We start from the raw sequence: 1,132,027 nt of genomic DNA, 5'->3' as shown, positions 1-1,132,027 counted from the left end.
GGCCAGTTGAGAAAGTAGGAGGGGACAGCTGACAGGAGTTGAGTGACAGATGAGCAAGCAGCAACAGGCATCCTGTCACTGGAGCAGAGGGAGAAGAGACAAAGTACAGGAGAGACAGTGCAGTAAAGTCAGCAGGCAGACTAAGTTTGTCAGTTATAGTATAGTGATAGTGTATGTGTGTAGGTTAATAAAGATGTATGTATGTGCATTGATTGTAAAGGCAATCTTTATATGCAAGACTTAAAGAACAGTTATCAATTGCAGTCAGCAACCTGCAGCAGACTGGCCATGTGAAGCAGGGTGCATCATTTTAAATTGAAAGGCAATATGGTTTGGGTGCTTTTTAAACTTGTTATAATGGATTTGTGTTTATCAACATCAATATTGATACTGTGTTAGGGATGCCCTGTCTCCTACTTTGAAGGAACGCTCTCTGGCATGTTTATCATACCAGGCTTTTTGCCTTTTTTTTTTTTTTTTTGTGCATCCTGTAGGCCTTCTTTAGCAAGGGATAGAGAGGTTCGGAGGGTGGTTTGTAGGTTGGTTACAAAGTCCAGAATGTTAGCTCCTGGAGAAGGTGTAAATCCTTACCATTGCTGCTTCACCAACTGTAATGGCCCCTTAACCTCACAGCTATATACATTTTTTTCAAATGGTGAAAACCCTAAACTGAGATGTGGTACAGCTCTGTAGGCAAAGAGCAACTGCTGCAACACTAGGTCCCAATCATTGGAGTGCTCATTTACGTATCATGGCCCCCAAAGTCCCATTAAATTTCTCCACCAGGCCATTTGTTTGATGGTAAGGAGTGGCAACCAAGTGATTTACCCCATGAGCTTCCCAAAGGCTTTTCATAGTTCCTGCCAGGAAATTAGTTCCTGCATCTGTGAGGATGTCAGAGGGCCAACCTACCCTGGCAAAAATGTCTGCTAGTGCCTGGCACACACTTTTAGCCCTGGTGTTGCTTAGAGCTACTGCTTCTGGCCATCGGGTGGCAAAATCCATGAAAGTCAGTATGTACTGCTTTTCTCTGGGTGTCTTTTTCAGAAAAGGACCCAGAATATCCACAGCTACTCGCTGAAATGGACCTTCAGTGATGGGGAGTGGCTGGAGAGGGGCTTTGACCTGATCTTGGGGTTTTCCCACTCTTTGGCCTACTTCACAAGACCGGACATAGGTAGAAACATCCTTGCCCATTCCCTCCCAGTGGAATGACCTCCCCAAACGGTCTTTGATCCTGTTCACCCCAGCATGACCAATAGGATGATCATGGGCTAAGCTCAAGAGCTTGGCCCGGTATTTAGTTGGAACTACCAACTGTCTCTGAGGATGCCAGTCTTCCTGCTGTCCACCAGAAAGAGTTTCCTTGTATAAAAGTCCTCTTTCTACAACAAACCTGGATCGATTAGAAGAGCTGAGAGGTGGTGGGTTGCTCCGTGCCACCGCCCAAGCTCTCTGGAGGCTTTCATCTGCTTCCTGTTTGGTCTGGAACTGTTCCCTTGATTCTGGAGACATCAGTTCCTCATTGGATTGTGGACCTGAGCTTGGCCCCTCTGGAAGCCATGCAGGTGATGGGGCTGTTTCCACTGACTGTGAACCACTCTCCGCTGGTGCACTGTGTTGGGGTTCAGGCTCTGGCTAAGCCTCTTGTGCAGGGTTATCAGCTGCTGCCAGTTCCGGTTCTGGGACTGGCTCTATCTGGGTCTCTGGGACTGTATCCACTACTGCTGTTGCAGACATTGGCTTGGGGTCCAGGCCCATCACCTCTGACCAGGTCCTGGTAGAAGTTTCCAGAACAGAGCTAGGCGTGACCGCTTGCTTAGCCTGGCTGCAGTTGACGATTCCCACCCTCTTGGCCCGCTTCACATGACTGGCCAAGTCTTCCCCCAACAGCATGGGGATGGGATAATCATCATAGACTGCAAAAGTCCACGTTCCTGACTAGCCCTGGTACTGGACAGGCAAATTGAAAGAGTTGGACTTGAAGGGTTGAATTGTCACTTGGATCTCTGGGTCAATTAAATTAGGGTCCACTAAGGAAGTATGGCTAGCCAACACTTGTGCTCTGGTGTCCCTCCACATGGTGACCTTCTTCCCACCCACACTCAGTTTCCCTCCGCTCTGAGAATATCTGGGAGGTATCTGGGCCTGAGGACCTCCGGTGTGATTCCAGTGCAACAAACTAATCTGTTGGTTCTTGGGGCAGTTGGCCTTTACATGCCCCAGCTCATTAAATTTAAAACATTGTCCAGATGAAGGGTCACTGGGGCAAGGCAGGTTGCTGGAGAACAGTGTGGCAGGACAATAAGGTGGCTGGAGGGTTCCTTGGGGGGGTAGATGGGGGGCCTTGGGCTGCCCCCGGTAGTAGGTGTGGTCTGAGGTTGTCCCTTCTGGTATCCACTCCAACTGCGACCAGTTGTTTTTTTCTGCCATCTCCACCCATTCGGCTCCAATCTCCCCCGCCTCAATTACAGTTTGGGGCTTCATCTCTAGGATGTATCTTTCTATTTCCTCAGGAACACCCTCTCTAAGAACTGCTCCATTTGCATTAGGAAGGGCAAATCTTCTGGAGATTTAACAGTTGCTCCTGATATCCAGGCATCCCAATGTTTCACAATGTGGTAGGCATGTCGGGTAACTGACACGTCTGGTTTCCCCCTTAGGGCTCTGAACCACCAACAGGAATGCTCAGGTGTTAGCCCCATTCTGACTCTCACCTTGGTTTTAAACAGTTCATACTGGTTCATGTGTTCCTTAGGCATTTCAGCTGCCACCTCAGCTCAGGGTCCACTGAGCTGCGGCCTCAGCTCTACCACATATTGGTCTGTAGAGATGCTGTACCCAAGGCAGGCCCTTTTGAAGTGTTCTAAGAAGGCCTCGGTATCATTGCCTGCCTTGTAGGTGGGGAACTTTCTGGGATGGGAAGTGGTACCTGGAGAAGGATTCCTAGGGTTTGTTGGTATATTCTGCTGAGCCTTTGCCTTCTCCATCTCCAGTGTATGCTTCCTCTCTTTTTCCTTCTCCTCCAGTTCTTTGTCTCTTGCCTCCATAGCTCTCCTGTGAGCAGCTTCTAGGGCTTTTTCTGCCGCTTTCGCTGCCTCCAGTCTGATTAACTACAATTTGTGTTGTGTCTTGGTTTCTGTCATCTTTGCCTCTCTTTTTAACTAACTTTACACCCGAGAGTTAGAAACAAAAACTTTGGCTTGTAAAATTTTGCTGTGCTGTCATATACCTATATTCTCTGATAGTGATTGTCAGCCTACAGAAAAATCCTTTTAAAAAAAAACAACAAAACCTAACATCTTTGTCTCCAGGCAAATAGACAGAAAACCCCTCTAGTTGCTCTTAAGTTTAAAAGAAAAAAACTTCAGGTCTGTGAAGACTTATGAATTTCCCTGCAGGAGGTTAACTACCCTGCCTTTAGGTAGAGAACTCCAGCTCACAAGACAATTCCCTTTTGTCTCTGCTCTGGCCCCCAAGCAGAGACAAAACAATAAACTCTAACTGCTTTCAGCCAAAAACCTGCTTTCCAGCAGCCCAAAGGGCAAAAAAAAAATCCTTTTAAAATCTGTGCTTCTAGTTCAAAAAATCTCAAAATGATTTCAAGTTAATCCCACCATTCTACCATCATGTCAAGGTTCCTTCCCTACTCTGAACTCTAGGGTACAGATGTGAGGACTTGCATGAAAACGCCCTAAGCTTATTTTCTCAGCCATTTAAACAAAACAGAATCTAACACATCTAGCTAGATTACTCACTAAGTTCTAAGACTCTATTCTTGTTCTGTTCCCAGCAAAAGCTCACACAGACAGAGAAAGCCTTTGTTTCTCCCCCCTCCAGCTTTTGAAAGTATCTTTTCTCCTCATTGGTCATTTTGGTCAGGTGCCAGTGAGATTATCGTAGCTTCTTAACCCTTTACAGGTGAAAGGGTTTTTCCTCTGGCCAGGAGGCATTTTGAAGGTGTTTACCCTTCCCTTTATATTTGACAGCCCCAACTTCTAGCCCACAGCCCTCTTATCAGGGCCAACTAGGCCCTGATTGAGCTGGCCACAGCTGGGGCTGCTTCCCCAATCAGGCTAGGCTGGCTGCATTTAACCCCTGCTCTCCAGGAATGGGGCAACTGCCCCACTACAAAGATCTTTATCAGATTGTGACAAAAGCTTGAATCATCCCTCCAATGTAAATTTTGTTTGAGATTTCAATGTTGTATTTTATTTTGCACTGATTAAGTACTAAACTGTTAAATGTAAAATATATTGAGTGGGTTGTCAGATACCTTACCCAGTATTACATACTTGCAGTGTTATTTAATCTGAAGTTGATATGGTTTTAGCTTTCATCTTGCTATTCTATAGAAAAGTGTTTAAGCAATTTAATTATCAGTTTGTTTGAGAGACCTCTATTCGTTTGTGCCTCACAGTGATCAGCTTAGATACACTGACTGCTTTGGCCAGCTACAAATGCTGAAACAGAAAACTAGATTAATCAGCTTTGGTCCAGATATTCAGCTGGTGTGAATCAGCCTAGCTTCATTGACTTCATATTCATCAGAGTTCCAACACAAGGAAGCAAGCATCAGCTGAGATTTTACTGTTGCATTGATCAATAGTTACATTAGTGTCTGTCCCCCACCTCCCCTTTGATAGAGAGAAGCAACTAGGCAACAGCCCCAGGCTCTGTATTGTGGGGAGATAATTTAAGATAAATGTTAATGGAAAATGATGCAAACACTATTACCCAACCAAAATTAAACACACACACAACACAAAAAATGGAACAGTTTAACAACCCAAATCTTTCTGAACTCATTTATTTACAAACTAGACTGCTTCCCTCAGTAACATCCTCATCTCCTTTTCAAGAACTGTATTAGTTAAGATGCTTTAGTCCTTCCTTCTGCCATCCATACCACAGTATTGCCTTCATACTTCTTGAATCTGACTAGAACTCCTTTAGAGCTGAGTGACATTGGCAAAACAAGGCATCAGCTCCACCTTGTGGTGCCTAGCTTATCCAGACATAGTTACTGCTTTCCAAGCAAAAGGTGCTAAATTAGCAGGTATTAAGTAATACCCTGCTAGAAACATTCTTGATTTGTGAGAACAAAAGGCTAAATAGGGAAAGCTGGTCTGGCTTTCAGGTTAACCAATTGGTATCCACCATCCTCAAAGAGGAAAGAGGGAAAACTAAGTACTTGAGATATCTGGGGTTTTGCAAACTGTTCAGCTCTTTCAGACTTCCAGACTCTTATAAAGTAGGAGCTGGAACTATAATCAAGGAGTCAGACAGTGAAGTTCTGCTCATGTAGTGCTTCTCACTAGCAGACCTTTTTCAAATGCAGGGAGACTGGTGTACCCCATTTGTTGCTATCTTTACTTCCTCTCTCCAAAATAGGCAGGTATTGGAGATGTTGGAACATCAGTCTTCTCTCATGTGGCTTCATGATTAAGAAGGTTCATATGCACAGCCTTTCACTTGATTCTTATGGCTTGCAAATTTCACTTACTCTGTTTTGCAGCACTTTCCTCTAAGGGCTTCAGATGAATCAAGTGCTTGGCCTACCTTGGAGCCATGCAGCTTAATCCCATCAGATTTGAATTAAGTCATCCTTTGCTAGCAGTTTTGGGAAGAGTCCTTTATCAGTCAGTTTTTAAAACATGTAGTGTTTTACATACCACAGACACTAATTCTGGGACATCCCTCTCCCCTCCAAAAAGCTACTTATAAACTTAAAATTCTTAAAGGGGTTTCATCTGGTAAGTTTTAATAACATACCCCCACATATGCTATTTATTTCATATGTTTATATCAATTGCAGTTATAACAAAGTTACCATTGGCTTCCAACTAGGCATACTTAAAAGAGTAAGGCTGATATTTGACTGGCATGTTTTGAACAGCATCACCTTGCGGATAGAGGGGAAGCAGTAGATGTGGAATATCTTGACTTCAGTAAAGCTTTTTATACTGTCTCGCATGACCTTCTCATAAACAAACTAGGGAAATCCAGTCTAGATGGAGCTACTATAAGGTGGGTGCAAAACTGGTTCCCAGAGAGTAGTTATCAGTGGTTCATAGTCATGCTGGAAGGGCATAATGAGTGGGGTCCTGCAAGGATCAGTCGTGGATCCAGTTCTGTTCAATATCTTCATCAGTGATTTAGATAATGGCATAATGGAGGGATAGCTCAGTGGTTTGAGCATTCGCCTGCTAAACCCAGGGTTGTGAGTTCAATCCTTGAGGGGGCCATTGAGGGATCTGGGGCAAAAATTAGTGATTGGCCCTGCTTTGAGCAGGGGGTTGGACTAGATGACCTCCTGAGGTCCCTTCCAACCCAGATATTCTATGATATGGAGTACACTTACAAAGATTGTGGACGATACCAAGCTGGGAGGGGTTGCAATGCTTTGGAGGATAGGATTAAAATTCAAAATGATCTGGAGAAATGGTCTGAAATAGGATGGAATTCAATAAGGACAAATGCAAAGTCCTCCATTTAGGAAGGAACAATCAGTTGCACATATACAAAATGACTGCCTAGGAAGGAGTACTGTGGAAAGGGCTCTGGGTATCATAGTGGACCACAAGCTAAATATGAGTCAGTGTAACGTTTTTTTGCAAAAAAACTAACATCCTTCTGGGATGTATTAGCAGGCACATTGTAAGCAAGACACGAGAAGTAATTCTTCTGCTCTACTCAGGCCTCAACTTGAGTATTGTGTCCAGTTCTGGGTGCCACATTTCAGGAAGGATGTGGACAAACTGGAGAAAGTCCAGAGGAGAGCAACACCAATAATAAAAGGTCTAGAAAACATTACCTATGAGGAAAGATGGACAAAACTGGATTTCTTTAGTCTGGAACAGAGAAGACTGAGAGGGGACATGGTAACAGTTTTCAAATATGTAAAAGGTTGTTACAAGGAGGAGGAAGAAAAATTATTTTTCTTAACCTCTGAGGATAAGACAAGAAGCAAGGGGCTTAAATTACAACAAGGGAGGTTTAAGTTGGACACTAGGAAAAAATTCCTAATCGACAGGGTGATTAAGCAACAGAATAAATTGCCTAGGGAGGTGGCCTGGGGAGGTTGTGGAATCTCTATCACTGGAGATTTTTAATAGCAGGTTAGACAAACACCTGTCAGGAAAGTTCTAGGTAATTAGTCCTGTCACAAGTGCAGAGGACAGGACTAGATGACCTCTTGAGGTCCCTTCCAGTTCTATGATTCTATCTCCATTTGTGGTGCTAGGAACATAATAACTAATCCATATTCACTTGTTCCCCATACTTCACACAGTGTGGCCTGGTCTACATACAGATTTTGTACTGGTATAGCTATGTCCATGAGTTTGGTTTTTGTTTTTAAAAGTGACCCAAGACAAAGTTCTATTGGTACAAACCCCTAGTGAGGACATTACATGAATAAGCTCGACTGGTATAAGGACATTTGTTTATAACTGCATGCACACTAGGAGTTCTTCTGCTTTAATTATGCAGGTATATTTTCTGTTGTAGGACCAGATTCAACTACATTGGTATAAACTCTCAGTTTCTCCACTGAAGCAATACCAGTTGTCCTAATGCATCACATCAAACATTAAGCTTCATGCCAGTCATTAAAACTAGCCTAAAATCCTGTATCCATCAGCGGCCAGTATGGCATGCTTCCAAGGAAAACAAACAAATTTACCCATAATGGACAGTTTTACGACAACATGCTGGTGAGGGAAAGCAGGGGCAGACTTTATTCTTGACTTGAGGCACTTAGTAGTTGGCCTGTATTCTGAAGCATGAAGGATATCAATTTGTACCTCTTTATCATATAAAAAGCACACATTCAAATTTTCATAAAGAAGTCTCATCTGTTCTTCAGTCCCAATTGTCCCCCGCCAAACAGGATTGTGGAGTTAATCCATATTTACACTAGCGTAAGTGAGATCAAAGACTAGTCCAGGATCTTCAGAACAATTTCTTATAATCAAAATCAAATGAAATTGTTTTAGTAGTTGAGTGGGATAGGAAAGTCAGTTGAGACATACTCAATTAGGCCTACGCCTAAAACTGAAGCTTTGGACATATATATAATTTTTAAATCACCTTTTCTTCCTGTGTTTTCTAACCAGTGTTCTCATAGCAGAGTTGAAAAACTTGTGAGACAGGGCTACAAACCTCAAGAACAGAACTGCAAAGTATCTGAAATTTAGGATGCTCAGTTCCATCATTCTATTCTGGCACTTTCGGTTTATTCCATGACCATCACCATGGTGATGACCCTTCTCCACCAGCACCAGCAATGATGCTGTGGTTATAAATGGAATGCACAGAACCTTATTTTGAAACATTCTGCAAGAATGCTCTATAATTCTATATTTTGCAATTGGCATATTCTTTGGGATCATTAATAATTTTACTTATTCTGTGGCATATAACATTACAAGTTGAGAGGGAAAAAAACAGTCTACAATAGTTGAACATAAACAGGTGCTGTCATGGTTTTGCCAGCTTCCTCTGGAGCGGATATTTTGATAACTTGTGGAATAAGCATGTTTTACAATATCTTTGACATGCAAACAGGTAATATTTCAAGTCTACTTTTATTTATTTAAATTACTAATGGAAAAGAGTAAAACATATGAAACACATTAGCTTTTTGTCAGGTAAACATGTTTTAGAATGATGTATTAGATGTTAAATTATATTTAAAAGTAACAAAACTAGCAGAAACCAAAGATAATGTATACAAGTATGGGAAAGTAGCCAGAACACAAAGCTTGTGCAGTATAGCCTATCCACTTGGCTTAAAGTCTTATACAAAAGAGAGCAGTGCTTCAACTTCCTACCATTAATGTGGCATGAATTAAAGTAGGATAGCTTCATTGTAAAAGTTACGGGACTTTTCAGTTTTTCCACCACTTAGAGTTAGGATAAACGTGTATAATCCTTTTGTTGCTATAGAGGCCTGCTATACAAAAACAGTGTGAACACTAACCAATCTTGAATCCAGAAAAGTATAACTATACTTCTATTGATTTAGGGGGGAGCTTGAGTTGGCAGCCCTCTAATTATTCTCAGCAGAAAAATAAAGCATTTGAGTGAGGCCTAATCTCCTCATATACAGGGTTCACCCTTTTGAAGATATCCAAATGTATTTCTTCCATCTGACTTAATGTCACAGGGTCACATCTTCAAGTCCTTATTCAGACAAATCCTAAGTGAATGGGAGACTTTATGGACTATGAACTGCAGCGTTTTGTGCATTTGTTTTGTAAAGCTCTAAAGTTGAATTACAAGGAGGTTTATTTTATAAATCTTTTAGAAATCATATTTTTGAATGTGAGTGGTAATGTACATCAGAAACACTGATGTGTAACTCCATTAAACTAAGCCATTTCCAGGCTTGTTCCAACGCCTACCGAAATCAATTGGCATCTTTACATTGATTACAATAGGCTTTGGCGGAGGCCTTCCATAAGTCAAATACAGCATAGGTGCTGGAACTAGGGGTGCTACTGCACCCCCTGTCTTGAAGTAGTAATAACACAAATACATGGTTTCCACCTTCAGCCCCATGTCGTCACCTCCCCCCCCCACCCCCCCACACACACACTCTCTCTCTCACCATAAACATTGTTCCAGCAGCACTGAAATAAGTAGTTCTTCCTAGGGATGAAGAGCCCCATTCAGCAACATGCTGAGCATCCTCAATTCCCTTTGACCTCAAGCCAATGAGAGCTGCCCTACGACTTAAAGAACGTGAGTCTGTCTTCTAATAAAATCCTTCTTCAGTGTTACAATAAGAAAATAGTGTTTTTCTCATAGCTATTTCCTTTTGAATTCTCTGTAGAGCCTCTGTCTGGAAGCTTCCCCAACTCTGTTCTTCCTGGTTTCTTGCTGCAGATTTTAAAGCAATGGTATGTATCTTTTTCAAGAATTTTGTCTTGGCAATCAGTGCCAAATTAAGCGGTGTCCAAAACATGCTAAAAGATCAATTACTGAAATGCACATTAATAATTACTCCAAATGAGCTATATTTCGGCTTGTTTTCAATGCAGTTTTTAAAGTTTTAAACACATTAGGCCATGTAATTGAAAATATGTAATTTATACCTTATTTACTATCTGCAAGTGTTAGTCTACATAGCATAGCAATATTTGCTGTCTTTCTGTAGGGGATACTAAATGGCTCAGGGAATTAGTAATGGGCTACTAAGGCTTTGAACACCATATCATTGGTTCAACTTTTGACATGTCTAACTGATATTCATTACTGTGTCACAGCTGTTTGGTAATTGGTTTGAAATTATGCATGGAGCCTCAGTCCAGCTACCTGAAAATATGTGCATTTCATAAACCTCTTCTTAATTACCATTAATTGGGAGAGGTGTGTTAGCCGATGGCCAAGGATGTTTGGTGAGGTGCCAGCTATGCCCGTTTTATACCATCCGTGACTTTAACTGCTAGGACGCACTGTCCCTTCGCAGCAGGCAGCCCGGGCTAGGCTGATGGATGCCCCAAGGCCCTAAACACCCATGACTTTAACTGCTAGAGCTCAGAGCTCCTTTGCAGTGGGCAGTCAGGATTGACTGACAGGCGCCCCAAGAGTTTGCCCCGTGGAGGCGGCACAACTCAACGCTAGGCTCTTAGTACTCTCACCTAATGGCCAGGCTTTATAGCCAAAATGGCTGAGGTTCTTTAATTGTGTTGGCTGCTTTACAGTAAACCAGAGAAACAAGTCAGGCTTATGCACAAATGGTTACCAAAATTTATTAAACTAGATTCTAATCATGTGGTTACAAAATTGCTAGTGCCTACTTATTTAAATGTAGAGATGTTACACACACACACACAAACAAGTTACAAAACTGAAGCCACAATCCCAAAGAAAGAAAACAAAGTATAGAGCTCTATTTCAAAATATGTGTACACTAAAGATAGGAGATCAGGTGTGGGTGCTTCTTACCCTCCTTGCATTTCTCGATTCCAGCGGCGCCAAGCCAGGATCGGTCACTCAATTCCACGGAAAGACGAATAAGGGACAAGGCTTAGGGACCCTCTTAGCTGCAGAAGCCTTGGGAGGCTGTCACTTATCTGACCAGCAGATAGATAGTGAAAAGCACTCAAAAATCATGGTGCTGTAGGTCCCATACTTATACCTCTGTACTCCTTTATTCTCTTTCTCCTTTCTTATGCCAAATTGGGGCTGGTCTGTGTGGGCAACACCAGCTCTCGCAAGAGTAGTTTACACTTGCCAGGGAGAGAAACAATAAGTTTCGACTACTGGACATTCCTTTTATTAGGGTAAATATTTTCCCACCTAGGATGTTGGGGTGTGTGCATCACACTATTTAGTAGGGGCTAAGAGCCATGTCTGTCACAGCTTCTCTGTCTGCTGTGAGCCTAATCGTTATATATGTTCCCAGAGACACATTGTAGCAGCACACCTGTGCTTCTCACAGCTTCAAAGGCTGTGCTGGAATTGATAAGTTGTTTTGGCTCCCTTGTGTTCCCAGCAATGCTGGTCTGAGGGGGGGGCTGGCTGTCTGGCTACAAGGTGTTACCAGTCTCATCTAAGAGGAGAAAAGACAAATAGGTAAAGAGGTTAACTGACTGTTTGATCCATAGGGGAAGCACATAGGTGGGGCAGAATGGGGAAATCCTGAAATATCGCTACCCCATGTTTTAACTACTATAAACTAGGGAGCTTCATTCGTCATTACTCTAAATATGCTATTTTTCTCTCAAGTACTAAAAAACATATGCAGGAAACAAGAGTTCAGGAAATGTTCACTTTAATAGGGTATTCAGAATAGCAGGAGTCACAGCTAGGATTCCAGTATACTTAGTCATAATGTCAATTTTATAAGCTGTAGTAGTTATCCTGAAAATAAGTGATTTTAAAAATAATGCCCAACTTGCAGGCATTTACCTAAATTACAAGCCATCTCACACCTCATCTGTTTACATAAGATGTAAAAAGATATTTCCTGCTTCTTAAATATATTCACATACCAAGAGGAACTTAGACACTTTCCCATGGTTGCAAGATAGCACTCTGATTGCACGTCATGGCAGTTCAGTCTGTGACTTGTTTTAAATGTGGATACATAAGTAAAACAAAGGTGCTCACTACAGTGCAGACATAGTATTTATTTGCAAAAAGTTACATTTTTTTTCCTAGGTTTAGTTTTCTTTTAATTTCTATTAGTGTCTTTTTTAGTTGTTAAAGTTTCTTCCTATGCTGCAATTCACCCTAACGTTTTGGAATTACACATCCATCAATCTAGCGTGAGCAAGTAGGATACAGATGAGTGCTGCTCAGGTAAAAGGCTGTAAAAATGGACCCAGAAAACGTTCACCCCACTTTGACTTTTTTGTTACGTTCTGTAAATGAAGTATATAGACCAGGTCATGGCCACCCATGGCTGGCCTTATGGGTGGGTGATGTGGGCAACAACCCAAAGCAATGTGGTCAGGGGGCGCCATGGGCAAGAGGCTGCAGAAGGGCCACCTGGGAGGCGATAAACGGGGCTGCAGGGTGGAAGCCAGGCACTCGCGCATGTCCCTTCTCTGCCCTCCCAGCAGCATGACACATGCAGCACCACTACCACTGCTCTGCCTGCTGAGCCGCTACCTGCTGCTCAGAGAGCAGTGCTTAAAGGGTGCCAAAGAAAGTTCGCCCAGGGCGCCATTTTCCCTATGGCAGGTTCTGTACCACTGCAGCTGGGTTAACAAGTTATCTGAGATTTCTCTGTCCAGGAGTCCTTAATTGGCATCAGGCTAGCACAGCAGACTTTACCCACCTTCTCCTGCCCCTCTCCGCAGTATAATTTCAACTTCTGATGCTCCCTTCTTGCCATCATTAGAAAGCTTGCGTGGTTTTTCTACTACAGCAGTTTCTTTCAATATATCTGTAGTGATTTCTCAACCCTTCCCAATTATAAGCATGACCGCTTCAAGCCCTCTATTGGATATTCAATTGTAGTTTAATTGATATTGGTGTTTGTTTAGTGTCCTTTTTCCTACTAGACAAGATTTAGACTCAGATTTTAAGGCCAGAAGGGACCATCGTGATCTAATCTGACCTCCTAAACATCGCAGCCATAGAACCTCACCCACTCACTCCTGTAACAGACCCATAACTCAGGCTGAGTCACTGAAGACCTCAAATCATGATTTAAAGGCTTCAAGTTACAGAGAATCCACCCTTTACACTAGTTTAAACCTGCAAGTGACCCATGCTGCAGAGAAGGCAAAAATCTGTGGCACAGTGATCAAGATATTGTGAAATTTTGAACTTTCAGAAAATTAACACAGTGTCCAAGAGTTATTTCAAGGATGGGGTTGACACTCACCCATCCCATGAGTCACTTTTGAACACTTGTGACATTTTTTCCCCAATTCAAGGGGCTTGAAAATGTAGAGAACCAAACCTGTCTATGTGAAGTTTCTCAAACATAGACACCAATAAGAACACTTTGCCACAAGCCAACACATGCATGGCAGCACTTAAAATAAAGCCATTTATTAATTATTTAAAATTCTGGTTCTTTTGAAGTGCACATGGGAAGAACCTTACTCAAAGACTTTGCTTGCCAGGAAGAATATCGCCTCATTTAACTTGTCCTAGCAGCAACCACCACACTCATGAGCAGTGATTACTCACCGTACTCAGTAGGGTAGGGCAGTTTAATTAGAAGGGCAGTTTAGTTAGACATATAGAGGAGAGGTGCAGTGGTTACTAGTCGTACTCAGTAGTTGTTCCAGAAACTTTACAGGAAGTTTCCATTAAAGGCAAGCAGTCTTTCAGGTTCCACACATGCACTGATAGCTGAATGGCTGAGCAACAAAATGTTGATAAATGCAAAGTAATGCACACTGGAAAACATAAGCCAAACTATACATATAAAATTATGGTGTCTAAGTTAACTGTTAGCACTCAAAGATTTTGGAGTCACTGTGGATGGTTCTCTGAAAACATCCACTCAATGTGCAGTGGCAGTCAAAAAAAAAAAGAGCTAACAATGTTGAGAATCATTTAAAAAGGGATAGATAATAAGACAGGAAATATCATGTTGCTTCTATATAAATCCAGGGTATGCCCACACCTTGAATACTGGGTGCAGATGTGGTCGCCGCATCTCAAAAAAGATCTATTGGAATTGGAAAAAATTCAGATTAGGGGTCTAGAACAGCTTCCATATGAGGAGAGATTAATAAGACTGGGACTTTTCAGCTTGGAAAAGAGACAACTAAGTGGGGATATGATGGAGATCTATAAAATCCTGACCGGTATGGAGAAAGTAAATAAGGAAGTGTTTACTCCTTCTCATAACACAAGAACTAGGGTTCACCAAATGAAATTAATAGGTAGCGGGTTTAAAATGAACAAGAGGAAGTATTTCTTCACACAATTCACAGTCAAACTATGCAACTCTTTGCTAGAGGACATTGTGAAGGTCAAGATTATCTAGTTCTTTCTTGAACCCTGTTATAAGGTCATAGAGGATAGGTCCATCAATGGCTATTAGGTAAGATGGGCAGGGATGCAAAAAATGACATGTCCCTAGCCTTTGTTAGCTGGAAGCTGGGAATAGGTGACCTGGGATGGATCACTTGATACAGGGAGTCCTTGGACTTGCCACACAATTTGTTCCTCAGAATTGTGTTGTAAGTTGAAACATAAGTCAAAACCGCTTTTCCCATGGAATCAATGGTATGAAGGGGGGGATGATCCATTATTTTCACCACAATAACCCAACTTTTGTACTACATGAATTATAGATACATTAGTTATTTACTGAAACCAGGGCCAGGAGCCAATCAAAAACAAGCAACAACCCTACCTGGCAACAAGCTACCCTGATGCCTCAAAGCCAATCAGAAGCAACCCTTTCCAGCTCTATAACAGCCAAACACAACCAGGAAGTGATTTCAAGCAAACTTTACGCAAATTGAGCACTGTAAGGGCAAAACAAGTGTCATGGGGCAAAACAGGCAGTCAACTGAAAAGTCGTAAGTGACGTCCTACGTAAGTTGGGCATCGTAAGTCTGAGGACTCCCTGTAATTACCTGTTCTGTTCATTCCATCTGAAGCACCTGGCATTGGCCACTGTTGGAAGACCAGATACTGGGCTAGATAGACCATTGGTCTGACAGTGTGGCTGTTCTTATGTGTCAGTAAGAGCTCAGAGGGGGGAAAAGTTATAAACATGGGAGCTGGAGAAAGCCCAGTAGAATCAGTATAGACTGCATTCTAATGCCTGTTCCAATAACTATTCCACCTTGGAGAGAGGCTACAGCTTCCCTCTTTTGCTAAAAACTAAAGAGACCAACTGTAAGCTCAGAGACTGGAACTGTATGCTGGCTTTAAGGGTTTTTTGGCCTACTTTTTTACTGAAGAAATTCTGAAGGGTTTGTAAGAAAACAGAGGCTGCCAGTTTTGGACTCTAGAGACTCCACTTGACATACCCATTTTGAGGCTACACTATGGAGACTTAGAAATCACCTTTTAAGAGAAGAGAAGGGAACATAGCATCACAAATATTTGCAACAGCAGTGAATTGGGTAAACCTGTATAAGGCAGTAGATCTACTGATGTTCCTAGTAGTGCAATTTAATGTGTTGTTCAAAACTATTCTTAATACTGATTGCAAACATTTGTTTATGTATTATAGGTGGAGCTGGCAGCACTGCCTATTAAAGTTGTCCAACACATCCTATCATAAAACCCTGTTTTAAGTTACTTATAACTTTGCCAAACTTTAACTGTTCTAAATGAACTTTTCCAGGCTGAGTGTTTGCCTCATGCTCAATGGTTTTGGAAAGTGTAAGCCAGAATGGTTCAGCTTTGTTTCAGAGAGTGAGACTAGTAAAAGTGTTTGACCCATGTGAAAAAATTTACCTTTTCTTTGAAATGCTCTAGCACTATGTACTTTGCAGCAGGGACTTAATAGTTGGTAAGGTTGGCCTTTGTATCAGGGATTTATGTCTTTAGGCTTCCCCATGAAAATATGCCCAAATTATAAATCAAGGAAGCACAAGAGAATAGGAGGAGCCCACACTCTCTGTTAATTCTTGCTAGAATTTAACAGCTTAAATATACCAGAATTCCATCCTCACTGAGCATGCTCAGGCATCTCATAAATTCTCAGGCTGACCAGACTGTGCATACGCCATCCCCATCGAGCAATTGAACATGGTCCATCCATTCACAGCTTCTGTCTGTCATGAATTGCAGATGCACCATCTCCAGAGTCACTGAGCAATCCAAGGTAACAGAGGCAAAGCTGAACGTCCCTGAAGTTGTTGCTTCAGGCTGGGGCCAGGCACTGGAACTGAGAGCAAGGAACCTGTCTTTCTTGTCCACTCGAGCCCCCCGCCCTCTCCCCCAGCTCTGAATCAGTGTGGAGGAGAAAGATATCAGATTTGAACGCAGAGGGGACAAAAGCTGGATGTGTGGAGGAAAAGGAATAGCTTGAGACAAGGAGAGTGAGACTGGGATTGAAAGGAGGAAAGGTTGGACTGGGGAGAGGGAGACCATGAATGGCAATTGGCCAGGCAAACTGGGGTTAAGAGACAGAGTGGATGAGGAGACTGTGGAAGCAAACTGGGCCTGGGAACCATTGTGGGAGAGAATTCAGATGAGAGCGGGCAGCCAGGACTGAGATTAGGAGTAGGTAGGGGGAAGCCAATGAGAGCAAGAGTGGCGATTGGGACTCTCACTTGAGTGAGCCTGGGGGGAGAGTTTAGAACTAGCTGGGCAGGGGGGCAGACTGGAATGATAAGCCTGAAGAGTGGATGCTGCAATTTAGTAGGCAAAAAGAATGGGACAAGGAACTGGGGGCAGGGAAGACACAGGACTGGGACAGTTTGGCAGGGATGAGGCAGAAGTGGTCAAGTTTTGGCAAAAAAACAACAGAAATGTCTCTGCTCACTGGAGCACACTCCCCTACTGAACCTGGACTGGAACCCATGCTCAATTATTCTCACCATTCCTCTGCAGTCAGCCAGTTTCCATGAAACCCACTAGGAATGGGATGCCTTGCCTTCTATTTCTTGTCTATTTATAGGATGACAATTGACTGCTGCCATCAGTTACTTTCTTGCTCAAGTGGCAGAGGTCTAGAGGCAGACCTAAAGGGTCATACCTTTCTGAGAACCCTTGTGGGTGTCGATGCCACAGGATGGAATCTGATTTGAGTTTGCTTTTGTAAAAAGCAAGAAAATTAGCTTTTAGGGTTTTCTGCATGTCTCTATCTTAAAAACATAATTAAGTTAATCACTGGAGAGATAGGGAATGCCAGAATTAAAGTTGCATGTAGAACCTTAATTTGGCCCACTTGTACATATGCATTACAAGTCTTTAATGGCATGATCTGAGATATTCAAAGGCTTATAACTTGGCCAAATTTGGGCACTTTTCACAGGGATGGCAGGAGGAAGCTCCCTGGCTCCATTGCAACACCCCTGTCAAATTTCATGTCTCTGGTCTAAAGCATGGAGACACTAGAGTTTCTCAATGCAATTTTGATATTTTTTTAAAACACAGGGAAAAGTGTATTTTCCCCAACTTTGTCCTCAGAAATGGCTGTATCATTTCATCTGAAAATTTCCAAAAGGAACAGACCTCAGCTTGAGGCAAATGCCTGGCATGGAATAATTCAGCTGCAACGTTTAGTTTGGTGAAGTTGTAAGAATGGGGAAAAGGATCTTGTAATGAGGGATACCAGGCAACTTTTTAACCATAGGTGGCACCCCCAGGTCCATTTACAATTCCATTGAACTTGCTGCAGATTTATAGTGGAGTCACCAGCACACAATGTGGCCCATACTGTATGCTTGCTGTCAAACAATCTGACAAGTGATGGAAAACCAACAGTGTCAGAACTCAGGCTGCCCTTTCTCTTAGTACGTTATAAAAAGCTACAGAAATGGAATGGCTAGTTTCCAAGAATTATACCTAACATCCAAGATCAATAAAAAGAAACATAGAAAAATGACTTTTAAGTGCTAACATTACCACTGACATGACAGTTTAACCTGACTCTGTATCTGGGGGAAAAAAAATCACCCTAAGCCCTGTAACTAATATGGCTTCTACAGTACACTTACTTGAACTTATCCTTAACACATGAGATCGTTTGCAATTTCAGCTGACTCCTGCTCCTTTGGTTTTCTGTGAGCTCTCCATTTACAACATGCTATTTGCAAGAATGTGTTTTCTTTTGCTTCCTCTTTATCTGTTTTAGTACAGGCACCCTTGCATACAGAAACAGAGATGGCGCCTCATTTCATATGGAAAATGAGAAGGTGCCTGATTAAGTCTCTTTGCTATAGTACTGGATAAACACAATTACAGAGATGTCATTCATCACTTACTATAAATATGCATAGAATACTGTGGTGCTGCACTTAATGGTCTGTCATACTTTGCATTAGAAACACTTATTTTCAGGGGGGGATTAATTCACCTATAAAAAGCCTCCAGGCTGAAATCTGCCACACAACATCTCAGCCAAGAAATGTATTTGTTTTAGAAAAGAAAAAAAAAAAAAAACCTGTTTTGCCATTTGAGTTATGAGTGGAGCCCTTTGCCTTCATTGCTTAAATAAAAGTCTGTACATTAAGGGATTTTTAACTCTCAACTCAGCAGTGGGCTCATTGTTTTTGCTGTTTGGAATAAATAATGGAAACAGCTAGAATATTTCCCTACCTGCCACCCACATTATTACTGGATATGAGGCCAGATTCTAGTCAGGTAAATAAATGCCCCCGAACAGGGCATCCATACATGCTGCCCAAGCAGTATTATAACACTCTCCTATTCTGGATAGCAATACTACACATCCTTTACCTCTCGGGTATTCCTCTTTCCTGCCCCCTTCCCTCAGCCTCTCACACTTTCCTCTGTTTACATTCCAAGCCCAGGTTATCTGGACTTTGACTAAGTTCATTGCCAGAGCAGAGGACATCAAATGCTGCCTTCGTATCTGCGGATATTAGGGACTGGGATGTAGCCAGTCAGGTCCAGTAGTCAGAGCAGGGGTCAGACTCAAAGGTCAGAACCCAGGTTACCTGGAGTAAGGCTGGGAACAAGCAAACACAGGAGCTGTCACAACCATGGGTGAATGCTTTGAGTAGCCAGTGCCCTGCTGCTGGTCTTAAGAGCAGGTGTGTTTAGTCCTTTCAGCCAATCAGGCAGCTCACATGGGGCACAGCTCTCCTGGCTACATGCTTGGCATTAAGCTGTTTGCAGTGTAGTTAAGCAAGCTGGCTGTGGGTCCTTACTCCTGACAATGCAACTCCTTACTCCACATGCACATCTAGTGTCCCAGACCTATTCCTTTGTGCACCTGATTGATTAGGGGCAGTTAAGGCCAAGAGCTGGCCCCTCTACCCCAGAGTCCTGGTTGGCTAGAGGACTGCAAGTCCTACTTTTCACTTAGAGGTGCCAGCCTGCCTCCTGTGGGAGGAGAGGAATTCCACTCCTGCGTGGGAGCTCAATCTTGGCCCAAGGGGCAGGGTTTGGTTGAAGGCTACCTGATTGGCACTGGGAGGAAAGCTGAGGGTTTGGGCCGGGAGTACATGTTGATTTGGTGGCTGCTAGAGGTAACAAGGTCTAAATGTAATCTAGACCTAGTGCTAGAGCATCAGCTCAGGGGGAAAGTTGGGCCACAACTGGAGCGAGGATTATACAGTGGCCAGACTCAGTAAAGGACTCTTGACAGTAGACACTGGGATTCACCATTCAGGGCTTACACTGAATCTCGACATCAGCAAGCATTTGAAGTACCAGGTGCTAGTTCTTCAGTCCCCAGGATGGCACAAGTCTAAGGGGCAATTCCAATGATCAGGATGGGCAGCATTGCCGTGTATTTCAGCCTTGGATTCAGTACATTGGACTATTGCTGGGGTGGTACTGAGACTCCCCCAAGGGGCCCCTGAATGGCTCCTTTCACTAACTGCTTTTGCCCCTCTTCAGATTTAAAAAAAAGGGTTGGTGTTATAGCTGAATGCAACATTTATTTCTAGGGTTAATTCTTAACACCAATGTTGTAGACGGGAACAAAGAGGTTTGGGGGCTAGTTGGTGGCAATCAAGTTTCTCCCCTCCACCCCTGCCAGATGGCTTAGAACCTTAGGGTGGGCCCAAAAGTGGCTACATCCACCACATCTAACACTGATTAAGCCTGCTTTCTTGACCTCCCTACTATGGATATTTTTTGTGAGGATCTCAGCTGCATTAGACAGTATAAGGACCCCAATTTAATCATAGTGTCATTAACATCTTTAGTGCAGAGGTTAGCCAACATTGTCCAACTTTAGCATCTGAAAGTCAAGCCATGACATTTTGAAGTGTTAGCCTTATTGCATGTGCACAGCTCCTGCACCAGTTTGATAGTGGTCTAGGATGTTTGTGTTTAATAAGTCATAAAGCAGACTTTGAGAAGCGAGTCACAGTATTACATACATGCTACAACCTTCTTACCCAGATATTGCTTACACCTGTGTTTATTTCTGTTATACTTTCAAGATGTGCCATCATCTCTGCAACTGCAAAGTATCCTCAGAAATAAACTATTATCCTGTTTAGCTTCGGCATTTCAGACAATGGTTCATAATCTGATTAATGGATCAAATCTGGTAGTATTTGAATTACTGTTCACAACACAGGAAATAACTTCTACCTAGCCCAGTGTTTAACAAGTGTTCTTCTGTTGGCTACATAGTAAGATATTCACAACCTTACATTATCTGCTGATGTGTAATTCTTTGAGAAGGTTCTCAGTGTGTCTTGTGGCACTGATACCCTGAGTCAAAGCAATTTTATTTTCTCTAGCATGTAGTAATAGTATTTTGGATTGCAAATAGTGAAGAGATCTTCCCTATGTTCTGTATATGTGTCATTGAGCATCTTTCTGATGGCTCTAAAGAGTTTCTTTAGTATACCTTCTTTGCAAATACATTTGTGTTTCATGTGTTCCTGGTTGGCAGTTGTAACAAGCAAATGTGAAATTTTGACCTATCAAAGTGGAGAATAATTAGACAAATAAAATACATCATAGTGCATTTGTTTCAAAGTCCAGAGAAATTCCACTGCAGTTTCTGAAGTATTTTAAAGTGCTGGGCATTTTTCCCATCTCCTAGTGCTTTCCTGTTTGAGCCACAACTAAAGCAAAAAACAACTCATGATTTTGTTGCTTCCACTTTTTGCTGGCTACTTCAATGGTAGGCATATTTGAGTCATTTCCAAGGTACCTGCCACTTTCTTGCTTCTCCGCTTAGAAGGCCATGCATTGGGTTTACCAGATGGTCAAACATCAGGGTAGATTGATTTAAATCACCAATTTTAATCATGATTTAAGGCAGCAAGCAGGAAACCTTGGTTTAAAGAATAGATTTTAATGATGTTTTGCATTTGTACTCCTATTATTTTACAAAGGAAAGGTTGATAACTATTAAAATGTTGATTTTCAACTGAATATAGCCTTTACATGAAGTTTGCTTCTTTTAATTAACCAGGAGAATAAACTACATTTATAAACATTTGAGTATTACATAGCTTAATTTACATTTATTCACATTCTTAATTTTACATTTATTATTGTGTTAGAAAAGAGTGAATGATGCATGTCTTATTTGCAGGATGATTAATTTTTTTATTTGTGATTTACGTTAAACTCAATGTGGATGGAAATTAAATTAAGATGAACAAAAATAGCATTATTTTATTTTATAAAACTATCTTAGCGTGCTGGATACATAAGAAAAGTCTACCAGAAAATGTATCCAACATGTTTTGCATTAAAAACAGGTTGTTAAAACCAAGAAATATTATCTGTAGTTATTTGAACTGATTTTTCTGGTCATCATGTCCTTCAAGATTTACAACTGGTATATCTCATTCTCTTGCACAACATTTTAATTTATACATTTGATGTGGAAAATAAGCTTTCCTGCTGTTTGCAAATTTCAATGGGTTTCTTAACTTTGAATGTATTAGTCATTGAATTGACCGAGATCAATAAACTGAAGTGAAGAAAACAGTCTCTGCACCAGCTGAAGAGGCTACTGCTGTGAAAAGCTGGTTTAGCACTTTAACCAGCACTGGCTCCATGTGCTTAATCAGTGACTCAAACCACTGAACTGGATCAACTTTCTTTAAAACTCAGCAGCAAACATGTAGTGCTTAATTTTTGTGTCTTTTAATTTAAGTGATTTTAATAGAGTGTACTAGGTTTAGGTCTTAAACCTGTTTGAAACTGACTAGGTTATCTTTTTAAAACAAAACATGTATTTTATTTAAATAAATCCAAATAAAAACAGTTTTATTCTAAAAAGAAATCATTGATTTTTATCCACTCTGTCAAACATGCTCAGTGTTTCATAGGATGATCCTTTCTGAGGTTAATTCACGGGAAAAAGTGCAGGTCACTGGGAGCAGCATTCACACATCACCTAGTTTCTTGTGCTGCTTCTGCTGTCTCACCCATGGGCTTTCTTGGAGCGCTTCCTTCCCTGCTTCCCACCCACCCCTGCAGCTGACTGAAAACTGTGGGGCTCCATTTCACTGTGGGGATCCTGACGTGGAGCCTGAATGTTATTCTATAGCAGAACATGCAAGTCAAAGTGTTGTTTAGTGATAAAGTTTTAATATCAAAAAGTCACCTCAGATAACCAGCCTTGTTATTGATTGTTCACCTAACAGGGACAGCGCGCTTGCTGCTGTATATGACAAAGATGAGGACAAGTCCTTCCATAGCGCCACAGGGAGAAATCCAGAGAAGGGAAGAGATTTTACATACACTGTGATTTTTCTTTGTTATGACCTTGCTAGTTGTGTGTCAAGGGAGGGATTTTCTTGTTATTCACCCCTTCTTGTCTGCTGTTGCAAATAGGCCACTTCCATCTCAGTTGAATTGGCTCGTTAGCACTGACCCCTCACTTGGTAAGGCAACTCCCACTTTTTAATGCGCTGTGTATTTATACCTGCCTATGGTATTTTCCACTCCATGCATCTGATGGAGTGTGTTTTGGCCCACAAAAGCTTATGCCCAAATAAATTTATTAGCCTCTAAGGTGTCATAAGGACTCCTCATTGTTTGTTTTTTTTTATATATTGTCTCAGTTTCCCATTTGCAAACTTACTGGAGACAATGAGCTTCCACAACTGCACTGAAGGCTGAATTGTAGCCGGCCAAACCTTTATTTATTTGTTATGATAGTGAAGCTAATTAGTTCATTTAATCATCCATTTATTATTTTGTTATGGTCAACACATGTGCTATTCCATATATAATTAATATATGCTCAATAAATTTTAAGTTGTAGGATTATTGAAGTATAAGACTGACAAGTGTTTAGAAGTGAAAAGTGTATATTAGATATAGAAGTAATGCATGGCTGTAATGCAAGACCTGAGGCCTGTAAGATTTTAGCTTAGCTGTACTAGGCCATAGGCTTTAGAACAGTTGACGTAAGTGGATGTCCTATGAATAACTCTATGCCACTAAGGTTACAAGAGTAATAGAAAAAGTAGACCAATGGGTGATGTTATGGGAAATAGGTTGTAATGTACCTATCTAGACTAGGGGTTTTCAAACTGCGGAATGTAAGGCACTGGGTCGCGGCAGCTCTGGTCAGCACTGCCAACTGGGCCATTAAATGTCCCATTGGCAGTGCTGCCTGGCTAAGGCAGATTAGTTCCTACCTGTTCTGACACTGTGCTGCTCCTCGGAAGCAGCCAGCAGTAGGTCTGGCTCCTAGGCAGGTAGGGCACGGGGCTCTGTGCACTGCCCCCACCCAAAGCACCAACTCTGCCCTCTCATTGGCTGGGAACCGGCCAATGGGAGTTGGGGGGGCAGTGCCTGCTGGCAAGAGCCACGCAGAGCCACTTGAGCGCCTCCCCCTAGGAGCAGGACCTACTGCTGGCGGCTTCCACTGCACAGTGCAGCCCATGGTGCCAGGACAAGCAGGGAGCCTGCCTTAGCAACCTGCTGCGCTGCTGACCAGGAGCTGCCTGAGGTAAGCCCACACCCCAACCCCGCGCTCCAATCCCCTGCCTCAGCCCTGAGCCCCCCCAAACCCAAAGCCCCTTCCTGCACCCCAGCCCTCTCAGCCCCACCCCAGAACCTGCACCCAGCCCAGAGCCCTGACCCCCTCCTGCACCCCAACCCCCGGCCCCAGCCCAGAGCCCCCTCCCACACCCTGAACCCCTCATTCCCAGCCCCACCCCACAGCCCTCACCCCAACCCTTTTCCCCAGCCCTGAGCTTCTCCCACACCCCAAACTGCTCATCCCCAGCTCCGTTGGGTTGCAGGCATCAACAATTTTCTTCAACTCGGTTGCCAGAAAAAACGTTTCAAAACAACTGGTCTAGACTGCAAGACATCTGATTGTCACATCATGGATGTTGTGCTTTGTCCACAGGTTATCATGGAGGCATGTTGTGCAGAGATGCTAATGAGAATAAGGGAAACTGATAAAACAACCTATGAAAAACAGGGAAATCCCAACATTCATGGGCTATGAATGTACAAATAAGGAAAGTAGGATTGAAATCTGTATACATATGCATAAGGTGTTGGTCATAACAAGATAAAAGAGATTCTTTGGTTAGGCTAAGATGGGAGGAGAGCCACCCCTCTCTCAATGACCACCTGTTGAAAGATCCACCCAACTCTATAAAATCTCTGGGTATGAGAGTTTGGATATGGCATTTCCTAGTGCCTGGACTCTCTTGGGTTGTGTAAATGGATACGTAAGTGTAACTTATAATACAAGCAAGATTTTATACTTGCAACTTTGTTTGTGGTTACTGTTTTCATTCTTAGTCAGTTCCTAGAGCCTCCAAATCTCCACCCTATTTATCTTTAAACTGTAGCAACAGGAGCTGGACTGATAAAGTGTGTGTTTCATCCCATTCTAGTTTTTGGTCCACATAGAAGACTGCAACCTACTACTGCTATCATTTACTGTTTGCTCAAGTAGCGGAGGTCTTAGCAGTGGATCTTAAACATTCCAACCTTGCTGATGAATGCTGTGGGAGTGACTAGTGTTCTACATAATGGAATTTGTTTTTTCCCATTTGCTTTTTAAAAAACCTACAAATAAAATATATATGTTAGAAGTAGGAGTGGTCTAAATCTTAACATAAAAAAATAATTTGAAATTGTGGTTTTTTTACTAAACAATTTTTTTGTGTGTGTGAAAAATGTTTTCTATATAACGTCTTGTGGGGTTTGTTTAATCAAAAAAATTGAAGTCCAAAACCACAAATACTGTCATGGTGCCTCCGAGTAGTTGTAGCTTTTGGTGTCTCATGTTCCCAATCTCCTGTAAGAGCAAGATTCCCCAATGGATTTATTCTCCCATCAGGAACCATAGGCATGCAGCTGCTGTGATGCACCTCCTTCCTTTACAAAGAGTGGAGACTGTGGTGAATCATGAGAGATGTAGTCTGACCAAGGCCCTTGCCCTACAAAGAACAATGAAGCAACCAAACTACAGCTCCCATGAGGTACTACAACCCAGGTATTTAGTGTTCTATGAAATTGTTTTGGGAAATATCAAAATTTTTCCTGGAAAACTGAAATGAATTTTAATTTGTTGAAATTTTTTATTTAAAAAACATTGACTCTAGTTAAAAGATTGCAATCTTGCCAATCTTATGAAAGTCAAACATTCACATTAGAAAATGCCAGTATTTAAGTTTCTCTGTGAAATCTTAATTTGGCCCCGGTGTGATGCATTATAGAATCATAGAACTGGAAGGGACCTCGAGAGGTCATCTAGTCCAGTCCCCTGCACTTGTGGCAGGACTAATTATCTAGACCATTCCTGACAGATGTTTGTCTAACCTGATGTTAAAAAATCTCCAATGATGGATATTCCACAACCTCCCTAGGCTATTTATTCCAGTGCTTAACCACCCTGACAGTTAGGAAGATTTTCCTAATGTCCAACCTAATCCTCCCTTGCTGCAGTTTAAACCCATTGCTTCTTGTCCTATCCTCAGAGGTTAAGAAAAACAATTTTTCTTCCTCCTCCTTGTAACAGCCTTTTACATACTTGAAAACTGTTATCATGTCCCCTCTCAGTCTTCTCTTCTCCAGACTGAGCAAATCCAGTTTTGTCCATCTTTCCTCATAGGTCATGTTTTCTAGACCTTTTATTATTTGTGTTGCTCTCCTCTGGACTTTCTCCAATTTGTCCACATCTTTCCTGAAACGTGGCTCCCAGAACTAGACACAATACTCAAGTTGAGGCCTAATCAGAGTGTGTAGAGCAGAAGAATTACTTCTCGTGTCTTGCTTACAACACTCCTGCTAATACATCCCAGAAGGATGTTTGCTTTTTTTGCAACAGTTTTACACTGTTGACTCATATTTAGCTTATAGTCCACTATGACCCCCAGATCCCTTTCCACAGTACAACTTCCTATTTCCCATTTTGTATGTGTGCAACTGATTGTTCCTGCCTAAATGGAGTACTTTGCATTTGTCCTTATTGAATTTCATCCTATTTATGTCAGACCATTTCTCTAGTTTGTCCAGATCATTCTGAATTTTAATCCTATCCTCCAAAGCACTTGCAACCCCTCCCAGCTTGGTATTGTCTGCAATCTTTAGAAGTGTACTTTGTATGCCATTATCTAAATCATTGATGAAGATATTGAACAGAACCAGACCCAGGACTGATCCTTGCAGGATGCCACTCATTATGCCCTTCCAGCATGACTGTGAACCACTCATAACTACTCTCTGGGAACAGTTTTTCAACCAGTTTCGCACCCACCTTATAGGAGCTCCATCCAGGTTGCATTTCCCTAGTTTCTTTATGAGAAGGTCATGCAAGACAGTATCAAAAGCTTTACTAAAGTCAAGATATACCACGTCTACCACTTCCCCCCCATCCAAAAGACTTGTTACCCTGTCAAAGAAAGCTATCAGGTTGGTTTGACACAATTTGTTTTTGACAAATCCACACTGACTGTTACTTATCGCCTTATTATCTTCTTTCTTATTGTGCTACAGTCTATAATTACATGATTATATTTTGTTTTTCCCACAGGACCCCTGTCTCATCCAGTGCACAGTTTGGACCTGCTTTGTGATGGATCATGTATATAGTTAAGAAGGGTGTCTGCAGGCCCTTTGCCTCATTTGTTGCAGACACTGGAAGCTGAGTAATAAATGAGGCAGGGCTTCGCAGGAATATAAAGGATGATTTCACAGTTAAGGCAGTTGAATGCTGCCCAGAAGAACTAGATTCTATCCATGCCTCTGCCACAGAGTTCCTGTGTGTTACTAGGAAAATATCTTCAATCAAACTTTACACAGGTGATCAAGAGCTGTGTATTCCTCATTTAGTGAGTGCCCGACTGTTCAAAAAATTACAAGTTATTTCAGTCTTCTTGAAGCCTTCTTCACTTTTTCTGTGAAACTAGTGGTTAAATAGTTTCTTGGTTTACAATGCTGTTACTGAAATTCCATGTTACATAACATTGGATGTAACATTGCTGAACTTACCGGTGTTGTACACACTACACTGAACTGCTTAAACTGTGTTAGCTGGCTGTTGTATTGTCAATATTCCTTTGCATGATGCCATCCAGTGGTTATTGATATTACAGCAAAGACTTTTGGAACAATTACGACAGCTGAAAATATGTCAGTTAACCTGTGCAGTGTGCATCCATCGTGCCTTCTACAAATACTGCATGCACACGGCTTGACTATATATTTAAGCCCAAGGAACAGAGAGACCAAGTGTGGAATGAAAAACAGCCCTAATTTAACATAGCTTTAAAATGGAGGTTTAGTCGAGGCTTTAAAACACACTAGGGCCTTTTTCAAACTACTAATTTAGCTTTCAGTCCTGCTCTTGCTTTCATTTCTCATTCCTAGCACTGTCAAAGCAACTGCATACATGAAGTTGAGAAAACAGTTTAATAGTGTTAAGTTTTATGGAACTCGTTGTAATTTTATAGATGTAATTGTTCAGTTCTCTGCAAAACATATTTAGCAGCATGGGAGGCCTTTCAAAGGAATGTGGTATTAAAGAAAGTCTCTGAAACCTTCAGTATGTTGAATGGGATTAACATCTTTAAACAACACTTGTTGGGTCACTCCCTCCAAGCTTTTATGGTTCCTGGCAAGCACTAGAGACCCTCCCATCTTTTTAAAGCAACTCAATGACTGCTCTGTAAGTACTAGATCCTATGCCATTGTGGTTAGTTTCAAAATTCCCACAGACTTTAATATTGCCCAACTGAGACCAAATACTTTTGAAAAGCAGTTTACAAACTTACGACTCTGATCTGTCTTAGCTTGTCTGCCCTTCATTGCTTTAGTTGATCTTCCTGTATTTTCATCCAATCCCCAGTTCTCCAGGGTCAAATCTACACCAATCCCCATTTTTCCAGGGTCAGATCTTAAGTGCCTGAAACAAATATGGTTTTTTTCACATGCAACTGAAGCAGCACTCCCCATTGATTTCTTTGTATTTTTTCTGAAAAACCGATACATATTTTAGTTTGTGTCCTCTGGTATTTTATAGTTTCAGCTATGGGCCAAATCCTGTACCTCTAATAAAGCCTAACTTCCTTTGACGACAGTGAGTAATTTGCATAGGGGTTATAGGGATAGTCCCTATGTAAACAATTCATCTCTTGGTTCTCCATTTCCTAGTTTGGCCTTTTGACCCCAAATGCCTTCTGCAGTTGCCATCGCCTGGTCTGTACACTGAAGTGATCTAAATCCTTTTGTCAGGTTGTTTCATTCCTCATATTGGTTCTATCACCAGTGTTATTTAGCCCTGAAACTTTGACCTCTTGAGCCCAATTCTCCTGTCATTTATACTGGTGTTCCAATGTTGAGTCTAGAGTAACTCAAAGTTAGACAGCTATACCTCCAGTAGAGGATTAGAATTTAATTCTGTTTTCTGGTATCTTCATTCAAATCAATTTTTTTGTATGGTAAATAGAGGTCATGAAACTGCCCCCTAGGTGTCTCACTCATGCTTTCCCATCTGGCTTTCAACTCTTTTGTTTCCTGCTGTGTAGCGGTTTTATCCAGCACCTCATGTTATTTCCTATTCCATGGCTTTTTAGTTTAGCCTTAATCTCTCATGTGAAACCTGACTTTCTGATGCTTAGATTTTCAGAAATACATTGAGTTTTCCTTATCTCTCATTGCAGTGAAGTCTTCAAAGAGCTCCAGCAGATTAGTGAAGCATGACCTTCCATGCCTGAAAACCACAGAAACTATTGCAAGTTGTGAAGGAGAAACAAATTCCCCATGAAGCAGCTTTGTGGAAGATTCCATTTACTATATCAGAGCATGTGGAATTCCATACAAAATAATTTAAATGAGAAGGAGACAGTGGCAGATGAACTTTGCCATCAGCAATAGCTGTATTTTATTAACCCGCTGGAAGTGATTATTTCTTCACATATTTAAAAGCCCCAAACAGGCCTTTTGAAATGGTCCATTTCACCAGATTCAGTCTCTGGGTGATAACTTTGGAGCACTTCCCCGCCTGCCATTCTGTGGTCTGTTTTGCCTTGCAGCCAGGTAGGTGTCCTTCAGCCATCAGTGGCTAAACCCTGTTCTCTATCACCTGTGTTCAAGCTCAGTCTCCATTGTGTAATTGAGGTCTGCCAGGAGAATTTGGCCCAGTGCCTCTGAATACCCACAGGTCTTTAAACAAAAAGGAAGTTGCTGTAAAGCAAGTGAGGGACCAAGCATTTCATGTTTTTTAAAAACTATTTCTTTTCACATGTTATCATCTGGGCAGGGCCTTTCAGAATGTTTGTAATATATAGAGCTCCTACAGAGGTGACTTTATCACTAACGTTGGACTATGTCAGAACAATGCCAAGCAAACGCCCACGAATCAGTCAGCCAAATGCAAATTTTTCATTTTTTGTCAAGTCTGTTGCTAATTTCCCATATTTTTTGCCTGGATGTGAAATTCTTCAGTGTAAAAGGAGCTGAAATGCCACTCTGGCAACAAGTAACTAAGGTGGCATTTCTAAAGCCCAAGTATTTTCTCCAACTAATACTAGTTTCCGTCCTCTTATTTTTCATCATCACAGGTCATATTTAAGTAGCAAATGAACTGGATTAACTATTTGATTCAAAGAATAAATGGTGCTGATGGGGACACCAGCTTCTTTTGTGAGCACTGTCACAGGTGTGTCTGCCCCATCACAGTCCCTTCCTGTCAAACATGGCACTGCAGCTGCTCCCTGCCTCAGTTCACAAGGTGTGGCAGTCTATCTAGTGCAGGGCAGCCTATGCCATAAGGTCATTGTCAGTCTTTAAACAGCCAAACAACAACTAACTCAGAATTTGGCTGTTTGCACTTTTAACCATACAAAAAAGGCAACTGCATGGTCATAGCACTTTAAGACTGAGGCCCTGCCCCTGGAATTCTGGGCCAGGGCTGAGAAGCTCTGCTCTGGTCCTAGCCTCAACTAGCACGCCCCATGAGAGGAAATAGCCAAGCCTTCTTAACAGCCTGCTGGCTCCCAGTTGAACATTGTCTCCTCCTGGCTCTGCTAGGCACCTGGAGGGCCAAGTCTTGTTTGTAATCTGAGTGGATTTCCTTAAGCAGGACTGTGTCAGGGCATCAATGCCTCCAGCAGAAGACAGAGAAGTCCTGATAGGCCCCATCACACAAGCTCATCCAAGTTTCTCAACCTTTAGTCTCTGTTTGCCATGCCACTCCCTTTCTTCATTCAAATGTACCCAGAAATGTCACTAACAAAGCCCTAACCTGGTTCCAGATAGTGAAGTTGTTAGTCATGACCGCACCTGTTGTGCATCCTTAATCCTTTCCAAGCTGGTAGGGCGATGCTCTTACTTTGAAACAGCAGTCTTCTTTTCTTGTGGAGATTTTTAAACCTGAATTTCTTTTGATTTATCAGACAAGCTTTTCAATTCATTCTGGAACCTGTCCCTCAAAGTTACATGAGATTCCCAATACACTTAAAACCGACCGTTCTAATCTTGCTTTGATTGTTGAACTTTTTATTCATCCCAAACTGAGATTCAATCTTGCAGAAGAAAAATATCAGAGCTCACCTTTCACTACATAGTTCAGGGAGTTGAGAAAACATATATTTTTTGTGAAAATCCAGCCTTTCCTCCCTTTCATCTTTTAAAAGATGCCTTCCAACATCCTTTTGCTAGATAGACAATTAATGCAAAGCTTTTATCACCATGTACAATGCAATTCTTGAAAGGTAACTACAGGCTGTTACAGATTCTTATTAATCATATTTTAAGAAAACCCATCAGCATCACAGTGCGACAAGCAGGTCCTATCTGGAGATTTGCATGATTAGGAAAAACAAAACGGTACTTGCATATTTGTGGGGATACAAAACTAGGTAAATTGCTTTAATCAGTGAAGATGGAGTTAATGGAGCTTTTGTTTCACTGAACAGGACTATTTAAATTAGAAGTCACTTGGTCATCACAGACAGCAGACCAGGAAGTTCCAGATTGTTTTCTATTTACTAGTAGTGCCTGAATTATCCTATATTTTTAATTGGTCTGCCATGATTCTGGCAGTCTTCATTACCACATGTACGATTAAATCCCTCTGCTAGGGCTAGAATTAAATATGTCATACTAGTTTATCAGTTGAGAAATATTTTCCTGTAATGACACTACACATTAGTACATATATAAGGGGCAGAGTTAAGGTTGCTTGTATATTAACTCACTCCATGATTCCTGTATTGTCCAAGATACTACAAGAATACTACAAGAAAAAAGAACAAGACACCAGGAACATAGTTTGATTAGGCTGGAACTTTACTAAGTAACATATCAGAAAGTAGCACATGAGAAATGATAGGGCAATAACTCACCCAGTCCAGGTAATCTGTCCATCCTAACACCAGGGGAGAGGACTGCCCTCAGCACCTGTTCCTGTTGCACCTTTAACCTGTCCCACCCTGGTGCCAAGATACCACCACTGTTGGCCTGATACTAGGGTTAGGAAAAAGGGACTGTCTCCTCGTTGTACCAGACATTAGAAGCCCCAGTCCTGTTCCTCACCTTCTTTAGGAAATGCCTTCTCCTAATTTGCTTCCAATTCTGTTTTATCACAGAACGGGACTGTCTATTGAACTATTACCTACAGTAGGCCCCTGCCATCACCAGATGCCAGCAGTTCACTTGACTGCCTCCTGCTCCTGCTGGCCTGTTGGGTTCCCAACACACCCAATAGAGAGATTAGAGTATATGATGTTTTTATCTTTCTGGAACATTGCAGTGTGATGCTAGTTTATTTCTCATCAGCCAGAACCTTAGCACACAACACACAAAAAGAGAGAGAGAGCAGGCAGCTCCCTAAGGCAAAGAGGCACAGCTCAACCCACTTTGCTGTGGCCTGGCTCTCTGCATGCTGACCACTCAGAACGCAGGTCACTCACTTCCCTACAGAGTTCCTACCCTGCAAGCAAGCCCAGGAAACCCCCAGATAAAATTGTAAATTACCAATTTAAACTAACAGTTTTCAGTACATCACAGATTCTCCAATTGTTAAATCCTTACCTAATATCAGACCAAATCCTATCAGATCCTCAGGCAGCGGTGCACCCCATCTTTCCTGATTAACTCAGGTATTGAATATACAATTTCATGGCAGGCAGTTAGCCTTCCTGTTCACCATAGTTATCCACCTCTCCCTTAATGCCCCCCTTCCCCGCACAGTCTTCACTGCAGTCTCTCAGGCCAGATTACACTTAACCCCATGAAGAGGACGTGGATCCACCCTATATCATTCTTTGCCCCAATCCTTAACGCACCCCCCCATGGTTAGACTTTGTCTTTCTAATATCCTGGGACTGACACAGCTACAACACTGCATGCCTTTACTAATACTTTAAGAAAGTGCTTTTTTGTTCAAGAACATTTTTCAGCAGCAATTCTTTTTCTTTATTTCAGCTCATCAGAAATATGGATGTGCAGCTGCTTTGTAGCTAGTATATGCTGGTTTGTTGTTGCGTAATACATAAACACACTAACTACTATGTAATTGTCTCAGAGTGGAAGGATGTTGTACAATTACTTATCTATCATGACAGACGTTAGACAATTATACTCTGTTCTAGTTGCACCATTTCTTTTTCTTGTCATAGTAACCAAAATGGTCTAGGTGCTTTCAAATCTTAGAACAAGACAGTCAGTACCCCCAACTGCTTACAATCTAAAACAGATGAAGGTTAAATGGAGTCCTACAACTCCTTCAAATCTTGTCCCCATCCCATCAGCTTTTGTAATTTAGTTCTCTCTTTTTTCTCCTCCTGCCTCTCTAACTGCTCCTTTGGTGTGTCATTTGATGGCTCATCATCCCCACTCCCACTTTCGGTGGAGGCTTCAAAGGGCTCAGCCCATTGATCACCTAGTCTCCCTCTAGGAAAACTTATTTTCAATAATAATAATAGTAATAATAATTAATAACCAATCAGCCTGGAGGTGATAGTCTACTTAGATCTACCTCTGCACTCCAGACCAGTCTCATGTCCTCACCAAACCTTTAGTCTGTTTTGCTGGCATCTTTTCTTGGATTTCCAAACGTCGGACTAAGTTCACCCTGGTGAAAATAAACCCTTTAATCTCCCCTTCATGCATTCCTTCCTTCCTCCCTCCTGTCATCGTGAATGCCACCTATTCCTCCATTTTATTTCAGCCCATAATCTGGATGTGCTCCTCGACTCCACTCTGTACATCCCCACACCCTGGCAGTGTTTAAATATTGTTGATTCTTCCTGCCTATCATCTAAGATTTGGCCTTTGTCCTCCATCCACACAGCTTCTCATTAAGACCCTCATATTTTCTCAATTACTGCAACATCACCCTGTGAAGGGCAGCACAGAGCAAGTACTCCTGCAATAATAGTGGCTTGGTGAACGAGTTCCTGAAATGCTTTCCATGTGCACGTGATGGCACGGAATGATGTTGGGAGAGTTTTTGTCAATGGAGTTAACTTTGGTTGATGGACAGTATGTCCTGTTGATCATGATAAAAGCCATGTAAAGTAAAGTATTGTACTTTTACTGCCTTAGCAACCTTTTTATGACAACAACAGAGTACAAAGGAACATACTACCATTTTAAGATGTAGGAGAATGATTCACCAGCCAGTAAGGCCCCTCATGGCTAAGCATGTCATTGCAGGATATTCCCCTTGGTTACCTTCTTCTGAAGGCCACTGACATCTTGGGGTTGTCTGGTTCTTCTAGTGACAGTCATATACAGTCTCACCCCTTCTGGGGTAATAAAGTCCCTAAATAAGAAAAAATAGGATTCTTCCAACAAGTCTTTGGCAGGACCCCCATCCTTCGACTCAGGGCCTGTCTTCAAAAACAACCAGTCCTTTGGTTTGTCTCCTAGGACCTGGTCATCCCATGTCACAGACTCCTGGCTGCAATCAGTCTTCTCTTAAAGAGGAAGAAGCAACGCTCTCTCTTCTTCTTCTTAGTCAATCCCCAACTCATCTAGGTCTTCTCCTTTTAACTTCCCTCTCCACACCTGACATCTGTTGCAAATATAGGAGAGTGGGGCAGGGCTAATTGGGTCAGATCCTCAATTAACCCTCTCCTCAACAATATGGGCCTGTATACCCCTTTACATACACCCACATGCCTGACGTGGAGCCCCACGTGTGAAATCCCCACAAAACTGTGGGGATCGGCAGCCCCTCTGTTGGCCCGGGAGAGGGCCTTTCTGAGGCGACACACTGTGTCGCATCGCCAGGAGGGGGGATGGCTGCAGGAGCGGACAGGAGTGGCGAGATCACCAGCCTCGCGAGGGAGGGCCTGTCCGAGGCGACACGCTGTATCACATCGCGGCAGAGGTGCCAGGCATGTAAAGCCTGCACGGGCGCCCGAGGCTCTTTTTGCAATGTCTGGCCCAACCACTCCCAGTCCGCTAGCTTAAGGGTTCCGGCTTCAGGGTACCACAGGCATTGGGCACTCACCTCCTGTAGCAGGAGAGTGAGTTCTCGAGTGGGGCAATCATGCTGAGCCTTACACAGCAAATACTGTAGCTCATTGCGGTGTTGCACTTGCAAAGCAGAGAGGGAGCTTCCCATACTTACCACAATGAAAAATACTCACCGGGATCCGCGAAGCGGATGAGTGACACGTCTGAAACCCTTGCCGGGCGAGGTGAGTGCTGAGGGCCTCACGTTTGGACGCCAGTTGTTGCGGTTCAATGACAAGACAGCACAGAGCTTTAAGCAAACAAACAAGCTGGTCTGCTAACGGGCTTCTGCCTGTCAGCTTTCCACCCTCTCCTTTATTCTTTTCTCTCTCCCCGCACATTACATTCTCCAACAGATAAAAGGAATACGCTGGCTTTGTTTAACATTCTTATTTACCAATTTCTATCTACCGCATTCCTTGCTCTCGGGCCTTGAGCCCAGTCCTGGGAGGCTTCCCACGGTTCATATCATCTGGACGAGATTCCAAGGTTCATGCCCTTGAGAAGAGCTGTGTGTGCACAGCTCCTGCACAACACTCCGGGTGTGCCCTGAATGTTGCCAAGTGCATGAACCTTGTATGAATCCTACACTTTACCTAGAAAATACTGTGAATACTGAGGTTTACATTAGATACTCATGACCACTGGCAATGTAATAGTGGCCCCTGAAAACCTAACTTGATTTTTTTAACAATTATTTTTCTGGGGGTTGATTCTTTATTAATGCTGATCTTATATTTGTTGGTTTAGGTTCAGTTCTGGTATTAATAAGAGGTCAAATAAACAGGTTCAACTGGAATTAATTGAATCAAAGATTAACGCAGCACAAGAGAGAAAGGAAGGTTGTACATACCAGACCTGTCTGGGGAGTAGGTAGCAGCATTAGACAGTTCAAACTAGCTCTCAGAAACTCACACCCTTATATAGCAGAGAGACAAGGTGGGTGAGGTAATATCTTTTAATGGACCAACATCTGTTGGTGAGAGAGAGGAGCTTTTAAGCTACACAGAGCTCTTCCTGAGGTCTGCGAAAGGTACTCACAGCTAAATACAAAGTCAAAGAGATAATTCTGCTAACTACTTATGCTAAACTAACTAAATAGAGCTCTGTGTAGCTCAAAGCTTGTCTCTCTCACCAACAGAAGATAAAAGATATTACCTCATGCACCTAGTCTCTCTAATATCCTGGAGTCAACACAGCTACAACACTACGTACCCTTTTAAACCATACAGAGTCAAAGAAAACAACCTAGTGACCCATGGAGCTCTTTTCATGGTATCTCAATTTACATAATTGATAAGCTAAAGACATCTGTTCAAGCCATTATGGCAGAAACACCTGTAACATCTAATAATTCCCGATAAGCTAAAAGCATCTCTCAATAGGTCATTATTAAGTATCGAAAACATATGCCCCTCATCAACCATAAGTAGTCCCTTTCTGGCCATCTGGACACATATCCTAAGGGTCAATGGGTGAGAGTAAGAGGATGCACAATCCATCATTGATCACACTAGGTTCATCTAAAGTTCAGTTTAAGCATCAAGATTCATGGGAATTTGGTATCACATTGTGGGAAGAAGGGGTATTGAGTTGTGTGGGCTCCCAGGCCTTGAACAGTCCCACAGGCAGGGTTCAGGCCATGACTGCCACCCAGCAGTTCACCTGCATAACCCAAGAAGGGAACTAGTAAAGTGCTAGCTCACAGAGGGCCCTGCTCCCAAAGCTTCTGCGTGGTGGAAACATGTAGCACCTCCCCAATGACTGAGGAGCTCTATGTGAACCAGGAAGTAACACACAGAGCTGTCTGAGCAATCAGTGGAATTATTGGCTGACTGCTACTGTGAACCCTACCTGCTTACCTGTCTGCTGAATCCTGCATTCCTGTCTCCTGCTGGTTCCTGTTATCCTATCCCAGACCCTGGACTACTCCCAGTCCCTGCTCCTACACCTTACCCCTGATGGTGTGTCTGGCTCTGAGACCCCTGGCTTGGAACCTGACTCTGTCTCTGACCTTTGACTTGCTACCTGGTGCTGTCTTTGGTTCTGATCTTTGGCTCTGACCCCTAGACCTGACCATCCAGGCCCCAGTCATTGCAGACATATCCTCTAGTGTATTGTTTCTATGCTGTCCAATATATGCTGGCTAGCATATAAATATATAAGTATGCATTAAGCAGCAATAACATTAAGCACAAATATTGTAACAGTGATGTAGCCTAAACTGGCCTATACCCTAATCCTGTTCGTTTATGCTAAGTATCCCATAACACCTTGTATTCACTGAAGTAAGCATTTGGCATAAGCAGGTAGGAAGCTTGATACATTTATTTTATGTCTTAGTAGAAGCTAGGGACGTACCTTCATGGATCAGTACCTGGAATGCTAGTATCCAAAACAATGATAAGGAAGGAACAGAATGACAAGTTAGAGAACTGGAACAAATTGATGGGTTGGATTTTAGTGACATGTAAAGAAATGTGTAACTTGTAAAATCATGTAAATAGTACCAGCTGAAATGCATAACTTGGGGAGCATGCCTTCTGCTAAGGTGAATGTGACCTCACTCCATGGGATTGCTCTTTGGAGACTGGTATAATTTCCTGTACCATATTAATAAATATGACTGACATTGGTTATATTATCTCTTGAGTATATTTCATAATGAACCAAAGTGTGGTCAAGCAATTGACTATGGAATTTATCAACATTTACATCATTAACAAAGGATAGTATTACTATCATCACAATGAGTCTATGTTTTCTGTGATATGTAGACAGTTTTGCAGTGCACACTAACAGTTCTAGTATCTGTTTTAAATTAGGTGTGCACTGATTTGATTAAGCAGTTGGTATCAGCATGAATTTAAAGTATTACATTTAGATGTGTAATAGGGCTTAAAATATGTATTTTGAAACATATTCTTAGTAAAACATTAGAGTGATTATGTAGTGCACCACTGGAGGTCACTGTCAATCTACAGATGCAAAGCTTAAAGCAAAACTCTTTTGTGCTTTAATAAAGTAAGCATTAAGAAAGGAAATTTTGACTGTGAACTCTTCTGGGTAGACACATCTCTAATGCAAATCAACTGCAAGCAATTGCATTGTAATTAGAGCTGAGTGAATAACTGAATTTTCAGTTTGGCCAGCAAAATGAAAATCAGAACAAATATTCAGTTCTGAAAATATTTGGAATTTTCAGAAAATTCCAGTCAGCTTCAGAGAACCATGAGTGTCTGTCCTTATAACCATTAGCTTAGCAGTAAGGGCACTTGCCTTGGATGTAGGAGTCCTAGGTCTCACTCACTACTGTGAGAACAGGGACTTCAACATACTTCTCCCCTCTGTTTGGTGAGCAGCCTAACCACTAGACTATAGGCTATTCTTGGGTTGGTAGTTCTCACTGTCTCCTGGTGAGGCTGTTCCACTTTGTATAACTACTTAAATATTCCTTGGACCAAAGAGAAAGAAAAAGTGTGAGAATGACTTTATAGCCTGGTAGCTAAGGCACTCAGCTAGGAATTCCTTGTCTGAATCAGGCAAAGAGAAAATCTGAATCCACATCTTCTACCTCCCAGGTATATCATGTGGGGTAATCTAGATCCGCCACATTTTCCTCCTCTCTTCAGTGACTCCTGCAAGTACTTCAACAAAGTGAAGAGCTAGAATGACGTCTATGGCTCACCAACATTGTTCTTTCACTTACCCATGCCAGGTTGCTAGAGAGCACCCCAGAAACCATAGCCACAGGGGCTAAGCATGCAACCTCTGCCATGCTCTGCAGGCACTCATTCCTATGACAGCATGGTGGAAAGAAGAGGTGAGTGGGAGCTGAGGGACCCAAGTCGACCACCGATTCATTATTTGAGCCAGCTGGCAATTCATGACATCAGATTTGTCCAAACACCTCACGCAGTTTGTAGCGTCTGGAAGAAGCTGCCCATTCTTATTTTAATACTTCACAGTTGGCCAGGTGAGGGGGCGATACCTTCCTCTGGAGCATTAGGTATTGGATCCTGCCAGAGGTAAGGTATTTGACTAGATGAACCGTCAAATCGATCTTTAATAGCACTGCCTTCTTCCTGTGGCTGTAAAAGACTTTATGCCAAGTATGTCAGCAGCTTTAACATCTTCATTTGTGAAAATTCATTTGACTTTGCCCTATTTCTTTGACCGTTAAGTCTGATTTTAGCCCCGGATAAGGCACTGGTCTTTTTGACAGATCATTTTGTACTGGCAAGGTACTACGGTCAAGGACCAACTTCAGCTTTAGTTTATGCCATTGCTTGTGGTGGGGCCCAATGTGGTTCCCACTGTTCATAATGTTTCTTGAGGGTGTATTTGCAGCCTTTGATATCATTGACCATAAGATGACATCTGTGGGCCCTTATAGCACTTGGGTAGTTACACTTTTCTCTCTCCAGGAGAGCAGAATTGGGCAATGGTTCAATTATCACAAACTCGTCTTATGTAGACTACTACAGGATCATCACTGGCCCGTGGTAATGCAACACCAACTGAAGAGATGGCATAATCGTTAGTTTCAGGGCCATTGTGTGTTGGTGGTACTCTGCTCTGTCCTTTCAATGTCTTCTGGAAACTGTAGGATGGCTTTCCTAGTGTTTGGCTGAAGCCGGGGCTTTGATGGGAGCTAGTGGCTGAAGATCAGTCCAAGTGAGACAGATAATGCTAGAAGACTGGGGGGACAAAAATAGAGAGGAAATAGCAGGGCTGATTTGGTGAGGTGCTAATCTCATTTTATTTAACTCTTCCAGTGTAGGTGCATATGGAAATCAAGTGAAGATGACAGACTTCTAAGCATTTTGCCAGCATTTACTCTTACTTTCTCTGAAGTCTGGGTTAAGAAGGGATTGCATTGGGAACTAAGGTCTGAAAATTCTTCAAAAATTGACAGTATCATTGATGGGTGCAGCACATTTGGCTATGTACTTTTGTGCAGCAAAGGGGGATTATATACACATATTAGAATTCTGGGCTAGAGAGAGAGCATGAGAAGGACTCTATAGCCGGATGGTTATGGGTCCCATTGAGGAGATGTGGGACACAGGGTCCAGGCCCCCACCCCAGCTCCAAAGACTCTTTATTTATCCAAAGTGCAATAGGATAAAAAGGGAAAATTTAGGGAGCTTCCTATGAGACTATCCGATAACCCAGTAGTTGGAGCACTCCCCTGAGTAGTGTAGGGGACCCCAGTACAAATCTTTACTCACCCTCAGGCAGAGAGGGGATTTGAACCCAGGTCTCCTACGCAGCAGGGGAGTGCTCCAGCTCCTGGGCTAAAAGGTCTAAGCAGGCCACCACCACCTCTTCTGACTGGATTATGTATGGGGTTTGATCAATACGGTCTGCTCAGAGCATGCCTACTGCATCTGGCTGTGCAGGGAAGATAGGCAAGCCTCTGCCTCTATTTCCGCTGTTCATGGATCACAGTGGGGCATAGGTTGGAGATTGGCATCCAGATGCCTAAATTGAGGCAGCAGTGCGCATGCGCACAGGCAGAAACATAGGCACCTAGCGAGCTTTTATCTTGAAAATGTAGGCACTGAGTGAACATTGGTGCTTATACGGTTAGGTAGCAGTGAGTCGGGGGTTTTGTGGATCACAATGGGGCTCAAAACTGTGATTTAGGTGCCTATATCTGTTGCGTAAGTACCTTGATGGATCTGGGCCTAAGAGCTGTACTAGGTGTTACAAACTTGGGTGAGTCCCCCTAGTGGACAGACACCAAAATATGTTTTAATTGGTCCTAACTTTGGATCCCACGTGCCTGCAAGCCAGTTGGGCCGAGGCAGTGTCCAATCATGGTTTCCAACTCTGGGCCTTTGAGGGTACACGTTTGGGGGAAGAGACTGTGTTTGGTTTCTTTCTTGGGATGTGGGACTCCACAATCCAACTACCTTAGGGCCTGAAACCAGTTCCCTGAGCTCCCAAGCCTCCTCAGTCACTTTTACACTCTCCCTCCAGAGCATACCTCTATGGGCGCTCTGGTGTGAGCCACATGGCAGGTAAAGAAAGGAACGTAGACTTTGCTCAGGAATTTCTAAAGCCACAGCAACTTTTAGTCTCAAAGCATGCAAGAGTTACAGATCTTAGCACAATAACAAAAGCCTATCTGCTCTCTCCCCTGAACCTATTCTGACCCCTTCTTATGAGCCCTCAGATCTAGCCCATGTACCACATGGATAGGCCAGTCCTGCAGTCCCTGTCTTGTAGTGTTCAGCCAATAAAAGAGAGCCAAGGGCACTGTGGCTACAGGAGGGTCCTCCAAGCTGCCTAGAATGGCTGTGTGGGATACAGCCAATCAGGGCCTACCAGGTCAGTATAAGAAGAGCGATGGAGCCAGAGTAAGTTCCAGTTCCTTGCTAAAGCTGCAGGAGTGTGAGTGGTGTGTGGCTGGCTGAGGGAGCTGCAGGACCTCAGATGAGGCAGTGTTACCAGAAGCTGCGGAGAGCGAGAAGGAGCCTTAAGCTGGTTACTGGGACTCCATCAGGACAAGACCCTGAGGTAAGGGTGAAGACAGTGTGGGGCCGAGAGGAAGTGGCCCAGGGAATTAGAACAGCAGTGTGACTTAGATAAAGGGACACGGTGGACAGCTGCTATCTACAGCGTCCCTAGGCTATAAGGAAGTGATTAAGACAAATATTGAGGTGGAGAATTTTTTCTTCCAACAAAATCAGTGCTTGTGAAAGGTGCTAGATTGAATGCCTTGGGTAATCAAGAGTTATGAAGATGAGAGGTAACAAGCAAGAGACAATATAACATGCCTTAGTCCTAATCTATAGAGACCATTATAATGACCACTTTACTCTCCATGGCCTTTCATTCCTTGGCCTCTCTGCTGAGGCAGCCAGGTAGGCTGCCTACAAGTGCTTTATGTGATACAGCTTTGTTATCTATAATTAACTTCACTGAGACTTTGAGCTCGTTTCATTTATACCTGATGGCAGTTTGGATTAATGGCTGTCAGTCACTGACTCACTGCCATCCGGGGATGGACTTGAGCCAGCTATTTCATTATCGAAGTCCAAGCTTCTCTTATAACCTAAGTCAACCAGTTCCCCCAAGGAAAGATCTTCTTCCCCAGCCAATGGAAATGTTTAACTTCAAGCTGTCAGCAAAATATAAGGCCCTTATCTTTAAAGGTACTGAATTTCCTCCGCTTTCTGGAGTATTTTGTAGCACTTTAATTGGAAAAACTGTTTTTTCTCCCTTGAGTTTATTTAACATCACCACAGTATTAGGACAATACTATTTTAAGATATGGAACTGTGACTCACTTCAAAGGCAGGATTCTGATATAAAACTATGTTTACTCTACAAGATAAAGTTGGCAAGATGGTCCAGCTCATGTTATTTTTAGGTCTGTCAAGCGACTAAAAAAATTAATCACGATTAATTGCGCAATTAATCGCACTGTTAAACAATAGAATACCATTTATTTAAATATTTTTGGATATTTTCTACATTTTCAAATATATTGATTTCAGTTACAACACAGAATTCCAAGTGCACAGTGCTCACTATATATTTTTATTACAAATATTCACACTGTAAAAAACAAAAGAAATATTATTTTTCAATTCACCTAATACAAGTACTGTAGTGCAATCTCTATCATAAAAGTTGAACTTACAAATGTAGACTTATGTACAAAAAAAACTGCACTCAAATATAAAACAATGTAAAACTTTAGAGGCTACAAGTCCAGTCAGTCCTACTTCTTGTTCAGCCAATCACTCAAACAAGTTTGTTTACATTTACAGGAGATAATGCTGCCTGCTTCTTCTTTACTATGTCAGCTGAAAGTAAGAACAGGCATTCACATGGCACTGTTGTAGCCAGCGTTACAAGATAGTTAGGTGCCAGATGCACAAAAGATTCATATGTCACTTCATGCTTCAATCACCATTCTAGAGGACTTGCGTCCATGCTGCTGACGGGTTCTGCTTGATAACAATCCAAAGCAGTGTGGACCAACGCATGTTCATTATCATCATCTGAGTCAGATGCCACCAGCAGAAGGTTGGTTTTCTTTTTGGGTGATTCGGGTTCTGAAGTTTCTGCCTCAGTGTTGTTCTTTTAACTCTTCTGAAAGCATGTTCCAAATCTCCTCCCTCTCAGATTTTGGAAGGCACTTCAGATTCTTAAACCTTGGGTCAAGTGCTGTAGCTAGCTTTATAAATCTCACATTGGTAACTTCTTTGCATTTTGTCAAATCTGCTATGAAAGTGTTCTTAAAATGAACATGTGCTGGGTCATCATCCAAGACTGCTATAACACGAAATATATGGCAGAATGTGGGTAAAACAGAGCAGGAGCCATGCAATTCTCCCCCAAGGAGTTCAGTCACAAATTTAATGAATGCATTATTTTTTTAACAAGCCTCATCAGATTGGAAGCATGTCCACTGGAATGCTGGCTGAAGCATGAAGAGGCATATGAATCTTTAGCGCATCTGGCACGTAAATATCTTGCAACAGCGGGTACAACAATGCCTTGTGAACGCCTGTTCTCACTTTCAGGTGACATTGTAATTAAGAAGTGGGCAGCATTATCTCCTGTAAATATAAACAAACTTGTTTGTCTTAGCGATTGGCTGAACAAGAAGTAGGATGGAGTGCACTTGTAGGCTTTAAAGTTTTACATTGTTTTGTTTGAGTGCAGTTATGTAACCAAAAAAATCTACATTTGTAAGTTGCACTTTCATGACCAAGATTGCACTACAGTACTTGTGTGAGGTAAATTGAAAAATACCTCTTTTGTTCGTCATTTTTATGGTGCAAATATTTAACTAAAATAATATAAAGTGAGCACTGTAATCTTTATATTCTGTGTTGTAATTGAATCAATATTTGAAAATGTAGAAAAATATTTAATAAAATACCCATTGAAATTGTTTAACAGTGCAATTAATTGTGATAATTTTTTAAATCACCATTAAATTTTTTGAGTTAATCACATGAATTAACTGCGATTAATTGACAGCCCTAGTTATTTTTTTAAAATTTGATCTATCTTTCATTTTTCTTCTATTTTTTCTTGTATTTACCTAGCCGGAAAGCCAGACAACCAATTTTTCGACTGTACAATCTTTCAGCTACTTGGTGAAGTGACATACTTGGAGACTCCTTTGCTAATTTATCTGACTGCACCAACTGTCCCATGTTGAATGGAACTTAATATCTTAAAATGAAAGTTTTTAATTATTGTAAACTCCCATTCAGAGTTGTATGAGTGGCACTGCATTTCACATAGTTAATTCTTCCTGACTAAGCCAGTTAGTTGAGTGAGGGCATCTGCTGAAGTGAAAAACAGCTGAATAGTTGTCAAATAATCTGACAACTGTACATTTATGAACTATGACAAAAAGCCTCAAAAAGGGTCTTACATTTGACTGGGAAAATAATTAAGATTTGTTCAAAAGCTTTTTTGTCTCTAATTTTATCTTTCTGGTGTGATTTGTCCCACAGCATATGAGACACTAATGACTTGGGAAATGGACGTTTTTTATCACTAAACTTTCAATTGACAATTTAGGATAAATTCTGCAGTCATGAGATGACTACCTACACACTCCCACTTCCCTTCTACCTGCACACCCCCACCACCCACTTCGCAGGGGGTTTAGCAATCCAGGACTGGGTTTGACATATGCATAAACCATATTTAGGTTTTAAACCTACTTCAGCACTAGGCATTGATTACTGAAGGACAAAAAGTTACTTTTCATAATGGAATGATAGCACATTGCCTCCATGCTCAGCTCCCTTTGACAGCTGCCAGTCCCCCTGTAATTCCAATTCAAATCCTTGTGCCTGATCTTTAAAGCCACTAAAGACCATGACCCAGCAGCAGACTGCATTTCTGTCCATGACCTACTAAGCTGAGTGAGGTAATATCCCACACGTGACCTGCCAAGACAGCTTCCATCCTTTGGGACAAGTTAGCTCAAAGCTTAGGATGAAGCCCTGCCTTCAATGAAAGGGATTCTTCTGTCAGACAAGTTCCCAGAAACAGTCAAAATAATCCAGTCAGGCTACATTTTGTGCTTGCTGCAGTGCTCGTTGCGCACATGTTCCCACTGTAACGCTGACCCACGTACAGGCGTCTGCAGCAGGGATCAAACATGGGACCTCTGGAGCTAAATGTGTGAGCTTCTACTGCACGCACTAAAAAGACACATGTGTTAGCCAAGGCTATAGCAGGCTCGTCATTCTCTAGGTGGCCTTGACACCTCTTGAGGGGGACAGAGTGGCACTCTGAGAAAGCAGGGGGTTATACCATTATTACTGGAATCTTCATAGAATATGAAAAAATAGTAGAATTTAAATAATGAAAGAGGGAACTCAGTTTCCTACAACCACGGAAGGCAGAAGAGCTACAGTGGATGAAATCCACAAAGGCTGTATTATTTCTCCTCTCATTTACCTGCGAATCACTTTGTTTCCAATAGTACCATATCACTATGCCATTTAAGAAACAGACGATTGTCCATTTTTCACAGTAAACTTTCAAATAGAGAATTTTAGTGTAGTTCTTTGAGAGGGTTGCCATAATTTTGTGGTCCAGTCACAGAGAAGCAGCTATTGAAAGTCATGAATTTTGACTTTCCCTTCAGCCCATATAGTAAGAAGGATCATAAGTGTGCCATGAAATCCTATTTTATATGAAGTCCCATGGATGCCTCCTTCAAGGAGACAAATGATAGGTAGCGTTTTAAAACTTTTCCCCCTCCCAGTAAAGCAGGCTGAGCTGGATTAATACTTAATTCTCATCCAAAATGATAAAGTACGTGGAGTTTTCCAAAATAACTCAGCTTCGAATTAGACCCTGAATTGTTCACTGTTCTGCGTAATATTCTGTATTGCCTCAGGTTTTTGCCCGTCCTTGCTGAAATTTAACAACATTTTTAGAAGTTGAGATTAAACTCTTCAAAGTTCATGGTGAGCTCATCACTTCAGAAACCTGTCACTTCAGTCTAGGCATCAAAACAGAACATTAGAAAACAATCATTTGTAACTTATAAAGCTCCCCTCCTCCTAACTTTCATATACAGCCCTTCCCTATTAGGTTTTAACTTGAGCTGGGACACTGACTTTGCTGTGTGTGATGGTGCATTTGCCACCACACTGGCACAGAAGGGGTAAATATCATCCTAGGGAGGCTGTGCAGGAAGCAGCCAATAGGAGAGGGGCCGTGAGGAACAGCGAATCAGGGCCCAGAAGGCCCATATGAAAAGAGCTGCAGGACAGAGCAGGGTTAATTCCTGTCTGGAGCTCAAGGAGTGAAGATTGTGTAGGAGGCTGAGAGACCTGTGGCATCTTGGACAGAGCAGTTGCTGTCAGGGACTGGGGGAAGCAAGAGGAGCTGCTGAGACTGGGTAACTGCAGGCCCTGAGGAAGGGTGAAGATGGTGCTGGGACCATGGGGAAGTAGCCTAGGAAGACCTATATTCCTCTCACCACTGCTGAGGTGCAACAGGAGGCTGCAATCCACAGGGACCCTGGGCTGGGACCCAAAGTAGTGGGCAGGGCTGAGTCTTCCCTCCACTTGCCACTGGGGAAGTGGTAGGACAATTGACTGGCTCAACCACCTCTGAAAGGGGGGAACATGGACATGACATGACCGGAGGGCTAAACCATGACGATGACGCTGCAGTACTTGGACTGAGGTGGGTCTGTAGATGGTGATGACAGTGGGTGAGGTACCACCAGGAGAGGGTGGACTGGCTGGCAAAGCTAGTCCTCAAGACAGCCAGCAGGAGGTGAGTGAAACCTGTGACACCATGCCATGCTGTTATGTAGTTCATTGCTAAGGTCTATCCCAAAAAAACTACTTGTAAAGTGCCATGGATGTCTCTGGCTACTACTTTCCACAACCAAGATCTTTCTATAGAGTAGACTTTGCCTTCACTCGGACATCCTGACAAGGTCCAGTGTTAGAAGGTTTTGGACAGAGACGGTCAGGCTCTGACATAGCTATTTTTATAGCTCTCCAGGGATCTCTTCCTTCTCATTGCTTACCTTGAAACTCAAGCCTTCCTTCCCTGCATGGGTAATTGGGGGGAGGGTGAAATGATGCAGTACTCTACTCAAGCTCCACCCACAGTCCCAGAATAGTTTGATACTTCTGCTGTAATGACTAGCAGTCAAATAGTATTGACATTGGAATGGTCATTTGGCTTTTGACTAAACACCATACATACCTAGAGGACTGAAGTTCTTATCTATTGTTGCTCTGTCTTCTGCACCGGGACAGCACTACTTGGGTCATAGGAGAGGTGTGTGTCATCAGTAAGCTGCTTTTTAAAAAAAAAACAAAAACACTTTTTCTGTAGAAGCTGAGGGAACCAGTAGGGAAGCTTCAATACAACATGCCATTATGTATCTGCTCAGTACAATCCCTGGTCCTCACTCTGTAATAGTCATTTTTCTTTTTCCCAAGTCTAAGATAGGGTTCAGCTCCTTCTGAGTGTGACCCTTTAATAGAAGCTGCTGTTTGCGTTCTCCCTGACCCCCCGCTATGAAGATGCCAAAGATTGGACCAGGAGCTTTCACACCATCTCTACTTGCAGCTAATTCCTTTTTTGTTAACTTTTCAATGGGTCCTAGCTCCTCCACCAATAAGCCACCTTCCCTTTCTGCAACTCTTTTAAACTTGGGTATGTTGTTGCATGGACCCACAGCTTCATCCGTTCTTCAATTCAAATTATTTTTACTGGACACCTAATGTAGGCTTTTCCATGAATGTTTCAGAAAAGCACTTTTCAGAGCAGTGCAAGGATTCTGGGGTCTATTCCCAGATCTGCAACTGATGTGCAGTGTGGCCAATGCCACATACCTTCAATTCTCTGCCTCAGTTTGTCACTTCTAAAAAGGGTTACTGATGTTTACTCATTTGAGATTTATAGATTCAAATTACTATAAGCTTAGCATTTTAAATAATAAGTCACCTTTGTACCTCCTGTAATACAAAATCTGTATCCAAAAATCACAAAATCTGTATCCAAAAGTCCTGATTCCTGCTGTGAACCTAGTACATCTTCCCTACTATATCCTCTCCACTTTCACAATTAAGTGATTTAAAGAAAAAAGAATACATGACATGTTTAATTGTATTTCACACTTCATATTTTGAATTCTGTATAAACTTACTGGAAAATTTTCCACTAAAGATTGGTATTCTATTCAAGTGTTGAGTAAGTTATTTAAGCCATAACAATATAAGGACAAATATTTTCCATATGGGATCGCTATCGTTTGCCAATCTAAGATTCATGGAAGAATAATTTGCCTGAGCATTATGTTGTGCATTTGTGACTTGAGAGGATATGAAAATATTTCATGTGTTTTGAGTAATGTTTTTATTCAGCTCAGCATAGCAGAACCTCACCGGATGCTGTTGAAGCAGTTTTATATGAAATCCAACTAGATGTTATCAGTCAATGAGAATTATTTACAACCATTTATTTATGCTATTCCCACATACTTGCTCACACACTGGAAAAGCAAATAGATGTGTAAAAGTGTTTTGTGTTCCAGGTAACAATGGACCGTGGTACATTTCATACAGAAGCTTCTCCATAGACGAGGCCCAGTGTGTCTTCAACTTTTAAACAAAAATGAAACTTCAGATTTCACAGGGTTGGAAAGAAGTCCTGCACTTTTATCTGTAAAGAGCAGAGGCCACAAAATTATAGCCAAAGATTGAATTAAAACCTTTTCTTTTGTAGTGGTTTATAAGGTCCACCTTACAATTAATCATCACCAGGCATTTTTCGATGTGAAGTACATGCACACTTGATACTGAAAAGCAAGTTTCATATGCAGGCCTAGGCTGTTTTCTTGCATGGCTGAAGGGACCAAGCACTCAAGTGAGGCAAGGAATTTGAAGTGAGAGAAAAGTGGCTGTGTAGCCTGATTTACTTTACTGTAATTTTAATGGTGCTGTGACAGATGAGACCTTGGAAGTAGAGAAACTTCAAACAACTATTATATTGAAATGTACCTGACACTATGGGCAAAGGGTGTATTCATGAACTTGTGTCTACAAATATTATATGTATCTTTGGGGGCTAGGGAATGTATTTTAGCTTCATGGGGGGAGAGTTACTGAGCTTCTCTCAGGAACAAAATCAATGAGGATGGGTAATGATTGCAGATCCCAGGACAGGTAAAGAACTCCAGAGAAGTACCGCCCCCTGGAAGGAATTGCATATACTAGTTCAGATTAGGTTCAAGACCTTGGTATAAACAGGAGGCTGAACTGTCTGAGCTCCCTCATTTTGATCCAAACCTTACATGAGATTGTACCCAAGAGGGCAAAACTCTGCTGGAAGGGTTTGAAGGACTGGGAGCTGCCAGGTCTCCATGAGGAAGAAGGTGACACCTGGCAAGCTAGTGTGGACATAGACTGTTGATCATTTTATGACTCGTTTTCTCTGTACTGCTTTTTTCCTAAATGTACTGTGCTTTGTGAAAGCTGGCAGCTCACTGGAAATCACTGTCACAGCCTCTAGAGAGAGAAGAAGAGCAGGCATCGGACTAAGGTCAGACCTGCTGGAATAAGCACATGAATTGTAGGGGGACCACAAGCCTAAATTCCCAGTCTGGCAGGAGAGGGACATAGGTCCCCACTCACAGAGGTGACTGCTGGAGACCAGAGACCTCAGAGGGTGCCTTTGAGCAGATACAGAGATGCCATTAACCCCAGAACTGTGACAGATGCTATTTAAAAAGTACACTACAGTTTGGGATGACATACCCCATTTGCCTCTCATTCTAGAAGTAGGGAAATTGCATGATATTAAATAAATATAGGGTGCTTATCAGTGATCAGTGGAGAGCTGGCATTAAGGCTTCTGTATTTAATGGCCAAGGTAATGGATTTTTTTACCTTCAGTCATTTTGGTATGATGTCCATCTGTTTGCATTTGGAAAGGAAGATGATGGATGTCTGTCTGTCTGTATCATGAGTTTTTTCATGAAGTTTATGGATTTCCACTCCATATGGCTAAATTCAGTGCCTTGCATAATGACGGGTTTCAAACATGACAGCTTAACAGAGCCGGAAGAGTACCCAGAAGTCATCTACTACAGGACAGGCCCAACAGAGAAGGTAACAGAACGCCACTAGCCATCACCTTCAGCCCCCAACTAAAATCTCTCCAGCGCATCATCAAGAATCTACAACCTATCCTGAAGGGCGACCCATCATTCTCACAGATCTTGGGAGAAAGGCCAGTCCTTGCTTACAGACAGCCCCCGCAACCTGAAGCAAATACTCACCAGCAACCGCACACCACACAACAAACACTGACCCAGGAACCTATCCTTGCAACAAAGCCCGTTGCCAACTGTGCCTACATATCTATTCAAGGGACACCATCATAGGGCCTAACCACATCAGCCACGCTACCAGAGGCTCGTTCACCTGCACATCTACCAATGTGATATATGCCATCATGTGCCAGCAATGCCCGTCTGCCATGTACATTGGCCAAACCAGACAGTTCCTACGTAAAAGAAAAAATGGAAACAAATCAGATTTCAAGAATTATAACATTCAAAAACTAGTCATAGAACACTTCAATCTCTCTGGTCACTTGATTACAGACCTAAAAGTTGCAATATTACAATAAAAAAAATTCAAAAACAGACTCCAATGAGAGACTGCTGAATTGGAATTAATTTGCAAACTGGACACCATTAAATTAGGCTTGAATAAAGATTGGGAGTGGATGTGTCATTACACAAAGTAAAACTATTTTCCCCATGTTTTTCCCCCCCTTACTGTTCCTCACACGTTCTTGTCAACTGCTGGAAATGGCCCACCTTGATGATAATCACTACAAAAGGTGTGGGTTTTTTTCCCTCTCCTGCTGGTAGTAGCTCACCTTACCTGATCACTCTTGTTACCATACACACTGTAACACCCATTGTTTCATATAAAATCTGTGTATATAAAATCGCCCTACTGTATTTTCCACTACATGCCTCCAATGAAGTGAGCTGTAGCTCGTGAAAGCTTATGCTCAAATACATGTTAGTCTCTAAGGTGCCACAAGTACTCCATTTTAATAGTTGCTTGAGAATGGTTAATTATGTTTTAATTTCCGCTCCTTACGGCAATCTTACTTCACAAACAAATGCATGTTTACAAAAAGATGTCACAAATGTCCAAGATTATCACATTTAATGCATTACCCTCCTGGTAATTCCCCCCCCCCTTTTTTTTTAGTGTCATGCACCAGGAAAAGTTATCACAGAATGTTAAAGCCTAATTTATTATCCCCTTCTTCTCATTATCTTTTCTGTGAGAAAGATTCCTATAAGTAGCACAGAAAATGGCACTAATTTACACCATCCCATTTCAAAGCTCATAGGAGCGGAAAGTGTTACCCATTAACATCGTTCTGCCTTTTCAGTTACACTCAGTCTTATGCTCATATTTCTCTATTTCTTCCTCCTATGTATTACTTCTACTGCATTTGGGTTTTACTCGTGAATTCTATCCCTGCTACTGGTATTATTTTTGAGAGTCTCATAAAAGCTGCCCGAAAGACTCTCTTCTCTTTCCTTGATGCTTGGTTTTATCTTTCTATGTTTAAGCTGAGTTGTCTGCTTTCTTCACTTGTCTAGACAAGGGCCGTTAACAGTATTCTCACCAGTCCCTGAATCTAGAATTTCTACTACAGTGTTAGAAATTGGGTGGCTTGAAGCTCTGTCGCCAACCAGAAAAACCAACCTCAGAGGAGCAGACCTCACTTTCAATCAATCTCTCCTTCATTGCCTTCTATTCAACATGGTTGGGACTTAAAGAAAACCAGGAAGAGTCAGAACCTCAGACAGTGTTTCAGTGGATCTATGCCAGTTTACTCCAGTTGAGGATCTGGCCAAAACTACTTCAACCGTGGATCTTCCTGGATTGCTCCCTCATGGATTCTCAGGTATTAAAACAATGTCAGAGTTTGTGTCCTGTAATGCCATTACAAGAACCCCAAAATGGCCGAATCACTCTATGATCTAGCTGAGTTTTGTTTAATAATGTACAGTAAGTAAGCTTGAAGTCAGATTTTTCACTCTTGATGGGATTTCAGTTTAACATCTTATACAGTACTCAGTCTTGAGTTAGACAAGTGCTTTTCATCCTGAAACTGAACTTGAGGGGTTACTTTATCCTTAATTTTGCTGCTTATAATGGTTTCAAGGTTAGATGCATGGTTGAGCATATACTTCAAGCCAACAATACATAAAGATAAACCTATCAAATCCATCTTTTGTCTCAAAAGTAGAGCTGGTTGGACATTTTCTAACAAAAGTTTTGTAGAAAAATGCTGACTCATATCTGAAACGTTGGGCGGACATCATCTGAATCAGACCCAAACCACCCAAATGCTGCTTTTCACTATTAAATCATACATCAAGAACCTAAAGGTCTTTACCAACATGAACTAAGCTTCAGAACCCTCTTGAGAGGGTACTAATATATCAATTAAACAGATGGGTAAATTATGTCATAGTGGCTAACCCAAAGTCATGAAGGAGATCAGTATCAATGCCAATCTCAAGAAGTTAAGACACAATGCATATGGAGCTTTGCAGATTGGATTCAACATACTGAATGGCACTAGAAGACAAATAGGGAGCAATGTTGTCTATCAACAGGAGTAATAGGCTCCCTTTAGCTAATCTCATGAAGCAAATTTGCAGTTTCAGGTTTTGTGAGTAGTGTCATATGGTAACTGCATTGTGCTCCAAGTCTGGAGGTTAAAGCTAACTACTGAGGCTAAGTCCAGAGAGCAATGATCCCTATTGAGTTGCCAAGCACAGATAAAAATAAAGATGCTTTTGGGAATCAATACCATCTGATCTAGGATAAATTAGTTACCCAAAAGCATACCTGAGCTGCTTGGACAAGGGCACAGTAACCCTATATTTATGGCAGAAAACCATACCCATTGCATTTCTCTGCTTTCCCCAGGCCATCAAGATCAATTTGCTTACATGCTTTGGCCAAAAGTCAACTAGCATTTAACTACCAGTTAGAGCTACGCCTCCTCAAGGTTAACACCCTGCACCACCAGGGTTTGTTGAAACAAGCAGCAATACCAGCCCCAGTCATCTCGCTATATGGCACTAACTATCCATTTAGTCTTTTGATTCATTCTTTCCCACTAGCAGTATCGAACACATAATTGATTCCCCCCCCCACCACCACCAAAGTTGTATGGCTTTGTTTTTCTTATGATTTGTATTATAATGTCTGAAGCCCCAACTGATACATGAACGGTACTCTGAGCAATGGGATCCTAATATGTAAGAGTCTCTGCCCTGAAGGGCTTACAATCTAAATATACAAGGGTGGAGGAAAGACAGGGGCAGAGGTGAATTTACATGTTGAAGGTTACAGTATTTCAGCAGGAAAACTGGGATTACAACCACATTCAAAAGATGCAAGAGATTTCATGGGCTACTAAGAGTAAGAAATTTAGTAGCAAATTCATCCTTAGGGGTATCCCTTTTGACTTCAGTGGCCCTTACTCGTCAGTGAATTGGTACCTTCTTATTTTTCAAAGCTTTGCCATCAGTATTTCCCCTCCCTTTGTGCTCTAGCATAGTTCTGCAAGATGTATCAGTCTTTGAACTTAAATGTAAGTTTAATCATTTCACTTTTTATCGGCTTAAGACTATGCAAGTTTTTGTTGTTGCCTATCCTGTACATATTCCCCTGTTACACAAAACTCTATTAGTGTCACGTGGCATAAGAGTCACCAACAGTATTGATTGGGTGCACAGTTCATAAAAAGTAGCTTAGGCTATTGAATCTTATATTTTACATCTCTCCATGCAAAACATGAATTTTCCAAGCTTTTAAGTACAGTAATGAGAAACAGTTTTGCAGCAAGTCATTGGCATATGGATTATATTATAGTTTCACATAAAATTCAGTAAATTTAACTTAATAGGTTACCTACCAAAACATGCCTAAAATTGTATTCCTGCAATTGCATACTCTTACAATCCCCCTAAAATGATCAGATTCATATGTAGATGTATGCATTCTTTGTGTCCATCAGTGCATTATCTAGTCACCAAGAGGAAATATGGTTCCCACTATGACCCAATGACATGCTCTTCCTCCAAAAAGACTTCTGCACTGTTCATTTCTTTTAGGTATTACTACCTGACAATGCCTCCCACGATGTTACCTCTGTGCAGCAGAAAGTCTACATTAGTGTCCTAAAGATTGTGCTCAGAGGAGACTTCAGTGATCCACAGGCCTTGGAGACTTTGTTTTCACAGGGTGAAATTCACCCTTAGTGAGAGAGTCAGTTTGGTCAGCTATTTTACAGGCTGAAAACACAAGGCCAAATTGAGAGTTCCTATTAGGCAACTTCTAAAAAATGGAAAAATATTCATCGAGTCAATAGTTAATAACAAGTAGTGGTTTATTTGCTTAGGGAGAAGTTTCTTCAAAAATGTGGGCTGGGATTTTCAAATAAAATGGAGTTGGAAAGTTTGGCATTCTGTCCTCTGACAAATGGGATGCCTTCTCTGTAGTGCCCCCTGCTGGCAAGCATGACTCATCTTCAGTTTTCCTCCGCACTGGGTCGCTTAAAAACTCAACACACTTCAAAGGTCAAGTCCATCTGCTAGGGTTCTACTTTAACTCCAAATATCCTTGAAATAGTCTCCTTGGATTCAAGGAATTGCTACCCCTTCTTCTTGGGCCTGTGTTTCTTTAGCTTCAGAGCTTCTCCTCATTGGAGGGGAAACAGGGGAATCCTTCTGGTCCCAGGTCCTTAAAGAAACAGTAGCCGAGGTTTTCCTTAACTATTCCCTTGGGAATATCTTTCTCTCTCCCAACACCTAGCTCTAACTTCCCCAGGTCTTGATCTGCTTTCAGAGTTCAAGAACTTAAAGGGACACATCATGGACAAGGGGATGGTTACCCTGTTACACTCCACTTAGGCTTTTTCGAAAATCCCATACTTAACTAAAACTTCCATAGTGTGGCCATGCCTGTCCTGACGTTCCTTGTCTCTTATGTTTATATTTAACTTTTTGCTTTGAGTAATTTTGGCTTATTTTAGACCTTTTTTTATGTGCAGTTTGCCTTCTAATTGGAACCCAGATTAGAATTTGGGACCTCCTTATTCTTCACCCCATTATCTTTACTTCTGACAGGGCATCTGGAATTAAAAGTGAGTGGAAAGCAAGTTACAACTTTTAAGCCTGAAGGCATTTATTGACATTCATTTGAAGCTGATATAGTTTAGGAGCAAAATTGTATTGTGACCTTTCAAATTTGGGGCTGAGAAATGGGTCATACATGTTTAATATAGTGGGGGGACTTTAGGTTTAAAATGCAATTCCATTGGTTTTAATAATAGTTGAGAATGACTAGGCTTGCAATTTTCTGATTGCTTGTCAAGAGTATTTGCTAGCTCCTGTTGCTTCAAAACAGCGTTTTTACTTCCTTGTGTGAGCTTATGATTCTATAGAACTTACTCTGCTTTATCCTTAACTTCTTTATATGGCTTTCTAGAAAACATTTCAAAACTTTCAAGTGATCACTCGAAATAATGAAGTTGTCTAGGTGTACTTATTTTCTTGGTTTACTTTTCACAAATAATGCTAGTATGGATTAATCAAGGAGCATATTAGTAGCTTCACTGTGTCCTACAACTCAAAATATGAGACTGGAATGTAAGTGCACACAGCCAAAGATAAGTCCTCCAACACTGCCCCTCACATTAATGGACTTAATTATTAGTATTAGTGTTAACTTTGTGATTCTTTGTCTTGTTTTCCCCTCAAATGTCTTGCATTACCAAAACGTTATCAGGTAGCAACAATCATGGAGGTAATTGTATAGTGGCATGAATATTTCAAAGTTTTTAGATTGAGTATTATAAAGGTAAGTATTTGACATTAAATATACATTTTAAAACAGTCTGGTTGTATTTCAGACTAGAAGTTTTAACGGAGCCTCCTATAATGGGAATGTTACATGCAATAAATCTGAAGTCAGACTTCAGAGTCTTCCCTTCTTTGGCCTGGCAGTCCAGGGTCCAGTCCAGATTTCAGGAACACTGTTAGTGGAAGTCCTAAAAGCAGGAAATGTGAGGCTGTTTTAATCCTGAGGTATCACATTGCCAAGGATCTCCACTGGGCAGCCTGGATTCATGTCCCAGTACAACTGATGGATTTAGCTCTTTTTTCAGTGGCAAGTTATGTGTTTCAGTGTGTAACTGTGCTGCCTTTTGTTCCTAAATGGAGAGTGAAACTCCTAAGGTTCCCACTGGATTTTGAAGGGATATAGCATCTGTTTGAATCAACAGCTCAGCTGTGCTCAACAGTCAGTCTGTAACTGATCAACTTTTCTTCCACAAAGTGCTACTGTCACATCTGGAGCTACCATTAAACTAAGACATTCTGGGAATTGGGAGATAGATCAACCCAAAGTTCAGAAATAGCCTTACTTAAAAATGTCTTCCAATGGTGGCCATAGCACTGTCAAGGAATAAACCATTATTATGAAAAGACAAAATATACTATGTAAAGTATCTAGTAGCTTTGAATTACTGGGTTATTTTTGTACAGTAAGTTATGTCCAGCTGAAGCACATCTTTCGTAGTAGCTTGTGTGGTGTGGCTTATAGTACCATTTTATATATATATTTTTGCAGCTACTGGACATAAGTGAGTCAAAGCACAAAAGTCGTGGTTCATCACCTGTTCAAGTAAGACTATTGAATTAGGCTTATTCTGATGTAAACTACTAAGAATCAGACTCCTTTTTCTTTTCTTTTTTTTAAATTTGTTTTGATTTTTGCAGACTGATCTGCAGGAAATGGAGTCCATTACCTATCTGTTGGCCAGCCAGAGCACTATTTTGAAATATAACTTTACTGTTTTAAAAAGCTGAATCCAAAGAAAGACACATGCCTTAAACAGAAAGAGTAAAGCCATCTGTAAAAGCAGAAGCCAAGATCACTTAAAGACAAATTGTGCCATACTTGCCCTGGGTGAAAGATCGTACTGTGAACCCTTCTTCCAGCACTCTCTTAACTTTAATGGTGGTTGCCTGAGCTTTCAGCTTTGGGAAGCCTGCAGTGCTCAGTAGGTCACAAAATATGCAGTTGGGTGAAGTGAAGATCCAGCCGAAACTCAGTTGTGCAGTGGATGGTGCCAGGAAGGTTAATCCAACAAGGCACACTTGGGAGTGTGGCCCTTCAGCTAGCCATAGAGCTGTGCGAATAACAGGTTTTGGGGTTTGCTGGCAATTAAAAAACATTATTTGGGGTCTAACAATGATTTGTGACAATGTTTCACTGCAGTTTCCACCATTTAAAAACATTTTTAAAATCAAATTAAATGGAACTTTGAAACAAATTCACTTTGAACCAAAAAATCAAAATGTTCAGAGTTTTAACTTAAGTTGTGGCTTTTTTGTGTGTGTGTCCAAAACTATTTAGTGAAAATGACACAAGTTTTCTGTGTCACTGAGTCATAGAAAAAGATTTCAGCTGAAAATATCATCCAGCAAGCACAGAGGTACATGGGAAGTTTTAAATTAAGCATTGAACCATTTGTGGCTTTTTCAGTTTTGATGAAGTTTGGTTTGTTTTTGTATCTCAGCTAGTCTACCTAACTCAGATTCTAGTAAGAATCGAAGTATCTGCTTTTATTGTCTGTGACAATTATTTCCATTACTTGGTGGTTTCTGGAGAATTCATCTTTATTTAGTACATTGGTAATGCTCTAAGGTTTATTTATAAGATCAGTTATGGGGTTTTAAGAATATGTAATTATTGACGTGCTCACCTTGAACACAACACTGTGACATTATCAATTAGACTTCAATAAGTTAAACTTTTATGAAATGTCTTAAAACAAGTTAAAGTTTTTATTGAGTTAAATGAAGTATTTAGAAACTGAATTTCAGGTTTTTTCCTGACCAGTTTTTTTATGCAAAGTGATTCTCTCTCTTTTTGTAGATGAATCATGTACTGTAGTTAAAAACTACTAGTAGGAAACAATTCAACTGTTAGGCCAACAAAGGTAGAAGACATTAAGTATCCAGAGACTCAAGGAAAAACTGCCTTTCAGTATGGTATTTCTCTCAGCTGGAATCTGAAATACCATAAGCATCTGCATATGCACACTCCTCAAGTCATGTACCCTTTATCCATTTAGGGGGAAATGTGTGAGTAGGGGGCCTGTGTGTGTTTTGGTTTTGTTTTGTTTTGTTTTTTAAACTTATTTCCTAGAGCACTGTTGGGTCTTAAGGTATGACCTCCTCTCCCACCTCAAAAAAAAAGAGGAGTCCTTGTGGCACGTTAGAGACTAAAATTTATTTGGGCATAGCTTTCGTGGGCTAAAACCCACTTCATCAGATGCATGGAGTGGAACATACAATAGGGAGGTATAAATACACAGCATATGAAAAGATGGGAGTTGCCAAGGGGCAGGAGGTCAGTCTAATGAGCCAATTCAATTAAGGTGGAAGTAGGCTACTCCCAACAGTTGACAAGAAGGGGTGGAAATCACTTTTGTAGTTCTAATGAGGCCATTGTAATCAAGTGGTCCATTTCAAACAGTTGACAAGAATGTATCAGCAGGGGGAAATTTCGTTAAAGAATAAATGGACACAATTCTGACATCAAGAATTATAACATTCAAAAACCAGTAGGAGAACACTTCAATCTCCCTGGACACTCAATAACAGAAGTGTTCTCCTGTTTATCATGAAAGTTGAACTTACAAATGTAGAATTATGCACAAAAAACTGCATTAAACAAAATATAACATTTTAGAGCCTTCAAGTCCACTCAGTCCTACTTCTTGTTCAGCCAATCACTCAGACAAACAAGTTTGTTTACATTTGCAGGAGAGAATGCTGCCTGCTTCTTATTTACAATGTCACCTGAAAGTGAGAACAGGAATTTGCATGGCACTTTTGTAGCCGGCATTGAAAGGTATTTACGTGACATGTTAAACATTCGTATGCCCCTTCATGCTTCAGCCACCATTCCAGAGGACATGCTTCCATGCTGATCACTCTCATTTAAAAAAATGCATTGATTAAATTTGTGACTGAACTCCTTGGGAGAGAATTCTATGTCCCCTGCTCTGTTGAACCTGCATTCTGCCATATATTTCATTTTATAGCAGTCTTGGATGATGACCCAGCACATGGTTTTCATTTTAAAAACCCTTTCACAGCAGATTTAACTAAACACAAAGAAGGTACCAATGTGAGATTTCTAAAGATAGCTACAGTACCAAGGTTTAAGAATCTGAAGTGCATTCCAAAATCTGAGAGGGATGAGGTGTGGAGCATGCTTTCAGAAGTCCTAAAAGAGCAACACTCCAATGCGGAAACTACAGAACCTGAACCACCAAAAAAGAAAATCAACCTTCTGCAGGTGATATCTGACTCAAATAATGAAAACGAACATGCATTGGTCTGTACTGCTTTGGATCCTTATTGAGCAGAACCCATCATCAGCATGGACACGTCCACTGGAAGGGTGGTTGAAGCATGAAGGGACATATGAATATTTAGCACATCTGACACGTAAATATCTTGCAACGCCAGCTACCACAGTGCCATGGAAACACCGGTTCTCACTTTCAGGTGACATTGTAAATAAGAAGCAGGCAGCATTATCTCCTGTAAATGTAAACAAACTTGTTTGTCTGAGTGATTGGCTGAACAAGAAGTAGGACTGAGTGGACTTGAAGGCTCTAAAATGTTTTGTTTTTAATGCAATTTGTACATAATTCTACATTTGTAAGTTCAACTTTCATGATAAAGAGATTGCTACAGTACTTGTATTAGATGAATTAAAATACTGTTTCACAGTACAAATACTCTTGTAATCAAAAATATAAAGTGAGCATGTACACTTTGTATTCTGTGTTGTAATTGAAATCAAAATATTTGAAAATGTAGAAAACGTCAAATTATTTAAATGGTATTTTATTGTTTAACAGTGAGATTAATCATTTATTTTTTTAACTGTGTGATGAATCGCAGTTAATTTTTCAATTGCGATTTTTTTAAAATTGCTTGACAGCCTTTTTCAACATCTATCTTTTGAGTCTCGATGCCAATATTTTGGTATTTTAACTCTTCACTTACCCTCTCACCATGACACTCTTATAGGGTTCAGTATATCTATTGCATGCTTATCTGATGCCTTAGTCAAGGAGCACATCCTCTTAGGTACAACACTTGTTTCTCCATTATGAAGTGTGTGAAATTGAAGGTTTGTTTCTCTCAGCTGCTCCTCTGACTTCTGAGAACTCCCCGTAGGCTTTCCAGATCCTAAAGTTTCCAAAATTCAAATTATTTCCAGCATGCTACCTTTCAAGAGATTTCTTGCAGACTGCAACAGCAATTCCCTACATGAGGGAATGAGCATTTCATTGATCTGAAGCTTACCTTGCACGGACATTCAAGTAGTTACTGCTAAGGTTGTATTCAAAAACTAAGCCCTTAATCTGTGGTAGTTATTTACTGATTTTAAGGGTTTTGTCTGTCCTTTATGCCCTAGAAATTTGCCACCAGCCAGGTTCAAGCTCATTTACCAGGCCGTTTGAAATCCTTTCCTCTCACTTGCAGCTGCTACATCTGCTTCCACCATTTTCCAGATTTTAAAAACATCAGTACATTCAACTAGTTTACAACAGATCCCTCAGGTTTTTGTATATGGAGATTTGACACAACAGAGCTTCAAGTACTTGAGTTCTGATCAATCCATCTTACTGCCCCCCGCTTGGTTTAGTTTTCTCAGGAGTCTGGTTCTCATTTTTGTACCCAGGCTTTTTCACTACCTCATGTTGATCTTGCAGCTTAGGATGACTATTTAAAAATAGTCACATAATTTGGAAGCCACACACCTTGTAATTTATGGGATCCCTGAGCTAGAACACTAATCTAACTCTTTATTGGACCTGAGAACCAACCAAATGAATGAACAGCAGCAAAACAGTACCACTAGCTTCCACAGATGGGTGCTGTTTCAAGTCTTGCTGTTCTTTACAATTTAAAAATGCAAAAAATGACTATCCTTCACTCCCCCTGAACTGATTCTCATTCTCCTACTGATCACTTCTCTCCCTTTGAAAGGCAGCCCCATTCCCTGTACTTCACACAGTTAAAGTTTGTCTGTCTTCTCAAACGTTTTGAGGAAAAGGCATTTGGGTCAACATTGTTAAAGGTATTTAGATGTTGCTGCACTTAGCATTGCAGTGCCTGATTCAGGAGCCTAAGCATTATTTTCAAAACTGATTTAGGCACTTAGGAGCCAATGTTCTGTTGACTGTCAAAAAATTAGATTTAGTCTCCTTAGTCAGTTAGGTGTTGCAACACTGAGATCAGCAATGCCTAAATATCTTTTAAAATCTGGGCCTTACACTCCACTGCACTAAGTAAATGTGTGGAAGTCTGCTGGAGAAGTGCTTTTGACAGATTTTTTTAAATAGCCCCAAAAGACCTGGTTCCATATCAGGATGCTGCCTTAGCCATGAACTAGACTTATGCTCCAGAGTTGGGTATGCAGAACTAGTTCCCATCTAAATAGCTTACTGATGAGCTCTAAGGTGGCAGTGGTGTGGTGTACCTCGGCCCTTTCAGTAGCTGGCCTACAAAGGAAACAAGCTTCTCCAGAGCAAAACAGGCCAGTGCACAAAGGTTTGTCCAAGAGGTGACTATAGCTGCACTGCTTGGTAATAGTGGCCATAATTAAATTTAACATCCCTGTGGCGGAGAAGACACCACAATACTGTGGCCCAATACTGTAGCATTTAATTTCAGAAAGGGGGAGGTTAGTGAAACAGAAATTAAAAGGTACAGCGCCAAAAGTGAAATCCCTGCAAGCGGCATGGAAACTTTTTAAAGACACCATAATAGAGGCTCAGCTTAAATGTATACCCCAAATTAAAAAACATAGTAAGAGAACCAAAAAAGTGCCACCGTGGCTAGCCAACAAAGTAAAAGAAGCAGTGAGAGGCAAAAAAGCATCCTTTAAAAAGTGGAAGTTAAATCCTAATAAGGAAAAGAGAAAGGAGCATAAACTCTGGCAAGTGAAGTATACAAATATAATTAGGAAGGCCAAAAAAGAATCTGAAGAACAGCTAGCCAAAGACTCAAAGTAATAGCAAAAAAAAAATGTAAGTACATCACAAGCAGGAAGCCAGCTAAGCAACCAATGGGACTACTGGACAATTGAGATGGTAAAGGAGCACTCAAGGACGATAAGGCCATTGCAGAGAAACTAAATGAATTCTTTGCATCGGTCTTCACAGCTGAGGATGTGAGGGAGATTCCCAAACCCGAGCCATTCTTTTTAGGTGACAAATCTGAGGAACTGTCCCCAATTGAGGTGTCATTAGAAGAGGTTTTGGAACAAATTGATAAAGTAAACAGTAATAAGTCACCAAGACCAGATGGTATTCACCCAATTGTTCTGAAGGAATGTGAAATAGCAGAACTACTGACTGTGGTTTGTAACCTATCATTTTAAATCAGTTTCTGTACCAAATGACTGGAGGATAGCTAATGTGATGCCAATTTTTAAAAAGGGCTCCAGAGGTGATCCTGGCAATTACAGACCAGTAAGCCTGACTTCAGTACGAGGCAAACTGGATGAAACTATTGTAAAGAAGAGAATTGTCAGACATAAATGAACATAATTTGTTTGGGAAGAGTCAACATGGTTTTAGTAAAGGGAAATCATGCCTCACCAATCTACTAGAATTCTTTGAGTGGGTCAACAAGCATGTTGACAAGGGGGATCCAGTAGGTATAGTGTACTTAGATTTTCAGAAAGCCTTTACCAAGGTCCCCTCCCCAAAGGCTCTTAAGCAAAGTAAGCAGTCATGGCATAAGATGGAAGGTGTCCTCATGGATCGGTAACTGGTTAAAAGATAGGAAACAAAAGCTAGGAATAAATGGTCAGTTTTCAGAATGGAGAGAGGTAAATTGTGGTGTCCCCCATAGATCTGTACTGGGACCAGTACTCTTCAACATATTCATAAATGATCTGGAAAAAGGGGTAAACCGTAAGGTGGCAAATTTTGCAGATGATATAGACTACTCAAGATACTTAAGTCCAAAGCAGACTGTGAAGAGCTACAAAGGGATCTCACAAAATTGGGTGACTGGGCAACAAAATGGCAGATGAAATTCAATGTTGATAAATGCAAAGTATTGCACATTGGAAAACATAATCCCAGCTATACATATAAAATGATAGGGTCTAAATTAGCTGTTACCACTCAAGAAAGATCTTAAAGTCATTGTGGATAGCTCTTTGAAAACATTCACTCAATGTGCAGCAGCAGTCAAAAAAGCAAACAATGCTGGGCATCATTAAGAAAGGGATAGATAATAAGACAGAAAATATCATATTGCCTCTATATAAATCCATGGTATGCCCATATCTTGAATACTGCATGCAAATGTGGTCTCCCCATCTCAAAAAATGTTCAGAAAACGGCAACAAAAATTATTAGGGTATGGAATGGCTGCCATATAAGGAGAGATTAATAAGATTGGCACTTTTCATCTTGGAAAAGGGACAACTAAGGGGACATATGCTAGAGGTCTATGAAATCATGACGGGTGTGGAGAAAGTAAATAAGGAAGTGTTTATTTACTCCTTCTCATATCACAAGAACTAGGGGGCACCAAATGAAATTAATAGGTAACAGGTTTAAAACAAACAAAAGGAAGTATTTCTTCACACAACGCACTGTCAACCTGTGGAACTCTGCCAGAGGATGGTGTGAAGGCCAAGACTATAACAGGGTTCTATAAAGAACTAGGTAAATTCATGGAGGATAGGTCCATCAATGGCTATTAGCTAGGATGGGCAAGAATGGTGTCCCTACCCTCAGTTTGCCAGAAGCTGGGAATGGGCAACAGGGGTTGAATCACTTGATGATTACCTGTTCTGTTCATTCCCTCTGGGTACCTAGCATTGGCTGCTGTTGGAAGACAGGATCCTGGGCTAGATGGACCTTTGGTCTGACCCAGTATGGCCATTCTTATATCAGTCCTTGTCATGTTTAGTGCAAGAGATTTTTTTTAAATGTTCCCATACACACATATGAAGTCCTTCGTGCAAGAGAGAATGCCAACATTTGTAGCAGCAGTTGATATTGGACTATTTTGCTTAGGAGCAAATTCAGACACTGAGTCCTACACATTTCAATAATGAGGGAACTGGCACATTAGTAGTTACTCTAAAAATCTGAGATTAGAAGATTATTTTTCTTACAAGGTCTGAAAGATATGTGACCTGGACAGTTTAAGGTGTTCAAATGACTATATTTAAATGTGTCAGACAGGCATGGCACTGTGGAATAGTAAGTGTTAAGTGGATTTCCTGGAGAATCCCTGGGGATTGGTTAATGTAAATGCTACAACCCTGGTTAAGCAAAAACTCAGCCTTTTCAAACTATACCCTGCGGAGAGGGTCATCAACTGGTGATTAACTGTTCCTAGAGACTGGAGATCGAAGGCCCAAGTGCAAAAAGAAACAGCTGAATTGTTCAGTCCAGTGTCTGGGTCCTGGTCTAAAAATTGACATGAACTTGTTACTAAGTGGGCAAACCCAGTTGTGGGGTTCGAAAGACTGACACCAACCAGAGCCCTATGTTAGAGTGGGGGTGACCTCTGGTAAACTTTTAGCATGCACATGGAATCTTTTATTTTCTCTCTAATGCTTTTGATATTAAGAATAAATGTGCTTGCATGGAAAGAGCTGTGTGGTAACTTGTAACTGCTGTCAATACACTGTTCGTAGCCTGCAGAGGTAGAGCAAAGCACAGGTGCTGGCTCTTCGGCAGACAAGCTGCTGGGGATGTCACAGCGTAAGGCAGGAACCGTGCAGCATTAAAACATTGGTCAGGAGGGAGAAAGAGAGACGTGGGTCTCTGCCCAACGGAGGTGATGGCTGGGACCCAGAAACTTTAAGTGGATGCCCTCAAGGGACCAGGAAGGGGGTATACAGGTGCAGTTACCCTGAAACTGTGACACAGGGTAGGATTTTGAACCATCCTACGGAATTGTTTCAGAGATTTTAGTGCCAGAGTGTAATTCCAACTGTCTGAAGCACTGCTACACTCTTGCTTTTAGGAGGAATATTTCTACTAATGTGTGAGATCATTGGAACCTAAAGTGACATGATCAGCCATTCTGTGACCTGTCACTTGCTGTATGAAACAAGAGTAACTTTTATTGGGGAACAATGGTGACTTACTATATTAAGTATTCTACCTTGTATTGTATAATTATTAATTATCTGAGTATTTGCAGTTATTTTTTGGTATGAACAGCAGAAACACCCTTTGATGGGGGTATACCAACCCTTCACTGCCAGCAAGATTTCACAAACTGCTATGCACCCACTCAGCCCGGCCCTGCTACACCTGCACTTGCTGTCAGATAACGAAGAGGCAGTTAAAAAGGGAAGAGGAGAGCTCAATAACTTGCATCCCAGGGAGGAGAATAGACTTTCTATCCTTTATTCCCTGAGGAAAGTAACAGCCCAGAAACTCCAGAGGTGGCTGAGTGCCAGAGCTCTTTTGAAGGCAGGCAGGCAGGCCGGCCTGGTACAGAACTCAGTCTGTTTTGGGGACAATTTTCCTTTTGTTTATCTACTGAAAGGACAATTGAGCTAAGGGGTCTAACGAGACTGTTGCAGGAAACGCTGCCTATGTTGTGTGTCAGGGAGTATCTCAAATTCTGGACTTTTGCACCCTATTCAAGTCTGCTGTGTGGTCTGTCTTGGAACCTGTAGAGCATGTGTATTTTGAGTAAGAGCAACAGCTACTATGGGGACACTTCGTCAATTTACACCAATCAAGGATCTGGCTCTTAACATCATGACATCCAAAACTGAGGTGTTGGCAACTCAGTGAGGTATGCTCAAATATATTTGTTAGTCTCTAAGGTGCCACAAGTGCTCCTTTTCTTTTTCCCAAGATTTAAGTATCGTGTGAGCAGCAGAACTAAGGAGTTAATACTAAAGCAAGGCCTCAGTCGTCCTTGTGTCTGACCTGCGTGCCACAGTCAAAGACAGAATGAGCTAGGGGAAGTGCAGTAGACTTTACGGACAGTAGCATCATTAGACTGAGCGCAATCCCCAACTGTATTCTGCTGGCACGTTGTAGTAGTAGTGGCAGTTTACTGAATTTATACACTGCAGTCTGACAGGTTAAAGAGGCACTAAACAAAAAGGAACTAAGGAGCAAATTAAAGTGAACACATGGTATTTCCTTTCCCCAACTTTTGCTTTTTAAGTGGCACCGCTTCTATGTAGCCCTACATCCTAATCACCAATGTAAGTAAGACACACTTCCACTGACACTTGAAGTTACTGACATGCTGAAGCAGTTTCTGTGAAGGAAAATACAGAAGCCTCAGAATTTGAAGCTAGTTTGCCAAGCAACAGAGAAAGGAAGAACCAGTGGGTGTAGTCTAGACTTTCAGATATCCTTTGAGGGATTGTCATAAAGGAGGCTATAAAAGCAATGTGTCAGACCAGGTATTTCCATTTACACTCAAAATAGGGAAACATTAAATAAAATCTGAACTCAACTAAAAACAAGTCAGCCTGTAAAACTTAGTATCACAAGCCTAGAGCCATTGAACTTTACAAAATTATTTACATGAGTAAGTTGGTCACCCACAGTTATGTTCAATGAGGTATTGGAAACAATATAAATCTTCAAGCAGTAATGCAGCCTTTGACCGGGGTTAGAAAACTGCCTTTTGTTCTTTGTCCATGGCAAGATTTCTCATCTTTCTGTGAGTAAGCTGTCTGTCCACAGTTAGAGGACTGTATTAGATGGACCACTGATCTGATTCAGTAGGGCAGTGTCAGAAACTGTCACAAGGGTGGTCAGCCCTAATGACTGGAGCAGGAATTCGTAGCCAGGAATAGGAGCCCAGGGTCAGAGGCAAAGCCAGAGCTGGGGTTATTTGGAGTGGGGAAAGGCTGAGAATAAGCAAGAGCTATCACAGCCACTGCCTTCTGCTGGGCTTAGAGCTCTTCTCAGCAATCAGATAGTGTAGCTCATCAGGCTGCCTACTGCAGGCCAGCTGCACCCTTTAGGTTGCCTGGGGACTGGCTCAGCTGCAGGCCCCGATTCCTGACGGGCAGTTCTTATGGTCTTAATCTTTTATGAGCTGACCTAAGCTTCTAGCAATACTCCAATGTACCGTTATATCTGCTGGAATTGTTAATGGGCTGCAGTTTTTTGCCCACTCAGAAGTGAAAGGTTACTTGTCATTCCTAACCTCAGTTGTTGGTGAAGGAGTCATATCTTCCCCTCTTAGTAATCATAGCTCCATAAATCAGGGTTGCCATTTATAACAGCTGAGGTTAGGGGACTTTTTTTCAGGGAGCAGTGGCAGTTAGTTGGGTGGTGCCCAATTCCCACTTGTGCCTTTAAAGCCAATGGGTTAGAGTGATATTTTTGAACACAAGATACCAGCTCTCCCATTTCAATTCAATTCATAGATATTTAGGCCAGAAGGGACCATTATGATCATCTAGTCTGACAAATTACAGTTACAATTACAAAGGTGAAGAAGATTACAGTACTTATGTAGTATTTGGCAACTAGTCAATTTAAGCTGCCGACAGGGATTTTGTGAATTGAAGGCATAGAACTTGTAATTACAGTTGGGAGACAACACTCAAATTTGAGGAACCTGTGCTCTAGGTCATCCATTCCTCATACACAATTTTCCTGTTGACAAGAACTTTTATTTCAGTAGAGGAAAGGTACAGGAATGAGCACAAATGAAACTAGACTATGAACAGAGTAACTGTCAAATGTAAAGACAAGAGACACTGAACTGACATCCATTCATTTAAATGAAACTGGAAAGGCAATTTACTTTTAAAGCTCAAATGTATGCAAAAGGCCACATTAAGGACAAAATGGCATGCTCTAAGGTACACCCCCAAGCAAAGCCTTTGTCACAAAGCACTAGCCCATCTATTGCATGGTTCATCTGTGGCTTATGCTGTTTAAACTGCATTTCCTCCCCTGTTTTTCTTCTCAAGTAGAGTTGGGACAATAACTGATCTTTCTGTTCATTGTAGTTCAAAAAAAGAAGAAAAGCTTCGTTCAGGTTGAACCAAAAATTTTGGAAAAAAATGGGTAAATCAAGAGTCAACAATTGTTATTTCAGGTTACACAAATCATTTCATTGGATCTGAAGTGACATGATTCATGTAAGAGCATTTTTAAATCAATGCAAAGAACATACATAAGAATGGACATACTGGGTCAGACCAACGGTCCATCTAGCCCAGTATCCTGGCTTCTGACTGTGGTCAATGCCAGGTTTCCCAGAGCGAATGAACAGAACAAGTAATCATCAAGTGATCCATCCCCTGTCACTCATTCCCAGCTTCTGGCAAACAGAGGCTAGGGACACCATTCCTGCCAATCCTGGCCAATAGCCATTGATGGACCTATCCTCCATGAACTTATCTAGTTATTTTTTGAACCCTGACATAGTTTTGGCCTTCCCCACCTCTTCTGGCAATGAGTTACACAGGTTGACTGTGCGTTTTGTGAAGAAATACTTCATTTTCTTTGTTTTAAACCTGTTACTTATTAATTTCATTTGGTGACCCCTAAAAAGGAAATGAAGGCTAGGTTTACTATTTAAAATAAGGCTGGCATATTATTCCCTTAAAGGAATAACAGACTGTCAAGGCTGATTTCCCCACTCTGGCACTTTGAGTGCAGAAGGTGGGGGCCCACGAGGATTCTAAAAATTAATAGTGGCCCTCCAGGCTTGTATTAAACTCCCAAGGTTACAGCTTTTCTCTGACCTTGGATGGATAGATGTTGCCACCACCCAAGTGCAAAAACTCAGTTGAGAACCCAGGAAGGCGCACTTGGGAATTCCTTCCTGTGGAGTACCCTGAAGCCCTTTCACACACAGCCCTTTGGGGAAGAGCTAAGAAAGAAAACAAAGGAAACCAGCTGTTGCCAACAGAGAATTAAACAACATGTGCACAAACCTCTTAGGACACAAAATCCAATCCTGTTCTTAAAAAGGTAAATTTTATTAAAAACAAAAAGAAAGAATATGCATTTGAAAACTCAGGCTATTGCTAGATTTAAAAAACCCACTTGCAAAAATTGAGCCTCAAGAATAACCTTCTTGAGGTCCAGTTTAAAGGTTACAAGCAAAATAAAAGCATTTGGGATTAGCACAGAGGAGTTCACAAGCCATAAAAAAATAAACAGAGATAAACCTAATCGCATCCTCCTAGACAGTTCCAGATCTACTTACATATATGTGGTTTTAAATGAGTAGTTTTAGGTATGATTTGATGATTTTTCATACCTGGCCCAAGGTCTTACAGCATAGCTTCTCTGTCCCTTCTCTCCGAGAGAACAATACAGACAGACAAAGGGGAAGTTTTTTTCCCAATTTTAAAAAGTTCTAGCCTTTCCATTGGTTCTTTTGGTCAGGTGCCCACTCCCTCTCTTTTACCTATGCAGGGAGACTTTTTAACCCTTTACAGGTAAAGGAAGTAGAGAACAACTACTAGGAGGAATTTTATAGTTAACTGGCTGGCTGGGCCCATAAAAGGGAGCTACTCTCCCACCCCACCCCCGCCTTCATTTATCACACAGACTTAATATATTTGCATTGTCCAGGAGAGGGCTGGACAGTACAGGACTTATATTTCTGGGGAAGATCTGGGACTGACGCTGTGTTGGGATCACCCTGCAGTATAACCAAGGCTAGTAAGAACCAAGGTCTGGTTGGCTGCAGCACACAGACATAGCTGGGAGTGACTTACTGATTGTGAGCAGTCCAGGTTGGAGGCTACAGCAGAAAGGAATTGTAAAGGGCATTCCAGGTTACAGGGCAGGGGTGACAACTACTCATTGGTCTGAATTGTGCCATAATATGTCACACCCTACTCCAGTGACTATTTATACACAATGTAACAGCTTCAGTGGGAGAGATCTGCCCAGAATACTCCATAGCTCAGTGCTTAGGGTATTCTCTTGCAGTGTGGTAGACCCAAATACAAACCCTTGGTGAACATCAGGCAGAGAAGGGAATTAAAGCAGGGTATCTCACATCCCAGATGTTGGAGACTCCAGGGCATGGCCACTAGTTAAGTCGAGGGGATGGAAGGCCATAAGGGTCGAAGAAGTCTCCCTGCTGAAGGACTAAGGGCTTCTTTTCAACCCCCCTTAATAGAATTCAGGCCTGGCTGGTTTGAGTAAGCGCTTTTGCTCTTAAAACAATGTTGCAGCCGCAGATAATGCCTTATAGTGTAAGGTTTGCTGATGCCAAGTTAAAGATAATAGGAGATAGTTACAAAGCCAGACAGAATGTGCTGGTTGTTTAAGTTGCTAGGAATGCTTGTTAGAGGTTGCAGGAAATAAACATTGTTGTAACCCATATACGGAAGGCAGAGTATTTGTGCAAAGTTTTAATTGGCTGATGTGTAGTGCAGTAGCATTAAGGAATATAAAAGTGTGTGTAATGACCTGCTCTGGTGTGCAGGATTTGAGATTCTATTTTCCCTGTACCTTGTTTGCAGCTGCAAATAAACTTTTCTGCTTCTCCACCCCGTTGTGATTATTGAGTGAAACGCACCGGGTAACGAACCCCTGCTGTTGTTTTGCCTCTCGGCACTGGGTGCCGGCAACAGCTTTTGGCGTCCCAACGTGGGGCAACGAGGCTGCAATTTAGCCTTGCCCCAATCCCTTCCGGAGGTCGAGGATTGCAGCAACAACCGATGCCCAGCGCGCACCGGTGAGTTCATCGGGGGCCTCGGAGGAGATGCAGTTTGATCGACCCCGGAAGGCACAACGGTGCAACGCACTCACATAGTGGAGAAGCAGCTGCGGGCGACGGTGGGGAACCGGTCCCTTGGATAAGGTAGGAACCTTTTGAAATCCGGATTGTATGCTCTGTTGGAACCTGGGGACGCCCAGAGTTACCCTGTAGGTATGGGAGTGGAACAGAGCACGGGAGGTAGGGTACGGTGCATGCCCCTAGAGTGTATTTTAGTAAATTGGAAGGTATTTGGATCAGGTCCAATGACTAAGGGTAAATTGAAGCGATTTTGTATGGTTGACTGGCCTTAGTATCAATTAGAGGACCAGGAACAGTGGCCTCCCGGAGGATCACTAAATCATAATACAATCCTCGAATTACTCCTGTTCTGTCAGCAAACGGGGAAGTGGAATGAGCATTCGTTTGCTTACTTGTTTATGACCTTGTGGTCTTGTACTGACATTTTACAATGCTGTAATTTAACCCCGATTGGCCTGGTAGCAATTAATGTCAATCCCCGGACCCCCACCCCAAATGTAATGGCAGATCCAGTGTCTCCTTCTGCCCCTACACCCACACAGAGTGTGTCCCCTTTGGCCCCTACACCCACACAGAGCGAGGCTCAGAGTAAGATTCCTAGTGAAGCTCATAGTGAGGTTCGAGCTCCATCTACTGGATTATATCCGTTACTTACCGAGAATAAAATTGCTCGGAATGCAGCGGAAGGTAGACCAGCTGTTACCATGCAGGTCTATACTCGTGCACCTTTTAATCCTATGGACCTGGCCGCTTTCAAAGCACAGGCTGGAGAATTTTCTATCAACCCAAGCAAGTTTGTATTGGTTTTTGAGGGATGTCTTAGTAGCTACAAGCCAGACTGGGATGATTGTAATGTCCTTCTGTGAACATTATTGACTGAGGTTGAACGAGAACAGGTCATAGCTAAAGCAAGGGAGGAAGCAAAGAGGCTATATGACCAGGACCGTAACAATATCCCAACCCCAGATGATCAGGTTCCTATAAAGGATCCTAGGTGGGACCCAAATGACAATCAGGCTATGACCCACCTCACCTCCTATAAGAAGCTGCTACTGTATGGATTCCGTCATGCAGCTGTCAGACAGAATAATTGGACTAAACTATATGAGGTAGTGCAGGATCCAAAGGAAAGCCCTGGAGCCTTTTTACAGCGCATTCGCGACACGATCCAACAGTATACCAATGCAGATCCTAATGATCCACAAACTGAGGCAATTATTAAAGGAGTATTTACAAGCATGGCAGTCCCCGACATTAAGAGAAAGCTACAGAAAAAGGAGGATTTGATGGGTATGACCATGGCACAGATTTTAGAAGCAGCAAATCGAGTGTATAGTTTAAGAGAAGTGGAGAAGGAGAAGAAGCAAGTGAGATTGATGGTAGCGGCGGTGCAGGCAGGCACAAAGGGAAGTGAACGAGAAGGAAGGGGCCGTGGACGCGGACGTCCAGGCCTGCGGGAGAGACGACTGGGGCACAATCAGTGTGCCCTGTGTCGGCAAGAGGGACACTGGAAGAATGAGTACCCAAACAAGAAGGAAAGGGGGGATACCTCTATGATGGCGATAGAAGAACAGGAATAGGGGTGTCAGGGGAGACTGATCATCCTACCCCCGGAACCCCGAGTAAAAATGCAGGTGGGAAATGAAGAAATAGATTTTTTAGTGGACTCTGGAGCGGCGCGAACTGCTGTAAATCAACCCCTTCAGTTGCCAGTAGCAGACTCCCTCACTGTGACAGGAGCCACAGGCAAAGATACTAAGTGCCTAGTGTATGCCCCAGCAGAATGTGCTTTGGGAAACAGAACTATATCCCATAAGCTGGTATACCTCCCTGAATGCCCAACACCGTTGCTGGGATGGGACCTGCTGTGTCGCCTAGGTGCCACCCTGCATTTTACTCAAGATGAAATAACCCTTACCTTACCCCCTGAAAATGCATGGATTATGGCCCTTGCAGTTGAACCCTCGGCTATGCAAGCCCCAGAATGGGACCAGTGGGAAGTTCAAGTGTATCCCCTTGTGTGGGCATCAGGGATCCCAGGAAAAGCTACTCACCAAACTCCCATTCATGTCCAGCTCATACCTGGGAAAGGCCCGGTGCAGGTAAAGCAATATCCAATCAAGAAGGAAGCCAGAGAGGGGTTACAGGAAACCATAGATCGATTTCTAACGTACGGTATTCTCCAGGAATGTCAGTCAGCCTGGAACACTCCCATTTTACCTGTACAGAAACCTGATGGCATGTACCGGCTGGTACAAGACCTAAGGGCAGTTAATGAATGGGTTAAGACTCTGCACCCTCTTGTCCCTAACCCGTATACCCTATACGACTTCTATAGGGGGACAGTATACCCATTTTTCAGTTCTTGATTTAAAAGATGCTTTTTTTGCCATCCCAGTTGACACCTCATCACAGGAGATTTTCTTCTTCGAATGGGAGGACCGAAACAGAGTTAAAAAGCAACTTTGCTGGACAGTGTTAGCCCAGGGGTTTAAAAATTCCCCCACCCTCTTTGGCCAGGCTCTGGCCAGGGACCTAGAGGAGTGGGATAATGAGGAAGCCCTCCTTTTGCAATACGTAGATGATCTGTTAATTGCCACTGTGGGCTTAACTCCTTGCCTTAAAGCCACTGTGAGTCTCCTGAATTTTGTGGGACTCCGAGGATATCGGGTAGCACAAAGTAAGGCTCAAATTGCTCTCCCGCAGGTACAGTACCTTGGGTTCTACATATGGCAGGGGGAATGCCAGCTTTCAAATGAGAGGAAGGAAGACATATGCCAAGTTCCTATCCCGAGTAATCGCAAGCGGCTCAGAGCATTTTGGGGATGGCAGGCTTCTGTAGGATATGGATCCCAGAGTTTGGACTATGGGCTAGACCCCTGTATGACTGTGTAGAAGGAGCAGACCATGACCCCTTTCATTGGACCCCAGAGGCTGACAGGGGATTTAAAATCCTAAAAAGAAAGCTGATGGAAGCCCCGGCTCTAGGTCTGCCAGATCTCTCCAAGCCATTTCAGTTGTATGTACATGAACGAAAGGGGGTGGCCCTGGGAGTACTCACACAGCTTCTAGGAGCATGGAAATGTCCGGTGGCATATTTTTCTAAACAACTGGACCAAGTAGCCAAGGGCTGGCCAGCATGCCTGTGGGCAGCGGCAGCCACCTCCCTGACCCTGGCAGAAGCAGAGAAACTGACACTAGGGGGAACAATACAGGTTTTTACACCACACATGGTACGCGCTTTACTGGATGTTAAGGGCGGCCTCTGGCTCACACAAGCGCATATAGCAAGATACCAAGCAAAGCTCTTAGAGAACCCTGAGGTCACGCTGCAGCCTTGTCCATCTCTTAACCCTGCCACCCTCTTACCAGAAACTGAGAAACAGGAACATGACTGTTTGGAGATCATAGATGCCCAATATTCTAGCCGCCCGGACTTGAAGGATGTGCCCCTCCCAAATGCAGATTATGAGTGGTACACTGATGGTAGCAGCATGGTGATAAATGGGCAAAGAAGGGTGGGTTCTGCTATTGTGACCCTCAATGACACCGTGGAAGCTGAAAGTTTGCCCGCTGGGACCTCTGCCTAGTTGGCTGAGAGAGTGGCCCTGACCCATGCACATGAACTGTCCAAAGGAAAACGGGTCAATATTTTCACTGATTCCAAATATGCTTTTGGTGTGCTGCATGCTCATGCTGGCCTGTGGAAGCAAAGGGGAATGCTGACAGCCCAAGGCTCTCCAGTCAAGTACGGGCCCCAAATTCTCCAGCTTCTAGAAGCAGTTCAACTCCCTTTGGAAGTGGCAGTGGTACACTGTAAGGCCCATCAGAGGGAGGATCAAGATGTGACCAGGGGTAATGCCAGGGCAGATAGAGAGGCGAAGCATGCTGCCACCCTGATGTCCCCTCAGACTGAGAACACCTATATGCATGCCCTTATCCCATCAGTGGGGGAGCTCCCGACCCTTCAGTATTCTGGGGAGGAGAAACAGCTAGCTGACAAACTTGGTCTCCAGGAAAAGGAGGGATGGCTTCATTCCCTGGAAGGGAAAGTCCTCTTACCAAAGGGCCTAATTCTGTCAGTATTACAGAAATTACATCAAACCACTCATGCTGGCAGGGAGGCACTTATCCAACTAATGGGAAAGTACTTCATAACCTCCAGACTCCGACCCCTGGCTGCCCAGGTACAAGCGGACTGCTTAGTTTGTCAAAAGAATAACCCCCGACCAGGACACCCAGTACCACCTGGACCCAAGGGTTCAACTATCTCCTTGTCATAGTGGATAGATTCAGCGGATAGCCGGACGCCTTTCCATGTCGCAATTGCACTGCCAGGACAGTGGCTCTCAAGTTTGTTAAGGAGATTATTCCTCGCTTTGGACTTCCCCAGTGGATGGAATCTGACAATGGAACACACTTCACGTCAAAAATCGTCCAAAGCATCTCAGACGCCTTACAGATTCCCTGGAAACTCCATACACCCTGGAGACCGCAAGCCAGTGGGGTAGTGGAGCGGACCAATCAGAGCCTTAAGCGACATCTTTCGAAAGTATGCCAAGAGGCCTCCCTACGATGGCCTGATGCCCTGCCCCGAGTTCTGCTCTGCATCCATGTTCTCCCGAAGGGTAGATTAGGGCTCAGTCCCTTTGAAATTATGTTTGGAAGGGCATGGCCTCTGAATGGTACACCGGTTGTGTCAGGGGAAGAGTGGGAATTGGGGAATGGGTTTTTGTCTCAGTATATGTGTTCCCTGTCTGCTGTTCTTTTGTCTCTTCACAGGTATACTAAGGATTCCCAACCTCTACCCTTGGATTCGCCCATCCACTCCCTGTAGGCTGGTGATTCAGTGCTCATATGTACCTGGAAAGACGAGCCCCTCCAGGAAAAGTTGAAGGGACCCTATACTGTCCTGCTGGTCTCCCACACGGCAGCAAAGATCGAGGGACACAAGAATTGGATTCATTATACCCGGCTGAAAGTGGTGTCAACCCCCCCAGCTGAAAGGTGGACAGTGCATTCAGCTCCCTCCACTGAGCATCTTGGACTAAAATTACTATTTAAACAGCAGCCCGCCGGGAAGGCAGGAAAATAGATGGGAGGGTATATTTTATTCCCCCTCTTGGCCATGTGCCTAACTGGTACTGCTGTTTCACGCATTGTCCCTGTAAATACCTGGCTGGCACTGGCCCAGAGTGCAGTGAACGCAATGTCGTTTTGTTTGCCACATACATTTTCAGTGGGTGCAATCATGGAGACTTGTTTTATTGGTGTATGTGCAGCCCCAACCCCGGTTCAGCATTATTCCCTGTTAAAAACCATAAATAAAACATTTACTTATACTGATTTATATACCCTTGGATCTGCCCAGTATAAGTTAGATGCCTCCATGTTTTCTTATTACCTAGCCAATACAACCCTTGCCCCCTCTTGTATGAGGTTTGTAAATGCTACTCACATTGGGGAAAACCCCACGAATGAAGAACTTAAATGTAATAACAGTGTGGAAATCTCCTTTGCCTATGGGCACATGAAATTGCCAGCAGAGTGGTTCCTTATATGTGGCAGACATGCGTATTCCTATGTCCCGGCCAATAGTTCTGGGGGTCCCTGCTCTCTTGGTCGCATGGCACCATTGATTTTTCCATACCCTCCGCAGTTATCTCCTCGTCATAAAAGGGATGCTATTCCCCTTGATTCCACCTGTAGGTCAGAGGTAACCTTATTCTCAGAGAGTGAGGCAGCAGCTCTGGCCTTTTCCTTAGTTGGTATCCCTGGGCTCGTGGTGCATAATTATCACGCAGTAGAGCACCTTGCCTGTACGGTGGCAAAGGCCATTAATTTAACCTCAACCATCCTGGCCCAACTCTCACATGAGTTAGGAGAAGTATGTCAGGGTATGCTACAGAACAGGCTGGCTGTGGACTATTTGCTTCTACACCATGGTCACCTATGCCAGGAGTTTGCAGGCATGTGTTGCTTTAATATAACAGATGCAGGGCCATCCGTAGAAGCTGATTTACAACGCCTAAAGCAGCTGGTAAAGGGCATTCATTAGCAAACTGGGGAGGATTGGCTAGGCTCTTTATTTTCTGGTTGGGGCCTTTCCCCGTGGCTAAGTGGGTTGTTTAGCCTATTATTTAAGTTTTTTTCCCCTGTATTAATCATGTTATGTTTACTGTGTTGTATGTGGTCCTGTGTAAAAATGCTTATTTTGCATAGTTTTGAAAATTTTAATTTTATGCATAGCCCGCTAGTAAGTAAATAAAGATGAGAAGACTCAAGCAATAGAAATGAGTATTCTCAAAGGAGGGAATTGTTGGAGACCCCAGGGCATGGCCACTAGTTAAGTCGAAGGGATGGAAGGCCATAAGGGTCGAGGAAGTCTCCCTGCTGAAGGACTAAGGGCTTCTTTTCAACCCCCCTTAATAGAATTCAGGCCTGGCTGGTTTGAGTAAGCGCTTTTGCTCTTAAAACAATGTTGCAGCCGCAGATAATGCCTTATAGTGTAAGGTTTGCTGATGCCAAGTTAAAGATAATAGGAGATAGTTTCAAAGCCAGACAGAATGTGCTGGTTGTTTAAGTTGCTAGGAATGCTTGTTAGAGGTTGCAGGAAATAAACATTGTTGTAACCCATATACGGAAGGCAGAGTATTTGTGCAAAGTTTTAATTGGCTGATGTGTAGTGCAGTAGCATTAAGGAATATAAAAGTGTGTGTAATGACCTGCTCTGGTGTGCGGGATTTGAGATTCTATTTTCCCTGTACCTTGTTTGCAGCTGCAAATAAACTTTTCTGCTTCTCCACCCCGTTGTGATTATTGAGTGAAACACACCAGGTAACGAACCCCTGCTGTTGTTTTGCCTCTCAGCACTGGGTGCCGGCAACATAGATGAGTGCTCTAACCCATAGGCTAAGGGTTATAAAGGAGGTGACATCTGCACCTGCCACTGTTTTGTGGCTGGGGCCTAAGTCTGTTTGTGAATCCAACCTCACAAACTCTTTTGGCCAACACTATCTGGTGGATATGTCAAGTTCATGACTTGCTTCAGGTTGACCAAAACAGCATTTTTGTGGTGAATGAACTATCCATCTGAAAAATTTCACCCAGATCTACTCCTGAATATCTATTCCATGGAAGTTCTGACTCTGACCTAATAATTCAAACGTGCTGCCTATGATGGCCAACATGCCATTGAGTTACCTAGGTTTTGATGGTCAAGTTTGGGGTAGGCATGAGGTATATTGTAATGTATTTTCAAGAGGGAAGTGTGCTTTTAAAGTAGCTCCATTCCCTGAGGAAGAAGTAAGCACTGATTTGGAACACTTTGGAGTTTGGAGCTGAGCTGATCCATGTGATTTATTCAGTTATCTATAACAAAGTAGCTCTAAACCTCCAACTATGAGGGAAAGGTGCCTCCCAGAGTTGGGTATTACTCTGAATTCATGCTATCCATGTAAACTGTTTAAGACAACCAGGTCTGGCCCTAGTTGTTTTGATGGGATTTTTGGTGCCCAGGGAGGAGAGTTTTTCAGTGCCCTTCTCTCCCTCCAGTGAAGCAACAAAAAACCCCACACATGGTGGAGTGATGTGGTACCTAGGTACCCGCCCTGTTCACCTGCCCCTATGGTTGCCCCTGATGGCAACTAATAACAGCAATGTAGCGATTTCTTTGAGTAATAATTTGTGTTCACTGATTGGACTTTCACCACGGGCTTGTTGGGCAGAACACTGCTCCTGTATGAGCCCAATGGGCATATGTCAAGGGGGTTAGTCTACACTAGTTTGGATCAAGATAGCTGACAGATCTCTAATGGAATTTAGCTAGGTGAAGCAACACTTTCTTGACCAGCAATATCTATTAGCTGACTCTGAAGTCTGGAGCTTCAGTTGTAATTGACACCACCTGTTCCACACAAGTTATTAGTCATTTAACCATGTGTCAATCTTGCCTCATTCAGCCATCTGTGCTGTCTGCAGGATTCTGAAGCCTGAATGCACACCATGGTGCCAGAACTGTGTTTCACTCTTCATATTGCTATCCCTATATGAGGGTAGCATAAGAATAGCTGTGCAGCTTGTGTATTGTTATCTTAAAGCATATTGCAGACTATTGTGACAAGGATTACTAAAAGGAAATATAAAGCAAATATATGCATTGTTTCACATTTTTCTATTTAATTTTTTTCATTTTTCTAAATTCTCCTTACCCCCAACAAAAATAAAGGAAGAACAAAAAAAGTAAAAAAAAATGGGAAGGAAAGGAATGATGATGATCCATTCAAGAAACAATTGGAAAGGAGTACAGAGGACAGACAAGTCTAGTATTAGAAACAGCTGATGGGTGCTGAAAGTCAGTTAGATGGAGTACCTTACACTTCAATTCTTGCCACTACTGCTGGCTTTTCATGAAGTAATTGTGTAGATACTTTTCTGAGTTCAACGTGTTAGGCCTCTTTCCAAGTTAGTTACTCTTTTGATGCAAGCCAAAAGGCAGAAGAAGCACAATGTTTGATGTTCATCCTGCTCTGTCCTGGTTATTGGACAAGAACTTAAATTGGCAAGCTTAAAAAAAGACATCAAATGGTTATTGACCTCTAATATGGCAAAATCCTTTGTCAAGCAAATAAGAAATGTTTTTAATCTCTACTTGGAAACAGGAATTTCACTAGGAAACTTTTAAGAAATCATTCAGAAGGGCAACTAAATCAGACTTCTACTAACCTGAAGATGGAGTGCTATGTTCTAAAGTCACTCGTAAGTGTTTGCAACTTTGTACAGAAAGCAGTGAAGAAGCTTTTTGTTCACTCCCCCCTAGCAATTTGTCATTTCTTGAAATTATATCACCAATTAACTTAATACTTAACTCTGCTGCCTTTAAATTTGCTCATTCTGTCAAAGAGAATTGCAACAACTGCCTCTTTCTGTATAAAATGCAAACCACTTCCATGCAGTAACTAGTCTGAGGCTCTTTCTATGTTTGTAACTGGGGGTGTGATTCCCAACTCAGGGAGGCCTACTTGAACTAACTCTAACTGAGCTAGCATGCTAAGAATAATAGTGTAGGCAGGGTAGTATGGGCAGCAGCAAATGGTGGGAAAGGCCAGTCACCCTGAGTACAAACTCACTGGACCCTGAGGATATCTAGTCAAGCTGAGTAGTCCATGCTGCCTCTCACAGCTGCTCATGCTACCCTGATTATATTATTATTCTTAGTATATCTGCTTGTGATGGGAACTACACCCCCAGCAGAAGCTTATCACTAAGTGCAAGATGGACTGGTGCATCTATAGTTGTAGCTGGAAGTTAAGACTTACAACACGTACATAGTATTTTACAACTCTAGAATTATCTTTGTCTTAAGGCAAATATGTTGCTCAAACTGATGCATAAGGGCAAAAACCCTAATAATCCTAAATTTGATTCTGGGTCAGCTTGCGTACTCTGGAAAACACCTCATTTGCACAAACTGCTTGTGACAGAAAAAACCCAACTGATATGATGTTGCACATCTTTCTTTCTTTTCTTTTCTACGGATATGCTTAAGATGCTAGAACAACAAAACAGAAAAGAGATTGTTAAATGGCTATGAATTGGCAGGTATTTAAGGCTACAAAGTGGACAGGTTAGATATGGAGCACTTGCCTTGGTAAGTAGGCAGGTTGTCTGATGTCCATGACCCCAACTAGGTGGCCTTTTAGGGGCAATGTAAGATATGGCATATATTTGTGTTGATGTCTTAAGCTCTAATTTTGCACCCTTGTTAGTCCTACTGGCAATGACAAAAGGCAAATACATGTGACAATACTATAATGCTCCTGAGAAACATCCCTTCATTTAGGGCATACCTAATTCAACGTTTGGCACTTTGTCTTTGTTCTTATAGCTTATAGCATGTGCAGTATCATGGGTAAAATATCCCTTCCTCCCTTTTCCCTCATGCCTTGCAAGGTACAAAGGCAGGCAAAGTTGTTGTTTTTTTTATCCCTCGGGCTGCTCTTTACAACATGTTCAGAGAATCAGCAGATGACATGTCAGGGAGGAACCATAGTTTGATGATGACATATGACATGATACTTCTGGGAGAGGCATTGGGCCAGAGGGCTTAGGAGAGGAGCGAAGGGCTATGAGATCCTGGTGTGCTTAGACCATCCTTAGAGATGCATCAAAATCTTTCTGCTGGGTAATCTTAGAGTATCCTGAGGTGGTTCGTTCCAGGGAAGGTAAGTTACTGCCTGGCAAGGAGGAATTGTATTTCAAAGAAGGAAACAGGAGGCTGTAAAGCTCAAACAGTAGTTTGTAACCAGGCATGATGAAGACAACCCTAAGAAAAATGGTTGTGATTTAAATTTCAATAGCCATCTTTTGAATTTCTCAATGTTTTCTAATTGCATCATGATGAAACTCAGGCTGCAGAAGTACTAGGGGCAAGTAGAAGACATAAAAAGTGAGAAACTGTGTGGAAGAGCAACAAAAAGATAGATTTTTTTTTCTGTGTATGGTCTTCTGAGGTACAAGAGCTTCCTCCACAAAACAAGATAAACGTCCCCTTCTTTAGGGTCTAGTGCAGCCCTTGCTGTTATGAATATCCCCATTAACTTCATTGGTACTGTTGATGTGTATGTACCACCGAAAATGTGAGCAACATATAGCCTCTACCTGTGCCTTTTTCCCCAGCCACCACTATATACAATAGGGCATGAGCCCAAGTTGTATGATGTTTCATCTACTCATTGCACTTAACAAATGGTTTGTACCTTAAATATAACACGTTTATAAGTATTGCCATTGCAGGCTTTTCTTTGGCTTGAGATTGCCTTATTTACATTGCAGCCGTTGGCAAAATATATCAAGGGTAACTTGTGCAGCTTTGACAGTGCCAGGCCCAGCAGGTACTTTGAAATGCAGTTGTGCAGGGAAATGCAAGACTTTGGGTTTTTTTGAAACCTCCAACTGTTTTCATTCAGAAGCCCAGGTTCCTAACTATCTGCTTGTGCAATCTAATGCTCATTATGGAGTTTGGCATGTCTAGCTTTTTAAAAAGCTCATAGTGCAATACACTGATCTAGTTTCTAAACATATTGCTTAAATGCAACTGAAGCAGAAAAAGTTAAAGTTTGCTTTTTCCTAGCTAAGACAGTTTGCACCCAAATCACTTTTGTTGTTTTTGTTTCACTCCAGTGTAAGTCAGCACAGTTGTGGATCAGGCCCCTGTAGTGCCCCTTATAGTCAAGTCATTTAGTAGTTCTTATAAATCAGATTGACAGTACTATGTTGTTGTTTTTCGAAACATCTTTTGTATTTGAAATATAGTATTGTATTTTTGTAGGTTGGAAATTCTATTTCTACTTAAGGGATTAATTTCTCTCAGTTCTATAGGAGGATTGAAAGAATCCGTAAAACAGAAATACAAAAATGATACGGTATACAACATTGTCTTGTGTTTTCTAATCACAATAGACCAGTTCATGTTGGGAGTGGCCCCACTGAAGTTAGTGACATTATATCTATAGAAAGAGCATAAATCAGAGGACAATCAAGGCTGTGGACATCCAATGCCACCTAGGAAGTCAGTCTTACTAGCCGTTTGAGGCATCCACGTCCAGTTAGGTGCATAATAGGCACCTACAACTTCTATTAATATTTATTGGTGCTCCGTGCCTTTTGATGTTAGATCATTAATTTGGAAGGACAAACATACTATCTCTGGTAGAGAAAGATTAGGAAACAAAATTACAAAACAGAGTCCTACCCAGTTTATGATGGACATGTGATTTACAGCTTGGCAGCTGTAGGCCACAGGAGACCATGAGGCTATTGAAGTCTTTCCCAGAAGAATATTTTTTTCTTTTAACATGTTTTTCTTTTCTGTAAATCACCTTTGGATCAAAAACCCTACAGCTTGGAAGACATTGTACTTGATTGAAACAAGATGCTACAGCACATTCTATTAGGAGGATTTGCTTCTCTGGAGCCAACGGAACTGAAAGCCAGACCTAATTATTTCACACTTTATGTAACATCATATGAAGTCCTGCCAATATGGCAAGTTCTGTGGGCCAGGATTCCTGAATATCAACATCCACAGTGCGAGCTGACCTGCATATGAGACAAGGTGAGTGAGAAGGCTTCCTGCCCTTTATATCCAGAGCATTTCAGAGTTAGACTATGCACGGTTCTAATTCCCTTTGGCAGCTCTATTTTCTTTCACCTAGTAAACAAGTTTTCTGTCTTTATTCTTTTCTCACTTAACTTGGACACTAAGTGTATAGTTTTTGCAATTCAGTAGCCTTAACCAAAACATCCAAGTTTTCTATAGTCCATTTATTTTACTGTGACCCATGTACATATGTGAAACCTTATCACTATGGAAGTTATTGGGTTTTTTAAAGGATACCAAACTATTCATTTTAATCCTTTGATTTTATTTCTAACTTCACTGTGAAAAATACAAATACAGTAACAGTGTTCTCCTTAAAATCCCCACTTCTGACTGTACTGTAGCTGAGTTCACTAAAATATTCCAAATCATTACCATTCTCAATATAGGTAATCCGAGTAACATTTGCGACAAAGACTAAGTTTTTATATTTAAGGGCAACTGCTGTAATATATATTCTGGGATAAAATTCACTTACATGCAGGGTGCCTGCACTAGGTAGCATATGGAGGGCATGACTGATGTGTTTGTCCCTGCACTTTCTATGCTGCAGGCCTGCCTCACAGCTCATTGATGCATAGGTGCTGGTGCTGGGGGTGCAGCAGCACCCCCTGGCTTGAAGTGGATTCCATTATATACAGGGCTTACAGTTTGGTTCAATCACTCTCAGCTCCTCCACTATAAAAATTGTTCCAGCACCCCTGAATTGATGTTAACAGAAGGACTCAAGTCAATCACTAAGATGACTAGTAGGCTGTTTTCTCCCTTACAGCACTGTGGGTCTGATCATCCACCTATTTGTGTCTGTCAAAAATGACAGTTCAATGGCATCAGGATTTGCCCTGTACAAGTAACCTAAGAGCTTCCATGCTGGGTCAGATCATGGTCCATGTTGGCCAATATTCTGACAGTAGCCAGTCCCAGAGCTTCAGGGAGGATGTACAGAAGTAGGGGTGTATGACTCCAAGATTGCCCATCTTCCAGTTCGGCTTCTGGCAATCATATTTTTAGGGTCGCCCTGAGCGTGGCATTGCACCACTGACCGTCTTGGCTAATAGCCATTAATGGACCTATCCTCCATGAACTTGTCCAGCTCTTTTTTGAATCCATTTATACTTCTGGCCATCACAACTTCCTATGGAATGAGTTCCACGGGTTAATTGTAGGTTGTGCAACAAAGGACATCCTCTTCTTTGTGTCAAACCTGTGGCCTATTAATTTAATTGGAAACTCTGTTTTTTGTAATGTGGGAAAGGGTGACTAATACTTCTCTATTGACTTTTTCTATACCATTCATGATTTTACATATCTCTACTGTATCCCCATTTAGTCATCCCTTTTCTAAGCCATGGGGGCTTCTCTAGACTACAAAGTTAAATCGACATACAGCAACCACTGTAATTAAACCACTGTTGCATGTCCACATTATGCTTCCTGTGTGACCAGAGAGCGTCCACACTAGCAGCTCTTGCATTGACACAGAACTGTGCATCATGAGTAGCTATCCCACTGTGTAACTGGCTGTAGGGTGTTTTGGGAAGGATTTGCAGTGCCTCATGGGGGCTGATTCCGTGTCACATGATGCAGTTTTCTCAATCCCATCATTCCCTTGGCATCCTAATACATTTCACACTGCTTTTCAGCTGCCTGGTAACCTGCACGCCAGCCATTTGTCGAAGCATGGATCCTGCACTGCTTTTCAATATTGTGTATTATGAACACCACGTGCCTGATCCTGCAGTATTTCATGAACTAGCTGGCTGAGGGAGGCCTTGAAGGAGCATTTTAACAATAAGCCACAGTTATGTGTGTTGTAGTGTGCTGAGCCTGGCATTGTTAGTACCATGTTATGAACCTTGTAATGATTGCTGTGTGTGCCCACCTATAACAATGCACATGCACCAATTGTCTATGAATGTTAACAGCAGCCACCATGTGATGGAGAATAATAAAGATAAATTCAGTTTCCATAAGTAGATTTTTATTCTACATCCATGCAAACATACTTATGTTTCCCTATGTATATGCAGTTTACATCTATGTGCTTGCTCCAGTTCCTTGATTTTTACGTGGCACTGCTGTGTGTCCCTATCATAGCCCTTCTCCTCCATGCCCTGAGCCTTCTGGCTTTAGATTTCAAAGTTTGTGCAGCTGGAGCAGAGTTGTGACTGCACAGCCTCCTCTCCCTGCAAACCCAGGGGATCCACCACTTCCCATGTACTCCAGGCAAGAATGCATTTGCTGCGTAGAGACAGCATGCTCAGCTGGGCAATTGCTAGGTGAGCTCGCCACGCAGAGCTAGCAGGAAGAACATGTTCAAAACTTCCTGGGACTTTAAAAGGGGTGGAGCACATACCTGGGTACCTGGCTGCAGGGCAGTGGAGTTCCAGAGTGGTCACGATGAGCATGACACGGCTTGAAGGTCATTTAGGTCAATGTAAGCAATGCAGTGTCTAGGCTGCCACTGCATAGACCTAATTATATCGACTTAAGCGCTATGTCTCTCATGGAGGTGGAATTATTAAATTGACATAGCAGGTGAGTTACATCGGCAGGAAAGACCTGGTAGCATAGATGCAGACATTATTAGGTCAGCATAAACTGTCTTATGTCAACTTAACTCTGTAGTGTAGACCTGGCCTTAATCTTTTTATTCTCTCTTCACACAGAAGCCATTCCATACCCTTGATCGGCACTGTTGCAAATTCTCTGAACTCTTTCCAGTTCCACTATATCCTTTTTGAGATGGGATGACCAGAACTGGACACAGTATTAAAGGTGTGAGTGCACCAGGGAGATATATATAGTGGCATTATGACATTTTCTGAATTATCTATTCCAGTCGTTCTCAAATGTTTTTCTTCACAGACCACTTGAAAATTGCTGAGGGTCTCAGCGGACCACTTAATGATCTTTCCAAATGTTGTTTGTACCATTAGCTAACTGTTGTAAACAGCTTTGGATAAAAGTGCTATATGAAAAAAACGTAAACATTTTTTTGTTCAACAAATAAAAGCACACAACTCATATTTGAATATCAGCAGTCTTAGCTTTCTAATGTGATGGATGTGCCCTCTCTCTCCTGCTGTGGCAGCCCCCAAGCTGCGGTTGGAAAGGAGGGGGACTCTCCCTCTCCCCCCGACCGCAGCAGCCCCCAAGCTGGGGCTGGGAGGGAGGGCTGTCTCTCCCCGGCAGCTGCAGCTCTGGAGCTGGGGAAAGTTGCCTCTTTCTCTGGCTGCTGCAGCCTTGCAAGTCCCAAATTCCACCCACCCCCTCTTTTCACCCCACTACTCCCTCCCACCTAATCCCTATTCCCCCCCAAGGCCACCACCTTACCTTACATGTGTGTCTTCTCCAGGGTCCAGGCACCTAGGTAGTGGAGCCATGCCTGTGCAGCTGCACTAATTAAGTGGGTGGCCCTTCATTCTCTCATGTGAGGCCTCCCAGGCATGCACCTTAGAGAGAACTATCGCAGACGACATGAATTGAGCTTGCGGACCACTGGTGGTCCACGGACCACAGTTTGAGAACCTCTGATCTATTCCTTTCCTAATAGTTCCTAACATACTATTAGCCTTTTTAACTGCTGCTGTGCACTGAATGGAAATTTTCAGAGACCTGTCCACAGTGACTCCAAGAGCTCTTTCTTCGGTGGTAATAGCTAATGTAGGTAGACCATCATTTTGTATGTAAAGTTGGGATTACTAGCTGGCATCACTAGCAGGACACAAGTTACCCAGTAAGACTTTTTACTTGTGGTTGAGTTACTGAAGCACAAGTTACCTTAACTTTTGACAGTTGCTTGTGAAGTTTAGCATGTGCAATTTTCCTGCCTATTGCTTCTTGTTTCCTATCATTTGAAGCAGATAAAATTCAACATTATAAAAACTCAAACCAGCACTAAGGACATGAAGAGGTACATTAATACATAAGCCTGCTATAATGTATCCTGGAAACTGAAATAAAGTACTGAATATGATGTAATGGATAAATACTCTTACAATGGACCTCTGCTAGTCAATACATCCAGTTATCTCTTATATTGTTGGTAATGCATGCCCCCCCAATGGAATAGTGTTGAAATAAAATTATGTCGGTGCAGAATGGGGACAGGTCTATTAGTTTTGGGAAACAGTATTAAATGATGTAGGTTAAATTTACAGTAGTTCTTATCTCCCACCTTCCACTCAGTATTGTTTTCCCTGGTTATGATTTATTGTACTGGACTAAATATGCAAGTGGGTGACACAGGTCCTCTCCAGACTTTTCTGAACCTAGAAAGTTCCTTTCAGTTAACACAATACTGAAGTTAATACTGAAGGCACAAAGATATTGAAGGCAACACAGATACTAAAACAAAACCAGACTCAGTGAAACTCCGCTTACAAGACAGATTTGATCCAGTTCCATTTGAAGAGCTCATGTTTTCATGTTCTGCATCAGAGTCAACTAAACCATACTAACTGACCAAATCTATCTTTATGACATGCTGGCATTTTTTCTGGTGCTCAAGGAAGCATGGTCTAGTGATCTAGTACTAGATTCATAGGCTGGGGGTTTAATCCTGCCTTGGCCAGAAACATGCTGTGACTTTAGTCAAGTCAATTAGTCCCAAATCCTCAAAAGTATTTAGGCCTCTAACTTTCATTGATTTGGAAGTTAGGTGCCTAAATTCCTTTGAGGATCTGGTCCTTAGTCTTTATGCCTCTCCTTCTGTACATACTAAAAGCCTAGAAGGTAAGTGTTTGAAGTGATTTGAGCTCCTCACAGCAATAGTACACACTATTTCTGTGGCTTTTCTCGCACCTTGGAGGGAGGCTGAGAAGCAGAGAGTTGTATGTCATATCAGAGTGCCTGACCCTCCCTTTCCTTTCAGCCACACATCTCTCCCCCTCCTCTGCCACACACATGCGCACACACTCATGTTCTTGTTTAAACTATCTGCCACAATTCTTTTCTAACCCCCTGCATCTCAGAGCAGTTAATCACAGTAGGTAAACTGGCTTAGCATTTGTACATCTGATAACTATTTCAGCCATAAACAAAGTGGAAAGAAGTATTCCAGCTCCTCACTGAGATCACTGCTCAAAGTCATGTACAAAATGTATTTGACTATAACGTACCGTGGGGGAAACTGTCAACACAAGGATAGCTGAGCCAGAGATGTGTTCTGTCACATTTGGAGACGAAAATGTCATTGGGAAAGAACCTAGTTTTCCATTACACCACCCTGAACTTTTTCCTTGATCCCATGAATTGTTATAGTTTCCAAGTAGAATGTAATTAGAAGGAATGTAGACCTCCATGTGTTGTAATTGAAAAATGTTTACAAAAATAAATCACTAACAGTCAGCTTTTTAGATGTTGCTCTGAAATTCTCTAATTGGATTATTAGCAGATGGTGCCATTTCTATTGTCTTGGCTCACAGCAGTCTTTAAAAAAACAAGGGACTCTATTTGGTTAAATTTAGCGGTACTTTATCTGGAAGAAGTTACTTTTACTGATTTGGCTCCTATTTGTTGTGAAATAGTTGTAAATGAGAATCTCAGTGATCCATGCAAGATATCTTTGCTACAGAATATGCATTGTAACATTATGAAGATTACAATAAAAACTGTTACCTTATGACATTCTTTGCACCTCTTCATTCACAAAGCACTGTGCTAGAGATAGAATTGTGCCTTTCTCCCGCCCCAACACATGAGGCCATGTGCTGGAGAACTCATGATTGACTGCTAGGGACTGAAATGCAATATTCACTTTTTTATTTAAGCTTTCAGCAGAAACACATGTCAATAGTGCGTTTTTTATTAAATAGCTTATGTACAGTACTGCTACTCTCTCTACCTGCTCTTCCAGTTAAAGAAATGCAAGCTTGTTATGCACTGAATCGGTTTAGTAAAATCAGATGCAGGCCAAAATCACCAGCTCAGGAACCAAAACCTTAGCTCACTTCTATAAAGGAAAACAATATCTACTTCCCTGGAAACTTCCATTTTTTTCTAACTAAGCCCTTTTTCTGATTCCATTATATGCAAAGGAATTATCCTGAGCTACATCTCTGTAACCTGCTTGTGTGCATAAAATGTTATAAAATCAATACGACAGTGACTGTACTTTTACAATACAGACAGTAGGTCATATCTGCAGTGAGGGCAAAATGATGTAGTTCCACCGACTTCACTGGACCCACCTCATTTTACCCAAGCTGAGACTTAGCCCTAGACTAATTCAATTAGTTTAAGAGGGTGACTAACTGCACTGAATTACCGAGCAATTTGGCAATTTGGGTTGTTTTGTTAAATGAGATTCAGTTCAATGGTATGTTGTGGGCCATGCTTTCTCTGTAGCACACCCTACTGGCCAAGTGTGGCACTACAGACACTGCCTTCCTCAGTTTTCTCTCACCCAGGTTTTGTGTCTCCGAAAGATAACCAAGGTTTAGCCCTCTGGTTGGGTCACTCTGAGTTAAATGCCCTTTCCTTTCAGGCTAACAAGTCCAAACAAAAGTCCCCTACACAAAGTATTTTCTCCCTTCTTGAGCACCTCTTCTGCCCTAGGCTCAGTTCCCAGTCCTTTCGGGGTTTGGGACAGAGCCTAGAGTCATAGAATCATAGAATATCAGGGTTGGAAGGGACCTCAGGAGGTCATCTAGTCCAACCCCCTGCTCAAAGCAGGACCAATCCCCAACTAAATCATCCCAGCCAGGGCTTTGTCAAGCCTGACCTTAAAAACTTCTAAGAAAGGCGATTCCACCACCTCCCTAGGTAACGCATTCCAGTGCTTCACCACCCTCCTAGTGAAAAGGTTTTTCCTAATATCCAACCTAAACCTCCCACACTGCAACTTGAGACCATTACTCCTTGTTCTGTCATCAGCTACCACTGAGAACAATCTAGATCCATCCTCTTTGGAACCACCTTTCAGGTAGTTGAAAGCAGCTATCAAATCCCCCCTCATTCTTCTCTTCCAAAGACTAAACAATCCCAGTTCCCTCAGCCTCTCCTCATAAGTCATGTGTTCCAGTCCCCTAATCATTTTTGTTGCCCACCGCTGGACTCTTTCCAATTTTTCCGCATCCTTCTTGTAGTGTGGGGCCCAAAACTGGACACAGTACTCCAGATGAGGCCTCACCAATGTTGAATAGAGGGGAACAATCACGTCCCTCGATCTGCTGGCAATGCCCCTACATATACATCCCAAAATGCCATTGGCCTTCTTGGCAACAAGGGCACACTGTTGACTCATATCCAGCTTCTCGTCCACTGTCACCCCTAGGTCCTTTTCTGCAGAACTGCTGCCTAGCCATTCGGTCCCTAGTCTGTAGCGGTGCATGGGATTCTTTCGTCCTAAGTGCAGGACTCTGCACTTGTCCTTGTTGAACCTCATCAGATTTCTTTTGCCCCAATCCTCTAATTTGTCTAGGTTCCTCTGTATCCTATCCCTACCCTCCAGTGTATCTACCACTCCTCCCAGTTTCGTGTCATCTGCTGAGGGTGCATTTCACACCATCCTCCAGATCATTAATGAAGATATTGAACAAAACTGGCCCCAGGACTGACCCTTGGGGCACTCCACTTGATACCGGCTGCCAACTAGACATGGAGCCATTGATCACTACCCGTTGAACCTGACAGTCTCCTGCAGATCCTCACTCAGGGCCTTCCACAGAAGCCTGCCTGTTGCTCAGGTGCAGCTATGGAATAGCTAAGCTGGTAGTTGAGTCCACCTACCCTTAAAGGGGCAGCCAACCTGTGACCATGCATGTAAGCCTATTTTTCAATAGATTTTAGGGTCAGATTCTGAGGCTTTTATTCAGGCAAGACTCCCTTTCAAGTCAATGTGAGTCTGAATATAGATTCCAGTGGGAGAATTGCCCTGTCATGGAAAAAACTGGGGAGAAGTAATGCTGGGCAGAAGTTTAAATTCACTAAAATTTCCCCAATCATTCTCACTCCCCCAGGTTTGCCCCTATCTGCCCAGCTTGCAGATCCTGGGACAGTCCTCTGAAGGCTAATCTCACCCCATCTAATCCCTCTTCACCCTTCCAGTATCTTCCCCTCCCTCACCAGGAGGTGACTGTGAGAGAGCCGCCTGCACTTTGTCATAGTATTGGTTTGCTTGCATGGGCCAAACTCTATGTAACTGTTGTACCCACAAGCAATTGAGACAAGGGCATTAAACTGGCTTCAATGGTGACATGCCTAGCTTCTGAATATAGAAAAGGAGGACTTGTGGCACCTTAGAGACTAACCAATTTATTTGAGCATGAGCTTTCGTGAGCTACAGCTCACTTCATCGGATGCATACTGTGGAAACTGCAGTAGACATTATATACACACAGAGACCATGAAACAATACCCCCTCCCACCCCACTGTCCTGCTGGTAATAGCTTATCTAAAGTGATCATCAAGTTGGGCCATTTCCAGCACAAATCCAGGTTCACTTTGGATGGGCTGTTACCAGCAGGAGAGTGAGTTTGTGTGTGTGGGGGGGGGGGGGGGCGGAGGGTGAGAAAACCTGGATTTGTGCTGGAAATGGCCCAACTTGATGATCACTTTAGATAAGCTATTACCAGCAGGACAGTGGGGTGGGAGGGGGTATTGTTTCATGGTCTCTGTGTGTATATAATGTCTACTGCAGTTTCCACGGTATGCATCCGATGAAGTGAGCTGTAGCTCACGAAAGCTCATGCTCAAATAAATTGGTTTGTCTCTAAGGTGCCACAAGTACTCCTTTTCTTTTTGCAAAGACAGACTAACACGGCTGTTCCTCTGAAACCTGTCCTTCTGAATATAAGTGCTCCACAACTTACATTGTATCTTTGGAGAAATGTTTTACTGCCTATATTGTCAGTCAGTTGTCTTTCAAAACTTTGTTATCCATAGTCAATTGTTTTACCAGCCCTGACGTGGAGAATAATTTACTTTACTTACTGTATGTAGCACCTTTCTTTGGAAAATATTCGTCTTTACTAAATGAACACTTGATACTACACTGTGACATCCGTTTGAAATGCTGCTGTTTTGCAGTAGCAACAAGGTAATTTTATAGTTGGGGAAACAAATACCTATCACCTCGTCATACCACCAGGAAGAGACTGAGTTAAGAATCTAGGCTAGGTTGTTTTACTTTTTATTGTTGAGCAGTGTCTTTTATAGACCATCTCAATTAGTGCTTTCCTTACTCTCATCCCATTTTTACTTGCTTGAACCTTTGCTCATTTTTAACCATTTAGGCTGGAATTTTGTGTGCTGGCTCTTTTCTTCAGCCTCTGTTTTCTTGCCAATTGACCCACTCCAGTTTGATTTCTAATAATGTTAAAGCTGCTAAAAAATATTATTCCTATAGCTTATGTGCCTTTTCTGCTGAAAGCTATAGCACCTCCCTGCTTTGGAACAAAGACGTGAAATTTGGCAGGGATGTTACACTGGGAGCAGGGAGGTACCTTATGCTATCCCTGTGGAATTCACCCTGACTTATCCATGCTAGTTGACAGGTATGAAGCAAAGTAATGTGGAGGTAGCTTCAGGGTCTCTGCCTTGTCAGATCACTGGGCTCTTTCACAGTCTACTACTGATTCCCAGTAGCTTCTCTAAACTCCTCAGTCACACCTGGGTCCCACAAACCCTTTATTTGAATATTCATACTTACAGATTCCTTCTTTCTTCACCGTTCCCATTGCTGGGCACCTTGAAGAGGGAAGATTACAATTTCTCACGGGCTGGAAATGACACATGAAAATGCCCAGGATTTAAATACTACGCTCTGACCTAGGGGAAGGTATGCTGGGCTGGGATCCAATAGGACATCTTGATTTCTACTCCCAGCTCTTCTGCTGGGTGTTAGTTTTGTGAGGATCACAGCCATTTAACAACATCTCATACTCCTACCTTAATAGGAAGCAAGTTATCACTTTCCTCACCTTCCAAGTGGGCTAACAAGTCTCAGTGTCACTTTTAGTTGAGCTAGTAATAGAATGTAGATTTCTAAAATGGTAGGCCCAAATCTAGTACATACTTGTGAAATCCACTAGCAAAAAGTTTCTCAACCCCTCCAACGGCTGGGCCACCTAGAGGTTTTTACTACTGCCACCAGTGATACTTAACTCAAGTGCTTGAGGTCATCAGTGGAGATCAAGGTCCAGCCTGTTGATGAACCATATTGACCTGAATATGGATCCATAGGATGCAATTTCTATTTCAGTCTTGTGAAAACCTAGTAAGTTACATACCGATCGAATACATCTGGCGAGATTGAATTAGAAGCTAGCAGATGACAGAATTGAGTTTGGTCACAGAACCTCCATTTGTCTCCCTCTTGTTTCTGCATTTCCTCACACTTAAAAATGCAGATATTTACTTTTGTAAGTCCCACTAGGCACCTAAGTGAATTAGGTGCTGGATTTGAGTCAATAGGAGTTAGGTGCCTCACCTGCTTAGATGCTTTTGTTACTACCACTAGACACATCTCTGCATTTTAGATGCCTACATACCTTTTTAATCAAACCCTTAATCTTTAGTTCCTTGGTCACTTTGCCCATGGAAAAATGTTTCTGCATGAGGAAATTAACCACCAATATTGTTAAAATACAATACGCTTGTTCCACTTTAGTTCTCTTCCAACTTTTGTCAGTTGGGAAAAGGGTGTGTAACTTAAAGTAAGTTTCATGCTTCTCCAAACTTTGGTAACAATTTAAAACACAAGTGTTTCCTCTCACTTGTTTCACCTCCTGCATCCACTTTGGAACAAAGGAGGAGAGTAAAAGTCAAAAAAGCAAATGAAAACCCTTTTAATCAAACAGTTTTCAAAAACGTAAATGAAACGATGTATGATGTAGAAAAACTATTTTTGTTTTGTAGTCCCCCCCACCAAAAAAAATGTTTATTTTGTTTCAAACATACCGATAAGAAATAGTTTTTTTTTAATTTAAAAAATGTATTTCCAAACTATTTTTTTTCTGGTGGGAAAAAATCTGTGGAAAAAATGCAACTGTGCAGTCAGCTTTCCATCAACTGTTTGCGTTGATTCATTATATGAAAACGTGCATGTCACTTAGTGTTTTATCAGCTCCCTGATGGGATAAGACCTCGAGTTTAACAGCCAACGATTGAGTCATAGTAAGTGACTGGTTCGCTGTGTGCACACCAATACTATTGTTTGTATATGAATATAGGTATTTGCATAAGTCATAATTTCCTAAGTCTCAGAGTGAAGGCGATTTGAATCAACAGCAGATGTATTCAGTTGTACTCCCTTAATCAGATTGCACATGCATGTTCATCAAGGCTTATGGCAGTGGCGGAAAACCTGCAGCCCACGGGCTGCATGCAGCCCGTCAGTGCAAGCCACTGATGAGCCGCCAGACTACATTTGTTTACATTTGCATGGCCGCCCACAACTCCCAGTAGCCGGGAACGGCAAACCGCAGCCACTGGGAGCTGCAGGCAGCCATGCAAATGTAAACAAATTGTCTGGTGGCCCACCAGCAGCTTGCCCTGATGGGCCACGTGTGGCCCACGGACTACAGGCTGCCCACCACTGACTTATAGTATTCTCTTGCTACTTTCTACAATTGATCCTAAAAGCATCTTTTAACTCAGCCGTTTTTTTTCATCACTATTTCACAAAGAAGCACTTTGCAATGAGGGCTGCATTTCAAGTCAAACTGTGTACTAGAAGCAATATGTGATGTGAGCTGGAGAAGAATTGGCAGGAGCCAGCCTGTAGCACAGCATTCTCCTGCTCACCTAATGAGCACAGTGGGCCCTCATAGACTGTGTCTGGCTGAGCCACCTGATTGGCTGGAGGAGTTAGCCGACTGATATTTAAGCTCAGTAGCAGCATGAGTCTAGTGGCTGTTCCATGTGCTCTTCAACTGCAGCTGTACTTGGTTCTGTCCCTGCTGGCTCTAGCTCAGCCCCAGTTCTATCCTGGCTTCTGATTCCCAACTCTGACCCTCGCATATGCCTCCTGACTGTGCCCCCAAGTAACCCTTTGGCTTCTGACACTCAACTCTGACCTTTGGCTTTTCTTCTGAACCCTTCCCTGGCTTCAGCTTTCTCTGGTAGGGTGGACCGTTGCTCCAACCATTAGGCCAAACTGCCTGTGAGTTGGTCACTGACAGGAGTGTCCATAATGGCGTTCACTAGGAGAGAGGGCTGGAAGCAGTTTACCAGCTGCTAAAGAAAAGTTAGGATACTTGTTTTGCTGTCCAGAAAACAATGACATTCTATTTATCTACCAGTTATTAACCTCTTGCGCTGCTGAATGTTTCTTGAAGAACACTTAATAATTGCTTTCTCCCTTACACTTACAACTCTTCTGCAAACTGTGAATACTGAAGTTGTGGGACCTGCACCAAGAATATAATCCTTACTTACATTTGTATTCTTTGACTACAGAAGGGTTTTACTAGACCTAGAATGACGTTCATAGCTATATATGCTGCCCAGTGAGTGACATTTGTAAAAAGTAACAGCTTCATATGAAAGGGTTGTTAGCCCAAAACAGATGTAACTATGGCCTGCACAGATCAGAAGATGGGTTATCTGCAGATCCTGTCCCCTCCCGCATCTATCATTTGGTGAGCTAGTAAAACAGAGGTAGAATAAAGTGTAACACACAGAACATTTATTATGCAACTAGTAAACAAGCTAGGCAAAGACCCCTTCAGGTGATAACAAAAGGTATGCAAACACACTTTGTTGTTTACAGATACCAGAGCGTGAAGCTCTGAGCCCTTAAACTATGGGTGTAAAACAGAGGAAAACCACAGTGGTATTACAATACCATATCCGATGACAGGGACACAATGACAAGGACTCAGGATACTGACAGGGACAATGGTAATAATCAGGGGTGCTGGACACTGGACAGAAACTAGGTATTCTTCTCCCTCTGGGCAGGTCATCTGGGCAGGTCTTCTCCCCTTCTGGTGGGTCTTCTGTGCTTTCCTTCACAGTCTCTGCTTGACCTTGTAGTCCAGCGTGTGTATGCGCACAACTAATGAGATGTAGAGGTTGCATGCAAGTGAGTGTTAATTAGACCAAGAGTCCGAAGTCCTATGAGTCCTGATCCCTCTAGGGCTCCCAAGCAACTTGGCTGATCTTGTGGGACACTGGCTGCCACTCAGATGGACAGCCCTGAGTGACGTGTGTGCCTCCCTTAAATAACCAGCGGTTACTAGGCAGATTATGGCTATCACATGACTTAATTGCCCTAGCCTTTCCCTCCTTGATTTGAAAAAGACTGGAAGGGCACCAAATTATCTAAGAAGAAGGATGTCCAAGATGGAGGCTTAGATGGACATTACATAAACACAAGTCAGAAACAGATTTTACCCAACAGGGGAAGAGTGGTCTCATACCCTACCTGTAAAAGTAGAAAACTGGTGAGTCTGATCCTGGACAATGTAGTCACAACCCTGTTCTCTATACATGCAAATACAAAGTTCAAGTCATGAGCAGGACTCAGGGTGATGCTTCTTGAAAGATACAGTTCAGTCAGGCTGTTGGTGAAACTTTTGATTTATGCCAATTGAGTCTCTCTAGTCAGTGCAGAGATCCTCTGTTGGAGCATAATTCTAGTCAAGAAAGAGGAAGGCCTTTCTGGGGCACTGCAGAGGCTGGTAAAAAGAGATGGGACTTCTTGGGTGGTTGCTAGTGGGTCCCAACATTTCTTTATCAGTGTATTCAGCCATTATGCAACAGCTGGAGAGCATTGGGGCTCCTTTGACTTTGGTGGGAACTTTTATGAGTAAGGACAGGTTAACAAATTGTTAAGGATCCAAGGATTTTAACCATGGTTTTTGTGTTAGTTCAAAAGTTGGCTTCTTCCACTTGGTGGTGGTCACCACTTTGGCTGGAATACTATTGTCTTAACCTTTTTTTTTTTTAATTTTTTTTGGAAGGGCAGACTTTTAGCAACAACTCAGTTTTACTGTGTCACAAATTATTTCTTCATTTTTCTGACTGAGTTGTCTGTTCACTACTGTAAGGTTAGGCTTATCTTTCAGTCTTGTACAACTATGTTAGTGACATCATTATTGCAGCATGTATTTACAGAAATTATCAGGCTTGAAGCATGTTAAGGGCTCTCGTCCCTTGGATAACTGGTGTATGGCATTAGTTTTTAAGACATGCGTGGCGATTCCTGGGGGTGATACATCCTGAAACTACAAAAACTTGTGCTATATATACATTGAATCTGTATTTTGAATACCCTGATTATGTCTTATTTCATGTTCCCCGATGTAATGGATTAAGTTCCTGAATTCCTGCATTATACTTCATTGAGTTATTTAACATGTCACTTTGGACCAATGTCATTCAATGCATTTCAGTTTAAAGTATGCAAAGAAAGGTTTGTCTAAACAGGAAAATTAGACTGGCATAAGCTAAGGTGTAAATTTAAATGTATATAGTTATACCAATATAACACCATCTGTAGATACTCTAATTAGGGTATAAGTACCCTTTTTTGGTTTAGCTTGTCTTGGTTATGGTGGGATAAACGAAACTAAAAAAAGACCATTCTTACACTGGAATTAAAGTGTTCACGTGGGCTTGTACCAGTATAAATATCTGTTTAACTATACTGATATACCAGTACAAATGGTAACACTTTCCTGTGTACCCAAGCCCTAAAATAGAGGTAGAAGTGGATTTTTCTGCTTGAGAAGATATTCACTATGAAATCTAGGTAAATCAGTGACCCTAAAAATTTTCAGTTGGACATCAAGCAATACCTGGGGCTACACCTAAAATCTGTAAGAGGAGGCATAAAATTGAATCACTCCAAAAGCAGCACAGGTAAGCAGTTACCCCTCCTGGAGGCACACTGTTTGATTTCTTGCTTCCTTCCAGGGCTAGTGGCACTGGTTGCAACAACTCGTTATCTCTCCTCGCCCTTTCTGGCTCACCTGCCCTGGATGATGCAGGAGGTTGAGCTAAGGCTCTAAGTACTTGTTTGGTCTGGAGGGGAGTGGGGGAAGTGGATGCAGAGGTCTCAGGATACTGCAGGGTTTGAGGGGCTGTCCAGTTTTAATTATGTGCCTGCATGGGATTACAGGCCAGATAAAATCCATCCCTTAATTGACTACACTGGTTCTCTAATCTGACCTAGTTGTATTGTCCAGAGTACCACCTGATGTCTTGCAGTACGTGTTACAACTTGAGATTTAACTTTGTAGCAAAAGTACAGAGTATTATTTTACTTACAAAAAACATGTATGGGTACATACTCAAGTGCAAATGACGCTATTTCTATTTTAATCTGGAGCTCTCTTTAGGAAAAAGACTTGTATTAAAGTATTTCAGTTGTGCCTTTTCTCTTCCAGAGCTTCCCATTGTGGTTTTGAGTGGTGGGGAGAGAGAGTGCTTGGAGGAATTGTTAAAGACTAAGGGTTAGTAGACCTAAAGAAAGTATGGAGCTATGAAAGTAGGAATTCCATACAGTGGGACCTGATTGGTAGGCATTCCTGCTAGATTGCACCCACAAATGCAGTAGAAAAGATGGGGATTGGCACCAATACTCAAGACAATATTTGTATTTAATGACTGCTTCATAGATAATATTGGTCACATTCTACCACCAGGTTAGCCTACCATCAGGCTATTCATAATAAGGTTGGTGCTTATAGAAAGGTACTAGTTTTTTTATTATAGGATGTCTACTGCCAGAGTTGGGTTTTGCTTCTAACCTATCTTGTTCAAATATTTCATGGGACCATGAAAGTTAGAGGTATATTGTCTCCTTACTGGTATAAGATGGTTCTTTATGGTATTTCCTAGTTTCTCTTACTGTCTCATGTGGCTTATATCACTTTCCTTAAATGACTATTCTACACTTTAATAGATCTCACTGACAGGATCATTCTCCTGGTCTTCAGCCTACATTTTCCCTTTTCTATGTTGAAATCAAACCTGTCTAACTTAGTTTCTTCAAAAGTGTTTGTATTTCCAACTACTAATCATTTGCATTCTTGGTGTACAGCTTCACTGGGGCTTATCAATTTAGTTTAATAATGGAAATAACACCTTTTGCCAGTATTAGTTTCTTCAGCATAATAGAACAATATTTCATGACTTTAGGCTTGCATTTGTGGCTTCTGCCTCAGGCTAGCCGATTGCACTGAAAGGCTTAATCTTGCAAGTTGCTGGTATTGCTTCAGTGGTAGATGTGAGTTCTCTCCTTTAAGGATCAGGCTCACACACAAGATACTTCTGAAGGTAAATGCTCGATGAATTGAAGTTGCCAAAGGAGTGTTATGTGTATCCATTAGGGGCCAAACTGACTAATATGCTGGTCAAGATTATCTGTTTTACATTAACAAAGCACATGGATTGCATCACAATGTACAGCTAAAGCTACAGATTTTATTTAGTTGCACTCAAAACCAAACATTAGGTTGATATGAATTGTTGTGTCAATTGATAACAGCAAACAGTGAACCAAGGTAAATTGTTATGTATGGAATGGGAAGGGTCTGGCTATTAAGATATTGCCTATACTGCAGTTTGATGGTGAAACCTCTGTTCCTTAGCTTTAAGTTTGCAGGTGACTGTGAACCAAGAGCAGTTGTTCAGCTAAGATGGAAGAAGGACAGCAGACACTGGATGTGGATTAATTAGGCCACAACTTTATTCCAAAATGTCAGTGTGTACCCAGAAAATAAAAGCATACAGTGTGGGTAATTCCATAACTTATGTATGGGGAGGAGGGGCTACTGTAAGCCCTTCCCCTTTTCCCATCCTGGTCCCCGCCAACCTGTTTCTGGGACCTTGCCACCCCACCTCAAATGAGGATTAAGGGGGCTATAAAAGGAACAGGGGAGGGGGTTGGCCTCCTGCTGTACCAGTCATAGGAGCCCCGAAACCCCATTTCTGCTCCTTTAAAGAATACTTCCTTTAAATCCTTTCCCAATGTATTTTATCTGATTACAGTATCCCTTCCCTATGGAGTACTTGCACTGGACAGCTGTCCCACCTTAGATAATGATTTATGACATCACAGCCTAACCCCTGTTTTACATCTGCCCCGACTAAGTCCCCCGAATCTGCTGTGGGGAAGGCTAAAAATCTCCCACCTCACCTTGTTCAATTTGGCAGGGAGGAAGAAAATTCCTTCCCAGGCTCTAAGAGTGACTAGTATAATGCCTACAGCAGATCATGACAACATCTGGTATCTAGCTACATCCATAGGTGGTACGGTCAGTGCTGCTCAGCCTGGTTCAAGTAAAAGAGGGCTTTTCCTGCATGGGCATGGACCTAAATAGTCCATCCTCTCTTTCAGTCACCGTGTGGTGGGGAGTGGGTCAGCATCCCATCACTCATCTGGTCTGAAGCTGCCACAGCAAGTTGCTCTCTGGCTATCTAGCCCTCCAAGCCAGACAATGACCGACGTTGCTTAATGTTTGGTGAGGTCATAAGTGCAAAGAGGACAGACGTGCTGCCTAGGGATTTAGCAAGATTTTAAGTATGGGCAAAATATATTGCACTGTTGGATGTCACAGCTACCAGTGGATACTGTGTCAGTTCAGGCAACTCCACCTGTATTGCCCATCTATGATCCAACACGGACACAGCTTCTGGGCTCCAGGCTCCTCATCTGTCACCTCTTTTGGGTGGACCCGTTTCTCTTCCTTTTGACTGGCTGAACAATTCCCTCTCTGCACTGTTATTTCCCAAAAGTCAGACTGTCAAAGCAGGCTTGCTTCACTTCTGCCCTCAGATGGTAGACAGTGTAACTGCCAACAGTTATAAGGTACCACACAGTTCTTTCTGAGCAAGTACTTTTTATTCTTGAGGTACAAGCATTATAGAGAAAATGTATTAAGCAATAAAAGAACCTACATCCAAGCTAATAAGCTTTCCAGAGATCACCTCCTCACCCCAACAAGGTCTCTAGTCGGTGATTACTCCTTCAAATCCAGCATGGGTTTTTTCCTGTGGTCACCTGTTCATAACAGCTTTCATTGAGAACTAGCCCCCCTAGTAACTGAGAGTCACTCCTTTGAGTTTGGGTAATCAAAGTGACAGAATAGATAATCACCTGGATAAATGGTCTCCCCCACTTCCTCTCAGGGTGAAGCATCAGGAGCTGAGTTCTTAGGTGGAAGTTTGCAATTCCCTCTTCCCCAGTGTTCCTTGGAATTCCACTTCACATGTGTGGTCCCAAAAGATCATCCTGGTTTGTTACATTGTTTATCATAATCTTTTGGGAAGTAATGTGAGTGTCAGAGATTGCATTAATCCTGTCCTCCTCCTAAAGAAGTTATATACAATTGAACAATAGTACATAAACACTTGCATTTTTAATAAAATGAACTCCTAAAATACTTAATTCAACAAGGTTTGTCACGGTCACAGCAGAAAATTGTCATGACTGTCAGATACACATTAAACTAGTTGCACAGTAAACCAGTTTATGAAGGCTCAAATCAGTCTGTGTGGTATCATCAATTCTTGCACAGGAGCATTTACTGTTTCTTTCCCAGCCTTTTTAAAATTGGTGACTTAAGGGTGGAATTTTTAAAAGCACTCAAGATTTAATGGCTCAGGTTACTTTGGGGGAAAATAAATCAATGGTACTTATGCTCTGTGTTCCCGCTAATTTTTCCCACCCATGTGCGGAATGAATTTTGTAATGTGCACCAATATGGAGGTGATGGGTGACACATCAGCTACACATTGGTACACATAACAAAATTAATGTGGCAGGGGTGGGGACAAGGGGTTCGGAAGCATGGGGAGGGGAGGGCTCTGGCTGGGGGTGTGGGCTCTGGGGTGGGGCCGGGAATGAGGGGCTCAGGACTGGGACAGAGGATTAGGGTGTGGGAGGGTGAGGACTCCGGCTGGGGGTGTGGGCTCTGGTGTGGGGCCAGGGATGAAGGGTCCAGGGTGCAGGAGGGGTCTCAGGGCTGGGGCAGAGGATTGGGGTGGGGGGGTGAGGGCTCCAGCTGGGGCTGCGGGCTTTGGGGTAGGGCCGGGGATGAGGGGTTTGGAGTACAGGCTGCCTAGGGGCTCCGGCAGTGAGAGAGGTCTCCTCCCAGTGCTCTCTCCCCACAGCAGCACCTGGGCTGGGGGGAGGGGGAAGAGGCGCCCCTCCCCGCCACAGCAGCTTTGGGGCTGGAGCCACGGGATAGGTTCCTCTACCCCTGCCATGGCAGGGCCAGGCCGAGGTTGGGCTGTGGCCAAGGGAGGGGCACCTCTCCCCACCACAGCCCTAAGTGCCTGTGGTGTGCTTAATAGTCTGCTGCGCGGCCGTGTGGCTTAGGGGGAACTTAGCTTATACTCTTTAACTCCTGTCATTAGTGTCTTGAAACTCTTGTCCAGTTTCCTCCAGCCCTGTGAGTTGATTTGTCCTCCTATTCTATAGATTTCACTTTATGAAGTTGTAGGCCTTGCTGAAGCTTTAGGCATAATTAAAAGTCTAAATTAAAGTAGGCCTTGGCAAAATAGTATCATACTAGGTGTTAGCTAACCAAATAAGTACATTCTTGACAAGAGAGGATGGTACAAAAATAATTTTATTTTAAGTAACTACAGAAACACATTATTGAGATGGTATAAGAACACACTGAATTTTTGTAAAAATATATAGGTTTTGTTAAAACTAGTAGGTACAAGCTCTAAGGGTGGTAACTTAACATGTGGAGTGTAATATATAACTTGTTTGTATAAAAAGTTTTTAAAAAAGTTATAAAAGGGGCAACTTTGATTTCTCATTCTGGAATGTTAACTAAGCCTTTACCTGTAACCTGCTGGACAGGCTGCTAGTTCTGTTTTATTAACAATAAACCTCACCAAGTGCCTTTGCCACTGAACCAAGCCCGTGGTCTGCCTTTATCAATAACATCGAGGTCTGGTAATCAGCAAGCTATACCCTGCTGGTGCAGAGTGTACACAAGCTCCTGAAGCCAGCAGTAGTAGCCACACTCAGCAGCACTAACAACCCTAGTGACCCAAACCGCTAATTTGGTAAGTGGCAAGCTGCCTGCTCTGAGGGTCACAACCTTAAACGGAAAAAAACTTGAAGCACCTGGCTTCTGCCTCATGTCTAAGTAAAGATTTAGTAGTGCACAGCTGTATATGAGCTTTCTACAATTAATCCCCTGTAGGAGAATGCTTAACTTTTATACTACTGGGCATCCTACTGCTAGACTAGATTAGAGAACGCACATTTAGGTTTAGCAGTTACAAAGCTGTTCTGTGTGTCAGCTTTCAAGCCAGGCTCTGATGAGCCTTTGCCCATACTTAGTATGCTGTGCATACATTTTTCACATTCTAGACTCTTCCTCGGTCTAGTAGACCTAAAGCCATATTACTCCAAATACCTGTGCATTGGGCTTTATCTTTGTGAAGCCTTTATGTGGTCCCCAGGCAATGTTGAAATGCAGTGGATAGAAATCTTCTCTTTTTTGAGACACATTTCAAAACTATTTCCTAGTAACTACTTGTTTGGGGGGCCATCTGCACTAATTTTTCTGTGTATACAGAGAGAATGTGTATTCATCTTGGCATTTGGAAATACACAGGGTGTCTTGACTAATTGCCTGACCCTTTTTGGGCACCAAAAAGCTGAGGAAACAAAGGCAACAGTTCTAGATGTTCAGATATGGTAGTCTCTAAGCATCTATCATGAACAGACTGTCCAGGAAGTTCTCCCACTCTATTTTAAGAAACCCACTTGTATCCTATTGCAGTCTGTTTTTCATTATAGCTGCTTTAATATTGAGGTGGTCTGACTCCAACATCTGATGCATTCAAATTTTACATTTCTGGATCTACACTGAGGGGTTTTCAAGCACTCTCTCAACATATGGCCTTACCCCAGGGCAGCTTCAGTGTCAACAAAAGAGAATGCAAAGGTTGTCCGTCTTGTGTTACCACTGTCCTCTGCTTCTGCTCCACCTAGATGTCCATGGCAGTAATGTTAGGGGTATCACTCCCTCCACTGGTGGAGTGGTACAGTGATAGGCTGAATGGTAGGATGATCCTGTTTCTCACTGTAGAGAAGGCTGGTCTGATTGCATTCAAAAGCAGCAAGCATGTTGCACAGGCATAAAAAGCCTTGAGAACAGTATTCCTTCCACATGAAGTACTACAAGGCTCAGAACTAACAAGACCTGTGGCTGTTAGGTTAATGGAGAAGGCAAAATGCAAAATATAAGTAATCAGTCACTTCGACTGATGGCTCTTTGCATTCTGCTTATTTCAGTTTTCCAGGGTGCAAGCTAAGGGCCAGATTCTAGCTTCACAAGCCATAACTTGATCAGCTATGTGCATAAAAGGGCATTGCATCAGTGCCAATGGCTTGTGACTTGCCTACCTTCAACAGACAGGCCAAATGAAGAGATTCAAAATAATATGAAAGCAACAATTACATCTGTTTGTAACACTGCACTGTGTGGTCCTTGCAGTGGCGGGGTTCCCCTTTTACACAAAGAAATGAAAAATGATGGTCACCTCTCCTGTGGGTTTTGACATGTCTGCTGCCGCCCCACCACAGGGCAGGCAAGCAAGGTAATAGTATGGGGATTGTGGGTATTTGAAAAAGGAAGAATTTGGGGTCCATGTTTAAGTTCAAGCCCTAGCTACACAGATCTCAGTCAGGGGTGTGTATTCTCACCATCTAGCTTTCCATCGTGCCACAGGAACATGGAGGCAGGTATGCTGAGTTACTACCAGACCGTGAACTTTGTGCATTCTCAAAAGGGCATGAAATCATGCAAAGTTTGTTCTCTTCTGAGCATCAAACTTCATACAACTGGTAGCAGTATATATGAAGGTAGAGGAGGAAACGATGCTGACTAAAACTTTCCCCTGATCTACCCTACAACCTTGTCAAGCTCCCCTCCTTTTCTGTCCTGCCCTTTGACTTTTGCAAGTGTGATATTGATAGATATATGAGAGGAAGGTGAGGGTAGTATTTATATAATGACTGTGGCATGTTTTAGGTTAACTTTATAAACCTACAAGTAATGTTTTACAGAGGAAACAGCACTCAAGTTACTGTATTCCAGCCAAGCTGTATTTCTGTCTGGCTGAAACTGGGTCTTGCCTTTCTATGATAGACTCCCTTCAAGGGAAACAGGAAGTTATCACTAGATAATGTCTTTCAGGCTGAGTGGGAACTTTAAACTTCCAGTTGAAACTTAATCTAGTCTAGGAAGGAGGGTAAATTAACCTCACACAGCTGTCTGCTTGTGCTAGTCCTTCCTCCATTGCTGTAAACCCCATATTTTTTCTGGTGTGGACTGGGAAATTTATAGGCTTCTAAACCATTTTAAAATAGGTTTATTGGACTTTAGCTTCCTGTTCTTCCAGAGCAAGAGTTTTATTGTCTTTGGACCCCAATATGATTAGGAGAGGGTGGGGCTTATTTACTCACCTTTTAACTGCAGCATGTTAAAATTTTAACTGTTTAGTAGAGAAACTCCTATTCCTTTCTGCACTGATACACTGCTCCCGATTTCTCTCACCATGGCAGTATTTCTCTTCCTAGGGGGAACCAGAGACTTTTATGGGCTAATACCCAGAGGTTGGTGTTAAGCATGTTTCACATGGCACTAGGTTAAAGGGTTGGAGGCCAGCAATAAGAACTTGGGCAGAGAGGCCTATTATCCACATACCTGCTTGTGCTGATTACTCTTAATGCTTCCACCTGCAGAGTCTAATAGCCATACTCATTAGCCTCAAGAACATGGATCCCAAAGAAGGAATATGCCCCTTGGAATGTAAATGGAAGGACCAAAGGAGAAGTTTAACAAAACTAAAAAATTTGTAAAAAATTAATATACATTAAAGAAAGGTGGAACCATATTTACTACAGGGTTTCCTGTCTTTATCGAGGTGTCTACTTTTTATTGGGAGCTGGGATCCAATGAATCCTTTGCCTGTTCACTCTTTGGTTACCACTACCTCCCTGTTTCACATCTGCTGTTCACATGGACAATGGGTTGAGTTTGCAGACTCCAGAATTGCTTAGACAAATGTATCTTGGCATTTGCTTGCTTCTTCATTCTTCTCTGTAAACATGCGGGCTATTTTTAATGTTTCAGATGATCAACTTTTGTCTCCAATTACAACTTGAGAATAGACTAGTAAAATCTGATATAAGTATAGTGTACTTCACACTTTAAAAAAATCTCCTTGATAATTAAGGACACATGATTGGCTGGTTTTATTCTAGCCATAATCATCGACTTTTTAGTGACAAATACCAGTTTTGATTTTTTTAAATAATTCTCATTAAAATGAAATTGAAGAATCTTTAAAAACATATTCTCATTACTTCAAAGATCTTACCTGCCCCTCTACTACTTGTCTGGTTTGAAGTAAATGATGGTTTGTGAATCACACAATTACTTTGTTTTAGAAATGATCAGTCCAGTTCTAATGCACATAATCAATTCTTGGTGGAAGACCATGCATCTTTAGTGTATATGTACACTCTAGTTCAATTGCTTAAAGTTGACTTTCCTATCTATTAAATTTCATAGATTTGAAGGCCAAAAGAGACTTTTGTGATCATATAATCTGACCTCCTGGATAACATAGGTCATAGAGCTTCCAAAATAATTCCTAGAGCATATCTTTTAGAACAACATCCAATCTTGACTTAAAATTGTCAGTGATGGAGATTCCATCACGACCCTTGGTAAATTGTTCTAATGGCTAATTACTCCCATTGTTAACAATTTGCCTTATTTCCAGTGTGCATTTTTCCAGATTCAACTTCCAGCCATTGGATCATGTTATACCTTTCTCTACTAGACTGAAGAGCATATTAAAAAAATCTGTCCCCAATGTAGGTACTAATAGACTGTAATCAAGTCACCCATTCACCTTCTCTTTGAGCTAAATAGATTGAGCTCCTTGACTCCATCACTATAAGGCAGGTTTTCTAATCCTAGAATCATTATCATGGCTCTTCTCTGAACCCTCTCCAATTTATCAACATCTTTCATGAATTGTGGGCACCAGAACTGGACAAAGTATTTCATCAGCAGTCACACCAGTACCAGATAAAAGGTAAAATATCATCCATGCTCCTAATTCAAGATTCCCCTGTTTAGCCCTTTTGGCCACAGCATCGCACTGGGAGCTTATGTTCAGCTGATTATTCACCATGACCCCTAAATATATTTGAGTCCGTTTCCCAGGAGAGTCCCCCATCCTGTAAGTATGGCCTATATTCCGTGTTCTTGGATGTATACTTTTACATTTAGCCACATTAAAATGCATATTGTTTGCCTGTGCCCAGCTTACTAAGTGACCTTGATCATTCTGTATCCTGTCCTCTTCATTATTTACCACTTCCCTCCTCCCCACAATGTCAGTGTCATTTGCAAATTTTTTGAGGGATGACTTTGTTTCCTTCCAGGTAACTAATAAAAATATTAAATTACATAGGGCAAAGAACTGATCCCTGTGGGATCCCACTAGAAATACACCTCTTTGTTCATTTCCCATTTACAATTACGTTTTGAGACCTATCAGTTAGCCAGTTTTAAATTCATTTAGTGTATGCCATGTTAATTTGAAATCTTCCTAGTTTTTAATCAGTGTTATGTGGTACCAAATCAAATGCCTTACAGAAGTCTGGTATATTGCATCAGCACTATTACCTTTATCAACCAAGCCTCTAACCTCATCAGAAACATTGTTTGTTTGACAAGATCTATTTTCCATTAACCCATGTTGACTGGCATTAATTATATTATCCTCCTTTAATTCTTTATTAATCAAGTTCCAAATCAGCTACTCCATTATCTTGCCCAGGACTGATGTCAGACTGACAAGCCTGTAATTGTCCAGGTCTTCCTGTATACCCTTTTTAAATATCAGCATATTAGCTTTCTTCAAGTCATCTCAAACTGCCCTGGTGTTTCAGACATACTGAAAATTTGCAAGTTTCTCAGCCAGCTCTTTTAAAGCTCTTTAAAAACTTCAGTGTAGAATGCTTAAAAGTTCTGTTAACAATGAGTTCAAATGCCATTGAATCTCAGCATTTATGGACTGGTAAACTCTGCACGCTTCGTCTAAATTGATGATAACATATTTTAATTTACAAGCATTCAGACAGTATAATTTTACAGCTAGTAGCTCAGTTACTATTGTGGTGTTCTGGCTCAGAGGACTTTTTATGAGAAATAGTTTCTCTGCTGTAGGTCTTCACCTCACTGAAAAGGATTTCTTTGACTTTTTTGCAAGTCCCAGGATCTTTAAAATAAAATTTCTTATTAAAACTTGTTAAGTTTACCTTAGTAAGTTATTCATACCCTAAAAAATAGTCTCTGGGGTTAGCAATTCTCCTTTGTTAGCTTGCGTTTTGTTCCTTTTATTACAGTATAGACTCTAAGGTTTTCTCACCTACAGAAATACTATCTTATTTTAGAAGGATAAATGGTACTGTTCAAATAATGGAAATTGTAAAACCAGTAAAAACTCTGGTTCCGGTAGAAAACTCAATATTGATTAAAACTTTTAAGGGGCATCTCCCCGTAAAATATTCATTGACCATGAGCCTCAGTGACAAAGTGGACTTAAAGCAGATATATTTTTACACACACATTCTTCTAGCGTTGTTGTGTGCTATGTTAATTCTCTTGAAAAACCATTGAAAATCTAGACTACACCCTACTATGATGCCATCTCTTTAAGAACTAATAGTTTGGCAAGCTGCACTGGAGAAACTGAAGAATAAACACCAGAGTAGCTTTTTTTATTTGAGGGGCTTGGCTTAGATTTCTGTCAACAGATAAGTTCAACATTGGTGTCATTTTCACAAGTGTAATTACAGGGCTGTGTCATCTGAAGTATAAAACCCTAGCTGCACAGAGATGTTGAGACTCAACCATGCAGATCTACTTACGTTGGCAAAAAAATTTCAACTGGGGGAGATCCAATTTTTTTTTTTTTTGGTAATTGGTGTGTCCATTTTAAATGCAGCTAGATGAAAAAGTATTCTGAATTCTTAACTGTATTTCCAGCACAAGAGATTTCAAATACTTTCTTGTATAGTAGGTACTGTTAGGGGAAACCTATGTGCAGGAACAATATCTTTTGTTTCGTACAGTGCTTTATATATTGTACTGAGCTAGTAACAAATGTTCATGGAATGTCTTTTCAAATGCAACTGCTGAACTTCTAGTTGGAAAATACTTTGTTTCCACCTACAAGTGTAGGTCCTAGTCCTACAGCTCATTTGGGAAATTCTTACTCATGTAATCTATTCTGTTGCATTGTTCATGTTAGTAAAACTTCACTTCATGGGGTCATTTGTTGTATGAAAGCATTTTTTCTTTAAACTAACTTTTTTATAATTCACGTAAAAGGTATGGGTTGTAGGAAGTAGATGGACATACTGTATACTGTGGCCCCTTAAAATCAAGCAGTGTTAAAGCACTTGTGAAATAGTGGTCTTTAAGTAAATTCATTGCACATTCTGTGATAGGGCAAGGAGAGAGACAGACAGACAGACTGACCTACCTTCTGTTTTTCAGGCATCTTAAAGGTCTCTGTCATAAATTCAGGTTTTAATCGTTCAAAACACTCCATAAAATAATCCCCTTCACTTTCTTTAAGTGAACCAGAAATCCAAACTTTACTTGAGGTTACGTATTTGAAGGTTCACTCTAAGTCACCAAAGATCAGTTTATCCGAATATTTGTCTCAATCTCCTTGCCTGAGTAGCAGCTGAAGGCTGCCTCCAAAGGTGATGTCAGTCTGCCTCATGGCCTGGCTGATCATTGTCCACTGGGATTGAAGGCTGGCTTGAAGCGTTTCTGTGAACTCAACCTCACTGATGATGTCTGTGATCCAAATTGATTTTAAATTCCTAAACAATTAATCTGAAGCAGAGTTAAATAGCGGGGTGTTTTTGTTCTGAAGTGGTATGGTACCTCTCATCTGGTGGCAGTTGAGTAACCCCACACAGCCCATGTATTCTTTAAGCCAGATCTACACTAAAAACCCTTGCCAGTATACTAATGTCAGTTAGGCATGCAATTTATTTATTGGGGTTATTTACAACATTTCTATACCAGCAAAAGCACTAGCATATGTACAGTTACACCACTATACAAGTTCTTTTGCCTCTAACTTATTTTGCTTGGAAAACTAGTATGAATTTACCAGAAAATGCAGTTATGCTGGTATAACTGTTCCGACAGTAGAAGGATTTCCTATTCTAGTTGTATTGGCAGACCTTTTCTAGTGAAAATCTGGTGCAAGTCCCACTTGTCATTGGCACTGGGATATTCCCCTAAATGTTAAGTTTGTAAAAATTACAATGGGTAAAAGGAACAGTTAAATGTTGCCTGGAACCAGCAATGCATCCTCTCACGTGGAGGAGCATGCACATATATCTAACATAGTGTTATAGGCATCTTAGGTCTTGCTACTCCTCTGAAGCTCAACCATCAGTAGCAATTTGATCTTCTGGTTTTTCCCAGCCAGAAGAGTCTCACTTTACTATAGGTTTATCTGTGCTGCAGTCATTAACAATGTTTGATCCTGTCAAGATGCATAGTTATCTCTGTCCTTGACTTTTCCTTGCATTGTGTTTCTAATGTGCTCCTGGTGACCTGGAATAGGTATCTTGTGGTGGTGGTGATAGATTGCATATGAGGGACCAGATCCTCAGACATAAAAGTCATGCAATGAGGTGTATTTTTAAGCTATTAAAAATAAGGGAAGTTTAAAGAGCTCATTAATTACATAAACACTACAATTTCTAGGACAAACTCTAAGTCATAGAGCCATCTGGAAGGAGAAGTCCACTGAATGCTTATCAACTTCCTTCAGTTTTCTGAATGTCTGCCAATAATTGAAACACATTAGTCATCTAACTATAAAGTCATAATCTGCCCTTTGACAAACAATGATCTCTACTAGCACTTTATAGCAACTGAAAAAAATAGTCAGTATTGTACAGTTTAGTTGCTGAAGGACTAGAGACATGTAGTTAACCTATATTAACTGGTCAGCTCGTCTGCAATATCCTAAACTCAAAATCAAAATACTTATGTCATCTGGTTTTTGTTACAGTTTGCTCCTTCACACTATGTGCGCTCCTAGACAAGGGAATTAGAGTAGAAAATCATTTCCAGGCAGACAGAAAACAAAAATCCAAGGTTTACCAGCCTCTAACTCATGAGAATTTTTTTATGTTAGCGATAGTGTCCCACAGCAATTCCAGTTGTATTTGAGAAAAGAAAGCTGGCCTTAATTTCAGACTCCACTCGAATTCATTGAGATGTTGCTGTGACAGCGGATAACCCTTACATTGCCCTTTAGCTGGTGCTTTAGCAGACAAAGCTAAACGGTTTTTACTTTCATTTTCATGTCTGATTTCTCTCCTCCCTCCACCCTAATGACTGAGGTAAAGAGAACTTCTGGAAAACTAGAGAGAAAATAGTCCTCCTGGCTGATCAAGGCAGAGCTTACACTCTTAAATGGAACACATTTTTATTTGCCAGCTAACACCAGTCTCTTTGGAAGACCACCCATAGTTGTTGAAAGGAAAAAGTTAACATTTCTGGCACATGTACTTTTTGTTTCCAGAGATTATCCTCTCTTACTGATGTGTTTAATGTGATAAGCTCCCATGTGATTACAAGAACTCTCATATAGTAAGGAAAGGCCAATCTGGAGAGGAGTGTTTTGATAGTTGTATGAACTTTGTTTCAGGGCTCAGACCTGGTAAAAAGCAATATTCTTGCTTCTGTAACTACACTGCTCTCGTTAAAATGTGGACAAGGCAGAAGCTTTTTTTTCTGTCGCTACTCTGGCTTTCACAGAAAAAAAACAAACTGATGGCCAGATGTTTTGACAGTCAAGTGGACCAGTTGTATCTTTTGCCTTTCACTAAAACAGCCTTCTGCAATTAAATTTAAAAGTCTTAATATGATCACTGCCTGCCACCATAGTCCCGTAACGTGTGGACCTCCTGCTTTGCCCTTTTCCTTAGACCCACCCTATGCTTAACTTTTATAGAAGGATTTGAGCTATGCCAAAGACAATTACCAACTACTATGGACCCAGCTTTGAGGCTTTCACAGGCTCCATGTTGAAATTTGGCTTTACCTGAGTGCCAGCTGATGAACTTAATCTAGGAGTCAGACAATCTTGAGAACAGATGAACTTCACAATAGTTTGGACCCTGCAGAAAGGATGACCATCCAGCCCAACCAGCAGAGTTGTTCTCTATACCATGGCACACTAAACACCAAGAGCCAGATCCTCAAAGGTATTTATGTGTCTAACTCCCATTGATTTTTCTTTTTGAGGATATGGGCCCAAGACTGCAATTGTGCCGGTCCCTTATAGAGTCCATGCATGGGGGGGAAGTCTCCTTTGCCATTATCTCCTATTGTGCAAATAAGGGCCATACAGAATTTTGCCCTATGTTTTTATTTTGCCTCTTACTTTAGTATGGCCCATATTTGCACATTATTCCCTTTAACTATCTCAATATTTTCCTGTCCCTTTTAAGGCATTATAGTTTGTGTGACAATCCTGCTGATGTCACTGGGTTACCTGCCAATCCCTTACTCAGTAGGGAAGGTTAAGCCAGCAGGATCTTCTGCCTGGGAACCAATAAGATATCTGAGAGGAAGCAGATGCAAGGACTTAATTAACCAGGTAAATCTGTTTTTTTTTATATTCTTGATCCATTCAGACAAAACCTTGCATCTTCCTTACATGTAGAGTGCCCCTACGAGATCTTTTCCTTAAAAATTCATCTCTTTGGTTCTCATCAGAAAAAGGTTTGTTCCTCGCATTTATACTTCATAATTGCTTTGTTTTTACTTTGACTATTTATCACTAGTTTTCTAAGATAGAACTCAAGCAAGCAGTATAAATATTTTGGTATGTTTCCTCTGATGCCACAGCTTTATCAAGAGCTCTAGGGACAACTTTAAGTCTTAAATGTCTTATTTTGAGCAGGTGGATGTTTTCAGCAACTCAAGACGTGCATTGAATTATTAGTTCATATCATGAAGTGACTTCTTTAATAAGACCTTGCAATTTTAAAACTTTCTGAAAAAACAATCTTTAAGTTAATGGTGAAGCTTATCCTTCCACTGTGAAGGATTCGTCTAAGCATAAGAGGAAATACCCAGGAGGTTATTCTCAGCACCTTCCCTCTACAAATAACTAGTGTTTTTATTGTTCAGCTTTGAAACAAGTACTGCTTGGGGAAAAGTCATAGGGGATAAGAACTTTTGAGTTTGTGGTAGTCAGCTGATTTGAATGGAGGCTAAGAAGCATATTTAGTTAACAGTGATAGATATGAGCTGGGTAGTGTCATTAGAGAAGTTAATCCATGTGGGCCCAGTCATTGCTGACTATAGATTGAAAGAAAGATTAAAGTTCTTATTTCATATGGATCATGCAGAACCAGTACAAGGCTCTTGAACGTAGGACAATAGCTACACTCTATTGTTTCTTGACTTTAATTTGAAAAATATTTACTGCTAGATGAAGAGCCATTAAGAACACTGCTTCTCAGAATGTGACAGTGATTATTCCTGATGTAGTAGCTGCATATATTACATTATTAGGATGTTGCTATCACCAGTTGTCATAAATATAAAGGGAAGGGTAAACACCTTTAAAATCCCTCCTGGCCAGAGGAAAAACCCTTTCACCTGTAAAAGATTAAGAAGCTAGGATAACCTCGCTGGCACCTAACCAAAATGACCAGTGAGGAGACAAGATACTTTCAAAGCTGGAGGAGGGAGAAACAAAGGTTCTCTCTGTCTGTGTGAGGCTTTTGCCAGGAACAGAAAAGGAATGGATCCTTAGAATTTAGCAAGTAATCTAGCTAGATATGCATTAAATTCTGTTTTGTTTAAATGGCTGAGAAAATAATCTGTGCTGAATGGAATGTAGATTCCTGTTTTTGTGTCTTTTTGTAACTTAAGGTTTTGCCTAGAGGGATTCTCTATGTTTTGAATCTGATTACCCTGTAAGGTATTTACCATCCAGATTTTACAGAGGTGATTTTTCTTCAATTAAAATTCTTCTTTTAAGAACCTGATTGCTTTTTCATTGTTCTTAAGATCCAAGGGTTTGGGTCTGTGTTCACCGATGTAAATTGGTAAGGATTTTTATCAAGCCTTCCCCAGGAAAGGGGGTGTAAGGTTTGGGAGGATTTTGGGGGGAAAGACCGCTGTGCGGCGACCCGGACCTTCCATTGTCCTGGATTGTGTGTCCCGGAGGGAGGGACGTGGGTCAAGGGCTGCTCTTGGGTAGCTCAAACTTCAAACAGCAGATGATCAAGTGGGTACATTAGTGATTTCATGGGAGCTGCAACTCCCAGTCATTGAAAACTCAACATGAATTTTAATGCCAGCTTTGCTTCAATATTCATATCCATCTTACTTAGAAGGTATGTAACTAGTCACTCCTCCCATGGGTAAGCCATCATCCCTACTGCCAAGCCTTTGTTAACACCACTCTCATCCTTTTACATAAAATTCAACTTCAGTGCAAGTCAGGAACATAATCATCAGCATTACTAACAGGTCATTGCCTTCCTCTATATTAAAGTTTGGGAGCTTAAGCTTGCCTATATAGTTAAGAGTCATAGATTCCAAGGTCTGAAGGGACCATTTTGACCATCGAGTCTGACCTTCTGTATAATACAGACCATATAACTTCCCCAAAATAATTCCTAGACAATATCCTTTAGAAGAACATCCAATCTTTGATTTAAAAATTGTCTGTAATATTCTAACCAGAGTTATCAGCAAAAGAGAATATTTTATTTAAAAAAATGTGGACCCTGTCTAGTGACACACTTGGATAAAGAATGCTGAGAGAGCCCAATAATGCAAGACTTCATTCTGCTGACCTCTCCTCTTTTCCTCTTCTCTTGCTACCTGTTCCTCTCTTCCCTTGATTGCCTATTTGTGTATGTCTTTACTATTATTGCTACCCTCACCCTAATATGTTATGTTTTGACGATCTTACACAGACATATTTTGTATTGTCTGGTCTTGCAGCTTTGACAAGTTGTAAAGTTGCATAACTGCATAATTTTATTGGCCAGCCTGTTAAATGTGTGATATCTGGTGACACATACAATTTGTAAGTCATTTACCTTTCGGTATTTGTTTCTTTATGAAAATTAATAAAAATATTTTTCACAAAACTTTCGGTAGTGGAGAATCCACCAGAACCGTTGGTAAGCTGTTCCAATGGAAAATTACTTACTTAAAATTTTTGCCTTTATTTCTAGTATGAATGTGATTAGCTTCAGCTTCCAGCAATTGGATCACGCTATACCTTTCTCTGCTTGATTGAAGAGCCCACTTACACACAGTCAACTTGTAACTCATTCCCAGGGGATGTTGTGAACACCAAAACTACAATGGGCTTCAACAAAGAATTAAATAAGTTCATGGAGGATCGGTTCATCCGTGGCTATTGGCCAAGATAATCAGGGTTGCAACACCATGCTATGGCTGCCTCTAAGCCTCTGACTGCCAGATGCTCAGACTGGATGACAGAGGATGACTCATTCAATGATTGCCCTGTTCACTCCTTCAGAAGCATCTGGAATCAGCCACTGTTAACACACACAGGATACTGGCCTAGATGGACCATTGGTCTAACCCAGTAGGCTGCTAAATAATAAATATTTATTCCCCATAAAAGGTAATCTTGTCACCCCCTAACCTTCTTTGTTCAGCTAAATAGATTGAGCTCCTTGAATCTATAACCGTAAGTAAGGCTGTGTGTCTGTCATGGAGGTCACGGAAGTCATGGATCCCATGACTTTCCATGACCTCCGTGACCTGAGCTGGACAGCCCCTGTGGCAGCAGCAGCAGTTTGGGTGTGAGAGGGAGCTCAGGGCTGGGGCATGGGGTAGCACTTACCTGGTGAGGGGAGCTCCCAGGCTCCCACCGGCATGTCCCTGCAGCTCCTAGGTGGAGGGGCCAGGGGGCTCCATGCGCTGCCCTTACCCACAAGCGCCACCCCCGCAGCTCCCATTGGCTGCAGTTCCTGGCTAATGGGAGCTGCAGAAACAGCACTTGTAGCAGGAGTAGCATGCAGTGCCCCCCTGGCCCGCCCCTCCCACTAGGAGTTTCAGGGACATGCCAGTCGGAGCTGGTAGGGAGCCTGCCAGCCCCGCCAACCCCTTCTTCCCCAGCACCAGTGGGGGTCCTGGGCCATATGCCACCGCCCATCCCCCCCCACCAGCGAGGGTCCCCGGCCACCCCCGGCCAGCACCTGCAGGCCCCCTGGCCCAAGTTTTAGGGGTATATAGTAAAAGTCACGGACAGGTCATGGACCATTAATTTTTGTTTACTGCCCATGACCTGTCTGTGACTTTTACTAAAAGTACCTGTGACTAAAACACAGCCTTAACTATAGGGCATGTTTTCTAATCCTTTAATTCTCATGGCTCACTTCTGAAACCTCTCCAGACAACATCCTCCTGTGAATTGTGGACACCAGGACTGGACACAGTATTCCAGCAGCAGTCACACTAGTGTCAAATAGAGGTAACATAAGCTTTCTGTACTACTTGCGATTCCTCTGCTTATTATTCAAAGTTGCATTAGCCCTTTTGGCCACAGTGTTGTCCTGGGAGCTCAAGTTGCTCTGCACACCCTCTTCAAACCAAGTCCCATGTATTAGGATGTTGCTACAGCAGCCCTGGCTCCAGCTGTTCCCCAGCTCTGCTGCAAGTCCAGTAGCAGCCTTGAGCAGCAAGGGGCAAATCAGAACAGTGCTTGAGGCTGCTTTGAATGCTTGTGGACAAATCCAATGAACTGACTTCATAAGGAGGTGACATGGTACTTGTTTATCACATTGGCACCTGAAAAAATATTTCATAACCAAAGAGCATGTGACTTGTCTTTTTCTTTATTTCTCGTGGAAGTTATTTTCCCCTTCCCAATGTTAATACACCAGGTTGGTTGAACAATTACATTCAACTGACATTATTACATTTAAAAACCTTATTATGATGAATGAGATACTATTACTTCTGACAGAGAGCTTAACTCCAAGAGCTATACAAGTCAAGGCAGTGGATTTTATAATGTTGTTTTAAGGGCCAAACTCTGAGATACGTAAGAGGCTGCTTCAAATTCGCCTCCCTTGACTCCAGTGGAACCTTTACTGTTTTACACAAGCTGAAGACTTCCCATTCAAGGGTCTAAAATCATTTTTATGATATATACTGTTAGAAATTTTGTCTTACAATAGCCTCTACTACAGAGGTGGGCAAACTATGGCCCGTGGGACCATCCTGCCCAGCCCTTGAGCTCCTGGCCTGGGAGGCTAGCCCCCAGCCCCTCCCCCGTTGTCCCCCCTCCCCTGCAGCTACGCCGCCGTGCAGGCAGCAGGGCTGCGAGCTCCTGCCGCTCTGAGCAGCATGGTAAGGGGGCGGCAGCAGTGCAAGCGCAGCGGTGGGGGTCCCGGGGGCAGTCAGGGGACAGGAAGCAGCTGGATGGGGCGGATATTCTGGGACTGTCAGGGATCAGGGAACAGGGGGAGGGGGTTGGATAAAGCGTGGGAGTCCCGAGCAGGCCGGGCAGGGGGGGTGGATAGGGGTTGGGGCAGTCAGGGGACAGGGAGCAGGGGAGGTTGGATAGGGGATGGGGTTCTGGGGGAGGGATTTGGGACGGGGGGTCCCAGGAGGGGGCAGTCAGTGGACAAGGAGTAGGGGGTTTTGAGGGGGACACTCAGGGGTGGGAAGTGGGAGGGGGCGGATAGAGGGCAGGGGCCAGGCTGTTTGGGGAGGCACAGCCTTCCCTACCCGGCCCTCCATACAGTTGCACAACCCCAATGTGGCCCTCGGGCCAAAAAGTTTGCCCATCCCTGCTCTACTTCCACAGGACTTCTTGATCCAGAGCTGGTGGATCTTTCTGTAATTAACCAACTATATAAATGTATGACTTAATAAAAGAAGTCTAATGATGTTCTATTAATACCCACACATACATTTCAATAATATTGTAGATTATTTCATTACTTCTGTAACAAAGGGCTTAATAGGACTTGGTGAAGTCCTGGAAACTTAATTTTAAGACTTTTTTTTTTAAGCTTCTTACAACCTAGTGATTTTGGTAATGGAGCCAGTAGTTGGAGCTTCATTGTAACAGAAACAGACAGTTTTCAAACATGAGAAAATGGGAAAGAATATGCTTAAATGGGTGTCACAAATGATCAGTTCAGTCTGAAGTAAAACAGCAGTATGGCTTGACAGGCAATTACTGTTCATAACTTCCATCATTTTAGTTTTGTATGAATACCAACTAACATACAGAGCCCTGATTTTGCACTGATTAGCTTACAAACTGCAATGAATTATTGTTGGCGTGATAATCTCTTCTTGGCCATCATTCACAATTATGACAAACCCTTGCAAAGCCCCTTGCCAATCAGGGGGTGGGGGGGTCCGGGCGGGGGGAAGGGGAGGGAATAATGTTTTGTCCAAACAATAGGGCTAATAGAGAGGCACCAAAGCTTGTGGAAGCTAAGCAAGGAAACTCAAAGGTGCTGCATTCTCCTGCGTGAATCATACTGTTGAGATCTCCCTGCTTCCATCCACCTGGTTTGTAACTGTCATAAATATAAAGGGAAGGGTAAACCCGTTTGAAATCCCTCCTGGCCAGGGGAAAGCTCCTCTCACCTGTAAAGGGTTAAGAAGCTAAAGGTAACCTCGCTGGCACCTGACCAAAATGACCAATGAGGAGACAAGATACTTTCAAAAGCTGGGAGGAGGGAGAGAAACAAAGGGTCTATGTCTGTCTGTATGCTGGTCTTTGCCAGGGACAGAACAGGAATGGAGTCTTAGAACTTTTAGTAAGTAATCTAGCTAGGTATGTGTTAGATTATGATTTCTTTAAATGGCTGAGAAAAGAATTGTGCTGAATAGAATAACTATTTCTGTCTGTGCATCTTTTTTGTAACTTAAGGTTTTGCCTAGAGGGGTTCTCTATGTTTTTGAATCTAATTACCCTGTAAGATATCTACCATCCTGATTTTACAGGGGGGATTTCTTTATTTCTATTTACTTCTATTTTTTATTAAAAGTCTTCTTGTAAAAACTGAATGCTTTTTCATTGTTCTCAGATCCAAGGGTTTGGGTCTGTGGTCACCTATGCAAATTGGTGAGGCTTTTTACCAAACCTTGTCCAGGAAGTGGGGTGCAAGGTTTTGGGAAGTATTTTGGGGGGAAGGACGCGTCCAAACAGCTCTTCCCCAGTAACCAGTATTAGTTTGGTGGTGGTAGCGGCCATTCCAAGGATAACGGGTGTAATATTTTGTACCTTGGGGAAGTTTTGACCTAAGCTGGTAAAGATAAGCTTAGGAGGTTTTTCATGCAGGTCCCCACATCTGTACCCTAGAGTTCAGAGTGGGGGAGGAACCTTGACAGTAACCATTTTCCTTTTTTTCTGTGCAGACTGTCAGCAACATTAAATTGAGTGGGAGTCATTAATTTTAGTAGTTTTGTCTACCCATCCCCTCCTCCACCCCAGGTTTTTAAAAGTAAATTCTTTATAACCTGTTCTTCTTTGCAAAAACTTAATGACCCATCTATTAATTCCTTTCCTCCATTCAATTACTCCCCCATCCCAGTAACCTACATATTGCAAACAGGCCAGGTGACTTTTCATAGCACAAGAATTTCCTTGGTAAAATCACTTCTATAAACAAGAATGCCACCAATGGCATTTAACTTAGTTAAAAACTATATTTCCCATAAGACCTTGAGTTCAGGGCCAAAGATCACATGACCCCCACTAATACTCTGCTAATTGAATCTAAGGGCTATTAACAGGTGTGGTTCACTTGGTGTCAAGTAGAAAGGATGCATAGGCAGAGAAGGGTCTAGTTTTACTCTTACACTGCTTGTCATGAGCAACTCAAGTGAAGTCAGTGGCATTGCACTAGGGTTAAAAAGCTGTGAGATCAGTGTCAAGCTAGAAGGTTACAGATATTCTGGGTTGTATAAACTGAAACTACTTGAGTTACTCAAGATATACAACAGGGTGGGAATAGCATTTGGTCCCTCCCCTATTCTGGGGCATTATCCTTATGTTTGTGATCAGCCAAGTCACTCCAGCAGACAGCACCTACCTTTAAACACCCGAGATGGTTGTTTCATTGAAGGGGTTTTTGGCTGTGGAACTAGCTTGTTAGGCTACTAGAGGGTGAATTCACAACTTCAGAGCTTACTGCAAAGCTTAACTTTTGGTTGCTCCATGCATAGTGTGAATTGCTAAGACTTGTTTTGTGGTTGGTGTGTGTGTATTTTTTTCTTTTAAATCACGTGTGGATAAGTATTTGGCTGGCTGGCTTGTTGTGGTGCTTACTAAGGGCAGCAAAGAGTGAGACACCACTGAGAAGCTACCTGTAACAGAGCCCTACTCCTGAAGTCCCACCATGACCTAGTGCACATGTTAAAAGACTTACCCTAGAAGAGTTTGGTTCAGCCTCACCTGTTCCTGGTTTAGCTAACTATCAGGTGACAAGACTAGCAGTTCAGATGCTAGTGATGGGACCACATTACAAAGTAAGAGTAAGTTAGGCTATTAGGCCCAGATACACAAAGGGCCTAATAGCTGAGCATTATGCAGTGCTGAGCATTATGGCACCTAACTTTAAGGCACCTAAAAATCACAGGAGAACAACACTGCAAGCCACAAATTGAGTTAGGTGTGCAGTGAATGTGGACAGAGGTGTCTTGGAATAGGATCCACAAAAGGCAGCACAGTAGGCAAAGATGAGCCCAAGCTAGCCAATGGAAGATTCTGACAGGAGGGTTGTCTTAAATCCTGTTCCTCTCATGGAGATAGTTGCCTAAGTCCAGGCTGCAGGGAGGTGTGTCTCTGCTAGCAATCCATGAGTGGGAACCCCTCTTCTGGAGTCATCAGCTTTAGGTGCCCAAGGCATTTCTTGCAAGAAATGAGTAAGGCATCTGCCTTGCTCCAAAAAAAATGTTGGTGGTGGGAGGAAGAGTTGGTGCCTACCTCATAGCTTTTATCCCAGTGGCAAGAGCACTTGTTTCCAGTATGGGGGACCCAGGTTCAATTCCCCCCTCTTTTTGATGAAGAGAGGATTTGAACAGGAGTATCCTACCTCTCAGGAGAGTGCTCTAAGTATTGATCTTGGGGATACTCTCTTGTGACAGGTTCAGTCACAGAGACCCCCTTGAGACTGTCACCTGACTTGCTGGAATTACCTCTGAGCCCATTTTCCACTCCCAGCTTGGGACTCCAGAACCCTGCCTTGTTGAGCCAGACATGCTAGTCTGCTACAACACAGACCCAGATCTGGTCCATGCCCCCAAAGCTGTAGACTTTAACCAAAAACTGCTCAGCAAGTCACTGATCTCCAGCACTAAGCCTCCATTCTTCCCAGCCTGATTCACAGGAAGGCTTACAAGTAAACAGAGCCATTTACAACCAGTTGTCCTGGTCAATGGGAGCCATCAAGATTCTAAACCACCATTAATGGCCCCCACTTTGCATAATTACAATAGGACTTCAGAGTAATACTTCATATTTCTAGCTTCAGATACAGGAATGATGCATTCATACAATGGTGATGGTGATGGGGGACTTCAACTACCCAGACATCTGTTAGGAAATACATATTGAATATGTATTCAATAACACAGCAGGGCACAGATTATCCAACAAGTTCTTGGAATGTATTGGAGACAATTTTTTATTTCAGAAGGTGGAGATATCTACTAGCGGGGAGGTTGTTCTAGATTTGATTTTGACAAATAGTGAGGAACGGATTGGGAATTTGAAAGCAGAAGGCAACTTGGTGAAAGTGATCATGAAATGGTAGAGTTCATGATTTTAAGGAATGGTAGGAGGGAGAACAGCACAATAAAGACAATGGCTTTCAAGAAGGCAGACTTTAGCAAACTCAGGAAGCTGGTAGATAAAATCCCATGGGAATCAAGTCTAAGGGGAAAAACCATTGAAGACAATTGGCAGTTTTTCAAAGAGACATTATTAAGGGCACAAGAGCAAACTATCCCACTGCGTAGGAAAGATAGGAAGTATGGCAAGAGACCACCCTGGCTTAACCAGGAGATCTTCAATTATCTAAAACTCAGAAAAGAGTCCTACAAAAAGTGAAGCCTCGGTCAAATTACAAAGGATGAATATAAACAATAACACAAGTATGTAGGGACAAAATTAGAAAAGCCAAGGCACAAAACGAGATCAAACTAGCTAAGGACATAAAAGGAAACAAGAAAACATTCTACAAATACAATAGAAGCAAGAGGAAGACCAAGGACAGAGTAGGCCTATTACTCAATGAGGGGTTGGAGAAGACAATAACAGAAAATGTGGAAATGGCAGAGGTGCTTAATGATTTATTTGTTTCGGTTTTCACCAAGAAGGTTGGTGGCGATTGGACATTCTAACATAGTGAATGCCAGTGAAAATGAGGTAGGATCAGAGTCTAAAATAGGGAAAGGACAAGTCAAAAATTACTTAGACAAGTTAGATGTCTTCAAATCACCAGGGCCTGATGAAATGCATCCTAAAATACTCAAGGATCTGACTGAGGAGATATCTGAGCCATTAGCGATTATCTTTGAAGAGTCATGGAGAACGGGAGACATTCCAGAAGACTGGAAAAGGGCAAATATAGTGCCCATCTATAAAAAAAAAGGGAAATAAGGCCAACCCAGGGAATTAGAGGCCAATCAGCTTAACTTCTGTACCTGGAAAGATGATGGAGCAAATAAGTAATCAATTTGCAAACACCTAGAAGATAATAAGGTGATAAATAACACTCAGCATGGATTTTTCAAGAACAAATTGTGTCAAATCAACCCCAACAACATGTTGACATGGACTAACAAAATCAATTGCCTGTATGCCATGTTAGATTTGTAAATAAATCAATAAATAAGCAAAAACCCATTAAGACATCTGGTCAAGCTGGAGTTTGGTTTATTAATCAGACTAGACATCTGAAATCAAACAGCATAAACAGAAAAGGCTAACCGACCAAATCTGGGGTACTAGGCCGGCATGCCTACAATAGTCTAAGTTACACTACAACTCTAAGGATTTATATAGATGCCTTCCCCCACGTTATCCCATATAAAAATTTTTGCAGTTAGTCCACTCACAATTACATATCTACCTTGCAGCCAGTTGTCTAGACAGTTAGATTTTCATCGTGCCCTCATAGACTCCAAATGTCCAGCACACGAAAGGTCACTACAGCTTTGACCTACTTTAACATGGGTTCAAAACAAGTTTTTAACCAACTAAATGTCATATTCCATTATGTTTGCCTTTTCATGGCTTGTTTTTTCCTTTTTATAATGTTTTTATCCACTTATTCTTTTCTTGTGGTTTCCATTACAACTTTAAGCAGGTTGTAAAGATAGGTCATAAAAAGGTTATGTGATTAAACAAATTTCCACTTAACAGTTCAGCTTTTATTGGCTAATAATTGTATATCATCTTTTAGAATTACTTTTTCCAGAGCTTTATGGGAGTTCTTTAGCATACTCATGATAAATGCTTAGGCTTTAGGCCTTCATTTGCCAACAGATTTCAATCTGGAATGCAGGGAACCATATTTGTGGTATGACAGAAGAGGTAACATAATCTCCTCCAGGATAGTTTAAAGGGGCTTCAACAAATGTTGGATTAAAAGTAGCTCATGTAAACCATCTTTAACTAACTAAGCATTGTGCACAAGGATTTAACTTTGACTAATGTTTATCTTAAACTATAGAAGAAGAGACAGCCATATTTATAACTATGAACATAGGACTTCCTGAATCTCTTTCATGTAACTTCTGAGGTGTATTTGAGTTATTAGAATTTACACTAATGAACAGGTTAGTTTACTCTACAAAAGTCAAACTAATAAATTTGCAGAATTGTTTGGGCGGAAACTTTTCTGAAATAAGTTAGTCTTGCTTTAAGAGCACAGTAAAACCCAATTTTCTTTATTTCATCCATGTCCCTACATCTTGTGATATCCCCTTATTTCAAACTTTGCTAAGAATTAGTTTCTTTAAAGAAAGTGTTTTCCTCCAGTCTCTATCACTTCAACATATGTATTCAATTCCTTTTTCCGCATAAGTTTTTGTAACCCTGATACAGAGTTATACACATTACAGTGAACTGTTAATATGCTGAAGCACTGATGAAAAGAACTTTTACACATAACCATTTGCTTTGGCAAGAATGGAAGCCAAAACTAAGCTCTCCCTTGATGTCTCAAATTAGAGATAAACACAACTTGGAAGAAAAACATTTTGGAAACCAACAGAAAGATGTTGGTAACTGGCAATGTTGTATGTTTTCAACCAAACATTAAGACTGTAAATTTAAACAAACACCAGGCTCCCTGGACACTTGAAAGCACTTCCTAGTAATTTAAGAATGGCTCTCAAGTATAAAGCGGGCCAATAATTAAGCCCTAAACTAAAACAAGATATGAAGCTGGAATAATGAGGTGATTGTTGTACAGCTTTATGCCTTGCACAGTTTGCTTTCCTTGTGCTCCAAAACACTGAATTTGCCCACATTCCCTCTTCCAGCCCCAGGATTGCTGCTTGCTTTTTAGATCCCTTACCCTTGAGGCTTTACTTTACCTCCTGTGAAACTTTGAGGATTGCCCAGGACTCCCATGAAAGCCCATAAGTACTAGACCATCACTGGCTGCAGCGCTGATGGATTGACAAAATAAACCACTTTTCTTTTCCTCCATCCACCCTACAGACTAATAGTACAGCTTCAATTCAGTCTGAGTTTGTGAACTTACAGTAGTAAAAAGGGGCCTGAGGTACACAAGGCAAAACCAGTCTTTATATGTTAAACTCAACTTAATACAGCTAAGCGTCCACTAGGAAACTTGGTTTTGTATGTAAAACCCAGATTTATCAAACTAGGGTTGTTCACATGCATGGCTTTGGTTCAGGCATAACTGTACATATACACGCCTTCATTTTAAAATAATGCCTTACCCGAATCCCTGAATTACTAAGGGAATTTGTTGTGCATAGGCTTGGAAGAATTAGACTTTTTTAATCAGTAAATGTGAGTAAACACTGATTTCTCTATTCGCACACTAACCAAAAATATTTACATCAATAACTAGAACTTACAGATAAGCAAAGAAAGAAAAAGTCAGCTTGGAAAAATCACTAGACTTTGACCTAAGGATATTTACTTTATATATTTTGTTGTGTGATGTTGACAACCTGGGTTTTCACAGTTATAAAGCTTTGTAACTCTTTTTGCGTTTCACAACCTACTGTCATGAAATAATTATTGCCTCATCCCGCCCCACCCCCACCCCCACACACTCTTGTCTGACCCTGCCATAATTTCCTGCAATTGTGAACATTTAAATCAATAAAAATACTTAAACATTGAAATTATCCATTGAAGTTACCAAAAACATTTTTTTTAATTCTGCCAAACCTAGTTATAGAGCATGCTGAACCAAAACTGCATGGAGCAGTGGTAGACACCAGCTTAGGGATTCCTCAGCAGGTGACTTGTTCCCTTTGTACAGCCTGTGTGCAAAAAGAGTACACAGGCAGAGCTTCAAGTCCTCACTGATATCACCTTCATATTTTGAAACAGACTGGCTTTCAGGCTAAAGAGCCTTACAAATAATGCAGACAGACATATTTGCCTTCAGGGACAACAGAGTATATCATTTGCAAAAAAAATATTTAGTGTACTGATGAAGGAGGAAACTCTAACAAGGTCAAATGAACTTTAAATCAATGGTATGTAAACAGCTTTTGCAATGGTGGGACAAGACAAACCCAGACTTTGAATATATTTACTTTCTGGGGAGCTATCTATAAGTATATTTTTCTAAAAAAAAAAAAAACCTGAAAAATCTGGACAGGCTGTGGAATTTCATTTGATGATCAAAGGTCAGATGCAAGTGCATTTAGTTTAATCTTGAATATTACCAGACTTTTCATAAGAGCCATACTAAAGACAAATTTAAAGAAATACTACTTGTGTGCCAGGCCAGATGTTATGTATCGGGGGTAGTCATGTTAGTCTGTATCCACAAAAGCAACAAGGAGTCTGGTGGCACCTTAAAGACTACATAATCACTTTTTAGTGACATTAAAGTTTTCCATAGAGAAAAAGGAAGACATTGAGAAAAATCTACTCTTTCCCCCTTCAGTGTTTAACATTGTTCAACCACTATTCTTTTAACTAAGCCATTAGCAATACTTCTTTAAGAGAGTTGACACTTGTACTGTACTGCCTGAGAGGGGAAGTTCTGTAGAAGAAAAAGCATGGAGCTGCAGTTGCTTAGCACAATCTCAAAGACTGCAGTGCTACACCAGTATCAAATGGAGCTATATATGGTGAGAACGGAGGGGCGGGGTGTGTGTGTGTGTGTGTGAGAGAGAGAGAATGAAGTTAAAAGCAACAACAGCAATGGACTTTTCTCCAACAGATGAATAGGATTGATAGCCTCAGTGTTGTTTATACTAGAAAGGTCTCCACATCATAAAAGCCACTATCACACCAGATAGTAATTGTTACGTACGGTCACACTAGTAATGCAAACCCTAAGCATCCACATATAAGATCAGCTTGAAGATCTTGGGATTTTTAAATAAACTAGGTTCTCCTCACTTGCCTGCTGGCTTCAGTTTTAGGCTGCACTTGTTTCAAATTGTAAAGCTTTTTACCCAAACCACGAAGAGCTGAAAAATGAAATTCTCAGGCAATCTCTTGAATGCAGCAGCTGTTGCTTTAAGAAAGCCACCTAACTCTCACTGCTTCAAGTCATCAGAGTTGATAACAGAACTCCAACCATGCAGAGTGCAGTGTGGTTTCAGGGAACAGTGCATCTTGGGCCTTCGTGCATGCTCACAGCACAGAGGCCAAGTATGTCACAGAACTTTAAGTATCCTTTCAACTGTACTTTCCTTGGGGCAGAGACCTTGCCTCTATGACATGGTGGCAGCACACACTGCAGGGTCATGGTAGGATCAAATTGGCCCTGACAGAGCCTATGCATTACTGATTGTGCGGATTTACATGCAAAGACTTAAGTCACATTTCTCAGCATTAACTAATTGAATCTCAATGTAGTTAAATGCTTAAGAAATGTAAAGCCTGGATTTGATTGCCCTACAATATACAAGTGCAGGGTTCATGTAGTTCAGGATAGAAACAATCCTGTTATAAAAGCAAAGAATTCCTTTAATGGTACGAATGGTAGAATAGGGGAAATTTCATTCCAATCCTCAAGCAGGGGAAATAAAATTATTTATCCTATATACTGTTCACTTTGAATTTGTATGTAATCCATATGAATATACATGCAGCTGCTTTTGCCATTAATTGTAATGTTTTATAGAATCACAGAAGTGTCAGACTGGAAGGGACCTCAATAGGTCATCTAGTCCAGACCCTTGCACTCAAGCAGGACAGCATAACCAGATCATTCTAAGTCAATCAATTGGTGCCTTTGCTTTGGTGTACCCCTAAATTCAGGCAGAGCTTGCGAAGCTCCATTCTTGTTGTTCATGGAGTTTCCACAACCTGGCAGGAAGTAATGGAACTGTTTTCAGTGCCATGACAAGAGTGTTCCTGGCCCAGTTCAAAGACTCAAAACGATGCCCTCCTAGTGAGGGAGGAACACCTGCAATCACCACTAAGTATTTCTTACACAGGGATCTTCCTAACCCTCCCTGAAGCAATCTCCTTACTTAGCTCATCCTAATCTATCTTCCCTGCTTTTGAGTCCTTTATAGAAATTACTGGCAGGTCACTTATCTTTTCCTGTACCATGGACATTCTTAGAGGGGTCTTGATTAATTTTAGTTTTCTGAAACTCCTTTTATTAGCAGCCACAGTTATGGAAAGACAGCAAAAAATAGGCAGTGCTGGTTCTGTGTTAGGGGAACTCGCATCCAACGACCTTTTGTGAATGTAGATAAGGAAATCAATGGGAGCCTTTGTTCACAAGTCATCTTTAAATATTTGCTCACAACACTTGGCAAAAACCCTTGATCTCCTTTTCAAAACTGAGTTTAAATCTTCTGGGTAGCTACTTGCTAAGTTTCACCTGTGCCACCGTAGGTTTTTCTTGCTGAAACTTTTCAGTTTCTTGCCCATGGGAAAAAAAAAAAGCAAACCTTTCTCCAACTCCATCATGCTTATACATCCTATCTGACTGTGTTAATGTGTTTAAGGCAGGATTGGAAACCTCTCATCCAAAAACTTTATTGGGATCTGATAACCTTTTGTCCTTTGAAAGTTTGTCTGGCATTACTTTCATCCTTCAAAATAATTTCTCTTTGAATTGCATGGATATTCCTAAAATTTCACACTGGGAAGCAACAGCTTCCTTACATGGTATGTACCAGAAGACTAATTTGGACAAAGCACCTCCAAAGCCACCAAGTAAACCACAAGTTCTTTGAACCTCAGGATCCAGACTTGGCAATTTTTTTTTTTGCTCACATTAATTTTTGAGACGATGGTATACCGCATCTCAGTCAAGAAAAAGGAACAAAAACGCTGCAATGTTTGTTTGCAAGCTAGGAGTTTCCAACTCAAGTTCTGGATTGTTCAAGATTGTTTGAAGCCTTGATCTCATCTAACATGTCAAGGCACCCTCAGGCTGATTTTCATAGGGGACTGATTTTTCTCTACCCTTGATAAATATGTTGTCATGTTTTAGCATTTTAAGATAATCTAATATGTTTTTTCAAACACATCCCAACAACTTGTAGAAGCAGAAAAGAAGGTATGCTATATTTGAACAACTCCAAAAAATAGAACAACTTGGGGAACAATCATCGCAGCAGCTACTCCGAAAAGATTTGTTGATCAGCAGCACAGAGGATGAAAGACATGTGCTGATTTACCTGCAGAATTCAATTTTGAACATCTTTGTATATTGCAGCCATGTTCTCTCTCATACCTTTGTCTCTGATAATCAGACATATCTAAACTGCCTTCTTTCAGCTTTTATAAATAACCTCTGTCATATCCCCCTGTTTTGGTGCAGCTAGCAGTGAAATCTGCAAAGCTCTCAATAACCTCCACTCTGTCTTTTGAAACCACAACGTACCTTAATACATGAGATGCTTGTTTAAGTTCAGGTGAGGTCTGGAATGCAATCAAATATAACAGAAGTATTTAGCTGTCCTAACCTTGTCCAAAATATTCTGCCGTGCTTGTCTTGCAATCCTACCAATTAAAGTTAATTTTGAATTCTGTTGAAGTACATCACCTTTGTGGTACCTTAATAGTTTCCATGTGATCTTGTAATACACTATCATACCTTGCAAGCAATTCTAGTATATGCAAAAAACTACCATTATGAGAACTAATTTCTCATCTGAATATCTCAAAGCTAAACATCTCTCACCTAAATACCTCAAAATATCCAAGAGGACAACACAGACTATTGTGCCGCATATCCTCCTGCATCAGATAGCAGGTGTGGATGCATACCTCGGTCAGTGGTGACCCCCTTCCAGTTTTCCTGCAAGTTCCATCGAGCAAGTAATTGTCTCCCCACGGTCCTTTGAATGTTTTATGTGGCATGCATACTCTCTAAAGTGGGAAAAACTTGTGAACCCAGTTTAACATCTTGCAAAGGAAGATGAACAATTTGGCTTGAGAAGCAAACAAATGAAACAGAACAAGGAGGCAAGAGTCAAACTGTACATCAGTCAGGATCATTAACTTAACTGCCCAGTATGATTTTTGACCAAGATCCACTATTCTAATCCTTGCCTGCCTCTGTATATTGTCCTCACTTCAATATGGTTGAAATATATTGATCTGTTCAAAATAGAAGATAATGGTATTTCCATAGCTTTTTGTATAGGTTTAATATATTCCTTCAAATCTAGTGTGAGAAAACTAGAGGTATCGTTACTGGTCATTTAAATTTACAGTGAGCTATCAGTCTTCATAATACATGAAGCTTTGATAGGGCTAAAAGATTTTCTCCTCATTGTAGGACTTGTTGCCATACGTTACATTGTTTTGCTATGAAAACTTACTTTGAAAAGTTTGCTTAATGCATGGAACAAAAGAACTTTAATATAGGAAATTACCTCCTCTTGTATGCTATTAAATATGGTCTGGTATGCCACACTCACTTCACTGGAATGAACAGTTGCAAGAGTCCTCAGATGTTGTTGAATTTTTAAGGCTGGCCTTTTATAATGATTGAAAGACTTTCAAACTAATGGGCAGGGAACATTTAGGGGAAAGGGATGACTTACAACAGTAATGGTTAAAAAAATTTCTAATGCATTCCTTCTGTAGTCAGCAGTGGTAATATAGAGAATATTGGCATAAATATGGTACAGAGCCAATCAGTGTTACCTGAGTTATCACCCGAACTACAATAATTACACCTTGATTCTGAAAATCTTTAGTTACTTAACTGGGTGAAATGGGTGAGAAAGCCTTCTGCCTTCACTTAAACATCTTGTGTAGTAACTCTCTAGTACAGGAATGAATAAGTACTAATGGCTGAGCAGGTAGCAGCCATTGTCATTTGTCCTAGAACTGATGTAAAATGTTCAATGCTACCATTGCGTTGCTAACACTTCCTTTCCCTCTGCTTACCTGGAATAATTACAAATACCTACACCCTGTACAACTCTGTACGGTATCAACTCTAATGTATCTCTGTTCAGTTCTCTAGTGACCCAACCTAGGAGTGTGCCCAGTGATGAGCTGCCAAAATCTTAACAACGGGTTTCCTCCTCACCCCACGAGGGGGTCATTGCCCACCCCCACCCCCCCGGGACTCCTGCCCCATCCAAACCCCCACCCCCCCATTCCTTGACACCTCCCCCGCACCCCTGCCCCATCCACCCCCCTCCCCTGTCCCCTGACTGCCCCCAGAACCGGGCAGGAGGGTCTCATGGGCCACCATAGTGGGTGCCCACCCCGCCCCTAAGAGCAAGAGGCACCTGCTGGGGGGCGAGGTGGGGAGTCCCAGAGGTGCTTACCTGGGGCAGCTCCCAGGAAGCATCCGGCAGGTCCCTCTGGCTCCTAGGGACGGGGTAGCATAGCTAAGGGGGGGCCAGGGGGAGCAGCCACTCCTCCCACTGATCACATCAAAAGTGGCACCTTAGGCACCGACTCCCTGGGTGCTTCGGGGCTGGAGCACCCACGGGGAAAATTTGGTGGGTGCAGAGCACTCACTGGCAGCTCCCCGTCCCACACCCGGCCCCAGATCACCTCACTTCCGCTCTGCCTCCTCCGCTGAATGCGCCACCCCGCTCTGCTTCTCTGCCTCCCTCTCCCGGCTTCCCGCGAATCAGCTGTTCGGCAGAAAGCCTGGGAGAGCTGAGAAGCAGGCGGCGGCAGCAGCTTCCCGCTCAGGCCGAGGATGGCGGAGGTGAGCTGGGGCGGGGAGCGGTTCCCCTGCGCCCCCCCGCCCGGGTTACCTGCTGCGGCACGGGCAGCCCTCCTCATGCCCCGCCCCCCGCCCCAGCTCACCTCCGCCTCCCTGGATCTGAGCGGGAAGCCGCTGCCTGCTTCTCAGCCTGCCTGGCTTCCCGCGCGAACAGCTGATTCGCGGGAAGCCTGAGGGGGTGGAGAAGCAGAGCGGGGCAGCGCGTTCAGGGGAGGAGGTGGAGCGGAGGTGAGCTGGGGCGGGGAGTGGGGCGGGGAGATGCCGGTGGGTGCTCTGCAACCACCAAATTTTCTCTGGAGCACCCATGGAGTCAGCACCTAAGGCACCACTTTTGGCCGGCTAAATTTAGAAGCCCTTTTAGAACCGGTTCTCCCTCACGGAACAACCGGTTCTAAAAGGGCTTCTAAATTTAACAACCGGTTCTAGTGAACCAGTGCGAACTGGCTCCAGCTCACCACTGAGTGTGCCTGCAAGACACAAATGGCCTGGTTTAAGCACAACTTCCACCACATAAATTACTCTTCCAAATCAAGCTCATTAAATGAGTTCAAAACACTCTTCTACAACTACCAATGCAAGCTAAATTGCCAAGGTGTAAAGCATTCTTCATGTTTGCAAATTGGTTTATAAACTAAATTGGTTTATAAACACTTTTGAGTTAAATGGATTCAATTTCTTTGTGTAAATGAGTCCTCAGCCTTTACACCATAGGTTACCATTACAAAGCACCAATGGGTGGAGGCAACTCTGTGTTTAATGAAGAGAAAACTAACTATTGCCTTGGTTCAAATACTGACACAAAGTGCAGGCTTGATCTTGACAGTGCTACAGATTAGTTTTTCCTATTAAAAAGTACAAATGTGAGGAGCAGAATGTAGGGTATCCTTCTGCTAATGCCTCATTGCAGAGCCATACAGGCAATTTCTAGAAAATCTCTGATCATTTACTTAAGTGACTTTTGGGTGCATAAGGAATATAGAACTTGCAGGACTAGAATCAGGGAGGTTTTAGGCCAGGGGTGGGCAAAATTTTTGGCCTGAGGGCTACATCTGGTATGAAAATTGTATGGCAGACCATGAATGCTCACAAAATTGGGCGTTGGAGTGTGGGAGGGGGTGAGGGTTCCAGATAGGGGTGCGGACTCTGGAGTAGGGCCAGAAATGAGGAGTTCAGGGTGCAGGAGGGGGCTCCAGGCTAGGGCAGGGACTTGGGGTGCAGGGAGCAGGGTGAGGGCTCTGGGGTGGGGCTGAGGATGAGGGGCTTGGGGTGCAGGAGGATGCTCCAGGCTCAGACCAAGGGGTTCAGAGGGCGGGGGGAGGGGAAAATCAGGGCTGGATCAGGGGTTTGGGGCATGGGAGGAGGTCGGGGTGCAGATTCCAGGTGGCACTTACCTCAAGCAGCTCCTGGAAGCAGCAGCATGTCCCACCTCTGGCTCCTACGTGAAAGCATGGCCAGGCAGCTCTGCGCGCTGCCCCGTTTGCAGGCTCCATCCCTACAGCTCCCATTAGCCTCACTTCCTAGCCAACGGGAGCTGTGGAGGTGGTGCTTGGGGCGGGGCAGGGGGGACATGTCGCTGTTTCCAGGAGCTGAGAGGAGCCACAGCACACGCAGAGCGGGATAAGTCCCCAACCCTGCTCCCTGGCTGGAGCGTCAGAGGAGGGCAAGTCCCAGACCCTGGTAGAAGCTTGAGGCCGGATTAAAAAGTCTGAAGGGCTAGAGGCAGCCCCTGGGCCATCATTTGCCTACCCCTGTTCTAAACCCTGGATGCTTCCACATCACTACTAGAAGCTTAGGCTGGCGTTCTGCTAGAGGACCCTATGAAGCCAGGCTTGGCAGGAAGTACTGCCCACTGACTGGCTGAGGCTAGTATTCAAATCAGGAAGCCATCAAAGGGAGTTATCTGAGCAACAATACAGACTGCCTGTCTCTGTGCTAGACCTGTCTTGCTATACACCCTAGATCTACCTTCTGACCCTGATTTGTCCTTAATTTTGCTATTTGCTTGTTGTCTGTAACTTGACTTCTTGGTATTCTGAGCTAGCCCTACCCTCACCCTGCTCTCTACCTGCAACTTGGTGTCTGACCCTGACTTCCTGGTATTCTCACCTGGCTCACTCCCACCCAGGGGCGGCAGGTTTGTAGAAATTTTGGTGGTGCCCAGAAGGCCTAGAGCTTGCCCCCCCTCAACTCTGCCCTCCACCTGCCTAAGGCTCTGGGAGGGAGTTTGGGTTGGGGGAGGAGGTCTGGGGTGCAGGCCCTGGGCTGGGGCAGGGGTCTGGGGTGCAGGCTCTAGGAGGGAGTTTGGGTGCTGAAGGGGTGAGAGGGTGGGCTCTGGGATGGAGTTTGGGCAAACTTTTTGCCCCGAAGGCCACATCTGGGTATGGAAATTGTATGGTGGGCCATGAATGGTTTGGGCTCTGGGCTGGGGCAAGGGGTAGAAGTGCAGGCTCTGGGAGGGAGTTTGGGGGCAGGAGGAGGTGTGTGGGAAGGGGGTGGGGGTGCAGGCTCTGGCATGGAGTTTGGGTGCTGGGTGCAGGGGTTGGGGGTGCAGGAGAGGGTGAGGGGTGCAGGCTCTGGGGTGGGGTGTAGGCTCTGGGAGGGAGTTCAGGGGCAGGACGGGGGTGTGTGGGAAAGGGGTGGAGGTGCAGGCTCTGTGAGGGGGTGCGGCCCTTATCTGGGGCTCCTAGGCAGGGTGGACCAGGGGGCCTCCATGTGCTGCTACCCCTGCAGCTTCCTATTGGCCGCAGGGGCGCTTGAGGTGGGACACAGACCCACTCTGTCCAGGGGCTGCAGGGAGGGGTCGGCAGCCATGTGGAGTGAGCAGGCAGAAAGCAGCTCAGCTCCGCTGCACTGCCGGTGGTGGGTGGGGGCCCCAGGCATTTTAAATTGCCTGGGGGATGTGTGCGGGGGAGCGCTCAGGGGTAGAAGGTGGGGCCAAGGGAGAGACCCGGCCTCAAACATTGCTAGAGCCGGACCCCAGACCAGGAATATTCCTGGTGCCCAGGCACCATGGGTCCATAGAACTCACCATCCATGCTCCCACCCCCTCTACATCTTTCATGACTGCAAGTTAGCCGCTGACCAGTGCATGCAGGCTGTCCGTGGCCTGGCCCTGACAGAATGGGGGGATGGGACCTTATTGTACAGCCTTAAATAATCACCAGAGTGCCTAGAGCAGATCCTGTGTGATAAGGAGGTTTTTGCTTTACTTTTCTTAATGCTTAGTCTCCTAACCATAGTTGTGCTATTATCTGACAACAAACCAAGCTTTAAATCCTAACATGCTTGAACATATGCTTAGTAAATGCGCTGATGAGAGAAACTAGCTTTTTTCCTCACATACTCGTGCTTCAATATGGAAATGCAAACTGTAGGTAACAATGTAAGCTGCTGTAGTTTTGTTGCTGTTTATTCAATGCAAGGCAGGCCCGAAATGATTCTGATGCATTGCGGCACAATGTGTACAATTATTGTGCAATAACATGTTCTGAAACGCTCAAAGTCGCATTCACATTACCAAACTCATGATTCATAAATAATATAACTTAATAGTAGCAATGCATTTTGCCTTAGCTTTGATATAGCTTGAGAAATTAAACAATTTTCAGAGCAACAGGAACTAGGTGCAGACTTCTGAAATTTTTTTTTGGAGAAACACATATTCACTTTGTTTCAGCCAACAAATCAAAGTCTGAATCTAAGAAATTCCATTTTGAGAATTTGGCACTCTTCTAAGTTCAACTGCTTCTTAAGTACACACAAACATGGATACGCAATCAGGGCAGTCAGTTGAAGTGAGGAGCATATGCTCAGATGAGCTTCCAAAATGAGAGAAGCCAACTGAAGAAACTACCCTCTTCAATAGACAGGAAGGAACTCCTTACAAAAGCTTGTAGGTGTAAGTGGGAATGGGGTGTTGGGCTCTGACCTATTAAAAAGTAAGAACTTTTCAGACAAAAGGAAAAAGACTTGCAGTAATTATGAAAGACTTCTCTTCAAGATACTCCTGCTACTATGATTAAGTTTGTCTTGAGGTTTCTAATAAATTAGGAGAGGAACTTCAGTGAACTCTTCCTGGTATACCCAGTGAGAGTTTGAACTGACCCATAAAGTACATCTTCATTGCACACCACTGGTGGTGGCATGTAGGAAATCTGTATCTACACGCCACAGTGAAAGGCTCTGGTGTACGGGAGGCAACAGGGAAAGGCTCCAACAGCAGGATATTATGTGACTAAGAATAGCAGTGTAGATGGGGAGGCACTGCTTGGTGTGCAGAGAGCTCTGTGGGGTACTTATCCTAGTGGTTCAGGTGTGTCCTTACTAAACTCACCTAAGTACTACCTCACCATCTATCTAATCTAATCTATCTATCTATCTATATATCGATATATGCTGGGGGGCCTGGGGTGTCTACTCTACATGCTGCCATAGGGAGACTGTAGTATAGACATGGCTATAGTTAGCCTAACTCTGGGGTTGCCAGAATAAGAATTGTCTTAATGTTAAAAGCAAAGTTGCTAAGCAGTGAGCAAAGTGGGAAAGAGAACTAACTGATTAAAACTGTTGGAAACAATGAGAAGCCAGACACTGCATCCAGTGTACTACATATCTAAGACTCTAAAGTCTTCAGGAATAGAGATAAGAAGTACTTAATTCTCGTGGCTGTGAAAAACAAAGATTTTAACAAACATTAGCCCAATTTTGCTCCTCTGGAAATCAGCAGCAAATTTAATTGCTTGAAGGAGTTGAAAGGCATTTTATAAGGTGTGAATCTGACATATTGATCATAATTGGAGCCATGTTGGGCTCTAAAGTTCCCCAGAAATTTGGATTTCATGTGTATCATTTATTTAAAACAAATGCTTTCAAGTTGAACGTAAATCCCAGGAAGGAAAACTAAAGTAAAAAAGCTTGAATATGGGTGTGCCTAATCCTGCAGTAACTTAGTCATACTGCTATTCAACTGATCCATATTTTTAAAAATGGAGTTAATACTTATTAATACTGAAATGTAAGTGAAATTAGGTCTGGAATATGCATACCACCTGTGAAGACATATAGTGGACACACTTCCATCTCCCCCAGGGAGAAAGACTATTTCCACAGGTGTTAACTATTCGTAAGCGAAGGGTATCTCTCTCAAAATAACAAATTTTTCAAAACTGAAGTAACTTGCACAAGAGTAACCGCTATACAAATATGCTTTGTTAATTGGTAAAAATTTCAGTTGCCTGTGACTCAAAAGCCTTCATGAACATTATCATGTGTGCTGTGTAGTCATCTGAAAGGGGAAAGCTTTTAAAGCTGTTTTAGTCTATAGGTGCACAATACCTTTTAAAGGTTTGTAGGCTAAGTTCCCTGTAAGCCACGCGGCCAAGTAGCATCCTATTTAGTGCCACACAGGCGCTCGGGGAACCTGCCTGGAGACCTGCTGCAGTCGGGGAGGGACGCCCCTCCCCGAACCCCAAACTCAGCCTGTGGCCTGGACACAGCCCCGGCGGGATCGGGCCCAGGCGTGGCGTGGCCGGGCCAGCCCAGCCCCACCCTGGAGTGGCCCAGACCGGCCACAACCAGGCCCAGCCCCAGGCACGAACGGAGCAGCCCAGCCCGGCCTGGACCCCGGGGCGGCCCAACCCCGGTCTGGACCTGCTGGGACTGGGGGAGGGGCGCCTATCCTGCAGCCACAGCCCCAGAGCTCGGACCCCCAGCTGGAGCCCTCACACCCCTGCACTCAATCCTCTGCCCCAGCCCTGAGCCCCTTCCCACACTCCGAACCCCTCGACCTCCACCACCATATGGAGGTGATGTGTGGCACATCACCTCCGTATTGGTGCACATAACAAAATTAATTCCGCACATGGGTGGGAAAAATTAGAGGGAACACTGTGGGATTTGGGTTTCTTCCCTGAAAACTGGTCAGCTTTGAAAAGAAACTTTGGTTAGCTAGGCTGATGCCCAGTTTTATTAAATGCATGTCAGATTAAAAAAAAAAACAGTCGTAAAACTATTCAGTCACTGGAATAACCAAGGTTAATTGGTATTCACTTGAGAGTTGTAAGAACCAACGCTGAGTTTCAGCAAAACCATATAACAACAAAAAGCTAGCATGCTCGAGGGCAGATGGCCAACTAAGAAGTTAATTCTGAGGGCATGTCTACACTGCAAGTGAAGGTGAGATTGTAACATGGGTAGCCCTATATGGGCTAGCTTTAATCTAGCTAGCATGGGCATGGACTAACAACAAGAGTATGTACCCAGGGCTTATCCTCTGGATGCTAGCCTATATTAAAGCCCACTACTGTTCTTACCCGTGCTAGCTAGATTAAAGTGTATCAGTCACCCATTCACTTGAAGTATAGCCCTTCCCTAAAAAAAAGAACTAAAAGTGATCCTGGCAGCAAACATCTCACTACCATACAAGGAAAGGTGTAAATTGGTAAAGCCAGACCTCTGTTACAGATATCATGGCCACAAATTATAACAGTACTCATCTCATCCAGATGCGTTACCCATTTTAATGGAAGATTTGTCTTAATTCTGTAGACCAGTTTGGAAATATCAACCTTTGATGCAATTAATACAATTTATTTACTCTTTACCCTGAGGATCAGTTGTAGGAACAATCTTCTGCATACCAACGTTTAGTGAGAGAAAGTGACGACAGCACACTAGTTTGGTCAGCCTAGAAAATGGACAATGGTGAACTCCACAAGGACCTAACCAATTAGGACAGTGGCTTATATGGTGACAGATTATGGCAGCAATGATAGTTTCACACAAATACTGTGCACACTGCTGGATTCTACTTTACATCCAATTCCCAAGACTATGCTATTAAAGGCCACTCAGGACAGTCAGTGAAGACTGTTGCATAGTGGTTACTAGTGTAATTTGCAGTGAGCTGCAGAATGTATAGGGTATGGAGCAATACAGCAATTTACTGTGTTTCAAGATGTAGAGTTTGGCAAGCCTGTTACGTCTACTAGAGAGTGTTTTGCAAAAGTTCTTCTTGCTTCTCAGTCAGAATTTGGCAAACTCACTTATTCCTGGCCACTCAAGATACCAAGGCTATGTTATGTATCTGGATCCTTCCACCAAATACTATACCATTTTTAATCCCTATCATAGCTGAGTTAGGTCATGTGCTTGGATTTTCATAATCAGCACCAGTGTTCTGAGAGCACAAATTAAGTCTGTCAAGGGTTCTTTATTGCTGTTTGACTCCACCTATCAAGAGAATTTAAGGCCTTTCAGAGCTGCTAAACTTCATCTTCCTTTTCAGAAAAATCTGTGCTGTTATAAAAGCTATTAAAATTCACAGAAAAACTTTTAAATTATAGCTGATTCTCACTTAAGTTTTGGAGAAGATGAACCACTGCTGTAAGACTGAAGCCAGTTTCTTTTCATGTTTACTGGTTGCTAGTTTTAACAATGCAACACATAGCAACTAATACATAAAAATCTGTGTGCATAACACCATTTGTCTTTGGAACAGATGTAACTGTAGCATGGCCAGAACTAGGTAGAGCTCTCAAAGTCAGTAAATCTTCCGAAGATTTAATAAAGTTCTGGCAAGGGAAATAACATTCGGTTAATGTTAGAAGTCCCATATGTCTAAAAACAGGTGGCATAGAAAAACCTCTTGTTAAAACAGATAACTATGGAGAAAATGGAATTTGAGCAGCAGTATAGAAGGCTCCTATTTTATTTTAATGGCAGTAAGAGTGCACCCTTAGAGCAAGTGGCTCTTAAGCAGCACATTCACTACTGAGTATGTTCTCAAGCTTATGCTTTCTTTTTATCCTGCTTAACCCTCAGTGGGATTCTTGCACATATATTGAATGTTTGTGGCTGGCATTTGAGTCTGGAGTTATTGAAAACTGTTTAGCTGACACCTCAGAATGCTGAAATACTTGGTCTACAGAATAGGTAAAACATGGACCTTGGCGATGCTTATTTAGTTATGTTGTTCCACTAATTTTGGTTAACAAACTCCATTTGGAGGATAACATCTCTGCAAGGACTATAGTTTGAGCATGGAGCCTGAAATATCTTTCTGGCCATCTCAGACAGTGTAAAATATGCCGGTTACCACCAGCTAATTCCTAGAGCAGCAGTTCTCAAACTTTAGCAACCCAAGGCCCCACACTTTGATTTAAACATTTTCAGGGACCCCCAAGTCCCCTCTTCCCATTCAGCCCCAGGGGCCAGAGAGACGTGCCAGCCACTTCCGGGAGGGGCACAGAACCAGGGCAGGTTCTGCTTTAGCCCTGCTGCGCCGCTGGACTTCTAGCACCTAAAATCTCCCGGTTTGGCTTCAGTAAACCTCTGGGAAATGGAGGAGGAGAAGCTGAGGGAGGGAGGGGAAGGAGTTGATCAGCGAGGGCCCCGGACCTCCTGGATTACCCTCAGGGACCCCCAGGGGTCCATGGACCCCAGTTTGAGAAATGCTGTTCTAGAGCTTTGTGGAACACCTCTTCACTAGAAACTAACCCAAGATAAACAACTAAACTTAGAGTGCATGAGCCACTTGCTTCTGATAACTTTCAGTTACTACTGGTCCGCATACAGAAAAGGCTAAAAATGCATGCATGGGGAGTTGCTACTTCTAAGCCACCTACTGGTTGCATCAATTCTTGATATTGCATTATTTTTGGAGATTTTCTCCCATAACAGATTTTGAATGAAAAGTAAATTTTATAAATGCTTTTATGTAGCTGGATTACAGGACATTTGATAGAAGTCCAAGGGAGTGGTCCTACTGCCTAGCAAAGGCTGTTCACAGTTGTGCATGTGACTTCATATTAGAAAAATTAATAAGGGACCAGTTCTGCAGCCCTTAATCATGCAAAGTGTACACTCCTGCATGAAGCCTTGTGTCATAAATATAAAAGGAAGGGTAAATGCTTTGAAAAACCCTTTCACCTAGGATGACCTCACTGGCACCTGACCAAAATGACCAATGAGGAGACAAGATACTTTCAAAAGCTGGAGGGGGGGAGAAACAAAGGCTCTCTCTGACTGTGTGATGCATTTTCTGGGGACAGAACAGGAAACTACATTCCATTCAGCACAGCTTATTTTCTCAGCCATTTAAAGAAATCCAAATCTAACGCATATCTAGCTAGACTTGGCCAATTATGTGAAGCTAGCCAAGAGGGTGGGAATGGTCACCCGCAGCCAGGCTAAATCAGCCGTCATGCCTAGCTCTGTTCCAGAAACTTCTACCAGGACCCGGTGAGAGGTGATGGACCCGGACCCCAGGCCAATGTCTGCAACAGCAGTAGTGGATCCAGTCCCAGAGACCCAGACAGAGCCAGTCCCAGAACCAGAACCGGCAGAACAACTAGCACCAGACCCATTGCCAGCACTGAATCCAGTACTTGCAACCCCAACACCAGAGGGCCACACCGAACCTGAACCGGCAGCAGCCGATAACCCTACACGAGAGGCTCAGCCAGAGCCTGAACCCCAACATAGTGCACCAGTGGAGAGCGGTTCACAGTCAACGAAAACAGCCCCATCACCTAAATGGCTTCCAGAGGTGCCAAGCTCAGGTCCACAATCCAATGAGGAACTGATGTCTCCAGAGTCAAGGGAACAGTTCCAGACTGAACAGGAAGCGGATGAAAGCCTCCAAAGAGCTTGGGCAGTGGTACGGCGCAACCCACCGCCTCTCAGCTCTTCTAATTGCTCCAGGTTTGTTGTAGAAAGAGGACTTTTATACAAGGAAACTCTTTCTGGTGGACAGCAGGAAGACTGGCATCCTCAGAGACAATTCGTAGTTCCAACTAAGTACCGGATCAAGCACTTGAGCTTAGCCCACGATCATCCTAGTGGCCATGCTGGGGTGAACAGGACCAATGACCTGGGGAGGTCATGCTGGGGAGGTCATTCCACTGGGAGGGAATGGGCAAGGATGTTTCTACCTATGTCTGGTCTTGTGAGGTATGCCAAAGAGTGGGAAAACCCCAAGACCAGGTCAAAACCCCTCTCCAGCCACTCTCCATCATTGAAGTTCTATTTCAGCGAGTAGCTGTGGATATTCTGGGTCCTTTTCCGAAAAAGACACCCAGAGGAAAGCAGTACATACTGACTTTCATGGATTTTGCCACCCGATGGCCGGAAGCAGTAGTTCTAAGCAACATCAGGGCTAAAAGTGTGTGCCAGGCACTAGCAGACATTTTTGCCAGGGTAGGTTGGCCCTCCGACATCCTCACAGATGCAGGAACTAATTTCCTGGCAGGAACTATGGAAAGCCTTTGGGAAGCTCATGGGGTAAATCACTTGGTTACCACTCCTTACCATCATCAAACAAATGGCCTGGTGGAGAAATTTAATGGGACTTTGGGGGCCATGATACATAAATTCGTAAATGAGCACTCCAATGATTGGGACCTAGTGTTGCAGCAGTTGCTCTTTGCCTACAGAGCTGTACCACATCCTAGTTTAGGGTTTTCACCATTTGAACTTGTATATGGCTGTGAGGTTAAGGGGCCATTACAATTGGTGAAGCAGCAATGGTAGGGATTTACACCTTCTCCAGGAGCTAACATTCTGGACTTTGTAACCAACCTACAAACCACCCTCCGAACCTCTCTATCCCTTGCTGAAGAAAACCTACAGGATGCTCAAAAACAGCAAAAAGCCTGGTATGATAAACATGCCAGAGAGTGTTCCTTCAAAGTAGGGGATCAGGTCATGGTCTTAAAGGCGCTCCAGGTCCATAAAATGGAAGCGTCGTGGGAAGGGCCATTCACGGTCCAGGAGTGCCTGGGATCTGGTAATTATCTCATAGCATTCCCCACCTCCAACCGAAAGCATAAGGTGTACCATATTAATTCTCTAAAGCCCTTTTATTCCAGAGAATTAAAGGTTTGTCAGTTTACAGCCCAGGGAGGAGATGACGCTGAGTGGCCTGAAGGTGTCTACTATGAAGGGAAAATTGCTGGTGGTGTGGAAGAGGTGAACCTCTCCAAGACCCTTGGGCATATGCAGCGACAGCAGAACTAGGAGCTGTGCGCTAGCTATGCGCTGACATTCTCAGCCACCCCAGGACTGACTGAATGGGCATACCACTCCATTGACACAGGTAATGCTCACTCAATTAAAGTCCAGCCTTACTGGGTGTCTCCTCAAGCTAAAACTTCTATAGAATGGGAGATCCAGAATACGTTACAGATGGGTGTAATCCACCCCTCTGGCAGTGCATGGGCATCTCCACTGGTTCTAGTTCCCAAACCAGATGGGGAGATATGTTTTTGCATGGACTACCGTAAGCTAAATGCTGTAACTCGCCCAGACAACTGCCCAATGCCATGCACAGATGAACTATTAGAGAAACTGGGACAGGCCCAGTTCATCTCTACCTTGGACTTAACCAAGGGGTACTGGCAGGTACCGCTAGATGAATCCGCCAAGGAAAGGTCAGCCTTCACCACCCATGTCGGGCTGTATGAATTTAATGTACTCCCTTTCGGGCTGCAGAATGCACCCGCCACTTTCCAAAGACTTGTAGATGGTCTCCTAGCAGGATGAGGAGAATATGCAGTCGCCTACCTTGACGATGTGGCCATGTTTTCAGATTCCTGGTCAGAACACCTGGAACATCTACAAAAAGTCTTCGAGCGCATAAGGGAGGTAGGACTAACTGTTAAGGCTAAGAAGTGTCAAATAGGCCTAAACAGAGTGACTTACCTTGAACACCAGGTGGGTCAAGGAACTATCAACCCCCTACAGGCCAAAGTGGATGCTATCCAAAAGTGGCCTGTCCCAAAGTCAAAGAAACAGGTTCAATCCTTCTTAGGCCTGGCCGGTTATTACAGGCAATTTGTACTGCAATACAGCGAAATCGCCGCCCCACTGACAGACCTAACCAAAAAGAAACAGCCAAATGCTGTTCAGTGGACCGAAGAGTGTCAGAAGGCCTTTAACCAGTTTAAAGCGACACTCATGTCTGACCCTGTACTAAGGGCCCCAGACTTTGACAAACCGTTCCTAGTAACCACAGATGCGTCTGAGCGTGGTGTGGGAGCAGTTTTAATGCAGGAAGGACCGGATCAAGAATTCCACCCTGTAGTGTTTCTCAGCAAGAAGCTGTCTGAGAGGGAAAGCAACTGTTCAGTCAGTGAAAAAGAATGTTACGCCATTGTCTACGCTCTGGAAAAGCTACGCCCATATGTTTGGGGACAGCGTTTCCACCTGCAAACCAACCATGCTGCGCTACAGTGGTTTCATACCACCATGGGAAATAACAAAAAACTTATTCGGTGGAGTTTAGCTCTCCAAGATTTTGATTTCGACATCCAACACATCTCAGGAGCTTCTAACAAAGTGGCTGATGCACTCTCCCATGAAAGTTTCCCGGAATCAACTGGTTAAAATCGTCCTTGAGATGTGGAAAATATTGTTAGTTTTTATATACTTGGTAGTATATTTAGAGGTGCATGTGTCTTATTAACTCAGTTTTCTCCTGGAGCTCCAGGAAGAAATCACAGCCTGCGTTTCACCCTATATGTGATTTGGGGGGCATGTCATAACTATAAAGGGAAGGGTAAACACCTTTAAAATCCCTCCTGGCCAGAGGAAAAACCCTTTCACCTGTAAAGGGTTAAGAAGCTAGGATAACCTTGCTGGCACCTGACCAAAATGACCAATGAGGAGACAAGATACTTTCAAAAGCTGAAGGGGGGAGAAACAAAGGCTCTCTCTGTCTGTGTGATGCTTTTGCTGGGGACAGAACAGGAATGGAGTCTTAGAACTTAGTAAGTAATCTAGCTAGATATGCGTTAGATTCTGATTTCTTTAAATGGCTAAATGGAATGTAGATTCCTGTTTTTGTGTCTTTTTGTAACTTAAGGTTTTGCCTAGAGGGATTCTCTATGTTTTGAATCTGATTACCCTGCAAGGTATTTACCATCCTGATTTTACAGAGGTGATTCTTTTTTACTTTTTCTTCTATTAAAATTCTTCTTTTAAGAATCTGAATGCTTTTCCATTGTTCTTAAGATCCAAGGGTTTGGGTCTTTGTTCGCAGACTGGTGAGGATTTTTATCAAACCTTCCCCAGGAAAGGGAGTGTAAGGCTTGGGAGGATTTTGGGGGTAAAGACATTTCCAAACGGGTTCTTTCCCAATTATATACCTGTTAAATGTTTGGTGGTGGCAGTGATAAAGTCCAAGGGCAAAAGGTAAAATAGTTTGTACCTTGGGGAAGTTTTAACCTAAGCTGGTAAAAGTAAGCTTCGGAGGTTTTCATGCAGGTCCCCACATCTGTACCCTAGAGTTCAGAGTAGGGAAGGAACCTTGACACCTTGATACAGCTTTGTTAATTCTTGAAACATCCCCTGGGAAGTGAATCAATGCTGCCAAACAGAAAAATTGAGGCACAGGTTAAGGACTTGACTTGTAGAGATTAGATCTTTGAGATCTACTGGTGAAAGATGCTACGTAAGAAGTAGGTAGTAGTAGTATTGACATCAGTGGGAGCAGTGGGTGCTGAGCATTTGGAAATTGCTCTTCAAAGCAGAGCCCTTCAGGGTAGCTGAGTACTGCTAGCTCCCATTGACCCAAATGGGAGTTGACTGCTCAGCACTACAGAAAGTTAAACCCCAGATGTCTCAAGTCAGACCCCCAAACTACCCCATACATTCCCAAAATGTCTTTCCCATGTCAGAAAGCGAGTCAGTAACTGAACTAGAGATCTTCCAGTCTCTTTGAATCTCTGAGCTAGAGATCTTTGTGCTCTAGATATGAAGTATGCTCCTTCTCTGTGCATAGTTCAGAAGCAAACTAACCTAGTGAATTATAATGCAGCCAACTTCTCGTGTTAGCAGCTAATAAAATATATGTCCAATACTCAAATAATTTCATGGTGACCCAAGTGATAACAATTCTATGAAACCCTTTCCTGTTTGTGTGTTCTCCTATAAAATCTGATGCAAACATTGGAGTTTTCTGTTTGTTTATTGAAGTGGATCTTGATCCTTGAACCAAAATAAGTTTATTTCATTTCAAGGAAGATTTTTTTTAAAGTAAAGGCACCTTAAGCATGGAATATCAAACAAATAATATACTGTGATAGCTTGATATTTTGTGCAGGAAGTATTTCAGATCTCTAATGATAAAACTTATGAATGGTTAAGCTGTTGCTTTTCATATTGAGGAATAATGAAACTTTTTTACATCTTTGCAAATGTTTACATTCAAAACAATATGGGGAAGGGGAAGATAATATGAGTGTTTATTTTGATGCCAATACAGTTTCTGCTGTCTGTGCAAAAAACAACAACCCTGAAGCACCGTGTCTGAGGAAACACTCACAAATGCTACAGACAAAACACTTCTCCATCTAAAAATGGGTGTGACTAGTGGTCAGCCCACTCCACCACATGGCATGGCTCTTTAAGGCTTTGAAAGATCCAATATACATTATATATAAAAGGACATAAGGGGGATATGGGCAGAGAGGAACTGGTCCTGGGAATGAAGGGTGTATGGGAGGAAATCCTTTCACTGTATCTTCAAGGTTCTGGGGCCAGGAGCATTGCAGAGAGGGTGGACCAGGTTCCCACAACCAATTGGGAATGAACAGGGAGAAGTGACCAGCATAAAAGCTGTGCTGCTTCCTTCTGAGCAGAGAAAACCCCAGGAGACTTCAGCAAGGAAATGCTGGCCTGCTGTGCACCCTGCAGACTTATTAATGGGAAGGGGCCCACTGAGGGAGAAGATGACAAAGTCCCAAAATTGGCTAACCCAGAACTCTACTCCAGAGAGGAGAGCTGGAGAGACTCCTGTTTAAGGAGAGAGTGAGGGGCTAATTAATATAGCCCAGTTACTAAGAGGAGAGCTGTGGACTCCTTCTTAAGGCAGGACTGAAAAAGGAATAATCCACAGAAGGAACCAGGAAAGGCTCCAGAAACAGACACTTAGCAGGTGCAGAAAAGTAGAATCTCCTGAACGAAGGAGCTGGAGAAGGCTAGTTGGACTGAGTCCTGAGGTGACGTGTCTCCATGTGTATCTGAGTAAGCTCCTCCTTACAGTTATGGCTGTCTTTCATAAATGAGACCTTTGGAAAGGGGGATATTCTTTGATAAAAAGATATGTCTGGACTTGTTTATAACCTGGGTGAAGTGAAGTAACCAGGAAAAGCTCACTTGCAGCATCACACCTGAGGAAAAGGGAGCGCATGGGCATGACCTCTATGCTCTCAAAATGGGCATAACAGATTGTTGCCACAATGACTCAAGGAGAGAGAGACAATCGCAAAATGCTCTTTGGTTAGTAATGCAATACAGCAGTTGGATTAAGCATTCCTCCAACTACTTTGCACTTGCCTCTCGATATCTGTCTGGGTTTCAGTGTAGAGATCTGATTTTGGTTCAGCTTATTGTAGAGTCCATGCACAATACTCTGTATGTACCTTGTCATCCTCAGAGTTAGGTGGTGTTCCAGTATTTTGGCTGTACTTCATTTACTTGTAAAACATCCATCTGATCTATTTCCTCCCACACCTTGAGACACAACAGCACATAAAATAATGAAAACACCAAACAAAGACATCTTACTGAAAAGGGGTAGGTGGTTCCCTAGCCAAAATATTGTACAATGAAGAAAAGTAGGTTCTGAAAAGCAAGCTTAAATTGTCCCTGAAGTGATCAGTCATGCCACAAACAAGTACGGGGCAGCAGGATGTCTTAACAAAAGTTCAGTCATCCACAGACTCTTAAAAAGGTATTGGAGCTCAGAACTGCCAGATCCTGTCTCCAAGTGCCATGTCTTGCCTACTTCAAACACTGGCAAGCAGGGCCAGATTAAGACCTTTAGAGGCCCTGAGCACTGAAAAGATTATGGTGCCCCCCCCATATGTAATTCAAAATAAAAACAATACTATACCGTAAAATAAAATTTTATTTTTTGAAATGACACAAAACTTACATGTATGCTGAAATTAAAATAGCTTCTTTCTAGATTTTCTGATTGCAAAATTCTGGATAAGTTCATCGAAGCTGACTCGACAAAGCATGTCCGCTTCCACACACAATAGGGAAAGTGAATCAAGTCTGTCCTGACACATTGTTGTTCTCTGAGGGTTTTTTATTCTTTTCAGCTGAGAAAAAGAGTGTTCTGCGGAGCAGTTAGTAATCATCAATGTTAGAAAAATACATAGTGCGGTCTCTACATTTGGAAATACAGATTGTATTCCGTCTTTCAGTATTGTGTCATGAAGATCGATGTGGCTGAATTTCATTTTTCCTGTTTCATTAAACTTTGCGCGCATATAACAGTGGAACTGCCGTACTTCTCCACAGAGATTCATGTTCAAGTCAATTTGCTTTTGGGAACCTTGTAATATTGTTCATCAGATAAGTCCATATCTTTTAGAAAAGAAAATCTACTTGATACTTCTTTGTACACTTCACCTCTCCTCTTCATATGAGCTTCAAGTGTATCAATTATAGCGTAGTAAGTAGATACATGAAATTTGTCTCTAGGATTCCATGCTGTTTCTGCTGCACTGCTATCATTTGCTTGTTTTTTTCTGATTCGCTTGCAGGACTGGGCTTCTTTGTAGTTAATATCAGGCAAATATCTTTTGATCTGTCTTCAAATCTTTCAAAATCATTCCTCAAAGTGTGTAAGTGGTCTGCTAATGATTGACAGAGGTCTTCACATGTTTTCAAATCCAATTTTGAATACAAACTCTAGTTCTTGCATCTTGTTTGCAATGTTTTCTGCCTCTTGTATAGTTTCTCCCTTTTGTAATTGGTCTTCAGCTATACTTTCTAATGCATCCACAATCTTTGAGTAGGACTCCAGAATTGCACTTGTTGCCACTGCATGTGCCTCCCAGCGAGTATTAGAAAGCGATTTCAACACATGATCATTGCCCAAATATGTTTTAAGAACTGCCCATTGGTGTGTTGAGGCAGAGAAAAATGGATAAAGTAACTGGACTGTTGCGAAAAAACTTGCTGCCACCGGAGAACAATCAACAGCACTGCAGCCAACAAGATTGAGAGAGTGTACAGCACATGGTATAAATATGGCATATTTGTTCTGTCTGAAAGCTTCTTCTGCATTCCTTGATAACGTCCTGACATGTTGGCAGCGTTGTCGTAGGCTTGACCTCTGCACTTTGAGAAATGTATTTTGCAAACTTGGCACAGATAATGCAGTACTTGATTTGCCATTTGTTCACCAGTGTGGCTTTTCAAATTGAGGAATGTTATAAATTGTTCAACTGGTTTTCCATCTGTGGGAGACACATATTTTAGTACAATACTCAATTGATCAATATGTGAAAGATCAGGTGTAGAGTCGACAGATAAACTGAAGTACCCAGCAGTATTTATTTCATCCACAATAGCTGAACGAACTTTGTCACTCATTAGACCAATGAGTCCATCACATATTGTCTTGGATAAGTATGATAGGTTACCTTTGCCAGCATTCCCATATTTTGAGATATGGCCTGCTAAAAATGGGTCAAACTGAGCCACAAGCTCCAACAATCTCAAGAAATTTCCATTCTGCAATGATCCAAATGTGTCATTTGATACCCAGAAAGGCAGACCACGTTCAGCTAATGTTTGAATAACAGTTATAATACACTGCAAGACATGTTGCCAGTATTCACACTACCCTTTAATATGTTCTTCCAATTTTTGTGTCAATCCAAAGCCTTGTCTTCTATTTAAATATGTCAACATTGAATCTCATGCTATTTTCATGTTGTTCAATTAAAACAGTATTCCGCCAGTCACTAAATCCATCTGCAACAAATCAGGATGTTGAAGGTTTACATGCAAAAAGTTTGCAAACAAAACAGTACACAGACCCTGTTGATGGTGAATACAGTAGCCATTCTCAAGTATATTCCTCACCATTCGCTTTCATGCTGAAAAATATTTTTTTGTGGACAGTATCTTGTTTGTTTGCCATTGGTAAAAGTCCGACGTGATTTCTCAAATCACCCTGTGTGGGGTTGACAGTCATTTGGTCCTCGATCTATCCAGTAAGCTACATCATCAGTATTGAAATCAACCCACATACCAGGATCTTTTCTCTTATTATTTACAGCATGAGCAGGTTCAGTCTCTGACACATCCACACCTAGAACAATGTCTGTTTTACCACCAGGAGTAGGATGATCAGTTACAGTCTCTGACACATCCACATGTTCTGGAATGGTGTTTGTTTCACAAATAGAAGAAGGGTCGGTCTCTGAAACACCTACAAGTTTTGGAACAATGTCTGTGCTACTGAGAGAAGATGTTACTTCTGATGGATTCGCTTTGAAAAATGATGTCCGCTTTGGAAGATTTTAGAAAATTTCACTAGTTTTTTGGTTTTTTTCTTCCGCCAGTTTACGTTTCTGTGCTCCACTCAGTTGGTTACGTTTCATCCTGCCCCTTATCTCAGTTATCTACTCTTAAAAAAAACAAATTACACAATGTACACTATTTTTATGTATATATATAATATATAAGAAAGTAAAAAACGAATCCAGTACGTATAATTCAGAAGAATATATCAATAATAAAACATAAATTTATTGCAATACATGACAGGATCTGATTTCCTCGCATTATTTCGATCTACGTTAGTAGGACACCCCCCTGGTTTAGGTGGGGATAAGTAATAAAAAGAGAACAGAAAAATGGGGAAAGAGTGTGTAGTGGACTGTAAGGAAGTCTAACAAAGTTCTGATTTTTCCCATGATGACTACTTCGATGCTTTTTTTCAAATATCAAATATCAAATTTTTTTTTAAAAAAATCTCTTTTTTGGTGCCCCCTGCTTTGCTGGTGCCCTAAGCACGTGCTTAGTCTGCCTATTGGGTAATCCAGCCCTGCTGGCAAGCATCATGTGTAGTCAATACTGTTAATATTTATGACTAGTCTTGCTACTATTGACAGAAATCTAGTTTTCACTCAAATCACTATCTTCCCCAGATCTCTATAAGAGGTGGAAGAACTCTCTGACTCCAAAAGCTCGCCTGGCTTATGTGGATGCTTTGCACATTAAACATGAATACTTGTATAGAAATTTTCCTTCACACTTCAGCACTCTCTTCCTTTTCTTGTAACTGGTATAACTGGTTTTTACCGGTCTCAGAATCTTAGTGGATTCCAAATTTAGGTTGAAGAGCTTTCTTATATCCCTAAAAAAGAATTCATTCAAATACGCAAACAGTGTTCTATTAGTTTAAGCTGCTTGAAGTAAATCAAAAGGCAAAATAAAACTTCAAGTTTACCCTTAGCTTAACTTTTGTGAATTCATATAAGCAAGGTGTCAGAGTGCCTGTACAATACAGTGCTGTTAAGTAGCGTACTGTATAACTAATTCATTACTATGCGTGAGTAGTTAGACTCCATTGAAGCAAAAAGTTCACTGTTTGGTCTTTCCTTCAGCTTAAAAGGAACAAAGGCTTGTTCTTCAACTAACAAGACTGCTTGGTGAAATGCAGGTATGAGCTGCCCTATCTAGTAGCCTACTGGCCTTTGCTATTGGAGCAAAGATGAGAGCAGACTCATGTCAGACTTCTCTTACTTTATAGGATCAGCAAAGGAGCACCTAAACATGATCAGCAATGGCCTTTTTAATTGCTGTCTCCTCTTCTGAAAGTTACCCTTCTGCAAAGGTTAAGCCAGACTGATAGTCCCCTAAAAGGAGCTGCTCTGTCATCATAACTGAAATTTGTCAAAGAGCTCTATGTAATCCTTATGTATCAATTCTGCTTTTTATATTTTGTAAATATATGAACAGTTCTTCGCTAGAACAAGGAGCAAAGAAAAATGAATTGTCTCAGCCCTTCTATTGTAGAAGAACTTTATTCACTTGAATTCAAGGGTCACAGGATATTTCATGTCTAATTTAAAGGGTGTGAAGGTAAGGCTGTTAGTGCTAGTTAATGAGAATTTTTTTCTATTAAAAACATGTTTCATGGAACTGAAATGCTTAACTGTAACAATTTCCTTAAGGCTAGGACACTCAAACGGTTCTGGGAGGAAATGCAAACTCTGTACCAGCCCAGTTTAAATGGCTTTAATTTGAATCACTGCTGTGAGCAGCCGTATCTGCGGACACTCAGGTAAACAAAGCATTTCGCGGCCCGCCAGGACAAGCCACTAACCAAGTTTGGGAACCCCTGACTTAAGGGAAAAGAGTGAAAACATCCTCAACTCAAACAAATGTCCTATAATAATTATAATGAAACCAGTAGGTTTAGATACAATTTAAACATTCTCCCATGGTTTTTGATTACCTTAGAGAATTCATAGCAGGGATGTTGCTGCTGTTTAATTTTATTAGCTTGTGACACCTAAATTTTATACTCTCTCACATGGTATTTGAATAGATATAAATGTGATGGCTAAATCTTAATCCAAAGGCTCAGTCAATAACAAGCCTATGACATAATTAATATGTTTCCTCCAGTTAGAAAATTGTATCAAGAGCCCTAATTGTGCAAGGTGGTTTTAGCATCTATTTCAGGCCTGTTATGGCTAAGCCAATAAATACTTGAGATGCTAGTGCATGCTGAGGCAATGAGCAGATAATATAGAATACTTTACTTTTATTGTAAGGCTGAAGCAGAGACTCTGTTTTTCTGAAACTCTTGTTAACGCCTCAATTTCTGACTTTAACACTAAAGGTAAGCATAAATAAGATGTTTTTGGGTGTTGATGAGTAAAATTGTTGCCTACTTCCCTCACTCTTCAACATTTAACTGTTAGCATTTGCTTATAAATACCTAATAGGAGAAACACAGCCTGTCCCTTCAGAAGGTCACAGTGTACGATGGGAAGGAAGAGATTCTCTCATGCGAGAGAGAAAGAGCGCAAAAAGCTCACGTAAGGAGGCACCAGAGCTTTCATGAAGGCTTAGTGGTGTGGCAGATCAGTGCATGCTCACCTTTATGTGGAGGACATGAGTTGGACTCTTCATTTAAGTCACAAGTGAAACCAAGATAAATTAGCACATCAAGACGCTATTGAGGTATAGCCCAAATCATGCAGTAGAACAACTGGCAGAATTTATTTAAACTAAGTCCAAGCCTGGAAGGGAATGTCACCATTCAGGTTTAAGGTACTATTAGTATCATTGGGAGGGGAAACTGGGCAGGATATGCTATGAACGATGCCTTGTTAAGGCCAGTGTGATTAGTTCTTAACTTATATTACCACAAAAATCACATTGTTCCTAGCTACCTGACTGGGTGGAATTGGGCAGATGTCAAATTAACCTTATTCAGGGGTGCAGCAAATCTCCAGATTCTTTGTACGTCCCTACTTGTTCCTTCTACCCAGTCATCATAGTAATCACAGAAATGAGATTATACCCGTTCATAGCTATTGCATTACATGCTTTCAGAATGACTGTTTTGTTTATACTTAAACAAGGACATCTAGTGGTGAAATATATGAAGTAACTGATCTGTTCTGCTGCAGTTTATATTTCTGAAATTGACTGTTTAAAACACCTGTGGATATCTTTGTAACGTTTTATTGCTTCCTTTTCCCCCTTCAAACATGTTCTCATTTAACTTTCTTTTCAAATGCTGAATAGGGAGCAGCTCTGCAAACTCTAGCTTGTTCCTCTGCTAATTGGAGCTGGGAAATGGAGTACTCCAGAGGCTGATACAAATAAAACCAAGAGCTCCATATTAAACAAAGGCAGGCTTTAGAATTGAACTAAGGATTGTATTTCTATTGAACCATGTTTAAATTCCCACTCCTTTTCCCTTCATCCCCTGCAGAGAACAAGAATATAAGCAAATATTTTTCAAAACTGGCAACTAAATTTAAAGGTTTCCATTTCTGCACATTCAGCTTGAAGTTGAGACTTGCTGATCCTCGTGTTCAGCTTGAAGTCAGTGAGAGATGCTGGTACTCAGCCTTTCCTGAAACCATCCCAAGATGTCAAGATAAATACCCAGAAATTACGACAACCAAAATTATTTGCCACTTCAGAAAATTTAGACTACAGTAGAAATTTTTTCCATTAACCTGTACAACTAAAGTAAATGAGGCTGCATTTGTCATTACATCTTCATGGAGGTGAACAGATGACGAATAATGGACATTCTTGGTGACTGCTCCAAGGAGACTTCACTCAAGAGAACCCAAATGAGATATAACTGATGATGGGGGTTTGGCGGCAAAAGAAAACTATACCATCATGGATTTATTTTGGGCTGCTGTGAATTTATGGTGGCTTTTAAGAGAATGATGAAGTCTTAAGTTAAATTATTTTCCTTCACACACTGGAACTGAACTCAGTGTTGACACAGAAAATGTGATTAAAAACTGAGTTTCTCTGAAAAACGATTGAGGTATTCACAGACCATAACTCTCTTTACCTGTCACAAGTTTTTTATTGTAAGTCACGTCCAGAGCAATCTACCTATTTATAAAATCTTCGTTTAAAAACACTTCACACAGGATTACTCTTCTCCAGAAGTAAGCCTGATTTAATAAAAGGGTTTTTCGGAAAACTGAAAAGCAAGAATCAAGTTTTCCAAGGAGTTTAGTTATAATTTTGTTTAATAAAACTAAAACTAGCCTTTCCTATTATATTTATGCTGAAATCATTACATATTTTAGATACGCTAAGTCTTAAATGGAGCACAATCCTTATATAAACAAATGTCAACATGTTGCTCTTTCAAATTGCAAAAGACAAAATGATATTGCCTGGTTGAAAGGAAATTACAATTTTGTCTTATAAGAATTTGAAATGTTATCTATATAGCTGCAGTGTATCCTTGGAAAGTGGAGAATACACGAGACGTGACTCTAAAAGTATAAGATGTACAAATTCACTATAGTATATTATCTATCTCAAATATTTTTTCTTGGCTTTCTCAAATAACTTCTGTGTTTCAATATGGCCATGACTGACTGAGCAGATGCAGTGCGGCCTTTCTTACTTACAAGATACGAATGTTGACATTTCCATGAAATGAGGTGCAGGACTTGTGGGTCAGAATAAGATCTTGTCCCTGGTTCAACCATAAATTTCAGTTTTTCACAACTATTTTGTATAAACTTGTCAAAACAAATACAGCCTCACTGAGGCTGGCTTGCATGGGAACAAACCTAAATGGGTCTCACTCACGCTATCTCTGGATTTCCAAATGAGTAATTAAGATGAGTCATGCCTTCATCATAATAAGGCATATGATGATGGTCTCCAGTTTCATGGGTATCCTGTTGTTGAACACTGTCTGTGGGGAAGACAGTCCTCCACATTTAGTCAAGAAGTAAGAGCTTGGTTTAAATGCAGCCCTGGGAGATAGTTTTTGAAAATGCAACCTTCAGACAGTTAGTTAGAATGCAGTGATTGTGAGCTGACCCAGCTGACAAACAAACTGGATAATCCTGATGTGAAGAAATGTAATTGATCCCTTATTTGCAATGCCCAAGAGCAGGACTAGATTAACTCATGATTGGGCCCCTAGGAAAAATACATTTATCGGGCCCTACCTTCTCATGAATAACAACAAACATCCTCACAACACACTTACCGCAGCTGGGCTGGTCATGCTGTGCAGATCAAATTTGAGTGAGCGGCGTTGTGATCCCCATCGTGGTAAGAAGCAGCAGAATCAGCAGCTGGTCCAGGTGGATCCATAGTATAGGCAGCCCGGCTGTGGTGAGTGTGTTGTATGGTTATCTGTTGGGTCCTAGGTGCTCCCCTATCTTGCCTGCACATTAATCCAGCCCAGCCCAATAGTGAGGTTTGGCTTACAGTTAAAAGTTAGGTTGAGAAAGCTATGAAGAAACTACATCCCTAATTGACATAGCTATGCCAACTTAACCCCCAGCACAGATGCAATTATGTCAATTAAAGAGTGCATCTATCAATGTAACTACTGTTCCTGGGGGAGGTGATGATCCTACTCCAGTGGGGGAAAAACCCCTTCTGTCACTGTAGGCTGCATATGCAGGATGGGGTTATGCCGACACAGCTGCAGTGACATAGCTATGCTGGTGTGGTGTCCGTAGTGTAGACATACCCTAAGTGTGTGCCAATCTTTCCCCTAACCTACCTCAAAAGCATAGGGAAGGATTTTTAAATCTGGGGGTGGAGACTAATAAATGAACAAAAGGTTAGGTACTTTCCCAAGAGTCTCAAACTTTCCGTGTAATTTCAGGTGGGGGTAACCTGTACTTTGTTGTAGGTGAAATGTGAGTGGGAAGTTTTTCATGGCCATTATGACCTGACCTGACCTTACTAAGACTCCAATAAACTGCCCTTGGGCAGCTATGTTGAAACATGTTCTTGATGTGAACAGGGGCTGAATACTCAATGAGGACCGTAAGAGCCCCTCAATGCCAACTAGCAGAGGGCCCTATGTCTAACTCCTACCAGGCCTGACACACTCACTATACCTAACACATTGCTATCATGGTATTTATTAAGAAAGAGTGTTGTGTGAAATATCAAATGAAAGCTGATGACACACTGGTCACTAATAACATGGCATGAGATATGTACAGATGGTGTGGAAAGAATTATGTTTGGGTGCTGGAAATAGGTTTGTTTTGGAAGCAGAGTTCCTAAACAAGTAATCTTGATTTACTAGTCTGCCTAAAACCAGAGACCATGAAAGTTATATTTGCATCTGAGTCAACAGGAAAAGCAAACTGAGAGTAGCATGGTCAGTTCACTGGAGCACAAATAGGATACTTCAAAGGTTTACTGGATTATAAAATAAAGGGGGGAAAGCCCCTTTGTTATCCATCACTAAAGGAACAAAGAGGTCAGTGCTCTTTGCATCTATGCTCAACTATGTGGGCTGGTGATAGTCAGAAGTAGCTATAAGTAAAAAAGCAGCTTTAGACAAAGATTGGAGCCCACTAAGGTTACATGTGGTCTCTTAGAAGCGTATTTTACTTTTGTTTTGTTTGTAACCATTTCTGTTTCTATTCTATCTGCTTTGTATCACTTAAATCTCTGTTCTTTATTGATTAAACTTATTCTTGTTTCATTATCAATTCACCTCTGTGCCATTATAGTAAAGTCAGGTGTGCATCCTCAGCTGAGCCACCAGGGTAATATGTGTTCTGTCTCTTCAGAGACATCAGACTTGATATTTCTGTAACTGTCCAGTGGCAGGGACTGGATACTGCAAAGGCTGCTCTTCCATGGCGTTTGGGAACTGGGGGCAGAAAGTGTTACCTTCAAAGCAAGGAAAAGACTAGCAGAGCCATGAGGAATTTGTTGGGATTACTAACAGAGCGGAAAGTCAGAGGTGGCACACAGTTCAGGAGTAGCAAATCTCTTTCTCACTGAGGCAGAGAAATAACAGGGTGACTTACAGCTCTGGAAATTCGCAGAAAGCATCACACCAGTGTACATGTGGATTACCACATCAGATCAGTGTACTTCCTGTACATGACTTTTGAATAGTTCAGAAGACTGAACCTCTTCCAAACATATAGAATTATTATATTATATTATATATAAATTATTAGGGTCCATTCTTTAAATGGCTATTTCCAGATTTTTCAAAAGTAATTTAAATGCAGATAATGAAAAGCTGTTGGGTAACATGCAGCTATTTTTCAACTTGCATCTATAGAATTTGCATAAAAGGTTCTTAACAATCTTTGTGTAGCACTCATCAAAAGATAAAACACTTGTCCTAATGTCCCCATACAAAATGTTGTTTGCTACAAAAATGATTATTTGCAGTACATTCACCTTCCAGATACTTAAGAAATCACTTAGAAGCATTTGTTCTGGTGGTAGCATAATTGCCTATATCTTATTGCAACTTAGACTAAGTTTCTTTTTGGAGCTGTTGGCAGCTGAGCAATAAAGTCAAATTTAGACACAGAATGTTGTCAAACAACCAATAAACCCACTAACCAGGTGTAACAATTTCAGTTTAAGTGGTACTTGTTAAAGATGTCACACTCACTTGACGAGGAGAAAAACTAGAGTTAAACCAAGGGGAGACAAGTATAAAAATTGGCCATGATAATTTCCTACTACGTTAAACTTGTAGCAGCTCTTGCATTGCATAAAGAGATTAAGGTGTATCTCAGGATAGCTAATCCTTTGGAGATAGATAGTCCATTCATTCTGAAATATTTTGCCCTTAAGGCTAAGGCTTTTGGGGTTTAGGAACAGATGCAACCTTGATTTACAAGGCAAACATAGACTAAAATTGGATTCAAGTTTTATTGAGATTCAGAATACATTTTAAAAAACCCTTAATTTCTGCATTTAACCAAGGAACACTGTTCAAATGAAAGTCAGTTCAGGGTTTTGAGAGAGTTCTAATGCATTCCCAACAGAGCAGTGGTTGGGGAATGAAGGAAAAGGATTGAAACAGATAGTTTTTGAAAATTTGGGTTAAAACTGAAGTAACTGATACAAGTACTCCAGAATCATAGAAGATTAGGGTTGGAAGAGACCTCAGGAGGTTTTCTAGTCCAACCCCCTACTCAAAGCAGGACCAACCCCAACTAAAGAAGAACCACCCTATCCATAAAGATGATTTTATGTTAACTTGCAGCTTAGACCTTCAAGGTGGTCTTCCAAATGGGTAGTTCAACTCTTCTTGTTCAATAACAAGAACACAGATGATGAGTGTTAATCTGCCTCCTGAGACTGAGTCACTAGTACAAACTGTGTACAACTTGAATGGAAGTGCTTGCAGTTAAACCTCTTTCTTTTAGGTCTGATTGTGCAAGGTGGCACAGGCCTCTGGCCAAGTGCTTAACACTGTCTGCTCCCATTTAAGTCAATGGAAGCATTTCAATTTAAGAAACTAGGGTCAACATTTAAGTCATTGGTGTGGTGTGCCATTAGTAATGTGGTGGTCAGTTTGGAGCTACCGAACAGAAACAACCAGTTATCTGTTAGCCCTCAAATGTTGCCCCTTTACAAGAGTGTTTCAAAATGGAGTCCCACTAGGTCACTCCAAATTTTTGTGATTAAAGGGGTGTCCAGATACTTGGTATCAAAACACAAATGTAAGGGCATGTGTCAATGCTCCCAGCCCTGCTCGTTCCTTGATTGGGTAAACTTAACTGGCTGCATTTTTCCGGAAAAATGTGTTACCCTAGTTTACAGAAATCTCAGCTCAGTAAAATGTTTTGCACTTTAAATGTGAGTTGCCATGTCTAGCTATACTGTTCTACTTAAGTTTCTATACCACCCTCATCTCTATAGTAGCTGGGCACCTTCCAGCAGTACATTAGTTGACATGACTAACATCTGTGACAAGTAGCTTTCTTCCTTCTTTCTCATTAAGGGGAATTGTGCAAGCTGTGTAGTGTAGTGCTGTGGGGGGTAGACTGCTGTCTGCTGCACAGATTAACTTCACCCTTATGGTAAAAAGTTGCAGTGTTTCTGAGGATCCAAAATGCTGACCAGTCATTATCCCAGGGACTGAGGGGACCTTTGAGATATGCTGGCCCATGCCATTGAGATAAGGATAGACCCTGAACTTAACTCAATCTATGGGAAGCTAGTGTGGAGGGTACGGGAGAGGTTTAACATGCTTGCAATAGACCATGATGCTGAGGAGATGCACTGCAGCCTTCTGTAGTTATTGGACTTCATGCTCACATACACTGCCTTGCTGTAGTCCACACAGGAGGTTATAAAGGCTACATGAGAACTCAGAACAGGTCACCATCTGCTAGGATGGGTTGGAGTCACATAGCCAACTAAAGATAGTTGAAAGCAAGCACTCCTAAACTACAGACCAAATTAATTAATTTTGGGTGTGTCTTTTGAACCCAAGGGTACTGCACTGTGGCTGAAAACTCTCTATAGTATTCTTCTCTGCCCACCAGATTTGTGTCCATCATGCTCAGTTTCAGCTGCAACTAGCTGTTCATCCATCCATGAGCTGAAGTCATGCAAGCCCTAAGCTAACTGGGTAGCAGTGGTATTGTTATATAGTGAAAGATGAGTCGAGTTGTGTGTGAACAGCATATTGCTGGCACTTGAACCTATGTCACCTTCTTGGTTCATCTACTGGCTGTTTAATAGGATCTGACAGAGGACTGACCCTTGTGGGATTCCAGAGGTGAGGGATCTAGCAGTGGAGGTGCAGTTTTTCATCACTTTTCTTTAGGTGTGTCCTTCTTGGAATCACTGTAACCATCCTGATATGTTCCCTTGAACTCCTGCCACCTCTCTCAGGCAGGACAGCAGTATTTCATGATTAGCAGTATTAAATACTGCAGAGAGGTCAAGGAGGATGAGACTAGATGTCTCCCCACCATCCACTGGCAGTAGGAGTTTATCCATCAGTGACACTGAAATGATTTTTCTTTCCCATGTCTTGAATCAAGATAATGGTTGGTCTAGGATAGAACAATAGAAATGTAGGGCTGGAAGAGACCTTAAGAGATCATCTAGTCCATCACCCTGTGCTGAGGCAGGACCAAGTGAACATAGACCATCCCTGATAGGTGTTTATCCAACCTGTTCTTAAGATTGCTAGTGATGGGAGTTTCACAACCTCCCTTGGAAGCCTATTCCAGTATTTAACTATCTTTAGTTTAAAAGTTTTTTTCCCTAAAATCTAACCTAAGTATCCATTGCTGCACATTAAGCCATTACTTCTTGTCCTACCTTCAGTGGATAATTGCTCTCCATCCTCCTTAAACGTATTTGAAGACTGTTAACAAGGCCCCCCTCAATCTTCTTTTCTCAAGACTAAACAAACCCAGTTTTTTCAACCTTTTCTCATAGATCAAGTTTTCTAAGCCTTTTATCATTTTTGTCACTCTCCTCTGGACTCTCTCCAATTTGCCAACGTCTTTAACTGGACACTATTAATATGTTGAACTAGGTGAGCTTATAGTTGGCCTTCTGGCTATCTTTGAGCTTGCTTGGGGAATAGTTGTCTAGAATTGAGGTATTGAAAGTGAGTTTCTTCAGTGTACACAACCTCCTTGTCTGAAGGAGGCAGGCAAAACTTTTCCCACCTATATGGAGTAGTTCTAGAAATCCTATCTAAAGGCAAGCTTAAAATGTTAATAGCACACGTCAGCCCTTTGAAAAGGAAATGTGTATACTTTGAGCAAGGTGGAAAAAGTTGTGTAGGTTGATTTAAACTATCTTGGAAGACAAAATATAAGTTTGGTGAGGTAATATCTTTTATCATCTCATCCACCTGGGATCGACATGGCTACAACAACACTGTATAAGACATAAGGTTGGCTTCCTTCACCTTTAATACTATGTTTAAATGTACCTACCTGTTTCAAATGTTACTTGGTAGCACATCTTCAATACCACCTCAGGTCATCTAGTAAAGTTACATTAATCTTAATGCATGAAACTTGAAGGTTCTTGTCTAAAAATACTCACATTTCAAATAATTCTACAAGGATTTTGACAGTTGTCTTTTAAACCACATGGGACTTTATGTGCCCACTTGTTGGGGTGGTGAGTCAATCTCAAAATAACAGTACCTGATGGTTGTACAAGTTTCTCTAACTTTACCATAAGTGTAGACCACATTGTACTAGACTGCCTTGTGAATCACTTCCCCACTTAATCACAAGCATGAAAACTACTTGGGTCAACTTAAAATATCCACGTGGTAACTACACCAATTGCTTATATGCAGAAGCAGCTGTTGGTACTCTGGCATAGCTCCTGTTCAAAATCAGACTACACTCGTGGAGTTAGCTTAGCTGCCTCCACTTGTGGATCTTCATACTTGAACCCCACTGTCTCTCTCTAGGCATCCAACTTTATTGAGAGTGATGAGCCTGGATGTGTCGAAGCAATGATGTGGAGTCAGCCCTGAACAAATCACCAGTAAGTGCTCACAGACCATAATTCAAATTGACTCAGTAATTAAAGAATGCCATTGCTTCAGGTTAACTATAGTATTATGGACAAAACTCTCAAGTTGCCGCTCAAAGCTTCCATTGATTTAAATAGAAACTTTACCTGGTTAAGAAGTTCTTTGGCCTTAAGCACATAAGACCCCAGGTGTTACTTTGTAAATTACAATACTTACATTATATTTTTAAAGAAATAAATGCCAAAACTTCCACTTAAACTACTACCAGCCAGTGACACACTCATAACAATGGCATGTGGCATTACTAGTATCCTTAAAGGGGAGGAAAGTGGCCATCCTTATACTTGTCAACCAAGCCTCGTGTTTAAATATTGAATATATTCCATAGAAGGGCAATATATTTAAGAGCTGCTTGAAATACTGAATTAACCTTTGTTAGCCAAGGCATTTTGCAACTGTCAGTGTGACTATAGTACATTTACAATGTCAGGAAAGCCAAGGCAACTTAATACAGCGGTTTAAAACAAAAGTCTGGATGAGTGCATATAGATGGTGGCAAACATTTAACATAAAATACAAGATGGCACCCAAAAATTATAGCATATAAGCACAACTGCCTGTTAAACAGAAGGACACACTGTGTTCCAGCTCTAGAAATGCATTTAACTCCAGATTGTTTTCCCTAAGGCAAGTGGGAACTTGGCTCATCCCTAAGAACTACCTTCCACTGAGAAAGCCTGGTCATGGCTAAACTTTGTGTTCATCGTCTTAAACAGGTGGAAGGGGCTTTTCCAACATGCTGTTCTTGTGGCTGGACTTGCAATTTGGGATAGACCAGCTACTCCAGTTGTAAGGTGGCAGTTCTGCATCTGCTGATGTAGGCCCCACCTCTCTCCCCTCCATCTGGGTGCTAAAATGTTTCAATCTGCTACATTTGCCCTTTGCCATCCATGAGGTGGTCAAATCTCCCAAATGGCAAGAGGAATTTAGGTAGCAAATCTGCAGTTCCTCAAATGAGACTTTTTTTTACCAGTAATTGACATTCCAGTCTTCTGTATAAACTTGACTGTATGATTAAAATTAATCATATGCTAAGGATTTTTAAGTTGGTGTTAATCCAGAAGTGACAACTGATTTAAATCATAAATAACTAAACTTTCAACCTTCACTCATTAAATTGGCAGTCAAAATTTGGGCTCAAAATATAACGTTGAAGGTATTTGGGGAGGGAGAGGAAGTGCTTAAAGCAACGTGCTTAACTGCTTTAAAAGGTACTTTTTCCTAAACTGAAATTTATAAACAAACACTAAGTGTCATTACTGTGAACCTTAACTTTGTATTACTGCTCTCTGTGCTAGACAGACTAAAGCACTTAGTATGTAAAAAGTTGGTAGGCATCATTCAAGAAAATTGTAAAGCCAAGTCTGTTATAGCAACATTTTACAGCTGTTGAATATAACAGCACAGATACTGGAAGGCTGTGCAAGAACCATATTGTACATCAATCTAACCAGTAAATTAGCTACATGAATGGCATCCCATTTTCTTCTGTGAATAACTATCCCTCAGAAAACATATTTCAATGACTCTTAACATAGGCAAAATAGCAAATGGGAAATAATGAAAACAAATGAGTCCTTAAACTTCCGGAAAGTATTTGAGTGATGTCCTGGAAAGCACACTTACTGATGCAATGGAACGATTAGGTGTTTATAGGGTGGTGCAATTACATTAGATTATTGGTTTTATTGAAGGAGAAACTGACAAATCACCATCTTTACAAAAAGAAAAGGAGTACTTGTGGCACCTTAGAGGCTAACCAATTTATTTGAGCATAAGCTTTCGTGAGCGACAGCTCACTCCATCGGATGCAGTAGCTCACAAAAGCTTATGCGCAAATAAATTGGTTAGTCTCTAAGGTGCCACAAGTACTCCTTTTCTTTTTGTGAATACAGACTAACACGGCTGTTACTCTGAAACCTGTCATCTTTACGAAAGCTATCCTTTGCCAAAACAGGTCTAACTACACTTCAGACATTTTTTTTTCAATCAATGGTTTTGAAATCAAACTTTTCATTATTTCTAAGTTTAGCTATAGAAGTCTTATGATAGCTGTAATGAAAGGGTTCCTCTCCTTGATTATGTGTATTGAGGCTATTCTTTGATCACAGAAATGAACTTCTTTGTCCGTTCTCATAATTTTATCAAGTATCTGAGGGAAATAATTAGTATTAAAATCTGAGGGCAGATGCTGTCAACTAGAGTGCTCATGGTAAAGATACATTAGTCAGATGTAAGTAAGGTCAGCTCTTTAATTTCTGATCAGTCTGGTTTCATCCCCAGACCCTGTCTTATTGAGCACAAACCATAAGTACACAAAGGGGCAGAATTAAGACTGCAAAGGTATCCATAATTATGGCACTCTTTTTGGATGCTTGATGCTGCAATATAAGTCTTCTCAGCATAGTTGAACATACTGCATCCAAAGATGTACTTTTCATAATCTGCCCTGTGCATCACAGAGCAGATTAATATTTTTACAGGTATACTAAAAATACTACAGGAGCAGTCTAAAATGTACACTCACAGGAGTGTTGTTGCAGTGATTTGGGCCATTATTGAATAGTTTTGCAAGGATTATTGTAGTTTCATAGGGGATTACTTTAGTTCAGCATTGACTTTTTTCTGTGCCTTCTTTCTTTCTTCATGGTAGATTAAAATGCCACAGTCTTTAGTCTTCAAATTTTCAGCCTGTTAGTAGGTTTGAAGTATAAAAGAGATTGTATATATGTTGATCATGTCTAGTTTGCACATGAATCTATCATGCATGCCTCCTAGAAAGTTTCACTTCAAGGATGAATCAAGATAAGCTGTTTTGAAGACAGGAACAAACACCCATGGTTTTGAGATTGCCAAGCCTGGCATTATATTTTAGGGCAGTGTCTTCATCACCTTGTGAGATCATAACGGATGATACTATACAGCACAAACTGAGTGGAATTAATTTTAAATGGATATTTTCCAAGTGCTTTTGGCTATTTGACTTTTCCTGAGTAATTCATGTCTGAAGGGTCAATTTATTAATTCCTCTTGATCCTGCTTGTAGACTTCAACCGTTAATTTTTTTATATTTGGATTAAATTAGTCTCTAAAATATAGTTTTGAACAGCTTTCAATAGCTTCAGATGACATATAGAAAAACCAATTGTGTTTTTTCAAAGTATTTAGAAATGGTAGTAACTTTCCACAACTGTAGTAATTAGTATAGCTAAGATTTAAGATGTTTCAAGATAAAATGTTAGTGGTAGAATGAGTACTTTTAAGAATGGTAGTGATATACCAATGATATTAATTCTTCAGAGGACTGAGTGCAAAGGTAGAAGTTATATTACATACTGTTGTATATACTTTATTCTGTCCAATGTAAATGAAATTGTTGTACAGTATTAGCATTCAGTACATTCATATTTGAAGACGGAATAGCTTAGTTCACTGGGTATAGCATAATGGTCAATACAGTGATTGTACATAGCTATGTAAAGCAGTTCGCAAATGAATTACATCTCATTACTTGTTCCCTAACTATAAGTAACACCACAGGAAACTAACCAAAAATAAGTTCTGATTGTGTGAAGTGCTACCACTGCATCCTGAGTTAATGGAAATCTTTACTATCTAACTATACTTTGTATTAAACATATGAGTAGGTGTGAATGAAGCCAGGGAATTTGTTGGCTGTAGTGCTTCTGTAGGCAAGGCTTAACTCTTACAACCCTTGTAAAAGACTCAGTCATGTAGCTTAATTTATGCCTGAGGTGATAATAGTATGATAGTGTCAAACTGAAAAAGGAGCACTTGAGTTAAATGTAACTTGCTAAGAAAATGATACTGGAGTTGATGAACTCTGTGGAGCCAAAAATGCTGCAGCCAAAAACATCTAATCACCTGGGCAAACTAAATTATGTGGATTGCAAATTAATTTCAAGTTTGAAAAGCTCTAGAATATTTTTAGAGCGCCTTCCAGCCACATGGCTAAGATGAAATACCATGCTGGAAATAGTTTTGTGTCAATTTTTTTAATATTAAAGCCTCACTTTTTCTCTTAAAAGGGGTGTAAGCTGTTTTAAGTGAGAACATTTTAAATCTTTTCACAATCTAGTGCACCTGCAGGAAGATTCAAACTGAGCATTAAGTTGAACTTCCTCTTTTAAGTGGAATATACAGATGGGTGTACTAACATACACTCTGCCTCTACTACACAGGGGGAAATATCCCTATTGCTACATGAGTTATTAACTCACTTGAAGGCAAAGTTTTCCATTATGCTATAGGTTTTTAACATATGGTGGTGAGATCCAATACAATGCCTAGATAATTAGCCCCACTCTTAGTTAGGGCCTTTAGGTTTTAGTATAACATAAATACTGGGTTACATGGAGTATTATAATACAGGAACACAGAATTCTAGGACTGGAAGGGACCTCGAGAGGTCATCTAGTCCAGTCCCCTGCACTCATGGCAGGACTAAATTATCTAGATAATCCCTGACAGGTGTTTGTCTCACCTGCTCTTAAAAATCTCCAATGGTGGAGATTCCACAACCTCCCTAAGCAATTTATTACAGTTCTTAACCACCGTGACTGAAAATTTTTCCTAATGTCCAACCTAAACCTTCATTGCTACAAGTTAAGCCCATTGCTTCTTGTCCTATTCTCAGAGGTTAAGAAGAACAATTTTTCTCCCTCCTGCTTGTAACAACCGTTTATGTACTATAGCCTAATGATAGGAACTAGTCGGAAAATCAAGTTCATTAAAAGTTCCCAAACTTCCTGGAAAGATACTAATGGCATAGATATTAATGAGAATTGATTATGCTAATGGCAGACCACCGATCCCTCATGCTGAACATGAAAGCCCAAAGCCAATTAAGAGATGGACTGACTTTGTGGAAACTGACCCAATTTAGTTAGGCTTCGATAATGTGCACTGCCCTTTATCATTTACATCCTATGATTATGAAGAAATTCTCTGAAACAAAATCATATAATAGAGGCTTTCCTCATCTTGTAATGCTGACTGTTACTCTGTGTCAGAATTGTGTACAAGTAGTCACTAAGAAAGAGCCTCATTCACTTCCAATGGTCAGTTCACAAATCTGTACTTGATGTAGAGTGCAAGCGCGTACATGGAGTATTACACCAAAGATTTGAATATCATAGCTGAGAAATGTAGAAGCTAAAAGCCCCAATTTGATTAATTAAAAACATCTAAAATTGAGCAGTAGCTCTAGTAATGCAGATTACAAAAAATAGTGCAAATGGAATTTTGAGTGAAAACTCAACTTTCTTATTGTTTGTGTCTAAGGGAGGAGGAGCCTGTATAACAAGTTTTGGAGTAGGCATTAGCTCAAGTGTATGCTCACTCTGAATCTGTAAAAGCCTCCCTCATGCCCAATCTGTACGGGTGGGACTTCTTGAGTTGAAGGAGCAAATTTGGGCCAGGGCAGAAGTCACATAGCACACTCTGTTGCCCTTTTTTGAACTTTTCCAGTTCCACTATATCCTTTTTGAGATGGAATGACCAGACCTGGACACAGTCTTCAAGGTGTGGGTGCAGCAGGAATTTATACAGTGGCATTAGATATTTTCTGTCTTTTTTTCTCTCCCTTTTTTAATCGATCCTAACATACTGCCTTTTGACTGCTGCTGTTTTTGGATAACTATCCATGGTGACTCCAAGATCTCATTTGTGCATGGTACTAGCTAAATTAAAACTCATCAGTGTATATATATAGAGCTAGGATTATTTTTTCCAATGTGCATTACTTGGCGTTGATCAGTGTTGAATTTCATTTGCCATTTTGTTGCTCAGTCACTCCGTTTTAAGAGATTTCCCTTGTAACTCTTCACACTCAAGCTATTTTGAGTAATTTAGTGTAACCCCCAAGGAGATTACATAGATTCCTGGGACTCCGTCTGCTGGCAGTTCAGGGAGAGGCATACTGTCCGTGGTAGGTAGGGGGAGCCAAAGCAAACTCAGAGTCTGCCCAGCAACCAATAGGGAGGCCCTTTCAGGGAGAAGCTATTTTGGAGTCAGTCTGGTGCCAGCCAGGAAAAGGGCAGGATTGGCTGTGTGGGGAGCTGGTGAGTCCCAGGCCTGCATGCAGGGTTCCCCCTGAGAACAGGCCTCTAGTGACCTGACAGCAGATCCCTCAGCTGGGTTTTTCCTTCCCCACTGATGATTCCCAATTTGTAGCATTTGCTGGGAAACTTCCCAGCTGAGTTTGCCCTCTAGCTCCCTAGGGGAGACCAGTCACCCCGTGGCCAGCTCTGCTCTGGATGCTATGCCAGGGAAGCTGCCTGCTGAGTGTGTGTCTGGAGGCTGGGCTAGGAGACCACAGTTTGGATGTTAGTGTAGTTGTGTAACCTACACTTTGAGCCCTGCACCCCTTTGTGGTGAGGGTAAGCCTGGGACCGACGCAGCCTGATTCCTGCCTGAGGAGGATCCCTGCCAGTAGAAAGCAGCCTTTCTGTAGTGACGGAGGAGTCCAGGGTCGTCTTCGAACCTGAGGATCATTCATGGAGTTTGTGAGTGCACCATCGTTTAGTTAGTTAGTCAGGGAGTTTGTTTTGGGGACCCCCCTACTCCCTGAACTGTGTCCTCAAGCCAGGGAGTAAGGATTTGAGGATTTTACAACCTGCTGCATATTAAATTTGTGGAGGGATTTACTACCTTCTCCCACTTGTGAGTCCTTTGAGCTGTACTGAACCCAGTCAGCCATGCTGCTAAACCACTGCAGAGAAGAACTTTGTGGTTATAGGTCATCAAGGGCCCCAGCAAAGTACGTGTACAATGGGACACTAATTTTACATTTGGTACATCAAGTCACGGATATTTGCAGTGTGGGCACCGGTGACCCTAAAAATAGTGTTTTACCCTGTTATGTTGTTAGAATTTTCCGTCCAAACTGCCCTGGTGACCCTGCCAGGAAGGAGCAAGGGGGGGTGGAGGCACCACCAAATAATTTCATAGGAAAAAAAGAAAGAAGATACACCCTGCTGAGTGGGTGGCGGGATCCAAAAGAACCCAGACCTGTCCATCAAAACCTGTAAGCGGATTGGCATTAAAGGAGGTAACCAGGTGGAGAGGGGGCGCTACATTAGTATCATCTTCAAATTATTCCACCTCAGTGTTCACTCTCTTTTCCAGATCATTTATAAATAAATTGAACAGCACAGGTCCTAGTACAGATTCTTGGGGGACTCTGCTGTTTACCTCTCTCCATTGTGAAACTGACGATTTATTCCTACCATTTGTTTTCTATCTTTCAACCAGTTACTGATTCATGAGAAGATCTGCCCTGTTATCCCATGACTGCAGGTATATATATATATATATATATATATATATATATATATATATATATATATATATTTGTAAGATGTATGAAAGGTTTCTGTACTGATAGAAAATGTTGCTATATAATAAAATCAGTGACATGGTCCCAGTATCGTTTTATTTTCAGACAGTTGTATGAGAATTGGGTTCGATATTTAAAAGTGCCCCAACATTGCTAGCACTTTAGTAGTACAGCATTAGTTTATTGACAGAAAACAAAATTCCTGTCACCAACTTACATTTCATGAACAGAGGTGTTTCATAATTGATGATTCAAGGCCATTTTCTCTGATAGTTTCCCAGAAGTTAATACACAAGTGAGAACAGGAAGGTGTTCAACCCCTAATCTATCACACTGAGGGTAGTAACTTTGTTTTCCTGCTGTTTTCCCTTGGCTGTTTCTGTGTTTTTGTTCCCATGGCCTTGCAATCCTTGGGGCTTCCTATTTTCAGTTTCTGTGACCCATTCAGCTGTACATTCTTCATGAGGGTAAATAGCATACGGTGTGTTTGCAAATCTAACTGACCATGCCAGATACAGTATTGATAAAACTATTACATATCTATATTCTTATATTACACAGCAATTCCATGACCATCACATCTGCTATGAAAGACTTTTAAGAAGATGTGGTGTCCATCTATCATATACAAATCCAATATGATAGAAGTCTTACTAAATGAATTAACACCTTAAAAATCTCTATTTAAGCCAAACAACTTTGTCTCCTGGGCTGACTTTTCTTAACTGAAGCAGAAGGTAGCATATAAGACTAATTAGTAATAACCAGCACAGTCCTGAGGGCAATTAATGAGGTTTCCACCAAAATGCCTAATGAGCTGATGTTTTCTAGAGAGAGAAAATAAACTGACTGCAGTGTCTCTAAAGGGAGCTCTGTGTGAAGTCAGAAATATAAGCACAATGTCATTTCTTCATTGTGAAAAGTGGTGCATGGCCCTGCCAGAAATTAATTTCACTTCTCTAAACTAGATATATCAATACAATTGGATTTTAATAGCAATATAGCTTTTAAAGAAATGACATTTGAATTCATTAGAACTAATATATTTTAGATAAGTGAATGTATAATATTTACCGTGCAAGTTACTCCATGTTGGGCAAACTCAGGCAAAAGAGGATTTGGAGGATTGGAGCGTACAAGATCTTTATTGGTGCTAACTGACTAAGAGACTCAGGCTTAGATAAAAGCTTCAGGCTCTGCAGAGAAATGGGGTTGCAACCAACATGTGCCTAGGTTGACCATATTTCCCTATGCTGAATACAGGACATCTGGTAAAATAACTTGTATTCAAGTGAGTTCAACGGCAATCAGTCATACAAACATTCAAATTAACATCAAGTTGACTGAGCCCCTGTTAAAAAGAAATACTGTCTGGTTGGATTCTTTTTATTTACCTTCTTATCTTTAAGGCTTTAGGGCTCACTCGGGGAGGGATAACACCCCTCCCACCCACGCACTCCCATTCACCTCTCTCACATGGGATTGGGGGTGACTGACCAACCCAATCCTGCCCAGTGCTATCGTCCCTCCATGCCTGGCTGGGCCCCTGGGATGGACCTGCCTCTACTGATACCTGGCACCGCATCTTCCTTTGGCAACCCGTGGGGAAGGGGTGCACACACGGACACATGCCCCCCATCCCCAGATTTCTGCCACCATGGTGCACATCTGAATGTGACCAGCAGCAGCCTTTCGGCACTGTGCAGGAGGGAAGGGACAGCTGGGGGAGTAGGGGGGAGGATGGTGGGTAGGCATGGGGGGGAAGGATGACCTGGCTTGTGTCTTTGCAGAGCTCATCTCCCCCCCCCACCTCCACCCCACTGCTCTCATGTGGCTGGAAGCAGCTTGTCTCCTTCCTGCCTGAACAGTGTCAAAAGGCTGCTAACACCTCCAGGCTGCTGCTGGGCACCAACATAACCTAGCCACCTCCTGTCCCCAGCTACAGCGTGGACAGGAATGGGTTAAAACCTAAGGACGCATTGTGCACCAGGGCCCAGGGAACCTTACTGCAGGGGCTTCAGTGAACCCAGCTAGAGAGGTGGCTCAGCAGAGGAGGGTGCCTAGGGGACAGAGCAGCCCTGCAGTCCTTGGGGGCAGGACCCAGGGCGGGGGTGGGGTGAAGAGGGTGCTAATCCCCTGCCTGGGGAGCTGCTGTGGAGCCTGCAGGTTGAGGGAGTGAAGAGCCTGGAAATCATTTCTCCCCCACCACTCCAGAGCTTAGCTAAGGGGCAGAGAGGCTTCCCCATGCCAGCGTTGTGTGGTGCTCTGGCACATGCAGGGTTCAGCTCTTCCTGGCTAGCACCCTGGGCCGGAGGGTCTTGGGCTTTCCTAGGGCACCAGCCCAGCCAGAGGCAGAGGGGGAAGGAAGGAGGCTGCTGGCCAGGCTGTTGGTGAGCTCAGTGCTCCAACCAGGGGCTGGTTTTCACACAGTGCTGGGAGCAGGACGTGCCAGACGGGGGCTGGGGGGTATGGAGGAGCAGCGGGGCTGGGGGTGGAAAGGGCAAACCAGGGAGAGGACAGCAAGAGGGGGAGCACCTAAAGGGCCCATGGGTGGGCAGCAGAGGCGACTTGTAACCAGCCACCACAGCTCACAGACAGTGCCAGCTGGAAACGGGACGGGGTCAGGGCCCTGCAGGCCGAGAGCCGGAATGCAGCGGGCGCTGCACTGACAGACCTGCTGGGGTAGTGGCTGGCCCTGCACACTGCATCTTTGCCCTGCCACCAGCCTTGCTCACCCACCCCCATCGTCAGCCACTGGACCCCCACTCACCGCTGGTGGTTGGGCAGTGGCAAGCAGGGATCTGGCCAGCAGCAGGATCTGCCAGTACAGATGGGAGGGAGACAGAAAATATGGGACAATTTGCCCGTTTTTAAGAAAAAGTCAGGACAGCTGCAGGAAGGCTTAAATACGGGACTGTCCCTTTAAAAATGGAACATCTGGTCACCCCACATATGCCCCTCTTCCCTGAGAGCAAGGTTTTTAGAAGCACAGAACCTGGGCAAGGGGTTATAGAAGGTGCTGAGGGGCATTGAATTCCCATTAAAATCCACTGGGCTCAAGGTGTGTCAGGCATGTACATCAGGTGCTCCATGGGTCATGATCCATGGAGCTGTATCTGCATTAAATGCCTATGCAGGCACCCTTGTGGGATCAGAGGAAGCAGAGAGGTAAGGAGTATGCAGCAGAGCAGCTGTTGTTGCATGCCCCATAGACAGCTCAATTGATTCTCAATCCCAGTCACTAGGCACAAGGAAAAGGGAGCAATCTGAATATCTCTAGAGCATATATAGAAAGCAAAGACTCTGCCGTAATGGTCTTGGAGCTAACATTCCCCCATACTGCATGGGACATAACACTAGTAAGGGACAGAGCTCAGTTGCAATCCACAAAAGATGAATAGTCATTACAAAATGCCACAGTACATATACATGGGGATAAAAGCCCTGCAGCATGGTTGTGGCTGACCAGGGTCAGCTGACTCAAGCTTGTGGGGCTTGAGCTGTGGGGCTGAAAATTGCTGTGTAGAAGTTTGGGCTGAAGCCAGAGCTCTGGGATCCTCTAACCTCACAGGGTCCCAGAGCTCAGGCTCCAGCCCAAGGCCAAACATCTACACAGCAATTTTTCAGTCCCTGAGCCTGAGCCCCAGCCCCAAGAGCCCTCGTCAGCTGACCTGGGCTAGCCGTGGATTTTTTATCTCCATGTAGACATACCATCGTGAGGGGCAGACTTATGGTTGAGTTAATTTATAAGCTAAGCTGTTTAGAACTAATGTTAAGACAAAGTAAAATTTGACAAAGTAAATGGGAACTTACAAAGATTTTATCTGTTTGTTCTGTAACTTGACTTCTTTAACAGCCATTTGTGCAACTGGGATACAATTTAGCAATGTAAAATTCATGCTAATTAAACTGAAAACCAATTTTTAACAAATGAATTATTTCTGTTAAGGTGCCTTGAGGCAACTGGCATGGGTTCATAGCAATCAAATTGTTGTTGATTAGTGTATTCTCTTTAGTCAGCATTGGTTGAGCTTCACATATTTAGTCCTTTTAAATCTTTACTCATAATACTATTGTTCTCCTAAATCATATTTGTTGCTATTTTATAATTTCCATCCAACTTGCTAATGTAGTCTTCGTGGTACTGAAGTTCTCAGAACTGAATACAGCTTTCTCATTCGGACTGAGTAGTGAGGGATTGGACCTTCCTGCTGTGCTCCTGATCTGCAGCCCAAAATTGCATTTGTCCATTTGCCACGTTCCACTGAAAGTTGACATCTAAATTATTGTCTGCTCTTTGCCCAGACTTTTAAAATTAATAGATTGAATAGGTGATGACTTTAACAGTTGCTGCATACTACATAGAAGTGGCTGCATTTTTATGGCCAGTGAAGTGATCATTAACATAGTTCACACTTGTGTAAAGCACTTCTGAATAGCCTAAATTGGCTACTGAGTTAATGAAGTCAAAACTGATTTTTTTTTCTGTGTTGGTTACACTTTACAGTGGTAACTATGGCAAAAGGAATTGGCAGAGCTGAATGAAATGTCATAGTGTTTTTAAAAAAACCCAGGTGCAAGTTGAAGTCATAAACCTCCCTGATGGGTCTTTATTTAGTACCTATAATACAAGGCATAAGTAAATGGTCAATATCAGCAAACAAGTTGCCAGAATTCCTGCAATACCTTATGTCCATTTCGGGGGTGGAGATGGTGGAAGAGTTCCTTAAAGCTGCAGTATGGGACAAGGGAATAGCAGCCTGGGCCTCAGAACAATAGAGCAGGGTCATGGAATTGTTTCCTATGTGCCAAACACAAAGGATTCCAGCCTGAGGGCTTGACTACTTCTCAGGGTTCTGTGGACTTAAACATCAGAATTGGCTACACTTGGTCAACATTGCTGTATAGGAGAGAAACTGATTTTTTTTCTCAACCAATTCTATAACTGCTTTTACGGTCCATCCAAAAAGTTCTTAGGCAAATAGATTTCAATGGAGTTAGGTGTGCTATTCCCTAAGAAAAATATTTATACTAAACTTTTCAGAAATGGACAGTTATATACCTGGGGATGCTGCTATTCTTAGTTGCCCACCTTCTTGTCACTTTCTCTTGAGGAAAAGATGTAAAAGGTAATAGGGGAGAGAGAAATATGGTCAGGCAATTCTAGGGTGGTCAGCCTGGGAAAACTCAGTCCTAACTTGAGACAGTTTCTTTCTCATTGTATCTTTATAAATGTGTATCATAACTTTTCCACAGCTTGCAGTGTTATCAAGTTGTGTTATATTCTCACATACTGCAATTTAACTTGACTATAGAGCAGTTGGGAACAGTCAGGATTTGTTAACATCTTGAGTTTTTTTCATTTGTCCAGGAACAGTTACAAGACCAAATTAGAACTGGTTTTGCAGCTCCTTTTGTGAACAATGTGTAAATGCAGCATAAGGCAAACACGATATTTTGAACACCATAAGCGTCAAGCTGCCAAAGAACTTGAACTGAAATGTCTCTATTTCGGTCCCTTTGGAACTCAAATGTATAGCCCTGGTCAATAGCCCTCTTGTTGCCCCTCTTATATCATAGTAGGAAACCACTATTATTGCCTTTGAATGTTGCCCATACCAACAGTAATAGGTTGGGTAAAGTGACTGTTCTTGAAGACTTCTTAAATAGCTACTGTGTTAGCTTGAACCAGTCTGAAACTAGACTGAAAACTAATTCAGGAAACTGTTCATTCCTGGAATATGAAGCTTTAATGAACATTTTCAGTCCTCAAACTACTTAGTCAGTTAGTCCTTCTGGAATACATTGATCAAGTTACTGCCCAGAAAGCCAATTGATTTTAGTTGATTTTACTAGCAGATTAAGATGCTACCCATTATAATGGTGTCATGATCCTGTCTTAAAATTTCTTTAAGACAACATTTTCTTGGGCTGTTAATTAAGAGTCCATTCAGTACAGTAAGGAGTTGAACGACAACAAAAATGATCAGTGTTGTTATTGCTTGTCCCACTCCCCATTGGTATAAGGGGTGGATGGCTGGTTTGGGATACAATCTTACATTTTTAAGAACTGAATAATGAATCCATTAGATATGCTTCCCTTTAAAGGGAGTTTCATATCTTTATGGAAATCCTGTACATTGTTTGAATCTGTCCCTTTGCCTCTTCAAAATATTTCTCTTTCAGTAAATTGATCATACTGCTTTTGGTTAAATGTGGGCTATGTGGCAAAACTCTCTGTATAAAGATGGCAAAACTAAATAGATAGTTTCAGGAAAGTAATTGCTTCTATTTTCCCAGCAGGCGAAAAAAGATTTATACAGGAAACAAGAGACCGTACTTCATTCTAAGGGGTGGGGTTCCAGCAAAGAACTGATTTTCTAGATTAAAGTGGAGATATCAGTAACTTCTTGAGCAGATTATTTCACAGCTATTTGAGAAACACTTGGGAGAGATATTGGATTAAACTACTCCAGTGGAAATTTTCTGATTTAAATATGTTGATTTCTGTTCCTTTGGCCGCACAGCTAACAATTGCCTTTTTTTAAAATAGAATTTATTACAAATATGCGTTCTGGAAAGACAGTGGTAAATATTTCTGTTAAAGATGGAAGCTGCATGGCTAGACTTCATAAACCACAATTGAACTTATACACTGTCACTACATTTAACTGGGTCAGTGGATAAAAACAAATTTAGTTAAGTATATGTTTTCAAAGAGCTCAAGTTTTCCCTGGTGGTAGTAAACCATGCTGGTAGCAAACCATGCTGGTAGTATCAACGCCTGTGTGTTTGCCTCTACAGCAAACAGGGAAAGATTAAGAATGAGCTCTCAAAAATGGATACTCTCATAAAGAACCAACCTTCCACACAAACTTCCTCGTGGCTGGATTTTACTAAAACTAGACAAGCCATTTACAACGCACACTTTGCTTCTCTACAAAAGAAAAAGGACACTAAACTTTCTAAACTACTACATGCTACAAGGGGCCACAGCAATGGTTCCCTCACCCCACCTAGCAATATTGTTAACCTATCCAACTATACTCTCAGCCCAGCAGAAGCAGCTGTTCTATCTCGGGGCCTCTCCTTCTGCCCCTCCACCCCCACGAACATGATACAGTTCTGTGGTGACCTAGAATCCTATTTTCGACGTCTCCGTCTCAAGGAATATTTCCAAAATACCTCTGAACAACATACTAATCCACAGAGGTCTCCCTGCCAACACTACAGAAAGAGGGATTCTAGATGGACTCCTCCTGAAGGTCGAAACAGCAGACTGGACTTCTACATAGAGTGCTTCCGCCGACGTGCACGGGCTGAAATTGTGGAAAAGCAGCATCACTTGCCCCATAACCTCAGCCATGCGGAACGCAATGCCATCCACACCTCAGAAACAACTCTGACATCATAATCAAAAAGGCTGACAAAGGAGGTGCTGTTGTCATCATGAATAGGTCGGAATATGAACAAGAGGCTGCTCGGCAGCTCTCCAACACGAGTTTCTACAAGCCATTACCCTATGATCCCACTGAGAGTTACCAAAAGCAACTACAGCATTTGCTCAAGAAACTTCCTGAAAAAGCACAAGATCAAATCCGCACAGACACACCCCTGGAACCCCGACCTGGGATATTCTATCTACTACCCAAGATCCATAAACCTGGAAATCCTGGGCGCCCCATCATCTCAGGCATTGGCACCCTGACAGCAGGATTGTCTGGCTATGTAGACTCCCTCCTCAGGCCCTACGCTACCAGCACTCCCAGCTACCTTCGAGACACCACTGACTTCCTGAGGAAACTTCAATCCATCGGTGATCTTCCTGATAACACCATCCTGGCTACTATGGATGTAGAAGCCCTCTACACCAACATTCCACACAAAGATGGACTACAAGCCGTCAAGAACACTATCCCCGATAATGTCACGGCTAACCTGGTGGCTGAACTTTGTGACTTTGTCCTTACCCATAACTATTTCACATTTGGGGACAATGTATACCTTCAGATCAGCGGCACTGCTATGGGTACCCGCATGGCCCCACAGTATGCCAACATTTTTATGGCTGATTTAGAACAACGCTTCCTCAGCTCTCGTCCCCTAAAGCCCCTACTCTACTTGCGCTATATTGATGACACCTTCATCATCTGGACCCATGGAAAAGAAGCCCTTGAGGAATTCCACCATGATTTCAACAATTTCCATCCCACCACCAACCTCAGCCTGGTCCAGTCCACACAAGAGATCCACTTCCTGGACACTACAGTGCTAATAAACAATGGCCACATAAACACCACCCTATACCGGAAACCTACTGACCGCTATTCCTACCTGCATGCCTCCAGCTTTCACCCTGACCACACCACACGATCCATCGTCTACAGCCAAGCTCTGCGATACAACCGCATTTGCTCCAACCCCTCAGACAGAGACAAACACCTACAAGATCTCTGTCAAGCTTTCTTACAACTACAATACCCACCTGCAGAAGTAAAGAAACAGATTGATAGAGCCAGAAGAGTTCCCAGAAGTTACCTACTACAGGACAGGCCTAACAAAGAAAATAACAGAACGCCACTAGCGGTCACCTTCAGCCCCCAACTAAAACCCCTCCAACGCATTATTAAGGATCTACAACCTATCCTAAAGGATGACCCAACACTCTCACAAGTCTTGGGAGACAGGCCAGTCCTTGCCTACAGACAGCCCCGCAACCTGAAGCAAATACTCACCAACAACCACATACCACACAACAGAACCACTAACCCAGGAACTTATCCTTGCAACAAAGCCCGTTGCCAATTGTGCCCACATATCTATTCAGGGGACACCATCACAGGGCCTAATAACATCAGCCACACTATCAGAGGCTCGTTCACCTGCACATCCACCAATGTGATATATGCCATCATGTGCCAGCAATGCCCCTCTGCCATGTACATTGGTCAAACTGGACAGTCTCTACGTAAAAGAATAAATGGACACAAATCAGATGTCAAGAATTATAACATTCATAAACCAGTCGGAGAACACTTCAATCTCTCTGGTCACGCAATCACAGACATGAAGGTCGCTATCTTAAAACAAAAAAACTTCAAATCCAGACTCCAGCGAGAAACTGCTGAATTGGAATTCATTTGCAAATTGGATACTATTAATTTAGGCTTAAATAGAGACTGGGAGTGGCTAAGTCATTATGCAAGGTAGCCTGTTTCTTCTTGTTTTTTCCTACCCCCCCCCCAGATGTTCTGGTTTAACTTGGATTTAAACTCGGAGAGTGGTCAGTTTAGATGAGCTATTACCAGCAGGAGAGTGAGTTTGTGTGTGTATGGGGGTGGGGGGGATGTGAGAAAACCTTGATCTATGCAGGAAATAGCCCGACTTGATTATGTAAAGAGTTGTCACTTTGGATGGGCTAGCACCAGCAGGAGAGTGAATTTGTGTGGGGGGTGGAGGGTGAGAAAACCTGGATTTGTGCTGGAAATGGCCCACCTGTTGATCACTTTAGATAAGCTATTACCAGCAGGACAGTGGGGTGGGAGGAGGTATTGTTTCATATTCTCTGTGTGTATATAAAGTCTGCTGCAGTTTCCACGGTATACATCTGATGAAGTGAGCTGTAGCTCACGAAAGCTCATGCTCAAATAAATTGGTTAGTCTCTAAGGTGCCACAAGTACTCCTTTTCTTTTTGTGTACAAAAAGTTACTGGTAGCTAATGTAAATTCTAAAAATAACTAAAACTGAAAGTTTTCACTTTCAACACAAAACAAAATGTGCTTCACAATAATACCTTTACAAAATCCCTGACACAAAGTTCCGAATTATAATGCAAGAGAGAACAGTGTACAGCTTTTTTACTTTTGCAGTCAACAGTTGTACCACGAGACTAACAAGTAACAGTACAACCTAAATTATTGCGATCTGACTATGGATTGAGTTTGGATGTTCACTGTATAGTCATAAAAGGGAAGGCAACCATACTCTTCAAGGAGCCTTGACTAGCTACTATTTTCCTATATTTTTTTCATAAGCAATTCTTCTGGAAGTTTTCAAACAACTGGTCAGTGGGAGCTTTGTCTGTTCCTGTTTAGCTAGTATTTCACAATGCACTGAAATTTAATAAATGGGAAATCAATTTTCTACTTTCGTTTTAGTGAAAAATGAATTGCTAGTGCTGCTAAATTGAGTCTGGATGTTTAAAACAAGATGACTCAGTTCTGTTTTTCATGAAAAATTAGTTTTCATCTTAAATTTAAACTGTCAGTGATGTGGATTAGCTCAACACGCAGTTAAGGAAGTAAATATTGTGGCATATAAAGTAACTAGCAAGTGACTCCAAGTGCCAACTGGCTTTCCCTCCAGTATGGGAATCTGCTTCAGAAAGGGAAAACTATTTGCTTACAACTGTAACTTTTTATACCATTTGAACATTACACATGTCTTGTGTCGTGATGAGTGGCCTCAGATGAGGGAAAAGCTGATGATTTCCCACTAGCTTTATTTCTTACAAATAAACTCTCAACTTATTACATTTCATTTTAATCACTTTTAAGTTCTTAACTAGTTCCACTTCACAGTTTTGTGCCTCCTTTGCTTAAGACAACTAGGTTAATTTTTCAAGAAACTGTGTATATCTTGCAAAAATTAGTAGATTGATAAATTCTGGCATTGACTGGATAGAGCCAGACAGTGAAACACAGAACCTTATTCATGGCAATAGTGCACATTGGTTCTGACTCTGCTCACCAGTACGCCCATTCCTAGTAATGAATAGAAAAAGAATAATACGTTAAAAATAGGTGAAGCATAAAATAGCTCCCTTCAAAATGAAAGGAACACTATGTATACAATTAGTATAACTTCCAAACTGAAATCAGTTGCCTTTTTAGAGTTTCTTGAAGCTGCCACACAATTTGCAGCCTGACACATTGGAGTGCTGCTAAGCTTCTGGCTGACTGAAGAACCTGACCAATACCCTCACTGAATCCATTTATTTTGATAAATGCCTCACTTAACTCTCCAAATGATTGTGGGTTAATGGTAAGGGCCAAATGCTGCTTAGCATAAGCCTTAAAACTCCATTTGGTAGAACTTAGTGCGAAGTGGTTTCTGAAGCCTCAGGAATCAAAGGGTCTCTGTGTGTGTTCTTGGTTTGGTCAAGTAGGCATAAATTCAGGAGCACTGCAAATATATGGAGAAAGAGAAGTTGCAGAAGAACATCAAGAGGTTCCGGGAAAATGCACATGTAGAGTCTCTTCCTGTGTACGTCTGTGTGTGGTTTTTAAGCACATTCCATGCCTTGTGCATTTTAGATAGTCTGCATCCAATTAATAACCTGGACATTCATTCAGTATACCCATTAAACAGATAAAGGGTTAGTAATGGCAGCTCCACATATTTCTTTGTACTTGGTCCTACAAATCAAAGCCAAATTAAATACAGCTGTCCCAGTTGTGTGTCTGTTGCTGAAACTTGCACGTGTTCTTCATCTTTGTGTTCAGTGGCATTGTCTGCAGGACAAGTCAACCTATACAGGTGTATTTGCTGGTTGTATTTGGAATATTGTTCAGCCCAGAGGTAACTCACTAAATCGGTATTCAAGTGCCTGAATACTAGCTATTTTCACTTCACAGTGAAGAACTTTTAAGGGTAATAGAACAAAATACCTCTGTCACTTAGCACGCCAGGCTAAGAACCCCAAGAAAGGGGGTAGAAACAGGAAGTTTCACAGAACTGATTGTTTACTGCTCACTCTTCTGCATATGTGGATCTGTAGTCAGTGAGTATAAGTAAAAATGTATTTAAGCAACTTCCTCGAGGACAACCAATGCTCACTAAGTGATAATTCAGTTCTGCTACCCGTCAGTCTATACAGTGACCATATCTTAATCTGAAATGATTCTGCTGATATTAAGGGGAATTAACCAAGCATCACTACAGGAACACTGTTGATAGTAAAAACAATGAGGATACAGACTAACACGGCTACCACTCTGAAAACCGTTGATAGTGCATCTAAGCACAAGATTGCAGTCCTAGTAGTAAAAGTGATAAAACAGCATTCAAAGAAAAAATTGCCAAATGGGGGTTAAAACTTCTTTGCTTAACTGTGCTATCAAAAATGTATGGGATAAGTGCATAGCTTTGCTAAACTGTAGCTGGCAAGAGCTCCTTCAAGGAAGGTCTACACTGCAATTAAAAACACGCGGCTGGCCTGTGCCAGCTGGCTCGAGCTAAGGGGCTGTTTAATTGCAGTGTAGACATTTGGGCTCAAGAGGAAGGGGTTGGAGTTCAGGCTGAAGTCTGAGCCAGAATGTCTACGCTACAGTTAAGCAGCTCCTTAGCCCAAGCCCCTCTAGCCCAAGTCAGTTGGCATGCGCCAGCCACAGGTTTTTAATTGAAGCTTAGACAATATCCTCAGATATACTCTTGGACATTAATTCTAATCTTCACCGCTAGCCAGTTGAAGCAGATTCCAAATACACTAAGACAAAAAAGCATAGATGCTATGTGCCGATCTTCATGACAAAGTGGCTTGCTGTATGTGGTGTCCTGGAAATTGCGAACACTACAAGCTAGCAGTGTGAGATTATGGTGTAGGGAAGAGGGAGTTAGGTTCATTAAAAACTGAGGAACTTTTTGGGAAAGGAGAAGCCTATGCAGGAAGGATGAACTCCACCTAAACCAAAACAGAACCAGACTGCTGGCGTGTAAACTGAAAAAGCTAGCATCATGGAAACTTGGTGGAATGAATCAATGGGACATAATACCAGGGTACAAAATATAAGAATGAGATTAAGTTGTGCTCATGGGGAGTGGCACTATATGTGCAATACAAAATAGAGTCAAAGTAAAAATCTTAAATGAATCAAACTCTCCCATAGAATCTCTATGGATAGAAATTCCATGCTTGAACATTAAGAGTATAGCGGTAGTAATATACTATTGACTACCTGACCAAGATGGTGATGGTGATTGTGAAATGTTCGGGGAGATTAAAGAGGCTCCAAAGGCAGATAATGCAATAATAATGGGAGATTTCATCTATCCCCATGTTGACATCAATGCAACTTAAAATTGTTGGTCCAGTATTCTCATATTAGGAAACAATTGATATTCTCTTGTGCTCCAGTCCTGCAAAGACTTGCATGTGGGCTTTGAGCAAAGCACATGCACATGCTTTTGCAACATAAAAGTTTTGGTTTATCATATGCAGTTTCAAATAACTATTTTTTATGGTTTTGTTACATAATTCCTATAGTAATATAAATGCTAAACAATTGAAAACCTGCACAGATAAGAGCAGTCTCCCCAAGCCTTAGCTTTTGCTGTTAACACTATGAAAAGAATGAGGATATAAATGTCATACTTAAATCTACTTGTTTGGAGGCTAACTAAAGTTAATTTGAACTTGTTTTCTGTGGGTGAAAGCTTAGAGTTTGGAGACTTAATGCCTGCCTCCACAAAAAGGTCAAAATGGTTCGAGCATGACTGTCCCTCTGTATCAATGAAGGATTTTTGTGGACTGTGTTCTTCCTGTCAATGTATATTTTCTGTCTGCTCTACAGCAATGTTTCTGGAATGCTTCCCACTCTTTTCCCTCTGTTATGTCTCTGTGCTGTCAGTAATAGTTGATTCAGATTTCACATATGTAGTTAAGTAGTCTTAGACAGACAAATGGTGCTTGGATTATGCCCAATGGATTTTAAGGACTATGAGAACCCTTCAGATTTGAAATGGTAGAAAAAAGTGACAAGTCTGGAAGGCTACGGATGGCAGTAATGAGAAGGCTGATTTTGGCAGCCAACTATTGGCCACACCCTGGAATGTAACAGCCAATTAACAGGCCCCATTTCTGATGGCTGGAGTCAATATGCACGGTTCTGCATACAGCTATAGCAGAGATGTGAATTGGGACTCTTAGTCACAGGGAAGTCCAGTGCGTTGGACTAGCAATCAAGACCAGGATTCTATCCCCACATTTCACATTGACTAGCTATTTGGCATCGTCAGCTCTTTCAAAAAGCAGTTTAGGATGGCAGATCAGTATTGTCAAGGGCTTGGAAGTATACAAATGCAAAGTCTCATTTTAAGGGAGGATGCTGAAAGTCAGCCATTCTACTCAAGGAGCCCAAAGGGAGCCTTTGTATTAAGACATGGTAGAAGTTGTGCTAAGCTTGTTGCAGCTGGAAGTCCCTCTCTTTGTCAGGTTGCATAATGTTAGTCATGGTTTTGTGAACCTGTACACATGGGATCTAAGTTGCCAAACTTGAAGTGTTGAAGCAACATAGAGGGAAACTGTGGACTCAAATACAGAATCACTGGAGCTGTGAAATTGCTCCACCTTTCAGATTGACTATATTAAGCAGTGACTCACTATAGATAGAAACAAGCTCTCCCCCCATGGAAAACAAAACATAACTTCTTAGAAGCTTGCAAAATTCCCCAGTGTTAAAGATTGGGAGATGGCAGTTATGCCTATTGGCTGGAGAAGGAGCTGTGAATCTAAGCTGAGGGTCAGAACCACAATCAGAAGTCAGGAATCAGAGCCAGAACTGGGTTACCTGGAGAGGGGCTGAGGCAGGCACAGCTAGAATAAGACAGTAGGAGGATTAGAGCAAGGCTGGGAACAAACAGGTCACAGTGCTACTACAACCATGGGAAAATGCTTTGATCAGGCACCAAACTGCTGCTGCTGGGTTTAAGAGCTGGTCTGCTGACTCTTCCCACCAATCATCTGGTGTAGCCAATCAGGCAGCCTCCTATAGGCCAGCTGAGGTCATTAGGTTGCTCATTAGATTGCAATCTGCTCTGCTGCAGGCCCTGATTCATGACACCAGGGTTTCCCAAAGTTTGTGGCACTTAGTGCAGAGGTTATTCCTAGTCAGGTTGGTGTATATCTTCAGATGGGTAACACCATGTGGTCATTTTCCTTGCACCTGTAACTTGATTAAAATTTAAATTTCCCTTGCTGTAGTGTAGAGAACTATTATTCCTTACACTGAGAGGAAAATGGGATATTCCAACTGCCCCCTCTCTCAACTGCAAGAGTTTGTAATTAATGCCTGTGGACTGCACATAAGACAGGGATGAAGATGTGCCTAGTTTTTATGTATGGCTGTGCCTTAGTGATGAAGCATGTGGCCTTCTCATATCTTTGCTCTGGCACAGTGATGAAACTGAAGGATTAAGTGATGGCTCAACTACGAGCATAATTTAAGTGACCTAATGAATTGCTGCTGTATTTATCAGTGTCCTCCCATGCTAAAGGATCTAGGACAGCGGTATAAGATAGAAAAGGAACTAATCAACATTTATTTTTATTGAGGTGAAGTCTCTATTATTAGATCTCCTTCAGAATTAAGGGGTCACATGTAACTCCAGGGCAAGAGGTAAAGGGAAAGAGAGCGACAACTTGACCAAAGAAAAGAATTGTAACAGAACTGATAACTTTAGAATGCCACTTAAAACTAAACCTAATGCTTTTGTACTGAAATGTTTTTAGATAAACTTTAGTGAACTGGTTTTAATAAGATTGAGGAACACCCATGTTGAAGGTTACAAAACAGGTACCTGGGAGAAGGCATGCTACGTAATTTTATTTAATTAAGAAATTCAGTCCTGCCTCAATCTTATTGTTCTTATACAATGCCAGGTATATAAACCCACACACAATCTATTTTTTTTTAAATTGACCAGAACACAGCTGCAGTTCTGTGTGGTTAGCAAATCCTACAGGTTTTCCTCCTCTGGGGATTGGAGGATAAGCCGATGAGGGCTCTGTGGCACAAGTATTACCTTTCCACCATGGAATCAGAGTCTTAAAGATGTTCTGTGGTACTCCTAGGTCTACAGTATCACTTTACAAGCAAGGGTCTGAAAATATAGTGATACCTGAGTAGCTGTTCTGACACCTCAAAGTGCTGTATTCCTCATTAACAGCACGTTAAGTACTAATGGACGAGTTGCATGGTTGATATCACATGACACTAGCTAACAACCTCAAACTTCCTGTTTCTGTATTGGAACTGAACTTTCAATTAAAGCTACTGATGGCAAGGCAACTGATAAATCAGGGAAGCAGGGGCATAAATACTCCTGTATTTGACTGGGTGAATTTTTTTAAGTCAGGCATGACAAATCTAATCATTAGTGGCTCATAAAAGGAATGTGTTTTAATGTGATAGATGTCTAAATAGCCTATCACACATCCAACAATCACAATATAGTACCTCTGTTGCATTGACTTTTCCATCACATATTCTGCCAAATATAATTTTATAAAATAAAGGGAGACTGAGTTTTGAATTGTTGTGGTTGGTACGTTCTGCCATATAAGGATAAGTTAATAACCCTGAAGACCTGTGTTCAGGGACCTGTGTGTATAATAAATGAGTTGCACATATCTAATCAACTTTATGTTTAGCATTTGGTAAGAAAATACATTGCCATAACTATGTGTTCAAGCGCCTTTACCTCATAGAGATGTTCAGCCAACAAAAACATTATCCTTTAAAATGTCGTCAACATAACTGGAAATGTTTTGGCAGTCATAATTTAAAAAGACAGGGTGTTTCTGCATAAATTTCGTTACGCCGACACTGGCCAGAATTTAAATTTAAACTAAGTCAGTCGTTAAATGGTGCGCTCTTAGGCAATTACTACTCAGGTGGGCCTCCCTGCATGTCTTCACTTGCATGATAATGGTTTAGATAATGTTGGAAGAATAAGATATCTTGTATTTAATTGAGATAAAAATTCACTGTATAGACCATGGACCACTGAGATGCAAACGCTGCCTGCTGCAAACTGTAGGATACCACGTGGTATCTCTCTACAGTAACTCCTCGCTTAAAGTTGTAGTTATGTTCCTGAAAAATGTGACTTTAAGCAAAACGATGTTAAGCGAATCCAAATTTGGATTTGCTTAACATCGTTTCGCTTAAAGTCGCATTATATATATACACAGTATAAGTTTTAAACAAACAATTTAATACTGTACACAGCAATGATGTTTGTGAAGCTTGGTTGAGGTGGTGAAGTTAGAGGGTGGGATATTTCTCAGGGAATGCCTTACTGCTAAATGATGAACTAGCATTTGGCTGAGCCCTCAAGGGTTAACACGTTGTTAATGTAGCCTCACACTCTACAAGGCAGAATGAATGGAGGGAGGGGAGACAGCATGGCAGACAGAGAGCATGGCACCCTGTGTGAGAGAGATGTACATTGCTCCTTTAAATATGCTGACATCACTCTTAAATACATTGCCTTTTTAAGTATATCAGGAAGTTGAGACAGCAGCTGCAGCCAGCAAGCTCTCTCTGTCCTGAGCACTGTCATGTCCCCACCCTGCTCTATATGGAGAAGTGGTAAGTGGGGGACAGGAGCGGGGGGGACGACACCCTGACATTAGCCCCTCTCTTCCTCTCCCCCTTCACAGCAAGCAGGAGGCTCCTGGGAGCAGGTCCAAGGCAGAGGGCAGGAGCAGCACACGGCAGTGCGGGACAGGGACAGCTGAACTGCTGGCAATTGATAGTCTGCTGGGTGGCTGCCGCACAGGGAACTTATGGGAGCAGGTCCACCCTGGTTCCAAGCCCCCCCCAGCTAGCTGCAACGGGCTGCTCTTCCTGCAAGCAGCAGACAAAGCAGGCGGCTGCCAAACCATGTTATAAGAGAGCATTGCGCAACTTTAAACGAACATGTTCCCAAATTGATCAGCAACGAAACAACGTTAACCCGGATGACTTTAAGTGAGGAGTTACTGTACTTTTGCAATTTGAAGCATCAATCAAAAGTTACTGCTGTAAATAGTTAACTTAGGTCTTGTATATACTACAAAGCTTTCTCGGCAAAAGTTATGCCACTTTAATTAAAACCGCTGTTGCATGCCCACATTATGCTCCTTGTGGCAGCAGAGTGCATCCATACTGGCAGCTTTTGCATCGACACAGAGCAGTGCACTGTGGTAGTCATCCCATTGTGCAACTGGCCGCAGGGTACTTTGGGAAGGGTTTGCAATGCCTCATGGGGCAGGTACAGCATGATGCAGGTTTATCAATCCCATCATTCCATGGGTATCTTAGTAGATTGTCAGCGGCTTTTCGACTGAAGTGGGGGAGGAGAGGAGAGTGGGGGGGGTGAGGCAGAGACAGCAGGCTGACCAACCTATCCTGAAACAGGGAGGGGGTACACCCCCCCGGCCCCATCCACCCCTGGCTCTGCTCTGTACAGCAGTCTCCCCACCCCACCCCCAGAAGCAGCCCCATCTGCCTGCGGCTCTGTGATTCCCTCCAAGTTCTCCCACAGCTTCCTCAGCTGCCAGGAGCATCCTGAGCAGATCTTTCCTGCTGAGGAACGTCAAAGCAGCACAGCAGTCCTCCCCACTGCCACTCCCTGCAGCAGCAGCCTGCCTGTCTGCCTGCCTCTGTGTGCCTCGCGCAGGGCAGAACAGAAGCTGTTTGGGCAGGCACAGCTTTTCCCAGCCTATGTGATGCTCTGCCCATGAGAGAAGCAGAGATCGAAACAGTGAGCAGGGCGGTCACGGCAGGCATTGTGGGATACCAGGAGAATCCAGTTATGTCAACATAACAGACAGCAGTGTCTACACTGACACTTTGTCGCTTTAACTTTGCCACAAAAAGCTTTATGCCTCTCGTTGGTGGCTTTATTTTGTCAGCAAAACAGTAGTTTTGCTGCCAAATGTAGCTTTGTAGTGTGTACACCTCCACTGTTTTGTTGGCAAAAGGCAACTTTTGCTGACAAAACTTTGTAGCATAGACAAGGCCTAAGTATGTTTCCACAGTAGCATGCAGATAAATGAAATTGCATTTGTTTTGTATAGGTAGAAACTGCAGAGTCAATCTAGCTGTGGGAGGTGCCTCCCCACCACCCCTCACCCCAAGGCGTGGTCTACACCCACATTTTGTACTAGTATAACTATTTCAGATTGGAATGTGATTATTTTTTTTTAAACAAACCAAAATAATTATACTGCTACAACCCCTCTTGTGTGAACTGTTACACTAGTATACAGGTAACTTACACTTCTGCAGTTTATTCTCTTTCCCAACTAAAAGGGTTGTACCAGTCTAACTATGCCAGAATAATTAAAGTGATAGAACTTCTGTTTGTAGGCAAGGTCTACAAGTTATGTCAGTTCATAAACTCCACCTATTCCCCTTCTCGTTAAGATAGTGATCTAGAAGTTTGCATTAAATATATTGGTAATGTTCAGACAAAATACTAACCTATTTGTACTCTGACAACAGTTCCATGTAATACTTGGTAATGTACTAAGACTTTTAGCCCAATTTTAAAAATTCATCATTCTAAGAATGGGTTGGAGTAGAATATATTTGAATAACTTGATCACTCTTAAACAGCTTTGGTCTAAAATGGGTTAGTGCCGGTGTGGATGCAGTGAGGTCATAAATATAAGTTAGATATGTAAACTTAACAGTGTTATCTGCTTTTCACCACCTATCGGATGGGGTACAAAGATTTGGATGGTTAGTGCCCACTGATATCTAAGACTCAGCTTGTTAATGCTATAGTGATTAGTGGAAATTAACCCACAAGGATTTAAAACATTTTGCTTTGAGGGATGAATATCATTAACTTTTAGAGCTATCTGATTTTTATATGTAGAAAGTGAAGAACTTTTCGCCTAAGCAGTAATTTGGATTGTAAAGAAGATAAAAAACTTCTTATCTGTAGGTCACTGTTCCAAATCTGACTTATGTCAGTATTGACAGAAAGTTTTAATAAGGAGATGGTCTTAAGATGGCTGATTAGTACATCAAATGAACTGACTGTCTCAGTCAATCTTTTCATTAACTTGTCCACCGTTCAATTAGCATCCTTGTAAGCACTAAAAGGGTTTTGGGGGCGGGGGGGGGGGGGAGGCAGAGAAAAAAAAAACAGATAAAATAGGGTAGGGGCTAAGTTGACCATGATTCTACGACGGGGTCCCTGGCGTGCAACCTGGACTGTGGGACCTCTGAGCCCTCTGTCCCACCAACCTGGGGTGTCCCTCTCACACTGTGATGCTGTGTCAAGCCACAAACTTCTGACAGGTACTGCACTTACACAGACATCCGGAGGCAGTGACACACCCAACTGAGTTACATGAATGATCTCCCAGCCACTCATTAACCAGAGCCTTCAGCCATTTTCCCTCAGCTCCCCAGCCTTGCACCCCAGAACTGTACCGTCTTGCACTGGTCAGGAGTCGGACCAGTGTACGTTCATTAAGTTCACCCCTCCCTCAGTGTGGAGGGAACATAAACAAGCCTTTGTAAACTGAGCTGAGATTTCCCAAGCACTTCAACCAGAACACACTGTTTTAAGTAAAAATATAAAACAGATTATGAACTACAGAAAGATAGATTTTAAGTACAAAAGCAACCCATGGCTTTAAAAGTGAAGAGATGTAGAGAAATGGTAACAATGAAACCCTATAAACCCTCTAGAACTTTAAACAATTTTTTTTGGGTAAGATGTGGTCTGTTCGGAACATATGATTATGAGGAATAAAGGTCCTTCTGATTTAGTTACAGTTCCACCCTAGCTTAGTTTGGAGGCTATCCCAAACCCACATAATGTGGTGCTAAAGCATGCATTTTTATGAGGCTACAGAACTATAGAGCCATAATTGATCAGACATGTACACAACATAATTAAACATGCTAATTGTGTTTAATAACTGTCTCATTGTTTGGAAGCAACTCCTTGTATGTGCCTTATAAAAAGCAGAGAGAATACTGCATATACTGAGGTAACATTTATTTAGTTTTTGTAAAGGATGACCATTATGGACTTGCATGAGGTGTAGGAATTAAAAGTGTAAGGACCCTACCCACAATGCTTCCCACAGGCCTGGATGTCTTTCCTAATATCCCTAATTCAGTCCTAGTCCAACCACATACTTATTGCTTCTCCTGGCCCTAATGAAAGCTACACTAAAGTTTCACAGTCCCTTCAAGTCCTTCTCAGGCACTTACCTAGTCTTCTATCCTTACTCTCCAGTGTGATGGGGGTATAAAACCCCACTGGAGGCAATATGATCTTAATTAATTAGTGTGGGTTCAACCAGCTGTGCCCCCTCCCTCACACACACCTGTGAGAGATATCAAACTTGGAGGGAGGAGATTAAAAGGGGGAGAACGCAGATCAGTTGAGGACAGAGCAGAGCAGAGCTTCAGTCTTCAACTTGTAGAAAAGGGCTGGCTCAAGGCAAGAACTTCTCTACCAATGGCTGCTAGACAGCCCCTTTCCCGAGGGCCCAGAACTGAACTACTATTGTGGGACTATAACAGACTGACCTATAAGCCTGATTGGAGCCCCCAGTTTACCCGGAAACAGTCCTTCCAGGACCATGAGAGAGTTAATTTGTCTCTGTTTCCTTTTGTTCATTGATAACTCTGGAAGGGGTGACTAGCTCCCACCCAGCAGGCTGCCTGGACCAGGGCCTGGGTGAGTGTAAAGGCCCTATTTCAACCCTAAGAGATGCTTTAGGAGATTAATACAGTGACCCCAGGTAGGTGTTGGCAAGCTCCAGATTCCCTAGAAGAGTTCATAGTGCTGCTCGCAAGTCCTGCCAGTTCATGCTCTCTCTGCCTGATGTAGTGCCACCACTTTCCCCAGTTCATGTGTTCTTAAGTATGCAAATTATAGAAATACACCCACATACCTTGTGCAATTGAGTGAATGTAATTCCTCAAGAAGGGGGAGGGACTTCAGAGCATTCTCTTGAAACAAGCATAGTACACACACATGCTCCTAACAATATAGTTAACATAGATTGCAACTAAATGTGTAAAAATATACACAGACTTGTTTTGACCCATTCTTGGCATAAGAGACTTCTATTGTCATGGCTCGCTTCCATTGTTTTGCCTTTCTTTGCATGTGAACACAGGTCTCACTAGATTTATGTTGATGTAATTTTGTCTATCTGACACCTGTCATAACATTTTCTGTGGGCTGGCATTGGTATTATTTTGTCATGTTACTATGTGTATGGGAGTAGACAGTTCTGTTATGTCTTGAACTACAGAAATATCACTTGTTCTCAGTGAAATTTTTTTTTCTATCGCTGTGTGCATTCTTGTTACAAAAGTCCTTTCAGTTAAAATATAAGAATGCTTATCTGTTCTAGCCTCAGTAAATAAGACCCAGATCGCTTGGTATCATTTGTTGGGAAATATTGTGGTGGATGCGTGATATGCCTTAACATTTTTGAAATGCAAATAGTTGAGCCTTATTGTGCACTGATACCCAACAGCTTATGTTGTAATGTTAGTAACACCTTTCCTTCATGTACTTTGTTCTACTATAGTATGCCCATTATCATCGTTTCCCACTAATTACTTAGGTCTTAAAGACTCTACAGTGAGCTACAGAGACTTTCCAGTTGAATTCCTCACACGGGCCACCACTTTTGATGCCAAGCACCTCGGGCTTCATTGGTGGGGATGAAACCTGAGACCTCTTGAGCTAAATGCATGATCCTCTACTGCCTGAGCTAAAAGACACTTCTCTCTTAGCCAAGGCAGTATTAGGCTCATCAATCTCTAGGTGGTCTGGCCACCATTAGAGGGGGACAGAGTGCCACTCCAGGCAGGCAGGAGCTACACTTTGGTATCATCCCCTTTCCATAAAGGAAGAAACTAAAATAAATTGGATAAATTGGAGAGAGTCCAGCGAAGGGCAACAAAAATGATTAGGGGTCTGGAACACATGAGTTATGAGGAGAGGCTGAGGGAGCTGGGATTGTTTAGCCTGCAGAAGAGAAGAATGAGGGGGGATTTGATAGCTGCTTTCAACTACCTGAAAGGGGGTTCCAAAGAGGATGGCTCTAGACTGTTCTCAATGGTAGCAGATGACAGAACGAGGAGTAATGGTCTCAAGCTGCAGTGGGGGAGGTTTAGATTGGATATTAGGAAAAACTTTTTCACTAAGAGGGTGGTGAAACACTGGAATGCGTTACCTAGGGAGGTGGTAGAATCTCCTTCCTTAGAGGTTTTTAAGGTCAGGCTTGACAAAGCCCTGGCTGGGATGATTTAACTGGGGATTGGTCCTGCTTCGAGCAGGGGGTTGGACTAGATGACCTTCTGGGGTCCCTTCCAACCCTTATATTCTATGATTCTATGATTCTATGAAACTAAAATATAAAAGTGAAGACCTAAAGGGTTACACAGAGGGGTCCAGAATTAAAACCCAGCCCCTTAAACTAATGACTAACAAATTTCAACTAAAGGCAGGTGTCAATTTCAGGTTAATTGCACCTTGGGCTCCCTCTATGGTATGTTCAAGGAATGGTTCCTTAAATTTCAGGCCTCTTGCCATCAAGTGAGAGTTGACGGCAAGAGGCCGTCTTCTACCACCCTCTCCCGACCAGGGATTTAAATTGCAGCCCCTTGCATTTCACTTTGATTATCCCAGCAGGTATGACCCGGCACTGATTTTAGTTCCTTTAGGGAACTCTAACTGTCGCCAGCCAGCCAGCAACACAATCCCTGGCTCACAGAAATACAGACAATTTATAAAGTTTGGTAAACAGTCTTTAACATATGCCTGTGTTCATCATACCTGTGTCAGTAGGCACTTAAAACCAATGGGCTGAGATTTTCAAAGCTGGCCACAATTTAGTCACACAAGTCCAATTGAAGTTAATATGACTGAGTGGCTAAATCTCTTGGTTACATCAGAAAAAGTCAGCTGATACTCTAATTTCCCCCTCAGTATCCTGAAGTAAGGTGCTCACATGATTGAGGGTGAGGTGGGTTGGCACAAAGACACATTGGCCTAGTCGGAGTGAGCTTACATGGATTTAAAAATCAAATTAGCAGGGGAGAACCACTTGTTTCAATTTTCAGTTAATTTGTTTGAGTTCATGTCCATTACTAAGTTTGATCACTGAAGTTGAGAACCTAGTGAACATTACAAAATTTCTACTACAATAAAGACAAGCAAACAACAAAGAATGAACCGTTCTCTGGAAATGAGACTTGCTTGAGAGATGTGCTTGAGTGCCATGGGTATGCACAGCGTCCATTCCATGTTCCTTACATGGAAATTATGCAAATGCTATTGTGACATGACAAATTGAGCCCACAACAAGATAGTCATGTTAACAACTGGCCTCCAGGGCCTGAGGTATGGGTTGTAATTGCAAAAGGTGACATGTTCTGTCCTGTTACCTAAAGCATGCTTAAGAGAAAAGGCCAATGCCCTAATACCAACCACACTGTCTAGACACCTTAGAGTTTGTGTTTAGCCTAAAGCATCACTTTGAAATTAGTATTTATTTTGGACATCTGTTAGGAGTGACATTATTGGCTGAAAATCAGAAAAATATTCGTGTCTGCCAGGTAAGACAGACTAAGATAATGTTACTTTATGATAGTGGCTAGCAAAGGAGATATGTATAACAGAACATGTAGAACTAGGAGACCTGTTTCTTGGCTGTGATGCTTGACCAAATAACACACTTTTTTAAACAAAGCACCTGAGGCGTATAAATGTCAACTGATGACATTCATAGCTAAGTTTTCTCTAAGATAACGAAACATTAGAAAGGGCTATTTATTAAAAAATTGACCTCTGTTCAATGAGTTAAGCAAAATAAGTATGGCAGGACAAAGCTCAAGTATTATGCATGAAAGTTTCCAATTGAAAAAACTGGGTTAAAAAAAGCAAATGCGGCTTACCAGAAGGGAGCAAGGCAGACATGGTCAAAAATGAAGAACTTGTCATTCTATAAACAGAATACAATTCTTGGCCTACTAACTGGATAAACCTAACACTCAGTTGTGTTGGCCCTTAAAAATGATACCCTTAATTGTCTCCTAAGCACCTAGGCTTTGTCCTGGGCATGCAGGAAGACTGATATGTTGCAACAGAAGTTGTTTAATTAGTTTTAGCTTTATTTAGCTCATGTGGGAAATTTCTGGTAATAACTTGTACAATGCTAGTTATCATTCCTTCCTCACTCATTTCCACCTTCTCATTACCCCGAGTTCTCTACTGGGACCCCGCTGCCCTCTACTTGTACAAGGATTACAGTGCTGTAGAATGGGGCTTGCCTCCTCATTGTAGCAGACATTAAGAGCCCTTTCCCCAGCTTTTTTAGGAGATGCATTCCCCTGAGGCTACCTCCACTTCTGGTTAATCAGTGAACTAGATCCTCTGTGGAATAAGTACCCTCTAAGCTGTGAGAACTTGAACCATACCACCTGACCTATCCAAGCTCTGGGGAAGGCAAAAAACCCAAATGGCAGTGAGGGAAAAATTCTTTCCCAGTTCCTCTCAAAAAAGTGATCAGTGCAATGCCCCCAGCTGACCACAAAAACCTTGGTTCCACTCTCTTCCCATAGATGGGAGTTGATCCAGGCATAAGAGAGGACACCATCCAGCAGGGCAGGGCATATGTATATCCTCCCCTTAGTGCCATGGGGGCAAATGGCTTACCTGAATCCCTCCAGCCAGCCCCTAGCTCAGTCATTTATCCTCTTTCAAACCAAAGGAGAGGGGGGACTCTCTTCCTGCTTGACCAGGCAAAGCCTCTCTCCCTCCACCTATACACCTTTTGAGACTGGAGGGGTCACAACTGGAAAACTTCAGCCAAGCAAGTCCAAATGTGCTAAAATGAGACATGAGAGATGAATAGTTGGCTGGGGAGGTGTGCACTTTTTCAAAAGACAACGTTGAAAATTGACATCCGTGCTTTGACTGAAACCATTTGCCCTCCTTTTGGTACAATGAGCTGTGATAAAACCTTTTAAAGTAATATTGAGTGTGGATGGAAACCTTGCTCACAAATTTGAATTGATGAAGAGCAGTGTAGGTCTGGCTTGACATAAGTAACTTGCCTAATTTCTTAGTGGGCATAATTGGGAAAGTAAATGAAAAGTTAAGTTGTAAAGAGGAGCTTGACAAACAGTTTGCTGGAGTCAGGATGTGTGTGCTAGCTAAGATAAGCAGCAACTTTCGGATGCTAGGGACTATGGACAAGATAAACTTGGAATGTGAACAGCACATGGACAGAGCATTCTGTGCAGGGATTTGATACTGCAAAGTAGCCAATCCAATCCAAAAATGTGTGGTGTAGTGTACAGCAAATGCAATGTAATGTGTATATAAAGGAAGGGTTGTCTGTGTAACTTTGGATGTCTGGTAAGCCCCCTGTGCTTCTGTCTAATCAACTCAGCGTAGTTTTGCTGCATGCCAAATAAGGGAACCTGAGTGACAAAATCCAGAGTCGAACTGAGTGTTTTGGATCCCAGAGAACTGGATCAAGTCTTCTTCGAGACCTGGTCAGGTGTTCTGGATAAGCCGAATAGAAAAGGTCTCAGGGAATCCCAACAAGGAAGGCTTACATGACATCATCCTCTTGTCTTCTTCTGGGTTCAGCCTGTGACCGTTAACCTAGTAATGGAATCACTACTTGTTCTGTCCTTTTTGTTCTACATCTTTGGCTGCAAACATAGAGAAATGGGGCTAGGTGCTGTGGATGGGAAGTGAAAACAAGTCATTTGTGGTGATCTGATGGGGCAGCTGCTTCAACAGTTTTCCTGGTGTTTCTATCGTACAGCATGCACTCATGAGAGATGCTATACTCCAAACTGTAGAACTGTTGTGGTTGAGAATGTGTGGGAATGATGTGTGGCAAGCCCTGTTTTGAGACTCTTGGCATGCACTTGTTAAGAGGTAATTAAGAGCAAAGTCAATGAAAACCAGTCTGAACAAAGAATTGAAGTCAGTCCCCTATCAAGGAAAATAGTGTTTAACTATTGGTTAACAGCTGACAGCATGCAGGGAAGTAGGAAATCTGGCCATTTCCAGATGTTCAGAACCCACAGCCACAGGAGAAATTTAAATGAGATCCACTACTGATCAGCAGTGAGTTCTTGGAGAAGTTTTGGCCTCTCTTTCCTACAAAAAAGTGCTTATTATCCAAATGGTCTCATTGCTAGCATACTGCACCTGTTCTAGGTTCTCCTTGTATTTCCCAGCACTCTAAAAATGTAATGAAGCCAGAAACATAATAGGAAATGCATTTGATGAAGGGGAAGAAATAGAATATAAACTTAATTGCAAATCATGTTGGTCAGGCCATACAACAGCTGTTTGCACTAAAAACAACTTGATATTGATTGTGCATATGTTATGATGAGTACTGTACATGCCATAATATTATGACTTGGCAAAATAGTCTTAATAAAGTTTTCAACAAAGCCTCCCACCAACCTATGCAGAATGATTTTTTTTTTATATTGGTATTAACAGATTTGACAATACATAGCCCAAAGTGCTATCCATCTCCTGGTCTCTGTACTCTTCAGCTGCGCAGAAAAAAGCTGAATTTAAAATACCCAGTGGACAATAAAAAGTCAGAGGTAGTGGACTGCATTTCCCAACCCCATATATCCTTTGCAGTGTTAAAGCCAAAAATCTCAAATTTGGCCTTAAACTTGCACAGAAAATAAAGAATAACCTTTACTAGCATTAGTTCCTGTTTCAGTCTTAATTGTGGGGATGTTATCATGGCAGAAGAGAGATATCATTTTCCACACTCCATCTTGGAAAACTGAATCCATCTGTAGTGCAAGTACTTATAAGGAACAATATCAATCATGGAGAAGTGAAAGAGGCACAAGGTCAGGTAGAGGTCATTGTAAAAGAGAATCTATTTAAATAGAATTTTCCTGCCCAACTGTATCAAAGGGCTATTAGTATCTCACGTACCAAGCTTATCAAAACATAAGATGCCCCTTTAAATGCTGGTGTATAGAAAGTGAAATGTCCATTGAAGTACAACATGCTTTTTTGGACCTAAAAAACCTCACTCAGCTACCCCATTGAATATATAAAGCCTGTCCTTGAAGCCATAGTAAATAAAATTTCTACCCCTACATCATAAAGGGAAGGCAGATGACATCTAGTTAAAGGCAGTGTGCACTTCGGGTATAAAGTGTGTAACTGTTATTCAAGTAACAAAGTTTTATACTGAAACAAGCAGGTAAACATTCAATAGCTTAGGGTCCCTGAGATTAAAAACAAACAAACCCCCACCTGCAGTGAAATGCTAGACTTAGTTGTCATGGTTCCTGATGAGGGTAAGTGAAGGAAGAGCACCACGGTAGAAGCTTGGCAACCTGAACAGGCATTACAAACTGCACTGTGATATATTAGAGAACTAGTGTGCAATTGTGCAGATCCATTTCCAAACTGTGGGTTGGAGAAGACTGTGTGCAAGCCATCCTTAACAGATACATGAAATGTCTCAAAGAATACTGATAGCATAGAAATGTTACATGTTGATGGGACAAGAGCATCAGATGGGTGCTTTTGTCCTCTGCCAAATTTGACTGACTACTTCGCTTATTCCTTCCCTGCTGCCACTTTCTTTGCAAAGCTTCCAGTTGTTCCTGTTACAAGTCTACTTTGACATATGGTATCTATAAAATATTAACTGAATACCTGACCTTTCCCTATGAAAGCTGTTTATATAACAGCCATTGTCTCCAACCATTGATGAATATCTCATTCATTGGCCTTCTATTTCTTGTTTACAGCATAGCTATTGAACACACCATTAAAGATACTCTCCTCTAACTATTCAGCCATTCTATTTTCAGGCAGAATGTGAAGTTTCATGTAAGGAGAAATCCAAAATCTGTTTTCTACAAGGTGTCATGAATTAGCTCTGCAACTGCAGGATGTCATGCCCAGTGACAATAGGCAAAAAGGAAGAAAATACAATGGCTGTAGTGGCGCAATAAAGCACAATCAAATAAGATGATCACACATTTACAAGATGGGGGATTCTATCCTGGGAAGCATTGAAACCGCCCCTCCCCCCTTCCTTTAGAGTCATGAAACATGAATTCCCTGTGTGACTGTGTGGCCAAAAGGGCTAATGTGATCCTTAACTGTATAAACAGGGGAATCTCTAATAGGAGCAAAGAGGTTATTTTACCTATGTACTTGGCACTGGTGCTACCACAGCTGGAATACTGCATCCAGTTCTTGCTTCAACAATTCAAGAAGGATATTGATTAAACTGGAGGGGGTTCAAAGAAGAGCCATGAGAATGATAAAAGGATTAGAAAAGATAGCTTTTTCCACCAGTGTAATGACGGTCCATTGTAAGCACATGTTTATAAGGCTGGATTGTAGCTTCCTGTGCATGGCAGTAAGGCTATGGAAAGGGCACAACAGCCATAATCTTAGTCATCCCAAAAAACTAGGGTTTCCAGTTGAACAAGTGTTAAAAGACACTCTTAAGAGAATGTGACACAGTGAAGCCAAGCCTGTGCCCCTTCCTGAAGAGTCCTTTGGATAACTCTCACTGTAGAAAGCAACACATGCTTCATTTTGAAAGGTGTATCCGTTGCCTGTGCAACAGGTATTGCCAAGAAGGGTTGGTCAGAACCTGGAATTCCCTTCAAAAAGAAGCTTTCTCCATGTCAGAATAAAAACTGACAACTTCAAAATTTCCCTCTGAACAGGTGAGTCCAAAAATTTGGTTTCTAAAATCAAAATGACGTTTCATTATGATCGTTCTAAATGAAATTGTCAAAGGCTGCTCAGAGCTCTGGCTGCCCTCCTGCCGGGTTACTGAGAAGCCTGGGCAGCCCTGGCTTGAACAGGTGCAACTGGGATTTCCAGGGTCCCAGCTCTGTGACAGCCCATGATGGGAGAAGCAGGCAGAAAGATTTGGTGAAAACCACACATTCCTGTGAAAGTTGGCTATCACCATCACTGGCATGTTCTGATACAAAAACTTTCCAGTGGAACATTTCCAACCAACTCTATTCCAGCAGGCGGATTAGTAATGAACTTGTGTTTCTGTCTATGTTGTATGTATCTTTGAGAGTTAGGGATTGTATTCTAGGATGGGGGAGGGTTATCCTCCAGGAACTCCAATCAATGGTGGATAACTACTGCAAATCCTGGGACAGGCAAACAACTGCAGAGAAGTACCACCCCCTTAGGTGAACTGGTTCAGAGTGGGTTCAGGCAACCCAGGGAACAAAGAAAGAGCTTGTGATAAAAGGATCAGCCTGAATTGGTTGAGAGTTCCCTCATTTTGAACCAAACCTGCCATGTGATTGTAACCAAGGGAGCAAAAATCATGCTGGAAAGTCTGAAGGACCTGCTAGGATCTCCATGTGAAAGATGGGTGATAGCTGGTAACCTAGCATGTGTGTAAGCTGCTGATTGCTTTGAAATGTTTTCTCGGTAACGCTCGTTTTAAAATAAACGAACTGTGCTTTGTGAAAGCTGGCTGGTCACTGGTAACCATTGTCATAGCCCCTGGAAGAGAGCAGAGCAGAAGGCACTGGACTAACGTTAGACCTGCTGGGATAAGCACAGTGAATTGCAGGAGAACTGCAACTCTAAATTCCTGGTCTGGAGGGAGAGGGACACAAGTCCCTGCCAATAGAGGGGTGACACCTGAGGCTTAAAGGGGCACCCTGGAGCAGATCATGGAGGAGGTAGAGATGCAGTTAACCCCAGAACTGTGATAGTTCTTATTAGAGGTGGCTGCAATGTTTCAATAAAATAATTTGTGAGAAAATGCCAATTTGTTAAAAATGAAAACATCTGAGGGCATAGATAAGTTTTGATTAATTTCTTGACTCAAATATTTTGGGGAAAAAATTGGGAAATTGTTAAAATATTTCAATTTGACATTCTGTAAATGACAATTGTTTTTCCTATTCAAAATGACTATTTAGAAAATAACCAACACACCAAGCCTTTAAAATAAAAATCAAAGCAAACAGTTTCAATTGACTCAAACCAATTATCTTTTTTTAGATTCTGGGTTCATGAACATTTTCACAACTTTAACTCTTCAGCCTGATTTGGGATGGGGAAACTTTTTCACAATCTCACATTTTCACAGGACAGCTAAATGAACGCCCACAACTGCAACAAAGTTATAACTTCAACAGAATTAGTCCCTCAGAGGGGAAGGGGTACTGTGACGAGGAGCCATTATTAAAATGCTCAAGTATAATGTTAACTTGGGATATTAGTGTTTCAGAAGTACTCTGTCAAACCACCACCAACATGAAAGAAAGTATTCTGTGTCAGGGTAATACATGGCAATTGAGTTAATTTTGTTAAAATTTAATGCTTGGGAAACAGTCCATGACTTCCAATGGAGGAGCTACTATGGTATGTCGTCAGCATAGTGGTTTAAAGAACATAACACAACATGACTTGAATTAGTACTAAGGAGCACAACTTTTCAGTGTCCCATGCTGAATTTGACCACTTAATCTATATCTAAGACTTTATCAACATTACAAAAATTGAAAGAAAAATATAGTTTTAAAAGTCACATTTTCAGCACAACTAAAAACTATTATGGCTATGCTAGTTAATGAAGTGTTAACAAAACACAAGCCTCATAGAGCTTTGTTTTCCACAAGTACTTGAAAACCATTTAGATTTTCCTCGTAGCTCGATCCCTTATCTCCGAAGCCTAGATGCCCTTGCAAACTGACAATGAGACTTATTGAACACCAACCAATACGTGCAAGCCTTTGCATACTGATCACAGGCTTTGTTGGTTTGGGATCAAAATGTCCAGTTACTATGTGTATTTCTTAAGCATTTTTTAAAATAAAAACCAGTACCAAAACCACAGATCTCATTTTGCAGTTTCCCACTTAGATTAATATAATATGAAAATGAAATCAAGTGGCATTACTTAAGACCGAGTGCAATCAAGATGAAAAGCCAAAGAGGACTATTGCTGGATGGGTACTACTCAGGACATGAATAGCTAAATAACTGACAGTATTAACACTCCGTGGTCCGTGGGATATGTTGCATCCTATGTGACTCATACCCATATTGTGGTAAGGAAATGTGAGATGTGGAGTGCTGCCTGGGTGAGGCAGATGTAATACAATAGAACCTAATTGGATTTGCAAAGCTTTTAGGGAAACTACATTTTCTCTGTTTCTTCACAAGCAATAAGTTAAAAACCTTTAACACATGTTTTCAGCTACAGTAAGGGGCATGGTCTTTTGTGGATGTTGGTCTATTAGCTCTCCATTTTGACATGAAACATTTGGATGGGGAAGCGAAAGAGGCAAGAATGAGGATCAGGCTTAGTTGTATGCTCATCCATGATTAGAAATGAGTCAATGGGAATAACTTGATTTCACTTTTCAAGGACAGCTGCAGTTTGTTCCCTGTCTAAACAAATGAGTGAGTAGGTGATGGATATTGTGTATTGGCTCTTAATGTTAAGTTTAAATCATGGGCCTCTATGATTATGTACTTGTTGCTGATGAGAGGCACATGTGGGGTGACTACAGAGAAATCCTGTTCTGAAGTATTCCCTTATTTTATTGCCCATGTGTGTCAAACAGAGCCAGCTTGACTGGGTGGGAAATGAAGCTTGGTATGTATAGGGTAGGGGCACAGCAAGCTTATTCAGAGTGTCCTGCTAGCCCGCCACAATCCTGGCTGAGGCCTTCTAGACTTAACAGGGGAGTTTATTCTTCACCTGCACAGTTCTCAGTGCCTCTTAGCTGGCCAGCTAGTGCTAAGCATGGTGGTGAATTTGTGATGTGGGAGCACAAACTGTATTAAAACCATAATTGTAAAGTCAAACTAGGTCACCTTCATTCTGGCATTTCCTATCTCACTTTATTTTTGCTGTCTCGTGGATATGCCTTATGAAACTCTTTATTCAATCAAATAGCCATTATTTTCCTAACATGGGTTTTCCTTAGGGTTGAATCTGGGACCTACCGATACACAGTGCAGACCTCTGGTATATAACTAAGCTTGGAAGGATTAGGGTTTTGGTAAATGTTGCTTTCACTGTACACACAAGCAAACTGAAACAAAATATTACCATTGATAATAGAAATTTACAGATAAACACAGTGAGAAAAATGCTGCTTGTGAATTTATTAGGGTTTGATTTAAGGATATTTACTTTATATATATTTGTGATGTTCACAGTTTGTATGAATGGTTATAAAGCTTTAACTTTTTGAAACTCAATGTGTACTGTCATTAAACAATTGTCTGACCGCCCCATAATTTCCCAAAACTGAAAATTTAATAGATAAAAATAGAAAAAAAGCATAAGAATAAAGAGACATCAAAATTATGAAAAAATAAAAATTGAATTCTGCCAAGCCTATATATAACCTAAAGGAGTCACTGTTAGCTGAAATATCCTTATTAGTATGTCTACACTATGAAATTAGGTCGATTTTATAGAAGTCAATTTTTCGGAAGCGGTTTTATACAGTCGATTGCGTGCGTCCCCACTAAGTGCATTAAGTCGGCAGAGTGCGTCCACCATACCGTGGCTAGTGTAGACTTTCGGAGCGGTGCACTGTGGGTAGCTATCCTGCAGTCTCCATTGCCCATTGGAATTATGGGTTGAGCTCCCAATACCTGAAGGGGCAAAAACATTGTCGCGGGTGGTTTTGGGTACATGGTTGTCTGTCAGTCACCCCTCCCTCTCTCCCTCCCTCCATGAAAGCAACGGCAGACAGTTGTTTCACGGCTTTTTTCCTGGGTTAACTGCACAGACGCCATAGCACTGCAAGCGGGAGCCCACTCAGCTCACCGTCACCACTGCTGTTGTGGGCAAGTCTACTGTGAGGGCTGCTGTGATCCAAGTAGCCAATGCAATTATTGACATTCTGTTATCAAGGGTAGTGACTCTGGGAAATGTGCAGGCCTTTTTAGATTTTAGGTGCATCATATTCCTGTCCTTTGTCACTGGTGAAGAAGTCTTGCAGGTGCACATTCCACATGAAACAGCTCCAGGGCTCCTGCTCTTTTGCCTTGGCCACACAGCAGCAGCTCCTGGGTGCCTTCGCATCAATGGTGAACGTCTCCGCTGCAACTCTGCAGCAGATGGTGCAGTAGGACTGCTAGCTGTCCTCATCAATGGTGTTTTGCTCGCACCACCGCTTCCGCTGCAACTCTGCTATCCTGATCTTCTGCGAGCTGGAGGCTTCTGCCTCAGGCTGCTCTCCCAGCTGGCAGCACCGTGCAGTTTCACCTACCCCAGCCTACCCCTTGCTCCCATGGCTCATGAAGCCTGGACAGTAGTAAGGAGCAGTTCAACTATAGGCTGAGCAAGTGCAGAATGGTGGTAGAATGTGCCTTTGGACATTTAAAAGTGCGCTGGCATTGTTGGTCAGACCCCAGCGCAACCAACATTCCTGTTGTTATTGCTGCTTGCTGTGTGCTCCATAATATCTGTGAGAGTAAGGGGGGGACGTTTATGGCAGGGTGGGAGGTTGAGGCAAATTGTCTGGAGTCTGATTTTGAGCAGCCAGACACTGATTGAAAGAGCACAGCAAGGCACACTGCGTATCACAAGAGACTTTGAAAACTAGTTTCATGACTGGCCAGGCTACGGTGTGACAGTAGTGCGTGTTTCTTCTTGATGCAAACCCACCCCCTTTGTTGATTTTAATTCCCTATAAACCAACCACCCTCCCCCCTTCAAAATCAAGTAACTATTGTTTTGAAACCATGCATTCTTTATTAATTTAAAAAAATTGAGATAATGGACAAGGAAACAGTCAGTAGTTTTGGGTATGTGTCGTCAGTGACCATTCCCTCGCTCCCTCCCTCCGTGAAAGCAACGGCAGACAATCATTTCTCGCCCTTTTTCCTGGATTGCCCGCGCATATGCCATAGCACTGCAAGCGGGAGCCCGCTCTGCTCACCGCTGCAGTTGTGAACATTGTAAACACCTCACATTTGCCCTTGGAGATTTTGGCATATATATTGGCATTACGTCTTTTGGAATGGAGTTCTGATAGCACAGATTTGTCTCCCCATATAGTGATCAGATCCAGTTCCCCCCACTTTCGGGGGACTGCATGGTCACCTGTGCTGATGAGCTCGCCATGCTGGCCAAACAGGAAATGAAATTCAAAAGCTCCCGGGGCTTTTCCTGTGTACCTGACTAGTGCATCTGAGTTTAAAGTGCTGTCCAGAGTGGTCACAATGGAGCACTCTGGGAAGCTCCTAGAGGCCAATACCGTTGAATTGTGTCCACTACCCCAAATTCGACCCAGTGATGTCGATTTTAGCGCTAATCCCCTTGTTGGGGAGGAGTACCAAAATCGATTTTAAGAGCCCTTTAAGTCAACAAAAATAGCTTCGTCATGTGGATGGGTGCAGGGTTAAATTGACCTAACGCTGCTAAATTCGACCTAAACTTGTAGTGTAGACCAGGGCTTAGGGTTAATCAGTCACCAGACTGCAACGTGGTACAACTTGACAGGAAGTTAAACTACTTGTGATAGCACTAGTATGTTCAAAATCAAAACTCTTATGTGTATTCCTGCTGCTGGAATAGTTGTCTAGTGATTTAAGCAGTGGTTGCAGACAGCATAACTGAGCTTAACGGATTCTGCACACTCAGGCCTTGTCTACACTACCACGTTTCTGCATGGTAAAGCAGCTTTCTGTGGTGTAACTCCTGAGGTGCACACACTGCCAAGCCACTTAGGGCTGGTCTACACTACAGGGTGGGGGATTGATCTAAGTTTCACAACTTCAGCTACGTGAATAACGTAGCTGAAGTCCACATACTTAGATCTACTTACTGCGGTGTCTTCACTGCAGTGCGTCGATGGGAGACGCTCTCCTGTCTATTCCCCTTGTGCTTCTTGTTAAGTCGGCACTAGACCGATCGGTGGTCTCATAGATATTAAGGTCAGAAGGGACCATTATGATCATCCAGTCTGACCTCCTGCACAATGCAGGCCACAGAATCTCACCCACCCACTACTGCAATAAACCTCTCACCTATGTCTGAGCTATTGAAGTCCTCAAATCAGTTTAAAGACTTCAAGGTGCAGAGAATCCTCCAGCAAGTGACCTGTACCCCATGCTACAGAGGATGGCAAAAAAACCCTAGGGCCTCTTCCAATCTGCCCTGGAGGAAAATTCCTTCCCGACCCCAAATATGATGATCAGCTGAACCCTGCGTATGTGGGCAAGATTCACCAGCCAGATACCCAGGAAAGAATTCTATGTAGTAACTCAGATCCCACCCCATCCCAGGCCATTGGGCCTATTTACCATGAATAGTTAAAGATCAATTAATTGCCAAAATCATGTTATCCCATCATACTGTGTCCTCCAGTATATCTTTCTATGTGGTGTCTATACTAAACATGATAAATCAACCCCTGCTGGATCAATCACTGCCTGTCGATCTGGCTGGTACTGTAGACAATCCTTAGTGCACAGAAATTGCGCAGTTGCAGCGCTGTAAAAAAACCCACCCTGACGAGAGCGTACAGCTTTCTGTGCCGGGGCTACAGTGCTGTGGTGCCAGTGTAGTCACCCTGGTCGATTATAGCACTCTGATAGACCTCCGGGAGGTGTCCCACAATGCCTGTTCTTGCCTCTCTGGTCATTGGTTTGAACTCTACTGCCCTGCCTTCGTGGAACCAACCGGGAGCTCAATCCCTTAAATTCCTTGGGAATTTTGAAAGTTCCCTTCCTTTTTGCTCAGTGCCGCATGCATTGGTCTCAATGCATCTTTCCAGGTAACCATGCCTGTTCCATGCACCAGGAGATCCCCCCCACTTGGAGCAATACCGTGTTGATGGACCTCATCAGCATTTGGGGAGAGGAAGCTGTCCAGTGCCAGCTGCGCTCCAGCCGTATGCATTCTGATACCTACAGACAGATTTCATGATGTATGACAGAAAGGGGCAATGAGCGGGACGCACCACAGTGCAGGGTCAAAGTGAAGGAGCTATGGAACACCTACCACAAGGTGTGGGAGAAAAACTGCCACTCCAGTACTGTGCTCACGACCTGCTGGTTCTACAAAGAGCTGGATGCGGTACTCAGTGGTTACCCCACCTCCACTGCAAAGACCACTGTGGCTACTTCGGCGGCTCGTGTGCTAGTTGCAAGTGGACTGAGCCAAGAGGAGGAAATCTTGGACAAGGATGTGGAGGGGGACCCAGAGGCAGAGGACGACTCAGAGGTCAGAGATGTATGCAGCCAGGAGCTCTTCTCTACCCTGGAGGAGGCTAGCCAGTCACAACTGTCAGAGCTTGGCAAAGCGCGAACAGGAGAGGAGCCCCTGGTAAGTGGCTTTGATTTTGGGAATTGTTGAAGCGAGTTGTTGGGGGCAGAAGGGTTGCAGAAAGCAGGCTTGTGTCTATATGATGCGTTTACCACCACATGCCTAGTCTGAGTGGCAGAACAGGGTGTTGATTGACTCATCACTTCACAAGAATCTGCCTCAGAGATCTCCATAAAACTCTCAGATACTGGGCAATCCACAGTCACAGGTTTTTTTGGCAGAGCTGCTTTGTTTCTTGCCCCATTAAGGGTAACTTTCCCGCACCACTCTGCCATCACTGGGGGTGGACCATTGCTGCACTCACGAGCATAGCAGCAAATATTAGTGGTTTTCAGCTTCAAATTGCTACCTCAAGGCATCCCTGATCCTTATGGCCCCATGCTGCGCCCCTCTTATAGCCCTGGTCTCTGGCTGTTCAAATTCAGCCTCCAGGCACTGAGCCTCAGTGGTCCGGCCCTGAGTGAAGCTTTCACCCTTCCTTTCACAAATATTATGGAGTGTACTGCACACAGCTGTAAACATAGGAATATTGTCATCAGCCAGGTCCAGCCTCCCATTTAGGCGGCAGCAGCGGGCCTTTAAACAGCCAGAAGCACACTCAACAGTCATTCTGCACTTGCTCGGCCTGTTGAACCGCTCCTTACTGCTGTCAAGGTTCCCTGTGTATGGCTTCATAAGCTATGGCATGAAGGGGTAGGCAGGGTCTCCCAATATCACAATGGGCATTTCTACTTCCCCTACATGATCTTGGAAGAAAGTCCCTGTTTGCAGCTTCCTGAACAGGCCAGTGTTCTGAAAGATACATGTGTCATGCACCTTTCCAGACCATGCTGCGTTAATGTCCATGAAACACCCACGGTGATCTACAAGAGCCTGGAGAACCATTGAGAAATACCCTTTCCAATTAATGTACTTGGTTGCTGGGTGGTCTGGTGCCAGAATTGGAATATGTGTGCCATCTATCACCCCCCACTGTTAGGGAAGCCCATTTGTGCAAAGCCATCCACAATGTCACATACATTACCCTTTCAGTGCAGGATGAGATTAATGGCCCTGCACACTTCTGTCAACATGCATCCAGCGGTCGACTTTCTCACTCTGAACTGGTTAGCGACTGATTGGTAGTAGTCTGGAGTAGCCACCTTCCACAGTGCAATCACCACACGCTTCTCCAATGAGAGGACAGCTCTCATTCTCGTGTCCTTCTGCTGCAGGGCTGGGGCGAGCTCATCACATTGTCCCATGACTGTGTCTTTCCTCATCCGAAAGTTCTGCAGCCACTGCTCGTCATCCCAGACATGCATCACAATGTGATCCCACCACTCAGTGCTTGTTTCCCCGAGCCCAAAATCGGCATTACATTGTGGTCAGCACCTCCATGAATGCTACAAGTATTCTCGTGTCATAGCTACTTATGCATGGTGAGATCAATGTCAAACTCTTCTTGCCTTTGTAGTTTAAGGAATAACTCCACTACCACTCGAGATGTGTTAGTGAGAACGAGCAGAGTATTGGTCAACAGTGTGGGATCCATTCCTGCAGCCTGAAAGAGGCAGGATGTGCAGTACACAGACCGTTGAAAGATGGTGGTGCCAAATGCGGATGGAAGCACAGGGATCGCTGGGATGTGAAGCAATGCATCACGGGGCATTGGGACAGGATCCAGGATGCCCCATGACCCCCTTCGCCTTCCCACAACTCTTAATGGCAGAAGAGGAAGAGATGCTCTGTGGGATAGCTGCCCAGAGTGCACCACTCTGAATACCGCTGCAAATGCCGCAAGTGTGAACATGGTATTGCGCAGGCAGCTGACCGTGTGAACACACAACAGCTGTTTCCCTTCAGCACTCTCTGAGATTTGCTGTAACTGCCGACGATATAACTCTGCCAGTGTAGACATATCCTCAGAAATGTAGCATCACACAATTGTTGAGAGTTACCATATTAAATCTAAATTAAAGGTTGCCACCTTTCTAATTGCTGGTAACTGGACCCCCTGCTCTGCCTATTTCCCCCAAGGCCCTGACCCTGTTGCTCACTCCTCTCCCCTTCTCCCTCCCCCTCCCCTTGTTGCTCGCAGGATCATCTCAAGGAGCCTGCCTATAGGTAGGAGGCAGCCCTGGCTGAGCAGGAGCTGGTGTAGTTTAATGACCCGGCACCTCTCCCCACCCCATGGTCATAGGACTTTTGGTTCAGGTGCCATTTAGGTTGCCAGGTGCCCAGAAACCTGGCAATCCTAAATGGCACTTGGACACGGAAGCCAAAAACCAGACTGTCCAGGTAAAAACCGGATGGGTGGCAACCCTACATCTAGGTTGTCTTATTCCTCCTGTGAGGAATCACAGGTGTCAAACCTGGGCCCACGGGTCCACAGGCATTGATCAGGCCACAACCGTCACCTAGCAGTTCATCTGACTGACTACAGTAGAGTCGAGTGAAGGGCTAGCTTGCAGAGGACACCGCCCCCAACACTCCCAATGGGTAAACATCCAGCCACACACATTGGCTAAGGAGCATTATATAAACCAGAAATTTGTCCGAGCAACTAGAGAAATCCTTGGCTGGCTGCAACTCCGGACCTCTCCTGCTTACCTCAGCCCAGCATTCCTGCCTGCTCCTGGTTCCTGTCCTCCCATCCCAGACCACCATATACTCCCAGTCCCTGCTGTTTTGCCCTACTCCACACCCCTGCTCCTCTGCCTTACTCTGACGTTGTCTCCAGCTCTGACCCTGGCTTGGCAACTGTCTTTGGTTTTGACCCTCTCCTCTGACCACTAGGCCTGATGACTGCCCATGACCCAGTCACTGCACCTCCCAACATTTTAAGTGTTCTCAGCAAGACACAATAAAAATACAGTAATTATGTTTATGGGAAAGATTTTGATGCTTATATGTTCAAACTATTAAAAAACTAAGCCAAATAAATGTTTCTTCATCTGTCTTCACCCCTGACAATTTGTGAAATGAATGTTAAGTTCCAGATTTTTTTTATTTTACTGCCTGTTTTGCATAGAACAAAGTAAGTATTTGCCTATATAAAAGCTCCTTTTTCTGTTACTTTGCAGTGTGTTCCTTTTGGCTGGACAAACAGGCATATGTGGCAGATTTTGCCTTTAGCAGACTCCAGTTGAAGGCTGCCATTGGCGATGCTTCATGTGGGAAAAGGTATTGACTTTTCTGCCAGCATAGCACATACTTTATTCCTCACCATTGTTGCCTCTTCATACACATGGTATGTTTTTTTTTTTTTTTCCCAATGACCTTCTCGTGTTTATTTTCCATACTGTGCTGAATAGTCTTTAAATGAAGCTATGCTGTGGGGGATTAAACATGAATTTTACAGGTTTTGAAAGCAAAGAGAATCTTGCCTGGCTGTTTACTAGGTCTTTCATTTGAAATTTTATCCCAAAATTCTTCGGTTCTCACAATGCTGTCATATTCAGGAATTGTATAAAAGATTTGATAATCCTTGAATTCAGAAAGCAGATCATGGAAAGGTGCTTACAAACAACTGGTGGGATTACCAAAAGCCAGGCTCTTAAAAACAAAGTCTTCCATAAGCATTGCCTTTTTCATATAATGCAGTGCTTCTACCCCCCAAAAACAAACAAATAAAAAAAATTGCACAGCTTCAACTAAGAATGTTTTATATGGCCTTGTATTGATCATGTAAGTTTTCTTGCATAGTTTCATAGTCTCAAAGCCCACAAACACTTCAGATACTGGTTACTGAACAGAAGAGTTCTTGTAAATTTAGTCCCATAACACTTCACTCACCGTTACCACTGAGGGTTGCACAAATTCCAAAAGAATATTTTACCATAGCATCACCATTGCTGGATGCACAGGTTAATGTCATCGGTGCTTCAGTTGGAGGAGTCAGCTGAACTTTTTAAACGTGAGCAAAACTGCATGCTAAAACAATACACCTTCATCAAAGGATTCTTTAAGTTCGTCAGTATTCTTTGTTCTTCCTCATCAAAGATTCTGACAAACTGGGAATACAGCCCATCCCAAGTAGCCAACATACATTCAATAGATCTCTCCAAAGACAGACAGCACTTTTTAGATGCTTCACAATTTTCTTCACATTGGTACTGCAATGTGCCATATAATCATTTCAATGATGCCACTCTTTTTGACACTTCTCTGAAAGCTGTAGTCAATGATCAAATCCACAACATTCCTCTTCGGTGATTTCAAGCCATGCTCTGCCATTAAGGGAACAAGGTGGCAGGAGCTCCCCGCTGCATACGCTCCTTAGTTAATTTGCTTGGCTTTCGTTTGAGACTGTTGTGCTTGCACAGCATTTTTGCAGCATTGTCTGCTGAATACATAGCATATTCATTCCAGTCGACATGGTGTTTTGATAGCACATTCTGGATTGCATCAAACAATTCCTGAGAGCTATTCAATGTGCAAGAATCCATATCTAAAAACTCAGTAACTGTAAGGCCAGTTGCTGGGTGTTCATATGTAACCAAGATTAGAAAACACAAGCTTATCAGAACTAGTATCCAATGCCAATCCAAAATATCAGTCATGACCTTCAATCACACTTGGTACACTTTCAAATTCTTGAAGTATGATTGCCTTTTGTATAATGTGGGACATTTGTTGTGGAAGCAGATGCATAGCTCTTGGCAATTTTGGAGTCTGGGAACATTTTTTTGAATAAAAGTCTAACATGGTTGCAAGAGGGATGTTATGCTCCAAAAGAAATCCTGTAAATAAAACTTCAGCTGTGGTTATACGATCATTCATTTTTGGCCCAGCAAGTGGGGGGGATTCCGACTGTCACAGCATTGGCATAGGTCACATATTTCTCTACAGTGATATGTCTTGAAATATCCTTGTATTCACAACAACAGAAAAATCAGTTCTGCAATATACCCCAAAAGCCAATGTTAGTCCTTCTCTTGATTTTTGTAGAAAATGGTGCTGTGCCCACCAAGAGTTTTTAAAGACTCTCCATTTTTTGCTTTTGAAGTATTAGTGTCTGTTAGCCACTGCTGCTGTTTGTCATCTTGCAATTTCTGACCTATACTACTCAAGTTTAATTTTTAATTTATTTGTGACTCCACAACCGATAGGGTAGGTCTATCCCTACCGTTACTCATTTCAACACCCTCATGTTGCTGCTGATTATTGCTGCTTTCTCCTCAAATTTCAACTCTTGTGTGACTACTTCTCAACATGATGTTCAAAGTGCATATGTGGTTTTTAATAACACAAGGAATGTGGAAGTTTTTTAAAAAAGAACAATACAGAGTTGTGACTTTACACAACAAATTAAATACAATTTTGTGGCTATACTTACATGTTCAATTTTAATTGTATTTTTGTTCACCCATAGTAATGGGTTCTAATTTAAGGTAGCCAAGTTAATGCAGGAAATGCTCTATTTCAACTGGGATGTGGGAGTGCTGGGGGTCAAAGTGGGACAGTCCTGCAAACCCCAGGAATGTTGGGAGGTATGTTGTATTCCCAACTCTGCAGCTGAAGTGAAGCTTAACATATACCTTCTGTTGACTTGATTCTTAATAGTGGTAGCCTTATTTTCCTTTTTGTTGGCCTAAAATACTGAGATGGTACATAACTTAGTATAGTAAAACACAAGTCATTGCTTCCCAGACTGTCAAAATCAATGACTTCAAAATGAAATGGACTCAAACAGCTGGATTGAGACTTGATGCAGACTTCAAATGCACACATCAGCATGGTGATCAGATGACGGAGCATTTCTGGCTGTGGTGGATATGCTTGTTAGAAGTTCCTCTTACAGGTATTCAGAATGGTTAACTGACTAGGAATTGCATTGACCTAGAACTTAGAGCTTGGATCCTGAAACCTCATCCATGTGAGCCCCACTCTGATCCTTGGGCCTTTGCTCCACCCAGGCCCGTAAGCTGCAGGATGAGGTCCTTAGAAAGGTGGAGTCTCCTGCTGCCCGTAGAGAGTTCTAAGTTTACACAGCACCTAATAATGGGGTGCAAGTGGAGGTATCCCCTTAAGTCTTTTGGCGGTTCTGTTCTCAAGTGGAGTGAGAAATGAATGCTGCTGGTGGTACAATACTGCTGAGAGGCCTCAGCAAAGTTCACTGCCCTATTGTGCAAGATGTAACCAAATACATAAGACAGTTGGTGCTATGAAGAACTTCAACTTCTCATTCCTTCCTGCCATGCCAAGTAACTGTTGCTCATTTAGACCTAAATGTTACTCTGCTCCCTTTACCTTGGCTATGGCTCCAAATTTACTTTTTTCCTTTTAACTAAAAATAAATTAAATTGCACAAACATTTGTGAAAAACAAATAAAGGCTAGAGAGGCATGGGTTCTAATAAGTGCTTGTGGACTCTAACGTTTCCGCTATACATAACACTAACAGCCACTGATGCTGCTTTGCCATAGGTGTAGGCAGGTATATGCCATCTTTGACAAGGCCTACAAATTTTAATTAACTCTGGCAATATTTCTTTTGACACGCTGCCAGTGGTTTCAGCTTAATCAACAAGCTCTTTATTCATTCTGCTAGACTCATACAGTAAATCCACTATACCTGCACCTACTGTTAGTGATCATAATGAGTATAACAGCTCGTCTAACTTTAAAGATGATGGGGGAAGGGGGAAGAAATGTATTGGCCAGCCTGTTAACAAATTCCTAAGTGCTAGCTACATTCCTTCTCTCCAACGAACTCGTACTTTAAACTCCCTTTCCCCCACTGGCCAGAGCCTGATGAATTTTTAATTTCAGATCACAATGCAAAACATGTTGGCTGAGTTGTTAAGATCAGAGTATATTTATAAATGCCCTCTCTAGAACTTAGACCTTTTATACTTTAATACTTTTTTAAAGATAAAGAAAATCCAAAAGTGTCCAGAAAGGGCAGATAAGTCAAAACTGAAGTCAATAAGTAGATAAAATCATGAAGAGAGATGTTTGTTCAGTCCATCCCCATGTTTATGCAAGGGCTGTTCCTAAAGGGGGTAAACTAATTTTTTTCCTGTTGCAGTAGCACCCAGAGTCCCCAGTCAAGGATCATGATTCCATTGTATTAGACACTGCACACTTTTACATTAGACATGTTTTTAGATGAACGCTTTCCAGCCTGCAGGTGTTTCAAAGAATTCACTTAAAATGTATGTCTACTTTTCCTTATTGAAGTGCCAGCTACTGTAGCAAGAAACTTCCCTTCTGGCCATATTATGCCACGAGGGTGTAGTGTCTCACACTTTCTTCTGATGCATGTGATACTGGCCACTGTCACACTGGATACTAAACAAGATGAACCACAAAGAAGGTCTATTCCTTTTTTTCAGTTCCTAGCAATTGCCAATAGTAAAAAGTCCATCTGAGTAAAGTTTTCAGTTCCTCAACACTAGAGTACTAAAATTCTTGAAATTGATACATTTTCCAACCTTATGCAATCTGCTGAAGTGTCTCAAAATTTGAGAAAAGGGAAACAATGACTCCACAAATAGTGGAGTGCAGCAGTGAAGCACTGCTACAGTGCTTAATACTGTCACCCATAGTCCCTGAATACTTCTCAGTTAAAGTAACTGTTCTTGGTGGCCTTGATATAGTTTAACCTATATTGGGCATAGAAACAGTTGTCTTTTGGTTCAGTTGTCTATTGGCCATCTCTTTTGGTTTACTTAGATCTGTTGTGAGTTCTTTTTTATTTTGGTGGTTTGTGGAGTTAGTTTAGTTTGTTTTGGGGGAGAAGGGTGAAGAGTATAGAAGGATGTTAATGTCGTAATTGATATGGTGGAAAGTATTTATTGGAGGAAGCATTTCCTGAAGGTGATCAGCTTCTGAATTCATCTAAAGTCCCCTGACCTAATTTTGGCTTTTTACTGGAGATGGGGCTTGATCCACTAATAGCTTTCAAGATTAGGATCAAAGCCCTTGCACTGCTGTTGGAAGGAGATTGGAGGCCAATAGAAGCAAGTGGTATATGGAGTTATGCTCACAATGGATTAAATCATGAAGATGGAAAGCAGCCACATTGGTATGAGCCTTTGGACTTATATATTCAGTGTCAGATACAGTGAATATAGTAATCCCATCTGGTGGTGATCTGTGAATGCTTCTCTGTGACCAGGTCCTCATCTGGAAAGAATGGACCAAGTTTGCTAGTCAACTAGAGGTGAAAAGGCATTCTGAGATAGTGCAGTCTGACTCATTGCTATGCTTGGATGACCAACCGGGAACCTGAGAATTTACACCACTTGAACAAATGGAGGCTCTATACTCTCCTGGGTGAGGAGGAAACAGCATTTTGGCTGGTTATTCAGAGCACTTTTCCCATTAGTCCTGCCTGGGCTGCATTTGAGCCAGCTGTTGTTCATCAGGGAGCTAATCTCCTGTAGACTGTCACTTTAGCCGTGCTGGGGCTTGCACAGGAGGAGAGCTATGGGAGGAGTGTCACTGACGCAGCTGAGCTTTTGGCGTTGCAAGCAAACATGGAAAAGAGATGGGTAGTCAGGACCCTGCAGGTGACAAATGGCAGTAACTAGTGCTGCTCTAGGTCCTACAGGAGGCTAACAGTGGGAGGAGAGTTGTGTTGCTGCCATCTACTGTTGTTGAACTAGGTTAAAAGTATCTTGTGGTGACCTTGTGAAGAGGGCCAGTTGAGGATCAAGCACAGTACCGTGCGCTCTACTCTGCCCCAACTTGTGTTCCTGTACAGATCTGGGAAGTGGGAGAGCAGTGCTGTCGAGCTGTGTGAACACTTCCTTTCTCAAAGGCAGCTTTCTGTGATCTCTGGCAGGCTGAGGGGGCAAAAGCAGCCAGCTCACATGCTGATGCCTGAGTCCCATACCTGCTTCTAGGCATTTACATAGCTCACGTCCCTCATATGCATGTCCTGAATCCACTTGCCCTTTCTGCAGCTACATAAAGGCCACTCCTTTACACCAGTGTGCACTTACTGCCCACTCATTTCTGGATGTAGTTTTAACTGGTTGAGGCCTAGCTGTCTTAGAGCAGGAGTACTCAACCTCTTTCTTTCTGAGCTCCTGTCTCTCCCCAAAATATGCTATAAAAACTCCATAGCCTGGCTGTACCACGACAACTGTTTTTAATGTATATAAGGGCCCGAGCTACCCTTAAGGGGTAGCAAGCTGGGCAATTGTCTGGGGGCCCCACACCAAAGGGGGCTCCTCAAAGCTAAGTGGCTCAGGCTTTGTCTTCAGCCCCAGGCTGGAGTCCCATGTGGCGGGGCTTTGGCTTTCTGCCCTGGGCTCTAGCAAGTCTAATGCGGGCCATGCTTGGCAGACTCCCTGAAACCTGCTTGCAGCGCCCAGGGCCCTCCAACCATTCCTCCACACCCCCTTGGAAGGCAGGCCCCACAGCAGGAAATCCTCTGCTTTAGTGTGGTTGATTTCCCCTTTTAGAGATGAAATTACTGTAATACTGGCATTATTTATCTACCGTCACTGGGGGATATGATGCAACTTGGGGAGGGGGGAGGAGGAGGGCTGTGGCATGCCGTCCAGGGCAATTGCTCTGCTTTCTACCCCTAAAGTTGGCCCTAAATACCAGGAAATATGGCTTAAGCACCTAGACTAGCTGTTGCAGGGTTAACACGCTGCATTTATGGACTAAACACGAGCTGTGGCACCAAGGAGTGATAAGGGCAGAAAGCAATAGAGGATCACTGTCTCATAGGTCAGACAGGTCAGTCCCATCTCCCTTCCCGGGGGGCTGAATGAACCCCCGGCCTGCTGAATTCGGGCTACTTTGAGCAGACGAGCAAATCCCTTGTCACTGGCAGACGTCCCGCCGAGCAGCGAGAAGGAGCCGTGCGCCTCTCTCACCACCAGAGGGCAGCACGAGAGAGAGAACAAGGCAACAAAAGGAGGCGGCGAGTTGCCCCCGGCGAGGGGGAAAGTTGGGGCCGGCGGGCAGGACGCTGAAGCCTTGGGCGGTTTGGGGGCGCTGCTGCAGCCTGCACGCTCCTGTCTGAAGCCCGGGCCGGGGCCGCTCCCAGCGAGCGGACCCCAAGCCGCAGTGGGGCCGTCGCAGAGCCCGCACCTTTGCCCCCGCGCTCTGCTGCGGACAGCGCCCCCCCCGGGTGCCGCCCGGCAGAGCGCCCGGGACAATGGCCATTGCTCGGGGCCACTCCGCGTCCGAAACTTCCACCCCCTCTCTTCCCCGCAAAGTTCAGAACTTTGCCGACGTCAGGGGCTCAGCAGCCAATGAGCGCTGGCCTGGATATTTTGGGAGGAGAGGGGGGAGGAGTGGCCCCCATGGTTCTGGTGTCTGCCTGGCCGCCTTGCGCGCAGTGAATGGGAAGGCGGCCGCCGCGGGAGCCGCGTCCAGTGCCTGCCGATCCCGGGGCTCTGCACAGCGGCCACCCCCAGCGAGGCTGGCCTGGCATGGGAGCGGCGAAGGTGCAGGAGCCAGGGACTGAGTAGCTGGGCCGCTGGAGCACTCCGAGATCTCCGCCGTCGCCTCCCCGAGCGGTTACCTGCCCTGCCAGGTTGGGCGATGCGGAGTGGGGCGGGCGCTGCTTGCCGAACCCCCTGATGGATGGTTAGCTCTGTTTACCTGAACTCCCTGCTCCTCTTTCATCTGCGGGCTCCTCTGGCTGGAGCGCTGCTAAACCCCTCGCCTGCTGGTGCCGGTCTGATAACGCTGGGAAACCTGAAAGGCTAAAAGGCACCACGGATCATAACCCTCCCCCCAGATCTCCCCGGAAGATTGGCTGGTGCTCCAAGGACTCCAGGGGTGCGAGCGGAGATGCGGGGAGAAGTGGGCTCTCTTGGGCTGTGCTGAGAGCTCCTCGCAGCCCTTTGCCCTCTCTGTCGCTGGGGTTTCCCACCTCTGAGGACCGGCTGCCCCTGCATCCTTTTGCACCCTTTGGGGAAGGGATAAGGAGACCATGTTGCCCGGTGGGAGCCGTGCGTCCCTGTGGCTGGGAGTGATCCTGGGCTTCTGGAGCTCCGGGGCTTGGATGTCTGTTGGAGGGTGCCCCAATAAATGTACCTGCTCTGCCTCCAACGTGGATTGTCATGGGCTGGGACTGAAAACCGTGCCACGGGGCATTCCCAGGAATGCCGAGAGACTGTAAGTAACACACACTTAGGTTTCCAGAGTACTGTAGGCGCGCTCTTGGTGAGATTCCCCACAGCTGCATATCGGTGCAGACTCGGAGCCCGCACAATCCTAACAGCTTGAATAATCAAGCACAGATTCACGTTTGCAGGGGAGAGGGGGAGGAACCTTTCGGAAGTTACAGCCGCTCTGATCCTGCTTCTATGCTAATCAAGCCTTGTGTGTCAGGTTCTTGTTTCTTGCAGTAACTTAAGTTTAAAATCTTACTGTTGTAGGTTTTGCAGTAACTAGTTTGTTAAGGGCTTCAAAAGTCTGGCCTTGGCACAGACCCGGGTTACCACTGGAAACACTTCAGGAGATTTAACATATGATTAAAAATCTGGGTGCTTTCACCTTGAGACTAGTATTGATTCCTTCTTGCTTTGTTTCCCAGCACTGTGACTGCATTCCCATGGAAACATCAGCTGCCGGCAGAAATAAAGTAAAATGGATAATAGATTGTATTAAAACAATCTCTGGTTTCTGTCTTAAACTGACAGAGCAAGGCAATGTTACAGGGTAGCCTGTCACTTAGTCCTTAACTCCCCTTATGGTATATCCTAGATATTGCTGTGTGGTGGGGTATTTCAGACAGCATGAGCTACAATACCTGAGTGCAACAGGAGGAGTTAGGGGCCCTAATGCTTTCTACAGCTTTGTGACCATACACCATAAATGCACGCTTAATCTGCTATCTTGAGGCTAAAGTGTTTTTGTGAATGCCTCAGCTTTCTCAATCTCAAATTAACCCTTACTGGAATGCTGGAGATCCCTTAAAACGAAGTGGAATGTAACTCTGACACTGGTTACTACAGTGCATATGGCATATAGATATTTCACACAATATGTAATGGATATGTGTAGAACTGAACATTTGACAGAACGTCGTTGCAGCTCCATAGTTCGTTGCCAATGATAACCAAACTGAAGTGTAGTTCAGTTTTTTTTAACATTTGAAAAATTAGCTATCCCATACAAAATATACTTCAGTGGTTTGGAACTATTCTACAAACTACACAATTAGTTCAGTGTAGGGACTGACTGCCCACCGTATTTCATTTTGGCTATTCATTTCAGTTTATTTAGTGAAAGCTCAGACCCTCAAAGTGTCCTACCTTTCTGGAACTAAAAAATAAGCAGATGAATTGTGACTAAGCAAAAAGTTCTCATGGGCTCAATTCTCAAAGGCTAAGTTTCAGCAAGGGTGAATTGGTAAGAAGGTCATTAATGCTTCCACAAATACAACTCATAATGGAAATATTAACAAGCCCTTTAATGATAGCTGTTCTGTTATCTTACAAACCACACAACTTCCCATCTTCCATACTTGGCAATCCAGCGATACTTTGCAATTTCACAGACAGACCATTTTAACACCAACTGAGCAAACGAATGTGAGTTTTTTTTTAAAAAAATGATTAACATCTATTGTTGCATAAAACTCTGATCTGGAACTTGAGACACTGTTTAGCAGCAGCCTGGAAATCTAGAGAATAGAGTTCAACCTAGTAGCAGAGTACAGAGTCGACAACAGTAACACTAGGTTCATATATTACCCTAAATTCACATGCCCTGCACAACTCATAAACTTGGTGAGATGTGCATATTCTGTATGCAAGATTCAAGGGCTAGAAGCTGAAGTGAGTTAAATTTGGGCTAGAAATAAGGTGCAAATATTAACAATAAGGTATTTGACCTTTGGAACAACTTACTGGGGGCATGGTGAATTCACTATCACTTAAGACATCCAGTCTTGACTTAGACTTTTCTAAAATATATGTTCTAGCTCAGTCACAAGATGTGGGCTTAATGCAGGTATTACTGGGTGAAATGTAATGGCTTGTGCTATGCCAGAGGTCAGGCTAAATTACAATTGTCCCTTCTGGCCGTAAATTCTATGAATGTATATGCATGTACAAGTGTTTAATGTACACTAAGTGGTTGTAATATCCAGTATAGATTATAAAACACTAAAGTTTTAATCCTTTACCACGAATGTACTCTCTTATAATAGACTCTTCAAGTTTTATCAGCCTAACTTACCTCAGAAATAAAAACTATTGAAGACCATTTTGCGGAAAATTAATCTTATTGGTGTAATACAGTATCTCAGATGATCTTTGTTATAATGTGTAAATGGAGAGCTTCTTAAGTTATTAATGTAGACTCTAAAATAGCAGCCTATTAACTTGCCAGTATTCACTCATGCATAGTATTAACTGATAGCTTGTGAAAGTAACATACAGACTGCAGTGTAATAAGGTTTGAGGACTGTCTAGAAGATGTATATTAGTCTATATTTTTATTACTGCATCCTATCTTCCAGTACCCATTCTTTCGTCAATGTTTTATTCTCCTGATGCTGATAGTATCTTATGAACCATTTGCTGTTTTTGGAGTATCAGCTGAAGTATAACCTTTTCAAAATACTTTGTCTATTTTGAATCCTTATTTAAATTGGTATATTAAACAAACTTTTTTTCTTATGCAAGATTTGGTAATTACGCTAATTTACAAGAACATAAGAATGGCCATAAGCTTTGCATAATGGGTCAGCCCAATGGTCCATCTAGACCGGTATCCAGTCCCTGACCATACCAAGTGACAGATGCTTTAGAGAGAGTGAGCAGAACGGGAGCACTCTATCAAGTGAACTTGAAATTCACAGATGGAAATAAGGCCTTTTTTGGATATCCTCTGATATCCAAATTCATCAGACCAGGAAGTCATTCCAGTGCCTTGTTTTTCCGCCTATTAAATACATGCCTGTTTTCTGTTCACTTAGCCATAAATATTCTATGTATTCAATAATTGCTCAGGGCTTGAAATGTGCTGTTAGAATCTTATCACTATATCTTACAGCCACCTTAGGCAGTTACCCTCAATCTTAACTTTTCCTGTTTAAATTTCAGAGCCTACTAAGGGGTCCAATTGCCTGAAAAATGACAAGTGAAACTTGAATGGAGTGATTATATCACTCAGTTTTGTGTGCTCCATGGCAATCTGCTAATTCTGTGCGTGACGTTAGATTGTCTTGATTCGTAAAAACAATGAGGAGTCTGGTGGCACTTTAAAAACTAACAGATTTATTTGGGCATAAGCTTTGCATCTGAAGAAGTGGGTTTTTTACCCAGGAAAACTTATGCCCAAATAAATCTGTTAGTCTTTAAGGTGCCACCGGACTCCTCATTGTTTTTGTGGATACAGACTAACATGGCTACCCCTCTGATTCTTGATTTGTAGTTTTCTACTCTTTTACTTAATATACTGACTTCTGACTAGTAAAAAAAAAGCTTAAATAGCCGTGAAATAATAGTGCTATCACCCAGGTCAGGAAGCAAATAGCTGTGGTTCGTAAGATACTTTGGCAAATGTTGTACTCGTGAGTTTCTTGACAGCTATTTGTACGCCACTGTACTTTACTCTGTATAAAGGGAAGTTTTCATCCTTTCTGCACCCAGGTAAGATAGGCTGAAAATGCCAGTTGCAGCTTGTTTTTATTTGAAATTTGACAGTAGATCTAACAGCATCACTTAAAATACTTCCACACTTAGCTCTTAAAATTCTGGTTTTGCAAACCTTCCAGAATGTTTGGGCCAGTGCAGCCAGGCTAAATATTATTTTAATTTTGTTTTAAAATGAATCCAAATGAAAAATAAACTAAAAATGTAACATTAAGGAGACCGTGAGAAAAGCATTCCACCAAAGAAATAGATGCTTGTACTTTAAAATTAACTAGCACAAATCTACCTTTATCAAGAGAAATGCAAAGTCATTAGATTTTTTTTTTTAGTATGATAGTCACTACTTTGACAGTTTTTTAATAATGTATGTGAAACTTATGCTTTATTTTTTTAATGTCTGGAAATTGCTTCTCTTGGAAAGAAAATTGGTGGTGGTAACTCTTTCCAAGAGCTGCAATCTGCAGAGCAACCAGTGGTCACCAAGATGATATAATCCTGAGGAAAATTGGACTAAACTTTTTACAATTTAATGTTCCATAGTAAATTGTAAAAAATTGCAGTATCAAATCTAGAGTATAAGCATGGCTGCATTTTACATAATGTCAGCACATTTTATGCTAGTCCCCTTCCCTTAAAGTCTTGTATACATTTAATTTATGCTAGCAGTGTTATATGCAAAGCTAAACAAACACAGCAGAGATTTCAGTGTAATGTATCCATGAAGCAAAGATATGGCTAAATGCAGAGGAAATGAATTGTAGTTGAAATGAAAATATTTGCCGTGAAGCACAGAGTAAACAGATGTTGTGTTTACCTTTTGTACTACGAAAGGAACCTGCAATTGTAATTCTCCTTCTACCCAAAACCTCAGACAAGAACAGGCAACAAAATAAAATGGACTCTAAAATAGATTTTTTATTTTTTTTAAAGCTTTTTAACCGATGGTCCTTAAAGAAATTTTCTACATGAACAAGTATATCAGTAGCATAGGCAAAGCGTGGCTTGACATCTTTGTTTCTTGACTTAAGTACATACTGGTAACTTACATATTTAAACAAACATTTAGTCTTTGCAGACTTGCATAACAAAATCCTGAAAAGTGAATGTAACCACATTACAAGCATCCTAAATAATGGAGAAAATTACTTGTTTAAAAATTTTATCAGCCTTTAGCAACTAGCTAAGCACTTTGATCAACTTCTGTAGAGAAGAGTCACTGTGTACAGAAAACAGTAAGTAGTGATATATGTGGCTCCGATGAAGGATTATTGACCTAAGCAAATATTGGTTATTTAGAAATTACATAGCACGTGTAAGGATGTACTTCACATTCAGCTTTTTGGATGTATCTTACTTTACCTAATATTCTATAGGACTATACTTGGTTAACTAACTGAGCTGGTATGCTGTAATCAGTTTCTGGAAGTGCTGTCATTTCCATGTACAATTTCACATTATATTCTATTTTTTTTCAGTGGAATCTTGACTGGCTGTGCCATGTTATGAAGAGGGAGATATTTCTGTAGTTAAAATCTTTAGTTATACAGATAATCATTCCCAAGGCCGATTCGTTTTGTGGCATGCTAGTATTCGCTTGTGAATATTGCTTTATTGGAAAATGCCTTTAGCTTCTCTGCTTGTTGGTTAAGTTATCTTTTATATAACGTTCATGAAACCATCATATGATGATGATCTGAAAATTTGACTCTTGACATGCATTTGTGTAGGGAACGGACTTATCTTCTAATACTTATTTTTGGAAGTTGTTTGTAATCTAGTTACAGCATAACTTGTGATTTTGTTTGTGTAGTGCGTGTGAAGAGGGACTCCACTGCTATATCACTTTGGGATGCTGTGAGCTATTCAGGACAGACCATGTCAAACAGTTATGGTGTTGAATTTATTAATTTAATTAGAATGGAAACCTAGATCTGTAATGTAGACTTAACTCTTACAGCACTTTAAATCCATGATTTCAAAGCACATAACACTTAGTCAGTCACCCCAGTTTTACAGATCGGGAGGCTGAGGCTAGGGTGACCAGATACAGGTGTGAAAGATCGGGATACTTTTTTGGGGGGTAGTGGGGAAGAGGGATACAGTTGTGTATATAAGACAAAGCCCCTAATATGGGACTGATCCGATTATATCAGGATATCTGGTCACCCTAGCTGAGGCACATGTACATTGACTAGTGCACGGTATCAAAGCCAGTCACTGGTCCCATTGAACCATATAAAACCCTTCTACTCCAAATCTGAGGATGTTTAAGATTGAAAAGCGTAGCCAAAATTTACATAGAGCTCCAGATCTAGCTTCTGTTAGGTATGACGTTTGAGCACATGTGGTTCCTCAACAGTCAGTGTCTCCTCCTCCTCCTCCTGTTAAATAGTAAGTTTTTTGGTGGCATATTACTATTCTGAATTGGTAGAGCAAAGTTTTTGTTTCACTTTCCATAGCAAGGCTAATCACTCTCCTACACTATGCTTGAGTAGCTGATTCAAGTATGTTGATATTTAGGAGCAATTTGGAAGTTTAGTCATCAGCATACTATGGAATTTTTTCATGTGGTCTGTGGTTTCTGTTGTATAAATATATTATTGTGGTGGTCTTGGCCTGAGTGAATGGAACTGCGAGGTTGCACTGGCTTGTAATACTTCTCAGGCTATTCAGCTTTGTTTGTCACATCACTTACTCCAAGCTCCTTTCTTCAATACTTCTGTATTGCTGCAGACCATTTTTTAAAATATATGCAAATATTTAAAATATATTGATTATCAGATTAACATTCTGACTTTCAAGAAGTCTTACCTCTAATGATAATTATTAACTTATGTATATACCAGTAGTGTACAAAAGCCTCAGTCAAGACCCATTGTACTAGGTCATTTGCCAGTAAGGGGAGACAGTTTGTGTTTAGAAGAACCTGCTATTTAAAGTCCTGATCAAAAAACGAACAAACCTTTGCCTAATTTTACTCGCATGTCTTTGCCTTCCTAATTTAATGGAACTGCTCATGTGCATACAGTAAAGCATGTGCATGTTTGCTGGATCATGGTCTCACTATATTGTAGTTGCTTATTGCCTGAACAATGGAAGGGGAAGGATGACGAAGGTAGCAACCACAATATCGGTTATTACGTGGTCTGGAAATGTGCACAACTTTTGCACTCTCTTGTCAGATGCTGAAACTTTAATGGTCTCCTAATGCCAACAGCAGATCAGAGATGGTCTGTCATCTTGGGTATCTCTGTTACAGGAGGATGGGTGAAAAGTTAACTTAGAAACAGTAGATAATAATAAAGTAGGGATGATACTTGTGGGCTTATATTATTTTTATTTCCTTCACCCCATCATGCTTTAAAGCCCCTTTAGTCTTTTAAAGCTAAGCTCATACCAAAGACATTGCTGAAAGAAGTACAGCAAAAAAGGCCAAGAGGCTATCTTTGCAAAAAAAGCTATTCCGTCTTTTTTTTCCTTAGGCATATCCAATAATTTAAACGGTGCGTACGCTGCTTTTTTTAGCACTGGCTTGAGAAAATGAGGCTGAAGCAGAGCAGGCCACTGGTCTTCTCTGATGTGTATGCAAGGCATGCATTGCAAGCTCTAGGATTCAAAAAATGTGATCCAACTGGTGGCCCATGGGCCAGATCCAGCCCTTGGGACAATTCTGTCCGGCCCCTGAATGCGCATTGTAGAGCAAAATGGCATCCTTTGCACAGCATGACCTTGCACGTGCAGTGCATGCAAGGTCATACTGTGCAGAGGATGCCATTTTGGACCACCTAAGTCACGCAAGGGAGAATTGTGTGCTTCACTAAAAATGTCACAGCTCCCAACTGAAGCAGGCTAAAGTTACCTGCTGAAGCCCTTTCAGACTTATTCTGACTGATGGCACTGACAAAAAAAAAAACCAAAAAACTTTTTCCTAATGGCCTGATTTCAAAATGAGTTTTAAAATATCTGCATTATCGCCAGTATCCATATGAAAATACCTACAGTAACTGGACATTGTACAAGGCAGGAAAAACTTGACTAGCATTTAAGTAATGTAAATAAGGATCCAGTCATTATTCAGTAGTTTGGTATTTGCTGTAACAACATTAATCACTATGGATTAATTTGAGCATCATATGGATATAGTCAGTAATTGTACAGGATTACCAGCATAATTTAGCTATTTAATGTACCATAATTTTCAAGCATTGATCATGGTATTGACACTGACATCCAACATTAGTATTTCTTGGATGACCCTTCTGGATGGCTAAAATATTCTGAGTTTGTCTACATGGCCTTGTCATTTGGACTTTCGGGGTATAAATTGCAGCGTGCATTAGCATTCAGTGCTTTAACTCCCCTATGTGGACATTACAGGTGTGAACTAAAAGGTACCTTGTTTATGTTAATGTGGTACTCTTTAACAGGACAGCGTTAATGTGAACTAAGTGCTTTTAGCTGGCACCCCAGCATAGCCATGGGTATCTCAGAGAACTGCATACTAGTGCACGCTGCAGATCACACCTTTCTAATCCAAGCTGTGAAGCTGTGTAGACATAACCTCAGGTTTCCAGATAGTGGCAGGGGAACGGGGACACCATATAAACCATGTAACAAAAGCCAGTAAACAGGAGTTTAACAGCTTAAGTCTTTGTATGGCAAATATCACACACTTTAGCTTATGAGCATGTTCCGGAGACTGAGTCAGGATGTGATGCCTCCTAGGAGCTGCTAGCTCAAGTGACCCAAGGTTTAGTTGTTCCAGGTCCCTTTACGTAGTTCCAGTTACCCAGAGTGCCTCATTTCCTTTGGCTGCCCGCTTTTGCACCTGGTCCTGGAAATGAACGGCAGCTGGGCCTAATGGCAGCCATTTCTCGTGAATAGGATATTTAAGAGGAATCCAGCTTCTCTCATTTCTGCATCAAGATGAGGAGAGGAAGCCACTGCTTAAGATCTTGGCTTTTCCCTGGGCTCACTGGATATACACACAGGCCTATAAAAAGGAAAACAAAATGCTTGTATGCAACTTAAATACATCAGGCTCTCCTTCTGGTCACAGCTGTACTGTTATCCAACTCTTCCCCGCCAATGCTGCTGTAACTTTCTAACAACATTTCTGGAAACCGGGATGTTCCATCCAGCTCTAGTTTTTCAACTTTGGCTGAACACAACACTGAACTTTTATTTAGCATTTAAAGTTCATGTAAATACCTAATTCCTTGTGCTTTGAAAATATTTAATTCTGAACTATTTTGACAAAACTGGAAAACTAACTCCAAGTTCTCAAAGCCCACCTGGAAAAGGGTGATTTTGTTTTTCCTGCCTGACTTCCTCTCTGTAATTCCACACCAACAAATGAGTTGCATAATCTTAAATTGCTATTTTTCAGAGATTTGAGCTGCTTAACTCCAAGTTATGCAACTCTTTGCATCCTCCTCTAACATAATTCCATCCTGCTAACACCTCAGTTTGTAGACCACTTCCCTGCATTTAAAAGGGATGGTTCTAGAATGCTCACCACAGTGCTGAGGTGAATAAGAGGAAAGATTTCTTTTTGCCTAAGCCTTGTTTTGAGGCTACAATCAGTCCCTCCCCACACCAAAACCACTGAAGTATCTAAAAATGTTGTCATATCACCAGACCTATGAAGCATCTGACAAAAGTGCCTCACAAATAGCCTAGCCTAAGTGGAAAAAATAGCCTCAGTTTCTCTTATTTGTTCATGCTCTCCAGTGGGCCTCAATTGGATGAGGTACTTGAGTTTGAGCTCCATCTACAGCTCTCTTTCTCTCTGAGGGGGCTGGAGAGATGTGCTTGTGATAGCCAACACTAATCATTTTAAGCCTCTTATGCTGCTCTTCAGCAATCCCCCCCACTGGCTTTTCTTCTCTATCTGAGACTGTTGAACGTCAGGGAGAGCAGGCAGTCTTATTCACCTCCATCTACAGTGAAAATAGCTTCAGCCCCCAGATCACTGCTACTTGAAGGCAAAAAAGACATTGAAGATGGCACAAGGAATTACTGAGTGTGCGTGGGTGTGAACGGTTGACAGTTCATGAAGATGCTGGCCTGGTGGTAGGATGGCCATGTAAGCCTTCTGAATAGACAGTAGAGGACTGCCCTATTTGCTTCTAATCACACTAGAGAAGATAGTAAGCTTCCCCCTCCTGCTCCCAACATATGAGTCAGCAGGGAGCTGAGGCCTTCATGGGTTGGGCTCAGGAGAGGAAGATAGAATGGGTATGGGGCTTGTTAGGGCCTTCAGAGGCATTATTTTTAGCAAATTTCAGACACTTGTCTTTTAAGTCCAAAAAGTCACAGCATTGCAAACTCTAGCTTTCAATATCTGGTTTAGAACTGTACTCCTGAAGCTGGATGACTTGGAGATTCATTAGTTTACTCTAAGGGAAAAAGATGAGCCAGCTAGTTTTGTGGATGGACATTCATATAAACTTACATCAGACACTGAGCACTTTAACTAGAAAGTAACAAGTAACTAGTTAAAGCATGATGAAAGCAAAGTTATAGCTGAGTACTTGCACATACTGGTAACCACTGAGGGTGGATTGCCTTTTCCTGATCCCAGCCGCCTTCTTCCTGCCTCTTCCTCTCTGTTGCCATGGCTAGTAAGAAATTACTAATAAAACTGATCTTGTTGTGTTATATCACTGTACCTGTATAATCTATTAATATGTTGCCCTGTTAGGGTGACCAGATGTCCTGATTTTATAGGAACAGTCCCAATTTTGGGGGGCTTTGTCTTATATAGGTGCCTATTACCCCCCACCCCCGTCCTGATTTTTCACACTTGCTGACTGGTCACCCTATGCCCTGTACCTTTTCCTTAAGACATGAATGAGTAAAACACTGAGGGCTATAACAAGAATTTTTAATCGCACATTCACTCTTAAAGGCTTTATATGCTTTTAACTGAATGCACACTAATTAGTATGCAAAACCATCAGATTACATTTAAGTAATCTATCATCAATAGATAGCTGCCAACAGAACTGGATTAACATTGGGAAAACCTCTGATTTTTTTGAGCCCTGGTAGTTAATGATGAGCTTGTGGCTTGGCTGTTTTTAATGGCTTTTAGGGCTTACATGGGTATGACTTTCATGTTCCTGGAAAAACTGAGGTTGACATCACAAAATGGCTGCCACTGTTGACTATTTGGTGTGCTTGGTGTTGGTGTGTAGTCTCAAAAGCTAAAGAATAGGTGGGAAATTGTTCAAAAGTTAATTAAATACAGAATTCTCACTAAAAGTCATTAGGACTTGGATGCTTAACTCAAAACTAACTGCCTTGTTGTCTTTGAAAATCTCACCCTGGACTTGCATAGATGATACTACTCTGATCCCCTAGTCATAGTCTCTTTCTAGAACATATGCAGGACAAACTGAAGGAATTTAAATTACTGAGTGTACATATTATGAGTGTACATACTTTCCTAAGTAGAGAGCTTATGGCTTCAGGACTTTAGAACAGGCATGTTTCACCAGCAATAAATGAATAGTGAAAAATACAAAATGCTTTGCTTCCTCCAAAGGGTGAGTGATTCGCTAGGCCCACCGTGCTAGTTTCAGGAAATTCCTATTCTGTGATGACCTTAGAGCAAGGCTGGAATAAAGAAGAGATGTTGTCACAAAGCACCAGGCCTGTAAGAAAAATTGTTGCAAATATATTTTGACTAATCCTTCTTAATGACACAAATATGTGGCAACTTTAGCACATAATCAAATCAGTGCATGTGGGACCTGAAAAACACATGGGACAATATTGATAAGAGAACTTCATTTTGAAGGGAGTTCCTGTGTCTTCATGTGTAGCTGACATGCCTAATGGAAGTTGTGCATTGTATATAATACTTAAATTGCAATATAGCAGTGACCTTGCTTTAGGAACTTTTATTAAATTGTCACTTTATTCATAAAGTTAAATTATTATTATGTGGAAGGAGAGAGGTTTTGCTTTGAATCTTCTTGAAATGTCTGGATGCAATGTCTTTTGAAGTTATTCTCTTTTCTTCTCTTAAAAACTGGCCAGGGTACTCGCTCCATAGTAGTCCCCTGGTTAGTTAGCCATGTAAAATGGGCAGTCTGCTCAAACTGGGTTGGTTAGCTGTACTAAACAATGTTCTAGGTGGTGGAAGGAGATGTGTTCAGATTCCATCTAGTGCTCCTCAAAAGTGGTAGCTGCAGATTCGAGATAGTGGCGTAGTAAGTATTTCAAATGGAAAGACTCTGGAGGACTGAGGGAGTCACATTTACATAAGATAATTGTATGCTGATGAGTGAAGAAACAGTAACAGAGAACACATTTTGTAGGAGATAGCTGTGGTATGTGTAGGGGGGTGGGGGAAAGGAAGAGAGGACAATTCCATAAGGAGGTGAGAAAGCAGGACCAAGTCATGGCAGTGAAGTGAGTCACTTCTTGAAGTGCAGAACGGAAATCAGAGCCTTGTTTTTCTATAAATGGAAATGAGTGTTCAGAGAGGTGAGGTCCAAGAAGCAAAGACCATTGGGGAGGAAAGAGGGAGGGGGGTGGAAGTCCCTTGGATAAGAACACACAAGATTTTAACAGTGAGAAGGCCCCTCATTTTGAGCGGGTTTAAGTACATGGTGTTTTTTAAATTACTTCATGCCACAAGATAGAAAATGCTGTACTATATTTAGATAGTATTTATTCCAATGAGTTTTTGAATAACTGCCCATGTGCATTTATGAATTACTAGAAACCTTGCAAAATGTATGGCTCTTTGGGGTCTCACATTTCATGAAATAATTCCAAATTTTGGTGAGACTGCCATTACTTTTTAAATTAAACAAACAACAAAAAAATATTGCTTTCAATGAAGATTGCCCTGCAGTCCCTAAATGTAGAACAGCAGCTCAATGCAAAACAGTTTCATAAGCAAGAATGGTTACGATAACATGTCATGCCAAATGTGAGTGCAATTTAAGTAGCCTGTGGGAAACCAATCTTGTTTACAATAACTTCTGTTGCATGGTGGAATTTAAAGTTGACTTAATACACACAGAAGTGTGCTGTAAAATAGGTCAGATCAGCATCTTTCCACCAAGCAGCCAAACCAAAAATGGAGGGCAGAGGGAGTTCAAGGGAAGAAGCCACAGGAAAGACTTTAGGATACATGGGGATTTAACATTACTCTATGAATAACTGGCACAGTAGTAGAGAATTTTTCATCATTTCAGTTTACTTATTAAAACTCTTCAGTCATTACTCTGGACAGTTGTTTTCTAGCTGCTTGCTTTCTAGGAGGCATATCTCCATGTACTCCTAGAGATGAATGCAAGCGCTCTATGAAGAGTTCTAAGCCAACATGTGGGTTAAAGTCAGAGAGTGCCAAGGCTCAGCCCTGAAGTTGACAGAAAGCGTCTTCATTTATTGATGATGGTTTCATATTGAAAAATGCAATACTGAACAGGCATTGCAACTACAACTAGTGAAATATTAGTCATCAGTATGAACCTTTTGTGTTAGAGCATAATTCACAAATGGATCCTGATTTCTTCACTGAGTTAAACTTAGGCACCCAATCGTTAATAATTTTGCTATGAAGGTTTAGAGGGAAGGATGAAATGGTGGCCCCATAGAACACAGCAATACATCTTTTGCTAAATTTTAAGGCAGTAGCTAAAGAAATGCTCTTCATAATTATACAATGGTCCAACACATCAAGGAACATAAAATGGCTTTACAGTTCTTCACAGAAAGCCTTTCTCTACCCATCCCATTCAGTCATGAACTTCACAAAAAGCATTGGTGTCTCATTTCCTGATGCATTAATTTCAAAGTTCTCATTCTCAAGGCTGTGCACCACTCCTCCACTGCTTGCGTCTACTCTGCTATTCTACCCTTCTAATCCTTTGAGTTCTGTCCCATCCTTTCTTGCTGGCTCTTCAAGTTGCTGATTCTCCTTTATGTTCCAAGCATCTTTCTGAGGTTCTTCAAGTCCCTGTTTAAATTCTACTGCTTTTGAGAAACCTTCCTATGTTAACCCCATGTTTGATGTCACTAAATTGTTCAACACATTCTATTTAAGCTCTTGGGCACAGAAACCTTGTCCCCATTGTTGTGCTTGCAAACACACTTAACCTCACATCAATGTTTAACATATTCTAAGAAATCCTTGACACGGATTGGGAAGGATAAGCAATTCCTATTCATAATGAGTAGTAATGTAACCTTACCTTTAAATGACATATGCTTTGAGGACTGGGGTGTGGGGTGCAGAGATATTATCTTAGAGAATTGAATCTTGACTTCAACTTACCTTCTTTATTCACTAACAAAGTATCCTTAAATGAAATTAATACAATACATGTGAGTGTATGTGAATTCACTTAGTCACTGGGGAAGTTAACGATGAAGTCTGTAAGTAAAAAGTGAAACAAGCATATAAGTGCATTTCACAGCTTACTAACATAATGCAGCAGATAGCTGGTGGAAGTGTTGTCTGTTTGAGCAAAGGTACTCGGATCTCTCACATTCCTGTCTGTACCATTGTTTGGGCGTCAATCCAGACATGTTGGATTGATGTAGTAACTACCTACATGTCCGTGGAACCAGCTGGTGTATGTTGGATTTGGAAGAGAGGAGGGGGCTACTGTAGCCTACAGGGAGTATGTAATTGCTGTAGGAAATTAAGTAGCAGTGCTTAATTTAAAAAAGTACTCTGACTTCTGGAAAGAAATAGCATGTAGCTCTAAATGAAGCCAAAAAATAAGCTCTTGTAAACACAACTGTAGAGTTCTATATGAGTTCCTCAGAGGAAAGAAAATGGTGCCTGAGCTAAAGTGGCACAGATCATTACAATCTCTTCTTTACTTTAGTTAACTTGTGCATCTGGGATTCTCCATATGAAGCTGTCTGTTTCTGCTATAGCCATAAGGTTTCTGTATGTTCATTGTGCTTTGGTCTTAAATTTGCTGTTAAAGGTTTCTTCCTTTGTACCTAGGAAATAGAATCCTAGAAAAGTGGGACTGAAAAAGACCTCAAAGTCATCAAGTCCAGCCCCTGGTGCTGAGGCAGAATCAAGTAAACCTAGACCATCTCGCACATTTGTCCAACCTATTCTTAAAAACTTCCAGTGATGTGGATTACACAACCTCCCCTGGAAGCCTATTCCAGAGCTTAACTACCCATATAGTTAGACAGTTTTTCCTGATATCTAATCAGAATCTCCCATGCTGCAGATTAAACCCATTACTATTTGTCCTAACTTCAGTGCACATGGAGAACAATTGATAATAGTCCTGTTCAAATATGTTATCAGGTCCCTCTTCAGTCTTCTTTTCTCAAGACTAAACATGCCCAGCTTTTTTAACCTTTCCTCATAGGTCAGGTTTTGTATACCTCTCATAATTTTTGTTGCTCTTCTCTGGACTATTTCCAATTCACATCTTTCCTGAAGCGTGGAGCCCAGAATTGGACACAATACTCCAGTTGAGGCCTCACCAGTGCTGAGTAGAGCTGGACCATTCTCTCCTTGTCTTACATACAACACTCCTGTTAATAGATCCCAGAATGGTATAAGCCTTTTTCACAACTGTATCACATTGTTGATTCATTTAATTTATGAAAAAAGAAAAGGAGTACTTGTGGCACCTTAGAGACTAACCAATTTATTTGAGCATGAGCTTTCGTGAGCTACAGCTCACTTCATCAGATGAAGTGAGCTGTAGCTCACGAAAGCTCATGCTCAAATAAATTGGTTAGTCTCTAAGGTGCCACAAGTACTCCTTTTCTTTTTGCGAATACAGACTAACACGGCTGTTCCTCTGAAACCTGTCATTTAATTTATGATCCACTTTCACTCCCCAGATCCTTTTCAGCAGTAGTAAGCCCTAGACTATTATTCTCCAGTTTGTAGCTGTATGTCTGTTTTTTTCCTTCCTAAGTGAAGTACTCTGCATTTGTCTTTGTTGAATTCAGCTCAATTCTCCAATTAGTCAAGATCGTTTTGAATTCTAACCCTGTCTGATTTTACATTTTGTTACCTAGACATTTTTATTTGGCATACGGCAACACTGAGTTGATTAGATGCAAACTCAGGGGAGTGTGGGTGCAAGGTACATCACAGCTCCAAAGTTTCACATAAATCCTCCTATTATACATATTTATATATTTCATTGCATTTACTATACATTACATTACATACTTGTAATGCTTGGCTTGGCTTGGTTATCTTGTAGGAACCAGTTCTGGTATAGCATGCTCTGTTCACGTTTTATTTATGCTTGACCTACTCTTGATTTTTATATTTTTAATGTATTTGATTTGTTGTTTTGTTTATAGTAAATGGTTTCCTGAGTGTTCTCCGTCTTATCTTAGCTGGCTCAGACATTTTGTCTTTTAGCCTACTGGCCTATTTGCTTATTTTAGTTAGCACAAACATTCTGTTTCCAGCCTGATCGTTCATTTACCTCCGTAATCCTATCTTCCAAAGAATGAGGCCACCTGCCTCCTCCCCTACCCCCCATATTTAATTACTCATATTAGGTCAAGACTACCTACATACCACTGCCTTTGTTTTTCATTTCTGCTGTTAGTTGGGCAATGGACACCAATTGTTCTTTTTTTTTTTTTCTTTGTACAAAATTAGTGGTATGGACAAGGGAGGTGTAGATGCAAACAGAATGGTTACCAATGATTCCCATTTGGGATGTTTGTCACAGCCTCTCTCACAATCTCCTTCATCTACATGCTTGGGCATAGGGCATGGCTCTCAATCTGAGTCAGAGGGGTGAGGTTTAGACAAAATCCATTTAGGCTTTCCTGGCATGGTATTGTCCCCACCAAAAAGTTTGTGGTATATCAGAGCACATACTGTGTTCCTGAGCTGTACCACCTCCTTCACTTCCTTTGTAATGACTAGTTGGGTCCAACCTTCCTTCCTTGTGGTTAGGTTTATTTGTGCTGAGCACTCCTAGAACCATCTGTGCTTCATTCATTTACAGCAGGCTGTTTACTTCATCTTCTCCTTGCGTGGCCATTTTCATACTGGGATAATGCTATTGATAGGTCTTATTTTTTATTGTATTCATATTGTTAACCTACACTATTGTTTTTAGGATTCCCTATCCATCTAGGTATAGCAAATGTAATTGGCATAGTTGAATTATTAATTCATGGGTGCTCAAGGTCCAGGACTTTCTAGTCTTGCAAATTTTTCTTCTTAACATTCTTAATTCTCTTTTCTACTAGTGTAGTCCAGATAAGCGTGCTGTTTAATAATCTTGACCATTTCCCCTGCTCTATTTCTTCTATTTCCTGTATTAGGTGTATAGCAAGTTTGGTAGCATACATACTGCACGAAATTGCCTAAAAACATTATTTAATGAACTAATTACAACATTTACAGATATATTCATTCATTGTAAAGTTTGCTCAATGGAATGCACATTATTAAGGCTGTGTTTTAGTCACGGGTATTTTTAGTAAAAATCAGGGACAGGTCACGGGCAGTAAACAAAAATTCATGGCCCTCGAGCTGTCCATGACTTGTACTATATACCCCTGACTAAATCTTGGGGAGTGGGTAGCCTGGAGGGCACCGCAGGTGCTGGGGGTTGGCCCGCGGGAGTGCTGGGTGTGGGGGCGGTGCCTGGCTCTGCACCTCCCTGGAAGTGGGACATCCCTCAGCTCCTAGGCAAAGGTGTGGCCACGCAGTTCTGCGCACTACCTCCTCCCTGAGCACCGGCTCTGCAGCTCCCATTGGCCTGGAACTGCGGCCAATGGGAGCTGTGGGGGTGGTGCCTGGAGGTGAAGACAGCCCACAGAGCTCCCTAGCCGCACCTCCCCCTAAGAGCCGAGGGATGTCGCCGCTTCCAGGGAGCCCCTCCAAGGTAAGTGCCACCCAGAGCCCTCACCCCTTCCCCAGCCCTGAGCTCCCCATCCAAACTCCTGCTGTTGCTGCTGGGGGGCGAGGGGTGAGTGGGGCAAGACTGCCCCAGCAGTGGCCGGTGTGGCTGGCCCAGGGACCATCTGAGCTGTTCAGGCAGCCCCTGGGCCAGCCACATCAGCTGCTGCAGAAGTCACGGAGGTCACAGAAAGTCACGGAATCCTCCTGTGGCAAACTAACAGCCTTACATATTATTAATAGTTAATACCTTTTGTTGCAAGGTTAAAGTACTAATTTCTCCTTTTTTCAATGGCTTGACCAACTGTATGAGTTAGTGAGTTAATTTTAAGGTTTAATTTTTTAATGTTTGCATTAAAAATGTTTTTTAACCCTTAAAAATATTTGTGGGCCTACTTACAGGTGTCATCCATAAATCTGGTAATAGTACTCTCCACTCCGTTATCCAAGTCATTAAGGAAAATTTTGAATGGTACCAGGCGTGGGACTCCACTAGATATGTGCTCACAGTTTGACAGCAACCATTGATAACTACGCTTTGAGGATGGTTTTACAATCAGATGTACACCCACGTTATAGTAATTTCATTTTGACTGCATTTCCCTAATTTGCTTATGAGAATGTCATGTGGTACTGTGTCAAAAGCCTAACTAAAATTAAGATATGTCATGTCTGCTGTTCCCTCCCACCCCCATCCACTAGGCCAGTAACCCTGTCAAAGAACGAAATTAAGTTAGTCTGTCTGTGCTCTGCCTTATAACCATATTATCCTCTAGATGCTTGCAAATTGTTTGTTTAATAACTTGTTCCAGTATCTGTCCAGGTATTAAAATTAGGCTAACTGACTGACATATAATTCCCCAGATTCTCTTTGTTCCCCTCTTTAAATATATGTACTATGTTTGCCTTTTTACAGTTCTCTGGGACCTCACCAGTCCTCCATGAGTTCTCAAAGATAATAGCTAACGATTCCAAGATTGCTTCAGTTAGTTCCTTAAGTATTCTAGGATGAATTTTTCAGGCCCTACCGACTTGCATCTAATTCAGGGGATCTCAACCTTCATTGCCACTGTGACCCCCTTCTGACAACAAAAAATTACTACACGACCGCAAGAGGGGGGACTGAAGCCTGAACCCCGCTGCCCCGCGTGGGGTGGGGGAACAAAGCTGGAGCTCCACTGCCCTGCGTGGGGGACCAGGGACTTACTCCCTAGAGCAGAGGTTCTCAAACTGTGGGTCAGGACCCCAAAGTGGGTTGTGACCTAATTTTAATGGGGTCGCCAGGGCTGGCTTAGACTTGCTGGGGCCCAGGGCCGAAGCCCGAGCCCAGGCAGCCTGTAATCTGAACCCTGCCACCCACAAGGGATCAACTAATTTTCTTGAATTGAAGCCTTAAATTGTGTGGCAGTATGATGGAGCCACTAGAAAATTGCTGTAAATTATAAACAGAATTGGTGTATTTCACCCCATGTTGCAGTGCAGTGCACGGCTCCTTCATTTGCTCAGACTGTGAGTGAGTCCTTCCAATGCAGTTAATCACCAGATTACATGTAACATGTTAAATGGGGTATATCAGTATAGTTTTATCATTATGTCGTAGAGTTAACTATTACAGATCAGCGATGTCCATTTCTGAAGAAAACTATGTAGTCCTAGTCAAACAGGGGATGGATCACTTGATGATTGCCTGTTCTGTTCATTCTCTCTGAAGCACCTGGCAGTGGCCACTGTCAGAAGACTGGATACTGGGATAGAGGGACCATTGATCTGATGCGATATGGCCATTCTTATGTTCTTATATTATACTTGTTTAAACAAATTGTATCCTTATTTACTCTCGTGAAATACATAGGCAGCTAAAAAAGTGCCTGACAAACTCTTTGTCACGTGAGAGGGGGACAGAGCGTGGGTTTAACAGTTTGTGTGACCCTGGGTGCACAAATTCACTGTTGTGAATGGGTGATGTAAGGCCTTTGCTGATTAATCAGACCCAATATTTTTAGGTTTTTGGACAGAACCATGATTTTGGACTGGAATGCAAGGCACATCTGGTAACTTTCATGAATAGTAAGAGGAATAAATCTGTATTTAACTGCTATTATTAAGCCTTGAATAAAAAGGGCAGCACAGCTCTGCCATATGTTGTCACTTGTGATACAAAAGACCAGTTATGTCAACTAGCTACTGTCAGCAGTGCGTACAGAAAAAAATTATAACCAGGAAATAAAGGGCCGTGATGCAATCCAAAGTTTCAGGTAATAGACTGTTGCCAAACTCAAGTGTTCAAAACACATGAGTAAGGTTCCCATAAGTGAGTCACTTAAATTTTAAGATTTAAAAAAATAACAATTTGGGGTTTATTTACTTTCTGGTTTCTGAGCCTGTAGGATATGCTTTGGTCATATTTTCAAGCTTTTCTACTTCACCATAAAGGGGCTAATACCTTTTTATTTTGAAATGGAAGTTGAGAGTTTCATGAAATAACAATATTTGGGAGATAGGGCTTTGAGAAAAGCACCCGATATCATGAGGCTCAGGATGAAATTACAAGAGTTGGCAACACTTGGTGACAGTAAACTCTAAGTACAGAGTACTTAAATAATGTGGTGAATCCCCTGAGTATGAATCCTTTGCTGCTCCTCTGGCAGCTGATTGGAGGGTAATAAATTAGCTAAAATCAGCAGGTTCTGTGATGCTTGGATTGGGATGGCGGGAGATATGGGATGGGGGAGCTGGAAGGAAGAAGCCTGTTGCTAGCGGTGGGCACTGAGCGAGCTAGACTTCTGGAGCTGCCTTGGTGCATTTGAATCTATCTTGGTTTCAGATCAACAGGCCTCACTTACATAGTGTGAAGTTCTAAAAAGCACACCATTATAGCTGGCTCTGAAATGAAATTCCTCCTATGGAAACTGTCTTGTAAAACCCACATTTTCCTACGGTTTGGGTGAGGGGCAGTAATTTCTTAATAGAAAGCAAAGATTTTTGTATTGCCTATTGGTTGTTTTGTAGAAACCTAAGGTGAGCAATCTGAAATCTGTTGGCTTCATGTTACTCTTTTAGAAGAAGCCAAGCTGATAATGATAGTGTAAAACTGATGATATAACACTCATATAGTCTGAGCAGCTAACGGTAGAGTTTCCAGGACAACTTGTAGAAGGGAGTTTGGAGGCTTTGCTTTTATAGGTGCAATTTCATCTCAGAAACAAAGATGGACAGTCATCAGTTATTGTGATGCACCCAATATGCCATGTTCTCCCTCCTGCCTGAAGAAAGAGGGGGCTTCATTTGCAAGCTGATAGTTCTCATGGAGGAGAAGGTTCATGGTCTTGAGTAACAGCTGGCCCCCTTGTGTAGGATTTCCTGGATACCTAGGTCCGATCAGTACCACAACAGGTGCTGCAGAGGGAGACAATGGAGTTAAGTGACAAGAGGAGACAAAGAAACAAGGAAGACTGGAAATTTGTCACCACCAGAAGTAGGAGAACCGAAAGGGTATCTTCAGGCTGGTAGTGTAGAATTGCTATTAGGTACTGAGTGAGATATTTGAAGATAACAATGTGCAAGAAGAAACCAGAGGAAAGGATTGAAAACTGCAGCTTAGCTCAATTCAGATGGATGTCGGAAGCCCAAGAGAGCATCCACAACTGCCCAAAGGGGAGACAGTCCTCACTGGGGATGCCATGCTAAGAAGAATGGACAGGACATTTTGCAAGGGGCAGAAGGATAGCATGACAGTTTTCTGCCTTCCAGGAGTGAAGACTCAGGATGTCACCGCAAGAATAAACAAGGTTCTGATGTCAGCAGGAGAGGCTTCTTTGGTGGTCTGCATTGGCACCATTGACACTACAGTAGAGATCATTCCACAGAGACTTCAGGGGACTGAGAAAGGAACGGAAGGAGAGGAATATCCTGACAATCTTCTGTCCCTTGCACAAGAGAAGAAAGAAGGCAGAAGTAAGATATTGGAGATGAATGGTTGGTTAAGTAAGTGGTGTAAGGGGGGCAGGTTTTAGTGTTGTGGAACACTGAGACACCTACTGTGCAGAGAGGTTGTTGTATGGTTCCGATTACCTCAATCTCAGTAGTACAGGTACTATTTTCAATGATTGGCTACGGTAGTCAGGAGGGTTGTAAAGTAAACATGAAGGGGGAGGGTGATAACAGGATAATCATGGTACAAACAGACAAATATGTAAACCATCTTCATGGTGTCACACATGACAGATCCAAGGGCTAAGGGACATATAGAACACACATTTAATTGTTGTTTATTCATGCTATGAGCCTAAGTAATAAACAAGAGGATGGTTATGTGTGAAAGAAACATGATATGGTTGGTATTATTAACACTTGGTGGGATGACTCTCTTATGTCTAGAACAATAAAATTGATGGCTTGAAGTTGTTCTGTAAGGATAGAATGGGAAAAGGGGAAAAGCAATGGTCTTCTACAACAAAGACGCACGTTACCTGTTCGTCACAGTTCAGAACTGCAGGACCTTGAATGCTTATGGATTAATATTCTACTGAATAAAGCTAAAGTAGTAGAACTGGGGGCAGCTGTTACAGACCACCTACTCTCACTAGAGAGCAGGATGAACTGCTCCTTAACCATCTGTAAGTATTATGTGGGAAGAAAATATTATTATCATGGGTGACTTGAACCTGGGGGACACTTGCTGGACATTGCATGCAGCCAGTAACAAAACTTCCTTAGAGTTTCTAAAAATAATAGATGATGATTTCTTAATACAAGTCCTGCACTCGGCACAGGATAACTCCATAATGGCCCTCACTCTGATTGACAGAGAAGAGTGAATTGCTGACCTAAACATTATCAGTTGTCTAGATACCAGTGATCATGATCTGGCTACATTTTATTTTGTGCAAATGGAATATGGCACCAGCTAATATGTAAGATGTGTATTTGGAACTTTAAAAGGGCCAATTTTCCAAAGCTTAAAGCAATTGTTGGCATAACTGTCAGGGAACAAAAATTTAAAGTGGGATGTGTTATTGAAGGTCGGTAATTGTTTGAAGGCACTAGAGAAATGCCAAGTGCTTTATGATGATGAAAAATTAAGCCTCGTAACACACCTGCGAAGTAGGGAAAGTAATGAGATTCTCCTGTAACAGACAGGCAAAAAGTCACAAAGTTAAGCCACAGTATCACATGAGCTGTATACCTGTGTGACATTGGAACTGTGGCATATCCAGGAATAGAACCCAGATATTTTGCCTCCCTCCTTCCTCAGCTTCAGAAATGAAACATTGTCCTTCCTGCAAATCGAGCTGATGCCATTAATGGTTCTTTACAATATGGTGTTCAAAAAGCTATTGAACAGAAGAGGAGGGCTTTAAATACCTAGATATAGAGATACAATATAGTTAATTATTTTACTGCAGCTGGATTTTAAAAGGGCCTAAATAATGTGATGAATAACATAGTTTTGCATCTTGAGGTAGAACTACTTGCACCTTTATTTTTTAAGGATCAAGCTCATTGCTACAGGGATCAGGGAAGAAATCCCCTCCAATGTATGGTACAGCACTAAACTGCAGACCAAAATCTTAATTGGGGAAGTAGGATGGGGGTAAGCTGATGAAGCTTCAGGAATCGGACACTGTAGGAGATATGATGCTAGACTTAATGAACCAATGGTCTGATCTGGTGTGTCAATATCAGAGTGAAATAACTTAAATCCAAATATTTGAATGAGTTGCTCGCCTCCTAGGTAACAAACCTTTGTTAGTTCATGCTTGAAAATGTAGTTTGTCATGTAAGACTAGAGGCAGATTGCAGCCTATATCCATTAAAGACAAAGCAGGTCAGCAGCAGAGGCTTCAGGTAACAGGTAAAATAAAATTATGTGGTGCAGTATGAGAATGGTACTATTCTAATCACCAAAACATTCATAGGGAGGGACAGACGGTATTAGAGTTTGAACTGGTTTATTGAAGACTCTCTTGCATCAAACTCCACAAATCGTTCCCATGAAATACAGTGCAGAGATGCTGACCACTTTGTGCTACTAAATATTCTGCTTTCACAGGCAGGTAACTTACTTGTGTGACTTATTCTTCAGCATATTTACCAAATATGTATCAAATTATATAGTTATAGAGTAACTTACAGTTTGTTAGTCTGCCTTCTAAAATCCCACGGATACCACTGTTTAGGTGCTGTATGTTTGAGTTGATGGTTACCTTGTGGAGCAGGTGGAGGAAAGAAGCAAAACAGGAGAAATTTAAAGTGATTATTCAGTTGTCATTCCAGCAGGTGGTTTGAATCAGCAAACTCTGTAGTAATTCACTGATAAACAATACAACCTTTGTTCCCAAGAATGTGAGTTGCTTGAGTTATTTGAGGAAGTAGCCTAATGCACAATACCAGTAACTCTTTGTTAACGAATCAATGTTCAGCTACTTTGGTAAATTCGAGAAGGGCAGTTGTCCAGCTGATGTTGCCTTTCCAATATATACATTCTGCCAATTCTCTAGTGAATGGATTAGAGTGTTGCACTGTGGTGTACATGGATTTCAGCAGTGACTCTCAAACTTGCCTTAGCCTTCCTGTGACTGAACAGGTGTGCCCTGGGTAGGCCTGATTAGGGGGTCAAGAGATCTATAAGGAGACTTAGAATCCAGGAAGTAAGGAAAAGACAAGCCAGAAGCAGGAAGGCCTGGCTGAAGGGATGTTGAGACACTGGAACTAGAGGAAGGCACAGGGAATACCACTGTCCTGTATAAGGGGCAGGAAAGTGGGAGACAGTTGAAGCGGAAGGAAGCCAACAGCCTGCAGAATGGCAGAGGAGTTGCTTCCTGCTAATCTCTGCGTGTTGAGGTGAAGAAAGGTGCAGAAAAGTGTCCTCTCGCCACTGTTCTATTTGTGGCAGGGAGATGGGAAAGAACTCAGATGGGATGTGGTAATGAGCCCAGGGTCGGCAGACATTGCATACATATATAAGAATGGATCGAACCATACTGAATCAGACCATTGGTCCATCTAGCACAGTATCCTGTCTTCCAACAGTGGCCAATGCCAGCAGATCAGGGCAATTATCAAGTGAGCCATCCCCTGTCATGCAATCCCAGTTTATTTCCTTCTTGCTTGAATTAGCTCATTAAACTCATTCTTTGCATTATTGATTCAATGGGTCCTTTGAACAGAGGTAAGCACAGGAGCCCTCCATTTTGAGGAAAGACTGGGGACTGAAGAAGAATCAAGAGTGTTAAAAGGTGTCAGAGCCAGCGGGGTTTTGAGTTCCAATATGTGACTTTAGTTTATGCCTTTGAGACTTGTATAATAATTACCCTGTGACAAGGGAGTTCTAAGCTTCAGTGCTGGAAAAATACCCTTGAGGAGCCTTGAGAAGGAGGAACCGAGGATGGGATGCCTGCGGGGCCACCCCAGGCCAGGAGGCTGTGCTCCAAGATAGTGACCCTCTGACTAAGTTACTGGCACTTAGTTGTTCTCAAACTCTCTGTGTGCTTTCTTTACACCTTTGGTGGAAACCTGACCCTCTTTAAAGTCAATGGCAAAACTGCCATTTGTTTGGGATTTTCACCCTTTGTGTTTTCATGTCCTGAGAGATTAGACTATTTTTGTGTTGTATATTTTAGTTTATTATCACAGCTTCTCAAAGTGTAAAGAAACAGACCAATAAAGAGGTAACTTGCTTCCTTCCAGGAAAAGTTTACTTAAATGGCCATTATAGAACTCAGGGTGCTTAATGCTGAGAGGTACAATCAATCACAAACATGAAGTAACAGGGGCTCAGAAATGGTGTTCATGTTCAGTTTTTTTAAAACAGCAACTGCATTGGCTATGCTGAGTAGTCCAAGGAAGTTTTCCAAAAGGAGGAGTAAAATGTGCTACTAAAGGATGGTATTATAAATGCACTAATTGTAGGGATGGCCTAGCTAGTTAAGGGCTCCTGATATGAATGTAGAGAAGACACAAATCTAATCTCATGGCTACCAGACAATGTCTTAGAAATTTAAATGGCAGTGACAGAATTTAACAGCAGGTTCTGGTTTTCATGGGCAATCCCATTCCAGAGGCAGATGCAAGAGGCTAATCTTTGAGTTTGGCTGGCATTATTGCAGATGTGTCTACATAGCTTGTTTTGTACAAGAGTAAATTTTAAGAGAAACTAACCAGTTATTGCTTTGTGTGGGAGATGAGACAGATTGTGGGGTATGAATTGTGGTTTTGTGAATGCCATGTTGTATTTTAATCTCCATTTTGAATGTAAGCTTCAGTGTGGCTTCGAGAATTGATTTTGTAGCAGGAACTTGACATCCAGTGGAGAGACTAAGTTTGGGAAGCTGAGAGAAAGCAATCAAGGACCATCAACACTGAGTCAGTGGCTCTGTCCTACTAATGGTTTGCTATCCTAGGACTGTAGTCTGCAGAGCTGGGGGCCTACCCAGGGCAAACTCCTGCACACAAGAACACTGTGCCACTTACTCGTGAGCTAGTCTGTCTTGCCAAATTTTGTGAATTGCCTTGTGACCTGACTCAGGGGGTCACAGGACTACTCAGGTTTGTGTCAGGTTGCAATGGTACTCACTTAACTCTGGGCCTGGGGAGTCAGGCTGCTGGGGTGATAGTGGCATTCTACAGCCCTTTATTAGGGCCAGGGACTTTGAACGACTCTGCCTAGAAGCCAGTGGGGAATAGGGAGTGGGGCTGGTATTTGGAAATATCTAAGCAGAAGTGAATGTGCAGAAAAGGTGAAAGAGGCTGTTTTAAAAGAAGAATGTCCTCCAAGCCAGGAGGGCCGTTCCACTGCCAAAAGGAAGTCTGTTAGCCAAGAAGACTGGAAGAGTTGCCTGGCCTATGGATTTGGACCAAACCTAGGACGCTTAGGTGTTGAAGTCAGACTTGAGGGGTTTTGTGTTTCGGAGTTTGTTGTTTTCCATAGATCTATAACTCTTATGCTTTGTAAGAGTGCAAGTTTTCGTGGTTAAATTCCTGGGCAAGTCCATGTGCCTTGTTTTACTGCCACGTTGTCCATGAAGGGTGTAATTAAGAAACCAGACTCCGGGTTGGATATGTTTAAGCAACTGGGGGCTCTGGAGGACTTAGGCACTGATACCAGGGTCTAGGAAAACACACTGCAGGGCCCCACTGCCCCAGAAGGGTGTCCAGACATGGGGTCTGCATCTGGAAATGCACCTGAGATGCTCAGAGCTAGGATCAGTGATCAGTCACTACTCAGATGGAGGATGTTTAGAAGCATATGTGATTCAGTTGTTTCATCCAATCACAACAGACAGGGATCCATCCAGAAAATGGGACTGGGATCAGGTTGTGATAGGAGGCATGTGTGGAAGTATGCTCCTATTGGTCTGCTAACAGCTTGCATGCCTTTTACACCCACCATAAGCGTACTTGCAAAGGGGCGGGAGAATTATCAGATACTCCTTTATATATACATTTCACTCATTCAGGATGGCTTAGTGATCTGAATTCAAGAGTGGGCACTGGTCTACACTACAGAATTAGGTCGATGCAAGGCAGCTCCTGCTTACCTAACTCACCCACGACACCAATTTAGTAATTCCACCTTCACAAGAAGTGTAGAGTCGAAGTTGATGTAGTTAAGTTGACACATTATCAGTGTAGACTTACATCAACTGTTGCAGTCTTTCAGAAGCCTACGATGCCTCACACTGACATTTCAATCAGTACAAATGCTCCTGGTGAGGATGTGCACTGCTGACACAAGGAGCGAAGTGTAGACATGCATGAGCAATGTGATGACTGTGGCAGCTGTATGCCGACATAAGGTAGGTTGACTTAATTTTGTAGTGTAGACACGCTCTCTCATGTACTCCAGCTCTATCCATCTTCTGCTCCTGATTATTGTTTAACATTGCATAATATGAGAAATTGAGGCATTTCATCTGAAATATTTCTTAAACCTCAATTCTAACTCCTCACTCACAAAGTACTGTGACTTTACGGAGGTAAGCAGAGGTTAAATTATTTGCACAAGATCAGCTTTGCAAGGCAGTATTGAAAATAGAAGCTGAAATACTTCAGTCTGCTCCCTCTAATTAATTATGGTGGGGGTGTTTGTGTGTACATGTGTGCACACACACACACACTCTCTCTCTCTCTTTCTCTCTCTCAATACTGTAACAAATGAATCTACTCCCCCCAGTGATGTGCCTGTATAATTCTCATGATGAGGGTAGGATTTTTGGAAGAACAGATTCCCAGCTTGCTTTTTGAAGGGTTTGAGTGGCACAGAAGGATAACCGTAAACTAAAAATTGTTCAAACTGTGCTGGAGGATCGAAAAATACATGTAGCTCTAATTGTATTGGAAGGTGTATTATGGCATGCATCATGGAATCATGGAGGCACTTTAAAATATTATTCACATGTCTGGCTTGAGTCCTCTAAATTCTCTTCAAAGAGGAATGTAGGATTAAGCAACTCTGAAGAATTCTTGCTTTGGAGCAGGGTTTGCTCCAATTGCTTTGTTTTGCTGCTTGCAATAAGTATACACATTGTGTGACTTATTCTTCAGCATATTTACCAAATATGTATCAAATTATATAGTTATTAGAGCATGGGGGGATATGTTTATGGGTAAAACATCCTTTAAAGTGACAGCTCAGTGTGAGCTTACTATATTGGTATTCACGCAAAATATTCATTCCATGCCATTGCAATCCATGACTATGTTCCAGCGGAAATAATTCCATTCCATTGTTTGCTTCTGTTTGCATAAAGCTCCCACAACACCTATATTAAAAGTTTGTTAGTGTTTTTATACTGCCCTGCTTCATATGTTGAATGCCAAAAGAAAAATAAATTAACCCAGAGAGTCATAAGAACCAGCAGTCTTACTAAAATTGGTGTGGGTCACAATCTCAATCTATTCTCCTGTGGCTAAAGGTGAGTAGTGTTAACAGAGCTACTTATGAACCACGAGAGGACAGCTCGGCTCATGACTGCCAGCTTTCCTGTATCATGAGCTATATGGGATAGTGTTCTCTGAACATGTAACTTCACACAATATGAACAGGGCTCTTGTGCATGCAGGGTGAAATTTAACATGTTACAAAAGGGTTGTAGCTGGCCCTGAATGCCAGTCAGATGTAGGACTTCTGCCCCGAGGAGATATTAATCTGTAATGAGCATATATCTTTTTGCATGAATCTGCTTAAAAAAATGGAGAGTTTATAAATTATAAAGTAAAAGACTCTTTAGACTTGCAGTATAATTTTCCAAGCGTTCTTGAATGGCTTGATTTAAAGAATTTTCACTGAAAGGTACTTTGGCATAGCCCCTAAAAGACTGGATCAGTTCTAATGTACATTTCTTTGCCAGTTCAGAAGTATACTGATATATTTGAAAGCCAATGAAAATTAGAGGTTAAGGTTAGGTTTTTGCAGTTGGAACCTGCTAGTGATCCTACAGTCACCTACAAAGCTTTTTATAACCTTATCTTAGATCTTAGTCCATCCCATGCTTTGCTGCACATTGGGCTACCAAATTTGCCACCCTTACCTGTCAACTCTCCTCTCCAAATCTTCCCATTTCATGTTAAGGCGCTTGATGTTGTTCAGAACTGTTCATTTCTGTGTTATTCGTGGTCTTCCTCTCTTTCTTCTTGTGTTTTCTGGCTTCCATTCAAGGGCAGTATTTGGTAAGCGTTCTTTTTCCATTCTCAGCACATGTCCCAACCACTGATGTCTTTTGCAGATTATTTGTGAGAGGGTGCCTTGTCCAGTAATTTTTCTGACTTCTTCATTCATCTTCCTATCACTATATGTTATTCCCAATAGTCTTCTCAGACATTTGTGATGAAATGCATCCAGCTTTTGCATATCTTTCTCGTTAAGTTGCCATGTCTCACTGCTATATGTTGTGATGGCAATAACAATTGCTTTGTATATGTTTGTTTTTGAGTTGCCAGATGTTTCTGAGTCTTCCAAATGCAGCATTTGCTTTCCCAATTCTTCGTATTATTTCCTCTGAGCTAGTACTCTCCTGGCTGGTGGTACTTCTAAGATACATATAATTGTCCACCTTCTCCAGTTTCTCTTCTTATAGTCCCCATTAGCATGACTTTACATTTCTTTGCATTGTATCTCAAACCAATCTTCTCCGTTACTACTTTTACTTGGTTTGTGCATTTTTGTAGTCCATTGGCATCTTCATTGATAAGAGTGATGTCGTCAGCAAAGTATAGATCAAATAGCCTTTAACTGTTCCATTTTAGGCTCTAGTACTACAACATGTGACTGAAGAAACAAAACAAAACTGCAGGAACCTTGACAAATCAGTAAAGAAACAATGCAAAAAGGATAAGTGAAACAGGATAGAAAGTAAGGCTAGTGAAGCTGAAGAAGCAGGGGAAAGAAATGATAAAACAGTCTACTTGATCCTGAAACAGTTAACAGGATATGGATCAAAATTCAGAAGTGTCTCAGTAAAAGGGAAACAAGGAGAAATTGTGGAAACAGAGGGTGAACAAGGAAATAGATGGGTGGAACAATTCAAAGAAGTGCTAAACCAGCCAGAACCAATTACAAGGCTGGAATTTAACAATGATATACCATTAGACCTAGATATAGATGTATCTGAGGTAAAAATTGAAGCAGTAAAAAAAAAAAAAAAAGCATTGCAGAAGCTGAAAAACAAGGCGGCACCTGGTTTGGACAGCATTCATCCTGAGATGCTTAAATATGGAGGCAAAGACGTGGAATCAGTCATTTGTTTGCTGTGCAACGAAATATGGACGGAGGAGAAAGTGCTGGAAGAATGGAACCTCGGTATCCTAATCAAGTTACCAAAGAAAGGTGATCTAAACAGTTATTTAAATTAGAGGGGAGGAACACTATCTGTCACAGGAAAAGTATTAGCAGCAGTCCTCCTGAACAGAATGAAAGGAAAGATGGATACCATCCTGTGTGAACAACAATCTGGATTTAGACAAGGGAGATTGTGCACAGACACTATTTTCGCCTTGTGATGGATTATTGAGAAAACAATTGAATTCCAAAGCAGTCTTGCCATCAATTTTGTAGACTTTCAAAAGGCATTCGATAGTGTAAACAGAGAAACAATGTGGAAAATTGTGAAACAATATGGAATGCCAACAAAATTAATTAACATTGATAAGCAAGCAATAAACAATTGCCATCTGAAATTGTAGGTTGGCCTAAATTAACTGTATGGCTCATGAACCCCTACAATCCTGTTGATGAACCTAATCCAAATTAATAACAAGCTGAAACCAGGAGAGTTTTTTCTCCTGGGCACAGTTGCTTACAAAACACGTGCACATCTTTAATTTTGTCTCTAGTAGACCTGGCTGAACAATGAACAAATTCTTTAAGAAAACAATCATTTTTTCAGTTAAAAGAAAAATAGTGTGACTACTCAATCAGCTCTAATGCCCATGAAAGTCAGTGAATTACAGAGGGGAATTTACCTAACAGGACAAGAATGCACTGTTGCCTGGCAAATGATGAAACTCAAGTTTGTGAACTGATAAATCACCAACAAAAAATAACACAGCTTAAGAATCCCAAAGTTACATTGCATAAAAAGAATTATTGGTTGCAAAGGTCTTCTGCTTTTGCAGCAGAGTGTACAAGCCTGACTCTGGGTCAGGGCACTAAGCACTGAATGGTCCATGTGGGCGGTGGGGTTTCTGACTGTTCCTCCCAGCAAAAAGAGCCAAGCCTGGAGGAAGAGTTCTGCTCCGGCAGCTGATAGGCAGGAAACTGTGCACAAAGAGAGGAGGCAGGGGTCAGATTGTGACGGAGTAAACAGTCACTTGAGAAGAAGGAAGAAAAAATGCCAACCCTTGGAGAAGCTGGAGCGGAAGCAACTGTAGAAAGTTTGGTTGGGATTTGGTTAGGTTTGCCTAACCTCTAGGAGCCTAAACTCCCTAGATGCCTACGTTTGCACTGGAAAAGTCCCCAGGCATATAAATTGCTGTTGGCATGTTGGCTTTGGCCTCAGCACTGACATCACTGAGCAGCTTGATGCCTAATTCATACATAAGCCCCAGTGGGATTCACAACATAGGAATTTCCCTGTGCTTCTCTCCTGCAGGGTCTAATCCAGTAAGCATGCTCACAGGTGGCCGTAGAGCACGTCTGCTGGATCAGGCTCCACACACCACAGCTGGAGGAGGAGGAGGTGATTGCGGTGCCCCCTTTTATACCCAATAGTCCAGTGGTTAGGGCTCTCATCTGGGAGGTCGGAGACCAGAGTTCAATTCCCTGCTTCTCATCACGCAAAAGTGGGATTTGAACCTCTGAGTCTCAAACATCCAGAGCGGGAGCTCTGGCCACTGGGATATTGAGCATAATGTGGAAGGGGCACCACCTCTCCTGCTCCTTTTCATTTTGTCTTGGAAAAAGGGCTGAGCTGACTCAGGTGCCAAACTCCAGGAGAGAGTTCATGGCAGTGAATCCCGACTGAAGGGAGCTGCCTCCCTCTGGTCCAGAGTTTGGGTTCAAATTGCCTTTTGAGGAGAGGGGTTTTTGCCACACCCCTTTCCTCAGCATTTCCTTCTGGCTATTTTAGGCAGCTTCCCACTCAGCTTGAATCCCTTTTTTAGAGTTTCAGAGTAACAGCCGTGTTAGTCTGTATTTGCAAAAAGAAAAGGAGTACTTGTGGCACTTTAGAGACTAACCAATTTATTTGAGCATAAGCTTTCGTGAGCTACAGCTCACTTCATCGGATGCATACTGTGGAAAGTACAGAAGACGTTTTTATACACACAAACCATGAAAAAATGGGTGTTTATCACTACAAAAGGTTTTCTCTCCCCCCACCCCACTCTCCTGCTGGTAATAGCTTATGTAAAGTGATCACTCTCCTTACAATGTGTAAGATAATCAAGGTGGGCCATTTCCAGCACAATCCAGGTTTTCTCCCCCTCCCCCCCAAACAAACACTCTTTACCAATAGGAGAGTGTTGGGGGGAGGGGGGGAGGGGACCTGGATTTGTGCTGGAAATGGCCCACCTTGATTATCATACACATTGTAAGGAGAGTGATCACTTTACATAAGCTATTACCAGCAGAAGAGTGGGGTGGGGGGAGAGAAAACCTTTTGTAGTGATAAACACCCATTTTTTCATGGTTTGTGTGTATAGAAACGTCTTCTGTACTTTCCACAGTATGCATCCGATGAAGTGAGCTGTAGCTCACGAAAGCTTATGCTCAAATAAATTGGTTAGTCTCTAAGGTGCCACAAGTACTCCTTTTCTTTTAAGACATCTCTCTCTCCCCATACACTGTATAGGGAGCCTGGGTGCCTAACTCAGTGCTATGAATTCCACTTGGTGGCAGGCAGCTAAAAGTTAGGCCCTGCATCAGTCAGCCTGGGCCCCCCTTGTGAATCCCACACTTTGTGCCTGTCCTAGGGAAGTGTGGTCCAGCTGTACAGACTCTTCTAACTCTGGGGTGAGGATAAGTGTGCTGTTAAGAGTGCCAGGAAAAATGGCTCCAGAGAAGGGAGTGCTGATGACAGGACCAGGGTTGCCAACTTTCCAGTGGCACAAAACTGAATACCCCTGCCCCGCCCCTGCCTGGTCGCTTCTCTGAGGCCCTGTCTCCCTCTGTCAGTTGCTCTCCCCCACCCTCACTCACTTTTACTGGACTGGGGCAGAGGGTTGGCATGTGGGAGAGGGGTGAAGGCTCTGGCTGGGGGTGCGGGCTCTGAGGTGGGGCTGAGGATCAGGGGTTTGAGGCACAGGAGCAGGCTCTGGGCAGGGGCTTGGGGTGCGGGCTCCGGCTGGTGTGTGGGCTCTGGGGTGGGGTTGGGGATGAGGGGTTTGGGGTACAGGAGGGAGCTTAGGGCTGAGGCAGGGGGTTGGGGTGTGTGTGGGAGGTGTGGGGTGCAGGCTCTGGGAGGGAGTTTGGATGCAGGAGGGGGTGCAGGGTCCCTGCTGCGCTTACCACAGCTCTCAGGAAGCAGGTGCCAGGTCTCTGAGCCCCTAGGTGCATGGACAGCCAGGGAGGCTCCATGCGCTGCCCTCGTGCCCACAGGCACTGTCCCCGCAGCTCCCATTGGCTGTGGTTCTCAGCCAGTGGGAACTGCGGAGTTGGCACTTGGGTGGAGGCAGCGTGCGGAGCCTCCCTGGCCAGCCATGTGCCTAGGGGGCCTGGTGGCCACTTCTGGGAGCCATAGGGAGCCTGTCTTGGCCTCTAGCCCCCACTGCAACCGGACTTTTAGTGGCCTGGTTGGTGGTGCCACCAGGGTCCCTTTTTGACTGGGCGTTCTGGTCAAAAACTCAATGCCTGGGGCCATGTTAGAGACTATTGATAGAAGAAGCAGTACCTGGAAAAGGGTATGAGTTTGGTCATGCAAGCTGGGGTTTGTCTTGTATAGTGACTTTGGGCTTGCCAGAAAAGGAGAAAGACTTGGTGCACACTGACCAAGGAGAAATTTATGAGGTAATAGCAGTGAAGGCAACAAAATATATACAGGTGAAATAAATACTGATGTCTGTTTTCAAAAATGCTGCATCTCTGGCTTAACAATTCCCACCCTTTCTGTCAGGCCCAGGTCATCCTGGCCCACCAGTGAGCCCTTAGTGAGCTGTGTCATGAGGTAGACACAACTGTGTGCTTAAGAGGAAGCTGAGTTTGTTGACTTAGGAATTGCAGCCAGCCAAGGGGCTTTGCTTGGAAAGGAAAGGTTCATTCAACAGACCGACAACTTATGCTTGCATAAGAGAGACAATTAGGACTTATGCTGAGGAAAAGAGGACCAGCAGGTACTTTTTTGTTCTGGAATTGACCTTATCCCATAATTAGTTCAGGCCGCGGTACTCAGTTTGATTTTGCATGAGGTGATCAGAAGAATGCATTTTAAGAGTATAACTACTTAAGACTTTAGGTCAAACAATACCATCTTTCTGTGGACAGATAGCTCTCTGCAGAGTCACTCGAATCCAGTGTCAAGGTTCCTTTCCCACTCTGAACTCTAGGGTACAGATGTGTGGACCTGCATGAAAGACCCCTTAAGCTTATTCTTACCAGCTTAGGTTAAAAACTTCCTCAAGGTACAAACTTTGCCTTGTCCTTGAACCCTATGCTGCCACCACCAAGCGTGTTAAACAAAGAACAGGGAAAGAGCCCACTTGGAGACGTCTTCCCCCCCAGAATATCCCCCCAAGCCCTACATCCCCTTTCCCGGGGAAGGCTTGATAAAAATCCTCACCAATTTGCATAGGTGAACACAGACCCAAACCTTTGGATCTTAACAACAATGAAAAAGCAATCAGGTTCTTAAAAGAAGAATTTTAATTAAAGAAAAAGTAAAAGAATCACCTCTGTAAAATCAGGATGGTAAATACCTTACAGGGTGATCAGATTCAAAACATAGAGAATTCCTCTAGGCAAGTTAACTTAAATTACAAAAAGACACAAAAACAGGAATATACATTCCATTCAGCACAGCTATTTCACCAGCCATTTAAACAAAACAGAAATGTAACGCATATCTGTCTAGATTACTTACTAAGTTCTAGGACTCCCTTCCTTTTCTATTCTCAGCAAAAGCATCACACAGACAGACAGACCCTTTGTTTCCCCCCCCCCCAGCTTTGAAAGTAACTTGTCTCCTCACTGGTCATTTTGATCAGGTGTCAGTGAGGTTATCCTAGTTTCCTAACCCTTTACAGGTGAAAGGGTTTTGCCTCTGGCCAGGAGGGATTTTATAGTTCTGCACACAGAAAGGTGTTTACCCTTCCCCTTATATTTATGACACCAGCACTCATACTGTCAGGCAAGATCATAGGCCAGCCAGGAAGAGGATAAAAAAACCCAGTTATATTGGAAACCAGATGGATTGGTATTTAAAGGAGAGTGGAAGTTTTACAGCTCTGTCACAAGTGGGAAAGATGAAAGCTGGTGGTCAATAACCTCCATATCAGAGACATTGCTTGTTGAGAGAGAAATTTAAGTGCAGAGCTTTCTTTACCCCATTTTTCCTTCTGCAAACAGCTCACCGAGTCATACCCTTTTATTCATCTAGCTGTAGTCATGGAACTGATGAGATGCTGTTACAAGAAGGAAGGAGAAAAATTCTTCTTCTTAACCTCTGAGGACAGGACAAGAAGCAATGGGCTTAAATTGCAGCAAGGGAGGTTTAGGTTTAGATTTAGTTGAGAAAAACTTCCTAACTGTCAGAGTGGTTAAGCACTGGAATAAGTTGCCTAGGGAGGTTGTGGAATCTCCATTATTAGAGATTTTTAAGAGCAGGATAGACAGGGACGGTCTAGACCAGCGGTTCCCAAACTCGTTCCGCCGCTTGCGCAGGGAAAGCCCCTGGCGGGCAGGGCCGGTTTGTTTACCTGCTGTGTCCGCAGGTTTGGCCGATCGCGGCTCCCACTGGCCCCGGTTCGCTGCTCAAGGCCAATGGGAGCTGCGAGAAGCGGCGCGGGATGTACTGGCCACCGCTTCCTGCAGCTCCCATTGGCCTGGAGCAGCGAACAGTGGCCACTGGGAGCCGTGATCGGACGAACCTGCGGACGCGGCAGGTAAACAAACCGGCTCGGCCCGCAAGGGGCTTTCCCTGCACAAGTGGTGGAACAAGTTTGGGAACCGCTGGTCTAGATAGTGCTCATGCCATGAGTGCAGGGGACTGGACTAGATGACCTCTCGTGTCCTTTCCAGTCCTATGATTCTGTGCCTTTACACCACCTAGCTTTGCTGTTAAACTGTAACGGCTTTAGTACAGGAATCTGTTTGGTACAATTCTTCCATTGAAGAGTATTGTGTATGCTTATGGTGCAAAATTCCTACTTAAAAGGTGGGTTATTCCTTTAGTTTGATAGTACACCATTTTGACATTTGATATCGGAGTCGGTATAATTTGGACACTACAAAGTTTCATTACTCAGATTGTCAAGGAATGTGGTTTCATGTTTTGTGTGGGCGGTCTGGTATAATGCTTAAACAATTACAAATCATGCTAAAATATTATTTGCTTTTGTTGACGCGTGGATGGATTAGATTTTTATTGATAAATGTTGGTGAACATTGATTTTTCTATACACACGCAAACCAACAAAAATATGTCCATAGAAATTAATTAACTGAAGTTACAGATCTGCAGAGTAAGAAAAATGCTGCTTGAGAACCAATTAGAGTTTGATTTAAGGATATTTACTTTTAATGTTTTGTCATGTGGTGTGGACAATTTGCGTTAATGGTTATATAGCATCAGTGTCTACTGTCCTAAATAATTGTCTGACATCACCCCACCCCCCAGCCCCGCCCCATTGTCTAATCCCTGCATAATTTTGGACAGCTGTGAACATTTAAATTGATAAAAATTTAAAAAAAAATGCTTAACCCAGAATTTAGCATAACATTTTTCCACTATGAAAGACTTGTTTTTAACCAGGGATTTTGCAAGTGTAGAGGTTTCTCCTTCGTTATCTTTTATGGTTATGATCTCAGTCAATAAATGGCTATATGTTGAGCTCTAACTTAAAATTTAAAGCAGTTTTCAAATAGGATTCCACCTTTTCCACAGAATGCAGTTTTTATTGGGTTGAAATATATGCTTTTAAATGAGTCCTCTTCCTCTCCCACTGAACCTTCTAAAGGATAAATGATGCAAGTGCCCTATTCTCAGTTCAAAATTTCATGGCTTCAAGATTGTCCTCCTGAGGTTTACTTCTTATGTTAGAGTATTCTTGTACTGGAGGGTGGTCCAGTAAAACAGGGGTTCTCAACCTTTTTCTTTCTGAGGCCCTCCAAACATGCTATGAAAAACTCCATGGCCCACCTGTGCCACAATAACTGGTTTTCTGCATATAAAAGCCAGGGCTGGTGTTAAGGGGTAGCAAGCAGGGCAGTTTCTTCGGGCCCCATGCCCCCCCATGAAGCTAAGTAGCTCAGGCTTCTGCTTTAGCTCCAGGTGGCAGGGCTCAGGGACCCAGGCTTCAACCCCACGCAGTGGGACTTAAGCTTTCTGCCCTGGGCCCGAGGAAGTCTAACACTGGTCCTGCTTGGCGGACCCACAGGGTGCCCCGGATTCCTAGTTGAGAACCACTGCAATAACCACCTTGTCTGTTCTCGTATTAATACAGAGAAGAAGATACTTTGACTCCTGAGATGAAAAAATGCAAACATTCTTAGCGGAAACGAGGGATTATTTTGATCCCCGAATCTGGAATTTCTCTGCAACAAGTTGACTGCCATGCAAGGCTCTGGTTCTCCTGTTTTCTTGAGAGCCTGATGTGCTAGGATTGTGGGAAACTTGCACACTGGGCAGGAGTTAAAGAATGACCCTTAACATTTATGTATTTAACCAACCATATCTAGACACTGTCCTCCATCCCTCTCTTAATTTCTCTCATAAAAACTCAACAGCAGTGGAGAATTGTGTACGCTGTTCATGAAGCACATTAAGATATTCTGTATGCTACTGTCTTCTAAATTTTATTTATGTAAAAATAAAAACATAACCCAGTTCTCTCAAGTCAATGATCCATGTCCTGATCTTTCTGGAGGTGCTACGCTACTCCTATATTGGCAGATATGTTCCTGAGAAGTTCGAACTATATAACCTGTTTTGTTAGATCCATATTTTATAGATTCATGCTCAGTAGGTGTCATGTGACAATGATAAAGCATCTAATCTGATTTTATCTGAATCTGAACTGGAAACATGATTATTATGAAATAATGTTAGTGTCTTTCAATTTTCCTAGTGTGAAACTCTTCCTAATTTGGAAAAGCAAAAACCCAACAGTATTGAAATTAACAAATTCTGTCAAGATCTACTGAAATAAATTTGTACAAACAATGGTGATGGAAGATAAACTTGAAAGGAAGACAGACACATACTCTGAAACCTTGACTATTATAGAAATGGTATTGATATGTAATCACTGTTTCTTTGCTTTAATGGATAGTTTTGGTTTAGGACCTTCCCAAGTCCCACTCCTGCCTTTACTGTCCCCTTTATATTTAAGGAAACTCTCAAGAGAAATAGCACACCTTAACAGGACTATCTGCTTTTGGGAAATAATCTCATGTTCAGACTTTTGTACGTTTTTGGCTTTTGCCAAATGCACTTAGAGAAATTAATCACAATCAAACAAGGTTAAGAAATTATGTATTATCATTGGGGAGACAAACCTTGCTATTACAGAAAGAAATGTCTCTCTTAAAACATACATTTGTGTTCATTCTGATATTTGGTGTCTCGCTTGATCCAAGCTATTGGAGTCATGTGAAATTTTTTTTTAAATGACAGACTTCTAGCCCTCACAGTTGCATAGAAAAGGTTGAAAATGTGAGCTTTAAAGGCTCCAACACCAGAAAGCAAATCTAAAAAACCCCAAATCTGTAATTTAGACTCATGATTGTTAAGATGACAACACTGAACTCTTCACCTGGGTAAGAATTTCTATAACAAAGATCCTTAACCATAACCTTCTGTAAGCACAAATTTGAGTCAGGTTTTTATAATATTTTAATTAAGAAGAAGGATCATTTCTAGCTACCTCCCTTATGCCCAGAATGAACTGGAGGGAAAGCAGCTAGCAGACAAGGGCACTGTAACCAAGTTTGTTGTTTAGTCCTGTAGCAGATGGAGCACTCACTGCCACGGCGCCTCCTGCTGGTTGCCTCGGGAATTAGCTCAGTTCTAGCACTCGGAGTGCCTCGTGCTGGCCGGTGTCTCTCCTGCCTCACAGACCCCGGTGTCCTCTCACCCTGGGTTGCTGTCCCATAGCAGTGCCCTCACTCTCTGGGTCTTCCCTCCTGGGGGAACCCCCTCCCCTATGCCCACCTTGCCTCAGTGGCTACTGCCAGTCATCTAGCCCCCTTTCTCTGGGGCAAGTTGCAGTCTGTAATGGCCATTCATCATTGGCCAGGGAGTTGGACCGGCTGCCTCTGCAGCCCCAGTACTTCCTTAGGCCTTGAACAAGGCCTCAGCCTGGGGAGTTGCCAGGCTGGAGCTCCCCAGCTCCTCTTGCCTTTCTCCAGCACTACTCTGCTTCAGGTACCCTGTGCTCCCAAGCACCTCGGCCCTTCCCTCTCCAAGGCTGGAGTGATACTGACCCAGCTCCTCCCTTTGCCTTATATCAGGGCCAGCTATGGCCTGATTGGGTATGGCTACAGCTGTGGCTGCCTCTTCAAGCAGCCTACCTCAGCTACCTTTAACCTTTTCTCCTAGGAGCGGGATAACTGTCCCATGACAAGTCCATTGCGGGATCTGTGATGCTTCTTGACCTGGAAAAGGAAGTGACATGCAGAGGAGAGCAGTCTCTGAGAGGGGAGTAGGAGGCTAGAAGCAATATCTTGGCAGCTCATTGGGGAGGGATACAAGTGAGCAGGCAGTTGAAGAGTTGTGCCTGAAAAATGGGTTGAACAGTGAAGCCGAAGCAGGCTGTGGCTGGCAAAGGGTTTGCAGCAGCGACAGAGTTGTGGAAATAGTTTGCACACAGAGGTGTGAGGCAGCTACCTGTCTGGACGAAAGTACAGGGCAGAAGGGGCCGCAAAGAACACTATATGGGAACTGTAGCTAGTATGATTTCCAAGCCAGTGCTGCTTTTCTCTCGGAGAGAAATGGGTTGGAGAGAACGTTTGAGGAGCCCCAGGGAGCACACTAAGGCTTTTGATTTACAGGACTGCCCATAAGAGCTTTGGGAGAAAGGAGGCTGCAATTAGATGATAGTGATGTAAGCCTTTGTACCTTTCCATTCTGCTAGCCCTATTAAATTCTACTACTTTCAGTACCTGCAAGTGCTGCATGAGACTCTGTCAAAGCTAGAGTCAGATCACTGTTTAGAGTAGCTACAGTGTGGCTTCTTGACTTTGTGGTAGACAGAGCACACTGCCAAGAGTGGCTAGCGCACGCACCCACTGAGTGAATCCCTGCAGTGGAGTCAGTTACAGTGTACTGACTGGTTGTTGTTAAAACTACTCCAGCTGTTTAGAAAATCCCAGTCTGAGGGAGTTAAACACACAGCTCCTACTGAAGTGCAATGTGGCTAAGGTGAATTGAAAATCCCACTCTTCTCCCCCCCCCCATGTCCCCCAAAAACTCAGTTAAAAGTAGCATCACTGTGGGGGGGGGGAGCAAAATTCATCAGTATTAGTAAATCTTTACTCATTTTATATACTCCCTTTTATATATGTACTCATTTTAGATTTTAATAGGAAAACTAGTTAGTACAATTTTGAGTGCTGATAAAACCAGTGGTTCTCAAACTTTTGTACTGGTGATCCCTTTTGCATAGCAAGCCTCTGAGTGCGACCCCCTCCCTATAAATTAAAAACACTTTTAAATATATTTAACGTCATTATAAATGCTGGAGGCAAAGTGGGGTTTAGGGTGGAAGCTGACAGCTTGCAACCCCCCATGTAATAACCTCTCAACCCACTGTGGGGTTCCGACCCCCTGTGAGAACCCGGTGATAAATAAATGCCCAGGTGAACAAGTTGCATTCTCTTCAAACAGAGTTTTGTGAGGCTACTGAAGTGCCTGAACATGAATTTCTGTTTTCTTTTCTTTGCAGGGACTTAGACAGAAATAATATCTCAAGAATCACCAAGATGGACTTTGCTGGGCTGAAGAATCTCCGTGTCTTGTGAGTATAAAACTAGTTTGGCCTTCAAAATGCTGCATTAGACCATTGGCCTCCAAAAATAAGCACCAGGAAAGATGTGTGCTGCTGATGCCTATGTACTGTAGAACTGTTTACATCCTCTAGTTGTGAAATAGCATCCACATCAGACACTCTGTACAGTTTCTATAGCTAAAGCACTGATTATAGTTTTATGCCATGCCTTAGGTCAAGAGATGAGCTCTAAATTTAAAATCAGTTAGTGAAAGTGGTTCAGTGAAGTTTGAAGACAAATTACCACTGATTTTATGCTATGTGTACACTGTTCTTTTGTCATTAAAACTTGTTAGTTGGGGTGTAAAAAAATTACCCTCCTGACCAACAAAAGTTTTAAAGACAAAAAGCGCAGTGTGGACTGCGCTTTGTCAGCAGGAGATGTGGCTACATGGCATACCTTGTAGCGGTATGGCAGTGTAGACATAGCCTTAGTCTTGGCTAAGTTTTAGATTTGGCGCTGTATGAATCACAGATCATAGTGGCACTGTGACACTGCAAAGTTGCAGCTGGAGTTGAGCAATATTAATAACCATACCGGTCTTTTTAGTGAGTTCATATCTGGTTTTCTTTAACTGGCTTGCTGATTTTTTTTTCTTGGAAAATCTGTAATATGACAGAAGTAGCTGTGTAGCATTTACACAGAACGGTAACATTAATGTATTATGTATAGAAAAATTCAGTACCGAGCTCCTGTTGGCTGGGCGTTGTATAATTCCCTGTGTCCCAAATTAACGGGAGAACAGCAATTCAATATTATGTGTCCCATTTAGCTCACTAGAAGCCTATAGCTAGTTTATTGCCCTCAAGCTAAAGCCCTATAAAGTGACCAGTAACAAAAACCACTTGTGCTTAGCATTGCACAAAAGAGGGGCTCAGAGGTGGTTTTTCCTACTCTTTCCCCAAATAAGCACCTGTGAGAAGTGCAGGTACACTATAGGTAAGTTAAAAGCTAAAGTGAGGGAAAATCTTCTATTTCACCCACTTGCCCTCTGTAGCGAACACACTACTTTTACACCACCTTTTGTACAATTATCTCAGTCCTTAAAGTCCTACAAGATGCCTTGGAGATATATAGTGGATGAACTTTCTAACATTGTGAATTAATGGGCAGATGCTTAATATGGTTGTGATGAAAATACAAATATCTTCCACTATTCCTTCAAAACGTATGGCATAAACTCTTATAACTATTCTAATAAATTTGAGATTTTTGTTATTTAGTTTTAGAAGACTGACTTCCCTGCTTTGTTGCCTCCACCTGCAGGATGAGACTACTACAGCAAGAATTTTCTGCTGCTTGGAGCCATATAAAGTTTGTTGGCTTATATCCCAGCTCTCACTGTTTCTGTGGGGGTCCTTATTAAAATAACATTTACTGACATGGTAGTGTGACTGTTGGTAAATGTTTCTTTTACTGACTGCTATGCTTTGTGTACTGTACAAAATATTGGCTAAATTATACCACATGAGTTATTCATGATAAATACAGTGAAAATCTGGCATAATCTATGTTACGTACGTACGTACGTGTGTGTACACATAGTTGGATCCAAACTACTTGGAGTGGAGACTTCCCCCCCCCCCCCCCCCAGTGACATTTTGGAGAGGCAGGAATTCACTCGGCATGCACTTCAACACCTTTCTCAGTGACTATCAATCACACTGATCAGCAAACACAGTCCAAATGCCCCTAGCATCCAGTCCATCAGTCACCGATGAAGGTGCTGCCTTTCCTGTGGGCTCCGGCTGATTATCACATGTGGTGCAAGCTCATAATGACCACAGAGACCAACTGCTCCATGGGCCTGCCCCACAGTCCTGAGCTGAGATTGTTGGCATGCTGTGCCCCTGCAACAGGTGCCTGTCTGCCCACAGAGTCCCTTCTCCAATGGCAATCCCATCTTCCAATTGGGAAGGAGCTGGTGGCAGGCAATGACACTGAAACAATTTTTATAGTGGGGGTCCTGAAAGCCATTGAACCAAACTGTAAACCCTGTATATGAAGAAAACCAGTTCAAGCCACGGGGTGCGGCAGCGCCCCTAGTCCAGCACCCCCGGTGGCAGGAAATATAGGCAGGATTTCCTGCTAGCCCTCTAGCCAGTCAGGGCTCTGTGAGGTGTGGAGAAGCCCTCTTCTCTTGTGTGTCCATCCCCTAGCTAATCAGAGTGCCAGGGCCATGTGTCACAGCACTGCAGCTCATATGTGGAGTGGGGGCTCCACTTACCTGTCAGTGAGCCCCCCTTCAGTACATCACTTCAGTGTTAAATGGTTGGCCTGACAGGATTTCAGTGGGATTCCACGTAATGGTAAATAAAGACAATTCCAGGCATTTCTACTTGCCTCCAATCTCTTCAGCTGATTCATCCCCGCTTATGCCCTGTCTCATGGGAGGAAAGGAGAGACAGGGATGTGAAAAAGGGACAGAGTGCCTGAGCACTTCCCTTGGTAGCTCTTACCATTCCCTATGATGCAGACCCACTGTCTTTAGTGGTCACAAACAGCTGGCACTCCTGCACCCTTGGAGAAGCTTCACTGAATAGGAACTGCTCAGTAACCTCCGGAGGAGTCTGAAATCCCATGCAGATGCTTATGTGCATGCACTTTATCACTTAATGCTTTCTCTGGATTATTTGCCCTGCTTTAATCTTTTGATGTTGACTACGGGCTTCCATCCTTACTTCCACTGAATAAAATTAAAATGATTGGAAGTGCAAAGAGTAAAGTACTAAGGGGGCAGAATCAGGCCTATAATAAACTTATTGCAAGATTTTAATGGGTTTTGGCAATAATAAATAAAAGTCAATAATGTGGTTACTAGCCCTGGTAATCAGGATGCAGTTTACATCCATGCAAAAACTACCAGTGATATGTATTTTGGACTGTAAATTTAATCTTCTGTTGGTGGTAGAAGTGACCATGGAAAAAACACTGCCATTGGTGGCTTTCACCAGTCTATCACTATCACTGTAATTGATGTTGCTGTGAACAGCACTTTAAATCAAGCAATGTGTAGAGAAATGGCAGAATAAAATATTGTCTGTATAAGGCGTTCTATTAAATTATCATTGTCAACTGGTATTTCTTTAATCATAGGCATTTGGAAGAAAATCAAATCAGTATGATAGAGCGTGGAGCATTTCAGGATCTAAAGCAACTTGAACGGCTGTAAGTATGTCTATTGCATACATGTTGACTTAAAGAACTAAAGATTTTCTGCCTTATTTTATGCATCCTTTTTATTGTGTTTATATAGTGACTTAAAGAAATAATATGACTAGAATGAACAAAAAAATTGACATATTAGAGTTAAGAATAGTTTAAAACAGAGCTGAGTTTTTTAGATTAAAACCTTGGTATCCATGATTTATTGTAATTCAAAATAATATTAACAATAATTTATTAAGAAAACTGTAACCACCAATACATATTTTATATTCTAGCTAATCACTGAGGCAAAGTTAGTCAGGTCTAAATTTTATCTCACTTTGTTTTCTGAAGTTCTCAGGATGACTTCTCTAATTAGATGAATGGTGATGGGTTGTTTTAATAGCCAGCACTACTGGGAATTGCCATAGTATAAATGCCCTGCACTTCCATATGAGAGTAGAACTCCTTGTGTCAGATTATCTATACAGCTACATTTGCTTTGTACTCATTCAGTGGCAGTGATATTGGTGGAGTCCCAGAGGTGTAAAATTGGACTTTGAGTAGAAAATAAGGCCCTTGGTTTTCTGCTTTTGTTAGTGATTTAAATAAAATGGATCTAAAAGATTTAGATAATCTTAAATCCATCATTTACAAGGCCACTGGCCATGTATTATGGTATATAACGGGGTCTGTGTAGAATTCTATATATGAAGGTAACCACAGTCTCATTGTTTTGGTTGAGTGGATCTGCTGTGCATAGGGTGGGAGAACACCTCTGTCTAAATCGGCATGGTGAGTAGTTAATTTTGTGTACACACAATAGAACAAAGAAGTCTTCTGTGCTAAAGCAACTGAGGCCTTGCCTTAATTATCGACAAGCGAGTTGCTTTTTTACACATTGACTTATCTTTTGACAACTCAGGATTCACTCTTATACGAGAAATGTATATCTTGTCTAGGGTTACAAAACTGCTTGAAATTGAAATGATGTAGTTAAGATTCACACTGAGATTGTAATCTGCTCCTTAGAAAAATAGATCTTGAAATATAAAACATTGTTAAGGGTACAAGAGTGGTGATTTTGTATGTTGTGTTCAGGGAAACATCTGGGAAGTAACAGAGTAACAAAGTTACTTACAAAATAATAAATGCATAACCTGACACTAAAATTACGATTGTTTTAGCTAAAAATTTGTTCTTCTTTAAAGAAAATGTCAGCACTAAATCATGAAGTTTCACATCCATTATATGTGCTTTAATGGAATAACTTCCTTCTCTCCTCTTCCCCCACTATTTATTTCTTTAAATGATTCCTCATCTACCTAAAAGGAATATTTGGGAAAAATGCTAGGAAGATACCTAAATGGATAACATAACTAGAAAGCAAATCTTTTCTTTATGTTGTATGTTTTCATTTGTGTGAAACCAGAAATAAAAGAATGGGATTCTTCTACTAGTAACTGCTAAAGTATGTGATATCTGAATGCCTCCCTTAAATTTTCTCTCTGTAAACTCTTAAGTTGGCCTGCTACATACTGTATACTCAAAATCAAACATACACTGTATCTCTCCTTGCTTTTAGGATTACCTGTCATTAAAATGTTTCCTAAATGAATATACCTTGAATTTGAGATTGGGAAACTCACAACTTTTCGGTGCTTCACCTCAAGTCATTTTATAGGAGATGACTATAAATCTAATCTTTTGCTATGGATCAGTGTGCTTTGGAGAAGGAATTGTGGAAAGTTTGGCATAACTTTAAGGGCTAAATTGCAATGTTTTAGGCAATATAAAAACTATTTGATTAACTATTGTCAAGCACCACAAAATATTAATGCAGAAAATACGATAGCTGAATTTAAAAAAAAAGAAGCTGGCTTTTTTCCATTTAATTTATTTCAAATAACAAATAAAAATTTCACTTACACTGCTGCAGGCTTTGGAATACAGTTGGCTTTTGATCTCTTAAAGTGGATGCAAAAGTAATCGTTTGCTTTTTTTAACAAAGCAGCTGCAGTGGGTCAGACTTCTAAAAACTTGAGTAATTTTGTTCCTGGCAAAATATTGTACATTACATTTTCTTATTCAAAATAACATTGGAAATATATTGCTTTTTTTTACAGTAGTGATCACTCAAAGGGCATTAACCCTAAATGAATATTATTTTCTCTTAATGTAGTTTAACTTGTCTAGACATCAGAGCAAAACCCTCATTAACTAAAAATATGGACAGAGTTTTCTTTGTGAAATTTATTGCCTGTGATGTCTTTCCCCTCCTTTAAATCAGTCTAAAACTGTAAAACTAAATGTCTATATAGGTTCCAGTTATTGATGTCACAAACATATTTCTTGATAACTTTCCAATTGTTTTACTTTTACCATTTGCATCTCTAAAATCGTATAACTTAGCTTTACTGAGTGAACGGATGTTAGTTCTCACAATACAAGCAGAGCATCCAAAGGGCAAATTTCTGTCAAAAATTGTGGCAGATGAGGAAAGTGTGAGGCAGACTTAAGCATTGAATTCAAGTCACAACATGGGGAGCTGTAGTGCAGACCTGGTAGTTAAAATGATATTGCAGACAGTAACTAGCTATTTCTGATCAAGCCATTTTTTTTCTTCACCTTTCCAAGTAGACTGGGTTTTGATAATATCCATTAGATATGGAAACCCACATACAACAAGGATTCTGCAAGCTGTCTTCTGCACTTCCTACATTCTTTAAGGGCCTTACTTTCTCTATCACTGAGCACCTACAACTCCAATTCAGTTAAGTTAAATGGGAGCTACAGGTCTTCAGCACATCAAAAAAGTAGGGTTTATTTAGTGGTTTTACACCACGGATTAGTTTTTACAACATTGTCACCTTCTATGCCTTTCTAAACCAGAACTAAAAGGGTCAATTTCTGTGGTGGCTAAGCATCAAAAGAAAAAATGGTTTAAACAAAACATATGTAAAACTAATGTGTGCAGGTAGTCTGCCTTACTTAAACGTTTGTTCTTCTGCAGCTGTAGGTCCAATCCTGCAACCTACGCTGCATAGGCCAACTCCACATTTGTGCACTACCCTATGGAAGTTAAGAGTCTTCATGAGTGTTTAAGTGTCCACCTTCATGAAACAGCTTACAGGACTGAGGCCCTGAAACAGCATTAGTATAAGTCTATCAGGTTTGATAGCTACTGCTCTTGCTGTCATAATCTTTGTAGCACAGAGGTACAGTACGATCTTCCAAAATGTGTGATGAACTTATGTCTGCTAAAGGACTTCATGTGTCAGGTCTTGTGAATAGTAGGACTGCTCAGTAGGTATTTAAGTAGTTATGAAAATAGCTGAAAGAATTTGGAGTGCCCTCCAAGAATCTTCTAAATGATACCCCAGGGTTCAACTCACTTGGCTGGTAGCACTATAACCATTTTAGGGTAACTGCTCTACCTTTTGGTATATGGAATATCTCAGAAGACAGCATCACTTGCTTAGTAATTTCCAGCTCCTTCAAATTAGAACCCTATCCCTTAATTCAATTTATGTTTCATTGTATAAAATGAAATTATGTAGTCAACTGTTATTCATGCTTGTTTTATGTAGGGCTAATTATTGGACCGACTGTAAAACATGACTAACATTGCTGATGGAAAGCCTCAAGAAGCAGAGATTTTTGCATGTTGCTAAGGAAAATTAAAAAGACATGTTCTGAGAATTCAAGCATGATCTAAACATATGCCAATGAGCATGGAATTGTTTAAAGAGAGTAATTCACAAGGTAGAATCTTGGGTACAATTTGTAAGATATCGATTTCAATCAAGCCTTTTAAAATTGCCATGGCATGAACTCCAGCCCTTTCTTAATTAAAGAGATATTTGGAGAGTCTGTTGAGCATGTGAAGTGCCATATAAATGCTATGGATGATTCAAGTTTTAGAAAGATGATTCCCATTTTCTAAAATGGAGACTAGGAAACTTCGTGTTCTCCAGAGTGCTCTTTAATTGCCAATACTGGTATCCAATGAGGGGCCAATAAATATTTTTATACCTCTTTAAGCTAATTTGGTGTAGTTAAGAGATCAAAAGTAAAATCCTCCACTGAGGAGTATCCTAAAGATTTGTGATCCTTTCTCAAGGTCAGATTAACAACTTCCTCTTCTCCCATAACCTTATGATTAAACTGGTCCAATCCCTGTAAGTGCGGGATGTAGTACTCAGACAGGATGAATAAGTGTCTAATGTGATGCACTATTTCTGACTTTGCCTTAACTTATCTAGAACACATAACATTGGAATATATCTGAATAAAAATAGAGTTTTACAATATAGCTGGATCTGATTTGTACTGTGAGCTTAATATGTGTAATACTGTGAAATATTGGCACAAAAAAGTTGTAATACAATTAAAAAACAGTATTTTTATTGGCTTGTTTGTTTGGACCCTGACATTTCAGCTACACAATCATACCTTAAATTTATAAGGTAACAAAGCGAGCAGAAAGGTCGTTACACGTTATACAAACAAAATGAGACACATAATCAAGAACGTAGGTGTACTATAGTAAATGGATAAACTCATGATACTGGGCATGATGGGGCCCAAAGTACAGATTGAAATCCCTCCCACAACCAGATGTCATACATCTCTGTAGAATAAAGAGGCAGGATACAAGACATTAAATAGTCTTGACTTTAACACAACCGTCTGCCAAAAATTGTCACACAGCCCTACTGTCTTCAAAAGGGTTGACTTTAGCTCACAGTTTGTTCTTTCTCCTCAGATCAGCTTCTTTAGCTTAGACTAAAGGATTTCAACATCTGAAAACACTAACAATATGTTTCTGTTTCTAAAGGATGGCAAAAACTATAAATATAGTCAAATCTAATCTCTACAATGTTCGGAAAAATAATTAGCTCTCAGACAAAGAACTTGGATGCCAAGTTTTAACTCCAGAACCCTTGTTTTGTGCAGCGATAGAGCTTTAAAATGGAAATTGGGTTTGACCTTTAACTGGAGAGATGCTACTGTGTATGTTTCTATAAACTGAATTTTAAATGTTTGATTATGACATTAAAGTGTGTTGTTTGGGCATAATGTACTGTAAAATCACTATTAGTGACCAAGGATGCCAGTGGAGAAGAATAAATTGTTCTGAGAGATGCTTTGCAATCTAGACCTCATCAATTAGGACTGAACAGGCTTTAAATAAATCATGTAATACAAAAAGCATTTTCCACAATTAACATGCTGAGTGGAAAGATTGCTAAGTGGCTCAGAGTTGTGGGTAAAATAATAAATGTATCAGATAGTTCTTCACTATTGTAAACAAAAGTTTATTGCAGACCTGTGGCATCCTAGATGGATCTATGCTTATGCTGTTTATACAGAGTTTGCAGAGTTCCTTTACATCTGGCAAAAATGATTTTTTTTCCATATTCCTAAAAATCTAAGTTTATGAATCGCCCAATAATAGAGCAGAGTAACAAAGCAGTGGTTTGCATAAGGTTAAGAAACTTCTATTTTCTGTGATAGCTATTCAGGAAAAGTTTTCAAAATGGTCATTTTCTATTAGTGAATTGTGAAGAGTGTATAAACGCCGCACCTGTGATGAAGGGGTTAAAAAGCTGCTATGGGCAAAGCTGGCCATTTCACTCATGTCAAGAGTGGAATAAGGGCTTAGAAAGCAGGAATTTCCCAGCAGCTGCTGGGCAGTTCTGGGACAGAGCAGACAATGGCTCTACAGCTCTGAAAGGAGACTCCTGGAAGCCTTCGGGGTACTGCCCATAGGAATGCCATTTACCAGTCCCCCTCCCCCCTCTCCCCGTGTCTACAAGGAGACAGTGACCCTGGGGCATTGTCTGGGTAAGACAAGTTTGCAAGCCTCATAACACAAGAGCTAGGGGGCACCAAATGTAATAGGTAACAGGTTTAAAACAAAAGGAAGTATTTCTTCGCACAATGCACAGTCAACCTGTGGAACTCTTTGCCAGAGGATGTTGTGAAGGCCAAGACCATAACAGGATTCAAAAAAGAACTAGATAAAATCATGGAGGATAGGTCCATCAATGGCTGTTAGCCAGGATGAGCAGGAATGGTGTCCCCACCCTCCTTTTGCGAGAACCTGGGAGTGAGTGACAGGGGATGGATCACCTGATGATTACCTGTTCTGTTCATTCCCTCTGGGGCACCTGGCACTGGCCACTGTCTGAAGACAGGATACGGGCTAGATGGACCTTTGGTCTGACCCAGTAGGACCATTCTTATGTTCAAGGGGAGTTGATTAGGTGGTTGGTACCACTATGCTCTACCCCTTTTGGGGTTAGGAAATCTTAGAACATACAAAAGGGACTAGGGGAGTGGGAGCGGGAGCCAAGAACCCTACCCCCTTCAACACAAATGGACAGTTTAACTCAATTTGTATCATAGATACCCTTACTTAGGCAGATGGGGGTGTCGTATGGATTTTTCAGTGTTTATACTGTAGGAGGCACCTGTCAACAGCCTGAGAACTGTGACAATGATGACAGTAGGTGACCTGCTCATGTTGGTTGGCTGTGAGTTTTACTATTTTAGTACTCCAAATGAGTGTGAAATTTAGATATTCTGGAACTGCAGACACTACACTTGTTCTTTCATCTCGCTAAGCCATATTAATTTATATGTAACAATCTTCCTGTGTGACCTTTTGGGGAAGAAGCTTAATTGTGCTATGTACCTCAGTTTTCATAGAATCATAGAATCATAGAATATAAGGGTTGGAAGGGACCCCAGAAGGTCATCTAGTCCAATTCCCAGTTAAATCATCCCAGCCAGGGCTTTGTCAAGCCTGACCTTAAAAACCTCCAAGGAAGGAGATTCTACCACCTCCCTAGGTAACGCATTCCAGTGTTTCACCACCCTCATAGTGAAAAAGTTTTTCCTAATATCCAATCTAAACCTCCCCCACTGCAGCTTGAGACCATTACTCCTCGTTCTGTCATCTGATACCATTGAGAACAGTCTAGAGCCATCCTCTTTGGAACCCCCTTTCAGGTAGTTGAAAACAGCTATCAAATCCCCCCTCATTCTTCTCTTCTGCAGGCTAAACAATCCCAGCTCCCTCAGCCTCTCCTCATAACTCATGTGTTCCAGACCCCTAATCATTTTTGTTGCCCTTCGCTGGACTCTCTCCAATTTATCCACATCCTTCTTGAAGTGTGGGGCCCAAAACTGGACACAGTACTCCAGATGAGGCCTCACCAATGTCGAATAGAGGGGAACGATCACGTCCCTCGATCTGCTCGCTATGCCCCTACTTATACATCCCAAAATGACATTGGCCTTCTTGGCAACAAGGGCACACTGCTGACTCATATCCAGCTTCTCGTCCACTGTCACCCCTAGGTCCTTTTCCGCAGAACTGCTGCCTAGCCATTCGGTCCCTAGTCTGTAGCTGTGCATTGGGTTCTTCCGTCCTAAGTGCAGGACCCTGCACTTATCCTTATTGAACCTCATCAGATTTCTTTTGGCCCAATCCTCCAATTTGTCTAGGTCCTTCTGTATCCTATCCCTCCCCTCCAGCGTATCTACCACTCCTCCCAGTTTAGTATCATCCGCAAATTTGCTGAGAGTGCAATCCACACCATCCTCCAGATCATTTATGAAGATATTGAACAAAACCGGCCCCAGGACCGACCCTTGGGGCACTCCACTTGATACCGGCTGCCAACTAGACATGGAGCCATTGATCACTACCCGTTGAGCCCGACAATCTAGCCAGCTTTCTACCCACCTTGTAGTGCATTCATCCAGCCCATACTTCCTTAACTTGCTGACAAGAATACTGTGGGAGACCGTGTCAAAAGCTTTGCTAAAGTCAAGAAACAATACATCCACTGCTTTCCCTTCATCCACAGAACCAGTAATCTCATCATAGAAGGCGATTAGATTAGTCAGCCATGACCTTCCCTTGGTGAATCCATGCTGGCTGTTCCTGATCACTTTCCTCTCATGCAAGTGCTTCAGGATTGATTCTTTGAGGACCTGCTCCATGATTTTTCCAGGGACTGAAGTGAGGCTGACTGGCCTGTAGTTCCCAGGATCCTCCTTCTTCCCTTTTTTAAAGATTGGCACTACATTAGCCTTTTTCCAGTCATCCGGGACTTCCCCGGTTCGCCACGAGTTTTCAAAGATAATGGCCAATGGCTCTGCAATCACAGCCGCCAGTTCCTTCAGCACTCTCGGATGCAACTCGTCCGGCCCCATGGACTTGTGCACGTCCAGCTTTTCTAAAAAGTCCCTAACCACCTCTATCTCCACAGAGGGCTGGCCATCTCTTCCCCATTTTGTGATGCCCAGCGTAGCAGTCTGGGAGCTGACCTTATTAGTGAAGACAGAGGCAAAAAAAGCATTGAGTACATTAGCTTTTTCCACATCCTCTGTCACTAGTTTGCCTCCCTCATTCAGTAAGGGGCCCACACATTCCTTGGCTTTCTTCTTGTTGCCAACATACCTGAAGAAACCCTTCTTGTTACTCTTGACATCTCTGGCTAGCTGCAGCTCCAGGTGCGATTTGGCCCTCCTGATAACATTCCTACATGCCCTAGCAATATTTTTATACTCTTCCCTGGTCATATGTCCAACCTTCCACTTCTTGTAAGTTTCCTATAACACATGACTAACCCTTTTCTAGCTCAGAGTAAATGAGCATAAAATCATTGATTGGGACACACCAGAGACATACATTTGAATGGATTTAAAGCATCAGGCTGTTACATGATTAGGGTGATAGAACCCCTGAGTTAATAATTCTTTGGGCGGTGGGGAGCTCAGAGTAATGTGCTGCTGCCATTGATTGAACTTTATATAATGTTACATTGGCTCAAGCAGCCAAAATAAATGTTCCCAAGCTATACCCTTGGCTGCCAAAATGATGATTAAGATTTCAGATTTGCCTTCTTCAGTTGCATAAGTCAGAACTGTTAAGTGGCCTTTTTAGGACATTTCACTGTAGTTTCGTTTAAGTTCCTGTGATTTAGTGAAGCATTACTCTTTCCTGTAAATTTCATACCAGATCTGGTCAGGGAAGATCAATGTTTCATAGATATCTTTCTCTTATCTTTGCTGTTCCCACAACTCCAGTGTACGCTAGATTTAAAAAAAAATTATGGAAGGGGAAAAAATCTTCTAGTCCAAAAAGTTGTTGTTTGAAAGGAATGTTTTGAAATCTCTTCTACATACTTTTCCATATAGAGTCAAACTACTCTGACCAGTTACTGAACAGAAGAAAATAAACTAAGTTACAAGCTGTGTCATGCAAATATTCAGTTTGTTTTGTGACGAGTTTCACATGTTGGATCCCATCTGCTTGAAAAATGCCAACCATGCAAGGTTTTATTGGAACTGTGGTGAATTGAGCATGGTGCAAAAGAAAGCACATGTGATATAAAGATTTAAAAGATGGCAGCGTACATGTAGAATATGAAATACACTGAAAGCTATTTTTAAATATGCAACTTCAAAAATATTTGTTTCAATGTGACACTGACCTATAATTTGACATTTAGGATAACCCCTACTTCTTATCCCTGATTTAAAGTGAACAACAGATTAACCCTATTGTTATCCCCCATAACTTGGACACCTTTTGCTGTTGTCATTTGACTCCATTGGGTTTCCTGTGGAATTCCATGTAAGTGTAAATAAAGACTATTCCAGGTATCTTAACAAGTGTCTTCATAATTAAATGTAACATCCATATGTTAAAGAATAGCCACACAGCTACATATGAATCTGGCAGGTAGGTAAATAAATTATCCACACAGAGGGCTCAATGCTCCATACAAGAGATGGGCTTTTCAATGTGCCTTGAATGTTAATAGATCCAGGCTATTTTAAAACAGAGAGAGTGAAAACCAAATTGCAGAGTCAAGGGGCCTCATGAGACCCTCCTAGCAACTTTTGTTAGCATCCTAGCCACACACCTGATTTCAGATGGGGAGACAGAGCTGGAATGCCTTTGCTGATCGAAATGTGTGACAGTCTGACACAAGGAGAGATGCTCTCTCTGGAACATTATCAAACTTCCAAGTCAATTAAGGCTCTATAGAGAGAAGATTTCAAACTGTGATGAAAGGTGTGCATCTGATAGGATGAGTGCATGTTATGGAATGCTGGTATAGTATGTGCTGTGGTGAAGCAACACCCAGTAAGCAGGTAGCCGCTTTCTGCACCAACTTTAGCTTCTGAATAATTTTAAAATGTAGTGTTATGAAGAGCATCTTATGCTGTATTTTGGCTATGCATAGTGCTGTTCAGTTTTTTAACATGACTAGTTGTTTCTATTTAAAATTGTCAAATGGCTTAAGTCATCTTGTCATTTAATTGTCAATCTTTTTCTTCTTTTGGAAAGGATTTAATTTGTTGAGGAGCAAGAAAGACTTCAATGTTAAGAAATATTGAATTTATTTTTTACCATTTACTTTAAAAAGTCTCATGTATAGATATTTGCTAGCAGCTTGGCATTGCATACCTACAGTACAACAATATTTATTTCTAGCCACATACTGTACTCCCATTAAACTTGGCATTATTTCAAGGATCAAAGGCAGCATATGGGATGCTGAGCCAATATAGCTTTTATTTAAATACAGATATGTTTTCATCTTGAAGTATATATCATGTATTAACATTCATATGAGTTAGTTAAGTAATGCTTCAGGCATTAAAATGAGGAACCACTGTGTGATACACATACATAGTTTATGCAGATGGAGGATGCTATATTCTTTGGAAACCAACTAAATAAGATAAAGAAGTATTTCATTGCCGGTCAAAAGCAAACCACCACAGTTGGGCAGTCTGCAATATGATTAGTATACAGTATGTGAAGTCCAAGGACTGGAAAAGTAAATGTATTCTAGTTTAGTACAGAAGTGCACTGGCAGAGTAGCTAATTATATTTGGTACTGGTTAGCGTTTGTTCCTTGTAGATTTGAAAAGTTACCTTTCCTCAAGCATCAGCTGACATAAATAGTGCAAACATATTTGAAGAGAGAGAGCTTGGATTTGATTATGTTCTTATTACAAAGGACAACTCCACATAAAAATGGAAACATGGAGGAAAATAATTACATAACTCTCCTCTTCCAGGGATCTCCAAGTGCTTACTTGTCTGATGGGACAACAAAATCATAATTCTAAACTTACTCGTATGCTTCAGAAGAAGCATAAGCCAAAGCATGAAAATAACTGATCTTTCTAAGGTACTCACCATCTACCAAAATTCGCTGCATCAAACTGCCTGGAGTTAAGGATAGTGGTCACTTAGGGGATGTCTACACTATGAAATTAGGTTGATATTATAGAAGTCGATTTTTAGAAATCAATTTTATACAGTCAATTGTGTATGTCCCCACTAAGCGCATTAAGTCGGCAGAATGTGTCCTCAATACTGTGGCTAGCATCAACTTACTGAGCGGTGCACTGTGGGTAGCTATTCCACAGTTCCCGCAATCTCCGCTGCCCATTGGAATTCTGGGTTAAGCTCCCAATGCCTGATGGGGCAAAAACATTGTCGAGGGTGGTTTGGGGTACATATCATCAGTTGCCCCTCCCTCCCTCCATGAAAGCAATGGCAGACAATCCTTTTGTGCCTTTTTTCCTGGGTTACCCGTGCAGACACCATACCATGGCAAGCATGGAGCCTGCTCAGCTCACCGCTGCTGTTGTGAGCATTGTAAACACCTCACGCATTATCCTGGAGTATGTGCAGAACCGGACTAAGAGACGCAAGCACGAGGACGATTGTGATGAGGATATGGACACAGATGTTCCTAAAAGCATGGGCTGTGGCAATTGGGACATCATGGCAGCAGTGGGGCTGGTTGATACAGTGGAATGCCAATTCTGGGCCCAGCAAACAAGCACAGACTGGTGGGACTGCATGGTGTTGTAGGTATGGGATGACTCACAGTGACTGCAAAACTTTCGTATGCATAAGACCACTTTCCTTGAACTTTGTGAGTTGCTTTTCCCTGCCCTGAAGCCAGGAATACCAAGATGAGAGCTCCCCTGACAGTTGAGAAGCAAGTGGCAATAGCCCTGTGGAAGCTTGCAACACCTGACTGCTGTCGGTCAGTTGGGAATCAATTTGGAGTGGGCAAGTCTACTGTGGGGACTGCTGTGATCCAAGTAGCCAATGTAATCACTGACGTTCTGTGATCAAGGGCCTCTGGGAAATGTGCAGGTCATACTGGATGGCTTTGCTGCAATGGGGTTCTCTAACTGTGGAGGGGGAATAGACGGAACACCTATCCCTATCTTGGCACCAGACCACCTTGCCAACCAGTACGTAAACCGCAAGGGGTACTTCTCAATGGTGCTGCAAGCACTGGTGGATCACAAGGGATGTTTCACTGACATCAGTGTGGGAAGGCTGGGAAAGGTGCATGACCCTTGCATCTTTAGGAACTCTGGGCTGGTCGAGCAGTTGCAAGAAGGAACTTACTTCCCAGACCATAAATCTACCGTTGGGGATGTTGAAATGCCAATAATTATCCTTGGGGACCCAGCCTACCTCTTGCTCCCATGGTTCATGAAGCTGTAGACAGGCAGCCTGGACAGTAGTAAGGAGCAGTTCATCTATAGGCTGAGCAAATGCAGAATGGTGGTAGATGTTTGAAAGCTCGCTGGCGCTGTTTGCTGACTAGGTCAGACCTCAGCGCAACCAACATGCCCATTGTTATTGCTTCTTACTGTGTGCTCCATAATATCTGTGAGAGTAAGGGGGAGACATTTTTGGCGGAGTGGGACGTTGAGGCAAATCGCCTGGCGTCCCATCTTGAGCAGCCGGACACCAGGCAATTAGAAGAGCACAGCTAGGCGTGCTGTGCATCAGAGAGACTTTGAAAACTAGTTTCATGAGTGGCCAGGCTACGGTGTGACAGTTGTGTGTTTTTCTTCTTGCTGAAAACCCTCCCCCTTTGTTGATTTTAATTCCCTGTTAGCCAACCACCCTCCCCCCTTCGATCACAGCTGACAAAGGACCTAAAGTAACTATATTGTTTTGAAACCATGCATTCTTTCTTTATTAATTAAAAAAAAAGTGAGATAACTGACAAGGTAGCCTGGGTGGGGTGGAGGAGGAGGGAAGGACAAGGCCACATTGCTTATTGAAGCCACACTACAAATCAAAACTGTTTGAATGACAGCCTTCTGTTGCTTGGGCCATCTTCTGGAGTGGAGTGGCTGGGTGCCTGGAGCTTCCCCCTTGTTCCTGGGCATCTGGGTGAGGAGGATATAGAACTTGGGGAGGAGGGCAGGCGGTTGTACAATGGATGCAGCAGGGGTTTGTGCTCTTGTTGGCTTTTCTGCAGCTCCAATAGATGCTTCATCATGTCCGTTTGCTCCCCCATTAGCCTCAGCATCGCCTCCTGCCTCTGCTCATCACTCACTTAATGCTTTCCTGGCCTCTGCCACTGAATGCCTCCATACATTAAGCTGTGCCCTGTCAGTGCGGCAGGACTGCATGAGCTCGGAAAACGTCATCGCAAGAGCGTGGTTTTTTTTGCCTTCTAATCTGTGATAACCTCAGGGACGGAGATGATAGGGGGAGCATAGAAACATTTGCACCTGGGGGGAGATAAAAAGGGAGAGTAAAATTTAAGATGATACATTTCTGAGAAGAAAAAGGAGACTCATTCACAGTGAATCAAGCAATTCACAGCAGACAGCACATGTGGTTTAGATACAAGGTCGCATTTTGCCTTTTATATTGAGCGCCTGCCAGTATGGTGACACATCAGAAATGGCTGGGCAACAGAATTCGGTTTCCAGGCAGCCATGGTAAGCCTTTTGGTATGAGGGGGTTGGCTTTTTATGCCTTCATAACGTGTGGGAATGGTTTCAAACTGCAGCGTCATCCTTTCCCATAGCAAACAATGCCGGTTGGGCTTCACATTTAAAAGGAGGGGCTGCGGTTTTCGGGTGGATGTGCAGCACACACCTCCCCTCCCCCCGCTGCGTGGCTATTCTCTGGGATGATCCTTTTTAGCCAAGTGCAAACAACCCAGCATGAATGGGGTCCTTTTACTGTTCCCTTACAAAAATTCCCCTATTTCAACCAGGTGACCATGAATATCACTCTCCTGAGGCTAACACAGAAAGATAGAGACTGAATGTTGCTTGAATGTAACCAAAACCCAGGACCATTCGCTGCTATGCTTTGTGCTGCAGTGATTCCGGACTACTTGCTACTGGCTTGGCATGGTAAAGTGTCCTACCATGGAGGACGAAATAAGGCAGCCCTCCTCAGAAACTTTCTGCAAAGGCTTTCAGAGAACCTCCAGGAGAACATTTCCACTCCATCCCCAGACACGTTAACAAACTTTTCCAGTAACTGTACTGGCCGTGAATACATCCCAATTCTTCAGGGCAAATCATACATTAAACACTATTGCTTTTAAACCCTGTACTGTAGTTACAAATGGGCACTCACCAGAGCTGCCTTCTCTGGCTTCAGGGTCAGGGATCCCGCCTTGGGAGAGTATTGGCTCCAGGGTGATGAAAAGGTCCTGGCTGCCGGGGAGAACGGATTCATCGCTTGCCTACTGCGCATTCTCCTCCTCCTACTCTTCCTCATCCACAAAATCCTCCTGCAATGCACGAGACTCCCCCCTTGCAGGCGTCCATGGACAATGGTGGGAGTAGCGGCATGTATGGGGCTCTGACCCGGACCATTTGCCTCCTTTGTCTTTTGGTAAGCTTGCCTGAGCTCCTTAACTTTCACGTGGCACTGCTGTGTGTCCCTGTTGTAGCCTCTCTCCACCATGCCCCGTGCAATTTTGGCATATATATATATTAGCATTTCTTCTTTTTGATCGGAGTTCGGCCTGCACAGATTCTTCTCCCCAGACAGCAATCAGATCCAGTGTCTCTCTTTCGGTCCGTGTTGGAGCTTGTTTGCGATTCTGGGGGGACTGCATGGTCGCCTGTGCTGCTGAGCGCGCCACGCTGACCAAACAGGAAATGAAATTCAAAATTTCCCGGGGCTTTTCCTGTGTACCTGGCTAGTGCATCAGAGTTCAAAACGCTGTCCAGAGCAGTCACATTGGAGCACTCTGGGATAACTCCAGGTGGCCAATACTGTTGAATTGCATCTGCACTACCCCAAATTCGACCCAGCAAGGCCAATTTAGCACTACTCCCCTCACCGGGGAGGAGTACAGAAGTCTATTTTAAGAGCCCTTTAGGTCAATGGAGCGGGGTTGGTTGTGTAGATGCATTCATTTTAAAATCGACCTAACGTGGCTAAATTTGACCTAACCCCATAGTGTAGACCAGGGCTTAGTGTTTAATTTAATAATTCTCATTCAGTCTTTTGACCACAAATGGAAATGTTCATAATTATATTGTTTAACCCAGAATGGCATTGTAAGTTTGCAAACTGCTTGCTATGAAGTCCAAAACCTCCTAAATGTAAAATAGTTCCAGTGCTTCATTGAACTCTGACACTGCTTTATAACATCCCAGAGTGTCAAATGCAGACTTGGGAAGAAATTTGAGTGTAATTTCTAAATTTTGACTCTTTCGCTGTTGATATTGAAAGAATTCTACTTTGAGTCACCTGGCCTTGTACTTGGTCTGTTCTGGGATTTACATAAAAGCATTTCCTGTCGAACTTACTGCAGTGGGGATACGGTCAATGGGAGCCTCTTACTAAAGGGTGAAATTGGAGAATGGCTACTTTCTTTAAAACTTACTTTAGAACTTAGTTTCATTATATAGTAATCAAGAATAAATTGTCACTTGAATCTAAAATATTTCCCATCCAACGTAGTAAATACAGAACAAACATTTAGATTTAAGCACTGTTGGATGACTTTTCAAATGGTTATTGATCAGAGAGGGAACAGGTGGGAATGAGAGGGGGAGAAGAAGAATCTTAACTAGTGAAGAACAATGGACTTTATCTGTGCTTGAGAGAAGCATAGAATCCTACTTTTAGTTTGCAGTACTTGGAAGAAGTGTGTCAATCTTTTGGACCCAGACTGTTGACAGTTGATCAATTAGGCAGTGTAAACCAGTGGCTCTGAACCTTTCTAGGCTATTATACCCCTTTCGAGAGTCTGATTTGTCTTGAGTACTCCCAGATTTCACCTCACTTAAAAACTTACAAAATCAGACATAAAAATGGAACAGTGTCACAGCACACTATTACTGAAAAATTTGCCTACTTTCTCATTTTTACCATATAATTATAGAATAAATCAGTTGGAATATAAACATTTCAGTGTATAGAGCAGTATAAACAAATCATTGTCTATGAAATTTTAGTTTGTAATGACTTTGCTAGTGCGTTTAATGTAGCCTGTTGTAAAACTAGGCAAATATCTAGATAAATAGATGTACCGCCTGGAAGATGTCTGAGTATCCCCAGGAGTACACTACCCCTGGTTGAGAACCACTGGTGTAAACAAATAGAAAATATTGTGCTCCTCTGTGGAATATTGATTCATGGATTTTTAAGGCCAGAAGGAACCATTATGATGATCTTGTCTGATCTCCAGCATAACACAGGCTATAAGACTTCTTGGAATTAATTCCTGTTTCAGGTCCAATAGGTGTTGTTGAACTATAGCATATTTTATTAAAAAAAATCCAATTTTGATATTAAAAGTGCCAGTGATGGAGAATCCACCACAATCCTTGATGAATTGTTCCAATGGCCAGTTACCCTCAAAGTTAAAAATTTGCTCCTTCTTTCTAGTCTGAATTTGTCTAGCTTCAACTTTCAGCCATTGGATGTTGTTATAACTTTGTCTGCTAGATTGAAGAACCCTCTATTAAACTTTTGGTCCCCATGTAGGTACTCTCAGACTGTGATCAAGTCACCGCTTAAGCTTCTCTTCTGTGGGCTAAATGGATGGCATTCCGTGTCTCACTAGCAGGCATGTTTTTAAAAGTCTTCAGTCATTCTGGTGGCTCTTCTCTGAACTGTCTCTAATTTCTCAAAATCCTTGTTCAGCTGTGGACACCAGAATTGAATGCAGCATTCCTGTAGCAGCTGCACCAGTGCCAAATAGAGAGGTGTATATAACTTTCTATTTCTGCTCAAGATTCCCCTGTTTATACATCCAAAGATTGCATTAGCTCTTTTGGCCACACCATGCCTCTGGGAGGGTATGTTCAGCTGATTATCCACCATGACACCCCCACCCCCCAAGTCATTTTAGGGTTGTCCCCCATTTCATGTCTTCAGATGTGCAATACTGTTTTGTAGAGTGAATGTGATTCTCATAGCTTCTTCTTGGCTGCTAATATGTGGATGTTATGACTTTAAGTTCTGAATTAAGTGGCTTTTATATTCCATTTCTGGCTACACTAAATAGTGATACATTCAATCTAGAACTTCGGTGGATTGGAGGTACAGCATAATGATGACCCGTTGAAAGTGAACAAGGATTGTAGAACTGTGTGTGTGTTTATTTGTATGGGAAAATATTTGGACCCAAACTGTGAAATTGTATAGTAGCTTTCCCCTTCTCCTTTTTGGGCTGTACACTGAATAAAGCAGCATGTCTCAAATTAGATAACCACCACTTGTAGTGGCTCATCTGCACTGCTGTATATTCAGAATGACCTTTCTCTTGTTATCTCTTATAGCTGGATAGCGTCTTTATCAAGTGTGGATCATGCACACTAACTGTTTATGTACTATAGGGAACTAATGCCCTACTTAATTTATGATTTAGTATGTCTGTCTACAGTTAGTAATTAAATAGTTACATTACCCTGCTACTATGAACCTTTAATCTTTTCTTTTGCCGTTGCTGATGTGAGAGTGGATGTTTCTCTCCTTTCTAAACATTCAAAAAGTTGGCGCCTCTTCTGGAAAGGAAACCATTAGCTGCTCTGTCAACAAGTCTTCACAGGAGGAATCCGAACGCAGGAAGAGTGGAAGAGAGAGCAGCTCGGAAGAGTGGAGGACACGTGTTTGAGCAAACTAACTTGGTTTGGATTGGTACATCTGTCCAGGCTTGCAAAACAAAGTAGTTTATTTTAATAGTTATCATAATAAACCATCCTGGTTTCATCAAAAACATTTTCATAGCAGGTCACTGACCCGTAAGAACTCAAGGAAAAACAAATTTGGGTCAGGCTTAAATAGACAAGAGGCTTTGTAACCACAGAATTTCTAAGCTTCCAAAAGTGGTGACTGTAAGAGCAAATGAAGTAATGATGTTTCATATACAGCATAGCAATAATTCATATGGAATTTTAGATTAATGTTTATCATTACATTGAAGATGTTAAACATTATTCTTGCTGTGGTTTATTTGTTTGATCTTTGCATTTTTTTGTACTTCAGGGGGATTTACAGAATGCTATGCATAAGCAATATGATTTAATGTTTTGCCATTTGGGTTTTAGCAGTCATTACGGAAAATATTCAAGGGTTTGTCTTAGTAATGGGTAAACTTGCATCCAATCCATGAATATGGTCATCTTCCCAAATGCTTCATTTAGTCTCAGAAACGTGAAAACATCACCAACAGGTATTTTCTCTCTTGGCTTGAGCTTATTGCATCATTTAATTGATCATCATACACTACTTTGATGCCAGTGTAAAATGTCCCTGAATTTGTCTAAATTTAATCCTGACCTTTGTAGTTATTTTCCTTGATCTACTTTAAACAGTTATTCCTGATTATTAAGTGATGAAGTATTCATGATGAAATACAAGTAGTTAATGTGTTGTAATTCTCTGTTCATCAAGCCTTTGATATTTAGTTATCTGAGCCTTTCCATCATAGATCAACTCCTGAGCCTTGAATCCTATTTTTACTCTTTAGTATCTCCAGTTTGTCAATATCTTTGTTGAACTAGAGCAGAAAAAACTGCAGTGTTCCAAAGTATTTCATGACTGGTCTTAGTTTAAAATTCACCTTTAACCTTCTAATATTACTCTCTGGATTCACAAAGTGATACAGTAATTGCTACATCTTTTTTTTTTTACTCATCTCCAAGATGCTTTTAGAGGAGGGAAGGCAATTACAGCTTTGTTAGTGTTCTGGGTGCTAGCTGTATTGTTCTTCTTTTGCATTTGACCTTTTGGCAGTAGTTGGAGAAAGATGGTGGGGGGGGTGTGGGTGTATGTGTGTGTAAATATTCAGATTTTCAGAAGTGCCCAGAACCCACAAATGGGGGCAAAATTTTCAAAAGCTCAGCACATATTTAGTCACCAGAATGAAAGAGCCAGATTTCCTAATATCTGAGAAATATTGAGAAATAGAACCTGAGCACTGAGAAATAGGACCTGCTGAGTGCTGAGCACTTCAGAAAATCCAGGCCAAACTACTGTGGTGTTTTTGCAGGGTCAGAAGAGAGGTGGCTTAAAGTAATTTAGGTTTTGTTCTGTGTTTGTATAGCACCTAGTACAATGGGTCCTGGTCCATGGCTGGGGTTCCTAGGTGCTACAGTAATACAAATTGAAAAGGAGTACTTGTGGCACCTTAGAGACTAACCAATTTATTTGAGCATAAGCTTTTGTGAGCTACAGCTCACTTCATCGGATGCATACTGTGGAAAGTAATACAAATTGTTGTTGTTTATAATGAATAATAATGGGGAAAGGTTAAAGCACTGTGAAATTGAGAGAGAGAGAGACCACGTGTCATTGTGTGTTAAGATAGAGACATCATTCTAATTTATATAATTAATAGTAATGGTTTATCCAGCTTTAGTATTGCTATCAAAATTAACGACTGACTATCCATGATGTCTGGTTCTGAGGGTAGGAATTGCCTCTATTCTGACTAAAGGTGATTTTATTTATCCCTAGTTCTTTCTCTTAGTAGGACACCCTGGTTAACAGTGTGCTGATTTGTGTCAGTAAATAACTTCCTCCCCTTCTCCCTTCAGTTTGGCTCTGGAGAGTGTGACTTTTGTCAAGCATCCAGTTCAATTCAGAGAGGGAGGTGGTTCTCTTTGTCATAATTTCATTGGTGGTGGCTAATGGCATGTAGCCCCAGAGTGGAGGGAACAATTATCACCACTAGAGCATTTTTTATAGTACAGTACAGTGGACAGGCTTGGCAGGTTAGCCTTGGATTTACTAAATAGAACCACTTTACCAGGAAAATACATGGTGTTTGCCTTGGAAAAAAAATAAAGCCACAATATCTCAACTTAAATTTTAATTTTAGCATGAGTGCAGGGCTTCTGGAAAGGGACAATTTGATTATTCCAAACTGAAATCTTTATAAACAGGACAGGTAGAGTTTGGGAAGTGTCAGGATAAGTTTTCCTGTTGGGCTTCTTCATTGTGCCTCAGCCTTGACCTGAAAAGAAAATAATTTGGTGACTATGCCTAGTCTAACCTTGACACCTATGCTGAAATTAAAGAGTTGTCAAATGTCCTTTTTTGGTAATGTTGAAACACATCCATTGGGAACTGGAGTGGAACCAACATGCTAATTTCACATAGGCTTTTGAAGAACCTTCATCGTGGTAACCACAATTGGTTGCTGTCAGCCTGTACTGAATTTTCATCCAGAAACATGGGAAAGCTCCATTTTTTATCAATCTTCTAAGCCACCATTAATCTTTTTTGTAAGAACCTCTGTTTACATCCTATAAAATAAAAGACCCTTGTTCTTAAACTTACTAAAAACATTGTAACTAAAATTCAAGCAGCTTGTGCCAAACATGTGCCTGGATATATGTGAGTGCATTGGTGATCCATCTTGTTTGGACTCTCTTAATGTGTTAGGCATTAGGCAAAGTAGGAGGAAATTAAATCTCTGAGTTTGTAATCTACTGTAGCTCTGTGACCATATGGTACTTTGGGACTTTGGATATTTGAGCAGGTCTGCTGCTGTTCCTGAGTTATTAGTTACCATCCACCTGACATTTTTGTTCTCCATTCCCCTCTTCAGTTTTCACTGTAATCCTCTCTTCCTTTTCATAGGCTATGTCCACACTTGAAGCCTGGTGTGAGTCCCAGCTCGTGCTGACGTACTCGCACTAAAAATACCAGTGTAGCCTTGGTAGCATGGGCAGCAGAGGCATTGATTAGCCGCTCCGAGTACAAACCCACCTGGGCCTTGGGGGTAGGTACTAAAGGCAGCTAGCCTGTGCCACCACAACTTGTGCTACTGCAGTATGCTACTTTTAAGTGCACTAGCTTGAAGAGAGCTAGTGTGAATGTATCTGCACGGGATGAGGCTCACATCCCTCGCTCCAAATGTAGACATAGCCTTAGAGTGAGGTGTGGAACTGTTTTGCGTCTTTCACAATGACTTCAGAGTCCTTAATACTTCAGACATTTATACTATTACAGCATTCTCACTTTGAATTTGTGTGCAGTACCAAATCCAACATCTAGGCTGCTCAAGACAAGCTTATAAATTTTCCATCATAATGTGCCGGTTTGTGGGGGGGGTGTGCAGGAATTTTAAGACTGTTAATTTGAGCTAAAGCCACGAAAAAATATCTACTCCCAGGCAAAGGAAATTTGAGCTTAAACTACAGAGGCCAGCATTGTCCCCATCGCCATAAGATATTATATACATTACGAACAACCAAAAAACCTGAGAAATTCTCGAGTAACTTTGATTGAAAACTGAATATCACATATAATGCTTCCAATGTACATATTATTTCTTTGTAGAGAGGTGGAAGAGATCTGTCTTGCTGGCTGCATGTAAGTGCCTATAAAGGTTCTCCACTGGATGGTGGAAGATCCCGGTTTTCCATCTAATGACGTCCAGCTAACACAGACCATTATCTCTCCCAGTCTTCAATCGGTTATGCAAGACCTTCCCATCTGTTTATCAGTAAAGGATCTCAGTGTTTTAATCAATGTAGGCAGTTTCTTTTTTTATAAGCATAGCTCATTATAGTGAGGTAAAGTCTCACTTCTCACTGTTGTGGGAAAAGCTTCTGTACTAAGACATGAATGTAAGTAGATATGTTTTTATTTATTTCAAACCATAATCCTGGGTTTTGGCCCTAGTGGCCGCCTTCTTGGCAGCCTACTTGAAATTCCAGTCCTCAATCTTTATGTCCAACTGCAGCAATGCAAAGGCGTGCTAACAGAATATAGTAGTCAAAACTGACTGTTTCTCAGAGGGACACTGAATTTCAACCAGTATCCCCTACAAAAAATACATAGTTGTTCTTTATATTCATAACCTTAGTATGCCTATTTATAATCATTGGAATTGTCATGCTCCCATTGCAATTCCATGGACACAAATTATGATTGTGCTTCTAGTTTACTCTTTTAGGTTGAAATACGCACTATTTTAAAAGATAAAATGTGCTAAGTCCTCAGCAGTGCTGGTGCTAGCCCATTGGGGGCTCGAAGCAGTAATATTTTTGCCCTCCCCCAGACACATACTAATAATTAATAGTGGGGCTCCTTGATCTGCTTGGGGCCCTAAGCAGTTGTTTAGTCTGCTTATGCCTAGCGCCAGCTCTGATCCTCTGAGCCTACTGTCTTCTTCTGTCTGTTTTGCTGTAAGGAGCTATTTTATTTTTATGGCTTCTTGGTTATACCCAAGCCTGTCATCTGACTGCTTTGTTCTTAAACCAACTCTTGCAAAGTAGTTTAAACTACATTGCATTCCCTGAGGCTCCTCTCCAAGGGTAGTGTAGTACAGCTCTTAAAAACAAAGAAAAAAAAAAGCAAGGTCTTACAACTAGTGTGTGTATCCCCCCAAAAATGAAACCCAGATGTTTTTAGTGTGAAATAAATAAATGACCAAGCCATGGCTTAAACCCAAGGTCCTGTTGGAAAGCTTCCAGGTGTCATTAGCTGTACTACCAGATAGCCCCTTAAACATTCTTCTTGTGTCTTGAAAGATTCAAAGAAGCACAATAGATTAAATTAATTTGCAATTAAATAAAAGTGTCATGGATTCTGCCATAGGTAGTAATTTAGATACTGATCTCAAACAGTATAAAAACAAGCACAGGTTCTAAAGATGTACTGAATTGACTGGTTACCTGTGTGCTATTTTTACTAAGTCTAGTGTAGTACAAGAAATTCTATTGACAAAGCTCTTGATAAAATGTATTAATATAGGTGTCTCTCTGGAAACACTCTGAATCTCTTTCAAATGCAATTTCTTTCAGACAACCATGAAAGCATTAAAATAGCTATAGTAGTTGATGGGGGGGAAAACTTTATCTTGACAAAATTACAATACTTATATCTAGTTCAGAAGCCACAGATGGTCGGTAGGGAATTCGATGGGTAAATTCCTGAAGCCAATGGGAGACACAATTTTATAATTGAGGGCAGAATTGAGCCCTGGGATATATTTTTGTTTCACCATGATTTTGCATGTAAACTTAATTTTTTAGAAGGGATGTATAATATAAAATCATCCCGTATTATCAAATAATACAACTTGCATGATCATTGAAATGAAAATGAGTAGGTATGTGAATATATATTGTGTTATTTCTTGATTTGTGGTTCTCTTGTTGGTAGTGGCCTGGTCCTTTATTTCTTCCGTAGCACCTTCAGTTTGATGATCACAAAGTTCTTTTAAGATGGAGAATATCTTATTGCCCTTTATATAAATCCATGGTACGCCCATATCTTGAATACATCATACAGATGTGGTCTCCTCATCTCAAAAAAAGATATACTGGCATTAGAAAAGGTTCAGAAAAGGACCACTAAAATGATTAGGGGTTTGGAACGGGTCCCATATGAGGAGAGATTAAAGAGGCTAGGACTTTTCAACTTGGAAAAGAGGAGACTGAGGGGGGATATGATAGAGGTATATAAAATCATGAGTGGGGTGGAGAAAGCCAATAAGGAAAAGTTATTTACTTGTTCCCATAATATAAGAACTAGGGGTCACCAAATGAAATTAATGGGCAGCAGGTTTAAAACAAATAAAAGGAAGTTCTTCACACAGCGCACAGTCAACCTGTGGAACTCCTTGCCTGAGGAAGTTGTGAAGGCTAGGACTATAACAGGATTTAAAAGAACCTCCATTAATTTATCTAGTTCTGAGTCCATTACTGGCTATTATCCAGGATGGGTAAGGAATGGTATCCCTAGCCTCTGTTTGTCAGAGGGTGGAGATGGATGGCAGGAGAGAAATCACTTGATCATTACCTGTTAGGTTCACTCCCTCTGGGGCACCTGGTATTGGCCACTGTCGGTAGGATACTGGGCTGGATGGACCTTTGGTGTGACCCAGTATGACCATTCTTATTTTCTTTAAACACATGTGACTGTAAAAACTTTTGAGGTTAATGTTAAGCTTGTTTTACAGACAGTAAGCGATACTCTAAAGCTTCACAACCAATAAGTCGCAGTAATATAGAATGAACTCCTGACGTTTTTGTGGTCCTATGCTTTTTCAAATGGGCAACTTTTTCTCAAAAACTTAATTTTGAATAATATTTGCCTTGTTCATATGCCTCATGTTTTAAGACTGTAGAAAAGCTGATAGCATTGATTTTCCTTCCTGGCTTAGTTTTGGATCGAAGTAAAACGGTTTTGAAGGTAGAAGAACAAACCATTAAAGTGAAAATTCTGGAGTTTTGCTATCAGATTCTTATTTTGAAATCTTATGCCCCAATACTACCAGAAATGATTTTCTCTCTCTAAAAACTCTTTGACTATTCAACCACACTTCACCCTAAATTATAACAAGCTCCAGTTGTGAAAATATATTTGTACGTCTTATGAATACATGCAAAAAGTAATTTCCCAATAGCCTTTAAATCCAGTCACACTGTCCTGGGGCCAGTATAGAAATGTTAACGTTTTTGGAAAAATAAAAGGTGATGTGTAAACTCTAAAAATTTGAATATTGGACAGCGTCTTCATGGAGCATCTGATCTGAAACACCTTAAATATCTCAATACATTTTCTCTTGTGGCTTAAAATCAACACACATCGCCGAAAAAATAAAGCTCCACAACTGGGATATAAACCTTATACGGGAATGATGTTCTGTCAGTTATAGTACCTGTCAGGGTTCCTTCCCCACTCTGAACTCTAGGGTACAGATGTGGGGACCCGTATGAAAGACCCCCTAAACTTATTCTTACCAGCTTAGGTTAAAAACTTCTCCAAGGTACAAACTTTGCCTTGTCCTTGAACAGTATGCTGCCATCACCAAGTGTTTTAAATAAAGAGTAGGGAAAGAGACCACTTGGAGATGTCTTTCCCCAAAATATCCCCCCAAGCCCTACACCCTCTTTCCTGGGGAAGTCTTGATAATAATCCTCACCAATTTATACAGGTGAACACAGACCCAAACCCTTGGATCTTAAGAACAATGAAAAATCAATCAGGTTCTTAAAAGAAGAATTTTAATTAAAGAAAAGGTAAAAGAATCACCTCTGTAAAATCAGGATGGTAAATACCTTACAGGATATTCAGATTCAAAACATAGAGGATCCCCCTCTGGGCAAAACCTTAAAGTGACAGAAAACAGGAATAAACCTCCCTCTTAACACAGGGAAAATTCACATAAAACAAAAGATAAACTAATCCGCCTTGCCTGGCTTACCTATACTGGTTGCAGTATTGGAGACTTGGATTGGATGGGTTGAAGAAGATGGATTTCTGTCTGGCCTCTCTCAGTCCCAAGAGAGAACAAACATGTAAACAAAGAGCACAAACAAAAGCCTCTTTCCCTCCCCCCCCCCCCCCCAAGATTTGAAAGTATCTTGTTCCCTTATTGGTCCTTTGGGTCAGGTGCCAGCCAGGTTAGCTGAGCTTCTTAACCCTTTACAGGTAACAGGACGTTGGCTCTGGCCCGGAGGGATTTTATAGCATTGTATACAGAAAGGTGGTTACCCTTCCCTTTATATTTAAGACAGTACCTATTATGGAGACTTCAACTGAATCCCTATTTGCCTCAGCACTGAAAGATATTAAACATTTTGAAAGCTGGGTAGTGCTGGTGAACTACACATTTAGGGCCAAACCACTCATCCACAATCACAGACTGTGGGCCCCTTAAGATTTGCTTCTTGAGATGTTAAAACTTAAATGGGTCAGTTCTTCTTTTACTGTTCACTGTCATGTGAAGGAAATGGGAGCAATCTGTTTTCTTTGAGGAGAGAATAAAGCACTAAGAACAGTGGAAAAATAATCTTCTCAATACTTAATACAGAGGAACATCATTCTGTTCCAGTTTTTCATGATCATATGATTTTAATCTTGCTAACTGTGTCCTAAAACTGAATACCATTTGATTATAGGCAATGCAGAGAACAATGACTTAATACGTTGCACATTGGCATCTAACTTAATCCTTGCTTCAATGTGAGTCCTGTTGCAACTAATTTTAAACAATAAACACTGGTTTTCAGGGGTATGAGATGGGAAAGAGAGAGGTTGCTCTATGTTTATATATAGACTAATCAAAAGGGATTGACGTCAATTAAGTTTACTTGTGTATCATGTAGAAATCTCTGATGAGTCTGGAGAGAAGTTTACTGAGAACACAGGGTAACTTTGACAGAACACTGTCTGATAGTAGCACAGCTGCTGAAACACCTGGAAGTTATTCAAGAAGATCATTGGGTTCAATCCACAGGCTGGTCATTTATTTATTTCTCACAAGGACAACATCTGTGCTTTAGCTTGAGATGAAACCAGGTTTGGATATAATCTTGAAAGCTTAGTTCTGTTAGAATCTACTTACCCTGGCCTTATTTCAGATGGAAGGAAGGCGGGTGGATAGAGAAGTGTGTGTGGGGCTGAGGATATAAGCTATTATACAGACTTTGATTCAAATGCGTGTTAAAATCCTACATGTGAGGAAATTGCATTTAAGAAAGGAATTAGCCAAAATGAGAGAGAAACTGATTGTAGCAGTGGCATATCTTTGTAAATTAGCTGCTCAGACCTGGGGTGTTAGTAGCAAAATATGGGTATCTTCATTTCGTAGCATATATTGAAATACTAAAAAAGTTGGTTGGAGCAGAAAAGGCTCTAATTAGTTATTTGTGGGGATTTGTCACCGTTGCAAATCAGGGGATGTGTGGATGTCTGGAAAAGCTTAAAGGATCTTTATATATATGTATGTATACTTATGTGCACATGCAGTCTGATCCATTGGAAAAGAAGAATGTCCTTGAGGTAGGCTGACATTCTCTTTGAACTTGCCAGCAATGAAAGCAGATGCCACTTGGTCCAGGTTCTAATGGCCTATGATCATTTAAAAAATGACCGATAATGATCTATGAAATTACATACAGTCTGTTCCCTTGACAGTGCATGCTTTTCAGGAATTCCTTCTACTCTGTTCACTAGTGTGGCTTACTGACCTGTTTGTTTGAAGCAGGAGTATTGAAAAAAGTATGGTTTCAAGAAAAAAGCTGGTTGATGCTCAGCCCTGCTCTAGGGGTGAACAAATGACAGTAGGATAAAAACTATTTCATATAAAGTACATTAAAATAAAGATATACTTTCCAAATGAAAGCACTTGGTAAGGATATGTCAAAGTTAAATTTACTTTTACCTATATTACTTTGCATCACAGTAGTCTATAATTTATTCCCATACATCCTTGCCTCATTCAGCCTGTATGATGATGGATGTCTAGTGAACAAGGTATCCCTCCAAAGGGATTTATTATCCTTTGTGTCGAATTTGTGGCCCCTTGCCTGAACCTTCACGCCATCCTAATCCTAAACGGAATGATACAAGCGTACATTAGAAAAAATAGTTAGTTCCTGCGTATTGACAGATGGCTAAAAATATTTGTGCATGAGGGGACTGAATTAAGGTTGCATTATGTTCCTTGACTTTTGAGTGCTTGACTTAAAGTAGTGATGTTCATCTAACATGCTTTTGGTATGTAATTACCTAGGTTTAGACCAAGAAGAAAAACCACATCGTATGCTATTAGTTGCTCAATAATAGAATGCTCAGACATTCACCATGTGTGTGTCGAACTAGGCAAGGGCTCTAGTAGAGCTCTTTATGTATTCTGTGTACACTTCTTCCTTATGACACAGGAAGGCTGAGCTCTTTAACAGCCCTCTCTCTTTGCATCCGAGGTCACGTTATGCACACATTACATTAAAACAAAAATCCCCTAAATGTACATTTGCACATGTGTACAGTGCTGATGGAGAAGTGACAAATTTAGTTTGTCACAACACAGAAATTGGAGTGTGTACACAAGGTATCTTTTTAAATGGTTATATTAGGCCATAATGGAAATTATATTTAACAATTCTTAAAATTGAATTCCTTTCTACATTTGGTCGCTGATTTCCAAATCTACTGCACATTACAGAAGATAATGCAACTAGGTACAGTAACTACTTGCTTAATGTTGTAGTTATGTTCCAGAAAAATGCTACTTTAAGCAAATCTAAACTAATCTAATTTCCCCATAAGAATTAATGTAAAGGGTGGGGGTTAGGTGTGACAGGTTGGATTACAGAAACCCCCTTGGGGCTTCCAGTTGATGTACCAAGACTACTTCTGCCCCAGCTTTCCCTGCCCGCTTGGGACTCCAGCACCCTGTCTTGTTGAGCCAGACCCAGCCTCTGAACCACGTGCCCTAAAGCTGCAGACTGAACTGAAAACAGCTTAAGAAGTGTTCCTGTCTCCAACACTGAGCTGCCCAACTCCCAGTGGGGTCCAAACCCCAAATAAATTCATTTTACCCTGTATAAAGCTTATACAGGGTAAACTCATAAATTATTCGCCCTTTATAATACTCATAGGGAGATATGCACAGCTGTTTGCCCCCCCCCAGGTATTAATACATACTCTGGGTTAATTAATAAGTAAAACGTGATTTTATTAAATACAGAAAGTAGGATTTAAGTTGTTCCAAGTAATAGCAGACAGAACAAAGTGAATTACCAAGCAAAATAAAATAGAACATGCAAGTCTATGTCTAAGAAAACTGAATACAGATAAAAACCTCCTTCAGTAAGCTTCCTTTTACAGACTAGTCTCCTTCTTGTCTGGGTCCAGCAATCACTGACACCCCCTGTAGTTACTGTCCTTTGTTCCAGTTTCTTTCAGGTATCCTTGGGGGTGGAGAAGCTATCTCTTGAGCAAGCTGAAGACAAAATGGAGGGGTCTCCCTGGAATTTAAATAGATTTTCTCTTGTGGGTGGATACTGCTCCCTCCCCCTGTGTAGAAGTCCAGCTACAAGATGGAGTTTTGGAGTCACATGGGCAAGTCACATGTCCATGCATGACTCAGAACTTACAGGTAGCAGCCATGGTTCACATGCTTCCTTGAATGTCCTCAAGTAGACTTCTTATGTGGATTGGAGCATTCCATGATCCATTCTTCGTTAAGTGCCTCTTGATTGGGCACTTAATTTGCACATTCCTTTCTCAAGAAGCTGACCAAATGCTTTACAAAGGCTACCTAAAAATCAAGCCAGTACATAGCCAATATTTCTAACTTTGAATACAAAAATGATACATGCATACAAATAGGATTAATAGATTCAGTAGATTATAATCTTTACAGAGATATGTTACATGGCATATGTAGCATAAAACATATTCTAGTTATGTCATATATACATTCACAAGCGTATTTCCATAAAGCCTAATTTCCCCATAAGAATTAATGTAAATGGGCGGGGTGAGATGGGGGCAGGTTAGGTTCCAGGGAATTTTTTTTTGCCAGACAAAAGACTATATTTTATATACATATACACAGTATAAGTTTTAAATAAACAATTTAATACTGTACACAGCAATGATGATTGTGAAGCTTGGTTGAGGTGGTGAAGTCAAAGGGTGGGATATTTCTCAGGGAATGCCTTGCTGCTAAATGATGAACTAGCACTTGGCTGACCCCTCAGGGGTTAACACGTTGTTGTTAATGTAGCCTCACCGTCTACAAGGCAGCACGAATGGACGGAGGGGAGACAGCATAGAACAGAGAGACAGAGACACACCCGTCTGTATGTGAAAGAGAGACCGCATTGCCCCTTCAAGTACACTGACCCCCCTCTAAGTACACTGCCTTTTTAAGTAGATCAGCAAGCTGAGCGCTGTCATGCCCCCTTGCCCTTCTTTGGAGATGGGGGTACAGGGGCAGGAGCGGGAGAAGGGGGACATCCTGACATTAGCACTCCTCTTCACACACCCCCACCACACACAGCAAGCAGGAGGCTCCCAGGCGCAGCTCCAAGGCAGAGGGCAGGAGCAGCACATGGCAGTGGGGGAGGGACAGCTGCACTGCCTGGCAATTGCTAGCCTGCTGGGTTGCTGCTTCACAGGGAACTTAGGGGAGTGGGGAGTTGATGAGGGGCTGACGGTCCACCCTGGTTCCAAGCCCCCACCAGCTCGCTCCAAGGGGATGCTCTTTCTGCAAGCAGTGGACAAATCAGTCGGCTTCCAAACAACGTTATAAGGGAGCATTGTGTCACTTTAAACGAGCATGTTCTCTAATTGATCAGCAATGTAACAAAGTTAAGTGGGATGACTTTAAGTGAGGAGTTACTGTATACCTTGTGTGACCCACTGTGCCTCGGGCATCCCTCACTGGAAACGCCAAGGTCCAGGCAGGCTGCAAAAGGGAGAGCAGATACTACCCAAACTGGTGCTTAACACTCAAGTTACACTCTTCAGTGGTCACAAACTATGCTCCTGATCCCCCATACTGGTTATCAAAAGGCAAAAAAAAAGAAAGAAAGAAATCACTCAGCCCCCTTTATTGCATTCTAGTTCTCTGGCTCCCAATCAGCACCTAAGTGCAGTAAGGTGAGGAGTTATTTAAAAACTCTTCTCCTATACAAAATGTTCTTCTGAACCCCAAAGGGCCAGCCACATTGCCAGGTCAATATTCGGCTGGAGCCTACCCAAAATACCATGCTGCTAGCCAATCCTTTAGTATCTAGAACAAAAGGTTTATTAATAAGAAAAAAGAAAGAACAAGAAAGAGTTGTTAAATGGCAAAGCAGTCCCATACATACAAAGACTTCAAAGCCCATATATCAGGTTTTTAGCAGTATTGGTGAGTTTGCTGGCTTGAAAGTCCCTCTGGAACACATCCACAGCATGGACGAGTCATTCAGTCCTTCATTCGGAGCTTCAGTTTGTAAAAAAGTTATTCCAGGTGTAAGAAGCAGGAATAAAGATAAAATGGAGAAGATGCAACTGCCTTTTATAGCCTTTTGCCATGCGGCTTATATTTTGTAGAATCATAGAACTGGAAGGGACGTCAAGAGGTCATCTAGTCCAGTCCCCTGCACTCAAGGCAGGACTAAGTATTATCAGACCAGGGGTGGGCAAACTATGGCCCGCAGGCTGGATCCAGCCCCTCAGGGCTTTGGAGCCGGCCTGCAGGATTGCCCTGCGTGGTGCTGCAGGTCCCACGCCGCTCTCAGAAGTGGCCAGCACCATGTCCCTGGGGCCTTCTGTCGCACCCTGCACCCCTCCTGGACCCCAACCCCCTGCCCTGAGCTCCTTCCCGCAATCCTCACCCCTCCTGCACCCCAACCTTCTTCCCTGAACCCCCTCATACAGCCCTCCTCTTCCCCAATCTCTTGCCCTGAGCCTGTTCCTGCACACTGCCCCCCCTCCCACACCCTGCACTCCCTCCCACACCCCAAACCCCTGCCCCAGCCCTGTATACAATTTCCCCACCCAGATGTGGCATTCAGCCCAAAAAGTTTGCCCACCCCTGATCTAGACCATCCCTGGCAGGTGTTTGTACAACCTGCTCTTAAAAATCCCCAATGATGGAGATTCCACAACCTCCCTAGGCAATTTATTCCAGTGCTTAACCACTCCGGCAGTTAGGAAGTTTTTCCTAATGTCCAACCTAAACTGCCCTTGCTGCAATTTAAGCCCACTGCTTCTTGTCCTATCCTCAGAGATTCAGAAGAACAATTTTTCTACCTCCGTATAGCAACCTTTTATGTACTGGAAAACTGTTATCATGTCCCCTCTCAGTGTTCTCTTCTTCAGACTAAACAAACCCACTTTTTTCAATCTTTCCTCATAGGTCATGTTTTCTAGACCTTGAATCATTTTTGTTGTTCTTCTCTGGACTTTCTCCAATTTGTCCACATCTTTCCTGAAATGTGGCGGACAGAACTGGACACAATACTTCAATTGAGGCCTAATCAGCACGGAGTGCAGCAGAAGAATTACTTCTAGGGTCGTGGTTATAATACTCCTGCTAATACATCCCAGAATGATATTTGCTCTTTTTGCAACAGTGTTACACTGTTGACTCATATTTAGCTTGTGATTCACTATGACCCCCAGATCCCCTTTTGTATATGTGCAACTGATTTCCTTTGTTCCAAACACAAGCAGCCCAGCACATAGTATGGAATCCTTAGAGTTCTCTGTCCACAGGCGTACTATGTGATTTGATGCTGACTCATAAAGTGTAGTCCTTGACTCCTTTCAATGGGTTCATTGTACAGCCTTGACCCTTGATGGGCCATCAAGTAGGCCTATGCCTACTGATTGCCTGCTGATGCCAGTCTGTCCAGGGGCATCACCCAGAAACACAGCACAAGTTTAGAAATACAGATATACCAAACATATCTATAACTCATCATACAAAGGTGATACAAACATATAAACAAGATTATCATATTTGGAAAATTTATAACTTTTTTGCAGATACCTCACACAGTTTATCTGATCAGATTTCTTTCAATTTTATAATATTGGTATCAATATCATAAAGTGTCCCACATATTCCAAGAGTGTCACACCTTGAAACTTTTGAAATACAAAAAATAACAATAGTTAATGTATCCATGTGAGTAGGAATAGGTTTGCACACTTGAGGCAATAGACTACACTTCTGTGAATTTTGGTCCTTTTCTGTCCTGAGAAATTTAGTTAAATGTCAGCAAAATCCAGCATAAATCATGTATCTGACTTTACAGAGGCTTCATAATTTCAGATGTTGTGATACAAACCTTTTGTTTTCAGTACTTTACAAAAGATTATGTAGATAATCTCTCAGTAGGCCAAGTGGATGCCTACTAACTAATAGTATGCTGGGCCAAAGGTTGATGGACCATTACTTTTTCTCCAGTGTATGATCCAGTTACAAGGGGAAAAAAAAGAAAAGAAGTACTTGGTGTCCAATGACAAAAAGCTTATTAACATTTTTAAAAAATGTGTTAGGGTGAGCAATGCAGAGATATCTGTTAAAAGAATGTTCTCATGCCCATATGGTATAGGGCTTCCATATTTGGTATAGTACTTGGGGAAGGAAGGATATTCAGTTGTGGTATAACTGACCTTTCATGCCATCATAAATTGCATTTTTCCCTTTATATATTGTACAAATAGTTACTGGCTTAGAATCTGACATAAAGAGGGTTGAAAAGCTCGTCAGCTGCCCCTGTTTAGGCTTTTAATGTGTTTTCCTAAAGTAGGGTGACCAGATGAAACGGACAAAATATCGGGACACATGGGGGAAGAAAAAAAAAAAAAAAAAGCGGCCAGAGCCGAGTTGCCAAAGCAAAAAAACCCAAAAACGCTGGAGTGTGCATCGGTCGGGACGCAGGACAAAGAACTAAAAATCGGGACAGTCCCGATTTTATCGGGACATCTGGTCACCCTAGCCTAAAGTGGCAGATGACAAACTAGTTCTACCTTAAGAGAATTGTTTACTGTTAAGGCTCTGCTAACACGAAGCTTAACTCAAATGTCCTAGGAATTGCTTGTCACCGGTCAGGTACATAGTTTGAAGAGGTTACTTTTGTTTCCTGCTTTGTGGCGTAGCTTTTAGATTTAGTGCACAGCAGGAAAACTTGTTACTGAAAACTGTTTTCAACATTGGAATGGGCTGATGAGTCAGGAACTTGCCATCTAGTTTCTTATTTTAGTTGACTAGGTGAGCTGTGTTTTGGTCCTTTTGCTATCATTCTTGAATACACCCTTCAGGTGACAGGCTTGGCTCTCTTCCCGTCTCTCAGTAGTGGAGGACTTTTTGGTCCAACCAGTTTTGGACTGGATGTCTGGGCTGCAGCCTTCCAGTTTCCCAGTTGTGTAAATATGACTGGCCCAAATTTACTTGTCACCTGCAGGAGAACTTGTCTTTGGGAGCAGCTGATTAAAGTGACTCAAAACACAGCTCACATTTAAAGTATTGTTTATTCACCCAAAAGCACATAGCAAGATGGGGAAAAGGATAAAACAATGAAGGGTCTAAATGCTTTGGTCTTCTGTGTGCTTCATTCTTTCCTTGCAAGTGTTGAGTCAGTTCTACTCAGTTCCACTACAAGAAGGATGTGGATAAATTGGAGAGAGTCCAGCGAAGGGCAACAAGAATGATTAGGGGTCTGGAACCCATGACTTATGAGGAGAGGCTGAGGGAACTGGGATTGTTTAGTCTGCGGAAGAGAAGAATGAGGGGGGATTTGATAGCTGCTTTCAATTACCTGAGAGGTGGTTCCAGAGAGGATGGTTCTAGACTATTCTCAGTGGTAGAAGAGGACAGGACAAGGAGTAATGGTCTCAAGTTGCAGTGGGGGAGGTTTAGGTTGGATATTAGGAAAAACTTTTTCACTAGGAGGGTGGTGAAACACTGGAATGCGTTACCTAGGGAGGTGGTAGAATCTCCTTCCTTAGAAGTTTTTAAGGTCAGGCTTGACAAAGCCCTGCCTGGGATGATTTAATTGGGGATTGGTCCTGCTTTGAGCAGGGGGTTGGACTAGATGACCTCCTGAGGTCCCTTCCAACCCTGATATTCTATGATTCTATGATACTCAGACCAGCTATCCCAGCTCCTACAGACCATGCAGCATTCTCTGTCATAGATGCATCTCCAGCTGCTGCTGTTCCCATTCAAACCTCCTTCCTCCCTAAATGAGGGACTTTAATGGTTTAGCATCCCTTTTTAACCCACACAGGAGCCAGATAGGTGGGTATTCCCCAGTTAATCACTTCCCCATTTTTTCTTTAAGGACTTCTGGTATTCTCTCTGATGTTACCTTGTTTTGTTCCTATTCGTTTCCTTCCAAAAGCCTCTTTTGATGTAAGTCCTTGGAGTAAAGCAGGATAATGTCAAGAAGATAAAGTGAGATACGCATGATGTTCATAGAAACAAATAATACAGATAAATACCTAATTCTCCACAGAGCTCTACACTAAACTTGTTTATGAATATGAGTTTCAACATCAAGCTGAAGCTTCTGGATGAGATTGAGCAAAGCGTTTCCCATGTCTCACATACCAAAAGCTATGTGCATGGGGTTGCTATCGAGTAGAGGCCAACCATGAAAAATATTGAAGTGCTTCTGATGTTCCTGCTCTGTAAATCACATGTAAGTGTGTGTTAGTAATGTTTTATTAAAGACGAACTGAATTGTTTAATAGCATGAACTTTTGCAATCATCTTGAACTATGTGGTGCCTGGTCAGTAAGTGCGAAAAGCTTTATTTCCATAACCCAGATCAGTTTTTTTAATTGATGTCCAGGGCTGTGTTAGGCAAATATTGACAAAGAATGGTAGAGATGCTGCACGTGAGCTTTGGACTTGTTCTCATTACTTTGTCTCAAACTTTAACCTTTTTACTAATGTGTTACATGTACAGTACAACCATACTGTGATCTCTTCCCAGTTGTTCCTGGGGGCACTTTCCTAGGGACAGGCATCTATGTGCATTATTGCCCAGCGTGTAACTCTGTGGTTCACCCCACTTTAGACTCGATCACCAGGTTACAACACTCCCTATTCCCACTATTCTGCAATAGTAACACAGCAAGCGGTGCCTTATTCTCATAGGCAGTCACTCATGAATGGACCCCTCAAGTGACAGGTTTCACTACCCTCACCTCTCTCCTGGTAGAACCTCACAGTTCTACCACTCTTAGGGCTTTTCTACGTGGAGACTTAGTGCAGAGCAAGCCGGGGGGTGGATGGGAAGGGGTAGAACTACAGCACTACTAGCCTGCAGTGTCCTAACTAGCTATGTGAACCACTGTTTCTGTGCACTAAAACTTTCACAGTCCACTCTGACCTACTGCTCTTTGAAATGGCCAGTTACTGCACAGCAGCTTAGCTTTCTGTAGATGTACACCCTGGCTTGGTGCTCACTAAATCTCCAGGTAGACAAGCTCTTCAATGGGATCCTGGGATGATAGTCCCCTGGGTTTCAACCATGCTAACAAGAAAGTCCAAGTGGTACCTGCAAATCAGGCCTCTCCAGGAGCCTGTGACTAGCAGCTAATTAAACTGACTGACTCCAAACAGCTCTTCCCACATACACATTTTGTCCATTCACCCAAAGATATACAGCGTGTGGCGGAAAGGGTTAAAATCACCTGAGGTCCACACACCTCGGGATTGCTCAAAACCTTTCAAAGATGAGGTGAGCCCAGCTGCCTCAGATGCATTGCACAGAGCTCCTGCCTTACTTCCACTGCCTTGCTATATGCTCTGCCTGTATCTGGGTAGGGAGAGAGAAGCTCTCCACCTGCAATTTCTATCTCTGTCTCTCTCTCCATGTCTCACCCGTATTGTCTTTCCCCAAGCAGTGCAGATATTTCCCTCATTCTTCACAGCCTTGTGGAAAGGGGACATGCCTTGAATTAAACTAATGTCTAATAATGAAGAATTAATGCTACGAAGCTGGCGTTGAAAACCATTGTGGTCTATGTAGAGGCATGGCAGTGTATTGTGCACGTTCATCTGTAGGTAGATAGTCCTGCAATACTCAAGGACTGTACACATAAACTTGCCAGGTTTAACTTTGTACTATATGGTAATGCTGCAGCAGCAATGGAAGGGTTCTATGTCAGGAAACTTATTAGAGAAGTAGAGACAGACACAAATCAAACTCTTGTATCCAGAAATCACAAAACTTCAGCTAAGCCTATATGCAGACCTGCATTTCACATTTCAAGGCCATCTTAATTACAGAGAGTATGCTGATGGACACCAGTATAGTAATTTAGGAAGAATCAGAGTGTCTGATGCTACCATGCCTTTTCTGTTAATATCCTGAATTGTAAGCATATTGGAGCAAGAAAAATGTCATAACAAAGGCTTGCAAAATAATATGTAAGTTTACAGTACTAGTTGAGTGACTTGTACTAATTTTAGTAATGCCTACTCATTTTCATGGCCATATAACTACTTGTAAGAGCTTGATGTTCATACTAAGCTTCTCTCCACTTTAGTAGGTTCTTGCTCTGAATTGCACTCAGAATTTTAAGAACCTGTTCATGCTCTTCCATGGTATTTCATGAGTTGTAGGTTTAAAACTGTAGCTACAGCTCATTACATAAGTTAAATTGCTCATGCAAAAAACTGAGGCTCATTCCAAGAATTAGGCATATTGTGACTTGCTGTGCAGCAATTAACCATTCTAAAGACATGTGCTTCAACTACCCTGGTGTCAGATTAGTTTTTTTGGCTGAAAATGGAGCATCTAAGACATATTTTACAGAAGATGTTGGTGGCTGTAAATCCTACTCAGTGTCATAGTAAGACTGGAAGCTTGTATTCTCAGTACATCAGAATTGACATGGTACATGTACAGTATAGCCATACTGTGATCTCTCCCCAGTTGTTCCTGGGGACACTTTCCTAGGGACAGGCATCTACATGCATTATTGCCCAGAGTGTAAGTCTGTGGTTCACTCCACTTTAGACTGGATCACCAGGCTACAACATCCCCTATTCCCACTGTTCTGCCATGGTTACACAGCAAGTGGTGCCTTATTCTCTTAGGCAGTCCCTTGCGAATGGACCCCTCAGGTGACAGGTCTCAGTAAATGAGAATTCCAGGGAGGAAACAAATGAAGTTGGTGTAATGATTTTCTATAAAGCCATGCTGGGGCCTCTTCAGTCTTTCACAGGAAATAACTTGGAAGTATGTGCTTTGTAAGAGCAGTTTTTGGTCTCATTTATGATAGCAGCACTCCCCTGTGGCACTGGTTGAACTGATGGACAGATAAATAATTCACTGTGGCTTCTAAATTCAGTACCAGCTTGGACACCATTCTGCAAACATTTTTCTTCTGAAAATATTTAATTTCAGTTTGAACTTTGTAAACCATTTTGTGTGAAATTGTGCTCATGAGAAGATGTAAAGCACTTCTTTATAATTCTAGTGTTTTACTCAAATTAACAAAAAATACATGGGATCCGTAAATGCCAATACATTTGCCATATTTTCTGTGCTTAGTGTGGCTTCTGAAGCAGTCAGATAATTCTGATCTATGTGCCAATGAGTGTTCATGCTGATAAATGTAGATTTCTATTAAATAAGTATTCTGTAATATCTCTGATACACAACTCCTGTAAACTGTTGCCAGTGGTTGGTTCAACACATCACACGTGCCCATTTCTATGGATGACATGCAGTCGTTTAATTGAAGCAGTAGATATCTTTGCTCAGTCTTAATTTTTAGTTTACTGAAGATTTTAATTCTAGTAAAAATGTGCCCAAAAGTGACTTTGTCAGTCCCATTTCATATGTATTGTGCATATTACAGAGTTAATAAGAAATGCTAAACTAGGCTTTAATTCCTAATTCTAGCTGTGAAATCTTCTTGTCATCTTATATATTGAATATCCCACCGCTATAGTTAAAGTCGTGATTTTTCTAAATTACTTTACTTTACACTGTGTAGTCACAAGGAAAATGTCACCATAATTAATAATTTTAAAATCAACATTTGGCTCAGATTATCTCTTTATGATCATGAAACCATGTTGTAGCTGATTTTAATATTGTTCTGTACTTCCATTGTGCGTCCTTTCCGCTATGGTCACAAATGGCTTTGGTTTTTGGCAAGCTGACTGCACTCAGTAGCAGACTTAAAGACTTATTGTAATTAAAGGCATTTTATTCGTAGTAAGACATTTTTTCCTCAGTGACCTTCCATGCTCCTGGAGAGTTTCCTTTAAGGCTGTTTTTTCACTGCTGAGTTTGTCCAGGCTCTTACCTGGCTGTTGTCCATAATTTCCCTCTTTTCCACATAGGGCAACCTCTAACGCAATTTAAGTGGTACTTTCAACCTTGGCTAGCTGGCACAGGAGGGAGGGGTGTGGGTTAAAGCCCAGGTTCCACTCTTCACTCAGACTGGCAACCCTGACCTCTTTACAGCGATCAGAACAAGCGTGACTAGTTAAGCAGTGGTAAGATCATAGAATATCAGGGTTGGAAGGGACCTCAGGAGGTCATTCTAGTCCAAACCCCTGCTCAAAGCAGGACCTATCCCCAATTTTTGGCCCAGATCCCTAAATAGTCCCCTCAAGGATTGAACTCACAACCCTGGGTTTAGCAGGCCAATGCTCAAACCACTGAGCTATCCCTCCCCGATGATGCAGGATACGTCATTTGAGTGCTGATAGTTCTCCGATACCTTCCCACAATTCCCCAGTGCGCACTTGACAGACAAGTTGTCCCACAGTTCACTGGGAAAGAACCATAGAGGATCTCATCTTACTGCAGCACAAAAGAGCTATGGGTTTACCTCCAGAAATCACAGTGACACATAGCCAGTATGGCTGCTCACACCTGGACTCAGTGAACCTGGGTTCTCTGATCCAGGTGCCAATCCTTTGGGCTAACTCTGTAATGAAGACATAGCCTCAATAGCTATCACATTGATTTTGATATTAGTCCTCATTCCATTTCATTTACTTCCCAAAATAAAAAGTACATTTTTTATGCCTAAAGTTTGAAGACAAATCATGACTTTGGAAGTTGAGGGTACACTGTACTCAAGATGAATGAATCACATGGCAGGATCAGGCTCTAGGAAAGAGCAGGGCAATGAAGCATTTAGCATTGTTTGAAATATCAACATAGTACAGCTTTCTGTAAAATAAACTTGACCTTAAATAGGTCATGAGAGAACTGACTTGATTCTTCTGCTGAATAAAAAGAAAAGCAATGTTCAAGCGTTATCAAAGAAACAGTTCTCCTCCTTTTCCAAGCATGAGGGGATGTGTCATTAAAGCTGCTAAACCTCACATTGCCTTATAAAGAGAATTAATTAAGAAGTAGGAAGCAGACTGTATAGTGTGCTTCTCCACTTACATGAAACAAACCTGTGTAAATAGAGGGGAGCTGTCTCCATCAGTGGCACTGTCCTGCCAATGTTTGCATACTGAACTTGTCCATTAACACTGTCTCTTCTGTCACCTAATGGCTGCATGGCAGTAAAGGCTGCAGATGTGACATGCTGTCGCAGATAAAAGGCTCCAGCCAGCTTGTGGAATTTCTAACTCTCCGCCCCTGAGCATTTTAGGTTGGGAAGAGAATGGTGCTGCTGTGCTGTGTTCCCAAAGCATGTGCGGTTCATGCTTTCATGTGCCACTTGTGAAGAGGTGAAGGATAGAATTTGTCAGACCCTGTACTGCCATTTCTAATATTTGCTTCAGTACTTAAGCTGTACTTAAAGCTTATGCTGAGCTTTCTTTATGATTGTCAAAGATTACTGCCATGTGGCAGTGAGGTGGAGTTCTTATGGACACTGTGTTTTGGAAAAAAACATTTACGGTTCACTCAGGTTTGGCAGGCACTTACCTGTCAGCTTGAAGGAAGTAGCACTACTAAATGGCCATTTAAAGCACGTATTCCTCTAAAGCGCAATTCTTCTAAATTTAAAATTTTGAAATTTAAAAGCATGCTCAATTTAATGTTCCAAAATAGGTTAATTTTTAAAAAATCCTATATAAGGAAGTCTCATACTATATGTTGAGAATCTTCGTAATGGCTTTTCTGGCAAGGGCTTTAACGTTTTCTCTCTAGCATAGAAAAAGTGAAATAAAGAAGGATTGAAGTCACATGGGAATTTGTATAGTTCTTTCTGTTCATGTCATTGTGACAATCAGGGCTCAAACACCCTAAGGGCAGAACAGAAGGGTTAAATCCCCAAAATGAGCAACTGATTGCATATTGTATTATTGTATCATAAAAGTATGTCTGGTAAGGTCTTTTGTGAAAGCTTGTAAGTGTTATAAACGTAATAATAATTAGGAGATACGTATTTAGACTATGGTTATGAATTTATGTATTTGTGCATATAGAGAACTGTGCTCATAAACTTTGGCTCCACCTCAAAGCATGGCAGTGAGCGATCAGTCAGGGAGAAGCAGCTCCCGAGCCAGGTGTTTACACAAAACCAGACTCAAGTAACAATCCATTGTGCAACCCAGGAAAAAGCAACAATGGGCCGTTAGAGTTAATGGAGGTACATTGAGACATCCCAGCTCTCAAGTGAAGAGGGAGTCTCCACTATCTGAATAACCATAAGTCACCATTCCAGGACAGACAGGAAGGGGGCAAAAGCCCTTTTAAAAGGAGGCTTGAAACTGAGGGCAGGTTGCTCTAGCAGCGCAACTGCATCGGTGCAGTTGTGTTGCTGTAGTGCTTCAGTGAAGATGCTACTTACTCCGATGGGAGGGCTCCTCCCATCAGAGCAGGTTCTCCACATCCATGAGAGGCGGTAGCTATGTCGACGGCAAAAGCCCTCCTGTGTACAGTGCGGGTTATGTCGGTGTAATTATGTCGCTCAGGGATGTGGATTTTTCACTCCCCTGAGTGACGTAGTTATACTGATGTAAATTTATAGTGTAGACCTGGACTGAGTTTTTCATCCAGAACTTGAGGGACAGTCTAGAAGGTGGGAACTGCCTGTGAACATTGGATACCACCTCTCAGATTAGGGGGTATGCTGGGAAACTGTTTGAAGGCAATAGGTACATTTGTATTAGAAAGAGAAGGGATATTATCTAATATAAAAGTGTAAAGCCTGAAGTTGAATATTAATGTTTATTTACTGTGTAACTAGTATATATGTTTGCTTATAAACTTTATACAAAGATTGAAACAAGTCACTATTGCATCCTTGATTTTCAGACATGTTCAGCTCCTAATAGTTACCAGTTATTCATCCAACTAATTTACTACCCACATGATCTGTAGGCAGACAGAAATTTGCATACCACTAGCACCTCTGAAAGTCGGGCTCTAGGTAACAGTACCATTAAGTAGCTGGGTTTTGTAGACCAGCTTGGCAACCACTTGGGAAAAAAAGAGGAAGATGTTTGAGGGCATCCTAGTTACTAAACACTTGAGTCACAGGAATAGTGGAATCAAATATTTGAATATCTCCCTGTTTTCAGAATCAGTTTTCATTTGAAATGTTTGTTGCCATTACACGCAACAAAACTTAATGTGAACACTCGGAATGTGAAAGTCTGAATGGACTGTTTTTGCATGAACTTGGCTTGCTTTGATTATCAGGGAAGCTAAAGTGTAACAGCGTGAGACAGGGTGAAATACTAAAATGCTGATGGGAGGGTTGTTTAAAAGAGTAACTTAGAATTTGTTTGAATGGAAAATAAGTGATGAATGGACATTGTGTTTTGTAGTTTCAGTGTAGTTTTGATGTAAGCATCTTTTTTCTAGTATGCAAATACATGTTATATAAGACACACATAATTATTTAGTGCTCTGTGCATTCAGATTTCCATGCAAAAGAATTACTTTTCCACAACTGACTGTAAAGCACTTGGATTCCTGGAGGGCATTAGGAGAAAGTTATACAGACCCAGCTCCATCCTCACTGAAATCTATGTAGTACTATTATATAGGTATGAAGAGGACATAATTTCTATTAATCTGCATGCAGACAATGTGTGTGCATAAAAATTTAAGGCCATGTCTATGCTTACAAGCTTAGAATGGCACAGCTGTGCCGCTGTAAGATCACTCCTATAGCCGTGTTATGTCGATAGGAGAGGGCTCTCCTGTTGACTTAATAAAACTAGATCAGTGAGTGGTGGTAGCTATGTCGGTGGGAGAGCATCTACCGCACATGAGTGCTTATGCAGGCAAAACTGAATGTTGCTCTGGGGGTGTTTTTTTCACAACGCTGAGAGACAATATTTTGCTAACATAAGTGCTAGTGTAGACATGGCCCTAGATGAATAACAGTTAACAGATCAAGTATGTAGGGACAAAATTAGAAAGGCCAAGGCACAAAATGAGATTAAATTTGCTAGAGACATAAAGGGTAACAGAAAAAAATATTCTACAATTACATTCAAAGCAAGAGAAAGACCAAGGACAGAGTAGGCCAGTTACTCAATGGAGGGGAGGGGGAAACAATAATAGAAAATGTGGAAATGGCAGAAGTGCTAAATGACCTTTTTGTTTGTTTTCGCTGAAAAGGTTAAAAGCGATTGGTGTCTAACATAGTGAATGTCAGTGAAAATGAGGTAGGATCAGAGGCTAAAATAGGGAAAGAACAAATTAAAAATTACTTAGACAAGTTAGATATCTTCAAGTCACCAGGGCCTGATGAAATACATCCTAGAATACTCAAGGGTGGTTTAGATTGGACATTCCGAAAAACTTTCTAACTGTCTGGGTAATTAAGCACTGGAATAAATTATCTAGGGAGGTTGTGGAATCTCTATCATTGGAGATTTTTAAGAGCAAGTTAGACAAACACCTGTCAGGGATGGTCTAGCTCAGGGGTGGGTAAACTTTTTGGCCCGAGGGCCACATCGGGGTTGCGAAACTTTATGGAGGGCCGGGTAAGGAAGGCTGTGCCTCCCCAAACAGCCTGGACCCGCCCCTTATCCGCCCCCTCCCACTTCCCACACCCTGACTGCCCCTCTCAGAACGCCCAGTCCATCCAACCCACCCCTCTGCTCCTTGTCCCCTTACTGCCCCCTCCTGGACCCCTACCCCTAACCACCCCCGGGACCTCACCCACTATCCAACCCCCCTGCTCCCAGTCCCATGACTGCCCTGACCCCTATCCACACCCCCGCCTCCTGACTGCCTCCTGGGACCCCACCCCCATCTGGACCCCCCCCCCCAACCTCCGCCCCATCCAACCACCCGTGTCCCCGACTATCCCCCGGGACTCCCTGCCCCTTATCCAACCCCTCCCCGCCCCCTTACCATGCCGCACAGAGCGGCAGGAGCTTGCAGCCACGATGACGCCCTGCCCGGCAGGAAAGGTGGGCCAGAGTGCCGGTGACGCAGCAGGCTGAGGCTGTGGGGGAGGAGGGACAGCAGGGGAGGGGCAGGAGCGAGCCTCCCTGGCCGGGAGCTCAGGGGCTGGGCAGGATGGTCCCGCGGGCCGGATATGGCCTATGGGCTGTAGTTTGCCTACCTCTGGTCCCGATAATACTTAATCCTGCCATGAGTGCAGTGGGGTGGACGAGATGACCTCTTTAGGTCCCTTCCAGTCCTATGATTCTATGATTTAATCTATTTTGCCTTTGCATTGAATTGTGTGACAGCAGTTTTCTCAAACGTATTTGTTACCCTGAACAATTCTTGGTGCTAGGTGTTTTGCAAACAGTTGTTTGCATGCAATATCCAAAATTGGAAATTTGATTCAAATGAAGTTTTCAAAGTATTTGACTCTGAAAAGCTGATCTTCTCTCTGGATATGCTTTTTCATGAACATTCAACAATATTAGCCTCAATGCTGTTGTGCTGATGAGTTTTCTGATCTGGAAACTGAGACTTTTATATTTGCAAAAACAGTGGGTATAAACTCAACTAAAGTTAATTCTTTTAGATTGTCTGTGACTACTCACAGCAAAATTTCAATAGCCATTGCCTGGTTCTAGTATACATTATGAAAGCAGTCAGGAGAATGACTAGCTTGGAATTGGCAATGGGATATGGATTCTTGCACCTCAAACACCATCTGGAATCAGATCAGAGGCAGTCATAACCAGTAGATGGTAGTTTGCTGGAATATATAAAATGCATTGACAGTCTCTTCCATTCCTAATAGATAAATGAGTTTAACATAATTGCCATTAATCAAGTACTGTTGGTAGTCTCCGAACAGATGCTGAAAGGAATGGAACTGAAGGATAAATTTCCTCTGATTCCTAGCAGTTGTCACTCAAAATCAGAGGCATGTTGATGGAGCAATTTTGGGAAGGCTGTGCTTCTGTTGCCCATGGTTTGACTGTTCCAGGGATAAACAGTACTCCAGTCTCTGGAGTTGCTAATCTGAAGCTTTTTGCACAAACTACGTCTTTTTAATGTAGTCTTGTACTTCCTTAAAACTCAAGTAAAATCTAGCAACGTTTTAGATAGAAGAAACATTTAAAACAAAACACAATTCATTCACCATTATCAGCAGCAATAATATATTTGAATTCACATAAATATTGACACAGAGTTCATGAACTAACTCAGTACATGGCTCAATCAGTCTCACTGTCATCAGAAGCTTAGTAAACAGACAGATCATACACTGTACCCTATTGAATGAAGTTGAGTGGAGGACCCTCCATTGAAAGCCTTCATGTTATCTCCCAGATATTAACGTCAGAGGAGAGAACACAGTGAGAGAGAGAGAGAGAGATGCAAATTGACTCTGAATTTAAAGATATTAACTTTTTTAATGAAATGAAAGGAAAAATGGCCAGTAAACATTTCAGTCTGAAGGGTTGCTAACAGACTATAGACCACTGAAGTGTGGAAAAGAGCAGAAATTTGTGCAACTGTAGTTGAAATGTCAGAAGACTGAGATTTTCAGTTTGGCTCTGAGATAGCAACAATCTGGATGCATACCTAGACCTAAATATGTTTTGGCTACAGTAAATTTCAGGTAGTTAAAACCCAGAAACAATTATTAAAGAAATCACTAACTCTGTTCAGGAGGGAATAATAGACTACTAAACAGTTTCTGGAAGGCAGGCACCTATTCAGTAGCAAAGTAGCAAGATTCACTGTGGAAAGTTGAGGTTTATGGGTTCTAGTCTTGTTCTTGAATTAGTAGGAGTAAAAACATACTAAATGGATATATATAGGTGGGTAGCCAAGTTACAGCAGTACATTTTGGTGTAACTTTTTGTAAATGACATATGTTCCTTAAACAGTATTGTTTCAAATGCTTGTCAGTGTCAGAAAAGACTTCCCACCATAGTTATTTGTGAGCAATAATGCCCATTGGACCTGTCTGTTTTAACTTTATCAAAGAATCATAGAAGATTAGGGTTGGAAGAGACCTCAGGAGGTCAACTAGTCCAACCCCCTGCTCAAAGCAGGACCAACCCCAACTAAATCATCCCAGCCAGGGCTTTGACAAGCTGGGCCTTAAAAACCTCTAAGGATGGAGATTCCACGACTTCCCTAAGTAACCCATTCCAGTGCTTCACCATTCTCTTAGTGCAATAGTTTTTCCTAATATCAACTTAGACCTCCTCCACTGCAACTTGAGACCATTGCTCCTTGTTCTGTCATCCGCCCCCACTGAGAACAGCCTAGTGCCATTGTCTTTGGAACCCCCCTTCAGGTAGTTGAAGGCTGATATCAAATTCCCCCATAATCATCTGTCACCATGAGCGGAGGCTGACAGAACGGGGCTTTTGCAGCGTAAATAAGCCCAGTTCCCTCAGCCTCTCCTCATAAGTCATGTGCCCCAACCCCCTAATCATTTTTGTTGCCCTCCGCTGGACTCTCCAATTTGTCCGCCTCCTTTCTGTAGTGGGGGGCCCAAAACTGGACACAATACTTCAGGTGTGGCCTCACCAGTGCCTAATAGAGGGGAATATTCACTTCTGTCAATCTGTTGGCAATGCTCCTACTGATGCAGCCCAATATGCCGTTAGCCTTCTTGGCAACAAGGGAACACTGTTGACTCATATCCAGATTCTCATCCACTGTAATCTCCAGGTCCTTTTCTGCAGAACTGCCAGTTAGCCAGTAGGTCCCCAGCCTGTAGCAGTGCATGGGATTCTTCCATCCTAAGTGCAGGACTCTGCACTTGTCCTTGTGGAACCTCATCAGATTTCTTTTGGCACAATCCTCCAATTTGTCTAGGTCACTCTGGACCCTATCCCTACCCTCCAGCATATCTACTTCTCCCAGCAGCTAAGTGTCATCCACGGACTTGCTGGGGGTGCAATCCATCCCATCATCCAGATCATTAAGAAGTTGAACAAAACCGGCTCCAGGACTGACCCTTGGGACAACTCTGCTTGATACTGGCTGCCAACTAGACATCGAGCCGTTGATCACTTCCCTTTGAGACCGACGATCTAGCCAGCTTTCTGTCCACCTTATAGTCCATTCATCCAATCCATACTTTTTTAACTTGCTGGCAAGAATACTGTGGGAGACCATATCAAAACTTTGCTAAAGTCCAGGTATATCATGTCCACCCCTTTCCGCATATCCACAGAGCCAGTTATCTCATCATAGAAGGCAATCAGGTTGGTCAGGCATGACTTGCCCTTGGTGAATCCATGTTGACTGTTCCTGATCACCTTCCTCTCCTCCAAGTGCTTCAAAATGGATTCCTTGAGGAGCTGCTCCATGATTTTTCTGGGGACTGTCTGTAGTTCTCCAAATTCTTCTTCTTCTTTTTTTAAAGATGGGCACTGTATTTGCCTTTTTCCAGTCGTCCAGGACCTCCTCCAATCGCCATGAGTTTTCAAAGATCATGGTCAATGGCTCTGCAATCACATCAGCGAACTCCCTCAGCGCCCTCAGATGCATTGCATCCAGCCCCATGGACCTGTGCGTGTCCACTTTTCTAAATAGTCCTTAACCTGTTCTTTCACCACTGAGGGCTGCTCACCTCCTCCCCATACTGTGCTGCCCAGTGCATCAGTCTGGGAGCTGACCTTGTCTGTGAAGATCGAGGCAAAAAAAGCATTGAGTACTTCAGCTTTTTCCACATCATCTGTCATTAGTTTGCCTCCCCCATTCAGTAAGGATCCCACACTTTCCCTGACCACCTTCTTGTTGCTAGCATACCTGTAGAAACCCTTCATGACCCTTCCTGTCCCTTGCTAGCTGCAACTCCAATTGTGCTTTGGCCTTCCTGATTACACCCCTGCATGCTCAAGCAATATTTTTATACTCCTCCCTAGTCATCTGTCTAAGTTTCCACTTCTTGTAAGCTTCTTTTTTGTGTTTAAGCTCACAGAAGATTTCTCTGTTAAGCCAAGCTGGTCGCCTGCCATATTTGCTATTATTTCTGCACATCGGGATGGTTTGTTCCTGCACCCTCAATAAGGCTTCTTTAAAATACAGCCAGCTCTCCTGGACTCCTTTCCCCCTCATATTAGGCTCCCAGGGGATCCTGCTTTTCTGAAGTCCAGGGTCTGTACTCTGCTGCTCTCCTTTCTTCCTTTTGTCAGAATCCTGAACTCAACCATCTCATGGTCACCACTGTCCAGGTTGCCACCCACTTCTACTTCCCTTACCAATTCTTTTCTGTTTGTGAGCAGCAGGTCAAGAGGAGCGCGGCCCCTAGTTGGTTCCTCCAGCACTTGCACCAGGCAGTTGTCCCCAACACTCTCCAAAAACTTTCTGGAATGTCTGTGCATTGCTGTATTGGTCTCCCAGCAGATGTCAGGGTGATTGAAGTCCCCCATGAGAACCAGGGCCTGTGATCTGGAAACTTTAACTGAATACCTCAGATGTGAATCACTTAGTTATACCCAATATCTGCAGGAGAGGGTCAGTGCTGAACTAGTCTCTGAAGCTGGTGTGTTGTCTTAATGCTGCCTTGGGGTACTGTAGCTGAAGTTGGAGAAAATGAGTTGTGATACAGCCTATACTCTACAGACAGAAAAAGTTAACTGGAACCAGAGAGCAATTAGTGCACCTGGAGGGTGGGCCAGGTCCAATTTAAAATTAGGTCCTGCTGGGAGGAATTGAGTGGCTGAGTTAAGGATGACCTAGCTGCAAGGAGTGGGGTGACTCATAAAGGAAGGACTTCAGGGCAGTAGAAAGGAGGCCAGAGCCCCAGGAGGAGATTAAGCCTTCTGATCTTCTCCTAAGAAAGAAACTTTGGCAAAGGTCCAGGAGGGAGACACTGGGAAGCCAGAGGGACAAAGCTCCTTTGGTGAGCCTGGACAAAAGGATAATAAGACTCAGGTCAGGGAGGCAGCCCAGGGGTTGGTTCTCCAGAGGAAAACACACAGAGACTTTTGGGCGGGGCAGAGAGGAGCCTAGGCCTCCAGGGACGCACCACTTGGTCCAAGAAAGAACTCTGTAGAGCCTGGGAAAGGGCAAAGTGTCTGTGGAGGAACGGACTGGGTAAAAGAGCCTAGAAACAAGCCAGAGGTAGGAAGTAGTGCAGGCAGGCAGCAGTGATCCAAGGGAGCTGACCTTAGTTGTCTGCCGCTGGTCCCTGGATTGGAACCAAGAGTAGATGGAGGGCCTGAGTTTCCCTATTAGCCACTGACAAAGGTGACATGGAAGCCTCCTGAGGTGAGAGGGACCACTGAGCCCAGTCAAGTTAAAAACTGGTTTAAAGGCATTGGACTACTGTGTTCTAGTACTCTTTGTTACCCCAGAAGGGGTGGAGCTGAATGTAACCTGGCCAGAGGGCTGAGTCACAAGGAGAAGCAGACTATTGCAGGCCAAAGCAGCAGTCAGCACGGGGTGCCAGGGAAGGAGGGCGCATTATATGACAGCCAGTGAGTCACTTCTTGACAGAGTCCATTGACAGACCTGGTGCCCCCACTTAATCTCCCCCCCTTAAAAATACAGCTGTTCTTGTTCAGTAGATAAAGGGGGAATGCAGGATTTTTCTGTAGTCCTGGCAGGAGAACTTTGTGCTTGTTGTGTAGTAGCTTCTGGAATTATAAAACAGACTAAATGTATCTTAGTAAATAGCTTCAACTGTTATTCCATAATTGCTCTATTTATGTGACTGTTGCTATCATTAAGGACCCTGAATAAAATCGTACTCAGGCTTATGCGGATTTTACAAGCACAATTTTTTTCTCATATTCAGTAAAAACAGATGGGAGTGAGCCGAAAGTTATCAGAGTTTTGACTACATAAAGTATCATTCAATCAGCATATTCCAAAAAACAACTTCCTTACAGTGATGCTCTTTCCATAGAATTCCCTTTGGTAAATAGTATAATCATTAATAAAGTTAGAATAGTGGTGTTGAAGTGCTGGTCCCGGAAGTAGTACCCACGATGACAAATCTATCTAAAGGAAATTAGAAAGGTATTCAAAATGCCCTCAAAGGTATTAAGATACTTAGGTTTTCTTCTTCAGTTAACTGACAGATGTAATAACTAGCATGGATACATATTTGTGGCATGAAATGTAGCATTGTCGACGCCTTTCCACACAAAGGAACCAAAAGTGAAAATTGCACCATGCAATGATTCCATCTCTGGGGGTGGAAGGTGAGGGTGGTTATTAACCAGTAGGTTTAAAAGGGCAGAAGGATGGGAAGATTGGTCCCAGAACTGGCCAGGAGAAACTACTATTAAGAAAAATGCTATCAGCTCTTGGATAATTGCAGATAACAGCATCTCGGCTTGAAATCTGCGTGAATCTTAATTTACCTTCCAAATCATGTATTTTAGAGTATTTTTTCATTACGTACCTTATATAACTTATTTTAGATATCACATGTTGTCTACACAGATTTCACTGCAACTTCAGCAAACAACAACAACTTGATGGTTAAGTTAGTTAAAGCTGGTTAATGCTAGAAATGACAGAAACTACCTACACCTTGTTTGGCTATGTGCTATCACAAATCATTGATTTCCTTATAGTTCATTCTGCTAGTCATTTTTAGACTTAGACTCCCCCATCTGCTGACTAAACCTGTTCTGTGGCTTTTGATAGTATTTCATTTATTGCTGTGTTTAGTCATTAAATGCACTTGCATAGAAAACTAACTTGGGTGTATGTTACTGAAATGTACTGGGAGGTGAACCTATTGTATAACTTGTTTGTATTAGGTATGTCCTTAATTTTGAGTATGTCCAACTGTAGGCAAATCTTCCAAACCCAACCTTGTCTGTTCTTGATATCAGGAAGAGAAGTACATATATGATTGCCTTTTTCCATTGTTGCTGGATTTATTCATATGGTAGCCATATGAAAACTCCAGCCTTTCAGTCCTAGTGACCTTAGACTGATCCCTAAGGAAGACCTTTCAGGCCAAAATGGTGGAGGCCTGTAAGGTGAATAAATCCAGAAAGGCATGGAAAATGAAATGAAGTACTCAGCATCCAAGAAAATTAGAAACCAGGAATTGGAGGCTAAGCATCAGTATGTCTCTGAAAGAGACCATGTGGCTTTTGGGAGCAGAACCCTAGTAACCCCCATCATATCATGGAATCAGACTCATTACTACCGTTATAAACATTTGGGGCAGATTAGCCAAATGCTGTGTGTTGTTATTTTTCAGCTATAGAGAGACACAAAACAGAACGATTCTGTGGGAGACTGGAGCCAGATACTTAGTTTGAGCTTTGAATGTCTTTTCTGTGAGCTCAGGTCAATTGTTAAATTTAAGTAACATTTACTGAGCTTGTGGATGACCAGATATCTGTTTCTGCTGTACATTGCAGTATTTAACTTGTGTTTCTAAAGTGGGTTGCTTTGTCTACATTAAGCTGATTTCAGTTTTGCATGACTGTTATAAAGATAATTTTTACTTCGGGGTGATAGATACTTTTGTAGTTGATGGAGGGCAGGATGGGCAAATAAACTTTTCCCAGCTGGCATGATGTGTTACTGAGTCAGTGCAAAAGTTGGTCAAATGAATATATTAAAATTAACTAGAAAATAAATATTAAAACAGGTCCCCAAAAAGTTATTTTAGGAGATACTTTCAGTAAACTAGGTTGCATTTCCAATCACAAAAGCCTTTGCAAGGATGCAGTAATCCCATTAAAAGTGTGTTTTCATTCTTTTCACAATAGTGCCCAGATTTCCAGAGTTAATGTTTAATATACAGTTTAAAAAAAATTAACATGACCGTGTACAGTAGACACAATAGGCAGTCTGGAAATAATTCCAGGATGGTTGGGATATTTAACTTGTTTTGGGATATTTAACTTGCCTACATTTTTAGAAAGAAAGATGAAAACCAGATACCTTCTGCAAACCTCTTCAAAACACTGAAAACTCAACGTGGGAGCCATGTGATTTGTATGTTAGTAAACATCCAATACAACTCTAAAATGCAGATACAGTTCTACACACTATAGCATTCTGACTTAATATTTGCTGTCTCTGTCTTATTTTGCAAGGAGCTGGCCAGGTGGTCTACACATGGCATGATGTACTGACCTTGTGTATTAATAATGTACACAAAGGCTTCTACGTTCTGTACTAGCTTAATACCATGGCTTTTCACATCCTTTAATGGGAGTTACATGTGTTGTGGAAGATGGAATAGGCTCCTGAGTATGAAAATTATTCTAATGCCTTTTTTGTGTTAACTGTCTTCTCTTTATTTATTTAGGCGTCTGAACAAGAATAAATTACAGGTTTTACCAGAGCTGCTTTTCCAGAACACGCTGAAGTTAACCAGATTGTAAGTATAGTTTACTTTTATTGTGTATGTGCCTTGATTCATTATGTGGATAGTGCATTTGCTATGATATTTTGGTTAGGTACTTTAGTGACATTTAAGATACATCTAGATTTCCATAGTTTCATGAGGACATTTTACCATTATGTTATGGTATTTATGTACTAGAAAATAAATACATATATGAAGGAAACCACAAACTTTCTTTCCCTGTTTCATAGTTGATGTAGATTCAAAATGATGACTTCAGTCATTATACTTAAAACTCGCTGTGTAGAGTTGCAGGATTAGTGCAGAAGTGGCCACGGTTTGCTTTCAGTGTAGTAAGCTGTCCACAGAGAAATAGACGATTCTTGTGCTATTTAAGATGGGCATGTTGGCATAAAACTGGCTACCGAAATTGTAAAGTTATTACAGGGTGAATGAAAAGTTGCTACATTGATGTGGGGTTGTGATAATTGTGTTTTAATACGTCTTTATGCAATCAAACTATCCACTGAGGCAATCTAATAATTTTTTCTTCCTGTGGAAATGTGAAACACATGGTGATGGTGAAGCAGAATTTGGGAACCAATTCACTATTTTAAAAATAGACTCTTTGTCCAAGTTTTAAAGCAAAAGAATTGTGCAATGTTCAGCCAGGAGCAGTCGTGATACCGTTGTGAGGACCTATTTTCACATATTAAACTCCTTCGTGTTGTCAGAATTTCATTGTGAAGATCTTTGTGTGTAACTCTTGGAGCTTCTGATCAGCAGCACAGTTCTGGAGACAAAATCTCATAAGCCATACTTGTCTTTTACTTTCAAAATCTACCTATAGACTCTCAAGTACCAGTGTGACATACCTGCTCTTGGAATGCTAGCCTTGCTGCAGCTTTTAACGCTCTGGAAATATTCATTGAGTGGACTTTCTAGGACTGAGTGGTATTTGCTTGAGTTTTCTAAGATTCTTCGTGCAAGTGTGTGTAAATTCCACAGGTTGAAACTGCTCTTTAGTCAAAACTACACACTGCTATATACCTTGTTGATAGGGCAGCTGGTCACAACCACACCCCATTTAAACCATTCTCCTAAAGTGTTTGGGTTGTTGTGTTTTATAAGCAAGTGCCAGCACTTGTTAAAGTAAAATTATGCAAAGCTAATTTGTATGTAATAACATAATCTCAGTTATTTAAGAAGCAGAAGGTTTCCTCTTCCATAGGTAGCTATCACACGATCTGTGATTATCATTAGGTTTAAAGCAGCTTCTGCAGTTCAGCATGTTGATACAGTGATCATATCACACTTTGATAACACACAAGACCTCCTTCCCTTATGCATTTAAGATTCCTACAGCAAAACAGTGGTATAGAAAAATAATCTAGTTTAGTATTTCCATAATCTCAGGTATCAGTGAAGCAGTTATCTGCAGCATCTATGAAAAGGCTTTATATATGCCAGTACAAATCTTCATGTATCACTCCTATGAAGATATGCCTTAATATAAGGTGAAGGAACTAATCAAAGTGCAAGTAGTCAGGTATTTTGATATGAAATATATTCAAAAGTACGTTCCTTTGATTATTCAGATAATCAAGCTGTTTATTGTCCTTGAAAACTAGGGTAATAGTTGTGCTTTTATAGAGCTTGTGGGGTAATTATCTGAGAGGTCTAGCTGAGTATGAATTTGGCACTTCTATAGTGATTCCCCTCAGAAGGTTTTAAAAATGTTAGTGAATAAAGAGTCTCATCAGCCCAGTGAGGTATGCAGGTGTGATCCCAGGGTCTCAGTCATTGGTAGTAGTTGGGATCTATCCCCTCATACTGTGCTTAGCCAGAAAGTAGTCTTTTCTCTTAAAGGTACAAGCATTAAATTGAAGTAATGTTTAAAGTGAAACTTGTACCCTAGATACAGTAACAATTTATCATTATTGCTGCTTCCAAAAGTAATAGGCCAGTTTTGCTACACATGTTTCAGTGGTGCAGGAATAACCGGAGCAGCAACCTAACCATTGAGATGCATGTGGATGGAAGGTTTTTTTTCTTTTTTGTTTTACCCCTTTTCTACTTAAGGAAACTGGACAGCTAGCACTGGGATCTGATTTTTGCACAACTGCTCTGAATCTGCCCACAGTAAAATTCAGAGGTGTTTTTTCTCACTTTCCTGCTGTGAGCTAAATTCACTGGAGTCCAGAAAAACTAATCAATTTCACTTGCAATAGGTCTCTGGGTAAAACACTTCAGTGAAGGGGCATGGCTCTGATATTCCTTTTCAGTAGCTGGCATGAACTTACAAGAGAAAAGAGAACAATTAAGACAGCAAGGAAGGGGAATAACAGAAGTGAGGCAAAAATGAAGAGGGAACAGGAGTAAGAGTGACAAGACTTCAATGGAGGTCAGACAAAAAAAGAAGAAAATAAAGGAAGATGGAAGAAAGAGGGAAAGATGATAATACTGGTTCAGTTTTCTATCTAACTTTTTAGTTATGCACAGTACTCAAACATGTATTGTGTGGGCTGCCACAGTTTGACAAAGGTTAGCTCACTGGACTGCCAAATCACTTCACTCATCCTCTTAGTAAAAGTTAGAACATAGACAACCAGCTAGATTTGTGACCAGGTTAGTTACTAATTCTGCTCACCAGAACCAATCCATGCCTGTAACTCTCTTAATTCAGTAGTTGAAGGAAACTAAATTATATAACAGTAGGGCTAAGATGTCTGTAGCATATAAGGTTGCAGAGCTTCTGTTTAAATATACAAACCATACACATTCACAAAAGCCCAGTAATTGTGTATCAGCTGCTTATTTCAAACACCCACAGACACACAGAAGGTTTTTGGACCCTAAGAAAAGGTATGACAAGCCATCCAATTCAACTTTGCTGAAAAAATACAAAAAACCCAGCTGGGTGATAACTCTATGAGAGTTGGCATTTTTATCTTGTTTATTAACACTGGTGTTGGTAGCAACTGCGATCGGTGGCAGGTATCGCAAGATGGTCCGGTCTGGTGAACACCAGGGCAAACTTCCTGTTACCCTGGGTAGTTCGACAGAAGACCTGAAAGTGTTTTCGGAATTGGTCACAAAGGTTGTAAAATAAATTTAAATTACTTTTGTTCCACAGATCATGACTGCCTGGAACTGTTCCTGTCTGAGTTGAAATGTTGCCTGTTAGTTTCCTGTTGGACTAAAGTTGTGTGTGTTTATATTTTTTATTTCAGCAGAACCTCTTAAAGTTTTGTTTGAGCTATGGGAAACTTGGGAGGGCAGAGGGGAGCGAAAATTCTTTCAGGGGTGATAGCATATTAAAGACTGCATATTAAAGCAAACATGTCTGAAGTAGCAGACTTCAGAGCTGGGACAGATGCATTCCTCTTCCATACCCTTTAATTTGCTCGGCTTGGGGGGAGAAAACTGGTGATGATTTTAAAAGTTCATTCACCATGTGTTGGGATGCATATTGGCAATCCAGAACCTGCTTACCTGCAGTAATCAATAACCTCATCCTTCAAAGGAGCTGAGAAATAATTCCGGGTCTTGAGAACTATTACTCCTTCCTTTCTGGCCATTTTTTTCCTATTCACTCATGTATATTTACACAGACGTTACTGGCTATTATGGACTAAATGTAAGGAAAACAGTTAAATTCATCGATGTAACAATTGCAACTGCTTTAAAAAAAAATAGTGCTTCTGCTAAATACTTGGACCCTTACATTTCTTCCCCCGAAACAAAGAAGTGTAGGCTCCTTCTTTTATACAAATGATGACAATAAAGCCTGAGTAAATACCTTGTCTGTGGCCCCTCCTTTACTGCAGATGGCAGATGAAATATCTAATAATCTGGTGCTTTCTTGTAGCTCTACAATTCTCAAATTGGAAAGAAAGCAATTAACACTTATCTCAAACCACATTTCACCCCTAAAAATCAAAGGTCATTAAACTTCAGCTCCAGGGAAATTTCAGGTTACTTTTCAAGCTGAGCTCTGTGCTTCATTACCAATCAGATGCTTGCAACTTTTTTTAAGTTTAATAAGATGTACTATTTTTTAGAGTGAAAGATAGAGTACACAGCTTTCCTGTTAGTCTAAGAGAGGTCTTTCCCAGTCTTTAAAACAGCTTTTGTGCTATGTGAAGACTATTTAAAAATACATAAACCCTTCCCCACTAATTCTATTATGGTGTTATAAAACTTCAGAGGCAAATAACATTGCCCTAAAGACAAGATTCATTTGGGATCCTAAAAATCAGTAAGATATTTTTCGTTTCTGAGAGCTTCTTTTTACTTTTGGCCTTAGCCCTGATGTAATCATGTGCTGACTGAACACTCACAGCTCCCATTGACTTCGGTTGGAGTTTGGGATACTAGTACTTCTGAAAATCAGACCCAACATATGTAGCCCACAAGTAGGCAGTACCTGATGTTGTGTTTGCTGGGCCTCAGTTTCCATGTGATGGTGCTTACTGTCTGTAAGAATATTCATGCACAGTGAAATACGTGTTTCAACAGACATTATACATTTAGTCGTTTTTGATTTGATGAGCAGAAATTTTTGGTCAAGAAGTTATAAAGTTTGATCAGCACGACAGATTTAGCTTTGTTTTGTACACATAGATATTCTGTAATACTTTGTTAATTTCAATTAATATTTAGTTAGCTGTTCTTATTCCTCCTCCAGCTTTACTGGTGAAATATTAATTCTCAATCTAATAGTTGTTTACCATTCTTTCCAGATCCAGCATATTTCTTGGATTAATATTTGTATTCAACAGGAAGAGTTCAAGACTAAAATAACGAAACTTAAATTCAATGAAAAAAGCTATCTCGTGTGTATATAAAATTTCAACGTTGATTTTCAATTACTTATTGTATGGAAGGAAGAGCTTTAGACTCTTCTTATTTAGATGTCTCCTCAAAAGCAAGCACATGTGAGGGGATGAGCATTATTTGATGTGGAAACTTGCTTTGTTTACTTTTTTCCCCCCAAATATTTGTTAATAATAAAAACTTTGCAGACAATTTTTTTCTGCTCTGTGCTAGAAGCTATATCATGAAGTGGTGTCTTCTTCCTCTTCCAGATCATTGTCTCAACGAATCTCACTGTGCAGTTGTCCTTGAGTTGCTTTTGATATATTTTTAGACTGTAAAACCATCAGGTAAAGGAGCTTGGCTTGCTATTTACCTTAAAACACCATGCTCAGCCGTGGCACTAATAAGTAATTAATGTACGATGAAGAACCAGTCATTAACTGATAAGCTTTCTAAATGAGCAGGTAGTCTTAGATGCCGTCTACGAGGTGGGATGGTAGAGAACAAACTATGATTTTACAGTACCTCAGAATTTGAATATGCTTGTAATTTTTATGATTATTCACAGGCTTCTTTGTCACATCTGGTTGACATTACCACAGGAATATATAGAGGAATAAACTTCCAAGTGGAATGTGAAACATCCCACAAAATGAGTTTCTCATAGACTGGTGCATAAAACATATGGACCCTTTTGCTTTGGAAGGTGGGGCTTTGGAGCTCATGGATTTAATATTTGCTTTATCTTAGAAGATAAGAGTTTTAAGGTAATGCTTATGATAAATGGTCCCATGATCAGCTGCACTGGTGTGCATAATTGTCATTCTTCTGTTGTCTTGATTGCCTAGGTCTTAATCTAAACCTTGTCTCCCAACTAATTTCATATTTAACATAAATACCTTTATTGGAATCACTGTTAAAGTTAATGGTCAAATTCTTTGGATCGGTGCATAGGTATGTAGGGGGAGGGTACCTTACTAAATCCAGAAATCAACATAACTGAGGTGACAACCAGACAAATCCAGAGGTTGAGCCTATCAGTAGTTAACAAATGGATAACAAGAATAATGTTAAACTTAAAAATACGTTCTAAGCTGAGATGTGCATACGCAAAAAACAAAACACAAAAGCCTATTTATCAACTGTAAAAACAAGCTGTGATTTGCAATTATATTGAATTTTTTAACATGAGAAGCCAGAACCTAAATTCCATCAATTTTTAAAAAAGCCTTTTTTGTGGGTTGCATGTAAGGGGATAATTCCTACACTCAGTATGCGTAGGTGACTTCTGAAGATGGTCATGGCACTTACATTTTTGTACAAAGAACCCAACATAAACGTATTTGGTTGTGTAGCGTTTTAAATGACCAAGGCCAACCCAAAGCACTTCACTGGAAGTAATATGCCTTCGAAGAAAACTATTTTTAAAAAGCTAACCTGAATGAGATTGAATGATTGGTTAGCCTTCTGAATTCACAATTGATTGTGGTCAGAAGAGTATCTGTTAGGTTTTGTCACCAGTAGTGGCTTGTCAGTTCACAAAGCCAGCGAAGTTCTGAAAAATGGATGGATCAGATTAGATAAGATTGAGAAGGTCTGGAATATATGAAGAAAACAGATTACCGACAGTCTTGGGGCATGTCTACACTACACTCGAACACCTCTGGCTGGCCTGGGTCAGCTGATGGGCTTGCAGGGTTCAGCCTGCAGGGCTAATAAATTGCAATGTAGACATTTGGGCCTGGGCTCTGGGACCCCGTGAAGGGGGAGGGTCCTAAAACTCAGGTTCTAGCCTGAGCCTGAACGTCTACACTGCAACTTTATAGCCCCACAGCCTGAGCCCTGTGAGCCTAAATTAGCTGAGCTGGGCCAGCCATTGGTGTCTTATTACAGTGTAGACATACCCTTAAAATACAGAGATCTTCACATTTTAAAATGCAGCCTGGCAGCAGAGAGATTCTATAATTGTGAACTATGCTGGTCCAGGCAAAACTTATGCCTCACTAAGTACTTATAGCACCTTTTTAAAATCAAAGGGTTGTAAAGCATTGCACGTAATCAAGCACCAACATTTTGTCGTTTCCTCTTGTAAATTGTACTTGTCCAAGAGAAGACATGCAGGTAAACCACATCAGTTGGAAAATTAATACTGTAAATCCAGTTCCTTTGTGTTTGAAAAGAGAGACCAGATCTAATTTTAATCCAGAAAAGTTGTCAGATACTAATGAGTAGAGGTTACTGAATATAACACCATATAGCCTGTAACAGGCTCTAACTATTTGTGGCTAAAGGGAATTTGCCAACGAAGTTGGTCTGTGGGGTGAACGCTTCAATTTCTTAGTAAAATCATTAGACCAGTTTGTAGATAGTTTCACAATAATTGGTGAAATAAAGCAGGTATGAACTTTTTGTTACAGTAATTAATAAACTCATCAGTCTGAGAATACTGTTTTCATATCTATGGTTAATAAGGCCTTAGTTTTTCTGAATGGGAAACCTATTTTGCTGTTGCCCATGAATGTGTGTTTTGAATGTAGTACATCTGATAAATTCAGTTTATTTGCATTGTAGCAGGCTACATTATCCATTTTGGGCTGTGAAAGTCATCTCTCAGTATAAGAAAATAGGTTTTGTTCAGAATATATGTGCTGTTTCCTCTCCTGTTGAATCAAGGCCTTAGAGCTTCAGTCATTAACAACATCATATGTTAGTTACAAGGCATATTGTCCCTTCCCCTCTCCCCCTGCAACAAGCAAGCAGCTCCAACTATAAATCACCCAACTGTAAACTAATGCATTCCATTGAGGTTTCACTGTGGTAGCAATAATAGTTGGTACTTACATTATGCTTTCCATTCAAAGAGCACCATACAAACATTAATTAGCCCCCAAAATAGATGTGAAGGTGGGAGAAGAGCACTATCTCCATTTTTTTTATAGAGGGGGAAGAAAACGGAAGGTGAATATTGGACTAAGACACACAGTTAATTGCAAAAATGAGATTAGAGCCTGTGCTCAGTCCACTAGTCCATGCTGTTCCTCTGTTTTATTGTGTGGTAAGGGTGAGAGAAATTAAACTGGCATCAATCCCACCCATGAAATAATGCTTTTATAACAACTTTACAGCCTTCATTCACTTATACTAATTTATTCCAGCTTTGGTTGTAATTCAGATCTGTGTTAGTATTTATCTTGTTGATATTTATCATTAAAAGTGCTGACAATGCTTAGTAATACAATAATTTTTCTTTCATACAAATTGTAAAATGAGAACTTGCCAAATATATAATAGATTATTCCAGTGTGGGGAAAACAGACTTCACCTTCCAATCAAAATTCCGCAGTGTTCTGAATGCTGTTCAGAATGCCCTTCAACAAATGATGTTGTGGAATCCAGGATGATAGGTGGCTGACTGGGAGCTGTTTGACTATGATGTGTGAATTTAACACCTTTTTAAATCAAAAAATCTTCAGCGCTTTGCAAACATTAAATACCATTTGTAACAGGTCTGTGAAGCTTTTACAAAAGGGAAAGAGACAAAAGTTTAACTATGAAAATTCTCCCATCCAAAATAAATGTCTGCTTCCTTATTATGGGATTGTTTGCTTACTCTGGATAAAGTTATTAGCAAATGGAAACAGTTTCCTCAAAGATTATAAATTGAGTTTGTCCGCTGTATTACAAATCTCCTCTATTAAGTGTCTAGTCTGGGATGAGATAACCAGCACATTAATGCTAGCTAATAGGGCATAATGCATAGCAGGGTATAAAAAGACTTGAACAAGTGAGCATATGTGATTAGACTTTTTAATGTGTCAAGGAAAAACTGAGAAGCTTGGATTTCTTTTTGACCTTCATTAACCTCCATTTTCTCTACTATTCCTTGTCCATACATAAAAATTAGACCTAACTATATACTAAGTATTTTCTGAAGACCTCTCAGAAATACTCTTTTTGGAGTGTTCCTAGTCTTGAGCCTGTAAAAGGTATGCACTGCTGCTTTATAAGCACCCGAAAATAAGAGTTGATAATGGAAATGGTGACAAAGCCTGATGATTGTGATTACAAATGTGTGATCTGTTAGGGGTCCAGAAACTTCAGCAAAATTATGTTGATGAATTTACAAGTAAGTTCAAGCCAACTGTTTAACTGTCATAGTCTGACTTTTTATTTAATGTATACATTTTAATCTTCAGAATTTCTTTTCCTTCTGGTGAACTTCATTGTGTATCTGATGTGAAGATCTAAGTGTGTTATCCATTCACTATTCTTAGATAAGTAATTTCCAACAGCATTAGTTGGATTTACACAGCTGATACGCTGTCCATTCAACAAACAGAGTATCACGCAAAGGTGTGAAAACTGGAGTTAGCTTCCAGATTCAGTGTGCCAAATTCTTCACAGGTGCAACTTAAGGCAGAATTTGGCCGAGTGGGTCAGCTTCTTTTAGTAGGAGTCCACATAAGTGTAATGTGGATTGGATTTTTGCCTATGGCTGATACAGTACCTGATGGGTTAACTATAGCCAGGATACTTCTGAGGACATTTATGGATTACCAAAAACTGACTTTAAAGAAGACAATATCTAGAACTACAGCCCTTAAGTTCCCAATTCCACCTTCATACTTATGAAACTTTAAGAATGAAATCATGACTTTCTGACCTAATCCGGAGGCTTTTAGCTAATGAGCATCAGGAGAAGTTGTGTTCAGAACAAGCAACCAGTTCATAAATTCTCTTGATGTCCTCATTTCTTTCTCACTAGACAGAGGATAGACTTAAAGCTCCAGTATCACTGGAGCCCAGCATTTACAAGTCAGCTGTTCAATAAGCTTGAATTACTGGGCATTACATTGACAAAATAGTATGGGCCATAATGGGGTGTTGCTATGGTATTTTCCAGATCCAATAATTGTAGTTTTAGTGTGTATAGCTCACAGCAGGTCTGTTCAGAAGATAGTAAATAATTACAATAAATGTTTGCTGATGTCTAGGGAGCACTTCTAGTTTGAAAAGACATATGTTATGTCAGAGACACATATTGGAGATTTCTGGGTGACATCTATTCCGTTTATCAAGCTGGAGCCATTTTATTGCTTGCTTTTTTTTTGCTCTAGTGGTAAATAGCATATTTAGCAACATTATGTCTGGAAATGAAGTGGCCTTAACTGCAGAGTCTAATTGTGACTCTCTGTTCACTGCTCTTCCCCAGTGCAGGCAGAGGGCTCGGTTTCTTTTATTTAATTATGAATGATTCATATTTTCTGCACCTGTTAGTAGAAAATGAAAAAAGGCAGTGTCAGAAAATAAGTAATTGATTCTCCATCCGGGATTCTAGTCTCTGACTTGTGTGAAGTTAGTTATTTAAAACTACTTTGTGCAGATGTCTTGGTTTCCTAAACGGTAGCGGTAGAGGGAATCAGGGGAGAGGGTGGTACTTTGAGACCTTGCTTGTGATTTCAGGGCCATGTGTCATGTAAGGGCTGTCTATTGTTAGGTTCTCTACTGATTGGGTCATCCAGTTGTGTAAACACTGACGGCCATTTGTGGCAAAGGACTGTTCATTTCCAAAAGAAATATCCACACCAATAAATGATGCTAGACAGTACTTTGTTGATGGAAGTCAGCAGCATTCTTCCATTACAACTGAAAAACAGGACTTTTTTGTAGGTTTGTTATTTTTGAATACAATAAAATATTCACACTTGTTTTCAGAGAGGCAGCATGTTTTTTGGGTTGGAGTTTGATATTGGGGTCCAAGTATTCCTGATTTGTAATCCTAATTTATCATTAACTCGCTCTGTAGCTTTGGGCATGTTACTCTGTCTCTTGGTTTTCCCATATGTTAAAAAGGATAGTGTAGATATATTCACATTTTCAAAACACTCTAGTATGATAGCATCCAGTACCAGGTCATATCTGTATGTTGTAAGATAAGAGAGGTTGCTTTCTTCTTATCCTCAGTTTAAGCAGAAGTTTCTCAGTTAGGAACATTAGAGCCCCTAACTAGTGTGCTGGACAACTAGCCGTGCTATCGGACTGCAGGCTAAGTAGGCTGACTTAGGGTGTTTTTTGTTTTTGGAGGGTTTTTTTTGCACTTTAGTCTCTCAACATGGGTGGCTCTCCTTCAGTTCCTGTGGTAGAAATGGCCAAATGCCAAAAAACTCAATGCTCAATAACTCTCCTCCCACTTATGCATCAACTCATTCCTGTCCCCGAAACGTAGATACATACAGACTGCTTGGAAAATGCTGTGCCTGGCCTGGATCAACAAATTTAGGCTCTTTGGACCAAGATTGAGGAGTTGTGGATGCTGATTAGAAAATAATCTGGCAGAAGTATTCTGCAGTAAATTTGACTGCATTCTAAATAATGGCATATGAATGTACTTTTGAGGTGATAAAGTATAAAGACAAAATACTATAATGCTGTACACACTCCATCTCTGTTTACAATGTGTACATTCATTCTTGCAGAACAAGCAAAGCATGTAAACCTTTTCTCTTCGGTCTTATATGCAAAGCTGACATTCAGAATCCCTAATTTTCCAAATGTTTTACACAAACTCTAGGAAGGCTTCCAAAATGAAAAATAAAATCATAGAGTTCTATGCAGTGTTCAAACATGAACTAAACTAAAATAATGGACTTGGGACTTCAGTGCAGGTGTATCCATATGGGCACAAGGGTCTGCTCACTCAGAACCCATTGTAGGATTTTGGTCCTCTAACCTCTCATCTGGTAATTTTCAGAAATATATGCATTTAAAATACACTGATACTTAAGAGAGGAAAAAGGGCTATTATTTGATGCGTTACTTGTTATTACATGGTGTTGAAAATAAACACTATGTCCAAATCATCTCAGCTGAGACTGAAGTGGCTAATTTTGCTGAGGTAATATGATGGTTGGGTTCCTAAATCTGTGAAGAATCACTTGCTTAAAATATAGCATCTTTCACATCAGTAAAAAGGGAGAGAAAAGTGGCATCTTTGTAATCAGTTCTAATTAGCTAGACCTAGGATACCAAGATTCCTCTTGACAGTCTTTAAAGAGCAAAAACAGTAGAACTGATGTTGAACAGACATAAGGTGAATGGAAATTAGAGTTATGTAAAATCTGCAAATAAAGTACTTGTGTTGACTGGATGTATCAGTGGAGAACTAACTAGCAGGCTTCATAGAAATGACAGCTACTATCAACACTATAGAGCCAAGTATTAAAAGAGAAACTCTACCAACTGCTAAGAAAGTCAAACAACTGTGCCCCTTAATCAAGTGGTTGTTGATTATGGGCCTTTTGTAGCAGGTCAACTTTCATTGATAGACAGAAATTAATATTATGGAGTGGATTATGGTGTAATTTAGTTTATTTACTCTATTTGCATATTCTTATATACAAGATGTTTAATTTATGCTTAAACCAACCAAGGTAGACCCAACCATACACAGGTCATGTTCAGCAGCCATCAAGAAAAGCTGTTTTCACCACTATTGCTCCATGTCTCATACGATCCTCTCAAATGCCACTAAAGCTTCCTGTCTTGGCTGACCTATCACACTCCAGTCTGGAAACAGAGGAGTAACAGCAGCAGATTTATCACGTTGCTCTCTGCTGACCTATTATTGCTCAGCAGATTCATCATGCTATTTTATCAAACAATAAAGAGGAAAAACTAAGCAGGTCAGCCAGTCATGCCTTGTTTCCAGTTTTGAATTCCTTCTCGCTAGCAGCTTTAGCCTAGGACTAGAGTTTAGTGAGTCAATCAGGCCACTCAATGAAAATGTTAGGCAATGGTTTAGCACCTAAATGGCTAAGGAGTGTGTATTGTGGCCCAGATTACTGTTTAGGATGTTTATATTTAATTTCTTTGCTTTTGAAAACTAATTTTAGCTTTCAGTTACAGAATCTACACCAGTGTTTTCTTAAATTGCCCTTTTGTATCTTATTTTGGCTGCTTTACTTACAAGAAGATTTACATATCTTCATGTCATTTTCCAATGGAAAGACATTGATCTCTCATTTGTAACTCAACAATACCAAACTCATTGGAACAAGTTCTCCAGAGGGGTGGTGTCATTCTGTTTCTCTATTGAACACATTTATTGGCTGGCTACCTAAAACCAATTAGCAAGCCTTCGATTTAGAGTACTAAATTGATATGCTAATTAAGGTAGTTTTCTAACTGTAAGCCATGATTACCTATCTCAACATGGGAAATGTTACTAACAGTGCCTCTTTTTAGATATAATTTGATGACTATTTGTTGGAAAGCACTTCATTAGGCAGTTTTTATATTCAGCTTCATACTAAATAACTGAAAAGATAAAGTAACAAGGTTAACCAAAAAAAAAAAAAAATCTGTGCTGCTTATTTATGGGGGCTTGTTTACTTGCTTTCAGTATAAATTACTTCTGCTAAAAGCTTTCAGGTCACTCCAGTGATACACTAATAGCCTGAAGCATCCCAAATTCTCTGCATGTGATGAGACAACTAATATGCCACAGTTAATACATGACAGAAGCATCTGTCACACTGTCTGGAGTGGCTCATGACTGTGAGTTGCCTACCTCAGGGCAGACTGTCAGAAAACAGGGCAGACACCCCTAACTGGTGGTGTGTTCTATTATTAGATTTCACCAAACGAGTAACAAATGTGAAGTCCTGGATCACTAAACCAGTCTTACCATGGAGTCACAGACAGTCCCCTTATACTCTCCAGTCTATGTTGCCACCTAAACAAACTGGACTTTGTGATAAAATGGTTCCTTACACCAAAAATCACATCACATTTAGGTTGCTTCCAGTCCCAAGAGACCAGTCACTTGCCCCAGAAAATGGGCACCCTAGATCTTACACCCCAGACAACACTGGTAGCCAATTCTGTAGTAAACTAATTAAAGGTTTATTAGCTAAGAAAAGGAAATGAGAGTTATTGAGAGATTAAAGCAGGTAAAATATATGCAAAGGTGAGTCACAGTTTATAATTCCAAATGGTGGCAGTGAAGTAATAAACTGCTAGTTTCCCAAAAATCTTTTCAGGGTACCAAGATTGTTTCTGCAGATCTCTACTTTGCATCTGGTACATTTCCCTGTAAGAGTCCTCACATTGTTCAGAGCCCTTTCCTTGAATCCATATTTATAGCTTCTTCTCACAGAAAACAAGCTGACAGTGTCACTACCCACGTGGGCTCTTCCTTTGATGATGGATAGTGAGGAATGCATTTTGAGTCTTTGACCTGTGATCATCTTGCTTTGAAATTAGCTCTTTTCTGAAATCAACTCTTCTCTGTTAAAGTTCTTCATTTGCATTCCACACAGCTTCTTTCTCATCTGATAGATTATTTAGTTATGTGGTAGAAACAATGTAAATGTTTGCTACTTCATTATAATGGGATACACATGTGGAAATAATTCAAATAACAACCCACTTGTTTTTATGACGTTCAAACACCAAATACACTCATATACATTTAACAGTCACTTTGATCTATACTAATACACAAGCAAATTGGCCTGTGGATTTGGCATGAGCTGGCACCTATTCTGCTAGCATCACAGCATCCTCCATTTATTTTAGCGAAAAACTTCTTGGGAGAAGGGGCAAAGCCATTTTACCTAATAGCTGCCTGTGTGTGGCAGTGTAATTGCTACCACAATTATGTAAAACAAATTGTCACGCACATTAATCCTATGCTTTCCCCCCTAAACATATGCAGACTATGTCACAAACCTCTTTTCTTATGTAAAGACAAAATTTTATTTTTAAAAAATTGTGGAACCTCTGTTGGTTGTGTGGCTAGGGATTTTGCTTGAATTTGATACCAAATCCCATATCTTTTGTTGAGCTGGCAGCAATGGGAGCATAATGCACTCAGCTCCTGGTGACAGCACCATGTGGCAGTGGTTAGCTCCAAAGGGATTATTTCTAGAATTCAGCAGGAAGGTAGGTTGAACTGCCATGATGGGTGGAGGTTGCAGAACTGTGGGTGGAAAAGAGGGACTCCTAGGAAGGACTCTACTATTAAAAATAAGTTTGTTAAAAATGAACATGAACCACAGATAAGACTCCAAGATCTGAGATGCTGCTAGTTCTCCTGTGTGATTCACAGATGTACTGTGGCATGGTTCCATTCCAAGCCATATCAATGTCAGAAAACATAACATGAATATTAACATATGTACCTTTAAAGCAACTCTAGTATCTGAGTAGTTTCATGTGGGATGCGTGACCTTGATGGGAGCATAGTTCTTCACTCAGTCGCTTCATTGTGTCCACCCTCAAGGATCAGTCTCCAAGTAGAACTGTGGAACCTTGGACAGCCATTAGGCAAAGGCCTCCCTGAAGAGGTGAAAGAGTGTTACAAAACCCAAGCTGAGCTTGATCTCTGGAGTAAACGGTACTGCAGCTGCAGGCCTTCAACTGTGCATTGCTTTCTCCTACAAAGTGTGTATCCCTTGTGACAGCTATGGTATCCTTGCTGATTACAGCTGGCATACCAAGTCACAGACAAAAAGGTGACTACTGAAATAGTTAAGTCTCAGTTCCTTGAGGGATTTGTATATGAGGATTTTTGATTTGACTCATATCTGGGCAGATATGTTTTGGATGATTCACATAGAATGATATTTGTTTTGGTGCTGCTTAGCAGTTGGGCTGCTACAATCTGTAACTTCGCGGTTCTTTCAGGTCCAGCACCAAATGCACTGCCCTACAATAATGTCATTTGGAAGTGACAGGTATGCATCATCATGACTGGGTTCTCTATGACAGAAAAGGCTGCAGTCTCTGAGCCAGCTGTTGGTGCATGAGGCTTCTTTGTTCACTGCTTCTATCTGAGAGTGCAGGAGCAAAGAAGACTCCAGCAGGACCATCACCACTCACCAACTAGACAAGTGGACAGATATTTTCAGAGTATGGTCATGCATGCTCACCAGTTCTTAAGTGTGCTCTTTTTACCAGTCGTCATTGCTCGTGTCTTACAGTGCCAAGGAAACCTGGGGGAAAATACTGTGACTCAGCTTCCTGTTATGAAGGAAAAGCTCATATAGCGTTCTTATGACTAAAAGGAGTTATAAATTTTGCCAGTCAATAATTGTGGGTGGGCATATTGGCTCATCATGCTTATACATTTGTCTTAGGATCTTGGATCTTAGCATCTGTTAGCACCAGTTCAAGTTGTAATGTTGCTAGTTAAACCCTCACAGCAGAGTTCTTGGATTTTGACTCTTCTGGCTTCTATTTCTGGGAATCTGAGGTTGGGGAAGCATTGTTTCCATTGGCTTATAAAGAAATCAGCACATCTGTTGAAATCATGAGTGGCTTTTGTTGAACTCTGCAGCACAAAAACTTGTAGCTGACCAGCTGTGCAAATTGCCAGTAGATTTCAGTGCAGTCAGAAAGCATTTGTTTGTTTCTACATGGGTATTACTTAGTTTGCAAAAAAAATCCCAAACTTATAAGCAAAGTTTTAGTGAATTGATATATGTCTGACTTCTCATTTTGAAACTTTCGCATTCGCTAATTTTGATGGCAGATGAAAATCATCTGGGAGAACAGTAAGTTGTGTAATTTGTAAAAATCTAACCAAGATTCATAGAAACAGGGTTAGAATCAGTAGTGAACTCAGTGCCTGTAAAACTTAATCGCGGTCATTAAGGGAAAGAACAGAATAAGTATAACTATCAGTCTCTGTTAATAGATTTTGGCAGAATAGGAACGTGGGAGTTAATTTTATCCTTTGAAATGATTCTTCTGTTAAATCTGCTGCCCTTTGAACTAAAAAAGAGTGAATATTGTGTTTGTGAAAGATGCTGGACTGACAGCTCTGAGACATGGAAGACCAGGTAGTCTTTAAAATGCAGTGGAATGCAAGGATCCCCTCCATAGCTCTCTCTAGTGGTTTAGCGGTGGAGGCTTCTCCCTCTCCAGATCCGTGGGAGGCCACTTCACCTCACTACGTCTCTGTTCGTCACCTACAGTTGGGAAGTAGCAGGGTGACAGTCCACAGCTCAAGTCTCTAGCCCTGTGGTGAGGGCTGAGCAACAAGTACAGTTAGGGTGCCCAGGCCTTTGGTCAGGGTGGGGAAAAAGAGTCTATAACTCTGGCCTGTGTTCAGGGGCTTAGCAACAAACACAGTCAGGGAGAGAGGGGGGGTGGGTGTATGTGGGGTGGATGGAGATGCAGAGGAGGGCAGAAGGCTACAGTGCATGAGGATGTGGGGGCACAGGGTATATAGGGACATAATGGGAGTGCAGCAGTATATGGAGATAAATGGGGTTGCAGGGCTGTGGCAGGTGAGGGACATGGGGTGGCAGCCCTGGGAGGTGGAGAGAATGGGTGGGAGAGCACTGTAAGGAATACAGGGCTGGGATGGGTAGGTGTTGGGGGCAGGACAGGATGGCATGGGGAATGGATGCAGTGAGGGGGATGGGGAAGCAGGGCGGGGTTGGGATGAGGAGGGATGCCATGTCGGGGGATGGGGGTGTGGGGAGGTTGGGACAGGAAGGGATGAAGTGACGGGTGCAGCTCCATTCCCAGCACTCGGAGACAGGGGTACACATACCTCAAACTCCTGGGTGCTGGCGATGGAGTGACAGACGGACGGTGGATCACCGCAGGGCATGCGCCGCAGCTCGAGCCCAGCCGCGTGAGGAGAAGAGGCCAGGCAGCAGCGGGAGAGGCATGTGCCACGTGACCCCTCAACAGCTGCCTACTGAGAGCTCGTGAGTCGTGCTTGCACTTGTTCCTCCCCTGCCCTGACCCAGCCAATAGGAGCTGCACCTGCGGACAGGGGCCGGGGCAGCACATGGACTCTCCTGGGCACCACCTAAGGCTAGGAGCCAGACATGCCGGCTGCTTCCCGGCATGCAGCTAGCAGGGACCTTGCCAGCCCCTCTGCGCCGCATGGCAGTGCCATCAACCAGACAGTCAATGGCCCGGCCAGAGGTGCTGATCTGAGCTCCCAGACCCACTTTCTATACTTCCTGTCCCGGCCACTGACTTCCGGCGGGAGGGATGAGCCTGGCCTGGCTCCGCCCACCAGGGCTCAGTGAGAGGGTCTGTGGGAGGCCACTCCACCTCACTCCACTCTCTAATATGCCCCATCATAATAGTGAGCTAAAAGGCTAGTTTAAGTTACTTGTCAATTCTGTTCCAGTGTGCATTTTTGGAGATATCTGTCCAGGATGCTAATTTGTACCAGTTTTGATATGTGAGTACTTACTTTGAGTAAGTGAATGAGTTCATGAGTTACCAAACAGAGCTAACTTGTGACCACTATAAACCAGGCCTGGGTTTCAAACCATGACCTAGGGATGAAAGGCCATTTCTCATCACTAATCCCATGAGCCAAGTAGATTTCTAACTGCAGTGTTTTAGCAGCAGCCCCTTCTGCAGGGGCAAGTGCAATGATTGTAATTTCTTCAAATAGAAGTTATTTTTGATAAAATGATGTAAAGCCAAGTATTTGCTGGTTGTTATTCTTATTTGTGTTCCTGGAAACTAAAAGATGTACCATACCTGCCTTAGGAAGATGCTAGAAGGCTAGGCTGGACTTTCGAGAGCTTCTTACTATACATGACTGGTATAATTGGACATTCCTGTTAAATGCATTTCAGATATTTAAAGGTTTCTGAAGTAAATGCTGCTACTCCTCCAAAATGTGCTGTACTATCTCATATATTCATAAATTATCAGAATCTCAGTTTCTTGCATATCAGAATAACAGTGGAAGAAGACCCCAGTGTGTCACCACCAATTCCTACAACGCCCTGGGTTTTTGGTTTTTTGCACAGATCTGCCATTCAAATACTCAAAGTCTCACTGTGCATATAGACGTGGTGTTATTCTCGAGCCCTTTCATTCTTTTTCTCTTTTTCTGGATTTTAGAAAATAAATTGTGGCAAATATGCAAACAGTTTGCAGTGACTCACGGAAATTATTTTTGAGCTGACTACCAGCCTGCATCTTTGTTGTGTGGTAATGGTGCTGCAGTACAATAAATTGCCTAAAGGGCTATTTGCTGGAGACAAATGGAAGGACATCCACCCTCAGGAAATAGCTGGTATGGACAGCTTTATTCCTGTGTAATTATGCTCATGGATGTTAATTTTGATGCTTTTTGCATGATTGGTATGCCAGATTTAGACTTTCAAAGTGGTTTGTGAATTGCAAGAAAAATGCAGGAGTGGGTGGGTGAGATTCTCTGGCCTGCGTTGTTCAGGAGGTCAGACTAGATTATCATAATGGTCCCTTCTGACCTTAGTATCTATGAATCTATGTTGAAAAATAAAAAAGTGTAAAATATACGTTTTGGTTATGTGGCTAAACAAATTAGCTTCCATTGTGAGAGAACATTCTTGTGGTATTCTATCAGGAAATCTCATGTAGAGAACCTTTTGTGTGGCATTATGCTGATCATGATGACAGCATCAAGGAGAATCCTGCATCAACTTGTTTCCTGTGTGGTTGGAAAGGAAGGATGGTCACAGGCTGCACTGAGAATTACCATCCTCAAAGCCTGCGAACTGGTTCTGCTGGAACTAATTTGTATGCATGATAAACATATCTTCTCAGATGAACAGGATCTTTGCCTGCCTCTTAACTCAGCTGCTTTGCTTCCCTGGGAGGGGATTTATTTTTGTGGTATTGAAAATCCATTCAAATATTTTCTATAAAATCAAATATGTAATCACTTTGTAGATTGTTCAAACAATGTAAAACAATTAAACAAACATGAAAAGGAGTACTTGTGGCACCTTAGAGACTAACCAATTTATTTGAGCATGAGCTTTCGTGAGCTACAGCTCACTTCAGATGAAGTGAGCTGTAGCTCACGAAAGCTCATGCTCAAATAAATTGGTTAGTCTCTAAGGTGCCACAAGTACTCCTTTTCTTTTTGCGAATACAGACTAACACGGCTGTTCCTCTTAAACAAACATGGTTATTCACCATTCCCTATCCTCCACCCTTCCAAACTAATAATTTGAGCCTTTCTCTTAATAGAATGGCAGCTGTACTGCTCTGCTGGGGCAAAGGAGAGGAATATTTTTGCAGTTTTTTCCCCTTCCACTTTCCACAAAATATTTCTGTTGTGCTATGTGAATTTCCTGCACTGCCGACAAGGGAGTGAACCTTCAAATACCCCTCCCTGGCCCAGGTCTCTTGCAGCATGGGGTAAAATACTGTTAGAGGTCATCTGGGTGGTTTTAAATGTTGTGTTTACAGAAAAGACCTTTTGCATCCAGGGCCAAGCAGTTAATCTAGTAATATTGCCCCAGAAGACAAATTATTCATCTAAATGAATTAGTATTTACTTCAGCTCTGTGGTTCCAAGGTTTAAATTAGATATGTCATTGGGAAGGATGACGCACATGACAGTATGTTTCTGTTTGTACTCAACATCTTAGAATGAGGTCAGTGGTAATCCACCAGAGCAAAATGGGTCTGTTTGGTTTTTATTTTCAAGACGACATCAGCATAGTTCTTTGGGAAAATTCAAGAGAGGTGTTAAAAAGAGAAATTAAAAATACTGAGTGGAAGCAGGGGTAATAGCAATAAAGATATTGCTTGGGGCAAAATAATTCCCCAAGACCATAGTACGTTGCTTGGCACCAAATACAACAATCAATTAAGCTATTTCCTGAGCAGCATTAAATGTTGTTACCTTTTGTTGCCCTTTGGAGTCTGTCAATATTAGTTGAATTAATCTTTAGAATTGATATTTCAAGTGCTATAAGCAAATTCTTCCTTCCACCCTTCTTCCTTCATCCATTGCCAGTCCTAATCCCAAATGACAACACTTTTTTTAGAAATCAGCATCATGTCTGTTGACTCTCCAGTGGAATTTGAAAGTTAGAGATAGCAGGAGATTATATACTATGTTTATAAAGAAAGATTTATCTGTTACAGCTGTATAAAAACTTTGATATCTCTAACCATGAATAGGATTCTCCCTAATAAGTGATAAAAAGAAATGGAGGAACTCTTCTCTCCCCTAAGGCACAGGAATCATTTCAAGGAAGCCTGAATATATTGCATGCCCCCGAAAATGAGAAGTCAGATTTCTGTTTTAGTAGAAATGTGTGTAAGGAAGTTCTTCCTGTATTGACCAATGTTTTGAACAAAATATTGAAAACAACATTGTCAAAACAAACTTTTTCAGGCTTTTTCTACCTTGATAGTCTTCTCTGACCAAGAATGCTCTTGATAGTTAAATCAGTGATTTCAAATCTTGTACAGATACATTCCATTTTGCTATCAAAATATATACTCAGCTTGAAGCTCCGTTCCCACCTTCCCCTCATAATTATTAGTGCTATACACTCAGATACCAGGGGAAAGGATGTGTTAATACCCACCCTTATGGAAAATACCTTCGGAGTTGTGTAGCAAATGACACATAATGTCTGTAGAATTTTTAAACGACAATAATAATAATAATTATTATTATACGACAATAATATCATTTTCTATTGACTTTTAGAGTAATTTACATTGAACACAGCTGACCTTATCCCTGCTGAATTCTATAGGACTTTATCATAAGGGTAGATAAAAAGAAATGACTTAGTTGTCATAGTGACCACCACGTTGGATGGCGGCTGACTTTTCTACTGATGTTCTTGCTTTTTATAATTGGTATTATGAAGGTGCTGATGTCAACACATTTGCCTTTTTTCCTGTGGAGAAAATACACCATTTACTTTTGCTGCTGTGAATTAAAGTAGAAAGTTTAGAGGAATTCTCAAAAGCAGCCTCTGTTACAGTAGTGAAGCTTTTGGATACACCTCTAGGTAAGGTTGTGTATTAAATCTTTCAAATGAGTATGGAATTACAGGTCTGAAAAAAGGGATCAGTACTTGGAAATACATATCAAACTTGATCTTTCAAAACATACTCAATGGGGATTTCTCTCCCTTTCAGCCAACATTCCACATGTGGGAACTCATATTGACCTCAGTGGGGAGGTTCTGCCTGAATATAGAAAGGAAAAAAAGCTCCAAGTGGACTTGAAAAAATGTCACCTACCCAATCCAGTCTTGAGACAGAGCACATGGTAATGATTGATATGAGATACTGAGAGTTTAGTGTCCGTCCTGCTGTTTCTGATGTCATAGCTTTTGATTTTTAGTGTGTGAGACAATCTAGTTTCAGATTGTATTGCAACTAGGGCAGCCCTGAAAGTTGTTCACTCTTCTTATCTGGATGCTACTGACTTGATTCAGCATTATAGTTTATTTGCATGACTTCTAAGGTAATGCTTATCAATGTGTCAGCAAGCTGTCTACATTTTAATAAAGGTCCCGGCTATCATAATCTGGGTAAATGGAGACCTACAGCTCTGAGTTGACTGAGCTGAGCTGTAATTCAGAAATGGTTCGGGCTATTATAACATCAGGTTTGTACTGCAGGTGGTGATTGTGGTAAGTAGAGGAAATGATGAATTCATTGAAATGAACTGAGTGAATGTATGAAATGGTATATGTTGGATGTGGCAGGGCAAGATTACCCATGGGGAGGCGTATACTATAGCGTTACTTAAATTTTTGTGTATATTAAAATGTAAAATGTGTTCTTGCATTGATAGGTATCAACTAAATGTGCAGTGGTTGCAGTGTGCCTACTTTTGAGGCCTGTGGCAAAATTCCAGTTTTGGGAAGTGGTATAACATCCATTGCCTTAATGGGAGCATGAACATAAATCCAACCTAGGTTAAAAGGAAATTGGAACCCTGTTTGTGTCCCTAAAGTGAGTTTCAAACAAGTAATTGAGAGGCAATGTGGTGTTATGGATAGGATAAGGCATTGGACTGGAAGTCAGGAGGCCTAGATTTTATTCCCAGCTCTTCCACTGACTTTGTGTGTAATTTTGACAGGTCACTTCAGTTTCTTGTTCCTTCCAACCTTTTGGTTATATGGCCTATTTAGACAATCAGCTCTTAGGAACATGCATGTGTGTGTTTCACTGTTTATACATAAGATGCTTAGCACAATTGGCTCCTGATCTTTGTTATGGCCTGTAGATGCAAATAATACAAACAATAATTAAGAAGCAATTATCTAAGTTACTTTGTTTATGAACACACGTTCTAGTAAAACAAATCAAGCTTTCTGGTAAAGTGTTGAGAAGTCTAGCTTACTTCTGAAAAAAGTCCCTCACTAGAGTTTACTATCTAAAATTTCAATCTCTATTTTTTATCATGCAAATTTCCCAAGCAATTCACATTATATGTACAAATATCCTATATGGAGTTTTTTTTCAGGCTACAGTGAAAAGTTAGGACTTCAGATTTAGCAACCAGGGGAATTTATGAAAGGTATACAGTTAGCAAAGTATTTCTCCAGTGGCTGTTTCCTGTGGAATGTAAAGTTTTCCCCTATTGTCAATGAATTGTGGATCTTTTATGTTGGATTTAAATGTATATGCCAGAAGAACCTCTGAAATCCTGGTTGTTTTTTTTTTTCTCCAAGAAGGTCCTAGGAATACATCTGGCAATCTTGCATATAGAAAATAAACGAGTATATTACAAAAAAAAATTCTGAAAATTAATAAAAATACTGCAGCTTTTAACCTTGTGAGCCTGCTATAGAAATAAATTAGATTGTTCATATCTTTTTCAAATAAAAATCTTTAGCTAAGTCAACTGGCTACTGTGCACAGATTTAAATATAGAAAATGCAAATGGTAGATAATGAGCAAGTTAATTGTTATTTATGGTGTGACATGAATATGAAAATATTGGGGGGGGGATTTATTTTTGTGGTATTGAAAATCCATTCAATTCAAATATTTTCTATAAAATCAAATATGTAATCACTTTGTAGATTGTTCAAATAATGTAAAACAATGAAACAAACATGGTTATTCAGTCTTCTTTGTCTGCTACAGTTTTGGTGGAAGGTGTTCTTCAGAGCAGTGCATAACCGTGTAATACAGCAATGAGATCCCTCAGAGGAGGCTGATCCTTATGTTTGCTTGATTGTTCATGCCATTCTGAAGCCTCCCTGTATTCTGTATGGTACTCTTAGGAATTTTTCTGCCTTAAACTATTGGTAACAGAGGGTTGTTAAATTGGGCTAGCATTGTTGATGGAATTTTTGCTTCCTTGCGCCTGCTTTCCCCCCCACCCCCTCAAAAAAGAAAAAGAAAATAATTAACTCTATTATAGCAAAGTTGAATGCCTCCTGCTCTTCATGCGTACCATTGTCTGTTGGTCAGAATTACATTTACTGCATCATAATCAACATATTGATGGCTAATTATTTAAAACAGTTAACAAAATTAAAGGCTATTTAAAAAGCAATAGAAATTGGAAAACTGTAATTTATTTCAAGCTTTCAAGGAATACAAATGATCAATTTAAGTACATTCATTTTTTATAAAGTGTCCTGCTAAGAATGTTGAAATCTCAACACAAATAATATCTGAAATGCAACATGCAATACCAAGAGAAGCTTTCCGCCATTATCCCATTTATGCTTAGCATATACATACTGTGCATAATTAAGATATAACATTTACCTGTCTCTTGATATGCCAACATATCATGAGGTAGTTTACAAATTTCACTAGCCAAAAAGGGATCCTGATGTAATGATTTTGTACTGTGACCCTGTGGATCATCATTTAACAGTGGAGTCCACTGTTAAAATGGACTCAATTTTCTTGTCCCTGTTGTATGTATATGAAGAAATGATTGAAAGGTATTGAATAAAATTTGATTTTTCCTTTAAAGGCATGTCGTAAAAACATTAATTTGTTTTCGTAAGTGTAACATGCAAACCTAGAAATGTGCTTATGTTGCCTAATAGGGTAAAAACAAATCCAGGGTATTTATTTAGAGATGAATAATGAATATACTTGAAATTGTAGATGTGTAACACGCTTACTGAATTAAACAATTTCCTGTATGTACACAGGCGGTAGAACACAGAAGGGTACAGTACTCCTGAAAGAGAAGAGTATGATGTGCTTATCCAGTGTACTGAATCTATAATTAAATACATCTAATTATGGACAAATGCTAAAGAGCAATTGTGTCATTAAGCACCTAAAAATGCTTAAAGAACAAAGGTCAGATTAGGAGAGGTGTGTCCACTAGCACAGATGAAATGTTGTCACACCAGGTTTCAGGATAGGTGTCCATGAGGCCCGTGTACTGAAAAGCTCCCCACTTACCTGGCCAACAGTTTGAACCTGTTCGTGTTGTGGTTTGTGAAAAAAAACCTCACACAGAGAATTCACTTGTTGAGAAACTAGCAGTGGTGTTTTTGAGACTGATTTTGTGTGATTATATTTTTAAACAAAGCAGAAAAGATTACAGCACTCAGTACCAGCGTGCTAGTTCTAATTGTTAGACGCAGAGAGAGAGAGAAGAGGCTGTGGGTATAGTGAACAATAGCTTCACTGCCATGGTTGGAGTGATTTAATTGGTGAAATAATTGCCTTATTTGAGCTATTGAGGCAGTGTCCTAAATAATTGGATAAAATAATTTAGATTGCCAAACAGAAGAATGAAAATTGGCCAGCATTCATATAGGACTTTTTTCTAGGCATTTTCTTAGATCACTAAATAGCTTTCCTTGTTTCAGGCCTTTTACTGTGAGCAAGGACACTCTTCTGCTTTTAATAGGCATATGCTTCCTAGAATGAGATGTCAGTGGTAAGCTTTGAAAACATATGGGTAAAATTTTTAAAAAACAAAAACCTGTTTCAAGAAAATTTAATAGCAAATGAATGGAGTATATACCACAACAGTATAAATGTGAAGTTTAAAAGGGTATAGCATATGCTTTAAAATAAAATAGAGTCTATTAAAAGGTAAAATAGAATAGCTAACTTGGTACGTGATTTCCCCCTATTTTATTATAGGTATATTTACCAGTAGTTGGGGTACTTGCTGCGCTAGAAGGAAAATTCCAGGTCAGTAAGGTATTCAGAAAAATGCTTGTATATGCTTGAGATTTCTTTCTTCTGGCTTATAAAGATACAGAATGAAACAAAGCAGGCTGGGCTCAATGACTAAACTCTGATAGCTTTTGTTTCTGCAGGTACAATAGATCAAAATTCATCATGTAAATCCTAATCTTACACAGTGCCAATGCTTAAATACTGTCACACTATGACTTTAAAGCACAGCACAGAAATGTATCTATGCCAGGGCTAGGAAAGTCAGTGAGTTGCGTGGCTAAATACTGTGAACTTAAAACGATAAAGCTTGAAATGCCATTAATTAGGAGATACACAGACTTTGTTTCACAAGGAAAATAAGAGGCTTAACTTAGTGGCATCATTTTCCATTAGTTGTTGATGGGTAACTTTTCTTCTACAAAGTGCTCAGTTGAACGACATAAACCAAATAAGGGTATAATTAAAACCATTATGAAATACACCATAAAGAACCCTCTTAAAATTAGGTAAATGGGAATAAATCAAGGCAATCTAAGTGAGAGAGGGGAAGAAACTAAGAGAATAAGATGCCAACAATGGCCGTATGATGATTAAATAAATATTCTTGATGAGTTCTTAAAAAGTAGAAAACACAGATAAATGGAAAGAAAGTGTAGGTTCTTGATCAAAGGGCCTACAGGGCAGCAAAGGTTCAATTGTCTGCTGATTTGAGGTGTGATGATGGGATCCCTAAAAATGTGGTTAGTGAACAGCAGATACCTGTCAATACTATTACAGCATTTCTCGTCTAAGGATTGTGATCAACGTGGATGGCACATTTCATTATGAGATTTCTCTTCCCTTCTTTAGCAGCCTCTCATGCTACCCTTTTTCCTGATGGGGCACAGAATTATGTGGCTGAACCGTGGGTTCAGTCATCTGTGGTATTTATTTTTGCTATTTTCTTGTGGCACGTCAACTTGTGGCATCTTAATTTCTATCTGCAAAGATAAAATAAATGTACCTCAGTTCTCTCTGTGTGTCTTTAGAGAGAATATCATGGCAGATTGGAGGAACTTTGAATAGCAGATTAAATATTGTAGTAAAATTGGCCCTTTGGATTGTCAATTTGTGACCCAGAAACTTTCACTCTTAAATGTGTTTAAAGAGCACACTTTTAATAGTTTCAATTTAAGAATAAAATGCTCGGTTTCTCTTTTCCTATTGGTGTGCGCAGGCAAGAGTAGCTGCTACTTTTACTATGGTATATCATTGCTTAAAAGGCAGCTCTTTAGGACAAGCGGCTTGGCTGAGGGAGTTTTCACTTCCGGTTGTGGGTCAGTAATAAAAGGATACAAAGGTTTGCAGCCCCCCCATGGCGGAACTTACGAGACTGTGGTGTTGCAGAGAAGTGTCTAGGGGAAAGGTGCTATGATTGACAGCCTGGGGATATAACAAATAGTTTCAGTATGACTTGGTAACTGAAGCCGGGAGGGCAAGCAGTGGGAGAATTCCAGTTATGTCATGGGAAATGGCCATGGCCAGCATTCTGATTAGCAGCAGAGTGCAAATCCTCTGGGTCATTTCCAGGGTTCAGGAGGGCAAAACACTGCTGCGACGTCAAATTGTTGCCATATTTCATTTGTTAAAAAAGAGTGGACTGTTTGATTACTACCTATTGATGTTAGAAATGCCATCGTTACAGTGCTGCTAACATGCACACACCAAAACTTCTGGGAGAAAAAAGAGGGTGGCAGAAGGATTAATTAAGTACATATAGCATCAAGGAAATCCATCAAAAAATTAATTACTAATTGACTTGTCTTTCTTAGGATCTCAGCTTGTCCTTCATGGTTATTGTTGATTTTTTCGCTTAGGAAATCCACATGCTATAGCAGTAATGTTAACTTCTCTGTGAATCCTTCGGTAAAGATTTGACTTAATGTACTCAAAGAATAGGGAGAAGCATTTTGAGAATATTTTCCTATCCATATCACTAGCATAATCTACCAACTAAATTAAAAGTTGCATCCAAACTAAACAGACTATTGTTTTAAGTCACTTTGTATAACCTAATTATGCCAGTGCTCACTTACATAAATGGTACTAGTGTACACACTTGGCTAAATTAGTGAGGGTTCAGATTTAGGAAATTATGATTTATAATTGGATTTGCATACAAACTCCCACAGTCTCTGGTTTATACGCATGTGGAGTTGTTCTGAATAGCTATGTGTGTGGACTTATCCCAGAATAAGAGTGTCTTTTTTTCGGTTTAAGCTAAACAAGAACAGGAACACTTATTCTGCGATAAGTGTCCCCCAAACATGGACAGGTTTCAGAGAAGCAGCCTTTTTAGTCTGTATCCGCAAAAAGAACAGGAGTACTTGTGGCACATTAGAGACTAGCAAATTTATTTGAGCATAAGCTTTCATGAGCTACAGCTCACTTCATCGGATGCATGCAGTGGAAAATACAGTAGGGCGATTTTATATACACAGAGAACATGAAAAAATGGGTGTTACCATACACACTGTAAGGAGAGTGATCAGGTAAGGTGAGCTGTTATCAACAGGAGAGAGAGGGAAAAACCCCCTGAAAAACCTCCCACCTTTTGTAGTGATAATCAAGGTGGGTTATTTCCAGCAGTGTGAGGAACAGTAGTGGGGGGAAATAAACATGGGGAAATAGTTTTACTTTGTGTAATGACACATCCACTCCCAATCTTTATTCAAGCCTAAGTTAATGGTGTCCAGTTTGCAAATTAATTCCAATTCAGCAGTCTCTCATTGGAGTCTGGTTTTTAAGTTTTTTTGTTGAAGAATTGCCACTTTTAGGTCTGTAATCGAGTGACCAGAGAGATTGAAGTGTTCTCCGACTGGTTTTTGAATGTTATAATTCTTGACGTCTGATTTGTGTCCATTTATTCTTTTACGTAGAGACTGTCCAGTTTGGCCAGTGTACATGGCAGAGGGGCATTGCTGGCACATGATGGCATATATCACATTGGTAGATGTGCAGGTGAATGAGCCTCTGAAAGTGTGGCTGATGTGATTAGGCCCTATGATGGTGTCCCCTGAATAGATATGTGGACACAGTTGGCAATGGGCTTTGTTGCAAGGATAGGTTCCTGGGTTAGTGTTTTTGTTGTGTGGTGTGTGGTTGCTGGTGAGTATTTGCTTCAGGTTGGGGGGCTGTCTGTAAGCAAGGACTGACCTGTCTCCCAAGATCTGTGAGAGTGATGGGTTGTCCTTCAGGCCCCAACTAAAACCTCTCTAATGCATCATCAAGGATCTACAACCTATCCTGAAGGACGACCCATCACTCTTGTTAGTCTCTAAGGTGTCACAAGTACTCCTTTTCTTCCCACACATGGAGTTATTTAGTAAGGAATAGTTATTCAAGAATAACTTCTTGTGGAGTCATTTAGGAATAGCTATTGTCCTTTAAATTCAAGCTCTACCTTAATCTGAATTAACTTTCAAGTGTAGACAAGCCCTAGGGCTATTGTTCAGTCACATGTCTACTATAAATAGATAGGTGGTTTTCCCTCCTTCCAATAGTTTTCCAAAACTATTCAAAATAAAAAAGCAGTGAAAGCTTTTCTCCACCCCTTCTTCAACAACAGCACTTAAATTAAAAATGTAATTTCTGTAGAAATGGCAATTTTAGTAGGCAAGTTTTGAATGATTTCCTTTGTTTGGTACTAGAATCCTATTTGGTATGTTACTGGTTTTGTTGAGGTTCAGTGAAAGTGACTCTGACAATATTTTCACTCAGCCATACAAAGCATGTGGAGTTTGTTTTGGTTGTAAAATTAACTGTAAATGCCATGGGTTATAGTCTCTGGGTATCTCGTGAAGAATTTAAGCCTAACTCCTATTGACATAATGGAAATTAACCTGCATGCAGGATGCCTGTCTATGTATAGGGAGTAAATGGGGTAAGTGAATGAAAGGTTTATACAAACTCCTAAAGTGGGTCCAATTTAGGTGAAGAGTAGAGTTTCTTTTTACAAGTTATTTTGGACCTATTAAGATGAGAGGTGGGTTGGCATAATGAAGGATCCCACCACCCTTTCAGGAAACCATAGGGATTGTTTTGTTTGATGTGGAAGTAGAATACAGTTGCCTGATGTGATTTGGTCCATTCGCCTCTTGTGAGCACCCTTGAGCAGGTATGCATGTGCCTGCTCTTCTTTTCTAGGTTTACACTGCTTGGGGTGCCTCCGCCGGCTGCCACCCTCGTCAGGTTGATCTTTGGCGACCCAACCCTCCAGCAGATTCACATGTAGTCCATATGTGAAACAACAACACCCTTTCAGGGTACAAGTCCACCAGGACCTATCACAGTAACTTGGTTGGTCTCTTCCTGCAGCCCTCCCTGGGCTCAATCTCAAACTCCCTTGTCCCTCAGCCTCTTCTGGGCTAGCTCTCAAATGATCTCTGCTGTGGAATGGGGCAGTGCCCCCAGGACTTCCTCCCTGAAGATTCATCACCAGTTTCCCCAGCTGAGTCACTCTTCTAGGCCATCATTCTCTTCCCTGGGCTACTCCCTTGCTCAGGGCTTAAGCCATTTCCTCAGTGGGTGGGGGGGACCTGGGCCCTCCCACCGCTTTGGATTCTGACCCAAAGATCCTACAAAGAGCAGCCACCTGCTATATCCCTTTTTACTCCATTGCTGCTGCTACTGTTCTCTGGGCTACTTCCCTGTGACCCAGTGCTTTCACCTTCACCCTTACCCAGGGCTGTAGTCCTTCTTGAGTCCCTGCAGTCAGCCAGCGACTGACTCTGCTCTGCCCAGCAGCTCCTTTTGTATGAGGCTGCTGGGCTCTGATTGGCTGCTTCCCCGTAGCCACTCTAGGCAGCCTGGAGGACTCACCTTTACAGCTTTTTCCTCAGGCAGGGTGTGGTAGGACCAGGAGGCCTCCATCGGGGGGCCTCTGAGCCTAGTACACCCCAGGACACCCCATTTGTAGCCAGTCATTAGATCTAAGAAGTGAGATGGAAAATAACATTTTTATCTTTTTGCCCTCTTTGGAATATTTATTTGCTCTTCAAACTTGCGATTCTCTTTATATGCACCTGGGCATAATCACTCGAGCCAAAGACCCTGTCAGCAGAGATGAATGGGATCACAGTTAAACTACACATTTAAAAATATCAGGCTTTGTGCTGCCATTGGATGGCTCTTATTTTAGGTTAATCAGCAAATTAGGGGTTTGCAGCGACATAGTAATCCCCTGTCAAGTACAACTGGATAGATATTTTTGCATTCCCACTCTCACTGCTATAGTCACATTTTTGCTGCACTGCCTATGCAGTACAGAAGTTTTGGAAGTTACTGAGACGTGACTATTTCTTCATCTGAGTAACTGTAGACTGCAAAACTGGGTCACAGTGGTTTTACATATGAGGTAAAAAAAAACACATGATATGTTGTGAGGGAATTTTAGGAGTGAAAAGCTAAGGGGGCCCAGTTAGATCTGTTGCCTGCATTGAGTAATTCAGAAGAGACTTTAATGGTAATGCTTCCCTAACTCCTTCTGAAAAAAATTAGGAAAATTCTCTTTATTTATTTAGTTCTTATCAATCACTCTGACTTACTTTCAGCTGGTGGGATTCTTTGTTTCACACTGATGGAACTCTCAACTGATTTTTTTGCTTGTAGGTATGCTTGCACAGTTTTTTAATTGCTCCCTGAGTGAAAATTGATGAGATTGGTAATGTAGAGAATACAATATTTCTGAAGAAGCGAACCTAAATATCACTTCTATTTTTACTTGATGATAAATACAGCTATAGATATTTGTCTTACAGAAAGAGCCCCTAAGAGTTAACTGTCCATACTCGTTTTTAGCTCAGTATTTGTGGAAATAATCTTAGCATATGTAATAGGATCTGTCCTTACTATTCCCTTAACAACTTAATCTTTTTCCCAAATAATATTAGGTTTCTCAAACTTTTATCTAAAAGATCCTCCAAATCCTGTGTATGTCTGTTGTGTTCTTTCCGGTAAGACAACCAGAATTGCTTGTAGTATTTCACATGTGACTCAGCTCATAGCACAATGCTTAGAATAATTTCTTCTGATTTCTGTTTAATGTCTGTTAATGGCCCCCAGAATTTTGTTTGCCAAAGCATTCACTGTAATTCATAGAATTATAGAATCATAGAAGATTAGGGTTGGAGGAGACCTCAGGAGGTCACCTAGTCCAATCCCCTGCTCAAAGCAGGACCAACACCAACTAAATCATCCCAGCCAGGGTTTTGTCAAGCCGGACCTTAGAGGTTTTTAAGGATGGAGGTTCCACCATCTCCCTAGGTAACTTATTCCAGTGCTTTACCACCCTCCTAGTGAAATAGCGTTTCCTAATATCCAACCTAGACCTGCCCCACTGCAGCTTGAGACCATTGCTTCTTGTTCTGTCATCTGCCACCACTGAGAACAGCCTAGCTCCATCCTCTTTGGACCCCCCCTTCAGGTATCATAGAATATCAGGGTTGGAAGGGACCTCAGGAGGTCATCTAGTCCAACCCCCTGCTCAAAGCAGGACCAATCCCCAATTTTTGTCCCAGATTCCTAAATGGCCCCGTCAAGGATTGAACTCACAACCCTGGGTTTAGCAGGCCAATGCTCAAACCACTGAACTATCCCTCCCCCCGAAGTTGAAGGCTGCTATGAAATCCCCCCTCATTCTTCTCTTCTGCAGATTAAATAACCCCAGTTCCCTCAGCCTCTCCTCATAAATCATGTGCCCCAGCCCCCTAATCATTTTCGTTGGTCTCTGCTGGACTCTCTCCAATTTGTCCACATCCCTTCTGTAGTGTGGGGACCAAAACTGGACACAATACTCCAAGTGTGGCCTCACCAGTGCCGAATAGACGGGAATAATCACTTCCCTCGATCTGTTGGCAATGCTCCTACTAATACAGCCCGATATGCTGTTGGCCTTCGTGGCAACAAGGGCACACTGCTGATTCATATCCAGCTTCTCATCCACTGTAATCCCCAGGTCCTTTTCTGCAGGACCTGGGGATTGTCATTATTTGTTTAATTGTTGAACAAATAATTGTCATCATTTTTTTGTTCAACAATTAAAGATTTACATGCAGCAGAAAGTACTGTACTTGAGGAAATGATTTAAATGCTTACACGGTGATGTTACTAATACATTTGTGTTAGTTAAAACACAAACACTAATGTAGCATATAAGAAGTAGTTTGAGAGAGCTTCTATATTGATCTTCATTTGGTATCATTGCATGATCAATGGCTGAAATAACTAGCCCCGTTTAGGCTGAGTAGGAATGGGATGTAGGTTTCATACGCATTGCCCTCATAACACATCCACAGCAAATACATACATTTCCTAAATTAGACCCATTTTATAACTGGGGGAGATTGTGTGTGATAACCCAAGAAACCAAGGTATTGAACAATGCCATGCAATTTGTGTGTTTATGGTGCTGGTGGTGTAGGAAAGGGACAGTAAGTAAACAGAATTATGATTATGAAATGGTCTTGAGACTTTTTGGATCTGAGCAATGCCCCTTGCTGTGGTCTGGTACCTTATGAGATCATAGATATGGAGAAGAATCCTGGAAATCCTGAAGAATGGATGGAGTCTATAGGAGCAAGGTGCCAGTGTGGAAGCAGATGAAGTGCATAGGGCTGGAGTTAAGTGGATAGTTACTAAGGTGCTTGGTTAGTATACTAATGAGCATATCACAAAAACATCAATCAATGGGTAGACAGGAGTTAGAGGGCAGTCTCTGGAGCTGCAGAATAAGTTGAGGGAGGGCCTACTAGTAGGAGCAAGACAAACACTAGGAATGGAGAGGAAACAGGGCCACATAGCAGATATGTTCAAATAGCTCACATCCAACAAATTGTAAGACTTCGATTTGTATGGCTGAACTTCTCTACAAATAGCTTCTTAATTAAGGAATCATCTCATCCCTGTTGTCATCCAAGATAACATTTCCATTATGAAATATGACATACAGTCTATGAAAACGTTTGAAGATAGGTTGCTGTAGTCTTACAAAACAAATCACATGGACCAAAGTCATACATTAACTTGCTAAACAATGTAATGATTTGAATGCAGAATTTCTCTGGAGATGACTTTAATTGTGTAGTTTTTGTGTGATATTGTATGTCAGAAATATTTTGATTTTTAGATTGGAAAAAGGAGAGAATAGACCTGTAATAACTGAGTGAACAGCTCAGTGTGAGATAGCCTTGCAATATCTTTCTGTGCCTGCAAAAATTGGCACTTAGCTTGTCATCAGCTCAGATAATAATTACAGGAAATGTGCAGTGATTTGAAATTGTGCAGAGAATGTGGTGAGAAATCCGGGTCTGGTGAAGATCTTAATATGGGTAAGATATTTTTGTCCCTGTTCTGAACACAATTTGAGTCTTAGCATAGCACTTGAAATTGAGTATGTGGGTAGGGAAGAGGAATAAAAAGTTACGTTATCAAGGAGATTAATGTTAGTGGTGAATGGTCAACTGCTTAGCACAACTCAGCTTGTAAACCACCAAAGATGGAATTCTGTTACCTCTATCAAGTTGTAGCCCTGATTCAGTTTTTCCTTTATTAGTTTCCAGGCTTGAAATAGAGAATCTAATATCCCAATATTTATCAAATGAAGTGTCACAGTAAAAGGAGGAAAACAAGAGTTGGAAAACGATTATAGCAGTCTCTTGTCTAAAACCCTGGCAGGCAAGTCATGTGTTGCAAAAGCTCTGATCATATTTTCATGGCAGCCATACCTGCATACTTTTTGTTATTTGTTAGCTTTTAAAGCGTGTTAGGATTTCAGAACCAGGTGTCTTCGAATGAGGCTAGTAACATTTAATTTCTGGAAATGCTGAGGCCGATGTGTGCTCAAAAGAAATATTAGGAATAAAAACATGAGTCTTTAAACAAATGAAATGGTAATAAAAAAAGAGAAAGAGAGATTGGGGAGGGCAGACTACATTTCACAGAGGAGATTGGCTATAAAGTATACATTTAATGAAACTTCATGCTGGGCTCAGAGATGGATATATTGAAGACAGAAATAGTGTGCCACTTACAAACAAGAAAAATCTGCTTCTGTTTAAATACAAAGCCTTACTTCACTCTAGCTACCTTGCTGTAATTGTGGTTACTCTGTGTCATGCTTCTCAATCTGTCTTCTCAGCAGGAGAGTTCACAATGTCTGTTAGAGACTCTCTATGGAAACCCAGCAGTTTTATGTTATATAAGTATTCATTCCAAATATTCAGAACTTCTCTTCCACATTTCTTGACACATACATGTTGGTGGAAGATCTAATCTCCCTTCACCTTGAACCTGCTAAACACAAAGAATTTACCATCTGTAGCAGTAGCCACAAATAGTTGGAACTGTGATGTTAGTTTCAGGGAGGTACTGTTAGCATACAAACAACATATGATAGTGCAAAAGGCTGTACCCCGTTGAAGTCTCTCAGTCCAGATGGCCAGCATGCTAACAGCTTCCTTCAGCCATGATCCAGACATAAATCATCAAGGGGAATGGATTGCCTTTGGCCCACTGTCCCTAGACAGCAAGCAGGATCACTCATTTGTTCTCTTTCAGATGCCATCTTCATCAGATTCCCACTTGGTTGTGATTTTATGTTCCCTGTTGGAGGATGTGGGAGTTGTTTGCTATTATTGATATATTGCAGATAGCCTGGTGCCTTCATATTGTGGCAGTCCTGTTGTCTTCTGCTAGGGCTTGGTCTGTTGATGTTATTGCAACCGTATGATATGAGAGAGGATTCGGAGCTGCAATACAGATTGTAGTCAGGGCGAAAGGGGGAGCCCAAGTGGCAGAGAACAGCACAGTAGCTTAGGCCCTGGGTGCCACAATATGAATCACTAGCGCTAGCTGTGAGCTTGTCACTTGGAACAAAGCTGTGAGCTTCGTCATGGGAGATAAAACCCTGGGAGTGGAGCCAGGCTTCCCACAGAGCACAGCATAAAAACAATCCTCAAGTACTCAGGAAAACAGACTTAGTCAATGAGTATTTTCAATTGAACCGCAGCCATTTATATTGGCCTGAGAGTGGAAATTAGACATGAAATAGTAATAGACTAAAATGTTGTTACAGAATTTGGTCTTGGGATAGTTTGTATCTCTCTGATGCCCCTTTGGAGGTAAGGCAAGTGCCTCTTGTCTCAGACTTCCTTCTTTGGACGGTGGCCTGGGTTCCAGGGTTTGGGTACAGCCCTCCGGCTGTGCCTATGAGGGAGTCTGTCCCTTTCCGGGGAGGGGAGGTATTAAAATGGTCCAAAAGGAAATGGCAAAATACCTCTTCAGCCTATGAAGAGAGCTGTGTCTCATGCAGGGCAGAGGCCAATAGGCTTTGGGAGGGAGGCCTTGGTTTCTTTTCCCTCATGTGTCCAAACAACCAAGACTGAATCCCAGGACTCCAAAAATGCAAGTAAGGAAAAGTTGGCTCATCTGATTACTCAGAGGGTTCAGGTGGCTGGTGCTCTCAAATAGTTTCCCCAACAGACAGCCTGTGTTTCCTTGGGCCCCATGGAACTCTGTGCAGAAGTTCTGTCTGCTCCTCAATGCTTCCCAGCTTGAGCCAGGGTCCTCTCTTTTAAGGATGTGTCCTTCTCCAGGATTGACTGGCCTTACGGCTGTGATGGGTTGGGGTTGATTGAGCCTTGAGGAGCTCTTTAACTTCTTGACTGGGGCTCAGAACTGCTCTGCTACAGGTCCCATCTAGCAATGAAGCTCTTGGAGGCTTGCTATGTACTTAGCTTGCTGGCACATAAGACCCAGCTGAGAACTGGGGTTCTTAGCAATGCTGCTGAAGTTGAAGGTAGAGTATCTTATAGCTCGTGTGGCTAAAATCCTTCCTCGCCAATTGAAACAAAGTACAAGATTCAGACAGACATGCTATGGGGGGCGGGGAGGAAGACCCTGCTACCTTTATTGTAATAAAATGTAGGCCCAAACTAAAAGCCTGAATCTACATGCCTCTGAAATTTGCCTTTTGGTCCTTTAGTGAATTGAAACCTGCATGTAGGGAAAGGGGCAGATTTTGGAGAAGCTTTCCTCTGGAGTGAAATTTGAGTTTCCCTTTCTCTGCAAAGCCAGTTTCCTATGTCTGTCAGAAGTAGCTTGTGGAATGCATATATTAAAGCATACATAAGTAGTCTCTTGCTGTACCAACCTGAGGATTTGATAAATTGTATTGAAAAGACTGCAAAGAAATGGGCAGAATGGAATTTCTGTTCCATTTCGGAATCCTGATTTTCTTCAGTGGGGAAGATGCATAATAAAACTGGAGTGACAAAAGCAAGTTGAAAGGTGTTTGAAAACAGAGTAGCCTGTCTGCATTGCTGAGCCCTGGTCTACACTACAAAAGTATGTAGTTATAACTACATTGCTCAGAGAAGTGAGCAATCCGCATCCCTGAGTGACATAGTTGTACAGACCTAACCCCTGGTGTAGACATCGCTATGTCAATAGGAGGGCTGCTCTCGTCGACATAACTACTGGCTATTGGGGAGGTGGAGTACCTATGCTGACAGCAGAACCTCTTCTGTTGGCATAGGTAGTGTCTTCACTTAGTGCTACAGCGGCGCAGCTGCACCACTGTAAGTGTAGACCGGGGTGGCCAAACCGCGGATTGTGAGTTAAAGTTAAACTCTTTTACACAACGCTTTTACAGTTAAAGTGCAGCTCTCAGAGCTCCCAACGCCCCTCCCATCCTCTGCCTACGGGACTGTTTGGGGGGAGCTCTGGGCTTCTGCCTTGCGGCGGGGTGGTGGGGCTTGGGGCTTCTGCCCAGCAGGGAGAGGGGGTCTCAGGGATTCAGCCCCGCAGGAGGCTCTGGGTGAGAGTGGGGTTGAAGCCCTGAGCCCCAGCAGACAGGCCCTGTGCGGCTGAAGCCCCAAGACCCCCTAACCCCACCATTCTGCCGCAGGGCAGAAGCCCCAAGTCCTGGCAGATGCACCCCAGCTCTTGAACTTCTGAAGATAGTAGTATATGGCTCAGAGGGTCAGTAAGTTTGGCCACCCCGGGTATAGACAAGCCCTTAGATATTAGATAAAATCAGATCTAAAACTCCAATCATGACTAGCCCTAATTGGTCTGAACTTCTGATGTGCCAATCACATTGGAATCTGGGCAATATTTTTTGCTATGAAATGGCATGTAGCACTGATTAAGCCTAAAGAATATAAATCTAAAGAAGAGGTCTCAGTATGTTTGCTGGGTTTTTCTAACTTAAAAACGTTACCATTATGCAAATATATAGTTGGTTCAAATGTTTGAACTATTAAGGAGATAATTTTATCAAAGCAAATAAACAGGCTTTTTTTATATTGAGACATTAAACTATATTACTTTCAGACGTCTAAATAGTATTATTTTTATTTATTATGTGTTTAATTAAAAAGAATACATAATCACAAGTGTCTAAACTTAATGTATTTTAAATGGTTGTTAATTAAAAATCAATTTAAAGACAATTTTATTTTTGATTAACTGTTGTGTAATTTTTAACTTCCAAATGGCAAGATATTAAAACAGTTGGTACGCAAACTTGGCCAATTCCTCTTCTACCATCATGCCTGTCCTGCAACCTGTTTGCAGGCTAACTCTTGACTCTACATGTAGATCTGGTAAGATTTCCAAGTTAAATGTCAGTCAGACACAGATCAACTTGTTGAATCAAGTGTGCAGGTGTTTTCTACTACTTCCTCCATATGATTTCCCTAGCCTATTAACATTGTCTAACTCAGCCATGATATTTGATTGACCCAGTTTTTAGTCCAGACTGGAACTTAGAGCATTAGCTGTCTGAAGATCAAGCTATGTAAGGAAGAGCTAATACTTATAGGCCTTCAGGCAAAATAAAGAGAACAGTTGTGATAGTATCTCACCATTTGATTGAGAAAATTTGCTCTCTTTAACTGACCCAATGGCAGATAAATTTCCCACCCTTCCTCTACTTAGTGACATGTATAACTCGTATGTTACATTTGTGTTTATATCTATATAAGATACATTTGAAAGCTCCCTCTTTATCCTCTTCCCCAACCATTTGTTAAGGTGGGAGGAAAGAGGTCCATGTGTATCAAGTATCATGCAATATATGATGCTGTGCCATGGTTATAAAGGTTTTAATATCATGCCTGTTTACCAATTTCATCTTATTTGAAATTCAGTATCTTTTGTTAACAAATGAATTCATGAAATAACTTCTGTCCAAGACAATTGAAAAAAGTATATTGATACTAACAAGGTTTTTTTAGACTGAGAAATCTCCTGAAACTTAATATTTGTCAAACTCATTGACAACAAATAGAACCTCAGAGACAACAGTTGATATGTTAATGTTAAGTTAGTGGAAATAAGCAGTTAGAGCACTCTTGATCTCTTTTTATTATACCTCTCAGGGAAGCTGAAAATTTGCTATAAAGATGGAGAGGGGATACCTGCTTTTAAAAGCAAAGAACTGAAAACCAATTAAAATAGTTAAATTGCCTGCCTGAAATTATATTAAAATGTGATGCTAAATTTAATCTGGATCTTTTTGGGGAAAAAATACACCAGTGACTTTTGTGTAGGAAAATGTAAACTGCATCGATGAGATGTCTTTAGCATGCGCTCAGGAATGAGACACTGTACAGCAAGGTCTAGTTAAATGAACCATAAACGTAATAAATCAATAGAAGTAAACAGGTTAAATCACCTTCAGAGCTAGCAATAAGAACTAGTCCAGCGTAGATTCAAATTACTTGACCCTTTCAACGTGCAAAATCTCAATCACAAAGTCGGGGAGGCTGTATAGCCACCCTGCATCATCCTAATAGATAGTAGGCTCTGTAGTCTAATTTCCATTCCCCCTTTTCTTGTAGAAGTGTTAAGGCACAGATGAGGTGGATCTTCTCTCTGTGCCAGTTTTGAGAGACCCACACTTCAACCCTGCATCTCATAGCCCCATCATGCCCCGTTTAATTGTGTGTTATTTTGCAAATTGGACTTGTGCTAGAATTTTCAGGGCAAATGTTGAAACAAAAACATAACACACATAATAACCAGCTCTCCTGGTTGCTGGAAGGAAGTTTAAAAAAACCCAAACCAAACAAACAAAAACAACAACCCACACAGCATACATCACTCTTGCCATGTGGCAAAAATGTTTTCCTCACACCATGAAGTGATTGGCAAAAGCCCACAAATGTGTAGGAAAACCATCAGCACTCACGACCAAGAAGGGTAAATGTGGAGAGGGGTGCCAAATGGCAGTCAGGGTAGAAAAGCAAGGAAATGACAGTCAGTGTGGTGTGAGTGGAGAGAAGCAGCCAATCAGGAGTCCCATGCTGGTTTCCTGACAGTCAGAGGAAGGAAATGTGGGAGTTGCAAGCGGAGTATACCCACGCTTAAAGACTCCATGTGGCCAGAAGCTCCACTCCCTGGAACTGGTCATGCCCAAAGAAAGGGTGGGAAGTGAGGGAGGGATGCAGTCCCATTTCCCTTGGCTAGCTATATTCCCTGCCTGGTAGGGTTATCAGATATTTTAAGAATGTTCTGATAAACCTACAAAAGTGATATGACTTTTCCAACTTCCTAGGATCTTATGTCAGGTGTCATTCATAATAGTTACGAACTTTGGGTTTTTAAGTGACGTTTTAAGCTGCTTGTTCTAGAGAAAGTTGTGCTGTACATTTATATCAGAGGACTATTGTACTTGAGATTACTTTTGAAACAGACTTGGATTTTGTGTGGGTACAGCACATGAGAGGCCTTTTTATATACTTCCCTCACAATGTTCTCAACCATGTCAAAATGTAATATGTGTATTTGGAATAATTGCCATTGAATGTCTATCTTTATTTTCACATGGTGTCTTCTGTGCAGTTAACAAACTAGCCTTCCCTTTTTAGTCAGGAAGCCATTTTTTAGACCCACTGAGTTTTGTTCTAATTTAGAAGAAACAAAAGGTTTCAGAACATTCTCACCGTGTGTTTAGGGAGTGTCATATGTTTATGGTATATTTTTAAAAGAAGAGTAAAAAGTGTTTCACTGTAGAGGCACACCTTTGCAATACTTCTCCCCTTAAATGTTAAATTAGCTTCCCCTTTGTCTGCAAATCCATGGCTCCTAATTGCAAAACAGCTTCATTAAGGGGCAGTTAATTTTGCAGCTTAGAGTGGAATGGTGATAATTATAACCTTAGAACAAAAAGACTTTGATTAAACATAATCATTTGGTGTGTAAAGACTGCACTCCTGTGAATTACAGTGAGCAGAATAGAAAGAACATGGAGTTTTACACAGACTGGTTCTTAGAAGCTACTGGTTTTCTCTTTCCTTCTCTTCTATAAAAGCGGCTGGCTGCCTCTGACACTTTTTGACTTCGTAAATGTCCATTCCTTAATAAAAGGGGGACAGTTATTTATTTGAAAGGTTTATGTGCTGCCAGTGCCCTTTATTTTTGCAAGCCCCAGACCCCGCTGTAGGGCAAGGTTTGTTTGTTCCTTTCCAATGCATCTCGGAAATCTGTGGGCAGTTAGGTTTTATGATGGGGTTGCTGCTTGTTACTCAAAAAGTGAAGTCCTGTTGCATTTTTTTTGACAATTAAAATGTCAAGTGTCATGTTTGTGTTTTTAAAGCCACAAAAGCTGTTAAAAGAGGTGGTAGCTGTGCACATAATTTGAATATATGAATTGATGTAGTTAAGAGAGGTACCTGGAGGAGTTGCTACTTTTGACTCGTCTAACTGCAGGTAATAACTCTAATTATTTGTTTAATCTTATTGTTGGAGATACTGTCTGTTTCACAGGGCATTTGTAATTTAAAAATCTAGTCACTAAAATTCTGCAATTGTATATTTTGCAGAATGCTGCTGTGTTTGTTGGGCTTAGAATATACGATGGTTTTTGTTTGAAAATCAGAAATATCAGTTCTTATATTAAAATTTTGGTCTTGTCAGAATTGTTAGGTGAACAGCACATTATCAAGATCAAATACAGATCGTTGTCAAGGGGAGTTTCTGACATTTTAATGGTCAAAATCCATCATGGACCATTGGAGTGCTTTTATTCTTGCTTCTTGTTACAAAGTTTAATAGTATTTGAAGGTTTTAATATCAAAATAGTGAGGAACTTGCAAGGTTCCTTATGTAATTAGGAGAAATATAGTATGATGCCCTCTAGCTCAATATTCCAAGTTCAAGTAGCTCTGGAGGTCCACATCAATCAGGAGATTTGCTGGAGGTGACTTTGACCCTCAGGCTTTTAAGAGATTGCAGACCCTGAAGAGGTTGAACTTAACACCCCTACATTAAAAGAAAGTGGTAGTGATTTATCTGAACCCAACTTAGTAACATGGGTATAACATTAAACATCAAGTGACCCATGAGATTTCAGTTACTTTAGAAAGTATTTCTCTAATATAGCAAATATATCTATGCAAAGAACTGGTTTATACAGATTCTCAGAATATCATTGGAGGCATGTTAATTATCAATAACAAGAATACATGTGTTGTTATGGCCTGTGACTTTACATGACTGTAAATTGTGGTGTTGTAAGAAGAAGAATGATGGTAATTTAATGTATATTTTGTTTCAGGCCAGAAAATAATAGGTTATATGTGTGTAATTTAAGCAAATATAGTGGTTTATAGATGAGCTCTGCCATATGAAGCTTGATTTTGGCAGATGTTCTCTCCATTGTAAATTGATTTATATAATACTATGTATAATTTGCTGTAATATGCAAGTAAATCCATTTGGCAACCTTTCCCCTTCCCCTCCCCCCAATTCTGCTTCTCTATTCTTGTTTTCTGTAAGTGCAATAGGCTTTTCAGTTTGTTGTCAGGTTACCTTGTGGCCAGAAGTTCAGCAGTTGATATTTTCAGATGTGCACACAACTCCCATTAATAAGATTGGGAGCTCTAAGCAAATTCTCAGAAGAGCTTAAATGAAAACTAGCCACTTCACTTTACTTAATTATATTGAACTTTATGTTGGTTGTCAGCATGTCTGTAACAGGATCTACCTACGGCATTTACCTAAACTTCTTGGCCATTAAGTACATTACCAAGTAAAAGGAATATTTCTGCTAATTAATTAGTTCTGAAAAATTTTGATTCATTTAATATTTTCAGGCAGACGGTGGCTTTCAGGAATTTATTCATTATTTGAAATTTGTTGAATACTTCTGATAAGTGGTGCTTGGCTCCTGGTTTGTGAGAAGAACCTTGCCAGTATTTGCAATACCGAATATGAACAGTGCTGGCTAGTTTGAATTGTAGAATCTGGTTTGTGTTGAGAATTTTTTTCATTGACCAATACACAACTCTTTTTGGAAGAATTCTCCAAAACCAGTGTAGCACTAATTGCTTCCATGAAAATTTCTGTGAGCATCATTGCTAGTGAAAGTTCACAGAAAGCAGTGACACCTAGAGCACTAAGACAGTCAAAGGAAATTCATTTAAGTATTCAAATTGTTTCTAAGGTATCAGTCCAGCTATCACCCTGTCACACATACTCATTATAATGTGAATTTCTACGATCCAAAGGCCATGGAGCACACACTAAGTTTAGTTCAAATCCTAAGGAAAAGTGCTATGTGATTGGGCAATGAAAAATCAGAATCGAAGACCCACCACTAAATGAGAGGCCTGATTGGTGCAGCCAGATAAATGGAGAAGCCAAGTTCTAGCAAGCCGGTATCTGAATTCAACCTGTGCTTGAAACAAATTTAATTATTAGATACAGCTGTTTAATCCTAATGTTGTACGGTTGTCCTTCAGTTACGAACATATTGTAGTGTCTGTCTGTGAAACTGTTCCCATTGTTTTGTTTTGTTATGCTACATTAAAGAAACATTTTTTTTTAAATTTAGGGGCTCATTTGAACTATAAACATATCAAAGGGGTTCGTGCAAATTACTCGTTCTTTGAAAACATACTAAATTTCAGATTCTTCCCAGAATGTCAATTCAGGACTTGTTTTAATAAAATCTTTCCCATCTCTATGTGCTGACTGACCTTTTCCACTAATGAAGCACTGAAATATAGCACTGAATATTGGGCATTTGGATACATAGAGGGACCCTGTCCTATGTCAGTTGGTTGCTAATAACATTTGTCTTTTGTTGAGTGAAAATCCCTGCTATTCATCACACAGGAAAGGGCATTAATTCAAGTAATTTCTGTGTGATAAACTATTGCCTGGCTATTTGCTGAGTTAAGTGACACTATTCTCAATAACTGCCCCCTTTGATCAAAGGGACATGTACGTAATGTTATCAGGTTTGTGTCTTTGTTAAAGAACCACTGAGTAAACTTTAATTAAATGGATAAAATTGTACAAGCAGCCTAGCCCCTTTTCACAGCTGCACCAGAGGTAGTTGCGGGGAGGGCGGAAATGATTAAGGCTTGCTTATGTGTGACTGTTAAATTGTTGGGACCAGTTTCCATCCTGACTCACTAGGGAGCTAATAATGTGTATTTGAAAATGATTATTCTTGAATAATCATTAGTGTTATTGGAATAGGAGCGTAGGAATTGACCTGCTGGAGCAGACCAGCAGTCACTCGCCTTTGGTACTCTGTTTTACAGTAGCCAGTAACAGACACCTGAGGGAAATACGCAGGAAACCACACAGTGGAGAATAACTTGTTCACAGGTCCAACCCTGGACTTGAAACCCAACTATTTAGTATCCCCTATAAGTGTTTGTATTTTATTTAGTGTAACTATGGATGTTATCATTCATAACAATGACAATGGTTAGGCTGCTAGGTGCAGAGACAACAGTGTACCATGTTGAACATATGGCCTCGTTGGTCCCTTGTACTCCCCTATCTCTCTGCATCTTGCACTTAGATTTTAACATATTGGATTGTAAAATACTGTTGTCTCTTGTCTTATACTTAGATTGTAAGCTCTCTGAGGCACGGACTGTCTTTTTTTCCTATATTTGAATAGCACCTAACACAACAGGGTCCTGGTCCTATGGTTTCCCAGGTGCTATGGTAATACAAATATTTAACAATAAATACCTAATAATTTGTTAATCCCAGTAAGTATTAACCTGAATAATATCCAGTGGGAGGTTCTGCAATTTAATTATAAGCTGTATAAAATATATTAAATATATGTCATTCCATGTTTTAAATGAAAGAGTGAGAGTAACAGGGAGCACTCAATGTAGTTGTCCTATACAGACTACCTAGAGAACTTCCTCTAACAGGCCAAAGACCAGTACAAATTCTCCATTATCTCTCTCAAAATTTGCTAAGTTTCTTTACCCAGACTCCTTCTCACTGAACAAATACAGTCTGCAGTGGTGATTCTGTATCCTACTGTGGTTTAAAATACTTAAGCAGAAGAGGGGGAGAACCAGTCCATTATGACATACTGTAATAGGCTTGGAGAGGCGTAGAAGCTAAGCACGTGGTACATGGAGGGTGCTAGTTATTCATACTGAAAAGAACTAAACCCAGGAGTTCAATTTATTTTTTCCCCATGCATGAAAGCTATGCTAAAATGAAGGAAACATTTGCATTTGGTCCTATTAAAGCAGGTAACTTTTGCATAACTGATTTCCTTGTGAACTGGAAGATGGCGTTGGTTTCCCACCAACAGTTTGTGTTGAAACCAAGTTCTGCGTGGTGTCAGTACATGTGCAAAGGCCACAAAGAGCTGTGGTCAGAGGATGAAAATGTTGTGCTCAGATTCAAGATCCCTGAAGCCCTTCAAACCATTTACAATCTCTCCAAGTGTAGCTGCAGAAGAGACAATTCTGGGTGGGGAATAGTGTTCTGGGTAAGTGGCAAATACCAGCATTTCCTGTCATGTGTACTAAAGCATCTGGCAGGGATAGCCATTGTGGAAGGGGCAAGCTGGCACTACATGGGCTACAGCCAACAGGAATATGGGCATACAACTAATGCTACTTTTCTAGTGTAAATGTAAGTTGGGGGTAGGGGAAACCGGGGTGACAAAATATGGCCCTAGAGTAACTGTCTGAGAATGCACTCCCACAAACTAGGTGATACAAGCTTCTCCAGTGTGCTGTATGTTGTATGGTCTCACTTGGTCTTTCCTAGCATTGTTTTTTGGTTCATGTGTTTGTATTGTGATAGCACCTAGAGGCTCAAACAATTGTGGCAGATTCTGTACAAACACATGGGAGGTAAGAGAGTCCCTGTTCCGAACGGCTTAGTCTGTATAGATAAGATGGACTTAGAGTGAGAGCAGAAATGGAGGCAGGGACAGATGAAAAGACTTACCTAAGGTGTGACAGCAGGCCAATGGCAGAGCCAGGAGTAGAAGTTGTCACCTGACTGAAATTCCCATGCTCTATCCATGTTTGTTTCTTAGCAGATACTGTAGGAGTTACTCCATTGACTATCGTCTGCTAAGGTATTGAACTGACACACTAAATCCAGCAAAAATAAAAGGAAAAAAAGAATTTGAGTACCACATTAAAAGTTATGGCTTTAAAATAAATTGATTGTCTTAGGTGTAGAAGGCATTTGATATTATTAAAATGAAAGAACAATCTCACTTGCTGTTCTTTGTTTGTCCAAGATGACAGAATTACAAAAAGGAAAAACAGGTGGTATGCACTTTCTGGCTCTCAAATGCTCACATAAAGCTGCAATCGTCTGATACATGTTTGTGGCAGCAGCATTGCCTGTTGCTACCCCAGTGATGTTTGCATCACACTGAAATGTTGCTGGCATTTCCCCTTCCATTCTCCTTAGCATCTTCACATAGGATCACTAGTGCTCCTCTTGTCTTGAGATGTTTGATATTTTTGTTAAAGCCCGAGCCCTTGGAGCCATGTGGTTACACAAGAATCACAGCTTGCATATAGTCAAGTTACTAGCTCTTATGGTTGTGGAGAATTGCTTAAAAATTATGAGATTAAATATGTATAGTGTGTGTGTGCATGTGTGTGTGTGCTTTTTCATTTACCTTCTAATTTTTGAGCCAACGTCCAGGTTTTTGGGGCTCTGACTCGTGGCTTTTGAATGCCTGAGGTACTTTGGGAGGGGATGCGCATACAAGATTTGCAGAATATCTTAGATGAGGCTTTCCATCATGTAACTGTAGTGCCAGGGGTTAGAGCATTGTTGGAGAGATTGTGCGGTGAGTTTGGGGTTAAATTCCTGTTGAGGCCTGGCTGTATTGTGCAAGATTTTGGCTTTGATGTGTAATTTGGATGTCTGCCCTGTCTTACACCAGGAGACACTTCCAAAGCAAAATGTGCGTCTGTCAGGGAGAGAGCAGAGGCAGGTGTGGAGGGATGGCGGATAAGGGCAGGATGGGAATCCCTAAACATGCCATGCTAAGAGCATCTGAATAAGCATGTGTGGGGACTTAAATGAGAGCAAAAGAAAGCTGCTTCTGCATGATGGTGATGCATGTAGACATGGGCTGTTCAGGGAAAATAATCTTAGATTTTTTTTATGGGCTTGTGCTTTTGTCTGGCAGCGTTGTATATTTATATAACCAAAGCTTGGGGCTAAAGTGAGCTTAGCAATGTTCCTGCATTTTGGTAGTGCGATCACATTAAAAAGAAAATACTACTCTAAACAGAGTTTAAGGACTTACTTTGAAGTAACTGCAGATGAGGTAATGCTAGGAAGATGTCTGAGGTAAATGATACTCCTCACCAAAAGTTACACGATATCACCTACTGGCCATCATGATGGTGCAACCGATAAAAGGCGAGAGTCATCAGACCCAGTGTTAGAACTTCAGCAATTACCACCATGTCGTAGCATTCTACATGGGTTTGTTCTAACACGAGATGAGCTCAGATAACTTAACTCACCATAAGCGGTGCTGTGATAGCTTCTGTAGAAATATAAGGTCTGTAAAAGTGGGTATTTTTAAATGAAATACCAAAAATAGAGAGGTTTCAGAGTAGCAGCCGTGTTCGTCTGTATTCGCAAAAAGAAAAGGAGTACTAGTGGCACCTTAGAGACTAACCAATTTATTTGAGCATAGTTGGTTAGTCTCTAAGGTGCCACTAGTACTCCTTTTCTTTTTGCAAAAATTGAGAAGTCATTAAGTTAACTGAAAGTCCAGATGTTTAGTTTTGTATTGCAAGGTTTTTGCTGTGCACAATTCAGTAAGTTAGTGTAGTTTCTATATTCATGATCAAAAGAATGTCACTGTGTGTGTGCTTAAAGAGTTAAATAGCAACTTGACACTGACCAATCCCATTTCTATCATTAACAAATGATAACGGTTGGAATGGAAAGTGTCCAGGAAAAACAATCTACTATAAAGGCATGTTTATTTCGCTCAGAGAATTTGATCTGTGGTAAGTATACTGATGTTGGCTGTGAAAAGAATCTGGCAGAGAAAGTCTGCAAAACACAAATGGACATCCCCTAATTATCCTTCATGTGGGAACAAATGATACGGCTAGATTCTTGCTGGAAAGTATTAAGGGAGACTATGCTAGGCTGGGGAAGACCCTTAAGGAAATTGAGGCTCAGGTAATCTTTAGTGGGATTCTGCCTGTTCCTAGAGAAGGGGAACAAAGGTGTGACAAGATTATGACGGTCAACAGATGGCTTAGGCAGTGGTGCTATAAGGAGGGCTTTGGGATGTATGGCCACTGGGAGGCATTCATGGACAGAGGACAGTTCTCTCGGGATGGACTTCATCTGAGTAGGGAAGGAAATAGACTTCTAGGATGGAGGCTGGCACAACTGATTAAGAGAGATTTAAACTAGGAATTTGGGGGAATGGTTGGGAGATGTCCAGGTAATCTCCATGCTGGATTTTAGCATTGAGAGGGAAGAAAACAAAGTAAGAAAGGATACAGCCATGGGTAGGAGAATGTATATAAGGAGGAAGGGCAGTGTGCATACCAGTCTAATAGGTTATACTGGCTGTAGAATGACCGTGCCTAATAGGGTACAGAATGTGAGTGAGGCCAAACAGCAAAAATTAAGGTGTTTGTACACCAATGAGAGGAGCCTAGGTAACAAAAGGGAGGAACTAGAGCTACTGGTGCAGGAAGTGAAACCAGATATTATAGGGGTAACAGAAACATGGTTGAATAGTAGTCATGACTGGACTACAGGTATTGAAGGGTATGTGCTGTTTAGGAAAGACAGAAATAAAGGTAAAGGTGGTGGAGTAGCATTGTATATCAATGATGAGGTAGAATGTAAAGAAATAAGAAGCGATGGAATGGATAAGACAGAGTCCGTCTGGGCAAAAATTACATTGGGGAAGAAAACTACTAGAGCCTCCCCTGGGAGAGTGCTTGGGGTGTGCTATAGACCACCGGGATCTAATTTGGATATGGATAGAGCCCTTTTTAATGTTTTTAATGAAGTAAATACTAGTAGAAACTGTGTGATCATGGGAGACTTTAACTTCCCAGATATAGTCTGGAGGACGAGTGCTAGTAATAATAATAGGGCTCAGATTTTCCTAGATGCGATATCTGATGGATTCCTTCATCAAGTAGTTGCTGAACCGACTAGGGGGGATGCCATTTTAGATTTGGTTTTGGTGAGTAGAGTGGACCTCATAGAAGAAATGGTTGTAGGGGATAATCTTGGTTCAAGTGATCATGAGCTAACTCAGTTCAAACTGAACGGAAGGATTAACAAAAATAAATCTGCAACTAGGGTTTTTGATTTCAAAAGGGCTGACTTTCAAAAATTAAGAAAATTAGTTAGGGAAGTGGATTGGACTGAAGAACTAATGGATCTAAAGGTAGAGGAGGCCTGGGATTACTTTAAATCAAAGCTGCAGAAGCTATCGGAAGCCTGCATCCCAAGAAAGGGGAAAAAATTCATAGGCAGGAATTGTAGACCAAGCTGGATGAGCAAGCATCTCAGAGAGGTGATTAAGAAAAAGCAGAAAGCATACAGGGAGTGGAAGATGGGAGGGATCAGCAAGGAAAGCCACCTTATTGAGGTCAGAACATGTAGGGATAAAGTGAGACAGGCTAAAAGTCAAGTAGAGTTGGACCTTGCAAAGGGAATTAAAACCAATAGTAAAAGGTTCTATAGCCATATAAATAAGAAGAAAACAAAGAAAGAAAAGTGGGACCGCTAAACACTGAGGATGGAGTGGAGGTTAAGGATAATCTAGGCATGGCCCAATATCTAAACAAATACTTTGCCTCAGTCTTTAATAAGGCTAAAGAGGATCTTAGGGATAATGGTAGCATGACAAATGGGAATGACAATATGGAGGTAGATATTACCATATCTGAGGTAGAAGCGAAACTCAAACAGCTTAATGGGACTATATCGGGGGGGCCCAGATAATCTTCATCCAAGAATATTAAAGGAATTGGCACCCGAAATTGCAAGCCCATTAGCAAGAATTTTTAATGAATCTGTAAACTCAGGAGTTGTACCGTATGATTGGAGAATTGCTAACATAGTTCCTATTTTTAAGAAAGGGAAAAAAAGTGATCCGGGTAACTACAGGCCTGTTAGTTTGACATCTGTAGTATGCAAGGTCTTGGAAAAAATTTTGAAGGAGAAAGTAGTTAAGGACATTGAAGTCAATGGTAAATGGGACAAAATACAACATGGTTTTACAAAAGGTAGATCGTGCCAAACCAACCTGATCTCCTCCTTTGAGAAAGTAACAGATTTTTTAGACAAAGGAAATGCAGTGGATCTAATTTACCTAAATTTCAGTAAGGCGTTTGATACCATGCCACATGGCGAATTATTAGTTAAATTGGAAAAGATGGGGATCAATATGAACATTGAAAGGTGGATAAGGAATTGGTTAAAGGGGAGACAACAGTGGGTCCTACTGAAAGGTGAACTGTCAGGCTGGAGGGAGGTTACCAGTGGAGTTCCTCAAGGATCAGTTTTGGGACCAATCTTATTTAATCTTTTTATTACTGACTTTGGCACAAAAAGAGGGAGCGTGCTAATAAAGTTTGTGGATGATACAAGTTGGGAGGTATTGCCAATTTAGAGAAGGACCGGGATATCATACAGGAGGATCTGGATGACCTTGTAAACTGGAGTAATAGTAATAGAATGAAATTTAATAGTGAGAAGTGTAAGGTTATGCATTTAGGGATTAATAACAAGAATTTTAGTTATAAGCTGGGGACGCATCAATTAGAAGTAACGGAGGAGGAGAAGGACCTTGGAGTATTGGTTGATCATAGGATGACTATGAGCCGCCAATGTGATATGGCCGTGAAAAAAGCTAATGCGGTCTTGGGATGCATCAGGTGAGGTATTTCCAGTAGAGATAAGGAGGTTTGAGTACCGTTATACAAGGCACTGATGAGACCTCACCTGGAATACTATGTGCAGTTCTGGTCTCCCATGTTTAAGAAGGATGAATTCAAACTGGAACAGGTACAGAGAAGGGCTACTAGGATGATCCGAGGAATGGAAAACTTGTGTTATGAAAGGAGACTCAAGGAGCTTGGCTTGTTTAGCCTAACTAAAAGAAGATTGAGGGGAGATATGATTGCTCTCTGTAAATATATCAGAGGGATAAACACTGGAGAGGGAGAGGAATTATTTAAGCTCAGTACCAATGTGGACACAAGAACAAATGGATATAAACTGGCCACCAGGAAGTTTAGACTAGAAACTAGACGAAGGTTTCTAACCATCAGAGGAGTGAAGTTTTGGAATAGCCTTCCAAGGGAAGCAGTGGGGGCAAAAGATCTGTCTGGCTTTAAGATTAAACTCGATAAGTTTATGGAGGAGATGGTATGATGGATAACATGATTTTGGTAATTAATTAATCTTTAAATATTCATGGTAAATAGGTCTAATGGCTTGTGATGGGATGTTAGATGGTGTGGGATCTGAGTTACCCAGGAAAGGATTTTCTGTAGTATCTGGCTGGTGAATCTTGCCCGTATGCTCAGGGTTTAGCTGATCGCCATATTTGGGGTTGGGAAGGAATTTTCCTCCAGGGCAGATTGGAAGAGGCCCTGGAGGTTTTTCGCCTTCCTCTGTAGCATGGGGCACGGGTCACTTGCTGGAGGATTCTCTCCTTCTTGAAGTCTTTAAACCACGATTTGAGGACTTCAATAGCTCAGACATAGGTGAGGTTTTTCACAGGAGTGGGTGGGTGAGATTCTGTGGCCTGCGTTGTGCAGGAGGTCAGAGTAGACGATCATAATGGTTCCTTCTGACCTTAGTATCTATGAATCTATTAATCTTGTACATATTTATTTAAGCATTTTGCAGAGGTCATTATGAAAAGTTACTTTAAAGGATACATGTTTTAATGTGTTCAGGCTGTAGACATGAGCTCCACCTGCATACAAAACAATTTTGCACATCTGTACAATAATGGGGTAGGTCATGCCTGAGTTCTGTGCAATAGGAAGTTCCCTTCCCAGTAGAAATTTAATTAGTTGATTACAGTTGAGGCCACAGGTGAAGAGACAGCAGCTCAATAGCACTTATTGCCTTGTGTAATAATTGCCGTATGTAATAGAAACGTGTTTATACTTTGGTAGGGTGTTATCAATTATTACATTGGAATTGGTGTGTTGGATTAGACCAGTAGTCCATCTAGTCCAGTACTGCTGTTTGACACTTTACCAGTACCCTTTAAGCTTAAGTGAATGACCTCTGTTCAGAATAGTTTATACGCTGCTGGGGTTCCTGGCCTTTTAATACAGAAATTTATTAGAGTGGAACTCTTTCCTCTCTTGTTGCTCCTCATCTCAATCCTGCTTCCCCCCTCACACACCCCCCCCAAACAAAAGGGTTACAAAATGAAGAGAAGAAAGTCACGGTGCATAACTGTTACTGATGGTTGGGAAACTCAAGCATGTTGGTGGGTTAGTTGAAACAAATGAATCACCAGTCCAGGCTGTAACTGTTTAGCAGGAAGGCAGCCTAATTTCACATGATACCTTCAGAATACCACTCCATTGATAACACTCCTCACAGGGAGCTGGCTAAGAAATCCTGTCCTTTGATGGCACTGTTCAGTTTGTGTGGACAAGTTTTCACTTCACTGGTTGAATGTTTTAGATATTTTCCTTTTTTAGTGTCCTAATTGTGACAGGACTATTTACATATCTCTTCTTAGTGTAAAGTGTTTCAAATATTCCTCTGCTGGACAGCTATGAACTACTTTATGCCCAGTTCTGACAGCTGTTTTGATACTTTTCCATTTACAAGCCAATGGAATACAGAAGCTCTAGGTAGCAGCAATTCTCCCTGGCACTTCCTAAGGCCATGTCTGCACTACCACTTATATTGGCAAGGGGGTGAAAACGCCCCCTCCTCCCCCCCCCCCCCCCCCGAGCGACATCAGTTTCACCGACATAAGCGGTAGCATGCTCTCAGCGTGTGTCGATGGGAGAGCTTCTCCCCCCATCATAGCTATCGCCACTCATTGGGGGTGGTTTAATTATGTCCATGAGAGAGCTCTCTCCTGTCGCCATCGAGCGGCTACACGAGAGATCTTACAGCGGTGACACCGCATCAGTACAGCGGTGCCACTGTAAGGTCTCTAGTGTAGACATAGCCTAAATCTATGCACAGTCTGCTGTAAATGACCTCACTGTGCATTAAGCAGTAGGGGCTGTTGTCTGGCGTGTAGGAAAATGTGTGGCTCCTTTAAGGGCTAGATACCCAGAGTGTGACTTGCTGTGGCAGCTTCAGATCAGGTCAGTGTGGGGATGCTGACCCATCCTCCTCTTCTTCCCCTGCTCCTGGAAGAGGGGTGGGGGACACTCCGCAATGCGGGAAAAGCCCTCTTTTACCTAGAACAGGCAGAGTAGCACCCACCCTCCAACCTATGGACGTAGCTAGATGCCAGGTTTTGTGATGACGTGCTGTGGGCATTGCACTAGTCGCTCCTTTCTTGCAGGGCTGGGAAACAATTTTTTTCCTTCACTGCCAGATTGGCCAAGGTGAGATTGTGGGTTGTTGGTTTCTTTGCCTTCTCCACTGCGGGCTGGGGGCTTACTTGTGGCAGACATGAAATGGAGGTTAGGCTGTGAAATCACAACTCCATATGTAAGTATGGGGTGGATGTCCCCTGCAGGTACTCCATAGGGAAGGGATATGGTAATCAGATAAAATGGACTGGTAAAAGATTTAAGGGAGGTATTCTTTAAAGGAGCGGAAATGGGGCTGAGGGGTTTCAGGGCTCCTATGACTGCTATGGCAGGGAGCCAACCACTGCTCTTCCTTTATAATCCCCCTTAACCCTCATTCAAGGGTGGGAGGAGTCCCAGAAGTGGATTGGCTGGGGACCAAGATGGGTAAAGGGGAGGGCTGACAGCAGCACTCCCCCACACCCTGTATATGTAAACGATTATGGAATTACCTGCATTGTACACTTTTATCTGCCAGGTACTCCGTGACATTTGGGAATAAAATTGCAGCCTAATTAAACCACATCCAGTGTCTTCTGGTTTTTTGGCATAGCCAGACACTGTTCTGTGAGAACATTTGAATTCTAGCTGTATTGGGTTAGGGTGCACAGTGAAGTCACACATGCACAATTTCACATCATAATTCTCAAGAGCTGACTCCATGTGAAAGGTCAAAGGAGGTTAATCTTTCCTTAAATGAGATTAAGACTAAAGCGGCAACATGATTCAAGTTCTGAATATAATCAGAGATAAATATACAGGGCATGGGATTATTTAGTTTGAGCATAATGAAAAGAATAAGGATCAATTAAAAAAAAAAGCAGGAGCAGTAAAAGTGTCAAAAAATTTTCTGGTGGTAGAAATACTTGTAGTGAGGCCAGAACCAAGTCAAACACACTTTGATTAGCTTCTTAAAAATCACATTGCTGCAGTTTGCAGCAATTACCCCAAAAATGACTTCCCATGAGATCTCATGATATTTCCTTTTGTAAGAATGGATCACAAAAGTCCATGTTTTGCATTCCTTACTTGTATAATACCTCCATTGAAGTCCATGGGACATTTTTGCTTGAGTAAGGATTGCAGAATGTAACTTTGTGGTCCATCTCAAGAGAATTTGGGCACCTAGAGCACAGTTACTTACACCAGCTATTTTGCTTTTATGCAGTGTACAGTAAATCTTCACAAGCTGTGACAGTGTGTGAAAAGCTAGGTGGTAAAAACAAAGTTAATTGAAAACAATGGTAATTAGACTGAGATTCACAGAAACACTGGTAAACAACTTGTGACACCAAATAACTCATGTCACCCTGTAGATGAGAAAATATGAAGCTTGGGGTTTCCACTTGGAGATGAAGGATACATAAGTACTACCATGAATGGATTATTTGGACCAGAACTGAGACAAGCAGAATTCCTGTAGTTCTGGATTATATCAGAAGATTTTCCCCAAGCATTTAGCAATGTCTGGAGCTAAGTATCTCTTGAGCAGAGAAGGCTCCCAGAAGCAGCCCACTTGACATTTGTTAATTAATTTCAGTACTTAGATTTTTTTAGTCATATCTTGCAGGTTATCAGATGCTCTTATAGAATGGCAGCTCTTTTTGCTGAAGGCTTCACCCAGCTCCTAGATAAATGGGGTGCATTATGTGTACTATCTTGAGAATCAACTACTGCATGGTAAAGATTGCAACCTCTCATGCATGCCTGTGTTACAAATTGACCTTCCATTAGCTTGTTAGAAGGCATTGTATTAATAATGAAACACTGTATTTTAGGCATTGGTAGAATTGGATTGTTACATGGAGAAATTAAAAAAAAATCAGTTTCTTTGAACAGCTTGTGTTGTGTTGGTACAAATTGTTTGGCGAATATACGGGGCTTCAGCTGCATGGTAATCAGTTATGCTGTACTAATTATTTTCTTGCGTTGTGTACATCTGACATTTAATTACAGGAATAAAACTGTGTGGTGTATTCTCCTTTTTTTCTCTGTTACTGCCTGACAAGGAGCTTTATTTCCCTTAGCCTTTATTCACCTGCATTATCTTTACGCCAACTTGTCATCTGCAATAAAAATGTGTTTCCATGACAGCTTTTCTCTGAGACATTGCCTTCAAGTTGCAGAAAAAAACCAATGTAAACAGTTGACATAGATGACAATTTTTTCAAGGGTTTTTTTTAGTCTTTAAAAGAAAAGTTCCCCTGTCAACCTTGACTGATGTTGGGTTGAATTTTTTTTCCATTAATTATGAATAGACCTTTTTTCTTCTCCATGGAAACAGTCATCTTAGTGACACTGGTGTTTTGGAGTTGCTATTACAGTATATCTGAATCCACATGCAGACAACTAAAATATTGTTATGAATATAACAGTGACAGTACTTCACAGTCCAAAGAAATGTCCACCTTTTTGGAGGCACTAAATTTAATTGTAAGTATAACAGCAATTGAAACCTTTATTACAAAGGATTAGTAAGCGTTAAGTGAGTTAAGAGGTCAACAAGTAAAAGGTTGAAGCTGCTGTGACATGTGCTACCTCTTCATATTTTGTAAAATCAAGTGCATTTGTAGATTTCACAAGGTGCATGGCAATTAGCATGTCTGCAATTAAGAATAATAGACCTCAGGGCATGAGCATTAGCTGACTACAATTTTGCAGCTGCAGAATAGCACCTCAGATCTTGATCGTGCAAATATTCCGTATCTATCTGTAAACTGGTAGATAGTTACATGATTTATTGTGAAAGTCCACAATGAAATTCGAGGCAGAATTCAAGTGCAGTTATATGTAGGTGCAAAACCATTAGAAAACTGTTAAGGAACCTGCTTTTCTGTTTAAGATCATAGAATATCAGGGTTGGAAGGGACCTCAGGAGGTCATCTAGTCCAACCTCCTACTCAAAGCAGGACCAATCCCCAATTTTTGCTCCAGATCCCTAAATGGCCCCCTCAAGGATTGAACTCACAACCCTGGGTTTAGCAGGCCAGTGCTCAAACCACTGAGCTATCCGTCCCCCATAATAAGAGGAAACTTATTTGTTCTGGGAAATTACCTGATTTTCTGAATGGCTGCTGTGTATCAAAGCATCTTTCTGTCTAACAGAATTTGGGTGGCAGGTTTGGGGCACACTTTCAGCATTACCTTTCTGTGCTGTCTAGGAGTGAAACTGCATATTTTAAACATGGTTTAACTGGTGAGGCAAGGGGAGGGATACAGGCCGTGTTGTTTCTTGAAAAGTAAACATGAAATTCTAGAGCAGAGGAGGGATTATTTCTCAGCAGTTTGGGCGGAGACTTCAATTTAAAAAATTAAAGCCAAAAAGGCATATGACCTATGGAGAGTAGTAAATTACCAATCTCTACAAAAAATCTAATGAAATCAACAGAAGACCGAGTTGTATTCAGATCATATTGTGTGCTGAATAAATCCTGTGGGTAGGGTAGTCCCTTGTCTCAAAACCCACACAGTAAATTAAAACCCTAATCCCAGACCATAATGTAACATAGTAATTTTTCTTTTACATACTGCCTTTCATGCGCGAGGTCCCAGAGTGCTTCAGACAGTAATAAACCTTTATACAGTTTACCAATTTTACATGCAGGGGAAATGGAGGCACACTGAAGTGCAATGTCATATGAGAAGTAAGTGGCAGAGAAAGGGAATACAGTCTTGAATCACCGGTCCACTGTGCCTTTTTTGGGAAATTGTGTTCAATAGTGGTTACAGCAGGTCACAGGGGAGTAGGAAATTCTATATTAAGTATGTGCAAGAGACTTGCTCTGCGACCCTGGTAGAAAGTTACCAAACTTTCCGTACCTCAGATCTGTGAAGTATAATACATGGATAGTACCTTGCATGATTGTTGAGAATCTTAATGTTGGTAAGGTGCTATCTAAGTGTAACTTACTATTTGGTATTAGATGACTCTCGAAGGCAAAACCTTGTTGGAAATTACTTTAGATTCTTATTAGCCTGAACTAATTTGCCAACTTAACTCCTGGGTTATGATGGAAGAAACTAGAATGTCCAACAGTAGGAGATGATTAAACTAACTTAAAGTACCACTATGTAATTCAAACATGAATTTCCATATTAATTTCAAAATCTGAATCACTGTTTTACAGTACTGAATAATTTTATTAGCATATTTGACAGTTTGAATTCAGCAAAACTTGTTCAGAAAGAGTCTAAAGGAATTTGAAGGTATCCAGGTGCAGTGCCAAACTCTACTGGTTTCGTATGCATGGTGGCAGACTCCCTCACCAGAACCATTTGGTTTTCAAGTAGAGCATATGTTTAGGTTGCTGTGCCACTTGAGTTTCCACTATTTCCACCTAGAGCCATTTTACTGCAGGAGCATACCCAGTTCAGTGGGCAGCGGTGCCTTATCCTCTAGACTTAATTCTATTGGCAGCCATTCGGTATCCTCTTTTTTTCTAGGCTCCCTGCACACTTACTGGAGCTGTCAGAGGCTCTCTTACAGAAATTCAGCTGCTCCCATGAGCACAGTCATTTGAAAGAGATTATTTGTTGTTGCCCTAACCCATTAGTTACAGCTAGTTAGTAGGAAAATTCTGAGCATTATCTGCCAGCTGTTTCTTGCTGCTTAAAAAGCTACAGAGGTGTTCAGCTTGTATTAGCTAGGTCAATGCAGAAAAGCAAACTGGACTTATGTTCGGTATAAGGAATTGGAGTATATTGATTGATACTTTCACAAGTTTCATATCAGGTTAGCACAGTACACTAATGTTTTCAGTGCAAATTGCCATTGCTGAATTGTCATACATGACCAGCATGAGAACCCTGACCTTCAAGAGCCATGCAGATTGGATGAGTATACATAAGCAAGTACCTGGCTTGAATCTGTTATTTGAATACCGTACTATTCTTCCCTATTGTGACTTCTCTGCATGAGCACTTAAAGGGGTCTTAAACTGACGTTCAGGAGATAGTGGATCTGCTGTAGGATGTTGCTACTACTGTCTCTGAAGCCCCGGGGGAGAAACCGACCTTATTTTGCAGAAGGTGGTGGTTGCTGTGTGAAAAACGCATTAAGAACAGGGATTGTAGGCTGCTGGGTGTGCAGTGTGAGATCATCCATCCTATTAGTTTGTAAATGAAGAAGTAATAAAACTGTCACAGCATCATTAATTTTTTTTTAGTCATGTCAGTCAACCGAAGGATAGATATCAACATATCATTAGAGTTATAAAGATTATGCCTCAAAGCAGAACTCAGTATAGCACTGTAGATGCCACTGTGCGGAACCTAGAGTTACGAGGACAGAAATGAAAACAGTACCTGCCATGTGGGTATATATAATGTTTTAGCTTAGAGAAATGTTTTCATTTTGTTTTTTGTTTTGCTTAGTGGTATACTTTTATTTATTTCAAAGAGGGAAGCCTTTGACAAACAAGCTCTTTCTACCAAAACCATTTAATTATGGTCACACTGAAGCAAAGAAAATATTTTTGAAATGATGTTAGTGAATACACATTTTTTTCATCTAAACATAGACTTTAAAGATAGAAAAACAATACATTAGGTCCTCTACCCCATTCTTCTGCTAGGTCAGAAAAAATTCCTGCATTTGTATTCTTGATTGCTTTGGTCAATGGAGTTTTAAATGAGCTCTCTGTCTGTGTCAGAATATGGCTTTTCAGAGACTATGTTAAGACTGACCATTCTCACCATCTTAATTTTGTGTTGCATGAATATTTATTATCAAATGAACGTCAGCTTAACTAGCATAGCACAAAGTTTTTTACAGCTTCATAACCTAAGATCAAGACAATGGAGCAGGTAACACTGAAAAGATCAACTCAAATGGGAAAAGATTGCAATATATCATGTGAAGATTTTGTACTTCTACAGTACATCAAAGATTGCATTGACATTGCCCACAATTGCACTCGCTTAGTTTTGCTACCATACTGCATTTCAATTCTTGTTTAATTTGTTGTCTGTTATCCTTAAAGCACTTCTAGTATTTATGCTTTCCAGGTTTCTCTCTTGAATCACCATTCCTATTATTTCCCCCAAAAGTGTACTAGCTTCTGATTTTTACAGGCTGGAACACACTTAAATTTCTGCCCAGGTTGTTAACTTATATAGGTTTTTATACATGGTCATTATTGCCGTTAACCATGTAGTATCAACTGTTAATATCACTATGTGCTAGTTCATCCTTGTTCGAAATCACTAATGAAGATATTTGAGATGAAACCTGAAGTCTTCTGTGGTTATGTCACTAGGAACTCCCTAAACCTGAGAGAGTGTATAGTCCATTGCCCTTGGTTTATTGTCATAGAGCCACTTTTCAATCCACCAAACAGTGTGTGTAGCCAAGCAAATGTAAATGAGTTTTGACTGTTTTTACATGTTCTGTTAAAACTTTTCTCTTGCGCTCAAAAGCGTAAGAAAGGGCGAGTAGTTCATAAAAGAATTAGTGACCAGTAGCGAAATGGGAGAAGTGTGTTTTAATAAGCCACCTTTTTGATCCTCCATGAAGAATCATAACTGTCCTTGCATTTAAAAAAAACACTCTGAGGAACCCTAAAGGTCAGTGGTGTACTGTAACTGCCGTGAGGGTTCAGCTTACTTATTGCCCTTTTTCCTTTGAATGCTCTATCTGTCTGAAGAGATAATTTCTGCTTCTTTTGACTCCAGATAGAAGCCTTTCTTTTGTTACAAAAGGATTAGTGTGAGCTTACATGACCAGAGCTCTTTTGATGTTGTCATTTGAGACTGTTTTGTAATTACACTTTCTGGAGCTGCTGTCCACAGTTCCTGTAGCATTGTAGAATGGAGAGAGTTCTTGTAAAACCAATATCCTGACTGAGTAGCGACCCTGCACTTCATGTTCAGAAGGAGTATCAGAGAATTAACTGTTTCTAGCAGCAGGTTATCATACTTTTTTGTCAGGTAATATTTTTTTTAAAATCTTGGTGGCAGGGGGTAGATACTGCATGGCCCTGGCGAGTAATGTGAACCTTTATCTGGAGAGAAGAGCTTCCACTTGCACCTTAGCTAATTTCCCCTATTAGTTATGTTCATTAATGCAAGAAACATCTTGCCCAAGTAACAGCTAAGCAAGAATAACAAAATTAAGAGCGTGTAAAAACTCTTTCTTGCAGAGTTGCTGCAATACACTGAGAGAAGAGATATATCAAAATTATCCCTCACTCAGCAGTTGATTACTGTGTTTACCTGTACAGTGGCCCAAATGGTCTTGGAGGTAACAAAATCAACATTCTGCATGAGTGTGGAAAGAAAACAATATGGAATATTGCTTTTATGAAGTGGGTGTCCCAATTCCAAACATAAAGTAGAAGGTAGCTTCCTGTTATAAGCCAACTTTGTAAAGCTTTTAACTTCTACAACTTTTTGGTATAATGAATTGGAGTATATTTATTGATAATTCCACAACTTTCAGGTCAAGTTAGCATAGTATGTACTGTTCACTTTTCCACTGCAATTGCCATTGTTGGATTGCCATGTGCAACTTAATACAAGATCCCTGGACTTTAATCCCTTCCATGTACTTCCTGGAAAAGAAATGTTGTGTGCTACATCTTTTCTGAGAAGAGTTTTTTCAAGAAATTTGGTAAAATTCATAAAAGTTTAAAAGTTAGTGTTTTGCAAATATATCCGTCCTTAAAAAGATTTAAAAAAACGTCCATTGGGCTTAGCATGTTGGAGAAAGGGGTTGGTTTAGAAATTCCACGTACATTTTATTTTGCTAAAATGATGCCTTTTAGAATCTCAAAGTAATGGAGTAAAGTCCTGGAGGAAGAGTATCCAAGTGGATCTCAATATTGTGAAATTCATAAATATATCCTCATGAGCTACTTAATTCAGTAGGGGGATATGGCCTGGGAACAGGAGTAGAAATAGAAGGAAATTAAGTGGGGCAAGAGTGTAGAAGGGATATGAATATGAAAGAACATGGCTTGCTGGGGGGAGAAGGAGATGCTGTGCAAATAAACAGGTTGCATAGAACTATGCTCTTAGGTTTCACAATAGGAGGTTCACTGCCCAGAGACTTGGGCTGGTAGGGAGAAAGGACCCTGGCATGGCATACTGTGCATGTGTGTGAGTTGGGAGGGAGGGGGGATGTAGAAGATCTTACAGACATGGAAAGGGTGAAGTATACCAAGGCAGATAATAAGGTACATAGGTGAAGTCAAGTAATCAGAGGAAGGAGGGAATGCAGGATCCTGGAATGCATGAAAAAGGGGTGCTGAAAGCTGGAGGGGGCATGGATGGGAGTCTGGAGTAATCTGCAGAAAATGAGTGAGGATTATGGGGAAACCTCCATTAATCTTAAATCCAACTAGCTGTAGCTCCCATAATACCACACACATCTCCTGTAGATGTTACTTCTTAATCACCACCCACAACAGTCATTATCCAGCAACCCAAGCAAATATTTTAAAGGAAAGAACTCCAGAGAAATTCATGAACAAAGTCAAGCTGAAGATGTTTCACAGGAAATGAACTAACAAGCCCTCCTCCACCCACCCAAATATTTCTATTAAGACCTTAGCTTAAAGATTTTAAATGGTTGGATGGTCAGCAATGTACAAAGTAAAAGATCAGTTGACCACCTGTAGTCAGCACACCCCTTCCTGGTAATTAACAGAATAACTCATTTTGAGAGTCAAGGAACGGATTGTTGGGGAGGTGGGTCATGTTGAACGTGTCTCTCAATATGGTCCACAAAATGACGGAGCTGGAGAATTTGACTATGTCCTTCATGCTACGTATCACAGAATTTCTGCTCTCTGTCTATAGCCAATTGAGATGGTAAACTAATTTGCTTTATTTCTCTAGAGTACGCTATTTTCCATCTTTTTTTCCTCTGTTAAATGGAGGGTATTTATATTTTTGTTCTGATATTGCATTTTTATGGCTTCTTCTGTTCCACAAACTTACTAACAGTACAGAATGAGAAAATGTAAGTTTAAGTGATGCTGGGAAAATGTTAGCTATAAAAACAAAAAAATTTTGTGCTAAAGTTGTTTTTACTTGGATGATTGAGATTTAGCTATCTGAAAGTGTCAGTGCTGTGAGCCTATAAATGTTTAAAACCATATGGAGATTTGTGAGTATTGTATCTTCACAGTATGGGTACAGAAGTCAGATTTTGTGGTTATGGTGGGGTCTTCATGAAAGGAGAGCATGGAAAGAGTAGAGTATAACTTTCATGATTACCTCCTAAGACCCTAGAAATGTTAAATCAAATAAGGTTGGGAATTAGGTAAAAATGAGTCTAAACCCCAACCTCCCCCAACAGGAGCATTCTTCAGGAGTTACATCATTGCAGCTTTATAGGTGTGTGAGTAAGGAAAAGACATCCCACCCACTCAGTGGCCTAATGTTGACTGGTTAGTTATATAACACACTTCCCAGTAGAGCTGTTCAGTATTAAACAGTGGTCTCCAGCTCTTGCAAACCAACTTGAGCCATGGTAAACACTGTAGAAAACCTTTTCATATAGTAGGCAACTAGAAACACTACTTAAAAAGAACATAATGTTGCCCCTTTGGTTGACTGGAAAGTCAGAATTCAGGGTCTTGTGGGCTGATTCAGTCGGGATGAGAAATCGGTGAGACGGAGATCACTATCTCAGTGTAGAAACACACTCTTTAGTGGAATGACACACACACACACACAGAGTCCTGTTTCCTGGAAGAGTGTTAGGAATTTACAGCACATAGGCTTCTGCAGAGATTCCAAGACAGATGCTCAAGTCTTGAGCCCAGGGCATGGCTGTTTTTCTGCTTCCTTACAGCATCACATTACAGCACCTTCAGATCATTCCGATTGCAAGGAACCAACACCCCTGTCTTTGGTATCTACCTGAACTAACTCCACACTGCATCTCTCGTGGCATTGCATGGTTTTGCTCCTGGCATTAGCCCCCTCCTTTTTGCCCAGCTGCTTTGTACTGCAAGAGAGTCTCAACTGCTCTTATTACTATTAGCCATAAAGGAAGGTGCTTTAGCACATCTGTTTATTTTAAGGATGCCTGTGAGTGTCTTGCATCCAAGACTCTTGATGGTGGGCATTAGCAACTTTCAGCATAAAAGTAAGAGCGTGTTCTCCTTTGTGCTTGCTCTTCATTCTGGATATATCCTTGAAGTCTGTAAATGAGAGCCAGTCTGAAGGAAACATGAATTCATCAATTTAAGAAGCAGGGAAACAAAGAGTATGCTTTGAAAAATAAAACATTTGATGTGTTATTGGCTTACCATTAGATTTTATTCTGGTTTTACTTTCACTAGGCTGCAACATGATTTCCCCAATTAGTATTTTTTTTGTTTTTAGTATTGTCCCAAATGTACTGTGGAGCTCCCATTTTTGCCCATGCGGAAACTATATTTAAGTGCAAACCTGGACATATTCAGAAAGGGTTGCTGGACTCATTTTTGCCTAGGCTTTCAACTGATTGTAAGATATGAAAGCCTGGGCTCTTAGCCAATTGGCCAGAACTGTATCATCTCTGTATCTTAGCGAAAGCAGATGGTGTTATTGCACCTCACTTTGGAACTGTTAGTGATCTAATTTAAATCATTTAAGGCATTCAGAGATACCATGGTGATGGGTACCTTCACACATGTTCATAATAATTGCTACGAGTGACTGGGTAGTTTGCCTTTTCCAATTATTCTATTGATTTGGATCAGGTAGGGTCAGATAGGGATGAAATCTTTCTGAAAGTCACTCCCTGTTGTCATTGGTTCCTTAGTTCTTTATTTAAGATAAATGGGTCATTAAATTGTAAGGTCGGGGTTGAAAGTTACTTTTTTTTTAATGAACACTTTAATCACATTAAGCAGACAGGGATAGAAATAGTTTGACAAATAGCACAATCACTATTTTCAGTTGGAAGTGTGTGAAGGGAAGGATAGTTTTATAATTAAAATGGGAAGTGGGACTTGATCTATGTTCAATTGCTGATTCCTCCACTGATTTTCTTTTAAAATTTTATGGGCCTACATTTTTTGCCATCTATATTATTGATGAAGAACTCATATTGGGTGTCATTCCCTCTCATTGATGTCTTTATTTGCTCTTCAAACTATGATATTTTGTCTCATTGCCAATTTGTTAATTATCAAAGCATAACTCACAAAAAACATGCTTCCCCGTACCAAGCATCTTGCACATAGTTTATGTAATACAAGTTCCTGTAGGGAGCTTTATATCCTGTGATGGAAAACTATTTTACAAGTATTATGGTAGTGCATTTGTATAAGTCTGTGATATCAGAGACTACTTAGTGCAGATGGAGGTCAGTGGGGTTGTGGTTTGTGCTTGGTGTAGGTGGAATATTTGCAATTATAACAGCAAGATTTTAAAAAGCTGTACTGGGCATATGCAAATAGCAGTTTTCAGAGGTTTATAATTTGAGCAGGTTTCATGGACAGCAAAAAACACTCCTCTGACTTCACCAATTCCCCCTGCCAAATTACTAATCATGATTAGGGCTCTACCAAATTCCTGGCCATGAAAAACGTTTCACTAACTGTAAAATCTGGTCTCCCTCCATGAAATCTGGTCTTTTGTGTGCTTTTACCTTATACTATACCAATTGCATGGGGGAGATTAGAGTTTCTCAAATTTGGGGTCCTGACCCAAAAGGGAGTTGCAGGGGGTCACAAGGTTATTTTGCCACCCTTATTTCTGCGCTGCCTTCAGAGCTGGGCGGCCAGAGTGGGGCAGCTGTTGGCCGGGCACCCAGCTCTGAGGCAGTGCCCTGCCAGCAGCAGTGCAGAAGTAAGAGTGGCAGTGCCATACCATATCACCTTACTTCTGCACTCTCCCTGCAGAGCTGGGCGGCCGGAGAGCGGCGGCTGAGGGCCCCGCTCTGCAGGCAGCAGCGCAGAAGTAAGGGTGGCAATGCCATACTGTGCCATCCTGCCCTCTGCACTGCTGCTGCTGGCGGCGGCACTGCCTTCAGAGCTGGGCTCCTGGCCAGCAGCTGCTGCTCTCTGGACACCCAGTTCTGAAGGCAGCAGCACAGACATAAGGGTATCAATACCACAACCCCGCTTACAATAACCTTGCGACCCCCCCCCCATTCCCCCCCCACAACTCCATTTTGGGTCAGGACCCCTACAACTGCAACACTGTGACATTTCAGATTTAAATAGCTGAAATCATGAAATTTACTATTTTAAAAATACTGTGACCGTGAAATTGGCCAAAATGGACCATGAATTTGGTAGGGCTCTAATCACGATGCCACAAGAGTTCTTCAAATAAATAAATAACAAAATAACATTGACAAAACAATCTATTTTTGCTCTCATTGTTCTAGGAAATGTCTGATCAGTTTTTGCTGACTTTTAAAAAGTAAACTGTGAAGCAGGTACCAAGCCTGGAAAACAGTAGCCCAAATGTTTAAAGTTTGATCAAGTCATAAGCAGTTGGACATGAGGGCTTATAACCAGTCCAGAAACAATATTAGGCACTCGGCCTCTTTTATAAAAAGTTTGGAAATAAGTCATTTCATTAAATCTGATGTTCCTTAACTTCTTTAGTCTTTAGCATATGAGGTATGACAGGCAATAACCTAGAACTGATTAGACATTTCCTATCATTCTCACACTGTTAACCTCTGATAATGGTTGCATTATCAGACTATTTTATTTTCACATTGCCATATGATATGAATTTGGCAAGGAGATATTGACCATATTAAATGCTTACTGTTTGGGAGAGACCCAAAATTTTCAAATGTCTATGTTTTGCTTAGGCCCTCAAAACCCAGAATGAATGCCTGAATGTGTACTTTGTGCATATGCAGCCATGATAGTCCATTGGCAGTTATGGGCATCTTTTAATCAAATGTGAACAAGTGTACTCACTGTCACAGCCACAGACCTCTCTGAAAATTGATACTGTATCACAAGCCCACATTAGTAGTTTGAGTGATTCCCATGTATGACTGTGACTGACTGCTTTTATTTTATTCTGAGTAGAGAATGATGTCTGGACAGTTGTGAGGAGCTTTTAAACTGAAATGTCAGTTACACTTGAAGCAAATTACACACTTTAAACTGTTTTTCTTGCTTTTGGTAGTTTAAATATGGTTAGCCACTATGTCTTTCCTCTGCAGTTGTAAACATGACAGTTGTTGTTGATTTGGGTATTTGACATTAAAGCCCAACTGTTTCAGAACTGAGAGTGCTACTTTACAGGGCTATATTTTATCCCAAAAAACAAATGTGCTTTTCCTTCAGCTGAACTAATTTATAGCAGTTAACAATTAACTACTTCCAAAATGACACTAGTACCTACTTTGAAAATGTATTATACATTTTTTCCTGGAAGTCTATAATTAAAATAGCATTAAGGCAAATAAAGCTAAATAACTGGATGTTAAAATAAAATCATGGTGAAACCAAACATTTCTTAGCAGCAATTAACTAATTAATTAGAAGTAACTGTAGTTCTCTTCCGATGTGCAGATCTCTTAGGATCTTGGTTTATGTTCTGCAGCTAATGGGGAAGTGAGAGGTATGCTCAGTGAATTTCAGAAACTGGGTCCAGGCTTAATTCCTCCAAGTGAGAGATTGGTATGAAAGGAATGCACTTGTCAAGAATTCCTCAGGCTGGAAACATTGCACAAATCACACTGTTGGGTTCTTTTGGAGGGAAGCAAGCAGTGTCATCTTCAACTTTCTGCCAACAGTTGTGAATAGAAGTTCAGGCTACTATGTCTCACAGCGAGCACCACATCAATAAAGCCATTCTTACAATAAAATAGTAAATTTAACAAGAAATCCTGGAAAAATGGGTGAAGACAAGTATGTTCCTATGCTACATAGTAGTTTAAATTTTCTTCTGACACCCAAATTTCATGGCATAGTTTCTTGATTTTTGTGTCGCTCCACTTTATGAATTGGAAGCTTTCCCATGGTTTTAAAATCTCTTATGGTTTCACCTGGATTATAACACTTAGTATTAGAAACCCTGTTCCTATGGTGATTAAGAAAATCTCCCTAAAAAGATGAAAGTCCTGGTAAAGTAGCTCTAAAAAACATTTAAATTCTCAGTGAAGTGAATGCTGTAACTGTTTGTGTATTTAAAAGATGGTGGGAGGAGAGAACATATGGCCCAAGTTGGTGTTTTCTTGTGACTTGTAGGCTTAAAAAGATTACGCATCAGAAGGGGAAACACTGATACAATAGCAACATATGTAAGTGCGTACATGTATGACTTGAGCCTGGAGAATGGAAGCTTCCAAAAATACCACACCAAACCCTTACTGAGGTAGCCTTGTTTTAATTTCAGTGGTTGGAATAATGACAGTTTAAAGAGCAACAAAATAGGCAGTCTGAGTTCAGCATGTAAGATTGTGGTCTTAGACCTCCATTTTTGTAATCACAGCATGCAATAGAACCTGATTGTGTACACAATTATACTTCTGACAACCTCCATTTTACATTCTATTTAAAAGAATCTCTGTATTTGAAAATGAGTAACAGCATAACCCAAAATAAAGAAAACTTCAGATGTAATATTGTTTTGCAGAGTATTATTCCACAACCATTCTAATCAGGAGCTTAAAATCAATAAGAAAATGGAATATGCCACCAATTAGAGGAGGTAGCAAATTCTGCCATTTGGATGTCTGCACAAACAGATGCCTCACTTGCTGAAGCCATATTTTCAATTACACTATTCAGAAAAGCCCCTCTGCTTTTTGCAAAAAGAAAAGGAGTACTTGTGGCACCTTAGAGACTAACCAATTTATTTGAGCATAAGCTTTCGTGAGCTACAGCTCACTTCATCGGATGCTCAAATAAATTGGCTAGTCTCTAAGGTGCCACAAGTACTCCTTTTCTTTTTGCGAATACAGACTAACACGGCTGTTACTCTGAAACCTCTGCTTTTTAAGGACCAAATTTATCAAATGTCTCTTGGATAAATCTGGCCTTATACGGTGTGTGTCAACAAACTATTTCATGGCTTGGTCCAACATCCTTTGAAGTTAATGGTTCAGGCCCTTGAAGAGGAAGCTGGAACGTTACATTTGGCCATCGTTGTTGGTAGCTTTCTAGAGGCAAGGAAGGGTTTTCTGATAAATACAATTTTGCAAAACTTTAAATATTTCTAGTACTGCTTCTTTCTCTCTACTCAGAACCTAATGTGCATTAATTTCAGACATATTTGCCATTTAGCTATATCAAAAGTGTATGCCTTAAGTGGAGCAGTAATATAAATTATCCTTTAGGATGAGCACTTTCTCAAATAAGCAGGAACTCAACTAAATCCAAAATGACCAGATTTAATGAAAATTGAAAATTTAGTAGCTGAACCTGAGCTTGATGATTTACTCAACAGAATCCATATACTTTCCCAGTCTTACTCCTTTAAAAAATCTCTTCTCAGTTTGGAAATGCCTTTTGAATGCCAAATTTAAGCCTAAGCTTTAAGGGGCTACAAAGTAAACCCTCTTTTTATTTCAGGAGTACTATTTAATTTCAGTCCCTGGCACTGTAGGTATTTTAATGTCGATGTGCATCTTAGTGTAGATGTGGACGTTTTTGATAGAGACCCCTGCAGAGCAGATTCTAGAAGGAAATGTTTTAAAGTCCAGTAGTTTCTTTTCTGTTTCTACACTCAGTTTATTTCTTTCCAACATAGATGATGTTTGCTTATAAATTGCAGTTCGGTTGTACTTGTCATTAAGTTCCTTCCTAAGATTTTCATGTTCAATATTATTAACCCAGAATATTACGGCGTGAATGAGAGAGTTCAGCTAATCTAATTACAAAATCAGATAAGCGATCACACTGGAGAGTAGTTACTTGGGAGGAAGCTTAGAAGGTCCTGTGAGGCAGTTTAGGGTAATTAGTTTTACAGAGTCAAGTTTTTCCTTTTTTAAGTTTAGTAAAGAATATGGGAAATACACACTTTCTCATAGTTCTGTGTGTGTCTAAGAAGACTTCTGTGTTTGGGGAGCAGAGATCCCATCATTAATTTCATCATGTTCTTGTGACTGGATCTAGGTTCTGTGTAAATGGTCAAGGTTTAAACATTAAAAGATCAATTGTGTCATTAATGCACAGTCCAGAATAAGGGACCTTGGGGAGTCTGACTGCCCAAGGGATATCCCTGGTGCCCCTCTGCAACTCCAGCTAGTGCAATGGGAGAGTTTAGGATTGTGCGTCATGGTTCAGTTGTAGCAGCTCGTGTAGCTAGCTAGTGTTCTGACCCTCCTATCTCCCTTGGCTTGAGTCCCTCGGGGTTCTAAGAAGAATCAGCTGGTGAACTCCACTAAGTTCAGGAACATTGTGCCTGGTCCTTGTTTTGAAGTTGCCAAGGGCATGACAGGAACTCCATTGCAGCACGCTGCTATGTGCGTGCTGAGGCACAATCTGGCCCACACTGTCTTGCTGCTGTAATGTTTTCATGCTGCATATTGAACCTTATTTCCATCACTTAATGGAATGGCTTCTTTTGAACAGCCTGAAAGGGGGAGGTGATGTGGGAAAATGCTTGGCCTGTACAAAATGGTTCATGGGTTTCACTTGTAGGTGGCAGCCTGAAAACTAGAGATTGACCCAAGATCTTAAATTCGGGTTTGGGTCCTTACTTTAAAGGTCTGCGGTGTCTCCATCTTCAGTTGTTTTATAGGTTCATCTCTGATAAAGTTACTGTTGCTAACTACCACTCTTGTTAGCTAACTCAGCAGAGATCTTGAAAAATGCTTTATTCTCCACATCCTCATCTCAGGTGGTCCTTTCAGAGTAAAGAACATTATTGAGGGTCTGAGTAGGTGCAGGGATGGTGGAAACAAGCATCGGAATCTTGCTGGTTTGTACCCATCATTCAGAAACGTGAAAAATGAAAGTTTCCAGTGATGTCTTTCAGAAATGTTGTCGTTAACTTAAAAAATAGGAGCTAGAAGCTCAGAAAGTGCGAGTGAGCATAGCAATGTGTTGCTCTGGGATCCAGGTTGAGGTGCTGATCATGAGCTGCTCCCCTTGATTTAAGGTGGAGTCATGGCTACTCAGATCTTGTGAAAATTGGGCTCATTCATTAGAAGTGCTGTTGTGTCCTTGCAGTGGAAGCAATCCAAAGACAGTCACGATCTAAGAAACATTAAATCCAGACTAATGAGTGCAAGGAAGTCTTAACCCTGGACATCAGTCAAAAACAATATAGGACTTAAAAGCCTCCTTTTGATGCACTATTAAGTGAGTGGACAGATATTATCTAAAGATTCAAATGGTGCGTGAGGAAAAAGGTTATTCCTCTATCTTCCTTTGTGCGTTTAAGTCTGTGTGTGCATGTGCTTAATACCAACAGCCTGAGTCAACCAGAAACTTACAGTCAGGTGTCTAAGTCTCCTTGGAAAAATGAGTCTCAGTAAATATGATTCCAGCCTTAAGGTTTCAAACAGAGTGTTAGACAGGAAGAAACTTAAAATTGGTGAAAACTAGTTTGAACTGCCTAGTAGTCAGCATGCTAGCAACTCAAGTTGTACATACACTTAAATGCCTCAGGACATTTTGAAACCATGTGTGTGGCTGCCATAATGTGATGTCAATGGCACTTACTTGCCCTATTTGAGTTATTTGGCATTAGTTATGCTCTTCCTGCCAAACTGCTGCTCAGCCTTCGTAAAGCATCCATTTCTGTTTCTGAAGTGCGGGTGTGAAAAATTGTACCTGGTTATTGGCAGGAACAGTTAACTAACGTAGGAAATATTTTAGTTGATTTACATAGCTTTTGGTTGTGTCTTATAAATTACATTTACTAGGAGCCACTTTAAAAAAAAAAAAAAAAAAAACCTAAAGACACAAAACAGAACTAGGAAACTAAAAATGGTGCTCTTCAGTTTTATAAATCTCTTGCAACTCTACAAACATTAAGTTTATCCATTTACTTTCAGTTACAAAGCTCTGTGATGAGGACAGAAGAATTCTCTTAATTGTTAAGTCCCAATAGAACCTGAAACTTGTATGGTCTGATTTATCCAAAGCTGTCATGAATTAGACAGGTCAATCTCACAAGTTAGCAAGCTTATGGAAGCTCCACTTAAAATTTATTGACAGGTTTCAGAGTAACACCGTGTTAGTCTGTATTCGCAAAAAGAAAAGGAGTACTTGTGTCACCTTAGAGACTAACCAATTTATTTGAACATAAGCTTTCATGAGCTACAGCTCACGGAAGCTTATGCTCAAATAAATTGGTTAGTCTCTAAGGTGCCACAAGTACTCCTTTTCTTTTTAAATTTTATTGCATCCCTTTAAGCCTGCAAAATTGGTTAGTAAATCTCATTATGATAGGCTTTCCTGTGGTATTTCCACAACCACATGGCCAAAAATTTAAAGTGAGAAACTTTTTTTTTAAAATCATTTTAGAGAACATTCTGCGTTCATTTCTAGAAATGGGTAAATATTTTGTGCTGGTTCTTTTCAATATTTTGTGCATTTCACTTCTATATATTTGTTTTAAACCTAAATGCCACACAAGGCTTTACAAGTAGAATGGTGTGTAGTTTAAAAAGTAATGTTTTTTTTTTATTTTAAACTATTCAAAAATTATTTCAGTAATGGGCTAGTCTGAGTCCTTGGACTCAAGCCTGTAAGGATAGCAGTAAGCTATGCCGCCCCAGGAAGAATCCTTAGAAGGAACTCTGACTCAACCAGAATTCCTCCTCTATACTCAGGGGGGGGATAACTCATTGCAGCCCTTTACTGACTTGCAGCTAGCTTCCCCTTTTCACATCCATTCAGTTCTGTAGACTGGCACTTAAGGGAGGCGGGGATGACCGCTTCCTTTCCTACTGACTCAAGAGGCTTGTGGGCTGGGCCATGGCACTTTGCTGAATTACTTATATTATTTAACCAGCTCAATTAAAAAGTATTAAAATGCTATAATCAGCTAATTTGGACATACCAGTGAAACAACATCTAATGGGAAACTTACGCTGGCATGTAGTATTTCACATATGCTAATAGGCTTGAAGATGAAGCCAGGCATGTCGTTTAAAATGTGTGCTGTTCACCTATGCTGTTTACTTGCAATACAGAAGACTGGCCATCTCACGAACTTGCTCTTGTTCTCAAATGAAGACTGCAACTATTGCTGTCAGAATTAAAAGTATTTTGCCCATTATAGATAATTCCTTAATATTTCAAATTAAAAAACAAAACAATCCCACAAAACTATCCATCCACTGGTGTAACCATTAAGTAGCACAGGCGCTAAAGAGTGATTTTATTTATTAAAGGGAAGGAGGCAGATGTTTCTTGTAAGAACTTTTGTTTGGTACTGTAATCTGTGAATTGTCTTTCTGCTTATAACGTTATTCACTCTGATTGCTTTGCCAGTTACTTGGACACTTCACTAAGAAAATACAAAATAAATAACACATTTCATGGTGAGTGATGGTGTCCAAAAGTTAACACAGTACACTTATGAACACCTGTGGTGAATCCTGGCAAATCATCTTGAAAGGTTCTGAACCACTATTATGGCTCCGTTGTCAGACACAATTAACTTTTTCATTTTGTCTATACCAGTCTGGAAAATGTAGGAATAGTTGTTTTTCAGATGCTAAAATAAAAATGAGAAATGTTAAATGACTTAAAAAACCCGAAAAACCAAGGGGGGAGGGGCGAACATGACCGTCCTCTGCAGTGTTGATGGATAAAAGCTTTGTAAAATGGCTTTCAAAATATCTGGCACTTACCTTGCTGACCAAGAGAGCCATGAAGCCTTTTGTAATGCAACATGGTGAGGGTCCCATGCTTGATAAAGGGTCCCCTATCACATTTCCATGGCAGAAGCCTTTCTCTACCTTGTGGATAGCACAAAATAACACATGACACAGATACTGAGTTCCTAACAAAATGTGTACCCAATGCCATGAAAGCCAAAATAGACAGCATTAACAACGCTGTTAATCTAGTGAAATATAACCCCTCTACTCCTATCATCAACTCTATCCTAGGGTGGATAATGTTTCACTAACTACCTAATTGGGAGAATTTGGCTGGAAAATTGCCATATTGTTCTCTTTTAAAGAGTGCCAGGAGCAGGGGCTGCCAGTTGTCATGTCAGTGGCTTAATCAGAGTTTTGCCTCTCTGTCTGTACTGCCAGGAGACGTTCATCTGTTTCAGCCTCCTCCCCAGGTGGTTCGGCAAGCAACCAAGCTCCCTTATGATCAGAAACCACACACACAAGAAAGCTGCATATACATTGATTGTTTGTTCGCTTTATTGTTCGGTCACCAAGCTGGGATAGTTAGAGGCAGAAGACTATTTCTGGTATATTGAGGCTATAATTTGGAGGAATAAAGTACTGCTCTCTGTTCTGGCCATCTTTGAAACATAATTTGACATTTCCCTAAAATACAGCATGAGACTTTAGCTCTGGCAGAAAATGAATGCTGTAGTCATGCTTGAACATCAGCTACATATGCATCCCCGGATGTGGTAGTATTTACATTTAATGAAAGAATGACTGTTTCGCAAATGAACATACGGAGTAGAAAGAGAAAGTACCAGACAACGAAAGATGGTCCACTCCTTTCCGGCTATGCATATATTGAAGGAATGCATTTCTGAAATCTGTCAAGTTATCTTTGTTTCATGTAGCCAAGACGTGTCCAAATTAATTCTGAAATGGTGACTCGTTTAGTGCAAAATTAATCAAATGCTCAATTAGGTTCCTTTTTCAATGTGCTGCGGGCAATGTAACATTGCAAAGGTGAGTGTGTGCTTTTGTGAATTCATATGTACATAAAATACAAAATGATTTTCAAATATCTACTAGCAGACATACAGAGTAACAATTTAAGTAGACACTCAGCTGATCAATCACTGTTTTGTTGCTGAGAACTGTGTAGCACATCCCATGTAAGATGACTATAAGAAAAACAAAGGGAGCAACTTCAAATTTCATACTTATTTTAAGGTAACTATTTTCATCTGTAATTTTGTTTTCCTCATAGCATTTATTATAGCTTTTGGGGAAACAACCCATCACCTCCGTGAATAAGTTTCATTTGTACTACACTTTCTAAATTTACCTGTGGGAATTATCTGTGAAACATTTTTGTCCTTTTAGATCAATGTGTTTTCATTTGGCTTAAAAAGAGTGTTTGAAACAGACAGCATTTTTTTTCCTAGTCAGAGTTTGATTATTGTGAAGGAAAAAAGTTGTTTGATTCACATAAAGGAACAAGAACAATTTTTGGACATCCATTTCCTCCTATTTGCGTGTTAATGCCTTAGGAAGACTCTGTGTGGAAGTTTTCAAATTGGATTTAATTCTCCAGATCACAGTTTATTTCCATGTTCCCATTCCTATCCAGATGGAGAGGGAATTCTTTTAAATCCTGGTTTTTAGTGCTCACTAGTACTGTGATGTAATCCATGGCTCCAGAAGCCACATGCGTTATCCCCATTTGTTCTATAGCAAGAGTATGTGAGAACAACTGCTCCAGTCTGCATTAGAAATGTGAATAAGGGCATAAATGTATTGTGGGTTGTTTTTTACATCATTGTTTAACAGCTTTTGAGTTGAGCAGTTGGCGCTGACCTGCTTTAATCTTTAATTTTAGGGTGGCACCCCCAGCAACCACATGGGACTTTTTGGGCGATGTCTGTTATGAGCATGCTCTAAGGTATCTCTTCTTTCCCCATGTCAGAGGAGTGGTCATGGCTCTGCTGTTGTACTCTTCACCTCAGCTTCACCAGGGAGAGTTTCTGTCTTGATTTAGTCTAGGCTTTTAGAAGGTGGTGATGCCAACTCTTGACATTCTGTTGCAAGTTTCATGACTGTTTGTGATTTGTTTTAAAAAGCTGTGCTCCTGAATTCAGTGAGAATGCCCTCTTTCATTTAAAAAAAATAACCCAAACAAACTTCCAACTCTCATGGTTGCAAAGGAAAGCTTCAGAATGTGCTCCCTAGTGACTCCAACCCCAGAAGGCAAATAAAAACCTAAATACTTTATTTTTTAAAATGCTGTGACTTTTAAGCCAACTTCATGACATTCTGGGGCCAGACTTTTTTCAACTCCTGTGCTTGGCAGTATGGAAAGTGGTGTATCCAAGAGCTTTCCGTTAAGAGGAATGTTGAAAATCTCTTTCTGTCTCCCACCTCTTGCCTTCAGGTTTGAGCATATCTTTGGTCTCCATGGCATCCCTTGTGTCCCTCCACTGGTTCCCCTTTCTCCATCACAAAAAAGAAGTTACTTATCTTCACTTTTCAGAGCCCTGTACAGCCTTTCCCCATGCTATCTGTCATCTCTCGTATTCTATCAAGAAGTTGACTCCCACTTCCTCTCTGTAGAGGGGGAAGATAATTTGTTGTTTGTATTACTGTAGTGCCTAGAAGCCATAATCATAGGCCAGGGCCCTCTTTGTCCGCTAGTTACATTTTCAAATGAGAAACTTCGTGCTTCCTCCCACACTGCTTACTACATTTTGGGAGAGCTCCCTGTACACATCTGCAAAGCCATCTCATTCTCCTCTTTCAAATCCTGTCTTAAAACTCTCCTTTACTATGGTACTTACCAAAGCTTAATGATACTGCATCTGGTGTGCTGAGATGACTGCCTATCATGCTGATCACCATTGCCCCATTGTTCACTTGTACTTCCCCAGCTATTTGTCTGTCTATTGTCTCTTGTGTTACTCTTAGGTTGAGGTGGGTAACATTTTCTTGTTCCATTTATATAGTGCTTAGCACCATGGAGTCCTGGTCTATAATTGGAGCCTAAAGGCTACTGCAAAACAACGAAATAAATAATAACAATAATAATTCAGAGTCAGAGTGGACCACTGAGTGATGGAGACCACTTTACAGTACAGAAGCCTGATACAACAGCTAGGTATCTCTGTTCTGCACTATGTCCTGAACCAGGCAACCGTATTCAGAATAGTCTTAATATGTACACTCTATAGAGTGCACTTACAGTTTCTAATCTCAGGGTGTCAGGCATGGATAATAGTTGCCTAGTCAAAATCTGAAAAATAGGTGTATCTTTTCCACCAAGTGATATGAACCTTGTTCTTTAAGGCTTAAACCAGTCTCTAACTATTAAAGGTTAGGAGGATACTCCCTGGGGGTCGAAAGTATTATTAAGGGAAATGAAAGATACTCCTTTGGGGGTAGGGATTAACCTGTATCTGCCTACTATAGAAATGTATTGCATTTTGCTCTGAAGCAACTACTACTGGCGGCTTGGAGACTAAACTAGATGGACCATGTTTCTTCTCCTGTCTGGCAATTCCTCTGATGCAGAGTGGAGGTGACAGAACCCCATTCTGACAACTGCTGCTTCCCAAGAAATGAATGGCAGATATGGAGCATATACATAACACGGGTCCTTTATACTTAGATCTAATTGCACCCATCATCCTAAATTCTTCTTGGCAACTGTTTAAGGAACATATTTATTGCCCTTCGATATAAACCATTTTGTTTCATCTGGTCATAAACTTGACTATAGAATCAGTATATTCCATTAACGGGGAAAAAAACACTCCATCCTTCTTCCCACCCAAACTGTTAAAGGGCGGTCATATTATAACACTGGATTCACTATGCTCATGGTTCATGATTTGGAATACAAATCTTCAGAAAAGTTTTAACCCACATCCTCTTGAAATGAAAGAACAATTTCACAGCTGTTGTGGTTGGAGTCATGTTTAGGAGCCAACTCTTAAGAAATAAGTTGAATCAGTAAATTTTTCTTTATTCATAAACATGTAAAGACTTTCAGAGTTTTACTTTTAGTTTTAAGGGACTGTCTGATCTGAAGCTCTGAAGCGTCATTCCTTCTTTGAGGCAGCAATCCAAGCTGTGTAAAAGTTATCAGAGGCAGCATGCTTATATTTATAGTACAGTGGGAGGGAAGATGCTACAACTTTTTAACATTGAAGTTACTTTACCATATTCTGTTCTTAAGTAATATAACATTGTGACGTCTGCGGAAGATGATTCAAGCAACGAAAACAAGAAAGTTCCTAAATATACAGACAGTTGACGAAATAATAACTTTAGGTGCTGATTCAATATATTCCAGACATGTTGTTGTTGTTTGTTACTTGGCCTGAACGGTTAGCTAGTATTCAGGGCCTTGTCGGATTGTTTCTGTTAGGAGGAGAAATGGATATATGAGTCAGATATTTCTTTGGTGCAATCCTGTTTACTTACAAAGAAAGTACACACAATCCTATTTCCTTGAACACAGTAGAAACAAAAAGCAGGCAGTTTCCTTGCTCCCAATTTCCAGATCTGCCCCCCAGTCAGTTCTGTACCACAAGAAGCTCTGTCTGTACTGTCTCTCATTGTCTGCTTACTTTCTTTCTCTACAACATATGCACAGCTTGTCAAACAATCCCTTAGCCCCTGCTCAGAGAACCTCTCGGCTGACACAGCTTAGCTTCTGATTAGCCGTAGCATGTGGCCTGTTACTTTGAGTGGTGGGTTCTGCTGTTTCCAGCCATCTCATTATAAGAAGGAGCTTAATTATTCATTCTGTTTAGCTTGAAAGAAGATGCTTATTGCCCCCAATGGCACTTTAACCAAATCTCTGATTATCTACAGATCAAACATTCATTTGATGACTGCCATTACACCTTCAGAATAACCGTATTCCCCCTGTTTTGGACAGTATATTTTGTTCTTGCAGTTTTTCTGGTATTACCCTAGTGGTCACAGTTTTATAAGTCTATGCTTACAAGAGTTACCACAATTATTTCCTCTGCTAAGTACAGGGTAAATGATAAAGTGCCAAAGATAACAGTTATAACTTAGTAAATATTGACTTACAAATGGTGAATATTGAATGTCAGCTGAATCTTTTATGTAATTTGAGATTCTTATTTTAAGCCTTTTAAATGCTCTTACTTTGGTGATAGCTCTTACAAGGAGTCTAGTTCAGTTTATTTTGTGATTGGCACCACTTTCTGGAGAGGAAGAGAAACACAAACATTCCTTCAAAGAAGTATATGTAGAACTGCAGAATATTTTGAACATTTGACTGATAGAGTGTGCCCCTTATTAAATGAACCTAAAATATACTGTCCCGGAATACTGTGTGACTAAGGTCAAATTGGTATGAGTGGTATAAAAAGTGCCAATCAATAAATAAAATAATTGGAAATAGTTTTTCTCTGAACCTGATGTCTAATGTATAAGAATAATGATCCTTTGCTCAAGTGTGGGTCTCAAAGAGTTGCATGTGGTGTTACGGCCAAAGATCATGGCTTTATAATCTCTGAAGTAAATCTGATACAATTAGTCATGTTTCCATCTTTGCTGCTTAACACTAGGCAGTTCAACAGCAGTATGTTTGCTGTTCCATCAGTGAGGGTTGCAGATCATGCAGCTTAAGATGAGGTTGAGATAATAGCTTAACATAAATAAGAACAGGGCTATCCCTTCCTAGGGCTTTATAACCACTCTAAGGAACTGGGTATTATTCACCAGCTTCACTTGCAATTATTCTTTACCTATATTAACACTTGTCGCTGTCCTGGTTAAGTTTCCCCACTGTTAAAGTCTCAACACCTGTGTGCTTTTAAGCTTTCCTGAGTCTGAGCAGAGGCAAAGCACTGCCTCTGGTTCTTGGTTTCTATGCATGCTGTTAGGTTGCTGGTTCTTTTTCTAGCATGCTCATCTGAGAGCTGTGATGCCATAGTCCAACAGCCTACGTCCTGAGACTAGAACTGGCTCCTCCAGACTCCTCATTTGCATAAGCACACCCTTTCCCAGAGCTCCAACCTGTGGGTTTACAGGTCCCCTCCTCAGTGATATGTTATAGTTGCAGGAAGAAGGCACAGGCCTTGCAAAGGTTTCTAACACAATTACTCACTACTTTAGACAGCACAAAAGATACACAGATCTAGGTAGAACACCTGTACACCACTCTCACTGTGTTTCTTCATCGCTCTTGGGCATTCCTTGGGATTTTGTCAAGAGTATTCTAGAGTATCCAGGATTATCCCTCCTGCAGCTCATGAATTCTTCTACAAATCATGGAGTCTCCTTCTCTCTCTTTGACCCCTGTAAGCAGTATCCTTCCACTCTCTCTCAATTGCTGGTGAGAGACCCTTCTTTTTATAACTTCCAGTCTCTATTGTCAGGTGACCCCCCACATCACCGCCTGATCAACCTCATCAGGTGATCTAAGCCCCTCACCAGGTGATCCATTGTCTGGTTACCAGCACACTTGGTAGAACCAATTTTCTTGGTTTGGCCACTGTCTTTAGCATATCTATTGTATTACCCAGGTAAACCTATTCACATGACAGTGAATCTTGATAGTTCATTCACTGGACCCAGACATGGCTATGTGACACATACATAATTGATTGCTTATTCCCCACTGCTTGCAAGTGTCTCTGGAAAGAATTTAACCCTTTGAGACCAGATAATAATTAGCACAAAATTATATAGCTAAAATGAGTCACATATAATATTTCATAAAAATAGTGCAGAAATCGCACACATTCTCCACAGCACTTATGGGTGATCAAAGGTTGGATAAATCTCAGTTATGTTTTGTGTTAGAAAAATGAATTGTTCATTTACAATTTCTTTCTCATAGTATACCCCATGTTTTTGCTCCTGAAGATGATTAAAAATAACCTACATTTTCTTGGGAGGGTGAGGGGGGAGAATGAGATTGGGGGGGACAGAATGAGAATATCACAGATCACCACCTCCAAACCTACACTAGGACTAGTTTCCTAGGTACAATATATTAACTTGTATTTTGTAGAATTTCTCTGTTCCTCCTTCCCTTTCCTTTTTTACAGTGTCTATTCTATTTCACTGTCCTGTGCAGAATATAAATGCAGGGGATATTAGAATTGAGCTTTTGAAACCATGAACTTCATTTGAGTGTGAAATTAGGCAATGAAAATGTGTGTGTCTGTCTGTCCCTCACCCCTCAAAAATTCCTAGTAAGAACAATATTGGTATTTTTAAAAATGGAAGGAATTCAGTATCGAAGCCCTTCCAACCATTCTGTTCCTGAAACTGTTTTCAGTTGGAGCAAAATTTCAGTTAAAATGAGGGGTTTTTTTTGTCTATGCTTGTTTTTAAAAGATAATAAAAAGTTTTGGAGTTTGCACTATAAATCAAAATCAACATTAGATAATATACATTAGTTGTCAAACAGTTCTAATTTTTCTGCGCATGTTCCTAACTGCAGATTAAAGTCTTTCCTACAGCTACCTCACTTGCAACTTATAGCTAAAACATTGAGCAACCTACATCATCAGACACATGTCTGACAAGGAAGCTGCCACTTTTAGTTAAATGTTCACTGATGCAGTCTGAGTGAAAACATTCACATTTGTCTGAGCTATTATCAAAACTTCCTGAAAAGGACAGACTCATGTATTGAAGCTAAGTGGGTATAAGAAAAAGATATTGGAATCAACGAATGCGCTAGAAAACTCTCATCTCAGAGTCACAGCAATGTAGGTTCTAACAGGTGAGACCCTAGTAAATCATTGTATTAAAAAGGGAGAACAAAAGTGAGAATTAAGAGTTTTTTGTCTTTGACTAATGGATTCCTGCATGGAGTGGATGGTCATGGAGACTGAACAACTCTTAGCCCTGGTCTAGACTAGGACTTTAGGTCGAATTTAGCAGCATTAAATCGATGTAAACCTGCACCTGTCCACACGATGAAGCCCTTTATTTCGACTTAAAGGGCTCTTAAAATGGATTTCCTTACTCCACCCCTGACAAGTGGATTAGCGCTTAAATCGGCCTTGCCGGCTCGAATTTGGGGTACTATGGACACAATTCGACGGTATTGGCCTCCGGGAGCTAACCCAGAGTGCTCCATTGTGACCGCTCTGGACAGCACTCTCAACTCAGATGCACTGGCCAGGTAGACAGGAAAAGAACCGCGAACTTTTGAATCTCATTTCCTGTTTGGCCAGCGTGGCAAGCTGCAGGTGACCATGCAGAGCTCATCAGCACAGGTGACCATGATGGAGTCCCAGAATTGCAAAAGAGCTCCAGCACGGACCGAACGGGAGGTACGGGATCTGATCGCTGTTTGGGGAGAGGAATCTGTGCTATCAGAACTCCGTTCCAGTTTTCGAAATGCCAAAACCTTTGTCAAAATCTCCCAGGGCATGAAGGACAGAGGCCATAACAGGGACCCAAAGCAGTACCGCGTGAAACTGAAGGAGCTGAGGCAAGCCTACCAGAAAACCAGAGAGGCGAATGGCCGCTCCGGGTCAGAGCCCCAAACATGCCGCTTCTATGATGAGCTGCATGCCATTTTAGGGGGTTCAGCCACCACTACCCCAGCCGTGTTGTTTGACTCCTTCAGTGGAGATGGAGGCAATACAGAAGCAGGTTTTGGGGATGAAGAAGATGATGATGATGATGAGGTTGTAGATAGCTCACAGCAAGCAAGCGGAGAAACTGGTTTTCCCGACAGCCAGGAACTGTTTCTCACCCTGGACCTGGAGCCAGTACCCCCCGAACCCACCCAACGCTGCCTTCTGGACCCAGCAGGCGGAGAAGGGACCTCTGGTGAGTGTACCTTTTAAAATACTATGCATGGTTTAAAAGCAAGCATGTGAAAGGATTACTTTGCCCTGGCATTCGCGGTTCTCCTGGATGTACTCCCAAAGCCTTTGCAAAAGGTTTCTGGGGAGGGCAGCCTTATTGCGTCCTTCATGGTAGGACACTTTACCACTCCAGGCCAGTAACAGGTACTCGGGAATCATTGTACAACAAAGCATTGCAGTGTATGTTTGCTGGCATTCAAACAACATTCATTCTTTATCTCTCTGTGTTATCCTCAGGAGAGTGAGATATAATTCATGGTCACCTGGTTGAAATAGAGTGGTTTTCTTCAGGGGACACTCAGAGGAGCCCATTCCTGCTGGGCTGTTTGCCTGTGGCTAAACAGAAATGTTCCCCGCTGTTAGCCACAGGGAGGGGGGAAGGTTGAGGGGGTAGCCACGCAGTGGGGGAAGGCAAAATGCGACCTTGTAACGAAAACACATGTGCTATGTATGTAATGTTAACAGCAAGGTTTACCCTGAAAGAGTGTAGCCACTGTTTTATAAAATGTGTCTTTTAAATACCGCTGTCCCTTTTTTTTTCTCCACCAACTGCATGTGTTTCAATGATCACAGGATCTTCTCCTTCCCAGAGGCTAGTGAAGCTTAAAAACACACTCGCGATGAAATGCTCTCCGAGCTCATGCTGTCCTCCCACACTGACAGAGCACAGACGAATGCGTGGAGGCAAATAATGTCAGAGTGCAGGAAAGCACAAAATGACCGGAAGGAGAGGTGGCGGGCTGAAGAGAGTAAGTGGCGGGCTGAAGAGAGTAAGTGGCGGCCTGAAGACAGGGCTGAAGCTCAAATGTGGCGGCAGCATGATGAGAGGAGGCAGGATTCAATGCTGAGGCTGCTGGAGGACCAAACCAGTATGCTCCAGTGTATGACTGAGCTGCAGCAAAGGCAGCTGGAGCACAGACTGCCACTACAGCCCCTGTGTAACCAACCGCCCTCCTCCCCAAGTTCCATAGCCTCCACACCCAGACGCCCAAGAACGAGGTGAGGGGGCCTCCGGCCAACCAGCCACTCCACCACAGAGGATTGCCCAAAAAAAAGAAGGCTGGCATTCAATAAATTTTAAAGTTGTAAACTTTTAAAGTGCTGTGTGGCATTTTCCTTCCCTCCTCCACCACCCCTCCTGGGCTACCTTGGTAGTCATCCCCCTATTTGTGTGATGAATGAATAAAGAATGCATGAATGTGAAGCAACAATGACTTTATTGCCTCTGCAAGCGGTGATTGAAGGGAGGAGGGGAGGGTGGTTAGCTTACAGGGAAGTAGAGTGAACCAAGGGGCGGGGGGTTTCATCAAGGAGAAACAAACAGAACTTTCACACCGTAGCCTGGCCAGTCATGAAACTGGTTTTCAAAGCTTCTCTGATGCATACCGCGCCCTCCTGTGCTCTTCTAACCGCCCTGGTGTCTGACTGCGCGTAACCAGCAGCCAGGCGATTTGCCTCAACCTCCCACCCCGCCATAAACGTCTCCCCCTTACTCTCACAGATATTGTGGAGCACACAGCAAGCAGTAATAACAGTGGGAATATTGGTTTCGCTGAGGTCTAAGCGAGTCAGTAAACTGCGCCAGTGCGCCTTTAAACGTCCAAATGCACATTCTACCACCATTCTGCACTTGCTCAGCCTGTATTTGAACAGCTCCTGACTACTGTCCAGGCTGCCTGTGTACGGCTTCATGAGCCATGGCATTAAGGGGAAGGCTGGGTCCCCAAGGATACATATAGGCATTTCAACATCCCCAACAGTTATTTTCTGGTCTGGGAATAAAGTCCCTTCCTGCAGCTTTTGAAACAGACCAGAGTTCCTGAAGATGCGAGCGTCATGTACCTTTCCCGGCCATCCCACGTTGATGTTGGTGAAACGTCCCTTGTGATCCACCAGAGCTTGCAGCACTATTGAAAAGTACCCCTTGCGGTTTATGTACTCGCCGGCTTGGTGCTCTGGTGCCAAAATAGGGATATGGGTTCCGTCTATGGCCCTATCACAGTTAGGGAATCCCATTGCAGCAAAGCCATCCACTATGACCTGCACATTTCCCAGGGTCACTACCCTTGATATCAGCAGATCTTTGATTGCGTGGGCTACTTGCATCACAGCAGCCCCAACAGTAGATTTGCCCACTCCAAATTGATTCCCAACTGACCGGTAGCTGTCTGGCGTTGCAAGCTTCCACAGGGCTATCGCCCCTCGCTTCTCAACTGTGAGGGCTGTTCTCATCTTGGTATTCATGCGCCTCAGGGCAGGGGAAAGCAAGTCACGAAGTTCCATGAAAGTGCCCTTACGCATGCGAAAGTTTCGCAGCCACTGGAAATCGTCCCAGACCTGCAACACTATGCGGTCCCACCAGTCTGTGCTTGTTTCCCAGGCCCAGAATCGGTGTTCCACAGCATGAACCTGCCCCATTAGCACCATGATGCATGCATTGGCAGGGCCCATGCTTTCAGAGAAATCTGTGTCCATGTCCTGATCACTCACGTGACCGCGCTGACATCGCCTCCTCGCCTGGTATCGCTTTGCCAGGTTCTGGTGCTGCATATACTGCTGGATAACGCGTGTGGTGTTTAATGTGCTCCTAATTGCCAAAGTGAGCTGAGCGGCCTCCATGCTTGCCTTGGTATGGCGTCCGCACAGAAAAAAGGCGCGGAATGATTGTCTACTGTTGCTCTGACGGAGGGAGGGGCGACTGACGACACGGCATGAGTCCCCTAGACAGGTGAGGAGGAAAATGAGTACAAAACAAATCTGGTCTATTTCTTGTTTTGATCCACTCCATCTATCTTTTACATCTTTGGCTAGCAGCAGACGGTGCAGAAGGACTGCATGCCATCCACATCTCATGGCTGCTCGGCAGAAGATGATACAGTACGACTGCTAGCCATCCTCATCTCTTGCCTGCCTGGCAGAAGATGGTATAATACGACTGCTAGCCATCCTCATCTCTTGCCTGCCCGGCAGAAGATGGTACAGTACGACTGCTAGCAATCCATATCACCTGCCTGCTCACCATAAGACGGTTCAATAGGACTGACTGCAGGACTAAAGAGAATGACCTGGTCAAGTCACTCCAAATTTAGTCCCTGCGCCCATGTCTGCCCAAGCGCTCCCAGCCAACGTGGCCAGGAGCACCTCGGACACGACGATGACGGCTACCAGTCGTATTACACCGTCTGCTGCCACAAGGCAAGGGGTTGCTGCTACTGTGTAGCAATGCCGTACCATGTCTTCCAGCACCCAGGAGACATACGGTGACGGTTACCTGAGCGGGCTCCATGCTTGTCGTGGTATAGCGTCTGCACAGGTAACTCAGGAGAAAAGGTGCGAAACGATTGTCTGCCCTTGCTTTCACGGAGGGATGGAGGGAATGGGGACCTGACGATATGTACCCGCAACAATGTTTTAGCCCCACCCGCAACAATGTTTTAGCCCCATCAGGCATTGGGATCTCAACCCAGAATTCCAATGGGCAGCGGAGACTGCGGGAACTGTGGGATAGCTACCCACAGTGCAACGCTCCGGAAGTCGACTCTAGCCTCGGTACTGTGGAAGCACTCCGCCAAGTTAATGCACTTAATGCACTTAGAGCATTTTCTGTGGGGACACACACACTTGAATATATAAAACCGATTTCTAAAAAAACGACTTCTATAAATTCGACCTTATTCCGTAATGTACACATACCCTCACATTGCTAGAAGTGGTCACTTTAGGTTTAGGGTTGAAACACATTTGGGAGGGCTGTGTTGGCTGTGGTGTGGTATGTGCTGTGCTTGTTCTACTGTTAAACAGTGGACTTTTTATCTATGTTTTAACTTTTCAATTTTACTATCAATTTTATTAATTTTAACTTTTGATTCAAGGCAGTTTTTCCAATACATTTCATGAGTTAAAATTCATCTCCCCAAAACAAAGATAGGAGATGCATAGCACAAATACATAACAAACTCTTCAGGGCAAGGACTTTGCCTTTCATGCTTGTTAAGCACCAAGTATAGCTATTTGTAACCATTATAGTTAGGCTTGTGTTGATTTCACTGTAATTACTCAGCCTTTTGGGGAAATACAAGCTGTTTGTATGTAGGCCCAACTACTCTGAGTCTGTGTTAGGAAATATTCATGGAGTACAGGATCTTTCAATTTTTAACAAGCTAGATATAATTATGAAGTGAAGTTACAGAAAGATTTTATTAATTTGCAGGTCTGATATTTCATGCTTAGAAAGTATTTTTGACCGAAGGTTAAGTTGACTTAACAAATGTGTGAAGCCTAATGAAAGTTTAATAGCTTCCAGTTGGACAAATGAAAATATTAAGTTAGGTGAAGATGTCTGTAGAGGATTCAAAAGTACAATGGAAAATGTGACTTCAGTAAGCATACAATAGCTCTTTGCTTAAATAATTAAGTACAATTAATTATCTTCTACATGTTCATTCTCTAAACGTTTTCCTTAAAAGGCTAAAATAATTAGTATAGGAAAAATCTCTTATCCATTGTGTATTTTTTTCCAGTAATTTATCTGCTGATAATACAAATGTGTTCTATAGGGAATGATGTGATACAGTGAACTGGATGTTACCGGCTGCAAAGTCAATGTTGAGAATTAAAAGCAGCATGAATAATAGGTGAATTAAGTACAGTGCACATTGTGGGCCAATTTAATGAAGAATAATATATTAAGAGTAATATTATTTTTGGAACTGAATGCTGGTGAAACAAGATACATGACCAGTTATGAAACACTGTCATTTCAGAGTTCAGACTAGACTATAGAAAGAAATAATAATTTAAAAAAAAACGAATAGTCAAGTGTTAGTTGCATTCTGGGGCAGAAACTAAACATTAAGCCAACAGAAGCCATTTTGTTTTGCCTCCATTCTGTCCCTGGTCATTTACACTGGTGAAAAACAGATTAGTTCAGCAAAAAAAGTACTGAATGTCATTTTATTCCTATAGCTGAGCCTTCCCTTTAAAGATATGTCTACACAGCAGCTGGGAAAGTGCTTCCCAGCACAGGTAGACAGAGGTCCTAGCTCTGCTGGCACTGTAAAAGTAGCAGTGTGACTGCAGTGGCATGGGCACCGGTTCAGACTAGTTACCTGAGTATATACCCAAGGGGTCAGGTGGGTTTGTACTCAGGTGGTTAGGCTTAGCCATCACCTGTGCCATTGCAGCCACACTGCTATTTTTGAGCAGAGCTAGCACCTCTTTCTCTACCTGGACTGGGAAGCATGCTCCTAGCTGCTGTGTAGACATACTGCAAATGACTAGAGCTCTATTCAGACTTCTGGAGAGGAAGGCGGTAATACATACATGTACCATTCCTTTCCAGATGTTTCTTCCACATAGCAGTATAGGTCAGACTGTACAGTTTTCTGTAAAAATACTTGACCCATAGTATAGCAGAAGGCGTGTTTTGCAGTGGCATAGTCATCCTTAATGGGCACAAGGAGCTCTTCTTATTGGAAATGTGGAATAGAAATTGACACCAAACAGTTAAGCATACAGCAGCAGTCCCACCCTTCTGAGTATAGTATACAGTAATGGGTTGGTTTGAAACTCTAGAGAGAGAGATGACCCCGGGCATTTCTATGGATTTTCTTCTTGTTCCTAGAACTTCAAAGGTTTTGCAGTTACACAGCTGTGGTCTCTAGGACAGTTTATCTAGTACAAAATTTAAGGACTACTCTTCTTAAAAAATAGTACTTCCTTGGCAATGTGTTCTGCATTCAATGAAGAAAGAAGAACCCAAGAGACTATCTTTGGGAACTTGCCTGTGGATTTTAAGGGTCTTTGGTTTGTACAGAATTCCTAAGTAAGGATTAGGAACTTCCTGTTGTTAAAAGGCTGCAGCTTTACATTGGAACAAAACCAGGCAAAAAAATTCTTAAGCTGGGTACAAAATAGCAATATACCAGTAGAAAATAGATTCTCCAGTTCACGTTTCCAAGTGGGCCTCTAAATATGTGCCCACACTGTTCAGGCACAACTCTTTTCAGGCATCTTTCCCTACTTTCATCCCTCCATTTCTCTCTGTTACCCTGATTTTCCTGTTCTGTTAATGTAGGGTTTTTAGTGAACAGACACTTAAAAAACCGGAAGTGGATTAATGCATGCTTAAACTCATCTATATGTGAGCTTCTAGACATACTCACTTTGCAGGCACGTTCTTAGGAGCCTCTTAATAAATGTGATCTTGCACGTGCCTGTTTTAATGGTGACCACTGGTTATCTATTCCTGGCATGAACAGAGGTGAGATATGACTGTTGATGCATTTGAGTAAAGTACTAATCCAGACCAGGAACAAATCCAAGAGAATCCTCTGCTGTCTCACTTTTGAAGTTGCCGTGGAATGAAGAGAGAATTCTTTTTTGGAGTTCCAAGGTATTGAATAACTTATTTACACAGTGCTTCATCGCTGTGCAAGATTCAAAACAACAGAGGTGCCAAAGGAATGCTTGGCAGCTGGGTTAGATAAGTAGGGTTGAAACTCTGCAATACTTTTATCTAGTACAGTAGTATTAATGAAAGGTCAGTCGTATCTTTGACAGCCACAACTCTAGTTGAAAATCAGCTTTCTTTATAATGGTTCATCTGTTTACGTTGCCCATGCTTATAAACTAACATATCATGTTGGTGATCGGCGGGTACAAGTTAAGCTAGAATTGAAATGAATCATAAACTACAGTAACCTGATAAAGTACTTTAAAATATCCTTTATTTTCTCCTTTCCTTGGGCCGCATCAAGATGTATAACCTACTTAGTGTGACCATAGCCTGAAAAGTGAGAGTCACATACTTGGAACAGAACACAATTTTAAGCATGTTACATTTAGTTAACAAGCTAGGGGTGGGAAGGGTGAGAACACTTAGCTAGAATACTTCACTCTGCTTTCTAGTCCTTGTCCCAGGGATGCCATAGGTGACCTGAAAAATGCTATGAATTTAGTAAGTCTTGGACTTTGGAGAGGTGGCAAATTGCTTGCATGGTTTAGCTCTGATATTGGCTAGTAAGCCTCAGGGCTGCCTCTTGACCTTTTGCATGCTGTGCAGCAGTGATGAAGGTGTTTAGTTTTAGCCAGAAATGTAGTCACTCGGGCGATTTAATTAGTACAATTATTTTTGCTTCTCTCTCCTCCTCCCTCCCATCCCCCTCCCCACCTGCTTTTACAGGAGACATAATTTCATAGCTAAGTATCCTGTAATGCATCTTTGCTTGTTTGTGGACTGTCAAACTGGCTCCTGGAATCGCATTTTGTTTTCTAAAAGTAGAAATTATTATTATTATTATTCTTAATTCGAGAATGACAGAAGGTCTGTGTTGTGCTATACTCTGTGTGTCATGCACAGTATATTCACTGATGCATACCAAAGCAATCACCTGTTCAATATCTGTTCATCAGACTCAGATGAACACAGCTCTTCTGAAATATGTATGTACCTTTAATATTTGTCCATGTTTGGAGGTTAGTGGAGTAAGTATAGAACACATAATAACCAGCTATTAAGAATTTCCCAGGCAAACTAGATGAAGCTGAGCTCAGCTGTTAGTGAAAAATAGGGATATTCTGTGAGTGTTGATGGAAGGTCAATATGTGAAGTAGTGTGAAGACTCCAATGGGGTCGCTTATGATGATTGTACTAAAAATGTAGCATATGTGAGAACAAATCAGCACTCCAAATGAAATAAGACTAAAATGTAATAAGAAATAACTATTGGGGAAACTGCAGGCAGTAAAATGTGTTTGGCTGTTCACCAAGTCCCATTCTCACAGGCACGGTGTGTACAGTGGTCAAGAAGCATACTTGAAGGTATAAAGAAGGATAAAATAGTATGTGGAGAAAACAGAATCACATCTATTTTTGTACTGTTCAGTTTTGTATCTCTAAAGATTATAAACTTGGTAAGTTTTTGTAATAAAATTGGCAAAATGCTAAGATACACAAGCACTTGATACTGTAAATGACCAATTTGGGAACTAGATTAAATAGTCTTGTGCCATGTGTATATGTGGTAGGTGATATCTTCCTTCATTATCTGAGGTGGTAAGCCAAAAGCTGTGAACTGTGTTCTGTCAGACTGACACAACTTCAGTTCTACAGCTTCCTACAATAGGTGTGATTTATTTTCCCATTGAGATCATTAGTCCCAAGACTGTCTGCAGTTGCTAAACTTGCAAAATATTCCCAACTGCAGTCTTCAAAGAATTAACATTTCATGTTTCCTGTTTTCTAAAAGCTTGTTCAGTGTTACTTAAAAATGTAACTCTGCTGGGTAATCACAAATCAAATGTGTTGTAAAATTTATGACTGATATGATGTATTTGGAATGAATCTGAGTCCTAATTTTATTTTTAAGTCAATTCAGGGAGTACAACACGCAGTCCTATCTGCAGCTATTGGCTCAAATTTGGAAAGGGTATTAGCCTCTCCTGGGAAAAGGAGAACATTTTAAAAATAAATATCCAAATGAAACACACAAAAATAGGTAACCAGAAAGAAAGCATTGTGCACTGTGATCTCAAAATGCATTATTCTTCTTTAGCCAATGACTATTTCCTTCAGAATTCTGTTGACCTTTTAGGTTATGTATGAAAATGAATTTGACGATAGTATCCTACCCTCTCACAAGGTGGATAAACATCCACTGCTGGGACACAAAGCTGAGACCAGTAAAATCAATTTCAAAGATATTTTAAACAGAACACTTGTTATGGTGATGAGTGCGATAGAAAACACTAAAATGGGTATTAAAATATTTGGCTTTCTTTCTCTAGGGGTGAAAGGTTAGTACATTATCTTCTAGGTTACTTTGGTCTTTGTTAGGGAGTTAACAGTTTTCTTTGTCTTCTACCATTTAAGAAAGTTACTATAATTACTATGTACAATTAATTGACCATTTAAAATGCATCTTTTTAGGTATTACAGCCACTTTTACTTTTATAACCATTGATTAGTCAAAATACACTAAAATGAAAAAGAGCAAACCTGTAGCTAAGTGGGAGGTAAAATATATAACAAGTCAATTGTATGTTTTGAGTATAATGTAAGGATTGGGGTTTTCTGTCTATTCTGAGCTTCTGTTAGCTCAGTCAGTTAGCAGTGTTATGATGGGGAAAAAAAATTAGTTCCTAAAGCTAATTTAATGACCAACTTAACTGATGTTTGTTATCTCTAGTTATCAGACCTGTGAAAGTTATGCAAGGAATATGCTAGCAGATTACAAAGAGATTACAAGCATGAGTGGAATTATAGCTAATTATTGGTATGAATTAAGATATGTTTGAACAGTGTCTGACTTTAAGATAATAAACCATTGGAACAAGAAACAGAAAAGGCTATGGTTCCCATCAAATCTGACCTTTTGTTCCTATATTTCCACTTTCCTATTGTCTCCTTGGAAACTGATCCAGTCCTACTTGAATACTGCACAATGATGCTGTCTGCTTCAGTGGCTGTCATGGTAGCTTATTCCACATCTTTATTCACCTTTCTGCAGAGAATTTTGCATAAACTTTTCCTTTTCCATAGAGTTTTGATAATGGAGAATCAATGAACAGCGAAAGGAAGCATATCCACCACTGCTGCTTTTAAATAGCATTCACCTCATATCTGGTAAAAAGTAAAGGAGTACCACTGTATGCATCCGATGAAGTGAGCTGTAGCTCACGAAAGCTTATGCTCTAATAAATTTGTTAGTCTCTAAGGTGCCACAAGTCCTCCTGTTCTTTTTACGGATACAGACGAACACGGCTGCTGCTCTGAAACCTCTAATATCTGGTGTTTTTGTTGGTGAGTGAAAATGGTATTTGGCTAAAAGTTTTGTTGTTTCTTACCTTTGAGAGTTGAACCCTAGTCCACTCTTATAGCCTTTAGACTGTGTGAAATATTTCATGTGCAGTAATTGAAAGGCTCTACCTTGCCATTGTTGCTGTATTGCATAATGATGATGCTTTCTACAAGTGAGTTGCATAAGTGGTCCTGATAGCTTACTTTTGGGATATTCACAGGTTGTCTAATTGTATTAAACTTTTGCATTTGAGCATCATGTCAGAAATTTACTTGTATATCTAGTGAGCTATTAGCATGTAATAGCTCTGCATGAACAGCTTTGGTTTTCTAGATAAACTGTTTAACTAAAAAACAAAAATCATGTATTCAATGCTAAGTATGCGTACATTCAACAAACCAGAAGAGTTAGTTGATTGTCAGCTGCCATATGTTTCCACAGGGTATTTCCACTTTGTTCTCAGCGATACTACGTTAAAAATAAGCACTTAACGTACAAAATAGTTTTTGAATAAATCTGTTCTAAGGAGAGACCCAAAGTGAAACAGGGAAGTTCAGATGCAACGTACAAATGGTGTAACACATTCACGTGCCTTGGCATCACAGCTGATAGCATCTAACATTGATCTCAGAGTTCCATACCTGCTGAACTACTGTTTCCTCATGTGAAATCTTTGCAACAGTATTGGTTGGTTTGTTTCTTTTGGGGACAATAGTTGTTTACTGATTCAGATTTGTTTCCATGACCTAAATACTCTTTAGTAGCTATTGATGCAGATCCTCAGACCTGTTAACGCCCCTCAGCCAACATCTCAGCATCTCCTCCCCTGCCCTAGTGTGAGCAAATCTTCAGCTGGTGCATGGAATGGTTACAAGCCAGCACAACCCAGTAAAGACCTGAGGCTCCTTTATGTTGTGCCCATGGTCAGACTGGCCCCTGTTCTCTCCAGGATTGATGGAGCATAGACTAGATCCAACAAGTCTAAGCTTTCTATAACTGAAAGTAATGTGTACATTTTAAGTTATAGTCTATTTCCCTTCTCCGTTGTTAACAATAAGACTCTTAGTATTTAATCGGTATTTTCCTGAGACAGTTCACTTCAATTTGTCCTGCAAAATTACTCTGGTGTGAGGATTACCTCCAGTGTCCTGAAGCATTACCAGCTGTTCACTTAGCATTCTACTAGTTCTGCATGTAATTTTAAACTCCCTTTTTCTCTCCCGTGTTGCTGTGTTTTTTACCAAAGTTATTGAGTGCAGTAGAATAAATGGAAAATTATTAGAGTCAGACATTTTCATGATTACATCTACAAGTCTGTAATGCCTCTTCATTAATCATAATTAGTGAAACAAGGACCACTCAGACTCCATTACTGTGGGTATTTCGTAGTGATTTTTTTTGTTTGTGTACAGCTCCTTAGGACCTAGCTATAGAGTTTGTGCTGCCTTAATCACACCTCCCCTTTCTTTTCACATTTTTCTTTGTTTTCCTAAGCTCTCGAGTAAAAAGCTTCCAATCATCAGTTAACTGCAAACATGGAACATAAATGTTGTAACTGAGGGATGCTGTCCACTTAAAAACCAGGTATTTAGAGCAAACAGGTTTCCTTAACTTTGTAAGCAACTTACATTATTTAAAATGAATTAATTTTAAAAAATCCAGCATTATTTACCTGTTTCTTGTTTTACACATACTAGGTTTTTGTGGGAGACTTTTCAGAGCTTCCTGAAGAATTGGGATGGCCAATTCACAAAACTGATGAGGATAGGTTTCTGAATCCATTAGGAAGCTTTGAAAAATCTCAGCTTTACTGTTTGTTATTGTGTTGCACATAACTGGGTCAGGGAACCACTGATTGCTACTATTTTGCCAGATGCCCAGATATTGAAGTTGGTCAGTGTGGGAGAGAGTGCTGCAGGGAAAACATCAACTTGCTTCAGCAGTCTTTTTAGGAATTCTAAGAGGAATACATTCTGAGCAACACTGCTGTGATCTTACTATGCAAGCTTGTCTTTACTAAGTATGGGTCTGAAGTTAAGTTGACATTATCTTTGCTGAGGTAACGTTCTTCAGGTCTATCAAAATGATCACAAGAGCAGGTGATGAGATTTTACCTTTACGGTAACATTGCCTTGTGAAAAGATTTGTGATTTTGCAGTATATTACAGCAGTTTATTTTTTCTTAATTAATTTCCACTAACTTTAGAATAAGAATTATTTCTTTCAGAATTCATTTGTAACTTCCTTTTAAAGTCATTAAAACAGGTTTATGATATCAGATCCCTGACATAAGCAGGAGAATATGAACAGTTGCCACCTATTATACCTAATACAGATATCCAGGGTTTGAAAATCTAGTAATACTAAGAGGAAGTATGATAGCAGTTTTATTAAGCAAGACTTCCCTTATTAAGCATTTTATTAAAGCATTGGCAAATGATATGTTACTTGTTGATTTAATGTCTGACGGAAATAAAATGTTAAGAAATAAGATTTATAGTTTCCAGGAACTCTTGCTAATCCCAATTTATAAGAAAATGTTTACAACATTTTAAGGGATGATATCCCAAATTGTCCTTAAGTATTTTCCAGTTGATGATTATTTAAGAGAACTACTGAACCACAGAAACTTGTAATGATGATGTTATGCAATTTATAGATAGATCATAAATGAAATTGATAACATTTTAAATAGTCTCAGACAAGACTGAATCTAGACATAAAATTTAACATTCAGTTCTCATCCATGATTATAAACAATGTCTGTTTTGGGTTAGCTCTGACAGCTGTTAATTTTCTAAATAGCTCTGATTTTAGTTGTTTTTATGGTACAACTGAGGGCAAACTGCATGCTAATCTATACTATTGTTTTTACAATATAACACTACTTTCCTGGTCTGCTTAATACATTTCAAAGGAGGGAAGAAATAAGAAAATTAGCATGATTATTATATAGTCAGAGAGACTGCTAAACATTTTTTATTAAGTACCAGGCGTTTAGGCCTGAACAAGGCAAGAATAAAGATAATATCCATGCCCCAAGAAATTTACAATATTCATTTGTATCTTCTGTTCACAGGTATAGTAATCAGTATGTGCAGCCATGTCTATAGTTGAGGTTTATATAATTAAAACGTGCCATAGTCCAAACACAGAAAATTGATCTGCCACCAGACTTCTGGTGCGTCTTACCACTCTGGGATGAATTTATGTATTTGTACATTTCTTTCTTAGTCAAGTAAACCTATTGAAAGTTCAAACAGTTTCCCTCCAATAAATGTAACAATATGGCTTCTTTCACTTACCAAATACTTACCCATAGACTTTAAGGTCAGAAGGGACTATCATGATCATCTAGTCTGACCACCTGCACGTGGCAGGCTACAAAACCTCACCCACCCACTCCTGAAATAGACCCTTAGCCTCTGGCTGAGTACTGAAGTCCTCAAATCATGGTTTAAAGACTTCAAATCACAAGCGCTGACTTTCCAGTGTGCCTGGGGGTGCTCAAACCCTGGCTCTGCCCCAGACCCTGCCCCTACTCCACCCCTTCCCCAAAGGCCCCACCCGCCTCTTCCTGCCCCTGCTCCACCCCTGCTCTGCCTCTTCCTGCCCAGTTTCGCCCCCTCCCCCGAGCATGCCGTGTCCTTACTCGTTCCCCTTTTGCCCAAGAACCTCCCACATGCCGCGAAACAGCTGATTGTGGTGTGCGGGAGGCGCGGGGAGAAAGGGGGAGTCGCTGATCGGTGGGTCCATTGGCAGGCAGGAGACACTGGGGGCAGAAGGAGGTTCTGATAGGGAGGCTGCTCCCTGGGGTGCTCCAGTCCCGGAGCACTCATGGAGTTGGCACCTATGCTTCAAGTTGCAGAGAATCGTTCATTTACACTACTGTGTTGCAGTTCCCTCTCACCTGCTGAGAAAACAGTGAAATATGAGCAAGACAGTTCTAACGTGAGCACAAACTTGCAGGTCAACCTAAACGGAAACCTGAATACTTGGCCACAGGGCTGGTGGAACTGGAGAGAGGTGTGCAATGGAAATATTGTGGGGGCTCTGCTCTCATGTAAACTTGTGCATGCCCTGGGGATGGGGGTGCCTGGAGGCAAGAGCAAGACCCAGATGGGCAGGAGTGGCTGCTGTGAGGCTCAGGATTGGGATGGGGAGCAGGGAGTGGGACCTGAAGGGAGGGACTGGAGCAGCTTTGATGGCATCTGGGATTAGAACTGAGAGCAGGACCAGGAGGGACAGGAATGCTCCTGGAAGCAGGAAAGAACCCCTGGTGCCCTCCTTCCCAGCCTGCAGTGGCTGCTCCCGTGTCCCTGCCCCCACTAAGTGTCAGGACTTCCCCGCACTTTCTTTCCCATCCCTCTGTCCCCTCTCTCCCTTTCCCCCCCTCCCCCCGATTCACAGAGAGCCTCCACCCTCCTTGCTTGGCAATCCGTGTTAGGGCTTGTCTACACGGAGTTACACTGCTGTGGTTGTGCCAGTCAGTTTCCCTGTGAGTAGACAGGCCGTTCATGAAATGTTCTGTTGCACTGATGTGGTGGTTACTGTGCAAACTATAGGAATTCAGATTGTGTCATGAGAGCCATCTGAATTGAAGGAAAGGAGCTGGATATCTGGATTGGAATGGCTGCTAATAGGTATCCATGGAATGGTTCAGGAATGCCAGCCGTGCCAATAAAGATGGGATGCTGTAAAATAGGCTCTGTGTTCTCCAGTAGTCTGTGATGTTTCAGTGCAATCTGGACAGTGTTTTGCCTTCCCTGCTGTGCACAGATTGAGTGCATATAATGGCTAATTAAACTTTGAACCAATAAACAGATTTGAGAGGCTACTACTTTGAAGATTAGGAGATCACAAGAACAATTTCCTGTTAGTTGCTTTTCCTCAGATAAAGCTAAACATGGAATCTCAGCAGTTTAGGTGTGTGTTAACTTAAACTAAAACCCCCTTTTGGCATCCAGCAGCAATTGTTTTTTCTTTGAGCAAATATGACATGTAAGCATACATTTTCCTCTCCTGTTACTCAGGGTATAATTTATTAAAAGTTACTTTTTAAAAAGATAATTGACTTTAGCCATGTGGTAATGCAAAGTGATTTACTCACACACCAATAGCAATACTTTGTTTATATTTGAGTAGAGACCAGAAAATGAAACTAATTTCTGCTGCACTGTCAGGGTTACTGCATCTGAAATAGTTATCGACATTAGCACATTTTTAAAGAAATTATTTTACCACTATTTTATCTGAAGATAAGATAAAGAAGGAATTTTGTAGGATTGACTTTGTTGTGGTAGAGAGTGGATGTGAGCACATTAGCCTTAGTAAACCCCTGAAAGGATTGCCAATTTGTGAATTTAATCATGTGAATATAATTTAGTGTACAAAGATGCTGCTTATCATGGAGTCTTGATGAGCACTTTATAAACAGGATCAAAATCTAAACATCAAAGAATGTAGATGGCCCACTACCAAAACCTTGTGTGTTTTTTAAGATCTTTACATATTGTGACAAAGTTCCTCCTCTACCTTGGTGGGTCTTGCGCTCATTGGCGGATTTGCTCGCCTTAGGACTTCATAGCAGCCCTCAGCTTGGCCGTTTTTCTGAATGCACAGTACAGGTCGACTCCTCCTGTGTCTGACCAGGAGTTGGAAGGTTTGCGGGGAACCCGGGCCCACCCTCTATTCCGGGTTCCAGCCCAGGGCCCTGTGGAATGCAGCTGTCTAGAGTGCCTCCTGGAACAGCTGTGTGACAGCTACAACTCCCTGGGCTACATCCCCATGGCCTCCTCCCAGCACCTTCTTTATTCTCACCATAGGACCTTCCTCCTGGTGTCTGATAATGCTTGTACTCCTCAGTCCTCCAACAGTCTGCGTTCTCACTCTCAGCTCCTATTGCCTCTTGCTCCCAGCTCCTCACATGCACACCACAAACTGAAGTGAGCTCCTTTTTAAACTCAGGTGCCCTGATTAGCCTGCTGTAATTGATTCTAGCAGCTTCTTGACTGGCTGCAGGTGTTCTAATCAGCCTGTCTGTCTTAATTGTCTCCAGAAGGTTCCTGATTGTTCTGGTACCTTCCCTGTTACCTTACCCAGGGGGACCTACTTAACCTGGGACTAATATATCTGCCTTCTATTACTCTCCTGTAGCCATCCGGCCCGAACCTGTCACATAATTCTTCCCTCCAGGCAGAATATATAGGGTAGCAAAATTTCTTTATCTAAAGGAATACAAAAGAATACTATGCTTTAAATGTGCAGTTAAAATAACTTTAAACTCCAGATATCAGATTCAGAAGGAAACAAATTTTCTCAGAATAACTTAGAACTCACTGTACATGTTTCAAGTAGTGAGCATTTTTTTTTAATCATTAGAGAATCTGATGCGTCACAAAAGATTTGTATTAGTCAATGCCAAGAAGTCTATTTTTTGGGTAATACACCTCTTAGGAGAATTCCTTCCTCGGTCCCCAAAAATACTTTGTAGACAGAAGTGTCTCTGTAGATTAACAGATAGTCCCTTTCCTACTGAATTCAGTAGAGATTGTAGGTTCACAAAATTAAGAATTAAGAATTCACCTTCATTAAGAAGAATCATTAACTTCTTAGGTTATGTTTGCCAAGAGTAGTTCAGAATAGCTTCTTGGTTATATCACATTTGTCCTTAGTTCTAGTCCTTCATCTCCTTCCCTTTAGTCATTTTTAATGAAAGGGAAAGGAAGCCTGCCCCTTAGGAGAAACCAGGAGCAAAAGACAAAGTTCAGAAGTAGAAAATTGTTTTCTTATAAGTGGACGACACCTGGCTGACCCTTGGATGTTGAAACGTGGCCTGAACATTCTTTGCGGTTTTAGTGCAACCTATGGTGGCTGTTGCCCTCTGGCAATTAACAAGTCAGCACCAGGCTTGAGATTTTTTCTTCCCAGCAAGTGAGAAAGTGTGTGGGGCTTTTTTTAAGCCCACAATATTATCCATTCTAGTTCTTGCTGTTAGAAACAAGCTGAAGGTCAGGCTGGGGCTAGCCAGAGTGACAAGACTAACAAGCTGTGGGTCATCCTGTGTGAAATACGAAGTGTGCTCAAAGAAAACTAGATGACATTTTGATTCTGCCTTGACTACAGTAGTGCCAAGTTGACATACCATACATGCAGCCTAGTTCGTTCACAGGCTTAGTTCAATGAATACTGCTAAAATCAAATTAAATCATCTACTTTCTACTGCATGACAGATCGGATGTTTTCATGCTTCTGACCTTACCATGCATGAAGCAGAATGAGAATTTCATTGGGCAAGTTGGTGTGACTTAAAACAAGTGGCTTTCATTTTTTGTTCAGTTTTTTTTTTACCGTAGTGATGAGACTTCACCCTTAAATGCCTGAAGCTTTTTGTCTCCTTCTTGCATTTTTATATCCTAATTGAAAAACCAAAATGATAAACAGTAATTAACCTGATGAGCAATAAATAAATAAGTTAAAAATAAAAAAATCCTGAAGTATTATGGTATTTCAGTGTAAATAGCAAGTAATTAATATTTCAGAAAGAAGTAGAGATGGCATGTTAATTATATCTGTAGGAAAAATATAAACAGACTTTTAAAAAGTTAATTTCTGCAAAGACCACAAAAAGAATTCTCACTGAACAGACGAACAAAAATTTCACCGTTAGACTGGTCATTGCAGGAAATGCTGTTTAATCCTTACTCTTAAAAAATTTTACTGCAATTAAAAGGTGTCTTGGAAGTAAAGATATGTCTATACTATCAAAATGAAATAAAGCTCTGCATGCTTAACATTTAATAATAATAACCTTCGCATTTTCCTATTTTACTTTAATTTGCACAAATGAGAAATAGTCGGTTCTAGTGGGTTAAAAAGACACCATCATTAGAAAAATCACACTCTTGTCTCTGAAAATGTTTTATCTTGTATTAGCTCCCTTTTAAGTTACATATCCTCTGTCCCCTCCCCCAAAGAATCTAAATTTATATTTTTTGTTTGTATCACTGAAGAATAGTTGACTAGTCTTTCCTGGAATGCTCAAAAACAAAATCATCCGTGGGCTAGGAGTAAGCAGGAGGCGTTTCAATCCAAAAAAAGTTTATTGAAAAATTGCTTGAGTGAAAATAGTGATCTAATGAATTTTCTCCTCAGGCATTACTATAGAGCCAATTGAGCATTTGGCTACAACTGAGGTTGAAATAAAACAAGGTTGAAGCAGAGTCAAAGTATCAGGCACAGAATTCACAAGACATTGAACTAATGCTTCCCTCAGCTTTGAGGTCATTCCTAATGAGTGCACATAGAAGATGTGTCTAGAATCAGCCACTGGCATCCTATTTTTTCTGTCTCTAAAATATCTTCTATTGAAGTACGGTGTTCATGTAAGATGTATAGAACATAGAATAACCCAACAGGCATGCAAAAGGGACAATAAAAGGTACCTCGTTAATGTAAAACAACTAAAACAAGGGTGGAAGAGAGAAAAGGAGGCTGAGAAGAAGACTGAACTCCAGGGAGGAGGTTGTTTTACCACATAACTACCGTCTCCCGAGTTATTTATAAAATGTCAGGTTTGTATTTCACAGTTTAAAGGACTCTACAAAACATTAAAGCTGTAACTAAAACCAGTGGGTTAGGTTTTTTTCCGTTGGTACTCATGATAAATAGGAGTTGAGGGAATTGACAGTGAAGTATTGTGAATTTTGTGCAATAATTTAGTCAAGAATTGTGATATAAATGGGGGAAACGGAATTAACCCTCAAACACAAACTACAGTGTCATTGCCAAAGTCAAATGCATGGAATGTTTCCCTTTGGGAAGGCTCCTTCTCCTGTCCAGCCCTGGCTAGGTTGTAGCTATAAAGTGGTGACCAGAAGTGAGTGGATGGTAAAAAGACAGGGTTAGAATGCAGAGCTGGAAATTTGGAATGAATTGCTCTGCAAAAGGATCATACTCCTTTGCAAGCCCACACAGCGTTTGGAATTTCCATAATGGTGCAGAATTTACAATTGGCAGCCCATCCAATATTGGCTCTTTCAGCCTATAAATCTTTAATACCCCTCATATTTTTCCAACGATAGAGCAACTGGTACAAATTGTCAATTCAGCTATGCACAACTTGCTGTCAGAAAGCCATTTGAATTTCGCATCAGTATTACCCTTCCATGTGTGAAGCTGTGCTAGATACTAAGGCTTGCAGGGCGTTTTCTTTTTGTTACAACAGTGTTGTGTAAGCAATGAAGATGAGACCTTGAAGACTTTATCTGAGGATGTGATGCTCAACTATGAAGACGTCTTCTAGTGTGAAATTAATATATTAAAGCAAGGATTATTTAAAATGTTGACCAACAAGTGTGTGTGTGTGTGTGCATACAAAAATATATATTTATATTTGTGTATATACAGATTTAATAATATATTTAAATTTCTCTCCATGACCCCAACTGTAGCAATAGGAAAAGCTCTGGTTGTTTATTATTAAATGCAGTGTGATGACTTAGCAATCTTGGATGCTTTTTTACACAATGCTGAAACACATCCAACTGTTGTGATAGACATAGCATAGTAAGACATTCTTCTATACCAAAGAGCTTTACAAACATGAGTTAATTGATAAAACATACCTAGGAGTAGGGAGTTTGTTCCATATATGGCAATGAGGGAACTAAGGCACACAGAGGCTTGATTTCAGAGGTGCTTATCACCTACAGCTCCTGTTGACAGCAATTGGAGCAACAGCTGTTCAGAAGTTCTGAATGTCAGACCCTAAATTACTTTAAAAGTCCACATAATGATTCACTGGCATAGCCAGAAATAGATCCTGGATGTCTTTATTTCCCAAATCCCAGCTTTAATAATTAGATGTATTTATCTTTCCCCAACCAACATTCACACTTCCTTCTCCCACGAAAGAGGTGGTGCTTTGTGCTGTACAATCTTCTCGTGCAATTCAGGACAGAAACAGTAGAAATGACCCTGAACAGAGGCACACAATCTGTTAAGGCCACTTTAAATTTGTAGAAACAAGGAAAGAGAATGGGGAGACCTTTATAAGTACATATAAGAGATCTTAACATCTGCTACTTGGGAGAAGAAAAATATATGACACTTATTGAATGTCTGCTGAGATGTTAATGTGCCTGGAGAAATTGTCCACTTATGATCTTGTTTAGTTAAAAAGAAACTGTCCGACACCTTATACACTTAGTGGGGATTTTTAGAAAGTGCCTTAGCAGCATGAGCCTAAGTGACTTGGGAGCTATTGAAAATTCCATCCCTAATTGCCTTAAATGGAAAAAACTAATTGTTCCATGTTTGTAGTAATATTTGCTGTTGAATGAACAGAATGAAGTATCATCTTAAAAAAGGAAAACAAACACCCACACTATTTAATTGTAAAGAAATTGCTAACTGATCTGTTGCCACAAAAATGCAAAGGGCAGATAAATTGTCACTTAATTGGTGTGCTTCAGTCAGAAAGGATCTCTGACTTTGCAAGCATTTGGTGGGTGGGGGTTGTCTTTACTCTTCACTGAAACATAGCTGTCTCTGTTGTAGAACAGCACAGCTCTTCAGCTCCAGTAACCTAAAAAGGCTTTTATAGGAGGCAAAGTGAAGGGAAATGCTCCCATTTGAAGCTAAAGGCGGGAAGTGTGACTGCCGGTGTTGCAGTTGTTCTCCATATATAATGAACAGCAATATTTTTTTTACGTAGCACCCCTCAGAGACAACACCCTAGTTAATTGCTTAACTAATCAAATCTCAGAGCTTCTTCAGAAGCTATTGGATATCTGTGGATTAGGTAAAATAATTGTCCTAGATGAGTAGGTCCTTCTCTGCTCGTAAGGGCATTTTGAATTGTTTTTGCCCATATCTTTGTTTTCCTTGTTGTGTGTGACTATGGAAGCTAACAGAACAGAGGATGTAAATTGTTGAAGATGATGAGTGAGTTAGCAGTGTTGAGATGCTGGTTCTTGAGGCTATGTAGGAACTTTGACTAACAAGCTCATGAGCATTTGAGAAATTGTGATAAGGTACAAGTGTGATGGCTATTATAACTGAATACCCAACAGTGTTCATTCTGATAGAGAGCTAAATGTTAGTAATTCCGATTATGCTTTGCTGAAAGGATTTGAGCTTCTAGTTTTGAGTATTGAGAGATCTCTTATGCCATCAAGTTCATCTGAAGTGCAAAGACAATGGGGCTTTTTGCAAAAATGAAGTGCAAGAATCATGGAAGTGTAGGACTGGAAGGGACCTTGAGAAGTCCTAGACCATCCCTGACAGGTGTTTGTCCAACTGTTCATAAAAACCTCCAAATGATGGGGATTCCACAGCCTCCCCTGGAAGCTATTCCAGAGTTTAACTACTCTTTTTATAATTAGAAAGTTGTTCCTAATATCTAACCTCAATCTCCCTTGCTGCAGATTAAGCCCATTATTACTTGTTCTGCATTCAGTGGACATGAAGAACAATTGATCACTGTCCTCTTTATAATGGCCCTTCACATATTTGAAGAATGTTATCAGGTCTCCCCTTTCCAATCTTCTTTTCTTAAGACTAAGCATGCCCCATTTTTTTAATAGTTCCTAAAAAGTTTTCTAACCCTGTTATCATTTTTGTTGCTCTCTTCCAGAATCTTTCCAGTTTGTCCACATCTTTCCTAAAGTATGGCATCCAAAATTGCATTCAGTACTCCAGCTGAGGCTTCACCAGTGCCAAATAGAGTAGGGCAATAAACTCCCATGTCTTACATTCCACACTCCTGTTAATATACCCCAGAATGATATTAGCCTTTTTCTTATCTCCATCACATGGTTAACTCCTATTCAATTTGTGTTACACTATAACCTGTAGACCAGTGGTTCTCAAAGCCGGTCCACCGCTTGTTCAGGGAAAGCCCTTGGCAGGCCGGACCAGTTTGTTTACCTGCCGTGTCCGCAGGTTTGGCCGATCGCAGCTCCCACTGGCCGTGGTTCGCTGCTCCAGGGATGTGCTGGCCGCCCTTCCCGCAGCCCCCATTGGCCTGGAGTGGCGAACCGCAGCCAGTGTGAGCTACAATTGGCTGAACCTGCGGATGCAGCAGGTAAACAAACCGGTCTGGCCTGCCAGGGGCTTTCCCTGAACAAACGGTGGACTGGCTCTGAGAACCACTGCTGTAGACTCTTTTTAGCAGTACTCCCATCTCGCCAGTTATTCCCCATTTTGTAGTTGTGCATTTGATTTTTCTTTCTTAAGAAGAACTTGCACTTGTCTTTTATTGAATTTCATCTTGTAAAATTTCCACCAGTTCTCCAAGGTCATTTTTAATTCTAATCCTGTCTTCCAAAATGCTTGCAGCCCTCCCATCTTGGTGTTATCTGCAAAATTTGTAAGCAAACTCTCCACTTCATTATCCGAGTCATTAATGAAAATATTGAATAGTATCATACCCAGTACTGACTACTTCAGGACCCCACTGAATACTCCCTCCCAATTTGACTGCAAACCATTTATAACTACTCTTTGAGTATGGACTTTCAAACATTTATGCACCTGCCTTACAGTAATTTCATCTAGACCACATTTCCCTAGGTGGTTTATGAGAATATCATGTGGGACTGTGTCAAAAGCCTTGCTAAAATCAAGATATATCACGTCTACGGCTTCCTCCCTATCCACTAGGCCAGTAACCCTGTCAAAGAAGGAAATTAGATTGGTTTGGTCTGATTTGTTCTTGACAAATCCATGCCCTCTGTTCCTTATAACCCTATTATCCTCCCGGTGCTTACAAACTGATTGTTTAATAATTTGTTCCAGTGTCTTTCCAGATGCTTACGTTAGGCTGACTGGTCTATAATTCTCCAAATTCTCTTTGTTCCCCTTTTTGAAGATAGGTACTATGTTTGCCCTTCTCCAGTCTTATGGGACCTCACCAGTCCTCCTCGAGTTCTCAAAGATAATTGCTAACAGTTCCAAGATTGCTTCAGCTAATTCCTTTAATTCCCTAGGATGAATTTCATCAGGCCTTGCAGACTTGAATACATCTAATTTATCTAAATATTCTTTAACCTGTTATTTTCCTATTTTGACTTGCATCTTTCTTCTTTGTTGTTAATATTAATTGTGTTGAGTATCTGGTCGTCATTACCCTTTTAAGACTCAAGCAAAATGGGCATTAAGCACCTCAGCTTTCTTGATGTCATCAGTTATTAGCTCTCCTATCCCGCTAAGTAAAAGGCCTACACTTTTCTTCATCTTTCTCCTGCTCATAATGTATTTAAATAACCTCTTCTTATTTCCTTTTGTACCAAATGTGTTGTACCAAAGAGATGCAATATTGTTGCATGTGTTGGAAGCCTGTTCCCAAAATATAATAAATTTCATGTTAGATTTTTACATGTTGGGATACATCAAATCAGGATGAACTTAAAATGAGCATATTGAGACTTCCCATCCTATAAAGAATTTTTTAAAAGCAACAAAAAACTTAAATGAACCAGGACAACGTCTTTTCCCCCTGTTATCACAAAATTATTCTAAGATGCCCCAGAACATTTAATAATAATAATAAATTAATAATTTTGTATGATTACAAACACTTCAGCAAAGCAAACTATATGAAAAAGACATGAGGGGCAACTTTTTTGCTATCAGTTGATCTGCAAACAAGAGCTTTCATAAATGAAATGAAACTATGGTACATTGTAACCACAGCAAGCAGATCAGTCTGTTAATGCATGTTATGAAATATGATCCAGCCGTTATAAGAGTTTAAATGATGCATTGTTCTTACAGCAGGGTCTCCCTATTCACAGCTTTTGTTCTGTGGTGGTTTTCCCTTGGCTAAAGCTATTCCAGATGCTAGAAGTGTTAAAAATGCAAAACAGTAATTCCAATTAACTTCAGTACAGAATAATGATTTAAAAGGGTAGTTCCATTGTGAAAATATACTTCTCCCTTTGGTCTGTAACCAACTACATAAAGTCTCGTTGAGTTGCAAGTTTCTGCTGATGGACAAGCCAATTTGCACCACTTGAGTTAAAGGTCCATGTTTTCAAGTGTTTATAACATAGGTGTGAATGTGAGTGTTAAAAAAACACCTCTAGGCTAAAACATGCTGCAGGAATTTTCACGATGAGAGCAAGTAGCTCCTCAAAACTTGATTAAATTCAGTTTTGCCACTTCAAATTCAATACGTGCACGCACTTTTGGGGCGGGGTATAATGGTGTAGTGGAGAGAGAAGTCAAGTGAGAGCAATTAACGGGAGTATTGCTGTTGTATGTTGTGGGTGCAGGACTGGGTGCTTAGTCTTCTGCACCAAAGTACTTTAGTCTTCTGTGTGGTGTCTTTAGAGCCAAGTCTTTGTCAAATGTGTTTAACCTAAGACATTATATTTTCATTCTCTACTACACTAGTTTTTTCCCCCAGTGCTTAGAGGTGAGAGAGATAGCATTGACTCGCACTGCACACATGGATATTTGTAAAAAAAAAAAAAAAAAAAGGAGTACTTGTGGCACCTTAGAGACTAACAAATTTCTTTGAGCATAAGCTTTCGTAAGCTATAGCTCACTTCATCAGATGCATGCAGTGGAAAATACAATAGGGAGATTTTATATACACAGAGAACATGAAACAATTGGTGTTACCATACACACTGTAATGAGAGTGATCAGGTAAGGTGAGCTATTACCACCAGGAGAAAAAAAAAACCTTTTGCAGTGATAATCAAGGTGGGCCATTTCTAGCAGTTGACAAGAAGGTGTGAGGAACAGTAGGGCGAAAAATAAACATGGGGAAATAGTTTTACTTTGTGTACATGACACATCCACTCCCAGTCTTTATTCAAGCCTAATTTAATGGTCTCCAGTTTGAAAATGAATTCCAATTCAGCAGTCTCTCATTGGAGCCTGTTTTTGAAGTTTTTGTTGTTGTAATATTGTGACTTTTAGGTCTGTAATCGAGTGACCAGAGAGATTGAAGTCTTCTTCTACTGGTTTTTGAATGTTATAATTCTTGAAATCTGATATGTGTCCATTTATTCTTTTACATAGAGACTGTCCAGTTTGGCCAGTGTAAATGGGAGACGGGATTGTGGTGTGTGGTTGCTGGTGAGTATTTGCTTCAGGTTGGGGGCTACCTGTAAGCAAGGACTGGCCTGTCTGCCAAGATTTGTGAGAGTGATGGGTCATCCTTCAGAATAGGTTGTAGATCCTTGATAATGCGTTGGAGAGGATTTAGTTGGGGGCTGAAGGTGACGGCTAGTGGCGTTCTGTTATTTTCTTTGTTGGACTTGTCCTGTAGTAGGTAACTTCTGGGTACTCTTCTGGCTCTGTCAATCTGTTTCTTCACTTCAGCAGGTGGGTACTGTAGTTGTAAGAATGCTTGATAGAGATCTTGTAGGTGTTTGTCTCTGTCTGAGGGGTTGGAGCAACTGCGGTTGTATCGTAGAGCTTGGCTGTAGACAATGGATCATGTGGTGTGGTCTGGATGAAAGCTGGAGGCATGTAGGTAGGAATAGCGATCAGTAGGTTTCCGATATAGGGTGGTGTTTATGTGACCATTGTTTATTAGCACTGTAGTGTCCAGGAAGTGGATCTCTTGTGTGGACTGGACCAGGCTGAGGTTGATGGTGGGATGGAAATTGTTGAAATCATGGTAGAATTCCTCAAGGGCTTCTTTTACCTGGGTCCAGATGATGAAGATGTCATCAATGTAGCGCAAGTAGAGTAGGGGCATTAGGAGACGAGAGCTGAGGAAGCATTGTTCTAAATCAACCATGAAAATGTTCGTATACTGTGGGCCCATGTGGGTACCCATAGCAGTGCCGCTGATTTGAAGGTATACATTGTCCCCAAATGTGAAATAGTTATGGGTGAGGACAAAGTCACAGAGTTCAGCCGCTGGGTTTGCTGTACCATTATCGGGGATACTGTTCCTGACGGCTTGTAGTCCATCTTTGTGTGGAATGTTGGTGTAGGGGGCTTCTACATCCATAGTGGCTAGGATGGTGTTTTCAGGAAGATCACCGATGGATTGTAGTTTTCTCAGGAAGTCAGTGGTGATATATGCCATCATGTGCCAGCACTGCCCCTCTGCCATGTACATTGGCCAAACCGGACAGTCTCCATGTAAAAGAATAAATGGACACAAATCAGACGCCAAGAATTATAATATTCAAAAACCAGTCGGAGAACACTTCAGTCTCTCTGGTCACACGATTACAGACCTAAAAGTCGCAATATTACTACAAAAAAATTTCAAAAACGGACTCCAACGAGAGACTGCTGAATTGGAATTAATTTGCAAACTGGAGACCATTAAATTAGGCTTGAATAAAGACTGGGAGTGGATGTGTCATGTACATAAAGTAAAACTATTTCCCCATGTTTATTGTTCGCCCTACTGTTCCTCACACCTTCTTGTCAACTGCTAGAAATGGTTGATTATCACTGCAAAAGGTTTTTTTTTTTCTCGTGGTGGTAATAGCTCACCTTACCTGATCACTCTCATTACAGTGTGTATGGTAACACCAATTGTTTCATGTTTTCTCTGTGTATATAAAATCTCCCTATTGTATTTTCCACTGCATGCATCTGATGAAGTGAGCTATAGCTTACGAAAGCTTATGCTCAAAGAAATTTGTTCGTCTCTAAGGTGCCACAAGTACTCCTTTTCTTTTTTGCAGATACAGACTAACACGGCTGCTACTCTGAAACCTATGGATATTTGTATATGTAACATTATTTAAAAAACAGGTCTGTCATTTGACATCTTGCTTAATTAAATATGTTCTTAGAATTTGTAAGATATGTACTTACTGTGCATGAGCATTGCTTGACCTGCTCACTGATAGAGAGCATTTACAGCCTGTCCAACCAAGAGATCTATTAGTGTCAGGTCAATTGTAAGATTTTAAAGAAATCACCTGAATATGAGTTTTTATTTGTGGGGGACAGTTGGGAAAAAATACTCGTGTTTATAAACATTGTCATATGTATAAAAGGTTCCTGTTGAATATTTGTATATTAAAAGTCCCTGAGCACTTATTTTAATATGAGAGGTAAAAACTATTTTAATGTACTCGTGCTGAAATATGTGCTTCAATAACAGAATTGTGGTTTCTTCCCCCAGGGGTTTTACCACAAACATACCAAACTCAATTACAATAGTGCAAAAGTGCCTGTCTTAAAACAACGAAACTTGTAACAGTCAAAGCAGAAGGCTCAATGTTTCACTTAAGTCATTGCTTTTTGTCTCCTTAACAGAAGCAACATGACTCATGTGGTGGCTTCATTCTGTTAAAAACTAAAGCAGTGAAGGTTGCTAAGTGAAAACAACAATATACTTCCTTTTACCAAAGTAATAATTATTTTTTTATCTTAGTTCTTTGTGTATATTAAGGTTGCAAAGTCAATAACTTTCAAGTTAGCACTCAGAAATACGGTTGCCTGTGTGATTGTAATTGGGCCCCTTTGTGCATATGCATTATGATAAAATCTTTAATTACACAATCACTTACTAGTTTTTCCACTTTACCCTTGCCTCGTTCAGTTCCCAGGATGTACCTACTCTGGGTAGAGAATCAGAGTTGTGAAGTGAAGAATGGCTGTTATTGTAGACTGGAGGAGTGCAGGAAGAGAAAGGAAGGTCCTGGTCCAGTCTCAGTGTTCTCTCCCCACCTCACCAACTGGCTCCCATTCTACGTGCACCCTGCGCCCCATCCCTCTGTTTCCCTCACTAGCTCCCAGTCACTTTGCTCCAGCGGTTCCAGCCTCCCTGTCCCTCACTCCTGATTCCCAATTGCCTTTCCCGGCTAGACCCAGGCAGTTTCTCTCTCCTGCACTCCTCCAGTCTCACCAGGCTGCTTGTCCCAATCTGCTACTTTTCCTCCCACCTGGTCCCGCTTGTGGTCCTCCTCTGAATTTGGATGACGCTGCCTCCTCCTCCGTGATGCCTGGGTGCAGTTGGGGGGTTATCATAGAAGGTTCTCCAATCTGGGACCTGGCCCCACCCCAGTCTGGAGCATCTGAGAGAAGCCATTACAGGGAACTTGGTCTTTGGTTCAATAGTTCTGGGCTGGAGAGAACATGCTCAGTCACTCTGGGGGGAATGATACATGTGTAGGTTGGTCAGCACTCAGAGCTGTGAGAGACTTGAGTGTGATCAGTAAAAGTAGAATCCTGTGAGATTGTAGCGGTTAAAATGTAAGTAGTCTGTTCTGAGCATGTGTGATATGGGATTTTTTTTTCAAAGGGTTGTAATTTGGCCAGATTTGGTTGGATTGTCACATGAATGGCAAAAGGCACATTCCTGATACAAAGACCACCTCCTGCCAAATGTCATGTCCCGGCCCAAAATCGGTATATATTAGAGCTCTTCAGAAAAAGTTCACCACAATTTTTTAACGTGGACACAACAATGCATTTTTTGCACCTTGAAGAAAAAAGTTGCACCTGAGGCGGACACCCAGCATGGGAAATCTCAGACAAAACAATTAAAGGTTGGGAAAGTTGTAAAGTAATAAGTAAGAAAAGAGGGTCTTCTAATGGCAAGTGTTGGGTAAATTTAATATGTTGTGCTATCTGCTCTGTCTATAGTAACCCAATACAACTATAACATAGGGTTGCGTAAATATTACATTGCTCACATAACTGGAATGCAGCATGGTCTAGTACAAAGCATTGGACTGTGAGTCAGGAGAATTGGGCTTTGCTCACAGCTCTGTTAGTGTCTTATTGTGTGACTTTGATCAAGTCATTGGATGGTGAAGGCTTAGAGACATGTCTTGTGTCTAGTACAATGGAGCTCTGATCTCAGTTTGGGCATCTAGATGTTACTGTACAAATACAAATACAAATAATACAATATATACAATTACATTGTATATACAATATATACAAATACAAATACAAATAATACAATGTAATATAGTTACAAATAATAACAATAGTAATTAACATTATCATGAATAAAGCAGTACATGTAACTTTCCCGTACCTGCTTTCCTTTGGAGCTACTGCGATATCTGGGAGTGGGGCTTTCCTTGGAGGTTCAAGTTAGATGTCTTGTATATTTTGGATGCTTGGTGATTGAGTGGTTGTGTGAGGAAGGAATGAAGCAATGTGCTGTTGTATAGATTTTTAGAATCAAATTTGAGTGTTTTTTACTAATGGCAAACTAGGAAGATGCATTCTAGTGTGCATTTATTTAAATCACATACATGTTACAGTGGATGTCTTCCTTCACAAATTTTTAATCTAGGGTGTGGTTAAACACCTTTGTGGTAGGACCTTGCTTACATAGTTGCTTATTTGTGAAGTTCAGTAGACCAATGTGGCATAATATTCCCAGTGGGAAGCTATAATATTCACTGCTTCAGAAAAAGATGCATCGGTTAAATACGTTTTAAAGAAATGTCAAGTGTTTGCTGTGTCTTGAAATTGAATTTTCGCATTAGCAATACTATATTAAACCTACTTTCCCCACAATTATGGTTGTAACTGCAGTAGAGCATTTAAATGCGTTCTTTCAGCAAACATATGTTTGTGTTTATGGAGTGTAGTCATTTCCTTCAGATTGCCCTGCTATGTTGAACCTTAAGTAATAAAAAAAAAGTCTATAGAAAAGGATAAATATTTCCTGAATAAAAGTAAAAAAAAAATCATTATTGATAACATATACAAAAGAGACTAAATCCCTTATATTTGCAGCATGCTCTCTTCCTGTTATAAATATTTGAATCAACAGTACATTTAAGTTTTGATCTCAGAATACTGGGAAGAGTAATGTTAAAGTGGAGTCTGGAAGGAAACGAAGTAAAGAACTGGAGGTAAACTATAGGGACTTGGATCATTAGGGACCCTGACTAAAGGAAAAGGTCCACAGGTGAGAACAATATCCTCTTTTCATGTGCATTTTCAGAGCAGAATAGTCATTCTGCCACATTCTACACAGAACTCTACCACTTGCTTTAATCAGTGTTTCATGAACTCTGTTTCCCTTAAAGGCACCATTTCCTTCTATTTTTACTCAAAGTAACGATTTAATTTAGTCCCAGGTATTTGTTTCTGTTTCTGTATTTGACTGTTCCAGAAAACTTAAACTCTATCAGGTCACTTACAAATTCTGTACGGTTAATATATTTAAATCCTGAAACCACTGCCTTGATTTCTTTTTTGAAATCCACCTCATGCCTGATGAAGTGGTTTGGATGGGCTGTAAGTGCTAAAGAAAGAATCGTAAATAGGTGATACCAGGAAGGTTGTGAATTTTTTGACAAAATAGTTCCTTGTTGGAAAATGCTGATTCTTCCGAATCAAAACTTTTCTAGGGAAAACTTGACAAAACTTTTGTCGGGAAGGTTTCTCAGGGCTAAGATCGGGGAGGGAGATACTCACCCGAGAATAGCTAATAGCCTACTGATCAGGGGACTCAACTGGCATTTGGGAGACCCTGGTTCATGACCCTTTTCTGCCTAATTTGGAGTAGGGACTTGAAACCATATCTCCCACATCCCAAGTGACAACCTTGAGCACCAGACTATGGGGTATTACAGGATGGTTTTCTCTCCGCTTCTTCCAATCCTTCAACTACCTTGGACCTGAGAAACGTTCCTGATTTAAAGTTTCATTGAAACCAGTCTATTCCTGAAAAAAGTGGTCATGTAAATTCTGGAGCTCTGTCTACACTACAGCTTCAACCGTTTCTTCTGGTGATGAATCCTTGGTCCTGGTTCTGCCAGTGCAGATACAGTGTACATGCCAGTTGTGATTTAACATGCTGAACAGTGTCTCTCCCATTTTAATTCTACTCACACAGGGAATAGCAAAGCCTTTTCCCCTCTCTCCTTGCAATAGAAAATTTTCCTAAAGCAGGATTTATTGTAGTTTTACAGCTGCAGAGGGAATAGTGCTTACCAGCTCTATTGATGGAAATTTTCCAAGCTGCACAATTTACTAGTTTATATTACCTAATAGAGAGATAAATAAGCCATGACTCTTCTTAAAGACTGTCTTTTAATTAGCTTTTTAATGGATTTCCATTGACTTTCCACTACATAAGTACTACTGTATTAGTTCATTATTGTGATTAAAAGCAGCTAATAATGATCATAACTAAACAATTACTTTTAAGTCCTTCAACACAGCATGATCTCCTTCATGTTACCGGCTTCCAGCCAAAGACTGCCTGTCGTCTTTTCTTATGTAGAAATGAAACAGCCCTTTTATAAATGGAGTAGTAGAAACATGCCCATATTCCTCTCTGCGAGTCATAGGTCAAAAACAATTCAATGATAACACTTAGCGTTTAGTGAGCACTTGACTCCATAGAGCTAAAAGAACTTGAGAAAGTTGGGTGTCAATTTCCTAATTTAAAAATGTGCAAACTGTGTCACAGGTTAAATGACTTGCTCAAGCTCATACTGTGAGGCATAGACAGATCTGGGAATCCCTGTATTGTGTCCTATTATATCTTTGTGAGAAGCCGATCTCAAAAGTGAAGTCAGCGCTGCTTTTGTGGGGCTCTCTATGAAATAATAATTGTGAAGACCCTAGGAATAGTTGAGTAAGTTGTGTAGACATTTGGGTGAGGGACGGAGATGTTATAATTTGGTAAGGAATGGGGGTGTTCCTCAGGTGGATTCTTGGGGGGTGGAAGATGTCCTCACCTGTTTGGGGTTGTGGATAAGGGTTATTCATGTGGTTGGGAGACCCCCAGTTAATTTTTTTGTGATGAAAGGGATCAACCTCAGGAAAGTGATCCTATAGTTAGGTTCTGGGAAGAATTGCTGATGAGACTTCACTCCCAAAAGTGTGAGTGCTGTGCAGACTGGTCACTTGGAGTTTTGGATTGGCCAAGTCTCAAACACCTTCTGACACCAGGCTTCCTTTTGAGATTTCTAGGTTTCAGAGTAACAGCCGTGTTAGTCTGTATTCGCAAAAAGAAAAGGAGTACTTGTGGCACCTTAGAGACTAACCAATTTATTTGAGCATAAGCTTTCGTGAGCTACAGCTCACTTCATTGGATGCATACTGTGGAAAGTGTAGAAGATCTTTTTATATACACACAAAGCATGAAAAAATACTTCCTCCCACCCCACTCTCGTGCTGGTAATAGCTTATCTAAAGTGATCACTCTCCTTACAATGTGTATGATAATCAAGTTGGGCCATGGACATGAACAAATGGACACAAATTAGATGTCAAGAATTATAACATTCATAAACCAGTCGGAGAACACTTCAATCTCTCTGGTCACGCGATTACAGACATGAAAGTTGTGATATTACAACAAAAAAAAACTTCAAATCCAGACTCCAGCGAGAAACTGTTGAATTGGAATTCATTTGCAAATTGGATACAATTAACTTAGGCTTGAATAGAGACTGGGAGTGGCTAAGTCATTATGCAAGGTAACCTATTTCCCCTTGTTTTTTCCTACCCCCCCCCCCACGTTCTTGTTAAACCCTGGATTTGTGCTGGAAATGGCCCACCTTGATTATCATACACATTGTAAGGAGAGTGATCACTTTAGATAAGCTATTACCAGCAGGAGAGTGGGGTGGGAGGAGGTATTTTTTCATGCTTTGTGTGTATATAAAAAGATCTTCTACACTTTCCACAGTATGCATCCAATGAAGTGAGCTGTAGCTCACGAAAGCTTATGCTCAAATAAATCGGTTAGTCTCTAAGGTGACACAAGTACTCCTTTTCTTTTTTTGAGATTTCTAATTCTTCCAGGTTTCAGCTACTCTGAGAATTAGGGGTGATTAGCTGGGCTTGGAGACAATAAACCTTCCTGCATGTGCAAAGAGGTTTATTACTGAAGGGGTGATACTGATTTCTAGACAGTTGACATATTTTTTTAAAGCACATTGTTATTTTGAGTCAATACACATGATCATATAGACTAACAATACAGATATTAAAAAAATAGAGTAGCTCACAATTCATAATTCAGGCCTATGAAATTTTACAGTGTACATATAAGATGAAAACTTGGGAGGCATTACTTGTAAAAACCCAATCTACTGCCAAAAAATATTTGATTGAGTTAACTTTAAAAATGGCTAGGTATGTAATGCCTGGACATCACACTTCAATGTTCATATTTGTACCATTAATTTATTTATATTATGATACTTTTTCTCTATATAACTTCATATGGAAAGATACAGTGCTAACGTCTGCTTTACTGCTTCTTAATCTAACATAAACCACTTTTAGATTGAAAGTACATGTTTAGATCTGTTTGTCCACTATTGTCCAGAAATTACTTAAACTGCCATAACTGGACAATGTGCAATGAAACATAAAGAGATTGTCTGTACACATAAAGAGATTATCAAAGCAGGTTACAAGGATGGACACACTTTACAGATGGCAGAACTAAAGCACATTGAGGTTAAGTGACTTGTCTATCAAGTGTGTGTTATGTATTTAGATTGTTGTTATAACCCTTGGACCATGCTGTCATCCCAAATTCCCTTAGGATTTCTAAGAGTCCAGGGTGAATTTTGTGACCTTCACTAGGTTCACCCTAGACGTTAAACTTGATTTGATGTTTCATAAAAGCCCTATCAACCTTATCTTTTTGTAATAATCTGCTGACTCTCTTTAAATTAATTTCAGTGTCATTCTGGATATTGAAGGTACTGTCTTGTTTTTACTGCTGGGGTAGAGGGGAAAAAATAGGTCAGGTTATAGCCTTCCTCAGAGCGTATGTAAGAAGCAAAGTATCTATATCTGTACATTTTGAGAAATTATTTAGCTTGTTATAGCTAATATAAAGTCTTTCTTGAACTAAGGTTAGCCCCTTGGCAGGGTGATTTGAAATGAAGGAATAGCAACCCACGATCGCTGGTGGGCAATCTTCCTAACATACTTCAGTGAAGAATTATTGCTGCTTTCCCCTGAAGAATCTTCTAACATAACTGGTGCATAAGACATATTGGGAAAAGATAATCTAAGCATTCTATGGAAAATATAGTGTATAGTGAAAAATGGAACCCGGAATAGCATGACATATAACAAAGGCTGGGCATTTAGTATTTTCATTTGTGGAATAAGGGGGAATGCTACTCAGTATGTACACTAGTCTTCATCCCACGAGAGCAAGCCAGGAATGCTTAGTATTGCTACATGTAGGACACATTTTGTAGTCAGTATTAACTGTAGTATATACTGTACAGACTTTTTTCATTAAAAATACTCTTTTTACCCTTTTGTCCTCAGATGATGCACCTTTCCAAAGTTAAAGATGACAGCAAGTTTGATTTCTAAAGTCTTAATTTAACTTGTCCCTTCTGACTTTAGCATAGTTTATTCTGAAAACAAAGGAAAAACTTTGATCTTAAAGAAAATTATCAAATCCCTTCAGTTATTGATAATTACATGTCAGGATAATGCTTTTTAATTTTGACTCAGGTTTAATGTTTTTCTTCTCTTTGTACCTCAAAAATGGCTCGTTACTAGACTTGTTTGGGAGTTTTTTGACAAAACTGAAATGTTTCATGAGACAGTATATGTTTCAGTGCAACATTTATCGAGAAAAGGTTTTTCAGGTCCAGCATGGAATTTTGAGAGGGAGACCAATCCCAGAATAGCTAATACCCTGGTAGTCAGAGTATGTGGCTATCCTGGCATGTAAGAGACCCAGCCTCAAGTCTTTGTTCTGCTTGATTCGCCACACACTAGGCTATTGTGAGTCTCTTTTTCTCAATGAATATTTAATTATTTATACAAAGCGGAACAGCTCCAACAGGAGAGATTGAGAGACCTATCCCAGAGCAGCCATTAGCCTGCTGAGTGCCCTTACTACTGGGATATTGGTTAGTCTGGGGGAGTCACTCTCTTTCTCTGTTTTTTCATTAAAAAAAAAGTTGGCAAGGTCTCAGGTTTGTCCTGATGCAAAATGTGGGAATTCTGCGCCACTGCGCATGCACATATTTAATGAGCCCCGCAGATTTCTATTTTTTTACGCAGAAAAAAGCTTTAGCCAAAATATTGCTGCAGTTCCGCCTTTTGCCCACCAGAGAGTGCTGTGGTGCTAGAACAAAGTTGCAGCTCCCCACTAGTGAGGGAAGAGAGAGAGCTGCCTTCCCAGCGCTTGTCCGGCCAGGTCAGGAGACAGGGGTTGTGGGGTGCTGCGTGGGGGGTCAGACAGGCTCATAAGGGCTAATGGGGGAGGACAGACTGGGGCAGGGGCTGAATGGGACTGGAGGCACGGAGGGGAGGGAGATGCAGAGACTCATGGGGGTGGGGGGAGGGGGTACAGGGAGACATCGGACAGGGGACTGGCTGGGTGAGGGCACAGAGACACATGGGGACGGGGCAGATGTGCCTGACTGATTGGGAGAGGCTAGGGGTCAGCCAGGGTTGGCATGGGGGAAGCTCACTAACAATCCCTCCTCACCGCCGCCAAAAAAACCTGTTCCATACTTTTCCCACCCATACCCAACAACCTTCAAGTTCACACCCAGGCTCCTTTTCTTTCCTCTCCTTCAGCTCCTCCATTTCCCCTGACTCCCCCAAGCCTTTGCACTACTTCTGAGGGGTGTGAGAAATACGGTTCTGTATTGTAGTTTAAATGAATTATTGCTCCGAGTTCTGTATTAATATGCCTAGTAAGGAATATGTTTGTCAAAAAACATTTCCTGAATCTTTTTTGTTGTCTGTATTGTTGAAGACATACTTGCTGACAGGTATTTTGAAATAAATGACCAAAAATTGTTGAAGCTGGTATGATTCTACTGTGTTACTTTTACAAATAAAATATGCAGAATTTTGCAGAATTTTAAAATGTTGTGCTCAGAATTTTTAATTTTTGTTGCAGAATTTTTAATTTTTTGGCACAGAATTCTACCAGGGGTACTGCTCTTTCAAACTTTCCATGTAGTTGATTTTCTTTGAAACCTGTTTTGTTTTTTAGATAAGTTGTGATTAAGCAGTGGATTCTTTTTGCCATGCCTAGTTTTGGACTTGCTCCTGCTCCATGTTATATCAATGGGATTTTTGCAGCATGACTAAATGTGTTTGGGTCACTCTATCTTCCAAAGGAAGACATGATGCTCCTCCACAAAACTTAAAGCATAGGTAGATATTTTTATTGGCTCATCCAAGCAGGAGGTTTTAGTAAAACACTGAAGTAGTTGACTTTAATTTGGAAACTGGATTTGGTTCTCCATTGTGGAAGCTAATAGAAGTGAGGGAGCCTGCACAAATGTATTCTACTACTGAGCTGCCATTGATTATTTAACCTACCAATGTGAAAGTACTGGAGAGATGTGGTCTCATCAAGTGCTTTCCACCTCCCTTGCACACCTAATGATTTAATGTGTTGACTGTAGAATGTGCCTTTTCACAGATGCCCACAATTTCAGACCTACTAGAGGATTATGGACCTTGATCTTCAAACATTATTAGCTTGGACCACCTCGGTCATTTATGTAGTTTTAATCTTTATTTACTTGCATACATTTTTTAAAAAAAATGTATCTTGAGAAATTCCCCAAAGAACTTTTGTTTGCTTTTGTTTTTATAAAGGTTTATAAGATTTAAGATGTACTTATCAAATCAGTCACAAATCACAATCACTTCACAAGAAAAGGAACCATTAAGGATAACAAAAATATTCCATATAGAATGTGTGTTAGGTATAGGGGTGGCTCTACCAAATTTGCCGCCCCAAGCAGTCACCGACAAATTGCTGCCGTGCCCGGAAGAGCAGCGGGGCTGCCCCTGAATTGCTGCGGTGGGACACGGACTGCCACCCCATTCTCAATGCTGCCTCAGGCCCCTGCTTGGAAAGCTGGTGCCTGGAGCCGGCCCTGGTTAGGTGGGCACAATTGAACAAGGTGTAAAAAACAAAGAAGGCTTCTCAGCCTGTTGCCTCCTCTGGTAGATTGCTGCCAGCTACTCTTGTAAAGTGGGACTGTGAAGATAATATTAAAAAGAGGAAAAGGGATTATTTGACAACAGTAGCCCTTTTTCTCTGAATGTATTGCCTTCAAAGGGTCTCCCTGTGACCCTACTTCCTCAGCTTAAGTTTGGAGCCAGGCTCTAAACAGCAATCGGTAGGGTTAGAGAGGAAATGAGTAGACGAGGTATTCATGCCCTTGGTCTACAAAATATAAGGATCAAGGTAATTGTGTTTGACCCATAACTACCAACCATTGCTCAAAGTGGCCATGGCTGCATAATGAGACCCTTGCAGTGTATCTCTGTCGAGGCAATGTATTCAGAGAACAAGAGTTAGGGTTAGGGTTGGTAAGGAATTCAGTTGTCATATTCATTTCACCGTTTGTTCATGCCAAGAGGTGCTTCATTTCTTCTTAACTTGCAGGCTTCTAGGCTGAGCAAAACAGGTATAATATTTATTTGAAAGATAAGTAAAATATTGTGTAATTCTGTATTTATATCTCCTTGTAATCCATTTGTTGGGTATGGATTAGAATCACTCTCAGGAAGGCCCCAATTTCCACATGATAGTATTGGCTTGTATCAAAATGCAAAATCTGGTATTTATGTGAACGATCTGTCAAATTACATGCCACTTGGGACTCTGTATTGGTTGAGGCTCTGGAGAGTTAGTTATTTCAGCAGGAGGCAGAATAAATTGTACTGAAATGTTGTTGTACATGTCAGAACATGGAAAGCTTGGGTGTCAGGCTGACAATTTGTGCTCTTGGCCAAAGTATGTGTATGTTGGAGGGCCTCAGTCATAAATGGTGATTTGGGGACACACATGCTTTGGGCAATGGTGAAATACAGTTGGATCGACATGTTAGTGTGGAAACTGAAGGCTGCCCTTCTAATGAAAAACTGATTTTCTTTTAGGAGATGCAGATGTGCTGTAAATACTCTATAAAGGAGAAGTGCTTCTGCAGAGTATGTGTTTATTTAAATAGAATATGTCTATTTAAAAATATCTCAATAGAAATGAATAAGTAAATAATCACTGGGAAACTAATGAGATGCTTCTACTTAAAAGGGCAGATGAAGTAATATTATAAATGCTGACTATGAAAATATTGGCTATTGAAATTTAGACTCCTATTATCCTGTAAATTAAAAGCAGCCTTTAAATATAAATGATAACATGGATTAATATTGCTTTTCTGTTGTCAGAATGTATGCTGATGTGAAATGAAGGAAACATACCTTAAAGAAATATTTTGTAGCAGTTGTTAACACCTTATGTTCCTTCTCCAAGTGCCTTGCTGTGTTTTGTTCTATAATATAAATGTGCAAGCTGTTAACAGCAGGATGAACATTCAGCAACTTAAACAACCACCTGCCCTCATGACTGAATCGTTCTTTAAATTCCCTCTGCATTTCATAGATTTTAACACTGACAGCAATTTAGATTTACAGTGCAAGACATCACAAATATGAAACTTTCAGTCGGTTCACGTCATTGGTTCTTGCATGCAGTTTGAGTCCATTTTAGTGATAGGTGGAATTCATTGTAAACATGAAAAGTCACAGACAATATGTAATGATTAGGGTTGGACATCAAATGATGCAGAAATTAACAATGAACCTCTAAGTGAATACAAAAGTAATTAAAAAGGCCAAAAGAAAAAAAAATATTATTGTCCAAGTGAATAATTTGAGAGAACCAGAGAAGTAATTAAAGGACTGTGAATGGTTTGATGAAAATAATTGGACTGGGATTAGCTGTGTAAATCCCAAATGTTGTTGGTAACCAAGATCACAAGGGAGAAAAGCCAAGGTTTTACATAAATCCTGGTGCAGAACAGCCTCAGCTCCCACTGTAGCTGTTGCTTCCTGCACTTTGCAATAGGTACTGGGCACCTTCTGAGATCAAGCCCTAGATGTTTAGTTAAATGAATCTATTCTGAATATGGATTTTACAACATTACGAAAAATTAAAATTGGCAATGCCACATGATTGAATCCTTGATAGAGTAAATCCATGCATGGGTGGTTATATAGGTATAGTGGAATGCACCTGTAGTTTAAGGGTCTATTGGCAATTGTGTTAGCAGTTAATGAGGGCTTTGTATCTCGGGTAAGTGACTTTCCCTCAAACAATAATTCACAATGGATAAATAAGTCACTTAGCTGTATTTTAAAAAATCATCTTGTAGTTAAAAGGATTTGCTTGTTTTTAATAAATAAATATAACATTTGAAAGATTTATTTACCTCTTACTGAAAATGGGCTGCTTGTATTTGCAGTGTGATATAGTGTAGACAAGTCTGTGACACACTTTATATACACTGAATCTGAAATTCTTTCTGGGGGAAAAAAACATGGTACTTAAATATATATTTAGTAATCTGCCTAACATCCATCTAGACCCCAATCCTACACCTATTGAGGTAGGGCACTGGGATCAAATCCACTATGGGCATACGAGCAACGCACTTCCATAAACTGGAGAAACTGTTCATATACTTAGCTACATGTGACTGTGGTAAAATCTTGCTAGTTCCCCTCTCCAGGGAAAGAAGGAAGGCTTCAGTTTGTTTCAGTAACTGTGGCATTGTATGTCCAAAGTGTGCAAAGTGAGCAGACTAAATGCATACTGGGCATGAGTCTGAAGCATGGGATCTCAGCCAAAACTAGAGGATGTCAAAGGTAGATACACTGAGAGTTCTAGCCTGTATGTAGGGTTAAAAGGGTACAACCCACCTAAAGCTTATTCCATTTTGAAAGTTTTGAGAGTCTTTATACTCCAAAGTAGGGGATACTGCTTGAACCAGCAGTATCTCTAAATATGAAATGAAATTTAAGTGTGATCACAACACATGGAGTATCTCACACAAAATTGTATGGAGAAGGTGAAAGGATGTAGTCTCTGGGACCATGTGTGAAGAGTAAAATCCAAGATATTTGTGGGAAGGAAATAGTCTGTGATAGATTGTAGTGAAGGATGTAATGGGCATCAGTGTGCACTGGTTGGAGTAGTGCTTTGGAGGTCAGCATGTCAGTGGATCTGTAGCCAATATTAGGAGTGGGTAGATGGGGTTGTTTCGAAGATGGGGGATACAGGTGCTGGCTGGATGGGAGCATGAGTTGACTGTGGAATCTTCGTTCTGAATTTCCCATCTTATGAACTTTTATGGTTTTAGCAACATATTTTTATTGGGAGTTGCCTGTTGTCAGTGAAGTTCACTGTGGCTGGAACTGTACAAATTTACACAGGGATATTCCTATGTATGTTCTATTCACTTTGGTTCACTACAAAGGGAATGTCTTCCAGTGGTACAGAAAGGATTATTGCTTTGTATCCAGCTCAACCTACCCAGAGTTGAGTAGGATTTTTTTTAGTTTTGTGGTGATGTTTTGCTTTTTAGGTAGGAAATTTGAGCTGGGGATAATGGAATGCAAAATTTACCTCAGCAAGCAGGAAACACTAATTAGTGACTTGTACACACGCAAGAAAAACCAGGTAGAGATCTAAGAAGTTTACATTGCAGTTGAGTTGTAGCTGTTAAAGTAATTACATCACACCATTGCATGATTACTTAAGCTGTTCCGAAAGCTTTCTCTTTCTCAGCTCTAATTTTTTTTAGGCCTTTATGTAAGGCTACTTGCTGTAGGGTGAATGAGGCTGGATGATGAGTGTGCCAGTAACCTGATAAGAGCCTTATTTTTTTTACTTTAGTTCCCTATTCAGGCCCAAGGAGTAATTTCTGTGGTTTGGACAAGGAGCTGCCATAGGACGTTCATGTCTTGGCTCCCATGAATCCTAATCCTGTTTTTGGAGTCAAAAGCTTTTCAGCACTGGGTCCCAGGGTGCTCTGATTCACAGCTTGTGCCATCAATCCCTCACTCTCTCATAGAAAAAATGTGCCCATAAATGGAAGGTGAGTACAACTCCCACATATGCTACGGCTAAGTGAACTGTGTACATATTTGATAGACAACATAGAGTAGATATCAACACATGCAGGGGAGGTCTGTCAGACTCATTGCTCCTTAAAGAGAAACATAGTTTTGAACAGAGAATTGCCCTCTCTCCCGCATTACCTCCCCCATCCTCACCACTTGCTTCAGTTTGCTTCTCCGTCTCACCCCAGGACAACCCCTTCCTGAGTGTTTGCGCTGCTTCCTGGCTTGCCACCTTGCTTGCTCATTTGTTGGCCCTCAGCAGTCTTTGTGTGCTGGGCAATCAATCTGTGTTGCACAAAGTCTGCTTAAACCATGCTGGCAAACCAAGAGCATTCAGAAGCCAGCATTGTGAGTTCTTGCACTAATAAAAGGGTCAGATGTTCTGTTCTTTTCTGTCAGGAAGTGTTCATATCCTAAGTGTTAGCAGGGACGTGATGCTGCATGGAGGTGGTGTGGTGAACGGAGGTGGTGATATCAGTATCAGTGCTGGTGCAATGGAGGCTGATGTATGTTCATGCACACAGTCTATATATTTTATGCTCTTTATTTCTGGTCCGTTTAGTTGTTTTAATTAGGCTGAGGGAAAATGCTAGAAAGAATTGAGAGGAAACAGCTTGTGTTCTTGACTAAAGGAATACTTGTAGTTTTTTTTTTAAATCTGAAATCCTGACAACACTTACCTGCTGACTAAACTAGTGCATATCTTATTAAATTACAGCTATTGACTCTTGTTAATCTTGGAGTGTTTTTTAAAAAAGGCCATCAGTTTTGGGTCCATACAGCATATTTACTATTTGGTACCCGATGAACAAACCCACTCTGCATGATTATATAACACTAAGATGCTGTTGTGTGAGCATGAGGAATGTCTCCTGGGGGAGGAGACCCAGAGCAGAGGAGGTGGGAACTGCCCACTCTCTGGGAAGCAGCCTAAAAGAAGGCTGAGAAGCAGGAAGCAGAGCCAAGCAAGCAAGCTGCTCTAGGACTGGAAGCCTGACTGGAGATGGGGGCCCTGAGGAGCTAGAGCCTGCCTGAGCCTAGGGTTCTTACTTCTGAGGTACAAAAAAACTGATGATCTTGAGCCCATAAAATTGGATAGCTGGTGGTATGTCGTGAGCACTCTTACAGTTTTCTCATGACAGCTACCTCAAAAAAAGGGATGATTCTGGGAAAACCTGGACAGGTGGCAGCCCTGAACCCCTGAGTTAGAGGAGGAATGTGCCAGTTCCTGGACAGTGGGATTGTTGCAAGGACTTTGATAAAGGACTCTGTAGCACCAGAAGGGGAAGAAGTCCCTAGAATGGTCTGGTCGAAGGGCCAGGATATTCCTATGGCTGGAGGCGGCCAAAGGACAGTGGGGTGTTGGGGGGGAACTGAGGCACAGCTGCCACAATGCCATATCTGGCCACAATAGTGTGTGTTGGGGGCAGCAACTTTGCCACAGACATCAAGATGGATTTAACTATGCCGAAACTGAACCTCGTGGAGGCAAACCTGTTTTTATTGTTTATGAAATATCCATAACTGTATTTAGCATAATAATGGAAATAATGCTAATGCCCTGCATTAATCTTTTGCAGTTAATGGAACCCCACATTTTTAGTGGGAATCGCTTTAAGAAACATCAGGTATGATGCATTTGGTACACTGCATGTGCACTGTGTAAAACAAAATAGTAGTTTTAATGAAAACTAGTTGAAACAGTGGAACAAAATATCACCACTCTTTATAACTAAGCAAACATCCAGTAAATGCAAACAGTGTTTCTAAAAAAACAATTTAGTCATTTTATTATATTAAAGTATGATTTTTTTAAAAAGAAAACATTTCTTCCCTCCTGCAAGCTTTAAATATTAGAGATAATTTGCATTGCATCCATACCAACATCCAATAAGCTATTTCGATGAGAAGGCTCAATGCCACAGCATTGCCTCGTTCTTCATGTACATAAATGGAGTAGAATTTTTAATTATCATGTTTTTTTCTGAACCCCTTTAAGCCTCAATTGGTATATTAAAGATTAAGACCACTATTGGCCACATTGGCCTTTGATTTGTATCAGATTTGACTTGTGTGCTGGATTTTGGCCATCTCTGAGCTAAGCAGTGGCTCGCTACAGGAGAGACTGTAGTATGCTTTGCATGTGTTACCATCCCAGTGAGATGCTTCAGGAGCCCTTGGAACTTAAAAGCAAGCTAGTTACACAGAGCATTTGAAAGTTATTGTTCCTCAAGATGAAAGGATAAGTCCCCTGTTTTCTTCATCCAAAGGAGTGTTGAAGCTTTCTGAGCAGTACCTTTAACTAAACAAATCTTCATTAGCTGTCAAAAAAGCAGTTATAAATGGCTAAAATATGAAATGAACAGCTTCAATAACCAGTGTATTTGTTCCAAACAAATCCTTTTGGGAACTACTCCTGCGTCTGGAAGCAGAGGGAGTATTGAAGTCAGAGCAAGCTTCATTTATATATTTTTTTTAAAAACAATCAACAAAAAGATACCAGCCATGCCAGTGCTCAACACAGATTTTTTTGGGGTGTCCAAATATCTGCTATGCTAGCTAGGTATCTGAAATTTTAAAACTCTGGAGTGTAGTGATGAAATCATTTAGTTTTATTATATTGGCTGTAAAGACAAGTATTTCACTTTGGCATTGCAGTCGCCTCTTGGAAGGTGGTGACTGTTGTCAGTTAAGCGGTGATGTTGTTGAAGTGGGGATGTGAGTAAAGACTTGTCTACACTTAAACTGCAGCACTGATGCAGCTGTGCCGCTGTAGCACTTCAGTGAAGACGCTATCTATGCTGAGAGGAGGGGCACCCCATTGGGATAGGTACTCTACGTGCCCAAGAAGCATTAGCTGTGCCGATGGGAGAAGCCCTCCATCGACATAGCACTGTGTACACTGGGAATTAGGCTGGTATAACTGCGTCACTCAGGGGTGTGGATTTTCCATACCCTTAAGTGACATCATTATACTGACATAAGTTGCTAGTGTAGACCAAGCCTAAATTGCAATTGGAAGCCATCTGCAGTCACATATGACAGTGGTGTGGGCCAAGTAAATATCTGGACAAGAATTATAGACAGCCTTTCATCTGAGGATATCAAAGACTTTTAAAAGTCATACCCCACAACTGTGTCATTTTTACAGATAGGGAAGCTGAAGTACAGGGTAGATATCAGCTTACTTTAACGGAACCCAGGAACGGAACCTAGGCTGCAGACCACACAGTGCTACGTATGGAAACATCCTTATACTTGAAGAGCCCTTCTCAGGAAGGCTCAGTGTAAATTCTCCTGGATTTTGGGACTGAGCGAAACGTGCTCTTCTTCAGGAACAGGTCAGCATTGAAATGAAGTAAAAGGGCCCTGACCTCTCTCTCCAAGAAAGGCCAGAGATCTAAATGAGAACTGGCCATATAACATAACTTTCTACAATTAAGTTGAGCAGCAGTTCTAGCACTTGTTCATAGTGGGAGTGGGGCAGGGAATGTTATTTCCCTGCAGAAATGAAACCTTATATCTGGTATTTAGCTGAAATGAATAGGGTCTGGGTGGGTTCTAAGTCCTAGCTCTTGGATGTATCCAGTAATTGTGTATTAAAAGACACAGTAATACAATAAAATCTATTGGTACAACACAACATTTTTTCAATAAGTAAGCAAATTCCCCCTTCAGACACAATTTTCAAAGTGTGCAGGGATACCAGCACTAATCCTTTATGTTTAGAGTGAGTTTTAAACAACTTTTGTTTGAGGGACCCCCAGATACTTTAAGCCAGTTTACCTAGAGAAAGCAGCTCTCTCTGAATCAGCAAACTGAACGTTTCCTTTCCGGTGCTTTGAAATGTAGGTATGGTGTGGGTGTGTGCTGTAAGACCAATATACTGTTGGCAGTATCCCTTAAAGCCAGCGAGCTAATCAAGGGTGATGACTTGGTATTTCAGCAGTGGTACTTGGTGGAAACTCAGAAGGGAAATCTGTGACTTTGGGGGAGGAAATGACCACTTTCCTTACTCTAAAAACCTATTTTAACATCTTTGAGCTGCATACAATGTGATCATTATTGGGCTTGGTGACCAGAGCAAGGAAGGAACAATGAGGATTTGACTGGCCTGCTCAGCAATTCTGCACTGTTTACTGATGGTTGACAGAGACTTCTTCCAATTCCCTTCCTCTTGATCTTGTGTCACTTTACTCTTTCTCAGATTGGCTACTGCTTGGAGGTTACCCTGGTCTCCCTTCCTTTGTTTGATTTCTTCTGACAATTTAAAAAGAACAAAAACCCAAAACAACAAAAAAACTCAAGTGCTTAACTGGTTTTGACAAGCTGTTTGTTGGCCTATGGGGAAACAACCAGTGATCTTAATCTTCACAGTTAATTGGCCAGGGTAACTTACGTGGAAAAGATAAAAGACTGTAGAAGGCCGCAGCTTTTATATAAATCTGTTAAATACCTTTTGACCCCTGTGTAATAATAAATAAAATACAGTGTGGCTGTCTTAGAGGTATTTGCTGCAATTGAAGTGATGAAGACATTTCACTAGAACATCTGGCATTCATTGTATTCCCTAAAGGAATGGGGGGGAGGGGAAGAAATTCTGGCCAAATGACTTTTGTATCATTTTCTGCCTTTCATATTGCCATAGGAGTATAAAAAAGACCTTTTCTGTACTAAAAATGAGTCCTTGTGAAGTGAGAGCAATGGCATTGTGTATTCTTAAATGGAAGAAAATAAATATGCATGTTAAATAAGAAAATCTAAGTTTTTGTGTGTAAATCTTCAATCATCTCTTGCATAAATGGCAAGATTTCTCCATATTGTGCTTTTGTTTTCAGTTTCTGGCATTAGCCTAGAAGGACACTTTTAAAGTAACTTAGTGAATTTGCTCCTCCCTGCATGCTTTAAAACGATGACCTGTGGTGTGCAAATGGTATATGGGTGGATTCTAAGAACACAGATATCACTTTTACTTTGCTTAAAAGTAGGCTCACAAATTATGTGCCAGGTGTATAAACTCACTATTGGGAGCTTGCCTTTCCTACTTTTCATAATGCTTTTCATCAGCCTATTGTTGATATAATTTGTATTATGACTAAGTTTTTCCCCCATATTAGATTTTCAGACTAGCTATGACAAACTGACCTTAATTTGCCTATTAAGTCAGCACAGTGAAAATGCTTGTGGTATTCTGATGTGGTACAGCATTGTCACATAAGCTCTTAATATAGAGTTTATTTTGAGAACTGATGGATCTATCTCTCTGCCTCACCTAATTATTCCTGTGCCCCCTTAACTCCTGTATATTGATTTCAGTTAACATGACTGACTCCACTGTTGAAGGTAAAGCTAATCAAATAGAGGATCAATCGCCTGTTGTGAATTCATTTCCTCCTTACAGTCCGTCCATTTAGAGTTTAGCACTTAAATAGATTAATACAGATACAACGCAGACAGGCATAATTTACACTACCCATACAACAAGTCCAATGCATCAGAAAATAAAATAACACATTAAAAATGTGTTCCCTGGAGAAACTTGAAGCAAACATTGTTTCCACTTTGGCTTGAATATTGACTACTGGTGAAAATCATCAGACTTTGTTAAACTCCAATGGATGTGCTATCAAGTTACTTAATAACTAGGGCTGTTGATTAATCGCAGTTAACTCACGTGGTTATCTCACAAAAATTAATTACGATAAAAAAATTAATCATGATTAATCGCAGTTTTAATCACGCTGTTTAACAATAGAATACCAATTGAAATTTATTAAATATTTTGGATGTTTTTCTACATTTTCATATATATTGTATTCTGTGTTGTAATTGAAATCAAAGTGTATATTTTGATTACAAATACTTGCATCGTAAAAGTGAAGAAATAGTATTTTTCAATTCACCTCATTCAAGTACTATAGTGCAATCTCTTTATCATGAAAGTGCAACTTACAAATGTAGATTTTTTTTAAATTACATAACTGCACTCAAAAACCAAAGAATATAGAACTTCAGAGCCCACAAGTCCACTCAGTCCTACTTCTTGTTCAGCCAATCGCTAAGACAAACTTGTTTACATTTATAGGAGACAATACTGCCCTCTTCTTACTTACAGTGTCACCAGAAAGTGAGAACAGGCATTTCAATGGCACTTTTGTAGCTGGCATTGCAAGGCATTTATGTGCCAGATATGCTAAACATTCATATGCCCCTTCAAGCTTCGGCCACCATTCCAGAGGACATGCTTTCATACTGATGACACTCATTAAAAAAATGCATTAATTAAATTTTTGACTGAACTCCTTGGGGGAGAATTGTTTTATTTTTAATGCCGTTTTTTGGACATAATTCTACATTTGTAAGTTCACTTTTTATGATAAACAGATTGCACTAAAGGAATGGAATTAGGTGAATTGAAAAATACTATTTCTTTTGTTTTTTTACAGTGCAAATACTTGGATTCAAAAATAAATATAAAGTGAGCACTGTATACTTTGTATTCTATGTTGTAATTGAAATCAATATATTTGAAAATATAGAAAACATCCAAAAATATTTAAATAAATGCTATTCTATTGTTGTTTAACAGTGCGATTAATCACGATTAATATTTTTAACCCTTGACAGTCCTATTAATAACTGATATTAGAGAGTGGAAATTATATTGTCATTAACAATGGCATCAATTTCTGGATTGGGCTGTGCAAAATCTTAGATTTCTGAGACATAGGAAGATAGACTGCTAACAAGTTACATAAGTATATAGCCCAAAATTTTCTCATTTTAGGGGCCTAAGGTTGGGCACCTAAATCTAAGCACTACTGGGTGCTCAGCACCACACTTTCAGAGGTGCTGAGCACCCAGTAGTTTCCATTGACTGCAGGAGGGTTGCTGGTGCTCAGCATTATCTGGAATTAGTTTTAGATTCAACTTAGATTTAGTTGCCTAACGATGGCATCAAGTATAGGCACTCAAGCTGAAAAAATCAGACCATAATGTCCATCTAAATTGGAGGAAATCAGAGGACAGAGATGAACAATCAGTAGGAAAGCTAAAACAATAATAATGCTGTAATACAATTTAAATTCCTCATACCAATTTAGCAATACTTAGTCAGAGAGTGGGCCACAAATTACGATATGCCTTCATGGATTTTCATCTCAGACTAAATTACTAGGATTGACTCAATAGACTTGCTAGTAGTTCTGACAAGTAGCCCAGCAAATGAAGAGAAAACATTGTTCGACCAACAGCATGCAAGGCCAATATTTTTCCCTCTTGGTTAAGATTTCCCATTTCTGCTTTTTGCAATATCACAGCTAACATGCACAAACACAATGATTTGTAAAAACTATAACTATGAGTAAGGTTTGTTTTTTTATTATTTTTTTATTACAAAGCCCAGTGTAGTTGCACTTAGAGATGGTGTGGAGTGGCTAGGCTACCATTTGTCAATGAAAATGCTAGTTAAAGTGATTTGACGCTTCCTTATTTTATTCTTGTAATAATTTTTAAGCCAGTTTTAAAACTCTTGGCAACATCATGCGAGCAACAAGTAGGTCCAGACTTCTATAGCTACAAGTTCGGTCATAATTTTAGGCAACGTAGTTCCAGTAGTGCAGTGCAAAGAAACTTTTATGCATTTTCAATTGATCTGTAGGCTAGATTTTATATATACCTATTACATCATGACATCCACAACAAAAACGATCAATTTTCTTGGCTTTTTTTTTTGTTGTTCTTGGCAATGTCCACATATACTGTACATGACATGTCCACAAAATACTAGTGTATATAATCTATACACATTGTGCAGTATGTGTATTATGTAGTCCAAAATACACAATGTTCCCCTGAATGAACAGTCTTAATTGTAAAACTCTGCTCCTATATATGGTTACTCTGTTCTGGCTCCCAATTACTAACAAGTGCAATATAAATTACTATTACTTACTAGCCTATATATCACTTATCTTGCTATTGCATACGGAAAAGTCTTTGCTATTTAAAAAAAGGCTAGGGAATCATCACTAGGTACTGAGTACCCACTGATTTTAAGATGGATTCTTTAGTTGGACTAAATTTTAAACCATGTTATTCCCAACTTGAAAAGGCTGAAGTAAGTTAAACAAGGCCTCATTTCTCTTGAGATTAGGTTTCAGCTGAAATCTCCGTAGCTGTCATGGCTCAGAATCCTAGTAGTTTAATCCTGGGTTGGAAGATAAAATGCTTTCCTTTCCTTGGGTGTAGTACTCAGTTCCTGGATGTCCACACCCTATCAGGTAGAAACTCTTAATCTCCTTCAGAAAACATTGGCCACTGGGAAGTGAGGATGTGCGATGTCATGTAGTTTGTTAAGCATACAAGCACTGTCTGTGGCTAGCTGGATGTCTTTAAGGGTAGAACATCTCCCTTTGAATAACTTCTGTTCTATTCTTCAGCGTCCAGCTTGTGCCTTGGTACATGAGCAAGTGAGATGGCATTAGCTGCAATATCTTTATCATGGCAGCATGTTCCAGGGAGGAAGCAAATTAATGAGGGGAGTTTTAGCCTTTAATTTTCCCTTTGCTTGTTGAGTTTGGAGCCTCCCCACTTCCCTCCCTGCTAGTAAATTGTGATAACAGTCATTAAATTAAAGACAACTTCTCTGGAAGCCAGAAGCATTCTGCCCTCGCTGTTGTAAAATAAGTGGCAGTTACATCTTGAAGAAAGGGATTGAGAACTGTGGCAGGGTGTGATCTGCTTAGTACTCCCTTATCTTAGCAAGAAAAAAGAGATTCTTTCCAAATAACTAATATTTGCTCACTCACTCTGTCTAACTAAAAGTCTCTATGTCCCCATGCAAGGGGCTGAGGATTCTATAGTAACACAATTAAAGATACATTCTGTAAATTCTTTACAGTGACTTACATTATAATTCACTTGTAGAAAAGGCTGTGGTAACTGCATTTTGCACAAATCTCCAAACTAGCCCATCTGCTCTTACTAAAGCAAAGCTGACATTTTGAGCACATTTTCCTCTTTATTGTTAAAGATAGCTTTATGCTTTGTTAACACATTATATGGAGTTGGAAACTTTGACCTTATACTTATGCTCACAGATGAAATGACGCAAGCAGCAAGCATTGTCAGTGCGAACACCTGCCATGTTTACTTAGGAACACTAGTCTCTTCCAAGTGCAAGGGATAAGCCAGGATTTAGTCCCATTGCTGGTAACCTGTGTCTCCTTTAAACTTGCTCTTGGCTTATTATAACCATATTAGAACAGTGGCTGATGGGGATTCAACCTATGTGCAACAAGCATTCTGACTTTAGCTGTATTCTCAGGGTATCATTCTGTGAAAAAGGGAAGGTGCTGGCAATAGGGATGGACTGCCAACTTCTTTGGATGAATGCATTCAGCATTCATTGCACTTCTGGACTCCCATCACAATTGGAAGTGAAATTGGTGAACTATAAAGGGTGTGGCTATTCTTGTGATATTTGTGCAGGTATCAGAAATCTCAATCTCAGAGCATGTTCATGTAGCTTAATTGAAGGTGTGAAGAACATACTAGACAGCAGACACAGAGGACTAAACATATTAACTGGAGGTAGATATGAAAGATGAGAGGGGACCTCCTCAGAGAGATCTGGAAAAATTCTTTTCTGGTAAGTCCCTATGAGTTGGAAAAAGACAAGGTGCTCTGATTTCTATTAGGATGCAGGTCTTTGATCAATCATGGGGCTAATCTTTCAAATAAACCTCTAATAGGTGTCATAAATATGAAAGTTCTCTTCACCGCTCATCATGATTTCTTCTGGCTCCACGGTGTTCATTGTGACAATGAAGAGACAAGACTTGGGTGTAGTAAATAAATAAGGGTTTCTTCATTTTGAAAATTGGACACACCCAGACTCTATAGATATCAAAAACTCCATTTGAGGTGCAGTGCTGCCACATGGGGCCTGCCTAACTCCTGGCCTGGATTCAGCCATCAAGGAATTATTTACCGATGACAGGAAATTTGTTAGAGCTGTTGAGCAATGTTGAGCATGAGACACATGGGTTGTGGATGAGAGGAGGATGTGGCTCTGCTACTTTGTTGCTCTCCTATCTTTTTTGGAGGGTGGGGATTGGGGGAAAGATGTCTCCTTTCATGTGAAGAACTTGAATTGTTGCAAAGGAGGCTCCTACCCCTCTCAAGAAGCAGCAGCAGAGTATAAATCCATGTATTAAGTTTTTGCTAGTGCCCACAGGCTACTGCATATCAGCAGCAAAATGAACAATCCTCTTTTTTATTTCCTTTTGGTCCCCTGGGAAAGGCACAAACCACTGTGCCACTGGAGTTGTCTGGGGACTCAGGAAGTCAGCACTGCATTGGCTTGCATTCAGTTAATGTTGGTAATGTTAATTTCACAACCAAAAAGATAGCATATTGAGACACATTGCTTTTTCTCCCTGCTGTCTCACCATGAAGAGTTTTCTGCTTGCCACTGGTGAGTGAGTGAGTTTTTTCAAGACTTGATCCACTGTCAGAGGGGACAATGACTGGTCTTAGATACAATACATATGTTTCAGTCTCCCGCAAGAATAATATTTTCATGATGATATTTCCAGATCAGCTTTGCAGACCCAGGAGATTGTACAGTTCGGAATAATCATTTGAACTTCTGAGTGCTTATCTAAAACTAACCTCCAGACCTTGTAAGTTTTGATCATCATCACTGATAGTCCACCTAAACTTGTGTAGGAAAGACACTAGACTCGAGCTCCCAACAATAAAAAACTTGAACTGTTTTGTAATTGAACCAGTTTTAGCACAAACTGTTTGGGGTAGCTATACTGAAAGGGTTTAGGAACCAATGGTTTGCCCTGCATTCAAACTGTCACTCTTTTAAGCAATTTCTCTTGGAATGACCTCTCAGTGCCAGTCTTGCAGTTCCTGAAACAGTCCTCTATCCAATGGGTTCTGAGAGATTTCACAAGGCCACTGGCAGACTAGGAGATACAAAGTGAGGGCACAAGTTATGCTGTTTCTGCTTGTCCACGTGCGCACAAGCAATCACCCGCTATAGGCTGAACTGACTTGTATTCCAGCGTGTTCTTGGAATGCTTCTATACCAGTTAAAGTGCTTTTGGATGTGGATCCAAGAAGGTTTTTTAAGACATTTTATAGGTCTTACTTTAAAACGCTAACATTCACTACTGTAAACAAGTTGTAAGTGCTTTTGCAAAGGGAAGACTTTATGTTGCAATTCCAGCTTTCAAAACAATTTCACTTGTGAACTCTTTTCTTAGCAGTTGAATATGGGCAGTGAAAGTTATGCTTTTTATTCTTTTGTCATCTGTGCTCTTAGCAAAGGCTTGTAAAGCAGGCTTACTTTTTTGCATGCCAAAGGTCCACAAAAAATATGTAATGTACAGCTAGCCCTTCATATATGAAGATTCAGAAAGAACTACTTTGTGGTTTCTAGAACCTATTTAATTCATATTGGTCTTAAATAGTTTTTCAAGATCTGCTTTAAGAATTCAGTAATATTTTGGTGCAATTCTGTGAAGCAAAAGATCGAATATTCTTTTTACTTGTAATATCTAAGGCTTTTATTTTATGCTGACTTTATTGGCTGAAGTGGAGTCACATTATAATGTTTCTCAGAATACTTGAAGAGATTTAATACTAGATATGTTGAATAATGGAAGAGCATTTTCCATCAGCTTGATGTGCTCCAGTAATAAGTATATATAGATAGATAAAAGATTTCAGTGCTGCTAAGCAAGATCTGTATCTTAACAATTTACATTGAGTTCTATAGCAGTAGTTCTCATTTTAGTTTTCTCTGCAAAGGTATTTATTGCATCCCTGGTGTAAACATTGTGGCTTTCATCGATCTTTAACGGATGTGCTATTCACTTTTCTGAGTTACTGTTAATTTTTAATCAGATATTTTTTCAAGGAAAGCTTAGCATATACTGGCTAGTAGGTTTATGGCCAGATATAGCTACCATTAGTCAAACTTACTTCAAGGGTACTACCTGTGGAAATAAAACACTATTTAATATGAAGATGGCAGATCAGAGCTAACAGCGTGCTTCTTAGTAGAATCTCCTTGACTAGTTAGATGGAGAAAAAAATAGATCTACTAAATATTAGATTCTTAAGTGTCACTTGAGAAGGAACTCAGTATCACATTCTGACATTGCAATTTGAGAATCTACATCACAAAGTGTGCAATGAGCGGTTGCTTGGAAGGACACTGGATAGGCTTGATTTAAAAAAGAAAATAGTGGGACATTTCCCCTCCTCCCCCAGACAGTGCTGAAATTATTGTGCCAAGTGGAAGACGGTCTGCCACATGGGTTACTAAGTCATGTTAGGAGACAAGGTAGATGACTAGTTTTTAATTAATTTAGTTAATTAGCAAGGTATGAGAAGAGCTTTCTTGTAACAAGCAGGCAATACAAAATACCTGATAATTAAATGTGGTAGAAAGGTTTTATCAGTAGGAGTTTGGGATAGCTGCAATAGGCATGTGTAAGTTTTATTCTGAGTATCCCAAACAAATGAAAGTCCAATATTTCTGGCCCTCGCAGGAATGGAAGTGAGTACTAAGAATCCCTCCTTTCCCATGGTGTACAATTCCTGCTTCTAGCCCATCATTGTTCTGATACATCAAAGCTGTGATACGTATATCTTGAAAAGCTGTTGCTGTCCCATGAGCCTGAATTACCCATCCTGGGTCTGACGTAGGTGTTATTATGGAGGAATTCCACATATGGGAGGAAGAAGAAATATTTCTGGACCAGGCAGATGTGCAAAAATGGAAGTTGGGATTTTCTCAGAGATTTGGGTGTTAGAATAAGTACCAGTGAAGGTGTATACTGGATTAGTATCTGAACTTAGTGATAAATTTATCTGAGACAGTATATTCATTGGTGTCAATGTGTATTTAAAATTTGGCTTGATGCTGGGGCTAGACTACATAAGAACACTAAAAGAAAACTGCTTGGGGTATGCCTAAACAGTGTCAGGCTTGAATTGGGCAATTTAAGATTCACAGCATCATTCTCTAATTTCAGTGATTTATAATTTGTTTCATTTGCATAAGGATAGGAAAACACTACTGAGAAGAAAGATTCTATTAGGGCAAAGAGGTAAGTCAATATTACCAGTATAAATGCAAACACAGTCATATACAGTCTTTGAATGAATAGTATATGGAGTAGACACATACATTGTGCTGTGCTCCAGATGTGCTGAAGAATGGTACTCTGTCTTTAAGAAGCTTATACAGTACTGTCAGGAGATTGGGAACGGGAGGGGGGAGAGTTGGATAGGGGGTTGGGGGGACAGGGAGCAGGGGGGGTTTGATAGGGAGTGGGGTTCTGGGGGGCAGTTAGGGACAGGGATCCCGGGGGACAGTCAGGGGACAGGGAGCAGGAGGGGTTGGATAGGTGTGGGAGTCCCGGGGAGCCTGTCAGGAGGCGGGGGTGTGGATAGGGGTCCCAGGGGGGAGAGTGGTTAGGGGTGGGGAGTCCCGAGAGGGGGCAATCAGGGGACAAGGAGCGGGGGGGTTGGATGGGTTGGATGGGCAGTCGGGGTGAGAAGTGGGAGGGGGCAGGGGCCAGGCTATTTGGGGAGGCATAGCCTTCCCTACCCAGCCCTCCATACCGTTTTGCAACCCTGGTGTGGCCCTCGGCCAAAAAGTTTGCCAACCCCTGGGTCTAACACAGTGGGGCTCTGACCTGGTCACTTATTTATTAGTCATGCTTATTATGGTGATACTCAAGAAACAACCAAGAATGGGGTCCCCCTTGCGCTACGTGCTATGCACAGAGTTGGAGACAGTCCTTGCCCGAAAGAGCTTGGAATCTCAATAGACCAGACAGACATAGGGTGAGGGAAGGGTTAAAACACAACTGCAGAGAGACAAGTGGGAGGGCAGCAAAAGTCAGTTAGCGCCATGACTGATTTATGTTTTTGGGAGTGGTTTAATGGAGGGGTTCAGCTAAAAGGAAACAACAGTGAAGGGAGGAGGGACACTGAAAGGATGAGGGTGAGGGTTGGGGCAGGTGTGGAATGAAGCCACAGTGAAGAGACAACGAGGGAGGGGGAGGGTTGGCGCAAACATCCATTTAGACAGGGAAGAATAAGTCCAGTCAACATTATAGACCTGGCTCTCTGAAGGTCCCTGCTTTGGCTGCTTTTGCCGCTGCTCCAAACCACTGGAGTCTCTGGCTGGTTCCCCATTGCAGGTTTTCCCCAACATCATATGGCATTGGGGAGGAGAGGCAAAACCACCTGCCCCCTGAGAAAGGGGTGTCTCCACTACACAGTTCTGGGCCTGGGGATTCTGGAGGCAGGGATAGCGCTATCTTGGCCCCATTTTACACTGTCCCCCACCGTGTAGCAGTCCCTCCTTGGGTTATTTGTGCATCAGTCTCTAGCCTCTAGGCAATTAAAATAATAAATATGTACATATACTCTTCTCTGTATAAATGCCAATCTCCCATGAGTATAGAAAATCTGAAGCTAGTGCTCTTACTCTGTTACATGGGCACTAAACCTACCATGGCATTGCTTTAAAAATATCAAAACAAAACATATTCAAGCCACTCTGTTTGCCAATAGAAGGCTGCGTCTCTCCTCATGAAGTATTGCCATAGTTAAGATCAGCAGAGGCACTCAAGTTGATGCTTCTTTCATATGAATGAGAGGAAGTTGCTGGCAAGGCATACTCTGTGATCTTCAAAATCATTACCTCAAGTCAGTCCTCCAGAGCCCACATTATATTTTGCAAGCATACATATGTACTTGGGGCAGCTAACCTTTCCTGACACTTATGTTGCTGTGGCTGTCCTCTATTTTTAGCATGCTAGCTTGGTTAGACATGAGTATGTCTCCTCAAGCTGGGAGTCACACTTCCAGCTCTAATTGTAGACATCCCTTTACTGAAGGTTGTCAAGGAAGCTGTGGACTGAGGTGAATATATTTATGTACAGTTTTATGTCTGTTCATATTGAAATCCTTAATTTATGGGTTAGGCTCCCAGAAGACTGGGTAGACACCTCTAGATGTATATTTAACATTTGAAGAACCAGAGAACCTTGGAAAAGGTGGGTTATAAATAAAGTTAGTAAAGACCTTTTGGGTGAAGACATAGCCACATGCAGCAGGTATCACCCTCATTGCCATTTTTCACTCACCATAAGGGTTTTTAGGGGAATCTTACATAAATGTTTACATTCAAAGGAACACACAGGTTCTTAAACTGATGATAAACATTGCAATTAGAACACTGATAGAGCAGATGGGCACTGTGCTTGATAGAAAGGATCCTTTTAGTACATCTGTCTTTGATAATTTCTAAAAGTCAAGCCTTTTGAGATTAATTGATCTCTCAAAAGCAATGTTTTTAATAATGCAACTGAACACATTTTTGTTATGTAGAGCGGCTCTTGCTGGTCCTGGTTTTGGCAATTAAATTAATTTTTCATGAGTTTACAATGCTTTAGGCTACTGTGAAGCCTCTTCTAGCTTCTAAGGATTTTTTAAGTGTGTGAGGCGAATTGTGTTACGCACTTCCATAATCAGAAAGATAATTTAAGTGCCCCCCTTCTCCCTTTCCCCATTTTATGCAGTGGTTTTCTCTTGAAAAGGTGGTTTTAATACAGCTGGGAATATTCCAAAGATTCTTATAAAAATGGCACATTCCGCTTTTACGTACGTAATGCAACCATTTCCCACTTTTCCTTTTTTATTAATTGATTTGGATGAAAAAACAGGAATGCTTAAATTACATCCTACAAAGAGATTTTATGCAACAACAAAAGACAAATGGAAATACTCGAGTAGAAAGAGAATGTGGCAAACAGAGCAAACTTTGTAGGTAATGGTTCTATAAAACAACTGCACTCTGTTCTAGCACAGTGGTTACCAGCCACTGATGTGTTCCCCTGCTCGTACTGGAGGCTTATGTGATTGGTGTGTTAAACTGCAGCTCCCTTAATTAATGAGTGTCTATGTGAGGACCCAGTATACCACAGCTGGCCTTATTCAGAAGTGCTGCAATGGAGTGTGGGCTGCTCCAAACCCCAGACTTGAAGTTAGACTGGATTGCACCACAGCTTCACTGCAAATTTTTATACAACTATCTGAATGGGATTGGCCATGCTCTGGGTTGTATGTGGGCAGTCTGTCTCTGGTAGACTGTTACTGTGGTCTGAAAAGGCAAGCAGTTTCTGTCGTATGTCCATAAAGCAATTAATTGCTTTAAGAGAAATGTGCAGATATATAGAGATATCTTTCTGCAAATGTAAGGAAAATAACTGGAGACTACAGAAATCAGGGGCTTGTGAAGGGAAAATGTGTCAGGGGAGGAAATGCTTGACAGCTTTAACAGATACTGGGGTTAGAGACAGACAGTGAGGAGGAGGGAAAAATGAAGACAGGATGGATGAAGCTCTTAAGTACCATAATTAATTTTTCGGAGTGGGAAGTTCATAGAGAACAACTGGGGAATGGGGAAAAGTGTCTAGCCGCCTTTGTGTTCTGCAAAGGATTTTTGTGACTGCAGGCCAATCATAAAATAAATAGACTGACTAAATTACAGCCAGCCTCTTCCCTCCAAACTTGAAGAAACCTTTTAGTGGAATAACTGTTGCTAGACTTTGTTCTTCTGTAATCATAACAGTTATTCCTCATGGAGGATTCTGCAAGGGACTGGAAAATGTAGTAGTCAGAAAAATCCCAGATGGAGTCCAATCCTCAAGGGAGATTTCTGATCTTTCTCTAATGATCAGTAAAAGCTGAGCTCAGGCAAGCACTGCCTGAGTGTAAGAGAACTTCTTTCATATCAGTGAGACTGTCACTACTCTGGCCACTGACATGAAACCATCATTGGAGTAGATAGTGACATGTATTAGTGTGGTTGTGCACTCCTCATCTTTCTTCCACAAAGTGGTCCTTGCCCACCAAGCACACTTTTAGACACAAAATTGAAATGTAAGTGGAGGAAAGTGACAGGGCTATCGAGGCAGTTTGGAGGGTTGAATCCTTACCTCGAGGAACAGGGTTGGGGGAAATAAAGCTACCAGGCAGTGAGCTGGACCAGTGGGCAGGATGGTAGCGGATAGATGTTATGTTCAGTAGCTGAGTAGCGGAACTAAAGCATGTGTTGAAGATAGAAAATGTGGGAGAGGGGCAAGTGTGATTGACCGTTTCAGCCATCTGATGACAACTGTGAGATTTTAAGAAAGGACATTACCACCTCCTCTTGATACCTGTACACAGTGAGGGATTTGCATTTGGGTACCCTGTGCCACCCCTTCTACCAAGCTCAGATAGTTCATGTTCTTGCTGTGTGGTCTGCACATGGTACAGACCTGAAACCACAGAGCTTGCTATCATTGTGTCAGTAGTCAAAAGCTATCATGTAACCTTACAAGCTTGATAAAGACAGAGCATAGGTGCGCTGTTCCAGAAGCTGGGGAAGAGCCAGACTGTGACTGATAGCCATAATATGGCCCTTGCTTTTCCCTTGCTCTGTGGGGAAAGTAAGCTGGGCCAGTCCTTTTTTTGATGCAACTTCCTTCCTTCTTTGCACTGACTCAGCTGCACTGTTTGGCAGGTTGGAGCTAAGACTCTGCCCATCTACATGGGAGGGGGAATAACAATCCTGTGGAGACTGCTCTCCTTTCTTGTGTGTGATCTCACTGGCCTGCCCAAAGGGGCTTTAGGAGCATTTTAAATGATCCCTTGGCTCCTCTGCAGGGATGCATGCAGTGATGTTTACGATGTGGCATGGCTGCAGGTCATAATAGACAATGTCTGCATCACAGCCTTCTAGCTATAGCTGGTTAGTAAACAATTTTTAAAAGAATCAGTATGGAAAGTTCAACAATTTCAGAAGTTCTCAACAATTTCATAATGTTCTGATTAGCAGTTCTCTTAACAGTAAATTTGATAAGTAAATTTGCCTTTGAAAATGAAGCAAAATTAGTGGGAAGCAATTTAATTTCTTTTAAAACATTTATTTGTATTCCTGTTAAAGGCTGTGCTGTAATAAGAAGTTCCTGAGTTTGAGCGATGGCCATAATATTTTTTGCACAAGAACTTTCTGTTCCTTCATTAAGGGATAATTGATTGAGGTCAGAAGTTTTGGAGGGTCTTTGGAGCTTTTTAATCCAGCACCTTCATGTGACGCTCAATACATCAATAAGACACTCTCCCATAGGAGAGGTGGAGGAGTAATTGAGATGCTGTACCAGCTGGAATCCAGATGAAGAATTCATTTGGAAGCTTAATCACAATCATGTTCTACACTAAATATTCATCTGCCTGTCTCCCAAAGTGTGCAGGAAATGAAGTTGTCAAGGGAGAGTGGGATTTTGCATAGCGAGGAAATATACACCTTCAATGTTAGACTGAATATGCAAGAGAGCTCTAACAGCGTTGCAGCAGCTTGTTTATTTCTCGTTTTATTTCTCCAGCAATTTTCTAAATATTTATATGCTGTTGATCATCTCTACAGCTTGTAAAATGAAGTGTTCTTGAAGGCTTGGGTGTCTGTGCTTTGGGATAAAAGAGTAACATTCTTATTTAGATAAGCTAGGACTTTATTGAACTAGCATACAGAGATTTTGGAGGTGTAAATAAACTAAAGGACATGTTTGGCTTTTCTAAACTGAACTGACAGGCCATGACTTTTGCAGTGCAATGCAAACTGTAAATTAATATAAACACAGTGTGCGATTACCAGCAGTTACATTACTCATTTTTGCAGGGGGAACTGTGGCTTTTGGGCATCTCTGAAAATCAGGCCCGAGATTTGTCAAGCTGAGTGCCCAGAAACTGACAATCAATGTCCACTCCTGAAACTGTTTGCTTTAATCCAAAATGGGGATACTTGACAAATTTTCAAGCATATTGAATGAACCATAATATGATTTGACGATTGTGTGTATGTGGTTGTATTTCCAAGTGTCGTTTTATTAACATAAAATAATCGGAATACACAAGTAATGAGATCAACTTTCTTACTCCTCTCTTAACAATGGTATGGGCATATAAGATACCATCATGGAGATGCTGGCCTGTTCTGTTCTCTTCAAAAGGGTGATCATTAATATACCTTGCACCTCTGGAGACACCCTTGAGATCTCTTTAAAAGTATGTTTTAATGTTATCTACATTCGGAAGAGCTGAGTTTAATATAATTTTTGGTAAATGTTGTTTATAGTAAATCATATTAAAATGGGTGGCCACGTTAGAAAACTTGGCTTTGTGACACACAAGGTAAGGCTGGATTTTTTTTTCAATGCCAGGTTCAGAAACCAAAAGTCCAGACTCCTGCTTTAATTACTACATGAACTTGCTTCAAATCCTTGTTAATGTGAACGAGGGCATAGATCCTCAGCTGGTGTTAATTGTCATAGCTTCATTGAAGTCAATGGAGTGATGTCAGTTTTCACCACTGGAGGAGCTGTTTCAGAGTTTGCAAACATAATTCCTTTCCAAGTGATGCTGTTTTAGTAAATTGGCTTAATGGGAGAATTTTATCTTTAGCTCTTCTAGTTAACCGGGTGGAGCAGTTTTGTTAACACAATTATAAAATATATGTACTCAATATCAATACAGTATACAATATGAATCACATATGGTGCTTAAGGTTACTATTTCTGACTGCTTTCCATTCTTATTTCATGGGAGGGTTGATCTGTAGTGTGTTTTGCCTTCTGTTTGGCACATATCTGATTGAGATAAAATGTTTTATTCTCAGTACAAAGCTTCAAGTCTGTGCTTATTTCTCTTGAACAATGTCACCCATTCCTAATTAATATATTATGCGTGCGCGTGCACACGCACCCACACCCCCCATGTTAAAAGAAAAATAAGATTGAAGAGTAAAGCATTCAGACTGTAGGAAATGCCAGAATTAAGCTTACCTGTCACCTAGACAGTCTGACTCCATGCTCCCCTAACCCGCTTGGCTTCTCATCCCAATCCCAGGCCCTGTCCAGTCAGTCCCAGTCTCTTCCCTTCCCCAGCCTTCTTCTCCAGTCCCAGGCTCCATTATCTTTTTGTCCCAATCTATTCCCGCTGCCACTAGCTCCCTTCCCTTACTCCCTGTCCCAAGTCTGGCTCCTGTCCTATTTAGAAATTGAGTCAGACTATTTTGTTCTCCACCTTACCTGGGTGCCAGAAGAGGAACAGTGAGAGCACAGGGGAGATGCTATCCCTTGCCCTGAGTTCTGGTGCCCAGTGCCACAGCACTTGCAGGAAAGCAGCAATTGCAGGAACGTCCTGCTTAGCTCCTTCAGCCCTGGGCTGGAGCATACCCCATGCAAATGGAAGCTTCAGGGATCATGGAGGCCAAGCTCTAACAAGTGACTACTGAGCATGTATGAAGAGATTGCTGGAGGCTCATAACTTGGCTAAATTTGGGAAGTTTTTAATGAGAATAACAAAAGGCACATCTCTGGTACCAGGGCAACCACCCTGTGAAATATTAAGACCTTGCTTCAAAGCATGGAGACGTTAGAACTTCTAAACAAAAGGGTAATGGGAAATTTTTTGACATGGGCAAAATGGTATTTTCCTTTAACCCCATTTTTTGGAAATGGCTGACCCAGCTTTACAGAAAACTTAAAAATAGAAGGTTTAGCCTGAGGCAGATAGCCAGCATGGAAAATCTCAGCCCCAGTGGTTACATTTTGGCAAATTTATCAGCAACTGAAAACAGGGAAATATTGGGCAAACCTTAACTATTGCTACCAGCTCCACCTATGATTGATAAATGGCATAAACCCCTTGTTTCCAAGTAAGAACAATACCTTTAACTCTGAATGTGATCTCTTAAAATGGTATGTCAGGAGTGGGCTTAAATTTCCAAGGGGTGCAATGGATCTTCTACACCACTTCTCCTGGGCTGATCGATCACCGCCTTTCCTGAGTCTGCCTTTTCTCTTTTGATACATCATTGCATCTCTTTGCTAGTTGGTGCAGCATGGCTCATGGCTGCAGCTACATCTTGGCGGTCTTGTGTTCTGAATTACTCCACTCTTTTCTCTTACCTTCCTGGTGCCTCTACACACTTGCTCACTTTTCTCATGCCTGACAGTTAACATACCTTGCCTTTCAGCATGCGGTCTCCCAGTTGCCATGACTTCCCACTTCCTCATTCCACTTTTTTTTTTAAATTTGGGAATGAAGGAGTTAATTGGTCAGTAGCTCAGTACTTCACCTAGGCTCTGATAAAGTAAATCACTTGATCGATCATGTGAGTAGCCCGCTTGACTTGAATGGGGCTACTCTTGTGCTTGGTTCAGCAAAATGTGAATGTTTTTGCTGGATCAGGGTTTAAACCCCACCATACTTCCTGTTAGCATGAAAATGAACATTTGTAATGAAGGGATTCTAAGAGTGGAAAATCGACAGTAGTAGTAAATCTCGCTGTAGTAATGCCATGATGTGGTTTGTTGTCTCTAAGTATTGCAGTAATCAAAATAGCTTACGATTATAAAAAAGAGAAAAGATCTGGGTTTGTGTTTTCACAGAGAAAAAAGTGTGTTCTTTCGGATACACCTCTACCTTGATATAACACGACCCGATATAACTCGAATTCGGATATAACGCGGTAAAGTAGCACGCTGGGGGCGGGGCTGCACGCTCCGGCAGATCAGCGCATCAGCGTGTCTGGCTCCAACACGCTGTTCTGAGTGGCATGTTAAGGGTGCCGGGCCGGGGCCGAGGGGTTGGATAAGGGGCAGAGGGTCTTGGGGGGCGCTCAGGGGACAGGGAGCAGGGGGTGTTGGCTAGGGTGTGGGAGCCCCGGGGGGCCTGTCAGAAGGCGGGGGTATGGATGGGGTCGGGGCAGTCAGGGGACAGGGAGCAGGGGGGTTGGGTAGGAGGTGGGGTCTTGGGGGTGATTAGGGATGGGGGGGTCTCTGGAGGGGGCGGTCAGGGGACAAGGAGTGGGGGGGGTTGGATGGGTCAGAGGTTCTGAGGGGTCAGTCGGGAGTGGGAAGTGACTATTAATCACAGAAATGCTCAAGGCCAAAGCAAGTTTGATATAACGGTTTCACCTATAACGCGGTGAGATTTTTTGGCTCCCGAGGACCGAGTTGTATTGGGGTAGAGGTGTACTGCTGTACAATCCATAAAATTAAAACTATACCCACGATTTTTAAATTTGCTTTGAATTGAAACAGTACATTAGTGTATGACATCTTATTCATTCCCGTTTCAGGATGTTATGATTTGTGTCTTATCTTAAAAACTATGTTCTTTATGATATTAGATCGGTTTCACAGTGTTTTGGAAATTATTGCTTAACATTCTTGCAACTTACATTTCTATATGTGTATTATGGTGAGAAGAGCGAAGAGGTAAAGCTTTGTAGTGAAAGCAATGTGCATGTGACCACATGCATTTTGCTATTAAGATTAACAGAGCTATTCAGAATTGCGAATATCTTGGCTTTGATCAGACACTTGGCAAAAAAACAGACTATTTTTTTCCAGTGGATTTGGTATGTTGCATTATAGAAGGGTAGAGATGATATCAAACCATGATGCCAGATCTGACATTTGGAAAAGTTCTGATCTGGAGCTACATCCAAGCTTTGTGGCTTAGGTCCATTCCATTTGCACATATTTTGTGGTGTAAATATGAAAAAAACCGGAACGGTTTCCATATTAAATACCATTTTAGTAGTCCCGGTCTTTTGTGCCCATCACTCTTCTGTGCATTTGGCACGCAAATATCTTTACAAGAGTCTTGCCACATCAATTTTTGTCATAAAGTTCCTGGTCTAACACACCATTTGTACACAGGTGGATTCCACTGACTCAAATAGAGGTGCTCCAGATATGTTTAGTATTGGATCACAATGATGTTTCCTATTAATAAAATCACTTTACTCAATAGAAATGTGTAAAAAAAAATTATATATATAAAATATGCCAGATGGAAACACGATCTATTATTAAGGTTGTCCGACATTTTCCATTATAAGGCCCTGTTTTCAGTTGCTTATGATGCTGCCAAACTATAGCTGGGCTGAAATTTTCCATGCTGGGTGTCTGCCTCAGGCAGGATTTTCTGGAAAATTGCAGGCAAAACAATTCCGCTTTCTTCTGAGATTGAGGCTGGGAAAAAATATTTTGTTCTGCCATTGTTAAAAACTCTGGCAACCTTTACCTTAAAAAGCTCTAGTGTCCCCTTGTTTTGGAGCAGGGACTGGAAATTTGGCAGGGGAATGGCCTTTGTGTCAGGGATTTGCATTCTGCCATAACTGTGAAAATCTGCCCAAATTTGGCCAAGTTATAAACTTTTCAAATATTGCATTTTCCATGTGCTCAGTAGAGATGTAGCTTTTAGCAGCTAAATTGCCCAAAGATTCTATGCACGCTGGGCATGCTCCAGCTCAGAACTGAGCAGGAGTTTTCCTACAATCGTGGTTTTGAACTGCTGCGCCTGCAGGCTGTGCTAGGTCATGAAACCTGAACTCAGAGCAACGAGTCTGTCTCTCCTGTGCTCTCAGTGGAACCCCCTGCCCACTGGTGTCCAGAGAGAACAGAAGAGGAAGCAGCCTGACTTAAAGGCAGAGGGAACAAGAGCTGGACAGTGGGAAGGGAAGGGGAGAGTAGACTGGTTCAAGTACAATGCGGTGAGAGACTGGGACTAAAGGCTGGTGGAGAAGAAAACTGGGCTGGGAATTGGTGTTAGGGGCAGACTGAGACTGGCTGGTTTGGAGCCTGGGACTAAGAGCAGGGAAGGGAAATGAGGGTGGGACTGGGAGCTAGGAGGTGTGGGAAGACTGAGATTGGATGAGATGCTGGGAGAAGCCTGGAATTGGCAAAGGGATTGGGGCTGTGAACCAGTGGTGAAGTGAGGGAAGGAGTAATAGAGGGCGGCACAACAGATTTGACAAGGAGCTGGAGTTGGGCAGCGGGATGGGTGTGGGGGCTGGGACTGACTGGGCAGAGGCTGGGACAAAGAGCTGGGGGTGGTGGAGGAGAACTGAGATCTCCTGGGAAGGAGATTGGGACTGGGAATGAATGGGATGGGGAACATGGGCAGTGTACGGTGAGGAATGACTGAGCTGGGGGAGAGACCCAAGTTGGATGAGGCTACAGGAGTGGAAGGAGGAACTGGGAATGGCTGGACAAGGGAATTGCAACTGGGTGAGAGAGATGGAGACATGAAGACGGGAGGGGTGAGAGAGGGATTTGCTGAACATTAAGACTTAGAAGGGGATGAGAAGCCTGAGAATGGGATTGTGATGAAGTACCAGGGGTGGGGAACAGACCAGGATTGGGACAGGGATATGTTGGAGTGGAAGTGGCAGAAAGGGTCAAGAGTGGGGGAAATGAGCAGACCAGTCTGTGTCCGCTACATCACATTCCCCTCCAGAGCCTGGAATGGATCCCATATTTCCTGAGCCTCACTATTCCTTTGCTGTCAGCAAATATCCATGAAGCCCACTGGCCAAGTGCCCCATACCCCATTAGTGAGGCTCCACATAGAGCAGGGGTGGGCAAACTTTTTGGCCCGAGGTCCACATCTGAGTGGGGAAATTGCATGCAGGGCCATGAATGTAGAGCTGGGGCAGGGAGTTGGGGTGCGGGAGGGAGTGTGGGGTGTAGGAGGGGGCTCAGGGCATGGGAGTGGGGTGCAGGGAGGGATGCAGGGTGCAGGAAGGGGCTCAGACCAGAGGGTTGGGGTGCAGGAGGGGTGCAGCAGGGGGCTCAGGGCAGGGGGTTGGGGTGCAAGAGGGGTGCGACACAAGGTTCAGAGCAGGGGGTTAGGGTGCGGGGTGCAGGAGGGGTTCGGGGTCCAGGCTCCGGCCCAGCGCCGCTTACCTTGGGTGGCTCCGGGGTGGCAGCAGCACGCAGCGGGGCTAAGGCAGGCTCCCTGCCTGCCCGGGCCCCGTGCCGCTCCCAGAAGTGGCCATCCCTGCGGCCCTAGGGGGTTGGGGGGGGCACAGGGCTCTGCATGCTGCCCTCGCCTGTGGGTACCTCCCCCAAAGCTCCCATTGACCGCAGTTCCCTGTTCCTGGCCAATGGGAGCTGCAGGGGTGGCAATCCCACAGGCCAGATCCAAAGCTGATGGGCTGGATCCGGCCCGCGGGCAGTAGTATGACCACCCCTGACATAGAGGATGATAAACTGCTATGGCTGTCAGTTACTCTGTTAGCTCAAATGGGAGAGGTCTGTGCAGTGGGTTTAAAGATTCCATCTCTGGTGATGATCCATGTGGGTGTCAGTATGAAGCCACATGATGGAATTTCTGTTTTTCTCAATTGGATTTAAAAAAAAACAAACCTAAGAAATCATACACACAAAAGCTACATTAAAATAGCTGTATTAAGGTTGCGCTCAAAATTTGGGAAATGCCAGAATTAAGTCCCCCTTTGCAACCTTAACTCAGTACTCTTGCACATATGTATTCTAATACAGTATTTAATTACATGATCACATGCTGTATTTCCACAAGACCTCTGTCATGTCTGTCATACAACTGAGGTCCACTGACAGCATTACAGATGTTTTTCAAGCTAGGAGCCAGCTGCACGGACAGACCTCCAGAGCGCAAGGCTGTTGCAGAGGCATGGGGTTACTAGCTCCTCTTCGTCTCTGGTCTCCACATCCAAACCAACTGGGAGAGTTTCCAAGGCCTCTCCTATACTGCCTCTGTGCTGACATTGGTGCCTTATTCCTTGTCTAGTAAAGGCGGCTGCAGGGGTTGCCCCAGTTCTTACACTCCTGGAGTGGGTATCTGTTAGGGTGGGCTGGGCCTGCTGCACTCCTGCCATACGCACAGCCCTTTGCTGGTGCAATGGGGTTTGGAGTTAACATACCATTGAGATGTATGGGGGCAGTTCGTGCATCTCAGAACTATTGTTTCAGGTTTTCTGCAGACTCAGACAGATATTGCTGCATTGATCACATTTTTAGGAATTTCTTCAGCCAAAAAGGCTAACAACTTTTTAAAATGAGTTTGGTGTAATTGCATGACTCGAGGAGTTGGGATCCTAGATATGGACCTGTAATACCTACACTTTAATCCAGCCCTGTTGAAATTACTGCTACTAATAATATTCCCACAGCGTTTTTTGGGAGAGTAATGTTGTTAACCAGAGTGTCCTGGAGAAATTCTTGCTCCAGTCCTCAGTGGCTCTGGCTGGCTTGAATGTTTTGCTTATGAAAATGTGCAAACACAGTTCTGTACAGCTATAATAATGAATAAATAAACACAAAATGTAGCAGCTGCACTTTTGTAATTAATTTTATTATAAACATGCCTGATGCTTTTTGCAGTTGCCGACTCAGTGTAAAGGTTCACTTTTCTGATCTTAGTATACAGTATTTAGTGAAGCTGCCCAAATGCCTTTGAATATTGCATGCTAGGGTCATCTAGTAGTACAATAAGTACACTATACAATTATTATTTCCTGCTCTGATGCTGAGTTTTGATTTTTAGAATCAGAACTTTCAAATTATATCTGAAGTCATGTAAGATGAGCAGTAGCTTTGTGTTCTTCAGGCAACTTAATCAAAAAGTAATAGTGTACTTCAAGAGAAGTCAAAACAACTTTGCAAAGGCTCATTTGACCAAGAAGCCTATCTTAATATTAGGGCTTCTTAATATGTATGGCTTCTGGCAACAGCACTATGTATCTTTGTATGAACATGACATTAGCAAGTAAAAGCTGAGCTTTTAGCTGTTGGTCAGTGCTGTTCAGTTGAACTTCAATAACCATTAAAGAGAGAAAGGAATTGCATTTATTTTAAATTACAAAAGCTGTGTATAAGGAAATCTAGTTTTGAGGAAGTAACTGAAAAATAAGTTATGCCAAAATATCCCTGTGATGTGTCAAGAAAAACAAAACAAAACAAACTAAAGATTGAGTTATAACCTGTTGTGTTGCTAATTCCTGTTTAAATATTTTATATAAAAAAATTTGCCATATTCAGAAGTGAAATGCTTTGGTTTTTTTCCATTTGCTTTGTGGAAGAAGAAGTAATTAAGCTGTTTCACTGTGTTTTCTGTAGTTTGACCGACATCTGACTGAACACTCTTTAGTCAACTCTGAAGTAGTATTTTCCATCATAAGAAGAGATTTGTTTTCCTTCACATGTTTAAAACCCAGCACTTTCCTTGGATCTCTTGCCAACTTCTTTTTAAAAATTATGTATTTTTATTTTTATAAACTCTAAATTTATTGAGTTGAACTGGACACCATATAGCGAGTTTTTGAGAGAGGATGATAATGCCTTTTTAATTTAACATAGCATAAAGAGAGCAGGAACAGATGTTATAAAGTTCTTTGATGTCTGTTATCCCTGCAAATTTGTTTTTGGTAATATCAGACAGGCACTTGGAGAGGCCTAAGATATTTACGTTCCGAAGGAGTTGTTTGGAGTCAAAAGCGGCACGTACAGTATGAAACTTTGTTTGTCAGGCTGCTGCATTTGTTATGCTGCCACAGCCTGTCTCTTTCCTAGTCTTTGCAGGGAGTATCTTCAGTAAGTTCTTATCTTTTTAAGTATTGCTTTGATTAGAGAGCCTTTCACGGCAGCTCCTGCCAGAGTTGGATTACACATTAGAAGCACTTGAGTGACTTAGGAGCCTATGTTTTAGAATCATAGGACTAGAAGGGACCTCGAGAGGTCATCTAGTCCAATTCCTTGCACTCATGGCAGGACTAAGTATTATTCCCTTGACTTTCAATGAAATGTAGGCTTTCAAGGGCCTAAGGCCCAGATTTTTAAATGTATTTAGATTCAGTGTTCCAGTGCCTAAATCTTATTTTCAAAAGTGATTTAGGCACTTAGCAGCCTCAGTCTCACTGAAAGTCAGTGAAGTGAAATTTAGACTCCTAAATTATTTAGGCATTGCAACGCTGAGTAGAAGAACATCTGAATACCTTTAAAAATATAGGGCCTAAGGCCACTTTTGATAGTGGGATTTATGTTCGTAAGTCATTTTGGAGCTTTTGGAAACTTTATGCAGCATCTTCATGCCATGCTGACTCAACAGCACCTCCTGTTTGTCAGCAAGTGCTGCATGTGGCTGAAGAGACTTGTCCTCTGAATTGTAATGCACTAGCTCATCTGGGATTTCTGTGCCCAATTTCTTCTCTCCTCTTTATTCCCATGCCCTCTCAGTTGCTTTCACACATGCAGTTTCTCTCCTTTTGTAGCTGGTAGTGATACTGTGCTAAGTTAAACCCCCAAATATATTATGACAGGTTTCAGAGGAACAGCCGTGTTAGTCTGTATTCGCAAAAAGAAAAGGAGTACTTGTGGCACCTTAGAGACTAACCAATTTATTTGAGCATGAGCTTTCGTGAGCTACAGCTCACTTCATCAGATGTTTACCGTGGAAACTGCAGCAGACTTTATATACACACAGAGAATATGAAACAATACCTCCTCCCACCCCACCCTGACAGCAGGATTGTCTGGCTATGTAGACTCCCTCCTCAGGCCCTACGCTACCAGCACTCCCAGCTACCTTCGAGACACCACTGACTTCCTGAGGAAACTTCAATCCATCGGTGATCTTCCTGATAACACCATCCTGGCTACTATGGATGTAGAAGCCCTCTACACCAACATTCCACACAAAGATGGACTACAAGCCGTCAAGAACACTATCCCCGATAATGTCACGGCTAACCTGGTGGCTGAACTTTGTGACTTTGTCCTTACCCATAACTATTTCACATTTGGGGACAATGTATACCTTCAGATCAGCGGCACTGCTATGGGTACCCGCATGGCCCCACAGTATGCCAACATTTTTATGGCTGATTTAGAACAACGCTTCCTCAGCTCTCGTCCCCTAAAGCCCCTACTCTACTTGCGCTATATTGATGACATCTTCATCATCTGGACCCATGGAAAAGAAGCCCTTGAGGAATTCCAGCACGATTTCAACAATTTCCATCCCACCACCAACCTCAGCCTGGTCCAGTCCACACAAGAGATCCACTTCCTGGACACTACAGTGCTAATAAACAATGGCCACATAAACACCACCCTATACCGGAAACCTACTGACCGCTATTCCTACCTGCATGCCTCCAGCTTTCACCCTGACCACACCACACGATCCATCGTCTACAGCCAAGCTCTGCGATACAACCGCATTTGCTCCAACCCCTCAGACAGAGACAAACACCTACAAGATCTCTGTCAAGCTTTCTTACAACTACAATACCCACCTGCAGAAGTAAAGAAACAGATTGATAGAGCCAGAAGAGTTCCCAGAAGTTACCTACTACAGGACAGGCCTAACAAAGAAAATAACAGAACGCCACTAGCGGTCACCTTCAGCCCCCAACTAAAACCCCTCCAACGCATTATTAAGGATCTACAACCTATCCTAAAGGATGACCCAACACTCTCACAAGTCTTGGGAGACAGGCCAGTCCTTGCCCACAGACAGCCCCGCAACCTGAAGCAAATACTCACCAACAACCACATACCACACAACAGAACCACTAACCCAGGAACTTATCCTTGCAACAAAGCCCGTTGCCAATTGTGCCCACATATCTATTCAGGGGACACCATCACAGGGCCTAATAACATCAGCCACACTATCAGAGGCTCGTTCACCTGCACATCCACCAATGTGATATATGCCATCATGTGCCAGCAATGCCCCTCTGCCATGTACATTGGTCAAACTGGACAGTCTCTACGTAAAAGAATAAATGGACACAAATGAGATGTCAAGAATTCTAACATTCATAAACCAGTCGGAGAACACTTCAATCTCTCTGGTCACGCAATCACAGACATGAAGGTCGCTATCTTAAAACAAAAAAACTTCAAATCCAGACTCCAGCGAGACACTGCTGAATTGGAATTCATTTGCAAATTGGATACTATTAATTTAGGCTTAAATAGAGACTGGGAGTGGCTAAGTCATTATGCAAGGTAACCTGTTTCTTCTTGTTTTTTCCTACCCCCCCCCCCCCCAGATGTTCTGGTTTAACTTGGATTTAAACTTGGAGAGTGGTCAGTTTAGATGAGCTATTACCAGCAGGAGAGTGAGTTTGTGTGTGTATGGGGGTGGGGGGGATGTGAGAAAACCTTGATCTATGCAGGAAATAGCCCGACTTGATTATGTAAAGAGTTGTCACTTTGGATGGGCTAGCACCAGCAGGAGAGTGAATTTGTGGGGGGGGTGTAGGGTGAGAAAACCTGGATTTGTGCTGGAAATGGCCCACCTGTTGATCACTTTAGATAAGCTATTACCAGCAGGACAGTGGGGTGGGAGGAGGTATTGTTTCATATTCTCTGTGTGTATATAAAGTCTGCTGCAGTTTCCACGGTAAACATCTGATGAAGTGAGCTGTAGCTCACGAAAGCTCATGCTCAAATAAATTGGTTAGTGCCACAAGTACTCCTTTTCTTTTTGCAAATATATTATAATAGTGCACACTGTATCTGCCTGACAGAAGAATACGATGCATCAATTTGTATTCTTTTTTGCCACCAAATATGCATTGTAAACTTTTGGACATCACAGCACTGTTTTTTTAATTCCTATAGATCAGAGTCTTTTACAATTTCTTCAGCTATTAAACATACAGTCATTTTTTTCTGGTGCCCTTCATGTGAGAATTGAGTGTTTTACAAAGCAGCAGTAAGGGTCCAACCTTGTCACATCCTGTGGGCATCAATTGGGAATTGAGGGTTCTCAATATCTTGCATTGTTTCATGTTCTCTATGTGTATAAATCTCCCCACTGTATTTTCCACTGAATGCATCCGATGAAGTGAGCTGTAGCTCACGAAAGCCTATGCTCAAATAAATGTGTTAGTCTCTAAGGTGCCATACGGACTCCTTTTCTTTTTGAGTATATTGCAGTATTGAGCAGACAGGAATATAAGTAGAGATCCATGGCCAGATTTAAGCAATTGTCTTGTAATCTAGTTTTAAACCTCCTCATTGATTATTCTTTCTCTATGTCCTGGAAAAGTGAATTACTTAGGCAAGAGTTATAATAAACTCATGAACCTATCAGACTTAAGGTTATATTTAGGGAGGCATCAAGAAGCACCCTGAGATCTTCTGTTATAATTTCAGTGGGGGAAACCATTTCTCAGCTGTGCAGTAACTGGAATGCCATTAACATCTGGTTGGACCCTAATCGCTGTATTTGATTTTGAGAGCAGAACCCTGACTCATCAAAATTTTATTTCCAGTAGAAGCAGTGGGTTTTATTAATATAAATTAACGATCCATAGTACTGTTAACCCTTTTGACCTGAGCTATGAGCCAATATCTGGGGCGTTGTAGTTTTTTCTGTTGGGGGATGAAATTGGTGATGGAGTCAGGAGTTTCTTTGATATATTTATTGACAAAGAATCCACACAAAGTCCTGTTTCCCTGAACACAGTTGGAATCAAAGAGGAGGCAGTTTCTCATTTACAAGCCTCATGCTCCCAGGGTTTCTCTCAGGTTTTCTAGGGTTTCTCTCAGGGTTAATGCACATTGGAAAAAATAACCCCAACTATACATACGATATGATGGGGGCTAGTTTAGCTACAGCTAATCAGGAGAAAGATCTTGCAGTCATCGTGGATAGTTTGCCGAAGACATCCACGCAGTGTGCAGCGGCAGTCAAAAAAGCAAGTGGGATGTTAGGAATCATTAAAAAAGGGACAGAGAATAAGATGGATAATATCTTATTGCCCTTAGATAAATCCATCGTACGCCCACATCTTGAATACTGCATACAGATGTGGTCCCCTCATCTCAAAAAAGATATACTGGCATTAGAAAAGGTTCAGAAAAGGGCAACTAAAATGATTAGCGGTTTGGAATGGGTCCCATATGAGGAGAGATTAAAGAGGCTAGGACTTTTCAGCTTGGAAAAGAGGAGACTGAGGGGGGATCTGATAGAGGTATATAAAATCATGAGTGGTGTGGAGAAAGTGAATAAGGAAAAGTTATTTACTTGTTCCCATAATATAAGAACTAGGGGCCACCAAATGAAATTAATGGGCAGCAGGTTTAAAACAAATAAAAGGAAGTTCTTCTTCACTCAGCGCACAGTCAACTTGCTTGAGGAGGTTGTGAAAGCTAGGACCATAACAGGGTTTTAAAAAGAACTGGTTAAATTCATGGAGGTTAAGTACATTAATGGCTGTTAGCCAGGATGAGTAAGGAATGGTGTCCCTAGCATCTGTTTGTCAGAGGGTGGAGATGGATGGCAGGAGAGAGATCACGAGGTCATTACCTGTTAGGTTCACTCCTTCTGGGGCACCTGGCACTGGCCACTGTCAGTAGACAGGATACTGGGCTGGATGGACCTTTGGTCTGATCCAGTATGGTCATTCTTATGTTCTTATGTTATGTGGTTATGCTTCTGATTGTCTCCTTGGCTTTTTTGCTGGCTTCTCCCAGTCTGTTGTCTCAGTGCTTCTGCTAACACCCCCTCCCCCAGAAGCTCAGTTTCTGACTGTGCTTGCATGTGGCCTGTGTTTTGGGTAGCGACTCCTGTTGTTTCAGCTGTCTTGTTCCAAAAAGGAATTTAACTGCTTCTTACATAGGATAAGATAGGATTAAAATTAAAACTGGACAAACTGGAAAAATGGTCTGAAGTAAATAGGATGAAATTCAATAAGGACAAATGCAAAGTACTCCATTTAGGAAGGAACAATCAGTTGCACGCATACACAATGGGAAATGACTGCCTAGGAAGGAGTACTGTGGAAAGGGATCTGGGGGTCATAGTGGACCACAAGCTAAACATGAGTCAACAGTGTAACGCTGTTGCAAAAAAAGAGAATGTCATTCTGAGATGTATTAGCAGGAGTTTGTAAGTAAAACACGAGAAGTAATTCTTCTGCTCTACTCTGCACTGATTAGGCCTCAACTGGAGTATTGTGTCCAGTTCTGGGTGCCACATTTTAGGAAAGATGTGGAGAAATTGGAAAAAAAAGTCCAGAGAAGAGCAATAAAAATTATTAAAGGTCTAGAAAACATGACATATGAGGGAAGATTGAAAAAATTGGGTTTGTTTAGTCTGGAAAAGAGAAGACTGAGAGGGGACATGATAACAGTTTTCAAGTATGTAAAAGGTTGTTACAAAGAGGAGGAGGAAAAATTGTTTTTCTTAACCTGTGAGGATAGGAGAAAAAGCAATGGGCTTAAGTTGCAGTAATGGAGGTTTAGGTTGGACATTAGGAAAAAATTTCTTAACTGTCAGGGTGGTTAAGCACTGGAACACATTGCCTAGGGAGGTTGTGGAATCTCCATCATTGGAGACTTTTAAGAGCAGGTTAGACAAACACCTGTCAGGTATGTTCTAGATAATTAGTCCTGTCACAAGTGCAGGGGACTGGACTAGATAACCTCTCGAGGTCCCTTCCAGTTCTATAATTCTATGATATTATCCTGAATAAAGGACATCTATCTTGCCCAACAGCTTCAAAAAGGCTTCAAACAACCTCCGTCATAACATCATGTATTTTGGAAGATTTCAGAATGGTCTAATTTTGTCATCTTTTCCTCCCACAGCCTTTGATCATACTACTCTTAGTCTGTGTCTAAATTAATTTTATGTAGTATCTTAACTTATCATTTTACTTAGTATTTTTATAAGCACATCTATCACCTAAGCTTCATTGGTAGACTTGGATCTTCTGCCTGTAAATTGCTTAGAGCGGAAGCTGTAAACAGAGAGGCTTTGGTAGGAATGTGAAAAATACCCATTGAATTTGGGGGTAGGGGGGAAAGACTGGTACTAAATCAAAGAAACTGCATTTTTCTTATGTTCAGATGCACGTAGAATTACATGTTGCAGTGCATGTCTGGAACCATAGAACAAAGGATGTGCAAAACCCACATTTTATCCACATAGTATGGGGAGATCAAAACATGTTTTCACAAACTTGTTGGTGTGGGAATTAACAAGAAAGGAGAAGTAGTGCTCCTTGACCAGGACGTAAAGGAGGAGTGGGTACATTTTTAGTGGAGAAAGCTCATGAGATCATGACTCTTTATCCACCTAATGATCAGCATCACAAGAGCTAAGGATCTGGATACCTGGGGGGTTGGACCGAATTTGCAGTGGGCAAATTCTCTAATAACAGCTTGCAAAAGCAGCAGCTCTAATGGTTTGTTAGAGGTGGTGAAACTCGTGAGCACTGAGAAGTGACTGCATGTCATAATGAATACAGAACCAGCTGAATGGATTAGGGTAGCCAAGGGCTGGTCCAGATAAATAGCTCATTACCCAGCCTGGATTTTTTTTTCTAGTTTTGTTGGCATTTGGCCATGCCAGATGGCTAATTTTCAGTGGGAGGAAAAAGACTTACCCCAGGGCTAAGTGGATGTTATTTGCTAAGAATCTGATGAGATAGCACATTACGTTTTTTGCATGGGGGTGAATAACAATAATGTCCAGGGTGGTGATAAATCCTCCTACTATGGTTACTGTTACAAAGAGTAGCATAGAAAAATAATTGCTTACTTTAAAGCATAGATCTTTTTCACCCAAGACTTTCTAATTCTTCCTGTATATTTATTTCCCTTTTCTTTGTCCATGCTCTTTAGTCAACTATATGAAAATGATTAACACTGTAGACAACTAATTAGAATTTAAAGGTCATTCTAATTACAGTTCTGCTCTAGCTCCTCTTGTACCAACACAGATGATCAGTATAGGCCAGGTAGCAAATTTTTAGCAAAAGGCAGCAAACATAGTTTTAATGATCCCAAAAGCTCTCTCTTTCAACTGGAAATATGCTGGGGACTGCTTATGGTATTTGAGATTTTTCAGTGTTACTTGTGATGTTGGTACTTCAGAAATTATCAGGGTCTCTGTCAGAAGTTTAGAATTATAACATTTTCAGATGATACACAATAGAGAATGCTATTGAGAACATGCCATGTATTTTTTTTGCCTTCGTTCTACTTTCTACTCTTGTGTAGCTACATCAGGAACTAATGATGTGGCTAGGGAGAGAACAATTTATTTTAAGTACCTTTGTTCCTCAGCCTGCATCAATCATTGATGCACCAGGTCACTTTTTCGAAGTACTGATACTTAAGAGGATTGCTGTTTAAGTTTGGAATAAAAATGTTTAAAATATTTCTTGGCTAACGTTTGAATCTATTGAGAAATACAGGGAATAATGATGTACAAAAAGGCAAAGATGCAGTTGCTAGAAGTGGTCCTTACCTTGGTCTCTTGTTTATGCAAATAAATTGAACATGGTTGATTTCTTTTTGTTTGTTCCTCTCTTCCCCTCCCCTCCCCCATCAAAGGTATAAAAATAAACAATGAAAGAGAATTATTTTATCCAAGAGCTCATTTTGACTGGAGTGGACCAAGTCCAGTTAAAAAACCCAAAAGTATTGCAACGAATTTAAACTACACAAAAGCTGTGACATTATACTGATGACACATATATCTAGAAATTCTTGTTGAAATCCGTTCTAATTACTAGCAGCTTTGTGGTCGTACAGTAGTAATATTTATTAAAAGTAACATGGGAAAGGTGAATATGACTTGAGACAGAATTAATGAAGCTATATCTCATATGTGTTGCCTTGACTGTTTGTTCCTTGATGATGTTTGATGTCTGGTTAAGTTGAGATAGAAAAATAAATAATTCAGGACAAATATGCAGTTTAAAGTTTGCGTATGGGAATAACTGTTGCCTTGGATATCTCATATTCTTCCAGGGCTTTTTGCTCATGAGACTACAAAAATCTTTGGAGGCCCTGGGGGTACTTTGGTGTGCCATATGAACAATTACCAGTGCAAGGGAGAACTAAGGTGAATGGCTAACATTCTCCTACTCTCAATTGTTGTAAAGAATTATGGGGCACATTTTGAATGGAAGCACAGGGGCTGACATCAGACAACCAGGTGCTATAGAGGCTGCTGAACAAGGTAGGAATCTAATGCCATAGCTTTACCTAGCTAATGCTAGGGTTACGCTGTAAATTGGAGAAGAATGAGTCCGTCGTTTTCTATCCTTATCCCTAAGTGGAATGTGATTTATAGGAAGAAATGTGTTTAAACCTCTTTTCTTGGCTTGTAAGAAGGCCTAACAACAAAAACATGATAGTGGAGGTGTTTAAATATTTAGACAGGCCTGTCACTGTTTTGTCACCATGAAATGTAGCGGAACAAAGAAAGCTAAATAGTTTCTGTAAGTCTTAAGTCAAAGCATGCCTTTGCAGAAATAAGTACTAAAGGGTAATTACGTTTAGTCTTCTTAATTGCCTGTTCCTTCCTAAGCACATGGTTGATAAAAATGTCTGTGTTGCCAATCTTAATGTTTTATTAGGAAACCACAACTTCACACAGACAGATGTTTAAGGTTCAAATAAAGATGACCCAACTCTTTTATGCGTCTCTATGCTGAGTGAGTTTCCATATGCAGTTGCTATTGTAAGAAAAGGTGTGGATATACAAACCCCTAAACCTCAGCAATCATTCTACTGGATAAAGCAATATTAACCCTTCTTTCTACCCTTTGAATCAGAGGTCAGCATTCAAATTAAGTTGCCCAACGGCTATGCTTTTATCCTTTAAAGTAAGATTTTAATTTTTTTTTATACAAATAAAAAAAAATTCTCAAATCAATATTTCCTGATTTTTCCTTCTTTCTCAGAAGGTAGTCCTTGCTTTAAAATTCCTGTCCGTCATCCAGTTGTGTCTCACACAGCATATTACTTCATTGAAGTCAATGGAAGTCTCCAGTGGAGTCCAGAATCTGGCCCCTGGAACTCCACAAATTTAATTCTCAATAGTACAAGAATATACTTGTCGTGGACCATGTCTTTGGGTTATTGAACATTGTGGTTATTGTAGGGTTAAACTGATCAAAAATAAAGTTATTCCCACCTTTGTTCGTACCATGTGGGATTCATGAAAAGCTTTCCTATGGAAGCCGTTATCACTCTCATTTCAACCAAATGAAGGAAATTGAGCTCTAAATTGAGTTCTCTTTCGACAGCAAAAGCCTAGTTCTCCCCCTCCAAATATTACTTATGGTTTTTTTCCTGAAGGTTAAGAATGCATTGAATTTGGATAAGATGATAAGAAGGGGGAGGCAAGTCGAAAAAGTGGCTAATGTAATAGCTTAATAATATAATAGGAAGAGCATAAAGACATCAGAGATATAGTCCTCAATTGATAATTCAGTCTCTGAATCTATAAGGATTCTACAGTCATTCATTATGAATTATTGAATCCCTCTGAGTCCATGGCATTGAACCAGAATTAGAGTTATTTCCAAGCAAGATCAAATTACCAGGAATAAGTCATCAGAAGAGGGAGAGAGAAGAAGAAAAAAGAAAATATCGATGGTGAAAGCAGGGTTTGTGTCTGGAATTTGTAAAGCAATATTACTTGTAATGTTAAGGAACATTACAAGTGGCAATGAACTTAAATGGAGATTCATAAATCCTTTCCTGATCAGAGTTTCCCTTTGTTTTCTAATGGGAGTTTAGGACACATCTTTTTTTTTTTTTTTGTTATAGCAATCCCTCTAACCTCCTTCATCCTTTTGTGTTGGGGGCTAGGGGGTTGTTTAATTTAAAGTACTCCTAATTAACCAAGCCCCAACACAGCTTTCGTTCTTTTGCCTCATGACCTCCATTTCTAATGTCAAGTGGAGGGTAACTCCTATGTTAATTTTTGGTTTCCACCATTAGTGTATTGTGCAGGTGCGGGACCTCAACCAGCTTTGCTGAAGGATGTAAAATTATATTATTACATTCCTCAGGCGTTAACTTCAAAGTTTAGATCTGTATCAGGTTCTTTTTTTTTCTAAGTAAGTGGGTGGGGGAGGACACATTTGGATCGAAGGTTGCGATATGGATTGATCTCTAGTATTGAATATATTTATTAGTGAGATTCTGTAAACATTTCCATTCTGAAACAGTCTAATGTCCATCTATTCCTCTATCCTCACTCATATAGTTGTTTATGTCAGAAGATTCACAGTGAGAAATAAAATCCTTGTAACCTCTCAATGAGCAATATTTTACTAGGATGGAGGTTAATTTTGGTGTCTCTCCCCTCCTCCCATGCTCAGATTTTGGTGAGCATATATCCTGCTGTGGAAGATGTGTGTCCTAGTACAGGGGTTCTCACCCTTTTTCTTGCTGAGGCCCCCCTCAGCATGCTATAAAAGTGCCAGGGCCTGGCAGCGGGGGAGGGGGCAGAGCACGGGGCTCTAGGCCAGGGTGGTGGGAGGGAGTGCAGACCTTGGGCATAGGCATGGTTTTACGTCCTGGGGGGGGGGGGGCAGGGGCTTGAGCCAGCTCCGCACAGCAGGGTTCAGGGAGGGAGCGCAACCTTCACCCCCTGACTCACTCAGGAGGCCACCCTGCCTGTCTGGGCTGTGGGGGAAACGCAACCAAAAAATGTAACTCAAAGGGAGGACTCAGTTCAAAAAGTTTGAAAACCACTCAGGGTGCTATGTGCAGGCAGAGAAGTAGCTCAGGGTGCAGGGAGGGGGTAGCTAGAGTCTGTGTAGAGGCGGGGGGGTGTACGGGCAGGGGGGCTCCCAGTGTGGTTCCCAGCTTTGGGGGGGAGTGCTGGGCCTCCCAGCTTCAGCCCCCCCCACTGTTCCTGGCTTGGGGATGGAGGTTTGCAGGCTTCAGCCACACATAGCTCCTGGCTTTGGGGGCTGGGGAGGGGGCGCTGGCTTCAGGCCTGCACCGCTCCTGGCTTCAGCGTTGAGGTTTGGGGCACCGGGTTTCAGCTGTGGAGCTCTGTGGCCCCCCTGAAAGGAGTCGTGGACCCCCGATTGAGAACTGCTCTTCTACACCTTCTAGTGTGTATACAATGTGTTCAATTTCTGTTTATTTGGAGGGAAAAAATGGAACTTTCTAAACCTGAACGCAAATTGACAGCATGACAAGCTACCTGTGTTCAGTAGACAAATGAGATCTTTACCAAATGTCCATGTTGTTACATTCAAATGAGAGAACTTTGTAATGGTACAATTAAATAACCAACGAGGGCGGAGCTCTAGTTGAAAGGAACACTTAGTAATCATGCAGAGCACTACAGCCATCTAGCTTGGTACGAAAGTGGCAGCTTTGCAGGCTGCAGCCCCTTATCCAAGTAATCAGATCCAACGCAGGGAACGGCATCAGTTTTCCACACATTGCCCCACCTGTGCTCATTTGCCTTGAGAGGACCCACCTGTAGGGGTGAGAGGATAGTTCATTATCCGGGCACGCTCAAGGCTTGGAGTTTCTGATAATACTGATAAGTTTAAAGAAGGTTGTCAGTTAATGTGTTAGATGTGAAAACCTGTCTGTGGAGAACTAGCTTGAGAGCCTCACATTTATTTCTTGTTCTCTACACTTCCCAACAGCCCTCCAAAAGTAGCAAATGTTTCAGCTTTGAACTCACAACTTAGAGCTGGGAAAGAGGCTCTGTCCTATTACCAGTCCCTTGAGCTATTAGGTGCGCAGCGCCTGATGCTTTAGCAAGACCATCCACATTTTTTTAATTTAAATATTTTTTTTGCAATTAAAGTGATGATCATGTGCACAAGGTATTGCCTGACTAAGCCAAGTAATACAGTGTTTTGTGTCTGTGATACACAGTGGTATGGATGGGGTAATTTCATAAACATTGAATGAAACGGTCAAGAAAGAGGGTTTCTTTCACTTGCTTTTTCATTGCTTGTTTTGCCAAATGTTTTTCACTTCTGAATCCTAAGGGCTGGAATTGCTGCTGAATTCCTTCTGTTTATCTGCACACCAGGCACTCAACCATGCTGGCTAGTCTGCCAAAAAGATTTCAGCATTAATGTGAAGGGACCACCCTGCTGTGGGTGAGGTGTGTAATTCCGTCTTAAAGAAAAGACGCTGAGCAGAGGCTGCTTATTATGTTGAAATGTGTGTGGTTTTCTGACAGGAATTACTTGGGCAATCTGTAGAAAATGTTAAACTCCACTTTACTTAGCATGACCGAGAGGACTTAGATCCTCAGTGAAATGCCTGTGCTTCATCTACTGTGTTCAGGGTTTGTATTAAAAAGCTCTGATGCAGTAGGGGGGGGTCTTTCCTGACTCTGAAGTGCATCTTCCTCTCTAGATTGTACTAAGCCATCCCTGTCAGGAGTAACTGTCATTTCTGGCTCATAAAGATACTTACAAAGGACTTCGGTTGTTTTTTTGTTGCCTATGGAAGAGATCAGACTGACCCAAAATGACAGATAGTTTAAAAAGAATCCCGGGGAAGCATTCGGTCTTCATTTAAACAAAAATATTAGTGTCTGGAGAAGTGCTGCTGTGGTTTCTTTCAGCTTTTCCATTAAAAAAACCAGGACTGGAATATTGGCCATTTTAGATGGCATTACATGAGATCTTCGCAACGCAGGGTTTGGCCTGGAAGCCTTATTTTTTAATACTTGTTATTAAGATAAGATCAGTTTTATAAATCGGTTAGACATTTTTAAAATCTTGCCAAACAAATAATATCCTTAGGCTTTCAGACACTTTTTAATTATAGCCAAGCTCTAGACCCCCAAGTAGATTAATTTTGAGAAATGAAATGCCATGACCTGTCTTTTAAAAAAATTAATTACCTAGGTATGCTTGCTGGGCGGAGAGATGCTTGTTTCTTTTTTTTAAATGGTAAGTATATTGTATGGAAGCGTAAGAGCTGAATATCTGGAAATACAAGTTATACCAGGTGAGTTTTAGAAGGAATTTGGTCCTTGTGAATGATGCTTCCTTGACAGCTCCATAAACTGAATTCCTCCTCTGTCCACAGAACAAGTATAGCAAACTCAGTGACAATGTAATTTCAGTTCTCTCCCACCAATGTAGTCCAACCAATTAAGAGGGAGATATATTCCAGGATCTATTTAATAATTGGCTTCTCTGCTGATGTTGCCAGAATCTGTCATTTTGGATCAACTGTGGTAGTAGATTTTGTGATACCAACACTTGCCCGCTAGGAATTGCACTGAGATAACTAACTCACTTCATGTATGCCAGCTGATGAAACATTGTGAAGATAAAGGAGGTTTAGGAGAAGTGTCAAGTAGATTGGATGTTAGTTAACCCAGCAGCTGCTAAGGAATTCAATCACCATTTCTGAATATCTGCCTTGAATATAAAATAATTGCAAGAGCAGAACCATATTCCTGCTTGTGTTACACTGGAAACCTGTTGTTCAGTTACTCTTTATAATAGTTACAGTCACGATACCACTGGACTGTAATTACAATGTTTCTATGGTAAATTTTTCAAAGCTCTTGAGTCATTTCTTTCCAGTACCTGGAAAGAAAATTGACCAAATAATTAGGCAAATGCCTAGAAGATATTACGGTGATATGTAACAGTCAACATGGATTTGTCAAGAACAAATTGTGTCAAACCAACCTGATAGCTTTCTTTGATAGGGTAACAATTCTTGTGGATTGTGGAAGTGGTAGATGTGGTATACCTTGACTATAGTAAGGCTTTTGATACTGTCTTGTACGACCTTCTCCTAAACAAAATAGGGAAATAGAACCTAGATGGAGCTACTATAAGGTGGGTGCAAAACTGGTTTGAAAACCATCCCCAGAGAATAGTTATCAGTAGTTCATGGTCAAGCTGGAAGGGCATATCGAGTGGGGTCCCACAGTATCAGTTCTGGATCTGGTTCCGTTCAATATCTTCATAGAGAGCACACACATAAAATTTGCTGATGATACCAAGCTGGGAGGGGTTGCAATCCTTTGGTGGATAGGATTAAAATTCAAAATGATCTGGACAAACTAGAGAAATGCTCTGAAGTAAATAGGATGAAATTCAGTTAGGACAAATGCAAAGTACTCCACTTAGGAAGGAATAATTAACTGCACAAATACAAAATGTAAATGACTGCGTCAGAAGGAATGCTACAGAAAAGGATTGGGGGGGCTGTAGTCGATCAGAAGCTAAATATGCGTCAACAGTGTAATATTATTGCAAAAAAGCAAACATCCTTCTGGGATGTTGTGAGAGGGTTGGGCCAGATGGCTATAGGAGAGTAATAGAAGGCAGATATATAAGCCCCAGGCTAAGTAGGTCCCTTTTCCCTGGGTAAGGTAACAGGGAAGGTACCAGAACAATCAGGAACCTTCTGGAGACAATTAAGACAGACTGATTAGAACACCTGCAGCCAATCAAGAAGCTGCTAGAATCAATTAAGGCAGGCTAATCAGGGCACCTAGGTTTTAAAAAGGAGCTCACTTCAGTTTGTGGTGTGCGTGTGAGGAGCTGGGAGCACGAGGCACTAGGAGCTGAGAGTGAGAACGCGGACTGTTGGGGGACTGAGGAGTACAAGCATTATCAGACACCAGGAGGAAGGTCCTATGGTGAGGATAAAGAAGGTGTTGGGAGGAGGCCATGGGGAAGTAGCCCAGGGAGTTGTAGCTGTCGCACAGCTGTTCCGGGAGGCACTCTAGACAGCTGCATTCCACAGGGCCCTGGGCTGGAACCCAGAGTAGAGGGCGGGTCCAGGTTCCCCCCAAATCCTCCCAACTCCTTGTCAGACACAGGAGGAGCCAACCTGGACTGTGAATTCAGAAAAACGGCCAAGCTGAGGGCTGCTGTGATGCTCCAAGGCGAGCAAATCCGTCAATAAGCACAAGACCCCCAAGATAGAGCAGGAACTTTGTCACAGTTGTATTAGCAGGAGTGTTGTGAGCAAGACATAAAAAGTAATTCTTCCGCTCTACTCAACACTGATAAGTAAGGCTATGATTCTGTCATGGAGGGCATGGATTCCATGACTTCCAGGACCTCTGTAACTACTTCTGAGGCAGGGCTGGAGCAGCTGTCAGTCCCGGGACTGCTGGAGCAGCGGCTGCAGGAACAGCTGACCATTGGCCAGATGGAGCAGTGGCTGGATTGGGTCAGCCCCCCGGGCCTGGAGCAGCAGCAGTCAGCCCCTGCCACAGGAGTGGTGGTGGGGCTGGAGCTGCTGCAAGACCCGGCTGTGCTCTGTTTGTCCCCCCTCCTCCCCCTCCCTCATCATATTTTCAGCAAAAGTCACAGGCTTCCATGAATTTTTGTTTATTGCCTGTGATCTGTCCGTGACTTTTACTAAAAATACCCGTGACAGAATTGTAGCCTTACTGATAAGGCCTGAACTAGAGTACTGTATCCAGTTCTGGGCACCACACTTCGGGAAAGATGTGGACAAATTGGAGAAGTCTAGAGAAGAGCAACCGTAATGATTAAAAGCCTAGAAAACAAGACTCACAAGAAAAGTTTGAAAAAAAGAGGATCTGGTTAGTCTGGAGAAGAGAAGACTGAGGAGGGGACACGATACGTAAAAGGTTGTTATGAGCAGGACCATGATAAATTGTTCTCCTTAGTCACTGAGGAAGTGGGCTTAAATTGCAGCAAGAGAGATTTAGGTTAGACATTAGGAAAAACTTCCTAATGGTAAGGGTAGTTAATCACTGGAACAAATTACCTAGGAAGGTTGTGGAACCTCCATCAATGGAGGTTTTGACATCGACAAAACCCCATCATTGACAGGTTGGATGAAGACCTGTCAGGGATGGTCTAAATAATACTTAATCCTGCCTTAGTGCAGGGGGCTGGACTAGATGACCTATCGAGGTCTCTTCCAGTCCTACTTTTCTCTAATTCAGTGATTCACACTGAAATAATACAGCATTGGCAACCCCAAGCATTCAAAAAGCATAAAATTTGGTGACAAATGATGAGAGTCAAACAAAAAAACATTTGGGGTTTTCTTGATTCGCCTTCTGGTTTTTGAGCCTTTAGAGTACATTTGGATTAGTTTTCAGCTTTTCTTTGCAACTATGAGGGCTAGAAATATTTTTTTTAAATGAAAAGTGAGATTCTCAAATAATGACATGACTCCAGTAACTGGGTCTTCAAGAAAGATACCAAATATTGTGAGACTATGCTATGGTTGTTAGTGCTGAATACCAATGTGTGGGTATAGCATATTTAAGTGCTACTCCTACTTGAAATGAATCCATGCTAGTTAGTTTGAATTGCTCAAAAGGAAACAACTTCAGGATATGTTACAAAGACAACATTTTATGGCACAGGAACAGAATCATTAAATAGCAAAACAAAAAACAAAAAAACCTGAAAAAAACGAACAAACCACCTCCACAGCCCCCAAAACAGTTTTTTATGCCTTTAGATATACCTCTAGGAATTTACTACTCTGTCTGAATTTTGTTTTTAACATACTGCATGTGTTTGAATTTAAGGCAGCAGCATAAAGATTTGTTACTATATTTTTATTACCTATTCCTGTGTGTTCTGCTTCTCTGAATATGATTTTTCTGCAATTATAAATGGCAATCACTTTTTTTTGCCTTGTTGATTGGAAAATTAATTTATAATACGACATGGGAATATGGACATGTCCACCTACGGATATGAATTATCACGGAACTCCTGCTGCATTTTAGAAGCTTCAAACTTAAATGATGCTGTGGAATTGAAAAGTGTCATATTTTTGAACCAGTTGTTCATTTTTTCAAAAAATTGTACAATAGAAGCACACATCTAGGTACATACTTGGTTATGCTGCTCTGTTGCCTGGCAACCTGCAGAAAGGGGCATACTGGAGAGCAGTATCTCCTGCATGAAAGGTCAGATGTATGGATGTCAATTTCAGATAAAATAAGGGAGGCTCACTACAGCATTTCAATGGTTTGTGTTTAAATTAGAGATGCACCTGAATCAAAACTCTGGATCGGCACTTCATTCGCTACAAAAAGAAAACAACCAACCCTGTATTAGTTTAGAGCATATGGATAAATACTCTGAGTAATCTTTCATAGCAAGCACATCCAGTATAGTGAGCCCTATTCATCATTGCCCTGTGGTCTTTTTATGCCAGCAAGGCTGGCACAATTGCTTCCTCTTTCTGTGAACACCCTGAAGCAGTGTTTTCCCCAGGAATTGAAATTAGGGGGGGTGTTTGAATTTACGGGGGATGGGAGGGGTCAGGGCCAATGAGGGGTGAGACCATGAGGGTGAAGGTGGGCTGTATGGCACCATAGTAAAAACTGAAAAATGTTTCATGACCATTTTATTAGATTTAATTCATGTTTTAAAATCATCACACAAATTAAAGTTGGCTATTCAAGCCTTCTATGAAGCACTACATCTACATCCTTCTTGGTTTCTTGTTATAATTTTGCACAACTCTGTTAATGAACTTCTTGAATGCAATGTGTTCATCTTTGGTGGCTTCTCATTTGTCCGGTACTTCCATTCCTTCAATTGATATGCTCATTAGTTTATTCCTATGATCCTATGAACTTCTTTCAGAACACAAAATGCTATTCAATGATAAAAAAGAACGCTCAACTGTAGCTGTTGTGACTGGGAGTAGCAAGAGATGAATTCCTACTTCTTTCATCCCAAGAAACATAGCATAAAGATCAGGTCGAGCCACTAGTGATGATAAAAAAGAAGTTGAAGTCAAATGTTCATTCATTCTTTGTATGATATTCCACTCTGTGTTCAAATTCTCTATTCTGTCCCGAGCACGTGGCAGCCCCATCGCTGGTAGTGCCTCACTCCACTCAACTGTCGGTGTTTTATAGGGCCGCGATCTGTAAAAGCTATGTAGTGGTTGAGTAGAATCTAGAAGTTGCTGTTGTAGATTTTTAAGAATCAAGTCTGTGTACTTTTTCAGTTGTCTTAACAAACACTTCTTGTCCTCTTCACGTAAGGATTCAATATAAATGCATTCATTAGTCAACTTCTGGACTGAAGTCTTTGCTTCTTCCAGTACTTTTTCAATGGATAGCTCTCTGATTGATCCAAACGTAGCTTCTATTGCTGGACAAAGATCTACTACTGTTGTAGGAGATGCCTGGATGGCATTTTTTAATGACCCAAGTGCTTTCAACAGTAGACTTATGAGAGAGAGAATGGCAATAGTCTTCTCTGAATGTAGTAGCAAAACTAATCCACCAACCTCACTACTTAGATCCATCCCATCTTGGTAGATACTTTCCAGAGCCAGTAATAATGGCTGGAGTAATTTTAAGACAACAGCCAAGGATCACTCATGAGAAAGCCAGAGGGTTTTCCCAGGTTGGACTAATTTGAACTTCAGTCCCAGTGTAGCTTCTACATTTTTCAAGATATTCAGTCTTTTTTGACTCTTGCTGAAAAAATAACGTAATGAAGACATTAAATTTATAGCTTTTTAAAATGTCTTTTGAAGAGTCTGCAGCTCATACTAGCGCTAGTTGGAGTAGATGGCCTCTTCAGTGTGAATAGGAGAGATTAGGGTTATACTTTTCTCTGAGCAAAGCTTGTGCTCCACCATGTCTTCCAGAGAAGTTTGCAGCTCCATCAAATGCACAAGCAGCCTTCTGTTTGGGGTCCAATCAACAAGCATTTAACTCTTCTAAGATGTGGGTTGTCACAGATGCAGACGATGTGTCTTCTATAACTTGAACATCTAGAAATGCACCTACTGGCCTACCAATGACATCAAGATAACGTACACAATGACTTAATACTTGATGCCTATTTGCATCAGTTCATTCATCAGCCATGTATGCAATCAACTGTTGAGTCTTTCACTATTGCACCTCATGCTTCTAGACAGACAGTTGAGTTTCTTGCAGAAAGATAGTGAGAATTTGCTTGTCTTGTTCAGAACCAGTGTTCAACTTCAGGATGAACAAGTGACAGTGCACATAAGATTGGCCTCCAGTTTGTAGTGTGTGGTATCTCTTACTTAAATAGAAAGTGTGATGCCACAGCCATGTTTGTTCGCATGAACTGTGTTGTGTCTCCAGCATTTTTAACAGCCTCATTAACACTCACTGGTGTTGTCCTTGGTCAGTGGAGACTCAGAGTTCAGAGGTGCTTTCACATGAGTTCACCTCCCAGGTTGGGGGCAAGAAGGCACCTTGCTCGTTCCTCCAGCTGCTCACTGTTCACTCTGGCCACGGTTGTTCGTTTTGCCACCGTTCACTCCATCACTCTGTTGCCAATGGCTCTGCGCCGTCACCTTCTGCTGCCACCTGCCACTGTGATCTCTGTGAGTTGGTCTCTTGAGGTTCCACCCAGTTCTCAGTGATTTCAGCTGAGCTCTCAGTGGGGGAACCTCGCTGCTAGTGCAGACTGGGCCGTCTCTTCCACAGAAACACTGTCCCACAGCAGGTCTAAGCACTTAGACCTGATTATCAGTGATTTCAGCTGTAGTGGTCACTTAACAGAACAAAAGACTATCTAATCAGCTCTGTCTTTAAACAGTGGAGCGGTGAAGGTCAAATAGTACTTGTGATTCAGGCAGACCATCAAGCAAAACACCTGTCCCCACCCTCTCTCTTGGTGCCCTCTCTCTTAGCCTGTACAGGCTAAGTACAGTTCTACTGCCCTTTACTCATACAGTAAGAATAACAACATTTCATTACCCCACCCCACCCCTGCATTCAAGTGATTTGTAACCCAACCGCAGCCAAAATCTATCACTTCGGCAACACAGCTGTTTGCTGGATACCTAGATAGATTAGGTGTGAATGTAAGTACAATGTGGTCCTGAAGCCTTTCCCCCCAGCTCATCACTAGCTATCAGGGAGAGCTCATTTAGATATTGCTTACAAATCATAATTTTAAATTATTAGGTTGGCCAACATCACTGACATCATCATAAAAAACAACAGCTGTATAAGGAAGCTAGTCTATGTTCATACTTTTCAAATCTATTATGCCTTTTTAGATACACCTATTTTATCATATACTTTATATGCTTTTAAAGTGTGTATTAATGTTTCAATTTCAATTCAAATTTCCAAACAATCACTAAATTAGCAATACTGCATGTAACTAGTTCACAAAACTGGGGCGGGGGGTGTTGGGGAAATTCGGGCGGGGGGAGGGAGTGTAGGGAAATCCCTGCCTTGAAGTGCAGTGGAGCCCAATACCTGGTGGCAGCCTTTAGCTATTCCTGCAGGAACCCTGGGTGTGGGAACCATTCCAGAGTGGGGCAGCACGTGGGTGGGATAGACTGTGAATAGTAGGGGGGGTAATAGGAGTGGGAGTGGGCGGGGACTGTCAGCTCAGTATTCTGTGACCCTAAAAAGTCCTATTGGAGTCATTGAGGAGGAGTGTGCATATTTAAGTAGCCCTCAGGATTCTTTCAGGTACCACACCAGATAATAGCAGCCCCTGAATATGGGAGCTGCAAAATGCCTTCTCTCAGTCTCTGCTCTGGTGCAGGAATCCCACCGAATGTGTCCCAAAGTTATAGTAAGATACTATCATGATATTCGATTGCACCAGCCCACGGATACATATTGCTGGAGGAAGAACATTCACCAGTTTTTTTAGACAAAATTTTGCCTTTCTGACTAAATAGAAAATTTTAGGAGAATTTCCATTTTCAATTTTTTTTTCCAGTTTTCATAAAAAAAAAAGTCTTTCTGAAATTTTTCATGGAAATATTCTGTTTCTTGACCAGCTATCTTAATACCATTTCTAACATGAACATTTTCAATTTGCTAGTAGCATTTTGGATGTATTGTTTTTTGTTCACAGTGCAAATATGCAGTTGTAGTTTTTTCACAAGCTTTTTAGAACAAATGCCTCGGTTTGAAGAAATTGATGCTTAATATAATCGACTCCTGTACATTGTATAATAATAAACTGGCATTTTATACACATGGGAGGAAAAGTCATTATTAGTACCATCATGATAAATTCCTAAGGATTTGTTTGTTTATCCATCTCCGTACATCCCCATGTTGGCATTCATTGCCAAACTGTCTGAGCACCTCCCAAGAGTAGGGTGGTATATATTTAGGGCATTCTAACTGTATGAGCCATTAGATTCTAAGTAACCTTGGCTTATTAGGAGGTTTTAAAGTAATTTTCACTAGATTTCCAGTAAGATCTTGGATTTGATCTGACCTCATTGCCATGATCCTCCTGAGTTGTGAGCTGGGCTTACAACCTGTCCGTGCAAAAATGCTTTCTGTTACAGAACCAACCCAGAGACCAGACATGTTTGTCACAGATTTGCAAATACAGTATCTTTTAGCTTCCTTGATTTATAAAATCATTTGATCATGTCCCCAGAGAAGCCCTCTGGAAAATCCTGAGGCACTACAGAATTCCAGCAAAGACTGTTAATTTGATAAAAGCTTTGAATGACAATTCTGCATGCTGTATCAGGACAGAAAGCGGAGACACAGCATGGTTTAGATTGTTACTGGTGAAAGGCAAGGTTGCACACTGTCCCCTCTACTCTTCTACATTGTCATAGACTTTGTGATGAGAAGAGTGATGGCTGCTGCCAAAGATACTGGTATTGTTTGGGCAAGAGAGAAGCTGCGAGACTTAGATTTTACAGATAGTACAGTCATATTGGATTGCAACTTGGATGGAATGAAAATACTCTTTATGAACATAAAAGCAGAAGCTGCTTTAGTGGTACTTCATATCTGTACTCAGAAGATCAAGACCATGGAGATAGGAGAGAATGTTGTCCTTGCTCATGGATGTGTGATCATGAAGAAGAGTACAAAGGAGATGGTGACTTTGTCTAGCTTGGAAGTAAAATATCTGCAAATGGTCAGCTTGCTGGAGAAGTGAAGGCAAGAATATGTAAATCCAGTGGATCATTTTCCTGTTTGTCAAATGTCTGAAAGAGTAAAAGATAAAATGAAATTGAATAGCGCTGTTGTGCTCCCAACACTCTGTACACCTCGGAATATGGCAGATGGTGGAAGTACAGAACAGGAAGCTCAATGCATTCCACCAGTGTTGTTTAAGAAGAATCTTGGGAATTCATTAGTGAGATCGCGTAAGGAAAGTTGAAGTGTTGCCCCACATGGGTCACTAAACTGCAGACTCAGTAATTAGACAGAGAAGACTACAAAGTGGTTTGGCCACGTCATCAGGCTGCCCGTGGCAGAAGCACAAGGTACATCTTAGTTTAGATACCATCTGGAGGGAAGCAAAGCTGTGGAGGACAAAGAATAACCTATCCCAGGATGATTGCAAAGGTTGTTGTCACCGTGGAGACAACTTGCAATGGAGCGAAACACCTTCCTTTGGTCACACAGCAGTGGGAAAAATGGGTTGCCTCGTGTGCTGTTAGGGCGAGGCACAGGCGATTCTAAGCTTAGTCAGACAGTCATTGCCATGGGGTACTAAAGAGCTCCAGGCAGATAACATGGATGAATACAGGGTTTTTTGTTTTGTTTCGGTTGGTATTTTATTTTATTTTGCTTTGCTAGAATTTTATTAATTTACAAGGATAAATTATTTAATTAAAACCTAATCATTTCTATATACTGAATGTACAGATTTCATTCATTGGTAGCTTCACTGATTTAGTTAGTAATTCATTAGAGTAATTTATTTAGTAATTGTTTTATGATTACTAACTCTGTGCAATGCTACTTTCTACTGAACAGTGCTGTTGACTGTGTGGTTCTCTGATCTTTCCATTCTTTGCAACACATTATGCATGAGAGCTCCTTTCATTCACCTGCCGATCCAATCCCCTTTGATTTCATGATTGTTCTCATGTATTATTTAGATGGGAATAGCACCGATCATGCTGTGGGCACTTTCCAAGCACAGGTGAAGGCAAAGCCCTTTCCCCAAAGTAGTCTCAGTCTAAAAAGAGCCAAAAGATGGAAGGGGAAGAAACAACAGAGAACCCAAGTGATCATACTGGTCAGCAGCATGCAACTTATCAGTTACGTGTTTGTTTCCTATTGACAAACACTCTGTTCTCTTGCCCTTCACAATTCATTCCACTCATCTTACTCCCATGTGAATGTCCAACTTCGGTTCCCAGGGTCCTTTTACACTTCTGATTTTTAAAAGAGAAAGAAATATGCCTCCAGTTAGTAAACATTTGTTGCATGACCTAAGTACAGGACTAGTGAAGAGAATTACAAATGTTTTTTTCTTAAACGTGTTACAAAGCAAAAATTAAAATGTGAGGTAAGGCCAAATTTAAGTATGGTTGAATGTGACTAGTAGCTCAAGTCTTTAAATAAAACTTTAAAAAAAGTTTCTGTAAAACTTTCTTGGTGTTATCTAGTTAGGAGTGTATATCCCAGAATGCCCTATTCTGTGCAATCACAAATACCAAAGGTTATATTGCTGTAATGAGACTTCTGGTATGTGTGATGTGGTGTTCTGGTATTTAAAAATGGAGCATGTTCATTTAAATTGTACATTTTATTGTGTGTGCACTTTTTTGGGAGAGGAAATATCTTCCTCTGTTTGGAAAGTGACCAGCACAAGTAACTATAATATAAGTAACTACAAATACTTAATTTTTTTTATTGCTCATTACCCTGGTTAGCAGAGATATTCACCCTAGAAATCTGTGCTGAATTAAGTATGTTATGTGTCTTGTAATTTGCCTCTAATCTGCAATGCTGCTGCTTGGTTTTGAAAGCGATCCTGTGATTTGTTTGTTTCCAGTTTTCCTTTTACTCCCTCTCCACATTCTTAATCTCATTACTGTAGGAAATGATTCTTCACACAAATTTGTGCTTTGCTTCTCAATCTTCTCAATTCTGAGCAGGGTTTTCCTTGAATTCCAAGGTGTTTTGTGGGATTATGCAAGCACTGTACTGTCGTGTAAATCTGTGAAGTCTCTGCCTGCCTGTTCTCTTCTGGAGCTGGGAATTTCAGTATGAAAAATGGCCACAGGTAGCACTAACTTAGAGCTGTCAATGTCCCAGGGCATAATATATGATGGGAAAATCAGACTAGATTTTAGCAAGCCTAAAGTTTCTCAGTCTGCCCCACTGTTTTAAACATTGCTGGATAATCTGGCATATGTCAGTTTAGCCAAGATTTCAAACGTAAAAATATTTTAACTGTTGACACATGATGTCTTTTGCAGGCAAATCAGTTAGTGAGTTTGTGTAAGAGATGCAGCATATGTTTGAACTTGACATGACTGCATGCAAGGAGATGGATGTTTAATAGTAATTTTTTGCTCCAGAATGTCATGTAGATTTAACTGTGTTGGCTGGAACTTTGCCTGTGTGTAGTGGGTCCTCTCTGCTGTCAGATCAGGCAAGGCCTCTTTCCCTTCTGGTCTGTAGTCTTGTCTCCCTTTTGTAATAGCATGGATTAGGTGTGCCTGGGTTCGTTAGTCCTTCAGGCCTCACTGGGCTGAACTCTCTCTGACCTTGTTAACATAGTGCTAAATAGTCTCTGACACTGTTGATGGAGGACTGATCATTGCCTTCCTTACTCCTTCTTAGGTCATAGATTTCATCCATGTCGATACAGGGGAGTGGAACGTGCAACTTCCTCCCACCCTCAGTGGAAGTCTATGCCTGGGGCTCATAAGTAAACCCTGGTGTCAATCCCAGTTTAGGGGCCCACACCATTACTGTGTTGCTGCAGTCCTTTTCCTTCACATGCTTTATCCCTTCCCAAGGTTCTGCACCCTTCTCTTGTTTGTCTGTCTGTCCCTAGGTCTCCTCCCAGGCTCTCTTCCACAGCCCTAGGAGGTTGGCCTCTTCTTTTTCTCTCTGGTAACAATGGAAAGGCAGATTTATATAGTCTTGCTGCCATCCCATAGTCACGTAGTCAGTCTGTGACATGATCTGTGAGGAATTTTTCCTTTTTAAGGCCCAGCTTGTTCCATGACATCTCCATATAGGTAGGTGCTCTTAATATTCTTATTGATGAATGGAGACATTTAGTTTAGCTAACAGTACTGAAGTGACTGATAGCACAGTATGGTGCATTGATTTCCTACACAACTTTGTAATATTCTTTTAAGTGCTATGAGCATAACATTAAACACAGGGTGGCAATTATGTTTCAGGAACCTCTGTTGAGACAAATTTCCAGAGTGATGCGTTGGGAGCTTAGCCAATCATAACTTATTAATGGGAACTGGAGAAATGTGTGGTCATTCCTCATACATCATATTAACACTTTATGCCTTCCAATGGGGATATATTCTGTATGTAAATGTGTGAAATTCATTAAGCTTTGTTTGTTCTTGCACTAGTTCTACAGGCACATCAGGTCATTCATGCTAAGATTCCCTGCCCATGCAACTTTAGTTTAAAAATATACACATCTCAAGTAATTATGAACATTTATATAAGATTTTAGTTTCTAGTGCTTCATGTTTGCAAGAACAGATTGTCTCAAATTTTAATAAATGTGCATTTCCCACAAGCAGAGAGATATAGCTTCATAGATAGCCTGGGCAGGTCATAGGACAGGGTAAGATGGAGGATGGGGCGATGGGGGAGGAGAGCATGTGAAGGCCTGCAGACTGACTCCTTGTGGAGCTCCTCACTGCTTTGAGCTCTGGATTTCAGCTTCAGAGAGTAATGAAACTACAAAGCTTGTGATACAATTCAGCCACTTCATCATTTCCAGGAGGAAAGTTCCTATTAATCAGCTCACATAATGTCAGTGCTAGAGATGGTCTTGAACTGACAACTTTCATTTAAAAAAACACACCTTCAAACTATGGGAGAATTCTGATTTCAATCTTATTCTAGAATCCAGCTTTGTGCATTTGGCCCCTTTCTAGTACTGACGTTGTGGGTCTCTATCATGCACCCCGCGTTGGAATAAATGTTTTATTCACTGTGCTGTGTATAAGTTTCAAGCTCTTCTTACTGTCTCCTTATCTCAGGTTGGCTTGTCTTGTTAGATTGTGTTTATGCTTACTTCATTTCTGAGAGTCTTTCAAAATCATGTCAAAATGCTACTCCGAGCTGCATATGTCTTTTGTGTACCCGTCAGAAGCTATATAGTGGTGATTCACTAATATAACAGTTCACAGAAAATATACTGCAAAGTGGACAGTAAAAGGTGTACCAAGTAGGTGCAGATAAAACACCCAATTCCCATATGGGGAATATGGAGAAAGCCAGGGTATCAAATGGATGCTTGTTAATTGGCAGAGGATGTTGCCATATGTACCACCTAATCTATATTGACCTGTTCTCAGTTACAAGTACTTTAGTGTGCAGATGCCTCTTTCTCTGTTCACCTCTTATCTTACTGAAGGTATTTTCCACTCTCTTATTTTTTATATGAATTGTGCTTGGATATCTTTAAAAAAACCACTACAGACGTAGACTGCAAATAGCTCATTAATTTGACTGGAGGAAAGAAATATTTGATATGGCTAAATTGAGATAGCTAAATTATGACTACAGATATAGGTATGTGGCATGTAATACCTACTCATGAGCATTGGGTGCTTATAAACACAAGAAGGGAAAGGAATTTTAATTGGTCTGAGGGGATAAAACTGCTCATAGTGTAATGTGTTGACTTTATATGAGAATGTGTGTTACTGTCCTCTGTTGGCCAGCCCACAGAAAGGATAAGGGGCCTACTCTATGCCAGTATGTATCTCACCTGTAGCTGCAGTGGAAGATGCCTGTGATTTTGGATCTGAAACAGTAGGATTCTATTCCCAGCTCATGCGGTGTGTCTGATTAATACAGTAATTGTGCCTATTGTTTGTTGTCATCAGTTCATTACAATGGATGAAATTAAGAAAAGGAAAATTTAAAACAAATAATGGGAACAACTTCTTAACAATGAATTCTATTAGGTAAAGCACTAGAAAATCACTGTAGAGGGAAATCTTGTCAAGGGAGATGACCTAGATGGCTTGTAATTTATTTGTGGTAAATTACAAGTCTAGGCAATTTCCATAGACTTGAGAATGGTCCATGCTCTGTGGGACTCCGAGTCTAGGGACAAAAAAGCGTAGATCATGGGAAAGGGAGTAACTGGCAACTTGATTCATTATAAAATAGGCCACATGACAAAAGTGGATCTTTGAGAGATTTCACTGTGGACAGAGTAGGAGCCTTACACTTGAGCTCATGGAGGTTATAACATGCATAAGGGGGTATGCGTAGAACAAAGCGTGAAGGTGACTGTGTGGAATCTGACAAATAGGTGGATGAGGGTGGGAGCATTCTCAGACCAAACTGGGTAGGGGACAAAACAAATCTCGATAAGAGAGGATAAATAACAGAGTAGCAAAGTTTTATATGGGGCTTTGAAGGAACTGACAACCTTAAATTTGATACAATATCAGATAGGAACCCAGATCTGGGACTTGAGAAAAGGATGTTACAAGATCAAACAGGTAAAGAAAATAAGTTTGACAGCATTTTATGCAAACTGAAGAAGGGTTCTCTGTGTGTATTTGCTAGATCAGAGATGAGGAAGTTGCAGTAATCAGTGGATGCTACAGGGATAGAATGATGGTGCCTAAATAAGAGACTTGGCTGCGATGATGCACAGAAAAGGACATATCTTGGAGGTTGAGGAAGAAGAAGCAACAGGATTTGGAAATGGTGCGGGGAGTGCCAAGGGAGAGGCAGGAGTTAAATATTGTCCCAATTTGTAGGCCTGAGTCACAGGGTGGTGGTGGTATTGGCAATCATAGAAAAGGAGGGAAGAATAGGAGATTTGGAAGGAGAGATATGGAACTTGTTTTTGGCTATGTTCAGTTGAGAAATATCCAAGAGGAGATATTGGAGAGAGAAGCTGAGATGCAAGATAGTACAAGGAAACAGTTCAGCAATGTGGAGAGAGATTTACAAATCATCACTATCTCGATAATGGCTGAAGCCATGTGATCTTATGAGATTGTAAAGGGAGAGGAGTATAGGGTCAAGAACAGATCTCTGGGAAACCCTTCAGAGAGCAGGAGAAGAGAGGGGGAGAGAACGATGCAAAAATGCTGGAGGTGTTAGGAGAATCAGGAGAGGACGGTATCTCGCAAACCCACTGAGGAAAAGGCATCAAAAAGATGATGATGATTGTCAGAATCCAAAGCAGGAAGTAGGTCAGAGGATCATGGTAGAGTAGAGACCCTGAGATTTGCCAGGAGGAAACCATAAGACACCCTGGTGAGAGCAGCTTCAATAACATGGAAACATTCATGGGGTGAGGGGTGGGCAGTTTAACCTCAAGGTTGCTGGTGTTAATTGACACCAGCAACTTCTCAGTGAAAAATAACAGATTATAGGAGTGTAGTAATTGATCCTAGACACTGTGAGCTTCATAAAAGGGTTTCACTGTTACATATTATCAAACTGTAGACTGAAGTGATCTATATTTATACATCCCTATAAATTTCTGACACCAAAGTTATATGTTTAACTCTCTTGAACATTTTATTCTTCATCGGATGGTCTCCAATAGCTTCTTCTATTGCCTGAGGCATGGATTTGGCTTAGACTCTGCCCCAAGCCATGTATTTAGAAAACATTTAATTCATTTTGGGTAGTCACCTAGGAAAGAAATTAAGTGAAAGAGGTTAAGCAGCTGTTGAATGTTGAGTAACTCAATACTTTAGACAGGTTGGGGTTTAATAAACATCAAGGTACTTGGGTTGAAAGCTGATCTCGGAGTTGAGACTCTAGGAGGAAAGGTTGTATTTCCGTTTTAATTACAAAACCACAGAGACCTCTGTCCTTATTGTACTTTACAAAATTTAGAAATTATAATGAACTGTGTTAAGCTGTTTTTCTCTACATGGAAACACACTGAATGGCTTTTTAATTAATATTTATGACTATGAAGAATTTTTGCTTTGTTGGAAACCAGTGGCCTCTTGGCTCACTCTTCATAAGAGCGAGTTTGTCCTCAGGCTTTGTAGGCTGTCCATGTTATTGAGCCAAATAGAGAAAACAAGGCTTGAATGCCAGAATGCTTTGGGCATCTCAGCCAGGTAATCAGAAAATCTATTCAGTGGACCAAATTGAACCAAACCAGAAATATGTTAGGCAAAATCATTTATTTCTCCTTTTTGTTCTTTATCCAGAGCATTAGAATTTTGTGACACCTTCAGGTGCTGTCTGGGCCACATGTGACCGTCAGCTAGAAAGTAGCCCCCTTTCAGTTTAGGCTACAATCTTGACCCAACGTCATAGGAATAGATTCAAATCCAAGGATTCAGAGCTAACTCTCCCACTTCCTAAAAATTCAAAGGGCTTGAATATGAGGTTTCATCTTTTCTCTCTCTAAGTATCATCCTCATAAGCCCAGATTTTCAAAAGCAAGCACGCTTTAGTCCATACCTGTCTTGAGTGCACACATGATGCCTGATGTGCAGTGTAAAAAGTCAGAATCAGTGTGCTATGCCAATATTCATACTTAGAGGTGCATGCATGTCTTGTTCTGTATATAGAATGTGTGTGGGGTGGATGAAGAAGAAAATGTTAAAGTAGCTGATGGTTATTGGCAAACAACTTTCATTACAGTGAACATGTTTATTCATAACAGGTAACCTGTAAGGTGCCTACAGAAAACTTGTAACTTATCAAGACTCATAATCACTGTGAGATGTATGTACATGTAATATTTAAATAATGTTAAAATAATGTTTAATATTTAAATTAACTATATTGAAAGTATGCTTTATGGTCGTGGAGTAAAAGTTAGTCACTAGGGGATAAGTCTCAGTGTTGGCCCATTGAAGCAGGAGGGAGTTGTCACCCCTCTTTTGTTAGCTGGTGATGTGATGCAAGGCTCAGTTATCTAGCCTTGCACAATCCCAAAACTATCAATGGAAAACCATCAACAACAACTACAGACAATCAAGACCACTTGGAGGTAAAAAAGGAACATTACCACAGACAGGTTTCAGAGGAACAGCCGTGTTAGTCTGTATTCGCAAAAAGAAAAGGAGTACTTGTGGCACCTTAGAGACTAACCAATTTATTTGAGCATGAGCTTTCGTGAGCTACAGCTCACTTCATCACTGATGAAGTGAGCTGTAGCTCACGAAAGCTCATGCTCAAATAAATTGGTTAGTCTCTAAGGTGAAGTGAGCTGTAGCTCACGAAAGCTCATGCTCAAATAAATTGGTTAGTCTCTAAGGTGAAGTGAGCTGTAGCTCACGAAAGCTCATGCTCAAATAAATTGGTTAGTCTCTAAGGTGCCACAAGTACTCCTTTTCTTTTTACCACAGACAGTGGATCACGCTGTCTATGAATAGGGACAAAAGACTTTCAGGATAACACAGAGTGGGGAGAGGCACTCTCTATCCATTCACTGAGGAAACAACTTGAGGAGCAGGGGTATTTTCATGAAAGTTTGTACCTTGGTTCTTGTGAAGCAAGACAGCACTGCAACAGAATGAACTTTGTGGGAGAAACTTGCTTTATTAGATAGAAGAGGTAACTATTGATAAGTATGAAACCCTCGTTCATGTCTTCTTATTTTATTCTGTATTGCAACCATTTGTTTCCATCACTTTCTCTCTCTGTCTTGTTTCTAGTTGAATCTCTATTCTTTCTGAAATAAACCTAGTTTTGTTTTATTGTAAGAGCCTACAAGTGCTGTGTGGTTTACAGAGGCAGTGATTTAAAGTAAACCTCATATATTGGAGCACACTGCTTCTTTGGGGACAGAGGATCTGGGATTTCTGTGATATCAGAGTGGAGAACTTCAAGGGAATTTGGGAACTGAGGTGCAGCTGTTAACCTGCATGGAAAAGACAGGTCTGGCATAGCCCAGAGTAGAGTGCTGAAGTCCCTACCAGGGTAACACTCAGCCAACTCAGGCAAGGCTACCTCTTGCTAGAGGCAGGGGTGACTCATAGTCCAGGTTACCCCCAAGAACCTTCATAGTACTCCCTTCAGTTTGTCTAGAAGGCTTCCCTATTCTGGTTATAGGTGCAGTGTTGCCATCTCCTGTGATATTTTTTTTTTTTGCAGGTGACTGGATTTTAGCTGGGATTGGAACCAGGCTTACTGTGATGCAAGAACCTCCAGACCTCTAGTGAATTTAAGCCCTGCCTAGAGAAATAACCCACTCAGTTAGGCTTCCTGTCCCACTTGCCCACCTCCTAGGGGTGAACCACCAAAGCTACTTCAGGCAGAGTGCTCTCTCCTTCCCCCTCCCATCAACAACCCAAAACTATTCTCACAGGAAGGCAAGGGAAGCCGAAAGAGCCCAGCTGCTGAGAATGGCTCCATTCCTTCCTCTCCCTCCCTTCCTGTGAGCAGTGGTAAAGGGACAATTCTTCTGCTCCTTGCTTGCAACACCCATCCCAGGAAGGGAGAGGGTGTGAGGAACCCATGGAGCTGCTCCCCCAGCCTGAAAGGGGAAGAGAGAAACCTGCTGCAGACCCTGTCCCTCCCTCCCACTCAGGCCTGGGAGAGAGGGGAGTGAAGAGCCCCAGGAGAAACAGAAGGGAGTAGAGGGGGCAGAACTGATCGGGGGCGGGAGGACAGGATTGATTTGGAGGTTGTGGGCAGGATTAATTGTTGGGCAGGGGACAGGCAGATACAGGGGTAAGAGCTCCTGCAGCAGGATCCAAAATCATCTGACTCAATAAATTTGGGAGAGTGGGCATCAGTAAGGGTACATGTACCCTGCAGCTGGGAGCTGTAATTCCCCACTTGGGTAGATGGACATATGCTAGGTTTGATAGAGCTAGTGCAGCTGCAGTGGCTCAGGCTAGCTGCCCAAGTACAACTCCTTCCTAGCCCAAGCTGCCACCTGAGCTGCTGTGGCCACATCGGTGTTTTTAGTGTGCTAGTTCCATCAGACCTGGCACATGTACATCTATTCGAGCTGGGAATTACAAATCCCAGCTGCAGTGTAAACATACCCTAATATTCTCTCTCACACGCACAGTCTCTCTCTCACAAAGATATATCATATATTCTGGGAACGGGCGACAGAATTCAAAAATCAAAAGATAGACCAAAAACTCAACATACAGTTTTTAAAATTGTTTTTAAAAATCTCATGATTTTGGGTCAATCTTATGATTTTGGGGATCTGACTCATGATTTTTGATCGGTTGAGTTGCACAATACAAACACAATACAAAATTATAAACGTGAAACCAAAATAATCTGTTCTGTAGGTAGAAATGTCCAATGGTGAAAATGCCCAATAAGAGTTGGACACCTTGATAAATAGCAGAGTGAAATTTAGTCACTGTATGCTGAATATATAGAGCCAATTCAAGACCATGTAATTGACTAGATTGATAATGTAATGACCATATCTTTGATATTTCCCCAGTGTAGCGGGGTGGTTACCCGCTCCTGCTCTGTGGGGCTTAAAAGCCAGCCCTGGGAGAGAGCCAGGGCTGAGGGCAAGAAAAGCTAGGCTGATTGGGGAAATGGCCGCAGCTGGGCCTGTAAAGGGGCTTCTAGGCTGAAACTTAGCCAGTCTCTCTCTCTGTGTTCAGAAAGGGAAGGGCCTGGCTGCAGGGACCTGAGGGAATACCTAGATTGGAGCAGGGCTGAGGAGGAAAGGCCTTGGGAACAGGGTAGCTCCAGCCTGGAAACCCCCCAGGCTGCGAGGCTTAGATTAGGGCCTGTTAGGTACTGAGGTTGCAAGGGGGCAGCCCACAGGTAGACAGAGGCAGCAGGTCCAAACCCCCTCGCCTGTGATGAGTGGCTGATACACAGCAGTCTGCCCCAGGGAGTGGGGCTAAGCGATGACTGGTAGTAGCCAAGACTGAGGCAAGGTGGGGGTAGTGGGTGAGGGTTCCCCGGGGAGGGGAGACTCTCAGGGATTGTTGGGGTTTACTGCCAAGGGGCAGCACCCAAGTGGGAGGAGGCACCGGGTCCTGGGAGGGACTGGGGCTGGCGGTAAGGCGGATCACCAGATGGCAGAGGGCGCTCCAGAGGCTGATGAGCTAATTCGCAAGGACAACCATCAGGAGGCGTCGCCGGGTGAGTCCGGCTCTATTACACCCAGACACAATCATTCTTAAATATAGTAACTGTGAGCATATCTGTTTGCTTGTACAAACTAATTTAATAATGTATGTAAAATGGTATTTGTATGGGCGTAATTCACCAATGCATGCAGATTTGAAGTTTATGTACATAGAAATGAATAAGCTGAGTAATTTTTGTGGGTACAGTTAGCAAAACCGCCTTAAAGTAAACTTCCATGTGATAGATTACAGTGTGTCCTCTTCTGCCAACTTAAATGATTATTAAAGCGTATTTAATTTGAGTAACATTGCTTAATACAGCTCAATCCCTAGATATTTATTGGAATAAGAAAAAATAACAAAACTGTTTCAAAAGCTCGCTTTCGTCTTTATTATAACTGTTGTAAATTTTAATGAGCCTCTTAATGAAATCTGAGTATTTAGTAATGGCTCTACATTTACAAGTTACTAGTTGCTATGTTGGCCTCCAGCTAGGGCCTTTTTATAATTCTGGTGCTACATTATTACCTACTGACCTTTCCTAAAGTCAGATTAGCCTGATTTTTTTTTGTCCCTTATGCTGCAAGTCGTGTTCGTGTGATACATTCTAGCTTGGCTTAAAATTACAAATAAATCTTGCTACTGAAATGAAAACATTGCAAAAAGGCAGTTATTTGGAATTGCAATCTACTGTTCAGCAGTCATGTTTTGCATAAAGAAAGTGGCTGCCATTTTTCTCCATACTTGTTTGATCCTCTGCATCCTTGCAGTTTGTTCCTTAGCAGTTTTAAGCAACCTTGCAGAAATCAACTCTTAAAAGAGCCTTCCCATATTTTCACTCTTGTTTTGAAGAGAAATGAAATCCACTGGTGTTTCAAAGCAGACTAGTCAGTCTCTGTAATCTCAGGTGGGCTACTGAAGTGTAATGAGACATGATGCTGTTGTGTTGTTTTTACAGCGACAGTCTCCTGTTCAGACCACATGAAATAGGTTTAACATGGATTCTTGTTTTCATTAAAGAGGAGAAGGATGTTTTCTGCTTCCTACCAGATTAAAGATTTGTGTATCTGGTTCCCTGCTGTGCACTAAGCAAACATCTCCTATAACTGCAAAAGCAGTTGTATCGAGATCGGTAATTACATAATCAGCTAGCATAAATTTTTACCTACTACATGTCTTTGGTTCTCTAAGGACATTTTAAAATATGATAATGAGATATGGCAAAAGCAACAATTGAACTTTCAGTGCATAGATGTACTGATTTCCTACTAACATACATTCTTTAGCATTGTATTTTTCCATGGTCTAAATGACAATTCACAAGGGTCATTGTCTCTAATACTTTGCACAGCTTGCTCCCTCATAAATCACAGTCAGCAGCTCAGCTTTACTATGGGCTGGGCAGTCAAGTGAGCTTATTGTCTGATAGCGGGTGTCCTACAGACAGAGACGGTGAACAAAAGAAGCAGTAGTCAGACCAATAAGTCATGTTGTTCCAGGAACCACAAACAGTAAAAAGAGGTTATTCTGGTCTCTGGCTTCTCCATCTATTTGGACAGAATGAACCTGCATTAGCCTAAATTTTTTGTTGTTGCACCTTTCATAAACAGGACCTGGTATAAGATCAAATTAAATGTAGCACTTTCAAATACCCCTAGTTTCCCAGCGAGTTTCTAAATGTAGGTTGGATGGGGTTTACTTGCTATTTGGTTGTGGTATAACCAAGTAAAATTTAAAAGTATCTTGGTTGCTGTCACTCCTGCCTTCTAAAAAGTGAAGTTTAACATTGCTGCTGCTTTCCTCTGCAGAAGGATGTAAATAGAAAATAGGTAAATCCTGTATGATAGTTTAGTTAGAGCAATTTAGGTGCCTTCAGGATCAGGCATGTTATATACATGAGGGGGACAAATATAACTAGCACATGAAATAAAATCCTTGTCAACGGTATAAATCTATGGTTTCAGAGTAGCAGCCGTGTTAGTCTGTATCCGCAAAAAGAACAGGAGTACTTGTGGCACCTTAGACAAATTTATTGGAGCATAAGCTACAGCCCACTTCATCGGATGCATAGAATGGAACATATAGTAAGAAGATATATAGATATATAGAGGGAGAGAAAAAACATGAAAAGGTGGAGTAAGAGGCTAATTAGCTAAGATGAGCTATTATCAGCAGGGGAAAAAAATAAAATATAAATATATATAACCAATAGAATTCATGTTCTGATTGTAATATGAACCAACATTATACGTATTCTGTATACCAGCAGAAATATTTAATAGTCTACTTAGTAAGAAAAATGTTGTGTATGTACAGGTCCTAACACACTAAGGTTTACATACTGATTTTCTGGGGTCTCTGAGCTCACCAATAATAAATACTTAATAATAATGTAATTATGTTCATTTTCTAATGGTGAATATTTATTTTTCTCACTGAAATAATGGGGAAGGGGCGGACCCGATGACTTGATCTATCTCAAGTTTCGGCGGAAAATAAACATGGGAAACAGTAGCAATGACTGAACATGGAGATTATGGTGAAAGTCTATTGACATCCTTAACTATAAACGTCTTCTACCATAGATGTTATTATGAAGGGCCTAAACTTCGAATACAACAAAGTAAATTGACAAGGACTTGCATTTTGCAGTTTGTCTCCTAATTGGTTCTGTTTTCTACTTAAATCTGTAAATGGCAGTACATAATAAATAAGAACAGAACGTGTTCCAGTTACAAATTTGTAATGCATTTTGAATTTATATTATTTTTCAGAAAGTCCTTCAAAACATTTCAGCTGATAGAAAAAATTCATGATCTTCTTGAGACTCTGCATGCTGAATTTGGAAAATAAATTAATGCTTCACTGTTTTAATCAGTGAATGCAACGATGGGTTGTGAACTGGGTGGGAGAGAAGGGAATGTATGGTACTTCAGCATAATGGATAGGGGACTGAAATATCGCTAACAGTGTGGAATATTTAAGTCCTGATCCTGTGAACACTTACGCCCTTGAATATTCCTACTGAGTTAAATGGGAAGATCTAATATATGGTAACTACTCATAGAATATCAGGGTTGGAAGGGACCTCAGGAGGTCATCTAGTCCAACCCCCTGCTCAAAGCAGGACCAATCCCCAATTAAAGCCCATGGATGCCATTAGGCTGCCCTGTAACTGAGAATAGCCAGGTCCCAAATAGCTCCAGCCACTCCCATACCTGTCCTGGCATACTCCCTTCTTCCACATCAGGAACTGCACAAGGTATGGTAGTAAGGGGACGCCAGACTGGTGATGTGCTCTGAGTGGCTATTACGCCAGCTTTTCAGCCCCTGTATGACATATGAGCTTTTTAAAGAGGCTCTGTCTGAGCCTGAAATGGGTCCCCTAGTCCAGTGATTCTCAAACTTTTTTTTTTCTGGACCACTTGAAAATTGCTGAGGGTCTCAGCAGACCACTTAATGATCTTTCCAAATGTTGTTTGTACCATTAGCTAACTACTGTAAAGCGCTTAGGATAAAAGCGCTATATAAAAAACCCACTTAATAATTAAAGGGGTTTTTTTGTTCTACAAAGAAAAGCACCCAATTCATATTTTAATATCAGTAGTCTTACCTTTCTAATGTGATGGATGTACCCTCTCTTCCCCTGCCATGGCAGCCCCCGAACTGGGGCTGGGAAGGAGGGGGGTGCCTCCCTCTCTCCCCCACCACAGCAGCCACAGAGCTGAGGCTGGGAAGGAAGGCTGTCTCTCACTGGCACCCGCAGCCCTGGAGCTAGGGAAATTTGCCTCTTTGGTCACCGCAGCCCTGCACTCTATTGCCCCCTCCTCACTCTATTGCCCCCTCCCACTTACCCCCTGTTTCCCCCAAGGGCACTACCTCACCTTACATGTGCGTCTTCTCCAGGGTCCAGACACCTAATTAGTGGAGCCAGGCCTGCGCAGCTCCACTAATTAAGTGGGTGGCCCTTCATTCTTTTGTGTGCAGCTGCCCAGGCGCGCACTTTAGAGGGAACTATCCATGGACCACCTGAAAGGAGCTCGCGGATCACAGTTTGAGAACCTCTGCCCTAGCCCATCTGCTCCCTTGCTAATGTAGGGGTCTAATTTTCAGACGAAAGCCATATCCCACCTTCCCCCAGCTGTTAATCAGAAGGAAGAAGGATTATGCCAAAAGGGAAGAATGAGACAAGCAATAGAATTGAAAGCTCATGTTTTGCTAGAAGTCTATTCCACTCCATTCACGTTTTCTCTTCTGCCTCCTTTTCCACATAAAGTTTCTTTTTTCACCAACTTAAACCCTTCTGCTGTACCCCTTATCCAGTATAATGATAATTGCAGGCACTTAGTGCACTATTATCTTGCCTTTGGCAATAAGTTGCTGATAATGGCAGTCAGACCAAGAGAATTTTAATTTAGCAGCTTAAAGACAGATCTTCTATGGGCAATAACCACTGTGAGGGAGTGCTTTGTTTCACTTCCCTATTGTACTATCCTGGCTCTTGACCCCACTGTCAGTGTCAAACCCTGGACTATAGTCTTATCTACAGTAAGATTAAAAACTTAAAATCTGAAATTACAGAGGGATAAAAACAGGTTCCAAAGTACATTTCCTCTTTTTTTTTTTCTTGCCTCCACTGGTCCCTTGATCTCATTAACGAGACCAATGATTCACTCAGCACATAGCAGCAAATCTGTCTGTCTGTTGCTAATGTGTGTTAAAACACTGGCAATTTCCAACAGTTAGATTCAGTGATTTCGCAAGAGAAAAATCCCTATTTCTGCCATTTCAGGGAAGCACAGAACTTTCCCCAAAAATTGGATCTGGCAATATATGCTTTGGTGCACGCACAAGTGTTTTGTGATTTATTAAGTATCAGGGGGTAACCGTGTTAGTCTATATCCACAAAAACGAGTCCAGTGGCACCTTAAAGACTAACAGATTTATTTGGGCATAAACTTTCATGAGTAAAAAACCCCACTTCTTCAGAGCATGCATCTGAAGAAGTGGGTTTTTTACCATGAAAGCTTATGCCCAAATAAATCTGTTAGTCTTTAAGGTGCCACCGGACTCCTTGTTTGTTTTGTGATTTATTAGTGCTTTAAAACTATTACAATGAAGAAACTAAGGCCACGTCTACACTGGCAAAGTTATAGCGCCGGCAGTTACAGTGCCACTTCTAGAGCGCCGAAGGAAAACTGCTGTTGAGTGTTCACACTGACAGTTGCCTGCGCAATAGCATGTTCACACTTGCAGCCCTATTTGAATCGGTGCACCTGGGCAGCTATCCCACAGATCACCTCTTTCTCTTTTGCCGCTAAGACTTGTGGGAAGGTGTCGCGGGGCATCCTGCGTCCTGTCCCAATGCCCCGTGATGCATTGCTTTGCATCCCAGCAATCCCTATGTTTCCATCCGCATTTGGCACCATCTTTCAATGGTTTGTGTACTGCGCGCCCTGCCCTGCCTCCTTCTGGCTGCAGGAATGGATCCCGAGCTGTTGACCAGAATGCTGTTCAGACTGACCAACACGTCATGAGTGGCAGTGGAGTTATTCCTTAAACTACAGAGGCAAGAGGAGTGTGACATTGATCTCACCACGCATACTAGCTATGACATGAGAATGCTTGTAGCATTCATGGAGGTGCTGACCACAATGTAATACCGATTTTGGGCTCGGGGAAGCAAGCACTGAGTGGTGGGATCACATCATGATGCATGTCTGGGATGACAAGCAGTGGCTGCAGAACTTTTGGATGAGGAAAGCCACATACATAGAACTGTGTGCTGAGCTCGCCCCAGCCCTGCGGCGCAAGGACACAAGAATGAGCACTGGAGAAGTGCGTGGCGATTGCACTGTGGAAGATGGCTACTCCAGAGTGCTACCGATGGATCGCTAACCAGTTCGGAGTGGGAAGGTTGCTCGTTGGAGTCATGTGATGGAAGCGTTCAGGGCCATTAATCGCATCCTGCTCCGAAAGACCGTGACTCTGGGCAATGTGCATGAGATTGTGGATGGCTTTGCACAGATGGGCTTCCCTAACTGCAGAGGGGGGATAGATGGCACGCACATTCCAATTCGGGCATCAGACCACCTAGCCACAGAGTACATTAATCGGAAGGGGTATTTCTCAATGGTTCTCCAGTTGCTTGTGGATCACCATGGCACAGTGGCGCGGGAAAGTTACCGTTAATTGGTCAAGAAACAAAGCAACTGTGCCGAGGAACCTGTGGCAGCGGATTGCCCAGTATCTCCACAAGAGTTTTCTGGAGATCTCTGAGGGAGACTCTCGTGAAGTGAGGGAGTGTATCAACAGCCTGTTCTGCCGCTCAAACTAGGCATGAGGTGGAAGACAACCCTGCTTTCTGCAACCCTCCTGCCCCCAACAACTCGCTTCAGCAATTCCCAAAATCAGATCCACTTACCTAGGGCCTCCTCTCCTGTTTGCGCTTCGCCAAGATCCGACTGCTGTGACTGGATAGGCTCCTCCGGGGTAGAAAAGAGCTCCTGACTGCATGCATCTCTGGCCTCTAAGGCATCCTCTGCCCCTGGTTCCCCCTCCCCCTCTTCATCCAAGATTGCCTCCTCCTGGCTCAGTCCACTCTCGACTGGCATGTGAAGTATCCAGTATCCACAGGGGAGTGGAGGTGGGGTTACCACTGAGTAGTGCATCCAGCTCTTTGTAGAACAGGCAACTCATGGGCGTAGCACCGGAGCGGTGGTTTGCCTCCCACGTCTTGTAGTAGGCATTCCGCAGCTCCTTCACTTTGACCCTGCACTGCAGTGTGTCCCAGTCATGGCCCTTTTCTATCATGCATCTAGAAATCTGTCCGTAGGTATCATAATTCCGACTGCTGGAGCGCAGCTGTGACTGCACTGCCTCCTCTCCCCAAATGCCGATGAGGTCCAGCAGCTCGGTATTGCCCCAAGTCGGGGATGGCCTGGTGCGTGGAGCAGGCATGGCTACCTGGAAAGATGCGCTGAGACCACTGCACACATCACCGAGCAAACAGGAAGGGGACTTTCAAACTTGTAAAGGAATGTATGGGGTGGGGCTGACCGTTGGTCACCTGAGGGCAGGGCAGTAGAGTTCAAACCGATGGCCAGAGAGGTGAGAACAGGCATTGTGGGACACCTCCCGGGGGCCAATCGCAGCTTTCTAATCACCATGGTATCTACACTGGCATCACAGCACTGTAGCCCCAGCATAGAAAGCTCTATGCCTCTCGCTGGGGTCTGTGTGTGTGTGTTTTTTAAGAGCGCTGCATCTGCGCCCTAAGTGGCTTGGCAGTGTGTACACCTCGGGAGTTACAGCGCTCAAAGCTGCTTTACTGGGCACAAACTTGCCACTGTAGACAGTCCCTAAGTGTATGTCCACAAATGAACACATTTCTCCTAAAGCTAATTGCTACCTTATACAGGGTGGCAGGCAAGGGCCTCTTTGAAGTAGCTCTCTTTCTTGCAAGCCTTCCTGCTTTGACCTAGGGCACCTTTCCTTCCTGGGTCACTTCCTGTGTAGGTCACTCACTTTGGTAAAAAGAAGGGAATGTTCATTTCCTGTTGCAGTCAGCCAGTCCAGACTATTCAGTAATTTAGACTAGGAAAACAGCAGCTATGCTACAGATACCGGGTAATGACATAAGTGTCAATGTCTGAGCCAAGGATGCAAACTGGTTAATCACATTATTACAGATTATTTCCACAAAATTGATGTACCTCAACTTTCCTAGCTACAAGCTTACCAAAAATACAGGTATTCAGTAAGATCGGATCAGGCTATTCATCTCATGTGCAATTTTCTCTTTTATCGCTTCAGTTTACAACTGATACTGGGATGCAGGAGCAATTTAGTTGTATGCAACTGGAGTAATAGTTTCCTCATCTCTTGTGAAGGTTGCATATTCATGTGATATTAACAGCATGTAATGTCTCACCATTTTGGTGCTCAGAATAACTCTCTTCTTTTATGAAGCTTTTCCCTCCATTTCTTTAATTGTAACAAGCTTGTGTGTTGGGAATTGTAAAGCTAGTAGACATAGTCTCTACACCCTTCCCAACATCCTTATAATTTCAGTATTGTATATTGACATTGATGCATTTGTACAACTCCCACTATTGCAAATGAGTGCTGTGTGTAGAATGAGCATGGCAAGTGGCTTTATGTATTTCCTGTAAAAGAAGAAATTTGATAGGTAAATTGGAAAGATTGGCATGCTCCTGAGAATGAGGGAGATCCCCATAACAATAGCAGATTTGGCAGGTTTCCCAAAATCCTATGTCTTTGGCAGTTACTCACTTGATTTCAGAGATCAAACCCTTTGGTCATATGAGGAATAAGACGATTCAGCAAGGAGACAACAAATGTGTTAATCTCTAATACTGACTGTGGACATTGGAAGAGCCTAGGCCACCCCAAGAAGGCAGTGGTGGTCCCTGGTACAGTTCCAAAGAACTACAGCGTCTCTTAAGTCCTTCATGGTGTGGAAAGAGTTGTCGTGATACGTTCTATCTTCGCCAAAATTGACACTGAAATAAATACAATGGGAAAAGGCAGGTTTAGAATTACACAGAGCCGTCTATTGTGATTTTAACAAGTCTGACAATAATTATTGTTTCGTTTAAAGTTCCACTAAATTGGAATCAGATTATTAATTGAGAAACTCAGTTTTCATTTAAAAGAAAAGGGAAGCTTCCAGCTTTTATGGCTGTGGATCGAAGCTTGTAAACATGAATCCTAAATATTCCAGCACCAGAGGCAAAAGAACCCCAAAAGTATAATTTTTATAAAAAATGTAGTGGTTTTTAATCCAATCTCATGGATTTTGGAGGCCTTACTCATTTGGCAATATCAGAACTAATAGGTCATTATCTTTATCTCAGTTAAATAATGGAGATTAAAATTATTTCTGGCATTTCAGTAGTCCATCTAGAAATCAGGATCTCTGGATGAGCGAGGGAGCAGTTTCTTGTAGTGTAGTTTCCCAGGCTTTGTAAAATCTTTAAGTTCAGTTTTTAATATTACATTAATGTAATTAGGGTCCCTGTAGATAGTGGTGCTCTCTTCTTTTATCCTTCACTCAGACAATTTTATCCAATATACTGATTGCCTTGCTTACTGTTAATATAAATTTCATTTTTTCTGTGTGTGATAAGAAGTAGAGGTGAATCAGTATTCAAAGGCTTCAAGGAATGTTGAATCTGGCACTATCAAGGGAAAATAGCTGGTTTTGCAATGGGAATGGTAGGGGAAACCAAATACTTCTAATGCTTTCTAGAAAGAAGAAAAATGAGCTGGCTTTGCAGCATGCTGATAATTGAGAACTTTAAAACTCTCTATTATTTTTAACAACTTAATAATAATGAGTGTATTTGTAGCTTGTCAAAGACCTTGATGATCATTTTAGGTTTATACCTGAAATAACAATTACCCATTAAATTATTATATGAATTCATCATTTTCATATAGAAAAAATCAGAACTTGACAGACACTCTCTGCTTTCAAATAAAAAAATGCTTGCTAATGGCCAAAATTTGGGAACTTGCAGCCTCAGATACACACACACATGGTAATTTGTGCTTATTTTTTCTCCATCAAAAGACCTAGTGATGTCAGAATGATACTATAAACCCATAACATAGTATTGTGTACACAGTTCCTGGTTTCCGGACTTAACGTGTAGTATTTCATGGCTGTAACACGTATAGGTCTGTGCAGAGAATTTGGAAATAGCAGTGAGGGGGACCCCAAAGAATTCAGATTATTCTTCAGTTTCTGATGCAATGAATTTATCAGTTTATCAAGAAACTTCCTGAACCCAAAATGAGAGGGCTACTTCGGGTAGTGTCTTTGTGTCCTAATAATAACTGGTTCTAATTACTTCATGTTGTAACTTAGCGTTTGGCACAGTTCCAAGTGGTCTCAAGTGAAAAACTATATTTTTCCCTGTGCTTTAATTTTGCAACTGTATGACGTGCATGGTTCTTTATAACATAGCTTGAGGCTTCTCGATAAACAATATTTTGTAAAAACAGTGCTGTTTTGCTTAAAAGTTTTGATTAACTATGGTAGCAATGGTCTTGACTTAAAAACTATATTTGCATATTTGGTATAGCTGATTGATTGTTACACTTCTTTATGGTTGTGATATCTGAAACTCAGCTTGCTTTAGTTTAACTCCAGTCTAAACATACTCATTGTTATCTGACTTTTACTCTTGTACTGTGTTACATTTTTTAAAATCAGTAATGCCACTTCCTGAAACTAAAATAATTAAGAAATGTTATGCGGTGATGAAATTGATCCATATTATTATTGGGTCTCTGTACCAAGAACAGTATGAACACACAATTTATCAAATCTCTTTGGTTAAGATAGCTATTACACAGCATTGTAAATGGCTAGGGAGAAACGCCGATGGAAAAATAGTAAAAGATTTTACAACTCAAGAATTGTAATTGTGATATATAATTATAGCTGAGATGCAGTGGACTCTGATTTAATGTATGCAGCTAGAAGAACAAAACAAAAACATAAATTCATGAAAGTTTATCCAAAATAGCCAAACTTGTGTGAATCTAAATTTATCAATTTTGTTATATCAGAAATTCGGCTATTTCTAAAATTTGAACCATGCAATTTGGAAAAGGTGAAAACAGATGAACCACAAATTGTAAAATTACATAAAATTGTATCGAAACAGAATTTTGTCACCTCTAATCACTACACTATCTTGATTTTCTTGTTACAAATGCACTTGATAGGACTTCTACCTTTTGATAGGTGGGGACTTCATACTTAATGTAGATAACTCCAGCAGCAGTTGAGAGATGTGGAACCCATTTTATTTGATACAAGACATATCCCCAGTCTTGCGTATAGAATTGGTTTGTCTTTCTCAAAAAAGAGAAAGGATGGACCTTGACTAAATATAGGAATGTGTAACTTACAGGAGAGGCTTTTTAGCCATTTCTGTCGAGTGTTTTGTCTCACATGAATATGTCAAAAGATCTATGTTAACTTGACACTCTAATATTCATAATTTGAAAAAATGTAAAACCCTATGTAAGTGGGGGAATCGTCCCGCTATTGTGGGGCAGTTTCCTGGCTTATACATTACCCCAGTGAAATGGGCTAGTGAAAGGATCTGAGTCCTCGCTCCTTTACCCAGAGGCCTGCCTGACCTCAAGGGTTCCCCTCCAACTCTCCTGTATGGCAGAGCCCCATAACCCTAACAAGGCTGGGCTCAGGATTCTTGTGGAGTTTGCTTCCCCCCAACCTTGTCGTGGTCACTTAAGGCAAGGACTAGGGCATCCCCACTCCGGGGTGCTCTCTCTGCACTGGATGCTTCCCTGACCCACTGATCATTACAGAGAGTTCAAAGCAAATACAATTCATTAGACCGCAATCAATTTTTAAAAAATAAGGAAAAAATGGGAAAGGTTAAAGGAAAACACATCACCCCGCTCTGTGGCATGGGGACATCACAACCAGCGTCTCTGGAATGTAAGGGAAGTTCAGTCTGTTCCTCACAAGTCCCAGGCCTCCTTCTCCACTCCTGGCTGTGCTGCAGGGATGCTGCAGGTCAGACACTTGCTCTGACGGTGGCCACACGCTTTCAGGCTCTGGGTGGTAGGACCCTTCTTCGCAGCATCACCCCCGCCTCGTCGGGGCTTTGATTCCCCTCCAAGTCTGGCCTGCAAGGCCTCTTGACTGGCAGCGTTTCCCTGTGCTGGGCCCGCTGCCCAGGGTCCCCCTTGCTCTCCCCAGCTGCTCACCACACCCGACTCCGGACTGCTCCAGCCTCAGCTCCACTCTTCCCCAGCACTGCTTCTGCTCTGCCTCCAGCTCCTTGGGCTGCATCTCTGGCTCTGTTGCTGCAGCTCTCCTCCCAGCACAGGTCTGTCTGTGGGCTGCTTCTGTGACTCTGCTCCCAACACTGACCTGCTTCCTGGGCTGCTTCTGTAGCTCTCCCAGCACTGACCTGCTTCCTGGGCTGCTTTTCTGGCCATTCTGGCTGGCACGGCTCTACTCCCCAGCCCAACTTAGGTCCCTGCTTTTTCCTTAGCTTGGCCTCACTCTGAATTCCAGCTCACACACAGAGGACAGGAGCCCCCTGGCCTTCTGACTCCCTGATTAGCTTGCCTGCCCTGTCAATCAGGCTAACCTGGAGCACTGGCCTCTCCCCATTGTTCTTGGGGTCTGTTAGTCTCAGGGTCCTGATTTCCCATCGGCCCTTCCCCTTTCTTTTAGTACTGGGAGCTAGCCAACCAAAACACCCCCACTGAGTTTTAGTAAGGAGACATCAGTCCCCTTATGTTGAAACCCTCTTTCAAAATGTTCCTTTGTGTAGCGGGCTTTGACACAGCTACAGGTCTGGTGGTGTCCTCTGTTACCCAAAATCCCAGAGGTGATACACATAGGAAGCTATGTCAAGCCAGATAGTGGCCTGGGGTTTTGTGGGGGCTCACTCATTTTCAGTTAGTCTTCAGTCTTGTGCTACCATATATATCCATAGCAGGTGTCAGTTGGACACAAAGTTCTCATACAAAACTTAAGCACCTATGCTCTGATTTCTTGCCCCACAAGAGATGCTGAATAATCTGTAGTTCCCATTGAAGAGAATGGGAGCTAAGGATACCAAGCGTCTCAGAAAATGATGCCCCTCACACATTGATTTATAAACACTTATACAATTTCCATGAAAAATAAATGCTTTTTCCAGGAATGTGCCCTTGTAAGGGGGAGTAAGTGGCTGAAAGGCCACGCCTTCATTTAATGTAAAGGAAATAAGATATCTATCCTACATTTCTCGATGTAGCAGCAATGACAATTCTCTGCCCAATCCGAGGAATTATGCTCTTCCATATTAGCACCTATTCATTGAGCTCCTCAGCATATTTTATTACAAACCATTGTAAAGTTGCATGGGGTAGTTCATGAAGTAATACAATGTGGCATTTATGACTGGATTTTAGATGGGATTCACTTAGAGAAAATTGGAGGCAGGAGCAAAAAAATCGTAGTTTTCTGATGCAAAGTGATGAAAATCGTTACATAACTTTTATTTCCTTTTAAGAACTTCAATAAGGATTTGTGTAGCTAAATGGGTAGTAGTTCAGATCTTCTTAAAAAGGAGAAATGTGCTTTCTAGATTGTGGCAGTGTGGTACCAAATAAGGATGATTTATTCTCTTACAGAGTGGTGGAAAGATGAATAATCCTGTTGATATATGTGTACCAGGCTGTTTTACAGTGACATTTTACTGATTTATGTCCTCTTCATCCCTTTTATTTTCTTAATCAGTAAGGGAAACCAATATCATCTTTATTAGCTCCTGCATTTTCGTATAAATCATTCTTTTGTTCATTTTTATAAGTATTTTCTCATGTCTCAACCCAACTCAAGTTATTTGGGACAAAGACTTAAAATTAAAGTATACATAAGAAGAAAGCTCCAGTGAAGCCTACCAAAATGTTGTTTCTTCAGCATAAACAGCATTTCCTAACCTCAATTACTTGATCCGATTTCTGTTGTCAATAATTTACAAAAACAACCATGTGAGAAAACTGGATTTGTATGGAACCAAATAAAAATGTGTGCCTAAAATGAAGGTCATCTCAGACTAGGATAGTTGAAAGGTAACACACCCATTAACTGGAATAAGGTGAGAAGCCAAGCTACTTATACAAAAAAGAAACAGAGATGTTTCCAACAGTCCGTGCAGCTCCAATTGGAAAGAAATACAATGTGGCTTTTTGTGAAGCCCTAGGTAAATATTTTAGGTGAATTCAGTTTACTCTTCCTGAACTTACATAATTTTCCAAACTTTTTTCTCATACTGGTAACAGAGTTGAAGCCAAGGTTACATTAAAGTAATAGGATAGCTATAGCACATGTAGAGAAAATGAGAAGCAGATTAAAAAAATGGAATCTTGCTAACATTGCAAAAATAAATAATTCCCGGATTATGCTGATGATTTACCACTGTTTTGCTTATGTGAGAATTCATTACAGGGTGCCTGGGAGAGGGAAACCTCTCCCAGACAGCAAGGCATGTGATACCATCAATAAAAGAAGCCTTCCAGTGAGAATATGGGCTCCATAATCTGCAGAGTCAGTAAGTCAGGGGCTGTTTAGCTATTTTGTGTTTACCGGTCACAACCCCAACATTAATTCATTCTTGGAATATGAAGCCATTTCATATTTACTCTTGTTATGTCTGGCAAGAGTCCTTAAAAAGTCCCCAGTTGGTGCTGCTTGACTCTTATATCTTTATAGTTTCTTTGATTGATTTGACCGAGCAATCACAGGCCCAGAAACAGACCAAGCTATTCCCACAGATACAGAACATGAGACCATACATAAAACTACAGTTAACTTTTGATTTCCTTCCTTTTACTTCATGATCACAGAAGTGTATGTTAGTATATAAATTAATGCTCACTTTATGCATTATGGTATGGAAAAGTCTTATTGAATTTAAGAGAAATTAATGTCCTTTCTATGTTTTTCTGAAATGCCCTAATACAGTAGAAACAAATTATGTAGATTCTTTAAAAATGTACAGAAATGACTTCATTTCTGAAGAAAATGATATGAAAATGCAATATAGTATTTGCATTCCTATTAATTTATACGGGCCTTTTCTCTAAAGAAAATACATTTCTATGCATTTTCATTCACATGGCAAAATGTGAGAAGGGAATAGTAGGAACCCGCTAAAAGGAATACAAAGTACACGCATAAAAAGTTATCAGGAACTAGCTATAAACTGCAGTGTTGGGGCTGCAAACCCTGCAGGGGAATGTCCTTGAACTAACAAAAACAGCCAGCCAAAGCCTGCCAACTAAAGTAAAAATGAAAAGATTCCTAATTGTATGAGATTTAATTTTTAAAATTAAAATTCCTGACTTCTAGGGCTTAAACTACCAAGCACTCTTTGTTCAAACAAACATGTTAAATTCCACTTAAACTCATTTTTCAGAGCTTGTTTGAAAACTTTGTTAAACTTTCTTTCCAAACAGAGTGATTTTTGGAAATTAGACAAACTTCAGTTAATTTGCTTCAAATGCATCAAGAGCATTGTCTTCAGTTCCTCTTCATCAACATCATGTGAATCCCCTCCGGTCAAACTTATTACACACCTTCTTCACTCAGTTGAAGCTGCTCTCATCAAGGTCTCTGCTTTCTTCCAGACAAAAATCCACCAGCCTACTCCTTTGCCCTTTGAATGGGATTTTCAAAAGCCTCTAAGTGACTTAGAAGAACAATTCCAATTGAAAATCAATAGGATCACTTAAGCGTTTTCTTTTTTTTTAAACTTTATCTGCTGCTACTTATGGTCAGTCACATCCTCCTCCTTGAAATCATGCCCTCTTCATTTTTGGGACATGATCCTTTGGGTTCTCCTTTAACCATCTTGGGTGCTCCTTTGGTGTCTATTTACCATTCTTCTTAAGGTAGTGGTGTGGGGAAGAGGGTACAGCAAATGTTTGATGTAAGTATTTTTGTGACTAAGGGCCTTATCCACACTGGGGTTTTTAATCTCTAGCATAGCTATGCTGATGTAGCTGCACTGCCATAAACTACAGCTTGTAGCAATACAACTTAGGTTGTGGTAAATTACATCAGTGTAACTACTCGATTGGCTATGTCCCCAGACTGCATAAAGCCTACATTTCTGTAGTTTCTTGGTTTGTGCCTTTTCTTGAACTTGACTAGTTCTATTTACTTACTTTAAGAGCTGAAGAGGGCCCAAGAGTCTAGCTCTAATTTTACTTTAAGTTTGCATTAATTTACATGTCTTTGGATATAGAATAACTTCTTCTGCTCAATATTGCTGTTGCTTCACTTGCCTTGAAATGTGACTGCAGAATCATTAATAAATAGATGGAAAGGTTTGTCTAGCTCAGAGGTGGGCAAACTATGGCCCGCGGACCACATCTGGCCCATGGGACCCTCCTGCCAGGCCCCTGAGCTCCTGGCCGGGGAGGCTAGCCCCCGGCCCCTCCCCCGCAGCCTCGGCTCATGCCGCCGCTGATGCAATGCTCTGGGTGGTGGGGCTGCGAGCTCTTGCCGGGCAGCACAGCACAGCTGCAGAGCCACGGCCTGACCTGGTGCTCTGTGCTGTGTGGTGGCATGGCTGGCTCCAGCCGGGTGGCATGGCTGCCTGTCATGGTGCTCTGGGCAGTGTGGCTATAGCACTGCCAGCCACCGGTGCTCCAGGCAGCAGTAAGGGGAGCAGTGGGGGTTGGATAGACGGTAGGGGAGTTCGGGGTGGTGGTCAGGGGTCGGGGCACTCAGAAGGCAGGGAACCGGGGGTTGAATGGGGGCAGGGGTTCCGGGGAGGAGCAGGGAGAAGGGGTGATGGGATGGGGCAGAGGTCCCGGGGGTCAGTCAGGAAGGAGAGGAGGGGTTGGATGGGGTGGCGGGGGGGGCAGTCAGGAGTGTGGGTTCCAGGGCCAGTTAGGGGACAGGGAGCGGTGGATGGGGCAGGAGGGCTGTGAGGCGGTGAGAAGCAGCGGGGGTCAGATAGGGGCGGGGGCTAGGCCAAGCCTGGCTGTTTGGGGAGGCATAGCCTCCCCTAACCGACCCTCCATACAATTTCGGACACCTGATGTGGCCCTCAGGCCAAAAAGTTTGCCTGGTGTGACGAAGTGGGAATGTTCTTTATGCTTTCTCTGAATACTGTGTGGGTGCCTGTTTCCCCTCTGCATTTCTTAAGTATCTAGGTGGGGGGATAAGGGTGTGTGATTGTTGCAGAGCCCAAGAGGGCCAGTGTAATGGCGTCTACACAGAGAATGGCCAACACCCTGTCTTCTGGCAACTGATGGCCTGGGCCTCTCCCCTGCAAAGGTGCCGACTGAAGATGTTGGAGAACAAAGAGATCAGGTGACCTCCTGGCCCAGGAAAGAGACAAAGGCCAGAGGCGGGGCTGGAGAGTTTTCAGTTTGGAGCTGGCTGGGGAAATGGAGGGAGGGCCAGATGGACCTCTGGCCTCCCTGCCCCCCAAGATGGACCTGACTGAGGGGTCCTGTTCTGTGTACCTACAAGCTCTGTTTTAGACCGTGTTCCTGTTGTCTAATAAACCTTCTGTTTTCCTGGCTGGCTGAGAGTCACATCTGACTGCGGAGTTGGGGTGCAGGGCCCTCTGGCTTCCCCAGGAGCCCGGCCTGTGCGGACTCACTGTGGGAAGCACACGGTGTGGAAGGGGATGCTGAATGCTCTGAGGTCAGACCCAGGAAGGTCAAAGCTGTGTAAGCTTCTTGCCGTGGTGATAGTATGCTCACAGAGAGGAGGCTCCCACAGAGTGCTGACTGGCTTCGTATGGAGTAGTTCCAGATCATCGCCCAGGGATACCGTGATACCTGGTCTAGCTTGACTTACCTCTTATGTAAGTGACTCTGGGCACTTGGAGGAAATGCCATTTTATAACTTATAGCAACATGCAGTGTGTCCATCAGACATCCCTTTTACTCCTCTATACTAGAAAGACTTTTCTCTGCACTTTCTCAGGCAGTGTAAGAACATTAGCGTCTCAAAGATATGATAAATCAGGTCACTTCCCTTTTCTGCACTGACACAATAGGTCCTGAACTTGTCTGATCTAAAAGCCAGATACTTCATCCATCTGAGAAAGGATAAGCCACTTCCTTTGTTCAGGTTTGCTTTTAATACAAAAAAAAGAAAAAAAAAAAAGAGGTATTGTGTAATAATGGAGAAATGACATTGTACCACACAAGGAATGGGTTTCGTTTTCCTTCATCCCCCCTCAGTGCCATTAAGGGATTTATGGTCATAATACCTTGACTGTCAGCGTGCATTATTTTCAGTTGTCCCTGGTTGCCTATTGCAAGTGTTTGCATTAAGTGGCACTGTGCCAAACTCTTAACCAAACCTAAGTGACATCATACAGGTCTCTAAAGATCCACTTCAGTCTTTACCCATTTAACAGTTATCAGGTGAATACCTAATGGAGGTACTTGTTATGGGGAAGGAAGATAGATCCATATAGGAAAATAGTCAGATATTTTGAAAGTTGATGTCTGGTTTAATGACAGACTTGAAGACCAGATGCAAATGCATAGTGCTGTCTTAGCTTGGTTAACGATAAAAGTTTCATCAATATGTAACGTTTTATAGGTGACCAAATCTGTATGATGATGAGCCATTAAGGAATAAAATAACTTGCAATATATTTCTTTGGAAGCATGCTTATCCCTCATTGATAAACAGAGCACTCGTACTCCATCATTTTTATTAGATTGATTTAATTTAACTCAACTTGATTTATATCAATAGGATGTTTGGTTTGTTTCAAATTTACTTGACTACGTTTTTGACCTGGGGGAACAGAAATACCAGCGGGAGAGGTGAAACAATAAAGCTGATTATCAAGCTCTTTTCTGCACTCTACCTAGATTTCAGCCTTCTTGTCAAAAGTGTTTGATGTCCAGACATAAATAAACAACTAGTAGCCAAATGGCAGGCCTATAGCCCTGTAAAACCCCCAAACCCAACAGTTTGGACAGCTTTGTCTCACACTTGCTAGAATTTCAGCAGTGTTGACAAAAACTCCACCACGTTCAGTAACACTGTCATAGGATGGCTGGCTTTAAGGGGTGTTGGGTTCAGCTTTGCCTGTGATCAAGTAGTTATCCCCCAGCTGATCCTGATCAGGTGACTAAATTCAGTGATGCCAGCTATGAAAGGGTCAGGGAGGACTAGACAATGAGCGAGAACTCGGGAAGAGAAGACCCAGGAGAGAGGAGCAAAGGGAGATCTCTGTCCCTGAGGACGGCCGAATGGAGGCAGGGTGGAGAAAACTATAGAAAGCAGAGTGGGTTCCTGTGCACACCCTGTGATTAGGGTCTGTAAGGATATGCCTACAGTGCTTGGAAGGGAAAAAAACTTTGCAGAAGCAAGTCTCAGAGCCCCAGTCTACAGACTCAGACTCATGCTTATGGTACTAAAAATAGTCATCTAGATGTTCCTGCTCAGGCTTGAGCTCAGGCTAGGGGGCCCCCCACTTCTTGATGGAGCTAGGGTTGCTAGGTGTCCGGTTTTCGACCAGAACGTGTGGTCGAAAAGGGACCATGGTCGCTTCTGTCAGCACTGCTGATCGGGCTGTTAAAAGTTCCGTCAGCAGTGCAGCAGGGCTAAGGCAGGTTCCCTGCGGCTCCCGGAAGCAGTGGCATGTACCCCCTCCGGCTCCTAGGTGCTGGGGCGACTAGGGGGGCTTCATGCGCAACTCCCTCCGCAGCTCCCATTGGCTGGGAACCGCAGCCAATGGAAGCTATGGGGGCGGCGCCTGTGGATGGGGTGGCGTGCAGAGCTGCCTGGCCATACCTCTGCATAGGAGCCAGAAGGGGGACATGCTGCTGCTTCCGGGAGCTGCCTGAGGTAAGCGCCGCCCGGAGCCTGCACTCCTGACCCCTTCCTGCACCCCAAGCCACTGCCCCAGCCCTGATCCCCTTCCTGCACCCCAAACGCCTCATCCTTGGCTCCACCCCAGAGCCTGCACCCCCAGCCAGAGCCCTCCTCCCCTCCTGCATCCCAACCCACAGCCTCAGTCCGGAGTCCCCTCCTGCACCCTGAACTCCTCATATCTGGCCCCTCCCCGCAGCCTACACCCCCAGCCAGAGCCCTCACCCCCTCCCGCACCCCAACTCCCTGAGCCAGCCAGTTGAGAGTGAGTGAGGGTCGGAGCGTCGGAGGGAGGGAGGGATGGAATGAGTGGGAGGTGGGGTGGGGAGGGGCCTTGGAGGCAGGGCAAGGGTGTTTGGTTTTGTGCGAGTAGAAAGTTGGCAACCCTAGATGGAGTCTGCGCAGTAATGTCTGCAGTGCTACTGTTAGTGCTATAGCGCCACCCTGAGCCTTAGATGCGGGCCCTCAGAATCGCTGCCTCTGCAAGTGTTTGTTTTGCAGTGAAGATGCACCCTAAGAAGCAGGGGAGGTCCCTGAGAGAAGCTGCCTGGGGGGGAAGACAGTGGGGAACCCTGCTAAGAAGGGCCTACAGGGAAAATGCCCTCGGAGGCCATGTCAGCCCTAAGGGGCAAAGAAGAGACCTCTGCAGTGCCTGGGAGCAGGGCTGTAGAGCAGGGAACTGTAACGTATGCAGAAGGGTCTTCTGTTTTGACTCTTATTTGGATTCTTTAGTAGAACTTTTTTTACCCCGAAAGAGGGCTGAGCTTAAACATGACCTGGCCCTGGGGGCTGGGCTGCGAAAGTCATAAACAAAGAGCCCATCGCAGGCCAAAGAAATGGACGTTAGAAACTAGATGCTAGAGTGGGCATTGGAGATGAGAACCCCTGTAACACCACGACCTGATGCCAAGGGGGGGCTACAGCAGCGAGTGGAACCACTTACACACACTTTTCCTCCTCCTATTGCTTTATTTATAATTGGACGTCTTGTTTAAGGAACAAACACACTGCATAGTTTAGTCAGAGTGAGAAGATTGTTACTGTAATGAAACCAGAATGGAAAAATTTGCTTCTAGGCACCATTTTGGGAATAACTTGTATCCTTTAGTTTTACTTTGTCTCCCTTGGAGCCACCTACACCCACTTATTGATTGGAGGAAGGGGAAATGTAAGGTTGTGTCTCTCCTAAGACGTTTTTGCTAAAATGTCCCACTGTTGCTAACACTTTTTCAGTCGGTGTAGACAGGGCTTCAGGCAGATGTGATGTTTAAAGTATGTTAAGGAGTACTTGTGGCACCTTAGAGACTAACCAATTTATTTGAGCATAAGCTTTCGTGAGCTACAGCTCACTTCATCGGATGCATACTGTGTAAAATACAGAAGATGTTCTTATACATACAAACCATGAAAAAATGGGTGTTTACCATTACAAAAGGTTTTCTCTCTCCCCACCCCACTCTCCTGCTGGTAATAGCTTATCTAAAGTGATCACTCTCCTTACAATGTGTATGATAATCAAGGTGGGCCATTTCCAGCATAAATCCAGGGTTTAACAAGAATGTCTGAGGAACGGGGTGGGGGGAAGTGAGCTGTAGCTCACGAAAGCTTATGCTCAGATAAATTGGTTAGTCTCTAAGGTGCCACAAGTACTCCTTTTCTTTTTTGAGAATACAGACTAACACGGCTGTTACTCTGAAACCTTAAAGTATGTTGTCACCTAACTCTGCTCAGAATAGGTCAACACAACATAGTGCTTAAAACAGCAGTGGCCATCTTAGCTTTGTGTGTACGCTAGTGGCTGCTGTTACTACAACTGGTAGTAGCAAAAATAGGAAAAATTAGCAAAAATGCCCCTAATGTAAATATACCTTATGAGTCTAATTTGATGCTACTTGCACCTCGGGACTCTTAAAAACTTTTGAGTTAAAGTAAGTGGTGATGTATTTTAACTTACACCTTCCTGAAGTTACAATTCAAGCTCATCTCTAGTTACTTTAGAAATATAAGGAGCAGTGCAGGTTTATTGGAATAATATTCTGTTAGGCCATAGAAAACTGATCAGATTTACTGATCAGAAAACTGAGCAGCATTAATATATACTACCCATACATCTCCCATAGGGAATAGCAGTGAAATGCGAGTTGCTTGATAAGCCATTTCTAAAGACTTCAGCGGTAGCTACCACTGTGCCTCTGGAACCTTATCGGGTATGTTGAGGTGTGTACTCAAGCAGCACTTTCAAGCGTCACCAGTCACAGTTGTTGGGCTACTACGTCCTGGGATGGTGGTCTGCAACCTGGCACCTTGTTCCTTAAAGAGACTGGGCAGTGGAATGGCTTGATCCAGGTGTGGTGCCTTGGAACATACTTAAGTTTGCGGAGCTTAGTCCATACTTTCAATTTGGCGCTATGTTTTGTTGACAAGAGGGTGGGTTGTGTGCATGAAAGCTCCAGTACATATTAAAACTGTACTGGAAAAAGTACTAGAGGTGCAGGGAACAATTCTAAATAAACACTGGAGGATAAACTCACGTGACACACGTTTTCCAGTTAAAGTCTAAAATTCTCTGAAAGAACCTCTTCCTACCCAGGCTAATCAGTATGGTCATCCAACTTTAGCTTTCCCTGTTAAATTGAATTTAACAAGTCGTAATGATTAGACATAGAGTTTAATCTCAATTTAGTTAAGTTTCTCATATGTTAATATAAGCAGAACTTTTAAACATGGGGAGTTCTGTGAGCTTTATTAAATGGAGGGGGGGGGGGGGAAATTGTAGTGTAGAGCCACCTACTGGCTATTTCTGGGATTTAACTGTGTGTGAAATTATACAGAGCTTGAATCTGGCAATGGTGATGCAATAATTTTGAGTAATCAGATTCAGAATTTAATTAAGAGAGTATTAAGGTCAGAGAGAGGTGCACATTACAAAAGTGTGTATGTGTGAGACAGTATTTATGTAAAGAAAACGTATGAATGAATCCTGTGTGCTCTGAGTATTCAGAGTATCATGGATTGGGGCAGTGATGTGGAAATAAACATATCCCTTTTAAAGGAACTGTTTGTTTGGTCTTCTGTTGTGTGTTGCTTGCTTCCTCCCAGCACAAAGTGTAGTTTCTTGAAGATACATTGCAAAGTGAAAGGAAAGCATAATCAAATGATCCATCCGGATGTTACTTCACAAATGCATATTTTCACCATTTCATAATAAAAAGTGGCTTGTGTGCCAACTACTAGGATTTTTTTTTTAAGATTGAAATATATATATTAGCATTCTGCCATTTTTATCTGGAATATACTGACATGAGCTTCATGGGTCTATGCTACAGCTGGTAAAAATGGATAAAAATATGTCACCAAAATTGCTGATGTCGTATCCATTTCACTGGATTCTAAATGGAACTCCCCCCATTTTTCTAATTAATTTTAAAAAATAGTTTTTAGAATGTGTATATTGTGGATTTTTGTTTTCCCCTTCCCCCTTTTTGCCAGTATGTGAAATAAAATGAATGATGTCTTCATTTCATTTTCATTGTTTCTTCCACCTCCCACTTTTTTTCCTTTCTAATGCTGCACTTTCTCCAACCTTTGAAAAGTTAGAGTGGCAAAGTTTTATTTTTCTTTGCTACTCTGCAACTATTCCAAAGCTGGAGAAATTTAGAAAAATTAGAGAGGAAAAACAAAAAAATAAAGCTAAAGAACTTTCATTATATTACATTCATTAACAAAAAGAAAAATAGAGAATACGGAGGAAAATATGATTTTTTTTAAAATCAGTTTTCTAAAACCAAACCAAAACTAAGCAAAATGCCAATTTAAAATGAAATTAACATTTATATTTTGTTTTAAAATTTCCCTTTTAAAAAATGGGGAAAAAATGACAGTATCTGTGGAAAACAATATTTTCAGTTAACCCCCATTTTTGGAGAACCAGCTCTGACAATGCATACCATCAGCTGGTTTCAATTCAATTAATATTGTGGTGTCCGATATCTTAATTCTGTGGAAACACAGGTAAACTACTTTAATTGTTTCCATAGCCTGGGCATCACTGCATGGCTATCACCCTTATGTCTGCCAACTTTTTGTAACAGCATGAGTGACAGAAGAAAGCAACCATGAACTGCTTTACCAGGTAATAAAGGCTGCAGTATGAACCCCAGCATTATTCACTTACTTTCCAGTTTAGAATATTTTTAAGGAGAAAATGTGAATAAGATACTAGACTGAAGCTACAGACTGCAAAGGTGTCACCTATTCTGCATGGCTTTATTTTTAAAATACAAGTGTGTTCTTTTTATACCAGTGACACTTTATTCTGCCAATTCAATTCAAGAATTTTTATAAGTTTCTTTTATGTAATGTAACAATTTAGAATACTAACCTGGTTAAAATGTAAAGTATGTCTTCTTTATAACTTATGTGTTAGGTTATTTTTTCCCAGGCTCTTTCAGTGGAGGGGAGTTTTGTTTGTGATGTTAATAACATAGCTTGTTTGCACTGGGAAAGCAGAGGCAGGATAAAAACTGGATAAGAGAGGTTGGCATGCTGATCTGCTACGTTTTGTTTTGCCTCTGTTTTTATTTCTGTTAATTTAAATAATAATGTTATAGCTTATCTAGCTACTGACTAAGGCAGGTAACAGCGACACTTACTGCTGTTTTGAATTAATCTTTCCTTTGTTGTGGTTCTGCAGAACTAGTAGTGTGTGTGGGAGTCTGCATTTGGGATCTTTTTTTCAAAGTCAGTCTGTGCTGGTGTATCCCCGGATTTCTTTTTAAATTATTCAAAAATAACTGGGTTGTTCATCAAAACGTTCAGGAACATCTGACTGGAGGAAAGGTTAGAACAATAAAAAACGGTGAAATTAGAAACTAGATTCTCTTGAGATTCATTTACTGATCTGTGTTCCTGGAAAATCTTTGTTTTCATTATGTTTCTTATTTGTCTGCTTAACTTCTTATGAGTGCAGAAATATTTAATTAGGGATTAATGAAAGCTTTTTCATATTACAAGCCAACTTGCCTTTAAGCTAATTTCTGTGATTCAGAGTGCTATAATGCAGAACTTGAATTAACATGTGATGTTATAAAGCCACTGTTTGAAGCTAAACATATAGCTGAATATTAGAATTGTAACATCTATGCAACCTACTGTTACAGTTTAACAGAACTTTAGTTTGATACCTCTTAAGAAATGTAATCTAGATTTCTTTTGTTCTTTTTTTCTAGTTCTCCAATTTCTTCAGTCCATATGGGGGTTAGAAGGAAATCTATATTTTAGTTTTGAAAGAATGCTATCCTGTAATGTGAGGGACTTCAGGTGAACCTTTACAGGATGTAGATTTTAGAAACACAATCATAATTTCACATCACATGTGTGGTACTTACAGCCACCCCACTTTGTGCCAAAATGCCACCCACCAGTGACCAAAAGATGATACCTCTTCCCTCATCCCACCTCCTATTCTTCTTCAAGGTGTGAAACATCACAGCTTGTAACTACACCAATAAAAATAACATATGAATCAGTTCAGCTACAGCTAGTTTTCCTGCATTGATTTACATTCTGTTAACCTTCAACTTGAGATGATAAAAGCAACTGGCAGGGTCAAACTAGTTTGCTTAGATATGGGACAAAGCAAAGTGAAATTTTGCTTTCCCTCCCCCGCCCTCCAACACAACCTCTCCTTTCTCTCCATTTGAAACGTACAGTAATGGGAATTTTATTTCTGGTCCTCTCCATAGCTCTGAGAAAGAATGTCAAAAGAATTTTTGTTATAGTTGAAGGCATTCCACAGGATCTAAGCTGTGATTGTATGTATATGCCAGCCCCATTCAGAGATCAGTCTTCATAGGTCCCAGGAGGAATATGAGCAAGCTTAGGCAAACGCATTGGCTAATTTGCTCCATGCAAGTATTTGTTCCTCTCCCCCACCCCCTTTTGGTTGGTAGGGAAACCCTTGGATCTGTTAGTGAACTTTTGATCTCAGTACAGCACTTACACAGGGTTTGGGTGGAATTTCTATAAACGTGACTAAGAAGAAGAGAATGTGGAAAACACGTCCTCCAAATTCAAAATGTGATCCAATAAACCCACCTCCTCTTTGCCTGCAAGTGGCAACCTCACAGCTATTCAGCTGAGTGGTGCATGGCCCAGAGGGGTCAGAGCCACCAGAAGGAGAAATGGCTTTCGTCCAAAGAGCAAATGCAATTAGAAAATGTTGTCCAAGGCAGGTCCCACTGTGCACACTGAGCTTGTTATGTTTTTGTTTATATATATATATATATATATATATATATATATATATATTTGGTGTTTACTTTGCTTTTAAATAAGCAATTAATTCGGCTAGCAAGTAGAGTATACTCCCAGTTTTCCGAAACCTTATTATCTGAATCTCTGAATTATTCAAATCTTGGCCCAGCATGGGGGACTACCATTTTGCTGCTGAATGCCTCCAGGGGCAGCTCAGTGAGCCCTCTGCAGCCCTGCTGTCATAGGCCTTGACTGTTTTGACATCAGCAGAAATATAATTAATATCCTCTTGTTTTGAAAGCAGTTTAGCTAACAAAGATTTTCCATTAGATGATAACAGCATAGGGTTTATGACAGAGAAAGTATGTTTGTGCTGCATGTTGGGAGTCTGAGTCCCAGCTCGGGGAGACATATCTGACGTTATTCTGATCAAGCTAGTGCACTAAAAATGAAGTGTAGCCATGTTGGTGTGAGCAGCAGGAGGGGCTAGCTGCCCTGAGAACATGCCTAGTGTCTTGTATGTGTACATACTCAGGATGGCTAGCCCCTCCCGCAGCTTTCACTGTTACAACTTTGCTCCGTTTTTAGTGCGCTAGCTCAGATTGTCTCCTTGAGCTGAAAATCACACAAATCCAGCTCCAAATTTAGACATACCCACAAAGGAACAGCTTGGCTTTTATTTAGGAGAGGGCAAGTGATGTCAGATACAGAGTTAATTACAATAATTTGAGTGATAATGCCTTGTAGCACATTAATTCTAGCTGCCAAATTATCCTTTCTGTGGAGGGGGGAAATATTTTTATTTTACATACAATCTTGCACATTGCATATATGTGCATACCTACCTACACCAATTCCTCTCTTCAGGCATGGTTGTAAACTCTTCCAGGGATGGTCTGCCTCCCCCCCCCCCCCGTATATTCCGTTGTTTGTCATCTTTATGCAGATAAATATGCAATATAAATTAACATATATGGCTCTAGTTAACATGTTTGTTGTCACTTGTGTAGAAGTGTTGCTATAGTATAACACAGAGCTTGTTTTCTGAATTGAACCATTGATTATACTACTTCACAATTAAGCCTAGTAATGGTTCTTAATGGATAATCCCCACTGGATGTAAGTGGGTAGGATATCTCAACTCCATCTCCATTAAGTAAATGCTTAATTTTGACTCTACTAATATTCAGATTGGTTATTTAAAATGCAATGTGCTTATAGGAAATCTTTCCTTTTAGTTATTTAAACATATTTCCAAACGTAACTCCAGCTGTTGTAACTTAATTTCTGTTTGTGATTGCAGATTTTTTTTTTATTTTTTTTTTATGTTTAACCTATCCTTACTGTCAATATTGAATGTGTTCAGCCATCTTCACAACTGCTTCGGTTATATCGTTTCTAATTTAAGTTTCAAAATTATGTCTGTGTTTGCTTTCTAAATTAGAGGCTGCAGAAATAGCTGCCATCTACTGGCCAACAGCAGTGCTTGTAGTACCATTTTAATTTCAAAACAATTTCACCCTGGAAATTGATGTTTACCTTGTGTGTGTGCTTGTGTGTGTGTGTGTGTTGTAGGTTAGTTTTCCAAACAGTTGGGGTCTGATCTTACCATCACTTGAATGCAGCTTCCATTGCAGTCACTGGGAGTTGAATATATGCAACTGACAGGTTGGTCAGACTTCTGCTCTTGATGTGTCATTGTTTTGTATTGTCTGTGACCATTCTCTAGAGATGCAGTGGAAGCAACAATATAATTTTATCTCCTTTCTCATAGGTTTCATTTGTGGTCACAATTACTACACAACAATTTTGGGTACCATAAACCATTAGAGGGGAGGTAATCCAGCCACAAGGGATTTGGTCTGCAGACACATTCCCTTGGCACTCCTAGGCCATAAAGGAGCATCTCAGGATGCATGAATCCTTTAAGATCCATATCCCTGTCCAGTTTATTATGTGAAGCCCTCAGATTGCCTCAGTAATTAAGCTGTCATTTTGGCAACTGGGCCTTGAAACTTCAATCACCATCAGGGTGGATTTGATTTAAATCAAACTGATTTAAATCACTAGTCAGGAAGACTCGATTTAATAATGGATTTCTACATAAAAGTGCATTCTTGTTGGTTGTTATAACCTTAATACATATTCCTTACAACTCAGAGATAGATGTAGGTTTAATTTTCAAAAGGTACACACTCTACATTTTTAAAGTGATTTATTTTGAAAACTTCTCAGATTAGTTTTACAGCTATATCAGAAAATGAATGATCGTTTGTTTTTTTATTTACCAAAGGTAATTGAAGGAGATATTTATGAAGTCATTGGGAGGTGAACTATCTCCAAGTCGAGAGGTTAATCATTAATATTTGGGGGATTTCCTTGCCATGCTGTATTAGGAGGAGAACATCACCAGACAGACATTTACATTGTTTTCTTTAACTAAAACAACAACGTTATGTATTCTGGACTTTTGTCTTCAACAGCAAACATGTAATATTTTAACAAAACAAGCATATAAATTTTTGAATTTAGTTAAACATTCAAGTTTTTTAAAATCAGGTTTGTTTTTCTTAAAATTGTTTTAAACTAAAATAGTTAAATGAAATATTTTTTAAAAAACCAAAATTAAATAGACTGGCAGCCAGGTCAACATGAGAAACTTAAGATATTGGCTTCTGCTGCTAACTCAGTCGTCATCACCTTCATTTTCCTGATTTTTATTTCCAGATTATGCACGGAAAAACAAGCTTTCCTGCTTTTTCAGGTCCCAATTTGGAATGAATTAGTCCAAAGGAAGAAAATATTCTTTCTACACTGGCAGAAGAAGCTACTGCTGTTAAAATTGAGATTATCACTTCAACGGTCTCTGAATCCTAGTTATTAAGTGATTTCCACCTGTTCACTGGTGTGATTTTCTTTAAAACATCATCAGCAAACATATATTTCTTGAATGGTTCTTATTCCCAAACTGGGTCTCTTATGGCCTGCTGCCATTATAGGTTTCCCTTCTAGTGAGAGGATGGTATGGTAGATCTCAAATCAATGAAGCCTACACTCAGAAAGACCTCAAGACTTCTGGAATATGCTGCTCAGACAGTTTCACTTCTGTTTCTACTGCCTGTCCCTCCCTTCTCACATTTATCTCCAGAATTCTTCTCCTTGTCCAGATCTGTTCCACCCCTTCTATTCATTGAACTTTTTGAAACTTTGCACTTTTACAGAGAGGTAAGGGATTGACTCTATGTACACAAATTTGCAGAGGGACAAAAGGGTGGAGGTCTGATATTTCTCACCTCTATACATTATTTATTTAAAAACATTTTTGCTGTTAACAAGCATGTTATCTCTGGAGACACCAATCCACAGTTTGAGAACTGCAAAACTAAGCATCTCTGATGGTATCTTCCAGACTGAGCGCTGAGCCCCATTGGGTAGTGTCATAAATATAAAGGGAAGGGTAAACCCCTTTAAAATCTCTCCTGGCCAGAGGAAAAATCCTCTCACCTGTAAAGGGTTAAGAAGCTAAAGGTAACCTCGCTGGCACCTGACCAAAATGACCAATGAGGAGACAAGATATTTTCAAAAGCTGGGAGGAGGGAGAGAAACAAAGGGTTTGTGGCTGTCGGTACGCTGCTTTTGCTGGGGATAGAACAGGAATGGAGTCTTAGAACTTTTAGTAAGTAATCTAGCTAGGTATGTGTTAGATTATGATTTCTTTAAATGGCTGAGAAAAGAGCTGCGCTGAATAGAATGACTATCCCTGTCTGTGTGTCTTTTTTGTAACTTAAGGTTTTGCCTAGAGGGGTTCTCTATGTTTTGAATCTAATTACCCTGTAAGGTATCTACCATCCTGATTTTACAGAGGTGATTTCTTTACTTCTATTTCTATTAAAAGTCTTCTTGTAAGAAAACTGAATGCTTTTTCATTGTTCTCAGATCCAAGGGTTTGGGTCTGTGGTCACCTATGCAAATTGGTGAGGAGTTTTACCAAACCTTGTCCAGGAAGTGGGGTGCAAGGGTTGGGAGGATTTTGGGGGGAAAGACGTGTCCAAACTACGTTTCCCAGTAAACCCAGTTAGAGTTTGGTGGTGGCAGTGGATATTCCAAGGACAAAGGATAAAATTAATTTGTACCTTGGGGAAGTTTTAACCTAAGCTGGTAAAAGTAAGCTTAGGAGGTTTTCATGCAGGTCCCCACATCTGTACTTTAGAGTTCAGAGTGGGGGAGGAACCTTGACAGGTAGATAGAAAGATTAACCTAAATAATCTATACAGAAGCCCCTGGAACCCCATAAGATTGGGTCCATAATCCATGAACTATTGGAACTCATTTACAAAACTTTTCTTAAACATTACATACATATATTGTCTCATACTGTAGAATTATAATTTATAATCCCTATTCCATTATGCAATATCTTTGAGCTATAATGTAACTATCTTTAGATAGGTGTTTTTTCCTCAAAAAGCATTTTATCAAAAAAATCCGATTTAAATCAAAAACATCTGATTTTTTTTGTTTTTTAAATAAAAAAAATCATTGATTTTTATCCACCCTGATCACCATGAAATACTCCTGCAAAGGTTGCTACATAAAAGTTTTTTTCTGAAATGTAAGAAAACAGAGCTTCTAGTGTCTGAAGGTAATCAAAAATACCCATGCCGGATTGGCCAAGTTTGCACTGTGGTAAAAATGTCTTCCTAACCCAAAAGCCCTCTGTATTCCAGGAAGTACAGCACAAAACAAAAGCAGGCAAAAACCAAAACCACAAGGAGGGAAAGGGGGTAGCAGGAAACTCAAATGGCTTCCCGCCCAGAAGAAACTAACTAATAGTAAAAGCACTGATGGTCATTAAACACAAACCATAAAGCTATGCCCCAGTGAAGATTATTGGTGAAACGTGGGCAGAATTTTCCCTTCAATCTTACCTGTTGTCAGCCTCCACAGGTGATGTCATTTCTGCTTCCAGTAGAAGATAAATTGCCTTCGTCCTGTGCTGCCATATCAGCAGGCAAAGGGCTGAAATTCAACTGTCCTAAAATGCTGTCTCTCTCCCTTTTACATTAATCATCCTGAATATCATGTCTGATTTTCTCTATGCAAAAGGGTCCCTAAACAGATAATTTTTTTCAATTATTGTCACACCCATACAGAAACTCTTGGGCAGGTTTTTTGAGGGGGAGGAACAAAAAAAAAGCCTTCAGAAAGTTGATCACAAGGTTTTCTAAATTTTAAAATGACTTGTCTTCTGTGCATTACAGCATGCACATCCTTCTGAATCACACTGTGTGTAGGTTCTTGGCAGGAGGGAGGTTCACATCTGTTTTAAAATGTTGGGTCTCCCTAAATAAGATAATGTTTATGAGCCTTTAAAGCTGTGGTGTGGGAAAGGGTCGGGTGACTGCTGAAAAACTGGCATCATGATTAAATTGAAATGACAAGGATAGACATGGTCTGTATTATAAAAACATGTCTGACATGAAAACAATGGCTTCTCCTAATCTTTTAAAGCTGTGCCTTCTGCCTATGGCTTGTACCGTAGATGCTGCCTTCAAGTTAATTTGACTTTGGTTTGGGAAGAGGATAGTTTGTGCAAACAGAAAGTTGATCTTTGGTAGGATGGGCTGCAGCACCTTGCTGCTACCAAAAGACGCAAGCCAGCCAGGGCATAGCTGTGGGGCAGCTTTTCGGTATCATGACTGGAAATTTGGGAAAGCAGATGAAGCCAAGAACCAAAAAAAGGGTACAATAAATAGAAAAATGATAATTATCAAAGAATTTCAATGTGGCTTTTGAGTGTTCTTGCACATGTGTTGGGTAAAGATTATTACACTTCGCATGTTACACTGATGTGCATGAACAAAACATTGCATGGAACGGGGTGTATAATCAGTAACCTATTAGATTATGTTGTTAGAGTATGTATGCAATGTTCTATAAAGGTGTACAATTGTTAGCTTGACAGTTGGTCTTTGCAACCATCCGTCCTTTGTGTCAAAATCTCTTATTTCAGTTCCCCCCTTGCCTTTTCACAATGCTGAGTTGAGTTATATATATTGTGAGTTACCCTAATTTCACTTGGCTTCTTGCTGCATATCAATAGTCTAGCAGTATAGCTCTTTTATCTTCTGCTCTCCGGGGAGTAAATTACACAGCAGAGAACTGAACTACACATGTATACAGTTTTGATCTTGTCTACATGAACATTTACTTTGTGACAAGCTAGGGTGTAAATCTATTCCCCACGAGCCTTCCATGGAAGAACTGTCCATGTGGACCCAGCTGATGCACATTAACAGTTCATCTTTGGCAGGCTAGTGTGGGGTAGATTCACACCCTAGCTTGCCATGAATGGAATGTTCATGGAGAAAAGTCCTTCATTTAGTTGCTCTAAAAAGATTAAAGATTAGCATTTGGTAAAATAAAAGGAAGTTTTCATGATAAGAACACTTAGGATTTGTCTATGCAGTTTATCTACAGAGCGCATAAGTGGGGTGTGAATTCTAATGTGTACCAGGATGTTGCACACTAACTGGCTTCGGTGGATTGTGCTGGTATGCACTAGAAGTTCCCTCATGCATGTTAACTAAGTACTGGTTAGGGGCTATGTAAATGCACAGTAAGGAACTTCTTGTGTGCATCAACAGGGTCCACACAGGCCAGGTAGTAGCATTAGCTACTTAGCCATTAGCATATTGGTGCACATTAGAATTTACAGCCCTCTCATTTGCACTCCCACGCTGTGAAGACAAGCCTTTAATTTCTAGGGAAAAAGAGGGAACTTGCATGTTGTGCTCTGGAACCTGAAAAATAATGTGAGATAGGAATGCTTTAAGGGCCGGTTCATCTTCCATCAAAGTCTATGGAGTTTTTTCGCTCAGTTTTCAATCGTACTTGAATTGGGTCCCTAGTGAGGGATGTTTAGCTGTTGAAAATCACTGCAGGACTACTGTGCTTCAGTGTTCAGAACTTACATTCTCAGTGACATTTTGTTTACTTGAGTACCAAGCAAATTGAAATCCAGATCCCTTGCTGAGTCAGGAAGCCATTTTTTAGTTCTCTGCTTTTGTATAAGGATCTCTACAGAACCTCAAAAATGTAGTTATAACAAAGTTGCTTATTTGCAACTTGTCACTTTGTTGAGAAAATCTGCATAGTTCTGAATCATTGTTAGAAGATTTCCCCTAAGAGAATTGGACCCTTTAAAAACATGCAACTTCTATTATTTTATATAATATAGAAAATTACTATTGACCCAGTCTTCGTAGTCTAAAGCAATGCATTAATATTACATCTTTGTATGTCGTGAAACTTAGCAGTATACTTATGCATTTCCCTACATGCAAAGATGCAATATTAATGCTTTGGTTTGAGTCAATAGGATTTTTATTATTTCCAGTACAAGTTTTTGTTGGTTTTTGTTTTTTGGGGGTTTTTTTCAGGGTGAGAGGTGGGGAGGTGTTGAATACATATTTCTGGAAATACTTTCCCGTCATCTAAAAAACAAAACCAGTGTCAGAGTATGAGCAGTGGGTCTGATGAGATTGGGCCCCCAGCTAGTTGGCTGTGAAGTGTGCGCTTTTTAGTTACATGATAAAAAAATGTTGCTTAGAGTTTTGCCACCCAGTTTTCCTGTACGTAACCTGTACTTGGATGCAAATTTCTAAGCGTTTTGTTAGAAAGGCTGAGGGATAGAAAAAAATACAATAATCATCATAGGGTGGAAGTGTGAAGAAAATGTTATTTAGTTTCTTGAATGTAAATGGGAGAATACGTTCTCACAGGGTATCTTGGGACCCAGTGTCCTAATTCTTTACTTAGGGTTTCATCACTTGCTTGGCAGATTTCTTTATTTAGGGTTCTTTCACGTAGTTGGCTCAGCTGAAAAGCAAAGAAATTAGATGCTAGCAAGGAGAGTTTGCTCTTCCCACTGTAGTAAATTATTTGTATCAAAGCAAAAGCCAAGATGAACCTGGCACGTCTGCCTCTACTTCCAATAGTTAATCCCCATATTGGACTTGCAAATAGCACATCTGTAATTTCACAGAAAGCATCAAACACAATATTGTATTCCTCAGTTACTTTGTCTGTGTTTGGTGTGCCTGGGAGCTTAATGCCTCACTACTGGCGTATAAAGAATTTCTGGAGCAAAGTGCGCGCTTGCTCTCTCTCTATATATACATATATATAAAGTTTACGCAGCACAAAGATCTGGATCAGCTGTGGTTCCTGAAACCAAGTTAGAAGTACAATGTACTTAAAATATAGAGTGACCAAAGCTAAATAGAGTGGCAAGGGTAACCTCCTAATTCTAAGGGGAAAGACACCATCTGTGTTTGCCATGTAGAAAGTAACATATATCAGGAACATGGAGGGTTCTGGCAGAGAAGGAGACATCCAAAGCTGTCAAGTGATAAATGTTAGTAATAAACAGGTGACTTCCAACATTTGGAACACTTTTTGATCAGATGGTGCTTTGCCCAAGTTGAATTACAGGCCACCATGTGCTAGAACAAAGAAGTAAACCGACAGATATGCAATCATTGTAGCCTTTAGTGACTATAATAGCCTCATTAAATAAATATTGGAAGAAACTAGACACCAATACCATTCTCTCTGCATGGGAACCAGAAAGAAGTGTTTTGTCAATTCAGTATAGTTAGTAAATAATCCTTGATTGGTTATGAAGTGTAATTCCTTCGTGTGTGTAATGGATGTGTTTCTCCTAAGGACTGTATTTCAGTCCCTGACAAGGAATGCTCATTCAGAATGAGTGTTACTTATTTTTTAGGCTAAGGTTTTAAAATAGTTCCCTTAGAACATGAAGACTTTATTTGAGTATGATGGGATACAATCAGTTTAGGATTATAGGGAGGGATAGAATCAGCTCAGGAATATGTTGGAAGACAGGAGGGCCTTGGGGAAGTAATATGCAAGGGAAAGCATCCACCATCTGTGCTTTGCCAGGGTCCCTGTATTAGGCAATACAACTGTGACGGCACGGACTGGCCCCGCACTGGGACTGAGAGGGTTAACCCTTCCCCGCTGGCAGAGGAGGCCACACCCCTGAGGCTCTGCTGGGCATGCTCCAACAGGGAGTAAAGTATAAAAGCCTGCAGAGCTGCTCAGTCAGGGCTGGCAGCTGAGGAAGGAGGATGCCCAGCAGAGGCTCCAGCCCATGAGCAGTGGCGACTCGTACAGGAGGGAGCCGAGGGGCCCGGAAGTGGACCAGAGACTGGCAGCTGTGGGAACCCCAGGGAGCGCCGGGGGCTGAGGAACCTGAAGACCCTGATGCCACAGGGACTGCTATGTTTGGAGAACTGGTAAGAAGTGACCCAGTAAAGGAAAGGGAGTGGTATCTCCCACCACTCTGAGGGCAGCGTGTTGTGGTAGGATTCCCCGCTGACCCAGGGTGGATTACACTGTCAATGACAGGACCCTGGGTTGGAGCCCGGTGAAGGCGGGTGGGCCCAGGCTCCCCTACCGGGGGTCTCGAGCCCCCCCTCCCCTTTTTTTTGTGACGACATAGTTCACCGACCCCTCTCTCTCCTCAAAGGAGATAGATGAACTCCGGTCGCTAGGCCGCACTATCCTACGAGGGGAAGAGGACTTAGATGGACTCTGGCCCTTGGGCCACACCGCTTTAGGAGCGCACTATAGAGACTCCGGCTGCTAGGCCACGCTATCCCACCAGGGAAGAAGATTTAGAGGGACTCTGGCCATTGGGCCACACAGCCCTGACTAGCGGGGAGGTGGTAGAACTGGCGTAGAAGCTGAGAGGCGGGGTTAACCTCACACCCCCCTCCTCCTGGAATCAAAGGGGTTGATGAGGTACAAAACCCACCACAACAACTAAAAAGTGAGTGGCTCTAGCTAGGAAGGAAGCTTGAGTCTGGGGACTGGCTGATTGAGGGTATTCCCAGTATACACCATGAATAATGAGGCTCCTGTGGAGTCTGGGATGAAAATTAAAGCTGTTCTATTTCCTAACCCACAAATCGCTGGCGGTTACCATCAAGGAATACTTGTTATAGTACAACCACTTGCCTTTCCCTGGGTGAATCTCCCTTCTGGAGAGCAACTAATAGAGGGAGGGTGTGACTTAAAATTCCCTGCACTAACAAGGAAGAATCTGACCCAAAACAGAGAAAAAGATCTCTCAAGTGTTTTTTAAGCAGCCTTGAGAAGCTTTGATAAGACCTGGTTTTCCCCAACTTCCATTGCATTATTAATGTTAGGATAAGATTGACACCTAAGTAAGTAAATGAATTATAGTGCACCATTTATGCTGATGTCCTGTAGTTGAGTTTGTCAGCTATTCCATCATAGATGCATTTTTAGCTACATAGTATGTAACTTAACTATAAATAATTTCCCTCCAGTCCAAATGTGACTTAATGGGTTTCACCACAGGCACATGTACTTTGTTTAATTTTGAGTAACATGCAATGCAATAATTATCAGGCCATTTGTAAATTATAGGAGTGCCAAAAAAATTCAGTTAGATACTTGATGCAAAGAAATTTCACATAAAATCCTTTTGTATTTGATCTTTTGTTTGTTTACTTTTTTGTCACCCAATCCCTATAGAGAGCCATCACTCCAAAAGTTTTTCTGCAGACTAGCTATTCTACTTGGTACAACACTTTAGGTAACTTCTGCAATGTCACATTCTAGGCAAGATTCCTTCCAGAATCACCACCGTGGTTGGGAATTCTTGGTCAATAGCTGATTTTACAAGATAAATATTGATGTCTGTATTTGAGCTTAGGTTCGCGAGCTTGCATAGTACCATGCAGTACCTACATTACTTTTTCTAAAACAGTGGACATCATTTGCCCCAGTAGATAGGATGTATGTGCTTAAATGCTGTTTCTGTCCATCATAATTCTCACTTTCCTCAGTGATGAGTCCATTGTGGGAGTATGGGTTTGCTCATGCTGCTGAGTATTATCCACACTTGTCAATAAAGCCAAAAGCTTTCTGTATCTGCACTGAGTCCAGTCCAACTTCCACTGAATTGTATAGAGATACTCCAAACAAAGAGCAAGCACATTAGCTTTCTATATTTCCTATAGCAACACTCATCATGCCACACTTTAAGCCGAAAAATAACCAAGACAGTACTTTTGTGTGCATCAGTTCTTCTCTGTCCCAAACTGCTTCCACCCACATGTACCCTATCGTCATTAGCATAGCTTCAGTGGCTTTTTTAACTCCAGATTATTTTATTTTGCACTTTGTTTATGAAGTGTAGACACAAACTCCTCCTCAAACTCTACTTTATTACCAATTAATACATTTAAATGACTTGAAAATAAACAGTTCTAAGAGGTTCCATGTGGCATAGTACATACATTTCTTCCCTAATGAATACTATTTGTAGAATGTACACACTATTAATTGAGTCTTCCTGTTAGCAATCATGACTCTTATACTTAAACTGAAAGGAAAACTCTTAGTTTTCTTTCACTTATTTTGTAGCAATTCTTCTGAAAACAGCACGTTAGTGGGAGGCAAAAGAGAAATGACCAATGAGCTTGGCTGTATTATCTACTAATTGAAAGAAGTTGGACTGTTTTTTCAGTGTGTTTGGTTTTCATTATAACACTGGAGTTCTCATTTTTCAAACATCATCTAAAGCCACTAGGATCACAACAGTTCCTCTTTTGTGGATGTACATTTTTCCAAAACAAATGGAAAATATTTTTTCCTCATAAATTGCCCACATCTGTTGTAGTACTTTTCATTAAGCAAGTTGCTCAAATACACAAATATTATTTATTACAAAGACTGGTGGAGTCAACATGAAATATATAAAGTTATTCAGTGTTTTAGATACCAGCAATCAAATGCCATGCTTGCATGTTACATTTAATTGTTGAAACTTTGTACACTATACAATGCAAAAATAATGACATTTTTCAGAATAATGTGCATAGATAATTTAGTCAGCACTAATAAGCTGGCATCTGAATTAATACTTTTATCATTCAGTGCTATGATTTGTGCTGCTTCTTTGTCTTTAGAAGCCATTGGTGAAACATAATAGTTAATCAGTTTTCCGCGAGTTAGTTCCAGAACAACAGAAGCCTTAACTTTTTACTAAGTTCTTGATTTGTAGTAGGAGTTGTGGCATGTGTACATTTACCATGTTAGTATTATCCAATAATATCCTAAAGTCATTGAGTCAAAAATTACTTCACTGGCCAGTGAATTGCAGTCACTTGTGGGGCATGTTTACTGTTTTATATGCAGCAGCACCACACAGTAATTGAGGGCCAGAAGTGAAGAATAATACCACAATCAGTGAAATCTAAAGGGCATGATGTAATAATGAAAAGTGGAATTTGGCTGGACCAGGCTTGTTCTTGTAGAGAATTTGGTTGGCTTTTCTAATGACCTCAGGTCATCAAGACCTGGTGGTCATTTCAGCCAGAAGACTTTAATGAAGGTGGATTATGGATGTAGTACTTTATTACTGCAGGAAAGTGTGTTGTAATCTTTTCAAAATAGCCGAAAGAACATTTTAATATTTTTAATAAACAATCCAAGCCCCATCTATATATGCAAAGGAAAAGACCCCATTTCTAGACATTAAGTTTCTGAGGCGGAGAGCCCCTTATATATATCACAAGGGAAAGAACTCCAGATCTTGCAATCAAAATGACAGAATGCTAAGCCTTCATTGGATTTATGTGAAAACAGAAGTTGGAGGGGAGGGAGAGAGAGGAAACCTGCAGCTTTAGATAATTTCAGATTATTTTAATTTTAATTTAATTTTTTTTGCTGGGAATAATGTACGTAAGCAACTCTTCTCTGGTCGAAGAGCTCTGTTTGTATGCAGAAGAATTTTTAATGCATCCGATGAAGTGAGCTGTAGCTCACGAAAGCTTATGCTCAAATAAATTGGTTAGTTTTTAAGGTGCCACAAGTACTCCTTTTCTTTTTGCAAATACAGACTAACACGGCTGCTACTCTGAAATAAATCAATATCAACTCTTATTGTAGCCAATTGAGATCAGTGAATCCTGTTGAGTTATGCTAACTTAACCTAATTTTAGTTTAGATTTATTTAATAATGGAGCTGAGGTGTTATATGTAGCTTTTTTGCTAGTTCTCTGGGACCACACTGGAACTTTCATTTCAGGCATGGTCTTCTGTAGAAAATGGTTGTTAAAATGTTAGTGACCATGCATTTTATTTATATATTGTTGCTTGAGTTATATTGCTTAGAATTGATGTAGAATGCAACATCTTGTGAAAGAAACTGAATACAGAAACAAAGAATAGACAAAAGCCACAGGAAAGACATGAACTAAATGGAATGAAGTTAGTGGAGTGATCTGAGATAGGAGAATGCCTATCAAACTGAAAAGTAAGATCTACAGAACAGTAAACAGGCCTGCAGTTTTGTATGGCTCTGAATGTTGGGCACAGAGGAAGAATCAGGAGCAGAACGTGAATGCAGTGGAAATGAAAATGTTAAGGTGAAAGCTTGGAGTTACAAGGATGGACCATGTTCAGAATGAGTGAATTAGGGTAAGTATGAAGATGATACCAATATAGAAAAAAGGAGGCTTTGATGGTTTGGGAGATATGAAAAGAAGATCAGAAGAATATATACGAAGCAGGGTGTTAAACTTAGAAGAACTTGGATGGATACATGTCATATGAAGCAATGTGATTAGCTGAGTATCATAGAATCATAGAATCTCAGGGTTGGAAGGGACCTCAGGAGGTCATCTAGTCCAACCCCCTACTCAAACAGGACCAATCCCCAATTAAATCATCCCAGCCAGGGCTTTGTCAAGCCTGACCTTAAAAACCTCTAAGGAAGGAGATTCCACCACCTCCCTAGGTAACGCATTCCAGTGTTTCACCACCCTCCTAGTGAACAAGTTTTTCCTAATATCCAACCTAAACCTCCCCCACTGCAACTTGAGACCATTACTCCTTGTCCTGTCCTCTTCTACCACTGAGAATAGTCTAGAACCATCCTCTTCGGAACCACCTCTCCCGTAGTTGAAAGCAGCTATCAAATCCCCCCTCATTCTTCTCTTCTGCAGACTAAACAATCCCAGTTCCCTCAGCCTCTCCTCATAAGTCATGTGTTCCAGCCCCCTAATCATTTTTGTTGCCCTTCGCTGGACTCTCTCCAATTTATCCACATCCTTCTTGTAGTGCGGGGCCCAAAACTGGACACAGTATTCCAGATGAGGCCTCACCAATGTCGAATAGAGGGGAACGATCACGTAGTAGTTTCTCAGGACCTGCTTCAAGACAGACTGTAAGGACTTGAAGAGTTGACTCCATATAGATGGGACTAAGGCTAGAAGAAGAAGAAAAGCCAAACAGTGATTAGCATAAACAATTACTAAATGAAATGACATAGCCTGTATTATGCAAGAGGTCAGACTGAATGAGCGTAATGGTCTTTTCTGGTCTTAATATGCATAAATGCACTGATGTGTCTCTGGAGACTGTCATTGATTGTAAGTCCAAAAATTAAAGCACATTTTGAATGAACTTTCAAAAGCCACATCCTGGATGAGATTGCTGCTGTTAAAATTTGGCAAAAATCATATTTGAAACAGTGCAGCTTGTACATGTTTATCTGAAGACTCTTGACACATACCAAAAAATCTTACTACTTATGATCAGAAAACTAAAATAATCCTCTGTGACTTAGTGTATGTTGCTTAAACAAAGGTAGCTGACAGCTTAGTATAAATCAAAGATATTAAAAGCAATATGTCTGTCACTTAGTTTCTGTTTTTGGTTCACTGTTTCTTGAATTTGAAGTTTGACTTATTTTGGTAGTGAGTTTTCTCTTGTAATATGAAAATCCTTGCCTTAAACATATGGTTCGTCAAAATATTCATGGAACTTGTGAGGGAAAAATACTAGTTTGGTTTGCCCATTGTTAAGGGAAATTATAACGCACCCATTATAGATTGTAGTAGGAAACAGAAATGAGATACAGAGAGAATATAATTTTGAGCAGTTTTAAGCAGGAGTTTATTAACCTGAGGGCAAAAAAGGATGTTCTAGCTGAAAACCTTATCAGGTGTTTTGAGTTCTGTACACCATAAAGCTCCTGAAAGCCATGAAATTCTGGTCCAGTACAGTGGTTAGTGATTGCTGTTGCTTTTTATCACCATGCAGGACAGTTGAGTTCAGTTGGCTCTGGGCTGAGAATACACCTTAAGCTCTTGGGTAGGAAGGAGCACATCATCTGTGACTAATAGAGATGCTGTTGGGCTCCAAAACCAATCTGTAATATTTTCCCTTAGCTAGAAGCATATATCCGTCAGATAAGGATATAAGCGTGTTGATTTTGGGTTGAATCAGTTCTAGGTTTGTATCATAACAATATATGCTCTCCCTCACCAGATAAGCTCCTTTACTGTTTGTTATTTTCTTCCTCCATTATTATTACAATATAATTTTGTAGATGCCCCCAAAACCATTCCTCTGTTTTTGCCTGTGGAAATGAATATTAGACTTTATTCTGAGTCCTGATGGAATGTATCCATAAACACTGCACTTCCTGAGAGCCTACACACTACAGTAACATTACATTATTCAGGCTAGCGGTGGATTTGTGCAGTTCTTTCCATACTCATGAGTTTCACTGGTTAGAGCTTATGTCCTTTGTTCCACTGAGCACAGGGGTTACAGGTGGAAATGCGGGGACCCTGGCAGCGTTGCTCCATTGAGCACACCTGCAGGGTTGGGACTTGCAATCTGCATGTATACGTGTAAATGTCTTTGTATGCTGGATTGTGAGTTTGATTTTACAGGTGCTTGGCATGTCCACTTGTTGCCCTTTAGCCTGCTCACTTAAGACCTGTTTTCCAAGTGGCATCTCAGTGCAGGAAACAGAGGTAAATTGCTTGCTAAGTCTCTTTCATCAACACAATGAAACAAATGTATTGTTAGTTAATTTCCCAATGTATAAATGTTTTCGGAATTAAGCTATAAGGAAAGGACAGTGTGATTGACTTCACATAGTGTGATTGGCTGCCTAGTTTCCTGTACTCCTTCTTATGTGTTTTCCCCACTCTTTATGATAATTTCCATACTGATTACAGTGCGGTGCGGTGAATGTGAGGGGGAATGTTATCGTTCTGCACCTTCAAAATCTCCTTGCTTATCTTAGGGGGAGCATTCCTGAGAATTAATTGACAAAAGGTGTTAGAAAAACAAGGTGGGTGAGGTCATATCTTTTATTGGACCAACTTCTGTTGGTGGAAGAGACAAACTTTGGAGCTTCATGGAGTTTTTCTTCCAGTCTGGAACAGTAATCCAATTGTCACAGCTAAATACTAGGTGGGGCAGATGGTTAAGCATAAGAGGCTAACACATGTTACAAGAAACCTGGGATCAAATATGTGTACAACACTGAAAACAAGGAATATTAGAGTAACACAGTTACTGTATCTGTGACCATTCTGCCAAGGTCCCAAGATAGGACATAATGTATTAAAAGAACATAAGAGGGTCAAATTATCCATTGAGGACACAGAAAATGCAGTGAGATTCCATTCTTCAGAGCAAATAACTTTCCCAATAACTTTTTTCCATGATTCTTTTTCTGGTGTAAGTTTCCAACAATAAGTGAACTTGTATTAAATATGCATTGAGTTCATTTAACTTTGGGACTGAAATGAGGGGCATTTGAAATGCATGCTGTGGTCCTTCTTATTCTTGAATCTGGAAAAAAGTCTTCCCTTGGCCAACGTAACAATAGTTAATTTAGAGACTTTGTGATCAAACTGGTGCAACCTCTTCCCCACCGCTGCTGACCCAAAAAAAGAAAGTAATGAAGAGTAGAGCTCGGCAAATAACCTTTTTTTGGTTTGCTGGATATTCTGAATAATAAATTTTGGGTAGATCCAAAAATCTTCCTGAAAAGTCAGGAAAAAAATGTTTTGGGTTAAATGTAAAGTTGCATTCATATTTTGTGGTTTCTTTAAACATTTTTGATTTTGATTCATTTTATATTTTATTAAAAACAAAGTCATTTTGAACTGAAAAATCAAAATGTTTCATTCTGAAAATGTCACAATCAAACATTTCAGTTTCTTTTAAATTTTTTTACCGGTAGGTCTTTTCTGACCAAAACAATTTGGAGAAACTGCATGACTTCACAAAATATTTTGGCATTACTGAACCTGTTTGATTTATTTTTTTTATACCAGCCCCCCGCCCCCAAAAGAAGTTCCAGCCAAAACATTTTGTCTAGCTCTAATAAAGAGGGCTTGTAAAGAAACCTAACTGCTGCTTGAGACCACAAGCACTAAAGTTACAAGACCCTATCCTCCATAACCCTTCCGAAGCAGAGAATTGTAGCCTAGAATAGGCCCTATGGAAACTGGACATTAGGTATGACAGGGTGGTATCTATTTAAACTTCTTATTGAAGATATCAAGTATTTGCAATAGACGCTTTCCCGCTGAATGCATACACACACACTCCTGAGTGGTGTTACACTAGATTTAACATCCAGACAGGCAGCACACTCAATCGGTGAAACCAAGTCAATTGCAGTATTTGAGAGTATTAAATTAAAAAGCGACAAGGCAGCTTTGACAAGGAAAAACATGTGGGTGGAGTACAGAGATTAAGTACCAGATAAAAGGAGACCAGAGACAGAACAAGGAGTAGTTGTATGACTTATTGAGAGACACAAAAGACAAGATACCAGCTACAATATGAACCATTAGCCCAGTGTGCATTTGCTAGGTGTTGCTTGTAATTGTTTTTGTGAAGTATTTTTTCCTCATTGGTATCAAGGACACTAGTAATGGTTCCATGGCCATGCAACTCTTTTAGTTCATTTTACTGTATTATTTTTGCCTTGGCCTGATTCCTTGTTCTCCGTTTCTCATATAGGGAATAAACCAACAAAGAAATAGTTAAGAGAGGGGGAAAAGCTGCTTAGAAAATCTTTTTTTTTTTAAATGGTATTTGCCGGGAATCCCTGTCTTTGCAAATAATTTCATGGAGCTACAGTTAGACTAAACAGGGAATTAGAATTGTAGCATTCTATGGAAGACTGCTTCTTCTTTGGTAAACAATGAAGGAGATAGAATTGCTGTCTGTTTGATGTACCCTCTAGCTTTGTGTGCTGCATTTAATTTTGCTCAGAAATTACCATTGTACAAATGCAGATTTTTTTCACATTTTCTTCAATGTTTGTATTTAAACAGTGATGTTACTAGGTAAACATAACAAAGGAGAAATCTGCACAGCTGAACACGTCAATTGGACTTTCAGCTTTTATTCAAAGGAGGCAAAATGTGCTCACTTTATTCTCTCTCTTCTTCTACCTATCCAGTCCCCCACAAAAAAGCTCCTGCACTCTATAAATCATGGTTTTATTAGTTGTTTGATTACAGTTACAGTCCTTTCCCTCCTACCCATGCCCCCTCTTGTTTTTCTGTTTTTAGTTCATGCTCCATCAAAGTCCTAGCAGGACCAGAAGGCAGTGCTGGTTTTTGAGTGGGTTTAAAGCTGATAGGAAAGAGCTTCTTGGACAGCACTTTAGGGAGACAGTTAAAAGATTGGATGGTAAATTTACTTAACAGAGACTAATCTACTGGGACTGAACTTCATATCCTGTTTTGGGATAATATATTTCCTTCTGCGCTCTGGAATGAATCTGTCATCTCAAGTCTAATAATGAGAGGCAGAGGATTTTTAATCTTTGACCCTCTTCCACATAATTTAATAATGGCTGGTTTCTTTATCTTGTTTGGAAACTAACTGATATTAAACTGGCTGTTACCATAGGCTGAAAAGCACAATGCTGGGTTTTGCCATTTAAAATTTCTACCTGAAAATATGAGGTGACACTTTATATAATTAAATAAAAGAATGTACTTGCAGGTATTTTGTTGCACACCTTATTTTGGAGCAATTGTTCACTTTTCTGTGTTTCTGACTAAACCAAAGGATGAAAAGCAGAGCCCTGCAATTGGATCCTTCCATGTTATTTGGCTCTGCATGATCACAAGGTTTCTTCTACATGGATCAACTTGCAGGATTGGGGATTTACGATAGGGTGCATGAGATTTATATGGCAAAGTTGAGTGGGCTCTGGAAGTGTGATGATAGTAAACTACCTGTGAATAACTAAGCAATCTATTATGATACCCACAAAAATAAAGATCCCATTTTTGATAGTGACAAAGAAAGTGACTGTCTCAAGTTCAAATCTGAGCAGAACTTTACTTGAGGCTTGTAAAAGCTTGGCTGATTTTTTAAAATGTTACGTACGTGTGTGTGTTTGTGTGTGTGTACGCTCTTATACGTGTTTTGGTTTCATTCAGTAGCAACAATGAGAATGTTACTACTTAGATTTTTTTTGAGCTGCAGTGCATATGGGAAGGCGATCTCTCTGTCTCTAGGAACTTAATCTGTCAAGAGAAGCTGTTCGTCCTGATTTAACTATAAATCATGCTGTAATTCTGTAGAGAAATCATTTCCACATCCATTTAGTATCCTTCATTTTCTGAAGCATTATTTGCTTTTGCAGTTGGATGAACCTGTGGTGGTGTTGAAAATAAGGATTCTATACCAGCCAAGGGAGGGGTCACTGTGCCTGAGGAAGGTGCTGTACCAAGCCTAGCACAGGTGGTATCCACCACTTATGAACCATTCCAGCCTTGGTATGGACGACAAACCCCTCTTATGAAAGCCCTACCTTCTTGTAATACAGAAGCTAGATTATTATTCTGGTTTAAGCCAGTGGAAGTTTTGCAAATGACCTTAATGGTAGCCAGAGCAAAACCCTGGCATGAACAGAGGACTTCACTAGATATTGAACATTTTAATTTCCAAGGCACAGGTATTGGATGTGGATGAACATGGGCATGGCCAAGTGTGGGTCTGCATTCCTTAAGGTTGGAAGGCTTTTTCTCTGTAGTCAGTGTGAAATAAAAAGGAGATCAGGAAAACCTTAGGTTTGAAAGCATAGCATTTTGGGGAAGTTAACTATGGTAACAAGGATAAAAATATGAAATATTGTGCTATAATCAGAAATTTCCATAGCAACGCTTTTGCGGTGGATTCATCAAATCTCCAACTTTCACTTGCAATTCACTGTGCTACTTTATTGCAGTGCTGTTTTCTCTTAAAACCCAAATTAGTTTTAAGTTTTAAAAATTCCTAATTAGTAGTAAAAAGCTACTTTTTTTTCTTCTAGTAATAAAAGTGCTTGCTTACTTCATGATACTGATTTAGTTACTGGAAAAGAGATATGGTGATTATAGATGTGTGCTGAGACAGATTTCCATTCCCAGAATTAGCTCTAACTTAGTCATTCATAGCTTTGCTTCACTTCCGTATGTTACATTATATAATATGTCCTGTGTGTGTAACCTTCATATTTTGGTCCTGAGAAAAAGATGTGGCATGTTACAAACATGCAGGATATTAAATATTTCCTGAATTTGTTTTCTACTTTAAACTGAAAGCAGTTGAGCACTTGGAAGAAAAGGTAGAGAAGATGGATGGAAATTGAATATTAATGGATGGTAGTAAGGACAAAGTAGGACAATAAGAGGTTGGTTGAAAGAAACATGTCCTGTGTTTGGAAGGATGGTTGCCACATTAATGTAGACATAGAAGCAGTAGATTAGAATAGTCAGAAAATCTGGATCATGCAGATAAACCTTTAACTAAAGAGGGTTTCTTTGTATCTCAATGGGTATGTCTACACTGCAATTAAAAACCCATGGCAGGCCCATACCAGCTGACTTGGGTTTGTGAGGATCAGGCTAAGGGGCTGTTTAATTGTGATGTAGAGATTCAGGCTCTGGGACACTGTGAGGTCCCAAAGCTTGGGCTACAGCTCAACCCTGAATGTCTACACCACAATTAAACAGCCTGTGAGCCTGAGTCAGCTGGCACAGGCCAGCCACAGGTTGTCTAACTGAAATGTAGACATATCCGGTGGTTGTGTTTATCCCCCCTCCCCCATTTTAGCACCTCTGAAGGCATATCTACACTATGAACGTAATTTGACCTAACATAGGTGCTTGAAGCTCCCCACCAGGTGTAGCTGTGTACCCGGCGGGAAGTGGAAAGCTGGGTAGGGAGAAAAGCCGGGCTTCCCACAGAGAGATCCGTGCCTAGAGTCTGAGGAGCTGAGAGCTCAGGCGGCAGCCCAGCTAGGAGCGGGGAGCTCGCACCCTGGGGGACAGCAGGGAATGGGGAACCCATGCAGCAGCCTGAACTGGGGAGCCTGGGTGGCAGCCTGGCTTGGAGCAGAGACCGGCAGCAGCCCAGCTGGGGAGCCAGAAGCCAGCTTTCTTGTCAATTTCACAGCTCCTCTGGAAGGAATGACAGCCAATAAATGTAAATAATGCAGTGTCTATTGTTGTATTATTATAGACGTGGCTATTGTTCCAGGTATTGCACGTTGTGTTTTTCAGAAGGGATTTGTTACTCCAAGTTCGTCTGTCTCTTTTAGCACAGGCTTCAAGCCACATTGGTGACAACACAGGATGTGCCGTGGTTTTGTTACATGAAATAGTACAATAGTAGAGAACTTTCTTGTCCACATTCCAAAATAGCTAATGGAACTGCTAATAGGTGGTAAACATGTCATTCTTTTCGAAGAGGCCAAGGACTGAATGAAGGTGGAAAATGAACCATACTTTCATCTCTGGAACTAGTCTCTCTAAGTCAGCACGTTTAACTGGGCTCTTAGGAAAAGTCTTGTGCTGCCATTGCTTGTTCTGTGGACAAATAGATTACTTCAGTTTCCCGGACTATCTCCAGCACCTTTCACCAGCACTATAAATTGTCATTAACCAGCTCAAACTCAAAAATGAAATTCTCACTGCTTACAAAAAAGAGGGGTTTTTTGTTTTTGTTTTTAAAGAGAAAAAAAATGGCCCTGAGTTTGTTAAAAGCTTAAATCAGCTTTACATATATATATAGAGACTCGTATGTTTAGTCCAAGTAATGCTTTGAGGTATGCATTTTGTTTTAGAAGCAAAGGGTGGCTGCTGGTTTTTTTTTTTTCCACTGGAAGAGGGGAAAAAACAGTGCCAATATCTTAACATTCATTTCCACCCTACAATAATAAATGAGGTTGGAAATTGGTGAATAATGTAGTGGACCATTTGAAAGAAACAGATTTCCATTTCAAGCTTGCAATGGTGTTTTTGTTTGTTTGCTTGTTTTTTGGTAAGCTACAGTGAGTAAAACATTATTTTTAAGTAAAGAGAAATCCCTCGAGAAAGTCCATGGGGGAAAAGAGAAGATAGTAGTAATTTGCTTTTAATTTTTTTTCTTCAAATAGCAAAAATCTTTAAAGCACAGTGAGAAGATGACTTCCTAATTCTTGATGCTGTTGTCTCCCACAAATATTGTCTCCACAGGGAAGAATTTTGCCTGCTCTCAGCTGAATTTTTAAGTTAGTGTAACTATTTTAATAGCAGTAAACCATTCTTCAGACTGGCCAGCATTAGAGGGGGTCATGAGCTAAGCTGAGTTAAAGCACTGAAATAGTAAACTATTTGGGAGTTTACATTGGTTGTGTTTGGGGTGAGGGGTGTTGTGTACATATGAAGAGGTTTAACATTTGAGCTCAGTGCCCAAAGTTTTTAATTAATCAGTTGACTCACATTGTATAGTTTGGAAAGGAAAAGAATAAGAGCAACAGTGGTGCAAGTATTCTAAAATAACTAATAGCTGTATAGAAGATTGTTTGAAAGCTCCTATTATCCCATAGGGGCACAGTGGGACAATCAAAGATACTTAAAGGCAGAGGGCCTGATTCTCATTAACGCCTAAGTCTCTTTATAACACTCTAGCAACAGAGAAGAGGCCTTACAGTAAATGAGAATCAGGCCCTAATGTTTTGAAGAGAAGTATCGTGTTTCTATGCATTGTAAAATTAACATGTGGAACACACAGCTGGAGGATATTTATATAATGCCTAGGAATAAAAAAAAGACAGTGAGAATTTTTTTTAATAGGAGTGGTTTAATTAGCTAAGTCTTCCATCATTCTCCAGAGATAAGGTGATCACCATCTTGGAGTCTGGGGAAGAAATACATACCATCACCATGGTATTAGCCAGCTTTCCTTAATGGCCTTTTGCTCTCCTCTGAAGAAGCACGCTGGACAAGATGCCATATGAGAGCAGGTTAAACAGACGATTAGTTCTGATGTGGCAGTTCACACGTCCCTATGACTGACCTATTTCTTTCAAAGAGGACAGCACCTAGACTGATAACATAGAACAAAATAATATTATATCATGCATTTTATATTATGAAAAAACACTAGTATAAAGTCACAGAGTATAACATCAGGAGTCAGAGGAACAGCCGTGTTAGTCTGTATTCGCAAAAAGAAAAGGAGTACTTGTGGCACCTTAGAGACTAACCAATTTATTTGAGCATGAGCTTTCGTGAGCTACAGCTCACTTCATCAGATGCATACCGTGGAAACTGCAGCAGACTTTATATACACACAGAGAATATGAAACAATACCTCCTCCCACCCCACTGTCCTGCTGGTAATAGCTTATCTAAAGTGATCAACAGGTGGGCCATTTCCAGCACAAATCCAGGTTTTCTCACCCTCCACCCCCCCACACAAATTCACTCTCCTGCTGGTGCTAGCCCATCCAAAGTGACAACTCTTTACATAATCAAGTCGGGCTATTTCCTGCATAGATCCAGGTTTTCTCACATCCCCCCCCACCCCCATACACACACAAACTCACTCTCCTGCTGGTAATAGCTCATCTAAACTGACCACTCTTCAAGTTTAAATCCAAGTTAAACCAGAACATCTGGGGGGGGGGGGGGTAGGAAAAAACAAGAGGAAACAGGCTACCTTGCATAATGACTTAGCCACTCCCAGTCTCTATTTAAGCCTAAATTAATAGTATCCAATTTGCAAATGAATTCCAATTCAGCAGTTTCTCGCTGGAGTCTGGATTTGAAGTTTTTTTGTTTTAAGATAGCGACCTTCATGTCTGTGATTGTGTGACCAGAGAGATTGAAGTGTTCTCCGACTGGTTTATGAATGTTATAATTCTTGACATCTGATTTGTGTCCATTTATTCTTTTACGTAGAGACTGTCCAGGTACATTGGTCAAACTGGACAGTCTCTACGTAAAAGAATAAATGGACACAAATCAGATGTCAAGAATTATAACATTCATAAACCAGTGGAGGGTGAGAAAACCTGGATTTGTGCTGGAAATGGCCCACCTGTTGATCACTTTAGATAAGCTATTACCAGCAGGACAGTGGGGTGGGAGGAGGTATTGTTTCATATTCTCTGTGTGTATATAAAGTCTGCTGCAGTTTCCACGGTATGCATCTGATGAAGTGAGCTGTAGCTCACGAAAGCTCATGCTCAAATAAATTGGTTAGTCTCTAAGGTGCCACAAGTACTCCTTTTCTTCTTCCAACATCAGGAGTGTAATTATTTGTGTAAAATATGGAATAAGAGATGGTATGTATTTTTTGTTGAGTGAGGTCATTTAGAATCTGATTTATACAGGGGTAATGTTGCCATGACACTGGTTACGCCAGTCATCATTGAGGTTGAATCTGTTTTCTGCCTTTACCCGGCGCTTCTTGGAAGTTGAGAGAATTTATCACTCACTCTCTTCTGAAAAGAATGGGAAGGTGATGGACTGAAAACCAATATTGCTTTCCGTAGTGTGGTGGTCCAGGTATTTAGCTGTGAGTATATAAAGTTTTCTCTCCTTGAGCAGGTAGAGGCAGCATACTGTGCATTAATAAATGTAGCTATCTGAATTAATTACATCACCATCCCCCTTCACAGTCCGTATGTTGCCACCTGTCTACAATTTCTACTCGGAACTCCCCATGGACTTAATTTAGTCTCCGTTTCTGACCCGAAACGATTATTCCACAAAGGTAATAGATATTTTTAAAAATCCAGCAGGGACAGAGTAAAGAGACTAATTTCCAGCAGGGGTAAAACAGACAATAAAAAGACATCATTTGAGAAGTACCAGAGTTAGAGTGAGTGAGAAATAAACAGAAGGAGAGTATTATTTAAAAATTTAACACAACAGATGTTATACATCCATTTACTGTGGAAATAATCTAAGTTTTCTTTGCATACAATAAAATAAGTCTTTCCCTGATAACTAGCCAGCTTAAAAAAATTCAGATGTTGGTCTTTAACTGTGTTATTAGTGAGAAAAAAATCCCCTTACATTCCATTAAAATAGAAAAGTACAATCTTGTTTAGTTCTTCCATAACCGGGAAACAATGATGGAAGGAATTTTGCTCAAGTTTTTTTACGAAAGTTCACCTTCAAGCATAGAACATTTCTTACCAAAAATAGAATTTTTCAGCAAGTTTTGAAGATGTGAATTCAGCACATTAAATGAAGGTCTCAATGTATGTAGCCTTCTCCATATAGTCTCCATAATCAGAATTGATCTATAAGTAATTGCTGGAATATTTATGAAAACATTAGTTAATATTTCAGACATTAGCTTATTTTTCCAAGGATTTATTACCTTTCAGTTGCGCCAGAGTCCAGCTTTAACAGGTTTCGTTGTGGTATCATTTTACACTTGAATGCATTGGAAACCAACTTTCCACTTTCTCCCTGTCTGCATAGATACTGAAGTAAGACATTAGAACGGCAAATTTAGGAGAAATATATAATGTACGAAATCAGGATATCTGGGTATTGAGCTGGTTGTAGACCTATATTCTCCTAGGTGACTTGTTTGATGTAGTTTGGATCCCCTCTGTGTATTAGTTTAAAAACAAATATGCTGAAGTCATGAGTTTGCAGGACTGTGTGTGAGTGGGTGCTAGGGGGTGAAGCTTGTGAAAAATCACACTCAAATTGGAAAATGTATTATGGTAGCCCAAAGACAGACATGATCTGCTAAGGGAATCTTTCTATCCATACACCTAATATATGTGAAACTTCAGTTGTTACACACGTTACAGGATGTGTACAGTGAGCACCAATAAAATCTTTACAGTTGCCTTTCCAAGTAACAGTATTACTATAATATTTCTTAGCTCTTAAGTAGCACATCTATAGATCTCAAAGTGCTTTACAAAGGAGATCAGCATTATTACCCCCATTTTACAGATGGGGAAACTGAGGCACAGAGGCAAAGTGACTTGTCCAAGGTCACCCAGCAACCCAGTGGCAGAGCCGGGTATAGAACACAGGTCTCCTGCTTCTAGTCCAGTGTTCTATCCACTAGGTCACACCGTATCTTCGTGTGTTCCTCTGTACTTTGTTTGGAGACTAATACAAATACTGTGTTAACCTTACTCAGTGGTAAAGATTGAAATTATGTCAATTTTATTGGCAATTGCTAAAATATATTTAAAATAGCATCTTTGCAGTATTGTCGGTAAAGCTAAAGCACAAACTCTGCTAGCCCACTCTTTTCCATCTTTGATAATGCTAAAACATACTAATGATTTCTTCTGATTGGTGAGTAAATTCCTTTTGCACTAAAAGGAGTAGAATTTTGCATACCTGAGATTAGTTTAGCTGTATATGTGTGGCACATCTATATGTGGAAAAAAGATGTGGAGAAAGCGGGTGGGGGAGGGGAAAAAAAAAAAACCTCTGCGGTACCTGTTGGCAAAAATTGACTTTTTAACAGTGCCCTCTACGTTTCCAGGGTGTGCAATCAAAAATGATACTACATTATTGTTTTACTCTGTCACAAAACACTGGAAAACATGAATGTTGGCTTCTTTTCAAGATAAGTTTTTGGTAAATTCAAATGAGAAATGTATATGAGAGAATATCAAGCATTCAAAAAGGACAAAGTAAGTCTCCCAAATTCAGGCAAAAATTGGAAAAATCCCAACATCCAGAGTTGCCTCAGATTATGTCAACAAGTACAAAATATGAACTGCATTTGAACTGGAAGGATTTGAATAAACTATACATTTCTAAACTTGCTGCGGTGGGGAATGTACCATCTTTCCAAAAGTCTCTTTTTTCAATTGGCAGTCTGGATTATTTGGACAAAAAAGTCAGAGCGTCAGTAACTCTGTTTCTGGCTGGCTGGCATGCTGGTTCAGCATCAGAAGTTATATTGCTTAGAGTCAACATATTAATGTTTGTTGAATAGAACAAATATCTTTCTGATTAAAATGGAACGACAGCTCAGCTATAATAAAGGTTGAGACGCTTACTGTTTAAGAGATTATTATTCTTATTATTACCATGCACTAAAATTCACATGGTAATTCAGATTGTCTTGAAATTTGCTGGTTTCAGAGGAGCAGCCATGTTAGTCTGTATCCACAAAAAGAAAAGGAGTTCTTGTGGCACCTTAGAGACTAACAAATTAAATTGAGCATAAGCTTTTGTGAGCTACAGCTCACTTCATCGGATGCATTCAGTGGAAAATACAGTGGGAGATTTACATACACAAAGAACATGAAACAATGGGTGTTACCATACACACTGTAATGAGAGTGATCAGGTAAGGTGAGCTATTACCAGCAGGAGAGCAGGTGGGGGGGATCTTTTGTAGTGATAATCAAGGTGGGCCATTTCCAGCAGTTGACAAGAACTTCTGAGGTACAGTAGGGGGGGAAATAAACATGGAGAAATAGTTTTACTTTGTATAATGACCCATCCACTCCCAGTCTTTATTCAAGCCTAAATTAATTGTATCCAGTTTGCAAATTAATTCCAATTCAGGAGACTCTCATTGGGGTCTGTTTTTGAAGTTTTTTTGTTGAAGAATTGCCACTTTTAGGTCTGTAATCGACCAAAGAGATTACAGACAGCCCCCCAACCTGAAGCAAATACTCACCAGCAACCACACAACAGAACCACTAACCCAGGAACCTATCCTTGCAACAAAGCCCGTTGCCAACTGTGTCCACATATCTATTCAGGGGACACCATCATAGGGTCTAATCACATCAGCCACACTATCAGAGGCTCGTTCACCTGCACATCTACCAATGTGATATATGCCATCACGTGCCAGCAATGCCCCTCTGCCATGTACATTGGTCAAACTGGACAGTCTCTACGTAAAAGAATAAATGGACGCAAATCAGACGTCAAGAATTAGAACATTCAAAAACCAGTCGGAGAACACTTCAGTCTCTTTGGTCACTCGATTACAGACCTAAAAGTGGCAATTCTTCAACAAAAAAACCTTCAAAAACAGACTCCAACGAGAGACTGCTGAATTGGAATTAATTTGCAAACTGGATATAATTAATTTAGGCTTGAATAAAGACTGGGAGTGGATGGGTCATTATACAAAGTAAAACTATTTCCCCATGTTTATTCCCCCACCCCCACTGTTCCTCAGACGTTCTTGTCAACTGCTGGAAATGGCCCACCTTGATTATCACTACAAAAGATCCCCCCCCCACCCCCACCTGCTCTCCTGCTGGTAATAGCTCACCTTACCTGATCACTCTCATTACAGTGTGTATGGTAACACCTATTGTTTCATGTTCTCTGTGTATATAAATCTCCCCACTGCATTTGCCACTGAATGCATCCGATGAAGTGAGCTGTAGCTCACGAAAGCTTATGCTCAGCTAAATTTGTTAGTCTCTAAGGTGCCACAAGTACTCCTTTTCTTTTTTTGAAATTTGCTGTAATTCATCGGAGTGTGGGATAAGGTTAGTGATCTAAATTTGGGGTTATTTGAGTCGGGGATTCCCATAAAATCAGCTGTTTAGAAAATTGCCTGATTTTTATTTTATTTTTGGTGGGGCGGGGGGAGGAGCGGGGGATAGCTAGCACTCAAGCTGTGGCTCCGATCCTCCCTCCACACTGATCCCAGCAGCTCAGTTGATACCCAGCACCCAGTGGCCCTTTAGGGAAGCAATATTGAAAAAGTTTGAAACTCCAGGTCAGCACGAGCTAAACCAGTGTGCCTATAAGAATGAAATGTGCATGTGCAATAAGACTACAGTTCTGCTGAAGCCAAATGTATTGCAGGCAGGATATTATCACAGTAACTAGATGGCTCACCATGACATGCTGTGGTTGTTGAACCAGTGCTTCACTCATGCACTGAGAGTTCAAGCCCTACCCATGGTAGCTTTCATAGAATATGTGTTGACTATATCAGCCAGGACTGCTGGAACAATTTTTATAGTGGAGGTGCTAAGAGCCATTGAACCAAACTGTAAACCCTGCGTATAATGGAAACCACTTCAAGCCAGGGAGTGCAGCAGCTCCCCTAGTTCCAGCATCTATGATATCACCTGTTTTCTGCCTGTGTTGTGCTCCTTTTGGAAGTTTTGTCCTGAGAGCAAAATGTCAAGCCAGGATATACTAGATTGTCTTGTTTTTAATAGTTGATACCAGAAAGGGTTTAACTGGAATCTCTGGCACAACCACAGAGAGTGGAAATTAGACCTGAGCAATAAGGAGGGGGATGACCCACTTTCCTTCCTTTTTCGAGGTTCACTTCCTACAAATATTCCAACAGTCAATTTCCTGCTGGGAATATTTATGTGAACAGCAAATGTTTAGCCAATTTCAGAGTGTCTCCAAAATGATAATTTATACTTTATAAATTTGAGTATTTGCACTGGAAACCTGATTCTAAAAGAGACACTCCCCAAGGAGGGAACAGAATCACACCATGTGGCCAAGGCACAGCTCACATTGTAAATATCAAAAATATTCTGCCAAATGCTCAAAACCTGTCTATTTGTAGATTTAATTGGACAAATTTTAGACTGTGGACAATTAGTGAACAGAGCAGGAGGCAAAATTCATTGGATGACTTACTTGCTGAAAATTATTATCCCAGCTCTAGCAGAAACCCTGATAACCTTAGTGATTCAAACATTATCATCGAAAACCAAAGTACCCGGTTCTGCTGGGTCACGAATTGTGACTGCACTGGCAAATTCAGTGAGGTCAATGGTTTATATATGATTTTATGTTCTGGAAGCAGGGGTATCTGTATCGAAATATCAGAGAGGAGGAGTAAGACAATAAAAATGTGTTTATTCTTTTGCTTTTAGATTTAGTCATGGTTTTAATCCACCAACATGATACAAGTAGTATAAGTTTGTACAGGTTTCAGTAGTGGATAAAAACTGCAAGCAATGCATACTTACTCATCAGCAGCGTAGGGCATTGTTGAATTGGCAATGGAGTGCTAAATTCTCCCTGGTTTATCTCTTCATCTGCTGATTTAATCCACAGGATAGGACTCCTAGTATTTTGCTGAGGGGGAAGAGTGACAGTGCAAAAAGCCATAATCTCCTGTTCTTGAAGCATGGGCAGTGCTGTCCAAGAAGCTGGAGTGGTGATGGCAGCTAGGAGCTGTGCTTACTTTGTTTACCCCCTCAGTGGCATCTGACAGCAGGGATTCTCTGGGCTTCCATGTGGAAATGAAAGCAGCCTCCTTCGGTGTATCTAAGGGTGTATTTGCACTGAAGCTGGAAGGTGTAAATTCCAGCTTCAGGAGACATACCAGCACTAGCTCTGATTGACCTAGTGTGCTAAAAATAGTGTGTATCTGTGGTGGTGGCGTGAGCAGCAGGAGGGGCTAGCTGCTCTGAATACATACCTGTGGTCTCAGACAGGTTCGCACTCAGGGCAGCTAGCCCCTCCCACCGCTGCAGCTATGCTTCTCTTTTTAGCATACCAGCTCAATGTGAGCTACTGTGGATGTGTCTCCTGGAGCTGGATTTTACACCCTCCAGCTCCAGTGTAGGCATAACCTGAATGTTGCCTGCCTTCCGCTCCTGTGAATGTCCATGCAACGCAGGACACAAAGCGCTTTGTTGGTACAAAGAAGTTAATTGAGGGTTAATCTGGCCCATTTATAAAATAAATGAAGAGAAATTCAGCTCAGAAAAGTTTAGCATAACTACAGTACTAATTAACATATTTTTTTATATACAAACATTATGCTTTAGGCTGTAAAATACTCTGTGGTCAGCAGAGGGCACTGTATCCCACCAGCACTGACTTTCTGCCTGTTAAAAATCAATAGTTTCCATATTTCTCTTGCTATTTTTTAAGAACTTTTTGTACGTGTATTTGATCTGCAGCACGGATTAAGGTTCAAAAATTGTAATGTTTTACGTATGCCTTTCCTGTATTGAAACTTTCTGTCTGTAAAGAAAAAACAGTTTGAACCTTATACCAAAGCTGTTAAAAAGAATGTTCCAGCACAATAGTTGGTTCCAGGCTCTCATTTCCAGAAGTTAAGAGGCTCTTGGTTAAGTATTTCTAGGGGTTTAGTTACTTGCTGTGTGTGTTTGGGCAGGATCATTCAGCTCTCATTTAAACTTCTAAAGCCATCCACCCCTCCCGCCCCATCCCCATACTTCAAACGAGAAAAGGTTAAGAAAGCACAACCGGACAGGTTCGTTGTTTCATCTGGAAGGAGAGGGGTAGAATTCATCCTGCCATTGCTGTACTTGAGAAAAGGAATGAACAAATATTTTCTAAAATCACATCACCTACAGGTTTTCTCTTCCATTTCAGCTACAGTCAGGTTTTTGTCAGTTGAAACTTATCCCTAGATGAGCTGGGAAGATGCGTGGCATGAAAGCTGTTAACGGACTCAGTGTTTAGCAGTGGAAGCTCACAGGTTTCATTGCAATAGACTCAGATTGTAGTAACTCAGCCAGAGGTTACGGGTCTATTTCAGGAAGGGGTGAGGTTCTGTGGCCTGCAATGTGCGGGAGGTCAGACTAGATGAACACAATGGTCCCTTCTGACCCTCAAGTCTGTGAGTCTGAGTCACAGTACTTCCCTCCCTCTTGTGGTGCAGCCAGGTGTTTCAGCTCCATGTCACTGTATTAGCTGGAAAGCGCTCTAACTTTCTCAAACTAATATAAACCAATATCCAAGAGAACAAAATGCTGTTTTCAATACATATGCAAAGAGGGAAAGAAACATAATTCCAATTTCCATGTCAAATACTTAGTGGGGTCTGAGATTTTTGTTGTATTCCCTGCACCTGTGAAAGTTAGCTGTGCTGTTTTCACCATAATGCATTGCTAAACATAGTTTACCAAGCTGTTCCTAGCTTTTCTGATCATGTCCTATTATTTTCTATGGTCTGTTACATTGTTATGTGGGAGACTCATACAGTGACTTTGCGGAAAGCATAGAGTTTAGTGCTGGCTGGGTTTCTCTTCCCTGCAGGTAGAAGTCAGTTGCCCTAGATGAGAGAGAGCAAACGATTTGCAGCTTTTCCTGGCAGCCTCTCAGTGCATTTTTGCAGTCCTTGTGAATCTAAAAGGTCCTTTTGTTTAGTATTTGTGTGTTCCATCCTGTGAAATGTAGCGTGCCCTTCCCTCTATTTGGAGTCAGTGGGAGTTGAGGATGTTTTGCAACATGAGGAGTCAAGCCTTATATTTTTACCTGTGGGTGTCACTGTGATGAGACACTTTCTTTATAATAAGACCCATGGCATAGGATTTTTAGGACCCTAACGTAAGTTAGGAGCTTTGAAGTTTATTCCAATGAGAGTAGGATTAGGTCTCTCTTTGCCATTCAGATATGAATCTGGCTGGCATTAAAAAAACAGACAATACTACTTTTAATACCTTTTATTGAAGACAGAAGGGGAACCCTTTTCCCAAGGAAAAAGCTTGCATACTCGTTTGATGCATTGGTATAGAAGTATTTTAAAAGACCAAATATAGTTAATAATACATAACACTGTAGATAGTTCATTGGTTAAATCAATGGGATATGGAGGTCAGTGAACTGGAAAAAAGGAACTGGTTTTAGAACTAGTTGACTAGAAAATTAATAATTTATAGTATACAGTGTCTTTTTTCCAAATTGAAAGACAGATAGAAAAATGAGAGGAATAAATTTATAGATGGAAAGATATAGATGATGTATTTAATTTATAGATGGAAAGAGATGGCGTATTTAATTCATACAGCTGTAAATATGAAAATAAATTTTCTGTGCTAAATCAGCTTTCTTTACTTATTTTATTTTAGTTTGTTTAGTTGGTAGCCACATTAGCTACTCTGATTTACTTGGGAATACATGATTTAACTGGGAATTGGTCCTGCTTCGAGCAGGGGGTTGGACTAGATGACCTTCTGGGGTCCCTTCCAACCCTTATATTCTATGATTCTATGATTCTGCTGTGTTTTATTTTTTGCTTTATAGGAAGGATTTCAGATGATTGGTTAACATGGGAATGCTTCAGTTCCTGGAACTGAAAAGGCTTTTTGTCCTTTTTTTCTCAGAGAGTCATGTCAGAGACATACAAAGCTACTGCATCAGATTGTTTTTTTTTTTGACATTCATTGTTGTAACTCGACTTTTGTCTCCCAAAAATCTTGTATCATCCATGTGTTCCTTTTAAAAACAAACAACCAAACAAAAAGCTGTTAATGGCTTTAGGAGATGGTCAGGATGTGCTGAGTGCTCTAAATGCATAACCCTGACTTATTAGTCAGATGTTAGAAAGACAACATGTATGCACTGAGATAGTGTGTCTCTTCTGTTTGGATTCCTGCTCCATTGCCAGCGTGAGAGGCACACGCACATGTGCACACACATGCATACTCTTAACCACTGTATCCCCACGTACGTGTCATTATTGGGTTTAATCTGTGCATTAATTTGACTTTATAGATTAGTTAGAATAAGCATATTTCAAACCATGAGGCTCAATGAGGCAGGCAGCATGAAGCCCAACAGTACTCTGTACACATGTACTGTTGAAAACTTTTAGCAGTATTCCTACACGTGAGCATGCTTGTGGTGTCACTAGAAGCACATCAGTAATAAGAATAGTATAATTCTATAGTGCTTCCTTCCAGAATTTCAAAGGGCTTAAAATATTAATTAATTTTCCCAACACCCCTGAAGAAGGTAGGTAGTAATATCTCATTTATAAAACAGAGAGGTGATTTGGCTAAGCACACCTAGGACTTGCGTGGAAAAGCTTGGAATAGCACCTAGATCTCCTCCTATCTTGGGCCTTAATCACACTGCTCTCTAACTCTCGAAACATCACATGTTGTGTCTCTGTAGGGTAGTTGCTCTGGGCTTGTTTTTGGTAATTTGATGGTTGTGGAATTAGATTTTTAACAATATTTCATTTGTTATGAAATAGGGATGGGGGGAATCAATCAGGCAGTTTACTATATACATATGTGTATGTATTACATAATTAAGGTTCAGTTAGTTAAATATTGTGTGTGTGTCAACCTTGATGGTTTCTCTTCAACAATCATGTCAGATTTCTTTAGACAATAAAGCAATTTCCCTTAACTACGTGCAAATAAATACCTGAGACCAAGTGAGGAAAGAGTTCCTGTTCTCTTAGAAGAATTGTTTACCTATTAAAATCCTATATCCCTGTGGGGAATGATAAAGGTTTCCCAGAGAGAAAGCATTTTAGATCAGGTGGAAGGAGGAAACGAGGAAAAAATGTTAGAAAGCATTTGTAACAACAGAATTCCTTTCAATCGATCAAAGGTCCATTTTAACTAAACCAGCAAATCTATATTGAAAAGTAAATTAATTGTCAAACGAGTGCTTGCTGGCATGCTGTGTATTCACTGAGCCTAATTGAAAAGAAATTCCAGGGAGAATTACCTAAATCAGTTATGCAAACTCCCACTAGAGATTTGGATACTCTCCAGGATCTCTTATCCCTCCAGCTTTTAACTAGCATGCTGATCTCTGGTGAATGCAAGCTTACACAGTCTGTCCTAGAGCATGGTTACAAAGAGGCTGTGTAAGGCAAGCTGGAAGTGATTGCATCTGTACTGAGCCTCGTGCATAAGCTATTAGATATCAGATTATAAACAGTTGTACTCCTGGTTCCCCACCTCCAAAAACACAATAAAAATGTGTCATGATGGAAGACTAACAAAAGAAAATAAATGTTTAACTGTGAGAAGTAATGAAATATCATTCTAGAGAGCCTTGTGGATGGTCAAAGAGAGGTGAAAGCTGATGTGAGAAGTTAATGCTATATAGTTAGGGCTTTCTGCTTTGCAGGATAAATCTATAAATCTATGTGGTTCTACAGAAGTTCCCATACATTTGAACCTACATGTTTGAATGGCTCATTGGGATAAACTCCGGAGAGAGACTTTAGTGTATGTGTAGTTGGAAAGTTTTCTTTCTTCTTCATTGACACTCTTATTCTTGTTCTTTTTCCTTTCTCTTGGAGGAGGTTGCCTGAAAGCAGTTGACTGGAACCTATTGAGAGGCTTGGTGTGGTGTACTGAGGAGGCAGAAACAAACAACTAGTGAGGCAAAGTAAATTACTAGAGAGGAGCCAGAGGCCTGGGATAGGAAGGTTAGAGATGGGAGAGGAGTATGTGGGGCAGAGGGAATTGAAGGTGGGAGAGGGGTATGTAGGGAAGAGGTAGTCAGGCAGGTGTGGGACACAGGGAACAAGAAGCAGGTGGGGTGTTGAAGGAGCAGAGCTGACCCCCTGGATCATACTGCAGCAAGTTCTGCCTTGTTGCTGGGAGTAGGAGCTCTACCAGCAGCTTTGCTGGCTGGAAGATCTGTGTATGGTTATTATGGGTGGGAAAGGAAGAGAATGTATTTTTCGCTTCTCTTATTGCAATTTAGGAGCTAGGAGTCAGCGAGAAGTCAGTGCTGCGTTTCCACCCAGTATTCTGCAGACCACCTGGCCAAGGTCCACGGAGCACAATTTTGAGAAGTGTTGAGGTTGATAGACAAAACAACCTGGACAAAATATATACCTCAGCACGTCTCCCAAGACTTTAAGTTTCTGAGTGGGTGTGAAAATGAACTCTTTCCAGAGCTGGTCGGGAAATGATTTGTGTTCCTTGAAAAATGTCAACAAAGACAAACGTTTGTTTGTTTTTCCTTTTTTTCTGCATTTTTGGTTGTTGTTTTTTTTAAGTCGTATTTTTGACTAAAATAACTTTTTTTCATAAAAATTCGTGGACTTGAAAAGCCATTTTTCATTTAAAAGAAACATTTTGATGGCAAACTTTTGACCAGCTCTAATTCTTCCACCTTCTAGCTCCAGCCAGGGCTGGGAGGAAAAAGTACAGGGATGCTTCTTCCAATGATCTATCCCCAACAAGAACCACAGAGCGCTGTATCTTGTATGAGATCTGGCCCTCTTGGCAGTTCCAACCAAATTTTGAAGAGTCAATAGGCGTGGCTAAAGAATTCCTCCTTGAAGTGCTTAGCCAAACATTACCCCGAAGCTTTACCCAGCATGAAAGTCAGATGCAGCAATGATAGCTGTGTGGCACCCTTATATGCAACTCTTGGCTCCTTTGCCACATATGCAGTAATAGATGATGAAATGTTCATGTTGTGTGATTAACAAGGAATCACAATAAAGATGTATTTTTGTGAATATTTCCATTGTACTGTGTCTGCTTTGTTAACGTATGTGCCAGTCTACTTACTAGTAAATAATTATTTTCATAACATTTCATAATGATTTTCTTGCCTGTTATTGGGGCCATAATAATTTTTCTTTGGGTCTTTTTTTTCCCCATATGGTATAATTGGTATGGATAAGTATTTGAGCAGAGGCAGGCTGAAGCTATGTTATCCCCAGAGCTTGATATGTTGGGCAATAACTATTGGGGGGTGGGAGGGGAATGTCACAGAAGGATGAAGCTATTCTACCATGTGCGGGATAGGTCAGTGCTGACTGGGGGGAAAAGAGAGGCCTTTCTCAGCTTGATTTCATAAACATTCAATGGGGATAGGCTGTTCCTGTGGGTAGGGAGGAAGAGTCTCTCAAAATCTGGTTATAGCCACTAATTTCCAGGTTGCTTCCATGATGCATCTCTGCATCACTGGCAGTGTCATCTATAACTTTCAGTTAGCTGACAATGTTTAAATAAGAGAGAGGATGTGTGAGGAAGAGCACCCATAAAATTAAAAACCAGCTCTAATATATATCACTACATAGAGTGATTAAAGCCTGAAAACAAAATGCAAAATAGCAGCCCTAATGGACACTGTTGTCCAAAATAATGTGACCTCACAGGCATGGATACTGGAAGTGAGATCCATGTGGACAATACATCTCAAACATACTGTAAGGTGTCACTGATCATTCTAGTTGTCCGCCACTGACTTTCTGCTATGCCTAATTTTCAGTAATATATTTTTCGGTCAGAAAAATAGTCTAGCCTGGCATAACAGTTGCGTCTATCTATTTCAGTCAGTTATGTTCATATGAATTTGCATATAAAATATCATAGTGTAAACTAACAGGGCTGTGCTGTCAAAAATATTACTGTCTGAACTCTAAAGCAAACAGAAAAAATCATTTTCCCCTTGCGTTTTTGGAAATATTCAGGAATTTTGGAATTAATAGAAACAGTATCTGTCAAATACCATTACAGTGTCTCTCATTCCCATTTATCAAGCTGTCGGCTAGTAAATTGTCAGAAAAATCAGGTGAATATGTTTATCAGCTTTGTCCAGTGGCATGGGCACATTGCTTCTTTTTTGTACAAAAACTTTATAGGATTGTACAAAAATTAAAGGCAAAATAGTTCTTACCTTCCTCGTCTGAGCTAAAATATATTGAAAGTAGAAAGAGAATCTGGGCCCCCTGGCTGAAACGATAATAAAAATATTTAATAACTATCATAAATGTGGAACAATTGGAGAACACGGAGCTCATTAGCAACATACTTTACACTTGTCTGTTGGTATTGAGCTTAATGTCTCCTTTTAGAAGTTAAGCCACTACAGATGCTTCATGTCATCTGAGGAGAATAAACCTCCATATAATTTATTCATCACAACCTAAAACTGATTCACTCCTCGTCTGCATTTAAAGTTAGGCTCATTTAACTGTCTCCATCATTTCTGCTTCAAAGAAAAACACAACAGCAGCTCTGGTGTAAAATAACTTTTTTACAGATAGATTTTATTCCACCTTTGAGGTAGATTTCATACATGCAACTCTGTACAGAACTGTGTATGTGTGTATCATATCCTCATTCCTCCATGTATGTAGTTACAGTATGTGATGTTTTTATAGTTTGTAGTCACTGCTTTACTTAAATGAGACCCTCATAAAGTTCAGAGGCTTAGTTCCAAAGATTCTTATTTAGAACACATAATTGGCTGGATGTCTCCTGAAAGTGACCTTTCTTATTGTATTTTAACAATTCTTCTCCAATCTGGAAACCAGAGGTACTGTTAAGTGAAGAGAAAAGGAGTACTTGTGGAACCTTAGAGACTAACCAATTTATTTGAGCATAAGCTTTCGTGAGCTACAGCTCACTTCATTGGATGCATAAAGTGGAAAGTACAGTGAGGAGATTTTATATATACACACAGACCATGAAAAAATATACATTGTAAGGAGAGTGATCACTTAAGATGAGCTGTTACCAGCAGGAGAGTGGGGTGGGAGGAGAGAAAACCTTTTGAAGTGATAATCTAGGTGGGCCATTTCTAGGAGTTAACAAGAAAGTCTGAGGAAGTGGGGGCGGGTGCGGGGTGGAACGACTCCTGGAAATGTGCTGGAAATGGCCCACCTTGATTATCACTTCAAAAGGTTTTCTCTCCTCCCACCCCACTCTCCTGCTGGTAATAGAGGAACAGCCGTGTTAGTCTGTATTCGCAAAAAGAAAAGGAGTACTTGTGGCACCTTAGAGACTAACCAATTTATTTGAGCATGAGCTTTCGTGAGCTACAGCTCACTTCATCAGATGAATGATCTGATGAAGTGAGCTGTAGCTCACGAAAGCTCATGCTCAAATAAATTGGTTAGTCTCTAAGGTGCCACAAGTACTCCTTTTCTTTCTGCTGGTAATAGCTCATCTTAAGTGATCACTCTCCTTACAATGTATATTTTTACATGGTCGTGTGTATATATAAAATCTCCTCACTGTACTTTCCACTTTGTGCATCCGATGAAGTGAGCTATAGCTCACGAAAGCTTATGCTCAAATAAATTGGTTAGTTTCTAAGGTGCCACAAGTACTCCTTTTCTTTTTGCGAATACAGACTAACACGGCTGCTACTCTGAAACCTGTTAAGTGAAGGTATGTGATTGGATTAGTTTGCGAAGATGACTTGTATGTGAGTTATGTTACCCCAACCAGTTTCTTCATAGCTAGTTAACATTACAGTATGGTAACTAAAAATAATATTATGAGAAATTTAAATAAATATAATAAATAAATTTAAGGATGGTATTCACAGTAAATAGAAAGTATTTTGTGAAAGGGCAATTTAAAAAAAAGAAAGGAGAGAAACCTAAGATGACTTCCTACTCTATTTCTGTTTGAACACTCTTAGATGAAACTGCAGTGAAACTTTTGTTTTTTTTCTATTGCAATATTTACGTGAGGAACAATCAAGTTCTCCAAGTCATTTAGCTGCTAGATCAGGCTTCATCTGTGTCCTGTTTAAAAAGAAGCAAGTATATAAATGTCTGACAGAAATTGCAAAGATAAGATTGAGTACTCACCTGGGGAGACTTACAAGTGTTTCATATTCAAAGCATGTGTTCCTAATGCTAATCAGATATGAATAGTATTAAACTCTTACATCTGGAACAGAACTCCTTGCTTTTATGTTCCTTTTTTTTCCAGAAGGGTAATAAAAATTCATGATCATATCTCATGATCAATATAGCATATCTTCAAGCACTTATTGCACATTATGTTTTCCTAAGCTCTGACCACTCTCAGATAAGGGAGACTGTTGTGGAGATGTGTTGTTTATGGAGATACTTTGAACATTCAAAGCTTGCATCCAGGTCCTTTTGAACATGAATATATATTGAGTACCAAAGCACAAAATGGAAAGAAAGAGGTTCATGTAAGACAATGATTATAACACTTCATTATTTTCGGGTTTTGCAGAGTACTTTTCTGGATAACAGAACTGGTTTCCAAAGGCTTTGAGGTATATCTTTAGCCGATATGAATTGTCATAGTTTCATTGAAGCCAGTGGAGTTATGACAGTTTATACAAGCTGAGGATATAAACCCTCTTCTTGGCAAATAGGTGAGTGAACTTTCAGCGGCACAGATTCTCTTAGCTAACATTCTAATTATTGAAAAACAACTGGAAAAGGAACTCAGGAGTTGCATACATTTTTCCCTCAAATATTTTAATAGCATTATTGGAGAAACAAGATGAGTGACGTAGTATCTTTTATTGGACAAACTTCTGTTAGTGAGAGAGACAAGCTTTCAAAAGCTTGTCTCTCTCACCAACTAACATGTAATATCATTATTGTAAGTTGTAGGTTTTTGGAGTATTACTGTAAATGTAGTCACCTTTTAAAGGAGAACATGGTCAATGTCTGCACCAATATTTTATTCCCTTTTTGAAGCAAATTTTAATGTGGATTGTTTGCAGTGATTTCCTCAGTTAAGAGATTGAATGGAAAGCTGCAAGACCCCAGGAATGAGCTGGACAGGAAATGTCCCTGTGTCCTGAAGAATTCGTCCCCTTGAGCATTAATCCCTCCTAAATCTGTTTTATCTCATCTAATTCCCTGTTTTCTTCATAAAAATGTCTCTCTTATCTCTAATTAGAATCCTTGGCTTGCAGGCTTCAATGGCAATGGCAATTTGTTTCACATGTTTGTTTCTTAGTGGAATCTGCCTCAGAGCTGATGATATACTCTTATTTTCCCTGGCTTTTGAACTCCTTTCCGGTGCACTAGAGTTTGTTTGCACTTCGCCAAACCCTTTCATAATTCTTCAAGGCAGGTATTTTCAAAGGAATGTTGGCAAGTTTGGCATCAAAATCCCCTGCATCTTTGAAAATCCCAGCCACAATTCCTCCATTTGATGACTTCAAGCTCTTCTCTCTTCCCCTGAAACTAGAATGACCAAGTTTAGCCTTTTCCTCAATACAAATATATTTTAATCCCACAGTTGGCCTGCTTGTGCTATATTGTACTGTCTCTTAACGCTTTGTCTTTTGAGGTCTAGACAGTGGCATCCTGGTATCCTGTTTGGTTTCTGTACTCCAGATATGTTGCACTGACTGCTTCAAGGACTTCCATACAATACCCCTAAATCCTTTTCCCTGATTCTCTACAAATCGTACAGCTATTGCATTAGAAATAAGCTCTCTATTTCATTTGTTTTCCCCCCAGACTTATTACTTACTTAATAATTGCAAGTTTCCCTTTTTTATTTTTTTATTCTTTTTGCCCATCAACTTAGAATAACTGTATTTCGGTCTAGCTGTTTGGATTATTTCTTGACCTTTTAGTTTAGCAATATTAGTAGTATTTCTCCTTTCTAGACCACCTTTTATTTGGGTATCTCAAAGCTCTTTAACGATCCATTAAAATTTTCTAATTTGATTAGAGTTTAAACTTTCTCATCTTATCAAGGCTGTTTTTGTTCATCATTTATTGTGGACAAAGTTTCTCCAAAACACTCTTGTTGAATTTGCTGCTAAGCCTTTCATATTTTTGATCATTCTGCAAGCTGTTTTGCCCCCTGCCAAGGACATTAATTTAGGCAATTGTGTATGGAATCATATGAAGAGTATTTAAATGGAAGCCTTTCTTGTCTTCTGTCCCTGTTGGCTGTAATATATAGTCAAAGAGTGTCCCTTTCTCTTATAATTCTATGCTGATGGCTTCTATCAAATTATGCTTTTCAAGCAGGCACTTGCTAAATCCAACTATGTTTTTATATATGCTTATGAAAACATACACGTTACATGAAATAATTTTACTCTATAGGCCAGTCGTCAATGCAGTTCCAATAAATCAGCCATTTACAAAAATATAAATTCATTAATGCATTACAATATTTGGCTATTCAAAACCAGTTATGATGTCACCTTGGGAAAATTTTAGGCTCAGTCCAGGACACTAGCACTCCTGAGAGAATTTTTTTTTAAAAAAGTTTCCAGTCAATTTTGATCAACGTTGAACTACTGAAATGTGCACTGAATAATGAATGGATTCTTCATATATATGATCCACTGAGTGTAATGAGAATGATAGAGTAAACAAGGGATGAAATTTATGTTGATTAAGTAATTGACTACCATATTGCAATTCTACACATTCATTAGACCTCTGGCTTAAGGTATAGACTCAAGATTCTACCTTTATCAAGTATCAGAGGGGTAGCCGTGTTAGTCTGGATCTGTAAAAGTGGCAGAGAGTCCTGTGGCACCTTATAGACTAACAAACGTATTGGAGCATAAACTTTCGTGGTGAATACCCACTTTGTTGGATGCATGTCTGATGAAGTGGGTATTCACCCACGAAAGTTTATGCTCCAATACGTCTGTTGGTATAAAGTCCTGTGGCACCTTATAGACTTTTATAACATTTTATTACAAATATTAAGGTTACCGTATAGTGGAAGTTACAGAATGGAAAACAAAGATGGCTATATAGTGTTTATAATGTTTCAAAGACTGAACTTAACTTAAAATACTAGAACTTCATCAAGTAACCATAAATTGAATCCACAAAGCTATATTTTTCACAGTAAAGCTTATTGCACTGCAGTAACTTATTTTTAATTATTCAAAAATATTTTGAATAGATAAATTTTGTATTAGTATATAACTATGGATCTTGAATGAGGTCCCTCATTTGCCAAGCAACCTGGAATACCATTTTCAAGCTATATAACTTGGTCATATCAAGTCAACCAAATAACTACATTAGAATCTAGTTAGAATGTAGATAGGTACTTCCTTAATTTTTTAACATACCAATATAATTCAGCATTACCTTCCAGGTAGTGATTTTGAAAGCCACGTCGTTTAATTCACACATATAAATAAATCACACATCAAACCCCAAATATGCTGATAATGATGTAAAGCTTCTTTTTTGTATAAATACAAACAAATTTATGTACTTTCTGGAAAGCATGTAACTTGAAATAATGATGTCAATAGAATCATGTTCTGGGTCTCTGCAGGTTTGCCCGTCTTTCCAGGTTTCATACTTGAATCTTTCTTTGGTATTTTGGATTGGAAGCTCAGGAATCATGGTAAGAGGGATCAGAAAGTAAAGTTTTGACGTGTGGAAATAGTTTTTATCCCTGAGGATCTTGGTCACTCTTTCCCATAGCACCTCCCTAAGGGTCCCTGAGAAATCAACGTTAGGCCCAATCTGAAGTAGTTTTACACAGACCAGTAAAGCCTATATATATATGATTCCAGTGTCCTAGAATTAGCAGAATTAGGTCACACTTGCTTACTGTTTTTGCCAGTCATCAGCAATTCATAAATATTCTGGTGTCCAGACATTGACCGAATGTTCAGATGTGACTTTTGCATTCCTGACCATATACCAACAAATAAATTGGTTAATAGCTGTTAACAAACATACACATGGTCACAATGCTGGCTCTAGGACTGGATTCAACACAGGGATGTCCAGTATGATTACCAACATAATTTTAGCCTTAACTTCGACAGCAGCTACTCTTCCCTATTTCAACTAGATCTTATTTCCTAATCTATATCTTCACTGGTCCAGAACGCAGTAAAAATTATTCTACATTTTAGCTCAGTAATATACAGATGTTTTAAGCTTTTCAGCTGGAATTTTCAAAGGAGCCTCTTGGAATTAGGATCCCAAATATACATGAAAGTCAGTGGGAGTATGGCAACTGATCCTCTTAGCATCCTTTGAAAATCCTAACCTTAATACATTATATTCACTCCCACCCACTAATGATTCACAATTTTGGGGACCTCCACTTGTTCTCGTATTGTGTAGCCAATTTCAAGAGTAAAGAAGTCTGGGCTTCATCATAATTTCAGAACATGTATTAGTCTCATGAATAGAGGCTTTGATGAATAATACCAAAAGCAAATTGCATTCCTGTTTTAACAAACTCATCCCAAAGAGATTTAAATCTTAGTGTCTGGGGCTGTGTTCTATGAAGCACTTCAGGGAAAATTTAGAACCCTTCAGGCCTGATAAATGACTTTCATTTTAAAAATTATTGTCTGAGTTTTTATCAGTCACCAAAAATGGTAAAAGTAATTAACAAAATTATGGAAGTATCTTGCCTCCCAACACCTTCTTACCTCAAAGCAGCATAAACGGAAGACAAAGTATACAACCCTCTCCACAAATATGATAATATCAAACTTCTCATCATATACGACTTTCAATTATTTTGACCAAATTAATAGGGTATTCTCTTCTGCAGCATCTCTCTTTAAGGCCATTACTAATTTTATGTTGGCTTGACAAGGCAATTTCAACAAGTCATTATTGTGTAAAAAAGTGGGTTCCCAAATGCTTCATTAAATTTAATGTTTAACCAAGTTTTTGCTGTCTATCACAGATAGATGTGTACTGTCTTGAAGAGAAATCAAGCAGATCTTATTCCTGAATCTGTCTGTTAGGAACCTATATCAATCAGTTCAGGAAGGCAATCTCATTAGGTGCTGTTATGACTGAAGCACCAACATATGCATCATGCATTAGAGTTAATGATGCTTATAATTTTGTATTTGCATTCAGACTTTCTTCAAAAGGGTGTGTGTATGTGTTTAAATGAAATAGTCTGTTAGGAAGGCAGAACGTCACCTGTGTTGTTAATCTAATTTGTAAAACCAAAGCGCAAATGAATCATCTCAGCAAGAGACAGGAGTATCCTTTGCTCTTTAAGATAACCTATAATCTGTTTGTTCTAATTTTTTCTGATGCCTTTGGAGTAAGTTTTACATTAGTTCTCCATGAACAACCACAGAATGGGGAAAGACCTGTCTTGTTGTTAGGTATCAACTGACCAGGACAAGAGTTAAACAACTTTCTGGTTAAGTAAAACCACATGCAAAGTCCTACCTAAGTGTAATCAATCTGAGAGATGAGGTATAAATCATAACTCCTCTGGGAGATGAAGTTTTCACTAATTATGTTAGGTATATTTTTTTATTCCTAAGGAGGGAATCTCCTTGTCAGGATAAATATTAGGTTATAGCCCTAATGATAGACCACTGAGAGCTGCAGGATAAATTGGAGATTGCTGGCATTACTACGAATTAGTACTCTGTTAACCTTCACATCTGGGAAGTAGGTTGTAAATTAACACCTGTCTTGTAGCAATATCTTATGACTGAAGTTATGTGTTAAGCAAGAGAAAAAAATAAAACTTTCAGGTGCCACACATGAAAATGCTTCATGATTTTTGCAACCTTATATTTTCCTTAATAGAAGAGAGAAGAGGTATTTTTAAAGAGCATTTAAAACTTAGATGACTTGGGATTTTTCTTTTAAAAAAATTCGTAGTTTGCATTTTTTTTAAATATATATAAAATATTTGGAGTTCAGGGTCTGGTTGGAGTTCTGGTTGAAGCCAAGCAAAATGAAGGCAGACGTTATGTTAGCTTTTCCACAAAAAATTTCCAATACACCTCAGTCTAGACCAGGGGTCTCAAACTCAAATGACGATGAGGGCCATATGAGGACTAGTACATTGGCCTGAGGAACACACCACTGACCCTCCACCCCGCTGCCCCAGCCCCGCCCCCACTCCACCCCTTCTGTGAGGCCCCGCCCTTGCCCCGCCTCTTCCCACTCCTTCCCTGTCCCCATTCCAACCCCTTCCCTGAAATCTTGAAAGCTTGTCTGTCTCACCAACAGAAGTTGGTCCAATAAAAGATATTACCTCATCCCACCCTGCCTCTCATATATTCAGCGTCTTTATTAAGATCATAATTTTTAATGTCTAGCAAAGATACGAATTTAAGTTCCCATGCTCGTCTTTTGAAGGTGTTGTGCAGCTTTCCTTTGAGGATGAAGACTGAGAGGTCAGATGTGGCTGGATCATTTTGTTAAAAGTGTTCACACACAGATGATATGGTGGTTTTTTGTCTTTTATCATTTTTCTTTATTAGTTCATTTGAGAGCATGGTGACTGTTTTGGTTTCACCCACCTAGTTCTTATTGTGGCATTTTGTGGCATATGTCAAGTTTTGAATGCTCATCTCCACAATAGAGCAAAGTATTAACTCGCTGTACTACTTAGTCCACTCATAGAAACTGATTTACTTCTTCGGCACTGTCATAGAAAATTAGTTTGGATATTAGGTGTCTCAGCAGTTACTGGAAGAGAGAGAGCAGTAGCTCCAGTATAGAAGAAATATGTGTATTTAGGGAAACTATTTCAAGTAAAAAGAAAAGGAGGACTTGTGGCACCTTAGAGACTAACAAATTTATTTGAGCATAAGCTTTTGTGAGCTACAGCTCACTTCATCCGATGAAGTGAGCTGTAGCTCACGAAAGCTTATGCTCAGATAAATTTGTTAGTCTCTAAGGTGCCACAAGTCCTCCTTTTCTTTTTGCGAATACAGACTAACACGGCTGCTACTCTGAAACCTATTTCAAGTACAACAGCATAGCGGTTGTGGCAATATTCCAGCTCTGTGGGTTTGCTACTATGTCTGGGCATCCAGTTAAAGACAAATATATGAATAACCTATTAGATATTTGCAAGAACAAGCAGTGAGTTTACGTGACTGCAGCCTCACAGGTAAAGCATGGGGCTTCCTTCATATTGGTATTCTGGGCAGAGAGGGATTGAGAAAGCTTTGATTTATGCTGTGTGGTAATATGCTGAAAAACCCAGCACTGCATTGCAGTCTTCAGAGGTTGACTGTTTCCATTGTGAAATTGGGTTGACTTATCCCCATTCTCCAGGTTCTCCTTTCAGCAAGACATTCTGCATGCATATATTTATATCCAAGCTTAGGTGTGACAGGGGGTTCACCTCACACACAGGACTAGAAGTGGTTAAGATGGCCAAGTAGGCCAATTAACTGGCCCAGGCTGCACCTGGAAGAGTAGCCAAGAAGCACGGAGTTGATTAAAGGAGACTCAGCTGGGCAGGAATAGGCCAGGCTTGTAAAGCCCAGGAGCTGAGAACAGACAGGGCTGCTGGGCAAAAGGGCAGTCACCCCTTCAGAAGAGGGAGAAGAGAGTTGGTTTGGAGCTGGTACTCGCAGAGAAGGGCAGAGATCAGGAAGAACAGGAAGCAGTCCGGGGAAGGAGCAGTAAAGGCTGAGAGGGTAGAGCCCAGAACTGCTGAGCTGATGGTCCGTGGACTGGACTGGACTGCACCACCAGGAAAGCACAGGAGAAGATTGCCTGGGACTGTTTGCATAGAAAGAATTTGGGTAACCCTAGAAGGGGGAAACGTGGCTAGTGATCCAGCTGGAGGGCTGAGTCTTGAAAGGAGCATACTGTGGCTCCTGGAATGAGGTGGTCCACAGGATGAGAGGATGACATGAGAGGTACCACCTGAAGAGGGCACACCAACTCAGAGATAAGTGGACCCCATGACACTAGGCCCAAAGAGGAGAATTTGGGAAAGCCCTTGAAGATAGCCAAATAAGTGATTTGTGAGTAATGGACTTGGATTTTTTTTTAAATGGTTGTAAGATATCTGTCTACTCATAATTCACATAAGCCTAAAATCTTCATACTTGCTTATGAGCTACTTACTATGTATGGGGCATTGAGACTCTACCTTCCATCAGGTCACTGTCCTGCTGAAGTCTGGAAACTGTCTTGTCTTATTTTTCACATACAGGCAGGACACATCATATTCTCCCCAACTAACATCCCTCTTAATGAAAGATAACCTGCTGTATCCTATGCACCCTCCAAATGTAGAAAAAACACCATTCTGCACTCTCCATAGATCTTAGAAAGCAACCATCACAGACATATCTGTCTGCACCTTGTCAACATAGAACAAATAGGGACCTCACAACAATTGCCTGCATAACTCTAATGGATTGTGTAACCCTACAGAAAATAACATTGAAAGAGTGTTTCAAAATAAATTTTAGTGACTTATGACAAAGACCAATTAAATATCTTTCTCTCTAATGCAGAAAGAGTCTTCCAGCAGCTAAAGCAGCATTATTACAAACCTGATTAAAGGCCTAGATTCTTGGTTTATGAACTCAGACAAGAGTGCAATTGGATAAATGTTGAAAGATAAATCTTTTATATTTCCTTAAGAGTGTGTCAGGAGGGGTTTGGTGGGAGTATCTAAATTTTGGATTCATATCTTCAATTTAATCTTTTCAGTCATGGAATCCAGACTGCCCTTTGGCGCTTGAGTGATATTACTGTTCCTTTCTGTGAATGGGGGATAAGCCAATGAAAAATACTAAGCTTCTGTCTTCTCCCTTGCAAGCAGCAAGATGTTCCATAGCTGCATAATGGCAAAAAGATTGTCTCTTCTGGAAAAGTTAGACATGGGTACTAGTAATTTCAGTAATTTTAAAGACTTAAAAGAAAACAATACTTCAAAACCAACTAAGGGACTACAGAGCTATAACTTCTTTCCTTTAGTATGATGTAGGTACGGTTGTCATATAGTCTAACACGTGACCTCAGACATAAATTTCATGTGACAGCTAGAAAGAATCTCTGGTGGGAGTATGCGAGGACAGAAGGTTAATTTATGACATTTAGACTTGAATTTTCTTAATTTGGGTATTTAATGTTTTATTATAAATGAGGTATATTCTCCAGTTCCCCTCTCTGAACAAAAATTTGTCCAGGAATTTTACTTCTAATTCAGGATTAGGCACCCATAGAAAACACAGATGTGCTGTTATCAAAACAATATTGTAATTAACTTTTGGACTGAATAGAACCTTTTTTAAAAATAAAATTTAGAGACAAGAAAGACCTTTACTTGAAACACGGTATTAGTGGCATGTGTACTCTCTCCCAGAGGTGGAAGGAAAAGAAATTCTGTTCTACAATATTGGTGAAGGTTGTTTTTGGGCAGCAAACATTATTCTTTTCATGTCTCCTGATGGTGACGCGAAGTGTGGATGATATTACATGAAATACGTTTTCTAAATCATGACATGATAAAGCCTTGATACAAGCAGCAGGAGACATAATGTCAGGGATTAATTTTCTGCATTTTCAAATATGTCTCCAGCCGTATCTGGCTTGGCACTCCAGTGGCAGCAGAATTGCAATGAACCGTGTCAGAGATGAAAGGGAAAGCAGATGAACTGCACCAAATACGTACAACAGAAGAAAAAGTGAATGGCTCCTGTGTGTGCACAACACATGGAAGACTCAGAAATGCCTCATACGCAAAGGGGGCAACACTAACTCCCATCTAAGAGATATCATTGCTCAGCATGATGGAACGTTTCAGGGAGCTTTGGCAGCCACACTAATAGGTACATCTGGTAACTTAGTTTTTATGCCAGTCTCTTTGCCAGATTTTTCGGTGTGTCATGCATGTTTGTGCTGGAGGAAGGAGGGTTTTTTTTGTTGTCATCACTTCGTGTGCATCCTTTGTAATAAATGGCTGACTCAAGTGCACTGTCTAATTTTTGCTTCAAAAGTAGATTCAAAGTGTTATGTTAAACTTCAGAATTATGGTGAAGTAAAGCATACAGCTCTGTTTTTAAAAAGTATAGCCATATTATAACCTTTTACCTGAAATTCGAGGTTAACTGGTGCTCAAGTTATGTATTTTCTTAATTTAGGTCCTAAATGTCTTTAATTTCTCCACTGAAATAATCAAGGTTCAGTAAATATTCATGCATACTGGGTAGGGAATGCAGAAAACTGCTGACATATGTTTCACATTGTCAGACTCTTTATGATGTCATTGTAAGTGAACATGCTCAATATGCTTTCCAGATTTTGAATTTTTGTTAGATTGCTCAGTTCACAGATATGTTGTTTGTCTGTATAATATTCACATTCCCTTGCTGGATACAAAATGTTAAGTTATGTAAAGCATTCAGTTCAGAACAGGAAAGGAATTTTAAAAAGAGATGCTTTATCATCCCAGATTAAAGTTTATTATGCCATTTCCTTTTGTTTAGTCTTATGACCAGGAGGGCTTCCTCTTGCCTCAAAGCTTGAAAGAAATTAGCCATTCAGGGAGCCAGGAAATCCCATGTTCTTATCCTATTCCCATTGGGGTGGGGCGGGGGGGACGAAGGGTCATGATTTCTACTCCCAACTGTCGGAAAGTGAACACTCGCCCTGTCTCTCATCAGAAGGATCATAATTGCCCTTCACCACCATTTAACATTTATATTATTTCCCCTCTCTCATTGGCCAGCAGCAAGGCCTTGTTCAATAAATAAAAATAATTATGGTATGACCAAGCTCATCACTTTTCCAGAGTCAATTTTTGATCCATAGTGGCATGTGCCCACGGTGTTTATCTAGTCTCTATGAAAACTGGACCAGTGGAAAGTGTGTCTATATAGTTTAAAGACTTGACCACTGATTTTGCATTAAGGGGATTTGAAACAATTCACTATACATCAGATACAGTGCAACTGAAAGTTATAATATAGGAAGGGATTTACCATAACTGGAATAGGACAAAATCAACTTTAAAATAACTAGTTCTTGCATTTTGCCAAGAAAATGAAAGCTTTAGTTTTCAGTATAGGTACACTTAACATTATGTCCACACTGACATGTTTGAGCTTTTTAAACTCAAATGGGACAATAGGCTTTTAAAACTTATCAGAAAAGAAGTTTAAATATTGGATAATATTGCATAGCTGTGTATATTATTTTCAGAGATCCCCAATTGTCCTTCTGTTAGGAAGGTTGTAATATCGCTGCCTGGTTTTGTCTCTGGAATGGACAGGCCTGGATGTTGGCAGAAGAAGCAGAATACCCTTCACTTTTAGTGCTTTGTACATATACTCGGTTTCAAAGTAGCAGCCCTGTTCATCTGTATCCGCAAAATGAAAAGGAGGACTTGTGGCACCTTAGAGACTAACAAATTTATTTGAGCATAAGCTTTTGTGAGCTACAGCTCACTTTATCAGATGCATTCAGTGGAAAATACAGTGGGGAGATTTATATACACAGAGAACATGAAACAATGGGTGTTACCATACACACTGTAACAAGAGTGATCAGGTAAGGTGAGCTATTACCAGCAGGAGAGTGGGGTGGGGGGATGGGAGGGGGGACCTTTTGTAGTGATAATCAAGGTGGGCCATTTCCAGCAGTTGACAAGAATGTCTGAAGAACAGCAGGGTGGGGGGAATAAACATGGGGAAATAGTTTTACTTTGTGTAATGACACATCCACTCCCAGTCTTTATTCAAGCCTAAGTTAATCGTATCCAGTTCGCAAATTAATTCCAATTCAGCAGTCTCTCATTGGAGTCTGTTTTTGAGGTTTTTTTATTGAAGAATTGCCACTTTTAGGTCTGTTCTCCGACTGGTTTTTGAATGTTATAGTAACATACTTCAGTTACTGTTTTTCAAGTGCCTAATATTTTTAAAAGCGTCAATGTGAAAGAGAGCTCTGTCTAGGCTACATTATTCGTTCCTCAAGTACATTTGAAGAGCTTGACTTGGTAGTTTCTTAACTCTTGTTTATGCAGCTATACCAACCTGAACTGAGATTTTGGTCATCGCCGAAGCTAAGTACAGTTGGATGGGAGATAGTCTAGGTCTCTAGGAAAACCTAGGGTGGCACAGGTAATGGAGCTGGTGGTTCATTACTTGGTATTTTGGAGAATGAATTCTTTGGCATTCTGAGTCTGTAACTGAACCAGTGTTCCAAAACAGAGCAAGGGAAAGCTATCTTTCTGGATGCAATCTTTCAAATGAGATGTTAAGCTTGTATTGCAGTCCCTTATAGGATTGGTTATGTTACGTCAAAATTACTTCAGCTTTGGGGGTTCACATAAAAAGCACAGCTTTATTTTATTAGTTGGGGACCTAGAGAGTGAGGAAGAAGAAAAGAAATTGTGTCCAGCAACCTGAATGAAGAATTCATTTTTTATTCATTGACTCTAGAGTCTTTTTTCTCTGCCCTTGTAGAGGCTACAAAATCAAGGTTCTGACCAATTCAGGTCACAAAAGATCTTTGGGCACTTCTTATGACAGTGGAGGTCTGGTCTTGGTGTCCTAGTCAGATCCCAACTTCTCTAGTACCTTATTTCTCTCACTGCAATGTTAGCTGGGAATTAAGTTCTTCACTACCTTGAATTGGTGTGTAGTGTTGCTGTGTGACGGTAAACAAGGTGAATTAATTTATTTCTCTGTTCATGTTGTCTATGTGCATATGTAGGTTTGTAAACTGGTTAGGGATTCTTTGGGATAAAAGATATTTTGTAAATGTATTGAGGAACTGACTGAGGATGCTTTTATAATGATGCTTTCATAGAACTTTCCCAGCAAAAAACAAAACAAAACAATTGTGCCATATAATTGTGAAAGCTTGCAAGGCCTGTGGTTCTTAGTAAGAATCAATATAAATTGCACTGAGTTTTAAAATCCAAACTGTATTTTGGCTCATGTCTTAATGCTGCAAATAAGATAAATTCTGTTTCATTCCTATGTTTGCCAAATGAAAAGACTACTTGCGAATAATACATAACTTTACTGTCCAGTGAGTCATCAAGATGTAGTGTTAGACTGGGGAAAATTTTATTTTTGGTGTATCCCTCTATTTAAATGTCTAAAAGATATAAGTTATATATGGAATAACATGTACCATGTGTTGTATTAACTTGTGTGAGGATTACTTGTTCTGGTTTATACCTGCAAAAATAATTTTTGGTTATTGTACAATATGTATAATTGTTTCCCTCGTTTTTAAAGGCTTTTTATATTTCATGGAAGTCTTATGCAAGCTCTGCCTATTTGGTAGCAAATAGTCCGACAAATATACCCTAGTGCTTAGATATGAAGGTGGTAACCCCCCTAAAAATAGATGGATACTATGAGTAAGAAGACGTTTTTTTAGATGAAAGCTGTGGCATGTAGTTTTATTCATGTTTACCACTAATTACAGGAGAAAATATTTCAGAAGACCATAATAAATATGACAAATCTAGCAAAACTCAGTTGTTTTAAGGCAAATTTCCTACATACCTTCTGTTGAGAAAAGTTGTGGATTTTCATAAAACCCACCTTTAATAAAAATATCATTTTCTTTCTGGTTGTAAATAAGGATTTTATAAGGATTCAGAATAGGAGATAATATTTGCGTAAATAATGATGAACAGAGTGAAGACAGTGCATTACAAAGACATGAAAGACAAGGTCTTCCCTTCCTTTAGAAGTGGTGTCTTAATTAGACACATATGTTAGCCCTGCAGAGTTCTATTCATACCCCCACTAGGGTAAATACTGTTTCGGGGGGAGAGGAGATTATGGATAGGTTGCTCATTTTGGGGTGGTTGGTTTTTCATTATTACTGTGGTGATTAAAAAAAAAAGAGTTTGGCCTGATATTGTGCAACTGCATGATGGATATACAGTGCTGTGGTATGGCAGGTGAACAGCTCAGATGTAATGGGGTGCAGATATAGTTGAAAAGACATCAATGTGAGTTTTAAATGGATTATAGATATGTGAATTCCAAGAATTGCAACAATCTCTAAGGTAGGGAGGAAAATCAGGAGACTGAACAGGTGGTGGTAATCTTCTAGTTAGTACATACTCACAGAGACAGGAAAGCAAAATTAATGGTTCATTTTGCATCAATACTCGTCTTTTGATTACAGCTGCCATTTCACTTTTATGATGTGTTTTTCTATTGTGAAACAGAAGGCAGGGGTTACTCTGATTTTTACATCCACTTTTTTTCATATAGAATCAATAGAGGGCCTTTCTTTATAGATAACAGTCATTCCAGTTCCCCTGGAAATAATTCAAATGCCCTGAGCTAAATTAGTTTCCAGAGAATGAGCATAATCGTGCAACCTGTAAAAAATAAAAACTTCCCCATTGATCTGTTAATGTATTTTGGCAGCATTTGTATAGCTTTCAAAACCACACAGACCACCAGTGACACTGTCATACTCATAAATTGATCTTGTTAAAACCTGCTTGTCAAAATTAAATAGAAAACACCTGGCTATTCTGGCTTGTATTGTCCTTTTTAAAGATCATGAGTGCCACTATGTGGCAGGAGTAAGTAGAAAGTCAGAGCTTAGACCTTCTATAGGTTTAATCTCACCAGAAGTACACTACATGAAGTCTCTGGCAAAAAAAAGATCTTTGCGTTCCTGGTCTCCTTCATCTGAAGGAATTCTGACATTTTAATGAAAGTTTGTCAGTATTACAGGTACAGGAAAAGAGTTGGAAATAATTTAAATGCTTTATCTTCAAGTGAAGTAGTCTCTCCTTCTTCCACTTTTCAAGACACCTGGCAGCACACCCATGTCCTAATGAGCTAAACCTTCACAAGGTGTCACCTCTGTATCCTTTAATCCTCGTAGGACTACCCCTTTTGACTATAAGCCTCTACATGGGAGCTCAGGAAAGCTGTGTTCACCTTTTGAATGTTAAAGTATTTATTTATGAGCCTCTATCCCATGCAATAAATTATATGTGTTGCTGGGAACATTGTGGAGAGGGGAGTTCATAGATAACTGGGAGCCTTGTATAAGGCCATATGAAAGATTGGCATTTAGCCCTGAACCACCTGAAAATCCTTGTGGGCTCAGGATCTTACCTCATGGAAATAACACATACATTTGTGAGAGGGTTTTAGGTCTTGACTGTTGACGTTACTACCCCATCTAAAGGTGCCACCATAACCTGCCAGCTCATGACCTCAGGTTATGTTAGATGTCTCTGGAAGATGAAGTGGTGACAGCCTCCCAACCCCTCCAGACTTCCCCACAATCCATCCTGGAACCAAGCGTCCCCTTCTCTGTATGTGTTCAGGGAGTGCCGGGGGGTTGCTCCCTTTAACGCTGTCTTGGGGGGGCGGGGAATCTCTACCCATGACAAACAAAAACAAATGCAGAAGAGGAGGAATGTTCCTAATGCAAATGTGCTGGGTCCATGATGGGAGCCTCCCTGCCACACACACACAAATTACCAGATAATGTTAGCCAGGGAACCCTAACAAAGAACTATAAGATATTTGTACTGCCAACTCAGTAAAGCTGATGGTTTCAGCAGGGCAAGTGTGTGCTTCTGGTGCCTTGGGAGAAAGGGACAGACTTTTCCTGTTCCCCATTTAGGATTTTTTGAGCCGGGGAGTGGGGGCAATCTCCCTTACATCCTGCTGATCCTAAGAAAGAATACTGTGGGAATAGCCATCCCACCTTCCTTGAAAAACTTTGGAAAAGGCCTATCAGCGGACATGGAGCAAGATACCAGGACACCAAGAGGGATTTGTAACGTGTGGTATGGAATGGTAGCAGTGGAGCTGCAGAGTTTGGCAAAGGCAAGGTTGTATTGTTTTGGGGTGGAGGGTAGATGGTTTCTCTTGGTCAGCAGTGAATCTGCAGTGAATCTGCAGAGAACTGGAAGTGGGCTAGTGCCCATGAGCAAGTTCTGTGGGGTCTCTAGTAGCTTGTACAACCCAGTCTTGGAGGGTTTGCTGAGTCCTAACCACCCTTTAAGGATAGTTGTCTGCCATCAATTATCCCCCAGCCTCATTTCTTTTGTGATGCTAACGATCTCTGGTGAAGATAGTGGTATCCTGGGCTATTCCTGGTTATTCACCTGCCCAAATGCTACAAATTGCTGTTGGCTAGTTCCAATTATGGAAGCCTCACTCAGATCTAGTTTGGTTACAGGTTGCCCGCTCATGAGTCAGCGTGTGAAATACATTTTCCATGATTCTAGTGAGCCACCTCCTGACATCGTAAGCCACTAGGGAAGCATTAAAGTGTGGTTTTCAAATAACAACTAACTGAGCCTTAACAATATCCAAAAATGTGTTTTCAGATGGTTAGGAGGAAAGAGAGTTATTTGGTTGTTAAAAGCCACGATGGTGACAAAAGCTGCCTTTTCACTACCTGGAATTATGTGAAAAGACACAAAGACTTCACAGGTTGGTCACCTGAGACTAAGAATATGGGATATGCTATAGCAGATCAAACCAGAGGTTCTTCTAGTCCGGTATCTTTCCTTTGACAGTGGCCCTAATACTTAATATTTTAAAAGAAGGCAGTTCCTCTTTAATTCATTGCTGTACATGAGGTAGGGTATTTCTTTCTGACCCACTGTGGGCAATAAATTCATGTTCTGTAGCCTAAGATTTGGTTACCTAAGTTCACAGAGGCACAAATGTTTGTCATAAATATTGTAGCCCTTTTAAAAATCAAGCTGACAGATGTGATTTGGTATTTAGCTTATAATGTGTTGGTCAGTTGTTTTGTTGTTTCTTTTACAGAAATTGATGGCTATTTTTATTTTACATACCTTTGCAGTTATTAGGGAAGTGTAGATAGATTTCATTGACATTTTATAAAAAAAATGTTGTGTGTGTGAATAAAGGAGATGGGAAAAACCTGCTGGAAAAAACATGTTTATTTGGATGCAATGCTAATTGCACAAAAGGGTTAAATATATAGCGTTTGGCCAGGCTCACTAGAGTGGGGGCATAGTAAAGGTTACGATCATGTTCCTGGCTAGCCTGTAATAACAAAAATGCAGAGTTGGCACTGTATTTCCCTGCTAGGAGAACGTAGAGGAAAAAAAGTGTTGTATGTTGTCGTCCTTCCTTTGAAGAGAAGGCCACCAAAGTGTTAGAGTTGGAGGAAAAGGTAAGAGGTGAAAAGGAGAGGGAGGGATATAGGCATGATTAATCCCCAAGAGGCTCAGGGATTGAGGGAAGTATGCTGAAAATAGTACTACATTAAGAGAAATGATACCAGATGTGGCTGGGATGCCAATGATCAGCTAAAAATGTAAACATATATAAAGCTCCATCCAGTAATAAAGCTGTTACAGCTGCAGTGCTCAGAGTGGAAAGAAAAGTTCGTTTTTTCTTCTTAACTAAAGATGTATCAAAACCTGGCCTCGTTTTGTATTTATTTTTCCCCCTGTCCGTTTTATCCTTTTAGAGCAGTGATCCATCATCCCTAAAGTTTGTTAGGATTGTTCCAACATTTCATTTTAAAAATAAAGATAAAATACTGCCAATGGCTTTTGCAATACCTAATTTTATTTATTATCAAGAGCACTTTGCCGTTCTTCAGCCTATTTGTCAACCAAATAAGTTACAGATTGTTTGGGAGCACTTGAAAAGTAATCCCATTCAATTAAAAAAATCCTCTACCTCCTCTACTACATAGCAGGACTTCTTGATCTGCAGGGTTTGCTAAAGGTACAGTATCTAATGACCAACCCAGGGGTCAGCATTCTTCTGGTGTATCTTGTTACAGAGATTTTTATACTGATTCATGGCTTCCCAAGAGTACATGGGTAGCTCTTTAAATCAGTTCGTGAACAGAGATTTCTGTGCGATTGCCTCTCCTGCCAGTGGTCTGTAAAATCTGTGTACTGCATAGCGAGAGGTGTAGGGGCAAGTTTTATTTCCTCATTGGCTGGGGGATCTCAGATAGTCACCTCCACATTTCTTTTTACTTTTCTTTCTTATTTTATTTTTTTGTAATACAACCTGTTAAAGATGTGCCACTGTTGATCTGGGGGTAAATATTCTATTACCTATTAAGTAAACTCACTTGTATAATAAATGCATTGGGCTGTGCTAAAGAAAATTTAGTGTGCTGTCTCAAACTCTTCCCTATTGTACTGTCACTACGTAATCAGTATTTAATAAAAGTTTTCTATTAATTATATGCTCTTTTCTTGGTTTAACTATTAAAATATTGTGGCCTGTATTTATTATTACTAAGATATTTTTGCAGGTAGCTATTTCCTTACGAACGCTACTTCAGGGCTCCTTGTAAATTGCAGTCTGCATGCTGCATCAACATAGTGAATTAGTGCAGTGCTAATCTGTCCTGAGTGTGAATAAGTAATATGTCACATTGCCGTGGTAAGGGCTGTAAATTTTGAACGTAACAGAAATTGCTGCCTTTTTTTTATATCTTAGCAGAACTGACACTGCACTGTCTCGTATGCACTTTCCTCCATGTGTGCACTGTTGTACTTTTGATGAAGGGGAGTGCTTATTTTGGAACAGGCAACAACCATAGAAAGCTAGTTTCTTTATAGTAGTTGGTACAATCCTACAATCATCATGTACAGGGAGAGTATATTCTGAGTTACTGGAGCAGACTTCATTAAAGCATGGTGAGGCCAATCTATATTTACAGTGCTTGAAATCCATTGAGATTTTTTTAACATACAATGTTATGAAACACAGAAGTTGAGATTCATAAAGGAAATAGTTGTCCTACATTCTCTAGGATTTGTATTTAGTGGCTATAGGCGGTTGTTAAGGAAGTTGCCCTACACTCCTTGTAGATACTTCGCTCCAGTAGTTTTTTTGATAGCGTGTCTTTATTCAGACCTACGAATTAAAGCTGACCCCCCATTGGCATAATTATTCCCACCTTCATTTCCTTCTCCATTCTTTGCCTGTAATTGCTACTTGCATCCAAGTGAGAAGAATCCTACAGGTAATTATGGCTGTTACCTTCAGGAAGGATTCAGAGAACCAGTTTTGCTTTTTTCAGTGTTAGTTTAGTTGTAGATGACTGTATAATATCAGCATGACAGCAGCAGGATTCTTAGGTCACTATGCATGAGGAAGCATTTCTGTCAAAGTGACTCAGAGAAAACAGTATAATCACAGCTGTTTAATCGTGTGTGTTAGGCTTCTCTTTTGCTTATGGCAGTCTGACTTGTTCTGTGTGACAAGGTGATTATCATCTCTTTGTTGTACCTCTCTCTCATATAGAAGTCAAATGTATTTGTTACTAGATTTATATGATACTTATTTCAAGCAGATTTCTTTTGTTTATCCATTCACATGCAGTACTTAAGTTCTGCACATTGATCTACATTTTGTATAGGGTCATGCTTTGGAAGGGGCTGGATTTTGATGTTCTTTGTGTAGTAATTCCTACAAATTTTTATGCAGACAAAAGTAGTCAGGTCTGCCTGCAAGACTCTGCAAACTCCTGCATGTGGGTTTGCCTCCTGGGAATAAAAAGTCACAATGAGAGCCTGAGTGCAAACAACCACACATGGGATATATTAAAACCAGCAGGCTGGGGGTCCTAGATTCTCAGTCACTTTTTTCCCTCCACAGAGGTAACACATTTTTTTGTGTGGGTAGGTGTGGCAGAAAAAACAGTATATGTATTTGGAAACAAAGGGTATCAGAATAATGATTGCTGGAGTTGAGGAAATGCTCATTAAAAAAATTAGTGTGACAAAAAGGTGATGTCCTACTTCTGTAAGATATTTGTGCCAGAATCCTTCCCCAAAAGCTTTACATTGTGAAAAGCTCTGGGAAGGCTGTTAGCTGTCAGAAGCCAGACATTGCAATTTAGCATTCAGTTCAAGACCGGAAAAGCTTCTAACTTCCATATGGGAAAATACCAGAGATGAGGTATCTGCTCCTCCCCTGAGGTATGTCATAAGTCTTCTCCCTTTTCTCTTGTGTTCCTGGTACTTGTTATCACCAGTGTTGGGAGTTGCTTTTTCCCTTACCTCATAGGGGTCAGGTCTCAGGTTCCTTCTTGGCACCTAGTGCCTCCACCTGATGTGACTCCTCACTGTGCTGGATGCACAGGATTACTGTTCCTTGAGAAATCAGTGACTTTATAGGCTGGCAAGGAGTGTAAAGTCCAGCATGCATGGGGTAAATGAAACAAACCCTCGCAAAGGAAAGACACACCAAAAATAACATAACAGTGGGGGTGACTTTACTGGGAACAGGAAAAATAGGCTTTGGGGAAGGAAGCAGTTAAGGTTAACTAATAAACATTTATCAGTAAGCCAATTCTCAACTTCCTTACACTCACAAACTTTCCAAACCTCAGTTCCTTTACCTGCGCCTTCCTGAGGTGGATGGTTTAGATGAGATGTGGTCGCCGGAGATGGAGTGTTGAAGCTCTGTGGCATTGACTGGTTTAAATAAAAGCCCTCTCCTTGTTTTTTTTTCACCCCTGTGTTGGGCAGTGTCCTCTCCATTCCGTGGTCTGGAATGATTCTTGGATCTTGGCTGCCTCTTAGTAGTTGGTGCTGGGATCTGATCAGTCTTTCTCTGGATGCTGATCATTGTATTGCTGAAGCTGTCTGATCCCTGCAATGAGTCTCAGAATGGCACAAACTCCCAGGAAAAGTGGGATTTTATGAGGAACCTCCTCAGCAACAATGTCTCTCTTTCAGTTTACAAACTTAAACTCTTTCTCAACAGTCTGTTGCCCCTCCCCAGTTAGCGTGCTGGGGCTGTGAAGCCCTGGCTTTGTGGGCTGCTCATCTAGATCCAGCCCATGCTGAAACCTCCCCATTTGCCCCAGTAGGGGTTTCTGTTCTCTTCTATCCCCACTTATCACTCCACCCCTTCTGGGAATGGGACCAGGGGTATTTGGTAGCCATCTTAGTTGTAGTCCTGGTGGGGATCCCTAGAGGTTCAGACCAGAGCTCCGGAAGCTGGGAAACGCCAAGTCAGCGTTCCGTACACATTTTTGTATTGACCTGAGTTATATGCTTTAATAATAAAGTACCATAATTAGTGCATTGGAAATATTTGTGATAGATGTGTAAGGTGTCTCAGTTAATTTTATATTGGGACACTCGTAGAATTGGACACAGTCATTGATGCCATTTGTGGGAGTGAAGTTGTTCGGGTGCCTAAGTAATGTTTCCAGCACTCACGATTATTATTCCGAGTGTCACAATTTTGGGCTGACTTTTGAGGGGTTGCTTTGAGAGAAACAACAGCAGCCCAGGAATTTTGCCGGCACTGTTTCTGGTTTCTTGTTTTGTGTGCTAGAAGTGTCTGTGCCACTAGTGTTCAGGCAGCTGTAGCTGCTGTCTGCAGTACTGGTGCCCTACACACGCTGAGTGGGACAGCACAGTGGAGCTGCCCGCTTCCCTCCCAGCCACAAGCTGAGCTGGAGCAGCCTCACCCCTCCCACCACCCCAGTACAGGAAAGGGAGATAATACAATGCAGGTAGGAGCACAGGGCAGCTCCTTCCCTTGAAGGCAGGCGGGAGTTGTGGGGATTGTGGGAGCCTACAAGGGAGGAGTGCAGGGTTTTGAGAGCCTGCCAATGAGGTGTGGAGGGAGCCTGCTGGGGTAGGGGGGTGTGCGCAGCAAGCTAGGGAGGAGGATGGGGCAGTTGGGAAGCAGGTGCACAGGGGAGCCGTGGACATCATTTTTTGTGTACACACATTAAGGCTGTTTCCACCCTGTAATTATCACACACATTGGTGGTGGGCAACGGGAGTTCAAGAGCCAGAAAACAGACCAAAAAAATTACATTCTCTCCTAAATATTGTGATTTTCTCCAACCTCATAATTTTTTTGTGTTCCGGCTCATGATATTTTTACTCTTGGAGTTGGAAAAGCTGTCTAAGTGTTTTCAGGGTCTGGGCCCTACAGTTCTAAATTGAAGTGAAAGAATCACGTCCTTTCCTGTAGAATGCTTCCTGGTTTGTAGTTCTACCATTTCAGTAAAGTACACTATTAATAATGATAGTGAGTGAGTGATGTTGCAAGCGGCAGATAAGCCTGAGACTAGACTTAAGGCAGATAATGTGAAAAATAATATTAATGAATATTTGTTCAGATTTTTTCAGTTAATTCATTTTGGCCATGGTTGGGGCCCCTTGTTCACTTTCTACTATTGCTGATATCATATTTTACTGGAAAGAATGTTTGCTGAAAGGAAACTTTAAAATCACATATGAGTATATGTGTAAACTATATTTTAAATTTGCATATGCAGATATTCAGAAAGTCAGTTTTTGCATACTTGTGCCAATGCACAATCTTATATCAGAAACAATACCACTGATGCAGCACAGCAAACTAACACAGCTCGAAAGACAAATCCCAAATACTCAGAACTGTTTGCAGTCAATCTAGACCTTAAAATTTGCCAAAATATAAAGAGTTGAATAAATGTACATAATTAATATAAATTGGAGACAAGTCTGTATGTTCATGGAGATTCATCAGACAGAATGAGGCTAATTTAGTAGGGTAAGTTACTACTGTGGTTGCAATTTTTTTGCTCAACTATATTTGAGATGCTTGAAAAAACAGAGACCCTGTGTTCATACTACCTTTCCGACGGATGTCACTGTTGTTGCACATAAAATGAAGAACAACATTCATGTATTTATATTATCTGGCTCTAGCCCTCCTGTTCACTTTCATGCATGTGTGTATGTTACATGTTCATATACATGTTGTCATTTCACACCATTGAGAGCTGTGTTAACATAGCCATCTGCATTTCAGTTGCACTACATTTTGCAGTTTTTAAAATGTCTAATCTTCTGTACAAATGAAGCATCACTTCTCACAACATAGGGGAATTATCTTTCCATTTCTAGTTATTCCAGCTGTGCTACCAACTAGAACTGAAAATTTTGGCAAACTACGAAGGACCTCAAAGCACCATAGACATGTCTAAAACTCCAGTGTGGTTTTCTTTCAAAACTCCTCCAACAGTGCTGGATAATGCATAGCAGGTATGGATTACAATAAAAGGAAGCACAGAATACATGGTGGAGTAACAACATTTTTTGTTAGTATGTAAAAGCTGCTAAACCAACCATTTGGTTTGAGTATAAGAGTAGTCTATTCTGCATTAATCATTGTTCTAATTCAGCACTTTAATTTAGAAATGTTTGGCATGAAGTAGCGCATGGAGTAGCCGTTGTTTCTCTATAGAGTGACCAGATGTCCCGATTTTATAGGGACAGTCCCGATATTTGGGGCTTTTTCTTATATAGGCTCCTATTACCCCCACCCCCGTCCCGATTTTTCACACTTGCTGTCTGGTCACCATAGTTCTCTAACACAAGATGCGTTACAGTGTTTTCAGCTGCACGTTCTCCCACAAAGCGAGAGGTCAGAAACAATGTGTGATCTTGAGAAAGGAGACAATGGCCACTTGTGTGATACTCCTCTATGGCTGCTGCTTATAACATTGTCTGGTAGGATGCCAGTCAGAAGGCGTACAGCTTTAAACAGTGTCTGCCTGAATAATGAACTAATTACAAAATCTCAGGCTGTTATCCAATTACTTTGACATTTAGTCATCCTTTGCAGCTAACTGGATTAAGTTCGTTATAAAAAGATTAGTTCTAGAATAAGAGCTGAGCATAACAAAGTAAGACTTCAGTCTGAGACCTAGCAGGACATGCTGGAGTATGTGTGTGGGGGAGGGGGGAATGAATGGCTTTTCATTGTGACACCCTGCAGTGAATGTAAGTGGATTGGATTTATTTATGTATAAAATAAACAAATAAAATAGAATAACTCAGAGTAGTTAAAACCTCTGACTTTTATTATGGGAATCCTAAACATCATTGTTTTTAAAAATAAGATGGTTTTCTAGGACTGTTGCTCCTAAAACATACTTCTCCAATCAACTTCACTCTGTAGTTTTAATATACAGCACCCATTTAGCTGGAACAATTGAATTTCCAATTTTAGCACAATAGAAAAAAAGTCCTGAATTGTTTCAGTGCATTGCAATGTGCACATTGTAATTCTGTTTATAACAACTGGCACGTCTATAGTGCTTTTCACCTGAACCTCTCATTGCTTTAAAAGCCATTAGGCTGAAATGGAAATATTTAATCCAACCAGGGAAGTTGAAAGTTAGTGAACCATAACCATACAGCTTTCTCCCTCTTTTGCATTTTGTTGGATTTGTATCAATATTGTAATTGACAGCTATTATTAGTCAGTTATACTCCATTAGTTTATTTTTTAAGTTTACGGTTCATTCTCATTAACCATATTGTAACTTTTGCAGCTCTTAAGTTTGGTTACTGCAGTTCCTCTGCACCGACAAACAACTAAAAAATTCAGACATTGCCGAAGCTTAATTTTGTTCTGATGAAGCAGAGAAACACCTTTTAAAAAATCCATAAAAGGAAGGGAAAATGGTTTTTGAAAACTGTTTTTAAATTATTTAACTCCATTGGTCTCCTTCATGCCCAGTCATATTCTAATTGAAGTTGGTAGGATCCTTGCACTAGAGTTGAATAGGATCAGAATCAAGTACTTTCTCACATTACTCTTTCCTTATTTACCCATCTTACTCAATATTTTTACTCTTCTCTTTCATTTGCAATATTAATATTCATTTACACATGTCAAAGTAATAATAATCTGAGGTCCTGTGAACTCAATAGTCACTGTATCCTGGATTTTCTGCTCAAAGATGATTTACTGTAAGCCTCTAGGCCTCAGATTATTTTAGTCCAGGAAAAGGCTATTACCAGTTAAACAGGAAGTACCTTCCAATTATATTAAGTAAGCCTCACAACACTCTGTAAATTGAGTATTATACCTATCTTAAAGAAAAGTTAACTGCAGCACAGAGAGGTTAAGTGACTCTCAAGTTCATTCTTTAGTGTCAGGAATGCAACACAGAAGTCTTGACTCCCAGTTCTTTGCTGTGGCTGCTAAACAAGACTTTATCCCTCAGTGAGCCTTCATTTATCGTGAAACTTCTAGTTGTAAGAAATTGACTGCCCTACTGGAGGATTCTGTGGTGTTAGTATTTGTTGGTATAGCTAATTTCTGTTTCTAAAGATTAGGTTACCTAATAGAGCTAGTCAAAACTTGAAATTTCTGTTCTGTGGGACATTCTGAGAGTTCAAAATCTTTTTTAGTCCCAAATCAGAACAAACTTTCAAAATTTTCTACAAAACAACATTTCAGAAAAAATGAATTTTAGAAAAATCAAAATGAAGTGCTGCAACTATTATAATAATAGCAACAATACAATAAAATCAAAGCAAAGCACTTTGGTTTATCAAATCAGTGTTTTTTACTGGAAAACTGTTCTGCTGGAAATTTTTTGACTAGCTGTGTGACCTGTCTCAATTCCATTTTTTCCCAAGTAGGGAAACAGCAAGAGTCAATAAGAAAACTTCCCCCAATTGCTAATTGTATTATTTCTAAATAGGAATATTGGTCTGTAGTTTGGGAATTATACAATTACTTGCAATGAGAATCACAGATCTTGTATAGTGTTTAAATCTTGTCTAGTGTTTGGCCACTTCTTTTTAGATAAGCTGCCAAAGTGCCAATCTGGTGTTTCCCTTCAGCTACCACTATGGTGTTAGCTCAGGAAAGTTAAAACTGCACAAAGCTTTTGGCTGAGATTCTGCCAAGCTTTAAACCTATTCTTTCTTTAAAATGTGCAACTTCTGGGAAAAATGCAGAGAAACTGTGGTAGTTATGCAAAAAATGGCCTGAAGCAAAGCTGGTTTGGCTTGGGATTTTCTCTTGCAACTCCCCAGTTAGTAGGCAAGTGTTCCCACTCCCTGTTTCCTTTCCTTTAGTTTCATGTTGTGATTTTAGAGGCGTTGTCTTGCCCATTTACTCATTACATCTGTGGGACTTGATCATTATATGAATAATGTGAGTTCTAATGGAGTTCTCACAGCATGCTTTAGAATGTAATATGAAATGTAGACACTTCTGCAGTTAAGTGGAAGTGGCAGATCGGAGCTGATAAATCACATTCATTCGCTTAAGAACAGCAAGGGATCCCTAAATTGATAGCATGTGTTGTATGTATTATGTAATATTAATTAGGGCAGTGCCCTGTAGTGAAGCTGTAGCTAAGGGTCTGTTTAGTGGTTCTATTAAAACCTCTGTTTTCAGGAGGTTATAACTCCTGATGGTTATAACTCTGAGGTTATAGCTCTTACTCCAGGTGAAATCTGAAAGCACCAGTTCTGATAGTATTTTGAAAATGGATGACTTAGAAATGTCCAGTATTATGGGAGTGGGAATAAGTACAGGAGGGAATAAATTCTGGGAGGCTTCAGAATTCTATTTCTCATTCCTCACTCCCTTCTCCCTCCCAATAATATTATGTTTACAATGAAAAATTTCAGCCCCAAAGCTGGAAACATTCTTATTGCTGAAAAAAAAATTCAGTTTTCTGAGCATATACGGAGTCAAATGCTTTAAGTAAGATTCAGCGGTTCTATATTGTACTGTCCTTGATTTATGCCCTCAGTGCCATTATATCATTAATTCTGTCATAGATGTTAATTTAATGTTGCTCTAAGTATGATAATAATTGATACTCTGTATTTACATCATATAGCATTTTGTTATCCATGAAACTGAAAGCACTTTACAACCATTGTAACAGTTATTGCAGAAGAGTTAAACTGAGGCAAAGAGGAAGAAAATGATTTATACAAGATTCCATGAAAGGTTAGAGAATTGGGACTATAACCTCAGCCTTCTGACTCCCAGTTTCCATGCTTAGTCTCCTGGGCTGCACCTTTTCAGCAGCTTTGACCCATCAGTTCAGTAATTTTTCCAAAGGCATCTTGAGTGAATGTGCTAATATGTTGTAATTATTTTGTGCAGTATTTTCAGCTGCCAGCGAGATGAACATTTACATTGTTACTGAACAATTGGTGAGGTTAACATTTTGAAATTCATTAGATTTACTAAGGAACTCTATTTTAAAAATTAATCTCTACTAAAATCTGGAAGAACTATTAGAGAACTGATTTACTTTAGATCATGAACTGCATGTATTAGATCTCCTGATTTCATACCATCTAACCTCAACTCCTTCCCACATAATCTAATATAATACTGGATAGTTGTAAAATATGACAAGTAAAAAAATTAGAGGATTCGATTCACTTCCTACAATTTTTTATTAAGGTTTATAAAATGACATTAAAGCTGGAGCATTCTGATTGGGTATCAGTGATTTCATGCCCAGTCTGAATAATACCCAGTAAATTAATAGATATGACCCTTTTCCTTTTATATATAATTTTCAATTCATAACAGAAACAAGCTATGCCAAGCAATGAATTTCAGAGGAGTTATAGCACTTTCCTGGCTATTGGAGTCACAGGCCTCCACTCAGGATAGGCTTGCAACATGATTGAATTGCACACTAGTTCCCCAGAACCACGATGTTCAAATCTTATTCCTTAAACCATGCTTAGTTTTAAAGCTATTTTTATATGAAGTACATAATCATGATGATTTTTATGTGTGAAATGATTAGTTATTCCATATATCTTTGCCTACAGTACATAGTTATTATATTGGGATTATCTGCTGTAATTGTTTTCTCTTACTGCATCATGTGTTGAAAGGAACTGTAATCACTGCTTTTATGTCCCTGGCTTGTACGTGTTTTTTCCCAGTGTCATATTTACTGTGACATTTAAAATAACCTGTCACAAAAAAGTAAAGTTTAATGTAAAAAGTCTGAGTACTATTTTCCTAATTAATTCCTTAAGTGTTTTTAATCCAGCTATGTGTACACTTTTTCACCACTTGCAAAATGCTTTTAAAACCATACACTTTGAATTTACAAAGGAAAAGCCATCAAAACAAAGAGTAGCACTGTTTTCAAGACCGGATTAAATTGGCTCCTAGATAATTAGGGTATGAGGAGGAGAGAGAAAGAGAGGGAGAGTTAAAGAACATGGAAATATCTTAAAGGAGAAGAAAATGTTATAACCTTTCCTCCAATACTTACAAATTTATGGTGATTTGATTCAGTACTAGTCCTGAAAAATGATGCATGAACTCTCAGCCAACCCTGCCTTTTCCAACCCAGTGTCCCTCTGTGTAGCTGATGTTGCACTTAAACATCCTGATTACCAGCTTGATTTTCACCCTTGATTTTACTTATTTTATATAGCTCCACTCTTTGCAGGTAAGAGAGATACTACAGATCCTAAGTCTATATAGATGCTTCCCCCAAGTTAAGTGCTTACTAGAAAATGTAGCCCTGTTGACTTCAATTATTTACACAAGGAAGTAGAATTATTCTTGGTATTTTTTTCAGATTTCAAGATCCAGCCCAAACACAAGCTAAATAAAACTTTACCTAATGACCTAGAAATAAGCGATTAGATTCTATACATTAATTTGTAGCTTAGTGCTGCATTATATTACTGTGTGATATTAGAATGCAGACTGTAACTTTATGCTTTTTAATTATTACTATACAGAGAAACATTTAGACATTATCCATTTAGTTATTCTGCTTGTTATATAGCCTTATGAACCCCAGCTTGCCTGGAGCTATAAAAACCTTTGGTTGAATATTAGAAATGTATATTCTTTCCCTTATTATCAGCATCATTTTGGTAAGGGTGGGTAAGCATTTTTAATGTTTCGGGTGGCTAATTTTGTGAGACTGTTTCACTGTAAGTGTGGATTTTTTTCTGTCTTGTCAGTTTGCTTTTCCGACATTGCTAAATACCTTCATATATCTTGGAGATATATATATGTTACATAGATGCATGCCCTTTCCACAGGGGTTTGAATTTCCTCTCTACCATGAAATGAAATTCGGGTATGCCCAATGCTGGATACCTAAAACAGTTTCATCAGTTTATTGAATGCTGAAAATTAAATCAAAATAAATATTTTGGTCCGTTCAAGTTGTGGCTTTGTGATGCACCTTTGTATTCTTTAAATCCTATTCTCTGATTATAAAATGTGAAATTATATCAATTTTTTTTTTTATTATTTTCAATTTCTGGCACCTCACAAAAGGAAACCAAAAGAAGAATTTAGAGTTAATATGTAATAATCTTAATCTTGCAGTCTTATTTCCCCTAGCAGAATGTTTACTCTGAATTGAGTTTGTTTAACTATCTGATAACTATTAACAGATGTGACCCTTTATATATATAAACTTTTATAAAATACTATAAATCCTTCAGAAATGGTCCAAATAATAATTTTTTGCAATAATACTGTTTCCCATAGTGAGAATATAACTATTAAACAAATAGCAGCAGCAAATATGAGGTGCATTCTGTGCCAATTTAAAGAGGACTGCTTCCAGCAGTTTATTCAAGGATTTACTCCAGTGAGTCTCATTAATGTTAATGGAGAATGTACGACTTAATTCCTACTCAGTCTGTAGATTTTGTATCCTAATATGTTATAACTTGAAGTCAACAGGTATAAGAGTGTGTGTGTGTGCGTGTTGCTGTCTCTTGACGAGAAACTGTGTGGATTTAAAGAAAAGGAGTATTTGTGGCACCTTAGAGACTAACAAATTTATTTGAACATAAGCTTTCGTGAGCAACAGCTCACTGTAGCTCACAAAAGCTTATGCTCAAATAAATTTGTTAGTCTCTAAGGTGCCACAAGTACTCCTTTTCTTTTTGCGGATACAGACTGGCACGGCTGCTACTCTGAAACCTGTGTGGATTTAGTGTTCTAAACACCCCCTCTTTCCCCCCCCCTTTTTCTTTTAATTCCCTCCTCTTGATTACTTGGAAGTTTTAAAATTGTGATTCTTAAAGCAATAGCAGCTGTATGGTAATATGCATGTTTAAAACCAATGCCCCAGTGCTTTGTCAGGTTCTACTCATGGGGGCCCCTGCCCCATGAGACTCTAAAAGGGCTTGAGGATTTATGTTAGAAGATCCTGGCACAAGATTTCACTCTATATATGTCAGTTGTTCCACTTCACATTAAAAACTTTCTACACTCATTGGGTTTTCTCATTCTAAGGAAAGCATTCTAGAATTATGCAAAGCACAGACATGAATATAGTATTCTTTTACTAGTGAAGATTTTACTTTAAGTCCTTTTTGATTTCTCTGGAAAGCCTGTTTTTTTTTTAAATCAATATTTCCTTCTCATTTATTGCTAACTGTTAAACAAGCACATTCTGGATGTACTATGACACGTGTCTTACTTTTCATCTGAGGCTTTCTGGTGAGTGTTAGGAAGAGGAAGCGTGTGAGCAATGAGGTGTCAAGAAAACCCCAATTGGATCGGAAGGCTGTTGGCTAGTTCATAGAGTTTATCCTTCAAAATAAGATATCACCGTGGACAGGTAAAAGAAGCATACTAGTCATATGAGAAGGCACATCCTTTACTGAGTGAAAATGACAAAGAAAACTTGATAGATCTGGGCAACTCCAAGAATTCTAATGTTTTCGTTATGGGAGAAAAACATTTCAGTTTCCAGTGCAGATTGAAAACCGTGATTTTTAACCTGTGAGCTGCAGATCTATTTGCTAGAAATTGGCAGTAGCTAAAAGGGTAATTATGTTAGTTTTCCTGCACTCTTTTCTAGAACCTTTGCGGTAAATGTCCATTTTTACAATTTTATACTTCGTAAGGGGGGAAGATAACGAAAAGCTATTACACTTGACATATGGGCAAATTTAGCATTATTAAAAGGCAGTGCACCTATTAATAGTTAGGAGATGATTAATTTTCTTTCACTGTAACTTCAGTTTTAGATGTCTTTTATTCTTTTAGGGTTTTTTGTCTTTTTCAGCTTGGCAACATACTAGTTGCATGTAATAGCATTAACTTTGAACATTTCTTTGTGCACGCTAGTAACTCTTACTTTTCTTTACTGGGTCGTTATCGCTGTTATAGTTTTGTCTAACTGAGTTTGCTGGGTTCCGGATTACTTTGTGTGTACTGGTGACCTTGGTGCGGGGAGAATATAAATGCATTATTGGCAAAGCAATGGATTGGTCAGAGCATGTGCATATTTTAAATTGTTAGCTGTGCCTTCTTGTACGATAGAACTCGGATAGTGGGGTAAGTATAAGGAGCTTGTGATGGGTGTATGCACCCTATCGTAAGGCAGGGAAGGGGTTAACTGTGGGCTTGTTACAGCAGAGGTACCGAGAGGTTGCCCAGGATGAGTTGCTCTTTTTCCCAGCCCCAAGAAACTTGGTCAGGAATTTCTTTGACATAGACCCAGTCTGCAAGGATAAATTGGAAACTGACCATTTTTGCTGTACTGTCTGCTTTGTCAGTAAGATAAAGTTGGACTGTTTGTCTCCATTCCCCACTCTCTAGGCTTAAGTATGCCATCTTTTGTGTGAACCAGGGGAGTTATTTGGGATGAGATGTTGGGGGTTGGTGGATGGAAGTAAGGGAAACCTGGGGGAAACATGCAAGGTTCTGCAGGGAGCTGAGGGAAGTTTTGTGGGAGACAGACAAAGGTGGAGTCTTTCAATTCATATGAAACTTTACAACCCGCTAATATTCTAGGTTTAAAACTTAAAGCTGCTATGGCCAAATTTTTAAAGGTATTTAGATGCCCAGTAGGATTTTCAAAAGCATCGAGGTGTCTAACATACATTAACTGGGTCTTAGGAGCCTAGGTGCTTTTGAAAATCCCCCTAGCTGCCTCTATACCTTTAAAAGTCTGTCCCGAAGAGATTTAAATAGAGGTGGATAGAAGGTGTTGAGAAGGGGCACAAGGCCAGGGACATAGAGAATTGACAGGAAAGGATGGTGGAATCTGGGCCATAAAAAAAGTATTGTGAGGTGGAGGGTACAGGGGGAGGCATACTGGGGGATAGAGCTGGTTGTTTAAACTTTAGTGTGGTTAAGCCTCCACCTTTGCCCAAACACTTACACTTGTGTCTGTATGTGAAATACAAGCACTAAATGTGTAACTACACATGGCAGTAAAAGGCTCTGGCAGTGGAAAAAGGCTCTGGCAGCCCCCCAACCCCACCAGAGACTTTCCTCACTGCCTCCCCAGTGCTGGAGCCTTTCCTTGCTGCCAGAGCCTTTCACTATGGTGGGGAAAGGTTCCAGCAGCAGGGAGGCAGTGAGACACTACACTGCTAAAATACCAATGTAGACATGGAAGGTACTGCTTGGGCATGTAGAGAGCCGTACAGTGTATCTATCCTAGGGGTTCCGGTGTGCAGGACACTTACTCTGGTCTATTTGTCTAAGATGTGCCAATGCTATTTATACCCATGCTAGCTGGACATGCAGGGTCTGTTCTCTACCTGCAGCTCCCATTGGCTGGGAACGGCGAACAGCAGCCACAGGGAGCTAAGGGGCTCCATGCCTGAAGATGCTTCAGGTAAACAAAATGTCCCGACCCGCCAGCGGTTTACCCTGACGGGACGGGCGCCAAAGTTTGCCAACCCCTGAAATATAGGGTCGGTTTATGAAAGGGTCATACAGTTTTTACTATTTTTACCTATCCACCTTGGGGGGTTGGCTTATAAACGAACGGGCTAATGAACGAGTATATACAGTAACTATAAATCAAAATAATATTCAGGGTGTAGATTGGCTTCACAGCAAGAGCCCCAAACTTCAAGTATGTTTGAAATAGGAACCCACAACTGAATTTTGTAAATCCCTCTGTCAATATAATAGCTCAAAACAAACACCTAATACTAATGCCTTTGAAATGTGCAGCTTTTGAAATCCTGATCCAGGTGAAAGTTTTACAGCTGGAGACCATTTCTAATTAAAATTAACAGGGCTTCATTTTGATTTAGTGGATAACAGTGTAGAAAAGTGTAGTATCTGAACTCCTACCAGTACCTTGAATTGACCAATTTAAGCCATGTAAGGCACAAGAGAGCGATCTGTACTAAATAAATGCATGTAGTAGTAATTATAATTATTAGTACTTACTGTGCTCCCCCTCCCCCCCCCGGCTGGCTTTTAGGGTAGAATATTCTGTATGCTTTGGATAATGGCTATTACTGTGGGAGGCAAGCCGTTATTTTTGTACTGAATATGTGTTAAGCTTAAACTATGTGGTGTTTAGATGTTGCTTGCAATTATTAGAATTGGGAGCACTGGCTGTTGGGAGTCTGAAAGAACAGGAAACAAGAAGGAGGGGGGAGAAGTTGAGAGGTTGGGGAGAAAGCTACAGAGGGTGCAGCAGCAGCTTGGTAAAGAGGTTTCCACTTCGAAAATGAAGTCCTGTTGAAGCTTGTTAGTACCTTGCCTGGATGATACAACAAACTATTCCATTGGTAAAGCTGTTTTCTAAAAATGGCACTTAAATATTTGGAGATATACTATATCTTTCTCTTTAGCTGTCTGTCAAGCTATCAAGCATCCCTGAAGTACAGCCTTTTGTAAAGTTATATACCAAGGTGTGCTAGAAATTTGGACCAGGCTAGGGGTTTATTCTTTACCTGTTACTTAAGATGCATCTTTTACCAGATCCGAGTAGTTTTGTGGAGTGTACAGTACTACTCAACATACGGTAAGTAGCAGTTTCCAAATCAGGCCACTGAGTTGGGAGAAACAAGATGAAAGTTTGATTAACTGAAAAAAGGAAAAGATAAGAAGAGCTAGTTATGAAAAATCATCTTGTTTTAACAGCATTTTTCATAGGTGTAACTGTACTTGTTTGCTAATGCCCCATGTTGAAGTATCTGTCCTGTGACTGCATCTGGCTTGTTAATGTTGCTCACATAAAGTGACTGATGATATGCATGACACATCATAGCATATAACATTACTGATGTCAGAGTGCATAAGGCTTCTGTGTGGGTGTGGTAGCTGACACATCTCCAGTTCCTGTCTCTTATAGGAGATGAATGAGGGAAGCAGATGGAGAACAATGTGATTTTTGCAAAGCTGGTTTATTTAAACTTGGCATTACTTGAAAAATGAGCAAGAGAAGAATATAAAATTTCAGGGATTTTTTTGAAGAGGTAATTTCATTGCACATGGAGTGACTTCCATATTTTTGAGATACATAAATAAAGGCTACCATACCAGTTCTCACTGTGGAGTTGTAGAAGTATTTTCTTAGAGATACCGCCAAGTGCATGTATTGCCATCTGAGGATCTGTAATAACAATATAGTTGTTTTGTACATTCTGGGCCTGTTTGATTTTACCAGCAAAACCAGGCTGTAGTACTTAGCGCAGAAAATGCACCTGTGATGAGCTCTGTGGGACTCAAGCCAGCGGCAACTGCCACCACCCTTGAGAGCCAGAATCTACTGGTGCTGCTCAAAGTGTGTGCTGCTGGCCAAGGATCTGTTGGGACCAGAGCATTTGGAAGATGGGATGATTCAGCATATCACCCTGTCATCTTCCAGCTGTGATGCAGCTGAGGAATCCTGCCTGAAGTCAGAGATCCTCCCCGATGGAGTTCCCATAAGCAAGGTGGTAGTAGACTGCCCAAAGAGATCGGGAATGGGGAAAGCCTGTGGTCTCACTCTTTGTGCTGTATACTAGAGCTTGCCAAATCATTAGGAAGAACCTTCTCCAATAGTGCTATAGCAATTGTTACTCCTCAAAGCCCCAGGATGACAGCCTCCCAGACTGCCTACTTGGGGCGATGTGCCTCTTTTAGTGGCATCCCACTGTGTAGGGTAGTGGAAGAAGCTAATTAAGAGAAACCATTAGGTGATGATCATTGAGCAAATGTGCTTGGCTTTGACTTGCTTTGCTTCTATATCCAGCTTATCTCAACCTGAAGAACATGAAAAATGTATTACACAGCCCCCGTCGTGTCTGCTGAGAGAGCATGGCATGTGTGTGGACGATATAGGTTACCAGCATATCACATCAGTTGCTGAGGCTGTTGTTGGACACTAGGGCATGAATGGCCTTCTTATATCTTTGCCTAAGGTCTCAGTGCTGTGGAACAGCCCTCCTCCTTGGTTTGAGAACAACTATGGAACTATCTCTTTCTCAAGGGTATTGATCTTCTGGCATGTTGCAAGATACGTCTTCATTCAGGCTTTTGACTTGGTGAGGTGGCATCAAAGAGTTGGTGGAGATTTTTTAGTGGTTGAGGAAAGTGTTTGAGGTGTTGTGAGCTGGCATTACAGCCTTCAGCACAGCACATGGATGGAATTGTGGCTTAAAGTTTTATTTGAATCCCCCATCATACTTGGTTCTTGAACTGTAGTTCTTGTAAATCAATATATTTTTGCAGATAGACACTATATACATAAGTATTTTTTGCCTGCTTTTTTTCCTTGAATCTTGACCCATGTGTGTAGCTCTTCAGCACAGTATTTGCTTGGGATGTGTGAGAGCTTAATCTGAAGCTCTAACGGTAACTTTCCCTCATATTCAACTGGTTCATTGTGATGACATCTTTGCATGCCAGTGGTTTTATCATGGTTGCAGGAAAACATTTGAGAGAATCATGAATTGATTTTGGGAACCAGGATTCCAAGGCTCTGTCAATTACTTAATGTCTTCTTGGATAAGTCACTTAATTTCTGTCACTCAGCTTCCCCATCTGTAAAATGGGAATAGTAGTTCCCATTAATGTCATGAGAATTCTTTAAATGTTCATAACATATTTTGAGATCCTTAAACAAGTGGGTCAGGGATGCAAAGTATTGTAATTATGATATTTCCCACTGTACTCAGCACTGCACTAGAGAAATCCCTCTTAGTAGACACAAGGCTGTGGTAGTCAGCACTGGAGAATTGAGGAGAAAGCAGATGCAGTAGCAAGAGTGCCAATGTAATTGTGTTCAGCTCTTCTTCTAGAGAACAGGGAAGCTGGTAATTGAAATGATGAGGTACCAATATTATTGTGGTGTTTGCTGACACACAAGCATTTCTTATGCCTTTGCTGCTTTATAACAAAGCCTTTTGTATATGCTCTGCTTGAGGAAGAAGTATTTAGATGACTGTGGGAACTTAGAAAGTATGCAAGGCTAGAAAATGTGAGTGACAAGAAGTTAACTGTTTAGAGACAGTAATGAACACAGAGAATGCAGCAGTGCAGTGTGCGATGCCCGGAGACGCTCTGGCCACCTTTTATCTCTACGAAGGTATTACTAAAGTGCCTGTGTTCTTTGAAAGCAATTGTGTTCTTTCTCTAAAAGACCAATTTTATGTATCCCAAGTGCCTTCTGTTTAACCTAGGGTTGCATTTGCCCTTGTTTTACTGACCTTGAGTAAGTGATTGTCATTTTATGATCTACCAAAAGTCCTTGAAACACTCCTCCCCAGGAAAGGACTTCAATATCAATGTGCTGCTCCCAGAAGATTGCTTGCTACTGAGAGGGTGGAAACCATTTGCCATTACTTAATGAAAAAGTGTCCTCCATAAATCACCTCTTCAATTGGAGCCCACAGTAAAACAGCATGAGTCTTTAGCATTGCCAACACTCTAATAGACTTGTACATCCTGGTGCTCATTATTTGTTGGTTCTTAATTATACAGTGTGCTTAAAGCAGGAAATTCAGTGTGCTTCCTGAGGAAAAATGAGCATACCCTATCTCATTCTTTAAACTGGTGGTTAAATGCCACCTCTCTGAGACTGTGAAAAAGCCCCCCCCCTCAAAAAAAAACCACAAAACCCTTATGTTTTCATTTAAAGGAATGGCGTGTAATCTACTGACGCTGAAATAGACCTTGCTGTCTTGCTGAATAGCTGTCTAGTCTTTTTCTCTCACACCTCTAGTATGTTTCATTCTGAATGGTGATTAAAAAAAAGTTGTTTTGGATACCCAGTTATGTCAAAATATCAGCAATAGCTACTTCCAGTTGACAGGTTGTCTCTTAGCTTAGCCTTATGGTTTCCCCATCTGTAAAATGGGGACAGTGGTATTCATTTCCTTTGTAAAGAGCTTTGAGATCTACTGATGGAAAGCACTATATAAGATCTAGATATAGATATTTATTTATTTATTTATGATCTATTGTGAAAACGTCCCTCTGGGTATGCAGTTGAGGGAGTGTTTCTGCAAGCAGAGCATTGGAGTTTTAGGAGTTTTATCTGTAAGTTGTGCTTCTTTCTGTTTGCTACATCAAATTCTTATCTAATTGTCTGTGATTCTTCTCTTTTTACACTGAAGTAACTCTTCTTCAGGTACCAGTATAGAGTGTGGGATGAGGATTAGGCCCATAGTTCATGACACGGTTGTACAGAACATAAATGGCCTTCGGGAAGTTGCTGTTAGCTGCATGACTGGACCCTAGTTACCATGGAAAGTGGACTTTACAATTATCTGTATTCCATCTATCTATCTTAGGGTCTTCTATCCCATTATTTGTTTCAGTTTTCACCAAGAAGGTTGGTGGCGATTGGACATTTAAAATAGTGAATGCCAGTGAAAATGAGGTAGGATCAGAGCCTAAAATAGGGAAAGAAAAAGTAAAAAATTACTTAGACAAGTTAGATGTCTTCAAATCACCAGGGCCTGATGAAATGCATCCTAGAATACTCAAGGATCTGACTGAGGAGATATCTGAGCCATTAGCGATTATCTTTGAAAAGACATGGAAGACGGGAGACATTCCAGAAGACTGGAAAGGGGCAAATATAGTGCCCATTTATAAAAAGGGAAATAAGGACAACCCAGGGAATTACAGACCAGTCAGCTTAACTTCTGTACCAGAAAGATAATGGAGCAAATAATTAAGCAATCAATTTGTAGACACCTAGAAGATAATAAGGTGATAAATAACAGTCAGCATGGATTTGTCAAGAACAAATCAAGTCAAACCAACCTGATAGCTCTTTTTGACAGGGTAACAAGCCTTGTCGGTAGGGGAGAAGCGGTAGATGTGGTATATCTTGACTTAAGTAATGCTTTTGATACTGTCTCGCATGACTTTCTCATAAACAAACTAGGGAAATATAACCTAGATGGAGCTACTATAAGGTGGGTGCATAACTGGTTGGAAAATCATTCCCAGAGAGTAGTTATCAGTGGTTCACAGTCAGGCTGGAAGGGCATAACAAGTGAGGTCCTGCAGGGATCGGTTCTGGGTCGGGTTCTGTTCAATATCTTCATCAGTGATTTAGAAAATGGCCTAGAGAGTAAGCCATTGGCCGGGAACGGCGAAGCACAGCCACTGGGAGCTGCAAGCGGCCGTATCTGCAGACACTCAGGTTTACAAAGCGTCTTGCGGCCCACCAGGGGCTTACCTTGAAGAAGCCGTGAACCAAGTTTGAGAACCCCTGGTCTAGATAATAGTTAGTCCTGCCTTGAGTGCAGGGGACTGGACTAGATGACCTCTCAAGATCCTTTCCAGTTCTATGATTATCTGAGCACCTCACAATGTTGGATGTATTTATCCTTACAACACCCCTCTGAGGTGGAGACTTTATCCCCATTTTACAGAAGAAAACCTGAGGCACAGAGAGATTCTGACTTCCCCAATGTCACACAGACAGTCTTTGCTGGAGCAGGGAATTGAACCCGGATCTTCCAAAGCCCATTCTAGCAACTTAACCGCTGGACCAAACTTCTTCTTACACATTTTGTGTAATATTTCCAAGACTAATGCTGAAGTAACCACAATTTTGTACAGGACTCATAAAAATATAGTAGGGAATAAGGGACTGGAATCTACTAATATTTTTTCACTTGTGAATTGAGATTGTCAGTTATGTCAATATGAACCCTAAGGACCAAAAGGATCCTTTTCTTCCTAACCCTTATCCAGTTCTTATAAGTTCTCATATCCAGGTAGGTATGCTGAAGCTTCATTACCCAAATGTTTCAGCTCAAAAGTTCTGATTTTAACAGTAAAACACTGAAGTATTGGATGTAAAGTCAACACTGATGTGGTTTTTAAAATAGAATATTGCCAATTTCAATGTACTTTGAAAATCCTTTCACTTAACGATATAAAGGATCAGAACATCCAGCCCTTGGTTTGTGAATGTTGTACCTAGAGCTTCATAGCAACAGAAAGGAGGAAAATAATTGCAATAACACAGGTCACATTCATCTGTGTCTTGTGGCTAAATATCCTGTTTTGGCTTGTTAAAAAAGGGAGTGATAGTGCTACTTTCTTGATCAACAATCTTTTTGTTTTCTGATATTGTTTTGGAGTAATTGTTGAGTGCATAACACCGGTGCCGCTCTTAAGATGTTATCCCTTACTTTGGGATAGGTTCAGTTTGAAAGACAATGCATAAACCAGAATTTTGTTCTGTTCTAGTAGCATTTGCAGCACTGGGCAAAGGTGGCTAGTGAAAATATTCTTTGGAGTGGCTGAGCCCGCCTCTCACTCACCCCGTAATGGCAGCTCCTGTTCTGTGGGGCTGAGCGCAGCTCTGGCCTGTTCACTCACCACTTTTGAATTTGGAGGAGCCTGCCACAGTGTCATTTTTTGATGTATGTGTCTGCATGCAGTTGAGGCCCTTCCTCTTCAATGCTCTCCCCATCTCCTTCCTAGCCATGACACCTCCTAATATGGGGCTTCAGGATCCCCTCCCACACCAGAGATTCTCTTCCCTCCCCCCTCCTCCCCCCCCCCCCGCACAATCCCCTCAGGAGTTCCTTCCTGCCCTGTGACTCCCCCTCAGTTGCCTAAGGATCTTTCCTCCCTTCTCTGGGACTCTCCTCCTCCTCCCCCATCACTTCATGATATCAGTTTCCCTGCTACTTATGCCCCATCCCAGGGATCCTCATCCCAGTCCCCAGTGGGGACTCTGTGCCACCTCATCTCCTCCTTGTATAGAGAACCTTCCAAGATCACCACTTGGCCAGATCTCTCCCGCTCACCTACTGGGGTTTCCCAGACATCATAGTTCCTTCTTCCCCTATGGCCAATTCCAGATGCAGCCCCTGTGCCTGCATGTGGTGAAGCCTTCTGCAAACAGCACTTTTCAAACTTCAACCTTCCTGAGAAGCTCTGCTCAGGAGTCAGCACCTCTTCCACGGGTGAGAAATCTAGCTACACCTGCTGGGTATCTGTCATGTAGGCAGGGCCTTCCCCCTCAGTGCCCTCCTGGTGCTGCCAGATGTGGGACTTCGCCTGCCAATGACAAGGCGGAGAGAGATTTTTTGCAGGGGTCAGGGGTGAGCCCCCCTCTAGCCCTAGCCACCAACCACTGACGGCACTGGGTCTGCCTAATGATATCTTCTGGCTGCCATCTAACAAGCAACGTCTGTTTTAAACTTCTTAGAAACTTTGTGTGCATACGTTCATGTGTGTTCCAGCAAAACTAAGGCACTGTAAATATTCTTAATGACAGAATTTTATTTTAATACACTCTTTAATGAAATTCACTTATTAAGAGAAACATAATTTATACAAATAAACATTCAGACTTCAAAGCAAGCAATACTTAAGAGGACCACTTAAAAACAATACTTTGCACTTACACAGCATCTTTCTTCTGAGGATCTCTTAATGTTTTGGGTGCATTAATTTAACCTCTCGTTCAATGATGATACCAGTATTATGGATGTGGAAAATTAGTCTGAGGGGATAAGTGGCTTTCCTAAGGCCACAGAGTGGAACAGTGGCATAGATGGAAGAGAGTGCCACTCCTGTTCCAATCGGGGCATGGGAAATGGAGGAGAGGGAAAATCTTTCAAACTCCAGAGAGAGAACCAAATTTAAGTTAAAAATCGGACACGTTGACTGGAGTGTTTTAGCCTTTATTGGAGGAGAACAACAGACGGTTTGGCTGTTGGTATTCCACTTATTAGCCAAAGTAGGACTGGCTGTCATACAAATTTTAAATTACCATAAGTGATCTTCTTTCTACCAATCATAGATGGAATCACAGATTCATGTCTTTTTTTTTTTTTTGCATTGTGTGTTGGCAGTTGAGTTATTAAAGTATATTAATAAATAACAAAATAGAGACAGGGAACCAACCAATCGGGAATCAGCATTTCAATTGAAATCAACATACTTTTGCTGTAATTACTTTGTTGATTCACAGGAGAACTTTCTAAGCTGATGAGAAAAAGGTAGGGGGATTTTAGATCTTATATTTAGGGCCCTACCAAATTCATGGCCATGAAAAACATATCACGGACTGTGAGATCTGGTCTCCCCATGCAAAATCTGGTCTTTTGTGTGCTTTTACACTATACCAGGGATCAGCAACCTTTGTCATGTGGCCCGCCAGGGTAAGCCCCATGGTGGGCCAGGCCTGTTTGTTTACCTGCTGCGTCTGCAGGTTCGGCCGATCGCTGCTCCCACTGGCTGTGGTTCGCTGCTCCCGGCCAATGCGGGCTGTGGGAAGCGGTGACCAGCACATCCCTCGGCCTGTGCCGTTTCCCTCAGCCCCCATTGGCCTGGAGTGGCGAACCGCGGCCAGTGGGAGCTGTGATCGTCTGAACCTGCAGACACGGCAGGTAAAAAACCAGCCCAGCCTGCCAAGGGGCTTACCCTGGTGGGCTGTGTGCCAAAAGTTGCTGATCCCTGCCCTATACTATACAGATTTCATGGGGGAGACCAGGGTTTCTCAAGTTGGGGGTCCTGATGCAAAAAGGAGTTGCTGGGGGGTTACAGGGTTATTTTAGGGGCGGTTGCAGTATTGTCACCCTTACTTCTGCGCTGCCTTCAGTGCTGCGTGGCTGGAAAGCGGCAGCTGTTAGCCAGGTGCCCAGCTCTGAAGGCAGCGCCCCACCAGCAGCAGTGCAGAAGTAAGGGTGGCAACACCATACTTAATTCAGCCACCCTTAATTCAGCGCTGCTGCTGGCAGGGGCTCTGCCTTCAGAGCTGGGCTCCCGGCCAGCGGCTGCCACTCCCCAGCTGCCCAGCTCTGAAGGCAGCGCTGCCGCCAGCAGCAGTGCAGAAGTAAGGGTAGTAGTACAGCAACCCCCCCTTCCCCCCCACACACACAATAACTTTGTGACCACCACCACTCCGAACAACCCCTTTCTGGGTCTGGACCCTTACAATTACAACACTATGGAATTTCCGTTTTAAATAGCTGAAATAATGAAATTTACTATTTTTAAAATCCTGTGACCGTGAAATTGACCAAAATGGACCATGAATTCATAGGGCCCTAGTGATATAGCTCAGAGGATTGGTAAGAGGCATTCGATGACTTAGTCACCAGTTCATAATGAGCCTAATCAGTAGCAGTGCTGAGTCATATTTGGGCAACAAATTTCGATTGGGACGAAAAATGGAAATTTTAGACACACGGGTTTTCATAACTTAGAAGAAAAAGTGTTTTAGCTCATCTGGCTGTATGTCTCATACAACTACGGCTATTAAAAACACATAGTTTGGCTATATCGGAAGTGTGAGTATAGACAAATCTTAGGCAGGTGAAACATGGCTAACAGAAAAGAAGGTGAACTGAAAATTGAGACAAGTTTCATGAAACTTCATAAACTAATTTTGTTTTTTTTCTGACCTCTTGCCACAAAGCTGAAAAAAAACTATTACTATTTTGTTGCCATTTGGTGACTGTTCAATAACCCAGCTGAGAGTATCAGTCCAGCTCCCAATACACAAATGTCAACACCACAGGATCAAAACCACAGCTGGTACTGATGGATTGACCTTTTTTTGGCAGTTATCAATCAGTGCCAATGATTGATTCATGAAAATCAGTCTTTGAGGCACCATGGTTGGTACAGCGTCAGGGAAGAATCCTGCAGAACCTATTCTCTGTACAAATGTAAGGGAAGCCTAGAGTTGACCCAGAACTTGCCATCAGATTTCAGTATAGTGAAAACATTAAATCAAATATTTGAAAAACAGTTTTAAAACTAAAATTACAGCAGTACAGATCTGCTGCTGGACTTGCCCTTCTGCCTTCGCCTATTTTTTAAAGAAAATAAATCATTTAATATGATGTCAATAGAAACATATATTACGTCTAGAAAACTGTCTCCAGCACCTCGTTTGTTTTCTGTGACTACCTTGTTTTTTTCTCCACATTTATCTTCCACTGGAATACCATTATGCAGTCACAAAGTTCAACTGTATTGACATTCTGTTTTAATTAGTTTGACGGTACCGAAGTGGCTTCTGTTAATTATTTGACAGTTTTGTTTTGTTTTTTTATTTAATAGCTATGCAGTTCTGCCAGTTAATGGGAGTGTTTTTTACTCTTTGAATGGGTGGTGTCTTTTGGTTGGAAGATGTGTCTCTGTAAAAGATAAAATAATATTCCAAGGAGAAGTGTCTGAGAACTCTGATGCCACCTGCTGATTAACTGTTCACTATTGTTCTTTTTTCATTGTATCTCTGAGGCGTTTAAACTAAGCTGAGTATTGTTTTATTGAATCAGGTTTGATGCTACTATACTGTTGCTCCCATTCAAAAGGATTTGAGGTTCAATTGCTGTTTTTAAACAATCCTCAACAAACCTGTCTTTGATACTAACATTTAAAAACAGTGTAGATCTGCATGATGCTTAAACCTTCCGTGAAGACTTCCTTCATTCATATATGTTCTGCCTGGGGACTGTCACCACCATCTTAAAAAAAAATAAAAAAGTGTGTGTGTCTATCCCACTACCACTAACTGTTACCTCAACGGAAAGGGCAAGCAATAAAGGGGTCTGGAGACTGAACTACTCTCTTACTCCGAGAGGTGTTGACCACATGTCAGGTTTGAGGACACTACCTCAGCACCTAGAACAGCTGCTGTCTGTGGTGTACTTCTGTGTGGATTAAAAACTTGACTACAGAACTCCAGGCTAGCAATCCAGCACGTTTGTACAACCACTAAATTCATAACAGCTTTGTGTGTGTGTGCGCCTGGTCATGCATGCACATATATATGTACATGCAGGTTTCTTTTTATAGTGTGTGTGTGTGTGTGTATATATATATATATATAATATAAATAATGCATTAATTAAATTTGTGACTGAACTCCTTGGAGGAGAATTGTATGTCCCCTGCTCCGTTTTACCTGCATTCTGCCATAAAGATATATATATTTGGTAGGGTTGCCAACCCTTCTGGGTTGGCCAGGAAACTCAGGAGTCTACCGGAATTGGCACTGATCTCCTGGTGACTATTGAAAGCAATCTGGGAGATTTTAATAGGCGGCTAAAAGTCTGGTCAGCGGCACAGCGGGGCTAAGGCAGGCTCCCTGCCTGCCCTGGCTCTGTGCGACTCCCATCCTCTGCCCTAGCCCTGAGCATCCTCTGCCCCCTCCTACACTCCGAAACCCTTGGCCCCACCCTGGAGCCCTCACCCCTTGAGCCCCCTTCCATACTCTGAATCCCTCAGCCCCAGTCCAGAACCTGAACCCCCTCCTGGACTTCAACTTCCTACCCCATCCCTGAGCCCCCTCCTGCACTCCCAACCCCTCGACCCCAGCCCAGAGCCCCCTCCCACACTCCAAACTCCTTGGCCCCAGCCTGGAACCCCACAAGCCGCTCATCCCTGGCCCCACCCCAGAGCCTGCACCCTCAGCTGGAGCCCTCATCCCTTCCCACACCGCAACCCCAACCTCCTGCTCAAGCCCAGTGAAAATAAGTGAGGGTGGGGGAGAGTGAACGACAGAGGGAGGGGGGATGGAGCAAGTGAGGGCGGGGCTGCGGAGAAGGGGCAGGGCACAGCGTGGCCTGGGGGCAGGGCAAGGGTTTTCGGTTTTATGCATTTACAAAGTTGGCAACCCTAAGTATGTGTGTGTGCATATAAAATAAAAATATAAATATATACTCTTACAAACGAGGAAAACAGGTCATCCAAGTGTTGGTTTGAGTTGAAGAATCTGCTGAGTTAGCAAATGGTAATCTGATTTGATTTGATTTATTTATTTTAAAGCATGGAGAGAACCCCCCTCTTTGCCAGGTAACTATCTCCCTTCACTGTTGATTTGCCACCAAAACAATAATCACTACATGAAAGCACATCCTCCACTACCAAATAACCAAGCAGTGAAGATTGTGACAAAGAGCAGAGATCCTGAATTAACTGTTGGCAAACCACGGTGAAAAACTACTAAGTGTATGTCCTGGGATACATTTAACGTTATTAGGAAGCTGTTAAAATGACACTCTAGCTAGATTGGTATTGCTGCTGCTTTATGGGGTCCCTGAGTCTGCACTGTGGCTCTCTCAGCAGGAGCTCTGAGTGCAGATGATGCTCTGAGCCATTGGTTCTCAACCTTTTTACCACTGTGGGCCGCATATGCAGCTTGTGTGCGCTCACTCGCGCTCTCTCTCTCTCTCTCTGTGTCTATAGACACATACACATACACTCTCTCTCTCTCTCTCTCTCTCTCTCTCTCTCTCTACCTGTACATCCACACAAAATATATTCTACATGGGCCGCAGCTGTGTGCTGATTGAGCTATGGGTTGAGAACTACTGCTCTGAGCCTCTGTCAGTACGGAGGGGTAGTTTGTTAACTGACACGTCCCTATGTGTCTGTGACGTTTCAGAAGGAGTTATACTGCCTGTATCCCTTAGCAGTGATCTTTCACAATTTCAGAAAGCATCTCTGTAAAAGATGCAGCACTATAGCTACTAGGTGGCATCCTTATATTGCCAATGGAGGCTGGCAAACCTATGAACTGCAGTTGTTACGTCAACACATTAAACACTGCCTTGAGGTGGTGACAGCTGTATAAGGTTGCTGTGTGGCCAGGGTACTGGAGGGTCGGGGCCCGCTCATGTTTGGATAGTCTGTGTTTCATAGTTGGCAATCTGTAATAGTCTCGTAATGCAATCATTCATGCGGTTCTCATGAACAGGGCATTATTTACAGTCTGGTTTGCTAAAGATAAGTAGATTAATATACAGATGGTCTGGGGAGTAACAAAATAATAAACTTCAGGCCTCCCCACTGTATGCAAAACATTACAAAGGCAGAAGGGTTCAGGAATTGAAATTAGATTCAACAGAGGAGATTCACAGGAGCTCCACAACCTCCTATCCTTGCTGGAAAGGAACTACATTTTATGTGTATATTGGCTCCACCCTATTTTCATTCTGCCAGTCAGAGGAGGCCATTTGTCGCCCTGCAATGGTACATCTAATTTTACCAGGCAGAGGGCTGGGGCATGAGTAACTTGGTTTTCAACTGCATCCCCCTGTTTCTCTCCCCATAAAAATGAGTGTGTGTGTGGGGTGGGGATTATAAAAATAGGAGAATCCCCTCCCCCTCACACCAAAAAAGGTAAGTAATGTTCTGTATTGAAATGAATGGCAACCACTAGCTGCACCATCACCACAAGGAGGCCTACTGTCCTTCCGCTGTTTCCCAAGTTGCTGTGCCCAGCCCTTTTAGGGGAGTAAGACATAGATAGTAGCACACAGAGTAAATATCTGATCTGGTCTCTGCTCTCTTTTCATAACTACCTGTTTTAGAAAAGAAATAGCTTTTCATGACAGCCCTTTGCCAGTGAAGTCTGTTCACCCCTGTTCTGTTGTGGTCATAACGACCACATGAGAGGTGTGCTGGTATCTATTTAAAAGAAAATCAAACATTAACTAAGTTCCAGCCAGTTCAAATATGCCCACATTCTGTATACGTTCTTTAAAAAACCCTGGAAGCTACTCCAGCTGAAAGGATAAGAAAAGCAGGCACGTGGAATTCCTGTAGTGACCCAACTGCACACAGTCCTTTTCAGGGCAAATGAGGCACGACTCCAGCTCCCAAGTGTCATCTGGGACAGGTAATAACAAAACATGCAGCAACAGCTCAGGCATTAGCTGTTTCTAGGAAAGATTAGTGAGAAGATCAGCATAGGGAGAATTCATGATTCCATTTTAAAAAAAATCTATTTATGGCCTGTAAGCCCTCTTCACAAATATGTTTCAGAATTGCATAACATTCTAAATTTCAGGTATTTCCACTGTAGATTTCATTAATATCTGTTCCATTTTTTTACTTTGATTTGAGTTTTATTATCTTTGCCTAAAATTATAAACCCAAATTGTATTATGTATTGTAATATTGGGATATTAAAGAAAAACTTGATATTGAAAATTAGAGACTATCTATAGATTAAGCCATTTAATGCTAACAGAAATATCTTTTGGTGGTATTTTGCCTGGCATTTGTAGTCATTTAAGTGTCTACTATTTGCTAGGACTAAAGAGATTATTGCCCTGTAAACTTAAAAAAAAAATCATCAGCCACATATGACAGTGTTAGACAAGACAACATTCCCCATGTCAGAAACAGACATAGTATTTTACAGAGAAATTCTAAAAACTTTTAAAACAATTCCTGAAATTGTTACTAATAGGTTATGTGAATTTTGAGGCTTAAACTACAGGTCTTCCCCTGAGATACAGATGAACTTCATTAAACGCAAACGAAGAGGGCAGTTCCTCAAACTATGGGATTCACTGAAGTCATTGAGAGTTCTGCCATTGAGTCAATGGGTGCAGGAGCAGACTCTAGGTATATATACAGGAGACAGAATGAGTAAGCCCTCATACAAGGTAAAGATGAAAACAATATTAAAGCAGCGCCTGGATTCGTGCTGAGATGTGTTAGCCTTGTTATTTACACTTGACTGTGTAGACCATAAAATACATGCATTTCAAAAAATAATACTTTTTCATACAGTCTCTCCAAAGATGAAGGACATAAGCTGAAATAGAGAGACTTGCTCTCTCTGCATACTCACTAAATATCCTCCTTCCCCATAGTGTATTTGCCAGGATATTTTAGCACCTGTTATAATATGGCTCTCAGAAGTACGGTCCCAAAAATAATGAATGATACATGTGCACTGATAGCTATTCACAGAAAAGCAGTTCAGGAAGCAAATTCTGAGCTTACCCACGGTCTCCAAGCCCCCATACGTAAAAGAGATGAGTGCTACTAAATTTATTTTCCTGTCTCTGCTAACTTGTACACTGAATGTTTATGTTTTGCAGCTATAATGTGACTATTATTAATCTAAAAAGTCATTTAGTCTGTAATACCTTTGATTTCAGGCCCCTCCCCGCCCGCCCACCTCAGGGTTCATTACAAATTATTAGTTTCAGTAAATTGCTTCTCCGTGATATATAGCTGTTCCACAGTTCTTTCATATGTGTTATTTGTATGTTACTCATCTCTAGTCTGTGTTTTCTCAATTTTGACTATATAACTTGAAGCTTTTCACAACAGAGAGGGGTGATATGGGTACCAGGGACATATGCAGTGTGCACAATGTTAACATGTCACAATGGCAGATCTGAGAGTACAGTACATACCTCATATTAATATATTTGGATGAATTAAGGCCTGCTTAAATTCCTGCTGTCGTTTGTGGAGCAGAAGCTAGCAATGTGCTGATGGTATCATTTACCCTAAAGCCTTCAATTTCATTCCAACCAACATTTAGAGTAGTTGTGATGGTTTTGCCATGCCTAGATTCCAGAACGGTGACAGCGAAGATGTCCAAATCAAGACTATACTTTGGCAGTCAAAACACATTGTGTCAGCCCAGACTGGTGGCTGTGATTGCTGGCTACATTCAGTGTTTGTCAGGATCCTGTGACAGAAAAGGCACATTGCTAGATTAAAAAGTTTGTGGCAGTGTATTTGATATTTCAATGCATGTGTATTGCCACCCACATCCATTCTTTGTTTCACTAGCCATTCACATTCTATTTGTTCTCCAGTTCCAAACAATCTGCTATTAAAAAGTAAAAAAAAAACAAAAAACAATAACCCAACACAATAAATGCAGTAACTTCATCTACCATGAACTGAGAAAGCAGTGAGCTCTCCTGAATAAAGAATCTAGACTTCCCTTGATATAATAGGGATTTAACTCACTCTAGGCAATGTGGTTCACAGCATAATACTTATGTCATGAAGATCCATGAGTGCAGTTAATCCTGTTAGAAATACGCTTGCACTATTGCAGCATTTTCACCTTGTAGATGAGTTTGATCTTTAAATAGCAGTGGCACCTGTAACGAACACATGCATCCTTTTTGCTGTTCTTTCCTTATTTGTAATCAACAAGCCTCTGTAAGCCAGACTGGTGCAAATGAATTGGAGAACCATCCGGCAAAGTACTTAAATGTGAAATTTCATTCTAACAAACAGTGTACTGAATATTTTAATTAATCCAATTATTTTTTTCTGATTCCCAGCAGCATAGGAGTCTTTTTCTGGGTTGTATAGTGGAATACAGATTTATTTAGAGCCCAAGTGACTCTACAAAAAAAATAAAATATATTCAACTCACCGTGCTCAAATGCGTATGTACGATCAATGCAGCATAGTCAGGCTTCCTCCTGCTCAGAATCTCTCTACACCTTGAACGTTGAGCTAAAAAAACATTTTAATAGATCTGCATTTTTCTTTCCTGTCATTACCTGATTTCATCTGAAAATCTCTGCATGTGGTTCTCTTTTTCTTAATTTATTAGATTTGGCACTGCTGTTTATTGTATCAACTTGGCATCTGTCTAATGTAGCTCATCTGAAGAAAACAATATGCTTAAAAAATAACATAAAATTAACCCTTGAGGGCTAGATGGAGACTGGTGTATTTATCAATGTGTCTGTAGTTCTTCCTCTGTATGAAAAATATTTTGAAACTGAAAATAATGTTACATAGTTTTTATTATTAATCAGCCCCCCATGCCCAAAATATGTAAGGGCTTTAAGTGTCTAACAATATTTCATCAAGTATTCCAGTCTGGAGCACATTGTACTATGTAGGAAAGTTGAGTGCTTTCACTGTACACAAGGCATAACTTCATGGATCTGCGGTACAAACAAAGCAAGTCTTCAATCTCTCTTCTTTAGAGAAGTTGTAAATCTTTAGGAATGGCCCAAACTGGGCAGGTTTCTGAAATTAATGTAGAAGAGGATAAAGTCTCCTTGTTCATAAAGTGACTCTCAAACTTATTTAGTACTCCCACCTAGTGATCCAAAGCATGAAAAGGATGGCATTGATACCCAAGGAATGCACTGATGGAATACCCCAATGGCTCAGAGTCATGTTTCACCACTTCTTTCAGTTTGTGACCCTGTCATATGTTGACATTTGCACATTGCCTCCAAGGCTTTGTAGGTAACTGACCTTAGGTTAAATTGGTGTTTATGGGAGAAAGCAGTGGCTGGAAAAGATTATTTTGGTTGTATAGCGATGACTTTAGAGAAGAGAAATTGAGAGGAGAGAGATCAACAAAAATTTCAAGAATTACTTCAGATTTTTGTTAGTTTTGGGCCATTTTATAACCTCCTTAATTCTGTACAATTGGCAAATACCATTATTTAAAGAAATAACATCTTGCACAGAGATTTTACCCCTTTCTGGTACTAAGTCATTGTATGCTGAAGTTTAGTTAGCCAACAATGGCTACCATTAGTAGTGCAATGAATTACAAGGGCAGAAAGTCTTAAACTGCTTACTTTACCTTCTTTCTGTGATCTGAGTTCAGATAGCAAATATGATGATTGAATATATATCTTGTTATTACCTAAAGAGTTCTTCCTGGTGGAGGTTCTCCAGATTTTCATGCTTGGGTCCATCCACTGGATGGCTTCATGCTTATAGGTGGGCTGGGGCTGGATAGAGTCCTGGCACCGGCCTTCTAGCCACACTCTTGGAGTGTGTATCCTCTGGTTAGCTCCCCTTTCTGACAGATGTAGAATCCACAGTCCAAATGCCTGCACCCTGATAGTAGCAGCAGCTCACCCAGGACCCCCAGTAGCTCTTGAATGCTGTTAGAGTTCCACTGATGCTGTGGACTCTCTGGATTACTATTTCCCCTTTGAGAGACTGTGACAGTGAAAGCAAGTAATGCATAGAGTTCGCAAAAGAATTTCTAGACCCATCACACTTTACTCACAGACAAAGTACAGGAGAGATACAGATCTATGGAAAAATAACAAAACCTTTCCTTTATTTGCTCACTACCCCGAGAGCCCTTCAAGTTTTTGTCAGGGTCCCTAGACCCTCCTCCTGTGCAATGTTGCCTTCTTCTAATCTCTTTTTCAAAAATGGCCAGTGGAACATCCTTCCATTTATAAGATTCCAGACCACCCCCACACACGTGCACACTTTTATCAGGTGACTCCTTATTGAGTTCATGTCCCTCATTAGGTGATTTGTTGCTTAGTCATGACCTCTTGCAATTCAGACTGTTAAAAGATGGTTCCCCAAGGCTGCAGCCAGCTTGTTGTCCTAAAGGCTTTCATTTGAATGGAAGGCCATCCAAGGTAATGATTGCTGGTTGTTCTCCATTGTTAGCCCTCTGCTAAGTACAAAAAATTATTCTGACATCTCCTGGAATCCCAGTCCAATATAGCTTAGTACAGTTTCAAAATGGTGTTCACAAAACAAAATTGATTTTGCAGACTTGATTTAGATATATCCAGACTATTCTAATCTATCTAGTCAGGGCATTCATCCAATTTTAAATAGGACAATTCTGATTTTCTAATGTTTGTCCCTCATCCAGAATTGAGACAAAACCAAATATGGTTTTGTTCTGGTTTCAGAAGAGGGATGCCATAATGAAGAACGTGTTTCTCTGCCCCTGCTGGTGTGACCTCTCAAACACCATGTGTGCGAGGTCATGCCGATGGGGTGGTGCACTCTTCAAAATGGCATCCCCATGAGACGTAACCTTCCATGCACCGTGTGTGCAAGGTCATGCCAAGGGAGGCAGGATCATGGCAGGAAGGGCGAGCACACATTGTTCCTGGAATTACCAGAATGTTGGGTATTCCAGGAATGTGTGAGTGGCTACCCTATATCCATCACATATCTAAACTCTAGTCTTTATTTATTTAACCATAAACCAATTTAAAATTATGAAAAAAAGGAATAATTTGTAGTCTGGAAGATTTCTTAAAAATATATGTTTCATTTGATTTCTTTTGGGGGGGAATCTCCTGCCTCCCTCCCCTCTCCCCCCCCCCCCCGCCCCTAATTCTTACACATTCCCTTGTAAGGAATAATATTCTCTACTAAAATTCTGCACATTATTCTCCTCAAAATATTTCAATAAATTCAAGCAAACATAATCGACCCATTGTCACTTCAGCCGTCAAGTCAAGTTCTGTGAAATCTCCACTCCCCGCCTCGAATATAGCTTCTAAATCAGGGTAATAATTGTACTACATTTTTCTGAGAAAACATTTTTTCAAAACATCTCAAACAGCAGACATGGGTTACAGGGTCTGTAGAGTATGCACAGTTATCCCCTCTTCCTAGTCATTGCCTTATTCATGAATTCTGTGTGAGAGTTCTAGACAGAGTTGTCCAATACAAATTTTCATGCACAATCCAGGTCAAACTTCCTACAACCATATTAAATCGGTAGTTTAAAGTATATGTGGCAGTTTAAAGTATATGTGGGATGAAGAAGCGTTTTCAGATCCTGCTGTAGATGCTGGGTTCTTGGTTATCAGCTCTCTTCTGTTTCCAACATGATTTACTCACTCTGTGTGTATTTCCAAAAGACAGAGTTTCATACATACCCAGACCTGGTGTTCATTCCTTTGCACATTCTGTCCCTCCTTACTCATAACTTTGTTCAACTTCTCCTTTTCTTTCACCCTACCATACTCTCTCTTTTCCTTCCCTGACAGAAAAACCTGGTAAAATAGATGAGTCTTTCAGGTCATCCTGAGTTTCATCAAAATCAGTGCTCTGTAAAAGCAAGACAGGAAATGAGTTCTAGGGTCAAAGACCTCTGCCCAAATATACTCTGTCATTATTGTATATTGATGTTATTCTGTGTTTCAGTCACACATCTCAGATTTGGGGGGCAGGAGGAGAGAGACTGAGGGAAAATGTAAAAAAAAAACACACAAATGTACCCCTTCATTTCTTCACCTCTCTTTCCCTCTCCTAGATCTCTCTGATCTCAAACATATTATTCATCTTGTGTGACCAGGATTGGAGAGCTATTCTTAATACCTTTCAGCTGTTCCGTATGAGAGAGGAGAAAAATGCAAACTGAAAATACAGAATATGTAGTTATCAAAAATAAAATACCATAGCGGGTGGGTTATAGCAGTACTAGCATTCCCAACAAAGGTTTCATACACATGCACAGTAGGGGACCACCACTTGGAGAAATACTAAAGGGTCAAAGAAAAAAATTAATATTCATAAAACATATAACAAACTAGGAACTACTCACAGGAAATATATAATCTCAGTTGGTAAACTTAATTGAAACAGATTAAGTTCTAAATCAACACAATTGATGATAATATTTTTATTTCTAAGGTTAACTGCGTTTTTGACACTCCTCGTCTCCCCAGAAACCTGTGTAAAAGACATTGGGCAGGGTGCCTTCAATACATTTTGTTTAGAATAGACATTTATGAGTGGTCATTGACCTTGGGATTCCATTAGTGATAATGAAGGGCGCATGTAATGCTTGCTACTCAGAGTGCGGTAAATGATGCATATACACAGATTGTAGCACATCCCCTGTTCCACACTGTTTTGTGATATGCCATTGCTTGGTAGTTGCACTAGTGGTTCCAGTGGAATTAAATTAAATAGTAGTTTCAGTGCTGATCAAACTTCTCTGGAAACCTGCTTAGTGCACAGTATAAAAACTCATCTTTTCTTTATTCCTGTCAAAGACAAACTCCGAATATCTACAGAAAGAAAAGGAGTATGTGTAGCACCTTAGAGACTAACAAATTTATTTGAGGTTAACATCAACTTACTTTTCTAACCTTTGTAGATTAAGGGCCGACTTCTGCTTGCTTTATTCAGGAGTCTGGCTGCCTTTAATGGACTACTCTTTTGAGAAAGGTGACCAGGATATATTTCGGACACATTTGACTTAAATATGTTCCAGGAAGGGGCAGAGTGGAATAGACCTACTAGGTAAATTTTGGACTGGTTATTGGGTAGTCAGGGTCTTTTTGTTTGTTTGTCTGTCTGGCTCTGAGTGACACTTAATATAGCCAAAGGAGCACAATCTCCTGGGTTCGGTGGATGGGAAAGTGGGAAGTGTTTCAAGTGAATGTCCAAACGTGCTGTACAACCCTGTGCATTATGCTAATTCCAAAATAGCCTGGATTTTGAAAGACAAAAGTAAACTTTTATTTTTAATTAGGAGGTAGGGTGGGGAGAAACATCATTTTTAGCTAATATTTTGACCCCAGGAACACAAGTAGAATTGTTTTGCAAAGGGAAGGAAAGAATATTACTCTTAAGATTCTGTGATACGCTAATATTGTACACTCTTTAGACCTTTAGTTTAGCTGTATTAATTGGAATCAGGTGATTTTCCCCTACCTCCATTAGACTTTATGGTACTATATCAGTATAATCTGTTATAAACATAGTAGAGCATTGGTTCTTATTTGTGCTTGCTTTTTAATGTCTTTTTTTTGTTGGTGAAATCTCAAGTGTGGGCATCCTAAAGGCCTAATACTGCACCTTACTGGAGGGACTGCTTTCTAGTGGTTAGAACAGAGGGTTCAGCATCAGGATTCTTGGGCTCTGTTGCTGTTTTTGCCATTGAGTAGCTGTGCAAATATGTAAATCTCAATTTCCCTATCTCTAAAATGGGAATTAGATACTGACCTCCTTTGTAAAGGGCTTTGAGAACTACTAATGAAAAGTGCTATGTAAGAGCTAGGTATTATTAGTATTAACAAAATAATTTACACATTCTTGAACAAAAAAGTACTTGCAAATTATTATTCTTGCCTCAAGGGACCCCGGCTTTTGATTCCTGATTCTTAGCCTCTTCTAGAAGGCTAGTTAGGACTCTAAGAACAGTGGGAGCTGGTGAAATCAATCCTATGAGTCCTCTCATTCCTTAATCACATCAGGTTGACTAACGAGTTCCATTTATAAGACCGAGTAAATGTCCTAGTTATTGATTTCCAAATTGAAACACAGCTCTTACATTCTGAATTAATTTGAACTTAATAAATAAAAGTTCTTGTTCTGGGACATCTTCATCTGAAGTACCTATTCCAGTTCACTAAAGGAAAGCAACTTGGCCCTTCTGCTAACATGTGAATTAACTCAATTAGGGAACATGACCAACAGAATAAATTTTCTATAGAGAGATATAGAAATCCATTAGAAAAGGGCTTATGTAATCTCCCCTGCAAGGGTATTTTGGAAAAAAAATCCAACAGAAATGGAACAATAAACCAAACTTAAATTACAGAGAGCCCAGTCACGATGTTTGAATGTGATCCATAAAAATTCTTTTAGCTACACACTAAAAGAGAAGTTATGCATTTGACGCTGAAATGATTTGTGCCAGTGCTTTCATCCTTTTTTATTTCCCGAGCCACAGTCTCTGCATAGTCACAATGTCAGTGAGTTTTATGTAATGTCCAACTGCATTAGCCCCAGCAACAATGTGTTTAGCATAATAACACACTTGAAGAATGGAGAGCCCATAGTGCATATGCACATAACGATGGCTCCCTTTTCTTTTGCCCATGCACAAAGGCATGCTGTAGTCTTCCGGAACCAAGTCATAATTTTTTGATAAACCACTAGGCAGCCTGAATGTTGACATTGGTAGGAAATTAAACCATAAACACATGAAGCACCGGGCTGGAAAAAATGCAAAACTCTGCAGATAGTATTGGTGGCAACTCAAAAATACCATTTAGATTTTACTGATTTTTTTTTAAAAAAACCTGCTTCCTTCTGGAGTGCATAACTTTTAACTTAAATAAAGGTGGCTGCAAACTCCTCCATTTACACAAAGAGAAAGGAGCTTTTCTGAACATCAGTCCCACAACAAATGTTTTTGGCCTGTGTGACAACTCCAAGCTGGAAGAGCAATTCTGAAACTCCCTAGACACTAGATATCCCTTCCATAATAAAACAAAACCAACCTAAGTGGTGGCCCAAGTTATAGGTTGTATAAACCATTACTGGTGAACTCTGTAGTCGTTGTGTTCATGAGGGCCAGGTATGTAGGCATTGTATCCCCCAAATGAAAGTAGGCCCCCTCCACCACTTCTGCCAGAAAAAAATAAATCTTGTCTTGGCAGACATGTGATCTCCAGAATGAGTTGCCTCCCCTATATGTTAACCCCTTTGAAGTCTTTGTGAGTTGCACCATCCTCATGGAAATGAGTTGGAACATATTATGGTTGAGTGAACACTCCCAGAAATCACCAACTTGCTGAATCATCAAACTTCTTTCAGATGGCAAGAGAATTTGGGGGTGGTAGGGTTTTTTTAAGGCCAAGACTTGTGCGTCCAGAATTTGGCAGCTTTTTCTATCTATGAGCTGCCTCATAGATAGAAAAAACTACATTTGCTGCAAAATCATTTTTGTACAGTGAAATTTTAGGGGCAAAAATGCCAATTTTTTTTCACTAAGGTGGAATAGGAATATATTCATCAGTTTTGCCTGGAGGTCTGCCTTCCCTTTACGTTCATTAATTTGTAAACTTTTATCACATCTCTTCTCTAAGATAAACCATCCCAATCATTTCAATCTCTTTTCACATGACATTATGAAAGTATCAAAAGAAATATTTTCTGCTGATTACCAGGAATTCATGAAGGAAAATCTTGTAGATTTACCATCAAATGTATTTGGTTAGCTCCCAAAGCACAGGTTCTTGTCAGAGTTCATTCATGTCAAGGGTGTATATGAAACAATGCTATGTTACATTGGGGTGTACTTTAATATAGATAGATAGATCCAGTGAAAGCCAAGTAGCAAAGTACATACAATGCTAGCTATGGTTTAATGCTAAAAATTCCAGTTTTAGAGGTAAAACACAACAGAGCAGTTACCATCTTAGCTTCCAATCCATTTTAGGAGCAAGACCATCAAAGTTAGTCTTTCTGATCTGTATAACTGAAGTTCCCATTCTAAATGTATATCAAGAAGGTGGTCACAGATCAATATCTACAGTGTGATAACTGTACTCTGCACGGGAAAGGGAATGAGCAATAAGGTGTTTAAAAGGAGTAGGAATTTATGCTGCTCTGCATCTTTGTCTTAAAGCTGTATTTTATAGTACTTAATTTGTGATACAAAGTTACTGTTGACATACTCCAAATTAGGTCCACTATGTTGACTTTGCAATTAAATGAATTGATTTAAATATAATCACTCATTTTGCAGCAGGCAGGTAAATATGTCCAGTTGGGGAAACTGAGGCACAAGTCACCCCACACTATTTTAGAGATAACATTTAAAAAGAAAACATGATGTGTGCTATTTCAAAAGCCTTCCTTTCCCCTTTTTCTGATATATTTTCTAGATCTTCAGGTGTAGGCACCTTTTTTTTTAATCTAGGAGATGTATATTGGTGGTGAGGATTTGGCTATTTTGACTGGGTATATAGGGCTTTACTTTCTCCAGCAGCTGATTAAGGTGGCTATTGGGTTCCAGTATTTTTTATTTATTTAGCGTGTGCATAGTCGTCTAGCCAAGTGATGGCATCTTCAGTGGCGTGATGCAGTTCTTCTAGGCCACCGCTGAACCTAGTCAGCAGGCATTCATCGACAATGTGCGTCATCATCTCTGTTGCACTGCAGCTGCACAAAGGCCCCAGTGATGCTGGTTGGCAGCACAGAGACCTTGCCCGGTCCGGAACCTGTTCAACAGGGACCATTGGTGATGGGGCAGGTCAAAAACAAGGGTACAAATTGTGGGGTTGGCGACGAGGGACTGGTTGGGAATTATAACAGATATCCATTCCCCTCACCAGAGTGTTTCCGCCCTAACATCCTGGCTTGGCCAGTGAGACCATAATGGGCGACGTGATGGCAAACGTGCAGCTGGTGGTTTTAAAAAGTCACTGTGCAGCGGCAGGCTTGAGTTGGCACATACTTTCTCCAGTAACTTGTCAGTGGCAACCTCTTGTCTGATATGAGGAGGAGCAATATTGCTCAGAACTGGAAGCCATGGGAGTGGAGTAGGACACACGGTGCCGGAGATGATACGCATAGCAGCATGTAACTGCATATCCACCAGTTTGGTGTGTGACGATCAACTCCAAACTGGTGCGCAGTACTCCGCCACCGAATAGGAGGTGGCAAGAGCTGACATCTGCAAAGTTGGAGCACAAGCACCCCATGATGAACCTGCCATTGCCATTAGGGGCAATGGATCAGCATCCTCGTCATGCTACCCACCAGTACCTGACAGCAGTCAGGGAAGCTAATGGTCCAACCAGCAAGCCAAACTCTACAACTGTTAGCTCAACGAATCCCGGCACTGTCATCACCAACAACCCCAGCATGCAGCCCGGTGACTTCTATGTCATTGGTCCAGTTCTACGTATGTTACAACTTAACATGGAGGGTTTGTTGGCTGCCAAGCATGATTTACGTTCGTTCCAGTGAGTTAAGTAATCTGTAGTACTGCATAAAAACAGTTAATGTTAATAGAAGAGAGGTTATGAGGTAAAGCCAGGTACATAGCCCCAAAGTCCTGACATCTCTTCCCTGTCAGTAATCAACAGGCTGCCCTCTCTCCCAACAGATGTTTCACCAAAAATGAGTTTCTTCCCAAAACAATGTTGCAAAAAAGGCATATGAGCTATAGATGCACAAGGCAAACAAGAATAAAAGCCAAGCCCATCTACTACAGGCCTGTAATAATAGAATCCTGCTAACTATATTTGTCTCATATATGCCCTATTTTGGAAAAAATTTTAAAGCAACAGGAAATGGCAACATTGTACAATAAAACTCAGAGCCTACATGGCTACTGAATGGGTAGAAAATGTATATGCACCACACCACAAAGCGCATGGATTCTTATTAAACATAAACAAATGCAACAGAGAGGACCAGTTACAATAATAAACTTCACAGTCACAGACTATTCCACTTGTTCTTTCCTACTGTGTTTCTTCCCAAGAACACAACTAACTACAGTACACACTGATTTGATAGGCTTCCTGGAGGGTTTTTTTCCCCCTGGGTTTTCAGTTATCTACATATAAAAAAGAGAACGTCCGTCCACAGTTATTGGAGTGGCAGGGAACAATGTTACACCCTAGTAGTGTTTTAAGTAGATATTATATTGTGTACACACAACCACATGGTCACTCTACATTTATTCACTGCATTTTCCACTTTATGCATCCAATGAAGTGAGCTGTAGCTCATGAAAGCTTATGCTCAAATAAATTGGTTAGTCTCTAAGGTGCCACAAGGACTCCATTTATTCTCTGTTACTTTCCTTTCTTTAGGCATAGACTATCGAAAGATAAAAGCTTGACTGTGCCAGCACTATTGGGTACAACATTTTACTACCAAGAGTAATCCCACTGAATGTTCTACTCCCTGTTAGTTAGCACTAAACTCAGAAGTGAGAGTCTGTGGAATTGGCAGCATCTAACATACAAGCAATGTGTTTTGCTTTAGGTCCCAGTCCTGCCAAAACGTATTATCAGGTATAGTGCTTATTCTAGTGTACTGACTGACTGCAGAGAAGCAGCATGGTCCAGTGGACACAAGGCTGGGACTTGGGACATCTGGATTTTATTCCCAACTCTGGCACTCCCTTCTCTGTTCTTCAGCCTTTCCTCCTACCCTTTGGCTGTCTTGTCCATTTAGACTGTAAACTCTTCAGGGCTGGGACTATATCTTAATATATGTGTGTGTGTTTAATGCATAGCAACTTGTTTGGGCCTCTGAGTACTATTGGATTACAAGTAATAGATACTAATATTAACACTGAAGTCAGAGGTATTTGGAGAAATTTGTCAAATATGAAATATAAATTTGACCAACATTTCACATTATAAGTATGTAGTTCTATTATTTATATTCCTGTCATGATCAGAGACCCTAATCAAAATCAGGGCACCTTTGTGCTGGGCGCTGTACTAATATGGTCTCGGCCCCCCACAGCCGACAATCTAGGTTATCACAAGATACAACAAGTGAATGGAATTGGCAGTAAGGAGGGAGTGGAAGGAAGGACAAGGGTAAGAATAATAAGACTGTGTTAATGTGATCTAAGAATGTTCCAAACCATTGTAATTTATAGGAAGTGTCTCTAAAATCCTGTCAAATCTTTTCCAAACTGGTAGAAATGTTTTTAAAGCAGCTGCTGGAGAAGAGACTGGACAAAAATTCAGCTGACATATGAGGTCTTAGCAGGGGAGTACAATGTAATTATTTTCTCTCATTTGCTGCCAAGTTTATAGGCTATCTGCCTGCTTTTCTGTTTGCTATTCTCCAGCGCTGGAGTGTTTTTAGTGTAAAATTATAAAAGTAGGAAAAGTAAAGTGTACTTGCAAGAATAAAAAGCTGTATTTAAGAATTTTATTAATTGCCCATGTGTGATTAAAAGTACCACTATCATGGTGGACAGATCTATTTGTCAATGATATGGGTACACGTTTCCTGTTTTGTTGGCTAGTGCAATGAAAATGGGAATCTTCTGTATCGTAGTTCAGACCCATACTGTACTGAAGCATTACATTCCAAAACTGTATTGCTATGTGAAAGCAGGAAACAAAATACAGTGCCCTATCACATGAAGAGGCAAACCAAGATCTCCACAACTGCATCCCGCTCTGTGTTTGTACGTGCACGTACATTTGATATGTGATTCTTTCCACCATTTTCTGTTTTATATGTAAGGACCCATTAAACTTTGTCCAGCTATTTACTCTCTGTACTGAAAAGCCAGGCATGGGCACATGGTTGTTCCATCCCTACCTACTCCGAGTGCAGCAGAGTACTGAGTACCTTTGATATTTTCCCCCATCACTTGACACAATACAATTCAGAATGTGTTCCATGTGACTGAATGTCTCTTGGCTTTTCTCTGTTATATCCATGTGCTCCAGAGTCCAGTACATGCTCTATGAATTGCCCTGTAGCATATAGAGCCTGTGGTGCTGGTGCCTGGTATACCAGTGCTTCCTTCCCCCAAGCCTTTATCCCTCCTCACAAGACCCTCTCCTGCTTTCCTTGCTTCTTCAAAACTCTCACTCATGTTCAGTGGGAACTTTGTGCAAAAAAGGCAGGATCTGTTCAACGTGAATTGCATCTCCACTGCCTGTTCTCAGGTCTCCCTCAGAATTAAGAGCTTTGGACTGGCTCTTTCAGTTACTACACTGTGTCAACAGTGCTGTTTAATTCATTTTGAATGGTTAAATTAACTCTCTTGAATCAAAATCATCATTTCCAATTCCTTTAGAAAGGCAGACAAAAAGCTTTAATTTGGGGCTCTCTTGTTTCTGTAGGCCCGTGCAGATCACATTATTGCTAATAAGAGTTTCGCACAGGCATAGGTTGATGTCAGTTTGCAGCTTGAAGAGTCTCAAATATGCTAACCTGGAACCCAGTCCTACCAGAAAGATACTGCTTCTCATTATGAGCAATCCCATTATCTTCCCTCACTCTGCTCACAGTAGTTAACACTACACCAGGCAGAAGATGTTTGAACAAGCCAGTCTTTATACTGTATCTGTTGAATATACTACTCCTCAGAGGTCCTTGGCTTATTTAATGCCAATGGCCTTGATTAAAAACAATTTCTTTAGAATTAATGATGATAAAAAATAGGAACTATGTTCTCAGTTTTAACAAACGTAAGAAGAACTGCTGTTTAACACACAAAAATGCTCATTAAATGAAAGCACAGTTAGCCACTATATGTTAAACATCCCCATATGGTACTAAAAAACACGTACTGTGGTGTAATAGGGCACCTAGAGCCTTGGATTAGCATCTTTATTATTTTAAATCTAAATAAATAAATAATGTACAGATTACAATTGATTGTAATCTCATGCAGAATTACTCTCCTCCAGCAAATGTTTTAATACTCATTTCGCATTTAGTTAGCATATATCTTTTCACCTGGTAAAACTGAAGGAAATGGCCAGTTGAGACAGTGTTTAGTGTATGTGCGTGCATGTGTATGTCTGGGGTGTGTGCGTGTGTGTGTGCGTGCATGCACACATGCATGTGTTGAAGAACAATTTTTATCACTGGAATGTGTATTGTACCCAGCTGCCAAATCTATTTATATTCTTATTGTTTTTGTAAATAAATCTGAAAATTCTGTTTGTTTTTTTTATTTTCCCACTTTCACTGTGCACAGCCTGAGAAGTGTTTGTTGGGGTCTTATGTGGCAAAGATGTTTAATTTACTTTTCTTTCCATTTCCAAAGTGGACTTTGGGAAGCATATTCAGAGCTGTCTTAAGGAGAAAAATAGCATGGTGTGTGTTACTGCACTGACAAGCCATAGTTTCCGGTGAATTGTCACTTGCAGAAAATACTGCATTTTGAGGCACTTGCCTCAGATGTTATGACATTTAAATAGTCAACTTTCATGTTGCACTTGTGTTTTCCATTTAAAGATGGCAAAAAGCAAAACAAAAACTTCATCAGTTTATTGTTTTCCTTCTGAGTAACTGTCTTGTAGGAACTAAAACCACTGCTTATTAGATTATTCTACCTCCGATGTTTATTTTTCTATGACTTGGAGAAAGGTACATGAACTTTAGGCCTCATTAGCATTTAATTAAACAATCTTTCTCTCAAATAAGTAGCCAAACATTTAAATGTTCTAATATGATTCTCCTATTAAGAATGGCTGACAGATTTATTTTTAAGATTATTAGAGGCGTCCTATGTGACTTGGTTCTGCCTACACCCCTTTGATTAGATGTTTTGCTCTGCTTTGAAAACACGTAGCTATTTTTCCATTCTTGTATAGGAAAAGGAACCTCGCACAGTCTGTAACAAACAGATATAAGAAGTTTGTAATAAATGCTGTGAAGGGAAACCTAGTTTACCCTTTAATAGTCAACCAAATAGTCACTTGTGGCTCAACAGGTTTTGACATGTATTGGGGTCTTCCATCAAACTGATTGCAAATTGCTTCATAGAGATCATAGAATAGAATCATAGAATATCAGGGTTGGAAGGGATCTCAGGAGGTTATCTAGTCCAACCCCCTGTTCAAAGCAGGACCAATCCTCAACTAAATCATCCCAGACAGGGCTTTGTCAAGCCTGACCTTAAAAACCTCTAAGGAAGGAGATTCCACCACCTCCCTAGGTAACCAATTCCAGTGCTTCACCACCCTCCTAGTGAAAAAGTTTTTCCTAATATCCAACCTAAACCTCCCCCACTGCAACTTGAGACCATTACTCCTTGTTCTGTCATCTGCTACCACTGAGAACAGTCTAGATCCATCCTCTTTGGAACCCCCTTTCAGGTAGTTGAAAGCAGCTATCAAATCCCCCCTCATTCTTCTCTTCTGTAGACTAAATAATCCCAGTCCCCTCAGCCTCTCCTCATAAATCATGTGCTCCAGCCTCCTAATCATTTTTGTTGCCCTTCACTGGACTCTCTTCAATTTTTCCACATCCTTCTTGTAGTGTGGGGCCCCAAACTGGACACGGTACTACAGGTGAGGCCTCACCAATGCCGAATAGAGGAGAATGATCATGTCCCTCGATCTGCTGGCAGTGCTCCTAGTTATACATCCCAAAATGCCATTGGCTTTCTTGGCAACAAGGGCACACTGTTGACTCATATCCAGCTTCTCATCCACTGTAACCCCAGGTCCTTTTCTGCAGAACTGCTGCTTGGCTGCTCGGTCCCTGGTCTGTAGCAGTGTGTGGGATTCTTCCGTCCTAAGTGCAGGACTCTGCACTTGTCCTTGTTGAACCTCATCAGATTTCTTTTGGCCCAATCCTCTAATTTGTCTAGGTCCCTCTGTATCCTATCCCTACCCTCCAGCGTATCTACAACACCTCCCAGTTTAGTGTCATCTGCAAACTTGCTGAGGGTGCAGTCCATGCCATCCTCCAGATCATTAATGAAGATATTGAACAAAATCGGCCCAAGGACCGACCCTTGGGGCTCTCCGCTTGATACCAGCTGCCAACTAGACATGGAGCCATTGATCACTACCCGTTAAGCCTGATGATCTAGCCAGCTTTCTATCTACTTTATAGTCCATTCATTCAGCCCATATTTCTTTAACTTGCTGGCAAAAATACTGTGGGAGACCGTATCAGAAGCTTTTCTAAAGTCAAAATAACACGTCCACTGCTTTCCCCTCATCCACAGAGCCAGTTATCTCATCATAGAAGGCAATTAGCACTTAAACTACAAATATCTGACTTTCTCAGATTGGTATTAGGAGAAGGAAATAGGAGATAAATTATAGGATGTAGATTAATATCTATAGTAATCTAGATTAGTGCCCAACTCAAATTCATTATTTTTTCCTTTGTTTCCCCTAATATTAGCTGCCTTTCCTAGTTTTAGGTTTCAGAGTAGCAGCCGTGTTAGTCTGTATTCGCAAAAAGAAAAGGAGTACTTGTGGCACCTTAGAGACTAACTACATTGGTTAGCCTCTAAAGTGCCACAAGTACTCCTTTTCTTTTTCCTAGTTTTAGATATCCCCAAAAAAATCTATACAATGGGATTGGTATCAGCTGGCAGGAACAAATTAAAAATCAAAGCAAGTTCTGATAGCAGTTACCTAGGCAATATTGACTCCTGATCAGCTGTCTGGACAGACTTCATCATGTTAGCATGACATACATTTAGCAGGCCTCTGCACCATAGGTAAAATCCTAGCTTAGCTAATATCAGTGACAAAATTCCTATTGACTTTAATAGGACCAGAATTTCACTCCTTATGTCCCCAGTTGCGAGCAAAACTGAGAGATGGAAATATAACCCACAAGTGTGTTCTGAAACTGAGGTCCCAAATGAGAAATGAGATACAGCATGAAAATATGTCATGGGATAACAACCAAATATAAATGCCATCACTGCAGGTAAAGGAAAAAAACACGGGTGATTTTGAGCCATGAGAAATGCATGTACACTCAAACTAAGGCATAAGTGGTGGAAGCAATATTGAAAATTACATACAATGGTTTACGTTTGATTTTGTACACGTGATGTCGAAAATATTTTCCCCTAAATGTGTTTGCAGATGTACACAACTGATTCGTCATATTTTCCCATTTTAGGTAGAACATCTACACTGCTACTGTAGTGTATAACCTACACACAAGGGTGATCATGAAAAATCTAACAATATTTTACTTGCCTATCAAAAATTCTAGTTTTAGACAAGTAGAATATTACAAGGCTGCATTATGTTGCAATAAAGACACGAGATGAGCGTTCAGAAAGATGGGCAACAATGCAGCAAGCACTTCTAATGCAGTGATTTGGGTATATGCTGAAAAAAATAAAAAGGGTAATTGAATCTAACGTTGGCACTGTGAATGAGAAGAGGTCACAGCAGATAGTCCAGATGAAAGGAATGTGTCACTTTGTGTTAAAACACTTTTTTGCTTTCTTTAGACCATCAAATTATAATAGATTATTCTTAACTGGACAACAATTTATTGGAGATAGTGACAATCACATTTAATTTGTACTTTTTAGCAAACTGCAATTTACTTGAAAATAAATTGTGAATAGATTTTCAGCAGTTCTATATTGCTGAAGTGAGCAGGCAAAGCTAGGGAGATAAAACCATAGTTAAATGATTTACTGTAACATTCTGCAGGCATTTTAATTGTCTGACTGGAATAGTATAATATTTAACAAAAAATATTTGGTTGTAGTTCAACTGTATAAAGGAAATGGTGGTTAGTCTAATCAAATAACAGGTTACTTTACGTGTTATCTAAAATAATAATACCATAGTGTGAATAAAATGTTGCTATAAGGGTGTGAGTCTGTGTAACTTGTGTTTGTGTTAATCAATTGAAATCCAGTGTAGACTTAAATATTGTAAGCACACTGTAGAGAAATAACACTGAGTCTGTACAATTCTTTTTCCCCTGACATTTCAACCATCATTTTATTAATATATTAACACTGCAAACTGATTTATATCAAGGAGTTCATACTTCACTGACAAGAAGGGTGCTATTGTGATATCCTGCTAAAGAAATTGGTTTGACGACAGGAACAAAATTAGATCAACATTACATCCCTTTTATAAGGATAGAAACTAAAGTCTAAGTAGTAACTATACTGGAAACGTCATCCTGTTTAAAGTATATCAGTTAACAATGCAGTGTCGTGTGGGGTGACTGGCGTGAATTGTCAATTTACAAAAACACAATGTGTACTGCTGTTGACACTACAGTCCTTTTGTGGGGAGGTCTTAGTCAATTATAAATGGACATTATCATTATTTTAAGTGGACATTGGAAAAAAATAGTTTGTGAAATTTACAAAGGATAAATACAAATATTTCCTCTTCAATCAAGTCATAGAATAGTTTTTAAAATATTTTTTCCTTGAAGCATTTGCAATCAAAACACTTTAGCTTGGTGATAATGCGTAAACTGGATAAAGACTATTGAAATGAAATAAAAGTGAAACTGACTAGGTGTTCCTGTTGTCACAGCTGAGTGGCAAAAAGAAAACCAGCGGAATAAAATAGTGAGAGGTATAATGGATTTTTGAAAGACTTTGATTATTACTTTGAATAATCAGGGGTGCATTAGTAACTTGTAGACGTTCCAGCCTTTATTATAGTGCTTGCCTTTCTAGAACATAGTAGCCTCCATCCCAACTTTATTGTACTCTTCTACCAAAAATCCTATTTTATTTGGAAATTAATAGACATCAACTGATCAAATCATAATTAGTTTTTGTTAGAACTGCATGTAAAGGTAAAGTATTTATTCCCATGCCTGTGTACTGATACACCCTGAAAGTGTTAACATTATCATTTTAACTAAAGCATCTGAAGAAGTGAGCTGTAGCTCACGAAAGCTCATGCTCAAATAAATTGGTTAGTCTCTAAGGTGCCACAAGTACTCCTTTTCTTTTTGCGAATACAGACTAACATGGCTGTTCCTCTGAAACCTGAAGAAGAACTGTTTTTTCTCTCCATTTATCTGTACCAGTCCAGATACTTTGGTTATAGTTCCTTGAGATTTTTTAGGATGTCTTCCTCCAGCACTTATAAGAGCCTAGTCATTCCTTAGACTTGTTTCTGTCTCCAGCAAGAGGGGGATCCCTTTCAGAGTGTGCACAGGAGATCAAAGAAGCCCTGAGGCTGAGGGAAGACTGACACAGTTGTGTGCAGCTGCCTCCAGAGCACCCCATAAAGCAGGACCTTTGTAACATATGCACTGAGTTCTCTTAGCTAGCATGTAGCATGGCCAACCCCAACCAGGATTCCACAATACAGGACAGATGCCAGGCTGTGATGCATTCTGCCTGAACTGTGGGGGAGGCTCAGATTCTGAGGGGGCTGACCCTGATGGAAGGGGAAGCAGAGGTCCGTCAAAGAGTGTAAGACAATCAAAGATCCATCAGAGTGTAAGATACCTGGCCTCAGAACTCCTACTCCTTTGTCTCCAGCACTTTTCCCCTCAAATCCTCACCCCCTGAGGGCCAATCCTCTGCATATCCCCTTGTTTGGAGAGAAGAGAGGGAAGAAAGCAGACACAGCTCTGTCTCTGATTCCAACAGACAAGTGCTGCCCAGCAGGGCTCCTCTGACAGTGGAGGGAAGAGGAGAGAGGGAAAGGGAGCACCATCCAGGAATACTGCAGGAGGTGGAACTGGCATCAGCTATAGTGCCAGGGTATGCCCCTCCTCCCTGTGCCGGGAGTGGAATAGCTGAGGAGGACCTTAAAAGGCCTTGGACAAGGAAAAAGAGCATCAGAAAGGGTGCCAAAATCTGCCTTATCCTTCTCCATAGGCACAGTCAGCTCTACACTAAATAAAGGTTAAAAAATACCTTTGTCTGCCTTACATGCAAGAGATCAGAGGTTTCTGCTCTGCAGTCAATGGCTTTTAACAGTGTGGGTTTCTGAGACCTTCCAAAGAGCTTCAAGATGATCTGTTGTTCCAACATTTCCCTAGTTTTCTTAAGAGCTGGCCGTCTTAAATTAATCTTCAGGCTGTCCAGAGGAATTGGTAGGAGGTGCCTTTTCTGATGTTACTGCTTCACTTATTTATTCAACTGACTAAAAGTTACTTCAGACTTTTTTATTTAGTCAGAATTTGGAGGGAAAAGCTGTGAAGTATGTGGTTTTATTGAGCACATTTAAATTAAAACAATTGTTTCCATGTGAAAATTCCTTCGTTCACTTCATAATTAGTGTTCATCTAGAGGTGTTCTTTGACTGGGTTTTTCTAAATGAAATGTTACCCCGGTTCTGAACTCCTTCTATTATCGTCAGTTTATCTGCCCACAGGTAGTGACAGAACAAATCTTATGTGAAAGAACTAAAATTTGCTTCCTAGGTGCCTTTTCCTCAGATTGTCTGTTCCATGCAGAGGAAATGGCATTCTGTACTTTCACTGCACTGCAGTCCAGTTTGACAGCTCACTAGCAATAACGTATGGCAGTTCCATAATACCTTTCATTTGAGAATCTTGTAGAACTTTTATGAACATTAATTAACGTAGCCTGGCAGCCTCTCTGCAGAATGAATTATTAATCCCATTTCACATACTGGAAAAGTGAGGCTCTGGGAAGGTTAGTAACTTTTTAAAGGTTGCACGGAATGTATTAGAGACAGAGCTAAGAATTCAGGGCCGGAGACTTGCCACACACTAATTCTGTCTGCTCACTAGATTACAGTGCCCCCACCCAACATGCTACATCTTGAGGTTTTGATATCATGGGGCCAAATCTGATATCATGGGGCCTGTAGTCGGCCAGATCTCATTATAAGCCTTTAGTGTTTCATGATCAACCTGAAGCTGAGAGTGTGCTGTCTAATTTGCAGTTCTTTGGTTTAGTGTCACCAGAGCAAGAGTCTCTAACTCAATAGGGAGCCCAATGAGTTCAGTAAGACCTGAGTTAGCAGTTTGCAAGTATGGCATTTATTTCATTGGAAATTTGTCTTTCAAGCAGTGAGTTGGTAATTTGCTTCCTTTTCATTCTATTGGTGACACTGCTTCATAATTTTTTGTTAAAGCACTACAGAAAGCATCAAGAAAATGGGAGTTTCCATTCTGGAAATTGTACTCTCTCACACTTGTTCTGTAGCATTTCTTTAATCCTCCTATAGGTCTTGAGGGGGCATATTTGGACTGAGCCAGGGAGGATGGAGTAGAAGTGGGTAAGTGGAGGGTGAGGGTGAAAAAATTCATTTCCTGAAGCAGTGGACAGGCCCAGAGTATCAAGATTTGTTATTTCTCCCTCTGCTAGTGGTTGTGTGTAAGCAACTACACTATATGTCCCAAGGCATATTGTGCTATCTCTTATGGGTAGAGACGACTCTACAGAAGCTACATTTTCAAGCGGGAAGAAAGTTACTTCAATTGGACTTGGAGACGAGGCACATTGCGAGTCTGGTAGAAAAAGTGCCTCTAATCATTGAGGATGAAGTGCTCTTTAAATCAAATGGTGTGCCTCTTAGACAGAGGATTTGATAAGAAAGATTAGAACTGCAGAAGAAAGACATTTTAAAAAGCAAAGCTATTACAGGGTTCATTACTTACATATATACGTTCTCCAAAATCACATGAATGGAGGGGAAAAAAAGAGGAAAAAATACTGGCTTCAGTTCAAAATGTCAATTACTACTTTTTTTTAATCCTCTTTTCACAATTTATTTGACATCTTGAACACTAGCCAAAAAAGCTATTATAACTATAAAACATATTCATTGATATAAATCTCATTAAGTTGAGCAATTTAATTAAGGTATTGACATGCTTAATTGATACGTGCAAGGAGAGACCATTTTCATATCTAATTTCCATATGCTTTCTGCTTTTAAAAAAACTAGCTCCGTAAAAAATGTTATAGATTCAGCTAAGCCCTGTCATCCCAAAGGAGCACTTGCTACCATTTACCTTGATTTAGGGCCAACTACTCTCCTAAGTAGGGCTCTGTTAAATGGATCTGATGTATGCCTGACTCAAACATGCGTCAGCTTCTCTTATGATCAATAGTGGAATATTTATATTAATAAAGCATCAAGTTAATTAAATAAAAGTGTCTTTTGGGTAAACTTAAGCCACTAGGGGATGGGCAGAGAATCAATATATTGTGCTATTTGAACATTAACTATGTGCCTTGAAATTTTATGTTATTTAACTGAAGATGCTTGCGATGTATAAATTTGAGACTTTCAAAAGAGTCCTGTGCAGCCAGCCCATATGCCTTCTTCTTAGGGGTTCTGTCAAGGTTCACAAAAATAAACTCTGATCTTTTTTGCAGCTCTGACTTCTCCCTTCAGTATATTTATGATTACTCTTTCTGTAGGGATGTGACATTCAAAAAGAGGCATTTTTACACTTAGTCCAAGTCTAAGATGGCCAGGGACAGTGTTAGCAATTTTCTTCTGATAGATTTATCAGATAAGCAGTTGATAAAAAGGTCTGAACACATCTTTCCTCGCTTTCTAGAAAGCACCTCATACAAGTTAAAACAATATATAGCCTCCTTTAAAATAAGGCCTGTGAATCAGTTGCTCATGGAAGTTTTTAAATTTAGTTACAACCTTTACATTTAACTTATGTTCCCATGTTTATTTCACTATTTTGTTATAAAAGTGAAAAACTCTTGCTGTTTTAGGTGATATTGATATTATTTCTGTAACTACAGATGACCTTTTAAGAATAAAAGTCCCCATAAGTAACATTAGGCTTGTCATATCTTTCTTTAACAATGTTTTCAGGAACCAGTATGCATTACAATAAATAGCTGTATGAGGATTATTGTTTTAACTTTCACAAGTTCCTCTTTAAAAGTGGACAAAGCTGTAGAAAAATGTGTGCAAGGAAGGAAGTGTGTGCAAATGGAAGAAGACTTTTTGCAATAACAGTGGAAGGTTATTAAATCAAGCCACAAATTGCCATAAATTAACATGCTCCCATGTGTTACTCAATATCACTATGGCTTGTATGGTGGCACAATCGTCTCTGAGCCACTAAGCTGTGAGTTTAAGCACCAGATCTTTGTGTGGCCTGATTCTCAATGACAACACTGCAGTGCAGTGCTATCACAGTGTCGCATTGTTAAAGGTGCTATCCTTTGGATGGGGTATTAAACTGAATTCTCTTCCTCCCCTCCCTTGCAGTTTTCCAGGTCAAATTCAGCATCTCAGAGTATTATCATCTGAAATATAATAAACCCTGGGTATTATATGTGGCCTTCCTCTTCATTCTAGCAGGTTCAAATGTCCTTGTCTGAAATGCAAGTTATTGCTGTGCGAATAGTGACTGTGTCACTATTATCTCTGCAGATAAGGATCTAACACATTGCTGGTTGAGGCCCTTATTTGGATAACTTATACATGAAGATGCCACCTTGCACATAGACCAAATTATAGTGTAAACCCAAAGGGAGGGAAAATTCATGTACACTTTGTGTTTGGATTCATATGGAATATATATTTAAGGTGTCATTAGTGGAAGTTCTGTCCCACTGTGGAAGTGCGAAACGGATGTTTCCCTCTGTATTGTGCTTTTCAAATGGCTAGACGTGTTTTGGACTATGTGGATTTTTTTTTTTTAATCCCTAGAAATTGGAGAGAAAATGGAAAAATGGCCTCTTCTGGTGTAGCAAATTCTGTATTCTTGTAACTTACTATTCACCACCCTGACCGTGTCTCCTGCTCGTGTATATGTACAAAACACCTGAATGGAGAGTGTGTGTATGTGTGTGTGCACGTGCGCATGTGTAGATAGATATATTTATGTATAATACTTCAATTTATTTCTCTTGAATTGGATACCCTATGACATACTCCTTATAACTCCTGCATAACATCACTAACTACAGCACATATAAAACATGTTCAAAAAGATCTAGGGGCCATTCTATATATTTATTTATTTAATTGCCTGTTTTTACTATTTTACTCAGTTTTGTAAACAGCTTGAATCCTATTTTCAATTGTATTGCTTTCTTTTGATAATTTCCTCACAATCGTATTCAAGTTGCATTGGCAGATCATCATTTGCATGGATTGTGATTTAGAAAGACTGAGGTAAAGATGCAAACTATATGCAGAATGGGAATGTTCTACACACACACACACACACACACACACACAGAGTCAGATGGGTTTATGTAATAAAACATCTTGTGGATGAGATGTGGGTTTATGGTTCTTGGGGTGTCCTTCCAGGAGTTCACAGATTGATTCTCAAAAGAGGTGAGTGATTGTGTCAGAGCTCCGGTAAGAGCAGTTTCTTTGAATAATTCTACTTTTTTTTTAAACTGAAATATAGAGCAGCAGTGCAGAAATTCCTTTAATGCCCAGCTTGGCATCGGAAATGTTGACCATTTTAACCTTAATTCTTTTATTTTCTCCTTACAGCTGACTGAGCTATCCTTCAGTTTGTCCCTTAACTATTATCTTTCAAAATGAGTAGCTGGAAATAAAGGTGTGATAATATATAGCTGAATTAAAACTTCCAATGTCCTATAAGTGTATGTTCAATATTTGCACTAAGTACTTAAAAGAGAAAAATGATAGTAAAAGGTAATATTTACAGTAGAAACATACTTCTCAATAGCCAGAAGATCTTAAAAATGTTTAGTTTCAATTATTGAATGTTTAAATAAGATAAGAAAGCCAATTATAAACTATTCAAAATTTTTATGAGGACGAAAAGTGTGCTACAGAACAAACACAATGTAGAAGACAAAATTATACAATACTTAATCTTTGGAGTAGCTATGCTACTAGGTACCTTGCTTCCAAACCTTAGAGAACACAGCTCCTACTAAATTAGTTTACTTCTTGAGTGAACACTAGAAAATAATTTTGAGTCTCTTTAAAGTTGCATTGATTTTATTGAAAGAATATTCTGGGATAATTTCTTCAGCTCAGAAGTTTTACTCTGTGACTGACTACCAAAAAAGGCTAAAAGTTGCCTCAAACAGCCATAATACTGCTTAAATTGTTCAATTAGAAGTGGCCAGCACCTAAGGATCTGGTATCTGGGGTGCTTTGCATTTGCAGAATACTTTTCTTTCCAAGTGCAGAAGAGTGTATTTGAAGGTAAAATGAACTATTCAGTTATATACACTCTGGTTTTCTTTTGAACCATTCAATCCTTTCTGCTGTTTATATGCAGGACCTCTTGACTGACTGACTAGCCACTAAAGCTGGTCGTTTGCCAGTTTTGTTCTTAACTTTAGGGATTTTGCTAATTAAAAGGCAAGAACTGTTGGTATGAGTAGTTTTTTGTAGGCTCACGTAGCTAGAGTAGAAGTTAAATTGACATTGGTACTGAAATTCAAACCCATCCAGGGATGATGACATCAAATTGCTTTGGGACTGGATGATCTTTGTGATTCTCCTGTTGTTTCTTATAATATAGAAAGACGAAACAGGAACATGTGGACTTCTCCTGCTTCCCTCTTGGAGTCTGTCACACAGAGGGGCCTTCTCCCTCTCCCCACTCAGCCCTCAGCTTCTTTTATGCTTAATTTAATTTTCTGAGCTGACATTGTCAATCTGAAATCCAGTAACATGTTTGACAGTGACTCAGAGGAAAGTAGAGTTCATTTCTGGAAGTGGCTTTATGTAAATAAATCCTCTTGCCGAGTGCTGAAGCAAGACATTTGCTGATTAATCGCAGTAGTGCCCTTCCTCCTTGTCTTCTTCAGGACTAAAGCTTGAAATGTGTCACAAAAGCCTTTTCTTGTTGTTTTAAATAATATGGACATACATCTTCCTTCAATTAGCGTGTGTGTGTTAGGGGAGTGGAACCCTAGTGTGAACTATTGAATCCAATTTAAAAGTGGAGTCTTAACTGTGCAGTAGAGACAAAGTGGAAGCAAGACTTTCATAGTGGAATAATATTTAATTTATTTCATACTTTTGTGTGTGTCTAATCTTTGTCCCCTCTTTCCCTCACATAGCTTTTCATATAAGCAACTGAATGCTCAGGCATCAGTTGCAAGCTAGACTTGCTATGTGCATAAATGGCAAGGAAGTTAGTTCTGGGAGTTTTGCAAATGTTTGGATAGCTTGCCTTAATTTTCCATGTACCTTACTTCATTCCCTAAATATTACTATATCTCCTGAATAGAAGCACTACCAAAGCATTAAAGTAGCAGAATATTCAATAAAACTTTTTTTTTCACCCAGTATCAGCACCATTAAGCTATCACGTCTGACTGCAGAGAAGAGCTAGTGCAAACTCTCAGTTGCTTTGGTGAAATGGTCACAGTTAAGTTTGCTACCTCCCTGTTGCAGTTTTGGAGAAGTGCATTAGAAATGCATTATTAGCTCTTGGACCTCTAACACAGTGAATGCCAATGAAAATGAGCAAAAAGAAAAGGAGTACTTGTGGCACCTTAGAGACTAACCAATTTATTTGCGGATAAGCTTTCGTGACCTACATCCGATGAAGTGAGCTGTAGCTCACGAAAGCTTATGCTCAAATAAATTGGTTAGTCTCTAAGGTGCCACAAATACTCCTTTTCTTTTTGCGAATACAGACTAACACGGCTGCTACTCTGAAACCTGTCAAAATGAAAATGAGGTAGGATCAAAGGCTAAAATAGGGAAAGAATAAGTTAAAATATGACTTACACAAGTTAGATGCCTTCAAGTCACCAGCGCCTGATGAAATACATCCTAGAATACACAAGGAACTGAATGAGGAGATATCTGCGCTATTAGCGATTATTTTCGAAAAGTCATGGAAGATGGGAGAGATTCCAGAGGACTGGAAAAGGGCAAATATAGTGCCAATCTATAAAAAGGGGAATAAGGACAACCCGGGGAATCGCAGACCAGTCAGCTTAACTTCAGTACCCAGAAAGGTAATGGAACAAATAATTAAGCAATCAGTTTGCAAATGCCTAGAAGATAATAAGATGATAAGTAACAGTCAGCATGGATTTGTCAAGAACAAATCATGTCAAAACAACCTGATAGCTTTCTTTGACAGGGTAACAAGCTTGTGGATACTGGGGAAGTGGTAGATGTGGTATATCTTGACTTTAGTAAGGTTTCTGATACTGTCTTACATTACCTTCTCATAAACTAGGGCAGGGGTGGCCAGGGTGAGAAGGAGCCAGAATTTACAAATGTACATTGCCAAAGAGCCACAGTAATATGTCAGCAGCCCTTCATCAGCTCCCCCCCACGGCTTCCAGCGCCTCCTGCCCAGGGGCAGCTCTGCCGATCAGCACCTCCCCCTCCCTCCCTCCCGATCAGCTGCTTTGTGGCATGCAGGAGGCTCTGGGGGGGAGCGGGAAGAGCGAGGGGGAGGGGGTGGGAGGAGGGGGTGGGAAGGGGTGGAGTGGGGGCAGGGCCTATGGCAGAACCAGGGGTTGAGCCGTGAGCACCCCCAGCACATTGGAAAGTTGGTGCCTGTAGCTTCATCCCCAGACTCGGTGCCTATACAAGAAGCCACATAGTAACTTCTGAAGAGCCGCATGTGGCTCTGGAGCCACAGGTTGGCCACCCCTGAACTAGGGTAATACAACCTAGATGGTGCTACTATAAGGTGGGTGCAAAACTGGTTGGAAAACCATTCCCAGACAGTAGTTATCAGTGGTTCACGGTCAAGCTGGAAGGGTATATTGAGTGGGGTCCTGCAGGGATCAGTTCTGGTCCGGTTCAATATCTTCATCAGTGGTTTAGATAATGGTATAGAGAGTACGCTTATAAAGTTTGTGGATGATACCAAGTTGGGAGAGGTTGCAAGTGCTTTGAAAGATTAATATTCAGAATTATCTGAACAAACTGGAGGAATGGTCTGAAGTAACTTGGATGAAATTCCATAAGAACAAATGCAAAGTACTCCATTTAGGAAGGAACTATCAGTTGCACACATACAAAATGGGAAATGATTGCCTGGGAAGGAGTATTGCAGAAAGGGATCTGGGGGTCATAGTAGACCACAAGCTAAATACGTATCAACAATGTAACACTGTTGCAAAAAAAGCAAACATCATTTTGGGATGTATTAGCAGGAGTGTTGTAAGTAAGACACGAGAAATAATTCTTCCACACTACTCTGTGCTGATTAGGCCTCAGCTGGAGTATTGTGTCCAGTTCTGGGCACCACATTTCAGGAAAGATGTGGACAAACTGGAGAAAGTCCAGAGAAGAGCAACAAAAATGAATAAAGGTCTAGAAGACAAGAGGAGATATTGAAAAAATTGGTGTCAAGTATCAGAGGGGTAGCCATGTTAGTCTGGATCTGTAAAAGCGGCAGAGTCCTGTGGCACCTTAAAGACTAACAGACGTATTGGAGCATAAGCTTTTGTCACATGCATCTGACGAAGTGGGTATTCACCCATGAAAGCGTATGCTCCAATACGTCTGTTAGTCTATAAGGTGCCACAGGACTCTTTGCTGCTTTTGAAAAAACTGGGTTTGTTTAGTCTGGAGAAGAGAAGACTGAGAGGGGACATAACACTCTTCAAGTATATAAAACGTTGTTACAAGGAGCAGGGAGGAAAAATTGTTCTCCTTAACCTCTGAGGATTGGACTAGAAGCAATGGGCTTAAATTGCAGCAAGGGCAGTTTAGGTTGGACATTAGGAAAAACTTCCTAACTGCCCAGGTGATTAAGCACTGGAATGAATTACCTGGGGAGGTTGTGGAATCTCCATCTTTGGAGATTTTTAAGGGCAGGTTAGACAAACACCTGTCAGGGATGGTCCAGATAATCCTTAGCCCTGCCATGAGTGCAGGGAACTGGACTAAATGACCTCTCGAGGTCCCTTCGAGTTCTATGATTATTTTAAACACATGTGCAAGCTGAAAGAGGAACTATTTTGAGAAGCATTAACACAACGGATGGTTAACATTCAGACATCCTTATCAAGATAAAAGAGCGCCTATCTCTTTGTACTATACTATAATATATACCACACTGAAAATCTTTTGCACCACACCTTATAGTTAACAAAAAAAAGCCAAGAAGTATTGAGTGATCAACTTTCTGTGAGTCTAATGGAGTTCTCAAGGTGTTTGTGCCTGCCTCTGTAATTTTGAAAGGGAATGAATGAGGTAACGGTTCAATGAATCTTTGATCTTATGTATGGGAAAATATTGGAATGAGGTTTGTAAAGTTCATGCAGCCTCAGTGATGAGTGCACAGATGTTAGGCCTGATTCTCCTCTGTATTACAACGGGTGTAATTGAGTAGTATATGAGGCTCAGGGTTGAATTCATGTCGTCTGGCATATGAAAGCAGAATCTCTTCCTTATACAGTTATTTTTTATGAGAATACCCCCAACAGGATAAACCACATGAGATCATACATCTTGGTCTAATAAGCATAAATATTATCTCCACATGGAACGCATGATTAAAAATAAAAAAATGTTTGAAAGGTTTGTAGTTAAATACCATTTCATATTTGGTATTAATTGTTTCCACTAGCACCCACTACGTGCTTTGCCCTCCCCAAACACAGTCCTTCCCCTTACAGTACGAACTATATCTAGTTACACATTCAGTATTTCTCAAAAGCTTTCAGGAACTAAGTGATTCACAGCCGGTAAAAGGTAAAGGTAGAGTCACGAGAGAGAAAAAAATAGAAGCTGGACAAATTTATGAGTGGGATTGTATGACAGGATTGTTTGTGATGGTGGGTGGCAGGGCTCAACAACCCTTGCGGGGACATGCTGTTTTTATCTTGTGTTCACAAGAGGTCATGCCTCAGGGCTTCAGCTGGTCACTGGAGGAGTCAGGAAGGGATTCTCCCGCCTCCTCCCCTCTCCCCCCCGGGGTGTTCTGGTTTTGTTTAGTTTATCGTTCCCTTTCTCTGAAGCATCATGGGTGGCCACAGCTGGAGAGAAGACATTGGATGGGGTGGACCAGCGCACTGAGGTGGCTCTGAGCACTCTCTCTCCCATCTTACCTGTCTGGTTCTTGTTCATATTCTCAGGGTCTAACTGATCGTCATATGTAGGGTTAGGAAGGAAGTTTCTCCCAGGACAGATTGGCAATGACCTTGGGAGGTTTTCACTTGCCTCTGCTGCATAGTGTGCGGGTCACTTGCTGAGATTATCTCAATTAATTACCTGCCTTTGCAGGGGCCTCAGGCATTGGTGCAACTCAGTCACTCCTGTTAAAACAATTTAGTCTCCTGCAGCTGTAATACTTTGATCTAATTTTGGGTGTTGTGTTTAGTGTGTGGGTGCTGCATGGTGTTTGTGGCCTGTGATATACAGGCGGACAAACTGGATGATCTGGTGGTCTCTTCTGGTCTTGGAATAAGAATCTAAAAATAGTATGAACAAAATCAGAGGCAAGATACAAAAACCCTTTTCTAACATAATTTCCCTGGCACTTCCCTGTGCTAATCTGCAGGGTTCACTTGAGATATTTCAGAAAAAGGTATTATAGGTTATCATCTGATTTTAAATAATGCTGTTACATAACGGGTAATAACATTGGGCTGTTGTGGAACCCTCTCCTATTGATGCCCTTTTTGCCACAGAATAGCTTTGTGATAAATAGACAAACTCCAACCAGAATTTTGTTCTTCACATGGCGGCATTAAAATAATTTGAGTCGTTTCTGCTTCACCATAATAAATGGAATTTAGCTGTAGCTAATTGCACTGTACAAGGTGTCCACTTAGGGTTGCCAACTTTCTAATTGCACAAAACCGAACACCCCTTCCCCGAGGCCCCACCCCTGCCATGCCCTTTCTCCGAGACCTTTCCCCCGCTTGCTCCATCCCCCCTCCCTCCGTCGTTCACTTTCCCCCACCCTCGCTCACTTTCACCAGGCTGGGGCAGGGGTTTGGGGTGTGTGGGGCGGGGATAAGGGCTCCGGCTGGGGGTGTGGGCTCTGGGGTGGGGCCGGGGATGAGGGGTTTGGGGTGCAGGAGGGGACTGGGACAGGATGTTGGGGAGCTGTGGGTTCCGGGAGGGAGTTTGGGTGCAGGAGGGCTGGGGTAGGGCGTTGGGGTATGAGAGAGGGTTCGGAGTGCGGGGTCATGGTGGCACTTTCTGTGGCTCCTGGGAAGCAGCCACCAGGTCCCTGCAGCACCTAGATGCATGGGCAGCTAGTGAGGCTCAGCATATTGCCCTCGCGCCCGCAGGCACCACCCCCGCAGCTCCCACTGGTCACAGTTCCCAGCCAATGGGAACTGTGGATCCGGCCCTCAGGGCACGGAGCCTCCCTGACTGCCCATGCATCTAGGGACTGCAGGGACCTGGCAGCCACTTCTGGGAGCTGCATGGAGCTAGGGCAGGCAGGGAGCCTGCCTTAGCCTCAGGCCCGTGCTGCACTGTTGACCGGCCCAATTGGTGGTGCCGACTGGAGCTGCCAGTGTCCCTTTTCGACCACGCATTCTGGTTGAAAACCAGATGCCTGTCAACCCTACATCCACTATAAGTATTGATTTTCTTTTTTACAACCACAGAGACTTGCATGTTGGTTTTACATACAAATTAAATGATAGGCCCTCCCCTGAAAAGTCGATGATCAAAGAGGTCTAGTCTGCAGATTGTGACTCTTGCAAATACTTCTTACTCCTATGATCTCAAAGACACTAGTCTCATGATTCAAGGTTTACAGGACTCAGGATTAAATCCACATTAGGAAATAATATTATGGTTCGATTAGTCCATACTAAAAAAGAATATTTTATATGTACTGGGCATGGCTGACTCAGGAGCTGTATTTCTGTGGAGGATATAATGAAAGTGCACAGTTTTCTTTGCTGATAAAATTTCAGTGCTAACGTCATAAAAACTAACACACTTAACTCAACGAAGGATATTTAAAGGTCCAGCCCTGCTCCTAACTGGGCCCCTAATTATATTTGCAAGGGTGACACAGTTGAATTTTAATATTTGACATATTTCTTTACCCTAACATTTCATACCTCTGCTTATTTTCTGAAAGTAAAGAATGATCAATTTAAAAAAAGATGTGAAACATCTTTTAATTTGTTTCCTTTAAGGGAATCATACAATCTGTGCTTTATAAGGTATTATTTTGTTCCATGTAGATCAAAGTAGAGCAACTTATATTTAGAATTTGTTGTGAGTGCAGGCTTTTTTTCCTAATACAATTCTGTAAAACATCTGAATAGTATAAATATTACTCCTTTAATGATCTTGAGAAAGAAAGCAGGACTTAAAGCACCTATGTTGGTTTTCCTTTCTTTATTAAATTTCAATATCATAAAGGCAGCAAGAGACTGGTAAATTCTTACTGTTCCCCCAGCAATGGAATATTTCTTAGTAATTAGAAAGTGTTGGGAAATTATTTCTCCTTCCACTGATGTCAGTACATTGGTCCTAGCTCATTGAGCTAAATGTGGTTCATTTTGAGTAGGTAGCTATGTTGTAATCTTGCTTGGACAAAGGAAGCTGTGTAATGGAAATGCATTAATAGAAATCAGTGATTTGTAACTAGGGCATACGCCTGATTTCATCTTGCTTTGACAGTGACTGTATTGCAAACATATGGCAGTGCCTAAATCACTAATAAAAGAGATTTACTTAATAGGATAAATTCCTATTAAAGTTCACATAAAAAAACTACCGTGTACCATTTTGCTACTGGAAAGTCCCTCTTGCCATGATAGATAGGGTGACTAGACAGCAAATGTGAAAAATCGGGATGGGGTGGGGGGTAATAGGAGCCTGTATAAGAAAAAGACACAAAAATTGGGATTGTCCATCTAAAATCGGGACATCTGGTCACTCTAATGATAGATAAGGCTTGGATGTAACTAGCATGAAAACGAAGTAGCCTAGAGAAGGTTCTTCTTATTGGTCAGGGTCTGTATAATCTCTTTGGGGCAGTTCTCCATTTATTTAAAGCACTTCCCACTATGTGCATAAATAAGAGTCCAGTGTTTTTTGGTACTGGTCTGTTCCTGCTCCTGAGCATTCACTGAAGTTGGATGTTAAGAGAAATAGATTGAAAGTGAAAGTATACATTTGCGGTGGGGGGTTGTGTGTGTGTGTGTGTAAATTGTTAAAGGTTAACAGGTAACAAAATATACAAGTTATATGTCTGGTTGCTTTAAAAAGGACTGAGCTGCACAAAGTATTATCTCACCAGCGTTCATTGCTATTGTAGTATTTGAGGAGAAGGGTTGGGAGAACTTCATGAATAACTAAAAAGCCAATGAAGTAGAATAAATATGGTTCCTAAAAGTAACATCGTTGTGTAGTTTACTGACATTTACTTAAAATTAACAAAATAAAAAATATTTTCAAAAAACTCATGAGACAAATATTTTGGTAGATTTTAAATTTAATTTATTTTTGTCTTGGGTGCATCGGAGGTTCCTCTGCAGTGTTAGTAGCCCAAACATTTGCAGCATTTTACTTAGTGCACAAGAAGTGGGCAGCGAAACCAAGTGATATTTTTTGTGGTTGAAATCAGCAAAATACAAAAAAATCAATAAGCCCCATAACTGGTGTAAAGCAAATTAAAATTAAAATATTGCACTTTTATTACTCTCCAGTGGTTTTACTAAAATCTAACATTATGTGCTGAGTGGTACCATTAACTACACTGCCCACTGTGTAAAATTAGGCATGCATGTAAGCCTTTGTGGGAGTGGAACCCTGGGTAAAGATTTTTATTAAATAATAATTTTTTTTAAATTTGACCTTGGAGCAGGAGAAGACTGTTGCAAAAAAAGGATCGGCACCTTTAATTTGTCTTTACTTGGCTGTATGTTAATCCCTTCCCCCACCTCTAAACTCAGCATATATTCAGTATTCCAGTCCTTAAAGAATGCACTTGTGTGCTGCCTTGGGTTTATGCTTTGTAGAGTGTTGTGTGAATGTTGAGTATAGAGCCAATATCAATTGTGCCACAATAGAACCAACAGCAATGAAGAAATACTAGTGTGCATCCTCCAGCTGCTGGTTTAACCTCTCTGGCCACTCAGTAACAGATTTAAAGGTTGCAATTTTGCAACAGAAAAGCTTCAAAACCAGACTCCAACGAGAAACTACTGAGCTTGAATTAATATGCAAACTACATACCATTAACTTGGGTTTGAATAGAGACTTGGAGTGGCGGGGTCATTACACACATTGAATCTATTTCCCCATGTTAAGTATTCTCACACCTTCTTGTCAACTGTCTAAATGGGCCATCTTGATTATCACTACAAAAGTTTTTTTCTCATGCTAATAATAGCTCATCTTAATTAATTAGCCTCTTACTCTACCTTTTCATGTTCTCTCTCTCTCTGTGTGTGTGTGTGTGTGTGTGTGTGTGTGTGTGTATATCTTCTTACTGTATGTTCCATTCTATGCATCTGATGAAGTGGGCTGTAGCCCACGAAAGCTTATGCACAACTAAATTTGTTAGTCTCTAAGGTGCTGTTCTTTTTTTTGGTTTAGCAGTAGTACATGAGTAGCAGCGCATGTCTATGTATTTGCAAAAGTGTCACAATGTTTCTATTAGGTAGCTTGCAGCTATAGTCTCTCTCTTTTTTTCAGAATGGGGCTTTCTCAGTAGTTTCCTAGAGAGTGTTGCTCTCCAGCAGTATTATTTTTAGTAGGAATAACAAGAATCTTTAATAGTTCAGTGTGCAAGTCAGAGAGAGAACCCACTCTTGTCTTACACATCTGAGTCACTGCTGATGTCTGTGCTTTCTCTACGGCCGTGGCGGCAAGTTTTGTCTGCCTTCCATCAAAGCCAAAGTGACACTATAATGCTTGCTGCTTCCACAAAGTGACGGTCACAATATTGTACTACTTAAGATCTTGTCATGTAACCACATCAGCAGTTAGCCTCTCACATACTTTCTTAAAACATGAAGACAGGTGCAATTGCTCCTTCATTATGCTTCAGTATTATCTTTTTTGCTTGACATCTAGTAGTATCATAGAATCATTGTGTTTCACTGATCGTAGAGGAGCTGACATGAGTTCCGGGTTTGCCATGGGTCACTCATACTGCAGTTGCAGTAAGCAAACTTGGCCTTAATTGCTGTTCCAAGCTGGAAAATGCTGCATGCCAGAAATAAATCTGACATACCTACAGGACAGGGGCCAAGAGCATATGACTCATTCTAAAGAGCTGGCTATGGGATTTTTAACTCACCTATGAAAAGGGGTAACATTGCCTGCTCATACGGGAGTTAGAAAATTTGTTAATAGTAATGTTTATACAATAACACCATATATCTGTTAAAAGTTCTAAATTTTATTTCAGCCTTGCAGAAATTATCATGAAAAATATATCCAGCCAGGAAAAATCTGCTGAATCATCCATACCATAAACATCAGCACAGACAGCTCATCATCTGTATCATGTGACCTTGATGATTGGGCTTGTGTGTATGTATCTCACACAGATGGATCTTCTTGCAAATGTACACTTTGCACCTGTTTGCACCAGGTGCATCAGAAACCCACCACACCATTCACTTGCTACCCAACTCTCCTGACTCATCCACTCATCTTCTGAGTCAGTAATCTCTCCATTCACTCACAGTTTTCTCTGACTCATCACAAAAAAGGACTGGAATCTTCTGTTTCCCTTCTTACACCTGGAAGGGTTCTGTTGCAGTGCGGGAGAGAAGGAGGCCAGTTCAGGCTGCAGGGTGTCAGAGCAGCAGTGCTCTAGCCTCTAACCTGGATTTGACTGACGAACAAGAAGAATCTGCAGCACTTAGAATGGAGCCCATGGGGATGCATGCTGGAACTGTTGTGATGGTGCCCGGGTTGATTATGCTTTTGATTTAGACTGTGTTTGAAATACGTTGGTCTATTGCAGACTAATAAAATCTTCAGGAGATGCCAAGACTTCCCTGAGGATGTAGCGGCCACAGGCAAAGAATGGTCAATCTTTGTTTTTGAAACACTCATTACAGTTGTAACCAAGCAAACGTCTCTCCCTTTTCCTCCCCAGTGTCTTGCCTTCTCTTATCTTTTCTTCTCTTCCATTGCCCCATTGCCCGTTCCCTCCCCCCTCAGCAGTCCATTCACTTGACTAGCATTGGCCTTTCTATTCTCTCATAATCTGGACACTCTGGGTACAAGAACTGTCTTCTCTGCAGCTTCTGCCTTCTGAAAGAGCCTTTCTGTATCTTTGTCCACCTGGCTGATTCACATCTTGTATTATTATGTGTGTTCTGAGATCGTACCTTTTTTCTCTTGATTATTCTATTTAATTTTTCTCCATCTGTAACTGTTTAACTCCATAAATGCATTGTTTACTCTGAGGGTATGTTTACACTGCAATTAAAACCCCCTGACTGGCCCGGGCCAGCTGATTCAGCCTCACAGGGCTTGGGCTAAGGGGATGTTTCAGTGCAGTGTAGATGTTGGGGCTTGGTCAGTAGCCTGAGCTCTGGAACCCTCCCACCCTACAGGGTCCTAGAGCCCAGGCTTCATCCTAAACCTGGAAGTCTACAGTGCAATGAAACAGCCTTGCAGCCCAACCCCTGCGAGCTCAAGTCAGCTGGCAAGGGTCAGCTGCAGGCACCTAATTGCAGTGTAGGTGTGCCCTAGGGCATTTTGGGATGGTGTTTATGTGAAACATGATGTACAATATAAAAGTATTTCAGAATTATACAAATCGCATGAGCAAGTTATAGAAGTACTTGACCTTTTCCAAGCTAGATCAGCCTGTCTCTAGTCTGGAATGTAAAGAAAAATTTTCTGATAATGGTCACAAACATTTAGCAGATCTTTGCCTGCACAAAAACTAAAGAGTTTGCTTTTACAACAAACACACAAATAAGCAAACAAATATCTGAAATGACTGATTATTAACCAGATAAGAATGGTACATCTGGATACAGTTAATTCTTGCTTTTGTAATCTACTAACACTATAATTCTCACACACACACACACACACAATCATGAATTTCACCCCATTTATCAGGGAAGCTTTAATACCAGTGCACTGTATTGATTCCCTGAATTACAAAAATGTCATGATATTTACATATTGTGCAGCTATTGCTCATTATCAGAGTATGTAATGTTGAAACTGGTGAGAACATTTTCATAAAATAAAAATATTGATTGAAAACAGAAAGAAAAATGTCAAGACAAACCCTACTATTGTTCCAGCCAGCTCTACTCAATATATTGAACCAGAAGTAGTCAAAAATGTATTTTCTTTGTGTTGCTTTTCTGGATTCACTTTTCCATGGCCATTTTCTCTTATACCTTTATACCAAGGAGGACGTGATAGTGGCAGCTTTTTCTCTCGCTCTTTCTGCCACTATCAGGAGATGAGAAAGCAGATTTCCTCTCAACTTGCAGAATGCAGCCTGGGAAAGAATGTAGAGTATAGAGGGGGTGGGTTCTTCTGAGTTTCATCTGTTCCATTTACTTGTATCAAAACCGGAAATGCTTTGTGAAAGCCAGCACGCGATATCATTTGCACTGAGAAATACAGCCAACCGCTGTAATCTTTGTGATCTTTATGAATAAAGCAAGTGGATTGCCCATGGGATGAATTAGTTAATTTGCACTATCAAGCCCACCTACAGTCCAGTCAGTCTAGGTTTGGCTCGGGTTTTTATTTCAGCAATCTAAAAGTGTCATTGTATGTAGGCTTCACTGCCTTATTGCAATGGAACAATGAGATTGTGGATAAAACTAAAAAAAATATTTTAAGGAACCATCTCAAGTAACCCAGATTTTTCCTTCTTTTTAGATGTATTGGAACTTCATGATTCAGTTTACACTCAGTAACAGATCACAAAAGATGTATGTTGGGCTGAGGGCCATGTGCTCTTGATGACTTTTTAAGTCTTGAAGTATGTCTACACAACTAATAACCTGTGCCAGCTGACTTGGGCTTGTGGGTCTCAGGTTGCAGGGCTGTTTAATTGCAGTGTAAACATTCAGGCTGTGGCTGGAGGCTGAGCTCTAGGACCCTGTGAGGTGTGAGGGTCCCAGATTGCAACATAAACCTGCAAGACTACCCAGCCATTAAACAGCCCCGCAGCCCAAGCCCCAAGAGCAGGAGTCAGCTAGCAAGGATCAGCTGTGGGTGTCTAACTGTAGTGTAGACATACACTTAGCATGTGTGCATATCTAAACTATGCATTCTAGGCAGAAGAAGCAAATCAAATGCTTTATTAAATATTACTGTGTTCTGTGGTGTCCTTCATTCCAGCTTAGAAAGAGGAATCATGAAAGAGCCGCATTAAATAAATATTTATCAATCCAATTTCTTCTCAGTCAGTTCTCTATTGAAAATTAGTCTTTTTAATGTTAGGGTCTGTACATACAAGAAAAGTTTGGCAGGTGGATCTTCGGCATGCAAAGAATTAAAATAACAAAATGGAGAGGGAAAACCCACGCATGTCAATCTATGTGATTTTCATCAGCATGCATCTGTTTTACAATGACATTGTAACGGAAATGATACTTTTTAAGCAGCTGGTTAGATTTTTTTTTAGATCTTCAATTGAGAATCTTGTCATGTGAGTTTGTGTAGAGCCAGTGTTTCAATTAACTGATTTATTTTATTCTTCCATTGTTGGCAAGTAAATTTAAAAAAAAATAGACCTGATGTCTGTTGCTGTGGAAGGCACTTGAAATCTCACTTTGGATGCACCAGGAAGTGTTAAAGCAGGAACCTAGAAAACAGCACTTTAGTCAAGACTATAGAGCCACTTAGTGATGCTAGTGGGTTTTTTTGTTTTTGTTTTCCCCAACCCTTTTATTAAAGTGCTTGCATTTCCTATTTCAAGCTGGGTGAAGCATTATGCTTGCAAATAGAGTAAATCTGTGTCAAAAGCTGTCATAAATATAAAGGGAAGGGTAAACCCCTTTAAAATCCCTCCTGGCCAGAGGAAAAATCCTCTCACCTGTAAAGGGTTAAGAAGCTAAAGGTAACCTCGCTAGCACCTGACCAAAATGACCAATGAGGAGACAAGATACTTTCAAAAGCTGGGAGGAGGGAGAGAAACAAAGGGTCTGTGTCTGTCGGTAGGCTGTTTTTGCCGGGCATAGACCAGGAATGGAGTCTTAGAACTTTAGTAAGTAATCTAGCTAGGTATGTGTTAGATTATGATTTCTTTAAATGGCTGAGAAAAGAATTGTGCTGAATAGAATGACTATTTCTGTCTGTGTGTCTTTTTTGTAACTTAAGGTTTTGCCTAGAGGGATTCTCTATGTTTTGAATCTAATTACCCTGTAAGGTATCTACCTTCCTGATTTTACAGAGGTGATTTCTTTACTTCTATTTACTTTTGTTTCTATTAAAAGTCTTCTTGTAAGAAAACTGAATGCTTTTTCATTGTTCTCAGATCCAAGGGTTTGGGTCTGTGGTCACCTATGCAAATTGGTGAGGAGTTTTACCAAACCTTTCCCAGGAAGTGGGGTGCAAGGGTTGGGAGGATTTTGGGGGGAAAGATGTGTCCAAACTACGTTTCCCAGTAAACCCAGTTGGAGTTTGGTGGTGGCAGTGGATATTCCAAGGACAAAGGATAAAATTGATTTGTACCTTGGGGAAGTTTTAACCTAAGCTGGTAAAAGTAAGCTTAGGAGGTTTTCATGCAGGTCCCCACATCTGTACCCGAGAGTTCAGAGTGGGGGAGGAACCTTGACAAGAGCATTTTAATAAATTATGAGTAAAATAAAAAATAAAAACTTATTGACACATGCCAAGTGTTGAGTCTAGTCTAGACTTCTGGATTTGGTCAGGTAGCTGCTGTGCCTCTGAGTCATTGTGCACCTTAGCCAAGTTGCTTTATATTGTGCCTCCATTTTCCCATCTGCGAAATGAGGAGAATACCTGAGTTCCTCAAGGGCGTGTTGCTAGAATTAATGTTGGTATAAGCTGTTAGTTACCTAACCCTAGTGTCAAACTTTGTCGCTTCCTTGGTTTCATGGTTTCTCCCCTTGCACATCTGACTCAGCATTTAGCAACACCCTTTGCTGAGAAAAGATGGCTTTGCCCATGCCCTGATGATAAGATTAAAGTTGAGTGGTAGGGAGAGATTTGGCTCCAGTAACTCTTTACTCTTCCTCAATTTTCCTTCAAAGTTGCAGAGTTTGTTTCCTTGAGCAGTAGCTTTCAACCTTTCCAGACCCCTTGCAGGAGTCTGATTTGTCTTGTGTACCCCCAAGTTTCACCTCAACTCAGTTGCTTACAAAATCAGACATAGAAACACAAAAGCGTCAGCACACTATTACAGAAAAATTGCTTACTTTCTCATTTTTATCATATAATTATAAATCAATTGGAATATAAATATTGTACTCACATTTCCATGTATAGTATATATAGCAGTATAAACATGTCATTGCTTGTAGTTTATACTGACTTTGCTCGTGTTTTTTACATAGCCTGTTGTAAAACTAGGCAAATATCTAGATGAGTTGATGTACCTCCTGGAAGACCTCTGTGTACTCCCAGGGGTACGCATACCCTTGGTTGAGAACCACTGTCCTTGAGGATTGACTGGTGAAACTTTCACATGCAATAGTATATCTCCTAATAAACCAAGATCTATTAAAAACAGAGAAGGTGGAGTAAAACAAAAAGAAACAATTTGCTTAACACATCTAAATGTATACATCTCATAATCTAACCCAAATAGTTCAGTTACAGACCAAGGTCTTGTTTACTCAGTGTGGGAGTGCTTGTCAGGAGGAGGTAAATTCTTGTGCACACCAGTGTGTCATGCACTAGCTGGTTCATGTAGACCATGCTGGTATGCATTAAAAGTTCCCTAGTGTGTGTTAATATACTGTTTGAACAGGACTACATCAGTGCACACTCAGGAATATTTTGTATGCACCAGCAGGGTCTGCATAGGCCAGTTAGTGCATGACACCTTGGTGCACATTTAGAATTCACAGCCCACTGGTGTGCACTCCTGCATTGTGTACACAAGGCCAAAAACAATCTTACGTGTCCCAAGAGCAAGTCCTCGCTGTGTTCTTGTCCCCTCTGAATTCCTATCTCATGCAGTCCAGGACCTTGTCTCCTAAACAACCTGGATATCAAAGACCCCTGTACAGGACAGAATTCATGTCCAGACGCTCCTCCCTTGATCTATGGGAAGCACCTCATTCTCCTAACTAGTTTTTTCCTGTTACCTGCAGAAACACTAAGGTTTTGGTCTTGCTGCTTTCTCTCTGAGATGGCCCATTGAGGATACCATGTTTAATAGCTGGCTTTCAGAAGCTTAATAGCCATCTTAGAGTTCACAGACCGTCACACTGAGTGACATTTGATGGGCCGTATCTGTTGTCTACACTGTGTGGGTTGTTTTTTGTTTTTGTTTGTCTAAAGATTAAATTCATTCCACTTAATTTCCTTGGTGATAAATTATAAATTAGAGACTCTGGTTCATACTGTCTGTTACACTCTTTGAGATAGGTGGATAACAACTACTGTGTAAGGATTCAGGACTGCATTATGATCAATAATGTATTTGTTATTTTTATTCCAAAATTCTAATCAATCTTTTATTTTGTGATTGTTTATTTTATCTATTTTTCCATAGTTTCTGCTAACAAATAATTATTCATTTTTTTGTTTGCTAGTTTTTGTTTTGGGTTAATATTCACAGGAGAGCTTTTGATGCTTCCTTCACTATGGAACAAAACAGCAGTGGAGACTGACAAAAATGAAACGAAATAAACTGTGACACCAATTGGCTAGAACTCAGCATCTATACATTATAGACAGATTTTGTAAAGTGTTTTGGATGGATCTGGTGGTGGTTTACTTGCTTATGAAAGGTGCTTAACAATAATTTGGCATATTGCTATCAAGCAGAGATAAACACACTATTAGTAACTATCTCAAAAAGGCAAGCTTGTAGTTGTGAAAGGGCAGTTACATAAAATGAAGCATGCAGCGAAATTTTTCTCTATGCTGCATCACTAACACCATTAAAGCTGTCAGTTTGTCAGATCACTGGAGGTATTTATGAAATCAATACACAATCCTAGAGATTTATAGAGGCAGTATTGTTAGCCAGAGGAGAGCCTCAATGGAAAATAAAATTAATACAATTTACAAGCAGATTGTCATAGAAAATGGATGAATTTCCTACAGTCTCCTGTTTTTACTTGTCTGAAGAAAAAGGCTTAGGCATGGGGAGAAAGCAGAAGGTAATAGCATAAATTAGCCTGGTTAGTCCGTAATGTTGTTAGAAGAATTGCTTGAAACCAGGATTTTGTGTTTGAAGGTGATTTGGGGCAATGCATAATAAAAATCTTGAACAAAACATTAAAGTATGAATTAAGTTTTTTTTTTTCCTGGATGTATTTGATTTTGGTTTCATAATTTCACTACTCCAAGCCCTTTTTATTTTGGTCTGTGTCCTTCTCTTGCTTTCAACCCTTATTTCTTTTTCCACATCTTAATCACACTTTGCCACTCTTTTACCAGCATCAATAGCTCTCTCATGTGTCTTTCACACACCAAAGCCAATTGTTCTAGGGGAGGTGTTGTGAAATCCTTTGCTTTATTCTTCTGTCTATAGTGGTTGCAGATTTGTTTGTCTTGGATGAAGGACCATCCTCAAACAACTGATTTTTTGTCATTGGCAAGCAGCAGAAGAAAGGAGAGGGGGAGGACGGGTTGCTTCATAGATCAGTGGCAAACAAATTGGGAAGGAATTTGTATCTAGCTTGAAAAAGTCTCTTGTATACAACAACATGTTTTCAATGGGGAGAGTCTGAGTGAACAATTGTCTACTACAAGAATTTGGTGTAGACTAGATGACTGGTATAAATTGAATTAGTCTGATGTCAAGGACATAGCCCCCCACCCCCTTTTCTTTCTCTCTCTCTCTCTCTCCCCGCCTGACGGCAAACAGAAGAAAGCCCTCCGTGACATGGCTTGACCTGGAACGTCAGCATGGGCTTTTGTGAAATGCTCTGATTCCAAGACTAGGTTCAATAAAGTCAATTTGGTGGAGAATGGATTGGGATCTCACAGCAATACACAATTTATTAAAAGAAAAAGATATCTGGTGGCATGCCTTGTGTTTGCTGTCACTTACCTTTTTAATAATCATTTGAAAACCAGACTTCTGGTCTCATGCCAGGGCAAATTCCTTTTATCATAACAAATGTTTTAAGACAACATAACGAACACACAAACTGATACTACAGATTCTATGCTGTCCTGGCCATGTTTCCTTCTCCCTTTGCTCCTATCTTCTTCCAATCCCTTTGCTTCTGCCCTTTCCCCATCCCCTCCCTCCCATTCCTTTCCTCACCCACCCCTCGCCTCCCCTGTTCTTATTCATCTTGCTCCTAATCTCTCCCCCCACCCCACCCTGCCCCATTTTGTTTCTTTGCATTTGAATCAAGTTGCCTCTTTCTCCTTGCTGATTGGGTGCCAGCATGGGGAGCATTGTGAGTACCAGAGAGACAGTCTCCTTCTCTGAATGCCAGCGCCCATTGCCAGGAGGAGCAATCTCACAGGGAAGTCTTGCTCAGCCCCATGTTCCCGGGATGAGCCAACTTCAGTCATGGTCTCGAGATGGTGCATACACAGTCCAGTTGCATATAATAGCTGTGAGGGAAGGGAGCATGCTCCAGGCAGATCGAACCTTCGGAGAATGTAGCTGCCAGACTCTTAACAAACCTCTCCTGAGAATGCGTGAATGGTAGTTTTCAGAGGTTCATGGCTTAGCCACATTTGGGTGAATTTTTCTGGACATCCAAATCTCTGACACTAGAGGACCCCTTCCATATTTCCAGCTTGTTGCTGCTAAGCCTAGAGGCTCTGGACCGTCTCAACAAAACAGTTGTAAGAATTTTTAATCATGTGCAAAACACTTATTTTCCCCTATCTTGTTCCTGTAAGTGGTTGAACAATTTTAACTGAAAGATCCCTCAGAATTTCAGCCTTAGTCAGGCACCCAGCGTTAATAGTTTCAACACAAACTGATATAGTTTGGCAAAATAATAAGGAAATGAATATGGGTTTTATAAGGTATGTCTACACTGCTACTGGGAGTGAATATCACAGCCCAGGTCCACAGACTTATGCCAGCGGGGCTCAGGCTAGCATGTTAAAAGTAGCTATGCAGATGTTTTGATGTCCAGGCTTGGGCTGGAGCTTTGGCTCTGAAGTTCGCCCCTTTCTGGAGGCTTCAGAACCCAAGCTCCAGCCTGAACCAGAGCGTCCACGTGGCTATTTTTAGTGCGCTAACACAAGCGCCACTTGAGCAAGTCTGTCGACCCCAGCCATGAAACACGCTCGCAGCAGATGTGTAGACAAACCTATATTAGAAGTTGGGCAACCTGAAATATTGGCACTGCTGCCTGGGCCGCCTCTAATGCAAATCTTAAAAGTCCAACTTACAAAAGTTCTGTAACACTTTAAGGGCAAAGAAATTTGAGAGTGATCTGCGAAGAACACATCTTAAAGTGTTGTACTGCAGGTTACAAATGTCATCTTTCTCATTGATACGCAGGACAATGCCTTCTGAGCAAAACCAGTCAAATTTGTATTTGTTTTATTTTGCATTTAATTTGAGTAAATTTTTTGATTCTATGATTCTGTTCATCCAGACCCCAGTTAAGCTATCAATGTCAACCTAAATTGATGATCTGATCATAGGAAAGCCCAGCATTTTAAAATGTTGTTAAGATAATGTATCAATTGTATTTGCTTTTTAAACAGGTAGATTAATATCAGGTCACCGGAGAAATGGGAAAAAGCTGCACTTGCACCAAAATTAAAAGATTACAAAGCTGAGGTGCACTTTTGTGCTGCAAATATCGTGGTAGTGATTCACACGCACTGATTGATATGACAGCCCTAAAAAAACACATTTAGAGATGTGGTGGAAGTTCTGTTACTTGTACAGCCATTTTTAACAAATGCCACCACTTTTTTTTTATAAAGGAAATAATGGGATTTCTTTGCCAAAGTCGAACAAGTCTGGAGTTGCCAAACTGGTTATATTCTGTTATCTCAATGCAGTTTAGGGAAATGTGTTCTCTTTGTTAATATGATGTGTTTTTCCTCTTCCCTTGTTTAGAGATCTAAGTGAAAACCAAATTCAAGGAATCCCAAGGAAGGCCTTTCGAGGAATTACTGATGTGAAGAACTTGTAAGTGATGCTTTATTTGGTGTTTGTTGTGAAGTCTATTCAACATGATGGGGTCTAAATTAGCTGTTACCCTACCACAGAAGAAAAAGATCTTGCTGTCATCCTGGGTAGTTCTCTGAAAACATCTGCTCAATGTGCAGCAGCAGCAGCAGTCAAAAAAGCTAACTGAATGTTACCAACTATCAGGAAAGGGATAGGTGGTAATAAGACAGAGTATATCATAATGCCACTATTTAAATCCATGATACGTGCACACCTTGAATACTGCATACAATTCTGGTCACCCTGTCTAAAAAAAGATAAGAATTGGAGAAGGGGGACTAAAATGATTAGATATGGAATGGCTTCAATGTGAGGAGAGATTAAAAAGACTGGATTGTTGTTTAGAAAAGAGACGACTAAGTGGGGATACGATTGAGGTCTATAAAATCATGAAGGTTGTGGAGAAAGTGAATAAGGAAGTTTTATTCATCCCTTCACAAGAATCAGGGATCACCTGATGAAATTAATAGTAGATCTGAAACGAACATGTGGAAGTATTCCTTCACACACTTCATAATCAACCTGTGGAACTTTTTGCCAAGGGATTGTGAAGGCCAAAAATATAACTGGGTTCAAAGAAGAAATGGGTAAGTTCATGGAGGATAGGTCCATTAGTGGCTATTAGCTAGGATGATCAGGGATGCAACCCCATGCTCTGAGTGTCCCTAAACCTCTGACTGCCAGAAGCTGGGACTGGACTACAAGGGGTGGACCACTTGATAATTGCCCTGTTCTGCTGATTCCCTCTGAAGCATCTGGGACTGGCCACTATTGGAAGACAGGATACTGGGCTAGATGGACCATTGATTTGTCCCAGTATGGCCTTTCTTAAGTTGTTACATTCTTATGTTCTTTGCACTACTGCTATTATTTATTTGAGCATCAGATGTGGGCTCAGCTCTATGTAGCACACATAGAAAGATGGTCCCTGCACCTAAAAAGAGGTTACAGTCAAAGAACATATATGCTCCCCACAGTACACACAAACAATTCCCATCCATCAGTAGCAGTTCTGAACAAAGACAGATGTGCAGATTATATTCTAAATTGGGAGACCCTACTATGACAACAATGCATAATCTTACCCTGCAAAATTTGGGTAAATTACAGGCTATGTGCTAAAGTGTATCAGTCAAAGGAAACAGTAGAATAGATCAGTGAGAAGTTGAAAGGGACCAGCATCATGATGTTAGCTGAAGTTGTGTTTTTGTTCTTCATCCCACAGCTTCATTCAAAGAGTAAAGGTAATTATATTACAGAGCATAGGTCAGAGCTAAACAGATCCACCACAAATTTCAGAGTAAAGAAAGTGAAAAAATGGTATGACTTTTGCTAGGCAGAAGAAATTAACTTGATGAACAGGTTTATTTTCTTTTTGCCATTTGCATTCCTGTCCTGTGTTTCTAATGAATGCCATTTAAGGGTAAAATCTGTTTGTTTGTGGTAATACAATTACCTTAAATTAGTTTGGCCCTTAGCTTTCTCTAAACATACAACAAAGGAATATGGTTATGTAAAGATTTCTTATTCTACCTTCCCATGGCTGCACGTTATCTAAAGGCCATCTGTGCTGCACTGCCTTATGCTAGGTTTCAGAATGGCAGCCGTGTTAGTCTGTATCCGCAAAAAGAAAAGGAGGACTTGTGGCACTTTAGAGACTAACAAATGTATTTGAGTATAAGCTTTCGTGAGCTACAGCTCACTTCATCGGATGCATTCAGTGGAAAATGCAGTGGGCAGATTTATATACATCGAGAACATGAAACAATGGGTGTTACCATACACACTGTAAGGAGAGTGATCGGGTAAGGTGAGCTATTACCAGCAGGAGAGCGGGGGGGGAACCTTTTGTTGTGATAATCAAGGTGGGCCATTTCCAGCAGTTGACAAGAACGTCAGAGGAACAGCGGGGCGGGGTGGGGAGGGGGCGGAATAAACATGGGAAATAGTTTTACTTTGTGTAATGACCCATCCACTCCCAGTCTTTATTCAAGCCTAAGTTAATTGTATCCAGTTTGTAAATTAATTTCAATTCAGCAATCTCTCATTGGAGTCTGTTTTTGAAGTTTTTTTGTTGAAGAAAACATTCAAAAACCAGTTGGAGAACACTTCAATCTCTTTGGTCACTCAATTACAGACTTTTGGTCACTCAATTACAGGTCAACAAAAAAACCTTCAAAAACAGACTCCAACCAGAGACTGCTGAATTGGAATTAATTTGCAAACTGGATACGATTAACTTCAGCTTGAATAAAGACTGGGAGTAGATGGGTCATTACACAAAGTAAAACTATTTCCCTATGTTTATCTCCCCCGCCCCCCTCCCCCCCCCCGACATTCTTGTCAACTGCTGGAAATGGCCCACCTTGATTATCACTACAAAAGGTTCCCCCCCCCACTCCTGCTGGTAATAGCTCACCTTACCTGATCATTCTCATAGAATATCAGGGTTGGAAGGGACCTCAGGAGGTCATCTAGTCCAACCCCCTGTTCAAAGCAGGACCAATCCCCAACTAAATCATCCCAGCGAGATGTGTATGTCTTACAGTGTGTATGGTAACACCCATTGTTTCCTGTTCTCTGTGTATATAAATCTCCCCACTGCATTTGCCACTGAATGCATCCGATGAAGTGAGCTGTAGCTCACGAAAGCTTATGCTCAGCTAAATTCCTTAGTCTCTAAGGTGCCACAAGTCCTCCTTTTCTTTTTGCCTTAGGCTAGTATCACAAAAACTCCACTCCATTGCTACTGTTAGAGGCAAGATAGGGCCATCTTGAAACAAACATGGTTATAGCCAGCAAGTTGTCAGTGAGGGAGGGGTTCAGTGCCTGGTCTCCTGCCCCTAAAGAAGGCTGCTTTCTAGACTCAGAAAGGGGGGCAAAAGTCTCTAAAATTCATTGTAAAACTGTGTAACATACATAACATATGTTCTAGGAGTATGAGTACTGTGGTAGTGTAACCTTCTGGTGAGTGTGTATTACAGGTCTCCCTCTGTGCCATGAGGACATGAGTTATTACAGTCCCCAGTCAAAACAGGACCAACACCAACTAAATCATTGCAGCCAGGGCTTTGTCAAGCCGGGCCTTAAAAACCTCTAAGGATGGAGAGTCTACCACCTCCCTAGGTAACCCATTCCAGTGCTTCACCACCCTCCTAGTGAAATAGTTTTTCCTAATATTCAACCTAGACCTGCCCCACTGCAACTTGAGACCATTGCCCCTTGTTCTGTCATCTGCCACCACTGAGAATAGCCGAGCTCCATTTTCTTTGGAATCCCCCTTCAGGTAATAGAAGGCTGCTATCAAATCCCCCCTCACTCTTCTCTTCTGCAGACTAAACAAGCCCAGTTCCCTCAGCCTCTCCCCATAAGTCATGTGCCCCAGCTCCCTGATCATTTTCATTGCCCTCCGCTGGACTCCCTCCAATTTGTCCACTTCCTTTCTGTAGTGGGGGGACCAAAACTGGACACAATACTCCCGTTGTGGCTTCACCAGTGCCGAATAGAGGGGATAATCACTTCCCTCAATCTGCTGGCAATGCTCCTACTAATACAGCCCAATATGTCGTTGGCGTTCTAGGCAACAAGGGCACACTGCTGACTCATATCCAGCTTCTTGTCCACTGTAATCCCCAGGTCCTTTTCTTCAGAACTGTTGCTTAGCCAGTCTGTCCCCAGCCTGTAGCAGTGCATGGGATAGTGACCCCAGTGTGCTAAGCACTGTGTGCACATATAATGTAAACACTGAGTCTACTCCAAGAGAATAGGTGGATATAACAAACAGAGAGAGGGGAAACATAGGGTAATACTGACACTATTAAGCTCTGTGTAATGAGCAGCAGTCATAGCATAGTAGATGGTTAGGTATTACCAAGTGTCTTTGTATCTGTAGATATGAAAGAGAAGTGTAATTTGAATTAAAGTACATGCAATAAACAGCCCCTCTTCTACATTAGATTGTGCAAGTGTTCAAGTGAACTGAATGATGTTAGCTTAGTGTTGCGTTGAGTACAGATATAGGGGTCCATTACCCCATTTTATGGATATTTTGTGTTTCATTTGGGACATTTGCAATGAGAATCTTTTGATTTCTAAGAAAATTGAATTATTTTCTAATCTTAAAACATATCTGTCCATCCACATCAGTCTAGGGAAGGGATAGTCAATAGGTGGACCATGGGCCAAATCGGTACCGCCAGATACTTTTGAACAGACCACAAAAACTTTTTATTTACTTATTATTATCATTATTGTGGTGTGCATTTCCTCAATAAGCCATTAACATTGTTTGGCCTTTTTACTGTTATACCTGAAAGGCTGCTTGTGGGCGTTTTCAACCTCACAACATGTTTCAGTAAAACATACACAGCCTAATTACATGACAATGGTGAATATGGGGTGCCAGGATGTCACAGGTGGAACAACCCATTTCGTGTTATTTTGTTTATTAATTAGGCATAGTTTTTGATATATTAATTTTGGTTCACTTATTTTTGGTTGTTTATTAAGCATGATTTTAACACAGTTTTTGAGTTATATTAGTAGGCTCCTCTGTTTGGACTAATTTAATTTTTGGGGGGAGGGAGTTATACTTTTTATTAACATTTGTTACTATTGGTTATTGTGACTGTTTGTAAACTTTTACCTACTTTTTAAAATTGAGCTTACAGTTAGGATAAATGTATAGGCCCAGTTATCACAAATGTTAATATAAAGCTTTAATTGTATAAGCCAAAATGGTATCAAAGATGCTAATAACTGTGTTTTTGAGGAAAAGAAAAGAAGTTAGTAGAGGTGGGCTGGAGCTGTTGCTGCTGTTAGTCTGATCCGATTTCCGAATAGAAAAAGCCAAGCATACGAAACAGGGAGCGAAGAGAACAGCAAGATAGAAAATGCAGCTTCTGTCTCTGGTGTTGACTTTTACTTGCAATCTCGTGGCTGGAAAAACACAGGCACACCACATGGTCTTATTGGCCACTCTGAGACCTGGAACTGGAAACATGTACCAACCTCAGGCTGTTTAGGGCATTTCATTTTGTTGCCTCTTTCTAGTCATAGCCTTACACCACTGTTGCAAAATATGCAGTCTTGGCTGGCTAAGCCAGACTCTTATAGGCAGAAGGACAAAAAGAGAGAGGAAAGAGAAGAAATAAGGTGGGGAAGGAAAAGGGTATATGCTGGAGTGGGGAGGCGAGAGAGATATGAGAGACGCTCCATAATCCCAGGGATGGTAGGGTTTCAGTCAGTGAATGTGGGGGTGATGTAATTATCAAGATGAAGATCTAGGGTCCCAGGACATGGTGGGGTTGGCAGCTGTGATGGTGAAGCTGGCTCCAGTAGCACACTCCAGCACTTTTAGCTACATAATAGATTTTTTTTTATTAGCTTCTCAATCTGGTATTTTTACTGTAGACCCCATTGGAACACTCTTTTTTTGAAGTGCCTCTCCATAGCAAATGTCCTACTTACATCTTTCTACAAACCATCTTTAATGTTACAAGACTGTAACACGGTACGAGGGGCTTTAGTTTATATATACAGGAATTTTCTGAAATAGTTTTATGACTCCTATATGCACCTCAGTTTCCCCTATATTGGGGGGGTGGAAGAAGGACGGTTTGCTCTCAGGGTGAGGCAAAGAAACATAGGTGTAAATGACGCCTAGCAGCTTATGTCTGAATGAATCATTGAAAAGGACTGGCCAAGGCCAACCCCGCATATTATTTGGAGAATCTGAGAAGACCATGGCAAATCCAGTCAGCAGGACAGTAACACTGAGCAACCAATGACCCAGATGGAGTTGGGAAGGTGTGAGCTGGAGGAAATAAGAATTGGCTGCTGGAAGCAGTCAGGGTTCTCACCTGGGGAGTGACCAAGATCAGACTGAGAGAGGCGCAGAGCCTGGATAATGGGATTCACTACTGCTTGCCTGGGCTCTGGGCTAACCAGAATGCTCTATGCTTGAACCTTCATTTCTTATGCTAACCTAGGGACTTCCTATGCTGTGTTCCAGTTGACTAATAAACCCACCTGTTTTCACAACACTGTTTGAGTGTCAATTCCAGTGCTTACTTTGTCACTTGCCAATGCACTTACATAGCATGGTATACCATTTGCAATAGACCCAGGCCAGTTGGGTACAGCAGAGTAGTAGAAGACAAATATACTGGTTACTGGATAAGCAATTTTCTGTACCCTGAGTGACCAGAGCAGGGGCTGCGCTAGAGCAACCAGGAACCTGCTAGAACCAATTAAGACAGGCAAGCTAATTAAGACACCTGGAGCCAACTAAGAACATACTAGAATCAATTATGGCAGGCAGCCTAATCAGGACACCTGGTTTAAAAAGGACCTCCCATCAGTTAGTGGAGAGTGTGCAAGGAGCAGGGAGTGACAAGGTGTCCTGCTGGAGGACTGAGGAGTACAAGCATGATCAGGGATGGTGCAACCGTTAGGCAAACTAGGCAATCACCTAGGGTGCCAAGATTTGGGGGCGCCAAAAAGCGGTGCCCCAAAATTTGTTTTACATTTTAACTCGTCTTCTCTCTGACGAGCATGGTCGCTGCCTGGCTGCCCCGCAGCGCACGGAGCCAGGGGACGGACCGGCGGGGCGGGGCCCGGATCGGGCTCAGCTTTCACTGCAGCGGATGGGTCAGCACCGTGGGCAGTAGCAGATTTACCATGGCACCAGCTCCAAAGGGGCCCAGGCGACCACTCTTCTCCATCCCCCACTCTCCCCTGCGGGGGCAGAAGCTTGGTGCTGCGGCTCTCGGGGCTCTGTCCTGCTTCAACAGGGCAGGCTGTGCCGGCAGCCAAGCACCCCCCTCCTCTGCCTCTTTCCCCAGCATGCTGGGTTCCTGCCTCCCCCCTCACTCCCTCACCCTCCCTGCCACTGATCAGCTGTTGCCGGTGAGAGGGAGGAAGCGGAGAAGAGGCAGGAGCGGGGCCTTGGGGAAAGGGGTGGAATTGGGGCAGATCCCTTCCAGCCTCCTGCCATGAGCCGCTCAGGGCAGGGAGCCCCCAGCCCTCTGCCCTGACTCCTGAACCCCCCTCACATACACCCAGCCCCCCAGTCCTGACTCCTGCACCCCCACATATACCCAGCCCTCTCCCCCCGCTTCATGCCCTGACTCCTGCCCATCCCCAACCCCACCCTGAGCACCAAACAGGAGCTCTTGCAACCCTTGCACTGAATGGGAGCTGCCCCAGGTAAGCGCTCCACACCCAAACTTCATGCCCCAACCCTGAGCTCCCTCCCTCATTCTAGCTCCTGGCCAGACCCTGCATCCCAACCCCCAGCCTGCTCCTGCACCCTAACTCCCTCCCAGACCCTGCACCCCCACCCTCAGCTCGGTGCAGAGAGAGACAAAGAGAACATGTAGAGCCAGGGAGAAGGTAGGTACGTGCTCTATGTGGGCAGGGGTGAGGGGGGGATCCTGTTTACCCTCTCCCCAGCCCTGCTGCTCTTGCAGTTTACTCCCAGCCTATCCCTTGCTCCAAGGACCAACCCTAGCTCCCGCCCCACTGTGCTTTTGCCCCCAGCCCCTGCCTTGCTCCAGTCAGCAGGGACTAATCCTCCCCCCATGACCCACTATGCTCTTCTTGCCCCTGGCCCCTGCCTCACTCCAGCTGGGGACCAATCCTTCCCCCCCACCATGCCCAGCTGTCAGAGTGGATAAAAATCAATGACTTTAAAAAAAATCAAAAAATTGGATATTTTTATTGGATTTGTGAGGGGAAAAGATCATTTTAATTAAGATACATTATATCATGGAATAGGGATTATAAATTCTAATTCTATAGTATGAGACAATATATTCATAATGTTTAAGAAAAGTTTTGTAAATGAGTTCTAATAGTTCATAGATTAGGGACCCAGTCTTATGGGGTTCCACAGGCTTCTGTATAGATTATTTAGGTTAATTTTTCTATCTACCCAATGGGACTCAGTGCTCAATCTAGAAGATACCATCAGAGATGCTTAGTTTTGCATTTCTGAAACTGTGGATTTGTGTCTCCAGAGGTAACATTCTTTTTAACAGCAAAAATGTTTTTAAATAAATAATGTATAGAGGTGAGAAATAACAGACCTTAACTCTATTGTCTATCTGCAAATTTGTGTACACAGGGTATGTCTACACTACAAAATTAGGTTGAATTTATAGAAGTCGTTTTTTTAGAAATTGGTTTTATATATTCGAGTGTGTGTGTCCCCACAGAAAATGCTCTAAGTGCATTAAGTGCATTAACTCGGCGGAGTGCTTCCACAGTACCGAGGCAAGGGTCGACTTCCGGAGCGTTGCACTGTGGGTAGCTATCCCACAGTTCCCGCAGTCTCCGCTGCCCATTAGAATTCTGGGTTGAGATCCCAATGCCTGATGGGGCTAAAACATTGTCGCGGGTGGTTCTGGGTACATATCGTCAGGCCCCCGTTCCCTCCCTCCCTCTGTGAAAGCAGCAGCAGACAATCGTTTCGCGCCTTTTTTCTTGAGTTACCTGTGCAGACGCCATACCATGGCAAGCATGGAGCCCGCTCAGGTAACCATCACCGTATGTCTCCTGGGTGCTGGCAGACTTGGTACTGCATTGCTACACAACAGCAGCAACCCCTTGCCTTGTGGCAGCAGACGATGCAGTAGGACTGGTAGCCGTCATCGTCATGTCCGAGGTGCTCCTGGCCACATCGGCCAGGAGCGCCTGGGCAGACATGGGTGCAGGGGCTACATTAGAAGTGACTTGACCAGGTCATTCTCTTTAGTCCTGCAGTCAGTCCTATTGAACCATCTTATGGTGAGCAGGCAGGCGATACGGATTGCTAGCAGTCATATTGTACCATCTTCTGCCAGGCAGGCAAGAGATGAGGATGGCTAGCAGTTCTACTGCATCATCTTCTGCCGAGTAGCCATGAGATGTGGATGGCTTGTAATCCTTCTGCACCATCTGCTGCCAGCCAAAGATGTAAAAGATAGATGGAGTGGATCAAAACAAGAAATAGACCAGATTTGTTTTGTACTCATTTGCTTCCCTCCCTCCCCCGTCTAGGGGACTCATTCCTTTAGGTCACACTGCAGTCACTCACAGAGAAGGTGCAGCGAGGTAAATCTAGCCATGTATCAATCAGAGGCCAGACCAACCTGCTTGTTTCAATAAGAACAGTTACTTAGGTGCACCATTTCTTATTGGAACCCTCCGAGAAGTCCTGCCTGAAATACTCATTGATGTAAAGCCACCCCCTTTGTTGATTTTAATTCCCTGTAAGCCAACCCTGTAAGCCATGTTGTCAGTCACCCCTCCCTCCGTCAGAGCAATGGCAGACAATCGTTCCGCGCCTTTTTTCTGTGCGGACGCCATACCAAGGCAAGCATGGAGGCCGCTCAGCTCACTTTGGCAATTAGGAGCACATTAAACACCACACGCATTATCCAGCAGTATATGCAGCACCAGAACCTGGCAGAGCGATACCGGGCGAGGAGGCGACATCAGCGCGGTCACGTGAGTGATCAGGACATGGACACAGATTTCTCTGAAAGCATGGGCCCTGCCAATGCATGCATCATGGTGCTAATGGGGCAGGTTCATGCTGTGGAACGCCGATTCTGGGCCTGGGAAACAAGCACAGACTGGTGGGACCGCATAGTGTTGCAGGTCTGGGACGATTCCCAGTGGCTGCGAAACTTTTGCATGCGTAAGGGCACTTTCATGGAACTTCGTGACTTGCTTTCCCCTGCCCTGAAGCGCATGAATACCAAGATGAGAACAGCCCTCACAGTTGAGAAGCGAGGGGCGATAGCCCTGTGGAAGCTTGCAACACCAGACAGCTACCGGTCAGCTGGGAATCAGTTTGGAGTGGGCAAATCTACTGTTGGGGCTGCTGTGATGCAAGTAGCCCACGCAATCAAAGATCTGCTGATATCAAGGGTAGTGACCCTGGGAAATATGCAGGTCATAGTGGATAGCTTTGCTGCAATGGGATTCCCTAACTGTGGTGGGGCCATAGACGGAACCCATATCCCTATCTTGGCACCGGAGCACCAAGCCGGCGAGTACATAAACCGCAAGGGGTACTTTTCAGTAGTGCTGCAAGCTCTGGTGGATCACAAGGGACGTTTCACCAACATCAACGTGGGATGGCCGGGAAAGGTACATGACGCTCGCATCTTCAGGAACTCTGGTCTGTTTCAAAAGCTGCGGGAAGGGACTTTATTCCCAGACCAGAAAATAACTGTTGGGGATATTGAAATGCCTATAGTTATCCTTGGGGACCCAGCCTACCCCTAATGCCATGGTTCATGAAGCCGTACACAGGCAGCCTGGACAGTAGTCAGGAGCTGTTCAACTACAGGCTGACCAAGTGCAGAATGGTGGTAGAATGTATATTTGCACGTTTAAAGGCGCGCTGGCGCAGTTTACTGACTCGCTTAGACCTCAGCGAAACCAACATTCCCACTGTTATTACTGCTTGCTGTGCGCTCCACAATATCTGTGAGAGTAAGGGGGAGACGTTTATGGCGGGGTGGGAGGTTGAGGCAAATCACCTGGCTGCTGGTTACGCGCAGCCAGACACCAGGGCGGTTAGAAGAGCACAGAAGGGCGCGGTACGCATCAGCGAAGCTTTGAAAACCAGTTTCATGACTGGCCAGGCTATGGTGTGAAAGTTCTGTTTGTTTCTCCTTGATGAACCCCCCCCCCGCCCCTTGGTTCACTCTACTTCCCTGTAAGCTAACCACCCTCCCCTCCTCCCTTTAATCGTTGCTTGCAGAGGCAATAAAGTCATTGTTGCTTCACATTCATGCATTCTTTATTCATTCATCACACAAATAGGGGGATGTCTACCAAGGTAGCCCGGGGGGGGGGGGGGTGGAGGAGGGAAGGAAAATGCCACACAGCACTTTAAATGTTTACAACTTCAAAATTTATTGAATGCCAGCCTTCTGTTTTTTGGGCAATCCTTACCTCTCTTTCAAAGTAAAAAGTTTCAAAAAGTTCAATGAATAGAAGATTGTTGGGGGCAGAATAGACAAGGAGAAGAAGTCTGGAGATCATTGTGAGAAGTGAGGTACATATGCTTTTTTGTTAAAATATTATGTTTGCTGTTGAAGAAAAAAATCCAGAATACTTAACATTGTTGTTTTAGTTAAATAAAACAATGTAAATATCTGTCTGGTGGTGTTCTCCTAATACAGCCTGGCAAGAAAATCCTGCAAATATTAATGATTAACCTCCTGAATTCGAGATAGTTCACCTCCCAATGACTTCATAAATATCTGCTTCAATTATCTTTGATAAATGAAATAACCAAACGATCATTCATTTTCTGATATAGTTGTAAAACTCATCTGAAAAGTTTTCAAAATCATGATTTAAAAATGTATAGTGTATATCTTCTAAAAATGAAACCTACATCTATTTCTGAGTTGTGAAGAATATGTATTAAGGTTATAACAACCAACAAGAATTCACTTTTATGTAGAAACCCATGATTAAATCAAGTCTTCCTAACTGGTGATTTAAGTCATGATTTAAATCAAATCCACCTGCCCACTGTGCTCTTGCCCCTGGCTGCTACATTTCCCAGCGGGGCCCACAAATATGTTTGGTGCCAGGCCCAGAAAAAGTTAATCCGGCCCTGGCGGGAGCTGGGCCAGTCCCTCCGGGGTGGGGAGCATGTGGTCTGGCCTGCTCGGGGGCGGAGCACAGCCCCCATGGGCCCGCGAAGTGGGCCAAGCTCGTCCCCCTAAGGCGGTACCCTTCACAGAGCAGCGCTGTGGTGAGACCAGATGGGAGCTGCAGGCAGGCGCTACGGGGATGGAGCGGGACTCCTTGCCCAAAGCCTGAGGGTACCTGGGTACCTGCTGCTGCCTCCCTGTGTGTCCCTGGCAGCCTTCTAACTGGTGCCCCAGCCCCCCACCCCACAGCGAGCAGCCTCGGAGATCCCTGCCTGCCCCCCTTATTCTACATTTGGCCCGGGACACTTTTAAATTTCTTGGGGCAGTTTACCCGTCTCAGGATTTCTATGGGAAGTGCTCATTTGGAGCCACAGCTGGTCAATGCGGAGAAAAGCGGGCACCATGAGGCATTATAGTTACCAAACATGGAAACCTCCCCCTCTGGGTACCCAGAATATGTGTGTGTGTGTGTGTGTGTGTGTGTGTGACACGTCATTTTTCTCGTCGCGCGCAGCCATCACTGGTTCTGACAGGCTGTTTATAATGCTAAGTTGACTAGTTTTTGGAGGTTGTCGACTGAGGCTAACTATTTTTGTTGAGTTGTTTCAGATCTAAGGCTCTAGCAAGTGCTGCTGCATCATTTCGCTAATAGTTTGTGTCAACTGTATGTGTATTTTCAGTATTTGAGTGTATATGTTTGTGTGCGAATATGCATGTGTAGATTGTTGATATTTGTCATATTGATATTGTCATTGCCACTTTGTACTGTAGTGAAGCAGTACGAAGGGAGGGGAAAGGAGAGGGAGGCGCAAGGTGGAAGTTTCACCTGGGGTGCGAAATATCCTTGCACCGTCCCTGAGCGTGATCAAGCTTCAGGAGGAAGATCCTGTGGTAAGGATAAAGAAGGTGCTGGGGGGAGGGCCATGAGGAAGTAGCCCAGGGAGTTGTAGCTGTCATGCAGCTGATACAGGAGACATTGTAGACAGCTGCTATCCACAGGGCCCTGGGTTGGAACCCAGTGCAGAGGGCAGGCCGGCTTCCCCCCATCCGTCCAACTCCTGATTGGACACAGGAGGAGTTGACCTGGTGTGTGAGCAACACCAGAAGGGAAGGTCTAATTTGGAAAGGGATCTGGCCTGTCCCCAACCCACTAGGTGGGACAACAGAGACAGTGGAAATTGTTCTCCATTTTCCCCCATGCTGGCCAGTGATGATGTTAGCTGAGTGAACAGCAGGTTTGAGCCTCTAGCAGAAGCAGACAAACTGAGGGCTGCCATGAACCCCTGAGGCGAGCAAATCCACCAAAAAGCTCAGGACCCACCAAGGCAGAGGAGAAACTTTGTCACACTGGTGTCAGGGGTGGGTTTAGGCGCACTACGTAGCGGAACGGTGTTGTTTTTTTTAAAAAAAGGGGGGGGGGAGGGTTTATTATTTTTTTTCCTACCACCACAATGGAGGACATAGTGCGGGCACTGACACAAGCCACAGTCGCCCAGCAGGAGGCTACCTGTGTCCAGGCAGCCGCTCAACAGGAGGCAGTATGGCTGCAGCAAGAGACTAATCGCCTGCTGATGGACCAGGCTGCTCAAGACCATGCTATGTTGCGGGAACTGGTAAACCAGATAAAGGCCCTTACAGAGCGGAACTGCAGCCATGATGGGACGCAGTTCATACGGGCCAGCAATTTGCTGCAGAAAATGACGCAGGAGGATAATGCAGAGGTGTACGTCCTGGCCTTTGAGAGCCTAGCCCTGCGGGAGGCTTGGCCCTAAGAACAGTGGTCTGGCATCCTTACTCCATTCCTGTGTGGGGAGGCCCAGAAGGCCTATTATGATGTGTCTGAAGAGGCTGAGGCAGACTACTCCGAGCTGAAAGCAGAGATCTTGGCCAGATCTGGGGTAACAAACGCAGTGCGAGCCCAGTGGTATCACAAGTGGAGGTACCAGGAAAACAAAACCCCACTGTCGCAATTATATGACCTCATCCATCTCGCATGAAAGTGGTTATGAACCGAGTCCCAGAGTCCAGAAGAGATACTCAAGGTTTTGGTTATTGACCGATACATCAGGGGACTACCGCCAGACCTTCACGCCCAGGTAAGCCAGAATGAACCCTCCACCTACGACAAGGTTATCGCACTGGTAGAGAGGCAAAGGACGGAGAGGGAGCTGACCCAACCAGTTAAGGAAGAGGCACCCTGGGTTAAACTAGCAGCAGCAAGCCTCAGAGCTTGGACGACGGGGCCCACAGGAAGGCCCAGGGGGAAAAAGAGAGGGACTGAGGGCCCACCGGCGGCCACAAAAAGTCAGAGCTCTAATGGTGAAGAGGATTGTGACATTAGACTGTCCAAACCTAGAGACCAGGGAATGCCTAGGGCCCATACAGATGTTATGCCTGTGGGAAGTGGGGACACATAGCAGCCCAGTGCCCCTACATCATAGACCCCATGCAGCGTAACCTGGGAGACTGGGCAGACCCATGCAGCCTACTCAATCTTGTAGGGGTCGCAGTCATCCCACATAAATATACAAGGCAGGTAAAGTTGGATGAGGCAGAAACCATGGCACTCGTAGACTCGGGGAGTGCTATCACCCTAATTTTGGGTAAACTAGTAAAGTGCAGCCAGTTAACGCAAGCTAAGAGTATGGGGTTGGGACTGTTAGTTACTACCCCATCATACCAGTGAAAAATGAAATTCAGGGAAATGTCACCAGAGTGAAAGGAGGGGTAGTCCCAAACCTCCCATACCCCGTGCTCATAGATGGAGATTTCCCCGGGTTTGGAAACTTGCTCCCACTGGAGGTATTGGAGGGAAGGGAGCTCCCTGAACTTTGGGAGACTTTCACGGCAGAATGTCACCTCCCATTTTTCACGGAAATGTCCCACAAACTATTCCCTGACCCGGGGAAAGGCAGGAAGACCAAGAGAGAAAGAAGGGCGGCCAAGACCTTGGGTACCCGAATCCTCCTACAGGGACAGAGGGCCACCTGTGTAGGCAGACATACACAGGCAACCGAAGGGGAGGGTCTCAAGACGGAGGAGGGGTCAGAGACCGGTTCCAACCCCAACCTCATGGAACTGACCAAGAGGGCAGAGACAGATCCCGAGAGTTCAGGCTGATAAGTCCCGGGAGAGAGACTTTTGGACGGGACCAGGTGGAAGACCCAAGGTACGAGAACGCCAGGAAGAAGGTGGCCGAGATAGATGGGGTACCTATAGAGGGAAAGGCCCATGGGCCAGGGCCTTATTTTGTGATCAAGAGGGACCTCCTATACCGGGTCGTGCAAATGCAGGCGCAAGAGGTACACCAGCTCCTAGTACCCCGAAACACCAGAAGGCAATATTAAACCTCGCTCACAGTCACCTTTTTGGAGGGCACCTGGGGGTGGAGAAAACCCAGGCATGAATCTTACACAAGTTCTTCTGGTTGGGGTTACATGAAGATGTCCGGCGGTACTGTGCCTCCTGCCCCAAATGTCAATTGCGCAGCCCTCGTCCACATCTAAGAGCCCCTTTGGTACCCCTGCCGATCATCGAAGATCCGTTCGAGCGGATCTTCATGGATTTTGTGGGGCCACTAGAGAAAACGACCAAACGCCACCAGTATGTGCTTGTCATCCTAGACTATGCAACCAGGTACCCAGAAGCTGTCCCCTTACGAAACACAGCCTCCAAGAGCATTGCCAAAGAACTAGTAGCAATCTTTGCCTGGGTAGGGCTACCAAAAGAAATCCTCACAGATCAGGGAACACCATTCATATCCAAGCTGACGAAGGACCTGTGTTCCCTGCTCCATGTCCAGACCCTGTGGATCTTGGTTTACCACCCACAAACCGATGGTCTGGTGGACAGATTTAACCAGATCCTCAAAGCTGTGATAAGAAAGGTGGTAAGCAAGGATGGGATAGATTGGGACAACCTACTACTGTCCCTCATGTTCGCCATCCACGAGGTCCCCCAAGCTTCCACCGGATTCTCCCCCTTTTGAGCTGTTGTATGGACACTACCCCCGAGGCATCCTGGACGTTGCCAAGGAAATTTGGGAAGAGGAACGCAGTGAGGGGAAGAACATAGAGCATGTGCTACGGATGAGGGATCAGATAGCCCAGGTCACTCCCATAGTGAGGAAGCACCTAGAGAAGGCCCAAGAGGCCCAGCGAACCTACTACAAACATCAAGCCAAGGTTTGACAGTTTCAACCTGGTGACCGAGTAATGGTACTGTACCCATGGCTGAAAGTAAGCTGTTGGCCCAGTGCCAAGGGCCCTACGAAATAATCGAACCCATAGGGGAAGTAAATTATAAGGGGCAACAACCAGAACGTTGAAAACTGGAGCAGATATATTACGTCAATCTTCTGAAACCCTGGCATGCCCGAGAGGCATGCACAGTGGTTCAAGAGGACATATACCGAAAGAACAAAACCCCTGAACAGGTGAGGGTGTCTCCCGGTCTAACAGCCCAGAAGAAAGAGGTAACTGAGATGATCGCCCAATATCAAGACGTATTCTTGACAAAGCCGGGTCACACAACTGGGACATATCATCACGAACCCTGGGGCCAGAGTAACAATCAGGCCCTACCGGGTGCTGACAGCCACAATGGAAGAAATAAAATCGGAAGTAAGGAAAATGCTGGAGATGGGGATCATCGAAGAATCCCACAGTCAGTGGTCCAGCCCATAGTTTTGGTGCCTAAACCTGATGGCCCCACGAGGTTCTGCAACGACTTCCGTTGACTAAACAAGATATTCCAGATTGATGCCTACCCTATACCCTGCATAGACTTTTAACTAGTGGACAGTCTGGGTAATGCCCGGTACTTGACGACCCTAGACTTGACAAAGGGATACTGGCAGATTCCCCTAGCCAAAGATGCAAAGGAAAAGACTATATTCTCTACACCAGAGGGTCTTTTCCAATATAAGGTCCTCCCTTTTGGACTACATGGGGCCCCAGCTACCTTTCAGCGCCTCATGGGCAAGCTATTACGCCCCCATGCCAGCTAGGCTGCGACCTATTTTGAAGACATGGTGATTTATACCCCAGACTAGGAAACCCACTTGAAGAAGGTGGGGACGGTCCTTGATACCTTCAGGCGAGCTGGCCTTATGGCAAACCCTGTTAAGTGCACTGTGGGGTTCATGGAGACCAAATATCTTGGCTATGTGGTAGGAAAAGGTCTGGTAAAACCCAACTGAATAAGTTAGAGGCCATCCAAAATTGGCCACGGCCGAGTCGTAAGAAGCATTCCTAGAGGTGGTGTGGTACCGGTGTTTCATCCCCCATTTTGCCACAAGGGCAAATCACCTAACGGACTTAGTGAATTCCAGTCTTCCTGATCCAGTCAGATGGTCCGACGCAGCAGAGAGGGCATTTGCGGACCTACGGACTGCCCTCTGAGTAACCCTGTATTGATAGCCACGGATTTCACCAAGGAATTCATCCTTTCAAATGCATCCGAGGTGGGGTTAGGGTCCATCCTATCGCAGATGGCGGGGAAGAGGAACACCCAATTCTCTACCTCAGTAGGAAGCTCCTTCTGAGGGAACAAAAATATGCACTGGTAGAGAGAGAGTGCCTCGCTGTAAAATGGGCCATGGAAACGTTGTGATACTACCTTCTGGGGTGCAGATTTGTCCTCGTGACTGACCACGCCCCTCTTCAGTGGATGCAATGGAACAAGGAAAAGAACATAAGGGTAACCAGGTGGTTCTTATCCCTCCAACCTTTCCAGTTCTGCATACAGCACAGAGTGAGGTGTCAAAATGGCAATGCCGATGGCTTATCTCGTGTACACTGTCTGGTGTTCCAAGCTGTCCAACCCCTTCGTGTTGAGCAGGGGGGAGGGATAAGTGATAGACCCAGGCCAGTTGGGTACAGCAGAGTAGTAGACGGCACAAGTACTGGCCACTGGATAAGCAGTTTTCTGTTCCCTGAATGACCAGAGCAGGGGCTGCGCTAGAGCAATCAGGAACCTGCTAGAACCAATGAAGGCAGGCAAGCTAATTGAGACATCTAAAGCCAATTAAGAACATATTAGAATCAATTATGGCAGGCAGACTAATCGGGACACCTGGTTTAAAAAGGACCTCCCATCAGTTAGTGGAGGGTGTGCAAGGAGCAGGGAGTGAGAAGGCGTGCTGCTGGAGGACTGAGGAGTACAAGCGTGATCAGGCTTCAGGAGGAAGATCCTGCGGTGAGGATAAAGAAGGCGCTGGGGGGAGGCCATGGGGAAGTAGCCCAGGGAATTGTTGCTGTCACGCAGCTGATACAGGAGACATTGTAGATAGGTGCTATCCCCAGGGCCCTGGGCTGGAACCCAGTATAGAGGGTGAGCCGAGGTTCCCCAATCCCCCCCACTCCTGATTGGACACAGGAGGAGTTGACCTGGTTTGTGAGCAACACCAGAAAGGAAGGTCTGATTTGGAAAGGGATCTGGCCTTTCCGCAACCCACGAGGTGGGACAACAGAGACTGCAGAGATTGTTCTCCGTTTCCCCCATGCTGGCCAGTGATGAGGTGAGCTGAGTGAATGTCAGGTTTGAGCCTCTAGCAGAAGCGACCAAACTGAGGGCTGCCATGAACCTCTGAGGCGAGCAAATCCACCAAAAGGCTCAGGACCCAGCAAGGCAGAGGAAGAACTTTGTCACACGTTGTAAACCTATGCACATTTATTTTGCTATTAAATACGTACCATAATATCTAGAACATTATGGCATGCAAAAACCTTTCTGTGACTATTGGGTCTACTTATTAAATGAGTTCTCTTGGTCTATGCTCATACCCCTTTTGTATTTACTTTCTGTTAACATTTATCAGATTAGCTTTTTCAAAAAATGAATTTCCAAGTTGCATATTCAAGTTTTCACAAAAGCTGAATTTTTCTGTTAGTATGAACAGTTGCTTGTGCGCTCATACAACCAGGGGACAAGGACAATGCTGTGTGACATTTCTTACCCATCACAGTTAAGCAACACAGTTTCTATTTACAGTATTCATGATCCATTCACAGAGAGAGAGAGAGAGAGAAGTAAGTGAATAAATAAATAAATAGTCTACTTAATTAAAATAATGAATAAATCTGAGGAAATGACAATATGCTTGCAGGTATTTCAGAAGCAGAAAGAAGGTAAGTGATCATGAATTATTTGCTGAGCTCTGCTTACAATGTGCAGCATATCTTAATTAATGTTGCATTAGAAACCTTAACAACCTTAGGTGGGATTTTCAAGGGAGCCTAAACTCTTAGGCCCTTTGAACATCCTAATCTTAATTTCTTGACTCCTGTATGGTTGAATTTGCCAATTTAACATTACATTAATATTGGAGCTTGCACAAAATTATTTGGGGAATAGAAAATGAATCAGTGGTCTGATTGTCCACTGGTTTAAGAAGGTGTAAAATCTGGAGTAAATATTAAAGTCAATTATTACACCAATATAAAACCACTTAAATGAGAAGGAAGTTGGGTCCTGCATGTTTATGCTTTTGTATTTGTGTACACAAAGGCTGACCAAAAAGTGTTTGTCTCTGATGTCTATGTCAGACACATAATATTTTAAATATGTTCCAATATATAAGAGTTTAAAAGGCAAATAATTTTTATTGTGGAATGGATTCCACATGGCTTTGATCCTGAACATTGATATTTCTTGAGCATCTTCAGAGGTGCCAAACGGTTCAGAGATAAAGTATAACCATTTATATGAGAAATTTATTCTGGAGACAAGTCTCATGTATCCTTTAAGGCATGAATGGATCATATTATTTATAACTAAAAACCTTGTAAAAGTTTTCTTTTCTTCATATCGCTAAATTCACAATTACTTTCTAAGTATTCTAGTGGATTACATCTTTCTAACTCTGTAATTGCTATTCATTGTGATATTGACCATAATGTATTCAGGAGGTATCCCTGTGGCTGTCACAATCACTTTCAGAGAAATTCCATGATAATGCAGCATTATTGTACTATTAAAATAATGTATTATCAACTTAACTCTTGTTAATTTAATGAATATGTTTAACTTTCACCATCTGATCCACCCCTAATTATAAATGCAAAACCCACATATTTCACAATTACATCATTAAAAAGATGTGATTGATTGAAATGTATGTGCATATTCCCTGTACAATGCAGCATGCATTTAAGATGATTTTTCTTATCATGCACAAAGCAATCAAGGAGAGAGGTTAAGGCTTGGTACTAGATATTTCTTGATACAGCAATTTTTCTTTCTTCTCATGTTGAATTAAAGTGTTATAAAGAGCGATTGCACTGATAATTTAGTGTGGTGTGTTTGCCATCAGGGAATCAGGTGGGAATTGTCTCGATAAACCTTTTCCATCTTTACTGTGACACTATACTGTGTACACTTGCAAGCTTGAGAAACAACTTAAACTCTGGCTTCCTATTCCACATAGAGGACAGCTGGCAGTGCCACAAACACATATTTATCACCTTCCCGTGCCCTTAAACACCTCTCCTACCCAATTACCCACTCAGAAAATAGCACCTGAGATATTAGTGCATTATTTCCTGAGTGTTTTTTATCCCTGAGATTCTGAATTTAAAATACTGTGTATAAACCACAGTGACGCCCACTAACTTGTGACTGTGTGCTAAATTCTAGCCTTGGGACTTGATGAAGGCTGCATTACTTGGAGCTATCTTGGCATGTGGCACTTCTCACTGACCAAGAAAAAAGCCTGGAGAAAAATGCCTTGTGGCATGACCTGAAGGTTGCCAAATCTGACCAAAATTTCCAATAAGTTCTTGGAATTTATTGGGACATTTTTTTTTTGTTTCAGAAAGTGGATAAATTAACCGGGCAGACAGCCATTTTAGACTTGGAGTTAAAAAAAGAGCAGACTTTAACAAACCCATAGAATTGATAAGGCCCCTGGGAAGAAAATAGAAAGAAAAAGATGTTCAGGAGAGCTGGCTGTTTCTCAAGGAGACATATAAATGCACAACTGCCAACTATTCCAATGTAAAGAAAAGATAGGAAGAATAGTAAGAGGCCAATATGGTTCCATAAGGAGTTCTTCAATGGCTGGAAATCAAAAAGGAATCCTACAAAAAGTGGAAACATGGACAAATTGCTGAGGAGGAGTACAAAAGAATAGCACAAGCATGTAGGGAAAAAATCAGAAAGGCTAAAACAGAATATGAGTTAACCTGGCAACAGACAGAAAAGCTAATAAGACATGGTTCTATAAATACATTAGGAGAATGAGAAATATGAAGGAAAGTGTAGGTCCTCTATTAGTGAGGAAAGAGAGCTAATAACTAATGACATCAAAAAGCCTGGGGTGTTTAATGCCTGTTTTGCTTCATTCTTCATTAAAAAGGTCAATGGTGAATCAACACAATTAATATTTGACAACAATGATATCTGCATGCCATGCTAAGCTCCATATAATTTCCCTGAAACTGATTTTGGAGGGTGAGGGATAGCTCAGTGGTTTGAGCATTGGCCTGCTAAACCCAAGGTTGTGAGTTCAATCCTTGAGGGGGCCATTTGGGGCAAAAATTGGGGATTGATCCTGCTTTGAGCAGGGGTTTGGACTAGATGACCTCCTGAGGTCCCTTCCAACCCTGATATTTTATGATTCCATAACAAGGGAGAAGGAACGCAAACCAAAATAGGGAAAGGACAGGCTAAAGAATATTTAGATGAGCTAGATGTATTCAAGTCGGCAGGGCCTGATGAAATTCATCCTAGGGTACTTAAGCAATCGTGCAACCATTAGCAGTTGTTTTAGAGGGCTGCTGGAGGACGGGTGAGGTACCAGAAGCCTGGAGAAGGGCAAACATAATATGTATCTTTAAAAGGGGGAACAAAGTGGACCTGGGAAACTATAGACCTGCCAGCCTAACTTCAATACCTGGAAAGATTCCAGAACACATTATTAAACAATCATTTTGTCAGCACCTGGAGGATAATAGGTTTATAAGAAATAGCCAGTATGGATTTGTCAAGAACAAATCTTGCCAAACCAATCTCTTTTCCTTCTTTACCAGGTTTACAAGCCTAGTGGGTAGTGGGAGACCTGTAGATGTGATATATCTTGTTTTTCATAAAGCTTTTGACATAGCCCACATGACATTTTCATTAGCAAATTAGGGAAATATGGTCTAGATGAAATTGCTATAAAGTGGGTACACATCTGATTAAAAACCCATATTCAAAGAGTAGTTATCAATGGTCCGTTGACAGACCCTCCCAGTTTATCTAGTGGGGTTGCACAGGGGTCAGTCCTGGGTCTGGTACTATTTAATATTTTTATTAATGGCTTAGATAATGGAATGTAGAATATGCTTATTAAATTTGTGGATGACATCAAGCTGGGAGGGGTTGTGAGCACTTTGGAAGACAGGATTAGAATTCAAAACTATCCTGACAAATTAGAGAATTGGTCTCAAATCAGCAAGAAGAAAATCAATAAAATACTTCACTTAGGAAGAAAAAATCAAATGTCAGTTATTCCCCCTTCTATGCTAGTACTGCTGAAAAGGATCTGGGGGGGTTATAGCAGATCACAAATTGAATATGAGTCAACAATGTGATGTAATTGCACACAAGGATAATATAATTCTGTGGTGTATTAACAGGAGTGTTTTATGTAAGACACAGGAGGTAATTGTCCTGGTCTGTTTGGCCCTGTGAGGCCTGAGCTGAAGTACTGTGTCCAATTCTGGGTACCACACTTTAGGACGTGGTCAAATTGGAGAAAGTCCAGAGACAAGCAACAAAATTGAGGACAGGTTAAGAAACCCTGATATATGAGGAAAGGTTAAAAAACTGGGCATGTTTAGTTTTGAGAAAAAAAGACTCGAGGGCGGGGGGTGAGACTGGTAAGATTTCAGATATATTAAGGGCTATTATGAAGAAGATGGGGATCAACTGTTTTCCATGCCCACTGAAAGTAAGACCAGAAGTAATGGGCTTAATCTGCAGCAAGGGAAATTTAGGCTAGATATCAGGAAAAAACTGCCTAACTATAAGGGTAGTTAAACTCTGGAATAGGTTTCCAAGGGAGATTGTGGAATCACCATCATAGGAGGTTTTAAAAAACAGGTTGGACAAACACCTATCATGTGCATGACAGTACCCCCCCCCCCCCCCCAAGGAAGCTGAAGAGTTTGGTCTTAAATGTAAAGATTGCCCCTGGCCATATTTTAAAGGGAATATTTTTAAAAGAAATGTTGGTTTTTTAGAGCAGCAGGAAGATCTATAAGAAATGTGAACTACTTGGGGAGTATTAAGGATATAGGGGATATATGTGAGACATGGAAGAATTCCAAGTAGCCTTACATGAAGTTTGGGGACTATGACATCATCCTTTTTTATCCATGCCTCCTTTAGTTGCTTGCTTAGCCTATCACTGCTTTCATTTATTACACACATTCTGATTTTTGTGATCTTGTCTTCCATGTTCTTTCTCCTAAATAGAACATCAGTTGACTAGCACTTGTGAAAAATATTAAACCTTTCAAGTACATCCATCCCTGATATGAACCTTTTCCTGTGATTATCTGTGTGTAACTGAATGATATCACTGAAATTTACATAAGCATATCCATATTAATTAATGTGGCTTCTAATATCCATTTGCATTAGAGGAAGTATTTGTATTCTGTGGCTGTCCATAGCAGTGGGCTTGACCAGCCATGAGGGATTTTTCAACAATAAATCATTAGAAACCAAACCTGTGATCCTTGGAAAATGAATTTCCCTACTGCAGAGCTGGTCTTAGTTCCCCTCTGCTGCATAAAATGTCAACTAGATAAAGCTGAAATATCTCCTATGTCTATTTAGAAGTATTCAACCTGCAAAATACAAATAAATAAAATAACAGTATATGTTAGTTCAGCCTATATCTCAGCCTTAAAAAATGGCCTTTTCATGTTTTTAAAAATCTTTAATATTTAGATTCACTAAAAAATTACAGATATTTAATTATTGTTAGATTTTTATGAAATCTAAGCCCTATGCCACTGCAACAAGGCTCATTTATAATATGATTAAATTTTAATGGTTTTTATTTTATACCTCTAATGCAGAGGTGGGCAAACTAAAGCCCGTAGGCCACATCCGGCCCATGGGACTGTCCTGCCTGGCCCTTGAGCTCCCGGCTGGGGAGGCTAGCCCCCGGCCCCTCCCCTGCAGCCTCAGCTTGCCGTGCCGCCAACGCTTTGGGCGGCAGGGCTGTGAGCTCCTGTCGGGCAGCGCAGCTGCATGAGTCACTGGTGTAGTGTATTAAATTGCTCCCTGTAGGAATGTGCTACTTACGGTGTACTACTTATGGCTGCCAGTCCTGGTGCTTTGAGCGGTGGGTGGGTGGGGGTTGGATAAGGGGTAGGGAGGTCCTGGGGGCAGTCAGGGGACAGGGAGCAGGGGGCGGCTGGATAGGCGTGGGAGTCTCGGGGGGCCTGTCAGGGGGCGGGGGTGTGGAAGGGGTAGGGGCAGTAAGGAAACGGGGAGCAGTGGGGGTCGGATGGGGGTGGGATCCCGGGGGGGCAATTAGGGGTGGGGGCTCCCGGGAGGGGGCAAGAGCAGGAGGGTTGGATGGGTCGGGGGTTCTGAGGGGGGTAGTCGGGGGGCAGGAAGTGGGAGGAGCCAGATAGGGGCTGGGGGACAGGCTGTTTGGGGAGGCACAGCTTTCCCTACCCAGCCATCTATACAGTTTTGGAACCCCGATGTGGCCCTCAAACCAAAAAGTTTGCCCACCCCTGCTCTAATGTATACAGTGTTTCAATAGTCATATTTTTGGCTTCCCATGAATTTTCATTTTTTCCTGATTGTTTAACTACGGACAAATATTGGCGTTTTTTTTAAAGGTTCTCAAACTTCTTTAAATGGACTCTAATGTCCTTGATTCACAGGGTGAAATCCTATTGATAGGGTAGGAAGGCCTTGTGCCAAGAAATTAATATCATGTGGCTCAAGTTGTCCTCTCCTTCTACCTTAAATCTTATCCTGCCGTGATCAACTCTCTTCATTTTGCACAATTTACTCTCGTCTTGCCTGTTTAAGAGGGCCCGAGAATGTTGTTTTCTGAAGGTATCATTAATGCAGCCTACTGAGTTTCCCAGCAAGGGGTGTGTTGAAGAATGGCATGGACAATACCCTTCACAAGCAGTGCAGCTGCAGCATTGTGATATGACCAGTTTGCATCAGCTGAGGGCATTGTAAAAGGTTTGTATTTGAATGAGAGAATCTCAAATTTAAATGTTATTTTTGAGTTTATATTGGATTTTATTCCATTTATTGAACTGGAAATAACAATTAAAAACTAGGTATGAGAATCCTTTTATTTTAACATGTATGTAGTGAACTTTCCTAAATGTCACTTTGGTATGAATTTTTAAACGAAGTCACATGCTGCACATTCCCAGTTTGACATTGAGAGCCATTTGAATTGTGGGATTCTTTGCAACTAAAAATGTCAAGAGTTGCTGATTGGTAGGAAGTATGTATGCTGTAGGAGTATGCTGTCAGTATTTGCAGGTTATTTATGCACTCCCTCCAACTTGAACTCCTGAGTAACTCATGCATTATGCATGAGAGGAACAGGTTTGGGGTAGTGTTCAGGTGTTGCATAGGGTTGCCAACTTTGGTTGGACATATTCCTGGCGGTTTCATCAAATGACATAATCTTTAATTAAAGATTTGCTCTTTAATACTTGGAGACTCCAGGACAATCCTGGAAGGTTGGCAACCCTAGTTGTTAGTGATGTTAACTCACCCAAATAAGTAGTCAACACATCTGTTAAAACCTGCTCATCTCTTGTCTGCTAAGCTTGAATCTGGTGTATGGGCGAGTGTCAAAGAAATGTTAGTCAATGGAGCTACTAATTTTGGCAAGGATCACGCATATGCTCAGTGTTTCCTTTGTTTAAATACAGTATAGATATGGTATAAAATACTATCTTGCATGTTAGGATTGGCTAAACACCGCATCAGTGAGATATGAGTGGAGTGTAATGAATGGCAGGTTTGGTCCTCTCATTGCAATGTTAATAGTCTTCAAAAAGTCTCTTTGACAGAGAATAACTTCAAAAGTACAAAAACGAGGAGTCCTTGTGGCACCTTAGAGACTAACAAATTTATTTGGGCATAAGCTTTCGTGGGCTAGAACCCACTTCATCAGATGCATGAAGTGGAAAATACAGGAGGAGGTATAAATACAGGAAAAGATGTGAGTTGCCTTACCAAGTGTGAGGTCAGTCTAATGAGACAATCAATTAACAGCAGGATACCAAAGGAGGAAAAATAACTTTTGAAGTGGTAATGAGAGTGGCTCATTTCAGACAGTTGACAAGAAGGTGTGAGAAACAGTAAGGGGAGATTAGTATTGGGGAAATTAGGTTTTGTAATGACCCAACCACTCCCAGTCTTTATTCAGGCCTAATCTGATGATGTCCAGTTTGTAAATTAATTCCAGTTCTGCAGTTTCACCTTGGAGTCTGTTTTTCAAGTTTTTTTTGTGGAAGAATTCCCACTTTTAAGTCAGTTATTGAGTGACCAGGGAGATTGAAGTGTTCTCCGACTGGTTTTTGAATGTTATGGTTCCTGATGTCAGATTTGTGTCCATTTATTCTTTTGTGTAGAGACTATCCGGTTTGGCCAATGTACATAGCAGAAGGGCATTGCTGGCACATGATGGCATATATCACATTGGAAGATATGCAGGTGAACGAGCCCCTGATGGTGTTGCTGATGTGGTTAGGTCCTATGATGGTTTCCTTTGAATAGATATGTGGACAGAGTTGGCACCGGAGTTTGTTGCAGGGTTTAGTTCCTGGATTGATAAGGCAACTCACATCTTTTTGTGTATTTATACCTGCTCTTATATTTTCCACTCCATGCATCTGATGCTTCCATGGGCTAGAACCTACTTCTTATGCTCAAATAAATTTGTTAGTCTCTAAGGTGCCACAAGGACTCCTCATTGTTTTTGCAGATACAGAATAACACGGCTACCACTCTGAAACCTTCAGAAGTACAATTCATTTAAAATGGGATATATTGCATCCATAGTTCCCTTTTAATATAAAACTTAATTAAAATGGAAGACAGAGCCACTTGAAAAATCTTACGTAAAATCAAATTCCCTGTATTTTGTACTCTTAAACTTGATCAGAAGTCGACATTTACAGGTTATCCTTAGATAATTTATGCCATCTTTGTGCCATACATTAATTTTGAATATATTTGTTGAAAATTTCCTGTAGCATTCATTTGTGGTTGTCAAAGGGGTTTTTATCCTGGGAAAAAAATGGTGCTGGTTTTAATTACAATTCTAAATAGCTTCATAACCACCCTGAACTCTGAATTTACATCATTTTTATGATAGCCACACCGTTCCTGGTTTATTGATTTTTGTCATTTGCTTCATTACATTTAATGCAAACCTTTTGCACAGAATTATTCTGGTGCTGTGCTGGGTATAGCAGGGTCAGTGCATACTCTCTTAGCCAAAACAGCATAGCAATATAATTTCAGCACAGCCCCCATGAATAATGGGGTTATAAATATTGCCCGCCGGCGCTGTCAGAATAAGTATGCCTGTATTTGACCTATCCACTTGAACCAAGTTAAGTGATAGGCCTGTTTGTTTATTTTTCTCTGCTTCACCCGGTCCTATAATGCAGGGATTAGTTAAAAAAAATAATAATAATAAAAAAAAATAAAAAGCCAAACCCACGTCTGACTCAGGTAAGAAAACGAAGGCCTTGTCTACACTACAGGGAAATTCGATCTAAGCTACTCAATTTGAGTTATGTGACTAGCGTAACTCAAATCGAAGTAGCTTAGATCTACTTCCCGCGGAGTCCACACTACATGATGTCAATGGGAGACCCTCTTCCATCGACTCCGACTACTCTTCTCAATTCAATGGAGTACAGGAGTTGACGGGAGAGCAATCTGCCCTCGATTTAGTGGGTCTTCACTAGACCCGCTAAATTGACCGCTGATGCATCAATCGCTGCTCGTCGATCCCCCAGTAAGTGTAGACAAGCCCTTAGAAGTTTGTTGGTTTGTTTAATCTCAGAGAGCTGCAGTTTATTGGTTAGAGGATAGGATGAACTACTTAGTTTTAATATTGGATCTGATTCTGACTTGCTCTGTGACTTCCTTCACTGCCCCAGTTTTCCTATCTGTATATGGATATCATGCCTATATCATAAGGGAACCATAAAGAAGTACTTAGGTATTACTTAATCAAAGTTTTGAAGATGGAATGTAATATCTAGATATTGATACTGTGGTCTCTGAGCAGCCAAGTTGTTGCACTGTTTCAATGGTATTAACTTTTGAAATTGAATTTTGCAAATAGTCAGCATTATTCATGCATTTATACCACTTTTTAAGACACAGACCACTTTCTGGGCACTAAAATAATATATTGGAAGACAGCCTTTTTAAGGGCAATACAATATAATTTAATAATAATTTATCTGAAAATCTGAAAGTGCTTTAAAAACCTTAATGGATTTAACCTGACAATTTCGAAACAGTAAGCAGTAATATTCACACTTCACCAAGACAGTAAATGCCTTGCTCAATATCAGAAAGAGATCCTATGTCAAGAGCTGGAAATAGAAAGACTGTCTCTCTTCTGACTCCCATTCCTATGCTTTATCCATAAAACCATAGATTGGTGTCCAAAAGGCAAAGGTTATGCTATGATTTCTAGGCCACTTGGAAATGTAAACATGGTTCCAGCACTGTCTGCAAGGAGAGAACCACATATAAAGTTGGTATAGTTTCTTACCCATATTTGTACACAGAAATGAAAATATACGTTCTTGATTTCACAGCTATCAGTCTACTGTTGCATAGATTTGCCATCCTTTTTATTCTATGGCTGTAGGAAAACTGAGCCATTTTCATGTGTCTTTAAGACAAGGTTGCTATTCCTTGGAATGAAACTATTTTAATAAGACAAGAAAGTATGAAACTTAAATGCCTTAATCCTTCTTGTTAACTTTTCATCATTTATTGCTCTTATATGTACACTGTATTGTATTAATACAACAAGGGACACTGTCTGTTTGCTTTTAAAAGCTATTGTACAGCAATGTGGGAGGAGCAGTAACAGATTGCTTCTGATATCAAAGCAAACTCAGGTCCCATAGACTGCGCAGGGACATTAATGATCTCAGGAAGTTCTTATAAGAGTAGGTATTGTGCTTGTGTCAGGAATGGTCTGTCTCTAGTTAAATTAAAATGGAGTGACAAAATCTAAGGCAACCACAGCAGGAATCCTCTGGCACTTAGATATCAGTGATGTGGTTAATAGAAATACTGAGGGGTAGGTTAGATAGGTGGAAATCTGGGAGCAAGTGCTGTGAAATAAATGGGACACAGAGGATAAAAACTCTTCAGTGTTAGACTAGAACATGGCGCAAAAATGTGATCTAGTAGCATTCAGAGGGGACACTAGAATGTGCCCTTCTGAGAGCAATAGAAAGAAATTAATTTTACACAGTTTATTTCCACAACAAAATATTCCTCACCTTTTCCCTAGTAAGAGCCTGTGGGACCAAATTTTGCTTTTCTCATTGCCCCCTTCTAGTCCCATTAACGTCAATAGGGAAGCACATGTGTAACAGATGGTAGAATTTGGTTCCTCTGTGAATGTGATCCTTGATCCAGTATTTTGTGATGTATTTTTTTAATCTGAGAGAATGTCGTTTAAAGTTTGTTTTCAAAAGCCGCAAATATTAGTACAATGATCCAATGATAATTTTGAGTTCAAGGTTTACAGAGTGTAATACTCATTAAATAGAATTTTTTTTTTTTTAGTATCCTAGTGGACAAAGTGAAGTGTTTTTGTTGTTGTTTTCATTTTCATTTTTATTTTTTTAGCACACTAATCTTCTTAAAATGACTTGGGTAACTTACTTGTGCAATTTTTGTTCTAAATAGCCAGCCAGTTAAAGCTGAGAATATTAAAGCATCAAAATGTAATAATACCGTATTGCATGTAATAAAAAGAAAAGGAGTACTTGTGGCACCTTAGAGACTAACCAATTTATTTGAGCATAAGCTTTCGTGAACTACAGCTCACTTCATCGGATGCATACTGTATGCATCGGATTAAGTGAGCTGTAGCTCACGAAAGCTTATGCTCAAATAAATTGGTTAGTCTCTAAGGTGCCACAAGTACTCCTTTTCTTTTTGCGAATACAGACTAACACGGCTGTTACTCTGAAACCTGGCATTTAATAAACACGTTTTATCACAATACTTATGTTTAATTCCCATTTAAGTAGATAGTGAGAATAATGGACAGTGCACAAGATGAGGCTAAGACATGGCACATAAAAACATTCCAATACAACTGGGAAGTTTGTATAAGCCATCTCCGTCATAATCCCAGATGTCTGATAAATGATTCTCCATACCCCAGCCACTCACCAACATAACTTCATAATATTGAACTTCTGTTATCATGGCTTGGAATAGGAAACTGCTGTTTCTGACATGTGAAAGCTAGCTTTTGAAATAAGGATGAATTCTTGTCTCTGTTTGTTGCATGACCCCTTGTTCATGCCACCCAAGATTTTGCACTTGTGTCAACCCTTGTGTCTGCCTTATTTTGTATGTAATATATTTACACAGTGAAGCATAGCTTAGATGCAGCATGGGTTTTTGGTTAGATCCTGCTTTTAAAACCTTCCTTACAGTTGGGATGACGGTTGCAGGGAGGCCAAGTGATTTGCCCAAGATAATACAATGAGCCAAAGTGATTTAAAATATAGTTGAACAGACTGCTTTCCAAGCCTTTTGCTTGCTACCACTAACTCACATTGCTTTTTAAGGGTGTTGGTTATATGTTTTCTCTTAAGTAACCATTGAGCTTAACTAGGTGTTAACCTTCAGGCACTGAAGGGGTTAAGCAGCAAAATCCTGTTGTCAATAATTTAGGCATTCTGAATTAGATTGGCGAAGATAAGGGCTGGAGAAATGTACTGTCAAGCCAAGATTGCACAGGTATCTTCATTACATACTTACAAAAGGGTTGTTGTTTTAGTAGCAAGACTAAGATAAAAAAGATTAAAAGACCATTTTGGGACCGATTTTGTCTCTGTTTATTTTATGAAAGTGCTTTCTCCTTTTATTATGATTCAGATGTTTTGAAGTTGGGTTATAATAGCTAAGATTACTGACAGGGCTGTTCTGACCCAAGCTGCTACCTGAACCTGTTGGGGAATGGCAGCTAATACAGTCGAACAAGTGTTTGTATTGGACTTAATATTGATTACTTGGTTGGTGGGGAGAAAAGCAGTAGTCTCTTTAATGGATATATTGATGAAGAAAATCTGTATAAAGGAATATGGAAGCAAGAAAGAATGGTTGAAAGTCTTACTTTGCAGATTGAGTACGACTGTGTGTGCTACATTTCAACTTCTTAGCCGATAACTTCAGTTTCATGAAGCCCTTTGAATAATTAGTTAATGGTTAATAATTAATATGGATGGTCAGGTTAGATATATGGCTGTTTACATTTGCCAAAAAAGTTGCCTAAGAGGGCCTGAGGGTTTTACTTTTTAAAATTACTTCATTAACAAAATAAAACTGCCACAAATTCCACAGAAAAAATATTAATTCCTATTATAGAAAGCAATATCTGAACGTAAACCTATATCTTCAATATCTCCTGTTTAAAAAGTGTGTATTTAAGTTAAAATTAATTTAGCCACATGTCTCACAAAAATAGACCACATCTGTCTAAATCCTTAATTGTCATTCAGGAGTAAAATTATTTTATATTTGGAGAGAGTGGGTTTGTTTGCTTTTTCAAACATTCTATCACCTTCTGTAAGGGATAATTCTTTCACCATCCCCCTAATTAGAAATGCTTCCCCTTTCTTTCTAACTGTCTTATTAGAAGTGTGTCCCTCTGCAAAACGGAGGGAATAAACGCACCTGGAACTGACACATGGTTTGTTTTTGGTAACAGATGCAGTCTTTGAGATTATGGTTGCCCCTTTGTATCTAGATTTCTAAACTATGATGTTTCAGATCCAGAGCTGAGATCTGTATCCAGAGCTATATCAACTAATCTCTCAAAAGTAAAAGAGATCCAGAAGGAAAGCTGAATGAAGTGCATTAGTATCTGTTTGACTGCTTTAAATCCGACACAAGAACTAGGCTTACATGATGATATCAGGTAGCAATATTGCTTCCTGATATTATTACTTTTAATTAGAGATATGTTGCTTCAATAAAAATCTTAGTACTGTAATATCGTGTACAATTTTCTCCTTTTATCTTTATAACTGTACTGTGCAGTGATGCTTACATTATCAATACTGCTCCATCTTATCATCATTCTTAGGTTTTCTGCTTTTCCATTGTAAAATCTCTAGTTTCCTTCACTCTGGGCTAACACTTGACATAAGAAGTTTTTTTAATTAAAAAAAATAATGTAGATATTCTGGAGATGGAAGAGGTGTGTTGAATTCCTGAGGTCTTAGACAACCTCATCCTGCTATTAGCTGGGTATCTTGCAAGTTGGACCGATAAATACATGAAAGATTGTGAGAGACTCAAATACTATGAAAAAAGAAAAGGAATACTTGCGGCACCTTAGAGACTAACAAATTTATTTGAGCGTAAGCTTAAGCTCACTTCATTGGATGCTTATGCTCAAATAAATTTGTTAGTCTCTAAGGTGCTGCAAGTACTCCTTTTCTTTTTGCAAATACAGACTAACACTGCTGATACTCTGAAACCTGTCAAATACTATGGTGAAGCCTGTCAGATAAGTACCTACGATAGACATATGCCATTTGATATTTTGAATTAAGTGAAATGGTCACACAATTTAATTTAGGGGGAAAGAAAGAATATGTGCAAGATTCGTCACAAATGTTGTGTGCACTTTTACCACCTGGACATGCTTGTGGTAGAGAGATTCAGTAGAGTGCTGCTCACAAGGTCAGTGATCTGCTAACAAAAATTCAGTACCTGTACTGTGATCTTGATATATCAGAGAGAGACAGATTAATATCAAGTAAAAATATTGGTTACAAAATGTTTGTAAAACTAAATCTATGTGGTAGCTTATTTAGTAAATGTTACACAAATGAAATGAATTTTCACTGAATACTAAAGGAGCATTTAGTCTTTGATATCAGTCTTTGTACAATCTAATTTAATTTTTAGTGTACATTTCTAAAGCACCCATCGAGTGTCTGGGTTCTATACAACACATATAAAGCCAGTTAAATTCAGTGGGACCCAAAGATAACCACCAACAGCAGAATTACTTCTGACATATTACAAAAAAAGTTCATATTTCCCAAACCAACAATTATCTAATTGCCTTTTTCCCCTCTTCTGGGTTTTCTCTTTACTTCTTTTTTTATATATACATTCATTTTTCATCCTAAAAAAGGAAGCGTATAGACAATAAAATGCAATTTGGTTTTATCTAGAACCTCTTGTTCACTAAATATCCCGCATCTTTTTACAACTTGATTTGCTAGATACAGTTATAGGTATTGCAATAACACCTTAGGTAAATCTTGCAAGTATTACACACTCAGTAGTACTATACATACAGCAGTGAACAACAGAACACTTGCTCTTTTAGAATAGTGAAATGAGATCTTCAACTGGGTAACCAGTTGTCTTCACTTGTAGTAGAATGTCTTCAATTTCACATCTTATCAGAATGGCTGGGCTTCTAACAGTATTGTGAAAAGAAAAGGAGTACTTGTGGCACCTTAGAGACTAACCAATTTATTTGAGCATAAGCTTTCGTGAGCTACAGCTCACTTCATCGGATGCATACTGACACGGCTGTTACTCTGAAACCTAACAGTATTGTATACATCAAGTTATTTGCCATGATTACTAGACAATGGGCATTTCTAAACAACGTTGTTGCTTCCCATTTATATTGCAGAAGTACCCAAAGGCCAACCATGTCAGGGCTCTATTGAGTAAGACACGACACAGACATGCAGAAAATGCTCCAAATTGCTAACCGTCTAAAAGACAAGACATAAGTTCATGAGGCAAACAAGAATGTTGGACTGGCGCGTGTGTGGAGAAGACAAAAATAACGGTGTGTGTGCAATTTTTAGCCACTCACACATTGCTGCCTGCCGAGCCATTACCAATTATCCATCTAGCCTGGTACCCTGTCTTCCAACAGTGGCCAATTCCAGTGCTTCTGAAGAAGTGAACAAATAGGCAATCATGGAGTGATCCATCCCCTGTTGTCCACTCCCAGCTTCTGGAAAACAGAGGCTAGGAACACTCAGATCTTGGGATTGCATGCCTGACCATCCTGGCTAATACCTGTTGACAGATCTATCCTCCATGAACTAAACTAATTATTTTTTGAACCCTGTTATAGTTTTGGCTTTTACAACATCCCCTGGCAAAGAGTTCCACAGGTTGACTGTGCTTTGTATGAAGTACTTCCTTTGGTTTGTTTTAAATCTCCTGCCTGTTAATTTCATTGGGTGACCCCTAATTCTTGTGTTATGTGAAGAAGTAAATAACATTTCCGTATTCACTTTTTCCACACCAGCCAAGATTTTATAGACCTCTACCATATCCCCTTTTAGTCATCTCCTTTCCATGCTGAAAAGTCCCAGTCTTTTTAATCTCTCCTTATACTGTGGCTGTTCCATACCTGTAATCATTTTTGTTGCCCTTCTCCGAACCTTTTCCAATTCTAATATATCTTTTTTGAGATGCAGATCTGCATGCAATATTCAAGATGTGGGCATACCATGCATTTATATAGAGTCATTATGATATTTTCTGTCTCATTATCTATTCCTTTCCTAATGGATCCTAACATTCTGTTAGTTTTTTTGACTGCTGCTGCACATTGAGTGGATGTTTTTAGAGAACTATCCATAATGACTCCAAGATGTCTCTCTTGAGTGGTAACAGCTAATTCAGGCCCCATCATTTTGTATGTATAGTTGGGATTATGTTTTCCAATGTGCATTACTTTGCATTTATCAGCATTGAATTTCATCTGACATTATTTTGCCCACTCACCCAGTTTTGTGAGATCTCTTGAGTAATTTTGTATCATCTGCAAATTTTGCCACTTCACTGTTGACCTCTTTTTTCAAGATCATTTATGAATATGTTGAACAGCACTGGTTCCAGTACAGAACCCTGGGGGACACCGCTATCTGCCTATCTCTATTTTGAAAACTGCCATTTATTCTTACCCTTTATTTCCTGTCTTTTAACCAGTTACTGATCCACGAGAGGATCTTCCCTCTTGTCCCATGACTGCGTACTTTGCTTAAGAGCCTTTGGTGAGGGACCTTATATCTGGGACCCAGGGCATTTAAATAAGCAAACCCAATTCTTCAACTCTCTTCATACTGAGACAGACAGAGAAAAGAATAAAGCAATAGTAAAACAGAAGACTTTGTGTCCCCATACTCTCTCTCTTAGAGCAATCAAGAGAGGCTTATTGTGCACTACTTAATTTTTCAGTGACCCACAATCAAGCTCATTAGAATAACCTAACCTCAGTGCCGCAAGGGCAGAGTCACTTTTGCCATGTTAGCATATTAACAGATAGCTGCATTCTGTTGGTGCTCTGAGCTGGCTCCAGTCATATGCAGCACCTGATCGTCTGAACCCCAGCCCCCACACCTTTCCTGAAATTGCCCTGTGCAACCTCTGAGGAAAGCCTATGAGGACGAGGCCTATGCTAAGAATGATCCATACTGGGGAAACCTCGGCTATTCCTAGTCATAATAGCATGATTTAAGGCTAAAGCATCAGCTTGAAATTTATAGTCTTCATTACAAATGCCACTGTGATTCAAGTCAAATCATTATTATTTGGGCAGTAGTTTTGGGGTATACAGGAAATGTGTATCAAAAGGGATGCACTGAGATATTTAAAACTCCCTCACCCCTCCTTGGCACTACTGGGACTTAAGAAAAAAATAGAGTATTGGTAAACCAGAATCACTTACTGGAATACTTTTGTTGGCTGCTGATCCCAGTTTGCAACTCAACAAACAGTCTAGTGGGCTTATTATACAAAGCTTCAGTTTAATAATTCAGTGGCATGTTGCTAAGATGATGTAGTCAATACACTAGCTGTCCCTCATCTTGGATATTCTTCAGTATATTTTCAGCGTAGCATGAATCTTCAGTTTCTAATTTAAAAACAATCCACAAACTTTTCTTCTTTTTTTTCCCTTTTAAAGTAAAATCTAAATGTCCAGGTGATTTTGGTGCAATAATGTAAGGACTAACTAGGAACAATTATTACTTTGGTATTATGTATCCCTCATTTTTAATCTTCTCATTTGTCTTTGGCCCATTTGGTTTGTTCTCAAGTCATCCATAAAAATTAAATGGATATTGACTACAAGGTGGTAGAATGGAATATACAAAAAATATTAAGTAACTGAACTGGTGTGACTTGAGTGGACAAATGCCCAGAGATTCAGCAGTAAGATTGCCACCTGCTTCATCTTCCTCTTGATTTTTTAGATGAGTGAGTGTGTGTGACTGACCCCTGGGGAGCTCACAGGCTATCTTTGTGGTTAAGATTTGTCAAATGTCCCATCTTCATCATCACCACTCCATCCTATCTCCCTTCAAGTCCTCCAGAGAATACATGCCTTCTTATAGGGTTAGAAACCCTAGTATTCCCTCAGAGACATGTTTTTTTAAATATATATAAAAACAATAAAGCAAACAATGAAACATGGAACTAATATAATTTCTGCCAAACACCCTTGTTAAATAATCTTGCTTTGCTACATCATGACTAGAGATGGGCAAAGAACTGACTTTTGGTTCTCTGGCAGTGCTGCGGGGGGTAGGAGGATGGAGTTTGGTTCAACAGGAACCAAAAGCTACATTTTTCAGAATTTTTGGTGAATCAAAAAGTTGACAGATGGATGTTGGGTCGAACAAAATGTTTTGTTTGTTTTTTACATGAAATGTTTAGTTTCTGGGCATTGTTAGCCTCTTTTGAATAAAAGCTAAGGAAATGAAGGGCTAGATTCATAAAACAGGAGGAGGAGGACAAAGCAATCCCTTTATATCCAATAGCCCAGTGTTTAGGGTTTGAATCCCTTTCCTAGAGCAGGGACTGGAACTCAAATCTTCCCACTCCTGAACTAATGCCTTTAACCACCAGACTATTGGCTATTCTGAGTTGTGTGTCTCTCAGACTCTCCCGTTGAAGCCATTCTGTTTTGTATAAAATACTTCAATAGTCATTGAGCCAGAGAGAGAGAGTGACTGAGAATGATTCTGTAGCTATTGTGGTTAGGGCACTCAGATGGGAGACCCAAGTTCAAATCGCTTTGCCAATCGTTACGTATACGGAGTGGACCGGCTTCAGCAGGAGAAATTGAGAGCTCCACCCCAGAATAGCCTATGGACTGGTTGTCAGGGCACTCTCCTTAGAGCAGAGAAGACCTGGGTTAAAATTCCTGCTTCAGAGCAGGGATTTTAATCTTGGTCTCCCTCCCACATTTCAGGTGAGTAACCAAATAACTGGACTATTGGGCCTAAGAGCACCACCACCTCTTCCTCCTCCTGTTTTGTGAATGGAACCTTAGAGCCCTTGTGATTCTAGCTCAAAAAAAAAAAGTGTTAAAGTGGGTGTAAAATGTAACAATTCAGTGAAAAACTGGCAAATTCTTGCCCTCAGGATAATGCCCTCTTTGATCCAGTTTGGCAATAGAACGAGGAGTAGTTGTGGCACCTTAGAGACTAACAAATTTATTTGAACAAAAGCATTCGTGGGCTAAAGCCCACTTCATGCATCTGATGAAGTGGGCTTTAGCCCAGGAAAGCTTATGCTCAAACAAATTTGTTAGTCTCTAAGGTGCCACAAGTACTCCTCATTCTTTTTGCTGATACAGACTAACACGGATACCACTCTGAAACTTGGCAATAGAGTCGTCTTCTACAAAAGGTACTTATTTCACATCTACTGAAAGTAAAAGACAGAATTGGAACCCAAATAAGTACAAATCCTTTTGGGGGGTTAAAAAACTGTACAACAGATACCTTCTCAAATGATCTAACAATCACCGATTTTATCTTTCTGATTTCTTTCTCCCCCCTCCTGTTGGGCCTATGGCAATGAAGAACAGCAGATGGTTATCAGTCAGGAGTAACTAGGGAAACCACAAAACCTGCCCCAATTGCTATGGAGACAGCCATTTGTGTGTTTGGTATGCACTATTTGTTACATCAGTAACCGGGGACAGTAAAATAAGGATGTTGTAAATACCATGAAATTGAAAGGAGATGTTGGATGTGGGGGAGGGGAGGAAGGTTTTAATTTTTTAATTAAGTATTGCTTTAAATTGATGTGATGTTTATATAAAATGCTGCTTGCCCCCAAAATTACAAAGCCAGGTAATTTTATTTACAGAGGGAGCAAATATTGGTAACTTTCAACTTCATAATCTGCAGAATAATTAAAAAAAAACAAAAACAAAAAAAAACCCTAATCTGTTACTTAACAACCTTGGTAACACAGAATGGGACTGAGAATTGATCAGATCTGACCGGTTATGCGATGCAAATGAGCTATTTCTGCATAGTGCTTTGAATGTTGCTGTCTCCAAACCATAATTGTCCTAAAAAGATGCAATTCTGGAGTAAGGCTCAAAATGTCAAATGTGGATTACAGACTAATCCCTTTAGCTCTTTCCCCCATATAGACTCATTTTTACCGCATTCAACCTGTATTTTAATGTTAACATCAATTTATTTAATCTACACATTTTAAAAATATTATCATCAAAGATTTTAATTTTGTTGAAATTCTTCAAAGATGAGTAAAATTAAGTATGAAAAATTAAAATTGATTAAAAATAATGTTTTTAAAATTCCGTCGTCTTTGTTAATGCACTTGTTGATTATTGAAACTGAAAGAATTGAAAATGTGTACCTCCCGGCCCCCTCTGGGGAGTTTCTTTATGCATGAAACCTCTCTCAACGCCCAATCCTTCAATTCTGAGGCATGTGAGAAATTTTACTTGTGTGTATTGGGCCAATTTTCTTCAAATTATTCATGTGCTTAAGCATCTGCAGGATCAGACTCTAGATTTGGACAGCGAATGTAGACTAGTCTGTTTCTGGTTCTTATGAACTATCTTTGTGCTGCACTATCGGAGTGCATACGCTGCAGGTGAAATACATCCAAACAGTTGTTTCCTCTAGAGTGTTAAGAAAAAGTGCCTATGAACACATCTGTCAAAATGAGTATTTTGGAGGGATGATTAATTAATCTTAAATTGTGGGCCTAAATTCCTTGACAGTTGTCTTTTTAAAAAAGGGTACAGTCAAAGCACCTTCCCACTAAATGTCCGTAAAAAATCTCAGACTAAAACACAGTAAAATATTTTAATGTGAAAATGAATTTGTTGTTGACATTTCCCACTGATGGGTGAAATATTTTTTCATTTGCTAACACATGACATACTTCTGAGATATTACTCTGCCACGTTCATTTGTATTAGTGTGGAGTTCTCTTAAATGAACAGCTATTAGGATGTAAAACTGTTCTTCCGCTTAGGAAACATGTATGCTAAATAGTCATATAAAATACAGGAAATCAAATGTATTAAATGAGAATAACTGCAAAGTACGCATAATAGTCCTTGTTAAAACAGATTCATGTTTACATTTTTAACTAGTCTCCAGACCGGACATACAAAGTGAAGACATTAATTAAACTACTGTTCTGTCTGTTTTTTGAATAGATCATTTGGATTCTACAATGTCCTGACTAATGTTTGTACATTTAAAAAATATTTTCCTATATTACAAATAAACAAAATATATCAAAACAAAGTGAGAATTTAGCTTGTTTTTTCTACATACTTAGTGCTTCATTGTCTTTTTCTTTCGGTACATAGGCTTGTTAGTTGCAAAAAAGGTAGTGAATTCTGTTGCATTTGGTGTCTGATTATAGAACAAAGGAACAGTGTTATTTGCAGAATAATTACCAAAATGATCAATTTAGATTTCTGAATATTAAAGGATTTTTTTAATGGCAAAGGGAAATCAGCATTTTGAAATCTTAGTTTTTCTTATAATGAAATTTGAAATTTAACGCTCACCTTATGGTAGATAATATGCAAATCCAAATATATGAGCCAAAGTGTTGCAGTATCATGGGATTTGGCGCTAAAACTTAGCTCCATCTCTTGGCTAAATAACAGTTGAAATATAAGGATTTAATAGTTACAGGAGTGGAGCATTGTTTCTCAATTTTAACAAAAGATGTTTTATCTTAATTTTGTATTATAAAATGCCAGTTTTAAAGACAAATAATTATCCATCAGTCACATAATTTCTTGGTCAATTATAATTTATATTTTCTATGCTTCTTATTGAAAACACTTGAGTAGTAAATGGGTGACATGAAATTATCCTATACATAACACCATATTATTATACATATAATATGCATGGTGTATGTTAGGTATAATTAATCCTCCTTGCAGAGGGATAGACTAGTTGTCCCCTTCTTGCTTATAGTTCTATGATTATATATATATAATCTGCAAGAGCAGATTTATTTAAAAAGGGAATATTTCATTTCTTCAGTTAACAGCTTACAAGCTTCAAGTGTTCCTGTCTCAAACGCTACCTTTTTCTTAAGTAGCTAATACATCTTTTCCTTGATATCCAATTTTACTCTTTTTTTCTGAATTCTTTTGTTATCTATCTGTAGCTGTTGTTATTGTCTAATAGCTAATTGCCTGTCATAGAAGTTTCAGTTCCCTGGAGCCTCTTGGGTGAAGTCAGAGCAGCTGTTTAATCACACATATGTTCCAGGGTTTCCTATGCTTGCTGACGTCAAAGCAAGAGACACTTCTGACAAAAGCCACAGACCCAAGGCCAGTGTCTAATGTATGAAATTATTCACGAGGGGTTTACCCCATTTAAACCTAAGCAAACACTTTAATTCCTGTTAATGTTAGGGATCCATCTTAACCTGACAAAAGCCTGGAGGTTCAGAATTAAATCTGGCACTCCTTCCTCAAGCCCCCCCGCCCCCTTTGTTTCTAGTTATCACAGCCTACATGATACATATTGTAAGTCTGCCTGCTGTTCAGAGGCTCCAGTAATACCCCAGCAGCTACTGCCTGAGCGAAAAGATGCAGTTTGTTTAGTCTGTTGTTTTCTTTTGTAGTTCAAATGATTAATTTTATCCAAACACATTCTTTATTATTAATCATAAGAATACATTGTATCTGTCCATCTGTGCGGAAGAAAGACAGGAGGCCGTGGATGTGGTTTAATTAGGCTGCAACTGTATTCACTTATAATATCCAGGGGTACCAGGCAACATATTGTACAGCTCAGGAAGAAGGGGGTCAGCGTCCCGCTGACAAGAGCTAGGAGTCCCAAACCCTCTTCCTTAGCCCCTTCAAGGGGGACAGGAAAAGGAGGGGGTTGACTCCCTGCTGATGAGGTGTAGGATCCCCAACCCCTTCTTACTTAACTTCCTTAAGGAATGCTTTCTTCCAAATCCTTTCCCAATCCATTTTGTCCAATAACTGTATCCCTTCTGTACCAAGTACGTGCATTGGACATCCACCACAACTTTTACGTAGTAAATTGTGACAGTATAACCTAATCCCCTTACTCCACCCCACAAGGTCACAGAACTGCTGTGGTGAAGGTGAAGAAAAACAAACATCTGGCTTCGGCCAATCCAGGGGTAAGAGGAAAATTCCTTCTCAGCTCTGAAAAGAATAGGGCAATTAGTATAATTCCCACAGTGGGTCAAAAGACAACCCATTTGCCAAGTACATGTGTGGGTAGCCAAGTCCTGGTAAGGAGGTTGCTTGGGTCATAAATACCCCCCTACTCTTCTAGTCAGCAGGAAGGACAATGCAGTGACCTTGTCCTAACCTGGCCCCATCTGCTTCCTGCCCTTCCTGTCCATATCTATGAACTTTCCCATTTCTCCCCACTTGCTATAAGGGAGCTCCTACAGGGGCAAATCCCCTTTTCTTCCAGCCAGCTATACAAAGACCCACTTTCATAAAGGTTGCAGTGGGCACATTTTATAGTGCCTTTCATAAGAGGCAATTCGACCACTTTGCAAGTGTTAGATAAGCCTCAAAACATCCCCATGTGGTCAGTGTTGTATTCATTTCATAGGTGGGGAGAAAATCAGGTAAAGAGCAAGTTTCCAAAGATCACATATCATGTGAGCGGTGGAAGAATACCAGTCCTCCTGTCCTCTGCTCTAACTATCAGAGATGCAGCCTCCCTTAATTATATTATTTTGGTAATAGCAAGGAGAAAAATCTCTTCCACAAACGTCTGAAAGCTGACACTCAAACCTGTCACATAAAACGAATGCCATTTTTGAAACTTACCCGAAAGATAGTAATAGCTGACAAATGAATATTTAGTTCTTTTATGTGCATGTTTGAACACTACATTCGGAGCTAAGTGCTAAGAGGAGACAGTTGTGGTGCAACATGTAACTCAGGGAAATGCAGTCCTGCGTTCTGTTTTTTTTCTCTCTGACTCTTCAGTTTTTCTGTGTATGCTATAGCTTTTCTCAGATCCTGATTTTTTGCTTTAAAAGCACAAGTTTTCCATTTTGAGTATCACAGCATAGGATTTGTTTCCCCAATCTTGCAAACAAACACATGATTAAATTTAAGATGATGATTCATCCCATTGTCTTCAGAGGGGTAATTCGCATGCTTAAAATTAATCACATGCATAAGTGTTTGCAGGATTGGGGCCTTAATCATTTACAGAACGAAGACTAAAACTCAGGTGGCGCTGGCCCCCTGTTGCATTCTCTAAATGCTTGCCCTGGCTGTCTTTCAGACACCATGCTCCTTTAGTTTGTTAGGAAGCTGAAATTAGTCCTAAAGGGCAGGGTGTAACTAATGCAAAATGAGATCCATCTAGAAAGCGTAATAATTTGGGGCCCGATCCTATGAATATACAGTACTAGCTCTGCGAAGCATGTAGTGCTTACCTGACTGCTGTGAATGGGCCCGTTGATTAATAGACCCCTCAGGCATTAAGCTTGGTAGTTAGTGTTGGCAGGATTGGGCCCATAGAGAGCTATATATGATTTACTAAATACATTTTACCATAAAATCCAAGCAACAGAACAGCATTCTAAAAAAAAGAAACTTTATGCTGTTTATGTGTACTTATATGACGAACAGAAGGCTTTCTGATATTGAATATGCATATTAATCACTCTGGGCTTATTTACTTAGATCTTAACATATTTGACAGTAAAGTAGATAGAATACTGTACCTCAATTAAAACTAGGCTACACAACCTAATGAGTTTGAAAAGAAAGAAATAGGTGGTACTCGTGTTCACCTAATCTCTGGCTCTTGCTTTTTCTTTAACATCAAATGCAAAGCACCTGTGAATTAGATGAATAATGTACATGAGGAAGCAAGTTGCAATATAAAGTTCTTTTATACACACACAACGGATATCTTGTGTTTTACCCCATTTTAAATGCTTGTTACAGCAATCCTAACACCTAAATTATCACTTAGACACTGTTCCAGTAAAGTGACGTGTTAACATTTCAGAAACCACCAGTAAATAAAGATCCAAAAAGTAGCCTCTCAGCAACTCCTTCCTTCTACCGCCAAAAGATGCAAAAGTGCGTGTGTGCATGTGTGTGTGTGAGATCCCATTTAGATGATTTTACATCTTTTGTTTCAGCATGAGGAATGCTGCTCAAAGATTTGCCGAATTCAGCATGTTTTGTTAAGTTATGAGCTCTATGAGAAACTTAAACTGGGGGGTTTGTGCTTGTAAGCTGTTTGGTAGCCTTGATAATCAGTATGATTTTTCATACACTTTAAATCATAAAAAGCTTGGAGTTTACTGAGCCTGGTCCATTATGATAGGACCACATCAGCTTGGGTAAATGTCACTTGGGGTTTATATATATATACACATACTCAGCATAATTTATATCAGTAGGCTCAGTTTGTACCTATGTGGCGATTCATGAAGTTTAAAATGAATGTTAGTCATTTCAAACTGTAAATTAACACACACTTTCTACTTAAAAAGATGCTAACTATCTTTTTTATTGTATTATAGTTATTATTATATCCAGTCGATGGTTTATTTCTACTTTCACTGGAAGGTTGCTGGGGCAATGCATGGTTTCTTAAATGTCTATACAGTGCAAAGCACAGAGGATGATGATTTTTCTACCACACCACATTATCATATCTCTACCGGTGCAAGTGTGTATATGTACACTATTATATGTACATTGTTATAATAATTTTGTATAATATGCATTTGCACCTATAAACCCCAAAAAGGTCATAGCACTGTTGTGCGCAGCTAGATACTGTACAGACATGCAGAACAGACAGTCCCGCCCACCTTGTAGTCTAGGCAAAGGACCACACAGAACAAGGGGTGTGTATTCACATCTTTTGCAATGTCTGTTCTGTATTCAAATGTATGTATAGTTTGTACAGTAGCATATAATACAGATTTTTTACAGTGGTGTAATGTAAATTATCAGATACATAGGGACTTAAATCCTTAAATTGTACATTTTGAGTCAAGCGCTGGGAGCATTAAAAAAAATTTCTAGTTGAAATGCACACGTTTGCATATGTACCCAAATGTTCCCAAATACTGTAAAATATATTTCAACATGCATATCTGGGTAAAATAAATGTGAAAAATCAATATTAGATGTATTAAATTACACTTGTTTCATAGCAAAGTACTATATTATTAAGACGGTAATTGTGTGTGTGTGCGCGCATGCACACAATTTCTTGAATATTTTCTATCAATGGATTTCTCTCACTGATACAGTTAGGCAGAATCTGTATTTAGTCAAAAATCTTTCAATAGAATGGCCAACCAGATGGGACCAGTAACAATAGAAAGAAGCCTCGAACACTACAGACATTTGGTGCTTAGAATAATAAAAAGACTATAAAATTAGATTAGTTGAGTCTAATTTAGAATTGGTATATTCCCCGTGCACTCTTGCAGCTCTTGGGCAGATAAAGCCTTGAGATTTAGTACTTTCAGGACAGAGGACTGCAACTTCCAGTAAAAGAAAAAAAAAGGCATTCTGGGAGGTCGCAGAGGGCAGTGCAGTGACCTCCAATGATTTACAGGCCTTTAGCTTAATGAAATTGTTTCAGTGACATGACGGTAAAAGCTCATAATGGATTGGATGCCCTAATGTAATGAAATTACTCCCTTCTGCCTTAAAAAAAAAAAAGAAAGAAAAAAAAAGCGCAATTAATATTTACTGAGACCTGACAGGCTTCAGTGTGCTGTTCTGTGCAGTTCTTTCAGACAGTCAGTGAGAAGAGACAGAGCAGCGTGGCAGGCTATGAGCAAGCCTCCTCCTGGGGGACGAGCAAAGACTGCAAGGGGGTGGAGGGACACCTCAGTGACAGGAAAGACTGGAACCCGGTGTTTTAAGGCAGCTTAGTTACCCAGCAAACCTTCATACTTTCCCTTCCTTCCTGCAGGCAACTGGACAACAACCAGATCAGCTGCATTGAAGATGGAGCCTTCAGAGCCCTGCGTGACTTGGAGATTCTGTGAGTTGACTTTGTGATTTCTTTTGTGTGTCTGTGTGTGTTTGTCTCTCTCCATGCTGCAGTGCTGATTAAATATAGGAATTTTTTTGTTTTTTGGTCTCCTCCTTACCCTGGCCAAAGTGTTATAACCAGAGAAGTGAAATGTCTCATCTCCCCCAAATGGGGATTATTGCTAATTAAACTACAAAAGAGGACTTATGTGCTGATGCTCCTGAGGAGCATAGAAATTGCCATATTTGTTACTGTGTGAAACAGATGGGATTCAATAACATCCAGAGCACATGCAATTGTACAGTATGTACAGCCAGAAACCTATTTGTATATGTGTAATATGGAGTAGAGGATGGGTAACAGGTTTGGAGAGAAGAATGTTTAGAGGTATCTCACAATTGATCTAGACAGAAAGAGGATGTGTAAAATAAAATATAAAATAAAAAGGTGGGCGGGGGATTGCAGGGGACTTTGACATGTTTGCTCACATCATTAGCTTATGGGGAAGGTCCCAGTTGGAGAACCAGAATCATGCCGAGGTGTGTTCTTTTAAAGCTACAGCACAAAAATACCACAGTTTTTAATGTTTTCCCAACCTTTGGTAAAGTGCATCCTTTGAAAGGTGTTAGTGAAATAGCGGAATGAGAATAAGCAGAATACTAATACCTTTTAAATTGGATTCAACAATGAAGCCTGATTTTGAGCTACAAACATAAAACTATGTTTATGCGCGCTTTTAATTTTTTTTTGTAAAATCAGATGTTACGTAGAGTTAAGTATCTAGGCATAGAATAATTTGACTATTGCTAACATAGTTACTATATCTGAGCAATGACGCATTTTCTAGTGTACTGCTTAACTAAGCAAATGGATGCAAAGGCTTTCCTGTTGTTGGAAAATTAATTCTTCCAAACTAAAAGCATGAACACTTCTGAAGATGTCTAAGTCTTTGGCAGAAAAGAAAAGAAAAGCAAACCCCTTAGCACCTGAAGTGGAGGTAAGAGTGGTCCAGTGCAGTAACTATATGCAGTGAATTACAGCAGAGAAGGCCCCATCCAGCCTACCAGCAAAGGTTTTGCTTAGCTAGATGACAGCAAACAGTTGAATATTGGCTGGTTAAACTGTGCACATGCCTAGTGCAGGCAAATTAAACTGGAGATGAATCAACACAGAGCCTTTTGAATTATGAGAACAGGCAACACAAAAGGACAGTACATGGAGAGCCCATAATAATAACCAAACTCCTCACAACTCAAGTGTGGAGATTGAATTGGAGTCTTGCCATCAACTTGAGTAGAAGCAGGATCCGACTCTAAATGACCTAAGGCTAGTTTCCATGGTTGTTTGTCTAGGATAGTCATTTTAGATATTTATTGTCTTTGTCTCTCAAGTTTTGAAGCCATGATGTATAATAAACATGTTGTGATTGACCTAATACTGTTTATCTCTTGTGTTGAGCTCATATTAGGTATTTTGAAGGATCTCCTAGCTGGAAACTTGTTTTGTGAAGAATACAGTTAGAAAGACAGAACCTTTCTTTTGAATTAGTAGCATTTTTTAGAACAGGTAATGACATCCCACAATAACATTTTCCTTCTCTGCCAGATTGAAAGGATTATTGTGATTTTTTTTAAAGTCATCACTAGCTACCAGAAGCATGATCCAATTTTACACAAAGAATAAGTTCAAGTCTAATATTTTTTATGATTGCATGTTTTCTTTATCCAAGGATGATGCACCTGACATCCGCTGACACTAGACTGTGCTATTACTTCAACAAAGTATGTTGACTAGCAAAATACATGATATTTGTACTATAATATCCTAAAAACTATAGGCTCTGAGATAGTTTTTAGCAACATATTTCTCTTCCCCATTGTTATCAGAGCTGATCAAATGTTGAATTACTTTATCTACCTATCTGTCTATAATGGCTTGATTCTAAACCATCCCCAAATCAATATAATTGTTGGGGTGTTCTGTTAGAATCTGTTCTAACCTGCTCTGTGTTTAGAATTGGCCATAATTGATTATACTTTGCAGTTTAAATTTTCAATATAGGCACGCTTTTATGGGAGAAATCAGTCTTAATTCTAAGAAATAAGAAAATTGGTTGCCACTAACTAATTCTTAAGGTATCTTTCTTACAGGCACAAAATCCTCAGTATTATGTTGCCTCCCCAGTTTGAAATTTTTATTTAAGCTCTTCAAAGCAATTTTGAGCACTTCAAGTCTGTGAAACAAAACAAATGGCTTAACTTCCCAAGAGATGTCACACCTTCATCCTGAATATTGTTACAAAGAGTCAAAATCAAAAAGGTATCAATGCTTAGAAAGAATGTTAACAATGGAACCAGAAGAACATCAAGTGACCACTCCCTAGTGCAGTCACCACTACATAATTGCATGCAAATATGTTCTCACCTATAATCCATCACATAATGGAGACATGGTAATTTTGGCAAATACTGTTCACTAACGATAATCAATTTGAACAATTTACTGTGATACCAAATGATGCAGCCTTGTTCATTTTTCTTTTTCTCACTAACTAAAATATTACAGTCTTTCTCAAAATGTACGCAAATTTGTTTTCGTGATAAATTCTTGCCTAAATTGTAAACTCTTTGGGGGTAGAGGCCATGTTTTTTTGCAAGCTGCTTAACATATCTAGCCCATTCTTAGTGCTATACAGAAAATAAATTACTATACTAAATTTTAGCAATTCCATCTCTTTATTCCATTTGCTTCTCAAATTGAAACTCATCAGAGGAGAAGAGGAATTTGACGAGCTTCTCCAAGTAGATTTAAGAACCGGAAGGAAAATTATTCAATTATCCCTGAGAATAGAGAGCCCCATGATCTGATTTTTTGGGTTATTGGTTCTCAGAGAGAGGTTCTGATGCTTGTATAAGAGCCTATTTAACATCAGTTCTTCCTGCCATTAGTAAACTTGTTATTAAACTCTTTTCATTAATAAACTAGCACCAAACAGCCCAATTTTCAACCTTCACTCTGCCCTGTCACTGCAATTAATTGCACTACCCAAAATGTGCGTTGATAAAGTATTGTGTTAACAGCTGGGATACCTGTATCTCAGTTAAGGAATGTGATTGTGTATACTAGGATGCTTACAGACTTGTAATTGGCACATATAGTAGTGTGCCCTTCAGACTCTGTGGCATAAATTGCCAAGTTGCATTGCTGTTACTGTACCCTGTGCTGGTTCATCAGTCAGCATCACTGGTGCTTGCATGTGGCTTTTGTTGGATCTCCAAAAGTCTTACTAATATTGTGCTAGCAGAGTGGTTTGAAGTAAGATAGAAATATATTGGAGTGGATGGATTGTGACACAATAGTACGGGAAGCTTCGTATATTAGTAATTCCATACTAACTACAATTAGATTAAATTTAGGAACACTCAAAACTGAATTTTACAATTTAAGCCTCAAAGGAGGGTGCATCTTATGAGTAAAATCATAATAAAATATAAAACCGATATGCATTTGTAAAGTGAAAATGCAAGCAAACTTGATGTGAATTTCCCACCAAACAAAAAGTGTGATTTTTGCTATAGGCGGGTTTTCTTTGTTTTCTGTTCTACTCCACCAAATCCTTAGCTTATAATGTCAGATATCACCATACAACACAATGGCACTGTTCAGAAATATTTATTAGATTATTAAACTGAACAAGCTTAGCTGTCGACAGGCTAGGATTCATTAAAAAACAAAACAAACCTCAACATCCTCCAATCCATATCCCAGGAGTCCAACACTTTTTAGTTGGTGCCATTTTTATCCTTATTTATAAAGGTGTTAGCAGACATCTTGATTAACCAAGTAATCCAAAGAATACTGAATATATGACACAACTATTTCAACATTCAGAATTTCATCTTCATTCCTGTGGGACATCCTTTCAACAGGAATGAATGTCAGGGTGCGTTCAATACGTCCAGCCAAACTGGACAAGAGAATATGAGTACTAGCTGGGTGTTTGTGCTATCCTCATCAGCAGTGAAATGCTTAAAATCTTGGGATTTTTGTGGAGCTAGTTACTTGAAATAGCTTTGAAAGTTGGAGCTTGAAAACTTTCTGGATGTTGCAGATTTCACAATACAGAAAGGAACAAAAAGACCTCCATGTATTTGTTCACTTCAGTTCACATTACCAAGAGTTTTCCCATAGAAAACTGTTTTAAGAGTATCATTTCAAACACATTCTGTTCTCACTGTGCAGTGCTAATAATGCAGTTTTCTTCTTGGTATGTTGTTAATAGTGTTAATTACTGTTATAATTATTCATTCATCTTATGCCTCTCATACTGGGTTTTGAGGTTTTCCAAGCTATGGACAAAAGCTTCCAATCCTTTTGCCACGAATAGTCCTACTTGTGTGAATAATCTTGTTTAAATTAATGGATAACAAACTATGTAAAGAGGCATTCAGCATTAAAAGTCATTTAGGGTGGAATGCATCCACAGTGCACTCTCAAAGGTTGAAAAAACCCCAAACCTAGCAGCCAGATTTCTAGAGCAAACCTAAATCATGCCTGAAATTCTAATACGTGAATTGAGCACCAAAAACTAAACTCAGAACCTCAGTTCTATTCATTAGCTTGAAAGTGTCTGAAAAGTAGGTGTTGATCTGAAAAAGAAATTACGAAAAATATTTTCCAGGTCCCAATGCTCAAACCTAGCGAAAAGTGCTTGGGACTATCAAAAACTTTAAATAAATGAATAAATAAACATAATTTGAAAATGAAAATTCAAAAAGGGGGTACTGGAGTTCAAACTTTTCTTCTTTCTGACTCAGATTATGAACTGGAACCTGGTATCTCAAAACATATTCATTATGCAGACTATGAAATACGGGTTTCAGAGTAACAGCCATGTTAGTCTTTATTCACAAAAAGAAAAGGAGTACTTGTGGCACCTTAGAGACTAACCAATTTATTTGAGCATAAGCTTTCGTGAGCTACAGCTTATGCTCATGAAAGCTTATGCTCAAATAAATTGGTTAGTCTTTAAGGTGCCACAAGTACTCCTTTTCTTTTTATGAAATACGGAGATCTCAATATGATGCAAATAATGCACTTTGCTTTTTAAAATTTGCTTTAGATGGAAGTTTGTATTCTGGAGAACACATCAGAGTCTGTGAGAACAGTTTAAATTTGGATAGTGTGGTTCCCTTGAACTATGCGCAAAACACCCATTGACCAGCAACAAAACTTTCACAAGCAGAATGGAGATATTATTGTGGTGTTTTAGTCAGACTTTCTACTTCAATCCATTTTTGTTGCCACAGATTATGTTGAGAATTCAACAGCTTTACCTTGAGTTACAAGTTACCATTGGTAATATTCCAACATGTAAAATAACACAGTATTCCACAATAACCTGGTAAATAACTTGTGCCTCTTCTGACAGTGAACTCTCAGATGTATGATTATAATACACAGTGAATGCTTTTTCAGATGAACAAACTTGAAACATTTTTGTGAGCATGAAACAGGGTCTTCAGATATAGCATAACTTAATTTTTCTTCCAATTTTCTTCTGTTTACGGTCTTGCTGCCTATAATTCTATACATGCATACATATAGATATATAAAATTATACACACAGAGAGCCAGTTTTACTTATTTTCAAAATGCTTTGCCAGGCATGTCTCAACATTTTATTTGCTTCAACTATCTTGAGAGGCAGGGCGTTAAAGTCATGACATAATTCTAAATATATGAGATGTCATCGCTTAATGAAAGCCTGAAAATGTCACGAGAATGATTTCTTGCTCTATTTTTCTGCAAATTATCATCAGTTCTGGCAATCAAGATTAAATTTGAACTGTGTGAGGTGCATTCTTAACTGCTACAATGCAATCAGAATATTGCAGTGGGAACTAGATTTCACAATAAATTGTGTGTATAACACTTGTTTTAGTCATTCATGCTTGTGTGCAGTTGAATTAAAATAACAAATAAGTGGAAAATAATACAGTTGGGCTCATAATGAATTTGGATTAAAAATCTGTTAAACTTCTTCACTAGTAATTGTACACATAAGACACGTGATGAAAACAAAAATTCAAAAGGGGTTACTAGTGGCAAGGTGTGGGTAATCAGAGTGTATGGTTTAATTCCATTGTGTGTAATCCAAAATAATTTGGAATACCAGCTATGCCTTTTCTAACAGTATCACCAGGCTTCTCCCCCCAAACCCCACCCGAGTTATGACAGGAAGTTAGTCTCACAAGACAGCCAGAGATGAAATAAATGTAGACTTGGCTGTGGCGAAGTAACACTGCCCCAGTATATAGAGGTATCACTACACAGATGGCTAGTTCCTCTTTTCTCTACTTCATTAGCTTTCTGGAACTACTCCAGTGATAAGCATTATGAGAATGCCCAGTAACTGTCCTTGCCCCATCAGTTTCTGTCTCATTGTATCAAAGGGGTAGCCGTGTTAGTCTGGATCTGTAGAAGAGGCAAAGAGTCCTGTGGCACCTTATAGACTAACAGACATATTGGAGCATAAGCTTTCGTGGGTGAATACCCACTTCGTCAGATGCATGTCTCATTGTAGATCTCTACAGTGAAGGAGGGAGCAATGTTCCCAAAGAGCATGGCTGCTGTTGCACTTTCCACTATAGGAATCAAATTGGAGATAAGAGGAACAGAAAATCTGAGCCCTAGAGGACTTTCTGTCAAGTCCTGGGAACTTTCTGAAATATACTGAATCCCTGATGTATGCAATTAGCATGTTTTGTCATTTGGAAATGAAGAATTCAGCACCAGGAGGGCAGGCTGGGGGTGGTGCTGGTGGTGGAATGCTTTAATGTTTAATAAGGATTTTTTTTTATTTGCTGAAACTTTTCAGTGAGACATCTACTGTCATTGCTAACAATATGGAAATGAAATGTGAAAGATCCTCTGTTGTATAACATATTTAAAAAATCTGAGGTTGGAAGTACAGTGTATGGTGAAAGGAACAGTATCCAGATGGCACCAAGGTAACAGGTTTTATATCAAGACCAGCAGAAACAAAATAAGAGGGGGGAAGAGAGGCTCTCTGTAAGAGTCGTTGATACCTGTTACGGCCTTAATGGTAGTTGCTTTATGGATGGGTTCAGTATATTCACATAAGTACTTTAATTAGTAATTTTGTTAGTCCTATTAGTATTAGTATTCTAGCCATGTCCATGAAAAAGCAATATTGATGCCTAACTATATTCTATATCTACAGAAGATGGATTTGACTTACTGAAGTATATTTGAATGCTTTGTTCATTTCCCACCTACCCCCACTATCATGGTGTTTTTATCGCCTTTAAACTCATAACACCCAGGAGCTCTTCGGGATGAAGAACTCATCAAGATAAGAGCAGTGCCCATTTGGAACTATTATATTCATGAATCAAGAACAAAATACATTTCTGAGAGGGACTTATTTTTATGATCTGTCAGGGACTTCTGCCAGACTCGCTTGATATTAGTTGTTTCATTTGCAGGCACTGTTCATCTTGTGACTACTTTGCTACTCCTTCCTCCCCTCTGTCTGATATAGTATTTTCATCAGTTGTACAGGAAACATAAGGCAAGCTTTTAATTTTGACTGTCAATCTTGATGTAAGTGCCCAATTCATCACTGAAGACACCCAGCTGTGTGTATCTCACTCATTTGAATTGTACCATGGAGTTCAACATATTTTCGTAGCTCACGAAAGCTTATGCTTTAATAAATTTGTTAGTTTCGAAGGTGCCGCAAGTCCTCCTTTTCTTCTTACGGATACAGACTAACACGGCTGCTATTCTGAAACCTGTCATTAGTGGAGGGAGTGGATCTGCTGTGAGTTACCAGGACTCCCAGCTATGACTCCCAGCTGTTGTTGGATGATCATATCACAGCAGTAACCCAGTCAGTTGTTTACCATCTGCCTGGCCAACAGGTTGCAACTTCTCTGTTCTGTTGCAGACCTTGCTACTGTTGTTCAAGACTTTGTCACCTCAAGATTAGATTGTTGCAACATCTGTGGGGCACGTGGCTGGGAGTGCATTACTCCGCTGTTCTGAGATCAATGCTGGTTTCCTATCAGTTTCCGGATGCTGTTTAAGGTGTTGGTCATGACCTATAAAGTTCTAAATGCCCTGGAATCTGCTTTTTGTCATTCTCCTTCTGCCACACTGCCACAGCTGCGGACAGTACAAGCGCTTGATCTGGATCCCAGTCATTATAAGAGAGAGTGCTGCTGGCACCTCTATGAGGGCTCTAGGACTAAAGCACTCGTTCCCCCATTTTGTCCATAATAACCCTGATTCTTCTCAAATTAGACTCTCTTGAGTTTAAATTTTGAATATGGTAGAAAAGAATGTATCTAGGATGCTCCCTGTAGCAGAGTTGTGGATCCAGCGCTCCATCTACCTTGCCGAATATTTAACTTTAACCTGTAGCTGCTGAGATCCCGAACTCTGCATAATGTTTGACATTAAAGCTTCCAAAAATTTACAGATAGGCCAATAATTTTGCATCTCCAGCCAATTGGTGATTGAAATGGTAGCACATAGACATTTAAGAAATTAATTTGTAGGTAGAAATTGTGCTTGCAAATCAGGTACATTTGTGTCTTAATTAATTTGTGCCTGAAAAAGGCCTCTCCAATTAATTGATCGGCACAAAATTGCAAGTGCAGAATTCTAGGCTGCTTTTGATCTAAAAGACAGCAATCCCAGATTTTTCTGTTTTAATTTTGTACTTGTATTTATGCATGTAGCATAAATAAATCTAAAAATATATTTCTATAATATATATACTCATCCACACAAGAAATTGAGAGGAAAAACTGAGGATTTTTTAATGAGACAATCACACATATGTTATGACAGGATACAGAAAGGAAAATGCTCAATTCTTTAATTAGCGTGTGCTGTTTTGTTTATTAAAAGAAAGAAAGGTGAAAGAGGATTTGTTAAGGATGAAAGCATGACCCTTAATTTTAAAATAACATTATCACAAACTTAATTTTGGTAGAACACTTCTTTTGTAATTTTCAGCCTTAATAAAGGAAGGAAATACATCAAAATATGAGAATATTATTAATTTTACATAAATTGGAGGAGTTTAAATTATTGGGTGAATTATTGTTAAACATATGTTCAGTATGTACTAATATTGGACAAATGTTTATGTTGAGGTTCTTTAAATACCATTGACTTTAAGCTTTTGTTGGATCTCACACAGACCCTAGCTATATTGCTCTTGCGTATTTCCATTCCTTGCTTTTAGAGAGCTCGGAGTGTAGATTTGGACAATTGCTAATCTGTCCCATAGGATTTACTAAGTGAGGTTCTGCAAGGCTTTTTTATTTCATATGGGGCACTGAGGGAGATAGCAGAACATTTTGAGCTGCAGCGCCAATAGTATTCAGCGAATATGCATCTCTGTCTCATTTTCATCAAAGCAAGATGGTACATTGTGTCTGCAGTTTCCTAGTGCCTGGCAAAGGTTGGGATTTGGACTGAGTTTGAGGTATCTTGCTCTAATCCAAACAAGATAGAGGTGAGGCTGATGGGTTGGTGGAAAGCTCTAGAGAATACAGAGGAAGGATTTCTGCACTTATTAATGAAAAGGTCTACCTGCCCTTTGTCTAGAGATGCATAGTTTGGAGGTGCTTTCACACCCTCTACTTCTGGAATCTTGGCTGGTGTCAGTCACCAAAAGTGCCTTCCTTCATTTTTGTCTAGTGAGGGTGATTGTGACCATCTGTCTCAGAGTTGGACTTGGCCACAGTGATCCATGGATTACCGCAATGCAGCAGACATAAGACTATCCTTAAATCCAGTCACAAGCTCCAGTTGGTGCAGAATGAGGTTGTCAGTCTACTGGGCGGAGTCACCAGCAGGGAGTTTATTTCAGCAATTCTCCAACGGCACAAGCAGCCTATTGGCTCTTGGATATAGTTCAAGATCGGTTGATCTATAAAATCCTATAAGGCTTGGATCCATTTTATCTCAGAACCAACCTTTCTCCCCATCTACTGTGATGGCATTTGAAATCAGGTGAGGTGCTTGAGCTAATACTTGCTACATTTCAACATTGAGATGCAAAGCATCCAAAGTGGAATTAGTACCCTGTTGTGCGTGTGTATAGCTATTAGAGCTGAGCAAATAATTTACAATGAATAGTTGACTCAATTTATTTAGCTTCTTTTCATGTTTGCAGAATATTCACGATCAGGTGACTGCTTCATATTTATTCAAACTTTTATTTTGTTTTGCAAGTTTTTACTTTGTGAACTGAATATGAGTCGAACACTGTGAGTATTCAGAGTAGCAGCCATGTTAGTCTGTATTCGCAAAAAGAAAAGGAGTACTTGTGGCACCTTAGAGACTAACCAATTTGTTTGAGCGTAAGCTTTCGTGAGCTACATCCGATGAAGTGAGCTGTAGCTCACGAAAGCTTATGCTCAAATAAATTGGTTAGTGTCTAAGGTGCCACAAGTACTCCTGTTCTTTTTGTGAGTATTCAGTATTTAAGGTGTGTTAGTTTCTTTGCGCGTAGCACGTGGTAGTGAATTAACTAACTTGTGTAATCATTTAGGGACTTGAAGAAGCTTCCTGGCTCTGACAATTGGGCAAGCAGCACCTTAGGTAAATTTAGTCAGGACAAGGTGATATTTTTTAGCATATTTTTTAACGTTTTACTTTCTAAGTTAGACAGGTTTTGCCTGAAGCATCATTACTACAAAAATAGTCCATTTTTAGTTTAGTATCTAAGTGCAGACTTCTTTGTACTTTCACCCAAAAGAATGTGTGTATCACAAATAGTTGCCTTTGTGCCTGGGTTTGGCAAAGATCTGTTATTCAGTTTCCCATGCTATATAAATGATAACTTTTTCAGTGTGAATGTTTGAACATGCAAGTTCTAAATTTCCAGTTTATGTGTGAGACACATGCCCCATACATTAGGGTGTATTTAAAATAGCATACATATCAACCTTAATTTACAACTCATGTAACTTCACCATGAGGGCTATACATACACCTTTACAACCTAAAATTTTAACAAAGGACTACCTGAGAAATGTTCTGTCTTACTTGGCAATGCATGTGGTGTTCACTGGGTATAAAATACATTTACTTTCCTCTCTCAAGTCCCTTCAAAAAAATCAGTGTCATTTTTTTTCCTCCCCATTTCATATCCCTCCATGATTTCACTGTTTGGTTCTTCATGTCCCCCTTGTCTATTGTGGGGGGTGCAGATCATAGCAGTTAGTTGGGGAAAGCCAGTATTCTGTCACTAGTGTGGAGGGTCAGATGGGAGTGGGGCTCTAGACTTCCTCCCAAACCTCCTCTTCCAAACTCTGGGATGAGGCTGGATAGGAAAAGAATAGTGTGGGGAAGAGGTGGGCTGCAGCCGTATAACTCAGTGGAATACTATCTTGGCCTCACCTCCTACTCATTGTTATCCTTATGTTTTTGGAGTAGCTGGTAATGTGGTGTATAGAGCTTGATAGTTTGTCCCTCTGTGCTCCTAGTGGCCTAAGTGGGGCATGCAGGCTACCTCAGTAACAGCAGACAATGCCGCATTGCGGCAACTAGCAGCAGCTGGTGCAGGGCGAACCTTGGAGAGGGGGAACATTTTAACAAGTAGACACAATCACAGCATTTTTGAGTGAGTATACAAGACAAGTTTTGCTATCCTCTCTATACCTGAAAAGGCAAACAATTTGTGTCTACTATAATCACACTACCATGCATGGGGCTGACCTGAGGATTTTGGGGAGGTGTTTTATTGGGAGATTCCCCACCACTCAACTGACGTGTTTTGCCAAAACAATTGTGTGCGCATCAATGGAGAAGTCTTACAGAATTGCATAGGAAATAACTTTTCCATACTGTGTGTTTTTTGTTTTTGTTTTAAACATCCTCTAGGGTGGGGCAAAATAAAATAAAAATATCTGGAAGCATGAAAACATTCTTCTGAATTAAATTAGAAAATTATCATGGTTATCATTTGGAATTTCTGTTTGTATAACCTGACTGAATAGATAGTCCCAATAGATTTTATACTGCAGGACTTCTTTATTTGGGAGCTGTGGCATGTGGATCATTGGATTTCCCCAGCATCTCTCTGCAGAAGTGGAGTCCAGATGCTTGTTCCTTTCAATCCTAGCAGTTGGATTGCATTACTTTTGAATTGGTTTACATTTTTACCGTTGTCTCTGCTATAGAAAGGGGTATAAATAACTCTTTAAAATGGAAGCTGAGTTTCTCTTTTACATAGCCAAGAGGCTGTGGCTCTGAACTAAGCATTCACATGAGTCCCATTCAGTTCATCTCTTCTTTCTGGTCTTCCTTGTGGATATGTATTCAGGTATGCTTTACATGAATTATGCATATAGGGCCTGATCCAGCTTCCATTAATGTCAGTGGGAGCTAAATCAGTCCCATAAACTGTAATATATAATGAACAGTAATGTACAGTGGGCACTGCTGAAAGCTCACCATTTGGTAAATTCTGTTTTGTTTTGTTTTACAGGTGATCACTGTGTTACATAAAACATGATCTACAAAATAATTATTGATAAGTGCATATTCTTGATCAAGTCTGGGATTTTTAAAGGCGCCTACAGGACTGAGATGGCCACATCCCATTGAAACTTAATGAGAGTTCAGTGCCTAACTCCCCTGAGCTCCTTTGAAAATCCTTCCCCAAATTAATAAACTGCAAGAGACTAATTCAGGGACCATTAAAGTCGGTGGAAAGTCAGTCATTGACTTCAGTGGGCATCGGATTGGGTGCAGTGATGGTAATTGTACTCACTGGTTCAGATTTGTTTTAGGCAAGAATTAAACCATATGATTTTTTAACTATTTTTTCACACCACTACAGGAAGGAGAAATTATTTTCAACCAATGTGATATCATTAACGTAATACAAAAATCACTTTAAAACTTTATAGTCGGCAAATAGGTGTGGTTGAGTTCTGCATTCAGTCGAATAAATCTGTGTTTTTGTATGGAGGTTTGTGTTGGAGTTATAAACTCACTCACCAAAATTTTGAATGTAGAAATTTAGTGATAATATATGATCAACCTAAAGTGCATTTGTATGGCTGAGCTGCAAATACTTGGAAATTAGATGTCAAAATGCAAACATCCATGCCACTATAACTGTAATATCATGAAAAACTTCTATAATAAAGCTTACTCAGTGATTGTGGGCCTGGTTGTCTTTCCCCTTGTCAGAATAATTTACACGAAATTATTAAACTACTGAGGCTTGGATCCATAACATAATCTCTTTCAGCATGCTGCACTGAAATACTTAAACACTTTACGCAAACCTTTAATTCATAAAGTCTCCCCTTTTTTAAAAGGTAAGTAAAACCAGTCTCCGTTGTGCTGTTATTGAATATACTACAATAATTTGTTGGAACACACTTTATTTAAAAATGAAACAGCCTGTGGCAAAATTGCTGGCACTACTATGATGGGTCTTGCGCTTTCTCTTCTTGGGTGGGGGTTCAGGGCACCATTTCTTGCCCCTGAACTGGGGTATTAACTGCCCTACTAGTGTCCTAGAGGAGGGGAGTGAAGAGGGAGGGACCCAGGCCCGCCCTCTACTCCAGGTCCCAGCCCAGGGGCCCTAGGGATAGCAGTAAACCACTAGAACTAGCGGTTCCTTCCCCTGGGCTACTTTCCTCCCCGGCCCTTCAGCTTGTGGGGCTTCTTGCCCTCCCTCTGCACAAACCAGGTGTCCCTTTCCTAAGGTCTTGGTCTTCTTAGCCCACCACAGCACTTCTCCAGACTCTCCTCTGCTTCCCTCCAAACTACTCTCTGCTCCAAGACCAATCCACTCTGCTTCAACTCCTCCTCTTGTCTGATTGAAGCAGGGGTTTTTTATCATGTGACTGGCTTCAAATGCTTTAATTGGTTTCAGGTGCTTTAATTAATTTATAGCAAACTTTCTTCCCTCTACAGGGAATAAGGCTCCCTTCTAACACTCTCCTGCTGCCTTTTGGCCGTGCTGCATCACAGCCAAAAAACATAACAAAACAAGTGAACAATATTCACCCCAAACAAATAACCAAAAAAGTTTTTAGTTTGCCTTTGCAATGATCCTTTTACAACTGGATTTTCTGTTTAGGTGAAGTTGCACTTTCTGTCTAGGAGAGCAAGCAGATGTGATGTGTAGAAGCTTGCAAAGATAAGACCAGCATTTCTGCAGATCTTTCGGTACAGGTATTAGGGAAGAATGCAATATTGACTGATTGCAACAGTATGGAGGGGAAAGCACAGAGCTGCTTTCACTCAGTGAGAGAGGCTTTATGGAGTACTTCGTAGTGGACCATGAAGTTGCTGCTGAGGAAACTAGCAATGAATGGCATTGAGCATTCTAGACAGAATAGTGGAGTACTCTAAAGAGGTGGTACTCTTGTTTTCATAGTGAAATTAAAAGTGGGATACATACCTAAGGCACTTGCTTTTACAGATGTAATGACTTGGAATTAGTTGCACAGCTCCTAATAGGCCCATTCTGGAATCACAACTTGAAAGCAGCTTTGACTTTAAATAGAGGATATCATCCCGATGAAATGGATGTAAAAAATAATCCAGCGTGAATGCCATAGTTCAGCACCATTGGAGATTTTTGTTTAAAAGAGGCCCATGATTGAATACGTGCTTGAATTAACAATATCCCCTAGAACGAGAATGATTTAGTCCCTTAAGCCTTGTCTTCACTTGTCTTTTTCTCCCAAAAGTATATACCATTGCTACCACCAGTTGAGCTCCATCAGTACTGGCACTAGTGTGAGCATGGTGACAATGGCCTTCAGTATTTTTATCATCATGTTGTTTGGTGGCAAGGGTTAGACAACAGAGTAGTAAAAATGTCAGTGGCTGTGAAGCCTTGTCTACACCAGCACTTTTGCCATCGGTCCCACTGATGAAGCTGAATCAGAAGACTAATGTAGCCTCAGCCTTATAAAAATGAAGTACATTCAGGAATGAAACATAGATGAATTCAAACTGGAACAGGTACAGAGAAGGGCTACTAGGATGATCCAAGGAATGGAAAAGCTGTCTTCTGAAAGGAGACTCAAAGAGCTTGGCTTGTTTAGCCTAACCAAAAGAAGGCTGAGAGGAGATATGATTGCTCTCAATAAATATATCAGAGGGATAAATACTGGGAAGGGAGAGGAATTATTTAAGCTCAGTACTAATGTGGACCAAAGAACAAATGGATATAAACTGGCCATCAGGAAGTTTAGACTTGAAATTAGACGAAGGTTTATAACCATCAGAGGAGTGAAGTTCTGGAACAGCCTTCCAAAGGGCGCAGTGGGGGCAAAAGACATATCTGGCTTCAAGACTAAGCTTGATAAGTTTATGGAGGAGATGGTATGATGGGATAGCCTAACTGTGGCAATTAATTGATCTTTGACTATTAGCGATAAATATGCCCAATGGCCTGTGATGGGGTGTTAGATGGGGTGGGATCTGAGTTACTACAGAGAATTGTTTCCTGGGTGTCTGGCTGGTGAGTCTTGCCCACATGCTCAGGGTTTAGCTGATCGCCAAATTTGGGGTCAGGAAGGAATTTTCCTCCAGGGCAGATTGGTAGAGGCCCTGTGGCGGTTTCGTCTTCCTCTGCAACGTGGGGCATGGGTCACTTGCTGGAGGATTCTCTGCACCTTGAAGTCTTTAAACCACGATTTGAGGACTTCAATAGCTCAGCCATAGGTTACGGGTTTGTTATAGGAGTGGGTGGGTGAGATTCTGTGGCCTGCATTGTGCAGGGGATCAGATTAGATGATCTTAATGGTCCCTTCTGACCTTAAAGTCTATGATTCTGTAGATCGAATGGGGATTGATATCTAATGGTTAAAGAAGAGAACTGGGAAACAGGACTCCTATGATCTTTCCCTGGTTCTTTTGCTGTCATGTTGTGTTGACCTTCAACAAGCCACGTAGGGCCTCAATTTGGTAGAAGACTCTCACGTATGTGGTTAAATCCATCCCTGTTCAGAGCAGCGCTTCATATACTTAAATCCCATTTACTTTAATCAGAGCAAGACGAGACTCTTAATCTTTCCATGCCTCAGTTTCCCATATGTAAAATAGTTGTAAAATCCATTTTCTTGGAGTGTCATGGTCTTATCATTTACTTGTATGTTCAGATCCTTCGATGAAAGGCAAGCCTATTATGTGCATAAGGAGCCATCAATAATTTAAGATATCTACTTTTAACCAATTATTTTAGCTCCCATTCTTGTCTTATTTGCTTGAGTGAGAGTGACTTTATTCCTGAAGGAGAATGGTCTATAAAATAACTGCACTTCTACTACTCTTACCCCCAAATTAAAAAAAAAATTCGGTCGGACATGCAAATTGAACGCTTTCAGTGGAGTTGCACTGCCTTTGGATGTAGCATTGTATTGAAAGACTGAAGGTGTTTGGCAATGGGGAAAGCAAATGATTTAAGGTGGAAGATGGGAAAATGTCATCACTGAAATACTTTTGCAACAAGAGGCAACTAGGTTGCCTATTCAGCAGTCATCTTTTTCTTTGAATGAGAATTACTCCAGGCATCATATGCTTAGGTCTAAAATGGAGAGAGCTTTTGTGCTGAAGTCTCTCTTCAGGGATAGAAAGGTTTAGGACTGTAGGACTGGAAGGGACCTTTTGGGTCATCAAGTCCAGTCCCCTGCTTCTGCAGACAACCCCATCATATAATCCCATTCAGAAATGCATCAAATTCCATCCTAAAACTAATTAGGTTGTTTGCCCCCAACCTAACTAGGGCCAGGTTTTGCCCCCAACCTAATTCCACTCCTGTGGAAAGGCTGTACCAGAGCCTCACTTTTCTGTTGATTAGAAACTGTCTTCTAATTTCCACCATAAATTTATTAGTGACCAGTTTATACCCACTTTATAAAAACAAAAGTAAAAATATAATAAACACAATACAAATAGTTAGTAAATATAATGATCTGAGATCATGAACTGTGTTGAAGGAGCACTGAGTCTTACATGTTACCTTTTCTACCACAGGCTTTTCAGTATTGATGGTCATTTTGTCCCTATGCCTCGAGACCTGAACTTCATTTGTAATGACTGTGCCTAGGATTTAGGTATCTCAGTGATGATCAACTAGCTCATTTGGGTTGAGAGCTCTGTTGGTTGCAAAGCCAGGAACTGGCATTTACATAGTCTTAAATATAACATCTTCCAGGATCCTGTAGCAGAGTTTTTTGTTTCTCTATATTGATAGGCAAGTACGCTTTTCCAGCCCATTCCATCTCCTGTGCTAGACATTATCACATACTAAATGAAAATATTTTATATTGGAGCTGGAAGAAGGCCTTTCTCATAATACAAAAATATACAGTTTGGGATTAAATTGGCACTGTATAGAGGATGATCACTTACTTTCTTGTATTTTAAAGCTCTTTCTTCTAAGTTCAAAAGTTTAAGAATTTTAAATTATGTTTTAGTAGCTCTTTATGGACTCTGCAACGAATGATCCATCTTGAGCTGTCACTACTGTCCCTTACTTACAGCTTCATCTGTGTGCACCAAAAATGGAAATACTATTTCTTTGTAAATTTGCACTTTATGGCTAATATGAAAATGACGGCCTGGATTGCAAGAGATCTCCTATGTTAAGAAATCACTCTAAAACATGGCAACAATCACCAAGGAAAACTAAGTTCTGTTAAAGAAGATGAAGGAATGTATAAAAATAATTTCTATTAATAATATTGTTATTGTAGCACCCACAGTATGTTAGGTAGTTTAGAGCAAACACATGATCTGTGCTTTGACGGGCTTATGATCTAATTGTTTGCATATATATAATATACATGAAAGAAAAAAAGCAAGCCCTGTTCAAAAGACTAGACAATAATTCTTGTAAATTCATTGCTGAAAACATTGTTTGCTCCAAAAAGAAAAGGAGGACTTGTGGCACTTTAGAGACTAACACATTTATTTGAGTATAAGCTTTCGTGAGCTACAGCTCACTTCATCAGATGTAGCTCACGAAAGCTTACGCTCAAATAAATTTGTTAGTCTCTAAGGTGCCACAGGTACTTCTTTTCTTTTTGCGGATACAGACTAACACGGCTGCTACTCTGAAACCATTGTTTGCTCAGTATATTAAATGAAAAAATCAAATGGAAAACCAACCTACAAACTCTCAGGAATTTCAGTTAACCAGCTGAAATAGAACATAATTCTCCAGAAAACCCCCGACAGCCGAGACTTGGTTAGGGATTATCATCACTGAAAAGTTAAATCAAGCTGTAACTTGAGTCCTGTCGTCACACACAACCTTTTAGTTAGCATGTGGAGGAGCTTTTTACTTGAGGTGGCTGACCAGTCAGGGGATACAGGCTGAAGTTTGAGATAGCACAACTCAGCTGCTAATAACAAGACCACTCTGCATTATGGACTCAGGCTAGTACCACTCAAGTCCTCTAGTGCCTTCCCACGATTCCTCCTGGGCCCAGAAAGGACTGACAAATTCTCCCACAGTTCATTGGGAAAGAATTCGCAGAGTGGCTCAGCTTACTGTAATGCAAGGAACTCTGGGATATGCCCCTAGACGTCTTAGCACCACACATGAGTGAGTGAAGCACCAGTGTGGGAGCTCTTACACGAGTAAGGCTAATTTGAGTGAAAAAAGTTGAGTGTAGATAACTTGTATTAACTTGTGGTGAAGATCTACTTTTAGAAGCCTGTTCCTTTTATTCATTTCTCCTTTGTTTCGTTTTATTTTTCCCCATATTTGGGAGGGCATAGATCATGAAGGCATAGATCATGAGAAACCTAAATATCATGTCAAAAGTATAAATCTGCAATAATCAGAAAAATACATTCAGTGCGTGAAGTGTGTGAGTACGTGCACGTATGCACACACATTGGACACATAAAAACAGTATGGTAAAAGAGCATTATTATGGTTGCAAAGTCATGCCTGCCAAAGTTAGCCCCCTAGTGCATATCCATTATGATGGTCTTTATTTACATGATAACATACTATTTTTTCCACTGGACCCCTGCCTCATTCAGAGCAATTTAGCATTTCAGAGAAAAGGTTGCCAGAATTTTTTAACATGGGACAAAGCAGTGTATTTTTCTCTAGCCTTATTCTTGGAAATAGCTGAACCGGTGGCTGAAAAAATGCAGCCTGAGGCAGACACCCTGCATGGAAAATTTCAGTTCAAATGGTAAGTTTGGAAAAAGATATATAAGGCAATTGAAAACAGGGTATTATAGAGGGAAGTGTCAGGCAACCTTAATAATAGGTGGTGCTACCAGCTCTGCATAGCATATACATGTGTTAATCACATGAAGCTTATTCACTCGGACATTTCCAAAAAAGGACATTTTCTCTTTCCTGTTCCCTTTGGCTTGTTTAAATTTCAACTGCCAGACACCTGAGATAACAATAGAAGACCCTCTCATATCTTTGATAACACATTTGAAAAAAGAAAACAATCACCTAGGATTAATGGTGAATCTGTTTATTAAGATAAAAGCAGAATAGAAACCAAATTGGCAACTGATTGTTTTTATTTCTATGGATTTTACATGACACCTGGAGACCATTTAAAATGTTAGTTGGCTGTGTTAACCTTGTGTTTAAAAATAACATTTGTATGGTGCCAAAGCACTTCAGAGTTGGGTACAAATATTGAGACAAAAACCCAGCTGTTGTTGCTTTTGCTGCTAATTTGAGGTGTCAGATTACAGCTCAACTGCTATACGTCAGTGAATAAGGCCCCTTGTGAGATCATTATGTTTTCTAACAGTTGAGAGTAATGGATTAATCAGTGCAGCATCAGTTACTTTCATTATATGCCCACACAGTGGTTATGGGCTTTAATTTAAATGCTTTGTGAGGAGATCAAGAAAGTGCATATAGGAGGCACCCAGAATTGGAAAAGAAAAAAAAAATTGAAAGCAATCCCTGGGAGCACTGGGTCTTCCTTTGCTTGACCACTTAGAAAGTAGAGGTTGAGGTTGTTGAGGTTTTCTCTTTGAGAAATACTATGCATTTTATTTAATGCTGATTTATTTTGACTTATGCTAAATATAACCTTTTTACAACTGATGAAAATATAGCAACTTTCATCCCAGGATCCAAATGTTCTTTACGTGGATTAATCATGCCTGCATACAAAATGCAAGTGCTGAAAGTGTGTTTGAACTACTGAAAATGGGCTTTCTTATTAGAGCTGATACTTTAGAAAAGGTAAATCTAATAAACTTTATGGAAATAAAGAGGAAAAATACTGGAAACCAATACACCCGTCATCTCTATATAAGGCATAAAGACAGTGTTCGCATTGTGGTTCTGCAATCTAGTCACATAGATACTAAAAGATTTCATGCCCTGTAAACATGAAGTCATAGGAACCCTGTTACTATTCATGTTGTGGTGGTTTCAGTATTTTTCCAGGAGTGGTATTGCATCAAAATGGTGTCAGCTAAGTCTGAAATAAAGAGGAGTCTGGTGATCAAATGGAAAAAAAAAAAAAGGTTGCAAACTCATGATTTTATTACGAGTCTTGAGGTATTTGGTGTATTTCTTAACGGTCCAGATCCTGTGATTATATGACAATCTCAATTTCATTTAAAAAACTTTGTCACACTTGGTTGTGGACAGAAGCTTGAAAACGTGAACTGCAAAGGCTCAAAAACCGGAAGGCAAATAACTCCCCCTGTTTCATGATTTTTGAAACCATGAGATTTTTGCCTATCTGGGAAATGCTGTCTAAGTGCTGGCTGGCAGGGGACTATATATCTGGGCTCCTCAGGGCTCTTTTCCCAGATCCACCATTGTCCTTGGGCAAATAGCTTAACCTCTGTTTGCCTCAATTCACCCATCCCTGCATAGGGATAACATTCTTAGCAATACTATTTATGTGAAGGGTGTTCTGAGGCTTAATTGTGTTTTTTACGTGTGCTTGAAGATTCCTAGACAATGTCTTAGTTGAAAAATTCCAGTTTTGTTTAAGTGAGGGTATGTTCGTGTGTGTGTGTGTGTGTGTGTGGAATTCCACCGTCCTTTACCTTTCCACTTTGAATTGAATGTCCATTTGCTTTGGGGACAAGCAACATGAAAAGCATGGCAGTTATGACAGAGACAATAATCAGGGAGGATGACAGGTGAGTAACTCACTCCTGGGAATGTTGTAAGCCGGCATATGCACCATTTGTATCCAGTCCTTGCATGCATACAGATAATAATGTTGCATTAGGGCCAATTACATGGTGTTATGGACACACAACACACAGATTACACACGCAACCAAAAAAGGACACTGTGATAAAGCAGTAGTCTAATCAAAGGAGACAGAGGGAAATGTTAGACTTGTTAGCACTACCAGTAACACAGCGGCTGCTGCTGCTCCCACCAGCCTCGGAGGTCAGCTTTTCAAGTCCAGGCCCAGATCATGCAAATCAAAGACACACATTCAAAACAGGTTTGCCACACAGCTAGAAAAGTAAGCAAATTGGTCTTTTGGGCAGGGAGGGGGTGAGGGGGCAGAATGAAAATTAAAATAGTGTCTGTTGAGTTTTAAAGTTGTAGTCCACATAAACATGAGCTTGGTGTTGCCAAATGATTCTTGTTATTTCCAGGGTTCAAATAATTATTTTTTAAACTACAAAACTTTGGCAAACAAACCAGAGACTATTAATCTCTAATGAGCAAAAGAAGAAGAAATTCAAAGAGCAACACAAACACAGAAAACGTGCTGGTTGTGTTTCCTTTCTCTTTTCCCATTTACCTCTCACCACTTGAAAGTATATTTCTTACCAGTAATTTGTTAAACCTGGCAATTAATCTATGTCTGTACATTTTTTTTTATTCTCCCTCTCATGGATCTGATCTCCCCTAGGCCTTAGTGTTTCGTCATAGCTGAGAATTGCAAATGCTGCAAACCCCCTTGATCAGCAGAGCCAAATACTACACAAAAGAAGCCTGGTGCTTATCAAAGGCTGAATGGCTAGCAGACCCCTGGTAACTATGGTAGATGCTCATTAATGCTTGGAAAAAAGTGCTAATCAAAAATATAATCTACCATATCATTTCTCAATTTGATTAGCTGTTTGTGCTAATCAGCTGCAGAAATGGGGTGTAAAAGAAAATCAGAGTCCCTATTATATGCAGAAACCAAAGCATGCCCTTGGCTCTGGCCTAGTGTTGCATGTAGATTTTTCTGTCATTTACATCCATTCAAATCCTGTGTGTAAAAAAAAAAATAAAATAAAATAAAAAATCATTGTGGAAATTGTATTGATAGTTGTTTTCCTGTGTGTGTTCTTTTATGAAAAAAGTGTACTGTTTAGAGGAGGAAAGTTAGATTTTGCAATGGGGTCTTTTTCTTTATAGCACTGATAAAATAGAATGGCATAACTTGTATTAGCTGGGGTACAGTGGATGATAATTAATCATTGTTATATAATGAGACCCTTTCCTTGTAAAAGAAACCAAAAAAACCCCACCGGTTTTCTCACTTGAAGTTGTGGTTGACTGCAAAAATAGCAAGGCGGTTAACATTGTTACCTTTTTACTTGTTGTAATACAAATATTTAACATAATCTTTTTACATCTGGTTTGCAACCTTTTCTGATGGCATTGCCAGAAGATATCTTTGGTCTTACAGTATATTTCCAGTACTTAACTGGAGTAGGTAGGGTGGGTATGTTTTAATTTTTATTATTATTAATATTTATTTATTTATTTTATTACAGATTTGTAAGCAGCTGGCAATTTTAATATACATGCATACTTTTTATAAGTTGGAGGTGAAAAGACACAACAAAGAGGAACAAAACCCACAATATTTCCCTGTAGCTTGAAGCAGTCAGAGAGAGAGAGGAGAGAGTTCTGGCCATTCAGCAAAGGTCCTAGGATTTTTCAGTTTCTAATCAGTCCAGCCTGTTTGGGGAGATAGTTAGACTGCTAGGTTGAGTCTTTCAAACTGAGTAGTTTTCAGAGTAGCAACCATGTTAGTCTGTATCCGCAAAATGAAAAGGAGTACTTGTGGCACCTTAGAGACTAACAAATTTATTTGAGCTTAAGCTTTCATGATGAAGTGAGCTGTAGCTCACAAAAGCTTATGCTCAAATAAATTTGTTCGTCTCTAAGGTGCCACAAGTCCTCCTTTTCTTCAAACTGAGTAGTTAGTCTGGGCAGATAGAAAAGGAGTACTTGTGGCACCTTAGAGACTAACCAATTTATTTGAGCATGAGCTTTCGTGATGAAGTGAGCTGTAGCTCACGAAAGCTCATGCTCAAATAAATTGGTTAGTCTCTAAGGTGCCACAAGTACTCCTTTTCTTTTTGCGAATACAGACTAACATGGCTGTTCCTCTGAAATCTGGGCAGATAAGAAATCTAATCTTTTCACATTTTGGTCAGAGCATTTGGGCTGTGCCAAGAAGCTGCTATGTTTGTTCTAGAATTTGGGATAAAGATTAGTATATAAGTATTTCACCCATTAGCGCCTCTTTTCCCACTCAAAATGATGGGGAGACCACAAAACAAGAGTAGAAATATTTTAATGATGTGGGATTAATTCCTTTCACATATTATAATGATTTTACATAGATATAGCACCTTTTATCCTAAAGCACTTTAGCAACTGTGGAAATACAAAGGATCATGTCATTCACCAGAAAATACAGCCACCTTTAGGGTGGAATTCGGTAATTTTTCATCAGCACACTGCAATGTTCCACAACAGTTTAGCACCGCTAGGAAGTATGTAAGAATGTTGAATGCAAATGAATTTGCATGGGAAATGTGAGGAAGGAGGCAGATTGTGTTTACCAGATTTGGGATTGGATCATGATTCCAGACCCAGAGAGGAGATGGCTAACGTCAGAATAAAAACTTGCCATTGAAACGTCATGAAAATCGGTCATGGGATACATACCTATTTATGTACAAGATTCCAGAGCCACACCCCCCCTCCTACTTTTGAAAAAATGCTAAGTGATCTTTTAATTACCACAACTCAGTTTTATATCTTATGGGAAAGTGAGCTCCCCCTAACAGCACGCTACCCCGGAGGGCAGATCTCAGCTGGTATAGATTGAAGTAGTTGGAGCTGACAATTTACCACCTCTGAGGATGTGCCTCAGAGAGGGAAAACAACATTTTGGGCAGCTCCCAAGTAGTTCTTGGAGGCCCACCAGGTACTGATGCATCCTGAGCCTGCTTTGCTTGCAAGATCTGACAATATCACAGCCCAAGGTCTGCAGCCATAAATAACACTCTCTGTAACCTCAGGTTACTGATTCAGCATTTTGGAAGTGAACACCTCACAATGATAACAGTGAGTTTGTGAGGGATGAGGGTAAACTTGGCTCTAAAATAAGCAACAGATTAGAGGTGTGATCCTGATGACAGTGTGGTGTGATGTGTGTCTCCTGTCTCCCCATATGGAGCGGAGGGAACCTGGATGCTCTGAGAGTCCAGGACCTCACATAGCTTTCTGCTCTTAGTCTGTTTCAAATATCTACTGGGCTTCATAGCACTTAATAGAAAATTGGGGGAGTGGATTTTCTCTGTTCCCCCTCATCTTCCATATATAAGTGCATTATGGTCTTTTGACTCCACCACAACACACAGGCTTAAAAATCGTTGCTGGGAAGATGAGTTTTAGACACTTGGCAACTGCTTCATGTACTTGGTATTCAGGTTTGCAAAATGACTCTCGAGCACTGCTCCAACTACCTTGAAGGCTCCCTGCAAGTGCCTGTACAAGAACGCTGCTACATTAGGCTGCCACATGCTGAAGAATCATTGCAAAGGGGTTTACTTCACACAACTAAAATTGTGACTAATAATGCAGACTGTTCACTGTCAGTTAGTACCCTTTGTGGAGCAATAGAAGCTGTACAGCTGTATTTAGCCTTCTTTGTGTTGAAATACTGCTATAATCATAAATGCTTTATTGCCTTCATAATGGTTAACATTTAAATATCAGTGTAATAATGCATTAATAAGTCTTCTGTGCAGTAGCTATCTGCTATGATTATACTTGAAATGTTTTAGCTAATTAGTAGATTAATGAAATAGGGCTTAATTCAGTATTAACTGTATTCCTCATTATTTGTTGCTTTGTTATTTATTGGAGACCTATGGAAATCTTCCTGCTTATTTCTAGCAACAAATGGGTTCTTAACGTTGGAAATGTGTAAGTAGCAAAGCTAGGATTTGGGTTACTTTGGGTTGCTACATAATAGACTGATACTTTGTCTATTAAATATGTGGTTTTTTTACAATAGATATATCTGAGTCTGTTTGATAGTACAGATTGAATTTTCAACAATTGTGCTGGGAGTAGTGTACAGAATGTATCTCTCAGCTACTTGGGAAAGATGTTTGTTGTCACTTCTCACTCTCTGAATCCACTCTGTGTTCCATTAAAATCAATGGAAAGTCTCCACTGAATTCAGTTTGACTTGCATTGGATCCTTTAATGCCCTCACTGACACATTCAGTTGTCAACTTTGTGTACGATTTAATTTTCAAAGCTGACTATATGCATGGTTGTTCTTTGGCGATTTATGATCCCAGTGCCTTTATGGAGTTCTGTCCTATACTAATGCTCTCGGTAATATATGTCACTTACACGCTTTGCCTCTATTCTTTTGGTGGACAAGTGAACAAAATCAGAACACAGGTATAACAGCAGTAATAATGCTTAACACTTCTACAGCCTCATCCAAGGTGGTTATTCCAAGGAGTTCAGAGTGTTTTACACATATTAAGCATCAGTATCTCTGTGGCTAGGTAGGTAAGTATTTTACAGATGGGGAAACGGAGGCTGATGCTAAGTGACTTGTCCAAGATTACAGGCAGAATTAGTGATAGAGATAGCAAGAACTCAGGAGTTCTGAATCATAATCCTCTGCTTGAGCCACTGGACAATACTTGGTGTCAGTTGTTCCTACAGATTGTTTCATTTGTTTGAATGAAAATTACTGTGCCACACACTTCTTTTGACTAGTTGTCTACCACCGATTTCCATTCCTGCACCATCTGATAGATACCATAATCTAGCAATAAGAATTGCATATAAAGAGAGCTTTATTTTAAAATACAAACTGGCATAGTGGAAAATTCATTTTTGTATTGTAATGCTCTTAAGAAGGGAGTTCTGTGGTACAGACGAAGCAGCTTTTCAGCCTCAGAGAGGTTCACTGTGAGGCATTGCAGTTTGTCCTAACTAGTTTACACCATGAGTGATGCATCCAGGATCCAACTCCAGATACTGACAGCACTTTCTTCCCTAATTCTTTGCCCTTCCCAATGAAATTGGGGTGTTTTGAATTTGGGATTCCAATTAGGCTCAAATTATAAATGTGTGTCTTGGTTCAGGTCTGGATTTCAAACATCCTATCCCATCCATATTTGAGAGTGTTCTGATTTCTGAACATCTGACATTACCAGTTTTTCTAAAAGCGACAAAGAGTTCTGTGGCACCTTATAGACTAACAGACGTATTGGAGCATAAGCTTTCGTGGGTGAATACCACTTCGTCGGATGCATGTAGTGGAAATTTCCAGAGGCAGGTATAAATATTTAAGCAAGAATCAGGCTAGGGATAACAAGGTTAGTTCAATCAGGGAGGCTGACAGGTTCAATCAGGGAGGATGACAACTCTTCTAGCAGTTGAGGTGTAAACACCAAGGGAGGAGAAACTGCTTTTGTAGTTGGCTAGCCATTCACAGTCTTTGTTTAATCCTGAGCTGCTGGTGTCTCCTACAATATAGAAAAACCTGTAGGAGAACACTTCAACCTCCGTGGACACACAATAGCAGATTTAAAGGTAGCCATCCTGCAGCAAAAAAACTTCAGGACCAAACTTCAAAGAGATACTTCTGAGCTTCCGTTCATTTGCAAATTTGACACCATCAGCTCAGGATTAAACAAAGACTGTGAATGGCTAGCCAACTACAAAAGCAGTTTCTCCTTTCTTGGTGTTCACACCTCAACTGCTAGAAGAGGGCCTCATCCTCCCTGACTGAACTAGCCTGATTCTTGCTTGCATATTTATATCTGCCTCTGGAAATTTCCACTACATGCATCCGACGAAGTGGGTTTCACTCACGAAAGCTTATGCTCCAGTACGTCTGTTAGTCAATAGGGTGCCACAGGACTCTTCGCCGCTTTTACAGATCCAGACTAACACGACTAACACCCCTCTGATACTTGACAGTTTTTCTAGTGGAGCTAAAATACTGCAATATATTGTATTATAGGCTACAGTACACTAAGGCTGTGCAAACTGGGAATCTATGGAGAGGTTTCTGTTGTACATGCTGATCTGTAGTATACAGACAATGAGGCATCTGTTGGAAAGAAGTTACAGGTGAATTAGAAGGTTAATTATTTTAAAGCTCTTGAAAATCTTTTGATGAAATGCCTTACACAAATACATAATATCACAACTATTGAACAGTTCATAACAGTAGTAAGGCTTTAAAGTGTTATTTAAGGTGGCTGTTTATTTTATCACCTGCACAAAGCATACAACCCTTAATTTAAAACAAAAACAAGCCCAAGCTATTGGTTTCTACGGTAATTGCCCAAAACACTGCAGTACGGCTGTTATAACGTACAGCCTGCTGGGCCATTCCTATAAACAACTGCCGTGTGTTTGCATTTTAAATAAGGGAAATGTGAAGAGCTTTAACCATTTCAGTTAGAGTTATGATGGATAGGGCTGCACGGTAGGTAACAAATAGCCAGGTTTGACCAAGTCTCTTGACACAGTAGGCAGCTGTAGTTGCAATTTCTGAGCGATTGGAATGTGGCAAGTATACTTTCCTAGTGTGTGTGTGTTCCATTTCCCAGGCCATCATTGATAAACTTTATAGCTTCTAATTTTCCAGGGAATCACTGATATAATTAGGAACAACATAAATGAGGGCAACCTACCCCAGTTGATGCTAAATTAGTCATTTTATCATTAAAAACATGATTAGCATCCCTAATGGCAGCCAAAGTCCCATTCTGTCTAAGACCAGCTCTGATAAAATACACTATATGGAGTTTCCATTTGAAACCCTTACATGCTTTGAACACAAAATGTTTATTTTAGTACTTTCCACATTCCATATATTTCTTCCTAAGGAAAACACACAAGAATTCCTCATCCATCCATGTGTTTCCAAAGGAGCAATTTGAGCTGTATGTCTCATTGCCAACAGGCTGTGCTAACAAGGCTTTAAGTGCCAACATCTCCCCAAATTTTCTAGTGGATGAAATCTTGTGCTACTTGCTACGCAGGTCAGGGCATGTTAAATAGCAATTTTTGTTTACTTGTGCGCAATTATTGGTTACTTTGCCATAAAAATATCCTTCTTGACAACTCACAAATCGCTCCTGAGATATTTGTCAGCACATCGTCTTGTTTGCAGCACTGTAGATTTATTACCCATTACTGAAGAAGTTCATTTCTATAGAGTGTGTGCTGGTAAAGCAATGTAAATAATTGATCAATCTGTTTTTCTTTTCTTTCTTTCTTTCTTTCTTTTTTAACAGTACTCTCAACAATAACAACATCACCCGCATCCCTCTTACCAGTTTCAACCATATGCCAAAGATCAGGACTCTGTAAGTACTAAATTCAGAAATAAGTAGCAGCCTTGGATAACTCTGTCTTTGCTTTGAATATTTGTCTTTATTCAAGGAATACTTTTGTAAAGGGTTTTTAAACCACCTTTCTTTAACAAAAGGACAGTAAATAGGTCAAGCCAAAACTTTATGTTGTGACATTAACCCTTTGTAAACAGGAATGAGGTAGTCTTCTGATTGGGTGAGAGCATATTTCAGTCTCTCCCCAAGGTAATCAGCTCAAGCTAGTTTTGGGAGGAAAACATCTACCAGTTGAGCCTAATTGTCATCACGTGCTGATTATGAAATGTAATTCTGTTATTCAGTTGATACTGGGAGGCCAAACCGAACCCTTCCTTACACCCTGTGCAAATCTCAGTATGTTGGGATCACGCAGCTTTTAAATGCATGCACAGTTTGACCTAGGATAATGTAGAAGTCAGAGCTGTGCAGAAACTAGATTTTTCATTTAGTGGGAAATTTTGTGAGGTTAAAAAAAAATAAAATTGTTCCAAAAAGGAACAAACCCCAAAATTTTCAAAATATCCTTGAAACAAAATTTAATTAATAAATTGTTTGTCAGTCAAAACCTTTAATTTTGATAGTCAAAATGTTTCAATCCGATTTTGACATTTTAAATTACTTTTATTTTTTAAATACAAAATAAAATACATTTTGAAATGAAAAGTCATTTTGCACCAAAAAATCTAAAAGATTTTGTTTTTCGATTTTTTTCCTCTCCAAATGAAATTTAATAGAATTTGACCCATTTTTGCAAACGTTTTCTCTTGTGACACATCTGCTTTTTACAGTGGAAAAAAGGCTCCTCTGGAAAATTTCCAACCAGCTCTAGGAGAACATATACAAAGGGAATTAAATTGACCTGTGTGTAATTTTTGTGGAATTTAGATTGAGGGCTCAGAGGTAAAATTCCAAAGGGTAATGCCATCAGCTTTGCAGCTCTACCCGACCCAGCCATTTCCAAAATCATTCCCTTTAAATAAATACACAGCTCCAGAAGTCTTTTTTTAAAGAAAAGCCTGTTTGGTTTTATTCCACAGTATAAAAACAAGCCAACATGTGCTTACTCCAAAATGTTCAACAAGCCAAATACTAGCAGCCTGTTCATACTAGTGGGAAGCAAAATGCTGTGTTTGGATATATATTTTCATATAATCACAGCAGGCCAATTAACTGAACTGAAGAAAAATGGTTCTTATCTGTCCATACTGAAAGGCTGTTTTCTGTAACTACTGATTTATATTTACTTTCTTTTCTCCTCTAAAGGATGACATTAAAAGATGTTAGCGTTAATTTAACTGATTAAAGAGAATTTATATTTTCGTCTTTTTGTGGGGGGAGGTGAAGGGTGGGTTAAAATATTTCTCTCCCATAACGATCCAGAATATTTGCCCAGCTACTTCAGATCAATCAGTCTTGTCTGTTCCTAGAGCTCAGTGCCTGCTGCCATTTTCCCTTTAGTTTAATTTCGGAGATGGCTTTGTATATCGCTCCCTGGAGACTTACACTGACTAATCCCCCTTCGCTGTAATTAAAGAAGAAAAAAAAAGGGAGCGAAAAAAAAAGGAAGGAAGTCATAAATGGGATTTATAAAGAGATGATTTTATATTGAATTCTGAGAGCCACATTTTACAGAACAGGAATGCTGACCCACTCTAAAAGGATTTGCTGGAAATTTAATCTAGAGTCTGTGGCTAAAAGGGCACCTTTAAAAGCTGGCATTTGTGTTTATTCACCTATGTTATACAAAGATAGTTTCATCAATAGTAAGTGGCATGTACGAGTCTCAAAGGCTGCCAAATTACACCTCTTCTGAACAGTTCAGTATTTTTTTTTAAAAGCCCCATGCAGAACGGTAGAATTGTAGTACAATGGTTTAATCTTTCATTTTACCTTCTCCCTGCGTTGTCAGAGGTAGTAAAGCCATCAAAAGAATAATAAATGTAAGATAAACACAGATGTCACAAATATTTCATGACTTCTTCTGCTGCTCCTTCAAAGCTGGAATTGTTCCATTCTCCTCAAATCACCACCATCACATCTCACAAAGATGATGTCTAAATATTAAAATTATTTTTCGTGGCTAAAAATGATTAGAAACACACTTGACCATTGTTGGCCCATATTGCATGATAATATGGCTTTGATATTAAACATGTGCTTTCCTGAAGTAGGTAATAATCCCCCTTTGCAACTGCCCAGGTAACGCATCTTTGTACAAATCAACTGAGAAATAAGTCTCTTATTGTTCTGTTAGGTAAAATGTTCATATGAAGATATTTATGGGGGAAGGAACAGCAATACCTTCTCTCATGTCATGTTTCTGATTTTACTTAATACCTTTTTTTTTCTTCCACGTTAATATACACCTCAAAGAAGCTGTTTTCATAAAGGGCAAAATCTGTGAGAGAAAACATGTTGCACAGAATTTATTGCAGGCATGATGGCTTGGGTTGGAGAGGTAGGATGTAGTATTCGATCCTTCAGTCAGTGGTTCAAATTCAGCCATCTGATGGCTGTGCAGTACCTTAGATAGAATGAATATAATCTTCATTTAGTTCCCAGCGGCTCGGTGTCCACATCACAGAACTATCATCACACCTGGCCATTGTGTTAGCAGGATTACTAAAGAAGTCATAGATTGAATGGGCCTAGATAGAGTACACTGGATGTAATTCTTTATAGTGAGTGCTGAGGTCCATTGATAGGCAGTTGGGGAAGCTGCCTGTACTGTACTTCTTCTGTAGATAAAAAGTTTATTCTCAGTGCTATCAATCCAGCTTGTTTTATAAAGACAAGAGTTGAGTGAATTTTTTAAAAGAAAAAAAAATCCATTCCATTATGAAGAACATGGGAAGAAAAATTAAGGAAGTGTCCAGCCAATATGACCTTTAAGGGAAAGAAAAATGTACTAATAAAATTGTAACACTTAAGAATCCTTTTTTAAAAATAAAATAAATACATCAACTCTTCTATGCTGATCTATTCTACCTAACTCCTCTTTTCTGTTGTTTTTTGTTTGTTGATTTTTTTTTTTTTGCTCTTGATTGGAATTTACAGGAATTAGTTTGTATTGATCTGCTTTCATTTGTGTGAAACAGCTTTATTTATGCTAAACATGGCCCCAGTATTAATTTCTTTAATGGTGAGTCTCTTGCTATCTCTGCATCTGTGAGTGATTGCAGAGGTAAATTATTACATTAAAAAAAATGTAAAATATACCAAAAAAAAATACACCAAATGGGTTCAGTGCTCCTGACTTGCACAAGGGGTGGTTATGCCATGTTTCTCAACCACAATGGAAGCCCTTTTCAAGCATTCTTATTGTATTCATTAATTTGTTTATCAAAGACCTATTCCTACAAGCTACCTGGTTAAGCTTGACAGCTTGTTTACAATGAACCAAGAGCAATTCCCAAACACCCGTGGCATGCTGCAGAATTTCAACACAAATAATGTTATCAAGTCTAAAGATAGGGCTCACATGGGACAATGCAGGCAGATTGAGGAGGAATATAGTTCCCACTGTTAAAATATTTAAACCCAGAAACTAATTTGACATATCTAGCAAGAAAACAAATAGGAGAAATGGAAGCAGTTCTTGTGAAATTTTTATCATATGAGCCCTGTCTGAAAACAAAAAAAGGCATGTTCCTACTTTCTTTAGAAAGTATAATTCTGAATATCATCATAGGATGCTCTAGAATGTTGTGATGGGAAGGGATGCTAATTCTTTGTCAGGTTAGCTGTATGAAATTGTTCATCTATAGGTTGCCACAGCCTTGCTGCAATTAGGGTGATCTTTTCCTAGACAGTGTTCTCTCAGCTTTGTGAATGTATATATTTGTTCTTTCAGTTTATATGCTGTGCCTACCAAAAATGAAATAAAAAATATTCGTAATAAAAACATTTTACCAAAGATCTAAGTTGATGCAGTGTCATCTAAAACTTTCACATCTTATAACAACATCACTGCCCCGCCTCGCCACTTCATTGAAATCTTGAGTGAATAGATATGCTTTACAGTGTGCCCTGAAGTGTACCCAGCAGATGTAAGCACTACTGGCCAAAGCATGGAAGTGAATTCCAAGCTTGAGGTCCAGCCAACTGAAAATGTGTCAGTGGCTCCCCCCAGACGTACAAATCTAGGGACTGTCAGTTCAGGCGCCACCACTGATCTCAACTGCCACTGTGTAATGTGAATATCTCTAGATTGATGGTTAATTTCTTCTGGAGCTGGCAAGGCTAAATCCTGTGTGAACACCAATTTTTTTTTAATATAATACTTGATATATTACTGAATTGCAGTTAAGAATGCTTTGTCTAACTATATCTTACAAGATTTGCAGTCTTCGGCAGGGGCTGGGGTGGGGTTGTCATTTCAACTTTGTCATAATGCTACAAACTCATGACTCATTAAAAGGAATGAAATGTTTAATTTTGCCACTTTCAACTTATTAAACTTTGACCTAAAGTTTGTGGTAGTTATTAAAAGTATTGGGTTCATTCCCTGGTTGCGTGTTTATTATTTAAAAGATATGGGGGAGGGAAGGGATTAAAGCTAGATGATGCTTCTGGAAGTCTTTGGTATAAACTTAGAAGTTTACATCTTCTCTTGTGTAATTGCATCATGTTAAAAATGAACTGGGCCGGGGAGAGGGGGAGAGCAATTAATGTATTCAGCAAACCCACAGCAAAATTGCACAAGTACTCATAATTTGAGTATTTTGTATTTAAGATTTCTATCCGTTGTGAGTCTGTAAAATAGACATCCCATTGCTGAACAATACTTCTCAGACTCCTCTTAGAAGCTCAATGGATGGCCATGACGACAAGTGAAGCTTCTATTAAATTACTTAATGATGGGGAAGGATGAATCGTCACCTAAATGTGAACTAAACCTTTCATGAAAAAGTTCAGTTAATAGATATTATCTTTTGGGGGGTCCTCTGTGCTTTGTCTATACCGCCCTAAGGTAAAAGCTTCCAACCACCATGAAGCTGCTATGGTACTCTTGACACTGATAATTTCACCCAAGATTGCTGCCTGCTGGAAAATTTTCAGTTTCATGGGTTGATTGCACACCCATCCTTTTGGGTGCTTACTTGGAGCTCTGCTTCTTGTCAGGTTCACTTATTGCTTTTCAATATAACAGAAAAGACAATTTGATTAAATGAAAGCCTCTTCAATTTTGTGGATCCCCTCATCCTCTAGTGTCAACAATTCACCTATAATAATTCAGCATACTCATGTGTGAAAATATGTGCAGGGTTTTTAGTACAATGTCTCTGAGAATTTGTATGAGTTTGCTGTGTTTAATCACTGTTTCTAAAACATTCAGATGTGATGTGACTCTTTCTGCCCATTGCAGGCGGCTTCACTCCAATTACCTGTATTGTGACTGCCACCTGGCTTGGCTGTCTGACTGGCTGCGTCAGAGACGCTCGATTGGGCAGTTCACATTCTGCATGGCACCCGTGCACCTACGGGGTTTTAATGTGGCGGATGTTCAGAAAAAGGAATACGTCTGCTCTGGTATGACACTGATTATTCATTTATCTATCTTCTGACATTTTTATAATGACGTTCACACAAAATCAGTGAATGAAGTATTATTATTAATCCCATTTAAATGTAATTCCATGCCAGTGCTGATTCAGTCATATCACTGCTAAACTGTTTGCTAATATTGTAAATTGTTATGATTTATTCAGTCTCATATGAAGTGTTGAACTATTCTGTTCTCAAATTCTTTTCTCAGCTGTGGTGTTAGAAATGATTTTAATGTGAAAAGACAATTAAATAGTAGTAATTTGGCATTTCTCAGGGGAAAATCCCTCTAAACTCCACAGCTGACTAATTTACAAAGGGAAGGGATTAGTAAATGCTGATCTGTATACATTTTCCAGTATGGGGTTTGATCCAGTGGGAATTGGGTCTATTTATGAAGGCTTGGACTATAAGTCCAGACATCTGTCCCAGTCTCTGAAACAAACTTCATTTGTGACTTGAAATCAAGACACTGAACTTCTCTCTACCTAATTTTCCTTACTGGTAAAATGGGCATGAGTGTGTGTGTGTGTGTGTGTGTGTGTGTGTCTGTCTGTCTATCAAAGTTTTATCATTAAAATGCTGTCACTGATTTTTGTGACCAAATGTGTGTTTATACCACCTGATGACTGGGGTTGTATGCAACATGAGGTGAGCTCAGGTTAGATAATAATTATCTTTACTCATCATAGCATTTTATATATTTATTCCCGTTTTCAAATATTAAGTAACATTGTCCCTTTGAGGTGAGGAAATATTATTATCCCTATTTTACAGGTGGAGAAACTAGATACAGAGAGGCTGAGTGAATTGCCCAAAGTGTCTCAACAAGCTGTAGTCAGCGCTAGGAATAGAATGCAGGAGTCACTTATTCCTGACTCTGTGCTTATATGACTACGAGATCCTGCATTACGAAAACCTATTATCCGGAATTGCTGACAGTGTCAGCAGAAAGGCCAAGGACTGAATGATCTTAGATAATGTTTTCCCTTTGCTGTTAGAGGTTGTCCATCAGAACTGAGGCACATTAGTGTGGTAGTGTGCAGTAGCTTGAAATGGTGTTGGTGATTGTGTTCTCTGGGCTGTCACTCTGGTCCCTTACAGCAGTAATACATAGTCGTAATAGTATTAGATGGCAAGGACAGAGATGCGCTTATGCTCACCTCCTTCTCTCAAAGGAAGCTTTGACGGTTGGGTGTGTTACCCTCATTCATGTGATCTGTGCTTCGAGATGTAGAGGAAGGTAAACCCACCACCCGCATGCTGTATAACTGTCTGTGCAGGACGAATCCCTTTTTACATCAAGTTTGCCAGACAATTTAACCACAGGCATGTAAGCCAAACTTAAAGAAAAAAAAAGCTATGCATATTACATATAGAGAGCGGTACTGAGACCCTCTGAGAAGTCTGAAGAGCTTGAGTCAAACAGCAGGAAAAGCCGCATTTTATACAGAGATTATGTTCTTTTGTAGGTGCTTTAACCCTGACCTTAGAAGAAAGCAATGCTAAAACTTACACTATCTGACCTAAATAGTACCGTACAAATAACTCTGTTTTTTAGTTATTTTTATATGTGGCTTGATCAAGGAGAGAAAATGTGGGAACTACATAAGGGAGGAAACAAGAATTTGTCAAGTTCTTGTGTGCTTTTGTACAAAATGGCTTCTGTGGGGCCACTTGGCAGTGCTGTGCCATAGGGGTCAGTGTCAGCTGTACGAAATGTAATTGTGGTGGTTGCACTACGAGCATTTGAGAAATGGCTGGTGCTCAGGTGATGGCTGTGGGGGCAGGCACAACTGCAAGCTTTTCCCCATTGTTGTATTAATTCGTGACCACAAGTGAGAGGTAAATATTTTGTCGGACAAGGGTTTGATCAAACTCTTAAGTGCATTATTGATAATCAGTTAGTTTAAAAAATTAGAGAAGGGTATGGTGTGTAGCAGAGACATAGGAAACAAGGCCCCTGCACCAAGGATCATGCATGGCCTCATTTTCATGTAGTTACCATGGACTTCAGTGGGATTTGTGGATGCCCAGCACTTCTGAAAAGCAGGCCATTAAAATCAAAATTACAAAGATAAGACGAGACAGACTACAACAGGTCATGGTGAAGGGGAGGAGTGAGGAGGAGAAAAAAAAAGTGGGTAAGGAAATTGCCCTTGACAGAGCCTCATTTTACAAGGGAAGTTATAAAAAAAAAGTAAATAACTCAACAACTGGTGCTTCCAGAAATACAGTACTGTGCAGTGAAACAAAAGGAGATGTTTAAATCAATAGAGCTAAGGTATAACTGGACTGTGAGGAACCTGCCAGAATAAATAGTGTTCTGTATTAGCCATGCTGTCCCAAAAGAGGAAAGGAAGTGCAGTTGAATGATGGGGAGATAGGATGACTAAGGAGTCCTCTCTGGTTCCCTATTAGGTAACTCTCTTAAGGGTAGCCTGTTTTTTATTTAAAAAACAAAACAAACAAAACCACACACAACAAAAAAGCCTTCAGCTATGTAGTCCTGAGAACGCATTCCTTAGCACCCAATTGTAAATGATGTGTGGTGAAATGGAAATCTACAAGAGTTCATCACGGGAAGATTTAGCACAGAATCCTGTTTACTGTCCACTTGTTTAAAAAAAAAAAAAGACCAATCCATGTGCACAGTTTGCTGAAGATGCCCCTGATTTATACATTCTAAAGAGCATCTTAAACCTTGGCCCCACTGTTTCACATGTCAACTTCTCTTCCCTGAATTTACAGACTAGTTTAGTCATTGTTTGACTATGAATTTACTGGATCTTAATATAGAGCAACTTCAGATCAGACCGGTACAAGATGATGGTGCTGTGCAAGCCTTGTCTCACTGTGAATGTACTTTATATAATGATATGAACAACAGTAACAAGCCCTAAAGTGGTGCTAAAAGGCTTCTGTGTTTCATAGTGACAAACTTAGTGCTGGAATACAATGTGCTGCACCATTGTGTTTCAGTATATATTCAGGGTTTCAGACAGAACTGCTTTATAGCAATGGGCATATACTGAGTGAGATCTTTACATTTCTTCATTTTTTTTGACCACCATATTACGGACTTTGTCAGGATTCTAGATCAAAGCTTGGTATTGATAATTTCAAACTTTAAAGTTGGGGGCTGGGGGTGGTGCACATGGGGTGGAATTCAAGTAAAAAAGGTCATTTATTTGAACTAGGGAAAATGACTTCAGACTGGTACAGAACACTACCCAAAAACACATTTTTTCATTTCATAGCAAATTTTAAAACTTGAATTAATGAGAATTTAAGGGTCCAACTAAATACTGAATCCTCCATAACAGGGAATGTTTGGAAAACTGAAGAACAAAGAGATGCAATGAGTCACCCAAACTCTCATAGCAAAACTGGAACAAGAACCCAGGTTGTGACATGCCATATCTAGCGCCTGGCATGAAGCACCATGCTACCTTTCTGGCATGGTAAATGCGTATAGTAAGAGAGATGGGCAAGATGCATAAATTCAGAATAAAAGAGCTTGAAGGACTAAGCTTTCAAGCAGGCCTCTCAATTTGCGTACCTGAATTTTACACATGCTAGTTGAATGCTTTGGGCACATTGGGATTTGTTCGTGTAAATGGGTGGTTGGCTCAGGCACGTGTGTGTGTGGAAGATTTGTGTGCAGCAACCTGAAGGCTGGCTTGCAAATATAGCTCAAACGATGTCTAATCGGCTCTGTAGTACTGAGGACAGCAGAGAAACCTAATTTATATGATCCTGAACAGTGCTGGCTTTAGGTGACAAAAATAATTTGGCATCCTGTCTTACCATTGTGGGCCGGGCAGCTTTCCGCATAGTTAACTAGCCCTCTCTTCATCTATCATGAGCCTTCTCTCTGACTGTTAACATAACTTGTCCACTCTTAGTATAACGGTCTTCTCTTCTGCAGCTGCTTCTGTCGGAACTCTGTCTTAATGCTTGAATTAATCTGCAAACACATCTTTTCCCCTGTGAAACTGCTTTATTTAACTCTGCAACACATTTTGAGATAGAGTTGGCATGCAAGGCACCATACTAAATAGGGTGATTATGCCAATCGATGAAGTACAAATAGTATGACACATTTCTCCTATCTTCCTCCACCACAACTCTCCAACTCCCAACCACATTATGGAAACAAAGAGTAACAAGACACCAAGAAAAGACTTGTCTGTCAGCTGAAATATCAGCTTTGCTTTGATGCAAGGGGACTGTTTATTTTCATATTCTTCTTGGTATCAGGGAAGCAGTTACGGGAGGTGCTTGTTGGTACCTATTTGAGCCTTCCAATCTCTGCTTTAGGTGAAAACCAGATCCCAAGCAATGTTTAGATGTTACACTGTTAAATTATTTTCTCTCTAGCCCCTTAAGGTAGCTGTTCTGTTTCATCTCCCTAAGTCCCCTGACTTAATTCTTACATGAATTTGAGTTGTGGCTCTTTGGTTTTTTTCTCCTACCTGATTTTTGCTCATTCAAGGTGAGTTTAATCTACATACTGATCAGCTACATTGAGTCACAAAGCCTTTTGTCACTCGCTTTAATGCCTTGCAGTCTCAAGCGGTGAGTTTATGAAGCCATACAGTCAGCAAGCAACTGCCTTGATCTTGTCAGTGTCTTGTGGGTGACCGCTTAATATCCCCATTTTAGATCACAATTTGATTTTTTTTCAAAATATTTTAATAAACCATCCTTAAGTTCTGGAGTTTTTTAAAGTGCATATGTCAAGGTTCCTCCCCCACTCTGAACTCTAGGGTACAGATGTGGGGACCTGCATGAAAAACCTCCTAAGCTTATCTTTACCAGCTTAGGTCAAAACTTCCCCAAGGTACAAAGTATTCCACCCGTTGTCCTTGGACTGGCCGCTACCACCACCAAACTAATACTGGTTACTGGGGAAGAGCTGTTTGGACGCGTCTTTCCCCCCAAAATACTTCCCAAAACCTTGCACCCCACTTCCTGGACAAGGTTTGGTAAAAAGCCTCACCAATTTGCCTAGGTGACTACAGACCCAGACCCTTGGATCTTAAGAACAATGAACAATCCTCCCAACACTTGCACCCCCCCTTTCCTGGGAAATGTTGGATAAAAAGCCTCACCAATTTGCATAGGTGACCACAGACCCAAACCCTTGGATCTGAGAACAATGAAAAAGCATTCAGTTTCTTACAAGAAGACTTTTAATAAAAATAGAAGTAAATAGAAATGAAGAAATCCCCCCTGTAAAATCAGGATGGTAGATATCTTACAGGGTAATTAGATTCAAAAACATAGAGAACCCCTCTAGGCAAAACCTTAAGTTACAAAAAAGATACACAGACAGAAATAGTTATTCTATTCAGCACAATTCTTTTCTCAGCCATTTAAAGAAATCATAATCTAACACATACCTAGCTAGATTACTTACTAAAAGTTCTAAGACTCCATTCCTGGTCTATCCCCGGCAGAAACCAGCATATAGACAGACACAGACCCTTTGTTTCTCTCCCTCCTCCCAGCTTTTGAAAGTATCTTGTCTCCTCATTGGTCATTTTGGTCAGGTGCCAGCGAGGTTACCTTTAGCTTCTTAACCCTTTACAGGTGAGAGGAGCTTTCCCCTGGCCAGGAGGGATTTCAAAGGGGTTTACCCTTCCCTTTATATTTATGACAGCATATATGAGGAGAATGAGGAAAGAGACTCAGGAGAAATAAAGTAATATTCATTCAAACTAAACAGTTGAGTGTAAAGCAGTTCCATTATAAGAAAATTGAGCCTATCGTACGATACTGTAATGAACTGGCTAGTATGCTTGTCCCCGTTGCTTCTTGAAGGTCTGAGTGGCCATGGCACGCGGCATAGTGATGACCCTGAACTCCAAGGTTGACACTGGTTTGTTACAATATTATAACAAAAATGTTTACCAGTCACTTGGGATACTTCACAGTGGGCACCATTTAAAGAAATAAAAGGAGGGTAAGAACCAGAGGTATAGGTTTCCAGGGGAGAAATATAAAAGGTGTTGTTTTTTAATGTAAGTGGTACTACCAGTATATAAAATCTCCTTCAATTCATAGCTGATTTTTTTACTTATTTCTTTCAATGCACTCTCCAAAAGGAAATGTAGCAATACATAAATTTAAACATTTAATTTTTGAACTGCTTCCTATAGGACAGATTTTCTTTAATGAGCAATGACATTGGAGTTTGAAAGTGGGGAACTTGGTTACCTAAATAATTTTATTTTTCCATTAAGTGGGGGGGGGGCGGTTTCTGCTTCCTGTTCCTTACCCTCTATTCACACACAGCCAAATTTTCCTCTCACATACTTGCAGCAGTATAAATCAGTGGTAATTCAGTTGAAGTTAATTTGAGTTACACCAGACTAAAACTGGAGTGAGAGGAGAATCAGTCCCAGAGTGTCAAACTTCCAATCTGTTCTGACTAATGCAGCTGACAGTGATTTTAAGGAAACATGGAATTGATTCAAATCTAATTTGGGAATCTAAAGTTCCGGATTCCTATGATAAAACTCTGTGTGAGGTGTAATACGGAGGGTAATGCAGTATCTCTATCCCATTACTGCCTCTTACCACAACACCAAGAGCCAGAAAGGAAAGGTTGTTTGGTGGTTATTAAGAAGAGATCTAGCAGTGCTAAAATCATAGCCATTAATCTCTGGCCAGGGCTTCTAGAATCACTAGACTGATTTAATCATTTTTTTTTACTTCATGGAATGTTGTTAAGGAGAAAAACAACAATGAAAAACTAATATAAATAAACACTCCATAGGCTAGATATCATGATAGAACATTCAAAAAATGCCACGAGAAAAGCAGGGGAAAATACTCTGCTTATATTTCATTTATAGAATATAAATATATAGAATCATCTGCTACTTACAGCATGTTATCTGGAGGTACTGATAACTGGTAAAAGTGGTAAACCCCTGAAAAAAAGAAGGAATGTAGATTAAAGACAAATAAAGAGAAGAAGGAGATGAGTGGGGCATCTTATCGAGTGATGCACTTAATTATGCAGGCCTTGCTTCTACTGAGCAGCAACAATAATTTCTGAGGGAGCGGGGAAGATTTTGTCTTCTTCCCCCACCACTGGTTGATCTCAATTCCTGCAGGGATGCGGTGAGCAATGCCCCCTACAACTGTCCAGATTTTAATGGTCATGGGAATCAGGGTTTTTTCTTGTTTTTTTGGATGTGGTTTTGTGTGTGTGTTTGGTTGGTTGGTTGGTTTGCAAAGCTTCAGTTCAGGCTGGTTTGCTATCCTCAGTTTACCACTAAATACCAGATCTCAGTATTTTTATCATTTGCCAACTTTTTATCAACTTAACTATTTTCTCCAACTTTTGCCCGTTTGTATGTGAGTGACTTGTGGGTTACATTAGCCAATAATATCGTTTTTGGTCTCTGAGATAGGGTTTTAGCCCCTTTGAGAGCCCCAAGAGTACTAGTAAACATTCTTACACCAGATTCTGGGCAAAACTGCAGGACTTAACACTGTGTTTTTTCAGTTCTCTTAAAGCCTTTTGAGAAAATCAGGATCTGAATCTATTCTTGGTGCCCTTCAGTAACATTTCAAAAGGATTTTCAGCTCCTACTAAACAACTCTTGTCATCAGCAACTTTAACTGAGATCTAGTTTTAAGAAACATTTCAGTGGGTACTATTCTTTCCCAATGGGGCCTTATTTTAGAGGGCCTACCTTTAGGAGAGTTAAAGTAGCGTGTTTTGGGGATGCTTGCAGTACTGCTGTCTACACTGAACTTTTCCTCTGGTTAAATGGAGGGCTTCTGTTTCTGGGGCTGTCAGACTCATATTTTTGTGAATGCTAATCCCTCACACAAAAATTAAGCAACCACCCAGAACTAGTAAAAAGTAAAAGCCACAAAGATAAATTGGGTGGATGCGTGTGTGTGTGTGTCAGCATTCTTGAACCTTTTATCATACACCAACACACTTTCAAATACTTAACAGATCAGTAGAGGGTGTTCTTGTTTAGACCTTCTAAAGCATCCCTATTTGCATTCTTATTGCTAATTTTAACAACAGTTGCAGACACACTGTTTTAGAATAAGAAGTCCTGGTTGTGGTTGACCCAGGATGATGATGGAGACTTTTTAAGTTGGGGACTGTGGGGAGACATCACTGGCAAAACCGGGTGTTGATGTGGGGAAGACTTATTTAGCAGGTAGGTAAAATGCTAAATCAGCCAAAACTTCAGACGTGTCAGGTAAACAAACCAGCCCGGCCCGACCCGCCAGGGGCTTTCCCTGAACAAGCGGCGACTCTAGTTTGAGAACCACTGTCCTACTAGAGAAACATATCAGTGCTTATCAAGTAGCTTTCAAATGTCAGTCCCAATGGCCCCCTCGTCTGTTATAAAGGTGACCTGTTTGTTTCAGCTTGTTGTTTTAGCAAGAACATCTTTATCTAGATGATACACTGACATCTGTAGAATAGTCAGCAATCCATTCTGTTACTGCTTAGCCCAAGACTTAGTGAGACCCTGTGTGATAATGCTAAGTTGGGAATCTAGAGTAAAAGGGAGAACTGCAAGATTTCATCTTTGACTTCTAGCCTGAATCAGGATCAGTGCTATAGGTAGGCCACACAGGCAAAGGCCAAAGTGCCTAATTTTTAGGGGAGACTGTTGGGACTGCTCTGCCCAGGTAGCACCACTGGGTAGCAGCAGCCTTGGGCACTAAAGTACTATCACCAGTCCTGGCCTGAATAATTAATTCCCTGTACATTCATGACAGCAGAGTCCTGCCTCTTCTCTGCTGTGGAGGACATTGCACTATATAGTGTGAAACAATAGAAATATTTACTCTAAATACAGCAAAGCCGGTTTCTGTTCAAGAAAGTCAATGTAATCCACAATTGGCTGGCCAAGCTCAGCTTTTGAATGTGCTCACAAGAAGCTAATTGTGAGCCCCATGCATACATCAAGGGCTAAATTTGGTCCAAAGTAGCTCCCATTACTAGCTCTGTTACTACGATTTCTCTGGAGATCATGATTGAAACTTGTCCTTAAACTATAGTCAGATTATGTGGAACGGAGCAGCATCAGAGTACTCCCTCTTATTTATTTCTCTCTGCTTGTTATGTTCACTGATTTTGCCATGGATTTTTTCCCCTTAAGCGGAATTCTGTAAAAGTAGTGTTATTGCTTGTTTAATGATTCTGGATTGAACTATAATCATACAGGAAGTCAGCTTTTGAGCCATTACTCCAAGAGTGCTAATGTAATTACATTTTTGTCTTGGTGTCTAAGCCTAATGGCTTGTTTTATTACTAATACACTAATAGTATTTCAGTATACAGTGAAAGTGCTACATTTACTTGTGTTCATGGAATGCCATTCTGAAGCTGTAGTTCACTTCCAGTAATATTGCTGAGTAGGGAAGAATGAAATTGGACTTCAAACTCTTGTAAGCATTTGACTTAAGCACATGGGTAGCCTCTTCATTTTTATCTCCTTGACTCCCTTGAATTGACAATCCATTTTCTGCTTGCCATTTGTGTCCTCTGCTGCTTATTTAGAAACCTGTATCTATGCTGTTTAGCAATGCATATGAAATTAGGGAAAATACGTGAAAATTCCAATGCATGTGTGACTGACACACACTGAGTTACAGGGAATCTGTGTCCGCTCTCTCTGAATTTAAATTAGCTTTAAAACTCAAATGGTATTATTGGGACTCGTTTTACTGCTGCCTTTGGTTGAAGTATAGAATGATGCTTGTAGGAAATTGGTGATGTCATAGACTTCTCACTTGGTATGAGCCAAATCCTGCCACCCTGACTCATTCAAATAGTTGCATTGTCTTTAATGGGATTACTCAACACTGATTCCACTGAGAATTCCAGGAACAAGATATGCCCGTTTAAGGCCCTCATCCAGTAGCAGTACCTCCTTTGGACTTGTGTTGTGTTGGAAGGGTACAACAACCCAGACTTATGCAGCACAGGGCAGAATGCTGGAAGTGTAACACTCACAGAAGAGTAAATGCCCCACTTGGCTCATGGATGCTCATAAGGAACTGTCTGTCTGTACTCTCTCTCAGCCAGAAGAGTGCATGCAAGCAAAGCTCAGAATAGTTAAGTTGTAGAAGAGGCAGACTTTGTGAAAGTGATGGATTTTCACAGAAATTCCCAACTGGGTAAGTAGGAGGGAAAAGCCAAGAGTCAAGAAATTGAGAAGACACCCCGTCCGTGTTCATGATGAATGGCTCACCCAGTTCTGTCTGTTTCGCTCTGTACATGGAGACATTTCACCATTAGGAAGCAGTGGCCATTCAAAACGAGCAGCATAGTTGTTTTAGGAAAGCAAAGCGAGACAAATTTATTCATTTCAAACTTAGTTAAAATTGTAATACAGATCACGTAGTTGTATTTAACCCAGATACCAGGACTGATATCCCAAACCTTGTGAAAAATACCTTAGAGCCATTTAATTACTCACAAGTGGTCAAGGATCACATTTTCATAATGGATCCAAGCATTTGTTGCACCAATGTACCATTTTGTTTATTAATCAATAACTTTGCATCCACCAAACTTACAATTATTTTAAACCTGTCATAGCTCTTTACCCAGTAAATTCATCTTGTCAGGTTTATATTCAAGCTAGCAGAACCTCTGAAAAAACAAGAAGCATTTTGTAGGTTTCTGTTAAAACAATTGGTTAGGTGAAGCAGGACTAAACTGAAACCTACTTCTGTGTTTAATTAACACGCCGTAACTGGACGTCAGTAGGAATGAGATTTGGTTTATTTATTCATTTCAGAACTTAATTTAAATGCCCCTGGCATTTAAATCATTCATTTATAATCTACAACTGTTCTGTTCTAATTGCAATTTCAGTCTATTGCCTGCTCTTAAAAGGCTAGAAGCCAATGAAATATTTAATTTGAAAACAGGAATTAACTTTTCTCAGTAAACTCCAAGGTCCTAAGTCTCCTCTCTCTCCCTCCATAACCTATGGACTTTGATTCTAAAACAAAATGCTGCAATTTAGCATACAAAATACCGAACACTAAAATGATTAGAACTGCCATTCTGTTTCTTGAGAGACAGATGAGAACTGTCCTTTTTGTCAGCCTGATGACTGATCCAACTGTGCGTATTTTGGTAAGAAGGGTATTGAGATTTATCTATCTATTTATAGAAAGAGATAGCTGTAGATATAGATATATATAAAAGAATGAAGTGAGTTCTATTATCCATAAAGTTAAATATGCAATTAACTTGGAGAAGCAGAGCTGCAGTATCTCTCTGAGTTGTAGGTAGTAGTGAGAATCCCAGTCATATGGTGACCCCTTCTTGGGGTGCCTTCTTGTGTCAGGCTGGGGCATGACTGGGGCACCTCCCTCAGTTTCTCCTTTCTTCTGGAGTAGGCAGTAACGCCACATAAGGTTTCAGAGTATAAATAGCCATTTGTGGGGTTAATTTATTACAAAAAAATCCCAGAACCATAATTCAAATCTCCACAGCATCATCCAAATAATACATTCAGTTTTTCAAGTTCCAGCAATTCATCAGCACCCGAAGCACAGCTCAGGAGTCTCTCGCCATGCTGCAGCTCTCCATTACAGCTCTGCAGTCTCCAATACAGCTCCAGTATTTCTCACCAAGCTCCAGCTCCCAGTTACTTCTCTGGCGTTTCTCATGCCTCACCCCAACCCCTCTAGCTGAGATGTTTCTTTGCCCTTTTTCTTTCCTGTATCGTTCCAGATCTTACCCAGAGATATCAATGAGTTCCCCGCCATCATTCCCCAGCCTTCAGCTCTCCAGCTCAGAGAGCCAGTAGGCATCTCCTTCTGCTGCAGTCAGCCTTCAGCCACCACCCCACACCTCTGCCCCAGCCTTTTTTGGCCCTGCCACTCTGGGCTTGGGAAGTTTATAGGTGGCCCTCCCCCCAACTACCTTCCTGCTTTCTGCTTTCACCAGCCTGGTCTGGCTCCACTGCTCACTAAGGAGTTCTCACTTCCCCTCCCTCAGAGTCATCCCTTCCCTGAAGCTCTCAGCCCAGCTCTACTCTTCTTCTGAGCTTTCTCCCTCTCTGGACTTCAGGTTCTGAACTCTCTTACCCTTGGGCTGCTTCCCATTTATAACTCCGAGGGTAGCTCTGCCCTCCTCATTACACCAAACTAGAGAACACCTGGACTGGAACAGGAAAGCTGGGCCCGACAGTACTTTGGGGGTGAGCTAACATGTTATAGCTCTGTATGCCATGGTCATGTGTTTTGGTAACTCTCACCTGGTATGTAGCTTACCAAACTATTAGCTGCCACAAGCAGTAGAGCTCTTAAGATGTTAAGAGTAACAAGAAGGGTTTCTACAGCTAAGTTAGCAACAAGAAGAAGGTCAAGGAAAGTGTGGGCCCCTTACTGAATCAGGGAGGCAACCTAGTGACATAGGATGTGGAAAAAGCTAATGTAGTCAATGCTTTTTTTGCCTCTGTCTTCACAAACAAGGTCAGCTCCCAGACTACTGCACTAGGCAGCACAGTATGGAGAGGAGGTGACCAGCCCTTTGTGGAGAAAGAAGTGGTTCAGGACTATTTAGAAAAGCTGGACGAGCACAAGTCTTTGGGGCTGGATGCACTGCATCCAAGGGTGCTAAAGGAGTTGGCGGATGTGATTGCAGAGCCAAATTTGAAAACTCATGGTGATTGGGGGAGGTCCCAGATGACTGGAAAAAGGCTAATGTAGTGCCCATCTTTAAAAAAGGGAAGGAGGAGGATCTGGGGAATGACAAGCCAGTCAGTCTCAGCTCTGGAAAAATCATGGAGCAGGTCCTGAAGGAATCAGTTTTGAAGCACTCAGAGGAGAGGAAAGTGATCAGGAACAGTCAGCATGGATTCACCAAGGGCAAGTCATGCCTGACTAACCTAATTACCTTCTATGACGAGATAACTGGCTCTGTGGATGAGGGGGAAAGCAGTGGATGTGTTATTCCTTGACTTTAGCAAAGCTTTTGATATGGTCTCCCACAGTATTCTTCCCAGCAAGTTAAAGTAGTATGGACTGGATGAATGGACTATAAGGTGGATAGAAAGCTGGCTAGATTGTCGGGCTCAACGGGTAATGATCAATGGCTCCATGTCTAGTTGGCAGCTGGTATCAAGCGGAGTGCCCCAAGGGTCAGTCCTTGGGCTGGTTTTGTTCAATATCTTCATTAATGATCTGGAGGATGGTGTGGATTGCACCCTCAGCAAGTTTGCAGATGACACTAAACTGGGAGGAGTGGTAGATACACTGGAGGGTAGGGATAGGATACAGAGGGACCTAGACAAATTAGAGGATTGGGCCAAAAGAAATCTGATGAGGTTCAACAAGGACAAGTGCAGAGTCCTGCACTAAGGATGGAAGAATCCCATGCACCACTACAGACTAGGGACCGAGAGGCTAGGCAGCAGTTCTGCAGAAAAGGACCTAGGGGTTTCACTGGACGAGAAGCTGGATATGAGTCAACAGTGTGCCCTTGTTGCCAAGAAGGCTAACAGCATTTTGGGCTTTATAACTAGGAATACTGCCAGCAGATCGAGGGACGTGAGGCATTGGTGAGGCCTCATCTGGAGTACCGTGTCTAGTTTTGCGCCCCACACTACAAGAAGGATGTGGAAAAATTGAAAAGAGTCCAGTGAAGGGCAACAAGAATGATTAGGGGACTGGAACACATGACTTATGAGGAGAGGCTGAGGGAACTGGGATTGTTTAGTCTGCAGAAGAGAAGAATGAGGGGGGATTTGATAGCTGCTTTCAACTACGTGAGAGGTAGTTCCAGAGAGGATGGTTCTAGACTATTCTCAGTGGTGGAAGAGGACAGGACAAGGAGTAATGGTCTCAAGTTGCAGTGGGGGAGGTTTAGGTTGGATATTAGGAAAAACTTTTTCACTAGGAGGGTGACGAAGCACTGGAATGTGTTACCAAGGGAGGTGGTGGAATCTCCTTCCTTAGAGGTTTTTAAGGTCAGGCTTGACAAAGCCCTGGCTGGGATGATTTAGTTGGGGATTGGTCCTGCTTTGAGCAGGGGGTTGGACTAGATGACCTCCTGAGGTCCCTTCCAACCCTGATATTCTATGCTTCTATGATTCTAAAATATATTCTCTTGGGAGGTTCTTTTTTTTGGGGGGGGGGGACTAGGGTAGCCACAGAAAGCTGGGAAATTCAATGCTTGATCTGAACATCCCTTAGTTTGATGGTGATCTGAACTAGGGGTTTGGTGAATAATTATAAAGATAAATGCCATGTGTGAAAATCAGATCCAGATCTGGATTTCTAGTTGTCAAGGTTCCTCCCCCACTCTGAACTCTAGGGTACAGATGTGGGGACCTGCATGAAAAAACCCCCTAAGCTTATCTTTACCAGCTTAGGTCAAAACTTCCCCAAGGTACAAAATATTACACCCGTTATCCTTGGAATGGCCGCTACCACCACCAAACTAATACTGGTTACTGGGGAAGAGCTGTTTGGACGCGTCTTTCCCCCCAAAATACTTCCCAAAACCTTGCACCCCACTTCCCAGACAAGGTTTGGTAAAAAGCCTCACCAATTTGCCTAGGTGACTACAGACCCAGACCCTTGGATCTTAAGAACAATGAACAATCCTCCCAACACTTGCACCCCCCCTTTCCTGGGAAATGTTGGATAAAAAGCCTCACCAATTTGCATAGGTGACCAGACCCAAACCCTTGGATCTGAGAACAATGAAAAAGCATTCAGTTTTTACAAGAAGACTTTTAATAAAAAATAGAAGTAAATAGAAATAAAGAAATCCCCCCTGTAAAATCAGGATGGTAGATATCTTACAGGGTAATTAGATTCAAAAACATAGAGAACCCCTCTAGGCAAAACCTTAAGTTACAAAAAAGATGCACAGACAGAAATAGTTATTCTATTCAGCACAATGCTTTTCTCAGCCATTTAAAGGAATCATAATCTAACACATACCTAGCTAGATTACTTACTAAAAGTTCTAAGACTCCATTCCTGTTCTGTCTCTGGCAAGAGCAGCATACAGACAGACACAGACCCTTTGTTCCTCTCCCTCCTCCCAGCTTTTGAAAGTATCTTGTCTCCTCATTGGTCATTTTGGTCAGGTGCCAGCGAGGTTACCTTTAGCTTCTTAACCCTTTACAGGTGAGAGGAGCTTTCCCCTGGCCAGGAGGGATTTCAAAGGGGTTTACCCTTCCCTTTATATTTATGACACTAGTACTCTAGATTCTAGGGATATTTGGATTTGGACACTTGATTAGTCTTCTTTTTAGTATGGACCTATCTCATCTGGACCACCAGCAGTGAAGATTTCTGATTAAACTCAGTCTTCATGGTGTTTCATTGTCCTGTCAATACGCTTACACCCAAGATTCACATAGACCTGGCTGAAGTAAAAGTAACGCGAACCGTCGTTTAGGTGGAACTATTTAATCCAAATAATTTTTCATACTCTCTTTACAGTTTGATTAAAGAAACCCTAAGATCAGCAGATGAATGTTGACTGAAATGGTGGTGGAATGTGTAATACAAAGATTAATAAAATTCTGCTGCATATAAAGCAACGTTTGTCTTCTGCCAAAAATAAATAAAAAAACCCAAAACAAAATACAAAAAAAAACCCAACCCCACTCACTTGATTTAAATGATTCTGCAATTTATGCATGAAGTCTTTTTGCTCCAATAAGGTGCTCTGAAAACCGACCGTCAAGATCTGCTGCCACTCATTTAAAAAATGAAGAGCTTATTGACTACAAGAGACCTATAATAGATTTAGATACATGATCAAAAGATAGTCTCACAAAACAGCACAAAAATGTGTGCTGCAACGGGCTATTGGTCTTAAAAACACGATACAGAGTATATTAAGCCAAACATAGAATAATGATATTATGTTTACATTTTTTTTTCTAGTTTCTGGGGGTATTTTTAATTGAATGGGGAAAATTAAACATTGCTATCAAGTATCTAGAATATGGTGGGGGAGGGGGCATGCACAGCCATCCTCCTTCTCTTGCATTTTCATTTATTTGGACATTTTTCTCCCTAATGAAAACTTCTGTATTCTGTATACTTAAAACCATGATAGTGGATTTTTCCTCTCCACTTCTCTGTTACATTTGTACCGAGAATAAAGGCACGGCATCACTTTCCCTCTATTTCGTGTCCAGGTAACTCTGTGGTGGGTTAATCTCCATCTAGCCAGAAAACTCTGCTTTGTGCTTCTCAGAAAAGTTCCTCACTTCCTGTGGAAACTTGCTTTGTGGTCCCAATCCATACCCATTGAAGTCAATGGAAGGACTCCCCTTTGTTTTCAGTAGATGTGCAATGAGGACATTTGAATGGAGTGGATCTGAAAGGCTTCATAGAGAACTGAGAGAAAAAGATCCCTTGTTGTTAGTTCTCTGAATCTTTACTTTCACAGCTCACTGGCCAGCAGGAATAGTGATAGGAAGTAGCTGCAAGCTTCCCACGCAGAAAAACTTATACCAGAAATCTTCATGATAGTAAGCTGTAATAGGAAAATTAATTAGCACTTTTATTATTGTTGTGGCTTACTTTCCAAGCTGAGAAGGATTGTGCTTCTGGCTTAACTCTAGCCCCTCATCCTTCCCTAAATGACCCCCTGTTATGTAGATCACCTGGTATGATGTCCTGTTGTGGAATACTGTGTCATACAAAATGATGCATTGAGCTCTGCTGAAGCTTTCTAGGAGATATTGAAGTCAGCTAACTTGTATGTAGTCAATTAAATGCACTATGAGATAAAGACACTTGAACACCAACTGGCAATACAAGTACAGATTTTCTGACACCACACTCAAATGAAAAGGGCGTATACTTCTCCTCACATAAACCACAGTGATATATTACAAGGCATATCAGTGCAAACAGCATTCCCCCCAACCCTCACTACAAGTCCATTCAGAAAGCATACCAGACTTGAATGTTGAAATGTTTGCAGAAAATTTGACCTAACTACCAACTTGTTTTTTCTTCATATGGAGCAAACATTTCTCTGAAGTTCTTTTTCTTAATGTGTACGCTTCTGCCTGTCTCTGAAGACTATCAATTACTGCCTCCTATTTTCATGGTCTTGGGTCTGTTTTGGAACATCACAATCAGTGTGGATAGAAAACAAGAAAGGAGAAGAATAGAGTGTGATAGAGTGAATTTTCAGTGTTGAAACATTTTGTTCTGATGGAAAAATAGCTAAGACCTTTGACCCACTATAAAACAAGTAAAAGGAGCTCAGGAAACCTTTAATATGCAAAAGAGATACAGAAATTTATGGGGACACTCAGATATTTTTAGGACACACTTTTAGAGCCTGATGCTTTGCTGGTGTAACTTGGCATAGCTCCATTTACTTTAGAGGAGTTACATTGATTCACAATAGAAGAGGATCATCCCATGTTTTTAAACCAGAAGAAGGGCCAAAGAGGCGTGAACTCTTGTCCTGTCTGGTCTTAAATTTAGATGGTAAACTCTTTGGGACAGGAACCATCTCTAACTATATGTTTAGATATAATAGTACAATGAGGCCCCAATGTGTTTGAGGTGTTTAGATGTTACTGCAATATAAATAGTTTATTATACACAAAAACTATGTTAAAAGAATATTATTAAGGTTGCAAAGTCAAGCACTCAGAATTTAGGATATGCCAGAATTAAGGTTGCCTGTGCAACCTTAATTCAGCCCTCTTTTGCATGTGCATATGGCACATTCTTTAATTACAGGATCATATGCTACTTTTTCCACAGGACCCCTTTCTCCTTTATTGCACAGAATGCACCTGCTCAGGGGATGAATCAGGACTGTGTAGGAGACTTTGTAAGACCTCTGACTGTCTCATTTGTTGCATAAGTTTATAGGTAGTGACTGAGGCAGGGAATTGTAGAAAGGGAAAAAGGATGATATCCCAGTTAAAGAACTGGAATATTTCCATGGATAATGGACTCTATCATAGCTTATATCACAGAGTTTCTGTGTGATGTTAGTCAAATCACTTAAACAAACTTTTCATGGGTGGACACTTGTTGTATGTTCCTCATTTTCTCGGTACTTGAGTTGGGACCCTTTGTCTGACTTACAGAAGTGTTGATTACTCACAGCAGCATCTGAAATCAATGGTGTCTTTGCTTTGAACGTAAAAAGGCAATATATTTTCTAAAAAAATCAGTCCAAGGCAGACACCTGTCATGCAAAACTTTATCCCAAATGATTAATGTTTGACAAAGTTATGAGCAACTGAAAACAGGGTTTTATAAAGTTCAAAGTCCAAAGTTCAGGCAACCTTAATAATAAGCAGTGCTATCTGCTCCACCAATAATGATAATATTCAAAAGTGAAAATTAAATTACAATTATGTAATTCTTTCATCTTAAATAGTCTGATGTGCAAGTAATACTCAGGAAAGGCTAGTTAAAAATTGTCACTGTTCCTTTAAAAAACGAAATGTGAGAAAATGTGAAATACACAGCTGTCTCAGAGGAAGTCTCTAAAATAAACCCTACTTTAATTCTGTTGGAATTGAAACCGCTATAAAAGTTGGATGAACACTTTTTTGACTCACTTTTAAGACTCCCATACCTCAAAGTGTAAGTCATTGTTGATATTCTCTCTCCTTCCCTATTTTCTGACGCTTCCTATCCTCATAATATTGACATATCAAAAGAGGGATGACCATCAGATGCAATCTATTTGAGCTAATGGAAATTCAAGCACACAGATACCAATTCTCAGTGGAAGCTCTGACATTTCTCAGACAGAAGGCATGAGTTTGCAGTAATTCTCTGTTCCTTTTGGATGTGTAAGGCCAATCACTAGCAGTTTTCATTTTGCAGCTATTGGAAACTGGATCTACATTTCAAAATCATGACATTTATAGCCATATCAACGTAAACATGTTTCTGATGTGGGATGATAAGGTGCAAGTTACTTACCCCATGCTATTTTTTTTATTCATCATTGAAATTAGGTGATGTTTGTGAGTAGTATGAAGAGGCTTAGGTATTTGCCTCCGTCTGAAATTTGGATAGTGGAGATGTTTGGAGCTGTCTTTCCGCGACTTGTGAACCCATCCAAATCTCACAAAACTTTCCAATATAATATTTATTTGCAATTAGCAGAGCTCTTAACCAGCAGTGTCTAGAAATTATTCTTTCCCAGATGCAAGAGAGCCTCCTGACCCCACTGGTCATTGAAATAATGTTTTGTTGTGTTAAGTGCTGTGTTTTGCAAGATAACTTTTCCAGTTATCTTTAGGTGTTTACACTGCATTCAAATTCTTTTCCCTACAGTGGGCATGTGGGTGTCTGTATATAAACGCATACATATAGGATTGCTGAAAGTTGTAGGCTGCGACACAGTGTTTAAGTTAAGAACATAAGAATGGCCATACTGGGTCAGACCAGAGGTCCATCTAGCCCAGTATCCTGTCTTTTGACAGTGGCCAATGCCAGGTGCCCCAGAGGGAATGAACGGAACAGGTAATCATCAAGCGATCCATCCCATCACCCATTCCCAGCTTCTGGCAAACAGAGGCTAGGGACACCATCCGTGTCCATCCGGGCTAATAGCCATTGCTGGACCTATCCTCCATGAACTTATCTAGTTCTTTTTTGAACTCTGTTATAGTCTTGGCCTTCACAACATCCTTTGGCAAAGAGATCCACAGACTGACTGTGCACTGTGTGAAAAATACTTCCCTTTCTTTGTTTTAAACCTGCTGCCTATTAATTTCATTTGGTGACCCCTAGTTCTTGTGTTATGAGAAGAAGTAAATAACACTTCCTTATTTGCTTTCTCCACACCATTCATGATTTTATAAACCTCTACCATATCCCCCCTTAGTCATCTCTTTTCCAAGCTGCAAAGTCCCAGTCTTATTAATCTCTACTCATATGGCAGCTGTTCCATACCACTAATAATTTTTATTGCTCTTTTCTGAACCTTTTACAATCCCAATATATCTTTTTTGAGATGGGGCAACCATATCTGCACACAGTCAAAGCCTTTCTGAAAATCTAAGTATACTATATCCACTGTACACGCCTTGTCTACATGCTTGTTAACACCCTCAAAGAATTCTAGTAGATTGTTGAAGCATGATTTCCCTTTACAAATACCATGTTGACTCTTCCTAAACAAATTATGTCCATCTATGTGTCAGACAATTTCGTTCTTCACCGCAGTTTCAACCAGTTTTCCCAATACTGAAGTCAGGTTTACCAGCCTGTAATTGCCGGGAACACCTCTGGAGCCCTTTTTAAAAATTGGTGTCACATTAGCTATCCTCCAGTTAGGAGGCTTTGCATATTTAAGGTCTTGCTGTTACCTGGATGGCATGAAGAGGTATGTCAAAGGAAGCAGGTTATAATAATGTCTGATATTTGATGAGAACAGAATTTTTCAGACCACCTTGACCATATTGCCAGCTACAGTTCCAATCTCTGGCTTAATATCATACATGTTTCTAATTAAACATAAATCTAAAGAATATAGAGTTTCATTTATGACTTTCCACATGTCATCTGTAATTTGTCATTTGAACACTAAGGAGTTTATTTAGTGTTTTATAACCAGAGGAATGGAATTTGTCTACTGAGCATGTTCTTCTGCTTTTCATCACTTTGTTAATATTTTGTCACTGCCTCTTTGTATCTCATCTAGGATTGGCCAGAAAATAAGAATTAGAAACTGAGCTTTTGACATATGGGTTCATTCCACATGAGAACCAATAGTTAGACCTTTCACATTTTTTCTTGAAAAAACATCAGAGAGAGAGAGAGTGAGACCTGCCCCTGAAAATAGCCAATAGCCCAGTAGTTAGGAATGAGAGAGACCAGGTTCAAGTCCCTATTCTTCCTGATTCAAAGCAGGGACTTGAACCCAGGTCTCCTACATCCCATGAAAGTGCTCTAACCACTGGGATAGTGGCAATTCTGGGGTGGGCCTCGTCCCGCTCCTCCGTCTCCTCCTCTGCCCCCCCCCAGCCCCAGTTTGGATCTGAGAAACTTTCCTGATGAAATATTTATCAAAACAAATATATTTCCATGAAAAGTTTCAGTTTCGATGGATTGGCATTTACTGATGGAAAAAGGTTCCATCAAAAATTGCCAATCAGCCTGGAGGAAGAAGCTGTTTTAATGAAGCCTATGACATTGTAACAGTTATTAGTAAGCTCTGTGCGTTTGGTTATAATGCCAAAAAATGTCTTCCATCTCTATGTAATTTTTGGAAGTTTGACCAAGACCTTTCGATCATTTGTAAAATTTGATAGGCATAAAAACTGTTTTCCACCACACAGATTTTCTCTTTGTGTGTATCTATATATATACACACACACCCACCAAGTTATGGACTTGGTGCTAAAATATGTTGTTTGTATGTGTGAATTGTAACATTTAGGTTAAAATTGGAGAAAGTGATAAACTTTTGGAAACTTTAATGAAAGTAAAATTAAACTTGCACTTAATGATTTGTTCAGAATGTATACATCTAGATGTCTCATCTATAAAGCCTGACTCATATGAGTAGTTTCCTTAGCTCCAGTGGGACTACTGGATTGAGTAAAGGTTTGCAGGACAGAGCTCTTAATTTTTATGAGTAATTTTTTCTCTCAATCGATTGCATTACTTCGCATTGTGAAAATTAGTGTACTATCCCCATCCTTTGTAGTTTAGTCAGTAATAAAATGGTTCCATCTCATAGCTAGTATGTGCAATCTCAAGAGTTTGCAAATTTCGTAGAAACTGGAGAAGCAAAGGCCTACTGGGTCAGCTAGCCTTTTCTAAGCCAATGCAGGATTGTTCCTTCATATACTGTATATTTTGAGCTCATTGTCCTGTCTTTACATAAATGACCCCAGAGATTGAGCTCTCATCATGTTCCTAACAAAATTATTCAGTACTCCAATAGACCTCATTATTTGGAAGTATTCCTGGATCTTCAGCCTTCTTTTTCCAAATTTAGATTCAAATAATAAATGGAAATATGTGGCCAATGTAAAAAAGGTCAGGGAGAACAATAAATTAATAAAATGGAGATGGTGTAATAGTAAAAATGGAAAAATATTCTGTGCATTTTCTCTGAAGTTGACACAATAATACATAAATTTTATCCAAAGGGATTACCATTTATTATGTAAATGGGAATTGAAAATTCACTGACTGCTGTATTTTTCATTGTTAAAATAATAAGTGATCAGTTTGCAAATCTAATCTTGATATTTTTGGTACTGTCTTTTCCTTCTCAGGTTCCCACTCTGAACCTCCATCCTGCAATGCTAATTCCATCACTTGCCCATCCGCTTGCACATGCAGCAACAACATTGTGGACTGTCGAGGCAAGGGCTTAACAGAAATTCCATCTAACCTACCAGAGGGCATTGTGGAAATGTAAGTGCCAGTGTCAACTTACTATTCTCATTCCAAATGTCATTCCAAATCTAGTGCACTTCACTCGTGGAAGGGAGCTGCAAGTTTTAACCATTTAAGATGATAACCATGGCCATTTGCCAGTCGCATTGCCATTATCCCACACATTATTCTATTTTAGGGCTTAATCCAGGTCTTAAATGCAAAATGAGATATTGTGCAACATACCCCTGCCCATCTGAGAACAGGATCAAATACTCATCAAATTCATTTCAATTTGTATTTTTAACCAAAATGGGGTATGGTCACTTTTATCTAGAGGTCAGGAATTGAAAACAGAGCAGCTCCTCTTTTACATTTTCCCTAACAGAGTTATTTTCACATGTCAACTTACCTTGGTGATTTCTCCCAAAATGATGGAAGTATCTCATGTTAGACAGGCAAAGTGAACCTGAGGTGGGGGGCGGGGGTCTTTTCTTTGCTAAAGTCTGACATTAGAACAGATTGTTCAGTTATTTGTTCTATATTTCATTTATCCCAAAACTTTTACACTTATCTCAACACTTTCTTGTATCATCATGTCATATACTGGTTTTCAGATGTACTTGTTTTTACTAGTTTTATCTGTTACAGCATTTCACAATCTACCACAGTCATGATTAGTGTGAAATAAAACAGAATTGCTTTTGATTGTTCCATAGGGAATGGCGAGCAATTATTTTCCTTCAGAGGTTGTTGTACTGAAGATAGTATCCCTCTTGCAACCAGCTTTAAGAGCCTTAACTTTATGGATTCAATCATATCCATACAGTTATTGTAACAATTCAGCTTTTCATCTCTGCAGAAATATTGCTAGACTGCAAGACTCTCTGGGACAAAGCTTAGCTGCTTCTCTCATTTCTGTGCTGGCCCATTGCAATTTAATATCTGACTCCCAGCAATTTGAGGGTTACAGTTTATCCAAAATGCTCTAACTATAGGTTTTGCTGGTGCTCTAATCTATATGTGCACTCCTCTGTCACTATATTGGTTATTCTTATAATTTAGGATTCAGCTCAAAATCTGTGTGGTTACTATCTCAGCACATTATAAAGTAGTTCATTATGCGTAATTTAATCAGTTTCCATGTTCTGTGTGGACTTTGCAACTCTCATATTGAAAAAGCTATTTTAAACATACAAGTTCATTGAACAAATTTGTTAGATGTAAACAATGCTGTAAAGTTATACTGCCCAGGATAACCTGGGCATGTAAATATATTCACTGGAAATGGAAAAATAGTAACATGCTTGATCACAATTCAAAAACTTGCTTCCCTTAAAAGTTCAGACATGTACAGTCTTCTGTTGGGATTACAGTGTCTTGTACTACATGCCAACTAGGAATCCAAAAAAATTAGAAATGTTCTACCCCTGAAAATTACAGTATAAATTATATCTGAAGTACTAAAAATTAGTCTTGAATTTGCATTCCAAACAATATATACCTTATAGGGATATGGATGTATATATGTAATGTTTTATAACATGATAGATTCAAGAACTGTAGGCATGAACATTTTAAATAATGATATGAAAGATTTGCTGAGGTAATAAGGATGCAGCTATGAGCATCTGTTTGGGAAGTTATATCAGAGTATATGGTTCTAGAGAGTGTGGAAACTACTAATTTCAGAGTGTTGGTGTGCAGAAATAATAGAGGAAGATGTTTTATGTAAAGTTTTATATTGAAGCTGACAGGTAGAGGGCACAGTTGAGTGATTATATGGGACCTGCTGCTGGAAGTTAGTGATCTGTAGGCGGAAGATATGTTCGTGATTTCCATTAATCTGAAAGCAACAGAGGGAACAAATGATATTAAGAAACATTTGAAAAGAAGGTATCAGTTGGAAGGATCACAGTATCTGAAACACCCTGAAGAATGTGTAAGTAGAAAACAATGAGAAGGGAAATAATAAGAATGGCCATTCTGGGTCAGACCAATGGTTCATCTAGCCCCATATCCTGTCTCTGACAGTGGCCAGTGCCATGTGCCCCCGGAGGGGAGAACAGAACAGGGTAGTTATTGAGTGATCCATGCCATATCTATCCCTTTCCTAATGGTTCCTAACATTCTATTAGCTTTTATGACTGCTGCTACACATTGAGCAGATGTTTTCAGAGAGCTGTAACATGAGGTCACCAAGATCTCTTTCTTGAGTGGTAACAGCAAATTTAGACCCCATCATTTTGTATGGATAATTGGGACTGTGTTTATAGATAAGTGTGCATTACTTTGCACCTATCAACACTGAATTGTATCAGGCATTTTGTTGCTCAGTCACCCGATTTTGTGAGATACATTTGTATGTAATTGTTTGTAGTCAGCTTTAAACTTAATTGCCTTGAGTAACTTTTGTATCATCTGAAAATTTTGCCACTTTACTCTTCACTCCCTTTACCAGATGATTTATGAATATGTTGAACAGTACTGGTTCCAGTACAGATCCTTGGGGCACCCCACTATTTACCTCTCTCCATTGTAAAAACTAATAATTTATTCCTACCTTTCTTTCAATCAGTTACTGAGTCATGAGATACTCTCATGGGATACTCTCTTATCCCATGATTGTTTACTTTGCTTAAGCGAAGAGGGAGACTTTCTATTCACACTTTTAAAATGTTAGCTCCTTTAGACTTTTTTAAAATTTGTAACTTTTTGATGTGCTTAGGGAATGATCAATTGTCAAGAGAGTGGGGGGTTAAAGGGGCATACCTTCGTTGTTTATATTTTATTTGAAGATAATCAAGTGGGAGTTCCTACACCAGTACTTGTTCTGTCTCTCTTGTGATGTAGTATTCTATGCTGGCACAGATGAACGATGATTCTTTGTGGGGAGGCAATGGGTCTGGTGAACTGGGTGGATTAGGGAGTTAAGATAACAGGTCTGGAGGTACTTATTATGATGCTCTAGAGAAGAATTGTAATTCCCATGGGTAGCAGAAGAATCCCCCAGAGAACTTCATATTATATTACTAGTTCTTTTGAGAATGTTCTGCACCAACCCATCATAATGTCTAACATGTATCACTGACATCTTGTTGGATGAAGCTGAAGGCCCAGTTTTGGCATGGTTGATTCTGGTCAAGATCTCCGTAATCTACTAACATCAAATGTAAAGAGATAGAGGGAATAATTTGTGATAGGTTCATCTTGCTTGATATGTATGTATGTGGACAACCTCAAAGAGGAGGGTTTTTTTAAGGCTCTGACCATTTCCTTTGCCCCAAGGAAAGGACCAGAGTTTATATTTCTATTTTTTTCCCTCTTAACAATAAACCAGTTTAGATGGAGCGTTCCGCAGTTGAAATATTCCAGGTGATGTCTATGTTCCTATTGCAGACCTCGTGCCTTATTTTCTTTGTGGGTGTCAGCATGAAACATCCGCTTTAATGAGCAGAAATATCTTCCTGGAAATGGACTTCTGGGGTTTTATCCAGAACACTGAAGACGAGACTATCACTGGGTCTGGTTGTGATAGTTCCTATATTTGAGTTACCCCAACTAAGTGGTCTGATAGGAAGGGCTATTTCATACCTCCATCAGCATCAAACCTTGGAGATTCATTAGTTGTTTAGATTTCTGTGGTTTCTGTAATGCTGCGAGCATATGTGAGATATACTCTTGCAACTGGGGTGTTGATCACCTTCCCATCAAGGCTCCATTTTCAGTAGTAAAGGCTACTGTCAACTTCCAGACCTGTATACTTTTTAATTCTTGTACCTGGAAGTTGCCATGGGTTGACTGATCTCCTGGGGATGAAGCAGCTAGAGTCATAGATTGGAGAGGAGCTTAATATGAAGTTGCCTGGAGTCTGATCTTATTCTTTGGCCATACATAGGTGTCTCAAATTGGGCATGCTAAGCTTTTAGATACTTTTAACCCCATTCACTCTGTGCCTCGGTTTCCCATCTGTAAAATCTCACATCTCACAACGGTGTTGTAAAAATATATTTGTGTTTGTGAAGCACTCAAAGACTATAGTGATGAGTGCCATAGAAAGGTCCATAAGGAAATTAAAAATTCTGTTTTAAGAGCAGGGCTTGAATAGTGTGCTGTAAATAAGGAATGGAGCCATATACTGTACAAGGGGAAAACAAAATATTGAATAACTGTACATGAAGTGAGCACTATCCATCCTGTGCAATGAATGACACACGGGTCCTCTGAAAAAAATAGTATGTGATTATGTAATTAAAGAATCATCATACTCCAGGTTTCAGAGTAACAGCCGTGTTAGTCTGTATTCGCAAAAAGAAAAGGAATACTTGTGGCACCTTAGAGACTAACCAATTTATTTGAGCATAAGCTTTCGTGAGCTACAGCTCACTTCATCGGATTCATACTGTGGAAAGTATAGAAGATCTTTTTATACACACAAAGCATGAAAAAATGGGTGTTTACCACTACAAAAGGTTTTCTCTCCCCCCACCCCACTCTCCTGCTGGTAACAGCTTATCTAAAGTGATCACTCTCCTTACAATGTGTATGATAATCAAGTTGGGCCACTTCCAGCACAAATCCAGGTTTTCTCTCCACCCCCCTCCCACCCCCCCACCCCCCAATAGGCACAGGCAACCTTAATTCTGGCATTTCCTAACTTTCAAAGGTTTGATTTTGCAACCTTCATGGTGTCCTCTTAATAGTGCTTTTTGGGTATAAATGAAAAATAGAATTGAGTATTAAAAACATGTATAAAGGGGAACAATTTTGGTGGAAGAATGTTAGGTCTCTTCCATCCTTCACATGTGATTCTATTGCAGATTACGAACCCCAGGATGATACCCAAATTTGTAACACCACCATGAGTCTCACTTCAGCAACCCAATGTACATACTCAGTATATTAACACCTTATTAAGCTGTACACTTGTAGTAGATTTATCCTTATATCTCATATTGAAAATTTTAAACCCATGCCTGCATTGGACTTAATTCACCAATATGTCACTCCAATTTTACCCTAGAATAACTCCACTGAAATGAATGGAGGCACAATTGCATAAAATCGGAGTAATGCAGAATTTAATCAAAGTTGATGTACCTGAATCAGAAATGGCTGAACATTGAAGTTTGGGGCTTTGATTTAGATGCTGATCTGAACCTTTTATATTGAGAAACCAGTTGGAAAAGCATCAGGGGTTTCTAGTTTCAGTCAGCTCAGTAATACAGTAAGAGCAACTGTTTTCACTAAGATTATGCTTTTGCACTTCCAGCACTAGCCAGTACAAGTAACTAGTCAGGTGTGCAAAATATTTGAGTTGAACCAAACTTTTTCAAACCTCAGAACAGAGTCTGGGATTGTTTCAAGTCCGATGTCTTTTAGTATCTGGTTTACCAAGACTTAATATTGATTTGTTTTATTGCTAACCAACATTGTTGGTTATGTAGAATATATACTTCATTTTGGTAAATAATGGCTTCTCATAGCTCTAGACAAATAAGAGATATTCACTTAACATTATGGAAATATCTGTTACTGCACTTCTAGATATTCATTATGTCCTCTGACTATCTAGGGAAAAGCAAACAATGCTGCTTTCCCTGAGAAAACAGCTTTAACTTTCTGTTCATTCTGCCTTTAGCAAATGTGCTTCTTTGCCAAACCATTACATTTTAGGGAATTGATTTTGTGAGAGGGAGTAGGAGGGCATCCCAGTGGGGACTGTTGCACAGTCGGTAGGACAGGCAACTCAATATCAAGGGTTCTTGGTTCTATTTCTGGGGCTCTTGCTGCTTCATTGATACCCTTTGGGGAAGTTCTTGTTGATCAGTTTACCCAGAGAATGTACTTCATAGGGGTGTTGAGACTTAAATAATTAATTCTAGGTGAAGCTTTTGTGATTGTAAGAATAAAGGTGTTCTAGAAGTTAAAAATATCCTTTCCATTGTCTTTTTTAAAACTGAAGTTTCTATGATGCATTTTACAAATTTGATTTTGCATATATTAAATTACACCAACAGAAACGTTTAAAATAGGAAGTGTGTGAAGCATATCTTATAGAATAAATCCATTATTTTCAGTCATTTACTGAATGACTGTACATAAGAACTTGGTCTGCACTGAAATTTGGCTTTAAACATCTCAACCTGGAGGCGAGTCTTTAGATTTTTTTTTTTTTCAAAATTAATTTCCTTTTAAATAAAAGCAACACCCATCAAATTTGGGGGCAGAGGAAAGATAGTTCAGCAATTCAAATTGTCCTTTCTCCTGAAGTTAATAATAGATTTTTCCCATCAGTTTTCCAATATATAATGTGTCTTAGACAAGTACAGTATTTCTGAACATACCTAATGACTGTTCCAATGGAGGCTCCCCAGGGTAGGAAAGCAGAGTTTCTCTACTCTATTTGAGTCATATAATACGATCTTCACTCACTGCTGTAAAGTGGCTCTGGACATCTTTACGTGTCAGTTTTGCCTACTGCTTTCAGATGTCACCGTAAACTGTCCCTGACTGCTTATGCTCACCATCAAGAAACAATTTCCTACTCTTTAGGGTTAAAACATGTACACGGAGAACTTTCCACTGAGAAAAAGGACATGAAAATTGCAGCTATTTTAGATGAACTGAACAATCAATGTAGAAGATGTAAATCAGTGATAAATGGTGGGAATAAAAACACTTTCATGTGCAGAGATGGGTTGAGGAGGACATGTAGTTTTGTTTTGTCTGGGTATTATCATGTACAGTTTGAATAGAAATGTTCAGGTTCTATTTAAATTGCTAGTAGGTAAATTCTGCTTTGTGTAGTATTTGCTAAACTCTCAAAGGGAAGAGAGTGAGGTAGATCAGTAATAAAATATTTACAGATTTGTTGAATGAGATGTTTGACATAGATGTTTCGGTATTAAAATAGGTACAAATAAGCAATCACTACACAAGATTTCAGCTGTGTATCTTAGATATTTACTTACTTTCTGATTTGTCAAATGTGACTATTGTCACCTCCAGTGACAAGAAGGTGCATTATATTTTTACTAAGTCTGATAATTGTACACATTTTTATGGTTGCTTCATCATTCTTTTTAGATTGTTCTGGCCAATTATAATTTTGACATTTGTAATAGGTAGCCGCATGCAGATGAATTTCACCAGGGCAAGCTGTGTAGGAGTTTGTAATCTTGGGAGTATTTTCTGAAGCTTCCTTTCAGCTCACCAGACACATAAATCTGGCTCTGTTAATAAAAAGGAATTTGTATGAACAATAAGGACAATAACACATACCAAGTAATCAAATTGACTAACTTTAGGTCAATCAATGCAGACTAGGACATTCAGAACAAAAAACCTCCGAGATCTTGTTTTATACACAGTATACAGTGTTGGCTGAAATATTGCAGGAAGGAGATTGTATTGTATCATGTGTGTATGCATCTTGAAAGTTCATTATGAAAGTGCAGAAGACATCAGGGAAAATAAATATGGAATACAAAAGCATGAATTTTATATAAAATGTGCTAATCCGTTTTATTATTGCAGGCAGGTGCTATGATGTTTGATTTGTATGTTTGTTTTGCTGCTGCTTTTATTAAATGAACCTGTGGGTTTTGATGGATGTTTTCACTGAAAGGATATACAACATGTAGAATCTAGTTAACAGAGCCCTAAAACATCTGTTTTGTTGACAAAATACTATAAGTGACAGCACTTTATCGCACAGGGAAAGTATTTGCACCTTTCCCACCTGTCCTTGTTTTTCACCTTTTCTTCTGATCCCTTTTCCTTGTCAATGTTGTAGGTATGTAGTACAAATAGATTTTAAAAAACTGTGGGATTGTGCACAAATTATATAATCGATTATATGCTGACTATTTTTCCTTTCAAACAGTTTACTATTAGGTAACGCTTCCAGCAAATCTACAATAATTATTTGTATTAAAACTTCAAGAAAGTAATAACACGAAATGTCAATATTGTAAATTCACACACAGCCTCAAAACTCGGCATTGGTTATTCTGGTAACCAAACAGTCTTGGTGTGCTGATGTTCCGGACCTACACTGGAGGTTTTCTGCCAGACATATAGAGGAATTGTAAGCCCTGGAGACTGGGGATAGGATGTCAGCCTGCTAAGGATTAATGAGTATAATGAGATAACCATGTGGCTCATTAAGAATTTAGATGTTCTTCTTGTGACAAAGCAGAACAAAAAAGCAGAGATAAGTCCAAATGCGACATATACATTAGTTGATACTGATTAGTTGGAAACAACTTCTTGTTTACGTGTATGAAATTTAGCTAAAATCAGATTGTCAAGGTGCAATGGTGTTTTCCAATATATAAAATCAGAATCCTCAAATACTGCCGAGCTGGAGAGGGCTTAGAGGTTGAACAAGCCTCTTGGTAACAGACTCAGCCCTTGGGCCCTGTAAGCTTTGCATTGTTTATGTATAATAAAAATTAAGACCCTAATCCTGCACTGAGAACCACACATGCAGAGCCCCACTAAAGTTAGTGCGGTGACATGTGATATGGGCTTCTGCCTGCAGAGTTCTTACTGCTGAAGTGGTCCCAAGTTTCTTGGCCCTCTTCTTGCCAAGGCATCTTGGCATGTGTACCAATGCACACCTAATGAATGGAATGTGTAGCTCTAGGCCCCATTTCAGCAGCGGGGGATTGGGAAGAGCCAAATATCCCCCTCAAGCAAAGTAACTCTTTCCTTCCCAGATCCACACACAGGGGCCCCCGTGCACACAGACCTCTCACTCCCCTGTGGAAGCATGGGCAAGGCAGCCCCATGCAGAGTAGGGTGATTCTGGACAGAAAATGGGTTATATTTAATGGTGGAAGCAGCAAAACATTGTTTCACATTCAACCCAGAAAAACTGTGTTTGGCCTTGTTTAACTCTTGCTGTTGCTATGACCGTGTCAGTTAACATAAGGGGAACAGTCACCTGTTGAGCTCCCCATTAGTGCCTGAAGCTACTTATGGGGGAGAAACTGCATAGACCCTCTCACCACCTCTTACAACATCACTCCAGCAAAGCATACCGAAGAGAGTATTTGAAGCCAGGTTTCTGCTGTCCTGACTGGGAGTCCAGTAAGCCCTGGAACCTGCCCCACTCGGGCCTGTTTTCCTTCTCAACCCCAGCCCACAAACTGACATCTTCTAGGAGGGAGTTGGGAGCCCTCTTCTTCCCACCTCTACCAGCCAGAAGAGAAACTCCTGCGACCACCACTACTGCTGCTGCTTTGAGGAACAACCTCCAGGGAGGGAAGCCACCTATTGAAGCCTCAATGAGGTCATGATAGGCAGAAGCATGGTGTGTTGAGACTCCTGTGGGTGTCTGGAAGCAGAAGGGTTAATGGATTAGGGAAGCAGGAGAGCATGACACTGATGGATTTATTGAGAAGCAAAGCAAAGAGCAGAGTATTTTATCCAGGGTCTGCCACATGCATCAGTTTGGGACCCTCTTGTTCAGGTGTATCAGCATGTCACAGTCATCCGGCTGCTTCTGAAGAAAGACACATCCACATGTTCTAGATAAACTAGGTTCAAAAACAGAAAGCTACTGCAGAGCACAGCAGCAGAAAAGAAATATTAGGACCATCTTCCTGTCTGTTTGGAGAGTACCTAACACAAGGAAGTGCTTGATTCAGACTGAGGCCTCTCCTCTCTAGCATATGGAAAATACTCTGTTGTATCTTATGGATTCATACAATGGTTGCTAAATTCAGCATTTACAAGTTAGTAGTGAAAGTGCTGTTGATAATGGACTCAATGAACTGCAGATACCATGGTGCCAATTGTTGAGTTTTTAATAGAGACCGCTATACCAGAGGCCAGAACAAGCCCTTAAAGTGCAACTACATTGTTTCTATTCTAAAAGATGTCAGCTGTCACACTAGAGAGCTCTTTGCTGAGCATTGCTATCCAAATAGGTTAGTGTACACAGATTTATTTTAAGAGACCATTTCAGGCTTGACAATTCCAATGGCAATTTTGGCTGCTGAAGATCTGCCCTTAGTTAGATAAATAGTTAAAAATTCAGTCAAGAATTCCATCACTAGCTTTTTAAAGATGCAGTATGGATCGGAAGAATCTACAGCCCATAGTTGTGTGAACAACTTTTCATTATCACTTGAAGGAAGAGTTGAACTGATAGGTGGAAACTCATAATCCTGCTCCATGGCTTTGGGTTAATCCTGAAAATTTGCAGCCATGTTGAAATGGAGTAGCGCAAACAGAGAAGAGCAAGTGCCTTGAGAAACCAAAGGAAAAACTAATGAGGAAGAAGTGGTCATACTTGGATAAGTGGATGAAAATCCATGTAGGTAAACAATCTTTTGTTTTCTAATGAACATACCTGAGTCCTAACTCATGTTTCCTTAAAACTACTGTAATGTTTCAGACCTTATGTAAAAGCTGAGCAACATGACTTGTTGGTGAATTAATCTGCAGTGTCCGTGTGTTTAGAAACTGCTTAGATATTTATCAGTCTAATCATTTCTGATCCAAAGTCACATGTTGATCTCTGGTATGCATTAGATCCAAGTTCTGTGAGGCTAATTTTTGAAGCTGACAGATTTCCAATACCACTCAAAGATGATGGAGGTTAGGGCATGGGAGATAGTCAGCTAGTTCTTTAATAAAACAATACTTAACAAAACACTAGGGACGTGGAGGGAAGTTGCTATCTGCCCTCTTGTTTTAGGATGCGAGGGCAGGTTGCTGACCACAGCTCCTCCACCCCATAAGAAACCATGAAGTGGGAAGGTAAAGTTTGAGTCCTGTTGGGAAGAAATAAATTCCCTTGGTTGCAGTGGAAAAATAATGGTTTCATTATGATTCATAATAAATAGTATTGATTTTAGTTGGAAGGCACTCAGATACTATGGTGATGGTGGCAGTATAAATCCCTAAGACAGTGAAAGAACATTCAGTGTTGTATAATGGTAATAGCAGCAGAAGCTCCATTTAGGAAGGGAGTGAAAGCTTTAAAACAACAGGAGAGTACAAAGAGATATATTTAGAATATTTGGTGTTCCTGTATCCCAAAACACACACAGCCATTAAAGCATTTCTGCCGGCTTTTGGATGAGGAAGGGAGAGAAGAGGGGCAAAGGCCACCACTCAGCAGGGCCAACCCACAAAGCTTCTGAAGCAACAAGACTGTGCATTTTGACCTCAGACTTTGTTTACATGCTGTCCAAATCACTTATTGGCATTGTTTTGTTGTGCACTGCAGTAATTCAGTACAAATAGAATTTTACTTTGTTCCTTTAATGACATAGTAAGAAGCTGTTACTGATAGGGTAAATGCAAAGCAGTATTTTTTCATAACCACAGTGCATTTTACATAGTGCTTACCTTTTGGTACATACTTTGATACAGTGACCTAGGGATATGTTAGTGTAATTATAATGGAACTAATGTTGCAGAGTGTGACAGGCCATTCAAGGCAGGAAAGGGTTCAGCAGACCTAGGTCCTGTTTCAACACCTCTGTAATCAAACAGAAGAGTAAATCTGATGCCTGACCAGTTCCTGTTACGGGCCAAACAAATTCAGCAGACTTCCTTCATCAAAGTCCCAAGCATAAGGTGTGGCAACTTTTAAAATGCATCTCACCTTACTCAAGTATCAGGAGGAATCACACTTCTCATTGGGTTTCTGATGCTGCCTAGAGATCATAGAATCATAGAATATCAGGGTTGGAAGGGACCTCAGGAGGTCATCTAGTCCAACCCCCTGCTCAAAAGCAGGACCCATACCCAATTAAATCATCCCAGCCAGGGCTTTGTCAAGCCTGACCTTAAAAACTTCTAAGGAAGGAGATTCCACCACCTCCCTAGGCAACGCATTCCAGTGTTTCACCACCCTCCTAGTGAAAAAGTTTTTCCTAATATCCAACCTAAACCTTCCCCACTGCAACTTGAGACCATTACTCCTTGTCCTGTCCTCTTCCACCACTGAGAATAGTCTAGAACCATCCTCTCTGGAACTACCTCTCACGTAGTTGAAAGCAGCTATCAAATCCCCCCTCATTGTTCTCTTCTGCAGACTAAACAATCCCAGTTCCCTCAGCCTCTCCTCATAAGTCATGTGTTCCAGACCCCTAATCATTCTTGTTGCCCTTCGCTGGACGCTCTCCAATTTATCCACATCCTTCTTGTAGTGTGGGGCCCAAAACTGGACACAGTACTCCAGATGAGGCCTCACCAATGTCGAATAGAGGGGGACGATCACGTCCCTCGATCTGCTCGCTATGCCCCTACTTATACATCCCAAAATGCCATTGGCCTTCTTGGCAACAAGGGCACACTTCTGACTCATATCCAGCTTCTCGTCCACTGTCACCCCTAGGTCCTTTTCCGCAGAACTGCTGCCTAGCCATTCGGTCCCTAGTCTGTAGCTATGCATTGGGTTCTTCCGTCCTAAGTGCAGGACCCTGCACTTATCCTTATTGAACCTCATCAGATTTCTTTTGGCACAATCCTCCAATTTGTCTAGGTCCCTCTGTATCCTATCCCTGCCCTCTAGCGTATCTACCACTCCTCCCAGTTTAGTATCATCCACAAATTTGCTGAGAGTGCAATCCACACCATCCTCCAGATCATTTATGAAGATATTGAACAAAACCGGCCCCAGGACCGACCCCTGGGGCACTCCACTTGACACCGGCTGCCAACTAGACATGGCGCCATTGATCACTACCCGTTGAGCCCGACAATCTAGCCAACCTTCTACTCACCTTATAGTGCATTCATCCAGCCCATACTTCCTTAACTTGCTGACAAGGATACTGTGGGAGACCGTGTCAAAAGCTTTGCTAAAGTCAAGATACAATGCATCCTCTGCTTTCCCTTCATCCACAGAACCAGTAATCTCATCATAAAAGGCGAATAGATTAGTCAGGCATGACCTTTCCTTGGTGAATCCATGCTGACTGTTCCTGATCACTTTCCTCTCATGTAAGTGCTTCAGGATTGATTCTTTGAGGATCTGCTCCATGATTTTTCCGGGGACTGAAGTGAGGCTTACTGGCCTGTAGTTCACAGGATCCTCCTTCTTCCCTTTTTTAAAGATTGGCACTACATTAGCCTTTTTCCAGTCATCCGGGACTTCCCCCGTTCACCACGAGTTTTCAAAGATAATGGCCAATGGCTCTGCAATCACAGCCGCCAGTTCCTTTAGCACTCTCGGATGCAACTCATCCGGCCCCATGGACTTGTGCACGTCCAGTTTTTCTAAATAGACCCTAACCACCTCTTTCTCCACAGAGGGCTGTGGAGAAAGAGGTGGTTAGGGACTATTTAAAAAAACCTCTTTCTCCACAGATCCCCCACCTTCCTCCCTGACACTGCTATTCCCAGTCCACAACTCTTCACAGCACATCCCTCTGGGAGGAATTAAGTAATTTCCCACTACTGACCTTGACTTGCTACCCTGCAAATCCTTGCACTCAGGATAGGCTATCCTTCCTTCAGCCAAGGACAGAGGACTAACACCTTCCCGATGACCTTTGAATAGGCTCTATGTATCCTGTCAGACAAATGAGAACTAGCAAGGTACTGATGCCCCTCTTTTTCTACCAGATATTTCTTTCAGCTCTTGGCCACTCAAATGGTGCAAGCCTATAAGAACCTTAGCCATTGAAGCAGAGCAACATGACCCATTGAGTACTTTGGCTGTTGTACGTTACTTTATGCTTTCCCAGCAGGTACGTTCATGGCTGCCTCTTGCGGAAGGGACATTTTCTGACACATCTCAAGCACAGCACAACAACACTGTTAATAGACCGTGGCTGTCTCATTTGTAGACTCTATTCATTTGACAGCTAAGAATTATCAGTACTGATGTTTCGCTCCCTCTCTCTCTTTTTTCCCAAGCTAGTGATTTGTCTGTGTTATGGGTAGACTTGACAAACCATTACACATTAGCGGCTGAGATGTTGTTTGAAATGGGAAAATTGCTAGCAAACTGCTCCATTAGCAAGCCAAGTAACAAATTCTTTTTTCCCCCCATGAAAATGAGATAGCTGAGGCCTAAATTAATATGGCTGTCTCCCCCACTCTGTAATGGGCATTACTCTTCAAGACAAATGGCTTTGTCACTCCAAAGAATGTGATCTGGCTCTAAGAAAGCTGCGTTAGGTGGTGATTGTTTATCTTTTTGTGTTTTCCTGCATGTGTTTGAGTAGTGCAAGCACCAGATGAGATTTGAAAAGATTTGCACCTTAGTGAACCTTGAGATGGATTAGGATGGGATTTTGAGTGCTTATTCTTTGTCAGAGGATTATTTGTCACCTTTAAGTGCATCCTTTCCCCCTTGCTTTTTCTAACTGTTTTGTTTACTATCTGCTCTCAGTGCCACAAAGTCATTTAAAAATCAAAAAGATCTTCTCCCATGTCACACTATTAGAAAAAAAAATGTATTTGAATCCATCAGGCCTTCTGCGTTTTCCAGGCTCTGATACTTTATTAGAGGAGAATAAAGGAAATTGCTTTTGTCCTTTGACATCCACTGTCACTGAAGCTTTAAAAGTAAAACTTCCAAAGGCAGACGCAACACGGTTTCATGTCAGAAAGGGGGAAGTGCAGCATCTAGAATACATGTGGGCAGTATGAATGGTGTTCTCAGGCAGCAGCTGACATGGCAGAATGAAGAGGATAACTGAATGGATGAGCAAAAGCCCATGAGAAGATTGAACAGTACCTTTCATATAGAGTCAGTTTCTTCCATCAGTCTTTACAGTGTGTTCTCATGGATTCCACTTGTTCGGTGCTGTGTCTGTTAAACACAGCTGGTTGCAAAATGTTAGTGAAAATGAAATTTGGATGAAGAATGGAAATAAATTTTCCTGAAATTTTTTCTTTATTTTCCAACTATTTACTTTTACATTTTGACTTCAAATCCAAACTACAGAAATCTAGAACAGGGGGGAAAGGGTTCAAATAGCCAATACAGATTATTATTTTGTGCTTGCATCTTTCATCAGAAGATCTCAGAATGCCTCTCAAAAATTATTTCCTAATATTCCTTCACCAACCACTGAAATCTGTCTCCTCTGCGGCAGAAAAAAAGTTGCTCTTTAACAACATACAGCAACACCATCCAACACACTAGGACATGGGCTAAAGAATGCTGTCTACCTGAAGATGCAAATTAGATCAATTTCATTCAGCCAAGCTCTACTCTTAAAATAGAATTTAACCAGGATGTACAGGTTACCGCACACCTTTTTTTTGGGGGGGGGGGGGTGCAAAGTGTTACATGATCTGGTAAGAACCTCCATTTTCCATCTCATTTGAAAGATTGTGCTTGCTAGCAGCACTGTTCCCCATTATTCCATGGTGAGTCAGCACTGGCTCAGGGTGAAGAGTGACCTCTCAGAACCATCAGCACCTAATGTTCTTCTGACAGAACCTAATTGTTCCTTGGATATCTCCCATCTAATACTGACCTGTACGCATGTTGCCTAGCTAGTGAGGTCAGGCAAGGTAGTAGTACAAACTAGTAATGTGAATCACTTACGTTTTTCACATTTCTAATAATATAAAAATGAATTGCCATTTTCAGCTTGTACCCACAGTTCCATAACATGCATTTATGAATAAAGAAATTGTAAAGCCCAAGTTTCTACTTCAGATTTTGCAATTACGCCTTTTAATATTATATAGTAAATGTTGACTGTGCTTTGTGGCAAGTTTGGAATCTACATGCTTACTTGCATGACCACATTATCATGATAGGGCCCACTAAGCATCATCTGTTCGGCCTAGAACCCCACGGAAAGGACTTCTTAAAAATTAAATAAAATCAAGAGCTTATTGCGGAACTAAACTGAAAATACAGCGGCATGTGATACCACCCTTGACCATCTATTTTCATTACAGCCCATCTGCTCCTCATTTGTGGTGAGTGGTGAAGAACTCAATGCTGCTTCTGAGTGTTACTGGCCAACTCCCTGTGAGACAGCCCTCTGGCATCCTAATTTCTCTTTCTTTCCCTCCACTCTGTCCTCCTCTAGGTTATTTATTTTTCACATTTGCAGGAGGTGTGGGCTTTAATCCCTAGTGATTGCAATTTGGGGTGTGTACATGTTGGGGAAGCAGAGGGAGGAGAGTTGGTATCTTTTACATATCATTGCTTTTGTTCTCTATGTGACATTTTCCTGTGTACTTCAAAGAATTATTAATACAGGGCCAAGTTTTCACCCAGGCTAACCTCATCTTGCAATTCTGTTCAATTGATTGCTCCTGTGGAAATAGATATGCACCTCTTAAGCATGTGAAACCCCAATTTGTATCTGCAAAGTGGTAGTTGGCACACAACTCCGGACTTTGTTCATAGAAATTAGTGCACAGGCAAACTTTTGTGAGTTTGTAATGCAAAAGGCTTCACTGAAAAGTTGACCTCCGAATGTCTAGAAAAAATCTGTTGCAACTCTGGGTAGCACATGCACACTAAAACACCAGTGTGCTGATATCCGCAGCAATTTGCATTTCACTGTTCATTCCCCTGCAATCCAGTGCATGTGCGTACCATACTATTTAGGACTAACTGGGAGGGAAATCTTATACAGAGACTTAAATCACAGAATAATTGAGATAATTAAGTGAGATAATGGATCCACAAAATAGGTATGGTATCAGTAAAGTTTAATGGCAATGACTACATACTCATTGTTTTATTTGTTCTTCAGTTCCACTAAACTGTTTCCTGTAAAACAGCCAAAATAGTGAAAATGCATTGGGGGAAGTGGGATTTTTGTTTACTCATTGCAGGCGCTGATCATTTGGAGGATATTCTCTGAAGCAAAGAGCTATAGGCTTGATAAGCTCCCTCTTCATTCTCCTGCAGTCCTTTAAGACACACATGCTTCACCTTCTTGCTGCACTGCATTTTATCTCCATACTCATACTTTCACGTTTTTGTTTCTCTCTTCCATGTGGTTGCAGCAGTAATCAATGCTGATTAACTCCATGTCATCTCAGGGAGTTGTTTTCTTAAGTACCTATCACCATGTTTTCTTTTAAAGAAAGGAGTGTGTTGGGTTGCCTTGGCCCCTTTGGGGTCGGTGAGGTGCTTTTGTATTTCAGCTCTCTACCATTTCCAACAACAGTGATTGGTGACCGTGCCAACATAGTCAAAACTCAGGATTTTATGAAGTTCTTGGAAAAAATCTTTTTTTTTCTTTTCTTTTTTCTTTTTGTAAAATAGAGGCTTAATAGCCTTGAATTCCAGTGTCAGATTTGGATATAAGAATTTTTGATAACATAAGTTGAGTATTTTGAGTTTAGCTTATTGGGATTCACTTTTATTATTAACCTGTGAGATCACAAGGCCTGTTCTTGAGGATTATGGGAACCTTTTAAAATATCTACTTAGAAACTTTTTTATGAAAATATATTTCAGAAACTCATTTAAGTTTTATATTTCTCAGTCAATCTTGTGTGTTTTATTTTACTGTTAATCGCATCCATAGTGTTTTATATAGGATGCCTCTCTGTATATGGCATTAAAAATAGACCCTGGTATTCTAAGGTAGTGAAAAAAGTGTTTTGTTTCCTCTCTTGGGACCTCTCCTTTTATTTCTTGAGTGGCATCAAAAGAGGCAAAAAACCTTATGCTTTTTATCTAGCATTTTCTTTTTTCAAAGTATATCACAAATAGATACTAATCCTTGCAACACCTATGTGAGGTAGATAATAAGGCATTATTATTCCCAAATTATGAATGGGAAAACTGATACAGAAGTTATTTATAAGGCCTTGTCTAAAAAAGTGACACAGTGAGTTAATGACATAGCCAGGTCTAGAACTTAAGAGTTCCTTGCTTTTACCCCCATGCTTTACAAACAGATCTACTTATCCATGAGAGAACATGGTCTAGTGGTCTGACATTGCAGACCAAATTCTATCTTAAGTAACTATATTGGGAGTTGTGGACATATGCATAAAAAGTATTGTCTTAGATCTCAGCTTGAAAGCATCCTTTATCTACTTCAGAGAAGAATAATAGAGCAACTTCTTTGAGGTGGAAATTTGCCATCCTTTTGTAATAACTGCTTTGTACATGGAGGGAAATGATATTTTTTTACCTTATCCTTAGTGAGAAATATTACAATATACATCAGAAATCTTCTGTTAATTCGGTTGGCCCTGAAGATGCAGGTGGTGATTTGCAATGTGTCTATCTTGAGAAAGGACAAAGTGAGCTTAGCTCCCACAGAACTAAATTTACCATCTTACTGTGACATACTTCGTAATTGGGTTTTCTTTTTTTTGGTCGAAATTTGATTAGTCAGAAAGATGAATTTGTTTCCTAAAAAAGCCATTTGCTGAATTTTAGTGGCTTTCAAAAGAAAATCTGTTTCAAATATAGTTTTATATTTTTGTACAAAAAAAGTTATAACATTTAATGTTATTCCTGCGTTACAATCTTATATTTAATGTTTATATTACTCTGTTTGTTTTTAGACGCTTGGAACAGAATTCCATCAAAACAATTCCCACTGGAGCTTTTTCCCAGTACAAGAAACTTAAGAGAATGTAAGTTTAAAAATAAGACTACATGTAAGAGTGATACTTGTAGCTTGTACTATTTTGAACTTTATCTTCTTTATTTTTCAAATAAAAGACCAAATTCTGTGTTGAAACTACTGAGGGTTGTATAGATAAACTCTTTTTCAAAGTATAAAGCAGCATGGAATTGGCCCAGGATGCTTAACAGTGCATGAAATCCTTAATAACATGCAGATTCATTTCTCTATTGTGTAGCATATGAAGTAATTAATTGTTGTCCCCTTTATTTCTTTCCAAACATTGAATTCCTTTCCTCAGAGAAGATTTTGAGTTATAATTATTTTCTCTTCTGCATTCAGACATCTATTTGTAGGGTGAGCAGATGTCCCGTTTTTAAAGGGGCAGTCCTGTTTTTAAGCCCTTCTGCAGTTGTCCCGACTTTTTCTTAAAAATGGGCAAATTATCCCATATTTTCTGTCTTTCCCCATCAGTACTGGTGGGTCCTGCTGCTGGCTGGATCCCTGCTCACCAGCCTCCCCCCCACCAGCAGTGAGTGGGGGGTCCAGTGGCCAACGATGGGAGTGGGTGTGCAAGGCTGGTGGTGGGGCAAAGCTGCAGTGCATGGGGCTGGCTGATCCTGCTGCTGGTCTGTCAGCGCAGCCCTTTGCTGCGTGCCGGCTCTTGGCCAGCATGGCCCCACCCTCCGTCCTGTTTCCAGCTGGCACTGGCTGCAAGCTGTGGTCGCTGGTGAGTGCAGGCAGGTGCCAGGCAGTAGCCAGTTATGTGCTGCCAATGCTGCCCACCCATCAGCCATTTACATGCTCCCCCTATCACTGTCCTCTCCCTGCTTTGCACCTTCATCCCGTCCCTCCAGCGCCGCTGCTCCTCCCTATCTCCCCCAGCAGCGCGTGTCCTATTCCCAGCATTGCGCAGAGAACCAGCCCCTGGTCAGAGTGCTCAGCTCAGTAACAGCCTGGCCGGCAGGCTTTTCCTTCCCTCACTATCTCTGGCTAGGCCAGCACCCCAGGAAAGCCCAAGACCCTCTGGCCCAGGGACTGACTACAAGGACCTGAGCCCTGTGTGTGCCATAGTCACACACAGCCCTGGCATGGGGAAGCTTCTCCACCCGTCAGCTAAGCTCTGGAGTGGTGGGGGAGTGGCGGAAGCGATTTCCAGCCTGTTCGTGCCCCAACCCTGCAGGGTCCACAGCAGCCCCCCGGACAAGGGCTTAGCACCCTCTTCACCTTGACCGCCTACCCTGGGTCCTGCCCCCAGAGAGCGTGGGGCTGCTCCATCTCCTAGGCACCCTCCCCTGCTGAGCCACCTCTCTGACCAGGTTTGCTGAAGCCCCTGCAGTAAGATTCCCTGGGGCCTGGTGCACAATGCATCCTTAGGGCTTAATCTCTTCCTGCCCGCACTGTAGCCGGGGGAGAGGAGGCGGCTGGGTTATGTCGGTGACCATGTCTTCTAGCTGCCTTTCGACACTGTGCGGGCAGGAAGAGACAAGGTACTTCCCGTCACAGGGAGGGGAGGTTAGTGGGGGAAGAAATGAGTCCTGCAAAGACATGGGCCAGGTCATCCTGCCCCCAAACTCCCCTGTGGCTGGAAGCAGCTCCTGTCCCTTCCCTCCCACACAGTGCCAAAAGACTGCTGATGGCCACATTCTGGTGTGAACTCTGGCAGAAATCTGGAGGGGTTCATGTGACCCTACATGCCCCCTCCCCACATGTTGCCTCAGGAAGATGCGGTGCCAGGTAATAGGAGAGGCGGGACCGTCCCAGTGGCCCAGCCAGGAATGGAGGGTGGAGAGCGCCAGGCAAGGAGGGTCAGTTCTCCCCTGTGTGAGAGAGGTGTACGGGAGTGTGGGTGTGTCACCTCTCCCAGTGTGTGTGTGGAGTGTGTGTATGACCCCTCCCTGTGTGAACCTTAAAGATAAGGTAAATAAAAAGAAGTACTGCCTACTTGGATTCTTTTTAATAGGGGCTCAGTCAATTTGATGTTAATTTGAATGTTTGTACTGCATAGTTCTGGTCGATTGCCGCTGAACTCGCTTGAATACAAGTAATTTTACCAGGTGTCTTATATTCAGCATAGGGAAATATGGTCACCCTGTCTGTCTGCATCACTTTAATTTAGTTGCCATTGGTTGGGCAGGAGAGATGGTTCTTACAAGAGGGGTTTGAACTTTTGTAACAATATATTGTATGCCCTTGTTTTCTTAAGTATCCAAATTAGGTTGGTTTTCAAAACAAATATTCTAGGCTGTATAAACCTAAAAGAACCCTAATCTATTATGTTCAATATAGCTGCCCTAGATTTACATCAATAGTAAAAGAACACAATTTGGAGGTATATATATATTTCTCCCCAGACGTGAAGTTGAGGCTCATATGAGAGATGCTGGACGGACACAGCAATGGAAATTGTTGTGTGCTTCTGGAAGTAGTACTAAACCCAAAATCATGGTAAAACAAGCTTCTGCTAAACTTGCCATCCCATCAATGTGCGTCAACACTCCTCTGCACCAGACACCTCTGGGGATGAGGACTAATTCAGTGTCCCTGGCCCCTTGCTGAGGCTGCTCATGAAGGCACCGTGGGTAGTGGGGGGTTTTATGTGAACGACTGCTTGATATGAGTAAGATTGATCCTATCAAATTGTTTCACATAAGAACTGAAATACCAAATAGTTAATGCTCTTTGACATGATCCCATGTTGAACAGTGGCTATTGGGTTAAGTTACTGTGCCACCAATCCAGGGTCATCAAGTTCCCAGAGTTGAGGAATTGTAAATAACCTGTAACTCTTTCATTATTTGTTACTATTTTAATTTTTTTCTGAGGTATTAGTAATATTAGAACTTGATGATCCTTTATTGTTATTTATGTTTTCATGATTGGTGCCTTCCAACTGTCAAGATATAGAAAATGATACTTTTTTCCCTAACCATTCAGGACAATGCGCAGTGGTGCTTATTATGAAAAGGATAACAGTAAAGGTTTTGTGTGCAAGAATTCCATTAGCAAGTTACATTAATAGGCTTTTGAAGCACTGTTGGCATAGGCCTTGAGATTATTCTTGAAAATACTGTTAAGTAGTATCATTAAAAATAGGTCTTTGCAATTTACAAATGTATATAAATGTACATATGGGAAAGACAGCCTTTATTGCAGTTCTGATTCTACACAGCCTTATTACTATTCCTGCCATGACAGTGAGACAGTAAACCATTATGCCAGATGTTAATTTAACATTATTTATCCACTTTTAGCAAGGAAATCCCCAAGTGCTTCACACACTTTATTGACACTGAAGAGATGGCTTCTATGGAGATCAAGAGATGTCCTTGTCAGTGTGTGGTAGGATAAATGTGACATTTCTCTGCTGTAACGTTGCTTCTGTCTCTTTAGTGAGGTTCAGAATTGTTGTGGAACAGTGAGGATCTGTAATCTGGACCAGTGCTCACCAGGGTTTATGAAATCTAGTGGAGATCTATTTGTTCCATTACTGTTGGTGGTTATTGCCATCTCCATTTGGGACTGCAAGATGCTAGTATTACTAATACAAGCATGAACTGTGGTCAAGAAACTCGCTCTTAATACTAAAAGGCTCACCAGTCATGTCTCTAATCTTAATATTTTGGGAGATAGTGTTGAGCAGATTACAATTAGACAGCTCTGGAATCATCAGAAGTCTTAAGATTTTCTTAGCTCCTTTCTCTCTGCTGTTAGACCTAGTTATGGAATGACATGGAAACTGTGCTGGCCTCATTGGCTGATGACCTTCTAATGTGGGAAAAAGTGCATTTGTTCATGCTGATTCTTTAGAAATGGCAGGAGCCTTTGATATCAGAGGGATTAATAACATGTCTGGGGATCCTAAGAGTATACCAAGGAGAACAAAAGTTCCTCCATTCTTTCTCTGAAAGCAATCAGAGGGTGATATTATGCTAGTGCTGTGGAGTACCAGAAGGTTCTATCCTACTTCTTCTGCTGTTCCGTGTACATGTGAGGATGTTAGGGGAAAAGGACTATTTCAGTATTTTGACGGTACTTAGCTCAGTTTCCTAAAAGATGGTGAAGTTTTTGTTTCCCAGTGTGTGGCTAAGATTAGACCTTGAGTTAGAGCTGGTTAGCTGAGGCTCAATCTAAATCAGACAGGTGGGATGAGGGCAACATCCTGAGGAGAGGGGAAAAGTTATAGCTGTTCCGTGGATTGAGAAGTTATGTTTGCCTTTAGTTAAAACTCACTATTTAGAGCGGATCCTTAACTGCCTCTGGATGTTCAGGTAGCAGCAGTAGCCAAGAGAACTTATGCCATCTTCTCTTGGTTGCAACCTTTCATCTGTCATGGACCTCAGTACAGTTATTCATGCCTCCACACATGGGTAACTACTGCAGCTCAATTTATCTAGCTCAGAAGGAAGATTTCACCCTTCTAGTAGTCAAATATATGGTTGCATAGTCTAGGGATTTGAAAATTTATAGAAACATCACTAAGCCATCTCCTACTATTTTACCTGTGCTTCTCGGGTGCATTTTGGGCACAAGACTGAGGACTCCAGCCCCCAGAAAGGTGTGGCTATAACAATATAACTGCACTTCTTTCTGATATTTAACATTAACACTTTTCATCTTAACAATAAACAGGTCACAGAGTTTCACACCCATCCAACTAATGTTGCAATATGACTGTTTCTCAAATTATTTTATGAATTGTGGGTTTGTTTGTTTTTCATTTTTCAACCAGCTCTAAACATTATTCAGTAGTTTGTCTCAAAAGCTCTTACAGAGGGCAGTAAAGAAACTTAAATCATCTTCATATGCTCTACAAGAAGCACAAGATATGCCTTCTACCCTGCTGCAGAGATAGAAGCAATTTGCACTCCTATACAGCAGCTGCATGCAGTCACCCTCAAGAGCAGTGGTGGGCAATCCATGCGGCCCAGCAGGGTAATCCACTGGCTGGCTGCGAGACAGTGTTTACATGAACCATCCTCAGGCATGGCTGCCCGCAGCTCCCGGTGGCTGCGGTTTGCTGTTCCTGGCCGATGGGAACTGCGGGAAGCGGCTGCCAGCACATCCCTGCAGCCTGCACCGCTTCCCGCAGCTCCCATTGGCCAGGAACGGTGAACCGTGGCCACTGGGGGCTGCGGGCGGCCGTGCCTGCGGACGGTCAATATCAACACTATCTTGCAGCCCGCCAGCAGATTACCATGATGGGCTGCATCCGGCCCACAGGCTGAAGGTTGCCCACCACTGCTCAAGAGTATGTTTATGAACCTTGTCAAAAAGTAAATCATTTATGTGTTGTCATGGGCATAAGGAGATGAGACTTTGAGATGGTTAATGAATTCTCTGCCTAGATGGAATCCTGATCAGTCTATTAAATTCCCAGCTAAAGAGCTGCAGTTCCACTCCGTGATTCTAGTGATATCCAAAACCATGTGCTCTGTGACCTAAACTGACTTAGTAATGAAAGGTTAGGAAAGCGTGTACCTGCTCTTTCTTGATGTAAATCAAGCACTAGAGTGGAGTGAACTTACCACAAAACAGCAGGCCATAGAAAGGAAACAAAAAGAAGAGCAAAATCTTAATTGAATCCTGTGCCTCAATCAAGGCAGGAGGAGATTCAGCCGTGCTATCTAAGTAACAGCACTGGAGCCTTGGCTCTAATGGAAAGGAAATAATGTGTCTAATTATCTTCTAATGCTGATCATACCACATCCGCAAGAGGTGGGTGAATGTCATCTCCCATGCTATTTATGCAGGGTCAGGCATCATTAGTTATACCCAGATTAACATCCTAAATTGGAGAGGGGGAGGTGGGACAAAATCTTTTGTTTCAATCAAAATGTGATATATACAGAAACAGGCTGCACTGAGATGTTTGATTCCGAAATAGGGTTCCCCTTTCAGATGTTAGGGTTCTGATCTATCACATTGCTCTGCTCCATTGTAATGGGTTCAAAAATATTCCTGGATAGATGCCATAGTACAAACTTTGTGCCAAGAAATTTGGCTATTTCTATGAAGGCTGCTATTTGCATCTTACTGTCTAGACACAAAGGGCAGTCAACGTTAACTGATTTCCTAAACAGATTTCAGAGGGGAATGAAAGGGGTTCTTCTTTAGCAGACTTGACTGTGGTGAGTATAGCCTAAGAAAAACCACAAAAATGAAACTCCAGTGGACAAAAGTGAAGCAAAAAGCTGTAATGGGAAACATTATTAGATCAATCACTTTGTTAAGAGCTTTGTGAGAAAACCTTATTCCTTGTAGATTCCTAAAGAGATGTTAGGATACTGCTACTGAAATGAAGTTTATTGAATAAGCCCATCCACTGTTCTGAACATGTCTTCTAGCAGAAATGGAGTAACAATGGAAATGTAGTATGTGAAATACTACCCGTGTCGGATTGTACTAGCCTGAACAATCATGGAACAGAGTCAGTGTTGATATAAGCAGTTACCATTCCAAAGGAAGGCAATGGAACAGTTTATATGCTGAACATTCGGCATGTTCTAAGTACCTTGGAGAAGATGATTTGACATCCTAGCCATGTTGGGGCACACAGCACATGTTTATATCCCACCTGTAGAAAAGGATGGACTGGGTCTTTAACAGGGATCTAATAGAATTTGGTCCCATTTACAAACAAACTAATTGTTCTACAGCCTTCATTTGTTTGTTTCTTTCAGACTAGCATTTTCAAAACTTCTGTTGAAACAGTGAAAGCATGTTGTGACTAGATCCCCCAGCGCAGCTGTAATGGGAGTGTGAAGGGGACCTTACTGAAACCTAATGCCTTGGCCAGATTCTGTAGTGATTTATGGTCCCTTTATACCATGCTGGTGGCAGAATTAGGGTCATTATCTAGGTTTTAAATGCCCAGCTGAGTTCCCCTTGGATGAGAGGTGCAGTTGAATGTGCTCTGCTCATCCGCAACGGACCAGAGTGTTCATTAAGAGCCTTACACCAGTGGCACAATTTATTACTGCCCAGCACCAGTTGTGAGTGGCACTAAGGCTGGTCTTTAAAATCAGAGAAATGGCTGAGCTGTTCCCCTATACAAGCATACACTACTGCCAAACAGAAATCTGGTACAGGAAAGACTCTTATCTGTTAACCCAGTGCTACATTTCTTAGGATGGTTATCTTCTCTAACCAATGATTAACCCTAAACAGGGCTAACACATTTTGTTTTGTTTTGTTTATGAAGCTAAAATTCTTGTCCAGGCTGTCACTATCTTTCATCTTGATTACCGCAACATCTTCTTCTCTGGCCTTGACAAATACAGTCTTGTCCTGCTCATATCCATTCAGCATGCTACTGTAGAGCTCATTTTTCTAGCCCATTGCTTTGACCATGTCACCCCTCTCTTTGTATCCCTCCACTGTGCCCCCTTCTCTACTGCATTACACATAAACTACTTGTCTTCACTTTCATAGCCTTTCATACCCGATTGCCATCCTATCTGTCGTCTCAGTCTGGAAAAATTGACTCCTGCCTCTGATTAGCTAATGATACCAGCCTCGGTTGCCCACTTGTTAAATTTTCAAACAAGCCTTGGTGTGCTTTTTTCCATGCTGCTTCTTCTACTTGGGAGATGCTCTCTGTAAATAATTTCAAAGCCACCTCGTTGTTCAATTCCTCCTTAAAACTCTCCTTTGCCATGATGCCTGCTAAAAGCTTGACAACACTTAGAGTACTGTTGAGCTGATAACATGGCCTATCATGCTGACCAATCTTGTCACATTATTTTCTTGAATTCCCCCATCTGTCTGTGTCCATCTGTTCTCCCTTATCTTAAACTGCAGTTGTAAGCTCTTTGGATCAGGAACCATCTTTGTGTTCTGTGTTTGTACAATGCCAATCACAATGGGTTCATGGTGATCAGGGCTCCCAAATGCTCGGATAATACAAATAAATAACAATAATAATGAAATAAGTAATAAAGTGCTTATTACACTGAAAAAATCTAACTTTTTTCAACAAATTCCTATTTACAAATAACCTGTCATTCCCCCCCCCCCCCCATATCTTTACAGAGACATCAGCAAGAATCAAGTATCTGACATTGCTCCTGATGCATTCCATGGCTTGAAATCACTCACCTCGTTGTAAGTAGAGCTGAATGAGTTGTTTGGGGAGAATCTGAATGTAAAAAAGATAGAGTAAGTGGTGGCTGGTGATGCTTTGTTTCTGTGCACAATCATCAACTAGTGTGAAGAACCTAATCTTTCGTAAATGAGAAATTGATCGTGCAGACTTGAAGAGGGAACAGTTTACAGTTTGAATGAGTGTATTCTTTTTGTAACTGTGTTGTATGTGGTTATGTAGGTTTATCGCCCACCTTGTCTTGGTGTCCAAAAGTCAAAGTCACTTTTCTGTGGTGCTTTTATAAAGATCTTGGGGGGAAAACCTTTTCTACACCAGCGCCCTCTTCCATTTTCTCAGCAGCATTCAGATTCTGTTTTCCTTTTTTCAAATTACAAAATGAAGGACCTCAGCCAATCAAGAAAATGTTTTTATTTCTGACCTGTAAGTACTATTTTTATCAACAAGGTACATAGACTAAAATATTACTTCCTACAGAAACCAAATGTGGAAAACAGAATCTCGATAACTAATATTTTCTTTTTTGAAAACCGAAACTGTTCATGGTCTCCAGCTGAGTTTGAATATTTCTGAATTTTAGCCAGCTCACACCACTAGTTCTATTTCAGTTCTGTTTTAAAAGCTTGTAATAACAAAGACGAGACAATACAAGGTCATTTGCTGCAAAGGAAAATGAACCAAAGGCAAAGTGTTGGGAAGAAGTCCTGGTCAGAAGAGGAGTTTAAAGCTTTGGAATAGCATTACCTGAGTTAATATGAAATATGGTTTAAGCCAATTTAGATTAATTTGGAATAGAGACCACTAGCCTAGCCATTATGGAGTTGGCTTAAACACAGTTTATGCACTTTACAAATGCTGCTATCACTGCATTTTCTGGGTGCCGAACAGCATTAGTAAATAACCTGTGTAACTTTTTGATCAATGCAAATATAGAAAGACTTATCAGCGTTCAACTATATACTGTATTAAACCCTTGAAGCAGAATACTAAAAGATGGGCTTTATCCTGTTTCCTAAATACACCTGGTAGAATGCCAAATACCATTATTTATTGAATAATTTATGGATTTTAGGTATCAGAGGGATAGCCGTGTTAGTCTGGATCTGTAAAAGTGGCAAAGAGTCCTGTGGCACCCACAGAAAGCTTATGCTCCAATACGTCTGTGAGTCTATAAGATGCCACAGGACTCTTCGCCGCTTTTATGGATTTTAGTATTCTGTTGCCAGTCAACCTGCTATAGATCTGGTCAGATCCCACACAAGTGTTAGCAAATGATTCATTGAAAAAAAGGGATGTTCACTGAATAATGTAATTTGGCACAGTACTAGACTAGCACTGTTCAACAGGCTTGTGCTCTAGGCAAACAGATAGAATCGACTTTCAGAGTCAAGGCACCTCCACTGCTAATGCCCTGCCAAGCTGAAAGGCATTCAAGTTTAGGTAGAATTGACACAAGCCCACAAGTTGGCCTCAGCGGCTGGGGTGGCACACTGGGGTACAGGAGGGAAGCCAGAACCAAAACCATGCTCGAATGCATCAATAACACTTCGACTTCCCCCAGAACCAGTAAGGGGACTAGGAATTCTTTGGCTTGTCATCCAAAACTCTGTTTAAACCAAATGAGCCTTAACTGGTTTAAAACTGTTCCAGACCAGTTCAGGTAAAGTATAGATGAGGCCTAAAACTGTAGTAGTACATAAAGGAGATAGGGATAGTTTTGGCCAGAAGCAGCAAAAGGAGGATAAAAGGAGGGAAGTTGCCTATAGCAGGGTCTTTCGTCATCCAGTGTTGGACACTGCCTCTGCCTCAGTTTGCCTCCATCTGTAGCCAAACCAACCACTACCTCTGGTGGTCTAATTGCTGTCCCCTTGCAGGAACTGAATTATTTACACACAGGTAGTTAAATTCAAAACTAGAAATTCCTGGGCTCCTCCTGGAGGCTCACTAGTCTATTATACACCTCCTGGGCACTCAACTCTTTCTTAAGGTTTTGCTCCTGCTATTCTTCACAGGTCACTGCAGTCAGGCCTTTCCATCTGGTTGGTAGGGAGTGCTGATTTCCTACCCATGGGTCTCTTCTGGCTCCCTTACAGATACCTCCCTGCTGGTAGAAAAGGGGTACTTGTGGCACCTTAGAGACTAACAAATTTATTTGAGCATAAGCTTTTGTGAGCTATAGCTCACTTCATCGGATGCATGTAGTGGAAAATACATTGGGGAGATTTTATATACACAGAGAACATGAAACAATGGGTGTTACCATACACACTGTAAGAAGAGTGATCAGGTAAGGTGAGCTGTTACCAGCAGGAGAATGGGGGTGGGGGAGAGAAACCTTTTGTAGTGATAATGAAGGTGGGCCATTTCCAGCAGTTGACAAGAATGTCTGAGGAACAATGCGGGTGGGAGGGAGTAAACATGGGGAAATAGTTTTACTTTATGTAATGACAATCCATTCCCAGTCTTTATTCAAGCCTAAGTTAATTGTATCCAGTTTGCAAATTAATTCCAATTCAGCAGTCTTTGGTTGGAATCTGTTTTTGAAGGTTTTTTGTTGAAGAATTGCCACTTTTAGGTCTGTAATCGAGTGACCAAAGAGACTGAAGTGTTCTCTGACTGGTTTTTGAATGGTATAATTCTTGACGTCTGATTTGTGTCCATTAATTCTTTTACTTAGAGACTGTCCAGTTTTACCAATGTACATGGCAGAGGGGCATTGCTGGCACATGATGGCATATATCACATTGGTAGATGTGCAGGTGAACAAGCCTCTGATAGTGTGGCTGATGTTATTAGGCCCTATGATGGTGTCCCCTGAATAGATATGTGGACACAGTTGGCAACGGGCTTTGTTGTAAGGATAGGTTCCTGGGTTAGAAAGAGACTCCAAGGAGAGACTGCTGAATTGGAATTAATTTGCAAACTGGATTGCAAACCCATTGTTCTCTTTGTATATAAAATCTCCCCACTGTATTTTCCACTGCATGCATCCAATGAAGTGAGCTGTAGCTCAAGAAAGCTTATGCTCAAATAAATTTGTTAGTCTCTAAGGTACCACAAGTACTCCTTTTCTTTTTGCGGATACAGACTAACACGGCTCCTACTCTGAAATCTGCTCCCTGCTGATGTACCTTCTCCTTAACCTTGTTTCTGTGCATCAGGTTCTAGCTCTGTCTGAGCTGGGAAGCTCACCAGGCCCACTCCAGAATCTGGGCATTTTTAGAAAGATTTCCCTCAGGTCTTTCCTTGAACTTGGTCTTCCTCCATGATGGAGCTGGCTCCCTCTTATAGGAAGTCCTAACCCTAGGCTATTAATATCTGATGCATGGTCACCTGAGCCAGACACTAGCTCAGGCCCATCAACTGGGAGGCCGATAACTAGGCATAGGTGGGGCTGAAGTCAACTCCCCTTAAAGGGCCAGTCCCCATCCTATGGCACTACCAAATGGAGCAGAACAAGAGGGAACATGTTAGGGGCTTATTCCTTGACCCGCTTACTTCCCTGGTCCTTCTTGTATGAACAGAGAGCAACAATTCCCAAAGTCCAAAGGTGCAAACAATTCGATATTTACTGGGGTGAACTTCCAGCAAGCATGATTCCAGTTTCCTTCCTCAGTGTCCCCCTTCCCAGCTCTGACACCACAGAGTCTTATGTCCCTGTTCCCATTCCCCCCTTAGCAAAACATGATTCCAATTTCCCCACCCCCATTCCCTCCTTACTTCCTGATTGACTGCAAACTATATAGTAAAACTTGAGTTCTGCTTAGTTATACCTTAACCAATCATTTTACTGAAATTTAACTTACCAATCCTAACATATTGTAACATGATTAGCCAACCAATTATATCCCACCACCTTAATTAGTTTACACCCAGCAAAATTAATTATACAGCAGACAGAAACAATCACAGAACCAGACAGAGACCATGCAAATAAACAATAGCAAAGTGGGAACTATAATGACAAAACAATACAAAAGTGAAGATTTTACAACTACATCTATAAAGACATAAGGGTTTCCCAGCTGTGTCTATTGATAAGTGAGTTCTTACCGAACAGAAAACTATCAAACTAAATTTCCATTTACATCTTCTAGGCTCTTCCTTTTCTCTGGAGGTCATAGATCAGATCACCTTTCTAACAGCCCCAGATTGCCTTATTTCAATGTGACTAGTTTGGAATGTGAGGATGTGACCGGTCGCTTCCTAGCTTATGGCTGCCTCTGCTATTTAGCCAAAGATCTTAGCCTAAGAACAGGACCTCAGACTGTCACTGTAAGAGAAAGCCTGTAAACAGGCAGACTGTGATTTTGATTCTTTCCTTTATACCTCTATAACTAGGTAAGTGATAAGAATACACCTAAATTCTTAAAGTATAGACCTTTGCAGACAGGCCTGAATATCTATTACACCTAAATTCTTAAAGTATAGGCCTTTGCAGACAGGCCTGAATATCTGTATCCTAACAGAACCATATACAATTCACTTACTTTTTTTTAAGTGGTCCATTATTTTTGGAGCCCTGGTGGCCCAGTGACATTATTCAGCTCCATTTTCTGATTGTCTACAGTGCATTGTCTTAGCATTGTCGTGAGCTGTGAAGTGAGCTGTAGCTCACGAAAGCTTATGCTCAAATAAATTGGTTAGTCTCTAAGGTGCCACAAGTACTCCTTTTCTTTTTACGAATACAGACTAACACAGCTGTTACTCTGAAACCTGTCTTAGCCGAGTAATTTTTCTTATCTTTATATTGAATGTGATTAGGTTGTCTGATAAGAATATTTGCTGACATTGAGATTAAATCTGCATATGGTACAGGTGGTCTTGTAGCTTTCAGAGTTAAAACCATGATAAAGGAAGGAGACAAACTAATGCAGAAATGAAAGTAGGCAACTTTGTGCCCATTCAAAAAAACACCACTGTTTGAATTCTTTTCCTTTTCTTCCACAGCCCCCATTGTCTGCTCCTTCTTAGCTGACTGCACTTCTGGTGCTCTCTCTACTTCCAGGAGAGTGAAAGTGCCTATCTGCAAGGCTGTCAAGAATGTTTTTCTAACAACTGACCAGTGGATGCCCCTTATATAGTAGCTTACCCAATCCAAACTCTCCTGTAATTAGTTGAGTGTCACAAGGCCTCAGTGATGAGGCAGGGTACTCTTCCCACCACAGTTAGAGTAGAATAGAAGAAAACAGGTGTGCAGTAGTTTTCTAAACATAGGGATGCTAATTACAGCAGCAGATGCACACGCTACACAAAATCCAATCTCTTAAACGTGACTAGTGGCCCATGCACTACAGGGCCACCAGACTTTTTCTTAAAAAAATGAAAAATCCTTTTCAAACAAGAAATCTCCTAGTGCTCAAACTAAAACTGATTATAACATCCCAGCTCCTTAGAACAGCACTTCCTGCCTTGGCAGTGAATTCTTTAGCACAAACCAAGAGGGAGAAGAGCTTATCCAGTATAAGGCCCCAAGCTCCTTCCATTGCCAGCATGTCCTGTAAAAAGGAAATTAAGTAGCTGGTTTCTCCTAACCCATGTGTTCAGCAGAAGTTTGCTCTCCAGCCATGTCTGGAATCGGTCTTCGCAGTAAGGATGTTTTTCTTCTTGAAAGAAAATCTAGGGAATACATGGAAAAGGGGAGCTCTGACCCCTGCCTCAACTCCCTTTAGAGTTAGTTATTGGAGCCCAGAATCAGGGAGAATAAATCTAGTTTGTTAAAGAGCATTGACTTTACCCTGAAGCGTCTCCATTCTTCCCCATGACACTTTGTTCTGCCACATAAAATTGCTCTCAGCCTATGGTCTGTTGGTCACTGATTGTCCATGCTTCTGGTAGTTTACGGAGTTGTTTTTTTTACAGTGGTGAATCCTCCTGTCAGTCTTCAAGCTATGAAGCTTTCTGCTACAATAGTTGTAGTAGAGTTCAGAGTTCCCTTGGAGTTTCCAGAAACTTATTTGATCACCAGCTGCACTTTAAAAAAAAGGCTCACCAAAAACAAACACATTCCTGCAGGCTCATGTCAGAAGACTTCTTGTTCTCTTGCCTCCATAATACTATCCTAATATTACTTTTTGTGTGTGAGAGAGAGGCCAGATAATGTTGTTGTAGGGAAGACTTGGAAGCATAATTGATTGATTGGAAGGGGCTCCACTGTCTCAATGTTAAGCAAACATTTGAAAACCTCTAGGTTAGTAATATATTAGATTTATAACCTGTATAACTAGAGTATTATTTTGCCTTTATTAGATAACTGTTAATAAAATACAAGTTTCATACACAAGGCTGGAAATTGTGGATAAGTTGAGAACACTTTCCTGTTTCTACTCTGTTTCAGCTGTCACATGGACTTTCTGAAGTAAATTATTTTTTGGTTCATCCAGTGAAACATTTGGCTTGATTATCAGAGAGGGGATTGGATGAGGGATTAGTGTCTGCTTATTGTACATAGTACCAAAGGTACAGGAGGATTCTGGGAGCCAGTAGACTTTCTGCACTTTTAATTCGGCTGTTCGAGTTCTGAAGACCTTATCCAGACAGTCTGGAGACATTTTGTGTGATGCAGCAAAGCAGCCTAAACCCTTCACTTGTGAAAGAGTAGATTTCAGAACTGTGTAAAATGAGAAATCCTTCCCCATCTGAATTAGGCTCACAAGTGATTGATCAGTTTAGATCAGCTGGCATACAGACTAGTTTTAGTGTTTGGCATGTCATTCATATTTTACATCATCACATGTTGTATAATGATCTATCTCGTGTCATTCTGGGCTAAAACGCTATCTATTTAAATAAATGTTGAATCTATTTTAGAGTAACAAATTGCAGCCAGTATTTTTACCTTGATTTGTTTGGCCTAAATGTTATGCAGAAATATGAAATGCCGTACAAAAAAAAAGTGTACATTTTCCTAAAATATCAGAAATGTAATGCTGCTATTACCCATAATCCTTGCTGCTGTTTTGAGAGCTCTTATTCCTGTTGAACCTATGCCATTGTCCTCATAATTTTGGAAACATAATTCTTCATAAGAAGAATCATTTTCACAGTCTGAAAGGTAGTTAAAAGGCTTTTGAGGGCTGAAGAAGCCATTGCCCAGAGTCTTGATTTGACACTTCACTAAGAATGTTATAACCAAGCCAAAATAAAGGAACTATTAGCTGGAAAACATATGGTACAGACTAAAGGATTCAACAGTGGGCTTTTATACCCAGCAAGTTCTGGGTCAACTTTCAGGAGAAAAGCTTTATGTTCTGGGACTCTGACTCAACTGAGCAAGTTGCAACTAAGGGTTGTGGGAATGCATGCAGAAGTGTCAGAGAATAGAGGGAAATACGCACCCATTTTTTCAGGTACTTGAAAAGCAGACAACTAAACCTTGATGATTATGGAAGGCCTATAATATATTATGCTGATCATGTAATCCCAAATTCCTTAATCTTGTGATTGTTAAAGGGGTTCATAATGTCTAGAGATTGTAGTAAAGCCATTAGTGTCCTCCGGGTCCAAGATCCTGCCAGTGCAGGATTGTTTCATGTTTAATATTTTCTAGTGTTCAGTATATTCTAATGGTAGGTATGAAGTGGTGCTTCCACCACTTACATCATACGATTAGTCCAGAAGCTGAGACTCCATCCTGTGGGGAGAATTTTCATTATTTCTGTCTAATTATTTTATCTAATCTATCAATATTTAATCAGAGTGTCAGCAACTGTGTTATTTTGGCACCAGTTTATTTGAGTCAAATTAACCTCTAAAATAGCGTGTTCTGCTAAACTTTTCTTCAAGTTTAATGGCATCTCTTGGCAGACACCTTTAATATAAGAGCATAAAAGTGTGTGACCAAACAATATGAACCAGACAAGCATGGTACATTTGAAGGCATTTCTGATCTCTTTAATTAGGGTTTTTGTTTGCTTGTTGTGTTTCTTGCTATGAAGATCTAACAAGACAAGCTACTTTATTTGGAATAGTGAAGGAACAACAAGGTTCACTTTCTGTAATGCATTGTTTCTTAAATATAATAAAGGGAAAAGAATATGTAAAAAAATACTCCTTTTTTCAGTTCTCTGAATCCAAGTAATTAGTTAGATCAGTTAAATAAATTGGCCTGTTTCTAGAGCACTTTTAATTTCCATGAACAGCTGAATATAACTGTGGGACTTTTATTTTATTGTTTTAGTGAAAAATCTCTTCATCAGTTTAACAAGGCGATTCTCCCAGGCTTCTGCTCTAATGTTTGCATTGCAGCGGGCAGTTTGGGTTTTTCATGCACTGTTCTTATCAATGTTTGGAAGGTTGACGACAGTCTGGAAATTGCTGCTAGCTAAAATCCACCCAATCTGCCCGATGCTTTACAGAATTGCAGAATGTGGGTCGCAGCCATGCTGAAAGCATTTAGCTGTGAACTGGCAGGCTGACGGCTCTACATGCTATTAAGAATAGAGCCCTCAGATGCATCAACTATACGTATGCCAGACAACTCGCTAACATTAGGAAGCAACCTGTAGTATTGTGAAAAGTTTGCTTGACTCAAATAGATAGTAAATGATTCTTCAGTATTAATTATTCTGGCATTAGAAGAAACAGGCTTGTCAGAAGTACCAGGGATGAGCGGAATACAACTTATGCACTGGACGCTCTTGTACATAGGATTGTGTGTTTGTTTTCATGGCTCTCATCCACATCCAGATTGGTATCTGTCTTGAACAGAGACCACCGCTGTGGGTATGTATAGTTGGAAGAGAGGGAAGGGAGCAGCAGGGAAGAGAGGAAGCAGTCTTGCGGTCCCTTTTAACTCTTTCACTCATTTTTAAATTTCAAATCAACAGCATGAAGATCAGAGTACTGCAGATGTAGTTCAGCCAGAAATCTTCTTGCTCCTCCTCCTACCGCAAGGGGAGATGGTATCTGTAAATCTCTTCCTTTACCTGGCACTAAACAACAAGTATATAAATCCCTACAAAGCCATCCTTTTATTCTTCCAAATAGCCTGTGAAGCAAATGAAGCATTAATGAGACTCAGAGGGAAAAAAATAAAGGTAGAAGTGTCTTTGTTGATTCACTAATTGTCAGATAGAGCCACTTCCTTTGTTTACTTTGTTTTATTGTGTATTTTACTTGGTATGACTGTAATTTTAATGCAGAATATCTTGGGTGTGATTTTCAGGCGTTGAGGGATGCAATAATGTATACATTTATGTACCAAATTTGCACATATACCTTGAAAACTGCATGCATTAAAAGTAGAAATGACCAATGTTCAAGCTAGGGAAGCAAATGCACATGCATTTTACGGCTTTTATTTCTGTAGCTAAACCTCCAAAAATAGGCCCCTTGTTGCTAAAGACATCTTTGAGAGTATGTGGAATCATTGAAATGATCAGCTGGGTCTTCCTGGGTACTTTCTGGTGTGTTTTTCTGACTTAAATTCTGGTATTCCAGAAACACTGCTGTGTGTGTGCATTTGTACAGGAGAGGCAGGAAGATGAAAGGTTGGGGATATGGTAATGGGGTGTGAGATTGGCCGGTATGGAGATGCATCTCCCATAAGTAACTGCTAGCAGCAGTACTTTCAGGCGTGCCATTGACAGTGTATCAAAGGCAAAATATCTTTGGAGTGTAGACCTGACAACAGCCAGGCAGACGTGGGCATTTGAACACTTGCCTGTCTCAGACATAATCGAAGCAGCTTCTGCATAAATGTTCCCAGGCTCTCAATTAGAAACAATAAATGGAAATGTGGGATGTAGGAAAATAAGATGCAATGTCATGTGCTTCCCTTGCGTTTCTCCGCTGCTGCATAGGAAGGTTTGACTTCCACTGTGACATGGTGGGCAGACAATGACATTAGTTAATTTGGCTCAGTGTAGCATTGAACATTTAATATGAATTACAAGTGGGTGCCTGAGCCATCATACTGACTTTTGTTTAGTCGGTTATTTGTTCAGATGTTAATGTGCCACACACGTGCAGGCCCCATTACACAAGGAAATGTGTGTTTCTTCTTATGGCTTCTACAAATCTAAAGTTTTGTTTTATTATAAAAGTTTTTTAAACAATTTTTAAAAATAGACAACATCTAATAGTTTCAAAGATTTCAAATTGAAGTGAGCATTGACTTTCACAACCTTGCTTCTTTTAAATAAACACCAGTGACAAATTACTTCAGACACATTATTCCAAGGTTCCTTTGGGTAGCAACCCAAGTAACAGATGTGTCAGGTGTTGAGGTTGAGAATGGTGTAATATAGCCTCAAAGATGAGGGTAATTAGCAGGAAGGGCAATGCTATCACAATGGCCATTGATCTGTGGTGGAGATTTTCACTGCTTTCCACAGCTGTATGTTTGGCTTGGGTTGAGGGAAACCCTTTGGAACTTTTCTGATATTACTGCAGTATTAGTGCACCTGGCACTTTGCAGTGAACCAGTTTATACAAAGTAACTCCCATCTATGCGCCCAAATTGCTTCTCAGTTTCATAATTTAATCATTTTTGTTGTTGTGAAATATTCATATATCCTTATTTTCTCCTCTTGGGCTCCATTGCACTTACTGGGTCAGGCTGAGATTGCAACTGGTGGGGGCAGAATACCTCCTGAAATGCTGCTTGTGTGACATTCTATACACAATTCAGCTGTCATAAGACGTTCAGACGTCATCCAGACAGGGTCCTTTAAAATGTACACATCCCTGGTTCGTATGTCCAGATTGTTAGGAATTAACAGTGCAACATCACCATGCTGAATTCTATACTTTTTGCATCGTGAACAGAGGGTCTCGATGGTTAAAACATTTCATACAGGGAGAAAGGAAAAAAGACAGGCTGAAAAATAGTGAAATACAGTTTTTGGAGAATGTCCAGTTTCTGCATTAAAAATGCTTTTCAGCACCAGACAAAGTCTGAATCATAACAACTCGTTGAATACCATGTGCCCTCCTGAAAAGAAAATGAGATCAGTAGTTAAATTAAACGGCTACAGATCGTGGTCATGGTGCATGAGATCAATAAAAATGATAATTCACAGAGGGATGAGAGGATAGTAGGCTGGACTGTTACTTACTATTCTTTTGTTTCCCCGTATCTTTCAGAGTGCTCTATGGAAATAAGATCACTGAGATTCCCAAAGGCCTTTTCGATGGGCTTGTCTCTCTGCAGTTGCTGTGAGTATGAGCTCTTCTTTTACTGTTATTCAGCCTAACCAGATTTTTAGTTTTTTCAGCTTCTAGTTTTAACTTCAGAAAATCCCTTGTTGGCCCATCACCTTATGCACTGAAAATTCATTGAGACACTTCACTGACTAGGATAGCAATGGGGTGAAGAGGAGAAAAAGAAAAAAGGTGAGTGTGATTTTTACAGCTCAGTAACTGTAGCAGGCAGCCGATACAGTAGATTAAGTTTGCGGGAGGAAGAGGAAGAACACATTAAATCTAAGAGGGGAAGTATCTTCTTGGTGAATTATGAAGAAACTCAAGATCTGAAAGTCACCACCAAATGCCAGTAAGATGATGCCAGTTGATCATTTTTATACTACTTTTCATATTTTCCATTCATCCATGACATATATGGGTGAATGTGTAGATCCTCACTGACAATCATGTTGCAGATAGCCTGTGCTTGTAAGGAAAATAGTAATATTTAAGGATATTGCAATTACCTGCAGTGTCTAGTTCCATATCTTTATTATTTTTATTACATTGATTGTGGCTCCATTTGAATACAAATGGTCTCAGTCCTGTGCCATTAGTATATTTACATAGTCAAGTAGTTTAAGAGATGCAGATTTGGTTTGCACTAAAACAGTGTCATGATCTGAGGAAAAATCTACTCTGGACTATAAATATATTCATTTTTCATTAACCCACTGGGGAAAAATAGAGATGGGACAGAATTAAAATCCCAAGCCTTTTTCACTTTGTGGGAACAAAATTTAGCACCTTGAACCTGTTTTGGGAGAGAGAAATCGGCCACCATTTCAGCCAGCCAGTAGAGGGGGCAAAAGTTAAATTGATTTAAACTGTATTCCCAGAGCTCGGGTTAGAATCCCTGAAGATGTGCTTAGACAAAGAAATAGATGATGTTGATCCATATAGGTTAGCATCCCATAAAACACGTATAGAGAATGCAATAGAAAATAGGGAAATCAAGGTGGAATACAACAATATTTCTAGGTGGAATACAACAAAATTAGTCAAAAACATCTTATTTATAAGTCTCTCAGTCTGTCTCAACATACACTGAGTTGGAAATCCAAAAAATAACTATTATTATTTATAATACTGTATTACTCAGAGGCCGCAAGCTGTGTCATCACTCCATCACTAGAGGCTGTACAAAGACAGAGAGAGATTTGGATTATAAACTTTTTGGTACAGAAAAAAAGCTAAAATGAGTTAAAATATTTGTAATTTTGCTATAAGTGATAATTCACACTCTCTTCTCACTTCAGGTGTAATTTAGTCAATCGGTTTTTCAGTTGCAAATCTGGATCACTTTTCTCTGGAAAGAGACAAGATGAGAGAGGGCACACAAGGTGGATTTATTATAAGTCTTCAGGAGAGAATTCTGCAAACTGTTCCTCTCCTTCAGGCATGCAGTTACCTCCTGTTGCCCTTTACACACTCCTTTCCTGTCAGCCTGCACCATTCACAGCAAGCCCCTCTGTATCTTAAATTACTTTTGGTTCCAGCATGTGCACTAGGTATGGAATAAATATGCAGGCTTTTTGGTTTCGTTATGCATGAGAGCAGTAGATCCTGAAGTACTCTGAAACTTGGGTGCAGTACCAATTGATACAAGAGGCACATTAGTTATTGTAGTTCTCTAACAGCAGCATACAGTGCAGTGAAGGAACTTCAAGGAAAAAGAGCCTTTAATTCAAATAATCCATCTAGTTATGGGTGGTTTTTTTGTTTTGTTTTGTTATGTTGGAGCAAAGTATATGAAGAATTCAGCTTGGTCAAAATCGGTTCACAATGTGCCTTTTACAGCTGTGAGTTTAAAAGGACACTATGTCATTGGATTCAAAGCTGGACAAGTTACAGATGGGTTCCTTCTCAGTAAAAAAAAAAAAGTCACTTAACATATGGCTAAGTGTCCTGTAAAAATGTGGCTGTAGAACCTTTGAATGAAACATAAAGATAGGTTTATTTACTGCACTTATGTTTATATAATAGTCCTTCTGTGTATGTAACACAGTATTTTATGTTACTTCTTTAAAACCAAATATTGTAACACTACTATTGAGATTAGCTAAAGTGACACTTTTTTGTTAAAGTGGCAAAATCCATGTAATGGGAAATAGTTCAAAGATACTGTTGTTAAACCATTTGAGCCTCATCAAGATGAGAAGATCTAAGTGGATAAATTTTAAAAGATTGTCCGAGTTAGGGCATTCATGGATAATGTTACTTTGGGGGCTTTTAAATGACTTTTTGAAGGTATTTGGATTGTAAAGTAGCTGTTGGCAAAGATAAAGTTGAATGATCATGCTTAAATGCAAACAAATGTCTGAACATTTTTCTGACTGTGGCTTTGAAGAAGCTATTACAAATTTGCTTGTTGTATTTTAATGGATGCCTAAAACATAAATGGCATGGATTGGTTTTAGACCTGCTGTTGAACAGTTGGAAAACTGCCCTCTGATTAGATCTAATTTAGCATTCAGTGAGCTCTAGATTGAATTTCTTCTTATTAGTCTGGAGACACACTGATAAAAATGCTCTGATTAGAATACATTGGTAGCCAATGTAATTTTCTAAGCTTGAACGGGACCATTTTTAAAAATGTATCGGTACATTGTAAAGCAGTGCATGCTATTAGCAAGGGAGGGTGAGCATGGGTCCTTCTCAAAGCTTTCAGGTTTTGGTTTAGGAGGAAAATCTCTTAAATTGCACAGCAGATGCTACTCAGTTGGTTGCTCTCAATTACACTATTCTTTTAAGCCCCACAAAAACTTTTCTAACCTTGTGTTTTGTATATAGAATAATAAAGTAGGGCCACATGCTGCCTCTCTTAATTAGGTAGAATAGTATCTTAATTCTGCAAGTAGTTCTACTAAAGTCAGTGGCCTACTTTCACAGCAAGGTGCTGCTCAGCTTGAGTATGGATGGTAGAATCTGACCCATAATATCTTCAACAATCCTATTAGTCCCTTGAATGTGGGAAAGATGATAATTTTAGTTTACTTTTAGACCACTTGGAATGGTGGTTAGAATTCTGTAATTTCATTCAGACAACACAGAGGTGGGCGAGGCATATATACTATAGGCAGTAAGGCATAGTTAGACGGTATCTATCTTTTCTTTTTAAATTTAACTTTATTACCCTCCTGGATTAATTTAAAATTTGGGGATAAATGTAATTTCTTAAGTCTGTGCCATGATTAACTTACTAATTGGCTGACCTAACGTATAATAATAAATAACCCTATAATTGGATTTCAATTAAAATGCTGCTTTCCCAGATCATCTTATTATACACAAGTGTAACCAGCAATATCCATGGAATCCAGTTGCAATACGGATTCTAGCATCCTAATGAGCAAGTGGGAACCCTCTTCTTGGACTGTATCAAGCTCAAACTAGTGATGTTCTGAGCTTCTGGTAGCCCAAATGGTAAAGATTCTGGATGGTTGTTCATGGAAGTGATGATCATGTTCTTTCTACTCAGCTTATTGGGCTGTATCAAGTGCCTCTCAGGGTTTTAGTTTCCTGTAGTGAGGTGTACTGTTTTCCAGGACGGAGAACTGGAGTGTGAATTTATTAGTGACCTGTAACCTTCCTTTCCAACGTGTGGCAACAAGATATAGAAGGAGAACACAGCTGTAGAACAGCATTTGCTTTATTAGCATTGCTTGTCTGACATGTATATGAATATTACAGAAATGAAAAGTGCTTCAGTTGGAGATGGATGTTTTCATGTAAACGTTAGCCACAGTCAGTTTTACTACCTTTCCAGGAGGCTTTAAACTAATCTTGGTCTGTCTGGAGGCTGGAATAAAAGCAACTTAGTCATCTGTCTTTCAGTTTTCTTGGGACATGGACAAGACCTTTCAAGAATTCCTGAGTTTCCCAAATAACATGCCAATCACAGTGCAGTAGGTAAAACTTAACACCACACGGCTGGTGCTTTCTCTGCAGCAGTTTGACAAATAAGCTTGATGACTACTCTGCTTACCCCCTCATGGCTAAATCTGCAACACCATCCTGCAGCGAAACAGAGCTACGATTCAAATGGCTCATGCCAATGAATTGTGGATAATTCACACAGAGTCTAACCATCCTTTTCATATCTGAACAGTGCTCTTTTTGCAGCCATATTAAAACAATCATTTCAGACCATTTTTATTGCTGTCAAACACCACATGCTTTGAGGTATCTTCGTTCCTGGAGCCAAAAGGATATCATAACATTTTCTGTTTAAAGAGATTAGGTACCTAAGTAGGGAATGTAATCTGGTTTATCAAGTGTCTAACATGTATCAGTTTTCAATAAACCTTGTTCCTTAAGGAAATTTGCCTTACACTGTCACTGGTCATACTGGTGCTGTGATGTGTTGATCTTAAATCTTGAGAGGTTGAGCTTGCTAAGGGTCAATTGGACAATTATGCACAAGAAAAGTTTCCCAGAGTCGTTTCTGTTCTTTTGTATCTAGCCCTGTACTTACTCTTTCTATATGCCAGTGTGCTGAAGAGCTTGTACCTGGAAAACGATGGGTTTGTTGTAGCTTCACCTCCATAACAATCCACAAGAAGCGTAGGGTTCTCTTCTCATTTTATAGATGTCTGTGATTTCAGTTAGCATCAGAGTTAAATGTGTGCCCTGAAGTGGGGAGTGAGCTATAAACATACTAATGTGTGTACACTGAAGTATAAACAGATAAAATGCATTTTAAAGGTGTTCCAGAATTAGAGATGGGCTCAAGCCAAAACCTTAGATCCAAGTCACTAATTTTAGTGAAGTGTGGTGTTAACTAGTAACTTTCCTTGTCTATTCAAAATACAATTATACAGAGTGGGGAGAAATTGCACTGACATTTGAAAACTGGTGCAAATGAACACTCTTCCCAAGCCTTTTCCCTCTAAAAGCCAGTCAAACTTTTGTTTAGTTAACGCTCATTGCTTTTCATTTTCCTCTGCTTCTGTGTTGTGGGTTTTGGCTGGTAATGAGATTTCCAGTACTTCCACAAGGGATGTTATTATCACAACATCTCCAGCCCAGTTTTGTACCACCAAGTCGTTCAGACCACTTAGAGAAGCTCCAGAGAGGGTTGGGTGAAGTTATGTGCCAGTTTTAGCCTGTGAGTTGATTTATAATTCTAGGCGGATGCCACATGGAATTCAATTATCGCACCGAGTTTCCACCAGATTCTCGATGTTTAGCCATTGGATTTGAGTTAGGTAGAATCTGAAACTCAAAGAGAATGCAGAGAGGTGCTAACCCACTCAGGGTGATGTAAGGCAGAAAAGTTCTCACAATCTCTCTGCAAACTTGAAAGCAATAAGCTCTGCACCCCTGTGTCCAGCACCTCCAATATAATCTTTGAAGTAACATATCTTTATTAGTTTTAACCAGTGCTACAAAATCATATATAAAAATAACAAAACCTGTGAACAAACAGACAATTTTCCATAATAAAATCCTTCATTGCACACCATTGCTTGCCCCCCAACACTCCCTAGTCACCGCATGTGTACCTGTCATCAGCACACCTGTTTCCCTTCCGATAACAGATAAATTCTTCCTATCCCATGAAATTCTTCAGTTTAGACATTTAGTCTTATAAATAAGGTGCCTGGATGAACCAATTTCTGCCAAGCTGCCATCCCAGTCTTTTAAAACTTGGACCCTAGAGCTTTTCCACTTTCTAAGCATCAATTTATTTTCACAACCAGATGCAGTTGCAGTCCAGTCTTCCAAGCATTCTGTAATCCCATGGTATTGATGATAAATAAATGCTCAGTAAAAGAGTCCCACCCACACCTTTCGGTGTTTGTCAACTCATTACACTTCTGACTGAGCGAATGCATCCAAACTGTTCGATTTAACCCACTTGTATTTCTGAGTGAATCTGGGTCATTATTTTACATTTTTAAAAGAATTATTTATGATTTCTACTTTATTTTGATTTGATTTGAATTGAGAGGTTTGGGTTAAACCCAGAACAAAGCAAAATTCAATGGTTATGAATCCAAACCAAATAGAAATATGTGTATTCCACACTGCCTTTATTGCAATCTCTCTAAAAAGTGGGGATGTTTTTGTTTCCTTTTGAAAAAGCTATGCAGACCATGCACTTGTGTTCTCACTACAAATTAAACCAGCTTGGAAGCACTGCAGGGGATAGTGAAGTACCATTAAGATGCTCTGTATCTCAAGTTAAATGATTACAATAGAAACAGCAGACTCGGTGAACGCAATATGGTCTTTGAGAAAATGTTTGTATAGGTCTAGAATTTTTCAGATTTTCTTGTGCTTTATTTGGATTGTTATATATCATATTTAAATTGTCTTCTGGAAAGCCCTGTAAGTCAACAGACTTTCATTTACTAAATTCTGTGAGGAACCTATACCCTGGAGAAACTGTGGTCCTAGAAGGCGTTGAGCATCTCTCAGAATCCAGTTCCTTACTGGGAGTTGAGGGCGTTGAGCACCTTGTGAGTTTGGGCCTTACTGGGCACCTTACAAAGAGTGGAACATTTCGCTTTACAGTGTACCCTGTCACTTCTAAGCAAAGGATTGCTTACCATGGCACCAATCACAGCATTTTACTTATGGAACAAGTGACCATCTTCAATTCTTAGCAGAATCACGTGGGACACTTTTGTCTTGTTATTTAATGCAATCCTGGGAAGAACAGGACGACAATCAGATCAGAGTCTAGTCCCGAGTAGAGAAGAAGGTTCTCTGTATAGATCTGTCAAGCTTTAAAATTATTTTCAGGCCACTTGCAGTGTGGGGTTTTTTTTTTTCCTTTCAATCTTTCTGTGTTTACTCTTGTGGTAATATTACAAACTTAGCTGATGTGTTATGTGGCTATACATCAGCTATGATCTCATTGGCTTTCATAAGCTGAACAGGGTCAGTATCTAAATGGGAGAACCTATCAAGAAGCCCAGGCGCTGTGACAAGAGGTGTTGGTAATTCAACTGCCCTCTTTCTTCACAGTCACAAATACCCCAGTATAGTGTTAGTCATTGTTCAGCTTGAGCTGCCATCTTTTGGAGGAGAAGTGAAATTGAAGCATTTAAAATCTGACAAAGGCAAAATGTTAGACTGCACCATGATTAAATTGCAACATGAATAATTAAATTGTACCTTTTGGAGTTTCCCTTTTTAATTTCCACTGGACAAATTCTTTGTCTTCACCTCCTTTTCTAAACTGTTGAGAAAAACTGATAATGAATTAGCTCTTGGCATTGTCAGCTGAATCCTGGCAGAAATGTTGGTGGCCAGTCATAATACGGAAAAAGATATATATCAGTGGTTTTCTAAATATATTGAGGCAGATGACGGGTAGCAAGCTTTGTGCTCTTCATATCAGACTGCTAGAAGCCTTCTTAATCTTCCATAGCATGCTTATCCCAGTTTTGTAATATCTTTTATTGGTGTCTCTAGTTATGCCAGCTACTGGTAATGACAAGCACTTTTTTTTCTTCTAACTGGATCATAGTGATGCATATTAAGATACATTTGGGGGGGGGGGAATTTCTTTTCAAATCTTAGCCTTTTCCACACCATTTTACTACATACCATTTTATCACATTTTACAGAGGATTATACTGGCTTAAGTCTGGAAAGATTGTAGGTCTTTCAGTGCTTAGTTTTTGTTGGAAATAATGACATTTAATTTCTCATTGCTTTCTCAACTAATCTGTAATAATAGTCCCTTTAGTGAAATACACTGATATTTTAATACTTTGATGCCTGATAAACAGATGGCATTAGATGTATTCCATCTTTCTCAGAGGGAGACACCTTTTTAGCTCAGGACATCAATATTTAGAATACCTTTCAAGAGGAGAATACTTTCAGGAAAAAAGATACAGTTTTTATACCAACAGCTGGTGGCCATATTTCAAATCAATCATAGCAGCATTTGGGAAGCTCCACCTAGATAGAAATTGTAACGGTGTCAAAATACTGTATATAGACACCCTTGTGGCCACAGCTATCTGTATGGAATCTTAGGTACCACTCTATGCTAACTTCTGGCTTTTAATGCTGATGTAACCAGCTAGTTGAGGATCCAACACCTTTACAAACATTAATTAAGCCTAACATCACCCTTGAGATATAGGTGAATAGAAATAGTTGTGGTTTGCTCTATGATAAAGCGAGTCAATAGAACCCAAGTCCTGATTCCCAGTGTCTTGCTTGATGCAGCCTCCCTTCTTAGGGTATGACTACATTGTAGTTAAAAACCTATGGCTGACCCTTGCCAGCTAACTTCGGCTGCAGGCTGCTTAATTGCAATGTAGATGTCTGGGTTTGGGCTGGAACCTAGGCTGTAGGACCTTGTGAGGTGGGAGGGTCCCCGGGATCAAACTGCAGGTTGCATCAGAACATCTACACGGCAGTTAAATAGCCCAACAGTCCAAGCTCTGTGAGCCTGAGTCAGCTGACACAGGTTTGCAGTGTAGAAATACCTTTATACCTCCCACACAGGAACTTTGAATGTAGGTGAAGCCTTTTGCTGTAGGTATTTAATAAGAGTTACGTGTATTCGATTTTAATTCTACTGTTATCCATGCAAATAACTTCAGTCACCTATCTCCTTACAAGTCTCCAATGTCTTTTAAGCCTGCTCTTTCCCATCCTGTTCTCATTTTCCCCAAAGGAGTCTGGCAAGTGGGCCCCATTGGTCAAGTGACAGAATATTGGCTGTTTTAATTCTAGCTCTATTGTCATTGTTATCATAATACAAAGCTAACTAAAAGGAAGAAGAAATAGCTTCACAGTGGCTCCGTGCAGCTTTTCTCCCCTTCATTTTCCCTCAGCTTATTAATGTACTTAGAATGATTTCTGATCCATCCACTAGCAACAGAGAGCAACCCGCAGTCTTCCGAGTGCATTAAGGCTAGGCTGCTGTTTCAGACTTTGAGTTATGTAGTTATTTGCTGATAGTTTGATTACTTGTCTTCACTGAGCAGAAAATAAAAATGCTACTGGGGTGAAAGCCTCATCAGCATCCCTCTTTACTCTTAAAAACCAATTATTTTCAATCATTTTGTTTTGGAAGTTCAAAATATTATTTAAATATTAATTACTTGACACTGTGCTTGTGTATATAATTCAGTTGGAAGACCATCTTAATTATGTAGCTGGAACTTTTGAGCATCTGATACCATTACTGTGCCAACTCAGTACACTTTCTTTCAAATGACTTAGCTGAAACACATTATTATTACAGCGTGCCTGGACAAATTCGCTCTTAGTAACACAATCATAGTATTTTAATAGAGTTGTGTTCTGCTCAGGGCTTTCAACAGAGTGCAAACCATAGGTCATTAGCCACTTTCCCTTACACTATGGAGACATGGGATCTTAAACTTCTGAGCGATCATATCCACACACTTTTTTAACTTGTCCAGATGGATGAAAAGAGAGAGCTGAGTTAATAATCCATCATCCCTCTAAGTAGCATGTGGTTTTATTTCTTCTGGAATTTTTAACTTCTCTTTGAATGCTGTACCACATGTGGAACCTGTGTATAAATCACATCCGATTAGGCTGATAACACAATGAAAAAAATTAATGGAAATTACTTTCACCATAATTTGTTGTAAGAGAAATATTGGTAAGGCCGTGTTTAGATACGGCTGCAAAATACACTGCTATCTGTTCCCTCTTTCAAAAACACTCTAAACAGATTGAAACTCTTGTCATTTTTTGAGCACAGTTTTTAAAAGGTGCAGTGTCTAAACAGAATCAGTTTTTCTGCTTGTTGAGTTATAGCTGGCTTTCTCACCTATAATATGTTAGAGGAATTGAAATCAGTATTTATTTTGTGGGTTTACCTAATGCACATGTTTGAGTCCAATAATTAATCATTTGAAGTAATGATTTAAGCCAGGATCTTAACAAGATAAAACAGGACATTTTCATGGAGTAAAACAATATCCAAAGTTGCTATAGTAGGAGTAAAGCGTAATCAAGAGCTTTGGAAGGGATTTAAACTTGCATCCTTCAGGCCATAAGTCAACTTCTAACTAAAGGGGGATAGGAAGAAACTTTCCTGAAGAGTAGTCTATTCCATACCTGCCTTCTTCATGGTTCATAGAATCATAGAATATCAGGGTTGAAAGGGACCTCAGGAGGTCATCTAGTCCAACCCCCTGCTCAAAGCAGGACCAATCCCCAACTAAATCATCCCAGCCAGGGCTTTGTCAAGCCTGACCTTAAAAACCTCTAAAGAAGGAGATTCTACCACCTCCCTAGGTAACGCATTCCAGTGTTTCACCACCCTCCTAGTGAAAAAGTTTTTCCTAATATCCAATCTAAACCTCCCCCAAGTCTGGCAAAGTCGTGAGGAACTGAAAATGGGATTTTGTAACGGGAAGTGCCAGGAAACCTAAACTATAGCTCATGCCTATGGCGGCTAAACAAGAAGCATGACAACAGGAATTTAAAGAGTGGTGCTCCTTCCACGCTACATATCCCTCACCTGAGGTCTAAAAACTATACACAACAATATTTATAATGTCATATTTATTTAAAAGGGAAAAAAGATATCCTTAATAGACGACTATTGTCTCATAGGGAACAGGCAACAAGTTCAAGAGCAGAGAAAGAGACTTACTGATCATATAGGGCTATCACCATGGGCTATCACCAGCAGGAGAGTGAATTTGTGTGGGGGGGTGGAGGGTGAGAAAACCTGGATTTGTACTGGAAATGGCCCAACCTGATGATCACTTTAGATAAGCTATTACCAGCAGGACAGTGGGCTGGGAGGAGGTATTGTTTCATATTCTCTGTGTGTATATAAAGTCTGCTGCAGTTTCCACGGTATGCATCCGATGAAGTGAGCTGTAGCTCACGAAAGCTCATGCTCAAATAAATTGGTTAGTCTCTAAGGTGCCACAAGTACTCCTTTTCTTTTTGCAAATACAGACTAACACGGCTGTTACTCTGACACATTTTTTAAATGTTTTGAATTTTAAAAATTGGCATTTTCTGTCAGAAATGTTTTGACAAAAAATTTCCAACCTTCTCTACCTCTAAGTTTTTTCTATGTCTGTGCTGTGTAGCTTCAGGTACTAGAGGTATATTTCTTAGGTACTATATATCCTCTACAGAACAGCAACTGCTGGTCACAGAAGTATGTTGTGTATTAACTGAGCTCCCGGTTCTAAATGGTTGGTGAGTTCTCACTCTAGTTCACATAACCAAGTCCCTTTTTAAATTACTTTCTGTGATCCATAAAGTAGGAAGTATGCCTATATATCTTCGATGTATATATAGACTCAGTCTCTCTAGGTTTGTATTTCTGTCATACCTCTCATAGCAGTGGTATCTCTCACAGTGTTGTTTCTGGTTGTATGACTGCAAATAGTGGCAAATATTTACCAGGAAAGAGTCAAACTTTGTAAACTCTAGTTTCTAATATTGGGAATGTTCATGATTTTCTCAGAATGGGTGTTTGAGTTTTTCTTACTCCTCCCTTCCTTATTGTTTGCTATTATTTATTTAAGTGCTGACTTTATAGTTAACACACAGTTACTTTTAAAATGCCTTTGGGACAATTCTGAAAACCATTTTGTTTAGAGATATTTCTGTATGTACAGTACCTATATGATCAGTAAGTCTCTTTCTCTGCTCTTGAACTTGTTGCCTGTTCCCTATGAGACAATAGTCGTCTATTAAGGATATCTTTTTTCCCTTTTAAATAAATATGACATTATAAATATTGTTGCGTATAGTTTTTAGACCTCAGGTGAGGGATATGTAGCGTGGAAGGAGCACCACTCTTTAAATTCCTGTTGTCATGCTTCTTGTTTAGCCGCCATAGGCATGAGCTATAGTTTAGGTTTCCTGGCACTTCCCGTTACAAAATCCCATTTTCAGTTCCTCACGACTTTGCCAGACTTGGGGGAGGTTTAGATTGGATATTAGGAAAAACTTTTTCACTAGGAGGGTGGTGAAACACTGGAATGCGTTACCTAGGGAGGTGGTAGAATCTCCTTCCTTAGAGGTTTTTAAGGTCAGGCTTGACAAAGCCCTGGCTGGGATGATTTAACTGGGAATTGGTCCTGCTTCGAGCAGGGGGTTGGACTAGATGACCTTCAGGGGTCCCTTCCAACCCTGATATTCTATGATTCTATGACTTAAGTTGCTTGGGCTGCAGTTTGCTATGCTGGGTGTCTACCTCAGGCTGAATTATGATGTATATATAATTATAAACTTCAGCAAAAATGGTTCAGCCATCTCAGAAAAAATAAGAAGTGATCATGTAATTAAAGAGTGTATCATAATGCATACACAGAAGGGGTTCTACAGGCAACCTCGATTCTGGCACTTCCTAAGTTTTGAAGGCTAGACTTTCCAACCACAATGTTGTAATATTCTTGGTGTGTGCAATCTTCACTCCTATGCAGAGGATGAGCTGTATAGCATTGATATCCCTTTTAGCACTCCTGTTTTGAGGTGTTACAAAGGTAAAGTGATGCATAGGCCCTGTGCTGACCCTCTACAAAGGGGTGAATTGCATCCGTGCTGAACAGTCTTGCTAAGGTGCACACCTCATAAAATAAAGGTAGGGTTTCCCCATCTGTGAGTGTAGATTTAATTGCAGATGCTGTGAGGAGGACTCATTACTAAGATTTCATCATTGTACACTCTGCTACTTTTACTAACTATGCCATAAATAATTCTCATAAAGAATTGCAGCCAAAGGACCACTGGCAAGAAATATCAAAACACATTTTGTATTGCATTTTCCTAAAGTTCTACTTGTGTTACTGACTGGCAAAATTCAGCCACTCAATGAATCTCTCAGTCTTGGGTGTAGATTAGTAAAGTTCTGCTGTATTTCCCTCTCTGTTAAATTCTTTCCTGGATTGGTGGGTTGGGGACACTCTATTGAACAATCACTCCTCTGTCAGGGTGTGGTTCACAGAAAGTGGTTTATTTTATTCCACAAAGTTGGAGAACTTACTCTAAGATAGTTTGTTCCCAGTGCTGCCACTGCTGTGTCTCGTGTTCGTTGCCTCTTCTGCTGTTGTTGACATAGTACACAGTGTGAGCTGAAGGGCATGGTTTATATCTGCACACATTAATGTGAGATAATTTCAGTCATTAGAAACAGAGCTAGTAGTGCAGAATATCAGAAAATGCTACTTCGGTTGTATAGTGCAGGAACTCTGGAAGCTGATTCTGATTCGAACTGTGGTGCACAGCCCTGCACAGGCATGCATGAAGATTAAGTAACGTTTTGGCTTCAAATAAAAAATATCTCTTCAGATACTCAAATCCAGAGCTGAAGTCAGAGATCTGTTGATGTGATCAGGTAGACTGCAACCAGTATGGGGCTGGAAATGAGAGAGAGATTGCATTATAATGCAGGGTTACATTTCTGTATAGTAGTTAAAAGAATATCAAAAGCAGCACCATAAATCACTGGCAACAGCTACTGGGAATATTAGCGGGTTGTTGGAGAGACCCAGAGAGAGCTGGAGGAACATCAGAAAAGGAGACACAATGGAGAAAACTCCCAATTTGGGTGTGAAGTCAAATCTATCCTCCATGCCCAAAGGAAAGGTATTTGCATGTGTCACTGTAATCTCATATGGCATCAATACTGCTTTTTCTTCTTCAACTCTTAGCTAAATGGTTGGCCATAGCAATTGTTCACCATTTGGTCCTTTCCTATGTGGTAGCAAGGGCTTGACAGTCCAAGAGTCCAACATCGGAACAGACTGGGTTCCTTCTGGGTTCCCTCCATCCTCGGTTGGTGGAATTTTATCCCGGATGTTACAAGCCACCTGGAGACCAGCATTTGCTGGAATGTCTTGTGGCATTCTTGCGACATGTCCAAAAAGCGTAAAATGCTGTCTGTGGAGAGTGGTCCCAGTAATCTGTAGATCAGAGCAACCGTAAACATCTGCATTACAAATGAAGTTGTTCCACTTTATGCCCAATGTACAATTTTGGCATTTTGTGTGGAAAGCCTCCAGCTTTGCCCAGTCTGAGTGCCATAGTGTCCCTGTTTCGCAACCATACAGCAGTACGGAGAGGTTACAGCTGAAATAGGTCCTGAACTTCGTGGTTGTGCCAAGATGATGTTGATTCCATATTCATTTTAAACCACCCATGACAGATGCTGCAATGTCAATCCAGCAAACAACCCCCATGTGAGGAACTGGTGAGTATAGAACCCAAATAGCAAAAGCTGGAGACTGCTTTGACAGTTTCATTAGTCAAAGAGATTGGGGTCATGGGTGGACCTGATCCCTAGATTTTGCAGCTTTGTCTTTGACCGCGAAACATGGAGACCAACCTTAGCTGACTCCTCCTTCATTTGCTGGAGTGCGTTGCAAAACCTGTCGGGGCTCTGTACTAGAAGAACAATGTCATCCACATAATCAAGGTCTGAGAGTGAGAGAGATCACCAAGTGGTTGGGACACTTATGCCCTTTAAGACCTTCCAGAGCATGACTCAGTCAGCTGAATCGAACAGAGCCTTAAGATCGACATACGCCACCTGCAGGGGCTGCTTGAACTCACGATGTATCTCTGACAGCAAGCGGAGGGCCAAAATGGCATCTAATGTGGACCTGTTTCTCGTAAACCCTGACTGTTGGGAGCGATGCTTCTGATGCAGCCGGGGCTCCAAACACGCAAGCAGAACATGCGCAAACATCTTCCCTAGCATGAACAACAAGGTGATCGTCCTGTAGGTCTTACATTCGCTGCACAGTCCTTTACCCTTATAACATGAGATCACAATACTGTCCTTCCAGGCGGTTAGCAGTTCCAGTTTTCCACACTAGGCAAAAGACAGCCAGAAGTGATTCCCCTACAAGGCCAATAGTGCATTTTAGCAGCGCCAAGGGAATGCCATCAGCGCTGACCTTGCATCATTTTTCAGTTTGCAGATGGTGCGCTTCACTTTGACCAACATTGGTGCATCAGTACAAGTGTATGGGTCCAAAACAAATCATCCAGCTCTGAGCAAGTGACAGCTGGAGGATGGTTTGGGGCACTGTGGTCAGTACAACAGTGTGTTTGTAATATGATCATGGAACAGTCCTCTTGAAACACAGCAGTTAGTGAATGTTACATTACAATAGGGAAATAGTAAGTGGGGATAGTAGATAAGAAGAGAGGTGATAGCTGAAGGGCTCATAAGTGCCTGTTTGGGGAACAGCGCAAAACCTATCCCCTTTTTATGCTGTCTTCTATAATGTGTTGACCTGTATCAGTTTGAGAAAGGGAGACACGTAATGCATGAGAACTCAGAGGTCATGGTGATTATTTTGTCTTGGACACAGTGAAAATCATAAGAACAAGTCATTAACTGATGATCTGCATGCCTGCTGTTGAAGCAAAGCTTCAGCATGCCTAATACACTGGAGGAATTATTCAAGTGTCCTAATATGAAAATTACTCTGTAGTACAGCTAGGGTCAGTAAGATTTTAGATTACATGCCACATAATCACCAGTTGCAGCATTTTAAGCTGCCCAGGGGGCAGGGTGCTGTTGTAAGCCCCCTATTTGAGACCAAGATTTCAGTTCTGTAAAATGCTGTAAGCTGTTTGTTCAAGCAAGAGCTGCCCACATTTATCCCTCATTGCCCTCTATTGGACCTTATCCCATCATAGACCAGTAGCCTGCTGCACAGCATCATGAAGAAAATCCAGGTGAATTAATATTGATTTTTCCCCCTTGGTTAAGCAGGGAAACTGTATTCTGACACGTTATTATGTCAAAGAACTGCACACTGTAAATCCTTGAGAAAAGGACCCTCTGTTTCCAAGTATTACAACTGAGTATTTACTAGCACAACTATTGTAACACTTCAGTGCAATATCTGGGGCACCCCACAAATAAAATGGGGAGTACAGAGTAGTGGTGGCCTTAATTTGTATGAAAGACTTCTTGTGGTTGAAGGGTAGAATAGCATTAAGAAAACTCTGTGTGGCATGCTTTGTTGGAGAAAAGGATAGCAAGATGTTACCCTAGCTGGCATGCGCTTCTACCTGACAGAATGTGCCCTAGTGTCCTTAGGGCTAGAGGTGCAAGTTCATGCAGGAGACAATACTCCTGTGTAAGACACCCTCAAGTGTTATTTAAGATTTCATGCTAGTTTGCTCAGGAAGCAAAGATACCTTTCTCCCCGCAAACACAACCCTATTACTATTATTGAGGCAGCACACAGAAGCAGCGATCAGGTTCAGATCCCATTGCAACAGCCTTTCACTCTTACTGTTTCAGTCTTACCAACTAAAATAAGATTTCCTTTTTAGAAAGTTGTTGCCTGTTGAAAATCCATTATCAGTTTCAGAAAGCTCAAAGATAGTTAAGGATTTTGTGGATAACTTTGGTGAATCACTGAAGTTAAATGGAGAGGTCAGTTTCATATAGGTTTGATGACAGATTTACTGAATCATTTCAACAAAGATAGGCATCCCTTCAAAAAATAAAAATGCTGTCGAATTCTTTAGGTAAACAACTTTAGGGAAAAGCTTTAGGTCAAGACACTTCAGAGGTCCTGAAGAAACATAAGCCACTTCAGAAACTACAGTAGAACACAGAAAAGAAGAGGTCTAGATTGGTGTGAGGTCTTACATGTGTAGGCCACAGTCTTGAGTATGGCTCAGGTTGGTAGTACTTGAAAGTTGAGCCTGAATGGGCAATGAAGACTGCACTCCCCTATTACTGATGAAGATTATACATGTCAGAGTTGATGTGACCATGACTGGGTGGTAGGGGGAAGCTTTCCTTGGTGCTATCCATTCTATATTGTTTTTCTGGATGAATGGACTACATTTGAATTATTATGGGTCCTCTGTGCAGATGTGAAGGTGGGAGAGGCACTGAGATGCCTTCTTCTATACTATTCCCCTTGCACACCTGCACAGGAGACTGACATAACTGAAGTGGAGAAGGCAGGCACTATGCTTGTTTGTACTATTTTCTTAAAGGGATGAGTGAACCTGCATCTCATAAGGGTTGTGAAACTCCCATTGTGATGTGTCTTCCCCAAAGCCTCTGGAAAAATCCTGGCTGAGCTGGTCAGAATTCTTCCTGAAACTCCCACTGCTACATGGCCTCCCTCACCCTTCTGCACTAATGTGGCCAGTAGCTTAAAGCTACAGCCTGGCCCCAGCATGATCATTCCAATTAGTTAATGTTGGTGGATAAACTGTGAAACTAGAAGCAATGACACTTAAATAAGGTTCACACTACATTTATTTATTATGCTACTAATGTATTTGTTTGGCAATGATTATATGCTTGGCACTGTACAGTACACACATATAGATAGTCCCTTGGAGTTTACAGCCCATAGACAGAACATAAATTGATGGGATGTACAAGGTAATAAAGGAGTGTGATTGACTTTGTTGTTTCTTATTTCTTTATTGTCATCATAGAAACCATGTTGCTTGTGATATCTATGGACTACACTAAATGTAAAGGGTCTATCTTTGCATGTCATCGCAAGCCAGCAGTAAATAGCTCAGGATCTATGGAAGCTAAATGGAATATTCTCCTAAAATAATACTTTGTATGCAATTATGTATGGTGAACTGCCAGTCTGTGTCCCTCATGTCAGCGTGCCCTGAGTGAAGTGTTCAAACTCACCCCATTCCTGGGTTTTGACTTTATTAGTAACTCAACCTGTATCACGCATAACTATCAAGGGAGCCTGGCTCTCCCTAGATTTTTGTTCCAGAACCTACTGCTCTAGTTTCCTGTCCCTCAGGAGACTCGCTGTCACTCTCTGATAGAACTAACTAGCCACAACTACCGCAATGAGGTGGTCAGAACTTCAGCAGCTTCGAGCAGGGTTCAAACACCTGCTGACTGTGGGTTAAAAGAGGTGCCCTGTCTGCCTCTTACAGTGGACTTCCATACAATAGCCACTACGTGGGGGAAGGCAACTGTTTGACCATCTCTTTGTGTAAATTATGTAAGGATTATTAAGGAGAAAACTGTCTCTATGACCCCTATGCAATGTTTGTCTGGAATTATCTTGTACAAATTATGTGCAAAAAATTATATTTTCAGGACTTTTTTTTTTTTTTTTTGCTTATCTAACTCTATTATAGCCATCTCTGTGTGGCTCAGATTGATATGTCCCTCAGATTGATAGCTCTAATGGTGACTGTAGGGTTTTTGCTTTTAAGGTAACAGGCAGACCAAGGACCTTTAATGTGGAATGATTTGGTTTGAGTGGTTTCATTTTTTTTAGGTTAACCCCAAAGTTCAGTCTCTCTTTATCTGGTAATTACAATATTAGTGAATTATAAACCTTTCCTCTGCTTTCAGGCTTCTCAATGCCAATAAGATCAACTGCCTCAGGGTAAACACGTTTCAAGATCTGCATAATCTCAACCTGTTATCTCTTTATGACAACAAACTGCAGACCATCAGCAAGGGGCTCTTTGCACCTCTCCAATCAATCCAGACTCTGTGAGTACCCAGACATGCTACAACTGACAGCTCTTCCCTTTTCTCCAAAGATGTTCCCTATCTTTGCACTGCCTTTGCATCTGGCATTAAGACAGTATTGAAGAAACCCAAGGCCAGTAGCTTCCCATTTTTGTCAGAAATAAAAGAAAAACATGAAAGAAAAGTATAGAATAATTCAGCACTGCCAAATTCTACAAGGTTCTGCCTCTTTTCCAGAGGTCTTATAAATATCATAAATTTATTAATGAATATAATTATTTCATTCAGGGACATTCAGTGGTTTTAAATAGGGAGGATACTGGGCATGTGCATTTGACTTTATGTAGGTTATATGCACAGCAGACTTCATATATTTTAAAATATTTGCATAATGTTTTTCTGTGAGCCTATGTATTTGTTATTTATCCCTACTGGATGTTGAGCCCTGCTGCATAGTTCATAAGAGCTGAAGCTATATTTTAATTGACGTTCCAGGCATGTGGGGTAAATGTGTATCACTGTAAGTTGTTGTTCATTTGGGCCAGGTAAAATATTAATTTTTTAAAAAATCCATGGATCTATTATGTTTTCTCTGAGTCTTAGTGTGAGACGATATTAAGGCATTAGGACTAAGAGAGGGGTCAGAAACCCATTATTTTTCTTGGATACATAAGGATACACCAAACCTGATATTTTACAGGGTAAGATTTTTCATCATAAAGCTGTGAGAACTTCCAAAGAAAGAATAATACTCCTCTCACAGAGTCTGACTGGCAAACGCATTTTAAAAAAGGACCAAAACTTTGCGTGTGTCTGTACGCGCACATGCACACACTGCAAGACAGGCACTGCATTGTGTAAATTTATTTTGTGTATGTTTGCTCACCTAAAAGAAAACGTACAATTGTTGTTTTTAGCAACAAGTAAGCTCAAGAGGCTGGGATCATGGAGATAATTTGCCACAAATATTTGGCCAGCACCTGGTGCACCAATCCAAGCAAACATTAAAATAAATATTTCTGTGATGTATAACTGGCTTTGGTTTGTGTGTGTATATATGACTCTGTTGCAAATGCTAGATGTTCATGAAATTCAACAAACTAAGTGAAACAATATTTTTAAAATGTTAAGCTATAAAAGTTACTTCTTGGGTTCCATATTTTTTCTAGACAGAGCTTGGGACCATTACTTAGAGTGTATATCAAGCTTTCCTCATTGCTTCCCATTGAGACACTTTTCTGTGGGTAGTTTGGTGTTGTAGCTGATTTCCAGTTTCTACCTTTTTTTAGAGCATTGAGCACAGCCCATCCCTGCCATCACATACTGTTTAGTTTGGTATTTGGACCTTCCAGTACTGGAATGGATTTAGTTTACAGGCTCAATGCAGGAACAGTGTTTAGCCTCTTTGGGTAACCTCTGTAAGGAACATTTTTTCTCCCCACTCTTTACACTCATTTGACTCTGCTCTCTCTGGTGCTGCCACCACAACCAGGTGGCATGTTATTTTCATTATATTAACCTACAACCTCTAACCATACCTGGGACAAGGAAACGAAATAAATGTAGTGTGGATGGAATATGAGCTGGAGAGAAAAATATGCCTAGATACTAGTAGGACCATAACTCTTAGGGAATATGTCCTTATGCCTCTGCTCCGTAACACAAGTTAACATCTTTCCATATCCAGTTCTCCAACAAACGGACCTTTCATGATTGAGGTCTGCATCCGGCTCCCTTTTGAAGTCAGTAGGAGTTTTGTCATTGATTTCAATGGGAGCAGAAGCAGGCTCAGAGAGAGTCCTGACAAACTTTCTGTATTTATTACCTCACTGAGCCCAACAAAGAGGACCAAAACAACTGCGGAAATAATTGTTGTCTTAATCTCTGGGAGCCTAAGTGGAGCAGAAGAGGCCTCTACCTGAAATATTTGTAGATAATCCAGAGGAACTTTATCACCGCATTTGAGTGTCTGGTGAAATACCTTGCCAACTAGACTGGTGTATTTCACACAGGCTTTTGCTGAATTATATTAGTCAGGCCCTAGTTTGCATCAGCTGTCTATTCTGAAAAGTTAAAATTTCAGATCGAAATCAATGCAAAAAAACTCTATTAGCCCTGAACAGGATATGCAAACATTAATTTCACTCTTGAGTGAAGGCCTCTGGCTCATTTGTGGCTTTGCCCACTGATCCAAGGTGTTCTCCTTTATTTATCCAGATTTTTATCCCTAGGAAGCTGAGCTTGTCAATAAACCTTCTTTTGAAACCAGGGCACAAAATGTTCTCTCAAATCAGGTGTTTCTAAAAAGATGTGTTTCTATTACAATACATCATGTCAGGCTCGCAAGTGAAAACACTGGCCTTTGTAGACAGAAGATCTGAATCCTTTAAATCAGGCTTTGCTGTATTAATTTTTGCTTCCTCCATGAAAGGACTTGCAGCAGGCTTAATGAGCTACGAAATACGATAGCTCACAGAATTTTCCCATTCATGTGCAGCTCCATGTGGCTTCCGCCAGGCCTGAGTTTTTGGGAGCTTATTCAATTACTTTACTCTTCAGGTTTGCGTTTGTGAAAAACAATGATGGAGTACAGAGTCACAGGTCATTTCTGATTAAACATCCCATCCCTCTTGCAGACATTTAGCTCAGAATCCATTTGTGTGTGACTGCCATTTGAAGTGGCTGGCTGATTACCTGCAGGATAATCCGATAGAAACCAGCGGCGCTCGATGCAGCAGTCCACGTCGCCTTGCCAACAAACGAATCAGCCAGATCAAGAGCAAGAAGTTCCGCTGCTCAGGTAATTCATTTATCCAGGCTGTACTGCACTTTCAATTCAGAAATAAGCAGGTCCAGAGAGCCTGCTAATCAGATCTGCAGGACAGTGTTTGCTATAATGGATACTGTGGAGCATCTTTTAAAATTAAATTTGGGAAATTCAGTTAGTCCTCCAGAAAACCAATTACCTTATGGATTAAAAAAGAGCCCAGTCTGTAGCTTGTCTTTTTTTAAAAAATCCTTGACATTTAATTTTTAAAGAATGCTGGGTTATAAAATGTCTATGAAAACCAGTGGAGATACAGATGAATTCATATGCCAAATGGTGTATTTGGGAAAGGCAGAAACCTGGATGTACATTGGGCCAAATCCTGGCTTGAATGGGAGCTTTGCCTGAGTAAGTACTCAGCAAAAAAAAAAAAAAAAGGGTGGAGGGGGAGGCGCAGGGGAGAGAGAGAGAAAAGAACCTTGTGGATTAGGTCCTACATAAACTGCAAGGAACAGTTGTGCCCCCGGAGGGAAACAGGCAGAAATAGACCATATGAATTAGCCGGGCTTTACCATCCATAACTAATTTCTGCAGATCCAACCCAGAAACTCTTACTTTAATTTTTATTCATTCACGCAAAGCTGCCATTGCAGTCAGTGCATTTTTGTCCTTAGGAAGGAATGAATCAAAACTGACCTCAGGGTGTGGTCCACAACTTCTGTTGTTTACAGTATGTGTAATTAGTTGATAATGATGAAAATAATCTGAAAAGTAGTATATACAGCTCTTCCTCATCCCCAGCACCTCATAAACTGTACTATTAGCTCTTTTTCATCTTCCGGACCAGATGTCAACAAAGGGATATCGCCTGATGCAGCCTAATTTAGCAGACTCTGTTTATTCATGTGTGTGTTGTACTGGTAGCATAGGTTTCAGATTTACTGTACTTGTGACATGCTGTAGGAACAGGCAGAATTTCAGTGTAAGAAAATCTACTGCTATGTATTGAGAAGAAAAATGACTGTCATTGATGAAATACTTTTCAGTATTTTCTATAAAAATTACTATCATTTTTGTCCTCTCCCCTTCCCCCCACCCTCGAAAAAACATTGTGATTAATTGTGCTCCTGACAATAAAAGATGGATGGCACTATAGACTGAGGTAGCATGAGAATGAATGGCAGCAGCCCAGAACAAGACATGCTGTATTGTGTGTCTCAGCAAACAGTATTCTCAGATAAACTGCCCTTTACTGATAAAATAAAAGAAGGATAACTTCCTTTGCAATCAGTCTTGTAGGCAGGGCTTAAAGCCTTTCAGTAATTTGAGTTGCAGGCTCAAGTCATGCAGTTTAGAGCCAAATCTTAAATTATTAAATTATGGGATGTTTGATCCAGGGACTTTGTTTAGGCCCATCCCTGTAGCACAGTAACTCACCATCAATATTCGCCTTTAAAGAAACTTGGAATGAGAATGGAGAAGTCATGGATATTTACAAAATAAAGAACACTATGAAGAAGTAAATGTCTCTAAATCTATCCCAATCTGTCATTTTTGTTTCACTCTATTAATAGGGCAAAGCAATAATCAAAATGTGTTACATGTGTGTGTGTATACACCCATCCTATGCAGTGGTACAGGCCATTGAAAAAAAGCTGAGACCATCTGATACAGTTTTTGGAGGATCAGAGTTGAGAAGGGACAGCAATTCACCTAATGGTGCTGAGAGTAATGTTTTGTCTGGATTCCTCTGTTGTGTCCTTTCTTCAGTCCATCATGTTCTCAGTCCATCTGTTCCAGCCTAGCTGATTAATTCAATAATATCAAACACCCATAAAAAGGCATACCTCGAACTTTTCTGGGCTTTGCCACAACATGTCTTCGGACAGAGATGTGAAGTGTGGGATCATTATGTATTTAAAGCAAAAACAGAGGTGTGCAATGCATCTCTTTCCTTAGGGACAGTCCTGCACAGTACTGCTGTGATGAGAATACTTAGTGATGTCTATCTTTGCTGACTCAGGGATCCTTCTCAGCTGATTCTTGCATCTGTTGCTCAGTGAAGGAATGGGAAAATAGTTTCTGTTGCAAATCTACAGCTTACACCTTCCTGCTCAGAGATCACAAAATTAATTTCTCATCTAGGGCTACTGGTATTTTCATTTTATTTGTGTTAGCCCCTTAATAAATTCCAACGTAAATATGCCTGAAATAAGCATGTATTTCAGTCAAAAAAGTAGTAAATGTATTAATAATTTTCAAGGGGAGGCGGGACAGCAACCCTGTTTTAATACCCTGGTGTGGTTCTTGAACTTGAGTGGTGTGGAGGATGCCAAGCTCTGTTGAAATCTGTGGGAGATGCATGTGCCCAGCCCTTCTCAGTATCAGACCCACAATTAGTTCACCTTCGGTGTACTTAGCATTATAGCAACAGGGGAAGAAATGGGCTCCATGTCATGGAGTTCCATCCCAGAAAGTCCACAAAGCCCAACCCCCCAGCAGTGCAGATATTTTTCTTCTTCCTTTGGATTCTCCAAGGTTTCACAAAAGTGTCTTTTCAGGAGGGATTTGAATGAGAAAAGGCATGGTATGTGGAGTAGGAGAGAGGGGGGTAAAAAGTGGACTCCGGAGGTGACTCAGAAGTCATCTTGGGGTGAGAGGGGAAGACAATGGAGTTGTGGGAAAAAAGGGCCTGGGAGGAAAGATGAGACATTTTGCTCAGTGGAGTTTGAGACGTCAGCTCTGTATCTAGGAGTGGTGTCAGGACAGAATTTGGAGATATGTGGTTAGATGGAAGAGCATAGGCTCAGGCTTTGATAAGTAAAACAATAAGCTTCATACAAGACAGTGATTAATTTCTGGAGGCTTTTTTCTTGAGTAGGTACTTTCTTCCTCCTTCATTCCCTCCCTATGGCTTCATGCTAGTATTTGCAAAGGTAAATTGTATTCTCCTTGTGGACTGTTCCATCATCAAGGCAGCTCCCTCAGCTCCTCTCCCAGCCCAGTGGTGCAAGATTTTACTACCATGTACCTGATGATGATGGAGCAGCCACATCTTCACAGGGTTATGAGTCTGTCAAGGAAGGAGATTCAATGCAAGCTTCCACCAATATGCTCATAAAGGGGGAATGTTGTGTCATTTTCAGTAGCAGCAATACAAGAGCATGATAGGATTTTCCTTCCTCAGCAGCATCTGCTCACTCTCAGCACAGTGGACATTAGAGAGACAATATGGGTGCGGTAATATCTTTTATTGGGCAAACTTCTGTGGGTGAAAAAGACAAGCTTTTGAGCTTACACAGACTGCTGCTTCAGTGGGACATGTCAGTTCTAGGTCACTGGAGGATCTCATCCTCAGTAGGAAAAAAAAGAAAGTTCTTCTGCTTGGTAGCTTTTGACTAAGTTAAGCTTTGTTTTGTAAAGCAGCACCAGTCTTTAGGGCAATAAAAAGGATCCAGTACTAGGTTTTGCTGCCTCTGTGGTTGCTCACTATCACTTCAAGAAATGTCAGCATCCTGGATTACTCTATATTCAATGGCTATTGTACAGAGCTCTCCCTGCACTCAAGATTCCTAGTTTGTTTGTGTAGTGTGTGTATCTATGTTTGCGTACACGAGTGCGTGTACTTTATTTGTATAATGTCAGTTTCTTGTGCATTTGAAAACTGATGGAAGTTCTACCTGCCCAACTCTCCCCACCCCGCTTTTGATGATGGTTGAAGAATATTTGTTTCTAAGAGCGCCAAATCACAAAAGCTTCCCCTCCTACAGTGTAGAAACATGAACTTCTTTCCCATTTGAAGCCCTAATAACTAAACCTGGCTCCTTAATTCCTCTTGCATTGGGCACCTGTGGTTTTTAACTAATTTAATTAGCTGCTACAACACCAGATAGGTCTGTACAAACCAAAAACAGGGTGAACTATTTAAGGAGGACAATGAGCCATCTGCCAACACAAATCTCTCTCTTTCAGACACTGCCTCTCAGTAATTCAATCCAATCAGAAGACAGCAGCCCTGATACAAATGTTGAAAATGGAGACATAAGCACCTGCACATTCAGGGACAGTTTCATATCTCTTCTATAACCCTTGTCATCAGACTAGAGAATGATGTAGTTTATCAATAGCTGCATCAAAGGCATCTAATAAAAGCTGTTCATGGAACCTGTAATTTGTCTTTCCCTGTCTTTGTATTTGCATTTGGGTTCTAGGCAACTGTTTTGGTGGTGAACATGTTCAAACTGCTTGAACTGGAGCTCCCGACTAGAGCGTAGTCCCCCCCCCCACCCCCAATTATTTGTGATCGTGATGGCCTTTCCCGTACACCGGACTGAAACTTCGCCCCTCTACATTGTCGGCCCAAGGCTGAGGTGCACACTGCATTAACTGAAGCAAAAATCTCATGGCCTCAGGATTGGACCTTACATAGAGAACTCCATGAATGAAGAGATAGGGCTATTTAGTTAGAGCCTGGTAATTAAACTTTTTCCACTTGTGTTGCCTGCTTACTAATACACCTTGGGCAAGCCGCTTAATTTTTCTGTGCCTTGGTTTCCCTAGAGTAAGTGGTTATAATTATTCCATATCTGCGGTGGAGTTGTATGCATGTATTGTTTACATTATTTGAAATCTTTAGATGAAAGATGCAAAATATTATTATTATTCCTTTAAATGTTTAAAACTTATGCAAGTTAAGTGAGTGTAATCAGCTGTTTTCTATATGAAATATCTTATTTAAATGCTAGTAGTGGTTCCTATAACTTGCAAATCACTATGATGCTTCCTTTCCAAATTCTTCTCATTTTCTTAAGCAAAGACCATCATTCGCATACTATATTCCTGTTCATATTCCTGTCTGTAGTATTCAGCCCTGTCTCTTTTAATAAATGCAGATATCCCTATGCCCTAATCTGCCTAGTTACAGTATTGCAGTAACACCTGGTCAGGGATTTGCTGTTGAGTCTGCTCTTATCCTGCTGGCCTCCAGCAGCTCCTAGCTGAAGGTGTAGACTGAAACCTGACAGCTGTTATGTTAGCCCATACTATACTTGACAGTAGTGGGGATTATCTGGAACTGAATAGACTTCTCTGAAGCCTAGTTGCATTTGCAGAAAAACTTGCTTGAGGCCAAGCTCCCAGCACTTCTGCTTCCAAGAGTTTTGCTTGAGCTGAACCAGGGAGAGACATATGAAATAGTGCCATGTGATCTGAGCAGCTGAAAAGTAACATTTTTTTTATTTTGTTTTGGTTTTTAAGGTCAATTACATTTTATGTCTCCTGACCTCTTTTTTGAAAGAGATAGATAAAAGCTCACCTGAAAATGCCCCCAGAGGTGTTAGAGCATAGTGAAGCTAGAATGTTGCTTATTGTTGCTCATCACCGGGTTTGCTGGGAGGAAAGCAGAGGGGAAAGGGAATCAAAAGTTTGTCCAAGTGAGTGTTTGCTGTAAGAGTATAGCTAAATAAGTCTGTTTGAACAGAATGTTGTTGGAGAAGAGAAATGAGCAAATTGAATCTTGGATTTGATCATATTTATCGGTATGAAGTCTTTGCGTAACGTAACTGCATTTGCAAGCTTAGGTTTACATGACACTATGCATCTTACCTCCTTTGTTATCTAGCCACTTTGAAAGAGAGAACAATATGATCTGGTATTGAATAATAAGTGCTTTTAATTTCCTTTTACTCCAAAAATATTCCAGTTGAAAAAGACAGTTGATTTAACTTTGACACTGATCTTACTATTTCATTTCTAGAAAAGCTTTGGAAGCAATTCAGATCTCTCTATGTGTTTCTTTTTCCAGTCATTCCAGCTTCTCACTTGCTAACCCTGTGAGTTATATATATATAACCCAGGATATATGAAAGGTCTCCTACTCTGCTTTGTTGATCTATACTGTAGGCTTTCTTTCTCAAGGAAGCACAAGTCCATCTTAAAATATGTGATCCTGTTTGCCAGAGAATATAGGCCCTCAAAAGAGGGTAAAATATGAAGGTGTCCAATTAAATGTTTATTTTAAGGCCTGATCTTCTGATGAAAGTAGAACATTTGACAGAATGTAGACAACAGTTCATCAGCTGTCTGTAAAAATTCCAGCCAACACCCTCGTTGGGAGTCTATGCAGAGAGACGCTGGACAGAAAGGGGATGGACAGATTGTCACCCGCTACCCCTAGTGGATGGTGCCTCCAGTTTGGGGATAAGTGCCAATGCCTCTGTTGCACTTGTTCTGTGCTAAATTGAATGTCACTCACTGGAGCACTGAACTTAGCACCTTTTAATGGGCACCCAAAGCCACTTACATAGAAAAAATAAAAGCATGAGAGAGAGATTGGCATGTTAAATAAAACAAGCCAGGTAAATAAAACAATCGCAGTGACAATGAGCCTGAAATAGATCAATAAATTTTCTGTCCGATTGTTCTGATACCTAAACAGTTTGCTGAGTAGATGCGATCTAATGACAGAGCTGAAAACAGTGAACCATATTCAACTCCTTTTCAAACTACAGATTCAACCCTTGCTTTGAAATAACAGACCTCTGATTACCACAGTTTGGAATCTCCTTTTACAGTAAATCATACAATTTTACTTTGCTGTAACTTACATTTAACATCGTTCTTCTTGAGCTGGGCCAGTGGCAGGGGAAATTGTCTGCCAACTTTTCAGTGAATTGGCAACTAAATTTAAATTTCCCATGTCAGTTTCCCCTTTTTAAACATTACTTTTTGCAAACATTTATATGAGTGACGTTTTGTTCATAGAGAGGCTCATGGAGAATGAGTTTTGGGCCCAAACTGAAATTCATTTTATGAAGCAGCAAAGTGTTTGGGACCAAAGCACAAGCAGTAAGCTTTCCTGCTTTCCCTTGTACATTTATCCAAAAAACAGGCTGTTTACCTGCATAGTTTTGCCACAGCTGCCATGAACAAAAATCCCAAAATGTAACTGCAAAGCAGGTGTAGTGGTGCTTTTGAGCTTCCTGTCCCCTTGTGTCTGAGGAGGACTTGAACTAGCCGTTGTGGTAGACTCCTTTCTCTTTACATTGCTACCTCTTGTTCATGGCTAGTGCAGACAGTTAAAAAAAGGGAAATGCTTAATTAACACAACAGAGGGACACAGATTTGTTCAAATATTTCCCAAAGCTCTGCCCTGGTGATTTTTACATGCCCTGCTCCACAACGATTGAAAGTGTGCACCCACATCAAAATTACTTTTTTTGTTTACAGGGACTCTGATGAATATTGGATACATTGAATAAAGGCATTTGGTAGATAAGAAAATATGTCTGCTCATTGCATAATAGAGCACCTGCGGGGATTTTATTCCAAAAATCCAGAGCTTCAGTGGATGCATGGTTAAACAGGAGGAGAAATAAGAGTAGGGGACTGCTTCCTTCACAGCTAGGACTGTGCAAAACCCCCAGCAAGAGCCCTGAGACAGAAGTCATTATAAATAAACCAGAGGTGGAATCCACATGAAACTTTGTGTGAATTATGAAAGAAAGGTAATTAAATATTACAATAGCCTAATTTTTCTACCATTGATGTCTCTGGCTCAAGTGATCCTTAAACAAAAAATGTTTAAAGTGTCAGATTTCCCAGCTCTGCCTATCTAGTCCCTCCCTGTGCCAATCTAAAAGCCAGGGACTGGAAATTATAAACAAAATTTGTAAAAATTAAGGGATTTTACGATTACATTTTTTGTTCCCAGTAGTTAACCCAGCTGTCTTATCTATCGCCTCTGCAAAACTTTTTAAGCTGTTCTGTGTCGCTGCAGTGAATGGCCCACCCTGACAAAGACCTCTATCCTCTGGATACTAGCTATCCTACCAGCATCCTACCAGCTGCACAGAGCCTTCCCTTCTTCAATCCTGCTCCCTGTCATCTGTGTAAATAAGTTTGAGATGAGTCTTTCAAAAGCACTCATCGTTGGCTTAGCTGTGCTCCCGCTAAAGTCAATGGGAGTTTACCATATATTTCACGAGGAGGAGAGTAAGTCTAACACTGAGCACTTTTGAAAGCTCCACCCCTCATGTCAAGAACACAGGAGTGAGTTATAAGGAAGTGAGCCTGGGATATGGGAAGGAGGGAAGCTCACCATGTTAACTGTATAGATCCATGGTGGACAAGAACTAATATTTAGCCAAATTTCGGTCACCGCCTACCCTATGGAAAACTACAGGTATTATGCTAAGAAGGAGCAATAGCAATAAACTTGTTTATATTTTAAACTGTAATTGTTCTCTGCTATGTCCTCCTTTTGAAGTGTGGTTTTAAAAAACAGGAATTAAGCAATGATTATTGCTGCTTATTATTACTCTCTTGTAAATATTCCCACTGGTGTGTGTGACCATTTCGGGGGACATATTCTGCCCTGAGGTCCCAACTCACAATTCCCATTGACTTCAGTGAGTTGTGTGCGAGCATCTGAAGCCAGAGTTTGACCAGCAGGCTGGAATCCTATATTTACCAGTATGTGCTTTGGCATATGAAGTTGGCGTTTTGTACCTCCAAGCTGGCTTCTTAAGTGGATGGTATAATAAAAACCAAAAAAAGTTGAGTATGTTTTTCCACTGTATCTTCTGAAAGGAGTCACCAAAGGCGAGTAAGGGGGCCCAGTAAATAGTAGCATAGATCAGACATCTTATATGCTTTCCTAGCTCCACATGCTCCCTGTACAGTCTATTGAGTATACCTACTGGAGGCAGCCATTTGCAATTCTTTGGCAGTGTTTTCTGTTGCAGTAGTTCTGCCTTTAAAAACTTCTGGTCCCTGTTCTCTTATGCTAACAGATTGTTCTGTACAGAGTGTTCTTGCAATTGTAGCATAAAATGATGACCTCTTGTACTCCAGCTCCTTTTTGCATGGGTGAAATGGACAGCAGCTCTCAGTGAAAGCTCCAGCTTGTGCTTCTCCATGTTGCTTCCTCTCAACGCTCCTCTCTCTTTGGCGCTGCCTAACACTGACTCTGGCTGTTAATGGGGTTTTCCTTTGTGCTTGATCTAACCATGTGGTAGAACAATACAAATTGAACATGGTTCTGTCAAGCACCATGGAAGGCTGCATACTTTCCTGCCGCATGGCATGCTGGGATACTTCTGCTGTTTTCAGACGCATCAAAAGGTGAGAGATTCCCTCATTCTCACAAGAAAAGTGAAAATGGTTATTTGTTATAAATAGACCCACCTACAGCTGAGCAGCTGACTCCAGGTTTCAGGGGTGATAGCCCCAGTGAACAGTAGTGTTTCAAAGTGGTTTTTCAAAGGGCCTGCATGCCGAATAACTGTCCCTAAATAACTCATTTGATTAATTGATATTAAAGTGAATACATTGGACATCTTGTTGATGAATTATGTTTGGCTCTTGCTTCAGTGATATTTCTAGCAAGATCAAAAATCATGTTAATTTAATTAGCTAGAGATATCATCATTTGAGTAATTATTTTTAGAGCTATTCCATGAACTATATTGCATGAACCACACCTTGGAATCACAGCTGAGGCTATGTTATGAGTAGTTATATGTCTACTACTTAACAGAATCTCAGGACTGAACTAAAACTGGAAAGAAAGTACTTTGATAGAACATTTCAGGAGAGTCTCCATAGCTGTATGTCTACTGAAACGGAAAACACTTTCTAACATGAAGGTGATATTCTCTGATGGTTAGAGCAGAAGACTGCGAGTGAGCATACCAGAGTTTTTTTCTTGATCTGATCTTGACTGTGACCTTGAGCAAGGCACTTAACTACTCTCTGCCTACGTTTCCTCCTGTGTAAAATATGGAAAATGACATCTATCTTTTATAAAGGACTTTGAGAGCCTTACATGGAAGTTTAGTAGTAAGGTAGCACTATATTTTGTTTAGAAGCTTTACTGATAAATTGTGCTAACGTCAGAAACATTTTTGCTGCTGTTAAATTGTCTAAGCAGTTATTTGTAAGGATTGAAAACACTAGTATCAAATAACATTGAGAGATGCTGTAACATTTTGGGGTTCCGACAAGCTAGTAAGGGGTACCATCAACTCCTGCCTTGCAACTCTGGAGTCCTATATGCTATGCTGTGGTGCCTCATAGCCCTTACACCAACAGCCAGCAGACAAGCTTTCAGGGCGCGTCGTGGCTTCCACCACCCAGTTACTTTTTGTAGGGGATTTCAGCAACCCTTCCAGCCCCAAGTTTCCTCAAAGCTATCTCCCCTGTAGTGCTCAGTCCCTCACACTGGAACACTCATGAAACATTACAAGTTTGCTGTTCCTTTAAAGAAATAGTACACAGCAGCCTGTTAGCTTAACTGGGGTTAACACAACCTTCCCTTCAGCACTGAATTGGTTCACAGTAAGTAAAACAAGTTTATAAAGTGATACCAAGTAGAAGTAATAGAGATACAAATGGTTACACAGAAACAAATGTGAAAATAAGCTATTCAGGCTGGAACTCAACTTAACAAACTAGAGTATTTTGTTCAAAATTTTCTCACCATAGAAGTTCCTCCAGCATGGCTGGCTAGTCCTTAGCCAGGATCCAATCACAGGGCCTAAAGCGCCTGGTTCTTTTTGTCTCCGTAGGTGAAGGATGACTATGGGGTTCTCGCTCCTTCTTTGTAGAGTCTAATAAACCTTTGAAATGTATTCTTTGAAAAGTAAGCCCAGGCAAAGTTTCTTTCCCCTGTTGGGGTACAGACACCATGCTGTCTGCTCCCTCGCTTGTTAGCTTTGTTCACCGTATATGTAAATGTACCTTCGTTGGCTCTGCCTGACGACCAGGCTGGTCAGACAAGCAAATACACATTTTTTTGTCTAGGGCAGGCTGAGCTTATACATTGCTTGCCAAACACATTGTAAGAACATGATTCTAGCACATATTTATAACTCTTTGTTCATACCCCACATAATTATTTTCTTGGCCCGCATGTTACCAGCTTTTTTGATACCTTACATGGCATCTTTTAGATACAGATTATGACAACAGTGAGTTAGGGCAATGAATACATCAGGCCTGACAAGAGTTGCTGACACAGACTAGTGAATCACCAGGCCTTGGCTATTTTTTCCAATAAACCTGAAGATAGTGTTATCTAGTGGTTAGTTTAAGAAATGGTGTCAGGATTCCTGGTTTGGTTTTGTTGTGTTCTCTGCCACTCTGATTTTCGTTAAAGCACTGAGAACTACATTTTCAGTTTCGTCCACTAATTTTGGGTGGTCAATTTGAAACACCTATGTCAAAATTTTAACTAAATGAGTACTTAAAATGGCATCCAGGTGCTTATATGTGGCCTGATTTCCCAGAAGTGCTGAGCACCCACTGGGAGCTGCTGGGTATCTGGCATCTCAGAATTTAACAAAGAATCCCTTTAAAAAGAAGTCCTTGGCCATTGAACTTTAATTTCTCAAGTTGAGGACCAGAAAAAAGACACCCCAATTTAGTGGACTCTCTTGAAAATGTTGTGCTTAACTTTGTTGCAGTTTACCTTTTTGTGAAATGAGAAAAATCTGTATCTGCCTTAGGACATTTTATTGCTTTATCAGCTGCTTGTTGTAACAGTGCTTTTGAGCTTATTAGGTAAAAATTCTGTAACAGTAACGGGCAATTCAGTTTAATGCAGTTCCCCAGTTACCATCTTTGGCAACTCCTTTTTAGAGACAACTTAATTCTTGTAAAAAGAAAAGGAGTACGTGTGGCACCTTAGAGACTAACAAATTTATTTGAGCATAAGTTTCTTGAGCTACAGCTGACTTCATTGGATGCATTCAGTGGAAAATACAGTGGGGAGATTTATATACATAGAGAACATGAAACAATGGGTGTTACCATACACACTGTAACGACAGTGATCACTTAAGGTGAGCTATTACCAGCAGGAGAGCCGGGGGGGGAAAAAACCTTTTGTAGTGATAATCAAGGTGGGCCATTTCCAGCAGTTGACAAGAATGTCTGAGAGGGTGAGGGGGGTGGAATAAACATGGGGAAATAGTTTTACTTTGTGTAATGATCCATCCACTCCCAGTCTTTATTCAAGCTTAAGTTAATTGTATCCAGTTTGCAAATTAATTCCAATTCAGCAGTCTCTCGTTGGAGTCTGTTTCTGAAGTTTTTTTGTTGAAGAATTGCAATTTTTAGGTCTGTAATCGAGTGACCAAAGTGATTGAAGTGTTCTCTGGTTTTTGAATGTTATAATTCTTGACGTCTGATTTGTGTCCATTTATTCTTTTACGTAGAGACTGTCCAGTTTGGCCAATATACATGGCAGAGGGGCATTGCTGGCACATGATGGCATATATCACATTGGTAGATGCGCAGGTGAACAAGCCTCTGATAGTGTGGCTGACAAAAAAACTTCAAAAACAGACTCCAACGAGAGACTGCTGAAGTCTTTTGCACTGCTTCTATAGCTCTTCTCCATGGTTCACTAAGGTTAATTTTTAGAATAGACGAAGTAGTATTTACACATGATCTCTAACTGTGCTTTTTAAGTCATACCATATCCACCTAAACCTCTGAGGTAATAGGCTGATAAAATATTGCATGTAGAGATAGGGATACACATTTAACTAGTTCTGCAAGCAGATGGCTGCATTTTACATTAGTTTCCCTGATGGGAATAACTTAATAGAGCAGCCACCTGTCCAAGTGATCTCCAGGCTCTCGTCAAATAGTAAATTTTATCTAATCTTTGGCAGCTGATCCCTGCTGTCTTTCAGCCTAATGGATGACTTTGACTACTTGAGGAGGATGTGTGTGTTATTTATCACTGTGACTCCATGCTTATACAGATCACTCGTCTTTAAATCTTTTTTTAAACCCTTTGCTTCCTCTCTCCTGCTGAGCTCTGAAGGGTTTTCACCTGTTCCAAGCATGCAGGTGGTGGACTGGTGCCCTGGCTAGATGGGTTTCTAATGGTTGATGCAGCATAGGTATGAGAGATGTACACAGCGGGAGAATTGGAATTTGAAAGTTGCAAAGTCACATGTGGTAAATTTCCTTCTATTAGCTTTTCCAAAAAGGTTGAGAAAAATGTCTAGAAATTAGTAGTTTACATCCCTCAAAAAATATATGCTCCTTTCTACCTTTTTTAGTAGGTTTTCCATTCCATCACCCATCTCCCATTTACCCACAGGACACTGGATATTATGTCCAAAGCAGACAAAATGCCTAAATAAACAGTTACTCGCTATCACATTATTGCATTCACAATTATTCTTTCAAGGAATGGATTTATAATAAAAGTGACAATTGAATTTTTCAGAGGTTAAATTTGATATATTCTCAAACCCGTTTCTGGTCACTCCTTAATTCCTGGGGACTGCTCAGTGTGAGTGGTGTAACAACAATTCTGAGGTTCTAATGCTCTCAGATGTAGAGTGTTCTCCATCATATGCAGTAGTGTTTACCTGTCACCATTTTAACTTGTGCCCCAGTTATGGGATTTTCAGGAGAGAGTTGGCTGTTATTGCAGAAAACAATAGAATTTAAGTATTTTTGTAGTAGGTATTTTTAAAGCACATTAAAACATACAATGGGATATTGCTGCCTAATGTTTTAAGTGATTTTAAATGAATAAGGAAGTGTTGAGCACAAAGGTTTTCAGTTTTAAATATCTCCAAAGTCTGTTTCCAGTGCCTTCAGGCAAAGGTGAAAGTAAGCCGGTATGGTCTGGTACGCCTTGCCGGACTGGACCGGCTTCCCCAGGCTGGCAATTTAAAGGCAGGAGCCCTGGGCCCTTTAAAGCACCGCCCGAGCCCTGCCGCCACTACCCTGGGACTCTGGCAGACGGACTCAGGCAGTGATTTAAAGGGCCCGGAGCTCTGCTGCGGTAGCAGTGGCTGGAGCCCGGGGCCCTTTAAATTGCACCCTGAGCCCTGGGGCTCCCAGCCACCTCTGCAGCTGGTAGCTCTGGGGGGTGATTTAAAGGCCTGGGGGCTCCCAGCTGGAGCCCAGGGGCCTTTAACTCTTTTAAGGCCCCGCCTCTTCCAGTTGAGGCCACGCCCCTGCTCAGGACTCCGGCGTACTGCTAAGTCCTTTAAGTTACTTTCACCCCTGCCTTCAGGCTAAAAACAATAGCCAGATCAGACCTTAAATGAATTTAATTTCTCAACAGAATGATGACCTGTCTTTTTGCAGAGCATTCATCACCCTGGTATCTGTACTACGCAAAGCAGTGTGTTACCTGCTTTCCTTTCTGCACTGTATTTTTAACCATTGTGTTATAAATTAAATGCAAGTCTATCTATGGGACTTAAACCTACAGGTCTGATGATCAAATTGCTAGAACTTTGGAGCTACCAGATTTCACCTGATTCCCCTAACAGGAATTAATAACATAATGGTGCTATTGGATGATCATTTCTTCTTCTGGTTAGCAATCATACAACAAGTAGTGGTGTTTTTATCAGCCTCGACAGGGAAACTAGAATAAAAATGACATCAACTCTCAGAAGGCAAATTTCAACTTGGGTTTTAGTTGTTTTTTTTTTTTTTTTCCAGAGTTCTTTAAAAATGAGCTTGTTCAAATCACTCTGAAAAAGGTATTGCCTGTTTGAATTAGTGCTTTTCAACTAAGTGTTTTTTGGCAGTGACAAAGACCTTTTACAATTACAATTGGCTTTTGAGGGCCCTGGACAAGTTAAAATATGGTTTTGGTTGTTATGATCATTTGAGCATAACAAATGTTTCCAAAGAAGTTTTTGATGGTTCCATAATGAAATATGAAGTGAGCAGGCAAGTATTGCATGACTAGATCTGTCCTGGCAACCCTTGGATTTACATACACATTTGTTAATACTTTTGGCTCCAGAAGCAGAGAGATCAAGTTTCAAACCCCATATTATTAATAAAAAAAAGCTGAAAAGTACGGAGTAGTTCATTGAACCTAATTGGAAAAGCATTTCGTTAGAATGGGTCAAAAGCCTTGTCAAAGAGGTTTGGCAATTACAATATAATGGCATGTTAGAGAGTGATTCTCTCTAAGTTCAGTCTGTGCTTACCTTGATTGAAATGAACATGATTTAAACTGCTGTTATTTTCAACTGCTTTTTGTTTCATGTAGTTAGTCAAGATATCTAATTGTTGCAAAGTTACTAGGCTCGCTTATGCTAGGTTAATAGCTAGTAAAAGAATCCTTTCTGAACACCCATGTTTCAAATGACTGCTTCACTTGAACACACCATCTTTTTTGCTGATACCATTAGATCCTCTGCCCTGATGCAAGAGTGAAGTGCACATGGGCAAACCTGACTGCAGCGAGGCTATATGTGTGCAGGCCTGTGGATGGACCCCAAAGGGATAATTAGACAAGATTAAGAAAAAGATGTTTTAACAGGGAGGCCTATAAAACTATGAAATAATCTCCCAAGGGAAGAAGGAAAGAGGCAGGAGCCCATCCTCTTGAGTCATTTGAAAAGAGAGCTGGACAAAACACCTTGGAATGTAATGTAGGGAGCAGCTCTGCACTGGCTAGGGGAGACTGCGGGGAGTGAATGGAGATGAAGGACAAGGAACTGAGGGGTCTCCTTTCAATCTCTTATTTCTGTGATTGTTAATTATCAGGCTGTTTACCTGGATACATTTCCATTTCCCTGCAGGTTCAGAGGATTACAGAAGTAAGTTCACCGGGGAGTGCTTCATGGACCTTGTCTGTCCTGAAAAGTGTCGCTGCGAAGGAACAATTGTAGACTGTTCCAACCAAAAACTCACCCGCTTACCCAGTCACCTTCCTGAATATGCTACCGATCTGTAAGTGGCATGCCCTCCAGAGGTGGTTATGGTGAATGCTGATGTTCTGAACATCCTTTGCACATTTTTCCTCTTTTTTTTTTAACTACTTGTTTAGCAGCCCTGCATTTTGAAAGGTCCAATAATTTTTTTTTTAGAAAAAGGGTATTCCTTTGACCTAAATCTTTGTGTAGGGCTGTGAAACAGCTCATTCATTCCACCTCAGAACTGTCTGCACACATTAAACTGTGAAGTGACTCTGTATATAAAAGAGCTAATATGTTCTATGTATGCTTTCTACTTTTGGGAATCCTTTCAGATGAAAGGCAAATTATCCAATTTAATGGAGTATAAGACAATATTGGATATAGCACAGTGTCTTCAGGATTTGGTCCTCTTCTAGTGCTTGTGTCCTCTTTAAATCTTTTCATGTATTTAAGGTATTTTATTTATTTCCACTTAATACAAAGAAAAGAAAAGAGAGGATGCTGAGCCACATCTAACCCTTCGGAGCATAGTAAAGCATGCACACAACAAAATTAAACTAAATTTAATCAGGTACAAATTCAGTCAGGGCAATATAGCCTGCTACCCACGCTCTCTGCCCTGTCTAATAGCCCTTGCTAATGAATGGTCTTTGCAGTACTTCTGAGGATCAACGGGGATGGGCTATTTCAGACCGAAACATGGGAAGCAAATTTCAGATATAAGGGGCCATATAGAAAATGCTCTGCAAGCCATTCCCTCTCATTTGCACAGAACTGTGCTTCAGGTAGAGCACTTCTTCAGTGGCAGTATGGTGTGAGAAGAAAGAGATCCCTCAGGTAAGCAGGTCCTCAAGCTGTGTAGAGGTTTCTTTCCAAAGCAGCACCCTGCACTTTGAAGTGAAGGGATATAATGTTCCCTTCGTGGTCATCAGGGCCTTTTATGACAAAATATTTTTGACCAAATCAATCTCATGCCTCTTAAGGAAATTCTAAGCTTTCTATACAGTTATGTTTATATGTTTTTTGTCTATAACGCCTTCTGTTGTATGGAGCTCAAATAGGTGGTGGATAGAGAGTTGGCAGGAAATTAGGGTGGGATGCTTCTTTTTGTTTAACAAAAGCCATAATTTTCTGTGTGGCAGTCTTGTACACCACAGACACACAGCTACAGAGATCCATGAAGCATTAAGTGCCTTTTTGTTTGTTCCCACCAGCCGTCTAAATGACAATGATATCTCAGTTCTAGAAGCCACTGGAGTCTTCAAGAAACTGCCCAGCCTAAGGAAAATGTAAGTTCAAGTTCCTGTCTCATTAATATCCGTATGTAATATAATCCCTGCTACCTTGTACTGTGAGGAAGGGGAGGAGTCCCATTTAGACAGTCCCGTATGGCAATAGTAGAATGTCCGGTATTTTTTCCATTTAAATTTAAGTGAATTTAGTCCTCAGTTTAGCCACAGACCAGGTACGGGACAAGCAATGACACCACAAGCTTCCCATGTTGTCCAAGTACTTCAACCCTTACTTCCGAAGATATGTTTGCAGGGTTGCTGTAGCTGTGTTCATGGCCCATGAGGGAGACAAGGTGGGTGATATATAAAATATATTTTATTTTATTGGACTAACTTCTTGTACTCACTAATATTCTGTAGAGTAGAAAAAAGCTGCTGCCTTTGAGGTTCTATAGTCCTTTATCAGCCCTATGCATCATTCTGTCCCTATGGAGTATGCATATTTGAATAAGTCATAGTTTTGGGAGATTCACTAATATGAGATCTCTTCTGATAAATATTCTGCTGCAAGTATTAATGGCTTCAAATGTACCCATTGGAGCTCTATTATAAAAGGATTTTTATGGGCTCTATTTAAATTTATCCTAGAAAGTGGCTCTTATCGGACCTTATTGTTGAACTCTCTTGCCCTCACCTAAATCCCATCTACAGTTTCTACTGAGTAAAATTACATAGGTCAGTCAAACCAAGTTTGGGGAAACCAACCAACCACACTTGCTCTCCCTAACGCACATTCTTTACATTTCCACATGTTACTGAACATCTGGAACCTGCCGGCCGATTCAAGTCATGCAAGATCTCAGGATCTGACACACAAGCCTGGCGTGGATCGTTTTTGTCAATTTGAAGGCTGCCAAAGTTTCAGATGCTGTTTATTTTAGATCCCGCACCTCAGGGCTGAAAGAGAACATGGGAGTTAGTCATATCTGTAAGCCTAGAACACCATGAAAGATACCATGAAGAAGGCATGTTGTTGCTTTTTAGTAAATGTTGGTGACTTTTTCAGAAAGTCTTGTTGCCTATAGAGGCCATAGTGCGTAGTTACATACAGTAAATAGCACTGCAAAATAAATAAGTGTATGCAACTGCAAAAAAACCCCTCACATGATCATGTTTTACTTGTTGGAAATAAGAGATGTGATAGTAGGAATCATTTCCTTGATTTCATTTGACACTTAAAAGAGACTGAGCAGCTGTCTTTCTTGTGCCTATAGATCTATAAGGAGTTGGGGCATTTTGACAAGGCAGCAATGCTATTCATAAATGCAGCATGAAACAGCCATGTGTTTTAAGAGCTTGTTTCCTATGAAGCAATAAATCTTCCGTGCTTTATTCTTGGCAGAAGATAAGAATGTAAGATTACAGGTGCAGTTCAGATGTCCGGATTCTGGCAATGAAAGGTCTGGCAAGGAGAGGTAATTGTGCCCTGAAGTTCATAATAAAGCATTGCCTCATATAGATGTTCAGTAGCAGCCTCCAAGCAGAGAATTCTCTAGCCATGCTGGTTAGCTGGGCTTCATTTTTTCCTGCCCTACCTGAAGACCCTTTAGTAAAAGGGTTGTCCCACATGGCATGCTGGGATTTTAGAAAAAGGTATTGGAAAACATTGACTTCTTTAAAACAGTTTAAGCTAGTTTTCCTGAAAAGCATGCATCAAACTTGATTATGCCACTACTTCCATGGTTTGAAACACTGTAGACACACACTTTCATAAAATGGCTTTAGAAGCATCCATAAAGCAATTGAGCCACCTGGAAAATAGCTCCCCTGTATGTCATTGCGTGCCTGTAATGGTTCCTTGCTCTCCAAGGCGGAGGGAGGCCACTCAGTCCAGTTCTGTCTGGCCAGGACCAGAGTCCACAGGACAGTCAAGAGCCCACAATAGGGCTGGGCGACCAACAGTCATGATCAGGCTTTAGGCTGGGCTTGGGCGGCTCAAGCTGCCAGCCATTAAACGGAGTCTATAACTGAGCTGGGGCCTGGGTTTGAGGAGGCTCAGGCAGCCAGCAACAAAACAGTCTCAGGGCTGGGAACAGGCGAAGCGTCCTTCTCCTCCGCAGGTTCTCCCTCAACTGTGCTGCAGGGCCTGCCTTTTATACTTCTGGCTATGTCCTGTACTTCTGGCGAGGTGGGGTGGGGCAATCTAGGCTCTGCCCTCCAGGAGGAGTGTAATGGTCCCTTGCTCTCCCGTGCGGAGGGAGGCCACTCAGGGTCACTACAGTGCCCTTTACCAAATGCCCTTTTACTAAGCGATAGGCTGCTTCAGTGAGTTGTACAAGGGGTTTACTTAGCAGTGTCTGTGCCAGGGAGACACTGGTGGATGGCGTTGCAGATGATTCTGATTCTAACACAGCTGCTTATTGTGTGTGGCAGGGAACGTGATGGAAAAGATGTTGGTTAAGTCTTCCAGCCACCTACTGCTGCCACTTTTTATATAAAAGGGCAAGAAAATTGGATCAAGCCCCCATTTTTTCAGTGTGGGTGTGGAATGCAGACTGATTTCACTACCATTTTAGGGACATCTTTGAGAGGGTCTTTACCACATTCATTTGTCAGCACCACATGACAGGTGTTACGTGTGTCATGGGCTTTTCTATGGCACTCATCGCTGTAGTATCTGAGTGCTTCACAATGAATTTACTTTCACAACACCCCTAGATGGTGCAGGGGAAAGGGTTACTTTTATCCCCATTTTACAGTCTGAAGGACAGTCAACCCCCGCCACCCTAAGGTTACGCCCGAGAGGTCTGGCTGTCTTCCCATCTGCATTCAAATCATGCAGATTCCTTCTCCACGCTGCCAAGGCCAAGCAGAGGAGGCACTGAAAGCACAGGAGAGAGAGAGAGAGTCTCCCTGCTCACAGGCCAGGTGCCTGCCCCCAGACCCTTCTCCGGTGTAGCTCACAGCTGACCAGAGCTGCAATTGCAGGGCAAGTCCTGCTCAGCCTTGGGCTAGAGCATGCCCATTATGGGCAGAATTTTGGGGGACTTTAACTGCTAAAATCTCAAGACTCTAGGCAGCATGTGCAACCTGCAGTTTTTCATAGGCTTATAACTTGGCCAAATTTGGGGAGATTTTCACAGGAATGGCATAAAGCACGTCTCTGTGAACTTGTCTACATGTGGTTCAGCGTGTAGGGTACGTGTAGCTACACGCCGCAGTGAAAGGCAAGCTACAACTATACTCACGGTGGTGTGTAGCTAAATGCGGTATGAAAGACTCTGGCAGGGATGAGGCAGCAGGAAAAGATCCGGCCAGAGCCTTTTCCTGCTGCCTGAATCTTTCGCTACAGCGGGGCCAGTGTCCAGCAATGGGGAAGCAGCGAGACACTACAGTGCTAAAAATAGCAGTGTAGATGTGGGTGGCACTGTTCAGGCAGGTAGATAGCCATGTACGGTATATACCATAGGATTCTGGCACGTGGGGCACTCTGCTCTACTCTCCTAAGCAGTACCTCACCATCTACACTGCTATTTATGCCCCGATAGCTGAGGATGCAATATTGGTACTCTGCACACCGCTGTAAGTGTAGACCTACCCTGACACAAAGGCCAGCCCCCTGTCAAATTTCAAGTCCCTGCTTCAAAGCCTGGGGAGACTTCAGTTTTTCGAAGGTCAGCCTGAGGCAGACACCCAGCATGGAAAATGTCTGCCCAAATGGCAAGAGTTTGAAAAAGTTATCAGCAACTGAAAACAGAGTCTTATAATGGCACGTGTCAGGCAAGGTTCATAGGCAACAGCCTGGCCTATAATATACAATTACATCCAGTGGTTAAAATAATTTGAAAATATTCCTTCTAGGCTGAATTTTAGTGTATGAAATTACAGCCTAGGATTAAATTGATTTTACATGTTATAGGGCTGCAAATGAAATTAAATCCTTGGTCCGAAATTAAATCCTAAAGGTCACTAGCCCATAATATCAAGTTAGGCAGCCTTTTATTTAGAAATTAAACCACTAAAACGAGCTTGCTGATTTTGAAAAGGGTAAAACTTCTGTGCCTATCATTTTTTTTCCTGATTAACTTCAGTAATTAACTATGTAATTCCATATATAGGATGGAACAGTCGATAGTATTAGCAGAGTGCTAGATGTACCTGTATTTTATACTGTCTCACACCACAGCAACTCTCTTGGTTTCCTAGCTGACGCTGCAGAGTGGATGCAAAACAGCAGCTGGAATCTCAGGAATAAGTGCTTGTGGGTAAGGGGAAATGTCTATAGAATCACTTGATCGGTGGCTTCCCTTGTTCCAAGTGTGCCAATAGGGTCTGCAATGTGGGGTCATTTTTGAACATAGAATCTCAAATGTCACCCATGGCCAAGAGTGGTTTTTCTCCTTTAAAATATTCCTAAATTGCCATCCTTTCTTCAAAACACTGACAACCCATGTCTTCATTACCTCTACCAAGCGTTACTGTAATGTACTTTATTTGGTGCTCACCAGATAGATATGTCTTTAGTGTGTTTTGGAACCTAGCAGCCTGAGTGCACCTGAGTTTTTCCTTTATTTCCTTAATCTGCACTATCTGGTCACTTAGTGCATTGCAGTGTTTATTCTAGTAATTAAAGCCTTAAAGAGCAGTTCTACTCTGAAAACAACTCAATCTATCATCAGTTTTGTGAGTTCTGTATTCACTGTGGCCCAGTGATCCCAAATCAAAATTAGTTGTCTTCAGTATGCCTAAAATGCTAAAAAAGTCCTTTCCTCCATAAGAATGACTAATGTGCTTTTGTACTCAAACTCTCTTCTCCAACCAACTTAAAAAAAATTATAAAACCCTTGGGGAAAGAATCAACCTAAAACCAAGAGAAAGCAATTGAAATAGTTAAAAATTTAACTCCTAACACAAGCAGTATTTTTACCCTGAAACAGGAGAAGTTCCAGAGACTCCATAAATTCCACTAGGGACTGTGCTGTTATAGATTTTATGTGGAAAGTGCTTACATACTACAGTGATGACTAGCAGGATGAAAACCTAAAAGAGAATTTAACCCAGCAATTAGCACTGGATAAACAATTCTGTTGATGTATGACCCAGAATAGAATCCATCTCCCTTTCCCATAACTATGTTAACTCTGCATGACCAACAGGTATAACACCATTATAAACTTTGCCCATTAATGTAAATAGCGAAAAGAAAAGGAGTACTTGTGGCACCTTAGAGACTAACCAATTTATTTGAGCATAAGCTTTCGTGAGCTACAGCTCACTTCATCGGATGCATACTGTGGAAAGTTTAGAAGATCTTATTATATACACACAAAGCATGAAAAAATACCTCCTCCCACCCCACTCTCCTGCTGGTAATAGCTTATCTAAAGTGATCACTCTCCTTACTGTAAGGAGAGTGGTCACTTTGGATAAGCTATTACCAGCAGGAGAGTGGGTTTGTGTGTGGGGGGGGGTGAGAAAACCTGGATTTGTGCTGGAAATGGCCCACCTTGATTATCATACACATATGTAAGGAGAGTGATCACTTTAGATAAGCTGTTACCAACAGGAGAGTGGGGTGGGAGGAGGTATTTTTTCATGCTTTGTGTGTATATAATAAGATCTTCTAAACTTTCCACAGTATGCATCCGATGAAGTGAGCTGTAGCTCACGAAAGCTTATGCTCAAATAAATTGGTTAGTCTCTAAGGTGCCACAAGTACTCCTTTTCTTTTTGCGAATACAGACTAACACGGCTGTTACTCCGAAACCTGTCATAATGTAAATAGATAAGACTCTGAGCAGTAGCCCTCTAAAAATGGCACCTTTATACCTTAATAGCTCTACACTCTGTGTGTTCAGAGACACATTTTGATATAGGCCAAGTCTTCCAAGAGACTCCTTTTTTTCCTCCTCTCCCAAAATGTGGGTGCAGGTTTAAACTTTACCAGCAGGTACAAGTTTGAGAGCAAAGTCTTTAATGATGACCAGGCTTTGTATGTGTTCCCCTTTGTTTCATGCTTGTGCACATTAGTGCTTGCAGACATGCCTCAAGACCCATTTCCTTTTCAGCTGTCCATGCATTTTTGGTGGATTTTATTGCATGGTAGCAACAGGATGTTAGGGGTTATCACTACTACATAAAAACAGCCAAATTAACCAGAGCTCTGTAGATGCAGAACATTGATCCTGGTAGTCTTTGTGCATTGTGCCTGACAATTGCACCCCAGCACAAGTGCTGGTGGAGGCTACCTGTGAACAGAAATGAGATATAGAGCCCTCGGCTTAGTACACAGCAATGGTACACAGCAGTGGGAATTAGTGGTATCAAGCCCTTCTCTCATATGCACAAGTACAAAGCTTTAAAAAAAAAAAAAGGACAGGGTATACGCAGAGAATGGACATGTCTGTGGAGTCATGGCCTGAACTGATCTTTATAGTAATGAAGCCCTCAGTCATGCCTCACTCCTGCAACTGCGAGACAGGAGTAAGCTGGCAGCTACACAGTGGACGCTCATTAATTCAGGGCTGGGTTCCACTGCGCTCCCTATTCCCTTCATTTTTAACCTTACATGTAACGCTATGCACCAGGGTTGTGCTGGACAAAACACTTGTTGTAATACTGGATGGTAAAGTGACTCTTACCATTAACAATAACAAAGGAAATCCCCTCTCAAGCTACGTGAGGTACATTTATGCACCCCATTTCCACAGTATCTGAGCACCTCACAATCTTTGCGTATTTATGCCCATTTGAACTCCCATAGTTCTGTGTGGTAGCCTAACCTATTTGTATGGAGAAGCAATGGCAGCCGCTTTCTCCTCTAGAGATGGCACGTGTGGGCAGTTTTCACTTCGGAGCCTTTGTCTGTTCTGTCAGTAAGCCATGTATTTAAATGATCCCAAAGGATTCATTGACCCCTGGATTTGGGAATCAAATGTGTCCAATTTTTAAGAAGTCTCTCAGTACAAATTTACGTGATGGCTCATCATGGATACAACAAAGCCAGTACAGGGTCTATCTAATAAAGTTGTGCTGCATGCATATTTGAAAAAGACCCCAATTATTATACTCCCATTCTGAAGTGGATGCATGGGGGAATGGATCTTACACTTTCTAGAGCTGTCCCAGATATTTATAAGTGGAGGTGGGGAAAGTAAGTGAGAGCCAATATAGGCACAGGAAAGTGGATGGTGATTTTTCTGAGGTCGGCCACCTGTCACTGTCAGAGCTGGAAACAGAACTCTTAACCTGCAACCTCATGTTCTAGTCACAAGGCCACATGCTCTCCTGGAAAGTAGGTTTCAGACTTTTAAATCCAATTCACAGTTTGTTTGTTTGTTTTGTTCGTTGTTTTTTTGAAAAGAAAGAAGGGTACTGGATTGTTTAGACTCAAGGATTTTTAAGTCCAGGTTGGATATATAATGGCAAAGGTGGTGAGTAGAACTGGTATGGAATTTTTTGGCTAAATGGTTTTTAGTCAGAAAATGCTGACTTGTCAAATCAAAACTTTTTGCAAGAAGGGATTGGCTTGATGAAACTTTCACTGAGAGAGGTTTCCTCAGGTCCAGGATGGAATTTCTGGTCACGACAAGAAACAAAGGCCCTAGGATAGCCTGGTGGCTAAGGCATTCATCTGGGATGTAGAAAACCTGGGTTCCAAGTCTTTGCTACAAATGAAGAAGAACTGGGATTTGAACTGGGTCACTCGCATCGCAGATGAGTACACTAACCCACCAGGCTATTGGCTCATATGGCCATGTGTCTCTCTCGCTCTAATTTTTTGTGAAGTTTCTGAAGGTCCCGGTTTCCTCCCACTGTGAAACAGGGAAGATTTTCTGAAATTTCAAATATATTTGTGGGATGAGAAAATTATTTCCTATTCGGCTCTAGTGGTGGGTAAGCCTACCCTTTGGTTTTCTGTGTCTCTGAACTAGCCTGAATTATGTTCTCGGTGTCTCTGAAACTTCCTTTGCTCTGAGTGGCTTAGAATTTGGATGATAGGACCCTGAGCCCCTCATGTGTAGGTAATACAGGATCAAATCTAGCTGCAGTTGGTAGTGACCAAAAGTTATTAATTGGGCTATGTCAAGGCATTGGAGGGCTGACTCTAGAAGACAGATATTCATGTCTCTGAACTGCCTGTGCCCCACCAGCAGTCCCAGCAGAAAGACCAATGGGCATGGAGCTGGGAGGAGAGGCTGTATGGAAGGGTCAAAGTGCACCAGTAGGGCTGCATGAGGAAACCTATATTACTGCCACTTGTAGTATGACCTGCTCACCAGATAGAGATTAGCCCAGCATTATTTGCCCCCAACAAATTTACTTAAAAGAAAAGTCATGTACCTCTGTAAAACAAATCCAGAGTAACAGATGGAAAATAGGATAGAGCTGGAAGGTTGCCAAGACTGATCTAATATTATTTCAAAGCACTTGTTTCAAGTATGATTTGGGATGGAATCTCAGCATTCCTGAAGGACACGGCTTTTAATGTTTGAAATAGTAGAAGTCTGCTGTGAAGTCAAAGTTTTTTCAGATGTTTATTCCAGATGGAAACATACCATTTTCACTATGAATTTACATTGTCACCTCTGAAAATGGTAACCTGTTTTTTGTCCAAATTATAAGACAAGAATAGTTAAAGTTTTGCTGCTTTTTTTTCTCGCCATTTTGCCATCAGGGAGAATCTTTTTAGGCAGCTTGAATGTGAAAAGCCCCTTATTTCCAAGGTCTAGGATTCTGGTAGATCTTTCAAAATTTCAGTCAGGCTTCAGGGTCACCTTCACATAATGGTAGATATTTGTAAAGGGCAGTTGTTGTCAGTTACCCATCTCTTTTTTTTATAGTCTAATGGGGAGGAAATGGGTTCAAGAAGACAAATAAGGAAACCGATCTTCGTGAGACGTCTACTTTGACTATGATCCCAGTGGGATTACAGAACAGTCTAGTCTCCATTTACTGTTGTAAACCTGGTCTTTCCTCTCCTCTACTGTTTGGCTTAGCTTATACTATTTAATATTGAATTTTAAGATCTTCAGGGCAGGGGATATATTTTTGTCTATTCTGTGAAACACCTAGCATGTTTTTGGACACTTAAAAACTAGTCATGTGCACTGCTGGTGAACGGAGTAGAGTTCAACAACCCAGGTGGTTGAAGTTCCATTTCTACGGTAGTGACTGTGTTGACAGTGAAAGGTGCAAGCTTTGACACAGTGTCAAGTAATATGCCTTATTTCTGATCTGATTGGTGTGCCCTATTTGTAGGGTGAGATGGTAAGGCCTTCTCCAGTCTCTGGCCAGCCTACTGAGTGTGTTTGGTTTTTGCAACATGGGTATATGTCCTCCAGGAAGTGGATTACAAACATTCTTTTACATAGTTGACCAAACAGCCTTCAGATAGTAATGAAACCTAATCACTACAAGTGCGGATTGGATTATAAGTGGTGAACTACAGGTCAAAGGTGTTGTGTGAATTACCAGTCAGAGAACAAAACAGCAAATATGCATCACTCCATAGTCACCACCAGGGAAAGGGAGTCACTGGGAGCAACAGGAGAAGTAACATAATGTAGGGATTCAAAACAGACACAAAAGAGATACTGAGTTATCTTTCATCAGACAACAGTTCAGCCCCAAATTAAATTCATATGTCATAATATCCATACTAGGCTGGCTTTGACACTGAACATAAACTCTTGTCTTCACAGCATGGATGAAAGTACAAAGCACAAGAAACTTTTGGAAATCCACACACACCCCCTCCCAAAAAAAAAGTATATATATTTTCGTGATTTTTTTCCATCTTATAGTTGGCATTCTTTCTCCTCCTTGCTGACTACAGAATGCACAAGAGGTGATGGGTCACATGCTATATGGCCCAGTATCTGACAGTTGTTCAGGAGACATAAACCAGCTTACCACAGTTTACCACATGAAACCCATCTCCAGTCTACAAAGTTCCTTTCATTCAGGGACAAGTTCTGCAAAGAGCAAGCCCCACAGTGTTTGTTTGCATCTAAGGCCAGAATTGTACTGCTGCCATGTGTTCCATTAACTTTTATCCTAATCAAACTGTCCATTCTTCAGAAAAGCATGGTCCAGGCACAAGTCCAATGCCTTCTTGTTTGCTTGTTTTCCCTCATTTAGGCACAGATTCGGAATCCCTTATTTGTGTTGAATAGCAATGGGACCACTTCTGCAATAAGGTGCTTCTCAATATGAGTATTGGTGTCAGAGTCTGGCCTTTAGACAGTATGCTTTTCGGAGAACAGAAATGTGTTTTATGCATGGCCCTATACTTCAGAGCCTTATTACAAAGAATAGTGCTTACTATTATGAGCAGTAACTCTGAAGTCAAGAGGATTATTCAGAGTAGCATGCACTGAGCCTCATAGTAAATGTTTGCAGGGTTGAGCCCTAAGGTTCTGAAGAACTTAAGGCATGATTTTCATAAATAAGAGTAGCCTATTTTAATAAATCTCTAACAGCATTTTATCAAATGGAAGTTTTCAATCCGTTTGGCTTCTTTACAAATACAGCACATTCAGCCCAGGTTTCATTTCAGGTTTAAACCATTTTGTAGTTTAATTACGTTGTAAATTTACATTCATCGTTCCCTTCACATCTGATTTTGTTTCTCTACTTCATTATTGCTTACACATTTAAAGCCAGCTTGGTGTTTGATGCTGTACAATAGACCCAAGTAAAGACGGTCCATATCTCAGGGTTATGTGCGCTGCTCCCTGTGATTACATAAGGCTTGCAGGAGCTGAGCACTCTGGTCCCAGTCCAACAAAACCACTTAAGAAAGTGTTTAACTGTATGCACAAGTAGTGTGCCAGAATGCTCTGCACCTTGCAGGATCAAGCCCATTAAGAGCCTGATTCAGACCAGGTGTAACGGTGCAGTTCCTTTAACTTTGGTCTCACGTGCTTACCTCAGTTCTGTCTCCTATCTTGGTATGATTGTGTTTGTGATAAATGGTGTGAAAGGGGAGCTGTTTGTACGTTATGATTTCAAACTGCTGTTTGCCCTCTGTTACAGACTGAAAACCTTGCTGGATAATTTCTGCAAAGCACATAGTCTTCATTAAGCCTCTCTTTCCCTTGTGCTGACAAATGTTTGGAACAAGACAGTAATCTTTTTCCTATTACCTTTGCTTTCCCCCACCAGAAACCTGAATAACAATAAGATCAAGGAGATCCGAGAAGGTGCCTTTGATGGGGCAACAGGAGTGCAGGAACTGATGCTGACGGGGAATCAGCTGGAATCTGTGCAAGGGCGAATGTTTAGAGGCCTCACAGGACTCAAGACAATGTAAGTGTGAAATCTATGTCCGACTGCTGAAAAGTATGGCTGCTTGTTTGGAAGAGCTTGGTTACAGCCATACCTAATTACACCACAGTTATTAGACAGTAAATTCTTTGGGGGAGGGAATATATCTTACTGTGTTCACAAAGCACTGTGTATTTTTATGGTACTCTGTTTCTTTATAAACTGATTTTCAAGGATTAGTAAATTGACAGTGAAACTGTTGAGCCAAAGCAGTGAATTTAATCATTTAGCTGTTTTAGTTAGTTAAAATTAATTAAGATCCTTTCTAAAATTCTACTTTTTAAAATTCACTTTGGTATAATTCACTGTGACATTATCTGTGATTATGTCAGAGACATATGGTGATCATAAAATGCAATATGGTCTCATGGTGAAGACACTGTTCTAGAGTCCAGTATATTAAGGGTTAAATTCCCAGCTCCGCCACAGACTTCCCATGTGGCCTTGTGCAAGCCACTTAATATCTCTGTTTTTTAAGTTTCCAATCTCTCATAAGTGTTAAGGATAAATTCTTTAATGCATGTGAGGTTCCTACAGTGATGGGGCCACATAAGTGCCTAGACCTATAGACAAACAGCAGACACTGGAAAATGGATCACAGTTTGCTTCTGCTCCATACACCGGAGATAAAAGTTCCAGTAAAATCAGAAAGAATGATGGCATGTAATTGACAACTTAACAAATATCCTGTTTGCACAATCTCTCTGTTCTAGGAGGACATAACATCTGAGCAATGTGACTTCCCCTGCGATTGGCTCCAAAATGTCAAGTGCAATTTTAAAAAAGCTCAGTTTAGACACAGCAACAAGTGTTTCTTACTTTGCAAAGTATTATAGTTCCAAACCCTTCACTCCTTACGCAAGCAAAACAACCCTGACGTGACTTGGAGGTTTGCCTGGGTGAGGACCTCACAACTTGGCCCGTAGAGACAAAAACTGGAGAACTTTTCCTTCACTGTTCCTTCAACTTTTGCTTTTCTTTGGCTTAGTCCATCTGCTGTGTGTGTTTTACTGAGAAACTTTTAAATACTGTTTGTGGATACTAAATTCACTTTTTATGCTATGAAAGCAGCCCATGGCAGGGCTCCCAAACAAAATAAGTATTTTTTCATAGAAAGATATTTAGCATTTGAGCTATGGTGCTGACCTGACCTGCATTTCCCCCAAGCTGCTAAAGCAGTCTAAATATACACAGCATGAAATGAAAATCTGTAAGTATAAGTTTTCCTTCAGAAAGGGCACCCAGTGTGTGGTATAGAATCCAGAGTTGGCTTCAGAGACATATATTTGGATCTATAAACCTGCATTCTTTGAGCATAAAAATTGTAGCCTTAAACCAAGAGGCCATGTTGGACAGAGGCGTGCATTGATTTTGAAAATCCTGTGTGCTTCTATAAATGTATTAAATAGTTATAGAGATGAACAGACATTTAAAAACCTTCCTAGCTATATGAAGTTACCCTCTAAAACTGATAGAATCCAAAAAACACGTCATTCTGACATATGACTTCAATATAATATATTTCCAGAACTGACCTAATCCAACCAGGTCTTAGACACCCCCTTTTCTTATAATAGCATGTTTCTTCTAGAGTTTGTGCCATAGATGGAACCGTTGCATGAAGGGACAAGTTCCTCCCAACTTTTTGGTGTCCTGTTAATATCTCTTGTCATGTGCTTTTTGGTCTCCCCATTTTTAACATGCTCTATTTAACCACTGTTTATGGCACTAGGACCCATCTATTTATATTATAGGTGACTTGAGGTGATAACTGGATTTGGAAGTATATCCACTTAAAACCTAGTGTCAAGTCATGGCCTTTCACACCAACTGTCTGATTAGAATGGGAATATCTATACCTGTCTTGCTAAATCTAATCTCTCTCAGGCAATGGGAAAGTACCTCCTATCAATGTACTATCCAACTGCCTAGCTGGCTGGTATCAGTGGGGGATGTGAACACAGGGTATACTGAACTCAGTGCAGACTTCCTGGATTTCAGAGCAGAGAATTATATCCCCTTTAGTTTACATGCTTAGATTATGGAGTGGGAGCACATGTTCGCATGTATTTTGGGACTTTCTGGCGGTATGCTTTAGATACTGAATAATGTTTAATCTGAAGATGAATAGTGGCATTTATGTACCACGACATTCTTTTATATGAAATGTGACACATGCTTCATGAATAGCTCTAAAGTCTTTGTGGCTATGAAGCAAAATTAGATATTATAGTATTTCAATTCAATTAGGCTTTACCATCAAATTCATTGTTACCATAACAACTCACAGCAATGTATGTTCATCTGGTACAAGCGCTGAGCAAAGAGGCATTTTATGGGGTCATTACCTTTTTTTTCCTCTGGCTGCAATAGGAAAGTTAATGATGACAATAAGATTTCAGAGCTGGTTTTGGTTTGGAAACCCTTTCCTATACCATACGTAAGCTTCCACTGTTGCTGTCTCCTTTCATACTGCTTAAATACAATTTTTAAAAAACGATTTAGGATTGTCATTTTGTTAATGCAATGTAAGTATTGTTATGTTCAGAGGGTAACCAGAGCCCTTATCAGGTGGCCTCAGAAATCCATTTTAGATTACTCCCATACTCAGTAAATGATTAGACTTTTAAAGCTGACTGCATGTCTGATGCTAGCAAAGGTTTTTGGTCCCACTGTAATTTCAGCAGGAGAGTGCCCACCACTCTTTAATGCCATGTGTGAGCAAATATAATAATGGAGTTTGAGATTCATAATGATACACGTTTGAGGTGAGAAGGACCCTTTGTTAGCTATTTGTACTCTTGATAGTCAAAACAGAATGGGGTCTGATGCTCGTTTAGCGTCAGTCACTGTCCTGTCTGACAACAGATGGATGTTAGAAATGGTATTCATGGACCCCTGCCCTTAGATTAGGCTGCCACCACCACCACCGTCACTACAGTCTGAAAAAGTATTCTAATTCCATTTCTATATCTTTGCAGGATGCTGAGGAGCAACTTGATCAGCTGTGTGAACAATGACACCTTCACAGGACTAAGCTCAGTAAGGTTGCTCTCGCTGTATGACAATCGCATCACCACCATCACTCCTGGAGCTTTCAATACACTTGTCTCTTTGTCCACGATGTGAGTATTCCTTTTAGGTTTTTTTGATGGTGCCATTATCCAGGACTGGCTGGGCCAGGGCGGGAGGGAGGGGTCCATTGCAGCCTGGTACTCAGGTTTGGCCCGGCCACTGTGAACTCAAATCAGCACTAGGACTCCAGGCGCCAGGTCGCAACACCAGGAGCTGGGAGCTGAGCCCAGCTCCATGGGACAGGGGCCACCAATATGGGATGAGTGTGGAGTGGGCTCACTCTTCCCTCCACCCCACCGTTGGGGCTTTAGGTACAGGGTGGGGGGGCTTCAGTTTCAGATTTTGGCCCTGACCCCAAACACCTCTGTGTGGCCCTGCTATTGTCCCATACTTTAAGGGAATTTGTTAGTTGTGAAATCGAAGTGTTTGAGTGTTCAGATGTGGAGAACCCAAAACCATCTTCATTTTTTTTTAATTCACTGAAGTTGAAGTTTTGGAGAATTTAGAACCTCTTCGACTGCGTTAGAATTTCCATGCTCAGTTTCAGTTTGAACAGACAGAGGGCAGAGAAAAGGCTTGGTTTTTTTTCAATTTAATCAAAAAACCTAAATGTCAAAAAGTTGTTCTATAAAATGAATATCTAAACCTAAAAGGAAAGGGAGCTCAGTTCCCATTGGAATTTGCAAATCCCAGCCTAAACATTTGCAAAAAGTTCCCAAGGTTTTTCTATAATATTTCTGACTTTTCTTCTTATATATTTTCTGGATTCCCTTTCTTAGTGTATCTATTTTCATACAAGTACACATTGTTAAATAGAGAGATAGAGTCTGGTCTGTGCTTCCAGCTGTGAATGGGAAACTGGCACAACTGTTAATGGAAGTTGTCTACTTAATCCCATCCACTCTGCACTGAAAATGCACCCAACTATCCAAACAAAACAAACTCTTTGTTGCTATTGCATTTATTTATTTATTTTTTGGTCTGGAAAGTAACCTCTGTGGTGTTTACTTGTTTTAAATAAGGAGTATATGTTTGTTTGTTGGGGAAGGAGTGTAGCAGAGCCAAGGTCTTGCAATGTTTTGTTGCTCCTTCCTTCATTTTTGTCACCTCCTGATTTTGTCAATAGCTTTTCCCCAACCAGCCAGTTCATGCTGTGGCATCTCACACTTTGGTAGGAGAGAGAGAGAGAGAGGTAAACAACCCTCTTAAAAGTCACCCTGCAGATTGAAGGACAAGGGCACTAACTGTACTGGAATTGATTTTCACTGGTCACCATCTTCATTGCTCATTCTTCTATATTGGTCAAACCATACATTCCAATATTTAGTACTCCACGTGTGCTTTCCTGTGCTGCCAGCATTCCCAGCTTTCTCTGCCTTTTTCCCTGCTTCTTACAGTTGCCTCCATGCCTCCTTCAATGCATCCCCTATGCATGGAGTGATGATCTTGAACTAGTCCCCAAGAATCATGTCCTGTCTGCTTTTAAGTCTCTCTCAAAAACTCACCTCTGCTATGCTGTCTACAGTGAATCTATTCAATTTTTAACAGTTCCCTCTGTTTCCCTTTTCCTAATCTCTGTGTGCTTGTCTGCTATTACATGTTACCTCAGAGCAGGAAACCATCTCTCATTTACTTACTGATGAATGTCAGGAAAGGAGCTAGCTCATCATATGCTCTAAAATAGAAGGTATGTCAACACAGCAGCTGGAAGAGTGTTTCCCAACACTGGTAGACAGACATGCTGTCTAGAGCAGAGCTAATGTGCTAAAAATAGCAGGATAGCCATAGTGGCGTCTCAGACTAGCCGCCCAAATGCAATCCTTCGCAACCCGCTGGCTATATACTCAGGTGGCTAGCCCAAGCTGCCACCTTGCCACGGTGGCCACACTCCTATTTTTAACAGCCTAGGTCAAGCACAATTTCAAGTGCTGTGTAGACGTAAACAAATAATGCTGAAGTTTCCCTTTGTTTACACAGTTCACTGGGTTATTGGTTGCACAAACAAGGCTGGGAGTAATTTGTGATTGTGTCATGTTTTAATGGCTGGAAAGAATTTTTCACTTTTGTGGGTATTTTTCAGCTGCACGTAATGATTTTCACAGCCTCTGGCAGTGTGTTAAAGGTGATAACAATTGACAGAGCTGCTTTGGCACAAAAATGCCTTTTAATAGTCACTTTGACCGTGGAAGATGGACACTGTGTTCCTATCCATGTCTGAATTAGGAAGTTCACTCAGACAGATTTTCACATAGGGCTTGATCCAATGCCCATTCGAGTCAATGGCAGGACTCCCATTGACCTCACTGGACTTTGGATTTGGGGTCATATCGTTCAGATACATGCCGTGTCTACACGTACGGCAGTGCGTAGATTACAGGCACTACATATATAGCTACATGCTGCAGTGAAGGCAGGCTGCATCCACTCTTGTCACTGTGTTGTGTAGCTACCCGCAGCACTAAAAGGCTCTGGTCGGGGAATGCAGCTGGGAGCTACTGGGCGCAGCAGGGAAAGGCTCTGGCTGTGGGGAGGCTGCAGTGTGCTGCACTCGCTAAAAATAATGATGTAGACATCATAGGCACTGCTTGGCCATTGATCTAGGGTATTTACCCTAGGGTTCAGGGGTGCAGGGCACTCTGCTCTCCTCATCTAAATTGTACCTCACCGTCTACACTGCTGTTTATCCCTATGTCAGCAGAGTGCACAGTGTCTGTACTTTACAAGGTGCTACAAGTATAGTCGCACCTTACATGGAAAATGAGGAACTGTTGTTTTCCCAACCTGTGTTTCATAACAGCATTCCATTATGGGTGGCTGTGCTTGCATCCTGATGCTACTAGAGATTAAATATTACTTTCATGACTTAGAGAGTTCAGGTCATTGACTGTCCTATTCACCCCAAATTGTGAGGATTAATCAGTGTTTAGGTTTCACTTTTTTGCCATTTATTAATACAAAACTATGAACCGCTCCATTTTATATTCATTTTTATAATAACCACTTTCAAACTAACATTTCTTTCCATTTTTTTATTTGGGAAATTATATTTCACCTCATTCACCAGATTAAAAACAGCTTTGTTTACTTTTTGCTTACAGCCATTATCCTTAACATTATCAGAAAGTATACAGTTCTGAAAATAGCACTCAAAGGAATGGTTTCCAGCAGAGGGAGTGCATACATTTATTTTTTGTGTCATTGCAAAAACATAGCTGTTTTTATGATTTCTTACAACCAGTGGGATAAATTAAATAGATATTTAAGTTCCCACTTTTTAGGTGTGCATGCTGTTTTGCAGGCCCAGTCCTAATGCATGTATTCTAATACCTAGGCAAGCATGTTTATCCACAGTGGGTTTTGCATGAACTAAACATGCTAAGAGGGCACACTTACACAATATTAAAATATCAGCCTAGATTTTAGAGTGTGTTTCCAAGCTGATTATAACAGTATCAAGACAGACTGCAATTTGGAACTTTTCCTTTTAAATATTTCAGCTTCCATAGCTCTTTGCAAATGTTAATAAAGACATTTTTGCTTGATTTGCTTGATTTGACTGGCTGATTCTTTATTTCAAGGGCTCTGTCCACACCTGCTATAAAAAATATTCTTGTATCTTTGACTGAAACCTTTTAATAAGCTACCTTTGCTAAAAGTCTGATTGCCCTATTTCAATGTGAGTGGGTATATTACTATCATTAGGTATAGAAAATCTGATTATTTAATTTTATAGGATTTCAACTGTCAAACATTACTGTTTGTGATCTGAAAATGCCCACTTTAATAGCCTCAGTCAAACTCCATCCTAACACTGTTGCAATTTATTGTCCCTTCCAGGCTTTCAAATTGCTTATCATCAAAAATAATTTTGCATAGTGAAGGTTTTGTTCCATGTGATACTTAGATATCATTGACCTAATGGTCCTGCCAAGTGGCATCATCATGTTTCCATGGAAACATCTTGAGCTGTTTTGGTACCAAAATATATCTGTATCTAGTTTTCTAATATAATTATATAATGTATCTCAAAAGTAATTAGTGCAAGTATCAGTATATTTGAAAAAATATTAAGTTTAATTGATTGATTGATATTTATTGTACCATTCCATATGAATAAGCCATGCTTCCTCAGATAGTAACATTCAGAAAAGATTTGATCATTGTTCCCACTATTGACTATGCAATAACATGCATTATCAATTTTCCTCCATAAATAAAAGTTGCACTTGAATATTTTAATTACAGCTACAAAATTTGGACTGGAACCAGATTATTGGATTTTGCCAGTCTTCTTGGGTGTTTGGATCCAGGGTTTTGGAACAGATCCATCTCAGATTTACAATAAATGGGAAAATCTGAAGCCGGGGGTTACAATGCAATCATGCAATCACATAAAAGAGACGCCGCCTTGTTATTCAGTTTCCAGCCCTTTGAATATGGTGCCAAGATAGTTTATAACAGTGTTTATTTTTACAAATAAAATTAATTAAATGAAATCATCAAGAGGTGCTTAGATTACTGTGACGTGTGAATGTATGTTCTCCATACCAGAAACTATATGAAGGGTGAAATTCACCCCTGAGCAGAGAGACTGCTCAAGGCTGTTGCGTCACTTAAGCCCTGTATGTGGTAGTGAAGTGCCAAGAGGCCATGTACTGTCTATAAATACAGGTAAATTTCACGCTGAGAAAACTTAACTGTGCAATGCTGGGTCAGGCAATGCCGGAGTTGGGCTGCCTTTTGCTTTCCCCTGCTATGTAATTCCTAAAACGCCCAAGAGGGGAACTTCCTCCTGTACACCTTATCCTTGATCCCGCAAGCTGATCTGCATGGTTGGACCTCCACACTCATGTGGAGCATCTTTAACTTCAGTGAGCTCCAGAGGGGATCAAAGGGGTCCCTGAGCTTGGATCACCTTGCAGAAATTGAAGAATGTCCTCAGCCCCAGCTCCCTTTCAGCACACTTTGCTCAGTCCCACCATATCCTGCCAAATGTGTAGGGAAAACTTAAAGCCCTTCCTCAACCCATTATTTTTCTCTAGACACTAATTTACCCACGGAAGCTGACAAATCATAGAATGATAGAAATGTAGGGATGGAAGGAACCTTGAAGTCATGAAGTGCGGCCCCCTGCTCTGTGGCAGGACCAAGTAAACCTAGACCATTCCTGACACGGGTTTGTCCAACATGTTTTTTAAATGTATCCAATGATGGGGACTCCACAACCTCCCTTGGAAGCCTGTTCCAGAACTTAAACACCCTTATAGTGAGAAAGTTTTTCTTAATATCTAACCTACATCTCCCTTGTTGCAGATTAAGCCCATTACTTCTTGTCCTACCTTCAGTGGAAAAGGAGAACAATTCATCACTGTCCTTTTATAACAGCCCTTAACATATTGGAAGACTGTTATCAGGTTGCCCCTCAGTTTTCTTTTCTCAAGACTAAACTTGCCCAGTATTTTCAACCTTTCCTGATAGGTCAGGTTTTCTAAACCTTTTATCATTTTTTCCCCTCTCTTCTGGATTCTTTCCATTGTGTCCACATCCTTCTTAAATTGTGGTGCCCAGAACTGGATACATGTCTCCAGCTGGGGCCACACCAGTGCTGAGTAAAGCGGGACAGTTACCTCCCGTGTCTTACATACAACACTTCTGTTAATGTACCCCAGAATCGTATTCACTTTCTTTGCAGCTAGGTCCCATTGATGACTCATATTCAGTTTGTGTTCTTCTGTAACCCCAGATCCTTTTCAGCAGTACTACCACCTAGCCAGTTATTCCCTATTTTGTAGCTGTGCATTTGATTTTCCCTTCCTAGGTGAAGTACTTTGCACTTGTCTTTAATGGATTTTATCTTGTTGAATTCAGACCAATTCTCCAATTTGTCAAGGTCATTTTGAACTTTAAACCTGTCCTCCAAGGAGCTTGCAACCCCTCCCAGCTTGGTGCCATCTGCAGATTTTAAAAGCATACTCTTTATTCCATTATCCAAGTCATTAATGAAAATATCGAATAGTACCAAACCCAGGACTGACCCCTGAAGAACCCCACTAGATATACCCTCACAATTTGACAGCAACTCGAGATAACCACTCTTTTTGAGAATGGTCTTTCAACCATTTGTACATGCACCTTGTAGTAGTTTCATCTCAGCCACATTTCCACAGTTTACTTATGAGAGTATCATGCAGATGTGCTGATCTTCAGCTCTAGGGGCCTCCTAATTCATAAATAAAAGGTCCAAATAGAGAAAACATAAAATGTAGGACCTTCCCCCCCACCCCTACAAAATGTACTTTGAACACACAACATCTGATTTTTTTTTAAAGGCACTTCTCCTCCTGAAGGGCTTATTGTCATGCCGTTTTCCAGCTATCTACCACAGCCATTCCAGGTTTAAAAAAGGAATCTTTCTATGATAGGAGTGGGCATTTATTCTCCATGTGGATAAAATTGGCTAACCCATTTTTGCTCCAGCTTCTATCTTTTAAATAATATAATATAATTAATAAAAACCTGTCCTTTTGGTGGAGACCAAGTGTGAAAATCTTCATCCCCAAAGGGCAATATTGAGCTGAAAACAGAAAAGGAGTACTTGTGGCACCTTAGAGACTAACCAATTTATTTGAGCATGAGCTTTCGTGAGCTAGCACAGATACTATTATGCAATCTTAACTGTTGCAATCCCTGCCCTCCTGCCATAATTAACTGGATTGTATATTAAGGATAATAATTATACTCTCATTGTGCTTACAATGCACCAGCTGCGCCATCTAGTCATGCCCAATATGTTCTGGCAATACCAGCACATGAAAAATATTGTGTTAAGAACTCACTTTCAGTCCTTGTCACTGAATTAACCTTAAAGTTATGCTTTGTAAAATCTGGTTGGCTGAAAGACAGTGTCCCCAAAAAACAGGAAATCCTACTGCGGAAAACCACCAAGAGAGGAATTTATGTTGACAAATGTGTATAAGATACTGAAGGATAAATAGTACTATGTCAGAACAGTCCACACTAGGGGCATTACCCCTTCTGGTAAGCGCTCTTTGTTTTACTGTTCATCCAACTTTGATTCTTAAACAGTTACTCCGAAGCCGTGTGCCTCATTTTTTGTTTGATTTAGCTTTATTCGTCTCCATTTTTCTTTAAAGAGCACCCAGAAGAATGATGGCTATTTTTCTCATGATACAGAACAAACAACCCCTGAGTTGGATCATAGTGGAGGTCTAAGAATCGGAACTAGATGTGAATTAAAAAACAGCTGTTAAATTTCAACAATATGCATGAGCAGACTAAATGATCCCTTAGGACCCAGTTCATGACACCCATACTAGCAGAACCTTACTACACAAGTAGTTCTACTGGAAACATTAGGACTGCTTGTGTACTAAAATACTGCTCCACATTAATAAAAATGACAGATTCAGAGCCTTGTAATTGAGTTATAATATTTTTTCCATGTAGCAAAACTCTATGCTGAAGAGATCTTTGCCGTGGGTTCAGTGAGTTAAAGGTGTATATCATATGAATCCTGAAATGTGAATGCGAATAAAAGAGTAAGGTTACTTTTTTATGTGTTCTCCTGTTTTGACCTTTTATTTATTAATTAGGAAGCCCATAGAGCCAGAAATCAGTACAGCTTCATGAGTCTGACGGTAAAAATGGTCTCGTTTGTGAGAAGTGGTGTTTAATAAGTTAGAACCTGGCGCTAGGAGAGGTCAGAAAACCTGGGTTCTCTTCCCTGATCATCGGCTGAATCACTGGGACCCAGGGTTACTCCACAAACTCTTCTTTGACATAGTTTATTCATCTGTAAAGTGGAGACAATAATCACCTTCATAAGAGGGTTTGGATTAAACTCATATTTATGAAGCTCTTGGAGATGCCCAGAATAAAGATGCTGCAGATGTGTGAAATATTCTTTAAGTTCAATATAGCCTTTTCTTCAAGAAACTCATTGTATATACATATATTCTGCTCCAAATTGTGGAGTGTTTTGTTCTTGGGATTTATGTGTGAACTATGGCTCAAGTCTCTTACGGACAATATAGCAAATGGCCTGTGAAGCACTGTCTGCCCTGGCTTTGGCAGTTTAAACATTTGGCTCATGGAAACATTGTTTGTGCCAAAGTAAGTCCATTTTGAAAATATACAGGACATCCTGTCTGTGGTCCTATTATGGATGAAAGAAAATGGAAAACAATTTAGGATAAAAATAACTAGAAATACATTGATGTTTTCAGTGCCTGTCTTCACCTGAGAAAAGATGTTTGCTTATGACTTTTTGACTCTGAAAGCTGCTCCTTTCCTCCTCATTTTGAGTCCTCTTTATTGACAATGAAGTGGTTAGTGGAGTCATAGTGGAGACGAAGAAAGTTGGGGGGTTTTGGTAGTTGAACCACATCGTGCTGAGTTTCTTTCTGCCTTTTTTACTCTAACTATAAATTTCAATAGTCTGTGCTAGGCCAACTTGTAATTACACACCCATTGCTCTGGGTTATTGCTAGCATTGGGGTGTTTTTGGCTAAAAATATTAGCCAATTTTCTAGGAGTGGCTGTAAACCATATTGTGGGTATGTGGTGTTGGCCCAGAACTATATAGTCTGGGCAGTGGTATGATTATTCATTTTCCTCACAGTTCACTCAGATGTTTTTTATAAGATACCATAGCAATCTGAAGGACCAGTGACTGGAAGAAACCTTGATATAGCTTTATTTGACTGGGACATCAGATTTTAAAAAAAATTATGTAGGATATCAAATAGTTCCAAGGTCTCCATGTCACTGTTTCCAGCTAAATCTACACACTTGCTGCATGGACAAGAGATGCTGCATTCATTGGACCTTAAAATTCCTGCTGTCTTGCTGGAGATCTTCTGCCTTGCTGGAGATCTTCTGCCCAACATGTTCATTCATGTTCATTCTCCTTCCTTGGGGAGGTCTTTCACAAACTTGAAACCACTGCTGCTTTTCATACATCAGATAGAACATCACCCTCTTCCCTTAGTCTACTGTTGAGCTTAAAACAGTACAAACACAAATTATGGACATTTCAACTCATTAGCTGTGGTCTCAGGTAGGATTTATCTTCTTTCAAGACTCTCTCAGTTCTTTTTCCAGTTATCCTAGAACTATCCCGGTGAATGTGTTAAATATAACACCACTTTACATGTAGCAGCTTTCATTCAAAGGATCCAGAAATCTTTAAGAAATAATTAAAGAACTAAGGTTCTGTCTACAGTGACTTCAGCAATGGTATTCGAGATACAGATGTGTTTAAAAAGACAGCTGTTATCCACAGTTCCCCAGGAATCTTGCTTGGCAGCATGATTGTTGATATTTGGAGTACATAGGGATTTCTTTTTCTAAAAACTGTTAGGCCAAACTCTGATATACTTACCCCTCTTAGGCAGTCCATCCAATGGTCTCTTTTCATGAATTGTTACAATGCTAGCATAGTCGCCTGTTGTGCTACAACAGTTGGACTGCATATGAAAGATATTTCAGAAGCAGTTACAAGATATGGTGTGTACCTCACAATAGCTGTAAGGCAGGTAAGTACAATACTATCACAGCCTTTTCTAGATAGGTACATTCACTCACATCATGGGCTTATCTATACACAAAGGCTGTATCACTTTAACTATGCTAGCTTACATAAAGTGCTACATACCCTTCTTCTCCAGTGTGGCCACAGTTATGCCAGTATAAATGTGCTTATTTCCTTAAGGGAAAGGGAATAAGTTATATCAGTGTAATACCAATATAACTGCATCCTCACAAGGAATTGTATCAGTCTAAAACACACACCCCTTACAGACAATTATGCTAGTACAAAATTTCTATGTAGAACAAGCCTAAGTGAATTGGCCAGGCTCTCACTGACAATAAGGGGCAGAGCTTTGAATGGAATCCTTGAGCTGTGAATATATGGGCTTCCAGGGGTCAGCAACCTTTCAGAAGTGGTGTGCCGAGTCTTCATTTATACACTCTAATTTAAGGTTTCGCATGCCAGTAATACATTTTTTTAGAAGGTCTCTTTCTATAAGTCTTTAATATATAACTAAACTATTGTTGTATGTAAAGTAAATAAGGTTTTTAAAATGTTTGAGAATCTTCATTTAAAATTAAATTAAAATGCAGAGCCGCCCCGGACCGGGTGCCAGGACCCAGGCAGTGTGAATGCCAATGAAAATCAGCTCGCATGCTGCCTTTGGCACGCATGCCATAGGTTGCCTATCCCCGCTCTAGTCACTTAATGTCTGTAGTAGCTGACCATGTTCAACGTGTTTTTGTCTTGATTCCCTTTCAGTAATTTGCTGTCTAATCCCTTTAATTGTAATTGCCACCTGGCATGGCTAGGGAAATGGCTAAGGAAAAGGAGAATTGTCAGTGGAAATCCACGTTGCCAGAAACCCTCTTTCTTAAAGGAGATTCCGATTCAAGATGTGGCCATACAAGACTTCACCTGTGATGGTAAGGAAACTTGATGGGACTTGGTATTTCATTACCAGACTGGTATCTCTGCTGGTTTTTCTACCTAATCAGTACCACGATATCATGATGAAAAGAGCTGAATTAAATCTACAGTAGAACCTCAGAGTTACGAACACCTCGGGAGTGGAGGTTGTTCATAACTCTGAAATGTTCATAAGTCTGAACAAAACATTTTGGTGGTTCTTTCAAAAGTTTACCGCTGAACATTGACTTAATACAACTTTGAAACTTTACTCTGCAGAAGAAAAATGCTGCTTTCCCTTTTTTTTTAGTAGTTTATATTTAACACAGTACTGTACTTTATTTGCTTTTTATAAATGTCTCTGCTGCTGCCTGATTGTGTACTTTTGGTTCCAAATGAGGTGTGGGGTTGACTGGTGTTCATAACTGTGAGGTTCTACCGTAGTCATGAGGGAGAGAACTGTCTTTTATCAAATGTCATTGTTCTATCGTCTGGGAATTGTTTTTTTGTTGGCGATGGCACCTTAGTAGATTCATAGATATTAAGGTCAGAAGGGACCATTATGATCATCTAGTCCGACCTCCTGCACAACTCAGGCCACAGAAAATCTCACCCACCCACTCCTGCAACAAACCCCTAACCTATGTCTGAGCTATTGAAGTCCTCAAATCGTGGTTTCAAGACTTCAAGGAGCAGAGAATCCTCCAGCAAGTGACCCATGCCCCATGCTACAGAGGAAGACGAGAAACCTCCAGGGCTTCTTCCAATCTGCCTGGAGGAAAATTCCTTCCCAACCCCAAGTATGGTGATCAGCTAAACCCTGAGCATATGGGCAAGATTCACCAGCCAGATACCCAGGAAAGAATTTTCTGTAGTAACTCAGATCCCACCCCATCTAACATCCCATCACAGGCCATTGGGCCTATTTACCATAATAGTCAAAGATCAATTAATTGCCAAAATCATGTTATCCCATCATACCATCTCCTCCATAAATTTATTGAGTCTAATCTTAAAGCCAGATAGGTCTTTTGCCCCCACTGCTTCTCTTAGAATCATAGAATCATAGAATATCAGGGTTGGAAGGGACCCCTGAAGGTCATCTAGTCCAACCCCCTGCTCGAAGCAGGACCAATTCCCAGTTAAATCATCCCAGCCAGGGCTTTGTCAAGCCTGACCTTAAAAACCTCTAAGGAAGGAGATTCTACCACCTCCCTAGGTAACGAATCCAGTGTTTCACCACCCTCTTAGTGAAAAAGTTTTTCCTAATATCCAATCTAAACCTCCCCCACTGCAACTTGAGACCATTACTCCTCGTTCTGTCATCTGCTACCATTGAGAACAGTCTAGAGCCATCCTCTTTGGAACCCCCTTTCAGGTAGTTGAAAGCAGCTATCAAATCCCCCCTCATTCTTCTCTTCTGCAGGCTAAACAATCCCAGCTCTCTCAGCCTCTCCTCATAAGTCATGTGTTCTAGACCCCTAATCATTTTTGTTGCCCTTCGCTGGACTCTCTCCAATTTATCCACATCCTTCTTGTAGTGTGGGGCCCAAAACTGGACACAGTACTCCAGATGAGGCCTCACCAATGTCGAATAGACAGTACTCCAGATGAGGCCTCACCAATGTCGAATAGGCTATTCCAAAACTTGACTCCTCTGATGGTTAGAAACCTTCATCTAATTTCAAGTCTAAACTTCCCAATGACCAGTTTATATCCATTTGTTCTTGTGTCCACATTGGTACTGAGCTTAAATAATTCCTCTCCCTCTCCAGTATTTATCCCTGTGATATATTTATATAGAGCAATCATATCTCCCCTCAACCTTCTTTTAGTTAGGCTAAACAAGCCAAGCTCCTTGAGTCTCCTTTCATAAGACAGGTTTTCCATTCCTCAGATCATCCTAGTAGCCCTTCTCTGTACCTGTTCCAGTTTGAATTCATCCTTCTTAAACATGGGAGACCAGAACTGCACACAGTATTCCAGGTGAGGTCTCACCAGTGCCTTGTATAACGGTACTAAAACCTCCTTATCTCCACTGGAAATACCTCGCCTGATGCATCCCAAGACCGCATTAGCTTTTTTCACGGCCATATCACATTGGCGGCTCATAGTCATCCTATGATCAACCAATACTCCAAGGTCCTTCTCCTCCTCCGTTACTTCTAATTGATGCGTCCCCAGCTTATAACTAAAATTCTTGTTATTAATCCCTAAATGCATAACCTTACACTTCTCATTATTAAATTTCATCCTATTACTCCAGTTTACAAGGTCATCCAAATCTTCCTGTATGATATCCTGGTCTCTCTCTAAATTGGCAATACCTCCCAGCTTTGTATCATCCGTAAACTTTATTAGCACACTCCCACTTTTTGTGCTATTGAGGTCAGTAATAAAAAGATTAAATAAGATTGGTCCCAAAACCGATCCCTGAGGAACTCCACTGGTAACTTCCCTCCAGCCTGCAGTAGGACTCGCTGTAGTCTCCCTGTTAACCAATTCCTTATTCACCTTTCAATTTTCATATTGATCCCCATCTTTTCCAATTTAACTAATAATTCCCCATGTGGCACGATATCAAACGCCTTACTGAAATCTAGGTAAAATAGATCCACTGCATTTCCTTTATCTAAAAAAAATTTGTTACTTTCTCAAAGAAAGAGATCAGGTTGGTTTGGCACAATCTATCTTTTGTAAAACCATGCTGTATTTTGTCCCATTTACCACTGACCTCAATGTCCTTAACTACTTTCTCCTTCAAAATTTTTTCCAAGACCTTGCATACTACAGATGTCAAACTAACAGGCCTGTAGTTACACGGATCACTATTTTTCCCTTTCTTAAAAATAGGAACTGTGTTAGCAATTCTCCAATCATATGGTACAACCCCTGAATTTACAGATTCATTAAAAATTCTTGCTAATGGGATTGCAATTTCATGTGCCAATTCCTTTAATATTCTTGGATGAAGATTATCTTGCCCCCCAATTTAGTCCCATTAAGCAGTTCGAGTTTCGCTTCTACCTCAGATGTGGTAATATCTACCTCCATATCCTCATTCCCATTTGTCATGCTACCATTATCCCTAAGCTCCTCTTTAGCCTTATTAAAGACTGAGGCAAAGTATTTGTTTAGATATTGGGCCATGCCTGGATTATCTTGATCTCCACTCCATCCTCAGTGTTTAGCGGTCCCACTTCTTCTTTCTTTGTTTTCTTCTTATTTATATGGCTATAGAACCTTTTACTATTGGTTTTAATTCCTTTTGCAAGGTCCAACTCTACTTGACTTTTAGCCTTTCTCACTTTATCCCTACATGTTCTGACCTCAATAAGGTGGCTTTCCTTGCTGATCTCTCCCATCTTCCACTCCCTATATGCTTTCTGCTTTTTCTTAATCACCTCTCTGAGATGCTTGCTCATCCAGCTTGGTCTACAACTCCTGCCTATGAATTGTTTCCCCTTTCTTGGGATGCAGGCTTCCGATAGCTTCTGCAGCTTTGATTTAAAGTAATCCCAGACCTCCTCTACCTTTAGATCCATAAGTTCTTCAGTCCAATCCACTTCCCTAACTAATTTCCTTAATTTTTGAAAGTCAGCCCTTTTGAAATCAAAAACCCTAGTTGCAGATTTATTTTTGTTAATCCTTCCATACAGTTTGAACTGAATTAGCTCATGATCACTTGAACCAAGATTGCCCCCTACAACGATTTCTTCTATGAGGTCCTCACTACTCACCAAAACCAAATCTAAAATGGCATCTCCTCTAGTCGGTTCAGCAACTACTTGATGAAGGAATCCATCAGATATCGCATCTAGGAAAATCTGAGCCCTATTATTATTACTAGCACTCGTCCTCCAGTCTATATCTGGGAAGTTAAAGTCTCCCATGGTCATGCAGTTTCTATTAGTACGTACTTCATTAAAAACATTAAAGAGGGCTCTATCCGTATCCAAATTAGATCCCGGCGGTCTATAGCACACCCCAAGCACTATCCCAGGGGAGGCTCTAGTAGTTTTCTTCCCCAATGTAATTTTTGCCCAAACGGACTCTATCTTATCCATTCCATCGCTTCTTATTTCTTTACATTCTACCTCATCATTGATAGACAATGCTGCTCCACCACCTTTACCTTTATTTCTGTCTTTCCTAAACAGCACATACCCTTCAATACCTATAGTTCAGTCATGACTACTATTCAACCATGTTTCTGTTACCCCTATAATATCTGGTTTCACTTCCTGCACCAGTAGCTCTAGTTCCTCCCTTTTGTTACCTAGGCTCCTCGCATTGGTGTACAAACATCTTAATTTTTGCTGTTTGGCCTCGCTCACATGCTGTACCCTGTTAGGCACGGTCATTCTACAGCCAGTATAACCTATTAGACTGGTATCCACACTGCCCTTCCTCCTTATATACATTCTCCTACCCATGGCTGTATCCTTTCTTACTTTGTTTTCTTCCTTCTCAATGCTAAAATCCGGCATGGAGATTACCTGGACATCTCCCCCAGATTCCTAGTTTAAAGTTCTCTTAATCAGTTGTGCCAGCCTCCATCCTAGAAGTTTATTTCCTTCCCTACTCAGATGAAGTCCATCCCGAGAGAACTGTCCTCTGTCCATGAATGCCTCCCAGTGGCCATACATCCCAAAGCCCTCCTTATAGCATCACTGCCTAAGCCATCTGTTGATAGTCATAATCTTGTCACACCTTTGTTGCCTTTCTCTAGGAACAGGCAGAATCCCACTAAAGATCACCTGAGTCTCGATTTCCTTAAGCATCTTCCCCAGCCTAGCATAGTCTCCCTTCATACGTTCCAGTGAGAATCTAGCCATATCATTTGTTCCCACATGAAGGATAATTAGGGGATTCTTTCCCGATCCCTTTAGGATCCTTTTCAACCTCAGGTCTACATCCCGTATCTTAGCACCAGGAAGACAGGACACCCTCCTATTCTCTGGATCAGCTCTGGTTACAGGCCTGTCTATTCTTCTCAGTAAAGAGTCCCCGATCACATAGACCTGCCTTTTCCTGGTGACGGTGCTATTCTCCAGTCTATCCCCTGTTCCCTCTGGCTGCAAGTTCTTTCCATTCCTATTCTCCCTTGTAATCCTCTTCAGCCCATCCTGTATCCTCCTGGGGCTCGTATTTGGTGTAGTCTCAGTTGACTCTTCCCATCTTCCTATAGATTCCCATGTTCCGGGCCCCCTCCCTCCAAGCCTAGATATGAGTTCTTCCTTGTGCAATCAGCTAAGACTGGTTTCTCTGAATTCTTTCAGGATACACCTTTTTTTCACCCTTGAACAAATGCATTCAGCTCCTTGCCAGGGAGTTTGACGAACAAAGCAATCTTCCTTGAGAATGATGCCAGTGTAGTTACTGACTTTTTCTCCCATTCCCTTAACCCCTGAGGACAGTAGGAATGGGGCTTGCTTGGAGAACCTACTAGATCTTGGGGCTGTGACGTTTCAGTAGAAATATAATGGGAATATAGGAATATCAGAGATTTAGAAATCAATCAGAAAGATTCAGTGAAGTGTAATGAACGGCTGTGGCCATTTGGGGCAAACTCTGACCCTTCCTCCTCTGCTATGGAGGACCCCCTGCTGCTGCTGCTGTTGTTTGTATCATTGTAACTGCTAGGAGCCTTGGACATGAAACAGGACCCGATCATGCTAGGTGCTGTACGAACACAGAACAAAACGACGGTCTGTGATCCAAGGGACTTTGCAGAAATGCTTCAGTTGCTCTGTGTGGGGACAGTATATGATGAGGTTTTGCTCCCTGTGCACATCAGCCTCTACCTCCCTGTGAAGCAAGATTTGGGGGCAGGGTGAGAGTGGAGTAACCTAATGCACATTCATCTCCTTTGGTTCAGTGGGACTACCCAAGTGCATAAAGTTGTTCTTGGGCTTAAGCATTTGCAGGATTAGCAAGTAATGAGTGAGTTTAGTAAACAATAGGGGGAAGTGAGCAGGAGAGACCAGGAGCTACAGTAAAAGTTTAGCTTAGTTACATTCATATCTTGGTGGCATAGGTTGGTTTGTAATGATGGGATTATTTTCCCATTCCCCTTTCTTCTTTTTCTCTCTGTCATTTTTAATGGAAACCATCCCTTTTTGGAAATGCACACTCAGGAGTGAAAGTTGCTGGGATTACTTTGCAGACCTCTAGTAGGGCTTCCAGTCTTGTTTAAACTTGAAGGCTCAAGCATACACCTGGCAGACCCATGAAAGAAGGAAAATCATCTTTGCCTCAATTAGTCTTTGTATCAGTCTTAAAGAAATGAAAATATCTAATGGAAACATGGTCATATGGTTTAACTTTATTATTTCAATGTTCAGTACATTCAGTCTGCTTGCATTCATAAACATTTATATACTTCCTATCATGATCATCTAGAGTATGTTTCACTAACTGTTTCCTTCCATATGCATCTTGATACTAGAGTATTCATTTTCCTAATGTTTTGTGAAGCGTGTTGTTTTTGGGGAAAATCCATGCTTTAATGTTCTTAACGTCAAAGACTTGGTTTCTTCCATGCAAACCCTGTTGTTCTTCAATTATGAGATTTAATCTGTTGTTTATGGAATTTTGAATCCACTTTAGGAGTATTAGATATTTTTATGCATGCACAGATGCATTGCCAGCAATTCTGAGCATGTAGCTTGGGGTGGTTTTTTTTTTTTTTTTTTTTGCCTAGTTATCCTTGTCAACAATGAGGCTTTTCAATTAAAGTGATAAATGAAGTGGCATGCCAACATTAAAAGTCGACACTTAACATTGAAAGATTTACATCATGATGAAATAAAGCTAGATAGTTATTTAAAAAAAAAGATTCCTTGTAATCTTATGTCAAGGTAAGATTAAGGCTAATAGTCTGGTAAAGTTTTCCATTTAAGCTAAGACAGGGTGCATGTGTTGGGGTGACAGGGAGAGGCTATTTAATAGATGAAGATTTGTAGCCAGCTTTTTGATAAAACTTTGTTTCCTTTTCCCTTTAAAACAATTGCCACCATTTTTCAGGGCAGTTTTTCACCCCGATATCAGTGATCCAGTATGTGATGTTGGAGAGACACTAAATATTAGGGATCAATTGACAACCCAACTGTTGTAGACTTATGGATGTCCCTGTTTTGTATTAGATGTGAGCAATTGCCTCTGAAGTGAGCCCTCCTGCCTGCATGGTTGATTTCCAAATATCAGGATCCTCTCATGGTCATTCTCTCTCTCTCTCTCTGCAGGTAATGATGAAAGCAGCTGTCTACTCTCTCCTCGTTGTCCTGATCAATGTACTTGCGTGGACTCAGTAGTGCGCTGCAGTAACAAAGGGCTGCGCATCCTGCCCAAAGGCATCCCCAAGGATGTGACTGAGCTGTAAGTTACATTTTATGTTACTCCTTTCACAAGAAAAGGGCGCTGGGTACTGTGCCAGTTGAGGTCCATGGAAGTTTGCCATTGACTTCAGTGAATGAATCTTTGTACTTGGATACTTTCCTTGTCTTTTTTGATTGTTGTGGCCTTTTTCTTGTGCCCGAGTAGGCTGTAACTGCCTATGTTACTCTGCGCAGAGAGGAGATGTCATTTTAAATTGTACGCAAGCCATGTATTTGTTTCTATTCATTCTATATGTGGGGAACAAATGAATAAATCAATACTGTATAATATATCTTGCATTTTCAGCAGCTTGAGTTCACAATAGACAGTTTGAAAGAGCTATGGAAAATATATTCCCTACATACGCATCTGTGGGCTAATTATCCCACTGCATGACATTTTTCAAAAGAAACAGCAGGGAAAACAAACAGTGGATTCTTTTCTTTTCTCTTCTCATGAAATGTCTAAAATAACAGAGGTAATTAGATTACATTGTAAAGTGAATGTGCCTGAGTTGAGGGAGCCATTCTAGCTTCCTTCATTTGCTGTGAATTTACATTGGTTTTTGGTTCTTTCCATGGAAAGAAAACATAATACTGGAGAAATTGAATGGCTTGAAGGGTTGGTAGTAGGAATATAGAGTTTTTCACCTCTGGGTCACACATTGAAATCTAGCCCCGCTGAGTAGTTACTGGAAGTTGTTACCAGCTAATGATTGTTTATATATGAAAGTAGTTGGTTACCGTATGATGAGAGTATATGAAGTTAGTCCATTTCCTACTGAACCATATCTGATTTATGCTAATTAGCACTATTATTGTTAGACACAGGGGAGACCAGGAATATAACAGGCATTACAGTTTCACTCTTAGCGTTAGCCCCTGCTGTTCAGTGGAGGGAAATTTGCAGTGCTGCTGCACAAGCCGTACGTGTGTTGACTTTTTTCTCAAACATTATGCGACACCTTCCATAGGTGTCTTTTAGTGAGGATTAAGCAACAGCAAACTAAAGCCACTTTACTTCGGAAAGAGAGTGTCCACACAAGGGTTTAATGCACTTCTAAATTATGCACGTTAACTTCACAGCTTTACTTGAATAAGCTTAACTTTTGTGAGTGTTCCAGTGCAGAAAAATCCATAGTGAGTGTGTGTGGTGTCTGGTGTAAAATATAGCTTCTGGGTGTTCTGCATAGATGCACACACTGCTGGGAAAACCACTTAGGACCTAAAATGCTCAAGATTGTTTTTTAGTTATTAAAGGAAATTCTTGCTGAATGAAGTATAATTCCGCTCTGAAAAGTGACTCTAACTGGAGAAGTGAAAGAGTACATGTTTAACGTGTGCCAATGATTTCTCGTCAAATTTGCTCAGTTCATAGAGTAGTAATATGCTTTCATCTGAAAGTCAAGTTGATTCTTATCCTTTTAATGTGTCATCACCAATAGTAAAGTTTCTGCAGGCTAGATTCTGCCCTCATCATGCTGGAGCTCCAGCACTTCCCTCGAGCGTGATTTGTAGTCAATGGGGAATTACAGGTATCACTTCAGTTCCATATAACTGTGCAACACTGATGTTTTTATGTTCAGGATTGTTATAATGAGTGTAATAATATTTTATATGCTATACACCAGTGACATGAGTTAACTTCATTCCTATTGTGACAGCAATATCACAAATTCCTGCAGTTTGCTATGTCCTTTAGTCGTCCTTTCCAACTGAAAGTAGCAGTCTGTGATATTACAAGTACAGCTGCATAGAACTGAACAGTCTAATCTACTTGAATTTGCAACCTTCTAGTTTGGTGTTGTGTTTTGAATCCAAAAATTTAGCAATGGAACTAATTCCAAACCACACCTCTTTTTGCATGCTTTCAATTTTGTATGTTTTGGAAGCAAAATCCTGAATCCTTCTCAGCTGATTTTGTCACTTGCTGATTCCTTCAGCCAACCTGAGCTGAGCTTCCCATTTGTCAGTACAAACAAAGCCAGGCAGATTTTCCTTGACATCAGTTCCTGAAGCAAAAGGTGTGCGATCTTTTGATTCAAAGCATGACAGGTCTGAAATGCAAATAATGTAATCAAGCTCACAAGCTTCCTCTTTGCTTCTAGGTCCAAGTCCAGATGTTGGTTATGTTCTAGAAAACCTTGTATCATCTAGGACCTAGTTATCTGTCAGAATTCCAAAAGTTTTAGATTTAAAGGCTTTTTAAAACTGTATTTCAGGGGTAAAAGCTGCCTGAAGATTTTCCTTTTCTATTACCAATTATAGATTCTTCTGTGCTTCCCACCATGTCCCTGTCATATATTGAGGACAGTTAAAATTTAACAGATTTTTTTAAACTAGTAAGTTTTGACTTCCGTAGCTCAGACATTTCTAAACTGTCCGTGTTTCTCTAATAGCATCAACTACTGCTTTAAACCACAACATATTCATTACCTGCTCTGGCAGAAACAGGAGAACCCCAGCAGGTTTAATAGGACTATGAAACAAATGTCTTCCAGTCTCTGTTTCTATAGCAAGATGGTAGATTTGGAAGAAAGAAATGGAACCCAGGAGACTCTCCAGCAGATTTCAGTAACTAAACTAGATTTTAGAGTTAACCAGTGAAGGTGATATTTTTACCTCTCACCAAAGCATTGCTATGTGATATAAGGATGTGTCAGACCCATTTGCTGGTCTATATTCAACAAATCACAGGATACATCCTGAATCCTTGAAGGCGCTGTATACTGCTAGGGAGTGATTATTCTTTGGCAAGTGGTGCCAATTATTTAAGTAACCTCTTCCTATGACAAGTTCAAGATCCAATCTTCAAACTGAATGGCTTTTGAGTAGCTAGTCTGTATATACAGAAGATCCACAATGGTCTGTGTAAGAAGGGAATACTTGACCTCCCCAGCCAGAGTGGCAGTGGCCCCTCTCCATGGCTACCACCGCAGCCACTCATACTCCAGCACTCCCCAAAAGACTGAGTACTTGCCTACCATTTCAGCAGGTGCTGACCTCCCAGAAGGGAGAAATGACCAGTTTCTCCCCCAGCTTACCTCCATTCTCAGACAAACTGCATGCTGGTTTCCTGTGAGCAAGCCCTGGAGAGCAATGTTTCCCCTCATGCAGGGTGCCTGTATCCTGCCCCTTACACCATGCCTTAGAATAGTACTTGTGTCACTGTGCACAGAGCCCTTGGTGATGACTGGGGCAAGGATTTCACATTAATTTTCCTGATGGTTCATGGCTCTTTCTCTGGGAGAGGTCTGATGTGGTGTTCCAAGTAACAAAGGGGAATATTTTAGTGGAATTTTGATGAATGCTGTGGAGTCTTGCATTTATAAACTTCCATTTTCCATGTTAGAATGGCAACTTCTATAACAAGCTGTCAGCTGAAATGCTTTTTATTAAAATGTAACGTACTTTATACACCACATTTTAATAAAAGAACACGGCCATACAGCTTACCAAGCCAGTAAATTAGTGTTGCATATAAAACTCCAAAATACCTCTACAACAGGAAATTTCTAACTGCAACAGGTACTAAATAACAAAGTGCTGAAATGAATATACCTCTGACAAGGGGACAGAGAATTTCATTATGCAGAGGGTAGAATTTCATCATATCCTACTTCAGTGGAAAAGGCTAAGTAGAGCATCAGCACTGGTGTTATTACAATGATGGCAGATTGGAAACCAAGGCTCTCCACCTCTCCAATTTTCCTCTTGGGTTTCCATTCTGGATTGACTATAGAGACTCAGAAGCATGCTGAACATAGAAACTGTGTCTTGGTGCCCTTAATGTCAACTTTAAGAAAGGGCACCTTGAATCAAGTCCCCACAGTAAAGCAATTACTGTTAACTTTATTGCTTTTATTCTTTTTACATATGAAATACCTTCTAGAAGGTCTACTTTATAATTTGTAAGTTAATTGAAGTCTCAAAACCAGGGGTTAATAGAACTATCCAGAGCTAGGCATAGTGCAGACAGGTGCTGTACAAGTTTTCCCCGTATTGTTTTGCCAACACACTTCCATCTTGCTATTCCAGTGTCTCTAAATGTAGAGATTGCCAGTCATATGAAGTCCCAGTAAATGGCCTGGTTCTGTGATGTGCAGAAATCTGGAATTATACAGGAAGGGTCAAATCTGCATGAGGCATGTGTAACGCCACAAGTCTTATCAACTCCAAGTTTTTGACAAATTATTAACTGGGGAAGGAGTGAAAGGACTGCCCTCAAAAGGACGGTAGGACTATTATGGGATCACAGATTGGACCAAGGGCCATACAGCACATGGACAAATTTGGGGGAAGGTATAAAATGGAAGACAATACCAAGAAGCCCATTCTTTCCTTGACATTTGGAGCCATGCTGCCAAAGGACACCTCCCTGTAGTTGGTCCCAAGCCTTCCTTTGGAATAAGGGTCTTCACGTTACGGTGAAAGGTTCTGTACAAGATAATGCTTGTCAGGCAAGGTCAGGTATAGCCTGCGGTGTAAATCTCTTGGGCTTTTAATAGGGAAGATATCACAATCAGTTGCCATTCCCCAGCCACCCAACGCCTTTCAAAAACCTACCCCCATGAACAAGCTTTCCACAGGTTTCCTAGGAAACCTGTGGAGCAGGAGGATGCCATTCAGTATCTCTTACTGCCCTTCCTTATGGTACTGGTATTGTTAGCCAGTACATACGTGGGCTTCCTTTGCTCTGTGCACGGTTCTGAAGGGAAGACTTGTCCTTTGAGTTTACTCAGATTTCTAGTCCTGCTGTCAGAAGTAAAATAGTAGCATACTGATCCAGTATACAGCCTAACTTCCCTCCACATCAGTGCCTTAAAAAAGCTTTTTTTTTTTTTGTCTGAAGCAACTTTCCCAAGCATGCTTTCCATGCAGTACCCCAATACTTGAGTTTTGTTTTGTTTTGTTTTGTTTTTAAAGGAGCAGTAATCTGTAGTAAAGGCCTGGCCGTATCTAATAAAGGCCTGACAGTATCCAGCTGCTGCTATTCGTGCTATGGGAAATAGCACGGATTTGCTTCGAGGAGAAAACATTGGAGTTACTTATGTTATTATAATGAGCATAGTCTAGTTTTAGATTAAATATACATCAATCATGTTGTCTCTGGACTCATAATACTATGGTGACCCTAAGTACTTGGATAGAACAGTGTTGGGGGTGGTATGAAAACGCAGATGTACATCAACTTTTTCAGTGTCTTTTTTTATTTGTATTGCTATGCATATATATAAAATATTTAATGTATTCCTGTCTCATACTCTCTCTTCCTTTCCTCACAATCTCCCATTCTCTTCTTTGGCAACATCAGCTTCCATGTTGATGACCCATCCAACCGCTTAGCTGTGCATTTCCCCACCCTCACCTCTCCATTCTACCTGCAGATCTGGTTCAACTCTCACTCGCTAAAAGAGCCATTCATTTGACTTCATCTTCGCCAAGCACTTCTCTCTCTGACCTCTCTGTTGCTCAATTCTCCCTCTCTGATCGTCACCTGGTCTCTTTCCGCAGTGCCCATTAGCCCCCTCCCTCATGCCCTGTCCCTCAGCCTCTCCCTGACTTATACTCAGGCTGACAAGGGACAGTGAGATCAAAGGCATCTAGATACTGTGAGAGTTGTCTTGCCACATCAATTGTACCTATTCTTTAGGCATCCTGTCAAGTCAGAAATGCAACTGTTCCTAATAAATGATAGAAGGCAGCCCATCAGTATCATACTCCAAGAGAAACCCTACTGTTCGGGGGAAACACAAATGCATAATTTTGCTAAGAATCTTTTTGAAGTGTCTTCATCTACCATGTTGGACATTGCATTGCATATTTCAGTTTTCCAAGGACTGGTCCCTTGCATCCTGCCCAGGCTTTACAGTTTGATTTGTTTTTTAATAGTGTCCATTCTCTGTCCTGGTCAGTCATACAAAGATAACAGGAACAGGGGTAAGGAGCTCAAGGAATAAGTCCTGGCACAGCTCCAAGTGCTCTATGCACACACACAAACTCACTTTTGCTTGACTGACTATGAGCCCTTCTTCCTCGTCCTGTCCCCACTGTTTTCTTGTGCTGTTACCTGACACCACAAGTTAAACCACGCTCTCCCATATGCCTGTTTTACATCAAGCTGTACAATGACCATCAATGGGCGAGCTCTCCATCCTGTTTTGCTCTACTTTAACCAGTGAGACTGGGATAACACCCAGTTTGTAATGGTGGCCTAGAGTAAGTACCAGCAGGAGTTTTCAGTATAGTACTGTTCATTCAACATTGACATTAATTTTGAGTAATGTACATGCAATCAAGTGAATATAGCAAATTTACTCTAAGGAGTCAGCTGAGATTAATGTAGACTTACTAGCATGCTGTGTGCCATTTCCCAGTGCTGCTACATTACTGTCTGCATCATATTTGCTAATCAATGTGATAACCCTGAAGTGGAATATCTGATAGAAATGTCTGTTTGTGGATGCCAATGTCTGTGCTTTCCTGGCAGTCAGCACTATTTGTGCACTAACAGTTAACACACAATTAGGTGAATTTTCTTTTTAATAATAAAAGGAGAGAAACAATTTAGCTGCAAGCTGAGGCAGACTTGGCTTTGGGGCTGCTTCAGTCAGGAAAGAGTTTGCAGTCTGCTTAATATACTGCAAATGGAAATTTCTTTCACATTGAGAGAGCTTGAATTATTCTAGAATAGGGTATTTTTAGCTATAGCCAAAATAGAGAATTTAAATCGGTATTTCAAATCTGACCATTTAAAAAACAGGAAATAGATCAATAGTTATAAAATGGCCTTTTGAGAGGTATTAAAGTCTTCCAGTCTTTAGAAAGCTGATTTTAACACTAACAGAGCATGATAGAGAACATTAGCTTGGGAGCCCTCATTACTGGCTTTTAAACAAAACCATATTTTCTACATGCCATTTTTAAATAGCAATTTTAGTAGAGATGAGCCCAAAATAAAACCCTGCTCATACTTCAGAGAGTTCAGAACTCAAGCCTAAACCTAGATCTGAATCCAAATTTTGCAAATGCCCCAGTCTTCTTGGTGAAGTGAACTGAAACCCCAGACTTTTTCAAGTCATTAAAATCTGAAATTTCCTAGTATGTTTCATACTTCACTCCCTCACTTTCTGCCAGACTATCTTTTCTGGTTAAAGAAAGTTGCCTTGATTTCAAACAATGTTCTGAACATCCCATCAAAAATGTTTTGACCCTAACTTAATTGTAGAACTTAGATGTAGCATTGCCAAGCATCTCCTAATTTTTATCTTAAATGTTTTTTTTTAAATCTCCAAATTACAATAGGTTTCAGAGTAGCAGCTGTGTTAGCCTGGATCGACAAAAAGAACAGGAGTACTTGTGGCACCTTAGAAACTAACAAATTTATTTGAGCATAAGGTTTCGTGGGCTACAGCTCACTTCATCGGATGCTTGCAGTGGAAAATAGAGTAGGACGATTTTATATACACAGAGAACATGAAACAATGGGTGTTACCATACACCCTGTAACAAGAGTGATCACTTAAGGTGAGCTATTACCAGCAGGAGAGAAAAAAAACCTTTTGTAGTGATAATCAAGATGGGCCATTTCCAGCAGTTGACAAGAATGTCTGAGGAACAGCGGGGGAAGGGATACACATGGGGAAATAGTATTACTTTGTGTAATGACACATCCACTCCCAGTCTCTATTCAAGCCTAAGTTAATGGCGTCCAGTTTGCAAATTAATTCCAATTCAGCAGTCTATCGTTGGAGTCTGTTTTTGAAATTTGTTGTTGAAGAATTGCCACTTTTAGGTCTGTAATCGAGTGACCAGAGAGATTGAAGTGTTCTCCTACTGGTTTTTGAATGTTATAATTTTTGACATCTGATTTTTGTCCATTTAGTCTTTTACGTAGAGACTGTCCGGTTTGGCCAATGTACATGGCAGAGGGACATTGATGGCACATGATGGCATATATCACACTGGTAGATGTGCAGGTGAACGAGCCTCTGATAGTGTAGCTGATGTGATTAGGCCCTATGATGGTGTCCCCTGAATGGATATGTGGACACAGTTGGCAACGGGCTTTGTTGCAAGGATAGGTTCCTGGTTTAGTGTTTTTTGTTGTGTGGGTGCTGGTGAGTATTTGCTTCAGGTTGGGGGGCTGTCTGTAAGCAAGGACTGACCTGTCTCCCAAGATCTGTGAGAGTGATGGGTCGTCCTTCAGGATAGGTTGTAGATCCTTGATGATGTACTGGAGAGGTTTTAGTTGGGGGCTGAAGATGACAGCTAGTGGTGTTCGGTTACTTTCTTTGTTGGGCCTGTCCTGTAGTAGGTGACTTCTGGGTACTCTTCTGGCCCTGTCAGTCTGTTTCTTCACTTCAGCAGGTGGGTATTGTAGTTGTAAGAATGCTTGATAGAGATCTTGTAGGTGTTTGTCTCTGTCTGAGGGGTTGGAGCAAATGTGGTTGTATCATAGAGCTTGGCTGTAGACAATGGATCGTGTGGTGTGGTCTGGATGAAAGCTGGAGGCAGGTAGGTAAGCATAGCGGTCAGTAGGTTTCCGGTATAGGGTGGTGTTTATGTGACCATTGCTTATTAGCACTGTAGTGTCCAGGAAGTGGATCTCTTGTGTGGACTGGTCCAGGCTGAGGTTGATGGTGGGATGGAAATTGATGAAATCATGGTGGAATTCCTCAAGGGCTTCTTTTCCATGGGTCCAGATGATGAAGATGTCATCAATGTAGCGCAAGTAGAGTAGGGGCATTAGGGGACGAGAGCTGAGGAAGCGTTGTTCTAAGTCAGCCATAAAAATGTTGTCATACTGTATGGCCATGCGGGTACCCATAGCAGTGCCGCTGATTTGAAGGTATACATTGTCCCCAAATGTGAAATAGTTATGGGTGAGGACAAAGTCACAAAGTTCAGCCACCAGATTTGCCGTGACATTATCAGGGATACTGTTCCTGATGGCTTGTAATCCATCTTTGTGTGGAATGTTGGTGTAGGAGGCTTCTACATCCATAGTGGCTAGGATGGTGTCTTCAGGAAGATCACCGATGGATTATAGTTTCCTCAGGAAGTCAGTGGTGTCTCGGAGATAGCTAGGAGTGCTGGTAGCATAGGGCCTGAGGAGGGAGTCTACGGAGCCAGACAATCCTGCTGTCAGTGTGCCAATGCCTGAGATGATGGGGCGTTCAGGATTTCCAGGTTTATGGATCTTGGGTAGCAGATAGAATACCCCTGCTCGGGATTCTAGGGATGTGTCTGTGCGGATTTGCTCTTGTGCTTTTTCAGGGAGTTTCTTGAGCAGAAGGTGTAGTTTCTTTTGGTAACCCTCAGTGGGATCAGAGGGTAATGGCTTGTAGAATGTGGTGTTGTAGAGCTGCCTAGCAGCCTCTTGTTCATATTCCAACCTATTCATGATGATGACAGCACCTCATTTGTCAGCCTTTTTGATTATGATGTCAGAGTTGTTTCTAAGGCTGTGGATGGCATTGTGTTCCGCACGGCTGAGGTTATGGGGCAAGTGGTGCTGCTTTTCCACAATTTCAGCCCGTGCACGTCGGCGGAAGCACCGTATGTAGAAGTCCAGTTTGTTGTTTCGACCTTCAGGAGGAGTCCACCCAGAATCCTTCCTTTTGTAGTGTTGGTAGGAAGATCTCTGTGGGTTAGTATGCTGTTCAGAGGTGTGTTGGAAATATTCCTTGAGTCGGAGACATCGAAAATAAGTTTCTAGGTCACCACAGAACTGTATCATGTTCGTGGGGGTGGAGGGGCAGAAGGAGAGGCCCCGAGGTAGGACAGATTCTTCTGCGGGGTAAGAGTATAGCTGGATAGATTAACAATATTGCTGGTTGGGTTAAGGGAACCACTGTTGTGACCCCTTGTGGCATGTAGTAGATTAGATAGTTTAGTGTCCTTTTTCTTTCGTAGAGAAGCAAAGTGTGTGTTGTAAATGGCTTGTCTAGTTTTTGTAAAGTCCAGCCACGAGGAATTTTGGTGGAAGGTTGTTTTTTTATGAGAGTATCCAGTTTTGAGAGGTCATTCTTAATCTTTCCCTGTTTGCTGTATAGGATGTTGATCAGGTGGTTCCGCAGTTTCTTTGAGAGTGTGTGGCACAATCTGTCAGTATAGTCTGTGTGGTATGTAGATTGTAATTGATTTTTTACCTTCAGTCCTTTTGGTATGATGTCCATCTGTTTGCACCATTAAATTAGGCTTGAATAAAGACTGGGAGTGATGTGTCATTACACAAAGTAAAACTATTTCCCCATGTTTATTTTTCCCCCCTACTGTTCCTCAGACATTCTTGTCAACTGCTGGAAATGGCCCATCTTGATTATCACTACAAAAGGTTTTTTTTTCCTCTCCTGCTGGTAATAGCTCACCTTAATTGATCACTCTTGTTACAGTGTGTATGGTAACACCCATTGTTTCATGTTCTCTGTGTATATAAAATCGTCCTACTCTATTTTCCACTGCATGCATCTGATGAAGTGGGCTGTAGCCCATGAAAGCTTATGCTCAGATAAATTTTTTAGTCTCTAAGGTGCCACAAGCACTCCTGTTCTTTTTGCAAATTACAATAGTTTTTCCTGTCCTTCCCTAGGCCTCTTTAGTTCCTGTCTGAGAACTGTATTTTCCTTTTGCCTTCCTCTCTTAGCACAGAATGCTCCAGTGGACTTGCCTTTATGGCCAAGCAGGCCATATCATACAAAAAATTATGAGAGATTCAAAGTATTACATGCCGCCTTGTGGTAGTGGTATCGCCTCAAATCCAAGAGTTCACCGGTATGAAAAATTGACAGGTCAGAAAACGAGCAGCTGTCATTTTAAATGCATCACTTTTATTTTTGTTTTTTTATGTAAAGTTAGTGCCTGTGAAAGGTGCTGGAGGGAATTCTTGGAGTCTGAGGTGCTCTCTCTATTTTCAAAGCAAGTACAGTGCATGCAGCAGCACTTCAAGGCATGCCCATGTGCCACAACCACGAGCGGGAGAAAGGCCATCTTTAGGGGAAGAGGCATGCAGTCTTTGATCTCTCTAAGATTACCAGAAAGGAGTTGAGCAACTTTTATTGCTACATGGCGGGGAGTTATTTATGAGAACATTAATCTCTTTTTTCTGAGGCTCTAATACACATTTGATAGTAACAACTTTGTTACTGACCCACCTAGATTCACAAGAGCAACCTAGAGGGGAAAGTTTCTATATCGCATTACCAAAATCCTGAGTCTTTTCATCTCCTCTGGTGAAGTCATTATGAGGTAGTGTATGTTGTAGTGGTTAGAGCACAGGTCTGGAAGTCAAGAGTTTAGTCCCTCCTTGTTCTCTCTGATTTGCTGTGTGATTCTGGGCTTGTCCTTTCTGCTAGGAAAGAGGACTGAAATTTCCTTATGTAATTTTTGAGAGGATGGCCTTGTAGTTTACACACTGCTGTGTGGCCTGGGGCCAGTCTCTTACTCCCTGTGCCTTAATTTCCCTCCTGTAAAATAGCATCACTTCTCTCCTATCCCTTTGTCTGGGAGTAGATTTTGTTAATATAGTTTGTAAGATTCAGGGGGATAAATTTCTCTTACAATATGTTTATACAGCACCTAACTCAGTATGCCCTAATCTGTTTGTAACGCTCTTTGAGATTACAGGATGAAGTTGCTGTACAAATGCTTAATTATCCATACATTTTATAAAATAGGTACTCACAAAATGAAGGTAAATTGGCACCTTCTTAGAGTTCCTAAGACCAAGATCTTCAAAGGTATTTAGGTGCCTAACTCCTATTGAAATCAGTGGGAGTTAGGAACCTAAATACCTTTGAGGACCTGGGCTTAAATCCTTACTTGACAGATTTGTATTAGGAACTGCAGGGTTGGAAAAACCTTTTCAGGTGGCTTATATATGATTGCACTTTACTTTTTATTTTGCATCAGAGAAGTGGCAGATATTAATTTATTATCAGAACGATGGATAAAACTTAATAGGAATTTTAAGTGTACCTATTGGACCAGCTCCATCAATGGTGTGATGCTGTACGCAGTGAAATTAAGGTGAGGGTGAATTGAGCCCAAACATTTAAATCTAAAACTACAGAGCTACAGCATCTAAAAGCATTAGGAATCTAAAGATATTAATTTGGCCACCAGGCAGTTTTCCTACATTAAGGCAGCTGATGTACACTCAGGTTGAAAATTGGAGGTGGTTCAAAGAAGAGATTTGAGAATGATTAAAGGATTAGAAAGCCTGCCTTTTAATGTTAGACTCAGGGAGTTCAATCTATTTAGTTTAACAAAGAGAAGGTTAAGGGATGACTTGATCACAGTCTATAAGAAGCTACATGGGGAACAAATATTTAATAATGAGCTCTTTAGTCTAACAGAAAAAAGTATTACCTGATCCAGGGTCTAGAAGTTGAAGCCAGACAAATTCAGACAGGAAACAAAATGTAAATTTTTAACAGTGCGTGGTAAAACATTGGAACAATTTACCAACAGTAATGTCGGATTCTCCATCCCTAGCAATTTTTAAATCAAGGTTGGATGGTTTTCTGAAGGAGCTGCTCTAGGAATTATTTTGGAGAAGTTCTATGGACTGTGCTATACAGAAGTTCATACTAGATAATCACAGTGGACCCTTCTAGCCTTGGAATCTATTAACCTAATTTGTGGATAGTTTAATGTGGGAGATAAATTTAAAAGTGCATTTTTTTGGTTCATACCAAAGTTTCTTTGTCTACTAAAGGTCAAGTGAATGAATTTATTCTGTGTTTTGCTTCTTTGGCTAAGAAAGAAATGAAAACAAAATCTCTTCTCTGTATTATTTTGATTGTAAATTTTTCTATAAATGCGGCACTATGATGTCCTCTGTCTCGTAATCATCAGTGAGGATAGAAGCTAGGATCTTCAGCAACAAAAGCTTTTACCACCCAAGCTACAAGACAGGCTGCTCTACCTAGAAACAGGTTCTCCTCTCAGATGGGGGATAGCCACTAAGGAAAGACATTATTGTTCAATATACATTGAATTCACTGAAATATTTAGGCTTAAGTTTAAGTGCATGACTTTGAATGGGCCGTAGCTACTGTATTAGATTAGCTCTGTGTAAATGTCATGAGAATAAAGTTCCACCACGTGGTATGATGTGGAATCCAATCAAGTTTGGTCCTGTGTAAATGGTGGTGCTTTTTCAAATGCAGCAACTCAAATCAACATGTCTCCCATTATATCATTATATTGTGAAAAATTGTGGTTGTTTCAAATTAACTCAACTTAAATGGGCTTTAAAAAAATTCTTTTTCTAGAAAATGTCACCATCCTTTGTATAATACGGCAGAAAGTTAAATAGGAAAGCTTTGTGCACCCCTAATAACTGCTGTGCATGATAATGGTATAATCATTAATTTTTCAGAGTAAAATTATTAGGAAGCTGTTATGTTCTTTTCACAAAATGTTCCATTGGCATAAACATTACCCTTTGTGCTTATACCCTAAGACAACTGGGAAATTGTTGAGAATATTGTAGCTGAATATTCTCTGAAAGGAGATCTGCTGTAGCAGTCCAACTCCAGAGGCCCAAAGGTTTGTGCCTGTCTCAGTCAGAAAACTGTAGAATTAGAGTACAACCTACACCTAAACACCCACCAGATACCAAGAAAAAAGGGGGGAAGACCTTTTCTAGCCAAAAAAAGCTGTTTAAATGTACATCTATTTCATGTCAAAACAAATGGAAAATGCCACAAAAATATATTCTGAAGGTTTCATCACTGTATTGCAAGAATTCTACCTACTGTCCTAAATAAGGATTCCTGAGTAGCCTCTAAAGTTTATCACATGACTTACTTTTGATTTCCTCATTTTGGAGCAAATACTGGATCCTTTACTTAGCCAGAGTCCAGGGGTTTGGTGCATGGGAAAAAAGTGTCAAGAAAGAGGAATCCTTTCCCGCAGGTAAGAGTTTCCCAGTTTTTCGGTGTCAGATCTGAAATAACACACGTATCCGTTGCACCCCATTCCATGTGGGGCAAATGGCTGATGGATCATATAGCTATGTATCTATTTGCCCTGGCCCACACTAACATCTCTCTCGACGCAGGAGGCATTCTTGTGGAGCTGGGTCCACCATGTGCATGTGATGAGTACCACCAGCAACAGGCTCCCAACAACCCACTGTCTTCATGGGCCTCTGCACCCATTGAAGTCGGGGGGGCGGGAAGGGGAGGAGGCAGGATTTGCCCCTCTCTGAATTGTAGCTTATTTACTTCACTACTTTTCAAGGGTTAACTGGTCACTGTACAACACCATCACTTGGTTCATGGGATGTCTGTGCATAGAAGGATCAATCTATTTGAAAGTTTTGCATTTAGGGAGGATTTTGCCTTTGGATAAAAATGCAAAAAAGTTTTGATCCCTTTTCTCTAATCTAATCCTAGTAGTACTTGGGTCATTTCCCCCATCTACTCTAAATGTAAATCAGGATTCCAGTTCACATGGGGAGTTCATAAGTGGGGAGGGAAAGGTCAGTTTTTCTTTCTATTCATTTGATAGCCGAGGATTTTTTCATTTTATTATTAGGCTCCAGCATCTAATATCATATGAGAAATTCTTCTCATATCATAATATCATATGAGAAATTCTTCTTCTTCTGGGGTTTGTTTAGTTTAGACAACAGAGCTCAGACAACAGAAAATGGGGTATGAAGGCATTACACTGAAACAGATGAGAGAAAATAAAACATGAGTTGATATAAATAGTATATTCTGTAATAAATGGCAGTAGCTTTTCTGTATGTGCCTCTTTACTTTTAAGTAATGCAGACGAAAACTCAACTTGCAGCAAGAGTCTTTTAGAACAAATAGCTTGCACAAAATTCTTTGGTGCTGTAGCAGCCTACATGGAGACGGAACCTATAATATGTTAGTCACTATAATTATTGTTGTTTGCTGTTCTAAATGCAGACCAAATAGGTTTGTTGCCAAAGAAAATAAAAATTGTGCATGGCACAGATTCTGGGAAGATCATTGTGTTTTATTCTCCACTGTGTGTGGGTGTATGTACTCCCGGGTGATACTTGATAACCCTTGAAGGACATCATATTGATTGCAATAACCTAGGTCTGTCTATGGAGAAATCCACCAAAAGGGTCCTCAGAGGGATGAAATTTTTGCATGCATTGACTGAAGGAGAGCCTTTTTCTCCCACCCCCTGTATATAGTACTGAGGAAGCTGGATTTGTTCCCCTCATAGAAAAGGCCACTGGATTTACACGGAAAACTGGCAGATGCCTGTGGAGTCACATGGGCCAAAGTCATGTTAAGTCCTACAGTTCTGTACTGGCCTTTCCCCACTGGAAGTACAGTTCCATTGGAACTTTTCTACCATTGCCTCCCACTGGCCACAGCTGTTCCCAAAACACTGGAATGAAAGCAGAAAGAACTAGAGCTATATTATTTTTGACTAATTTCTCCAGAGCCAAAATGAGGACAATGCACGTACCCCACCTCAATCTGCCCTATCACAACCTCCTTGAAGCCCCAGGACCTTGGGGCACCCTCCACGGCTTCATGGGGTGCAAGAAGAGGGTGCCAGAGAAGCCCCCCCTTCAGTGCAGAATGTCCATCCCTTCTTTGTAGATGTCAGGGCTATGATCTGGCTCAGTGGTCTTTTTTTAATTATGTCTTAATCTCATAACAGTTTTTCTTACAAATAAAAAAAACATTTAATAATCTGAGCCACAGGTCTCCCATACGAGAGTCCCAGCAGTGAGAAGGTGTAGACACATGCTGGGAAGCCATGTTACACTTTCTGCCTGAAATACCTTTAGGCTGTAGAGCCATTTTCCTGCTCCACTTCCACAGAGTTCATTTAGAAGAGCAGTTTTGGTTTTCAAGGGCCTGATTCTACATTCTTCATCTCAGTGAGGGTTATTTGGGTAAGGAGTGCAGGAGCAAGCCATCCAGATCTTAAATATGGGTCCATAGGGTCCACCAGTAGAGTGCGAGGACCCTCCATAGATTTTGACAGCCCAGTTAACAAAATGAAATGAAATGTACTGTTTCCCACTTGAAGTGAGACTATATACTATTGCCATCTGGTAGCTATTGGAAGCACTTTCAAATCCTTAACCACTATTCCTAATATCTCTATTTTGTAATACTTCCATAATTAATCGCTCTTGCGTTTTCTTTGCTTTTTAATACTTTGACCGTACCAGGCTTACCTTGACCTGATAGTGTTAAATAGGGATGTATTTAAAATTGAGAGGTTTTATGAGACACCACAAATTGACATAAAGGATCTGTTCTTTTTCACCCAGCTGCATATGTGCTACTGCTTGTATTTGTGCAAATTGAATTTGCACATGTGTGGGTGAATAAGCACCTATATAGCACATCCATGTGTGCACGGGTGAACCACATAATTGCATATGTAATTCTGATGCTTTGCAATGGAGATACGTAACCAGCATTGTTAAATGAGGACATCCTAGTAAAATTTTAGGAGTTATAATAAGTTTTTTTCAGACCCAAATTAAGTGATGATTTGAGTGTCTCTGGTATAAGGACACTTGTAATTAACCCAGACCTATTACAATCTTTATATATTTCATTAAATAATGAAATGTGTTTAAGGAGTAAGTGGTCATAACTTTGGAAGAGAACATTATAGTCCAGCATGTATTGTGTGTATTCAGGTAGCTCCTGTTCAATGATTGGTGCATTTAGTACTTAATCTTAGGGAATAGTTTTCACATCTTGACATGTGGGGATTTCTGTGTACATGAACGTTAATGAGAATTACATGCCCAAGATTGACCATGTTCTCGGGTATAGGTAGAACCTTCCAGGGCTAAAAACTTGTTGTCATGTATTTGGTCTTAAACAGATAATATTTATGTTGATATATACTCCTGGCCATTTAAAATTCCTCCTGTGTTAAAGGCGATTTCTTGCTCTGCAGAGTGAATTCCTGTGAACAACATGTATTTTTTTTAAAGACAAAACTAATTTTTTTCAATGGTGCTGCAGTGCATACCTAGCCTGGAAATACAGTCGATTGTGTTAAGTATACCTGCTGAATGTAGGAGAGATTTTGCGGGGTACAAATGGGAGTTAATCAACCATGACTTGTGTTTTTGAAAATCTCCCCCTGTATTACTGTAGATTGTAAAAATAATAATAAAAAAAAGAAGTCTCAGATAGGAGATTGCTGCAATGAAACTTTTCGAAAATAATCAGATGTTTGGGTTGGCCCTGTTGGAATAAGTGAGGTTCTGATGTACAAATATCAAGGGATGCAACATACTAGATAAGGGTTTATTTAAATACTGTCTGTACAAGCTGTTTGCAGTCGGAGGGCAGACATTGTTCTAATGGGGTAAATTAGCATTTAGAGTTGCTTGTAAAAACTTTAATTAAATATAACCTTATACCAAGAGCACACCATGTGTGATTTTTTTCTCTTTCTATAAGAGTCTTCTATGAAGAGCTAAATGAGCTTTTATTTGAGCTGCAGGTCAAGGGTTCTTGCTATACTCACTTCACATTTCTGAGCAAAGCCACCAACAAGCTACTATGGTGCTTTGCACTGGATACTATGGATTTGTGAAGCAAATAAATTCTAGTGGTGTTTTAGTATAGTTTCAAAGCTGTGATGATTCAAAGATTCCATCCCTAGTTACTACTTTAAAGTTCTAATAGATCCTGCATTTCCCCAAAAATACAAGGGACGCAGCCTGACCTGGCTAAAGTTCATGTTAACGTGTGTGCCTAATCATCCAAATGTGACTCTTTTTCAGATATCTGGAAGGAAACCATTTAACAGCTGTGCCCAAGGAGCTGTTGACCTTCAGACACTTGACACTGATGTAAGAAATGCATGGTTTTAATGCCAGCAAAATTATATGATTCTTTCCTCTGTGTGTCTTGAGCGGAATATGGGGAACTGTCATTGGGAACTCATTTCTGAGTGCCTAGCATGTCAGCAATTGTTTCCTTTAAGTGTTTGTAAAACTATTATGTACTATGTGACTGTAGTTGGGTGTGGCAGATTTACCCGTACAACGCTGGTAGGCTTAAAAGGCAGACATCAATTTCTTATGGTTAAACCATTGCTTATGATATTATAGCACTGGGAAAATGAAGGCACCTAACAAAGCCTTTTCGTTTTTTGATGTAGAAGAAGTGGAGTTGTCGTAACTGTAGGTTCAAAATAGATCCCATCAATCAGACTTTGTTCACCCTAGTACTCTGCAGTAATTGCATGTGTATGTGTGTACAAAATACATACACGCTACCTGTGGAGGAGATATCAATGTGACAAGTTGCAGATCCATGTGATAAATTCATTGTGCGCCTATGACTGCCTCACCTGTCCAGAAATTTCTGCCCAGAAATTTCTTTTACATCCATTGCTTCTATGTTGCAATGCACTGAAAATGTGCCCTAGAAGATGCTTGAGAGTCTCATAGAGAAATACTCAGATGTGCCTTGCTGAGGGATTCTTCCAAGGCTGATTATAAGAGACGATGGCAATTGATAATAGCTAGCTTTGAAAATGCTTACTTTGCTGCTTGAGTCCGTTTTAACATTTAAAAATGACTTGTTTTTAAAGTCATTCATATAAATGATGTATCTGCTGTGTGTATTTCTTTAGTGACTTGAGCAACAACAGCATCAGCATATTGGCCAATTACACCTTCATCAACATGACTCAGCTATCAACGCTGTAAGTAATCAGTGGTTCCGGCATCAGTTTTAATTGTTGTTCAGTACAAAATCAGTTGCATTAAACAACGAGTATCTCTCTTGTTATGTAAACTGATGGCTTTCCATGCTGCTTCTTAAGTAAATTAGTAGCAAAATAACCAAAGAAACATATAATACTGTAACTGCATTTTCTGATTCTCCTAGGATCCTGAGCTACAACAGACTCCGGTGTATTCCAGCCCATGCATTTAATGGACTCAAGTCTCTTCGAGTGTTGTAAGTAATACTTGTTCAATAGGTCTGGGTTACAGCTTATTAGGATGCTGTCGATGACAGCAGGATTCTTAATGAGCAGATGGCTTTTGCTTGATTCAGTACACCATAAATATTTTCACACAATTAGCTTCAATGTACTTGTACTTCTGTGCAACACATCCTGTACCAACTGGTGCATAAGAACAGCCATACTGGGTCAGACCAAAGGTCCATCTTGCCCAGTATCCTGTCTTCTGACAGTGGCCAATGCCAGAGGGAATGAGTAGAACAGGTAATCACCAAGTGATCCATCCCCTGTCGCCCATTCCCAGCTTCTGGCAAACAGAGACTAGGGACACCATCCCTCTCCATCCTGGCTAATAGCCATTGATGGACCTATCCTCCATAAACTTATCTAGTTCTTTTTTGAACCCTGTTATAGTATTGGCCTTCACAACATCCTCTAGCAAAGAGTTCCATAGGTTGACTGTGCATTATGTGAAGAAATACTTCCTTTTGTTTGTTTTAAACCTGCTGCCTATTAATTTCATTTGGTGACCCTTAGTTCTTGTGTTCTGAGAAGGAGTAAATAACACGTCCTTATTTACTTTCTTCATACCAGTCATGATCTTACAGAACTTTAACATATTCCCCCTTAGTTGTCTCTTTACCCAGCTGCAAAGTCCCAGTCTCTCCTCATTTGGCAGCCGTTCCATACCCCTAATCATTTTTGTTGCCCTTTCCAATTCCAATATATCTTTTTTGAGATTGGGCGACCACATCTGCATGCAATATTCAAGATGTGGGCATAGCATGGATTTATATAGAGGCAATATGATATTTTCTGTCTTATTAGGTATCCCTTTCTTAATGCTTCCCAATATTCTCTTTGCTTTTTTGACTGCCTCTGCACGTTGAGTGGATGTTTTCAGAGAACTATCCACGATGACTTCAAGATCTCTTTCTTGAGTGGTAACAGCCAATTTAGATCCCATCATTTTATATGTATAGTTGGGAGTATGTTTCTCAGTGTGCATTACTTTGCATTTATCAACACTGAATTTCATATGCCATTTTGTTGCCCAGTCACCCAGTTTTGAAAGATCCTTTCAAGTCTGCCTGGGACTTAACTATCTTGAGGATTTTTGTATCATCTCCAAATTTTGCCACCTCACTGTTTACTCCTTTTTTCCAGATCATTTATAAATATGTTGAATAGGACTGGGCCCAGTGGCGCTGGAACACTTTTTATAGTGGGGGTGCTGAAAGCCAGCAAAACTCTCCCCAAACATTTTATCTCGTGCGCCCCCTAACCCCACACCACAACCCCATGAGCTGAGGCTGGGAGAAGGGCCGTGTCTCCAGGAGGGGGGACAAGGACAAGGATAAGGGGTTGAGGCTGGGGCCACGGCTGAGGGCAGGCACAGGGCCAGTAGCAGAGCCCTACAAGCTGGCAGCTGGGACCCCGCGTGTGCGCCCGGGAGCAGGGCCAGCACCCAGGACCCACATGCGTGGCTGGGAGCGGGGACCCTGCATGCGCGTCCAGGAGCCGGGCATAGGGCCAGCAGCCAGGATGCAGGACGCCATGTGCATGGGCGGGAGTGGGGCCAGCAGCCAGGAGCGGGCTGACAGCTGGGACCCCCAGGCACAGGGCCAGCAGCCATGATGCAGGACCCTGTGTCCATGGTCAGTCGCTGGGGGGCAGCAGCTGGAACCCCACATATGCAGCCAGGACCATGCATAAAACCTGGGTGTGCTGCAGCACCCCCCACACCCTACTTCCCATGCCTATGACTGGGCCCAGTCTAGACCCCTGGGGGACACGACTATTTACCTCTCTCCATTCTGAAAACTGACCATTTATTCCTACTCTTTGTTTCCTATCTTTTTACCAGTTACCAATCCATGAGAGGACCTTCCCTCTTATCCCATGACAGCTTACTTTGCTTAAGAGCAGGGGTGTCTCAAACATGCAGCCCACAGGCCTCATGCAGCCCACGGAGTTATTTTCTGCGGCCCTCCAAGCTCCCCTGCCTCCTCTCCTCCCCCCCGGAGTTATTTCCTGCAGCCCACCAAACTCTCCTCCCCCAGCTCTTCCTTCCCCCCACCCCAGCGCGCTGCGTCCCCTGCTCCTCTGCCTACCTCCCAGTGCTTTGCCACCAAACAGCTGTTTGGCAGGGCTTAGGACTTTCCAGGAGGGAGGAGCGGAGATGCAGCATGCTCAGAGGAGGAGGTGGAGAAGAGGTGGGGCCGAGGCAGGGATTTGGGGAAGGGGTTGGAATGGGGGCAGGGAAGGGGTGGGAAGAGGCCTACGGAGCAGGGGCAGGGCTTCATGGAAGCTTTCAGTGATGCGGCCCTTGGGCCAATGTACTAGTCCGCATGTGGCCCTCATGGTGATTTGTGTTTGAGATCGCTGCTTAAGAGCCTTTGATGAGGGACCTTGTCAAAGGCTTTCTGAAAATCTAAGTAGACTATATCCACTGAATCCCCTTTGTCCACATGCTTGTTGACCCCCTCAAAGAATTCTAGTAGATTGGTGAGGCATGATTTCCCTTTACATCTAGGTGACGCAGGTGAATAGTAAGCTTTTTCACATGCAGAGAGTAACCATATACTTTCAGTATAAATCTCCTTGCTTTAATATTATGGGGACAAGAATGAGCAAGAAAGGTCTCCATGGGACAGTCTACAGTGTATTTGTCTGCTGGAACACAAAATGGTAACAGCCTGTGCAGAACAGAGGAAAACATCTCTCCATTTATTCCCCTGTGGCCTATAGAAACCGATAGAACTCTAGAGCATGGGTATAATTTTCTAGAGGATGCCTCAGAAACTATAGCAAGTATCTCTTTTTTAAATCCTAAAAGTTTTTAACAAAACTTGAACTTCTGTCGAACCCTATTGAATTTCATAGGACAGTTCCTGGATTGTGTAGTACACGGAAATCAGCGGGAACAGAGATGATTATTCCAGCCAGATATATGGCTTTGTAATGTTCTGGCATGGGAGAGCCAAATTAAGAAGTGACTTCTCCCTGTCAGGCTGAGCAATTAGTGCCTGCAACAGTGATTCTCTGCCTCTTCGAGGATGGGTATAGGTATCTGTTTTCACTGTTCCCAAGGATGGTCAGGTTGGCACGCTGACATTGTAGATTTGGAGGTAGCTGTCTGCCTATGCTGGTTGCCAGGATGGGTCAGCTGATGAGAATCCCCTCTGTGATACAATGCACTGAAAGCATATTATGAGTGGGATCAGAATCATGGGATGAGCATGGGGGGAAGGGCACACGGAACGCAGAAAGCAGGCAAAACTCTAAATTAAGTTGCCACAGCTATATTTGTCTGGTACTCAATGGAAATCAAGAATCAGAGCAGAAACATTCAAATGGCAGGGGAAAGACTGCAACAGGCTGGTTGTGTACTTTACTTTCATATTTCATACCCATGGCTCTGGGAATTGCTGTGATAAATGAGAACCTCTCAGACCAGAGGGAAATGAGGATCCACCATGTAATAATGATACGAGGTTTGATTGTGCAAGACAATCCATAACTCTTCTTGCCCTATTTAGTGGTTTACACCTCAGCTTTATTGTTCCACCCTCCTTGCTACAGCATTCAATAAAAACATTAATTTTTTACTTTAAGGAAATTTTCTTTTGATCATACTTCACAAGAACTTTGCCTCCTGTAAAGAGCCATCATCTCAAATTTGCCACCACCACATACAAACCTGCATTGATCTCTCTTTTTATTATTGTAAATTACTGATCAAACATACATAGGAATGAAAGTGATGTGGTATAATAGGGGTTCTCAAACTATTTCATATAGACCGTATAGTATATCACCATGGACCACCTCCTGTCCCATCTGTGATTGTATAACATATCTGTGGCAACCAAAGCTATCACTTACATGGAGAAGTAACATTACACAAATAATTAATATTTGTAGCTGTTTGTAATGCAGTTTAATAGTAGGGGAAAGGGTTGAGTCAGTACCATGTGACCAGGAGTATGATGTGGAGAGGAGAAACAGGCTTTCCATCTTTTTTTTAATTTGGGCAGTGTGGATGCAAATACATGACTTAAACCCAATGAATGATTAGCAAAAGAAAATATTGGTAAGGAAAATTGCAATCCCTTTATATTTATGGCAGCCCCTTGTCCCAAATCTCCTGTGGTAAGGACAAAATTTACTAGTGTCTTCTTTAATTTTTCTTGGAAGCAAAGTTAGGGAACATAATGGGGGAAAAGGGAACTTCGCTCCATGCTTTTGCCCTCCCCAAATAAAACTAAACTAAACAAAAAACAAAAATCTCCTTTTTTTTTTTGAGACTCCAGACTTGGGGAGTCTTAGCAGTTAGGGGGAATGAGTCCTATTTCTTGAAATCATGGATTTTTCCTTCTTAAAGTGCTCTTTACTTTCCTTGTGACTTCTTGCTCTGCCTTGCTCTCCCAAATTGGATCCCCTTGAAGATGAGGTTCCTTCAGAAAGTTTTGGTCTAAAACTGTTTGGTTGAGTAATATGGAGTGGAACATATAAGGGGAACCTCAAGGGAGGTTCATGCTCTTTAATATCTTTGATTTTTCTGAATTGTTTTACAAATGTTAAGCTACTAACACAGTGTTATGTGGCACACGTTCACCTACCAACATCTCAGAGAGTTGACTTTCACTCTAGTTATCTACAGAGTATTTTGGAACTGCCCATCTAAAGTTATAACCATTGTTAAGACTTGGGGGCTTTGCAGAAGAATATTTTTCCCCTTTGTTAAGTAAGTTCTGGTATAGCATGTAGCAGCAGGATGGCCAAGATTAGTGGTCGCAAAACTTGGCTCCATAGTATGTGTAGCGTAGGAGGAACTTTCAAGTACTCTAAAATAAATGAAACTTCATATTCTTTCTTGTTAGAAGAGTTAAGCTCAAGTCACGCAATACAGATCTGGATTTCAAGCCCCCTAAAGTCTAAGGCTGTTTGGAGCCACAGCTTTCATTGTAAAGGGAGGGATCCATTTGTAAAGTTGGTTTTCAGATTTCAAACACCCATGGGGTGGCCACATCTGAGTGTCACAGTTCAGATCAACTGTATTTGTATTTCACATCCATGGTCCACAAAAAACACCTACTCTAGGCTCCTGGTTCCTTAGTCATCCCCTCTCTTGCATGGAAACCTGTGTGTTTCCCTCCTGATCAGGGATTTATCCAGGCTGCACAGTTCCCTGCCAACACTGTAATATCCTCAAAAAGAAAAGGAGTACTTGTGGCACCTTAGAGACTAACCAATTTATTTGAGCATGAGCTTTCGTGAGCTACAGCTCACTTCATCGGATGCATACCGTGGAAACTGCAGCAGACTTTATATATACACAGAGAATATGAAACAATACCTCCTCCCACCCCACTGTCCTGATCAACATCCTCTACAGCAAACAGGGAAAGATTAAGAATGAGCTCTCAAAAATGGATACTCTCATAAAAAACCAACCTTCCACACAAACTTCCTCGTGGCTGGATTTTACTAAAACTAGACAAGACATTTACAACGCACACTTTGCTTCTCTACAAAAGAAAAAGGACACTAAACTTTCTAAACTACTACATGCTACAAGGGGCCACAGCAATGGTTCCCTCAACCCACCTAGCAATATTGTTAACCTATCCAACTATACTCTCAGCCCAGCAGAAGCAGCTGTTCTATCTCGGGGCCTCTCTTTCTGCCCCTCCACCCCCACGAACATGATACAGTTCTGTGGTGACCTAGAATCCTATTTTCGACGTCTCCGACTCAAGGAATATTTCCAAAATACCTCTGAACAACATACTAATCCACAGAGGTCTCCCTCCAACACTACAGAAAGAGGGATTCTAGATGGACTCCTCCTGAAGGTCGAAACAGCAGACTGGACTTCTACATAGAGTGCTTCCGCCGACGTGCACGGGCTGAAATTGAGGAAAAGCAGCATCACTTGCCCCATAACCTCAGCCATGCGGAACGCAATGCCATCCACAGCCTCAGAAACAACTCTGACATCATAATCAAAAAGGCTGACAAAGGAGGTGCTGTTGTCATCATGAATAGGTCGGAATATGAACAAGAGGCTGCTCGGCAGCTCTCCAACACGAGTTTCTACAAGCCATTACCCTATGATCCCACTGAGAGTTACCAAAAGCAACTAGAATCATAGAATCATAGAATATAAGGGTTGGAAGGGACCCCAGAAGGTCATCTAGTCCAACCCCCTGCTCAAAGCAGGACCAATTCCCAGTTAAATCATCCCAGCCAGGGCTTTGTCAAGCCTGACCTTAAAAACCTCTAAGGAAGGAGATTCTACCACCTCCCTAGGTAACGCATTCCAGTGTTTCACCACCCTCATAGTGAAAAAGTTTTTCCTAATATCCAATCTAAACCTCCCCCACTGCAGCTTGAGACCATTACTCCTCGTTCTGTCATCTGATACCATTGAGAACAGTCTAGAGCCATCCTCTTTGGAACCCCCTTTCAGGTAGTTGAAAACAGCTATCAAATCCCCCCTCATTCTTCTCTTCTGCAGGCTAAACAATCCCAGCTCCCTCAGCCTCTCCTCATAACTCATATGTTCCAGACCCCTAATCATTTTTGTTGCCCTTCACTGGACTCTCTCCAATTTATCCACATCCTTCTTGAAGTGTGGGGCCCAAAACTGGACACAGTACTCCAGATGAGGCCTCACCAATGTCGAATAGAGGGGAACGATCACGTCCCTCGATCTGCTCGCTATGCCCCTACTTATACATCCCAAAATGCCATTGGCCTTCTTGGCAACAAGGGCACACTGCTGACTCATATCCAGCTTCTCGTCCACTGTCACCCCTAGGTCCTTTTCCGCAGAACTGCTGCCTAGCCATTCGGTCCCTAGTCTGTAGCTGTGCATTGGGTTCTTCCGTCCTAAGTGCAGGACCCTGCACTTATCCTTATTGAACCTCATCAGATTTCTTTTGGCCCAATCCTCCAATTTGTCTAGGTCCCTCTGTATCCTATCCCTCCCCTCCAGCGTATCTACCACTCCTCCCAGTTTAGTATCATCCGCAAATTTGCTGAGAGTGCAATCCACACCATCCTCCAGATCATTTATGAAGATATTGAACAAAACCGGCCCCAGGACCGACCCTTGGGGCACACCACTTGATACCGGCTGCCAACTAGACATGGAGCCATTGATCACTACCCGTTGAGCCCGACAATCTAGCCAGCTTTCTACCCACCTTGTAGTGCATTCATCCAGCCCATACTTCCTTAACTTGCTGACAAGAATACTGTGGGAGACCGTGTCAAAAGCTTTGCTAAAGTCAAGAAACAATACATCCACTGCTTTCCCTTCATCCACAGAACCAGTAATCTCATCATAGAAGGCGATTAGATTAGTCAGGCATGACCTTCCCTTGGTGAATCCATGCTGGCTACATCATTTGCTCAAGAAACTTCCTGAAAAAGCACAAGATCAAATCCGCACAGACACACCCCTGGAACCCCGACCTGGGATATTCTATCTACTACCCAAGATCCATAAACCTGGAAATCCTGGGCGCCCCATCATCTCAGGCATTGGCACCCTGACAGCAGGATTGTCTGGCTATGTAGACTCCCTCCTCAGGCCCTACGCTACCAGCACTCCCAGCTACCTTCGAGACACCACTGACTTCCTGAGGAAACTTCAATCCATCGGTGATCTTCCTGATAACACCATCCTGGCTACTATGGATGTAGAAGCCCTCTACACCAACATTCCACACAAAGATGGACTACAAGCCGTCAAGAACACTATCCCCGATAATGTCACGGCTAACCTGGTGGCTGAACTTTGTGACTTTGTCCTTACCCATAACTATTTCACATTTGGGGACAATGTATACCTTCAGATCAGCGGCACTGCTATGGGTACCCGCATGGTCCCACAGTATGCCAACATTTTTATGGCTGATTTAGAACAACGCTTCCTCAGCTCTCATCCCTTAAAGCCCCTACTCTACTTGCGCTATATTGATGACATCTTCATCATCTGGACCCATGGAAAAGAAGCCCTTGAGGAATTCCACCATGATTTCAACAATTTCCATCCCACCACCAACCTCAGCCTGATCCAGTCCACACAAGAGATCCACTTCCTGGACACTACAGTGCTAATAAACAATGGTCACATAAACACCACCCTATACCGGAAACCTACTGACCGCTATTCCTACCTGCATGCCTCCAGCTTTCACCCTGACCGCACCACACGATCCATCGTCTACAGCCAAGCTCTGCGATACAACCGCATTTGCTCCAACCCCTCAGACAGAGACAAACACCTACAAGATCTCTGTCAAGCTTTCTTACAACTACAATACCCACCTGCAGAAGTAAAGAAACAGATTGATAGAGCCAGAAGAGTTCCCAGAAGTTACCTGCTACGGGACAGGCCTAACAAAGAAAATAACAGAACGCCACTAGCCGTCACCTTCAGCCCCCAACTAAAACCCCTCCAACGCATTATTAAGGATCTACAACCTATCCTAAAGGATGACTCAACACTCTCACAAGTCTTGGGAGACAGGCCAGTCCTTGCCTACAGACAGCCCCGCAACCTGAAGCAAATACTCACCAACAACCACATACCACACAACAGAACCACTAACCCAGGAACTTATCCTTGCAACAAAGCCCGTTGCCAATTGTGCCCACATATCTATTCAGGGGACACCATCACAGGGCCTAATAACATCAGCCACACTATCAGAGGCTCGTTCACCTGCACATCCACCAATGTGATATATGCCATCATGTGCCAGCAATGCCCCTCTGCCATGTACATTGGTCAAACTGGACAGTCTCTACGTAAAAGAATAAATGGACACAAATCAGATGTCAAGAATTATAACATTCATAAACCAGTCGGAGAACACTTCAATCTCTCTGGTCACGCAATCACAGACATGAAGGTCGCTATCTTAAAACAAAAAAACTTCAAATCCAGACTCCAGCGAGAAACTGCTGAATTGGAATTCATTTGCAAATTGGATACTATTAATTTAGGCTTAAATAGAGACTGGGAGTGGCTAAGTCATTATGCAAGGTAGCCTGTTTCCTCTTGGTTTTTCCTACCCCCCCCCCCAGATGTTCTGGTTTAACTTGGATTTAAACTTGGAGAGTGGTCAGTTTGGATGAGCTATTACCAGCAGGAGAGTGAGTTTGTGTGTGTATGGGGGTGGGGGGGATGTGAGAAAACCTGGATTTGTGCAGGAAATAGCCCGACTTGATTATGTAAAGAGTTGTCACTTTGGATGGGCTAGCACCAGCAGGAGAGTGAATTTGTGGGGGGGGGGTGGAGGGTGAGAAAACCTGGATTTGTGCTGGAAATGGCCCACCTGATGATCACTTTAGATAAGCTATTACCAGCAGGTTTCAGAGGAACAGCCGTGTTAGTCTGTATTCGCAAAAAGAAAAGGAGTACTTGTGGCACCTTAGAGACTAACCAATTTATTTGAGCATGAGCTTTCGTGAGCTACAGTGAGCTGTAGCTCACGAAAGCTCATGCTCAAATAAATTGGTTAGTCTCTAAGGTGCCACAAGTACTCCTTTTCTTATTACCAGCAGGAGAGTGGGGTGGGAGGAGGTATTGTTTCATATTCTCTGTGTATATATAAAGTCTGCTGCAGTTTCCACGGTATGCATCCGATGAAGTGAGCTGTAGCTCACGAAAGCTCATGCTCAAATAAATTGGTTAGTCTCTAAGGTGCCACAAGTACTCCTTTTCTTTTTGCGAATACAGACTAACACGGCTGTTACTCTGAAACCTGTAATATCCTCAGTAAGTGAGACTACCTAAACAGGCCAATGTCTACATTTTGCTTTCTCTCCGAAGACTTATGAATAGTGTTGCCACATAAGTTCAGTCTTTACTTTATAGAGTTTGGGCCTTGAACTTCAGATTCCAGGAACAGTGTGTTTGGGGGGCAGATTTGCATTCACCTCCCCCTCGATATTTCCCAGCAAATCCACTTTACATGTATTATCGCAAAAGACCATTCTTGTCTGCCATATTGTTCAAGGTAGTCCTTTGATCACCCACACCATAATATAAACCAAGAATGAAGAAACCTAAGTTCTTTTCTCAGCTCTGCCACTGATTCTGTGAAGTTGGGCAGGATTCCTACCTGCTCTGTGCCTCAGTTTCCCCAGGGTTAAAATCAGCATGTCACTTTTACCTACTTTTGCGAAGTGATTTGGGATTTTCTATTCAAAACGGCAGTAGAGGTGCCAAATATTTTTGTTATTAGCGTAACTGTCTGTCCCCTTTGGTTTGATCTTGCATTGATTTGTTCCTGCTAAGCTGTACAGATGACAAGTTTCTACATATTAAATGAAACACTGGGGAGGAAAGTAAACCAGGGTTACTGCAGTGGTGGGAGTTCTTCATGTTCAAACTTATAGTTCCTCATGTTACTGATAAGGAAAATCCTTCCGGCCATAATCACATAAATAATGACTGATTGTGAAGGTCGAGGCTGGTAAGGAGGCTTACAGAGGTTAATGCTCCTAGACTAGAGTGGGTTTCATTGTTTCAGTGAGCATTGTTCTGGAGAGCAGAAGGTCTGCTGCCTGCATTTTTGAGCCACAGGACAGTATTTTCTGAGCACTGAGAGTTATTTATCTCCACACCTCCAGTCGGAAATAAGAGGATTTGGGATAGAGCTAAGTACTGTGCACCCCACTGAACACTTACCTCACAGAGCTATTTGTCAGACAGTGACTGATTGCTTTCTGGGGGATTTGCTACCGCTGGCTAAAATGCTGCAGTGGGACTTCGGAGGAATAAGATTTATGAAAGGAAAATCTTCCCATAGCTCTGACCTTTCTATTAGGTTTGATTTTAGGTGAATGCAGCGCTCATGAAGAATGCCAGACTAATAGCCTTGGAGATTGAAGACCTTTCTTTCTCCACCAAACAGCTACATCATGGGCACCCACAGCATGATCTACCCCAAACTGCCCTTTCAAGGTGCTAAATTCTGCCCTGGTGAGAAGAATAGTGAAATCTCCATGCTTGGCCTCCGTAGAGACATCAGTGAATGTGCCAATTGGGTGGGGGTCATTTGTCCACTGGTCACTGGACTGAGACATTCAGCTTTTCTCACAGGCCTCTAACCATCAAGTCTGGCTGTGACTAGAGCTCAGCGAATAGCTGATTTTTCGGTTCAATGGCTAAAATGGGAAATCCAGGGGGGAAATAGGTTCATTTCAAACAAAATTGAATTTTTTTTCAGTTTTTCTTGTCAAAACAAAAAAATATTGTTTGGGTCAAGGAAAACAATTGGAAATGAAAGGTCATTGAAACCACATTTTCAGAATGTTTGCGTTCATGTTTTTTTTTTTTTCAGTTGAAACTATTTGCTGAATGTGACGCAAATTCGCAAATCGTTTCAGTGCCCCAAAAAATTATTTTTTGCAAATTTACTGTTCATTGAACATTTTTTGCTTACCTCTAGTTGTGACCAAAACGTATTGCTACATATTAATTGGTAGTTTAACGGTAAAAGATTCTGTGTGCCATTCATCATCCTTGTGACTATTCATTTGCAAACCTCTGCTCCTAATTAAACATTATATGTAAGCTCCTGAAATTTTAAGATGTCGTGTGTTTTCATTCTGCAGTGTAGTTGGGCTGAAGAGAAGAAATCATGTTCTGTTCCTTACTTTGAAGGCATACCCTTTCTATTAGCATTGTATGTGATCATTCCTGCATTTTAGAGCCTAAGGTAATCAATTCAGACTAAAACAGGAAAGAATGGTTAGCAGTTGGACATTGATTGTTATACAGATTTCAAGCCAGGTTTGATTGGTGCATTTGGAGAGGAAAAGGTGGTCGGGTGACAAAAGCACAGCCCTACCTGTCAGAGCGTCTGGTCTCTGTTTCCTGTCCCTGTCACAAACATCCCATGTGAGCCTTAACTTCCCCATCTGTAGCATGGGGTTAATACTTAGCTATATCACTGATGTCCTGACACCTAATTAATTTGGGTCTGGATTTCAGAGATGCTGTGCATCTGCAGATGCTATTGACTTTGTCTGGAATTGTGGATTTGCAGCATCTCAAATAATGCCCTGAGTGTTTGCAAAGTGCTTTGAGATTCTTCGATCGAAGGTTATGTAGAAAAGCGAAGTATAATTATTAGGGCTCAGGTGGTCTGGAGAGGTTCCTGGTGGCTGTGGATGGGTGCTGTTATATGGCAAATTCTTAGTCAATTTTCCCACTGGACATGCACTCCTAACCATGTCTCCATTCCCAGTTGTTGGTCACTCCAGGGGTTTTTTATAGCTGAATCGTAATTTAATTTCAGTTTCTACAGGTCATGCCTGGACTGTGACACAAACAAAGGGTGGCTTTTAAAAATTCAAATGCTGGCTCTTGGCTTTTTTTGAAGATCTGCTAATCAAATCTTAAAAGAACCTCAGTCCTGCGCAAAACAACATTAGTGAAATGAAGCCCAAAAGAGAGTCTCTGTCTGTGCTCTATACATTTGGAAACCTCCAGATTGATTTGATTTATTAAGGCCTACAAAACTCTGGTGTCAGCTACAACTCTTGCCACATGTCATCTATGTTGTTATTAAAAATCAATTCTCCAAAGGGGAGAAAGTGCTTCCGAGTGACAGTGTGCAATCTGTTATTGTCATGTATTATCTGTGTTCTCAGGAGAATTTAAAAGAGAAAACATCAGCAAAACAATTTCCACATTTTCAGGGTTGTTGGTGGTGGTTGTTTTTTTAAATATGTGCGATATTTCATCATCTTGAGCTGTGCTTGCCTCTGAAGGTAACTGGCCTCTTTCATGTGTGATTCAGTATCTTTCCAAATCCTTCTGCTTTCCTTATATTTATTCTGTGAACAATAAATAGAATATATGTATCTGAAAATCAGAATACCCATGAATAGGTAATTTAGTTACATGTTTCATGTCCTCTCTCTCTCTCTCTCTCTCTCTCTCTCTCTCTCTCTGGCTGTGCTGCTCAGCTTCTCTGTCTCTCTTGCTTGTATTTTTTTTTATCCTTTTTTAAGAACCCATCTAGCAAGTGCCTATGCACATGCACTACTTTAGGCGCATGAGCAGTCCCCATTGACATGAATGGGGCCACTCATGTTTACTGTTAAGCCCCAGTGTAAGCGTTTGCAGAATCCAGGCCCCAGTCGTTAGCATGACTTTTGCAATAACGTGACGACCCAGTCATGAAATGAGTTACAAAAAAATGTTCCACCAGCTTTACATGTTCAGAACTGCTGCCGAGCAGGATCACTGATAAACAGTGAAATGTAAACTGTAGTTGGGTGCATGTAAATATAGAAAAACATACACTGTGGGAAAGGTACATTCCCATAAATATAGCATACCGTGTGCTTGTAAAACTCCTAGAGCTGCTCTTCCTCTGGACCACTTTGCTTTTATATCCAGTTTATGCAGTATTGTTTAGTTGATTGGCACCTGCATAAATTGAAATGTAAGTGTCCTGGTCATGGGTAGACAGATCTTTTTAAATGATTTAATTTTCATTAATTTTTTTTATTTGGAAAGAACTAATGTGTGTGTATGTCTGGCAAAGTATTTAAAGACAGGTGGGTCAAATGTAACCTAAAATATACAGACACACAACACAGGGTACTTACGATCTCCAGTGACATCTGAGTGTCCTCAACATGGATTGGTTGCTGTGGGAGCCCTTGCATCCAGCCTTTTCGGTGGGTGTTGAGCCCCTCATGGGATCAGGCTTTTATAAGCTGAACTCAGCTTTCATTTAAATATTTACAAAATAAGGAGGCTTAAGACAACCAAGGAAATCAGCTTAAAAGCTTCATTCCCACTGCACCATTGCCTACAAATTAGGCAGCTCCCATTTGTGGCATACAAAAAAATAATGGCAGAGATCAGAAATATAACATAGTAGTGAGCTCATTATAATGGTAATTAGTTCAAGGCCATTATATTCAGTTCTGGCTTTTGAGCACTTAATGAACAGGCCCAATCTTGCAGTCCCTATACCAATAATAATATTTCCTCTGTATGGGCTGCTGGGTAAGGCCCAATGAGTTACTTGTTTTTGGTTTTGTTAGTAAGTGTCCTCTGTCTGGAGATATTGTGTTGGACTGCTCCTCCTTCCTGCTGAGGTGGATTGCTTGAAGATTCAGCTCAAGTTGTCAGTGCCACGAGTTATTTTTGATGGGTCAAACACTTAATAGGATGCTTCAGGGTCAGAACACTGAGAAAACAAGGCTTTGGGGGTACTGGTGCCCAAAGCAGCAGAGAATGCATGTCCAGGAAATCTACATCCCCATACATGGATGACTTCTCTGTTGCAAATCTCAGCAAGGTAACAAGGTTGGAACTAAAGCTTCTCCTTGTCCATGTACACCCTGAGGAAGGACAATAGCAATTACACTCTTTGCCCTCACTGAGCCCTAATGTCCACTGCAGTGCCAGGGACCTCACTGGTTCAGGGAGGTGCGTGTCATTCAATAGTCAGTTTGGCTTCAGCTCAGCTGTGTGTGCACTGGGAAGGTAACACTGTAAAGGTGTAATTCACTAGTGTAAATTCTAGTGAGTATTGCAGTGGGACTAGTGCACGGGAAAGGACATGACATAGAAGGACGACTCAGCCCCAGAGATGTCTTTTGTTTTAAATGAGAATAACTGGCTTCTATTTAGGAGCCTAGATAATTTTTAAGTGATAAATATTACAGCTCAAGTTCATCTGCAACATTGTGAGTCTCTATAAAGCCACCGGAGGAAATAGTAGGAGGTGGTCATTGCATACCGTAAATACCAGAATAAATTAGAGAAGAAATGACTCTCATAAAAGGATTATAAAATATACACACACCAGTTTTCTATTCTGCGTGCTGCTGCTGCAGCTTAGCACATCACTGTCTTTGACATCTGTGAAAGGCAGATACAGCTCTTCCTGTCATCAAGGAAGGGGTTCATAAATATTCTGGACTAGCTACCGTACTTTCTTTAACGGATACGGGCCACAATAGAACTGCAAAATAAATAAAATATTGTTTTAAGATGCTCAGATGCCCTCTTCACCCCTCCTCCCTCTTTGCACAATATCTTGCTGACTCTTCGTTAGAAAAGATTTACAAGATCTGGTGTGTTCTCCCTCCATTTCTGCCGTGATTACTTTTTAGAATCTCTATATCTGAATATATGTGAAACGTTAGTGTGCCAGTAGTTGAAAATGTAGCATAGTCCATGGCTTGGTTAGGACCAATAAAGCCCAAAGCCCAAATTCTCAATGGTGCAGGGAAGTGCGTGTCATTCAATGGTCAGTTTGGCCTCAGCTCCAATGTGCGTACATTGGGAATGCCACTATATAAGTACATGATATGCCCACACTTTGAATACTGTGTGCTGTTCTGGTCGCCCCATCTTAAAAAAGATATATTAGAATTGGAAAAACTACAGACAAGGGCAACAAAAATTATTAGGGGTATGGAACAGGTCCCATGTGAGGAGAGTTTTAAAGACGGGGACTGTTCAGCTTAGAAAAGAGATGACCAAGGGGGGGATATGATGGAGGTCTATCAAATCATGAATGGTGTGGAGAAAATGAATAGGGAAGTGTTATTTACTCCTTCACATAATACAAGAACCAAGTTGTCACCCAATGAAATTAATAGGCAGCAGATTTAAAACAAACATAAGGAAGTACTTCTTCACACAACGCACAGTCAGCCGGTGGAACTCATTGCCAGGGGATGTTGTGAAGGCCAAAAAAGAATTAGATAAGTTCATGGTGGATAGGTCCATCAATCACTATTAACCAAGATGGTCAGGGATACAACCACATGTGCCGGATATACCTAAACCTCTGACTGGCAGAAGCTGGGACTAGACGACGAGATGGATCACTCAGTAAATTGTGCTGTTCTGTTCATTCCCTCTGAAGCATCTGGCACTGCCACTGTTAGAAGACAGGATACTGGGCTAGATGGACCTTTGTTCTGACCCAGTATGATTCTTCTTGTATTCCTTCCCATAGTCTGATGCACGCACTTTTTGGGCCACCTCTTTCAATTTGATTGTAAGCTCTTTGGTGCAAGAAATGCATTTTTGTTTGTACAGCACTATGATCCCTCAATCCAGATTGTGGCGTTTGATTACTATTGCAATACAAACTTCATATATTTAGAGTAAGGACTTACCTTTATTGTAGCACCTTTCAAATAGCATGTTCCACAATTTATCAGAAAAATTCTTCCAGACATCCATATAAATAAAAATAATACAGTTCTTGGAAGAGGTGGGGAATAAAATACTTTTTCAAATGATCTGAGAAACATTTAGAATCCTTCCAGTAAAGACTGTGCTTATACTCTGTTCATACTAGGAAGGTGGACAGGCTCTTCAAAGAACTGATTTCCAAGTATTTTGTCTGGAAGTGCAAATGTGTCTGTCACTGCATATTGGTATACTCTGCTACTGATGTGGGAATGTGGGCCCTGATCCTACAAATATATCTATCACATGGACCCTCGCTCCCTTCTGATGTTCCGCTGTAGTCAGTGTTTAATTTCATCTTTCATATTCCCTCTTTTCCTTTGATTAAAAGTTATTAACATTTTAACAGAAGATAACATTATTTATAAAATCTTTGTGTAAAAGTACAAATAACAAAGCTCTGACTTCGGTGGGTTATGAAGCTAGTAGAGTTTCTACAGTGGGGACAGTTAAATATTGGTTCCAAAAGTAACTATTTGTTCAAAATTTGGGGTGGAGCATGACAATACAGTGTTCTAATGTCTTATTGTTCTTTCCCTGCTCTAGAACTCTTCATGGTAATGATATTTCCAGTGTTCCCGAAGGGTCTTTTAATGACCTTGTGTCCCTTTCACATCTGTAAGTACCCTTGCTCTGAATTAATGTTTTTGACTGTGTTATTTTACTAACACAATGTAGATTATGCTGCTAATCTAGTTTCTAAGCTATTCTGATTTGTGTCCATTTTCTCTCTGCATTTTACTGTCTTTATTCAGACATTTTCTGTTCAAATTAAATCAAATAAATGCTTGGACTACTTGTTATTTATTCTCAAAACATTTTCTTAGGAAAAACAATTGAATGAATAATATGAAGATTTCCTCTTTTATGGCATTTGTGCTAAGACCCAGCATCTAGTACTTTGCATGTAAAATTTAGAGAGCATGATGGTACAGAAGCCTGAGCATGAGACAGGAAGCCACCCACCAAAACATTAAGTAACTTATATGTGGATTCTGTGCATAATAGATATCTCATGTTTTACATACTGGATTTTGTCAATATAGTATCTTGTACATGAACTAATAATTCACATATACTAATAATGAAAGTGAACTTTTTGTGTATTTCATTCCAAACATACATATAAAATATGTTCTAAAAATGACACACTATCCATATATATGAAATATATTTGCTCTTTTCAAGTGAGAAGAAAATCCAAATGTTTATTTTAGTTTTTTCCTCACTTTCTTCCCTCCTTAATGGCCTTGGACCAGTCACTCACCTAGAGATGGACCAAAATTGGTAAACTTTAATCTGTCATCTTTTACTTTTGATTTGTCAGGCTCTAAACTTACTTCTATGGTTTGTTTCAGACTGGTAGCCATGTTAGTCTGTATCAGCAAAAACAACGAGGTGTCCTAGAACCCATTTCATCAGATGCATGGAGTGGAAAATATATGCATCTGATTAAGTGGGTCCTAGCCCGCGAAAGCTTATGCCCAAATAAATTTGTTAGTCTCTAAGGTGCCACAAGGACATCTTGTTGTTTTTCCTATGATTTGGTTTCAGGCCAAATCCAGAGTTCAGATCCAGTTGTGACTTGGGTGTTCAAATAGTTTGCAAAAACAGATTTCTTGAAATTTCCATTATTCAGGATGGGAGGTAGCATGGTCCAATGAATAAGGCATCAGACTGGCATGTCCTGGCAGTCAGGAGACCTGGGTAATATTTAAAATGCATATTCACATTGATAGAAACATTTTGCAAATTTGTGATAAATTTGCCAAATTGTTTTGATCAGGGAAAAAAGAATCCAAAAAGATTGAAATGCTTTGTTCTGATCTTTTTAAAATGAAATGTTTCAATTTTTTTTATTTTAAACAATAATGCCTTCAAAAATGTTTTGTTTCAAAATTTCCTTCAATTTTATTTTATTTGAATTAAGTTCCAACTTGAAATGAATGTTTTATTGAACCCGAAACAACAACAAAAAAATTGACTTTTTTTTCCAGAGCTACCAATGAACCAAAACATTAAATGTTTGCTCGGTTCTAGACCTGGATCCTAGTCCCAGTTTCGAGGTTTTCTGTGGGAGAAATCACTTAACATTGTTATGCCTCAGTTTCCCCTTACAAAATAAGAGATAGTGATACTTACTAAGTGTTACTATTTGGGACAAAATCTTTTATGAACAATTCAAGGGATTTCAACACAATTTTACATGAATTTGAACCTGAGCTTTAACCCTAATTCAGCTTCAGATCCAAATCTCAAACTTTAGCCTGTACCTAAGATAGAGAAAATGTTTAAGTACAAATATCTGTTATACACAAAATGTATTCTATGCTGTGTTCATAGTATAGTAAATTCATTCTATGCATTGTCTGGGGATGAATTCAGGGTCATTGTACCAAATTCCTTTGTCTCTATTTGGAAATTCAGTGACACCTTCCAAACAGGGGAAGCTGGCCTCTAAGGGTATATTTAGAACTGAAATGATAAACATGTCATGTGCCATTTGTTTGGGTTTTCTTCAGAGTTTACATTACATTAAGTGCAGGCACAGCTTTCTTAGGTAAACTGTTCACCCTAGAGAGTCATAAAATCCCCTTTGGCCCAGCACAGTCAATGTAGCCCCTCTGTTTATAAGTATGTGCTGCTGACAGTGTAAAGTACACAAAGCTCAAATGAATGGTAATAAGTAGCATCCATAAAATAATTAAGACCTGTCTAGGGTATAATTTGCTCAGTGAACAATTAAGTTCTACCGTGCAATTGTTCTTGGCTGTTTCTTTAAAGAAACATTTGCCTTCTGTAATTCTAGGAGGACCAGTGTCTTTGACACAGTTGAAGAAATTGAGTTCACCAATAATGCCACGAGCAATTTAAAATAATGTATTTTATGAACACTGACAGATCTCTCTGGGATTCACATATCTCTGAGAGAGTCTGTAGCTGTGGCATTTTCAGATAAATGGAACAAAAAAGTGCCGTGCATCAATTTCATATATCTGGTGAGTGAACACAATTTTACATGTGAGAAACACTTTCTCTGCTGGCAGTGTGAATCCATAGTAAATAGTGGAACTTATAATGGTATTCCTAGGGTGGGAGGAGATGCTGAGTGTTAAAAAGTTGAACAGGTTTAGCCTAGCCAGAACGGTTAGTGTGGACACGCAGCATTGTTACAAGTTACGATGGCTCAAATGGACCATTGTAAATTGCAAAGGTTCGGTTCTCTAGTGTAGACAAAATTTTTCTTTTTTTTTGGTCAAAGCCTTTTGCTGCAGCTGTAATATGGTTTGAAATTGGAAATTTAAAAACTCAGGTCTAGCCTACTCTAATCTACTTTCCAAAGCTGCTCAAATCATGGGGAAAGATTTTCACCAAAATTGCTTTGCAAACGTAACATTCTTTTAAAGTAGCTTTTTGAAAGGTGTATGTGTATATATATAGAGAGAGATAGGATGGTTTATCTATGGAATACACATACTCTTTTTGTACAGAATCTGTGCCTGTATACTGTAACGATCCTGAATACTCTCCAACTGAGGCTTGTCTTCACTAGTAAATTTAGTTTTTTTCTGACACCATGATAAAAATGTCTGAGCTTTATCTACGCTAATTCCTATACTAGTGCTTAAAAAAAGGCTCTAAATTTGATAAGGTAGGAGCAGCCTTAAAGTTGACAAAGCAAGCTTGAGATCTCCCATGAATTCATTCAGTGCCTGTGCATGCTACCCACATCCAAAACTACCTGACCCAGTGGACTACCAGTTACCACTGCCTGGAGAGGTCTTGACCCAGATAGTTTATCAAAAGCATGGTAAAGGACACATTATTAAAAATATGTCTGAGAGACATATATTCTGTACATAAACAGCTCAGATTCATGTCCCTGTTGATTCATCTCTTGTTTACTCAAGCTCATGTTAGATACTTATAAAAATAAACTATGCCCTCCACAGTGCTCTCTATCTCTAGTTCATCTCACCTATAGTTATTTTAATTGCCCTTCAATGAGAAATACTTAAGTCTGAGAGAGGAAAAAATCTGCTCTTCGTTGCAAAGACCTTTAGTGTTTCATAGCAGTATAAGATGATTAACCTCCAGGAATTGTTTTGCTATATTGACCAAAGAAATAAAAGGAGAAGTGAGTGGAAGCAAGCATGCTGTGGTACATAAAAATTAGTGGAAAGTAAAAAATACACTTCTTAATTTATACATCTTATGGAACAAAATTATTCCTAGCATTTATATAGCAGATTCATCTTCAAGCTGCATTAGAGAGATTGATTAACCTGGATGTTTCAATGTTCATTTTGTGATTTCCCTCTCACCTTGTGTGTGTTGGGGTTTGTCCAGTGCTAAATGGTTAACTGTAATTTCTAGACGAACTTTGAAATGTAGGGTTTTGTTTAGCCTTGCACAAGTGGGCCAACGCATTGCAGAGGGGGTCAAAGGGTCATCCCTGGAGTTTTTCCATTGTAAGCAATGGAGCTACAAAAGGGGCTGGATTTGGGGGTTTTCAGGCATTGCTGCTGTGCACATTTAATTTTGATGAATGAGCCCTGGCTAGAATTGAACCCATGAACTCTACAGTTGAGTCTGTCTAGGGCACAGTTGTTTCATTAGTCACTCCCATAGAAATGTATCAACAAATTTAGTGGGGTTTCCTTTCTTAATATCCTGTCTGAACGTTTTTATCCAAAAGAAGCTTGAGTTCAAAACATTATTTTTAAAAATGATTTGTAGTCTGATTCATGGGGTAAAGCTAAAATTCAAAAAGCAATTTGCATCAATGCTGTAATAATTCTTTCCAAGTCAAAACCTCTGTAGATTCTGATACGTTTAAATGCCCAGATCAGTTTACAGTGTTTTAGTCTATTAAAATAAGAGAGTTACATGGCTAAAACCCTACATTGCTTTCAAAAAAGTAACTCCATAGACTTCTAATGTGTGTTTCTTCAAAGCTGATTTTTTTAAACTGCCTTTGGTCAAGCGCTCACATTTTGGCTGGGATTTCCAGGAGCTTAGGAGAGTTGGACAGACAATTCCCGCTAAATGGGAGTTGAGCACCTACCACTGTTAGGCTTCTTTGAAAACCCCAGTCTTTGCAGGATTTTGTTTTCTTTCTTTCCTCCTGCTCCTAATTGTGAGGTACATGGGCTCAATGGCCTGGCTTGATGCCATTGCATCTGTTTCATGTGGGTCTTACCTCCAACATGGATGCATTTCTTTTGTTTGTGCTGCAGCCTCATTGAAATGGAAAAATAGGTTCCATTTATTTCACACTTCACACAGTGGTATTTTGGATGGGACTCACAGCAACTTACGGGAGAGCCTCTCGTTAAAACTCTGCTAGCAAATTGAAGGATGAGTTGGGGTGATTTCCCTGTCTCTGGTGGAGTTATCCCTAAATCATCCTGGCCAGAGATGACCTATCCCTAATGTCTTTCTAAAGAAACAGTGTTTTGCCTTTGGTTTGAATCAGATTGTCCTAAACAACTAGTATTTTTAAAAAAAAATGTCTGAGGGGAGTATACCCTTGCATAGTGGTTCTCAATGGGTGTGCAGAAGTCTCAGAGGGTACATCACCTCATCTAGATATTTGCCTAGTTTTACAACAGGCTACATAAAAAGCACTAGTGAAGTCACTACAAACTAAAATTTCACACAAAGGCACATACACACACACACACACGATTCCAATTGATTTATTTTATAATTTTATAATTATATGGTAAAAATGAGAAAAGCAGCAGTTTTCAGTAATAGTAATAGTTTGTTGTGACACTTTTTTATTTTTAGGTCTGGTTTTGTAAGCGACTAGTTTTTAAGTGAGGTGAAACTTAAGGTATGCAAGACAAATCGTACTCCTGAAAGGGGTACAGGAAAGGTTAAGAGCCACTGGTTTAGCCTAGCACAAGACCTGAACCACTCTACAAATTAGCCAAACTGAACACACTGTTATTCTAGGTTGTTGGTTTGGTTTATCTTGTTTTTTACAGGAGCAAAATATAAATATGTCCAGCAAAGTGCAGCTTAATATAAATTTGTTTCCCTGAAAGTGCTGCCTCCTTCCTTGGTTATAAGAAAACAGTTCTGATTAAATGGGAAAACAAACCAATAGATTCTCCTATCTTGTGGTTGCAAGTACATGCATCTCTGCTACATGGGATTTATCCCAGGCCAAGGGGAAATATATTTGGTTGAACTCCCTGTTTTAAAAAAAACTACAAATCTGAGACACAGAAGTTAAGTGACTTGCCCAGGGTCACACAATGAATCAGTGAGAGAGTTGGAAACAGAACTCTGGTCTCCAAACTCCAACAATGATGTTTTAAATATAGTTGGCAGCAATCCATAAATAACTGTAACACTCACAAATATAGCAGCCTCTGAGGCACAGTGGGTTATTTCACTAACCATCCAAGTCTGGGAATCTTTATTAAAGTGTGACTTGGATTACAGCCTTAAAGTAGGTTTGAGTGTCTCAAGCTAGTCCCAGTTTTCTCATGTGTGCTGTTCGCATCACCGGACTACCACACACAAACTTAATAGGAACTGTTTGCTGGCTGGAATGAAAGCAATGTCATGTTTCAAAAGATGAGTGCAATCCCAGAGTTTTGTTGAACCCTCATTAATGCATGGTCTGTGAGGGCTATCCAGTCCCTCTTTTTTAAAAAAAAGAAAAAGCAATAAATTCACTATATATTTTTATTAAAAAGTAAGCCAAAGAAAAACAGACATCCTTTTAGAAAATGTTCAGGAGAATGGTTGTCTCTCTCATGTGGAGATGCTATTCCTTCTTTCAGCTTGTTGCCTGAATATCTCCAATTCAAATCTTAAAGATTTTTATGTAAAAAGTTACTTTTAGCAGATTTAGATTGTATTTCACTTTCATTATTGAACAGGAAATCTGCTACTTATTTTTTGTGCATTTCATGGTAGTTTGAAAAATGGAAATGTAACAACTCACATGCCTGATATTACCCATCTCTACAGTTTTAAAAATACAAACCAAAACTTGGTTTAAAAAAAAAAAAAGAGAGGTCTTTCATTAATGCATTTTACAACTTTAGACCCTAATTCATAAAATAGCCCTTTCCAGGAAGAGTTCTCAAGTTTGTGCTTAAGTCCAATTGAAATTCGTTGTTTCGATCAGACAGCTCACCTCGTGTTCTTGCTGTCCCCTGATTGGCTCAGCACATAAGCATTTCCCCAAGAATACCTAGATGTTCAACATTAAAACTTGGTTTCTGCAAAAATTTGTGCATGTGACATTGAAAGTTGTCACCTGCTAACTTTTGCCAGTAAAACTTGTTTTTTCATTAAGCAAACAAAAATGGGCATGACCATGACTAAAGCAGATGCATTTAAAAATTGAAATAATCATTTACAGAATCGTTACATTATTTGCTGATATCCATCAATAATTCACTCACTCACCCTATCCTGAACTGTTTTCAGAGTAACAGCCGTGTTAGTCTGTATTTGCAAAAAGAAAAGGAGTACTTGTGACACCTTAGAGACTAACCAATTTATTTGAGCATAAGCTTTCGTGAGCTACAGCTCACTTCATCGGATGCGTACTGTGGAAACTGCAAAAGACCTGAACTGTTTTCCTTGTTATTTAGATGACTGTTTCTGAGGTAGAAAATGTGTCTTCACAATTAACAAGCAACTGCAAACTCTTATTCATGAGTGTAGTGCAACTGCCTGCAGTGGGGTTACTTCTATAAAAAAAAAAGTGTCTTTGAAATGATAACTAAGCAAGACAGCTCAACATGGAATATTATTATTCAGGCCATAGAGTTTAAACAAGAAAACAAACAACACCTGAATTTTGTCAGGTTAAAATAATAAATTTAGAGAAACAGTGTGTATAGATATCGCTCAAGTGGAAATGGGCTAAATTTCTTGAATAAATGATCGGTAGTAAGTTATTCAACTCTGCTTAGTAATGATGAGAAGAAAGGTGTGAGAAGGATTGTTGGATGAGGTTAGCCTTAAGGAAGGAGCCAGGGAGAGAATGTTCAGTCAGAGAGGCATGGGGTCAGTGTTCTAGGGATAGCGGAAGATAAAAGGCTCATGACTGAGACTTGAGTTTTGTCTACACTGGAAACTGAATGACAAAACTTTTGTTGTTCAGGGGTGTGAAAAAAACACACACACCCCCGAATGACAAAAGTTTTGCTGACAAAAAGCGCTGGTGTGAACAGCGCTTTGTCGGCAGGAGCACTCTCCTGCCGACAAAATATCCAGCCTCAATGAGCAGTGGTAGCTTTGTCGGCAAGAGAGCGCTCTCCTGTCTACAAACAGTGGCTACACTGCACACCTTTTAGTGACACAGCCATGTTGCTAAAAGGTGCATAGTGTAGACAAAGCCTTGGAATGAACACAAATGGAGCAGTGAGGTGAGAATGAAAATCTGATGGCCCACTTTATGCTGAATTCTAATCTACCATTATGACTTTTGCCCAAAAACATCTTCAAAGGGCTGTTTGGAGACATCAGACATTGAAATTCTGTTAAATATTGAAGGATTTTCTTTCCAGCTCTTTGGAATCAAGTTTTCCAGTTATTTGGAAAGTTTAATGTGGAGAGTTGGGTAAAATGTGCCATTTGGGGCAGAGGGGCTATTTTTGCTTCCAAGCAAAGGAACTAGTTCATTGTTTTACATCACCAGGGCTCTAGGTACCAACCCCTTGAACTGTGACTGCAGTCTGCGCTGGCTTTCGGAATGGGTGAAGGCAGGGTACAAAGAGCCAGGGATTGCACGCTGCAGTGGGCCAGAGGACATGGCAGACAGACTGCTGCTCACAACACCAACCCATCACTTCCAGTGCAAAGGTAGGAGCAAGCTGTTTGGCTGAGGTCTGTAAACCATTTGATTGAGTGTCATTGCTTATCTTGTGTAAACAGCTTTATTGGTAGAATATCGCCAACCCACAGCTTCAACAATCGTGAGATATTAAAACGAATTTAGGGCTCTCTCCTTTTTTTTTTTTTTTTTTTGCCTTGTGGTTTCTGAGCTATTGAAGACCACTTGGGACATGTTTTCAAACTTTTCTCCACTCACAGAATGGCTAGAAACGTCATTGTTTACAGTGAAAGCTGATATTCTCATGCAATCACTTAGCTCTGGCAGTTGGGGCTTTAAGGGAAGCACCAAATCTCACATGAGTTAGCAACACTGTCATTACATCAGATAATATAATTGTAAATTACTGTATGGAATGTCATTTTAGGGATAATTAATCAAATAATTTATTTCCAGACCCAAAAAAACTTGGGTAAGAGAAAGTTTATGCAGTAAGTAATTCTACATTTTTTTAAAAATTAGAATGTTATAGTTATAAAAATAAGTTTGAAAGCTGTAGGAAAGAAGTTGCAGGTGGAAAGCAAATATGTTTTGATAAGGACATTTGTACTGAAGATCCACAAACAACTTGAACTCCAACCCTAAGTCCTACCAACTCTAGATCAGTAACTGGGTGTATTAGATGTATTTTATGTTGCAAGATCAGGAGAGGATGCAGGTATATGACTGGAGTGATGGAATATAAGAGCTATATGAGGAGAAACTGATTGAGGAGTTATAGTGAGGTATATAATATGGAGGTAGAATGAGAATGAGTGGGCTTTCTGACTTAATGAAACTGTGGACAAATAAAGGGGATATGTTTGTGTTTTTTGCTGTCAAAATTGTTTTTGGAATGTGAAATGTATGTTTGGGTTGCTAGCCTATATGTGAAGACAGAAGTGTGAAGAAGTGGATTTACTATTTAAGGTAATAGAGAAGAGGGTCTGTGGTTGGAAATTAAGGGGAAATGACATCATCTTGTTATTTATCTATGAAGTGCCATGTACACTTATATGTAATAATAAATTATAATAATGTCACTGGCTTAGCGGGATGATTGTATAGCAGCTGGGATTAAACTGATTGCTGAATAGAGGACGAGTGTTGACAATGGGCTAAAGTTAAGGTTGCTTCCCAAACCAGAGCTGACTTTTTTGACCTTCCATCTTCATTTTTAATAACTAGAACATTCAAATTCAGTTATTTTAAAAGTGATGATAGCTTTAAGACAGCAAATCATAATCAGACCTCTCTGCTCTTTGCTGAGTTTATAATTTCACTGCTGAGAGTTACAAATATTCCTAAATAAACACCCAACAATGTGCTAACTTTCACAAGGAAAAATGAAGAAAACAAATGTGGCATTTGTAGATGAAGCTATTTTTGAAATATGATGCAGCAAAAAAAGTAGCTAACTTTTTATTCTTGAAACACTCATATTTGGAAATTGCTTTGCCTGATTCTCCTTGAAGCATTCTCCTGAGGTCACCCACCACATGAACCAAGCAGCAGTCTGTGGACAAATAGAGCCGCTGGTGTGCTGGCTTAGAATGGAGAGAGTTTCCGGATTCCTCCCACTGTGTTCCTCCCCCTCACTCAAAACAAATGTACAAGACTTATCAACTTATCAGAGCAATCTGTCACCCCCATACGCACACTTACACCCCGATCCTGCAATTGCCTGTGTGTGAATTCTGTCCTTCACCTGTGCAGAGCCCCAGTAAAGTCAGTGGAGCTCCACAATCAATTGCAATTAAATCCTAATAAAAACAATCTCTTCATTCTAGCCCACTACCTTCCCCTCATTATTGCCATATTCCTGTCGGTCACAGCACGACAAGGCTGAACAATGACACGCAGGACTTTCTAAATTAATGTGTCTTTTGTCAAAATTGTGGTTTAACCCAATGTTTGGACTAAAAGCCAAATGTTCACGTCTTGTCTCAGAACAGTGCAAACAGGACCGGACTTGAGGCCCAAGTAGTTCAGACTCAGCTCTGTGTTTTATTACATTGTCCTCCTTGTCTGCAGCACTATTGGAAAGGACTGCACTAGACTGCGAACATTTTTGCTACATGGTTTATAAATCAAACCCCCAAGGGCAAAGAAATAGGCTACTTAAGTGCCGGAGCTCTGATTAGCTCCTTCATTGATTGGCTTTGATCAATGCCATAGGGATGTACTGTGTGCGTGTGTGTGTATGTGTATAGCTATATATATATATATAGTGACAAAGTTCCTCCTCTGCCTTGGTGGGTCCTGCGCTTATTGGCGGATTTTCTCGCCTCAGAGGTTCACGGCAGCCCTCACTTTGGCCACTTTCGTGGCTCAAATCTGCCATTCACTCAGTTAGCCTCATCACTAGCCAGCATGGGGAGAGGAAGAAGAACAATTCCCGCAGTCTCTGCTGATCCACCTAGTGGATCGGGGAACAGGCCAGAGACCTTCCCCTCTGGAGGAACCCACGGTCCAGTTCAACTCCTCCAGTATCAAGTAGGGAGTTGGGGGGATGGGAGGGAATGCGGGCCCACCCTCTACTCCAGGTTCCAGCCCAGGGCCCTGTGGATTGCAGCTGTCTACAGTGGCTCCTGTAACAGCTGCATGATAGCTACAACTCCCTGGGCTACTTCCCCATGGCATCCTCCCAACACCTTCTTTATTCTCACCACAGGACCTCCTTCCTGGTGTCTGATAATGCTCGTACTTCTCAGTCTCCCAGTAGTAAGCCTTGTCACTCTCAGCTTCTTGCACCTCTTGCTCCCAGCTTCTCGCATGCACCACAAACTGAAGTGAGCTCCTTTTTAAACCCAGGTGCCCTGATTAGCCTTCCTTAATTGATTCTAGCAGCTTCTTGATTGGCTGCAGGTGTTCTAATCAGCCTCTCTGCCTTAATTGTTTCCAGAAAGTTCCTGATTGTACTGGAACCTTCCCTGTTACCTTACCCAGGGAAAAGGGACCTACTTAACCTGGGGCTAATATATCTGCCTTCTATCACCCTCCTGTAGCCATCCAGCCCGAACCTGTCACTATATATATATATATATATATATATATATATATAGTGTATAGTATAATCCATGCTGCCTCCTGGGCCACCTCGTTTTTCCCAAATAGCTAATCTCACTTTTGGGAGAAGCAACAGAGGAGTAGCACATAAAGGTGAAAAAACCCACGGACATAACTACAGCCATTCAAGCTAACCTCTTCTGCTGAAGTCAGGCAAGCTGTTGTATCTAGACTTTACAGCAAATAGGAAAAAAGTGAAAAAAAAGCAGGACAGGAATGGATTAGATATAAAACACACAAATGCAGAAAAGGCGGAGAAAAGTCTTCTTTTGGATGTATTCCTTTCTTTGTGGGCCCTTTTCCTGGGTAGTGTTTTGTGTAGGGCCAGGTTCAATACCCTTATTCAGACTAAATAGCACCTAACTTTACTAGTAATTCATTAACTTCAGTGACACTACTTGCATAGTAACCAAGTGAGTAAGGGCATCAGAATTTGCCTCTTAGATTGAGGGCTCTTTGTGGCAGAGTCCTTGTCAATGAACATATCTGTTAAGCCCTTTGCTCCCTGTTGGTGCTATGTAAATAATAAATATTAATAATGATTTGGTCGGTCAATATCTCAGCTAAGGTTTGCTAGGTCAGAAGCAAACCCTACAATAGATTTTTATATTACTGGATAGCGAATTACTGAATTACTGGACAGTTTCCTAAAATGTAAGCCCACAAAGTCAGTTTTCTTCTGTCTTGCTCACTTATTTCTTCTTTTTAGTTGTGACACATTTGTCATATACAGATCTGCCACAAGGAAGGTGTTTGTCACTATTTTATGATGGAATGCTAATACAGTCAATCATAGCAAAGAATTCCTATTTCCTGGGCATTGCTTTTTCACCTGGCTGCCAATTTTGCACTGCCCAAAAGGAGCCATCAGTGAAAGGGTCTGTTAGTATTTCAAACATGAAGCATGTTTTTCACTCAGACGTAACTCAGAGATGAAAATTCACCGTGGACTAGATGATTTCAGCCAATGAACAACAGATTTTACCAACTTTTAGTGAAATATTTTTCAACCCTCCTCACCCATATCTTATGTGCTTGGTCTGTCCTAAGTTATTTAAAATTTATTACTGATCGCCGGTACTTTTGAGGAGTCCTTGCACTTAAAAGAAATATTTTCTTTTAAAGGAAATAAAGTTCTTTAAGACCTTCACTGCTTGAAATAAATTAGCGTCTTTTGACCATTTTTACATTTTAAAACCATTTGAATCATTAATATTTGTAAGTTAGTGACTACAAAGTCAGTTTTATTTTCACATTTCCAAATTTGCCTATCTTTATTAACATCTTAACAGATCTATAATATTGATTGATTTAGTACCCAATTGCATGCTAGAGGTGGACACAGCAGACAGTAACTACTCCGATGGAGCTTCCTTGACAATTTGATTGCTTTGCCCTGCAGATGAACTGTTCATGTCCAGTAAACAAATACTTGTTTTTAAATTTGGGTAATTTTTGTGTTTACACAGGAAGCCATAAGTTCTCTTTGGTGTAGATGCCTGAGTGTGTGGTGTCTAGCGTCTGTGTTTGTTTCAAGTATTCGTGTGTTTCTATTTTTGTTTACATTTTTCACAAGCCTTTCTCGGTGCCTTAGGGAGTTAAAACAGGGATTTTGCATGCGCAAAAGTAATGGAATGAAAACAACTTATTGTCTTTCTCTCATGTCCGAGTGTCATGTTTCTTGTGTACAAAGCAGTACATTTAAGAAAGATTGACAAGACCATTTTGATTCTTAAATCCATATATTTGCAATATGTTCACATGAAGCTTTATTGCCACCCCCATTTCCTCACACTTGCCTGCATCCCTTCTCCTTGCAATAAACCCTCCACTACCCAATCACTTGCTCTTCTGCCTGAGCATCAGTACTCCCGTTCCCCACATAGGCAGTCCCCTCCCTCCGCAAACAGGAGCTAGTTACTGCAATTAGGATCTACAAGGAGCAAGCAAGCCAGACAATATAGGCAGATGATTGTGCAAAGGACAGGGGAATCACTGGACTACAGTGGTAGCTGGAGGCCAGTATTCATTGTGGTGTAAAATGATTTTCATCTGGCTCTCGGCTTTCAGCTTGAGTCTCCAAATTCCACTATTCTGGGCTGTGATCAGGTTCCTGCTGACCCACAAACACTCTGTCACATTTTGGGGTGCAATCCAAACCAGTGAGGGTTGTGTCATCACCTGCCTTGCAACTCTCGATGCCTCACAATGCTTTAGTGTAGCGCTCCCAACAAGGGACACTCACAAAGAGCCTGCGGGCATGCAGATCACAGCCTGAGTGCCTGTGTATAGCTGCAGCCCTGGCCCAGTAGCTCTGGCCCAGCAGCCTGTCAGCAACACTCCAGTCACACTCTGACTTCCCACCAGCCTTGGTTACTAACTGCAGGGTGGCCCCAACATACTCTCAATGCTGAATAGTCTCTGAAACGTGTGCTCCGCACTGTACAGCCCTCTCCTGGGCACTTTAACCCTTTACAGGGATAATGGGTCTTTAATATCTAATGTTCAACAGTCTGCTACTTTACCTGGAGTTATCAAAGAGTTCTGTTTAAACACAGCACTGGAGTGGTTTAGATTAAAGAATAAAACAAGTTTATTAACAAAGAGGATAGGGTTTTTAAGTGAATTCAAGTATCGGGTATTAAAGTCAGAAATGATAATGAAAAATAAATATAAAACACTTTCTAGTAGCTAGAACACAACAAGTTTGAGTTAGTTCAAGGTAAAATTCGTACTACAGGTTCCCAGCAATATGGCTGACCAAATTCTAAGATCAGGATCTACCCCCAAAGTCAAAGGGCTGGTTCCTTTGTCTTCCTGGGTGAAAGAGAGAGAGAGCTTGCGGTTTTCTGCCCCCTTTCTTTTATAGTCCAATTGGATAGTCTTTGAAGTGGATTCTTCTGAGAGTTGCACCTCAAAGCAAAGTTTATTCACACAGTAAAGAAGGTGACATAGAGTCTCATGGTGAAGGAGGCTTCATGTCCTTTCTCCTCATCTTTGTTTGCTGAAATTCAAATTTGCTTTTTCTACTGCCATTTCCTCTCCCTCCTGTCTCAAGGACCCTGTTCACTACTTATATGTAAATTGAGGTAAATCTTCATTCAGGATACGTCTGCCTGGGTAGGGCTGTGGTTTTAAACATGTGCTATGAACATTGTACAGGGGGATTTCATAACTTTACATGTAACGTTGCTAAATACATTTCACCATGATGATATTGACCAGTGAGTTACTAATTTTCAAATTATGCCTCACAAGGCATATTTTGTACAAATATTATTATAATAGTATGTAAGGTGTGAGTGGCAAGGATACTTTTGTTCACACCCTCTCCTACCCATTTGGAATGGTTGTTTCCAATTATTTAGTTTATTAAATGGCTTAAAAATGGTTTGGTGATATTATACAGGGCAATAACAGTTGCAGCATTTCCCAGATATATCTATGTTTTGGCTATTGCTTTTTCTACAGTAAGAACAGGAGGGAATTCAGTCGAAAATAAACCATGTTAAAACTATGGGTGGTGAAACATTGAACCGTCTCCTAAACCTCTAATTGAACCTTTCTTGAGCTTCACAAATCTTTGTGCAACTTTCTTGTACCCATTTTTAATTTTTGCTGCTGAATCTGCACTTTCTCTTTTGGTCTCATCCACAAAACTAGAAATGTCAAAATATTAGCAGTCAGGGGCTGCTCTTGCAGAATTTCCAGCATTGATGGAAGTGGAAATTTCCAAAAATCTTGATCGTAAACAAATTTTATGACATTTGCAGTCTGTTTTTGCAAGCTGGGTGTTTCTCTCTTTAGACAAATATCCAGATATCATTAAGATTTGTCCAGCACTTGAAGGATTTAAAATTTGAATTAATCCTTTGTGATTAAACATTATCACATGAAGTGCACATATTATTGTTACTGCAGGGGGCAGAAAACACACAGTGTCAGTACTGGTAAGTATCTTGTGCCTTAACTAAGAATGAATTTTGCAATCCACATTTTCCACTTGTATTCTACACTTTCATTTTTGCAGGACCGGTAGATATCAGCATTGTGTCCAAGTGTAACCCTTGCCTTTCCAGTCCATGTAAGAACAATGGGACATGCAACAATGATCCAGTGGAGTTCTATCGATGCACATGTCCATTTGGTTTCAAGGTATGACTATACTTGAACTACCTTAAAAGACACACAGGACTCTCAGCTTTCTGCTGGCTTCCTCAATGTTGTATCAATAGGGGAGTCAATTGTACAGGCAAGGAAGTTCAAGCATCCCTTGCTCAAGTAGGTTGTGTGCCTTTCATGCACACAGCTACAGATTTTTACTCCATGTAGTGTGTATATTTGTTCTTTAAACGTTTTATATACTGGAGAGAATGTAAAAGGGCAAGTTGATTTCATTTTTAACATCAGCACCAAAACAAAAAGCAGCCAGGCCTGGGGGAATAAGACTGAGCCCGGGTCTACACTAGGACTTTAGGTCGAATTAAGCAGCTTTAAATCAATGTAAACTTGCACCTGTCCACACGATAAAGCCCTTTATTTCAACTTAAAGGGCTCTTAAAATCGATTTCCTTACTCCACCCCTGACAAGCACTTAAATCGGCCTTGCCGGGTCGAATTTGGGGTACTGTGGACACAATTCGACGGTATTGGCCTCCGGGAGCTATCCCAGAATGCTCCATTGTGACTGCTCTGGACAGCACTCTCAACTCAGATGCACGATTGTTTGCCGTTGCTCTGACGCAGGGAGGGGCGACTGACGACACAGCTTACAGGGTTGGCTTACAGGGAGCTAAAATCAATAAAGGGGGTGGCTTTACATCAAGGAGTATTTCAGGCAGGACTTCACAGAGGGTTCCAGTAAGAAATGGTGCACCTAAGTTATTGTCCTTATTGGAACAAGGAGGTTAGTCTGGCCTCTGATTGATACATGGCTAGATTTACCTCGCTGCACCTTCTCTGTGAGTGACTGCAGTGTGACCTAGAGGAATGAGTCCCCTAGATGGGGGGCGGGGCGGGGGGAGTTTGCAAATGAGTACAAAACAAATCTGGTGTATTTCTTGTTTGGATACACTCCGTCTATCTTTTACATCTTTGGCTGGCAGCAGACGGTGCAGAAGGACTGCATGCCATCCACATCTCATGGCTGCTCGGCAGAAGATGGTACAATAGGACTGCTAGCCATCCTCATCTTTTGCCTGCCCGGCAGAAGATGATGCAATAGGACTGCTAGCAATCCGTATCACCTGCCTGCTCACCATAAGATGGTTCAATAGGACTGACTCAAGACTAAAGAGAATGACTTGATCAAGTCACTCCAAATTTAGTCCCTGCACCCATGTCTGCCCAGGCGCTCCTGGCCGATGTGGCCAGGAGCACCTCGGACATGACGATGACGGCTACCAGTCCTGTTGCACCGTCTGCTGCCACAAGGCAATGGGTTGCTGCTGCTGTGTAGCAATGCAGTACCACGTCTGCCAGCACCCAGGAGACATACGGTGACAGTGAGCTGAGCGGGCTCCATGCTTGCCGTGGTATGGTGTCTGCACAGGTAACTCAGGAAAAAAGGTGCGAAATGATTGTCTGCCCTTGCTTTCACGGAGGGAGGGAACGGGGGCCTGATGATATGTACCCAGAACCACCCGTGACAATGTTTTAGCCCCATCAAGCAATGGGATCTCAACCCAGAATTCCAATGGGCAGTGGAGACTGCGGGAACTGTGGGATAGCTACCCACAGTGCAATGCTCCGGAAGTCGACTCTAGCCTCGGTACTGTGGAAGCACTCCGCCGAGTTAATGCACTTAATGCACTTAGAGCATTTTCTGTGGGGACACACACACTGGAATATATAAAACCGATTTCTAAAAAACCGACTTCTATAAATTCGACCTAATTTTGTAGTGTAGACATACCCTGAGGCTATAAGTTAGGTCTAAATTAGATCCTGACTCTGTCACTAACCCTGTGTGGCCTTGGCTAAGTCATGTAAACTGTCTTCTTCTTTCAAATTGGGATAATGGGCCTAATTCTTCAGTCTTGACCTTGTGTAGTCATGTACATTGGGGAAGAGTGGGTGTTAGGTACCACCACCAGTATAAGTGAGTGGAGATGTTCCTATATGGTAACCACTAATTGATACTCATTTTGTACAGAGCTGGTGATTGGGTCCAATAACACTAATTCAACTCAGTTGTGAGTGTTAATGTTTGTACAGTAATTTGAAAATGTGAAATACTTTTGATGTGAAGTACTGTTATCCTTTGTAATAGAATACGTAGCAGTATCAGAGAAAGAGAGAGAACACTTTACTATCAATTCCAGTAGAGTGTACTGGAAAATCTAGTTATTTAGCAATATCATTTCCTCCGTTCTGGTGTAGAACTTCCACTGTTAATGATAGGGCTACGTGCTGCCTTTCGTCTAGGTTCCCAGCTCCGACTGAGATCACTGGAAGCTTAATAGAACTGTCAAGGGTAGCATAATGTGTAAGGTGCTAGTAGTTATGGTGTTTACAATATAAAATTAAATAATGCAAATAATCATATGTTCATACATGTCAGGGACTGGGCTGTCAAGTATAAAGAATGGGGCAACACCTTTAGATTAAGAAGCGGGTTGCATCGATCGTGGGCTTTATCCTGTTGTGTTGAAACGGTGGTGTCTCTGGCACACCAGGGATAAAATATTAATGACATCATTGTTCACGCTTACAACATTGAACAGTTCGTTGTGATCTGGGATTTTGTGTTATCCCTGGTGACTCTCACTGTAACAATCACCGTTACAAATCTTTTAACCTTTTTATTAAAGATACAGAAAACAATTAAAGCATTTGAAACGTGAACTATTAAGTAAAGCTTTTCTTTTAACAATCTGCTGTATTTCCTTTCCCTTTCACTTTAGAGAGTTTTGATAAGGGAAACCCCTTGTTTGAGAGTCTTTTAGATGGTATTAGAGATGGTATTCATTGAGAGAGTCTGGAGCTGCTGCTGTTGTTGAAGTCTGCTCCTGTTCCCTGGAAAATAAAACAAAACAAATACACTCACAAACAAGAGACCAGAAAAGAACAGCAAAGATTGAAAATACTGCTCCTGTCTCTGGTGGTGACTCTTACTTGCCACCTTGGAGAAACATGGCCCAGCACACAGTCTTATCTGCCACGGTGAGGCCTGGCAACCTTGTTCCAACTTTGGACAATGTAGGGCATCCCTTTTAGCTACTGTACTGGCACAGAGCAGTGTTACAAGGATGCAGTTCTGGCTGTCTCATTACACGGAAGGCAAAAAGAGAGCTCTAGGAACGGAACTCATGATGGAGCGGGTGACAGCAGAAACCCAAGGCTCACATTCTAGAAGCTGTTTAGGCCCTAGTGCAAGCTGCTGGTGGTGGTGGTGTCATCGTTTTCCTGTCTCTGACCCAGTCTGGTCAGGATGCCTTTCAGGTTCAGGATGCTGAGGACTCAGTGGTGTCATAATGGATCCGGGGGGGGGAGGGGTCCCAGGAGGTGAGGTGGGTGGGAGCCATGATGGTAAACTCTCTCTCTTTCTAGTCCAACTGTTCTTTGCTCCTGCTGAATGACTTCCAGGTGCACAATGTCCAAGAAGGGACCACAGCCTCATCCTATTGACATTAACCAATCAAAACACATTTTGGGGACTTCAGCTATAAACGTTTCCTCCCATTTCTAGAATCTTTCAGCTCGTCGTCATATCAAGCCATAGATCTACCAGGAGCCTTGCAGAATCATAGAATCATAGAATCATAGAATATAAGGGTTGGAAGGGACCCCAGAAGGTCATCTAGTCCAACCCCCTGCTCGAAGCAGGACCAGTTCCCAGTTAAATCATCCCAGCCAGGGCTTTGTCAAGCCTGACCTTAAAAACCTCTAAGGAAGGAGATTCTACCACCTCCCTAGGTAACGCATTCCAGTGTTTCACCACCCTCTTAGTGAAAAAGTTTTTCCTAATATCCAATCTAAACCTCCCCCACTGCAACTTGAGAGCCTGTATCATAGTTCTTTTCACATAAACAATCCAGTTTGTACCAGTCTGTTTGTCACCAGCTTTTGCTGAGTGTCACAAACAATTTTATTTAACAAGTTGAGTTGGACTTTTCCTGCCTCTTCACAACAATCTTTCCAAGTGGTATCTCACTGGAGCCTCTGTAAGATCTTATTTAGACTTGCGGCAGTGTCTAAGGTATGGGTAGTCCTGCACTGTAAGCCCTCCCCCAGCTGAGACACTGGCCCCCATTGCTGCCAGCTCCCCAAGCACCAGGCCGGCCCCAGCGCCAGCCCCTCCCCCCTGAGCTGCTGGCCCCAGTGCCCAGCCGAGCCTTCTCACTCCTTCGGCCGCTGGCTCTCCACGTGCCTCCTCACTCCCCCATCCCCAAGGAGGAGGGACTTGGCAAGCAGCGGGGACCTCCGGAGGGAGAAGGTGGAGTGGAGGAGACCAGGCAGGCAGCAGCAGCAGGGGGTGGGGGCCTCAGGCACTTCACTGTAAGTGAAGACCTAATCTGAGAGGAATGATCTACAATAAATTGTGAGCTTCAGAGTGGTGGTGGTTGATGTTAGCTTCTTGGCTCTGGTAGATTCAAGATAGAAAAGCCAAGATCAGATGTTGAACCAGGAAAATCTTATTGCAAAAAAGAGATATAATTTATATTTACTATTTTTACATATTATTTACTATCACCCAGTTTATCTCGGAGAGAACCATTTCTCCTTACATATGCAAATAACTTTGGAGACTTCCTTTGGGTGTCAAAAACAGACAGAAGCTGCAGTTTATGACCAAAGTTTGACTAATATAATTTAGGGAAATCTGTGGCTATCTTGTCTCCATGTGTCAATAAAATACTAATAGTCAGGGTGATCATTTTGAATTTGGTATGTAAAAAAAAACAACAACCTAACCCTGAATTATTGAAAGCAGGACTAGGAGACTGCTGAGATAATGTAAATGAAAGTAAATAACTTTGATCCATGTTCATTGGAGTATATATAGATTTTATGCATTCATATTTTGTATGCCTTATGCTAGAAGAGACACGTTGTGAAGTAGCTATGTGTGAGGCAGGCCGGGTGTATACTACAAACCTTCATTGGTAATATAATGTTGGTTGTGGGGGGTGAGTTTTTTTACATATCTTATGTTGGCAAAAGCCCTTGTGTAGATGCAGGGGTTTTTTGCTGGTCAAAGCTGCAGCCACATTAGGAGAGTTTGCCAGTATAACTATCCATGTATACCAGCAAACCTTCTCTAGTGTTTACTAGACCTCAGAGTGGATCAACTTTACTTAGAACCAATTTGATAAGCTCTTGAGGTGACTTATTTTAAATATCTTATAGAAAGTTTAGCTTTTCTTCTCTCTGTCCCTCTCTGACTCACATTCTCAGGTGACAGGTTTCATTCACTGTGTGAACTTGGTCTGCTTTTGAGCTTGCAAGTAACAAACTCTCATGCAAGCATAGCAAAGAATGAACATACCCAGGTGTGGCATTTAAAGCAAAGCAGACCGCTTAGAAATAGTGACTTATAACTAGTACAGGGAGAACTTGGGAAAATGTGATAAGTAAAAAAGAACTCTGCATCTTCACTGTGGGTTTTTGAGTAAAAGTAAAATTTGACAGGTCCAAATGTAAACCATATGAAGAGAGCACTCTATTTCTATCAAGCTGTTCTCCGCCAGAGATTCATGCTAATTCAATAACAATACCTTGCTTCCTTCTCACCAGCCAACACCAAACAGCTCTGTCCATCTGGAAGCTATTCCCCAGATCTTGATAAATTGCCCTAAATCTTCCCTCACAGCATTTGTTTTTCCTTGTTTGATGTAAGTTTGGAGAAAATCCTGTGTGGAGGAGTGTATCACCGGAGGAAAAAAACACCAACCAGCCTTATTTTCCTTATAACCTCATTCAGTTGAGCTGAAGTGTATACGGTGTCTCTGGGTTCCCTGAAATGGGGTGTTAACTTCTCTGGGGTTTCAGTATTCATGGTGGCCATTCGAAATCACAGTGTGCCACTCACCAGAAAATTTAGTTCAAGCTTATGGTATCAAGAGTTTCTTCTAGTTGCTATAGATAGCATGGCAGTGGAAGCAGTGGAAGCTTGTAATCTTCTTTGCATTACCACATTTAAAGCTGGCCCTTTGATAGAATTACACCAGAAATGCTACATTTGGTGTCCTTTGAAGTCTTTTTTCCCCACTAGAATGCACATGTAAATATTGGTTAGCAATGTCTCTTGTGTATAACACTGCATGTCTTAGGCTGGACTTAAAAGTAAGGTAGCTCATGAATTGTTCACTCTAAATGTGAGCTGGCAGGCTTGTGGGACAGACAATTCCATTTAATGAGGGTAGAAATATGCTGGCTTTAAAATGGGGGAAGGTAAGTGCTGATAGTTATCTCTGCTGCTGCTCTCTCCTCATATTGGGTACTGAATGTGTTCGTTACAGATAAGCCTTGTAGGAAATCTTGCCTTCAGGACTCTTGCCTTTGAAGAGTGTTGGTGTCTAAGCAACGGATAGTGTAAGAGTGCCACCTATGGGGACGAGCAGGATTTACTGGGAATAACTTCAGGATGTCATTGTCAGCTAAAATGCAGCTGTTTAATTGAAGTTCACTTCATACAACTTCCACTGAAACAATGACATATGGGTCTTTTAAACATTTTATTAAAGTTAATGTTAAAAAAATTATATAATACATGGGCTGAGAAAAGAGTATCTGTACTTCTGTGTATAGTGCTTAGATTATCCACAAATACAAAGTTTGTTTTTAAAGTCATATGATACACAGAGTACAAAATCAGCAATAACCCAAATTTAGGTGAGCACATTTAACAACAGAGTTTAGATATTAGAATCCGAATACTCGGGTACCTCACTCGTGAAAAGTTGTACAGAGATTTGGTTGTGGAAAGCAAAATATATCAATGAGTGGAGATTGTTCGTCAGTAATTCAGAATTAGGTTGGTTGTCCATTTAGAAAATACAATCCATGAGGAAAGTATTTCAGTTACTTTCCTGACTGTGCTTCTCATCGGCACTTCAGCTTATCCCTCCTGGTATTGCTGATATCCGGTGATATGTTCTATGTAGATGTCCCTCGACCACCTGATGGTGTCCGACACCATGAGTTGCTGCATCAGCCGAGCTTAGCGTTGACCGATTCTGCATTCTCTCAGCACTCTTTCTTTACTGGGGTCCCATGTGCCCAAGGCTCCAATGATCAGTGTGTGTGTCTAAACCTGGTAACCCTTAGCTCTCAAGCTTTCGGCCAACATAGTGATTGCTTTCTCCCTTCCCCATCATAGATACCATCATTTAAAAAATATCTGTGCCTTCCCTTGTAGGATGTTTGTCAGTCTGAGGATGGATCACTATAAAATAGATTCTGAAGTCTTTCTTTCTGGCTTTTCTCCATCTTTGAATGCTGAATGGTGTGGACTGTTTGGACTCCTATGTATGGAGATAATGGCATGATTTTAATTCACGTAGTCTATTGAGTACAGTTTTTACACAATCACTATGATAGCACACAGGTCATGGCTAAATTATAATTAAATAGGATAATCAAATTGAGAATTGGGAGGCAATTGAAAAAGTAAAACATTACCAGAGTAGGTGTGCTAGCAAAACCTGAGGAATATGATAAGTATATTCTGGCCTTCTACATTCTGATAATGACCTCATTGGACATGCATGACTTGTTGGTCTTTTATTTGTTCTTTTTAATAGTTTCCCTTGATAGCGAGCTTAGCCAGGAACAAGCAAAGGAAAATCATCTCCATTAAACAATAATCACTCTTGCCCCTTCCCAAATTAAGGGAGTAGCAGAATAAAAGGAGAAGAGTTTAAAACACATTCTGTGCTGTATTTAATATGTGAGAATAAGGCCAAATGAAAATATTTAATGGAATAATTGCCCTTCCTCGCCTCTTCGAGCTTTGGTGGTTTGGATAAAATGGAATGAGTGTGGCTGACCCATGACTTCATCACGTCAGTATTAGGCTATTGCAAATCTCCCTGAGATTTAAGGTGAGCATTACTTAGCAGGTGCAACTGGTACAGCACACCTCTTAAGTTACAGAGGCTAATGTGAGTTCATCACAATGTTGCTCAATAAATTCTACTTCCTCCCTATTCATTTCCAGATTGAGATAAAAGACAAGTCTTAATTTACACAGAACTAAATGTGTTGACACCTGACTATCCTGAGGGATAACTTTCATGCTCAATTCTCCAAGACAGGGTATTCTTCATGAGGACAAAGCAAATGAAAAAGTCCTGGATAAGTCTCTCGGGCACTGGGACAGAGCATTTCTTTGCTAAAGTTTGGCCCCATCTATAGTTAACAGTCTGTGCAAAACATCAAACTCTAACCTCAGTTATACTGACTTGAGTGGGGTTTGCATGGGTGTAACTGAGAGCAGAATTTGTCTTATGATACATGTCAACTGTACAAGACTATATGTCAGCTCTAATTTCTTAGACTATACCATTTGGGAAAACAACTCCTTTCTTTTATTTCTTTGGGTCTATTAACACATGTGCATAAATCCCCTGTACATCAGTCAGTGCAAGAAAAATCCTTCAGTCTGAATTCCAGAAAGAGGAGAAACTGGAAGGAACTCTTAAATCTTGCCTGCATTCTTCCATATATGAAGGAGAGTTCAAACATCTCGGTCTTTACATGTTATCCTATTTGGGCCTCTTTCCATTAACAGCCTCAGGGTAGGGGGGAAAGATAGTGGAATGCTAGTCCCTTGCCAAGTTTGATTAGTGTGAAAAAAATCAGTGCAGCAAAATATTGCTGCTGTTCGGAGATTTTGTCTCCATGAACAAGATTCCCATCCTGTGATGCTATCCTTGGAAGCCTTGAGGTTTTTGTGATGAAGCTACAGTACTTAGAACAATTATCAGTGAATGTGGGAGTACTCCAGCTCTCCGCAAGATAAAGTGGGGAGCCAGAGAAGTTAAGAGGTAAGGGGGAAGTAATGGGTGACCCTCTAAAATAAGAGCCTGTGTGTGTGTGGATTTTGTAGGCAAAGACCCTTGGCACCAGCAGGGGTTATAATTTCATCTGATGCCCCCCAAGACAGGAAGACTATGAAAGAGGAAAGCATAGCACCCACCTGTTCACACTTAGAGGTTTTATTCATGCTTCCCAAGACACAACTGTGCATTGGTTAGCTGATTTTTGTAAGGATCCTTTTCCCTTGCTACAGTAGGTTTAGGGAAAGTGAGGATTTACACGCACAAGAGTATAACAGTGAAAGGCTTAAGGAAGGATTACAGGCCACAGTTGCTGGCTGAGGGTGGTGAGGCAGGCATATACTCATCAGAAGCCCTGTAAAAAGCACAGTGTAGTATGCTGTGGCCTAATGAAGGCTGTTAACAATGAAGCCAAACCTGAGGAAATGTTTCCATTTGCTCTAGGGCAGTGAGAAAGCAGATGTTGAGTGACTTGAAGCATTGACTCTGATTGTTCAGTGCTGCATCAGGAAAAAGGGATGAGCAGCAATGTTTCCCCACAATAAAGGTGACTCTAAATAAATTAGAGAGTCAGAGCCTCAGCTGGTGATATAACCCAGAATTGATATAGAGAAGACTTCTCCTCCAGTCCCCTGCCAATGCAGGATTGTTTGCCATTGTACGTTTACTCATCAGTCTAGTTTTAAGTGTCCAAAGAGATGAAGCTCCCACCCCTTTCTTTTCCCGTTCCACGCTCTAAGAAATCTCACTTGTAGAAGGTTATTTTAATGTCAAATTAAATTTCCTTTTCTTAATATCATCCTCTCAGTTCTAGTTATACCCATTCTTATTATGTTAAGTAATTTCTCTACCTCCTTGGTGTCCTCATCCTTCAGGTATCTGTAGACTGTTATGTCCCTACTCAGTCAGGCTGTATGTATTTAACTATTAAACTTTCTTCAACCTTACCAGCCACCTGATTGAAGCTATCAGTCACACTAGACAGTCGTCCTTATTATTAAAGCCTCTCATGATTGGCTCTTTTTTTTTTTTACCTTTCGGCTGTTCCTGTGCAGCTCTGGCATTGACTTCACCATATAAGACATGACCTTCTAGCCTTTGCCTTTCTCTGTCTGAGACCCTCATCAGAGTTTAAGCTCATTACCTCTCCTTAGAGGTTAATTCCTTGTTTCCCCTTCCCTTGGGATGGCTTTGCGTGAAATTTCTATAAGCAATCTAAGGCAGTAGAGAAAACAATTTTCATTAAGGCAATGAGAGTGCATTAGCTCCTATAGAACAGAAAGGGTACAATGCCATATCTTGCCTCAGAACGGGTGATCAGCTCATTTAGACAAAGCCCATGCGCAATAGTACAGTTGTATCAAAGCCTCTTGCATTCTGTCAGTCCTGGCCTATTGGTCTCACATTCTCAATCATTGAGCCATGTGGAGGTCAGAGAGACTTGCCTCCTCTGCTCTCTCTGGAGTCTGTTCCTCCTTTTTACCTCCGAGAGTCTCTGGGGTAAACCTGTGCTTAAGTGCTTTGGCAAGCTGGGGGGATAAGGTTATTCACCTGCTTAAATGCTTTGTGGAATCGGGACCTAAAAGTGAACATCAGTATTTTGTCTCCTGATTTGTGTGACTGGAATAAGCCAATGTTAAGTGCCACATTGGCTCCTCTTGTGCTAGGTGCCAAGTGGTTAGGTGTCCTCCACATAACAAAATGCTCTAATATTGAATGTTTACTATAATTACTGGTTTTAAAAGGATAATAAAACATGATTGTCCTTTTCATTGTTTTTGATTGTTACTGACTCTCTCTAAAACCATTTAACCCAACTGACTTAATTGTGTCCATCCATCTCACATCAGCCACGGGATGTGGCTGTACCCAATCATTACATATGGCCATCAGTCATGTCACACTTGGTCTTTCATGATGTCATGGCATGGTCTGATATCACAGACTTTTTGGAGGAAATAAGCCACACTTTAAAGAGACATTGTCTTCTTGAAAATCACGTTCTTGCCTGAAAAGTTTTTATACCTGCTTTTTACAAGTAGCCCCTAAGATCACTACATTAATGGAAAGAGACAAGAGAAAATGTTCCTCTATTTTTTCAGTGTGTTTGAATTATAATTCTGAAATTCTAATTAAGCCCTCCTTTGACATTTTTCCTGTAGTCTGAATGATATAAATCTGGAAACATCTATAATAGGATATTTTAGGGTACTTCAATGATTTATTTTCAATTTAAATTAGGATTTTGGTTTACTTCTTAAATAGTTACATTTCTGGAAGTATTCCAGAGGTTCCAACATTGGATTCATGGAGATTGCTTCCATTAGTATAGGATGTGGATTTTTCATGTGGTAGACTCGTTCCACCTCTTCTTTCTGGTGATTGAAAGCCCGGAAGTCCTTTATCTGTAAGGAGCATTGAAATACAGTATGCTTATGTAAGCAGAGGTCCATAAGGCAAGAAGAAATACACAATAATGTATATTATTAACAAATAAACCTCAAGCATCCACGAGAATCAAATTTCATACTGATGGGCACCAATGCCAGAATATTTTTAATACCTCAAATCCTTGCCCCTTGACTTTGACAGAGATAATCTTGATTACTAGCTACAAAGATAATGGAAGGTATAGTATACCCTGGAGGATCATAAATCTTTTTGATTAAAATAAAATGAGGCTTAAGAAAGCAGAGTTGGCCTAATTTACTATAAATTGACAAATAGCATTTATTGACAAGGAAGTCACCAAACAGTGCTGCTGCCATGTCCAATTATTGTTTAATCAGATGCCAGATGAAGCCAAAACTGGTGCAGAAGGTTACTGTATACAGCCTTGTAGGCAGTAACAGTGCTCTGTATCTTTACTACACCAGTGCTGTGACGGTTTCAGAGGCTAAAACCTAAACTGATCTTTTTTCCTGAAATCACCTTCTGTGGCTTTCAGCAAGTAGTATTTCTCACCATGTGTGGAAAATAGTGGGCGGGATTTAGGTTAGGTTGCTGTGTCACCCAAAAATAGATGAATGTACTGGTCCAGGTGAGATCAAACCAAATCTGAAACTTTGACTAAAATTGGAAATGATTGAAACTTTTTTTCTCACATTAAATACATTAGATTATTGGATTATTGTTAACAATCATATAATGCAACTTTTTAACAGTGAGAGTAATCAACCATTGAGACAGGTTACCAAGGAATGTGGTTAATTTATTATCACTTGCAGTAATGTAACCTGGAGGTGGCTGTCAAGCTGTCTAAGATAGCTCACAAGTGTGAGTGCCAACCTCAGGTCAGACTATCAAGGAAGAGGGCACCAACCCCCAGTTGGCTGTGTTCTATAATTAGACCTCACCAACAAGTGTGAACTGCTAAAAGCCCTGTAACAGCCTTAACATGGAGTCATAGACAGTCCCTTTGGATACTCCAACCTGTCTTGTCACCCAGGCAAGCCTGCCTTTGTGATAGATGATCCCTTACACCAAAAATCAACAATAATATTCAGGTTACTCCCAGTCCCAAAGAACCAGTTACTTACCCCAGGTCAAGTGTACCTCAGATCTCAAACCAAAGACAACGCTTGTAGTCAATTCTATAGTACTAACTAAAGATGTATTAACTAAGAAACATAAATTAGAGTTATTTCTCAGGTTAAAGCAGGTAAACATGCACACACAAATGAGATACAGTCTTTGGTTCCAAAAGGTAATAGTAGCTACTATAATATGCAAGTTCTATATGTCCTTTAGGACTAATCCAAAGCAGGCAACTTGGGGATCCCTTGCTCATGCTTAAAAATATTGCCCTTGACCAATTCTAAGCAGCATAGTGATACAGTTTCTTCTCATCAGGCATTTTTATTCCTTTCCCCCAAAGTTCAAACTGATGAATCTAGGGTGATACCCATCTCCTCTTCATGGGTGGGTGTGGTGGTGGGGGGCAATCAACAAAGTTTTTGTCCTTTGATGTTTCACAATGGCTCATGTGGTTTCAGTGAGGCTTCTTGTCCACAGGACCGGCACTTTACTCTAATTAATGCTTCTTTCCTGTTTGGTGATCCACAGCTGCAGAGATTTACAATGAGAACACTCAATATAACTTTATGCCATCAACTACAGAGGTTATAAGTGAGATCAATACATGCTGCATCCTTCAAGCATTTCATCAAGTTTAAACACATTCTTATCAACTTAACGTCTATTTTAACAATGCTAACACACAGGTGAGCCAGACTGGTTTCCAGCTATGCATTTGTCAGTGTTCCATGAGTCCTATGGGCTTTGGCATGAGCTGGTACCTGGTCTGCCAGTGTCACAGTGGCAAAGGCATGAATGACTGTGCAAGGTGTACTTTAGCAAGGAATAGGCACAGCCCATTTGCAAAGCACAGATGAACAAATCTAGCTTGCTATTTAAGAGCTGTCAGATTCAAAAGTACCTTAATGTTGTCCGGAATACCTGCTTTGTCAAATAATTTGTATATGCCACCAACAGATGGATCAGCCATGCACCCTGACAGTTCTTCTAATTACCTAACCCTGCCAGCTAGCATCATCTGCATTTTATCCCAACTGAGCCTTAGCCATCTTATGTTGGCCAGCTACAGGATAAACGAGGAAACTGCATCATCTGGATCTGTCAAAAAGGAGACAGATCTGAGTGACCTCAGCTTCATGCAGCGATCTATGTATATTGCCTCCCAGGGCAATGTGATTTGATACGGAATTCTTTGTCTTAAGAGGTTTCTGTGGTAAAAAGTGAGTGGGAGAGAATATTACAGTAAATAGGCTGTGGTTTTGGGTGTTCTTTTTCATATCTATCCCATCAAAGGAATCAAATATTTCAAAGCTAGTTTCATTCTCTGCTTCTGCAACATCCGTAATCATTTTGTTGAGATCCAGATCCTTTCTTCACACAGATGTGCAGCTGGTTTAGGTTCATTACGCCATATATGGATGTAGCAATCCAAATATTTCCCTTTGTGTAGCTGTCCCCCAGTTTCATTTGTGTAGCAGTTTGCATAATAGGGTTTTTGTAATGGTTTGTTTTTAGTTTTACAGCACACTTCATTAAGTTTTGGTTTTTCTTAACATTCTCAACATATAAACGTTGGTTTCCTTTATAATGAAGGGCTTTAAAATGTTACAGTTGTAAACAGAACTTCATGATAGGCTTTTTCTACCAAACTTACAATTAAGTGCATTGGTTGGATAGCTGACTTCATCCCTTCATGTATTCTTAGTCATCTGTGTAAAATTCTTCCTGCTTCTTTTAATTTGTATTTACAGCTTGTGTTTATCTCATGTAGTTATTAAATGGAAGCTGTTCTATACTTCAAAAAGGAAACACACACAGATTAATGAATATTTGAAATTAACCTGCCTTTCTCTAAAGGGCTTTTGTGTCTTTTCCACTTATTGGTGCATGGACTATTTCCTCTCCGCTCTCCCCCATCAAACCAGAGGTGGTTCTTACAAAGCAAAAATAAACATGGCTTTGCCTTGTTCTAGTTACCTCCTTGTATATACACCAACTTACATCCTGACCCTGAAATCTGATCTAAGCAGGCAGGTTGCTATGCCTTTGCGGAGTCATAGAATAATAGACTTTAAGGTCAGAAGGGACCATTATGATTGTCTAGTCTGACCTCCTGCACAACTCAGGCCACAGAATCTCACCCACCCACTCCTGTAACAAACCCCTAACCTATGTCTGAGTTATTGAAGTCCTCAAATCATGGTTTAAAGACTTCAAGATGCAGAGAATCCTCCAGCATGTGACCCGTGCCTCACGTGGCAGAGGAAGGCAAAAAACCCCCAGGGCCTCTGCCAATCTGCCCTGGAGGAAGATTCCTTCCTGACCCCAAATATGGTGATCAGCTAAACCCTGAGCATGTGGGCAAGACTCACCAGCCAGACACCCAGCAAAGAATTCTATGTAGTAACTCAGATCCCACCACATCTAACATCCCATCACAGGCCATTGGGCATATTTACCACTAATAGTCAAAGATCAATTAATTGCCACAATTAGGCTGTCCCATCATACCATCTCCTCCATAAATTTATCAAGCTTAGTCTTGAAGCCAGATATGTCTTTTGCTCCTACTGCTCCCCTTGGAAGGCTGTTCCAGAACTTCACTCCTCTAATGGTTAGAAACCTTCATCTAATTTCAAGTCTAAACTTCCTGGTGGCCAGTTTATATCCATTTGTTCTTGCGTCCACATTAGTACTGAGCTTAAATAATTCCTCTCCCTCCCTGGTATTTATCGCTCTGATATATTTATCGAGAGCAATCATATCTCCCCTCAGCCTTCTTTTGGTTAGGCTAAACGAACCAAGCTCTTTGAGTCTCCTTTCATAAGACAGGTTTTCCATTCCTCGGATCATCCTAGTAGCCCTTTTCTGTTCCTGTTCCAGTTTGAATTCACCCTTCTTAAACATGGGAGACCAAAACTGCACACAATATTCCAGATGAGGTCTCACCAGTGCCTTGTATAACGGTACTAACACCTCCTTATCTCTACTGGAAATACCTCGCCTGATGCATCCCAAGACCACATTAGCTTTTTTCACTGCCATTAATCCACGCAAAACGATGATTGCAAGACTGGGACAATCATCAGTAATGTCACAGATAGCAGTACAGTTCTGAATACTTAAGAAATTTGGGGTACCCCTATTAGCTGTGGCTAAAGAATGGCGTCATGCACTAATACATTTTGGAAGGGGAAAATATGTTCATCTTTTCTTGATTTCACAGCAGCAGGACAACTAAACCATTAAACCCAGTAGATATTTCAGCTTAGGATGGCATCCCAGGACGGATAAATGCTTAAATGTAGTTTGCATTTTGATTTAGCTGCTGGAAAGTGACCCTTTAAGTTTGTTGTGTAGTAAAGAGCTTATTTAGTCTTTCCTTGTTCAGTAAAGCGGGTTTATTGGGTTTTATTCAAAACACTAGTAAATTGCGTGCACTGGCATTTGAGAGGTTGTTTGTGGTGGTCGTGGGATGTTACACTGATATTTTGGAGTATCAGTTGAGTATGTTTTCAAAGATGGTGTTTTTGCAATTGAGTGATTTGGTGTATTGACCTTAAGATAAGATACTTAAAACGATCAAGGAACATTCCTAGGTCTTACTTCAAAATTCTATCACTGAATTTGCTTTGGTGTAGTGTCTGCACTAAATATATGAAAACTGTGACATCTGTTCTGCCCATGCACTGCCTCAACAAAATCTATTAATAGGAATAACATAGGGGGAAGAGTTAACAGTTTTTATGTAGTTGCTTGGAAACCCTTTTTCTTTCTCCTGTAGTCATTTTCCCAGAGTACTTTTTTATCAGCTGCCAATACAAAGACATGTTAGTCACTGAACAAGGCTCCCATCAGCCAGAAAAAAAAAAATGTTCTGTGGCTGCCAACCCATGGAAGTCCTGTGGGCCTCCATGTCTCTACCAGTGTGAAGCCTACTGCACTTCCAATTCAGAGGGCCAAAAAGGACAGCTGCTACTGAAAAGAAGCTTAATCTGCTGCTCATCCCCTTGTGGTTCCAATTTTTGCCTACCCAGGTGCTCAGAGTTTCTTTAGTGTCTTTCCATGGAGGCATAAAAATCTTCTTGGCTCCCTGTCACTGCTGTTGTCTGAGGTCTGCTGTTGCTTTTTACAAAATGATCTTTTATTGAATTGAGTCACCATATGTTACAGCTACAGGAAATGTCTCTTAATTACAAAGCAGTTCTCCTTGTTACCCGGAGTAATCATTTTATGCCTTCTGTTTTATCACTTTCTGTACCCTGAAAAATATTGTATCTGGTAACATTTCAGTAACCTTTAAACTTAACATGACTCAGCAGTGATTACACAGAACAGATTGATGGGGAGGTGGAGGGGTTTTTCATCCTTTTATAAGGATAATTATAATATTTCATTCTAGAATAACATAAGAAGACAGCCGTAGATCTTGTAACTTCATTTTTCGGTAGATAGTGACTAGCAAGCATATCTCTGAGTTTTTCTGGGGTCACTTATAAGTGGTATGTCAAGTCTCCTGCAATGAAATAATCTCAGAGATTTTTTCCCACATTGTCAGTGTGTGCCAGTCTTTAGACCAAATTTTGATTTCTGCTATGGGGTATAAATACAGAATCATTCCAATGTAGTTGATGCAATTGTTCCATTCTTACTCTAGTTTAACTGAGCAGAATTCAGTCCTTTGCATCAAGAAGAGTTGCCTTATGAGAGGTAAATAAGAGAATTATAATATTTGGTGGCTCGTCTGTTGATCTATCAAAGCTCCATACCTAAATTTTGCTGCTTTTAGGATATGATGCAAGGTTCTTCTTCTTGCAAACCTCCTTCAAAAAACTGAGTAGGAAAATGATTCCAGTGCCTTTAATCTTTGAGCCAGATATGTTCCTTTCTTTAAGGGGAAACTGATTAGAGAAGTGAATAATTCTCAGTGAATAACATACCCAGTCTATTTAGTCTGTTGCTCAGAGAATATCTGTGAGCTGGTTGGTTTCCTCATTTTTTTTTCCAGAACTACTTAATAATTTTGTAAATTCTTAAAATTACATGGCATAAACATGAGGAGTTTTTGGAGTAGATAGTATTTGATCTGTTTATGTTGGTGGTGATTGGTTAAATCAGTGCCCAAGCACTTGTGATGCAAATACTCACAGGTGGAAATTCAAAATTCAATTTCTGCAAATTCTTGTGTAGATTATCTTGAAATTCATTTTCCTTGAATATTTGTGCTATTAAAACTTAATTGACAGATTTGCCGGGTGCTAACTCAATGGGGTTAAGGGCACAGGCAAATCAAGTTAATTTAAAATACCGAGTGAATCTCGATGGAAATATTATTGCAGTATTTGCCCAGTTAATGACACACAAGTACTATGAGATGGATTCCTTAAATATTTATTATAATATGAAATAATAACCTCTGTATCAGCAGGTGCCTAATATATTTTTAACTCACTTGAAAAATATGGCTACCTAGTGGTTATGACTGTCAGTGTGGCCTAGTGGGTGGAATCCTGGGTTCTGTTCCCTGCTTTGCCATTGACCTGCAGGGTGACCTTGGACAAATCACATCATTGCTCTGTGCCTTAGTTTCCAGATATATTAAGATAGGAATAATGATAATGTAAAGTGCTTTGACATCTACTGATGCAAAGTGTTAGGTGGTATTATTATTTATGGTAGAGATAGAGAAATAATTTACAGCCAGTGATTTGACAAATTTTGGCTTTCTTTTTGTGCATGGATTATGTACAAAAGTAGACTGTTTTTGTCTGTTGTTTGTAATTGTTCAGACACTTCATGCAAACATATTTCAGCCTATGGGTTGTCTATGAAGAAGTTGCTTTAACGTTGTCTCTTTATTATGAGCTCGGTCCTGCGCCCATTGAAGTCAGTGGTCAAACACAGTGATTTCAGTAGGGCAGGATGAAGCCCTTTTTCTGGGGTATGATGAACTAATAGGATTATCTGTGACTGGCTGACTCTTTTAGAAGCAGGTGGATAAAACCCCAAAATCTCAGATGGCTTGGTGAACTTGTATGTTACAAACCATTGCACAAACAAATATTCACTTTCCACATTATGAAAGCAAACCAATTTAAATGGTCAAAATATTATCAAAGCAAATGTGTTTTTTCATCAAACATGTATTCACATAACCTCTCTTTGCCCAACTCTCTGTTGGTTTATGCCAATTCTTCTTGGCTTTTTGCTGTTATGATGTATTTGATCCTGGAAAATATCATAAGTACAAGCCAGTAATTGAGTCCAGGATCTGATACAATTCTTGTGATCTACAGCCTGTATGTACAGCACTCTTCAGTACCATTTATGTAAAGAAGAACTTAAGTTTTCTGTTGGGCAGATTCTGCTTATTCACAGGAATGTTCATTTGGAGCAACTCTACTAAAGTTGGAGCCAGTTGATTTTCTCCAGATTTACAGGGGTACATGTGAAATCCAAATGTGATCCTGACCTGTACGCGCTCTGCCTCGCCATTTGTAGGAACTTCATGTCAAAATCCATGTTGTTCCTTCCCTCTTCTAAGGGAGTGGCCAGATTTGGTGGGGGGAGAGGGGGGAAGGCAGGTGTTGTTTTGCAAAACTCATCAGAAAATGTCTCTAGGCTGATGCTTTTGCCTTATCATCAGACTACAACAAAATGTTTAGAGTAGAGTTACAAATCCCTAAAAATAGTTGCAGTCAAAAGGAGAGCCTCTAATCTAGCAACATGAATCACTGAGACAATCTTGTTGTTTTTGTCTATGGGCCAGATCTTTGGAAGCAAAGCTTGCACCTCCTTTTCCAGTTCCAGCTTAATTCGCACACCCTTAGTCTTGGACCAAATGTTCAATGTTTTCCCTTTTTGAGAACAGACATAATTAATTTTCAGGGTATGTAGGTCAAAGAGTTGTCTTCGGTTCAAGAGTAAATGAACCAAGTTGAGGATTGGTGCTTGACATTTAAAGAAATTAATCTTTTACAAATATGCCAGTATTATTGTAAATTGGGGCCAGAGACTTGCAAGTTTTATTTGAAAGATGTTTTCAGCATGTCTTAGGGCTCGTCTGTATAGGAACTCTCAGGAAAGTCATGATGCATTAACTCAAGCTGTGAAGTTAAGGCACATTAGACCCCTGCATGGTCTCTCTCATTCAGAAGTGAAGTGATTACCTGTACCTTACACAATACTAATATTTTAAATAGTCTCTGTTTACTCTCTGTTTTCCACATTTTTGTACACAATAAAATATTTCACTTGCACAGCACCTTCTATCTAAAGAACTCAGAATGCTGAACAGACAGCTGACACTCATGAGATCAGAGAGAGAGAGGCAAGTTGTGTTATCCCAGCTTTTGCAAATAGGTAAACTGAAGCAGCGGTTCTGCTTTACCTAGTGTCACACAGCAAATTAGTGTTATAATTAAAAGTCTGATTCAGCAGAAAACATTGTTCAGTTTCCAGGGTGCCTGAGGCCACTGAAGCCCTGAAAACCCAATAACACAGGCTTATGTAGTGAAGAAGTGAAAACTGGGCTCTGAATCATCAGGATTTCATGTGCAGATACAAGAGGTTAGAAAATGCTTTGGAAGGGTGTGCATTCATTTTAACACAGATCTTCAGAAATAGTCACCAGTAACTTCCAAGGAAACGTGCATAGTTACATGAAAGATAATGTGAATATTGTTACACATGGTGTTTGAAAGGCTGTTGTGAGAGTGTGTGTAGAACTTTTGGAAAAATTAACGCTGGGCTTTTTATTTTGCTTGTTGCTATGCTTAGTTAGCTCACAGAGGGTTTCAGACTTCAATACCAAGAGAACACAGAGTATGTGTGAAGTTGAAAGGATATCTACGGTATTGAATCATCTGCAAAATACTCCATTTACCAGGGATATGGAAAAGCATTTGTGCTGAGCAATTGAGAAATATTAAGCATGGCATCATCCCAGCTTCACTAGGATAACATGTCGAGCATGTAGGGTTTGCAACACTGCAGCGGGTGGCAGTATATTAGATGTGGCTGGGATCCTGTAAGTGCCGTGGAACACACAGTGCCAAAATAAAAGCTGCATGAGCTTTTCCTCTTTGCTTTCAGCATCCCCCCCTTCCCCGAGACCTTTTGGAGTGAATGGTTCAAATGGAAAATGCCAAGCTATTTGGTCGAGGCTTGGGTATCGGTGAAGCAGAAAGCACCTGTGCCAGTTGCTGAGCAAAGCCCCAGCATGCCCACTCATTGTTCTTAATTTGGGGAGTGGGCTCTGCTAGTCCCCAGTCGTTCCGGTATTTGATCAGGTGTGGCTCCTATTTTTTTACCTGGGTCTCCTGCTTCCCTGACCTTCAGAATTGGAGCATCCTGATAGATGTTCTCCCTTTCTCCTTTTGGCCTGCGGAGAGAACAAACAAGCACAACAAACGCGAGCCCTCCCCTCTTCCTAATGCTGGGGTTGGTGTGTTTGTGGCTAAACCAATGGATTTGCACTCAAGAACTGAGGTTTCACCTCCCATTTCTGCCACAGACTTCTGTGTGACCTTGGCAAGGTGCTTAGTCTCTCTGTGCTTTGGTTTCTCCCATCTGTAAAATGGGAATATTTCCCTACCTCACACTATGTTGATCATTAACATTTGCGGGACTCAGATCTGTGGTAATCGGGGTGGGGGAACATATAAGCATCTAGATGGAATATACATCATGAGCAATGTGAGGGAAAAGCAGCTATCAACCATATTCAACAATTTATCTATAGCTCCTCATGACTGCTGGTTGTTTTCTAAAATTCCTACCTAGTTGAAACTGATGGGACTGCCTCAATCCCAGGGTGGGAAGCCTGCAGCGGTTTTGGGTTGTTGGTATTTACATAGTATTTATAGCATGATAGGCACTTCAGCTGCCATTGAAACAGCCCTGATAAGCTTCCTTTCCAGCCCTGATCCTGCAGTTCGATCCATGGATACGGACCCTCACACCCATCTGGGGCCCAGTTGCAGGATTGGGGCCTGTGTTTTGACTGAGCACTCGAAGATGTAACAATGAAGAGGGGGAATTGGGGACAGCAGAACAAGCATTCTGGTTAAGATAATGGGTTGGCTGTTTATCTATCTATCTAATCTGTTTTATCTATCTTATCTGTCTATCTCTTGTTCTGAGTGCAGACAGGTCTGCAAGAAGTTAACCAAACCTGAATCCAGCCGAAGAGAAATCACCAGACCTGCCACTGAACACTTTAAAATGGAAGCTAGGTTCTCCAATGTTGCATGCAGCCACTTCTTCTGCCCCTGTTGACTCAGGGGACTGTTTCAGCCTTATAAAGACTATTACAGATTAGTCACAAAAAATATTATTTTAGTAACACATGATGTGAACCATGATTTTAAATGAAAAATGTTACTTCAATAACCTTTTAGTTTAATTTGAGATATCTTTCTTATCTTAGCATGTGGTTATTTATTGGCAGAATTGACTGCATGGATTATTTGGTGATGCAAATCAAATAGAAAGAGAGACACTGCTACGGGATCATTTCCTAAAACCACTGGGCAATCCCTTCAGTTTCCTGTGATTGCACAGACTTTGGCAGACCAGAGACTTCCTAAACTTATAATCTGCTCTGAAATAACTCAAAGGAAAAGACCAGTGTCTGTGATGTAGATATCAACTCCATAGCACGTTCAGCTTTAGCCAGCAGGATTCAAGTCCAGTGGAACCTGCTTTAACAGCCACTCAAAGGACCAACAAAAATCAGTTGCTTAACACAGGTAGTCTTTTAGTGATGGGGCAGAATTATAGTCGTTGATGCACTTGGAGATATTTGTGGCTGTTCTCTTAAAAACACAAGGCTGCTTAGTAAAGATGCTATTTTGAATAGATTTCACTGTGTTTTGTAGAGGAACGTCAGCTGGGCCTCCTAGCAGAAAAAATAAGCTTTTACCTTCAAGCGTTGGCCATCCTTAGCATTGAGTTCTGTGTGCTGCCATAACACTTGACTGAGTACTTGTAAGTGCTGCTGAGTGCATACTGACTCTGCACTGTTCTGGGTGTACCTCTCATCAGAATTATTTGCTCATTTCAATGTGTAACTAATATTGAAGAATAAAGTATATTTCTATAAAGTTAAAATAAACAGCTTTCTCCAAACAAGCAGGTGAAAAAATAACCAGCCAGAGACTTCAAACCCAAGCAGTAGACCCATACACTCCCTACTACTGGGCATTATTGTAGTCCTGCCTTCCCAAAAGCCTGGTTTAAGCAATGTCTGTCATTCAGTAAAGAATGCTAGGTGATGTGATTGCTCTGAAGACTACATCCTTTCTGTCAATGCAAATGGGAAAACAAAAACAAAGCCCAATACACAAGATAGATTAGTCCAGCTGCTCTGTGTGTTACTAACTGAATTTCTCTTGAACTTTTCCCAATAGGGTCGGGACTGCAATATGCCCATTAATGCCTGCATTCAGAATCCATGCCAGAATGGAGGGACCTGCCATCTCACTGAGGCAAATAAAGACGGATTCAGGTAGTGGAGAGTGAATTGCCTTTAAAGCAAGATGAGATGAATTTACCTTACATTTGTCTATTTTACACTAATGAAGTCTAATGGCTTCTTTACTGAAACTGCCATACATGACAAATAATTCTCTTTGCCAGACATGAAATTAATTTGGTTTCATTGGTGACATATTGTTTCCTCTAAAACAGGCCTCCTTATTTTCTCTTAATGGGACTCTCTCTAAAAGCTGTTTTGAGCATTCCCCTGATCTGCTTTGTGTTATCCAGAGACTAATTTTCTTGGGGGCATTTCAAACACACACACACCCTTTTTTAATTTGTAAAATGAGCATCTGTTGCTTGACAGCCAGATGCAAAATGTTTTCATGCTGAAGAATCTCATAGTCAAATAGGCTTTAAAGAAAGAATTGAACAATGGAGAGGTTATGTCAGTTCAAGGGTTTAGTGCCCATAAGAGAACAACCTCTATAACTTAACATCTTGGGCTTCAATCTCCCCACATGAACAGGTTGCAGCCTAGACCTTGCTCAGATAGGAGACTTCCAAGGGGAACCCAGGAAGTTGCATGAAGTGCTGATGGTAGTGGCTTAGAAAAAGTTACCCTTGCCTCTAAGGTAGTGTTTCTCCAGTTGTCCTGTGTGTCTAAGGGACTTTGCAGTGCACAGAGAGGTTGTTTTTCAGCTGAAACATAACACTGAGGCTCTGGCCACTTATCCGCATTAAAGATGCTAGAATGGTTTTTGGAAATTAGTTGCTGAGATCATGAAAAAATTGCTACTAAAGCCTTTATGCTATCTTTTACTCAAAACTTCCCGTATGGTAGTTCCAGCTGCATACAGAACAAAAGACTTACGTGATGTTCCTGTTGCAGGAATGATTGCTTTGTCTTTTCCCATATGCAGCATATCAATGAGGGCTTGAGTGAGACACGGAATTGTAAGGGTTACCGATGGGGAAAACACTGGTTAGGTTGCCTAGCCCACGCTCAGCAAACTGAGGATTATACTGTGTAGTACATCCTCAGATACATTTTCCAGTCTTACTTTTAAATGAGTCAGACTTTCTTTTAGAGCTGATCAGACAAACTTTTGATGCAACAGTATTCCACTGGAACATGCAGTTCTGTCAAAATTGAAATGCTTTGTGAAATCGAGCCAATTTTGCCAGAATTTTGTTTGGAGAAAAAATGCAAAAAAGGTCCCAACAGTGTCCAAACATCCTGTTTTGACATTTTCATAAGGAAATTTCTCATTTTGAAATGACATTTCATCTTGAATTTTATTTTTTATCATATTATATATTTATTATAATGCAAAAATGTTGACAAGTCAAAATTGAAACATTAGTTTTTCCAAAAGATAATGTTTCAAATGACCCGTAAACATTCCCCCACACACCTCTGCTTTCCATCAATTCCCTTTTATAAAACACTGTCACTGAGTAGCTTGTCCCTGTGAATAGCAAGTCAGAGCAGGTGGGCCCAACTGAGCCAGTTAAAAGGGGAAGGGCTAAACCTGGGGCTATAAAGCCCTGTCAGATAGAAGAAGAGGAGGAGTGTTTGGGACTGGCTGTGCCTGGGGAGAGGAACCACTGAGGGAACTTACTCCAGTGGTGGGTCCTGGAACAAGTGGCCAGATGGTCAGGGAGGTAGCCTTGTGGCCAGTGTTCCCAAAGGGGAAACAGAACTGGCTGAGAGCAGAGGTGGCTGAATGAGATCTGTCTGTGAGCAGGGAGCTGACTGAGAAGGGAAGCTGGCTGGGACTGGTAAGCTGCAAAAAGCACAATTACCAGAGACCCTTGGAGGGGAGGCCATGAAACCCTAGGAGAAAGGGTGAGCTGAGGAACTGTGTTTTGTCTGTTATGGGCTTATATTTGGACAAATAAACCTACTTAAAGGAGACTGGGCTTGGCAAGGAGTGCTTGTTTAGCTGCGGAGAAGCCTTGCTGTGTCCCACATGCTGGGGGGAATGCAGGCACTTAGATCAGCCCCTGGTACAAGAGGAAAATGAGGTGGATCTTTGGTGCCCAGTGAAGATGGGGGAAACAGACAGGTTGTTGCAGAGCAACCTTTGGCCATCAGGAGGTGCTCAGATGATGGCCACTGTATTACAAGTACCTTGGACCCCCATTCTGCTAGAGAAGATGTACTATAGAAGTATAAAGCATTATCTAAAAGTATCTGCACTGATAGCTTAGGGGTGGCGGAGAGATAGAGGAGGAAGATGAGGAAACATTTGAAACAACGATTGTCTGGAGGGAAATCTTCTTCCTCCAGTGGATGTGCTACTCCTGTTGGCATCCACTGGAGCTACATGCATAAATTTGTGTGCATCAAAATGGGAAAATATCCTCTTCGGTTGTATTCTGTAAGGAAGTGAATGTCAAAAAAATATTTTAATGAGAGGCCCCCTTAGAGTTTTCAGTTGTGTGGCCTGTGAAAGAAATTATATCTTCTATAGATTTTCTTCCCTGGAGGAATATATTAATATACAAACTCAGCTGCCAAGCTTGTCAAATCTTTATTCTTGTAAAAGGAAACTTAAGCCAAAGCTTTCCTCCTTATAAAATGCCAAGCGGTTTAACTCTCAAGTTTCTGTAGTCACAGACAAGCGAAATTACCCTTTAAATAATGGTAAAGTGGTGACATAAGCCAGCCAAAGGCAGGAAATTCACAGTTAAGGCTGAGACTGTATCCTTGCACACACCCCTCCGTGGCTGTGCATAGATAGGGCCAGGGGCTCTAAACAGCAGGTGATTTCACTTCTCATTTTTGTTGCTGTAATAGTTAGCCACAATGGAATGGGTGAAGGGCTTAGGTTCAGCTGGAGTTCTCAGATCCATTCTCTTGTCAGCTTTTTTTTCTTAAACATTTTTTTTTTTACTCTGAATCATTTTCATGCCTTTTATCATGGTGGATTTGTTTTCTTTCAAAATGAATAAATTAATTAATAAATGAAACTGAGTAGCTCAGGGGATTGGTAATAGAACAGAAAGCCTTTCCTTCCTCTAAATTGCTGCTTCAAATCCAACTCGGTTGGCTAGGTCAAAGGTCACCCAGTGAAAGCTGCTTGGTGGTATTCATAAAATGCCACAGTAGTGTCAGGTACATCTGTGTCACAAAAGCCAATAGTGTCATTTAGCATCTTGTAGAACCTCCGCTGAGACTGCAGTCGAGGTCTGCCTGGCACCTGGAGACAGAGCTACCCATTCTGGCTCAGATTTAGCCCCTGATGAACAGCAGACCATTGACAGTGAACTGTGAGGAAACTTACATAGTCTTGTGTTGCTCTGTCCAATTCTGTGTATAAAGAGAGCTTCATTGTCCACTGTTAGTCTTGTGCCTTCCACAAACACTAAGTTCACTTATCTATGTAAAAACCTGAAGCTGATAAATTCTGCAGTGTCAATGCCTCGTTGGTCAAGGATAAATGAAGCTCTTACAGGCTATCAAGTCATTCACTTTTTATGCAGGTGCACAAAGTTCATCTGCCAAAAAGCCATCTTTTTTTTTTTTAAAGATTTACTCTGTGTACACAAGAGCTGACTTTTTAAAGCATGATAGATCATCTTTGTATTTATTTTGTTATCCAAAGACAAAAATGATTAATCATAGCATGGACAAAGTGCAGCCAACCATTTTGAGTTTGCTGCCAGTACAGTTCAGCTCTGAAAAGTTACTCTAACAATGGCATTGTTAAGTTCCTTGTTCCATTGCATCTCACTGGCTCCTTACACATGTGCTCACTTTACAAGTAAAAAGATACGTATTCCTAATAGCCAGCTCTGAAAACTCAACCTGGAATCTGAAAATCATTTGTTTTTTTCCCATATCATGCTTTTTCCCTCGTAATAAAGGTTCTGGAGGCCATATTCTGCCCTCAGTGGCAACTGTGCAATCCCATTGTCTTCAAATTATGCCTTCAGTTGCATGGATGAATCGGATTGATCCTGGAAGTTGAATTTAGTATGTTAAGATTTTGATGATGCAGAAGAAATAATAGACCACAGTGTAAGAAGTAAAAATCCACAATCACTTGATCAACCATATCTATGTCTAAATATGCAAAGGAAGCTGGTGTGTTATGTAAGACGTTGCTAATTTTACATAATCACTTTTCAGAGTAGAGCCAACTTCTAAGAATTTTTGTTTTTGTCACCCCAAAGCACTTCACAAGTTCTGTAGATACTGCACCTCTGAAGGGCAGCTACTTCTGGGGTAGAGGGAAGCAACTAACTTGTGCCCAGTATACTGCCAAACAATGAAAGGGAAATTATAGTCAGGAGCACCAGGGTCTCTGAGAACAGCAGTGTCATGAAATAACTGAACTGGAAGAGCAGGCTGAATTTTAATTTTTTTCATGGTTTTGGTCACCGTATCTAGGAGACCACCTCTCCCTATGTGAAACTGTAACATTTGAGTGCTCAGGTAAACAGTCCCATAGCTTAATCAACAGCAGGTTAGAGCCCAGGAACTTTTCCGTAATAATAACAACTAGCTCTTATATAGCACTTTTCATCAGCAGATCTCAAAGCACTTTAGAAATGAGGCCCATGTTATCTCCATTCCACAAATGAGTAAACTGAAGCACATGGTGGGGAAGTGACATGCCCAAGAGCACACAGCAGAGCCAAGAATAGAATTCAGGTCTCCTGAGTCTTAATCCATGCATTATCCACTGGGCCATACGGTATACTCATAGCTAGAGCTTACTTTCACCATTGGTTAGCAGGAACCCCAATTTGATGTCCTTCAGATTACACTGAAAACCTTATACTTTTCTTCCAGGCTGTGTTGGGAAAATATGTGCAGATCTTCCCAAATGACAACTCTTCCACCATCCAATCCAGACAGAGTTCCAATTTGTATGTTTTATCATTTAATTTCCACTGGCACCCATGATATATGCTGAGCACCATTGAACCAAACTGTAAACCCTGAATATGAAGGAACTCAAATGTGAAATTGCAGAACTACTAACTGTAGTGTGTAACCTATCATTTAAATTAGCTTCTGTACCAGATGACTGGAAGATAGCTAATGTGATGCCAATTTCTAAAAAGGGCTCCAGATGTGATCCCGGCAATTACAGGCCTGTAAGCCTAACTTCAGTACCGGGCAAACTGGTTGAAACTATAATAAAGAATGATATTTTCAGACACATAAATTAACATAATTTGTTGAGGAAGAGTCAACATGGTCTTAGTAAAGGGAAATCATGCCTCACCAATATACTAGAATTCTTTGAGGGGGTCAACAAGCACGTGGAACAAAGGGATCCAGTGGGTGTAGTGTACTTAGATTTTCAGAAAGCCTTTGATAAGGTCCCTCACCAAAGGCTCTTACGCAAAGTAAGCTGCCATGGGATAAGAGGGAAGGTGCTCTCATGGATTGGTAACTGGTTAAAAGACAGGAAACAAAAGATAGGTATAAATGGTCAGTTTTCAGAATGGAGAGAGGTAAATAGTGGTATCCCCCACGTGTCTGTTCGGGGACCAGTCCTATTCAACATATTCATAAATGATCTGGAAAAGGGGGTAAACAGTGAGGTGGCAAAATTTGAAGATGATACAAAATTACTAAAGATAGTTAAGACCCAGGCAGACTGTGAAGAGCTACAAAAGGATCTCTCAAAACTGGGTGACTGGGAAACAAAATGGCAGATGAAATTCAATGTTGATAAATGCAAAGTAATGCACATTGGAAAGCAAAATCCCAACTATACATATAAAATGATGGGATCTAAATTAGCTGTTGCCACTCAAGAAAGAGATCTTGGAGTCATTGTGGATAGTTCTCTGAAAACATCCACTCAATGTGCAGCGGCTGTCAAAAAAGTGAACAGAGTGCTGGGAATAATTAAGAAAGGGATAGATAATAGGACAAAAAATATCATGTTGCCTCTATATTAATCCATGGTACGCCCACATCTTGAATATTGTGTGCAGATATTGTTGCCTCATCTCAAAAAAGATATATTGGAATTGGAAAAGGTTCAGAAAAGGGCAACAAAAATTATTAGTGGTATGGAATGTCTTCAGTATGAGGAGAGATTAATAAGACTGGGACTTTTCAGCTTGGAAAAGAGATGGCTAAGGGGAGATATGATTGAGGTGTATAAAATCATGACTGGTGTAGAGAAAGTAGATAAGGAAGTGTTATTTACTACTTCTCATAACACAAGAACTAGGGGTCACCAAATTAAATTAATAGGCAACAGGTTTTAAAACAAATATAAGGAAGTATTTCTTCACACAATGCACAATAAACCTGTGGAACTCCTTGCCAGAGGATGTTGTGAAGGCCAAGACCATAATACGGTTCAAAAAAGAACTAGATAAATTCATGGAGGATAGATCCATCAATGGCTATTAAACAGGATGGGCAGGAATGGTGTCCCTAGCCTCTGTCTGCCAGAAGCTGGGAATAAGCGACAGGATGGATCACTTGATGATTACCTGTTCTGTTCATTCCTTCTGGGGCACCTGGCACTGGCCACAGTAGGAAGGCAGGATACTGGGCTAGATGGACCTTTGGTCTGACCCAGTAGGGCCATTCTTATGTTCTTATGATGGAAACCACTTCAAGCCTATGCTTGCACCCAGATCTCTGAACTGGAACAACTGACCACAAATTGAAATAAAGAATGAACGTAAATAATAACGCAAAGACTTGCCCTGGAACAGAGTAACTGGTTGCCAAATTTCATTAATTATGGTGACATTTCCATTCTTAACAAGAACCAAACAAACCCTCCTGTTGTAATATTGTACAATAACAATCCCATGTACTGTAATGTCCCTATTGTAAACTTTGGTGAATTGAACTATTACTGTAGCAGTGTTTAATTACATACAGTCCCAGTCAGGATGTGGCAAGAAGAGGGTGAAATATTCATAGAATATAAAAATCACCAGCACAATCTCCTTTTGTTGTTTTCCTTTACATTGAAAGAAAGATGTCTCCTTCCAGACTGAGATCTTGAATGCCAAGTTGCAGCCTGGAGCACATTTTTAAAGCTGAGTTATAAACCTCTGAAAAATGGGGTTTTGGAATGGAAATGGGTGACAGGATAAATGCACAAATTTGTTGAGTTAGATTTCTTTACCCTCCTTCTGCTCCCCTTGCCACAAAAGGTGCTGTGCCAGCTCTTCTCTTTCTTATCTGCCTCCTGCGATCCCCTGGATCATTGCAGGGTCAGAAAGAGGACATTTTTTATTGGTACTAATGAGGCAGAGCCAGACAAAGAAAATATTTCATATTGATTTATTGTGTTTTAAATTGAATTGATCGGAGCCGTTTGTTTTTAATCATTTGCTCTGAAGAGTTTCCCCTCCCTTCTAGCTCTCATGACCTGTGAACGGTCAGTATAGGTCTGAAGGAATGTAGCTGTCTGCTGCTAACCTATGCACTTGTGCTAATTCCCTTCTGGGAGCTTTCCTGTCATGATGGGGTTGAGAGTGCGTGCACACACTCTCTCTCTCACATACACACACACTTTGCTTCACAGTTGTTATTCACTGGGTTTCCATGGGAGTGGATGTTTCGGCTGCCCATGCTTCAGGGGAACCCAAGTTTACTCCTTGAGGTCATGCTGAGGCATGTGTGGAGTGTCCACGTGCAGCCAATCCTTATTGCAGAGGAGGAAGAGAGAAAGCCAGTGTCATTCTCACCATACTGGATCCATGCACCCAGCCTAGAAGAGCTGGGGCTCTGCTAACAGCTACCTGTTTCTTCAATACAGAGCCTCCACTTAATACCAACCCTTGTCTACACGCCTCAGTCCTACCTCCATGATAAGTACTTCCTCCGGAGCCTGACCACCTGAGCAGTAAACGTTACCACTGCACACACACAAGCCTTGTCTGCATTTGGAAATAGTCTGGATTCAGCAGTCAGTAGCCAGCAGTTGATATGGCGACAATGGTGCTTTCCACTCCAGGCAGCAGTAGTAGTAATAATAATAATAAATGAATACTTACCTCTTCTTTAGAACTTTTCATCTGTCAATCTCAAAACCCTTTACAAATGTAGTCAGTATCATTATCCCTATTTTAGCGATAGAGTTGAGGCACAGAGAGGGGAAGTGTCCTGTCCAAGGTTACCCAGCAGGCCAGTAGCAGAGCTGGAAATAGAACCCAAGACCCCTTAGTGCTCTATTCACTGGGCTACGCTGTCCTGTAGACAAAGGCAAGTCAGGATTTGCTTTATAATGTGGTTTTGCAATTATGCTTTATAGGCCCAAACCCCCTAAATGTCCTTGTCTACAAGTAAAGGGCAGCTGTATAAATTGCTGAATCAGGGGTTATTCCTGAGTATTGATGAGGCCATACACTCCCTGTGATGAGTCTCTGAACCAGCCAATTCCCAGCCTTTCCAGTCCACTCATTTCCCCCATATATGCAAACTATTGAAGGCTGCCTAAGACCATGATCAGCTGATTCTACACTGGACCCCACAACCTCAGCTCCACTCAGCTCCTCATAGAGTTTAAGGCTCTCTGCAAACTCAGGCAGATCCCTCTGCATTGGTTTACACTTGGGTCACATTTTCAAGGTTTTCTTCACAACCATGACAACTAGATGTCCTAAAAATTGTGGAAACCCTGGGGACCAACTGAGCCCTTTCTGCACTGCCATCTAGTCCTCCATACTCCCTTAAGTGGGCGCACTCTACATTTTCAGAAAATAAAGTATTTAATGCAGTAGTTCTTTGTCCAAGTCCTTACAAACCCAGTATTTCTGTCCTTGTTTATTTGGTCTGTTGTTTGGGTATGTTACCAAGGTATTGGGAGACAAGGTAGGTGAGGTAATATCTTTTATTGGACCAACTTCTATTGATGTGAGAGACTAGCTTTTAAATTTACACAGAGCTGTTCTTCAGATATTGGGAGTCATAAATACTTAGGATGTGGACAGTCACACCATTTAATTTAATTACTCTTTCCTGGTTGATTCTTGGGTACTGAAGGAGCTGAAAAAGTGCTGATATCTTAACGCTTAAAATACTCTGTTTGGAAGATCCATTAACAAACATTTGTTGTTTGGATTGGAGACAAGGTGGTAATGAGATGAAAACTTTCGCTTCTACCTCCCTAATTCAAATCCAGTCTAGGTTGTTAATGGTGAGAGAGTTAGAGCCATTTAACAGTTTCCTATTCATGTGTGATGATGTGTGTTGGTGTCCTCAGTCCAGTTCTTGGTGGACAGGTGCCTACAAAACCAACACTGTTGTCGCAATCAACACCCTTGCTGGTTATGCAGAGAAACCAAGAATTTGATTAGCCGTGGTGAGTGATCTTAACCTGTCACCCTAGAGTTGGTCAGTACAGTTCAGGGATGAGGCACATCAGCAAGCAGGGCAATGGAGGTGTAGGGGAGATGAATTCTTCTGCCTGTGTTGTACCTTTTCTGTAGATAAGTATAGTAATATAGTGTCCAGGCTTGTCACTGTGGTACGTATCACAAAACTTGCTAGTAATGTGAATGCCGCTGTATTGCAGCAGCAGAGAGTACAGCTCATCTGTATCAGTTTTCATCCCACTCCAGTACCTCCTCCCTGCTCAAAAGCAAAGTTTGAAATCCAAACTAACTTTTTCTCTGTTTTTTCTATCCCCACTCCAAAGCTGTTCTTGCCCTCTAGGGTATGAGGGGGAGAGATGTGAAATAAACCCAGATGACTGTGAAGATAACGATTGTGAGAATAACTCCACGTGCATGGATGGAATCAACAACTATGTCTGTCTCTGCCCTCCTAATTACGCAGGTAAGGAAGGACCTCAGCCAAAGGGCATAGGGAGCCGAGGGAAGCAGTTGAAGGAACTTCCATCCACCTGGGGCACCATAAGAAACTGGTCTGCTCCCACTTGGTGAGATCACATGCATGTAATTAACCCAGGTTCTGAGTAGATTTTAAAGTACCCAAATTGCAAGTGTGGTGAATGAATTCCTGCTCATCCAGTAAGCAAAGGCAAGAAAAGGGGATAGTTTTGCAAAGATGCTGCTCGAGCAATATGTCTGACCCTTAATCCAGAGAGATCACTGCTACCCCTGAGAGAGTGTAATTCAAACCAGAAGGAGGCTTTTGGGAAGGGTCAGAGGGGAAAATCTATTACTGTCTTGGCATATTTTGTACACATGCACTTCCCCAGGTCAGAAGTACTCATCGCAGTTACTGGAACTACAGTTAAAATATATAAACAAGAAATTCTCAAGTTCATCTGTTGGTTAGAGAAATTTGTACTTTTCCACAAAAGTGTTCACAAAAGTGTTTCCAGAACTGAGCTTAGCTCGATATACGTCTGCTTAGCGTTTCTGAGGATAAAAGCGACTCCTGTTTAAAATTATACTATAATAGTAACACTTATAAAATGACTTCCATCTAAAGATCTCAAAGCACTACACGTATTAATGAACCAACCATGACAATACCCCGGTTAAGTCACCTCCATTTTACAGATAGGAAACTAAGGCACAGAGGCTAAGTGATTTGCCCTCGGTCACAAAGTGAGTGAGTGAGAGAGCTGGAAACAGAACCCAGATCTCCTGACTCTCTGTCCTGTGATTTAGATGTCTTCCTTCCTAAATCTTCTTAGGGCTAGGAACCCTCTTAGCTCAAAAGTTAAAAATGGTGCCTCTCAGATGACTGCTGGGGTAGATACTTCACTCATCACAAGCCACTCAAGCCCATCACAAGCCACTGATCTCCTCTGCTCAGTATACAGGGGTAAAAAAATATCCATGTTCGTTCCTATTTTGATGCTTTGAAATAGGTTTTTTACTCTATGAGCATGGAGCACTAATGCCGGGCTTCTCGTACGCTGGAGGGTATTACATATCACTGGAATTAATAAGTATAAAGTTGGAGTGGCTTGGTAAGTGACAGGGAAGTCTTCTAGAATTTCCCAAACTCTTTAAAAATGCTTTTTATAGCCAATATGAGAGGTCTGTGTAAATCTTTGGCTGGGGAAAAGCCTTATGACTTGAATGAAAATTTATTAGAGTTTTGTATCTACTTCTTCTGCCAAAATACTCAGCAAAGCTTAGGCTGGGCCAGGGCAAAGAACTTTGTTTCTAGTATGTTGAGCCAATTGTTCTTATATGCACTGTATGAAGGTGAGCTTTACATTGCTGATACCGAATAAAATTCCTTATATGGTGATAATGGCTTTACGTTTACAAAAGGAAGTGTATTTGAGCAGCTAAGCAAGAGATAGCTAGCAAGGAACTGAATCCAATGCACAATGGACATGTTCTGTCCTTTTTAACAGCCTCATGATGGGCTATAATGGCTCTTGCAGACAAAAACACCAGGAAAAGGGGTGGAGTAGAATTTTTCTGCAGATAGTACCTGTCAGTGAATCATTTCTGGTTATGGCCAAAGAATTTTTATGACACTTCAGAGTCAGATTTGCAGATATTTTCAATCATAATCCAGCTCATTATTACCAGAATGAATGACTGAATATTGCCTTTTGTAAGCTGTTCATCAGCTAGAGTGTACCAGATCATCAAATAGCTATGCAGTAAACTCCTTGGACCTGATTCTGGTTTCAGATGCATGATACACACTGCCGGATATAGTATACAATATCTGGGGCCTAGAATATTAACCCTTTGTACAGCCAATAACTATTTGATTGCAATTGAAACAAATTTGATTATAACTATAAACAATAAAGCTGAAAGTCTGGAGAACGGTAGTATGCATGGTTGTAGAGGTGTGATAGGACTTGCATATAACGAAAGGCTGAAAAAATCACTTGGAAAGGAGAAGAGTTAGAGGAACTTTGTATATCTAAAAAATAATTGAGCAGGATAAACTAATAACTAATTATATGGTTTTGCAAGCTAAAATAAGAAGTAATGAAATATGCTTCAAAGAATAAGCTAACCACTGCGAGGTCAGAAAGGAATTTTCTCCCATATTCAGAATTCTCCAATGGACTACATGCATTCCTGGTTTTTGCATTATGCCAGTCTCTTGGAAGTATCCAAGATTTTCTTTATTTCCTCAGAATCGCCCTGCTTTGTTATTTTGTATTTCTCTAATTTTTCCATTATGCCCTTTTTGGGAAAAATATGCCAAGTATGAATCTTGCTTTCATTGGTTAAAATAATGAAGGCTGTAAATCTCTCTTCACTGAATAGTTTTCCAAATGTTTTCCTTTTCTAGCTGATCCTAGATGAAAAATGTCCAATATGGTAAATGACTATAGAGGGGAGGAATTTACCACACCCAAGGCCCCATTTTGATTTTATTAAAAATATTCTTGACTCTCTCAGAGTTCCTTCCCATCCAGTGATCTCAAAGTGCTTTACAAACATGAATGAACTGAGCCTCACAGCCTTTCTTTGAAATAGGTAAGAATTGTCTACAGACGTCCATACTGAGGCATAGTAATGGCATGTTACTGGCTGAATGTGACAGAGAGAGATTCAATGGCTGAAACAAAAGTAAAAGGCCTGAATCTCTTCACTCAAGGCCTTAGCCACAAGACCAGATAATGTTTTCCATTTTATTCATTAAGTTCAACACTTGCAAATCTGGGTGCCTAAATTTAAGCAATTAAAGCCATATTTAGGCTCTGTGACAGTGTCCTTAACTCCCCCTGCCTCAACTTCCTCTCACTGGAGGAGTAGTTTAGCCCTACAGCTAAACAAAAAACTCTACTTCTTCCAGGATAGACAGTTCAGAAGAAGTCTAAGGTTAACAATGGACCAGAAACTAGTTGAACAGTTTGTTGGAGCCCTCTTGATGGTCTCAGCAATCTTCCCTCTTGATTCAGGGAAATGCGGGTGAACTCCTAGCCATGGACTTCAAAACAGGAACCTACCACTTGGTTCCTGTCTCAAGCTTTCAGATCTTCCTTTGTTTAAGACTTCTTTCTTCACTCTGCTGGTCTCTTAACTTCGTTCCTAGGACTTGGCTATATTTGGCTTTCTTGCTTAAAAGGATCCCTCTCCGTGTACTCCAGAAAATGGTTTATTGCTAGCCCCCGCAGCTCTTTCTGCCCCAGGAGTCTCTAACAAAGCCCACAGAATTTTCCTGAAGTTCTTTATCTAGATGTCCATCTGCCTCCAAGGCTTCTTTTTGACTTGTTCTCATGTGTGGGTTGTGGGGGAGGGTGGTTGAGAGAAAGAGATACCCAGAGCTTGTTCTTACCCCCTCATCAGTCTTGCATGTACTGTCTTACTGTTTTAAAGGTGGTATTCAAACACTGTCATCCGTGTGGGATTGGCAGCTCAAACGATCATCCATGAATTTATGTGAACGCTTGGCCAGAATCTGAGCAGTCCCAAACCTGAGCTGATCTTTGAAGTTTTTGAAACATTTTAGTTAAACTTTTGTGTCTTTCTTTTAATTTCACGCACCCCTGCAATCTGTGTCCTTAGTCAGAAGCAGAAATGAGTAGATACCACAAGGAATTTGGGAAACACTAAAAATTTCTTTAAAAAGCCTGATCTAGTGAGTCTCAGCAAATGTATTCAACTCGCTTTGGTCTGGCAATTGGGATCAGGTTTGAAAACAATTTCAAAAAATTACCCATATTAAATAAAATAGCCTCTTTCTAAAACAGATGGCATCCCGGGAAGGAGGGAATGGGGGCAGTAAGATTATTTCCAGTGAAAGGTTTGTCGCCGTTAGCTTGTATCACAGAAAAATAAGTAGAAACAATTTCTGGTGTTGCATGTTAGCAAGATGAGCCTAATGCATTTTTACCTCAGAGGACCTTGCAGTCTCTTGGGTTAGATGTTGTTGTCACAGATTTTTTGTTGTTCTTCCCCTTTTCAACTCAGCGCTATTCATTGTTTGTGAGTGATTACAATTTCTCCCTCTGGCCCAGCTTACTGCAGGGCTGTTGCCTGTCCAAAACCAAGTACTTAAGTAAACAAAATTACTCTGGAGGAAAGATGCCTTGTGGTGACTTGTGGTTGCCACTAGTTTATGGAGCTTTGCTAGCTTGCTTCACATAGCTAACCATTGTGGTCAGACGGCTCAGAACAATCTCAGTGAGGGGCCCCAATTGCAGTGCTAAGTTGAACTTATCTGAATCATAGCTCTTTAGATTGGTTTGTTGCCTTTGCATGTTTTTAGTTCATGTGTCATACATACAAGCAGGAAGTTTTCTGATAGTGTGGTTTCAAGTATTTCTTCTGTAAGTTCACCAAGGATTTGAGCTATTACATGTGTATCTAAGGCCTAAACAAGTTCCTAACTATTAGCCAGTTTCAGAACTATGGGATCGTCCTTAGCCATAATTTGCTTGAAAGAGAAAGCAAGTAATGATTAGGGTTTGGTGCAACCATCCTTTACTCCAAGAGATTCTTGCTCTGGGTGGAAGTTTTCCAGTTTAGTTACTTGGCAAAATGTGAAATTTGTTTGTTTTCTGTATAGAAGACTAAAGCAGGAACCCCAAGTTTTTGCTTGCAGAAACAAAGAATATGAACACCAAAAGAGCTGGATACACATAACTGACACAAGGATCTTGGGCCCATTCCTGCTGTCATTGCAGTCAGTCTGAGTTTTCCTTGACAGCGATCCACATGTTTACCTCCCTCAGGTCAGACTATGATAATTCATTGTGCAGGGAATGAAGGTGGAAACAGCACAGCAAATGAAAATACAGCAATCTGATTCCTTAGCTCTGCACCCTACCTTGGCTCCCAGCTTGCTTCTGGTGCCAGTTCAAATCCCTAGTCTAATCCTTAATGCTGCCCAGGGGTTGGGACCCAAATGTCAGACTCCCTCTGCATTCATGGCCCACCAAGACAGCCACACATCTGTGGAACAATGAGACTAATACTGCCTAGGACAGAGGTGGGCAAACTACAGCCCGCGGGACTGTCCTGGCCCAGGAGGCTAGCCCCCTGCCACTCCCCTGCTATTCCTCCTCCCTCGCTCTGGGCCACCGTCACAATGCTCTGGGCAGCAGCACAGCTGCAGAGCCGTGGCCTGACCCTGTGCTCTGTGCTGTGCGGTGGTGTGACTGGCTCCAGCCGGGCGGCACGGCTGCCTGTCCTGGTGCTCCGGGCGGTGCAGCTGTAACGCCACCAGCCACTGGTGGTCCAGGTAGCACGGTAAGGGGGCAGGGAGCATGGGGGGTGGATAGAGGGCAGGGGAGTTCGGGTTGGTGGTCAGGGGGTGGGGGTGTGGATGGGGGCAAGGCGGTCAGAGGGCAGGGAACAGGGGGGTTGAATGGGGGCAGTCGTCCTGCGGGGGCAGTCAGGAAGGAGGGGGGGGTTGGATGGGGCAGCGGGAGGCAGTCAGGGGCCAGGGAGAAGGGAGAGGGTGGATGGTGGGTTGGATGGGGTAGGAGTCCTGGGGGGGCAATCAGGGGGCAAGAAGCAGGGGAGGTTAGATAGGGGGCGGGGGCCAGGCCATGCCAGGCTGTTTGAGGAGGCACAGCCTCCCCTAACCGGCCCTCCAAACAATTTCAGAAAAAAGTTTGCCCACCCCTGGCCTAGGAGGATAAAGTTTGTGAGATCTGAACATAGGGTGCTCTAGGGTGACGAGCCCCAACCTCTGAACATCCTGCCAGAGGATTAGAAGCCAAGCAAAAACCTAACCGCTTTCAGAGCAAGTTATAATATTCAGTAAATAAGGCAGCATGCTAAATTGCCAAATCTAGGAGAAGTGGACAACACTGTCGACAACTCTATGTGAACGTTAATTACTGTATTCAGCACTCGGTGGGCACATTAGAAATGCCAGCAAGAGGTAAGCAGGTATCCTTGTATATAAATTATTCTAGGAAGATTGCTATACTTTAACAACTGGTATACAAAGAAACAAGCTGTACTTTATCTTCTGCACTACCTTCTGCTAGACATTAGAGTAGATGCAGCCAACTTCAATGGAAAAAAGTGGGCTGAAGATTCCTGTGACTTACTCCCATAAATTGGAGCATAATTTGGCCAAATATGTTCAGTTGCTCTGTTGGGGGTGCAAGTTTAATTGACATCTCCCATTAGGCTTGAAAGCATTACAGGGACCTAACTCAAGGATAAATTGTCCACAAATAATGTCTGTACTATACTAATAGGCACAAAAGGGATTTTCTTCAGCACTGGGACATGTCTTATTCCAATTTCTATTCTTCTTCAACATAAGAAGATAGGAATTACTATATTGGGTCAGCTCAATAGTCCATCTAGGCCTGTGTCCTGTCTCTGACAGTGCCATTATCAGATGCTTCAGAGGATGGTGGAAGAAACTTCAAAATGGACACTTGTGGAATATCCTTCCAAAAGGCAGAATTTCTAAATAATGCCCATTAGTTAGTAATTCACTCTTGCCCTGATGCATGAGGATTTGTCCCTTACCAAATCTTTAGCCGAGCTAATGTAAATATGGTTGTTCTTATATATATATATATAAATATCTAACAGCATAATTGCCACCAATGCTGTAAAAGTCCCCCACTGAATGGCAGGGAAATAGACTTAGACGACTTAACAGCTTATGTGTGTACAACACTTATTGTGATCTCTCTCTCCAAAGTAATATGTTTTGTCTGTCTTTAAATTTCTGTGATTGATAGGGCTTGAATTCCTTTCTCACCTTAAGGATGTCCCAGGGCATCAGTACATTACAGCATCTTGTTCTAAAGTCAAATCTTCTCTGGTGCCGTAAACAAGAAGCAGTGTTCCTTTGGGAGATTGTGTGAGCTTTTTCCTTATCTTGTCAATGGAGAGAAGCAGAACACATTCTTTGCTCAAACACATGGGAATACTGCTGGAATCCCTGCTTTTCTCCCCACATCTTATCGCATTGAGCTCTGGTTTCACTGGTACCACAAAGGGCAGTGGTAGCTGCTTGGTTCTCAGTATTTCTGAAAATCAAGCCCCTTACTTGAGTACTTAAATATGAATTAGGAGTCAAACTTTCAGCTACTACTTTTCAAAATCTTGCCCAAATGTTTGAAGGTGAAAAAAAAATTCCCCCTAATATCAGAGTTTACCATAAGCAGTCTTAAATTATTTTCAAAGTAATTATTTTCCTGATAAAACTTATGAGTTCAAGATTTTCTGTTTGTCAAGCAAGGGTTGAGTCCAGAAATGAGGTTTAGAAATCAGCTACTGTGCATCCAGCCTTAAATTTTTGCAACAAAACCTCTCATTGAATTTTTAGTAAGTGGGTTTGGTGCACTTGCCTGGCAACTGAATGGACTGTCTCCATAAGGACTTTGGCTGCGACTTTCCTGTGTGCGTCATTTCAGTGAACAAACACAATGGATTGAGGCAAAATCTGGGGTTGGAAAATATTGGCTTTTACTTCTAAATGTTGAGCTTGGTAAACCCTGACCAGCAGGAAGAGTCTCATGTAAAAAAATAATCCAAGAAGTATGGATCTGGACTTTAAATCTCTTCAAAGTTCAGGGGTTGGGCTCAGCCCGTTATAAAGGTAAGGACCTACCAACCATGAGATTCATAGGCGCCAACTTCTCCTGGCACTGGTGGGTGCTCGCGCCCCGGTGCCCTGCCCCTGCCCCGCCCCCATTCCAACCCCTTCCTCAAAGTCCCCACCCCAACTCTGCCCCCTCCCTGCCCCTATTGGACTCCTTCCCCAAGTTCAAATTTAACACCTCTCTCCTAAAATTGTGTGGAGTGCCATTTGCTATGAGGTGGGGGGCAGTTGCTCCACAAGACCTTGGTTTCCCTCCTCCCGCCCAGACTATTCATACCCTTGCCAGTCAACAGCACTGCGGTGTCTTCCCCCAGGCCAGTGGGAGCCAATCTGAGGCTGTCTGGGCCGGGGCTCCTAATCTCCTCATTGTTAGCACCAACCCTATATTCCACTGGTTGGATAGGAAGCAGCAGCAATGGCCAGTCCCTGCCCCAAGCCAGCCATCAGTGAGAGAGACACCTCGCTCCGAGGGACAGGATTGGCATTCCACTGCTCCAGCCCCCTCACGGATGGGACCAACTCGTTTATCCCCCACAAGCAGCCATTGCCTCAGTGGGAAGGTGGAAGTGGGGATACTGACACAACTTTGCTCCTCCCCTCTGATTTTTCTGCAATGACGCCCCTGTTTGTGGGTGTTTGGATCCGCAAAACTTACATGTTGTGAAATGCATTATTGGAGTGCCCAAAAGATAGATGGATCCAATGTTTTGGCTCAAGTCTGTTAAACTTCATCAAGCATCAGCATTACTCCTGATTGGCAATAATTTCTCTGCACAGCATGTTCTGGCACATTCTCAGTAACATCTACCACTGATGAATCATAGAATCATAGAATATCAGGGTTGGAAGGGACCCCAGAAGGTCATCTAGTCCAACCCCCTGCTCAAAAGCAGGACCAATTCCCAGTTAAATCATCCCAGCCAGGGCTCTGTCAAGCCTGACCTTAAAAACCTCTAAGGAAGGAGATTCTACCACCTCCCTAGGTAACGCATTCCAGTGTTTCACCACCCTCTTAGTGAAAAAGTTTTTCCTAATATCCAATCTAAACCTCCCCCACTCCCCATGAAGCCAATCAGCTTTTGGGTGACAGTGGCCTTGATTGCTAAGGACTATTTGAAATTTCTACTTGGCATTGCCTTTTTTTTTTTTTCAGCGTAAAGGGGAAGGAGAAAGAGCAGGGGAATCCATGTCTCTGTGGAACATTAGTCACTACTGGGTATCCAACGAGTAACTTCTTAAGAGGACAGCTGTAGTGTGTAGTCAGCTCTTACCGGTGTGGCCAGAGGTAATGCCCCTATTTTGGCTCACTGAGTACAATTAAGAGGACTGTAACATACTACTTAACAATTCAAATATATGTCTCTTTCCTTTGCAAGCTGTAAAAGTTAGCCCAATACATAACAGCCAGCCTGTCTCCATCCATTTCTCCATCCTAAACCTATGTTTATAAGTTATATTGTTATATAAACAATAATATTAATCCCCTAAAATCAGGCAACACTGCCCATGAACACTTCCCTTTTTCCTATTTAATCTTGTGAAGTTCTTGACAGCATTGTTACCCTTAGCCTTGAGATTCTGTAAAAGTTGTTTTCACATAAGACTGAGAATATTTTCCATGCCATGTTATTAATTATTTTGATTAATATTAGAAATGAGAGCAAAGGATTGCCTAAATGACACTGCAGACAATAAAACTGAGGAACACATGGTACTTGGAGGCAAGTTACAATGTGGGTGTTACGATCATTTCAAAGTTGGGATTGGAAAAAAAAATGTTGACACACCCCACCTCCCTTTTTTTCCCATTAGGAAGGAACAATATAATTCAGATCACGGCTCTAAAAATCTAACATGGTATGAAATAAATAGCACATATGCCAATGTGGTCATTTAAATAATAAACAAAATAATTAAATCAAACCAACTGCATGCAAAATGTTTCTGTCTCTGTTGCTGTTGTTTTGTTTTTGATCACGGAGCTGTATAAATATGCCAGCCTAGCAGCTCTTTGTAAGTGGTGAGAACTGTGAAAAGAGATTATTTTAAAATGACCAATGTCCCTCTTTAGGATTTCATTGAACCAAATAAAAAAGGAGGTGTCAAGGTTCCTTCCCCACTCTGAACTCTAGGGTACAGATGAGGGGACCTGCATGAAAAACCCCCTAAGCTTATTTTTACCAGCTTAGGTTAAAACTTCCCCAAGATACAAACTATTTTACCTTTTGTCCCTGGACCTTATTGCTGCCACCACCAAGCCTCTAACAAAATATAACCGGGAAAGAGCCCACTTGTAAACGCCTTTCCCCCAAAATCCCCCCAAGCCCTACACCCCCTGCATTTGGCTGATCAGCAGGGTGTGCTGAAAAGCCTGTCCATTCTTGCAGACTTTGGTGAAAGGAGAGAGGGTGTGGGATGTACAGTGTGGATTTTGTTTTGGTTGGGCGAGTAATGAAAATTTTGGTTTTATGTATGTATGGCAGGTGTTTTTACCTGTATGTACCTAGGGTGGAGTTGAGTAGGGGAGGTTAGTGTGGAGGATGATGTTGGTGGTTGGGAAAGTGTTGCATTTCTTAGGTCTTGTCTATACTGGTGGCAGTGTGTAAGGTACGTGTCGCTGCATGCTACAGTGAAAGGCAGGCTGCGTCTGCATTGTGGTGCGTAGCTACATGCCGCAGCGAAAGCCTCTGGAAGTGGGGAGGCAGCGGGGAGCTAAAAATAGCTGTGTAGATGTGGGAGGCACTGCTTGGGCATGTCGAGAACTGTGTAGGGTTCTGGCATGTGTTGACTCTTCTCATTTAAGCAGTGCCTCACCATATACACTGCTATTTATACATGTGCTGAGGGGCGGGAGGATACAGTGTATGTATTCTACATGCTGCTGTTAGTGTAGCTATAGCTTTCATGTGGTGGAATGCCCTCTGTATAAAACACTTTTGATAAAATTTTAAAAAGCTGTTTAATGCCTCTAGAGCCCAGCATAGCCTGTGTGCAAATAATTAACAAAATGACACAGTATTTGGAAGTATCATTTTTCAGAGAAAAACTTGGAAGACCTTTTATTGCTGCAATAACTAGGAGCCCAAAACCATGCACAGAAGTAAAAAGGGCCACATTTTCCCCTCAGAAACATGCAATCAGATGGCCACTGAATGTTACATATCCCTGTTTGAGGACAGATTTTTACCCAAAATATTTAGTAACTGAAGGAAACATAAGAAACTTTGTATAGCTCTTGACTTGAGTATCACTGTTTAAAAAGTGTTTTCTTTCCCTACCATGCTGTCTGCCATTCAGTAAACATCGATGAAGCCCTTTCAATTATCAACAGGAATTTTGTTCCCCAAGATGAGGTTGTCTGGGTTCCATGACATTCCCAAGAGAAATCTGGAAATGTTGAAATCTGAAATGAAAGAGAGATGAGAAAAAATAAGTAACAGGAAGGAGCCTAAAACATTCCAAATTTTCTGTGAACAGTGATAAATTAGTTGGATGCTGTGTTTGGTACCAAGCCTGAAATCCTCCTAATTTTGATAGTGGTGCTTTCTGCATGACACAGTGAGTCATAATATTTGACAAGTGTATACATTTTGGGGGAATTTTTAATGGATTTCTATGCATTTGTCAATTTTCCAAGTTGGCTAAGATAACTACTTTAAGAAGAATTATGATTTCCTGGAATTGGAAGTTTACACCACTATTCTGACTTTTCTCAAAAGTCTGTTTTCCTTTATTTAAAAAAAAAAGCTCCTATGGATATTGTAGCAAAGTTATAGCTTAAGGCATCTCTCTCCAATGTATTCTGTTAACAAAAAAAGGCTACCTTTCAAAAGGATACTTGAAGGCTTTAGAACATTGAGTTCCTGTCATGTCACCATCAAGTTAGAAATTCTCTGGGTTTCTTTTTTAAGGAATGCTTGTCATGTTTTATGCTCATAGAAATAAACAAAAAAGGCAAACTGAAGGAAGTTAGAAGCCAAGGTTGACCTGATGGGATATATCTAAGCAGGGATAAAAAACCCGTGGCTTCCCTGGGTCAGCTGACTTAGGCTCACAGGTCTTGGTCTCTGGGGCTAAAAAATTGCTGGGTAGACACTCAGGCTTGGGATGGAGCCCGAGCTCTGGGACCCTGCGAGGATGGAGGGTCCCAGATACAGGCACCAAGTTTTATTTTTCCCCAGGGGTGCTCAACCCTTGCTCCGCCTCGAGGCCCTGCCCCTCTCCACCCGTTCCTCTGAGATCCAGCCCTCACTCCACCTTCTCCTCACCCCGCTCTAACCCCTCCCCTGAGGCCCTGCCTGCCCACCGCTCGCTCCTCTCCGCCCTTCCCCAAGTGCCTCCTCCAGCCGCCAAACAGCTATGGCTGGTGGGTGCTGAGCACCCACTATTTTTGGAGCATCCATGGAGTCGGCACCTATAGTCCCAGAGCTCAGGCTCAGCCTGAGCCTGCATGACAAAATGGAAATTTTTAGCCCTGTAGCCCAAGCCCTGTGAGTTTGAGTCTGCTGATTTGAGCCAGCTGCAGCCATGCTTCAGGTCTTTTAGCCCCATGTAGACATACCCTGGTTGATGTCAATGTCTCTTCTAGCTGTCTGAATTAGGTTGCAGGTTCTTTTAGGTTTTTTGAAGATAAAAGTAAACTTCCAATTGTGCCATCTCAAAAATGTTACTGAACGTCTTCAGCAATAGTTTCAGTCATGCAGGTTGTTACTGAATGTGCCAACTTGCTTTGGATGAAGAATGAGGTGCAAGAACAAACATCAAAAACCCAAACCAAGCAGAATATATGCTTTGATTTCCCTGGTGTGCCTAGTGATTCAAAGATGGAAAGTACTTCTTTTTCTTTGGCATATCACCCATTCCAAGCCAGATGCATTATTTGTATTTGTCCAAGTTATTTCAAGTTCAGTGCTATATAAGAGCTAGGTGCTGATTATCAAGCTGTCTAGAGTGGCTAACGACCAGGAGTGTCCACCTCAGGGCAGACTGTCTAGAAGAAGGGCTCAAATACCAAATGTGTGTGTTCTGTAATTATATTTCACCAACCAAGTAACAAGTGTGAACTCCTAAAGCACTGTAACAGTCTTACCATGGAGTCACAGACCGTCCCCTTAGGCACTCTGGTCTATCTTGCCACCAAGGTAAGCTTGCCTTTGTGACAGATGGTCCTTTACACCAAAAATCACAATATTCAGGTTACTCGCAGTCCCAAAGGATCAGTCACTTATCCCTGGTCAATTAATTGTATCTCAAATCTCAAACCAAAGACAAAGTTTGTAGCCAATCCTATAATGAACTAACTAAAGGTCTATGAACTAAGAAAAAGAAATAAGAGTTATATGGAAGGTTAAAGCAGGTAAATATACACACACAAATGCGATACAGTCTTAGGTTCCAAAAGGTAATAGCAGTTAACTATGAAATCCAAGCTCCATATGTCCTTTAGGGCTAACCCAAGCCAAGAAGCTTGAGGATCCCTTGCTTGTGCTTAGAAATATTGCCCTCTCTGAATTCCAGGCAGCATAGCAATAACAATTCCTCCTTGACAGGGATTTTTATTCCCTTCCGTTAGAGTTCAAAATGTGATGGGACGAGTTTTTGTGTTCATCCCCACTTCATAGGTGTGAGGAAAACAATCAGCAAATCTTTTGTCTACTGATGTTCCACATTGGCTTGTCTGGTGTCTATGGGCTACCTTTTCGGGGGGACAGGAGATGACACCTTTTGTGATGAACTAGTATTTCACACTTGGTAATGCTTTTCTCTTGACTGCATGGGTTACCAGTTTCATAGCAAACACTTTTATATTTGCAGAGCAAATTCTTAAATATTTCCTTAAACATAGAATACAGATATTATAAGTGAGATTAACGCTTGCAGCAATTTACAAGCATTTCATAAAGTCTAAACACTAAGTTCTTAGACACTTTACGTCTATTTTAACAAAGCTAATACACAGGTGTGTCTGACTGGTTTCCAGCTATGCATTTGTCAGTGGTCAGTGAGGCCTATAGGCCTTAGCATAACCTGGCACTTGGTCTGTCAGTGTCACAATAATAAGCTCTGAAAAATTATTGTTCCAGCGGCATTATGGAGTGGACGATGTGATGAGACTGCCTACAATGGCCTATCTGCAACTGGACGTAGCAAATATCTCCAGTGGCCAGAGATGGGACATTAGATAGGGAGGGCTCCGAGTTACTGGAACCATTAAAATGGTGCCCCAACCAATGCCACCTTTCCCCTAGTCATGCCTCCCCTACCATCAGCTGGGAGAGAGGACAGTGTTGGAGCAGCTACAGTAGATCTGAACCACATGAGGGGAGATTCCACTCAGAGACATTTTTCCAGGGACTGGGTATGCTGGGCTTTGGGCCACTTTGCACAGGTGGAACAGCACACAGTGGGCCAAAGCCGGGCCCAGGGTTGGAGCCACAGCCCAGAAAATATTGACAATATTGCAGGCTGTTGTGTTAGATTTTGTTGTTTAATAGCTGTTGTATCTAATTAAGTATTTTATACCACCCTGTACTTGGAAGGCTTTATCAGAGGATGTCCAGAGAACATTTGTCTGGCATCACTTTACTGTTTGGTTGTTATTTTCAGAGGATCTGTGTGCGCGTGCACATGAGCATATGTATGTATTGCGCATGCCTATATCCTTAAAATTGTGCAGATGCAGTCTTCCACTATTACTGCAAAAGGGGCTTTGGGACTGGATTTTGTTTGAGGGTTTCCATACTAAGGATAATTGACCTGCCCATTCCCTTGAAGAAGTTTGTTTCAAAGGCAAAAGTTTATGCTTAGTCTCTGGCAGTATCTCAAGTCCTGAGGTACTGAAGTGTAACCTAATAATTTAGAGCTCAGAAGAAGGATGGTGTTTAAATAACCTATCTGGTTTTGAACACTCTGGAGCTGTTCATTATTAAAAGTTACACAAATCCAGGGAAATGCACTGAATTCTACACACAGTACCTAGAACCAGCTGAGCAAGGCTTGCATATAAGAAACTTTTATAGAAAACATTATCTTGTAAGAGTACAATAGAGTTAGTGCTCTTCTTGTAAATAGTGGGGGTTGTATAATTATGTGCAGCCCTAAAGCTGTTTCCCATTACTGAAAAGCCATTTTTCTGAATGATGTCAGATCATCTCCTAGGACAGTAAAGGATCAACTATGACTAGAATATTACTTGGTGTGAAAAGTTTAAGGACTCTGTTAATGTGTATATTGCAACTTGGGGTCAGGAACTGACCCTACAGTCCTTACTCTGGCAAAACTCCAGCTGAAGTTGAGAGGGCTTGAGTGTAAGGTCTTTTGAATTGGGACTCTGAGGTTTGTATGAGATAATCATTGCACCCAGTGTAGCCCAATTGCTAAGGAATAGCTAAATGTAACTAGAATTGAACTGTCCAGTATTGAGCGAGCCCACCCTTATTTAGTTTGTCCTGCCATCATAACAGGTACTGTCTTGGGGCTTCCTCTTGTACTGCTGGATCAACTCAGTTTAGTAAGACCTGTAGTCATAAGAGCTGGTGGGTTTATCATCCCTGGACAGCATGGTTAGAGCTATTTTAGCAAAGCCAATGAGCTGTATTGGTAGCAGATGTGTTACAGCCTTGTTAATTTTCTTTGCCACAGGTGAGCTCTGTGATGAGGTGATCAACCACTGTGTTCCTGAGCTAAATCCATGCAAACATGATTCCAAATGTATCTCCCTTGACAAAGGATTCAGGTGAGTGTTTGTATATCCTTGTCTTCATGTGTTGGGCCAACTTCATCTACTGACTACAGTGCAGTCATGCTTGTGATGACTTTGACCTAATGAGCCAAACTGAAAAGTAGTATGTGTGAGGTGGTGTACTTTAACTTATATTTTCTTCCAGCTCCTCAGAATTTGTTATTTTATTCCAAGAATAATTAGTGCTCTTCCAAAGCAGAGTAACTATTCTCAAATAAAATAAAGTGAAGGACAGCAGTCACCCTTTCAAAAAACCTGCCAGTTGCCCTAGATTCCTCAGGGGACACAGGTTCTCTAAGTATTCCCTGTAGTAAATACAGTGAACATGGCAAATACTGAGGTAATTGGCAAGGTTTTAAGGTGGAAACTCTGCTTGCAAGTTGACATCAACATCACTTTTGCTATTCTCACATAGCAGGAGTCTTTTGTTCTCCCTTCTCCAAGGAGAGCAGGATTCACCACACTGAATGACCTCTACGGGAAGCATAGCACAGATTTCAACACATGATGATTAATTCTGGCAATTAATCATGTACTAATTGTAAGGCTGCTGTTGTGATTGAAAAAGCGATCACACTCTGTAGTGTAGCTAACAAAAATGACAGCTAAAATTGGCCATACCATATATTTTATTAATATCATGCTATTTAGGCACAGCCCTGACTAGATGGCAGAAATGAACAGAACATAAACAGATAAGTACCTATTTTCAACAGAGACTAAATATTCCTTTTCCCCTCCCTCACCTCCAAAATTTAGGAAAAACTATGGCTAACCCCTGAAAACTGGATGCCTGGATTAGATTTGCACTCCTTTCAATTTTAGGAACAGTAAGTCTTGTCTTTGGAATGTCGTTCCAGATGGATACGTACTGTATTTAGGAATGGGGAAATTGGAAAGGTCATCTGACTGCAGAGTGTGGTGAACTATTCATGCAGTCAGTGCACGCGAGTGTTTCCAGTACAGAAAATACATAGATTCATGCATTCATAGATTCTGTGTGTCCTTGGTATTGGAAATGCTAGTGTGCACTGATAGCATGCATAGTTCATCACACGCTTCAGACATATGACCTTCTTTCCAATGTATGTTTCCAGTGCAGAGGATACATGACAGTTTGCCCATGTTCAAAAAGCCCTCCCTTGCTTGAATGGATAAACATTGTCCAGCCAAACAACAAACAGTTTAGGAAACTGAAAATAAGTCTTCTCATTAGTAGAATGAGTTAGTATCATGTCGATAGGCAAAGGGATCTGTCTGACTCTCCCCAGAGACATGCAACTCCTATAACAAGGGTCAATTCAAGCATTAAAAAAGTCCCATTGTCATTCTCCTCTGGCACTCAGTCAATTTTTTAAAAATCACATTTAAATCAAGAGGGGAAGGATGGTCTTTAGTGGTGAGCTGGAGCCGGTTCGCACCGGTTCCCTAGAAACGGTTGTTAAATTTAGAAACCCTTTTAGAACCGGTTGTTCCACAAGGGACAACCGGTTCTAAAAGGACTTCTAAATGTAACCGGCCAAAAGTGGCGCCTTAGGCGCCGACTCCACAGGTGCTCCAGCCCTGGAGCACCCAAGGGGAAAATTTGGTGGGAGCAGAGCACCCATCGGCAGCTCACCGCCCCACCCCCGGCCCCAGCTCACCTCCGCTCCACCTTCGCCTCCTCCCCTGAACGCGCCGCCCTGCTCTGCTTCTCCGTCCCCCCAGGCTTCCCGTGAATCAGCTGTTCGCACGGGAAGCCGAGGCAGGCTGAGAAGCAAACGGCGGCCTCCCGCTCAGTCCCAGGGAGGCGGAGGTGAGCTCAGGCCGGGGGGGCCACGAGGAGGGCCGCTCGCGCCGCAGCAGGTAACCCGGGGGGGAGGGGAGGGGGACCGCTCCGGGGAACCGCTCCGCGCCCCAGCTCACCTCCACCACCCTCAGCCTGAGCGGGAAGCCATGGCCTGCTTCTCAGTCCTCCCCGGCTTCCCTCCAAACAGCTGATTCGCGGGAAGCAGGGGCAGGCGCAGAGAAGCAGAGCAGGGCGGTGCGTTCAGGGGAGGAGGCGGAGGGTGAGGTGAGCTGGGGCCGGGCACGGGGCGGAGAGCTGCCGGGGGGTGCTCTGCACCCACCAATTTTCCCCATGGGTGCTCCAGCCCCGGAGCACCCAGGGAGTCGGCGCCTAAGGTGCCACTTTTGATGTGATCAGTGGGGGAGCAGCCGTTTCCCCTGCTCCCCCCCTAGCTACGCTCCCCCACCGCTAGGAGCCAGTGGGACCTGCTGGATGCTTCCTGGGAGCTGCCCCAGGTAAGCACCGCCAGGACTCCCCACCTCGCCCTCCGGCAGGTGCCTCTGGCTCTTAGGGGTGGGGTGGGCACCCACTACAGTGGCCCACGAGACCCTTCTGCCCAGTTCTGGGGGCAGTCAGGGGAAAGAGAAGGGGGTGGATGGGGCAGGGGTCCTGGGGGGGGGGGCATCCAGGAACACGGGGGGGTTGGATGGGGCAGGAGTCCCGGGGGGCGGGGGTGGGCAACGACCCCCTCGTGGGGTGAGGAGGGAACCGGTTGTTAAGATTTTGGCAGCTCATCACTGATGGTCTTGTGTGTCTAAAGCACAAGGCTGGGAATCAGGGGATCTGGATTCTGTTCCCAAGACATCCTGAGGAACCTTGGGCAAGTAACTTCCTCTCTCTGCACCTCCTTTGCATAATGGGAGTGATACTGACCTACATCCCAGAGGTAAAGTAAAGCTTAATGTTTATAAAACATTTGGAGAATCCTGGATGGAAGGTGCTTGAGATCTGCCTAGTACTAATATTTATCATTGGCAAAGATGGGCTTCCAGAAGAAGGTTGCAAGAGTGAGAGCTTCTACTTACAGTGCTACTCCTGAGGGAATTCTGTGCCAAAAAATTCAAAATTCTGTGCACAATATTCTAAAATTCTGCAACATTTTATTTGTCAAATAAATGTGGAAGCTCCGGCATGGCATTGGGGAGCACAGGCCACTGTCTGAACAGAGGTGGGAGATCACTGTGCAGCTCTGCACCCCCACTCCCCCTCCACCCCCGGGACACTGACTCAGCAGTGAGGCTGCACCCAACCCTGACACAGGGCAAGGACCAGGCCTGCCCCAGAAACATCCCAGGGCCCTGCACCTCTGTGTGGGCAAGCAGATTCAGCAAGGCAGGATCCAAGTGTGGAGGGGCTTAGCGTGCGGGGATCCAGGTGTTGGTTGAGAGGATTCTGCATGGGGAAATCTGGGTGTGGGAGACTCAGTGGGGGATCTGGGTGCAGGGGGTATCTGGATGCACAGGGGCTTGTTGTGGGGTTCTGGGTGCAACGTTAATGGGACTATGCAGAGGGGTCCAGGTGAAGGTGGTTGGGGCTCGGCGGGGGGCCTGACTATGTGGGAGATAGAGCTTGGCAGGGGGATCTGGGTGTGGGGGGCTCAGTGGGGGATCCAGATGCTGGGGAAGTGGGGCTGAGTGGGTTGAGGATCCAGATGCTGGGGGAGTGGGGCTCAGTGCAGTGGGGATCTGGGTGCAGGTGGCTCGTTGGGGTGGTCAATGTGCAGGGGGAGTGGGGCTCATCGGGGGGGAGTCCTGAGTGTGTGTGTGGGGTAAGTCTTGGCAGGAGGGTCTGAGTCTGAGGGAGTCCAGATGCTCAGGAGTTAGACGGACCGGGGAGCAGCTCCCTGTACAGGGATCCCTCCCCCTGCACGTTGGGTGCAGGAAACAGGCAGAGAGGGGAGTTTGCAGAGTTTCCTGCAACCGGGGGAGAAATCTGGAGGTGGGTCTGACCCGGCCCCGGACGCGGTGTAGGGGAAAAGAAAGTCACGTTCTCCCCAGCCCATCTGGGACTAGTAGCTGAGCCCGGCACAGGGTAGGAGCCACCAGCTGGGTCTTCCCCAGTCCTGCCTCCTGATGCACAGTGGTTTATCTCTGTGCCGGCTGCCCTGCACACCCGAAACAAACTGCTGGGGAGGGTTGCATGACTGCTTTTGTGGCTTCCCTTTGCTTCCCCATCAGAAAGTCATTTTTCTGCGGGGAAGCAAAGAAATCTGTGGGGGACATGAATTCTATGCATGCGCAGTGGCACAGAATTCTCCCGTGAATACTGTGCTGTTAATAGAATAAGTCACACCAAAGGTTCAAAAACAGAGCTCAACTGGGGGAGTTATGGGAAAAAACCCCCACACTCTAACATGAGAAAGAGTGAGGAGGTGGGGAGATTTCAAGAAAGCTTATAGGGAAGCTGAAGCCAGCTTGCGTGCCCAGCCAAAGCTGACAACATAGCCACCTTAGTCCCTTCCTGGTTGTTCTTTGATTTTGCCACTTGGATTGTGGGGGATTAGAAAGAAAATGGAGAGGCCACAGCGCAGGGCATTTGCCCAATCCAAACTGGAGCGGGAGAAGGAGGTATATATGCTGCAGTAACAATCTTAGCTTCACTGTTATCAGTGTCTAACTTAGCATGTGTTGTGGGAAGGGGCTGTGTCCTGTGAAGCACCTAACATGCTTCTGCTTGCTAAAAAATAATAAATTAGGCTCATGAATTTCAGGACAGTTAAAGAGAGTCAGAGTGAAATTGTCAGATAGCCACACTACAAACATATGTTCTTATAGCACTGAGTCTTTCAGACAGCTGAACCCACACTATTCTCCACTAACCAGATATCCCATGCAGGGTCACATGACTTGTTGACATGTGAAGGACTTTGGGAAAGAGCCTCTCCCAACTCCTGAGGGCAAGGAAACTCTTAAATGATTTAGGACAATTCTTGAAGTAACCTCCTCTGAAGGGTACAGTGATAGCTGCTGACTACTTGACATTGCTTCAGGCATCCTCATTCAGCTATCCATTATTTGACTAATCCATTAGTTGCAGCATGTTACAAGGCAGAGGTAGCATGGTTCAGAGTTCCCTGACAGGTTCCAGAACTGAACATTCATAAATTAACTCAAAGTACTCAGTGTCATTCGAGATTTGAGAGGATGAGACAGCCTCGGACCGAACCTGCTGCACCATTTCTGGGCACGCTCTCGAAACTATCCACCACGGAGGAATAATCCCACCCGTCATTAATCCCCAGCACTGAATGTAGATAACACACACCTTTTTCAGTTCACTCTTTTGCAGAGCAGTGATATTGTAGAAGTTGTAAGTTCTTTAGTGCAGGGATTGTTTCTTTATGATGTGTGCCACACGCAGTGGGGTCCTGACCCTCATCCAGGATCCTTAGGTACTGCTGTAAGAACAGTAGTAATGAAATAATAATGTAAAAACCTCCCAAACTGTATGTTTAGTTCCTCTATTTATTCAAAGACCAGGTACCTAACAGGCAGTGGTGAAGCAGGCTTCTCCCCCACTTTGCCTTACTAGGGGCCCTTCCATATCGGGGTGTGTGCCGTGTCTAGGGTTGAGAATAGTTTAGCTCCTTTGCCCAAACAGTCCTTGGCCTTTAGCCAGAATGACAGTTCTGGTTTTTAGTTTTATATGGACCCTCTGCCCCTTCAGAAATAGACGGAGACCACTTAGTGATTTCACATGCAGCAGCTTTCTGGTTATGAAAATGTTTGGTTGCTATTGTCCTGGGCCAAATTCAAACCAGCAACCTAGTGATGGAGAGCTCCTTATCCTTTTACCAGTCTATTCAGCAGTCCATGTCTCTGGCACATATTAGATATGCCTGTGGTCATGGCATGTATCTAATATGAGGTACTGCAGTGCAACATACAGAATGAAAAGGAGTACTTGTGGCACCTTAGAGACTAACCAATTTATTTGAGCATGAGCTTTCGTGAGCTACAGCTCACTTCAGATGATGAAGTGAGCTGTAGCTCACGAAAGCTCATGCTCAAATAAATTGGTTAGTCTCTAAGGTGCCACAAGTACTCCTTTTCTTTTTGCAAATACAGACTAACACGGCTGTTCCTCTGAAACCTGTCAACATACAGAATGACACTGGCTCAAGCAGCAGCACCATCGCATACATTTGGCCACTTTTGTCCACCGTTTCACTTGTAGACAATAAACCCATTAACTCCAGGATGGACATAGTACCAGTTCACTCAGGCAGGAAGTATGTATTTGGACTTACAAAAATTGATTAGTAATTAATATTAATGTTTACGGTGATCCATGTCTGAAAGCCTCTGAGTGCTTAAGAAAACACAGGTCTGAAGCCAAGTCAGAGCATAGTCTAATAAATCTCAGAGCAGGTGTAGGAGAACAAACCCCTTGTACCCATTCCCCAAACATAAGAGTAAATAAAATGCCCCTCGCCAAACAAAAAGCTAGGCAGTGAAAACCCCATGAGTCTCACTGGGAAGATGTCCTGGTATTTGGTGAGGGAAGAGCATTCCAGAGCAGATATTTGTCAGCAGAGACGGCCCAAGTAAACTGTTCATAAGTAACTAAGTGACTTAGGAGCCTAAGTCCTGTTGACTTTGGTTCCTAGGTGCTCATGTCATTTTTGAAAATGGGACTTAGGTTCCAAGTCCTAAGTCGTTTTGGTGCTTTTGAAAATTTTACCCCTTGCCTCCAGGCTATTCCAGCCCCACTCATCAGCTGGTTCACTGAGATATCAGGCATCTGTTGGTCCCTGGGGTATATTGGCCTTTTACTAAGGCTTGAGTACTAAAATTTACATGCCGAATTCTCTGCTATCTTTTACTTGTGTAATCACTTTCACCTGTGCAAAGTGGTTGAAGGAAAGGGGTTATGAGTTTCCATTCCAGTCTGGCGAGGCATTGGAGAGTCAGACCCTAAGGTTGCTGAGTAGCAGCCGTGTTAGTCTGTATCTGCAAAAAGAAAAGGAGAACTTGTGGCACCTTAGAGACTAACAAATTTATTTGAGAAGTGAGCTGTAGGTCACGAAAGCTTATGCTCAAATAAATTTGTCAGTCTCTAAGATGCCACAAGTACTCCTTTTCTTTTTGCAGACACTAAGGGTATGTCTCCACTGCAACTGGGAATGAGCCTCCCAGCCGGGGTAGACAGACTCAGAGGGGCTCAAGCATTGCAGCTTGGGCTGGAGCTGGGCTCTTGAGCTCACCCAATCCCTAGGCTTGAGAGCCTGAGCTCCAGGCCAAGCTGCAATGTCCACATGGCTCCTTTTAGCATGCTAGCTCAAACCCCTCTAGCATGAGTCTGTCTGTCCAGGCTGGGAGGCTTGCTGCCAGCTGCAGTGGAAATATATTCTAAGAGGCAGGCAATGCAAACCATGGTGTCTCTAGTACTTGAGGCAAGAGGCGCCTAAGCACTCATGTTGCCATGTTCTGTGATAGTTCTGCCTTAGGAGCATGTTGCACTGAGGGGTACTGCTGCCTGGTTTGATCACAAACTTCTTTAAGGCAGCGTGCGAACAAGCCCTTCAAATACTCTGTCAGGATGGGTTAATCAGAAGTCCCCCACTTAATACAAAAGGGGGTTGTGAACTCACCCCAGTGCGGGCAGAGGGGTTTTGCTTATATTGTTAGTGAGGTGGGTTTGTGAGAGAGGGAGTGAGAGAGAGAGAAGGCAGAATACACACAAACTGAGAGAGGGAAGAAAAGAGCAAAAGACAGTATGACACTGGAAAAAGCTAGAGAGTGAGCTTTTGAGTCTGGTGTTAACTAAAGAGGCTTGGGACTGTAAGCTAAGAAACTGCTCCTTTTGTTCTTGGTTCTTCTTGTGTTCAGAGAAGCAGGACTTTGTACATGACTTGTAAACAAACAACTGGAATGTTCCCAGGACCCTAAAATTTGACTAGCTGCTCAGGTTGAAAGGGGGCATCAAGTGCTTGGTGGGGTAGCTCCAAATTGGGGGCAGCATCAAGTGCTTGGTGGGGTAGCTCCAAATTGGGGGCAGCATCAAGTGCTTGGTGGGGTAGCTCCAGCCTAGAGGTGACAAAGTTTAAAAAAAAGCAACTGTAAAATAACAGAAATTTCAGAATGGAAAAGAAATCTATGCTTCTAAAGGGCATGGCCAAATCTCAGCTTAGGAAACAAACTGACATTTTTTATGTGCTTTTGGCTGCACTGAGTTCTTTGCTGGTTTTTTTGTTTTGTTTTTTTTGACCTAGAATTGCAGGTGGCTTTCTTCACTTCTAGCCTCTAGATCTTTATTGTGCTGTGATTGTTAAAAGGCCAGCTTTCTGTATACCAGACCAAGAAATTAGCTAATGCAATGAAATGCCTTTAAAAAATAACTTCAGGGAAGACGCATGTTTTTCCACTCACTGTGGCTCTGTTAGAGCACAATATAAATATGCTTTATTATTTCTAAGCATGGAATTACCACCTGACAGCATAGAACACTGATTTAATGCAGCCCTGCAGAGAAAAGTGGTGGTTCCATCATTACCGTGATGGCCGTACACATCATAAAAGTGATACATGGCAGCTTTGAATAAGAAACTGCACATCATTCATTATTACATCATTTTATATTAGGACAACAGGGATCAATAAAAAACAACAGGATTAAATGCTGCATTTCCCCCCACAAAGTCTTTAGATTTGTTTGCAAGTTATTTGTTTGCAGGAGTGACAGAAACGTTGCTGAAAAACTTTGCTCAGCTCTTACAGAGTTTGGGGAAGGAATGGTCTTGGGTTTTGTTTTATTATCTCCAACACTATGTTATTCACGCTGTTCCTATAGCCACCAAGACGTATTGCATGCCATTAGGACATCAAGAGGTGGAATGTCAACTAAAGAGTGCCCTTGTTGGCCATTATAGATTCATAGATTCATAGATTCATAGATATTTAGGCCAGAAGGGACCATTATGATCATCTAGTCTGACCTCCTGCACAATGCAGGCCACAGAATTTCACCCACCACTCCTAAAAAAGACCTCACATCTATATCTGTGCTATTGAAGTCCCCAAATTGTAGTTTGAAGACCTCAAGGAGCAGAGAATCCTCCAGCAAGTGACCCGTGCCCCATGCTACAGAGGAAGGCGAAAAACCTCCAGGGCCTTCCAATCTGCCCTGGAGGAAAATTCCTTCCCGACCCCAAATATGGCGATCAGCTAAACCCTGAGCATATGGGCAAGATTCATCAGCCAGATACTACAGAAAATTCCTTCCCGGGTAACTTGGATCTTACCCCATCTAAAAACCCATCACAGGCCATTGGGCCTATTTACCATGAATATTTAATTACCAAAACCATGTTATCCCATCATACCATCTCCTCCATAAACTTATCGAGTTTAATCTTAAAGCAAGATAGATCTTTTGTCCCCACTACTTCCCTCGGAAGGCTATTCCAAAACTTCACTCCTCTGATGGTTAGAAACCTTCGTCTAATTTCTAATCTAAATTTCCTAGTGGCCAGTTTATATCCATTTGTTCTTGTGTCCACATTGGTACTGAGTTTAAATAATTCCTCTCCCTCTCTGGTATTTATCCCTCTGATATATTTATAGAGAGCAATCATATCTCCCCTCAACCTTCTTTTAGTTAGGCTAAACAAGCCAAGCTCCCTGAGTCTCCTTTCATAAGACAAGTTTTCCATTCCTCGGATCATCCTAGTAGCCCTTCTCTGTACCTGTTCCAGTTTGAATTCATCCTTCTTAAACATGGGAGACCAGAACTGCACACAGTATTCCAGGTGAGGTCTCACCAGTGCCTTATATAATGGTACTAAAACCTCCTTATCCCTACTGGAAATACCTCTCCTGATGCATCCCAAGATGACATTAGCTTTTTTCACAGCCATATCACATTGGCAGCTCATAGTCATCCTATGATCAACCAATACTCCAAGGTCCTTTTCCTCCTCCGTTACTTCTAGTTGATGCGTCCCTAGCTTATAACTAAAATTCTTGTTATTAATCCCTAAATGCATGACCTTACACTTCTCACTATTAAATTTCATCCTATTCCTATTACTCCAGTTTACAAGGTCATCCAGATCCTCCTGTAGGGTATCCCTGTCCTTCTCTAAATTAGCAATACCTCCCAGCTTTGTATCATCTGCAAACTTTATTAGCACATTCCCACTTTTTGTGCCCAGGTCAGTAATAAAAAGATTAAATAAGATTGGTCCCAAAACCGATCCTTGAGGAACTCCACTGGTAACCTCCCTCCAACTTGACAGTTCACCTTTCAGTAGGACCCGTTGTAGTCTCCCCTTTAACCAATTCCCTATCCACCTTTCAATTTTCCTATTGATGCCCATCTTATCCAATTTAACTAATAATTCCCCATGTGGCACAGTATCAAACGCCTTACTAAAATCTAAGTAAATTAGATCCACTGCGTTTCCTTTATCTAAAAAATCTGTTACTCTCTCAAAGAAGGAGATCAGGTTGGTTTGGCACGATCTACCTTTTGTAAAACCATGTTGTAATTTGTCCCATTTACCATTGACTTCAATGTCCTTAACTACCTTCTCCTTCAAAATTTTTTCCAAGACCTTGCATACTACAGATGTCAAACTAACAGGCCTATAATTACTTGGATCACTTTTTTTCCCTTTCTTAAAAATAGGAACTATGTTAGCAATTCTCCAATCATACGGTACAACCCCTGAGTTTACAGATTCATTAAAAATTCTTGCTAATGGGCTTGCAATTTCTTGTGCCAATTCTTTTAATATTCTTGGATGAAGATTATCTGGGCCCCCCGATTTAGTCCCATTAAGCTGTTTGAGTTTCGCTTCTACCTCAGATATGGTGATGTCTACCTCCATATCCTCATTCCCATTTATCATGCTACCATTATCCCTAAGATCCTCTTTAGTCTTATTAAAGACTGAGGCAAAGTATTTGTTTAGATATTGGGCCATGCCTAGATTATCCTTGACCTCCACTCCATCCTCAGTTTTTAGCGGTCCCACTTCTTCTTTCTTTGTTTTCTTCCTATTTATATGACTATAGAACCTTTTACTATTAGTTTTAATTCCCTTTGCAAGGTCCAACTCTACTTGACTTTTAGCCTGTCTCACTTTATCCCTACATATTCTGACCTCAATAAGGTAGCTTTCCTTACTGATCCCTCCCTTCTTCCACTCCCTATATGCTTTCTGCTTTTTCTTAATTACCTCTCTAAGATGCTTGCTCATCCAGCTTGGTCTACAACTCCTGCCTATGAATTTTTTCCCCTTTCTTGGGATGCAGGCTTCCGATAGCTTCTGCAGCTTTAATTTAAAATAATCCCAGGCCTCCTCTACCTTTAAACCCATAAATTCTTCAGTCCAATCCACTTCCCTAACTAATTTCCTTAATTTTTGAAAGTCAGCCCTTTTGAAATCAAAAACCCTAGTTGCAGATTTATTTTTGTTAATCCTTCCATTCAGTTTGAACTGAATTAGCTCATGATCACTTGAGCCAAGATTATCCCCTACAACCATTTCCTCTATGAGGTCCTCATTACTCACCAAGACCAAATCTAAAATGGCATCCCCTCTAGTCGGTTCAGCAACTACTTGCTGAAGGAATCCATCAGCTATCGCATCTAGGAAAATCTGAGCCCTATTATTATTACTAGCACTCGTCCTCCAGTCTATATCTGGGAAGTTAAAGTCTCCCATGATCACACAGTTTCCATTAGTATTTACTTTATTAAAAACATTAAAAAGGGCTCTATCCATATCCAAATTAGATCCCGGCGGTCTATAGCACACCCCAAGCACTATCCCAGGGGAGGCTCTAATAGTTTTCTTCCCCAATTTAATTGTTGCCCAGACAGACTCGGTCATATCCATTTCATCACTTCTTATTTCTTTACATTCTATCTCATCATTGATATACAGTGCTACTCCACCACCTTTACCTTTATTTCGGTCTTTCCTAAACAGCACATACCCTTCAATACCTGTAGCCCAGTCATGACTACTATTCCACCAGGTCTCTGTTATACCTATAATATCTGGTTTCACTTCCTGCACCAGTAACTCTAGTTCCTCCATTTTATTACCTAGGCTCCTTGCATTGGTGTACAAACATCTTAATTTTTGCTGTTTGGCCTCACTCACATTCTGTACCCTATTAGGCACGGTTATTTTACTACCAGTATAACCTATTAGACTTGTATCTACACTGCCCTTCCTCCTACCTACAGCTGTATCCACTCTTACTTCATTTTCTTTCCACTCTATGCTAAATTCTGGCGTGGAGATTACCTGGACATCTCCCAACCATCTCCCCCAAATTCCTAGTTTAAAGCTCTCTTAATCAGTTGTGCCAACCTCCATCCTAGAAGTCTATTTCCTTCCCTACTCAGATGAAGTCCATCCCGAGAGAACTGTCCTCTATCCATGAATGCCTCCCAATGACCATACATCCCAAAGCCCTCCTTATAGCACCACTGCCTAAGCCATCTATTGATAGTCATAATCTTGTCACACCTTTGTTGCCCTTCTCTAGGAACAGGCAGAATCCCACTAAAGATCACCTGAGCCTCAATTTCCTTAAGCGTCCTCCCCAACCTAGCATAGTCTCCCTTAATACTTTCCAGCGAGAATCTAGCCGTATCATTTGTTCCCACATGAAGGATAATTAGGGGATTCTTTCCCGCTCCCTTTAGAATCCTTTTCAACCTCAGGTCTACATCCCGTATCTTAGCACCTGGAAGACAGCACACCCTCCTATTTTCTGGATCAGCTCTGGTTACAGGCCTATCTATTCTTCTCAGTAAAGAGTCCCCAATCACATAGACCTGCCTTTTCCTAGTGACGGTGCTATTCTCCAGTCTATCCCCTGTTCCCTCTGGCTGCAAGTTCTTTCCATTCCCATTCTCCCTTGTAATCCTTTTTAACCCATCCTGTATCCTCCTAGGGCTCATATTTGGTGTAATCTCCATTAACTCTTCCCCTTTTCCTATAGGACTAACCGCTCTTCTCTTCTTCCTTGCCCTGTCACCTTCAGTGACTACCTGCTGAGCCCCTTCGTCATTTTCCAACTCTGCAAACCTATTCTGAAGCTCTATTTCTCCTTCACTAGCCCGTCTTTTCCTCTGCCTAGTTCTTTTAGTCACATGCTTCCACTGACCACTTTCCTCACCCAGTCTCCCCTCAGAATTCCCTAGTCCTGCTTCCATCTGCAAGTCTGAGCTTTTCCCTTCAGATACCTCATGTCTTTGCTCCATAATCTGCTCAAACCCCTTCCTAAACTCTACCAGACTTTCCACCTGCATCTCCAAACCTCTGATCTTTTCCTCCATCAGCTCTATCAGACGGCATTTCATGCAGACAAAACTCTTACCAGGTGCCCCCTCCAGGATCATGTACATACCACAGCTTCCACATCCAGTCATCTTCATTGTGTCATCTGCTACATGGGTCACTCCCACTGCCACCTCTGAATCTGTCATAGCCTTTCCACCTAAATCCTGTTAATCAGGGAAACACAAACCACACCCAAACACCACCACCCACAGCAAAAACAAACCCCACACAAGCACCACAAGATAAACTCCCCTGTCAAACTCCCACTCAAACTCCCCTGTTTACAGCTCTGTTTGCTAGCTCCTGTGCCGCTGCAGCTGCCTGTGCCGCTGCCTGACTGGCTGCTGCCTTTATAGGACCCCTAGTCAGTGAAGGGACCCTGACCCATTACCTGGACCCCTACCGCACTGAGGGTGGAGAAGGAAATTGGTGGATCTGCACAGCATCAGATCTTTGAACTGCAACCACCCCATGCCCCGCCCATTTCTGGCCCCTGAGGGCGGCCAGAATTGCAGAATCTAAGTTATTAGATTCTGTTCTATTAGCTACTTTTTCAGTCACTCACATTGCTTTCTCAGATAAGATTATTTTGGTTTTAGACTAATGTGTGCCACCTTACTCAGCCGCAGCACAGTGCTAGGTATGTTACAGATGGCTATAGAAGGCTAGATACTATGGGGCTGGCTGCTTTACCAGTCTTGTCGATGGATAAAATGTGCCACATAAGAGTCAATATTATTAATACTTACAAATGCCTAAAAGAGAGAGAATCATCATATACAAGGGAGTCACAGGGTGTTCCACTCGCTGCTGGAGCGCCTCCTTCTGGATGTGTCTGGGGATTAGCACTGCCAGGCTGATGCCCCTTCCTGTGGTTGCACTCCGTCACTCTCGCTGTGTCTCACTGTCTCGGGACTCAACTCTTCCCACTTTGTGGCTTGGCCCTCTGGCCAGGTCACTGTAGTTTCCCTTTCCTGGGGCAGGGAGAGGGGTTGCGTTCTCAAAGTTTCTTGAGACCCACTGCCCCAGGCCATCTTCTCTTTCACTGTCCCTTAACAGCGGCACTGCCCAGTGGCTGGTAAGGGAACCCAGGCCTGCCCTCTACACTGGGTTCCAGCCCAGGGACCCTACAACAAGCATTTGAGGGCTGCACAGTCTGGAACTGCTGTATCCTTGAGCATTGGCCTGCTAAACCCAGGGTTGTGAGTTCAATCCTTGAGGGGGCCATTTAGGGATCTGGGGCAAAAATTGGGGATTGGTCCTGCTTTGAGCAGGGGGTTGGACTAGATGACCTCCTGAGGTCCCTTCCAACCCTGATATTCTATGATTCTATGATACTTCCTACCTTGCCTTCTCTCACCCTGACAGTGACTGCCACCTCTCTTTCTTTAGCCCCTTCTACTCCCAGCTACTGGGCTTTATGTAGGCCCCTCCTGTTCCTGGCCAGCTGCACTTCCTCTTTAATTAACCCTTGTTACTCCCTGGCTCCTCCTCCAGGTGGCTCGCCTAGCCACCTTACCCCCTTCAGGACTTGTGTGGGGTGGACACCCCGTCACAAGTGGCCACTCCTGCAAAGTGTCGAGTGCCCTCAACATATATTGCCTTCAGTGGGAACTGACGGTGCTTGGCACTGTGTCAGAGTGGGCCCATAATTCCCTGATGGGCGAACACCAAGTGATAATTAATCACATACACGTTCTCATTAAGGAACAAATCCTAAACCCAGCACCCAGTAATTGTCCAGGGAGTGGAGAAATCCTTCTTCTACCATTCCTTCCCATTCCCCCTGGCCCCGCCCTCCCCCCCACAAACACACACAGAGGATTATGGAGTCTCTCTGCAGAGGTTTCAGCCTAATATCTGAAGTTTAACATCTTATAATGCACTTGGCCCTTGACAGGAGTATCTGCATAGCAGTGGATCCTCAGGTGCCACCTCCCTTGCCTTGCTTATGCCTCAATCCTTCCTGCCCCTGGACATGTCCCCACAGAGCTCATGTGGGTCAGGGCTTTATGCCACATGGAATACATGCCCTACAGAGCCTACCTCTATCCATCCTTTTTACTGCCCATCCCCAGTGGAGCTGCACCCATTCCAAGGACCCTTGCAGCTAGGAGAGGAGGTTATATTTGCCCTTAAGAGTGTGAAAGCTGTGATCATAGCCACTCCAAGTGGGGTAATCCAGAATTCAGGGAGATACAGACCTACGTGCTGTAAAATACACATGCACATTGGGAGATAATTGGGGCTCCCCCTTTGTTTTGGGTTAAGTGATATGCTTATTATTTTCCAGCTGTGAAATAAAATCCAGTTGGGAGAAGTGAAATATGGTTTATGGACTAAAATACCTTCAAGCCAGACTAAAAATTTAGTGTCTACAGGCTCAGAAAGAGTCAGCTCAACTTTCCAAAAAGATCTACTCCTGGCCTGAGACCTTGGATGCCAAATTTCAGCCTAGAGCACATTTTTATGGTCAAGTTATAAACCTCTGAAAATAGGGTTTATAATGGAAATGCTGACACAACCTTAACACAACAAACTTAACAACTGTAATAAAAAAAATAATAATAAAAAAGCCGATGCTTGCAGTTTTGGTAGCATCCCATATCATTTCATCCTAGGAGCGAGTTGCCACCTTATGGCAGGAAAGTGGCATTGCATCAGTATTTCAGCAGGAGATGTGATTTGGAAACATTCAGTTGTTACTACTCCCATAGAGTATCTGCTGTGAAAAAGCAAACAGGTGGTGGACTAAAAACTGATGATCACCTCCTTTAAATTTGCTTTTGCCTTTCAAAGTCATTTACATGACTTCATTTATGATTTGCGTGCACGTTCTCTTCTGTCTGAAGGCCGAAGACCTCTCTGTCCCTAGTGGCTGCTATGAATGAAGCTCAAATCATAAGAAACTATAAGGATCCTCTTTTCCCATTCTTGCATGGACTGTACTACTTCTGCAATGTGTCTGGCCTCCACTGGCCGGGATCTCCCAGGTTGGCTTCCAAAATGACACTCCTGTATGTCACCTCTGTGCTCGGCATTCCTGCTGGGACTCAGACAGCTGAATAGATGCTGTTAAAATAGAAACTAGAGTTCTTCTAAATGTTGAGTCAGTAACATGTCAAACACTTTAATAAGCTTAGCCAAGTTAACTTAGTTATCTCATATATAAAAAGAAAGCTTGTACATGACCATGCAATGCCACTCTTTAGCAGACCTGGAAAAGAGAAATTATATGGTATTGTATTTGCTTTGATTCCCTAAGATGTGTAACCCCAGCAGTCACAGGAGCTCAAGCAGTTCTGAAAGCTAATGTTTAGCTCTCTGTTTGTTTGACTGTTCTAAGAGTGTTATCTCTGCCATCCTTACATCGTGAACCATATACCCTGATCTAATCAGACATTGACCTGAGTGTGTGTTATCACGATGGATGCTAGGGATGTAGCCTACTGATGATGATCTTCATTGTGTTTCAGATGCGAGTGCCTACCTGGCTACAGTGGCAAACACTGTGAAACTGACGATGATGACTGTGTGAGCCACAAATGTCGCCATGGTGCTGTTTGCGTAGATGCAGTCAATGGCTACACCTGTGTCTGCCCCCAAGGGTTCAGGTAAGCAGAGAGTTGTGCTCATCATTCAGACTGTGTGTACTCTCTGCATAATATCTGGTCTCTTCCTACAATTGCTCAAACAAGCCTCAAGATGTGGTATTTATCCATCATTTACTGTGTGAACTGATGGCTCAGTGCTCTTAATCTTCCAGATGGGCTGGGGCCAGATACTCAAGTATTCTCTCCTTACTTTGAAAACAGAAAAGATCTCAGGGCTCAGCATCTTGTCCAATATTCTATTAGTACGTGAGCGACCTGGGTTTCAGCGCTGGGCCAGCAGCAATGAGGAGAGCTTGGAGGGGTAGGAGAGGAGCTGTCCACTCAGCCCGTAGATGAGGCTGCTTCGTATCACTCTGCGACCACTGTGTCTGACAGAGGCACAGCAGTGCTGTCAGCTAAGAGGAATCGCATCAAGCCCAACTTGCCACCAAGATGTGGGGTATGTAAGTGGGGCAAAGTGACAGAGAAGCTGAAAAAAGTGTACATGAGGATGAAATGTCACTCTGAGTTGGTGGCTCTCCACGCTGTGGCGTACTAGAGCAGATAAAGGGTTGAGCTTACACATCCAGTGAGAGAGCTAGATTTCTTATTGTCACTTCCTAGATAAGAACCACTAGAACCACAGCCCTCCTACATTATCCAGCCTTTCTAGGAAAGGGGATGATAGAAATAAGCTTACTTAAATCTGCAAACACCTAAGCAGGCGGAAAGGGTAAACATACTTACTAGATGTTCTGTACTTTACCCCAATGAATAGGGGAAAACTGAAGACCTGCTTTTGAGGGTAATTCCTGTAGCCTTCATTTAAAACAAAAAAAACCCTTTGGCTTTTCAGTATACAGACTCTTATGGTAGCCCAAGTCATTCTGTTCCATTTCCATTTTAGAAGGTTCTGTAAACTGGCCATAAAATTCATATTGAGAAAAAGCTTGGCATATAAAATCTTAACCCAGGAGTGATTTCTTGTCTTCATCTCATCTTGCTTATGTCTGTGGAACTCCGTAGACTCTTGATTCTTGCTGGTGACAGTGAGATCAGAATCAGGCCCATATACACTCTGTGCATGTCTAGCACTAGAGATATGGCTCTTCACATACCCTATAAAGACTTATTCCCTACCCAAAGAATGTGCAATGTAAGGAGTCAATTCTGCAGACACCTGGTAACCAGAACCGCACTTAATACTGTGAGCTGTCCCTTTGAAATCAGTGGAACAGTGCACATTGGTAATTACTGCACCAGGAAGTGGGCTTTTGTAGGATCAGTTCTACATTAAGTCAAGACAACAGAAAGTGATTATAAGGAAGGGAAGGAGGAGACTGAAGTTGTCACTTGGATGATTAGTGTGCATGCTTGGAGGACAACTCCATGTATTTTTTTTTATTATATCTGTGTGTGGTTTAATAGCCACACATAAAACACTTGTGCTTGATGACACACACACACATGCACAGAGCAGGTGGGTGAAATACTTACAACGGAACAGAAAATGTGAGGGATTTCACTTGATCCTGTTGTTGTAAAATTTTCCTGTGAAAATGGGATCATTCTCCCAGTGATGTGCCGAGTTTTACAGTTTTCCATGTTTTGTTACCAAATAAGCTGTTTGTGAAACTTCACGTGTTTGTAGAAATGAGTCTTCTGTTACACAAAGCTGTAATGAGACCTCATGAGATTCTGGCTCCAAGTCCTGCACCCGCCCCACTAGAGAACATGCAAGTTCTATCAGAGAAACAACTGGGATGGTAGGTGGAGATCTAGCCTTTTGAGCTGAGATATGTATACCCACTCACCCACAGCATATCCAGCCCTCAAAATATAGGGTTCTGAATGTTCTGTGTCTGTTGGTGGACGAACTCTACACAAGTCAGCCTGTGCATTTCAAGTCTCCAATTCTGACAGCTGCTGATATATCAGACTCCTGGAAATCTTGCTGTCTGTCAAAGATGAGAGTGCTTCTCCAAACAGATTCACTAATCAGTGCCTGAGGTTAGATGCTGGCTTCCTTCCAACTGAATCTTTTCTGTATTTGAAACAAACAGAGAGAAAAAGAGAGAGAAGTACCTGAAAAGATCAGCCTGGACAAAACAAAAATTGCATGAGCATTTATAAACCCTATTCTGTGCATAGCAGTTTTTTTATTCTTCTATTTCATCCTTATTCTTTTTTTTCTCAACAAGTATTTTTATTGCAAATCAGTCAGCCTCCTATTGAACTGACATTGATATTTACAGCAAAGTAAGCATGCAGTTTCACAGGACCAAATCTTACAAATATAAGAGAAACCCCTGAATTTCTTAAGCAAACCTTTTCCATCATGTTCCATTCCCTGCTTAAATCCTGTAGTGACCACATCAATACTTGGGCTAGAGAGGGTACGAGGTAGACGTTTTCTTGGTAGAATTTTAATCACTAAATAGCCTTGCTATTTGTTAACATATTCAAGGATTTGGACTGCAGATCCATGCACCTCTACGCTTCCTGTTCAAATCCAACTCAAGGCAGCTATCAGATGGCAATAACTCTAGGAGTCTCCAGCTAGAGTGGTGATCTGTTCTGTGTTTTAAGGAATGTCTCTTAGTTGATGCTCAAGAGGGAGGTACTAACAAGCATTTGAGAGTGCGTCTTCAAGAAATCACACTAAGGATCATATACTAAATAGAGTTGGTTGGAAATTCTATGATAGAACATTTTCCCATCTATAAGTAAATGAATCAAAAATTAAATGTTCCATGGAGATATTTCAATTTTGACCCAATTGCAACGGAACGCAGGCAGAGTTCTGATGGAAACCTCTCTGATTTCCTACAAACTCAGCTGCCCAGCTCCTTGCCAGCCTGGGCTTTCAGGCTTCCAGCTGTTTGACAGTCCATGAGCCTAGGAAGCCCAGCTCCTAAGCACCCAGGCTCCTCTGCAGTTCACCTGGTGGTCTGTCACAAAGTTGAGCTTCCAGGATCCCAGGTCCTACACAGCTCACCAGGTGGACTGCCCCTGAGCTGTGGACCCCAGAGTGCCCAGGATCCATGGCTCTAGAACAGCCCACTATGCAGACTGCCCCCGAGCTAGGACTCCCTGCCCTTTTCTGGAGAATTTCAAAACTTTGGCTGTTGTTCCAAATCAGAATGAAACCGGATTTCCAAATATCAAAAGCCACCATGAAATGGCATTACTGTTTTCTGCACAGCTGTAATGATTAGCCCTGATATAGCACTTTTCAGCCATAGGGTGAAGTGGGTAGGCAGCATTAGCCTCATTTTACAGAGGAGGAAATGACACAGAGAGCTTAAGGGAATTCCTCACGGTCACATTGCGAATGAATGGCAGAGCCAGGATTATAGAACCCAAATCTCCTGTTCCTCAGTCCATTGCCCTTGACTACACCACCACCCTCAAGTTTTAATTCTAAATTCCTACATGATTCCATGTAGTGAATAAATCACTGTGAGGAAGGTCTGTTTTAGAAATCAGCTTCTGATATTTTTCATATAGTTCTTATAAATTGCCTTGAAATGTAGATGCAAGCCCTACTGCCAACTAGTGTTAAATGAGTTTGGTTGTTTAGGTTCAGATCCTAGTGGTATCCACATCACCATATCACTGTCACAATGATCATTGTCTGACTCGCATCCCAGTAGTCTCAGAAGAGGCTTACAGGCTGAATGGGCGGTGGATTCTGAATTTGCCTTAGGCTTTTGGAGTTAGTCCACTCTTACTGTCCATCCAGAACAGTATATGGTCTTTTTCAAAGTGAGCATTAAAATTCTGCTAACAAAAACTATCTGCTCATTATTCTTTTCATGCTTCTGGCCTTTTGTAGTTTCAAAGCACACAGCTCTGAACGGGAGTGTGACTTTTTTTGTTAAGATTGTAATTGCAAACATGTTGAGGGACAGAGTTCAGATCTGTGATGTGCAGGCATGTAAAATCACCTCCTGTGCATTTGCAAGATATGCAGTGATATATGCCATGGGCATCAAACTACTAAGGGGATAGGATAACTTTGCAAATGTTTAAATACTGACAGAGGGAGAGAAGGTTTGAGGTGGCCTAGGAAAGATAACTAAGGAGGTATCAGATGAAACTGAGCACAGACATGTTTGGCTAAATATCAGAAAGCATTTCAGTGAATGTACAGAATAATCTCCCAATAGTTGTGTCTATACTATTGTAATAAATGCATGGTTCCCTAGCAGTTTTGTGCTTACGACTGTGCTGTACATCACGGTCACATGGACGGCACAGTAAGCGTGGGGTTAAAACCCATATTCCTCTGCTGAGGAAGCATATTTGAACAAGAGACAATCACCATTGGCTGTAGCAGTCTAGGGCCACAGCTGTAGAGTTAAGCACCTCTGATTCCATCCAGTAGGGATTAGTAGTATGCATTCACACCAGTCATTTCATTATGGCGTGACCTATTAATTGCTAATTTATAGTTGCTCTATATGCAGTACTTTAACATAGCTTATTACTTCATGTGATTTTCAAATACTTGATATGCTTTTCTTCCTAAAATGTTTTCTGTGTGTCTTCTGTCCAAAGTATGATTTGTTTACCCCGGACAAACTCTGTTTCTACAATTCATGAAACTCTATTAGGCAAAATCTGACTTGTCAAATGTTCCCTTTAGCAATCCATGGAACAGCCGTGTTGTTCTGATAAATGTTGCTTCAGAAGGGAAACATATATTAACTCTGCTGAGCTTTACATAAACCATCTTGGTATTTTTCTCCGTTGTGTGGCTCCCCCTTGTGATATTTCACTGCAGGAAATTCAGCGATTATTCAAATAAACCAGGATTATACAGCCCCGTAGACTCCTTCCCTGTGGACTCAGGCAGCTTGGACAAGCAGGGCCAGGCTTTGACTTCCGATCGTTGGGTATACAAAAAGCCTCTAACAAACACTTGTGTGTAGTGTAACTTTTTGATGCTAGTAGCTGAACAGCTATATCTCACTGAGACAGCCAGTAAGTGGGATGTGATTGCAGGGAGTAAATTACCAAGTGATCCATGTGGAGATTTGGGCATTAGAACTCTTTAGAAATCTTTGAGCGAGACACTGTCTATAGGCAAAACAGCTTCCGTAGCACTTCCTCTTTGTTAGTGGAAGCTGGTATGGGCCAGGTGAGTTTCCTAAATTCACATAAAAATATATAGGCTTAGTGTTCTTCTACCTGAATTATTTCTCTCAGACAAAACAGAACAGCTCACACTAGGCTAGACAAGGACTAAGTGCTGAGATACTAGTGCTACCATTCAGGGGCGGCAGGTTTGTAGAAATTTTGGTGGTGCCCAGAACACCCAGAGCCAGCCCTCCCCCCCCCCCCCCCGCTCCGAACTCCATTCCCCACCTGCCTAGGGCTCTGGGAGAGAGTTTAGGTGGGGGGAGGAGGTCTGGGGTGCAGGCTTTGGGCTGGGCCAGGGGATTGGGGTGCAGGCTCTGGGAGGGAGTTTGGGTGCAGAAGGGTGAGAGGTTGGGCTCTGGGAGGGAGTTTGCTTGGGGGAGGGGGTCTGGGGTACAGGTTCTGGAATGGAGTTTGGGCGCTGGGTGCAGGCTCCAGGCTGAGGCAGGGGTTGAGGGGTACAGGCTCTGAGACGGAGTTGGGGTATAGGCTCTGGGAGGGAGTTTGGGGGCAGGAGGGGGTGTATGGGAAAGGGGTAGGGGTGCAGGCTCTGGAAGGGGGTAGAGGGGTGCAGCGCTTACCTGGGGCTCCTAGGCAGGGCGGGCCGGGGGGCCTCCATGTGCTGCTACCCCCAGGCTCTGCCCCTGCAACTTCCTATTGGCCGCAGGGGCGGGACACAGACTCACCCTGCCCAGGGGCCGCAGGGAGGGGCCAGCAGCTACATGGAGCGAGCAGGCAGGAATCTGCTCAGCGCCGCTGTGCGCTGGTGGTGAGTGCGGGCCCTAGGCCATTTTGGAGCACCCGGGGCAGAAGGTGGAGCCAAGGGAGAGACATGGCCTCAGACATTGCTGGAGACAGGCCCCAGGCTAGGAATATTCCTGGTGCCCAGGCACTAAGGGCCCATAGAATTTGCCGCCCATGCTACCATTAATGTGTTGCACAGCCTAAGACAGTTAAAGAGTCCATTTTAGCTGACACTAGGACAGCAGTGGTAGCTTCCCAGTAAATTGGCCCTGGTTAGAGATTCACTTCCGACTGTCCTGATAGAGCATCACCAGCCAATCACAAGAGTCCTGATTTGAGATGACAATCTGGTACGTAATGAAACCAGGAGACTGCCCTAACTGGACATGTTCCATTGCTGTATGCAGTGTTGATGTAGCCATGTCAGTCCCAGGATAGTAGAGAGACAAGCTTGGTGAGGTAATATCGACCTTGTATTTAGCTGTGACACTCTCTAAGTACTTTTCCCAGAGCTGAGCAAGAGCTCTGTGTAGCTAAAAAGCTTGTCTCTCTCACTAACAGAAGTTGATCCAATAAAAGATATTACCTCACCCACTTTGTCTCTGTAACTGGACATGTCCATTCTAGTATCTGGCTAGCAGTTGTAGAGGCTGGTGTTAGTATCTGCTTTGATTAGTCCTCCAGCTTTCCTTAGTGCCGGGCTGCAACTGACAAGTGTACTAATAAACAGTCAAGCCTCGGCATCCATGGGTATGAGCTACTGTAGCAGCTGGGTTAAATTGGCAAGCAAGCTGACATGTTAGTAGTGCTCCTTTGTGTATCTAGGTTAGCTTCTGACAGCACTCTTACTCTTTTTGTTCCCTTGCCTCCTTGGAGACTGGACCTCAAATAACTCCTCCGTAGAATATGGTGTATTCCTGAGTAAAGTAATTGGGCGGGGGCTTGTGGGGAGTAACTAGAGCTCATGGAAAAATCTCCATTACCCAATTGAAGACAGGGTTCCTTGCCTCAGATGACACCCCTTCTCTGGATATAGCTAACTCACACCTGCCAGAGAGAACTTTTTAGCCTGATACTCATCAGGAATGTTTTAAAGTGCATGTTTGCCTTTAGCATGCACCAGACTGAACCAAGTTTTGGGAAGGGAACAGTTTCCCTGGGGAGGACTCCCCACTTCAGAAAATTGTAGCTGGCCTCCCTCATTTCCGCTGATGAATTGAACATAATGCTATGCTAGCAACGTTGTCAGTATATTCCTCAGGAGCAAAATATAAATAAGTGGTGGTTTATGTGTGCCCAGTGGTGCTGCCTTCTAGACTACAGTTTTGAGGACACTTTTTTGTTTAAACGGGAAAACATATGAATAGGTTCGCCAGTCCCCCTGCAAAACTATGCTGTCTGGGTAGATAGACAGAGGACTCCAAGAGATATGTTCCCCTCAGCCTGTGCTAAATTCCGCCACTGTGACCCCCTGAAAGCACAATGCATCAGCTCCAAGCAATGGGAAAGGACTGGATTCCTAATTAACTATTGCTGTCCCCGGCATTGTTATCTAAGAGAAGAGAATTCGCTCTGAGGCCGTACTTCTGTGCACATGTGGAGTCTGGCTGTGTAATGTGGCTGCGTTTGTGTGGCCGATGCAGGAAGCGTTTGGTAATACGATAAGAAAAGTGTTGAAATGCAGTTTATCCTGGAAAGCCTGGCGAGATGATGGTGGCTGACAAGGAAGAAAGAATGTTTAGCCACATTAGTATATTTGGATTTTGTGTCATGCTGGCCTTGGACCGCAGCAATCCCCAGGGGTGATACACATTGTAAAGTAGGCGGAGGCAGCCTGAGCACTTACGGCCAGGCCTGTTGATCAGTATTTTGCCACCTCTTTCCCCACTCCCACCTCGGAGTCCTATTCAATAGATTCCTGTCTGCAGTGATGACACCGCCATGTACAGGGCCAGGCTGTGGATTTGGGGGAGAGTTAAGAAGAGGTTTATTGTGGTAAAACTCAAACTTAACAGACTCCATTTGTATAAACACTGTGTGTGTGGATGCGGGTGGGGAGATCATTAGGTCCCACTGGCTACCTGCTGAAGTAGGTAGAGCCCAGCTGCTTACTCCTTCCAGCCCTTAGCCATTGGCTTATTCTTTCAAGGTTATTTGCCCAAAGAAAAAGAAGGGAAACAAACTCTAAGAAAGAAAAAGGAAAGCGGAGGTTCCCTCTTGCATCTGTATTTCCCCCAAACCAGGGATACCCTCTTACTGGCTTTGAAAGCAGGAGTACTGCAGAAGCAGGTTCAAGTGAAGAATCCAAAATGTAATTAACATTTGTACTTTATTTACTCTTCTGTTTATAAAATACTGGGCCAAATTCTGCTCTCAAATATGGTGTAAATCCAGAGTAATATCATCAGCTTCAATAGACCTCAAAATTTGAGCCATCCACATTTCCTCAGATACAAATACCTCTATTGTATGGTATCAAGATGGCCCAGTTGATTGCCTACTGAAAGATCACTAGATTTAAGTCCAACACCATTCTATCACTGCAGTGAAATATTAGAGCAGGGGTGGCTAGCCTGTGGCTCCGGAGCCACATGCGGCTCTTCAGAAGTGAATATGCGGCTCCTGGTATAGGCACCGAATCCGGGGCTGGAGCTACAGGTGCCAACTTTCCAATGTGCCAGGGGGTGCTCACTGCTCAACCCCTGGTTCTGCCACAGGCCCTGCCCCCACTCCACCCCTTCCCACCTCCTCCCTTGAGCCTGCCATGCCCTCGCTCCTCCTCCTGCATGCCACAAAACAGCTGATCGGGACGTGCGGGGAGGGAGGGGGAGGTGCTGATCGGCGGGGCTGCCAGTGGGCGGGAGGCACTGGGAGCAGGGTGGGGGAGATGATGGGGGACTGCTGACACATTACTGTGGCTCTCTGGCAATGTACATTGGTAAATTCTGGCTCCTTCTCAGACTCAGGTTGGCCACCCCTGTATTAGAGTGTTTTGCACTCATGCCACCTGTTGGGTGAGATGTTAACTATTTCCTTTCTCTGGTAAATTACCCATGAGGAAATCAACAGTGAAGAGTAGAGGATGCCATAACCCAAGTTTCTTTACTAACTTCTATCTCAACAAAAGTAAGCTCGTGGCTAAGCTGGAGTTTCTACTGAATACATAACAGCTGTCCTATTTGCTAACGACCATTGCACTCCTAGTAGTACTGCTTGGTAAAGGGATTAAGACTGTATTCTAACTTCAGTTGTAGATGCTTTCTGTATACACTCCTGGAGGTTTCATTTCCTTAGAGGAAGGGAATTTTTTTTTGGTTGGTTGGTTGGTTTTGGTTTTTTTCAATAAGAACTCTTATCCAGTGGAATTTCCCTGCAAGATAGGTTGACTTTTAATTCTCCAGAATTGCACTGGGTATTCTAGCATTTTGTGTGTATGCACATGTCTTCCATAACTCTCTTATCAAAAAGGACATTGATACCATGGTTGGAACGTGAAGCACCTCTGAGCACTGAGAATGTATAACAGCAAAGTTCTGTTTGCAATCTCTGTGCACTGAGCAAAGATTTTTCATCATTTCATTTGTTATTCACAAGCTCCAGTGGTTCCAAGTGATCACAGAACTTTATGCTGTATTCATTAGCACAAAGGTTTTGCTGGTTTTGGAAAGCTACTGTAATTAGGAACTTCAGGGCAGACAGCAGGTGCATTGATGCGCTTTTCTGCTTGAGCATCTCAGTGGGAGTAACAAACTGTCTGCTTAATGTGGCAGCCTAGCAGTGCCCATGGATGGTATGGGAATACTAGGTAGAAATGTTCAATATGCTTTTTACTGTTTAGTGTGTCAAGTAGATTACATTGTAAGATCACTGCAATTTTTTACACTCTCCCTTCCCTCCCCTCGACCCCCACAATATTGTTTTTGCTATTTCAATGAAGTTTCATCCAGTGATAAGCTGCCAAAATCTTAACAACCGGTTCCCTCCTCACCCCACGAGGGGGTCGTGGCCCACCCCCGCCCCCCAGGAACTCCTGCCCCATCCAACACCCCGTGTTCCTTGATGCGCCCCCCCCGGACCCCTGCCCCATCCACCCCCCTCCCCTGTCCCCTGTCTGCCCCCAGAACTGGGCAGGAGGGTCTCATGGGCCACCGTAATGGGTGCCCACCCCGCCCCTAAAAGCCAGAGGGACCTGCCGGGGGGCGAGGTGGGGAGTCCCGGCGGTGCTTACGTGGGGCAGCTCCCAGGAAGCATTGGGCAGGTCCCTCTGGCTCCTAGGGGGAAGTGGCCACTCCCCTCCACCGATCACATCAAAAGTGACGCCTTAGGCGCCGACTCTGTGGGTGCTCCGGGGCTGGAGCACCCACGGGGAAAATTTGGTGGGTGAGCACCCACTGGCAGCTTCCCGCTCCACACCCGGCCCCAGCTCACCTTCGCTCTGCCTCCACCTCCTCCCCTGAGCGCGCTGTCCTGCTCTGCTTCTCTGCCTTCCCCCCACCCCCTCCCCGCTTCCCGCAAATCAGCTGTTCGTGCGGTAAGCTGGGGGGCTGAGAAGCAGGCAGCGGCTTCACATTCAGGCCGAGGGTGGCGGAGGTGAGATGGGGCGGGGAGCAGTTCCCCTGTGCGCTCCCCCCACCCCCAGTTACCTGCTGCTGCACGGGCAGCCCCTCCCCGCCCCAGCTCACCTCCGCTCCGCCTCCTCCTCCCTGGGCCTGAGCGCGAAGACTCTGCCTGTTTCTCAGCCCCCCAGCTTCCCGTGTGAACAGCTGATTCGCGGGAAGCCAGGGCTGGGGGGCGGAGAAGCAGAGCAGGGTGGAGGTGGAGGCAGAGGCAGAGTGGAGGTGAGCTGGGGCCGGGCGAGGCGGGGTGGGGAGCTGCCGGTGGATGCTCTGAATCCATCAAATTTCCCCTGTGGGTGCTCCAGCCCCGGAGCACCCATGGAGTCGGTGCCGAAGGCACCACTTTTGGCTGGTTGTTAAATTTAGAAGCCTTTTTAGAACCGGTTCTCCCTCACGGGACAACCAGTTCTAAAAGGGCTTCTAAATTTAACAACCGGTTCTAGCGAACCGGCTCTAGCTCACCACTGGTTTCATCATCCCAGCTTGTTGGAGACAGCAAATAGTTTGGAACAAATTCCAGACATAATGAAGTCGGGGAAACAACACAGGAAATTGAACCATAGCTATGGTTGTACATGTGGGCTCACACCTCAAAGGCCAGATCAGATCCAAAGTTCAGGTGTTTGTGTGCATGGTTTTGGCTCACAGATTTGGCCTATTAGACAGATAAAAGTCAGACACAAAGTATGGATCTGGATCAGAATATCCCTCTCCCCACCTAAGCTTTCATGAGTGCTCAGATATGACATTCCTGTTTTCACCCACCTCTAACTATTGCAGACCTTACTGTCCTCAAACTTTTTCAGTCCTTTAACATAACCAGAAGCTCACCTAAGAGGGATCTGATGTTCCTGTGGCTGCTAGAAGCAGCATCGTTAGGAAACTGCCCAACAAAGAACATGGTGTCCGCGCCTTAACCTTTATACGTTTCAGAAATTGGTCACATCGCTAGAGATAGCACACTTCTTTTTTTTTACACTTCATACATAGAGAGTATGTCTACACTGCAGTCTGGGGTGTGCTTGCAGCATGGGTAGGCATACCCATGCTAGCTTCACCCACACTAGTGCAGCTACAAATAGCACTGTAGACACAGCAGTGTAAACATTGGGCTAGCAACATGAGTACGTACCGAGGGTCCTCAGCTTGCTTGTACCACCAGTGCATGCTGAAGCCCTCACTACAGCCTCTGCCACTATTTTTAGCTATACTAGCATGGATCTGTCTATCCATGTCTACCTCAGATTGCAGTATAGACATAGCCCTAGTGTAAGGCAAACAGGTAGACCTTTTAAAACATTTAAAAGCAGGGCTTTGGCCTCAGGGCTGCTGTTGTAAAAATAGAGATAGGCTTAAGCTGCAAAGTGTGAATCTGAAATGTTTCAAAGGGCGGAGGTGTGTGTAGGGGAAGGTGAGAATCAGATCTGGAGTTTTGGCTCAGTCCCTTGCCTAATGATACCATATTTGCATGTATGTAATTTGAAGTGGCCTCCTCCAAATATCCATAAGCAGCTGGGAGTCACAATGCCATGGGGTTTATTAGACTTGGGGAGTCACAAAACAATTCGGTGTTTGAATCTCAGATCCTGGAAATGCTGCCAGAGTGCTGAAGGGTTGTGATAATTACAGGTGCTTTTTTTCCTTTAAAGTGGACTCTTCTGTGAAAATCCCCCTCCGATGGTTCTGCTACAGACCAGCCCTTGTGACCACTATGAATGCCAGAATGGGGCTCAGTGCATTGTAGTTCACCATGAACCAGTCTGCCGCTGCCTGGCTGGCTTCGCTGGCCAAAAGTGCGAGAAACTCATCACCGTCAACTTTGTTGGGAAGGATTCCTATGTTGAGCTGCCATCGGCCAAAATCCGTCCTCAGGCAAACATCTCCCTCCAGGTATGTCGCACAGAAGAGGTAAGAGCTCATCTGTCAGCCCAGTGTCCTTCCAAGAGATAACCTTTCAGTGCTTTTAATCCCGGAGGAAATGCATTTATTGACCCACAGAATGACAGACAGCTGGGGCCATGTTGGGCAGGTGACCGTGGCTGCTCTGCAACTGTGCTGTCACCTATGCAGCAACTGAGATAGTCCCGTCCCTGGTTTGACACCCCCCACCCCCCCACACACCAAGCTCTCCGCCCTGTTACTGTCTGAGACTTGCATAACAAGGTGGCATTGGCAGTTTAAACAGAGACGGTATCTGCAAATTTCCCTGTCTTGCTGCTGATGTACAGGTTAGTCTTTCATCCTTCATCAGTGAATAGTAGGGCACAGCATTGTAAAAAGATTCTTCTTGAAATGTTTTTTTTCCAGAAATTAGACTGCTCTGGCATTACTGTGCATGTTCACTTAGACAAAAGTGGGTAGATTTTGGTTAAATGTCTACTTAGATCACTTCAATTTGCTTTGTGTTATGTGTTTTAGAAGATGATGGAAAATAAACATTATGGTTACCATGCCTCTCCTGCAGTATTTGTATTTTCTGGATCACAGATGCTTTGGATTGGAGCCACTAAATCCAATATTAGATCCGTGTCTTTTGGAAGTCGTTAGACATATTTTAAAATTGTTTTTGTATGTCCAGTGTCATTTGAATCATAATTATTTTTCCATTGGCCGAGGGTAACAGAGGGAAAAATCTGCCCCTTTTAACAGTTTGTAATGAAGAGAAAAGAGAAACATAAAATTAATCTGTGACCTAATATATCTCTTCCATATACCACTGCTTATGCACCTAAACTGCTACTATCCCAGCCTCGCCCTATGAAAGAGGCATGGCATTTCAAGTGATGAATGAGGATATGTGAAAGAGGGAGATTATCGCATTAGTCTTCCTTCATTTTGCTTTATTTTCTCAGTTTAGAAAGGAAATGGCTTCTGGTGTTGCAAATAATGTTCCAGAACTACTTGTGAGAACAGAAATTCAACATAGTCAAAACACCAGTGGGAAAGACTTTGAAGACAGGACTAGATTTCAGGATTAAGAATTGATTTTTTCAAAGACTTATTTAGATGGTTTCTACCAAGTTTGTTCTGTAGACTGAAAAAATATTGTAAATTTCTACGTCTGCCACAAAAAAAATCTACAAATAATATTCATGAGGGTGTTGCCAAAAACCACAAAAGGGCCTGATCCCAAAGCAACTGAAGTCGATGGGACTCTTTCCACTAACTTTAACAAGTTTTGTATTGGGCCCAACATTACCACCACCTGTTTAGATTAATGTCTTCTATCATAGGTGAATTATTTCAAACTAAAGGAACCATCTGGGATCATAAGATCAGAATTTTGCCTCTATATCAAAGGCCTCACTCCTGAAGATTCAACCAGTTGAAAATATAAATAATTTTTAACATTGCATGACTTGCTTAGCATTTCTTTGTAAGCTGCTTTTTAAAAAATAACGAATCTTTATTATGATGTAGATAATGCAGAGGCCAACAAGTCTGTATACTTAGTTTATATGAGAGAGCAATTCACTTCATGAAGACAGATTACTTTCTCCTTTTTATTTTTTCCAGATTCTCTCATTTCAGATCTTAGGAAAGTCTCTCAAAGACTCTAGAAAGTCTGATATTCTCAAGGGCTCAACTGTACCATTGGCTAAGTTCAGAGCTTGAAACCCGTGACATTTTCCTCTTAAGTAAAATGTACAAGGAGTAAATGTCTCCCAGCAATAACTCGGAGGCCAGGCCTGCTTACTACATAGAACACCCACAGATTGTGTTCTCAAATCTTATTTTCCAGTTTAAATATTATTTCTGCTTCTGCTAATTAATTGCCAACAAAGTAAAATTGGGATACCTCCGTGGCCATTAAAAAGGGATTAAAGAGAGCTTCCTATTAAAACATACCCATAAAAGAATGAAAATCATGCTCTCCTAAGGGGCAAGGAAGGGTGTTTGTTTAAATGAAAATAGATTAAAATATTTAACTGTTTAGTTTTGCCACTTAACTGCCATTAAAAAGAAAAAACCTTTGCAATATTTGTTGCAAAAATAACTCTGAGGCAGATTTTGTTCAAAGTATTTTCTGTCCTATTTTTTCTACTCTCACTTTTAGGGGCACCTCATGGGAAGGTGGATTCATCACCTGTGGGTTTAGGCTTTTGGGTATCTTAGGACACCAAAGATGGAAATCTAGGAGGGACTGGAAGGTTCTTATATTCTGACCCTCTGGGTCAACAGTTTGAACTCAGTCTGGCTTGGTGATAACTAGAGTTGAGTGAAAAATTCATAATGTATAAGCCATTAGGCACACTTTAGTTTCTCTTTGTGTTCACAGAATATCCATGATCGGATTGAAATTTTCTCAAGTTTATTTGTTTGCAATTTTGATAAACTTAATTTACTCTCTACCTGGCCTTTCTAAATCCCTAATTCAAGCTGTTGCTTGAACTGTGAAATGAATCATGTGCTGCCAAAAAACAGTCACAATTCACACTCAGAGATTCAAGAGAGAAAGATTGGAATTAGAATCTTGCCTTCACCTCCTAAAATACAGGTCTCTACCATTTGAACTAAAAAAAGCACCTTGGACGAGTGGCTATGATAGGTCCTTTTTTTGTGTCAAGACCCAGCAGCTAAATGACATCTCAGTCACATGCTCATTCACACAAAGACACTACATCAGGGTTAATCACATTTCCTAGTGAGATGTGAGGTTTTCACAACTGGGTTCAATTTCCATTAACATTTGAATGTTCAAGATTTAAAATTCACAGCCCATGAGCATTTGAACTAGTAAACTCCATTGCACAAATGTTCAGGGAATACATTGCAAAGGGCCTAAGTAAATACTTTAAAAATGGGAATGGATCTCAGCAGAACATTATCTGCGGAATTGACCTGACTATGCTGACCAACGCTTATGATGGCAGCTGAACAACCTATATAAAATGAGTTTAGCAGCTCCTGTCCAATACCTAGAGTCCACCTTGCAAAACTCACCATTACAGTCTAAACCTTCGTTGGCATCTTAAGAGGCACCAAGGATAGAATGGGTGTGGAATTACACCCTCAGCTCATGGTCAATGATTGAGGCAGTTTGGGGGAATTTGCATTGCTACTGCTCTTGCTGTATCTGATTTTTAAAATGTCAGTAGAGTTGTTAATCCAAATGTAGGATCCTTCCATATGATACAAGTTTAGTGTTTCCATTTTTATTAACTCTAAAGCATCCTCACCAAACTGTTGATGTTTCACAGGTAGCAACAGATAAAGACAATGGCATCTTATTGTACAAAGGGGACAATGACCCTTTGGCTTTGGAGTTGTACCAAGGACATGTGAGGCTTATCTACGACACACGGACCTCTCCACCCACCACAGTGTACAGGTAAGTTCCTCCACCTAAGCTATTACAGGATGCACTGTTCTCCAAATGATGGAGAGGTGGGACTTTCTATGAAAAATCTTTGTCAAAGAATGTGACAAGCTCTTTTTTTATTTACTTATCTGTCCCAAGTTGGAATTGCCTTCCCTCCCCCTGCGCCAATATCCAATACACCTGTTTCGTTAACTGGGAATCTTTTGTCTTCACAGACTGCAAAATTAGGATGGTTGCATAAACACTGACTTCTTAGCAGAGATTAATCAGGTACTTTCCAGATGTATATGAGTTATTGCAGTTATTTCCTATTCTGAGAGTAAGGAAATACTGTGATTTCACAGATATTACAGTGTGGTAGCTTTTGGTAAATGCTGTCTTTGCAACTGTCCATTGTAATCCATTTTCTCCTGTTGATATCTACAGTAAACTTGAATCCTGAGAGAGAAAGCAATAGAATGTAATGCCATTGGTACAGGATTGCAGTTAGATAAAATGGGACAGGAAGGGATTGACTTTATTACAGGGCAGATGTTTTTAGAAGCACTGATACCTGCATCAACAACAAAATAAAAAGGCTAAAGAACCATAGCTAATGGAATTAAACAGAAGGGCAAGTGTGACACAGAGTCATCTGGATTCCAGAAGCCTGCAATTTGAACACTCCAAGTGATAATAAGAGAAAATCTCAATTCATTAACCACAAGAGAGAGAACCAAAGACAAAAAGGGTATAAGCCATATCCAAAGGGGTTTCTTTTATTAGGACCCTGACAGCAGTGCCCACAGGTCTTTCCTCCACCAGAGCCTGCCCCAGACTGACTTCCCTCTGCTAACCTAGTCCATGATCTGCCAAATTTGTTCCATATGGTCATACCCCTCTACCTATACAGAGCCTGTTGAATTCAGTGATAGGTGCCAAGGTCTGCCTGCATGGATGTCATTGCAGGGATCAGGCCTTTATTTTATATGCTGGTGAGATTACCCAGCTTGTCTTGCTCTTAAAGGGGTAGTGCCCTATCACAGCAAGTATAAAAATGCAGTTTATATGCAGGTAAAGAGGATGATGCTTAAACTTTTTCCCTAAAGATTTTCTCAATTCTTCATGTGAGATTTTAGTCCCCCAGAAACAAGGCAGATGTATAATTGCCTCTGTCTGTAGTTGCTGTCTCTTCATTTTGAGAGCTGAGATATATGTAACAAACGAAAATAAATCAGTAAGCTGCTTTCTATTCTTGGGGTGTAAAGACTAATTAGGCAATGTAATGATATCAGCAGGTCCTGTACTGGAACAGAAAGGCCAGTGATTAGGTCTGTGCTATTCTGACCACCCTAGGAAGGAACAAAGGGTTTTGTTAGTGATTTTCACCAGTAATGCAGGCTTAGTGAGAGGCGTGAAAATTTACTCTTTATTCAGCTGCTAATCCTAATTGATTCCGTGTTAGAGCGAAGCCAAAGTTGTTAAACAGTTTTATGCCACTAATTAGAACATAGGGAAAGGCTCATTATCTGCAGATGGCACACCAGGTGACAGATCCTAGTGGGAGCCTGCTCTCAATTGTCTATGGCAGAATGGTGCAGTGACAGGAGCTGTTTCTGACATCAGAGTGCTTTATGGATCCACTACCTTCTGGCGAAGTTGCCAGAGATGGCAAGCATCAGTGTCCTCATTATTCCAGTGCCCTTCGTATTGATCAAGGAGGAGGTCTCCATTCAGAAAGACATCTTGTTACCATAAGATTAATGGCCTGCTCACTACGTTTTGCACCATGTGATCTGTTGAGATGGGAAAGTTGCTGCTTAATGCGATGCCCTTTCTGAAATGTCACCCTAATCTTTTATTAGTTTAAGGAGTACAGCAGAATGGGATTAGCATGAAGCTTGATGGGAAAAGATGAGGCTGATTGAGAAAAACTGCAGCTATAGAATGTCAAAAAGAGACTTCTAAATGAATTTTAAAACGTTTTCCTTAAGGATGGGGGAAGGGAGAGAAACCTGCTTGTCTCCATAGATTCAAGGAGTTTAAGGTCAGAGGGGACCATTAGATCATCTAGTTTGACCTTCTATACATCACAGGCAATAAAATTTCATCCAGTTATCCCTGTATTGAGCCTCAGTAACTTGGGTTTGACTAATGCATAACTTGTGTTAGGCTAAAACGTATCTTCCAGAAAGGCATTCAGAAGATAGCACAATATGGAGAATCAACCACTTCTCTTGTAGTTTGTTCCAATGGTTAATCACCCTCACTGTTAAAAATGTATGCCTTGTTTCCAGTGGGAATTTGTCTGGCTTCCACTTCCAGCCATAGGTTTACATTATGCCTTTCTCTACATGTTAAAGAGCCTGTTAATACTGGTACTTTCTTCCTGTGGATGTATTTGTACGCTGTAATCAAGTCACCTCTTAATCTCCATTTTTACAATCTAAACAAATTGAGCTCTTTAAATCTCTCAATGTGAGGCATTTTCTCCAGCTCCAACTTTTCAATCATCTTTTAAGAATGTGGGCCCCAGAATTGCCCATAGTATTGTAGTATCGGGCTCATCAGTGCCATATACAGAGGCTACTTGCTACTCCCCTGTCTAATGTGATCAAATGGGTTATGTAAAGCGATTGAACACTCCTAGGCCCGCTTTGAGGAACTCACTCAAATCTTTTGGGCCAGATTTAGCCAACCGGCACCACCAAGAGCTGTTGCACCCCAAGGGGAATATACCCCCAGGCAAGGATAAGCAGTGTTTTCACCACTGTCCTTCAGAAGTATCTGCTGGGAGAGAGGGAGGCTTTACATTCAAGCAGGAGCTCTTCAGTTGGCTGTTCATCAGTTGAGGCTGCAGAGAAGATGCAGATCACCTTCTTTCTGTTGTGCCAGCCCCTGTGCTATTCTGTGACCTTTGGGGCTGTCCTGGCTGTGGATGGGTCACAGGCCCACTAGCAGTCTTTCCATCATTGGTGATTCTGATCCATAGTCTGCATAGTTGAGTGAATGTGGCCCAGTGGACTTACAACTGTTGAATAACAATGAAACAAAGATAATGAGTGACTAATATAGTTAATCTCCGGGGTAGATAAGATGTTGTTTTGGCTTTCTAACTTAGTGTTTTTCAAAAACTTTCCTTTGACTTGTCTCAAAAGCCACGTGATCCATAATGTCCATGCATTGTTCTTTTAAAAATCTCATCCTAAAGACCCATGCATGGCAAACTGCCTGGAATGATCTCAGTTTATTTGATTATAATGGGCTCAGTTGGCCCTCCCTGGCTTTGAACCTGCTGTTTCAGTGTATTTCAAACTTGGGCTTTAGATTGTTAAACCATCCCCACAAGCTAATGATGGTGTAAGGAGTGCTAAAAAGATGGATGAGGAATGTATGTTGGGTTCTGTTGGATTTATTTCCCCTCTTGTTAGTATGGTTCCAGTAACATGTTGTATTCCTCAAATGGTATTATTAGGAAATGGAAAATCTGTATCTATAAGTTTGAACTTCACCTCACCTGCTTTGGAGTTTTGAGATGACAGGCTTCCTTAGGGCTGTTACCCTGGGGGATTAATCAAGCATGGTGCAGCGAAATGTTTGTGGCTTGCTAGCAGGCCAGGTGAAAGTAGCTTATACTGCCTGTTGGGTGTGTTGCTTTGTTTTTGTGATCTCTGATTGGGTTAGGGGGAACCCATTACAGGATCTTACTTGCTCCCTTCAGTGGATTTGTTTAAGTAGAATTGTAATGCAAAGTTAGCTAGGAAAAGACTAATTGGCTGTTCATTCTGGACCTACTTTAAATTTCTCCACTCGTGCATTATGACTTGGATGGAAAAGTCAAAGTTTGAATTAATGTTTTCTTGAGTATTAGCCATAAAGTCAGGTAGAAGTCAGCAAATATCCATTGTATGAGATTATACAAAGTATATTGCCATTTATCACCAAGTTGTAAGGAGATGTAAGTTAATGTATGAAAAACTCTACATTAATATTGGCCTTTAAGAGAACACCCTACTGTCCTATTATGGGTGAGGATCACTTTTGAATTGCAAATTAAAGACAACCTGAACCTCATGACAAACATTTTACAAAAGATCCACTCTGTACAGAGGCATTGCAATTCATTGCTTCCTCTTATCACTTTAATTATTGCTGAGGATATACGTAGGAAAACAAAATTCTGTTTTGTGAGCATTCTAGTTTTTAAACCAGATTGCACCAATAAGATAGTCTGTATAACATACTCCATAGTCTTTTCACCCAGTAATTTCTGCAGTGGGGAGAATTACTCTTCCCTACTATATTACTGAACACTATTGAACCCAATAATGAGTGGTTAAGATAGAACATATCTTTTAGAAGGATAACCAGTCAGTTGAAAAACTCCAAGTGATGATGAACTTACTACTTCCTCCTACTGAGCTGTTCCAATGGTTAAAACTCCAAATTGGAACGAAGTTGCCACTTTTGATATCCAACTTCAAGCCATTAGATTTACTTCATGCATTTGTCTTCTAGAGTAAAGAGCTTCTTAAGTTCAGCTATCTTCTATTTCTGTTATGTTCTTGATCCAGAGCATGACCTTATACTCTGCCTCTTTATTTACACTGATGTAAACTTCAGTGACTTCAATGGAATTTTTCCTTATTTAATGGCTCTGAGTGAGATCAGACTTTGGCCAATGATCTGATAATGTAATGCTCTCCACGGTAACTGACATGTTGCAAACAGACTGTCACATCAGGTGAAAAATGAGAAGCAGAAGTCAATGATCTCCTAAGAAACATAGAATGTATTTTCATGAAAATTTCCTGGCAGCAATAAAAATGTAGAAATGTAAATTATTATTATTAATTCTGCTTACCAGATTGGCTGTTTCTCTTTCAGTGTCAATCCCAAATAATGTCAGAGTTCTTTAAAAAATTTAGAAGAATGTTCAGCTACTATCTACTGCATAAAATACAGACATTATATAAAATGCAATAAAATAGTCTACAAAAAAAATTAGTGATCTGATTAGTATGTGTATAGGAAGAATGGCTGTTCTTATAGTTAAAGCACAAGACCTGAAGTCAGGATAGTTGAGGCTATTTTTTTTCCCTTGGTTCTGCCACATGCTTTCTATGTGACCTTGCGAAGGACACAGGTGTAAATCCTGTTCATGGTACATGCCTCAAGTAACTGGGCTGGGTGCAGGGGATCTCTCAGAGGATTTCTTCCTCCACAAGGCTGCAGAACAGAAATGGATTTTCTCATGCCCAGAGAAGGGCCCTCAAAGTGCTCGAGTGTTAGTCTGTGCCTGCTGCTGAACCTGTTTACAGAGCGCAATGGTTGATGGGTCAGAAGAGCATGAGGTCCACCAGATCTCAACCACCTATCCCTATCCACTTTCAGTCATACTCCAAAGCTTGTGATAGGTAACTGTCAACCCCTGCAGAGCTGGGTTCTGTACTATACAGCAAATCCTTCCTCAAGCAGTGGAACTGTAGTAGTTCCCCTGTATGTAGAAGCCGCCACACCCACAGCAGGCAGGAAAAAGGAGACAGGATGTTCCCTTTATATCTCTGTACCTACAGCTGTTCATCAGTAAAGGGTAATATGACTTCCCTGCCCCCAAGAGAGTTGAGCCTTACTTCTTTAATGTATTGAGCTCCATGTAAGGAAAGTACTATAGGAGTGCAAAAGCATTAATCATCATTAGAATAATTATTAGAATTTGTCAAATACAATATTCACCAGAAGTCTGATTGCAGAAACTGACTGTCTGTATGACTGGTCCTTTTTATTCCAATATCTTTATCCCCTGCAGCTTTTGCTGTGTTGATCCCCACTGGGATCTCTATTTGATGCGGCTGAACGGTCTCCAAATAGACCATTTTCAGAGATTTCCATGAGACATCAGCAGGTCCTTAACAGTTATGAGTATTTGCAATTCATTTTGTTCTCTCTACCGCACTTTCATTTTTTCAGGTCCCCCTTAGAGATTTTGCATCAAATATAATGAAAGCAACTGGCATTAATCTCTGACCTGCACAGTAAATGTTATAAAATTCAAATGTACTTATACATCTTGCATGAGCCAAGGCAAAGGATAGATGAATTCAGGCTTAGGAATGAAATACTTGATTTTGTGTTATTCAGGAACAGTCTGCTTCTGAATGCTTTGCGGGTATAGTTTCATTCTTCAGAATTCATTTGGATTTATATAGGCAAAATCCTGTTGGCGTTAATGGATGTTTTATATGTCATTCCCTCAAGTATCTGGGATGAGAATATATGCTTAAATGATATTGGGGTTTTTTTACATCTTAGCTATACTCAACACACAATAACGGAGAGCCTAGAAACAATATTAACATCTGGAAACCAAATCCAGATGATCCATGTTAATGTTTTATAGGTTTTATTTCCAACCTCCGTTAAACCAGTACCATTGACTTTATAACAACAATATCTATCTCTTAAAAAGCACTTTACATCAGTAGCTCTCCAAACACATTACAAAGAAGGTCAGTATCACTATTCTAAGTTGTAAGTTAGCAGTAGGCACACTCTAGTTTGTAAATTGCTCCACAATATTGTGTCATGGTGTTGTAAAAAGGAGAAAACTACAACACCCTATACAGCTTCCATACAATAAAACTGCTTCTAAGCAGCGGACAAGAGTCAAAATGTAATGGGCTTTGCAGGGCCTTTTATTGTACATGAATCAGTTCAGCAGTATTGGTCAAAAGAAGAATTAAGAGGTGGTGTGTATATAGGTACTTAATAAATAAAGCAAATGGAAGGTGGATATTGTAATAGGCTGAATCAATGGTGGGTAGGTAGGGTTACATCCTGAGGGATGCTGAGTACCTGTAACTCTGTTGACTACAGTGGCAGTTCCAGGGTTTCTACTTTCCAGGATCAGGTCCTTAAATCCTTATCCAATGAGAAGAAAATGATTGTAAATCAGGATATCACTATTTCCTTTTATTTCTGTAGCATTCTGCCTGATATTGTGGAGGTTTAAATGTGAACAGAAATTGCTAGTAAAGATTCCATTTGGGTGTGTTGGAGGTTACTTGTCACCTGTTCCTTGTATTGAGTGGCTGGGATGAGCTGGGATAAATTCAGTGCAAGTTTTCAGTTAGGAACTGCATGGCCACAGCAGGTGTAATTGTTAAATGATAAGACTGTCCTCCACCCCAGCAGGTAATTGATTCAGTCTATCAACAATATATCATTGCCTCCTTTATGAGAAATTGACATTTAAAATATGACAGAGCAGAGCAAAGTTTTCTGACACCCAGTGAGCACAAGTAAAAGCAAACTGATACTAGACCAGCTTTCACGGGGTAGTTCTGTTTCTGCATGTTGGAACCATGGTCTCATGCTGAAATCCACTTCCAGTGAATATGTGAGAGAGGTATGCAAACCCAAGCCAGTTGTTTTCTAAATGTCCTAAAAGATCATTGGTCCACAATAAAATGTTCTGTTGTCAACAATGGCCAATACTAGATACTTCAGAGGAAGGTGCAAGGACCCCCATCATGCAATATTATGGAATAAAACTGCTTATCGGGAAAATAACTTTCTAAGCTCTCCACCCACTAGTACAGGGGTGGGCAAACTATGGCCCGCGGGCCACATCCAGCCCCCGGGACCGTCCTGCCCGGCCCCTGAGGTCCTGGCTGGGGAGGCTAGTCCCCGACCCCCACCCCACCATCTGCCCTCCCCTGCAGCCTTAGTGCACCGCCTGTGCAGTGCAGCTTGCGCCCGCCCACCTCCCAGGCTTTCAAATAAGTCTGTCCCGCTGCTCTGAGTGGCCTGGTAAGGGGACAGGTGGGGAGGGCAGAAGGTCCCGGGGGGCAGTCAGGGGACAGAGGGCGGTAGGATGGGGCAGAGGTTCGGGGGGTGGGGCGGTCAGGAGACAGGGAACAGGGGGGGTTGGATACGGTTTGGGGGGGACAGGGAACAGGGGGTTGGATAGGGGTTGGGGTCCTGGGCGGGCAGTTAGGGACAGGGGTTCTGGAAGGGGGAGGGGATGGATGGGTCGGGAGTCCCAGGGGGCCTCTCAGGGGGCAGGGGTGTGGATAGGGGTCGAGGCAGTCAGGGGACAGGGAGCAGGGGGGGTTGGATAGGGTGTGGGGTCCCGGAGGGGGCGTTAGGGGTGGGGAGTCCCAGGAGGGGGCGGTCAGGGGACAAGGAGCGGGGGGGTGGATGGGTCGGGGGTTCTGAGGGGGGCAGTCAGGGGGCAGATAGGGGCGGGCTGTTTGGGGAGGCACAGCCTTCCCTACCCGGCCCTCCATACTGTTTCGCAACCCCAATGTGGCCCTCGGGCCAAAAGTTTGCCCACCCCTGCACTAGTAGATGGTTTACACCCAAAGAAGCTACTGATGTAAAGTGCCCAAAGCATAAGAGTGTTCTAGAATTCTTTGTTGAGTTATTTCAATAAATGTATCTGGTGCAGAAGTTAGGCTTGCTCCTTTATAACTCCCAGGATCATCCTTCTGCCTTTTTAGCAGGTAGGTAAGACATTTGCTACTCTCCAGGTTTCCAAACAGGAGTGGAGTTTGTTTATTTTCAGGGCAGGGAAAGCACGTACTTATGAATACACTGCCACCAGAAAATAAAGTGGAAAGTATTTCATTTCCTGTCTACATATATCAGGTTTCTAACTAGACCCTAGTTCTCTTTCTTAGTGCCTAGTTTCCAATTTCAGCTGAACAATTTCATTCGCTCCCAGTCATTCAAGCTGGAAGCATTTTTAATTACCTTCAGCAGAAGCAGTGGTCACTGTCACCAGCAACTGCTAGTGAATGGTGTGTACCAACACATTTTCAAAAGCATAAAAGAAGGACCATTGTTGGGGGTGAGGGTTAAGCACTCCTTATTCTAGAATGGACCCCAAAGATACTTGCTACACTTTCTTGTCAGAAGAGACAAAGAATTTATGTCATACTGAATGCTGAAGCTAACATTGCTTTCAGTGGTGATTTGACACTTGGTCTAAAAATTAAACCCAGCAGCCATGTTTTGTTGTGAGGCATGAATGTGCAGGTCAAGCTTTCCCTCTGCTTGGTGGCTTCATTCTTGCGAGTGATACAGGTACCTCAATGTAAAATAATTCTATTCTCTGACCAGTTAGGATCCTTGCATTCAGTACTTGTCTTCTACAAGTCACTTGTCTTAGAGCTACAAGTCATTCAGGGCTGGTCTTCACTACCGCAGTAAATCGAGCTAACTTACGCAACTTCAGTTACGTGAATAGTTAGATCTACTTGCCGCAGTGGCTACACTATGCTGTGTTGATGGGAGAGCGTCTCCCGTCAACTTCCCTTACGCCTCTCGGGGAGGTGGAGTACACAAGTTGATGGGAGAGTGCTCTCCCATCGATTTAGGATGTCTTCACCAGACCCGCTAAATTGACACTTGCTGCATCGATATCAGTAGTGTCGATCTACTGGGTAGTGTAGACATGCCCTCAGACTTTGCCAGTCCTTCTCTGATGTCTGCAGTCATCCATATTTTCTCAGGGTAATATATGGGATTCTCATGAATCCTGACATCATTTCTGAATTGATAGAAGTCTATTTCATGAAACTGTTTTTACCCAAGGCATGATATCATGATGTTGCCAGGCAAAGAGCCACTTCATTGCAATGTGCTGACAGCAACATCATGACACATTCGTCCGAACTTTGACACACACTTGTTCTGTGCTATGGGATTAACTTGGAAAAGCAACAGCCCCATGATCTGATATCCAATAGGGCTGTCAAGCGATTAAAAAATAAATCATGATTAATCGCATGATTTTTAAAATTGCAGTTAATCGCTTGATTAATTGCATTGTTAAACAATAATGGAATGCCATTTATTTAAATATTTTTGAATGTTTTCTACATTTTCAAATATATTGTTTTCAATTACAACACAGAATACAAAGTGTATGGTGCTCACTTCATATTTATTTTTGATTACAAGTATTTACACTGTACAAAACAAAAGAAATAGTATTTTTCAATTCACCTCATACAAGTACTGTAGTACAATCTCTTTATCATGAAAGTTGAACTTACAAATGTACAATTATGTACAAAAAATAACTGCACTGTAAAATAAAACAATGTAAAACTTTAGAGCCTATAAGTCCACTCAGTCCTACTTCTTGTTCAGCCAATCGCTCAGACAAACAAACTTGGTTACAATTTGCAGGAGATAATTCTGCTTGCTTCTTGTTTACAATGTCACCTGAACGTGAGAACAGACATTTGCGTGGCACAGTTGTAGCTGGCGTCGCAAGATATTTATGTGCCAGATGTGCTAAAGATTCATACGTCCCTTCAACTTCAACCACCATTACAGAGGACATGTGTCCATGCTGATGATGGGCTCTGCTCGATAACAATCCAAAGCAGAGTGGACCAATACATGTTCATTTTCATCATATGAGTCAGATGCCACCAGCAGAAGGTTGATTTTCTTTTTTGGTGGTTCAGGTTCTGTAGTTTCCACATCTGAGTGTTGCTCTTTTCAGACTTCTGAAAGCATGCTCCACGCCTCTTGCCTCTTAGATTTTGGAAGGTACTTCTGATTCTTAAACCTTGGGTCGAGTGCTGTAGCTATTTTTAGAAATCTCACATTGGTATCTTCTTTGCATTTTGTCAAATCTGCTGTGAAAGTGTTCTTAAAATGAACATGTGCTGGGTCATCATCCAAGACTGCTAGAACATGAAATATATGGCAGAATGGAGGTAAAACAGAGCTGAAGACATACAGTTCTCCCTCAAGGAGTTCAGTCACAAATTTAATTAACACGTTATTTTTTAACGAGCATCATCAGCATGGAAGCATATTCTCTGAAATGGGGGCCAAAGCATGAAGGGGCACATGAATGTTTAGCATATCTGGCACATAAATACCTTGCAACGGCAGCTACAAAAGTGGCATGCGAACGCCTGTTCTCACTTTCAGGTGACATTGTAAATAAGAAGCAGTCAGCAGCATCTCCTGTAAATGTAAACAAACTTGTTTGTCTTAGCGATTGGCTGAACAAGAAGAAGGACTGCGTGGACTTGTAGGTTCTAAAGTTTTACGTTGTTTTGTTTTTGAGTGCAAAAAAATCTACATTTGTAAGTTGCTACTTTCACAATAAAGAGATTGCACTACAGTACTTCTATGAGGTGAATTGAAAAATACTATTTCTTTTGTTTATAATTTTTACAGTGCAAATATTTGTAATAAAAATAATAATATAAAGTGAGCATTCTACACTTTGTATTCTATGTTGTAATAGAAATAAATATATTTAAAATGTAGAAAAACATCCAAAAATATTTAATAAATTTTAATTGGTATTCTATTGTTTATCATGATTATTATTTTTAAACACAATTAATTTTTGAGTTAATCATGTGAGTTAACTGTGATTAATTGACAGCCATAATATCCAGGATCAATCTCTGACTTGAAAAATAAATTCAGATTGACTTGGATCTGAACACTGCCATTACTCCTGATGTTTCAACCAGTTTTCCATCCAGGACATAAATATCCACTTGGGGGAGGCACCTGAGGGGTGATGCAGAGATCGATGTTGGGTCTAGTCTTGCTAACATCTATGGGGCATATCCTTGGCTGGAGTAAAATGTCATAGCTCCATTGACGTGAAAGCAGGGACAGTTTACACCAGATGAGGATCTTTCCTGTATTAATAATCTGGGAGAGGGGGGTCAAGAGCATGTTAATTACATTTTGCAATGGCATAAAAAGTCTGTTTTTTCTCTCCAAATGTTTGTAGCATTATAGCTTTCATTGTTGGCAGGTGTGCTGCCGGGATCGAATTATGAGTGGAGATTGGATATGCACAGCTTGGCCAAATGATCATTAAGGGAGATACATACCATAATCAGCTGTAAGCATATGAAGGTTATAAACACCAAGGAGAGAGGGGAATTGTTTAGGGTGGTCCAAGGAGCTGTAACTGCGCAAAATGGGATAAAAAAAGCAAAGGGAAACTGAGACATCAGTGGTGAGATCTGATAGGCTGTGGAACTGACTCAAAGCCTTGACACTAGAGTCATTTCAAACTGGAGTGAACACAACAACACAAAATATTCTGTGGGGAATAATCCTGCACTGGCCGAGGGGCTGGCTATAAGTAATTTGATAGGTTTTTTGCACTTATATTTCTCTGATCCTGAGTTTCATTCACATAAATTTTCATGTATAATATAAATTTTAATTTGGCTTCAGATAATGTTAGTACTACAGGTGACAGAACTACAAATGCTACTCTAATTCATTCATTTTGCTTTTATTGCCGTGAGGAACTTTAAAGTTTATTTTAGCTCAGGGGCTAATTTAAATTATAATTGGAATTAAGAATGGGCGAGAACTGCAAGTAAAACTCAGCAGAGGTACAAAGCTGTCAGAGATGGAGCTCCCTGTTCCTGCCCCACCACACCTCATTGCAGACCCCAAATGATATTTCTTCACCTTGGCACACCTCTTCCAGAATTTGTCTTGCTCTGCTGTGAGATTATTAGATTCTATTGAAGAGTGAAAAGAAAAGGAGGACTTGTGGCACCTTAGAGACTAACCAATTTATTTGAGCATAAGCTTTCGTGAGCTACAGCTCACTTCATCGGATGCGTACGGTTTCACGTTGCTTTCTTTTGTTCTGCACTTTAACGATTCCCTCACTTTAGACTTTTCCATTGCTTCACCCCCGCAGTCACTCACAGCTTCACTTTTGCATAGTGCTGTAGTCTAAATGAGGCATGGAGTTGTTTAAATGGAAGATCTGGAAATGTGGAGACTTCTGCTAATGAATACATACCCTAATTTGCATCATTGGTGGCTATGTATTACCTCATTTACGTGTTTTGTATTTTTAGTAAAAGCTGTTTTTATTTCTTACCTCTATTCTATCTCCTGCACAGTATCAGTTGCTCTGCTACAGCCAAAGGCACTTAAATAATCCTGTTACAAAATTAACTTAAATGCTGGGGTGTGGTTGAAAAAGTATTTTTATTTGCTGACAAAATTGTGGTGGTTCCTCTCTCAATCTCTGACAGCCACTGAGGAGTGGGGCGTGAGGGGCTCAGACAGCAGAGTGTGGGGGAGAGAGGAAATATAGAAGGGAGGAAATTCTTTTTACATGGCTTTTATTTCAGTGCATTTTCCTGTTATCATTTAACTAACAAAATTCTTCACCATACTCCGTTGGCTTGTATGTTGTATCCCATCCCCTTCATCTGTTTCTGGTTTTGAGCATACGTTCTTCAGGGCTGTCTTTTGTTTGTAAAGTGTCCAGCACAATCGGGCCCTGGGTTTGAGCACCATCGTCATATAAGTGATTACTTCTAGCAATGTCCCACAGAGCCTCAGTCAGGCTCCTGGGACTTTCAAAGGGAGTCACTTTTGTCTGTCTGTCTCTGGGGTTTCTGTATCAGACAGACAAGACCAACTTCTGGCAAGCTGGGACTGTAGAGGCCACCTCCAGGCCCTGCTATGCTATCGCTGCCATCAGCACAACTCACACTCTGAAAGCCACCAGCCTCACATACAGAGGGAGTCAAAGGTGCTATACCCAGATATGTATATGAACACTGCCATTACTCCTGACGTTTCAACCAGTTTTCCATCCAAGACAAAATATCCACTTGGAGGAGTCATCAAAAGGTAATGCAGCAATTGGTGTTGGACCTAGCTTTGCTCATATCTGTGGGGCAGATCCTTGGCTGGAGTAAATTGTCATAGCTCTGAGGTCGGAAAATGGTGGTAAGGTTCTCTACTAGTCTGTATGGTCTCAGGTAGATTGATTCAGCCATAGGTTCAACCTTGCTGAGACCATAGAGACTAGGAGTATGTGGGAGTAGGTTTCCCACAAAATTCAAGCACCCAAACAAGCACCCAGGACAGGATATCTGAAAGCAGGAATCTTCCAAGGAAAATGGGAGAGTTAGCAGATCTGAAGGAACATCACAACCCATAGCTATAAAACTTGAAGATGTGATTTGTCAGATCTGATAAGCTAAACAGAGCCAGGACCAATAAGTAACTGGAGAGGAGACCTCCTACTAATATCTAGATGCAGGGTGAAGTGGTGGTGGTGATTCTGTAGGTGCCACTCTTTTCTTTACATCAGTGCTGAACTAATGCCTCTGCCTGGTGTGCAAGGGTACTGCACTGTTGGAAGAAAACTAGTAAAACCAAGAACCACAGCTCTTGGACTGTTAGTGCTCCCATGGCACTTTTGGCAAGAGTAAGGTTGCATCTAGGTCATTACTGTCTCATAGACTCAGAGACTTTAAAGCCAGAAGGGACCATCGTGATCATCTAGAACCTCACCCACCCACTGCTGTAATAGAACCATAACCTCTGACTGACTGATGTCCTCAGAACATTATTTAAAGACTTTGCCTAATGAATTCTCCCCTGCAGTTTCAATGGGATAATTTCTCACTTCCTCTTCTACCCTATTGCTTGATATGCCTATGTGCAAAGAGCTAGAAATGGCTGCATTTAGATGGTAGGTGAAATGGTTCCTCCATGTAATGTTTGTAAAATGCTTCAGGGTGAAGGTATTGTATAAATCTTAATTACTGTAGTAAAAATCAGTGAACTGTCAGTGACCAACATGGGGTCCTTTACAGACTGTTTGTAACAGTTGGTGCAGCAATTCCCACATTTTGGATATAAAACTGGTGTGTAGGCTCTTTTTACTGTTTACTTTTGGGCAAGTTGTTCTGTAAAATCAAATTCATGGCAACCCTTGCTCATCCTTCAGATGTTTACATTTAAAATATTTCCTTCCTTTATTTAATAAGTATCTATTATAAACTTAGGCTATTCTATCATAAAGGCCCACAATATTGTAATTGTTCCATTGGAAGCTGCCCAAGATGAAAAGTTCAGGACTGGTTTTTAATCAGCTGGAAAATCTCAAGAGCTAGCACTTGGTTTTTTACTCCAAAACTAGAGTTGGTTCTGATCCAGCTCGTGTTTTACCCTGACTCAACTCCCTCCACATTTGTTCAGATAAGTGATTATGGTTTAATCACATATCACAAAAGCATTTGCAAAAAGGGACAAACTGTGTAATCTCAGCCAGCAGGTGTGTAACTTTACAAAAGCTTATTTTAGTTAATAAATTCTAACAAGCCAAAACAAACCCTCAGCTCCATCCTCTAATGTTTTAATTTTTGTAGCTGTGTATCCTGACTTCATAACCTAATGCAATATTCATTTGTGTATCAAGCTGTTAACATTCTGGTGTGGAGTGAGGATTTGGAAGAATAATATCGATGGATAGTTTCTCAAACTTGACAATCCTTTCTGTGATGTTGCATCTCCATCTAGTGGTAGACTTTTAGAGTACATTGTGCATCACAGTGAACATAAACAACGAGGAGTCCTTGTGGCACCTTAGGGACTAACAGATTTATTTGGGCATAAGCTTCCGTGGGCTAGAACCCAGAACCCACTTCATCAGATGTACATCTGATGAAGTGGGTTCTAGCCCATGGAAGCTTATGCCCAAATAAATTTCTCAGTCTCTAAGGTGCCACAAGGACTCCTCGTTGTTTTTGCTGATACAGACTAACACGACTACCACTCTGAAACCTGTCACAGTGAACATAGCTGCCTTTTCTGAGTTCTTGCCTCTGGGCATTGCAGATGCATAAAATGGTTACACCTTACTGTTTCTATCTTAACACTACCGCTCATGTTTGTCGCATCATTGCCAGTGTCAACATGGCAGGTTTAAAAGCTAAAGTGCCTCTGGCACTGTAGCTTTGTAGAATGAAAATACCAATAAAAGGCAACAAATCCCTGACTCAGATAGGTAGTTATATACTGAGGGCTGTTTCAGGTGGATAAGCTGTAAAACCACCGGATCACCAAAAAGAATTCAATTAGCATTTTAATAAAAATCTCACAAAGAGCCGGGTCGGGAAGAAGCCCCTTGAAAAAAGTAGAGCACAGCAAGTTTATGCTGAGCCCAGTTACAATGCACTGTTCAGCATCTGTGGCTTTCTTCCCTTTATCTCTCGCCAAGCCACTGTCTCCAACTGTCTCAGACGATTGCTGAGTCTCCTAGAGGCCGAATGGCACACTAAGCTGTAAGGAAGAATTCACGTAGCACTTCCCCCTCACCCTTACTCTGTGTGTGTCTCTCTCAGAATCTAAAGCTTTTTAAAAGTCTCTTCTGTCAACAGCAACAACAACAAATGCTTTGATTTATCCACTATCTCAGTTTTCTCTGAGCCCCTTTTCCCTTGGGTGTAAGCATTTGGCCCCTTCCTTGAGTATGAGCATTTATTTTAAAAGAAAATGTGTGCTCAGGCTGTTTTGACTTTTTCAGCTTCATAAAACTGAAATGGTTAGCTAGGGCAACAAATGATTTTCTGTTTTGCAAAGTTTGGGAGTGAAATATTTTTCTTTTGTGGGTTAAAGGAGAAAGGTTAGAATTTGACAACAAACACTTACAGCTTCAGAATGGCACCAGAGAAGCCCTCCCTACCTCTAGTTCCCCACTGGAGTTAAAATGTTAGCTCTGAGTACACTAAAAATAGTGAAGAATTAGGAGTTGAAGCTTAGACGCCATCAATGGGACACATGGGCCTCCATTTGCCTGTTAATCAAAACACTTAAGACCTAATCTGGAAAACCATATGCTGTGGAGGAGTTAATGATTAATGTCTGTGAAGTCCTGGCCCAAATAAGAACTAGCACTGCCAAATGTGATAATGTTGTCCTCTGCCACATAGTCGCAGCTTGGGCTTCTTCAGATAAGAATGTGGTCTTGTTTCATCTTCAAAGATCAATCCTACTAGGACAGGGGTTGCTTGTTAAACAGCTATTCATCCTTGCTCCTCAACGCACATGCTTCAGAGCAAATATTTTTGCCTATTCTTCTTCCTTTCTCATTGACTTATCTACAGAGCTTAACAATTAAAAATATGCCTTTGCATTTGTATAACATCTTTGCTCTGAGAATCTCAAAATGCTTATAAATATGAATTAAGCCTCAGAATACTCCTGTGAGGTTGTTATGGGATATATAGGGGTCATTTAATCCACCACTGAAACACAGCCATCTCCTCAGTGGAATTTGGCAGATATTAGATAGCACACAAGAACATCTAAGCAGCATTTTATAGCAATATGTCAACACCACTCTGTCCAACTGACACTGCAGAGGGAATTTCAATTGGTAAAATATGACCAGATGGAATTTGTCCAAGAAACTGGTTTAATCTGTTCTATCAAATCTTTCAGGAATGCAGCTAAATAAGTTTTAGTCCTCTGTGTGGTGTGAGGTCTCTTTTCCCTAAGGAATACTTCTAGGTCTCAGAGAGAACTACAGCAGCACCAAGTGTAAACTACCAGTACCTGCCTCCCCAGAGTCCTCTCTCCATCCTAAGAATGTACAGCAAGGACTCACTGGAAATGCAAGTTCACAGAGTTCCATAAGCATCATTTCTGTGGGAATTGTTCTGCAGAAGAAGTACTTTTACAACATTTTAACATGAATCCACTGTATGTCTATCTGGTTTCTTATATGGTGCCATAGTATCTACGCACCTCATACTTCCATAAAATTTCACATGACCTTTAAAAACCACAAGTGCTCATGTCCTCTTTCATCTGGAAGGCCTTCCCAGTACAAGACCTCCAACACTGTGTTGGGGCATTGGTTCAGTCCTTTCTCAGAGGGTTACCTACTGAGTCAGCAATACCACTTCTCTGTGTGCCCTGGTGTTCTTCAGAAGTCTCCATATTGGTGGCTTCTGCCTAATCCTGCTTGCATATGATCAGTTGTACCAGGTCTATTGTAGCTGTTGTAGAATTGTAACTATTCCATGAACAAGTCAATTTTGGTCATTTCCTCCTTTGGGCAGAGGTGAAAGTAAGCCGGTACGCCCTGGTATGGCATACCGGCAAGAGCCAGTGCACCGTACTGGGGCAGCCTGGCTTCCCTAGGGGTCAATTTGAAGGGCTTGGGGCTCCCAGCAGTGACTGGAGCCCCAGGCCCTTTAAATTGCCTCCAGAGCCCCGCTGCTGGAGCCCTGGGGTAGCGGCTGCGGGGCTCCGGTGGCTATTAAAAGGGCCTGGGGCTCCCCTGCTTCTACCGCCCCAGCCCTTTAAATAGCCACTGGAGCCCCGCCGCCGCTACTCCAGGGCTCCGGGGGCTATTTAAAGGACTGGGGCGGTAGAAGCAGGGGAGCCACACGCCCTTTAAAGAGCCCCCAAAGCCCTGGGGTAGTGGGGGCTCCAGCTGCCTCTGCCGCCCCGGTCTTTTAAATAGCCGCCGGAGCCCCGCCGCTTCCCCAGGGATCCGGTGGCTAATTAAAGGACGAGGCAGTAGAAGCAGGGGAGCCCCGAGCCCTTTAAATAGCCCCCGGAGTCCTGGGCTGCTGCTGCTACCCCGGAGGGGTGGGGGAGGAGTAGAAAGATGGGGGGCACTTACCTTACAGGGTGGGCTGGGGCTGGCTCTGACCTCCTCAGCCCTGCCCCTTCTGCCCTAGGCCCCGCCCATTCCAGGGGCCAGAGCTGGCCCCAGCATACCTGTAAGTCACTCGACTTACTTTCACCCCTGCCTTTGGGTATCTTGTTTCTAAATGTCTCGTCTTAAAGGCCAAAATTTCCATAGACATCAGTGACTCAGGGTTGGCCCCTAGATACTTTTAACTTAATCAGCTATATGAAGCTGGGCATATGTTCCAGTTGACTGAGAATAAATGAGTTGATGCACTTCTATTCATCTGTCACCATGTTTTGTCCAGCAACTCCAAATTAGTTTTCTAGACTAAGCAACATCTTGGAATTCTTCTTTTCCACACAACATCTTTTTGCCCCCATGCTTTCCTGGCAGAACCACCACACAACTGGGGAGTCTATTCAGGAGAGGCCTGGCACTGGACAGGGCTTGCAGCAGATCAAGAATGATATTCATTGGCAAAGCTGAGTGCATGGGTAGCTTACGTAGCACATTATTTAACACCTGCTGTAGCTATTGCTATTAAGTATCTCATTATGTATTAAAGTTCACATGTGTACAATGAAGAGAGACTATAATGTTTCGTTAAATTTGCATCAGTGGAAAAATCTGTTCACTTCCATCACTATGAGTGCACTTTGAAAAACCCACTCATTTGTCAAAGAGCAGTTAATCCCTTGTGTATCCATTGCATCCCTCTCCTACCTCCCTCTCTTTTCTCTGCACTTTGGAGTAGAATGAAATTTTCATATTATTTCATGGCACTGCAGTTTGCAATTTACAGGGCTGAGAGTTTAAGTTGCTCTAAGGATTAAATTTATTCCAATGTATTGAGTGGGCTAGAGTTCAGAAAAGCTTAGGTGCACAATTGTGCTCCTAATTTCTGTGTAATTGCTCTGATTGCATGTGAAGAACAGGTAATTTTGTGTGTTGTACAAGTGATCCAAACTGACATTTAGCATGTGCAATTATTGGAGAGATTGTGTGCCTAACTTATTTGAAACTCTGTTCACATATAAAAATATCTGTAGGTGTAGAACAACAAATATGGAGTTCATTTTCATGTCATGTTAATTGATTATTCCCACAAATTGTTTCTAATCTTCCCAACCTGCCCAATAACTAACAAGTGTCTTAAGAGTTGAATCTGTTTATGTATTGATTACATGAGAGTTGACACAGGTCTGAAGTTGCACCTTTTAAGTTCTTTACCCTTAGCAAAGTGCTTATTATAAAAAAGACAACTGATCACAAAGCAGCCAACAGTATGCCATTTTCTTTCCAAGGATAGAAGCGGGTGATTGCCTGTAACAGAAGCAAGAAAGTCACAGCTAAGCTCCTTCTGATTCTCTTCCTTCTTTGTTGCTCCTTCTGATTCTCTTCCTTTAGTGTGGAAACAATAAATGATGGGCAGTTTCACAGTGTGGAATTGGTTATGCTGAACCAAACACTGAACTTGGTTGTGGATAAAGGAACCCCCAAGAGTCTTGGCAAACTGCAGAAACAACCCACAGTCAGCATCAACACCCCGCTCTATATTGGAGGTATGTTCAGTCACTCTTCGCAAGAATAGCTGAGTCCTCGACAATTTTCCAAAAGTTTCTTCAGCGAATAATACAGCTGGCATCTCCCAGCAGATCATGTTACTGCTATGAAAATGATTTGCCTGGAATAAAGACATTAAGAGATTTAAAAAATAAGACATTCCAGTGTTATGGTCTGACGAGATGTTAATAGCCCCGTTAATTCAACAGTCTGTGAAGCCATGAAGGGATTCATGGAGATATTGCAGTGATAGGGATGGCAGAACTTGGATTGGATAGGGAGCATCTCCTCCTCAGCCATGGTTTTTCCAAATTAGCTAGATTAAAACCAAGCACAAATGGCTGCAGGTTTATAATAGATCCCTAAGGGCCATTGGGCCTGATCCAAAAACCATTGATGCTGATGATAAAAATTCCCTTTGGCTTCACTGTGTGCTGGATCAGGCCTTTTGTAAATAATCCCTTGTAATAATCCCTTTTCTACATGGCCGCTGAATTATTATCCTCACAAATCTGAAAACTGGATAATCTTGTTTTGGCCAGAGCTGAACCTTAACAATTGGCTCATATTAAGAATGTCAGAGATTAAAGAGCCTCATGCAGCAGAGATGATCTGGTAACAGAGCTATGAGACCATCTCCCCTGAACCACCCAACATAAATAGTGTGTCCTATGGAAATAAGCATAAAAAGATCATGTAATTAGACTTTTGTAATGCATAAGCATATAATGGGGGAGCATTAAAGTAGTCTTGGCTTCTGACTACTTCCTTTTGCAAGCTCAGTGTCTTCCTAACATAGCTCTGCTAAACATCGCTCCTCTCTAGACATATTGCAAAATTCTGTCCTTTTATAATTGAAAACGTAAACATTTGACTGAAAGCTTTATAAATTCAAAGGACTAATGTGATGTTACTTCCATGAAGACTCTATAAGGATCATGTTTTAAGTGCAATGTAAAACCAAGGATGTGCCCAGTTATACTCACTAAATGTCCCAAGTGTTAATCACAGTGTCCTGTCCAATATGAATAGCTATTTTATGCCTGTCTAGATTAGTGTTTATGCAGGGCTTTGGGATGCTCAAAGGGAAGGTGCTAGCCATTATAATTTATTCTAGTATTATTGTGAATGCAAGATAATATTTATATTTTGTTTTATCTGAAGGGATCCCAACATCTACTGGGCTATCTTCATTGCGCCAAGGCACAGATAGGATGTCAAACGGCTTTCATGGATGTATCCATGACGTCCGCATTAATAACGAGCTGCAGGACTTTAAGGATCTACCCCAGCAGTCATTAGGAGTCCTTCCTGGCTGCAAATCCTGTAACATCTGCAAGCATGGCATCTGCCGGTCCATAGAGAAGACAAGCGTTATCTGTGAGTGTCATCCAGGCTGGACAGGCCCACTGTGTGACCAGGAAATTGGAGACCCTTGCCTTAGTAACAAGTAAGGTCATTGGTGCTGATGGGAATGCTTTCTTCAATGAACTGACATTTAACTTTTTATCTTGCAGAGCCAGGCTTCATTTTCAGAGGTGCCAAATACCCACAACTCCCACTGAAGCCATTAGGAGTTCTGAGGCCTCTTCACCTCTGAAAATTTACATCAACCACTTCTTGTTTAGAATGCTGGCAGGCCATAGATCTGTTCTCCAGTTCAGGGGAAGTTGAGGCATTTATATCAAGAGCCACATTTTCAGCAGTGGGTGTGCCTGCCAAAATACACAGCCCCACATTGCATACATAAACCCCACATCAATCACACACATTGCATATGATCCACTGATTGCATATCGTTACCCAGGGATGAGTTTTCTGTAGGGGGATGGTGCACATTTTTTTGATGCATCCACATCCAAAGGAAAGTGCCCATTACAGCATGTGCTGGATGTGATGTTCAGAGTCTAACTCTCCAAAGGCCATAAATGTTGTTCTTAGAACTATGTATTCCAACTTAAACTCGTTCAGAATCCCCCAAAACTCAGCTGTCCTTAGGAGTTCCCTTTGGAGTAGAACATCTGAGGAACAGCAATAGAGTAAGGAATAGCGTATAGTCTCAGGGAACGGGCTTATGAGTGAAGTATTTATAATTCAAAGAAACAAAGTGCACATTCATGTCAGGGCACTGAATAGATACATTAATTTCCTGACAGGAACACAAATAGACAAACCAGCACAGACCAATGGTCTATGTAGCCCTGAGTCTTATCTCAAACAGATGGAAATACTTTTGTATTAGAAGCTACTCCCATGGTAAGCTGTTGGAGAATCTGTGGGAAAGGGTTATTGCAAACACATGGTTTTGACAGGCAGAGTGACCCAATCTGTAATTATCCGTGTGACTGATTGCAGTGAACAGGAATTTCACTTGGCACAGCAACCATTTTAAACTAGCTTCTGGGCACAATCCTGCAGGTATTGAGCTCCCTCAATGCTGGAGATCTGAGTATGCCTAGCACCTCACAGGATTGAAGCCCTTTATGTTGTAAGCCTTAGTAAAACTAGGTAGAGTAAAATAAAAGACAGATCTGGACACATGACCCTAACCCTAAACAATGCTGAAATATTGATTTTATTTTTATTTAAACTAGCCTTTTGTAATTGTATTTCACCAATGAGGATGCACAAGCAGTCCCCTGAGTTTTCAAAATCAGGAAATAGTCAGGATGGCTGGGCAAGGAAAGAAAGAGGGACTTGTAGTTGTTTAAATGGTGAAGGTTTGTTTCACCCTGGGTGTCCAAAAGAGTGGTAGGTGCCATACAGACAGAGACATGATCTCCATACTAAAGAGTGTACAATCTAAGTGGAGACGTGGTAATTCAAAACTGAGGAGGAGACTGGGGGCGGGGGGGGGAGTAACAAGGGTTACTGATCGAGGAGCAGCAGTTAGTTTAGTGTTGTTGAAAATGCCTTTTTTTAAATAATGTGACTCCACTTAATTACCCTTTTTTTCTGTATCCTGACCTCATTGTTGCTTTTATTATTTCTTGTTTTTTTATTTTTGCCTATTTTGCACACACATAAAACTGGCAAGGGTTAAAATAAACTTTTTTTTAAAATGGAAATAATTTAAAATTCCAGGAGTAAAAATAACAAACGGGGAAAAGTTTATGTAAGCGAGAGCTTTGTATCTATGAAATGTTTGTACTGCTGGATGGCATCCCCAGGCATAAAGATGCCCCCTTTCATCTCCTGCTTCCACAATCTGAGCCTTCATCTACCCACTGAATAGGGGGAATCTATTGCACTTCCTTATCATGCACCACCTCTCCAGAAATACCAAATCCCACTGCAGGACTCTTGAATCATGAAACCATTAAACTAGAACTGAGTCAAGTTTTTCGGAGTAATTTAGCTTCTTTTTTGTCCACAAATTCCACAGACAGATAACAGTTTTCCTCGCATTTATTCAACATGTGATGTAATCTGTAGAATAATTTTTCCAAGTACGCTTTGACATGTGGATTGTTCACAAGCAGTTTCTTTCAAGTATTGATACTCTGAATCTGAGCTATTTTGTTTGGATAAATTGTATTGTTTGATCTGTGATTGAATGAGCCTAACCCTTTCTCAGGTTTCCCATGAGAACATTTCATGATCACTAAGTTCAGAATTTGCTTTCTGTGAATATTATCCAATATTCACTTGCAGTTTCTGCCAGCATGCCTGGCACTGAACTTCTTTGCTTTAGAATATTGGCCAGAAATTGAATGGGAGCTAACACATCCAAAGTAAACATTCCTGGAAAAATTGAGGTCTCTTCCTGCCCTAATTCAAACCCCACAAGCATAAGCCAGCTCTAAACTTTTCTTCTTTCTCAGGTGTATCCATGGTAAATGCATGGCTGTCAACTTTGCTTACACATGTAAGTGCTCAGAGGGTTATATGGGCATATACTGCGACAGGAAGAATGACTCCTCAAATCCCTGCAGAATTATGAAATGCAACCATGGGCAGTGTAAAATTTCAGAACATGGGGAGCCATACTGCGAATGTGACCCTAACTATAGCGGAGAACATTGCGACAAAGGTATGCCTGACTACAGTGCCTGGGATGCTGCTTTGCTGTCATTTCTATTCACATTTGTCTTCACTCTTCCTCCATTTAACTCTTATTAATGGGACAATGGCCCCTTTGAGCCATTGAAGGAGGAGGAGAGGGAAACCACACAAGAGCTGGCCAGAAGATGTCTGAACACATGGAAAAGGTAGATCTATGGTAATAGCTCTGTTCCTCCTGAATCCTGGGGATTTGTAGCTCTGTGGTTTCTGAGTGGGACATCTAAATGGAGAAGGCTTGGGATGTAGGTGCTTTTCTGTGCATCTTTCCCTTCATACACTATAAGGATTGTCCTCACTGCATTATTAGGGATGAAAATTCCCCCCAGAACACAAACACATCCCCGATGGGGAAGTTCAGAAAGGCAAAGGCAGAATTCCCAGGAAGCAGTGCTCCTTTAGGAACCATGCTGTGTAGGATGATTAATGTGAGTTGCCCTCATTCCTTCCCTCTCCTGAGCTGTACAAGTTTGAAATGGAATCTCATGGAGAATTCTTAGCTTTTCCTATATTCCTATTGGTCTTTTGGGGAGGCCAAGCTCCCTGTCTGTTCCACACCTGTTTTGCCCCCAAATGAAATGGCCTATTAGAAACTAAGAAAGTTATAACTCCATCTTCTAGTCCTTCCTTTGTTCCCCTGCAAAAGCAACAGTTTGACCCGTAATGTTTTATTTAGGTAGCAGCTTTCATCTGAAAGGATCACAGTCTTTGCCAATTCCATGAATCTGACTGCTGCACAGTGACTGCACAATAGGTTAGGACAGGAAATGTTGCCAAGTATACTTGGGCAAACCCCAGATTATTAAAGTTCATACAGAGTAGGCTGAATGTTGGGTTTGAGAGCCTCCTCTAAAGACCTACACAGAGTAAGCTGCATGGAACTCCATATATCTCATCTGAAAGGATGTAAGGACAGATCAGCCTTACCGAGATTTGTACCTGTGGCTCTAGGGAGCTTAAGTGTTTCAAATGTGAGTCTCATGCCATTAAACCATTCCCATGGCAAATAATGGTCTTACTATTAATATATTTTTTCCATTTTCCATCTAATATGGGGATAATATATACTTTACAGGGTTCTGGAAGCTTAAATAACTATGCTTTGTTAAAGCATCTCCAGTTCTGTTGAAGGCCACAGGCCTGATTCTACACGGCCTTGTATAAATACATACCTGCACAAAGAGAGTTCTAGTCTGTCCTGATAGCATTTTACACCTGGTACAAAGCAGTGGAGAATGGAGACCCAGTGCACTGTTGTTTGCCTTTAATAAAATAAATGTCAGTACACGCACAGGGCTGTTTGGTCGGGAGGGGGTTACAAGATAATTATCACCTTCCCCATCCTTCCTCTCTCTAACGATCTTGGGGTTCATTAAGTAACAAGCCAGTGAATGAGAAAGGAATAAAACTTTAATAATACAAACTGGGGAGCATCTCTGGTGAACTGCTGTGCACAGCCATGCCTTTAGGGCACATCTCCAAAATCCTACGTTCATAATACTGTCCCTTATGAGCATCTCTAAATTATAATCTTCTACAAGCCTATCTCTGCACTCTCCGTTGTCTTAACAGAGAATCTTTGCCAGGGGGAGATTGTCCGAGAAGTGATCCATAAGCAGCATGGCTACAGCTCGTGTGTCACTGCCTCCAAAGTTCCCCAGATGGAATGTCGTGGCAGTTGCAGTAATGGGCAGTGTTGCGTTCCCCTCCGGAGCAAAAGGCGGAAATACATCTTTCAGTGTGTGGATGGATCCTCCTTCATGGAAGAACTGGAGAGGCATGTGGAATGCGGCTGCTCAAAATGCTTATAAGGCATTCTCCAGTCTCTTGCCACTTTAATCGGACCTATTTACTTTCAGCGTGAAGAAGAAGAAGAAGAAGAAGAAGAAGAAAAGAATATTAAGTATATTGTAAAATAAACAAAAAATAGAACTTATTTTTATTATGGAAAGTGAATATTTTCATCTTTTATTATATAAAGTATCACACCATTTCGGGTATATGTATCATATAGTGAGTTATTTTTACCATAAAACTTTTTTAACAGTTGTTAAAAAAATTTAAAATGTTTTGAAAAAATAAAGAAATCATAGCCTAACAAAAGGAGAAATGGGGTAAGTTTATAAGCATGCACGATGGCCAAATGTGAAGATATTTCAAGGACCTGCCACAAAACGATAGATACAGACTGCAAAAAATATTCTCCGAGGTTCTGGTGGGTACAACAGGAAAGCACATTCTCACATCTGACTGCCATCTTTTCTATCTGTGCACCCTGAAAATGTCTCCCTCTCAATTCTTACTCTTGCCTAACAATGCTAGTTTGTGTTTGGTTTCTGTACAGTGGCTCAGCTTGATACTCTTGAATCAGTTCCCCAAAAAGTGCATCGGTCTGACATTGACTCCATTACTCAAATATTATAATAGTGTAATGCATTTTTGTTTTGTATTTTATATTTTTATCTGTTTTCCCAGTATATACTTGAGCGACGGTATCTCTGTAGCACAGACAACTCTATCCAAAAGGAAGTGGGGGAGAGAATGTGGGAAACACATTTTGGGAAGTTTTTGTCCAAAAAGGCATAAATAAGTGCTAAGTGACTCCAATGAAGCAACATACTAACTATTTCAACTTACACTTCCTGTGTTATTTCCCAGGTTTATGCCTCACTGCTCTCAGCCTTGAGTTCTTTTTTGTATATGAAATGTGGGGAATACACTACAATGAAGTTTGGCAAACCTAGACACTGCAGCTTTCAAAGTTCATGTATAAATCCATTTTAAAAGAGAGTGAAAATACCCCAAGAACCAGAATTTACCTTGCTAATATATTGTACTTTATTCCTACTTTCATTTATTTCAGCCAAAATTTTACTCCTTGCCACAGTTGACTATTAATGCACACTCTATGGTAAATGGCCAACATGCTGCTTCTCCACCTGCTATTTCTCAAATTAGTGTAAGTTGCACAATATGCATGTGGAATTCCTATAGGTCTGCTGTCTGTCCCACCTTAACAGAGATTTCATCTGTTCTTAAGGAGACTCTTGATATCTCCATATAGTTTTGCTCTCGCTTTTCACTATATAGCTTGACTAATCCACGCTAAAAATGTTTTCACCTGCACTACTGTATATTCTGCATTTGTTCCTCCCGCAGGACTCCCGTTGACTTTAACAGGAGCCGTGTGTGCAGAATGAACTCTGAGTATGCAGCAGAGATCTGTGTAGATCAGTGGTTCTCAAAGACGGTCCACCGCTTGTTCAGGGAAAGCCCCTGGCGCGCCGGACCGGTTTGTTTACCTGCCGCGTCCACAGGTTTGGCCGATCACGGCTCCCACTGGCCGCAATTCACCACTCCAGGCCAATGGGGGCTGCGGGAAGCGGCATGGGCCAAGGGACGTACTGGCCACCCTTCCCGCAGCCCCCATGGGCCTGGAGCAGCAAACTGCAGCCAGTGGGAGCCGCGATTGGCCGAACCTGCGGATGCGGCAGGTAAACAAACCGGTCCGGCGCGCCAGGGGCTTTCTCTGAACAAGCGACGGACCAGCTTGGAGAACCACTGGTGCAGATGACAAATTCTCAGTGTGAATCTGAGAGGTGATATTTTTACCCTTAGTGTGTTGGGGGTTTTGCCAGGGTTACCTGTTAGGGACATTGATTACATTACACAAGCCTTGAAGTGTTCTATTACTATGAATTAATTCCTGTCAATTACTGTTCCATTGTTTCCTCAAGTAATTTCTCTTTCTCCCTGTAAGGGTACTGAGTATAGTGGTCCTTTCTTCAATGAGTATGTTTGTGAGAAACAGCTAAGACAGAGCTTATGCCCTGCAGTTTTGGCCTGACCCAATGCCCATTGAAGTCAATGGAAAAGATCAGGCCCTTTAAGAGCAGGGGCAGAAAGAGAGATCATCAGTTTTATAAAAAAAAAAAAAAAAAAGAGCATGAAACAGATTCCTGTCATAGCCAGTTCAAATTTACATTCCCCTCAGGAAAAAAAAACAGACACTATCGCAGTTACAATGTAAATCTTTGTCCTTTTTTGGAACCAGCAGCCCTAAGATGCTTATAGGCTTTATTCTAATTAAAACCCTTTTTATCCATAACAGTGTAGTCAGCGTTCCCTTTTGTTTCCCAGAGTAATTTGGGCAGGAGGGAAGTGAGTGATACAATAGAAGTCTTTCAGAATAAATACTAGTACAATAGAGCCTGCAATCAGTGAAACATAAAACAATCACGAGTTAATGTGCCAAAACCTGATTGAAATAGTATAGTTCAGGCGCCAGAAAAAAACAGTTATATATAGCATAGGTTTCATTTCATTTTGAGTGATAATATGTGACGCAAGAAGCAGCTGGAGTTTATAAAGTTTAAAAAAAAAAATCCTCCCTGCCCCCCAATCTGTAGATTCTAAAAATTTGCAAAAGCATCTAACTGCACATGCTTGTATAAACATGGCCCTGGTACAAATCTACTATTGTTGATACATTCTTTCTCAGTGCATTTTCATAGATGCAGTTAGCCATCATTTCAGGGAAAAGAAATTAAGACTTGACCAGTGAATCGCACTGCTTCCTCACTCTTAATGTTTTAAAGTCTCATTAGTAAGATGGATAATTGGCTGCCAGTAAACCGCCAAAACATTGTGTGGCATTGCTTTCCCCGAAAACTTAACTGAAATTGTAGCCAATGGTTTCATCCAAACAGCAGCATGACTGAGAGAAAATAATGTTTCCTTCTTTCCCCCACCCCAATCTTCTGACAGGTTTTTAAATTGTGGCTGTTACCAAAGGCAAAAAAGCCATCAACGGCCGCTTAAATGAATCCCAGATTGACGTGTTAACCAAAACTTCACAGCAAAATGATAATAGCTACAGTACAATGGGGCTGGCCCTGTTCTGTAATCACAGTCAAGTGCTGTGACATACAAATAACTTAGAATTCCTATTTTTTAAACCAAAAGAAGCATTTTTTACACATTTCTAGACAGCAGTTGCGTGACAATCACTGCCATGTTTCAGATCAGTGATTTTACTGGCTTAATATGGAAGTAGTTTGTTTGGTTTAATTAAAAAAACTTAATGGTGCCAAAAATATCAGTTTAACTGAAGTGTTAATTAGCTCTGTAAGTTTCCTCTGTAACCTGCCTGTTACGGTAGATATCAGCTACTGTAGGTACAATGCAGTAGTTAATGTTAAAAAATATCAAGTTTTTAATAAAGTGAAGAAAGATGCTAACCCTAAAAAAAAGAAAAAACCAAGTAAGAAGGCAATGCAGACTGGTGTGAATTAGTGTATTTTATTAACAGACTCTCATTGTGATGTAATTTTTAAATAAAGTGTTGGGTTATGGAAGATTATAACATATCCTGTGGTGTGATGCAGATTATTTCTTTCAACTGTATATGTTGGGTATCATCGTCTGGCCACTTCGTGTCTCTTGTACCAGTGAGGTAGCCAAAGTATTGCAATGAGAACATACACAACTTTGGTCACAGTGACAACATAACTTCCTGTACAGGCAACTCCAATGCATAAGACGGCCTGGAAAAATTTTTCCTCTTGGAGTTTCCATCACATTCTTTCTTTGGGCCTAAAGGGGCTGCATTTGCCCCACTGAAGAAGCCATAGTAGTAACATTTACATTATGGTAGCGCTCACAGGACTTACTCAAGATTGCCCCTTCTCCCCACCCTTGTGCACAGAGGGTCTGCCACAAAAACCAGCAGCTGCTAGAGATTTTCATGAATCCAGAGACATGAAGTCACCCTGGCACAGTCTCTGCACCTCTGCTCCTTCCAGCACCCTGTCAGTATGAGCCTTTGCTGACGGGATTCACCAGTGAAGAGGGAGTTCAGTGGTACAGAGGGAAAAAGTGGAGCAGTGTAAGATTACCCATGAAAAGTCTATGAGATGACAGTGAGTGATGTCTCCCTGGCCCCATGCCCTCTCCACACAGACCCTGACTCCCACTAAGCCCCTTCTGTGGTGGGGAAGGAAGGCAGGGATATGTTGCTATGGAGGTGGCACTGCTCACACCTGGACCACCCAAGGTTGGAATCCTCTGGATCCCTGTAGCCTGTGATTGCAGAGAGTACAATATGGCCCTAAATCACCAAATAATCTTCAGGATTTTCCAAACAATGAGAGATATGATTGAAATAGAAACTGGTTGAACCATAATGTGGTGTTTATGATAACACAGGGTAGGAAAGCCAGTGAGATCAACCAAGCCCGGGCAAGGTCAAAAGAACCCAAATCTGTCAATCAGAGCTTTCGACAGCTGATTATTTTGAAACACTTTTGTGGTGTTATCTAGGGGACATTCTCTCCCGTTTTCTGATCAGTCTGTCCTAGACACTGACATCCCAGTATTCTTTTGTTAACCCTACTTCCCAGTCTTGAAGTCAAAGCAACAGCACAGATGAGCCCAAAAGAAGTGGGTTAAATGACCAGCACTGAAAGCGCGCATTTGAGAAAACAGCCATGCTAGGCAAGCAGTGTGGCTTAAGTCATCTGTTCTTGGCTGCCTGCTAACAAAAATAAGTACTGTTATTGCTGTAGCAGAAGGCACAGACCATTCACACACATCAAGCAAGTGTTGTTGTAAGACAGCAGAGTTCTGTGTGAAACTTAAAACACATTCAGAATACAGAACGTCATATGAGCCCTACAAACCCTGAGTGAACAAATGCAGCTAACCAATCATTTTTATAGTTCCTCTCCCTCCCCCCCCCCCCACACGTGTGCCCAGGGTACTGTACAACACATTAAGAATATAGTAAAATATTACCACCCATTCGCAGATCCTGATCCAATGTTTGCTTACAGATGTACTACTTTTTCCATGGAGCCCCTACATCACATAGAATGATTAGGGGGCAACTCCAAGGAGAGCTTCTTCCACAGAATCTGGCCTGCATCTCCCAGTTTTTACTGTCCTACTCATTTTCTCATTATAGTAATCATGTAAAAAATTGCAAGAAGTGGCTTTGTCTTCCTCTTGTGGTTAGAGCATGCAAAGAATATAGTGGGCATGAGCACAACCACCCATCCACCCGTGGATAGCGTTGAGCATTTACGGACCACAACAACACTTATTAATGCAAGTTGAGTCCTCAAAATGGGTTGCCGTCAAGGGAGTAACATGGCCCCTCTCAAAACCCCAATGTACATTAATCACCTATTTTAAATTTGCTGCCAAACAGTTGTTGCTAAATATTGCTAGTGACCATAGATTGTAAACTCTTTGTGGCAGAAACTGTTTAGAGGGGTTATGTGTGGGTGTGGGAGGGAGGGTGGGGGGGGGATGTTTTATAGTGCTTAGCACAGTCGTGCTACAACAAACCAAATAAGTAAGGTGTCAGAGTTATGGAAGGATTAGGAGACTGTGGCACCTAAAATATTTAGCTCAATGACCTTGAATAGTTGTGTCTTTGAGGAATACCCTTTTTTCTCAGCCCCTGAGCCACAAGAACCGAATACTACACAGTAAACGTACCTAGAGAGAGGGGACAGATGGTCTATAAATCGCTTGGATATTCTTTTTAAACTAGCTTTTCCACCTCCATTTCATAGCATGTCAGACTAGGGTTGTGTGACCTTTATTAGCTGACATTAGAAATAATATGCTTATTGACAATCGTTGCTCACTGGCTAACATAACCCCAATCCTAACCATCACCTTTTGATCATTTTTCTTAGTTGTCCCAACAGCACTTGGGAAAAATTTACAACCCCTGCAATTTTATATTTTATTCGCCAACACTTAACAAACCTGAGGATTAAGCCAACTACCCAGGGTGAAACATACTAGCCCAATGTGCCCTCTGCAATTTAAAAGTAAAATCTAATGTTTATTGCTTACTTTATTTACTTGTAATATTGTGAATCAACTTTTGATTTGATAGAATATTATGAAAGTGTTACAACTAAAGGTAGCTGAATCGCGGGAAAGGATGTTGAATGTATTACTCAGCATATGTCACCAGTACGCGTAGGATAAGGAATGAATTCAGGGATGTCCTATGGCCTGTTTTATGCAAGAGATCAGACGTGACGACCACAATGGTCCCTAAAATATATGAAGCTGTAACTTCATGACCCAATTTTATTCAAATTTTAACCTCAACACTGTGAGTTGACACCTGCTTCCTTCCCACTACTTTACGCATGACTAAATCAGCTAGGCTCCATAGCACTTACACATATCAGTAGGTATGGATTTTGAGTACTCTGCTTCATTAAACTGTACCAATCTAGCCTACAATTTACCACTTTTGCAGAGGTCAGTGGATTAAGCTGAAAATTAATCTTGCCCCTGCAAGGGACGGTTAATAGGGGAAGGTGCTCAGCACTTTGCAGGACTGGGCCCAAGGAAACGATCTTTCTAGAGTGACCATATGTCCCGTTTTGGCCTTTTTTAAGCCCTGTCCTGGCCATCCTGACTTTTTATGGCAAAAGTGGACATTTGTCCCATTTGATCTTGCCAACTTGATCAGTTGGCAAAAGCAAATGGGACAAATGCCCACTTTTGTCAAAAGAGTGGGGTGCGAAAGAATGTGGGGGGGGCGAGTGGAGAGGCCAGCCTTGCACAGGGGGCAGGCAGGGCTCAGGCAAACAGTAACGCCAGCCCCAGGTGGGGAAAGGGGCTTGAGTGAGCAGCTGGGGCCAGCCCCATGCGGTGCCCTGTTTTCTCTTTGGGAAATGTGGTCAACCCACATCTTTCACCTCATTTATTTTTCTTACTTTTTTCCCCACTCCTTCCCCCCAAGATTTTTTTCGAATGGAGCCCAACTTTCATTTTTTCCCTCTCATTTAAGTATAATTAGGGGGAAAGATTCATGAGCTTTAGGAAATGGATACCAAGCAGGGATTAGCGAGGTCATGTCCAGGTGTGGGGGCTGGGGGCGGGCCCCCCCCCCCACGCCCATGTCACACACCCTCTGTGATTGCTGCCTGGGTGAGGCCTCACCTGGCTTCTTCACCTGCCCAACCTACCACCTCCTCTGCTAAGGCCTGGACTTCCCTCAGGAGTTCTGCTGCCTGCACCGCCCTTTAACTCCCTGTTCTTACAACTAGGCCCAGCATCAGGGTTCACCCACCTTCCTGAGGCTTTTTTCTCATAGAGTGTGCTCCCTTCAGTTGCTCTTCCCCCTGGGGCAGGCTCCCCTCAGTGGTTCCTCCGAATCTCCTGCCCCGCACCCGAACCCAACCTTGCTTGGCGCAACACAGTTCCTGCTCCTTCCTCTCCCTGCAGGTCTGGTGGCTATTCCTTCCATTGGGGTACGCCCGAGTAGGTCACTCACTCCTCCTCAGCTTCCACCCACTGGGCTTCTGTGTGCACCCCTCACCACTTCTCTTGCTTCCTGCAGTTGTCAGTGCTGCCTCCCTCCGCCACCACACTCTTTCCCCAGGTTCCTTGCCACAGCTGCACTAAGCTGGGCCATCAGGCACCCCCTCCCACACTCCAAACCCCTCAGCCCCAGCGTGGAGCCCCCTTCTGAATCCCAAACCCCTCATCCCCAGCTCCAGGCTGGGGCTGAGGGGTTCAGAGTGCAGGAGGGGGTGCAGGCTCCAATTGGGGGTACAGGCTCTGGAGTGGGGCCGGGGATGAGGGGTATGGGGTGCAGGAGAGGGCTTGGGCAGGGTGTTGGGGGGGTGCGATCTCTGGGAGGAAGTTTGGGTGCAGGAGGGACTCCGGGCTGGGGCAGGAGGTTGGAGTGTGGGAGGGGATTCGCGGTGCAGGGTCCCGGCGGCACTTACCGCAGCTCTCAGGAAGTGGCCGTGAGATCGCTGCGGCCACTAGGTGCATGGGCAGCCAGGGAGGCTCTACTTGCTCCGCTGCCATCACATCTGCAGATGCCACCCCTACAGCTCCCATTGGTCGCAGTTTCCGGCCAATGGGAGATGCTTAGCCTGTACTCGGGGCGCGGACAGTGCGCAGAGCCTTCCTGGCCGCCCATGAGCCATGGGGCCACAGGGACCTGGTGCATCTTCCAGGAGCCGCACGGTGCTAGGGCAGGCAGGGGGCATGCCTTAGCCCCCGGTGCCCGCTGCGCCGCTGACCGGACTTTTAATGGCCCAGTCGGTGGTGCAAACTGGAGCCGCCAGGGTCCCTTTACGACTGGGCATTCCGATCGAAAACCAGATGCCTGGCAACCCTAGGCCTGCATCAACATATGCATCAACATATTTAAGGCCTAAGACTTAACCCCTCCCGCAATTCAATTTCGTCCTCTCCAGCCCCAACACTATCATCTCATTGCTGGGATCCCGGCTGGCTGCTCGCCGCAAACACGCCAAGGCCTCCAGGACTGAGGGACTGGTTCAGAGGATGCTCAGCAACTTTAGCCTACCTCACTCCTCCACATGCTGCTGACCAGCAGAAAGGCTTGTGCTCCCCTCTGCTTGTCCCTTGCTGCGCCAGAGGAGTTTCATCTGGGCAGGGGCCTGGAGAAGCATGGCACAATGCTCTACCAGAGGGGTTCTCAAACTTTTTTTTACTGGAAATATTTGAAAATATTTCAGGCTGTGCTGACCCCCCCCCCCCCCCAAAGAAACTGATCCCCCTCCCCCCCCATGCCATGCCACTCTTCCTTGTGCACTGCTGCTGGCAGTGCCACTGCCTTCAAAGGCAGTGCAATACCACGACCCTCCCTCTACGATAGCCTTGTGACCCCCTTTTGGGTCAGGACCCCCAGTTTGAGAAACATCACTCTAGAAAGTGGGTTGGGCCCAGCCGCATTGTGCAGCACATGCCACCAGGTGGCACTGTTGTACACAATGGTCTCAGGAACTGCAACGGTGTTCTCAGCCAATGTAGAAAAAAGCACACAAACAGTGGGACTTAAAAGCAAGCAACCCTCCAGTCAGCTCCAGAAACCACTGTTGTGAACCATTGTGATTTTACCACAAGTCTTGCAAAATCTGTATCCTTCAGCCCTGGCTCCTGGAGTCATAGAATCATAGAATCATAGAATATCAGGGTTGGAAGGGACCCCAGAAGGTCATCTAGTCCAACCCCCTGCTCAAAGCAGGACCAATTCCCAGTTAAATCATCCCAGCCAGGGCTTTGTCAAGCCTGACCTTAAAAACCTCTAAGGAAGGAGATTCTACCACCTCCCTAGGTAACGCATTCCAGTGTTTCACCACCCTCTTAGTGAAAAAGTTTTTCCTAATGTCCAATCTAAACCTCCCCCACTGCAACTTGAGACCATTACTCCTCGTTCTGTCATCTGCTACAATTGAGAACAGTCTAGAGCCATCCTCTTTGGAACCCCCTTTTAGGTAGTTGAAAGCAGCTATCAAATCCCCCCTCATTCTTCTCTTCTGCAGACTAAACAATCCCAGCTCCCTCAGCCTCTCCTCATATCTCATGTGTTCCAGACCCCTAATCATTTTTGTTGCCCTTCGCTGGACTCTCTCCAATTTATCCACATCCTTCTTGAAGTGTGGGGCCCAAAACTGGACACAGTACTCCAGATGAGGCCTCACCAATGTCGGAACGATCACGTCCCTCGATCTGCTCGCTATGCCCCTACTTATACATCCCAAAATGCCATTGGCCTTCTTGGCAACAAGGGCACACTGCTGACTCATATCCAGCTTCTCGTCCACTGTCACCCCTAGGTCCTTTTCCGCAGAACTGCTGCCTAGCCATTCGGTCCCTAGTCTGTAGCTGTGCATTGGGTTCTTCCGTCCTAAGTGCAGGACCCTGCACTTATCCTTATTGAACCTCATCAGATTTCTTTTGGCCCAATCCTCCAATTTGTCTAGGTCTTTCTGTATCCTATCCCTCCCCTCCAGCGTATCTACCACTCCTCCCAGTTTAGTATCATCCGCAAATTTGCTGAGAGTGCAGTCCACACCATCCTCCAGATCATTTATGAAGATATTGAACAAGTCCTGGGATTAAGTGAGAATCTTCGTTTTCATTTATTTAAAAAATGTTTCTAGCCTTGTTAGTTGCAGAGAAATGCTGGAAAAGGTGACCCAAGGGACCAGTCAGAAGGAAAAGAACTAGAACCCCAAATGTATTACATAAAAAGTCCCCTGATTTTGGGGGGGCCTGACTCATGATTTTTCAACATTTAGGATTGGTAATACTAACTCATCAGAGGAGGAAGAACAAGGCTGTCTCAGACCACAAGGAGAGTGGAGAAAGTGCTACCTATGCTTTTAGCATAGGTGGGGCAAGTGCTCTCCCTTGCTTTCCTTTTTATTTTATCCCTGCTAATAAGAATACAGATACTGGTCTGACCCTGCAAATCTTTACTCACATGAACTGTCCACATGAGGTCCTCTTTCTTAAATGTTCAGCAGATTCTCAGGGTAGCCAGATTTGGAGTCTAGAAAGAAATGTTCTTCCAGGTCAGACTGGCAGGGACCTTGGAGTTTTTTTCCCTTCCTCTGCAGCATGGAACACAGATCATCAACGAGGATCATTTGGGCCTATCCTATCAAATCCCACCTTTAGCAAAGTTTATGGTGGATTTTCCAGCTACTGGCAATTTTAAAATCAAGATTGGGGTTTTTTTTATTTAAAAAAATACGCTCTAGGCATTACTTTGGGGAAGTTCTCTGGCCTGTGCTATGTAGGTGGTCAGAGTAAATGATCACAGTGGTCCCTTCTGACCTTGGAATTTATGAATCTCTTAATTCTTTGCCATTGCAGGGGTCTTCAGCATTGGTTGCACCTTGGTCTTTCCCGTTCTCTGCCTGTGGTACACCACAGTTTGGTCTCCCAAGAACTGGATTGCTTTATTCTTACCCAAGTTACTGGGTTCAACCAATGGACAGCAGGGTGAAATCTAATGGCCTGAAATACACAGGAGGTCAGACTAGATGAGCTATTCTGAGTCCTTTGACATTAAACTCTATTAAATCTGTGGGAGACTGACCTGCAAGAAACAAAACCACAAAGAACAATATGCCAGAATAAAATCCATGACAGTGAGGCTGCCAAAAAGTCCTAGACCTTCCAAGAAAAAAAATTTCCTACAAAAGAGGCATAAAATATAATAGGGCAGAGATACACACAGTTTACATTGATTACTGCTGAAATTGCTGACTGATGACAGATATCGTACTTGCATACAAGCAATGAGAAAAGTAGCTGAATAGAAAAGTAGCACATAAATTCAAATCTACTGGGGTAAAATTCCAGAATTATAGAATTTTTTTAAGAATGTCATCATCTAAATCAGTTTTGATACATTCAAACCAATTCTGATTGCATGCTGGTTTAACACCATTGATTTCAATGGGGTTAGGTCTGAGTTATACCAGTGAAATGAAGGTCAGGGTCAGGCCCCTCTTTCTTTTAACACAAATCTCCAGGGAACTAGAGCTAGTCAAAAAATTTCCATCAAAGATTTTTTTTATGGCTTGTTGAGCAAAAGACATGTTCATGGAAAAAAATCTTTTTTTCAAATACCATTTTCAAAACAAAAATGTTCATGGCATGCTTTTGGTCAGATTTCATTGGACGGACTGCCCCCCCCCTCCTTTTCTCTCAATTTTTTAAGAAAGAGTAAAATAGTGCAACACTTTGAGTCAAAAAACAAACAAAAAAAAGAAAAACGTTGAACTAAACATTGTCCTTCCTTTTTAAAAATTGTGAAACTGCAGTTCTATTTTCTTGACCTGCACTAACAGGTTTTGTTTTTCTTGATCATAATTCTTTGGATTTTTTATCATTATATGTATTATTGATGGGAATCACAAGACCATGTCAGCAGTAACAAGCTCAGCTTTCTACCAGGTCATTTCTGTGTGAAGGCCAGACAACTGTGGAAATCATGCTATTCAGAAAAATGAATGCATAACTTTTTCAGTCCTCATCAGGGATGAAAGTAACTTAAAGAACTTACTAGTATGCAGGGTGTCCAGGGTCCTGGGAAGGTGGAGGCGGGGCGGCTCTGGGCCCCAGGAAGAGGCCAGGCCTCGGGCAGAAGGGGCGGGGCTCGGGCCAGACTCCCCCAGCCAGCCCTTCAGCACTGCCCAGCCCGTGCCACCTGGGGCTCCAGTGGCGATTTAAAGGGCCCAGGACTCCGGCTGCTGCCACAGTAGTGGCGGGGATGGTGAGGAGCCCTGGGGCTCTAGCCACGATTTAAAGGGCCCGGAAGCTCTGGGCCCTTTAAAATTGCTGGGCCCCAAGGCCGCTGCCCCTTTTGCACCCCGTCAGCAGCCCTGCTGGTACGGTGCTTAAAGCACTGCCACAGCTCTTTATACCTGTATACCAGCCCGTACCAGCGGCCACTTTCTTACCGGTGTGCTGTACTGGCCCGTATCGGCTTTCTTCCACTTCTGGGCCTCATATTGTACAGTTCTTTTCTCAAGAGGAGAGTTCTACAGCTGACAAAATAAGTGGGTGAAGACAATCCAGACATAGGTGAAGTCAGCACCAACCAGAACTAGGATTAAACATAATGTTGGAAGGAATCTAGAAAAGTCTTAAGGGGATAACTTTTAGGCGATAACATATTTTCATGTGTGTTCATAAGATTACAAGTGGGATATTTCCATTCTGCATCTTCAGCTAAACTCATGACTCTAAAAATATGAGCTTTTACAAACATTTTCGAAGCATTTTTACAAGCATTTACAAACATATTCCCCTTTCCTTAAGACTTACTTAGACTTTTAGCAATTTCTATTTGAAAACTGTATTTTCTGGTGAGTTCTAAATATTAAATAAATAAATAATATCACTTCCTGCCTCTGATGTTCCCACAACAGGCCCCTGTGTTAATTGCTCCCTGCACAATAAGCCTGTATCATACAGTATCCGGTAATGATGTGCTGCTCTGATTTGTTGAGGATGCTGCTCATTTCATGCCCTGGGTTTCATCTATGTAAGCCTTAGCCTAGATGCTACATCACTGTAAATCTCACTGTCGCACCAATTCACACAAACAGGCTGGAGAGAAATGGCTTCGCTGTATAGAATTGTAATTCGCTGGTGATGTGCTCTTGTGTAAGGGCCCATTATTGCCTTAATACATCCTTCCCCAAGAGCATGGGGCATTCTTTTCTCCCAGAAGAATTAAATGTAAGTGTGTGGGAGAAGACTATCCTATGACTGGGAGCCAAGAACTCCTGGATTTTATTATTGTTGTTGACATTATCCCCCTGGTGGACCTTGGGCAAGTCACTTTTTGTCTTCCCGTGTCTGTTTGCCCATCAGTGAACTAGGGATAACACAATTTACCTACTTCTCATGAGGGTTATGAGGGTTAATCAGAAAATGATCATAAAGCACTTGGAAGATGTAGAGTGGTTCCAGGGCCCAGGACAGTCTGCAGCAGCCCAGATCAGCAATTGTAGGGAAAGTCCTGTCCAGACACAGGCTGGAGCATGCGCAGTCTCTACTGAGCATGTGCATACTGCATATTTTTCAGAGGCTTATAATTTGGCCACATTTGGTTGATTTTCATAGGAATAGCAATAGGCACATCCCTAACCCAAAGGCCAACCACGTGGCAAATTTCAAGTGCCTGTTCCAAGGTCTGGGTGCACCAGAGCTGCTGAAAGAAAAGGTCATCAGAATGTATTAACATGATGAAAACACGATTCCCCTGCCCCCCTTCCCTTGTTCTAAGTAATGGCTGAACAGTTCTGGCTGGAATTTTCCAAAAAAAATTCAGAGTGAGGCAGACATCCAGCCTGTCACATTTCACCCCCCAAACGGCTGAAGTTTGGCAAAGTTGTAAGCAACTGAAAAACATGGTCTCGTAATAGGAAGTGTTGGGCAACTTTAATAATAGGCGATATTCTCAGCCCCACCTTTAATAATCTGCATTTTTATTTCAGGGTTAAAGTACATTGGTAGAAGGTGGACGAGAAGCACAGCTCTCTGTGCTAGAGGTCATCCCACTCCTTAGCCAGTGTGGCAAGACCGGTTTCAATCTACTTTAACCACAGCTAATATATTTTAGGTAAAGCAATTTGAGATCCCCCAAATGAATGGTATTTTAACTACAGAGGGAAAGGAATTAAGAGGGGTGGCCAGGGTTATATACGGAGTCACTGTTGGAGGACCAAATTAGAACATGGCCACTTTTGAAAATTTTGGCAGCTATTTCATTTTGGGAGCCCAACTTGAGATGTGAGACTTTTGAGCATTTTGGCCTAGGTCTCCTAGGACTCTGTATAATACACTAGAGTACAGATCCCCATAGTCAGGTCAGACCCTCAGAACACCTCACCCAGTCTCCTGTCCATTAGGCCACTCTGCCTCCTGGCTAAAAAAACATTACTCTGCTTGCCTCTGGATGGACCATTTATTGAATTGTTTTATGTTTATAACATTTATTTAAAAAATCAAAATATGTTTCTGGGGATTGAGCATACAGTTTTGTTCAGTGTGTACATATTGGTAAACAAAGGATACACAGCCCAAGCAAAAAAATCCCCTTCCATCTACCAACAAAACAAAGCATGTGTGAATAATAAACAGCTGTATATATTATGGCTTTGTTTTCATATACACAGTTAGATATCTATCATCTTGAATGCTTGACAGTATTTTAACATAATTGTAACAATAATATCCACAGAAAATTGGCCAACCTCATGATTTTCCTATGTTACACCCATGGTACAGGCATATAAAGAGCTACCATATAAAAGATTAAATCCAAGCCACAGTTTAAAAGCCTCAATTAAAAGCCTGCTAGAACAAATGCAACCTGCCCTGATCAGACTCTCCCTGTGAATCATCCAAGGGCTTATGTAATGCAAGCAAGAGCCCTCTAGTGAAACATTCCATTGCCAGTTCCAAAAAGCATTAGCACAGATCTGATAGCAGAAGTACCCCAACCAAATTACCAGTCATGATGGAAGATGGAGGGGAGTGACAGCTTCTCAAATAATCAGGTCCTACACCAGCACTTGAAATTGGATCTCATAACCAGCACCTGAAACTGGATTTTGAACAAATGGTTAACCAGCGCAAAGAGCACAGGGTATAAGGGGTTTAGTTGCCTGTCCCACACAGCTTCTTATCTCTTGAATATCACCAATTTGTCATGCACGCTGATTGCCAAAAGCTGGGAATGGGTGACAGGGATAGATCACTTGATGATTGCCTTGTCTGTTCATTCCTGCTGAAGCACCTGGCATTTGTTACTGTCAGAAGACAGAATATTGAGCTCGATGGACAATTGGTCTGAGCCAGTATGGCCATTCTTATGTTCTTATTCATTATTCCTTATTGAGTACCCAAAGCAACTTTGGTGCCTCACAGAAACAAGTCCCTAGTCACAAATGCATGCAGTCTAAATGTGACATGACCCAACAAGTGAGGGTCATAAAGAGACATAAAAAGAGAAAGGACAAAGGGACACATGGTTACTCAAGTGAATGGAACATGTACTCATATTGCAAGCTGCGTTACTTTTATTGAAAAACATTTCCTTCCCCCTCACTTCCTGTAGACAAGACAACTGAAGTTAATCTTTATGAAGGAAACAGCTTGGGATTCCAAACATAAAGGGCATCATGGAAGAAGTCACGGACATTAGAAACCTTGCACACCAATTTTACTGGGACAGTCATGATTTTTCATATATCAAAACATCCCATGAATGTCTTACAGGTCCCCGAAATATCATTTCATCAATCAAAAGTTTGGTTCTTTTACAACTATGGAACGCTGGTCCTGTAACAGGTGGAGTTTGCTCCATGTTTCCCAGGAACAAACAGTCCAGTGGAAAGGAGTGTTCAGTTTGATGGACAGTATTTGGAGTGAAGAGAAAAGCTGAATGAGCGTAGAAGCTGCCAAAGTTGTTCTTTTGCTCAAAGTGAATGCTACTAATACCTGTTTGGTGTTTCATGCTAAATTCACTCAGTATACTAGGGTACAAGAAAACATCCTCCCCTCTGAGACATATTCATGTGCTGCTGTTCCATCCAGAGCTGGCAGTAGTAAAACCAGCACACTTTCTAAAAAGTGTTCTTTATATTTTTGTGTATTTTGTGCCCCTACAAAAGTGAGTCATTTTAAAAATATGGTCACTTTAACAGAGATGCCAGTGGGAGAAGGAGATTGATGTATCTGTAATTCCAGTTTTTCAAACCTTTTTTCAAAAGGTAGAGGTTTAAGTTCTAGTAATAGGCCAGGAATTGTTTTTGACATCAATTCACCTAAATGCCTTAAATGAGATTTTGCCATGTCAGGATGCATTTGTGTGGGGGGGGGGGTGAGGAAAATGTTCCATACAGCTCTTGTGATGAAAGAGATTAAATGTAAAACTCGTTTGACATTTGGAGTGTATCTTTTTTCCCTTTATCAGCCCAGAGGTCTGATTTTTTTTTAACACAGACCCTTTTCTGGCTGCATAAAAACGATACTGCAGTTTCTCATTGAGTCACTAGATGACACATGACTAAGCTGCAAGAAGAGTAGGAGCCAAATTGTGGAACCTAGTTAGTGTATGGGGTTTTTTTAGAGATTTTAGGGCAGAACTACAAGGTGGTTTGGGGTTTTATAAATATTTGTCTGCCAGGTGTTCCAAGCCATGCATAATTGTTTGGATCCAAGTCCTCATTTAAGTGAACCCACCAGCACCATAAAAAGTTAGAGAAGTTATTCTAGTTTTGACTCCTTTCTAAATTTAAGTGGTAAGGTAAAGTTTATAGAAAAGTCCTGTACAATTTATAGAGAATTATATCCCTGGTCTAAAATTACACAGGCTGGTTTAAAACAAAAACTAAAAATAATTTTCTAGATAATTTTCTAATAGATTCTATAGGTTTTTAAAAAGAAAAGGAGTACTTGTGGCACCTTAGAGACTAACCAATTTATTTGAGCATAAGCTTTCGTGAGCTACAGCTCACTTCATCGGATGCATACTGTGGAAAGTACAGAAGATCTTTTTATACACACAAAGCATGAAAAAATGGTTGTTTACCACTACAAAAGGTTTTCTCTCCCTCCATCCCTCTCCTGCTGGTAATAGCTTATCTAAAGTGATCACTCTCCTTACAATGACAGGTTTCAGAGTAACAGCCGTGTTAGTCTGTATTCGCAAAAAGAAAAGGAGTACTTGTGGCACCTTAGAGACTAACCAATTTATTTGAGCATAAGCTTTCATGAGCTACAGCTCACTTCATGATGAGCTGTAGCTTCAAGTGAGCTGTAGCTCACGAAAACTTATGCTCAAATAAATTGGTTAGTCTCTAAGGTGCCACAAGTACTCCTTTTCTCCTTACAATGTGTATGATAATCAAGTTGGGCCATTTCCAGGTTTTTAAGTAATTTCCATAGGACCCTTTTGGCTTAATATCTGTTTAGTTCTATATATCTTTTCAATAAAGAAATCTATTTTCAGCTGTTTGAGTTTCACCAACCCATTCAATCAGAAACAAGACCTAGCACACATAAGTGTCCATGTGTATGTTTTCTGTTAATAGAGATAGAGCTGAGTGGCAAAGTTTGGATCTTGCTTCAAACTTCCCCAAAGTTCTGGGTGTTTGAAACTAGTGTTTTGGATCACACCCATCTCTGTTTAGTATAGCTAAATATTCACCTGATAACTGATGAGTATTCTGAGCTTGTCACCAAACTGTATTAAACTGAATCCTTCAACCTTGCATGTGAGGAGGAGGGAATCAGAGTGTACATTTTTGCTTTTTTCCCCCTTGTATTGTGTCTTTGTGCATATAGTCCACTCTGGTGCAGAAGGGGTTAAAGCAAGCCAAAGAGGCTGCACAGAGCCCCAGCCAATCCTGGAAGGGCTTATTGGGAGCCAATCAAGTAGAGGCTTGAAAGCAGCCTATCAGGGCCAGGCTGCGCCCTATAAGAAGGCTGCAGTGCCATGAGGAATGGAGTCTGTTCTTGGAGGGCAAAGGAGAAGAACTGGTGCAGAGCAGAGCAGAGCAGAGCAGAGTCTAGGTTGATGACTGCCAGACTGGGGCCCTGACTCAAAGGGGCAGAGAAGGTGCTGGGGTTATGGAGAAGTGGCCCAGGGAAGTAGGCAGTAGAGGAGAGATGGAGGAGGGCAGTAAGTGGCTGCCGCTAGAGGGTCGCTGGGTCAGGGCCCAGAGTAGCAGGTGGGTCTGGCCCCCTCACCCCCACTTGCCAGTGATGAGAGTGACTAAGCCAGACTGCAGTTTGTCCTTGGAGGAAGGGGCTAGACTGAGGACTGCAATGAGCTACTGAAGTGAGTGATAGAACTAGAAGCTGCTGGTCCCCTGGAAAGTGGGGAGAACCAGCAGAGCGGGCACAGCCGGAAGGCAGTGTCCAGAAGCCGATGTCGTGGTCTGGGAGTGACTTGGATGTGACTGTGAGGATGATGGAGAGAGTAACAGTGGATGAGACACCACTAGCAAAAGCACACTGCTGAAAGAGCTAATTCCCAAACCCACCGGCAGGAGGTGCTGCTGTGGTGAATCTGTGCCCTGTTACAGTGCAACATATGCTGAATATGTCATTAACTTTCTGTGATGAACAGTAGTGCTTGTCTCATTCAGATTTATTAATTATATCATTTTTGTTATACAGCCATCTACTTTATTGCCATAAAGTTATACTTACACAACAGGTTCAAATAATTGCATTTGTTGTTCAAAAACAATAGCACTAGCAAGAGAGGAAGCACTCTGTTTTGACCAATTTTATGTACTAAATCTTTTTATTAATACATGCTTAAAATAATAAAACTTGCTTCTACAGAACAGTAGACAAACCATCCATGCTGAAGTTAAAGGGCCCAAGCCAGGAAAAAAGCACATGAGTCTGGAAAGAGAAAGCTGCATGTGATAAGTTCCTCCGTGATTCCCGTTAGGTTCTGCCCAGCAAGCTTTCTGTGTATTACAGCAAAGTAAGAATTGGGGCAGCTGGCATGCACCATGCATTCTTCAACAAACCAAGTTTGGGCACTGTTTTTCTGGCTTGTGTGTGTACAGTAAGTGAGCCAGAATTTGTCTCTCCAAGAGGAGTGTTGTCTCATTTACTTTAAAACTGGAAGGTGTGTGGAAAACACAGTAGAAAACTGCAGGAAGAGGAAAAATGTGCATCATGGTTGAAGTAATTGAATGACCACCTGGAGATCTGAATTTGTTCTAGCATAAGCTTGCCCACGGAAGCTTATGCTCAAATAAACTTGTTAGTCTCTAAGGTGCCACAAGTACTCCTGTTCTTTTTGCGGATACAGATTAACACGGCTGCTACTCTGAAACCTGAATTTGTTCTCTGCCTTTTCCACAGAGTTCCTATGTGACACTGGACAAGTCATTTCAACTAAAACTTTTCACAGGTGACTACTAAGTGCGTGTTCTGTATTTTGTGAATGCCCAACTTGAGCCTGTTTGGCAGAAGTGCTGAACACTCGCAACTGCAACTGAAGTCAGTTGGGAGCTGTCGATGTTCAGCACTCCTCGCAGTAAGATAAGGCAATGCAGTCTGAAGAATAAGTGCAGATCTCGGGGTCAGGAAGTCCCCAGAGTCTAATGTTAGCTATTACTGATTCACTGTGTGGCCTCAGCAAGTCTTTGTCTCTGTTCCTCCATCAGTAAAATGGGGATAATGTTCTCTTCTCTTGTAGTGGAAATAAATTCATTAATGTTTGTGAGACACTCAGACACTACAATGAGTGACCTAGAAAAGATGTGGAAGCAGTGATTAATTCTGTGTTGACTGGGGATTTTGGATGGTGTGCAGTAAATAAGGCAGGGACCACTAACTGAACAATAATGGAAATATTGAACAGTTGCCTCATTCCCTAAGCACTGTCTATCCTGTGCACTGAATGAGGCAGAGTTCTTCTGGAAAAAAATACACAATCATATAATTGAAGACTGCATCAAATGCCTACTTAGAAGGGGGCAGATCTTTGGTTCCATAGGCAAATTATATTCTGGCATTTCCTAACTCACGAGTGCTTGACTCTGCAATCTAAATGTTCTTTTAATATAGTTTTTTGTACATTCTATTAGTAATCTTCCCCTTACACAGCAAACCACAAAACCGCAACTTAATACCCTTTCTTTAAAAACAGTGTTTGGGAATTCTCACAGTCTCTTGGGGCTTACAGGAAGGGAAGGAAGTTTCATACAGCTATGTTTATAACTTCCTCTTAGGGGGAGGAAGTGATTTAAAAAAAAAAAAAAGACCTGAAGACAAGCTCTCCATATATCCATAGTTTTAAAGGAATATATTAAATTATATTCTGGCATTTCCTAACTCACGAGTGCTTGACTCTGCAATCTAAATGTTCTTTTAATATAGTTTTTTGTACATTCTATTAGTAATCTTTCCCTTACACAGCAAACCACAAAACCGCAACTTAATACCCTTTCTATAAAAACAGTGTTTGGGAATTCTCACAGTCTCTTGGGGTTTACAGGAAGGGAAGGAAGTTTCATACAGCTATGTTTATAACTTCCTCTTAGGGGGAGGAAGTGATTTAAAAAAAAAAAAAAAGACTTGAAGACAAGCTCTCCAATATCCATAGTTTTAAAGGAAATGGGGCAAGTGAAAATTTAAGTGTCCACATTTTCATTTTCTATAAAGTTATCAACCTCTATTTGGTTTTTAAATGTATACAGTTCCCTTCTGACAGGTTTTTACGCCTTTCCAGGCCTTGGTGGAGTGAGGGATTTTATTGAGAAGAAAAATCATAAATGCCTGCCCCCAGTGCAAGCACATCTCAGGAAACCTACCTGGGAAGGAAGTATGGATTTCCATAGGGGTAAGCTGTCATCTCCCTACCCCAGCTCATTAGAGGCAGAATGTATCCTCTGGAATCTCATCTAATGAGTATTATAGCAGTCCATGCTTGTGAAAAGGAGGAAAGGCTTCTGACAGATTCAAACTTTGGTGACAGAGAGCCACCCTTTTATTCATTTAGGAAGTGGGCTGAAGGAAGCCTTTCAAATTCAGATTTCTGGTAAGGATTATTTTCTCTGGCTGGGCACTGTGGAAGTCAGCTAGTACACACCGAAATTTCGAGATTTAGGATTCTTGATTTCTTGCCTGAACTTGGCCTGCTACTCTTCTGCTCTAAGTGTTAGAAGAAGGTAGGCCTTTAAAAGTGCAATAAATTGACAAGACCTCTGGAGATTTTCATTTAATTATACAGTGCGTGCATAAAGAATGAATATTATATTGGATGCTATAATAGACCATTAGACTTCTCAGATCAAACCTATTAAAATGTGATACTTTATTATTCTCGTTGTAATAGACAAGGTTTTTGATTAAAGGACATCTGCTGGACTTTGAGGATTGGCAAGCTAACAAATGATGGTGGAGCTCCACTGATGTAGAGCTTAATTAAGCGCTCTTCTCAGTATAAACGCCTACTTATGTCAATTGGAGTTTTGCCTAAGGAATGAATACAGATTTGGGCCTTAGTTTCTTACAAAAAATTGCCATCAGCTGTGTATTTGTGGGGAGGGAAATACACCCTGTCTTGCATTGTCTTTGGTTTTAATACCCATCTAGGTTCCCAAGTTTTCTGTACATTTGGGTCTTTGATCCATCCGGGTAGTCCCAGCTGGACCCTTTGTTTCACTCTTGACTCTGCAGTGGTAGAGAAACAGACATGGAAAGGTGAAAGAGCACATGCAGCTGATCTTGGTAATGTATCTGACCTATCTGCTGGGGTTTAAAGGAAGGAAGCAGTGGCACTCTGGCAGGAGAGTGACCAGGGGGTCAAGGGCAGGGTAATATCTATAGTTCTGCTTAAACTTTAGAAAGGAGCGGGAGGGTTGTTTTAAACTAATAAAGAGGGAAGGGTGTTTGTTAGGCCTGTTACACAGCTGGAAAGGAAAGGCTTTTCTGATGTAGGATGTACAGGGAGGGATGTATAGTTTTCTTTGTTTAGCAGTAACTGTTTCTATCTAGTGGTGTTAGCAGTCAACTTTCTGACACAAAGGTTATTTTATGAAATACAGTACACACAATATTAACCCATATCCTTACAGTCTAAATGACTTGACCAAAGATGGCTAGTTTAGTAGAGACCAGGTTAATTGGAATTCGGACACAGACTATGTCTACACTACAGTACATATGCCAAGATAGCCCTCTACTGTAGAAGCAGGCATCACACACAGACTGTTTTTCTGCCAATGTAGGAAAACCACTTCCCTAGACAATGTTTGCTATGCTGACAGAAGCACTCTTCGGTCTGCATAGCTGCATCTACACTGGGGGCTTCGTCAGCAGAGCAATGATGATCAAGGTTGTAGTTTTTCACACCTCTGACCAACATAGCTACAAAGGAGTACATTTTAAATGTAGAACAAGACTCATTCTTTGTTTTGCTGTCATCTTACTATGTAACTTTGAGCAAATCACTTCTTCATGCGTCCATTGGTCCACCTGTATTTTAAAAAACGTACAGTAGTACTTTTATCCTAGATGTTGTGAAACTTGATTTATAAACAGAGTTCATATAATCTCAAGTAAGACACTCAGTATTCTTAATTTCTCCCCAGTAAATTTTTTCCTCATCTACTAAATGAGTGTAAACATGTAAAGGTATTAAAAATTCACTTGCAAAGCAGACTAATAGCTCTTATTTGAAAAGATTTTTCATTTATTTCAAACCCCTATTTCCATGAATGTCATCTTTGCTGGAGATAGCTGACAGTTTATCAGAACAATTAAAATATTGCTTATAATTAGTTTACATTATTTTCAAATGCAAAGTGAGAGTGCTTGAATCTTAGTCATTGGAGAAAACACCGCAATCTTGTTAATCAGGTTTGGCAGATCACTTGACTTTCCAGTTATGTGCCTCTCAATCCTGAAAAATCAGGCAAATGACAGAATTGCTAATTATTATAAGCTTAAGGGCAAATCTACACTTAAAATCCTGCCGCTGTAGCATTTCAGTGAAAATACTACCATGCCGCTGGGGGAGCGTCTACCATTAGCGTAGTTAATCCACCTCCACAAGAGGCAGTTCCTGTGTCGATGGTGCTGCCTACACCAGGGGTTAGGTTGGTATAATTGCGTCGCTCGGGGTGTGGATTTTTCACATCCCTGAGTGATGTAGTTATACCAATGTAAGTTTGTAGTGTAGACCTGGCCTAGCTTGAATTTATTTATTTGTATTGATTGAGTGCTACTTAACTCACATTGGAAATATGATTACAAATGAAGAATACTTTTGCATGTCTGAAGCAATCTTTTTACTAGGTGTATTGACCACTAAGGAACTTAGCCATTTCTAGCTTTTTCACTTCAACGGTGGCCATTATGTTTAGAGTACAGAATTTAGGATTGATTGAGGTGGGTAAGGTAATATCTTTTATTGGACCAACTTTTGCTGGTGAAAGAGACAATCTTTCAGGATACACAGAGCAATTCTTCATGTCTGGGGAAGTTATTCAGACTTAGTGTACACTGGCAAATTAGGTCAGTTTAACAACCTTAGTCAGCAATGTGAAAAATCCTATCTATGAGTGGAATAGTTAAGCTGACCTAAGTCCCCATGTAGATAGCATTAGGTCAATGGAAGAATTCTTCCCTCGACCTAGCTACTACCTCTCAGGGAGGTGGATTAAGTATGCTGTGATAAATGAGGGAGGGGGATAGCTCCCTTTTGTGGACACTCAGCCTGCCAGTTAGCTATAGAATCCCTCTTGGTAGCTGTTCTCTACTTGCTTTACCTGTAAAGGGTAAAAAGTCTGACTGCATGTATAGGTAAAGGGAAGTGAGTGGGCACCTGGTCAAAAGAGCCAATGGGAAGGATAGAACTTTTTAAAATTGAAACAAGTCTCCCCTTTTGCTGTCTGTTCTCCAGAGAGAGGAGATGCACAGCAGGAACAGAGCTGAACTATGCTGTAGGAAGCTTTAAAAAACAGTATGAAAAATCATCAGATTATACTTCAAACCTACTTATCTGAAACCCCAGATATGTAAGTAGATCAGGGAATGTCTAGGAAGATGTGATTAGGTTTATTTCTTTTATTTCTGTAAGGCTTGTGAACTCCTCTGTGCTAACCCCAGGTGCTTTTGTTTTGCTTGTAACCTTTAAGTTGAACCTCAAGAGAGCTATCTTGATGCTTATTTTTTGTAATTTTTTTAAGATGTATTTTCTTTTTTGTTTTTTATAAAATTTACATTTTTTAAGAACAGGACTGGATTTTTGTGTCCCAACAAGGTTTGTGCATATGTTTAATTAGCTGGTGGTAACAGCTGATTTCCTTTGTTTTTCTTTCTCAGCTCTTCCCGGAGGGGGTGTGTGTGTGTGTGAAAGGTCTTGAGGGTACCCCCACAGGAAGGAATTCCCAAGTGTGCCTTTCTGGGATCTCAAAAGGGTTTTGGGGTTTTTTGCATTTGGGTGGTGGCAGCATCTACCCATCCAAGATCAGAGAGAAGCTGTAACCTTGGGAATTTAATACAAGTCTGGAGTGGCCAATATTAATTTTTAGAATCCTTGCAGGCCCCCACCTTCTGCACTCAAAGTGCCAGAGTGGGGAATCAGCCTTGACCTATGCTGATGGAAGAATCAGTGTAGACTCTATCTACACTCTATCAGTGTAGATAGAGTCTACACTGTGCTGCTATAGTGTTCTACGTGTAGACAAGCTCTCAAAATGTCAGTTAGGGCAGGTCTACACTACAGTGGGGATCGATGCTCTGAGATCGATCCACCAGCGGTCGATTTAACGGGTCTACTAAAGACCAGCCAAATCGACTGCAGATCGCTCTCCAGTTGACCCCTGCACTCTACTTCCGATGAGAAGAGTAAGGTAAGTCAATGGGAGATTTTCTCCTGTCAACCCCAACGTGGTAACTCTACTCCAGCTACTTCATCGACTCCAGCTATGTTATTCACGTTATTCACATAGCTGGAGTTGCATAGCATACTTACCTAGTGTACTTAGAGTAGACATCGCCCTAAATACAGGGTGGAACAGATTGTTAAGCATAAGGAGTTACCTCTTGATGTAAGAGACCATTCAAGATGAAGTTGGCAATTAACACCTCTGCAGTCATAGCACAAAGGAGGATTAGTGGGTTACAGATTGCTGTAATGAGATGTAAATCCAGTGTCACTATTCACACCAGGATTTTTAGTATCTAGCACAATTATGAATTTAAAGCTCCCACGCTCATTTTTGGGAGGTGTTGTGCCATTTTCCCTTGAGGATGAGGACTGAGAAGCCAAACATGGAGCGATGACTTTGTGCCGCAGGTGAGAAGGTGTTTTTATCTTTTTCTCATGTGTCTGTGAAAGCTCATTTGAGAAGCTAGGGGTTGTCTGGCTTCAGCAGCCCGAACGGGAGCAGCTGACACACTGGGTGAGGTTGCAGGGAGGGGAGAGAAGGCAGGCTGAGGCGAGGCAAGGGTCTGGGCCCTTCTCAGCTGCTGCCAGGGCACCTCCCCAGAGCAGTGGTACCTACATGTCATTGCTGCTTCCTACCCCTGCTGAGCCAAGCCTTGGAGCCAGCAGAAGCCATGTTTACACCGCAAAACTTGACCTAACTTACATCAGCCTGTGGACACCAGAGTTATTAAATTGTGTGTGTGCACATGTGGCTCCTCATACTAGTGGGGCACATCATAACCAGGAGCGCTTGTCCTGATTGTATTGTCAGCGTGGGGCATTGCGGGATGGGTCCAGAAGGCTAGTAAACAGTCAACATAAGCAATGTCTATATTGACACTGCATCAACTCAATAATGTAGAGCCTGACTCAAAGCTGCTCAGGAGGGTGGTGTCACTCAACCTCTGGAGCCAGGCTCTTCCGTTGGCACTGGGCAGGAGACAACTTTAAGTGAGGACACTTCCACAGCTAGGTCAAGGTGGAGCAGCTTATATCTCCCTTCCCCTGTGCTGTAGACCAGGCCAGGGCAGCGAGGGGTGGGGACCAGGGAGCCCATCCTGTGGGGGAAGAGAGCAGGTCCAAAGAGCACGCGCACACCTCCTGGGATGCCGCCTCCTGCTCCTCCTCCACCCCTTCCACGCAGCCTCTTAAAGGGCCAGCGCCCGCTCGCCTCCGCTGCGTTGCGGGGGAGGGGCTCCCCCGGAAATGCCTGACCCCTGACACAGGCCTGGGGAGACGCGAGAGGGAAAGATGAGCGGGCCGCGGCAGGAACAGGCGATGGGAGAGGGAGGGGGCGCGAGAAGAGGCGGCGGTCTGTGATTGGTCGGGGGGAGGTGGGGTGAGCGGTGCTGTTCTCGCGGCAGGGGGGGAACTGGGGCGCGGAGGCCGCGCTGCATGGTGGGAGCCGTAGGCAAAGGCTGCTTGTCCTGCATCTTCCATCGTGCCACGCGCACAGAAGGCGGAAAGAGGAGGGTAGCGCGGGGCATGCTGGGAGCTGTAGGTAGGGAACGGCTTCCCGGCGCCTAACAGACTGCGGCTCCCATCGTTCCTTGCGCGGGACCCCGGGGCTGGGGCGGAGAGGGTAGCGCTGCGGCAGGGGCGATCGGGGCGGGCGGACTCGACGCTGAGCCTCCCTCTCTACCTCCCCGTCGTGTGGCGCGCTAGAGCGGCAGCGGCTCACCGGGGAAGGCAGCCATCTTGTGCTGGTGGGAGCCCCGTGAGGCACCCTGCGCCCCGGCCACGAAGGTGGAGTGCGCGCCTCTCCTCCCAGCTGCCTGGGCCCTCTCTTTGCCCTCTTCCTTCGCCTCAGGACCCCTCCGCGACAGAGTAGCCTCTGAATGTAGGGAGGACCCGCCTCGAGAGAGCAGCTTCTCCGACGCCGCTACCCCCCTCCCACAGGGCTGCCGCCGCACCCGTCTCGAGCCAGCTACGCCCCGCTCTGTCGGTGCTGCGAGCAGGAGCACACCCCTCTTCCTCCATACCCCCTTCACCTATAGCCTATGTAGGTGCTGCCGCCGCTCCAGCAGCAAACGAGAGCAGCCCCACAGACAGGGAAGCCGTGTCCACCCCGGCAGGACTTGCACTGTCCTAGAGCTGATGCCACCATCCCCTAGAGGAGGCGGGTTCTCCTAACAGCCCTGCCCAGACCCCAAAGGCCAGGTCCTTAGCTATCTGCTCTACCCAGCCTAACTGAGGGAGGAGATATCTCTTCCCACCCCACGCTTGTGCCTCTTCCCTTAACTAGACAAACCGATCAGGTGCTGCTGTTGCTGCTATCCCAGACCTCGAGGAGACGCCCACTGACTGAACTGCTGCTCTCTACCACCCACGAGCCCGACGTCCCAGATCAGGAGATAGAGACCCAGCCCTTACAAGCTACTGACTCTTCCCGCCCCATCAGGAGACAGAGAGAAAGAGAAACCCATCCAGAGGTGCTGCTCCTGCTCCTCGCACCCGCCGATATTAGGAAAGAAAGCTACACAGAGCTGCTACAACTGCAAAGACATGAAGATCAAGGATGCCAAGAAACCATGTAAGCCTGGGTGTAATTTTGGTTTAGGAAGGAAGAGGCATTTATTTTCCATTTGTGGGTGGGTTGGAAAAACTGGTGTAAAATCGGGCTCCCTTTCTTCAAATTGATCTGACTTATAAGTACAGACGTTTTCTGTTTTATGTTAATCTCTCCAGCTCTTGGCTGGCTGTTCTAGAAGATCAGCTAAGCTCTGAAATCATGTTTCTTTAGCAACCAGAGTTAATACTGTTTTTTAAATATATGGGAGGCCCCTGTGATGGGAGCTACATAAGTAATTGAATAATAAAATATTTTTGATGGGAGGGCTTTTGACAGGTGGAAGAAAGGACAGGCATTCTGTTTTGAGGGGGTGAGGGGCATGAGACTTTATTCTGTTAATAACCTGGAGGGTTCATCAGTGTATCCAAGTTGTTAAGCAGTTGCATCTCAGTGGCCAGTCAATTACTTGGATATTCTTGTGCCTTAAAAAGCTTCTTGAAGATAGGGTGGGGGAACACAGAAGGGGGACCATATTTTTAAAAATAAATCAGTGTTACAAGGTGACTTTTGCTTTAAGTAGTCTTTTCACAATTGTAGTACTAATGATATTTCTTACTTACTACTATTCATTATTGTTTATCCTGTGGTAGCACCTAGAGGCCACAATTGGGGATAAAACCCCTTGTTATGCTAGGTACTAGACACCCATGCTATAGAATAGATAGTCTTTTCCTCACAGAACTTTAAGACTTTTGGGTAGCACTCATAGCATATTAACTTACAAGGTGTAGGTGAGTAGTATTATTCCAATGTTACAAATGAACAACTGAGGTACAGAGAGATTGCCCAGGGTCACGAAGAAGGTCTCTGAGCTGGAAGGAGAGTCCACCTATTTTGAGAGATTATCCTTTTTCTGTTGGTCAAATTTAAGGAATATCACAGGCTGAAATGTACTACTTAAAACTAACACAGTTAAAGTCTGCAAACCCAAACAGCCTCACCTTTTCCTGTTTGTGACGTTCATTCATTTATTTAAAGTTGCCGTCTTATGTGAGTGGTTTTTTCCCTCCTAGAAAAGCTTAATGGTTGAAAAATTACATAGAAAATGTCAACACGCTACTGCTTTAACAGCCGTGTGATAAAATGCATGTGATTGTGCACATCATGTAAGAAATATTAGTAATGCTGTCAAAAGGGTTATAAACATAAAATTGATTTAAGTTAAGAAAAATATTTTTCTTAATCTTTTTCTAGTGTATAAAATAAATGTTAGGACCTCATATTGTAGAGTGTTGAAAACCCTGAACTCATGTTAACTTCAGTGAAAACAGAGGTTGCTGAGTACACTGCAGAATTGTTCTCAAGTGAACAGTGCATTTGTACTGATCTTAGAAAATGTCTTCTGAAGAGAGCATTTTCTTCTAATACTGTCTCCAAACAGTTTTAGGGGGTGCTGTCAGAAAGTCTCTATGGTAATGGGCTATACATCTACAGTAGATCAATATTTTAAAACAATGCTAGTCTGATTGCACATAACTGGTAGGAACTGTAAATTTCAGTAACATTTCTGAGATGCACAGGTGCTGTAGGGGATCATCAGTGACACCGTTAAGACTTGTCACTAACAATTGAAACTATTTGAACATGAGAATTAACAATTTTAGGTCTCTATTGTTCAAAGCTTCATACATATTTAATCAATTAATTTTAAGTTTTGCCTGAAGATACTCTTCATTTTATAACCAATAACTAGTGAATTTATTCACTCTCATGGCCAAAAGGGAAAAAACATAGTTACAATCTAAGCTGTTAATTTTTTTCCTCATCAAACAAATATATAAGGTATCCTAAAAAAATGTACATATACAATGTGTCACTTTAGTTGCTGATACCTGAACAGGCAACAATAGTTTGTTTTTTAAAGTGGACATTGGAACCATTTTGCAACCCTTGATCGTAGGTGTTCCATTGACTTCGGTGGAATAACTCATATTAGGTGTAAGGAGTAGGTACAATGAATAAGGTCTTGAGAATTGGGCCAATAATGTCAGATTTCTACAAATTTATAGCTAGACAGTAAGTATCAGTGTTAAGTAAATATTTGGGGGGGGGGCAGGGAATATGTCAATACATAGCTATGTTTCACTGAGCAAATAGCGCATGGAGGGGGGAAGCATAAGTCTTGCTTACGAAAGGAAATGTACCTGTTGCTAACAGATATCAGTAGTGACTGGAAGCGAAATACAGTTAAAAGTGTTAAGAACAAGTGTAGACAAGATTGAACCATGTTCAACACAACTGAAGAAAGCATGGTTGCAACAGGTAAATTTCCTTGTGTTCACAATGATATTATGAATTCTAAGAAGCCCACACTTGTTTTTTACTTTAAAAAAAAAAATCTTTCTATTCTGAGTACTAGTGCATCTCCACTGATGGTAGAGACAGTGAAAGTGAAGCCTAGTTTCTCTCAGAAAAGATGGTGGTCTTTGACAGCATTATTTTCTCTGAGGGCAGCTAGGCTTCACACTCACGTTTTCCAGTAGAACACATTGACCATTTTGAAAATATACCTTTGCTAAAGATACTTTTAATCTCACTTTGAAAGCTTTGGAAGATGGCAACCGTCATGGAAGGGGGGAATTCTTTGTGGAAATTGTTGCAGAAAAAATATTGTCCATCTTCCTCTGCTGAAGAAACTTTCAGCAATGGAGAATGATGTCAAAACATAACTAATCCTAAAAAAGTATTTTACAAAATTCTGTTGTACCACATCTACGCAACAAGGAGAGCAGGAATGAATGTGAGGAGCAGGGGAACATAGGGTACACAGCTGGCCAGTACACTCCGACTCTCTACTGTTGTAGAGTGAGGTAACGCAGTCAGTAGACTGGTGAATGAGGCTCTAAAACTTAATATTTTTTAAAAAAATAAAGAATACCTCCAAAAGAGAGTGTACCCACCTTGTTTCCAGGTTATGTATGAAATGTTTAGTAATTTAAAATACGAGGACGTTGCTGATTTTGTGCTTTCAAGAAATCAAAATGTGAACTTATGGAAATGAATAATTAAGGCACCCAAAGAAAACCTTAACTTCACTTTGTACTGAAACAATGAAGGCTGGCGGGGAGGGAATGAAGTGTCTCTCTCTAAAAATCAGTTTGATCGAATGTGGTACTACAAAAACATGCACTAATTGTAATTGAATGGATGATTTCACTATAGGGCAGAGTTAGGCACCCAAACAACCTTAACATGTTTGGATTTCATAAACTGCACATATCCCTACCTTAAGTTTAATCTCAACTTTGTATTTTCTGTATTTGTATTCTTGTTTGGGGAATAATTACAAGGTCCATATAACTTTTTTTTATCCTTCAAGTAATATTATGTATTCTCTCTTTTAATTCCAAATTAATTTTGTATTTTTAATCACAGGTTTCTGGTACCAGGTACGGTGTTTTTATTTATCTTGTGGTGGCATCTGTAAGTCTGAGTCAGGTTGTGGCTCTTGTGTGCTAGGCACTGTCTGAACATAACAAAACAGTCTCTGCCCCAGAGAGCTCACAATCTAAAAGACAAGTTATAAACTGGCTGAAATAAGGAGTGAGGGAGGATACCATGACAGTAATATATTTTAGTTTGGATTAGTTATATCTATAACTTGTAGATATACTAAGACTAAAGAATTAACAGTAGTCATAACTTGGTATCTGCCTAGTTGTTGCTAGATGACAGCTTTTCTTTACCACAGCAGAGGTGACTTTTGGACGCATTTGAAAGAAAGGATGGTGGTTGCTTTACAGATTTTGACAGTTTTTCTAATTCCGATGGGGCAGTCTGAGAGGGTATGTGAAGGTGTTCGTGGGGAACATACAACACAAGTCACTTCTGTAAATTATTGGTTGAAAGATTTTCCTATGCCTGATGTTACTAAGACAACTGCATCATGACATTCTTAGTCACAACTGATTTCTCATTTGACTGAGAAGCTTGTAATGAATGGAAAGGGGCTTCTTTTCTTTATGTAAGAAGAAAGTATTTCTTGGTAGCAGTCATGAGTGCATTCTGTTTAATCACAAAACCAGAGGGGAAGTAATTTAAGAGCCGGAAAGATAAAGTTCTTGGAAAGACTGAAGAAATAGATTTTTGTAGACGATAAATGGTGTGTGACGTTAAACTGTCATCCATTTTCTGTTTTACAGGCTTAACTGTGATTATTGTAGACAAGTTTCAGGTTAATAATTTTCCTGACACTGAACTGTCTTTTGTAGGTGCTCGATTTTAAACTCTGAACTGAAAGACTACCTTCCAACACTCAGCTGGAAGGGATAACATCTGACACACCTACTAGTCAAAGGTCTTATTTGTGAGGAGGGTTGTGGCAAGTTTGGGGACACCTATAGCAAAAAATAAGTGTTAGAGAACTGCTGAAATAATGTGATAAAATTTTCAGCGTTTAAGAACTTCAAGTTAATTCTTACACTAATGTAATGTGCATAACATTTATATTAGATATAAATTTTGCTACCAAACCGTACTGTTGATGCAACTTGATTTAGAACTCAAATTCTGTGTCAGGTAGTTTTCATATACATGTGGACACTTGTTTACATTCTGTTGGGAGAGAAAGGAGGTCAAAAAGTTCAATATGTATGCTTTATTACTGTTTTTTCTACCATGTGACTCAGAAGAGTTAGCTCAAATCTGTGTGTTTCCAACTACTTTCTCAAGAGTGTTTCTTCCAATTCATCTTTTTCCGCCAACAGTTAGATTATGTATATAAATTGTACTATTGATATTTTCCTAAAACTTAACCTGTAAATAATCAAGAGTTTAAAATTGGGTGAAAAACTAATTATGGTCTACTAGCTGATTAAACTGAAGTATATGCTTATGCATCTGCTTTAGTGCAGTCTGGTTAGGAATAAGATTTGGATTAGTTTTGATTACAAACAAAACCTGTTTTCCAGCACAGATCTGATTAGGTAGTCATATTTTAGAGATGAGTTAAATGATTAGATTATGTGATATTGTACAGATGTTTTGTAAAGTGTTCTTGCATTGTTGGCAAATTGAAACTAAGATTTTCATGCTGTTGCATTACATTTGCATTTTCATGTTTAAAGTATTGGTGCTGTATATATCTGAGGCAGTACCTAAACTATCATTCCCTGATATTTGCAAGTTTTCTTTCTTTTAACACTCACCTTTCTTTGTGGGAGAGACCTTAACTGAGCATTGCCTGGCTTTCAAATGAAGTCCAACACCCAAGAATGTTACAGAAGTAGAAGGCATTGTTTTGCAGCAGCCCTGTGCAGTCAGTCTTCGAGACCCAATCTCATGGGCTAAAAAAAGCTTGCTTCCTCTTTCTTCTTTTCTTTTTTTTTTTTCCTGTCAACTGCTTCCAAGTGTATTGGGCCCTTGTAAGTTGGGGAGACACCTTGGAAGGACAAGTACAAGGTATATTCTGTGAGGACAACAGCTGAAATCTGTAGCTCATTTCCAAATGGCTCAGGGGAAGAACAGAGAAATCAGAAAAGGCAAGAATTTTCTCCTCCTCTCATTCTCTCCCCCCCCGGACCACCACGAGATCTTAGGGTTGGGAGCTCTCCCCAGCCAGGCATAGTTCTACAACCATTACACTTCCAGCATGGTGTTGAGGGGTTATTCTCAGTCAACTCAGTTTTCCTTGGTCTTGAGATCATACTGCCATCAGTATGTCCCTAGCCCACTCATCCAAAGAAAGTCACGGCCCATGCAGAATATGAAAATGGCACTTATAGAATGCCATTGTATGTCCCAAGTCCAAAGCACTGTACATCAAACCACTATCAAAGGCAAGAAGGCCTCAGTTAACTCCCTTGATGAATCAGGTGGATGATAAGGTGAAAAGAAAATCTCCATTTAAGAGATTCATCAACATCTTACATAGAGAGGTCATAGATTTTGTATAAGGAAATACACAAATTAGATGTGAAATTAGATGTGAAATCCTCAGCCAGTGTCACAACTGATCAGAAGGTGGTGATGCAAGAAGGAAGTAGTTCCTGGAGCTTGAGCAAACTGTGTCATCAGGCCCTATGCTATCAGCACTGCTAGCTATCTTCAAGACACCACTGACTTTCTGAGGAAACTACGATCCATCGGTGATCTTCCACAAAACACCATCCTGGCCACTATGGATGTAGAAGCCCTCTACACCAACGTTCCACACAAAGATGGACTACAAGCTATCAGGAACTGTATCCCCGATAATGTCACGGCTAACCTGGTGGCTGACCTTTGTGACTTTGTCCTCACCCACAACTATTTCACATTTGGGGACAATATATACCTTCAAGTCAGCGGAACTGCTCTGGGTACCCGCATGGGGCCCACAGTATGCCAACATTACAACGCTTCCTCAGCTCTCGTCCCCTAATGCCCCTAATCTACTTGCACTACATTGATGACATCTTCATCATCTGGACCCATTGAAAAGAAGCCCTTGAGGAATTCCACCATGATTTCAACAATTTCCATCCCACCGTCAACCTCAGCCTAGACCAGTCCACACAAGCGGTCCATTTCCTGGACACTACTGTACTAATAAGCAATGGTCACATAAACACCACCCTATACCGGAAACTTACTGACCTCTATACTTAGCTACGTGCCTCCAGCTTCCATGCAGGACACACCACATGATCCATTGTCTACAGCCAAGTTCTAAGATACAACCGCATTTGCTCCAGTCCCTCAGACAGAGACAAACCACCTACAAGATCTCTGTCCAGCGTTCTTAAAACTACAGTACCCACCTGCTGAAGTGAAAAAACAGATTGACAGAGCCAGAATAGTACCCAGAAGTCACCTACTACAGGACAGGCCCAACAAAGAAAGTAACAGAACGCCACTAGCTGTCACCTTCAGCCCCAAACTAAAACCTCTCCAGCGCATCATCAAGGATCTACAACCTATCCTGAAAAATGATCCCTCCCTCTCACAGATCTTGGGAGACAGATGAGTCCTCGCTTACAGACAGCCCCCCAACCTGAAGCAAATACTCTCCAGCAACCACGCACCACACAACAAAAACATTAACCCAGGAACCTATCCTTGCAACAAAGCCTGATGCCAACTCTGTCCACGTATTTATTCAAGTGACACCATCATAGGACCTAATCACATTAGCCACCCTATTAGGGGCTTGTTCACCTGCACATCTACCAATGTTACATATGCCATCATGTGCCAACAATACCCCTCTGCAATGTAAATTGGCCAAACCGGACCGTCTGTACGCAAAAAAATAAATGACAGGTTTCAGAGGAACAGCCGTGTTAGTCTGTATTCGCAAAAAGAAAAGGAGTCCTTGTGGCACCTTAGAGACTAACCAATTCATTTGAGCATGAGCTTTCGTGAGCATGAGCTTTCGTGAGCTACAGCTCACTTCTGTAGCTCACGAAAGCTCATGCTCAAATGAATTGGTTAGTCTCTAAGGTGCCACAAGGACTCCTTTTTTTTTTTTAAAAAAAAATAAATGGATACAAATCTGACATCAGGAATCATAACATTCAAAACTGGTGGGAGAACACTTCAACCTCTTTGGCCACTCAGTAACAGATTTAAGGATTGCAATTTTGCAACAGAAAAGCTTCAAAAACAGATTCCAATGAGAAACTGCTGAGCTTGAATTAATATGCAAACTAGATACCAGGTTTCAGAGTAACAGCCGTGTTAGTCTGTATTCGCAAAAAGAAAAGGAGTACTTGTAGCACCTTAGAGACTAACCAATTTATTTGAGCATGAGCTTTCGTGAGCTACAGCTCACTTCATCAGATGTATACTGTGGAAACTGCAGCAGACTTTATATACACACAGAGATCATGAAACAATACCTCCTCCCACCCCACTGTCCTGCTGGTAATAGCTGATCTAAAGTGATCATCAGGTGGGCCATTTCCAGCACAAATCCAGGTTTTCTCACCCTCCACCCCCCACACAAATTCACTCTCCTGCTGGTCCTGATGGGCTAATGTTAATCTTGCTGATTGATCAGCACCCACAGTGAGTTTTTATGAAGGGGAAATGTATATGTGCTTACCTGTATTTTCTTTCACATAATAAAGATACATAAAGATACACGTATTGAGCCCACCTTAGGCAACTTCTACTGAGTGAGGGATTCAAGAGTGTGAAAAGATTACAAAGACTTTCTGCTCTGTTACTGCTCTGTACAGTATTTTTTTTTTTAAACTAGTACAGTAGCATGGAAATTATCTCAACTATTTGGCTCTTCGGGAGTAGGGTTTGTTTTGGCGCTTTTTTTTTTCCTTGCTTTTTTTTTTGGTTCTAGCTCTAGCCTGCTTACAGCTCTAGAGACCCATTGTAGGATTGGCAAACGTGGATAAATTTTCCTATTTTGTCACTGTCAAGGTAACATGAAAAATAACAGCTTGTGCACAGCGGTTCCTACAGTGCCCTACAGTGCCCTACTATAACCCACTTAGTAAGAAAGTAAAATGCTGATTTTTTTTCCTGGGAAAAATTTCATATAAACTAAATTATTATGGTTTATATAGCCAAGAAACCTCTCTGAAAAAGGTTCTCACCTACGTTTCTTAGTTCTAATATAAATAGTGAACTAGTGGCATTTTGCATATTAAATGCAGCAAAACAACCCTAAAAAGCCTCCCAACGTTAAGGTTGCAACCTTTTCACAAATAAGAAATTTTTCAAATTTCTTTTAAAACCTATTGACCAGAACTATGTGCTCGGGTTCTATCATCTGCTGACATGAGGTAAAAGCAAAGAATCTGATCCTTCTCTAAATTCTCTAATTTAGTGTCAAGAATACCCGCCTTCAAATACTGAGTAGTTACCCCCAAAAGAAAGCTGTATTGGATAACACTAGCATAAAAATATGTTCCAAGTTGAAAAATGGGAAGTTTTTCATCTTGAGCTGGCTTTCTCTGGTTCCCTCAACTTTATGCTTGTGTTTTTGTTGGTTTCTTTTTTTTTTTTTTTTGCTTTGCTCCTCTTTTTTTTTTAATTGGGTATCCGAGAAGCATAAACTTGTTCCTGTAAATCAGATTAAAGTTCCAAAGACTGGTAGGTGTTTAATTTCATAACTTGGTCCCATGCCTCTCTCCACAAACCTTTAACCATTAACAGCTGAAATCAGAAGTATCTACTGTGCAGATGCAGATGATTCTTTCACAATTATTGGGTGACAAACAAGCGAAAGAACATGTCTTAATTACATAATATCTCCATAGACCAGAAAGGATCCTTTGTATTTTATTTAATCAATTTTTTTTAAGTCCCAATTACATATTTACTGAATGGATTAAAACAACTCCTAAGGACCCTTTCTGGTTTATTGGGTAAATAAAATTTCCCCTTTCTAGTCTTCACTTGAGTGAAGTGCTACTGGCTAAAAAAATGAGAAACCTTTTAAAATCTGTAGTAGAGCTCCAAATCAAGCATGCATCTATATGTTAAAATAAAAAAATTCTTCATTTGTATCTAGTTATATAATTGATCTGAATGGCTTTTTGGGCGGGGAGGTGTTTTCATGTATTAAATCCTGTGTGTGTATTCTACAGATTTGAATTCCTGTGTTCCTGGATCCCTTATTATGCTTGTCTGCTGTCTTCACTATACTGTATTCAGATTGTTGGGCTTTCAGTGTGCCAGTAGTGCTCGCTACCAACCCTTCTGATCCATTGTTTGAGGAGAAAGTTATGGACTCATGAGTCTATGGTTCATAGGCAGCGTTTTTTTTTTATTATTATTATTTTGAGATGCCAAAGAACATGGTACTGCATAGGTGAACTGCTAGGTGGAGACAGGTTTCAGAGGAACAGCCGTGTTAGTCTGTATTCGCAAAAAGAAAAGGAGTACTTGTGGCACCTTAGAGACTAACCAATTTATTTGAGCATGAGCTTTCGTGAGCCACAGCTCACTTGAGCTGTGGCTCACGAAAGCTCATGCTCAAATAAATTGGTTAGTCTCTAAGGTGCCACAAGTACTCCTTTTCTTTTTTAGGTGGAGACAGTTACTGACTAGCAAATTGAAACTTTTTTTTTATTGGCTACCTTAAAGAAATAAGATATTTAAACATTCAGAGCTATTAATACTACAGAAACCATTGCTAGACTAGCACTAAAATTAATTGCAATATACTGAAACATTACCTAGACTTGGTGCTAGCTTTTCTGAGAAAGGTCCAACAAAAATTCAGCTTCCCCGATGAAAATCAATTGTAGAACATCTGTGTGAGAGGGCAGGGAGTGGGAGGAATCCTTTCTCCCAATGCCCAACAGTTTAAAGGAACTTTCTACTTCCAAGTGCAAGTATTGACCCTCATGTAGATAATTACCAGTTTTTTTAAAAAAATCATTTTTGTGTATTTTGGCTGGTTCTCTTCCTGTTTTGTACATACCCTAACATCTGGTAGTGTTCTATGAGTATCCATTTCTCCAGATGTACAGCAACTTTTAAGTTCCTTTTACCTTCCAAGTTTTGCATGGATTTCCATTAAAACATGCCATTAATGATCTTACACATATAAACAGCTTGAGGCAAGCTTTGACTAATTTGCTATAGTATCTATTCAGTTATCTTCCTACCACCACCACTAATAATCTGATACAATTTGGAATTAAATTTTCGACAGGTTGGACATATTCCTTCTTTTTTTTTTCTTTTTTCTTTTTTTAATCCTGCAACAGTGTTCAGTGTAAACTGGATCTGAATTGAGTTTAAGAACAAAGGATTGTTGGGAGTAGCTTTGGAAAAATAAGTGGCTAATTGTCCCATTCAGCATGCACTTGGAGAAGTAACTGTCAGATTCCAAGTTTGGTATTCAGAAGGTCCAGCTGGGAAGTCAGATGTTTCTAAAACCAGAAAATTATTTTGATATTTGGTGAGATCTGTGTAAGTGAAGTGAAATTATTTAAGAAAACTGACTTCTTTCCCCTCCACCCCCATATATTCACTCTCTCTTTCTTTCTACTTTTGTTTTCTGAGTTTAATAACCTAGCCCCAGTTACAGTAGTCAACAGGTTTATCTATAGCTAATATGGCATGACAATTACCACCTTTTTCTGGGGTCCTGCTGGGTTTTAAAGCAAAGGACAAATGAGCCAATTTCTTCCTATTAAACATTTTTATATATTCAGTTTTAATCACAGTTGGCCTCTGTAGCATTTCTTTCTTTCCTCCCACCTTTTTAAATGATAACATATCTTTGGGTTGATATTGCTGTGTTAAAATAGTTTGTAGCAACATAGGAGAGGAGGGAGAAGATGCTTTAAAATGTTGTAAATAAAAATCAAGGAAATTGAGATCAGATATACAGTAAAATCCCAAGAGGTGGACAGGAATTTGGGGTAGCAAAAAGTTACCCTTGACTGCATGTTTACTTGCATACTATTGGGTTGCCTTTTGCTCATATGATGAAAGAATTAAAATATGTCCTAAGCTCCATTATGAGTAAATTAAATAAATATCTTAATATTGATTACTAGCTTATAATAAAATCAGCTACTCAGAAGGGACAGTGCCAGGCTGTCAAATGCTAATCATGCCTTCCTAATGTTTGCTGAAAAAAGGGGGAAAATATGTGCTAAGAAATATGATGGAATAAGCTAAATTCATATAAAGATGTGTAGAAGAGATATGTATTGTGATATGAGAGAGAGGCACACTTGGCTTTGAAGCATTGCGATAATACTCCTTTTTCAGAAAGGGTAGTGATGACTACCATATAACCACAATATATAAGCAGCAGCTGCAGTGACAGCTGCTGAAGAGAAGATGATAGGCATGGAGAATCTCTTTGGTCCACACCTTTTGTGAAAGACCTACATGTCAGAGATAGAACACTCTTAGAGTAGAAAATATTAGGCTGTTAACTTCAAATACAGTAACAGACAGTGAAACAAGCTATTTTAAGAGTTGGTGGAATAATCACCTTCAGACATACTTTGGGCTAGATTTGAAATCTATTTATCGGAGATTATTTAGGGATAACATCAGTTGTGCCACAATAAATGGGAATATACTAGATGAAACTACTAACCATCCTTTCCAACACAGAGTTCTGTAAGCTGATTTTACTAGATGCCTGCGTACGCCAGTCATGATCTTGACCTATTGTTTAGCATAGGCTTCTACAATGAAAATCATCTTTTTGCACATTATCACTTCAAACATCTGGAGTGAAGGAAATGTGATTGAGACAAAATACCAGTATTTCAGTAGCACTGGAAGTGTTTCTTACCAAAGATGATGTCTGTTTTAATACAAGAAATTCCCCCTTTTCAGAAAAAGGTATAGAAACACTAGCTAGAACCGAAACTCAGTAACATTCAATATCTTGCTTTTTTTTTTTTTAAATACACATACTTGGCACTAGTACTCTGCAATTTCCAAGAGCTATACCACCATTCCTTTTTCACCTCCAGGACTTAGCTGTCTTGGTCCTGTTGTACTTTCTTCAGAAATCAGTGGAAAAGTGCCTATTTCTCAAAAGAATTATTAAATGTATTATATGGTCAGGAGAAAATGGTTCTTGGAAAATTATAGGTAAACTTCCTCTTTAAAAGGCTGTCGGGAGTAGAATACGTTACAGTACATCTATTTGAGCATCATGTTAGTGCAGGGGTGGCCAACCTGAGCCTGAGAAGGAGCCAGAATTTACCAATGTACGTTGCCAAAGAGCCACAGTAATACATCAGCATCCATGCCGATCAGCAACTCCCCCTCCATCCCCGCACCTCCCAATCAGCTGTTTCATGGCATGGAGGAGGAGGGGGCAGAAAGAGGTGGAGTGGGGGCAGGGCCTGTGGCAGAGCAAGGGTTGAGCAGTGAGCAGCCCCCAGCAGATTGGAAAGTTGGCGCCTGTAGCTCCAGCCCCGGAGTCGGTGCCTATACACGGAGCCACATGTTATCTTCTGAAGAGCTGCGTGTGCCTCTGGAGCCACAGGTTTGCTACCCCCGTGTTAGTGGATTTAAGTTAGCTTGGGAGATCACATGAAGTCAGGGGGAGGGGAAGAAGTTACTTCATGTTTTGGTTTTAATCAGGTCCAGTGGAATACATTTTACAAAGATAACTTCAAAGGAGTGGCTAATAACTTCACTTTTTTCTTATCTGGTTCCAAACTTTAAATTGTTCCTCTCCCTAGCATTGAAGAAAAGAAAAAGCATTAATTTTCCTAGTTCAGAGTATTCAGTCTCTGTAATCTCAATTTAAGTGGTGTCAGTTTTTCTTTTTAACAATATTAATGGAATACTTTTTCCATCTCCACAGCTTTTCCATGGTTTGGCATGGACATTGGGGGAACACTGGTGAAACTTGCGTATTTTGAACCTATTGATATCACTGCAGAAGAGGAGCAGGAGGAAGTTGAAAGCTTGAAGAGCATCCGCAAATATTTGACTTCCAATATAGCCTATGGATCCACTGGCATTCGAGATGTCCACCTTGAACTGAAAGACTTGACGCTCTTCGGCCGAAGGGGAAACTTGCACTTTATTCGATTCCCAACTCATGACTTGCCTACTTTTATCCAAATGGGAAGAAATAAAAACTTTTCAACACTACACACGGTGCTTTGTGCCACTGGAGGCGGTGCTTATAAGTTTGAAGAAGATTTTCGCACAGTAGGTAGCCTACCTTCCCTAGTACTGTAGTCTTTGGTTAAAAAAACAAACAAAACTGGTCACAGCTGTTTTATCAGTGGAAGATAGGCAGTGTCTTTCTGGACAATCTTTTCATGCATTGGACATGTAAAGGCTAAGTAACTACTCACTTGTTAAATGCAGTAACCTTAGAAATATTCTTTCTGGCTTGTTCTATTGGTATTATTAATAATCAGATTATATTTTTTTTAAAAAAAGGAAGATGAGATTTGGCATTAGTAATATGGATCTGGTTGAAAATTAATTAAAAGATTACACTATTGAAATGAGTTGAGACATCTAGGTACTAAGTATATTATCTATCTATATATGTCCTTTTTCTATTACTAGTGTTTCTGTATTAGGGAACGATTTGAGATTAAACATTGACAGAAGCCAGGCAGACTGCAGGTTAAATTTCTTACAATCCTTGAAGTAATGGTTAAGTTAAATAGGGCATTGTTCAAGTTTTTAAGGAGTCATGAACTTTTTTAGTATCTTACAAATGAGTGGTTTTGCCTTTTAAGGTACACAGATTTGCAGATGTGATTTTTGACTAATAAAATACTTTGGTATTTTTGGGTGTTTGCTAATTGAAAAAAAAGGGGGGGCTAATTTTTGAACAATGGCTTAAAGCATAAGTGCATGGAAAGCTAACTTCTTCCATCTTTAGTAGTGTGCTGCTGGGCTTACTAAATGTCCAGCATACTTAGTTCATGAATTGTTAATTTTGTCCTTTCCTTTTTCACAGATTGGAAACCTCCAGTTGCACAAACTGGATGAGCTTGACTGCCTTGTCAAAGGTCTGTTGTATATAGACTCTGTCAGTTTCAATGGCCAGGCAGAGTGCTATTACTTTGAAAATGCCTCAGAACCTGAAAGATGCCAAAAGATGCCTTTTAACCTGGATGACCCATACCCATTATTGGTTGTAAACATTGGTTCAGGAGTCAGTATTTTAGCAGTCCATTCCAAAGACAGCTATAAGAGAGTGACTGGAACAAGGTAGTGATATGAAATCTTAAATTATGATTTTTGTATGGAATAATGACCCTAATATTTTCTTAAGCTTTCAAATAATTTCTTTGCATGTCTTTTCCATGTGATAAACTGATTTCATGTCCTGTTTAATTACCAGCAGCATTAATTGTAAGCTATCTCCATGGCTCTAGTAAGGAGGTATAGTTAGTGTTTTTTCTGCTGTGTGGTCTGCAACAGGAGACTAATATCAATAGTGTGTGGTTTTAGGTTTGTCACATTAGTTTTTTTTTGTTTTTTTTTTATTGTATAGCATTATTCCAGTACACTCATATTTTTTCTGCTCTACTGGAGAAAAATGAGAAAGCGTTCACTGAAGTGATGCAGAAAGAGGAACAAGGACTTGAAGCCAGTGATCAGATGTGGGTGCTTCTGGGCATCCTCATATGAGTTTATGCCCTCCCACTGGCACTTTGATACTCACACCTATTTCACTTACCTATTACAAGTATGAATTTTAGTATCTTAATTTAGGTGCACAATAAAAGAATTCTCGGGAAACAGCAAAAACACATTTATTTTTAAATAGTTTACTTAACTTTTGCAGCTCAAAATCTTGTGTGTGCACAGTTAAGCTGATACCTGTGTAAACATTGTTGCCATGATTCACGACTGACTGCTTTGCTAAGCAATACCAAGCTCTGAGGAAGAAAGCAGACAAATCAGTATCTTAATTGAAGGAATACATTTATCGATTATTTAGTTGTACTATGTGAGAATGTTGTTTAAAAGTCTTCTTTTCCTCTTTCATTAGTTTAGGTGGAGGGACATTTCTGGGTTTATGCAGTTTATTGACTGGCTGTGAAAGTTTTGAAGAAGCTCTTGAAATGGCATCCAAAGGGGACAGTACACATGCTGATAAGCTTGTTCGGGACATTTATGGAGGGGACTATGAACGTTTTGGCTTGCCAGGATGGGCAGTAGCCTCCAGGTAAGCCAGAAACTCGCTTATTTAACTGTAATTAAGGCTCCATATCTCTCACGGATTCAGTGACCTTTGTGACTTCTGCAGTGGCCGGTGAGGCTGGCTCTGGGGCTTCCCAAGCAGATCAGGCAGCCTCTGGGCCAGTCACACTGACCGCTGCTGGTGCAGTTTAGGTGTGGGAAGGGGCTCAGGGCTGGGAGTTGGGGTGTCGATTGCCAGCCAGTGGGAGCCGCAGAGCTGGAGCTCATGGCGGGGGCAGCGTGTGGAGTCCCCCTTGCCTTCCCTCCCACTAGGAGCTGCAGGGACATGCCGGCCACTTCTGGGGAGCTGCGTGAACCCTGGTAGGGAGCCTGTTAACCCTCCTGCCACCAGCAACAGTCCTGGGCCACGCGCTGCTACAAGTTTTCCCATTTTCCCCCCCACACACACACCCGCAGCATCAGCAGGGTCCCAGGTAATTCCCCCAGAGCACCCATGACCCCCTGACTCAAGTTTTAGTTATGGGTATATAGTACAAGTCATGGACTGGTCATGGGCCTGTGAATTTTTGTTTACTGCTCATGACCTCTCCATGACTTTTACTAAAAAATACCCGTGACTAAAATGTAGTCTTAACTATTCATGACCTGTTAATGAGGAGGTATCACCTTTTTTTGCCTCTTAAGACTGAGGTGTTAAGATTTTAAAAAAGAGACCTGTATTCAGTATCTATTAGAAGAACAGTTTTTGCAGTCTTACTATTTCAATTCAGTTACTTTTGTGTTTAAATATATACAGCTAACCTTTCTGAACATTTTGAAACCAGATAGTAGTAGTTGATTATTAGCTAGCTATAGCAGTCCCATTCTGTGTAATATTTTATTCCTGAAAAACTAAAAAACAGCATCAAGTGTAGATTTAAAAGAAACAGACACGTTCCTGCATAGAATATTCACAGGTCAAAGGGCAAGCAGGCATAGAAAGGAAATAAAAATTAATGAAAATATTTGTCAAACCTTTTTAATGGCTGTTTGGGATCTTTGAGAGCATTGTTTAATCTGACAGCTTTCTTCTCCATTTTACAACAGCTCTTCCTGTCTGGGCTTTATTTCCTCAGTTTGATACCTTTTTAAGTTAACCAGCCAGGCACCCAGGCAAAGGATTTTCATTTAACCACTGTTTTCAGTTTTATACAGCATCTCAGAAACATTCAACAGGCACCAGATGAATTAGTATGGTTTTGAGCATACTTATATTTTTATATTTGCTGTCTAATGAATGTTGAAAAGCTCTTCAATTGGGAAAATACTTTTGGTGATCTTACTGTAGTCGATGGTTTAATTTACCCACCAAGTGTAGTACAGCTGTCATAGTTCAACAGTTTTGGCTATTCTTAAAGATCTGCTTGTCACTAATAAGTGTGAACCAATGGAGGCATGTCTTCAACTTTAAAAGTTCTAGGTTCCTACAAATTAATTACAACTGTTTGTCAGCTCTAAGAGCTGAGGTCCTGCATTTGAATACTGGAATGAAAAGTAGTCCTCATGATTTATTTTTGATCGACCTAGAGAGCTTCCTTCTATTAAACATTCAGATAGACTATTTTATTATTCAGCCATTCATATTGCAATTATTTCCTTAGCTTCTGTCAAACACAGTTGCTAGCCTATCACAAGATTTCATAATTGCAAGGTAGTCTTAGGTCTGTCTCAGGATGACGGGTAATTATGTCACCAGCATATTTGATAATTGGGCTGGCCTCCAATGGCAGAAGGTTAATATTTTACTCTGTTTACTGTTCAGCTTGCTCATTAGTTGGAGGCTAATGGAGCAGCATCCATGTACTTGGAAGCAGGAATGAGGAATGATGAAACTGGAGAATGAGAATAACATAAACTTGAATCTAACATTTAGTCTGAACAAATAATGGGTTTATCAGTCCTGCTGGAAGTGAAAAATTGAATGACTGTTTCTATGACTGCATTTCTTTTTCTTTAAATATATTCTGTCCCTCCCCAGGGAGATCTTACTTCAGATTTTTCTTACTTGCCCTCAATTGGAGTCTATTGTATACCACCTCTACTCACTTTTTTCCTCCTTCTGAAACAACTAGTGGCTTTAATTTCAGAGGGGCTTGGGATGGGAAACAGTGCTGTTAATTCCATGTTCCCCCTGCTTTGCTTCAGCCACTCCATATGAACAGGGTGAGAGTTCTTATGTCTTCAGCCAGAAAGAGACCACAAGCTGTGATTAGGCAAAATACTGAATAAAGAGATATGAGCTGAAGTTGCTTGCTTTATATAGAGCCAGCGGCAGGACAGAATTCCTCAGCCCCAGGAAAATTAGAATTGTGGCAGCATCAATAAACTTGTATGATTCTTATGATTACGTAATCACTTTAAATCCCCAGGGCTATTTTATTATACTTGAAATTTTTGTGTTTGGTTATCTTTTTCTCGATGGCACCTAAAGGCATGAATGGAGCAAAATAGTTTTGTTTTGTGAAGAAGCGAGGCTGACTTTTCGGAATCTGCAGAATACATCAGTCAGGGCTCAGAATTACCTTTACTTGTTCTGGCTAGTGCTGTGGACTAATCTTGTTTAGCTGAGATTTAAGCTGTTCCTTCATGGAATTCTGTAGGATAATCAGATTTAACTCATAGGGTCTTAAAATGTTTGGAGGAAGTATATTTCTTTTTAAGGAATGGATGCAGATACATAACCCTCCACAATCTTGGTGGTCAAATTACTGTATTCAGTGAGCATTTGAAAATTGGTTCAATTAAGACTGAGGATAAACAGAAGATGTAATTTCCACTACAGCATGGAAACTGTACTCTAAACTTGTTGAAGACAAATGTTTCACTTTGTATTGTATTTTCTCTCTCCAGTTTTGGGAATATGATCTACAAAGAGAAGAGAGAATCTGTTAGTAAAGAAGACCTGGCTAGAGCTACACTGGTTACAATCACCAATAACATTGGGTCTATAGCACGGATGTGTGCGGTAAATGAGGTAAACGATTTTAGTTGGAGGATGAGGTGGGGGAGGGGAATCAGAAAATTTCATATGGGTAGTGTGGTTGCTTTCAGTCATTGGGAGGACTACTGTTATAAAACACTTTTCATTTCAAGTCCTTTATCAAATTCCTAGCTGAGGCAGTTTGATTCTGTTAACTTGACATCGGGTCAGAATACTTTTAGTACCTTTGGGAAGGTTCATGAGGCTTGAGAATTCACTTTGTAATGGCAAATAAAATGTTTTTTCTGATTAACAGAGGTGGTGAAAAGGCTTTGTTTTTAAGTTATGCTTCTAATTATTTCCAAATTAATATTTGAAACGTCAATTTATGTGAAATTGATGTTCTCTTCCTGAGTCTGCATAAAAATAGTTCCATCACCTCTCCTGCTTCTCAGAACTTTGCCAGATAGCATCAGAATAAACTTGAGGTTCATTTTCATTATGGCTACTTAAAGCTCCATACAGCAGTGGGCAGCCAAGAAGCTTTGATCAACACAGGAAGACGCTGAACTAGTAATAAAAGGACCAAATGTGGCAGCTGAGGTAAAGAGTAGCGGAAACCCATCTCCCCTTGCCAGCAAGCTCTGGATGAGGAGAAAGCTTTTTCTAGCTTCCAGCAACTGAGCTAGAGATGGAGATTCCTAAATAGTCACCTACTAGCCAGAAGCCTGTGTGAAATATGGACCCTGCTTGGAGTCGTCCAGGACAGCACTGTTAGAAATCCCAGCACGTTTACTTTCCTCCTAGGAGGTGGGCAGGATGGATTTTGCATTTGGATTCTATGTTTGACATCACAGTTCGCGATCGCCTTCCCTCTTCTTTCATATCTGTGTCTGTCTAGTAAGCTTTTGGGTTTTTTTCCCCAAGCCCTAGTATAATCTATGAAGAGGATAAGGTTGAGAGTACATACCAGTAATTTAATGATAAAGTGCATTACAGGAATGTTGTCATTATCCTACAACCAAGCATAGTGAACCTAGGAATGTCAAAAAGAAAGGGAGTACTTGTGGCACCTTAGAGACTAACCAATTTATTTGAGCATAAGCTTTCGTGAGCTACAGCTCAATTCATCGGATGCATACTCTGAATCGTATGCATCCGATGAAGTGAGCTGTAGCTCACGAAAGCTTATGCTCAAATAAATTGGTTAGTCTCTAAGGTGCCACAAGTACTCCTTTTCTTTTTGCGAATACAGACTAACACGGCTGTTACTCTGAAACCTAGGAATGTCAAGTTATTATACCTTAAGGTAAGGGAATAAATAGCTGAGGCATCAAAATCAACCTTAATTGTATTTAGATTTTTCCTATCTCTGTCCAGTATTAACACTCTGTAATTACTGTAATATTTTTAATTAAAACAGTCTGTGGTCAGAGATTAACATAGTAGAGAAATGTAGATTTTATTTTTCCTACACATCATTGTTGAGCAGAATTAAGGTTGTTTGGGTGCTTTAACTGCATTTCTGTACCTTTTTAAATTATGAACTTGTCAAGATAAAAGTGTGGGAGGAGCAGACAAGTGTCAGTTCTTTGAGTATAGACAGTGGCTGGTCCTGCTGCACAAGTTTCTGGAACAATTTGGATGTGAATATTCACATCAGTCATTTGTTAAACTTTAGTAAAGCATGCTTGTGTTTTTATATACTTCTCAGATGCCTTCAGTTATTGGAGCTTATTCTTGCCATCAGAGTGTCAGATTTATTTTCAACTTAAATGTCCCCATAACTGGAAAATGCAATACAAATTTTTAAAGCATTTTTAAACACTAAATTAAAAGTGCATATTAAATGTGAACTCTGACGTCTCACTTCTAATTAACTTATACCGTGCATTCATTAACAGCTGAAGAAATGAACATCTGAACTCTCTCATTGTCTTCGGCTTCTTTACAGTGCTGCCTTGTTGCATATGGATCAAGCAGCATTGTACAGGGCTATGAAGGCATTAAGTCTTGCTCTACCAAGAATAAGTATGTTTGATTTAGCTGGACTTTTAGTTAGGCTATTTCAGTGGTTTGAAATCCTCACTTAGGTATTTTTCAAATGACATTACTACAGTTTTTCTGTAAGTCTCAATCTTTTGTTTTAAGGGTCTGTACTCTTCCTCTCTACTGTGAAGCATTCAATATTTAAATCTTTTTGTGACAACCTCTTTTCTTCTGATCCTAGCTTTTTAAAGCCACACTGGATAGTGAGGAAACTTGTCATAACGCTCATACTGTTTTCTTTCCTTTTTTAGAAGATAAACAGAGTTGTCTTTGTTGGTAACTTTTTGCGTGTGAACACTTTGTCAATGAAGCTTCTTGCATATGCACTGGATTACTGGTCAAAAGGCCAGCTGAAGGCCTTGTTCCTAGAACATGAGGTAAGCGAAGGACACTTACATGTACGTATGTGTTTTGCCTTATCCTTAATCCACAATACCTATTTTAAATGACCCCATAACTGTAGTATCCAGTCACCTTGCAAATATTTATAAAACTCACAGTAGTATCACTTTTGTGTTATTCTTCCTGGCCTATAGAGAAATAGGTGGTTGATAAGTCAAAGGAATTGATTTTGACTTTATTTGAGAAAGAGTTAATTTTGTGGTTTTCTTGCATCAATGAATTCTGGAGTCTATTTCTATCTTCTGTATTAATAAGCCACATCCAGTGGGTGGACCATTACATTGTTCTGATGGAACAGCTATTACAGCATATCACAGTTATGGAGGGGGAGCAGTAGCTCGTGCCACTCCAATCTGAAGACTTTGAATGGGATACAAACACAGAGGAAGGCTTCAGAATATGTTTTGCTTTGCTTTCTCCCAGATGAAGCATTTCAGGGTATCTGGCATCAGCCACACGGTTTCAGTTACTGAAACCTACCTAGGAATTAATACATAAATCAGAGTGGCCAGGTCTGTCTCTTATTCAAATGGGACAGTCTTCTGGTCAGTTAAATTAAATAGGCATTTTGCCACCGGAGCTACTTGCATTTAGAGGGATTCAAATGGTTATGGACTATCTTAATTTGAGGGCAAATGCTCTCAGGAGTTGAAGATGTAAGGGGAATAAGGTTCAATTGCAGTGCTTCCCTTTTTCAGCCTGCATCATATCAGTTTTTGAGGGATGAACTTTAACAAATCTTTCAATCCAGGTGTTGTTTCAGTGAGGTATTGAAAATTCGGGAAGATGTGTAATCTGGGTGTACTCTACATATCACAGGCACTTCAACTTGGATTGTCTCAACCATTCTCCAAACAGTTTCTTATGTAATCTATGGGGTTAGGATCTGGTATTTTGGGACTCTGAGGGATATAGGATGCTGGCAACTCAAAGTGCCATTGTGTATTTTTTTCTGATCTTGATTAGCTTGCTTTTATATCTTGAAAGGTTAGGAGCCGCCCTGAGTTCTAATTCTTCCACAACTGATACTTACAGTGAACGGTCCAAATTCTTGGAGGCATTTGTCTACTTTTTTTGGTGGTCAGAGGCTAACCTGGTTGAGGTTGGCCTCTGCTGACGTAAGCTAATTTCTCCTACTAGGAGAGGATATGTTCTGGGGTTGAATGCAGACAGTCAGAATTTAAGTGATTTATGCTTAGTGTTATACCAATAAAATAAAAACCAGCAGGATCTTATTAAAGGGGAAAAGGCAAAATACCACATTTATTGTGAATACAGAAAGAATCATAGTTATAGTTAGTTAATCACAGTTATAGCTATAACATTCCATTCAGTCTCATATATATTCACACATTCATTCCTACAAACACACACACACAGGTTCTGCAAGGTTGTTATCATAGTTACCAGCCTTACAGTTGCTCATGCCAAGCCACTGGCCAGGTGGCCTGGACATGAGGAGGGAGCAGGGCCTTGTCAGATGCTCATCTGATGCTTCTGGAAGTTGGTTTGCAAAATCAGACCCCAAAGTTCTCACTTTCTAGAGTCATTTTTATAGGAATTTCTTCCTATGCCAGTCTATGGGAATTGCTTCATCATGCTGTTGCTGAATCAATCAGCAGATGTCACATTTCTGATGCCAGATGTTACCTTGTTCTTTGGTTCTCCCATTCTTGAGGCTGGATTCCAGTCTGCCCTCCGGGTGTCCTCTGGTTATTTCCACTTGACGCCTTCTTCAGCTGATGGACACTGAATTCTTAGGCTGGCACCTCCCTGATCATTTAGTTATTATCCACACCAAGCATCCATCCACATACATCCTCTATCTCTATTTTAATCGCAATTGTTAACAAAGCGAGATGAATACAACGAAAGGGCGGGGAGTCTCTGGGTGCTGTTTCTATTGTTACAGAGTATTGCTTTGAGTCTCTCTCTGTGTGAGTAGTTGTCGTTACAAAGAATTGCTTTGAGAGCAGACTCTGTCTTAGAATGTATTAACACAATTAGTAGCTTGCAAGTTTCACACACAGAGGGAGAGAAGCAGTACCAAAAACCAAGAGACCTCTTAATTAGTAATACCCTGGAATTTAAACTATGGGGAATCAAACTCATTTGTGATTTTAATACAGAACTTCTTTAATATGATCCAACATTAGCAGGGTGTGAAGTTGTTGCCTCTCTGCCAGAAGACTGAAAAAAATTGATAGAATTTCTATAAAACTACAAAAAGAAAAGGAGTACTTGTGGCGCCTTAGAGACTAACCAGTTTATTTGAGCATAAGCTTTCGTGAGCTACAGCTCACTTCATCGGATGCATAAAAGTGGAAAATGCAGTGAGGATGTTTTTATACACACAGACCATGAAAAAATGGGTGTTTATCACTTCAAAAGGTTTTCTCTTTTCTCAGTAGTGAATGGTTGAAATTCCTTGCTAGTGCTATCCTTGCACTTTTTTTGGTTAGATTTTAAGGTTTGATTTTGGGGGACCATGATGGTGGTCATTTTGTCTTGCATAGGGAAAAAATTCTTGCTTCTACCTTGGTTATGAAGTGGTCCAGGGATAGAGAGGTGGTTCTTGTGTTTGTCCACATGCAGCCTCAAGGTCCAGTCCAAAGTATAGCTGGCTCTGTTCAGGACTGAAGAATACCTTTGAGAAACTTAAGGTGGAGAGTTGAGATAAGTGCTGAACTACTGCCTCAGAGGTAATGTCCATGTGGATGTTGAAGTTCAAAGGTCAGCTATATCTCTATAGGCTCTTCTGAAAAGCCTTTTGGTTTTGGTATATGTGTTCAGATACCACTGGTATGGGCCTTAGAAATACATTAGCTGTTTTTACAAACAAATAAAAAAATTTAATAGTTTTTAGTAATATATAGGCTTTAGTGGGGGGGAAAAAACTTAACCAGGGAATGTTAGCTATTAAAAAAAACAAAGTATTTAAATTCGTAAAGTTTTGAGTACTTCAGATAAAAGGCAGTATATTACAAATGTACGTTATTCTTCATACTTAGTGTGAGCCTTCCAAGTACTTTTCTGTGGCTAAAAAATGTTTTTCTGAATGCTGAATTTTAATGTGGTGGTTGAAACTTGGAATGACAGCTTTTTTGTGTGTGTGTGTGTGTGGTTTTTTGTTCTTTTTTTTAAACAGGGATACTTTGGCGCTGTCGGTGCTCTTCTTGGATTGCCGAATTTCAGCTGAAGTACCAGATGCCGCTACGCTGAATTGTTTTCCACCTGGATGGCATTATTACTACATTGTTTAAGTCAACGGGAACCAAAGGAAAAAAAGCAGCAGTTTTGCTGCAGTTGTTTTTAAATTTAAGTGGTAAACTGCTGGATGTTACCATATTAAGAAAGTGGGATCTTGCTGTGTAAGGCATTTTTAAGTGAAATACCTGTGGGTTTTGCCTTATGATCTCCAGTGCTTGTAGCCAGTTTTGAACTTCTAATATGCAATACATCCTCTGAAAAACAAGCTTCCAAAAGAAAGAATTCCAGCCCTTTTAAGTGTCCATCATTTACAATAGTGTGGACTTAAACATGAAGCTTTAGTGCTAAGCAAATATCTTTTGTAGATAATCTGGTGAAAATGGTTTATTTTATGAGTTTGTTTTTTGTCTCATTATTGCACTGTACTAAGAGCAGAATTGTATGTTTAAGACAATTGACCTGAAAACACCAAAGTGCCATCAACAGAAAGCAAAGCTATGTAGTGTAGAAGATTATTTCACAATATAAGGACAGCATAAAGTGTTAAAGCACTTAATATGTTCCAGTAATTGCAGAATTTTGAGGTCTAATGGGAAAATATCTAATTTTTTTTGCAAATATACTAAGTAAAAATACAGATAAGGTCAGCTACTGCTGCATTTCCACATATCTGTACTCTTGTGAAGCTTTACATTTGTTCAATTCATTTATCGAAAGGTAGATATCGTATTTTGAGAAGATCCCTTTGGATTAGGTTCATGATTCAAGGAACAGCAAGCCTTTAGAAAAGGTATCTGACATGCAAAATTCCATGACCTTACATTCACAACATTTTGATTTCATTCTCCTCTACTTATGAAAGTCACCACAAAACCTGCAGAGTGTATTTACCCAAAAGAGGCCTGGGACTAAAATAATAGTATTACAGCTTGGAATTCTGTTGCTTTGGCATATCTTTGTGAGGATGCTTGTACAAATTCCATCCCTGCTCTACCGATTTGAAAACATTCAGTCCTTCATTTCATTAATCGTAAACAAGATATTTCACTTCTAATAAGTCAGTGTCAAATCTATGTTGATGATTTTAATTGATCTTGTTTGGAATTGAAAGTTTGTTTTTGTAGCTCCAGAGTTTGTATTGCAGAGTCAAAAGGACCAGTGTTTAGTACACTTTGTTAAACAATTCCCATTATTGCAAACTGTGGCCTTGGGATAAACTGCATATTCTGAGACTAGTCTTTGTTTTGTCTACATACTGTGTTCTCAGACTATTTTAAATTTTACAGTAGTTGTTTTACTGTGGTAAGTGTTGCTGCAGCCAGGAGATAAAGGCTTTAGACCAGAAAGACTATGTCAGAAGTCAAGCCAGCTATGTATGTCAGTGTATTTAGTGTACCTCAGAAGAAATACCCAATTTTGCAGGAAGTAAATTAATGTTAAGTATTTCCTGTGGATGCTTTCAAAGCTATATATCTGATTAGAATTCATTGATATGTTGGAATTAAACATGTTATTTAAATGGATATGACTCTAAATCAAGTAAATGAGTAAGTATTCCAGAACATTGCTATGTTGCATTACAGCAGCAACTTTTTAGCCACATTACCTTTCCACATAATGTGCATAGAAGGGACTGAAAATAGTAAGTAGAAAATACTCTTTCTGGGGGGTTTGGTTTTGTTTTTGTTTTTTTTAGCTGAACTCCATAAAATTTCCTCAGGTCCTGAAGTGCAGTGACTTTTATAGGGGTGAGATGGGAGGCCATTTCATTCCACCCAGAGCAATGTCTGGAGCAAATATAGTTTGTCATTGCTGCTGAGTACCTAAGTTAAATTTCCATTGTGAAGACTTTTAAATTGAGGCTTCAGTCTGGAAAGATAGAATCATTTCTAGAACTATGCTTATATCATTGAGCGAAGGCAGCAACAATCTATGAAGCAAGTTGGTACAGCTTGGGTAAAATGTGCCTTTATGAAAGTTGCTAGAGGTTTTACCATGACTGAGTTTATAAGCAAGTAGCTTAGTTAGTTTCCATTAACAGCCTGTAGTAGGAAGAAGTAATTTAGACTTGTTTCTTCTATGAACTTTTCACAGAGAGATTATTTGAAAACTCATTTTTCTGCAGGTTGTATTAGCTTCGTACAAAGTTTCACACACCAAATGCTTGCCTTTCCTGAGGGATGGAGACTTAGTACTTCAGCATCATGTCATGCAATTTGGAAAGAAACACTTTAGCTAGTCCATATCCATTGCCATAGATTACTTCTTCCATATACATCCTGTACTACTGGAGCATAAACTGAGAGTTGCTTTTGAAGCAGTATTTAGAAGTACGTTGTATATTTTGACCTGAAGATATTGAAAGTAAGTTTAGCTAAAATCTTATTTTTCCAGTTCCCTAGCAAGACAGTCTGAGAGAAATGACCTTCATAAATTCAAGAAATATTAATTTGATGTAGCCTATGATAAATTTTTGAAGTTAACATGGACACAGGAATAAATTAATAAGTAATTCTTGAATAGCTGTATTGCATATATGCTATTAGTATTCCTCATGAGAAATAAGATGCATGTCCTACCTTTATATATTTCTTGCCTTCAACTTCGGAAAAAGTCTGTCTCGCCTTTTTTAGTTCCTTCAGCGTAAGTTGGTTGGTGGTTGTTCTTAACCCCTCCCCCCCCCCATTCTCCCCAGAGACTACCAGCAAAGCCTTGTAGCCCTCCTCTGCACCGCTTGAGATCCATCCTAATAGAGGGTTTTTGGGTTGCTGGAGAGTGTTCAGGCACAGTTGCTGAGGTTTATTTGGTTATTTTTTTCAAAAACTTACAAACACAGCCATTTGTCATCCGATCCAAAGATTGATTGTACCTTTAGTGGAGTCACTAAGCATGGCAAGTACAAATGAAAGTAGCTTTAAATTTCTTCATCTAGACCTTTGTATATAGACCAAAAGAACCTTGCCAGGGCTAAAAGGCTCACTTCCTTTAGAGTGAATCGCTGATGTAGGTTCACTTCTTTCTTATCTTCTATGCTTTTACCTTCACATTTGGCATTCCTTTGTCTCAACTCAGACAAGCTGTCACATGTTATAGCAGATGAAGTGCAACAACTTTCTTTGCAAGCTTGTGGATCCTCATGACTACTGCTGAATTCTCAAACAGGGAACCACTTTCTTCAAGTAGAGGTTTTTCCCTTGAAAGAAAAAGGCAAAGCTCATTCTGAATGCAGCCAGTCTCAAATCAAGCCAGATGAGTGCCTTTCATTTCTCATATGGTGCCAACGATGTTAGTTTTGCTGGCACTGCAATTTGATGTAAGAGCATTCTTGGCACCAGTAATACTTTCGTCACCCCAGACTGTTTACTGTAGACGTGGAGAATAAGTGTATCAGCATTTTAGGTGGTCTGCTAGACCAGTCAAGAAGACAGTATGAGCTTTCTGGCCTCCCATCTTCATGGCAAGCTAGTCTACTTTTGTTGGAGTATTTATGCCTACCACTTTGTCTCCCCTTCCTCCCATTTGGATTTGTCCATGCATTATGTCAGAATGTTGTCTCTCTGCAATGATGCTTGCTTTTTGCTCCACAAGTACAGGCCGTTTCTTTATCGGACGCTTCATTTTTATATGAAGATATCATGGACTGGCTGGTATGGCTAACAAATCTCTAACCACTCCAAACATCTTTCTAGTTGTGCTTAAGGTAACCGCACTTTAAGGAACTCCTTTTTGCTACATAGTTTGGACCTTTAAATTTAAGACCAAATCTAGAATACTGGCATTACATTTTTCTGTTAAGTTTTTTTTGTGAATCTAATAGTATTGCCACTTGTATAAACATCTTTTCTATAAAGCATCATTCCATTTAGAATCTGGGACTGTAAAGGCTCTGAACAGCTCAGTTTCCCCTTTTTCGTCATTAAGAGTGTTTTGCTTGCAGTGACATACATCCAGCAACAAAGCACTTACGTGGTATTGACGCTTCATGCAGTACTTCCTAATGCTATTTAAATTTTTGGTATTAAGAGAGTTAAAGGCCAGGCTGTGTTACCCATTTTCAAGGGATATATAAGAAATGCTTAATAATTCTGGTTCTTCAGTAATACTTTTGCCTGCATATTAGTTGTATTGAGAGGTTCTATTCCTATTGCATTCAGGTGGTTGGTAGCACACATCTTGTATATACATGTAAGGTATTCCTTGCCTTTTTAGTGTGAGGAGAATAAACGGCCTTTGTTATATTACAATTTTTTATATTCTACCTGAACCAGTGTAGATATTTAGTAAAGTACCACATTTTTGGAAGTGTGTTTTTTTTTTTAAGAAACTGTCCCATTCCAAATAACTGTGGCAATAACTTATATTTCCTAATGTTTTAGGATAGCTGTGGGAGTTTAACATTTGAAAGTATTTCAAGGTGCTTGCACTTAGAGCAAAGTTGTGCTCTTTAAAGACTAATCAGTATATTCTTATGTTTATTCGTTGTATAATCTTTCTTTCATGCCTTTACTGTTTTTGTAAATATCTCATTTATTATAAAAACTCTGTAAATGAATTGTTGGTATCCTAAGGAGACAGATTAGATTAGTTCATAACAGAATTGGAGACAAGATGGTCTTGTTACTGATCAGTTCAAGCAAAACAGAAATAATGAGGTTGAACCAGTGCAGCTAAATAGGTGTAACCCACTTTCCCCAGCATCTAATGGAACATGCAGTGAAGCTGGCTATTTCTTATGTTCATGTTTGCCTTATGAAACAGAGGTTTCTCCATCTTTCCCACATACGTGTATTTAGAAAACCTGCAATGTGTAGAGTTGTTGGGTTTTGTTTGGATTAAGGAATTTACACACAATACTGAGTCATACTTAAGTATTGATAACGCTAGCTGTGTATTTTACAGTAATATGTCGGCAAGCATGTCTGATAAATACAGTTGAAGTTACATTTTGAGATAATCCTTCCCCTTCAGGCTAAGGCACAGTGGCACAGGGAATTTTCAGCTCATTAAGAATAGAGTTGGTGGGTTAATTATCTGCAAAAACTTAATCAAGTTTATGGAAGTTTGTGTTTAATATGGAGCGAATGGCAGGGCACTAAGATGCCTTCTCACAGTGTGGTGCAATAATTCCCCACTTATATTCCACAAAACACTTAAGTGCATATTACTAAACCCTCTTGATCAGATATATCTGGCTTTTCTTGTTAATGTATTCCAAATATTGTTACCAGTATTATAAAATGTAATAATACCTTTAAAGAAGACTTGAAGATAAAGTTTGTAACCAAGCCTGTTTTCCAAGCTGAGTTTACCTGCTTAGATCTGACATGTATAGAATACTGTATAACTGATTGCCAAATCCTGCTTGTCTTAGTTGCTAAGTAGCCTGTTGGTTTAAATGGGAGCTACTTTTAGCAGCAGTGAAACATTTGGCCCCAAGACTTTTTTAAAAACGACATGCAAATGGGGAAAACAATAGTGCTACTTTGCATATTGCTGCTGGTGCTAAATCATTTGAAAAATTTAGAATCAAAAGTTGTAAATAGAATTAATATTTATGGCCTGGTCCTTTTGACAGATCTGAAATTTGTCAAATTGCAAAGATTTCTCACGGCCTTATGTCAAGCTTCCTTTTTTATATATTTGGATTGAAATTTATTGTGGTCAAGAGCCATTCATGGGGCTGGCTTTCTGTAAAGCTGATTACATTCAATTTGTGAATTTTATGACATGGATCACTTTTCATTTCTAGAATTTCAGTTTTAAAACTAGCTTTAGATGTTAATCTTATACTTTCCCATGGTTTTATCATTATAGCTGTTTAGAGTAGACAAAGTTTTAGTACCAACTACTGGGGGCTCACCGTGTCCTTCTGTGTTAGCATTTCAAAAAGTACAACCATTACTATTAGTATTAATCACTTTTGAAAATTGTGAATATTTAATTAAAGTTAATTTTAAAGATGTAACTTGTGAAGTAGTCCTATCCATAAAATAAACTGAAATAGGATTTCTGAATTGTTAATCTGCAGTAATAAACTTTAATCTGTTCAAATTTCACAATTCCTTCAGCATGGATATTTTAGACCTTTGTAAATACAAAGCCTTTAAGTGGTTACATTGGTTTCAGCTTGAACGTTACAAAAGACTCATTTAAACACAGATTTTTGTAGGGAGTGAGGATGTTTGGGAAAAAAAATTAAATTTGCAGTACCAAGAACCTGAAAATTTGCGTTACTTTGGTGTTTTGACTGAGATGGGACATAAGCAAAAAGTTGTCTTTTGATAGTCAGCACCATCTGTTTTTACATTTGTCATTTTAACCATGTGTATTTTCTCTCTTAATTGCTAGGCAATTTTCTTACCAGTTGTAGGCCTTCTAGTGACCAAATCATACATTCAGAGTTTAGTTCCTTAGCAAAAGGGATAGTAAATCAAACTCCAAACCCACGTGAGGAAGATGTTCTCCATAAGAGCCATTTCAGTTAAGTTGCCTTATTCTATTATATTGTACTTATGTCTGAGCTTATTTGTTTACTGTTCTGACACTGAAGATATGATGTAAAAAGTACAATGTGCTGCAAATTTGTATTAACTTTATTAAATTATACCTTTATGTAAACTGTAGTACATCTCTTGTAAATTGTTTAATTTATTTTTTCATTTTATAGCTGCTCATTATTGAATGTACAGAATAGATATAATGTAATTAAGTATTTTCATTGTGGCCAAATCGATTGTGCCTACAGTGTAATCCATCCCCATCAAAACTGTATACAACTCTTTACTGCTTGCTTGCATAAATGAAGTTTGGATTTAATTTACTACTTTGTACTGTATTGCCATAAGCCAACTTCAATATGATGGACCTACTTTTTTGTAGTGTATTTTTCTGGTTTTGTTCAGTATGAATGTTGAAGCAGTACTTTGTCTTACTTTTCCTAATAAATAACTCCAGATTGTTCCGTTGTGCCTCCATTGTTCCTTTTCTTTGTGCTCCTTTGTTAGTCAATGCATAGCATCACAAATTGCTGTTGTAATGGATATACTTTGTACTGTTGCATATAACTTAACAGTAGGGGAACAGGATGGGACCAACTCTCCAGCTCTTCTTCCTGTAGAGGAAAACCTGTAAAGGAAAGATTAAATGAGTTTATGGTATAACTAAATTTTGATGTAGCTGCCATTTTTTAAATGTACAACTCATAAATGGCCCTACATTGATAGCCTTGAAGAATAGATCCAATGCAACAAGTATAACCCTGGCAACAGCAATATAAGCTTTCACATCAAAACTATCTTCTTACCTTGGGAACCTATACTGGTTCCCTACACTCCTAAACAATTTACTGCTACTTGACTGTATTATACATTGATACATCCTGGCTGTGCTTACTCAGACTGACTTTTCAGTTCAGTTAAACACCCACTTGTTATACTGGCAGACTAGCTCAAGATTATTTCAAGAATTCTGAATTGCCAATCTGAACCCTCTTCAGCACAAGATAATGCTCCATTCTGGAGAATTGTCCTTTGTTTTCACTATCCAAGTAGCCTAGTTTTGTTTAGCCCTGAAATTGTTTCTACTGAAGTAATGGAAATTTAGAGTCCTTACAAGAGCACATAGCTTTTAGGTGCATCCTAATTAGCTAGTTCTGTGGGCTGTGCTTTAGAGTTTAGTTTACATATATTGCAGCCACCCAAAATGAGATGCAATTAATACTAAAATGAACCCATTAAGGTAATTAGAGGCTGCAGCACATCTCTTATCCTAAATCTTATACCTTCATCCACAATCCTGACAACCAGCAACTTTTGATCTAAAGAGTTCCGCAGGTTCCTGGGATGTAAAATACTACTTTTTCCATCTCTAGGCCCTGGATGAAAAGCAGCATGGGTAGAATGTGCACTGAAGTTTAAAGTCATGATGCACACTATCTTATTCCAATAATCCTTACAGTAAAAGTTCTTTCTATTTGTATGTTAACCTCAAACACGACTTTTTAAAAATCCATGCAGTATTGCTGATGCTCACTTGATATTTTTTTTTAAAGTTTATCTGATTTTTTTTTGTAAATAGTCCATGATTAATCCTCTACATCAGTGGTTCTCAAAGCCGGTCCGCCACTTGTACAGGGAAAGCCCCTGGCGGGCTGGACTGGTTTGTTTACCTGCTGCGTCCGCAGGTTCGGCTGATCGCGGCTCCAATCAGCCACAGTTCGCTGCTCCAGGCCAATGGGGGCTGCAGGAAGGGATCAACAGAACCTGTGGACGTGGCAGGTAAACAAACCGGTCCAGCCCGCCAGGGGCTTTCCCTGGACAAGCGGCAGACCGGCTTTGAGAACCACTGCTCTACATGTTGTAGAAGACAGGCAATAGGATCTACAGTTGAAAATACTACCTCAAATCACTTTACAGATTTATGTTAAATAGCAGTTTTGGACCTTTGCACCCTCATGCATACTCTAATGTAGTGGCGGTCTTGAAGTAAACTAGTACAAATCCTCTCTGCATATTTTCTAAATGATTTTCTTTGGGAGTAGAATACAAATACCATGGTTGGTGGAGCTAAGTGAGAAGGGAATGAATGGATGGGTGAGGTGTGTTTTTTTGGCTGGAGCTCATTTGGAGTGGTAGGAGTAAGTAGGGGAGATAGGTTTTTTTGGGACGACTAGTGGTGTGGTGGAAGGGAGCTTCAGGAGCAAGGGGTCAGGGCTAGAGTTGGTGGTGAAGGAGATCAGGATTGGAGGTTGAACTGGTCAACATCTAGAGTTTTGTCTGTAAAATGTCAACTTTTGTTTTCAGTGATGATTGGACTAAATCCAAACACCCCCGAATCTGAAAAGTTACGTCAGATTTTGTGGCTGACAGCCCTGATTTGCAATAACTTGAAGCAGAGCTATAGTGAGGAGAGGCTTCAGGGATTCTGAGGGGTGCCTATGTTGTCATAACTACAAGCTCTTGGTTTCGTGTCCTTATACTTGCTGATGCCCCTTTCCCATACAAGACAAAGATTCTTTAGCTTTTTGTGAAAAGTAAAGATACCTTTTGGCGATTTCATTTTGCTGGTTACCGCTGGGTAGCCATTTAAATGAGTTTGGAGATAGTTTATGTTGAATGGAGGTTACTGTACTGGTCACTGGAAAAGGCTTTTACATTCAGATGTAAAACTCAGCTGAAGTGCTTAAACCTTCATATTGGTACCTACTATGCATGAATGAGGACATAGGTTGCTTTATGAAATCTAATAAATATTTAGATCTAGCCTAACCCTGGAGACTATACAAAATTTATGGAAATGTTAAGAATGACTTCCTAATGCCAATGCGGTCATGTTTCTATGAAACTAGGTGACTTCATGTTGTTTTATCCATAAGCTTATTCAGTCAATTGTCCCAATATAAAGTTAATCTTGTGAAGCCAGCAGCATGGTCTTTTAGTAATATAAAAATCATTAACTTCCACCTACTTTTATAAACAGAGAATTGTTTCCCCCTGCTCTACTGTTGGGGAAGTAGAACCAGAGCTGTCAGTCACAGGGGAGGGGTTTTAGCTTTCTCAGTTTACGCTGGTTCCAGGCAGAAGGTTTCCCAGCCAGCTGCTTTCCCTGAACCATGGTACATAGGACAGATTATACTGGGGATTCCTTTCCTTGTCCAAGCTGGGAATCTGTTTTCAGGAGTCTATGGTGTCTTACAAATCTACTTTTCTTACTATTTTCCCACCTCTTAGGGCAGGTAAATATTTACTTGTAAATTACTTGTGGCATCTGTCTTTGAGACTTCTTCTGAGACACAGCAGGACTTGCAAGGAACTATCAGTTATAACTGAGGAAAAAATATGGAGGACACAGTCATGAAACAAAAGCTTATTTTATTTTTTTGCCAACATAATTTGCCATGTGTACACGAGCAAACCTGTCCTTTAGATTTCCTCCATTAATCAGATTAATTAGGACCCCTCTCAAAATATTTCCTGAATGACTCATTTTGGAGGTACTGAATTTGATGCTAATTTCAGCAGAGCACCACACTGTCTTCTAGCCAGCCATGGTGTGGATATGCATTTCCTTAGCTGCTTTGTAAAACACTTTCCTATTAATCAGACTGTTCAGTCCACTGATACATCACCCAGAATTAAATAAAGCAAGTGTTTGGAGTTGAATTTAGAGTGTCATTTCAGACTAGTGTAAAAAACTTGTGCAGGAGAGTTAGTTATGATGTATGGAAAGTACAGTAATAAGTTTGTGTTCTCAAATTTCCCTTACAGCTCTCACACTGAGCCAGCAGAGGGAGCAGAGAGACCATGCATTTTCCATACTCTGTACAGAGGCAATACTGTTACTTAGGCATAAAGTCCCTTTCCTCTTTAAGGAAAGTATTTTTATTGACTGTGATCCTAGTGCAGCTTTGTCAGGGTTCCCTTCCCACTCTGAACTCTGGGATAGAGATGTGGGGACCGGCATGAAAGACCCCCTAAACTTATTTCTACCAGCTTAGATTAAAAACTTCCCCAAGGCACAAACCCTTTCCTTGTCCTCAGATGGTATTGCTTCCACCAAGTGATTTAGACAAAAATTCAGGAAACGGACCACTTGGAGTGCCTATTTTCCCAAAATATTCCCCCAAGCCTCTTCACCCCCTTTCCTGGGGAGGCTTAAGAATTATATAGGTTTCAGAGTAACAGCTGTGTTGGTCTGTATTCGCCAAAAGAAAAGGAGTGCTTGTGGCACCTTAGAGACTAACCAATTTATCTGAGCATAAGCTTTTGTGAGCTACAGCTCACTTCATCGGATGGTTAGTCTCTAATGTGCCACAAGTACTCCTTTTCTTTTTAAGAATTATATACTAAGCAATTGGTTACAATGTGAGCACAAACCAACCCCCTTGGTTTTTAGGACACCAAAAATCAGATTCTTAGAAGAATTTTATTTAAAAAAAAAAAATCACACCTGCAAGATCAAGATGGAAGATAACTTTACAGGGTAAATAAAAAGGTTTAAAACACAAGAGGATTCCCCTCTGACTCTGCTTCCCAGTTACAAAACAGGAATGAAATTATCTTTTAGCATAGGGAAAATTCACAAGCTAAAACAAAAGATAATTTAACGCATTTCCTTGTTTTACTTACAATTTTTGTAATCTTAGATGCTCATTTCAGGCAGGTTTTTAGGAGATGTTTTTTCCTGCCTGATCCCTTTCCCCCAGGGAGGGAACAAATGAAGAGCACAAACAAAACCTCCCCCCCCCCCCCCCCCCCAGATTTGAAAGTATCTTCTTTCTCCATTGGTCCTTCTGGTCAGGTGCCAAATAGGTTAATTGAACTGATTAACCCCTTACAGGAAAGGCAATTCAGTATAGCTGCCCTGTGTATATTAAGTAACGATGGGAGGAAAACCTAATTAAATTTGTGTGCTAACAAATTTCTTGTTAACAGACACAAATCTGTTCAGCCTTCTAACTTTCCATTCCTTTTTAGGGAGGTAAAGCCAAGCAACATCCCAGAATGAAATATGTACATTTAAACAGAGTGTTTATGTCTTCAGTGATACTATGTTTTTGTTGCTGAGCAGCCCAACAAAGTTTTAAAATTTTAAGTGAGAGCTGGGCCTCAAGCCAAAAGCTGAGCACACCCCAAATGTAGGGTCTGGAGGAGCAATACAGTGTGCAGGAATAGTGTCTGATGCAGGCTATTTGGCCCTCCTTTGCTGTGAGCTTTCATTATTCCGGGATGGCTTGTTAACAAACCACTCAATCTGAAAAAAGAAAAGGAGTACTTGTGGCACCTTAGAGACCAACCAATTTATTTGAGCATGAGCTTTCGTGAGCTACAGCTCACTTCATCGGATGCAATCTGATGTTTTCTTCTTTGCTGAGTTTTAAGCTCAAGTGGGCTTAAGTTAGTCAGATGTCTGCACAGGCAAGTGGCATATCAATGCAGCTGACAGTAAATGTGCTGATTGATTTGTTTGTTCCAATCTGGTGTCAGCCTTCTTGCATCATCTTTCATTAGGCTACCAATGCAAGAAATAGACACCTGAACAAAATCACCAGAACATATTGGGGGGGAATCAAGCCAGGCAGAAAGATCTAAAAATAGTATCCAGTCTCCAGCCAGTATCAGCCAAAAGATTTTAACATTAATTATTGTAATGAAAGAGTTAAGGTAGGCATTTAAGGGGCTAAATGTGTGCAAAACTTGACTCCTGAGTCCCAATTAATATATGTACATATCTGAATCACTCTTTTTTACACCCCACATCCCCAATGTGAGAGAAATAGAGAGGCTCCTGTGGAACTGTCAGGTAGAAGGAGGCAATGTCCCAGGAGGCACAGAGGAGAGAGCAGGCCTGCCATCCATACCTGAGCATTGCAAGGGAGGGGGAGGTAGGCAAGCTGGTGCCTCTAAAAGCATCAGCAGAGAAGGCTGCCCTGTATTTTTACCATTCCGTAAAGGATGAGCTTTGGCATGCTCTTGTTGCTTCCCGCTCCCCCAGTGAATGTTTTTGCCCCTGAAGTTGTTCACTAGCTTAACTGATGAATGAACACAAAATGGGCAAAAATAAATCGGAGTGAACTCATTTAAAAATCTGACCAAATATTTGCAGAACACATTTTGCTAATTTGCCTCTGACTGCAATTAGATGAAAAAAAGATAATTGAGGATTACTAATGGGAAAATATTTTAACAGATCTATTGCAGTCTTGAATAGACTCTCACAAGAAGAAGTATTGGAAGGTCACGTGAGTAATTTCAAGGGAGAATGACCAACTTTTTTAATTAACTCTACTAGGCTTTAGGTAGACACCCATTTACTTCAATGGGCATAGGAGCAAGTGCCTAGAAATATACTACAGGAGACAGTCCTCATCTAGTAAGAGCATATGCTAGGTGATCCAATACTAGCTCAGTCCAACTTCTCAGATACTTTCACTAGTACACATACTCAGGTGACACCCACATAGAATCCAAGAGATTTTTGCAAGGAATAAGATTGCTTCATTCCCCAACTCTGAAGGAAAAGCACAAAGAGCAGCTGATAGGTCAGTGGACTGCTAAAATCTTGCCAGAGTATGATTGTTTTGTGCTGTTTGTTTCACTGCAGCTGTAATTTCTTTCTGTGATCAGCTGATCACATTATCAAATCACTGCTTTAGCAAGTTTTATCTTTGCATAGCTTTTTCACTGGGTTTGGCTTTTATGGACCCATATACTGGAAACATAACTGAAGATAACATTAACAATCTTAAATAAACTGTCTTTCAGGAATAACTTTCATCCATATTACCAAAGTTTTCCAACTGTGCATGTAAAGACTAGAGAGTCCAGATATTTGTAATGTATAATGGACCAGGCCATATACTCAGCAGCTGTAGCTCTATTGAAGACAACAGTATTAAAGTCAATGGAGCTATGCTAGCTGAAAATATGGTCCAGTATTTAATAACTTGGCCTTTTTGGGTAGCAGGTCACACAAATCCATCCTCGTCTTGGAATAAAATCTGTTACTGTTTGGTAGTTTGTATGAATCATTTTCAATTTAAGGGATGTCTTTTTTAGAAACGTATTATTCTTTTTGTGTAGCTGATTTCCTAAATCATACGGTATCATTGCTCTGTTGAAAGACTGAATTTTTTAGATCAGAAGAATGGCAGACACCCTTCCATTATGAATTTTTGGATAAAATTGTGCTTAAATCTTAGGAATTTGCATGCCTTAGTGAATATTTGGCAGTTGTCTGAACACTCATGAATAGGTGTAAAACCAAAAATGTCAGACCAGATTCAGTGCTGTTTTTATTGACAGCTCAGTTTATGATTTCATTTCTCTTGGGACCACATCAGTGAACTCACTCGGTATTTAAACTGAAGCACTAGATGGTAGAATTTGGGTCAGTTGCTGCCTGTAGGTGTTAACTTGAAACACTGTCTTCAAATAAATAACAACAGTGATGACATCCTTCTATAACGGAATGGTGTTAGCGCCAGACAAGGAATATTTATCATGAAGAGAAACAGATCAGGAGCAATAGCAGCAACAAGATTGTAAAGGGCTGACTTAAAGGAACACTGTCAGGTATCTTGGGACCAAATCTGAAGTCTTATTGAACTTAATACATTTCTTCCATGATTTAAGGACAACATGGCTTGAAACATTCAGTATTTACTGCCAAACATTGTAGCACTGTGCTGCCAATGCTTAGTGTATGTCTACTGGAGCTGAAAGGTGTAATTTCAGCTTGGGCAGACATACCCTCACTAGTTCAAATTGAACTAGTGTGCTAAAAACAGAGGTGTAGCTACCATGGCACAAGCATCAGGATGGGATAGCCATCCTTAATAAGTTTCAGAGTGGCAGTCGTGTTAGTCCATATCAGCAAAAACAACAAGGAGTCCTTGTGGCACCTTAGAGACTAACACATTTATTTGGGCATGAGCTTTCGTGGGCTAAAACCCACTTCATCGGATGCATGTATGCTTACTGTATTTTTCACTCCATGCATCCGATGAAGTGAGCTGTAGCCCACGGAAGCTTATGCCCAAATAAATTGGTTAATCTCTAAGGTGCCACAAGGACTCCATCCTTAGTGCAATCCCATCCGAGGCCCTAGGTGCACAGTTTGGCAGATAGCCCCTCCTGTCACCCAGGCCACCACCACCACAGCTACACTTTATTTTTAGCATACTTGCTTGATCAAAATTAGCACAGGGATATCTACATAATCTGGAAATTATACCTTCCAGCTGCAGTGTAGACATGCCCTTAGAACCAGAAAGTGGAACTAAGCAAATGTGAGACTGACTAATCTATTTCCATTGTCCAAGCTGAGTCAAGTGCAAAAAAGGTAAACAGCAAAATGGGGAAATATTAGATTTTTACAATTCTTTCCATTTTCTTGATTTGAGGCATTGTTAGTCATGGGTAGGGATTTGCATGGTAGTATTTAACCACTACAGGTTATTTTTCTGTACAAGGTTCATAACAAGTAAAGCTATTAGTGCAGTCAACAAGCCAGGAAACTGCAAGATGATATGGGATTTGTAAAGGTAAAGATTGTAACATAAGCAACTTTGGTGGCAAATTTCTAAGTTACATATGAACAGTTTCTCCGCTAAAGTATTCATAAATATCTGATAAGATGCCAGGGTACAATTTTCTGCAAATTGGATTTTTTTTTTCATCTAGGGACACATCACTAGTAGTTTCATTTCCACTCCATGAATGTTTCTACACAAATGTCATATCTACATTTTTCTTATCACATTGGTGGCATGTAGTAAGAAGAAGAAAAAAAGAAGGGTTTGATTGAGACTAGGTTACTTATAAATCTGAATTGGTCCCTCTGCTAAGTGCATGAAGCTTGATTCAAATCAAGTCTGGGGAAGCTTGGAAGTTAGATTTCTGGAAAACCCAAAACAGCCTATGTCAAGGTTCCTCCCCCACTCTGAACTCTAGGGTACAGATGTGGGGACCTGCATGAAAAACCTCCTAAGCTTATCTTTACCAGCTTAGGTCAAAACTTCCCCAAGGTACAAAATATTCCACCCTTTGTCCTTGGATTGGCCGCTACCACCACCAAACTAATACTGGTTACTGGGGAAGAGCTGTTTGGACACGTCTTTCCCCCCAAAATACTGCCCAAAACCTTGCACCCCACTTGATCTTAAGAACAATCTTCCCAACACTTGCACCCCCCCCCCTTTCCTGGGAAATGTTGGATTAAAAGCCTCACCAATTTGCATAGGTGACCACAGACCCAAACCCTTGGATCTGAGAACAATGAAAAAGCATTCAGTTTTCTTACAAGAAGACTTTTAATAAAAATAGAAGTAAATAGAAATAAAGAAATCCCCCCTGTAAAATCAGGATGGTAGATACCTTACAGGGTAATTAGATTCAAAACATAGAGAACCCCTCTAGGCAAAACCTTAAGTTACAAAAAAGATACACAGACAGAAATAGTTATTCTATTCAGCACAGTTCTTTTCTCAGCCATTTAAAGAAATCATAATCTAACACGTACCTAGCTAGATTACTTACTAAAAGTTCTAAGACTCCATTCCTGGTCTATCCCCGGCAAAGACAGAATATAGACAGACACACAGACCCTTTGTTTCTCTCCCTCCTCCCAGCTTTTGAAAGTATCTTGTCTCCTCATTGGTCATTTTGGTCAGGTGCCAGCAAGGTTACCTTTAGCTTCTTAACCCTTTACAGGTGAGAGGAGCTTTCTCCTGGCCAGGAGGGATTTCAAAGGGGTTTACCCTTCCCTTTATATTTATGACAGCCTATGAAATCTTCATTAGACATCACCCTGGTGATTAAGAAGTGGAACAGGGCTAGTCTGGAGAGGCCTAGCAGTACTAATTTTTGTTTAAATGCTATACAATTTGTTCTTTGGTTTTTGTTATATGATTCTTCTACATATCAAAAACAGGAAAGAAATCAATCACAGCAGTGCTATTTGAGTCTAAGAAATAGGGGTAACAGTAGTTTGTTTCTGTTTCACCGTCCAACTCAGTTTACTTAATGAATCCTCACAATGCTTGTGTGAAGTAGGTATGATCCCCATTTTACAGATAAATTTACAAAGTAAACCTACACCAAATCAGCCTGGTGTAAAATGTGAAATTCATCCCTATAACAACTGATCATCAAGTTCTCACAGAGATCCTGCATTCTAAAGGAAGGGCTGCTTGGCTTGCTCAGGGGGATTCTACCACCTATCACAGCAGTATTGCTTACCGCCTTATTGGCATTGGGTAAGGGGACCCTTGCTGAAGTTCTTTAACTCTGCTGTTGCCCTATGCAACTTCACCAAAAGCTGTTTCAGGTCCATCCACCAATTCACTGCACAGTCTTCAGAGAAGGATCAGTGACAGAGGATGCTCACCAGAGTCTTTTCCATCTTCTGGTGATAGCCCAGCTCCAGATTCTAGCAGTGAAAAACTGAGGCTTTGGACAAGGTGATCTCTCATCCCAGTCATGTTTTGGGCAATTTTTTTTTTTTTTTGACAAACAAAAGGACAAGTTTTATTCCCCCAAACTCAAAACGTAACTGCATTTTGACCAAAGTGCCCAAAACAAATGTCACATAACTGAAATGAAAATGAGGTCGGGTTTATTTAGTCATTTCCCCTTGCTTACCAACACATGCTTGCAGAGAGCCCCCTCCCCAAGGGAGCCTTTGTGCCAAAGTTCTGGGCCACTCTTCTCCCATTTCACCAACAGATGTCAATAACAAGCACTCTACTCTTCAGGGCTTCAGGCCACAGAGCTTACATCTGGGTAATAACAGAGTCTCTTCACTGTTGGTATGTGAAGATTAGTGGGACAAAATGGTTTGGATAAAAAAAGGATACCCCTTTGTTCAACCCTTCACCCCAAACTAGAACTAACCCTTGAGGCTGTGAAAAATTTTGATAGCTTCCCCATGTTTTTCACTTCTGTGCACCTGTATGTATCTGGTGGCTGGTTGGGTTCAAAAGCAAGCAAGTTAAAATACAGTGAGAGAAACTCATCTCACAGTAGTGCCTTTCCAGTTGGTATTAGGAAGTAAAGAAAACTCAGAGGAGACTGTCAGCACACTTTTGTACATACAAGAGGTTTGGAGCAGTACCCATAAATACCAAGAATTATCCATAATTTTTAGTGAGCCTCTGCACCAAATGTTGCCTTTCATTAGTGAGGATTTCAAGCCTAGATTTTCCCCATGTTCCAAGCCTACACATTAACACCAGAAACAAGAGCATGAAGGAGCTGCCTGGATTTATGAGAATATATTAGGTGATAGAACTACCCTATCACAATCACATGCTGCTCGTTGGCCACAGAGACAATACCACGGGGGCAGAATGTCATGTAAAATGTACATTATAACCCATATTTCTCAAGTCAGGTATGTGCCATTGTGTGTATGGGCCTAGTTTATTTGTGCTGCTAGCTAGTGTGCTTCTGCCACTGAGGTATATGAATGTATACATCGTGCATGCTTACCCTGTATTGGTAAGCACGAGAAAGACGTTGTGATGCTCCCCAGAGCTGTGAGGGATTTCACCACCCCCTGCACGTAGGGTGAAGCATTCTTGCCTGATGCCTGCTGTAGCTCAGCTCCCCAAAGCCAGCAGCCTCTGACCATAGACCTCTCCCTTGTGCAGGCTAGTTACAGACACACACCAATCCCTGAACTCTTCTGCCAGCAACTCCTTCGGTAGCATCCAGTTCCTGACACTAGACAGTCACAGAAATAACCAGGTAAGCTGTATATGAAGAACCAGAGTGTACACAGCTTGACTGTCACAGCTCAGGATCAGGTCCTTTATAATGCCACAGCACTAGAATCTACTTATGGTGAAAACAAATATAAGTTTATTTACAAAGATTAAGATTTGAGAGAGAGACAGAGAGAGAGCGTGCACACTCGGAAAACATGTGCCATATAAAACAAAAGGAATAACACACTTGCTAGAGTCTAATCTTAACTCTAACAAGCTCAAATCCCAGTCTAAAGCAATTTCTCACCTAAAGCAACCTCCCAGCATCAATAGCCCACACGTCTAGGATCCAACTTTCATGAATGCAAAAAGCTCTGTCCTTTCTGCTTCCTTAGTGAAGGATAAGAAAGGGGTCCTTTTTTCCTTCCTTCCTGTAAACCTTTGAAATGCCCCTTTTGAAATGCATCCCCCAGATAAGACTCTTTTCCCCCTCTTCTTGTTCTCCAGTGTGTTCCCCCATGTTGGTTTCACAGATCCGTCAACCAGTTTTTCCTGTTGATTTTACATCCACATGGGGTTTCCATTGTATTGACTTTACAAAGCTTAAATCAGAGCCAAAGAGAGGTGACTAGGCATGCTGTGGTCTGGTGGAAGACCTATTTATCCACTTTGCCTTGTTACAGAATTTAAAACTTAATTTCAGTAAACACACACACAATTCCTTACATAGAGTCAGTACATACTTTTCACAATAATGTTAGTGACCAGTGTGTCATGGGCTTTCATTTGACACCTTACAAGTCACTTTTTGGATAAGTACTATACAAGCAGTGTGTTGCATGTAGTGAGTTTGTCAGGCCTAATAGGAGCTGCTGCCACAGGAGTGAACCTTTTACCTTCTGGCATCAATTAGGCCTCTGTGTCACAAATGTATGTGAGCAACAGAGCATGCCTAACTTTGAAATCTGGTCTCATCTATGTACGCCACCATGGTACATCCTCTGTCCTCCCAAAGGAGGGCTCATCAGCAGTTCCCATACTGAAGTCTGATATGTACATTCACATGCTGCCCTACAGATTATATATAGGCATGAATTTTGACCCCTGTGTGGACCAGGCACCATCTAGCCAATACAAGTGTCTTGGTAGTTCAAAGATTAAGAGAGAATCTGAGTCTCTGAAAGTTGAACAACCCTTTGAGGTGCAGGTAGCCTTTCTTAGGGCTAAGCTCATTGTCCCACCAGAATTGTTTTTCCTAGGTGCACTAACAGGTTTAAACTATTAAATTGTAAATCTGAGCTGATGCTATTCCAGAAAAAAAGGCATCACTGATTTAGTCTTCCTCTATATAAATTCTTCCATATGGAACCTATTAATAAGTTCAAGACCAGATACGCAACTATGAATGCATCAAGTTTCTTTTTATCATAAAGCCCTTGAGAGCAACTTAGTTTTTAAATGTGGTTTTGGCAATGGTCTTATCTTTAATAGTTACATTGCAAGAGATACTGCAATACACTTCTCTTTGCAGGATATATAATCAGTCTGCTTAGGCTACTATGTAAACAAAATATTGTCCCACAGAAACTGTTGCAGGAAGATTACACCAAAAAGCTCCAGACCTGTGGTAATCTGCAATAAAATGTGGACATCTAAAGTAGCATCTATTATTATGTAGCGATGGAATTAAGAACCAGTGTTCAGTTGTACCTACAGAAAAGAACTTTAATCTTGCAGACTACATGTCTATATACTGCAGCTACTTACAAATCAAGTTCATGTAGGAAGTCTACTGCAGTCTTACAAAATACTTCTTTTGCAAGGGGAGTAAAACTTGTAGTTTCATTCCCACACTACCTACTCACTGAAGTCTCCAGTTATTTACATTAATACTACTGACTTACAAATTAAACCCAGTGGGTAAAATAACTTCATTGGAGCATTTTCTTTTTGGCATCATTCTAGTTCACTGTCAATTATGATGACATTTGTTTGGTTTTGTTTCAGTTCACACCATTAAATGAAAAACTGCTATGAAATATCTGCTAAATAGCTAAGTGAATGCGAAAAAGCTGTTATTTCCTCTCATCTTCACAGAATCTTAAAAGCTCCAACACCAGAAGGTAAATAATGAGTCCATATTCTGGAGGGCTCAGCTCATCATATTTTTACCACTTGGGGTTGAAAATACCAAAGTTGTATTTTACTTGCTCTGACGAGCCACTTCTGCCATACCAAATTGTTGTGTAGCAAGGCTTCATGGTAGCATCTCCCTGGTGCAGCTGTACAGTCATGTTTTAGAATTAAAACAAGCTTGTCACACTTTAATAAAACTACTTAATAATATGCAAAAAGAAAAGGAGTACTTGTAGCACCTTAGAGACTAACCAATTTATTTGAGCACAAGCTTTCGTGAGCTACAGCTCACTTCATCGGATATGAAGTGAGCTGTAGCTCACGAAAGCTTATGCTCAAATAAATTGGTTAGTCTCTAAGGTGCCACAAGTACTCCTTTTCTTTTTGCGAATACAGACTAACATGGCTGTTACTCTGAAATAATAATATGGTAATTTTTGTCCACCAGTTCTAATAAAACAACTCATTCAGTTTCTGTTCCCTGATTATTATGACCAATATGCAATGTGACTAATCACTAGAGATTGTGAGCACTTGACAACCCCCAAACTAAAGATTTTTCCATTTTTAGCAACTGAAAGCCAAAAGATTTCAGCTGATTGGGAAAAACAAAACAAAAAATTGTTTTTGACAAAGACCATTTCCCACAGAAATGTCCCTTTTGATGAAAGCCTTTTTTCACTAAAAAGTGTTTTGAATAAAAAATACTGACCACCTCTACTAATTACATACCATGAATGACAGGTTTCAGAGGAACAGCCGTGTTAGTCTGTATTCACAAAAAGAAAAGGAGTACTTGTGGCACCTTAGAGACTAACCAATTTATTTGAGCATGAGCTTTCGTGAGCTACAGCTCACTTCATCAGATGTATACCGTGGAAACTGCAGCAGACTTTATATACACACAGAGAATATGAAACAATACCTCCTCCCACCCCACTGTCCTGCTGGTAATAGCTTATCTAAAGTGATCAACAGGTGGGCCATTTCCAGCACAAATCCAGGTTTTCTCACCCTCCACCCCCCCACACAAATTCACTCTCCTGCTGGTGCTAGCCCATCCAAAGTGACAACTCTTTACATAATCAAGTCGGGCTATTTCCTGCATAGATCCAGGTTTTCTCACATCCCCCCCACCCCCATACGTCCTTCGGCCTGCATCACTTCCGGCAGCTCCCATTGGCCAAGAGCGGCGAACCACGGCCACTGGGAGTTGTGATCAGCCGAACCTGCAGACGTGGCAGGTAAACAAACTGGCCTGGCCCACCAGGGGCTTTCCCTGAACAAGTGGTGCCCCTAGTTTGGGAACCACTGGACTAGACAATAGTCAAACTTTTGGAGCCTATTAAATTTCAGTGGTTTTGGTTGAATTTCACTTTCAATTTTGTGGAGTTGTTCAGAGTTAATCTCAGAGAATGCAAACATCATACAGATGGACTCTAAATACCAGTTTGAATGAATTTATCCCCTAAATATCAAAACTGCCTAGCAGTGTACATGTGAACAGTTGGTCTGCAGTTAAAATGAAATGTATAGCTCTCACAGGTTCTCAGTGTCCCGCGAGCTTTGAATTAACTATAAAAAAACTCTGCTTCTTCTATAAGGTCACATGGTCAAGTAGCTGTTATCTATGTAGACTATAGACTACCCAGAATATAAACTCAGCTATGTATAAGTGTTACAGCTAATTCTGCCACAGCAGGTTTGGGATTAACCCAGGTAATGTTACTCTTCCAAAGGAGTATGTTCCAAATCAGTTACCTTGTGCTCCCTTCAGGTTCTCTTTCAGAAGAAAACACTAACTGGAGAATATGGAGGGTGTAAATGTCGAGCTACAAAGCTAGTAACATGAGCCCATGATTCACATCTTTGGATGGAATTCTTTCCTTTCACTGCAGTGGGGGGACAGATGGGTGTTTTCAGATGACAAGAGGAAACAGTGGGAAAACTCAGTCATGTGCATTCCCAAAGCATGTCACAGTTAAATAGACCTCAGAGGCAGGGCCATACTGCAGTGAGAGTCATGAAGCTACCTACGTTCACTTTTACATTTCTCCCCAGACAGATTTATTGTGGGCGGGGAAGAATTGAGAGGGGATTTTTTGTTTTCTGTTAATGTTTTTAAGACAAGGAAATGACTTAATGTGTTTTCTACTGTGGAAAAACATGAATCTGGAGTCATTTACAATATCACAGCAGAGGAAACTGGGGAGGTCTCAGCTGAGTCAGAACAACTTCCATCCATTAATGACCACCCCCTCAAAAAATCCCCTGCATCTCATGGGACCTGATTTGGTGGTATGCTGAGCACCCTGAGCTCTTACGGAAGTCAATGGAGGGTGCTCTGGATACCACAGACTCAAGCCCCAAATGTGACAGATAAAAGGCTTAGATTCAAATGGCAATAAATACACAGCTGAAGCTCTCTCACTCATTATTTCTTCCCCCCTGTGGATGTTTGATTTCCCATCCTGAACAGAATGCCTAGAGAGTACATCAGAGAGACAAGTCATCACATTCCTAGATTTATTTAATATCCATTTCTCCTGCTGAAGAGGGATTTTGAAAATTAAGCTTTCCCAGAGATTTTGTTTTAAAAATAAATATTTATCATCAAAGACGGGTCCCTGTCTTTTTAGGGTGATGACACAGCTGTAATTTTAGTTTCAGTAAGCGGAATTTGCTTGCTGGCAATAGTCTCAGGATTTTTTTCAGAGTCTTTAAACATTCATCCTGAAGTGACAAGGAAATCAGCTGACCGGAACATGGGCAGAGACCCCTGGAGCCGTATTACTAGAAAACCTTGAAATAATATCGTAATGCATATTTATAGTATGGCAAAGGCTAGGTAGATTGTGGCTGGGGACATGGTAATGCTTACATGAAGGCCAGGGAAGCTTCATAATCTCCCAGCAACCCTTGAACTAGCAATGGCCAATACAGAATGCCACTCATTGACTATGAGAGAGAGAGCGGGAAGTCTTAGCTGTTTGCTCTGGTACAGGGGATTCCAGATGAAGAATGAGAAGTGGAACTCTTGCCGTAGGGTTGGTGATGTGCTCCACCCAATCACTGACAAATAAAACCCTTTATCATATAAGTTCAATTGCCAGAAATAAACCACACCCAGAGCCTGCTCAGCTCTCCCCAGACTGCAGAGAAGGCAAATCCCTGCCCAGACACTAATGCAATCTAAAGAAAAAACTGGGGAGAAAGACATGCAACATACAAGCAGAATATCGAATTTGGCCAAGTCTTGGTAATAAAGTTAATGGGTATTTTTACTCATTCAATTAGGTTGAGAATGTATTCAACCTATTCAAGAACTCACCAAGCTAGTCAGTATAAGTTAAATGGTTTTTCTTGAGGCATTATGGCCAATGTGCATCTTCAGGAGACACTGAGATGTGGCCCACAGTATAAATTTGAGGAGCCTTAGGGCTTCTTTAGCTTATGGTCAACTGCCAACAGCCTGGAGCATTTCTGTAGCCAAGAAGAGTTAGAGTGCAGATCTTTGAAAGGGATAGAAACCCCCATGTCTCACGGCATAAACCAACCTGTAATAACTTGAGGTCAGCAGCTTTCCCTGCAGGCAGGTTATTCCCTAACTGCCTGTTCCATCGTTTCTTGCCCTTCCTCTAAGGATTTGGTACAGGCCACTGTTGGAGATAAACTGGAATAGCTGGAACAGGGATCTGATGCAGTCTGGCAATTCTAGTGTTCCTAAGAACTAATTTCAATAACACGGAAAATGAGGGATGGCTATAGCAGACTTCTCAACTTTGCTATAGCCTTCTACTATGGCAAAGATAATACTGTGCGCTTTTATGTAAAACACTGTCACAGAAGGGTCTCAAACAGGATATCTGCTAATTACACCTCAAAAACGCCTGTGAAATTATTATTATACTAATTTCACAAACAGGAATACTGAGACAACATTTGCCACATTGCAAATCAACTGCAGAGCTATTAACAAAACCCCAGGTCCCTGGCTGCAGTTACCCTACTCTAGTCACTACTCCTAGTTCACATGTTCCTTGTTTATTTTGTAATCAGTAGGGGAACAAAGGTTTTAACTGTGCTCACAGGACAGAATTCATCCTAATTCAGAGATCATTGTATCACTTCAAGCCTTCATGTGGGGCTGAAATGGTGCAGACAGTCTTGTACAGATTCATGTGCCTTGAAATGAACTTCATTTATTGAAAGTGCAAATCCTTGGGGGGGTGGGGGGGGGAAGAAATAATAATTAACATGTTTCAAAACCCTCCTTTGCTTTCTTCTCATATCTCTTTTTATCACTGACTGTACTGGGGGCTGTATTTAAAGAGAGTCATTTTCAATCCATATTTAAACAAAGAGAAAGTTTATTCCTGTAGTTCAACCAAAAATTACCTGTAGCCAAGCTGCAACAAGGCATGGACTCCAGAGCTGAAGTGCAGATGTTTTTTTACAAGGTAATGTCAGTTTCCTGTGACTCTAAGAAAGCTTAAAATAAAGGGGGAGTTTGCTTTTGCTAGTCCTATGTACTAAAAGTCACGTGCAAATATAAAAGCTTGGCAATATTACAAAGACATGATGGGTGGTCCTGATGTATTACAGGATGTCAGGCAACTCAGACTGCAGAAGAGTGAGGTGAAATAAAGAATATCAACTGCAATAGAAAGCAGTGGCTCGGACTGCACGTGACACAGGTTCACAGCTGTGGTATGATCAGGTTACAGAACTGAGAAATGAAAATAATTGCAGCTTCCCACAAGACTGGCAAGCTAAACCCAGCACAGGAATGAGGTTGATTACCCACAAAGGAAAATCAAGATGAAATGTCATAGTTTGAGAGGAAGATAATCAGATTTGTGTGTTATTTGGCCCACTTTATGTCATTTAGTGGGAGTATTAGTACTACCATGTCTCAAACATCAAGATTTATTTTGAATTCAGACAGAGTGAGAGCATCTCAGATACTGAGGGCTAGATTCACAGAGGCACTCAGGAAATGCCACACTGACCAGCACAACGGCTAACTTTTAGGTGCTTAGAAAAAAAAATCACCAATATTTGCAAGGCAACTTGGGAAAGACAGAAAGAAAAGGAGTACTTGTGGCACCTTAGAGACTAACCAATTTATTTGAGCGTAAGCTTTCGTGATCATCGGATGCATGCAGTGGAAAATACAGTGGGGAAATTTTATATATACAAAGCACATGAAACAATGGGTGTTACCATGTTTCAGAGTAGCAGCTATTCTTTTGCGTAGAAACTGTCGGGTTTGGCCAATGTACATGGCAGAGGGGCATTGCTGGCACATGATGGCATATATCACATTGATAGATGTGCAGGTGAACGAGCCTCTAATGGGGTGGCTAATGTGATTAGATCCTATGATGGTGTCATTTGAATAAATATGTGGACAGAGTTGGCATATACACTGTAACGAGAGTGATCAGGTAAGGTGAGCTATTACCAGCAGGAGAGAAAAAAACCCTTTTGTAGTGATAATCAAGGTGGGCCATTTCCACAAAGTAAAACTATTTCCCCATGTTTATTTCCCAAAAGATTTTTCTCTCCTGTTGGTAATAGCTCACCTTACTGGATCACTCTCGTTACAGTGTGTATGATAACACCCATTGTTTCATGTTCTCTGTGTATATAAAATCTCCCCACTGTATTTTCCACTGCATGCATCTGATGAAGTGAGCTGTAGCTCACGAAAGCTTATGCTCAAATAAATTTGTTAGTCTCTAAGGTGCCACAAGTACTCCTTTTCTTTTTCCTCCTCCCTACCATTTTGTGTGGCTTAGGCAGCCTCTGAGCACACCTACCTGATCAGGCCCTGCAGGCGAGATAGGTGGACAAGCACCTAGCTTCCCCTTCTTTGTGAATTGCACTGGGGCTTAGGCATCCAGGCACCTAGAGGGAGGCAGCAGTTAGCATGTCCAGAGGAAGAAACTTAGGTGCCTGGAAAAGTTTTACAGCAGAAATGTAGGTGAGTGAATTTAAGCACTTATAACGTTGGCTGCAGCCAAGCAGAGCTTTCATGGATTACAAGTAGTACCTAAACTGGTAGTTAGGCTGTAGCAGGGTGGTCACCAGCTCCTGCCTGGAGGGGTTTAAACTAGCCTAGGAGAGGGCTGTGGCTGGGGGCAGGTATCTCCCAGGCTGATTGGGGAAGCAGGCTCAGCTGTGGCCACGCCCCAATCAGGGCTCAGCTGGCCCTTATAAGAGGGCAGTGGGCCAGGAGTAGAGTGTCTCCTCTATCTGTGGAGGGAGATGGGCTTGGCTTGGCTGCTGGGGAGTGTACTGGGTACCTGAGGTGAAGCAGGGCTAGGAGGCTCCTGACTGGAAAAGCTGCAGGCCTGGTAGATGGCCTAAGACAGGGTACTGGGGTTGCAACAGGGCAGCCCACAGGTAGGCAGAAGCAGCAGGTCCAAACCCCCCTTGCCTGTGAGGATTGGCTTATACACTGCAGTCCGCCCCAGTGTGTGGGGGCTCAATGGTGACTGGCAGTAGCCAAAGGGTGAGGTGAGGTGGAGATAGTGGGTGGAGGGTTCCCTGAGGAGGGGAGACCCTGAGACTGTGGGGGTACTGCCAGGGGCAGCACCCTGAGGAAAAGGGAGCACTGGGGGGTGGGCAGTGGCAAGCGGGACACTGGCCTGCAGAGGGTGGTCTGGAGGCTGGAAGAGCTAATTCCCTGAGAAACCAGCAGGAGGCACTGCAGGGGTGAGTCCACACTCTGACATTGGCACCTAAATCCCTTTGTGAATCTGGCCCAGAGTTCATATTAAGGAGTCTCTACTCCCCTTTGCACTACCACAGATTTTGCCAAACAAGACCAAAAATATGAAATTCAACTCTAAACATTATTTTCATCTAAAGACAGCAAAACATTTCACTTGGAGTTTCAAGAGGCCCAGAAAGCTGCAGAAATGTAGTATGTTTTGTTCCCTGAAAAAAATGAAGTTTGGTTTCAGATTTCACTGAAAAAGGTTCACACAGATAATTTACTACTTTGCTATTTTCACTCATTTTTACTACATAAATACTGTCTTTGAAAACAAGTCCAAAAAAGTCACCTTGACCTTCTACTATTCCCTCCCTCCACTTAAGAACAGTGTGGGCTACTTCAAAAGATGGTGTTTGTCATTCAAAAGCAAGTATCCCTGGAGTTTGTCAATCAGTCAAACATTCATACAGATTGCAAGTCTCCATGCCCTGTAATACAGGGCCTTTAACGATGCTTAATGTAAAATGTATGAACTGTTTTAAAAATGCAGCATATCTGGATATGACGCACTTGGCAGATTTCATTTGGGAGAACTAAGCAACAGCCATTTTTAAAGTATGCTATTATAAAATCTAGAGCAGCGCCACTGAAGCATGGAGAATTGAGAGGTTAGAATCAGGCACTTAGCTTTTTATCTAATTCCATGAATTTGTCTTTTCAAACCTGCTAGGTCCATACACCTTAGCCTTAATGTAAGCAGGGGCTGAATCTTTGTACGCTACCAGAACTAGATGTGGGTCTGGGTCCAAATACCTCCAAAATCTGGGTAAGATTAAATCTTAAACCTGGATTGTGAAGTTTAGGCTATGTCTAAAATGACCATGTTGCCACTGAAGATAGCAAGTGTGAAGTTAGAGTAGCAGTTTACTAGAGCTTGATGGCATTTTTCATCCCCCAAATTTTCCTTTTGTAAAGTGTGGTTTTGTCAAAAACCTCTGCAGAGAAAGTGTAGATTTCAAAGAAATTTTGAATGGTGTATTCAAAACAAAGTTTTCCTTAAAGTCAACATTTCAAAATGACAAGTGTTTCAACATGTCTAATTGTTCGTTCTAATTGAAAAAGCCATTTAGAAGTTTATATTCTAACCTGTTTGGATTTTTTTTTTTGGACAGTGACTTTTCTGATTTAGAATGGAAAGTAATTTTGAAGCATTGAAGTTTCCCACATAGGGAAGATTCCTCCCTACCCATGCACACCCTAACAGCTATACAATTTACTAACAAGAATGCGAGCAGACCAGTGATGAATGAACAGGAGTGACAGAAAGTTCTATCAAGTCATATTCTACATTGCAGGTCTTTTTAGAACGTACTGCAAAATGTCAACATACTCAACAAGAACAACTAACATGAGCTTTAAGAAGTTGATACAGTTATGTTGAAGGAGAGGTGATGTATCAATGCTTAACAAGCAGAAGCTAGGCAGAAATTAATAGCATATGGTTCCCATTCAATGTTTCCTGCCTCCCACATCCCATGCCCATCCCTCAGGCCTTGTCTACACTACTTGGGTAAGTCAACCTAAGTTATGCTACTCCAGCTACATGAATGTCTGCACCACACTGCATTGACGGGAGATGCTCTCCCGTTGACTTATCTTACTCTTCTTGTTCCGGTGGAGTACCAGAGTCAACAGGAGAGCGCTTTGCAGACAATTTAGCGGGTCTTCACTAGACCTGCTAAATCGACCTCCCACTGCATCAATTGCAGCACTGTTGATCCCTGGTCAGTGTAGACATGGCCTGAATCATCACACCCCTTTCTCTTGGAATAAGATCAGTCCCTGCTGCATTGCCAGAAAGTGCCAAGCCCCAATACAAAGTAGAGAGCAAAAATACCATTCAACACACATTCAGCGTACCAAAGAAATTGTTGTGGAAATAAACTTCATATTTGTATTAGTCACTAACAAATTAACTGTCATTGGGTATAGCCCAAAAAACTCTGGTTAGGTCTCTCTCTCTTTTCAATCCAAGAGGAATTTGTTCACCTCTAAGTACATACAATTCATTTTGTGTTTCATTCCTGCTATATTTGTTTGGGGCTCATTCTCGCTCCTTCCCTCTCCCCCCTCACACGTTGGCTCATACTTCAACAGCAACTCTACAGAGCTTCACAACATCGAAACACATTTTCAAAAGCTACTTAAGATTGCAGTTCTAATATGTAGAGTCAGATGCATTATCTGGTGCATGTCCTCTGCTGACTGTTAGCCAACCTCTCTGGATCCTTTTTAAAAAAAAAAAATTGGCACTACTTCAGCTATCCTCCAGTCATCTGGTACAGAGGCTGATTTAAGTGATAGTTCACCTACCACCCTTAGTAGTTCTGCAGTTTCATCTTGGAGTTCCTTCAGAACTCTTGGGTGAACACCAATCCAGTCTTGTCTTATTGCTGTTTATCAATTTGTTCCAAAATCTCCTCTATTGACACTTCAATCTGGGACAGTTCTTCAGATTTGTCACCTAAAAAAAATTGCTTGGGTGTGGGAATCTCCCTCACATCCTCTATAGTGAAGACCAATGCAAATAATTAATTTAGCTTCTCTGCGATGGCTGTGTCTTCCTGGAGTGCTCCTTCAGCATCTCAATTGTCCAGGGGCTTCACTGATTGTTTGGTAGATTTCCTGATTCTGATGTACTTCATTTTTTTCATGTCAGTTTGTGTCTTTTTGCTAGTTGCTCTTCAAATTTTTTTTTGGCCTTCTTCAAATTCTTTTTTGGCCTGCTTAATTATACTTTTACACTTGACTTGCCAGAGTTTCTGCTCCTTTCTGTTTTCCTCAGTAGGATTTAACTTCCAATTTTTAAAGGATGCCTTTTTGCCTCTATTATTTAGCCAGGGTGGCATTTTTTGGTCCTCTTACTATGGTGTGTGTGTTTTGTTTTTGTTTTTTAATTTGGGGTATACAACTTGTTTTTAATGGTGTTCTTAAAAAGTTTCCATGCAGCTTACAGGCATTTCACTCTTGTGACTGTTCCATTTAACTAGCTTTCTCATTTTTGTGAAGTTCCCCTTTCTAAAGGTAAATGCTACAATGGTGGACTTCTTTGGTATTTCCCCACTACAAGGATGTTAAATTTAATGATATTATGGTCATTATTACTGAATGGTTCAGCTATATTCACCTCTTGGAGCAGATCCTGTGCTCCACTTAGGACTAAACCAAGAACTGTCTCTCCCCTTGTGGGTTCCAGGACAAGCTGCTACAAGCAGTCATCATTAATGGTGTCTAGAAATTCATCTCTGCATCCTATCCTGAGGAGACATGTACCCAGTCAACATGGGGATAGTTGAAATCCCCCCATTATTATTGAGGTTTTCTATTTTTATAGTATCTCTATAGCTTTTCAGTCACTATCACTGTCAGGTAGTATATTCCTACTGCCATGCTCTGATTATGGATAGAAATTCCATGCTTGAATAGAGATTCTATGGTATATAGTTTGATTCGTTAAGATTTTTACTATATTTGACTCTATGCTTGCTTTCACATATAGTGCCACTCCCCCACCAGCATGACCTACTGTCTTTCCAATATAAATTATGTACCCTGATATTACTGGCAATCAACATGATATCCGCAAATCTGAGGTGGTTTAACTGGTCTCTGACACTGATGCCACCCTTCCAGTTCATCTGCCTCGTTAATTAGCTGAAAACACTATGAAACTACAGAAAATGCTGCGAGAACTCGACACAAAAAGCAGCCAAGTTGGATTGAAAATGAACTGCTCTAAAATGCAATGTATGCAGTCTGATGCCTTGCCAAAAGCACAAATAATAGTCAAGGGAGAACAAAAAAGTTGACCAATATGTCTGTTTGGGCCAAGAAATTAACATATGCCACGATCAGGAAGGCAAACTCTCATGAAGAAAGAAAGCTGGTTGGCACACATTCAATTCTATCAAGGATGTCCTCCAAGGAAAAATCAACAAGGCAACATGCACTAACCTCTTCAACTCAACAGTACTGCCAGCAATGTTGTACGGCAGCAAAACATGGGCGCTTACAAAGATAGAGGAGCAACAACTGTCTGTTATGGAGAGGGCGATGAAAAGAAGAATTCTGGGGATTTCAATCCGTGACCAAGTCCCCAATGAAGTGATCAGACAGCAGAGTGCAGCGTAGCACATGGTTGTTGAAAGCAGGTACAGTAAAATGTGATGGGCCGGGCATATAGCTAGTCTCACTGACAATTGATGGACTACAGCTGTCGCCAACTGGTTCAGTTCCCACGGGAACTGAAATGACCCCTTGGCTGACCTCCAAAGAGATGAAAAGATTTTATGAAAGGGCATGGCCACACATGGAAAAGGAAGGCCAGGATAAGAGACGAATGGAAGACATGTTGTGATTGGCGCAATCTATATGAGGGCTGAAGGACCGATCGATCAAGGTGATATTGATTGTCATCATTCCACCAAGTTTCTTTGATGCTTATTATATCAATATCCTCATTTAATACCTGATGCTCAACTTCACCCATCTAAGTATTTAGACTTCTGGCATTTGTCTACAAGTACTTATAAAATTTGTCACTTTTCAGTTGTCTGCCTTCACTCTCACTGCATTCCTGGACTATACAAAGGCCCCAATGGGAAGAATAGCTGTCTGAGCAACAGACCATTGTCTACTTGTTGCTGCGTAGACTGCCTTGTCCTGCTGCCTCACCCGACCTTGTCCCCCCAACCCACTGACTCAGTCCCTTGGATTAGATCTTCCTGACCCCTGTGAGAACTCTAAGCAGTGCCCCAGACTTCCTCTGGTACAAATTGACCTGCTGGCTATCTGTCCACCTGTGCACACTTGACTACTCCTCTGGATTACCCCCTAGCCCGCCTCAGCCTCTGGATCTTACAATGAGTTAACACAAGACCCTAATGGAGTCCCAACCTGATAAGAAAAGCTACCCTGCCATGCCAAGGGAAAGGTAAGTGATACTGGTACTCTTCCGAAGGTGAATTTCTCCTCAATGCAGATAGGTGCAAATTGCAGGGGTGAAGTACCTGCAGACTTTATTGTCCCGATCCCTGCAAAGACTTACTTTAGGCAATGTCTACACTAGAAACACTTTACAAGTAATCTTATACCGGTACAGTAAAACCACATGCCCATGAATTAAACAGGCAATACCAGTAAAAGCACAGCTTTGCTGGCATAAATGTGTCTACACTAGTGGTTTCTGCCAGCACAGCTATGTTGATCAGGGATCACACCTCTTATCAACTCAGCTATATGGTCCAGCAGAAGTCCCTAGTGTAGACCTGGCCTAAGCATGTGCTTAGCTTTAGGCACTGAGTACTCACACTGATGTCACATTTAAGCATATGTATAAGCACTTTCAGGATTGAGGCCTATTTTAGAATAATACAGAACCAAAAAGTTTGGAACTGAATATTCCTGTGGTTCAGGTCCCAATCTGAACCACCTGAATTTTCACAGTGAGGAGATCCTAACCCAAATTGCAGGGTCAGGCCATCTGAGCAGCAGCTACAAAACTAGTACATGGCTTGAAAAAAAGCCATTCCTGTTCTCCTCACTAATCAGGAGGCCCAAATTAAGGGTTCTTTTTTAAAAACTAGATGTATTTAGTAACTTTCAATGAGAGAGATTAAATACAGAGATGCCAAGCATAACTACATATCCAAAACATGTCCCACCCAGCCACAACCCAAATATTGGCATTTCATTAAAATGTGACCCAGAGCTGACTCAACCCTAATTTTGCTTTTGCACTTCCAAAACCTGAATGTAGTTATTCTTAACAAACCTCAGAATTTAGGACCTGAGCACAAGTCTACAGTTAGGAAGCGTGGTGTAAGAGGAAATTCCAAATGTGAGTTGTATCACCTAATGCAGTGGTTCCCAAACTTGTTCCCCCGCTTGTGCGGGGAAAGCCCCTGGTAGGCTGGGCCGGTTTGTTTACCTGCTGCGTCCACAGGTTCGGCCGATCACGGTTCCCAGTGGCCGCGGTTTGCTGCCCCAGGCCAATGGGAGCCGCTGGAAGCGATGCTGGCCAAGGGATGTACTGGCCACCACTTCCAGCGGCTCCCGTTGGCCTGCAGCAATGAACCACGGCCACTGGGAGCTGCGATTGGCTGAACCTGTGGACATGACAGGTAAACAAACTGGCCCGGCCCGCCAGGAGCTTTCCCTCCACAAGTGGCAGAACAAGTTTGGGAACCACTGACCTAATGGATCAAGTTTATATTGGCATTCACTGAACACAGCATTTGGCAGCTCCACTCCTGCTTGGCACTGGTAGCGTCCCAGACACTGAAGGCCTGAACTAAAGCTCATTGAAGCCTAATAGGCTTTTAACCACTTCCTTATAGCAGTGTAAGGAATACACTTTCACTATTTTTTGTTAGGGAAGTCATGAACAGGAAGACAGGACTGTAAACCAACGTTTTTCTTTCAGTTAACTTACATTTTTTGTATTTTACTATGATGCTGGAAATCAATGAGAATAAAATGAAACCAACCATGAGAACAGAGTACAGAAAGCCAAAACCAATTTTTGGTAGAGCTTCATTATAACTAGAGTACATTGTATAATTAGAATCTGACAAAACCGCAAGCTAGTTCTCTGGGAGTTTTAGCATAAATGATGTGGGTCCATCAGATTCTCATGACTCATTCACTGCCTTGGTATTTGGTCAGGGATCATGAAATATTTGAAAGACAATAACTGAATGTTCTTAGGCTTTTCCTACAGAGGAAGACAGAGATTAAGTAGAGCAGGTTGGGAATATTCAAAAATGTTTTTTCATTGGAAAATGATTTATTAAAACCAAAACTTTTTGTGGAAACATATTTGTTGAAAAAGCTATTCTGGGGTAGCTGTCTAGTGTCCTTCTCGTAAGGACATTTGAACCTGCTCAGTTTGATTCAGACAAGGAACTTGAACCTGGGTCTCCTACATCCAAGGCATGTGTCCTACCCACCAGACTTCTGGGATGTTTCTCTCCATTTGGTATCCATTTCTCTCCATTTTGTTGTGGATCAGAATAGAAACCAATGTCCATCTCAATTTTTCATGAAATGGAATTCTTGTAGCCAGGCTTTACAATTAAAATCATAAAAAAAAAGACTTAAGAACTATAATGGAAGTACGACTGACCGGCATTACCAGGGAGAAACACAAGCACTTAATGATGATTCTGTTTGAGGTTATGCAATACAATTGGAATCACCCTGAATTAAGTTTAAAATGGTATAGATACAGAGAATGCCATACTCTTCCTACCCATGCTGGAGAGTGCTTCACAGTCACTACTGTAGTTTGATATGTTTGTTAGCATAGTTAGAAACAGAGTAGTTCTCCAGTCTCCTGAGGCTTTATTTAACTAACTAAAAATTTCAAAACAAAGCTAGCGGAAAATATTTTGCACTGACACTACCCACTGCCCTTCTTTCACAGTAACTAGAGTTTCAGTGGGACAGGCAGAGAGAGAGCCTATCTTCATACAAACGTAAGCTTCCAACCAAAGATACAGCTTCGAAACTGGAGCTTGTATTTGTTTGCTCTTCAGTTATTAAAGTTCCCTATTAACATTCTATTTAAGACCTTGGAGTAGTTTTACTCAGCAAACATTACCAACACAGTCTAAGGTAGCACATAAAGACCCAGATGAAGATACTACAAGAAAGCTTTTAAAGGCTTTTTATCAACTTTTTCATGTTCCATTTCATCTAATGCCTTCATAAAATATCTGGGTTGGAAGGGACCTCAGGAGGTCATCTAATCCAACCCCCTGCTCAAAGCAGGACCAATCCCCAATTTTTGCCCCAGATCCCTAAATGGCCCCCTCAAGGATTGAACTCACAACCCTGGATTTAGCAAGCAGGCCAATGCTCAAACCACTGAGCTATCCCTCCCCCCCAAATGGAGGCTGGGGGCTTTAACTGAACCCAACACAAACCTGCTAAATACATACCTCCCTGCTCCAGAACCCATACATACCATATATGAGTGAGAACTTACAGAATCATGTATAAACATTTGTATCTGGAAAATTGAAAGAGCCCTTGGGACTAAATAGCTTAGCTCTACAATACAGTTTTCTAAGAAAAATTACCTCCAAACCAAAGTTCTGCTCCTACCCAACTGAACTCTGCCAGTTTCAAGACTGCTAACCAAAACGTCTTCCTCATCCACAATGTTCACATTAACCGCTTCCTACTGTGATTGGCTGGAAGTAAGCCTACTGAGAATTAACAGAGCTATGGCCAATCAGAGATTACTGACTATCCAACTGCTCCAGATGCAGCTTCATTATAGTATTGCTTCCTTTTTCCCTCTTGGTGGTTTTATAGTAGCATATTTACTATGGGTTTCTTTGTCAAGGTCCTGGGGTTATTCTCCAAACCTTCCTATACAGGTAAGTGTATACTCTATAAGACTATAAGAAAAGTTAAAATGCTACAGTAATAACTATATCCTTATGTCACTTATTCAGTAAGACATGTTTTTTTCTCACAGGAACATATAAGGTTTATGCTAGCTGTGAAGGTAGTATAGCATGAAGGACTCTTCAACTGTATAAAAAGCTGTTTTTACTACTTTACTAAGTTGTCTTGTGTATAACTCAGTTCCCCTTTATTGTTAAAAGTGTAATCTTTCCAACATCCAGTTCTTCAGAAACTCAATTCATGATTGCTGTGGCTTGAATATCATCTTTTTGCAGATTTCACTTAACAAACAAATGTTCTGGAACACATTACAGAAGTAACTGTCTAAAAATGTTTCAAGATGGCTGACTCATAATAGCTGTCCTTTATACAACAATTAAAAATACAACAAACAATTTTTTAAATCAGTGTTTATTAGGGAAGAAACATTTTAACCTGAGCTTTTACGGATTACTTCTTGTTTACAATGCTGATTGAAAAATGTTTGAACACATTTCCATTGAAAAGTGCAGTTTCATTGAAACAAAAACACATTCTCACATGACATTTGTCAAACTCTTCAGGATGAAGTCAAAACTAATTGTCTTGGCTTTCTTGTTTTCACATTAGCTTTTATATGTTATATTATAATAGAATATAACAATCAAAACAAAACATCTTGAACTGAGACATTGTGACCAGGCCGAATTTTTCCACAGAACAAAAATTAGTTTCTGATCAATTGTATTTGCTTAGCGTGTCAGCAATCCTATTATATATCCTACTGTGAACATAAAAATGTCAGTCTTATTCCAATGCTTGATCATCCCCCTCTCCCAATATACATCATGCTTCTGATTTTGCTTTAAATTCACAGTGGGGTAGACTTTGTGCTGGTGTACACACATTTTCTTTTTCATAACTATGCACTACTACTAAGTTCAATGTGCAAAACTTTTAAAAAAACACCTTTACAAATTTAGATGAGCATTTCTTGGACAACAAAACAAGCATCTGCTTAGAATATTTCATTGTAATTTAAAAAGGCTAATGAGTGCCTCCTGTGATTTGTAAGGTAAGGTCAAGAGACGCTGCCAGTCTTGCATGTTACAGTAATTCCTATTCTATAGAAGCCATTATTAGCACTCATGACATTGAGCTATCTCAGATACCATTATAGTAACACTTGGTAATGGTTGGTAGAGGCTGAGTTTTAATGGCAACTACTCCATTTTAGAGTAAAGAGGTATGGACCAAGTTTTAATGGTAACCAGTCCAGCATAAAGAGATCCAAACATCCCCAAATTGTTGGAATTCATAAGTCAAGCCTAGATGTTCCAGTAGAAGATAAACGGCCAACCCAAACCACTGGATCTGAATCCCCTGAAATCTGTGGATTCATACCTGGATCTGAATTTCATAGCTTGTGGCCCAACTCCTCTTCATAGGATTACTGTACCTTAGGAAGAGAACTTGTCATAGCAGATCAAACCATTAATGCACCAAGTCTTGTAACTTGTTTGTGGTGTCTTCATATGCCCTACAAAAATTCTTCCCCTGTACCATTATAGTCTTTACAAAAATCATATGAACTTTTCTTTATCTATTGCCAAGGAGATCTCAACCCATTGGATGAAATAACATAGTCACCCTGATATTTTTGGCCTCAAGTTCTCATGCTGTTACCTAAAGCAATCCAACTAAAGCTCTCAGAATTTGCATAGTCTGTAGTTAGTGACTACATTAGGCCTATGCAGCCAGAGCCCTGCTGTTAAATAATCATAATACAGCCTAGGAGAGCTGCCAGTGGGCCAGCTGTTTTCAAGTGTCCAGCTGCCTCTCCTCACTGATCTCCCTGTCTGTTACTTTACAGTACTGTAGCATGAGTGTAATGGGAACTAGTAAGAATGCAAGAGATATCTTTTCCTTTTGTTGCTTATGCTCCTGCTGTGTTGGGTGGCTTGAATATATGCCCTCAAGCAAAAGCTATGCAGTAGGTATAAAAGTTTGGAAGAGAAGATAAGGATGGATGGGGTGGGACCTTACATAGTACTTCTATATCTCTTTGGCATAAAGCTCCCACAAATAGGGCTAGCTCTAATTTATTTAAATTACTCCAAAACTACTCCCTTGGCGGTAATCTGATACAACAGGCTAATGGCAGCCCTCTTCTAGATCCCAGTGTGACTGAATGGAAGTCTTTTTTGAATTGACATGCAGTTCATGTGGAACACGTCTGTAGTGTGTGCAAGGTTTAGATTATGTTGGGATGTAGAAGAGAGGCTACTGTAGCTGTCACCATCCAAGTGTGTGTGTGTGGGGGGGGCATGTTCATACTAATCCAAAATAGTAGGAAAAGTCAGGTTGGGGAAGGTGCAAAGATCTGGACCAGTGCTTGCTCTCCAGTTAATACATATGGTCAAGACTCCCATTCTCAAATCCTCCTACCACCATCCAGCAGTAGTTTCTGAGCATTCATTTGTCTTGTGATTCATTCATCGAGGGCCATATTCTGATTCTAACTACACCAATGTCAAGTATAAAGGGGTAGCCATGTTTAGTCTGTATCCACAAAAACAAGGAGTCCAGTGGCACCTTAAAGACTAACAGATTTATTTGGGCATAAGCTTTTGTGGGTTAGAACCCACTTCATCAGATGCATGGAGTGAAAATTACAGATGCAGGCATTATTATACTGACACATGAAAATAAGGGAGTTACCTTGCAAGTGGAGAACCAGTGTTGACAGGGCCAATTCAATCAGGGTGGATGTAGTCCACTCCCAATAATAGATGAGGAGGTGTCAATTCCAGGAGAGGCAAAGCTACTTTTGTAATGAGCCAGCCACTCCCAGTCCCTGTTCAGGCCCAAATTAATTGTGTTAAATTTGCAAATGAATTTTAGTTCTGCTGTTTCTCTTTGAAGTCCGTTTCTGAAGGTTTTTTTGTTCAAGTATAGCTACTTTTAAATCTGTTATAGAATGTTCAGGGAGATTGAAGTGTTCTCCTACTGGCTTTTGTATGTTACCGTTCCTGATGTCCGATTTGTGTCCATTTATTCTTTTACGTAGGGACTGTCCGGTTTGGCCAATGTACATGGCAGAGGGGCATTGCTGGCACATGATGGCATATATAACATTATTAGATGTGTAGGTGAATGAGCCTCTGATGGTGTAGCTGATGTGGTTGGGTCCTCTGATGGTGTCACTAGAATAGATTGGGGACAGAGTAGGCAACGAGGTTTACCACAGGGATTGGTTCCAGGGTTAGTGTTTCTGTTGTGTGTAGTTGCTTCAGGTTGGGGGGCTGTCTGTAAGCAAAGACGGGCCTGCCTCCAAGGGCTGTGAGAGTGAGGGATCGTTTTCCAGGATAGGTTGTAGATCGTTGATGATGATGTGCTGGAGAGGTTTTAGCTGGGGGCTGTACGTGATGGCCAGTGGTGTTCTGTTTTCCTTTTTGGACCTGTCCTGCAGTAGGTGATTTCTGGGTACCCGTCTCGCTCTATCTGTGAACAAACAGCATCACTTGCCCCATAACCTCAGCCATACAGAATGCAATGCCATCCACAGCCTCAGAAATAACTCTGAAATTATAATCAAAGGGGCTGACAAAGGAGGTGCTGTAGTCTGATTATGAACAGGAGGCTGTAAGACAACTCTCCAACACCACATTCTACAGGCCACTATCCTCTGATCCAACTGAGGAGTGCCAAAAGAAACTACACCAGCTGCTCAAGAAACTCCCTGCTACAGCACGGGAACAAATCTACACAGACACACCCCCAGAGCCCCAACCACGGGTGTTCTGCTACCCAAGATCCATAAACCTGGAAACCTTGGACACCTCATCTCAGGCATCGGTACTCTTACAGCAGAATTATCTAGCTATTTGAACTCTCTCCTCAGACCCTACACTACCAGCACTCCTAGCTATCTTTGAGACACCAATGACTTCTGAGGAAGCTACAATGCATTGGTGATCTTCCTGAAAACCCCATCCTGGCCACGATGCATGTAGAAGCTCTTTACACCAATATTCCACATGAGGATGGACTACAAGCTGTCAAGAACGGTATCCCTGATGAGGCCACGGCACACCTGGTGGCTGAGCTTTGTGACTTTGTCCTCACCCACAACCATTTCAGATTTGGGGACAACTTATACCTTCAAGTCAGTGGCACTGCTATGGGTACCTGAATGGCCCCACAGTATTCCAATATTTTTATGGCTGACTTAGAACAACGCTTCCTCAGATTTCGTACCCTAGCACCCCTCCTCTACTTGTGCTCCATTGATGACATCATCATCATATGGACCCAAGGGAAGGAGGCCCTTGAAGAATTCCACCTGGATTTCAACAACCTCCACCCCATCATCAACCTCAGCCTGTACTAGTCCACACAAGAGATCCACTTCCTGGACACTACTGTGCTAATAAGTGATGGTTACATAAACAGCACCCTATACTGGAAACCTACTGACCACTATACTTACCTACATGCCTCCAGCTTCCATCCAGGACACATCACACCATCCACTGCCTACAGCCAAGCCCTACGATACAACCAAATTTGCTCCAATCCCTCAGACAGAGACAAAACACCTATAAGATCTTTATCAAGCATTCTTAAAATAAGAATACCCACCTGGGGAAGTGAGTAAACAGATTGACAGAGCGAGAAGGGTACCCAGAAATCACCTACTACAGGACAGGTCCAACAAGGAAAACAACAGAACACTACTGGCCATCACGTACAGCCCCCAGCTAAAACCTCCCCAGCACATTATCAACGATCTACAACCTATCCTGGAAAACGATCCCTCACTCTCTCACAGCCTTTACAGGCAGACCAGTCCTCACTTACAGACAGCCCCCCAGCCTGAAGCAAATACTCACCAGCAACTACACACCACACCACACCCACTAACCCTGTCCTCTTGACAGGTTACAGCTGACTCTCCAAGCTTCCATTTCATGGTAGCCATTACTGGCCAACATCTAATCCTTAGGTGCATGTATTTGCTGGCTTTCCTAAAAGGAATAATAGAAAAACAAAGACAATGCTGTAGCATTAAGCAGAAGCAAAAATACGGTACTTCCTTTTACTCTATTCAGACTCCATTCTTTCTCACTCATGTCACGCACACAACAACCCAGAATAGTTACCAGACCATCCTGTCACTGAGCATTTAAAAATTGGTTCTGCTTCTTTGAGTAACTGTTGCTATTCAGCTGCCAAAGATTCTTTGCACACTATTTGGTGTACATGAAAGAAATGCTCTCATGAGTTGGCTTCCTGCTATTTCAGATGTGGCAGCACTTTGGACACTTAATTCATAGTTTCTTTTGCATCCACACAACAGTCCTCCTGACAGCATACATGCCAAATACCATTTGGATTATACTTGTTTTCAGCACAGCTACATAGTAGTGTTGTAATAGTCTGAATCATTTCAGTCTGCCAATATGGATACCACTAAAGTGGACCCACAGTGCTCTGGTAGATTTCCAGAATTATCCCAGAACCCACTGCCTCCCAGCGCTGTGACAGAGTGCTTTACATCTGAGATGGTTTTGATTAGTGCGGATGTGGGTCAAAGTGCCGTAGTTCAGAAGAAGAATACATGCATTCTCACAGCAAAACTTTGGTCCGTATTCAGATTGTCCCTACTAGCATTTCCGTGGAAACTAAGAAGCAGCACAAAGGGTTGAATTTCTTTAGTCACTTGGCTAGCAAACCCAAAATTTAGACCTACTTTTATTCTTTCCAAACTTATTGTAAGTATTTCTTTTTAATACACTAGTGTCACACATGACAATGCCAGCAACTTAACATCCATGATCAACCCTACAATAAGAGTAAGGGAAAAATCATTTTACAGATTTCACTTCCAGACTTAAAGGACTTTACACAAGTTAATGAAAGACATGACTGTTAAAAGACACATACACACAATATCACAAAGAGTGCCTTGGTGTCTTTCATGATGCACTGGCACCATCTGTGGTCAGATACAAGCCCATTTCCACACTTATAACTTGGAAAGAAATGGGAATTTCAGGTGCTCAGCAGCCTTATAAATTAGGTGTGTAATGCTCCATCTAGAGAACAGTTAAACCACCATTGACAAACCAGCACTACCTAATTATTGACCAGATATTTTATGCTTGTGTGACCAAATGCACCCTTGTATTCATACCCTACATACTACAAAATATGCCTTGTAAGATTTCATTTGAAAACTAATTACTCACCGGTCGATATCATGGTGGCATGTATGTAGCAAGGTATATGCAAAGTTCTGAATTCCTCCTATATGATGTTGGTAGCACATGTTCAAACCCACAAAGCCCTGATTAGGAAGGAGTGGTTAAACAGGTCTATCTTAAATAAGGGAACATGTGTTTACATATGAGTAGTAAACAGGGTCATAGGCACCGACTCCAGGGGTGCTCCAGTGCTGGAGTGCCCACAGGAAAAAATGAATGGGTGCTTAGCACCCACTGGCAGCCAGCTCCTTCCCCTCCCCCTCCCCCAGTGCCTTCTGCCCACTGGCAGCCCCGCTAATAGACTCTTCTCCCTTCCTCCCAGTGCCTCCTGCCTGGTGTGGATCAGCTGTTCTGCAGCACGCAGGAGGTTCTGGGAGGGGGAGGAGTGGGGGACAGGGCGCGCTTGGGGGAAGGGCTGGAAATGGGTGGGAAGAGGTGGGGTGGGGGGCGAGGCCTGGGGCGGAGCAGGGGTTGAGCACCCCTGGGACAAGGAGAAAGCCAGTGCCTGTGAACTGGGTCCTTGTGACAGTAAGCAGACAAGGCAGATCTGTGTTTCAGCATACACCAGGGAGTAGAAAGAGCATGGGGGCACCTGCTTTACTGTTTGAACCAGCACTTTGGACTTGGGAGGGGGGACGGGACCCTGACTTGAGAGTTTGGTCAGACTGGGAACACATGGTAAGGATTTTAACATGAACCCAGTCTAGTTTAAGTTTTAGGTACTAGGGAGAAATAAAGATTGTTTTTGTAACCATTTCTGACTTTAATACCTTGTACTAACTTAAAATTTCTGTCCATTGTAGTTAATTAAACTTGTTTTATTCTTTAATAAAAACTAATCCAGTGTTGTGTTTAAAGTGAATTATTTGCTAACTCCCATTAAAGAGCAAACTGTGGTATATTGACTCTTTACAGGGGCAACAGACCACTAATATCTGAATTGCCCAGGAGAGGGCTGGACAGTGCAGATCACATTTTTGGGAAAAATCTGGGACTGGGTGTGTGTTGGGGTCACCCTGCAAGTGGTAACCAAGGAAGCCAGAGTGTTGACTAGAATGTTCCTGGCGGGCTGCAGCTTTACACGGACACTCAGGGTGTGACCTGTATGCTGTTTCTGAGCAGCTCAGGTTGGGAGCTCCCACCACAAAGCATTGAGAGGCATCAAAGGTTGCCTGGCAGGTGGTCACAACCCCTCACTACTTTGGATTGCACCCCGGAATGTGGTAGCTTGGTAGAATGCTAAATTGACCATTATTTCCACTTCAGAACAAATTTTAATATTGTTAGCTACCACAGCTATTTTACTATGAGGAAGCTAAGTATTTCTATGTAACAACTCCTAATATTCTGGTATCATACTCAGAAAAGGCATTTTGTGAAGTGTCTGACATTGACATTAGTTTTCATCAGGGATTCAATTTTCTGTAACATTTCAACAATTTCCTTATATAGTATGGTCCAAAAAGTAGTTATGTAAAAATGTCAAATTTTTCTAAACAGATACATGAAGTAAGGATTAATAGTAAAGTTACTTCTTACTAAAGAAAGCAGAAACCTCTGTTGGTACAGCTGTGAGCATGAGGTGGTTTCCATTTTGGCTCATAGAATCATAGAAATGTAGGGCTGGGAGGGACTATGAGAGGTTATCAAGTCCATCTCTTGCACTGAGGCAGGACCAAGTAAACTTAGACCATCCCTGACAGGTGTTTGTCTAACCTGTTCTCAGAAGCCTACAATGAACCTCCACAACCTCCCTGGAAGCTTATTCCAGTACTTAAAAACCCTGATAGTTAGAAACTTTCCCCCTAATATCTAACTTAAATCTCCCTTGCTGCAGATTAAGTTCATTACTTGTCCTCCCTTCAGGGGACATGGAGAACAACTGGTCCTTGTCATCTTTATAACAGCCCTTAACATATATGAAGACTTATCAGTTTTCTTTTCTCAAAACTAAACATATCCAGTTTTTTGGTTTTGTTTTAATCTTTCCTCATAGGCCAGGTTTTCTAAACCTTTATCATTTAGGTTGCTCTCCTCCGGACTCTCTCCAATTTCTCCATCTCTTTCCTGAAGTTTGGTGGGCAGAATTGGACACAGTACTCCAGCTGAGGCCTCTCCTGTGCCTACTAGAGCAGGACGATTACCACCTGTCTCTTACACTCAACACTCCTGTCAACACACCCCAGAACATTAGCCTTTTTTGCAAATGCAGCACACTGTTGACTCAGATTCAATTTCCTCAGAGGCTTTTCAATAATACTACCACCTAGCCAGTTATTCCCTATTTTGTAGCTGTCCATGTGATTTTTTTCTCCAAGTATAGTGCTTTGCACTTATCTTTAGTGAACTTCATCTTGCAGATTTTAGACCAATTCTCCAATTTGTCAAGGTTGTTTTGAATTCTAATCCTGCCCTCCAAAGTGCTTGCAACCACTCCCAGCTTAGTGTCATCCACAGATTTAATAAGCACACTCTCCACTCCATTATCCAAGTCATTAATTAAAATATTGAATAGTACCAGACCCAGAATTCACTCCTATGGGACCACACTAGATGCACCCTCCTACTTTGATAGTAATCACTGATAACTACTCCAAGTATGGTCTTTTAACCAGTTGTGCACCCACCTTTGTAATTTCATTGCCTTAGTTCTCTTATCAGAATGTCATGTGGGAGAATGTCAAAGCCTTACTCAAATCTAGATGTATCATGTCTACTGGTTCCCTTCATCCACTAAGCCAGTAACCCTGTCAAAGAAGAGTATTAGTTTGGTTTAGCATGACTTATTCTTGACAAATCCTTGCTGGCTATTGCTTATAAGCCTATTATCCTTGATGTGCTTACAAACTGATTGTTTACTAATTTGCTCCAGTATCTTCCTGGGTACCACAGTTAGGCTCACAGGTCTATAATTCCCTGGGTCACCTTTGTTCCCTTTTTGAAAATAGGTACTGTTTGCACTTCTCTAGTCCTGTGGGACCTCCCCCTTCCTCCATGAGTCCTCAAAGATAATTGCTAATGGTTCCAAGATTGCTTCAGCTTGTTCCTTACATACCCAAGGATGGATGTCATCAGGCACTGCTGACTGGAATCCAGCTAGTTTATCTAAATATTCTTTAACTTGTTCTTTCCATATCCTGGCTTACGACCCTTCCCCCTTGTTGTTAAAATTAACTATTTTGAGTATCTGGTCACTAACCGTTTTAGTTAAGATAGAAGCAAAATAGGTATTAAAACACCTCAGCCTTCTTTATGTCATTAGCTCTCCTTCTCTGCTAAGTGGATAACCTCTGCTATCCTTTGTCTCTCTCTTCTTCCTAGTTTGTTTAAAGAACTTCTTCTTTTATGTCCCTTGCTGGGTTTAATTTATCTTGTGCCTTAGCCTTTCTGATTGTATCCCTACATGCTTGTGCTATTCTTTTGTACTCCTCTTTAGCAATTTGTCCACATTTCCATTTTTTTTGTAGGATTCCTTTTTGATTTTCAGGTCATTAAAGAGCTCCTGTTGGAGCCATAATGGTTTCTTAAAAAGAAAAGGAGTACTTGTGGCACCTTAGAGACTAACCAATTTATTTGAGCATAAGCTTTCGTGAGCTACAGCTCACTTCATCACATCACTTCTGATGAAGTGAGCTGTAGCTCACGAAAGCTTATGCTCAAATAAATTGGTTAGTCTCTAAGGTGCCACAAGTACTCCTTTTCTTTTTGCGAATACAGACTAACACGGCTGTTCCTCTGAAACCTGTCATAATGGTTTCTTGTTATTCTTCTTTACCCAGAGACTTTCAGCTGGTCTGACTCTCTCCTCCTTCTGGACCTCAGAACAAATATATATTATTCTTGATGTATAATGAAGCACCTCCTCCCTTTTTTATCCTGCCTGTCTTTCCTCAACAAACTATACCCTTGTATGCCAATATTCCAGTCCTGAGACTTATCCCACAAAGTATCTGTGATGCCAATTAAGTCATAATTCAGTTTATGTGCTACCTATTTATTCCCCATACTCCTTGCTTTTGTGTATACACATCTAAGACGTTGAGCAGAATCCTCCACTGATTTCCCTCTTGTTGGTACCATGATCCTATTATAATTTTCCATCTCCTTCCTCCTCTACTCCGCAAACATCAGCCTTCAAGGTTGCATTAAAGTCCACAGCAGTAGAAGTTAACTGATTTCTAACTGCAGGCTTTATTTGTGGTGAAACAGCTGGAGAGAACACAGTTCATCTTAAATATCCTAGGGTGAGTAGGCAGTTAAATGCTCTACTTTGTAAACTTTATCTGAAACTCAAAGAAAAACAAGCACGGGACAACTGTCTTCAAACTGTATGACTTTCTAGAACATAACCTCTATTTAATGTAAAATGTAACTACTTTCCTGCATCACTGCATACAACATCCCATATTGGTCAATGTTGTTCAAATCACCCTCAGGGTGACATAGTAGTATGATGAAGCCCCATAGTGCTGCCGTGACACAATCTTTGCTGGGTAAACTTCCAGTGTGGTATTCAAAGAGTTAAAGGATTCTGAATAGCAAATACCTAACTTCTCTGGTTCATCTGAAAACACCCCACCAGAGAGAATGCATCTAATGCTAAAGTCATCAGACTTGACATATGTATACAGTATGCATCTGTATGCATGAGGTTTCTCAGCACCAACAAACTTTCCTGACCTCACTTTCCTGCAGGGTTCTGTTTACAGCAGCACTGAAGTTTGAACAACACTTTCTTTTTGGTTTCATAAATTCTCTTTTAGGAGCCACAGCCCTCTTTGGTCACCTAATGTGTGCACTACTAACTCTGGGGGGAGAGCGGGCAGGGGCTCCCAGATCAGAAGGATTTTGGTGAAGGAAGAATGGCAAGTGTTTTATTCAGACTCCTGTGATATTTGGTGTCTTCCTTAAAGGCTCAACTGCTACAATCAGGTTATTACCTGGAGTATCCACTTTAAAAAAAAAATTAGCTCTCTCATCTGTATAGGTAAGCTTGAACATGGGACCCAAAAGAAATCAGGTGAAAGTACAACTGCAACTCGTGATATCTCTGTTACCCAAACTGTTTGAAATTAATATTGTGTTCATTTTCAAAACTGGAACATAAAGTGTAGTATTTTGTAACAATATCCATGTGGTAAGAGAGCTTCCAAGCATGTTGTAATGTTTGCCTAAAACTTCCCTCTTCCTTTGGCAAAATAACTTTGTTTGAATTGGCAAACTTGCTACCTATCAGTGCCAGTTCCCAGGATGCAATAGGACAGCAGCTGAAAGAGGAGAACCTGGAAATGTCACAAACATTTGCATGGCTTGTAAAATGTGTAGATCTCACCCATCAGAGTAAAGTGCATCACCATTTGTTCTGAAGGCTGCATTAACATGCACGCTTACAAAGGCTTATAAAGGTTGACAGTTTCCTGGTGGAAGCTGGGGCATGCTTTTAAAAATGTTCCAGTGCAGGAGTTAAGATCTGCTAGGTGGCTCTCACTTTTGTTTTTTCTGTCTATGACATTGATGCCACCATGCTCTGTGCTATCACAGCCCTGCCATGGTACAAGAAATGCCTAAGCATTTAGGTCCATAACTTCAAAGATATTTAGACACCTAATTCTCCTTCATGTATAACAATGGAAAAAGGTAGTGAGGATTTTACCTTGACCAAAATGGAGCTTGTTAAGTTTTAGTTACTAGAAGGCATTTTATCTTTATTTCTTTTGTAACTATTTGTGATTTTTATCCTTATACTTGTACTCACTCACTCAGTTTTTTGTAATTTAAATAAAATTGCTTTATTTTTAATCTAAACCAATCCAGTACTGTGTTTCAAGTGAACTGTTTGTATAGTGAACAGTTACGGTAACAAACTGTTGAATATCGACCCTTTAAAGGAGCAACAAACCTTGACATTCCTTTGATTGTTCCAGGACAGGGCTGGACATTTCAGAACATACATTTTGGGGGAAATATGGGGCTGTGGAGAATGTGGAGTCACCTCACCAGTTGTTAACCAAGGCTGGTGGACCAGTGAAAGTCATTGGTATTGCAGGCAGGCACGCTCCTGAATCCAAAGCGATGCACACTACATAGACACAGAACGCATGCTTGTTGCTGAATGGGCATCCCAGGCAGAGGAAGGCATTGTCAGGCCCTCAGGGTTACAGCGTAAGAGGTGACACAACTCTTCATCGGTCTGGATTACATCACAGAATATGACAACCTCACTCCCCTGGAACCTCTTCCTTTTAGTGATTGATCACAGCCTGAGTTGGTGGGCTTCAGAAAAGAGCAAGATCTCTGGCCAGAAGTCTCCAATTGAGCTGCCTAGAATAAGGCGCCCAGGCTTTCAAGTGAATGATTTTTGGATGTCCAACCTGACACATGTAGGCTTAACTTAAAAAAAGTTCTGAAAAGCATCCCTCTTAAAATCAAGCCCCTTTAAGATGAATATCCCAAAAATGAGTATCCACTCAAGTAAAATCTTAGCTCAAAATAGCCTGATTCTCATGTGTTGAGCACCCAACAATTCTCACTGGCATCAAGCTAGAAACTAGTGACCCATCTGATTAAGTTTTTGATTTGCCTTTACAATAAGGCTTTTTTTTTTGTTTTTGTTTTTTTTTTGCTGGCCTATAATTGAGAGAGACAGCCAGTAACAAAAGGTAACTCACTCACCTATCCAGCCATGTCCTTAAAGAATACAAAAAGCAAAGCAAATTTTGAACTGTGATTCTGCTGCAGTTACTCACATTTAATAATAATTTTTGTCCAATGGAAGTATAGAAGAGTTGCCCATTGGGTTTGACTGGACACCAAATACATTCAAACTACTGGTGTACATTCTATAACCCAAGAATTACTGGCAGAACGTTTTCACCAAACTTTGACACTTGAAAACAGTCCATTGCTATTGAAGCAACTGGGGACGTATTTACTCATGTCTACTTTTAGTTATTTCCTCAAAGAAACTGCTGGTCATGTCTCCATTGGAAGCATGTAAACACAAATCTTTATAGGCTAACATATGCCCAAGCAATGGGTATTAAGCTCTTTCCTCATAAACCAGCATCCTTATAGCTCTCTTCTGAAGTCTCTTCAAATTATTATCATCCTTCTGGCATCCAAATTTTCCAGAAGTAAATGCTGTACTCTGACAACTTGCCATTGCTATACAGAGAAGAGAGACAATGACTCACTGATCTGAGACTCCATGTTTTTGTATAGGTCCCCGAACCAGAATGACTTCTTGCTGCTATACCACATTGCATAATTATCTGACTTCCTGCTCACTATTGCTCCCCAAGCACCTTTTGGCTTTACTGCTTTCTAAATAAAATACCTCCCATTGAATATATGTGGGGATTATTTTTTCCAGGTGTACTTGCTTGCAACTTTCCATCTTAAATCTCATTATTTCCTGCCCACACTGCTAACCCCCTCAGTACCTTTTGCTTTCTTTCTCCACTGTTTGCAACAGTTCCCAGTTAATCAGCTGAGTGAACTTGTACTTTACCTTCTCGTGTCTAAAAATGATAGGCTAAGAGAAGGCCTAGTGTTGTTCTGTACAGTACCCTTGGGACAATGTCTTCCAACTATCTACATTCATCATGCTTTGTTACTGTCACTTATGCTTCTAAAACATTTTTACATGGACTTGGAACTGCCTAACAACTCACTCCAGAGTCTTGAAAAATAGTAAGATGCCAATCTTTATCTAGTCATGAAGGCCTTAGGCTTGACATTACATCAAAGAGATAAAGAAGGACATTAGCTGTTTTAAAGCCATTTGGAGGATCTCAAAGTTTGAGGTGTTCTAAGTGCTTTACCAAAAAATCAAAGAGAAGCCCCAATATCTGCGAGACAGTTAAATGTTAACTTCATGTTTCAGAAGCATTAACTGGTTCAAAGCTGGCAAGTGCATGCAGGTCTGACAGAACCTTGTTTGGGCCCAGATCCTTGATCCTTAAGTCCTCTTTATCCTGTTAAAGTATTAGTGGCTTTAAAGCAACAACTGTACATTGACTTGTTGTAATGGCACCCTCTGTAGGATATGGCATGGGGTGGGCATGCTGTGGGTGGTACCAGACTGATTCTCACTTGGCAATCCTGGCCAGGGAAAATTAGAACCTTAAGGCTGCTCTATCCTGTGCTGGGGGCTGGTTCTCTCCCTGGCAGCCCCCAGGATCTTATCTGGTGTTTTAAACTTTTATATGAAAAATCACCCACAAATTCTTTATCTTCCTAGCAGCACAAAGGGTTGCCTTGACCTGGCCAGGAGTTGAACTTAGAGAAATAAGGTCAGTGAAGTAATATTTTTTTTATTGGATCAACTTCTGTTGGTGGGAGACACAAGTTTTTGGGCTAACACAAAGCTCTTCTTCATGTCTGGGAAGTGTACTCAGAGTGTCACAGCTAAATACAAGGTGGAGCAGATTTTTTAGCATAAGTAGTTAACACGTATTCTAAGGGGACATTCAAGGTGACCGATTAACACCCCTCCAGTCATAGACTGGGGAAGGAAGGGGGAGTGGGAAGCAGCTGGGTGTTTGTTAGTGGGTTATAGGTTTTTGTAATAAGACATAAATCCAGTGGTCTATTCAGTTAATGATTTTCAGCACCCAGGCTTGTCTTTTGAAAGTGTTGTACAGGTTTCCTTTGAGGATGAGGACTAATAGGTCAGATATAGAGTGATCGTTTGTGGAAAGTGTTCATCCACTGGTGATGAGGTGTTTTTGTATTTTATCATTTTCCTGTGGGAGTTGAACTTGTGACTTCCAAAGAATCTATTTCCTGCTAGACACACAGACCTGTGTGAAATCAAACTTTCCATTTTGAGAACTAGTATTTCCTCCATATCCAAAACTACCATTAAGGTCAAAAGGAGTCTGGGTGCACAAGGAATGCAGGAATGAGCTCTTGCTGTATTATACACCAAAATTTCAGGTGACTCTGTATCTCACTATTGCAAAGAAATATCCAAATCCTATGTGTTGTCACTTCTGGCACAAGCACAAGTAGAAAACTTGGGTGGATGTCTTCAGCATTCCAATAAATTCTTCAGAGTATAGCTACTCTTCAGTACCTCACGTCTTATTATATTACTAAGAAGGCTCAACTTCTGAAGAACAGAACTCAATTCTAGAAGGCAGTTTCTTCATGTGCAAGTAATTGGCCTCTGGAGGGCCTTGACCTTTTTAGCAGTAACCAAATGCTTTGCTACAGCTAGTGTAGTGTTAAGGTCGTGAGAAATAGGAATGAATGTGATAAGATTGTAAACAGAGGGCCAGATGCAAATTCCCCAGACCTACATGGGGACCAATTTCCTGGGGATCTGATTGAGATTTAGCTTTAATAACAACTCTCCATAGACGTGTGCCAGATGTTTGTTTCCTCTTTCTCCAGCTCCATCTGCCAAAAAATTGGAGAAATAAAATATCTGCTGACTTACAGTGAATACCTGAGGTAAGAATTATATCAACAATCTGACCCAGTTTGTATCACAGTAGCAAAGGAATTTTACCAAAGCACACTAGCAGAGAAGACTAAAAAGCATTTTAAGTATTACCTCTGTTCATTTCTACCCATGGGCTTTTCCGAAGAAGTCTGTTACAAATCAACCAGCTTTTGGATGAGACCATAACAGAATGGCCTGCACTGATACTAAGAATCCAACAGCATGTAGGGGTTTGCAAGTGTCCTTGTTCCAGACTTCATTTCCAACCCTGCATGCAATGCTGGCTGCCTGGTGCCCTCCACAGCAGGAGCAGCTGCATTTCTGTACTGCTGCCTGTATTCAATGAGTAAAGCATTCTGGGTGGCTTTAGGATAAAAAGGCACTACAGTCATTTAAATACAGATGTTTAAGGATCCACAGATATATATATAGAGAGAGGGGAAAAAATGAAATTACCATATACTGGAATAAATTCAGAGGTGATATACCTACAGGTAATTTATGCTTATGATTGCATAAGCGAATCAGGTAACTAATGAGTCTAGGTGGCCCTAAGTTGAATCCAGCTGGTGTAACTTACATGTTGGAAGAGCAATATGGCAGGACACAATCCTACCAGGCAGATATATGGTTAAGTGTCAGGTTTGTATGTGACTGGCTATGCTGATAACAAGTCTCTGAGCATGACCAAAAGCCTGGACAGACTCCTTCTGAGTTGAGTGCTGAGACAGTTACCAAAAGTACAATGCCACTCAGTCTGTCTGATTGTGTACTAGGAGGCCACCGCATGCTGCCTATCTTAGACTTCTTTACATTCAGTTACCAACATGTAACCATCTCCTGAATCTGGCCCATTTTCTTACTTTTTTCTTCTCTCTTAGGGACATATGTCCGAACACCTTGCCACAAATGAAGAGAGAACACAAATTAAGGTTTTTGGTAGGACTATAAGGTTTTCTTAAGTTATTGCTGGCTCTTTACAGATTGTAGAGGACTGAAAAGTCTTACCCAAAGGCTTGCAGATACTTTTATTAAGGGGAGGCAGCATTAGCTATTTAGAGGCTAGTGTAATGGGCCTAGGTATTTGGAGACCTGAATTCTATTCCTGACTCTATTGACTTGCTGTGTGAGCATGGGTAAGTGGTGACCTCTGTTCTTCAAGCTCCTCAATGGTACAAGAAAGACAAAATCTGCCCTTGGGGTGCACTGTTAAATGAAAAGTGCTATGTTCAGTCTTGGTTTTAATTGGTGCTGATCATCCCCAGCTCCCACTCAAGTCAGTGGGACTTGCTCAGAAAGCTTGGGGGCAGACTGCTGCAAACATGGTAGGTCTGACTCCTGAGACTGCAAACTATTGGCATAAAATTAGATACCTCTATCACAGAGGGAATGTCTGTAGGGTGGCAGACTGGAGCATACTGAACCACAGAGTGAGCTTCATCTGGAGACTGGGGCAAAACCCTGGAATCACAAAAAGCACCATGCAAAGCAGACAGGATTTTGCAAGCTGCCTAGAACTCCATTCATGTATTTTAAAAGGACAAGGTTGAATCTGTGATTCTTAGGAATCTAGATATTTCAGACCTGATAGTTTGATCACCAAGCCGTGCCCTTCCAGGGAATCAAGCTATCTTTGTACAGCATATGTTCATCTGCAAAAAAAACCCCTAATACATTGGCTTTAACTGAGAATTACAACAGGAACTAAAACTGCTGTGGAGCTGCAGAGAAAACCCTGCAACTTCTAGCCCTGTTTCATATAGGCTGACAGGAGTGTTGGACTCTTCCATTTCACCATATGGAATATATTAACAGATAATCTGCTAATTTTCTGCAATTTTCTCTTTGGGAAAGCTAATTTATAGCACATCCCAGTTAAACTTGACAGCTTGTTTACAACAGACTTAAAGAACAATGGGATCTTGTAAGAATTCATGACATTTTTCCAAGGACAAAAGCTCTCAATTTCTATCTGCTTTTAGGTGAAAGTGGCAAAATAAAAGCAGAATAGCCTTGTGGTTTTTGGTGTGGTTTTGTGGGGGTGAGGAGGGGAGAAGGGGGCTGCGAGGTTCTCTGATTGCTGGTAAATTAGCGGATTTCCCAGGGAAGATTAGTCTTGATGGATTTGGGGCTGTCTCTTTGGCTGATGACTGCCTGGGGAGTCAGCTGTAGTAGACCCTCAAAGCAAGCACTTCAGGTATAAGTGTGAAACCCACGTTCTAGCTAGTCAAGGGGCACGTAGAAACAGATGTGGGCAAACTAAAATTGCTTATTTTTTCTCTTACTTAAGATACATCCAAGTGGGGGAGAAATGCAAGGGGTACACAAAGAGAAGAGAATATAAAAGAGCAAAGACTAAAAATGAAGTTCTGACAATGGAGCTGAATTCCCATCAGCAGAAAATAGTGTTATACCATCTGCCTTTTTCTTACCCAAGAAGCCTTAGATTGAAGATGTCAGTGGGGGTGGGTCTTGCCCCCTCCTGGCTACAAGTAATGTGCCCACTCTTTGAGGAGTCGCCATTTGTGGAGCTGCTGGCTGAGATGTCTGAAATGTGTCAGTTCTGCTTTGTTCCAGGTTCTGTTCATTTTTTGTCCCGCTGTGTCACTTATGCTAAAATTCAAAATGGTCTGTCTTTCTTCCAAAGCTAGATGTGAAATGGGTGGCATGACTCTTGCTGCTGGGTGAGTGTGATCGCTCCTCCCTTGAGGGGATCCTGTAGCACCCCACATCAGTGACAGCATAGTTCTTTCCCAAACTGTCCTGATAACATTTTATTGAAGGGAAAAGGGGGCATGTGGGACATGCAGCCAGTTCCTGTTCCATGTGCCATCCAGAGCTCCTTGCACACATCCTCATTAGTTAGGATTTGTTATCCAAACAGCTCCTCTCCTCCCCGCCTCATAGCCTATGATGATCGTGGAAATTGGTCGGCGTACTCTTGTATGGCATTTTTGGTGTGAGGCCTTAGGCCCCAGAACCCAAACTTATTGGCCTTTAGGGTATATCGCTGGAGGCATCTGGCAGCTCTTCTCTGGGCCACTTTAACTGGATGGTTAGCTATTACCTGTGGCTGGTAATGGTGGAGGGGAATTGAATTCTTTGTGGCTTGTTGTTCATTCCTAGACGTGTTCACAAACTACAATATTCAATATCTATTAATGTTGTGTTCAATTTCTGAACTAGTGAAAATCACAGGTTATAATGAAACAGGAGGAGTGGACGCTCCTGTCTGAAATAACGTTGGACCCCAACCACCACAGTAAGGTAACTCCAGGGACTGGGGAAGAAAACTAATGTGGCACAGGGCACCACGTACTCTTAATAAGACAGAGATACTAACCACCAAGACCTAGGCAAATTACAATGGATTGCATTTTGGCTGGCTAAATTTCTTTTGGTATCCAATTGAATATACTATTTACCTCCTGTGCTGAGATATGATCTATAGATTGCCTTTCCCTGAAAGATGTCTATATTTGTGGTGTCTGAAATGACCCTTCCATAGCAGAGTCTGAACTCCTTAAAAGGCTTTTGGATCTCTCCTCCTGAAAGGTGCCATCAAACTGTCGAGTCATAATCCCTGATGCTGGCTGAGGCTCCACCTAGGTGGTAAAAGACCCATGATCAGAAGTTCCTTTGCTTGGTGTCGTAGCCAGCAGTCATGTGCAAAGCCTCCTAGTTTCTCATTACCTACATAATGGGAGTGTTACCATGTAATACAATCTGCCATAATAAAGCATGGTCTTAAACCAGACTCCTACACACAGGTATGAGTGCTCAAACAAGCCGCTTTCCAGTTATTAAAATAGCTCTGTACAATAAATTCTAGTCTGAATTTTCCCTTGGGACTGGCTTAGAGCTTTTTACAATGCAGCACTAACACTGTGAGGCTGAAGTCAAAATTGCTGAAGAAAGCCACTCAGTATCATTTTCCAAGAGGCAAACTGCAATGGGTCCCTCAGGAAAAGGCAGCTGACAGATGGATAGCAGTTGCCATTCACCCCCTAGGTTTAACTATTGGAATTTTTGGATTGTATTTTTCACTTTGACTCTCATTTTGGGGTTCCTTTTGTTCAGAACTGTCCCCTGTATACATAGTGAACTAGTGCAGGCACAAAACCCTATGTTCTAAGATTCCCCAATTACATACAGAAGTGAACATATGGCTAGAAATAACATCTGTTTTATGTGCATCAGTGAATATCTGAGCTCTCATCGTCACATCTTTCTCAACAAGGGATAGTTTAGCCATGTACAGTGTAATCCATGCCAAAACATAATCCCATCCAATTCTAAGAAGCTAACCGCTTGTCTAATGTAGGGTTATAAATGCCTTATTATCTGTTTAATAGAATGAGTAAGTGTGGTATCCCAGAAGAGGAAATTCAACCCAAGTTATTAATCTCTCTGTAGTTCTTGTACAAAGCCACCAAGATAAAGAGCAAGGAAATCAGACTGAGTGGTGCCGGCTACACAGCGGGTCCTTGTCATCCAGAATTCTGAACTGTGGGTGTTAAGAGCTATTGTCCCAAAGCTAAGGAAGTGCTGTTTCTTATCAAACTCAGGAGATAGAAAAGAAAGAAAATACATAATGCTTGAAACCCGATACTCCCACTGACAGTGTCACAACCAGAGGGAAATGCAGGCTAGCACATTCTTTGGATTGGCAATTTCATTTGCAATAACATAGGACCCAGTTTTTCCAGCTGAACTCACATGCAAAGGGCATTCCCGATGTGGGCATCTCCCTTTCTTGCCACACTGAATGGATGAGTGGTCTATTACCTCTGAAGGTTCACTTCTACTACCATCCCACAAAGACCTGACAATCTCCTCCAAGGGGCAGGGGCTTTCTTGGGGAGAAAAGGACTGAAGAGCGCCGGACTAGGGGAATAGTTGCTCTTCATACACTGTTCTCCCCCACCCAGGGGTGGATCCAATAACGTTAATGGAGCCTCAGACTGTAGTAACTCCTCTGAGGAGTTCCTTTGGACTATGCTATATCCTTCTAGGAAAATTGCCAGGTAAAGTGGAGGTGGGCATCCCTGGCAGCACAATGCAAAGAGGAGGATTGTGTGGGAGTGCTGGATGGAGGTGGTATGGAGGATTGAACTATGGTATACCTTGACCTAAAGTTACCATCTCCTGAGAGATAGGTATCTCTAAATTTAATCTGTATGCTTAGTATCTGGCACATACTCCTGTCCTGAATATTTATTTAAAGTACTTGTTCATTATAGGCTGATTATATTTTCAGTGGGATTCCCCCACCCCCACCCCAGCTCTCATTTGAAGGGCACACTTCTGCTCGCAAACCCCTGCACATTTCTGAAACTCTAATGCTTGCCTGTGTAAATAAGAGTCTGTCACTTATATATACAGATCATAGAATTAACAAGGGTAAAACCCTTACCTTGCACACCATGCTCACTCTGGTGTGTACACAGGTGGTGTATCAAATGTGCGCAGACACAAAGTGGTGTACTCACAAATAGAGGCTGACTGCTGAGAATCTCCCCTCTAGGTCTCTAGCTTGCTCAGATCACAATCCATTTTGGAGTTATTCTTCCTACATACAAATGAATGGCACACCACTAGATTCCTTTGGCTGCCTGTCATGTACAGCCCATTCAGCAGGACAATTAGTTTTTATAGATCCTTAGGTAGCCAAGGTATCTGGATCCTCTATGCTGGCTCTAGATTTGCAGGACTAATCCTTGTATTATTTCCAATACTGTTCAGTCTAAAGGATGTTTAAATTTAGTGCACTTCTCTTGGTAGGCTTCTGCAATGCCCAGTTGCTTCCACAGTTAAGAGTCCTGCTGAGTTACAGGCCATTGTTTCTCTTCCTAATGCATTCTGATGTGAACTGCTGCTATTGATGGACTGATTCCCTTCCCTTTCCTCCCCTCTCCCCCTCCACCTCCCGTCGCACATACAAATAAGGGGAAAACAACAGCAAAAAGACAAAAAATATAACAAAGGAATGGGGAAAGGGAAGGAAGGAAGGGGGCAGAGAAGTGAAAGGAGAGGAACATTGTTAGGAATTAATCAAAGATTTCTAAAAAGTCAGACCAAAGCAGTTTTGAAATTATTAATTCCAGGTCCCATTTTTAAGTTTATTATCACCCCACCATGAAGTCTGCATGTACTCTATTGAAATTAAACCAATGTCTGTAAAGCTTTAGAAGTCTTCTGTATAGGACTGTTGATTGTCTGAGCAAAGTTCCTGCTGGTTTATGCTAACTGACCTTGATCCAGGCTGAACTGCCTCTCTGCACTTTTGAATTCCTCCCAGGAAAGTATAAGCAAAATGTTTATGCTGGAAGTGGTGTTAGTTCTTTAAAAACTCCAAATGGCTCCAAATCCTGCCATCTCTTCTCAGTCTTTACTCCCTGAAATCCGAAGTGTTTGTTAATGGAGCGAAGACTTGTAGCACATAAATTGAGGTGCATATTTCTTGTGATTCCTTATTAAAAATATATTGTACCACTGCA

The 1,132,027-nt window shown here is 41.1% G+C and overlaps 2 protein-coding genes and 1 long non-coding RNA gene across 5 annotated transcripts; 2 read left to right on the top strand and 1 right to left on the bottom strand.

Annotated features, from left to right (window-relative positions):
- The first annotated feature begins 216,095 nt into the window (after positions 1–216,095).
- SLIT3 (slit guidance ligand 3) lies at positions 216,096–1,022,703 on the top strand. The gene is made up of 36 exons (XM_048861176.2): positions 216,096–216,931; positions 257,846–257,917; positions 261,045–261,116; positions 313,273–313,344; positions 654,556–654,627; positions 699,878–699,949; positions 728,522–728,593; positions 733,986–734,149; positions 756,439–756,580; positions 775,025–775,096; positions 783,121–783,192; positions 794,279–794,350; positions 812,688–812,831; positions 815,447–815,610; positions 831,159–831,309; positions 832,490–832,564; positions 843,677–843,820; positions 846,820–846,963; positions 857,229–857,392; positions 864,623–864,755; positions 882,528–882,596; positions 883,385–883,456; positions 883,642–883,713; positions 900,534–900,605; positions 908,665–908,828; positions 915,938–916,062; positions 938,861–938,958; positions 948,575–948,714; positions 964,000–964,093; positions 980,712–980,849; positions 992,983–993,223; positions 996,535–996,665; positions 1,016,521–1,016,675; positions 1,017,841–1,018,126; positions 1,020,501–1,020,709; positions 1,022,311–1,022,703. The coding sequence occupies exons 1-36, from the start codon at positions 216,747–216,749 to the stop codon at positions 1,022,547–1,022,549; spliced, it is 4,563 nt and encodes a 1,520-aa protein (XP_048717133.1). The 5' UTR covers positions 216,096–216,746; the 3' UTR covers positions 1,022,550–1,022,703.
- Positions 1,022,704–1,048,913: 26,210 nt separating this feature from the next.
- On the top strand, positions 1,048,914–1,081,240 carry PANK3 (pantothenate kinase 3). Of its 3 annotated transcripts, XM_048860388.2 has the most exons (8): positions 1,048,914–1,049,033; positions 1,049,778–1,050,065; positions 1,063,345–1,063,697; positions 1,064,467–1,064,720; positions 1,065,508–1,065,684; positions 1,068,549–1,068,672; positions 1,070,919–1,071,044; positions 1,074,218–1,081,240. In XM_048860388.2, the coding sequence occupies exons 2-8, from the start codon at positions 1,050,038–1,050,040 to the stop codon at positions 1,074,266–1,074,268; spliced, it is 1,113 nt and encodes a 370-aa protein (XP_048716345.1). In that variant the 5' UTR covers positions 1,048,914–1,049,033; positions 1,049,778–1,050,037; the 3' UTR covers positions 1,074,269–1,081,240. The 3 variants fall into 3 exon arrangements, with proteins under 3 accessions (XP_048716345.1, XP_048716344.1, XP_048716346.1); XM_048860387.2 differs by lacking the exon at positions 1,048,914–1,049,033 and having other exon boundaries at positions 1,049,053–1,050,065; XM_048860389.2 differs by lacking the exons at positions 1,048,914–1,049,033; positions 1,049,778–1,050,065 and having other exon boundaries at positions 1,063,623–1,063,701.
- LOC142072972 (uncharacterized) lies at positions 1,080,855–1,131,395 on the bottom strand. Its single transcript, XR_012669607.1, has 2 exons — positions 1,130,944–1,131,395; positions 1,080,855–1,081,404 (listed from the first exon to the last, which is right to left on the bottom strand). It is a non-coding gene; the product is annotated as an uncharacterized LOC142072972 (long non-coding RNA).
- Between the last annotated feature and the right edge of the window lie 632 nt (positions 1,131,396–1,132,027).

The sequence above is a fragment of the Caretta caretta genome, chromosome 8, assembly GCF_965140235.1.
Source record: "Caretta caretta isolate rCarCar2 chromosome 8, rCarCar1.hap1, whole genome shotgun sequence".
In the NCBI taxonomy this organism is placed as follows: Eukaryota; Metazoa; Chordata; order Testudines; family Cheloniidae; genus Caretta; species Caretta caretta.
The sequence above is the reverse complement of the archived record's forward strand: the minus strand, read 5'-3'. Positions and strand labels throughout refer to the sequence as shown.

Bases quoted from the DNA above. Each gene is read 5' to 3' on its own strand.
- SLIT3 (XM_048861176.2), top strand. From the start codon at position 216,747: ATGTTGCCCGGTGGGAGCCGTGCGTCCCTGTGGCTGGGAGTGATCCTG. The intron at 843,821-846,819 runs GTAAGTGTGAAA...ATATCTTTGCAG, and splicing joins CTCACAGGACTCAAGACAAT to GATGCTGAGGAGCAACTTGA. The intron at 996,666-1,016,520 runs GTAAGTTCCTCC...CTCTTCCTTTAG, and splicing joins CCACCCACCACAGTGTACAG to TGTGGAAACAATAAATGATG.
- PANK3 (XM_048860388.2), top strand. From the start codon at position 1,050,038: ATGAAGATCAAGGATGCCAAGAAACCAT. The intron at 1,063,698-1,064,466 runs GTAGGTAGCCTA...CCTTTTTCACAG, and splicing joins TTGAAGAAGATTTTCGCACA to ATTGGAAACCTCCAGTTGCA. The intron at 1,071,045-1,074,217 runs GTAAGCGAAGGA...TTTTTTAAACAG, and splicing joins CCTTGTTCCTAGAACATGAG to GGATACTTTGGCGCTGTCGG.